The sequence below is a fragment of the Ambystoma mexicanum genome, chromosome 2q, assembly GCF_040938575.1.
Source record: "Ambystoma mexicanum isolate Mex_15411 chromosome 2q, UKY_AmexF1_1, whole genome shotgun sequence".
Classification (NCBI taxonomy): domain Eukaryota; kingdom Metazoa; phylum Chordata; class Amphibia; order Caudata; family Ambystomatidae; genus Ambystoma; species Ambystoma mexicanum.
Genome location: NC_090924.1, coordinates 1,325,049,711 through 1,326,203,143, shown reverse-complemented (window position 1 = coordinate 1,326,203,143; position 1,153,433 = coordinate 1,325,049,711). Strand labels below are relative to the sequence as shown.

The following is a 1,153,433-nucleotide window of genomic DNA, read 5'->3' as shown; positions in this document are numbered from 1 at the left end:
TTGCAGGACTGCTACGTTTTGGGACAGTACCTGAATTTCTTAACAGAGCTGCTGTAAGAAAACACAAACATGTGTTGGCCTTTTCTGCAGCGAGTTAAAGTACTGAGCAAGGACAGTGTCTGAGCTCTTCCCACCAACCTCCGACAATGTGAGAAGATGGCCTTGTTGTTTTATACTTCAATCCCTTCTACTTGGTCTTGCGCTTTTCAAAATGTCTGCTTCTGCCATGCCCGATTCCCGAGTCACACTGCCAAAAATCAGGCACATTTCAAAGCATCATTATAAATCTCCTGACTAATGTAGGATAGTCCAAATAGGCTTAGACCTTTTGACAAGCCATTTATGTCAGGCAAGCCTCACATGGAACTGCCAGTGCCCTAACCCTATGTGCCTTTCAGTGTCAACAGCCTGTTGGGAAAGGCAGCTCAGTGGGTCAATAACCCTGCTGCAGAGATTGTGTAACCTGTTAGTTCAAATCCTGTTGATAGGCGAGTTAATTAGTTTGCATCAGAGATATACATTTAAGATGCAGGTCACATTCAATTGTAACCGAGTAGACTTAACTTTCGACTTATCAAAAGGACAACTAAATGTTCAGTGATTCAGAACACACACATTTCATCCGGGATGCTCTACTTGCAATGGCTCAGAACACACAACTCATCAGGGCTGCTATACCTGTGAAGGCTCGGAACACACAAATCATCAGGGCTGCTATACCTGTAATGGCTCAGAACAGACATCTCATTTGGGCTGCTATACTTGTAATGGCACACAGTGTTGGTAAAGCATCTGCATTCAAGCAACTGTTTACTTCCCAGCATAATGGCCAAAGGAAGGTTTGCACGCATCTAAAAAGGAGCACTCAGGGGTAAAGCTGCACTAGATTTTTAAATGGTTATTATTATGTTAAAAGACAAACAATTGGGGGGCGGTTCCTGGCAATCAAGGGCACCCACGAGGGCGAACGCATCACTCTGGCTACCCTTTATGCACCCAACTCTGGCCAGATTAGGTTCCTAACCCAAATTATGGGGGTAATCGATGAATGGGCGGAAGGGGCCATGATTCTCGGGGGCGACTTCAATCTTATAATGGACCCCAAACTAGACTGGTGGACGGCCCGAGGGGTTGAACCCAAGGCGACATCTAAAGACAATATCTCATTCCAGACCCTCCTGAGGGAACACTATTGGGAAGACGTCTGGCGGGCGACACACCCAGAACCGGGAGGCTATACATTTTTCTCCCCTCCACACTATACATACACCAGAATTGACCTGCTCCTGACCTCTAAGGAGGGAGGCGGGGTGGCCACGGACCCGCGAGTCGAGGCAATAACCTGGTCCGATCACGAGCTTCTAGTGGCAAGCTGGTTTCTCCCCGTCTCCCCCCGATCAACCCACTGGAGGTGCAATGATGTGCTTCTCAGAGACCCAGTCTTTAGGGACTTCCTGAGAGGCGAAATGGCAGCATACTTCGAAACAAATGATAAAGGGGAAACAGACATGCCGACGGTGTGGGAGGCAGCAAAGGCTACCTTTCGCGGCCTCCTCATAGCAGAGGGAGCCAGACGTAAACGGGAAAGAGGGCTCATCGAAGCCAGGATACGGGCGGACCTTGGAATCTTGCGGGGTAGGCTCAATCAGGGGGGGACAGACAGGGAATCCATCTTAACGGAAATGAGCGAGAAACGACAGGCCCTACACACGGTTCTCATAGGAGAGGTGGTTAAGAAGCTGAGATACACACGACAGAGGTACTATGAGAGGGGAGACAGGGTGGGAACGCTGTTGGCTCATAGAGCCAGGGGATGTCGACTGGAGAGAAGGGTTGGCCCCATCAGAGGCCGGGAGGGCTCCATGCTTAACAACAAGGCAGAAGTTGTGGGCTCCTTCGCAGATTACTATAAGGAACTGTATACAAAACAGGGGGGAACATCACCAGAGGAGATGCGGGCATATTTGGAGGAATACCCCCTGCCCCGCTTGACGGAGGCGGAACTACAGGAAGACATAACTGTTGACGAGGTTGAGGCGGCCATCAAGAGGCTGAGGGTGGGCAAGGCCCCGGGGGGAGATGGCTACACAGCTGATTTTTACAAGCAGTTCTCACCCTTGCTGGTGGAGCCCCTAGCCAAGCTCTTTAACCAAATCCGAAACGAGGAGACGCTCCCACCCTCCTTCCTGCAGGCCCTCATCACGGTTATCCCGAAGCCAGGAAGGGACCTGAGGGAATGTGGCTCCTACAGACCCATCTCCCTCTTAAATCTTGACGCCAAGATATTTACTAGAATCCTGGCATCTCGCCTAGAAAAGTGCCTTCCCCGACTGGTTCACCCCGACCAGGCTGGTTTCATACTTAATAGACAAGCCTCGGACAGCATGCGTAAAACCCTCCATGTGCTGTACTCAAGGGAGATCCGGAACGAGGGAGCTCTGCTCCTATCCCTAGACGCAGAGAAGGCCTTCGATAGGGTGAGCTGGGAATTCATGGGAGAGGTCTTGTCTGCGGTGGGGATGGGCCGGAGGTGGTTGGGCTGGATGGCGGCACTGTACTCCTCCCCAACAGCCAGGGTGGTAGCCAATGGGACGAAGTCAGAGTCTTTCCCCCTGGGGCGAGGTACAAGACAAGGATGCCCACTATCCCCCCCTGATATACGCCCTAGTTATGGAACCCTGGGCAATTTCGGTACGCAACAACGAAACCATCACAGGGGTCCGGTTGGGCGACTCCCATTGCAAGATTAGTCTGTTCGCAGATGACGTCCTCCTGTATGTTACTAAGCCATCGCAGACGATCCCTCATGTACTACAGGCCCTGATGCGCTATGGTAACCTCTCTGGGTACAAGGTCAACTTAGGCAAGTCTGTGGCTTTCGTGGGAAGTCGGTTGCCGGAATCGGAGGTACAATATGTAGAAAGTCTCCCCTTCCAAGTGCAGAGAGAGGGGTTCCGATACCTGGGAATCCAAATCCCATCCACTCCGGGGGACCTCTTCGCGCGCAATTTTACCCCATTATGGACAGCTGTTAAGAGAGATATTGAGAGGTGGGGGGTGGCGGGGTTTTCATGGATGGCACGGCTCAACCTGATTAAGATGGTAATACTCCCTAAGTTCCTATTTCTCTTCCAGATGCTCCCCACCCAAGTGCCGAAGCCCTTTTTCGACTCAATGAAGCGGGTATTGCTTGGGTTCCTCTGGGCGGGAAAGAAACACAGAATCTCCTACGATGTCTTGACAAGACCGAAGGAGGATGGAGGGGTGGGGTTCCCCGATTTCGATGCATACTACAGGGCATCCCAGCTAAGGATTCTTGTTGACCATTTCAATCCTGGGACGGAGAAGCAGTGGGTGGCCCTGGACAATAGACTTCTCGCCCCGGTCACGATCGACGAGCAGCTATGGGTCCCAAGAACACACATTCCCAGGAGGGTACACGAACACCCAGTGTTGGGGGTTCTCTGGTCGATCTGGAAGGAGGGGAGCTATTTCAGGTGGCTCACGACCTGGCCCTCCCCGCTGAGTTGCATTTGGGCACCACCATTCCTGGCCAAAATAGCAGAACCAGCAGCATACCAGAGTTGGTACGAGGCGGGCCTAGTTAGGGCCTGCCATCTATGGGTGGGGGGATCCTTCATGCCCCTTCCTGACCTTGAGGAGGCTCTGGGTCTGGGTAAGCTGTCGCCATTCCGCTACCTTCAGCTTAAGGGAGTTCTCTCGGAACCCTCATGGGGGGACACTCTTAGGAGGGACCTTACAGATTTTGAGAAAATGATCATCTCCACCCGGGGCTCCAAAGGGGCGATAGCTCGGTTGTACAGACTCCTCCTGTTTTCAACACCAAGGGACCCCCCCCCCAGCACGAACGCAATGGGAAAGAGACCTTGGCGTGGCAATAGATGATAGGAGATGGACCAAGATGTGTATCCGAGCCCACCGCTCAACTACGTCCCTCCAATACAGACACCAGGCATTAAAGGTCCTACATAGGTGGCACTATCCCCCCCAGAGAATATCCAGAATGCTCCCAGGCTATGACCCACACTGCTGGAAATGTCGAAACACCACTGGAGACTACATACATATGTGGTGGTCATGCCCCAGGGTACAGATGTATTGGGGTGAGGTCCTATCCTGGATCAGGGGAGTTGATGGGATAGACAGACCTCTTTGCCCCTGGTTGCTCCTCTTTGGGATTGAGGTTGGGGACGACCAGGAGGACACTCAGGGTCACATGCTCCAGGTCATGCTTGTGGCGGCCAGGTGTTGCCTGGCCCAAAAATGGAAAAACCCGAACATGCCACAGGAAAAGGAATGGGTCACCAAGGTTCGAGCGATTTATGACATGGAGTTCCTCACGCACGTTCTTGATGAATCTAAAACCAACATCGAAGAACTCTGGCTTCCATTTTTTGAAAAATATGAGCGCAGTGCATAAGGGGTCCAGTCCTCACGGTGGGCCCGGTTTTGTCCTTTAGACACTGTGAAACTGTAAAGTCGGGGACTCCAAGGGCACCCATTAACTGGGACATGTTTTTTCCCCCCCACAAGGGGGTCCTAATAGGTTGAGCCCGAGGACAAGTGTGCAAAATGTGCTCATCACCTGTGCTCTAGGACTATGCATTGTGTTCCGAAGTGTTAAATCCAGATTCTACTTTGATTAATCGGCTAGGGGGTGGGGGGGGGTGATAAAAGGGTTATTGGTGGGAACGCTTTCTATAAATGTAAATCTGTTTTGTGGTGCAATGTTTGCAGTAATAACCTACAAAATGTCAATAAAAATATATTTTCAAAAAAAAAAGACAAACAAAAACAGGAAAGGAAGAGTAACTCAGAACCTAAGCAATACAGGTGAACAAAGGTGTGCGGTGGGGGAGGGGTGCGAAGGGACAGAGGATATACTAGGCAATTCAAAACAGGAATTCAAGCAAGTGGAAGAGAGAGCAATGAGCTACATGATAGGGCAACAGAAAAGTGGGAAGGGAACACACAATAGGAGTGAGAGAAAGAAGCAGAGCAGAATAGACGTTTAGAGACACTAAAATAAAACACAGATCAACAGCAAGTGGGGGGAGATGGAAATAGAAATGCAAGACTAGAGAAGGGCAGGCCAATAACATAAGAGACAGTGCAAGACAGAAAAGGAGTAGCAACCACAACCGAGAAAATGAAAAAACAGATGTAGCCACAGTAATGACATGAGAAAGGGAGAGAAGTTACATCAACTGATACAGCGAGATATAGGAGGGAAACAGCAACAATAGAATGCAGAGATGGGAGAACAGACCTCAAAACATGGCATTGCAACACTTAAGAGTGAGAGGCAGAGCGCCAGGAAGTGAGAGACAGGGTAAACAGAGCAGCAAAGGGAAGGGGATATGGAGCAAAAACATGGAGTGGCTGTCAAGCAGGTAGTGCCAGACAGCAACAGTAGGCCCGAGAGGCAGAGAAGTGATGCTGGTAGAGTGAGGGACTTGATTTATGAATCACCCAATGTAACTAGCTTGCATCTGTAGTAGCTCTTAACAGAGTTTGTGCTCAAATATCATGAAGATGAAGCTGGGTAGTATGCATCTACAAGGTTCTTGAGTGGGGAAAATGTTTTCCACGGGTGCAATAAATTATTTAGAGCCACTTTGAAATACAGCTGTTTTATCACTAATGTTTTCGAACAGAGTTTTAATTTTAGGCACAAATTGGATAGTTGTCAGACACTTTACTCTCTTGCAAAGGAGGAAACTCATATTTACTTTTTTTTTTAAACATGTTATAGTTTTTTTCAAAACTTTTCATTTATCTATACACTATTATTTACTCTCTTACAATTGGATTTACTCGCTAATTCTAAAAATTGGGAGTAAAATACTCTCACTCCAAAAACCTATCTGGTGGGCCTTACCCAGCATGAATACTTTGACAAATTGGGCATTGTGACCTTTGTTTCTCTAGCAGCAGTCGAAAGGGTCATGGCGGCCGCCTCAGAAATACGTAATATGGGTTATGAGATCCAGACAAAAATATTTGGTGGTTTGGAGAGTGTGTTGATGGAAAGCGAATGCCACATGGAAGAATCTGATAATAAGGGGCAAAAGCAGCCAAGGAACTATGCTGTTTATGGAGCACAAGTAAAGTGAATTGGGGGGGGCAGAGTGGTACGGTTGCTTGGCAACCGGTGTTAGTAGTAGGTCAATACTGAAAGGCTGTGACCAGCAGGAATTGTACACTATTAGTGTGGAACACTCGGTCCATAAATAATTTGGAACTAATAAGGATGGTATCGCAGCCCTGTCAGTGGTGGACTTTTTCCTTACAAGAAACGTGGCTTACTACAGACATTGTACTGGATGGGTATAGGGTTTTCACTCAGAACGCTCTTCCCGGTGGTAGAGGGTGCCCGAAAGGAGGGCTCTGCTACGGGGTATGATCCGAGCTGGAGGCCAATTGGTATGGTATGGATGGACAACCCTCTAATTGCAAGGCGGTCACCATAGCCAACTTTCCTGCAAGGAATATGAACACCTGGATTATAAATATCTATGACCCCCCTGATGGCAATAACCTGGGGTGCCTGAGGGAGTGTTTTAAGAGCTCTATTGTGACTTGGCGAGATCATCATCCGGGAGGGGAGATGTAACATGGAGCGTGCATTCAGTGCTATTCTCACAGGAATTGACTTGCATAGCTTGTGTGCACACTATTCGAGTAGAACCCTTGGATTCGGGGGAGGAGGGTGCTCAAGAGCCCGACCAAGATGGCTGCAGGCCCGTGAGCTCTGATACACCTAACCTAGATCCGGAACATCATCCAGTGGATTCCCCCATTGGAACCTCTAACCGAGCAAAGATAACGAAGTGGGAGAGGTCGCGGCATAGAGAGGCAGAAATCCTGATGAAAAATGTAGCTACTAATCCCCAGAACCGTGCCTGCCATTTGGCCTACACACTGCCTGAGAACAATGAGAGGGCGGAGAGGAGGAGCCTCCGGAACGCAACCGAGCTCCCCTCTTTGGATGTGAGGGCTGGTGGACGCTGAGTCTGGGACAAGTGCCAGTGGGGGTTGGGGGAGGAGCCACGGAACATACAACCCCTGGACGGTAGACACATCGGGCTGTGAGGTGTCCGACACTCCACCTGGTGAAGGTGATATGGCGGGAGCCCGTGTGGCGCTCGCACCGGCGCTTACCACACCGGGAAATCTCTCCGGAGACCCGAAACGGGCAACAGCTTTGCTAGACACCCTAGAGGAAAGGCAGGACTGCCTGCAAGCACCTGGCATTCCAAGCCACCAGCAGCAGACCTGCGAGCTGGGAACGCGGTGACCCTACCAAGTGTGGAGGAGATCTGCACCGGAGGGCTAGTGGGAAGAAGGAACTGCTAATGCCACATCAGCCCCGGGCGGCGGCCGCTGAGGTGCTGTATACAGACTGGGGGTGATTACGGTGATTAAAGTCTCCGGACCAGCGGGGTCGTCGGACAGGGCTGCAGCACACCAGCACGCCCTCCACTCGACATACGCACAGCAGTGCAGTGGGCTTACTCAGAACAACAGGAGGGCAACGTCGAGAACACACAAGACCCCTGGAGGCAATGGTGGTTCCCACCGGCCCACATTACTTATAGGACCCAAACTGGTGAGCGGGACACTCGGCACAGTCCCATCAACGACGTACCCTGACAAGCGTCAGGAGCGGGTGCCAAACGGGCAAGATAAGATCACCCTCTGAAAACGATAAGAATGGGTTGAGGCTCTCCCTCCACCATGAACTCCTGCCAAAACATATGGATTGGCACGCAGCAACAGAAGATCGTTGAGCCAGCAATGCAGTAGCAGTAAGACAGCTCTTCATGCATATACCCTTGACCATACAAAGCATTGCAGTGGGGCCGATTTAATGGCCACACCGACTCGCACAAGGCGCTATGTGACAGAGAAAAGCCTATCGACTGGGGCACACAGGGAAAACCAGGCCGAACGGCTGCACGAGGCTGGTGATGCAGCAAGACAACCCGCGTATACCCAAAGGGCACTTCGGACAATTCATTTCAAGTTCCACGAACGTGGGAGGACACAGCCCACTCTGAGTCTGACTCGGAAACGTCACAGAGCATTCGGCACCACCGTAGCGAAGGCATCAGGGTTATATCCAGCCTGCCAGAGCCTTAATCAAGAGCTATCCGGTGACGAGTCTCGGAGCGCAGACGGTCGTGGGGCAGAGGCTCCGCACCAGGACTGAAGCAGGAACGGAAAGTCAAGTGAGCCATCCCAGACATCCTCCCATGTGACACAAAGGGTTGTGGGCAAACAGGACTAGCAGCCCTCCTGAATATACTGGAGCCGCAATGAGGGGGCCTTGCCATAAGGCCCGCTGCATCACCGGGAGATAGGGAGTCACGCAGCCCACACCACAGACGCTGGGGACGCTAACGGTCAGGGCTGCTCAAGCATCCTGCAAGACCTGCTACTACCTGTAGAGTGAAAGATCCTGTAGCCCAGTGAATGCTACATACATCTTGACACTGCCGTATAATACAGCAAACAACCAATTAAGGGGCATCGTTGCGTGCATGCATTGACCTGGGGTCAAAAGGCCAGTGTCGGCTGAAAGTAATAGGAAAGTGGGCGAACCGCCATTGCGCTGCCAATGCTCTGAACTGCCCAGAACCACGGAAAAAGCAGCTGGGTCACTGACCCCCACCCATAGACATCACAACAGAGTCACTGAGGCCCGCCTCAGCTGAACCAGGGGCGTGCCCAGCCTAGTTCTGATCAACGACGCCGTAGCAGCGCAGACTCACATGATACACAACAAGGCAGCCGTCAACTGACCGAGGTCTGGTCAATCTACCGAAACCTCAACTATATCTACTGCTGGAGCAGCAAAGCACCACATGCTTGGACATTGCAAGTAGAACACTGCTGAATACCTCAGCTGAGTATTACTCCAGTTGGGGCAGGAGGACTTTTGCAAGACAAGGATCAAGAGCGGTGGCAGCCCTTCGTCCACCCAATACCCAGTACTCCGGTGCTGTCCAAATCAGGGAAAGGAGGCATGCACCAGGCAAAATTACACTTCGAATCACCCGCTCTGGCTAAAACCAGCAAAACAATGGAGACCGCACTGGAGGTGCATCCTCAGACCCCACCCCAGGACCCAGCAGGTGCATTCCAGGACATTAAAGAGATGGTTACACAGCTGCAGTCCAGCATTCAATCCTTGGACGGTAAACTGGACTTGCTCACCTGTAAGGTAGACCACATGCAGTTCCGCCTTGACAAACACAGAGAGCGGCTGGACAAGTCAGAAAGAAGGGTTTTGGAATTGGAGGACGTGTCCACCTCCACAACCAGGGAAATGTTGGGAGTGAGAAGAGCCCTGAAAGAGCTCATTGACAATCAGGAAGATTTGGAATCCAAATCAAGGAGAAATAACCTCAGAATTATTGGGCTTTTGGAGAAGATCGATCGGAAAGACATGGAGACCCTAGTAGAAGAATTACTGTGGGAAGGTCTGGGCCCTGAGGGGTTTTTGGAGCTGTGCATAGTGGAAATAGCGCACTTGGTACTTAGCCGAAGGAGGCCCATTCTGGGAGCACCACCAATCCCCGGTAATAGCATGTTTGCTGAACTATCGGGACCGGGATATAGCGCTACGCAAGGCTTGAGAGAAAGGGACAGTCCACTACAAGGACAGCACAATCAGAGTATTTCGTGATTTCTCAGATAAAGTGCAGGCAATGAGGAAGACGTTTTTGGAAGTCAAGAAACTGCTGCGGGACCGAGGGATGAAATATGCAATGCTGTTCCTATCTAAACTGCGAGTTGAACACCATGGCCGGGTGCTCTTCTTCAATACCCCGGAGGAAGCCACAACGTTTTATGGAGACACTACCAAGAAACCCCCGAATGAGAGGGAATAATGACTGATGATAGCCAGCAGGAACATATCCTTTGAAGGTGGCAAGGCACTGTTGTTAATAACGATATACCCTCGAGATATCAGGGGGGTTCATTATACTTGTTAATGTTACGATAACCTTGTATCTGCGGGGGTGTCGGGCACTGATGCCTGGAGTGTCTGCTTCCCTGGTTAGAGGCGCTAAACATCTTTTGTTCCCTGGACTGGCCTTGGGTCAGCTGCTACGACAGGGGAAATGGTGGTGAGTGAAACTGTCTGTGCCTGCCACCTGTGACCCCCCACCCTGCTCCTTCCACACGTGTTCCCTACTCTGGGACGCTCTCTCCTTGTGTATTTGGTTGGTGGGCTCTCCTTCCTGCTTAGTCTCAGCAGGGGCGCAATGGCCTGTAGGATCCAGTTACTTCACTGACCCTTGAAGTCGAGTGGCAACCCAGGAATGCTGTGGTCGCAACTCGTGTTGCTCTGCTTGTTATTGTCTGTGTAATCTGTTGTATTGTATGTTGTCTGTGTCCAGTTATCTGTGCTGTCCTTTGCTGCATGCCGCAGTGCGTGTTCATTTCACTGTTGTGACTTGTGTCACAGTTGTGGCACTAAGCCCTCCTCGGTGTGCGTTGGTTTGGTGCAACGCGTGTGTGCGCCTGAGCCAGTGGGTCAGGGTGGCATGCCTTGTGTCTAGGGGGCCAGCGCGAGCCCAGGTGCGGTTTGCGTGATCTAACCTGTTCTTTCTTTCTCATTTCCAGGTACCTGTGAGCTGATGTGATGAATGAATCCGGTCGATGGCGACGGAAGAGGTGAGTAATGCGCAGCGGTGACAGGGCGCGATGAATGAGCTCTGCGGTTAACCTTGTTTTGCTTCTCTTGCTTCTGCAGGTGCCGGCGACCGATGAAAGCTGGAGTCCTCGATGAAAGCTGGAGTCCTCGACAAAAAACCGCGTCGTTGCTGGAGGCACAGGTAAGTCAGAGCAGGTGAGTATGCGAAGCCCGATGGTCTCCGGCTTTTCTTTGCAGGTTTGTAGAAGATTGCTGGCAGGAGTTCCTCGGAGAGCGTTACACTGCTAACTGCAGAATAACGCGAAGCATGCCTTAGGGCTTGGGTGGGGCTTATATAGCCAACCAGGCACTGCCACTCCCATTGTGCAATTAATTCCAAAAGCTCTCTGCCACACACATGATTGCAGACTAATGCACAAGCTAATGGCTCAGAGCCACGCCCTTAACTGCAATTAGCACAGAAGTCAATTACTCAGTGGCAGACCGACTATACTTGTGTTTTCCTTGAGGTTAGCTCCATGAGCCTGGTGCCAGAGGCGCCAGGACTGGGTCCAGGTGGCCCTCCTATGAGGCTTGATCCAGTCAGGGCCCTTAATGTGCCCCAATGTTCCCACTGCTGCTGGGCTGGGGAAATCTGGTCTGCTCATTGTGACAGTTAAGGATTTCAATCAGGTGACACACACCTTGGTCTCAGCCTAGGGTGTAGCGCTCAATTGATATGCCTTTCTCGTTATTTTATGTGGATTCAATTTGAGATGGAACACTACTCATATCACACCCCCTCTTTCAAATACCCCGGTTCACAATGGACCAGGAACCAGGCCAGTTGGTGAAAATACAATATTTTATTTATTTTTAAAATTCAAATGAAATCATACACTTTTTAATGAGGGGCAGCAATCACGAATGGGGTGATAGATACAGTGAAAATGAAATCAATGCACTTGGTTAACCTTCTCCTCGAACATATACACAGTACACGTGAATAGGAGCACTTTTTGGGTTAGGATAGATAGCACCCAAGTTAAGGTTTCCCTCTGCAATGTTCCCTCAAACCACAATTTATAAAATTCTGAGAGGATAGAAAGGAGCAGCAGGTAATCAGGAACAAGAGGCAAAAAACCGAATCCAAATCCAACCTTCCCTCACAAAATAACACCCAAATTTTACAAATAATTAATTAATGTGTGATTAAATTATAATATACATGTTTTATCACAATAGCATATATGTTCTATCACTGGCAATCACAGGGCAATGGATCAGCAGAAGGCATACAATTCGAAAATGAGTGAAAAGTTTAGAGCATGCAGCAGCCAAATGACACATTGAAAAACTTGCAGTTTTCTCAACTCCCGCTTTAAATTACCCAACCGGTTTTAATCGAAATGGGTCAAATACTCTGATTCGGGGTGCGGTTTTCGGGATGGGGGTAGCTATATAAGACAGGTACAATACATAGGTGAAAATAGGTCTCCAGCTGGTGAATTGAGAGATTTCGAAGGTAGTGTGAAGTTTGTTTTTAGGAAAATTGAGCAGTGAAAGTGAAAAAAGGCAAATGTTACTTAAAACAAAATTATCTAGAGACTATATTGTTGAAGAGGAACACAGTAAGCTGCAAGGTTGCTTCGCGAAGTCAACCTTGTCCCCCCCAGTGCTCAACCCCAACAATAAAATATATGGAAATTGGTTTGATTACTCCAAATATAATTAAGGGCTTACAATTTAGACAAGACAAAATTGAAAATAGATGGCGCTAGCACTTAAACATTAAGGACAGGATATGAGGATAATTCTAACAGTTTCAACAAGTTACCAGGGTATGAATACGACTACTTAGAGATTGTGATAAAGGATAAAGGCAATACAAGGTAAGCTATGGGTTTCTGTGGGGTGGTGATTATACTCACAGTCCACTTTTTAGTTTGGGGATTTTTGGACAGTCAACAGGGTCTGGTCACCACACGGCAGAGCGCCTTACAGAAAACAGCTGGGCAGTTCTGGTCACCGGATGGCAAAGACAGTTGGATGGCAATTTTGGTCACTGGATACTAAAGGTCAGCTGGATGGCAGGATTGCAGTGGGCATGCCGTTAGTGGGCAGCAAGCCAGGCTAGTTCAGGATGCAAAAGGTACCACAGCTTTCCCCTTTTTAATGGGAGATTAGTGGGTTAATTCTGGATCAATAGCCTTGCTTGGAATAGGAATCAGCTATGCTTGGGTTTTGCAGCGGGCTCTGGAGTAGGGTCAGCAATGCTTTGGCCTTGTAGTGGGGTCTTGAATCTGGATGGAGCAGATCAGGAACGCAGCACAGGAACTTCAGGAAGAGTGTGTCTGGTGTCTTGTCAGGGACTCTTATTTATAATGCATAGTGACATCATCAAAGTATATGGCTGGGCAGGTTTAACTAGGCACACCTCTAACCGATTGGATTGGTCAGGGGTGCTAGTCCCCGCCTCCCTCTCAGCTGGTTGGATTTCAAGGGCAGCATGTCAGATTTATGATGTGAGTTTTACAATGTTCAAAAACCTCCCACAGTTACTTTAGCTAAAATCCAATTTTGCCACAAATGGTACATTTATACAGTTTTTTAGCAACTTACACAAACAGGTTACACATTTTTTTCAGACCATTCCACTCCAACTCTGAAATCTGTGAGACATTGTTTCCCCCTTCTAATACTTTTGAGTAATTTTGAGTATGAAAGATTTGGCCTACAATTCCATAACTTTATACACGTGTGTGGATTATCACAAGGGATGTAATTATGAAAATTCGCAATGGCATCATGGATACTTTCCGTATAATCCCCAATTCTTTGCCATTTCTGTCCCCAAGGTGTCAGTGAATTCTACAATGTCTCAAATCATAAACCACAAAATCACTTTTAAACTGCGAGATTGCACATTTTTACAAAGTCCTGCTGCGGGGATAAAAGTTTTTACATTTTTATTAATCAATAGTCTTTGGAGGCAAATGTTCAATCTGTTCCCCATGTGTGGGCCTAACTTCCAAGCTACCCCCGTTCAGGGGCAGGGTCATCATGGAGATTCCCTTGAAGCTTCCTGTAGAAATCACGAGGAAGTGTGACTTTCTTTTCACATGACCTTATCCTGGAAGTTCCATTGTCAGAGGGTTCAGCCTAGACCAGATTCTGTCCACCCTAATAATTATCACTGAGGTGTGAGTAGCTACTGAGAGGGCCTTTTGTTTCTGTCATCCTCTCAGCAGAAACCTGTTTTTTTAGCTGACATCCCCCCAGCAGCCACTGAAGTTTGAATTAATTGTATTTATTTTGGCTCTGAATTGTAAGAAAATCTGCTAAATATCACCATCTCAAACATATATTTTCACAGAACAATCCCCTTTCATATTGATAGGCAAGAAGAAGTTTTTGTTCCACATAGTATTTCCAACAAGCATTTTTTTTTCTTTAGTTTGCAAAGCCAATTTTTACACACGTGGTGCAAGCTGCTAGCGCTCTGCTTTTGATTCGGTTTTTGACTTTCCATTTGGATTCCCACACTGTTTTGCAGCCATAGTTATTTTCTTCTATGCATTAGTTTATTTGAACCACCTATGCAATGAAATTGACATAGCCCAGAGCTGGAGTTTTTTTTAAATTACTGATCATTGACACTTTGTTATGTTATGTTAACTTTTAAAGCGCGCTTTCATCAAAGGTATCTTAGCGCTAAGAGAAGAGGGTGTCATGATCTCTGCTTCCAAAAGGTCAGGGTTTTCCCAACTCCCTTGGAAGCAGATCCATAACCCAGGTTCCGAGTGCCAACCAGTCCCAATTGGGACCTTTTGGACCCAGTCCTGGCGCCAGTGGCACCAGGCTCATAAATATGCCCAGTCCCAGCGCTGGAAGCGCCGGGCTCATAATGCTTGGGTGGACTTACCTGCAGCAGACCATGCTGCTTACTTGCCTGCCAGTTGAGCCTCTGATCCTCTTCTGTTTGGAACTACTTTTCCTGTTGGGTGGGGCAGGAGCCACTCCCTAGATTCAGAACACTGGAACTCTTCTGGAAAGCAGGAACTCTTTTCTTACCTAGGCGTGGCTGTGGAAGGAGACACCTAAGCACTACAGGAGGCTATTTAAACCACACCCGATGGATGAATCTTGCTTTGCGTTATTCTGCATCCTCTGCAGCAGAACGCTCATTGTGTCTTCTGCATCTGATCCTGGGCCTAAGGAAAAAGGCTTACCATCCTGAATCCAGTCTTCAGCAACACCTATAAAGACAAGAAAGAACAGGTTAGCATTACGGTCTTCAGTGACAGCTCTTCACTTACCTGGTCCATCGGCAGTCACCAACGCCTCGCGCTGCATTCCGGCATCTGAAAGACAAAGGCTTACCTACTCTTCGTGCGCTCCGGAGGTCTTCACACTGCATTCCGGCATCTGAAAGACAAAAGCTTACCAACTCTTCGCACGCTCCGGAGGCCTTCGGCGCTGCATCCCGCATCTGAAAGACAAAACAAGGTGCGTTTAAAGACATTGGGGAACTTTAATACTCACGTGCCATTACTCCTTTCCACATCTAACCCAGTGGGTATTCCGAAACCCTGCAGCCGCTCCGAACTTGTACCTGCAAAATAAAAAGACAGTTAGAGCGCATCGTGAAGCAGGCAACAAGCGCTTACTTACGTGCTTCCAGGCGCTTCTATTCATCACACGGGCTCCATCTTCAACTCACTTCAGCCCGTCATCCGCCATCGCCGGAACCCTGCAAAACAAGAGACATCATTACTAAAGACTTTAAAGACATTAGAATTACTCGAAACTTACCGTTCGTGCAGTAAACGACGGACAGCAGTCCTCTGAAGTCAAGAGGCCTGCTCCCCTTATCCAGTGAAGAAACTGGTTACAGCACCCTGCCCCGAGGCAGATGGAGAGCACAGCGTTCACTTACCTAAGACATCTTACCCTTCGAGTCAGACATACAGCGCACAGAGGTCCAGCCCAAAGAGCCAGCCGTGTGTTACACATCACCTTTGAAGCTACGGTATACGCCCAGTCAAGACCGGCGCCTCTACGGGAATCAGGTGAGCGTTACAGAACGCAAAGCCTACCACAAAACTCCCGTCCAGGCGCTATGGAAACCTCGGATACCGACCAGCTAGCCCAGTTACTTGGGGAACTAAGGGCAGAAGTGCATGCAGCCCGTCAGGAAACGAACGCTCTAAGAAGGGAACTGATTATTTCCAAGGAGCGAACAGATGATCTCGCTAGACAATTGCTACAGTCACAAGCCGGACATACCCCGTTACCCGCATCTGGGGGAAATCTTCCTTCTACATCCTCTATGAATCCAGTGCAGATCAACCTACCTGGGAATGTACCTCTGGCTCCGCCTGAACGATTTTCTGGTGACCCAAAGAGGTTTGCAGTATTTATCAATCAGTGCCGGTTGCATTTCTTATGCCGGCCAGCAGCCTTTCCAACTGATCAAGCTAAAGTAGCTTTCGTGCTTTCGTACCTTAGTGGCAATGCGGCAGACTGGTCGATCCCTCTAGTAAATCAAGATGATCCGGTCCTCCATGATTTTCAAGCTTTTCAGCTCAGTATGGAAAAACTGTTCGCAAGACATTCACAGGGGCAGGCCTTGGACAATGAGCTTCTTTCATTGCGACAAGGTAATCAAGACCTTTTGGCTTATATTGCGTCTTTCAACAGACTGATAGTGGAAACTCAATGGCCTGAGGACAAAAGGATTACGCTGTTTTATAGAGGTCTACGTGGAGAGCTCAAAGATGTGTTAGCCCAAGTAGTGAATCCCCCACAAGATTGTTCGGACTATATAGACTTAGTCGTTCAAATAGATCACAGACTGCAGAACAGGAAGGCCGATCGTTCCAAGTTTGATGCTCGAGTATTTTCCAAACCGCCAACTCCTTCCAAAGGAGTAGACTCCGGGGAACCCATGCAAATAGGGGGTCTGAAAGGTCCTCTAACACAAAAGGAGCGGGAAAGGAGAAAACAGTTGCAATTATGCCTCTATTGCGGAAACTCAGGGCACTTTCTTCGAGACTGTCCGGTGAAACCTGCCAAGAAGGCAGTAGGAGCTGCAGTTACCAAAGTTACAAACTCTGAGCAGGGAAACGACCTCGCCCGACAAGAATAGAGGTCCTCTTGCCGAGCGTGAAAACCAGTTCCGTGACCTCGCATTTCGTGATACCTATGGTCCTCATTAGCCCTGATAATCCGGATCGATTACATGCAATTGAAGCTTACGTCGACAGCGGTGCCATCGGCAATTATGTGGATCATGAAATGGTTTTGAGGATGAATCTAACTCTTTGTCCCAAGGCTGTAAAGGACGTCATTACTACGGTGGATGGTACGGAGATAGCCTCCGGGCCAGTAACGCATACCACTCAAGAGGTGACGCTAGTAAGTCAAGATGGACACCATGAGAAGATCGTGTTCGATGTGATCAAGGCACCTCAGTTTCAGATTATTCTAGGAATACCTTGGTTAGAGAAACACAATCCTCTGATCGATTGGCGAGCAAGAACGGTCCAGTTTCCAGAATGTGTCTCTACTTGTCACCCTCCACCTGGTGTTGCACTGGCAGCAATTTCTTCAGAGACTCCCCAGTTACCTCCCGAATACCTAGAATACCAAGATGTTTTCCGGAAGGATCAGGCTAACTCTCTACCTCCTCATAGGTCTTATGACTGCCAGATAGACCTGATACCTGGATCTACTCCTCCTTGTAGTAGTATTTATGCCCTCACCGAGCCTGAGAACCTTCACCTTCGACAATACCTGGATCAATACCTGGCAAATGGGTTTATTCGTCCTTCCAAGTCCCCTGCTTCTTCAGCTTTGTTCTTCGTTCCAAAAAAGGAAGGAGACCTTAGAACTTGTATAGATTATCGCTCCCTGAACCAGATCACCGTTAAGAATAGATATCCGTTACCTTTGATCCCTGAACTCCTGGACCAAGTCAGAAAAGCATGCATATATACAAAGCTGGATCTTAGAGGAGCTTACCACTTGGTACGAGTAAAATAGGGCGATGAATGGAAGACGGCCTTCCGCACCAAGTATGGGCTATTTGAATATCAGGTCATGCCCTTCGGACTTTGCAATGCCCCGGCCGCCTTTCAATATTTTATGAACGATGTCCTCAGAGAGCTCATAGATGTGTGTGTTGTTGTTTACATTGACGACATCCTCGTTTATTCTTCATCGGAATCTGAACATCGGAAACACGTGAAAATGGTCCTCGAAAGATTGCGTCAACACAAACTTTTCGCTAAGTTGGAAAAATGTGTTTTCAACGTGACTGAAGTTGAATTCTTGGGATTCATATTATCACCTGGCGGAGTGCGTATGGATTCAAAGAAGGTCGATGCAGTTCTCAAATGGCCATCACCATCCTCCGTAAAAGGTGTGCAAAGCATGTTAGGCTTCGCTAACTTTTACCGCAGGTTTATCCCCGAATTCTCTCGAATAGTCCAGCCCATCACTGCCTTGTTAAAGAAAAACAAACGTTTTGAATGGTCTACCGAGGCGGAACAAGCTTTCCAGGATTTGAAGACTAAATTTATCTCTGCACCAATCTTAAAACACCCTCGCCCCGAACTCCCCTACATCGTGGAAACTGATGCTTCAAGCCTTGCCATGGGGGCGGTTCTATCACAAAAGGACCCGGTAACCAATCAGTTGCATCCCGTGGCATTTTGGTCCCGCAAATTCTCGCCTCCTGAAATCAATTACACGATTACTGACAAGGAACTTCTGGCTATCAAGTCTGCCTTTAAGGCTTGGCGGCATTATCTGCTGGGGGCCCGACACACCGTTACTGTGATTACGGATCACCGAAACCTGCAATATTTGAAAACCACAAAAGCCCAATCCTCTAGACAACTCCGTTGGGCATTATTCTTTGCCGAGTTTGACTTCATAATTACCTATCGACCTGGTACAAAGAACGGTAAAGCTGATGTCCTTTCTCGGATGGGAGTGGAAGAACACTTGATCAACCCTAAACCTGTACCAATCATTCCCGAACAAAGAATTCTGGGTGTAATCGCCACAGAATCCATAGAGGAAGTTAAGGATAAAGCCAGGCAACTTGTAACTCCAGCAGACATACAGAATTGGCATCTGCAGGGAAAGGACTTTGCAGTAAAGGACAACTTATTGTATTTCCAAGAACGATTATACCTACCCAGCACAGATTTACAGAAAAAAGTAATCTCTTGTTATCACGATTCTTTAATGGAAGGACATCCCGGTATGGCCAAGACCTCAGAAAAGATCAAGCGCTACTTCTGGTGGCCGTCTTGGAAAAAAGATATCAGAGACTTTATAATGTCCTGTGGAGTATGCGCCCAAAACAAGAGTCAAAAGGAAAGACCAGCAGGCCTCTTACGCCCTATTGACATCCCACCTCGCCCTTGGCATACGCTTTCTATGGACTTCATCACCGATCTACCTCCATGCTCCGGATACAATACGATTCTAGTAATCGTGGACTTATTCTCCAAGATGGCGCATTTCATTCCGCTCAAAGGCTTGCCAACAGCAGCAACTCTGGCCCGAGAATTTCTCGAAAACATCGTCCGACTGCACGGTTTTCCTTCGGTTCTAATTTCGGATCGAGGTAGTCAATTTATTTCTCATTTTTGGCGAAGTTGCTGTCGGTCGGCTCAAATTGATGTGAGACTATCGACCAGTCACCACCCTCAGACCGACGGACAAACCGAGAGGACCAATCAAACACTGGAACAGTATTTACGCTGCATGCTGCAACAAACTGAAAAAACTTGGAAAGACATCCTTTGGATAGCCGAATATGTCTACAATAACTCTGTCCATTCGGGAACTGGGAAAACCCCGTTTTTTCTTTTGTACAGCAGTCACCCTCGAACCTCGGAGTTGGATCCCTTCCAAGATCTTGAAACACCAGCAGTAGACTACCTGCATTCTACAATCACCCAAGCCTTTAAGGAAGCTGTTTCTCACCTTCAAAGGGCTAAAGAACAATACAAGAAAGGAGCAGATCAACATCGGAAGGAAGCCCCTCAATATCAAGTAGGGGATCAAGTCTGGTTATCCACCAAATATCTACCTCTAAAAGGGCCATGCACATTCAACCCAAGATACCTTGGTCCCTATTCCATCACTACCATAGTAAACCCAGTAGCGGTCAAGTTGGACTTGCCCCCGCACATGAAGATACATCCGGTCTTCCACGTCTCTCTATTAAAACCCGTGCAACCTCAAACCCAACTAACTAAATCTCCAAAACCTATCCTAGTTGATGCAGAACTCGAGTTTGAAGTCAAAAGCATTCTGGACTCCAAGATCTCCAAATCTAAACTATTTTACCTAATTGACTGGAAAGGCTACGGCCCCCAAGAGAGATCCTGGGAACCTGCTGAATATGTCCACGCTCCTCGCCTAATCAAAAGATTTCACCGAACATTTCCTGACAAGCCAAAACCCCCGGAGAAGCCCGGTTTGGGAGGGGACTTGAGGGGGGCTACTGTCATGATCTCTGCTTCCAAAAGGTCAGGGTTTTCCCAACTCCCTTGGAAGCAGATCCATAACCCAGGTTCCGAGTGCCAACCAGTCCCAATTGGGACCTTTTGGACCCAGTCCTGGCGCCAGTGGCACCAGGCTCATAAATATGCCCAGTCCCAGCGCTGGAAGCGCCGGGCTCATAATGCTTGGGTGGACTTACCTGCAGCAGACCATGCTGCTTACTTGCCTGCCAGTTGAGCCTCTGATCCTCTTCTGTTTGGAACTACTTTTCCTGTTGGGTGGGGCAGGAGCCACTCCCTAGATTCAGAACACTGGAACTCTTCTGGAAAGCAGGAACTCTTTTCTTACCTAGGCGTGGCTGTGGAAGGAGACACCTAAGCACTACAGGAGGCTATTTAAACCACACCCGATGGATGAATCTTGCTTTGCGTTATTCTGCATCCTCTGCAGCAGAACGCTCATCGTGTCTTCTGCATCTGATCCTGGGCCTAAGGAAAAAGGCTTACCATCCTGAATCCAGTCTTCAGCAACACCTATAAAGACAAGAAAGAACAGGTTAGCATTACGGTCTTCAGTGACAGCTCTTCACTTACCTGGTCCATCGGCTGTCACCAACGCCTCGCGCTGCATTCCGGCATCTGAAAGACAAAGGCTTACCTACTCTTCGTGCGCTCCGGAGGTCTTCACACTGCATTCCGGCATCTGAAAGACAAAAGCTTACCAACTCTTCGCACGCTCCGGAGGCCTTCGGCGCTGCATCCCGCATCTGAAAGACAAAACAAGGTGCGTTTAAAGACATTGCGGAACTTTAATACTCACGTGCCATTACTCCTTTCCACATCTAACCCAGTGGGTATTCCGGCACCCTGCAGCCGCTCCGAACTTGTACCTGCAAAATAAAAAGACAGTTAGAGCGCATCGTGAAGCAGGCAACAAGCGCTTACTTACGTGCTTCCAGGCGCTTCTATTCATCACACGGGCTCCATCTTCAACTCACTTCAGCCCGTCATCCGCCATGGCCGGAACCCTGCAAAACAAGAGACATCATTACTAAAGACTTTAAAGACATTAGAATTACTTGAAACTTACCGTTCGTGCAGTAAACGACGGACAGCAGTCCTCTGAAGTCAAGAGGCCTGCTCCCCTTATCCAGTGAAGAAACTGGTTACAGCACCCTGCCCCGAGGCAGATGGAGAGCACAGCGTTCACTTACCTAAGACATCTTACCCTTCGAGTCAGACATACAGCGCACAGAGGTCCAGCCCAAAGAGCCAGCCGTGTGTTACACATCACCTTTGAAGCTACGGTATACGCCCAGTCAAGATCGGCGCCTCTACGGGAATCAGGTGAGCGTTACAGAGGGAGAAACTAATAAGGCCAGGCAGAGCTAGAATAGCAAGGTCTTCACAGATTTTCTAAAGGCTAAGTGGTTGGAGATAGCCCTAATCTTGGAAGGCAGGTTGTTGCACTACTGATCCGCGGCCACAGAAAAAGCTTGACCTCCAATCCGTTTACGCCGGTAGGAAGGGACCACCAACAGGTTGGCAGATGAGGAACACAGTGAACGGATGGGGAGATAGCGAATAAACTTGGGCTGGAGATATTCTGCCCCCAATCCATGGATAGCTCGGTGCACAATACATAGAGATTTAAACTCAACTCTCTGACTCACAGGGAGCCAGTGTAGGGTATGAAGTACCGGAGTAATATGTGCCCCATAGGGGGAGCCAGTAGCAGTACGTGCAGCCAGGTTTTGCAGGCGCTGAAGTCTCTGGACTAAGCATTTAGGCTGTGCCAGATATAATGAGTTACAGCAGCCCAGTCGGCTGAGCACCATAGCAGCAACAACTGGGGGATGGAGAGAGCTAGGCAGAAGCGGTAAACCTTCTTCAGTATCTTAAGATGAAAATGACCCACTATGCACACAGCTGAAACTTGATCATTCATAGACAGTGAAGCAGAGAGAGTGATACCGAGATTCTTAACCTTTGTCACATGGACAGGTAGAGGACCAAGGAAAGAAGGCCAGAAGGAGGACACCCAGAGTGAAGGATTGGGGGGGGGGCACCCACCACCATCACCTCTGTCTTGTCCCCATTCAGCTTCAGCCAATGCTGGCCCATCCTCTCACCTACAGCCGTTAGGCACTGATGGAGGCGCGACGACACCTCAGTAGGATCTAGATTGAGTCTGATCAAAAACTGGGTGTCGTCGGCATAAGAATAGCACCTGACGTTGAGGGAGCGGATGAGACAAATAAGAGGCCAGATGTATATGTTGAAGAGAATGGGCGACAAGGCAGAGCCTTGGGGGCACCCCACGCAAGGTGAAAGACACGAGAAAGATAGGGAGGAGGAGAGTGACACAAGAACGCTTTCCGTGCCACGACCAGCCGGATTGTGCAGGATCAAGCAAAGTAGATGACTCGAGAAAAGTGGATAGAAGGGGGGAGATCAAGGATTCCAACAGTTTCATTGGGAATGGGAGGAGGGAAATGGGACAAAAGTTAGAAGGAAGAGCAGGGTCAAGCGTAGGCTTCTTCAGAAGGGGAATCGCGGTGGCGATTTTAAGTTCAGCCGGAATAGCCCCTGTTTGACAGGAAACATTAACCGATGAGGTAAATTCCATAGAGATGTCTCCAGCAATTTTTTTCATGACTGCTAATGGGACTATGTCCGAAGGAGAGCCAGATTTAATGCGCTGTGTTGCCTGCAGAACTGATTCCTCAGAGAACAATGGAAAGGTAGTCCACTTCTTTTCTTCTGACGAACTGCCCACAGTAATGTGAAAATCATTTGCAGTGGCAGGCACCTGAGACGATTGGATGGTGGATCGAATAGCCTCAATCTTAGATATAAAAAATTGGGCTAGGGTGTTAGGCAGAATGATATGCAGTACCCTTTGGGAACACCACATACAATTAAGACTACAAGTGACAGTACAAATTCACCTTTGGTACAAGCCTGTACTACACAGTTAAAGTGTTAGCGATGGCTGAGAAGCCAGACTTATCTCAAGAGTAAGTGAGCAGTATCAAATAGTTACACAAAGGACAGCAATTACTATGATTCCGGCAAACACTGACTCAAGGTTTTCAAGTAAAGGAATATACATTTATTTACTCTTCAGTTGGATAACATTTCACTATCATAAAGCAGTTTAGAAATCACACTCTTAATACACCACACCACTTCCCATAAATTCCAGACAAGTTAAGCTCACAAAATGAAGTGGAAGCAAAATGGCACTCCAGCAATTTAAAAGGGAGGGAAAGACAAAGTTAATAGAAATTGAACCACACCAACAGGTATGTACTCAGGGCAATTGAGCAAGAGGAACTACAGTGATAGAATCAGATAGAAAAGGCTTAGGGCCAAAGTCAATAGGTCAAAAGTCTTATGCTCAAGATCACACGGTTCAGGGTAGCTCGCGGTAAGGTTCGTGCCACGGGTTCTGGACGAGGTTGGTTGGCAGAAAAGTTAGCTGAAAGAGAAGGACAAACCCTCGGATTGGCGAAAGATTTCAAACACTTTCACCGCAGCTGAAGGAAACGAACAACCGGATTTGCACAGTACCTTAAAATGGAGAGGAAGCTGTAGCTGAGGCGGACGTTCCTGGTAGTTCCTGTAGGCTCACGGTTCCTGAAGCGACTGTCGGACTGACAAGAAGTAGGAAGACTGGAGGGTCCTGCACTACCCAGGGAAGAAACCAGCAGCAGAGCAAAGCAACGAATAAAAGGTGCGCTCCTTAAAACCCAAGCAGGGTCCGACCTTCCTGGCTATCCGGCCCACTGTAGCTCTGTACAGCGAATTCGACCAGAGGAGGGGTCCTGGCTTGAAGTTTGGGCGAACTGATTGGTCCCACCAGCTCAAGGGAAGAAGTTTCCTGGAGGATCTTCTCTGTCGTCGGATTCTGAAGATTCGGACCTACAGCAGGGCTTCACCGGACGGTTCAGTCATTGTAGGGGTACTCTTCTGTCAGCTCCTCGTTGGTTCTTTCGTTCCAGTGGCGACTCTGCCTTTCCAGTCCCAGAGAACTGCTTTTTATGCAGTTTTCCCCCATTCATACAGCCTGGTTGTCAATCACACAGCAGGGTGGCTGTCCTAAGACCCCTCCCTCACATCCTGCCTACCCAGACTTTCAGGCGCCTTAAGGAGGGCTTCTGTGCAGAAACCTGCGAAAAGACGATGAACAAAGGAATCAACCCCGGTTTGGCGTGCAGAGAAAAACTTGAGAAAGACTTTTACAAAAAGAAATGACGAATAATCCCAGCCGAAGCCGAAATAAAATATAGTTGGTTTGGCGCGCAGAGAAAAACTTTAGAAAGACTTTCACAAAAAGAAATGGCGAATAATCCCAGCCGAAGCCCAGCCGAAATAAAATATAGTTGGTCAAGCGGGTTTATGTTCGAGGCTAATATAATAGCCTAAAACAATACCATGGTTATATAAGATAACCATGGTAGAAAAAATAGGATAGTTACCACTGCCACCAGCCAAGTCTTGATGAAAAGGGACCGAAACAGCGCTCCTAGAGAAACAGACAAAAAGGGATAAGAATTAACCCTTTCCAATACTCAATGTAAGATGGGTTGTACTGGGTCTGTGATTTAAAGAGACTACATAAAGTTAATGGCAACTTTACATGTTTCTGGGAGACAGTAGTCAGTCCCAGAAAAATTGAGTCAGGGGGAAGTCTAAAAGACAACCCTGTGTCACTGCACTGAAGGTGCTGTGTAACACACACAAAAATGATGCTCATGGAGTAGGCGAGGCTCCAGAGCCAAAGATCTCACAAATGGTAAAAACACACACAGCAAAACACATGTAAGAGTTGGAAAAAGGCTCACACTCTTACCAGGTGAAAAAAATAAACCCTAGAAATCCAGCAAAGCTGCTGAGGGACTCATTAGGTAATCAGCCATGTATGAGAATTCTCACTGACATAGGGTGTTACATCGGTCCTGAGTCGAGGGAAGTGCAGGAGTGGTTTTCTCATAGGAAGATAACGATCTAACCACCGAAAAAAGGGCCTTACGCTGACAGAGGGGCGACTCCACAGTCTGTGTAAAATACAGTTTTTTCGCTTCCCGAATATCGGAAAAGTAAGCAGCAGAACAGGTTTTGTATATCGCTTTAGCATTGAGATCATAGCGAACGGCCCCATGTGTTCTGTCTGCTTAAGATTAAGCCGGGCGGCTTTAATTGCGGAGGTGAACCAGGGTTGTGAAGGAAGTCTGCAGAGTTGAATGAGCCGACTCGGGGCAAATATATCGGCCGCTGCATTCAAGGAGTGAGATAATGTAGAGAATGAAGGACGAGCATGTTCCTGATATTTAGTTTTAACTAGTTTAGAGAGCCCCTGTAGGTCAGCCGAGCGCCAACCACGTTGCCAAACTTGCAATGGCCGGGTTTTATATAGGGCAAGGTTCTTTTTTAAAGTACATGTGATCAAATAATGGTCAGACCACAGTATCTGTTCAACAGAAGAGACGGCTACCAGGCCGGTTTTAGCAAACACAAGGTCTAACGTATTACCCAATTTGTGTGTGGGTTCTACAACCAGTTGCTGAATGTTGAGATCATTAAGGCTAGCAAAAAAAAGATCAATTGCAGGGGATCTGGGCGGATTAGATTTAAGATTGAAATCGCCTGCACAATCAAGTTAGTATATTTTTGCAAAAGGTCAGCTACCAAATCAACAAACGGGTCAAGAAACCCAACATAGGAGCCAGGCGGGTGGTATACAAGCAAAAGGCGATAGGTAAGGTGAGCGATGTTCATACATTTAACCAACAGGGCTTCCATATTGAGCATGTGATTGAGGGCAAGTCTGGAAACAGTATAATCAGATTTAAAAATAACTGCCACCACCAGCATGAGATGAGGGACGGTCGAGGTTGATTATTTTATAATCATTAGGAATAGCCTGCAACAGTGCAGGGCCCGAGCTGTCTCGGAGCCATGTCTCTGTAATGCAGAAATACTCTGGAAGAGAGTTCAGCAGGAGGTCATGGACCTCAGCTGCGTGGGCAGGCAAAGAGCGGGAATTGAGCAACATCAATACAGCATCTTTACAGCTACGTGACAACACAGAGGGGGCTGTCTTTGATGTATGTTTGCTGGTTGAGTATCCCTTTTCCATCCCCTAGCAAAAATAGTGTTAGTTGGGGCGAAATAAAGGAGAGAGCTTCTACTATAAAGGAGCCTCTCATCCGGTACATTCAGGACACGGACGGGCACAGATGGGCTCGCCTTAAGCGTGCCCGCTGTGCACGTCCGCTGCACGGGCGTGTCCACCGGCACATAAATGCCGAGCCCAGCTGCTTGTAAGGCGGGGACCCGCCCACTCGAGAAGTAGAAAGAGGACTGTCCGCCTCAGTGGTATCCCAGCAATCAAGGGAACACAGTCACAGAATACTAGAGTTGTAACATCCACACAACACGTTTGACAACACAGTTAAATAAAATCAAGCAAATTCTAAAACAGCGAGTGGCTTTAAAATGGAAGTCCTATCAAGGACAACCTCACCTCTCGACTTCCTAACTTTGTAACGTAAAAAGTGAAGACTTTCCTGTGCGGCGGAAAATGGAGTTTCTTTGTTGATTTTTTTCGGATTTGGTTGGACAGGGCCTGTCATTTAGGGGAAATGCTTGGTTTAGATGAAGCACAATGGGGATATGAATGGGCATGACAGGGCCTAATTAATAACAGTAGTTTGAGGAAGAACAGATAACAATAGCGTCAGAGCAGCATCATTTTAAGGTAAAATACCCCCTTTTCAATGGGGACTTTGGGCTGGCAGCAAAGCAGCGCTGCTTTTTCACTCTATTTCTTTTGTATAGGTAGGAACACACTGGCCAGCTTCCTCAGTGTGCCCTCTTGTTCCTTCCTGCCCAATATGTGCTTGGCAAGATGGTGCAGCCCTCTTTTTGTCGCTGCATTTTGCTGGTGACTGCAGATGCGCAGCTTGGTGATGTGGGGGAAGTACTGATGAGTGGGTAAATATATCCCACATACCTATGGAGGTGTGTTAGGAGGTCGGGCCCATAGTGGCCCCTCGGGCGGAAGCTTAAGAGGGCACATGTTTAGAGACGGGGGACAGCTGATCAGTTGGGGTAATCAACGAATGGGGGTGGGGTGACAGCCCTGGTGCGAGGACGAGAAGGTTAGTTGGGAGGGGGCAGAAAGGAGAGGGGGACCGCATTTCACTGACAAGTTGGAGTTGTCGGTGGGGGAGGGGGTACACATGGTACGGCTGCCATAATAATCACGCCTTCTTGATGACTGGAAAAACTGAGTCATGGGCATATGCTATGTGTCGCCACTCAGATACATACTACATAAAGAACAACCGGTTACCTCTCTCTCTGTCCATGTTATGTTATCTGATTAGCCACAGCACAATGCTTCTACATTTCTCCACCATGAATCATAACTGAGACAATATCAAATTTCCACAACTTTTAAAGTTTATTTACGCTTTTTTAAAAACTGAATGGTGATTACCATTCAGTGGGGTCAAAGGAACAGTATAAACCCAGATTTTTTAGTGACCAAAGACACATACATGATTTCTGTTTCCTCAATACTAGAAGGGTCGTCAATTAGTTGTTATATTGATCTGACAACACTCCAGGAGAAATTTCCTTTCTTTTGGAACTTAAAAATAACATCAATTTCTGTTCTGTCACAAAAATACAAATTACAACAAGCCATATTTCTTAATGAGACTCCATTCCTGGTGTCACTTTAAGGTTGTTACGTTGGCCTTCTTCAGGACATATAGATATTTATGTTGTGTGCATGAATCTTCTATACCCCCAAGATATGACAATAATCGCACTAAAAAATATAAATGATAAAAAGCATATCGTCACATTTTTGTGATTCATGGTGTAGTTCATAGTACACAAATAGACAGCATACATAATCTGTCAATGGCAAAATCAGTTTTAAATCAATCATAGCACATAGACACGAGCGAAATACCATCTAATTCTGAAAAGTAATTAGGAATTGTGCAATTATATTTAATATCTGTACTTCATCTCTTAGTACATTTTAGTCAGAGCACATTTGTCACACTCTCCAAAAGGATAATCTTATTTTATACGCCTGGGTCAAACACAAAAGAGTTCTTTAATGCCCTTTAGAGCTGCTAAAGTTCAAAAGACCATCCAACTGAGATTTACGGTCGGATTATACTTATTGTAATGTTTCATCAGTTGGCCAAACCTGTACATTTTGTTAGGGAGACCAACCAAACCTGGCACACAGTGCCACATCCCACGGTTTACACCTATGTTAAGGCGGAGATATTCCATCATTTTAAGGGTATTCCTTATAGGGAACACGCCCGAAAGCTGCTTTCCACTATTAATTTATTCAAAGCTTCAACTGCATTACGCCATTTCATTCATTCAAACGTTTCTTACACTTACTATTTCGAAGTTATTTGTTCTCTGAAACAGTGGACCAATGCATCCCGTCCTGGTCTCTAGAAGCCTTCTTCTGCTCTTGCAAGTGACTAAGAAAAGACTCCAGATTTGTAAAGACACCCTAAATGGGGACTCTGATTTTCAAAAAGGGGACACAACAACAAGACAGATATTACTGTCCTAATTCTCTTAGTTGAAAGACACCTTTACCATCATCAAGCGCAACCAGGCAACCATTTATATTCTATTTTGGTTAATCATTTACATAATTTTTAAAGCATCTGTGTTATCTATTCGTGGTGTATTCTACGCTTTTTCTCGTGCGGCACCTGTCTGCTTAGTTGTGCCATGGTATTCTTATTTCAAGGAGCTTCGTTTTCAAAAGACATCTCTATGTATTTTTGCATCTTACAAACTAGCTTAGATGTACTTTTATCGCCAAATTGTTTGCAATACCTTGATATTTTACAGAGTTCGTCCCATCGTTGCCAGTCCCACAGCTATAGATGTATCAAAAATCCTGGATACACTGCAACAGATGCACTTACTTTTCCACACCTTCCCATTGGAACCACATAAACGTCTTGGGCGAAAAAGTTTTTTTTACTCTTACGCCAATAGTTTTCATTTGGTAGTAAGAAAAAGGCGTTATTGATGCTCTCTCCTTCTCTATGTCTAAAGGAACACACAGAAAGGAAAAAGTTATTCATCCATTACGTCGTCGTGGAATGGTCAAGAATTAGCACACTCCTCAGAGGAGCGGCAGAATATTACATAACAGCTTTCTACTTTTTAGACCGCTTGTCACCCAAAGGAATTAATAATAGCAGAGGAAGGGGACTGGGTCACTGTTAGGCAGTATCATGTGCAGTACCCTTTGGGAACACTAAAGGTAATTAGGACTACAATTTCACCTTTGGTACAAGCCCGTACTACACAGTAAAGTGGTAGCGATGGCTGAGCAGCCAGACTTATATCAAGAGTTTATGTGAGCAGTAGAACAAGTTACACAAAGGACCAACCAATACAGTGATTCAAGTAAACACTTACTCAAGGTTTCTTAGTAAAAGAATATATATTTATTTACTCAATCATTTATAAAACATTACACTAGCACAAGCAGCTCAATATCACACACTAATAGACCACAAAAATCCAACCGGTAAGTAATTGAACAAGTTTAGCTCAAAAATGAAGTGTGAGCAAAACGGCACTTCAGATACTTAAGAAGGGAGGGTAAAGACAAGGTTATAAGAATAGACAGCCCAAATACATTCATAGGCAGGGCAAAGGGTTTCAGTTAAATACAACCAGCAATTCTTCTCAATAGGCCTATGCCAAAGTCAATGGTTCAGAGTCTCTTGTATAGGATAGCACAGTTCTGGTATGTAACGGTTAAGTCTTTGCCACGGGTTTTTAAAGGATTTGGCTATGCGAAAAGTTTGACGAATGTTTAGGGTAGGAAAGCCTTCGTAGTTGAGGAAAGTTTCATGCACTTTCTCGATGGCCGAAAAGATTTCCAGACTGCGTTTACACAGTACCTTTTAAACGAAGAAAGCTGTAGCTGAGACAGTTGTTCCTGGCAGTTGGAGCAGATCTCGCTGTTCCTGAGCTTCAGTCGTGGGGACAAGAAGGAGGACGTTGGGAGGTTCCTGCACTGCCCAGGGAAGAGGCCAAAAGCTGTAGCAAGACGTCGGTTTAAGGTGTGAGTGCCTTAAAGTCCCCCTGGTTTCCTTCCCTCTGGCTATCCGGTTTTCAACAGCACTCTGAAGAAAATTCGACCAGAATAGGACGGTGTCCAGGTGGCTTGCGAGTTGGTTGTTCCAACCAAATTCAAGGGAAGAAGTTAAACTTGAAGGGCTTCACTGTCATCGGAGTTTCAGGCAATTCGGACCTGCAGTAGGGCTTCACCGGTCATCCAGGAGTTGCAACAGTCCTTTTCCTTCCTCTCCTCTTCGGTTCTTTCGTTCCAGTGGTCGACTCTGCTTTCCAAGTCCCAGAGACCTGCTTTCAAACAGTTTTCCCCCCATTCATTCAGCCTGGCTGTCACTCACACAGCAGGCTGGCTGTCCTTGCCGGACAGCCAGCCGGCCAATCACACCAGAGTGCATTTAGGTCTCATAGGAGACTAAGCACAGGGAGTTTCGGGCACCTCCCTCACATCCTGTCCACCCCAGACACTCAGGCGCCAGAGGAGGGCTTCGGCACAGAAGCCCGCCAAATGGCACGAACAAAGGGACCAAACCTGGTTTGGTGCACAGAGACAAACACAAGAAGGACTTTTCCTAAAAGAAATGGCAAAAAAAGATGACCGGAGTCTGTTTTTACAGATAGGTCTGGGGCGCCATATTGAAAAACATGGCTACCCCTGATTTTGAGCTACCGTTGTTAGCGGTCGCGAAAAATCAGGGTAGTTGATCTAAACCACTGCCACTAGCCACTTAAAATAGGAAAAGGTAAGATTTTTACTGTTACATGAGTGTTTTGACTCAGGGGAAGCTAAGCAACCCCTCCAGCACGCTATAGTAAGATAGGGTGTGCTGGGTCAGTAAATTTAAAGGCATGGTCTAGTAAAAACTTTTACTTAAAAAATAGATAGGCAACATAAAAAAAAATACTAGCATTCTCTTTTTTAAAACTTCCTATGTAAAATTTGGAGCTATTCAAGCTCAAAATTCGCAGAAGCAAGCACATGGGCGCATCCATTTTGTGAAATGGATGCCCTCCTGTGCTGGGCTTTTGCTTTTGCGGCACTAATGAAGGAAAAGCCAGCCAGCTCTAGTAAACAAAAGCTACTGCTGGGTGGCTTTCCCTTCATTAGTGCTGTACGCGGAGGACGGGGACCGGAGACCAGAGCAGGAAAGCTGCAGCTGAATCTCGGTAAGTGCTATTTATTTATTTTTTAAAATAAGCACTAGCTGCGGTTTTTTTTCTAAGTTTTCCGGGCTGGAGGAGCCCGGAAAACCTAGAAATAAAACCGCAGCTTTAAAAACGTATTTATTGTGTTGGAAAACGCTGCGGTTTTTCTTTCCGAGTTTCTCAGGCTCCTCTGGCTCGGAGGAGCCTGAGAAACTCGGAAAGAAAAACCGCAGCGTTTTCCAACACAACCGCGTTGTTTCTGCCTGAATCTGCTTTCCCATTTGGGGCTCTCGGGCGCCCGAGAGCCCCAAATGGGAAAGCATATTCAGGCAGAAACAACGCAGCATTGCGGAAAACAACCGCGTTGTTTCTGCCTGAATCTGCTTTCCCATTTGGGGCTCTCGGGCTCACGGGGAGCCCGAAAGCCCCAAATGGGAAAGCAGATTCAGGCAGAAACAACGCAGCATTTCCCATTTGGGGCCCCAAATGGGAAATCAGCTGTAGGCAGAAACACTACGCGGCATGTAAACACAACCGCGTTGTGTTCTGCCTGCTGTGGCTTTCACTTTGGGTCTCCTGTGCTCCCCGTGGGGAGCCCGAGAGCCCCAAATGGGAAAGCAGATTCAGGCCCTGGGAGCACCGAAGACCCAAAGTGATAGCCACAGTAGGCAGAAACACAACGCGGTTGTGTTGGAAAACGCTGCGGTTTTTCTTTCCGAGAACAACATTTGCCCCCGACCTTGCAAACCTATTCATGGACATGGTAGAAGAGTCCGATCAGTAATGGCCTGAGGAAAGTTATCAAAAAGAACTGGCATTTCATAAAAACCGCTGACTTTAATCCACAAATGCCGAGGTTTGCATTTAAAAGACAAAATAATTTAAGAGCTATGTTAGTACATACATAGCCTCGAAGAGATCAGGTTATGCCTAGGCAAGGAACTCTTTGGAATCTTGCCCCGCCCTTTGGCCATTTTAAATGTGGACATTGTTCAGTCTGTTCGCTGACGAAAAACATGAAGACCATTGAATTAAATGGAAAACATTGGAAACTACAGTATTTCACTAATTCTGGCACAGCGTGGGTTATATATGGGATAAAGTGCCCCTGCAATTTAATCTACCTAGGGAAAACCAAGCGCCCAATTAAGCAAAGAATATGTGAGCATCGCTCATGTTTAAAGAACAAGATCAAGAACAAACCATTAGTTGCCCATTATGGCACACAGAGCATAAATACACCGATATTTTTTGGTTTGTCATCGAGGTTATAAAATCGACTGAGAGAGGGGCAATAGAGATCTTGCTTTAGCAAAAAGTGAGCAGCGTTGGATATACAATCTCGACACAGTGAAACACGGCCTGAATTCAGCTATTGAGTGGAACAGTTTGTTGTGAGACTGTAGTAAAATCTAAAATATCCAACGACAAAAACATAAGGTTTTTTTCTTGACAAGGAGTCCAAAGTGAGCCATTGACACTAGGGGCTGATATGAAGGAGCAGGGATTTGTCTGTATCCCTTTGTTTTGGAACAAGAGGAGACACTGTATTGGGGCCCATAGATACACGGGTCTGTCTCACAGTAGAGAGTGTACAAAATTAATATTTAGGGTCACCATTGTATGATATATATGCTACAAAGGAAGTTAAGTGTCAGCTCCGGAAATTAAACACCGAAATTGCGAAAAAATGTGTGATGTGGTTTGTGAAACTGTCCTGGAGACAGTAGGTCACCTTAAATCTCAGCAGTCCTTTGGAACTTAGATTCAGGTTGTTCTGGAGAGGCTAACATTACTATATATTAAAATGAGTTAGCGTGCACAACGTAACGCAAGTTGATACATGTAAGCATTAAATAAATCATTAGGGAAGAAAGATACTAACTATGCCATTCGAAGAAGGCCACCCTGTGTTTTTGTTTGCGTAATGATTCAATTAGGCATCACGTACACGTGATTAAGGTCAGAAGAATCACGTGACAATGTAACTATAAACAGGCTCCACCAAAAGACCAAACGTCTGACGTCTTGTGTCGTGGTGCATTACGGAAGTTGTTTGTGGCCGAGCTTTCACTGAGCCGAGGTCTTGACGCTATAGAGAAAGATTCTGAAGTAAGTGACCAAGTCCCCTTCCTCTGCTATTATTAATTCCTTTGGGTGACAAGTGGTCTAAAAAGTAGAAAGCTGTTTTGTAATATTCTGCCGCTCCTCTGAGGAGTGTGCTAATTTTTGACCATTCCACGCCGGCGTAATAGATGAAGGAGAGAGCATCAATAACGCCTTTTCCTTACTACCAACTGAAAACCATTGGCGTAAGAGTAAAAGAAACTTTTTCGGCCAAGACAAGACCTTTATGTGGTTCCAATGGGAAGGTGTGGAAAATTAAGTGCATCTGTTGCAGTGTACTCAGGGTTTTTGATACATCTATAGCTGTGGGTCTGGCAACGATGGGACGAACTCTGTAAAATATCGAGGTATTGCAAACATGCAAAAAATACATAGAGATGTCTTTTGACAACAAAGCTCCTTGAAATAAGAATACTGTGGCACAACCAAGCAGACAGGTGCCGCACGAGATAAAGCATAGAATACACGACGAATAGATAACACAGATGCTTTAAAAATGATGTAAATGATTAACCAAAATAGAATATAAATGGTTGCCCGGTTGTGCTTCATGATGGTAAAGGTGACTTGCAACTAAGAGAATTAGGACAGTAATATCTGTCTTGTTGTTGTGTCACCTTTTTGAAAATCCGAGTCCCCATTTAGGGTGTCTTTACACATCTGGAGTGTGTTCTTAGTCACTTGCAAGAGAAGAAGAAGGCTTTTAGAAACCAGGATGGGATGCACCGATCCACTGTTTCAGAGAACAAATAACTTCGAGATAGTGCGTGTAAAAAACGTTTGAATGAATGAAATGACATAATGCAGTTGAAGCTTTGAATAAATGAATAGTGGAAAGCAGCTTTCGGGCGTGTCCCCTATAAGGAATACCCTTAAAATGATGGAATATCTCTGCCTTAACATAGGGGTGAACCGTGGGATGTGGCACTGTGTGCCAGGTTTGGTTGGTCTCCCTAACAAAATGTACCGGTTTGGCCAACTGATGAAACGTTACAATAAGTATAATCCGACCATAAATATCGGTTGGATGGTCTTTTGAACTTTAGCAGCTCTACAGGGCATTATAAAACCCTTTTGTGTTTGACCCAGGCGTTTAAAATAAGATTATCCTTTTGGAGACTGTGACAAATGTGCTCTGACCAAGATGTACGAAGAGATGAAGTACAGATATTAAATATAATTGCACAATTCCTAATTACTTTTCAGAATTAGATGGTATTTCACTCATGTCCATGTGCTATGATTGATTTAAAACTGTTTTTGCCATTGACAGATTATGTGTACTGTCTATTTGTGTACTATGAACCACACCATGAACCACAAACATGTGACAATATGCTTTTTATTATTTATATTTTTTAGTGCGATTATTGTCATACCTTGGCGGTATAGAAGATTCATGCAACACAACATAAATAACTATGTGTCCTAAAGAAAGCCAATATAACAACCTTAGAGTGACATCAGGGATGGTGTCTCATTACGAAATATGGCTGAAACATGTCGACAATTCTAGAAGACTAGAAAAATTACCAGTCTTGCTGTAATTTGTATTTTTGCAATGGAACAGAAATTGATTTGACTATTGTTCCAAGAAAAGGAAATTGCTCCTGGAGTGTTTTCAGATCAATATACCAACTAATTGACGACCCGCGTAGTATTGAGGAAACAGAAATCATGTATGTGTCTTTGGTCACTAAAAAATCTGGGTTTGTACTTTTCCTTTGACCCCACTGAATGGTAATCACCATTCTGGATTACTTGTTCCAATTCGTAAATTGTGATGGTTGTAGTTTTAAAGAGTGGCTTTGTATAATCACGCTATGTATTATAGAAAAAATGTATTAAACATTGTTTTTTTTTTTAAAAAGCGTAAATATACTGTAAAAGTTGTGGAAATTCGATATCGTCTCAGTTATGATTCAAGGTGGAGAAATGTAGAAGCATTGTGTTGTGGCTAATCAGATAACATAACATGAACAGAGAGAGAGGTAACCGTTTTTTCTTTATGTAGTATATATTTGTATTTTTACCTGTTCTAAAACCGGTCCCTCGATAAAATAAAAAAGTGGGAAATACCCAATCTATATGCAATGGGTAATTCATGGGGGAGGGAAAAGACGACACCTGCAGCGGCAGTTGCATGGGTGCCACCAATAGGCAAAGAACAGCTCTTTCTGTTAAACGAAAGACATGGCCACCCTTAACTTTTGCACCTGGAATATTAGGGGATTGAAATATGCCGGAAAATACTGTTGTACATGCAGCGAAATCGGGTAGGAATAGCATTCCTACAGGAAACTCACTTAACATCAGACATAGAATCCAAGTTTGAGAACACCTGGGGATGTCACAGGTACTTCTCATCATACTCTTCATATGTCAGGGGGGCCGGCACCTTAATACACAACAATGTGGGGTTCCATCAAACCAAAGTGGTGAAGGATGGGGAGGACAGAGGCCTCATTGTTCAAGGCACCATCCAGGGGGAACTATACACGTTGATTAACTATTACGGACCAAATCAAGATACAGTGGCTACGCTGGAGTGGGAGGATCGACAACTCAGGGAGCTACCGCCTGGGAAGATCGTTTGAGCTAGTGATTTTAATGCAGTGATGCAGCCGGCACTTGAGCGAACAGGGGGAAGCCAGGGATCTGGAAATAGAAGGACCACCTGGTTGCAGGGCATGACTCTTTCATGGGATATTGCAGACGTGTGGAGAGTTCGCAATCAGACAATGAGGCAGTATACATGCCACTCGAGTTCTCACAACTCAGCATCGAGGATAGATTTCTTTCTGGTCTCTCATTCACTAATGGAGCAGGTAGAAGAGGTGGGGATGCACGCCCGTACGCTATCTGATCATGCCCCTGTGATGTTAGAATTGAGACTGTCAGGGAGGGAGAAGGGAAGTCTCCCCTGGCGGTCTAAGAGTGAGGGTCTCACTGATACAGTCTTTTGAGAAAGCATAACATTAGCCATAGACCGCTTCTTCAAAGAGAATGTGGGATTGGTGCAGTCAGTGGGGACATTGTGGGAAAGTTTTAAATGTGTGTAAAGGGGTGAATGTATCTCCTAAGAAACAAGGATTCTTAGACAAATTAGACGAGAACTAGGACTTAAAGAAAACAACATACAAGCGTTGCAGGCAGCATCCCCGAATCCTACGAATCGGGAACAAGCCGAGATCCTGTCCCAGCTACAAGAATTTCCGGAATTAGCTCTCCGGGAAGTGAAATATATCAATAGTCAGACTAACGTGAGCCAATATGGGGAAGGGCATAAACCTGGTCGGACATTAGCCAGAGCAAACAAGATGGATGGGCTGCGAGGTAGGATTCAGGCTATTGGAGACGAGCAGGGGAAAGACCGATTCGAAGACACCGAAATAGAACAACAGTTCTTCAATTTTTATAGTCGTTATACTCATCCCAGATACATGCCTCTCAGACGGACATTGAAGGGTACCTGGAGCAGGTGGCCTTAAACTGGTGCTCTGAGGATCAGAGTGAACTACTGTGCCGTCCTCTGGCATTATCCAAAGTGTTGAACGCTTTGAAGGCTTTGCTGAATGGGAAGTTGCCGGGACCCGACGGGTTTACGCAGAATTCTATAAACATTATGCAGAAAGACTGGGTCCCCACCTACTAGGAATGTATCAACAGAGTTTAGAGAGTGGGTCCCTACCGGACTCATTGAGGGAAGCCCTGGTTGTGGTGCTTTAGAAACCGGATAAACCTAGTAACGAGTGTTCCTCCTATCGCCCAATCTCGCTAATTAACATAGATAACCACCTCATATGGTCTCCAGAGGATGTTTGGGATGATTGCGGAGGTACCACAAGAGGACTCGATAGTAGCGGGCTTACTGGAGGCTACTAAAACATTTGACTTGGTCGAATGGCAGTTTCTGTTCACAGTATTACGACGGATGGGTCTGGGTGAAAATTATATCGCTATGGTCAGCCTGCTGTACATGCAACCGGTGGCCAGGGTGAGGGTGAATGGTCAGATGACACCTCTAATGGCCCTAGAGAGGGGAACCCGACAGGGGAGCCGGCTCTCGCCACTGCTTTTTGCCTTAGCGGTTGAGTCATTTGCCGAATGGATACGAGAACTACACATGCACCGCGGGGTAAGGTTACACACCCCCAGGATAGTAATTTCACTATACACGGACGACATGGTGCTGTTCATCAAAGACCCTAAAGTCAATAGCTATTGCATATAATTCAACACTGCCAAGATGTCTGTAACCTCGCCGTGATACCTCAGGGTCTGGGCGTGTAACACATGTAATAAATAAACCTAGACCCAATAATGAGGGATGTTCAGAGCTTTGGGGAAATATCTGGGCTGAAAGTGAACGCCTCTAAGTCGGTACTTTTACCACTGACATAAACAGTCGAGCAATACCATGACGGCTGGGGATTCCAGTGGCACATGACTCAGACTCGTTATTTGAGAATTAGTCTTGCCAGGGATGAAACCGTGGTGTACCATAGCAACTACCGGAGAGTCCTAGATCAAGCTCGAGCAGCAATGATGCATTGGAAAAATCTCCCCCTTAATATGTACGGTTGGGTACTCCTTGTTAAAATGACACTACTCTCTAGATTCCTTTATGTATTTCTGAATGCTCCAATAGGAATACCTGGGGAATACATTTGTAATGTGAAGTGGGCAATGTCGCAATTTTTGTGGGCGGGGAACCCTGCTAGATTATTGTGGGATAAACTGGTGGTACCTATTCCTGAAGGGGGACTGGCACTACCCGACCTTGAAATATACTATAATGTAGCACAGGCGGGATATCTTAAGCACTGGTATGAGTTACAAGGAGGCATGTGGAAGTGAAATGAGCAATGGCAGCTCCAGACCTCCTAAAATCAGTCATTCTTACAGCACCAGGCAGAGCGCACTCAACACGAAACCTAGTAGAAGTGACCTGCATTGCATGGATGCGCCTTGAGCATAAAAAGAGGGGGGAGGTTCTATACTCGCCCAAACTTCCCGTGGCGCATGTACCAGGGATCCCAATTAATGCAGAATCAGGTTTTGTAGCTTTGATGAGAAGGCTGGGGATATCTAACTTCGGCAAACTTTTTTATGTATTTCTGTTTAAGGGTGAGTCTGCACCAGATATTCAACACACTCCCGGAACAACCCCAGATTTCCGCCATGCTAGACAAACTACTACAAGATGTGGTTGGAAGCAAAGTGACATCCGGATTATATACTATGTACATACACACTAGGAATAGGGACCGAGCTTCACCTAGGGCAAAATGGGAAAAATCATTGGGGACGGAAATTCCAGAAGATGTGTGGATTAACCATGTGGGTATGTTATGTGTGCTGTCCGGGGATCAGAAAGGGGGCCATCAACGCAAGATTTAAACTAATCCACTTCAAATATACACCAGTTTTACTACACCCCAGCTAAAGTAAAAGAATACTTCCCAGAGGCAACGGGGAGATGCAACAGGTGTAACACCGAACAGGCAGACTTTCTTCATGTATCTTGGAAATGCCCGATCATACGACAATACTGGGAGGAGGTATTTGGAATGGTTAGCGGCGTCACAGGCCAAACGATACGTCCAGACCCATTAATGGGACTACTGGGTTATACCAAAGAGGTCCCCTAACACACAAGAAAATTGATCAGTCTACTGCTCATACTATCCAAACGAAGGGTGGCAATACGGGAGGGGGGTGGAGCCCTAAACACTCACAATGGGAATCAGACATAATGTATTGCTTTGATATGTTAAACGGCTGGGGATCTTTGAACCAAAAGAGAGGCAGTGTCAGTACTATTTGGGATGCGTATACACACTTCTTGATCCAACAATCTGAGGACACTGGGGAAGTGCCGTCTACACTACAAGCTGAGTGTTAAACGGAGCGAGTAAGGTATAACAATGTAGCAGCGAGATCTGGGCTGTGGTAAGGGAATCGCGGTGACGCTACCATCCGAGTACAAGACTGGTGCGACTCATTGCATGGAACATACGCATGTCAAAAGGGAAGGGATGGCAATATATCCTGGAGATGGTGGGAGTGTACCGCGGATAGGGGGAGCAAGAGGGATTGGAAGCACACAGTGCTGCGTGTTTGTTCTCTGTGTTAATAAATGCCAATAAGTTTTTTTTTAAAAGAACCCTTGGAATCACGTAACGATTACAGTGTTAATTCAGGACTTGCAGGTGAAACACATGTGGGAGTGTGGCATAATATAGTCTTCCCTATTTTATTTTTTTAACACATTTTATTTTCAAAAGAAGGAAAACAAACAGGGACACCTAACAAAATTGGGTACATCTCGCAGACTGGATACAATTCTTAGAGCACAATAAGGATGAAACAAAGAACCAAACTGTAAATGAGTTAGACCCGAAATGACCCCCAAAGTCCCCACAATCCCATTTTCCCCATATTTTCTGGGCTTTAGAAGGGCAACCACGTGCATTATATACTCTTTTTTTCTAGAGCACAACACATATCCACTTCTGCAGTCCATCGCCCCAAACCGGGGTCTCTCCACCACCTCCCACATAGACGCAATCATTTGCTTAATTAGACCTAACTTAGTGGACAAAAACAACTGTTCATACTTAGTGTATGGGGATTCCCCCCATATTACCAGATAACCCAAGTGTTATTAAGTGCACATTTACCAAGTAATGTAGGTTATGACAAACCATAGAAGGTGTGGTTTGAAGGGGTATATTTAAAACACCATGAAAAATCCAAGTGGACACTTCAGGTACCCTGCAGATGATGCCACAAAACTTATTTTAAGCACAGGGATTGTAGAACCTGATATTGCCTGGTATACTGCAACAGTGGCTATCTTAAGTGCATCTATCTGTTCAGGCCATGAGAACACATTCCAATCTGGAACGCCTCTGCTCAAAGTGTCCAGAAAGTCTGTTACAACAGAAAGACGTACTGCTACTGCTGCTTCTTGATCGCTTCTAATAGTAGACAGGTCATTCTGGGCCAATCAAACTACATCTGTAATCACATCCCTTAGCACACAGAAGACCTGTAGCGCTTGATCATTAGAATCCGATGCATGTAATCCCTGCTGCACCGCCTTACTCTCACTCTGCAAGAATTGAATTATTGCTTGTGACCAAGTGTGAGTTTTACCTGTTATGGACGCATGCCCAACCTCGCAAGGCATTTTAGGCTCAGAGGTGATGCAAGTAGCTGACCTCTTGACACGCTCAATCTGTCTGCACCTAAGAATAGCAGTTGGCTGCATGATAGCTATCCAACTTTTATCTTTTATAAAAGTATCTAGGGATTGTATCACTGCATTAAGATGAGAATGGGAAAGCATTCTTTGACAAAGTTTACATATGGCTATGGCTTGAGTCAGTGAAGTGTTGTGGGAGTTCCAAACACGATATGAGCCCAAACTGGTCTCTGCTTTCGTTTTATTGCATTAATTTGTTTGAACAGCCCACAATACAGGTCGCCCTGGCGCATAGGTAATATGCTTGGTGCCATTGCATTCCTTTTCTTCTCTATATGATGCACTCAAGAATTCACCTTCTTCCCTCTTCTGACAAGGGTAGAAGCCCAGGTCAGCATTATTGCATGTTATCTGGAGCGGAGTGTAATTTAAGAAATACATTAACTGTGGGCATGTACATACCATGTCCACCATGTGAACACCCTTGATTTGTCATATTTTCTGACCCCATGTAGATCAAAGAGGGACAATTTTCGCACCATGTTTGAAAATATTTTCTGTCAAATATAACTGAATCAGCAACATACATATGCTGTGCACTACCTAGCTCTGGAGGGAATTTGCACTGATGTTCAAACTTGGTATAGCTTTAGTGAAATATATGGCAACTGTGATAGGAATTCAGGACTATCAGTTTGGAATGGCACTGCACAGTGTTGCCAGAAAGAGTATTTGGGCCATATGATGGGCTCACGCTTTGCAAACAAAAAGGCATTGTAATATCTCACATAACACACATGGGGCCCCATATCATGGAGGTCTTCAACATAAAACAAAAGGATGAAACAATGCATTCTGTGCAAATGTGTGAAGCCTAGTTCTCAGTTCTCTATATGTTTTGGACACAGGGTTACTGGATGCAAACGTTTGCTGCTCGAGTTTAAATAAAGGAAAGAGAAGCAGAATGCTTGCAGCCGTGTCTTTAATAGAATCAAGACTGGCCTGCAGCCAGTCATCCCTTGTTCGGGCCCTCGCGTTCATCTATCACAGCAGAATGCAGCGCTTGCCAAGGAGAAGGAACAGGCTGACAAGTTTGCGCATATGAAATACATTGGGTTAAAAAATATGGAAAACCCATTGCAATGGGGATGGAACCATGTCCGTGCCCGTTATCTCCAACAGTACCATGCATACATCATTCCAGAAGGGCGAAAGCATTGGGCAGTGCCATATCATATGGAAATACTTGGGGTCCACACTATGTAGGGGAGGCATGGTATCACAAGTATGACACTGACACAATGGGTACAATTTGTAAAACCTTTATTGAAATTGTTGGGGTTGGAGAAACTCCTTTTTTGCGCTATAACTAAGATGGGAGTAGTCTCGACCATCAAATAATAAATAATGCAGTCCTTGTGGAGTCTGTCAAATCAAAATGGCCTATGCTAACAAAACATAATGCCTGCCCTATATCTTGTACAAAAAAGGGTAAAAAGGAGAAATGTATGCAAAAGGAAAACCCAGTGTTCAAATGAATAAATGTGGTTGAACCAGCTCTCCTCCCCATGTTAGATCTCACAAGTAAGGCTGCCCCTTTAGGCAGGATGACACACTCTGGCTCAGCTTCCAACACAATAAACAGTACTGACACGTGGATCAAAGCTCGTTTGGCCTTCCACGTTTAAGTCTCTTTTCTCTACTTTCAAAATGTTTCAACAAAACAATTCAAAAAAGTTCCCCTCTTTCAGGCTCAGACCTTTCACCACACAGTTTTCGTAGTTCCCCCTCTACCTGCTTCAGACTTCTCATGCTAAAGTTCAACACAAACTTGCAAGGAGGCTCCCTTCTCCAGGCTTATTTCACTTCGGCTCTCCCTCTGTCGGGCTCGGACCACTTTCGGATGTAATTCAACACAAACTTGCAAGGGGTTCTCTTCCCCAGGCTTATCTCACTTCAAGTTTCACTATGTCGGGCTCGGACCACTTTCGGATGTCGAAGACTTTCAAATATGCGTGGCTTTCTTTTGTAGACCACGGCAGGACAACTTTGACTAAATGTTCACAGTTCAACTTTCACTTTCCTCTTTCTCTAGAAGTTAAACTTCGTTACTTCACTTTTGCTGTTCATACGCTTTATCGCTTTAAATAATTTACTTTTCACTGAGACTTTTGAGTGGGCTACTTCCTTTCGCCGGGCCACTCCGTTATTTAGTATCACTGTCTTCCCAGCCGCCTTTCACTTTGAAGATCATTCACAGGTCTGCTTTTCCTTGCGTTTCATTCACACGCACGCAGCCTCCACATGCGATATAATGTTGCTATCTCAAACTTTTAACACACACCGGTCTTTCGGGTCGCTTTGCCAACCCACGGATGTGTGCATTTCTTCTTGGATTTTACGATTCATAAATCAAGGTTAGTACCACAGGCTTGACATGGCCTCCCCAACTCTGCCGTTCACCCGCAAGGGTCAATGGCGTCCTTGGAACATAATGCAATCTTCACTTGTGGGATCTGGCCTTCTCCACATGTCTTTTGCAGCCTGTCGGAGGCAATGATCTCAAGGAAGGAACCCTGGGGTTTTCGGACCCGTGGCTCCTGTCTCTTGGTCCGTCGTTCTGCTCCAGTAGGTTTGCCTTCGTCTCATGCTCGTGTTCTGCCTTGCTTAGAGTGTGTCTTTGGGTTCTGCCTTTTATTCGTGTAAGAAGAGCTGATTGGTATAAGGTGTATACACTTAGAGTCAAGTGCCTGACTCGATTAGCGGGACATGTCAAGTACGATGTGTGTAAATTAATGTTGTTACTCTCAGTCACCCTCTTCCTCGGCCCATTGTCTGTGTAAAAAGGGTGGGGATTTGGGACATCGGAACATCCTAAAACATAAGACGGGTTGGATAAACAAAATAGGGGGAATACCGAGCCTCACCATCAGCGGCCTCAGCCCCACTCCCCAAGACCCCTCACCCAGGTGATCCTCCCACACTGGTCCACGCCTAGGGTCTGGATCCAAAGGCGATGGCCATGCCCTGGCCACCTGAGAGAGAGATCATTGGGGACTAGGGGATGAGACACCCTCTGGTTTCCCACATACCATTCCCCTATGCAATGTAGCTGCATCTGTTTCACAGGGAAACTGGGAAAGGAAATCGGTGTTCCCCTGTTCTTTACCTTTTTCGGTGCTCCACAGTGAAACAGTAGGGTTGCAGGTCTAAGAACCGTAGCATGTCTCGAGGTTTAGAGTCCTTTCGTTGACTTATCCATACTAAAGGTGAGTGGTAGGTGACAAGAACTTTCTCCCTAGAAGATAGTACCTTAGCTGGACGACTGCCCATTTGATGGCAAGGGCATCTAGTTCCAAAACAGAGTAGTTCTTTTGACGTGTGAATAGTTTCTGACTAGTGAATAGGATGGGATGTTCTAATCCATCGCATATTTGTGACAAAACTGCTCTCAACTCTGTGAGGGCGGCATCACTTTGTAACACAAATTATTTTAAAAAGTCTACTACTTTTAGGATTGGGTTCTGACACAAGGTTTGTTTTAGGTTGTTGTAACATGCATCGTCCTCATCAGTCCAATTAATCTTCTGGGGTTCAGCATTCCTGAGTTTGTCTGTTAACCTGGATGTTCTATCTGAGAAATTTGGGATAAACCTACAGTAATAACTAATCAATACTAGGAATGCCCTGAGGTCCCTCTTGGTCTTGGGTTTGGGGGCAACTAGGGCGGCTTTCACTTTTTCCTGATGGGGCTGGACACTGCCCTTCCCTACAAAGAAGCCTAGGTATTTCACGGCCGAATGAGCCAGCTTACATTTGGATGGATTGGCAGTTAAGCCAGCCTCTCTGAGGGTCCTCATAATAGTAGAAAGATGAAAAAGATGGTCTTCCCAGGTTTTACCATGAATTTGTATTTGTATTTTTTGTTTTATATAGCTGTTACGCTCACCTGGTATCCACGGGGACGCCACCTAGCCAGTTGGTCGTTGGTGCCCTTCCCAATGATTCCCTGGTGTGGTCTCGGTGTCGATGGGATTCCGCCTGGAAATGAAGACTATATTAGGACTGGGCGACCAATGTAAGTTTTCCCCCACCTCCCTTGTGTTTCCAGCCCCTTCAGGCTCTCTGCTCACCTGGTTGTCGGAATCGGTGGGGTCTCCGTCCTGCTCTCTGGGCAGGGGCACGTTGTCTTTTGTGGGCACGGGCGGTCCAGTTACTTCATTGACTGCTGCCCTTGTAGTGTCTTTCAGGTAGGTCTTATTGCGATTGATGGTGTCGTAATTCTTGCATGCCTTTTCTCTGTTTTAAATGTCTCTTTTTTTATCTCCCTAGGAGCGCGAAGTGTCCGCTTGGAGAACTGGATATGCTGGTTCTCAACGGGAGATGATGGCACGCTATAGCGCTATGATGCGGTAAGGAGGCGCTTTGCGTAGCGCAGCAATGTCTTGTCCTCACTGACCTATGCTTTTCTCTTTTCGAAGGTCGCAGTGAGTTCCCAGCGCAGATGGAGTTCCGGAGCTATGCCCGCCAAAAAGCAACCAACCAGGTGAGTCTTTAAGCGCTTTGTGGTTGTAATGTCTCCACTACCTCCTTTAATGATGTCTTCCTCCTTTTCTCAGGTCCTTCGATCCGGGCGGTGAACTCCACCAACAGAGCTGCTCAGGAGCTGCGAGCAGTAAAGGATGATGAATGCAGGTAAGATTCTGCTGCTAACGATGTTCTTGGTTTTTCTGCAGGTCCGGAATTCACCAGGCTCGTGAGAAAGCTGGACACGTGAGCGTCACGTTGCTAGAAGCAAAGTAACGCGAAGCGTGTTGTCTTGTTCGGGTGTGGTTTAAATAGCCACTGTAAAGTAGTCTAGTTAAAGTAGTCCCTAGGCCACCACACCCAAAACACTAGACCACATAGCTTGGTTATAGGAATCAAGCTATGTGGATGCCTCCATGTTGGCTGAAAGCCTAAATAAAGTAGTTCCTCAAGCATATGTCTTTCCTTACTGATGGCCCTGGCGCCAAAGGCGCCAGGACTGGCCCCAAGAGGGCATGAGAAGTGGATGCCAGGCCTTATTAGTGATCCAAGCCCTGATTCCACCTGGCCAATGGGCTTGCCAGTGGGGATCAGGGCTGAGGGTCGTGACATCACTCCCCCACAAGGCCCCTCCCAAGGTGTGTCTCCTGCCTGGTCCAGGTTTAGTTGGGAAGTTCTGATGAAATTTCTTGATCAGACGTGGTGCATGGATGTTCTCACTGGGTTCCCAGGATCTATCTTGAGGCCCAAACCCCTTCCAATCGACGAGATAGTACAACTTGGCTCTAGAGTACTTAGAGTCCAGGATGCCCTTGACTTCGAATTCTGGTTCTCCATCTATTAGTATAGGTTGAGGTGGTGTCTTGATTCGTGTACCGGGTTGCATTGGTTTTAAGAGGGACACATGGAATACCGGATGGATTTGTAGATTAGGTGGTAAGTCCAATTTGACGGCTGCTGGGTTGATAATTGCCTTGATGGTATAGGGTCCCAAATATCGAGGATGGAAGGTCCGGGTCCCTTTGATGGGTACGCATTTGGCGGCTAACCAAACCTGGTCTCCTACTTGATAGTCTGGGGCCTTTTTCCGATGCTGGTCAGCGAAGTGCTTTTGTTTTTCTTTAGCATGAATAAGATGTTCCTTCGCCTTTCTGAACGCCTGAGTGATGGTTGTATGAAGAGTCTTTACTGCATGCATTTCCAAACTGGCAGGAAGGTCAAGTTCTGATGTACGTGGATGTCTGCCATACAAGGTGTAAAAAGGTGTTTGGCCTGTGCTAGAATGTACAGAGTTGTTATATGCGTACTCGGCTATCCACATTAAGTCCTTCCAATCTCTCAATTCATGGTGCAGCATGCACCGTAAATACTGCTCGAGGGTCTGGTTGGTCCTCTCGGTTTGGCCGTGTGTCTAGGGGTGGTGACTGGTGGATAGCCGGACGTCAATCTGTGCCATTGCGCAACATTTTCTCCAACAATTGGATACAAATTGGCTACCTCAATCGGAGACCAGAACTGATGGAAAGCCATGCAGCTTGACAATGTTTTCCAGAAATACTTCTGCTAAGGTGGATGCGTCCGGGAGACCCTTGAGAGGAATAAAATGTGCCATCTTTGAGAACAAATCCACGATTACAAGAATGGTGTTAAAGCCTTGACTCGGTGGCAGATCAGTGATAAAGTCAAGGGAAAGAGTGTGCCATGGAGCGGGAGGGATGTCCAGTGGTTGTAGGAGGCCCAATGGTTTCTGTTTCTGTGATTTATTTGTGCACAGACGCCGCAGGACTGAACATACTGGACAATGTCCTTACGCCAGGTGGGCCAACAAAAGTTCTTTTTTACCTTGGCTAAAGATTTAGCGATTCCAGGGTGTCCTTCGATCAGAGAGTCATGATAACCGGAAATGATATGCTGTTGTAACTCCTTCTCGGGTACATATAGCCAGTCCCTAAAATAAGGTAACTGATCATTGATGCAATATTGTTCTCCTGGAGTTTTCCATGAGAGGAAAGCATCCAGGTTCATTGACTGTCGAATTTTGTTTTGTAATTCGGCTTGTGATAACGCTGTTGTGATACCCAAGAGTTTGTCTTCAGGTATGATGGGTACCGGGTCTGGAGTTGTATACACCGTTTCATCGGCCCATTCGAGATAAGGCGTCAGCTTTCCCATTCTTGATCCCTGGTCGAAAGGTGATCACGTAGTCATATTCAGCGAAGAAGAGGGCCCACCGTAACCGGCGTGAAGACTGGGCTTTGGCTGTTTTGAGATATTGCAGGTTCTGGTGGTCTGTGATCACTGTAATGGTGTGTCTAGCTCCCAGAAAATAGTGTCGCCACGCCTTGAAAGCGGACTTGATGGCTAGGAGTTCTTTGTCCGTGATAGCGTAATTAATTTCCGGGGGTGAACATTTTTTTGACCAGACGGCCACAGGATGCAGCTGGCCAGTTTCTGGGTCCCTTTGTGAAAGGACCGCTCCCATTGCCATACTGGAAGCATCAGTTTCTACGACATAAGGGAGGTCTGGATGCGGGTGTCGCAGGATTGGAACTGAGGTGAACGTTTGTTTCGGTTCCTGAAAGGATCTTTCTGCTTCCTCAGTCCAAGCAAACTTGTTATTGCTTTTTCGTAGCAGTACTGTGATCGGGTGCACAACCTGAGAGAAGTCTGGGATAAACCGGCGGTAAATGTTCGCAAAGCCTAGCATGCTCTGTATCCCCTTCAGAGATGTTGGTGATGGCCATTTTAGAATAGCGTCAACCTTATGTATGTCCATTCTGATGCCTTTCGGCGAAAGGATGAAACCAAGGAATTCTACTTCGATGACGTGAAAAAAACATTTCTCCAGCTTTGCAAACAAGCGATGTTGGCAGAGCTTGGTGAGGACCGAACGAACATGCCTGATAATGATCTTGTTTTGAGGCTGAGTAGACCAAGATGTCATCAATGTACACTAAGGCGCAAACGTCAAATCAGTTCTCTCAAGACATCATTCATGAAATATTGAAACGCTGCGGGAGCGTTACATAAGCCAAAAGGCATGACTTGATATTCAAACAAGCCATATTTGGTAAGGAAAGCGGTTTTCCACTCATCTCCGCTTCTGACCCAGACCAGGTGGTATGCTCCCCGAAGGTCTAATTTGGTATAGATCTGGGCATCTTTGACTTGGTCTAGCATTTCTGGGATAAAAGGCAAGGGGTAGAGGTTCTTCACGGTTATCTGGTTTATTGCGCGGTAATCAATACAGGTCCTCAAGTCCCCTTCCTTTTTCGGTAAGAAGAACAAAGGACTGGCTGTTGGGGACTTAGATGGGCGGATAAATCCATTTGCAAGATACTGGTCCAAATACGATTTCAGGTGAAGGTTTTCTGGTTCAATACGAGCGCAGATCCTGCCGCAAGGGATTTGTGCCCCAGGAATAAAGTCAATTTGACAATCATAAGGCCTATCCGGCGGCAATGTGTTAGCCTGGTCTTTTTGGAATACGTCCTGAAAGTCACAATATTCATCTGGCAAAGTATTAGTTACTCCCAGAGTAGAGGCTCTAGTATTGGAAGTCTTGGAGACACAGGAGTCGGGTTCCAGGTCAGGAGAGTAGCAAGTTAGGGCGCAGTTGCTGGAGAAGGTTAATTTCCGTGCCCGCCAGTCTATCAAAGGGTTGTGAGCAACCAACCATGGCATCCCTAGTATCAACCGGAACTGAGGTGCCTTTATAAGATCGAACGAAATACACTCCCGATGTCCATCCTGGCACAGTAAGGTTACTACTGCTGTGCACTGGGTTACTGGTCCGGAGGCGATTTCTGTCCCATCCACGATAGTCACATTGTCCCTGGTAGACTTAGAACACAAAGGGAGCCCCTTCTCTGCTGCCAACTCTTGATCTATATAGTTCCCAACTGCTCCGCTGTCGATGTACGCTTCTACGGTATGCATCTTTGACAATTGTTGGTGATTTATTAAGATCACGGGTATCGCAAAGTGTGAGGTCAATGGATCTTTCTCATCACTCGACAAACTGACCTCTACGGTTGCCGAGCTTGGTAGTTTTCCGATTCCTTAACTTCATACTTTTCTGTGGCCCCGACTGTCCTCCTTGGGGGTTTTATTGGGCAGTCTTTCAGAAAATGTCCTGGTTTTCCACAATACAAACAAAGTTGCTGTTGTCTTCTTTTATCCCGCTCTTGTTTTGTTAATGGAGGTCGTATCCCTCCGATCTGCATGGGTTCTACGGTGTTGTCTGGCCCCCGTGGCGCATTGTCTTTAGGCCGAACATAAACTACTCGAGAGTCTGCTTTGGACCGGTCTGCATTTCGGTCCTGCAACCGATGGTCTAGCTGCACGACCAGATTTATGAATTCGGTACAGTCTCTGGGGGGGATCAACTACCTGGGCCAAGACGTCCTTTAATTCACTTTGTAAGCCTCGATGGAATAACGTGGTTCTTTTGTTTTCTGGCCACCTGGCTTCAGCAACCAGTCTACTGAAAGTCACAATGTATGTTAACAAGTTTTGGTTCCCCTGCCGGAGGGATAAAAGTTTGTTATCCACTGCTTGTTCCTGGGTATGGCGAGCAAACAGTTTTTCCATTTCTCTCTGGAACCCCCCATAGTCCTGTAACAACGGATCATTATGGGTCACCAACGGCACCGACCAATCCGCTGCACTTCCACTCAAGTATGATAGGATGAAAGCTACCCGAGCTTGGTCATTTGGAAATGCCCCAGGGCGACAAAGGAAATTAAGGCGACACTGATTTATGAATGCTGCATACTTCCGTGGGTCGTCCAAAAACCTTTCTGGTGGTGCCAGGGGAACTGTTCCAGGCAGCGTGATCTGTACTGGTGTGGGGGTATAAGATGGCGAAATAGGATTTTGCATCGGTGGATTTCCTCCAGGCAGAGGAGTCTGCCCTGCCTGTGATTGCAAGAATTGTCTGCTGATTTCGTCGGTGCGCTCCTTGGTCATTATTAGGTCTCTCCGGAGTGCATTAGTCTCTTGTCGGGCTGAATGAACCTCAGCACGAAGGTCCCCCAACAATTGGGCCAATTGGTCGATTTCTGATGTTTCCATGGCGCCCAGGTGAATTATCTATGTGAGGCTTCGCGTTCTGGTGCGCTCACCTGGTATCCACGGGGACGCCACCCAGCCAGTTGGTCGTTGGTGCCCTTCCCAATGATTCCCTGGTGTGGTCTCGGTGTCGATGGGATTCCGCCTGGAAATGAAGACTATATTAGGACTGGGCGACCAAGGTAAGTTTTCCCCCACCTCCCTTGTGTTTCCAGCCCCTTCAGGTTCTCTGCTCACCTGGTTGTCGGACTCGGTGGGCTCTCCGTCCTGCTCTCTGGGCAGGGGCGCATTGTCTTTTGTGGGCGCGGGCGGTCCAGTTACTTCACTGACTGCTGCCCTTGTAGTGTCTTTCAAGTAGGTCTTATTGCGATTGATGGCGTCGTAATTCTTGCATGCCTTTTCTCTGTTCTATATGTCTCTTTTTTTATCTCCCTAGGAGCGCGGAGTATCCGCTTCGAGAACTGGATATGCTGGTTCTCACCGGGAGATGATAGCACGCTATAGCGCTATGATGCGGTAAGGAGGCGCTTTGCATAGCGCAGCAATGTCTTGTCCTCACTGACCTGTGCTTTTGTCTTTTCGTAGGTCGCGGTGAGTTCCCAGTGCAGATGGAGTTCCGGAGCTATGCCGGCCGAAAAGCAACCAACCAGGTGAGTCTTTAAGCGCTTTGTGGTTGTAATGTCTCCACTACCTCCTTTAATGATGTCTTCCTCCTTTTCTCAGGTCCTTCGATCTGGGCGGTGAACTCCACCAACAGAGCTGCTCAGGAGCTGCGAACAGTGAAGGATGATGAATGCAGGTAAGATTCTGCTGCTAACGATGTTCTTGGTTTTTCTGCAGGTCCGGAATTCACCAGGCTCGTGAGAAAGCTGGACACGGTGAGCGTCACGTTGCTAGAAGCAAAGTAACGTGAAGCGTGTTGTCTTGTTCGGGTGTGGTTTAAATAGTCACTGTAAAGTAGTCCAGGTAAAGTAGTCCCTAGCCACCACACCCAAAACACTAGACCGCATAGCTTGGTTCTAGGAATCAAGCTATGTGGATGCCTCCATGTTGGCTGAAAGCCTAAATAAAGTAGTTCCTCAAGCAGATGTCTTTCCTTACTGATGAGCCTGGCGCCGAAGTGGATGCCAGGCCTTATTAGTGATCCGAGTCCTGATGAGTCCTGATGACAATAATGACTTAATCCAAGGCTCTTTGCAATGCACAACAAAATATACATTGAACATGGAACAGTAGAAGCAATAACGGTAAACACGAGTCAAACCAGACTATAAAACCAGACCAAACCAGACCATAAATGACTATGGGCCGCATTAGGACTCCGGTGCTATTAGCACCATGGTCCATGCTGGAGTCCGCCATGGCGGAATGGGGAATTACCACCCCATTCCGAGGTTGGTGGGGCGGTAATTCCCCATGCCGCCATGGCCCTTCCCCATTCCCATTTTTGCCCCAGAGGGCTCAATGGGAATGGGGAAGGCGCTAATTACGGTACCGCAAATTGCGGTACCGTAATTAGCACCAAGGTCCCTTTGCGGGTCCCTACTTTAACGGCTGGTAAAACCAGCCGTTAAGGTCGGGTCCCGCAAAGGAACTTCGTAATTAGGCGCTAGGTGTTTAACGGCGCCGCAGCCTTTTACAGCGCCGTTAAACAATTAGCGCCTGGGTCATAATGAGGCCCAAGGTAGTAAATATAGAGCCCACAGAAATCGGATTAGGGCTGTAATATCTGGTCCATAAGTCATTGGAAAATGGCTGGGGCCCCATGCAGGCCAAAAGGGAGGACTTTGAACTGAAATAGTCCCAGGGGTGTCGAGAAATCTGTATTTTCCTTATCAGGTCCATATGCTAATATCCCTTGGTTAAATCTAGGGTTGATAGGAAGGTGGCATTTCCAGGTTTATCTATTGACTCATCGATGCGTAGCATAGGATAGGCATCGAAGGCAGAGATGGCGTTAACCTGCCTGAAGTCTATGCAAAACCTCCAAGAATGATCGGGTAAGTTACCAACACAATAGGGGAGGACCATGGGCTTGAAGAGGGCTCCATAATATTTACCTTCAGCATTTTATTCACTTCCTCAACCACTATTTTTTTTCCATGCTTCTAGTAGGTTTTTTAGTTCTGATTTAATGATAAGTACCATGTACTCCCCCTGGTTGCAGAATAAATCGGGAATGCCACAATAAGGTTGTTAAAGTCTTCTTGTTTCTGTCTAGATAGTTCTTGGGGAATAAGCTCAGAGTTGTCTATCTCTTCTGGTGCCAAACAAGACAATATATAAAAGGACTAACACCTTCTGTCCTTCTGAAAAAGATCTTAAATTCACCTTCTTATCAAAGATTGACTTCTGTTGAGCTTGAGCTTTCTCCATGTGAGTGTGGACTAGACTCCGGACGAGTTTCATGTGCTCTCGCAATCGGGTAGCCGTCTGGCAGAGGGAGATATGTGCCTCTTCTCTCTGTTCCCAGGTCTCTCACAGCATGTCTAGGACATCTCTTGTTCTCTATCGTAAAGTAATTCAAAAGGAGAGAATCCGGTGGACGCCTGAGGTGTCTTTCTTACTGCAAACAGGGCCCATGGGATCATCCGATCCCAGTCCTTCCCATCCTCATCTACCAATTTTCACAAAATTTTAAGGGTCTTATTAAATCTCTCTACCAATTTGTCCGTTTGGGGATGGTAAACTGAGGTTCTTACGGTGGTAATGTGTAGTAATGACATGACTTCACCCATAAATTCACTGATGAAATTGGATCCCAGCTCCGTTAGAATTTCCTTGGGGAAACCAACCCTAGAAAAGAATGGAAGTAGATGTTTTAAAATGTTCTGGGTTGTTTTTTTATGCATGGGGAAAGCCTCGGGTATCGGGTAGATATTTATCACCAGTCTAGAGGTTTCCAACGGTCCAATAATGTCCATCCCAATTCGGGAGAAAGGGACTTCTATTATCAGTAAGATGTTTAGAGGGGCAGGTAAGGGAATATGCGCGCTGATTTTCTGGCATATCGCACATGTCTGAATGAAGTTCTTTATGTCAGCATTGTTACCTGGCCAGTAATGTTTCCCACTGATGTGAGCTTGGGATTTAGATTGTTGTAATGTCCCCCTGTTAAATGAGAATGTGCAATCTCTAGCATGATCTTACGAGGGTTTTGGATATTACTATTTGAGTTTTACTTAGGCCCTCATTGGAGGTTTCCTTACTATACAATAATCCCTGTTTCAGGAAGAAAAAGGTGCGCCCCTTTTCTTGTCCTTTACCCCCAGGAATCACTTGTAGGAAAGTCTCTGCTGCAAGCTATGGATCATTTTGCTGGACGAAGGCTAGATCGGGAAGGATGGAAGGTTCTTCTTTCCCCTTTGGCTCAGGGATAGGCGTTTCATCAGGCTCTCCAACTCCTAAGATACCCCTCTTAGTTTCCTCTGGTTCACTGTCTTCCTTAAAACAGGGAAATAGAGCCTTCTCAAGAATTCCCTGTACAGTTTGGTCCCCACAGTGTATTTCAAAGGGAGTTTCGCCATGGATCTGTAGAAGTCCCTGCATGTTTGGATCTAGGACGCCTTTCAGGACATCGAGACAAAACTTCCAGGCCAGGCCAGATTATGGGGACAATCTTATATAACAACCCGCACAGGGTATTAGGATTAAGTCAGTGGGAATCATACCTCTTTTCCTAGGAGGGATAGTGGCTTCTCTGCTGCTACAAATATCAAAGCCTATGGATTCTTTTGAGGCGGTAGAAGGGTCTGAGGCTCTGTGACTAAGTTTCTGGAATTTTATGGTCCCCCAATTCGTCTCAATTGAGTCATATCCCACTTCCAACACCAAATGTAGGGGAGGCATGACACTGACACAATGGGTACAATTTGTAAACCCTTTATTGGTCTTGCCTCCCCAACTCTGCCGTTCAGCCGACAGGGTCACTGGCGTCCTTGGAACACAATGCAATCTTCACTTTTGGGATCTGGCCTTCTCCACGTGTCTTTCCCAGCCTGTCGGAGGCAATGACCTCCAGTAAGGAACTCTGGGGATTTCCGACCTGCGGCTCCTGTCCCTTAGTCTGTCGTTCTGCTCCAGTAGGTTTGTCTTTGTCCCGGAAGCCCTGCTCGTACTCGTGTTCCGCCTTGCTTAGAGTGTGTCTTTGGGTGCTGCCTTTTATTCATTTGAGGAGAGCTGATTGGTATAAGGTGTATACACTGAGAGTCAAGTGCCTGACTTTGCCTGAGCCGATTGGCGGGACATATCCAGTACGATGTGTGTAAGTGAATGTTGTTGCTCTCAGTCACCCTCTTCTTCGGCCCAGTGTTTGTGTAAAAAGGGGGGGGGGAGTTGAGACCTCGGAACATCCTAAAACATAGGATGGGTTGGGTAGAAAAAATAGGGGGGAAAGCCGTGTCTCACCATCAGCGGCCTCACCCCATTCCCCGAAGACCCCTCACGCAGGTGATCCTCCCGCACTGGTCCACCCCTAGGGTCTGGATCCAAAGGCGATAGTACTGCCCTGGCCACATGAGAGAGATCCCTGGGGACTAGCAGGTGAGACACCCTCTGGTTTCTCACAACTACCACATTTAGAACAACTGCCTGTACCCTCCTGTGAGAACAGTGTCAGCCTAGATGGAGTGTAATGGTAACGGTGTAATACCTTTAGTTGTATATGCGTGAATCGTGAGTTATATGACACAATGCGTGTTTGCGTGCACATGTCGGTCCAGAGGTCATCTGTAATATCTAGTTGCATGTCACTCGCCCATTTAGAGCGAGCATTGGTTTGTGGCAAGGCTGTGCGGCTCTTAACTAGGTCTTGGTCGCAGTCAATATGTACCCTAAGACTGTGTATCGCTTTCAGGCTCTACTGGGAAGCCTCCCCACTAGAGTAGAGGTATGTTACTAGCGGGTGTGAAATTCCCACGAAGTACATCGCCTCTAGTGTGTTGAATCTGTTCTGTGCCCAGGTGCATTGGGAAGTTGTGTCTGCCTGAGGCAAAGAAGGCATGCAGTTTCAGAGAGGGAGGTTTCTGTGGTTTGTGGCGGATATGCCCATCCCCTTCCATATTAAACGCCAGGCCAGTGCAGTTATGGTGGTGGGGTCGAACACGCAGCTGTCTGCAAACCGGGTGGGGAAGATCAGTGATCCTAAATCTCTATCCCCAGTGGACATGAGACTATTTGACTTCCTTCTCAGATTGGTTCATCAAGACAAAGCCAGGTTTGTACTGATGCGGCATTCAGTTCATAATATGAAGCGACTACTTAACACAATATTAGAATCTGATGGCTTTGGTGATGTCTTTGCCATTTTGAGGACATGGTGAGTAAATAATAACATCTTCATTTTGTGTTCTACAACTGGCTACACATTATCTTTTTGCAAGTTTAGCTAGGCTCTGTAAAGAGGTAATACAGTTATCAGCATACCTCTCAGCCTTTTTCGTCTCCTCGGTGGGTGGAAACAGAGGAATTAATTCTGGGCGGGTAAGAGCCTATTTAAGTGAACGGACATGTAAGGATCTTAACGAATATGAGGACTGAGTCCACGGTGACACCAGCCAAAAGCGTGTGCGTTGAGAGGCATGTATCAATTGTTTTTACCAGTGACTAGAGTCTGACTTGGACAAAACGGACTAGAGCCCCAAAAAGAGGTCCACATATTCGAATTGGTGATGTAACTTGCTTTGGCATGTGGCCCATTTAGCAGAAACGAAAGTATTTAAAAAGATGACAAATATCAAAGTGCTTGCCCCAAAAATATGAGAAACCATAGCGTACCTAGGAAAACGTTTTACAGTAAAATACGGGTCACATTATAATTTTATACATACATGCCAACCCTCACGATTTAGGCGGGAGATTCCCGATTTTGCAACAAAAAATTGCACTATTTTCTCCCACCTAAAATAACTATATCGCCAATGTAATCCTATGGAAAAATTATCTTCTCCCGATTTCCGTGGCGAAATCTCCCTCTCAGTGGCTTAAAAATGTTGGCATGTCTGTTTCATGTGCCATATTTTAACTGTCAGTTAGAGCACTCTGTTTTTTTTAGCACTTTCATTTTTCGGGAATAGATGTAAAAAGCACGTTCTTGTATCCAAATACACACTCCACGCTTCCTTAAATACAATATTTCTTCCCCAGTTCTCCGCCTCCAAACCTCATTACTGGCAGTTAAGCTACGGCTACCTGCTCGTGTTCCCGCCAAATGCACCGCGCAAGTTCGGGGAAACCGTTATTTGCTGTGCCGCATGCGCACGTTCAACCTTTTGGAATTTTCTGAAAGCTGCCGTAGTCTCCTCTAGTTCGAGAACTTTCGGTCCCAGTAGGCGATTGCTGTTCGCACGGGGGCTTCTTAGGCTCGTTTATCGACCTCTGTTGCCCTTCGGCACCTCCGCCGTCGCCGCCGCCTCACGTTGGACTGACGGATAAATGGAGAATGTTCCTATTGGTCCTTGATCTCCTCTCTGGGATGCACGCCGTGAAGACGCTTCGGGAGTCTGTGAATGCGTGTACGTTTGGCTCTGCTTGTAGGTGAACGTTGCAGTTGCTATTCATAAAACCGGGATGTGTGTTCTAATGAGATACTAGGCTACGTTTGAAATCTGATGTTTTTGAGGGTTGAATGGTACCGTTTCCAGGACAGAAGAATCCTCCGTGATTCACTGTTTGTTTTGTAAGTGAAAGCTGCAAATTCTTCTAGTATTGATACAATAACGCATACATGCCAACATTTTAGACGCTCCTGGGAGGGAGATTTCATCAGAGAAATCGGGAGACAACAATTTCCCCATAGGAATGCATGGGGAAAGAATTATTTTAGGCGGGAGAACGTGAAAAATAGAAATATTTTTCACTGAAAAATCGGGAGTCTCCCGCCTAAATCGGGAGGGTTGGCATGTATGGTAACGGGTGTGCTCAGTAGTATGAGAAATAGTCGGAGGGAGGGTGGACATGGAGACAGCTGTTGTCCGTTTCTCGAATGGGAACTAGACACTACGACACTAGTGACAGCCACAGGAAGTGGTGGAGGGACGCTAGCAGAGGCCCGTTCCTCTAACAGGAACTAGGGACGGTGGCTCTGTTGCAGGGGAGAGTAGACTCTCAGAGAAGGCGGACCCAGGCAGGGCGGAGCAGTGACTGGGTGGAGGGTGCTGGGTTCGAGGAGGAGGAGCGGTCTCTGGAGTCGGATGCAAGGAGTGAGAGTGCTCAGAGGAGGCGGTAAGAATGGGTAAGGGGAAAGGGAAGGTTGGAAAGAAAGGGGGGGTGGAGGAGGAGGAGGCAAAGAGGGGGAAGACATCATCTGTGAAATTTACACCTGTGGAGGGGGGAAGGGGGGAAATGAGGGACGGCATCGCAGCAGATCCCTCTCAGGGTCGGGGACTCCAGAAAAATGCGCTTTGGAGGGGCTGGAAGCCTCAGTGAGCAGTATGTCTGAGGAGAAGATGCAGTCTGATAGTGTGTGGAAGGTAGTGTTGAAACCTGAAAATTGTGACAAGACGTTTCTGGGGGTGAATCCGACGGAGATTGCTAGATGGTTGAAGGCAGCAGTGGGAGATGTTTCCCGGGTACAAGTGGTGGCTGGGGGTTGGTTGTTGGTGGAGGGGTCGGATGCTGATAGCAAAGCAAAGATTCTGGAGGTGCATTGTCTGGGTAGGCATGCGGTAAGAGTGTTTGATCAAAGTGGAGTGTCTTGTAAGGGGGTGCTCTATGGAGTGCCAGTGGTTATGAGTATGTCTGAGGTGGAGGAGCCACTGGCAGGAGTGGGGGTGGTGGAGGCGTGGAGGTTGGGGAGGAGGGATGGACATGGGGATGTGGTGTCTACAACTGTGGCAGTGAGATTTGAGAGAACGGAGTGTCCGGAGGTGGTGGAGATGGCTTATCAGAGGTATCGTGTGAAAGCATATGTGGCAATGCCATTAAGGTGTTATAAGTGTCAACGATTTGGACATGTGGCGAGAGCATGCAGGAATGAGAGACATTGTGGGAGGTGTGGTGGAGAGCATGATATAAAGGAATGTAAGGTGGGGACTCCGGAGAAATGTGTGAATTGTGGGGGGGAGCATTCTTCCGCGTTTAGGGGATGTGAGAGTTACAGGGTGGCGAGAGAAGTGGTACAGGTGAGGGCGGCGGAAGGTCTGTCTTACGCGCAGGCTGTTGCAAAGGTGAAACCAGTACGGGTAGTGAGTGAGGTGAGTGAGAAAAAGTTGGTGGTGGATGAGATTGTGGGAAGAAAGAAAGTGGTGGGTGAAGTGAAAGGTGTAGAAATGGTGGTTGTTCCGAAAACTGAGTTTTTGTGCTTCATAGTGAATGTGCTGGATCTGGTTCAGGGGAATACGTCTATCAGTTCATCAGATCTTACGAAAGGAGTGGTGGAACCTGGGAGGAGGTTTTTGAATGTTGTAGATGTATCAGAAGAAGATGTGTTTAAGAAGGATGCTAAAGTGCGGAAGCTGAGTGGGGTGCCGGCATGAGGATTTTGCAGTGGAACGCGAGGAGTTTGTTGAGGAATGGACAGGAGTTGAAAGCCGTGTTGTGTGAGGAATTGAATGTTGACGTGGTTTGTATTCAGGAGACGTGGTTGAGGGGTGATTTGAGATTTGTGATACCAGGTTTTGAGTTGTTTCGTAAGGATAGGTTTGAGGGGAGGGGGGGGTGTGGCTTTAGCAGTTCGAAAGGGGTTGATTGCAAGGGAGATTGTGGTGGATGGAGCAGGAGGATCGGAAGTATTGGTGCTGAATTATTATAATCCGTGTGAGGTGGTGGAAGTGGGTGTGTTGACTGGAGTGATAAGAGGACATGTGGGACCATGTGTTTTGTGTGGCGATTTTAACAGTGCCAACACGTTGTGGGGTAGTGATAGGACAGATACGAATGGAGAACTGTTGGAAGACATGGCGGATGAATTGAGTCTGGTATTGCTGAATGATGGGTCGGGTACGAGGTTGGATGTGAGGACTGGGAAGCTGTCGTGCTTGGATTTGACCTGGATGACTGCTGCAATTGCAGGTGAATGTGATTGGGAGGTGCGTGAGGATGGAGACATGGGGAGTGATCATTCTGCTATTTTGGTGACTGTGAGGGGTGAGGTAGGGATCAGGTCACGTATGACTGGGAGTCGGTTGAATTTTAGGAAGGCTGATTGGGAGGTGTACAAAGGAGTGTGTCAGGATTTGATTGTTCCAAGGGGAAGAGAGGGGGGGTTGGATGAATGGAATGAGCATCTGGTGCAGGGAATGAGAGCAGCGTCTGTGGCAGCAATTCCGGAGGTTGAGAAGGGGAAGGGTGGGAAGATCGAGGTTCCTTGGTGGTCGGTGGAATGTTCAAGAGCAGTGGCGGCATGAAAGAAGGCTAGAGCAAGAGCAGTGAGAACGGGAATGTTGGTGGATCTGGTGGCATATAAGAAGGCTAAGGCGGTGGCGCAGAGGGTGATTAGGGAAAGAAAGAGAGGATATTGGAGGGGCTATTGTGGGACCCTGGGAAGTGATTCTGGTGTGAGTGAGGTTTGGAAACAGTTCAAGCGGATGTCCGGATTAATGAGGTCGCAGGGTGGTATGTCTATGTTGTTGAAAGGAGAAGAGGTGATTAGTGAGGATGGGGATAAGACGAATTTGTTGGGGGAGTATTTTGCGGGGGTTCACAGTTCGAGGAACTTTCCAGAAGAGGTGAGGATACGAATGGGTGTGGTAGAGGAGGAGACGCGAGAGGTGGTGGCGAATGTTGGGCCTTGGGAGGAGCAATATGAGGTTTCATTTTCGGTGGTAGAGTTGAATGGAGCAATTCGGAAGGGGAAGTGGTCTAGCCCTGGGGTGGATGGAATTATGTATGTATTTTTGGAGAAGTTGCCTGAGGAATGTAAGTTAGAAGTATTAGCGTTGTTCAATGAGATCTGGAAGAATGGAGTTTTGCCGAAGTTGTGGAAAAGAGCGATTGTAGTGGCGATTTTGAAGGGTGGCAAGGTTCCTACAGAGTGTAAGTCATATAGACCGATTGCGTTGACTGTTGTGCTGTGTAAGGTTATGGAACGGATGGTGGTTGAGCGATTGGGGTTTTATTTAGAGTCGAATGGATGTTTAAGTGACTTTCAGAGTGGGTTCAGGGGGAATCGGTCGGTGGCTGATCCATTAGTGAGATTAGTGACTGGGGTGGAGGAGGCATTATGTGATGGAGAGTTGGTGGGAGCGTTCTTTTTGGATTTGGAGAAGGCGTATGATATGGTGTGGAAGGGAGGGTTGTTAGTGAGACTGTTGGAGATGGGTGTGAAGGGAAGAATGTTTCGGTGGATCAAGGCATTCTTGGCAGATAGGACATTTCAGGTGAGAGTGAGGGGGGTGCTGTCTGAAGTTTGGAAGATGGAGAATGGGACGCCGCAGGGGAGTGTGATTAGTGCAATGCTGTTTAATGCGATGGTGGATGGGTTGATTCGAGCTTTGGCGGGAATTGGGTGTCAAGTGGATTTCTTCGCGGATGATGGTGTGGTCTGGGTAAGAGGGCGGTGTTTGTTGTTGGTACAGAGACGGTTGCAAGCTGCGATAGTACGCATGGAGGAGTGGTGTGGGAAATGGGGTTTCTCGGTGTCTGTGGATAAGAGTGTGAGTATGGTGTTCTCAAGGAAAAGAGTGCAGCAGGAGTTGAATTTGGTTTTGAAAGGTGTGTGGGTGAAGAGCGTGGAAGAGTTTCGGTACTTGGGGGTGATTCTGGATAGAAAGTTGAATTGGAATGTGCAAGTGGATGGTGTGGTGGATAAGTGTAAACGCAGGCTGAATTTGTTGCGGGCGGTGACTGGGAAAGAATGGGGTGCGCAACAGAAGTGTTTACGAATGTTGTATAAGGGGTTGATTTTGAGTGTGATGGATTTTGGGTGTCAGGTTTCAGTGGGTTATACGTCGAGTCAGAAGTTGCGGTTAGATAGGGTACAGGCGAGGGCATTGAGAGTGTGTTCGGGTGTGATGAGGTCCTCTCCAGTGAATGCGGTTCAGGTGCTTGTGGGAGAGATGCCATTGGGGTTGAGGAGGGATGCGTTAAATATGAGATGGTGGGTGAAGTGCAGTGCGAAGAGTGTGGCTCATCCGGTGCGTGAATGTTTGAAGTATAATTGGAGGTTTGACTATTACAGGGATCGGTGGAGGAGGAAGGAGGGCACTTTTGGGTTTCACATGTGGGAGAAGGGAGTGCAGTGGGGTGTGGGTGATTTGATGATTGTGACAGATACGGATTTGGAGAGAAGGCCAAGGTGGATGATGAGATCTCCAAAGGTGTGTTTGGAGTTGGCGAATGTGGTATCGAAGAAGAGAGGTATGCGGGGTGAGATCAAAGCTTTGGGTCAGGAGTATGTGGCAGGAAAGGAAGGATACAAGGTGTTTACGGATGGTTCAAAGGATCCTGTGTCTGGGAGAGTGGGAATGGCGTATTATCTAGAAAGCATTGGGGAGTATAAAATAGGACGACTGACGAATGATGTGTCTATTTGTACGGCTGAGTTGGTGGCGATTGCATTGGTGATTGATAGGGTGTGTGAGTTGGGGTATGAGAAAGTGGTGGTGTTCTCAGATTCATTGAGTGGGTTACAGGCGATTGTGGCAGGGGATGGTGATAGGAAGGATGTGATTTTGGACATTAGGATGAAGATTGATCGGTGTGTGCGCGGGGGTATGGATTTGGAGTTGGCGTGGGTTCCCAGTCACAGTGGCATTTTGGGAAATGAGTTGGTGGATCTGGCGGCGGGTGAGGGTATGAGGAGGGGAGCGATTAATGTGAGGTTGCCTTTGAGTGTGAATGAGGTGAAGGCTGTGATGGTGAGACGGGTCCTGGATGAGTGGCAGGAGAGGTGGGTGAATGGGGTGAAGGGCAGGTGGATGTTCGGTGTTCGTGGGAAAGTGTCGGTGAAGGTGGATGCAGGGAGTTCAGAATGGAGTAGGGGGGAGGAGGTGATGCTGAATCGGTTGAGGATAGGTCATGTGGGGCTGAATGACTGTCTATTTCGAATAGGGAAGCGTGAATCAAGGGACTGTGCGGTGTGTGGGGTGCCTGAAACGGTGGGACATTTTTTGATTAGGTGTGAAAGACATGTTGCAGAGAGAGAATTGATGAGGGTTCGGTTGACTGCGTTGGGTGTGGCTGAGCTGAGTGGGAGGACTATACTGGGAGGTGATGGGGAGAGAGGCAGGAGGAGGAGTAGTGTGATGTTGGATTTTGCGAGGCAGACGGGGAGGTGGGAGGAGTTGTGAGCTTAAATGGAGCCAAATAATAATTAGTGGGTACGGTGCACATCATCCTATAGGATGGGGAAGCGCCTGCGTGGGTCCGCCCACGCCTCCGATAATTAAGAAGAAGAAGAAGAAGAAGTATGAGAAATCGGCCGGGCGCTAGGCCTCAAAAATATTCGGCGTGGCCTACATGGGGGTGGTGCAGGCAACTTAAGAGGCCACCTTCCCCACAACTATACATAAGGAGCGGTGGAAAGCTCAGTTAAAAAAAAAAATGTAGGCAGTGTTGAAGTGACCAATTTCCAGCACTACTTGGCATCTCGCTTCCTTTTCCCATGCATCCGTGTTCTGTCATTTGTCTCCTTCCCAGATATAATTATGTAAAGCCAACGGTTCTCGGTAGGGTGGTGAGACATTTTTGTTTGAATCAAAAATCGAACTTGAATCCCCGCCCACATTTTTTAGAACCCACCTACTTCTTGAATAGGTTTGTAAATAGTAATACAATAGCATGGGAAGGAATGAAATCTGCCTTGCAGTGTTTTTTAAATCTACCCATATACGTATTTTAGTTTGCACCTGTCATGCCTGCGCCATGGGCGCACACATTGGCAACCATCATGGACTATTTGTTATTCATTTATCTTCAGAATACTCTTGGAACAACCCCTATTCACACTTTGGTACTTAATTCCCATTTGCGTGACTTTGGTGCCTTCTTATATAACTCAACTAACTACATGTACCACAATGCACCTTGCTACAGCTATCAATTCCTGGCCATTCCCGTTCGTCAGCATTGGAACCACAATCCCCAGAAGCCCTAGGGATCAGTGCTGCTTCCACCATCTCAGGACCAGAGAGGGAGGAGGCAGATTGTATTCAGGTGTGCTGCTCCAGGTGCTGCCAATTAGCCTGCCTCAGTACAGGGCAGGGCGGTATTTAAGCAGCTGCCTGCAGGAGCGCAGTCTCTTGCATCAAGAGTCCTCCCAGCCCCTTTTTGCCTTTTGTCTCGAATTTGTATGCTGTTCCTGCTGCTGCATTTTCCTGCTTTTGTTCCAGTGCTCTTTCTGGGCTTCCTGCCTTGCACCCTGCTACACCCTGCTGCCTACAGCCCTAGCCTTTTGGGCTCCCTGCCTCATAGCCCTGCTCCGCTGGGCTTCCTGCCTTGCAGCCTGCTACACCCTGCTGCCTACAGCCCTAGCCTTTTGGGCTCCCTGCCTCACAGCCCTGCTCCTCTGGGCTTCTTGCCTTGCAGCCTGCTACACCCTGCTGCCTACAGCCCTAGGCTTTGGGCTCCCTGCCTCACAGCCCTGCTCCTCTGGGCTTCTTTCCTTGCAGCCTGTTACACTCCGCTGCCTACAGCCATAGCCTTCCGGGCTCCCTGCCTCGCTGCTCTGCTCCTCTGAGCTCGCTCCTTGCTGCTCTGCTCCGCTGAGCTCCCTACCTTGCAGCCTGCTACTCTCTTCTGCTTTCAGCCCTGACCCTCGGGTCTCTCTACCTCTACGCCCTGTTCCTTTGGGTTCGCTCCTTGCTGTCCTACTCCTCTGGGCTCTCTGTCTGCCACCTACTACAGCTCTCAGTCCTGCTCCTCTAGACTCTCTGCCTAGCAGCCTACTACAGTCCTCTGCAATCCACTACAGTTTTTCTGTACCTTGTACCATTTGGTACTGCACCCCTGCTTCCTTGTTTGCAGCCCCCCTCTTTCCGGGCTGCTGCTCCCTTGTTCTCTTCCTTGTTTGCAACCCCTTGTTCTTGATCCCTGTCCTTCTCTTCCTTGTATCCTCTGTCCTCCCCTTTTAGTTTACCCATTTCTATTGTACTGTTTCTTCCTTCATTCCCTTCTGCTAGATTTCTTAGACTTCCTTGTCCCTGGTTATTTCTGTTCTTGTCTCTCTTGTGTCTTATGTTGATCCTTTGTACAGAGCTTGACTGTTGGTTTCCGGCAGGTAACCTCTGCCCCTTCCCTTGTCGCGTTTTCTGTTTAACAGACACCCACAGCTGTTGTTCCCAGCCATGAGCAGACAGAGTGGGCCTCTGTAATAGTAATCCGTGCAGAAGGCTGGAGTTTCCAAAGGTCCGTGGAACACTCTTTTTCTATATCTGCATACACCCCAAGAGGGAATCAGTTTGTTTGTATCTTTGTATTTCCTGCCCCTTTCTGTTCACAACTACAATTGCCTACTTTTATTTCTTGAAAAGTTTCCTGCTGTGTGTGTACTTATCTGTCACCTTACATCAACACAGCCACCCAAACCCTACCTGGGGGCCCTGTGCCACTCTTGACAGAGTGCCATCCTTGACAGCACCACCTATAAGCCAGAGCCATTGCATTAGAGTACAGATGAGGGGCACCGGGGTCTGGCATATGAGGATGGACACAGAGCTTGCAGGTGTTTAATTTTTTACCCACCCATTGACTGGGCATGCTAATCTCTATAATAATGTATTTCTTATATAGCGCTACACACCCATAGGTCTCAGAGCAGTCAAATAACAGGAGACATTATTATCCCACAGAGTGTTACCGGATTTTCATGTCGGTTTGGAGGTAGCCTTGCCGGTTTTACCGGTAAGGCTACCTCCAACCTCGTAATGAGGCCCATTCTGTTAACATAGCCGGTGAGTTATCAAGGGGAACAAAAGTCTGGTTTTATGCTAAAGAGAAAGAGACTGTAAATTTGCTAGTTAAAGGTTACATGTGTGCCCATAAAACGCGAAGGAGAAGAACTATTGTTGAAAGAGATGGATCTCTGTGAAATGTTATGAATTGTGAAAGATATTACAGCGGAGATCAAAGGAAAGAAAGTAGAACATATGCAAAATGAAAGATATGAATTGTGAATATGCCAAGAAGGCAAAGATTGAAGTATATCAATTGTGAATAGCAAAAGCAAAATATTAGAACTTAATAAAAAAGCAAGTCAAAGAGAATAAGAACTACAAGTACCAAGAGTCGTTGGTGCTGCAAGAGAAGATTGTGAAATAGAGGATTGTTAAAAGAGAGGTTGAAGTGGTAATGCAGAGGTCTGTGAAAATTAGTTTTGAAAGTCTTCAACAGTTAGAAAACATACCTTGGAGAAAATGTGGGGAAGGGCACCCCCACGAAGGTAAGACGGGCTTGAGCCCGGCATAGGGAAGCCTGTGCAGAACTGTGAGAAATGGTGTGAGAAGTGAAACGAGCCCGGCAGAGGGAAACCTGTGCACAACTGTGAGAAGTTGAGAAACATATGAACTGAGTATTGATGGCAAGGCGAGTTAAGCCAAAAGAAAGCGATTGCACTGTCAGAAATTGAAAGCCTAAAATTGAACTGTTGAATTGTGCCAGTAAGCCAAAGTGTGCAGGACTGGGAGAACTGTGCCATCCATCTATCTTTTGTTTTTCTTAAGACTCTCTAGACCCCGTGGGGCTGAGCCTGGGGAAGGGATTCTGACAATTGTTTTTGAGACACTATTTTCCTTTTATATTTCCATAACACGTTTTGTTATTTTGAGAAGTCAGGGTTAGGTTTTCATGGTATAGGCCTTTTTATTTTGACCAGACTGACTTGGACATATTTATTATTGTTTAATGGTCAAGATTACTCCCATTTTAGAGTTGCAGCCATTTAAGAATTCTATCATCCCAAGCAAAACATTGAATAAATGTTTTGAAACTTGTATCCATTGGGTCTGTGTCTGCTGCTCGATACCATACCTTCCTTACATTTGTTAAAACTGCAATAAAATAAAAATGTAAACATAAGTTACTCTACGGGAACAACTGCATTCACAAAATTTCAAAGTCTTACTCACCAAACTGTTGCCGAAACTGCGGTGAGAAGGGAGACCTGTTCCACATATGGTGGACGTGCCCTAAAGCAGTTGCCTACTGGAAGGAAATACTAAGCTACATAAAAGACATCTCAGGGATGGATCTACCGAGATCTCCAAAGACAATCCTCTAAGGAGTCCCTATAGAAGGGAAATACGCGATGTCAGGAGCGACAGCTAAACTCATCACCTATCTACTATCAGCAGCTAGAATGACTCTTGCACAAAATTGGAAAAACAAAGAAGGTCCAATCTCAGCATGCTGGTGGGTTAAGATCTGGGGGGTGATGCTATGGAGAAGATATGCGCCATCAGCACCGGCAAATACCTAAGATTCATAAATATATGGAATCCATTCATTAACATGTACGGGACAGAGAAGCCCATTTCTTCAAACCCCGCCTGCTCCGAAACACACATGTAACCTGAACTCTCTCAAAAACAAAGATAAAGAGTCGCTGTGGTTAAGAAGGGGAAGGAAACCGTAAAAGCCTAGAATCTGAAATGTAAAATAATACTTATAGTAGGGGGGTAGAGGATTGTATAGAGGTGGGGGGTTAATAAAAAGAAATGGGGGGGACAGACCCAGGTGAAACAGCTTGGTAGCAGCGGAAAACCAAGTCTGCACGATTGTGCCCTCTCACCAGCACAGTAAAAGTGACGCAGCCTGTATGCAGAGCTCCGCCAAAGCCAGGACGGCAAAGGAGATTGAGCCCCCCCCAACCCCCACCAGGCGGACAAAATCAGCAGGATCGGCTGGTGCCCCCCCCAGGGCCTCCCCCGCTCGAACGAGCAACGCTCGGGAACCCCTGTAGGGCTGAGATTGGGCGCCGCGGCCTGCACGGGGAGAAGTGCTGGAGTGCTACACGGCTGTGACGACGCCAGTGGAGCCGCGACCCACCGGAGCCCGAGGGTCGAGCGGGGGAAGCCAGGCCCACCCCCCCCTCAGCCAGCTCATCGCACACGTCAGAGGGGGCCCGGCGAACAGTCATCAGCACTGGTGAGCCCGGAGCGGGTCCCCCTGTACGGGATGCAAGGCCCCCCGCAGCTCCCCCCCCCACCCGAGCCGGAGAAAGTTGTCCAGGGAGCGCGGACTAGCGGGCGGCACTGCCGCGGGCCCAGGAACCTCCTGGGCACTGGAGCGGAGGGAGCCAGGCAACACCGCCCCGCGGCTCTAGCGACAGACGCGGGTCGGCGAGGACATCATCGCTGGCCTGAGGACGGACGCCGGCCGTGATAGGCTTTGGGGCGGCCCCGAGAGACTGCTCTGCCCCTGCCCCAGAACTCCCCCCACAAGAAGATCACGTGGACCATAGGGGCCCCCACGGAGCGGACGGCCCTCCACCATGGAGCCTGACTGGGAGGGGGCACCTCCCCCCCCGAAAGGCCCAGGAGGACACAGGGCCAACATAAACAGTACGGACAGACAGAGGGGCAGTGGTATATTACCCCGAAAAGTAGGTGGTGGCCCCTGGGTTCACCCCCAGGGCGTGTGCCTGCCTCAAACAACCAGGAGTGAGCAGCAGGTGGGGACTCGCCTGAAACGACGTTATTATTGCCTGTCCCCATTGGCACAACGGAGCAGTACACCTAACAACGTACACCACGGGATCTGGCTAGGAGGGTTTGCCGCCCGATCCCCGAAAACGGCTTGGCACAAGGCAACAACAAAAGCAGATGGACTTGGGATAGTGGGATCATCCACGATAATAAGCATGGTTAACCCCCTACTGCATCGACACGTCAAGGGCAACACAAGAAATAAAACTCGCCGAGGCAAGGTACACAACGGCGGAGGGCAAGCCCCGTGTTCTGGATACGTGGGAGGACACAGCCCATTCCAGCAATAAACAATTATAGGAGCGAGGTACTGGGCACCCGGCGACGCAGGAGCAACATCCATGCAGAGCAACTCAGGTGCCGGGCGCCAGATCCAAAACGGGCACATCCAGAGCAAAAAGTAAAGGACCTCCCAACTAGCATAATGGCAATGGACAAGGATGAACTCTTAAATTGCTTGAAAGGCATGGAGGCCAGAATGATCAAAGCTTTCCAGAATCAAATGGAACAATTAAGGGAGGACCTGAAATCATCCCTGCAGGAGGTCAATAAAGAAATGACGGAGATGGGTGAAAGAGTGGACATAGTCGAAAGGGGCCTCTCGAATGTCATGGAAGAAACCAAAATAGCCTGCTACTGGACCAGTTGGCGACCGCAACAAACAACTTAGAACTCCAGGCGGAGGATTTGGAAAATCGTTCAAGGAGATCCAATATTAGGGTCAAGGGCCTGGCGGAATCGGTACAGGACAAGGATCTGAAAGATACCATGCAACTCTGCTCCAGCAGCCTGCTAGCAAATGTCCAACCGGAGACGATCGGCTTCGACAGGATACACCGCGTGGGCCCAATACGCAATGAACCAGGGTCGAGACCCAGAGATGTCTTGATAGCAATGACATCGTATGGTCTGAAAGAGGAGGTGCTACGATCGGTAAGAACAAACGGAGACCTTACGATTAATGGGTCCCGTATACAGTAGTACCAGGACCTGGCCCTGATTACTCTCCACAAAAGAAGGCTAATGCAACCTGTTACGAAGGCCCTTCAAACACAGCAAATCCGTTATAGATGGACGTACCTATTTGGCCTGTTGTTTACATGGGAAGGAAAACAGAGGAGAATTGGGAATTGCGCAGAGGGCCTGGCGTTGCTGCACCTGGAGGATGAGCAGCCAGAGGCATCTGCGCCCACGCCCAAACATGAACGGCCCATCTAGCAAACCATGGGAATGGTCAACGGAGCGAAAGCAAAGACGAGGGAGGAGAGGAAGACCCGGAAGCTCACATCCGGCTCATGACAGGGAACGGAGAGGCCCAAAAGATCCAGACTCGGCCCATCACACGGACAATGAGTAAAGTGTTAACCAAATGTGAGAAAACAGCACGGCTGAATGGAACTGCCTGCATGGAGGGAGGTCATAACTCTTGGAAACAGGGTCAGGTAATACAATTCCTGACTATTGTGAACTGGGGAAGGGTTGGAGGCCCTAAGCCCGTGGTGACCAGCGGGGGGCCTCTTGGGAGCCCAGGCCTCATGCACCCCCAGGATTGGGAGGGGGGAGGGTGGTGGGTAAGGGAGGGAACTGGAACGAAAGACAGGAAAGCAGGGAACCAAAAGTCCGGGAAGGAAAAGGAGCCAGTGTCATGATCTCTGCTTCCAAAAGATCAGGACTTGCCCGACTCCCTTGGAAGCAGACCCATAACCCCGGTTCCGAGTGCCAGCCAGTCCCAATTGGGACCTTTTGGACCCTGTCCTTGCGCCAGTGGCACCAGGCTCATAAAGATGCCCAGTCCCAGCGCTGGAAGCGCCGGGCTCATAATGCTTGGGTGGACTTACCTGCAGCAGACCATGCTGCTTACTTACCTGCCAGTTGAACCCCTGATCCTCTTCTGTTTGGGACTACTTTTCCTGTTGGGTGGGGCAGGAGCCACTCCCTAGGTTCAGAACACTGGAACTCTTCTGGAAAGCAGGAACTCTTTTCTTACCTAGGCGTGGCTGTGGAAGGAGACACCTAAGCACTACAGGAGGCTATTTAAACCACACCCGATGGATGAATATTGCTTTGTGTTATTCTGCATTCTCTGCAGCAGAACGCTCATCGTATCTTCTGCTTCTGATCCTGGGCCTAAGGAAACAAAGGCTTACCATCCTGGAATCCAGTCTTCAGCAGCACCTGTAAAGACAAAGAAAGAACAGGTTAGCACTACGGTCTTCAGTGGCAGCGCATCTCTTACCTGGTCCATCGGCTGTCACCAACGCCTCACGCTGCATTCCGGCATCTGAAAGACAAAGGCTTACCTACTCTTCGCACGCTCCGGAGGCCTTCGGCGCTGCATCCCGCATCTGAAAGACAAAAGAAGGTGCGTTTAAAGACATTGGGCAACTTTATTACTCACGTGCCATTACTCCTTCCCATGCAGAATCCAGTGGGTATTCCAGCACCCTTCAGCTTCTCTAAAGCTCCGAACTTGTACCTGCAAGATAAAAGGGACAGTTAGTGCGCATCGTGAAGCAGGCTACAAGCGCTGACTTACGTGCTTCCAGGCGCTTCTATTCCTCACGCGGGTTCGATCCTCAACTCTCATCAGCCCGCCATCCGCCATCGCCGGAACCCTGCAAAACAAGAGATATCATTACAAAAGACTTTTAAGACATTTGAAGTTCCCAGAACTTACCGTTCGTGCAGTTAACGACGGACAGCAGTCCTCTGAGGTCAAGAGGCCTGCACCCTTATCCAGTGAAGAAACTGGTTACGGCACCCTGCCCGAGGCAGATGGAGAGCTCGGCGTTCACTTACCTAAGGTGAGGGCGTTAACCTTTGGGGTTCTACAGGAGAAGAGAAAGGGAAGAGGAGAGAGGCACCCAATAACCCCAGTTCATTAATCCCATATTTTCTATCTGCAGACATCTTACTCTTCAAGTCAGACATACAGTGCACAGAGGTCCAGCCCAAAGAGCCAACCGTGTGTTACACATCACCTTTGAAGATACGGCATTCACCCAGTCAAGACCGGCGCCTCTGCGGGAATCAGGTGAGCGTTACAGCCAGTGTATGTACGAGTGTATGAAACGGAAGCAAGAACAGGCAGCGTAAGCTATAGCGAACAAGAACATAGGGACCCACAGGCAGACAATCTCCACCTAGGGAGTAATGGAAGAAGTGAACATTGTCTCGATTAATGTCCAGGGGTTAAACTCCCCCGCTAAAAGGCGTTCGATTTTAGATAGATTGGAAGCCATGCAATCAAAGATAGCGATCCTACAGGAGACGCATCTGCTCCAGAAAGATGAAAAAAGCATGCAGAGCAGAACATACCCTCTTCAGTTTTTCGCCTCAAGCCAAACAAAAACAAAAGGGGTGGCAATCCTATGTAGCAGAGACTTAGACTTTCGCAAACAACAAACACTGAAGGATCAGGAAGGTAGATACCTGGGGGTGAAGGGTACTGTTAATGGTCAATTGTATACAATACTAGCACTCTATGCCCCCAATGAAAAACAGGACCAGTACATCCCTAAATTACTCCAGAAGGTGGGAGGATGGTGCGAAGGCCGAGTGATAATAGGAGGGGATTTTAATTGTGTAATGGACCCACAATTGGACAAAACACTCCCCCCAACCACAGCAGATCAGCGAAACAGACAGGCCCTTGGAAAGCTTTTCAGAGATTTGGATGTGATAGAAACGTGGCGATTTTACCACCCGGACACCTGAGAATACACACACTACTCAGCAGTGCACAGGGGTTCCTCTAGAATAGACATGATCCTGGTGTCCTCTACATTGATCCCCTATGTCAAAAAAATAGAAATTGGAGTCCAATACCTCTCAGACCATGCCCCAGTCGTGACCTGCATAGAACTGCAAAGGACAATACATAGACCCCGACCACAATGGAGGCTAAATGAAACAATCCTAAGGGATATTGCACTTAGGGCACATATGGAAGAAGCCATAGGGAACTATTTCCTGGAAAATGACAATGGAGAGGTGGACTGGAGGGTGGTGTGGGATGCGGGGAAAGCAGTAATTAGGGGGGAATTCATAGCACAAGCAACGCAATACTATAGGGAGCGAGCCCTTATAACGCGCAAATTAGAAGAAGAGGTTAGAAACGCTGAAAAGCTCCATAAGACCTGTCAGACGCCCAGAGCCTGGCGAGACCTTAAAGAGGCTAGAGCCAAACTAGAAAACCATACCGCAGATAGAAAGGTGCAAATACTGCTAAACACGAAACAATCATATTACATACACGGGGGGAAAGCGAGCAAATTCTTGGCAGCTAAACTACGCAAACAGAAGGCGCGAAATTATATCACCAGTCTAAGAAATAGCAGAGGGGAACTGCAGACGGGAGAAGAGGATAAACTAGAAACGATGGTCCACTTTCATAAAAAACTGCTGATTAGCGAAAACCTGAATGCAGCAGAACAGGAGTCATATTTGTCAGCCGTAAAACTGCCACAGATATCGGAACAACAAAAAGGAAAATTGAGGGAACCCATCACAATACAGGAAGTGTGTGATGTGATAGCAGCACTACCCAGTGGAAAGGCACCAGGCCCCGACAGACTAGGGAATGGGTTTTACAAAATATTCCAGACACAATTGGCAACTCCCCTCACTCGCCTTTTCAATCTAATCAGGGATAGGGGAGCAGTTTCAAAGGATATGGGACACTCGACCACGATATTACCCCTAAAACCTGGGAGAGACCCAGTAGAATGCACCAGCTACCGCCCCATAGCTCTCCTCAACAAATGACTCAGCCTTATAGAAATACTATTACAAAAGACCAAAATCAGTTGCTATGTCATTTCTTTGTGGTTCTTGTTTTATTCTAAGTATGTAACCTGTTGACTTCTGTATCAAAATCAATATTTTAACAATAAAAATCATTAAAATAAAAAAACTGTATGCGAAAATACTGGCGAATCGATTGGCAGCAGTAATACCCGAGATAATACAAGCAGGCCAGGCAGGCTTCGTAAGGGGGAGACATACTCAGGATAATGTCCGGCGCGTAATTGACATAATAGACTGGGGGGGGCAGAGGGGCCCAAAAATTCTCGATCGCCGCATTAGATGCCACACGAGCATTCGACAGCATAGATTGGAGGTACCTAAAACTGATATTGGAGGGTTTTGGCTGTGGACCGATATTCACCAAAATGGTTCTGGCAAATTACCAGCACCCATCTACGCAACTAATGGTGAATGGCTACACCTCAGAAAGAATCAATATCCGGAGGGGTACTCGGCAGGGGTGGCCTCTATCCCCGCTCATATTTGCCATGGCAATGGAACCATTTGCCTGCAGAATAAGGGAAGACCCGGGAATTAGAGGGGTGCGCACCGGGGAGATTCAAAACAAGATAGCCCTCTACGCAGATGATATCATGCTCTATATGGCAGACTCAAGACACACATTACCCAGAATAATCAGAGAACTGCAGAAGTTTGAAAAGACATCAGGGTTCACAATAAATTATTCAAAATCCAAAGCGCTGAATATTACCGAAGGTAGTGGGGACGTAGCTTTCCTGAAGGAACATTATCCCCTGAAATGGGAAAAACAGTCCCTTGAATACCTAGGAATCCATATCACTAGAACCGTCAAGAATCTGCTCAAGGCAAACATTACACCCCTATGGAAGCGCCTGCAGGAAGACCTGCAGAGATGGGATGCCCAGGAATTGTCCTGGTTTGCTAGAATAGCGGCGATAAAGATGACCCTGCTACCCAAAGTACTGTATGTAGTAAGCTCAACCCCAGTGGTCATCCCCCAAAACAGATCCTCGAACTCCAAAAGGCGGTGTTTAAATACATCTGGGGAAATAAGAAGCCGAGGATCCAAAAAAGGATCCTGATGTGGCCCACACTACTTGGGGGGCTGGGAGTCCCGGATATGGGGAGATACGTGTTAGCAGCCCAATTAGCACCAGCATTGAAATGGGCGGGTAAAGACCCTCTTCCAGGCTGGGGGAAAATAGAACAGACTGCGACAGATATCCCTTTGGGTAAGCTACCATTCCTAAAAACAAAAGCAAGAGACACGGGAGGTATCCTATTAGCAGCCACTAAAACGACCCTACACAGCTGGGATAAGGCTATCCGTAACAGGGGGGTCAAATTAGGTCTGGGCCCACTATCCCCTATCACGCATAATCCAGATTTCTCACCTGGCCTTCACAAAAGATTCTGGGAAGGTTGGAACGAAGCAGACACATTGTCCCCACAAGATATATATCAGGACGACGCCCCACTCACCTTCGAAGGATGTAAACATAGATTCGGCCTCGTCAAAAACCACAGATTTAAATATATTCAATTATGCCACTGGATCTCACACCCAGAGGTTAAAAGAGCAGGGTTACGACCCCCAGTGGGCCTAGAACTAACAATCCGGGAGGGGACACATGAAAAAGGGATCACTAGACTATACAAGCTACTGGATAAGGCGCAAACAGACGACTCCCTCCAGTACATGAAAGATTGGGAGCGGGACATAGAAGAGGAGATTACGCAGGAAGAATGGAGTCAAATCTGGAGGAGGGCGCACAAATTATCCAAATCCACGGCAATCAAAGAATCGGCATACAAACTATGTTACCGCTGGTATTTATCCCCAAGTAGAATACACAGAATGATCCCCACGTACCCCCCAGAATGCTGGCGTCCGTGTGGAGAAAGAGGAGACATGTTCCATATGCGGTGGTCGTGCCCAAGGATAAAAATATACTGGAAAGAAATACTGAGCCTGATCAGGGACATAACGGGCGCAGACCTACCATGGTCCCCGAAAGTCATTCTGCTGGGGGCAGTGGCAGAAGGGAACTATGCAGCCTCAGGGAACAGAGCAGCCCTCATAACCCACCTTCTGTCTATAGCAAGGATGACAGTGGCCCAACGATGGAAGACAGAGGAGGGTCCTACAACTCCATGGTGGTGGGTGAAAGTGTGGGGAGTTATGGCAATGGAAAACATTTGCGCCACAAAATCAGGGTCATATCTGAAATTCTTAGCCATATGGGACCCACTCCAGGACTATGTGGGGGAGCGGGAGAATCAATACTTTAAACCCCGGGCTCTTAGAAACATCCATATCAGATAAAGGCAGCAGAAGATATGGCGAGGGGCTACCTCTTGAAACTGTTCTGGTTACAACCATGGTTTTGATTGGTTCAATTAATAAAAGGAAGGGGGGGCGAGTGGGGAGGAGAAGGGGGGAGGGGTAGGGAAAAGTATGAAGACAATACTAGACTCTACAAGAAAGTTCAAGGGAGTTGAATAAAAGGTTCATTTTGATAACAATGTTCTTAATATATGTTGTGACGAAAGCTCAACTATTGTCTTAAGTTAAAAAAATGAAAAATAAAGTTGGTTAAAAAAAGAAATGGGGGGGTAAGGGAGGAGGGATGAGGGAGGGAAGGAGAGAATTGGGGAATCTCAGGAGGTAATGCCAACTATAACGTTCTGTAAGACAAGAACATGAGTAAAATGTAGAGCATAAGAGTTCAATGTGCTCAAAAGCTATGCTGTAATAGCTTATATGCCTTCGAACCAAAAATAGACATGGAAGCTAGACCGAAATGGTAATGTCAGACTGAGAAACAGCCTTAGAATGGACTGTCACTAAGACACAACTCGGTCCTATATAACGTATGTATGTGAAATTGATTTTGTACATATAAAGTTGGTTAAAAGCACAATTTCTTTTCAAAACAATACCAAAAGAGCATGGCCTAAGGACAAATGATGGATTTACTCATTTACGAAAGCTATTTAACTTGTAATGGTGGGTGAAGCGCCTGGTGGTAATTAATTGAGTTGAACAGAGTTGTCAGTTACAATGCCTTCAGAGGTATTCCGAGTTTATTAACGCTTCAGTAAAACATTGACGGGGAGATGAAGCAGGGAAGGCAATGTATTGTAAAGTTTCACAACGGGAACCTTAAGTTAGAACCCATTGTTGCGGGCAAAATACTTCCCGAATATACCCCATATGTTGCATATTCGAACTCAAGTTAAGTCGGACTATGTAATAAGGTCATTAAACGTAGCGGGGGGAAGGTCGATTATTGTTTAATAACTGTTCAATGGCTTTAGGAGATGACCTACTGTTACGCTTATTCTTGTTGAATGAACTTAGGAGGAACTTTATCGAACTGTTTTATCATTACTGCTCTATGTGTTATAAATTGAAAATCTAATAAAATATTTGTTTTAAAAAAAAAACGCAATGGTGCGAATTTCTAGGTAATTGATCTAGACGTCATAATATATTGCCATACCAGACTACTTGACAAGATTTTAAAATCCTTTAAAAGGTGACGAAGTGAAGCATACATCTATCCTTAAGGGCTTCACAGTCCAGTAATAAGTGGTAAATTGTCTCAATGCAGCCCCGGTCTTTACACTATCCACAGGTACTGAGTTTGCGCTAGATTCTTTCCCTTGCTCCACGGATCTCCTTGGTGGGAAAAAGGTTAAGCCTTAAGTGCAGGAATTGGGTATTCCAAGCCGCACTCAGGAATTTGCTTAAAGGGGAAGTTCGTTCGGGCATGTATTTTTGAGCATACATTGATCCATTGCGAAAACAATTCTAATGCATTTTACCTTCGTTTTTCTCACATTTACATATGCGAAACTGACGGGTCAGGTACTGCCATCTTGTGCTAATCTTATCCGTTGATCCATCGCCCTAAATTCAAGTGCCCTCGTAACGGTAATTCAAATCACCTGCCCCTAAAGCTGACATCACTAGTCAAAACGATATGCTCCAACTATTCTCATGACGTTGTGGGCACCGTAGCCAGCCAATCGTACCCTATCTTCACACACATCATAACGTTGCATAACGCCGAACCAGGACCATAAATCCACACCTCCACACACCACGCCAAAGTTTCGTTTATTTTAACAAAAAGGAGAAAATAACGTATATTTTGAAGAAAACAGCAATAGTTGGGAATGTAACAAGTACTTTTATTTTTGATATAACGCTCAAAACAGAAGATTATCCACGAAAACATTGATGACTTTTGCCAATCAAAGTTATAGCTAGCAAAGATTGCAAGCTTCTCATTTTTCTATGTGTCAACGTTCTTCAAATATTGCTGATTGCATTTATTGATCGATTAATCCCTGAATTTGCATTCTTTAGTGAAAGCTAGTGTGGTTAAGTCTAAAGCACTTATGTTCCATCACCGATATTTGAGCCATGCACATGCTGTTGCGTTAGTGAGAAGAAAGGAGTCATTTCACTTTCAAACGTAACACTTTTCCATTGTCACATTTTCAGACCATAAAGGCTGGCACGGTGCTCCTTATTACTGCTATTGCTATCGCTAAAGGATAGATTGGTGCAGGCAATCGTTCCAGAAATCGAAATTACATATGCGTTGCTGACAAATATTATCCAATTCTGGTTGAAGAAGCCAACAGGAAGATTGTATCCATTACAAGCGCACATCGGTAGAACATTTATGGATTCTTTCACAGATACGGCTAGGTGCGGTGCTGAACATATACAGCACACATTGCTGTTTACTAGTGCCCACAAACAAGCATTTGTGCCCTGGGCATGTATGTATTGTTTGATATACATGCCCAGAGGGGAGGCCATCCTGCAGTAGTGTGGGTTGGGTGCATATCCGTCTGCCCATCCCATGCGGTTCTGATCGGGCTAGGTGCTGATTACATTACTGTAGAAAGAGTTTTTACATTACTGCAGAAACAGTTTTTACAAACACGTGCCAGTCTTTCTTCAATGTAAAGTCAAGCAACCAAATCACAATGAACAGTTGTATCGTGCCTGTACATATCAAAGCAATTTAATCATTTCTAAAAAAAATGAATTTTATTAAACCACATGAAAACAGGTTTTCCCACCTCAAACCCAATACAATGACTTCTGAAATTCCGTTGTATCACTTAAATCATTTCACCCATGGTACTCTACCACCTACTGCAACATTACTCAATGACCTACTTTTCAACGCCTGATAATTACTTATTTCTGTTAGCTGACTAGCTATTCGCTACCCACCGTCAGTGCGGATCAGAAACGCACAATTTTCTCAAATCATTGGGGACATAGAGAGATGGTTACAGTGCAAAATACGGCTGCATGGATATCTGTGTATGAAAAGCGGTGGGTTAATATATAGAGATGGCAAAGGCAGACCGGGGAGGGGGCAGAGGGATGATTGCCCACCAGGCTTGCTCGACTGTTGCACCCAGGGCCACATGTGCAAAGTGGGAAGAAAATAAAAAAAGAAAATCCCTAAAATTCAAGCCTGCCTACAATGAACTGAGTTTTGAAAGGCTTATAGTCCAGCAATCATATTGATTTCAGCAATGTTGCAGGTGTGCCTGGGTGGCCTTCACATGCACCACCGTGAGATGAAATTAGCATAGGCCACAGGCGCATGTTCATACTGCACATTGGCAAAGTATGCATTTAAATGACATTATGTCACTCAGGGTATCAATGTTGGCTAACACTGTAGCCTATAAACCTTTGGTCCATTGCAATCTGGAGCAATTATGAGTTCATTACAAAAAAAGAGTTTTGAAGCACCCTGAATAATAACCACTAATATTAAAAGTTTGTTAGTTTGCGGTATTTGTTAGGCAGAAACCTGTGTAGTTCCCTTAGGGACCACTGCAAAAGATTTAGGACTACAGGTGGTTGGCAGTAAACCCAATTGGTAGCAGTCTGTACCACCCAGACTTACCCGGTAGCTGTGGCTGAGCAGTCAGACTTCTCTCAAGATGAGTTAGGCAGTATGTAGAGTATACACAATAGGTACAGAGACACAGTAGTACAAGCAAACACTGACCAGAGCTTTGGTGTAAAAGTATATAATTATTTATTTAAAGACACACTTGTAAATTACACTAGCACAAAAAGAGGTAAGTAAAGTCAACACACAGTCACTATTACTAGATGTACATCCCTTATTGCTTATTAGACAAGTCTTAGTTAACACCACTTATTGCCAGACAGAGGTGAGCGCTTAACTAAAGATGGCACTCCAATAAGTTAAGAAAAAGGGAGGGAAAAGGCAGAAATTAGGAAAAGCACACAACACAATACTTTAGAAGCACCCAGCAAAGGCAGGAAAGTCAAGTCTACTTGTGAGCAAAAAAGTTCAGAGGCCAGGCTCCCTCTTAGAGAGAACAGAGCACCAATGCGCCCAAGATCACACAGCTTAAAAGTCTTGAAAAGTCTTGCAGGGAGTTCAGAAAAGAATAAAGTCAGCTCAGAAAAGTTCAGTTAGCCAGCCTAGTGCCAACCCAAGCCGTAAGTGGAGGTTTTAAGAGTCACCCCACACAGACCGTTGCAAGGGAGGCCAGGCGAACACAGTACCTTCAAAGTGGAGAGGATCCTCCAGCGGGGGCAGTTGTTCCTGGCAGCAGGTGCAAGTCACGGCGTCGTCCAAAGGAAGAGATGGTCCCGACGTGGAGGAAAGCTGAAGGTCATTGCACTGCTCCACCGGTGGTGTCGTCGTTGCAGGTCGGCTCAGCTTCTTCCTCTTCAGATTCTTTAGGTCCTGTGGTGACTTCTGAAGTTCCAGTCCCCAAAGCCCTGCTTTTATGCAGCAAACCCCCATTCATTCAGCCTAGCTGTCAATCAAACATGCTAAGTGGTGAGCCGGGCGGTTCACCACTTGGGCCAATCACACAAGAGTGCGACTTGAGTTGCCAAGGCAACTCAGTCCAGGGTGCCTAAACTCCCTCCCACATCCCCTGTGGTACCCAGACAGAGTGGCACCACTTTTTTTCTCTCTGTGGAGAAGCCCGCCAAAAAGTGGAACAAAGGGCCCGACTTGGGTTGGAGTCACAGAAGCGAACACAAACGCCATTTTGGAACCGAGTTTCGGCAAAAAATACCAACCAGTGATTTTATATTAATTTAATAAACCGGCGGTATGTTCGAGGCTATATTAAAAAGTGGTAGCCTCGAATAATGGGAAAAATCCCATAGGAAAATATTCGCGGTCGAATATAAAAACTAGTTTCCACTGCCACCAGCCAAAACTCGATCAGGGGGGACAGAGACGTGCCCCCTCGAACAACAGACCCCGGGGCAATCGAATTGCCCCGACCAGTACGTCCACAATATGATGGTTTGTACTGGTTTCTGTTCATAATTTGGGACCAGTAAAGCCAATGGTGACTTTACATGCCCTGGGAGACAGTAGTCAGTCCCAGGGTATGGAGTCTATGTTTGGGGGTCAGTATGACACCCCTGGGCTACTGCACTGAGGGTGCTGTGTAACCCACATACCAAAAACACATGAAGCCCTATGGGGTAAAGGACCCCATAGCCCATAAAACACATTCAAAGTCAAAGGAACACCTCAAATCATGTCTAAGAGTGGGAGAAAAAGAGTCTCACTCTTAGCAGGAGAGAACGAAATAAACCCCAAAAATCCAGCAAAGCTGCTGGGGGACTCACTAGGTTTGGGAAATTAGCCTTAACAGAGAATATGGTGATATTTTTGTGGGGATATTAACACATGGAACCCAATAATGTCCCTTTTAATCATTTCCTGTGAAAGGCTTTGAGAATGTGGGCATCTCTGATGCCATCCTTTTCACCCATTTGCATGGCCCTTTCTTAAAACTAAGCTTTTTTAAGGAAAGCTCCTCCGCTTCATTGACAACAAAAATACATATTATTGGTCACACTTACTACATCTCCATCACCATATCCCAGGATGACACCCCTCGCAGATACCTCAGCTTCCATGAATTGAAATATGCCACAAACATTGCAAGAAAGTGCAATATGTCAACACAATAAATTAAGTCCAATCGGCGTCTTTCACTGTGTTGTCGATGGGCAGACCCCATATCTACAATTACCATCAACTGCCCAACCACAAATCTTCTTGTGTCTTGTATAACATGAATGGCATATAAATATGATCTATATATTAAACAACAGTTGTGCCCAGTGGAACATAATGCAAAAACTAGGGAAAGAGACAAAAAAACTGAGACTAATCAACCATTAATTTATTTTATTTCCATTCTTATTTAGTATATAAAAAAGTGATACAAAATTGATTCACTAAAACATTATTACTGTTTCTCATTCATTAAGTCATATTCCATAGATACCATTCATTTCCAGCATTCTAAAACAATTAATCTATATAAATATGATCTACCATGCACATGTGAACCAGAGCAATGGAAGTGGGTGAGTGACAAGCAATTAGTCAATGGGCAAATGAAGGGCTCGTGTACCAGGGAAGGGAAGTCGGGAAAGAGTAATGGAATGGTGCAAAAGGGTAACGGGGAGTGTAAAACTGTATTGTAACTAGGTGGATGATGAAGGTGCTTCAAGGATGTGTTGCAATGGAAGAACACCATAGCGTGAGCTGTATGTAAAATAGGGTAAATGAAACAGAGGTATAAATCATGAAAGGTGGGTCATTAGATTGAGTGGCCATTGCACTGTATTGTAGAAGGCCATTGTAGAAGGAAAAAAGAGCGGGGGAAAAACAATTGTAAAGTAGGCAGGCTGTTGAAGCAAAACTGGTCCAAAATAAGCTAGTGAAAGTAGCTGTGGTAGAAACAGGCCCAGCGGAAGAGGGAGGGTATGCCCCTGACTTGGCAAATGCAAGAATAACAGCAGTGTGGCTGAAGGAGGACAAGGACAGTGGGGCGGCAACCCGCAATTCTCAGGGCCACAGTGGCAAGGAGGACAACAACGAGGGCGAGGGGGGTTTCAAGGGCCTCAGGGAGGGGGGTTTGGAGGTCCGGGACCAAGAGGGGTGGACCAGGGCAGTGCTGGACATGCAGGAGGCAGGGGCATTTTTCAAGAGAATGCTGAAGCAGGCAAGGTATGGGGTACAACTACAACCAGCAAAATTATAGCCCATCACCCCACGGGAATCCCCAGGAGCCACCTCCCCAAATGACATCAATACCCTATGAGACATACACACAGCTACCCCTGCAGGTTCCTGGCCCATGCCAGCCACAATACCTGCAGCAACAGATCCAGCATTGCCAACATTGAACTAAAATGCAGCAAGTAGAGAACAGGAATGCCTTCGGCAGCGCCCCTAATAGCACAGTGGCTCCATTTCAAGGCGCTACAGTAGTGGAGGGGAACCCTTTTTCATTCCCAGATACAGACACATACCCTGACTAGGACAGCCCACAGAGAGCACTTGCGTGTCCAGTTCTGTCAATGACCCTAAATCCAGAAGAGGAACCATTGGTGGGGGCAGAGATAGGGAACAAACAATTAATCTTTATGGTGGACCCAGGAGCAGAGAAGTCGTGCATCAGTGAAGGTGAATTCCCGCTATCAGGAAAAACTCTCGACACGCAGGAATTATCTGGGGCCATTTTGACGGTTTCATACAAAAAAGATTTAGGTGGGAGGGAAAGTTGTAAGGGCGCCCCTCTTATACTCCGAGAGTTCTCCTATCAACTTGCTTGGTAGGGACTGCTAAGTAAGCTGAACATGACAATCTCATTCACAGACAGCGGTATCGTCTACGCCACACCTGGCATGTGTTCAATGAGGGCAATGCTTGTGATACATGCCATGCACGTGATGTAGTGGTACAAGTAATTCCTGTCAACCCCGACATGTTCATTTACGCCATCACCGTTCTCGCACAAGCTGTCCCCCAGATTACTAGAATTTGCTGGAGAGAACCCACTGATTTCATTTTTCAGCCTGTGGTGTGCCCAGAGTTGGTTGGAGGTACTATACTCTCCTTGGACCTAGAGGGTCTGCTAGTGTCGGCCAAAGGAATTTTAGTTTTAGGCACTGACCTCATGGATGCCATTGGCATACTGGGTTATGCATCGATCCTACTGTGCCCCTTAAGGAATTGACCGATGCAGAACTTTTTGAGGACGGCAACAATGATGGGGAAATCATATTTGAAATGTGCATACCCTGGTACAGTACCGAAGAGTCCAAAGCCCCCTCAGGGCTGTTGTCATACCACCCCCAGGTTGCCCCGAGCAATGCCAGTGGTCAAGATTCAGTCTAAACCTTCCAGCCATCACCTCTTTGTTTTTGCTTTGTCACCCCGAGTGGGACGGGTATGCCCAGACGTGGGTCCCGTGCCTGCTGGGCCTAGAGACCCAAGCTACTCCTCACTGATGAGCCCCAACAAGGGCGAAACATGTTTGGGGATGCTTGTGGTCTCGTGCAGAGGGATGTTACCTAGCAGTTCGGGCTGGACTTCCCCTTTTGGGGTGGGGCCAAGCCTGATTTGCATATGGTCTTTCCCCTTCTGTAATGGCTTGGCAGGCGAAGAACGATGGTCTGGAGGGTTGCCCCGAGCAATGCCAGTGGTCAAGATTCAGTCTAAACCTTCCAGCCATCACCTCTTTGTTTTTGTCATACCACCCCCATTCAGCCAAGTAGATTTACAGGAGGTTCCCACACATATATGGACAACCAACCCACATGATGTAGGGATGTAGAAGGAAGTGACCCCAGTCAGAATCACCCTAAAAGACGGGGCAGTGTTACCACGGGTGAAGCAATACCCATTGTAGAGAGAGGCAAAAGAAAGGATCTGGGAAACAATACAGGCCCCACTACTTCAAGGGATCATAGTGCCCTCCACCTCACCATACAACATGGCCATATACCCCATTCAAAAGGCAACAGGGGGCAGTTGGAGGATGATCCAGGATCTTTGCACCCTCAATGACGTAGTACAGAAAGACTTTCCACTTGTCCCCAATCCGGCGTACATTTTGTGCACTATCCCCAAGCAAACGACTCATTTTACAGTAGTTTATTTGACGAACGCCTTCTTTTTGGTAGCCTGCACTCAGAATCACAGTACTTCACAGTATTTATCCTGGGCCTAAAGCGCTACGAACACACTTGTTTGCCCCAAGGGTACTGCGACAGCCCCAGCATATTCAATAGGATACTGCATGAAGACTTAGGTAACATCGAGAAACCTGGCACAATAATTCAGTATGTAGATGATTTACTGGTATGCAGTGATGTTGAACAAAACTGTTGCAGAGACTCGATTAGCCTGTGGCACTTGCTAGCGCCTAAGGGGTACAAGGTAGACAAGGCAAAGCTCCAGTACTGCCAACAGGAAGTACTCTACCTGGGGCATATTATCTCTGAAAACAGGAAAAGAATTAACCGTGTGAGCAGCAACAGTGCATGCCACCCACAAGCCACTTACAGTGAAAGACATGCAAACATTTTTTGGGGTTATGCAATTACTGCAGGGCATGGATCCTTGACTATGCAGCATACACTAGGCCACTCTACAGGGCCTCAAGGAAGCACAAAAAGAAAACAGCAAGATAGAATGGACCGCAGATATGATCAAGAGTGTCAATGATCTAAAGAAAGTGATCTCAACAGCCATCGCCAGTGCCATCCCAGATTACACACAGGAGATTTTTATATCTTTTCACACTCGAATGGCACACTCATGACACCGGTACTTCCACAAAAGAGCACAATGGGCCACAAGCCACTGGCCTATTACAGTGGCACACTAGACTCAGTGATGCAGGGGAAGTTTGTATGCGAACAAGCTCTCTCTGCTGCAGCCTTTGCCATCGAAAGGAGTTCCACAATTGTGATGGGGTGCTAAGTGACTCTGCATGTGGAACACTCTGTTTTTGCCATCCTAGATCGCTCAAAATCCACCCTCACTGCCCAGCCGGCATCCGCGTACGAAATTATTCTCTCAAGCCCACACATTTACATGGTGAGGTGTAAAACAGTGAACCCAGCCACGTTCCTCATAGAACCATGTACTCACAAGGACTTGCAGCAGCATGACTGTGCAACTTATGAGGGTGAGGAAGACGATATCCCCAAAGCCAGAGACAGCCCTCTAGGGGAAGGCGAAGTTCTTTTTGTTGACAGGTCAGCAACAATTGATCAGGACACAGGGCAGAGACATGTTGGGGCAGCAGTGGTGCGATTAGAGGGTGATGACTATGAAACAATGGTAATGAAAAGGTTGCCCATGCACTACTCAACCCAAGCAGTGGAACTCGTAGCCCTTATTGAGGCCCTTTGGGCTTCCAAGGGGTGTTATGCCACCATCTACTAGGACGCTGCATGTGTCACCACAACGGTGCACGCAGGTCTGTTGCGCTGGAGAAGGAGGGGCTTTAGGCAGGCAGACTGCTCGCCAGAGCAACATGCTTTCCTGCTCAACACACTAATTTCTGCCCTCACAGAACCATCTGTAGTGGCGGTCATCAAAAGCGCAGCACACACCAACAATACCGACAAAATCTCGTTTGGAAATGCAGCCTCCGATGCATATCTCCCAGTGCCCACACCTGCTGAATATGTTATCGCAGAAGTTACCACAAGACCAGAGACAGACCCATACACAGCCCTGCCTATTGTCCAGATAATTGAGCTCCAGCGTAGGGCACCACAGGAAGAGCAAGAAATGTGGCTCAAGCGTGGGAGCGTGCAGTCTCCAACTGACCTCTTATGGAGACAGCAATGCACGGTTGCAGGATCTGATATATGTCCCGGAGTCAGTGTCACGTCTACCAACAGACCAAAAACATTTGGGCTCCTCTTCGATCCTACCTCAGAAACAATGAAGAAGATAGCCCAGAAGACTCCCCATGAAAGCCTGTAGATTATGATGGTCAAATATGGATGTGTGTAAGCGAAAAATTGGTACCTTGCCTATATAACTGTAAAATTCATTTCTGAAGCCTGTACGACTATGTTATGCCAGTCAGAACAAAAGAAATCTCTGAAAACAGGAAAATAATTATCCCTGAGAGTAGCAACAGTGCATGCCACCCCCAAGCCACTTACATTGAAAGACATGCAAACATTTTTGGGGTTATAAAATTACTGCAGGGCATGGATCCTTGACTATGTAGCATACACGAGGCCACTCTTACAGGGCGTCAAGGAAGCACAAAAAGAGAACAGCAAGATAGAATGGACCGCAGATATGATCAAGAGTTTCAATGATCTAAAGGAAGTGATCCCACCAGCCCCCGCCCGTGCCATCCCAGATTACACACAGGAGTTGTTTATATCTTTTCATGACAGCGGTACTCGCACAAAAGAGCACAATGGGCCACAAGCCACTGGCCTATTACAGCGGCACACTAGATTCAGTGATGCAGGGGCAGTTTGTATGCGAACAAGCTCTCGCTGCTGCAGCCTTTGCCATCGAAAGGAGTTCCACAATTGTGATGGGGTGCTAAGTGACTCTGTATGTGGAACACTCTGTTTTTGCCATCCTAGATCGCTCAAAATCCACCCTCACCGCCCAGCGGGCATCTGCGTATGAAATTATTCTCTCAAGCCCACACATTTACATGGTGAGGTGCAAAACAGTGAACCCAGCCACGTTCCTCATAGAACCATGTACTCACAAGGACTTGCAGCAGCATGACTATGCAATTTATGAGGGCGAGGAAGACGATATCCCCAAAGCCAGAGACAGCCCTCTAGGGGAAGGTGAAGTTCTTTTTGTTGACAGGTCAGCAACAATTGATCAGGACACAGGGCAGAGACATGTTGGGGCAGCAGTGGTGCGATTAGAGGGTGATGACTATGAAACAATGGTAATGAAAAGGTTGCCCATGCACTACTCAACCCAAGCAGTGGAACTCGTAGCCCTTATTGAGGCTCTTTGGGCTTCCAAGGGGTGTTATGCCACCATCTACTCGGACTCTGCATGTGTCACCACAACGGTGCACGCAGGTCTGTTGCGCTGGAGAAGGAGGGGCTTTAGGCAGGCAGACTGCTCGCCAGAGCAACATGCTTTCCTGCTCAACACACTAATTTCTGCCCTCACAGAACCATCTGTAGTGGCGGTCATCAAAAGCGCAGCACACACCAACAATACCGACAAAATCTCGTTTGGAAATTCAGCCGCCGATGCATATCTCCCAGTGCCCACACCTGCTGAATATGTTATCGCAGCAGTTACCACAAGACCAGAGACAGACCCATACACAGCCCTGCCTATTGTCCAGATAATTGAGCTCCAGCGTAGGGCACCACAGGAAGAGCAAGAAATGTGGCTCAAGCGTGGGAGCGTGCAGTCTCCAACTGACCTCTTATGGAGACAGCAATGCACGGTTGCAGGATCTGATATATGTCCCGGAGTCAGTGTCAGGTCTACCAACAGACCAAAAACATTTGGGCTCCTCTTCGATCCTACCTCAGAAACAATGAAGAAGATAGCCCAGAAGACTCCCCATGAAAGCCTGTAGATTATGATGGTCAAATATGGATGTGTGTAAGCGAAAAATTGGTACCTTGCCTATATAACTGTAAAATTCATTTCTGAAGCCTGTACGACTATGTTATGCCAGTCAGAACAAAAGAAATCTCTGAAAACAGGAAAATAATTATCCCTGAGAGTAGCAACAGTGCATGCCACCCCCAAGCCACTTACATTGAAAGACATGCAAACATTTTTGGGGTTATAAAATTACTGCAGGGCATGGATCCTTGACTATGTAGCATACACGAGGCCACTCTTACAGGGCGTCAAGGAAGCACAAAAAGAGAACAGCAAGATAGAATGGACCGCAGATATGATCAAGAGTTTCAATGATCTAAAGGAAGTGATCTCACCAGCCCCCGCCCGTGCCATCCCAGATTACACACAGGAGTTGTTTATATCTTTTCATGACAGCGGTACTCGCACAAAAGAGCACAATGGGCCACAAGCCACTGGCCTATTACAGCGGCACACTAGATTCAGTGATGCAGGGGCAGTTTGTATGCGAACAAGCTCTCGCTGCTGCAGCCTTTGCCATCGAAAGGAGTTCCACAATTGTGATGGGGTGCTAAGTGACTCTGTATGTGGAACACTCTGTTTTTGCCATCCTAGATCGCTCAAAATCCACCCTCACCGCCCAGCGGGCATCTGCGTATGAAATTATTCTCTCAAGCCCACACATTTACATGGTGAGGTGTAAACCAGTGAACCCAGCCACGTTCCTCATAGAACCATGTACTCACAAGGACTTGCAGCAGCATGACTATGCAATTTATGAGGGCGAGGAAGACGATATCCCCAAAGCCAGAGACAGCCCCCTAGGGGAAGGTGAAGTTCTTTTTGTTGACAGGTCAGCAACAATTGATCAGGACACAGGGCAGAGACATGTTGGGGCAGCAGTGGTGCGATTAGAGGGTGATGACTATGAAACAATGGTAATGAAAAGGTTGCCCATGCACTACTCAACCCAAGCAGTGGAACTCGTAGCCCTTATTGAGGCTCTTTGGGCTTCCAAGGGGTGTTATGCCACCATCTACTCGGACTCTGCATGTGTCACCACAACGGTGCACGCAGGTCTGTTGCGCTGGAGAAGGAGGGGCTTTAGGCAGGCAGACTGCTCGCCAGAGCAACATGCTTTCCTGCTCAACACACTAATTTCTGCCCTCACAGAACCATCTGTAGTGGCGGTCATCAAAAGCGCAGCACACACCAACAATACCGACAAAATCTCGTTTGGAAATTCAGCCGCCGATGCATATCTCCCAGTGCCCACACCTGCTGAATATGTTATCGCAGCAGTTACCACAAGACCAGAGACAGACCCATACACAGCCCTGCCTATTGTCCAGATAATTGAGCTCCAGCATAGGGCACCACAGGAAGAGCAAGAAATGTGGCTCAAGCGTGGGAGCGTGCAGTCTCCAACTGACCTCTTATGGAGACAGCAATGCACTGGGAAATGAGTGATGCCTGTAGAACTGCTATGCACAGCATTTGAGCAATTGCACTACCCTTCTCACAGCTTCAAGCAACACATTGCAGCCGTGAGCTCACGATAGGTGGGGGGAGGGGAGGCAGGCCACACCAGTGTGTCTCCCCGCAGGACTCTGTCGAATCTGCAGCACGGTTTTTCTCAGCATCCATTGGTCTCTTGATCAATGACATCCAGGAAGATCTGGGAAACAATACAGGCCCCACTACTTCAAGGGATCATAGTACCCTCGACCTCACCATGCAACATGGGGATATACCCCATTAAAAAGGCAACATGGGGCAAATTTATCTCTGAAAACAGGGAGGGGCGCTGTCGGACGCCAAAACAAAAATGACCGCCTAGCCGTGTAGCTGCACCATGTCCAAGAGAATCCTTATGAACAACCTGCGATTCCAGAGAGTAGATTCTCAAATGCGGTGAAGGGTGAGAAAGCAGAAGCAACGGAGCACCGACGGACACTCTTGAAATGATCTAGAGACCAATGGATGCTGAGAAAAACCGTGCTGCAGATTCGACAGAGTCCTGCGGGGAGACACACTGGTGTGGCCTGCCTCCCTTCCCCCCACCTATCGTGAGCTCACGGCTCTTCAGGACGGCGGAAACATAACGTGAACCCCCTCAACAGCGCGTCAGTCGAGTACTGCACACTGCCAGGACCCAGAACCCCCGCAAGTAAGTCGGAGTGGTGGGCACCCCCTCACCAGAGGCTGCTGTGTGCGCTGAGAGCGAGCGGCTGGCCGACCGGGTCGAGGGTGAGTCTCTTCTGCTCCTCGGGGAAAATTAACAGTGTGTCAGTGGGGCAAAAATCCAATATAACTGGCACATACAAAGCTGCTGGTGCAAATATACAACTGTGACGATACGGGGCGGGAAGGGGGAAGCCCAAAAGGCCATAACATGGAGAGGGATACTTGAACCCCCCCCCTGCTGTCAACCTACATCCTGCAAAGTGGGTACTCCATGGAGAGGGAGCACGGCAAGCAAAGCGCACTGGAGGAGGGAAGGAGGGGATATGATACACCCTTCTGAAGGTGAAACAGCACAGCCATGAATCATGGCACCCAGAGCGCCGAAGAGTGCAATTTAAGTGATCCTTTAGTCCTAACCAGGCGACCCCAGTGTTACTATTGTGAGATAACTGTGGTGCCACCCCATACCGCATATAGGAAATATCTAACGGAGCATAAGGCTGGGGCTACTGTCCACGACAACAAACTGCCCACATCCAGTATGCCCAGGGGTAATAAAACAAACAAAAAGGGGCACATAGACGCATTCACAAACGTCGCCATGGAAGACATAAATGCCAGTGCGTCACGACCTGTCACACCTGAGCCAAAGAACACAACAGACTCACCACCAGATCCTTACATGGTGGCACTACAGGCAGGATTTTCCGCAGTCAGCACCAAACTAGATGATATAGGGATCACCATATCATCCATTAAAGCAGATTTCCAAAAGGTGAACGCTCGTGTGCAGGAAACTGAAAATAGGATAAGTACAGTTGAGGACACTCTCACAAGTCAGGGTAAGGACACGGAGACCATAAAGAAAAACTTGAAACTAGTCCAAATAAGTGTGAAGATTTGGAATCTAGGTCCCGCCGCAATAACATCAGGGTGGATGGGCTTGCCGAAAAACAAATCAACGTTCCAATGGAGGTGTATGCGGAAGAAGTAATCCGAGCAGTCCTCCCCAATGTACAGCTATCACAACAGTTTTTAATTGAGAGAGTACATCGAGCACTGACGGCCCCACCAAAACCGGGGGCTCCACCACGCACTGTCATCACTCGACTCCTTAATTACCGTGATAGGGACTTCTTCCTACGCCTGTCACGAGAGAAAGGTACCCTGACATACGACTCCACCAGGATACATATATACCCTGACTTTTCCAATGGAGTACAAGCTGCCTGCCGCAACTTTGACCAAGCCAAAAGGGCACTCAGGGCAAGGGCTATCCCCTACGCGATGTTGTTTCCTGCTAAACTATGCCTGCAATATGCTAGGCAGATACATTTCTTCGAATCTCCTGAAGAGGCTATGGGGTACATCGAACGTAATATCCCGCAACTGTTAAAGGACAAGAACCCACTCCCTGGAGCAAGCACATGAAGACATGCAGAGGGCATGGCAACACCTAAATAACCTGACACTCCTGGATACACAAGTTAACGGGCGCAGCGGCCCAGCGGGCGGTCTGGTTGGCACGCGAAACAGGACAGAATAACCATGCAGTGCTGCCTAATCGCTCAAAGGTTGAATGTTTTTTGGGGTTCTACACTGTCCAGTTGGGGGGATGGTGAGGGTGTTCCCCTCTCCCCATAAGCACTCTCTTGTGCACCTACTCCTCAAGAAGACGTCTGTCTTTCCTGCCTGCCTGGCAAACTATCGCCCAATATCCATCACACCTTACCTGGGCAAACTGTTGGAAAAAACTGGCCATCTTCCAGCTTACTCTCCACATTGAATCTGTTGGTTGTCTCCATGACCGTCAGTCTGGCTTTAGAGCTGCCAGAGGCATGGAAACTGTTCTACTGAACACCTGTGAAGATCCCCTCTCTAACCTTGATTACAGTATTCCTTCTGTCCTCATCCTCCTTGATATTTCCTCTGCTTTTGACACGGTCAACCACGCCATCCTGATTAATCGAGTCCATGAGAACCTGAGCATCACAGATCAGGCCCTTGAGTGGCTGACCTCCTCCCTCTTGGACTTCCCTTCCCAGGTACAACATGGTCCCTTTCTCTCTGCCATATCTCTCCATACCTGTGGCATTCCCCAGGGCTCCATCCTCTCACCCTGGTTTTTCAACCTCTTGGCCCCTTTGGCCCACCTGATCTCTACCTTCCCCTCTTATGCAGATGGCACTCAGCTTTCCATCAGGCTCCCCTCACACTCCACTCCTCTCTCTCTCATTCCTGACTGTCTATCCGCGATTCAGGTTTGGTGCGCATCCACTGATCTCTCCCTTAATGCCAGTAAGATGGAGATCCTTCTCATTGGGACCCCTGCCCCTGCTTTCCCTCTCGCACTGTCTCTGCCCACCTTGGGCCCTCTTCCTTCGTCTTCCTGTGAGGCAAAAAACTTGGTTGTCATCTTTGACTCCACTCTCTCTTTCTCTCCTCACATCTCAGACATCGCCAAGAAGTCCCACTACCAGCTGCTCCTCCTCAAAGGGACTCTTCCCTTTCTCCCAGAAGCTCACTGTCTCTAGAGCCCTGGTTCTCTCTAGGCTGGACTACTGCAACAGCCTCTTTCTCAACCTGCCTTCCTCTGCTCTCTGCCCTCTGCAACTAATCCAGAACAGGACTGCAAGACTTACCCTTGGCCTCAAGCCCAGGCATCATATCTCTCCAGCACTGAAATCTCTCCACTGGCTCCTGGTTGCTGCAAGGATCAAGTTCAAGACCCTTTGCATTGTCCACAAAGCTTTCTGGGCCCGGGCCCACACTACATCTATCGCTCTCTTCCAAAATACCTTCCTTCTCAAGCCCTTTGCTCAGGGAGAGGGGAGGGAAAACAGGGCAGCAATTCTCTGAGTAAGTGCAGCCAGGGCAGTGCAGCTCTGGGTAGTGCAAGGAGAACAAGGGACCTTAGGGTTACAGTTACAGCTTCTAAGTGCGTGGTAGGCCCGGAGGCAGTACAAGGGTGACTGATCAAGAAAGAGTCTAGACATAGTGAGACTCTGTGGGTAGCCCAGCAACCAGTCGGTACAGCAGACAGGTAGGTCAGGTACGCCAGGAGGGGAGGGAGAGAGAGGAAGCAGAGGAGAAGAGGAACGTTTTGAGCTGCTTCCCGATCTTCAGGTGGTCCGGCTCAAGTTTGAGAGGGGCAGGGAGGCCTTTCCAGAGGGAAGCACCTGCATAGGAGAGAGATCTACCCCACTCCCCATCACCCTCTGCCAGGGGAATTGTCTACCCCTTAGAGAGGGAACAGGAGACCACTAAATTCTCGCAGCAGTCCATAAGTGGGAGCTTTAAACCTTAAAGGAGAGAGTTAACTGCTTGTAAAATTGAAGCTGCACTAGAATAGTCTCATTAAAATGCGTAAAGAAATTGGATGCCTCCACACAAATAAGTTTGCCCCCCCACCTCCCATGAAGTTAGCGCCTCTCCCAACATTTGAAGGGTTATCCCCCCCGGAATGTAGGTTTTGTTGCACCCCTGAACACAAGCACACACCATTCACCATATATACACACATGCACACCCAACCATCCATACATTTAAGTGTGCACTCTTTCACCATACAGGCACACCTAGGCAGCCACCCGTACATTTAGGTGTGCACCCTTTCACCATACACTCACACAGGCAGCCACCTATACATTTAAGTGTGCACCCTTTCACCATGCAGGCACACCCAGGCAGTCACCCGTACATTTAAGTGTGCACCCTTTCACCATACACTCACACACGCACCCGTCATGTGGTTAAGGGGAGCCCTATTACTTCAAAAAGGAATTGGGCCTCATTACAAGTCAGTCTGTACGGAAACAACGGTGGCGGTTAATCCGCTGCCACCGCTGTTTCCGGACCGGCTGATTCCGAGTCCTGCAGGCGGGAGGTGTCACTCCCTCCAGGTCTGACCTGGCGGAAGTAACACCACACACTTGCAAGGGGACATGGAAACACCGGCTCTGTCATAGACGGAACCAGTGTTTCCATGATCCCCATCCCCATGGAGTCCTATGGGACTCCATGGGAATGGGGCTTAACAGAATTCCGCCTCCAGAATTACCGGGTCACCGGGGTTGTAATGCCCCAGGGATTCCGGCAATCACGGAGGCGGAATGGAATTACTGGTCCGGCGGCAGCCTGCCAGTTTTTCCGGCACGGCTACCACCGGACTCGTAATGAGGCCCAATGTTTCTTTTTGAAGTCACGTTGACTTCATAAAGAAATGATTTCCTTTAAGGACTGAACCATAATGGAAATAATTTCTTTATGAATGCATAGTGACTTCAAAAAGATACTTGGGGTTATTATGACCCTAGAGGTAGCCATGCCAGAAAATACTGGCACGGCTGCCGCCGGAGTCATGAATATTCTGGTTCCCGCGAATGGGCAATTACCTGTGCATTACAGCCCCAGCGGACCCAGTAATTGACCATTCACGGACGCCGGAAAATATTACTCCCCATTCCCATTTGGGTGGGAATGGGGAGGCTGGATGCACAAGCACCATTCATGAATTGTGCCGGTGCATCCGTCGAGTTCTGCACGCCGGGGACGTTCCACCCGCCAGGTCAGACCTGGTGGGCTGAAAGGCACCCGCTTGCAGAACTCGTAGGTCTGGAAATAACGGTACTGGCAAGCTTATCGGTACCGTTGTTTCCGGACCAGCAAACTCATAATGAGGCCCACTGTTTCTTTTTGAAGTCATAGGGCTTCCCCACCCCATGACATGGAGGGCTCCAGCCTAGGGTCTTGCATTGCATGGGGTCGGGGATCCCTTGGAATTCAAAAAGAAAGTTTCTTTTTGTAGTCACTTTGCCTTCATAAAGACATTATTTCTGTACAGAAATAATTTCTTTATGAATGCACAGTGAAACCAAAAAGAAAAAAAATATTAAAACAATATATATATATATTTTTCTTTTTTTTTCTCCAAGTGGGGCCCCCTCCTAGGACATGTGGTGGTGGGGCCCCCCACACCGCGGTGGCTGCGGGGGCCCCTGTTACGCCAGTGTCTCAATGTAATTCTGGACCCAGAAATGGACCTATCGACAGGAGGCAGCAGACAAGATACTAGAGCTGCACTTGGGCTAAAACAAGCTATGGTTACATTACCCCTGACTGATGTATGGAGAGAACTGCACTTCCTCAAAAGGGAATATACATTCTACTCTGGGGTGCATGGATCCAGCTCCCGCATAGACTACTGGCTATGCTCCCCCGGATTGATTGCAGAGACAGAACAATGCTTAATCCATCCGCGAACACTGTCGGATCACTCACCAGTCCTCCTGAAGCTGGTCCTCAAAGACATGGTGCGTACTACTCGTATATGGCGCATGCCTCCCGAATTACTGAGAGATAAGTCAGTGATTGAACCACTAAGAACTGAAATAGAGTACGTCTTTGAAAGCAATACAGGAACAGTGCCGACCCAGAAGTCAATTTGGGAAACATTCAAAGTATGGCTGAGAGGTCAATTGATGGGGACAGCATACGGGGTCCTGAGAGATATTAGAAGGGACTTATGTCAAACTGAACGAGAGACCTTAGAGACCTTGAGACCCAACAACCCATGGCCACAAAGAAGGCTCATTTACAAAAAACACAAAAAAATGTGGTGAAAAGAAAAAGAACTATACTACATAACGCAACCAATGAAAGCGAGGAAATAGGGAGAGGGCAACAAAGCGAGCAAGGCAATGGCGACTCTAATCAGGATAGAACAAGGATCGAGACATATTACTAGTATTATCGACCCCGAGGGGACAGTGCAAATGTCCCCAATGGCAATCAACGAGGTGTTCAAGCTGTTCTATGCTAAACTGTACACTAATACAGACACAGTGACCGCAGGAGAACTACAAACCTATATGGACTCATTTCCAGTGCCCAAACTGGGGGAAGCCGAAAGGTCCCTGTTGGAACTCCCACTGACAACCGAGGAAATCGAGCAAGCGATCTCAGATCTACATGCAGGTAAAACCCCGGATCAGATGGCGTCCTGCTTAACTTTTACAAAACATTCAAAGCCGAGACGGCCCTGAAACTGCTGGAGGTATGGGAAGAGGCGCTAGAGATGGGTGAGCTACCGAGCACCATGAGAGAGGCGATCATAACAGTCCTGCTCAAGCCCCACAAACCTCCCCAAGACCCTGCATCTTACCGCCCACTATCACTGATCAATTTGGATGCCAAAATCTACGCCAAAGCAATGGCAAACAGTTTGATCCCGCACATGAATGGATTAATCCATACAGACCAAACAGGATTTATCCCTGCCAGATCAACGGCATTGAATTTGAGGAGGTTCATTGCTATCACATCACAATTGGACCCAAACGCTAAAGTGGCTGCAATTACCCTAGACGCTGAAGAAGCGTTTGACTCTGTTTCATGGAACTATATGTTTGCAATGCTGGGGAAATTGGGGTTTGGCCCGGTGTTTCTTGGGTATATCCGCCTGCTATATACGAATCCGGTAGCAATGGTAAGAACCAACAACACTCTATCATCACCCTTCAAACTAGGAGGAGGCACCCGACAAGGTTGCCCTCTGTCTCCCCTCATATTCACACTCACGGTAGAGGGCATGGCTGCTAAGGTTAGACACGAGCACATGTGGAAGGGATTTCGCATTAGGGGGGCTCCCCAGCTCCTTTCCCTATATGCAGACGACACAATATTGTATGTAAGAAATCCGGAAACTCACTTACCCCCAATAATGCAAGAAATAAATACTTTTTCCATGTACTCTGGATATAAAATTAACCAGGCCAAGTCGGAAATAATTCCTCTGACGCCGTCCACAGTGCAGTCATGGGCTATGGCGGATTTCAGATGGTCCCCTGTAACTGCCTGATACCTGGGAGTAGTAATGGCCACCGATAAACAGACCCTATACGCAAATAATTATGAACCCTACCATCAACTCCTTGAGCACAAACTAGCTGTATGGGGAAATGTCCAATATCCATGTACGGGCGTGTGGCCTTGCTTAAAATGGTGGTGGTACCCAAGTTGCTATACATGTTTTGTGGCATTCCCATACGGCCCAGCAGAGACTTCTTTCAGAGACTACAAAAACTAGTGGTAAATTTCGTATGGAGTGGGAAACAGGTTAGATTTAGCTGGCCCAAGATGTGCGAAAGATACGAAACAGGCGGATTGGCAGCCCCTGACTTCGTACTATACTATCACGCAGCTCAAGCACACTTTGCGAAATATTGGGGCGACACCGGAGAAAAACATGCGCATGTACGAACAGAGAAATTTGCAGCAGTCCCAGCTAATATCCAAGCGATGCCATTTGTAAAGAGTAAAGTGAACATCAGAGAGGTAGACACTGTGAACTCAACAGTACAGGCCTGGGAAGCACTCTTGGCAAGGGTGGGTTGCACAAACCCATATTGGCCATTTACCCCCTTGTGGCACTATCCCGATTTGGAACCCACATTCGACACGGCCTTGCAGCGCAAATGGGACCCGGGGAAAGAAATGAAGATAGGTGATCTATATCCAGACGGTAAATTTGCATCACTCGCAATTGTGCACGATAAAGTGGGGCTGGGCCTTATCACTACACTGCAATACTATCGTATAAAAGCAGCCGGCAGGAAGAAGTGGCCATTGGTCTCTGAGGCCCCCCCCCGATACATGAATTCATTTCTGAGGTTATGACGCAAAAGGGCTTTACGGGAACAATATCAAGACTGTATGGTGCAGCTCAGAAACATACCCCAACTGGGAATACCATGAAACTAAAATTGGAACAAGATCTGGGTAGCACCATATAAGATGCCCAATGGGCCAGATACTGTCAACACACCAAATCCGTCGCGATAAACGCTAACTTTAGGCTAATTCAGTTCAAAATTCTAAACCATCTCCACATGACCCCGAAAAAGATCTCCAAGTTTGACCCTACCCATCAGGTGACAGGTCCCAAATGTAATGTGCATAATGCACATGTACTGGGAATGTCCCCCTGTTAAAGCCTTCTGCGGGGAAGTGGCTAGGAGTATAAGTGACATTACTGGGCTACATATGCTGGCAATCGCACGTAAATACCTCTTGGGTGACATAGGGAAGGCATCAGTTAGAATCCGGAGATAGGTAGCCATTGCAGGAGCAGTGGCCAAGAGAAATATACTACAGTCATGGAAATCCAAAAAAGCCCCCACACACAAAGCATGGTTGCAGGATCTGATATATGTCCCGGAGTCAGTGTCACGTCTACCAACAGACCAAAAACATTTGGGCTCCTCTTCGATCCTACCTCAGAAACAATGAAGAAGATAGCCCAGAAGACTCCCCATGAAAGCCTGTAGATTATGATGGTCAAATATGGATGTGTGTAAGCGAAAAATTGGTACCTTGCCTATATAACTGTAAAATTCATTTCTGAAGCCTGTACGACTATGTTATGCCAGTCAGAACAAAAGAAATCTCTGAAAACAGGAAAATAATTATCCCTGAGAGTAGCAACAGTGCATGCCACCCCCAAGCCACTTACATTGAAAGACATGCAAACATTTTTGGGGTTATAAAATTACTGCAGGGCATGGATCCTTGACTATGTAGCATACACGAGGCCACTCTTACAGGGCGTCAAGGAAGCACAAAAAGAGAACAGCAAGATAGAATGGACCGCAGATATGATCAAGAGTTTCAATGATCTAAAGGAAGTGATCTCACCGGCCCCCGCCCGTGCCATCCCAGATTACACACAGGAGTTGTTTATATCTTTTCATGACAGCGGTACTCGCACAAAAGAGCACAATGGGCCACAAGCCACTGGCCTATTACAGCGGCACACTAGATTCAGTGATGCAGGGGCAGTTTGTAAGCGAACAAGCTATCGCTGCTGCAGCCTTTGCCATCGAAAAGAGTTCCACATTTGTGATGGGGTGCTGAGTGACTCTGTATGTGGAACACTCTGTTTTTGCCATCCTAGATCACTCAAAATCCACCCTCACCGCCCAGCGGGCATGCCCGTATGAAATTATTCTCTCAAGCCCACACATTCACGTGGTGAGGTGTAAAACAGTGAACCCAGCCACGTTCCTCATAGAACCATGTACTCACAAGGACTTGCAGCAGCATGACTGTGCAACTTATGAGGGCAAGGAAGACGATATCCCAAAGCCAGAGACAGCCCTCTAGGGTAAGGCGAAGTACTTTTTGTTGACGGTTCAGCAATAATTGATCAGGACACAGGGCAGAGACATGTTGGGGCAGCAGTGGTGCGATTAGAGGGGGATGACTATGAAACACTGGTAATGAAAAGGTTGCCCATGCACTACTCAGCCCAAGCAGTGGAACTCGTAGCCCTCATTGAGGCCATTCGGGCTTCCAAGGGGTGTTATGCCACCATCTACTCGGACTCTGCATGCGTCACCATAACGGTGCATGCAGGTCTGTTGTGCTGGAGAAGAAGGGGTTTAGGCAGGCCGACGGCTCGCCAGAGCAGCATGCTGTCCTGCTCAACACACTAATTTCTGCCCTCGCAGAGCCATCTGTAGTGGCGGTCGTCAAAAGCACAGCACACACCACCAATACCGATTAAATCTTGTTTGGAAATGCAGCCGCCGATGCGGCGGCGAAGGCTGTGGCATATCTCCCAGTGCCCACGCCTGCTGAATAGGTTATCGCAGCAGTTACCACAAGACCAGAGACAGACCCATACACAGCCCACAGGAAGAGCAAGAAATGCGGCTCAAGCGTGGGCGCGTGCAGTCTCCAACTGATCTCTTATAGAAACAGCAATGCACTGGGAAAGTAGTGATGCCTGTAGAACTGCTACACACGGCATTTGAGCAATTGCACTGCCCTTCTCACAGCTCCAAGCAACACATTGCAGCAGACATCGCGGAAGATCTGGGAAACAATGCAGGCCCCATTACTTCAAGGGATCATAGTACCCTCCACCTCACCATGCAACATGCCCATGTACCCCATTAAAAAGGTAACAGGGGGCAGTTGGAGGATGATCCAGGATCTCTGCCTCCTCAATGACGTAGTACAGAAAGAGTTTCCACTTGTCCCCAATCCGGCGTCAATTTTGTGCACTATCCCCAAGCAAGCGACCCATTTTACAATAGTTTATTTGACGAACGCCTTGTTCTTGGTACCCCTGCACTCAGAATCACAGTACTTCACAGCATTTACCCTGGACGGAAAGTGCTACGAACACACTTGTTTGCCCCAAGGGTGCTGTGACAGCCACAGCATCTTCAATAGGATACTGCACGAAGACTTAGTTAACATCCAGGAACCATGCACAATAATTCAGTATGTAGATGATTTACTGTTATGCAGTGATGGTGAACAAAACTGTCGCAGAGACTCCATTGCCCTGTTCCACTTGCTAGCGCATAAGGGGTACAAGGTAGACAAGGCAAAGCTCCAGTACTGCCAACAGGAATTACTCTACCAGGGGCAACCTATCTCTAAAAACAGGAACATAATTATCCCTGAGAGCAGCAACAGTACATGCCACCCCCAAACCACTTACAGTGAAAGGCATGCAAACATTTTTTGGGGTTATGCAATTACTGCAGGGCATGGATCTTTGACTATGCAGCATACACGAGGCCACTCTTACAGGGCCTCAAGGAAGCACAAAAAGAGAACAGCAAGATAGAATGGACCGCAGATATGATCAAGAGTTTCAATGATCTAAAGGAAGTGATCTCAACAGCCTCCGCCCGTGCCATCCCAGATTACACACAGGAGTTTTTGATATCTTTTCACACTCGAGGGGCACACTCATGACAGCGGTACTCGCACAAAAGAGCACAATGGGCCACAAGCCACTGGCCTATTACAGCGGCACACTAGACTCAGTGATGCATGAGCAGTTTGTATGTGAACAAGCTCTCTCTGCTGCAGCCTTTGGCATCAAAAAGAGTTCCACAATTGTGATGGGATGCTAAGTGACTCTGCATGTGGAACACTCTGTTTTTGCCATCCTAGGTCGCTCAAAATCCACGCTCACCGCCCAGCGGGCATCCACGTACAAAATTATTCTCTCAAGCCCACACATTCACGTGGTGAGGTGTAAAACAGTGAACCCAGCCATGTTCCTCATAGAACCATGTACTCACAAGGACTTGCAGCAGCATGACTGTGCAACTTATGAGGGTGAGGAAGACGATATCCCCAAAGCCAGAGACAGCCCTCTAGGTGAAGGCGAAATACTTTTTGTTGATGGGTCAGCAACAATTGATCAGGACACACAGTCGAGACATGTTGGGGCAGCAGTGGCAGCAGTGGTGCGATTAGAGGGTGATGACTATGAAACTCGGGTAATGAAACGTTGCCCATGCACTACTCAGCCCAAGCAGTGGAACTCGTAGCACTTATTGAGGCCCTTCAGGCTTCCAAGGGGTGTTATGCCACCATCTACTCGGACTCTACATGCGTCACCACAATGGTGCACGCAGGTCTGTTGCGCTGGAGGAGGGGCTTTAGGCAGGCAGGCGGCTCACCAGAGCAACATGCTTTCCTGCTCAACACACTAATTTCCGCCCATCGCAGAACCATCTGTAGTGGCGGTCGTCAAAAGTGCAGCACACACCAACAGTACCGATGAAATCTCGTTTGGAAATGCAACTGCCCATGTGGCAGCCAAGGCTGCAGCATATCTCCCAGTGCCCACGCCTGCTGAATATGTTATCGCAACAGTTAGCACAAGACCAGAGAGAGACCCATACACAGCCCTGCCTATAGCCCAGATAATTGAGCTTCAGCTTAGGGCACCACAGGAACAGCAAGAAATGTGGTTCAAGCGTGGGGGCGTGCAGTCTACAACTTACTTCTTATGGCGACAGCAATGCACTGGGAAAGTAGTGATGCCTGTAGAACTGCTACGCACAGCATTTGAACAATTGCACTTCCCTTCTCACAGCTCCAAACAACACATTGCAGCAGACATCCAGGAAGACTGGTATATACCCAATCTCCAAGAACACTTCTCAACAATGGTCGTCCAATGCACCACCTGCCAAGTATTTAGTACAGTAATGACACTCAGAACATTCTGAGGCACCTTGCCCCGCTCCATTGGGCCATTTCGTAAGCTGCATATTGACTGTGCAGACATGGGGAGAGATGCAATACCTGAATTTGGTAGTATGTCCGTTCTCCAGGTGGGTTGAGGTCGGTCCATGCGCCCACCCAGATGCCAAGTGTGCAGCAAAATTCCTCGTCCGTGAGGTTTTCCCCTGATTGGGAGTATGTGACACGTTAAGATCTGACAGTGGCAAACCTTTTTTTCAATGAGATCTCTAAAGAGATCACAACACTGTTGGGTATCGAGCACTGCATGTGCTCGATTTACCAACCACAAGCAAATGGAACAGTGGAATGAATAAACAGCCTCCTCAAAAGCAGGCTCTCCAAATGATGCAACGGCCTTAAAAAAGAACTGGGTATACTGCCTTCCCCTGGCCCTGTTAAACTTACGCACTTAGCCTAGCAAGGATCACCACCTCTCCCTCCACCAAAGAGTGACTGGCAGACGCCTATCTCCCCTGTAAGGCGGGGATCAGATGCCCATAGAGCAGCAGCAATCCTGGGGGAGGAATTCAAGCAATATTTGACGCACCCAACATGTGCGATCAAGTGTGTGTCATGACAGATGGCGCCACTGCACCCAGATGATGCACAAAACGCAACAGCCCCGTTGGCGGACCCAGCACCCACCCAACCATTGTTGCCAGGGAAGCTGTCCGGTGTTTTGTGAAAAAATGGAGCAACCGTAGGTTCCATGGGCACTACGAGGTTGTGTTTTCCACCACACTCGCAGTAAAAGTGAAAGGGCTCTGATATTGGATACAACTCTCAGACATTCGCAGGGCCCCACCCGATTCCACACCAGCTACTAACAGCTAATGCAACAAGCCTACCTCATCTCATGTAGCTTAATGCTGATTATATAAGTGCATGTACAAGAGCTATACAAACATGCATTGCTGCTAAAGGAATAAGCTACTTAAATTAAAACTCTCTCTCTCTCTCTCTCTCTCCCCCCTCTCCAGTTGTACCTCCATTATCCCCATCCCCACCCAATCCCTTGTTTTACCCGTTCTTATTCCCACTATAGGTGTTGAAAATGATGAAGACCTCAATGTCAAATTGTTTGTTCATTGCCTAACGATAGATATGTATTTAGCCTTACTAGAATATATTCGTATCAGTGTGGCCTCCACTTAACAGCCATTTTGGATACTTTTTTCAAGTTTTTTTTAGGAATATATTGGGGAACATCTTTTATCTGGGCAGGCCATCTAAAAGAAGGGGGAGGAACACAGGGAACTGGAATTCAAATGAAAGTATGCCCTTTAAAGTAACTGAATTGTCCACAAGCCTGAACTTGAATGAAATAATGAATGAAAGCACACCCTTTAATTTAACTGAGCCTGAACACATGACCAGAGCTATGCATAATGGGACCCCCACAAATAGCAGCAATGCCAACATGACTGTGTGCACAAGTAAAATGTTTGAGGTATTACTCCAAATGTCAAAAACCTTTTGTGTAAAATAAACAATGATGTAAATACTACGAACAGTAGAAACAGGTTAACAAAAAGACACATCACACCATGACAGAAATAAAAAAGTATGTAAACCCAAATATGATGCATACCACGGCCTAGGCCCGCATGTGGTTGAAGATATTCATCATCTCGAGCACTCCAACAATTGTTACTCCGACACGAGTGCAGTGGGAAGGTAAACAACTAATATCGGTTGCTATGTGTGCTCCTTATTACAGGAGGCATCTGGGGCACTCAGGGTTTTAGTACCACAGGAAGTACCAATCATAGAGGCACAATGCCTAATTCATCTTGCGCTATGTAGAATCAGAGGCACTTTCCAGGCATGCAATGTCCACCTAGAGCTTGTTGATTCGGATGCCCAGAAATGCAAAACGAGTATGAACAGCACTAAATGTCTAAAACAGCCCTACTTGGTGATCGAAGGAGCGAAATATCTTAACAAGTGGCAAGAAATGACCCTCAAGTGTAAAGCTGAAGGACTTTTATGGTTTCCAGAAAAAACGGTGGCACTCGTGGAACAAACGTGCGCACAAACCTGGACTGAGGACGTCACAAAACTGACATGGATTGCAACGCTAGAGAAACCGGTGAAAGTACACCAAGAAAAGACTTATGAACTCTGCTTTTACAGTGAAGGAAATATTTCTGTTGGCTCAACCTAATGATGTAACAGGACTGTGCCAATTCCAGACCTCAATAAAGGAAACGCTGCGCTGATGGACTACTACTGTGTGTGTGGCCAACAGGCGTACTTGCACGTTCCACCCTCCTGGAGGGGCTATTGTTTGCTAGCTATGCTATACTCAGCCCGTGTTAATAGTCCCAAAAGAACACCTGGCAGAGGGGTCACTACCTGACAAAGCACCCAGTGTGCCCCCAACCATTGAAGCACAGCACACGCTGCCACCACCAGACTTTTGCATCCTCACCGAAAAAGAACCAACTACGAAGGAAAAGGAGATCATCAAACTATCAAAAGACTCAACAGAATTTCTCGCCACAATACCCGATGAATACAAGCTGTTTTCTTCAGCTGAGACATTTTTCGCATCCTTAATGCTACCTGGCGTGCAAGCACGAACCTATGCTAAATGTCTTCAAATAGTGCGTTGGGAGCTGGTCCAATTGGTTAATGACACAGATAAGACTAGAGTTGCACGCCCTCAGGCTGATGACGATGCAGAACCGTTACGTGCTCGATATGCTCACAGCGATAGAAGGCAGTGTTTGCAAAAAGATTGGGAGTTCATGTTGCACATTCGTACCTTCTGAAGATGCTGAAAATGGGACATTGTCACAAGTTATTGCTGCAGTGCATGATCTAGGGTGAAGATGAAAAAGGAAGCTGGCATCCAAGAAGACGATTAGTTCTCCTGCGTTCTGTTGGGCCCCATCCTGGAGCGGAACATTGGTGAAAATGATGGTGCCCATCATCATGCTTATTCTTGTGATCTTCTGCATGTGCCATTTGGGTCTCTGTTGTTGTGCCAAAGCTGTGCCTAATAGCGCAATGATGATGTGCTCTCTTGGCGCTCCAAAAGTACCTTGTGATACAAAACAAGTAGAAGTACAGACTAATCATCCCATTCCTCACATAGTCCCTATTCACTGCAGAGATGTAGACGACAAACTGTTATCACACAACCATTGTCCCTCCACCTGACCCCGAAAATGACAACGTAGTGTGGGTTGACCAGGCGGTGGATGAGGGCTGCATTTTAATGACATGTAGACCTGAGGAGTATGTGCGAGCAGGAGAGAGCCAACGATGTGTGAAGGGCCTAGATGCAGATGAAGGGAACACCCCCTATGAAGATGCAGTGAGACGAGAAAATGAACGCAAATATAGGGAAGAAGTTGTTACTGTAAAAGTAATGAAAGGGGTGAATGTTGGGATGGAAATGAGTTCCTCCCACCCCCCTAGGTGCTTTAAGGGGAGGTGAATCCCATATGAAGTTGTGTAGTGTGCAAGGGGGGAAAGGACTGTGCTATGAAACTTAGCACGGATATAGTATAGCAGGAACGATAGACGCATAGGCCCAGTGCGCACATAGAAAGGAACGCCATTTTGTAGTTATGGTAGATGAAGTCTTGCATGGCCGCACGGCATAACTTTAGCTACATGGAAGAACTCAACTAGGCCCACATCCTTCTGACGGGATGATCCTGCACAGCTAGTTCTCACGGCAGCTTCCCCTTGTCCCTCCATTGTTGCAATTACTCAGTATCACTGTCTGGAAAGCGCCCTGCAAGGCAGTGAGACACCAGGCTCCTTGCAGTGCCCATGCATCACAGCCGAGCTGCCAGCAGACCTCTAACCCCCACCCAGCCTACTCAGAGCCATGGGCCGCACCACTGCCCAACCCCTACACCCCTGCATTCTACGATAGTTAGTGACCCAAGCACAAATCATAAACCAACTAGTGTAAGGGTGCCCCTATATACGCTCACACCAGAATAAATACACCCCTCTAGTGAAATAAGGCAAAAAGCTGATCTTGTAACGATAGCAAGTTTAATCTTACAAAAATGAGGATGGTAGCAAAGGACCCTGCTGCCTGACAGTCTTCTCCTGTCCCTCTTCTGTTTCTTCCTGCCAAAGTGCCAGGCAGGGGTTCATATAGGCCTGGCTTGCTGTAGTGGCGTCACTGGATAATGGACCATGGCTTCATCCCAATCCGTCCTTCTTCCATAATAGGGATGCTGCAAAGCCTTCTTTTCTTCGTTGTCAGCGGTTTTGTCAGAGCATGCTGTTCTACATTTGGCTTAGCTTATTCAAAAACACCCTGGAGCTCTGCAACTTTTACAAACCTTGAGGCCTAGCCCAACGGAAAACCTAAACATTTTTATAAACAATTTTCATTCATTCTGTCCATATTTCACTCCTCCTGCAAATGTTATGCATTTCTAATCTCCTTCACACTTTATTTTTATAATTTGTCCCATCCTGTATTTTGTCGCACAGAACATGTAATCCTATTTTCACCCTGCATGAACCCTTGACGGACACTAGACAGCTGGTGAGTCAGTTTGTGTGCTGCCAGTGCTAGCCTTAGTGACGAACACAGTGTAAGCGCCTGTAGTCAATTTTTAGAATCTCACAGGCCAAATTCCTTCGGGAAGGAGCTCAACTCATCTATAGTACTAAAATGCTTATAATCTGACATTACAAATCTATCCAGTTTAAACAATAACTGCCTTCTTTCGTGCCTGCCCATGTTTGTGTATGCAATTATATTTGCATGAGAGAGCCTTCCCAGTGCCCCTCCTCCTCACTAATTCATTATAGTGCCAAAAAGTGGTCTTGCCTAACCCTAAAACACTTGGAGATTCGGGAGGACCCTGGTTCCTTCCCAACACTGGCCATAAAAGATCTAAGCATGTGTGACTGTGTTACGCTCACCTGGCTCCCACAGGGGCGTCGATCGGACCCGGACAGCTGCGACCTCCTCCAACATGAAGCGTAGAGCAGAAATGACAGACTGGACTGGACCGACCTAATCTCGTCTGCTTGACCCGTAGAAATATTCTCCTGCAAGTGGAGGAAGGGATTCAGCCACCCGTGGATTTTAGTAATGGCACCCCACTGTTCTCCCCACTAATCACCACCGATATTCACTTTCTGTAAACTCACCTTATGTTTGTAAATGATGAGTTCTCCATCCTGCGTGGAATGCAGGGGCGTGTAGATACCAGTTACTTCACTGGTTTAAGGGCGTTGGAAGAGTTCCAGATGAATATTGACTCCGAGGTTCCAGGCGAGAAACCGTAAGTATAAAGTTCAAAGAGTTCAATATGTCCGATGTTCACTCTTGTACATTCCTTTCTTGTGTTGCAGCTGGGTCCAAGGGAAGATTGTCTTGTGGCAGCTGATGGTGTTGAGGTAAGAGTCTGTATTACCCAACACTGTCCGGCAAAAGATGCGTGTGTTTAAATTGCTGGTTTCTCTCTCCTTACAGGTGCGGCGTAAAAAGTTGCAGTTTGTTACAGAATAATGCCTCCGGTTGTTAATCAGGTAAGTCTATGGTGGAGAGGTTATATTTGTTGGCTCTCTCGGCGCACCTTATGTTTCTTTTGTCCCCTAGATGGTGGAATTCGGCGGAGAAAATGATGGAGACTGCGCCGGATCAAAAAATGCTGTGAGGACTGGTGAGTATGGCGCGGCGCTGCAGCTGGCGATGCGACGCGTGTAGAATAATGTCCTTTTCAAGTTCAAAGACGTGATGGATCTGGAATTCAGGTAAGGATTGAAATAATATCTGTTTTCTAACCTTTCCTTCTTCTTTCTTTTATTGCTAGGAGCTCTGGATTCGAGATGGGCGTGGCTGAAGACTGGATGCTGACTGCAGGCATGGTGAGCGTTACGCTGCTGGATGCAGAATAACACGAAGCATGTGCTGCTGTTCGGGCCTGGTTTAAATAGCCTCCAAAGTAGTTCCAGGTAAGAAGACCCTAGAACCACACCCGAGTAAAAAATAGTCCCTGTAGCAAAATAGTCCCATCCAGGCCTCACGTTGGCTTGGATTCATTTGCAGCATGGACTGCATGAGGTAAGTAAAGTCTATGAGCCTGGCGCCTATGGCGCCAGGAATGATTTCTATTATGAGCCTGGCGCCTAAGGCGCCAGGTCTGAACCCAGCCAGCCCCCAGCCAGGGCTGCTGGGGTTTTATTAAATACCTGGATGCCTGCTCCCAGGGCTGATGGGCTTGATCCGGATGCCCGGGGGTAGGCATCATGACAGCCTGTTTCACCTCTCCACATAAATACATCTTTTGTAACACAAGGCTCAGGGAAGGATAAATTATAGATCAAAACGAGGTTGGAGGCCTTGGGTGCGATCTCAACAAAGCACAGAATGTGTGGGTCAGTGTGACTATTTCTTCCTCCCTTTCCCCTGGCACAAGTCCCTCAGCCTCCCAGGTGCATGCCATAGTGATATAGTAGTAGGCTTAGTGTATCATAGCAGTTTTTATATTGTAACTTATGAGAGACCTGACCATCACTCCGTGAAGAGATGAGCCCAGCTGGGAACTGACGGTGGAAATGTGAACCAATTGTAGCCTGGCATCCCCTATAGAGCAGCCCATGTATATGGTCTCGCCAATCAGTGGTGCTATATTTTACTGTATGCGATGACGCCAACAGGCTTTTAAAGCTTCTGCTTGTACTAAGATGAATCAGAACGTTCTTGAGCAGCAGAGTTCTTTGCTGATAACTTTGTATGCTGTACAGTTAAACCTGGTTATCCTTGTAAGCTATCTCTTGGCCTCTTTCCCTAGAGGGTTCTATTTGTTCTGGCATGAGTGTAAACAGGCACTTGTCTTCACCGCCACAATCATTTCACTGCGCATGAGCGGTGGCCCAGCTCCCGAGTTCCGTGCATGCACAGTGTATGCCAACCTCGGAGATCTGCACGGCAACACTATGCTGCCGGCCTAGTTTTCAGCGAGGAAGGTGTATTTAAAACCCTCTCCCTCTGCTGAGCACGCCTCTTAATGCGCTCGGCCAGTTCCCAGCTTGCAGTGTCCCGACTTCTCCTTTGTGAATTCCAGCCTTACTTTTTGTGCTTTCCCATTTGCCTGGACTACTCTCCCCTTTTCAGATGAAAAGTTCCTGCTTGGTCTCCTTCAATTCCCTCCTCTCCTGCCACCCTGCTTGCACTTGGGTCCTGTCCCTTCCTTGTCCTGGATCCTTCCCCGCTTCCCGTTAGTACTAGTTCCTTTCTACAAACTTATTGTTGCATGTCTGCTGCCGCTTCAGTTAGATTCCTGCTACCATCCCTCAGAGCCTCCACCTCCATAATCTGGCGTGAGCATTCTGCTTCCCCAGTCAGTATTTGCACTGTCCTTGTATCACGGTAATCAGGGAAAGCAACCACATTCTTGGGGCTGCTGTCCCAGCTTCCTGTCTCACATGCTCACTTCTGGAACCACCCCAAAAAATGCGACGGACCAAAGACATTAAACAGGGACGCAGTCAAAGTGCAACGCAGTTATTGAAAAGTACTATAGTTCGATAGGGGGTTGGGAGATACCAGGTGTAAGGGTGCAGAAGAAGGAGATTGACAGAAAGGTGTCATGATTGGGGTTAAAAGTAAAAGGAATGCAAAAATCAGACTAACGCTATTTGTGGGGGGTGGACTTCCCTACCTCGACTAAAGAGATAAGGTGACTGTCAGCAATCAAAAGTGTCCACCGCCCTGTGCCAAGAAAACCTTACTCCTATTCCTTACACTACAAACTATAAAATAAAGCATCTGTGTTCTTGTCCCAGGAGAATGACTCCTGGGTTTAGGGTGCACGGCTTGTCACGACCAGTTTTCACAGTTGTGTGTCTCAGACGTTAACAGGGGGAATGTCTCCTTTTCCCAGGTTTGGTAAAGCTCTCGGCACAACCTTTTATAATCCTTTTGGATGGACCACAAGAAGGTCTCCCTTCTCCTGGTGTTCGGTTTCACACATAGGACCTCATCACGAGTTTGGCGGTAACCCTTAAATCCAGCGGTAGCGCTGTTACCGCTGGATTTAAGGGTCCGCCAAATCAGGGTTTAGGCGGATTTCTCCCCAGCTGGGGGGAAATCCGCCGAAAATTCGTGCTCATATCGCCGGCGGGAAATCCGCCGGCGGTATGAGTGCGAAATTTCCCCATTGAGCCCAATGGGGAGTGGGGAATTCCTGAATGGGCTCAATGGGGAATGGGCAATACCCATTCCGCCGAACCCGTGATCTGGCGCTGTTAGTGCTGGGTGGTTCGGCGGTAGAGCTATTAACACCAGCGCTAATAGCGCCGGCGTTACCGCCCAACTCGTGATGAGGCCCAAAGTCTGGGGGAATGGCTCCCTTCCTCAGACCTCTGGACTTTCTTACTAGTCCGGTTTACCAAGATAATGGCTCGATTCTCCTGGTATCAGTTACAACCAGGGGGAAGGACTCCCTTCCCCTGGTTTGCTTTTTCTTCAACTTCACTCTTAATCTCTAAGATTTTGGAGGGGTCTACGACCCTTGCTACTCTCCTTCTTTGGTCTGCCTTTCTTGGTATACTTCCCTTCCAAGAACTGCAACGAGGAAGAGGACTCAGTTGCTCTCTTATTTTGTGTTCCAGACCCTGGCTTCTCTTTCTTTTCTCTGGCCGATTTGGCTCACTCTGCCACAAGGAAGAGAACTCATAGTTTAAGGAGGCTGTCTAATCCTCCTTTGATTGTCAGTGGGCTTCTCTCTACCCATGTTGTGAGGTACTCTACCTGTCAGATTCTCTTTCTCTTGGTGAAGGTATCTAGCCCGCCTTTGGTTATCAGTTGGCTCCTCTCCATCACTGTTGTGAGGGTTTCTCCCCTCCCTGGGTCTCTTTAATATGCTCGGGGTCTTCACCCTTTTCTGGAGATCAGCTGTATTTATTTTGGATGAAGAGGCGATTTGTATGCCTCTTGCCCCTGCCGTGCCACCCAAAGGTAGTGCTGGCCCAGACGCTGTTGGACAACTGCTTGCACCCTCTTATTGAGCCGCCCAGCATTCCTCCAGAACTCCCACACCACCACTCGGCACGTCACCAGGGCTTCCTGGGCCGGCCAGCATTCAATTCTTTGTCTGATACGTCTCGTTTCTTTTGAGGCTCTGTGACGGCGTTCCCAGTTGCCATCCATGTTCCTTCCTCCTTTTGGCAGCCACGAGCAAAGGTCTGCTCCTGCAAAACCCCCAACCATAAGATGCGGCGACCACCAGCGTCCTTGGGCGCTCTCCTTCTGCATCAGTAATGTAGATTTGTATCTCACCCGTTTGCTGATCAGCACATCTGCAATCCTGTGCGGTTGTCCCGTGGCCCTCTCCCTGTGTTTAGTCCATTGTCAATCTTTATACAATGTTGCTAGCTGTCCCTAGGCTCATTAGTCATTCGTTTCTTTCGCAGGACCCATCTTCATTACTCCATGGGGACCACTTGTCCCAGCGTTTAGATTACGTGGGTTCCAGTGGTTCTTCTTCGTCCAAGTACTCTCAAGGATCTCAAGAAATTCAGCCTTCACACAATACATAGGTTTACTGTCTATATAGAAAGAAGAGGAGAGAGGAACTGGAGTATGTGGGGTGAAATGGGGAGGGCAAATGCTTTCATAATGGATGTACCCTAGATGCTCGTCCTACTCCACAGAGGGAGGAGTCTGTTGGGAAATTGGAAAAGTTCGAACTTCTCGCACCTTACCACTGACTGGGTGGGGGGTTGGGACGATGGACACATCATCGCTATTTCTGTCACTTTCACAAATTGCTACAAATATTACAATATTTATGGTAAATGGGATAAGTGTTACATTTATGGTACTTTGTGTTAATTTGTGTAGAGGCAATATATTTGTAGATTTGCACGCACGCAGAAACGTAACGATGAAAGGTAAAGCAGGCAATCAATATGTGCACATGGAGTTTAGTTGTATGAATGGCGCTCATGATAGGAGATCATAATAGGTATAAAATGCACACAATGTTATACATGTAAGGGAAGTGTTTTTCAAATTTAGTAAAAGAGATGAAATATATGAGGTGTGATTGCTCTGTATATCATGGGTCTCCGCATTACGGATTAATCAGAAGGGTGTTTCGCCATCATGGCAAAGGTTTGCAAAGGCGGTGTCAACAGTTGGAGAACAGGATTTTCAAGTTGATCAATGGGGTAGCTGCGGTCAGTTTGCAGATGGCTGAAGTGCTGGAGGGAAAGGGTAGCTATGATCTCTGGTGAACTGAAGAGCTCATTGTTCTAAGAGATAAGCATCTTGTGAATTCATGGGGTTGTTTGAATCAGGTGGCTTCTCCTGGGGCACTTGCAAAGACCAGTAATAATACATTTTAGGAGAACGATTGTTTTGTGAGAGAGTGGGCAGAACTCATGTGAATAGAAAAAGGTCAGCCACATAGAAGTCATAAAAATTGGACACCGGACAGGTCTGGGAAATGCAATTAGCAAACATGAATAGCTCAAGAGGGAATCTACGTGTCTTTCTCTCGTCTTCATGTGCTTAGATATTTTTGGGGTCAATCTTCTAAGGGACAGAAAAGGAATTTTTGGGTAGTCAATTTTGTATTGATGGGTTGGGGTTTTGTTTAATTATATTGCAATTTGGGGGATTTTTGCTGAAACATGGACTCCACTAAATCACACATGCCAAGTGCTCGCTGGAAATACAATAAAAATGTTGAAGTATTATCGGGAATGGTTGAGGGAAACTAAGGGCAAGATGTCTAAATCGTGGCCTGGTGAGGTGTCATATGATAAGGATATATTGGAAAATCTGCGTACTTTCTTAGGGACCAAACATAAGGGGTCAAAATTGGACAATAAACTGAATACCTTGGAGCTATGGAGGTTATATGAGAAGGGCAGGAAGGGCCAGGTGGAGGTTATGGTTATGGAAGAAGGGACAAGGAAGAAAGACGTAGGATTTTTTTCTGCACCGCCCCCATATGGGTGCTATCCTTTGTCTCCCACAGAAGAGTATACAAATCCAAAGTTTAAACCTCCATATTCTCCAGTGACTACTTCGGTGGCTACGAGACGGTCAGGGGTAACACCTCTGTCTGCACCAATTTTCGAGAGACAGGAATATGAGGGAAGTAGAAGGGTAATGCCTTCTTTAGTAAAGGTTGTTGGCGGGCGCCGAAGGGAAGAGGAAAGAAGAAAAGTCTATCGTAAGGATAAATCAGCGTTAACTTTGGGACCAGAAGAGCCAGAGCTAGAAGATTGTACGGAGAAGGCATGAAGAAGAGTCAGCGAGGGGAGAATTGTCCCCCGGTTCCAGGATAGAGGATAGATTACGGAGAGTAGTGGAAAGGCAAGAACAGCATAATAGGGAAGAAGTGGCAAAGTTGTTAGAGAGCAAAGCAGCATGGGTACAACAAAAGCAGGAAGGCAAGAACAGGGAAACACAGGAAGCAGAGGAAGGAAGATGGAGACAGTCAGATACTCATACGGCACAGAGTAAGTGTGGACATGGAAAGGGAGAGCACCGCTATAGATGCAGAGTTAGAATGAAGGGATAGAGAGGCAGCCTACTACGGTAGCCCTGAGGGTGTGATTGTCCCCACAAAAGGATTAGGGGATGTGATAGAAGGGACCGAGGAGGAAGACTGGGAGACAGACAACCAGCAAGGAGGACATGAAGCAGAGGCTACACCTCTCGCTCTAGGAAGGACTCTGAAAAGTACGCCATGTGGTCTTCGGACGCGTCGTGGAGCCCACATGGCCATAGGGAGAAGGTGAGGACAGCTAGGGGAAGCCCTAGTAAAATCAAAAGTGACTCAATACCCACTACGCCATCCAGAAGGGTCAGGGGAGGGCGTATTATGTCCCATGTTCACACATGGCCCGAAATAACTTAATGAAGACGCTTCCTTCGCTCACTGCAGGGGTAGGGAAGTGGATTTATGCTCTAGAAAAACAAACCGCTGGTGTCATGTCAGCAATTGGGGACAAAAAAAACCTTTTCACAGCCTTAATGGGGGAATGTGCAGACGAGTTGTGGAATAAAGCAGGGTATTCTGGAATTCAATTAGTCACGAATACCCACGCTGGAGTGGCTTTCAATAATTATAGGGCACAAGTTTGGGGAGCACTGAGGATAATGTATCCTGATACGCCAGACTTAAACTCAATTTTGGCAAAAACAATGAAGTTAGACGAGGAGCCCACTGCCCACATTCAGTTGATTCAGGAGATGTGGAGAGCAGAGACGGGAGAAGGATGGGACAAAAATGTGGCTATTTTTTTTATCACATGTTGAAAAGGCGACTTCCCAAAGAAGTACAGCATGACCTAGACAAGGGCTTAGGGATGGAGGCGATGAGTTGGCAGGAGATACGGACGCACATTGTGCATTTTTGTAAAAAGGCGACAGGAAAAGGAAACAGAGTACAGAGCAGGCACAAAAGGCTGAGGCCAAGCTGGTCCAGAAAAAAATAGTGAAGACTTATTTAGAGGGGGCAATGATAACCAGCTCCGCAGAGGGAGATCAGGGACAGTTGGGACAACAAGGACAAAAAGACTCTGGAATGGGACAAGCATGGACAGACAGGTATGTACCTGGACCAAGAACGATAATAGGATTGCCATGGGTTAGGGGAGGATTTTCGCGAGGCATCAGGCCATTCAGCGGATTTGGAGGTATTGTGAAAGCAAAAGAGAAATATCGAGGCTGAGTACCACCAAAAGGAAATACACCAAACACAGGCTTATAAAGATTCACAGATCTGTATTCTAAAACTGTACAGTTTACAAAGAAACAAAGTATCAAATAGCTATCTGGCCCTCAGTACATCACAACGAATACCAGCCCTTTCACTGTGAGAAGTGAGAGGTACTGGACGTCTACATATTCACATCTTTTATACAATTTTCAATCGCAATGTCCAGCTCCTCTGCAAGTTAATTATTCTCGGTCTAGGGTTCGTGCCGAGTTTACCTCTAGTTAGTCCAACTATATGCATGTGGATTACTTCTAGTTTATACAACAACAAGTCACAATGACAACAGTGTATCTTAGAATTTGACATTAAGACTTAGTACAAGTTTTATACAATGTAGTTCAACAAGTGTTCACATTCAGTATTTAAACAATATTGTATTCAATGTATGTCCGCGGATCGGACTTGTTGGCGCAAGTAATCCTTTGATCTACAGGTCAAACATAGGACATGGTCTTATTACACGACCCAAACATTTAGCCTATGGGCAGTTCGGGCATTAACTTATGTAAAGGTCAGGACGGCTAAGGTTACGAGCAGAAGAACACTGTCCACCATTTTAGAATACAGAGTGACTTTGAGATGGAAATCAAAATGGCGGATAGACCTAAAATGGCGGCTAAGTCAATCTAAGGTCAGAACTTTGTAACGTGGATTTCTTCGCAGAGCGACTGGGCTTATGGCAATATATACAATAAAGTGGCACAATATATCCCGTTTAACAAACCCTCCTTTTGGCCTAAGCCAAGCGCCAAACTACTTCTAGTCGCTTTACGAGTAACTCCACGCCTCAATGTCCATACATCCTGAATCACTATCAGAAATATCAATTGCCATGAGGTCAGATAAGATTTCTTTCAGCATAAATTCATTGGAGAGCTTCTCTGGGGCGAATACTTTGTGCCCTAATGCACCTATTGCTTGTGCGCAACATCCTCCTAACATCGAACATATACCAGGAAGACATTGTATACAACAGCAAAGAAACAACAGAATACCTTAAAATAATCAGCAAGACTGAAAGTAGCTTCCATCCCCAAGATAGTAGGAGGTCCCAGAACCAAGCACTAAGATCCCAGTTTCCCTCAGGAACATGCACTTCTGAACTGAGAACATGCAGATTTTGGATCGCCCTAAAGATTGTTGGGGAGGAATCTAGCACAAAAAGACAGCAAGCGGACCCCACTAATTTATATACCCCACCACGTTCAGCGAGGATGACATCTAATGCCATCCGGTTCTGAAGTGCCACTAATCTTATTGCTTTCTGTTCTAACGTCATATTAATGAGTATATCAGTGGTCTGGTTTATGGTCCTCTCCAGTACTCTCGCTAGTCTCCTGATATCTTCTGAGTTCAGTGTTTGCCCCAAAATGTCGCAAAGGATTTAGCTACATCGCCCAGAACTTGTGCTGAAGTATCGCCATTCTCGTCCCGTCGTGGACGAGCCTTTGAAATTTCTACAGTGCTGGCAATGAATACCCCGGGTAACAGAATCCCTAAATAACAGGTTCCCTGCCAATCCCTGGGTAACCATGGAAATGCTACATTACCGCAAACAAAGTAGACAGGTTCGCCTACATACAAAGGTCTGTTCTCACTAGCCAAATTTGCAACGTTGGCGCAACCTTTCAAATCACCCATTGACTGAGTACCATTCCTCTCTATGCAGAAAGAAACTGAATCGGGGCTGTAGTTAACATTATAGGAAAGTGGCGTGGCATCCCTATTGCCTATAGGAGCCATCTTAAAAGAGATCAAAGATTGAAAAGGACGGGACAGTCTGTCAGAAGGCCTAATAGAAGCAACATTTGGCTTGCTCCTATTTGCAAAGAGTGAGCATCCCAGGGGCATTAGAACATGTTTTTCAAAATCGTTCAAGTTCGTCCCATCGAAGTTCCCTGAGATGCTATTGTTCCATCAGCCAAAGAATAGTGCTCTAAGAGAAGGATAGCAAGCAGTTGTCAAAGGTAAAGGATGAATATACCAACCCAGCCCCTTATCCTCGTGTTGCGGTAGATGCGAACAAACCCAACAATTGGACCTATTAAGAATGGTATGTGTAGCGTTCATGATGAGTAATAGAGTGTTGTTGTGATAACTCTGTCTGTGCTGAGAGTCTCTAGGAGATAAAGTATACAGATGTACAAAAGGAGTAGGAACAGTGGGTACATTTTCAGTGGGTAACAAATTTTCAAGCGGATGTACTTCTTCCAGATACCAAAATCCTAAGGCAACGACTATTGTAAAACCAATCAACATTATCACTAAACAACAATATGTTTTCGGGGCCCACGCATTTGAATGTCTGTTTCCGTAGCTGGTCACACAGTCTCTTATTTCTTCCGTACGAGCGAAAGCGGTTGCAGGCATTGGTCTTCAAACGATTTACACCAATGTTTTTTTGCTGGCGACCTCCAGGCCGAGCGTCTTCTTAGTCCTTTCACAAACCCTAGCCAACAGAATCCCCTTATACACAAATGATCGGGCCAAAAAGGCAAGCCCTTGATGACTTTTCTTCAAAGGCACAGCTGAACCGTGCAGTAGGTCTATTCCCTCGGACGCAGATCGTACCTTGTGATCCCTGGTACTGAGTGATCTGTGAACAACGTGTCATCACTTCCCGATGGAAGCGATGAATCAAAAGTGAGATCTGATGCAAGATCCAGAACAAATTTAAAAGACGAAACTGTTGGAGAGTGTGGAGGTGAAATGGCTGTTTCCCCAGGCCCCACGGGCTCAGGGAGAGTCTCTGATGCACTCTATTGCTGTTTACTGCTTTGTGATCGTTGGTTGCAGTACTGGTGAGGGGTTCTGTATCTTCTGTAGCGTGTGGCACAGGGTGTGGAAACCTCTTGATATGTGACGCGTGGATCCAATTCTTCTTTCCTGCTACCCGCACCGCCGTCTGTGTTACTAGGAGGACCTGATGCGGGCCCCGCCAACAAGGTGCGAGGCAAGAGGATCGCTCAAATGCCTTTGTAAGGACCCAGTCACCCGGCCGTATGCTGTGGCTGGGGCCCTCGTATTTTACAGGTAAAGCTTCTCGCACCTGGTGATAAATCAAATACCGATTTTTTGTTAACTGGCCAAAGTAGTCAGAAAGAAGTACATTATCGACCTTGCGCAAAGAATGGGGCTTTGGGATATTCCAAATGTTAGCTGGTCTACCCATGACCACCTCAAAGGGAGAGAGCCCAGTCTTAGTTTGAGGGGGTCATCCTCATGGACAATAATACGATTGGTAAGGCGTCCGGCCATTTTAATTTGGTGCCGGCACACGTCTTAGCAAGCTTGTTTTTTATGATGCCGTTGTGTCTTTCTACTAGTCCAGCACTCTGTGCGTGTCTGGCCGAATGGAACCGTTTATCGATCTGTAATCCCGCGCATATCTGCAGAATTACAGCAGCGATAAAGTGTGGACCATTGTCCGACCAGATGACTCTTGGCAAATCAAATCTTGGAAAATATTCCTTCAGCATGGTCTTTGCTGTGGTCATGGCTGTGGCATCTTTGACGGGAAAAGCTTCAACCCATTTGCTAAAGGCACAAATGACAACTAATACGTATTTGAAGTTATAACAACGCTCCATTTCATTAAAGTCAAAATGAATCACCTCAAAGGGGACATAAGGTGGATCAAAACTACCCCTAGGAGTTGATGTGCCCTTTCCCACATTGTGCTGTAAACAAATCATACACCCCTGAATGAAACGTTCAACTACCTTAGGGATTTTGTCATTTACCCACACATTTTGCAACATTTTGGTGACCTTACGAGCACAAATATGGGTAGGACCATGAGCCATAATAACCATCATCATAACATACGCATCAGGCAATAGCCATTTTCCTTCAACTTTGTCCACCCAACACCCATGATCATCCAGTTTTCCCAAGCCCTCAGCCCATTTCTGTCATGATCTCTGCTTCCAAAAGGTCAGGGTTTTCCCAACTCCCTTGGAAGCAGATCCATAACCCAGGTTCTGAGTGCCAACCAGTCCCAATTGGGACCTTTTGGACCCAGTCCTGGCGCCAGTGGCACCAGGCTCATAAATATGCCCAGTCCCAGCGCTGGAAGTGCCGGGCTCATAATGCTTGGGTGGACTTACCTGCAGCAGACCATGCTGCTTACTTGCCTGCCAGTTGAGCCTCTGATCCTCTTCTGTTTGGAACTACTTTTCCTGTTGGGTGGGGCAGGAGCCACTCCCTAGATTCAGAACACTGGAACTCTTCTGGAAAGCAGGAACTCTTTTCTTACCTAGGCGTGGCTGTGGAAGGAGACACCTAAGCACTACAGGAGGCTATTTAAACCACACCCGATGGATGAATCTTGCTTTGCGTTATTCTGCATCCTCTGCAGCAGAACGCTCATCGTGTCTTCTGCATCTGATCCTGGGCCTAAGGAAAAAGGCTTACCATCCTGAATCCAGTCTTCAGCAACACCTATAAAGACAAGAAAGAACAGGTTAGCATTACGGTCTTCAGTGACAGCTCTTCACTTACCTGGCCCATCGGCTGTCACCAACGCCTCGCGCTGCATTCCGGCATCTGAAAGACAAAGGCTTACCTACTCTTCGTGCGCTCCGGAGGTCTTCACACTGCATTCCGGCATCTGAAAGACAAAAGCTTACCAACTCTTTGCACGCTCCGGAGGCCTTCGGCGCTGCATCCCGCATCTGAAAGACAAAACAAGGTGCGTTTAAAGACATTGGGGAACTTTAATACTCACGTGCCATTACTCCTTTCCACATCTAACCCAGTGGGTATTCCGGCACCCTGCAGCCGCTCCGAACTTGTACCTGCAAAATAAAAAGACAGTTAGAGCGCATCGTGAAGCAGGCAACAAGCGCTTACTTACATGCTTCCAGGCGCTTCTATTCATCACACGGGCTCCATCTTCAACTCACTTCAGCCCGTCATCCGCCATCGCCGGAACCCTGCAAAACAAGAAACATCATTATTTAAGACTTTAAAGACATTAGAATTACTCGAAACTTACCGTTCGTGCAGTAAACGACGGACAGCAGTCCTCTGAAGTCAAGAGGCCTGCTCCCCTTATCCAGTGAAGAAACTGGTTACAGCACCCTGCCCCGAGGCAGATGGAGAGCACGGCGTTCACTTACCTAAGACATCTTACCCTTCGAGTCAGACATACAGTGCACAGAGGTCCAGCCCAAAGAGCCAGCCGTGTGTTACACATCACCTTTGAAGATACGGTATACGCCCAGTCAAGACCGGCGCCTCTACGGGAATCAGGTGAGCGTTACAGAACGCAAAGCCTACCACAAAACTCCCGTCCAGGCACTATGGAAACCTCGGATACCGACCAGCTAGCCCAGTTACTTGGGGAACTAAGGGCAGAAGTGCATGCAGCCCGTCAGGAAACGAACGCTCTAAGAAGGGAACTGATTATTTCCAAGGAGCGAACAGATGATCTCGCTAGACAATTGCTACAGTCACAAGCCGGACAGACCCCGTTACCCGCATCTGGGGGAAATCTTCCTTCTACATCCTCTATGAATCCAGTGCAGATCAACCTACCTGGGAATGTACCTCTGGCTCCGCCCGAACGATTTTCTGGTGACCCAAAGAGGTTTGCAGTATTTATCAATCAGTGCCGGTTGCATTTCTTATGCCGGCCAGCAGCCTTTCCAACTGATCAAGCTAAAGTAGCTTTCGTGCTTTCGTACCTTAGTGGCAATGCGGCAGACTGGTCGATCCCTCTAGTAAATCAAGATGATCCGGTCCTCCATGATTTTCAAGCTTTTCAGCTCAGTATGGAAAAACTGTTCGCAAGACATTCACAGGGGCAGGCCTTGGACAATGAGCTTCTTTCGTTGCGACAAGGTAATCAAGACCTTTTGGCTTATATTGCGTCTTTCAACAGACTGATAGTGGAAATTCAATGGCCTGAGGACAAAAGGATTACGCTGTTTTATAGAGGTCTACGTGGAGAGCTCAAAGATGTGTTAGCCCAAGTAGTGAATCCCCCACAAGATTGTTCGGACTATATAGACTTAGTCGTTCAAATAGATCACAGACTGCAGAACAGGAAGGCCGATCGTTCCAAGTTTGATGCTCGAGTATTTTCCAAACCGCCAACTCCTTCCAAAGGAGTAGACTCTGGGGAATCCATGCAAATAGGGGGTCTGAAAGGTCCTCTAACACAAAAGGAGCGGGAAAGGAGAAAACAGTTGCAATTATGCCTCTATTGCGGAAACTCAGGGCACTTTCTTCGAGACTGTCCGGTGAAACCTGCCAAGAAGGCAGTAGGAGCTGCAGTTACCAAAGTTACAAACTCTGAGCAGGGAAACGACCTCGCCCGACAAGAATAGAGGTCCTCTTGCCGAGCGTGAAAACCAGTTCCGTGACCTCGCATTTCGTGATACCTATGGTCCTCATTAGCCCTGATAATCCGGATCGATTACATGCAATTGAAGCTTACGTCGACAGCGGTGCCATCGGCAATTATGTGGATCATGAAATGGTTTTGAGGATGAATCTAACTCTTTGTCCCAAGGCTGTAAAGGACGTCATTACTACGGTGGATGGTACGGAGATAGCCTCCGGGCCAGTAACGCATACCACTCAAGAGGTGACGCTAGTAAGTCAAGATGGACACCATGAGAAGATCATGTTCGATGTGATCAAGGCCCCTCAGTTTCAGATTATTCTAGGAATACCTTGGTTAGAGAAACACAATCCTCTGATCGATTGGCGAGCAAGAACGGTCCAGTTTCCAGAATGTGTCTCTACTTTTCACCCTCCACCTGGTGTTGCACTGGCAGCAATTTCTTCAGAGACTCCCCAGTTACCTCCCGAATACCTAGAATACCAAGATGTTTTCCGGAAGGATCAGGCTAACTCTCTACCTCCTCATAGGTCTTATGACTGCCAGATAGACCTGATACCTGGATCTACTCCTCCTTGTAGTAGAATTTATGCCCTCACCGAGCCTGAGAACCTTCACCTTCGACAATACCTGGATCAATACCTGGCAAATGGGTTTATTCGTCCTTCCAAGTCCCCTGCTTCTTCAGCTTTGTTCTTCGTTCCAAAAAAGGAAGGAGACCTTAGAACTTGTATAGATTATCGCTCCCTGAACCAGATCACCGTTAAGAATAGATATCCGTTACCTTTGATCCCTGAACTCCTGGACCAAGTCTGAAAAGCATGCATATATACAAAGCTGGATTTTAGAGGAGCTTACCACTTGGTACGAGTAAAAGAGGGCGATGAATGGAAGACGGCCTTCCGCACCAAGTATGGGCTATTTGAATATCAGGTCATGCCCTTCGGACTTTGCAATGCCCCAGCCGCCTTTCAATATTTTATGAACGATGTCCTCAGAGAGCTCATAGATGTGTGTGTTGTTGTTTACATTGACGACATCCTCGTTTATTCTTCATCGGAATCTGAACAACGGAAACACGTGAAAATGGTCCTCGAAAGATTGCGTCAACACAAACTTTTCGCTAAGTTGGAAAAATGTGTTTTTAACGTGACTGAAGTTGAATTCTTGGGATTCATATTATCACCTGGCGGAGTGCGTATGGATTCAAAGAAGGTCGATGCAGTTCTCAAATGGCCATCACCATCCTCCGTAAAAGGTGTGCAAAGCATGTTAGGCTTCGCTAACTTTTACCGCAGATTTATCCCCGAATTCTCTCGAATAGTCCAGCCCATCACTGCCTTGTTAAAGAAAAACAAACGTTTTGAATGGTATACCGAGGCGGAACAAGCTTTCCAGGATTTGAAGACTAAATTTATCTCTGCACCAATCTTAAAACACCCTCGCCCCGAACTCCCCTACATCGTGGAAACTGATGCTTCAAGCCTTGCCATGGGGGCAGTTCTATCACAAAAGGACCCGGTAACCAATCAGTTGCATCCCGTGGCATTTTGGTCCCGCAAATTCTCGCCTCCTGAAATCAATTACACGATTACTGACAAGGAACTTCTGGCTATCAAGTCTGCCTTTAAGGCTTGGCGACATTATCTGCTGGGGGCCCGACACACCGTTACTGTGATTACGGATCACCGAAACCTGCAATATTTGAAAACCGCAAAAGCACAATCCTCTAGACAACTCCGTTGGGCATTATTCTTTGCTGAGTTTGACTTCATAATTACCTATCGACCTGGTACAAAGAACGGTAAAGCTGATGCCCTTTCTCGGATGGGAGTGGAAGAACACTTGATCAACCCTAAACCTATACCAATCATTCCCGAACAAAGAATTCTGGGTGTAATCGCCACAGAATCCATAGAGGAAGTTAAGGATAAAGCCAGGCAACTTGTAACTCCAGCAGACATACAGAATTGGCATCTGCAGGGAAAGGACTTTGCAGTAAAGGACAACTTATTGTATTTCCAAGAACGATTATACCTACCCAGCACAGATTTACAGAAAAAAGTAATCTCTTGTTATCACGATTCTTTAATGGAAGGACATCCCGGTATGGCCAAGACCTCAGAAAAGATCAAGCGCTACTTCGGGTGGCCGTCTTAGAAAAAAGATATCAGAGACTTTATAATGTCCTGTGGAGTATGCGCCCAAAACAAGAGTCAAAAGGAAAGACCAGCAGGCCTCTTACGCCCTATTGACATCCCACCTCGCCCTTGGCATACGCTTTCTATGGACTTCATCACCGATCTACCTCCATGCTCCGGATACAATACGATTCTAGTAATCGTGGACTTATTCTCCAAGATGGCGCATTTCATTCCGCTCAAAGGCTTGCCAACAGCAGCAACTCTGGCCCGAGAATTTCTCGAAAACATCGTCCGACTGCACGGTTTTCCTTCGGTTCTAATTTCGGATCGAGGTAGTCAATTTATTTCTCATTTTTGGCGAAGTTGCTGTCGGTCGGCTCAAATTGATGTGAGACTATCGACCAGTCACCACCCTCAGACCGACGGACAAACCGAGAGGACCAATCAAACTCTGGAACAGTATTTACGCTGCATGCTACAACAAACTGAAAAAACTTGGAAAGACATCCTTTGGATAGCCGAATATGCCTACAATAACTCTGTCCATTCGGGAACTGGGAAAACCCTGTTTTTTCTTTTGTACGGCAGTCACCCTCGAACCTCGGAGTTGGATCCCCTCCAAGATCTTTAAACACCAGCAGTAGACTACCTGCATTCTACAATCACCCAAGCCTTTAAGGAAGCTGTTTCTCACCTTCAAAGGGCTAAAGAACAATACAAGAAAGGAGCAGATCAACATCGGAAGGAAGCCCCTCAATATCAAGTAGGGGATCAAGTCTGGTTATCCACCAAGTATCTACCTCTAAAAGGGCCACGCACATTCAACCCAAGATACCTTGGTCCCTATTCCATCACTACCATAGTAAACCCAGTAGCGGTCAAGTTGGACTTGCCCCCGCACATGAAGATACGTCCGGTCTTCCACGTCTCTCTATTAAAACCTGTGCAACCTCAAACCCGTCTAACTAAATCTCCAAAACCGATCCTAGTTGATGGAGAACTCCAGTTTGAAGTCAAAAGCATTCTGGACTCCAAGATCTCCAAATCTAAACTATTTTACCTAATTGACTGGAAAGGCTACGGCCCCCAAGAGAGATCCTGGGAACCTGCTGAATATGTCCGCGCTCCTCGCCTAATCAAAAGATTTCACCGAACATTTCCTGACAAGCCAAAACCCCCGGAGAAGCCCGGTTTGGGAGGGGCCTTGAGGGGGGGTACTGTCATGATCTCTGCTTCCAAAAGGTCAGGGTTTTCCCAACTCCCTTGGAAGCAGATCCATAACCCAGGTTCCGAGTGCCAACCAGTCCCAATTGGGACCTTTTGGACCCAGTCCTGGCGCCAGTGGCACCAGGCTCATAAATATGCCCAGTCCCAGCGCTGGAAGCGCCGGGCTCATAATGCTTTGGTGGACTTACCTGCAGCAGACCATGCTGCTTACTTGCCTGCCAGTTGAGCCTCTGATCCTCTTCTGTTTGGAACTACTTTTCCTGTTGGGTGGGGCAGGAGCCACTCCCTAGATTCAGAACACTGGAACTCTTCTGGAAAGCAGGAACTCTTTTCTTACCTAGGCGTGGCTGTGGAAGGAGACACCTAAGCACTACAGGAGGCTATTTAAACCACACCCGATGGATGAATCTTGCTTTGCGTTATTCTGCATCCTCTGCAGCAGAACGCTCATCGTGTCTTCTGCATCTGATCCTGGGCCTAAGGAAAAAGGCTTACCATCCTGAATCCAGTCTTCAGCAACACCTATAAAGACAAGAAAGAACAGGTTAGCATTACGGTCTTCAGTGACAGCTCTTCACTTACCTGGCCCATCGGCTGTCACCAACGCCTCGCGCTGCATTCCGGCATCTGAAAGACAAAGGCTTACCTACTCTTCGTGCGCTCCGGAGGTCTTCACACTGCATTCCGGCATCTGAAAGACAAAAGCTTACCAACTCTTCGCACGCTCCGGAGGCCTTCGGCGCTGCATCCCGCATCTGAAAGACAAAACAAGGTGCGTTTAAAGACATTGGGGAACTTTAATACTCACGTGCCATTACTCCTTTCCACATCTAACCCAGGGGGTATTCCGGCACCCTGCAGCCGCTCCGAACTTGTACCTGCAAAATAAAAAGACAGTTAGAGCGCATCGTGAAGCAGGCAACAAGCGCTTACTTACGTGCTTCCAGGCGCTTCTATTCATCACACGGGCTCCATCTTCAACTCACTTCCGCCCGTCATCCGCCATCGCCGGAACCCTGCAAAACAAGAAACATCATTACTAAAGACATTAGAATTACTCGAAACTTACCGTTCGTGCAGTAAACGACGGACAGCAGTCCTCTGAAGTCAAGAGGCCTGCTCCCCTTATCCAGTGAAGAAACTGGTTACAGCACCCTGCCCCGAGGCAGATGGAGAGCACGGCGTTCACTTACCTAAGACATCTTACCCTTCGAGTCAGACATACAGTGCACAGAGGTCCAGCCCAAAGAGCCAGCCGTGTGTTACACATCACCTTTGAAGATACGGTATACGCCCAGTCAAGACCGGCGCCTCTATGGGAATCAGGTGAGCGTTACAATTTCTTAGATTCTTCTAATGTGGCATCGGCTTGAATGTTCTTTACGGAATCAATACCCTCATCCAAAGTACAGGCATTTGTGGATTCCCTTGAAGCATACATTTCTGAAGAGAGATCAGTGGCAGTCTGTTTGGCTATCTGATCAGCAAAAGCATTCCCTTTTCCTACATTGTCTATGACCTTCTGATGCGCTGCGCATTTCATAATAGCTAGCTGAGTAGGGAGTGCAAGCGCTGGGAGTAACCGTATTATCAAGGAACCATGCTGAATTTTAGTGCCATGTGAAGTCAAGAAACCTCTTTCTGCCCAAAGTCTACCAAAGTTATGAACCACCCCAAAAGCATACTGACTGTCAGTATATATGTTTACTGTAAGCCCTTCGGAAAGTTCACAAGCTCGGGTCAATGCTATAATCTCTGCAGCCTGCGCAGAGTTATGCGCAGAGTTATACGGGAACAATATCAAGACTGTATGGTGCAGCTCAGAAACATACCCCAACTGTGAATACCATGAAACTAAAATTGGAACGAGATCTGGGTAGCACCATATAAGATGCCCAATGTGCCAGATACTGTCAACACACCAAATCCGTCGCGATAAACGCTAACTTTAGGCTAATTCAGTTCAAAATTCTAAACCATCTCCACATGACCCCGAAAAAGATCTCCAAGTTTGACCCTACCCATCAGGTGACAGGTCCCAAATGTAATGTCCATAATGCCCATGTACTGGGAATGTCCCCCTGTTAAAGCCTTCTGCGGGGAAGTGGCTAGGAGTATAAGTGACATTACTGGGCTACATATGCTGGCAATCGCACGTAAATACCTCTTGGGTGACAAAGGGAAGGCATCAGTTAGAATCCGGAGATAGGTAGCCATTGCAGGAGCACTGGCCAAGAGAAATATACTACAGTCATTGAAATCCAAAAAAGCCCCCACACACAAAGCATGGTTGCAGGATCTAATATATGTCCAGGAGTCAGTGTCACGTCTACCAACAGACCAAAAACATTTGGGCTCCTCTTCGATCCTACCTCAGAAACAATTAAGAAGATAGCCCAGAAGACTCCCCATGAAAGCCTGTAGATTATGATGGTCAAATATGGATGTGTGTAAGCGAAAAATTGGTACCTTGCCTATATAACTGTAAAATTCATTTATGAAGCCTGTACGACTATGTTATGCCAGTCAGAACAAATGAAATCTCTGAAAACAGGAAAAGAATTATCCCTGAGAGTAGTAACAGTGCATGCCACCCCCAAACCACTTACAGTGAAAGACATGCAAACATTTTTGGGGTTATAAAATTACTGCAGGGCATGGATCCTTGACTATGTAGCGTACACGAGGCCACTCTTACAGGGCGTCAAGGAAGCACAAAAAGAGAACAGCAAGATAGAATGGACCGCAGATATGATCAAGAGTTTCAATGATCTAAAGGAAGTGATCTCACCAGCCCCAGCCCGTTCCATTCCAGATTACACACAGGAGTTGTTTATATCTTTTCATGACAGCGGTACTCGCACAAAAGAGCACAATGGGCCACAAGCCACTGGCCTATTACAGCGGCACACTAGACTCCGTGATGCAGGGGCAGTTTGTAAGCGAACAAGCTATCGCTGCTGCAGCCTTTGCCATCGAAAAGAGTTCCACATTTGTGATGGGGTGCTGAGTGAATCTGTATGTGGAACACTCTGTTTTTGCCATCCTAGATCGCTCAAAATCCACCCTCACCGCCCAGCGGGCATGCCTGTATGAAATTATTCTCTCAAGCCCACACATTCACATGGTGAGGTGTAAAAGAGTGAACCCAGCCACGTTCCTCATAGAATCATGTACTCACAAGGACTTGCAGCAGCATGACTGTGCACCTTATGAGGGCGAGGAAGACGATATCCCCAAAGCCAGAGACAGCCCTCTAGGAGAAGGCGAAGTTCTTTTTGTTGACAGGTCAGCAACAATTGATCAGGACACAGGGCAGAGACATGTTGGGGCAGCAGTGGTGCGATTAGAGGGTGATGACTATGAAACAATGGTAATGAAAAGGTTGCCCATGCACTACTCAACCCAAGCAGTGGAACTCGTAGCCCTTTTTGAAGCCCTTTGGGCTTCCAAGGGGTGTTATGCCACCATCTACTCGGACTCTGAATGTGTCACCACAACGGTGCACGCAGGTCTGTTGCGCTGGAGAAGGAGGGGCTTTAGGCAGGCAGACTGCTCGCCAGAGCAACATGCTTTCCTGCTCAACACACTAATTTCTGCCCTCACAGAACCATCTGTAGTGGCGGTCATCAAAAGCGCAGCACACACCAACAATACCGACAAAATCTCGTTTGGAAATTCAGCCGCCGATGCATATCTCCCAGTGCCCACACCTGCTGAATATGTTATCGCAGCAATTACCACAAGACCAGAGACAGACCCATACACAGCCCTGCCTATTGTCCAGATAATTGAGCTCCAGCGTAGGGCACCACAGGAAGAGCAAGAAATGTGGCTCAAGCGTGGGAGCGTGCAGTCTCCAACTGACCTCTTATGGAGACAGCAATGCACTGGGAAATGAGTGATGCCTGTAGAACTGCTATGCACAGCATTTGAGCAATTGCACTACCCTTCTCACAGCTTCAAGCAACACATTGCAGCCGTGAGCTCACGATAGGTGGGGGGAGGGGAGGCAGGCCACATCAGTGTGTCTCCCCGCAGGACTCTGTCTAATCTGCAGCACGGTTTTTCTCAGCATCCATTGGTCTCTAGATCAATGACATCCAGGAAGATCTGGGAAACAATGCAGGCCCCACTACTTCAAGGGATCATAGTACCCTCGACCTCACCATGCAACATGGGGATATACCCCATTAAAAAGGCAACATGGGGCAAATTTATCTCTGAAAACAGGGAGGGGCGCTGTCGGACGCCAAAACAAAAATGACCGCCTAGCTGTGTAGCTGCATCATGTCCAAGAGAATCCTTATGAACAACCTGCGATTCCAGAGAGTAGATTCTTAAATGCGGTGAAGGGTGAGAAAGCGGAAGCAACGGAGCACCGACGGACACTCTTGAAATGATCTAGAGACCAATGGATGCTGAGAAAAACCGTGCTGCAGATTCGACAGAGTCCTGCGGGGAGACACACTGGTGTGGCCTGCCTCCCCTCCCCCCACCTATCGTGAGCTCACGGCTCTTCAGCGTATGTAGGAAGCGGCCGTGCTCAGCCCAGCCCAGGGAAGAGAAGCAGAGGGAACCAGGACGGCGGAAACATAACGTGAACCCCCTCAACAGCGCGTCAGTCGAGTACTGCACACTGCCAGGACCCAGAACCCCAGCAAGTAAGTCGGAGTGGTGGGCACCCTCTCACCAGAGGCTGCTGTGTGCGCTGAGAGCGAGCGGCTGGCCGACCGGGTCGAGGGTGAGTCCTTTCTGCTCCTCGGGGAAAATTAACAGTGTGTCAGTGGGGCAAAAATCCAATATAACTGGCACATACAAAGCTGCTGGTGCAAATATACAACTGTGACGATACGGGGCGGGAAGGGGGAAGCCCAAAAGGCCATAACATGGAGAGGGATACTTGAACCCCCCCCCCTGCTGTCAACCTACATCCTGCAAAGTGGGTACTCCATGGAGAGGGGGCACGGCAAGCAAAGCGCACTGGAGGAGGGAAGGAGGGGATATAATACACCCTTCTGAAGGTGAAACAGCACAGCCACGAATCATGGCACCCAGAGCGCCGAAGAGTGAAATTTAAGTGATCCTTTAGTCCTAACCAGGCGACCCCAGTGTTACTATTGTGAGAAAACTGTGGTGCCACCCCATACCGCATATAGGAAATATCTAACGGAGCATAAGGCTGGGGCTACTGTCCACGACAACAAACTGCCCACATCCAGTATGCCCAGGGGTAATAAAACAAACAAAAAGGGGCACGTGGACGCATTCACAAACGTCGCCATGGAAGACATAAATGCCAGTGCGTCACGACCTGTCACACCTGAGCCAAAGAACACAACAGACTCACCACCAGATCCTTACATGGTGGCACTACAGGCAGGATTTTCCGCAGTCAACACCAAACTAGATGATATAGGGATCACCATATCATCCATTAAAGCAGATTTCCAAAAGGTGAACGCTCGTGTGCAGGAAACTGAAAATAGGATAAGTACAGTTGAGGACACTCTCACAAGTCAGGGTAAGGACACGGAGACCGTAAAGAAAAACTTGAAACTAGTCCAAATAAGTGTGAAGATTTGGAATCTAGGTCCCGCCGCAATAACATCAGGGTGGATGGGCTTGCCGAAAAACAAATCAACGTTCCAATGGAGGTGTATGCGGAAGAAGTAATCCGAGCAGTCCTCCCCAATGTACAGCTATCACAACAGTTTTTAATTGAGAGAGTACATCGAGCACTGACGGCCCCACCAAAACCGGGGGCTCCACCACGCACTGTCATCACTCGACTCCTTAATTACCGTGATAGGGACTTCATCCTACGCCTGTCACGAGAGAAAGGTACCCTGACATACGACTCCACCAGGATACATATATACCCTGACTTTTCCAATGGAGTACAAGCTGCCTGCCGCAACTTTGACCAAGCCAAAAGGGCACTCAGGGCAAGGGCTATCCCCTACACGATGTTGTTTCCTGCTAAACTATGCCTGCAATATGCTAGGCAGATACATTTCTTCGAATCTCCTGAAGAGGCTATGGGGTACATCGAACGTAATATCCCGCAACCGTTAAAGGACAAGAACCCACTCCCTGGAGCAAGCACATGAAGACATGCAGAGGGCATGGCAACACTTAAATAACCTGACACTCCTGGATACACAAGTTAACGGGCGCAGCGGCCCAGCGGGCGGTCTGGTTGGCACGCGAAACAGGACAGAATAACCATGCAGTGCTGCCTAATCGCTCAAAGGTTGAATGTTTTTTGGGGTTCTACACTGTCCAGTTGGGGGGATGGTGTAGGTGTTCCCCTCTCCCCATAAGCACTCTCTTGTGCACCTACTCCTCAAGAAGACGTCTGTCTTTCCTGCCTGCCTGGCAAACTATCGCCCAATATCCATCACACCTTACCTGGGCAAACTGTTGGAAAAAACTGGCCATCTTCCAGCTTACTCTCCACATTGAATCTGTTGGTTGTCTCCATGACCGTCAGTCTGGCTTTAGAGCTGCCAGAGGCATGGAAACTGTTCTACTGAACACCTGTGAAGATCCCCTCTCTAACCTTGATTACAGTATTCCTTCTGTCCTCATCCTCCTTGATATTTCCTCTGCTTTTGACACGGTCAACCACGCCATCCTGATTAATCGAGTCCATGAGAACCTGAGCATCACAGATCAGGCCCTTGAGTGGCTGACCTCCTCCCTCTTGGACTTCCCTTCCCAGGTACAACCTGGTCCCTTTCTCTCTGCCATATCTCTCCATACCTGTGGCATTCCCCAGGGCTCCATCCTCTCACCCTGGTTTTTCAACCTCTTGGCCCCTTTGGCCCACCTGATCTCTACCTTCCCCTCTTATGCAGATGGCACTCAGCTTTCCATCAGGCTCCCCTCAGACTCCACTCCTCTCTCTCTCATTCCTGACTGTCTATCCGCGATTCAGGTTTGGTGCGCATCCACTGATCTCTCCCTTAATGCCAGTAAGATGGAGATCCTTCTCATTGGGACCCCTGCCCCTGCTTTCCCTCTCGCAATGTCTCTGCCCACCTTGGGCCCTCTTCCTTCGTCTTCCTGTGAGGCAAAAAACTTGGTTGTCATCTTTGACTCCACTCTCTCTTTCTCTCCACACATCTCAGACATCGCCAAGAAGTCCCACTACCAGCTGCTCCTCCTCAAAGGGACTCTTCCCTTTCTCCCAGAAGCTCACTGTCTCTAGAGCCCTGGTTCTCTCTAGGCTGGACTACTGCAACAGCCTCTTTCTCAACCTGCCTTCCTCTGCTCTCTGCCCTCTGCAACTAATCCAGAACAGGACTGCAAGACTTACCCTTGGCCTCAAGCCCAGGCATCATATCTCTCCAGCACTGAAATGTCTCCACTGGCTCCTGGTTGCTGCAAGGATCAAGTTCAAGACCCTTTGCATTGTCCACAAAGCTTTCTGGGCCCGGGCCCACACTACATCTATCGCTCTCTTCCAAAATACCTTCCTTCTCAAGCCCTTTGCTCAGGGAGAGGGGAGGGAAAACAGGGCAGCAATTCTCTGAGTAAGTGCAGCCAGGGCAGTGCAGCTCTGGGTAGTGCAAGGAGAACAAGGGACCTTAGGGTTACAGTTACAGCTTCTAAGTGCGTGGTAGGCCCGGAGGCAGTACAATGGTGACTGATCAAGAAAGAGTCTAGACATAGTGAGACTCTGTGGGTAGCCCAGCAACCAGTCGGTACAGCAGACAGGTAGGTCAGGTACGCCAGGAGGGGAGGGAGAGAGAGAAAGCAGAGGAGAAGAGGAACGTTTTGAGCTGCTTCCCGATCTTCAGGTGGTCCGGCTCAAGTTTGAGAGGGGCAGGGAGGCCTTTCCAGAGGTAAGCACCTGCATAGGAGAGAGATCTACCCCACTCCCCATCACCCTCTGCCAGGGGAATTGTCTACCCCTTAGAGAGGGAACAGGAGACCACTAAATTCTCGCAGCAGTCCATAAGTGGGAGCTTTAAACCTTAAAGGAGAGAGTTAACTGCTTGTAAAATTGAAGCTGCACTAGAATAGTCTCATTAAAATGCGTAAAGAAATTGGATGCCTCCACACAAATAAGTTTGCCCCCCCACCTCCCATGAAGTTAGCGCCTCTCCCAACATTTGAAGGGTTATCCCCCCCGGAATGTAGGTTTTGTTGCACCCCTGAACACAAGCACACACCATTCACCATATATACACACATGCATGCCCAGCCATCCATACATTTAAGTGTGCACTCTTTCACCATACAGGCACACCTAGGCAGCCACCCGTACATTTAGGTGTGCACCCTTTCACCATACACTCACACAGGCAGCCACCTATACATTTTAGTGTGCACCCTTTCACCATGCAGGCACACCCAGGCACCAGGCAGTCACCCGTACATTTAAGTGTGCACCCTTTCACCATACACTCACACACGCACCTGTCATGGGGTTAAGGGGAGCCCTATTACTTCAAAAAGGAATTGGTCCTCATTACAAGTCAGTCTGTACGGAAACAACGGTGGCGGTTAATCCGCTGCCACCGCTGTTTCCGGACCGGCTGATTCCGAGTCCTGCAGGCGGGAGGTGTCACTCCCTCCAGGTCTGACCTGGCGGAAGTAACACCACACACTTGCAAGGGGACATGGAAACACCGGCTCTGTCATAGACGGAACCAGTGTTTCCATGATCCCCATCCCCATGGAGTCCTATGGGACTATGGGACTCCATGGGAATGGGGCTTAACAGAATTCCGCCGCCAAAATTAACGGGTCACCAGGGTTGTAATGCCCCAGTGATTCCGGCAATCACGGAGGCGGAATGGAATTACTGGTCCGGCGGCAGCCTGCCAGTTTTTCCGGCACGGCTACCACCGGACTCGTAATGAGGCCCAATGTTTCTTTTTGAAGTCACGTTGACTTCATAAAGAAATGATTTCCTTTAAGGACTGAACCATAATGGAAATAATTTCTTTATGAATGCATAGTGACTTCAAAAAGATACTTGGGGTTATTATGACCCTAGAGGTAGCCATGCCAGAAAATACTGGCACGGCTGCCGCCGGAGTCATGAATATTCTGGTTCCCGCGAATGGGCAATTACCTGTGCATTACAGCCCCAGCAGACCCAGTAATTGACCATTCACGGACGCCGGAAAATATTACTCCCCATTCCCATTTGAGTGGGAATGGGGAGGCTGGATGCACAAGCACCATTCATGAATTGTGCCGGTGCATCCGTCGAGTTCTGCACGCCGGGGACGTTCCACCCGCCAGGTCTCACCTGGTGGGCTGAAAGGCACCCGCTTGCAGAACTCGTAGGTCTGGAAATAACGGTACTGGCAAGCTTACCGGTACCGTTGTTTCCGGACCAGCAAACTCATAATGAGGCCCACTGTTTCTTTTTGAAGTCATAGGGCTTCCCCACCCCATGACATGAAGGGCTCCAGCCTAGGGTCTTGCATTGCATGGGGTCAGGGATCCCTTGGAATTCTAAAAGAAAGTTTCTTTTTGTAGTCACTTTGCCTTCATAAAGACATTATTTCTGTACAGAAATAATTTCTTTATGAATGCACAGTGAAACCAAAAAGAAAAAAAATATTAAAACAATATATATATATATATTTTTCTTTTTTTTTCTCCAAGTGGGGCCCCCTCCTAGGACATGTGGTGGTGGGGCCCCCCACACCGCGGGGGCTGCGGGGGCCCCTGTTACGCCAGTGTCTCAATGTAATTCTGGACCCAGAAATGGACCTATCGACAGGAGGCCGCAGACAAGATACTAGAGCTGCACTTGGGCTAAAACAAGCTATGGTTACATTACCCCTGACTGATGTATGGAGAGAACTGCACTTCCTCAAAAGGGAATATACATTCTACTCTGGGGTGCATGGATCCAGCTCCCGCATAGACTACTGGCTATGCTCCCCCGGATTGATTGCAGAGACAGAACAATGCTTAATCCATCCGCGAACACTGTTGGATCACTCACCAGTCCTCCTGAAGCTGGTCCTCAAAGACATGGTGCGTACTACTCGTATATGGCGCATGCCTCCCGAATTACTGAGAGATAAGTCAGTGATTGAACCACTAAGAACTGAAATAGAGTACGTCTTTGAAAGCAATACAGGAACAGTGCCGACCCAGAAGTCAATTTGGGAAACATTCAAAGTATGGCTGAGAGGTCAATTGATGGGGACAGCATACGGGGTCCTGAGAGATATTAGAAGGGACTTATGTCAAACTGAACGAGAGACCTTAGAGACCTTGAGACCCAACAACCCATGGCCACAAAGAAGGCTCATTTACAAAAAACACAAAAAAATGTGGTGAAATTCCACACCCTGGCAGAAAAAGAACTATACTACATAACGCAACCAATGAAAGCGAGGAAATAGGGAGAGGGCAACAAAGCGAGCAAGGCAATGGCGACTCTAATCAGGATAGAACAAGGATCGAGACATATTACTAGTATTATCGACCCCAAGGGGACAGTGCAAATGTCCCCAATGGCAATCAACGAGGTGTTCAAGCTGTTCTATGCTAAACTGTACACTAATACAGACACAGTGACCGCAGGAGAACTACAAACCTATATGGACTCATTTCCAGTGCCCAAACTGGGGGAAGCCGAAAGGTCCCTGTTGGAACTCCCACTGACAACCGAGGAAATCGAGCAAGCGATCTTAGATCTACATGCAGGTAAAACCCCGGATCAGATGGCGTCCTGCTTAACTTTTACAAAACATTCAAAGCCGAGACGGCCCTGAAACTGCTGGAGGTATGGGAAGAGGCGCTAGAGATGGGTGAGCTACCGAGCACCATGAGAGAGGCGATCATAACAGTCCTGCTCAAGCCCCACAAACCTCCCCAAGACCCTGCATCTTACCGCCCACTATCACTGATCAATTTGGATGCCAAAATCTACGCCAAAGCAATGGCAAACAGTTTGATCCCGCACATGAATGGATTAATCCATACAGACCAAACAGGATTTATCCCTGCCAGATCAACGGCATTGAATTTGAGGAGGTTCATTGCTATCACATCACAATTGGACCCAAACGCTAAAGTGGCTGCAATTACCCTAGACGCTGAAGAAGCGTTTGACTCTGTTTCCTGGAACTATATGTTTGCAATGCTGGGGAAATTGGGGTTTGGCCCGGTGTTTCTTGGGTATATCCGCCTGCTATATACGAATCCGGTAGCAATGGTAAGAACCAACAACACTCTATCATCACCCTTCAAACTAGGAAGAGGCACCCGACAAGGTTGCCCTCTGTCTCCCCTCATATTCACACTCACGGTAGAGGGCATGGCTGCTAAGGTTAGACACGAGCACATGTGGAAGGGTATTCGCATTAGGGGGGCTCCCCAGCTCCTTTCCCTATATGCAGACGACACAATGTTGTATGTAAGAAATCCGGAAACTCACTTACCCCCAATAATGCAAGAAAAAAATACTTTTTCCATGTACTCTGGATATAAAATTAACCAGGCCAAGTCGGAAATAATTCCTCTGACGCCATCCACAGTGCAGTCATGGGCTATGGCGGATTTCAGATGGTCCCCTGTAACTGCCCGATACCTGGGAGTAGTAATGGCCACCGATAAACAGACCCTATACGCAAATAATTATGAACCCTACCATCAACTCCTTGAGCACAAACTAGCTGTATGGGGAAATGTCCAATATCCATGTACGGGCGTGTGGCCTTGCTTAAAATGGTGGTGGTACCCAAGTTGCTATACATGTTTTGTGGCATTCCCATACGGCCCAGCAGAGACTTCTTTCAGAGACTACAAAAACTAGTGGTAAATTTCGTATGGGGTGGGAAACAGGTTAGATTTAGCTGGCCCAAGATGTGCGAAAGATACGAAACAGGCGGATTGGCAGCCCCTGACTTCGTACTATACTATCACGCAGCTCAAGCACACTTTGCGAAATATTGGGGCGACACCGGAGAAAAACATGCGCATGTACGAACAGAGAAATTTGCAGCAGTCCCAGCTAATATCCATTTGTAAAGAGTAAAGTGAACATCAGAGAGGTAGACACTGTGAACTCAACAGTACAGGCCTGGGAAGCACTCTTCGCAAGGGTGGGTTGCACAAACCCATATTGGCCATTTACCCCCTTGTGGCACTATCCCGATTTGCAACCCACATTCGACACGGCCTTGCAACGCAAATGGGACCCGGGGAAAGAAATGAAGATAGGTGATCTATATCCAGACGGTAAATTTGCATCACTCGCAATTGTGCACGATAAAGTGGGGCCGGGCCTTATCACTACACTGCAATACTATCGTATAAAAGCAGCCGGCAGGAAGAAGTGGCCATTGTTCTCTGAGGCCCCCCCCCCGATACATGAATTCATTTCTGAGGTTATGACGCAAAAGGGCTTTACGGGAACAATATCAAGACTGTATGGTGCAGCTCAGAAACATACCCCAACTGGGAATACCATGGAACTAAAATTGGAACGAGATCTGGGTAGCACCATATAAGATGCCCAATGGGCCAGATACTGTCAACACACCAAATCCGTCGCGATAAACGCTAACTTTAGGCTAATTCAGTTCAAAATTCTAAACCATCTCCACATGACCCCGAAAAAGATCTCCAAGTTTGACCCTACCCATCAGGTGACAGGTCCCAAATGTAATGTGCATAATGCACATGTACTGGGAATGTCCCCCTGTTAAAGCCTTCTGCGGGGAAGTGGCTAGGAGTATAAGTGACATTACTGGGCTACATATGCTGGCAATCGCACGTAAATACCTCTTGGGTGACATAGGGAAGGCATCAGTTAGAATCCGGAGATAGGTAGCCATTGCAGGAGCAGTGGCCAAGAGAAATATACTACAGTCATGGAAATCCAAAAAAGCCCCCACACACAAAGCATGGTTGCAGGATCTAATATATGTCCCGGAGTCAGTGTCACGTCTACCAACAGACCAAAAACATTTGGGCTCCTCTTCGATCCTACCTCAGAAACAATGAAGAAGATAGCCCAGAAGACTCCCCTTGAAAGCCTGTAGATTATGATGGTCAAATATGGATGTGTGTAAGCGAAAAATTGGTACCTTGCCTATATAACTGTAAAATTCATTTCTGAAGCCTGTACGACTATGTTATGCCAGTCAGAACAAAAGAAATCTCTGAAAACAGGAAAAGAATTATCCCTGAGAGTAGCAACAGTGCATGCCACCCCCAAGCCACTTACATTGAAAGACATGCAAACATTTTTGGGGTTATAAAATTACTGCAGGGCATGGATCCTTGACTATGTAGCATACACGAGGCCACTCTTACAGGGCGTCAAGGAAGCGCAAAAAGAGAACAGCAAGATAGAATGGACCGCAGATATGATCAAGAGTTTCAATGATCTAAAGGAAGTGATCTCACCAGCCCCCGCCCGTGCCATCCCAGATTACACACAGGAGTTGTTTATATCTTTTCATGACAGCGGTACACGCACAAAAGAGCACAATGGGCAACAAGCCACTGGCCTATTACAGCGGCACACTAGATTCAGTGATGCAGGGGCAGTTTGTAAGCGAACAAGCTATCACTGCTGCAGCCTTTGCCATCGAAAAGAGTTCCACATTTGTGATGGGGTGCTGAGTGACTCTGTATGTGGAACACTCTGTTTTTGCCATCCTAGATCACTCAAAATCCACCCTCACCGCCCAGCGGGCATGCCCGTATGAAATTATTCTCTCAAGCCCACACATTCACGTGGTGAGGTGTAAAACAGTGAACCCAGCCACGTGCCTCATAGAACCATGTACTCACAAGGACTTGCAGCAGCATGACTGTGCAACTTATGAGGGCAAGGAAGACGATATCCCAAAGCCAGAGACAGCCCTCTAGGGTAAGGCGAAGTACTTTTTGTTGACGGTTCAGCAATAATTGATCAGGACACAGGGCAGAGACATGTTGGGGCAGCAGTGGTGCGATTAGAGGGGGATGACTGTTACGCTCACCTGACTCCCACGGAGGCGCTGGCCAGGATCGTGCTGCTGTGACCTCTTCCACGGTGTTGCGCGGGGCTCAGAAGATGGACTGGACCGGACTCTGCTTGTCCGGCTTGCAAAAGTATCCTTCTGTAGGCGAGAATAAGGGATTAACTGTCTGCGGGGAATGCTACCAGCCTCCCCCTTTCCCCTCTCACCCTCCTCAAAACCCTTCTGTGCTTCCCGTGGCGTCTCACCTTAGGGTCTTGAAGGGCGAGCTCTCCTTCCTGCTTCTGATGCAGGGGCGCGTTGGTATCCAGTTACTTCACTGGATTCTTGGTTTTATGAGAACCAAACTTGCTTGGCTTCCAGGTAAGTTCCTTGAAAGGTTCCCCTTTTGTCCTTGCATCAATATGCTAATGTCAATGTCTTTTTCCCCATAGGGGCCGGGGTACGGAATGCCGGGGAAAAGGCACCGACCCGAGATGCGAGGTGCAATCCCTGTAGAAATCAGGTAAGTCTAGATGAGCGTTTTTGGGTAATGTGTTTTCATTCGCTCATTGATGCTAATGTCTTTTTCCCCATAGGGGCCGGGGTCCGGAAACGCCTGGATGCGGCGCGGACCCGAAATGAAGAGGGAATGACCCAACAGGTAAGTCTTAACATGGAGGTTTAGGTTTCCTCATTCCCTTCTCTCTCTCACCTTTGCTCTTGTCTTTTTCTCCCTAGGCGTGTAAGCATGGCTGCGAATCCGGGTGATCGCTGCTGAACATGGAGGCGCCCTGTGAAGGTGAGTGGAATGCGGCGCTGCGGCGGTCGATGCGATGTGCTTTTAAATTAAGTGTCTTCCTTTGCAGGATCGTCGGCGAGCTGACTCCGGAATACGGATCTTGCAGGTAAAGTCTTTTCCTTCTCCTATTCTCTTTTTCTCTTCCTTTGTAGGTGATCAGGATGCTGGCAGGCGTGGCAGAAGTCCGAATGCAGGAGCAAACACGGTGAGCGTCCAGCTGCTAGATGCAGAACAACGCGAAGCATGTGCTGCTCTTCGGGTGTGGTTTAAATAGCCTGTAAAGTAGTTCCAGGTATGTATCCTTCCACTCAGGTATGTATTCTTCCTCAGACCACACCCGAGTGATAAAGTAGTCCAAAAGCTAAAGTAGTCCCATTCAGTCCTCAAGAGGGCCTGGATGTAGCAGCACGGTCTGCTTCAGGTAAGTGCACATTAAAACACTTACACACATGTCTTGCTTTATGAGCCTGGCGCCTAAGGCGCCAGGACTGGGGTCCAGAATGAGCCTGGCGCCAAAGGCGCCAGGACTGCGTCCAAAAGGCCCCAACTTGGGCCCGCTGAGACGTCCTTGGGGAAATTGATGTCTGCCTCTGTGGTTGCTGGGCTGGGCCTGGCTCCTTGGAGGTAGGCATCATGACAGTACCCCCCCACAAGGCCCCTCCCAAGGTTGTTTCCTCCGGGGTTTTTGGCTTGTTCGGGAATCTACGGTGGAACCTTCGTATTAATCGAGGTGCGTGAATATGGTTACTAGGCTCCCACGATCTCTCATGAGGTCCATAACCCTTCCAGTCAACAAGATAGAAGAGTTTTGACTTTAACATTTTGGAGTCTAAAATGTCTTTCACTTCGAATTCTAATTCCCCATCAATTTGAATAGGATCTGGAGGCTTGGACAGTCAAGTTCCTGGTTGTACCGGTTTCAAAAGTGATGCGTGAAAAACGGGATGAATACGCATGTTGGAAGGCAAATCCAGTTTAAAGGACACTGGGTTGATTATGGCTTTGATGGGGTAAGGCCCAATGAATCTGGGATTGAAAGTTCGTGGGCCCTTGAGAGATAAATGTCTAGTTGCTAGCCAAACCTGGTCTCCTACTTGGTAAGGAGGTGTTTTACTTCGGTGCAAATCAGCGTTTTCTTTGTACTTTTTCTTGGCTTGCTGTAAATGAGTTGTAGCTTCTTTGAAGGCTCGGGTTATTGTGGAATGCAGATGATTTACTGTGGGCATTTCCAGGGTCAGAGGTGGATCTAGGTCAGAGGTTCGAGGATGGTGACCATACAAAGTATAAAAAGGAGTTTGACCGGTTCCGGAATGCATAGAATTGTTGTATGCATATTCTGCGATCCAAAGAATGTCTTTCCAATTGTACTCGGATTGGTGCAACATGCACCGAAGATATTGCTCGAGAGTCTGATTTGTCCTCTTGGTTTGTCCGTCGGTCTGGGGGTGGTGGCTGGTGGATAATCGCACATCTATTTGTGCTAATTGGCAACACTTCCTCCAAAAATGGGAAATGAATTGACTTCCACGATCTGAGACTAGTACGGAAGGGAAACCATGTATTCGAACTATATTCTCCAGGAATTCCTTGGCCAGGATGGAAGCTGAAGGCAATCCTTTCAGAGGGATAAAGTGGGCCATTTTGGAGAACAGATCCACGATTACTAGGATAGTGTTGTAACCACCACACGGAGGCAGGTCCGTAATGAAGTCCATAGACAAGGTGTGCCAAGGTGCCGGTGGAATCTCCAAGGGTTGAAGTAGGCCGGCTGGCCTGTTCCTTTGACCTTTATTTTGGGCGCAAACTCCGCAAGACATCACAAAAGACTTTATGTCTTTTCTCCAAGAAGGCCACCAGAATTGGCGTTTGATCTTTTCTTCCGTTTTAGCGATACCAGGGTGTCCTTCCATTAACGATTCATGATAATGAGCAATAACTAGTTCTTGCAATTCCTTACTTGGCAGAAATAACCGCTCTTGGAAGTACGGTAAGTTATCCTTAACGGTGAAGTGGGGACCCTTTTGAGTCCATTCCAGTAAGGCTGAAGGGTCAAAAAGTAGTTTGACTCGAGTTCCAACGTCCTCGATGGTTTGCAATGAAGTCAAACCTAAGATTCTTTGTTCAGGTATTATCGGCACAGGTTCTAAACACGAATTGGGTTCTTCCATGCCAATCCGGGATAAGGCGTCCGCTTTGCCATTCTTGCAGCCAGGGCGATAGGTAATTACAAAATCAAATTCTGCAAAGAATAAAGCCCATCGGAGTTGTCGTGAAGATTGGGCTTTGGCCGTCTTTAAATACTGCAAATTTCTGTGATCCGTAATTACAGTGATGGTGTGTCTTGCACCGAGGAGGTAATGACGCCAAGCCTTAAAAGCAGATTTAATGGCCAGTAACTCTTTGTCGGTAATTGCGTAATTAATTTCAGGAGCTGAGAATTTCCTGGACCAAAAGGCTACAGGGTGTAGCTGGTTAGTTTTCGAATCCCTTTGCGACAGGACAGCTCCCATGGCTAAACTGGATGCGTCAGTTTCAACAATATACGGGAGATCAGGACGCGGGTGCTTCAACACAGGTGCGGAAGTCAATTTGGTCTTTAGGTCTTGAAAGGCTTGTTCGGCCTCTGGAGTCCATTCAAAATGTTTATTCTTACGTAAAAGAGCAGTAATGGGTTGGACTATTCGTGAAAACTCCGGGATGAATCTTCGATAGAAGTTGGCAAAGCCAAGCATACTCTGAACCCCTTTCACTGAACCGGGAGATGGCCATTTGAGGATGGCGTCCACCTTTCGTGAATCCATTCGAATTCCTTTAGGAGTCAGAACAAATCCGAGGAATTCAACCTCAGTGGTATGAAACACACACTTTTCCAGCTTGGCAAATAGTTTGTGCTGGCGCAATTTCTCTAGAACTGCTCGAACATGTTTTCGATGATCTGACTCAGAAGATGAGTACACCAGGATGTCGTCGATGTATACGATGACACAAACATCGATAAGTTCTCGCAGAACATCGTTCATGAAGAATTGAAAAGCTGCAGGCGCGTTGCACAAACCGAAGGGCATAACCTGATATTCGAAGAGCCCGTATTTGGTGCGGAAAGCTGTCTTCCACTCGTCACCTTCTTTTATTCGCACTAGGTGATAAGCTCCCCGGAGATCTAACTTGGTGTAAATACGAGCATCTTTTACTTGATCAAGAAGTTCAGGGATCAGAGGCAGGGGATAACGATTCTTTATCGTTATCTGATTTAAAGCGCGGTAGTCAATACAAGTTCTAAGGTCTCCTTCTTTTTTAGGCACGAAGAACAAAGCGGAAGAGACCGGGGACTTTGATGGGCGATTAAAGCCATTGGCAAGGTACTGATCCAAATACTGACGCAAATGCTGGTTTTCAGGTTCAGTGAGAGCGTAAATCCTACTACACGGCGGTTGAGCATTGGGAACTAGATCGATCTGGCAATCGTAAGAACGATGAGGGGGTAGCGTGTTAGCCTGTTCTTTCTGAAAAACGTCCTGGTATTCAAGGTATTCTGCCGGTAGTTGAACAGTGGTGGGGGTTACTGTGGCTAAACCAATAGCTGGATTTCTAGGGTAACAAGTGGGACCACAATCTGGAAAAGTTATTCTCTTTGCTCGCCAGTCTATTCGAGGATTGTGTATTTCTAACCAAGGAATTCCGAGGATTACTTGAAATTGTGGAGCCTTGATTATATCAAACACTATTGCTTCCCGATGTCCATCCTGACTCACAAGTGTCACTTCTGTGGTGGAATGCGTTACCGGCCCAGAGGCTATTTCGGTACCATCAACCGTAGTAATGACATCCTGGTTTATTTTTGGATGCAGAGGAAGGTTCATCCTGGAGGCCAATTCGCGGTCCACATAGTTTCCGATAGCCCCGCTGTCGACGTATGCTTTGATGGCATGCAACCGTTGGGGCTTTTTTGGATCCACGAGCACCATTGGCAAGACAAAATGCGAGGTCAGAGAGTTCGTTTTCAAGCTCGGCAAGCGGACCTCTACGCTTGTCGAGCCAGGTCGTTTCCCGAAACAGGTTCCATTAAGTTGTTGTCAGAGGCACCAACCACCTTCCTAGGAGGTTTTACCGGACAATCACGAAGAAAGTGACCGGAAGCCCCGCAATAGAGGCATAGTTGCTTTTGTCGCCTTCTCTCACGTTCCGTCTGAGTTAACGGCCCCTTAACTCCCGCTATTTGCATAGGTTCCGAAGCTTTGGTATTCCTGGGGTTTACGAGGGTTCTGATCGGTACTCGAGTTTCAAACTTGGACCGATCTGCTTTCCTATTCTGAAGTCTGTGATCCAGTTGTACCACAAAGTCAATATATTCTGCGCAGCCTTGGGGTGGATTCACTACTTGGGCCAGAATGTCTTTTATCTCTCCGCGCAGACCCCGGTGAAATAAAGTGATCCTTTTATTTTCAGGCCATCCGGTTTCCACCACCAGTCTGTCAAAGGAGGCTATATAAGACAAAAGATCTTGACTACCTTGTCGTAGAGATAGCAGTTCGTTGTCAAGGGCCTGTCCCTGCGAGTGTCGAGCGAACAACCTTTCCATGCTGGCCTGAAAGCCCTGAAAATCCTGGAGAATTGGATCGTTCTGGTTCACCAAGGGAACAGACCAATCGGCAGCACAGCCACTTAGGTACGATAACACGAAGGCCACTTTGGTCCTATCATCAGGGAAGGCTCTTGGTCTGCATATAAAATGTAAGCGACATTGGTTCATAAAAATTGCATATTTCTTTGGGTCCCCCGCAAAACGTTCAGGCGGTGCTAAAGGCATGGATCCCGGCAGATTGATCTGAACAGGGTTACTCGAACCCAACGAAGTGGAAATTCCCCCGGGACTAGGTAAAGGAATTTGTCCAGCCTGACTCTGTAGCAATCGTTTGGCCAGGTCATCAGTTTGTTCCTTGGAGAGAATGAGTTCTCTTTTGAGGGCATTAGTCTCTTGGCGAGCTGAGTGTACCTCTGCCCTTAATTCCCCCAACAGCTGGGCCAGCTGGTCTGTCTCAGAAGTCTCCATAGCGCCCGGGTGGGAAATTGTGGGTAGGCTTCGCGTTCTGTTACGCTCACCTGACTCCCACGGAGGCGCTGGCCAGGATCGTGCTGCTGTGACCTCTTCTAAGGTGTTGCGCGGGGCTCAGAAGATGGACTGGACCGGACTCCCAACTCCTGCTTGTCCGGCTTGCAAAAGTATCCTTCTGTAGGCGAGAATAACTGATTAACTGTCTGCGGGGAATGCTACCAGCCTCCCCCTTTCCCCTCTCACCCTCCTCAAAACCCTTCTGTGCTTCCCGTGGCGTCTCACCTTAGGGTCTTGAAGGGCGAGCTCTCCTTCCTGCTTCTGATGCAGGGGCGCGTTGGTATCCAGTTTCTTCACTGGATTCTTGGTTTTATGAGAACCAAACTTGCTTGGCTTCCAGGTAAGTTCCTTGAAAGGTTCCCCTTTTGTCCTTGCATCAATATGCTAATGTCAATGTCTTTTTCCCCATAGGGGCCGGGGTACGGAATGCCGGGGAAAAGGCACCGACCCGAGATGCGAGGTGCAATCCCTGTAGAAATCAGGTAAGTCTAGATGAGCGTTTTTGGGTAATGTGTTTTCATTCGCTCATTGATGCTAATGTCTTTTTCCCCATAGGGGCCGGGGTCCGGAAACGCCTGGATGCGGCGCGGACCCGAAATGAAGAGGGAATGACCCAACAGGTAAGTCTTAACATGGAGGTTTAGGTTTCCTCATTCCCTTCTCTCTCTCACCTTTGCTCTTGTCTTTTTCTCCCTAGGCGTGGAAGCATGGCTGCGAATCCGGGTGATCGCTGCTGAACATGGAGGCGCCCTGTGAAGGTGAGTGGAATGCGGCGCTGCGGCGGTCGATGCGATGTGCTTTTAAATTAAGTGTCTTCCTTTGCAGGATCGTCGGCGAGCTGACTCCGGAATGCGGATCTTGCAGGTAAAGTCTTTTCCTTCTCCTATTCTCTCTTTCTCTTCCTTTGTAGGTGATCAGGATGCTGGCAGGCGTGGCAGAAGTCCGAATGCAGGAGCAAACACGGTGAGCGTCCAGCTGCTAGATGCAGAACAACGCGTGGTTTAAATAGCCTGTAAAGTAGTTCCAGGTATGTATCCTTCCACTCAGGTATGTATTCTTCCTCTGACCACACCCGAGTGATAAAGTAGTCCAAAAGATAAAGTAGTCCCATTCAGTCCTCAAGAGGGCCTGGATGTAGCAGCACGGTCTGCTTCAGGTAAGTGCACATTAAAACACTTACACACATGTCTTGCTTTATGAGCCTGGCGCCTAAGGCGCCAGGACTGGGGTCCAGAATGAGCCTGGCACCAAAGGCGCCAGGACTGCGTCCAAAAGGCCCCAACTTGGGCCCGCTGAGACGTCCTTGGGGAAAATGATGTCTGCCTCTGTGGTTGCTGGGCTGGGCCTGGCTCCTTGGAGGTAGGCATCATGACAGATGACTATGAAACACTGGTAATGAAAAGGTTGCCCATGCACTACTCAGCCCAAGCAGTGGAACTCGTAGCCCTCATTGAGGCCATTCGGGCTTCCACGGGGTGTTATGCCACCATCTACTCGGACTCTGCATGCGTCACCACAACGGTGCATGCAGGTCTGTTGTGCTGGAGAAGAAGGGGTTTAGGCAGGCCGACGGCTCGCCAGAGCAGCATGCTGTCCTGCTCAACACACTAATTTCTGCCCTCGCAGAGCCATCTGTAGTGGCGGTCGTCAAAAGCACAGCACACACCACCAATACCGATTAAATCTCGTTTGGAAATGCAGCCGCCGATGCGGCGGCAAAGGCTGCGGCATATCTCCCAGTGCCCACGCCTGCTGAATAGGTTATCGCAGCAGTTACCACAAGACCAGAGACAGACCCATACACAGCCCACAGGAAGAGCAAGAAATGCGGCTCAAGCGTGGGCGCGTGCAGTCTCCAACTGATCTCTTATGGAAACAGCAATGCACTGGGAAAGTAGTGATGCCTGTAGAACTGCTACACACGGCATTTGAGCAATTGCACTGCCCTTCTCACAGCTCCAAGCAATACATTGCAGCAAACATCGCGGAAGATCTGGGAAACAATGCAGGCCCCATTACTTCAAGGGATCATAGTACCCTCCACCTCACCATGCAACATGCCCATGTACCCCATTAAAAAGGTAACAGGGGGCAGTTGGAGGATGATCCAGGATCTCTGCCTCCTCAATGACGTAGTACAGAAAGAGTTTCCACTTGTCCCCAATCCGGCGTCCATTTTGTGCACTATCCCCAAGCAAGCGACCCATTTTACAGTAGTTTATTTGACGAACGCCTTGTTCTTGGTACCCCTGCACTCAGAATCACAGTACTTCACAGCATTTACCCTGGACGGAAAGTGCTACGAACACACTCGTTTGCCCCAAGGGTGCTGTGACAGCCACAGCATCTTCAATAGGATACTGCACGAAGACTTAGTTAACATCCAGGAACCATGCACAATAATTCAGTATGTAGATGATTTACTGTTATGCAGTGATGGTGAACAAAACTGTCGCAGAGACTCCATTGCCCTGTTCCACTTGCTAGCGCATAAGGGGTACAAGGTAGACAAGGCAAAGCTCCAGTACTGCCAACAGGAATTACTCTACCAGGGGCAACCTATCTCTAAAAACAGGAACATAATTATCCCTGAGAGCAGCAACAGTACATGCCACCCCCAAACCACTTACAGTGAAAGGCATGCAAACATTTTTTGGGGTTATGCAATTACTGCAGGGCATGGATCTTTGACTATGCAGCATACACGAGGCCACTCTTACAGGGCCTCAAGGAAGCACAAAAAGAGAACAGCAAAATAGAATGGACCGCAGATATGATCAAGAGTTTCAATGATCTAAAGGAAGTGATCTCAACAGCCTCCGCCCGTGCCATCCCAGATTACACACAGGAGTTTTTTATATCTTTTCACACTCGAGGGGCACACTCATGACAGCGGTACTCGCACAAAAGAGCACAATGGGCCACAAGCCACTGGCCTATTACAGCGGCACACTAGACTCAGTGATGCATGAGCAGTTTGTATGTGAACAAGCTCTCTCTGCTGCAGCCTTTGGCATCAAAAAGAGTTCCACAATTGTGATGGGATGCTAAGTGACTCTGTATGTGGAACACTCTGTTTTTGCCATCCTAGGTCGCTTAAAATCCACGCTCACCGCCCAGCGGGCATCCACGTACAAAATTATTCTCTCAAGCCCACACATTCACGTGGTGAGGTGTAAAACAGTGAACCCAGCCATGTTCCTCATAGAACCATGTACTCACAAGGACTTGCAGCAGCATGACTGTGCAACTTATGAGGGTGAGGAAGACGATATCCCCAAAGCCAGAGACAGCCCTCTAGGGGAAGGCGAAATACTTTTTGTTGATGGGTCAGCAACAATTGATCAGGACACACAGTCGAGACATGTTGGGGCAGCAGTGGCAGCAGTGGTGCGATTAGAGGGTGATGACTATGAAACTCGGGTAATGAAACGTTGCCCATGCACTACTCAGCCCAAGCAGTGGAACTCGTAGCACTTATTGAGGCCCTTCAGGCTTCCAAGGGGTGTTATGCCACCATCTACTCGGACTCTACATGCGTCACCACAATGGTGCATGCAGGTCTGTTGCGCTGGAGGAGGGGCTTTAGGCAGGCAGACGGCTCACCAGAGCAACATGCTTTCCTGCTCAACACACTAATTTCCGCCCATCGCAGAACCATCTGTAGTGGCGGTCGTCAAAAGTGCAGCACACACCAACAGTACCGATGAAATCTCGTTTGGAAATGCAACTGCCCATGTGGCAGCCAAGGCTGCAGCATATCTCCCAGTGCCCACGCCTGCTGAATATGTTATCGCAACAGTTAGCACAAGACCAGAGAGAGACCCATACACAGCCCTGCCTATAGCCCAGATAATTGAGCTTCAGCTTAGGGCACCACAGGAACAGCAAGAAATGTGGTTCAAGCGTGGGGGCGTGCAGTCTACAACTGACTTCTTATGGCGACAGCAATGCACTGGGAAAGTAGTGATGCCTGTAGAACTGCTACGCACAGCATTTGAACAATTGCACTTCCCTTCTCACAGCTCCAAACAACACATTGCAGCAGACATCCAGGAAGACTGGTATATACCCAATCTCCAAGAACACTTCTCAACAATGGTCATCCAATGCACCACCTGCCAAGTATTTAGTACAATAATGACACTCAGAACATTCTGAGGCACCTTGCCCCGCTCCATTGGGCCATTTCGTAAGCTGCATATTGACTGTGCAGACATGGGGAGAGATGCAATACCTGAATTTGGTAGTATGTCCGTTCTCCAGGTGGGTTGAGGTCGGTCCATGCGCCCACCCAGATGCCAAGTGTGCAGCAAAATTCCTCGTCCGTGAGGTTTTCCCCTGATTGGGAGTATGTGACACGTTAAGATCTGACAGTGGCAAACCTTTTTTCAATGAGATCTCTAAAGAGATCACAACACTGTTGGGTATCAAGCACTGCATGTGCTCGATTTACCAACCACAAGCAAATGGAACAGTGGAATGAATAAACAGCCTCCTCAAAAGCAGGCTCTCCAAATGATGCAACGGCCTTAAAAAAGAACTGGGTATACTGCCTTCCCCTGGCCCTGTTAAACTTACGCACTTAGCCTAGCAAGGATCACCACCTCTCCCTCCACCAAAGAGTGACTGGCAGACGCCTATCTCCCCTGTAAGGCGGGGATCAGATGCCCATAGAGCAGCAGCAATCCTGGGGGAGGAATTCAAGCAATATTTGACGCACCCAACATGTGCGATCAAGTGTGTGTCATGACAGATGGCACCACTGCACCCAGATGATGCACAAAACGCAACAGCCCCGTTGGCTGACCCAGCACCCACCCAACCATTGTTGCCAGGGAAGCTGTCCGGTGTTTTGTGAAAAAATGGAGCAACCGTAGGTTCCATGGGCACTACGAGGTTGTGTTTTCCACCACACTCACAGTAAAAGTGAAAGGGCTCTGATATTGGATACAACTCTCAGACATTCGCAGGGCCCCACCCGATTCCACACCAGCTACTAACAGCTAATGCAACAAGCCTACCTCATCTCATGTAGCTTAATGCTGATTATATAAGTGCATGTACAAGAGCTATACAAACATGCATTGCTGCTAAAGGAATAAGCTACTTAAATTAAAACTCTCTCTCTCTCTCTCTCTCTCCCCCCTCTCCAGTTGTACCTCCATTATCCCCATCCACACCCAATCCCTTGTTTTACCCGTTCTTATTCCCACTATAGGTGTTGAAAATGATGAAGACCTCAATGTCAAATTGTTTGTTCATTGCCTAACGATAGATATGTATTTAGCCTTACTAGAATATATTCGTATCAGTGTGGCCTCCACTTAACAGCCATTTTGGATACTTTTTTCAAGTTTTTTTTAGGAATATATTGGGGAACATCTTTTATCTGGGCAGGCCATCTAAAAGAAGGGGGAGGAACACAGGGAACTGGAATTCAAATGAAAGTATGCCCTTTAAAGTAACTGAATTGTCCACAAGCCTGAACTTGAATGAAATAATGAATGAAAGCACACCCTTTAATTTAACTGAGCCTGAACACATGACCAGAGCTATGCATAATGGGACCCCCACAAATAGCAGCAATGCCAACATGACTGTGTGCACAAGTAAAATGTTTGAGGTATTACTCCAAATGTCAAAAACCTTTTGTGTAAAATAAACAATGATGTAAATACTACGAACAGTAGAAACAGGTTAACAAAAAGACACATCACACCATGACAGAAATAAAAAAGTATGTAAACCCAAATATGATGCATACCACGGCCTAGGCCCGCATGTGGTTGAAGATATTCATCATCTCGAGCACTCCAACAATTGTTACTCCGACACGAGTGCAGTGGGAAGGTAAACAACTAATATCAGTTGCTATGTGTGCTCCTTAATACAGGAGGCATCTGGGGCACTCAGGGTTTTAGTACCACAGGAAGTACCAATCATAGAGGCACAATGCCTAATTCATCTTGCGCTATGTAGAATCAGAGGCACTTTCCAGGCATGCAATGTCCACCTAGAGCTTGTTGATTCGGATGCCCAGAAATGCAAAACGAGTATGAACAGCACTAAATGTCTAAAACAGCCCTACTTGGTGATCGAAGGAGCGAAATATCTTAACAAGTGGCAAGAAATGACCCTCAAGTGTAAAGCTGAAGGACTTTTATGGTTTCCAGAAAAAACGATGGCACTCGTGGAACAAACGTGCGCACAAACCTGGACTGAGGACGTCACAAATCTGACATGGATTGCAACGCTAGAGAAACCGGTGAAAGTACACCAAGAAAAGACTTATGAACTCTGCTTTTACAGTGAAGGAAATATTTCTGTTGGCTCAACCTAATGATGTAACAGGACTGTGCCAATTCCAGACCTCAATAAAGGAAACGCTGCGCTGATGGACTACTACTGTGTGTGTGGCCAACAGGCGTACTTGCACGTTCCACCCTCCTGGAGGGGCTATTGTTTGCTAGCTATGCTATACTCAGCCCTGTTAATAGTCCCAAAAGAACACCTGGCAGAGGGGTCACTACCTGACAAAGCACCCAGTGTGCCCCCAACCATTGAAGCGCAGCACACGCTGCCACCACCAGACTTTTGCATCCTCACCGAAAAAAAGAACCAACTACGAAGGAAAAGGAGATCATCAAACTATCAAAAGACTCAACAGAATTTCTCGCATAAATACCCGATGAATACAAGCTGTTTTCTTCAGCTGAGACATTTTTCGCATCCTTAATGCTACCTGGCGTGCAAGCACGAACCTATGCTAAATGTCTTCAAATAGTGCGTTGGGAGCTGGTCCAATTGGTTAATGACACAGATAAGACTAGAGTTGCACGCCCTCAGGCTGATGACGATGCAGAACCGTTACGTGCTCGATATGCTCACAGCGATAGAAGGCAGTGTTTGCAAAAAGATTGGGAGTTCATGTTGCACATTCGTACCTTCTGAAGATGCTGAAAATGGGACATTGTCACAAGTTATTGCTGCAGTGCATGATCTAGGGTGAAGATGAAAAAGGAAGCTGGCATCCAAGAAGACGATTAGTTCTCCTGCGTTCTGTTGGGCCCCACCCTGGAGCGGAACATTGGTGAAAATGATGGTGCCCATCATCATGCTTATTCTTGTGATCTTCTGCATGTGCCATTTGGGTCTCTGTTGTTGTGCCAAAGCAGTGCCTAATAGCGCAATGATGATGTGCTCTCTTGGCGCTCCAAAAGTACCTTGTGATACAAAACAAGTAGAAGTACAGACTAATCATCCCATTTCTCACATAGTCCCTATTCACTGCAGAGATGTAGACGACAAACTGTTATCACACAACCATTGTCCCTCCACCTGACCCCGAAAATGACAACATAGTGTGGGTTGACCAGGCGGTGGATGAGGGCTGCATTTTAATGACATGTAGACCTGAGGAGTATGTGCGAGCAGGAGAGAGCCAACGATGTGTGAAGGGCCTAGATGCAGATGAAGGGAACACCCCCTATGAAGATGCAGTGAGACGAGAAAATGAACGCAAATATAGGGAAGAAGTTGTTACTGTAAAAGTAATGAAAGGGGTGAATGTTGGGATGGAAATGAGTTCATCCCACCCCCCTAGGTGCTTTAAGGGGAGGTGAATCCCATATGAAGTTGTGTAGTGTGCAAGGGGGGAAAGGACTGTGCTATGAAACTTAGCACGGATATAGTATAGCAGGAACGATAGACGCATAGGCCCAGTGCGCACATAGAAAAGAAACGCCATTTTGTAGTTATGGTAGATGAAGTCTTGCATGGCCGCACGGCATAACTTTAGCTACATGGAAGAACTCAACTAGGCCCACATCCTTCTGACGGGATGATCCTGCACAGCTAGTTCTCACGGCAGCTTCCCCTTGTCCCTCCATTGTTGCAATTACTCAGTATCACTGTCTGGAAAGCGCCCTGCAAGGCAGTGAGACACCAGGCTCCTTGCAGTGCCCATGCATCACAGCCGAGCTGCCAGCAGACCTCTAACCCCCACCCAGCCTACTCAGAGCCATGGGCCGCACCACTGCCCAACCCCTACACCCCTGCATTCTACGATAGTTAGTGACCCAAGCACAAATCATAAACCAACTAGTGTAAGGGTGTCCCTATATACGCTCACACCAGAATAAATACACCCCTCTAGTGAAATAAAGCAAAAAGCTGATCTTGTAAGGATAGCAAGTTTAATTTTACAAAAATGAGGATGGTAGCAAAGGACTCTGCTGCCTGACAGTCTTCTCCTGTCCCTCTTCTGTTTCTTCCTGCCAAAGTGCCAGGCAGGGGTTCATATAGGCCTGGCTTGCTGTAGTGGCGTCACTGGATAATGGACCATGGCTTCATCCCAATCCGTCCTTCTTCCATAATAGGGATGCTGCAAAGCCTTCTTTTCTTCGTTGTCAGCGGTTTTGTCAGAGCATGCTGTTCTACATTTGGCTTAGCTTATTCAAAAACACCCTGGAGCTCTGCAACTTTTACAAACCTTGAGGCCTAGCCCAAAAATAAACAATTTTCATTCATTCTGTTCATATTTCACTCCTCCTGCAAATGTTATGCATTTCTAATCTCATTCACACTTTATTTTTATAATTTGTCCCATCCTGTATTTTGTCGCACAGAACATGTAATCCTATTTTCACCCTGCATGAACCCTTGACGGACACTAGACAGCTGGTGAGTCAGTTTGTGTGCTGCCAGTGCTAGCCTTAGTGACGAACACAGTGTAAGCGCCTGTAGTCAATTTTTAGAATCTCACAGGCCAAATTCCTTCGGGAAGGAACTCAACTCATCTATAGTACTAAGATGCCTATAATCTGACATTACAAATCTATCCAGTTTATACAATAACTGCCTTCTTTCGTGCCTGCCCATGTTTGTGTATGCAATTATATTTGCATGAGAGAGCCTTCCCAGTGCCCCTCCTCCTCACTAATTCATTATAGTGCCAAAAAGTGGTCTTGCCTAACCCTAAAACGCTTGGAGATTCGGGAGGACCCTGGTTCCTTCCCAACACTGGCCATAAAAGATCTAAGCATGTGTGACTGTGTTACGCTCACCTGGCTCCCACAGGGGCGTCGATCGGACCCGGACAGCTGCGACCTCCTCCAACATGAAGCGTAGTGCAGAAATGACAGACTGGACTGGACCGACCTAATCTCGTCTGCTTGACCCGTAGAAATATTCTCCTGCAAGTGGAGAAAGGGATTCAGCCACCCGTGGATTTTAGTAATGGCACCCCACTGTTCTCCCCACTAATCACCACCGATATTCACTTTCTGTAAACTCACCTTATGTTTGTAAATGATGAGTTCTCCATCCTGCGTGGAATGCAGGGGCGTGTAGATACCAGTTACTTCACTGGTTTAAGGGCGTTGGAAGAGTTCCAGATGAATATTGACTCCGAGGTTCCAGGCGAGAAACCGTAAGTATAAAGTTCAAAGAGTTCAATATGTCCGATGTTCACTCTTGTACATTCCTTTCTTGTGTTGCAGCTGGGTCCAAGGGAAGATTGTCTTGTGGCAGCTGATGGTGTTGAGGTAAGAGTCTGTATTACCCAACACTGTCCGGCAAAAGATGCGTGTGTTTAAATTGCTGGTTTCTCTCTCCTTACAGGTGCGGCGTAAAAAGTTGCGGTTTGTTACAGAATAATGCCTCCGGTTGTTAATCAGGTAAGTCTATGGTGGAGAGGTTATATTTGTTGGCTCTCTCGGCGCACCTTATGTTTCTTTTGTCCCCTAGATGGTGGAATTCGGCGGAGAAAATGATGGAGACTGCGCCGGATCAAAAAATGCTGTGAGGACTGGTGAGTATGGCGCGGCGCTGCAGCTGGCGATGCGACGCGTGTAGAATAATGTCCTTTTCAAGTTCAAAGACGTGATGGATCTGGAATTCAGGTAAGGATTGAAATAATATCTGTTTTCTAATCTTTCCTTCTTCTTTCTTCTATTGCTAGGAGCTCTGGATTCGAGATGGGCGTGGCTGAAGACTGGATGCTGACTGCAGGCACGGTGAGCGTTACGCTGCTGGATGCAGAATAACACGAAGCATGTGCTGCTGTTCGGGCGTGGTTTAAATAGCCTCCAAAGTAGTTCCAGGTAATAAGACCCTAGAACCACACCCGAGTAAAAAATAGTCCCTGTAGCAAAATAGTCCCATCCAGGCCTCACGTTGGCTTGGATTCATTTGCAGCATGGTCTGCATGAGGTAAGTAAAGTCTATGAGCCTGGTGCCTATGGCGCCAGGAATGATTTCTATTATGAGCCTGGCGCCTAAGGCGCCAGGTCTGAACCCAGCCAGCCCCCAGCCAGGGCTGCTGGGGTTTTATTAAATACCTGGATGCCTGCTCCCGGGGCTGATGGGCTTGATCCGAATGCCCGGGGGTAGGCATCATGACAGCCTGTTTCACCTCTCCACATAAATACATCTTTTGTAACACAAGGCTCAGGGAAGGATAAATTATAGATCAAAACGAGGTTGGAGGCCTTGGGTGCGATCTCAACAAAGCACAGAATGTTTGGGTCAGTGTGACTATTTCTTCCTCCCTTTCCCCTGGCACAAGTCCCTCAGCCTCCCAGGTGCATGCCATAGTGATATAGTAGTAGGCTTAGTGTATCATAGCAGTTTTTATATTGTAACTTATGAGAGACCTGACCATCACTCCGTGAAGAGATGAGCCCAGCTGGGAACTGACGGTGGAAATGTGAACCAATTGTAGCCTGGCATCCCCTATAGAGCAGCCCATGTATATGGTCTCGCCAATCAGTGGTGCTATATTTTACTATATGCGATGACGCCAACAGGCTTTTAAAGCTTCTGCTTGTACTAAGATGAATCAGAACGTTCTTGAGCAGCAGAGTTCTTTGCTGATAACTTTGTATGCTGTACAGTTAAACCTGGTTATCCTTGTAAGATATCTCTTGGCCTCTTTCCCTAGAGGGTTCTATTTGTTCTGGCATGAGTGTAAACAGGCACTTGTCTTCACCGCCACAATCATTTCACTGCGCATGAGCGGTGGCCCAGCTCCCGAGTTCCGTGCATGCACAGTGTATGCCAACCTCGGAGATCTGCACGGCAACACTATGCTGCCGGCCTAGTTTTCAGCGAGGAAGGTGTATTTAAAACCCTCTCCCTCTGCTGAGCATGCCTCTTAATGCGCTCGGCCAGTTCCCAGCTTGCAGTGTCCCGACTTCTCCTTTGTGAATTCCAGCCTTACTTTTTGTGCTTTCCCATTTGCCTGGACTACTCTCCCCTTTTCAGATGAAAAGTTCCTGCTTGGTCTCCTTCAATTCCCTCCTCTCCTGCCACCTGCTTGCACTTGGATCCTGCCCCTTCCTTGTCCTGGATCCTTCCCCGCTTCCCGTTAGTACTAGTTCCTTTCTACAAACTTATTGTTGCATGTTTGCTGCCGCTTCAGTTAGATTCCTGCTACCATCCCTCAGAGCCTCCACCTCCATAATCTGGCGTGAGCATTCTGCTTCCCCAGTCAGTATTTGCACTGTCCTTGTATCACGGTAATCAGGGAAAGCAACCACATTCTTGGGGCTGCTGTCCCAGCTTCCTGTGTCACATGCTCACTTCTGGAACCACCCCAAAAAATGCGACGGACCAAAGACATTAAACAGGGACGCAGTCAAAGTGAAACGCAGTTATTGAAAAGTACTATAGTTCGATAGGGGGTTGGGAGATACCAGGTGTAAGGGTGCAGAAGAAGGAGATTGACAGAAAGGTGTCATGATTGGGGTTAAAAGTAAAAGGAATGCAAAAATCAGACTAACGCTATTTGTGGGGGGTGGACTTCCCTACCTCGACTAAAGAGATAAGGTGACTGTCAGCATGTCTGTCAAATCAAAAGTGTCCACCGCCCTGTGCCAAGAAAACCTTACTCCTATTCCTTACACTACAAACTATAAAATAAAGCATCTGTGTTCTTGTCCCAGGAGAATGACTCCTGGGTTTAGGGTGCACGGCTTGTCAAGACCAGTTTTCACAGTTGTGTGTCTCAGACGTTAACAGGGGGAATGTCTCCTTTTCCCAGGTTTGGTAAAGCTCTCGGCACAACCTTTTATAATCCTTTTGGATGGACCACAAGAAGGTCTCCCTTCTCCTGGTGTTCGGTTTCACACATAGGGCCTCATCACGAGTTTGGCGGTAACCCTTAAATCCAGCGGTAGCGCTGTTACCGCTGGATTTAAGGGTCCGCCAAATGAGGATTTTGGCGGATTTCTCCCCAGCTGGGGGGAAATCCGCCGAAAATTCGTGCTCATATCGCCGGCGGGAAATCCGCCGGCGGCATGAGTGCGAAATGTCCCCATTGAGCCCAATGGGGAGTGGGGAATTCCTGAATGGGCTCAATGGGGAATGGGCAATACCCATTCCGCCGAACCCGTGATCTGGCGCTGTTAGTGCTGGGCGGTTCAGCGGTAGAGCTATTAACACCGGCGCTAATAGCGCCGGCGTTACCGCCCAACTCGTGATGAGGCCCAAAGTCTGGGGGAATGGCTCCCTTCCTCAGACCTCCGGACTTTCTTACTAGTCCGGTTTACCAAGATAATGGCTCCATTCTCCTGGTATCAGTTACAACCAGGGGGAAGGACTCCCTTCCCCTGGTTTGCTTTTTCTTCAACTTCACTCTTAATCTCTAAGATTTTGGAGGGGTCTACGACCCTTGCTACTCTCCTTCTTTGGTCTGCCTTTCTTGGTATACTTCCCTTCCAAGAACTGCAACGAGGAAGAGGACTCAGTTGCTCTCTTATTTTGTGTTCCAGACCCTGGCTTCTCTTTCTTTTCTCTGGCCGATTTGGCTCACTCTGCCACAAGGAAGAGAACTCATAGTTTAAGGAGGCTGTCTAATCATCCTTTGACTGTCAGTGGGCTTCTCTCTACCCATGTTGTGAGGTACTCTACCTGTCAGATTCTCTTTCTCTTGGTGAAGGTATCTAGCCCGCCTTTGGTTATCAGTTGGCTCCTCTCCATCACTGTTGTGAGGGTTTCTCCCCTCCCTGGGTCTCTTTAATATGCTCGGGGTCTTCACCCTTTTCTGGAGATCAGCTGTATTTATTTTGGATGAAGAGGCGATTTGTATGCCTCTTGCCCCTGCCGTGCCACCCAAAGGTAGTGCTGGCCCAGACGCTGTTGGACAACTGCTTGCACCCTCTTTTTGAGCCGCCCAGCATTCCTCCAGATCTCCCACACCACCCCTCGGCACGTCACCAGGGCTTCCTGGGCCGGCCAGCATTCAATTCTTTGTCTGATACGTCTCGTTTCTTTTGAGGCTCTGTGACGGCGTTCCCAGTTGCCATCCATGTTCCTTCCTCCTTTTGGCAGCCACGAGCAAAGGTCTGCTCCTGCAAAACCCCCAACCATAAGATGCGGCGACCACCAGCGTCCTTGGGCGCTCTCCTTCTGCATCAGTAATGTAGATTTGTATCTCACCCGTTTGCTGATCAGCACATCTGCAATCCTGTGCGGTTGTCCCGTGGCCCTCTCCCTGTGTTTAGTCCATTGTCAATCTTTATACAATGTTGCTAGCTGTCCCTAGGCTCATTAGTCATTCGTTTCTTTCGCAGGACCCATCTTCATTACTCCATGGGGACCACTTGTCCTAGCGTTTAGATTACGTGGGTTCCAGTGGTTCTTCTTCGTCCAAGTACTCTCAAGGATCTCAAGAAATTCAGCCTTCACACAATACATAGGTTTACTGTCTATATAGAAAGAAGAGGAAAGAGGAACTGGAGTATGTGGGGTGAAATGGGGAGGGCAAATGCTTTCATAATGGATGTACCCTAGATGCTCGTCCTACTCCCCAGAGGGAGGAGTCTGTTAGGAAATTGGAAAAGTTCGAACTTCTCGCACCTTACCACTGACTGGGTGGGGGGTTGGGACGATGGACACATCATCGCTATTTCTGTCACTTTCACAAATTGCTACAAATATTACAATATTTATGGTAAATGGGGTAAGTGTTACATTTATGGTACTTTGTGTTAATTTGTGTAGAGGCAATATATTTGTAGATTTGCACGCACGCAGAAACGTAACGATGAAAGGTAAGGCAGGCAATCAATATGTGCACATGGAGTTTAGTTGTATGAATGGCGCTCATGATAGGAGATCATAATAGGTATAAAATGCACACAATGTTATACATGTAAGGGAAGTGTTTTTCAAATTTAGTAAAAGAGATGAAATATATGAGGTGTGATTGCTCTGTATATCATGGGTCTCCGCATTACGGATTAATCAGAAGGGTGTTTCGCCATCATGGCAAAGGTTTGCAAAGGCGGTGTCAACAGTTGGAGAACAGGATTTTCAAGTTGATCAATGGGGTAGCTGCGGTCAGTTTGCAGATGGCTGAAGTGCTGCAGGGAAAGGGTAGCTATGATCTCTGGTGAACTGAAGAGCTCATTGTTGTAAGAGATAAGCATCTTGTGAATTCATGGGGTTGTTTGAATCAGGTGGCTTCTCCTGGGGCACTTGCAAATACCAGTAATAATACATTTTAGGAGAACGATTGTTTTGTGAGAGAGTGGGCAGAACTCATGTGAATAGAAAAAGGTCAGCCATATAGAAGTCATAAAAATTGGACACCGGACAGGTCTGGGAAATGCAATTAGCAAACATGAATAGCTCAAGAGGGAATCTACGTGTCTTTCTCTCATCTTCATGTGCTTAGATATTTTTGGGGTCAATCTTCTAAGGGACAGAAAAGGAATTTTTGGGTAGTCAATTTTGTATTGATGGGTTGGGGTTTTGTTTAATTATATTGCAATTTGGGGGATTTTTGCTGAAACATGGGCTCCACTAAATCACACATGCCAAGTGCTCGCTGGAAATACAATAAAAATGTTGAAGTATTATCGGGAATGGTTGAGGGAAACTAAGGGCAAGATGTCTAAATCGTGGCCTGGTGAGGTGTCATATGATAAGGATATATTGGAAAATCTGCGTACTTGCTTAGGGACCAAACATAAGGAGTCAAAATTGGACAATAGACTGAATACCTTGGAGCTATGGAGGTTATATGAGAAGGGCAGGAAGGGCCAGGTGGAGGTTATGGTTATGGAAGAAGGGACAAGGAAGAAAGACGTAGGATTTTTTTCTGCACCGCCCCCATATGGGTGCTATCCTTTGTCTCCCACAGAAGAGTATACAAATCCAAAGTTTAAACCTCCATATTCTCCAGTGACTACTTCGGTGGCTACGAGACGGTCAGGGGTAACACCTCTGTCTGCACCAATTTTCGAGAGACAGGAATATGAGGGAAGTAGAAGGGTAATGCCTTCTTTAGTAAAGGTTGTTGGCGGGCGCCGAAGGGAAGAGGAAAGAAGAAAAGTCTATCGTAAGGATAAATCAGCGTTAACTTTTGGACCAGAAGAGCCAGAGCTAGAAGATTGTACGGAGAAGGCATGAAGAAGAGTCAGCGAGGGGAGAATTGTCCCCCGGTTCCGGGATAGAGGATAGATTACGGAGAGTAGTGGAAAGGCAAGAACAGCATAATAGGGAAGAAGTGGCAAAGTTGTTAGAGAGCAAAGCAGCATGGGTACAACAAAAGCAGGAAGGCAAGAACAGGGAAACACAGGAAGCAGAGGAAGGAAGATGGAGACAGTCAGATACTCATACGGCACAGAGTAAGTGTGGACATGGAAAGGGAGAGCACCGCTATAGATGCAGAGTTAGAATGAAGGGATAGAGAGGCAGCCTACTACGGTAGCCCTGAGGGTGTGATTGTCCCCACAAAAGGATTAGGGGATGTGATAGAAGGGACCGAGGAGAAAGACTGGGAGACAGACAACCAGCAAGGAGGACATGAAGCAGAGGCTACACCTCTCGCTCTAGGAAGGACTCTGAAAAGTACGCCATGTGGTCTTCGGACGTGTCATGGAGCCCACATGGCCATAGGGAGAAGGTGAGGACAGCTAGGGGAAGCCCTAGTAAAATCAAAAGTGACTCAATACCCACTACGCCATCCAGAAGGGTCAGGGGAGGGCGTATTATGTCCCATGTTCACACATGGCCCGAAATAACTTAATGAAGACGCTTCCTTCGCTCACTGCAGGGGTAGGGAAGTGGATTTATGCTCTAGGAAAACAAACCGCTGGTGTCATGTCAGCAATTGGGGACAAAAAAAACCTTTTCACAGCCTTAATGGGGGAATGTGCAGACGAGTTGTGGAATAAAGCAGGGCATTCTGGAATTCAATTAGTCACGAATACCCACGCTGGAGTGGCTTTCAATAATTATAGGGCACAAGTTTGGGGAGCACTGAGGATAATGTATCCTGATACGCCAGACTTAAACTCAATTTTGGCAAAAACAATGAAGTTAGACGAGGAGCCCACTGCCCACATTCAGTTGATTCAGGAGATGTGGAGAGCAGAGACGGGAGAAGGATGGGACAAAAATGTGGCTATTTTTTTTATCACATGTTGAAAAGGCGACTTCCCAAAGAAGTACAGCATGACCTAGACAAGGGCTTAGGGATGGAGGCGATGAGTTGTCAGGAGATACGGACGCACATTGTGCATTTTTGTAAAAAGGCGACAGGAAAAGGAAACAGAGTACAGAGCAGGCAAAAAAGGCTGAGGCCAAGCTGGTCCAGAAAAAAATAGTGAAGACTTATTTAGAGGGGGCAATGATAACCAGCTCCGCAGAGGGAGATCAGGGACAGTTGGGACAACAAGGACAAAAAGACTCTGGAATGGGACAAGCATGGACAGACAGGTATGTACCTGGACCAAGAACGATAATAGGATTGCCATGGGTTAGGGGAGGATTTTCGCGAGGCATCAGGCCATTCAGCAGATTTGGAGGTATTGTGAAAGCAAAAGAGAAATATCGAGGCTGAGTACCACCAAAAGGAAATACACCAAACACAGGCTTATAAAGATTCACAGATCTGTATTCTAAAACTGTACAGTTTACAAAGAAACAAAGTATCAGATAGCTATCTGGCCCTCAGTACATCACAACGAATACCAGCCCTTTCGCTGTGAGAAGTGAGAGGTACTGGACGTCTACATATTCACATCTTTTATACAATTTTCAATCGCAATGTCCAGCTCCTCTGCAAGTTAATTATTCTCGGTCTAGGGTTCGTGCCGAGTTTACCTCTAGTTAGTCCAACTATATGCATGTGGATTACTTCTAGTTTATACAACAACAAGTCACAATGACAACAGTGTATCTTAGAATTTGACATTAAGACTTAGTACAAGTTTTATACAATGTAGTTCAACAAGTGTTCACATTCAGTATTTAAACAATATTGTATTCAATGTATGTCCGCGGATCGGACTTGTTGGTGCAAGTAATCCTTTGATCTACAGGTCAAACATAGGACATGGTCTTATTACACGACCCAAACATTTAGCCTACGGGCAGTTCGGGCATTAACTTATGTAAAGGTCAGGACGGCTAAGGTTACGAGCAGAAGAACACTGTCCACCATTTTAGAATACAGAGTGACTTTGAGATGGAAATCAAAATGGCGGATAGACCTAAAATGGCGGCTAAGTCAATCTAAGGTCAGAACTTTGTAACGTGGATTTCTTTGCAGAGCGACTGGGCTTATGGCAATATATACAATAAAGTGGCACAATATATCCCGTTTAACAAACCCTCCTTTTGGCCTAAGCCAAGCGCCAAACTACTTCTAGTCGCTTTACGAGTAACTCCACGCCTCAATGTCCATACATCCTGAATCACTATCAGAAATATCAATTGCCATGAGGTCAGATAAGATTTCTTTCAGCATAAATTCATTGGAGAGCTTCTCTGGGGCGAATACTTTGTGCCCTAATGCACCTATTGCTTGTGCGCAACATCCTCCTAACATCGAACATATACCAGGAAGACATTGTATACAACAGCAAAGAAACAACAGAATACCTTAAAATAATCAGCAAGACTGAAAGTAGCTTCCATCCCCAAGATAGTAGGAGGTCCCAGAACCAAGCACTAAGATCCCAGTTTCCCTCAGGAACATGCACTTCTGAACTGAGAACATGCAGATTTTGGATCGCCCTAAAGATTGTTGGGGAGGAATCTAGCACAAAAAGACAGCAAGCGGACCCCACTAATTTATATACCCCACCACGTTCAGCGAGGATGACATCTAATGCCATCCGGTTCTGAAGTGCCACTAATCTTATTGCTTTCTGTTCTAACGTCATATTAATGAGTATATCAGTGGTCCGGTTTATGGTCCTCTCCAGTACTCTCGCTAGTCTCCTGATATCTTCTGAGTTCAGTGTTTGCCCCAAAATGTCACAAAGGATTTAGCTACATCGCCCAGAACTTGTGCTGAAGTATCGCCATTCTCGTCCCGTCGTGGACGAGCCTTTGAAATTTCTACAGTGCTGGCAATGAATACCCCGGGTAACAGAATCCCTAAATAACAGGTTCCCTGCCAATCTCTGGGTAACCATGGAAATGCTACATTACCGCAAACAAAGTAGACAGGTTCGCCTACATACAAAGGTCTGTTCTCACTAGCCAAATTCGCAACGTTGGCACAACCTTTCAAATCACCCATTGACTGAGTACCATTCCTCTCTATGCAGAAAGAAACTGAATCGGGGCTGTAGTTAACAGTATAAGAAAGTGGCGTGGCATCCCTATTGCCTATAGGAGCCATCTTAAAAGAGATCAAAGATTGAAAAGGACGGGACAGTCTGTCAGAAGGCCTAATAGAAGCAACATTTGGCTTGCTCCTATTTGCAAAGAGTGAGCATCCCAGGGGCATTAGAACACGTTTTTCAAAATCGTTCAAGTTCGTCCCATCGAAGTTCCCTGAGATGCTATCGTTCCATCGGCCAAAGAATAGTGCTCTAAGAGAAGGATAGCAAGCAGTTGTCAAAGGTAAAGGATGAATATACCAACCCAGCCCCTTATCCTCGTGTTGCGGTAGATGCGAACAAACCCAACAATTGGACCTATTAAGAATGGTATGTGTAGCGTTCATGATGAGTAATAGAGTGTTGTTGTGATAACTCTGTCTGTGCTGAGAGTCTCTAGGAGATAAAGTATACAGATGTACAAAAGGAGTAGGAACAGTGGGTACATTTTCAGTGGGTAACAAATTTTCAAGCGGATGTACTTCTTCCAGATACCAAAATCCTAAGGCAACGACTATTGTAAAACCAATCAACATTATCACTAAACAACAATACGTTTTCGGGGCCCACGCATTTGAATGTCTGTTTCCGTAGCTGGTCACACAGTCTCTTATTTCTTCCGTACGAGCGGAAGCGGTTGCAGGCATTGGTCTTCAAACGATTTACACCAATGTTTTTTTGCTGGCGACCTCCAGGCCGAGCGTCTTCTTAGTCCTTTCACAAACCCTAGCCAACAGAATCCCCTTATACACAAATGATCGGGCCAAAAAGGCAAGCACTTGATGACTTTTCTTCAAAGGCACAGCTGAACCGTGCAGTAGGTCTATTCCCTCGGACGCAGATCGTACCTTGTGATCCCTGGTACTGAGTGATCTGTGAACAACGTGTCATCACTTCCCGATGGAAGCGATGAATCAAAAGTGAGATCTGATGCAAGATCCAGAACAAATTTAAAAGACGAAACTGTTGGAGAGTGTGGAGGTGAAATGGCTGTTTCCCCAGGCCCCACGGGCTCAGGGAGAGTCTCTGATGCACTCTTTTGCTGTTTACTGCTTTGTGATCGTTGGTTGCAGTACTGGTGAGGGGTTCTGTATCTTCTGTAGCGTGTGGCACAGGGTGTGGAAACCTCTTGATATGTGACGCGTGGATCCAATTCTTCTTTCCTGCTACCCGCACCGCCGTCTGTGTTACTAGGAGGACCTGATGCGGGCCCCGCCAACAAGGTGCGAGGCAAGAGGATCGCTCGAATGCCTTTGTAAGGACCCAGTCACCCGGCCGTATGCTGTGGCTGGGGCCATCGTATTTTACAGGTAAAGCTTCTCGCACCTGGTGATAAATCAAATACCGATTTTTTGTTAACTGGCCAAAGTAGTCAGAAAGAAGTACATTATCGACCTTGCGCAAAGAATGGGGCTTTGGGATATTCCAAATGTTAGCTGGTCTACCCATGACCACCTCAAAGGGAGAGAGCCCAGTCTTAGTTTGAGGGGGTCATCCTCATGGACAATAATACGATTGGTAAGGCGTCCGGCCATTTTAATTTGGTGCCGGCACACGTCTTAGCAAGCTTGTTTTTTATGATGCCGTTGTGTCTTTCTACTAGTCCAGCACTCTGTGCGTGTCTGGCCGAATGGAACCGTTTATCGATCTGTAATCCCGCGCATATCTGCAGAATTACAGCAGCGATAAAGTGTGGACCATTGTCTGACCAGATGACTCTTGGCAAATCAAATCTTGGAAAATATTCCTTCAGCATGGTCTTTTGCTGTGGTCATGGCTGTGGCATCTTTGACGGGAAAAGCTTCAACCCATTTGCTAAAGGCACAAATGACAACTAATACGTATTTGAAGTTATAACAACGCTCCATTTCATTAAAGTCAAAATGAATCACCTCAAAGGGGACATAAGGTGGATCAAAACTACCCCTAGGAGTTGATGTGCCCTTTCCCACATTGTGCTGTAAACAAATCATACACCCCTGAATGAAACGTTCAACTTCCTTAGGGATTTTGTCATTTACCCACACATTTTGCAACATTTTGGTGACCTTACGAGCACAAATATGGGTAGGACCATGAGCCATAATAACCATCATCTTAACATACGCATCAGGCAATAGCCATTTCCCTTCAACTTTGTCCACCCAACACCCATCATCATCCATTTTTCCCAAGCCCTCAGCCCATTTCTTAGATTCTTCTAATGTGGCATCGGCTTGAATGTTCTTTACGGAATCAATACCCTCATCCAAAGTACAGGCATTTGTGGCTTCCCTTGAAGTATACATTTCTGAAGAGAGATCAGTGGCAGTCTGTTTGGCTATCTGATCAGCAAAAGCATTCCCTTTTCCTACATTGTCTATGACCTTCTGATGCGCTGCGCATTTCATAATAGCTAGCTGAGTAGGGAGTGCAAACGCTGAGAGTAACCGTATTATCAAGGAACCATGTTGAATTTTAGTGCCATGTGAAGTCAAGAAACCTCTTTCTGCCCAAAGTCTACCGAAGTTATGAACCACCCCAAAAGCATACTGACTGTCAGTATATATGTTTACTGTAAGCCCTTCGGAAAGTTCACAAGCTCGGGTCAATGCTATAATCTCTGCAGCCTGCGCAGAGTTATGCGTGATTCTTTTGGTCTTCACGACCATGCTCAATGTGGTGATTGCATAAGCAGCTGTGGATGTACCATCAGGAAGTTTGAAACAGGAGCCGTCACAAAACAGCTCCCCTAGCGGATTGTTCAAAGGAGTGTCCTTTAGTTCAATTCTGTCTTTGGTCTCTTGTTCTGTGGTGTAAAGGCAATCATGTGACTCTTCATCACTGCAAGCAGTACCTTGTGGGAAAGGTAGACGTTCAGCCGGATTAAGAACACAACACCTCTTAATTTGGATGTGCGGTGCAAACAAGTTCAATTCATATCTTGTTAATCGTGCGGAGGTGAGGTGTTGCGTTGGTGTTCTGTTTAATAGAATATCTACAGAGTGAGGTACCATCAGGGTTAGAGCATGACCTAGGACCATTCCCTCGCTCTGTTTAACGGACGCAGCAGCAGCAGCAGCAACAGCTCTCAAACATCTTGGCAAAGCGCATGCAACAGGATCAAGGGCGGAAGAAAAGTAGCCGCATGGCCTATTCTTCCTTCCATGTTCCTGCGTTAATACAGCCAAAGCACATCCATCACATTCATGCACATACAACACAGAGGCCTTTTCATAGTTTGGTGTGCCCAAAACTGGTGCCGAGCACAATGCAGTCTTGAGCAGATCAAATGCTTGCTGGTGTTCCAAGTTCCACGGCAATGGCGAAGAAATGCCCTTCTTCATCAAAGCCAACATTGGTTTAATCACTAAGGAGAAATTTGGGATCCACTGCCTACAGTAAGAAGCCATTCCTATCAAGGCTCTAACTTCCTTCTGTGTATTTGGGACAGACATGCTAGAAATTATTTTTATCCGTTCAGGCATCAACCTTCTTCCCTCCTTTGACAGGAGATAGCCTAAATAGGCGACCTCATGTTGACAATATTGAAATTTGTTAAGCGAAGCTTTGTGTCCATGTTGTGCTAGATGAATAAGCAACAACACAGTGCCCTCCTTACAAGCGCTCTCTGAGTCAGCAGCTAAAAGCAGGTCGTCAACATATTGAAGCAGTGCACAAGTAGAGGGCAACTCAAGGGTATCAAGCTGCTCTTTCAAAGCCCTACTATAGATGCTAGGACTTTCCGTGTAATCTTGCGGTGCACGGGTAAAGGTAAACGAGCGTCCCCCTAAGGTGAACGCGAACAAGTATCTACTGTCCTTATGTATAGGGATACTAAAGAAGGCGTTCTTTAGATCCACAACACTAAAGTAAGTAGCTAAAGCCGGAATCATGGTCAATATTGTTGTCACATCAGGCACAATTGGGAATTGTGGAGCAAGGATCTTATTAAAGGCACGTAGATCAATAATGAAACGGAAGGGAATTGCATTATCGCCTTTTTTGCACACGGGCAAAATCGGACTGTTGCACAAACTACCTGCAATTTCCTCAATCACCCCTCAATGCACAAAATCGGAGACGATGCATTTCAAAGCTTGCTCACCATCGACCGAAATCTTATACTAGGGAATACGTGGCAACTTTACTCCATGTTTCAAAATAATTTTAACGGGCTCAACTTATAAAACACCGACATCATTGTCGTCAATTGGCCACAAACACTCCGAACATCTCTAAATTCCGGCGGCAATGGTCTGGTTAGGAAATGGGAGGCATAAAGTTGCTGTGGTGAAATCGTCAAATGCACTCCATCAGGAGAACAATGAATTACCACATTTAATTCTTTCAACAGATTCAACCCCAACAAATTCTTTCCACAATTCGTGGTCAAAAGGAATGGACAGTGGTCCGTAAATGGACCCAAAGAAATAGGTACCGGTGAAGAAACAGGACAGACGACTGGTGTGCCAGAAAACCCTACAGAAACATTGGTTTGCTCTGACAATGGAACGTTTGGAACCCGTGAATGGTCAATGGAACACTTCTGTGTCCCTGTATTTATCAAGAATAGATGTTTCCTATTTCCCACTAACATTTCAACATAGGGACCTTTCTGATTAACAGGAATAGGCGTTGGTTCCAAACCCTGCTTCTGGCAATCCTAGCGAAACAGAATGTTGTCGAAAGGAAGTTCTTCAGAGAGGTAAGCAGCAGAAGGATGGTCAAAAATGTTTCTATTATCCACACTTGGGGTCTGATTGTCCTGTGAAAAAGGTTGCTGTGAATCTTGTGAAAACTGACCTCTACCAGGGCTCCCTAACCCTGGGCGGCCTCTGGGGCATCTACCCATATTCCCAAATGTGTTATTTGACCTCTGCTGGAGGATCGGGCATTGTGCACGCCAATGATCCTCTTGTCTGCAATACTGGTTAATGTTTACAGGACCCAAGGATGCATTTCCCTGTGGAACGTACTGACCCCTAAATTGTGAATTACCCCCTCTAGGGCCTCTAACAATTTGCTGCAATAGTACTTTTGTCTTTAAGTCACATTTCTCTTTTCAACTCTTTCCTTTTTGTTATTGACACGATTCTCATAGTACTGAGCCATGTGCAGTACTTCTGACTGAGAATTTGCTTGCCAAGCGCTCTCGGAGGACATGATTTGTGACTGGATGTCAGGCAGCAATCCATGCACAAATGTGTCCACGAACAGTTGTTTCCCAGACTCTGTGCTTAAGTCTGGCCCACTGTAATCTGAAAATACTTGTTCGAACCGGTTAAAGAACTCGGTAGCACCCTCAGATTTCCCTTGGACACAGGCTGTAAACTTGTCCCAAATAATCCTTCTTTCAGGAATTATAGTCTTCAATTTTGCAACAATTCTATCAGGCAAAGTTAGTATTACCTGTGGTGGTCTCTCACAAGCTGGTCTTTCTTTATCGAGTCTAGTCATAGTATCCCATGAATCTCCTAACCCTGCTACATCATCTACAGTCCTAATTTGTTTCCACAAATCAACAGGCAGGAGTACGGGAAACAACAGATCAATATCACTTAAGAGGAATACTGAGGATTGTAAAACAGACTCAATTTCTTTGTAGAACCCTGTCGGATTCTTCCTAATATCGGGAATAGACTGTTTAATGGTGTTCACTTCCTGTCTCGAAAACGGGATGTGAGCGAACTGCGACACATAATGTGCAGGAATGTCATAGGCAGCTGCACCTGTTCCGACATCAGCTGAAACCTCGACTTTTGGGACAAATGTCAGAGGAACCTCTCTCATAGGCAACCGAGAAGTAGGCAATGCCGAACGCTTACTAAGCAACAGAGCTAAATCGAGCGCTAAAGCAGCTGAAGAAGCGTCAAAAGAAAAAGCCCTCGTATAAATACTCAATAACTCTGCGGGACAACAAATCTTTCGTTTTACATATTCATCCTGTAGGTACTCTACCATTACCTGTATCACTTTCCTCTGCATTTCTGGCGTATACTGACTATACGTGTCATATACTTCAACGGGAGGTATCGATGTATCTGAGATCCACCTAATCGTATCTTTCGTACAAATTCGTGTTTCCTCATTTATCGATTTTTGACAAGGAGAAAACCGTTTCTGTATGAGCATAACATCCAAACTATCACCATCTACATCTTCATTCTTTAGCCCTTCCAACTCCCTTCTATACTCAAGAATCCTCTCGACATGCCCTTGTACTTTCTCTGCAGTGTCTCAAGAAAACGCTAAAGTATTCAGATCCCTGAACCCTTGTGGGAGATCTATTTCACTTAGCCTGTTCCACATTACACATAAATGGATACACATAAATGGATTCCTAATCCTTCAATAAAAACGTTTTTCTCAGGAAAATTGTCTAAATTAGGAAGTGTGGCAAGAACATCAGCTTGGTCACCCTTCTCCATGCAACGCTTAGCCCACGCAGTTAACTCACGCTTTTTCTCTGAAGATACAGTATTACGAGTTACAACCCTCGATCCCGCTCTCTGATCTACTACAAGCGGTGTAGAACCATTTGGAAGAGGGAGAGTAGGCAAATTTTGAACATCTGGATACAGAGGTACTATCACTGGCGCGGCAGGCAAGCCCGCCGGACCCGTAACAGCAGGCAAAGGTGGGGGAACAGGTAGAGGAGCAGCGACAAAAGGAGGAACAATAGCTGGAGGAAGAGGAACATTAAGAGGAACAATAGGAGGAGCAGGAGGAGCAACGGGAGGAGGAATAACAACAGTAAGAGGAACATACAGAGGTGGCGCAGTGGCACCAGGCCTTCGTTCATTTTGAAGTTTATCGATAAGTTCATCGGATACATGAAAATCTTTAGAAGGATACATTTTCTGGACACCAAGTGAAAAAGCCCTATCCATATTCCTAACTGACTCAGACTGTTTACTCTGGTCATATAACAACGCTTTTTCGGTGTTTGTCATAGGACGGCGCGCATGCTTTTCTCTACTCTTAAGCTGCTGCATATCTTCTTTCTTCCAGTTTTGTAATACATCGAATGCTGCAGGTCTAGCCTTTTTCTTCAATAATATGGATTCTAAGTATTCAATACAAGGAATTTCAAAACTACCATTGATTGGCCACTGGAGTTCAGAAGCATGTCTAGTGTGTCTGTGCCAAATATCATTAAATACTATACTACCAATGCCGTGCTTACAGTACATAGTAAACGCCGGCGACCCCTCCGTTGGCGCCGGTCGGCCAAATTCCAAAGATTGTCTGTCACTGCGGAATAACGCCCTGAAGCAGGCAGACAATTTCCCCAGGCACAGCAGAATACTGGTGTTACCTGGTCAATAATTGCACTTGCAAGTGTAATACACCAAAACAAATTATCAGGATACTTAAGAATCGGGTCACGACTCACCTGATCAAATCCTAAGGAGGTCCGATCGGAATATACATTTTCTAACTAAGGTCCCTCGTGGTTGGTGATTTGGGCAAATCTGCCCGCCTCGATATATGGACCCTCGTCAAGATGCAGACTCGGACCGAGGGCTCACCGTCCAGGGATCGGGTCGTGCAGCGCTGCTGAGGTGTCGCTTCTCATCCAAGAAAAGGGCCCCCTTTTACATCGTCCGATCCCGGTCCGATAGCCGCATCAACATTCAACGAGCTGGCATCAATCTTGAGGGTCCCTATTCGGGTGCCATCTGTGAAAGCAAAAGAGAAATATCGAGGCTGAGTACCACCAAAAGGAAATACACCAAACACGGGCTTATAAAGATTCACAGATCTTTATTCTAAAACTGTACAGTTTACAAAGAAACAAAGTATCAGATAGCTATCTGGCCCTCGGTACATCACAACGAAAACCAGCCTTTTCGGTGTGAGAAGTGAGAGGTACTGGACGTCTACATATTCACATCTTTTATACAATTCTCAATCGCAATGTCCAGCTCCTCTGCAAGTTAATTATTCTTGGTCTAGGGTTCCTGCCGAGTTCACCTCTAGTTAGTCCAACTATATGCATGTGGATTACTTCTAGTTTATACAACAAGTCACAATGACAACAGTGTATCTTAGAATTTGACATTAAGCCTTAGTACAAGTTTTATACAATGTAGTTCAACAAGTGCTCACATTCAGTATTTAAACAATATTGTATTCAATGTATGTCCGTGGTTCAGACTTGTTGGCGCGAGTAATCCTTTGATCTACGGGTCAAACATAGGACATGGTCTTATTACACGACCCAAACATTTAGCCTACGGGCAGTTCAGGCATTAACTTATGTATATGTCAGGACGGCTAAGGTTACAAGCAGAAGAACACTGTCCACCATTTTAGAATACTGAGTGACTTTGAGATGGAAATCAAAATGGCGGATAGACCTAAAATGGCAGCTAAGTCAATCTAAGGTCAGAACTTTGTAACGCGGATTTCTTCGCAGAGCGACTGAGATTAGGCCAATATATACAATAAAGGAGGCACAATATGATATCCCGTTTAACAGTATGGGGCCCCGGTTCAATGGGCCTATGGGAGGGGGTATTGAGGAATGTACGGAGTACAGTGTTGGGTGTGTGGAAGAATGGCGCATGTGTCACTGGATTGTCAAAATCGACAAAAGTATTTTAACACAGGTCCCCTCCAGACGAATGCCCAGAACTCTGTGCCATTGCAGCAAGTACAGGTTGATCAGAACCGGGGAGCTGGAATGACACAGACTCACGTCCCGATCATGTCAACCCAGGCATCAGTACAGGCTTGGGAGAAGAATCCTCTTCCGAATGGGACAGTCACCCATTACACTGGAGCAAGTGTACTCAGAGGAAACCCCTTTTCGCATTCTGGTGCTCAAATTTATAAGGAATAGGCCGGCCCCAGGTATCTGTGACGTGTCCAATTCTATTGATTACTAAAGACCCAGAAGAGGAACCCCAGATAGGTGTAAAGATAGGTAAACAGACATTTTCTTTCTTTAATGACACATGGGCCATGAAGTCCTGTATTAAAGAAGGTGGATTTCCGCTATCAGGCAAAGCAATGGACACAGGTATTTTCTGGGGCTGCCCTACCGGTTCCATTTACTGAAGATTTGAGAATCAAGGTAGGTAATCAAACTTTTTCTGCTCCCTTGTTATACTGCAAAGATACCCCAGCAAACCTTCTCGGAAGGGACCTGCTGAGCAAGCTTAATATGTCGATCACGTTTTCAAAGAACGGCATGGTATGCTCAACTCCAGGATTGTACCCATTAAGAGAAACAACGCTTTTCACTGCGTTTTGCAGCGACAGCGCGATTAGGGGCATGCCAGTACATTCTGTATTATTCTTGTATGGGGTAATGATAGTATTAAGTTGGGTACCTGGAATAAGAGATCCAACATGGCGGATACCCGTAGAACTTTTGTTCTGGTCTGCCGATTCACAGGAGATAACGCCATGCACTATCGTTACCATTCTTCTAAAAGCCGTGGTTGTGAAGAAGGACAGGGTGGTTCTTTCAGGCACTGATGAAGAGGGAGGCGTATGGCGCACAGTGTTGTGTATTGATCGGACCTCATCGTAATGAGCAATTGTTTGAGGACGCAGAAGACACAGGTAAAATGGTTTTTGAGATTGTGGTGCTTTGTCAGGTAATGGTGGAGCAAAGGGAGGTACCACAGACTATATTAAAAACACTGCCATACTGAAGGCGATTTTTGAGAAAATGCTGAACCACCTATGGACCAGCAATACCCATGATGTGGGGTTATTGAAAAGTGTAGGGGCAGTGCAAATAAAATTAAAACAAGGAGCAATTTTACCAAGGGTTAGGCAATATCCCATGTCTAAGGAGGCAGATGAAGGGATTTTTGAGACCATTATGGCGTTGTTGAAGCAAGGCATTATACATCCTTCCGTGTCCCCATGTAACATGGCCAATTACCCTGTGAAGAAGGCAAAAGGGTCTAGTTGGAGGATGGTTCAGGATTTGCAGCCTCTGAACAACATTGTTGAAGTAGAATTTCTGTTGGTACTAAATCCTGCTACCATTCTCTGTAACATCCCTACTGGGTCGACCCACTTACAGTTATTGATTTGAAAAATGCCCTTTTCTCGGTTCCTTTGCACCCTGATTCCCAGTACCTCAGTGCATTTACGTATCATGGACAGAATTTGAACACACAAGATTATCCCAGGGGTACTGTGAATCTCCAAGTATTTTTAACAGAGTTATTTAGATGGATTTGGGGAACCTACAAATGTCCAGTACTGTAATTCAGTACGTGGACAATTTACTTGTTTGTAGTGCTTCAGAGGAACAGTGTAGAGGAGATTCAGTCAGACTCCTCACCCTGCTCGCGGAGAAGTGGTACAAAGTGGACAAATAAAAACTGCAATATTGCCAAACAGAAGTAGTGTATTTGGGACAGGTACTATCATCGCAGGGAGAAGGGTAATAAATGCCTGAGAGAGCTCCCACAGTTAAGAACATGCTTCAACCAACTACGGTAAAACAGATGCAACAGTTTTTGGGGCTCTGTACCTATTGTAGGTCTTGATTTTTTGACTACTCTAGTTAAACAAGGCCACTGCTGTAGCTCTCAAGTAAGCACAGAGAGAAGAGTCTGATCGAGTGGTCAGATGAAATGAGAACTTTTGAGAGTTTTCAGGAGCTCAAGACTGCGATCAGTAATGCTCCAGTTTTGGTGACTCTAGATTACCAAAAGCCATTTTTTCATTTATCACATACAGATGGGAAGGTAATGACATTGATCCTAACACAGAAAACATCATTAGGTCACAAGCCCGTGGCCTAGCATAGTGGGTTGTTAGACTCGGTTATACAGAGTCCGTTTCCTTGTGAGCAATCTCTTGCGGCAGCGGCCATTGCAATACAAAAGTCCTCAGCCATTACTATGGGCTGCCCAGTGACACTGTACGTGGAACATGCAGTTTTTGCAATTTTGGAGAAGTCGAAAACAACTTTGACTACTCAAAGAGTTTCTAGGCACAAGATTATTTTGTCAAATGCTTCCGTACGACCAGTGAGGTGTCACGTAGTAAACCTAGCAACTTTTGTGGCTGACCCAGTGCAGCCTGGTGATGATGTTCATGATTGTGTGACCTATGAGGGAGATGAGGGAAAAAGTACAAGTGCAAAAGAAGATGCTTTGGAGACAGGAGGAACACTTTTTGTTGATGGATCATCAATGATTGATCAGGGCACTGGTGAGAGACATACAGGAGAGGAGCAGCAGTTTAAGTCTTGTGGGTGGCACGTACTGGGTGGAGGTGGAGAAGCGATTGCCGTTACATTACTCTGCTCAAGCAGCCGAGTTGGTGGCACTTATTGAGGCGCTGGAAATGAGTAAGGGGAAGGCAGTCACTATCTACTCTGACTCTGCGTATGTTACCACAACAATACATTCTGGGTTATCTAGATGGCGGAGAAGAGAAGATCTGATGGGACACCTGTCCAGCATACTGTGCTGCTTTCATGATTAATTGGAGTGCTAACATTGCCTTTGGAGGTAGGGGTTGTTAAATGCACTGTGCATACCAGTAAAACTGATTTTGTAGCACTTGGTAACGATGCCGCGGACCAATCAGCAAACGTTGCAGCTTTTTTGCCCCTCCCAGATATCCCAAAAATAAATGATGTCCCAATAGGCAGAATTGCCTGTCCCGTATACTGCAGTCCCTTTGTTACAAATTGTTAAACTGCAAGGAAAAGCACCACTGGAGGAAAAGGAGTTATGGGTGAAGAGGGGGTGTATGCTCTCGCCCACAGATTTGTTGTGGAGGCAGGACCTTACGGGGTAGGTATTGATGCCCGTAGAGTTGCTTCTTGTGGCATTGGAGCAACTGCATTTCCCGGCACATAATCCTCGGCACCGACAAATAGGAACTTCAGGAGGATTGGTTTGTGCCCAACCTCTGAGCAGGTGAGTAGGTTTATTGGTAATTGCACAAGCTAAAGAATTCAATCCAGAATATACTAAGAGGGTGGTAAGAGGGGTTATAACCTAACCTTAAGGTCCTTTTAAGGAATTATATGTTGATTTCATTGATATGATACAAAGGTGCGGCACCTATCGTTATTTAATTGTGCTTGTGTATTCATTTTCCCGATGGCTTGAGGCTGGACCCTGCGTGCCCCCCTGATGCCAAATCAGCGGCCAGATTCTTGGTAAGGGAGGCATTTCCACAGTGGGGTATTTCCGATTATGCGACTCACTTCTTTAATGCTTTGTTCACTGAAATTACTTCACTTTTGGGGATACGGCACAGGTTGTGCTCAGTCTACCACCCTCAGGGCAATGGAATTGTGGAGTGTCTCAATGGTGTGTTGAAAACAAATTGTCAAACATGTGTCCCCGATTTGCATAAGTCATGGCTCTACTGCCTTTCCTTAGCACTATTTTGTTTATGGAATAAGCCCAGAAAAGATCACCACCTTAGTCCCCATGAGGTGTTGAAGGGTCATAGAATGTTTACACCTCTCTCTCACCCGCATTCATAGGTAGTGATGCACATAAATCAGCAGAAATTCAGGGACTATTTTAAGGCTTTAACCAAGAGTGTCAGAATTGTGTCCTCACAGGTTACTGCATCTCAGGTTACTGCATCTCATCAGCAAAACAAGATAGAAGGTGGCGGCGTGGGACCAAACAAACATCAGCATCGATTGTTACTCCCCGGGCAGAGGCTCTTTGTTCGCTCTTTTGTCTGTCGCAGGAATGACCGCCGATTCCACAGACCCCATAAGGTCATCTTCTCCACTCCTACGGCTGTGAGAGTGGAAGGCATTAAAACAAGGGTGCATCTCCACGATGTTCGGAGAGACACTGGTATGCCACCACTGATGCCTGACTAACCGGAGTCGACTAATAATTAAGTTAAGTAGAATATAAGGAATCACAGTTCGTTCCAGCTGACAGGAGGAGAGGAGAGTGTACGAAACCTAAGAATTGTTTTAATAAATTGTCTTTTTTTATAAATTGTCTTAACTTGTTTTAGTAGGAATCTTTTGCAGAAGGACAATGTGTTCAGCAATTTATAGTGTTCTTTTCTTTTTGGGTTATATGTGTTGGACAAAAAATGTGTACACAGAGAGGAAACATTGGGACATTTGAGTACAACGGACGCATTATCGGAAATGCAACAAGGTTTTGACATTGATTTTGCATCGGATGATTCTGATGGGACTTTAGAAATTGTAAATGATGCACACAGTTTTGCATCTGATAATATATGGGCCAGCACATGAAGAGAGTGGGAAGGGGGAGAGTAACTGAGTCATGTTACATTTGCTCCCTCATTCCCCATGCCTCTTGTGTTCCTAAATTATTTATTCCTGATGAGGTAGAAGTGGCAGATGCACGTTGGCTGGCGTACCTAGCCTTATGCGGGGTCCGAGGGCAGTTTCAGGGGCAATCTGTAGCAACCTCCGTCCTTCCGATCGATGAAGAAAGTTCAAATTCAACTGGGGAAGATCGTAAAGATGTTTGTTGTACGCAAAGAGTGCAGCTTAACCATGAGGCTCCGATACTCACAAACAACAAATGGGGGCAAGGGGTAATGAGTTGCAAGGCTGGAGGGCTGGTGGGACTCTCTAAAGAAAGGGTGGCACAAACTCATTTGGCATGTGGAAAAGGTTGGAGAAAATATGTGAATTTCTTGAAATGGCTCAAGGAGCCTGAGACACCTGTTAAGAAGCGGTTATGTATACTTTTTTCTGTTTTAAGGGCGATGGCACAGTGCTTGTTTCCATAAATCAAAGCTGCAGCACCACTCTGCGTATTCCTGATTTTGTTGGAGGTACGGCGGCGATTCTCGATTTATTCTGGTCATGTGGTCCTTTTCGTACAAAACAATTACCTCCAACCTGGAGAGGAGCATGCAGCATCACCACTTATCATGTGCCCACCCTTGTGGTTCTGAAGAGCCACCTGACAGTGTCTAAATCCACACTTGTGCCCCCTTTGTTCCCCTTGCCCCCTGCATCCCTTGTGTCATCGGACATGGATAATCTACGAACTTTGCAGGACTCTGGAGAAACAGACTTTTTAAGGAGATCAAAAAAATCTAACTATGTGTCAGCAGTATCTTCTGAGGCTCTAAGGAACATTACTTATCATTTTCGACTGTTTAGTCATACTGAAAACCTTTTCTCCTTGCTATTGGCCCCAAGCGTGCAATCCTCTGTCAATGTAAAATGGCTTCAGATAACCCGTTACGAGTTGCTATTATTTGTCAATTCCTCTGCTTTAGCGTTCAGTGCCATCAAAGGAGAACATAGGGCTTTGCGTCGTGTAGCCCTGCAGAATCCTTTTATCCTGGACCCCTAACAGCTATGGAGGGTGGGGTGGCCCATAAATTGGGCAAGACTTGCTGCACATTTTTTGCCTCCTAATGACTCGGATAACAGAGCTTTGGCTCAAACTTACTGAACTGCAGACTCCGATGGGGCCATGGAGAGGGAGGCGGGAATTACTGACAGTACTTTTTTGGACTCTGTTTGCTCTTGGAAGCTGTCGTGGATGAACATAATCTTAAATACTTTCACCTGTTTAGATTTTTTCTCTAGCACGTACTTATTCTTGTCAGTTATGTCTTCGATGCTGCTCAACTCGGATGCCTAGGAGTACTGCCATATTTCTTGTAACGCCGTATAAGGCTAGGTATAGGACCAATTCTCTTCACATGGGCACTCAAACCGATTTTGGAATGATTGAGAGGGGGGTTCCGTCCTTCCCCAGGTTGGAATGAATGTGAAGAACAATGGATAGATTGCAGAACTAATGATGAGTCAAATTGGGGTGGTCAAGCAGAGGATTATGGGAAAAATGGTTGTGAAGATTTGCTCTTTGAAAATAGTGAGATTCATGATTTGGAAATTGGTTTGTTAGTTAATGGATTGACTAAAGGGGGAATGTTGGGAAATTGGAAAAGTTAGAACTTTGCCCGACGTACCACTGATGGGGGGTGGACATGTCATCATCGTCATTTCTGTCATTTTCGCAACTTGCTACAAATATTACAATATTTATGGTAAATGGGATAAGTGTTACATTTATGGTACTTTGTGTTATTTTTTGTAGAGGCAATATATTTGTAGATTGCATGCGCGCAGAAACATAACAATGAAACATTGTTGCACGGAGGGCCCCTCCCCACTAAGGTAAAGCAGGCGATCAATATGTGCACATGGAGTTTAGCTGTATGAATGGCGCTCATGATAGGAGATAGATAATAGGTATAAAATGCAAACATAAATAAATATAAACATAATGGTATTGATGTATGGGAAGTGTTTTTCGAATTTTGTAAAAGATTAAATATAAGAGGTGGGAATGCTATGTATATCATGGGTCTCCGCATTGTGGATTAATCAGAATGGTGTTTTCGCCATCATGGCAAAGGGTTACCAAGGTTTCGTCAGCTGTTGGGAAAACAGGATTTTCAAGTTGATCAATGGGGTAGCTGCAGTCAGTTTGCAGATGGCTCAAGTGCTGGAGGGCAAGGGAAGATATGATCTCTGGTTAACTGGAGAGCTCATTGTTCTAAGATATAGGCATCTTGTGAATTCATGGGGTTCTTTGAAGCAGGTGGCTTCTCCTGGGGCACTTGTAGAGACCAGTAGTAATACATTTTAGGAGAACGATTGTGTTCTCAGAGAGTGGGCGGACCTCATGTGAATAGAAAAAGGTCAGCCACATAGAAGTCATAAAAATCGGACACCGGACAGGTCTGGGCAATGTGATTAGCAAACATGAATAGGTCAAAAGGGAATATACGCGTCTTTCTCTCGTCTTAATGTGCTTAGGTATTTTCGGGGTAGGTCTGTGTGCGTCATTGATGGGAATTCTGTTGTTGTGTAACTAAGAGGCAAGGCTGCCACCAAATATGGAGAGGCTTTTGGGAAGGGGTGTGTTGAAAATGTAAACCTTGTAATTATACGTTTTTAGGGAATTGTGATATAATGTCTGTGTCCAATGAACTGTGTGGGTGTTAGATTTCTCTGTACAGGACAACCAATCCTGTTTGGGGGTATGACTTTGTAAAACTATTAGGTGGAGTGTATTAACTGTTGCAAATTGTATATAATATGTGTTGTTCTTTGTGTGGTTCAGAGAAACCAGGGTTTGTTTGACTCTTAGATTGTCATCTAAGCCCCTGTTACGCTCACCTGACTCCCACGGAGGCGCTGGCCTAGTTCGCGCTGCTGTGACCTCTTCTAAGGTGATGCGCAGGGTTCGGAAGACGGACTGGACCGGGCTCCCAAATCTGGCTTGCCTGGCTCGCAGAAGTATCCTTCTGTAGGCGAAAATAGGGGATTAACTGTCTGCGGGGTAATGCAATCGGCCTCCCACTTTCCCCTCTCACCCTCCTCGAAACCCTTCTGTGATTTCTCGTAGCGTCTCACCTTAGGGTCTGGAAGGACGAGCTCTCCATCCTGCTTCTGATGCAGGGGCGCGTTGGTATCCAGTTACTTCACTGGATTTTCGGATTGGTGAGAACCAAACTTGCTTGGCTTCCAGGTAAGTTTTTTGATAAGAGGTTCCCCTTGTGTCCATGCATTAATGTACTAATGCTAGTGTCTTTTTCCCCATAGGGGCCGGGGTACGGAATGCCGGGGAACAGGCACCGACCCGAGATGAGAGGTGAAATCCTTGTAGAAATCAGGTAAGTCTTTAATGAGTGTTTTTTGGTAATGTCTTTTCATTCGCTCATTAACGCTGATGTCTCTTTTTCCCCTTACGGGCCGGTGTCCGGAAATGCCAGGATGCGGCGCGGACCCGAAATGAAGAGGGAATGAATCAACAGGTAAGTCTTAACATGGAGATTTAGCTTTCCTTATTCCTTTCTCTCTCTCACCTTTTGTTCTGGTCTTTTTCTCCCTAGGCGCTGGGGCGTGACTGCGAATCTGGATGATCGCTGCTGAACATGGAGGCGCCCTGTAAAGGTGAGTGGAATGCGGCGCTGCAGCGATCGACGCGATGAGCTTTTAAATTAAAGTCTTCCTTTTCAGGATTGTCGGCGAGATGTCTCCGGGATGCGGATTTAGCAGGTAAGGACTTTTCCTTCTTCTGTCCTCTTCTTCTCTTCCTTTGCAGGTGATCCAGGATGCTGGCAGGCGTGGCAGAAGTCAGGATGCAGGAGCAGACACGGTTACCGTCCAGCTGCTAGATGCAGAACAACGCGAAGCACGTGTGGCTGTTCCGGTGGGGTTTAAATAGCCTTGGAAGAAGTTCCAGGTATGTATCCTTCCTCCAATCAGGTATGTATCCTTCCCCGACCACGCCCAAATGGTAAATTAGTCCCACAGGTAAAGTAGTTCCTTTCAGGCCTCAAGGAGGCCGGGATCCTGCAGCATGGTCTGCATCAGGTAAGTGCACCCAAGCACTCCCATAATGAGCCTGGCGCCTATGGCGCCAGGACTGATGTCTTTTATGAGCCTGGCGCCATAGGCACCAGGACACTGCCCAAAGGGCCCCTATATGGGGTTGCTGGGTCCTTCCTTGGGGACTGGATGTCCGCTTTCGGGGACGCAGGGCTTGAACCGGCTCCCTGGGAGCGGGCATCATGACAGCACTCCCCCCCCAAGGCCCCTCCCAAGGTTGTTCCCTCCGGGGGTTTTGGTTTGTCTGGGAAGAGTCGGTGGAATTTCCTGACTTATCGAGGTGCATGCACATGGTCGCTGGGTTCCCACGACCTCTCCTGAGGTCCGTACCCCTTCCAATCAATTAGGTAGAACAGCTTTGACCTAAACATTTTTGAGTCTAAAATGTTCTTCACTTCGAATTCGGGCTCCCCATCTATTAGAATAGGTTCTGGAGGTTTGAGTAGTCGGGTTCCGGGTACCACTGGTTTCAGAAGTGACACATGAAAAACAGGGTGAATTCGCATACTAGCTGGTAAATCAAGTTTAACAGCCACTGGGTTCATTATTGCCGTAATAGAATAAGGTCCCAGATATTTTGGGTTAAAAGTTCGAGGCCCTTTGAGTGGTAAATGTCTGGTAGCTAACCACACTTGATCCCCAATCTGATACGGAGGTGCTTCACTCCGATGTAGATCAGCATTCTCCTTGTATTTTCTCTTGGCTTGTTGTAAATGCGTAACTGCCTCTTTGAAGGCTTGGGTAATTGTAGAATGCAGATGTTCTACTGCAGGCATTCCGAGGTTCTGAGGTGAGTCAAGGTTTGAGGTTCGAGGGTGATGCCCAAACAAAGTATAAAAAGGACTGTGGCCAGTTCCAGAGTGTACCGAATTATTATATGCGTATTCGGCTATCCAAAGAATGTCTTTCCAGTTGCTTTCAGATTGCTGTAACATACACCGTAAGTACTGTTCAAGGGTCTGATTTGTCCTCTCGGTCTGACCATCGGTCTGGGGGTGGTGACTGGTCGATAATCTTACGTCGATCTGCGCCATTTGACAACATTTGCGCCAGAAGTGGGAAATTAATTGTTTTCCCCGGTCAGAGATTAGTATAGATGGGAATCCATGTAGCCGAACAATATTTTCGAGGAATTCTTTGGCTAGGACAGAAGCTGAAGGTAAACCTTTCAAAGGAATAAAGTGGGCCATTTTGGAAAACAAATCCACAATTACCAGAATAGTATTGTACCCCGAACAAGGAGGCAGGTCCGTAATAAAATCCATTGATAGGGTGTGCCAGGGTGCTGGTGGTATGTCTAGAGGTTGAAGGAGACCGGCTGGTCTTTTCTTTTGACTTTTATTTTGGGCGCAAACACCACAGGACATCACAAAAGATTTAACATCTTTTCACCAAGAGGGCCACCAAAATTGTCGTGTCACCTTTTCCTCTGTCTTGGCAATACCGGGGTGTCCCTCTATTAATGTATCATGATAACCGGAAATAACTAGTTCGTGTAATTCCTTATGTGGCAGGAATAAGCGTCCTTGGAAATAAGGTAAACCATTATCTATGGTAAAGTCAGATCCCTTTTGTATCCATTCCTGTAAGGTTGTAGGGTCCAGGAGTTGTTTCACTCTGGCTTGAATGTCTTCAAGCGTCTGTAACGAAGTCATGTCTAGAATCCTCTGTTCGGGAATTATTGGTACTGGTTCTGAGTTTGTATCAGATTCTCCAATTCCAATTCGGGATAAGGCGTCTGCTTTGCCATTCTTGCAGCCAGGTCGATCACGAAATCAAATTCAGCGAAAAACAAAGCCCATCGGAGCTGCCGTGATGACTGAGCCTTGGCGGTTTTCAAATACTGTAAATTCCGGTGATCAGTGATCACTGTGATGGTATGTCGAGCGCCAAGCAGATAATGCCGCCAGGCTTTAAAAGCGGACTTAATGGCTAACTGTTCTTTGTCCGTGATTGCATAATTAACCTCGGGTGCCGAGAATTTTCTGGACCAAAATGCTACGGGATGCAGTTGGTTGGTTTCGGGATCTCTTTGGGACAGGACAGCTCCCATGGCTAGGCTGGATGCGTCAGTCTCAACGACATAAGGGAGATCTGGACGCGGGTGTTTCAATATAGGTGCGGAGGTAAACTTAGCTTTTAAATCCTGAAAGGCCTGCTCGGCTTCTTCAGACCATTCAAAACGTTTATTTTTCCTCAAGAGTGCAGTAATGGGTTGTACCACGCGTGCAAATTCCGGGATAAACCTGCGATAGAAATTGGCAAAGCCGAGCATGCTTTGAACCCCTTTTACAGAGCTAGGTGATGGCCATTTGAGGATGGCATCCACTTTTCTTGAGTCCATTCGGACTCCTTTGGGTGTCAGGATGAAACCTAGAAACTCGACTTCTGTGGTATGGAAAACACATTTCTCCAATTTAGCAAATAGTTTGTGTTGGCGCAGTTTTTCAAGTACTGCCCTGACGTGTTTTCTGTGATCAGATTCCGAAGAGGAGTACACCAGAATGTTATCGATATATACGACAACACAAACATCGATGAGTTCCCGAAGGACATCATTCATGAAGTATTGGAAGGCAGCCGGCGCGTTACACAATCCGAAAGGCATCACCTGGTACTCGAATAATCCGTATTTAGTACGGAAGGCAGTTTTCCATTCGTCGCCTTCTTTAACTCGTACCAGATGATAAGCCCCCCGGAGATCTAACTTGGTGCATATGCAAGCGTCCTTCACCTGGTCAAGGAGTTCAGGGATCAGAGGCAGAGGATAACGTTTTTTAACCGTTATCTGGTTCAATGCGCGGTAATCGATACAAGTTCTAAGGTCGCCTTCTTTTTTGGGCACGAAGAACAAAGCCGAGGATGCCGGGGACTTTGACGGGCGAATAAAAGCATTAGCTAGGTATTGATCCAAATATTGTCTCAAATGCAGATTCTCAGGTTCGGTAAGGGCATAAATCCTGCTACAAGGGGGTTGTGCACCGGGCACCAGATCGATTGGGCAATCGTACGATCTGTGAGGAGGTAACGTGTTGGCCTGTTCCTTTTGGAAGACGTCCTGAAAGTCTTGGTATTCCGGAGGTAGTTGCATGGAGGCAGAGGTTACAGATGCTAGATTAATCTTCAGGTTTTCTGGGTAGCAGGTTTGTGTACAATACGGGAAGGTTATTCTCTTAGCTCGCCAATCAATTTGAGGATTATGTGTCTCTAACCAAGGGATTCCAAGAATAACCTGAAACTGTGGAGCCTTGATTACATCAAACACAACACCCTCCCGATGGCCGTCGGGACCAATAAGAGTCACCTCAGTAGTGGAATGTGTTACCGGTCCAGAGGCAATTTCAGTTCCATCGACTGTGGTGATGACATCTTTGCTGGTTTTAGGACGGAGAGGGAGGTTAATCCTAGAGACCAATTCACGATCCACATAGTTTCCAATAGCCACACTATCGATGTATGCCTTTATTGCATGCAACCGCTTAGGCTGTTCTGGATCTACGAGAACCATTGGCACAATGAAATGCGAGGTCTGAGAGTTAGTTTTCAAGCTCGGCAAGCGGACCCCTACACTTGTCGGGCGGAGTTGTTTCCCGAAACAGAGTCTTCATGGTTTTTATCAGCGGCTCCTACCGCCTTTCGGGGCGGTTTTGCCGGGCAATCTCGTAGAAAGTGTCCAGAATTCCCACAATAAAGACGTAATTTTAACTGCCGCCTCCTTTCACGTTCCTTTTGAGTTAAGGGTCCTTTAACCCCTCCAATTTGCATAGGCTCAGAGACATCAACTCCCTTGGGATTAGCATGGGTCTTGACCAACACCCGGGTCTCAAACCTGGACCGATCTGCTTTTCTGTTTTGAAGTCTGTGATCCAATTGGACCACTAAGTCTATATACTCTGTGCATTCTTGGGGCGGATTTACAACTTGGACCAAGACATCTTTAAGTTCTCCGCGAAGGCCTCGATAAAACAACGTGACTCTGTTATCCTCTGGCCATCCCGTTTCCACAATTAGTCTATTAAAGGTTGCAATATAGGATAGGAGGTCCTGATTGCCCTGTCGCAGGGATAGAAGTTCGTCATCCAGAGCCTGCCCCTGAGAGTGTAGAGCAAATAACCTTTCCATGCTTGCTTGAAACCTTTGAAAATCACGGAGAATCGGGTCATCTTGAGTAACCAGTGGAACTGACCAATCGGCAGCGCAGCCTCTGAGATATGACAATACAAAGGCTACCTTGGTCTGATCATTAGGGAAGGCCCCTGGTCTGCATAGGAAGTGCAAACGACACTGATTCATGAATACGGCGAATCGTTTGGGGTCCCCAGCAAAGCGTTCGGGTGGGGCCAGCGGCATGTTTCCAGGTAGATTAATCTGCACAGGGTTACTGGAAACCACAGCAGCGGGGTTCCCTCCGGAACCTGGTAGAGGAGTTTGCCCAGCTTGACCTTGCAAAAGCTGTCTGGCCAGGTCATCAGTTCTTTCCTTTGATATTATTAATTCCCTCCTGAGGGCATTAGTCTCTTGACGAGCGGCATGTACTTCGGCCCGTAATTCCCCCAGTAATTGGGCCAACTGATCAGTCTCAGAACATTCCATAGCGCCTGGGTGGGAATTTGTAGGAAGGCTTTGCGTTCTGTTACGCTCACCTGACTCCCACAGAGGCGCTGGCCTGGTTTGCGCTGCTGTGACCTCTTCTAAGGTGACACGCAGGGTTCGGAAAACGGACTGGACCGGGCTCCCAAATCTGGCTTGCCTGGCTCGCAGAAATATTCTTCTGTAGGCGAAAATAGGGGATTAACTGTCTGCGGGGTAATGCAATCGGCCTCCCACTTTCCCCTCTCACCCTCCTCGAAACCCTTCTGTGATTTCTCGTAGCGTCTCACCTTAGGGTCTGGAAGGACGAGCTCTCCATCCTGCTTCTGATGCAGGGGCGCGTTGGTATCCAGTTACTTCACTGGATTTTCAGATTGGTGAGAACCAAACTTGCTTGGCTTCCAGGTAAGTTTTTTGATAAGAGGTTCCCCTTGTGTCCATGCATTAATGTACTAATGCTAGTGTCTTTTTCCCCATAGGGGCCGGGGTACGGAATGCCGGGGAACAGGCACCGACCCGAGATGAGAGGTGAAATCCTTGTAGAAATCAGGTAAGTCTTTAATGAGCGTTTTTTGGTAATGTCTTTTCATTCGCTCATTAACGCTGATGTCTCTTTTTCCCCTTAGGGGCCGGGGTCCGGAAATGCCAGGATGCGGCGCGGACCCGAAATGAAGAGGGAATGAATCAACAGGTAAGTCTTAACATGGAGATTTAGCTTTCCTTATTCCTTTCTCTCTCTCTCACCTTTTGTTCTGGTCTTTTTCTCCCTAGGCGCTGGGGCGTGACTGTGAATCCGGATGATCGCTGCTGAACATGGAGGTGCCCTGTTAAGGTGAGTGGAATGCGGCGCTGCAGCGATCGACGCGATGAGCTTTTAAATTAAAGTCTTCCTTTTCAGGATTGTCGGCGAGATGTCTCCGGGATGCGGATTTAGCAGGTAAGGACTTTTCCTTCTTCTGTCCTCTTCTTCTCTTCCTTTGCAGGTGTTCCAGGATGCTGGCAGGCGTGGCAGAAGTCAGGATGCAGGAGCAGACACGGTGAGCGTCCAGCTGCTAGATGCAGAACAACGCGAAGCACGTGTGGCTGTTCGGGTGGGGTTTAAATAGCCTTGGAAGAAGTTCCAGGTATGTACCCTTCCTCCAATCAGGTATGTATCCTTCCCCGACCACGCCCGGATGGTAAATTAGTCCCACAGGTAAAGTAGTTCCTTTCAGGCCTCAAGGAGGCCGGGATCCTGCAGCATGGTCTGCATCAGGTAAGTGCACCCAAGCACTCCCATAATGAGCCTGGCGCCTATGGCGCCAGGACTGATGTCTTTTATGAGCCTGGCGCCATAGGCGCCAGGACACTGTCCAAAGGGCCCCTATATGGGGTTGCTGGGTCCTTCCTTGGGGACTGGATGTCCGCTTTCGGGGACGCAGGGCTTGAACCGGCTCCCCGGGAGCGGGCATCATGACAGCCCCCTCTTGACCAATGTACAATAAACTTGCTTTATGGACAAAAAGCGCACTTACTAATTTTAGAGGTGGTCCTAATTTGGGTGAAGGGGCGGAGCTAAAGGTCCACGCATACCAGTCCCTCCCCATGAAATCCTCTCACATTATATCATCCCCAGGGGGACTATCGGGTAGCAGCCTCACAGGAAGGGGCTCCCCCTCAGGGTTTAAGTGACAACGCCTAGCGCTTCGTCCACAGAGCTCTCCTATGCCAGCACTGAGAGAGTGCAAAATGAAGTGTAATTTGTTCCAACGTATTGGAAGCCCGAGCCTTACACATCATTGTGCCAGCAGGCACGCACGCTGAGTGATGGCAGGCCACCACATGGGGCTTAGAACTAGCATTAAAAGTGCAGAGAAAGGAATCGTTTTGTTTGAGGGCCATCCATGAGTGGAGTAGAAGGGGGAGAACTTAAACTATTTTTGGTTCTCCACACTCAGGAGCCCTGATGCGTCCCTTTAGACCCACAGCACCATACCTCCAGAAAGACTTGCCCTCTGTCCAATGCATGCCCAGTCCTTCCCTTCAGACCCACATGCAACCAATCTTCCCTCTAGGCTCACATGCCCCACCATTCCATTCACACCTAGATGCCCCCATTGAACTCCAGATCTACATGCCCCATCCCACCATTCACACCTAGACAAAGGCACAGGTGCTCCAGCTCTCCCTCCAGAGCCCAAGTCTCTAGCCCTCCCTACACATGCAGATGATCCCATCCCTACATGCCCAATCCCTTGATTCACACCCAGATTCTGCCTCCTTTCCTCCAGACCTACATGCCACCATGCTTCCATTAACACAGATACCCTCCTCCCTTGATTCACACGCAAATGCCCCCGGCCCTCGCTCTAGAGGTGCTCCAGATTCACGTGCCCCATGTCTCCAGATATTCATGTCTCCATCCCAAGATACACATGGAGATGTCCCAATCCCTCTCTCCAGACCTGCTTGCCCCATCCCTCCATGCTCCTATCTACACCCAGATGCCCCATCCCACATTGACTTGCATGCCGCATACTTCCCCACCTTGTCCACCCATACCCAGATGCCCAATTCCTTCATTCAAACCCAGATGCCCAACCCTCTTTTCCCTTTAAACACATGCTGCACATTCACATGCCACCAATCATCCCACCAGGCCAAGTGCCAAATCCGTCCCTCCAAGCCCAGCCACCACCATCCCTCTGTTAGGCAGAATCCTATGCAGTACCCTTTCGGAACACCACACACAATTAAGACTACAAGTATAAGTCCAAATTCACCTTTGGTACAAGCCTGCACTACATAGTAAAGTGGTAGCAATGGCTGAGCAGCCAGACTTATCTCAAGAGTAAAGTGAGCAGTATCAGAAGTTACAGAAAGGACAGCAATTACTATGGTTCAAACACTGATTCAAGGTTTCTGAGTAAAAGAATATACATTTATTTACACCATCAGTTATAAAACAGTTCACTAATATAAAGCAGCAGGAAATCACAATCTCGATACACTACAATAACCCCCAATCAATTCTTGACAAGTTAAGCTCAAAATGAAGTGTGAGCAAAATGGCACACCAGCAATTTAAAAGGGAGGAAAAGACAAGGTTATCTCAAATCAACAACACCAACAAGTGATAGGCAGGGCAATCTAGAAAAGGCTTACTACAACTAGGATTCAAGTCAATAGGCCTGGGACAATGTTAATGGTTCAGAGTTTTTGCAGAGGATCACACAGTTCAGAGTAGTTCGCAGTTAAGTCTTTGCCAAGAGTTCAAAACGATGGTGGTCGGAAGAAAAGTTATTCAAAGGAGAAGAGAAGGGCAAGCCTTCGGAGAGGCAAAAGATTTTAAACACTTTCACTGCGGTCGGGCGGAATGAACTACCTGATTTGCACAGTACCTTAAATGAAGAAGAATGCTGTAGCTGAGGCGGTTGTTCCTGCCAGTTCCTGCAGGCTCACGGTTCCTGAAGCGACTGTTGTGGTGATAAGAAGGAAGAAAACTGGAGGGTTCTGCACTGCCCAGGGAAGAAGCCAGCAGCAGAGCAAAGCGTTGAATAAAAGGTGTGCTCCTTAAAACCCAAACAGGTACCGCTCCTCCTGGCTATCCGGGTCACTGCAGTGATGCACAGCAAATTCGACCAGGAGAGATAGGCTGGCGTTTGGTGTTTGGCGAGCTGGTTGGTCCCACCAAGCTCAAGGGAAGAAGATTCCTTGCAGATCTTCTCTGTCGTCGGAGTTTCGGGCGATTCGGACCTGCAGCAGGGCTTCACCGAGATGTTCAGTAGTTGCAGCAGTCATCTTCCTTCAGCTCCTCATTGGTTCTCTCATTCCAGTTGCGACTCTGCCTTCCAAGTCCCAGAGACCTTCTTTTAAGCAGTTTTCCCCCATTCACACAGCCTGGCTGTCAATCACCCAGCAGGGTGGCTGTCCTGAGGACAGCCACCTAGCCAATCAAACTAGAGTGCGACTTGGGTCTCCAAGGAGACCCTGTGCAGGGGGCCTCAAACCCCTCCCTCACATCCTGTCCCCCCAGACACTCAGGTGCCTAAGGAGGGCTTCTGTGCAGAAGCCTGCCAAAGGACGGCAAACAAAGGAACCAAACCTGGTTTGGCGTGCAGAGTAAAACACGACAAAGACCTTTACATAAAGAAATGTTGAATAAACCTGAACGGAACCATATAAAATTAAAAGGGATCCAGTGGATTAGAGTTTGAGGCTACCACCATAGCCTCTAATGTTTTTCAAGGCTTTTTTCATAGCTCGCGGTAGAATAAAAATGGTAGATACCACTGCCACCAGCCAAATCTTAGAGAAAGGGGAACGCAATAATGTTCCATGAGAAACAGACAAAAAGGGATAACTATTAACCCTTCCAGTACTCTATGCGAAGATAGTTTGTACTGGGTCTGTAAGTTTAAAAAGACTAGTAAAGTCAATGGCAACTTTACATGTTCTGGGAGACAGTAAACAGTCCCAGAAAATGGAGTTTGAAGTGGGAAGTCTAAAAAGACAACCCTGTGTCACTGCACTAAGGGTGCTGTGTGACACAAAGTAAAAAGATGATGCCTACGGAGTAGGTGAGACTCCATAGTCCATGAGCACAAAATGTACAACACACAGCAAAACACACATAAGAGTGGGAAAAAAAGGCTCACACTCTTACCAGGTGAAAAAATGAAAAAAAAAATCCTAGAAATCCAGGAAAGCTGCTGAGGGACTCAACAGGTAAGGGAAATTAGCCATTCTGGAGAATTTTCCCTAACACCCTCCCTCTGGACTTGCATGCCCCACCCCTCCATGCCCTCACTCACAAGCAGATACCCCAGACCTACATGCCTCCATTCACACTCGGATGCCCCATTTTTCCTTCCAAACACAAGCTCCAAATGCAAATGCCAAATCCCTCGGACCCACATGCCACCATACCTCCCTCCAAACCCACATAAAGACACCAACATCTGTCCCTCCATGACTACACCAAGATGCTCCATCCCTCTCTCCAGAGCTACACCCATATGCTTCACCTCTACCTCCAGACTCACACAAATGGTGCCATTTGCCCTGTCTCTAGACCCACACCCAGATTACCCCATCCCTTCGACACCCACATGCTCTCCCACCCCAACCATAGACCAACACCCTTCTGTCCAGACATACATACACAATCCCTCCATTCACACCCAGATACCCCCTTCCTTTCCACCAGAGTACTCCAGCCCTCACTCAGACCCACATGCTCCATCATTCCATGACATGCCCCCATTATATGTCCTGTCCCTCCATTCCAGACTAATGATGCCCCCCACCGATCTGAACTCCACCAAGATGTCCCATCCCTTCCTCCAGACCCATACCATGATGCCCCATCCTTCCTCCACACAGCAAGATGCCCCCACTCCCCTTGACCAATGAGCCCCCTCTCCCTCCCTCCAGACCCACACCAATGCCCAATGCCTCCATCCACACCCACACCAATGTGCCCTATGCCTCCCTCCACACCCACACCTATATGCCCCATCCCTCCCTCTCAGACCAACACCAAGATGTCCCATACCTTCTTCTCAGACCCACACCAAGTTGCGACCATGCCTCTAGACCCACACCAAGATGCCCCATCCCTCCATTCCAGAGCCCATCAAGATGCCACCAACCCACCCTCAAGACCCATACCATGATGCCCCACCCTCCCTCCACACAGGAAGATGCCCCCATCCTGCCCTCCAGACTCAAACCAAGATATCCATCTCCACACACCAAGATGCCCTATCCCACCCTTCAGAACCAGACAAATTTGCCCCATCCCTCCCTTCAGACCAATGTGCCCCATCCCTCTCAGACCCACACCAGGATGCCCCATCACCTCCCTCCAGACCCACACCAAGATGCCCCATCCCACTCTCCAGCTGCACACAGATGTGCCCATCCCACCCTCCCCAAGAAGCCCCATCCCACCCAACCAATACCTAGATGACCCATGCCACTCTCCAGAACAGATGCCCCATACCTGTTCCAGACCAACACCAATGTGTCCTCATCCACTGCAGACCCCCCCCCAAGATGCTGCCATCACTCCACACAGCAAGATGCCCCACCCTGCCCTCCAGACCCACAGCTAGATGATCCATCCATACCAAAACTGTGCAACGATACCTCCCTCCAAACCCACACCATTCCCCATACCTCCCTCCAGACCCACACTGTGCCCCCATCCCTACCCAGACCCACACCAATGTGCCCTCATCCCTCTCATCAAACCCAACAAAGTGCCCCATCCCCTCCCTCCAGAACCACACCCCTCCCTTCCCCCAGACCAATGTGCCCGTCCCTCCCACCAAACCCACACCAAGATGTCCCATCCAGACCAATAGATGCCCCATAACTGTTCCATTGCAGACCCCACCCAGATGCCACCATCATTCCCGCCACACAGCAAAATGCCCCCACACTGCACTCCAGACCCACACCTAGATGATCCATCCATACCCACACTGTGCCCTGATACCTCCCTCCAGACCACACCAATATTCCGCCATTCTCCCAAGTCCCACAGCAATGTGCCCCTGTCCCCTCCCTCCAGACCCACACCTACATGATCTATCCATCCCTCCAGACCCACACTGTGCCCCAATACCTCCCTCCAGACCCACAAGGTGCCCCCATATCTCCCCCAGGAACGCACCAATGTGCCCCCATACCTCACCTGACCAATGTGCCCCATTCCCTCCCTCCAGATCCACACCAATATGCGCCCACCCCTCCCCCCAGACCAGTGTGCCCATCCCTCCCACCAAACCCACACCAGGATGCCCCATCCCACCCTCCAGACCAACAGATGCCCCATACCTTTTGCATATCAACACCAATGTGCCCCCATCCATTGCAGACCCCAAGATGCCACCATCAGTCCCTCCACACAGCAAAATGCCCCATCCTGCCCTCCAGACCCACATCTAGATGATCCATCAGTCCCTCCAGACCCATACTGTGCCCCATACCTCCCTCCAGACCCACACCAATATTCCCCCATCCCTCCCCCAGACCAATGTACCGGCCCTACCAAACCAACACCAGTGTGCCCCTACCCCCTCCCTCCAGACCAACACCAAGTTGCCCCATCCCACACTCCAGATAGAGATGACCCCAACCCGTCCACACCAGGATGCCCCATCCCACCCTCCAGACCAACAGATGCCCCATACCTGTTCCAGACTGACACCAATGGGCCTCATCCATTGCAGACCCCACCAAGATGCCCCCATCCTGTCTTCCAGACCCACACTTAGATGATCCATCCGTACCTCCAAACCCACACTCTGCCTCATACCTCCCTCCAGACCCACACCAATATGCCCCATCCCTCCCCCCGAACCCACACCAATATGCCCAATCCCTCCCCCCAGACCCACACCAATGTGTCCCATCCCCCCCACACCCACGCCAAGGTGCCCCCATCCTTCCCCCAGACCAAATTGCACATCCCTCCCACCAAACCCACACCAGGATGCCCCGTCCCACCCTCCAGACCAATAGATGCCCCATACCCGTTCCAGACCGACACCAATGTTCCCCCATCCATTGCAGACCCCACCAATATGCCCCCACCCTTCCCCCCAGACCCACATCAATGTGCCCCATCCCTCCGCCCAGAGCATTGCGGCTGCCCCACCCATCAAACCCACACCAATGTACCCCCATCCCCTCCCTTCAGACCCACACCAAGATGCCCCCATCCTGCCCTCTAAACCCACACCTAGATGGCCCATCCTTCCAGACACACACGTGCCACTATGCCTCCCTCCAGACCCACACCAATATGCCCCATCCCTCTCCAGATCCAACCAAAATACCCCATCCCACTCTCCAGATGCACACAGATTTCCCCATCCCACCCACACCATGATGCCCCATCCCACCTTCCAGACGAACAGATGCCCCATACCTGTTCCAGACCGACACCAATGTGCCCCCATCCATTGCAGACCCCACCAATATGCCCCATCCCTACCCAAGGCCCGACCAATGTGCCCCCATCCCTCCACCCAGATCAATGAGCCTGTCCGTCCCATCAACTCCACATCAATGTGCCCCCATCCCCTCCCTCTAGACCCACACCAATATGCCCCTATTCTCCCCTCCAGACCCACACTGTGTCCCCATACCTCCCTCCAGACCCACACCAATATGCCCCACCCCTCCCCAGACCCACACCAATGTGCCCCACCCCTTCTCTCCAGACCCACACAAAGATACCCCCATCCCACTCTCCAGATCCACACAGATGTCCCCATCCCACCCACACCAGGATGTCTCATCCCACCCTCCAGACCACCAGATGTCTCATACCTGTTCCAGACCGATACCAATGTTGTTGGCACACTGCAATCTAATCTTGCTCACCTGCAAACGACACATAATGGGGCTGTCAGGGCAATATAGGGTCTTGCTAAGAGCGACCATGTATCTACCTACAGAAAAAAGGTATATTGGCCTCCTGTCAAACAAAGAATTAGGCATAACATACTTTCCCTGACCTACAAATGTCGGCATGCCGCCGCTCCTTTCCATCTTGAAAGAAGAATCTCTCATGCACAACCTACCAGAGCCTTGTGCTCTAATAACTCTCACTCACTATCAACCTCGCTTTTGCCTTAAAAGGTTCGGAGGCACTTGCATCGAGGTTTGGGCTCCCCAGGTATGCAATGCACTCCCTTATGCCTGCAAACTATCATCCTCGCTTCCGGCCTTTAAAAAGGCCCTTAAAACATTGTGTTTTAACTCTGCTGATTAGGACTCCATTCCTTCTTTCCAGCCTGATCTACCTGCCCCTCTTGTCTTGGTTTTGCGCTCTGAGGCCCATGGGCGTGTAGCGCACTGAAGAATTAAAAATAAATAATGTGCCCCTATCCATTGCAGACCCACAACAAGATGCCACCATCAGTCCTTCCACACAGCAAGATGCCCCCATCCTGCTCTCCAGACCTACACCTAGATGATCCATCCGTCCCCCAGACCGACACCTTTCCCCCCATACCTCCATCGAGACCCACACCGTCCCCCATATCTCCCTCCAGACCCACACCAATATGAGGCCAAGGATAAGTCTTGCAGTCTTGTTCTGGATGAGTTGAAGAGGTCGGAGAGTGGAGGTAGGCAGATTGAGAAAGAGACTGTTGCAGTAGTCCAGTCTAGAAAGGACCAGGGCTCTGGAGACGGTAAGCGTCTGGGGGAAAGTGAGAAAGGGTAGAATACCTCTGAAGAGGTGCAGCTGGTAGTGGGACATTTTTTAGAGATGTCTGAGATGTGAGAGAAGGAGAGAGTGGAGTCGAAGATGACCCCCACATTTTTTGCCTCATTAGTGGGTGAGGGTGCAGGGCCAAGAGTGAGAGTGGGAAAGCGGGAACAGGGGTCCAAATGAGGACAATATCTGTCTTGCTGGCATTGAGGCAGAGATAGTTTGCAGCACACCATGACTGAATTGTGACAGTCAGGAATGAGCGAGGAGGAGGAGGCTGAGGGTAGCCTGAAAGATAGCTGTGCGTCATACACATAACACTGAAAGTTCGATGTGAAGGCATAGATCCTGTAGGCAGAGTGGCCATTTAGACATTGAAAAAACAGGGAGATAGGTTATGGACAGCGTTAGGGAGGATTCTCATTCTGTAGCTAATTTTCCTTACCTAGTGAGTCCCTCAGCAGCTTTGCTGGATTTCTGGAATTTATTTTTTTCCACTTGGTAAGAGTGTGAGCCTTTCCCCCACTCTTACCTGTGTTTTGTCATGTGTATTTCATCTGATTTTGTGATTGTGGACTCTGGAGTACACCACTTCAGTAGCCCCACTCTTTTGTGTGTTACACAGCACCTTCAGTGCAGTGACACAGGGTTGTCTTTTAGACTTCCCACTGACTCCATTTCTGGGGCTTACTTCTGTCCCCCAGAAAAGGGTAACGTTGCCATTAACTTTACATAGTCATTTAACCACAGTTCCAGTACACCCCATCTTACCTGGAGTATTGGAAAGGGTTAATTCTTAGCCCTTTTGATCTGTACCTCTTGAGCCTTGTTTCGCTCCCTTAACATTAAGACTTGGCTGGTGGCAGTGGAACCTACCCTAATTTTCCTACTGCGATTATATTACATAATGTGGTAGTATTTTAGGCTATTTTTAGTAGCCTCGAACTTTAAAACCGCTAGCCCAAATACTTTTTATTTCGGCTTCGGTTGGGTTTAATCGCCATTTCTTTTTGTTAACATCCTTCTTGGGTCTTCCTTTGCGCGGCAAACCAGGTTTGCCTCCTTTGTTTTGCGACCTTAGGCGGGCTTCTGACCAGAAGCCCTCCTTTGGCGTCTGCGTGTCTAGGTGGGCTGAATGTGAGGGAGGGGTGTAGTCACCCCCTGCAAAGGGTCTCCTTGGAGACCCAAGTCGCACTCTGTGTTGATTGGCCGAGGTGGTTGTCTGGGCTGGACAACAACCCCCCTGCTGAGTGATTGACAGCCAGGCTGAGTGAATGGGGGATTTTGGCATAAAAGCTAGGACTCTTGGGCTATAAATCAGAGTCACCACTGGAACTGCAAGGAACCGAAGAGAAGTGAAGAAGAAGGCGGCTACTGCAACCCCGAGTCCCGGTGAAGCCCTGCTGCAGTTCTGAGCTATCTACCCCCTTCAACGACCAGAGACGATCCAGTCCGGAGTCTTCTTCCCTTGAGCCTGGTGGGATCAACCAGCTCGTCTTTTCTTCAGTCAGAGAATCCTCTCCTGGGTTGAAATCACTGCTGTGCTGTAGTGGTCGGGATAGCCATCCGAAGGGCCCTCTCTTGATTTAAATGAGCGCACCTTTTATTCATCGTTGTCTTTTTCGCTGCTGATGGCCTCATTCCTGGTTAGTGCTGATCACTCCAGATGTCCTCCTTCTTGTCCAGTGGTGTCGCTAGGGGGGGGGACTGGGGAGGCCGGGGCCCCACCTGTGAAACCCTGTGCCCCCCCTGCCTAAGAGGAGCAGTGACCATGTTCTCCCCTTACATTTGTCTGTGCCCCCCCTACTTTTGTCTTTGACCCCCTCTGTGCCCCTCCTAAATTTGATTCCTGGTGACGCCACTGTTCTTGTCCCCACAACTGAAGCCGCAGGAACCATGAGTCTGCAGGAACTACCAGGTACAACTGCTGTGGCACCAGCTTTTCTCCAACGGAATAAGGTACTGTGCACAATTGGTCATTCTCTCCGTCTGACCAACCGGAATCATGGTGAACCCTTTCCCTCCACAAAGATTTGTTCTTTCTTCCCTCCTTCTTATAACTTTTCCTTCCATTTGACAATCTTTACGAACTCTCGGCATCTCGAATCTCGAACTGTTCAACGTGTGATCCTCTGCAACTGAGCATCTGCTCCATTGACACTGGCGCAGGCCTATTGACTTTAATCTGTATCTCTGAATAAGTCCTCGAGTCTCCTTGCCTTGAAAAAGTATTACCTGTGATTTTTATCCACTTTTCCCTTATTTGAAATTCTAAAGTACAAAGTGTGTTTTAACTTCACAACTGTCTGTCAAATCCTAATGTACTTACCTTGAATTTACTGCCACAAGTGGAATTGGTTGTGTGTAGTGTATTTTACGTGTGGTTTCGAATTTATAGAAGTGAAGTGTTTTCTAACAGATGGTTTAAAAATAAATGTACTTATATTTTTACCTGAAACCTTGAGTCAGTGTTTGCTTGAGTCACAGAAATTGTGGTCCTTTGTGTAATCTCTGCTACTGCTCATTTACTCTTGAGATAAGTCTGGCTGCTCCGCTACTGCTACCACTTTAACAGTGTAGTATGGGCTTGTACCAAAGGTGAACTTGAATTACCACTTGTAGTCTTAATTTTGTGTAGTGGTCCCTAAGGGCCCTGCACAGGATTCTGCCTAACAGACACCACAAGTAGAGAGTGCGATAGAGGAGAGAAAAGACCCAAGTTCCACTTGGGAAGGATGTTCAGAGAGAAAGGAGACAAGCCACGCCAGGGCCTGATGTGATGCCCAGGTTGTCACGGAGACGGGAGATCAGGATGTTGTAGTTTACAGTATCGAAAGCAGAGGAGAGGTCAAGGAGGATGAGAACAGGGGGAGAGTTAGATTTGAGAGCATGTCTTCACGGGTGTTCAGAAGAGCAGTTTCCGTGCCTCTGGATGCTCTGAAGTCAGACTGATGGTCATGGAAACAACCAACAGATTCCGTGTGGAGGATAAGCTGAGAGATAGCCAGCTTCTCGAGATTTCCCAGGAAAGGAGTGATAGAGATCTGGCAGTAATTTGCTGGAATAGAAGGGTCGGCAGAAGGTTTTTTAAGCAGAGGGTGCACAAGAGAGTGCTTGAAATTGGTCATTTAGTATGCGCTTAATACCCAGAGGTTTCTAAGCACCCACACCAGGATGCCCCATCCCACCCTCCAGACCCACACCTAGATGACGCATCCTACCTCCAGACTCCCTGTGCCCCATCCCTCCCCCAGACCCATACCAATGTGCCCCATCCCTACCCCCATCGCTCCTCCCCAGACCAATGTGCCCCCATCCCTCCAGACCCACATCAATGTGCCCCCAACCCTCCGCCCCAGACCCACACTATCCTTTCCTCATACCTCTACATACAGGACTTTGGGAGCTTGTACCGCAGGAACCCTGGAACTGGCAGCAGGAGGCACTACAGATTCCGGAACTAGATCAGCGCAGGGATCAGTTTTTCCGTAAAACTCTCACCATCAATTTCTACCCACACCTATGTGCCCCATACCTCCCTCCAGACCCACACCACTGTGCGCCATGTCTTCAGACCCACACCAATGTGCGCCATGCCTCCAGACCCACACCAGTGTGCGCTATGCCTCCAGACCCACACCAGCCAGCACCTATCCAACCATTCAGACCCCAAGATGCCCCATCCCTCCCTCTAGAGTCTAGGCCAATATCATAATGCCCCATCCTCCCTCCACATGCAAACCCACACCAAGAAGCCCATGTGCCTCTCCCGAACCACACACTGATAGCCCCAGCCGAAAGAAAATATCCTACACACACTCATCAAACATTAAATTACCATACTAACCCCCTTTGATCAGTTAACACCAACATCCACTGTCCCTGCACTGTTCCTTTTCTTAGCCCTCCATACCCTTCCTGTTGAATAGATGAACATTAATTTTAAAGTAAATGTAATTTTCCGCTCCCCGTCTCAATCTGGTGTCTTGCAGGAACTTTTACAGTATCCTGAAGAAAATGCAATTTGTAATCTCAGCCAACCAAAAACACACATTCCTGCTGCTCTTGCAGCCTGAGCCTTCCCGGTTTTCGCTCAGAAAAGTGACGGTGAAGGACAACATGAAGACGGACACTCCATCTGAAAATGCAAACTGTAATCACAGCCAGCCAAGAACACACAGATTCCTGCGGCTCCTGCAGCCAGAGCCTTCCCAGTTCCCGATCAGAAAATTGACAATGAAGGACAAGACGAAGTCGGACGCTCCATCTGGTGTCTTGTAGAAACATTCCTGGTATGACTAATAAAATGCCCACCTTAACCGCAGCAAGCCAAAAGCAGGCAGATTCCGGTTACTCTTTCACTGTCAGCTGAAGCCTTCCCACTCACTAAAATGGCTCCCGAAAATAACGTCAGAAGTCAAGTTAAGAAGAGTAGGCAGGGCATTGCTATGATCCGTTTCTCGGATGGGAATTAGCACTAAGGTTGCTACTAGTTCCCATCCGAGAAACTGACCTTTGGTTGCTAGGGCCATTTCTCAGATGGGAAATAGCTGCTTCAGTGTGAGTAGGCTAGTTCCCAATAGAGAATTGGCCCTTATTGACCCTAGTGGCCATGTCCTGCATATTGATGGGTTTTAGATTATTCTCACAGAGAAGGCTAGTTCCCATTAGACGAGAGGGACCTTTCTGCCTGTCCAGGTCGGAGGGCCGTTTCTCTAATGGGAAATAGCTGCTTCAGTGTTAGTGGGCCGTTTCGCTAATGGGAAATAGCTGCTTCAGTGTGAGTAGGCTAGTTCCCATTAGACCAGAGGACCGTTCTGCCTCCCCCAGTAGGAGGGTCGTTTCTCTAATGCGAAATAGCTGCTTCAAAGTGAGTAGGCTTGTTCCCATTAGACGAGAGGACATTTCTGCCTCTCCAGGTCGGAGGGCCGTTTCTCCAATGGGAAATAGCTGCTTCAGTGTGGGTAGGCTAGTTCCCATTAGACGAGAGGACCTTTCTGCCTCTCCAGTTCGTAGGGCCGTTTAATGGGAAATAGTTGCTTCAGTGTGGGTAGGCTAGTTCCCATTAGACGACAGGACCTTTCTGCCTCTCCAGGGCCGTTTCTCTAATGGGAAATAGCTGCTTCAGTGTGGGTAGGCTAATTCCCATTAAACGAGAGGACCTTTCTGCCTCTCCAGGTCGAAGGACCGGTTCTCTAATGGGAAATAGCTGCTTTAGTGTGAGTACAATAGTTCCCATTAGACAAGAGGACCTTTCTGCCTCTCCAGGTCGGAGGGCCGTTTCTCTAATGAAAAATAGCTGCTTCAGTGTGAGTAGGCTAGTTCCCATTAGACAAGAGAACCTTTCTGCCTCTCCAAGTCAAAGGGCCGTTAATCCAATGGGAAATAGCTGCTTCAGTGAGCGTAGGCTAGTTCCCATTAGACGAGAGGACCTTTCTACCTCTCCAAGACAAGAGGACCTTTCTGCCTCTCCAGGTGGGAGGGACGTTTCTCTAATGGAAAATAGCTGCTTCAGTGCGAGTAGGCTAGTTCCCATTAGACGAGACTACCTTTCTGCCTCTCCAGGTGGGAGGGACGTTTCTCTAATGAGAAATAGCTGCTTCACTGTAAGTAGGCAAGTTCCCATTAGACGAGAGGACCTTTCTGCCTCTCCAGGTCGGAGGGACGTTTCTCTAATGGGAAATAGCTGCTTCAGTGTGAGTAGGCTAGTTCCCATTAGACGAGAGGACCTTTCTGCCTCTCCAGGTCGGAGGTCCGTTTCTCTAATGGGAAATAGCTGCTTCAGTGTGAGTAGGCTAGTTCCCATTAGAAGAGGGGACCTTTCTGCCTCTCCACGTCGGAGGGCCATTTCTCTAATGGGAATAGATGCTTCCATTTGAGGAGGCTAGTTCCCATTAGACGAGGGGACCTTTCTGCCTCGCCAGGTCGGAATGCCATTTCTCTAATGGGAAATAGATGCTTCTGTGTGAGTAGGCTATTTCCCATTCGATGTGGGGACCTCTAGCTCTCCTGTTGATCATCAACTTGTCACAAATGTACTCTTTCTGATAATGTTCAAAACAACACTTTATAACCAACCCTCACAGTGCTGTAACAAACTCCTCAATGGTCTCACAATATTTATGATGTCTAATGGTAAATCGATAACAAGCCAAAATGTTATTCCCCTTCACCTCGTAATGCTTGTCCATCTTGGCTATGCATATATCAAACTGAGTCGGTTGCCCATCTCGATGCATTCCGGTAGTTTTAAGAAATTGTTGTCCATCCCAACCTCGACAACGAAACAGTGCCTCTATCTTTTTACTCAAATAATTAGGACCATATACTGCCAACATATACTTCTGGAATCTTTCTTTCCATTTAATAACCTAGGAATAACCCAGTGCCTGGTATATTTGCCATAATCTTTGAATTAGTTTCTGTTGCTTCCCTATTTTCGTGACCTTGGTATTTGTCATCTTGTTCACAGGGACAAATGTTTGTAATCTCCCCTTTAAGGTCCAATGAAAAGAAACCTCTCAGAGTAAAAGCTAATTTGCTACGGCATGCTCCCTTCTTTATGTGTGCAAGGCTTTCTTTCGGTCGCTACACTGCATGTGGGACAGGCACAGCGCAGTGCCCATCAGCTTGTTACATAGCTAAGCAGTAGACATGTCAACTCCTTATCATCAGAGTCGCCACTGGAACTGCGAGGAACCGAAGAGAAGTGAAGAAGAAGGCAGCTGCTGCAACCCCGAGTCCCGGTGAAGCCCTGCTGCCGTTCTGAGCTATCTATCACCTTCAACGACCAGAGAAGATCCAGTCCGGAGTCTTCTTCCCTTGAGCCTGGTGGGATCAACCAGCTCGTCTTTTCTTCAGTCAGAGAATCCTCTCCTGGGTCGAAATCACTGCTGTGCTGTAGTGGTCGGGATAGCCATCCGAAGGGCCCTCTCCTGATTTAAAGGAGCGCACCTTTTATTCATCGTTGTCTTTTTCGCTGCTGCTGGCCTCATCCCTGGTTAGTGCCGATCGCTCCAGATGTCCTCCTTCTTGTCCAGTGGTGTCGCTAGGGGGGGGACTGGGGAGGCCGGGGCCCCACCTGTGAAACCATGTGCCCCCCCTGCCTAAGAGGAGCAGTGACCATGTTCTCCCCTTACATTTGTCTGTGCCCCCCTACTTTTGTCTTTGACCCCCTCTGTGCCCCTCCTAAATTTGATTCCTGGTGACGCCACTGTTCTTGTCCCCACAACTGAAGCCGCAGGAACCGTGAGTCTGCAGGAACTACCAGGAACAACTGCCGTGGCACCAGCTTTTCTCCAACGGAATAAGGTACTGTGCACAATTGGTAATTCTCTCCGTCTGACCAACCGAAATCATGGTGAACCCTTTCCCTCCACAAAGATTTGTTCTTTCTTCCCTCCTTCTTATAACTTTTCCTTCCATTTGACAATCTTTACGAACTCTCAGCATCTCGAATCTCGAACTGTTCAACGTGTGATCCTCTGCAATCCTCTGCAACTGAGCATCTACTCCATTGACACTGGTGCAGGCCTATTGACTTTAATCTGTATCTCTGAATAAGTCCTCAAGTCTCCTTGCCTTGAAAAAGTATTACCTGTGATTTTTATCCACTTTTCCCTTATTTGAAATTCTAAAGTACAAAGTGTGTTTTAACTTCAAACCGGTCTGTCAAATCCTAATGTACTTACCTTGAATTTACTGCCACAAGTGGAATTGGTTGTGGGCAGTGTATTTTACGTGTGGTTTCGAATTTATAGAAGTGAAGTGTTTTCTAACAGATGGTTTAAAAATAAATGTACTTATATTTTTTCCTGAAACCTTGAGTCAGTGTTTGCTTGAGTCACAGAAATTGTGGTCCTTTGTGTAATCTCTGTTACTGCTCATTTACTCTTGAGATAAGTCTGGCTGCTCCGCTACTGCTACCACTTTAACAGTGTAGTATGGGCTTGTACCAAAGGTGAACTTGTATTACCACTTGTAGTCTTAATTTTGTGTAGTGGTCCCTAAGGGCCCTGCACAGGATTCTGCCTAACAGACACCACAGGTAGAGAGTGAGATAGAGGAGAGAAAAGACCCAAGTTCCACTTGGGAAGGATGTTCAGAGAGAAAGGAGACAAGCCACGCTAGGGCCTGATGTGATGCCCAGGTTGTCACGGAGACGGGAGATCAGGATGTTGTGGTTTACCGTATCGAAAGCATAGGAGAGGTCAAGGAGGATGAGAACAGGGGGAGAGTTGGATTTGAGAGCATGTCTTCACGGGTGTTCAGAAGAGCAGTTTCCGTGCCTCTGGATGCTCTGAAGTCAGACTGATGGTCATGGAAACAACCAACAGATTCCGTGTGGAGGATAAGCTGAGAGATAGCCAGCTTCTCGAGATTTCCCAGGAAAGGAGTGATAGAGATCTGGCATTAATTTGCTGGAATAGAAGGGTCGGCAGAAGGTTTTTTCAGCAGAGGGTGCACAAGAGAGTGCTTGTAATTGGTTATTTAGTATGCGCTTAATACCCAGAGGTTTCTAAGCACCCACACCAGGATGCCCCATCCCACCCTCCAGACCAACAGATGCCCTATACCTTTTCCAGAAGGACACCAATGTGCCCCCATCCATTGCAGACCCCACCAGCAGTCCCTCCACACAGCAGGATGCCGCCATCCTGCCCTCCAGGCCCACACCTAGAAGACCCATCCTACCCCAAGACTCCCTGTGCCCCATCCCTCCCCGAGACCCACACCAATGTGCCCCATCCCTACCCCCATCGCTCCTCCCCAGACCAATGTGCCCCCATCCCTCCAGACCCACATCAATGTGCCCCCATCCCTCCGCCCCAGACCCACACTATCCTTTCCTCATACCTCTACATACAGGACTTTGGGAGCTTGTACCGCAGGAACCCTGGAACTGGCAGCAGGAGGCACTACAGATTCCAGAACTAGATCAGCGCAGGGATCAGTTTTTCCGTAAAACTCTCACCATAAATTTCTACCCACACCTATGTGCCCCATACCTCCCTCCAGACCCACACCACTGTGCGCCATGCCTTCAGACCGTCACCAATGGCCGCCATGCCTCCAGACCCACACCAGTGTGCGCTATGCCTCCAGACCCACACCAGCCAACACCTATCCAACCATTCAGACCCCAAGATGCCCCATTCCTCCCTCTAGAGTCTAGGTCAATATCATAATGCCCCATCCTCCCTCCACATGCAGACCCACACCAAGAAGCCCATGTGCCTCTCCCGAACCACACACCGATAGCCCCAGCCGAAAGAAAATATCCTACACACACTCATCAAACATTAAATTACCCTACTAATCCCCTTTGATCAGTTAACACCAACATCCACTGTCCCTGCACTGTTCCTTTTCCTAGCCCTCCAACCCTTCCTGTTGAATAGATGAACATGAATTTTAAAGTAAATGTAATTTTCCGCTCCCCGTCTCAATCTGGTGTCTTGCAGGAACTTTTACAGTATCCCGAAGAAAATGCAATTTGTAATCTCAGCCAACCAAAAACACACATTCCTGCTGCTCTTGCAGCCTGAGCCTTCCCGGTTTTCGCTAAGAAAAGTGACGGTGAAGGACAAGATGAAGTCGGACACTCCATCTGAAAATGCAAACTGTAATCTCAGCCAGCCAAGAACACACAGATTCCTGCTGCTCCTGCAGCCAGAGCCTTCCCAGTTCCCGATCAGAAAATTGACAATGAAGGACAAGACAAAGTCGGACGCTCCATCTGGTGTCTTGTAGAAACATTCCTAGTATGACTAATAAAATGCCCACCTTAAACGCAGCAAGCCAAAAGCAGGCAGATTCCGGTTGCTCTTTCACTGGCAGCTGAAGCTTTCCCACTCACTAAAATGGCTCCCGAAAATAACGTCAGAAGTCAAGTTAAGAAGAGTAGGCAGGGCATTGCTATGATCCGTTTCTCAGATGGGAATTAGCACTAAGGTTGATACAAGTTCCCATCCGAGAAACTGACCTTTGGTTGCTAGGGCCATTTCTCAGATGGGAAATAGCTGCTTCAGTGTGAGTAGGCTAGTTCCCAATAGAGAATTGGCCCTTATTGCCCCTAGTGGCCATGTCCTGCATAATGATGGGTTTTAGATTATTCTCACAGAGAAGGCTAGTTCCCATTAGATGAGAGGGACCTTTCTGCCTGTCCAGGTCAGAGGGCCGTTTCTCTAATGGGAAATAGCTGCTTCAGTGTTAGTGGGCCGTTTCTCTAATGGGAAATAGCTGCTTCAGTGTGAGTAGGCTAGTTCCCATTAGACCAGAGGACCGTTCTGCCTCCCCCAGTAGGAGGGTCGTTTCTCTAAAGGGAAATAGATGCTTCAATGTGAGTAGGCTAGTTCCCATTAGACGAGAGGACATTTCTGCCTCTCCAGGTCGGAGGGACGTTTCTCCAATGGGAAATAGCTGCTTCAGTGTGGGTAGGCTAGTTCCCATTAGGCGAGAGGACCTTTCTGCCTCTCCAGGTCGTAGGGCCATTTAATGGGAAATAGTTGCTTCAGTGTGGGTAGGCTAGTTCCCATTAGACGAGAGGTCCTTTCTGCCTCTCCAGGTGGGAGGGACGTTTCTCTAATGAGAAATAGCTGCTTCAGTGTGCGTAGGCTAGTTCCCATTAGACGAGAGGACCTTTCTACCTCTCCAAGACAAGAGGACCTTTCTGCCTCTCCAGGTGGGAGGGACGTTTCTCTAATGGAAAATAGCCGCTTCAGTGTGAGTAGGCTAGTTCCCATTAGACGAGACAACCTTTCTGCCTCTCCAGGTGGGAGGGACGTTTCTCTAATGAGAAATAGCTGCTTCACTGTAAGTAGGGAAGTTCCCATTAGACGAGAGGGCCTTTCTGCCACTCCAGGTCGGAGGGACGTTTCTATAATGGGAAATACCTGCTTCAGTGTGAGTAGGCTAGTTCCCATTAGACGAGAGGTCCTTTCTGCCTCTCCAGGTCGGAGGGACGTTTCTCTAATGGGAAATAGCTGCTTCAGTGTGAGTAGGCTAGTTCCCATTAGACGAGGGGACCTTTCTGCCTCGCCAGGTCGGAATGCCATTTCCCTAATGGGAAATAGATGCTTCTGTGTGAGTAGGCTATTTCCCATTCGACGTGGGGACCTCTAGCTCTCCTGTTGATCATCAACTTGTCACAAATGTACTCTTTCTGATAATGTTCAAAACAACACTTTATAACCAACCCTCACAGTGCTGTAACAAACTCCTCAATGGTCTCACAATACTTATGATGTCTAATGGCAAATCGATAACAAGCCAAAATGTTATTCCCCTTCACCTCCTAATGCTTGTCCATCTTGGCTATGCATATATCAAACTGAGTCGGTTGCCCATCTCGATACATTCCGGTAGTTTTAAGAAATTGTTGTCTATCCCAACCTCGACAACGAAACAGTGCCTCTTTCTTTTTACTCAAATAATTAGGACCATATACTGCTAACATATACTTCTGGAATCTTTCTTTCCATTTAATAACCTAGGAATAACCCAGTGCCTGGTATATTTGCCATAATCTTTGAATTAGTTTCTGTTGCTTCCCTATTTTCGTGACCTTGGTATTTGTCACCTTGTTCACAGGGACAAATGTTTGTAATCTCCCCTTTAAGGTCCAATGAAAAGAAACCTCTCAGAGTAAAAGCCAATTGTGCTACGGCATGCTCCCTTCTTTATGTGTGCAAGGCTTTCTTTCGGCCGCTACACTGCATGTGGGACAGGCACAGCGCAGTGCCCGTCAGCTTGTTACATAGCTAAGCAGTAGACATGTCAACTCCTTATGACTCAAATTGCCATAACAACTGCCAACACCGGACAATGCATCCTTGGATGACGTGATCTGTCGTGTGTATGCACGGCTATGCTGCTAGGGGGCTTCCTCTGTCCTCATAGGCTCACGCACAGCCCAGATACTCCCCAATACAGACCCAGAGATTCCCAATGAGCCACCATTCGACTGCGCAAATAACCATGTACCTGCTCGGCCAGGGCAACCACAATCAATGGCAAGTGCAGGCTCTTTGTCATTGCCGCAACTCATCACCAGTTAAGGAAGTGAACAAACCAGTTAAGGAAGTGAACAAGGACACAGCCAGTATGTGTGACTTCATTTATCATTTATTTTTAGTTCATCTTTATGCAGTAACAACTCTCTCTGTCCTCACTCTTACACCAAACAACTGTACTACTTGCCTTGCATTCTGGGCTTGAAGACGCACTGGCACTCCTGGGCTTGAAGACAAAGATAGGCCCTTCCAGGGGCCAGAAACTGATGAGGTGATGTACCGGCAGGGCCAGAAACCGAAGAGAGGCACCACTCACCTTGGTGAGGAGACTAAAACCACGGTCAAGTTGGTTTACCCAGGGTACGGCACTCCTCCTTGTCTTTCCTGGATCCCTGGAAAAGTAGTGACCTCTCTCTACTTTTGATGGGCTAGTTATCAGATTAAGATGTACAACCAGGCGCCAGCTAACATACTTCTTAACAGACACAGGCCTTCTTCCACAGTATTTACCTTATTTTCATGGTCCACCTTCTGCACTTCTTACTTCCTCCACCTCCCTTTTCTTCCTCAGCACCTCTTCCAAAATGTTCCTCCATCGGCGGCCCTCATCTTCCTATACCAATTTTGTATGTACCTTTCAAACTGTTCTCTAAGTAATTTCCTCCTTTCTCTTGTGTCTCACTTTCCATCTCTCTTTTTCCCCCTTGCTAGTTTTCCCCTCTTCACGCTGCTCTCCCCTTTCCCTTCTTTTGATGCATCTTCGCCTTCCTCTCCCATCCACCTCTCTTTGACTTACTCTCCTTCCACTTCCTTCTTCCTCTTTTACTCTGCTCTTTACTGCAACGCTTGTTTCCATACTCCCACACTAGGCCTTGTACCCAAGCCTCCCTGTATAGTCCTGCCCGTTTTGAAACTGAAAAAGGAGGGGTGTTAATGAAGGTGCCAAAGTCCTTGTGTGTACATGACAAAGTGATTGGCTCTTCTGAGTAACTCATCAAGTTCAGATCTAGTGATTTGTATCAGTTATAAATTGTCAGCTGCCAACTTGAAGTCAAGCAGCGCTGTCATGGTAGCTGCCTGACCCCACCATGGTGCCTCCTGCAGGCAGCTGCACAATAACCTTTAACCTCCTCCTCTGGCAACTTCATTGCATACCCTGAAGCTCAAGTAGGTCTTTTTCACAGTCCATCCTGCAGACTGTAGGCCTCTTTACGAGTCCGGCGGTAACCGAGGTAGTAAAACCGCCTGGTTACCGCCAGACTCGTATTACCATTCCGCCTCCGTGATTCCCGGAATTACCGGGGCATTACAACCCCGGTTTCTGGGAATCACGGAGGCGGAATGGTGTTAATCCCCATTCCCATCGAGTCCTATGGGACTCGATGGGAATGGGGATCATGGAAACACCGGCAGCATCTCGTAATGCTGCCGGTGTTTCCTCGTCCGCCTGCAGGCGGGCGGTGTTAAACCCGCCAGGTCAGACCTGGCGGGAACATCACCTCCCACCTGCAGGAGTTGTGATCACCCGGCATGGAAACAACGGTGGCGGCGGGTTTACCGCCACAGTTGTTTCCATACCGGGCGATTTGTAATGAGGCCCTGTGTATTCAAATGTACTTTTAGTTGGATAAAATATGATACCCACAGTCCTTTTGGCCTTCTAATGCAAAGTTGTCATTCTTCAAAACTCTACAAGGTCTTGAATTACAGACAGGTACCTGTCAAAGGATAAAGTGGATATGGTAGATGCTTTGGGAATACCTTATATACTGGCTATTATCTTTCTGAAGGTACAGTCCCCCCCCCTCCCCCAGGGTCTCAGCTCCTTTCCCATGTGTCCACCTAGAAACATGGTCACAGTTCTCTCCTTTTTTATGCTGTCACTCAGTTAATTGTTGTACTCAATATGTAATTCTTTTCATTGACGGTTTCATATTTTCAGTCATTTATATTCCATGAAAGTATTTATATTGTTAAAGTAGACCTTATTTTCATTTCTTATATTACTCGAGTTATCAGTTCATGGTTCTTACATATTTATCATATTCAAGATGTTTTATAACCATTTAATTGGACAAACTGTAAGATGTCTTAGCCATTGGCAGAATTATGGATCTGTGTTCAAATTGAACCTGAACTAGTTGCATTGTTTCCAAATGTTTTGTACCTCATTTTTTTAATGTCAGATTGTGAGGTAGGTCACCCCTCCACACCTCTTACACAATCCAATATGGCCTGAACCCAACCCACCATCTACCTTTGGTGGTATAAAAAATTAAAAAATTGAGGGGAGGGGAATTTCAACCAGTTTAGGGGGGGGGGGTTGACCACAATCCATAAACCTATAATTATACTGTTAACTGGTGTTATGGTCATTATTATTCTTAATACAAATATGCCCCTAACAGGGGCAAATGTGCTTTTACTGGGGTGTGAGGGTCACCAGACCACTATGGATGGCTTGAAAAGGGGGTGGGGCATGATCGGAGCGTGATAGTTATGATTTGTCTTTGCTGGGCTGACCATAGGTAATGAATGTTTTTTGTTTTGTTTACAGGGTTTTTTTTTAACGCAAGGAGCTGCAACGTTCTGCAAGTCATTATTTTTATTCTACAGGATTGGACAGTCGGGTGGGCTGGGACACAAATGCAGGGTCAGGCAGCCCAGCCAGAGCTCCAGGATGGTCAGGGGCGATACCCCTGGCCTTAGGTGGCTGTCTCCCATAGTGGCTGACCATCCTGCAGCCCAGCAGCGGTTCCAGGAAGCCCCGGTAGGGTCCCACTCCCTCCGGTGCTCCCTGGGATAGCCACTGCACTTGGAGATGGTCGCCCCATATTGGAGACAGCTGCCCAAGGCCAGGAAAATTACCCCCAACTATGCTGGAGCTCTGGCTGGCCTGTGTTACAGCTTCTCCCTCCAGGAAAGGTCAGGGACCCTGCCAGGGCTCCCTGGGAGTGCCACTGCGCTTGCGGATGGTGAACCCACATGGTACAGTCGTCCAAGGCCGGGGACATCACCCCGACCATCCTGGAGCTCTGGCTAGGCAGTATTACAGACTGTCCTTCTGGGAACGGATGGGGACCCTGCCGGGGCTCCTTGGGACAGTCGTTGGACTTGGGGACGGTCAACACTTTCTCTTTTTTGCCCAGGTAGGTGCACCTACGCGAGGTACTGTTTTCATCCGGACACCTGTGGGAATATGGAAAGGTGGGACATGTGTTTTTGCCGGTATGTTTCAGTAGTTTCCAGGTGGGAAATGTCTGAAAATTGTGTTTTTTTCCCCCTAAATTTCAATCTTTGCCAGGCTTTTGGGTATTAAATTCTTGGGCGATTCGCAAAAGGCAGACCTCTGTGGGTTCCCACGGAAGTCTGCTCTCTCGAAGCACTTGGGTTACCAGTGGTTTAGCCTTTTCCCTTTGCGCCCAGATAGGTGCACCATCACGTGAGGTAGCGTTTTCATTGGTATACCTGCGGGAAGGTAGCACATTTGTTTTCTCTTGGTTTTCATAATGGTTTCATACATTTGCTACTGCACTTTGTTACACAACCCTTTCATTTCCCAAATGTGACCCATATTTAGTTGCTGATTTAGACACTGTACCATTTTGTAACCTGCACAAGTCCCATAACATTCTAAAGGTCTGGCCGTGCTCTTTCAAAAATTGTATGCTTGCCATTCGTCACATTTGTTTTCCTTATTTACACATGCTAAGTACGTCTGTTTAGGCAGTCAGCATAAAAATCCTGTGCACCATGGCTCAGTTTTTGGCTTGTGGTAATGCTTGTTTTGTGAAACAATACAATAAATGTGTGATTTCCTAACTGTAAGAGTCAGGGGAACGTAGTGGGGTATTGCTTTTCTCAAAATCCACAGAAGCCATTACCTTAAAGGTCCAACCATGGGGGGCGCTGTTGAGCAGCCTGCAAGATGGCTGCCTAGCTTTTTGCTCCGTGACCCGAGGCCGCTTATCCGCCAAATATCAGCGGTTCTTCACATCATCCGTGGCTGTGGTGGGGTGCTTTGTGCTGCTCGTCGCCTCCCCGACACGTTGATCCTTTGAAGGGCCGAAATCGGAGCTTGGAGACAGCTCTGCACCTGTGCTGGCCGCCCGACTCCTGAGGCCTCCTGGGCCGCATAATCTGGCCGCGCCCCCGACACCTGGGCCCTGTGTGGGTCGGCTCCCCAGCCCTGATTGGCTGACCGGCTCCTTCATCTGCCGTGCCGGGCACTGCCTGCCTGGAGTGGCTGGATTCTCTCCTGGCCCGGCCCGCTTCTTGGGCGGCGCCCCCTCCCTGGCCCCGCTTCCCAGCGGTCGGGTGCCAGTGCCCATGGTCTCTCTGCTCCGAGGGGACTGCTGGAGCGGTCTCCCGCAACTTCGCCAGCGGATACTACTGACCGGAGCATCCGGGCTTCGGCTGCAGTGCCGTGTGCCTAATCCCTAATGCTTCTGGGGCCGCGTGGGTCTGCTGCGGCCCCATCCCTCCGCCCTGCCTGGACTGCTCGCTAACCCACAGGGGCTGCCAGCCCCTCCACCCGGCTGCGCAGGGGCCTCCCGCTGGAGCAGGGGCCCGGATCTCTCATCTCCTTGTCCCATCTCGCGGCAGCCCCCCCTACCTCCCTCCCCCCCGCTCCGTTCTCCCTCTGCTGGTTGCCTGCGGCCCGCCCGTGCAGCTCCCCTTTCCTTCAGTCCCTGGGGGAGCGGCCGGGGCGGTGCTCCATCGTCACGCTGTGAGACCTGCTGGAGCGGTCTCCTGCGGCCTGGACTTCTTGTCCCTCTTGGCCGATTCCGCTAACTCCCGTTCCTCCCCACTCTCCTCACCTGATTCAAAGTCCTCTGGTTGTAGTTGCCTGTGAGAGAGATAGTCCTTCTCCTTTTTGTGTTGTAAGTATCTGTCTCGAGAGGAAGCCACAGTGAGTGCTAAAGTATAGCAAACCTGGGGTCCCCTTCCCGAGACCAGACAATACGAAGGGAAAAAGCCTGTTCAGGCAGAAAAAACCCTCCGAGGAGTGCTGCGGTTTGAGAGGATCTGGAGCAAGCAGTTGTAGTGGAGTTCTTGAGGCAGGTAACTGATGGGAGCAGGCGAAGCCGGACATCCAAAGCAAAGAAGGATCCGGAGAGAAAGAGAGCCACCGGAAAGGGTACCAGCAGAGAAAACAACTCCGGAGCAACAGGAATCAGGGCGGCTGAATGACAGCGCAGCCGAAAGGTAAGGCAGAGAAGGCGGGCGTGGAGAACAGCGCACCGTAGAGCTCAGAAAAGAGGCGAGGCGAGGAAAGGAAGAGAGAGAGAGAGAGAGATAGTCCGGGGCAGGCGGACCGAAAGTACAGATAAGTGACCGAGGCGGTCAAGGCTGGAAAAACTAGCGTGTAAACCCAAAGGAGCGAGCTAGCGCAGTAAAGGGGGTTGCAACGCGGCGATCGCTGGGAGAGGAGGAAAGAAATACTTACCAGCGGCGCCATGTTGGAAAACCACTAGACCGTAGGGTGCGTAACAGAGAAATCACGTAGCGGAACCTCCGCTCGCCCTTCCAGCGCATAACCGCCAACGCGGATACAAACGCCAAACAGGACGGCGAATGACAGTATGCCCCCTCCTAGAGCGTAGGACCCCCGGCTTAAAGGGGAAGCGGGCATGAAACTGAGCCAACAACCGAGGGGCATGAATGTTGGAAGCCGGTTCCCACGAGTCCTCCGACCTAGGGTAACCCTTCCAGGACACCAAATACTCTAACCTACCACGATAGTGGCGGGAGTCACGTAAAGTAGAGACCTCATATTCCATAGAGGAATCCACCTGAGGAAAAGGCTGGTCGGGAACAGCTCTCTGGTGGACGTCCGGAATGAAAGGCTTGAGAAGAGAGGCATGGAAGACAGGATGAATGCGGCGGAGGTAAGGAGGTAGTTTAAGTCGAAAGGCAACAGGATTTATTTTGGAAAGAATGGGAAAAGGACCCAAAAAGCGAGGAGAGAGTTTAGAAGGGTGAACCCATCGCGGCAAGAACCTGGTGGACAGCCAGACCTTGTCCCCTTCCTTCCATTCAGGGCAAGGCCTACGATGTTTGTCCGCTTGGGTTTTGTTGTATTGACGACTCTTCTCCAAACACCTTCTGGCAGTGACGTGTGCATCAGAAATAGACTGCAGTACCTCTTCAGCCGTCGGGGAATTGGTGGGCGACGGAATGTAGGGAAGAAGAGATCTTGGGTGTACCCCATAGATGCAAAAGAAAGGAGAGAGTCCAATGGCTGTATGAAATGAGTTATTATAAGTAAACTCTGCCGTAGGAAGCAAAGAAACCCAATTGTCCTGAAGACGATTGCTGTAGCATCTAAGGTACTGTTCCAATGTGGCGTTAAGGCGCTCAGTTTGACCGTTGGTCTGAGGGTGGAAACCAGACGACAGAGCACGTTCCATACCAAGGCGAGAACAAAGAGCCTTCCAAAACTTCGAAACGAATTGGCTGCCACGATCCGAGATGATCTTGTCAGGGAGACCATGAAGACGGAAGATATCCTGGGCGAAAACCTCAGCCATCTCGGTAGCAGTAGGAAGTACAGGCAATGGGGAAAAATGAGCCAGTTTGGTCATGGTGTCAACTGTAACCATATTACATGAGCAGGAGTTGGAAACAGGAAGTTCTACAATGAAATCCGTAGAAAGCAGACCCCAAGGGCGAGAGGGTACCTCAGGTTGGGTGAGAAGACCCAAGGGTTTGCCAGTAATGGACTTAGTCATGGCACAAACCAGGCAACTGAGTATGTAGTCCTCTACATCCTTTTTGAGTTCCGGCCAAAAAAAAGAACGAGTGATAGATTCTGTGGTATTTAGCTTCCCACGATGACCTGCAGTGAGTGAATCAGGACACCAAATTATGATCTTCAGACGTAGAGGACCGGAAGGTATGTATAAACGATGGTTGAGGTATAGCAAACCCTCCTTGTTGGTGTAGGATGTCTCTCCTCTGAGTAGCGGAACAGTACCTTCCGAAGCAACACCAGCTCGAACCTCTTCCAAAAAGGTTTTAGCAACTGTTAAGATCCTATTCCTGTGGAACATCGGCTCTGGGGTATGTCTTTTCTCCTCACATTTGGGACCCTTCCGAGAGAGTGCATCCGCAAGAGTATTGTTGGTACCAGGCAAGTAGGTAATATGCAGATCATATTGGGCAAAGAAATATGCCCAGCGAGCCTGCCTGGAGTTGACACACTCCATATTCTGAAGGACCTTGAGATTCTTATGGTCCGTTCTGATGATAACGGTCTGCCTTGCTCCCATCAATAGATGTCGCCAGGTCTCACATGCTTGTTTTATAGCCAGCAATTCTTTTTCCAGTACGGAGTAGTTGAGTTGGCTGGGAGTCAACGTCTTGGAGAGGTAGCAAATGGGGTGCTCTCGTTCCTCGAACACTTGTAGAAGAACAGCTCCAATGGCCATGGCCGAGGCGTCAGTTTCGACGATGAACTGTCTATTCTGGTCAGGATGGCGCAAAATGGGAGCAGTACAAAAGAGATTCTTGAGATTGTGAAAACTCTGTTCTGCTTCGGAAGTCCAGCTAAAGGGATTGTTGGCCTTCTTGAGTAAAGAAGTAATAGGGAGAACTGCTTCAGAGAAGTTTGGGATGAATGAGCGATAGAAATTAGAGAGCCCGAGAAACCTTTGGACCTCTTTGATCGAAGTCGGGGAAGGCCAGTCCAGAATAGCTGATACTTTGCTGGGATCCATGGCGATACCTCTTTCAGAAAGATGATACCCTAGATAGGGCACTGAAGTAGCAGCAAAAACACACTTCTCTGGTTTGACAAGAAGTTGGTTGTCTTTAAGTCTTTCCAGAACTTTTTGGACATGGGTTTTGTGATCCTCTAGAGTGCCGGAATATATCAGGATGTCATCCAGGTATATGATCATGGAGACAGACAATAAGTCTGAAAACATCCGATCCATAAACCGTTGAAACACAGCAGGAGCATTCACCAAACCAAAGGGCATTACTCGGTACTCAAATAAGCCGAAAGGAGTACGAAAAGCGGTCTTCCATTCATCTCCTTTGGCGATGCGTAACAAATGGTAGGCATTTCTGAGGTCTAATTTGGTGAACCAACGTGCACCTTGAACAGCTTCAATGATCTCGTGTATTAATGGCATAGGATACCGATCCCGGATGGTAACCTTGTTGAGGCCTCGGTAATCGATACAAGGGCGCAAGTCAGTAGAGTCCCTCTTCTTGACAAAGAACAAAGAAGCTCCGGCAGGAGACTTGGAAGGTTGAATGAGCCCATTCTGAACATTGGCATCAAGATAATCTTTAAGAACCCTTCTTTCCGCTTGAGTTAAAGAGAACATCCTACAGAAGGGAACCAAAGCATTAGGTTCTAAGTCAATGGTACAATCTTCTGGCCTATGGGGAGGTAAGGTCGCTGGCTTTCTTTCGACGAACACCTCCGAGTAAGGGGAACAGTACCGAGGTAGAGCATGAACCCCAGCCAGTTGTTTGGTAGACCCTGTTACAATCAGAGGAATACCGTCGTCAGAAAAACAGTTGAGCTTGCAGTAGGAGGAACAAAATTGTAGTTGATTGTCCGCCCAATTGACATGAGGGTTATGTTTTCTGAGCCATGTGATGCCAAGAATACCCGGAAAATGGGCAGCTCGAATGATGTCGAACCGGATTGTCTCGGAATGTTGAAATATGGTAACCGATAGGTCCTCGGTGGTGTGAGTAATGGGTCCTGAAGAGAGAGGAGAACCGTCAACCCCTTCTACCTTTTGATCTTCTTTGCGAGGCAAGGTACGGAGACCCATTCTTTTGGTCCAGATAATGTCGACAAAGTTTCCGGCGGCTCCGCAGTCCAGGAGTGCGAGACACTCGACTGCTCTGCCGTTGACCTTTATAAAAACAGGTAAAACCATAAGCCTGGAATCCTCAGGAATGTATGGAGCCGAAATAGAGAGAGAGAGACATAGGGACTGGTGGATGAATCAGAAGCAAACAAAAATGCTGACAGTGGTGCACACCTGGTAACAATTGATATAGAAATTCAAATCATCATTATATGTACAGAAGAGCTGGTTTAAGAATTTAAAGGTGCGGGGGAGGAAAAAAGGCCTTGGCACAAAGCCTAAATCAGAAAAGAGAAAATAGAAGAGGACCCAAAAAGTGGGGCCCTCCCGTCCCCTGCACACTGTTTACTGATGCCACATAGGGCCTTCAAATATATGGATATAGATATATAACAGCAGTTTGTTAGTTGAGCATATAACAATTTATTTGGCAAAGAGGAAAACAAAATTTGCCAAAAGGCACATTCTGTTGTACAAAGTAATTCGTGACGTTTAACATATTAAAACAAATTGCGAAGAAGCAATAAATGATGGAGAGGTGATGCTGTCCAATTGTGGAGTGGCCGACGCGTTTCGAGGGTAACCTCTTCTTCATAAGGGCCCAATTGAACTGTTGACAACATTTCAAGGAGACAAAAAGTAAAATCTTTTATTTTATTTCCATAACAGTCAAGGACTGACTGACAAGCTGTACATAACTCGGGATGCTAGCGAGATGGTGAAGAGCAGAATACTGGAGATCTAGTATGGTGAAAAGAGTGAACTAACAGATCAAAGAGAAACACTCTATACTAATAGCTAAACACATAACAAAGGAGATGTATTGTGTGAGATCCACCTACATGGTGGGATCTAGAAAATGGCGTGATGAAGAGTCAGACAGATCGAGATAAGCCAAAAGCGGTAGTGGGTTCTAAATAGCAAGGACCACCCTTGAATAGTGAAAAAGCTGAGTCAATATGGGGAGCGTGTTTAAGAAAAAACCATACCCCTCCTGTGGACGGAGAAAGAATAACTCCAAAAGAGCGCTACTGAATAAAATAAATAATACTTAAAATAAACCGGAATTGGTTTTAAAGAATGCACTCACTCGAGTTGCGGGACGAGTAGCCAAGGCAACAGGGGCATCCGTGTGGTCAACAAGTATTCGAAACAATTATACGATGCAGGGCATCTGCAAAGAGACACGTACTGCTGGCACCTAAGTGGGGACATATACATTTCTGTTATACTGGAGAAAAATAAACCTGGGGTCTCCCAACCGGGCAAAGGGACCCAAGTAGCGGTAGCTTACCTGTACAGTGCGGGGAACACTGTTAGTGGAAACTGAAACCGGCAGGCAGTGGCTCCGCGCGGTCGTAACCTAGGGAACGAGCTGTGCTGGGGACACGCCGTCAGACGTAGAAAGGAAACTAAATAATAAACATAGAAAAGGGCATAGAAGCCGGTGAGTGAGGAATATGGAGGCCATCATGCAATGGCGCATAGTGCAAGCGTACTCATAGGGACTGACCAGAGATCAGGATAAATAAGAAAAGTAGAGTTAATATGTTCCATAATGAAACATAAGAATTCTGGTGTTCACCATCGCAACGCATTTTATAATTTTGGTTCTAATGGAACAGAAATTTGTGAATAGTACAATAATCGTTACAGTCATGATAGATAGCACAAATGGTACATGCAGTTTACTCTTAATAGTCCAAAACAAATCATGTAGAGTCATGAGGCTACTCATTATATAGTGAGACAAGTATAATTCAATGGCAAGGGGATAAAAGATTGCGATGTAGCCTATTACTCATACAAGGTTCGAACGAATGGAGAGATGGTTCAATTGGTCATTCGTGAACAGGTGCAAACATTTAAGTGAATATAGGCAAGTCAAACATAGGAAAATACAGTTCCCTTGAAGAAAACATCAAAGTCACAACACTTGTAATGACAAAGAAAAAAATTTTTTTTAAGGTCCGGGATACTGACACTTGTGTATAGTAGTTGGCGATGTAACATGTGAGTTTCACAATTCACTATAGAAAGCAACTCAAAGAGAATTCATCATTCAGACCCTTAGGTTGCAAAGTGTCAAGTGTGTGGATCCAGTACTTCTCTCGCTGTGACAACAGGGATTGGTAATTGCCACCTCTGTGTGGACGTTTGACAATTTCTATGACTTGAAATTTAATTTGTGCAATCGTATGTTGGAATTCGATGAAGTGCCTTGCCACTGGGGATCTGAGATTCTTACATCTGATGGTGGATTTGTGTTCTGACCATCTTTCTTTGACGGGTCTTGTGGTTTGTCCTATGTATAATTTACCACAGGGACATTTCAATGAGTAGATGACACCTGCGGAGAGGCAGGTGGAAAAGTCTCTGATTTTGAATTTCTTCCCAGTTTGTGGGTGAGATATCGTTTCACCTTTTATAACATTGTTACAGTTCGTACAGTTCAAGCAGGGAAAGGTACCCTTCTTTATGGTACTCAGTACAAGTTGTTTGTCTTTAGGAGGTCTTTCCGCTCTCACTAGTTTATCTTTGAGATTATGTCCACGTTTAAAGGCCATCATTGGTGCTTTGGGAAATAATTTCAGGAGAGAGGGATCATTGTGTAGTATGGTCCAATTTTTACGCAGAGTTTTGCTGATTTGGAAACTCTGTCGTGAGTACTTTGAAATGTAGAGTAGCGGTGTGGACTTATCCTTGACTTTAGGGATGCGTAGTTGTTCCTTCGTGAAGGTCTCTGATCTGTTGCGGGCTTCTCCTGTGATAGTATCTGGATACCCCCTAGATCCAAATCGTTCAACTAGAAATGAACATTCTGAGTCAAGGCCTGCTGGGTCTGAGATAATTCTCTTCAATCTTAACATTTGACTGAATGGTAGGCTTTTGAGCATGGGTTTAGGATGGAAACTGCTGAAATGTAAAAGATTATTCACGTCTGTTGGTTTATGGTACACCGTGGTGTCGATGTGACCCTCTTTGATCTGTAAGCTCACATCCAAAAAATGTAATGAAGGGTCCCCTACTTCCATTGTGAATTTGATTGTGTTGTTCACTGAATTCAGATGTTCCAAAAAAAGATCCAATTCATCTCGTGTACCACACCAGATACCGAAGATATCATCTATATAACGTTTCCAGGTCAAGATTTTAAATGACCAAAATGGGTGATCCAACACGTTTTCTTTTTCAAATTTATACATGTAGGTGTTAGCATAAACCGGAGCCATGGCCGACCCCATTGAAGTACCTGATGATTGTACATAGTATTGGCCCTGAAATCTAAAGTAACTGTTGTGAAGAATTATTTCCAGTAATTCCACAATAAATTCTTTGTTCCCTCTTATATGTTCATGATTCAACAGGAGCCAGAGTACAGCATCAACCCCTTCGATGTGGGGAATAGAGGTGTAAAGGCTGCATACATCCATACTAAAGAGAATGCAGCTAGTGTCCAGGGCTATGATTTCTTGTAGACAGTTGAGGAAGTCTGTAGTGTCCTTCAGGTAGGTTGGTATTTCCTGGATTAGAGGTTGAAGTAAACGATCCACATAGATGGCCAATGGGTCAAATATGCTATCAGTTCCCGCAACTATTGGTCTGAGTGGCGGATTAATGTTGTCTTTATGAACCTTTGGTAAGCCATAGAACACAGGCGTGATTGGATATTTGTTTATAAGGAACTGACTTGTTTTTGAATCAATCCAGTTGTTTTCCAAAGCATTGTCAATAGCTTTCTGGATGATGGCTTTGATTCTAAGTAGTGGATCATTATCAAGTTTTGTGTAAGTAACGGTGTCGTTAAGTAGTTCCAGACATCTCCGTGTGTAGTAGGATGAATCCATGATCACGATTGCCCCACCCTTATCCGCAGGTTTGATAGTTAAATCTTCATCTTTAGCCAGCTGTTCAACATGTTCAAGTTGGCTATTCTTAATATTAACTGGTTTAGTGCTATGGTAATTAATTCTTTTGAGGTCATTAATGACACTCTTCTCGAAGAGATCCAAGATCGAATTTTGAATCTGAGGGTCGAAAGTACTCTTGGGGCGCATCTGTAGGATGTCATCCTCTAGGGCCTGTGATTCTGTATCCAAATCGGATTCGAAAAACATCTTCAATCTTAATTTCCTCAACAATCTGTGAAGACAGATTTTTTCTTCAAATAGTGATGTGTTGCAAGTAGGAACAAAGGAAAGACCACGGTTTAAGATATCAAGTTGGCCACTCGTCAGGTTTTTGCTTGATAGGTTGATGACTAGATTTTCACTTATTTGTATCTTCCTTTTTGTGTTTTTCTTGCCTCGTCGTGTTTTTCTTTTTCTTTTTGTCTGTCTCTCAGGCCTAAAAAAACACCTGTGGTACTAGCAACTGTCCCAGATTGAGATGGTGTAAGGTGGGGAATTGTGGTCCCAGGTGTTGGTACTTGCTGTGGAATTTGTTCTTGTGACTGGTCTTTCGGTATTGGTTCTCCCACACTGCTACTACTACTATCACTCCCTGAGTTGGAGTTGTTAAGATTATTAGCTCGACTTCTGCTGGCGTTTCTGTGATGGTAAAACTCCTGCCAGGTATACACGATATCGTTCAAATAATCGAACGTATCGCGTTTAAACTTACGAAGTTTCCTTTGTTCTATGTCTGCTTTGTAATTGCTCAATTTGGAATTGATATCTTCCAAAAGTTGTGTCAGATCCTCTTTTGACTTGAATTCTGAAAGCTGTATTGTCAGTGCTTCTATGTCTTTGTCGATGGATGTCAATGACTTGGAAAGTTCCTCAATCGTAAGTAAGATCAAGTCAAGTGAACACTTGTTCAGAATTTGATCCCATTTAGCAACAAATGCTTTGCTCTCGCTGCAGAGTGTAGGTCTCAAATATACCCTCAATCCTCTAGGGATTCTCTGTGATTTGTAATATTCCACTAGGGTACTGGCATGTAATTTCTGCGATATCTCGCGTCTAATGAGTTTTTCTAATTGAAAGATTATTTTGTCTGGGCTGACTTTACTCTGTAAAGATTGGTCTGTATCCTTGATGAGAGCTAATATGCGTTTAGCTTCTTCCGCATCAAATGCAAGTGTAGTTGCGTGTTTATCTGTGATCTCGTTGATGCGAGAAAATGACATATTTATAATGAACAAGGTTTATATCAGGGTGCTACCCACTTGGTACGTGCCACACTGGAAGACCAGTACATATGGAGAAAACAAAAATGCTGACAGTGGTGCACACCTGGTAACAATTGATATAGAAATTCAAATCATCATTATATGTACAGAAGAGCTGGTTTAAGAATTTAAAGGTGCGGGGGAGGAAAAAAGGCCTTGGCACAAAGCCTAAATCAGAAAAGAGAAAATAGAAGAGGACCCAAAAAGTGGGGCCCTCCCGTCCCCTGCACACTGTTTACTGATGCCACATAGGGCCTTCAAATATATGGATATAGATATATAACAGCAGTTTGTTAGTTGAGCATATAACAATTTATTTGGCAAAGAGGAAAACAAAATTTGCCAAAAGGCACATTCTGTTGTACAAAGTAATTCGTGACGTTTAACATATTAAAACAAATTGCGAAGAAGCAATAAATGATGGAGAGGTGATGCTGTCCAATTGTGGAGTGGCCGACGCGTTTCGAGGGTAACCTCTTCTTCATAAGGGCCCAATTGAACTGTTGACAACATTTCAAGGAGACAAAAAGTAAAATCTTTTATTTTATTTCCATAACAGTCAAGGACTGACTGACAAGCTGTACATAACTCGGGATGCTAGCGAGATGGTGAAGAGCAGAATACTGGAGATCTAGTATGGTGAAAAGAGTGAACTAACAGATCAAAGAGAAACACTCTATACTAATAGCTAAACACATAACAAAGGAGATGTATTGTGTGAGATCCACCTACATGGTGGGATCTAGAAAATGGCGTGATGAAGAGTCAGACAGATCGAGATAAGCCAAAAGCGGTAGTGGGTTCTAAATAGCAAGGACCACCCTTGAATAGTGAAAAAGCTGAGTCAATATGGGGAGCGTGTTTAAGAAAAAACCATACCCCTCCTGTGGACGGAGAAAGAATAACTCCAAAAGAGCGCTACTGAATAAAATAAATAATACTTAAAATAAACCGGAATTGGTTTTAAAGAATGCACTCACTCGAGTTGCGGGACGAGTAGCCAAGGCAACAGGGGCATCCGTGTGGTCAACAAGTATTCGAAACAATTATACGATGCAGGGCATCTGCAAAGAGACACGTACTGCTGGCACCTAAGTGGGGACATATACATTTCTGTTATACTGGAGAAAAATAAACCTGGGGTCTCCCAACCGGGCAAAGGGACCCAAGTAGCGGTAGCTTACCTGTACAGTGCGGGGAACACTGTTAGTGGAAACTGAAACCGGCAGGCAGTGGCTCCGCGCGGTCGTAACCTAGGGAACGAGCTGTGCTGGGGACACGCCGTCAGACGTAGAAAGGAAACTAAATAATAAACATAGAAAAGGGCATAGAAGCCGGTGAGTGAGGAATATGGAGGCCATCATGCAATGGCGCATAGTGCAAGCGTACTCATAGGGACTGACCAGAGATCAGGATAAATAAGAAAAGTAGAGTTAATATGTTCCATAATGAAACATAAGAATTCTGGTGTTCACCATCGCAACGCATTTTATAATTTTGGTTCTAATGGAACAGAAATTTGTGAATAGTACAATAATCGTTACAGTCATGATAGATAGCACAAATGGTACATGCAGTTTACTCTTAATAGTCCAAAACAAATCATGTAGAGTCATGAGGCTACTCATTATATAGTGAGACAAGTATAATTCAATGGCAAGGGGATAAAAGATTGCGATGTAGCCTATTACTCATACAAGGTTCGAACGAATGGAGAGATGGTTCAATTGGTCATTCGTGAACAGGTGCAAACATTTAAGTGAATATAGGCAAGTCAAACATAGGAAAATACAGTTCCCTTGAAGAAAACATCAAAGTCACAACACTTGTAATGACAAAGAAAAAAATTTTTTTTAAGGTCCGGGATACTGACACTTGTGTATAGTAGTTGGCGATGTAACATGTGAGTTTCACAATTCACTATAGAAAGCAACTCAAAGAGAATTCATCATTCAGACCCTTAGGTTGCAAAGTGTCAAGTGTGTGGATCCAGTACTTCTCTCGCTGTGACAACAGGGATTGGTAATTGCCACCTCTGTGTGGACGTTTGACAATTTCTATGACTTGAAATTTAATTTGTGCAATCGTATGTTGGAATTCGATGAAGTGCCTTGCCACTGGGGATCTGAGATTCTTACATCTGATGGTGGATTTGTGTTCTGACCATCTTTCTTTGACGGGTCTTGTGGTTTGTCCTATGTATAATTTACCACAGGGACATTTCAATGAGTAGATGACACCTGCGGAGAGGCAGGTGGAAAAGTCTCTGATTTTGAATTTCTTCCCAGTTTGTGGGTGAGATATCGTTTCACCTTTTATAACATTGTTACAGTTCGTACAGTTCAAGCAGGGAAAGGTACCCTTCTTTATGGTACTCAGTACAAGTTGTTTGTCTTTAGGAGGTCTTTCCGCTCTCACTAGTTTATCTTTGAGATTATGTCCACGTTTAAAGGCCATCATTGGTGCTTTGGGAAATAATTTCAGGAGAGAGGGATCATTGTGTAGTATGGTCCAATTTTTACGCAGAGTTTTGCTGATTTGGAAACTCTGTCGTGAGTACTTTGAAATGTAGAGTAGCGGTGTGGACTTATCCTTGACTTTAGGGATGCGTAGTTGTTCCTTTTTTGGATGAATCAGAAGCCCCTCGGAACCAGGTCCCTACTGGCGCCGAGGGAAACCGTTTCCCTGACGTTTCTGAGGAAGTTCAGTACATTCCTTGAGGAGATGTTGATCCGATCCACAATAGGCACATAGACCTTTCTCCTTCCTTCTTCTTCTTTCAGCCGCGGAAAGAGGTCCTCTAGTAGCTCCAATCTGCATGGGTTCGTCTGAAGTATGGGAAGGAGAGGAGGAGACGGTGGAATCGGAAAAATGAACGGTTGTTCGTTGTTTTCGGCGTTCTGACCTTCGTTCCTGCAGTCTATATTCAATTTGTAAGGCTGCGGAAAGCAGATCCGGAAAAGATGGCGGCCTGGATGCTCTGGCGAGTTCGTCCTTAATTTCCTCCTTAAGGCCTCGCCGAAATATGGCATATTGTGCCTGTTCAGACCACCCAGCACCCGAAGCCAATCTCTTGAATTCTGATATGTACGATAGAACATCCGATGACCCTTGTCGGATATCCAACAGGTCCTCGCAGGCGGTGTAAGTGAGTTCGGGTCTCTCAAAGGTTTGCTTCAACAGGGTCTGAAAACCAGCAAAATCGTGTAAGATGGGATTAGCCCCGGTAACCAGCGGAGTGACCCATGCCAGGGCATTGCCGGTCATGTTCGAAATCATGAACCCGATCTTGGTCTGGTCAGTGGCAAACAGCCGGGGCCTGAAAGTAAAATATACTAAGCAGGCCTCTAAAAACTCTTTGACCTTTTTAGGAGTTCCATCGAACTTCCCTGCCGAAAGAGCCATGACAGGAAGTTCTGGGGATTGTGGTTCGCGGGCAGTAATCATTTGTTTCAAGACTACATTCTCTGCCTTGACAGTTTGTAACTCTTGGGACATTCCCTGAATGGCCTTCCATAATTCTTGTATCTGCTCTTCTGCCGACATCTCTTCTGATTGGCGTTGCAATCTGTCCCTCTTGGCCGATTCCGCTAACTCCCGTTCCTCCCCACCTCCTCACCTGATTCAAAGTCCTCTGGTTGCAGTTGCCTGTGAGAGAGATAGTCCTTCTCCTTTTTGTGTTGTAAGTATCCGTCTCGAGAGGAAGCCACAGTGAGTGCTAAAGTATAGCAAACCTGGGGTCCCCTTCCCGAGACCAGACAATACGAAGGGAAAAAGCCTGTTCAGGCAGAAAAAACCCTCCGAGGAGTGCAGCGGTTTGAGAGGATCTGGAGCAAGCAGTTGTAGTGGAGTTCTTGAGGCAGGTAACTGATGGGAGCAGGCGAAGCCGGACATCCAAAGCAAAGAAGGATCCGGAGAGAAAGAGAGCCACCGGAAAGGGTACCAGCAGAGAAAACAACTCCGGAGCAACAGGAATCAGGGCGGCTGAATGACAGCACAGCCGAAAGGTAAGGCAGAGAAGGCGGGCGTGGAGAACAGCGCACCGTAGAGCTGAGAAAAGAGGCGAGGCGAGGAAAGGAAGAGAGAGAGAGAGATAGTCCGGGGCAGGCGGACCGAAAGTACAGATAAGTGACCGAGGCGGTCAAGGCTGGAAAAACTAGCGTGTAAACCCAAAGGAGCGAGCTAGCGCAGTAAAGGGGGTTGCAACGCGGCGATCGCTGGGAGAGGAGGAAAGAAATACTTACCAGCGGCGCCATGTTGGAAAACCACTAGACCGTAGGGTGCGTAACAGAGAAATCACGTAGCGGAACCTCCGCTCGCCCTTCCAGCGCGTAACCGCCAACGCGGATACAAACGCCAAACAGGACGGCGAATGACACTTCTGGCCGGGCCTGCCTGGCGGCTCCTCCGCCGGGGTCTCCGACCTTGTGGTGGCGGCGGGGGCGGACCGGATTCCCTGGTGGGGGTGCTGGTCCCCTGCTGGCACCTCCTGCGTCAGCTGCCGCCAACACCATCTCTTCGAGCTTAAACACTTGCAGGTGAGGAGTTAGGGGTCTTAGATTGCCGTGCACCTGCCCCCTGCAGGCAGACATCCCTTGGGGCTGCCATCACTCATTCCCCGTGGGCAATCGCCCCCACGGTTGCCTAGCAGCCTTGTGACTACTTGCCCTCAATCCTGCTGAGGTGGCACGACCCCCCCCCGGTGGTCCGCGCGGTGCTGCTCTGCTCCTGACTAGCTGGATGCTACCCTCTTCCTATCCTCCTACTGCCTGTGACACCTTGATACCACCCTCAAACAACCACCGCCCGCCGGCACTCCACGCCCAGCAACCACCTGTTTTCACTCCATTCCACTGGGAGCACGGAGAGCCTGCGGCCCGACTCACCCTCGGTGTGCACCGCATGTCATTATCCCTGTCAGCTACCCTGCCGCCTGTAACAGCCTGCTACACGGTCCGCCCTTGTGGGGAACTATTGGCGCCCTGCGAAGCATCTGCCTGGTGTACACCTCTCGCAACCGCCGCCTGACACCATCTCTCCCTGGATATACTGCTGCTTGAGACAATCTGCCTGCCCCTCAAGGCGGCCCTAGCGCCTTGGAACATACCTGCCGGGAGCACTCTTCGTCCCTGGCCCTATGCAGTTACCGGCCCGGTGCTGATTGTGAGCCGGACACCCTCCATACGCACCAAACTGGATCAACATGGCGCTAGGCTGGTCGAGGCCGAGATCAGGATTGGGGCCACTGAGGATGAGGTACACGTGCTCCAGAACACGGTCTCCGACTTGGTGCAAGATATGAAGCAGGTCAAAGCGAAATGTGATGACTTAGAGTCCAGATCCCGCAGGAACAATATCTGCATTGTGGGGGTTCCGGAGACAGCCCTCAAAGGCAAGATGGAACTCAAAGTCGAGACCCTTCTGCCAGACCTCCTGGGTGATCCTCAACTCTCCCCGTTCTTCACCATCGAGCGCGCCCATCGTTGGCTGGCTCCGCGCCCCAGGCCGGGTGACTTCCCCAGACCATTTATTGCCAAGGTTCTCAGCTTCAGGGATAGGGACCACATTCTACGCTTGGCCCGCGAAAAAGGGGAACTGAAACTTGAGTCTTAGACTATCCGTATCTTTCCCGACTTCTCGGTCAATGTCCAAATGGAGCGCAGGCAATTCAATGGTGTGAAAAAAATGCTTAGAGAAAGGAGGGTGGAATACGCCATGTTGTTCTCTCCGAGGCTGAAACTCGCCCACCGTAACAAACTGTACTTTTTTACGGTCCCTGAAGAGGTGGTGAAATTTATTGAGTCCCATATTCCTGTCCCTGGTCCGGCGGTCGGCCCCGTAGATGAGGGATGAGTCGGCCTGCTCTGCACCCATTACCTGAATCATCTATGGTGTCATTGCCACGCTTGTCATTTGCACTTTCCTTACAATCTCATGTATCCTTTCTTTTTGTATCCATTGATTGTCGTAACTCGTTGTGAAGTCTCATGAAACGCAAAATGGGTCACAGCTGTATGATTTACTGTATATTGCATCTAGACTGGGATCCTCTATTTCAATACCCTCTGCTTACTGTACTCCACCATGCTGTCCCCTTTAAAAGCCTAACATAGTTACCACTGTACGGTACTTGGTTTACTCCACCGTTCAACCGCCTTAATCGGGCTCACGGCAGCAGCGACCCCCGCTGCAGTTGCAACGCCGAGTTTGGCTTCTTATGTTCACTGGTTGCGCCCCTGTTGGGTGCCGGCTTTGCCCCGTTGGGCTTGGCATAAGCACCTTGGAATTTTGGGTGGGCTTTTGGCCACTGCTGTGTTGGGGGAGGCAGTGAGGGAGGGGTAGTTTGGGGATGTTACAGCAAAAAGGGTAAGGCAGTAGTAGCTTTTGGTACGATGCAGCGGGCCACTGTATTGGTGGCCGGCATCTGTTCAACATACTATGTCACACATTACTTTGATCCCCCCCTAAAGTGCTTCTGAATGGCCATTAGGCTGATGTCTTGGAATATCAGAGGGCTCATCAGCTTCACGAAGGCGCGCAGGATCTCAGCTTATGTCCAGAGGCACGGGTTCAAAATACTTCTCTTGCAAGAAACCCACGCCCTCGGTCGCCTCTCGTCCTCTTTTGCCCCGGCATGGGGCTCCAATAAATACTACACGGTGTTCTCCTCTCAGTCCAGAGGTGTTCTCACCTTGATACACAAGTCCTTGGAATTCTCCCTTCGCACCAGCCATATAGATAGCCAAGGTAGATACGTGATCCTCCACTGTTTCCTTGCTAATACAGAATGCCTCCTGGTCAACACATATGCCCCATGCATCGATGCGCACCCGATTTTTTTGACTGCATCTTTGACATCCTCCTAGGCTACGTTGGGGTTCCCGTTATCTGGGGGGGGGGGGAGACATGAATCTCATCCTAGACTCCGAATTGGATAGATCCGGTGCTGCATTCAGAACAATGTCCAGAGCCGCTTGCCACCTACATGCACACATGCTCGCTGCCGGTCTGGTAGATGCCTGGAGAGTACTCCATCCAATGTCGAAAGAGTTTACATTCTACTCCTCTGTCCACAACAGCCATTCTAGGATTGATCTTTTCCTTCTCTCTGAGGGGCTCATGGGCAAAACACTTACCACACAGAATCTGCCGCGCACATTATCTGATCACTCCCCGATAACATTGGACATCGCCCTGCTCCCGGACCTCCCCCAGCATTCTCACTGGCGGTTTAAGTCAGATGCATTGCACAATGTTTTCAGGGCTGACATCCTCGCAGATATCTCCTCGTTCTTTGATAATAATAAACGCCACGACACAACGGATGGGGTGAGATGGGAGGCCTTTAAGGTTTTCATCAGGGGCATGTGTATCTCTAGGGAGGCTGGGGTCCTGAAAGACATTAGAAACTCTTTGCACCGTTCCGAGTCCTAACTTAAGGAGCTTGAGCGTGAGTATGCGTCCACCCCCTCTCCACCCAAGCTTGCACAGATAAGGACTGAACTGGACGTGTTCGAGTCCTTCGCTCTCAGCGAGATAAAATACCTTGCCCGACCCATTGCGGCCCGAAAGTATGGTGAAGGGGAAAGGCCGGGCCGCACCCTTGCCCGCCTCGCACGGGCCGAGGGGGGTAGAGCTCGGATTGATAGTATCATCGACAATGACGGAGTGCGACATTGGTCTGACCGGCCCATTCTTGAGACATTCGCAGATTTTTATGCAACCCTCTATGCCCAGCAACCAGAGCACAGTCCGCAGGACCTAGACAACCTCCTTGACTGCATCCCAATGTCCCTTATATATCTAGCCACCAAAGAACAACTAGATGCACCCTTCACCCTTGACGAGATCACTGCTGTCATTTCGGCCCTCCCTAGAGGTAAGGCCCCCGGTCCAGACAGCCTAACTGCCGAGTTCTACCAGGAACATGTTGCCCTCCTTGCTCCTCACCTCCATGAGGTTTGGGAGGAGTCGCTGCGTCTTTCTACTCTCCCCCGTTCCCTGCGCGAGGCTGTCATCACCGTGCTTCCCAAGCCAGGTAAGCCTCTTGATGAATGTGGCTCCTATAGACCGCTGTCCCTCATCAACACTGATACCAAAATCTTCGCCAAAATCATAGCAAATAGGTTCCTCCCCATCATGAAATATCTGATTCACCCAGACCAGAGTGGTTTTGTCCCTGCCCGTTCCACTGCTTTAAACATTCGGCAGCTGTTTAATGTCATCTCTAGAATTGACCCCCAAGCCAATGCTGTGGCCGTGACGCTGGATGCCCAAAAGGCACCATCACCAGGAACCCCCCCCCCCCGCATGTTAAGCTTGAAATCCTGGCGACCGGGGAGGTGCATGTCATGTCCTTGGTCCTTTTTCACTCATATCGCTCGGAGGCCCCTGCCGACCCGGTGGCCTCCACCTTGAGGGCGCGGCGGCAAATTCTGGTGCCTAGTTCTGGCTCTCCCCCGTATAACAAATGGCCTCCCCTCTGGTCGTTCCCTGGCCTCACCCCCACACACGATAAGCTTCTTATGCGACACTGGTCGGACCTGGGATACAGATCATTCTCTGACCTGTTCCCCGATGGGAAATTCATCACCCCAGATACGTGGAGGCCAGGGCACTCCAAGTCCTCACTGGAGATGCTGCAGTACTTCCGGCTTAGGGCGGCAGTCCAAGACATGTGGCCTTCGTATCCGGACAAACCCCCGGAGTCCCCCGAGATCTGCTAGATTGCCAATTCCGCTGGTGGCAAGGGCATTGTGTCCTCCAAAATGTTGATGGCTGGAGCTATAGAAACCCCCCCCACACTGCTCGGGACGCTTGGAGCCGGGACCTGGGATTAGATATCACAGATGATATGTGGACTAAAATGTGCATGCATACACAAGGTTTCTCTTAACTCCAGAGTTAGATGTGTTCAATACAAGCTACTCAATCGCCTGTACTACACTCCCTACGCGATTGGGAAATTCGCCCGAGATCAATCCCACCCGTGTCAAAGATGCAGATCTAATGATGCAGCCCACGCTCACATGTTCTGGTCTTGTAGGGCACTGGCCCCGTTCTGGGACGCGGTGCTTGAGACCCTCTCGAAGTAGTGGGGTTCCGTGTCGACCCTGACCCCCTGTCTCTTCTGTTTGGGCTCTGGGAGGGAGTTGAGGCGAAACGAGAAGCTACATTTCTGAATGTGGCGGCGATTGTGGCCAAGAAATGCATCCTGCAATGTTGGAAGCGCAGATCCCCCCCTTCCCTGGAAATGTGGCTGAAAGCCCTTACCTGGACACAATCTTGTGAAGAAGACTACATTAACATGTTGCCTAGTAATGCTCGACCCCAAAACATATGGACTGAGTTCTGTAGCTACTTAAACCGCAAGGTTGACCTGGAGCTTCTCCGGGGCAGGGGACTGATCAAGCTACACGATAAATGGCTCTATTGTAATCAACCGGCTGTTAGGATCATATGCGACCTTCTGTAGAATCTGTGCTGTATCATTCACGCTCCAAAAATGAAAGGTGTGTTGATGTCATAACCTGTAATGTGCCAGTTACTACTTCTTGCCAATAAAGAAAATTTAAATTAAAAAATTAAAAAATAAAAAAGGTCCAACCATGTCCAGCATATACCTTTTGTATCTGTAATTTTTACCCATACTATGAGAATTTTCCCTACATAGTTGTGGCCTGGCCTGCGCAAATCACCCTTTCCTAAACTTGTTTCCACTCCACCTGTGGAGTGGAAACAAGTTTAGGAAAGCCTGGAAAATGGCAAATTCAGCACAGCAAACCATTTGTTCCTAGCTCTTACAATGGAAAAACCACAGGCTTCTTTGGACATCATTTTATTGGCATTTTCTGAAAAAACACAAAAGTGCTCCCTTTTCTGTTCTTTTCTCTCACCCCCATACAGCAAACTAGGATTCCTTGGTGGCATTATGATACCACATGTGGGAAGGGGGTCAAATTTGTCTGAGATATATGTATAGGGCACACCGGGGGTGGGGGGGATGGGTAGAGATGGCGAAACCATTGGCAGGTAAGGGGTTAAAAACAAATAACACATTACCTTAAAGAAATAGACAATTGGGTGATGGGAAGTGTTTTAATTATGACAAGTGCTTACATTGTAAAGCAACAAATAGTACATATACATGTGTAGACTGGATACATACTATACATTACCAAAGTATATTTGGCAATTGCCTTTTTAAAATCAAAGATCAAATTTGTGGAGACAAAGAGTGAACCTGCTTTACCGGTGGTGGGGGGCATTAGAAGAAAGAGAAACCAAATAGTGAAACATTTGTGGAAAAACGGTTCTCATAACTGCACATGAAAAGCTGCAAGAATTTGATAACAGAAAAAGTAAACTTTATTATTGCAAATGTTCACAATCTTTTGTCACAATATTTGCTATAAGGGCTCAACAGATATCACAACTTCACACCTTCAGCAAGGGCACGCTGATACACAGTGCCGGAAGTTTGTGACGTAATTATCGATCTATAAATTCTTTGCTCTGCATAACGGTGCTGTAGTGTGAACAAGTACGGGTAAACTATAGACAACTAAATATCTCAGAAAGAACATTTCCAAGTAAAAAATGTCACTCAAAATATGAATTTATAGGACAGTGAACTAAAAACATGAAAAGTAACTCACACTGCCTACCATTTAAAATATGTTTAGAGTGGAAGGAACTAACACTTGACACTTTCTGAAGCGCACCTGGCACTTTTTGAATCCGTTATACTCTCTTTAGTCGGGCATTTAAAATATTTACAATTTGCCTCGGTGAAGTAATATGATTCTGCGTCGACTTCTTGACACATTTTGCACTCTGCACTTTTATATGGCTGTATAATGGATTTGTATGTACAAGGCAGTTTTGTCAGTATTTAACATCAGGCAGTCTCCAAGCGGAGTGGCCGTGCAGGAATGTACAGACAGAATTTGGCCTGTAGATATTCTGCTCCAGTTCCATAAAAGGCATGATGCACTAGACATTATGCCTCAACCTGAATGTGCTTGGCCCTGGGTAGCCAATGAAGATGTGCACAACTGGAGTTATGTGAGCACAACTAGGTGTGGAAGTGGCTACTCTGGCTGCAGAGTTCTGCAGGACCTGAAGAGGTAGACACATTGTGCCAGAAATAGGGCATTGTAGTGGTCCATGGAGGACATAACAAGAGGACACACGACAGGGGCACATAACTGAGAAAGGAGTAAACAAAGAACCCTACTAAGGGTTTGACGTACTGGACTTATCTGAGATTCCACAGACAGAAAAGCTAATATATTTACCCCTAAAGATGGCCAAAAAGAGGAGGTCCAAAAGGTAGTTGAGGAAGGAGGGCCCACCACCAACACCTCCATTTGTTCCCCATTCAACTTGAGCCAGCTATTACACATCCATGCACCCACAGCTTCGAGGCAGGCCCTAAATCTGGTAGCTGTCTCAACAAGAGAGGGACTTAAATGGACCAGAATCTGTGCCATCTTTTAAGAATGATGCCTTGAGTGCAGATAAGCTTGGACAGAGGTTGCGTATACATGTTAAACAAAAGATGGAAGAAACCGGAGGGACTCCACATGTCAAGGCAGTGGGCACAGAGTGAAAAGGGGGAGGGAAATTGACTGTTCGGTCAGAGAGAAACAAAGAAAACCAGGAAAGAACAGCACCAGAAAGGCCAGCCCGGACGAGCAAGACAGCATGGTCAAGGGTATCAAAGGCGGCAGATAAGTCAAGTAACAATAAAGCAGCAACGCCGCCTGAGTCGCGCAGCCAAACCACATTGTCAACGTTGGAGACCAGCACCCCCTCTGTACCCCGACGAAAACCGGATTGGGAAATGTGGAAGAAAGATTACTCAAGAAAGGGCAGACAAAAGCTTCATAAGAAAGTGAATAAGCAAAATGGGACGAAAATTAGCTAGGCCAAGAGGGTCTAAAGATGTCGGCCCAAAACTACTGATGCAGGAAGCTGGGGGGAAGGCAGCACCACCCCAGTCCCACCCACCGCGGCGAGACAGCCCAGCGCCCCAACTAGCTTCCCCACTTGGGAGGTGGCCGAGACCATCTGGGTTTTAAAACAAAAATCCAGGCGCTCAGCCCGGGAAGCCTGCCCGCCACCTGCAGCAGCAAAGAGGCAGGGCTTCCCACGGCGACAGAGACAGGCCGCTCTGCCGCCAGCCCGATCCCGCTCATCCTTCCCCATCCCCGTCAGCCGCTCCCCTTTTAGGGGCCGGACAGAGAGGCGGGCCAGCAACAGCAGGGGCAGGTGGGACCGCTAGAGTTTTCAAACCCCAGCCCGGGCAAGAGGGAAGGTCATCCACTGCGCCAGCGGGCCTGGCCATAGCTCGCCCGCAGACATGGGCAGCCGGAACCTGAACACTCTCCCGTCGAGTAAGCCCAGCTGCACCATGGCTCAGGGCTCGCCCGGCGTGCCGGGCCCCTGTCCACCCGGGGAGGCGTTCCTCGAGAACGATCGGGCTTCCCTCACCTCCCGGCTGCTCCCACTCGGGACTTGCCTGCCAGCCAGGATGCGCTCACAAACGCCCGCCCGCTGGCAGGTCAGGGTGGAGGAGCGCACCCCCCGCTCGGGCGGGCTCAGGGACCAGCTCAGTGAGGATGGGGGCCACTCGGGGCTCCCTCTCTCCAGTGGGGGGGGGATGTCACCAGCAGGTTAACCCAACCCCACCGGGCATCCCCATCCGTCTGCTGGTTCACAGACCCACCTCCGGCAGAAGGGAATACCACTCCCCGGCACCTGGTCCCTCACACCTGAGGGGCCTTGTGGGTGTGCACATCTGGGATGCAACGGAGGTCAGGTCCGCAGCTCTCTCCCCAGCTGTTCCGCCGTTAATGATCCTTCCGCAGGTCCACCTACGGAGACCTTGTTACGACTTTTACTTCCTCTACATAGTCAAGTTTGATCGTCTTCTCGGCACTCCGCCAGGGCCGTTGCCGACCCCGGCAGGGCCGATCCGAGGACCTCACTTAACCATCCAATCGGTAGTAGCGACAAAAGAGGTGTGTACAAAGGGCAGGGACTTAATCAACGCAAGCTTATGACTCGCACTTACTGGGAATTCCTAGTTCATGGGAAATAATTGCAATCCCCACCACTAACTGGGTTCAGCGGGTTACCCGCACCTGTCAGCAAAGGGTATACACACGCGGATCCATTCAGTGTAGCATGTGCAGCCCCAGACATCTAAGGGCATCACAGACCTGTTATTGATTGATCTCGTGTGGCTGAACGCCACTTGTCCCTCGAAGAAGTTGAACGCCGACTGATGGAGGTCGCGTAGCTAGTTAGCATGGAGGAGTCTTGTTCGTTATTGGAATTAACGTGACAAAAATCGCTCCACCAACTAAGAACGGTCATGCACCACCATCCACAGCATCGAGAAAGAGCTATCAATCTGTCAATTCTTTCCGTGTCCGGGTGAGGTTTCCTGTGTTGAGTCAAATCAAGCCAAATGCTCCACTCCTGGTGGTGCCCTTCTGTCAATTCCTTTAAGTTTCAGCTTGTAACCATACTCCCCCCGCGGAACCCAAAGACTTTGGTTTCCCAGAAGCTGCTCGGCAGGTCATGGGAATAACGCTGCCAGATCGCTAGTCTGCATTGTTTATGGTCAGAACTACGATGGTATCTGATAGTCTTCGAACCTCTGACTTTCGTTCTTGATTAATGAAAACATTCTTGGCTAATGCTTTCACTTTGGTTCGTCTTGCGCCGGTCCAAGAATTTCACCTCTAGTGATACAATACGAATGCCCCCGGCCGTCCCTCTTAATCATGGCCCCAGTTCTGAAAACCAACAAAATAGAACCGAGGTCCTATTCCATTATTCCTAGCTGAAGTATTCAGGTGATCGGCCTATTTTGAACACAATTTTTTTTTCAAAGTAAACGCTTTGGACCCCCAGAACACTCAGTCAAGAGCATCAAGGTGCCGTCAAGAGGAAGGGGCTTGTTAGGGAGAATTCTCATAAATTGCTGATTTCCCTTACCTAATGAGTCCCTCAGCAGCTTTGCTGGATTTCTAGGATTTAGTTTTTTCACCTGGTAAGAGTGTGAGCCTTTTTTCCCACTCTTACATGTGTTTTGCTATGTGTATTTCTACTTTGTGTGTTCTTGGGCACTGGAGCCTTACCTACTCCATGTGCACCACTTTTTGTGTGTGTTACACAGCACCTTCAGTGCAGTGACACAGGGTTGTCTTTGAGACTTCCCACTGATTCCATTTTTCTAGGGCTGACTACTGTCCCCTAAAAACAGGTAAAGTTGCCATTAACTATAGTCACTTTAAACCACAGACCCAGTACACCGCATCTTACATGGAGTATTGGAAAGGGTGAACTTTTATCCCTTTTTTGTCTGTACCTCTTGGAGCATTGTTTCGCTCCCTTAACATTAACAGTTGGCTGGTGGCAGTGGTATCTACCCTAACTTTTCTACCGCAAGTATCTTAATGTATTGCTTTAGGCTATTATATTACCCGCTTGACCAAATACATTTTATTTTGGTTCCGGCTGGGTTTATTCGCCATTTCTTTTTGTTAAAGTCTTTCTCGTGTTTCTCTCTGCGCGCCAAACCGGGGATGACTCCTTTGTTCGGAGTCTTTTCGCGGGCTTCTGCACAGAAGCCCTCTTTAAAGGCGCCTGATAGTCTAGGTAGGCAGGATGTGAGGGAGGGATCTTCGGACCCCTGCCATGGGTTCCCTTGGTAACCCAAGTCGCACTCTTGTCTGATTGGCTAAGGGGACTGGCCTTGCCAGGCCAGCCACCCTGCTGTGTGATTGACAGCCAGGCTATATGAATGGGGGAAAACTGCATAGCCTAAAAAGCAGGTCTCTGGGACTGAAAGAGCAGTCGCCACTGGACCGAAAGAACCAACGAGGAACTGGAAGAAGAGGACCCCTATCACGACTGAACAGCCCAGTGAAGCCCTGCTGCAGGTCCGAATCGCCAGAATCCAACGACAGAGAAGATCCTCCAGGAAACATCTTCCCTTGAGCTGGTGGGATAAACCAGTTCGCCCAAACTACAAGCCAGGACCCCTCCTTTGGTCGAATTTGCTGTACAGAGCTACAGTGGGGCGGATAGCCAGGAAGGTCGGACCCTGCTTGGGTTTTAAGGAGTGCACCTTTTATTCGTCGTTTTGCTCTGCTCCTGGTTTCTTCCCTGGGTGGCGCAGGACCCTCCAGTCTTCCTACTTCGTGCCAGTCAGACAGTCGCTTCAGGAACGGTGAGCCTGCAGGAACGTCCGCCTCAGCTCCCTCTCCGTTTTAAGGTACTGTTCAAATCCGGTTGTCCGTTTCGTTCAACTGCGGTGAAAGTGTTTGAAATCTTTCTCCAATCCGAGGGCTTGTCCTTCTCTTCTCTGAACTTTCCTACCAACCAACCTCGTCCGGAATTTGTGCCACAAACTTTACCGCCAACTACCCTGAACTGTGTGATCTTGAGCAAAAGACTTGACCCATTGACTTTGGCCCTAACCCTTTTCTAGCCGATCTCCTCACTGTAGTCTCTCTTGTTCAATTGGCCCGAGTACTTACCTGTTGGTTTTGCCCAATTTTTAATAACTTTGTCTTTCCCTCCCTTTTAAATTGCTGGAGTGCCATTTTGCTCCCACTTCATTTGTGAGCTTAACTTGTCTGGAATTTAAGGGAAGTGGTGTGGTGTATTTATGTTTGTGATTTTTAACTTGCTTAGAATAGCGAAATGTTATACAACTGTTGAGTAAATAAATATATATTCTTTTACTTAGAAACCTTGAGTCAGTGTTTGCCTGAATCATAGTAATTGCTGTCCTTTGTGTAACTATGTGGACTGCTTACTTACTCTTGAGATAAGTCTGGCTGCTCCGCTACTACTACCACTAGAACTGTGTAGTACAGGCTTGTACCAAAGGTGAAATTGTACTGTCACTTGTAGTCTTGTGTTTAGTGTTCCCATAGGGTACTGCATATAATTCTGCCTAACACAGCTGGATACCAAGATCCAACTATGAGCTTTTTAACTGCAGCAACTTTAATATACGCTATTGTAGCTGGAATTACCGCGGCTGCTGGCACCAGACTTGCCCTCTAATGGTTCCTCGTTTAACAAGTGTACTCATTCCAATTACAAGGCCTCGAAAGAGTCCTGTATTGTTATTTTTCATCGGTACCTCCCAGTCGGGAGTGGGTAATTTGCACGCCTGCTGCCTTCCTTGGATGTCGCAGCCGTTTGTCAGGCTCCCTCTCCGGAATCGAACACTGATTCCCCATTACCCGTGGTCACCATGGTAGGCACAGAAAGTACCATCGAAAGTTGATAGGGCAAAAATGCATCATCACGGGGGGCGTGCAATCGGTCCAAGATTATCTAGAGTCACCAAAGCGGCCGGGCAAGCCCAGATTGGTCTTGGTCCGATTGATAAATTCACGCATCCCGGGAGGTCAGCGCTCGTCGGCATGCATTAGCTCTAGAATTACCCCAGTTATCCAAGTAACAGATGGAGCGATCAAAGGAACCATAACTGATTTAATGAGCCAGTCGCAGTTTCACTGTACCGGCCATGTGTACTTACACATGCATGGCTTAGTCTTTGAGACAAGCATATGCTACTGGCAGGATCAACCAGGTACACACCTGCTGGAGGGTGGCAACGGGGGGGAGCCGCGCACCCGCCTCGGAGCCGACCTTCGCACCCTCTGGGGCTGTCTACGGGACCTGAGCATCAAAGAGCGTCTCCCGATGCACAGGGACAGGTCGGTCACGCAGGTGCCAGCGGCACGGCCTGCTCCGCCACGGGGTGGGTGGGAGAGGCCGGGACCAGGCACATCTTGAAGCGGTAGGGGGGTTTGCCTGCACGCTGCCACCGGTGTGGTGACAGAGGGGGTCAGCACCCCACGGAACGTGCATGCCAAACTGCTGGAGAAACCTGCTCGGTGGAGGGGCTGTGTCGTGGCTTGCGGGGGCCCACACTGGGGCTAGCGCTACCCAACCCCGTCCACTCTGATCTGACCATTGGGGAGCTGCTGGGCTGCTCGCCCTTCACTATGCTCGGAGGGGAGAGCCGCCCACACGAGGGGGCCCTCCCTGACGGGGATGGGGGGGAATACCCTGGACACAATCCCAAGGCAGGTGGAAGCGAATTGCTTGAAACAACAGCCAAGGCTGGCCAAGCAGTCCAACCCGAGACTGACCAAGTGCGCCAAATCGATCCCATGGAGTGCTGGGAAGAGCGCCACCAGCAGGTCTCTGCTGGGGCATCGCGTGAGGCACGGCCACCCGGCGGGCCCAGTGAGGTGCAGTAGTTTCGCCACGGAGGCCGGGTCGGGCAGCGAGAACCAAGAGGAGAGCAGACAGGTCCCTCTCATCCTGTCTATAGTAATCCAGAGGAAGGGGACTAAGCTTTCTTGTAATCTGTGTACCCAGAGTGACAGAGTGGAACTCTCGGCAAAGCCAACTGGAGAAATCTTTTAAATTGACGCCCATCGGGACTCCCAGAACAGCCTGGCCATCTGGTCCTTGCAGTCATTCCTATGTCCAACAGACCAGCCATCTCGTAGGGCAATGCATTCCAATGGGCCTGGGTGGGAAGGGCCTTTGGCCCCCCGCCTGACAAAGTACAGACAACCAGCAGGTGCCCAAGGGCATGGGCCAGCCCCAATGGTCATCCTCGAGCTCTGGCCAGGCCCCCTTAGAGCTCCCCCCCCTCCAGCCTTCAGCAGGGCCCCATTAGAGCTCCCACAATGCTGGTGGGGGCAGCAGCCCTGGCCACCCTCGAGCGGTCCGGGCCGCCTTAGAGCTTCTCCCACCACATTAGAGCTTTTCCCTCCGGGGAGGGACAGGGACCCCACGGCGGCCACCGGACTTGGGGACAGTCAACTCAGATGTGAGACAGACACCGAAGGCCAGCACCCCCCTCCCCTGCCACCCTGGAGCTTTTAGAGCTTTTCCCTGTGGGGAGCAATGGGGACCCCACCGGGGCTCCCCGCAGCCACCACTGGGCTCGAGGACTTTCGAAACCAGGCACGAGCCAGGTGCCCAAGACCGGGCGCAGCAGCCCGGCCATCTCCCTGGAGCTCTGGGTGGGCCCCCCTTAGAGCATTTCCCTCCAGGACTAACCCACAAACACTGTGGAACTCAGGGCCGGCCACTGTGAGCACATTTACCCCCACGTGGAGGAAAGGGACCCGCTCAGGGCGCCCCTTGACACACGCACCCCGTTTTGGACCTGACTGCACGCGGGTGACACTTACACGAGGACCAGGAGCAACCCACGAACGCCATGGAACGGTGGCGGGTAACTGCGCCACAGCTGCCCTGGAGGCTGCAGGGTGGCCCTTCCACGCCAACTATTAAGCGACATAAGACAAATGCACGAGCCAGCTGCGACTCAGGCCATCTGGTCCACCGACCACAAATCGGGTCACCTGGGCCAGATGGCACGGCGGCCGTGCCTACCCCGACCCCACCATCCAGGGGCACAGGCTTAAGGTACCACCCCACGCCCTGGGGTGGCTTGCAATCACTCTTCCCTTAAGGCACCAACTGAAGGGCCGGGCCCGAGCATTTGTTCCGCCAGGCTGACCGTGGAAGGTGAGACGAGCGCTCCCCGCCCAGCCTGCACACCACCGCGGGTGTGCACCTAGGTTGGGTGGGAGTTTCCCCATGCACCCCACGGCGCAACAGGAGGAAATATGGAGACCCTTGGCAGCGCCTTGTGACAAAAGCTTGACTCAGATGATGACTTTCAATAGATCGCAGCGAGGTAGCTGTTCTGCTACTTACGAAACCCTGACCCAAAAGCAGGTCATCTATGAATGATTTAGCACCAGGTTCCCCACGAACATGCAGTGCACTATGGGCGAGAGAGGTGGCCCCCTTCTGTCCACACTCGAGTCCCGAGGCGAGGAGCTCTACGCACCGGCCCAGATGCCGGCTATCCTAGGCCAACCAAGGCTCCACAGCGATGTGGTATTGTGGTATTGTTATGGTTTACGGGGGATTCTGACTTAGAGGCGTTCAGTCATAATCCAACAGATGGTAGCTTCGCCCCATTGGCTCCTCAGCCAAACACATACACCAAATGTCTGAACCTGCGGTTCCTCTTGTACCGAGCAGGATTACTATTTATCAACACATCATCAGTAGGGTAAAACTAACCGGTCTCACAACGGTCTAAACCCACCTCACGTTCCCCATTAGTGGGTGACCAATCCAAAGCTTGGTGAATTCCGCTTCGCAGTGATAGGAAGAGCCGACATCAAAGGATCAAAAAGCGACGTTGATATGAACGATTGGCCGCAACAAGCCAGTTATCCCTGTGGTAACTTTTCTGACAGCTTGAAACCCAAAAAGTCAGAAGGATCACGAGGCCCTGCTTTCACAGTCTGTATTCATACTGAAAATCGAGATCAAGCAAGCTTTTGCTCTTCTGTTCCACGGGAGGTTTCTGTCCTCCCTGAGCTCGCCTTAGGACCACTGCGTTATCGTTTCACAGGAGTACCACCCCAGTCAAACTCCTCACCTGCCACTGTCCCCACGGAGCGGGTCACGCCCGATGGGCGCCGGGCCTTAGGAGCCAGAAGCGAGAGCCTCCCCGGGCAGTGAAAAAATGAGTAGTGGTATTTCACCAGCGGGCCGAGGGGCTCCCACTTATCCTACACCCCTCATGTCTCTTCACAGTTGCAGACTAGAGGCAAGCACAATCAGGTCTTCTTTCCCTGCTGGTTCTGCCAAGCTTGTTCCCTTGTCTGTGGTTTCGCTAGATAGTAGGTAGGGACAGTGGGAATCTCGTTCATCCATTCATGAACATCACAAATTAGATGACAAGGCATTTGGCTACAAGAGAGTCCTAGTTACTCCGCCGTTTACCCGCGCTTCATTGAAGTTCTTCACTTTGACATTCAGAGCACTGGGCAGATCACATAGCGCCAACACCAACCGCGTGCCTTTGCAATGCTTTGTTTTAATTAAAGTCCCCTGTTCCGCACCAGTTATAAGTCAGCTGCTAGGCGTCAGCCGAAGCAGAATGTCGGCCCCGAACCCAGGGAGGGGAATAGAGAGGCGACCACCGCAGCTGGGACCGTCCACAGGAAGGGCCCGGTGTGCGTCCAGAGTCGTCAGCACCGCCCCCTCAGGGGGAGGGGCGAGACACCTTGTCCAGCCACAGCATGTGCCCAGCCCCGCACCCCATCCCTCCCAGCCCTTAGAGCCAATCCTTATCCCAAAGTTATGGATCTGACTTGCCGACTTCCCTTACCTACATTGTTCCAACATGCCAGAGACCGTTCACCTTGAAGAACTGCTTCGGATATGGGTACGGCCCAGCGCGAGATTTACACCATCTCCCCTGTATTTTCAAGTCCCAGCGAGAGCTCACTGGACGCCGCCGGAACCCCAATGCTTTCCAAGGCTCAAACCCCTCGGGGCGAAACCATTACAGGGTAAACTCTCAGCGGAGCTCCCGCCGGCTTCTCCGGGATCATTTGCGTTAAATGCTCTGGATAATGCAAGGGTGTCCGTCTCCGCCACTCCGAGGATCTCAACCTGACTCCCTTTCGATCGGCTGAGGGCAACGGAGGCCATCGCCCGTCCCTTCCGAACTGCGCTCGCCCGTCTCTTAGGACCGACTGACCCATGTTCAATTGCTATTCACATGGAACCCTTCTCCACTTCGGCCTTCAAAGTTCTTGTTTGATTATTTGCTACTACCACCAAGATCTGCACCTGCGGCAGCTCCACCCGGGCCCTCGCCTGGGCTTCCGTGTGCACCACAGCAGCCCTCCCACTCATCTCGGCATAGCCCCTGCGGCTCTCAGCACCGGCCGGGTATTGGCCCGATGCTCCAGCACCATCCATTTTCAGGGCTGGTTGATTTCGGCAGGTGAGTTGACACTACTTCCATGGCCACCGCCCTGCTGTCTATATCAACCAACACCTTTTCTGGGGTCTGATGAGCGTCGGCATCAGGCGCTTTAACCCGGCATTTGGTTCATCCCGCAGCCCCAGTTCTGCTTTCCAAAAGTTGCCCACTAGGCACTTGCATTCAATGCCCGGCACCACGCCAGCGAACCGGGCTTCTTACCCATTTAAAATTTGAGAATAGGTTATGATCCTTTTGGCCCCAAGACCTCTAATCATTTGCTTTACCAGATAAAACTGGGGTTTCTGTGCACCAGCTATCCTTAGGGAAACTCGGGAGGGAACCAGCTACTAGATGGTTCGATTAGTCTTTCGCCCCTATACCCAGGTTGGATGACCGATTTACACATCAGGACTAGGGGCCTCCACCAGGCCTAGTTCACCATCTTTCAGGCCCGTTCACAAACACTCATGCTCCATCTCCCTGACAGAGCGGGCCGATGGTGGACCCACCGCAACCGGATCCCACCGCAATTGGCGCGTGGCAGTCCTCCCCTTCTTTGCACCACAGGGTTTAATTCGACCCTCCGACTCCGACATCACCTCAGACCCCTGGCACACTTTGTGGGCCTTCCCGTCCGGCAGCACGACATGGTCGGGGCACACCCCGAGGGCAGTCCACCACAGTCGCATCGGGAGCCGTGTCTCCCATCGCCGGCCTGGCAACCCCCAAGAGGGGCCAGGACGGTTGCCGGAGAAGGGCATGGGAGCGGTCAATCTCCCTAGGCCCTGCGGACACAGCAAAACTGCTGTTGGGAGGCTGTAACACTCTCGGCCTTCACAGCCGGTCACGATGCACCGCCACAGAGAAAAAGCACCCTGCGGGGGCTGGGTGTGACCTGGCTGCAGTCCCGCAAAGGTATCCACTGTTCCAGGCGACCAACCTGCCTGCCGTGTTGAATCCTGCAGGCGGACCCCACCAGTTTACCTCTCAACTGGTTTCACGCCCTCTTGAACACTCTCTTCAAAGTTTTTTTCAACTTTCCCTTACAGTACTTGTTAGCCATCAGTCTCGCGCCGTATTTAGCTTTAGATGGGAGTTTACCACAAACTTTGGGCTGCATTCCCAAGCAACCTGACTCCAAGACCCAATCCTGGCGTGCCAGAGGCTGCTACCGGCCCAACACAGTCCGCAGGGTGAGACTTGATCAGAACGACTTGAGCCCCCTGAGCGATGCAGGGGAGTCCGTCTTCTGTATGCCACATTTCCCACGCCTGCAGCTGATCTGAGGCCATAGTCGGGGGAGAACAAAGCTCGGGGCAGTTAGCCCCAGCCCCATGCCTCTGGCGCAGCTGAGTGTGCGCTGTCCCGATCTGTGGCCGAAGCCCACATGGTCGCGAGGCCCACGCTCCATGGCCATCCTGCACCGGCAGCCGATGTCACCACACATAGCACGTCCAGGTGCCCTGGGGTAGGGTGAAGGTCCGCCAGGCTTTAAGGCCTGCTGCTGCCGCCACCACATGGAGGGCGCGCCGGCCACCTGGCCTTCCCGAAACTTGCATGAGGTGGGGAAACTGGGGAGGACGAGACACGCTGGCAATGAGCCTGCGCGTCAGGTCCAGGGATCCTGCGATGGTGCCGATTGGGGTCTGACCTTAGGGGGACGATGGGAACGGGGTCCCTGCAACAGCCCCAGCCACGCCCCTTGGAGGGAACCCCAGGGCGATTGATGTACAAGCGACCCTCAGGCAGGCGTAGCCCCAGGAGGAACCCGGGGCCGCATGGTGCGTTCAAAGTGTTGATCAATGTGTCCTGCAATTCACACCAATTCTCGCAGCTAGCTGTGTTCTTCAACGACGTGCGAGCCGAGTGATGCGCCGCCAAGTGTCACAGGCAAGCCGCCTGTGGTGAGACAACCTAGCGCCCAGTCTAGCTCGGCCGAGACCATTGTGGTTTAAAAACAAAACTAAATAAATCCAGACGCTCAGCCTGGGAAGCCTGCCTGCAGCAGCACAGCACTTCACTCATCCTTCCCCGTCCCCCTCCGCTCCCCTTTTTGGGGGGGGGGGAGGGGAGGATGAGGCTGGGGGACGGATAGCGTTGCAGGCCAGAGACAGCACAGGCAGGGGTCGGGTGGGACCGCTAGAGTCTTCAAACCCCGGCCCGGCCGCACAGGGTTGAGTCCCAGGCACCTGGGCAAGAGGGAAGGTCACCTGCTGCGCTAGCGGACCTGGCCATCGCTCGCCCACAGCGACTGGAACCTCGGCACCCGCCCGTCGAGTAAGCCTGCTGCGCCATGGCTCAGGGCTCGCGCATAGCGTGGCGAGCCCCTGTCTGCCTGGGGAGGCACCCCTCGAGAGCAGTCATGTTTCCCTCAGCTCCCGACTGCCCCCACTGGGGACTTCCCTGCTGACCCGGGTCCGCCCACCAATGCCCACCCACTGGTGTGTCAGAGAGAGGAGTGCACGGCGCTGGCCTGACCAGCAGCCGACTCAAGTGAGGAAAGGGGGGCTGGGGGAGGGGGCACGCAGGGCTCCCTTTCCGGTGTGTGGTTGGGGACATCCCCAGCAGGTTAACCCAATCCTGCCAGGCATCTCTGTCCATCTGCTGGGTCGCGGACCCTCGTCCGATGGAAGGGGAATCCCCGCTCCCCGGCACCCGGTTGCCCACACGCCCCGGACCGCTCTGCGAAAGGTGCCCCGAGCTGTGGGTGTGCGCGTCTCGGATGCAACCGTGGTCGGGCTCACAGGTCTCCCTCCGGCTGCTCCGCTGTTAATGATCCTTCATGCCCCCACTCACAAGCAGATACCCCAGCTCTACATGTCCCAATTCACACTCAAATGCTCAATTTCTCCTTCCAAAACAAGTTCCAGATTCAAATGTCACCATCCCTCCCTCCAAACACACAGACACTAACATCCGTCCCTCCATACCTACACCAGGATGCTCCACCCCTACCTCCAGACTCCCACTCAGATGGCGCCATCCGTCCTCTCGCTATACCCACACCCGATTACCCCATCCCTTCCACACACACACACACATGCTCCCACCTCTTCCATAAACCAACACCCTTCTCTCCAGACATACATACCCAATCCCTCCATTCACACCCAGATGCACCCTTTCCTACCAGAGTGCTCCAGCCCTCACTCAGACCCACATGCTCCATCATTCCTCGACACGCCCACATCACATGCCCCGTCCCTCCATTCCAGAAAAACGATGCCCCCACCGATCCAGACTCCACCAAGATGCCCAATACCTTCAAGACCCATACCATGATGCCCCATACTCCCTCCACACAGCAAGATGCCCCTATCCCTCTGCGACCAATGAGCCCCCCCATCTCTCCCTCCAGACCCACACCAATGTGTCCTATGCCTCCCTCTCAGACCCACACCAAGATGCCACCATGTATCTAGACCCACACCACAATGCCCCAACCCTCCATGCCAGACCCCACCAAGATGCCACCAATCCCCCCCCTCGAGACCCATACCATGATGCCCCATCCTTCCTCCACACAGGAAGAAGCCCCCATCCTGCCCTCCAGACTCAAACCAAGATATCCATCTCCACACACCAAGATGCCCTATGCCAGCCTTCAGACCCAAACAAAATTTGCTACATCCCTCCCTCCAGACCCACACCAAGATGCCCCATCCCACTCTCCCAACCAACACCTAGATGACCCATGCCAATCTACAGAACAAATGCCCCATATTCTGTTCCAAATCGACACTAATGTGCCCTCATCCATCGCATACCCCCCCAAGATGCCCCCCATCCTGCCTTCCAGACCCACACCTAGACGATCCATCCCTCCGGACCCACACCATGCCCCAATAGCTCCCCCCAGACCCAAACCAATAAGCCCCATCCCTCCCATCAAACCAACACCAATGGGCCCCCATGCCCACCCTCAAGATGCACACAGATGTCCCCATCCTGCCCACACCAGGATGCCCCATCCCACCCTCCAGACCAACAGATGCCCCATATCTGTTCAGACCAACACCAATGGGCCCCATCACACATCAAGATGCCCCCATCCTGCCCTCCAGACCCACACCTAGATGAACCATCCCTTCTCCCAGATCCACATTGTACCCCTATCATTTGCCCAGAAACAGACCTATGTCCTCCATCCCTCCCTGCAGACCCACACCAAAGTGATCTGTCCCTCCCCTGAACACCAACGTGCCATCATCCACTCCCTCGATGCCCCATCCCACCCTCCAGATGCACACAGATGTCTCCATCCCACCCACACCAGGATGCCCCAATCCAACCTCCAGACCAACAGATGCCCCATATCTGTTCCAGACCGATACCAATGTGCCCCCATCCATTGCATACCCCAAGATACCAACATCTCTCCATCCAGACCCCCACCAATATGCCCCCATCCCTCCCCAGACAAATGTGCCCATCCAACACAGACCAGGATGCCCCATCGCTCAAGACCCACACCATTGTGCCCCGACCATCCCAAACCAATGTGCCCCATCCCTCCCTCCAGATCCACACCAATGTGCCCCCACCTCTACCCGCAGACCCACACCAATATGTCCCTATCCAACCATCCAGATGCACACAGAAATCCCCATCCCACCCACACCAGGATGCCCTATCCCACCCTCCAGAACAGATGCCCCATACCTGTCCAAGACAGACACCCATGTGCCCCCATCCATTACAGACCCCAAGATGCCACCATCACTCCCTCCAGACTCACACCAATATGCCCCCATCCCTCCCCAGACAAATGTGCCCATTCAACCCAAATCAGGATACCCCATCACTCAAGACTCACACCAATGTACTTCCATCCACTCCCACCAGAGCCACACCAAGATGCCCCATCCCAACCTCCAGACCAACAGATGCCCCATACCTGTTCCAGACCGACACCAATGTGTCCCCATCCATTGCAGACTCCACCAGGATGCCACCATCCCTCCCGAGACCAATGTGCCTGTCCCTCCCATCAAACCCACACCAATGTGCCCCATCCATGTCCCAGCCCTGTCCCCAGACCCACACCACTATGTCCTTATCCCTCCCTCCAGACCCACACCAATGTGCCCCATCTCTCCGGACCCACACCAGCATGCCCCTAACTATTCAGACCCCACCAAGATGCGCCATCTCTCCCTCTAGACCAATACCATAATGCCCCAACCTCCCGCCACATAGCAAGATGCCCCTTTCAGACGAACGCCAAGATGCCTCTCCCGAACCACATGCAGATAGCCCCAGCCGCCCCCCTCTAAAACCACCCATAAACACACCCTCATTAAACATTAAATTACCCATTAGCCCACTTTATCAGTTAAACACCACATCCACTGACCCTTTTCGTAGCCCTCCATACCTTTCACGTTGAATACCTGAACATGATTTTTAAAATAAATGTAATGTTCCGTTCCACTGTCTCACCCTGGTGTCTTGCAAGAACGTTCACGGTATCCCAAAGAAAATGCTAATTGTATTCTCAGCTAGCCAAGAGCGCACATATTGCTGCTGCTCCTGCAGCCGGCCAGCCAAGAGCACACAGATTGCTGCTGCTCTTGCAGCCTGGCAGCTGTGATGTCGTCACATAACTCCCTGGTCACGTGGAGAGGAACACGGGGCCGCAGGAAGGGGAGGGACAGGATAGGACGTGTGTCAGGTAGTTCCTGGGTAACGGCATACGAATAAAGATGTGTTGATGAAGACTCTGCGTCTGTCCATTATTTGAATGTGAGAAGTGCGTGTAGAGATCTTTACACATCTCGACACTGGCGACGAGCGAATTCACGCAGTACAACCACTTTTCCGGCGCTTCAGGCGCAACGGCAGTGTACGGCGGGTGGGAGTGAGTATACTCCCCGCCAGCTGAAACTCTCCTCAGGAGTCCGAGCGGGGTTTCACGAGTACCCGCCAACGGCGACAAGAAGATTCGCGGGTGGAGCGCATCGGCTCCCTGCAGTTCTTCACGTCCGTTTTCGCGGGTGGAGCGCATCGGCTCCCTGCGACTGTTCGCGTCCCGAGAGGTGGATTTGCCCGTGAGTAGAGCGCATTTGGCTCCTCACACAGAAGCGCGTGAGTGGAGCGCGTTGGCTCCTCACAGCGTTCCCGCCAACGGCGACAAGGAGATTCGCGGGTGGAGCGCATCGGCTCCCTGCGACGGCTCGCATCCCGTGAAGGGGATTTCCCCGTGAGTGGAGCGCATTGGCTCCTCACGCAGAAGCGCGTGAGTGGAGCGTGTCGGCTCCTCACAGCGTTCCCGCCAAAAGGAAGTGGCACCAGTGGGTGGAGCGCATCGGCTCCCCACGCTTATAGAAGGTACGCTTGCTACAAGCGGAGCACACGCGAGTGGAGCACATCGGCTCCCCACAGAGATTTTCTCTCTTCAAAAAAAAAAAAAATTCTCTTTTCTCTCTCTCTCGCTCATCTCCTTGTGAAAGATTGAGGAACTTTTTTTTAAATAATTGAGGAGGCCACGTGGGTGGAGCGCATCGGCTCCCCACACACCTTTTACGTCACACACAGAACATTCACCATTTTCAAGTCAAGCATCAAGAGAAAACGTAGCTGTTATCTACTACTACACTCAGTAAGTGCACAGTTGTATAACATTTGTCATGCTTGATGACTCGTCTGAGGAATCACTAACAGTACAAGTAACTCCTGCTAGAGCAACACGCACAAGCATGACAGACGGCCTCATAACACAGCTACCCCCCAATTTTGACCTGAGTGACACCAGCACACTGGGGCTAAGGTGGAAGAAGTGGGTGAGGGATTTTGAAGTGTGTCTCAAGGCGGTAGGTCCTTTGGAGGATGAAAGGAAGCACAGCTTACTCACCCATGCCATAGGATCAAATGTGAGAGACATTCTAGATGAAATTCCTGAAGATGACAGACACCTACACCAAATTGAAGACAACCCTAACCAATTATTTCACGCCACACACAAACGTGGACTATGAGCGACACATCTTTCACACCACTAAACAACTAAAAGGTGAAACAATGGATGCGTTTGTGATGAGACTAAGAATAAAAATGAAACACTGCGATTTTAACAATTACTCAAATGAGGAAGCACTTCGCTCACAGATAATAGTAGGGTGTGAAAGCGGTGATTTCAGAAAACGACTTCTGCAAAAACCTCGAAACCTGGAAGAGATTCTACGCCTGGCTCGATCCGATGCGGCGCTGACAGCACAGGTAGAAGGTCTTGATGGCATCACCATCATTCATGGGAAGCATGAGAATCTACATAAACTTGAGAGCACTACCAAAGGAAACACAGATCCATTTTGCTATCGTTGCGGACATGAATATCCTCATGAAGGCACATGCCCCGCCATGGGTCATGTTTGCTCTGCCTGCGGGGGAGAAAATCATTACAAGGCTGTATGCTACATATACCGTAGCAAAATGCGAGGAAGTGGAAGAAATAGACGCTCCACACCAGAAAGAGAGCCGAGGCGTCTGAGTCCCAATCGTGACTCACACTACCAGAATGACGCGACACGCTGCAGACAACGAGAAGAACCGTCGGATCGAAGACAACCAAGGACCTCACAGGAATGGCGAGACAACAAATCTACATCCTCAGGACGAAGAAGACGTCCTCAGAGATATGTCAGGTGTTTGGTAGAACAATCACATTCTGACAGCATCTCTAGCACCTCCTCAGAGGACAAACCCAAGAAGGAATCAAATCTACGAAGAGGAGAACCACGGATAAAAGGCTACCTATATGCACTTGGAAACCCCACTGCAAAAGAGAACAGCCCCACTCTCATCATCAATGTCAACCAAGTGGCTGCCGAATTTCTGGTGGACACGGGAGCCACGGTTAATGTGGTGAGTGAGGAAGTTTCCAACAACATGCCAAATGCATCACGTTTGCAACCAGCTAGAGCACTCATCTTTCCGTATGGCTCCAAGACGCCGCTACCGTGTAAAGGCTTCTTCAAGGCATCATGTAGATACAAAGATCACGTAAAAGAAATACCTATGCATGTTCTTCAAGCTGCCACCGACAGTGGATGCATTCTTAGTTACAAATCTGCGGTCGACATGGGGCTAATTCATGTTCTGTATAGACTCATGATGCATAAGCATCTGGACCCCACTGCCAACATTGACAAAATTTTCCCTGCATTGTTCAAAGGACTAGGAAAATTGAAGGACAGACAAATTGAACTACATATAGACAACAGCATTCCCCCTGTAGCGCAGCATTACCGCGGTATTCCCATTAATATACAAAAGCAAGTGGAAACCGAACTAATGAAACTCTTAGAAGCAGACATATTGAACCTGCTGAAGGCCCCACTCCTTGGGTATCCCCCATAGTGCCAGTCCCAAAAAGGGACTCCGCTGACATTCGCATTTGTGTGGACATGCGAAGACCAAATGAAGCAATCTTGAGAGAACGTCATCAATCTCCTAGGATAACGGACATGGTACATATGCTCAATGGAGCCACAGTGTTTTCAAAACTGGACCTCAATAAAGGATACCATCAATTAGAACTCCACAAAAGGTCCAGATACATCACCACTTTTGCTACTCACCTGGGTCTCTATAGATATAAGCGGCTCAGTTTTGGAGTTTCTTCAGCAGCAGAAATTTTTCAATCAGAAATTCATAACATAATCAAACACGTGCCAAATTGCTTGAACTATAGCGACGACATCTTAGTATTTGGACAAAATCAAGAGCAACACGATGACACACTTATGCGTGTGTGCATGGCACTGGAGGAAGCACACCTCACCCTGAACAAGGACAAATGCGAATTTAGAAAGCCAACCCTACGATTTTTCGGCCACATTTTCTCTAAAAGTGGAATGACACCGGATCCTGAGAAGGTCAGTGCACTCACGAGCACGACACCACCAACCTCCGTCACCGATCTGCGATCATTTCTAGGCCTAGCAAGTTATTGCACAAGATACATAAAGGATTTTGCATCGGTCAGTGCACCCTTGAGAGCCCTCACCAAACTTAACGCCGACTTCCGATGGACAGATGAATGCCAACAAGCGTTCCAAGTCATCAAAGATCGCATTGCGGATGCCAAGAATATGGCATATTTTGACCCACGGAAGCACACAGAATTAATAGTGGATGCTAGTCCAGTTGGCCTAGGGGCCATTCTAACTCAACTTGATCGCAAAGATGGCCAGGCCATACATGTAGTATCCTATGCCAGTCGCAGCCTCTCAAAAACTGAACAAGCATACTCACAAGCCGAGAGGGAAGGTTTGGCTGTTGTGTGGGCATGCGAGCACTTTCATCTTTTTCTTTATGGGAAACCTTTCACAATAGTCACAGACCACCAGGCATTACTATTCATCTATGGCAATGCTCAAGCCAAAATGCCTCCCAGAATAGCTTGGTGGGCTCTAAGGCTACAAGACTACCAATTTAACATCATTCATCGACCGGGAAAAGAACAAAATCCAGCGGACTTCCTTTCGCGTCACCCCAGTCAAGATTACAACCCCGATCCATCCATTGCAGACCAATACATCATGTATGTGGTCCAGGAAAGTACCCAACAAGGTTTGGACATGGAACAAATAGCCAGAGAAACCAACTCGGACCATGCAATGCAGATCATCATGAGATGTCTTGAGACAGGTCACTGGAAACATGCAAAGCAACTCAAAGAAGACGTAGGAGAGGAAACTAGACAAGACATCACCTGTCTACTAACAGTAAAGGAAGAGCTCGCTGAAACAGAAGGACTATTACTGAAAGGGACAAAACTAGTGATTCCTCATTCGTTGAGGAAAAGGGTCCTTGAGCTTGCGCATGAAGGACACTGAGGAATAATGTCCACCAAGAGGATGTTGCGACAAAGAGTATGGTTCCCTCAAATGGACACACAAGTGGAAGAGCTGCTCAAAAACTGTCCCACGTGTGTGGTTCTTAACCCTCAAACTAGACCTGAACCGCTCAGAATGACTGAATTACCCAAAGGAACCTGGGAAGAAATTGCAGTAGATCACTATGGCCCTTTGGAAGGGGGTGAATATGTCCTTGTGGCAATCGACGAATATTCAAGATTCCCAGATGTACAAATTGTACCGTCAACAGCGGCATATCATACCATCCCTGCATTGGATAGAATGTTTGCTACATACGGAATTCCAAAAGTAGTGAAATCAGATAATGGACCCCCATTTACAGGACAAGATTTCAAAACCTTCGCAGAATATATGGGTTTCCATCACCGAAAAGTAACACCGTTATGGCCTCAAGCGAACGGTGCAGTTGAACCGTGCAGTTGAACGATTCATGGGAAATGTTAAACGCACCACGCAGATAGCTCGCCTGACGGGAGAACCGGTGGAGAAATTACTGTGTAAGTTAATGAGAGACTATCGCAATACCCCACACAGCACCACTGGCAAATCACCATCAGAAGTCATGTTTGGAAGAAATGTGCGAACCAGACTACCCCACATAGAACTAGAGGAAGAGAAGTACAAAGGTGACGCTGAAATGAGACAACAAGACGCGTCCCGGAAAACGAATATGAAAGACACAGCAGATAAGAAAAGAAGGGCCGAAGAGAATGATTTGGAACCGGGAGACATCGTCATTGCGAGACAGCCACAACATCGCAAGAACATGGGAGCGTTCAATGAAGAACCCCTCACCATCACGCAGAGGAAAGGCTCTCTCATCACGGCTGAAGGAACTACGCATGTAATTACAAGAAACAGCTCTCACTTCAAAAAAATGCCAGGGATCATACCCCTAGTCGAACATTACATGCCAAGAGACACTGTGGTGCGGGATGCACCCTATGAAGGAGACCAGGAAGATTCCGACACTGATGAGCCCCGTTGGCTACCTCAGGAATCGAGTGAAAGGAATAACTGGATGCCCTGATAACGAACTTGATGTTTAGTTTGGGGGGGGGTGGGGGAGTGTGATGTCATCACATAACTCCCTGGTCACGTGGAGAGGAACACAGGGCCGCAGGAAGGGGAGGGACAGGATAGGACGTGTGTCAGGTAGTTCCTGGGTAACGGTATACGAATAAAGATGTGTTGATGAAGACTCCGCGTCCGTCTATTATTTGAATGTGAGAAGTGTGTGTAGAGATCTTTACACATCTCTATAGCAGCCAGAGCCTTCCCGGTTCGATCAGAAAAAAGACGATGAGGGACAAGACGAAGTCGGACGCTCCAGAGTCTTGCAGAAACCAGAAACGTATCGATATCCCGAAGAAAATGCACAAGCCAAAGGCGCGAAGAGTCCAGTCGTTGCACTTGCATCAGCGACCAAAGTCTTCCCGTAATTCCTGCTGCTCTTGCAGCCTGGTAGCCAGAGCCTCCCCGAGTTCCAGCTCGAGCTAAAGACACGCAGATTCCGGTTGCACCGGCAACCAGAGACTTCCCGCTCACTGAAATTGCTATGGGACGGCTTCATCGATCCGGAAATATTACAATGATGACGTAGGATATCACGTGAAGAAGAGTAGGCGGGCCGTTTCTCGGATAGGAACTAGCGGCTACCTTAGCACTACCGTTCTCCTTCCTCTATGATTCTCTTCCTAAAACACGTAGACGTCCTACGTGTGTGAACGTCACGGCGACTTAACGGCATTTTAGATATACGTGTTAAACGTAGTGACGTCTTAAAGACATTTTAGAAAGTGTCGGCAAACTTTAAAATACACGCTAAGATGTAGGGTCTCATAAGAACTTTAAATGTGTGTTTCAATTGATAATGAAACCAACACAAGCCCTCCCTTTACCAAACACTCCCTTTCAGTTTTCAGGCAGCATTAGGTAAGTGAATGCGATGTAATTCTTAAAGTGAATGACATATGTATTTTTTTTAGCATCCATTAACTTGGATCGTTCTCACCCCTTTGTTGTTATATTGGTAAGAGGAGCCCTTTTGCAACCTTTGAAAATGCACTTTGAAGTGAGAGGCTGAAGCTGTAATTCGTTGTATTGTACTTATCACATGTTGAAATTAAAAATAGTAACTACGTCACTTTCGAAACATCTAGTTTTGAAATTACACAGAGTAGCCTGTTGTTGATATCGTAGCTGCTACGAAGCTCATTTACAGTACAGGCTCTGGAGTGCTCGCTGACGCAGTAACATAGCTGCTACACAAACCGTGGTCTGGTGTAAGTGACTCAAATATATATATATGCACCGGCTAATTATTGCGGACGTGTAGCTTTCTCCAGTTAAAGACTTCCAGTGCCTACTCTGAAAGTAGCGATTCCCCAGGGCTAGTGGCTGTATATCGGTACTTTCTCTGGGTCTAATGACCCTTCTGTGGATAATAACTGAAGGCACAGTGTCTGTTCTAAGTTTAATGGCTGCCGACACAGAAACAACACCGCGATGAATATCAGCAGACCCTACACGAATGGTACAGACACAGTACCTGCTCTGGAGGTAATGACTTCCGATACAGTACATACCTGCTCATCTGCTACATTTGACAATACCTGCCCTGGGGCAATAATTACAGGTACAGTACCGGATCTGGGATACCGACTCGAGACACAGTACTTGCCCTGGAACTAATGGCGTTTGCTGCAGTACCTGCTAATCCGTTACATATGACAGAATACCTAAATGGGGGCATGCACAGTACGTACTCTGAGGCTAACGATTCCAGTCACAGTAGCTACTCTGGAGCTAATGGTATTCAACACAATAGCTGCTCATGAGCTAATCTGGGGTTAATGACTACAACAATAGTAAAAACCCCATGCACCCTTTCCTTCTCGTGTGTCCTTTCCCATTCCCAATGTCCCTCTGACACCTCGAACCCCACTCTCTAAAATTAACGTACAGTGTAAAGAAGTGATCAGCAGGGATAAACCATCGTGCCACGATTTTCGAAACGTGTTTGCTCATTCACTTCACTTATGCTAAAAAGGTGGTGAACCCTGCACAAAGGACATTTAATTATGTGCATCATAGTTGTGCACACTGAGGTGCCCTTTTTCCCACCAAATAAAGAACTGCACAAGGCAGAGGGTGGAAAGGGGGTTCTGGGCATTCACAAGTAAATCCCGATTTTCAAAAGAGGTGCACTTTTCAAAGCACTGTGGGAAAAAGACATTTCCCTGTGCCTATTAGGAACCGGTGCAGTGGGATATATAATGTATGGGAAGGTTACTTCTGAACCTCTCATGCAATGAGTGAGTGAATGCTGTGTGTGAATAAGCGAGTGAATGTAGAGTCAAAGAAAGTGTGTGTGTTTGGGCTGGGCCAGGGAGCTGATTTTGGATGGTGAGGGATACACAGTAACAATGCACTTTTTTTAAATGTATTTTCTTGGCAATTTCAACAGTAAGTACACATTTAACCCCCCTCGATCCCAACTCATGTAACCAACAACGCACCCAGTCCTGCCCCTCCAAACCCCCCCTCACCCGCCCAATCCATACAATCTGTAGATGACGCCCGGTCTCAAGTTTCTGTGAGTGGCCAGCTCTCTAGCCAGAGGTTGTACGCGCCCTTGCACCATTTTTTTTAATGATACATTCTTTTTATTGGTTTACAACAGGCAAAGGACAGGCATACCCATCACTCCACCAGCCGAATGATGCTGAGTCGATCAGCGAGACGGTCCAACAAGGAGCGTTGAGTTAAATTAGAACCAAACAGACAACAAAACTAAACAAGCAGGTCGGGTCAGATTACAATACAGTTCAGTTCGTGTGGGTGCATAGTTAATGATAGGAAGAAGCAGGAAGCTCTCACAAGAGGGCAAGGGTCCCTGGCAGGCAGCTGTAACCAAGTAGTTACCCCAGGTTTCACCAGTCATACGGCACCAGTCCATTAACCCCACACCTTCAGAAATTTACCAGGCAGCCCCTGGCAGAGTATATATGTTTCTCCAGGGACGCACATCTATCCATCTCATGGGTCCATCTATTAGTGCGGGACCTTCTGGCGCCACCCACATGATGGCCACAAGTCTCTTGGTTAGGCCCATTGCAACCGCAAGGAATATTTTTTCTGCTCGCGTATGGTCCCCACCCCCCAGATCCCCAGTAGTGCGACCTTAGGTTCCAGCTGGACCGGAGTGTCCACCAGGACCACATTCATTTCATGAATACACTTAGCCTGAATTCGTGTATGACCTTGCATTCCCACAGCATATGGTAAAAGGTTCCACCAGTCTCCATTTGCCCCTTGCACTGTTTGAGAAATCCCACCCACCCCACAGTCCTTGCCTCCCCTAAAACTAGCTTCCTGAGAAGGCGCCCTTCCCAAGTGGAGCGAGTACTTGTACCAGCAAATTTTCCTCAGGCTGCATGCGGCCCATGAGTCCCGCTGCATGTGATGCAGGACAATGTCCCAGTCTGAGAGAAATCCTTGGTAATCCCCTTGAATCGAATAGGTCACCCACTCCAGTGCCACAAAGTTCTAGATTGTACTAACCAATTTATGTTCTGTGAGGGCAGCTTTTTGTATCCACTTGTGTGCCAGCACAAGCACTGCCGCCACTATCAGGATGACGTATATCTTTGTTTGAGCTTTCGGGGGTAGATTTTCCAGAACCTTGCCCATTTCCTATGTTGTCCGGCATCTGACTCCCAAAAATACTATTCATTGCTGCACGAATCATGTCCCAATAAGTCTGTATAACTGGGCATTTCCACCAGATATGCTTCCACAATCCCAGTTCCCCACATCCCCTCCAGCAGAGCGCTGATGCAGTTGGGTAGAATTTATGTAGTTTTTCTGGGGTGGGATGCCATTGGAACATTATCTTTACGCCCACATCTCTGGAATCTGGATGGACTGCGTGAGCTTGGGATATCTGCCCATAACAGAGTCCAATGTCCGCACCCCCCCACGACCCCTCCCGGCGGCTGCCCACAGCAGTTTCCCACTGCTCCATATAGCGCCATGCCTGGGTGCTTGCCCCTTCTGCTAACGCTCCTACCATATTCCTGCCCCTCTGTCCATCGTTACAAACCGTTCAAAGGGCGTGAGATCCCTGGTGGCCGCTGACCTGACCATTGGGTTCGTAAGCCAGTTCCTCAGTTGAGAGTAGCAATACCTCTCCCCCTCATCTATCCCGAAGTCCTGCTTGCACTGTGCAAAGGATTTAATGTTCTAACCCGAGAACATGCTGCGCAGTTTGCGGCACCCTGCAGCCTCCCATCCATTGATGGCAACCCTTTCCATACCCGGTGTGGACTGGGGATTCCTAAACAGCGACGTCAGCTGAAGGTGGTCAAGTTCACCCTCTGCACCAGCTCATCCCATGAGTCCCCCACTGGGGACCCTATGCTGCTACAGTACACGTTTGCAGGTCTACCCCCTTGTGTCATCATAACACCTCGTCCAGTGGCGGGCCCACCACTGCTTCGTCCATTCGACACCAGACTTTCCTGCAATCGCCCCTGAACTAATTCCTGATCACTGTGATTTGAGTCGCAAGGAAATGGAGACTGAAGTTTTAAGCTCACAGCCCTCCCTTGCTTCGGGAAGACATTAGCATCTGCGTAGCTACCCCGTGTTTCTTGTGGTTCCAAATAAATTACCCCACATGATTTGAAGGGTCCTGAAGAAACCTTGGGGAACCCCCACTGGCAGGGCCGTGAAATAGTACAGGATTTTTGGCAAAATCAAAATTTTTAGGGCATTTATCCTCATCCAGGATATTAATAAGGGCACCCACTCCGCCAGTAGCTGGTGCAGCTTTTCCGCCAAAGGCAGCTGTTTAGCACGGTAAAGAGCACCCAGAGAACCAGTAATCTGGACCCCCAAATATCGTGGGGAGGTTTCGGCCCATTTATAGGGTACTATACCCTGCAATTCCGGGACCTTTTCTGAGGGGGCAGACACGTTTTATAACTCTGACTTGTGGGCATTTATTTTTAGCCCTGCCACCCCCCCAAAGAGAACAAGATCCCTGAGAATGAGGGTTCTGGTTCTGTGATCAAGAGGAGCATGTCATCAGCAAACGCTGCGACTCTATGCTCCACACCCCCAAAGGGAATCCCCCTAATATCCGGGGAGGCCCTAAAGCTGGCCAAGAGCGACTCCAGGTGGATGGCGTATAAGAGCGGGGAGAGCGGACAAACCCTGCTTAGTGCCTTGTGAGAATGTGATCCTCTGGGAAAGTTGCCCATTGATTTCCACGCTCAAGGAGGGAGTTTGGTAATTGGCTCTTACTTTTGACAGGAATTTAGAACCAAATCCCATAACCTCCATGGTACGGAAGAGGAATGACCATTCAACCTGGTCGAATGCCTTCACGGCATCCAACGCCAGTATAAGTGCAGGGGTTCTAGATTCATTTACTTTTTCAATCGGATGACGGACTCACTGAATATTATCTGAGGTCTGCCTATGTCTAATAAATCCCGACTGGTTTGGCTCAATTAGTTTGGGGAGACGCTTATCGTGGCGCGACGTTAGAGCCTAGGCGTGGATCTTTGTGTCCAGATTGATAAGGGCAAACAGCCGGTATGAACCGCATAGAGTGACATCCTAACCCGGCTTTGGGAGCTGCACAACCGTGGCTTCTTCCATTGTCGGGGTGATACCCCTCTATCCTGCCCCTCCTCCCCACCAAAAGAGTTGAAGAGCTGGACTAAGCGCAGTATCATTGCCTCTCTAAAGGTTTTGTAGAAACACGCTGGCAAGCCGCCCGGTGCCTTTCCTGATGGCAAGCCAGCTATAGCCGCCCTTATTTCTTCGGGACTAATGTCTCCCTCAAGTTCTTCCCGTTCTTGAGGAGTGATCTTAGGGAGAGGGTACCAGGACAGGTATTCTCTTTGGGCTCTCTCCTCAGGGAAATCTGATGGGTACAGGGATGAATAATATTCTGTGAAGACTGAAATTATGTCAGGTAGAGCAGCGATTTCTTGTCTCCCGCCTTCATTTTAAGGATTATCCTCAACACTTATTTTTCCTAATCAACCTCGCTAACAGGCAATCGGCCTCATTAACTTTGACATAATATCTCTGTTGGAGGTAGAGAAATGAACGCTCCGCAGCTCTAGTCTGCAAAACATCTAATTTCCCTCTAATCAGCCGATATTCCCTTTGCAGCTTACTCCCCACGTTATTTGCCATTTGAGCCATTATTTTTCTAAGTTTAGCTTCCAATTCCTCCTGTAAGAGACCTAATTGTTTGTCCCTCTGGCACTTCATCGCATTGAGCTCCCCCTCAATGTAGCCTTACATGCGTCCCACACCACCTGGTCGCGTACGTTGCGTTAAGTGCAAAGTAATCTAAGATGTTATTCTTTATGTCCTCACATAGGACTCCAGCCTTAAGAATGTGGCTAGGGAACTTCCACCGCCATAGGCCTGGTTAGGTCTGCCCCATATTTAAGGTAATCGTTCTGGGCGCATGGTCTGACGGCCGATCACTCCTAGCTCTATCCCTGCGACCCTACCCAATAGAGACCTTGAAATCCAGAAGTAATCTATCCTTGAGAAGGATCTATGACCGTGGGAATAAAATGTGTAGGCCCCCCCCCCCCCAGTTCCTTCCAGCCATCTACCAACACCAATTGGGCCATGTGCTCATTCAAGCAGGAAGATTGCGGCACTTGGTTGTGGAACACCCTTGAGCTCCTGTCTTCTCCTGGGTCTCACGCCAGATTAAAGTCGCCTACCAATATTATCTGACCTTTGGCAAAAGTGGCCAATTTGGTCATTCTCGCCCGCAAGAACCACCCATCTTGCCCCGTATTGGGGGCGTAGATTGCTGCCACTGTATATGGCCCCTCTCCCATTGAAAAGAGGCCACCATGTCCCCCTCTGTAGATATGACCTGGAAGCCTGGGCTGTCCCGAATAGCGATTAACACCCCCACGCCCCTGTCCCGTCTTCCCTGGGGCATTGGATTGGAACAGATGGCAGTACCCCTTGATATGCAGCTTATGTCTGTCTCACCTCCGAACCTGTGTCTCTTGGAGGGCTACCATTCCCGACTTCCCCCCGCCCCAAGAACTGTTCCACCTTACTTCTCTTAACCAGGGAATTAAGCCCCCTGACGTTTAGGGAAGTCACCCAAAGCACTTCCCTCCTTCCCATTGTCGTTTTACCTTCCGGCTCGCACAAATGATGAGTGGCTGCCGTTGGGATCTCCCCTCCCCCGACCCATCATCTTTGGAATTGAGCCCTTGTAACAACCCAGAGTAAACCTGTGCGTGTCACCCTAGACCCATGTAGATAAACCAAGACATCCTGTACCCCTTTTCCCTCAGCGTAGCGCTCCTGTGTCGATGGGCGTGTGGGCACATTCCACTCCTGCCCCCTCGTTGGGGGGGTTTAACCGGGACCCTTAGGCCTGTTTATTTTAGCCCTTTGTTGAAAACTTCATCCACTCCCGTATTTACCTCCTGAGCGGTTCTCTCGCCGGTCTTTGTTCTTGCCTTGGTGACCCTTCTTCGTCAATCTTCAGTACACCTTTGCGCAGGTGGTGACCCGATGCTGTTTCCCTTCCAATTCGAACAGTAGTCCAAAGGGAAGGGTCCATTTATAGCATATGTCCGCTCTCATTAGGGCGCGCTCAACCGGACCCATCGTCCCACGCTTCACCAGGGTGGTCTGGGCTAGGTCCTGGAATAGGTGAACTTCTGAACTATTGTAGTTGATTGATCTGGCCCTCCTGGCAGCCGCCAGCACCTTCTTCTTCTGCCCGTACTCGTGTAAGGCTACCACTACATCTGTGGGTCTGACCCCTGGCTCTCCCCTCTTTGGCTCTACTTTTTGCATGCAGTCCAGCTCTATCCCCGACCAGTCTTCCACTGCCAGCAGGTCAGCGCAAACCTGCTGCACCATCGTGCATAGATCCTTGTCCGCCACCACCTCAACAAGGCCCTTTATTCTGAAGTTCGATTTTCTCGAGCGGTTTTCAAGGTCTTCGCTCAGGGTCTCGAGGTTCTGCGTGACCCTTGCTAATTGCTCTACCAGCTTGCCGATCTTCCTTGTGTCCTCTGCAACCTCTTGTATGGCGCTCTCCGGTGCATCGGTCCGCTCCTCTAATTTCGTTATGTCCCCCTTCACCTCTTGCAACGATCGGGACAGTTCCGCTCGCATCATCCTCAACTGTGATTGGATGGTGTTCGTTATCTTGTCCCCAAAATTCCTGAAAGCATTGGCAAAGGATCTCCTCGGTGACCACTTAATCTTTTGCGGTGCCTGCCAGCGACCCCCAAATCTTCTCCTGCCCGGGCCCCTGATCTCCCCCAGCCGGTACCTCGCTGTCTCTGCGCCAGAGTCTCTGCAGATTTCCCTCCTGTGGTTTCTTCACCGACTTGGAGACAGCTTGCATGTCCTTCCCCTTGTTTTTGGACATAGTGCGTAAGCGGGTCTGATGGGGGAAGCCCTGCCCCCTCCTCTTCTACCTGATAACGTGTCACACCCTTCAGACCTCTTCTTGCCACTTTTTCATGGTGTAGGAACCTCCTCCCTCTGCTGCTTTGTGGGTCCGCCCTTGACTGTGCAGGGGGGTTGAACTCTCCACTAACTGTGCACAGGTGAGCCACTGTTTGTACTCCTCCTCAGGTTTCAAATGACCCTCCTCCTGGCCTTGGTGCCAGGATCACTGTGCCCTGAGCCCGACCAAATGGCCTCTCCCTTACTCTTCCTTGCCCACCACGTATGTAGATGGACTCTTTAGCCCTCCGTTCAGCCTTCCGGATTGGCCTGGGGAGCCCAAGGCCCCACCGGTCACTGTCTCCTATGCGTGGTGCACCTCTTGCTTCCTTGTCTCCTTTGCTGTGCTTCTGAATGGGGTTCCGCTGGCTGAGGCACTATAGGCGGCTCCAAAATGTACCTAAAATGGGCCGCCCTGGCTATAACACCACAGGGTCTTCTCTGCAAAGTGCTGGCTTCAAAGCTTGGGCAGGGGTCCTCCCGCCACGCTCCTTCACCGTCACTCTGCTCAATGCTGGTGATCATTGCCTGCTCATCACTGCCTGCACTGGCCAGCCTCTCTGCCTGCTTGCAACCTTTCCTTGGCCAGGGCGCACGCTGACCCGTGATGGTGCTCCCCCATGGGGTGGAGGGGGAGTCTAGCCCCCCAGGGTCACCACCTTCCTGCCTCTTGACTTTTGCTGTGCGGCCCCTCCTGGATCTCTTGGCCGCACCGGGTGCTCTTCCCTGCTGCACAGCTCTCAGCAGTGAGCTACAGGTATGGCCCCTCTGGGTCCTCCTGATCTCTCAGATGAGATGCTGCTTCTCCGGCTCGGGGGCGGCTTGGTCCCGCCTCAGTCTTCCTGCTGGTGCTCGCCAGCAGGGGAGCCCCTGCTCCACGAATCCAGCCCCGGTTGGCCTCCAATTTCGCAGGCTGCTCCTTCCTGATGGGCTTCTCTGCTGTCTGCCGTTCGACAGCGACTGCTTTCCGCCACCCCACCTCGCTGCCGCACTGGGTCCTCTGGCACCCTGGTCTCTCCGAGTGGTTTTTCTTGCTCACGATCTGCAAGCGTGTCACGTGCGCAGTGCCTCTGCACCTCAGACACAGCAGAGACAAAGACTGCACACCCGCCTCTGCCAAAGTCCCCCAGCGATTGGACTGCTGCACTCCACCACCGCAGCCGACATCGATAAATCCCCACCTGGGGAAGACTCTTTAAATCTATCTTTATTGTCTTTGGCCCCGGGGGGTTAGGTCCCCGGGGGTGAGGGCTCCACGCTCACGCTGCTCTCCCTTCAGCGGCCATCTTGGAAGCCCAATCCCGATGCACTTTTTAATGGGTATCCATCATAGATGCCAGTACAAAATGCTTTTTTTTTTATTTTTAAAAATGTATTTTTAGAAAGTATGATATGTGGTTTTATGTGGCTGCACTGGCATTTTTTTACTGGGATTCTATGACAAAGCAAGCATGTTGAGTGTTATTATGCGTCTAGACTGGCATTTAGAACAGCCAATCAAGCTATTTCTTACTGTGGGGTGGCTTTTTTCACTCGGCAGCAAGGGTAAAGCAAACATTATAAGCATTATTACGCATCTATACTTGCCTGCATTGTGCAGCCAGTTTGGACATGCTTTCTTGTTGTGACAAGAAATTTGTAAAGACAAAGCTATGGTGGGCATGTTTTCTTATCGTATCATTACTGGCATTATGTTAAGTTGATTTGTACCGCGCACCGCTACCACCCAGGGGCAGTTTCCAGGCACTCGCGTGGCTCTCCAACAAAGGGGGGTGGAGGGGTTAGTGGGGGAAAAAGGCAAGATAATAGGTTCAGAACCAGGAGGAACTGGTGTTTGTGAGTGTTGTTTTGCATGTGGTCATTTGTGAGTGGTCTAGAGCTTTGTAACCGTATGGGTAAAATTCCATGTCTCCGATGTGTGGTAGTGTTTTGTGTTGGTGTTAGTGTTCTGTGGTTACGATGGGTTGGTCGTGTGCACTGGTTAGATAGTGTCCATTAGGGATTCAGAGTCACAGGCGGTCGTAGCTGTCAGGTAGTCTGGCATCTTGGTGTGTTGTTGCATTTTAGATTGCATTGGGCTATGTGGGTGGTTCACTCTGGATGCAGGCATACTAGTGGTTCTCTGTTCGTTGTGGGCTCCCTCTGGGGCGGTCCTTTGGATGCCGCTTGACGGTATTTAGCCAGGTTCTTGTTTGGGGTTCTTTGGCCCCTCTCGTCTCCTCTCTAGTCGTTTGTCTGCGGTCTTGTTGTTGCCGGTGTCCCTTCTAGGTTGTCATTGTCTGCTGAATAGCCATGTTTTTAGCAGTTTTCTGAAGGTGTCGTGGTCTTCTGTGGTTCTAATTACTTTGTGCATGTTGTTCCAGGTGTTAGCAATTAGACGTGAGAACGCTGTTCTGCTGAATTTCCTATTTTTGTAGTGTTTTGCCTCTATTTGTAGGTCGTTGCTGGATTTTAGTTCCCTTCCTGCGCGATACTGACTAATCTTGTCTTGGAGGACTTCTGCTCCTTGTCTGTGCAAGGCTTTGTGGGCGATGCAGAGTGCATTGAATTTGATGCGCTTTTTTACTGGTACATTGTAGGCTTTTCAGTGCTGGAGTGATGTGGTCTCCTCTGTTTGTCATGATTCCTGCCCCTCATGTCCCCAGCCCTCCAAGATGTCAGGCTGGAGCCAGGCCACGATCACCTACATGGCCCTCAAGGGCCTCTCCATCCCTCCAAAGACCCACTTGGAGTCAGACTTGGCACTTGTGGCACCAGACTCGCTCACTCCCATAGGATAACATTGAGGATTGGACTTGTAGTGCATTGATGGGGACAAGATGGATGCCCCCACATATTTCGGTTCCCAGAACTGCATGTGCAGTCTAGTCTTTTGGGTGTGGTTCAGCCCAGAGACACCAGGGATACCCAGAGACTATTTAAGCCACGCCCAGGCTGAGAAACATGGTTTGTGTTTTCTGCACCTGCAGCGTGACACTCACCGTGTTCGGATCGGTCTCCAGTAGGCCTGCATCTTTCTTCTGCGCTCAGCTCCTGCAAGAACAAGAACACCGTTAGGAACAGTCTTACCTTGCGGCACTTCTGCCCATCATTCATCGCTTCTTCTGTTCTGCGGGCATCTTCGGCGGTGTCATTCCCATCCCGGCACACCGCTTCCTAAGGAAAAGGGAAAAGAACAGAAAAAAGGCATTAGTAAGCATTCAGCAAATCTTCGCTTATTTTTAAAGACTGTACGAGCTTCAAATACTTACCTGAATCCCAGCCGCTCTGGGGGAACTCTGTCTCCAGAACTTCTCATCCTTCTGCAAGAGGGAAAAGACACTCGAGGTTAGCGCATGGAAACATCTAGAGGCGCCGCATACCACGCTTACTCACCGCATTTCTTCTTCATAACCGGCATCCATGCTGAAAACGTCGCAGCACCTAAAAGACACAGAAAAAGAACTCAGTTCAATACAAATACGAAAGGGTCGCATTGCGCATCGCGCTCTCACTCACCTTCAGCGCTACTCATCTCAGCAGCACGTCGCCACCCCCGGACACCGGCCATCATCTAAGGAAGGAAAGGAACGAAGTTAGAGAACTGTTCAAAAGACACATTGTACTTACCTGTCGGACTCTTGCCAGTGAAGTAACTAGGCAGCAACGAGCCCGCATCAATCAACCCGCCCCTGCGCTGAAAGCAGGACGGAGAGCACACTTTCCAAACCAAGGTGAGCTGTGGATCAAAGGGAAGGGTTGGACCCCGGGGAAGAAGGGGTTCAAGCACACAGAGACAATAGGGAGTTAAACTCTACCAATCCTGTGTTTCAGGCCCAGTCTCCAGTCGAGTAGACTCCAGGGAAGGGTTTGAGGTCGTAAGAGGTCAGAACAGGCTGAGTGACATCCCTGTGGATACCAGGTGAGCGTTACAGTTTAGTCTTAGTATGATCCTGCTACTGTATTCTGCACCCTTTGGGGTTTCTTGGTGAGTCTTTCTGGCATTCCTAGGTAGAGGCTGTTTGCGTAGTCCATTCTTGTGAGTATCAGGGATATGATTGTGGGGGAAGGAGAGGTAGTGAGCAATACTCTGAGTAGTTACAGGAGGACAAAGCATTTTTTGGCGATTGCGTTGACTTGCGGTACCAGGGATAGTCCGTTGTCCATGAGTATTCTTAGGCTGTTCACTACATTGGTAGACTCTGTTTGCATTCCCATGCCGATTAGCCAGTCCAGTTGTGGGTTCCCTCCATCGAATCCTGCGGGCGAGAGCCTTATTTTGTTTTTGCTGGGTTCAGTTTGAGGTTTTTCGTCAGTTGTATATGTCTGTGAGGCGGTTGTTGAGGTTGTTAATTTGTTCCTGTGTTCTTTTGGTTTTCACAATCAGTTGTGTCTGCGTAGTTGAAGGCGGTAAGTCTGTAGGATCGAAAGATTTTCATCAGTGGGCACATGTAGATGTTGAAAAGTAGAGGGGAGAGGCTGGAACCTCATGTGACTCATATATTTTTGGTGTTTAGGTGAACAGTGGTAGGTAGGTTCTTTTGGTTTGGTTTGTTAGGAATGAGGTAAGCCACTTAAGTGCGGATTACTGTATGCCACATTCCATCAATCTTTTTAGTAGTGTTAGGTGGCTGATTGTGTCAAAAGCTGCTGAAATGTCCAATAGAAGGAGGGTTGATTTGGTGTTGTCGTCAGCGTTTATTTTCATTTTGTCCCATATCGATAGAAGTGCCGATTCTGTTCCTCTCATCGGTCTGAAGCCAACTTGTGATTGGTCGAGTATTCCATTTGTTTCGACGTGTTTAAGATGGATTTTGTAGGTGTGGTTCTCCAGAATCTTTGCTGGGTAGGGCAGGTTGGATATCTGTCTGTAGTTGCTTGAGTCTTCTGCAATTTCTGACCTTTTTTTATCAGTGGTTTGATATATGCTGATTTGAAGGAGGACGGTACTATTTCTCTTTTGAGTGATAGATTTATTAGGTTCCGGAAGTTGGTCGCTGGGGTTCTGTGGTTGAGGTATCCTTTGAAGACGTCCGGGGGGCAGGGGTCCCTTGGAGATCCTGCAAGGTTGGTGTCCTTGATCAGTGTGGCAAAAGTTTCCTCTGTGATTGGTTCTAGGCAGATGAGTTTTGCTGTAACCTGTGTTTCATCTGGTGTCTATGGTCCAGTGATCGTGGTTGTATTTGACCCGGCTAGGGTGATGGTCTCCTGTATTGTGACTATTTTTGCTTTCAGATTGTTGGTGATGTTATCACAAAGTGTTTGTGTAGGGGTGAGGGAATTTTTGCCGGAAGAGGGTTTTTAAAATCTCTTTGATTTTGAAGAGTTCTTTCTGTGGATTGTTTGCTGATTCTATTCATGTGGCGTACTAGAGTTTTTTTTTTTGTTGCTTTGAGGACTATTGCTTTGAACAGTTTGAGTTGTCTTTGGTATTTTATTTTGTCCTGTCTGGTGGATCAAGGAGGAATACTATGTTGGATAGGTCGTTGAGTTCTATCTTGATGAAGATGGATTCATAGTCTTCCGCGTTAGTTGTGATGATTCAAGATGCTTAGACGTGTTCTTTTTGTATAATTGTGATTCCACCTCCTCTTCGGTTTTCTCTCTTGGCGTGTATTAATTTATAATGGCTAGGTATTGCTTAGGTGCCGATCGCTTTATATTTTTCTGATAGCAGGTTTCTGTAAGGTCGAGCACGTCTGTGCCTCCTTCGCTTAGGAGGTCATGGATTTCTGGTGAGTGTTTTGCCTTGGATCTAACGTTGAGGAGGCTCCAGTGTAGTCAGCTTGATTTCACTTTCAGGTTGTTGTTCGTATTGTTTGTTCTGACCGGTGTGTTGTTGGTGGGTTTCCATGCCAGGTGGGTTTTCCACGGTTGAGTCTGTTGGATGGGGTGGTTCTTTGTTGGTCAGTCTCTTTGTCGAGTAGACCGACAAGGTTTATGGTGGGGTTGGTTGGTTCCGGTTCATTCTGGGTGGTAAATGGGGTAGCTACCCCTCTGTTCCAGTCTTGGTGATTTATGGGGTTTAGAGTTTGATGGATGCCAACTTGTCCCTTGTTCTGGTTGGGGTATGCCCATGGTGGAGAGCGGGTCGGGATGGTTTATTAGTTGTCGTGTTCTGTTTGGTGTCCTGGTCAGGTCTGTATTTGTGATGCTTTTTGGCTGTCGGTTAGTTGTTGATGTGCCGTTTTTGTTTAGCACGTTGTCATATGTGGACAGGTAGAGAACAATATAGTCTGCCTTTGCTCTGTTATTTGTATGTCTCCTTGGGCCATCTAGGATATTTATTGTCACGTTTTTTGGGGTTGTGGGATCCTGCTGGTCAGTGCCTTCCCGAGTGTTTTGGGTTTTCTTATTATTTCTGTTGTCTGGTCTGGCTTCTTTGTCTTCCTTGTGGCGAGGCATGATGTGTGGGTTGTGTTCCTTTGAGTGGGCGTCCTCTTTCGATTTAGTGTTTTTCCTGGTATTTTGGGTTTAGTCTTTACTGTTTGTGGTTTGTTGTTGCTTGTATTTCGTAGGTTGTGGGTAGTTGAGACCTTGGTTGATGGGACTTTGTGGTTCTGTTTGTTTATTGCTTCTTTCTTTTTTGAATATTATGTTTTTTTTTTTTTTTAAATCCTGGAGGTCCTTTTTGGTTAAGGTATTTTTATTTTATTTTCTTAAGGGACCAGGTGAAGTCTAATGAGTTGGGTAGTTTTGGGTTCGCCATAGTTCCAATTTGCTACGGTTTATGAGAGAGCTTGAAAAGTCACCAAAGCCCGTCACATCGCGCGTTGTGGATTCAAGGTTGTCTTGAAAGGGGGACGGTACTAATAAACAAGATAACGTCTTTTGCATACATTGATACATTACACCTTCGTGTCTACTTGCGCCATTGTTTTGCACAGCCTCCTTAAATTGAGGGCAGTTGAGCAGCACGGTATAAAGCTGGCTTGATCTGAGTGTATAAGGTATCCCAACATTGACATCCTATTAGCCAATATCTTCGCGAATATCTTAATGTTGGTGTTAATTGGTGTTAGGCAAAGTTTATATGCAGTACCCTCTGGGAACACTACCAACAACTCTGACTACAGGTATAGGAAACCCAACCTTTGGTATAAGCTTGTACTACACAATTTTTGTAGCGTGTTGAGCAGCCAGGCATATCTCAAGAGGGGTCAATGTGAGCTGTAGGGGAGTTGCACAGAGATTCACAGTGACAAGTATTCAAATAAACACTAAAGGTTTCTTGAAACTCCCTAGACATCACCTTTTACATTGTGTCACACAGCGCCTTCAGTGCAGTGGCACAGGGAAGTCTTTCAGATTTCCCCAAGTGTTAAATACCTTCTCTGGGAAATAGCAAAAAAAGAAGACCAGGGCCATTTTGATAAAAATGGCACCCTTGGGTGATTTACTGTAGCTGCAAACTCAGCCCGCGGTAAATGCACACCATGGTACTTAAAACGAAAATCCATAATGGTTGTAAAAAGTAAACTACTGCCACCAGCCATTCCGTGAGGAAAGGGTAACATATTGTAAGATAGGGTGTGCTGGGTCTAGAAAGTTACAAAAGTATGTAAAGTCAATTTCACTTTACTGCTCTGGGAAACAGTAGTTTAACCCAGAGAAGGTATTTAACCCTTGGGGAAATCTGAAAGACTTCCCTGTGCACTGAAAGTGGAGCACGAACGCACACTCTGAACAAGGCAAAGTACATGGGGAAGCAGCAGTTCCAAGATGGCTGTTTAATACATGCCGGAAGACGGCAGGACCGAAGAGGATTGCAAGGAGGGAAGTGCCCTTGACCTTTTTACCAAAAGCCTGTATCTTTCATGAGCCTTTGAGAATAGAAAACGTGAGACCGGGAATCAAAGCTGAAGAATCCTGCATTGTGTGTCGGAGGTACCAGGAGCTCTGCTTCGTTGACAGTCAAGGCGGGGAGAATTACCACATGGGTACTGTCGTTTGCTTCTACAACTGAGCAGCACCAGTGAAGTCCGCACAGCCGGTCAGCTGGGGAGACTGATACCAAACCGGTCTGTGTGTAAATCAAGGTAGCAGACGACAATCTTGTATAAAGAATATTGATGAAAACAGTGATATGATATGGCATTTATAACACGCCTATACACAAGTGTTTTGTGCATGAAATGTATGTGGCGAGTGATGCAAATATAATCAAAACAGCAGATGGGTGATGGAACTTTGAAGCTAAAATACGATACCATAGACGATGTGGTCCGGCACCACGTGTGTGCTTATTTGAAGTCTTTGTTATGTTAACCGTTGTCACCTTTTTGTTGGATACCTAAGAGGAATTGTGAAATCAAAGTGGATCTGCAACGGGTCAAGCCAAACCCTGCGCACATTTGAAAGCCTTTGCTATATGAAGTAAATTAAAATAATGCAGACTAATTGTAGAAAAAGGGATCTGACTCTTTTTCTTTCCTCACAGGACCGCAGTGACGGCAATTTTGAGGCTGCTTTCGCGGTCCCGCGAACAGGCACGGAGGACTCATTGTCCTCTGTACACATGGAGTAAGAATCGCTCCATGCCCTTACCTTGATGTTTTCAATGCATAGTTACTATGACTTGGACAGGATTTTTAACTGCCCGTATATTATGCATTTATCCACAGGCGCATATATTTGTTTGCTTTAAAAGTCTCTCCACACTCCTTCTGGCCTCTGCTGAAGCATGATAACAGTTTCTTTTTCATTTCAGCCTTCAATGCTGAATGCTGTTTTTAAGTACATATTAGATTATGATAGCCATTATATCATTATGCCTTGTGTATTTGTTCACAGGGACACATTCATTGTGTTACACCTTCATGCACGGATGCTCACTGTGTTTTGAAAATCAGGTCAACATAACATTCTATACAACAGGTTTACAGCACGATAAGTTAGCGTTTCTATTCACTTCTGAGATGGAAGCCTCAGCTCAGCTACTTATGAGCTTTCGTTTACTTATGTCCCGGTGTCAGGAATCGTTGCGGCCGACAGAGGTCGGTGGACAAACCTGCAGGCGTTTCTATTAGAACCATAAATGCATCCCCTCCAGTCCGTTTTCACAGAAGAGGATTACCGGTTTCCTCACTGCAAATGCAGTCACCGTTCCTCTCACGGTACTTGCTGCAATGGCAGCAGTTTAATGGTCTCCCTGCGCGTCTCCTGGCAGGGAGGAGAAGGCGTGGCTGTCCTACACATGTGACAACTAAGAGACATGTACCAAAAGGATAAAGCCCACCCACACGCTACTGCTGACGCTTCTGATTGAAGTATTTGATTTCCGTGTTTGTAACATTGCTTTGCCAAGTAACTTTGACTTCTACCTGTTTTTCGGATTGCCTGTCTGCCCTCTTGTAATTAGCACTTGATTCCTTGCTTCTGGTTTATGATCCAGTATGCTTCTGAAAAATCTTTGTATTATGTTTCCAATACCTGATATTTCCTGCATGTTGACAAACCGGTCTACTTCTCGGACTGCAACTGCCTACGTTCTAATACCTGTCCTTGCCCGCACGTTGTCTGCTTCCCGGACTGCAACTGCCTAACGCTGATTTACTTATTGCACTGCTTCTGCTTCATCTGCTCTTATCCAGGAACACCACTCGGTGGAACTACACACCGTAGGCACAGGGACTAGAGACGCTTGCTGAGCGTGCTGTTCTTCAAGTAGGCGTCCTCGTGCCGTCGGGATAGGTGTCTGGAACTTCTTGGATACTGGACTACTTCCGCGCCCTTCTGGTGTCTTGGTAAGAAGTGTTCTATTTCCTGTTTCTTTCACTAGATGTGATTTCTCTTTCTGCCTGAGTAATTACCTATTCTCGCTACCTTAGATACCCATTGGGATTAGATTGGGGACCTCCTATCATCTTTTGCCCACCTCATATCCCAGCCTGAAATTCTACTACATCTGGAGGCGGGTTGTCTCTATATTGGAGGCGAGGTTCTCTAATTGACATCGAGTTGTACTGATAATTCTTTCTTTGTCCCTACAGCTGGTGAGTCGTGGGCGTGTGTCTCCTTTTCCACCTACTAGATCCCTATGTCTGTTTATTCCTTACAGCAGAGGGTTACAATAGGGGGAAGAATTCTTCGGCTACAGTTCAGGTGTTCTTGAATCGGCTCTCTTCCCCATGTCGATTCCTCCTTGGCGGTGAGTCCTAACTCCTGGCCACAGAACCCTCTAAAAAACATTTTCATCCATTTGTAGATACATACCACAAGATGTGAGGAACCTAGATCACAATGCACGTCCTGATGAAGGCTGTCCTATTGAAGCTAGCCAAAATGCAATAGGCCGAAACACCATTGTGTCGACTCCTTTGTTTGTCGTAGTACACCAAGGTGGCAGATGCACCTGACGTTTCACTCTTCATTGTGTCACTGTAATCTTGTCAAAATACAAGGCGTATAACTAACCAGTAGACGATTGCAAAATGCATCAATTGCGATAACTGTTTGTTTCTTGTTATGAATGTGTAAAGGCCATTATATATGTTTACGGTATGTCATGCTATATACTTTGTATAAATATACAAGAATGACTCTTTGTCTTTGAAAAAGATTTCTGAATTGTCAGTGTGTTCTTTACTGGGGTTCTGCTCAGGATCACCCTGACCAATTGTGTTTTTATATATATATCTTTGAGTACCTAGAATGGTCAGGGAAAAGCCAGGTCCCCCTCTTTCTTATAAACCTCTGATCGAAGAGACTTTTTAAAGCAAGGAGACTTGGGCACCAAAGGCCCCAAAGCTAATGATTGAACTGTATCCTCGTGCTAAAGAAGCAAGAGACTGTGCTACGCTCAAGTGAACCGCCTCGTCCCGGCTGAAAACGTGGGGAAGGGAGGCCAACGGCAACCTGGCATATCATTTTGAACACTTCTTTCTTTTCATAATATTGTTCCCCACATTATTTGTATTTAGAGGTAAGGATTGGAAATAGTTTTATTTTAGTATAGGCCCTTTATTTTGACAAAGACACCACTAGGACTGCATATTATTATTTGATGGTCGTAGCTTGCTCCCATCGGTAGCTTTAGGCTTAGATAGTCGTTTATCAAACCATTTTTGAAGTTCAATAAACACCCTTGAACTGTGCTCACTTGTGCCTGTCTTACTGTTGATGGCATGCTTTCCTTACACCTGACTGTTTGACAGAATAGCGTTAAATAGTTTGGTCGGGTGTCTAACTGTGGTTGGCACCTTTTTATAAAATAGGGTTGTGAACCAGTCTGCTCCTGGGGCTTTGCTCTTTTTTTGTTGTTGTTGAAATTTCATTATTGTTTCCCAACAACAACCACACATACGACAAATTACAAACAAAACCCAGCAGTGGTTCAGAGAATCAAACCCCCGCCCCCCATTCATCCGAATACATTATAATTCATTGTCATTCGGTACACCCCCATAAAAAGTACCAAATATCGTGAGTCACACACATTGTCCTTTTATTCCCTAGAACGCATCTGGCTTTCTCCCCACCACCCCTTTCCCCGCCAGTATTGCAACATAATCGGACATCTCCCACCACCTCGACATTTTTCATTGCCCTGCGGTCCTGCCTAATCAGATATTCTTTGTATGGACACCAAACATCTCTGTGTCTAGCACAGGGATGTACCACTCTACTCTATTCCATTTCCATTTCGTTATAATCCTTCCATTGTTCTACGGTAGGTGGTTTGGGGCTACCCCATACCTTCGCTCGCCACCTTTTTATTTTTTTTAATTTTTTTTAGCCAATAGTAGTAGTAATCCAGCCGGCCTCCTTTTGTTGGACTGGTAATTTGTCAGTGTGTCCCAATAAAGCCACCTCAGGATCTGGTTCCCCCTCTCCCCTATAATATCACTTCAAATATCAAACACTGTCTCCCAATATTACAACACCTTTGGGCAGTCCCAAGCCACATGTATGATATCTGCTGATACTCTTTCACATCTAACACATTAATCCGTTGTGCCTGGAAACAATGTGTGTAACAGCCGTGGCGTATAATATAATTTATGGAAAATGAATCAATTTAAATCTACTGTTAATGGCAATTTTCCTCGTTTGCAAGCCACAATATCCCCATACCTCGTTGGGCACCTCCCCTCCCAGCGAGGCCTCCCATTTCTCCCATGACGATGCTGTCCATTCCCCCCCCCAGCCTCCTGCAGTTTGCTGTAAAGATTGGATACCACTCTACTGATGTCCGCCCCTCCTATAATTTTTTTCCAAAATGGGAGCTACCATCGATTCTTGTGGAAAGGTGGGGAACAAACCCTTTAGGGATTCCCTTAATCTGTAATAAAAAACAAATCAAGAGATGTGATCATTCCACCATTCTGCAGTCCCTCTACCTTCAGAAATTGCCCATCCGGGAAGAGATCCCGAAAACAGGTAATACCAAGCCGCTTCATACATTGTACATATCCCATTTCACGTGTCAACGGCAGCCCCGGGATCCAAATGACCTGAAGTCATTGCCAGTATAGAGTCTCCACCTTCCCATTCTTCTCGATATGAGCCCAAGATCTACAAGTCAATTCCACCATATTCTCAACCCTCGATAATCTGGCAGGAGGCTTCTGTATACTGCACGCAGCAGAAGGAGCGCTGCAAGACAATGCAACATGAATCCTGCCTAGGCTGCTTCATAGTACATCTCCAAATCTGGCAATGCCAGACTGTGATGCCGGAAATGCATCTGAGGGACAGGGCCTCTGAATCCTTGTCCTTTTTCTGTTTTTACCGTGTGTTCTGTCATGTTTTCTGCCCAGGAGTCCATGAGGGACTCCTGGCAGTGCAGCTCTCTTTTGGTTTGGTGAACAGACCCATGGGATACCCTTATGGCACCCATGGGTAGGGGTACAACCCTGTGCCCCTAGTGTATGTTTTTGGGCACCTGTGGGTGGCCCACAGAGCAGGGTATGGGCTGGTGGCAGCTCCATGCTGAATTTGACAGGTGCTCTGGGTGTCCTCCATTTTGGGATACCCAGGCCCTGCCATTGGAATCAGTTGATTCCTGATAGGAAACAAGATGGCCCCTGTGGCCTCTTGCTTTCTATTGCCTGTTATCTTGTTTTTCCCAAAGTCCTGGGAAGCCCTGACTCTGTCCCTTCCCCCTGACTGGCTGTTGGGTGGAAGTTCCATATATGGTGTTGTTGTAAAGGCCCAGCTAGACTGACTGGAGCCTTCCCAGTGACTGTATGTTATGGGTACCTCCTGTGGGTGGGACCTGGGTGAATGGAGTGTGTGACCAATATACACTCCTTGTTGTGGTTGTCTGGTTTCTGGCATGAGAGACAAAGACTGAGACAGCCCTGCCCGAAACTGGCCTGAATGCAGTGTGTAGTGTTGAATGGCTGGGTACTTGTCCCAATCCACATTCCTTGTTGTGAGTGTCTGAAAGGGAGGAGTGTGGCCTGAATGCACTGTGTGCCTGATTGGCTGACCGACTGCATGAATGCCCTTCTGTGTGATTGGCTGCTGTGTGTGTGCCAGCAGTGTGGATGAGAGACAGAATAGTATATCTGGGGACCTCTCACCACTGGAAATGGTTCAGAAGCATTCAGAAGCTGAGTCTCCACTCAAGAGTAACTGGATTTGCTGATCCTCGACGTCCAGCTGGAAGAAGAAGACTTGCTGGGGCATTTGCTTCGACGGAACTGAAGGTTGTCGAAATCGTCGAGGACTGACCCGAGAGAGGACCTGGTAAGGCGCCCTCTTCCCGTGCTCCGAGGGACCATCGAGCACCGCTGAATCTTCGCCGAAGCGCCCTGGAAGTCAGACCCTCGAAAGGCTGCCGACCCGAGACGGGACCGCCGAGGAGATCGAAGTGAAGCACCCGGACCTCGACGCTGTCGAAGTCCATTGCCGTCGACCAGGGTTCGCAGGTCTGTGTAACCGCTGGAGGCCCGTCGAAGTTGTGTTGCCCAGCCGTGGGAACCACTTGACGCCGTGCCGCCGACGACCGGAGCCGTCCGCTCCTTGCCTAAGAACATTTGACTCGAAGGACTCCCTCGTCCGCACCGTCGACCGCTTTTGCCCTGCCGGAGAAAGTCGAGGACGACCAACGCGCCGAGGAGAAACCTGCCGGTGGGTTTCCCGCCACCCAACGACCTCAAAGACTCGGACGACCCGACGCCCTTGCTGGGCTCCCGTCTCTACAATCTTTGCGGTCCAGAACTATTGTCATCGAGGTGCCCCGCACACCTCCGCCTTGCAGGACGCCGACGCCCCGACGCCGACGAGCACCGCTCGGACGAAGCTGCCGCCTCTTCGACATCGTTCTACCTCGTTCGTCGACGGACGTTCGACGCCCCGTGCCTCCCGCTTGAAAGGGAAGGCATTCAAGAAGGGCCGTCGATTCCCCGTCGCCGAGCCCCGAGGTCTTCGACGTTTCTCTACGCCTCTCGACGATCCGTGACTCCTGCTTAAAAGGGGGTCATTCAAGAAGGATCTGTCGACGCCTCTTCGAAGAACTCGACTCCACCAGGTACATTGGGGGGGTAAAAACATTGTAGGAGAGAATAAGACTGTTGAACAATATATGGACTGGGCTTGTGTCATATCCCTTTATTTTACAGGTTGCCCAGGTGGGGGGATCTCCACACAGAACTGTGTCCAGTGGTAGGGGCCAGTATTCTGCCTATTGTTTCAACCCTCTGTTATCTCTCCTCTCTCTATTGCTGGTTTCCTTCTTATTGATCGGTGTGCCATTTTAACAGTATTGTGAATGCACTTTAATGAGGTCTAATATTAGTGGTACCACTTTAGAATTGTAGATATTTACCATTGCTGATTTTCCTGAGCACAAAGTGCGTTATTGTGATAAGTGTACATAACCCTTGAATATTAATTATATAAAGACTGTGTTTTCAGTAATACAGTGTGTGGACATTCCTTTGTGGGGGCTTGGGGATACACTGTACTTAAGAACCAGCCTGCATCACCTCCTGAGAAGCTAGGCCTTGATTGCTCGTCCATCGCTACCGTAATCGAGAATCTTGGCTGGGGTCTTCTGTGCCTCTCCTCTACCATATAGAGAGCGGAAGTACAGACCCCCCCACCGGTCTTGACAAGCTGGTGGCAGCGGTGGGATGCTTATGGTTTTAAGACTCAGTGTATAACCGTGCCACTTACAAAATATCCGCACTTTATTAGATTAAGGTTTGGGTGTGTACCAAATAACTGCATTACAGGCAATGGAGCCCATTGCAAATGGTAAATTGACTCGGATGAGCTTAGAGGCTCTCCAGAGTGCTTGTGAAGCCAGGGAGTTGGACTTTGTGGATAAGTCTAGGGCTGAGCTGATAGCTGCCCTGGTGGACTACCAGACTGATGGTGAAACCCTTGATGAAGGGGGGGATGCAACCAGTGAGGACTCTGCCCCTGGGGTTGTCGCTGAATCTGTTTCTGGGAATGCCACCATTCCTGCTGCCTCTGTTCCAAACCCCAGCAATTCCATGGAACTTGAGTTATTAAGGATGAAATTGGCCTTTGAATATCGCAAGTTGGAAATAGAAGCTGAGCTTAAGAAAGAGGAGCTGGCACAGCAAGTGGAACTCAAGAATAGGGATCTTGCGCTCAAAGACAAGGACACTGAATGTCAGAGAATCCAGCTAGAGAGAGCTAGAGTGGAGACTTCAGCTAGACCAATTGAGAGTGGCAGGTCCCCAGCCACCAAGTTTATGAAAGATTTGGTTGGTGTGTTTGTGGAGGGTTCAGATATCCTCCAATGGATTGAAGCGTTTGAAATGGCTTGTGCAATTCATGATGTAGATAAAAGAGATTGGGCTAAGTGTTTGTTAAGCAGAGTGCCTCAAACTGGATATGACTGTATTCTGAAGCTGAGTGTGGAAGAAAGGGGTCAGTATGAGTGTATGAAGTCTGCTTTGATTGCCAAGTTTGGCAAGACACCTGCCCAATACCTTAAAAGGTTCAGGGAATTTAAGAAAAGAGAGAATGTGTCTTGGGTTGACTGGGTGAGTACTGCGCACATGAACATGATGGGGTGGATTGATGGATACAAGGTGAAAACTTTTGTTGAGTTGTCCCACCTCTTGTTTTTTGAGCATTTTTCTGAAGCCTGTTCACCAGAGCTGCGTCAGTATGTGGCTGACCAGAACATTTTGGACCCCTTTAAGCTGGCTAGGTTGGCTGACAAGTGGGTCTCCCACCGGGTGTCCCCTAAGGACTCCAGTGGGAAGGACAAGGACAAAGAAAAGGGGGCCTCTCAGAAAGCTGAGGAGTCCCAAAAGCAGTCACAGTCGGGTAAACCAAAACCTTCCTCTCCTAAGACCCAAAAATCTAGTGGGGATAAGTCCTCTGTGGGTGGGAATAAGAGTAGTGGTCCACCTGCTGCAAAGCAGGCTCCCAGTGGTTCCAGTACCGTACCCCGCACTCCTGGCACTTGTTGGGATTGTGGGGCTCTGGATCACAAAAGGGGTGACCCCAAGTGTAAAGGTAAGGCACTTGGAGTACAGGCTGTCAGCCTGACCTACCCTTACCCCGTGTCTGAGGTGGAGGCCACTGTCCTCCCCTCCTCTACAGGAATCACATTTGGTGCTCCAGTAGAGATTTCCTTAGTGTCCCTTGGGGCCTGGGACCAGTACGCAGAAGTACTGGCGACTATCCCACAGAACACCCGTAGATTTTTGAGAAGTGTCCTCTTGAATGGCCAGCCTTCTACTGGTTTGAGAGACACTGGGGCAAGCATGACAGTGGTGGACAGGACCCTGCTCAAGCCAGAGGACTATGAAGGTGCTCCTCTGCAAACCACCAGGTTAGCTGGTGGGCCTCCCAAATTATCGCCTGTAGCCCTAGTCACACTCATGATTGGAGACAAGACAGCAAAGCTTCCTGTCCTGGTTCAGGACAATGTCCCTGCTAACATTCTGTTAGGAAATGATCTAGTAGAGTTGGGGTTGATCTCGGATGGTCTTCCCATGACTGCTGCTGCAGTCACTAGGTCACAGGTGACACCGGGTCTGGCTGTGAGTCAGGTATCCGAGCCAAAGGCGAGGCCTAAGGCAAGAAGAAGGAAGACCAAGAAGGCCACCTCTGTGGAGGGAACACCTTCTCTTCCTGCTGTTCCGACAGCACCCATTGGGATCCATGCTCCGGACGGGCTGGGTCCAGTGGAAAACCCAAACTCAACTCCTGTGGGAGAAGAGACAGAAGACTCTCCTGTGGGAGAGGTTCTCAACCCGGAGGATCATCCCGACCTTCAATGCTTGTTAGCTGAAGGGGGACCCTCCCGGGCAGACTTCTGTAAGGGACAGAGAGAGTGCCACTCTCTCGAGGGCCTGAGGAAACAGGCCCTGTCCCAGGCACAAGGTGAAGTGCCTAGGACATTCAAGATTTATTGGGAGGGTGAGCTCCTTGTTAGTGAGCCCACTAAGCCCGAACCTGGTGCCCGCAAGAGGTTGGTGGTACCCCAGGTTTACAGGCCCTTCCTACTGCAGTTGGCGCATGAGGTGCCCTTGGCTGGTCATCTTGGGACCAAGAAGACTAAGCAGAGGCTCTCTGCCCATTTCTACTGGCCACGGATGGGAGTAGAGGTGGAGTCCCACTGCAGGACCTGCCCAACTTGTCAGTTGTCTGGCAAGACTGGAGGCAGGGTCATTGCCCCACTGCAGCCATTACCAGTGGTTGGCACACCATTTGAGAGGGTGGGCATCGACATCGTCGGTCCCCTTGACCCTCCCACTTCAGGTGGACATCGGTTCATCCTGGTCTTGGTAGATCATGCCACCAGGTACCCTGAGGCAATACCCCTTCGGACTGTTACTGCCAAGGTGGTTGCCAGGGCTCTCCTGGGCATTTTCACCCGTGTTGGATTCCCCAAGGAGGTTGTCTCTGACCGAGGATCCAACTTCATGTCTAGTTACATGAAAACCATGTGGAAAGAGTGCGGGGTAACCTACAAGTTCTCCACCTCTTACCACCCCCAGACCAATGGTCTGGTTGAGAGATTTAACAAAACTCTCAAGGGCATGCTAGGTGCTTTGGAAGAGCCCCTAAGGAGGAAATGGGATCTCCTCCTGCCATGCCTGCTGTTTGCTTACAGAGAGGTACCTCAAGAGGGTGTTGGTTTCAGCCCCTTTGAGTTACTCTTTGGACATCCCGTGAGGGGGCCCCTCGCCTTGATCCGAGAAGGCTTGGAAGCCACCCCTCCAGGTCCCGCCAAGCAAGTGGGGGACTATGTGTTAGGCCTCAGGCGGAGGATGACACAAATGATGGGTCAGGCAACAGCAAATCTCAAGGCCAGCCAGGAATTGAATAAGTACTGGCATGACCTGAAAGCTTCGCAAGTGGATTGGACTCCGGGACAGGAAATCCTTGTGATGGAGCCTACCAAGCCTAGAGCTTTGGCAGACAAGTGGACTGGACCCTTCAGGATCATCTCCAAGATGGGCGAAGTCAATTATCTGGTGGACATGGGAGCCTCTGGGGTAGCCCCCCAGGTATTCCATGTCAACAGGCTCAAGCCTTTCCACAGGCGAGCAGAGGTCTCATGTCTCTTGCTAGCTTCAGGGCAAGAAGAGGATGAGAGTGAGCCCCTTCCTGATTTGCTGCATAGCAACCCTCAGGATGGCTCAGTGGAGGGAGTACAACTCTCTCCCGATTTGACAACAGAGCAGCAGAGGGCCTGCCGGGCTTTGCTCCAGCAGTATGCCCCTCTGTTTTCACTGACACCGGGCCTTACACCGTGGTGTAAGCACGAAATTGACACTGGTGACAGTGTGCCTGTCAAAAGCAGGAGCTATCGTATGTCAGATACCGTCAAAAACCACATCCAGGCTGAGGTCGCCAAGATGTTGGATCTGGGTGTTATTGAACCCTCCACCAGTCCCTGGTCCAGTCCAGTGGTCCTTGTCCCCAAGGCAAGTTCCCCGGCGGGTACCAAGGATTGGAGGTTCTGTGTGGACTACCGAGGAGTCAATGCCGTCACCAAAACTGACGCGCACCCATTGCCCAGGGCTGATGAGCTCGTGGACACTATAGGTGCTGCCAAATTTGTGAGCACCTTTGACCTTACCTCAGGCTATTGGCAAATAGCTCTGACGGACCATGCCAAGGAAAAGACGGCATTCTCCACACCTGAGGGACTCTACCAGTTTAGGGTCATGCCCTTTGGGTTGAAGAATGCCCCTGCCACCTTCCAGAGATTGGTCAACCATGCGCTCAGTGGGCTGGAAGCCTTTTGTGTGGCTTACTTAGACGACATTGCCGTCTACAGTTCCACCTGGGAAGAGCATTTGACACATCTGGATAAGGTGTTGCAGGCCTTGAAAAGGGCTAACCTCACTATCAAGGCCACCAAGTGCCAGATAGCTCAGGGGAAAGTTACCTATCTTGGTCATGAGGTAGGAGGGGGTCAAATCCAACCTCTCTCCAGTAAAGTACAGGACGTACAGAACTGGGAGACTCCCACTACTCAAACCCAGGTGAGAGCCTTTTTGGGCCTCACTGGGTACTATCGCAATTTCATGGCAGACTATGGAACCATAGCTGCACCCCTGACAGCTCTAACTTCACCCAAACAGCCTAGGAAGGTTAATTGGACTGAAGACTGTCAGAGGGCCTTTGATGGCTTGAAAGAAAGTCTGTGTAGGGCACCTGTGTTGAGTGCGCCTGACTACAGCCGACCCTTTATCGTCCAGACGGATGCCTGCGACACCGGAATTGGAGCTGTCTTGTCCCAGTTAGATGACAAAGGGAGAGAACATCCTATCATATTCATCAGTAGACAACTCAAGGGTAGAGAACTTAGGTGGGCTACTGTTGAAAAGGAATGTTTTAGTATAGTTTGGAGCCTTAGGCGTTTTAGGCCCTACCTTACGGGGTCCACCTTCAAGGTCCAAACAGATCATAAGCCCCTGAAGTGGCTTATGCAGATGAAGGGTGAGAATCCGAAATTGCTCAGGTGGTCGATTAGCCTACAAGGGCTAGACTTCACCATAGAGCACAGACCAGGGAAGAGTCACGATAATGCAGATGGCCTTTCCAGAAGGTATGTTGACCGTCTGGATGAGGGTGTCTATCCCGTGGGAGATTAGGCACCCTCCACCTCAGTCTGGGGGGGGCGACTGTGATGCCGGAAATGCATCTGAGGGACAGGGCCTCTGAATCCTTGTCCTTTTTCTGTTTTTACCGTGTGTTCTGTCATGTTTTCTGCCCAGGAGTCCATGAGGGACTCCTGGCAGTGCAGCTCTCTTTTGGTTTGGTGAACAGACCCATGGGATACCCTTATGGCACCCATGGGTAGGGGTACAACCCTGTGCCCCTAGTGTATGTTTTTGGGCACCTGTGGGTGGCCCACAGAGCAGGGTATGGGCTGGTGGCAGCTCCATGCTGAATTTGACAGGTGCTCTGGGTGTCCTCCATTTTGGGATACCCAGGCCCTGCCATTGGAATCAGTTGATTCCTGATAGGAAACAAGATGGCCCCTGTGGCCTCTTGCTTTCTATTGCCTGTTATCTTGTTTTTCCCAAAGTCCTGGGAAGCCCTGACTCTGTCCCTTCCCCCTGACTGGCTGTTGGGTGGAAGTTCCATATATGGTGTTGTTGTAAAGGCCCAGCTAGACTGACTGGAGCCTTCCCAGTGACTGTATGTTATGGGTACCTCCTGTGGGTGGGACCTGGGTGAATGGAGTGTGTGACCAATATACACTCCTTGTTGTGGTTGTCTGGTTTCTGGCATGAGAGACAAAGACTGAGACAGCCCTGCCCGAAACTGGCCTGAATGCAGTGTGTAGTGTTGAATGGCTGGGTACTTGTCCCAATCCACATTCCTTGTTGTGAGTGTCTGAAAGGGAGGAGTGTGGCCTGAATGCACTGTGTGCCTGATTGGCTGACCGACTGCATGAATGCCCTTCTGTGTGATTGGCTGCTGTGTGTGTGCCAGCAGTGTGGATGAGAGACAGAATAGTATATCTGGGGACCTCTCACCACTGGAAATGGTTCAGAAGCATTCAGAAGCTGAGTCTCCACTCAAGAGTAACTGGATTTGCTGATCCTCGACGTCCAGCTGGAAGAAGAAGACTTGCTGGGGCATTTGCTTCGACGGAACTGAAGGTTGTCGAAATCGTCGAGGACTGACCCGAGAGAGGACCTGGTAAGGCGCCCTCTTCCCGTGCTCCGAGGGACCATCGAGCACCGCTGAATCTTCGCCGAAGCGCCCTGGAAGTCAGACCCTCGAAAGGCTGCCGACCCGAGACGGGACCGCCGAGGAGATCGAAGTGAAGCACCCGGACCTCGACGCTGTCGAAGTCCATTGCCGTCGACCAGGGTTCGCAGGTCTGTGTAACCGCTGGAGGCCCGTCGAAGTTGTGTTGCCCAGCCGTGGGAACCACTTGACGCCGTGCCGCCGACGACCGGAGCCGTCCGCTCCTTGCCTAAGAACATTTGACTCGAAGGACTCCCTCGTCCGCACCGTCGACCGCTTTTGCCCTGCCGGAGAAAGTCGAGGACGACCAACGCGCCGAGGAGAAACCTGCCGGTGGGTTTCCCGCCACCCAACGACCTCAAAGACTCGGACGACCCGACGCCCTTGCTGGGCTCCCGTCTCTACAATCTTTGCGGTCCAGAACTATTGTCATCGAGGTGCCCCGCACACCTCCGCCTTGCAGGACGCCGACGCCCCGACGCCGACGAGCACCGCTCGGACGAAGCTGCCGCCTCTTCGACATCGTTCTACCTCGTTCGTCGACGGACGTTCGACGCCCCGTGCCTCCCGCTTGAAAGGGAAGGCATTCAAGAAGGGCCGTCGATTCCCCGTCGCCGAGCCCCGAGGTCTTCGACGTTTCTCTACGCCTCTCGACGATCCGTGACTCCTGCTTAAAAGGGGGTCATTCAAGAAGGATCTGTCGACGCCTCTTCGAAGAACTCGACTCCACCAGGTACATTGGGGGGGTAAAAACATTGTAGGAGAGAATAAGACTGTTGAACAATATATGGACTGGGCTTGTGTCATATCCCTTTATTTTACAGGTTGCCCAGGTGGGGGGATCTCCACACAGAACTGTGTCCAGTGGTAGGGGCCAGTATTCTGCCTATTGTTTCAACCCTCTGTTATCTCTCCTCTCTCTATTGCTGGTTTCCTTCTTATTGATCGGTGTGCCATTTTAACAGTATTGTGAATGCACTTTAATGAGGTCTAATATTAGTGGTACCACTTTAGAATTGTAGATATTTACCATTGCTGATTTTCCTGAGCACAAAGTGCGTTATTGTGATAAGTGTACATAACCCTTGAATATTAATTATATAAAGACTGTGTTTTCAGTAATACAGTGTGTGGACATTCCTTTGTGGGGGCTTGGGGATACACTGTACTTAAGAACCAGCCTGCATCACCTCCTGAGAAGCTAGGCCTTGATTGCTCGTCCATCGCTACCGTAATCGAGAATCTTGGCTGGGGTCTTCTGTGCCTCTCCTCTACCATATAGAGAGCGGAAGTACAGACCCCCCCACCGGTCTTGACACAGACCACCCGTATCCAATGGCGCTGTCGGCTTCTGCTAGGACATGCGCACTTGCTTATTTGCCCAAATAAATCGACGATTTCACCTCCTGGAAATATGCTTTGGGTAATGTTAGTGAAATGTTCAAGTACACATAATGAAATCTAGGGAGCAGGCTATATTAATCTTTTGACAGAGAAATCCCCCGAATCTCAACACCTCAGCCATGAATGGCCCCCAATTTAACTTGCGGTTTCTATGTATACGCATGTGCTCCTCCTGAATTATTTCAGCAAACGGTTCAATCGCTAAGGTGAACAGTAGTGGTGACAAAGGGCATCCCTCTCTTGTGCCCCTTCCCATGGGGGCAACCGATGTAAGTTGGTTGTTCACCCGAATGCACACAACTGTCCGAGAGTAGAGTAGTGAAACCAGAGGGACGAACTGTTCCCCCATTCCCATCCTGCGCAAAACCGTAAAAAGAAACTGTCATTTAACTGAGTCAAATGCATTTCCGGCAACCAAGAGTGCTGCCACTGCATCTTCCTCCTGTTGAACTGCCGATAACGACCCAAACATCCTCCTTAAACCATAGGACGTTGAACGCCCCGGAATAAATCCCGAATGGTCAGACCGTACACATTTCCGCATCAGGGGAGCCAACCTTGTCACCAGTAACGTAGCCAATATTGTATTTTTCAGATTAATAAGTGAGAGCGGTCAATAAGATGAACACAAATCTGCCTCCTTCCCATGCTTCAAAAGTATCATCACCACTGCCTCCCTTATCTTCGTGGGCAATTTGCCCTACTGGAGGACTTACTGATATACCCCCAGAAGATAAGGAGCTAGTTTCACACCAAAATGTTTATAAAATTCAGCTGTGAGGCCATCTGGCCCCAGGGCCTTCCCAACTGAAAGCGCCTTAATCCCCTCCAAAACTTCAGCCTCCATGACGGGGCGGCACAGCCACTCCTGTTCCCCATCAGTGCACCAATAAAGTTCGAGCTAGAAATCTGTTGATCTCTGGCTGTGAAACCTACGTTTGTGAGTACAGCCGTGTAGACTTCGGCTTCCCCTGCCCGTCTTTAACAGCCAAGATCTGTGCCCTTGGTATATCCGCCTTAGCTGCTCGTGCGAGGGACCTACCTTGTCGCGGTCCTTCCCCGTACTGCCGGATTGCCACTCCTCCCCCCCCAAACCCTCCCCTCCCCAACGCGGACAAAAATGTCTCTTTCCTCTGGGCTAACTCCTTAAATGTATCCATCTAATCTTTGTTCTTTCTGCATAACCGGGCCTTTCCAACTCCCAAACTAGCTTGTAAACTTTGAGGGCATGTGCGAGCTCTTTACGTATCTGTTTTAACACTCCGGATTCCCTTGACGGGCACTCCCCCCTGCACCACACATTTAAAGGCTTCCCATAACACAAAACTGGAAGTAGCAGATCCCACATTTTCTTCAAAAAACATATCTATGGGGCGTGGCCTGGAGCGCGGACCATGCAGTCGCCTCCTTGATGGCCTCCGTGGGAAGCCCGCTGCATATCAGCTTTCCAAGGCGCCCCGGCAGCGTTTTTGGACCCAACTCGGTGAGGGGCTATGGGAAGGTCCGGTGCCCCACCGATGCGCTGCTGGGCCTCGAATTCGCCGAAATAAAGATAATCGGGCCGTTGATAACTCGCGGCTCCTCCACCAAGCAATCCAAGATGGCGGACGGGACCCAGCGACGACAGCCGAGCCGCGGCCTCACCATCGGAGCTCCGCCTACACACTCCCTTGAGCGGCTCTGAACCCAGATACCTTCGGCCCCACATAATTGGAGGGACCCGGACCCAGCGGAGACCCCGAGCGGCGGGGAACGAAGTAGATGCCTTAGGCCTCCCGGCCCCCTCACCATCGGAGCCCCTCCTACACACCCTTGAGCTGCCTTGAGTCCTGAAACACTCGGCTCCACATAATTGGAGGGACCCGGACCACTCTCCAGCGACCCCGCTGAGACCCCGAGCGGCGGGGAACGGAGTAGGTGCCTCGGGCCCCGGCCCCTTCTGCCTACGCGCCACAACACGCAGCTGCGGTCCCCCTGATCGGCACCGGCGGGGCGACCACAACACCCCATCGCCTCCGGACTTTGCACCCCGGCGGGAGCCATTTACCGCCCCCTGCTCGCTTCCTGGGGCGCCCCGGCCCACGTTCATCATCTCCCCTGGTACCAGAAAAACCGGGACAATCCTGTGACTCCTCTCCCCTACGCACTCAAACCCACCGTATGCAACCAAGATATCGGGACATTCATCCCAGTCTGTGAGGCCATACGATGTCCAGGCAACCGAAATCCGCCAAATCCTCGGACATAGCAACAATGCTAATGGCGTCCGACAAAGCAAAGAAACCGGACACTCTTCCCCCCGCCTCACGAGAATCCCTGGACGACAAGGGACCGCTAGCAACTAAGGAGGACCTCCGTAACTTTATGGCGGACATCAAAACCGAATTTCGATCCTGTATGTCGGAGCTTACTGCCAAGTTGGAGAATACCGACAAGAGGGTCTCGGAGGTGGAACAGAGAGTGGGAGAGATTGAGGATCGAGCTCAGGACCACACCGCTTCCCTGATTGCGATCCAGCGCTCCATGGGACTTTTGCAGGACAAATGCGAAATCCTGGAATATAAGCAAGAAAATTTGGAGAACAGAACCCGACGCAACAACCTCCGCATCCGGGGGGTTCCTATGTCAGTCCCAGACCAGGGGCTTGCCGAATATGTGGGCCTCCTCTTTCGGTCTCTCCTCCCAGATACGGAGGACTCACTTTTGCTATTGGACCGCACCCATAGACTAATCCCACGCCGTAGTGTGGAGACAGACGGCCCTCCCGATGTGATCACTAGGGTGCATTTCTTTACAACAAAGGAAGCCATCTCAGCAATAAGCCGCTCCGAGGACGAAATCACATTCCAAGGGTCTCCTCTCCAGATTTATCATGATCTATCTCCGCTGACCCTCCAGAAAAGGTGAGCCCTGCGCCCGCTGACCACCTTCCTGCAAGCCCAAAAAATCCGCTACAAATGGCTCTTTCCTACAGCTTTACAATTCTCCTATAAGGGTACTACACGCCGGATCAACCATCTGGATGACGCTGGAAGTATTTTGCACCCGGACCCCGCTACCCACTCGCCTCCACAGGCCTCCGAAGCGGCAACGGACTCGGATCTCATAGCCTCCCCCAGGTCCAACCATAACACATGGTCGAAGGTCCCAAGATTTAGGAGGAGAAGATAACTGGAAACGACCCCACAAGGGACTATTGCGACCCCCATATCCCAGCGCCATTTCTTTGAAGACATGGATGATCTCCATCCCTGATGCGGCGGGCTCCCTCCCCACGGCCCGTGCCCGGCTCCAAGGTACGTTCCATCTATGAGTCCTTGGAGCATTTCACTCACATTTTCAGCCATGTTGGCTATCCCCCGTTCCACGGCCCTGTTGGCCAGGGGAGGGCCCAACCCCACAATGGGTCCCCCATCCCCAGTTAAATCTCGGACTTCCCGTTGGCGGCCCGAGCAAAAACCCCAGAAGCAGGATAACAGATGGGCTCATCTTCCACGGCATGATGGCTGATTCCTTAATGGCCTCCCCCCTCCCACAAGTCTCATCAGCAACCCCAAGTCCCGCTCCGGATCAGCAGACCTGGAACTTTGTTTCCCTAAACGTCAGGGGATTGAACTCGCCGGCTAAACGCAAATCAATCCTGCAAAAGCTCCGGAATGAGACCGCTGCAGTGGCCATGCTACAGGAGACTCATCTGCTACCGGCAGACTTCAGCCGCCTACACTCCCGTGACTTTCCAAAGCAACTCTTCGCATCCGGTGATTCCAAGCGAGGTGGCACGGCGATTTTGTTTCGGAGGGGGCTGAATCCCCAGATTCTGGACACCATAAGCTGCTCGGAAGGACGCTATATAGCGGTGAAATGCCTGCTGGCGGGACAGCTGTTCTCCCTGGTCTCCGTATACGCACCGAACGCGAGCCAGGCGTCCTTCTATGACTCGCTAACTACAATTCTTTCTCCCTTTCTGGAAGGCCAGATTGTGATCGGTGGGGACTTTAATGGGGTCCCGGACCCCGTGAAGGACAAATCGCATCCGCCCTCTCCCGGAGACTACACCACGGCCTTGGCTCTCCTACGGCTATTCAGGACCTTGGGGGTGGTGGATGCATGGAGGGTGCTCCACCCATCCGAAAAGGACTTTTCTTTTTATTCTTATGTTCACCGGACATTCTCCAGAATAGATCTCCTCCTAATATCCCCGCAAATCTTTGCCTTCGCTGAGGAGGTGACCATAGGCTCCAGAATCTTGTCCGACCACGCCCCGGTAACCCTGGAAATCCGAGTCCAGGGGCCTCCTGACCCCCACCGGCGCAGATGGACATTATATGACCCCATCCTTAATGAGATGCCACTCAGAGACGCAGTCGCAACCACGATCAACAACTTTTTCAAGGAAAACCCGAGCGGAGATACCTCCCTAGCCAACACCTGGGACGCAATGAAGGCAGTGGTGCGAGGAGATCTGATCGCCAAAGGGGCAGCCTATCACAGGCACAAACAACAAATCCGCCAGGGCCTTGAAGAAGAACTGGAGAGGGCTGAAAGGATCCACAAGGAGAAGGGCTGGACCCCTAAAACGCAGCGAGCCCTCCGCATAGCAAAAAAGAAAATCGAAGCCCACTATGCTGAACACACCGCCCATCAAATGACGAAAGCCAAACAATTCTATTATGCCAAAAATAATAAAGCGAACAAATTGCTGGTGGCCAAACTTGCCAAGATGAGAAGAAATAACACAATCGTGGGCTTACGGGATCAGCAGGGCAAGACTCAATATTCGGATCTCGACAAGCTTCAAATTGCATCGACCCACCTGACCCAGGTAATGACCGCCCCGCCCCGCAACGACAAGGAACAGAGGGAATACCTGCAAGGGGCAGCGCTCCCCCGACTGAAAAACGCAGCCCGGGATTCGTTGGAAGCCCCAATTACCGGCGAGGAAGTCGACGAGGCGATAAAATCCCTGAAGTCTCGGGCCCCTGGTCCGGACGGCTACACAGCAAAATTTTACAAAGTTTTCAAACCCCAACTCCTCCCACCCCTGGTACAGCTGTTTAATTCATTCAAAACCACAGGCTCTATAACTCCGTCAATGCAAGAATCAATCACAGTCTTGCTGCCCAAACCTGGCGGCGACCCGAAGGACCCGGCGTCCTACAGACCAATCGCGCTGCTCAATATAGACGCCAACATATACTCCAAAATTCTAGCAACCCGCTTGTCCCGGATCCTGCCAGAGATAATCAATGCCGACCAGAGTGGCTTCATCACACACCGTTCAACCACTGATAACATTCGTAGAGCTTTGAATCTGGTGGAACTAGCCTCCCGAGACTCCAGAGAACTGGTCCTTCTGGCCCTGGATGCAGTTAAGGCCTTCGACAAAGTAGACTGGAACTTTATGAAGCTTGCCCTCGAGGCCTTTGGCTTTGGCCCAGAGTTCCGTGCCATGATCTGGGCTAACTACACCGCACCCAAGACCTTGCTCAGAGTCAATGGCATCCTCTCTCCCCCTATTGACCTGACCTGTGGAACCAGACAGGGCTGCCCGCTATCCCCATTGCTCTTTGCGTTAATCATGGAACCATTCGCCCAACGGATCAGGCGAAACCCGCGGATCAAGGGCTTCCAGGCGGGTACGACACACCATAAACTGGCCTTGTATGCCGACGATGTCTTATTAACCATCACAGAACCTTGCGCCTCCCTCCCTCAGGCCTTAGCTGAGATAGAGAACTATGGAAAGGTCACCGGTTTCGCCATCAACTACCAGAAGTCAGCTGCCATGGGGGTAGCCCTTCCCCGAGAGGTCAAGGAGGCTCTGGCCCCAATGTGCCCGATACACTGGACAACTAAGAGCTTCAGCTATCTGGGGGTCCGGATCCCAGCTGACCCGGGAGACGTCTACCGGGCTAACTTTCCCCAACTGTTCACGGACCTCGAGGCTGACCTGAAACGGTGGGAGACACAGGAAATTTCACTGATGGGCCGTATCACGGCTTGTAAAATGAACTTGCTACCAAGGTTCCTATATACTTGCTCCTCGCTTCCGGTATCGATCCCGGCCCCGGCCCTTCAAAATCTACAAAAGAAAATGTCACGGTTCATCTGGAAGGGGAGGAAGCCCAGAATCTCCAAGACCACGATGCTGGGCAATGCCAGACTGGGTGGCCTCGGAGTTCCGGACCTACGAAAGTATCAGATAGCGGCCCAGCTCTCCTGCATCCGATCATGGCAGGTGCTTACCAACCGTCCGAAATGGGTGGACCTCGAACAAGCACAACTGCCGCTCCCTCTACGCTTTCTCCCGCATATCAATCCCTCCGATCGCCGCCAATGGCAGGACCTCCTGAGATCCACCAAACACACTATCACTACCTGGGATAAAGCGCTGAAACAGAAGAAAACCCCAGTGGGACTCAGCTCCTCCTCACCCGTGTTCCTGAACCCAGCCTTTTCACCTGGCTGGTCCACCCGGAACTTCAGATCCTGGATAGCGGGGGGCCTGGAGACCCTGGGGCAGCTTTTCGAAGGGGGACAGCCCTGCACCTTCGGGCGATGTAAAGAACTCTTCCAACTGCAGGAACAGGACAGATTTACATACATTCAGCTGCGCCACTGGTGCTCTCATCCACAGACCCGTCAAGCCGCCACCCGGCCCCCCACGGCCATTGAATTGACCCTAAATGATCTCCCACCCAGGGGAAGCATCTCCACCCTATACAAGCGCCTTCAAAATGACTTCCTTACCTCCAAAACCCGATACATGGCTCAATGGGAGGCGGACCTAGGCCACCCAGTCGAAGACCAGCTGTGGGTTGATATTTGGTCGCGGGCTCACTCCTCTTCGTCTTGCATCACGAACAGAGAAGGCGCCTACAAAATCCTCCTCCGATGGTATTATCCTCCACTGAGATTACACCACATGAACCCTACACTCAGCCCGAACTGTTGGAGGCAATGCGGCCAGGTAGGAACTTTCTTCCATATGTGGTGGTCTTGCCCGAGGGCCCAGACCTTTTGGGAACAATGCCTAGCGATGATTACGGACATCACTAAGGTACGACTTCCCCTTGAGCCGAACCCATCCTCCTGGGTGCCCCAGTCCCCGGGATCTATCCCAGGTCCGGTCCCAGGGCCAAACTACTGTCCCAATGCCTTCTGGCGGGCAGAAACGTAATAGCTCGCACTTGGAAAACGGTGGAGGGCCCACTAATGCCTTTCTGGTGGACGAAAATCTGGGACATCCTAATCGCGGAGAGGGTTACAACAGCCGGGGCAGGCCACCTGCATCGTTTCGAGAACATCTGGGGCCCAATTCTAGACTTTGATCGGAACTATCCAGCCTTAACGTACAAGCCCCAATTAGCCAGGAGAACCTTACGGGACGATGACTTCCAGCAGGGACAGGAAGAAGAACGATAGAGCCCGGGGGAGGGGAGGGAAGTGCAACCAGCTGTATCCTTTTTATGCCATTTGTCGTGTTTGATCAGACGTTGTATCGCTTTATCCTGCCTGTTTAAAATAAATATTTAAAAAAAAAAAAAAAAAAACATATCTATAACATTGGTGATTCCTGCCCAAAACACCTCGTCAGTCAGACTCTCATTGTAAGGAATTGCCCAAAAAGCCAGCAAAAAAAAGCCTGAATGGGAGATTTGGCCGAAATTCTTCCATTTGCAAATTCCGAACGGCTGAAAAGTTCGGCCAAATCCCCCATTCAGGGCTAAGGACTGCAATGGTGTCCCCCGCACCCTTCTTCACTATATTGTAAGGAGGGGTTGCGGGGGAGTCCCCCCACAGCCTTTTCCCCACCTCCTCCCCCAAAAAAGAACGGACCCTGCGATGCCGGTTCCCGATCACAGAAGTGAAAGGGAACCGGCGTTGCAGGGACACAGCTAGTTAGTGGCACACAGCGAAGTGTGCCGCCGCAAGGCAAAAAGGGCGGTGGGGGCCAAGTCGGAAACGTTCAGGGGAGAAAAGACTGAAGGTTATTTCGGAAAAATAATCTTAGGTCTTTTCTCTCTCAAACATTTCCGTCACAGGCTTCCAACCCGGATCCATTCTTAAATCTCCATGCCGGTCTGCTACCCAGTCGCCCCGGTATCTCTAAACCCATCACTACAGGTGAATGATCTGATAGGGTTTGTGCCAAATCCGTGACCTCGGTTACCCACCCCGCCATCCCCTCAGATCAAGAAATCATTAAACCGGGAAGGCGATGGGTGAACCGTGGAAAAAAAGGTATAACATCTTTCTACCCCATGTCTCGCACTCTTAATAGCTAGCAACTCCCATGCCTAACACATTTCTTGTTACTTGGTAGTCGACTTCAGAGGCAATCGTAGGGTGCTCCCTGTCCTATCCAAATTCGACTCCAACAGTGCATTGAAGTCCCCCGCCCATATGATCACCCCATTGCTACCACGCTGAGACTGCCGGACAGCCATTCCAACGTGTCCTGGTTAGGACCATAATAATTTAGTAAACTCACCTCCTGCCATGCAGGTTCCCCACTACCACTAGTGCCCTCCCCTCCTGATCCTTGATCACCTTCGTTAGGCGAAAGCCCATTGTGCCCCGTCTTAGAATGCAGACCCCCCCTGGAATACGAAGAGTATGCAGAAAAATATTGATAGCAACCACCCCCTATGGCCAAATTGTGTCTCCCCATGCGGGGTCAGGTGGGTTTCCTGTAGGAACACTAGATCTACCTCATGACGTTTCATATACAGTAATACCCTAGAGGATTTGGATAGGCAGTTCAAACATGGATTATTGCATGCCATATATTTAAGCGCTCAAGCCATAATTACACGTGACTTTTACACCCTTCTTCAAGCAGTGTATCACGCGTTTGCAACACTGATGTAGTCTCACTGTATACCACGTAAAATCTATCAATCGAGTGGGGGCAACCCCTGACTCCCCCATCCACTGTGCTCACAAACAGCCAACCCACTCCCCAACAACCCCCCCAGGTAACCACAACACGCCAGTTGTCCCCTCCCCTCACAAACCTCAACCATCAGTAGCTTCCTCATAAGGTTACTAGTGCCCAGCCAACTTGACTCTTTATGAACAAGTTTGCTACCCTTGCGCCCCATCCTACATAATTAGCGGCATTAGCCCGTAACTCCATTTGCCGACTTCACAGGAATTCCCCCCACTCCCCCCCGGTCGTTATTCCCCCTGCCCCTCAGGACTCTGGGCAATGATTCCAAAAAGATATTCGCTTCTTCATGGGATGTGAAAAAACAGTACACACCCCCATGCTTCGCTCTAAGCTTGCCGGGAAAAAGCATAACGTATTTCATGCCCATCTCCTGTAGCCTATTTTTTCACATCAATATACTTTTGCCTGTTTGCCTGCACTTTATTGGAAAAATCAGGAAAAAGTCTAATAGTGTCCCCTTCTCCCTGGCCTTTTGCAGTGCTATGTCTCTGTCCCGATAGTTCAACATGTGCGCTATGATGGGCCTAGGCGGAGCTCCCGCTATCTGCTTCCTTCCACTGGGTATCCGATGTGCCCTTTCCACTATAAAAGACTTCTGAGAAGTCCTCACTGCCAAACGCCTCACGCAGAATGGATTCAACCAGGGGTTCCATAGCTTGCTGATCCACTGTCTCGGGCACGCCCACTATTCTCAAGTTATTTAATTTGGACCTCGATTCTATGTCTTCCTGTTTGTCCGCCAGTTCTCTGAGTGCCCTCTTGAGTTGCACAATTTCTTGCATCTCGTCCTTCAACCTCATCCTGTCTCCTTCTGTGTTTGTCCAAGCGCCCCTGCATGTGGTCCACTTTACACGTGAGAGTCTCCATCTTCCCATCCAATGACTGTATACTGTCATGTAGTTGGTTAAGCATAGTTTTGATGTCATTGAATGCGCCACTGGGATCAAGGGACAGAGATTGAGAATTCCCTTCTCAGGATTCCTCCACCGCTTTCGGATTCTTCATTGATGCAGGGGTATCAAAATGCAACTTCGATTATTGTTTCCCCGCTTTATGTGACTTAGACATGATGATTCACCGGCCCCCCCATGGGAATGGGTGACCCACACCTCCAATATTTAAGGCTCCCTGTCTTATCACACTCCCTGGGCAGTCCCCCTGCTGCCAGCCCATCTTCCATTCAAAAGCACCAGCTGCCACGGCCCTCCGTGCCAACCGTCTGGCCACCCCAAAGTGTCAGTCTTTTCAATGGGCACCTACCATGCAGCAGTACTTCCCGCTGGTCACTGTTGCCACCTCTGTGGCACACGGCGCTGCACTCCCACCTCGGCGATCACCCTAGTGGTTTCCTGCCCCGCCTTACCCTTGCCACACTGACCTGCTCACAGTAGGGGCATCTGCAGTTCCTCCGGATATGCTGGTATACACCTGGTATTCCCCCGTGTCCTGGGTTGCACTGCCTGCTCTCAGTACTACACTGCTGGCACTGAAATCCAAATGTCTTAGACGCACGCGGGCTCCCTGCCTTTCACTGTGGAACCTGGTCATACATTGCACATCCACGGCACAGGGGTGGACCCCCCCAACTCATCCACAGCAATATTTCACCCAATATTACTCCTGTAAGGAGGAGCACACCAAATCTGGCCTCCCTGTGTTTTTGGATGGCCATCCAGTAAGTCCGGAACAATCCTCATTACTGTAGCAGCTTCCAGCGTATTATCCGGGTGTCAAGGGATCACCTCGCAATACTGCCATCTTCTTGTAAACCGAGTTCCTACACAATAGTATTGAGGATGGGGCCTCCTCACTGCGATCGTCGGGTACTTTACACTGTAGCAGCGCTCTGCCGGCACTCTGCAGCTTGCCTCAAAGTCACCATGTCCCTGGGTACTCTCAATCCCATGCTTCTTCCTCCCTGGGTTCAGCAGGGATAACCTGGTCCCCGGCGACCCCTTCAAGTCTCACATGACACGGAGAGGGATCTGGGGTCTACACAAGACGTTACGCCCCTCACCGGGCCCTATTACTCTCCTGCTCCGGTCAGACCGCCCCAGTCCTCTGGTGCTGCCTGCAGCGGCACCCGTCTCCCTGGTGCTTCTCCCCTGTTGCTTTGTACCCTGATGTCCATAGCACTCCGGCAGGCACTGGCGCTTCACTTCATGAGCAACCCTCCACACATCAGCCATGGATTGCAGAATCCGCCGCCCCAGTTTCCACAAGAGGGGGTTACCGGGCCACCGGCACCCCGCACAGCTGCAGTACGGCCTGCCCGACTTCACAGGCAGTCACACACACCACGCAGCGCGAGCTCCTCTGGTCCGACCCACTCCATGAGTTCACCTTCCCATCTCTTTAAGACGGGCTGGAGGTTTCAAACTTCGCTGGGGCATGTCCAGGATAGTGACTCACCCAGAGCACCTCTCACTTCCACAGTGCTGGGCGAAAGGATATCCGGATGCAGTCCGGATTTATTAAAGAGCTAGGGAGCTCACTGGTTTGCTGCCATCTTGGCCGGGCTCAACAGCGCCCCTCCTGTGGCTCTGCTCTTAATGGAGGACATAGCTGCCTCTAGTTCCTCCTCCTTAATTGAGTTGTCTAGGTCTTCCTGTTCTTAGACAGTAAGGTCAGGAGATATGCGTTTTGCACAGATGACCGTTACTTGTGTGGACTGTGACGAATCACGGGATTCAGTCACTTCTCCCAAGCGGGGATGGAAGCCTTCTCTTTTGAGGTTAGGGAGGTGAACCGGCTATGCAATAATCCCCCTGGGGTTGTCGGCATGCAGGACCTCACAGGTAGAAACTCCCCTCTGAAGGGCATGGCCTCCTGTTCTGCAGAGGAACTCCCTAGAGTCCTCTCTTTTGGAACAACAGTAACCTCCGAACTTCAGAGACATCCATCAAACCAAGCCATTGTTTGTTGTTGTGATATAAGACCCAAGATCCAAACTAAGCAACTATGTAGGAAAACTGCTATGAAGAAGAAGAATGCTGAGCCAGTAATATCGATTACTCAATGGTTGGGAAACTAACACTACTGTGAGGAAGTAGAATGAACAAATAAAGTGCTCAACTAAAATAGAAAACTGACTATGATCCTCTGCTGGGGAAGACCCATCAACCTATCATAAAAAGGGAAGATGGACTACTGTCTGTGAGAAGTGAAATCCGGGAGTTTCAAATCAGCCGAGGTGGGAGTGCTGAGTAATACCGGGCGATCCACCGTTGGGCGAAGCCACAAGGTCGCTTCGGCAATAAGCACAGAGGAAGCAGAGCGTGAACACCCCAGGAGAGAGAACTGGTTGAGGGTGGTGGCGTGGTTCATAGTGATAATTTCGACTACAAAAATGTCGAAAGTCAAAATTTTGAAAAAAAAATGTCGAAAAAAAAAATGTCGACTTTTTTTTCAATGCATTTTTTTTTCGAAATGAGGGGGTCCCCCCCAATCCCCCCTTTTTTAAATTTTTTTAAAAAATGTTTCTCTTTTTTTTAACTCCCGAACCCCTAAAATAAATATATAATTAAAAAAAACGAAAGTCGACATTTTTTTTTCGACATTTTATTTTCAACATTTTTTTGTCGACATTTTTTTTTCGAAATTATGACTGCCCACCTGGTGGCGTTACCCAGGAGATGTGGACTGTTCAGTCTGGCAACAACGCTGAGACCGCTGGACCGCTGGTGCCACGGATAAGAAACAGAAACAGTCGGAGCGAGAACTGGCGCTATCCTGACTACAGGGGAGGGCCCTATCCTGCAAGCAGGTCTGGTGACGCCAACCAGTGGAAAGCAAGGTAACTGAGATGAGGTAGACCTGGGATGGAACACTGGGATAAGAGGAGCCTCAGCCTACACGTCCCAGTGAGTGGCCCTGAACTAAGAAGAGTGCGAAACCCTCAGACTCTGCCCACTCGCCACAGTGAGTGGCAAGAAATTAAGACGAATGAGAAGCAGGATGAAACTTCCTTTACTCATCAGTAATTTAAGAACTGGACAAGAGCATGAATAACTATTGGGTCTGCAATAACTATTTCAAGGAGAAAGACGGAGGAGGAGGATCATGATGTCAAATGTCTTATTCATAAGGATTGAAAGAACTACAGAAACACAGAGCAGAAGAACCAGATGAGTGGGATTCAGTATCCCTAGTAATCTCAGCAAAGGAGTGTCTTTCAGAGACACTTAAATACCTTGTACAAGAATTTCGAAAACCCGCAACACTGAGGAAGAGAAGCCTACAAAGAGAATGAATAGCGGAAGTAAAGACTTTGAAAAGTCCCCTAGAGGAACTAAATAGGTTTTGGCTATCTCTTGGATTAATTGATCTCAAAATTGTCTACTAAGACTGAGGAAACCTATCCAGGAGAAGGGAGTCATTCTCCTGGTCTCTTGTTTTTGTTGTCTTAGTGCTAGGGACAGTGCAGTTTAGCTTTGGACGGAGGGCAGACTATTACTTTGGACTTCACAATTGACAACAAGCTCCTTAGTTTGGTAAGGCAGGGAAATCCATAGATTAGGAATAGTGAGGGCTTCTCCATTTATTATTTTAAGAAAACTGGTTGTTCTCCTTCAGACCTACCACAGGGCCTAGGTGTTCTAGAAAAAAACGAATCCAGGAAAATTGAGGAAGAAATAACCAAATGATTTTGGGGGATTTTCATTTATTTTTTATTTTTTCCTCCCCGAACTTTGGGTACGGTTTTATTAAAATATAGGTGTGGGGTAAGGGGATTAGTTGAGGTCGTGGGGTAGGAGGGGCGGGAACGGGGGGTGTGAGGGGTCTCCCGCATTTCTTTTTTCAAAGTGGAAAAATGCAAGTAGGAATTTAGGTTTTTTTGACCAAACAAATTTGGTCATTTTGTTTTTTTTTCATGGAAAACCATTCCCCAGACATCAAATTAATGAAATAGCATCTAGTTATGTCACCATAAACTGTGTCTCACTTGGCGTCATGTAGGCATAATATATCTTCTGGTATGCACAGCTTTAACTTTCTGGGCTAAGATTGTATTAGCTTTATTTCCTTTGGCATAGTGAACCTGGCTAGTTTGGATAATTGTCTGAGCCTTCCTAATGGGCCTTCATCGGATTGCGTGCAATTATCAAATTCCTAAGCGACTCGAGAGACCTTTCCTTTTTATGAGCCTACTAGCACTCCTGTAGTTTTTTCCAGTATAGTGAAGGCAGCCATGCAAGCCATATGCTCCCCTCTAAACACTGCCTTCATTGCACCCCATCTTAAGGATATTCATGTGCCCTCGGCTAGATTTTCTTGAAAATAGTTGTCTTTTGTTTCAGCCAAGTCATTTCTGAGGGCAACATCCCTCAAAATGGGGTCATCAAGTTTCCACAGGGGTTTTGTGGGGGGAGCTACTCTAACTATTCAAAGCTTTAGCTGAATTGGCGCATGGTCTGACAGGATCCTAATTCCAATGTGGGCTGCAGATATGCACGTTATCAGTGTGGCAGAGGCTAGAAGTGTGTCAGTTCTAGAGTAACCCCTATGTATGTGCAAGAAGTGTATAGCCCGGTTAGTCCCTTGTAAATATCTCCTTACATTTGAGGTCTACCTGTAACCAATCCGGTAAAAACGAAACACAAGTGTCTTGCACTGCCGTGCCCGATGAGGTTAAAATCTCCCTCAAAATTAGCTGACCCTCCACCAGATGTTTGCTTCATGGGTGGGTTTAGTCCTTGTACGTGTAGAGTTGTTACCTTAATGTTAGCAGGGGGAATTCTCAGCATGTGGATGCACATAGGTGGTCATCACGGACAAGCTATATTTAATAGGCCATCTGTCCAACTCGATTTCTCTCTAGCTTGGAGGACAACTGTTGCAATTGTTTTATGATCCATTCAGAACCAGTCCCATATCAACATAAACCAAAAAGTAAACCTATCTGTAACATGGCTTGAGGTACTATCTATCTATCTATCTATTGTGCCACATGCCCGTAGGCCTCAGGACGCTCACGAGACAGACAAAACATTTAACAGAATAAGGGAGCGCAGAAGAAAGGGTAAATGGCAGAGAAGATCCAAAATTTAAACCTAGCCCCTGTCAAACGGGAGCATCTTGACTTGCATACTCTAAAGCTCCAAGGGCAAGAGTACCATATGGTAGGTGCCCAGGCACAAAAGCCAGCACCACTGAACTTTTTTTTAGTCTCACAGGGATGGAAGAGAAACGCATCAGAATTTGAGCAGAAGGTACGCCTGGTGGGAGCTCTGTAAATTCAAGAGGAAAGATATAGCGGAGCTTGATCTGAGAGACACTTGAAGATGAGGACAGAGCCCTTGAGAGAATCCGCTGCGCAACAGGGAGCCAATGTGAAGTCTTGCGAGACTGAGTCCTTGGACATTCGGCTAAGCCCACACACCGCACAAACAGCTCCATATTGAGACACCTGTAGCCTCTGGATATTTGATTTGGCAGTACCTACTAAAAGATTATTACAGTAGTCTAGTTTAGAATTGATAATTGCTACAGCAATTAAGGCACGATTGTCCTCCGACAAACAAGGGTGAATTTGCCAAGTAGACTGATAAGAGAGGCACATGAGGATTTAACAGATGAAATGTGTTTGTAATAACCGTGCCATTTATTACAAAAGAGTTGTATATGTTTTCAAGGTTTCTCAATTTATGTTGAGTGCCAACAATGAGCAACTCTGTTTTGGAGTCGTTCAAGGCCAGGGAGTTTAAAGCCATCCGTGTTTGTATGGCCAGGAAAACTTCATTAACCCTAGTGAAGTCCGCAGTACAGACACCAGACAGTGTGAACACAATCTGCGTGTCATCTGCGTAGTTCGCAAAGTAGACTCCAAGAGAGGCAAGAAGATCACACAAGGGTCTTGGAATAAACATTAACAAGCAATGGTGACAAACAAGATCCCTGGGGGATACTGCAAGTCAGCAGATTACTGACGGATTGAACATCGCCGTTCACTACATGGGCTATCTGTTAGGCAGAAACCTGTGCAGTTCCCTTGGGGAACACTGCAAAAGATTTAAGACTACAGGTAGAGCAGTAAACCCCTTTGGTAGCAGTCTGCACCACCCAGATTTACCTGGTAGCTGTGGCTGAGCAGTCAGACTTCTCTCAAGAAGAGTTAGGCAGTATGCAGAGTATACACCATATGTACCCAGACACAATAGCACAAGCAAACACTGACCAGAGCTTGGTTTCAAAAGTATATAGTTATTTATTAAACACACATAAGTTGAAAACACTCTAGCAAAGTATAGTAAACACTTCAAACACAGTTATAACGAAAGTAGATTCAATCCTTTCTCCTATCTAGACAACTCTAGGTTAACACCACTTAATTAAAACAGAGGTGAGTGCTTAACGTTAGATGACACTCTAGTAGTTTCCAAGAAAGGGAGAGAAAAAGCAGGAATGGGTTAAACACACCACTCTAAGATCCAGAACACTTGCAATAGGTTCAAAGAAGCACAGGTGAGCAAAAGTCACTAGGCAGGGCCCACTCTTAGAGTAGCCGGAGCGAAAATGTGCCCAAGATCACACTGTTATTAGGGATTCAAAGTCTTGCAAGGAGTTAGAAAGAGTTTAGAGTGGTTTAGAAAGTTTAGCCAGGGTGTCCCAGGCACTCCCAGGGTCGAAAGCCGGGGGCTAAATCTACCCCGTACAGTCGGTAGCAAGGGAAGCCAGGCGGAACACGGTACCTTAAGCGGAAAGGATCCTCCAGCGGTGGCAGTTGTTCCAGGCAGTGGCAGCAAGGCTCGACGTCGGTCAGGGGAGAAGAAGTTCTCGCTGAAGAGCAGAAGAAGAAGGTCGTTGCACTGCCCGGGAAGAAACCAGCCGCGGAGTCCTCCGGTTAAAGGGTTGTACCGACTTTCGTGGTTTGAGGTAAAAGTGGTGGGGTTCCGGTTGCCGGGGTGCTTGGCACTGGCAAGGCGGCCACGAGATACGTCGAGAAGCGAAAAGAAGGCGAAAACTGGTTGTCCCCACCAGTAAAGGGAAGGAGCCACTCCGTTAAGAGTTCTCCTCGGTCGTCGGGAAAAGTGGTGAGACGGTTCAGCAGGGCTCCACCGGGTGGTGTCGTCGAAGCAGGTCGGCTCAGCTCTTCCCTCGTCGGATTCTTGGTCCTGTGGCGACTTCTGAAGTTCCAGTCCCCAAAGCCCTGCTTTTATGCAGCAAACCCCCATTCACCCAGCCTAGCTGTCACTCAAACATGCTAAGTGGTGAGCCGACCGGCTCACCACTGGGGCCAATCAGGACGGAGTGCGACTTGAGTTACCAAGGTAACTCAGTCCAGGGTGCCTAAATCCCCCTCCACCCCTCCTAAGTACCCCAGACAGAGTGGCACCACTTTGGAGGGCTTCTGTGGAGAAGCCCGCCAAAAGTGGAACAAAGGGCTCCACTTTGGGTCAGAGTTACAGAGGCGAACACCAACGCCATTTTAGCATCAAGTTTTGGCAAAAAGTCCCAACCGGAGTTATAAAAATAAATATATAAACCGGCGGTATGTTTAAGGCTACCGTAAATAAATAATTAAATGTGTTAGCCTAAAACAATGGGAAATCCCATAGGAAAATATTCGCGGTCGAATATAAAACGTAGTTTCCACTGCCACCAGCCAAAACTCGATCAGGGGGGACGGAGACGTGCCCCCTCGACTAACAGACCCTGGGGCAATCGAATTGCCCCAGCCAGTACGTCCACAATATGATGGTTTGTACTGGTTCTGTTCAGGATTCAAGACTAGCAAAGTCTTTTGTGACTTTACATGCCCTGGGAGACAGTAGTCAGTCCCAGGGTATGGAGTCTATGTTGGGGAGTCCCTAGGACACCCCTGGGTCACGGCACAGAGGGTGCTGTGTAACCCACATCACAAAAATACATGAGGCCCTATGGAGTAAAAGACCCCATAGCCCATTCAACACAAGGTTTGTCCAAGATAACACAGTTCAACATGTCCAAGAGTGAGGGTAAAAGAGTCTCACTCTTGGCAGGAGAAAAAAAAGAACCCCAGAAATCCAGCAAAGCTGCTGGGGGACTCACTAGGTAGGGAAATTCAGCCTAAACAGAGAATTCTCCCTAACACTCGCCCCCCCCAGACTAAGGGACAGGAGGATTTAATCCACTCCTGGATGAACCTCATACCTCTAGTCGATGATATACATCCTAGAGAGTCCATCAGCATTTTGATGGTGACACCCTGACCTGTGCTCAATGGTGAAATCAAACCCTTGCAGGCAGATTGACCATCTCAATAGTTTTGGATTTTCCCCTTTCATTTGCATTAACCATCTCAAGGGTTGGTGGTCAGTCTGAATAACAAAAGTAGAACCATACAAGTATGGCCTAAACTTCTTCAGTGCCCACACAATAGCAAAGCATTCTCTTTCGATAGTTGCCCACCTTGTCTCAGGATCCTTCAGTTTCCTACTGATGAAGCAAATGGGGTGCTCCCTACCCTTCTCATCCAGTTGGCTTAGAACTGCACCTATACCTACATTGGAAGCATCAGTTTGTACAATGAAAGGTTGGTGGTAGTCAGGAGCTCTCAATACTGGAGCTTGGCAAAGAGCTCTCTTCAGTTTTTCAAAGGCCTGATTGCACTCCTCATTCCATTTTACCTTTTTAGGGAATTTGGGAGAGGAGATTACATTCAGTGGAGAAGCTATGGTCCCATAGTTCTCAATGAAATTCCTGTAATATCCAGTGAGGCCTAGAAAAGCTCTCACTTGGGTTTGAGTAGTTGGTGTTGTCCAATTTTGCACAGCTTCAATCTTGCTGGACAAAGGCCTTATTTCTCCACCTCCTACCTCATGTCCAAGGTAGACCACTTTACTTTGACCAATCTGGCACTTACTGGCTTTGATTGTCAAATGGGCCTGTTCCAGAGCCTGCAACACATGTCCTAGGTGGTTCACATGTTCTTCCCAGGAGTGGCCGAAGACTGCAATGTCATCCAAGTATGCCATGCAGAAATCTTCCATCCCAGCCAGAACTTGGTTCACCATCCTTTGGAATGTGGCAGGTGCATTTTTTAATCCAAAAGGCATGACCTTAAACTGGTACAAGCCAACTGGGGTTGAAAATGCAGTTTTCTCCTTGGCATGGTCTGTCAGGGCTATTTGCCAATAGCCTGACGTCAGGTCAAATGTGCTGAGGTACTTGGCTGCACCAAGTTTATCCACCAACTCATCTGTCCTGGGCAAAGGGTGGGCATCAGTCTTGGTGACTGCATTTAGAGCTCTATAGTCCACACAGAATCTCAAGTCTTTGGATCCTGCCTTTGGTACTAACACAACTGGGCTAGACCATGGACTAGTAGAGGGCTCTATTACCCCGAGATCAAGCATCTTCTTGACCTCTCCTTTGATGTGGGCTCTGATATGTTCTGACATTCTGTATCCTCTGCTTTTGACTGGCAGACAGTCACCAGTGAGTATCTCATGCTGGCCCCAAGGGGTCAAGCCTGGTGACAGTGAGAACAGGGAGGCGAACTGATTTAACATAGATTTGCACTCCTCTTGTTGCTCAGGTGTCAGGTCTGAAGAGAGATTGACTCCTTCAACTTTTTCATCTAAAGGCACACCTCTGAGGAGATCAGGGAGAGATTCACTCTCTTCCTCCTCTGCAGCTGAAGCTAGAAGCAAGGCTCCTACATCAGGTCTGGAGATGTATGCTTTTAGTCGGTTGGTGTGGAAGACTCTAGGAGCTTCCCTGGGTCTGCCCAGATCCACCAGATAGTTGACCTCTCCAAGTTTTCCCACAACCTTGAAGGGTCCCATCCATTTGTCTTGCAAGGCCCTCTGCCTTGTTGGGAGCATAACTAGAACTAGCTGGTCTTGAGTAAACTCAACCATGTTAGCCTTCTGGTCGTGCCAATGTTTGACCAGGGCTTGACCAGCTTTCAAGTTGTCACTTGCTTCTGCCATCATGTGTGACATTCTCCTCCGGAGACCTATCACATAGTCAGTCACTCTGACTGGCTTGAGGGGAGGAGCACCTTCCAATCCCTCCTTAATCAGGGCCAATGGACCTCTGACGGGATGGCCATAGAGAAGCTCAAAGGGAGAATAACCTACTCCCTCCTGAGGGACTTCTCTATAAGCAAAGAGAAGGCATCGCAGTAGAAGGTCCCACTTTTTCTTAAGGGGTTCTTCTAAAGCACCTATCATGCTCTTCATGGTTCTGTTAAACCTTTCAACCAACCCGTTTGTCTGAGGGTGGTATGCGGTTGAGAACTTGTAGGTAACTCCACAGGTTTTCCACATGGCTTTCATGTAGTGGGACATAAAGTTTGACCCCCTGTCAGAGATTACCTCCTTAGGAAACCCAACCCTGGTAAAAATACCAAGGAGGGCCTTAGCCACAGCCGGAGCTGTAACAGTCCTCATAGGAATTGCCTCAGGGTACCTAGTAGCATGGTCTACTACAACAAGTATAAACCTGTTGCCTGAGGAGGTTGGAGGATCAAGGGGACCAACAATGTCAATCCCTACCCTCTCAAATGGGACTCCCACAACTGGGAGAGGCACTAAAGGTGCCACATTCTTGGAACCAACCTTACCAGAAGTCTGGCAGGTATGGCAGCTCTTACAATATCTATCTACTTCAGCCCCCATCTTTGGCCAATAAAAGTAGAGTGAGAGCCTTTCCTTGGTCTTCTTGAAACTCAAGTGACCAGCCAAAGGTATCTCATGGGCTAGTTGTAAGAACTGTTGTCTGTTCTCTTGTGGGACTACAAGGCGTTTGTAGTCTCCAGGTTCAGACTCAGTGGGTTCACTGTAGAAGAGGCCATCTTCCCAGTGCAACCTATACTTCCCAGGCTCTTGCCCATCAGCTTGAGAAGCTGCCTGGTGGCGGAGACCTTCCAGAGTTGGACATTCTCTTTGCCCCTTACGAAAAGCTGCCCTGCTGGGCCCACCTTCTGCCAGTAAAGACTGCAGCTCAGGATGGTCCTCAGGGTCCAAATCTCCAATAAGGTTGGGGCCTCCTTCTAGCTCTTCCTCAGAGTCTAGCTCAACCACACAGGGTTGTACCTCCCTCTCAGCCTCAGCTGGAGGTGGAGTTACAGGTGTAACTTTGGACAACCTAGGGGAAGTCCTTGTTGGAAGCACTGGAGTGCTTGCTGCTGGCTTTCTCCTAGGAGTCTTGGGTTGCCCCTTTGCTCCTGATCGGGTAGTTACTGCAGTAAGTTGCTCCAGTGGGAGAGGAGTGATTTCTGTCATCTCCTGAGATAACCCTCTCAGGGTTTTCTCTCTTGCAGGTTTTGTGAGTTCCTGGAACCTTTTGCTAGGAGGTCTGGGGGTATGAGATACAACTCCAAGAGCTTTGAGGTCATTACCCAACAGGACCCTACCTGGCACTTCACATTGTACACTGACAGGTATTTTTACAGCCATATCGTTACATTGGATGAGAACTGGTAACTGGGGACACATCTGCACAGGCCCACCAGCTAACTTGGTGAGGCATTTGGGTGCCTTAGCAACATCCTCTGCCTTGAAAAATGATTCATCCACCACAGTTATGCTGGCTCCAGTGTCCCTAATGGCAGGAGTCTCCTGACCATTCACCTGGACACTGTCCTTATAATACTCTTTAGTATTATCTGGGATAGAGTTATAGACATCTAAATTCTGTTGTTCCCACAACCCCAGAGAGACTAAAGAAACACTAGCTGAGACTCCAGTGGGTTCATCAGCTAGTAATAGAAAGTTTCCACTTGCCATATGTACTTCCTCTTCTGGAGCGAAGGCTAAGGAGGCAAGCTGGACCCCTGAAGGTTTACCCTTACATCTGGGATCTCCTTTCACATGGTCAGTAGCCTTACAAACAAAGCATGAGCCAAAGGCTCGCTGGAATGGAGGCTTGTTCTGACCTCCTTCTGGTCTGGGACCAGGAGGTACACTAGCCTGATTTGGTTTCCCCTGTGGCTTACCCTTATAGTTTTGTTTGGGGCCCTCTTTGGAATTTGTAGTATTAGAATTCTCTTTGGAGTCCTTTTTAGACTGTTTCTCCCCATCCTTCTTCTGAGTTACCCCAGAATCCCTGTGAGTGGCCCTGTTGGCAACCCACAAGTCAGCAGCCTTAGCTAGTTTCCGGGAATCCAATTCCCTGGAATCAGCCAAGTGTTGTCTGAGCTCAGGAGAGCAGGCATCATAAATAGTCTCCAACATAAACAAATTCTTCATACCTTCATAAGTGTTCACCTTGTAACCCTTAATCCATCCCTCTAAGTTTTTCAAACATTCATTCACCCAGGTAGCCCAAGGGGTACCATCATGCTTTTTGAGGCTCCTAAACCTCTTAAGATACTGGGAAGGGGTTTTCCCAAACCTAGCTATCAAAGCTAGTTTCACACATTCATAGTCCTTCCTATCCTCCTCCCCCATCTCCATTACCACATCAGTTGCAACAGGGGGAAGCCTAGAGAACAACCAGGTGAGCAAGTCATTTCCTGTGATGTTCTGGAGCCCATGATTATATTCAAACAGAGACAACCAATCCAACACATCCAACTTAGGCTCATACATACCAACCAATTCTTTAGGCATCCGGGGTCTTTTAGGACTGGAACTTCTAGAGGAGCCAGAGAGAGAAGCATTCTCAACAGATAATTTCTTCATTTCTAAGTCATACTTGAGCTCCATTTCCCTTAGCCTTAATTCTTTGTCAGTTTGAGCATTAAGTTTCTTATACTCCAATTCTAGCTTCATTTTCTCCAGTTCAAAGTACTGAGGACTAAATGTGGGACCTGGTAAAGGTCCAGTAGGTACAGCAGGTAGAGCAGGCAGAGGCCTAGGGGGGACAGTTACAACAGCCTCACCCTCCTCTTCTGACTCTTCCTCAGAATCATCAACATTTTGCTCCATGTTAACTTCAATACTGTCATCTACAGTTGCTGGAGTGGTAGGTTCCTCTGAACCATCACCCAGACTTTGGTTAGCCAACAATCTTTCAATCAGCTCCATTTTCTTGCCCTTAGTCAGGAGATCCTTATGTTTACAGAGCACTCTTAAACAATCAGCAGTTTTGGCTGCAAGGGACTCTTGACTATAGCTTTCTATAACTGACATGTTAGAGGATTACTTTTTACAGTGCTAAGCTTTGTGGTTAGTTGCACTAAGGTATCTAAAGCACAATAAAATGTATACTCAATACAAATCCCACCGCTGTACACCAGTGTTAGGCAGAAACCTGTGCAGTTCCCTTGGGGAACACTGCAAAAGATTTAAGACTACAGGTAGAGCAGTAAACCCCTTTGGTAGCAGTCTGCACCACCCAGATTTACCTGGTAGCTGTGGCTGAGCAGTCAGACTTCTCTCAAGAAGAGTTAGGCAGTATGCAGAGTATACACCATATGTACCCAGACACAATAGCACAAGCAAACACTGACCAGAGCTTGGTTTCAAAAGTATATAGTTATTTATTAAACACACATAAGTTGAAAACACTCTAGCAAAGTATAGTAAACACTTCAAACACAGTTATAACGAAAGTAGATTCAATCCTTTCTCCTATCTAGACAACTCTAGGTTAACACCACTTAATTAAAACAGAGGTGAGTGCTTAACGTTAGATGACACTCTAGTAGTTTCCAAGAAAGGGAGAGAAAAAGCAGGAATGGGTTAAACACACCACTCTAAGATCCAGAACACTTGCAATAGGTTCAAAGAAGCACAGGTGAGCAAAAGTCACTAGGCAGGGCCCACTCTTAGAGTAGCCGGAGCGAAAATGTGCCCAAGATCACACTGTTATTAGGGATTCAAAGTCTTGCAAGGAGTTAGAAAGAGTTTAGAGTGGTTTAGAAAGTTTAGCCAGGGTGTCCCAGGCACTCCCAGGGTCGAAAGCCGGGGGCTAAATCTACCCCGTACAGTCGGTAGCAAGGGAAGCCAGGCGGAACACGGTACCTTAAGCGAAAAGGATCCTCCAGCGGTGGCAGTTGTTCCAGGCAGTGGCAGCAAGGCTCGACGTCGGTCAGGGGAGAAGAAGTTCTCGCTGAAGAGCAGAAGAAGAAGGTCGTTGCACTGCCCGGGAAGAAACCAGCCGCGGAGTCCTCCGGTTAAAGGGTTGTACCGACTTTCGTGGTTTGAGGTAAAAGTGGTGGGGTTCCGGTTGCCGGGGTGCTTGGCACTGGCAAGGCGGCCACGAGATACCTCGAGAAGCGAAAAGAAGGCGAAAACTGGTTGTCCCCACCAGTAAAGGGAAGGAGCCACTCCGTTAAGAGTTCTCCTCGGTCGTCGGGAAAAGTGGTGAGACGGTTCAGCAGGGCTCCACCGGGTGGTGTCGTCGAAGCAGGTCGGCTCAGCTCTTCCCTCGTCGGATTCTTGGTCCTGTGGCGACTTCTGAAGTTCCAGTCCCCAAAGCCCTGCTTTTATGCAGCAAACCCCCATTCACCCAGCCTAGCTGTCACTCAAACATGCTAAGTGGTGAGCCGACCGGCTCACCACTGGGGCCAATCAGGACGGAGTGCGACTTGAGTTACCAAGGTAACTCAGTCCAGGGTGCCTAAATCCCCCTCCACCCCTCCTAAGTACCCCAGACAGAGTGGCACCACTTTGGAGGGCTTCTGTGGAGAAGCCCGCCAAAAGTGGAACAAAGGGCTCCACTTTGGGTCAGAGTTACAGAGGCGAACACCAACGCCATTTTAGCATCAAGTTTTGGCAAAAAGTCCCAACCGGAGTTATAAAAATAAATATATAAACCGGCGGTATGTTTAAGGCTACCGTAAATAAATAATTAAATGTGTTAGCCTAAAACAATGGGAAATCCCATAGGAAAATATTCGCGGTCGAATATAAAACATAGTTTCCACTGCCACCAGCCAAAACTCGATCAGGGGGGACGGAGACGTGCCCCCTCGACTAACAGACCCTGGGGCAATCGAATTGCCCCAGCCAGTACGTCCACAATATGATGGTTTGTACTGGTTCTGTTCAGGATTCAAGACTAGCAAAGTCTTTTGTGACTTTACATGCCCTGGGAGACAGTAGTCAGTCCCAGGGTATGGAGTCTATGTTGGGGAGTCCCTAGGACACCCCTGGGTCACGGCACAGAGGGTGCTGTGTAACCCACATCACAAAAATACATGAGGCCCTATGGAGTAAAAGACCCCATAGCCCATTCAACACAAGGTTTGTCCAAGATAACACAGTTCAACATGTCCAAGAGTGAGGGTAAAAGAGTCTCACTCTTGGCAGGAGAAAAAAAAGAACCCCAGAAATCCAGCAAAGCTGCTGGGGGACTCACTAGGTAGGGAAATTCAGCCTAAACAGAGAATTCTCCCTAACACTATCCTGGGACCGAAAAAAGACCTGAACCAGCTAGCGGCCTGTGGTACATTTTCTGCGATGCGGAGTCGCACATTCGAAAGTCTCTGTGAGATGTTCTGAGTTGAAGTAAATTAAAAGGTAGCTGAAAGATAGTATCGGCGATCCCGAGCGAAGGTTGAACTGTAAATGAAAAGCAAAGTTTGAAATCGAATATGCCGAGAGGGCAAAATATAGAAACCTTGAAGGATGCCAAGAGGGCAGAGTAAAGAGAATAAAAAAACTACAAGTACCAAGAAGCATTGGTGTTGGAAGTTTGAGAAAGGCTGTTGAAAGTAATTATTAAACAATTATTAAACAAAGGTCGTGGTCATGCAGTGGTCTATGTCAAGGCCCTTGCAGTCACGAAAGTCTTTGACAGTGAAAGACTGGCTCAAGCCTGGCAGTGGGAAGCCTGTGAGGAACTGTGGCAAAGTGAAAGATAAATGTGAAGGGACATGGGGAAAGGGGATCCCCCACAAAGAGAAAATTGGCTCGAGCCTGGTGGAGGGAATCTGTGTTGGACTGTGATATGCGTGTTTATGAGAAGGTGGACAAAGCCTAAAGAATTAATTGTACTGCTAAAAAGCTTGGAGCCCAAGCCTGAACTGTTGACTTGTACCAGTAAGCCAGAGTGTGCAAGACTGATAAAACAGTGCCATCCACCTATCCTTTTGAAGAAACTCTCGAGACCCCATGCTGCTGAACGTCAGGAAGGGAATTGTTACCTTAGCCATTCTGACATTTCTTTTAAGACACAATTTTTCCTTTTGTATTCCCTTAACACATTTGTCATTTCTCAGTCTCGGGAGGATAGCTTGGGGTCAACGCGCTCGCCTCGGAAGCAAGACGACACAGTGCAACACAGGTTCGATCCCTGGGTCCGCGCTTAGAAACCTCTGGGTATTAAGCGCGTTATAAATAACCAATTAAAATATATGAGAAGGAGGGAAGGGTTATTTTATTTTGCTATAGGCCTATTGTTTTTTACCTGACTGATGTGGACACTCTTGTATTTTTGTTTTTAATGGTCGAGACTACTCCCATTCTAGAGTTGGGGCCAGTTAGGAATTTAACAAACCCAACCAAAACACCAAAATAAATGTTTTTGAAACTTGTATCCATTTTGTCTGTGTCTACTGTTGATACCATGCTTTCCTTTCAGTACTCACATATTTATGGAGTCTCGTCCTAACATCTCACAAATTTCTTATAGCTCTTAATTTAGCATCCTGAAATAACTGACCACCTGCTGCAGCCCATTTTCTGAACAATCTTGTGATTTCCGAAAGCCCAGTCTGCTCAATTTAAAGGGATCACTGCAGAGCAATTTCATCTGAGAAGCCCATGTGGAGAGAGCCATGTTCCGTCTGTCTCCCCTTCTTCCATACCAACCAAAGTACCGGGTGAGACCGGAGCCTGCCCGGGATCCCGTGCAGTGGGGTCCACAGAAAACTTCACTTTCAGTGGCTGTTTTGCGTTTCAGCTCCTTGCGACCTCCGCAAATAGCATCAACGCGGTTCCTGGCTTTTGAGGTGGGATTTCCTTGCTTCTGGGGTCGCGTACTCTGCTGAGGGGGCTCAGGCCTGGTCAGTCCTGCTTCTTGGAAGTCCGGAGGATCTTCCAAAAGCTCTAGGCCAGCTTAGAAGCAAGGCACACAATCTGGTGTTCCTCTCCCTGGCTATTCGGTTTCCTGCAGCAACTCTGAGGAAATTCAACCAGCTCCGAGATGGATGTCCAGATGGCTTACTTTGGAGTTGATTGGTCCCACCAACTTAAAGGGAGAGGTCGTCCTTGCTGGGGCTTCTCTGTCGATGCAAACTTGGCAAGTAGGCACATCAGCAGGGCTTCACCGGGCAAACCAACGGTCCAGGAGTTGCAGCAGGTGTCCTCTTCAAGCTCTTCTTCGGTTCCTTCGTCCAGTGGTCGACTCTGCCTTCCAAGCCAAAAGACTTGCCTTTTATTCAGTTCTCTCCCATTCATTCCAGCCTAGCTGTCACTCACCCGGCATGGTGGCTGTCCTTGCCGGACAGTCAGCCAGCCAATCACCACAGAGTGCATTTGGGTCTCCTAGAAGACTAAGCACAGGGAGTTTCGGGCACCTCCCTCACTTCCTGCCTACCCCAGACACTCTGGAGCCAGAAGCGGGTTTCATTCAGAAACCCTGCCAAAGGCCAAATGAACAAAGAGACCAAACATGGCACGCAGTGAAAATCTCTAGAAGGACCTTTCCTCAAAGACATGGCAAAAAAAGACCGGGGGGCCATTTTATCAAAGATGGCTCTGCGCCATTTTGAAAAAGATGGCTCCCGCGGATGCTTTATGAGAGCCGCGAACGGTTGCAGTAAATGCAAACCACAGTAGCTAAAAACGTTAACCACTGCCACCAGCCATTCAGTGAGGAAAGGGTAACATAAAACATGTTACATAAGATGCTAGACATTGGGGATACTAAGTAACCCCTCCAGGACTCAAAAGATAGTGTGTGCTGGGTCTAGAAAGTTACAATGCTAAGTAAAGTCAATTTCACTTTACTGCTCTGGGAAACAGTAGTTGATCGCAGAGAAGGTATTTAAATCTTGGGAAATCTGGAAGACTTCCCTGTGCCACTGCACTGAAGGTGCTTTGTGAAACAATTGTAAAAGATGATGCCTATGGAGTTGGTTAGACTCCATGACCAAAAGAAACACAGTGTATAAAATCACATTAAAATACATGAGAGAGTGGAAAAAAGGGTCTCACTCTCTCCAGGTTAAAAAAATAAAGTCCTCAAAATCCAGCAAAGTTGCTGGGGGTCTCTAAGGTGGAGGGAATTAGCACATTTTTGAGAATTCTCCCTAACACCACTCTGTCCTCTCTTCTCATCTGGGACCTCTTGGCCCCCTGACCGAGCCTCCAATAGCACTGCCAGCCTCCTTCGCGGTCATACGACTGATGAAACGAGTCTCAGCTGATGCATTTGCCTCCAACTTCATCTCTTCATCTTCCCCCTCCTCTTGATTCTCCGACTGACTCTATCCTTGACAATCTTAATATTGCTATCACCAACACGTTTGACATTCCTGCCCCTGTCATGAGGATCCGCCTGAAACCTGCCTCCAAGCGTAACTAAGCTGGTACGACTCCGATCTAGCCGCTCTGAGACGCAAGTGCAGAGTTGCTGAACCAAAGTGGCAGACCTCTGGCTCATCCTCTACAAACTGGCCTGTCGCCTACTCCAAAGGCAATACCGTCTCTCTATCTGCTCCAAGAACAGGGCTCACACCAAGGCCCATATCTCTGGAGCCTCTAACAACACCGCTGAACTTTTCAAAATCTGCAAGGAAGTAGCCAATCCATCTGCAGTCTCCACCTTGCCTCCTCCTTCTCAGACCCTCTGTAGTACTGCATTGTCCACCAATTTCCCCCCTAAAACTCAGGACATTCTGACCTCTTCCTCTCCTCCCTCCATTTCGCCCCTGTCCACCTGCCTTCCTTGGCCTCTCTTCAGCCCCCACACACTCCCTCCTCCTCACCTATTGCAACGGATGAGATCTCCCAGAGTAGTCAGCTCTATGAAGGTCTCTTCCAAACAGGTGTCCCCCCACCCCCTCCTGTTCTTCCAGAACCATTAAGGACAACAACTCCTCACTCGCTCCGGCTCTTGCTGACTTCTACACCAACTCCTTACCATCTGGCTGTTTCCCTTCTTCTCTCAAGCACACCCTTCTGCACCCTCTGCTAAAAAAGCATTCTGCAACCCCCCCTGCTAAAAAAACATTCTGCAACCTCCCCACCCCCCTCGTGCCTGGCCAACTACCGCCCTATCTCTACTACACCCTTCCTTGGGAAACTCCTGGAAAAGTTGGTCTTCCCTCAACTGACCCAACACACTGAGCTCGTTGGTTGTTTACATGACCATCAGTCTAGATTCCCGAGCATCCAGAAGCACGGAAACTGCTCTCTTGAACACCCGTGAAGAACTGCTCGCAAATCTTGACTCTAACTCTCCTGCTGTTCTCATTCTCCTTGACCTCGCTTCCGCACACAGTGTATTTGTATTTATTTATTTGTAGCGCGCAGCCTTGCCCTGAGGCATCTGGGCGCGTAGTAACAAGAAGGTGGTTACAAACGATGCATAATATCTTGGCGCATAATTGCAAGAAGGTGGTTACAAGCAGGAACAATACGTTACAGACAGTGGCGTAGTCTAAGACAAGATAAAACAGACAGGCTTCACCAGAGTTTGGTTTTAGTTTTGAAGGAGAGGAACGTAGGTTCTGCTCTGAGTGTGGATGGGGTGGTGTTCCAGAGTTTAGCTACAAGAACTGGGAAACTTGAACCCCCTGCTGACTGTAGCTTAAATCTGGGTATGGTGAGAGTGTTGACATAGGCTGATCTCAGTGGTCTGTTAGAGACATGCTGCGAGAAGTGACTGTTCAGATATGCTGGCGCCAGGTTGTTCTGAGGCTTGTAAGTTAGGGCTAGTGTTTTAAGCGATATTCGCTGCACAACAGGGAGCCAGTGAAGGCTGCGTCTGACGTCAGATATGTGGGATCTTCTGGGAATGTTGAGGGCCGCCCTTATGGCATTGTTTTGTAGAACTTGAAGTTTGTCGGTGTTCTTTTGACTGGTCCCTAGGTAGAGAGTGTTGCAGTAGTCTATTTTTGACATGATTCTGTCCAGTGAACCATTTTATCCTCATAAAGCGGCTTCACGATACTCTTGGCATTTCAAACCGGGCACCGGGATTGGTTGACCTCCTTCCACACTGCCTCCCTTCCCATGTGCTCCTGGGCTCCTTCTCCTCCACCATTCTCTCCAAATGTGGTGTTCCCCAGGGCTCTATGCTCTCGCCTTGGCATTGCAACATCTACCTTGCACCTCTTGCTCACTTGATCCCTGCCTTCCCTCCTCATTTCCAGTGTTAACTCAGATGGCACACAACTCTTCTTCAAGCTCCCGTCTTCCTTCCCTATCATCCCTGACTGGCTGTCTGCTCTTCATTCTTGGTTCACCTCCAATGATCTCTGTCTTAATGCCAGTGAGACCGAGATCCTGCCTATCCGGACACCTGCTCCTCGTTTCCCTCTTGCACTCTGGCCGTCCTGTATGGGCTCACCAACCTCTCCATCAACTGAGGCCAGAAATCTTGGGGTCATCTTTGACTCCTCTCTCTCCTTTACTCCTCACATCTTGGACCTTGCCAAGAAGGCCCACTTTCAACTTCACCCCCTCAGAGGCTTTCTCTTTCCTCACCTTCCCCCCAGAAGCTCAATGTCTCTAGAGCTCTGGCCCTCTCCAGGCTAGATTACTGTAGCAGCCTCAACCTGCCTCTTTCTTCACTCCGTCCTCTTCTAGGGCTGCAAGACCTATCCTGGCTTTAAGCCCTGGGACTGTATTTCTCCAGCTCTAAAATCTTTCCACTGGCTCCCGGTTGTTGCAAGGATCAAATTCAAGACCCTTTGCATCATCCACAAGGCTGTCCGGGGCCTGGGACCACACTACCTGCAACTCTCTTACTAAATACTCTTCTTCCAGATCCCTTTGATCTTTTTGCTCCACCTCTTTGCTGATCGAACGCTTCTCTAAGCAGTGAGCTGGGGGCAGATCTTTCTTCAGCTGGCTCCCTCCGATGGAACCGTCTGCATCTCTCTCTATCCGTCTTGAACCGGACCACCTCAAGTTCTGCAAACAACTCAAGACATTTCTCTTTTCCTCCTCTCCTCCTCCTTCCCTCTTCCCCCTCCCGTGCTAACCATTCCCTCTGTCGCTGAGATTGGCAGCCTGGTTCCTCAAGAGTCCAATAGGGTCCTGGCTTTCTGCCCGATCACCCCCAGTACGATCCCCTGCACTGCCCTCTGGGCCCACATCCTCCTGTTGGGTGGTTTGCCTCCGCCCTGCACTTACCTGTTGGGCGGCAGACCACCTCCTTCGCCTGGGATGTCTTCGCCCATGCACTTAACTGTTACCTCCCCAATAGGCACTTCGGGCACTTCCTCCCCTAGAAGACCCTAATAGCACTTACCCTCACCCCCACTCTTCTTTTTCCTTTTTCTTTTCACTGCACTTGCATGCTCCAAATGTCACAAGGCCTAGTAGGACCGCTGTTTGTTTCTATTTATTCATTGTTGTTTCCATTGTTTATTTGTTCACTTGTTCCCTTCCCTTGTGCCCTGTGGCGCTTTGAAACGCTGTCTTTTTGTATAAATATCCAATAAATAAAAAAATAAAAAAATGAACAGCTGTCATCCTCCCAAACCACAAAAGGATTAGGGAGCTCCATCGTCTAAGATCAGAACGAATGGCGTTAATCAATGGTTCTTAATTTAAAGAATTAATACGAGTCAAGTAGTTAATACCCAAGTAGAGCACTTCTTCTTTTTCTACTGTCATTCCTAAGACCTCTACCTGCCCATCTGGAGTAAAGCGCAAACGTCTAATCACTTGGATTTGGCCGTATTGATCTTCACACCCGAGAGTACCCCAAATGCCTGTATCATAGAGATCATTTCCTGTATCAAGTTACTGACATCGCCCACATAGCCAAGAATATCGGCGAACAGGGACAATTTATTTTTTAGCTCTCTGTATTAAACACCTTTAACCCGAGGGTTAGCTACCGCCAATGATTCAATAGCCAGAGCGTATAACAAGGGGGATCTGTGTGGTATTTTAATTGAGAGCAAGTATAATAAAGTTGACGGTATCAAGTATGACAGTATTTTCTAAGGTGGAAAAACCGATGCAGAAGAAAGACTAGTGCAGTGCCTGATGTTTCTTCTTCTGAATTTGGAAGGGTTGAAGGTAAATTCTGTCTCATGGAGCTGCTTCATGTAATTAAAGACTGATGAGTAAGACTAGGGCTCGGTGTAATGAAGATTACTGTTAAGTAACCTGGAAAAAGCTTAAGACTAGTGTTTCACATTATATTTGAATGTTCGAGATCATGTATGGTAATCCCCTTTTATGCTGGACCTCCTCACTCGTCCAAATATGCATCAATGGGGCTCATGTCGAGCCAGAGTAACCTCTACCAAATTATTTTTACTTTCCTTCCTGGGTCCCCATAAGCCACTCCTCATTCCTCTTATCCCGGTTATAGAGGGCATGCTGACCTGGCTTTTACTGCTTATACTAAATATCTCAACCATTCTAGTTAACCATCACCCTCTAAGGAATGTGGATTACCCAAAGTAGTTTAGCACTACATCCCTGGATGCCTCCCTTGTCACAGTCTCTATGGGTTTTTATTAATATATGTATATACTTCCACCTTTACCTGATAATGCTTCAAGAAGGTGTAGGGGAGAGTTCCAGGTAGGGGCAGAGGTCTCCAAATGCTGATTTGGGGGGGAGAATACCAAGAGCCTATTCCTATGATGCAAACACTCTCCACCTAGAACATCTTTGAATGATTGAAAGCAGCACCACATCTGCTCCTGAATGTCATATATAAACGTCATCAATCATCTGCTTATGGAAGCCACTGAGGATTCAAGACCTTTCTGCCACCTTCCTGGCACTTGTCCAGATAAGACAAGAAAAACCTTTTAGCATCCAATATGTCCACATTCACTTCCTCTGGGGAAGGAGTTGGTTCACAATACCTAAAATCTCTCCATTGCACCGTAAGGGTTGCTTCTGGCAGGTGCTTCGGGAAACCACCAAACAAAAAAAATCCCAAATCACTGGAGGATGGGAAGTAGCTGTAACAAGATCGCTTTCAAGACACCATCTCTCAACAGACCCCTAAGAGTGAGGGTAAGAGGTTCAAGTGGACCATCTTCTTGAGACCTGAATGGCCTCAGCCTCCCTCTCTGATAACCTTAGGCCTTAAGGACCATCCTTCTCAACAGCCAGGATAAGTGATAATGCTGAGCAAGCCGACGGAAAGGCAGCAAAGGAAGCTCCAGAGGAGGACCGAGATCCAGAAACAACACATCCAGGTAACCCGAGACGTGGACCATTGCAGACAATAAGAGCGCATCAGAGAATACCTTCTATGTGAATTTTGACGAGACCGTAGGAATGAGGTGGATAGGCCCTCTGGCCAATGCATGAAAGAGCATCTAAATCCCATGCCCGAGAGTCTGGGGATTGCAAGCAATATCTCGCTACCTTCTTGTATTCCAGCCTTTCAGATGGGTTCAAATATGGAGTTCTGAATCTGTTGAAACGCTGTGAATGATAGTACTACAGAGATAAGTGAAACACCTGACTTTGACTTAACTATTTCTCCTTGATGTTATGTCATATGCATTTGTACAGCACATGTACGCCCGAAGGCATCATAGCGCTAAGAAAGCGGAGAGGCGGCAGCGTAAGAGAGCTCCGAACAATAGTGTCTTCAGAGAGCGGCGAAAGGCCAGATGATCGTCCATGGCTCGTAGGGCCAGAGGGATGTTATTCCAGGCCTTCGCAGCCAGCACTGAAAAAGGCCCGTCCACCTGTGCGCGATAGTCTGACGCGAGGAACAGATATCGGAAGGGCAGACTAGGAACGTAAGGGGCGAGCAGGAACATATTGTGGAAACCTTTCCTGGATATATTCTGCCCCTCGCTTATAAAAAGCTTGGTGAACCATACACATGGACTTTGAGAGAATCCTCTTCTCAATGGGAAGCCAATGAAGCTGTAAAGCTAGCAGAGACATATATGCTCGAAAGGGGAGAGTGCAGCACAGATTTGGCAGCAGCATTTTGGAGCAACGGGAGCCGATTGGTAAGATACCGTGGCTGCCCGAAGTACAGCGAGTTACAGTAATCAGTTGTGCTGAGCACTAGTGCAGCCACCATCAGGCGATTATTTGTCTGGGATAAAAGGGAGCACCTTTCGTAGCATGCGTACTTTAAAATGTCCGGATTTGCAGATGGCCGCCACGTGTTCCGCCATAGATAAGGAAGATTACCTTTTTACCCCCAGATTTTTCACTGGGGCAGAGGCCCGGGGCCCAAAGAAGTAGGCCATAACTCTGATGTCCAGAAGGAAAGAGGGCTAGTAGTTCCAACACCAAGCACCTCTGTCTTATTGCCGGTAAGTTTTAGCCAATTGACTGTCATCCAGGCACCCAGGTCCTCAAGGCAACTCCTCAGCCGAGCCGCAGTATCGGAGCGAGTAAAGTCGAAGGGGACCAGAATCTGCATGTCGTCGGCGTAGGAGTAATACCTAAATCTGTGCGATAGAATGGGAAGGAGGAGTGGTCTGATGTAGATGTTGAACTTAATTGGGGAAAGTGCGGATTCTTGGGGGACACCGCATGCGAGTAGCACAGATTTAAAAAGGAGGGAGTTATATTGACTGGGAACGGTCTGCCAAAAAGGCAGAAAGCTAGCCTAGGAATTGGCCCGCGATGCCAGCCTCAGACAGCCGGGAGAGCAGGGTGTGGTGGTCAACTGTATCAAAAGCAGCAGACAGATCTAACAGTAATGGTGCTCCCATCCCACCCTGATCAACCAGGCGGGCAAGCTCGTCCATGACAGACTTAAGAACAGATTCAGACCCCCAGCCGAAAACCCGACTGGAAGGGATCAAAGAATCAAGACAGTTCCAAAAAAGACAAGACAAGAGAAGGGGGGGGGGCAAACCAGAGCCTCTAAAACCTTCATCGAAAAGGGCAAAAGAGAAATTGGGTGAAAATTGGCCAATACCTCAGGATCCAGAGATGGCTTCTTCAACAAAGGGAGCAACAAAGCATGTTTCAAAGAGCTGAGAATAGAGCCTTCTTGAAATGACACATTGATTGCTGCGGAAATATGACATATTCCTAGGTGATTCATGTCACTAGTCAGTAAACCTTTCCATCTGATCCAATTCCCTTGACTTTAATCAGCCAGTCCTCCGTTGTTGGTCGGTACACCCTTTTCCTAGGCAAACATGCTCTAGCTGCAACTGACATATGATGGGCCATGGGAGCTCTCCTCAGTGTCCTCCACGTTTTTAAATCCAAGGAAGGACTGCCGTTCAATAAGCCTTGTTCTTCACAGCAAAGATGCCAGTACATGACCCTTGTCCCACAACATCTTTCACTGAAAACCCTACCAATCTAGATGGTGGTAATGGCAAACGATGTAGGTTATGCTCAGGGGGTATATACTGATCAGTGTGAGTAACCTTTCTAATTAGTTTTTTGGGGGGCAATGGGGACCATAAACTATTGGATATAATAATACCCAGTTTGACTCCCTATTTGGAACTGGCTGGGATAGATTATGGGTTGTTTCTATCTCGATTTTCTTTGTGGTTAAAGGTCCTACTACCAAAAAGGTTTCACAGTGCTCGACCGCAGTTGGAAAAGAAATGCGATTCCAGGTGAGTTTATAGGTGGATATATGCTTTTTGATCGAGAATTTGAGCAGGAAGGATTCTGACATTATGGCGGGAAGCCAATATTATATGGCGAGGATAAGGATATCCCGACCAAAATACAGCAGTATCGAGCAATTCAACATTTTATTTATTTTGTCTTTCGGAACAGTGGAAGTAAATATAAAGTTTAGACAAACCAAGGGTAAGCAAAACTGTATAAAAATACTAACCTTTAGAATACCGAGGGGGAGCTTGACCCAAACCACAAGCAGAGATTTGGCCTCAACGGGCAATAATAGGCTTTGCTCTGACGCAAGTCAGTTATAGTGTAAAGCTGATGCCTAATCTGGGCGCGATCATGGCAGATGATGGGATCAGAAGTCCCACGAGACATCCGGCAGGAATCAACTACTTACATTCAGCATGGCTGCCCGTATGCCCTGGAATTCCTACTGCCTCTGGGTGGACTCATTGGCTTTTGTTGGCCTTCTTGGGTTCTCCTGCGGTCAAACGGAGAAGCGCTTCCGTCTGCTTCCTTCTGGCGACTGCTTCCTCTTGGTTTCTTCGGCTCTCGCGGCTTCAACTTGACATGTCTTAGTTCTGGGCTCCGGTAAGTAAAGTGTTTCTCTCTGGCACCTGCAAATGCCCAGGAGTTCCTTGTTAGCTACTGGCGTTCCCACAGCGTGTCCTTCTCACACAGCAGCCTCATCCTCCTTCGCTGGTGAGCCACCTGTCTCCACCACGCCGGTAATTGCCTTTTGGTTTCTTCAACCTCACAGAGAGACACATCTCTCTCCCGCCAGCAGCAGAGGTAGATTCCCTGAATAAGTTGCATTTTAATAATTACGCACAGGTGTGTACAAGCAATGACTAGAGCACTCACTGGGCTTGTGGCCTCCACTGATCTTCACTGCTCTGTTCAGCTTCTTCGTCACAGTACTTTTACATGTATGGTAATGATAGTCAATGCTTGCCAACTTGCATGCAAAGTCCTCTTCTCCTTTTCCATACCTATTGTTAGGCAGAATCATATGCAGTACCCTTTGGGAACACCACACACAATTAAGACTACAAGTGACAGTACAAATTCACCTTTGGTACAAGCCTGTACTACACAGTAAAGTGGTAGCGATGGCTGAGCAGGCAGACTTATCTCAAGAGTAAAGAGCAGTATCAGAAGTTACACAAAGGACAGCAATTGCTAGGGTTCAAACAAACACTGACTCAAGGTTTCTGAGTAAAAGAATATCAATTTATTTACACAATCATTTGTAAAACAGTTCACTAAGTAAAGAAGCAGAAAATCACAATCTTAATACACTACACAACACCCAATGAATTCTGGACAAGTTAAGCTCAAAATGTAGTGTAAGCAAAATGGCACTCCAGAAATTTAAAAAGGGAGGGAAAGACAAGGTTATTCACAATCAAGCAGCACCAACAAGTAAGTAGGCAGGACAATCTAGAAAAGGCTTACTACAATGAGGATTCAAATCAATAGGCCTGGGCCAATGTTAATGGACCAGAGTCTTTGCAGAGTATCACTCAGTTCAGAGTAGTTAGCAGTTAAGTCTTTGCCAAGAGTTCAAAACAAAGTTGGTCGGATGAAAAGTTACTCAAAAGAGTAGAGAAGGACAAGCCCTCGGATTGGCGATTTAAAAAACTTTCACTGCGGTCAGACGAAACGAACAACCGGGTTTGAACAGTACCTTAGAAGAAGAATGCTGTAGCTGAGGCAGACGTTCCTGGCAGATCCTACAGGCTCACGGTTCCTGAAGCGACTGTCGGACTGACACGAAGAAGGAAGACTGGAGGGTCCTGCACTGCTCAGGGAAGAAACCAGCAGCAGAGCAAAGCAACGAATAAAAGGTGCGCTCCTTAAAACCCAAACAGGGTCCGGTCCTCCTGGCTATCCGGTTCACTGCAGCGAGGCACAGCAAATTCGACCAGGGGAGGGAGGGCTTGCTTGATGTTTGGCGAGCTGGTTGGTCCCACCGGCTCAAGGGAAGAAGATTCCTTGCAGATCTTCTCTGTCGTCGAAGTGTAGGAGATTCGGACCCGCAGCAGGGCTTCACCGGGAGGTTCAGTAGTTGCAGCAGTCCTCTTTCTTCAGCTTCTCTTCGGTTCTTTCAACCCAGTGGCGACTCTGCCTTCCATGTCCCAGAGACCTGCTTTTTATGCAGTTTTCCCCCATTCACACAGCCTGGCTGTCAATCACACAGCAGGGTGGCTGTCCTGGCAGGACAGTCACCTAGGCAATCAAACAAGAGTGCAACTTGGGTCTCAAGGAGACCCTGTGCAGGTGGCCTTAAACCCCGTCCTCGCATGCTGTCTACCTAGACTCTCGGGCACCTATGGAGGGCTTCTGTGCAGAAGCCAGCCAAAGGACGGCAAACAAAGGAACTATACCTGGTTTGGCACGCAGAGTAGAACACGAGAAAGACCTTTACAAAAAGAAATGGTGAATAAACCCAGACGGAATTAAATAAAAGTAAATGGGATCCAGCGGGTTAAAGTTCGAGGCTACTAATTTAGCCTAAAACAGTACCAAGGCTATTTTCATAGACAGCGGTAGGAAAAATATGGTAGATACCACTGCCACCAGCCAAATCTTAAAGAAAGGGGAACGGAATAAGGTTCCATGTGAAACAGACAAAAAGGGATAACTATTAACCCTTTCCAGTACTCTATAGAAGATAGTTTGTACTAGTCTGCAAATTTAAAAAGACTAATAAAGTCAATGGCAACTTTGCCTGTTCTGGGAGACAGTAGTCCATGCCAGAAAATGGAATTTAAAGTGGGAAGTCTGAAAAAAGACAACCCTGTGTCACTGCACTAAACGTGCTGTGTGACACACAGTGAAAAGATGATGCCTATGGAGTAGGTCAGGCTCCACAGTCCATGAACACAAAATGCAAAACACATGTAAGAGTGGGAAAAAAGGCTCACACTCTTACAGGTGACAAAAAAGAATCCTAGAAATCCAGCAGTAGGTAAGGGAAATTAGCAATTCTGAATAATTCTTCCGAACACTTATGCACAGAAAAGTTGGGATTACTGAGTAGCTTTGGTTGTATAATTTCAGTAGCTTTAAAGTCATACAAATTATATGTTAGACAGTCACAAGGATTCATGTTGATGTCACCCGGTCCTTTTAACGTGATATAGGGGAAGCTGATGTTGGATCGTATTGGTAGTAATCATTACTGCTCCCTGCTTCTCCTCTATCGTTTCCCTATGTCACATGGGGAATTATTGGAGGTGGAGTTGGCAAAGGGTTGAGGGAGAATATTACAGTAGGTCATCAGGGCCTGGGGAAAAGAAGGGACATCTCTAAAGGCAAAGTGTGGGGCATGTGTGTTCCGCAAACAATGCTGTCCTCTCCCCAAGGATCACCCACCCCATATGATCCTTCCTCACATAGCCACCCCCAGGATTTGGATCAGAAAGAGTCTGCCTCACCCTGGCCACATAAGGAAAGGTTACCTCAGAGAAAGGAGTGATGACATTGTTGGATTCATCACAATATCTTGGTCAAGTAGAAACCTGTAGGAACCTCGGGAGATTCTCATCTCACCGAAGTAGGTTCTAGGGACCTCAATAGGCAACACAGTAAGCAAAAATCGAAATCTTGGCTGAGTGTTCTCTCTGCATGTTTATTTTTATTTTCTCCCAGAGGAAGATAATTCAACCGAAATACAGAGGAGAGGTCAGCCGCTAACCATACTCTTATGCAGTGGCCCCAAAAGGAGTATTTTGTAAGCGAGTAAAAATGTTTTAATTGCAAAACACAAATGTTTTTGTAACACATATTTCTTTGCACCTGGTTATTCATGCACAATAAAACATACATTTTACATCTTCAGATCAGGCAGTAATTTCCTGTGGCACTACGTTTACCATTGGTCCAAACATATCCATGGAGCTATGTGGTTGAAAACAGAGGTACATCTCACGTAATTTCGCAAGCTAGGTATAGATATTTTTAGGGTTTAAACATATGTAATAAGATCTGATCTGCAAATAATTCCACTTGTACTCTGCTCACCCACCATAAATGCCCAGAATCTGAGGAGTGTGTCTGGTCTAAATTGCTAAGCACTCAAGCAATAAAGGATACCCATGGCATGTTCCCATGACCAGAGAAGGGGCGTGAGGAAAACCCATTCGCCCTTTCTGACCCCTGCGGCACAAAACACAATTGCAACACCCATGTGATCCATTTGGAACTAAAACCACATCTCTTCTAAGTCTCTAATAGAAATCTCTGTTTGACCTAGTCAAATGCCTTCTCGGCATCTAGTGAAAAGAGTAAAGTCCACATCACAATGAGCAGATACATGAATGATTTATGGTCTTATGTATGCTGTCGGCTCTTTGGCAACCCTGGACAAACCCCTCTTTATTGTGGCAGATCAGATCTGGCAGACATTTTTCTAGTCTAGTTGCTAACGATAATGTTGATATTTTTGTGTCCACATTAACCTGAGATATAGGCCTATAAGAGACTCAACATTCAGGGTTCTTCCCTGCGTTCAGGATTACAGCTATAGAAGTCTTGCGCAATTAGTGGAATGTTATAAAAAAGATCCTGTATTTTGGGGGACTAATACGTCACCAGGTTTCTTATAAAAGAAACTATAGGGTGGACTGGGTCAAATGGTGGGGTAGACAGACCAGTTTCCCAGCAGCTCAGGTGATTTAGGGCCACAAAACTGTAAAAATAAAGCATAGTGAATGCCCCATACAAAGAAGCAAGACGAGGCTGCAGCAAAGCTCACTAAGACTGGGGGCATTCTTCACTGGCAAAATCTGTTTGCTGTATCCAGGGGGGTGGTTAGGACATGGGGTATGATTTGGTAGTCATGTGGCGAGTGAGTGAACACAGGGAGGGTTTGGGGGGTGGTGTCTGATAAGCAGCAGAAAGTAGCGCTGTGGCTGGGGCCCTGTTCTTCGGCGGGGTCCAGCGCTGCAGAGAGACCCCTCTGGAATCACAGTTGTTGTGAGGAATGGGGGGCTGCTACCTTCTGCGCATATTTTGATGCACTTGGTCCAGATGCTTTAAGTGTAGCTGGAAAGTTCTTCAGCGTTGGGCGATGGTGAGGCCTCTCATTGAGGAATTCCCCTCTACCTCCTCCCCTAGAAAGTCTAAGCGTAGGCATGAATACCATAGTGGCTCTCTTGGGAGCTACAATGAAGACTTCAGTGTCGACGATGGAAGCCTCTTAGCCTGAAAGCTTGCAGGGTCCTCTGCTTCATCCACAGAAGAATCACTTCTGAGGCACGTTTTTGAAGAACCCCTTAAAGTTTTAAAAGGGAGGAATTCCATCGTGCACGTTCAGAATACAACCCTGAAAACCAACCTCCCGCTGGCTGTCACGTAAAATAAAAAGAACATAGAGCCTCTTGATGCTAGCGTTATGAATATTATGGACATGAATGACCGGCACCCCTCCTTTTTGACAGATGTGGGGGCCCTGAGTAGGGCGGCCAAGGAACTGGGTAATAATTGCAGCACTTGTAGAGAATCGGTCATGCAGAGATAACATTAGGATTCAGCACGTGAAGGAAGGGGCAGATACCTCGCAGAGTATGTCAGAAATCCTTTTGCAGAAATGCTCAAAAAAGACATGGCCACAGATATTAGAATTGACAGTGCTCACAGAGTGGGCCCAAAAAAACAAAGATACTTACACTAAGCCGGAGGACAGTCTTGTGAAGCTCCATGATCATAAAAGAAAAGGAAAGGATCATGACTGCAGCACAAACGGAGCAAAGAATAGAATACTCTGGCTCCAACCTTCCAGAGTTTTCATGATATCTCTTTAAAAACATTGATAAAGTGGGGGCAGTGGAAGCCGGTTACGTAGCTCCTAAATTTAAAAAGGATACATTATAGGTGGACTGGCTCTCTGGGAATAAGGCTCTGCTACAATGACCAACAATTCAGGATCATGCCCAATGAGGAGGGGACTGTGTAACCTCGGCCAAGGAGTGGAGGTGAGCAGTTGCGGTGGGGGGAGCCTAGGGGGAATGGGAAAGGTACCCCAGATCCCAGGGTAGAGGGCTGCTGGAACGATATCTTTTTTAAAAGGTATTTTTTTTTTTTTTTTAATTTATTTGGTTAGTTGAATTTAATCAACCTTTCATATATAAAACAATTCACTTTACAAAGTTTGAAATATTGTACATTAATAACAAGATATGACAAAAAACTGTATTAAAAAAAAGATACATCATTATGAAATTCATCCAATAGTATAGGGGCAGCTTAAACTAGCAGACAGCCGGTTCAAGCATCAAAGAATTCAGGAAATTAACAGTGGCTATTTGTATTGCTGAACAAGATGAATTTAAGATAGCTGCCCAACAGTCTTGAGTGTCTAAAAGACCTAAATATTTACACAATTTTGAGAAATGAATTTCTCGTTTGCCCCGAAGAGGCACACATTGAGTAATCAGATGAACAAGAGTTTCATGAGTATCAGGTGACAGACAGAAGCAACATTTATTCTCAGCTGGAGATAGGAGCTTGCGCCTGACTTGAATGTCCTTAGTAATCCAAAGGTTAAACCTCAAGCGAAGAATTCCCAGGCGATATTGTGGGGTGGGTGAAAGCATCAAATATGGGGCCACAGTGCAGATTTTTTTGTGCGGAAATCTCAACCCATCACCATCTTTGTATTGTAAACAGAGGTCTCTGGTCAGAATCCAATCAGTTTGATACATTTTAAGTTTTGCTCTGTCCGGATTCATGATTAGGATATCAATTGAGACCTCTGCAGTAGCCAAAATATTGTATACCCTCGACAACCATTTGTTTATGAACACATGTTTAACCGAAAACATGTATTTGGAAAACAGTTGTAAGATGGAGATGTGCGTGGTTGAGATAAGACATTTACGGAAGAGTGCACACATTCTCCAATTATATGAGGCTTGTAATGAGACTAAACCTAATTCAAATCGGATCCAAGCACAAGGTGTGCATTGTGGTAGATGTAACACCTGTTTCCAGAATTTGGCTTCCCATGAAATAAGAAGCGGTGACAAATCTTCATTAATAGTTTCAAAGCCATAAAGAAGAATAGGAGTGACTTTTAAATTCCAAAATTGTAATGCTGGCATCACTGAAAATTTGCCATACTTAGACATAATAATTGAAGCCTGGGAAATAGCATTTTTCAGTTTGGCAGACAAAGATAAGGTATGACCAGAAGCATGAGCCTTGCCCTCGAAGATCATTCCAAGATAGGTGTAATGTGAGACTACAGTCAAGGGGATCTGATTAATGTGGCACAAGTGGCTTAGTAGTTTATGTAATCTTGGGCAAAATGCTACAATTTGGGTTTTTGTCATGTTTACTCTCAATTCATTAGAAAAGATGTAATTATGAAATACATCGTGGAGCGTCTGTAGACAGAATGAGTTTTAGAAATGAGAACCAAATCATCGGCATATAGTAATGCTTTAACTGGATGGTTATTAAATTTAGGAGAATCTGAAATTATGTTCTCAAAGGCAAGTCTCATGTTTTGAATGAAGTAATTGAAAACAGCCGAGGCCAACTGGCAACCTTGCTTGAGGCTGCGGGCTGTAGGGATGTTAGGGGATAAGCGCCCATCTAGGGAAAGACGTATTTGTATGGAAGTGTCAGTGTGTAATGCGGAAATAATATCAAATAAAGTGGATGGGCACTGATCACGAGAGAGTTTAGTAAAAAGAAGTTGTCGGCTAACGGAGTCGAACGCTGCGTGTAGATCTACAAAAGCAAAAAAAATGTGTTGTTTAGTGGCGTGACATTGAGCCTTGAGTGCATTAAGGCAAATTGAATTAATGGTGGTGCCTAGACCTGAAACAAATCCTGATTGCTGGGGATCACGGAGATGAAAATTTGTAGTCCATGTGTTAAAGTCACGGAGAAAAAATTTACAAAAGAGTTTGCCTGGCGCATCAAGAAGTGCAATGGGGCGGTAGTTGGATGGTAAACTACGATCGCCCTTTTTAAAGATTGGGATGATTAAAGAGGTCTTCCATGAGAGAGGAATTAGCTGATGCTTCAGAATATTGAAAAATACAGTATATAAAATGTGGGCCCATTCATAGGGGTCCGCCTTGAATATCATGTTAGAGAGGCCATCGGGGCCAGCAGCTCGTGACAAATTGGCTTTCATGATTTGATCTTGAATTTCATGTATTGAAAAATCAACTTTCCATGGGATGTAAGTGTCGGGGGGGAAATTCTGCCGGGGTCGGCCGGGCCGTCCGCAGACCTCCAGGCAGGGAGGCCCCAACTCCTCCCGTGTATATCCCAGATGAGATCGAGTATGAGACACACACAAGGAGCAAGGTGACTCTGCTGTTTATCAGACAAAACGGCAGGGATGGGTCAAGGAGCGTACGCGTCCGTCCTGACACACACATAATCGTGGGGCTCGCAGGCCCTTTTTACTGTATTATGACGCGCTACTTGCGTCACTTCAGAAAGTTAACAAAAAACCTATCGCCACTCTTAATTGGGTGTTCGAGTGGTAGGGTTAGTATAGCACACATATAGAGAACGATGTTAGTGGACAAAGGGTAGTCAGGTGGTATATCTGGGTTGTCCCTACGATTAGATACATGAGAATTGTTACATGAAGACTCCTGAGGATTGGCTAATAGTACTGGCGTCAGTGATAAGAGCCCCATGTTCTGATTGGTGCGCCCGTGAGCTTCCCAGCCTGGGACCACCGCTGTTCCCAGCTCTCGGTGTACCTGCAAGGTGCAACAATGTTTCACTATGGGTACGTGCAGACTTATTCATAGCTGGAAGGCAGACCGCTCCCACTGTCGCAGATGTCCATTGAGCCTTTCAAGTGTATCTGCCGGTGTTTCGTAGCGAGGGATCCAGACGCCTCTGTTCTCCTGGGTTTGGCATCTCGTCAGGTTCGGCTTGGTCACGTGGGGAGGGACCGTGAAAGAGGCAGAATTCTGCACAATTAATATTGTTTTTCTGCTGCGCGCCTGGTTTAATTTGCCGGTGTGACTTTAACGCTGGTGCGCGGAGTACGAGGTTGCAACATCGTGCCTTTGATGATTTGTTCTTGGACGGTGGGTTTGCAACATTGCGACCTTGGCTGGTTGTTTTGCCGAGCTCATTTTGCAGGATCAGCAACCTGACTCTTGCTTTGTTAATGTCCACGGGAGCTCTTGTTTGAGGCCTACTTGGCCTGGTGCATAAGTGGTCCGTTTGGTGCACAGGTGCTTTAGGTTATAGGAGCATATAGTTTCATGACCAGTATCGTGTCTTCATTATACTTCTCATGGTGGTAACTGGTTTCAAGAGAAGCGTGAGCAAGCTAGTAGATGAGTTCATGATGCGTCTTGCGTTTCTGCATTCTGAAAGCCTATGTAAAAATAATAAAGATGCACGTCCGTGAATATGCCTGTCGCCTACGTCATAGCACTGAGTGTATTCTTCGTGTAGGTTGGTGTGGGAATGTCCAGTGTGTATATTTGTACAGATGTGCTTCCCGTTGTCTAGGTCGTCATGGCATCTCTAACGACGTGTAGATTTTAGTCTAGTTGATCCGTGCCGCAGTTGTCGGCATGGCCAGTGCGGGCTGCTGGGCAGGCAGATGGACACATCCGTATGTTCCTGTACCAGGGTATCTGGTCGTCTGGTAAATGGACAAACTCTTCTCGTGGCGGGTGTCTGGGTCGTGACCCTCTAGGCCAAGCGCGAGAGGTGAAGGACGGGAGCCTGGTCTTCCATTCTCCCACTTCAGTCCCCCCTCTGGTCGACTTGTCGACCACAAACATATCCTTCTCGTTATCTCCTCTTACTCGCCATATCTTAGTTATTCCTCCTAGATGTCCATAATGGTTTACATGATCTTCAAATGACCAATACATATATTCACAGGTTCCTCCAGGAGTACAGTATACCCATCTTCCTATGTAGCTCCTGGGGTTTCTTGGGTTCTCGATCTTCACTGATGGTGGGTCTAGATGGTTGGTTATTATTTGGGTGCGCAACTTCTCCCTCTCTTGTATTATCACACCTGTATGCTGGCCGTCATCTGCTGGCATCAAGGGGTGCATTCCCACCATTTCCAGCAACTCGTCAGTAGTGCGTGCCTTCCGGGCCTTCCAAAATCTAATTATGATCAGAGTAGCTCCAGCCAATATAGTACAGCCCACTATTATTTTCAGTCCATCTGACAGCCAGGAGGGCATCCATGACCATAATAGTGAAAACCAGCTCTTATCCTTGTTTACACCGTTACTTTCATCCATCATTTTGGAGTGCATCTGGGCCAATTGTGAAACTGCTTCTGTCAGTGTACCATTGTCAGCATCGTTGGCAGGTATGAACGTGCAGCATGATTGTCCTATCTTTGCACAAACTCCTCCTTCCATTGCTGTGAGAAGGTCCAACACATATCTGTTCTGGAGTGCTACCATCCTTACAGCTCGCAGCTCCTCTTTTATTGCGTTAAACCCATTCACTGTAGAATTGATGGTCATCATTAGTTCCCATCTAGTTATCTGGAGCCATTTTGCGTTTGCGTAAGCCTGCAGTCCTGGGTGTATTATTGAGGAGAAGAACATTGCTGCTCTGCTGAATAGTCTATGTTCTGGCGGTATTGATGTTAGTGCCGTTTCCGACCTTCCCCACAGGTAATTTCCTGTCAGTGGCTCTCCTTGTCTTTTTCTTCTATTTAGGACAGTATAATTGCTGTTGGTCCTGTTCCCTTGCTCCTCCTGACGTGGTGCAGATCTCTTTCTTCTCTTATCCCCTTCATCCATTTTAGGAAATTTCGCCACATTGACGTGCTTCTTAGGTACCACTAGTGATGGTACATTGACGTGTACCATTGTGCACACACCATTCCACAGGGGAGGCAGTGTATGGTATGCCTTTTCTCCACAGGCCCAATAATGGTCCATTATTACTGCTGTTCCCGCTCCCCCCTCAGGTAACTCCACCACACTTACACAATTGGTGTTATATCCTACGTCCACCTCTCCTTTATTCTGGTAGCATACCTTGGGCGCAGTCAACGGTAGTATTGTTATTGGGTCTTCATCTTCTTCTACCCACGTGAGCATTGGTACATACTTGATCCACGTCGTCCAACATCGGTGATTGTGTGTCTCGATGGTTGAGATAGTTTCTTTTGTTACCATGTTGCTGCCAATCACTCCTATCTCCCAGCTGTTGTCCAGATACACCTTTCCTGTTATCGTCACCAGCGGCCTCTCCCAGCATCCTTGTTTACCCGGAACTTCAGTGGCGTACCAATCACATGGTAGATACTGCAGCGTTACTTTCTTTGTTTCTCCTTTTGCAGGGCCACTTGTTATGTATTTGAATGCTTCAGCATGTAAACTGGTCTTGTGATAACTCAAAAAGGTCTTGAGGAAGTTGTTTTCATATGGGTATGAGTCTCGTGTTTTCCCTGTCATGTGCACTACTGTTCCTTGAAATCTTCCTTTCGTTTGGAACAGTGCCAAGTATATTATGCACTGTGCTGTCTTTTCATCTATTTCTGTGGCAACAAATGTTCGTGAAGCACTCATGGCGTATGGTATTAATGAGCAAACGTAGCAGCTATCCTCAGTTGTCTGCTTACCAATGCGGGTCATGTGTTGGTACCATATGTTGTTTGTGACGTGTGCTGAATCTTGTATATAATTATCAATACCTTCATTGTCTGAGTATGTGCTGCGTTTAACTCTATTTTGCTTGGGTGCAATGTTACTATTACCACCTGACGTAACACCTGTTGCAGCAGGGAACGGAGGTATATTAGGTTTGGGTGCAGCAATAAAATTAATAGCATAGCTGTACTGCCAGACAGAGGCAGCCAAGAACCCGGTGATCATCAAAATCCCTATTATTTTTATTACATATGCTAATCTCACCGGCATTTTGCTCTTACCTTGCTGCAGTCCTGGCAGCGTATTCTTGCGACGTTAAAGTTGCCCGCCTAAAAATCGCAAGAAAGGCGTTAATACGTTAGTACTTGTTAGTAACCTTAAGCTCCGTGAACTAAACAATCGCTAAGGGCAAAAATCAAATCTCCCCCTGGACATTTCGTGTTTTCAAAATTTCTCAATATGGGTAGGGAAAATCTTGGGCTATTTATTCAATGGAAGCAAGGAAATATACTTCAGGGAAACATGCTCTAAGGGGTCTGAAGTTCTTGATAGGGTGGGTAATTGAGTGGGGAATTCTTCACGATGTTTTAATCAGTAGCCCTCACAGTTACTAATGGAAGATAACATTAAGGACATTTCTTACACATTTCTAACAGCATACATACGCAACAACCTGCGTGTGCGGGGAAAAGAGAAAGAACAAAACAGTGTTACAGCTGTAGGTGCACAAAAGGTAACATGAAATTCAATTAAACTTTGGAAATGCGTATGTCGATCCCTATTCTAGTTGCTAGTGTGCGTTGGACCATAGTATGGCCATATTTCCCTAACTCAGGAGTGTTCGTGTTATTTTGTAGTTCATGAAAATCTCTTGCGTAGGCCCTGTTGATCGTTGCTCCCTCGTTGCCAGGGTGGCCACCGCTTTGTAGGGCTTGACGCCTCACACATCTAACAAAGTCTGTCAGGAGGGGAAAATGTCCCACTGTAGTCCATAGCCATTGGGTGTTGGTTGTCCGTTGTCTTCAGGCCTGCCCTGGGTCCTTTATATCTGGCGAGAAATGAAATGGAAGCGCTTGAGACCTGAGACTGTACATATTCTTCAATTTCTTGACCTAACCTCTCTGCACTACTCTCACACTATTCAGTGTCCTAGTGGGAGGAGCCAATGGTACACCTATGCACCATCCAGTCACCACCTGGTGGCGTTCAATGGTGGTCTAACTGTAAATGGTTACACAATTCGAAATGTACTTCAGAAAATGGGTAGGCACTTAATTTATGTCACGATACTCATTACACACTTGGATCATATATACGCAATTTAGGTACTAGTGTACAAATGGGCCTTTGGATCTTTATATTTATTGTGCTTTTGTTGTAAGCTATTTGTAGTGCGTGCCTTTGTCCCGTGGGGCATCAGGCACTGACAAGCTAAAATAGGGAAACATCAGGGTGGTAAACTTGTCATATAGGGTGGCTGCGTTTCTAAATTAACTGCACCATGTTACTTAGTTAAGATAGTCGCAGGGTTTTTAAATCTCTTTTTTATTTTCCTATGGCTCCTCTCTCAACGTCTCAGGGCGTGTCTCGCAGTGAACTGCAGGCACTTTAAGCTGGTACTAATGAAATTTGCCACCAATTATTCGCTACATGTCTCTCCCCCCTCTTTGTATTTATTTATTTATTTATTTATTTCCTCTTTTCTTTCAAACCCAACCCTCACAATTTATTCCCATTCTCTCCTTCCTTCTTGATCTTCTCTTCTTCCGTTGGTTCCCCCACAATAAACATTCCGTTTGGTCCTGGTCGGGACCCCTGGAACATCCTCCATAAGTTAAACACCTCCACATGGCTTGCCAACTTCTTCCCCTTGTATGTATTGTGCAGATGGTTTAGCAATTAATGTTGGGCATATGGATCGAAACTACCATTAGGCGGCCATGGTGTTAACATTTTGTTATCCGTCCCCTGGGTCCACTCTATGCTGTACTTAATTAATTTCTCCCTATGGGGTGGCAGTGTGGTGCATATGTGTTGTAGTGGGGTAGTGTGGGTGTTCCCCCACCCTCCCGACCCTGTCCCGTATGACATAGTGGTGCTCCACTTGTTACCCTTCCCTTCACTAGCAGTTTACAATATGCAACCTTATATTGTTTACCTGGCCCCGTAAGTGTGGGGACTTACGACAATCCTTTTACAATTATGCAATAAAATTAAAAAATCAAAAAAAAATCAAAACAAATATATATATATGTATGATTTTATATTGTATATTCCTTCCCTTACGGCCCCCTGCGGCCGAAGCGCACGCAGCCCCCTGCGGCTGCGTACCCCTTACGACGATCTTATACAGTCGTCCTGTTTCCCCACTCTCCTCCCCCTTTTACACTTGCCGTGGCCGGCGTTCTCCGTGCGCAGCCACGCCCCTCTCCCCTTCTCCTCTTCCGATCCACTCGTCTATCGTTTATCTCCGTATCCGCTCCCTTATCATGTTTCTCTTCCCCACCACTCTCAAACCCAAAGTTCCTTGTGCTCGCGATATCCTATTAAATCTCTACTGGTGACGTCACCGATCTCTTCGAGCTACTGGTACATTCTTATTATGTTTTTTTAAGTTCAAAATACACTTGCAATCTACCCCCGCTAACCCTACAGCTGTCTTCCTGTCTCTCCTGGAACAAGGTAATCAAATCAATAATATAATCGGACTGCGCACGCTGCGTCGCCTCGCGTGTGATACGCCCCTCAACAGGAGGGCTTAACCAGCCAATTATCTTCCGTATTGGGCAACTAGGCAACTAGCTACCACCTACAGGGAAACGTAATCTACCTATCGAGTTTCTTGCTCGAACAATAGGGAACCTCGTCTACTCATTGATCAATAAATGCCAAATCGTAGGAAACCACACACACCCACCCTTACACGTAGTCGCGACTTAGGCCAATCAGTTTCTACGAGCGGCCACACGTGATGTTCTCGTGCTCCGCCCCCCTCCTTCGCGTGACGTAGCCGACTGCTCTCGCACTCGTTTCGCTACCATTCATTCCATTAGCAACACTAAGTTGTCAGACCTTCGCCGCGCTTCTGTACAACACCTCCCTCCTCCCTTATTTACTTCCTCCCCCTCCCTCACAATTTCGCATTGCTCGTTGTGCGTGTCATGCTCACCAAGTTCTCTCGATGCAGGGCCGCTCGACTGCGTGCACCCCTCCAAGCGGCTCGCCACCTCCCCTCGTCTTGACCACGTCTGGACACTCGCCAACCGCGGGCGGGATACTTCTCAACCGGCTCCCGAGGGCCAATATCCGGATTGCGCTGTCCGGTCTTCTCGCAGCTCCGCGATGGTCCTGTAGTCCTCAGAAGGGGGCAACGGCAGAGGGGGCCGCGCCGCCGGGCCTCCTCGCAACGGGAGTGCCTGGAAAAATTAAAAATAAAAAGGTGGATCTTAAACAGATCTCAGCAGTGCCTCCAACTTGTCGGGGGGAAATTCTGCCGGGGTCGGCCGGGCCGTCCGCAGACCTCCAGGCAGGGAGGCCCCAACTCCTCCCGTGTATATCCCAGATGAGATAGAGTATGAGACACACACAAGGAGCAAGGTGACTCTGCTGTTTATTAGACAAAACGGCAGGGATGGGTCAAGGAGCGTACGCGTCCGTCCTGACACACACATAATCGTGGGGCTCGCAGGCCCTTTTTACTGTATTATGACGCGCTACTTGCGTCACTTCAGAAAGTTAACAAAAAACCTATCGCCACTCTTAATTGGGTGTTCGAGTGGTAGGGTTAGTATAGCACACATATAGAGAACGATGTTAGTGGACAAAGGGTAGTCAGGTGGTATATCTGGGTTGTCCCTATGATTAGATACATGAGAATTGTTACATGAAGACTCCTGAGGATTGGCTAATAGTACTGGCGTCAGTGATAAGAGCCCCATGTTCTGATTGGTGCGCCCGTGAGCTTCCCAGCCTGGGACCACCGCTGTTCCCAGCTCTCGGTGTACCTGCAAGGTGCAACAATGTTTCACTATGGGTACGTGCAGACTTATTCATAGCTGGAAGGCAGACCGCTCCCACTGTCGCAGATGTCCATTGAGCCTTTCAAGTGTATCTGCCGGTGTTTCGTAGCGAGGGATCCAGACGCCTCTGTTCTCCTGGGTTTGGCATCTCGTCAGGTTCGGCTTGGTCACGTGGGGAGGGACCGTGAAAGAGGCAGAATTCTGCACAATTAATATTGTTTTTCTACTGCGCGCCTGGTTTAATTTGCCGGTGTGACTTTAACGCTGGTGCGCGGAGTACGAGGTTGCAACATCGTGCCTTTGATGATTTGTTCTTGGACGGTGGGTTTGCAACATTGCGACCTTGGCTGGTTGTTTTGCCGAGCTCATTCTGCAGGATCAGCAACCTGACTCTTGCTTTGTTAATGTCCACGGGAGCTCTTGTTTGAGGCCTACTTGGCCTGGTGCATAAGTGGTCCGTTTGGTGCACAGGTGCTTTAGGTTATAGGAGCATATAGTTTCATGACCAGTATCGTGTCTTCATTATACTTCTCATGGTGGTAACTGGTTTCAAGAGAAGCGTGAGCAAGCTAGTAGATGAGTTCATGATGCGTCTTGCGTTTCTGCATTCTGAAAGCCTATGTAAAAATAATAAAGATGCACGTCCGTGAATATGCCTGTCGCCTACGTCATAACATTCTTCGTGTAGGTTGGTGTGGGAATGTCCAGTGTGTATATTTGTACAGATGTGCTTCCCGTTGTCTAGGTCGTCATGGCATCTCTAACGACGTGTAGATTTTAGTCTAGTTGATCCGTGCCGCAGGTGTCGGCATGGCCAGTGCGGGCTGCTGGGCAGGCAGATGGACACATCCGTATGTTCCTGTACCAGGGTATCTGGTCGTCTGGTAAATGGACAAACTCTTCTCGTGGCGGGTGTCTGGGTCGTGACCCTCTAGGCCAAGCGCGAGAGGTGAAGGACGGGAGCCTGGTCTTCCATTCTCCCACTTCATAAGAATTAGGGTAAAATTTATAATTAGAAAATTTTGCATCAGCGTATAGTGCTGAGAAATGAGTAAGCCAGGCCAAATCAGAGACTCCGTTGATCTGTAAAGCGCCCTGTGAATGGGATGTCTGAGCATGTAGTAATTGCGACATATAGCTGGAATTCTTGTTTTTCATTGCTCTTATCATGACTTGACTGTCATGTTGAAAAAGAAAAGCCGTTTTGCTTCTAAGCCAATTCTTATATCTGTTTTTAAGGGTGGAAAGGTCACGACCACGAGTAGAGGAATTCAGCCGTATGATTGTTTTTCCACTCTCTGCGATAATCGGCCTTTGTTGATTGAATGGTCAAATCGAAAGAGTGACGATGTCTAGCATTCAACTTTCTCACAGTGGTGAGAGTTTTGGCAAATGGGCTCAACAATTCAGAATAATGGATATGATTTGAGAATCGTGCATGGTATTCAATACTATGTTTAAAAGAAGATAAAGTAGACAGATTCCAGCGCACTCGAGATCTGGTAGAGTTGGTGAGGAGTTAGAGCAAAAAGTACTGGCTTTCCTCACATGGATGGGACCACTGAATGCTCATGGAAAATAGATTGTGGTCACTATAAGTTAGATCCATGATGGTGAGGCTGTCTGTTGGAACAGGGTAGCAGCGACATAAATGTAATCGATGATGCTCGAACTGGTTCCTCGATGCCACGTACAACGAGGGGGGACATCGCCTGGAACTGCCTCGTTAACCATATGAAAATTGCGTCTCATCAATAAAGAGGACCACATAGAAGTTGATTGATTTGAGCGAGCTTGGTTCCAGCAGTCAAGATTTATATCACCCAGAACAATTGTGTGTGAGATGTGGGGAGTTATCGAGATTGTGTCAAGAATAGAAGCCAAACCATCAAAACAGGTCTCATCAGTTTGTCCGAGAGGGTTATGGTAGATGTTAACCAATGCAATTGTGAAAGTTTGATGACTAATCTTCACCAATTGGATATGGGCTTGCACTGAAGCCCAGGGTGAGACTGAAAGACCATCTGAGAGTTAACTGCGACTAATAGGCCTGAGGTCGGTCTGCCCTTAGTGGGGAGAGCTGGAAGTAAAGTTAGATCAAAACCATCCTATACTGGTGGATTAAGAAGCCATGTTTCTTGAAGGGCTACAATATGATAAGACTGGGACAGACGAGACATAGAAATATGTAAGTGTGCATTGCCTCGGGTATTCCAACCGGCAAGTTTCAAAGATGATGAAATTGAAACATTTGGTGGTTAAGAACGGCAATAAGAGAGTTGTGTGGGAGGGTTAGTAAATTTGTGAGAAGTGCCTTGGTAGATGTTAACTTTAGGCTTGGTAGGTTGTGATCGATGCAAGGTCGATTCTGGATCTAAAGCTAGGAGAAAGCCTAGTTCGAAGAGTTGCATTTTGCATCGCCAGATTGTATTCCAGACTAGGCCCGACGGAATGCAGAGTCTAACCACAGAAAAGCAAGTATCTGAAACAAATTCAATCTGGTCTATATCATGGGTTGTGATATCGTGTAAGTCTTCAATGTCTCCGAAGATGTTTAAGACACTTGCACGATTGAGATCGTACTTGGGAAAATTTCCCTCTCGACACTTGAGAATAAAAGAGTGGGAGGGGATGCGAGTGGCCACTGAGACTTTGGGTGAAGGTTTGGCAAATGAGTTTACAGTGACCTTTTTTGCAGATGTCGATCTGAGGCACTAGCACAAAGCAATCTCTTCATCATGTATTGCTTGAGCTGAGACAAGGGGCGAAGGGCACTCAGGATCAGCATAATGTGTCTTGAGAGGGTCCAATCGCAAAGCTAAATAGGCATCAACACTAGCTTTTAGATCTGACAAAGCAGAACCAGAAGAAGTTTGTATTTGAGATGTAGATGGTACAGAAAATTGTGAGAATGTAACATGTTTAGAGGGTGGAGGAACAGTTTGTACAATTTGAGCATCAGTTTGGGAAACAATAGCTAGATTGTGCGGGCGAGAGGTCATAGAATTTATAGGGTCTGTTGGCATTTGTAAATGAGACAATCGCATGGCTAAATAAGCATCGATGCTAGCTTTATAATCAAAATGAGCGTCTGAAATGAGAGGATTGGTTGAAGGAGTCGAACGGATTGAAGGAGTTTGAGAAGCTGTGGATGGTAATTGAGAGTGAACTGGGTGAGAGGAGGATGAATGGGGAGACGCCTGATGATCAAGAGAGTGAACTAGTTGACTTAATGGGGAAAGAGACACTGGATGAGTAGCATCAGAGGATAATGGATGTGACTTTGGGGATGAAACTGGGTATGTCATACTGTTAGAGCAGGGCAGGATTTGGGGTTGAGGGCATGTCACCAAGGTTTTAGCAGCCGTGGAGGACTTCACAGATTGGCCTAAAGCTTTAAAAAAAGGCTGTGAGGGTGTGTTTAGAATGTTTTGTGCCTGTCAAATTTTTTGTTTTCTTAGTGACAGGGCAACATCTACGGTTTGGAGGTTTGATAATGGGTATGGATTTGTCAGCCGGAGCCGACACCACCTGAGGGGGCAAAGTTGGGGGAGAATGACTTGAGGGAAGTGGCTGAAGCGGAGGAAGTGAAAGAGCATCAGGAGTTGGTGCAGAGGGAGGTATGGGGGCTGACTCAACAGATGATGGGGGAACAGTCATAGGCTCAGAAGGGGACTGTTCAGGAGCAAGTATCTGGGGCGAAGTGGTGGGGGGCCCAGGGATATTGTTGGGACAATCGAGAATTGGAAGAACAGGGACAGCTGTTGGAAGCTGTGAGGCTGGAAGTGGAGGGATCACTATGGGTCGAATCACACCTGGGATGGTAGGTAGGTGAGTGGTCAATGGGACAATGAAACAATCTGAAGGGGGATCATTTGATTGTTGCACATTGTCGACTGAGGCCTCTGGACAGTTAGATGACAGGTTTTGTGGGTGGGCCACAGAGAAGTTAGTAGACGGTATGACAATAGGAGGAGAACCATGTGCATGCAGCCATTTAGCAAGTTCCTCAAACAGAGAGGACTGATTAGCAAGCTTATGGTCAATGGTGTCATACAATTTACTCATAGTAGAGATTGCAAGGTTGATAGAGGTAAGGGCAGCTTGAATGAACGCAAGTTGTTGAGGCAGTGCAATTAAGGGCATTGTCTGTGGCGCTCTGGTCGTGGGCAAAGCAAATTAATGGATAAATGACGAAGATCGAATACCTGAGGAGTGGATGGAGACTCCTGTGAGAGCTTCATCAGAATTCACAGAAATTGGGATGGCACTTGAAGATGCATGGATGGAAATATCAGAAGCATCAGGGTGCAAAGAAGGAAACTGAATAGGAAAAGGAAAGAACGGTTTACTTGACACCAAGGAATGAGGACGGACCGAGTTCATCATAGTGACATCGGACAGTTGATGTGTATTCGTGAAAGCCTGCGGGGTTTTGCAACCAGGAGACGGTTGGTTGATATTAGAAGATAACATGTTAGGACCAAGGCACTGTGGCCGTGAAGGGTGATTCAGATGTGGCAATTGACAACTTTCAATCGGCAAAAATTGAAAGGGAAACTTAGATGGTAAAATTGGGCCATGGGACGAGGCGCTATAAGTGGAGTTAGCGTAGTAGCAGTGAAAAATCTGGGGGTTGAGCTGCCACCTGTTCGCATGCAGCCAGGTTTAGGAGAGCACAAGCAGTGTAAAATACCATCAATCAAATGTTAATCAAGGCGTCAAGTGATAGTAATCTGAGTTCTTCAACGGCTAAAATTTAGCAACTAGCTGAATTGTTCAGGGGAGAAGAAAAAATAAATAAATTAATAAAATAAATAATAAGAATAATAAGAATATAAAGGCAAATCAGTCAAGCAATGTAAAACCATAAGCTAACAAATATAACATATATAACAATCATAAAATAAACATAAAATAAACATAAGATAAACATGTGGTTAAATAAAAAATTAAAGAGTAAGATAAAAATAATTACAGGTAATTGAAAATAAAATTAATTGCTACAGACCGCAGTAACGCGGGGAAGCGGGAAAGCGGTACTTATACCGGTACTTGCCCGTATGCGCCAGCGATTTGTAAATGAATGAGTGGCGATAGGCTGAAAAGAGAGCCAATCCGTGTGAAACTGAGGCGGGCTCAACAGAGTAAATGTCAATCAATACAGCCTCGCAATGATGTTGCAGCAAAATGCTGAAAAAACGCTGTTAAACGCTGGAAAGAAACAATAGCCAGCGTCAGTAAATGAGGCAAGTTGGTGTCATAGCACGTAGGCTAAATGTCACAAAATGTCACCTTTGAGTGGTTTCAACAGGATCACAGTCCACAAGTCCAAAGGGCTTCAGGAATCGTGAAAGCAGCGTTGCAAGCGGGAAAGCGGTACTTATACCGGTACTTGCCCGTCTTCTCCCTCATTGCCACAAGCAGCTGGGGGGAGACTCCTGTTAGACCTGCCATAAGGCATGTTAAACTATGTCGTTGAAATCTTTATGGGTTGCAGAAACATTGGTAATTTGCAAGGACTCTCATCGGTTTTAAGGACATTTGTTTTAAATTGCAATTTCTTGATTTTGCGTTCTTAATTAGATTCTGTCTTTGAAATGGTGGGGATAAACTGGGGAAACCTCTGCTCTTTTGGGATAGAAATGTACACACCAGCCCTATGCTCCCAAGGGAGGGACCTCGTTTGGCGCTGCTGAGAGAATTTGGTGGTGGTGTGTAAAGGTATAAAAGAGAAACAATCTCGCTGTACTCTGTATGTTGGTAAATACAAAATCTGGCCATTCCATTTGAAGGGGCAGCCATGGGTGTTATCGGGGGAGGGAACCCATTCAGCATTCCTTCGAGTGCAGAGCATAGGTGTACAAGGACATGATACGTTCAAGAATGATATGATTAATTTGCACTGTCCCCACAAGAATTGTGTCCTGAATTGGGTCGATCTTGATGAGCTCAACGATGAATATTGTTATGCTTTATTGTGCTTTGATATGAAATTATGGTTTATTTATATACCGCCTATACACAATGTGTTTCAAAGCGCTTCATGACAAGGGAGGCAACCAGGGAAAATACAAGACATTCTTACAGGCCATGAACAACAAGAATGAGAAAATAACTATCATACTCGGATTAGCAACATTTCTGATAGAGCAAGTGCTAAGATACAAATAGGAAGGAAATGGGAAACAGACAGGCGACTGCCGTACTATGCTTGACGACATTTCTGCTAAAGCTGGAGAATTACACAAGGTAGAGGAGAGGGGAAGGGGGAGAGGAACAAAACAAGCGACTATTGTACTAGGCCTGATGAAATTTCAGATGGTGCTGGAAGGGGGGTACATAAGTAAGGGGGGGGACGAACAAGATGCTGTCATACTAGGTCCAGGGACCATTCAGATAGGGTAAGTGCATAGAAGTAGGAGGGGGTGAGGAGAGAGAGAATAGGGAGGAAGGGAGAGGATAAGAGAACAGAGAATAAAAACAGTGAAAGAACAGAGAAGAAGAGGGGAGAGCGAAAAACAGTTGCAGAGGTCAGTGAGGCACACCATGAAGGCAAGGATGCAGGAAGACCATGGACACGGCATGATGCAAGGCCAACATGCGGGGGAGATCCAGGGAGGGTCTAGCATGAAAGTAGAGGGAGTGAAGCCCCAGAGTCAATGGGCCGCATTACGAGCCCGCCGACCCGGACTCAACGCCACCGGTAAAACCATACCAGCGTTGTTTGCGTGACCACGCAATCGCGACCCACGGACCCGGAAAAACCACCATCACAAACTGCTGCCGCTTAGTTAAGGGATCCGTGGATAGCAACGGCGGTGAAACCACCCACTTACCGGCAACACACCATGGGCATCACGAGTACCACAGACATGGAAACACCACCAGAAAAATGGCGGAAAAACCATGGGCACGGAGGCGGTAATGGCGCCACCGCGAACATGACGTTAAACAGTACCAGGTGTGGTGAATCAGGCCACAGGTGCCCCAAATGAGGCCAGCCAGACCCAGCAGGTCACTGGAAGGCTACAAAAGGGACACACCCACACCCAGGCCAACTCCAAACACAACAATGCAGGCAGCAGCAGCATTGGGACTGGGACTATTGAACCTACAGGCAGCAGTGCACATGGTGGCAGCAATGGTGCAGAGGAGGATGAGGCGGAGGCGGAGGAGGCGCAGGCGTCAGTTGGCAAACCCTGCACCCATGCCAAACCCAATTGTGCAGCCGGCACGACCCCGCAGCCAGCCTGCAGTACCCCGCATCATGGCCTCACCGTGGAACCTGACCCCAGGACAGATCCACACATTACACCGGCTGGACCGGCCAACAATCATGTACATCACCGCCATGATTGAGGATGACATCATCAGCCAGATAGCCACGCCGACTGCAATCCCCCCCCCCTCCTGAAGGTGGTGTCAGTACTGCATTTCCTAGGCACCGGAACTTATCAGCACACAGTTGGTGAGCTGCACGGGCTCTCACAACCCTGTTTTTCAAAAATATTGGGACAGGTACTGGACGCTCTGCTGCGCCAATTGTCAGAACACATCGCCCTACCCCGTACACTTGCAGAGGTCATTGCAACCAAGTTGGCATTCCATGCCATTGCAGCCATGCCAAATTGTATAGGTGCATTAGACTGCACCCACATAGAGCTGACAGTACCACGTGCAATGGAGATGGTGTACAGCAATAGGAAACAGTACCACTCACTGAATGTACAGATGGTATGTGATGCCGGACTGCTGATTACACATTGCTGTGCACGTTTTCCGGGTGTCATGATGCCTACCTCTAAGGAGCCAGGCCGGGCCCAGCAATCCCAGAGGCAGACATCATTTTCCCCAGGGAAGTCTCAGCGGGCCCAAGTCGGGGCCCTTTGGACTCAGTCCTGGCGCCTTAGGCGCCAGGCTCATAGCGGACCCCAGTCCTGGCGCCTTAGGCGCCAGGCTCATAGAAGAGGATATGTGTTTAAGTGCTTGGGTGCACACTTACCTGATGCAGACCTTGCTGCTTCATCCAGGCCCTCTTGAGGCCTGAATGGGACTACTTAACCTGTAGGACTACTTCACCACCCGGGTGTGGTCGGGGAAGGATACATACCTGATTGGTGGAAGGATACATACCAGGAACTTCTTCCAAGGCTATTTAAACCCCACCCGAACAGCCACACATGCTTCGCGTTGTTCTGCACCTAGCAGCTGGACGCTCACCGTGTCAGCTCCTGCATCCTGACTTCAGCCACGCCTGCCAGCACCCTGGAACACCTGCAAGGGGAGAAAGGAAGAGAATAGGAGAAGAAAAGCCCTTACCTGCTAAATCTGCATCCCGGAGTCATTTCTCCAACGGCCCTGAAAAGGAAGACATCATTTTAAAGGCATTTCGTTTCGATCGCTGCAGCGCTGCATTTTACTCACCTTTGCAAGGCGCTTCCATCTTCAGCAGCGATCTTCCGGATTCAGCTACGCCCCGGCGCCTAGAGGAAAAAAGACAAGAACAAAGGTGAGAGGGAGAAAAGGAATAAGGAAAGCTCAGTTTCCTTTTAAGTCTTACCTGTTGGATTATTCCCACTGCATTTCGGGTCCTGCCGCTTCCTGGCATCTCCGGACCCCGGCCCCTATGGGGAAAAAAGACAAAGACATTGAATGAGCGAATGCAAAGACATTACCTGAGCGCTCATCCAGAACTGTTTCACTTCGGGTCGGCGCCATATCTCCGGCACGCCGAACCCCGGCCCCTAAGGGGAAAAAGACATGAGCATTAGCGCTTGCTGCAATTAGACAACGAACATTATTATTAAGCTTGAACTTTTGAACAGAACTTTTACAGCGCCTTACCTGAACAGTCAAGCTTACCTGAACTCCCATCAATCCTCAATCCAGTGAAGTAACTGGGTTTCAACGCGCCCCTGCATCAGAAGCAGGATGGAGAGCTCATCCTTCCAAACCCTAAGGTGAGGCTTCACGGGGAATCGTGGAGGAGGTATCGTGGAGGGTTGGAAGGGAGTGGGAGGCTTGAGCATTGTTCCACAGTTGGTAATACTCCCTTTTCACGCACAGGAGGGTAACCAACGAGCCAGGGAAGCCAGAATAGAGGGGCCCTTCCTGTCCATCTTCAGAGTTCTGCGCCTTCGACGCCGTGCCTCAGTGGGAACTAGGTGAGCATTACAGAACGCGAAGCCTTACCACAATTTCCCACCTGGGCGCTATGGAGACTTCCGAGACAGATCAGCTGGCCCATCTTTTAGGGGAATTACAGGCAGAAGTGCACTCAGCCCGCCAGGAGACTAATGCTCTCAGAAGGGAACTAATCCTATCCAAGGAAAGAACTGATGATCTGGCCAAAAGGTTATTGCAGGACCAGGCAGAGCACACTCCTTTACCTGTTTCCGGAGATATTTCTACAACAATGGGTTCGAATAACCCGGTACAAATCAATCTACCTGGACACATGCCTTTGGCCCCGCCGGAACGTTTTGCGGGGGATCCCAAGAAATATGCCGTTTTTATGAACCAATGCCGTTTACACTTTTTATGCAGGCCCGGGGCCTTCCCCAACGACCAGACCAAAGTAGCCTTTGTACTATCTTACCTCAGTGGCTGTGCTGCTGATTGGTCTATTCCATTGGTAAATCAGGATGATCCCATTCTCCGGGATTTCCAGGGCTTCCAGGCCAGCATGGAAAGATTGTTCGCTCGACACTCGCAGGGACAGGCCCTTGACAACGAACTGCTATCCTTACGACAAGGTAATCAGGATCTTTTGTCCTATATCGCCACCTTTAATAGACTAGTTGTGGAAACCGGATGGCCTGAAAATAAAAGGATCACATTGTTTCATCGAGGCCTGCGCGGAGAGCTTAAAGATGTTATAGCTCAGATAGTAGATCCACCCCAGGCCTGCGCAGACTACATAGACTTAGTGGTTCAACTTGATCACAGACTCCAAAATAGAAAAGCAGATCGGCTCAAGTATGAAACCAGAGTACCTATCAAGACACACGTTAACTCCAAGAGTACTGACGTTTCCGAACCTATGCAAATTGGCAGTGTTAAAGGACCATTAACGCAGAAGGAACGAGAGAGAAGGCGACAAATGCAACTTTGTCTGTATTGCGGAACTTCCGGTCACTTTCTTCAAAGTTGTCCAGTTAAACCACCCAAGAAGGTGGTTGGAGCCACTGATAACGAGTTATTGACACCTGGTTCGGGAAACGACCTAGCCCGACAAGCGTAGGGGTCCGCTTGCCGAGCTTGAAAACAAACTCTTTGACCTCGCATTTTGTCATGCCAATGGTGCTTGTGAACCCAAAACAGCCTCAGCAGTTGCATGCTATAAAAGCATACATAGACAGTGGAGCTATTGGAAATTACATAGACCGTGAATTGGCTTCCAGGATTAAGCTTCCTCTCCGCCCGAAAGTAACCCAAGATGTAATTACTACAGTTGATGGAACCGAAATAGCCTCAGGGCCTGTAACGCATTCCACAGTTGAAATCACTCTGGTGGGTCAGGACGGACATCGGGAAGCAATCGTGTTTGATGTGATCAAGGCCCCACAATTTCAAGTACTTCTTGGAATCCCTTGGTTAGAAACACATAATCCGAGAATAGACTGGCGAGCAAAGAAGATAACTTTTCCTGATTGTGAACCAACCTGTTACCCAAGGAATCCAGCTATGGATCTAGCCTCTGTAACTTCCACCCCTGTACAGCTACCATCTGAATACCAAGAATTCCAAGACGTTTTTCAGAAAGAGCAGGCTAACACCTTACCTCCCCATCGATCTTACGATTGCCAAATCGACTTGGTACCCAATGCACAACTACCTTGTAGTAGGATTTATGCTCTTACTGAACCTGAGAACCTGCATTTGCGCCATTATTTGGATCAATACCTGGCCAATGGTTTCATTCGCCCATCAAAGTCACCAGTCTCTTCCGCTTTGTTCTTCGTACCTAAAAAGGAAGGAGACCTTAGGGCCTGTATTGACTACCGCGCCCTAAATCAGATAACGATTAAGAATCGTTACCCTTTGCCCCTGATACCTGAGCTTATCGACCAAGTAAAAGATGCTCGTGTGTACACCAAGCTAGATCTCCGAGGAGCTTACCACCTGGTACGTATAAAAGAGGGCGACGAGTGGAAGACTGCATTCCGCACCAAATTTGGGCTCTTCGAATATCAAGTAATGCCCTTCGGTTTGTGCAACGCACCTGCCGCCTTTCAGTACTTCATGAATGATGTTCTTCGGGAACTTATCGATGTTTGTGTCATCGTTTATATTGACGACATCCTGGTGTATTCCTCCTCAGAATCTGATCACAGAAACCATGTTAGGGCAGTTCTTGAGAAATTGCGCCAGCACAAATTATTTGCCAAGCTCGAAAAATGCGTTTTTCATACCACAGAAGTGGAGTTTCTCGGATTCATCCTGACACCTCAAGGAATCCGAATGGACTCGCGGAAAGTGGACGCCATTCTCAAATGGCCATCTCCTAGCTCTGTGAAGGGAGTGCAAAGCATGCTTGGCTTTGCCAATTTCTATCGAAGGTTCATCCCAGAATTTTCTCGAACTGTTCAACCCATCACAGCTCTCCTAAAGAAAAACAAACGCTTTGAATGGACTCTTGAGGCTGAACAAGCCTTTCAGGACCTGAAAACCAAATTCACCTCTGCACCTGTATTGAAGCACCCGCGCCCAGATCTCCCTTACATCGTGGAAACCGATGCATCCAGTTCGGCCATGGGAGCTGTCCTGTCGCAAAGAGACCCAGAAACTAACCAACTACACCCTGTAGCCTTTTGGTCCAGAAAATTCTCTCCACCTGAACTCAATTACGCAATTACCGACAAAGAACTACTGGCTATTAAATCAGCTTTCAAGGCTTGGCGTCACTATCTTCTCGGTGCAAGACACACCATCACCGTAATTACGGACCACAGAAATTTGCAGTATTTAAAGACGGCCAAAGCTCAATCTTCGCGACAACTCCGATGGGCTTTATTCTTTGCGGAATTTGATTTTGTAATTACCTATCGCCCTGGCTGCAAGAATGGTAAGGCAGATGCCTTATCCCGGATAGGCATGGAAGAACCCAATTCGAGTTTAGAACCTGTGCCAATCATACCGGAACAAAGAATTCTGGGCTTGACTTCATTGCAAACCATTGAGGACATCCAAGCTCAAGTAAAACAGCTTTTTGACTCTTCTGCCTTACTGGAATGGAGTCAAAAGGGTCCTCACTACACCGTTAAGGATGATTTACCCTACTTCCAAGAGCGGTTATTTCTGCCAAGTAAAGAATTGCAGGAACTTGTCATTACCCGTCATCATGAATCATTAATGGAAGGACACCCCGGTATCGCGAAAACAGAAGAAAAGATCAAACGCCACTTCTGGTGGCCTTCTTGGAGAAAAGACATAAAGTCATTTGTGTTGTCTTGCGGAATCTGTGCCCAAAATAAGAGTCAAAAGAAAAGGCCAGCCGGCCTACTTCAACCTTTGGACATTCCACCAGCACCTTGGCACACCTTGTCAATGGACTTTATAACTGACCTGCCTCCTTGTGGTGGTTACAACACGATTCTCGTAATAGTGGATCTATTCTCCAAAATGGCCCATTTTATCCCTTTAAAAGGATTGCCGTCAGCTTCCACCTTGGCCAAGAAATTTATGGAAAATATAGTGCGGTTACATGGTTTCCCTTCCATATTAGTCTCAGACCGTGGAAGTCAATTTATCTCCCACTTCTGGAAGAAATGTTGCCAACTAGCACAAATAGACGTGCGGTTATCCACCAGCCACCACCCCCAGACCGACGGACAAACCGAGAGAACCAATCAGACTCTCGAGCAATATCTGCGGTGCATGTTACACCAATCCGAGTTGAATTGGAAGGACATCCTTTGGATTGCAGAATATGCATACAACAATTCAGTGCATTCTGGAACCGGACAGACTCCTTTTTATACCCTGTATGGTCACCATCCTCGGACCTCTGACCTAGATCCACCTCTGACCCTGGAGATGCCTGCAGTAAATCACCTACATTCCACAATAACCCAAGCCTTCAAAGAAGCTACAACCCACTTACAGCAAGCCAAGAAAAAGTATAAAGAAAACGCTGATTTGCACCGAAGTAAAACTCCTCCTTACCAAGTAGGAGATCAGGTATGGCTAGCAACTAAACATCTACCCCTCAAGGGTCAGCGAACTTTTAATCCCAGATTCATTGGGCCTTACCCCATCAAAGCTATTATCAACCCAGTGGCCTTTAAACTCGATTTACCATCCAACATGCGGATTCATCCCGTTTTTCACGCATCTCTTCTAAAACCAGTACAACCTGGAACCAGACTGTCTGAGCCCCCAGGCCCTGTCCAAATTGATGGAGAATTAGAATTCGAAGTGAAAGACATTTTAGATTCCAAGATGGTTAAGTCGAAACTCTTCTATCTTGTTGATTGGAAAGGATATGGACCTCAGGAAAGATCTTGGGAACCCAGTAACTATGTTCACGCACCACGATTAATTCAAAGATTCCATCGAAGATTCCCGCACAAACCAAAACCCCCCGGAGGAAAAGACCTTGGGAGGGGCCTTGAGGGGGGGTACTGTCATGATGCCTACCTCTAAGGAGCCAGGCCGGGCCCAGCAATCCCAGAGGCAGACATCATTTTCCCCAGGGAAGTCTCAGCGGGCCCAAGTCGGGGCCCTTTGGACTCAGTCCTGGCGCCTTAGGCGCCAGGCTCATAGCGGACCCCAGTCCTGGCGCCTTAGGCGCCAGGCTCATAGAAGAGGATATGTGTTTAAGTGCTTGGGTGCACACTTACCTGATGCAGACCTTGCTGCTTCATCCAGGCCCTCTTGAGGCCTGAATGGGACTACTTAACCTGTAGGACTACTTCACCACCCGGGTGTGGTCGGGGAAGGATACATACCTGATTGTGGAAGGATACATACCAGGAACTTCTTCCAAGGCTATTTAGACCCCACCCGAACAGCCACACATGCTTCGCGTTGTTCTGCACCTAGCAGCTGGACGCTCACCGTGTCAGCTCCTGCATCCTGACTTCAGCCACGCCTGCCAGCACCCTGGAACACCTGCAAGGGGAGAAAGGAAGAGAATAGGAGAAGAAAAGCCCTTACCTGCTAAATCTGCATCCCGGAGTCATTTCTCCAACGGCCCTGAAAAGGAAGACATCATTTTAAAGGCATTTCGTTTCGATCGCTGCAGCGCTGCATTTTACTCACCTTTGCAAGGCGCTTCCATCTTCAGCAGCGATCTTCCGGATTCAGCTACGCCCCGGCGCCTAGAGGAAAAAAGACAAGAACAAAGGTGAGAGGGAGAAAAGGAATAAGGAAAGCTCAGTTTCCTTTTAAGTCTTACCTGTTGGATTATTCCCACTGCATTTCGGGTCCTGCCGCTTCCTGGCATCTCCGGACCCCGGCCCCTATGGGGAAAAAAGACAAAGACATTGAATGAGCAAATGCAAAGACATTACCTGAGCGCTCATCCAGAACTGTTTCACTTCGGGTCGGCGCCATATCTCCGGCACTCCGAACCCCGGCCCCTAAGGGGAAAAAGACATAAGCATTAGCGCTTGCTGCAATTAGACAACGAACATTATTATTAAGCTTGAACTTTTGAACAGAACTTTTACAGCGCCTTACCTGAACAGTCAAGCTTACCTGAACTCCCATCAATCCTCAATCCAGTGAAGTAACTGGGTTTCAACGCGCCCCTGCATCAGAAGCAGGATGGAGAGCTCATTCTTCCAAACCCCAAGGTGAGGCTTCACGGGGAATCGTGGAGGAGGTATCGTGGAGGGTTGGAAGGGATTTGGAGGCTTGGGCATTGTTCCACAGTTGGTAATACTCCCTTTTCACGCACAGGAGGGTAACCAACGAGCCAGGCAAGCCAGAATAGAGGGGCCCTTCCTGTCCATCTTCAGAGTTCTGCGCCTTCGACGCCGTGCCTCCGTGGGAACCAGGTGAGCATTACACCGGGCTCAACTCATGACTCAATGGTCCTGCGGAATTCAACATTGCCATGCTACATGGAACGGTACGCTGGACAACGCACATGGCTACTGGGTGAGTACAACTGCCAATGCATAGGCCCTGTGTAAGCGTGTTGCTACAACCGCACATTCATCACTCCCTGGCCCATGTAATGGACGGTCAGCATAACCCACACATCACATATCTACACATGACAGGTTGCCACAGTGCACAACCTGCCTAAGGAGACATACGACCAATGCTACCAACAGGCCATACAGGTTGATCCACTCAATGCAGCCACCCACAACTAGGACCACTTCCCCCCCCCCCCCAATGCACATGTTGCTCATGAGAAATCCTGCAAAAGCAAAATCATCACAGGCCATGGAATGAAACCCCCATGTGTGCTTGTCATAGCACAGTGCCTTACTTGGCAACCACTATCGCGTACAAGGTCCACTTCATATGCACAGCAAGTAATAGTGCCATGTCCAAATGCCACTATCGACAACAATTATCCCTGGATTGCAATCACCCGCCTTTCCGACCACGGCAAGGCCCTCATGGATGAATGTATGATGACACAATATTCCATTGCACCAGATTGTGAGACGAACCACAAACACTGACATGTCCCACACATTTACTTCCCATATAGGTGATGCTGGATATGCACTCACGCCATGGCTGATGACACCTGTACGGAGGCCAAGGAACAGGCATGAGGAGGCGTACAACAGGGCACACGTCCTCACACGTGGCATGATAGAGAGGACATTTGGCCTACTGAAGGCCAGGTTCCGCTGCTTGAGCAGATCTGGAGGATCACTGCTGTACAACCCAGCGAAGACGGGTAAAATTGTGCTTGTGTGTGCCATGCTGCACAATCTGTGCTTGCGCAGGAACATTCCGCTGCCCCCTGACGCAGAAGATGAAGATGAAGATGGGGATGGGGAAGGGGAAGGGGCTGGGGCTGGGGATGGTGTGGCACCACAACCTCCCAGGGGTGCACAAGATGGCCAACAGGCACGGGATGCACATATTTGCATTTACTTTTGAGAGACTGCACATTGATAGCGAAGCATGGATATGACGATGCCGATGATTAAATGATTTTTGTCTGCTAATGAAATGACAGATGTCTACTCATTATTGTAGTTTTCAAAGGTTTTGTAGGGAAGCTGTACACCCATGCCCACCCACCACCCAAACCACTCAAACTTTCCCACCCACAACCAGGCCCCTATCAACTAACCCCCTAATGGCCAACCCCACCACCCAAACGTTCCCACCCCTCCAAAACCCATGGTGTCCCCAAATGACATGTTGACTGGCATCCCCACATGCCACTATTTGCGGGGGTGCTTATGCGCAGGTGTGTCCTTGCCGGCGGATCCAGTCAACCGAGCTGGATGGGGTGGTGCTGGCTGAGGCGACTGTTGGTGTAATAATGGGCAAGCGTCCTTGAAACGCCTGCTGGGCTACCAACATTGACTCGGCAATGCTTGACTGCACGCTGCTCCCTTCCCTGACATAGCGTGCCAGGGTGAGAATTGTGGCCGCAAATCGTCCTATCGACTTGGTGAGCCGACGCACCGACGTGGCATTGCTCTCACGCTGCAGCCTGGCCTCCTCACGCTGCAGCCTGGCCTCCACACGCTGTTGCATGGCTTCCTCACGCTGCAGCCTGGCCTCCTCCAGCTGTCTTTCCACCAGCTGTGTCAGGGTGGCCTGTTGTTGCTCGATGTGTTGTAATCGTGTACATAGCTCACCCATGGATGGAGTTGGGGAGTGCATGGGGCTGTGCAGTTCTTGGGGGCTGAACTGTAGGCCATGGATGGGTGACAGCCCATCCATGTTGTCCCCCTCACTCTGTTGTACTGCTTCGGCCTGCATGGCCGGGGCACTCCCATCACTTGATGCAGCCTCCTCAGATGTGCAGATGGGTTGCGATTCATCATCCGCAGCCAGGGTGGGTGGCTGAATGTGGATGGTGTTGTCTGCCGGTGTTCCTGATGTTGCCGGTGTTCCTGATGTTGCCGGTGTGCCTGGTTCTGCCGGTGCCTGTGTGCCAGAGCAGCTTGCTTCATCCTCCTGGTCATGAGCGGTGCGTTGTGCGCCTGCAGGTGGCCGCTGCGGGCCATCTTGTCCGTCGTCGCTGTCACTTGTCACAACTGTGGGGATACAGAGGACATGCGGTTGGTTGTGTGGTGTTACGTAATGTGTCCATCACATGCATCAAACATCACAATCCATGTCCACTTGCAATTCAACACTTTTGGCTATTGATACACACAGGTGTGTGTCTCTGCTTCCAGTCATGCACGCACTGTGTGAAGTTTGAGGGGTCGTGCTTTGGGGATGTGTTACTCGTCGTTCGGCCAGTCAATGGGTCCATTGGGTCACTCCTGCCCTGTTTGGGGGGGGCATTGGGAGTGGGTCCATTGGGTCACTCCTGCCCTGTTTTGGGGGGGCATTGGGAGTGGGTCCATTGGGTCACTCCTGCCCTGTTTTTGGGGAGGGGGGAATTGGGAGTGGGTCCATTGGGTCACTCCTGCCCTGTTTGGGGGGGGGGGGCATTGGGAGTGGGTCCATTGGGTCACTCCTGCCCTGTTTGGGGTCCATTGGGTCACTCCCATTCACACGTATGGCTTTGTACTCTGTGCACTTACTAGCATCTGCAGGTGGGCTCACTCCTGCCTCTGCCTCTCCTATGCCGTGGATGCCTTCCAGGTGCATGACACTGCTGCAGCGCTCCTCCCACGATTGCAGCTTCAGAGGGGATGCAGGGCCTCCACCAGTTCCAGTGCTGTGTTGGCGGTGTGCTGTGATGAGGTTGCGCACCCGGAGCCTGAGGTCATCCCACCTCTTGTGGCACTCCTTCACTGAGCGTGTGGTCACGCCAACCGCTGTGCACTTGCGTGCTGCCTCCATCCACACCTCCTTGCGCCGTTGCTGAGTGGTGCACCGCTGATCTGCACTGAAGAGCATTTCAGCATGCTCTACAATGTGCTCCACCAGTACTGTGAGGTCAGCCTCACTGAAGCGCTGCTTTCTCTGCCTGCGTGCAGGTATCCTGGATGCCATGATGGTGTTGGATGGTTTGTCAGTCTCAGGGAGTGATCTGACCTGTGGTGTCTGAGGATGGCAGTGGATTGTGCTTTATATAATGGCCGCCTCTCTGTTTCCGGTCTTTTCCCCGCGGTCATGGTATTTCCGCTTCCGGTGTTTCCGTGTCGGCGGAGGCGGCCACGGACACGGTTCTAGCACCGTTTTCTGTTGCGCTAAGTCAGCGCGCGTGGGTGTTTACGTGACGGCGGTGACGCCGTTTCCGCCTCGGTGTGTTGCGCGCGACCCACATGCCGTAATCGGCCCTTCTTTCCACAACCTTGCGGTCGCGGAAGCGGAGTCATCGTCGACGCGGAATCACCGCATTCCTGCACGGTGGACTCGTAATGAGGCTCAATGTGTCCAAAGAGTCAATCCAAACTCATATTCATTTGAATACGAGTAGAATCAGAGTGCCCGAAGTCTTGGGGTAGGGCTGCTGAAAGGTAGGGTTAGAGGGAGATGTGTTTGATTTGATGTTTGTCTAAGTTTTTAAAACTCAAAAAGAAAGTTGGAAAAATAAAGAAACTGAAATACTGTCCAGTCCAAGATCCTTTGCCATTTGACATGGGAGCTTGCAAACTTTGAGTGTAGGTATGTTTATAAGTGTTGCAAGAGAATCCTTTATCTGTTGCATAGGGAATTATGCCGCCTGTTTTTAAGGGGCTTTGTAATATTCTACAAAGGCTTCTAAAATTTCACCCATTTTCCCGTGACTTCGAGTGGACACACATCTCATGTAGTTTTTTTTTTTTTTTTTTTTTTTTTTTTTTTTCTTTCTTCTTCCTCTATCTTTTGGCCAACATTGCATCTGCCTATTCCCCTTTATCGTAAAAACCTTTTGTTTGAGAAAATACTTTAGAGCTATTGTCACTTTGAAGCGCTTTCGAGTTTTCTTGCACTTTGTTAATCTCTACTCTCATGGAGTCTGATTCCCTTGATTTTTTCACCTTTGCCAAAAGTAGCCTGAAGGAGTCATTCAACTCCTTTTCTCAACGTACGCAACCTTTTATGTTTAGGCCTCACTTATGTGCTCCCTTAACAAGGCTTTTACTGCATCCCGTAAGCTAGGTAATAAAACGATCTAATTTACAACAAAATATAATTACATTTCCTCCAGTAAAAGGTCCCTGAACTGCACATCTCTCAGCAAAGGGTCATTACATTCCCACCGCTCATATTGCTGTGGTTGAGGCTGATCCGACCATAAAAAACCCATCTCATGGATCCGTCCATATATTTATTGCTTGCTTTTTAGGCGCTTATACAAGTAAATTCTGTTTCAAAGCGTCCACAGGGCAACAGGGAGGGGACATGGGGATGATAAACATTAAAATACCTAAAAAAGATGAAATACGGTGTGGGGGCGGCGGAGCAAACCTACTATTACTTGTGAGTGTTCAGAACGTGCAAGTGCAGAAGGGAGGAGGAATGGGGGTAGGTGCTGGGGTGCTTCTGTGTGAGCAACAGGTGAAGTGCAATGTCTGGTAAGTGCGAGCCTCCAGGATGGAGGGTGTGCCCGAGACAAGTGCTGAGGCAACTGTGAGATTAGCAGAGGACAGAAGGGGGGGGAGGAGGAGGTAAAGAGTAAAGTGTTAAGGATCTTCCGGAATTTGAGAAAGTCCTGCTCAAGACTAAGAGGGAGGGGGAGGTTGTTCCAAAGAAGGTAGCCAGCTGCGGAATCTGATCGATCTCGTTCCCTCTGTTTAGCTAAACGCTTTACACACAAAGAGTTGGTTCCAGAGGAGTGCATCGGTCTAGAGGGGGAAATATTTAGTGAGAGAGAGTTGCAGATGGTGTGGTCCCCGGCCCCAGGCAGCTTTGTGGATGATAGAGGGATTTGAATTTAATCGGCGAAACAACCAGGAGCCAGTGAAGACTTTGGGGCAGGAGAGATGCGGCCCTTGGGTTGAGGCCCAGGATAAGTCTTGCAGCCCTATTCTGGATTAGCTGGAGGGATCTCAGAGTGGAAGAAGGTAGATTCAAGAGGAGGCTATTGTAATAGTCAAGCCTAGAGAGAACCAGGGTTTGGGTAACATTGAGCTTCTGGGGGAAGTTGAGAAAAGGTAGAATTCCTTTGAAAAGGAAGAGCTGAAAGTGGGACTTCTTGGCAATGTCCGGAGTGTGAGGTAGGAAGGAGAGAGATGAGTCAAAGATAACTCGAAGATTAATTTTTTTATTTAATTTTTTATTTAAATGATTTAGTTTGTTAGAAACTTTTCATTAATTCCACAACAATCATTTCTATTCTAAAGTCACGACACAAAGACACTATAAAGGAAAAATGGCATGGGATGAATAAAAAATATCGGCATCAGCCCCTTCAGTGATCATGAGAAATTGTGATAAGTCTATCCTAAACATCACACTGTCAAGTATCTACCATTTTGGCAAGGTCATGATTTCTCTCCAAAATTGTATAACTCTAAAAATGAGACTTTTTTGTTCTCGAATAATCAGTGTCCCAGCGATCTTCTGGAGATAAGGAAGAAGCTTCTAATGGTAACATGGCGGCGTATTTCTTTCTTATAGGGGATAACACATCACAGACCATCAATAGATGTCATATTTCTTGTTGCGTGATGTCTTTACAAAATCGACAAGTACTAGCTTGGTCCGTCAGTTGTTTTGAATGTGCTAACACCTCTCTCGTTGGTAAGAGATTGATTCTCATGCGAAGGAACAGATCACGCGTCTGCCGACATGGGAAGAGCTGTAGATATACAGTTAATTGGTTCAAGACCCTACTTTCTCATATCACAATTAAGCGCCTGTTTGAACTGGCTTTTTTGATGTTGGGTCTCAATCCAGTCATTACGCTGTATTTTTATCTTCACAACCTGAGGCCGCTGGATTAACATTTTGGTTGAGCATTACAGATTTTCAATCCATTGTTCACATAATGTTTTCCATTTATTCAACACTGTTCTGGCTCGCTGGGGCTCCCGATCTCAGTATGTCGATCAGCGGTAATATATCTAAGTATGGTTTTCCTATAAAGATCCAGCGAAATAATCGAATGAATGGATTGTAATGCTAATTCAAATCTTAATTGTTGTACTGGATAAGATTTTGGAAGCAAGTGTTTTCCTCCAGAATATGGCTTCCAACAGGTTCCAATTTCGCCAGGTCAAGTTGAGGATTACTTTGCCTCCATATATTAAGGGTGGAACTACTTTTTGTCGGTAGAATGCAATAAGTGGACAGAGTGAAACCTTTCCATATTTTTTGTGCAACATCAAGCCTTGTCGGGCTAAGGATTCAGCTTTTGTTCGCAGATGTTTCTCCCATTCATGTTCACAAACACTAGGATTCAGCCACATTCCTAGGTATTTAATTGTTTCGGCGTGTTCCAATTTTTTTGAATTAAGAAATGTGGCAAGGGCCTTATTCTTTTGGCCTCTCTGGTCTACGAGGGTCATAGTTTGGGTCTTTCCAATGTTTATGATAAGATCATTGGCTCAAACGTATGTAGCTAGTGCGTTTACTCTTTGTTGAAGGCCCACTTGCGTTTTATCAAGTAGGATGAGATCGTCGACGTAGATCATCCAATGGACAGTTATCCCGTTCAAAATTGGTGGGAATGCTCTTACTCCTTCTTGACTGTCTGCGATGTCTGAGATGTATAGATTGAAAAGGTATCTCTTTTGTGGTTGCTCGCTTTGCTGTTAGCCTCACATGTATCGAAGTGATGGAGTACAGAGATTGGATTCCTGCAAGTAAGCCTGGTGGGCAGTTCCAAGATTGCAATTTCTTCCACAATTTCTCGTGATTTGCACCATGGATCGCAAGTTTTAGGTCTGCAAACACAGCGTATACTTTGGATTTCGATTTTATAGTCTTTAATTTCAGTAAGTTCAAAATCATCAGAATGCTGTTTGTACCCACTCCTTTGATGAATCCAGTCTGACGTGGATCGCTTTTGTTTGATTGGATTGCCCAAGCAACTAGTCGTCATAGGAGAAGGGTGGCAAAAACTTTTCCTAGCAGATCGAGTAGGGCTATCGGACGATAGTTCGCCGCAATCGTCCGCTCGCCCTTTTTAAAAATGGGTATAGGTACTGCGGTTTTCCATGAACTGGTGATCTGTTTAGATTCCATAATTAACTGGAACATCAAATGGCAAAGGTCAGGCCATGCTTCAGGATTTGATTTCAGATTGTGTTTCTTAGCCTATCGGGGCCTGGGGCTCGAGACGTGTTTAGATGTTTAATATGGTTCAGTATCTCCTCTCGTTCCCATTCGATGTCCCATTTGGATGTCATTGGGTTTCCTGTTGGTCTTGGCAGTCAGATTTATTTCTCCAAAAAGAGTAGTGAAATAATTCACCCAGGCTAATTCTGTTACGTCCGAAATTAGGAGATCAGCAGGTTGTGAGTGACTGTTCAGGACACTCCAGAGATCTCGAGTGTTAGCTGAGTTAAGGCGCTCAGTATACACTCTGCATCGTTTTGGCAGCGAAGGGAGCGTGAGCTAGACAGTCAGTTTCTATAACTTTACATTTTTATGCTCTCTTCAATCGCTCCTCAAGCGGTAGGTATCTTGGAGCTTTCTGTTGTGTGCGCAGTTGTTTTTTCCTGTCTACAAGTTCTGCATTATAGGCATGGTTGTGTTTTGCTAGCCTGTTTGATGGATTAGAGTCAATTTTTCTGTAGATTGGACAGAAGCCATTCATAATCAAGCTTCTCAATCCAGACTCTTAAAGTATTTGAAAATGTTTCTGTTAATAGTTGGACTTGCTCTGAGGAGATGCGTAACCATTATTCAGTTGTAATCTTGGTAAAGTATACCCCATTGTTCTTTCTTGTCATTCCTTCCAGGTTAGGGTGAGCATGTGATGATCACTATTTATGGTCTGGATAACCTTCATTGTGTCCAGAGTTCTAGCTGCTGTTTGAGAGATATAAATGTAGTCTAGATACGCCTGCGAGTGGCCCTTCTGCCAGGTTGTCATTGGGGCGATATTTTCCTTAATTTGCCCATTTAATAGGAGAATTTCTCTTGACTGTAGTTCTTTCAACCATGTTTGGGCTTTTAGCGGGAGTTTACGTCTTGGTATTGGTGTTCCTGTTTTTGTGAAAAGATGAAGGTTTAGATCCCCACAGACAATGAAATGTATGTATCTGTAACGTCCCTGTAGATGATCAATTAATGAGAGTAGAACATCCATAAATACGTGATCATTGCAGGGTTCCAATAAAGATTGCGAAAGCCTAAGATGTTTTGTTGCGAAAGATTAGTCTTAAGCTCTTCGATTATCATCACCTGTATAAACGGGTTGGGGTTTATTGACTCAATGACTGATAGGTTCGCTGCAAATTGATTAAAGTCAAAAGCCCAGACGAAGGGCGTCCAGTTGTTCTTGTGATCGCTGGATTCAAATACGATGTGTGTCCATCACAGAGAGTTTTTTTTGCAGAGCCAAGTTTCTTGTAGACATTTTTGTGGAATTTGGTTTCCTTCCTTGAAGAGATATGATATATGATATGATATGGCAACACGCCTATGCACAAGTTTTTCAAGGCGCGATGAGGCAAGGGAGGGAGAACAGAGGGAAGACAGACAATGATCCTACTAGGCCAGGTGTCGTTCAGATCGCGCAAGTGCATAGGATGGGGAAAGGAGAAGTGCAGGGGGGGGGTAGTGGGGAGTGGACAGTGCAGCACATGGTGGCAGTGCAAGGTTAAGTGCAGACATAAAGTGTCAAGTTCTGGTTGTGGGACTGTAGGGATACAGGAACAGTCCACAAGTGCGGGGGTTGCCAGGAAGGCAGTGCAGCAGTGCGACTGGCGGGGTAGGGGACCTGGGCCCGAGATCTGAGGGTGACCAGTGCAATATCGGTGTCAGCAGCCAGGAAATCAGCAAGGGAGAGGAGGAGAAAAAGCAGAAGCAAAGAGAAAGGTTTTGAGGTGCTTTCGGAACCGAAGATGATTCTCCTCAAGTTTCAGGGAGGCAGGGAGGCTGTTCCAGAGAGAGGCCCCAGCCGAGGAAAGAGATCTACCACCAACTCGATGCTTGGAGAAGCGACTGACCCTGAGGGAGTTTGATGTAGACGAGCGAAGAGCTTGAGAGGGAAGGTATTTAGGGAGAGAAAGTTGCAGGTATTGAGGCCCCAAACCCCAGAAGGCCTTGTGGACGATGCAAAGGGTTTTGAATTTGATCCTCGCCGCCACTGCGAGCCAGTGCAGAGATTTCAATCCTGGAGAGATACGATCCCTGGGCTTGAGGCCAAGGACAAGTCTCGCAGTCCTTTTCTGGATAAGTTGCAGAGGTTGGAGCGTAGAAACAGGCAGATTTAGAGAGAGGCTGTTGCAGTAGCCTAGCCTAGAGAGAACCACTGTCTGGAGACAGTGAGCTTCTGGGGGAAAGAGAGGAAAGGAAGAATACCTCTGTGGAGGTGCAGCTGGTAGTGTGACTTCTTGGAGACTTCAGAGGTGTGAGGAGAGAAGGAGAGTGTAGAGCCGAAGATGACCCCAAGGTTTTTAGCCTTGCTGGTGGGATCAGGAAGAGGGTCAAGAGAGGCTGGCCAGAGAGCTACAGGAAAGGAGGGAGCAGGTGTGCCGATGAGAATCTCAGTCTTACTGGCATTAAGGCAGAGGTTATTGGCGGCACACCACTCCTGGAAAGCAGACAGACAGTCGGAGATGAGGGAAATAAAGGCGGGGGCCGAGTGTAGCCTGAAGATGAGCTGGGTGTCATCCGCATAGCACTGAAAATTGGGGCAGAGAGCGGCAATGCGGTTGGCCAGGAGTGGCAGGCTTTGGTTGAGCAGCCAGGGAGAGTGGGTAGACCCCTGGGGGACACCATCCTCCACAGGTGGAGAAAAAGATAGCGCAAAGGAAGGACCCAAGTTGGACCTGGGAGGGTCGGTCGGAGAGGAAATAAGTCAGCCACGCCAGAGCTTGACCAGTGATACCCAGGTTATCACGGACACGGTTGAGCAGGATGGCATGGTTGACAGTGTCAAATGCAGAGGAGAGATCAAGCAGGATGAGGACGCAAGGGGTGTTAGAGTCAAGGTTGGAGAGCAGGCGTTCACGGATGTTCAGGAGAGCAGTTTCCGTGCTTCTGGCAGCTCTGAAGCCAGACTGATGGTCATGTAGATAACCGACAGATTCAGTGTGGAGATTAAGCTGGGAGATGGCCAATTTCTCCAGGAGTTTGCCCAGGAAGGGAGTGATGGAGATTGGGCGGTAGTTGGCTGGGCAGGAGGGGTCGGCAGTGGGTTTCTTAAGAAGGGGGTGCACAAGGGAGTGCTTCAGGGGGGTGGGAAGACTCCAGTGGCGAAGGAGTGATTGCAGAAATCAGCCAGGGCAGGAGCTAGGGAGTCAATGTGGTCCTTGATGGTTTTGGAGGAACAGGGGTGAACCTGTTTCGACGAGACTTTCATAGATCAGACTTGTCTTGAAACCTTGTCTGCAGAGAAAAGGGGAAAGGCAGAGAAGGAGGGAGGAGAGGTGGCTGCAGAGGGGCCAGAGGAAGAGCAGGGAGTGGGGAAGGGAGGGGATAGGAGGAGAGAGAGGACAGGATGTCCTTAGTTTTAGAGATGAAGTGAGAAGCCAGACCCGTACAGAGGGCCTGGGAGGGGGTAGGAGAGGTAGAGACTGCGGCAAGATTGGCCAGTTCCTTGCAGATAAGAGTTCGGCCGAGTTGTTTGATGCTGCAGAGACGCGCGCTTGGATGTGCGCACTCTCCTCGGTTAGGACAGAGAGCCGGTATTGCCTTTGCAGCAGGCGGCCGGCCAGTTTGTCAGAAGATGTACATGAAGCACACCATTTCCTTTCGGCCACCCTACACTTGCGTTTTAGGGTGACGACGTCGGAGTCGTGCCAGGAGTTGCACTTTGCTTTGGGCTTCAGGTGGTTTCTCATGACAGGGGCAAGGATATCAAGAGTATCAGATATAGCAGGGTGCAGCGTGGAGAGGGCTTTGTCAGGATGAGAGTCAGCCAAAGGAGGAGGGGGCGGTGAGAAGGTGGCGGTGAAACCTTGCGTATTCCATGAAGAGAGCTTCCACAGATGTGTATCAACTAGTCGTAATGGCTAGTGTATCTTCGCCGCTCGTAGATCTGGTTTAGTATGGCCTATTAACGTTGTCTTCCATCCGAGTGAACTCTGCCTCTCCATGGTTTTTACTTCTCTAGGGATACTTGGATCATTGGAGTCAAATTTTATTACTATTTTTTGGAGAGGTATTTCTTTGTCCATATAGTTATTTGGTTCTCTAGATTGTATTTCATTTGTCACATTTAGCTTCCGGTGATTGTAAGTATCACAGTCCATATTCGTTGTTTCGTCCTTGTGCTGATTGCAGTGAGGCTTTGACGTTGGGCAAGTTAGGTCAAATCCAACGTGCAGGAAAGCAGCCTTCTGATCAAGTATTAACATATGGATCCTGGTTGAAAACAAGTGTAGTACAATCCAGTCAGTTCTATTTTCTTGTACAAACTGGACAATTTTCATATCTTGAGATTTGATGTTTTTCAGGTTAGGTATTACATGTAGCAATCTTAGGACATTAGCTCAATTGAGGATTAAACTTTCCGCATGGTCCGTCATTCTTTCAATCGCAATGGTATTGCCTGGGGCTTTTCTTCGTGGGTCTTCGAAATGCAGTACTTTTCTTGCCTCATTGATTATTGGGTCTCTTAACTTAGTCTCAGGAAGCTGTTCTTGGACCTTCGATAGAGAGGTTAGTTTCAGGGTGAAAGTTTGAAAGAGCGATCCACGTGAGGCTGCCAATACAGCGTGTGGGTGTTGTGTGTTCTGTATTGTAAGACGGGTCAATAGCTGAGCATTCAAGCTCTTCATCGTATATTTCTTCAGACGAGAACTCTATGTCCATTATGAGTGCTGACGTTTCACCGATTTCTTCATCGGCTTCACATACTGACAGATTTAGGAGAATATCTCTTTCTCCGAGTTCTTCTTTCAGCAGGGCATGGTTCACACCTTCAATAGTTTCTAGAATAGCCGTAGGATTCTGTTCCAGAAAACCTTCACCAGGTTTTATTGGGCGGCTGTGCAAAGGTGCTGCAGGTATTTTTGGGTTTCTAAGATTGGGTTTCTAAGAAACGCTCTCGAGCTCTTAGATCTTGATTTGACAATTCCTGGTTGATTGTTGTTGGGAGTTTTTTTTGCCAGGGGAGAAGTTATGTTCTTCTGCAATGGAAGACTTTAGAATATAGAAAAGGCTTGTTTCAAGTAAGAGCTTTGGGGAGCTGGTGTTTGGTTGATTTGTCGTTTTGCTCCTATTTCTATCAGCTCCATGTTGGTCGTCATCTGATTAACCTCTGTGATTAACTGCGAAGATGAGGTAGGCTTGATTATCTCCTCTATTTGTTGTGCGTATATGGTTGATTTCGGTCCCATAACATCTCGAGGAATTGTTGAAGTAACAAAAAAGGAATTACATTGGAGACGTTGACGAAAATGCCTCAAATCTCAAAAAAGAAGCTGAGCCGAACTGATTGGATCGAAACTCAAGAGCAGAAAGACCGATATAAAATGACACTGAAATGCAACATCATTAACAGAAGAGAGAGAGCAAGTAACCACATCCGCAGATAAAGAACCACATTAGAGTGCTGGAAAGTCACTTTGGGCAATTTTAAAACAAGAGCTCAGTACGAAGCTAAAGAATCTACAAGATAGTCCCAATCAAGAAATGAACAAAAGGCTGCAAATAAAAGGTGGAAAGCAAAGACAAATGACGTCAGTCCGGAGAATAACCAACTGTGAGATGAGGTAAACTGAACAAGAGAACATTTTTTAAGACTTGAGCCACATTATTAAGGAGACTCGCAGAAGACGGCATAGCTTTAACAAGCAATAAGCATAAACCAATTCTTGGGCCAGAAAATGCTCTTGTCACCATTAGGAAAAAAAACCCAAGGTAAAGGGGGATCACCTGGGAATAATCTACTTAACACAAGTACACTGAACCCCAGTGCAAGTAATCCTCTGTAATGTCGCTTAAAGCGAGGCAAAAACTCTATAGTCAACACAAGAGAAAACCTGGTCGACGGACACTGAAGTAGTAGGCCCATTGCACAAACATCCAATGTTCCTCACTGCACTGAGGGCAGAAAAGTTGAAAACGGGCGAACACCAAACACACCACTGGAATTAGTTCTGATGCACTCATACGGTAAACCTACTATTGACAATCAGCTGTTCCCAAGACACCACACCCAGAAAATCGAGTGCCTGACAATTGAATCAGCAAGGCAGCCAGTAGAAACCCCACTTTGCCCCAGTATCAGATGATTCACACAAGGAGCAAAGGTTTGCAACAACTGGGCCAATGGAAGAACCTATCAAGCTCACCAAGACCAGATTGCATCAACAAAGCTAACACTTTTGTGTCTGCTTCCAAGAAGGGACCACAGCCCTTGCAGGCCTCGAAAAATCTTTCAAATCCTGCTAGTCCTGCAGGTCAAGTAACTTAGTGTATCTACTCGACCTAAGAGAAATTCACTAGACCCATGAAGTGGATGGATTTCCTTTAATTGAAGAACACGTTGGGCGGCGAAGAAACACGATCAGAAACTGTCAATGCGCCTTTCCGAGCAAATGACAAGCATGTGACATTGCCTTTTTTTAATATCGCAATGGTTCCCAAGCTGGCAGACTCAGGGGGGCTGCTTGGGGAACCACAGCAAGATTCAGTAATATAAAAGAGCAGGAAATCTTGGTAAAACTGATTTCTAAACACATCATAGTACCATGAATGGGGACCCCAAGCACTGGTCCTGGCCAGAGCCACCAAGCATCACAGCATTGAAGCTCGGAAGTTGTGTGGCCTCCTGTCCTGCCAGGCTCCTCCACCAAGTGCAATCATAATTTGTCATATAACGTTTCATGCTAGATTGCTCCTGCTTGTAAGCACTGTAATATCTGTTTTTACCCCATTTAATGCAACCCCATTTATGAAACTCGGGAGGAATGCTTTTGCCAGCTCGCTGCAGTATTCAAACCTTCAAAGTGCAGGAGAGTTCCGTATTGGAGGCAGATGCCTAACTTGTGAGTGATTTACACAGGGAATAAACAGCCTCCTACCTTATACCCTTTCTTAACCTTACATAAGTTATCTTATCTCCAAGGGTAGGACACCCTCTCGTGCAAAAATCGCATCCTACATATACCATCTTTATTCAAATACTTTCATCAATAGCCACAAGTCACTGACAAAAATACTCTTTAAGGTGCACTATAGTAGTTATTATCACCTATAAATAGAATCTTAGTTTGACGCATATCCCTCCTACAATGAACCGTCACCACCGTTTTGAACATCTGACACTGAATGCAGCCTTGGTTGTTTAAAAAAAGTTGATTTAAAAGAATTGTTTTTTGCTGCAACTAGCTCGCAGGCACTGGGTTCGTTTGCTGTCTAGTGGCCAGCACAGCAGCATTTTTACACTTGGAAGTGTGCAATCAACAGGCTTCGTCGGAAGTTATTATAATTACCTGGGATGCCCTATTGCACACCTTTTTGTATATCGTCTAAATCAACACTTCACCCCGAGAGATCAAAGTAGCAGAAGCCTTCAGATATTTTTGTGCAGCACAGCCCGAAATGCAATATTTCTGGCCCTTTCATCATGTTTTGGAGAAGCTTGCAAACTATTCTTCCGGGCAAAAGGAAGATCATTGCAAGAAGGAGCAGAATGGTATCAGACTGCTTCTTTCTGTTGGAAACTCCCGCAAGTTGCGGGAGACTTTGCAGCTTTGAAACTGCTGGTGTGACATTACTAAGGTGGCAGAATGGTAGGCTAACATTATGGTGACCACACGGTGTGGCACACGTTTCCCTGCTAACTTCTTGGTGTTGTATGTAACATGCACCATCTAGGCACCCTGCCTTTTCACATTGCACCCCCCCCCTCCCAAACACTCTTTGCTGTAAGAATTACTGTAACCTTAAGTACACAGTTGCAAGGTAAACTAGACTCGCGTACTACTATGAGGTTCCTGGAGTCAGCGCAGTAAGAGGGTTGGGGGTTGGGGCATAGGTAAGGGCAGGCATGGGCCCGGTGTCATACTTAATTGAATCAGAGTTTCAATAAATGCTTTTTGTGTTTTAATGAGCAATCCATGTGCCCCAAAGTCGGAAAAGAGCTGCTGAAAGTAATGAAATCAAGGACCATTTAAGAAGTTTGTTTTTTGCTGAACCCGGAATAGCCATTTGTATAAAAGTGTCCTATTATTGTCACCATGTTTTGCAGAAGGCGAGTGGCAGGATTTTTCCTCGTTATCAGCTGCATGAAGGCATGTCCCCCCCCCCCCCGCAGAACCTATTAATTGGAGGCACGTGTTCTGACAAGTGACATATCAAATATTTAATTGTCGGACTCCAGCAGAATGCCATTATGAAGCAGAAAATGGTACAACGTCCTTTCATCGCGGGATGTTTTACCACACATTTTTTAATGTAAAAACCCATAGAATCTTTTAGGGGAGGTTCGAAAATTATATATATATATATATATATATATATGTATATGGGGTGTGGGTGTTTGGGAATAGATAAAAAATTAAAGGGAATTGGGGGCTTGGAAGTGGACACCCCCCCTAAAATAATGTTTACAAAAACGTTAAATAATTTGCGGTAAAAACATCCTGCGATTAAATGACATGAAACCCAGTAAAATATCACAGGAATTAGATAATCATTTGATATTTATATAGTACTTTAATCTAAAGCTCTTTACATAGGACATATTTACTTGCATTACTATTCTTACCCAAACAAAATTGGTACTCCAATGAATGGGAAAAACTATATTTGTAGCAAAAGTATTTATTAGTTCCTTTATTTTATTGCAATCCCTAGTCTCACACTCTTGGAGCTTTAGTTACATATATGTCTAGAAGTCGGAACGAGGTGGGAATTTGATAACTGTGAGAACATTTAGGGGCCGATTCATGGAACAAACGTGCGCCGAAAATCGTTGCGCAAGCAGGCGCAAGCGCAAAGAAACAGGCGAACGCGCACGCGTGCGATTCATGGAAGTCCCTGCGCGTGTTCACCTCGGGATGTGCGCCAAACCCGTGCATGGCGCACAAGTCACTGCAACATCCCGAAAGGCGTGCGCGACGCGCACAGTGAAAGCGCATAACCTCGGCGCATACACCAGAAAGTGGGCGGGACACGGGGCGTAACGCGCGGAATGGGGAACAACGCGCGAAAATAAGGGCGTAACTCGGGATGTACTGCAGGGAAGCAGACGGAACGCCCACACGCACTCGAACCACACGTATTCATGGAATCGAATAGGGCAAAGCCACGCACAGCCAAAGACACGCACAAGCTGAAACACGTCCGCCACACGAAGGCAGGCGGTAGAGTCCCAGCGCATCACAAAAGTGGCAACATACAGCAATTGGGCCTGTGAGTGCGGGGCACGTGTATTGCGGGGGTGCGCGGGAAGCAACACACGCGATTGAGCGGGGTACGTGTATTTCGGGGGTGCGCGGGAAGTTACACACGCGATTGAGCGGGGTACGTGTATATCGGGGGTGCGCGGGTAGTTACACACGCGATTGAGCGGGGTACGTGTATTTCGGGGGTGCGCAGGAAGTTACACACGCTATTGAGCGGGGTACGTGTATTTCGGGGGTGCGCGGGAAGCAACACACGCGATCGAGCGGGGTACGTGTGTTTCGGGGGTGCGCGGGAAGTTACACACGCGATTGAGCGGGGTACGTGTATATCGGGGGTGCGCGGGTAGTTACACACACGATTGAGCGGGGTACGTGTATTTCGGGGGTGCGCGGGAAGTTACACACGCGATTGAGCGGGGTATGTGTATTTCTGGGGTGCGCGGGAAGTCACACACGCGATCTCATCAGGGTACGTGTATTTCGGGGTGCGGGGGAAGTATCCCACGCAACATCAGCAGGGTACGTGTATTCCAGGGGTGCGCGGGAAGTTCCACACGCAATTCCATCAGGGTACGTGTATTACAGGGGTGCGCGGGAAGTTCCACACGCGATATCATCAGGGTACATGTATTACAGGGGTGCGCGGGGAGCAGCACACGTGAATTGCACGTGTGGGTCCTCCCATGTGTTCCCTCTACACCCTCCACGGCCCCTGCAGGTGGCTCACACCACAGGGGCCTACCCAGCACATGTCATGCAGGCACCCCATCCACCATGGCCATGCCCACCAGCCAACCCACATGTCAACTTGCACTACTGCCCACCAACACATGTCCCCCTGCACCCCCAGCCACCAGGGGCACCCTCCACCATGCCCCCACCCATGTCTTCCACCACCCCCACCCCCCCAGTCACCAGGGGCAGCCTCCACCAGGCCCCCACCCATGTCTCCCCCACCCCCACCCCCCAGCAGTGCAGGGGCAGCCTCCACCAGGCCCCCACCCATGTCTCCCACCACCCCCACCCCCCAGCAGTGCAGGGGCAGCCTCCACCAGGCCCCCACTCATGTCTCCCTGCACCCCCACCCCCGAGGAGTGCAGGGGCAGCCTCCACCAGGCCCCCACCCCCCACCCCCCGGCAGTGCAGGGGCAGCCTCCACCAGGCCCCCACTCATGTCTCCCATCATCCCCACCCCCAGCAGTGCAGGGGCAGCCTCCACCAGGCCCACACTCATGTCTCCCTGCACCCCCACCCCCCCAGCAGTGCAGGGGCAGCCTCCACCAGGCCCCCACTCATGTCTCCCATCACCCCCACCCCCCACCCCCCAGCCACCAGGGGCAGCCTCCACCAGGCCCCCACTCATGTCTCCCTGCACCCCCACCCCCCAGCAGTGCAGGGGCAGCCTCCACCAGTCCCTCACTCATATCTCCCACCACCCCCAGCCCCCAGCCACCAGGGGCAGCCTCCACCAGGCCCCCACCCATGTCTCCCACCACCCCACCCCCCAGCACTGTGGGTCACCTGCCAGCAGGCCCCCACCCATGTCCAACCATGTTCCCCACCACCCCCACCCCCCAGCACTGTGGGGCACCTGCCAGCAGGCCCCACCCATGTCTCCCAACACCCCCACCACCCAGCCACCAGGGGCAGCCTCCACCAGGCCCCCACCCATGTCTCCCACCACCCCCACCCCCCAGCAGTGCAGGGGCAGCCTCCACCAGGCCCCCACCCATGTCTCACTGCACCCCCACCCCCGAGGAGTGCAGGGGCAGCCTCCACCAGGCCCCCACCCATGTCTCCCACCACCCCCACCCCCCAGCAGTGCAGGGGCAGCCTCCACCAGGCCCCCACTCATGTCTCCCATCACCCCCACCCCCCAGCAGTGCAGGGGCAGCCTCCACCAGGCCCCCACCCATGTCTCCCACTCCCCCCACCTCCCCCAGTCACCAGGGGCAGCCTCCACCAGGCCCCCACCCATGTCTCCCACCACCCCCACCCCCCAGCAGTGCAGGGGCACCCACCACCAGGCCCCCACCCATGTCTCCCACAACCCCCACCCCCAGCAGTGCAGGGGCAGCCTCCACCAGGCCCCCACCCATGTCTCCCACCACCCCCAGCCACCAGGGGCAGCCTCCACCAGGCCCCCACTCATGTCTCCCTGCACCCCCACCCCCCAGCAGTGCAGGGGCAGCCTCCACCAGGCCCCCACCCATGTCTCCCACCACCCCCACCCCCCAGCAGTGCAGGGGCAGCCTCCACCAGGCCCCCACTCATGTCCAACTCATGTCTCCCATCACCCACACCCCCAGCAGTGCAGGGGCAGCCTCCACCAGGCCCCCACTCATGTCTCCCTGCACCCCCACCCCCCAGCAGTGCAGGGGCAGCCTCCACCAGGCCCCCACTCATGTCCAACTCATGTCTCCCATCACCCCCACCCCCAGCAGTGCAGGGGCAGCCTCCACCAGGCCCCCACTCATGTCCAATTCATGTCTCCCATCACCCCCACCCCCCACAGTGCAGGGGCAGCCTCCACCAGGCCCCCACTCATGTCTCCCACCACCCCACCCCCCAGCACTGTGGGTCACCTGCCAGCAGGCCCCCCACCCATGTCCAACCATGTTCCCCACCCCCCCACCCCCCAGCACTGTGGGGCACCTGCCAGCAGGCCCCACCCATGTCTCCCACCACCAACCAGCCACCAGGGGCAGCCTCCACCAGGCCCCCACCCATGTCTCCCACCACCCCCACCTCCCCCACCCCCCAGCAGTGCAGGGGCAGCCTCCACCAGGCCCCCACCCATATCTCATACCACCCCCACCCCCCAGCAGTGCAGGGGCAGCCTCCACCAGGCCCCCACCCATGTCTCACACCACCCCCACCCCCCAGGGGCATCCTCCACCAGGCCCCCACTCATTTCCCCTATCACCCCCATCCCCCAGCAGTGCAGGGGCAGCCTCCACTAGGCCCCCACCCATGTCTCCCACCACCCCCACCCCCCAGCAGTGCAGGGGCAGCCTCCACCAGGCCCCCACTCATGTCTCCCATCACCCCCACCCCCCAGCAGTGCAGGGGCAGCCTCCACCAGGCCCCCACCCATGTCTCCCACCACCCCCACCCCCAGCAGTGCAGGGGCACCCACCACCAGGCCCCCACCCATGTCTCCCACCACCCCCACCCCCCAGCCACCAGGGGCAGCCTCCACCAGGCCCCCACTCATGTCTCCCTGCACCCCCACCCCCCAGCAGTACAGGGGCAGCCTCCACCAGGCCCCCACTCATGTCCAACTCATGTCTCCCATCACCCCCACCCCCAGCAGTGCAGGGGCAGCCTCCACCAGGCCCCCACTCATGTCCAACTCATGTCTCCCATCACCCCCACCCCCAGCAGTGCAGGGGCAGCCTCCACCAGGCCCCCACTCATTTCCCCTATCACCCCCACCCCCCAGCAGTGCAGGGGCAGCCTCCACCAGGCCCCCACTCATTTCTCCCTGCACCCCCACCCCCGAAGAGTGCAGGGGCAGCCTCCACCAGGCCCCCACCCATGTCTCCCACCACCCCCACCCCCCAGCAGTGCAGGGGCAGCCTCCACCAGGCCCCCACTCATGTCTCCCATCACCCCCACCCCCCAGCCACCAGGGGCAGCCTCCACCAGACCCCACTCATGTCTCCCTGCACCCCCACCCCCGAGCAGTGCAGGGGCAGCCTCCACCAGTCCCCCACTCGTATCTCCCACCACCCCCATCCCCCAGCCACCAGGGGGAGCCTCCACCAGGCCCCCACCCATGTCTCCCACCACCCCCACCCCCCAGCACTGTGGGTCACCTGTCAGCAGGCCCCCACCCATGTCGAACCATGTTCCCCACCACCCCCACCCCCCAGCACTGTGGGGCACCTGCCAGCAGGCCCCACCCATGTCTCCCACCATCCCCACCCCCCAGGGGCAGCCTCCACCAGGCCCCCACCCATGTCTCCCACCACCCCCACCCCCCAGCAGTGCAGGGGCAGCCTCCACCAGGCCCCCACTCATGTCTCCCATCACCCCCACCCCCCAGCCACCAGGAGCAGCCTCCACCAGGCCCCCACTCATGTCTCCCTGCACCCCCACCCCCGAGCAGTGCAGGGGCAGCCTCCACTAGGCCCCCACCCATGTCTCCCACCACCCCCCACCCCCCAGCACTGTGGGTCACCTGCCAGCAGGCCCCCACTCATGTGCAACTCATGTTCCCCAGCCAACATGTCATCACAATCTAGATCCCTGGTCCCTATGGTCAGCCTCCAAATGCAAAACACCCACCCGAGTATTGCATCCACCCACTCATAATTTGCAATTACATCACAGAACACCAATTGCAAGTACCGAAACAAACACATTTCCCTCACATACACCCAATGGGTGTCAGTGAATCTCAAAACACATATCATGAAATGCATGAAACCAATGAGATACCACACATTGAAGTTCACCAAAAATAATATGTATTAAAGGAAACATCAATAGAATTAAAAATGAAGAAACAGAAACATGAATGTACAAAAATGAAAAGAAGCATGTCCGTCAAAAAAAGCAAAACCAAAAATAAAAATCCAAAGTAATGTCCAAAGTCAATGTCCACAAAACAAAATCCAATGGGAAATAAAAAAGAAAGCCATTGCTCCATGGTTAGAAATAGAAAAAAAAATACAATCCAACTGTCAACTATGTACATGGGAACAATCCAGGGTCCATTATCCCAACAAAATAAAGGAAACCTATCTAATAAAATAAACTATATACAAAAATGTGGCCAATGTCCGAAAGGTCCAAATAAAATAAAAACAAAAATGAAACCTAACACTACCTAGAAACTATGTACAAGGGCAGCGGGCTAGTTTCACGGCTCACTTGTGGATGTTCCGGGCCAGGGCATCATCGAACTCCTCCTCAATGTCCCGGAGGCGGTCCTCCTCCATGGCCCCGAGGGTCCGCAGGGCCGCCGACGTCTCCACCTCCAAACCCCTGCGGATTGGCTCGAGGCACTCGGCCCGCCTCAGGGCCCTCCGCATGGAGTTCTCCGCCCTGACCATTGTGAGCCGTGCCTCTTCCGCCCGCTGCCGCTCCGCATCTATGGCGTGGCCCAACCGCTGCCACACGGAAGACACTCTCTGGCCTGGGTCCTCCTGCCCTCCGGCCGATGCCTGCCTCTCCGATGTCGAAGGCCCCGAGCCTTCATGGCTCCCACCACGTTGCTGCTGCTGCTGTGCCTCTGCCCGTGCACTGCCTCCTGCTGCCTGCACATCCTCCGCCGGCTGGGGTGCAGTCGTAGATGTGGCCACCCCTGCTGGACGTCCGACTCCCGACTGTGGCAGGGATGCCTCCTCCACAAGCCTGGCCGCACCGTCAGAAGCAGCTCCACAGGGCACCCAGGTGACTGATAGGTGGGAAGATGGCACAGAGGACGACTGGCGCGTAGGGGGTCCAGTTGAGGAGGGGGTCGGAGCAAGCCCCATCAGACGGAGGAATCCGGCCTGGGTGACCTGTCCCAGCAGGCTGACATGGTCAACGAGCCATTCGAGATGACGTGCAGCCTCTCCATGAAAAGACTGCAGGTCACCTCGCATGGCCCGTTGACTCAACCCCACACCAGCCAGGACAGGCTCAACCCGGACCTGGATAGCCACGTCCACAGGCAGAGAAAGGCCAGTTGACGTGAGCTCATCCCCTGCCTGAAAACGGGTCTGGACGTAGGCATCCCTGCTGGTGCAAGATGATGCAGGGAAAGGATCGGGGACAGGATTGCACACAGGCACCTCCGCGGCGGCCTGTGCTGCCTCCTGTCCCTGGTCCTGCACTGCACCACTAGCACCAGTGGGATCCCCACCTCCAGACCCCGTCTCTGGTGCTTGCACGGCCTCCTCCTCCACCAAACCCCCCACCAACCTGGATGACTCCGTGCCATCTTCCCCTGTTGGGCCCTGTGGGGTCCCAGCTGCCCCTTCTGCTGCCGAGGAGTCCAACTCAAACCTCTGCCTCTTGGACCTCCCCCCGGCAGCTGCGGCCTGGGACGCGGCACCGGACTCCTCACTCCCCGACGAGATGACAACCTGGGAGGGGAGCCGGGCCTTGCATCTCCGGCTGGCGGTCGGATCCCCGCCGCTGTGCTCCACAGCACCTTCTCCGCCCTCTTCTTCAGTTGACGCTGCAGACAGGGAGAAACAAAACACAGGCATCAGGGCACAGTACAATGGACACATACACACATGACAGTTGTACATGAGTGGCATTGGCAAACCTCAGACATGTCATCACAATCCCCAACACACGTCATTACAACTCGCACACATGAGCCATACCACAGCCATATCGCAACTGCCACCACCATCCATACACATACAACAGCATGAGCAGCCAAAGGTGAGCCAGACATCACATGCAACACAGGAAGTGCACCACACATGTACACACACCACCACACTTGCATGCATGTGTACACCTCTGCCAAGTGTCGCACTGTTCAGACGGGCATCCATGTCACATCTGCCAATCGGGCTTCCACATACCGCTGTCACATGTATCCATGTTGCATCACTGTTGCACCCTTGTCAAATACACACACATGCACATGTACACAGTGCTGATACATGCAGCCGAAAACAACATACATGCGTGACATCACGGACATGTCTACTTACATACACATTCATCCAAACATGTGTGCCCACACAACTGCATTTGGCATGCAAGCCTACACACACAAGCACCATCCATGTCTCACACATTACAGCCCTCGCATGTGTCAGCCCCACGGCCCTGTACACCCCCACCCATACTCGACCCCATACAAACAGATGTGCAACCTGCACACTACTGAATAATCACCACACGCACTGCTCACAATCAGGATGCATGTACACTCACCGCTCGACTCCAGACGGGTCTACTTCTCAAGGACCTGGACGTGGCGCGCTGGGGATATGCGTTCCAGGACCCTCATCTGTTCTTCCGACAAGTGGCCCCGGCGCCCCTTGGCATCCGCTGCCTTCAAGAGGCGCCGGGCCTTGTTCAGGGTCCTGGACCTGAAGTCCTCCCAGCGCTTCCTGACATGTTGTAAGTCGCGGACTGCCACCCCCTTCGCGTTGATGGCAGTCAGGATGTCAGTCCAGATCCGAGTCCGTCCTTCCTTGTCGGCGCGGGAACTTCCGAAGAGGGCATCATACTGCCCCAGGACTTGCTCCACCAGGATACCAACTTCGTGGCACTGAAGCTGGTGCCCCTCTGCCTCTCTGGCCGGGGGTTGTCAGTGGTCACAGATGGTGTTTGCCCCGACATGACAACCCCAGAGGCAGGAGTGGGTGGGCAACTGGGTCCTGGGGCTGGGCTGTGGAGCGATGGAATCCCAGTCGGGAGTCTTCGGTTCCAGCAGGGGTGGTCACAGCAACAGCACCCCTGGCTGATGTGCAGGCAGCAAATGGCAGGGCACGTGGGCAGCAGGGAGTCAGGCAGCAGCAGATGGCAGGTGGGAGCGTGCTCGGGGCTCTGGGGGGCAGTAGTTCGGCCTTCTGGGCAGGAGCGTGGTCTTCCGTGTGCTTACGCGTGGCCAGCTTGATACGGAGTGATTTGGCACGTGAAAAATCTGCACGTCAGCGTGTAATTCGAGGAAAGGCCCTTAGCGCGTAAGCGTGTCTGCACGCATACGCATTTTCATTGGACAGAAGGCCCCTCAAGCGCAAGCGTCCCTGTGACGTGACGCGTACAGACGTGCATGGGCATTTCAGCACACGTGAAAAACTGCACGTCCGCGTGTAATACGAGGAAAGGGCCCATGCGCGTAAGCGCGCGTGGAAAACTGCACGTCCGCGTGTAATACGAGGAAAGGCCCTTACCGCGTATGCACGGTAGCACGCATATGCGATTTCATTGGACCAAAGGCCCTAAGCGCGTGAGCGCGTCTGTGACGTGACGCGCGCAGGTGTTTCCCTCATTGCACGTGATGACAGAACACACGTGGATTTCCACCAATCGCGTGTGAAAGTTCCCGGCACCCCGGAACACACGTACCCAGGCCAGTTGCGTGTACGCTCACTCCCCTCCGATCACACGCGATGACACTCGGACCGTATCCGAATACGGGAAACCCGCGCACGGCAAAAGACATGCACAGGCGTCAACGCGTCTGCCACACGAAGGCAGGCGGAAGCGTCCCCGCGCACAGCATAAAAGTGCGCGCAAACAACAAACGCGTATATACAGCTACGATGAATGCCCCATTTGTCGCTGCACTGATCGTGGGACACCGCAGGAGGAGGAGAATAGCCAGAGCACGCATTTTCGCACCACGGACAAGCCTTTTTGGGATGCCTGACGACCAGGTCTATGGCAGGTATAGGTTTCCACCTCATATCATCCTAGACCTGGTCAGGGAGTGGGAAGATGACCTCACATTCCCCACCCTTTGCTCCCAAGCATTGAGCCCCTTGGAGAAGCTGCTCAATGTCCTGCATTTTTTGGCCACTGGGTTATTTCAGCGGACCACTGCCATAGTGGGGGGGGGTCTCACAGGCCACGCAGTCATGCTGCCTACACCAGGTACTGGCAATCATGACAGCGCGCCCCTCAGTCCGCAGGCACATATACATGCCCAGAACACCCGCAGAAAGGCAGGCCGTTGTCCTGGATTTTTTCAGGGTGGCACACTTCCCCAAAGTGCTTGGTGCCATAGATTGCACCCATGTGGCCCTACGTCCACCTAGGGCCATTGAGCACATCTACCGAAACCTCAAGCACTGGCATTCCATCAATGTACAGGTGGTATGTGATGCAAAGGGAATCATCACCTCTGTCTATGCAAACTACGTATATATACAGAATGTCCGCCCTGAGCCGGGCCCTGGAAGCTGGGCAGCATGGCGACACATGGCTCCTAGGTCAGTACAAATGCCCTTGCACATGCATGCAAGTCACACACAGACAAATATCCAAACCCTAATAATCTCAACTATTATCACCTCCCCAGGGGACAGTGCCTACCCTCTGAGCAACCACATGATGACGCCAATCCGGAACCCCATCACACCACCCCAGGTAAGATACAACGCCGCCCATATTGCAACCAGGGGCATAGTGGAGCGCACATTCGGAGTGCTCAAGTCACGTTTCCGCTCCCTTGACCGCTCTGGTGGGCAACTACTCTATGCACCACCAGTAGTGTGCAGGATCATTGTGGCAGCATGTGTCCTGCACAATGTTGCAACACGGCAGGGCGTCCCGGTGGACATGGTGGTGCCCCCACATCCCCAACCACAGGCACAGGCGCTGCCCATGGGAGGGGACAGGGCACGTGGCGAGGAAGCCCGGACCCAGCTTGTGGCCACATTTTTCACCTAATCTCCCACCCCTGCGGAGTGCACACAGGCCTGGCACATACCAGGTGACAATCGATGATGACAAAGAGACAGTCAACTGTCACAACCCTACCACCCTGAGATAGTTGCCATGGAAGTGCCACATCGTCTGCATCCCTAGCTACTTAAACACAAGCTATCCTGTGTGACCAAAAGGCACACATATGACATATGACATGATATGGGCCATACACAAGTATTCCAAGGCGCAATGAGGCAGGGAGGGGGGAACAAGGGAACACAGAGAACGGTACTACTAGGCCAGGTGTCATTGGGATCGTGCAAGTGCAGGGGTGGGGGGAATGGGAAAAGTGCAAGGGGAAGGGTGGGGGGGAGTCCAGTACAGGGGAAGTAGCCCAAAAAAATAATACATAGGTCGCCTGGTGGCAACTACAAAGGTAAGTGCAGACAAGTGCTGGGAAGGGAGGGCTGTAGGGATAGAGAGACAGTACTGCAGTGCAGGGGTTGCCAGGGAGGCAGTGCAAGTGGAGAGTGGCTGGGCCAGGGACCGAGGTCGGTGAGAGTGGCCCAGTTGCAGCTCCTGTGCAGTTCCAGTGGAGAATTCTGCAAGGGAGAGGCAGACAGTAAGCAGAAGCAAAGAGGAAGGTCTTGAGGTGCTTCCAGAACTGGGGATGATTCCCCTCAAGTTCAAGTCAGGCCGGAAGTCTGTTCCAGGGGGAGGGCCCTGCTGCGGAGAGAAATCTACCCCCAGCTAGTTGCTCTGAGAAGTGGATGACACTGACATGCAAGGTGTGCATCACACACACCTGCAAACCATGTCACTCAAACCCTCCCAAACATCAACATGACATGGCACGCAATACCCATACACCAATGCAGTAACAATAAGGTACACATTGCCATGTCCTAAATGCACAGTGGCATCGGACACTGCTGCCTGACCCGGAATCAGATGAAATGACAGACCAACAACCTCCCACCCAAAATAAGTCATTTCCAAATGCATTACAACAGTCGTAGACGTAACATCACAATGAATGCCTTGTCTACATGCACATTATGCATTGCAAACTCAACACTGCAGCTCATGTGTGCAGTGTCCTACTCCTGCATCACACTGCTCAGCGCACAGCACAGTGAACAGCCATTGTGTGTGATGCACACCCTGAGCATCACATCTAAGTGACAGACCACGTCAAATATCAAATTAGGCATGTACTGGATCCATGATCGGTCACAGAACATGTGCTGCCGGGACACAGTGGGCACCAGAAGGCAAACCGTGTACACGTGGATATGCAAGGGTGGGAGTACATGTAGTGCATCAGAGTGCAAGTGTGTGGTTCTGCAAGGACATGCACTCCACATATGCATGTGCACTCAAGTGACCATCAGTGTTCCCTACACATCACATGTGAACATCCACCATGTGTACACCCCAGCATGTCAAACCAAAACTATCCCCTCGCACCTGAAAGGAAAACACAACACATGAACAGGCATTGATCAGCAGAACACAACATGTACATAGGATACCACCATTACTATGTCAGAGTTCCCATCACACTGCAGGGCAAGGCAACTATCAACAACAACCCCCCCCCCCCATCCCTCACAAATGACCATGACCCACTGAACAACTGCACCTGGGTCATGGAGCCTCCAAACCTCAATTCCACCTGGCCACAGGATCACCTTTACCCTTCGTCACCATCTCCCACCTTGTGTGTAAAAAGATGCCTGAACCCTCAGAATCCACACTCATTTCCAAAATCACAAAATCGAAGGCATAAAAACGAACCCGAACACCCTCCAGTAGATTACTTGACGTAGCAGTACCTCACAAAGGCCAAGTACTACCACAATGATGCAACAACCAAGGTAGCACAGCAAAACAATGTCACGACAGGATGTGAGACATGTGTGGTACATGACATAGGATGATGCACCATGAATGGATGTGTACTGTCACAGGTCCCCTGTACAGGCGCGGGAGTGTCACGAAACAACCACCCCCACCATGTCCCGGGTGCCTGCAAGGTCAAACTCACACAGGCCCCTGAGACCCTGGTGGGGAATGAGGTTCAGGGATATGCAGTCGGGACAGGTGTTGACACACTGGATGACTGGAATGAGCGGCAGGAGAGGGGAGGAGGAATGACACATGAAACTAGGGAATGCACGAAAATGTGCAACCTGCATGAACACATACACAATCCAAACAAACTTGGACATCATTGTCATGGCCTTCTGTAGTCAAGGCTCAGGAGTGGTACGAACCAACCACACCCTCTAGGGTTTTGGCGCCTGCAAGTTCGGGGCTTACACAGGCTTCCGCAACCCCAGTGGGGAAAGAGGGTCAGGGAACGTTGCTTGGATAGGCACGGGAAGCAGGAACACCGGGTAGAGGGTACAGGTTTCAAAATTGCATAGGATCACGGGTGATTAGGGAGAAAAAAACATACCAAATTGAACCACACATACATCCATGCATCAGTACACTCCCCAGCAAGCCTATGCAGAGCAGTTCGTAAGAAAAACAACAAGACACTTAGCTCTGGTTTTGAGTGCTGGCCTCCTGCCTGCGCACTCTCAGGTCCGGTTACAGGAGCACTGCAATGCTGCAAAGAGAGACACAGTCAACAACCTGTACGTGCCAATTGCACAAAAACACAACACCAAACATGCCCCATAGCAACAGACTACTCTACAAACAGAGAATCTGTGGTTGATGCTTCGTACCCATATATAACATCACCCCTGTGACGGGTCATACACAGTCAATGCAGTAAGGCAGCCGCTGCTGGGTGCGTGGCAAATGGAACACCAATGTGTCACAATTCACACAACATGCAATGTTCCCTGGGTAAGCAGACAGACCCATATAGCAAGCCATGACTAGAGAGCAAGTTGCGTACCACCATGACCGAAACAAAGTTGGCAGTGCATTTATAATGAAGTACGTGGAAAAGACATGCACTGCACCCGAGTATGTCCCTTGCTGTATGTCCCTGTGAGCTGCCCCTTTCCATGTCTCGGAAGGCTACATGGTTGATACAAGTGGCTCAATGGACCTTGGTGTACCGGAGGGTATGTGCCACTGCCCCTGCATGTGTCCCAGACAACCCTACTATCAGCAGCCATCAGTCCACAAACACATCTGAGCTGCATTGTGTGCTTCAACACCAATATTCGTCTAAGCTCACCCTCAGTGCTGTGACTAAGCCTGCATGTGCAACTCGCCTGGTGCAAGCTTTGCTGTGTCGTGGCCCCCCTGTGATGCTCACCTTGCCTGGAGTTCCTTGGAACATGTCAGCAGTTCTAGGATGTGAGTCTGCAATCACTGTGCCTCTGCTTCTGCACACATGTGCATGTGGGCACCAACAAACGGGTCCAGAATTCCGTCGTCCAATGGGCCATGTCTGCTGGCAAAGGTGCTCTGGAGGCTCATCCCCTGCAGAAAGGGCAGGAAACACATGATTAATGCTTCAAAGTCATTTGTGTGTGTCTCATCAGGCATCTCATTACTTGACCATGTCAGAGAGTCACATCACAAATCACACCATCAGTCCGTCTTTCACCTCCAAAGTGTGGAACACTATCTACAGCATGAATTGCAACAAGCACATGTACAGGAACGATATGAAACGTACTACACAATGCATAGCAATCAATGTCCACATTAATCATGACACACCCCATCTAGCAAAAGCTGAACAGTGGACAATGACACCTAAATCATCCCCACTAGGGGTGTCAACACAAGTCACACAGCACCAGACATGCCACAGATATGACAGTCCAAAGCCCTTGTGTAAAATGCTGTAACACCGAACCATCCTTGCGAGCCCATGGATAAGGGAGGCCGGAGTGGCATATGTGAGTCAAGGAACCCAAGCAGCAAACACATACACAAGACAACCATGAAGGGCCCAGCTGGAACAGACAGTGGATGCCTTCAAAAGCCACAAAGCACCGCACCGTCACATGTAAGCACAATAGACTAGCAATTTTAAACTAAATCAACTATTAACTAATTACACTAACTATGGAAAACCTACATTACCTATTTAAACTAACTATCAAACAGAAACTTAACTAAAAGAAAAATCAAAAAAGGCCACATACGACCCGGGGGGGAGGGGAGGCACCCAGGAGGGGTGAGGTACAGGGTGCTGCTCAACATCCACATGCGATGATGCTGAGCCAAAAAAAAATCCTCCATGGGCTCAACGCCTGCACAGCACGACCTATGTGGGAGATAGATGGTCGTCCGAGTCTGGCTCATCCTGGAAAGGAGGACGTGGCACAGTAGCCTGGCCACGCCTAGCCGCAGCTTGCCCCTCGTCGGCAGCAAGTCTGCCGGACGGGTGAGCCTGGTTCTGTGTGGCGATGTGACGTAGGTCTGCATGCAGAACCTCCCGTGATACACGTGCTTCCTCTTGCAAGGTAGCACGTGTAACACGGAGTTCCTCCTGCAAGGCCTGGCTGGAAAACCGCTGCACCTCCCGGCAAGCCTGTAGCTCAGCCGAGATGGTACGCTCAAGCTGTGCAAACCTCTCCTCTGCCTGCTGCCTCTGGGACATCATAAGGACACCCAGAGTGGATCTGAGGGAAGCATACTCCTTCCTCAGGGCATCCATGTGCGCCTCTGCGTGAGCAGCAATTGCTTGACGCAGAGACGACAATTCAGCCTGGCGTGCCCTGTCTGAGGCCGCCATGCCCAGCCTGAGCGAGCGAGCGGGCCGTGGACCGTGCCGCCTGCTGCTGGAGAAGCACCTGCCTAGCAGTGGGGAGCACAGATCGGGCCACACGCTCCATGCTCTCAGCGATGTTCTCCATTGCTGCCCCCTGCCGTTCGGAATTGGCAGTCATGTCTTGCTCCCACTCAGTATACAGCGGTTGCGCGCGGCGACCGCGTTGCCGGTCTTGACCCCTGCGGGACCCAAGGACCGGGGGTCCTCGCTGTGTTGGCACCGCCTGCGGCTGCACGACTACATGCCCCCGTCGACGTGATGTCCCAGGCACATCAGTGACTGGTGTGGAGGATGACCCTGCGTCCCGATCCACCACGGGCGGAGGAACCAAGACTGTCTGATCCCTCAGTGCAGGTGTCGCAGACAGAGGAGTGTCCACATCAGAATCACTCACCCCTGACACATGGACTTGATGCTCATCCAACTCAACATGGACGTCAGAGTCGTCATCAAGGCTGGACTCATAGGCAGCCAGAGACAAGATGGACTGCAGCACTTGGGGGTTTTCGTGGCCTACCACCCCACGACCCCCACTATTGCCGGGTTGATGTGGCGTTACCAACCCTGTGTCTGGCATGACAACACCATCCTCTGCCTCCATTGCGTCATCACCTGAAAAATAGAGAGAAAAAGGTTAATACACATGTCAGAAGCACACGACACACACACACACACCGACAGCAAAGGCATCCGGCAGACATGTGACACACAACATATGACCTGGCATGCATGCTGGGTATACTTTGAATAGCTTATATGATCAGACCTGTTGAAAGGTGGCAGTTTCCATGGAAGTGGGTCTATGCAGTGCAGAAAATGTGTACGCCACTCACTACCTACATGTACAAGCACTACATGGTGTGTGCCAGGAAATGTGAAGGCAGTGCAATGTCAAATTCAGACATCACGTGCATTGTGCATTCAATGTGTACCATGTCTAGAAGCCAAGCACCCCTCCACCCCAGTACCAAAGCAGGGATGCCTAGCATGGTATCAAAAGGCTGACCATACACCTGTGTATTGACAGGCAGTGTTGACTGGCATCAACAGCTTAATGTGATTCAAATTACAACACTGCAAATGATGCTGGGACAGTGGGAAGGACACATGATGGAAACTCTGGAGGCCGCCCACATGTGAAGAAGACACAACAAGAGTTGGACAGAGTCATTGGCCATTGAACAGGCTGAGGCCTGTGAGCCACACAGATTGTCAGAGCCTAAACGTGTGCAACGCAGGACTGAGCCACAGTTGACATGGGAAGGCTGATGAGATGGCAGGCAATGTATGTAACCAAGGACTTATATTACAGTGATCATCCAGTCAAGGACACATAGGGGCATGCGTGCAATGCACATGGAGCATGAATGGGCACTCATGTCCCTGCGGGACATCTGACCCATGCACAGTACAAGTGAGATACCCTGCATCGAGTACTAAGGGTGTACCACACGGCATATGTCTGGCAGATTCTACGCTGGAAGTTGGCATCTACACAGGACACATGAACAAGAAAGTACACATTTTTCAAGATTGAAGCAGACCAGTGCAAAGGTGGAACTGGGGTGCAGAGTGGCGGAGGAGGGGCAAGGGAGCATGCCTACATGGAGTCCCGCATGCAGGCAGATGAGACATGCATGACGGTAGCATTGCATTACTTACACATCAGAACCATGTACACGTCACATGTAGCAGCAATCATGCACAACACATCCCACAAGTGAAACACACACGTCCTCAACAAACACGCATCAACACTCACTGGACTGGGCATCAAAGTCTAGCTTCTCTCCCACTCCTTCGACCAAATCAGGTGGTATGAACTCCGCAACGAGAGCCTCATGCGGAGTGAGTTCTTCCTCCTCTGGTGCAGGCCCACCGCCAGTCACCAGAGTCAAGTTGTAATTTGAGGCACGCTAGGCCTTAGTGCTGCGCTTGATGTCATTCCAACGCTTTTTGCACTCCTGCGCCGTGCGCACCTCATGGCCGGATGAACTGACATGTTCCGCAACATGCTTCCAGTGGGTGTCACGATGGGCAGCCGTGGTCTGACTATTGGCACCCACTAGCATGTCACGGCTGTGGCCCCGCACGTAGTCCACGCGGAAGTCCAGTTCCTGCTTACAGAAAGGCTTCTTCCTCGACGTGCAGGAGGTCGTGGCTGTGTGTGGGGTCCCAGCCTGTGCTGCAGGTGCAACCTTCCTCCTCTTGGACTGTGGCGCAGACCCTGGCTGGCTAATGCCGCCCTGACCAGTATGGCCAGTGGGTTCGGTGGATTGAGCCAAGGGAGTGGCAGGTGGAGGGATGACCAAAGGCCTGACTTGTGTCAGTGGCAGCTGGGTGCCCACTAATGGACCCTGCGCAGCAACATCAGCTGTGGCAGGGTCGTTGGCCGCAACGGTCCTGGTTGGCAGACTCACAACCGGGGTGCTGTTGGGTGCATCTGCCCCTGCACTTGCCAACACCCGGCTGTTCGGGGCAGCAGATGACATGACTGCCCCAGGGACACGTGTCTTGGTCTGAGCAGCCCGGCCTGCCCCTATGGTTTCCCCCCTGGCCTGTTGGAGATCTACCAAGGGCTCTTCAAGTGCCAACGCAGCCTGCGCTGGCAGACCCTGAGCCTGGGTGGCGGTGTCCACAGCTGCACCTGCAGCTACCACTACCCTTGGGCCCGTGGCAGTCGATGGAACGGACTGCCGGGTCATATGGGTGCCAGTGCCAGATGCAGGAGCTGCATCCCCTGGAACCACAGGGGGTGGTGGCATGGCTGCACCGACACATGGCACAACATTGTGCTCAAGTGGCGCACCCCTGCCTCTTCCCCCTCTGTGGCTGCCCTGGACACCCTGGAGTCCCCCTACTCCCTGGTCACCACGGCCACGTCCCCGACCACACCCGCCACGAGGAGTACGCCCAGCTGAGGCGCCCCTCACCTTTGGTGGCCGCCCAACCATGGCACAGATGTAGTGGTGCCAATGGGAGGTTTACACCACAATTGACCTGGGCAATTGGGGTGAAGGGGGTGGGAAGCAAGATGTTAACAGCCCCCCTGCACCTGCAAGGCTGTATGTGACCCCGGTGATGTTGTGACGGGTCACGCAACGCTCAGGCACCCCAAAACTGCAGTAAAACCGTGCACGCAACCCTGCAGCCTACGTGTGTGGATTCAACCTCCCGCAGTACGCGGTGGCACCCAGTAACACGAATAACGCGTATGCGTGGGACAAGCAGGCTACTATGACATCGAAAATGGGTGCGATACACAGGGGCACCCGCAGTGGGAAAAAGAGCGTGTGGACTCACCGTCTGACTAGCGCGATGCAGAAAAACACGCATAGCCAATACCCCCGCCAAAAGAAGAGATACGTCCTTGATAGCTGTGAAGTTGTGATGGCGCGCGAAACAACAGGAAGCAGCAACACACGTCGGTCTCCACGAAAGGCACGTACAGCGAACTGCTGGGCCTGCTCACCTTTAACCCGTGCTGAGGGAAACGCACGCGCGCGTCACATCACTTACGCGCATGGGCCCTTTCCTCGTATTACATGCGGACGTGCAGTTTTTCACGCGCGCTTACGCGCATGGGCCCTTTCCTCGTATTACAACCGGACGTGCAGTTTCCACGCGCGCTTACGCGCATGGCCCTTTCCCCGTATTACACGCGGACGTGCAGTTTTTCACGCGCGCTGAAATGCCCATGCACGTCTGTACGTGTCGCGTCACAGGGGCGCTTGCGCTTGAGGGGCCTTCTGTCCAATGAAAATGCGTATGCGTGCAGACGCGCTTACGCGCTAAGGGCCTTTCCTCGAATTACACGCTGACGTGCAGATTTTTCACGTTTCAAATCACTCCGTATCAAGCTGGCCACGCGTAAGCACACGGAAGACCACGCTCCTGCCCAGAAGGCCGAATTACTGCCCCCCAGAGCCCTGAGCACGCTCCCACCTGCCATCTGCTGCTGCCTGACTGCCTGCTGCCCACGTGCCCTGCCATTTGCTGCCTGCACATCAGCCAGGGGTGCTGTTGCTGTGACCACCCCTGCTGGAACCGAAGACTCCCGACTGGGATTCCATCGCTCCAAAGCCCAGCCCCAGGACCCATTTGCCCACCCACTCCTGCCTCTGGGGTTGTCATGTCGGGGCAAACACCATCTGGGACCACTGACAACCCCTGGCCAGAGAGGCAGAGGAGCACCAGCTTCAGTGTCACCGAAGTTGGTGTCCTGGTGGAGCAAGTCCTGGGGCAGTATGATGCCCTCTTCGGAAGTTCCCGCGCCGACAAGGAAGGACGGACTCGGATCTGGACTGACATCGTGACTGCCATCAACGCGGAGGGGGTGGCAGTCCGCGACTTACAACATGTCAAGAAGCGCTGGGAGGACTTCAGGTCCAGGACCCTGAACAAGGCCCGGCGCCTCTTGAAGGCAGCGGATGCCAAGGGGCTCCGGGGCCACTTGTCGGAAGAACAGATGAGGGTCCTGGGACGCATATCCCCAGCGCTCCACGTCCAGGTCCTAGAGAAGCAGACCCGTCTGGAGTCGAGCGGTGAGTGTACATGCATCCTGATTGTGAGCAGTGCGTGTGGTGATTATTCAGTAGTGTGCAGGTTGCACATATGTTTGTATGGGGTCGAGTATGGGTGGGGGTGTACAGGGCTGTGGGGCTGACACATGCGAGGGCTGTAATGTGTGAGACATGGATGGTGCGTGTGTGTGTAGGCTTGCATGCCAAATGCAGTTGTGTGGGCACACATGTTTGGATGAATGTGCATGTAAGTAGACATGTCCGTGATGTCACGAATGTATGTTGTTTTCGGCTGCATGTATCAGCACTGTGTGCATGTGTGTGTATTTGACAAGGGTGCAACAGTGATGCAACATGGATGCATGTGACAGCGGTATGTGGAAGCCTGATTGGCAGATGTGACAAGGATGCCCGTCTGAACAGTGCGACACTTGGCAGAGGTGTACACATGCATGCAAGTGTGGTGGTGTGTGTACATGTGTGGTGCACTTCCTGTGTTGCATGTGATGTCTGGCTCACCTTTGGCTGCTCATGCTGTTGTATGTGTATGGATGGTGGTGGCAGTTGCGATATGGCTGTGGTATGGCTCATGTGTGCGAGTTGTAATGACATGTGTGTTGGGGATTGTGATGACATGTCTGAGGTTTGCCAATGCCACTCATGTACAACTGTCATGTGTGTATGTGTCCATTGTACAGTGCCCTGATGCCTGTGTTTTGTTTCTCCCTGTCTGCAGCGTCAACTGATGAAGAGGGCGGAGAAGGTGCTGTGGAGCACAGCGGCGGGGATCCGACCGCCAGCCGGAGATGCAAGGCCCGGCTCCCCTCCCAGGTTGTCATCTCGTCGGGGAGTGAGGAGTCCGGTGCCGCGTCCCAGGCCGCAGCTGCCGGGGGGAGGTCCAAGAGGCAGAGGTTGGAGTTGGACTCCTCGGCAGCAGAAGGGGCAGCTGGGACCCCACAGGGCCCAACAGGGGAAGATGGCACGGAGTCATCCAGGTTGGTGGGGGGTGTGGTGGAGGAGGAGGCCGTGCAAGCACCAGAGACGGGGTCTGGAGGTGGGGATCCCACTGGTGCTAGTGGTGCAGTGCAGGACCAGGGACAGGAGGCAGCACAGGCCGCCGCGGAGGTGCCTGTGTGCAATCCTGTCCCCGATCCTGTCCCTGCATCATCTTGCACCAGCAGGGATGCCTACGTCCAGACCCGTTTTCAGGCAGGGGATGAGCTCACGTCAACTGGCCTTCCTCTGCCTGCGGACGTGGCTATCCAGGTCCGGGTTGAACCTGTCCTGGCTGGTGTGGCGTTGGTTCAACGGGCCATGCGAGGTGACCTGCAGTCTTTTCATGAAGAGACTGCAAGTCATCTCGAATGGCTCGTTGACCACGTCAGCCTGCTGGGACAGGTCACCCAGGCCGGATTCCTCCGTCTGATGGGGCTTGCTCCGACCCCCTCCTCAACTGGACCCCCTACGCGCCAGTCGTCCTCTGTGCCATCTTCCCACCCATCGGTCACCTGGGTGCCCTGTGGAGCTGCCTCTGACGGTGCGGCCAGGCTGGTGGAGGAGGCATCCCTGCCACAGTCGGGAGTCGGAGGTCCAGCAGGGGTGGCCACATCAACAACTGCACCCCAGCCAGCGGAGGATGTGCAGGCAGCAGGAGGCAGTGCACGGGCAGAGGCACAGCAGCAGTAGCAACGTGGTGGGAGCCATGAAGGCTCGGGGCCTTCGACATCGGAGGGGCAGGCATCGGCCGGAGGGCAGGAGGACCCAGGACAGAGAGTGTCTTCCGTGTGGCAGCGGTTGGGCCACGCCATAGATGCGGAGCGGCAGTGGGCGGAAGAGGCACGGCTCACAATGGTCAGGGCGGAGAACTCCATGCGGAGGTCCCTGAGGCGGGCCGAGTGCCTCGAGGCAATCCGCAGGGGTTTGGAGGTGGAGACGTCGGCGGCCCTGCGGACCCTCGGGGCCATGGAGGAGGACCGCCTCCGGGACATTGAGGAGGAGTTCGATGATGCCCTGGCCCGGAACATCCACAAGTGAGCCATGAAACTAGCCCGCTGCCCTTGTACATAGTTTCTAGTTAGTGTTAGGTTTCATTTTTGTTTTTATTTTATTTGGACCTTTCGGACATTGGCCACATTTTTGTATATAGTTTATTTTATTAGATGGGTTTCCTTTATTTTGTTGGGATAATGGACCCTGGATTGTTCCCATGTACATAGTTGACAGTTGGATTGTATTTTTTTTTCTATTTCTAACCATGGAGCAATGGCTTTCTTTTTTATTTCCCATTGGATTTTGTTTTGTGGACATTGACTTTGGACATTACTTTGGATTTTTATTTTTGGTTTTGCTTTTTTTGACGGACATGCTTCTTTTCATTTTTGTACATTCATGTTTCTGTTTCTTCATTTCTAATTCTATTGATGTTTCCTTTAATACATATTATTTTTGGTGAACTTCAATGTGTGGTATCTCATTGGTTTCATGCATTTCATGATATGTGTTTTGAGATTCACTGACACCCATTGGGTGTATGTGAGGGAATTGTTTCGGTACTTGCAATTGGTGTTCTGTGATGTAATTGCAAATTATGAGTGGGTGGATGCAATACTCGGGTGGGTGTTTTGCATTTGGAGCATGACCATAGGGACCAGGGATCTAGATTGTGATGACATGTTGGCTGGGGAACATGAGTTGCACATGAGTGGGGGCCTGCTGGCAGGTGACCCACAGTGCTGGGGGGTGGGGGAGGTGGGAGACATGGGTGGGGGCCTGGTGGAGGCTGCCCTTGCACTGCTCGGGGGTGGGGGTGCAGGGAGACATGAGTGGGGGCCTGGTGGAGGCTGCCCCTGGTGGCTGGGGGGTGGGGGAGATGGGAGACATGAGTGGGGGCCTGGTGGAGGCTGCCCCTGCACTGCTGGGGGGTGGGGGTGGTGGGAGACATGGGTGGGGGCCTGGTGGAGGCTGCCCCTGGTGGCTGGGGGGTGGGGGTGGTGGGAGACATGGGTGGGGCCTGCTGGCAGGTGACCCACAGTGCTGGGGGGTGGGGGTGGTGGGAGACATGGGTGGGGGCCTGGTGGAGGCTCCCCCTGGTGGCTGGGGGGTGGGGGTGGTGGGAGATATGAGTGGGGGACTGGTGGAGGCTGCCCCTGCACTGCTCGGGGGTGGGGGTGCAGGGAGACATGAGTGGGGGCCTGGTGGAGGCTGCCCCTGCACTGCTGGGGGGTGGGGGTGGTGGTAGACATGGGTGGGGGCCTGGTGGAGGCTGCCCCTGCACTGCTGGGGGGTGGGGGTGATAGGGGAAATGAGTGGGGGCCTGGTGGAGGCTGCCCCTGCACTGCTGGGGGTGGGGGTGATGGGAGACATGAGTTGGACATGAGTGGGGGCCTGGTGGAGGCTGCCCCTGCACTGCTGGGGGTGGGGGTGATGGGAGACATGAGTTGGACATGAGTGGGGGCCTGGTGGAGGCTGCCCCTGGTGGCTGGGGGGTGGGGGTGGTGGGAGACATGAGTGGGGGCCTGGTGGAGGCTGCCCCTGCACTGCTGGGGGGTGGGGGTGGTGGGAGACATGGGTGGGGGCCTGGTGGTGGGTGCCCCTGCACTGCTGGGGGGTGGGGGTGGTGGGAGACATGGGTGGGGGCCTGGTGGAGGCTGCCCCTGGTGACTGGAGGGGTGGGGGTGGTGGGAGACATGAGTGGGGGCCTGGTGGAGGCTGCCCCTGCACTGCTGGGGGGTGGGGGTGATGGGAGACATGAGTGGGGGCCTGGTGGAGGCTGCCCCTGCACTGCTGGGGTGTGGGGGTGGTGGTAGACATGGGTGGGGGCCTGGTGGAGGCTGCCCCTGCACTGCTGGGGTGTGGGGGTGATGGGAGACATGAGTGGGGGCTGCCCCTGCACTGCTGGGGGGTGGGGGTGGTGGGAGACATGGGTGGGGGCCTGGTGGAGGCTGCCCCTGCACTCCTCGGGGGTGGGGGTGCAGGGAGACATGAGTGGGGGCCTGGTGGAGGCTGCCCCTGCACTGCTGGGGAGTGGGGGTGATAGGGGAAATGAGTGGGGGCCTGGTGGAGGCTGCCCCTGCACTGCTGGGGGTGGGGGTGATGGGAGACATGAGTTGGACATGAGTGGGGGCCTGGTGGAGGCTGCCCCTGCACTGCTGGGGGGTGGGGGTGCAGGGAGACATGAGTGGGGGCCTGGTGGAGGCTGCCCCTGGTGGCTGGGGGTGGGGGTGGTGGGAGACATGAGTGGGGGCCTGGTGGAGGCTGCCCCTGCACTGCTGGAGGGTGGGGGTGGTGGGAGACATGGGTGGGTTCCTGGTGGTGGGTGCCCCTGCACTGCTGGGGGGTGGGGGTGGTGGGAGACATGGGTGGGGGCCTGGTGGTGGCTGCCCCTGGTGACTGGGGGGGGTGGGGGTGGTGGGGGTGGTGGGAGACATGGGTGGGGGCCTGGTGGAGGCTGCCCCTGCACTGCTGGGGGGTGGGGGTGATGGGAGACATGAGTGGGGGCCTGGTGGAGGCTGCCCCTGCACTGCTGGGGGGTGGGGGTGGTGGGAGACATGGGTGGGGGCCTGGTGGAGGCTGCCCCTGCACTCCTCGGGGATGGGGGTGCAGGGAGACATGAGTGGGGGCCTGGTGGAGGCTGCCCCTGCACTGCTGGGGGGGTGGGGGTGGTGTGAGACATGGGTGGGGGCCTGGTGGAGGCTGCCCCTGCACTGCTGGGGGGTGGGGGTGGTGTGTGACATGGGTGGGGGCCTGGTGGAGGCTGCCCCTGCACTGCTGGGGGGTGGGGGTGGTGGGAGAAATGGGTGGGGGCCTGGTGGAGGCTGCCCCTGGTGGCTGGGGGGTGGGGTGGTGGGAGACATGGGTGGGGCCTGCTGGCAGGTGCCCCACAGTGCTGGGGGGTGGGGGTGGTGGGGAACATGGTTGGACATGGGTGGGGGCCTGCTGGCAGTTGACCCACAGTGCTGGGGGGTGGGGTGGTGGGAGACATGAGTGGGGCCCTGGTGGAGGCTGCCCCTGAACTGCTGGGGGTGGGGGTGATGGGAGACGGCAGTGGGCGGAAGAGGCACGGCTCACAATGGTCAGGGCGGAGAACTCCATGCGGAGGGCCCTGAGGCGGGCCGAGTGCCTCGAGGCAATCCGCAGGGGTTTGGAGGTGGAGATGTCGGCGGCCCTGCGGACCCTCGGGCCATGGAGGAGGACGGCCTCCGGGACATTGAGGAGGAGTTCGATGATGCCCTGGCCCGGAACATCCACAAGTGAGCCGTGAAACTAGCCCGCTGCCCTTGTACATAGTTTCTAGGTAGTGTTAGGTTTCATTTTTGTTTTTATTTTATTTGGACCTTTCGGACATTGGCCACATTTTTGTATATAGTTTATTTTATTAGATAGGTTTCCTTTATTTTGTTGGGATAATGGACCCTGGATTGTTCCCATGTACATAGTTGACAGTTGGATTGTATTTTTTTTTCTATTTCTAACCATGGAGCAATGGCTTTCTTTTTTATTTCCCATTGGATTTTGTTTTGTGGACATTGACTTTGGACATTACTTTGGATTTTTATTTTTGGTTTTGCTTTTTTTGACGGACATGCTTCTTTTCATTTTTGTACATTCACGTTTCTGTTTCTTCATTTTTTATTCTATTGATGTTTCCTTTAATACATATTATTTTTGGTGAACTTCAATGTGTGGTATCTCATTGGTTTCATGCATTTCATGATATGTGTTTTGAGATTCACTGACACCCATTGGGTGTATGTGAGGGAAATGTGTTTGTTTCGGAACTTGCAATTGGTGTTCTGTGATGTAATTGCAAATTATGAGTGGGTGGATGCAATACTCGGGTGGGTGTTTTGCATTTGGAGGCTGACCATAGGGACCAGGGATCTAGATTGTGATGACATGTTGGCTGGGGAACATGAGTTGCACATGGGTAGGGGCCTGCTGGCAGGTGCCCCACAGTGCTGGGGGGTGGGGGTGGTGGGAGACATGGGTGGGGGCCTGTTGGAGGCTGCCCCTGCACTGCTGGGGGGTGGGGGTGGTGGGAGACATGGGTGGGGGCCTGGTGGAGGCTGCCCCTCGTGACTGGGGGGTGGGGGTGGTGGGAGACATGGGTGGGGGCCTGGTGGAGGCTGCCCCTGGTGGCTGGGGGGTGGGGGTGGTGGGAGATATGAGTGGGGGACTGGTGGAGGCTGCCCCTGCACTGCTCGGGGGTGGGGGTGCAGGGAGACATGAGTGGGGGCCTGGTGGAGGCTGCCCCTGGTGGCTGGGGGGTGGGGGTGATGGGAGACATGAGTGGGGGCCTGGTGGAGGCTGCCCCTGCACTGCTGGGGTATGGGGTGGTGGTAGACATGGGTGGGGGCCTGGTGGAGGCTGCCCCTGCACTGCTGGGGGGTGGGGGTGATGGGATACATGAGTGGGGGCCTGGTGGAGGCTGCTCCTGCACTGCTGGGGGGTGGGGGTGGTGGGAGACATGGATGGGGGCCTGGTGGAGGCTGCCCCTGCACTCCTCGGGTGTGGGGGTGCAGGGAGACATGAGTGGGGGCCTGGTGGAGGCTGCCCCTGCACTGCTGGGGTGTGGGGGTGCAGGGAGACATGAGTGGGGGCCTGGTGGAGGCTGCCCCTGGTGGCTGGGGGGTGGGGGTGATGGGAGACATGAGTGGGGGGCCTGGTGGAGGCTGCCCCTGCACTGCTGGGGTGTGGGGGTGGTGGCAGAAATGGGTGGGGGCCTGGTGGAGGCTGTCCCTGCACTGCTGGGGGGTGGGGGTGATGGGAGACATGAGTGGGGACCTGGTGGAGGCTGCCCCTGGTGGCTGGGTATTGGGGTCGTGGGAGACATGAGTGGGGGCCTGGTGGAGGCTGCCCCTGCACTGCTGGGGGTGGGGGTGATGGGAGACATGAGTTGGATATGAGTGGGAGCCTGGTGGAGGCTGCCCCTGCACTGCTGGGGGGTGGGGGTGCAGGGAGACATGAGTGGGGGCCTGGTGGAGGCTGCCCCTGGTGGCTGGGGGGTGGGGGCGATGGGAGACATGAGTGGGGGCCTGGTGGAGGCTGCCCCTGCACTGCTGGGGGGTGGGGGTGGTGGGAGACATGAGTGGGGGCCTGGTGGAGGCTGCCCCTGCACTGCTGGGGGGTGGGGGTGATGGGAGACATGAGTGGGGACCTGGTGGAGGCTGCCCCTGGTGGCTGGGTATTGGGGTGGTGGGAGACATGAGTGGGGGCCTGGTGGAGGCTGCCCCTGCACTGCTGGGGGGTGGGGGTGCAGGGAGACATGGGTGGGGGCCTGGTGGAGGCTGCCCCTGGTGGCTGGGGGTGGTGGGAGACATGGGTGGGGGCCTGGTGGTGGGTGCCCCTGCACTGCTGGGGGGTGGGGGTGGTGGGAGACATGGGTGGGGGCCTGCTGGAGGCAGCCCCTGGTGACTGGGGGGTCGGGGTGGTGGGAGACATGGGTGGGGGCCTGGTGGAGGCTGCCCCTGCACTGCTGGGGGGTGGGGGTGGTGGGAGACATGGGTGGGGGCCTGGTGGAGGCTGCCCCTGCACTGTTGGGGGGTGGGGGTGGTGGGAGACATGGGTGGGGGCCCGGTGGAGGCTGCCCCTGGTGGCTGGGGGGTGGGGGTGGTGGGAGACATGGGTGGGGCCTGCTGGCAGGTGCCCCACAGTGCTGGGGGTGGGGGTGGTGGGGAACATGGTTGGACATGGGTGGGGGCCTGCTGGCAGGTGACCCACAGTGCTGGGGGGTGGGGGTGGTGGGAGACATGGGTGGGGGCCTGGTGGAGGCTGCTGCTGGGGGGTGGGGGTGGTGGAAGATATGAGTGGGGGACTGGTGGAGGCGGCCCCTGCACTGCTGGGGGGTGGGGGGTTGTGTGAGACATGGGTGGGGGTCTGGTGGAGGCTGCCCCTGCACTGCTGGGGGGTGGGGGTGGTGGGAGACATGGGTGGGGGCCTGGGGGAGGCTGCCCCTGGTGACTGGGGGGGTGGGGGTGGTGGGAGACATGGGTGGGGGCCTGGTGGAGGCTGCCCCTGGTGGCTGGGGGGTGGGGGTGGTGGGGAACATGAGTTGGACATGGGTGGGGGCCTGCTGGCAGGTGCCCCACGGTGCTGGGGGGTGGGGGTGGTGGGGAACATGAGTTGGACATGGGTGGGGGCCTGCTGGCAGGTGCCCCACAGTGCTGGGGGTGGGGGTGCTGGGAGACATGGGTGGGGGCCTGGTGGAGGCTGCCCCTGGTGGCTGGGGGGTGGGGGTGGTGGGAGACATGGGTGGGGGCCTGGTGGTGGGTGCCCCTGCACTGCTGGGGGGTGGGGGTGGTGGGAGACATGGGTGGGGCCTGGTGGAGGGTGCCCCTGGTGACTGGGGGTGCAGAGGGACATCCGTTGGTGGGCAGTAGTGCAAGTTGACATGTGGGTCATGGCCATGGTGGATGGTGTGCCTGCAGGACATGTGCAGGGTAGGCCCCTGTGGTGTGAGCCACCTGCAGGGGCCGTGGAGGGTGTAGAGGGAACACCTGGGAGGACCCACACGTGCAATTCACGTGTGGTGCTCCCCGCGCACCCCTGTAATACACGTACCCTGATGGAATCGCGTGTGGAAATTCACGCGCACCCCTGAAATACACGTACCCTGCTGTAATTGTGTGTGTAACTTCCCCTGCACCCTGAAATACACGTACCCTGCTGATATCGCGTGTTGAACTTCAAGCGCACCCCTGAAATACACGTACCCTGCTGGAATCGCGTGTGTAACTTCCCCTGCACCCTGAAATACACGTACCCTGCTGATATCGCGTGTGGAACTTTACGCGCACCCCGAAATACACGTACCCTGATGGAATCGCGTGTGGAACTTCCCACGCACCCCTGAGATACGCGTACCCTGCTCGCACGGGCCCAGTCGCGTGTGGAAATTCCCGCGCACCCCTGTAATACACGTATCCTGATGGAATCGCGTGTGGGACTTCCCGCGCACCCCTGGAAAACACGTACCCTGCTGATTTCGCGTGTGGAACTTCCCCCGCACCCTGAAATACACGTACCCTGATGGAATCGCATGTGGAACTTCCCGCGCACCCCTGAGATACGCGTACCCTGCTCGCACGGGCCCAATCGCGTGTGGAAATTCCCGCGCACCCCTGATATACACGTACCCTGCGGAAATCGCGTGTGTAACTTCCCCTGCACCCTGAAATACACGTACCCTGCTGATATCGCGTGTGGAACTTCACGCGCACCCCTGAGATACGCGTAACCTGCTCGCACGGGCCCGGTCGCGTGTGGAAATTCCTGCGCACCCCTGTAATACACGTACCCTGATGGAATCGCGTGTGGGACTTCCCGTGCACCCCTGGAATACACGTACCCTGCTGATTTCGCGTGTGGAACTTCACGCGCACCCCGACATACACGTACCCTGATGGAATCGCGTGTGGAACTTCCCGCGCACCCCTGAGATACGCTACCCTGCTCGCACGGGCCCATTCGTGTGTGGTAATTCCCGGGCACCCCATAAATACACGTACCATGATGAAATCGCGTGTGGAACTTCCCGCGCACCCCTGAAATACGCGTACCCTGCTCGCACGGGGCCAATCGCGTGAGGTACTTCCTGCGCTCCCCAGTGATACACGTAGCCCGCTTGCTGTGCTGGTACAGGGTTAGCGCAGCCCTTTGCGCTGGATTGGGTATATTGATGGCTTTTCCCTGCGCGAGAGGCGTTCTTGGGGGCGTAACTGGCGCTGCTGCAGGGTCGCTGCGCCTCTGTGCGCCACGGCTGGTTTTGGTGGCTGGAATCCATGAATACGCTGTGCGCGGAAATGGATTTTAGCGCACGCGGCTGGCGCAGGGATTCGCACGCGCACACTGTGCGCCAGCCGCGTGCGCCACTTGTGCGCTGGATTCTATGAATTACCCCCTTAATGTTCGGTTTGGACTGAAGACGGCCTACTGTCAGTGTGGCAATGTTTGTGACAGTTTTCCTGTCTCTTCCACCGGCACTATGCAAACAAAAAGACATGGACCAAAACTACTTTCGTTTTATTGAGATTTCAATTTATTTATTTGCACTGCTGCCACCTAAAGGACAGCAGTGAAAAGTGTAATACAAATATTGCAGAATAAACATGAACAGAAATATGACACTCACCCAGACGGTCAAGTACTAACGAAATTATTCTCGAGCAGACTGAAAAGTACTTGACTATGGGAGGGGATTCTGCAAGCCCTGTTAGGCAGAATCACATGCAGTACCCTTTGGGAACACTACACACAATTAAGACTCAGTACAATTTCACCTTTGGTACAAGCCTGTACTACACAGTAATGTTGTAGCAGTGGCTGAGCAGCCAGACTTATCTCAAGAGTAAAGTGAGCAGTACAAGAGGTTACACAAAGGACTTGCAATCACGTTTTGAGATTTGGAGGTGGAGCGCTTTGCATCTTTTTGGACTTTCCTTTGAGCAGCTGCCGTATCCGTGGCATCGCATTTCCAACCGGAGGACGTCTTTTCGTGCAGCACTCGCCTGGCCTGGACCTCAGAAATTGACAAAGGTGACTGTACTCGAAGCACGTTGTGCACCCTCAGCCAGTGCTCACGTTGTGCATACTTGTCAACAAACGCTGTGATTGTGTGTCACCCCCTACTCTTCATGGTTTGTACTCATACGTTTTTCATCCTTTTTGTGTCTCCCTAAAGGACTTCCATCCACACTAGCCACGCCCCCCAAAAATCCCGCCCTGCAGCCCTACATTACATCACGTCACAGCGCACCCGCGCGCACACTCGGCAAGTACTAGAAGTACTGTTTGCTGTTTGCGGGTCGTCAGGATGCGGTCTTAGGTATTACTTACTTATTTACCTTTTACTTTATACCGTTTACCTTTTAGCTTAAATCTTTACACTTTCCCAACTAACTTATTTCTGTATTTGGTTTTTAATTGCATGATTCCTTATACTTTGACCACCAACATGCCACCTATCCTAGAGACTAGAACAAAACTGATTGAGTCAGGGCTTGAAAATGTCATGAGAAAAGCTCTTCTCCAACCCCGACTCACAAGTCTACTATTAAGTGTTGGGCGTGCCACCACTCAGCGTTCACATTCAGTCTCTGATGACATCAGACTATGTCCAAGTGAGGGGTTTTCATCTGAGGAGGCGGGTCAATCTGGCCTCTCGCCCCCTGCGATTCAATCTGTTTCTATGGAGCCCGAAGTTATAGATCAGCCGTCTGGCCCTTTAATCCCCGACCTCATGCACTCAGCAGCCTCCGATATTCCATCTTGCGAAGCCAGCCTGCATGGTGCCCCTACTGATAATACGCTGATAATAGCCTGTTCTGCTGGTGACCTACGGCCTGTTACAGCTCTTCTCCCGGGGGACACCAGGCCTCAACCTATCCTGTGTTCTGTTCTGGCCCAACACAAATTGAGACAAGCTCACACACATCTGACCATGATTGGAGAAATAGAGGAGGAGCATATTGAATTCATGAACCTCTCTAATCGGATTGGATTGAGGAGTGTTCCGAAGAAGTTTTATGTGTGCTCAAACACCAGTGACTTAACCCAGTTAGAACGAGGTCTTAATAGCCAATTTGGTACAAATGGCGAAACTCTTGTCACCTGTGCTGCCCCACAGTAATACATCAGTAGTAGAACCTATCGCCTCCCCTGTAACATGCTCTATTCCTCCCCCCGAATCAATTGAGGAAGCAGTCTCTTTCATAGCACCCACCCCGAGGCAACCACGTTTTGATCAGGGTACTCGAGTATCCGATTTCTTTCTGAACCCCATCCATAGAGGGAGATACTCCTTTCCAGAGGCACCAGCCCTGAACAATACGCTGGCAGCAATGAATACGGCCTTGCTAGCTGTGGCCAAACTATACAAGGGTTTGGATCTAAAAATCTCAAAACAGACTACCTGTCTTGAACAATTACACTCCCTGTACTTAAAAATGGCAACACGACCCAATCCATCTCTGGAGCCTCAAGAACTATTAAGTCCCAAGTCAACACAAGCAGTCTGTACACAAACGTATGACATCATTTCCATCTCTCATGCTGGTCTGCCACCTATTCAATCTAATTTGCCCACTGTGCTGGCGACAGATCAACCTCTTATTACATTTGGAGAGACCTAACATCCTTGACAGCATTACTAAGACATCTGAGGGCACTGAATCTGTCGCAATTGCAATATCAATTGGTAACACGGATGTTCCCGTGTCCGTGCCTGTCCGTGTGTCAGTGTCAAATGGTCACAGGGATGTTCCTGTGCCTGTCATTAGCCTCAAGGAAAATCAGCCCTCCTGCACATCCACCTCGAAAAAATTGTTTGAGGTTTTTTACAAGACCTCTGCTAAATCCACCACCTCACGGCCCACCAAAAAGAAGAAAAGTACAATCCGTTAAACTTAAAACGCCTGCCCCGAAAACAACAGTGGGAAAAAAACGGAAAAATCTTGTGGACTCATCAATCGATCAGATGAACATTTCTATAGCCAATTTCGGCACTCAGAATCCTGAGGTGACCCCAATGGTTGCGATGGCTGTCCCACACAAACCATTGGATGACCTAGTACAGCTGGCTGAGTGTAGTAATGAACAGCGAGGCTCCCAGTTTAAAAGCCCAGAAGCAACCCCTTTGGTCCCCCCAATTGTCACTGCAACAGTGTTGACTGAGTCTTCGACTCATCCAATTGTTGGTGCCCAGAGCGCCCCCATATTGATGGCGATTCAGACACAGAAATCCATTGATTCATATCTGAAGCTTCAACCATACAAGGCCTTACAAATAGTAAGACAGGAAGATTGTGATTCCTTGCATCCAATAACCGCGGGTGGGCAAGCCGGGATCCAATGTTTACAAAATGACATTAGACAAGTCCTACAGTCTCATGGTGACCTAACCCAGAGCTGAGTGGCTCCTGTCTCCCCAAGAGAGGACTCTCTTACGAAAAATTTTCAGGATCAAATTAGAGCCTCAGTCGAGGCATATTTGATACGCAATACCAGTCCTAATCTCCAGATGAAGCCTATGCATCCACCTCAGGTTCCCGTTCCTGTCCCTGATCTGACTCCAGTGTCTCGACAAGAGCTACAGGAATAAATCAAGGCCTCCATTGAAGCCTTTATTCACCAATCAAATGAGATTAACCCATCTAAACTGACAGAAAAAGAGTTTCCCTCGCTTAAGCCACTAATGCAGGGGCCTCAGGTAACCACTGCTGCTTACCAGGACAAGAGGGCTCGTTCCCTGGGTCGGCTACCAATGCCGTCAAGAGACCAACCTACACAGACCAAGGTAAAACAAGACCTATCTCACCATTGTTTCATAATCAAATGTCGAGATGCACCATTTAAATCCTATGATTTGAATCGGTCCAGCATCCTTAACATCTGTGCAGAAATCCCTGCTCTTTCAGCTATTTCATCATTGGACATCGACCGAATTGAGTTTATAAACCACACTGATCTGTCTGTAGCTCACATACATATCCGATCTTCATTGGTAGCTGAGATCTTGTGGCAGGCCAGAATGGTGTTGTTTGACCTAGGATTCACTCTATCACAAGAAACGAAGCCCGGTCCCGCAACACTACAGGGCCATATGCCACGTATATTCACATCAGCTTCCAATAGTTCCCCTTACCAAGAATTAACGGATCAGACCAAATCTGCATAACTATGCCTTGATACTAAGATCTTGAGTCTGATTTCTTGGAACACACAGGGACACACTCACCTCAATTCCATAACAAATGGGGACCTTTTTGACAGTGACATTGTTGCCCTTCAGGAAACATGGCTTGTCTTGCCACCAATTTGGGACTCACACACCATACTGTTCACCCCCGCAGAAAAAGGTGCTCATGGTAGACCCAAAGGTGGGCTTATACTAGCAGTGAAAAAGGACTGTGGTCTAGAAGCGACCATGTGCAGGTCCCCCTCTTTATCATTTCAGGTGGTAAAACTATCTAGCATCCATCAAACAATAGCAATTGTTAGCATCTACTGGTGCAGCAATACACTAACATCAGAAGACTTTTTCAAACAATTTGTGGAAATATTAGATGCACTGACCATTGAGACCGCTTTAAAACATATTTTAATCTTGGGTGATCTCAGTTTACATCTTATCTCAGAGGGGGATGTTGCCTTAACGGATGATGAAATGAAATGGTCCTCAATCATGGCTCAGCGTAATTTCCTGATGTTAAATGGAAATGTGAGGGGGGACTGCCCCGCCCAGTCCACCTGGCAAAGAGGTGCCCAGCATGCCATAATTGATTATATTTATGTCAATGCCAAAACTTTTCACTCGGTTCAAAAATTGGAAATTATCCAGACAGATTTAAGCGATCATCACAAACTTAAACTTTCATTTCAGATTGGTTATACTCGGGTGATGCAATGGTCGAATATGAATGTAACTGGTGCTGTTGTGAACAATGGGAGAAATAGATTGTCTTGGGATAAAGAGAAATTAAGAACTCTAGATTATAATCTTAAGAACATGTATCAGAGCAATCTTTTGGTTAAAGATTATACAACTGCCATAAAGCTGTTTACTCGAGTTATTAGTAGCAATGGGCTCATCATACAACGGCGCACACACGCCCATGATTTGGAAATAAAATATTGAAAATCTGATCTAAGACAAGAAATCGGATATTTACAAATCAGCTAAGCAAAGTTATAAGAAATGGCTCAGAATAAGAAGAGCAAAATTGTATGAAATGGAGGGGATGTCTATGCTCAAATAATTGGTATCAAAATCTACAGCTGATATCTGGGCACTGCTTAATCGTACAACTGACATACCGCAACATGTAGCCCAAATAAACTCGATTTCCTCTGAAATATGGCAGATGTATTTTCAGAAATTATATCTCTCTCCCTTCTCTGACATGCAATTAGATCTCCATTTATGCGCAGCATCAGGGAAATTCATGTTTGATATTGATGACATTAAACATTGCATCACGAAACTGAGCTCTTCTCGTGCAGTAGGTCCAGATGGGCTGCATAATGCAATGCTAAAGATGCATATCGATGAATGGGCAGGCATTCTTTATCGTATTTTCAATCATGTGTTGATATCTGTCTTTATTCCCGAGTCATGGAAAAAATCCATTATTCTCCCGATATTTAAGAAAGGCAATCACGAGAATCCTAGATCATATCGGCCAATAGCACTGTTGGACTCTCCGGGTAAATTATTCGCCAGACTACTTTTAAGAAAATGTAACACCTGGTTACAGGACAGTAACCTGCGAGATCCTTTGCAAACAGGATTTCTGCAAGGCATAGACACTGGTGTAAACATTGTTACTCTATCAATCCTTATACAGAGAGCCTATCAAAGAAAACAGCCCTGTATCTCGCCTTCATTGACTTTCAAATGGCGTTTGATGCGGTGCCAAGAGAACTTCTATATAAGAAACTGGCTGATGTTAATTGTCCATGGCATATTTTGAAATGGATAATCCAGTTATGCACCAATACCTCAATCCAGGTTAGACTTACCAATGGTGGTTTATGAACTCCTCCCATTAGAACCGCCAGAGGCCTGAAACAAGGCTGTTTACTAGCCTCAGCCCTATTTAATTTCTTTGTTTCCGACATCCATCGAAGTTTTAGTAAATTGATATCTGACGCTCCGAGAATTCTGGGAGTTCAGATTCAATGGCTTCTGTACGCTGACGACATGGTCTTATTGTCGCACACCCCTAAAGGCCTGCGTCAGTTACTAGGTGCTCTAGATACGTATACCAAAGCAAATGGCATAACAATCAACATTGCCAAGACAAACGTCGTCCAATTTGGCACTAGGAAACAAAGTTCAACACAGCTTCATTGGCCTCTTCAAAGTAGCAAGATTACTGTTACTAATGTTTATGTATACTTAGGTATGGTCATTTCCAACCTATGTGCCTTTGATCAGTACAACAAACAAGGGCTTCATAAACTTCAAATGTGTATCTCGCAAGCCAAGATCATCAAAGCGAGATACTCAAATTCTCTCTTCTACCGATCCTTACTGACTTTAAACAAAAAGTGGTGCCTGTTCTTTTGTATGCCGCTGAGACCCGATATGTTATACTTATTGGGCCATCAGGGAAGGTTGATTTTGGAGGCAAGTTTTACATCCACCAACCTCGCAACCACTACCGCCTGTAAGATATGAGTTGGGTTTAATTTCCCTATATGCAATCTATAAATGGAACTTATGCGCTTAATATCGCAAATGCCTTCTAAATCAAGCCACAACAGGGATCATTAACATCATATCCATATATCTATTAAGCTCCATGGATACTTTTCCGAAAGCTTGGCGTCAAAAAATCCAATCGATTTTAGAAAAAGCCCAGATAGATCGAACTCTACTATTAGAAAATCCAGACAAAGCAAGATCAAAAGTCTGGGAAGCTGACAGGATCTATACACGCCTTGCCTGTGTCAACTACAAACATTTTGAGGCCTTCCCATTTGCATTAAAGTGTTATAATACAGTGGCTGACTATATGGTGAGGTCCCCCAGCTCTAGCCACTGGAATGGCTTTATGAGATTTAGGTTAAATCTGTGGTTGACCAATGATGTATTGAATCGGCGGGGCAATGTTAACACCCATTTACCCTGCTGATTCTGTGAACAACAAGTAGAAACCCTTCAGCACTTGTGTACAGAATGTCATGAATTATTATCAATCCGCTGTGCTCACTTTAAGCCTTTATTTTTGGACCAACAGGTCCTGACCCCACAAAACCTATGGGACTTATTATGCCATACTAATAGAAAGGCCTAAGATATGCAGTGGTTAATTATTTGCATGAGCTAAAAGTCCCGATGTATACAGTGTCAAGATGTTGATTATTTTGTATACTGTAATCTGTGATGTCTACTGCTGAAATCTCGAAATGAGTGATGTTTTTTATTCTTTTATATGCAGAGATTTAATCTTTTTATTCACATACCATTTATTTTCTTCTTTTTGTAAATTGTTGTAAATTCTTGTATATGTGGTATGTTTCTTAAAGTTGAAAGGTCTCGATTTGATTCGCGACCAAAACAACTAATAATAAAAAAAAAAAAGACTTGCATTCACAGTGATTCAAACAAACACTCAAGGTTTCTTGGTAAAAGAATATACATTTATTTACACAGTCAGTTGGAAAACATTCCACTAGCCCCACAATCTAATACACAACCAATCAGTTTCTGAACAAGTTCAGGGGAGAAGTGGGAGCAAAATGGTACTTCAGTTACTTTAAAAAGGGGTAAAAAGACAAGGTTCTAAGAATCAACAGCACAAATACGTTCAGAGGTAGGGCAAATAGTTTCAGTTCACTACAACCAGCAATTCAATTCAATAGGCCTGGGCCAATGTCAATGTTTCACAGTCTTGGATAGGATAGCACAGTTCTGGTAGTAAACGTTTAAGTCTTTGCCACGGTTTTTTAGAAGTAGTTGGTCAGACGAAAAGTTAGATGCTGGTTTAGGGAAGGACAAGCCTTCAAAGTCTGGAAAGTTTCACAAACTTTCACCGCGGCCGAACAGAGTTCTAAACCGCACTTGCACAGCACCTTTAAAATGAAGAAGAGATGTAGCTGAGGCAGTTGTTCCTGGCAGTTCCTGCAGATCTCGCTGTTCCTGAGCTTCAGTCGTGGGGACAAGAAGGAAGACGTTGGGATGTTCCGGCACTGCCCAGGGAAGAGGCCACAAACTTGGCAAAACGTTGGTCTAAGGTGTGAGTGCCTCAAAGACCACAAACTGGTATCCTTCCCACTGGCTTTCCGGTTTTCAACAGCACTCTGAAGAAAATTTGACCAGTATGGGGACGGTGTCCAGGCGGCTTACGAGTTGGTTGTTCCCACCAAAGTCAAGGGAAGAAGTTCATCTTGAAGGGCTTCTCTGTCGATAAAGTTTCAGGCAATTGGGACCTGCAGCAGGGCTTCACCGGTGGACCAGGAGTTGCAGCAGTCATCTTCCTTCAGCTAGTCTTTGGTTCTTTTGTTCCAGTAGTCGTTGCTTTCCAAGTCCTAGAGGCCTGCTTTTAAACAGTTTTCCCCCATTCATTGCAGCCTGGCTGTCGCTCACACAGCAGGGTGGCTGTCCTTGCCAGACAGCCAGCCGGCCAATCACGACAGAGTGCATCCATGTTTCCTAGGAGACTAAGCACAGGGAGTTTCGGGCACCTCCCTCACATCCTGTCCACCCCAGACACTGAAGCGCCAGAGGAGGGCTTCAGCACTGAAGCCCACCAAAGGCCAACGAACAAAGGGACCAAACCTGGTTTGGCGCGCAGAGTTAAACACAAGAAGGACCTTTTCTAAAAGAAACAGCAAAAAAAGTCGACCAGAGTCTGTTTTTACAGATGGGTCTTGGGCGCCATATTGGAAAACATGGCTGATCCGATTTTTAGCTACTGGTGTTTGCGGTCGGGAAAAATCATGGTAGTTTGTTAAACCACTACCACCAGCCATTTCAAGTAGAAATGGGTAACATTTGACTGTTACATGAGTGTTTCGACTCAGGGGATTCTAGGCAAGCCCTTCAGCACTCTATGGGAAGATAGTGTGTGCTGGGTTTGTATATTTAAAGAGACTAGTAAAGTCAATTTAACTTTACATGCTCTGGGAGACAGTAGTCTGTCCCAGAGAAGGTATTTAAACCTTGGGGAGTCTGAAAGACACCCCTGTGCCACTGCACTGACGGTGCTGTGTGCCAATCAAGGTTTAAAATGAAGGAGAATGAACAATGCAGAAAACTAAACGCATCATTCTTCGTTAAGGGGGGGGGGGTCGTTTTTTAAATATATATTTTTTTAACACATTAGAAGTCTTTTCAAAGTCCATGATTCTTTGACTTGACGTGTGCTCTGGACCTTTATCCTTGAGTTATGGATTGCCTCATTAAGCCGATTCATTTTTTTAAAGCAACTTTTCCTTTTAGTATTTAAAGTACTGTTATCTTCAACGCTGTTTAGGGCAGTAGGTGAATGGATCATTTTGCTACTTTATGACTGAATCCATGTTTGGTTAGTGTTTTATTTTAAAGTTACGGACATGGTAAACATAGTTTCTCTTTTTAAGCATGTCTTTCTTTTTACAACAGTTGTCATGGAGCTGGATGATGACTTCTTTATTTTGGACCGTGAGAAAGCAGATCACACCTGGAGAAAAAAGGAGGCTCCCATTTCTTCATTTTCAGGCGATGAGTCTGTTGCGTCACACTTTGCACTTGTCACAGCATACGAAGACATCAAAAAACGACTTAAGGAATGTGAAAAGGAGAACTCCTTCCTTAAGAAAAGAGTTAGACTTCTAGAGGATCAGGTAACTGGCAGTCTTGGTGGGCTGCATAGATAATACTCTGATGAAGTTTGTATCTGATGTTATTTTATATGTGTTTTTCACCTGATTAAGCCTTTTACACTTTCCAACTGCCTGCATTTGCATGACTAAATTAGTCTGAGTGGATGTTATTTAAATGCAAATATTATTTGTTTGTAATTAACTTTTATTCCTTACATCATGCTACTGTACAAGGTAAAAATATAAAATTATCCGGATGAAGGTCATATGTGGCTTTAGAATCTGCACCCACCGATACATTTCCTCTCATGTGAAGCATTCTGATGGGTTACTCACTACTTGGTAAGGGGTCATGTAACTCCTGAACCAGCCAATCAAATTGTGACCTGCTTTTTAGCTCCATTCAAGGAATGCACTCCTTATTATGCTGCATATGTTATGTTACTTGGCATTTATATAGCGCCTTATGTATCATTGGTATGACCTGAAAGCGCTGGTAGGTTGAACGCCCTCGGGAACCAGAGTTCATGTCAGTAGAGAGAGAGAGAGGGAGAGAGAGAGAGAGAGTCGTATGGTGCTTGGGCGCACCGAATATGTGTGCAGCTGGTGTGGTTATTGCATGATAGCTGCTTCTTAGCGGTAGGTGTGGCGCTGAGGAAATCAGTTGGATGTGTTCAGTCTGGAGGGTGGACACCGAGACTGAGTTCTGGCTCTGTTAGGCCTGAGGAGACCCCTAAGCTAGCCGGAATGGGCGCAGCTAGCTGTGTTTTATTAACATGATGAGGTGTTCGTGGGGTCATTTGAGTATGAGAACAGCTAGGCCGAATGTGTCATAGCGTAGCTGTGTTCTGGTTGAATGGTGGTGTATAGGAGAGAGTAAGCGTAGTAGTGTGATATGGTGGGTATGAGCAAAGCGCCTGCGACCAAGCACGAGAGCAGGACAGGGGCCATACATGGCGGCACACGTATATAAAGCGACAGGATGGATAGGGTAGACCTGTTATACAGATAACATGGGATACAGGTACAAAGCATATATATAGCATAAATAGGAGATACAGAGATATACCCACTCCATCCAATCCACCAACTCTGTTCTTTCCATCCACTCCATTCACTCTCCTTTCCATCTGCACCATCCACCTTTTCCATCCGTTCCATCTTTTCATCCATTCCATCCGTTCCATATGCTCTAACCGCTCCATCCACTCCCTCCACTCCGTCCGTTCCCTCCGCTCTAACTGCTCCATCCGCTCTAACCACTCCATCCTTTCCATCCACTATCTTTTCCATACACTCATCCGTTCTGTATCCCACTGGGGTGCAAGGGCTTTCCAGCCTCCCCCCTGCCCCTCCCCCTCCGACTTTCTTGCTGGTTCTCTCTTGCTTCAGGGCCTGCGTGTCGCCTCGGGAGCGACGACGGCCACCTACTCCGAAAGCATTGGAACAGCCCCTGCATATATACTTATTCTGAATATAATATAATATATTATGAATATAATAGAATATACTGTATTCTGTTGTTCCATTGTACAGCGCCTTGGTGTAAAGCGCTCTATAAATAAATCAATCAATCACAAGCCCTGAGGTACAACGCAGTAGATGGGGTCTGGCTCCGCGAATGCTGAAGGTGCAAAGAGACTGGTTGTACGGTTTGAGAGAAAATATTGTATCCAATTGGAGGAGGAGAAGGCAGCGGCAGAGGTCAGGTGTTCTGTGAGTATCTGGTGATCGAGAAGATCGAACACGGCAGAGAGATCCAGTAGTAATAGGATGGCCAACTTGCCTTTGTCTTTATCCATCTGGATTTTTAAGTCCAGAAGGGCCTTTTCCGTGCCATGTCTAGGTCTGAACCTGGATTGGCGAAGACCTAGAAGGTTGTTATCCTCCAGGTGTTTTTGAATTTGGATGTAGGCCACTCTATCCAGAATGTTTAAGAGGAAGGGGACTGTGATGATGGGCCTATAATTGGTCGGTATGCTGGGGTCTAGGTTAATTTTTTTAGGAGGGACATAACCCAAGCCTCCTTGAGGTTGTTGGGGACGGAGGAATTAATCACAGCATCGATGAATGGGGCGAAGTCTTTAGCTCCTTCCTTGATGACTGGGGCAGGGCAGAGGTCTCCCTGGCATCTTGATGGTTTAAGGGCTAAGATAATATTTTCCACTTCTTTCGGTTTGACTGAGGTGAAGAAGAAGCGGGTCAGGGCAGGGGATATGGGGGTGGGGTAATGGTTCCCGATGGGGGAACAGTATTAGAGCTGATGGCCAGGCTAGTCTTTTTAGTCTCTATTTTGGTTTGTAGCATTGTTAATTTGTCAGATAAAGCTTTCTGACTTTTGGTACACCAGTCTGCATCCTTGATACAGGCTTCTGTTGCAACTTTTGAACTAACATTGCTTAGGATGGTACTAAATTATGCAAAATCAGCGTGTTCGTTTGAGCCTTGTTTAAACTGAAAGCATCAGTGTTTGTTTCCTTCTTTTGCCACTAGTCTTCCAATAACAGCATTGAGATTGAATATTATGAGATGAATGATGTGCCCCTCACTGGAGACCATTTCGTATGGGTAGGGAACTTTGATATCCATGATATGATAGGTTATTTATAACGCGCTTAATACCCAGAAGTTTCTAAGCGCGGACCCGGGGATTGAACGTGTGTTGCTCCGTGCTATCTTGCTTCCAAGGCGTGCATGTTGCCCCTGAGCTATCCTCCTCAGACATTTTCTTAGGAGAGTGCCTTATAGAACGTAAGAGACAAAAATACCATAACGTTTAAAAGATCATGGTGGGGGAGTGAAAACTGAGCCATCACAGTTATCAAGTGATTTAAAAAAAATAACCTAAATGAAAATGGAGAACCCGATCATTCTGCAATGCAAGATAAGCCATGTTGGGGGAAAACCAATCTGAAGAAGTGCGTTTTTAAAACTATTCTGATAGAAAGTAGTAGGTGAATACCAACTGACAAAGCATTTGTAAGGGGTGGCTGCAGATGAAGAAGCCTGGTTTGAATGTTTGCATTTTATCATAACCAGACTACTCGTCTTGCACTTTAACCTGGACTCCCCTGTAAAAGATGACTTCTCTGAAAGGTAGTAATGTGCAGCCAGGACAAACTCCTCAGTTTTGAAATGGATCCGAAAGTGAAGTTGAGCAACCACCATAGCAAATGCTTCAGAATGAAAAAATGTGTTTGCATGCCGTCAACTCTTCAGATGAAGGCCAAAACCACCATTTAAATGAAGTAGAATGCAAATGTTTTTATATGCTTCAGTCGTGAAAAATGAGGATGGTTGATGAAATGTAAGGAATAGTCTAGGATGTACAATTGAGAAGAGCAAGAAGTGGAGCAGGGTAGGAGAAATCAAATAAGTGAGATGAGGTTATTTAGTTTAATAAAATGTGCAGGCATTTGGGCCTATCTGGTATAGGTAGAGCTTATATTCCTTAGACAGCAGAACATGTACAGAGTCATCATTTAAGCTATAAATGAGTAATCTACATTCTTCAGCATGGTGTCTGGCATGGATTCACATGCTCATGAATATTCCCTGTCGTCGGGCTGGGAATCCTCGGTAAAGAAAAAATCAGTTTCGTTTCTGAACTGTATTTCTGCTAGTAAACAATCACTGGTCTCTGGGTCAGCCTGCCCCCATCCAATGACTGCCCTCTACCTAAGCTCCTCCTCTGGGAGCCATCTTCAGATTTTTACCAGACGTTCCAGTGTTGGGAGTCCTCGTGCTATAGCTCTCAAGCTTTTACTGTGTTTTGCGATTTTTCAAAGAGTTTAATCTCATTTTTTCGGTCAATCGAGCCTCAAGCTCCACCGTTTCTACTTCCGATCAACAGGGACCCGTTTTGAATTTTCTATGCCCCTCAAAGGTGAAGTTTTCGTCGAGTTTCGCTTCTTGGAGGATTCTGGAAGATCTTTGAGGCCTACCCCGCGTGGACCTGGCCCAGGACAAAGGAAACGCGACGCCCGGATCCAAGCTTTTCAGGAGCTGCCCTGGATGCGGATTGCAAAATTTCTTCAAGGAGGATGAGCATTCTTGATGCCTCTACTGCCTTCACGAAGACAAAACGCACGTGGAGAAGGACTGTGCGTTTTGCAAGAACATGTCCGAACGGACTTTGAAGGATCGGCGTATCCGACTCACCAACTGGCTGGAGGGGAAGAGCCCAGCAGCAGGTGAGAAGAAGTCTGAGCGGTCTTCTAAGACCTTTGAGGCCGCTCCGGTGACGGCCCAACAAAAGGCAAAGCACCGGGAGCGCTGATCGGTCAGGCTCCTCGGCTGCCAGGCAGGACGCATTATCACCGACGCCATCAACCACGAGCCAACGCTTTGGCTCGGGGAAGAGGAAATCGGAGAACCAGGGTAAGCTTCGGGAGAAGTCCCGATCGATCCTGATGGAGACAGCCGAGGGGGAGCGAGGCGGGGCCCCTCCCCCCAAGGTGAAGGCCTCAGGCGTGCCCAAAGTCGTGAAGGCCCTGATTCACCCGGCTAAGGCCTCGATCGAGGGAGTCGTGGCGGCCCTGGCGAAGCCTGCGGTGGCTACCCCAGTGGAGACAACCTATTGGCCTAGGGTTTCCCTGCCACCGCAGAGGGAATCCTCTTTTCAGCCCATCGATAAGACCCCCGTGAAACCCCAGGAGGAGAAAGGGGGGGCTTTGGTGGCCATTACGTACACAGATACCACCTCTGAAGAGGAACTGGCTGGCGTCACAAAGATCCTGAACAAGAGGTTCGAGGAGGTCCGGTCCTACGGGAGGGATCCCGACGAGGCAGACGAAAGCGACAGCAGTGCTGACGAGGAACCGCAGGCCGTGGAGGGGACGCAGAAGATCCTACTCCCCAACCGTCGCTCCCGTCGCAACCGGTGCCTATGCCACAAGACAACTCGGGAGCAATCTTGATGGCTATTCAGGCCTTGTGTATGGAGATAAGGACAAGGTTGCCCTTACCCCCAGCGGACGATCCAGCAGAGCCTGGACCGTCGGGAAGCCCACCAAGCAAGCGGAGGAGAAATCATCCCCCTCCCCTTTCCAGCCTTTACAGCCTTTACAGCCTTCACAGCCTTCAGAGCCTTCACCTCCTTCCCCTCTTCCGAGGGATGAGACGGGAACGGAGACCGCGACGATGGATGACGACTGTGGTGACAACGGAGTGGACCTTCCATCTCCACCCGCTCGGGCCTCCCCGCCTGATGAAATTGGCTCCTTCCACGCCATGATCGCCAGGGCATCTGAGCTCTTCCAGCTCTGCCCCGAAGAGCAGAAGAAGGAAGGTTTCCTCTACCAATGGCGGGAGGCCAAGAGGAAGACTGTCCTCTCAGTTCCATTACTGGACGACATCTGGGATGAGGGGCTGGTGCTCCTGAAGAACCCGTCCACGGCTCCTGCTATGAGGGACCGGTATGAGAAGAAGTACCGTGTCCCGGACTCCGCCCCCATATGCCTTAGGGCACAGCCATCCCCGGATTCGGTTGTCTCCGCGGCGGCCAAGAAGAAAGCAGCGGGGGCGACGGCTTCAACTTCAACTTCCCCGCCGGATGGCGAGGGGAAGAAACTGGACGCCATGGGACGTCGGGTCATCTCGTCGGCGGCGATGACTATTAAAGCGGCCAATGCCCTCGCGATTGTGGCACGTTACGACAGGGAGCTGTGGTTTAAGATCGCTCCCCTGCTGGACTTCCTCCCGGACGACAAGAAGGCTGAGGCCCTGGAAATCGTACAGGAAGGTGAGGTGGTTTCAGACCACGCCATTATGGTGGCCACGGACATCGCTAACACTGGCTTTCGCCAGATGGGCAACAGCATTTGCCTTAGTCGGCGCGTCTGGCTCAAGGCAACCGACTTCCGCCAGGACGTGCAGACCAGAGTTCTGGACATGCCCTTGTTAGGGAGAATTCTCTGTTTAGGCTGAATTTCCCTACCTAGTGAGTCCCCCAGCAGCTTTGCTGGATTTCTGGGGTTTAATTTTTTTCTCCTGCCAAGAGTGAGACTCTTTTACCCTCACTCTTGGACATGTTGAAGTGTGTTTTCTTGGTTAAACCTTGTGTTGAATGGGCTATGGGGTCTTTTACTCCATGGGGCCTCATGTATTTTTGTGATGTGGGTCACACAGCACCCTCTGTGCCGTGACCCAGGGGTGTCCTAGGGACTCCCCAACATAGACTCCATACCCTGGGACTGACTACTGTCTCCCAGGGCATGTAAAGTCACCAAAGACTTTACTAGTCTTGAATCCTGAACAGAACCAGTACAAACCATCATATTGTGGACGTACTGGCTGGGGCAATTCGATTGCCCCAGGGTCTGTTAGTCGAGGGGGCACGTCTCCGTCCCCCCTGATCGAGTTTTGGCTGGTGGCAGTGGAAACTACTTTTTATATTCGACCGCGAATATTTCCCTATGGGATTTCCCATTGTTTTAGGCTAACACATTTAATTATTTATTTACGGTAGCCTTAAACATACCGCCGGTTTATATATTTATTTTTATAACTCCGGTTGGGACTTTTTGCCAAAACTTGATCCTAAAATGGCGTTGGTGTTCGCCTCTGTAACTCTGACCCAAAGTGGAGCCCTTTGTTCCACTTTTGGCGGGCTTCTCCACAGAAGCCCTCCAAAGTGGTGCCACTCTGTCTGGGGTACTTAGGAGGGGTGGAGGGGGATTTAGGCACCCTGGACTGAGTTACCTTGGTAACTCAAGTCGCACTCCGTCCTGATTGGCCCAAGTGGTGAGCCGCCCGGCTCACCACTTAGCATGTTTGAGTGACAGCTAGGCTGGATGAATGGGGGCTTGCTGCATAAAAGCAGGGCTTTGGGGACTGGGACTTCGGAAGTCGCCACAGGACCAAGAATCCGACGAGGGAAGAGCTGAGCCGACCTGCTTCGACGACACCACCCGGTGGAGCCCTGCTGAACCGTCTCACCACTTTTTCCCGACGACCGAGGAGAACTCTTAACGGAGTGGCTCCTTCCCTTGACTGGTGGGGACAACCAGTTTTCGCCTTCTTTCCGTTCTTTGAGGTATCTCGTGGCCGCCTTGCCTGTGCCAAGCACCCCGGCAACCGGAATACCACACTTTACCCCCATACCGCGAAAGTCGGTACCAACCCTTTAACCGGAGGACTCCGCGGCTGGTTTCTTCCCGGGCAGTGCAACGACCCTCTTCTTCTGCGCTTCAGCGAGAACTTCTTCTCCCCTGGCCGACGTCGAGCCCTGCTGCCACTGCCTGGAACAACTGCCCCCGCTGGAGGATCCTTTCCGCTTAAGGTACTGTGTTCCGCCTGGCTTCCCTTGCTACCGACTGTACGGGGTAGATTTAGTCCCCGGCTTTCGAACCTGGGAGTGCCTGGGACACTTCGGCTAAACTTTCCGAGCCACTCTAAACTCTTTTTGACTCTTTGCAGGACTTTGAATCTCTAACTAACAGTGTGATCTTGGGCACATTTTCGCTCCGGCTACTCTAAGAGTGGGCCCTGCCTAGTGACTTTTGCTCACCTGTGACTTTAGTCTTCTTTAAAGCCTATTGCAAGTGTTCTGGACCTTAGAGTGGTGTGTCTAACCTATTTCTGTTTTTTTCTCTCCCTTTCTTGGAAACTACTAGAGTGTCATCTAACGTTAAGCACTCACCTCTGTTTTAATTAAGTGGTGTTAACCTAGAGTTGTCTAGATAGGAGAAAGGATTGAATCTACTTTCATTATAACTGTGTTTGAAGTGTTTTTACTATATTTTGCTAGAGTGTTTTTTACCTTATGTGTATTTTAAATAAATAACTATATACTTTTGAAACCAAGCTCTGGTCAGTGTTTGCTTGTGCTATTGTGTTTTGGTACATATTGTGTATACTTTGCATACTGCCTAACTCTTCTTGAGAGAAGTCTGACTGCTCAGCCACAGCTACCAGGTAAATCTGGGTGGTGCAGACTGCTACCAAAGGGGTTTACTGCTCTACCTGTAGTCTTAAATCTTTTGCAGTGTTCCCCAAGGGAACTGCACAGGTTTCTGCCTAACACTGGTGTACAGCGGTGGGATTTGTATTGAGTATACATTTTATTGTGCTTTAGATACCTTAGTGCAACTAACCACAAAGCTTAGCACTGAAAAAGTAAAAACTCTAACATGTCAGTTATAGAAAGCTATAGTCAAGAGTCCCTTCCAGCCAAAACTGCTGATTGTTTAAGAGTGCTCTGTAAACATAAGGATCTCCTGACTAAGGGCAAGAAAATGGAGCTGATTGAAAGATTGTTAGCTAACCAAAGTCTGGGTGAGGGTTCAGAGGAACCTACCACTCCAGCAACTGTAGATGACAGTATTGAAGTTAACATGGAGCAAAATGTTGATGTTTCTGAGGAAGAGTCAGAAGAGGAGGGTGAGGATGTTGTAACTGTCCCCCCTAGGCCTCTGCCTGCTCTACCTGCTGTACCTACTGGACCTTTACCAGGTCCCACATTTAGTCCTCAGTACTTTGAACTGGAGAAAATGAAGCTAGAATTGGAGTATAAGAAACTTAATGCTCAAACTGACAAAGAACTAAGGCTAAGGGAAATGGAGCTCAAGTATGACTTAGAAATGAAGAAATTATCTGTTGAGAATGTTTCTCTCTCTGGCTCCTCTAGAAGTTCCAGTCCTAAAAGACCCCGGATGCCTAAAGAATTGGTTGGTATGTATGAGCCTAAGTTGGATGTGTTGGATTGGTTGTCTCTGTTTGAATATAATCATGGGCTCCAGAACATCACAGGAAATGACTTACTCACCTGGTTGTTCTCTAGGCTTCCCCCTGTTGCAACTGATGTGGTAATGGAGATGGGGGAGGAGGATAGGAAGGACTATGAATGTGTGAAACTAGCTTTGATAGCTAGGTTTGGGAAGACCCCTTCCCAGTATCTTAAGAGGTTTAGGAGCCTCAAAAAGCATGATGGTACCCCTTGGGCTACCTGGGTGAATGAATGTTTGAAAAACTTAGAGGGATGGATTAAGGGTTACAAGGTGAACACTTATGAAGGTATGAAGAACTTGTTTATGTTGGAGACTATTTATGATGCCTGCTCTCCTGAGCTCAGACAACACTTGGCTGATTCCAGGGAATTGGATTCCCGGAAACTAGCTAAGGCTGCTGACTTGTGGGTTGCCAACAGGGCCACTCACAAAGATTCTGGGGTAACTCAGAAGAAGGATGGGGAGAAACAGTCTAAAAAGGACTCCAAAGAGAATTCTAATAATTCCTATCCCAAAGAGGGCCCCAAACCACAAAATAACCAGGGTAAGCCACATGGGAAACCTAGTCAGGCTACTGTACCTTCTGGCCACAAGCCAGAAGGAGGTCAGAACAAGCCACCCTTCCAGAGAGCATTTGGACAATGCTATGTCTGTCAGGGTACTGACCATATCAAAGGAGATCCCAAGTGCAAGGGTAAACCTGCAGGGATCAGCACAGTCTCCTTAGCCTTCACTCCTGAGGATGAAGTACAGATGGCTAGTGCCCACTTTGAACTCTTTGCTGAAGAACCCTTGGGTCTTCAAGCAACTGTAAACTTAGAGCCTATGGGTCTGGTTAGTCCCCAGAATAGGGTTGTGTATAACTCCCTACCTGTTAACTCTAAGGTGTATTATGTGGACAGTGTTCTTGTCAATGGCCAGGATACTCCTGCCAGGAGAGACACTGGGGCCAGCAGAACAGTAGTGGATGAAAGCTTCTTTCAACCTGAAGATGTGGCCAAAGCACCCAAAGGTCCCACTAAGATGTCTGGAGGCCCTGTCCAAATGGTTCCTATTCTACCAGCCCTCATTCAATGTAACAACATGACAGTAAGGATCCCTGTCAGTGTTCAGGCTGAGGTACCTGGGAAGGTCCTGTTAGGGAATGACCTAAGAACTCTAGGAGTAGTGTCACATACCCCCAGGCCTCCCAGTATGGAGAAGCAGAACTTAACCAAATTGGCTAGAAAGGCTACCTTGAAGGACCCTTCTAAGCCTGTGGGACCCTCTACTGAGAACCCCACTACAAGCCCTGGGTTTAGTAAGTTGACCTCTGACCCAGGCACCTTTCAGGATAGTATGCTAGGAACATGGGAGCCCCAACCAAGCTCCATCATTGTTCCCCTAGTCTCAGAGTCTCTGACTCCCCCTGCTTCTGAGGAAGAGGTGGATAGACCAACTAGGCCCCTATCTGGACCTGAGAGAACTGGTAATTCTCAGTGCTGGTGGAAAACCAGAAAGGAAAAGTCAAAGGCCAAAAACCTTCAGACTGTTGGACCTTCTACTGAAGACCCCAACTCAAATCCTAATATTAGGGGGGAAACTCCTAAAATAGGTAAGGGTAGATCTAAGAGGAAGGGGAAGCAGGTACATTGCCTAACCCCAACCCCTCCAACCAAGAGGCCTAAGACCCAACCTGCTCCCACAAGAGAGGTGGTGAGGAACCTTGGAGGCCCCTCTAGATCTAAGGGAATCCTTTATAAGGACCCCTTGAAAAAGCCTAACATAGGTTCAGAAGTTGTACCAACTTCTGAGGGACTGGTCAACCAGATCCCCTATAACAAAAAGACTGATGTTCCTCAAAGGGTCTGTAGGTCCGTTAGCTTGCAAAAGAAAACCTTTGAGTTCTCCATTGCACATAGGTCAAGGTGTCACCATCAAAATGCTGATGGACTCTCTAGGATGTATATCATCGACTAGAGGTATGAGGTTCATCCAGGAGTGGATTAAATCCTCCTGTCCCTTAGTCTGGGGGGGGCGAGTGTTAGGGAGAATTCTCTGTTTAGGCTGAATTTCCCTACCTAGTGAGTCCCCCAGCAGCTTTGCTGGATTTCTGGGGTTTAATTTTTTTCTCCTGCCAAGAGTGAGACTCTTTTACCCTCACTCTTGGACATGTTGAAGTGTGTTTTCTTGGTTAAACCTTGTGTTGAATGGGCTATGGGGTCTTTTACTCCATGGGGCCTCATGTATTTTTGTGATGTGGGTCACACAGCACCCTCTGTGCCGTGACCCAGGGGTGTCCTAGGGACTCCCCAACATAGACTCCATACCCTGGGACTGACTACTGTCTCCCAGGGCATGTAAAGTCACCAAAGACTTTACTAGTCTTGAATCCTGAACAGAACCAGTACAAACCATCATATTGTGGACGTACTGGCTGGGGCAATTCGATTGCCCCAGGGTCTGTTAGTCGAGGGGGCACGTCTCCGTCCCCCCTGATCGAGTTTTGGCTGGTGGCAGTGGAAACTACTTTTTATATTCGACCGCGAATATTTCCCTATGGGATTTCCCATTGTTTTAGGCTAACACATTTAATTATTTATTTACGGTAGCCTTAAACATACCGCCGGTTTATATATTTATTTTTATAACTCCGGTTGGGACTTTTTGCCAAAACTTGATCCTAAAATGGCGTTGGTGTTCGCCTCTGTAACTCTGACCCAAAGTGGAGCCCTTTGTTCCACTTTTGGCGGGCTTCTCCACAGAAGCCCTCCAAAGTGGTGCCACTCTGTCTGGGGTACTTAGGAGGGGTGGAGGGGGATTTAGGCACCCTGGACTGAGTTACCTTGGTAACTCAAGTCGCACTCCGTCCTGATTGGCCCAAGTGGTGAGCCGCCCGGCTCACCACTTAGCATGTTTGAGTGACAGCTAGGCTGGATGAATGGGGGCTTGCTGCATAAAAGCAGGGCTTTGGGGACTGGGACTTCGGAAGTCGCCACAGGACCAAGAATCCGACGAGGGAAGAGCTGAGCCGACCTGCTTCGACGACACCACCCGGTGGAGCCCTGCTGAACCGTCTCACCACTTTTTCCCGACGACCGAGGAGAACTCTTAACGGAGTGGCTCCTTCCCTTGACTGGTGGGGACAACCAGTTTTCGCCTTCTTTCCGTTCTTTGAGGTATCTCGTGGCCGCCTTGCCTGTGCCAAGCACCCCGGCAACCGGAATACCACACTTTACCCCCATACCGCGAAAGTCGGTACCAACCCTTTAACCGGAGGACTCCGCGGCTGGTTTCTTCCCGGGCAGTGCAACGACCCTCTTCTTCTGCGCTTCAGCGAGAACTTCTTCTCCCCTGGCCGACGTCGAGCCCTGCTGCCACTGCCTGGAACAACTGCCCCCGCTGGAGGATCCTTTCCGCTTAAGGTACTGTGTTCCGCCTGGCTTCCCTTGCTACCGACTGTACGGGGTAGATTTAGTCCCCGGCTTTCGAACCTGGGAGTGCCTGGGACACTTCGGCTAAACTTTCCGAGCCACTCTAAACTCTTTTTGACTCTTTGCAGGACTTTGAATCTCTAACTAACAGTGTGATCTTGGGCACATTTTCGCTCCGGCTACTCTAAGAGTGGGCCCTGCCTAGTGACTTTTGCTCACCTGTGACTTTAGTCTTCTTTAAAGCCTATTGCAAGTGTTCTGGACCTTAGAGTGGTGTGTCTAACCTATTTCTGTTTTTTTCTCTCCCTTTCTTGGAAACTACTAGAGTGTCATCTAACGTTAAGCACTCACCTCTGTTTTAATTAAGTGGTGTTAACCTAGAGTTGTCTAGATAGGAGAAAGGATTGAATCTACTTTCATTATAACTGTGTTTGAAGTGTTTTTACTATATTTTGCTAGAGTGTTTTTTACCTTATGTGTATTTTAAATAAATAACTATATACTTTTGAAACCAAGCTCTGGTCAGTGTTTGCTTGTGCTATTGTGTTTTGGTACATATTGTGTATACTTTGCATACTGCCTAACTCTTCTTGAGAGAAGTCTGACTGCTCAGCCACAGCTACCAGGTAAATCTGGGTGGTGCAGACTGCTACCAAAGGGGTTTACTGCTCTACCTGTAGTCTTAAATCTTTTGCAGTGTTCCCCAAGGGAACTGCACAGGTTTCTGCCTAACAGCCCTTCGACGGGAACAGCCTGTTCGGCAAGACAGTGGACGAGTCACTGCAGGCCATCAAGGCGGACACAGAGACGGCTCGGGCTTGGCTGTTCTTCAACGACGACGGCCGTCCTTTCAGAACTCTGGAGGCAAGCAAGGTGCCTACAAAGGATTCGGCGGCGGTTCCTCGTCGTACCGCCAAGCGGCCCGCTCCTCTTCGCAGGAAGCCTACAGAGGACGCAGCAAGACCGGAGGATCTCGTCGTCCTCGCCAAGCAGGCCAAGGCGGCAAGGCCGCGGCCAAGCAGGACTGAACCGGCCGTGGCATCGGGCTGGCACCCGAGCACCCCGGTGGGAGGCCGCCTGGCGAAATTCGTCACCGTGTGGGAGTCCATCTCCACCGACCGTTGGGTGCTAGATGCCCTGGCCCGCGGGCACACCCTAGAATTTCAGAGAAGGTGTCCTCGTATACCACCCATGGCCAGGAAGGAAAACCACGTCCCACAACTTCTTCTGGAGGTACGAGCGATGCTAAGAAAGGGGGCCATAGAACTCGTCCCAAAAAGGCTCCGGGGCTCCGGAGTGTACTCGCGGTACTTCCCCGTCCGGAAGAAGACCGGCGGTTGGCGACCCATCCTGGACCTTCGTCGTCTAAACAAGTACATCAAGTCTCAGAAATTCCTGCTGGACAGCTGGAGGGAGGCGATTTCCTATCGTCGCTGGACTTGGAGGATGCCTACTTCCACATCCCCATTCTAAAGGGACATCGCAAATTCCTACCATTCGTGGTCCAGGGGCGGCACTACCAGTTCAAAGCCCTTCTCTTCGGACTGAAGTCGGCACCCAGGGTATTCACCAAGTGCCTGGCACCAGTGGCGGCGCGGCTGCGCCTGGAGGGGATTCATGTCTATCCCTACCTGGATGACTGGCTCATCCGAGCAAAGTCGAAGGAACTCGCCGTCGATCACACGGCAAAGACCGTCCAACTGCTCACGGATCCGGGATTCTCTATCAACCTCGCGAAATCCCACTTGGAACCGTCGCAAGTCGCCCTGTTCCTGGGAGCCAGACTCGACACAGTGGCACGATTGGCCTCCCCGTTGGAGGAAAGGACGAAGGCCATCCTGGGCATGGTGCAATGGCTGTCGACCATGGAGGTGGCCAGGGTGAGGTCCCTACTCGGCATGATGTCGTCGTGCATCTATCTCGTGCGCTTATGCAGGCTGCGGATGCGACCACTGCAGGAATTCCTCGACGCCCGTTGGATGCAAGCGGCGGGCAGTTTCAAGGACAGGATCTCACTCAACGAGATTTTCTGTCAAGCAATCCGGTGGTGGGGCACCTGGCGGCGGCATGGACTTCCAGACCCCGGCACACCAGGAAACTGTGACAACGGACGCTTCCCTGGAGGGATGGGAAGCGCACACCGGAGATCTCCACGCAAGAGGCCTTCGGCTCCCGGAGGAGAGGTCCCTGCACATCAATGTCCTGGAGCTCTGAGCCTTGTTCCTGGCCCTCAGGTCGTTCCTTCCATCCCTCAAGGGCAAGGTGATCAGGATCTTCACCGACAACACCACCACAATGTTTTGCATCCGGAAGCAGGGGGGCAATAGATCCCTAGCCCTATCCAAGGAAGCGCAGGATCTGTAGCACTGGGCCGTCAGCCAAGGGATGTTTCTGGTGCCCTTCCATCTGGCAGGAATAAAGAACACAGTCGCCGACTCACTCAGCAGAGAGCTGCGCTCGTGCCACGAGTGGGAGCTGCGGCAGGATCAAGTGGATCTCCTATTCCGACGATGGGGCAAACCCTAGATCAAACTATTCGCGATGGCGACGAATGCCAAGTGCCGGAGGTTCTCCAGCAGGTTTCCCCAGCCGGGGAGCATGGCCAATGCCTTCTCATTCCCCTGGGACAGCCTATTCCTGTATGCATGCCCGCCGTTGCCATTGCTGCTGCGACTCATCAGTCAACTCAGACGGTCCCGGTGCAGGATGATCCTTGTCGCACCAGCGTGGCCGAGGCAGATTTGGTTCTCGGACCTTCTGGACATGTCAGCGTCCCCCCCCCAGTCAAACTGCCGACAGACGTGGATCTTCTCGCCAGAGAAGGAGGCACCATCCTCCACCACGACCCGGGGTCGCTGAACCTACAGGCCTGGCTCCTGCAGCACTAGAGTTCGGAGGGTACGATATCCCGGCGGACCGCAAGGAGGTGCTTGCAAAGGTCAGGGCGTCCTTGACTCTCAAGTGCTATGGACAGAAATGGAAGAGGTTCTCTGTCTGGTGCCGTGCACAGAAGATTAATCCTCTGCAGATTACGGCCCCCCAAGTGCTGCCGTACTTGCTATCGCTGGCCAATGCGTGGCTGGCTCATGCCTCCGTCAGGATCCATCTGGCGGCTATCTCCCGCTACACCAGAACTCCGGGGCGCTCGTCGCTATGGTCTCATCGCCTGGTGAAGGAGTTCAGTAAAGGACTGTTCCGATCGTTCCCGCCGGTGAAGGCTCTGGCCCCGGCGTGGGAGCTCAACGTGGTGCTGACCAGGTTCATGGGGCCTCCATTCGAGCCGCTGCATTCGGCACTGTTGAAGTTCCTGTCGTGGAAGACCGCGTTTCCTGTGGCCATCATCTCTGCACGACGAGTGGGAGAGATCCAGGCCCTCTCCTGTAAACCTCCATACCTGACTTTCCACAAGACGAGGGTGGTGCTGAGGGCGCACCCCTCCTTCATGCCCAAGGTGCCGTCGGACTTCCATCTCAACAAGCCCTTGGTGTTACCTGTGTTCTTCCCGTCGCCTTCGTTGCTGGCTGAGAGGACTTTGCACTCGCTGGATGTAGCTAGAGCACTGAAGTTCTACGTGGACCGCACAAAGAGCCTTCGGAAGACATCACAACTGTTTGTGAACTTTGGACCTGTGAACCAAGGGAAGGCCCACTCAAGGGCTTCCATTTCCAGATGGCTCTCCAGCTGCATCATGCACTGTCACCGGTTGGCAAACCGACCGTTGCTCGGCCGTCCGAGAGCCCATTCGACCAGAGCGATCACTGCTACCACGGTGTTCTTGTCTGGTGTACCCCTGCTGGACCTCTGCAGGTCTGCTACGTGGAGGTCGACACACACCTTCACAATATTCTACTGTGTCAACCGGGATTCCAGGGAGGAGTCCAGGGTTGGCCAGGCAGTGCTGTGCAACCTATTCGCCTGAAGGTGGGCTTGGTGAGGAGGTAAGAGTTGCTTAATGTTGAGCCTTGCCACCTCCCGTTGCTGTGCATGTGTGTACTGCTATGTATTCTTATATTCATGAGCATGTGAATCCATGCCAGACCCCATGCTGGAGAAGGAACAAGTTACTTACCTGTAACTGTTGTTCTCCAGCATGGGTCTGGCATGGATTCACATGCAAACCCTCCCTCTTACACCTCTCCGGCACTTCCCTTGGTCCTACTGCCACTTTACGTGCTACCAAATCTGAAGATGGCTGCCGGAGGAGGGGCTTCGGTAGAGGGCAGTCATTGGCTGCGGGCAGTATGACCCAGAGACCAGTGATAGTTTACTAGGAGAAAGACAGTTCAGAAACGAAACTGAAACTGATTTTTTTCTTTACCGAGGATTCCCAGCCTGACCACAGGGAATATTCCTGAGCATGTGAATCCATGCCAGACCCATGCTGGAGAACAACAGTTACAGGTAAGTAACTTGTTCCTACTGACGAATAAGTGATTCCTGATACTAAGACTGTCCCCCAATGGTTCCATGTGTATGCTTAACAACATGGCTGAAATTATCGAGCTATGTGAGACTTCTCATGGGGATGGAATGGGATCAGTCTTGAATGGGTCCATCCAGAAAAAAACTATAGTCCTGATCAAACTGTGAAGCTACATAATCTCTCAAGACACGTGCCTAGAAATAAAGAAACATGGCAGCAATAGAACAGAATAATCAGCTGGGTCCAATTGTTCAGAGATTGAAAGACGCATGTTTTATATAGGTAATCAAAGGGGGAAACTCATGTGGAACAATACCATAGTAGGGGCAATCAACTTGATGAAAAAGCAGAACGTAGATTATAACAGTAAGTGGCAGTTTCATGGATTTTTATAACGCTGAACAGTGCTCTGTTAGTAAAGAGGTTTCATCATAGGAGACCATCCAATAAGCCATCTCTTGAAAAGGAACATCAGAATTACAAAGGGTTCTTATGTTCTCTTTGCAAAGGTTTTGACTTTGTCACAACAATGACTCCAGTATCGTGTGTTTGCTCATTGGAAGGTTGGTGACCAAAGAAATGAAGCTGGGAAAAATATCAAGACTATGTAAAGTCATTGACATCAATATCTATCTGGGAGAATTGGGACAGAGTGGCCTTGTGCAAAGATACTTACTAGTTCTCCTGCAGCGGGTGGTCCAGAGAAGATTCTTGGTTCTGGGCATAGCCCAGGCAGCAGTGTGGCTGTACATTGGGAGCAAGATACTGAATTTCGAAAGAGCACTGGATATGTAGACTATTTAAGGCAATCAAGGAAAACCTGCGGAATGTACTTTTGCCTGTCTGGTGTTTGATGAATAAAAGGATGTTAATTTGGCCTTCATTCCAAAAATTATCTATTAGGATTGTAAGGAAGGCATTAGAATATTTACCAAGGAGAGCCTCAAATTTAATTTGCCCTACTGTGATCCTTTGTGATTTATATGTTCGCTTTGCTTGATAGGTGATACTTTGTATGATCACACCCTTACACCTTCTGCTTCAGGGGGGACTCTCTGATGTAAAACACAGCACTTGTCTATTTAATCATTTATTGAAACATTTTATTGTAATTGTGTTTTCACGACGCTTAGGAACTTGTCCTTATTTATTTTCTCTGGTTCCCGAGGGAAATGCTTAGTCTTCCTTTTCCTTTATGCTTGGGCAGAGGACTTTGCTCCTGATACTGTGGTCATGCAAGTCGCTCCGAAAGGTAAGTCCATATGCACCAGTCCGCTCCGCAGATCTGATCAAGCCTTTACCTTCCAATTTTGCACCCCTGCTTCACAAATGTCTTCAGGATGATAATTTAATTATGTTGCCCTTCAGTGTCATCAGCTGAGATTATTCCAACACAGGTTCTCTGCCTCCATATCACTGACTTCTCTATGGAAAAGAAAGTTCATGAAGAGATCAATTCTTTGATGGAGAATTCCCAAACAGGTATTAAAATGGTACAATGACTTTGCCAGGCAAAGTACCCACTAGCTAAATTATGTAGTTTGTTTGTAACTTTTCTCTATTGAGAAACCAATCTCTGGGTAACCTGCTGCTATCTGCCCCTGTTGATTTTACGAAGAATTAGCCAACCTCCACAACTTGCTCATCCTGTTCATGTTTCTACCTCCCATGCATCATCTGGTCTTTTATCCACTTCCTCTCACCCATTGTTAAGGACACATGTCCTCCACTCTGTATATCATTGTTAAAAAGTTTTGTAAGCATGTTTGTGTGAATGCCAAAAATTGTTTCCCCTGTAATTTCCATCAAATAAAATAACATTTAAAAAAACAAAACATCGGCTGCAGTAATGGCTTCCAGTTTGGCACCTGGTGAATTTTTTTAATTGGAGGGGTGTAAATATTTCCCTCAAATATGACAGAGCGAAGTGATGGAGCCCGAACCAACCCCAAAGAAGCATTATAAAATTTTATTATTGGGTTAAAATGGTGCATTATACAGCATTATACATCACACTTTTTGTGAAAAAATGGGTAAAAAGCCAGACCGTTTGCAATTGGTTTTGTAGGGTAACGCCAGTCCAAAATTCAATAGATGCAAGTCACCAACAGCGCGCAGGAGCATTTCGAAACACATTTTCATGATGCCTTCCTGTGATAGATCCATCTTGAAAGATGTCTATGACAATAACAGGCTATACAGCAGTGGGAAAGGTTAAGACTAATTGGGCAGTGCTTGGGAATCTGATTGACAGCTCTTTGTACCAATGAAATACAGATCTGAAGAGGTAGGGACCTTTTCTCTAATCTGATCTGTATGTTTTTGTTGTTGCCAGGAGACAGAAGGAGAGGAAGGCAAAAACGTCTGTTATGAGTGGGCGTATTAGATATGTACGAGTTAGTTCATAGTTGAAGAATACGTTGCGCCGTTGCGCTTGAGAAAGTGTAGACTATATAGAAATTTGTTTGATGTTTATTAGAAGAAAACACTGAAAAGAAATCGGCGAGAGAGTCCCTTCCACGGTGGATCAAAAAGGCTGTAACCACCCTCACTGTGTTGTCAGAGGCGCGCTCCGTCAGCTGAAAACCAGCGATGCGTACGGAGTCCAGTCAGGGCTTAGTTGACACCCACAAGGGGAAGGAGGAACTCCCTCAGCTGCTGAAAGGCGAGTCCGGAGGAGACGAATAAGGGTGGGGCCAACACCCACAAAGGGAGGAGTCCCGTAGCAGAGATGCGGTCTCTTTGAAGTTACAGCATTGAACATAAATACCATCAGTGAATCGTACAAGCTGAGCGTATAAACTGCAAAAGGTACGTGCTTTACCTTTCCTTAACGCACACTCAGTTCCGACAAAAAAGGAAGAGTGCGCAGATGAAAGAGTGACTTAAGAAACTAGGGGGGCTTAGATTTTCACGCAAGAACTGTTACGATCCTTACGTACAAAATAACGTTTGTTTTCATTAAAGAGACCTTCACTTTCAAAACTCTGGAGAGCGAAACATCTAGCAAGAGTGATTAAGAAAAGATATAGAGGAGAGAGTATAGAGCAGCTGAGATTCATGCAACAAAATGTTACTTTAAGCAAGAAAGAGATTAAAGAGTAAAGAGACTGTGAAATAAAGAAAGATAAAGAGGAGAACAAAGTAAATTGAGAAAAATAAGCTCACTGGAACACTTACCAGAACAAAAAAGTCTCCTGTTGCTTCCTGAAGAAACTTCAAGGTCACGTATCCTTTAACAAAGAAAAGAAAGCCATTTGTTGATAATCTACACCTGTGTCAGAGTCTTCTCCTATCCCCAAAACTAAAGTTTTGACATTTGGTGGCAGCGGTGGGATAAGAGTGGACACCATGGAAGCTTTAATTAAAACTCTAAGTGAAGGACAGCACCTATTACAATTGCAACGCCAACAAGCACAGGCGGATCGCTAGACTTTTCAGCAAGCTCTTCAGGTCCAGCAGGCACAGTTAATTGAAGCTACAAATGTGCGGAGACATTCACAAGTAACAGCATCTGTTCTTCAAAAATATGCAGCCGGAGAAGACCCTGCCCATTTTCTTGTGAACTTTGAGCGATTGGCCAGAAATGCACAGTGGCCCACAGATAGGTGGTGCCATTACATTGCTCCACACATGACAAGAGAGATGCAAAGTGCATACAAGGCAGCAAACCCGACGGGAGATAAAAATTACATGGATATGAAACGAGTAGTACTCGAATGCCTCGGACATGATGAGGAGGCTTATAGAATAAAGTTCACGGAGATCAGGTTGCAATCTGATGAAACCCCACGCCAACTCTTCTACCGGGTAAAAGAACTAGGTGACAAGTGGTTGCAAACCGTCACATCTACGACACAAGAAATGGCTGAAAAAATGATATTGTAACAGTTCATTGAAGCATTACCCTTGCCCATACAACGTTGGGTCCGTCAACATCTCTGACCTAGTTTGCTTGAAGCTGTCAATATTGCTTCAGCTTATCAGAAGGCGGGTCAAGGTCGATTAGTAACTTATACGGGGACTTCCAGACCAGCCATTGGTCCCTCCAGTACATCCAGCAGACCAACAAGTAACCAAAGGTGGCCAAACTCAATGATTAGAAGATCTGACTGGGAAAATAGTAGGCAACAACCGACTAGTGAAGCTCCTGCTAGTACTCGCCAGCTTGGTCTGGCTCCTATGGGGCTCCAGTGTTTTGAATGTGGAGAATGGCGACATTTCGCCAGATTGTGTCCTAAAAGAGCCAAGTCAGAACCAATGGATGTAGGATCAATTGAAGTTCCAAAGGAGGGAGAGAACCAAGAAAATATGCCTTCAACCAAATCCCCTTATGTGTACACCTGTGATGCTGAGGTAGATGGGGAATCCAACCAGGGCCATGATTGATTGGGGAGTCTGCAGACTGTAGTAAGTGCTGAACTGGTAGGTGGATTAGACTAAAAAAAAATCCTACTAGATTTGTACACAGGGATATAAAAAGTTACCCTATAAAGGAAATAAAGATAAAAGTGGCTGGTGAACAAATGGGAGTTAGGGCAGCTGTAATGCCTGTATTACCAGAACCTCTTTTAATCGGGTCCGATGGTTCCAATTTTCCCCAGATAATAAAGAACTTAGAGAATAAATGGTTAGAAAATGCCCCTTTTTACAATCAGGAAATTCCCAGTCCTATCGGTAAAGGGAGGAAGAGGCGAGCCGATAGAAGAAAGCTAAAGAAAGGGTGGGGAGAAAGAAATGTTCTACCAATTGTTGTAGACTGGAGAATAGATGGAGGTGATAGTTTTCGAATGGCTCAAGAGTTAGACCCACTTTTGAAACATGCTAGGACGGCTGCCCGAGAGAATCCATCGGTGAAGGAACCTTATTTCATTCAGGAGAAGGGTTTATTTTACCAGATCACAAAGGATGAAGGGGGCAAAATAGAGCAAACATCCTAAAATTGCTAGTCCCCAGTAAATATTATAATGCTGTCTTGGAGGTGGCTCATGTGCAAGTTGGAGAAGGACACTTGGGAACTGACAAAACAATTAAATATTTTTTGGGGAGATTCTTTTGGCCAGGAATATACGCTCAAGTTGCCAGGTTTTGTCAGGCATGTGAAGAATGTCAGAAGAAAAATATAGCAAACATCCCAAAAGCACCATTACAGCCAATGCCAATAGTTCTCGAACCCTTTAACCGTATTGGCATAAATATTGTGGGGCCGCTGGATCCCTCATCTCAGGGACACAAGTATATCCTTGTAATTGTTGATTACGCCACTCAGTACCCTGAGGCTTTTCCTCTGAAGTCCACCAATACACAACAAATTTGTTCTATTAATTCCACTTATAAGTAGGGTAGGAATACCTAAAGAGACTGCAACTGATCGAGGAACTAAATTTATGTCTACTGTTCTTAAACAAATTTGTGAGATTCTACAGATTGAACACTTGAAAACTGCAGTTTATCACCCTCAAACAGATGGCCTTGTTGAGAGATCTAATCAAGCCATTAAATAGATGTTACGGAAAACTACTGAACCAGGAGAGAGGAATTGGGACAGACTGTTACCTTGGATATTGCCAAGGCTGTAACCACCCTCACTGTGTTGTCAGAGGCGAGCTCCGTCAGCTGAAAACCAGTGACACGTACGGAGTCCAATTGGGGCTTAGTTGACGCCCACAAGGGGAAGGAGGAACTCCCTCAGCTGGTGAAAGGCGAGTCCGGAGGAGACAAATCAGGACGGGGTCGACACCCACAAAGGGAGGAGTCCCGTAGCAGAGACGCGGTCTCTTTGAAGTTACGGCATTGAACATAAATACCAACAGTGAATCATACAAGTTGAGCATATAAACTGCAAAAGGTACGTGCATTACCTTTCCTTAATGCACACTTTGTTACGACAAAAAAGGAAGAGTGCGCAGATGAAAGAGTGACTTAAACTAGGGTGGCATAGATTTTCACGTAAGAACTGTTACGATCCTTACGTATGAAATAACGTTCGTTTTCACTAAAGAGACATTCACTTTCAAAACTCTGGCGAGCGAAACATCTAACAAGAGTGATTAAGAAAAGATATAGAGGAGAGAGCATAGAGAAGCTGAGATTCATTCAACAAAATGTTACTTTAAGGAAGAAAGAGATTAAAGAGTAAGGAGACTGTGAAATAAAGAAAAGAGAAAGAAGTAAATTGAGAAAATTAAGCTCACTGGTACACTTACCAGAACAAAGAAGAGTCTCCTGTTGCTTCCTGAAGAAACCTCAAGGTTACGTATCCTTTAACAAAGAAAAGAAAGAGAAAAACAAAATTAATAAAGCCATATGTTGATAATCTACACCTGTGTCAGAGTCTTTTCTTATCCCCACAACTAAAGTTTTGACACTTCCCCACAATATATGCCAGTATAAAAACATTTTCAGTGGCCTCCCCCATACATTTGCATGCTGGCTCCACCAATATATGCCAGAATTCCTAAGAACATACGCATATTTGCTTTGTGCATAATGCTAGTAATCATACTACAAGAAAACATGTCTACACTGGCTCTTCCAATGTATGACAGCATCCCCACATAAGGAGATGCTCCTGTTGGCTTTACCTTTAAAGTTCTCATGCCACAATAAGAAACCATGTCTAAACTGGCTGCACAACGTACTCCAATATACCCACATAACCAAGATCATGCTTCACTTATCATAGATGCCCAGTAAAAAACGTTATGCCACAGTTAGAAAGGTCTAGACTGGCTGCCACAAAATGCCAGTCTAGCCACGCAAGAGCACATCATCCTTTCTTATATTAACAGCGGGATGATGATTATTTACTGGGCATATTTTGTAGAGGACCTGCCATGAATGTGTTGCTGCTGCGCCCCCCGTATTCCCCAAGCACAAACCCACCCCACGCGCATACATTTACTCAAAACGTACACACATAGTATTCACTCACTCATCCACATGTGCAGCCATACACCATACACTCACTCATCCACACGTTTTACATAAAAAGTAAAAATCTTACTTGCACTCGAGAGTGCTCCAGATGGAGCTCTGCTGTGAACCCTCTATTCCCCCCCCCCCCACACGATCCTGCTCACGCATGAGCAGGAAACTGCACTTTCTGGCTCCTTCTCATGTGTGAGCAAGAGCCAGAGCACTGATGACACGCCGGCCAGCTCTGTTTGTATGTGTGGGGAGGGGCAGGAGCATCCGCTTGCACATACAGACATACAGTACCCCAGGCTGCATTTCCAATAGGCCATGCAAGGCTGGGGAAGCAAAACTCCCCAGCCTTGCATGTCTGTTTGGACATGCGCAGCTAGGGTATGAACTGTCAAGGGGAATTCCCCTTGACAGTTCAAGCCCATCGGGGCAACTCTATGATGGACGAGGGTTTTGGTGGGTTGAAACCTCCTCAACCATGTGGACGAACCATCCTGCTTCAGTCAAGGATATGTGAACAGTTGGCTGCAGTAATGTAGTCCTGGAATATGGGAAAATTCAGCCTGCCAATGTCTGTTTTGCTTGAATGACATCACCTCTTATCCAGCCAGACCAAGTGAATTTAATCAGATTTTTATAGAGCACATGAATATAGGAGGCAGGGATTTTAACTGTGGGTGGGGTGGGGCGAGAGGGGTCTGACCCACAATAAAGCAGGCGAGGGATGATGTTCATTTTTATGGCTGTCATACGGCCAACCAGGATCCCTCCAAGTTGTCTTCATTTTTTCAAATCCTCATCCAGTATCTCAAGTATGGGGTGGAAATTAGCCCAAAAGAACAAGCAAAAGGCTGCCTTTAATTCAGTCCCTAAATAGTAAAGCTCCTTTTTGTTCTATCTAAGTGGAACATTTTGTTTGATTCTATCCAAAATTCCCAGGGATTCTAATATGTTAAGGCCTTCAGATTTCCCCAAATTAATTGAGAATCCAGAAGGAGCCTTGAAGGCCTTAAAAGCAGTTCTATTTATATTACAACATTTATTACAGCCTCACATTAATTGCCATTTATTGAATCCCAAAGCTGCTGACATTAAATGTACAATACAATCTTCACAGGTATCCAATCTGACCCACTACAACAGAGTAGAGGGCCTGCGGTTGTACAAACATCCTGTCTTCTGGAACAGTGCTTTATCTGTCTGAGGCTGTGTTAGTCTCTACTCGAAATGGCTTTTATAAATTAAATATTTTCCATGGAAACTGTACATTGTTATCTAGATTCTGTAAGTAATGTTATTTTGTAAGTAATCATTTTTCTTTGCACATCCAAAAGGATTGCTTTTGCCTACTGTTTTGGATCAGTGGTCACCTTATTTTATGTTTGATTCTTTGGTCTGCATGTTAAACGTTTTTTACATGACGGGTACTGACATGTGTCCAGATGTACAACATGCAGTAAGTGTTTGTATAATGGCACACTAAAATCAAACCTATAATGGTGTGGTTGCGGCATAGTTGTAGGAGCAAATTCAATTGAAATAACATCGGTAGGCTGAGGTTAAATTAGTGACGCGTGGAGACCAGACATCATGGGGGGAAATTAAATGGAGGGGTATTGCACATAAGTAGAGTCCAGTATAAGTAATAGGAAATTGTAATGTGAGTTAAGCATTTGTTAAAAGTGAGATCTGAGCAATATATTGCTAGTATTACATGTGACAGGCAGAGGTGCTAGCCATGTTTGTTGTCTGAAACATGGTTGGCATCTAATCACATTAGAGGAAAGGGTGTGCGAGTGCCAGAGAAGGGTCTAGACTCGCATTTCTGCATTGGGGTCGTTACATATGTGCACTATCTCTATATAAATATGGGTACATGGCTGTAGTTGGTTTGCTATTAGGAAGGTATTGAGATGTGGCCTGGGTTTTGGGGTTTCATCTGTCAAATGTTTCCAAATAGGATCCCATATTACTTCCTTATTCATATGATATCCTGTCTTTCCTGCTATCATTTGGTGACCTTGATTTAGAAAGACGAAGCAGGTTTACCATGAGTAAAGTACTTTTGTTCCAAGTCTCAGTCGGATGAATGAGGCTTAACTTCTAGACTTTGGCAGAAGTCCAAAAGACTTGATGAAGAAGAAAAAACCTGTCTTCGATAGCCAGGTTGGGCCAATTTGTGTTATTGGCCTCCCGAGGTGGACTCCCATTTGTGTTCATTATATGCTTTGGCTGGTAGTCGAACATTTGTTGTATATTAAGTTTGGATGTTTAAGGTATTTTCTGAAAAGACTTTCTACAGTTTGGATGCAATGTGGCCTGAACCTTGAAATATAGGGTGGGTGCAATCGAGCTCAGTGGATATTCGTGGTAAATTAGGGTTCAGGTTTGCAGTTTGTAACAAGGTGGATATCTGGATGTATTTTGCAGCATCTGATGTGGGAAGTGAGTCATTTCTGACCGCTGAGAAGAAGAGTTTAATGAAAGATCCCTCTGTCTATCCCCGATAATTAATAGACAATTGGACCTATTCAGAGGGGTAAGCCTTACTCTTGATTTTCTTGTTTCCACATAGTGATGCAAGGTTGGAGAGGCTGATATTACTGAGAGTGGAGTGATCAGCGACCAGAATGCTTTATTTTTGTTGTTGATGGCATAATAGGATTACACAGTGTTTTTTTTCTGAGATGCAGATAGTGGTAGTTATAGGGGATTCATTGAGATGCAGGTAGGTTATCAGACTTGGAAGGCTAGGTCGTGGGTCTTAAAGTCAAGATGCTGAAGCTTCCCACAGTTCTTGCATGCTTTGAAGATTGCAAGGCTAAGCCCTATTTTTTAAAGTATTTTTTTTATCCTTCCAGATGGATTTGTTAATTTATCAACTTGCTTGTGGACGGCTGGGGGAATAGTACAGGGATTAAACTCTGAGTGTAATAATTACATGGAACAATGAGTTTTGATGGCCTATATTCTTCTCCGCCATGACCATTATAATGGTGACCACTGAGTATCTGCTTCTGTATTGAATGTAGGATTGTCTTATTGTTAAAGGTGATCGTATCATGTACATTATTTGCAAAAGTGTATGCCTAAATATTTGATACTAGCAGAAGTACCCGTTGTCTGAATATTTGATACTAGCAGAAGTACCCGTTGTCTGAATATTTGATACTAGCAGAAGTACCAGTTGCCCAGACGTTTAACGGGTTTTGGTCACATAGTTTGAAGTCCTTACCATTCCGTTGCGCTCCATCTCCCATTGTAGGCGTCTCTTCACGTATTGAGTGGGTCTGGTCTGCCGCGTTGTGGGGTGCCTTCCTCTAACTCCATCAGTTGTCTGAATATTTGATAAGAGCAGAAGTACCTATTGTCCGAATGGGTTCTGAAGGCAGACGTGATAACACTGATCCTGTAGGTCGCTGTTCTGATTTGCTGTATTCCTATGACACATATATAGTTTGTGCAGTATTAGTCGCATAATATCAGGTTGCTCCAGGATTAATTTACACTTTGATTTGGAATTGGTGTTTATTTTAGCGCAGAAACTGTGATCGGATTCCCCAAAAGGACTAGTGACGCAATGAGAGGCTTACATGTTGCAAGGTGATGGAATAAATACTGTTTTTTGGAGGTAGGTTTTGTTTTATTGGAAACAGAACTGGGGCGAGTCTACATGAAGGAGGAGGCTGCTTATGCTTTTGTGAATATCGGCTATGTGCTTATCCATGTATGGTTAACATATTTGGTCAGGTTATATAAGTATTTTTAAGAAGATTAATGTATGATACAGCCAGGAGGAGGACATACTGAACAGTGAGAAGGGATCATTCGTTTGGCTATAGGCTTTTCTGGAGAGTACGTTCCTGACTGGACGTTAGGTAGGTTGGTTTAAGGGGGCGATGAGGGAATAGAAAGAAAATGGGGTCAGTTTGGGTGAAACAAGTATAGGGATTTATTTTGGAATTCTGATTGAGATGTTGTTATTTAGGAAGTGTGAAGTTATTAAAGATTTAGGGGGCACAGCTCTTCAAGTGGTCCTTCAAATAAAATTGGGTGGTTGCGCAAGCACTCGGTTACAACTCCGAGGTGGAGATTTGAATTTTGGTTGCAGTTTTTTTGCACTTTATATATTTGTCTTTTTCGCTTTTTTCTTTTGTTCAATTTGGAGAGGTCTTGGTTTCCAGATTTCTACGGATTTAAGCGAGTAATTTTTTGAAGAGGAGCGACTAGGACTCGTGACCGTTCCTTCGTCTGGGGTTAAGGATACCCTGAATGTTGTATCCTGGAATGTGAATCGAATTATTGGCCGATAAGAGAAAAAGGGTACTGTCCCATTTGCACCATTTGAAGGTGGATATTGCTCTCCTCCAGGCGACACACTTGTTAGATACAGAGGCACAAAATATGTGCAGACGTGTTCGTTTCATCGCATTAATTGAGTTCCATAGGCGTGATGATTTTAGTAAGAAAAAATGTACCTGGAGTAGTTTTGGCTTCTTGCAGTCACATGGAAGGGTTGCATAGTCTCAGTGACTTTGCGGATCCAAGACTTAGTCATGTTATTCTGTAATATGTATGCCCCGATTGGAAACAGTGGAGCCTTTTTTGGGGAAATGAGGCAACATTTTCAGAATACAGGGGAACATTATATCTTACTTGGAGGGGATTTTAATGTGGTTCTGGATCCTTTTCTGGATAGGAGCAGCCAGAAGTATAGAGATGGGAGAAAGGAAGACAGAGTGGCCCTACCGACCGATGACTTTAGATTGTTGCACACATGGTGATTGGAGCATCCAACTGATAGGGAATATACATTTCACTCAGGGGCACATGACGTCTATTTGAGAATAGATAATATCCTGTCTTCGGCATGGGTGTAATTTTAGGGCGGGACGGGGGTGTTTGTCCTCCCCCCCCAACTTTCATGGCACACTATTTTGTCCCCATTCATTTGACTGGGGCACCTTTTTCTTCAGATGTCATGTCCCCCCCAACATTTTCAGCAAAGTTACTCCACTGGTCTTCGGGGTTGATATCACAGAACTTCAGAAGATGTGAGATGGAAAATATTGTGGTCTCAGATCATGCACCGGTTGCAATGGTTTTATCACTGACTTGCACTTCCAGATAATCGCACACATGGAGATTAAACACATCAGTGCTATAGGAGGCGACTTTGAGGGAAGTGCTAGTGTGTGAGGCAGAGGAGTTCATTGCATTAAGTATGAAAGGGGAGGTGGAAGAAGGCACAGTATGGGAGACCTTCAAGTGTGTGATGCGTGGGGTCTTAATGATACTTTCTGGGGTTAAGCACATAGAGAAGGCAAATGAGCTGTCGGCCCAGAGTGCATCTGTAAAAGAACTAGAGAAAGAAGTGATGAGGCTACCTGAAGAAAGGATTAAGGAAAAACTATCAAATGAAATATGAATTGAACAAGCACTTAAGTGTAATTGCAGAGAAGACACTGTTTAGAACAAGGCGCAGTTACTATGAAGGAGGTGAGAGAGTGGTTGCTGGGATCAAGGCTATTTGTGCGATTCAGAAGAGTGGAGGTCGGACCTGTTGAGAGAAACAGTGAATTTGGAGATCTTTTGAGAGAGTGTACTAGGAGACCCCTTTGAATGACTGTTGGATGATGGGCGATTACTTGTGGAAACAGTCTATGGAATGTTTAACGGAAGAGGATAAGAGCATGTTAAAGGGGGTGCTGTCCCTGGATGAGATCAAGAGGGCGGTATATGCTCTTAATCTGGGAAAAGTGCCGGGATCTGATGGGCTGCCTGTAGAATTTTATAGGGCTGTACCACAGGGGGTTGTTGCTTTGATGAAATCCACCTACACATTCTGCAAAGATACGGGTATGCTCCCGCCTTCACTTTAGACATGCCACGATCTTGGTCCTATTAAAACCAGGGAAGCCTCCTTTAGATCCAGGAAGCAATAGACCAATCAGCTTGATAAATTCAGATAATAAAATACTTGCTAAGTTTCCGGCGAGACGATTGAAGGAATCTTACTGAAACTGGTGTACTCGAATTGGGCAGGTTTTGTAAACGGTAGAGTATCGGCGACCAACATGAGAAAGCTTCTGTTGACACTATCAGAATCAAACTAGCTAAACGAGGTGGCTGCTGCTCTCTCATTGGACGCAGAGAAAGCCTTTGATAGGGTTATGTTAAAATATTTGTAATGCGCATCTGGTACCCGTAGGCTAATGGCCGCAAACTCACAAACAAAAAACATACAGAAGGAAACAAATAGCGACTAGGCTACGATAGAGCATAGACCAGATATTTTATGCAAAGAGCAGCGCCTTCAACAGCTTCTTAAACTGTTCAGTTGAAGCCATTGTTCGAAGAGTGGACGACAAAGCATTCCATGCGGTGGCGGCCGCTACTTCAAACAAGCCCAGTCTGGCTTTATTAGAGTTGCTCGGGAGGCTCTGAGGGTGTTGGTGTTATCAGATCTTAGTGTCCTGGCGTTGTCTTTTAATACAATGGCTTCCTTCAGATACAAAGGCATTTGACCCATAATGAATTTGTGGGTAATAAGAAGGAGCCTAAACGGGGCTCTTGCTCCAATTGGAAGCCAATGAAGGCTCCCACAGGCCTCAGAGACATGGCCCCATTTTCCGAGGCCCTTCACCACTCTCACCGCCCCATTTTGGATCCCTTGAAGGCGTTGGATCTTTGCTTTCGGAATGCCCACCAATAGCCCGCAACCATAATCCAATTTTGAGCCAATAATGGCCGTGGCCAGAGTTTCTGCATTTTTCTCCGAGATCAACGGACGAAGGTGGCGGAAAAGTTTAATAAAATATGAGGATGACGAAACAAGATTGTTCACCTGAGCCTTCATATTCATATGTTTGTCCAAATACACGCCCAAAGTTTTAACCTTGTGCAGGATCTCAATAACACAATTATCCAGGGTGAAGCTCTTGAAATTAGCCCCCAATTTTTTCAATTTACAGGGGGCGCCCACCAACACAAGCTCAGTTTTGGCGCTGTTTAGAGCCAGCCCATTGGAGACCATCCAATCCTGGATTTTAAGATAGATTTTATTAATAAAGGCTTTATCTTCTAGGTGAGAGCCCGAAATGGGTAAGACACATTGCGTGTCATCTGCGTAATTCGCAAATGTGATTCCCCTCCTCTTCCAACATCTGGAAGAAGGAGATCATGAACATGTTATAAAAACAAGGTGACACGCAAGCGCCCTGCGGAACTCCATACAATAGGAGCATAGGATCAGCTTCTGCTGATTCACTAGCCACTCTAATCTGTCTTCCATAAAAAAAAATGATGAAATCCATTGGATAGGATTGGATAAGATGGGATTTTTTGTTCAAGGCGCTAGAGAAGATGAACTTCGATCTGGAATACATGGACTGGGTGAGGATGTTGTATACAGAGCCAGCAGCTGAATTCTTGGAACATTTTCGCCATTGCTCTGTGTACTATCATTGGAGTCACTGGCATCGGTGATCTGATCGGAGGATAGGATAGTTGGGATCAACTTCAATGGAGTAATGCAAAAGCTATGGCTCTATGCAGATGATATCCTTTTGGTATTAATGCAAGTGTCTATTCCAGCTTTGACGGATCATATTGAGAGGTTTGGTAGAGTTTCAAACTATTAGAGCAATTGGCTGAAATAGGAGGCTCCGTATTGCTCGCGATTCTACAACAGTACGAAATTGACTAGCCATGGTTTCAAATGGTGCCCCATAAAGATGAGTTACTTGGGGATATGGCTGACTGGAGATATGAGTCTCATGATGAAGAACCTTAATCTGAAATTGGCAATGGAAAAGTTATCAGCGGATCTGTTGACCGCTCGTTCCCAGCCTCGGACCCTCATGAACTCTGTCTTGAGTGCCTGGGGCCCGACCACCAATGGGACGCATGCACAGCTCACATCGCTCTCGGCCACAGGGCATTGAAAAATCGGTTGTTGTGTTGGAGGTTGATATTGCACAATTCTCCTCCAGCGCACCTTAAGGACTTCGTCTCCAGGACCTCTTGTCAAGTCAAGGTAGGCCCTCTGTTCAGCACGGCTCCTCAGCGCTGCAACTTCTTCCCGGGGGTTCCTACAGGCAAAGGTAAGAGGCACTGGCAAGGGTTCCTTGGATACAGGTTCTGGTAGGCCCGAGGCCTTTAAGGCTACGGGCTCCCAAGTCCTTCTTTTTACCCAAGGGTTAAAGGATTGTCTGGTGCTACCACCAAGAGTCGTTCCTCGCCACGACTACCATCGCAGGTGCCGAGGGCGCACAGCCTATCCGAGTTCACTACCGACTGATCGGCCGACACTTCTTGGGTCCTATTTCGGGACCCAAGAAGTGTCCTCCCATGTCTGAGTCTGCATGTAGCTCTAAAATGGCGGATATGCACGTGGTGGAGCCTGCTCGACCAGCAGCCATTTTGGATTGGAATGAGGGCACGCCCATGCTCTCGCCCATTGAATGGGCACTGAAGGAAGATCCCAGACCCCTTCCCTCTGGAAGCAGCAGCGAACTGTATGGTCCAGGCATCTGATCTCCTCAAGGGTACATCTGCCCATCGCAACCTTATGGCTACACACCACAAGAGCCTCATCGCTTTGACCAGGCGCGGCACGCATCGCTTCAGAGGGGACGAGCCCCTAGGTACCCGGCGTCTAGCGAGGAACGCTTCTTTGAGCACTTGCTCCTCCTTATGCTTTCCACTGAGATGACTGGGCTCCTGAAGGATATAGTGAAGGAGGTGATCCCGCAGGTGGTGCCTCCATGGGCTCCTCCGCCCGTTCCTCCAGTGCTACCGGGGCCAGTGCCGGTCTCTTCCCAGGTCCAGGCCATACCAGTTGTTCAGACCGGTCCACCTCCTCCTGTACCAACTGTCAGGTCACAGGCCCCAGAACACAAAAACCACACCATCTAGTGATGGGGCAATAGGTCACTTGACTCACTTATATCCCGATGGGACCTATAAACACAGGGCCCCTGGCTGGACTCTGTCCTGGAGCCGTTGGCGTCAGGCTCATATAGAGATGTAAGCAGGAACACTTTATTTCAGTGCAGGGGTGCTTTTATTTTACAAGAACTTTCCAGGAACTGAAAGCCTTTATTCCAGAGAACATACTCATGTGCTTACTCATCGGGTGTGGCAGGGTGTGGAAGGCAGGCTGAACTTGGTGGGCGTGGCTTCAGAAGCTCAGCTATATATGCTGCTCCATCCTTAAGGCTGGTGCTTCGTGTTACTTGCGTGCAACGTGATGCTCACCACCGCTTGGACCAGTTTACTTACCTTTGAAACCAGGTGTTCTCCTGCATACTCTCCTCCAGGAAACCGGTGCTTCATCGCTTCATCTGCAGACTCATCTCCTGACATCCAGTTATCTTGATCCCGACGCCGCAGCACCGCACTCCGCATCCACGAACTCTGACCCTGTGACGAAGACAAGGATAGAACATCTGTCCTAGGGTTGCGCCGCATTTGAACCCTGTGCGCCCCCTAGTTAACAGCTTACCAGCTACTGTACTGCTGCAGCTTCGTTCCTCATTCCCTCCGGCTGTCGCCTCGAGCTCCGCAGCTTCTGCCGGGCCGGCAACATCACCTGCAAGGGAAGAAAGCGAAAAAGCAAACATCAAAAGTAGAACGGATAGCAATACAAGACAACAAACTTTACAATACAACAAAAACACACGAGGAAAGACAAAGGCAAACGGGAACACTTACCTGAAGTATAGTGGTTTAGTGGCAGCAGGACTGGACTACCACGTGCAAGGGACCAGTGAAGGAACTCGGTCCAGATCATACAAGTGCCCCTGCCAGAAGCAGCAGGACGGAGTTCTCGCCAATACTAATCAACAGGCGAGCTTTCCAGAGACAGCGCATCCCACGGGTACCACGGTTTGGGAGAAGGGGTCTAGAAGGGAATCAGGCGCACAAGCTGGCATACTCACCCCCCCTATTCTCCACGCAGGAGCAGTTCCGAGCAGCATCACCTATTCCCACCAGTCACCACATTAGCGCAGAGGGCAAAATTGGACCCAAGTGACCTCACCCCAGGGAAGGCTGCAACCGTGTCCCAACGCTTCCGCAAAGCCCAGGTGAGCGGAAGACCATCTCCTCCGCTTCAACAGCCGTTGCACCTGTCTTCAGCTCTGGACCTAGGGGTGGGGGGGGATCCTGCCGGCTCCTTTGTCCAAGGGCCCGAACTCTCCTCGGTCGGAAAATATGGTGGGCAATGACGAGGATGACACCAGGACGATGAACCCTCGGCATCCTTTAAGGCCTTTCATGACTGCCTTCCGGGCCTGGCAGAGTTCTTCGGGGTCCCTTTTCCAGAGGAAGGCTCCCAGTAGTCTGGAGTGCTAGCAGAGGTATTGGGCAATTGCACCACAATCCGGTCTGGCATGCCTCTTCAGAAGGATGTCCTGCAGGTGGCGAGAAAGGTTTCTGGGAGAAACCTAGGGCCAACGCCCAGATGAACAAGAAGTTGGACAGCAGGTTCATGCTGAGGGACGGTGAGCCACTACTCCTGGCCTCCCATCCTCTGCCACATTCTTCTGTGGTGACTGCGGCTTCCTTATATTCTTAACCACCGTCTTCTTCCTCAGGAGCCACCTCCAGTTGACTTTCCAAGCGAGACAAGGTCCTTGAGTCCTTGGGCAAACCCTGTTATGTCATATCAGCATTGCATCTGCGGCAAGCCAATGCCGATGCCCTTTTAGCTGCAGCTTACCATAAGCTGTGGCAGGATCCCAGGGAGTTTCTGTCTGACCTCCCTCTGACGAGGCAAGCCTCCTTCAAGTCCGGTCTGGGGGATGCCTAGGCCGTTGCGCAGGACCTCATGGAGTCTTCTGTTCCTCACATCGACACAGCCAGCAGAGGGCTGTGCCTGGGTGTCGAGATGAGGGGGGCTTTGATGCATGCCAATATGTTTTCATCTGACGTGAAAGAGCGGATCTTGGATGTGCCCGTTGAGGGCGTGGACCTCTTTCATTCGTCAACCATTGACAAAGAAGAAAACTTCAGCTCAAACCGCAAAGTCCTTGGCCATGCTGACAAAGCCAGGGCAGAGGTTCTTCCCTCAGTCTCAGGGCGGCCCAGCGACAACAGGGGGAAGCAGCAGAGGACTTTGTGCAGGTTTTTCCACTCCTCCCCACCACCCATCTTTTTCCCCCGCCTCTGACGCCAAGAAACAGTGATGTCATGGTCGGGGAACACAGCTCCTCTGTAGGGGGCCGACTGGCTCTTTTCCAGGACAGCTGGAAGCTTTTTTTTTCAAGAACCCTTGGATGCCGTCCATAGTCTCCATAGGATTCAGTCTTCCTCTTCCTTTTCCTCTACCATCCTCTCCTCCTCTTCGTCAGATCGGGTCCCCGGCTCTTTTCCGAGAGGTTGTTTCACTCTTTGAGATGCAGGGCGTGGAACCGGTTCCTCATTCAGAAAGGGGCTCTGGTTTCTACTCCAGGATTATTGTGGTACCCAAGAACAACCAGGCTGGCCTGAGGGTAGCTCTGGACCTGTCATTTCTCAATCTGTCTTTTGTTTGTTTGTTTGTTTATTTATTTATATTGCGCACCAGACCCTTAGGTTACCGGGCGCAGCAACAAGTATATGCGAAGCTTACAATGTTACAATGTTATATAAATGAATTTACAATATTACGCCATATTACACAAATTACTAGAATGTACAGATAAAGAGTTGCCGTATTTACATGAATGTACAGTTAACAATATACATGATTAGCAGTAATAAACATAAAGGTTGATGTCGCGTCGGGGTGCATTAGGTAGGACTACGCTTGTGAGTGTTCGGGTGTTAAGTCATTGTTGGCGATAATGTGTTTGATAAGGTTCCTTCTGAAATGGGGGAAGGGTTGGTCAGCTCTAAGGTTAGGTGGCAGGGCGTTCCACAGGTTAGCAGCTTTCACAGGGAAGCAAACGCCACCAATTTTGGCAAGTCTGAATCTAGGTACTGCCAAACAATTGGAGTTGGCGAGTCTCATGGGTCTATTGGAAGTTTTTCTTTTTATTTTGTCCATCAAGTAGCTAGGAGCAGCATTATTTAAGGCCTTATGGGTTAATGAGATCATTTTTAGCTGGATTTTATTCTCAGTAGAAAGCCATTTATGTTGCCGTCTTTACCGCTCGAACGCTTCAAGATAATTACTCCTGCGCACATAGCAGAGTCTGTGTGTGTACAGGACTGGATATGTTCCCTAGACCTCAAGGATGCGTACCTGCATGACCCCATCTACCAGCTGCATTGGAAGTTTCTGTGGTTCATAATTATGTCGTACCACTTCCAGTATAAGGTGCTGCCTTTCGGCCTGAACTCGGCCCCTCGTGTCTGCACACAGTTCATGTACGCAGTGGCTGGTTTCCTAAGCTTGGAGGGCCATCACCTATACCCTTATCTGGACAACTGGCTGGTGAGGACAAGTTCACCTGAGGGGGTGGTACACTCCTGCCAGAGATTGGCAGATACTTGTCATCAGCTGGGGATCTCCCTCAACAAGAGGAAGTCACAGTTGTGCCTCTCCCAAGATCTGGTCTTCCTAGGGGTAGGTTGGAAAACGGCAGGCCAGCGGGTGTTCGCCACGCCCGAGTGGCTCCTTTCCCTTCACAAAGGCGATGGGGCACTTTCTGGCCAACTCAACCACCACTGCTTGGTGGTTCCAGCACCTTCTGGGGCTGATGGCTTACTGCATGCTCACTGCAGCACGTTCACCTCAAGGTGAGGCGCCTGCAGCTCCATCGGGCGGCCAACTGGGATCAGGAGACGGGGGTCTCAGTCGGACAGGACCCCAAAACCCCTGCTCCTCCTGCATGATCTTCGCTGGTGGTTGATGGAAGACAATGTTTCCGTGGGAGCCCCCTTGCCCTGACCGGAGCCTACCCTGATGGTGACAACAGACTCCTCTCTTTCGTGCTGGGCAGTTACTCTGGAGGGCTATGCGATTTGACGCATGGTCCAGGACGGAAGCCCTCCTGCATATCAATCTGCTCGAGTTCAGAGCAGTGGGCCTGGCCCTCAAGGCATTTCTGCCCCTCATCGGGACAGGTCTGTTCTGGTCAGGACCGACAATTCTACTACAGTGTTTTACCTGAACATGCAGGGTGGCACCCTCCCAACACCCTCTTCTGTATAGAGGCGCTCGCTCATCTAGGAATGGGCCTTGACTTAGGGCATTTGGATTTCAGCAGTCCAACTCCTGGTGGACAGCAGTGCAGAAGCAGACCAGCTGAGCCACTTGGAGGTTCAACACCTACAAGTGGGAGATGCACACAGACTTCTTGTTAACCCCTGTTTAAGCATTGGGGGGTTGCGGATCTGGACTTGTTAGCATCTCCTCGGAATTCCAAGTGCCCCCTGTTTGCTTCATGGGCAGGATTGGATCGGGAGTCTCTGGGAGATGTCTTCCAGATCTGTTGGCATGATACGATCGTTTTTTTATATAGCGCCTATTCACAATGTGTTTCAAAGAGCTTCAAGGCAAGGGAGGGAATAAGGGAAAATACAATGACATTCGTACAGGCCATGAACAGTAAGGATGTGAAATGAACTATCAGTGCAAGAGCTAAAACATGGATAAGGAAGGGAGGGGTAGAGTGGGAAGAAAATGTAAACAGACAGCCGACTACCGTACTACGCCTGACAACATTTCTGTTAGAGCCGGAGAAAAACAAAAGGTAAGGGAGGGGAGGAACAAAACAAGCCACTATCGTACTAGGCCTGACGACCTTTCAGATAGTGCTGGAGGGGGGAGGAAAAAAACAAGGGGACGGGGGAGACAGACGAGGTTGCTATCAATTCTGATAGAGTAAGTGCATAGAAGAAAGTAAGGGGAGGAGGGGAAGATGTAGGAAAAGGGAGAAAGGGAGAGGAGGAGGGAACAGAGAGAAAACGGTCGAAAAGAGGGGAGAAGCAAGAGGGAAGAGTGAATACAATTGCAGAAGTCAGTAGTAACACATAATGTTGCAATCCAGGATACAAGATGAAGATGGGAGCAGCGTGATTCGGGGCCACCATGAGTACAAGATGCAAAGGAAGTCCATCATGAGAGTTGAGACAGGGTGGCCGCAGGTGTTGTGCTCCTGCCCCCCATGCTCCAGTAGACCCTCTGCATGTTCCGTGCTTTGGTGTGCTGCAGCCTCATCCCGACTGTCCCCCCATTGGGCTTTCGAAAACTTGGTTTTCGGATATGCTGCAGTTGTTCACCCGTCCACCTTCCGAATCCCCAACAGGGGCTCCCTGATACAGCAGGGCGGGGCAGTGGAACATCCAGACCCGGCCAGGCTGGCGCTGGCGGTTTGGTCCCTGACCAGCTAAGGTTACAGCATGCTCAAATTTCGCATGACAACTGGGCCATTATTCAAAAGGCCAGGAGGCCCTCTACTCGGGACCAGTATATGAACCAATGGACTAGGTTCTGCAATTGGGTCTGGATCCTGTCACCTGTCCTCTGGACAAATTTCTGGCTTTTTCAGCGCACCTGGCTCGTTCTGGAGTTCAGTTGGATGCTTGCTGCACTTATTTAGCGGCCTTTGGGGCATACAAGAATTCCCCTGAGCATGTCTTTTCGGCAGCCAATCAGTGGTGAAGGCCCACCTCAAGGGGTTGTCTAGGCTTTCCCCAATGAATAAGCCGTTCTGGAACTCAGTGTGGTTCTTGTAGGTTTACAGGGCAATCCTTTCGAGTCGATGGCCTCTGTGGACATCCGGCTGGTAATGCTTAAGACAGTTTTGCTGGTTGTTCTCACCTCTTAGTGCAGGGTCAGCCAGCTGCAGGCGTTGTCGTCGTTCAAAGCCTTCACCACCTTTCACACAAGGTCATCTTGCACACTCGCGCCAACTTCTTGCCCAAGGTTATCTCTCAGTTTCATTTGAATCAAGAGATCTGCCTGCCAGTGTTCTTTCTGAACCCCCAGTCAGAGGCAGAGCGGGCCCTACATTCCTTGGACCTCAAAAGGGTCCTCAAGTTTTTCTTCTCTTGGACGAAACCCTTCAGGAAGTCTGTGGCTTTGTCAAATTTGGGGCACCTGCCCCGACTCTCAGGCTTCCAAGGCTTCTATAGCCTGTTGGATGGTCCAGGCCATTTCAGAGGCTTATACAGTCTTGGGCTAGCCGGTCCCGGAGGGCATTCATGCCCATGCGGTTAGGGCTAAGGCAACGGCAGTCGTGTTTCTGCAAGCACTATTCCCTGGACACCAGCTCCAGGCACGATGCTGAGTTTGGTCAGGTGGTTCTGCAGAACCGGTTTGCTTCTTCCTAGATATGAGGAAATCTGTCATTGCTCCACCGTATGGTCTTGTTTGGTGGAATCACCCACAAGGATGGAGGAAAGGAGAGGGGACGCATGAGTAATTACAGTTACTCACTGTAGTGACTAGAGTACTCCTAGTTCCCTTTCCTCCATATGTCCCACCCAGCTTCCCCCGCTTGTATGCCAGGGAATAATATGTAATGAGTGTAGCCAGGTATCTAAGCGTCCGATGTATTCAAAGGGGACTGGGATGAGGCATCTAAGGGCGGGGCCTCGGCTGAACGTTCCCACGCCCGAGGCCGCACGCTATATTCAATTTAAAGGGCAAAGCTCATGTTTTCACTGCCTAAGTTTCTGGTACCGTCCCCATGTTGGGGGATGCCCACAAGGATGGAGGATATGGGACTAGGGATTATGAGTACTACAGAACTGAGTGAAGCAGGTGGGGTGAGCGAATTACAACCTAAAATGGCCAAAAGGAAGGCAGAAAGTCTGATTTCCCCAGAAACCAGACAAAAGAAAATATTGCGCGTTTTCAAACCAATTAAGGAGGTGAACACCCTAATCACAGAAATTAAGAGGTTACTTTTCGATATTGATGGTACATATAAATGCCCCCCGATGTGTGGACAAGGGGGGGGGGAGATATGTCGGCACCCATCAGAAACAGTGGTTTCAACTGTGTAGTCAGAGCTGGTGACAGCAAGTTTTCTTTACCCCACCTCGATTTACAACCATAAAATAATAAAAGTATGGCCCGTTTCTGTAGATGCCGCCCCGCTGAGGATCCGTTGGCAATTTTTGTAGCGGTTCAGAAACCAGGACAAGAGGGAGGGGCTGAATTTATATTCTACTTTTGATAAGTACTGGGGATGGGAGAGGAATACAGCATCAAACATAATAAAAATATACCCACATAAGGAGGTTCCAAACATAAGCGAAGAAAGTGAGGATGCAGTTGAGGTGGAGGAGGAAATGACCAGCCTGCTCTGCACCCAGAACTGTGAGAGGGAAGAAGAGGTGGTGAGTGTAACTCTGTTGGCCAACCCTTCGGTCCAACTTTCAATAGATTTGATGCCTTTTAAACATGGGCCCAGACGACGGGGCAAGAAGAGGTGTTTACGCCTCAGTGTGAAAAGGGTGGCTAGCTCCAAAAAGAACTAATGATACTAGGGATTTTAGCTGCCAGACCGTCCTACCGCTCACTCCCTATAATCAGTTCCAAGTACCATGTAAGCTAAGCCAAAAGGTTGAAGAAATTCTTTCTGAAATGAAAGATCTAATAGCTAAAAAAACAGAAAGCTCGCTAAGGGAGCTAGTTAGTGAAATAAAGACGATTAAAGATAAGGTGCCCCTACTTGGCATTCAGATCATGAAACAATGTAGCGTAATGGCTAATGATGCACCACCCCAAAGTGATCTGCCAGGCCATCAAACGAAAGGTACTGATATAAGTAGGGAAAAGCTGACTACCCAACCTTGGGACCCACAGCAACAGAGATTGGGTGCTTGGGAAATTCTGTTATCAGACCTGCTTCATACCCTAGAATCTTGAACAGGCAGCCTTTAACTAGAACCAGCATGCTGTTATCAGGTCTGAACATAATCCCAGTGAGAAGCCCTGAGCACCATTACCTGGAACCTGGTGATAACAGTGACAGACTAACCAAAAAGAGTAGACAAGGCTGTCCCTCTGTAATTATGGCCAATGTTCCTCGCTTATCAACCAACATGTTATGAGGACCACGATGACCTAGTTAACAAATGAACACACTGGTTCAGATATTCCAAGCGATGCCTCTCAAATTATTAGAGAGGACATTGTCAGATGTATTAGGGCTCCAACCCCAAATACCACGACGGATCATATACAGGTGTTGTTGAGGATCTGGAATTTGGTTGATGGGATTATGGGCATTTAACTCAGGGCTTATTCCCTAGAGAATGTAAAAATAACACTCAGACCAACCGAGTGTTTCCAGACACAGTTTTTAACCCCTGCCCATTTAACATCAGCCCCCACCAGCACGGTTAGTGTTTGGGGAATAGTGGGGGTCCCAAAACATTCCGAAAGGGGCGAATGAATGGCTTAGAGCCATGTGATCTTGAAGGGGTAGATTGACCGAAACCCTGGTAACTGTAGTATAGTCAAGCAATTGGGTTTCAAGCTCTTGTCATGGAATATAGCCGGGCTGGCAAGGGTTTTTGATGACCGTGATTGGACCACCTTCATCAGAGGCCATCAAGTAGTCCTCCTGCAGGAAACATGGGCCATAGAAAATGTCCTGCTTCAAGGATATCAATAGTTCTACATCCCGGCTATTAAAGGGCCGAAAAGGCAGCCAAGTTGGTTGCCTCTTAATATGGATAGATGCTACTCTGAGAAGTGGCAGAAAGCCAGACAAACTCTCTTGCCCTTCAATACTTGTCCATATGATTAAATGAGGAAGAAGCCTTATTTCTGTATGTTCTCTATAATAGGCCCTCCGGAACACATGGGTTGGCAACGCTGGAAAGATTGCAAGAATTTGTACTCTCCCAGGGCAAACAAAAGGCCTCAAAGCAGTATACTGTTGTTGCTGATTATGTAAATCTACAGTTTGAGCTGATCAGGGAGCTGGACGGCTTATGGGACGATCAAGATCTGGCCTGGGATATACCTACTGTGATCGGTCAGCAATGAGAGGCGGACATAAAATTGCAATATTCTCAACAGTAGCCATATTTATTAAAATAAAATGGGTGTGGAAAAAGGCCCATCTTACCCAAACCAAAATAAAATGTCACTTCCTATGAAACTAAAACTAAAGAAAGCTGACCTTGTGTCCAAAATACATCTGACCCTCACACCAACATCCAAAAACAAAAAAAGGAACATTATGGTTAAGTTGCACTAGCAAGAACCTATGCAATTGCGTTGTTACAGGGACGTTATAGTTGCAGGTAAAAACCCTGAAATTTGCGCAAGTTATGGTAAGCTAAGCAACCATAACTCGCGCCACCTCATTCGTTACATCACTGATGATCATCCCTCTTTTTTGTTCACTGACCTAAGTAGGCCAGATGCTTTTCTTCACTAACCGTTGGTACCCTACTTTCCTTAAGGTACACTCATATGATGCCATACATATAGGGGAAGAAGAAAGCGTAAAACACAGCAAGCATTTCTTAGCATGAAGATAATCGGTTAGGTTATGAACAGTTTCTGGTAATGGTACTCCTTTTTTGCTTTCCCTGTATATGCTCATATTGGTATGCATTGTGGTGTCTTTAGGTTTTCTGTACAATAGTGCAATTATGTAGTTATTACGAGAATGGTAGCTACTCCTTACATGTTTCACAGTACCCAAAACTGTAAAACGAAAGCATTCATGATGTCACTATGTGACATGGGAACATGTTCAATATTACAATTCAATGGGGCATGGTGCAGAGAATGGCTTCGTTTCCACTTGAGTTGGTTCATGTACTGCAAAGAAGTATGTAACACAATGGTGTGTATAGCCATGCATTGCTCAATTGACTACTTCTCTCTTGGTAGTTCTTCCAAAGATCTCGGATCATTTTTTGCCACCATAACAATAACAATCCCTTGTGGAGGCTTCCCATGAAAACTAAATGCACTTGTGATATCATCAGTGTTGTCATGAATGAGATTTGTGATGGCATCTTTGATGTCATGGGTGTTAGTCCTTGCAGTGCACACTGGTGGCGCGAGTTATGGTTGCTTAGCTTACCATAACCTGCGAATTTCGTTTTTTTCCGGTTTTACCTGTAACCATAACGTCCCTTTAACAACGTTTGTCCATTGAATTGCATAGGTTTTTGCTAGAGCAACTTAACCATAAAGTTTTTGCCAGTGAATTTCCTTGGTTTTTAGCAGGATATCCTTTGTTTGTAAAGAAGAACTCTCCAACATGGTGCTGGCAGCATGGTAACGCAGGCAGCAGTTGTGGACTATGCGTCTGGTTGGGCACATTGGGTGGCATCCAACTTGCTCAGGAAGGCACCTGCTCTCTTACATAGTGGTGCCAATCACCAACCGCAAAAAATATAGGAAAACCACAGCATGGCAAAGAATGGCAAGGGAAAATGGAGTAGGTGTAGAAACTGTGTACGTACAAAGCAAACGGGAGAAAGTCATTGGGAGGACACCATAAGGGAATGCATCAACAACAGAATTAACATCTGCCTTCACCAATCGAACCGCACTGCTACTGTACATGGGATCGAAGAAGTAACGGGCAGAGTAACAACTGGCAAGAGCTTAGAGCAAAATGTCGGTACAATGTAGTAAGGAAGCAGAACAGTCTCTAATGATTGCACAGGTTTTGCAGTATGTATATTGTGTCTTTTTGTAACGCAGCAATGCCAAGCACCTTCAAACTGCAGGAAATAAATGTCCCTCATAACAGAATGACTTTCTACAGTAACCCAATTGATACGCACTGTAGTGTGAAGCGTACATTATGTACTATATATTCCTGCATGTACAGCAAACACATTCTGTTTTTCGTAAGAAAACATATTGGAAACTAAATCAAGGCAGTAGAAGCTGCAATCCTTGCACAACACCATTTGCGCATAAATGAAAGAAACTGTGCAAATGGCAAAAAGGAGAGGCTGGAAAGCAAAGTGGAAAAAATGGGGAACAATTGAGCCCCCTAGCAGGTTGCATACAAACAAATGTTTTCAACAAAATGAAATGGCTGTGGCACATATGCACGTATATTTCTTCCCCATGTCGCAGGCCACCATACCCTCAAAAATCACGTCATGGGAGACGTGACGGTGACACAGCAATCTCTTCCTTCCCTAACAACCAAGTTCTGCAAATCCACATTTCCCCACAGTAAGTATGGAATTGTGCTACCCCTTCCATTCCCTAGTGGGATGTAGGAATGTGCAAAAGTGAACATCAATAATAATAGTGTTGCTAAGTGTTTTGGTGGTATGCTTTTTTTCTTGAATGGCGTTCAGACTCAGTGGCACAGAGTCCTCCTTGCAATGCTTGCAACTAAGCAAAAGATAAGTGTCCTACGGGATACCCTCAATCACAATGTACGCATCCGTACAACGGCAGCAGGCTCTGCATGGCCGCATGTTGTCCATCACCTAGCATTGCGTGTGAGAACGGATGTTTGTGTGTACTGAAAGTACAGGCATGTGTATGAGCCGGGCGGCTCACCACTGGGCCAATCATACAAGAGTGAGACTTGAGTTGCCGAGGCCAGTCAGTCCAGGGTGCCTAAACACCCCTCCCACACATCCTGTAGACCCAGACAGAGTGGCACCACTTTTGGAGGCTTCTGTGTAGAAGCCCGCCAAAAAGTGGAACAAAGGGCTCGACTTGGGTTGGAGTTACAGAGGCGAACACAAACGCCATTTTAAAACCGAGTTCTGGCAAAAAGACCCAACCGGGGAATAAATATTAAATAAATAACCCGGCGGTATCTTTAACATTGCACCAAAAAGTGGTGCGTTTAAAATGAATGGGAAAATCCCGTAGTAAATTTTCTTAAGGAATATTTTGCGTGGTAACCACTGCCACCAGCCAGAATCTCGACAAGGGGGGACTGCACAGTGCCCCCTCGAAAAACAGACCCATGGCCAATTCCAATTACCCCTACCAGTACTTCCACAATATGATGGCTTGTACCGGTTCTGTTCCCAATTTAAGACTAGTAAAGTCAATGGTGACTTTACATGCCCTGGGAGACAGTAGTCAGTCCCAGGGTATGGAGTCTATGTTTGGGGATCACTGACACCCCTGTGTTACTGCACTGAGGGTGCTGTGTAACACACTTACCAAAAACCACATGAAACCCTATAGAGTAAAAGACCCCATAGCCCATAAAACACATTACAAAGTCAAAGGATATCTCAAATCATGTCTAAGAGTGGGAGAAAAAGAGTCTCACTCTTAGCAGGAGAGAAAAAAAATAAACCCCAAAAATCCAGCAAAGCTGCTGGGGGACTCACTAGGTTTGGGAAATTAGCCTTAACAGAGAATTCTCCCTAACACCATCACTGACCGCTGGGCCTCATCACACACTGCACATCATAGTGCAACCTAGGTTTAACTTCTCATATCATGTGTAATGGAGGCCCCATCTGCAAATGCGCCTGCCAACTTTCACCCAGGCCACATCTGTACATACAGCGCTCAATTAGTTGCCTGTGAATACCAGTATGTGAGTGGCTGTGTATATTGTACATATTGTGATGCTGATGACTTCCTTTTATGGCGCAATGTGGTAAAACACTTCCTCAAGCAAGAGTCTTATAAGGGCCTACTCGTACCAAACGCAGATAGTGACATGTGGCTCCCTATTGTGCAACAGAGGCAATGATGTAAACCATATGGTAATGTACGCATAGCAGCTCACTTCAGTTGTTCCACCAAGTGCACAATGTCCTCTGCAACCATTGTGTGCTACTCACCAACTCCAAATGCATCCACAGTAACAACTGCATTGCTGCATTACATTGTGGAGACTGTGATGAAGGCCTAGGCTGTTGGGTGCATGGCCTTTGGCCATGCTCCCAACAGTGCAGGCCTACGCCACACCCACCACAACATAACCGAGCCATGCAGGCGACCAGGTACGCGTGTGCCAGAAATCACAAAGGCAACATACGCACCAGCACTTCCACCCAACCGCCACACCATAAAGCAGGGACCCAAGGACACGTGTTCTACTTACCGTAATGCAGAAACATTCCACTGTGTTTGGCACCACTACCCACTTCCAATCAGAAAGCATTATAAGCATGCCAACCAAACAAGACAATCTTCACAACATTCAGCCTGCTCCCACCACTCTAGTACGTGCATAGAACCAATGGTGCATACTGCACAGAAACAATTACTAATCTGCGCAATGGACACTACGCAAGCACATACAAGAAACATTTGCACCGGGACCTTTTCCATATGTACACTATTCCGTTAATGCATGCAGTGGAGACACTGCACAACTGGTCACTGCACCATCTCCAACCATACACCGACAACTGTTGCTTGTTCTAACAATCACCACACACATGCAACCAACATTGTGTGCACTGCAGCCAAATCGCACACAATAAGCAACAATGTGGCAGCTACTTTCAACCAGTGGACATACCTTTTCAACTAGTGGTCCTTTTCTGTGCTAGGACTGCAGCCATGCATGCAAGGGGCTACGGACTTACCTCACACAGCAAACCATAGTACACGCTATGTTTACATCCTCATGTGTCGTGGAATGCACTCTTCTGCAAATATGCCTGCCACCACTCATGAAAGAAAGACATTGGCGCTGTAGCTCGCATGCCATACCTAAGGATGCCTACAATGACCAATGACCACACAAGATAGTTGCCTGTTGAGGTGTCCGCGCATTGGCGGAGCATGCACGGATAGCGCTGTCAGACCACCGTTTTCTTGTATAATGATATATATCACATGAAGATCTTCTCACTCCCGCACCCTTTCCATCCCTTCTTCCCACCACCAGATGCCGTACACTGTTTTTCAGATCCTTTCGCCGCTGCATTGTCCTCCGACACAACATGCTGCCGGCATGGAACACTTTTCACATATCCCGTCACCGCACACTGGAGTGCAATCAAAGTTTTGACCGCGCTGCGAACAGGGAAATAGGACGGCGGAGCGGAGCCAGATATGACCAATTTTAGTATGCACACTGCTACGTACAAAAGGCCCAGGCATGCACACAGTAGCGCAAACCCTTGCCACACACACTGCAACACTGTCCTCCGATACACCATGGCGGCGTATCCCCAAAACCTTTCACGCACAGCATGCTTCCCTCCAGCCAACCACTGGCTGTGTCCACTGTTTACGGACAGCACCACGTACCACAGCCCAATGAGACTTCGGTCCACGGAGCAAACACGAAAGTGGGTCCGCGGAGCAGACCCAGATATCACAATTTTTTTGGGATGTACATTTTTCCCAAATATTACTGGTCTGACTTCCACCAAACACACAAAAGCACACTTTCTGGCCCAAGCCGCAGCGCCTGCCGCAAATTTGGTGAAAAGCCGTCCTGCCGTTTGGTCTGTATGGGGAAAAAAAACAATTTTTGGGACCACCCTAATATTTAACACCCCCCCGCCCCCTGCACGAAACCTCGCCCAACTTGGTGAGAACATTCAGAGCCGGCCATGTACTTTTTTTTGCAAAGTTTGGTGAGGATTCCTCCAGGGGGAACGAAGTTATGAGCCGCCAAAAAAGTGCTCTTCCTAATGAGTTTAGCAACTTAAAAACTACACGGCTGCTACTGCGGGCCGTGTAATATATATACCATTTCTGCAGAACAATCCTTGTCTCCGGGGTCTAGCATCCCTTCCCCTGAACTGTTTCAGGAAAAGGCATTTGAAATACTCTGTTTAGGTGATGGAAATGTCTCTTTCTTGGGTATTCTCCTTAAGATGACAAGGCCAATGTTCTTTCTACAATACAGGTGAAATAGATTGGAAGACAGTGTTTTTAGTATTCAGGATCGCAAAGAAAACCGTTCAATTTTAACAAAGACTTCATATAATAAAGTTCCTTCAAAACTGGTTGGAATTTAGCAGGAAATAGTCTTTTGTAATTTTTCAATATAACCAAGCAAAATGTAACTCTCTACAGAAGACTTGATGTAAGAAATGCAGAACATTGTATTTCCTGGTGTACTCACCTGCCAGGAACTCTCTTCTGAAAGTTCCAATTTCAACAAAGACTTACTAGAACAAAAACTCTTTTTCAACGCAACATTGAATTTCCTGGTATACTCCCTTGCCAGGAATATTCTCCTTTTGGCTCACACAGATCCCCTGGCATACTCTCTTGCCAGGTATCTTTTATCCAAAAGAAGGTTCAACTGAAAACTCTGGCTATCCTGGTTTACTCTCCTGCATGGAATATCCCTTTTTGATTTGCACGGATCTCTTGCTGTTCTCTCCTTCCAGGTATCTCTTTCAAAAAGGTTTCACTACCTGATGTTCTTAACAGGTCTCTGCAACATTCACATTTCTCTTAAAGGTTCTCACTGTTGCACCTTCTCAGTGGCACAACCTTGTTGACTTCAGTTAGCACTTGCACCAAATTCCCCTGTACTGACATCCCCTGTATGAGTATTTGTTCAAGCTACGTCTGTCAAGCTCTTTTACAATGTCTCTTGGCAATGCTTTTTCCAGGTTTCCCTCAACTGACATCCCATGTCAGGAGAACTGTACGACTTCTGCCTCTTTCTTTCTTTCACAATGTGTTTAGCTTATGCTAATGTTGGCTTTAGGTTTCCGCCAACTGACAAATGTCATCAGGAGAATTGTAACATGTTTGCCCTCTTGTTCACTCTGTAAACCTATTTGGTCGTTATTCAAAACGTATATTTAATTGTCCATGTGCCTGTCGGAATGACTCGGTCCGACTCGTGGTTTACTGTAGTGGCAGAGCCTTGCCTCGGGTGTGACATCCGCAACTTGTCAAACCCCCTTTCATGTCCTTTGCCGGCTTTGTGGTTCCTCGTTGGTGCAGTTGCTGCCTTTGACAGCATTGTGGACAACCTGTCGGCTGTTGCCGATTTCTTTGCTGAACTACCCTGGAGCCCTCCAGTCTCCATTGGGTCTCCCGCCACTCCAGCACATCAAGTGGACCAGTGAGCACCCCCCCCCCCTTCAGCTGGGCTCACTCCTGCACATCTGTCTCGGTTTGCTTCCTGCTCCGCGTATTCTGCAGCCTAATGCAACTTCTCCTTCACGTTCTTCTACCTTCAAGGGATTTTTGGATTTAAATGTCCTGCGTGATGGATTGAATGCATAACAACTAGACTGCACGTTACTCTTGGTATTGCTGTTAATCCTCATTGACTCTTTACTCCTCTTCTTTGTCCCAGTATTAAAAGCTTTCTGGGCATTGAAGTCAAAAGTATTTTCATAGTGATTCAAGTTCTTTTGTTGAACACTTTTGTCTGTTTAACAATCATCATGCACATCCAATGTGAAATGAGTTTTACAGAAGTTATGCACATATGAATAATGAATAAAGTTCTGTTTAAGATGTTTTAACAGAAGTAGGTTTCAAGTTCTTACAATTTAGAGGGTTCTGAATAAGGACAGCAAGCTATTAGAACCTTTTGGATTAGTGTTTCTTCTTCACAGTCAAGGGAAGAATACTGCGTCCCCCCTGTTGGAGCCATCACCTCCCCCTGACGATGTGATCCGCCCTTGGAATGCCACCTACAGGGTCAGGATCAGGCAGCGGCTGCCTTTCCCTGGCCACATCGGTTTAGATTTTAGGCTGGGGATCAGTGATGACTCTGCAGTATTCATCACATAACCCTGACAGCTATTCACCCAAAAAGAGTCCATCGCTTGGCTATTGTTACTGCCCGCATGTTTCATAGCCTAAACTTAAGGGCATGTAATGGCCGCTTTACAAATGGCCCTCTGGTGAGTCACATATTTAATGGCTGTAATGGTGCGTCTAACATTGACTACATACCGATCACCGGTAAGGATTGGACTACAGTGGGACATTTCGAGGTACTGGAGAGGTCTGAAAATAAGCACAGTCCACTTCAGTATTAGTATTTATGGGAAGTGGGCAATTGGGGGTTGTGGTTCTGTACAGTTGCAGTCGCAAACAATTGCTATCTCTGGACATCCCCACAAGTCTATCAAGTGAGCCATAATTATTGAACTATCAGCAAAACACAACTGTACTGTGCGATCTTTGACAATCTGGGTGTTATATGCAGGGAGGCGAGCTCTGCCTTTGAAATTGTACGAGAGTTTCAATATTTTAATGAAAATTTGATCCCACATATCTCTTCCTCAATGGGTTAAGCAAAGAAGAGAACGCTCTTTATAAAGGTAGCTGGTATGATGGTGCCTGTAGAGAGGCATAACAGAAAATAGTGGCCTGCATTGATCTGGCTCCAAAGTAGACAAAGCCTCATCAGGGCTGATTATAAAAGGTTCATAGCAACTTATGAGACATTTTGCTTTAAATCAGTGGAGTACTGTTCTCTGCAGATCAGAAGTTTCTCCAAACAGAGAGTGGGGGGTAGATCTTTCTCCGACAGCAGCCTCCCTCTGGAACGGCCTTCCTGCCCCTCTCAGACTTGACCCGGAAGTTCTTAAGTTCCGGAAACCTCAAGACTTTCCTTTTCTTCTTCTCCTCATTCCCGCTCCCCCTCCCTTGCTAATGTCTCCCTGCCGCTGCGGCTGGCGACTGGCTCCTTACGTGCCTTCAGGGGCCAGGCCCTCATCCAGTCTACCCCAGCACCCCCTTACCCCGCACTTGCCACCGGGCACCCTTCCCTGACCAGTCTGACTCTGCACTATTTCACCCTTACCCCTGTTTGCCCTGGCACTCGCCCTCCTAGCCCCCCCCCCCCAGAACCTGCACAGTCCCTGGGCCGCAGCCTCCCTGCACTTCTCCCCTGCCCTTATCCCAGCCCTTCTGCCATTTCCTGCTCCCTTGCCCCCTGCACTTATTGTCACTGCTCTTGTATGGCCTACTAGGACCATTTATTGTTGTTTCTCCTCTGTGCCTCCCCCCTTTTTTTGTCTTGTGGCACATTGGAACACTTGTGTATAGGTGACATACAAATGTCCAATAAATAAAGCCCAACGTCCTATTCTGGAAAATAATTGCCGACACTGAGCTGAACGGGGAACAGACATTATTTTGTTGCATCACTGCAGACACCTAGCGGTCCCATTTTGTAAAATGTTACACCTGTTCTGAACAAGACATACTGTCTGGGAATTACAACAAGAGGATTTTAGCATTGGAAAACACAAACGTTGTTCTAACGGTGCAAGAGGTGGAAACAGCATTGATGTCGCCAAAAGGTGGAAAGGCAGCAGGACCAGACCTTGTTCCCATTGCTCTATAGAAGGAGGAGGAGGGAGTGTAGACACTTGTAGTGTTTAAGATTTTCAACACTATTATTGGCTTTGGGAGAGTATCTGCCTCCTGGTAAAAAGCTTGAATAGTTCTGATTTATAAAAAAGGCGGCAGGGACTCCACAGACAATTATCGCCCAATATCATTATTGGATAGTACAGGTAGGATTTGTGGGATATTTTGAATTATCTGCAAGAATGTGTTGACTCCAATAATATAATCGGTGACCTCCAAACTGGTTTTCGGAAGAACAGGCGAACAGTAGATCAGTGTTTCATGCTTTTCCTGTTGGTTCAGAAGCACATCGCCCTTCAGAAAATTAAGTTGTAAGCCATATTTCTGGACCTCAGGACAGCATTTGATGGGGTGTCTAGGATCTTATGGCACACACTAGCATGGAATGCCCCCCCACAGCAAGTCTCGATCATCATGTCACTATATTCCGAGAACCAGGCCACGATTCCCTTCATCGCCCCCATTAGATGTTAACATAGGCACGAGGCAGGGGTGCATATTACCCCCCTGCTTTACAGTGTGTATCTACAGGAGATTAATGCACTTCTGAGGGGATGCCTGGATTGCCCTAGGACGGGTGCTGAGAAATAGTTAATTAACTACGGATTAAACTGAAAAAAAGAGAAGACAAAAATGATGGTCTTCAGGCCTCATTACGCCAAACACTGCCCCCTCCAAATTAAAGTCAATGAGAGGACCCTGGAACAGGTGAAGCACTTAGATTATCTAGGTGGTGTCAGATTCCAAGAGAATGGGGGGTGGACTGCCTAGAATGCAAAAGCAAGTATCACTTTGGGAAAATATAGTGGGGCTACTAAGTCATTTTTTAATAAACATGGCAGCGGCGCTATTTCCCCAGTAGGTGATCTATTTAAAAAATAAGCTCTTCATACATCGATCTATGGCGCAGACATATGGGGGCTGCAAGAGCTTTGGGACATTAGACCTATTGGAACAAGTTCCTGAAACAGTTGTTACTACTCCCACAGAGTGCCACATTTGCACTAGTCCACTTGGAGCTGGGCATACTTCCTGTTGGTGAGATAGTCTCCCTGGAGCCAGTTGTGTACTTTGATTAGATTATGGTGCACAGATGGCCTGGTAAATATCGGAAGGCAATGAAACCTCTTAAGATCATGGGGGGTGTCAAGAGCCTAAGATGGGTTTCACATGTAAAGAACACCTTACTTGCTCTGGAGGGGAATGGAATCTGGGATAAGCCCCAGGGACTAGATGGCCAGGCACTCACAAAGGTGAAATAAATCGCTACCGCTAGATCGATGGAACATCTGGTGGAGAAAGTCACCAGATTAAAATTGGGACCAGTTTACCTCCGATATAAAACAGGGCCTGGGTATGAGAATTATCTAGACATCGCTGTGCCGCAATTCGAAAGGTCATTGACGCCTCAGGTTGTGGATACTGCCCGTAGCATCCTTCATAAGAACTTGGAGCGGCACAGGTAAAGGAGAATGCCCGCTATGTGGGAGATTATCTTTTTCCTGATATGCGCCATGACTCTTAAATTAAGACGCATCTACCTTAATCAGAGCCTGGATGCAAAGAATTAGGGTCCTAAAGCAGGTGGCCCTCCTCAAGAGTACAGAACAGGAAGGTGCACGATTATAAGTTGCTTCCAAATTTACATGGGCATTTTGCTAAGAATTTGGCAAATTTGCGAGGATGCAAGCTTGCTCGCTTCGCAATTTGCCCTCATTGGCATAATTGCACATCTGTGTTACCAATGATCCTTGTCTGTACTGATTAGCTGATGTCTAACATTATTGTTAACATGTTTTATTAAGTCATCATCGCACCATATTTTATTATTAACTTTCCTCTGGGTTCTTTTTATCTCTGTAACCCCACTGGAAATGGAAATTAAATTGTATTTTTATATTTGAAGGTTGTGTATTTCAAATAAAAGTTGTTTGACTGAGTGATAATAATGTCAATTATTTCTCTTGTAACTTTTTGCAGCTCCTTGGCAAGTGTTTGGAAGAAGAAAATAATTCAAAAGGGAGGGAGCAAGTTAATAAGGCCTACCATGCCTACCGAGAGATTTGCATTGAGCGGGATAACCTGAAAAATCAACTTGATCAAGTGGTATGTTTCTATTTGCACAAAAATTAGCACAAGTGGGAAATGGGAAGGAAGAAAATAATGAAGATGTCAGTGACCGCAGAAGAAAAGGAGGTTTTAGCTAGATAACCATATACCAAATAAAGGTTCTGAAAAGTATTTCTAGGAACTTCATTGTGTATAAAGTGTTTATCAAAGTATCATTCCAATACCCCCTAATAAATGAGAATGTGAATACTTGCCATCACTGTCTGCATTTTTGAGGCTTTTCTATTACTTCAAATATTAGACGGGTTGTTCATGGCATATCATTCGCTGACCGCCCTTTTGCAGTGCCATTTTTCTCTCCCTGTCCCGGTGCCTTTAATATCCTGCCTTTCTTCTCTCCTCCCTCTCCCAGTGCCCTTTTGCGTCACCTCTCCCTCTCGGTGCCATCTTTCTCTGTCACTCCCAGTGCCATTTTTCACCCCCTCTTTGTGTGCCAATTTTTTCTCTCCCTCTCCAAGTGCTATTTTTCTCTGCCTCTCACTCTCCCGGTGGTATTTTTCACTGCCTCTCCATCTCGTAGTGCCATTTTTATCTCCTTCTAGCAGTGCCATTTTTCTCTCCATCTAGCAGTGCCATTTTTTTTCTCTCCCTTTTGCTGTGCCATTTTTCTCTCCCTTTTGCTGTGCCATTTTTCTCTCCCTTTCGCCGTGCCATTTTTCTCTCTGCAGAGCTGTGCCTCGGTCTCAATGTGGGCGAATGTAGCATTGTCAAGTGCGTGTTTGTTAGAGCCATTCCAGTCATTGCTGACAAGAGTATGACCATGAGAAGAAACCCATAGCATTAAACAATATATATTTTTTGTTTAAAAGCTTTTAGTAAAATGAGCGTAACAGCAACAGGGGCATCCCCTTGAGGTGGGGACAGGCCTTGTATTTAGAGGCATACATTGTCATTGTGCGTGTACTACAGAAAGGTCTCTCTTACCTACAAGTTCGAGACCTGTCCAATATAAGATCTAGTATTTCATTCCAGTCCGCACCCACTGTCATGTGGTGGCCACAATAAGGCAGAAACTGTTGTAAGGAGTATAGCACAACCCGAACTCTTAGCATTTCAGCTCTGTACAGGTCATAGACAAAAACATTGGTAGCGATAATTTAAGTCATCAAATAAACATTAGTAATCATTATACTAATGGAATATACAGTTGGGAGTGTGGACCAGATTTTATACCGCACAGCGGGGTTGTTGGATGAGCATGGTCTTCAGTTCTTTCCTAAACTGAAAGAGATTTGATGCTGTCCGGATTGCCACCATGATAGAGTACCGTAGGACCAGAGCATAGCATGAGAAATTATGTTTCTCCTTATAACCCAGTCCGAGCGGGAGCCCTGCAAAGAGAATGATACCTCTGTTGATATGCAAGAACACAGAGGCCTGCATCACTGTGTGGAAGTTCTCGGGCGGGAGGAAGGACTTGATCTTCTGAAGTTGAGAGATCTGATACTGAATGGTTTGAGCCCTTTTTGCGATGTGCTGTTGGAATGTTGGAAGGCCAGATTGCTATCAACAATGAAGCCTAGGAAGAGTAGTTGCCAGTGTTTGGACCATGGGCCGACATTAGAGTTGTGTGGCATGCCAATTGGACTATCGCCATCACCTCTCAGAATTTCTCAGCACTTTGTCTTCCTGAAATGCAGTTTTGTTTCCAATATGAATCCTAGCACTATTCTTCGCTAAAGCTAGGCTGAAAGATACTTGACTCTTCCAGCATTTCGCTAACATTTGAGAGTCCATACCATGTAGGTGAGAATCTTGTAGTAATGCTACAGTATGGGTCTTGTGCCAATATTTTGGTTCAATTGTGATTGTTATTGTTCCAGGATGAGGTTGTCAATTAGGAGTCGTCTTCGCCAAAATAAATTAGTCTCCTGCCGCATTAAGTATTGAAAAGAAGGGGGAATAATCCTTTGCAAACCCCCTTTAAATATTTCTGCCACATAGATTACTTTTTGGTTGAATGTACTTTGTATAGTCTGGTGTGGTTTTCTGAGGTTCTGGAATGAGCCCCACATCGCTCACTTTCCTTCCGTAGTGTTGTTCATACTTCGGGAGGCATCAACGCAGTGTAGTTTCTATTGCTATGCAGAACTATAGAGACTGGGGAAAACCACCAAGAGAAATGAAGTCTGTGTTCCAATTGTTTCTTGACTTCTTTTTTCCAGTTTTGCAGGTACTATCACTTGATCAAATTCTCTGTTATGTCCTTCCTAGAGAAACCTCTTCTTGAGATGTTTCAGCTGCATTGTTTCTCCTTTTACAGAAGTGCCCTAGAAAAGCTCTTTGGGGTTTCCCTGGATTTGGAGGAGGTGTAAGAGATCAGTGCTCTGTCAACTTCAGCTTTGTTCCATCAGGACTGAAGTTAATTGTTTGGTAGCCTGGTCTTTGGCTCCTTCCAGCTCCCTAAGACTTTATATTATTCTGGTGGTCCTGCATTCCAGCTCACCAAGACAGTCTGGCAACAAACTATGTGCAGTCTGTCTATGCAGGGTTCGAAATTGCCAGGAGCTATGTGTCCGACCAACACAATAAAATTGTCATTCAACCCATAAAAACCCATCTAAAACATCAATCAGTTAATAATTGCACAGCTGAGCACCGATGACAAGGTAGTTATAATGCTACCCTAAAAATAAAACATTGAAATCAATCAAAATTCATGTACAAACCACAATACAATAAACATTTAGTGAAATGGACAACTATGACCCGAACACTTGCTTAATACATTATGAAACACTTGTGTACGAGCGCGATATAAATAAAAAATATCATATCATTAATGCATCTTTACCCATGATACACATATAAAATCTACTTACGTTAGGGCACACGGTGAACAAATGCTTTGAAGTTTCCAAGCTACCGTTCTTAAATACACAACAATATCTGTCTTCCAGCGGTATTTTCATTTCCGAACCCAAAATAGGTAACAGCGGGAGTTGGTTAATACAAAGACGCCGCATAAGCCAACGTACTTCTAGATTGGGACTCAAAATAATATACAGTTGAGGTCTTTTTTTAACTATGAACCATGTTAGATACATGGCTCAGACTCTTTAAAGTGGCAATATGTTCGTATTTTTTGTTCCAATCGCATAAATCAAATTTAGCTTTAAATTTTGCTTTTAAATTTTGGTAACCACCTCTGATTTTCCAGTTTGGGTACCAATGTATCACTTGGAAAATTGATATCACAAGATAGTCGAACGTATCACTGTTGTCCACTTCAACTGCAATTCGTACCCAGAATTTTTAAAATAGGGCACAGTGTTGTCATTTTGTCCTTCCAATATAATTCTACCCTCTTTCTTTCGACCTGTCCTCCCAAAGAAATCAAACCCAGCTCCAGGCAAACCACCTCCATAGGAACAGAAGGTCTCAGTCTCAATAAACTTTCTCCAGAAGATCCCCTTGCGACAATTCAACGATCTCAAATCCATCATCCTCAGTGCCTCAAGACAGTATAAAATAGCCAGGCAGAAGCACTGCTTATAAAGGATTTGTATGCCTTTGAGGGAATATCCTGCTGTCTGGTGGGCAAATCTGTGGAATCGATGGGTCAGCAGTGCCACTTTCACTTCTTGTTTGCAATAATAAAGGCATAGGTGATCTCTGCACTCATTTCTAATGCAAGGTAGGGTTAAAGGTCTACATACCCTTTTGGAACCTGTAGGAACCTTACTAAACCTAGGACTTTAAAAGACAAACACAGTAGAGACATTCTGCCCAACAGGTTGTTAGGCCTAACTACCTCCGCACACAAACATGACTCTGCTCATCCCAACGCCGACACACTTAAGCCAGACCTACCACTCATCAGGTGCACGCTTATTAACGCGAGATCGCTGACAGCCCATGCACTGGACATTGCCGACCTCATCCTCACCAATAACTTGGATATCCTAGCGATCTCTGGAACTTGGCTACATGCAGCAGCATGCCCGGCTCTCTTTGGCCATTCCAGATGATTACACAATCCACAGAACCGACAGAGAAAACGCCAGAGGAGGCGGAGTAGCACTTATCGTTAAAAAACAACTGAGTGTAAGAGAAATACCCAACCACCAACCTTTCACTTCAGGTGAACTCCTCACCGTGAAAATACCCCTTACTGTTAACATCTCTTAACAGACCTCCTGGTCCAGTATCATCCTTGGATGAAGAGGTCACCCAACTTCTCACTAACCATGTTAAACCAGGTTCACAGATCTTACTAGGAGATCTCAACCTAGGATTTAAGGACCAAAAAGATAACACTGTGTCAACTTTAGCCAATACGATAACAGAATTAGGTTTCCTGAATCGTATCACAAACCCAACGCGCAAAAAAAGTAGAACCCTTGATTGGATTGCGGACCTTAACTGCGACACTAAGGTTCTATATAATACGCCCTGTGCCTGGTCTGACATCTCGTGATCACCTTCACCATCCAGCCCCAGCCTATAATCACACCCCGGCCACAGCTTGGCCCCTCCAGCCCTCGCCATTACTAGCTCACAAAAAACCTAAATCCTGCATAGATGGTAGATTTGTACAACCAAACTCTCTCAGGCCATTGACAAAGTGGCCCCACTAAAAATGCGCAAAGCTAAACTATCTACTCACCTAAATACCTGGTATACCTCAAACCTAACAAATCTATGTAACACCAAGAGAGCAGCTGAAGGGACCCGGAGAAAAAAAAATCCTCTAACAACAAAGAGAAATGTATCACAGCATCAAAAAATACAAAAACGCTATCCACCAAAAAAGAAGCGATACCTAGAACGAGAGAATTTGCAATGCTAAATCAGGCACTAACACATTATTTACTATCCTTTAGAAAATTGGAAACACCAGTGACACCACAGGAGCAATGCACTAAAGACACTACCTCGTGCTGGAATATCCAAAAAGCACTGCTGAACCGAATCCCTCTCCTTCAAAATAAAATTGATACCAAAAAACTTAGCCTATCATCAGACGCCCAAAACTTTGAACATACAGAGGTCACTGTGAACCAGCCTACCCATTTCAATTTGCCCCAGTTTCAGTACCTGAAGTGATAAAAATAATGGAAAGCCTCAAACCGTCAAAATGCCAAGGGCACATATGCCCAGCCACACTTATCAAAGAGGTGGTAGTGGAGATTGCACCGTTTATCACAACCTTAGTAAATGCATCTTTTGAAACGTGTACAGTCCCAACCAAACTCAAGGATGCGTGGGTCCTCCCTCTGCTAAAGAAACCTTCACTGGACCCAAATACACCTACCAATTATCGGTCTATAACTACGGTACCATTCCATCTCATAATTTTGGACGGGCTGCGTACCTCCAAATTCAAAATTATCTTGCATCAAATAATCTACTTGGCCTTCGCCAGTCAGGCTTTAGACCAGGTCACGGCACAGAATCAGCTCTGATTGACCTTAAAATACAAATGGATGAGTTAATAGACAATATAGCTCTCCTTCTCTTGTTAGACCTATTTGCGGCCTTTGACCTCGTCAACCATAATGTCCTTTGCAAACACTTGACCTCAGCTGCCCACTTCTTTGACAGAGCCACATCCTGGATAAAATCCTTCCTCTCTAACGGGACAATGAGAGTATTTGCACCAACAGGAGCAGCCGACCCATCTTCAGTTCTATGTGGAGTCCCCCAAGGCTTGTGTGTCTCGCCCACTTTGTACAACTTCTTTACAAAGCCACTATTTGACTACCATGACAGTTTGGGTGTCACCTACACAAACTATGCAGATGACACCCAAATACTCACCCCCCGCTCAGGTTCCTATGATGTAAACTTCTGAACGAAATCTACCAAGTCATTCAGGCATGGATGGCCATTCATGGCCTGTGTCTAAATGACAATAAAATTGAGCTGCTATTGATTGGCTCACAGAACAGATTAAACAAACTACCTGAACAATTGAAATCTTTCATCATTGATGATAATACTATTAAAGTAGCAAAAGAAGTCAAAACGCTAGGGATCTACCTTGACTCGACACTCTCTAACTAAACAAATCAATGCTACAGCCTTGTCGGTGGCATACACAGCAAAACTCACGACTGCTTGCAGGCTATTTCTCTCCACAGATGGCTGCATCATTCTGGCTATAGCACTTATACTATCAAAACTGGACTAGTGCAATGCCCTACACATCAGTACCAGCCTTCGCAACCCGGAACAAACTACAAGTACTACAGAATAACGCTTTAAGAGCAGCACTCAACATCCCAAAAGCCAACCACATTACCTCCACCAGACAAAAGGTCCACTGGCTTCCAGTACAAAACAGAATCGCATACAAAACCTTATCTCTCACCCACAAGTGCCTAGCAAACAAAGCCCCTAAATACCTAACCTGTAAGTTCACTAAGAACCAATCAGTCAGACCTACCAGAGCTGCTCAGGCCAACCAACTCATGATACCCAGATACAAACTTGAAAAAAACGTCGATAAGAGTTTTCCGATCCTAGCATCCAAACTCTGGAACACCCTGCCTTCTGACCTCAGAAATGAGCCAGTTTCCGGGGCCTTCCGAAAAAAATGTGAAATATGGCTAGACTCTTAGCAACAATAATGACTCAAGTAACTGACTTTTGACTTATGGAGGGAATCGAAGGTACATTGCACTGAAACTGCTCTATGTTTTGTAATACTCACTGTATCTCCTTTCATTTTAATTGTACCACTGTATTTCTGCCTTCTCAATGTAACTGCACTTCGGTATCTTTGCCCTGCAGTGTAACTGTACTATGTGTATGTTTTTGTTAATGGTTATGGTAACTACTTGCACTTTAATCAAGTTTCACCCTGTTTACCTTTTTGCTGGATATTAGGAGGATCTTGGTTTTTTCGATGTTATACAAGGTTGTTTTCCTTTGCATATCCGTCCAAGGAGTTCAACTTTCATCTACAGCCACTAAGGGTATGGTAAAAAATAATGAGATTGTCTGCGTGTAACATGCTTGCAACTCTCGTTTGTCCAATCCTAGGGGGTCAATTTGAGGCTGTCCGCATCCTCTCAGGAAGGTCGGAAATGTACATGTTAAACAGCCGGGGAGCGAGCACACAACCCTACTTTACTCCCCTGCTGAGCTGCACTAATGAGGACAGCGCTCAGTTGTTGTCCAAACTAACTCTTGCTCCCGTTTCTTCCTGGAGCTTCTGGGTTGTATCCAAAAGCCACCCTGGGCACCACAAAGACTTTATTTTGTTCCAGAGCCTAGCTCTATTCACAAGGTTGAAAGCTGACCTGAAGTCAACAAATGTTATATACAAAACTGGGGTATCTTTTTGTGCAGCCTCTAAAATAAGACAATCTAGCAGGCGTATGTTGTGCGTGGTTGATGAACGAGGCCGGAAACCCGTCTGGAGGTCATGCACAATATTCTTGGTTGTGACCCAGGCCGGAATCTCCTTTAGAACAAAACCTGCAAATAGCTTGCCAGTCACGTCCAACACAGAAAGCAGCCTGTAATTTCCCGGCATAGTTCTGGCTGCTTTCTTATAGACTGGGACAAGAACAGACTGCCTTCATGTGGCCGGGATGGTATGCTCACAACAAACCCTTTCAAATAGGGCCTTCAGATAAGGTGCCTAGCCAGCCCTCAGGGTCTCTCCTGAGGACCACATTAGCTAATCCATTTGGGTCAGGAGCTCTTGATGGCTTTAAGTTTTTAATGGCTGCCATTATGACCTCGATGGAAGTACCCAATGACCAGAGATCCCAGTTCTGAGAATCACCTAGCTCCGAGGGCACTACTGTCGATTTAATCTTTGCACCCACGTCACTTAACCATGTACTCTCACCAATAGGATTGAGAATTTGTTCTTCCTTGGGTCCCTTGGCAGCGGTCAATACCAGCCATATTGATCTTGTATTCCCTCCCCCAAGGACTCTAATCATCCGTTGACACTGTATATTTTGCACTGAACTCTTTGAGTGCCCCAGCCACTGTCGATATCGGTTCTTGATCTTATTAATTTCAGAGTGGAGATTGGTGCCAGGTAGGACAGTCTTTCTCAAATACCTAATCTCGCTACGCATATTTCATTTAGAATTTCGAATAACAATATCAAATGGTTTCCCGGTAGCATTTCCCACCACCAGTGCCCGTGTAGGGCCAACAGAGGCCACATCGGCAGTAACAACGCCAAGCCAGTTCTCCATCTCGTCCGCTCTAGAGGATAAGTACATTTGCCAACAAGCCTTCTCAATATTAACAACTGACGTAGCCCTTTCTATACTGGCCCCAGTCCGCTGAATTCGATTGATTGAGTGGCTTGTTCTGAGGTCTATAGACCCCAAAGGTATCTTCACAGGGAGCTGTGATGTTAAGCTTAAGGGGGTGTGATCGCTGTGTGCATACCAAGCTATTTCCAAGGCATGAACACATTCTAAAATGGCTTTGCTGCCGAAATGGTAGTCCAGTGTTGCCCTACTTTGACCACTCCTCCAGGTCCACGCACCATGCGTGTCCCCTCTAGCTCGCCAATTAAATAGGACCCGGTCCCATTCCTTAAGGGAGTCAACCCATAAACGTCTGTGAGCATTTGCCCTCCGCTGTAGAGGCAGATGTTCTCAAAGGAGGGGCAGAGATCACTATCCAAATAATATGCATTTAGATCGCCTCCTAAATGGATCAAGTTGTGGTCAACACCTCCCCCCCAATCTACACATACTTCATCGATGTATGTAAAGATATCGTTTGTGGAGGGGGCGCTAGAGAGCTCAGTCAAAATGGCAGCAGGCCTGTAAACTCTCGAGCACCCAAGGCATTCCGGAAAGTATCCTGACGAATCTGGACCTGCCCTGGTCATATTTGGGCAACTTTGAAGATCCTGCTTGTGACCTCGACTGAGATGGTGATAAAGGTATAGTGGGGATGTGGAGGACAGCACCCTGAGCAGGGCCTGAATGGGACAAGTGGAGGAACAGACAGGGAAACCTTCTCCCAGCGTTGCGGGATGTGCAGCGCTGCTAATTGGATTACCGCGGCACCACTAGCTGTGGGAGAGGAGACTGCTGTGTTTGCCGAGATCATTGCCTGAGGTGTCACAGCCCCAAGAAGTCTCTCCGGTTGCTGCGAGTTGTGGGGCGGGGGGCTCCAGATTGCTCCCATGGTGTCAGACTCGGTGTGCCCGCCACCATAACACCCGAGAATGAGGAGGCACCCTGCGAGTGCCTAATGTGTGAATAGCTCCGGGGTGCAGAGCGGAGTGCTGTGCGGCGGCCTGGTAGACGTTGTGGGGGCACACCATGAGGACTGTTGCCTCCCAGTGGTGCAAGGCGAGACACCGTGGGAGGCTGTGTCCTGGGGGTGGGGCCCAGAGCACACTCTGCATGCTGCGGCGGCAGACAGGTCTGCCGTGATTATAGGTGCCGGAGGCACTGCATTAGGGGCGGAGCATGGTGGGCTAAGCTGATGCCTTAATAGAGGATGTGTCCTCCTATCCTGCAGACCCACAAGGCTCAGATGTTTAATCTGGGCCACTAGTGCTTGGTGGTGAGCAAGTGCAACAGAGAACACCCAGGTTTGGAACGAATGGTGAGCAGTGGAGAGCTGAGGACACCAATACATTGGGAGCATATGGGATGGTGACCATCAAACCTGCGGGGAGTGACACTGCATCTTCTGCGCCTGCTGTGCTGCATTGAGGGGTCGCGGGGGCCCTGCTCACACCTCTGTATAAGGGGATTTGCTGATTATGTGGTGTGGTATACATAAGCGCCCCATGATTGTGTGAGAAACCCCCTGCTGCAATCCATGTAATGGGGAGCTCACCGGAGTTGGTGGCGCAGCGCATGTGGCTGGGGCAACAATTGGATCTTGCACTGGATCCACAGGGGGCCAACATTCCACGTGGGTGGCGTGTCCAGTGGGGACATACATGGTCTTGCTCCGGATGACGGGGAATACCTGCTGTATGGCTGTTTGTGCTGGGTCGCCTCCCTTAACCACCTAATTCCGGGATTTCTGTGCAGGGGCTGCTTGTGACATCATCACGCCTGGATAGGCACACCATGTAGTGCTCTGCTTGATTGGTCTCCGGGACGTTGACTTAGGTTGACTGGGCAGACCTCGGCCCCTACTTCCTGTCAACACATCGTGGTGAAGCAACTTGTGACTTTGGTGTGTTTTTGTAATTTCTTGCAGACTCTGCTTTGAAGGGTTGCTATATGTGACCACACACAACAGTGCTATCCCAGCTGCCTTGGAGGGAGTGGGTGTGATTGGGGTGCACAAGCTGGAGTTGGCAGAGGTGGAGTGGAGGAGAATACTGCTGGTGCTGCTCTTCCTTGCATAGCTTGGGTAGCTTATACAGCGAGAAGCAATAGCATAGTGTGAAATAGGTGTCGGTAGAATGGTGTCATGTCGAAATAACAGAAAGCCGGTAAACGAGACTCTCCTGGGGGAACCTCTGTCTTCCTCCTTGGACCTTAGTAGAGCGCTTAGCGACATTAAGGTTATGCTTGGTCAGCTGTATGCAGGCATAGTCATTGGATGGGAAGATGGACACCCTAACATACAAAGTGGACCACATGCAGGTGCGCCTGGCCAAGCATGGGGAGAGGCTAGATGAGGTTGAGGGACACGGGTGTCAACGGTCGAAGATGCATCCTCGTCAGCTACGAGAGAACTGGTCCTGATTCGGAGAGCTCTTAAGGAATTGGCAGATAAGCAACAAGACCTTGAATCATGCTCTCGCCGGAATAACCTGAGAATAGTCTTCAGTACCTGAGGCGGCTGATCAACGCAATATGGAGTCCATGGTCGAAGGTCTTTTGCGAGACACCCTTGGGAGCGAGGTCTTCTCGGCTGTGCTTATTGTTTTCAGAGCTCATCGGATCCAAAGCAGGAGGAAGCCAATGCCTGGGGCGCCATCTAGGCTAATAATAGCCCAGATGTTGAACTATCTGGATAGAGATCTGTACCTGCAGAAGGCCAGAAAAAAAGGCTCATTGTCATATCAAGGTGCTTGAATTTGTTTTTTCCCCTGACTTCTCGGATAAGGTGAAAGCATCTAGAAAGGCTTATATTGATGTTAAAAAAAAAAAAAAAAAAAATACAAGAAAAAGACTCAGCGAGAGAGGCTTGAAATATGCCATGCTCGTCCCTCCCAAACTCAGGGTGGAGCATGAGGGGCGAGCACTATTTTTTCAATCTCCGGAGGAAGCTAACACGTTTCTCAAGTCGCTGCCAAGAGCTCCATGTCGACGAGGGAATAATGATCGGAGGTGGCGGCGGGGGCTGGGTGAGGAATTCTCCGTGAAGTAGAAGCATGGATTGATGGCTCATGAAGATGGTGGTATCACTTTTTGGCAGAAGTGGCAGGGGTGGAATTAACTGACTGCAGGGGTGCTGGGGAGACTGGGCGCTAGCATATCCTCATGCGGAAGCCTCTTCATGCTGGTGGGAGGTAGGAGTGGTGGTGGTAGCTAGCAAGTTGGGGTTGATTGTTTGGGAGGAGCGTATGGGTGGGGGTTGCTTAGGGGTTCTGAATGGCAGGTTTGGATTGTCGGCGGGGGATGGCGTCAAGGGGGATGGGATGTTTGTTGGAAAAGGCAGTTGTTTGGGGAGTCACCCCTGGATGGTCATGTGGCATTCTCTTCCCTGTGTCTATGGTGAAACGGAGAGTGGTGGGCAGTTGGCCCAGGGGAGATGGTGGTAGGCAGCGGGGTGAGGCTGCTCCTTTGAAGTGGGTGGGAATTCTTTAGGATCTACAAGACGGACCTGTTGGGCTATGTCCTAGAGGGTTGAAATGTATGATCTGGAATATTAGGGGGTTGAACTGCCCGTCTAAGATGCGTAAAGTGTTACTGTACACGCAGCGTTATCATGTTGATGTGGCATTTTTACAAGAGACGCATCTTACCTCGGCTGGGGAATCACGATTTGGGAAAAGATGGGGATGTCCTTGATATTTCTCTTCTTATTCTGTGTTTTGATACGCGGCTCAGTTGTTTTTTTTCGTCTTACAAAGATGGTCAAATATCAAGAGGGAAGGGCGCTCTTAGTCATGGGAGTCATACATGGACAGGCTGTCACATTGCTTATTTTTTCTACGGTCCAAATCGGGAGGAGGTGAGCACATTGGAATGGATTACTGATCAGCTGGTTCAGCATGATTCGGGGTGCTGGTGTGGGTTGGGGATTTCAACGCGGTGCTGGAACACGAGTTAGATAGGACGGGAAGGGCTCAGAGGTGACTGCTAAGTTGCTGGACCTGTGCTGGGAGTGGGAATTGAGTGACATTTGGAGGTCTAGACATGGGGATCAGAGAGGCTATACTTAATGCTCCAGGGTTCACGAATCGGTCTCTCAGTTAGATTATTCTTTTTATATCTGATAGGATGACTGGACAGGTAGAGGAGATTAGTATTTTGGCACAGAGTCTGTCAGATCACGCACCAGTAATGCTAGTTATAGAGATTTCCCGGGGTGGGGGTAAGGTGGGGGGTGATCGAAGGAGATTGCGCAGGTTATTGATAATTTATTTGTGGATAATCCCGGTTCGGTTACCTCATTCGCAGTGCTATGGGAAACATTCAAATGCGTGAAAAGGGGGGAAGGCAGCAGATGAATGCTCATTTTATCACCCTATTATCACCCTATTTTTTCTTGGATTTTTCCAATTCACTTGGATAATAAGATATTAGCAAAGCTGATAGCTATGAGATTGGCACCCCTTATGCTAAAGTGTGTCAGGGCAGATCAATCGAGCTTTATATCACGACGATCTACATCTTATTGGCTGCGTCACATGTTTGGTTTGATGTCGGTGTTGTGCCCATCTGATTCCCTTGTGGCTGCACTATTGGATGCTGAGAAGGCATTTGACTCAGTGGGATGGCCCTTCCTCATTTACGGTGCTGTGGAGGATGGAAGTGGGGGGAAGGGTTTATTTTAATGGTTTCACTGCTCTCTACCTTGCCCACTGCCAAAATTAGGGTGAATGGTCAGTTCACATCGGAATTTGTCACTTGAGTGGGGCACAAGGCAGGGGTGTCCTCTCCTGCCCTTGCTGTTTGCTCTGGCGATTGAACCATTGTCAGAATTATTCAGGGATGGTCATGTACACAGGGGGGTGCAGGTGTAAAATCACATGGTTGTGATGTTCCTTTATACGGATGATATGATGATTTTCGTCATGAACCCACAAGATAATCTGGCACGGGTTATGGTGGGTGTATTTGAGTTTGGTGAGTTTTTTGGATTGAATATAAAAACTACAAAGTCTGTGCTCTTTCTGCTCATGGACTCTGCTGAACAGTTTGCTGACGATTTTGTGTTTCGGTGGCATTTGGGGATTGAGGTGGCTAGAGCACCTGATATTTTATATCAATTCAATTATGAAAAGGTGTTGGAACAGGCTAGGACGGTCCTGGGGAGATGGGCAGGACCTCCCCTCAATCTCTGTGGGAGGATCTCATTGGTGAAAATGGTTTTACTTCCTTGATTCTTGTATGTATTTTTTTATATTTGTTTATTTATAATTCGGCGTACAGGTGAACATATACAGCGAGCGTTGGTAGAGTGGAGGGCTCTTGCGATCAAGCGTGGTTATAGGTCAGGGCCGGGTAGTTCTGGTCATAATCTAGCACTGGTGCCCAAATGTTTATAAATCGGTGGAGTAGACCCGCTTTTGCTGCCGTGACCTTTCGGCTATTAGAATGTCCCAAAGTTTTACCCACCAGAGGGTCATCAGGGGTCCTTCCACGGACTTCCAGGTGCGGGCTACTGTGATTTTGGCTGCCAACAAAAATTGAGCTACTAACGCTGCCCTCCTTCCTGTTCTCAGGTAAGAGTCTGGGAACGGGATCCCCAGGAGGACTTGCTCGGGGGCTAGCGGTATTGCCACTTGGGTGATGTCCTTTATTGTGGCAAGGCATTGGGTCGAGAACTCCCTTACGTTGAGGCATGTCCACCACATGTGGATCCTGGGTGGCCGCAGAGATGCCAACAGAGGGGGTCCAAGGCCTGCTGAAAGTGGTGAAGGTGTAAGGGTGGGGGAGGGGGGGTAGTACCAGCGCAAAAGCAATTTGTGGCCGCTTTCCCGTTTAGTGATGCAGCGGGATGCTGTGAGCATTCTTGTCCAGATGTCCACCCATGTGTGGCCCTCTATAGCATGACCTAGGTCCGTCGCCATTGAGACATATAGGAAGGCTTAGTGTGGAAGGGGTCTTCTTGCAGCAGTTTATAGAGGGCTAAGATCTTTCCTCGGGCTGGGAGGTCATTTACTGTAAGCTCTTGTGGGGCAGGGGCTCGAGTTGCTGCCGCTCGGGTCTGGTGGTGGGAGCACCAGTGCCTCAGTTGGGCATAGGTAAATCTACCTGTCTCCGCTAAATGGAAAATCATTTTACATTGTTAGAAGGTGAGAGGGGTGTCCCCCCTTGAAGAGCTACCCCAGTGATTGGAGGCCTCCTGCTACCCAGTTCCTGAAGTTCGTTGGGTGGGCGCCCGGCGAGAAGGCTGGGTTAAGGAAGATTGGGGAGAATGCATTCAGGTCTCCTGGGATACCCGACGTAGTGCGGCGGGGATAAACGGGAGGAAGCGTAGGGGGAGAGGAAAGGGGGATTGTTCGATCTCTACCCACTTTGGGTGCCCTATGGCGATTCCCCATGCTTGAAAGTGGGCAAGCTGCGCTGCTATTTGGTATTTGCGGAGGTCTGGCACCCCTAGTCCTCCCTGTCTTGTGCTGGCCATCATAGTTCTCCGAGGGATCCGCGCTTTCTTGCCCCTCCAGATAAAGTCAATCATTTTCCTTTGGAGCCGCAGTAGGGGGTGGGGGGGTGGGATTAAGATTGGGAGGCTGGAGCATGCGTAAAGGAACTGGGGGAAGAGATTCATTTTGCATGTTGTAATGCAGCACCAACAGAGAGATCTCCTGCGTCTGCCAACGGGTAAGGTCCTTTTCCAATTCCTCAAAGAGGGGGAGAAAGTTTGCCTGGTAAACTTTTGTTGGGTGGGCGGGGATCTGGACCCCCAAGTATGGGATAGATTGGGTGCTCCATTGGAACAGGCTTTGCTTCTCAAGGGCTTCCCTCTCACCAGGGCCCAGGCCCACTCCGAGAGCCATTGATTTTTGGAAATGAATGGTGAATCCTGCTAAACTCCCGAAACCGTGGATTTCGGTCCGGGCCGCACTCATGGAAGCCTTATGTTTGTGATAGTTAACAACACGACGTCTGCGTAGAGAGCAATTTTATGTTGAGCAGAGCCGATCTGCGGGCCGATGATCCGAGAGTTTTGGCGGATTCATTAGGCCAACGGTTCCATGACCAGGGAAATGAGCAGGGGGGGATCGTTCCACACGTGAGAGGGATTGGATCCGAAAGGCAGCCTTTAACTCTCAGCCGGGTCTTAGGGGCTTGGTAGTTCGCTAAGACCATTTTCTTGAAGGTCGGGCCAAAGCTGAAAGCCTCAAGGGTGAGGAGCAGATAAGACCAATCCACTTTGTCAAAAGCTTTGGTTGCATCAAGTTGTTGGGTGTCCTGGCTGGCGACCTCTATTAGGTCTAGTGCTCTGTGAATGTTGTCTTTTGTCGACCTGTGGTTTATGAACCCAGTTTGATCCGGGTCTATAATGCTCGGAAGAATAGATGCAAGGTGATTGGCCAGAATCTTGGAGTATATATTGGCGTCCAAGTTCAATAGGGAGATGGGTCCGTATGAGCTATTGTCTTGGGGATTCTTCCAGGCTTGAGAATGAGGACTGTGATGGACTCTTGCATAGTTGGAGTGACAGTTCCAGTGGCCGTGAATGACTTTAAGAGATGAGTTAGGGGGGGGCACTAGTTGGGGGCAGAAGAGTTTATAGAATTGGGTGGAGAACCCATCTGGGCTTGGGGCTCTAGGTTTCACGCTTTTTATGGCTACCTCCACTTCCTAATTTGTGATGGGCGCTTCAAGTTCTTCTCTCGCCGTGGGAGTCAGGAGTGGGAGGGCCGCCGCTTGGATGAAGGACTGATGCTCGTTTAGGTCCCTCGGGACTGCCCTCATTATCTCTGACTGGTGGGCTACCGCTAGGCGTAACTTCTCATGATACATATAATGGAACACCCCCTGTAAGTCGCAGAGACCTTTCTGTTTCTTTTCTTATCCTTGGCCAGCTTGTTTACCAGCAGCTTGTTAGCTTTGTTGTTTTGGACGTACTACCATTGTTTGGTTCTGGTTAGTAGGTTTGCTGTGGCATCGGCATAGTGCGCCTCAAGCCTCTTTTTTTTGCCATCTGTAGGACCCTGTAGGATTTCAGGGACCAGTCCTTTCGTTTGTGAGTGGCTCGGCTTCACAGACTTCTGATTCCAAAATAGCGCGGGTCACCTGCTTTTGTTTGTGGAAAGCTGCGCCTTGGGCAATCAATTCCCCTCTAAGCACCACTTTCATGGCACCCCAGGTATTGGCTGGGGAGGTGTCCTCGTCGCGGTTTTCAGCAAAGAAGTTTTTTATTGTTCTGGCGACCAAGTCCCTTACTGCAATGTCATCCAAGATAGAGCCATGTAAGTTCCACCTGCGGTGGGGAGGAGGGGCTGGGTTGTGGGATCACAAGGTGAGTGAGACTGGAGCGTGGTCCGAGAGGATCCGGGGTCCAATAGTAATGTCGTCTGTGAAGGCCAAGATCTGGGGGGAGGCCAGCAGCAAGTCGATTCTAGAGAAGGTGCGGTGCACATACTAATAGAAGGTGAAGTCTTTCTCTTCCGGAGATGGCACTCCCCAGATGTCAACAGCATTCAGCGTACGTAACAGATGGAGCAGGTCCTTTACCTACTTCAGGTCCCTGGACGTTGGAGGGTGGGATCTATCTTTGAGGGGGTCCGGGGCCCCGTTAAAGTTTCCTCCGATGACAACTTGCCCCTCAATGTATGGGAGGAGGGATTCTTCTAGGTCTTGATAGAACCCTTCCTGGTGCTCGTTCGGGGCATATGCTGAGTTGAGGGTATAGAGTTGGCCAAAGATGATGCATTTGATTGCGATAAAGCGACCCTCCCGGCATCGTAGCAAGTCTAGGACCTGGGGATTCAGGTCTTTTGTGAAGAGAATGTCAGTGCCTCCCTTCTTGGTGCCGTTGGATGCCCGAAATTGTAGGGGAAAACGTCTGCTTCGCAGGCAGGAGAAGTCCGCCGGGATTAGTTGAGTTTCTTGCTGGAAAGCGATTGAGGTCCCGTCATCTTGTAGCCTTTGCAGGATGGATTTCCTCTTCGGAGGGGAGTTTAGGCCCCTGATATTCAGAGTGGTGAACTTTAGTTTTAGATGCAGGGGCTGGCTCTCCGAGCTCTTTTGCCGTGGGAGGGAGGGTTGGGAGGGAGGTCAAATCAGCCATACCTGTGAGGGGTTAGCTGCTTTGGGTTCTCTTGTGGCTGAGGTTTTTTTAGTAGTCTCCAACGGGAGATACAAACTTCCAACATCGGCCTCCAATGGGAGGCCCAAACTGTGACCAGGGGGACCAATTTTGAACTGTCGGTGCCTCCCCTAGCCACCCAGGCTGTCATCAGCCAACATTGTCAAGGTTCAATCCAAGGGTAAAGTGGTGACATCCGCCCTGGAGGAGGGTATGGACCGCATGGGGCCCGCAGCAGGCGTTGGTAAGCATAGTTCCAATGCTATGTGTTCTTCAGGTATTTCACTGGTCTTCATAAAGCGGTGACAGCCACCTTGGAGTTGGGTACGGACTGCGTGGGGCCCGCAGCAGGATAGGGTAGGCAAGGTTCCAATGCCATGTGTTCCTTGCGCTTTACGTTACTCATCATTTGGGTTTGCGGGTTTTCTGCACTCTTGTCCAGGGAGCACGCCTTGGCTTGGTCAAAGCGTTGCTCGGGTCAGGAGTTCTCCGGTTGGGGGAGGAGTACCCCGTAGCCCCCGGGGAGCAAGGGCGCAAGATTGATGCTGCATCGTTGAGGTGACTGATGGTCCGCGGGGTGCCATTATGTGAGAATTGAAGAGCCTTCAGGAACAACCACCGATAGTGGATCTGCTGGTCTCGGAGGAAAGTGTGAGAGGGCGTAGAACTATGCGCTTCTGTAGGGTCAGGGGGGAGAGATCCTGGAATATTTGGAGAGGAGAGCCCTGAAATGATAGTTCATCACGTGAGCGACCAATTGCCGAGATGGCTTCTGTGGGGGTATAAAAGTGGACTCTCGTGATCACATCCGGGGGGGGGGAGTCCGAATCTGTGCCTAGTTGTGGGCGCAATCTATTTGTGCGGTCAAGCAGGAGCTGAGCTTCGTCCAGATTCGGCAGTAACGATTGAAAGAAATTGCCCACGTATTCGGGCAGTGCTTTGTCTGGGATGGAGGAGGGAACACCTCGGATGCGCAGGTTATTGCGGCGGGCACGGTTTTCTAAGTCTTCTTGCTTGAATTTGAGGATCTCAGTTCTGTCCATGAGGGTCTGGAATGTGCGTTGCACCTCCACCAATGTGTTGGAATGTTCTTGGGCTAGGTCTTCAGATTCCCCCATCCTATGTTCAATGTCACTGACCCTTTGCTCTATTTGTTTCATTTTTGTGGTGAGTTCTAGCATGCAGGATCTAAACTCCGCTTTGATATAGGACATGAAGGCTTGGAGGTCCTCTTTGGTTGCCAGGGTTCCTCTCTCATCCGGCGCCTTTTGAGGAGTGAGTTTTGGAGGATCTGCTCTCTTCCCCTTTTCCGTTGCCAGCAGCATGGTGGAAATGTCCGCCGATTTAGAGGGTTTCAAAGATCTGGTCATGGTCCCAGGGTGGAGGGGACCATCGCCGGGCCTCGCCCAAGATCACAAATGTAGGCTGTCGGGAGTACTACTGAACTCGTGGGAAGGCCCAAACCGCCAAGTAAGGGTCCACGCTGACCAAGAATAGTAATAGCGGAAGGGGAAAATAGGCCAGAGGGCCCCAGGAAGTAAGCGGACAGACGGGGTTTGTTGGACCCCTGCAGTGATGGGGTAGTGGTCAGCACGTAGGGCGGGAACCCCAAGCGTTTGTTAGCCAATGGAGCTCTGGTCACCAGTTGCTGTAGGGTCCTGCATGGAGGGTAGAAGGGCCAATCCGCCCCGCTCTGTTGCTGGCAGTTAGTGGGCAGGGGTGCCCCAGGAAGCTGCAAGGGAGAGTCCCTCTCTGAAGGGAGCCAGGATGGCTTAAAGTTTGAGTTTGAATGTATGGATAATTGCAGGAAAGGATGATGGAAATGTATAGCTGATATCTGGTGGCTTAGCCGATGTGGCCGTATTGATTTATCCTGGCACTTCAGGCTCCTAATCACTGCTCACAACACAGAACGTGGCCCATTTTCTGTGATCATAGGACGTGTGTCAGCAAGGTTCCTCCCTCCCAACTCACCTTCCAGTTAGCAGGAAGAGCCCTACGTTTCCACAGGTTACCAGAACTGTCCACCGCTCTCTGGGCTGAACGAGGGCTACTGTCCATGTATTATTCGTGCGGGGGGGCTGATCCCTCAGAGGTGGAGAGTTGCGCCTGGGCCCCCGGCAGGCCAAGGCTCCTGGTGGCTCCCAGCGCGGGAGGCTTGCTGGTTGTGTCAGGGCCCCGGCGGGGTCTGCCGCAGTGTAGGCGGGAAGGGGGGAGCGCTCCAACAGCCAGCTCCGGAGAGGCGGGAGGCTGCCGCCAGCCTCCACCGTGGGCCGTAACCCTGCCTCAGCCGGAGCAGCTGGACCCCGGCGATGATGACAGGGAGGCAGGTAATTCTGGGGGGGGGGGTCCTTACTAGATGGTTGCCAGAGTGGGGGGGGGGACTCCCCTAGGGAGACGCAGTCTGCATATGCCCAGTCCAGGCCAGATCTCCGGCAGGCTCGATCAGCGCCACGTCTGCGGCCAGGGCACAGCCCGTGGGATAGAAGACGCCAGGCTCCTCAGGAGCACCCAAGAAGGCTCCTGCCATCGAGGGCAGCCCCACATCTGGTGCGGCCCGCAACAAGGCCGCCGGGACGGGCCAGAGCAGTGCGCCTGCCATTTTGGAATTCCCCGATGGTCGCCGTTGTCGGGCTTCCCCGTCGCGTTTTCAGGATTTCGCCTGCGTTATGGGCTCAAAGTGCAGCGATTAGGGCTTCACACATTCCGCAACCCAACGCGATCGGTTACAATGACCGGGCACAGCAGGAACACAAGGAATTCCGTAGTTGCTGCGGCCCCCATGCGGAGGCCATCAGAGGAGCTGCCACATCGCTGGCACTCCAGACCACGCCCGCCTTGTTTGTATTTTTTAACGTACCGCTGGCAGTGCCTAAATCTTATTTTAGAGATGTGCAGTCGATGATATCGCAGTTTATATGGGCGGGTAAACAAGCTTGGCAGAAATTGGTTGCACCCTTGGAGAGAGACGGTCTGGCATTGCGTGATATGGAGGCATACTATGCAGTGGCCCAGGTGGGGTGTTTGGCATATTGGTATGGTGATGGGGTAGATAGGAGACATGTTGAGATAGAGAGGGCTCTGGCGGTGCCATCCCTGTTGCGTGCTATTATACTAACAGCTCCCAGTAGGTCACCTACACCCAAAACTATGGTGGAATTGACTTGCAAAGCATGGGTTAATATCGATGGGAAGAGGATCAGTGGGGTACTGTACTATCCCAAATAACCAGTTATTCACATCCCAGGTATATCAGTGACCGAAGAACTGGGATATGTACGCTAAGTGGAACGGCTGGGCATTTCGTGTTTCCGAGATCTGTTTCAGGAAGGAAAGTTTCTCCCTATAGAGGGATGGAAGGGTAAGGGAAACGTTACCCCTCTGGATGTGTTCTAATAGTTTCGACTGTGGGATACTCTGAAGGGGTTATTCCCGATGCAATGATAGGTTTGAGGGATACCAGTAGGGATCCTTTATTGTGATGCGATGGAAACTGGATATGGGATAGTTGTTCACCCTTGTGCTAAACCTAAAGACATATGAGATCCACATAAACAGTATTTAACTGTGCAAGCTGAATTGGGGGCGCAGAGTCTGTGGGAGGATGCACCCGAAGACTGGAATGGAACAAGGGCGGACAGTTCAGAGAGGGGATGACAGCCGGAGGTGTATGGAGAGAAGGTGCCCACAAAATATGTTGGGGATTGCAGTAGAGATGCTGTTAATTTCTTTTGGAATGTTGAATTATTATGTCTAATACAAACTGAAGGATGGACTAAGGTGTGAGGGGATTTGCTGAACCCCTGTTGCTCTCTGTATTGTGTTTAGTTTAAAAAAAAAAAAAAGATATATATCGTTTGTACCAGACCCCCCTGTGGGACAACATATTTTTGCTGCCACCCGCACCCCGCAATTTCATTTCAACAGCCATGACATTATTTTCATGGGTACTAGTGGATGACAATTCGACCCCATTGTTTGCCTGACCTCAGTCAACACGCCCCCATACTGCCTTCCCAGAGTACCTTTTTTATTGCCAAGTGGAAACGTTGGGAGAAGGAATATAAAGATCAGATTATAGAAGCCGAACGTAACTACTATGATGAACAAGTGAGTAGTGAGTAGGGCTGGTAACGAAACTAAGGAACTTTTTTAAATTGTTCAGATCCTGGGAAAAGCCCAAAGTGCTTAATTAAAACCTCAATCATAACCAAGAGGTCGGTGTAAGAGTCCAAAAGGCATTTGCAGACAAAGTCGCCCTTGCTCAAGCCAAGATCTGCAATGAGTGGGACAGATTAAGTACCACCTCTGTTGGTGATAGTACAGAAAATGGGCAACAAAAAATGATGGCTGATCAATGATTTAGGGAGCAAAATAGGATGGACCCCCTTCACAGTTTCACTTCTCTTTTGTGACGGATTCAGAGGTTGAGGATACTCTGAAGATCATGCATCCTACGCGTTGCCCAGGGGACTTACTACCCTCAAAGGTCATTGTTGAACATCGTGGTAGCCTCGTACCATTTTTATGCAGATTTGTGAATGCATCGTTTAATCATTGCTCGATACCTCAATCTGTTAAAGATGTGGTGGTGACGCCTCTTCTAAAGAAGCAGGGGTTGGACCCTAATGATGCGGAAAACCTGCGGCTCATATCTAATATTTTTTCTTTCTTAAATTGGTAGTTAAGATGGCCATGACACAGCTTTAATTACACCTGGAGGCTGTAGGTGTGTCACATAAAAAAACAATCTGGCTTTCGAAGTTTTTATGGCACAAAGTGCCTTGGCTGACCTCCAGACCCAGATGTTAATGATGTTGGAAAAGCGTGGATCAGGGCTGCTGATTTTGCTTGACTTATCAGCAGCCTTCGATCTACTGGACCACAAAGTACTACTGGAGAGACTGGCTACTATAGGGGGAATCTCAAGGGAAGCTCATAGGTGGATGAAAACGTTTCTGGAGGGACATAGGTCTAGGGTTCATTGTGGAGATGTTGCATCCGATACTGCTGGGGAGAATTCTCTCTTTAGGCTGAATGTCCTAACCTAGTGAGTCCCCCAGCAGCATTGCTGGATTTCTGGAGTTTGTTTTTTTCTCCTGCCAAGAGTGAGACTCTTTTTCTCCCACTCTTGGACATGATTTATGGTGTTCCTTTGACTGTTAATGTGTTTTCTGCGCTATGGGGTCCTTTACTCCATAGGGTCTCATGTGTTTTTACTGTGTGTGTTACACAGCATCCTCCGTGCAGTAACACCGGGGTGTCATAGTGACACCCCACCATAGACTCCATACCCTGGGACTGACTACTGTCTCCCAGGGCATGTAAAGTCACCATTGGCTTTACTAGTCCCAAACTATTAACAGAAACCAGTACAAACCATCTTATTGTGCACTTACTGGTCGGGACAATTCGATTGTCCCGGGGTCTGTTAGTCGAGGGGGCACGTCTCCATCCCCCCTGATCGAGTTTTGGCTGGTGGCAGTGGATACTACTTTTTATATTCGACCGCAAATATTTCCCTATGGGATTTTCCCATTGTTCGAGGCTACCAACTTTAATTATTTAATTCTCATAGCCTTCAACATACCGCCGGTTTATTTAATTAATATTAATTCGCCGTTTGGTATTTTTTGCCAGGACTCAATTCTAAAATGGCGTTTGTGTTCTCTTCTGTGACCCCAACCCAAGTCGAGCCCTTTGTTCCACTTTTGGCGGGCTTCTCCACAGAAGCCTCCAAAAGTGGTGCCACTCTGTCTGGGTACCACAGGGGGTGTGGGAGGGGGTTTAGGCACCCTGGACTGAGTTACCTTGGTAACTCAAGTCGCACTCTTGTGTGATTGGCCCAAGTGGTGAGCCGGCCGGCTCACTCACCACTTAGCATATTTGATTGACAGCTAGGCTGAGTGAATGGGGGTATGCTGCATAAAAGCAGGGCTTTGGGGACTGGAACTTCAGAAGTCGCCACAGGACCTGAGAATCTAACGAGGGAGAATCTGAGCAGACCTACCACGACGACACCACCGGTGGAGCCCTGCGGAACCGACTCAGCACTTCCCGACGACAGAGAAGATCTCCCGGCTGGAGAGGCTTCTTCCCCTGACTGGTGGGCACAACCAGTTTACCTTCTTTTCTTTGCACCCCAGACCGGTTTGTGGTCGAACTGCCCATGCCAAGCACCCCGGCAGCCGGATAGCCACTTACCACTGAACCGCGAATCAACGGACCGCTTCTTGTATCTGAAAAACTCCGCGGCTGGTTTCTTCCCTGGCAGTGCAACGGACTCCTGTCTTCCTCCCCGACGAGATCCTCTCTTCCCCCGGACGAAGCACTGACTTGCATCCGCTGCCAGGAACAACTGCCCCCGCTGGAGTCTCCCTTTCTAAAGATTGCTACAAGGTAATAATAACCCCTTAACCTTCTGGACTGGGCTGGCCGCCTTCAACCTCTAACTGGTCCCTTTCTTTGGTCCAACTCCTTTTTGAACTATTACAAGACTTTTGTGCACTGCAACCGTGTGACCTTGGACACATTTCGTTTTGATCCTCTTAAAGCGGATCCGGCCTACTGACTCTGAATTCACGGTGTTACTTTGCCTTCCTCTCTTGTTGGGTTCGTGAAAAAGTGTTGGGATCTGTTTCAATGTATTCTCTGCTTTTCTCTCCCTTTTTAAAACAAATTATTAGAGTGCCATCTACGTTAAGCGCTCACCGCTGTCTGAAAATAAGTGGGGCTTTACTTAAGACTTACTATTAGTGCCTGTGTGTTTTTCTAGATGTGGTTTTAAATAAATAATTATATCTCTTTTACACCAAGCCCTGGTCAGTGTTTACTTGTTCTATTATGTGCTCGTGTCCTATTGTGAATACTCTGTATACTGCCTAACTCTTCTTGAGGGAAGTCTGACTGCTCAGCCACAGCTACCAAGTGAATCTGTGTGGTACAGACTGCTACCAAGTGGGTTTACTGCCAAGCACCTGTAGTCCTAAATCTTTTGCAGTGGTCCCAGAGGGAACTGCACAGGTTTCTGCCTAGCAGATACTGAGCCTATTGTTTGTGGTGTCCCGCAGGGGGCCTGCCTGTCCCCCTCTCTCTTCAATAGCTACATTCAGCCTTTGTGTGTGGAATTGGAGAAATTGGGGGTATTTTTCACAAATTATGACGATGATTTTCTGATATCCATGGAGCTTAGTGGAAATTATGCGGATGACCAAGAGAGGTTGAACAGCATCTATATGGTCATAAAAAATTGGATCTCCATGAACCGCCTATGCTTAAATTTCGGGAAAACCGCGCTGATGATTTATGGAGCCAAACGCTCTTGGGAGAGTCTAGGGCAAGATTTCTCTGGCTTCCACAATGAGGGCAATCGCCTGGTAGCCAGAAAGCATGGATTGTGTCCTCCCGCGTATTCCTCATCTTTGATAGACTCCCAAAGCAGTATTTGTTTTGGTGTAGGGAGTAAGAATTTCAGTTTCTAATAGTGTTCATGAACCGAATGCAGGACTGCTTTTCCAAAGCTCCCGTCCTGACAGAGGGAAGACTCTAGGCAATAATGTTTTGTGAATGTGTGAATCGTAGACCACGTTGCTGCCTCACATATAATTTTTATCGGTACGCCCCTTTACAGGGCTGCAGGGGTAGCAATGCCCCTGGTGGAATGGGTTCTTAACCCTTCAGGAGGATCCTTGCCTGCAGTCTGTAACACTCTGAAATATCCAGAATGATCCACCTGGATAGGGTCTGTTTGGTAACAGCCCGACCCAGTTTGTGGCCCGCATAGCCAATGAAAAGCTGATCATCAATGCCAAGCTTTGATATCCTAGATATATAAAAGCTCAAAGCTCTGCTAGGGTCCAACCTGTGTAATCTCTCCTCCGCCTTGCCAGGATGAGGTTGGGGATAGAAAGAAGGTAATAGAATCTTCTGTCCTACGTGAAAGGCAGAAATGATCTTGGGTAAGAATGAACCCGCAGAACAACCCTATCCTTACGGAAGATAGTAATGGGTGGCTTAGATGAAAGTACCTGCAACTCACTCACTCTATGGGCTGAAGTTAAGGCTACAGAAATAATATTTTAAAGGTTAACGACCTTAAAAGCATGAGTATAAAGGTTCAAAGGATGCACACATAAGAAATGTTTCTACCATATTAAGGTTCCCAAATCGGAACCTGGAAAGAAGATGGGGGAACACATTGGTGAGCCCCTTTTAGAAATTGTCACCAGTGGAATTTTGAAATATGAACATTCCTCTGACAAGCGCTTAAAGACAGTGTTATGTTATGTGTTTGTTTATAACGTGCCGATAGCCCGCAGGCATCAGGGAACAGGAGTTTCCGGGGTAATTCAGTGCGCATAATATTATAGGCTGTAGAGGGCGGTCTGCGGAAAGATAATGAGATTATCATTGGATGAGGTGGGTTTTCAACGATTTCCTGAAACTCCGGTAGTTCTCTTCTAGTCGTAGAGTTAGTGGCAATTCGTTCCAGCATTTTGCTGCCTTCACTGGGAAAGAGTGCCACCAAATAGCCTTTAATAGTACCATTCTGGAGCCCCAGATTGGCTAAAGATAGTAGAAAGGATAAAACATCTGGTGTTTTACACGGAAAAGGATCTACATTTTTGTCTTTGCACCAGTTGCAGAATTTATTCCAACGGCAATGGTACAAATACTTTGTTGCTGGCCGAAGGCAAAAATCTCCATTACGTCATCCGGGAGGTTCCAATCCTTGTATCTCATCCTCTTGGAAACCAAGCGTGAAGGTTGAGTGTCTTGACCTCTGGATGGAGAACCCGACCCTCCTCTCTTTGTGGAAGACATATTGGAGGACAGAGTGACATGTCCTGAAGGTCCATGTACCATATCCTCCTGGCCAATCCAGGGCAATTAGGATCATGGATTTCCAGAACTTTCTCAACCTCCTGATCACACGAGGAATGACGGGGACTGGAGGAAATGCATACAGGAGTGGACATTTCCAGTCCACCACGAACGTGTCCCCTAGAGCTCCTCTTGGGGGAAATTCTCTGGACCAGTACGGTTCGCACGTCGGTTGATACAGGTCGTGAACGGTCAAGAACAGAACCACTTGAGGGGTTCCCCAAAGGGTGAAGATCTCTTGATGGACTTTCTGATCTAGTTCCCACTTGTGGGACACTGTGCTCTGCCTGCTTAGTGTGTCCGCCACTGTGTTCTCTTCTCCGGCTAGGTGAACTACCGATAGGGAGATTCCTTCTTGAAGTGCCCAATACCAGAGCTGCATTGCTCTCTGCACAGTGGTAGTGACCCTACACCTCCTCTCTTGTTGAGGTAGTACATGGCTACTGTGTTGTCTGTCATCATCAGGACATTCTTCCCCCTCAAAGAGGGCAGGAAGGCCTTCAGCGCTAGGCTGATTGCCCTCAGCTCCAAAAGATTGATATGTAGTTTGGACTCCGATGGAGACCAACGACCGGTGACTGTCTGATCGTTGGTGTGGGCTCCCCAGCCTGTGAGTGAGGCGTCCGTCACTACTGTTATTTCTGCCCATGGTTGCCAAAAAGGTTCTCCTTCAGAATGTTGTCCTCGCAGCCCCACCACAGAAGATCCTGTGCGACCCTGCTTGGAATCTGAAGTAGGTCCGACATCTTTCCAGAGAACTCGGACCATTGAGTTCTGAGAGCTCATTGAAGGGATTTCATTCTCAGGTGGGCCTCTGGCACCAGAAAAATGCAGGATGCCATGAGGCCGAGCAACCTCCATAAATTGAAGGCTGGGAGACGTTGGCCATTCTGAAATTGGGTGACCATCTGTAGAATGTCTTGAGCCCTTACCTCGGGTGGCGAGCTCTTTCCGAAGGATGTATCCAGTACAGCTCCGATGAACTGGAGCTTTTGAGAAGGTGTCATATGGGACTTATCGTAATTTAGGGAGAAGCCAAGTCTGTGAAGAGAGTGGCAGGTGACGTTGAGGTGATCCAGGACTTGTTCGGGAGAACGTGCTCTGATCAGCCAATCGTCCAGATAGGGGTAGACATGAATCACCCCCCCCCCTCTTCTGAGACTCGCTGACTCGCTGCCACCACCGCCATCAGTTTTGTGAATACCCTCGGTGCAGAGGTCAGTCTGAATGCAGAACTCTAAACTGATAATGAGAACCGGCAACTGCGAACCTCAGGTATTTTCTGTGCCTGAGATGAATAGGCACATAAAAATAAGCTTCTCCAGCATGGGGTCTGGCATGGATTCACATGCTCATGAATATTCCCCGTCGTCAGGCTGGGAATCCTCGTTAAAGAAAAAACCAGTATCAGTTTCGTTTCTGATCTGTCTTTCGTAGTAGTAACCAAACACTGGTCTCTGCGTCATACTGACCACAGCCAATGACTGCCCTCTACCTAAGCCCCGCCTCTGGCAGCCATCTTCAGATTTTTACCGCACGTTCATGTGTTGGGATCCTCGTGCTATTGCTCTCGAGCGTTAGTGCTATTTTTTCACGTTTTTTTCTCAAAAACTTCGTTTTTTTCGGTCAAAAGAGCCTCAAGCTCCACCGACTCTCCATCCGATCAACGGGGACCCGTGTCAGATTGTTCTACACCCCTCAAGGGTGAAGATTCGTCGAGCTATGCTTTTGGAGGACTCCAGAAGTTTCTCAGGCCCATCTCGGTCATGGCCCAGGAGAAGGGAAGCTCGACGCCCGGAAAGCTGTTCAGGGTCTGCCCTGGATGCCAGCTGCAGAATGTCTTTAAGGAAGACGAACACTCCTTTTGTCTTTACTGCCTACATGAAGACAAGACGCACGTGGAGAAGGACTGTGCGTTTTGCGGCAACATGTCGGAGCGGACCATGAAGGACCGCCATCAACGTCTCGCCAACTGGCTGGAAGGGAAGAGCCCGTCCGGCGAGAAGAAGAAGAAGAAATCCGAGCGGTCTTCTAAGACCTTTGAGGACGCCCCGGCGACGGGGGTCCAACATAAGGCCAAGCACCGCGAGTCCGCTGGCACCGGGAGCGCCGAACGGTCGGGCTCTACGGGCACCAGGCAGGGCGCACCCTCCCCGGCACCATCAACCACGAGCCAACGCTCTGGGTCGGGTAAGAGGAAGGCCAAGCACCCGGCAAAGCTCCTGGAGAGACCCCGGTCGAGCTCGAAGGCGGAGGGGGAGCGAGGCAGTTTCCCCCCCCTCAAGGAGAAGGCGGTGAGCGCACCAAGGGTGGTGAAAGCCTTAATCCATCCGGCCAAGGCCTCTATCGAGACAGTCGCGGCGGCCCTGGCTCAGCCTGTGGAGGCTACGCCGGTGGTGGCGACCTCGGGGCTCAGAGTCTCCCTGCCACCGCGGAGGGAGTCCTCTTTTATGCCCATCGACAGGACCCCCGTGGAGAAGGAAAAAGGGGGGGCAGGAGGTCGCCGTGGATTCGGCCTCAACCTCTGAGGAAGAACTGATAGAGGTCTTAAGCCACGGCGTTAGCGTGGAAGAAGACCAGCCCGTCGGGAGGGATCCCGACGCAGGAGACGATGACATCGTCGAGGGTACCGACGGGGCCTCTGACCGCCCGTCGGATTCCCCTCTGCCAGTGCCGCAAGACAACTCGGCGGCCATTTTGTTGGCTATACAGTCCTTATGCTCAGAGATAAGGACGAGACTGCCGTTACCAGTGGAGGAACCACTCCCGTCGGGGGACCCGGAACCAGGCCCTTCGGGCAGCCCCCCTCCTAAGAAAAGAAGGATTCACCCTCCACCTCCTTTTCAGCCGTCGCGCCCCGTTCAGCCCTCCTTCCCGTCCACGACTCGAGGGGATGATACGGGGACTGACACGGCCGCAACGGGTACGGACGACGAGGTGTACGACGAGGATCTGCCGTCGTCTCCTCCCACCCGGGCTTCCCCGCCCGACGAGATTGGATCTTTTCACTCCATGATCGCCAGGGCATCCGAGCTCTTCCAGCTCTGCCCTGAGGAGAAGAAGAAGGAAGGTTTCCTTTATCAGCGGCGCGAGGCCAAGAGGAAGACGGTCCTCGCGGTACCTCTACTGGACGATATTTGGGATGAGGGCCTCGCCTTCCTCAAGAACCCATCCACGACGCCGGCTAGAAGAGACCGGTACGAGAAGAAGTACCGGGTCCCGGACGCGGCCCCCTTGTGACTCCGGGCGCAGCCTACCCCGGACTCCGTCGTCTCCGCGGCGGCCAGGAAGAAAGCGGGGGGGGGGGGGGGGGTCGCGGCCTCCACGTCGACTTCCCCGCCGGACGGCGAGGGAAAGAAATTGGACACGATGGGGCGCAGGGTCATCTCGTCTGCAGCGACGACGATTAAGGCGGCTAACGCCTTGGCTATCGTAGCCCGGTACGACAGGGAGCTGTGGTACAAGCTGGCTCCCCTGCTGGACTTCCTACCGGATGACAAGAGGGCGGATGCCCTGGAGATCTTGCAGGAAGGTGAGGTGGCGTCGGACCACGCCATCACTATTGCGACGGACATCGCCGACACTGGATTTCGCCAGTTGGGCAACGGCGTGTGCCTTAGGCGGCGTGGATGGCTCAAGGCTACTGACTTCCGTCAAGACGTACAGACCAGAGTCCTGGACATGCCGTTCGATGGGAACAACCTGTTTTGGGAAAACAGTGGACGATTCCCTTCAAGCCATTAAAGCGGACACGGAGACAGCCCGGGCTCTCGGGGTTCTCCAGCAACGGCGGCCGCCCTTTCGGAGCGGCGGAGGCAAGGGCGCCTCCAAAGGTTCCGGCGGCGGATTTTCCACCTACCGTCAAGCGGCCCGTTCGTCGTCTCAAGAAGCTTACAGGGGACGAGGCAAGTCAGGCGGACCCCGCCGTCGTCGCCAAGGAGGTCAAGGCGGCAAAGCCTCGTCTAAGCAGGATTGAACCGGCCGTGGGGTCGGGCCCCCACCGAAGCACCCCGGTGGGAGGCCGGCTGGCGAGCTTCGTCAGCGTGTGGGAGTCCATCTCCACCGACCGTTGGGTGCTGGACGCCCTAGCCCAGGGCCACGCGCTCGAGTTTCAAAGAAGGTGCCCGCGCGTCCCCCCTGTGGCCAGGAAAGAGCTTCACGTCCCTCAGCTTCTCCGGGAGGTAAGGGCGATGCTAAGGAAGGGCGCCATCGAACTCGTCCCAAGGAGGCTTCGGGTTTCCGGAGTTTACTCAAGATACTTCCTCGTGAAGAAGAAGACGGGAGGATGGCGCCCCATCCTAGACCTACGACGGCTGAACAAGTTCATCAAGGCTCAGAAGTTCCGGATGGTCACCCTCCAGCACGTCCTGGGTCAGCTGGAGGAGGGCGACTTCCTGTCGTCGTTGGATTTGGAGGATGCCTACTTCCATATTCCCATCCTAAAGGGGCACCGAAAATTCCTCAGGTTCGTGGTCCAAGGGCGTCACTTCCAGTTCAGAGCCCTTCCCTTCGGTCTACGGTCGGCACCCAGGGTATTCACCAAGTGCCTTGCACCAGTGGCGGCGCAGCTGCGCCGAGAGGGGATCCACGTCTACCCCTACCTGGACGACTGGCTCATCCGAGCCAAGACGAGGGAGCTCGCCGTGGAGCACACGGCAAGGACCGTCCAACTTCTCACGGACCTGGGATTCTCCGTGAACTACGCCAAGTCCCACCTGGTACCCGCGCAAAACGCACTGTTTCTGGGAGCGAAGCTCGACACAGTGTCCCTTCTGGCCTCCCCGTCGGAGGAAAGGACCAGGTCCATCCTGGGCAAGGTACAGCGGATGTTGGTTTCCGACGCGGCCAAGGTGAGGTCCATCAAGTCCCTCCTCGGAATGATGTCTTCCTGCATCTACCTCATTCCCATGTGCAGGCTCCGGATGCGCCCGTTGCAGGAGTTCCTGGAGGCGCGCTGGATCCAAACGACGGGCGGCTTCGAGGAGAGGATCACACTCGACGAGAGTTTCCGCCGAGCGATCCGGTGGTGGGGCACCCGCGCGCATCTGACGGTGGGCATGGACTTCCAGACCCCCAGCCACCAGGAGACAGTGACCACGGATGCCTCCCTGGAAGGGTGGGGAGCGCACACCGAAAATCTGCACGCGAGAGGCCTTTGGCTCCCGACGGAGAAGTCCCTCCATATCAACGTCCTGGAGCTCCGTGCAGTGTTCTGGGCCCTCAGGTCCTTCCTTCCGTCCCTCAAGGGCAAGGTGGTGAGGATCTTCACCGACAACACCACCACCATGTTTTACATCAGGAAACAGGGCGGAACCAGGTCCCCAGCACTGTCCAAGGAGGCGCAGGACCTGTGGCATTGGGCCGTCGCCCAAAGGATGTTTCTGGTGCCGTTTCATCTGGCAGGGATAAAAAAACACCATCGCCGACTCACTCAGCAGGGAGCTGCGCTCGTCCCACGAGTGGGAACTACGGCAGGATCTAGTGGATCGCCTCTTCCGACGGTGGGGCACACCCCAGATCGACCTGTTCGCGACGGCGACGAACTCCAAGTGCCGGAGGTTCGCCAGCAGGTTTCCCCAGCCGAGGAGCATGGGCGATGCTTTCTCGTTCCCCTGGGCGGGCCTGTTCCTATACGCGTTCCCTCCATTGCCACTACTGATCCGGCTCATCAACCAGCTCAAGAGGTCACGGTGCAGGATGATCCTCGTCGCACCTGCGTGGCCGAGGCAGATATGGTTCCCGGACCTTCTGGACTTGTCAGCGTCCCCGTCAATCAAGCTGCCAGTGGACGCGGATCTGCTCTCCAGGGAAGGAGGCGCCATCCTCCACCACGACCCGAAGTCGCTGAACTTGCAGGCCTGGCTCCTGCAGCGCTAGAGTTTGGAGGATACGACATACCGGCCGACTGCAGAGAGGTTCTTGCAAAGGCCAGGGCGTCCTCGACTCTTAAATGCTACGGACACAAATGGAAGAGGTTCTCTGTCTGGTGCCACGCACAGAAGATTAACCCTCTAAGGATTACGGCTCCCCAAGTACTGCCGTACCTGTTGACGCTGGCCAAAGCTGGACTGGCACGCGCGTCCATCAAGATTCATCTTGCTGCGATCTCCCGGTACACTAGAACCACGGGGCGGACGTCCTTGTGGTCTCATCGTCTGGTGAAAGAGTTCATGAAGGGACTGTTCAGATCGTTCCCGCCGGTGAAGGCTCCGGCCCCGGCGTGGGAGCTCAACGTGGTGCTGACCAAGCTCATGGGACCTCCGTTCGAGCCTCTGCACTCGGCCCCGTTGAAGTTCCTGTCGTGGAAAACAGCGTTTCTTGTGGCCATCACCTCCGCACGACGGGTGGGAGAGATCCAGGCCCTTTCCTGCAAGGCCCCGTACTTGACTTTTCACGACACGAGGGTGGTGCTCAGGACGCACCCCTCCTTCATGCCCAAGGTGCCGTCGGACTTCCATCTCAACGAACCCTTGGTGTTGCCTGTGTTTTTCCCGTCGCCTTCGTCGCCGGCTGAGAGGACTTTGCACTCGCTGGATGTGGCTAGAGCGCTGAAGTTCTACGTGGATCGCACGAAGTGTTTTCGGAAGACGTCACAACTCTTTGTGAACTTTGGACCTGTCAATCAGGGGAAGGCTCTCTCGAAGGCTTCCATTTCCAGATGGCTCTCCGGCTGTATCATGTACTGTCACCGGTTGGCAAACCGACCGCTGCCTGGCCGTCCGAGAGCACATTCCACCAGAGCGATCGCAGCTACCACGGCGTTCCTATCTGGTGTGCCCCTGCTGGACATTTGCAGGGCTGCTACGTGGAGGTCGACGCACACCTTCACGAAATTCTACTGCGTCGATCGGGATTCCAGGGAGGAGTCCAGGGTCGGCCAAGCAGTGCTGCGCAACCTGTTCGCCTGAGGTGAGCCTGGTGAGGAGGTAAGATTGCTTAATGTTGAGTTTGATGTGATGCTTAATGTTGAGCCTTTGCCACCTCCCGTGGTTGTGCATGTGGGTACTGCTATGTATTCTTTATTCATGAGCATGTGAATCCATGCCAGACCCCATGCTGGAGAAGGAACAAGTTACTTACCTGTAACTGTTGTTCTCCAGCATGGGTCTGGCATGGATTCACATGCGAACCCTCCTGCCTACCCCTCTGCGGCTCTTCACTTGGTCATACTGCCACTTCACGTGCTTCCAAATCTGAAGATGGCTGCCAGAGGCGGGGCTTAGGTAGAGGGCAGTCATTGGCTGTGGTCATTATGACGCAGAGACCAGTGATTGGTTACTACTACGAAAGACAGATCAGAAACGAAACTGATACTGGTTTTTTCTTTACCGAGGATTCCCAGCCTGACGACGGGGAATATTCATGAGCATGTGAATCCATGCCAGACCCATGCTGGAGAACAACAGTTACAGGTAAGTAACTTGTTCCATACTGAAGGTCCATCCAATCCTGGAATTGGAGGGCCTGACGGATCTGGTAAAGTGTGACCATCTTGAACTTGCCCTTCATGTACAAGATGGGTTTCAGTCCTACGTCTTTTTGGGGTATTAGAAAATAAGGGGAAATCCATCCGATGTTCCTCACTGCTACAGTCACTGGTTCTATAGCCAATTTCTCTCGCAGGGTTAAAAAGTCCTGCACAAGGAGCGGATCTGGAATCCTCAAAGGGAGGCTCCCCGGTAGATTGCTCTGAGCTCTCTGTATGATAGAAAGGCAGTACCCATGGGCTATGGTTTCCAATGCCCAAGCATCTGAAGTAATGACTCGCCATTCTTCTAGATGCTGGGATAGTCTGCCCCCCACTGGTGAGTTGTGACTCAAGACCTCAGGGAGGTTTTGAGGCGGCTGATGCAGTGGCAGATGGTAAAGATGCCCCTGCTTAAGCTGGCTTCACACCTCTCCCTCGTCCACCAAGAGGGAACTTTCTTTGGCCTCTTTGACCAGCCATTTCCCCTCTCTTCCAACTGAGGAGTAGTAGCGAAAAGATCTACCCCTCGAAGGCTGTCCACTATGGCTAAAAGGCTGAGGCTGCCTAATAGCGGCACCTAAACATTTGACTGCCGCCTTTTTAGGTCTTCAACTTGCCAAAAAGTTGAGATCCGCAAAGGGCATGTTGAGGAGTCTGGATTGCACATGTGGTGCAAATCCCGACTTCCTCAAACACGCAAACCTGTGCATAACGGTGCTAGTAGCCATGGCTCTGCTGATGCTGTCAGTAGAATCCAGACCTGACTGAAGAGTCTCACACATGGCTATTTTGCCGTCTCTAATTATGGCTAAGAACCCGTGTCTTTCATCCCCCTCGGAAATGTGCTCTGCCGCCATAGAAATGCAGTCCCATAGAGTGAATGTAAATTTTGCAAGGGCACATGTGGAGTTGGCTGATTTAAGCACCATACTCCCTGCAGAAAATACCTTCCTTGCTCATCCATCTACTCTTTTGTCGTCCCTATCTGGAGGGATGGTAGGGTAAGCTGCTTGCTTAGAAGTTGCTGTAGCTGCCTGCCTCTCTGGAGTGTGGTGTTTTGACAAGTAGTCGGGGTTACTACTGGAAGGGCGGTACTTTTTGGTGAAGTAAAGAAGTGTGCTGTATTTCTCGAAGCGATAGCATTCGCAGAAAAACTGACCGGAAGCCTACGGGTGCTGCACATGCTAGATATACCTTCAATAACATCCTCCTCGAGATGGAGGTACACGAGGGACATTGAGTCGACCCCATCGATGCGCAGCGCCCTCTGCCGAAAACATTTTCCGAAGCAGCTAGCGCTGGATATCAAAAATCAAAGATGAGTGATACGTGGAAGGACACACTCCATTCGAAATAAAGCTATACTTGACTGATTACTATGGTTCCCTAATACACTAAATGTTTAATCAAGGTGCTATAAAATACAACATTTTAATCAAACTAAAATGACAAACTAATAACCATTCAATAACATATACAGAATATGCAGACCTTTGGTTGAATAGGGCACTGTGGGTATGGAAGCAGGTGCATGCACACAATTGTCTTTGCTGCAGTGTTCAAGTATATGATTTTAAAAGTTAAGGAGCGAGTTCTTAAATGTCACTGAGGCCTTTAAAACCAGGCTGTGGGAATAGAATCGCCATGGATACCTTTCAGTCTTGTTCTTTAGGTTCAATGTCGTCAATCTGGGAGTATGGGCCCTTTCTGTGGTGTCGAGTTTGGTGTCGAGTTGGTCGACTGGGTCATCCTACAAACGGTTGGATCAACAAGCTGCAATGGAGCTTTGGGCATACATGTGATGTTCGGGTCTGTGTATCTCCAAGCATTAAAAGAAAGTACGAATTTCTGTGAAACCCACAGGCAATTTCTTTTCGTCCTGGGTTGCTGTGAGGCTCTGTCCAGAATCTCTGAAAATAGGGAAGTCCTTCTGCCCGTCCCAGTCAGGAAGGTTGCCAGTGAGCACTTGCAGGGCTGCCACTTACTGCAAGCAAAGATTTGCTTACAAGTATTCCAGCCAAAGGTAGGCTTTTCAGTCAGCAAGTGATTGCTGTGCTGCGAGAACCGGCTCTGGATCTCTGAGGAAAATTGAATCCATTATCTGCCTTTCTCAGTCAGGAATGTTGCTCATTCGCTCCCTGCGTTTGATGTGGACTTTTGTTTCATAAATGTGTATTGTATGGTCACGGTTTTACTGCTCTCACATTAAAAAAGTAATTGAATTTCTGTAACTTCTAACGTTGTAAATGTTGATTATAAGCACATTCTCATGAATATAGTGGATGGGTTAAGTTTGTTTTCAAATAAGTGTGTAGGGTAGTGTTATTGGTATCTACTACACACTTGGATGGCTACATATGAGTGTAAGGTTTCTGAATCTTCATACAAGTCATGGCACTACCAAGTGGAACATCCTTGCAATTTTATGAGTCCCTGCAGTCCTTTTCTTGTGATGCAGTCTTACAAATGGTCACAAAACAAATCTTTGTAAAGCAGACTAACCCATTTTAGTGCACACAATAAGAGCTGATTAGCTTTGCCAGTGCTTGCTGCTAGTAGAGTCCAACTCTTTATCAAAGGCATGTTGATTGCCTGATAGAATAGGGCAGATTCGGTGTGTAAACGCACCAGTGCCACACATTTTGGTAATACAGTAACAATGATGATGATGATGGACTTATAGTGACTTTATCTGATAATTTACCGTTAACACAGTATTCAACATCATACGAGCACTGTGATGAAGTTTTGCCAAGAATGGTGCAAGTAGTCTTTAGAACTAAGACCCACATGACAGTGTAGTTTTAAAAAGTAAAACCATTTGACCCCTTTCAAGTTAAAAAATTGCCATTTTATTTTTTGCCAAACTCAAGTCTTTTCCACCCTAAATATAACCTCCAGCCATCAGTGCCTTTGAAATTGTTGTTTGATGCATGGAGACTTCACCCCACAGGTCGGTACTATACTTTTCGATCTCCTTGACACTGTACCTTCTCGCTAATCAATGTTATTTTTATTTTGACTTTTCAATCACAAGACGTACTAGAAGCCAAAATCAAGCAGGTGCTCTGTCGGATCACTCTTCTGTCGTGGTTAGACTTAAAACCCCAGGCTTCACCAAAGCACCTGCTAGTTGGAAATGGAATCTGCCATTTTTATGCTAATGAAGCAGAAATTGAAGAACTTAAAGATAATGTACCTGAATTCATGACATTGAACGATACTGTTGGCACATCCCAACAAGCATTTTGGGATGCACCAAAGACAACACTCTAGAGAGTGATGATAAAAAAGGGATCCAAGATCAAGAGATGAGAAAAAGTTTGGATGGCAGCATTAGAAACTTCATTTACAAACCTCAAGTAGTAATACAGGGAACCCCTGAACCAGCATACCTTGAAATTGATTAATGGAGCAAAATAATAATTAAATGAGAAACGCATGATGAAGGCCAGATTTCTCCACTAGAAGGCAGGATGCTCTTTCTATGAACGTGGCAACAAATTGGGGAAATTACTAGCATATCTCATCAATATAAAACAACTTTCAACATCCATCCCAGCAGTGAGAACAAGTGATGTGATATGATATGGCATTTATAACACGCCTATACACAAGTGGTTGTTTAGGCATACATCGTATGGATGTTTGTGAGGATTTGCAATCATTTTATCTCTCTATATACACATCAGACCAGACCAAGGTCAGTGTGGCTTACGATAATTACTCTTGTACCCAAGTTGTCTGAAGAGACTTCAAGCAAAATTGAGTGTTCTAGTTTGGTGGAGGAGGTATCAATCTCCTTACTATGCCATGGCAAAAACCTTGTACCAGTTCTTTTAGCCTAAGTTCTTAAAGTATGCCTAGGAACCAATTATACCCAATTTGACCAAGCCTTACAATACATATTTGGAACAATCTACCCTCCCGATGTCTAAGCATTGGCCATCTGTAGTCCTCATTTTGACTTTGGGGAAGGTTCCTCTGGAAAGGGAACATTATTACCCAATTTCTCGGTTGAACATATATTTAAATATTTTTACAAAAATGTTAGCTGACTGGGTTAAAAAACACATGCGAGAGTATTCATACAGACCAGGTTGGCTTTATTGCAGAACAATCCTCATATCACTTGCACCGCCTGACACACATAATTGATATTGCTACAACTATTTCAATTGATGCAGTGAAGGCCTTTGACAGTGGAATGGCCTTTTTTGACTTGGGCTATAAAAGAAGTCTGATTTCATGAAAAATGTTACAGCTTGGATGAAAGCCTCGTACCTGGCCACTACAGCAAATATCATGATGGTAATGTCCTTTCATCACTGTTCACTTTAACTCTGGAAACTAGGAAGGGCTGATCCCACATCTTTTTGCAATATTTTTAGGGCCCTTTCCTAGTCAAATTAGGATGGATCCCTCTACCAATGGTATTTCACTGTTTCATCTGGCGAGTAAACGCCTTCAGTACACTGATGAAGCGTCCTTGCGTTAGTGGATTCTGATACAGACCTTTCTCGAATATTGTTGCTTACCTCAGAGAACAGGTATTTTTCAGGGTACCAAATAAACTGGAATAAAATGGATGTTTTCACCGAGGTGCCCATCTGCCACCCTTGTATTTCCCCTCAATTACTGTAGTACATATCGCCTGCTATTTGACGTATCTTATCTATGGGTTAAATGATGAAGTACATTAGGACAGTTGATTAAATCCAATTCACATGGGGCCGGTAGGATTGTTTAAGGGCAATGCGCTCGTCTTGGAAACAACCTACGCAAGCAGCACAGGTTCAACTCTAGGTCCGCGCTTGGAGGCCAGAATGCGGCATGAAACTCGATATAAGATCTCAGTATAATTATTTGGTTACATACATTGTCGTAAGAAATCGAGGGGTTCTTTTCCTTTTTACTTTTAAGATCAGGATTTTTCCCTTGTCTGGTCCTTCATAATCCTTCAGTTGGATGTTTAAATCCATTCTCATCTTTCTCTGGCAGGGTCAGAAGGCAAAGATTAACCTACCTACACTACTCTGGGACAAGAACAAGGGAGGATTGATTATCCCTAACATTGGATTGAATATCCCTAACATTGACTATCCCCCATAGTGAAGGGAAGATGGTCTTGGAAGCAAGACCATGCAGAGCAACAGAGGTTCGAATCCCGGATCGCGCTTAGAAACTGTACTCACGGTATTAGGCGCGTTATAAAAAACAATTAAATAAATAAATTGAACTATGCTATTCAGCCTTAAAAATTGCTCAACTGGCCAGGTCGATTACTAAAATGGAGCAATACCATAGGGTGAGACATGGTATCCCTTTCAGGGACACACCTTCAGTACCTCAGGCCGTCATGGCATATTGTGGGAGTAATCCTCAATATTCTACAACGATTAGTCGTAGAACTTTTAAACCTCACATAGTTACACCAGTAACAAAGACTGACATGAGGAAGAGAGCAACCAGAAGCTTGCTCAGTTAGATCGAAGTGAATGGTCTAGCTGCTGGGGAAATCCGATTGGCTCCAAAGGCTCCCTTTGGCAAAGATGGAGAAGTGCTAAGAGATCCGACCGGCTAGTGACTGCTTGTAAAGCCAAGTTGTCAGGTGTACACGCGAGCGAAGAAGCGGCACAAAGAGAGAGGCACATCTAGATGTGCAGACCACCATCAGCCACACTGCCTGAAGTGGAGAGAGAGTGTGGACGTTGAGAAGGACCCGAGCAGGGTCAGAGAAGCCAAGGAAGCTGTCCTAAAGCCGGTGAGCTGATTTTGGAGGGTGAGGCCCCGGGGAGTCAGAGGGTGGGTGGGAGCTGGAGAAGGCATTCCTAGTCCCGAACTAGAACGGGAGGGACATTTCCTACTGCTTACATCAGAAACTGAGTTTCACAGTGCCTGTATTTGGAGAGATACAAATGCACCAGTGATAAGAGTAACTTGAAGGGAGGGGGAGCATATGCCCTCAGATCCTGAAAGTGAATGAACATATGAGAGAGCCTGGCAGGAGAGTGTACCAAAACCAAGTGTATTGCGAGTCTGAGACCCACACCCAAATTGTATCAAGGAACTATATGAGAGAACCTGACAGGAGAGTATACCAGGTGTTTTGTGGGTTAGAGCTTCCCCAGGAAGGTCCATAACCTTAGGATTGTGAATTGCATTGAATGTGGAAAAGTCCTGGGGAAGAGTAATTTCCCCAGCAGTGAATTGCAACACCAAAAGGAGGAGGTTATCTGCAAGGAACTTGATTATTTTGAACTTTTGTTTTGGTGAAGAGAAACCTGGGGAAGGGAGGCATTCCCTGGAACAGATCTTTATCCATTTTGAACTTGTTGGATTTTCCCCTTTTTGTTGAACTTGAACATTTGTGCACTTTTCAAGCCAGAGACAAAACCCTTAGCACTTAAAGAGTTACTTTTAGAATGAGAGGGCTAGGATAGGATTTCGACACAGGACATTTTTGCGTTGGACATTTTGACACGGGACAGGCCCTTAGTTTTTGGTTGAGGTAGGGAAATACATACTAGGTTAGGGGTAGTGAGGAATTTTCCAACCCTTTATTTAATTACAGTTTGTCCAACCATCATGATTCCTCTGTGTTTCATTCCTAGTGCCTCACACTCTCCAGAATGTTTGTCCACTGATTGATAGTAAGCCCTTTTATTGGTCCAATGGGGTCGTTCACTTTTTCAGCAAAATGTGATTCTCCCAAAACGGATTTTTGAAATACCTCCAACTTCGGCAATGTCTGCAACCATTTTTAAAGGCGAGGGTGGAATTAAGACAGACTGACACCTTGCACGTATGAAATACTACTTAATGGATTCACTACAACTATAAGGGCCAAATGCATAGCATATTCACTGTTTCTGGAGAGCTCTAAAGATCCACTGTACACCCTTAAGCCAATTTGGGAAAAACATTTAAATATGCAATTGAACAGATGAGCAACAGTTGAATGTCACAGATAAATGGTTGGTGGGGGCCTGAAACTCAAACCACTTGTTTGGTATCTTACAAGGTTATGCACAGAGCATATAGGTAGCCTACTCGTATGATGAAGGCAAGTAGATTTTGATCTGACGTGTGTTGCAGGGGTTTGCTCTGAAAGGGGCTCTTTTCTACACAAGATATGGGAGTGTTGTGCTGTTGGGGAGCTCTAGCAGAAGGTGTAAGCTCTTGCAGCTTATCTACTGGAGATCTCCACAGACCTCTGAAGCTACTGGGTACTGTGACAAATCTCTGGATGCCATCACTTTTCCCCAATGTGGACCGCTTTCCCATGAGGCCAGGGAGGTGAGGCTGCTACCCAATAGTCTCTCTGGGGTGGTACGGAGCGGGAGGATCTCATGGGAGGGACCCCACCTATGGGACTGGGGACCACTATCTAGGGGGAACGCGGTATATTAACCTGCACACTACACACTTGTACATTCTGTAGACCTCAATTTCTTACCCAAGACTTCCACAAGTTATTGTACATCCATCTCCACACCAATAACTAACACAAAGAAAAACAAAGGAAGCATGAAGATTACCAGTCTAAGAAGTACTAGAAAGAGGAGGGCCTTCGGATCCAAAGAGTAACCCAGGGAAGAGGGAGATACGCTGTAGTGTTCCGTGAGGGAGTATTAAAACCGAGAATAGATTTGGAGAAGGGAGACAGCAGTACAGAGCAAGTGACGGCTCAAGCCCGGCCAATTGAAACAAGATGCGGAGAAGATGCATGGAGTCCGCTTCCGAACCTGATATAGAGGAAGGGGTAGATCTCTACCTGGTGGCAAGGGGCTGGTCCAGGAAGTATCTGGACACTGCGGGATGGCCGTGCGACATAGCGAAGGTGGACCAAGGTGTCCCGTAAATACACCAACACTGTCCAGCCCGAGAACGGGAAGACGAACCGAGGGGCGAAAGCAGGGGAAGTCAAAAGTAACCGTGCAGCCAGACGAGAAGAAGCCAGTACCCAAGCGAGACCGGCTAAACTCCTCACGTCCAGAGTATGTAACAGGCATGACACAGAGGCCGGTAAGGGCTGAGAGAGAAGGAGAGTAGTAATTCGTACTGAGCGGATCAAACTAGGCATCTTTCTCATGACAGTACTTGGCAGGCTATTGAACCAAGTCTGTCCTACGAACTGCATAGAGAAATACGCGTTGGAGACCTACTATTTATTTATTACCGATTCTTGTATACGCGCCACATGCCCGCAGGCCTCAGGGTGGGCAATGAGATAAAGTGGAGTTCTCTTCCTCGTGCCATCACTTGGCAAGCCAAAGAACCAAGTGGCCCATAGTTGGGGAAACCTGGGTCGAGGACCTTACTGGTGCTGAGAAGCCTAGGCACAACAGAGTCCAGGGGGAAGGGAGTCTTTACCGTGGTGTTGTGTGTGCAACAGTGAGAGTCAACTACCCAAACCAAGAGGCAGGGTGTCCTTCCCCCTGGCAAGACCAGTATTTTGTTGTGAACATTTTAGTCCAGGGAAAGGGAGTCCTTCTCCCTGGAGTAAAGAAACCGAGAGCTTTAAGGACTGGAATCGGGGGAAGGGAGCCATTCCCCCTAGTAAAGAAAAGGTGAATCACAACCAGTAACTGTGATACCCATCCCAGGAGAAGGAATGTATTCTCCTGAACCAAAAACATTGGCCCATCCCTTAGATTTTGACACGGGACAGTGGACTATTGATTTAGAAGGACATTCTGACAGACCCATTAGAACTTTAGTTGAGACAGGGAAACGCCTCATAGATGTAGGGAAAGATAGGGGTTTGCTTTTCTTTCATACTAAATACATGTGTATAACAATCACCATGCCATGTGTGTGTCAGTCCCCTCCTGCTGCACCCTTACAGTTCGCGAATCTTCAATTGAACCTCACAAACCAATATGAAAAATGGAGGCTTCTGGCATTGGCAAACGCTAGAAGAGTATTTCCTGGATATTGGGAGAGGCAGTAAATGACTTTTATTGAAAGAATGGGCGGTCCGTATGTTATTAGCAGTAGTATTTGAATGGATTTTATTGAAAGGAACAACCGCAGAGGGAAAGGGCAGCTTTCTTGTAGCTAATTAAGTGGGGGCCCTGCTGTTTTTACAAACAAGGAAAATGTTAGATATTATCTGGCTTTGTTTTTAGTACGTTTTTATGTAATTTAAAGGCACTTTCACTGTTTTCCATTTATATTTTATTTGTATGCATGATGTTTATTGCTGGCTTTTATTCGATGTTTTGAATACAAATTTTAAAAAGTCTAATAAAAGTTTCTTTAAAAAATGGAGAACACATTATATGCCTTGTTCATTGTTGGAAGATGTTTTTTTTTTTTTTTTTAATCAAAAACTTTATTTGGTTTTGAAAACATGCATATAGCATTACAAGTATCCCATCATAACAAAGAAGGGGGATGGGGGGGGGGGAGGGGCTAAATAGCTCCAGGGAAAGGGAAAAGGAAAAGAAGGCAAAGAAAACAAAGAATGGGGCTTTAATTCTCGGGGTCATCAATTCTGCGGTGAGGAGGCTCGTGAGGCAGTTTGTGCGTTCCAGGTTCGCTAGCCCGGCGTCGCCCGCCGATATGTCTCGTTACACTCGTTACACTCGTTACATCTCGTCTGGGACTCAGTCATCCTCTTCCCATCTCTGCCATATCTTATCTGCTTTCTGCGGGCACCCCCTTGCAGCATACACCCTGCGTTCCATTATCACGCAAATGTCCACATCTGTGACCCACTGGTCATAACAGGGTATTCTCTCGGATCCCCATAGCTGCGCAATGTTCCTTCTGAGGACTGCTGTTGCGGTCGACCAGAGCAATTTCTCGTAGCGGGTCAGATCACTTTCGTCGGAGATCCCTAACAGGAGTTGTTTTGGTCCCCTTTGCACTGGTTTGCCCATGACTCTGGATAGCTTGTCACAGCATTTCCTCCAAAATTGCTGTATTTTGTCACATTCCCATATAATGTGGAAGAAGGTGCCCTCTTCCCGTTTGCAGCGTATGCAACGCGCGTCCGGGATTCTGCCCCAGCGGAAAAGTGCTACTCTGGGATAGTAGATGCGGTGTAGGATTTTAAGTTGCACCAGCCGGAGTCTCGATGAGATGGCCACTTCCCGGGGATACATCAGTGCTTCTGTCCAGTCCTCAGGTTGGAGCGAGCCCACGTCGCGCTCCCATCTGGCTTGCAGGCTGAGCAATTCAGGCGTAGCAAAGGATGTGATCACGTTGTACATGGTTGAGGTGACTTTGCGCTGTATACGGTCTTGGACAATGTTTCGTTCTATCGGGGTGCATTCCGGGATATCGCTGATGGTGTGACGGTGGACGTACAGTGCGTGTTTCAGTTGGGTATAGTGGTATTCCTCAGAAGGAGGGAGGGCGAATTCAGAACATAGCGTTTCAAATGTGACCAGTGTCTCCTCCCTTATTACGTCTCCAATTTTGGTGATACCTCTACTGGCCCATGCGTGCCATTTGGGGAGTTTTAACATTTCGGGGAGAAATTTGTTGTGCCACAGAGGTTGGGCTAGAGTCAGTTTCGCGTCCCATCCTATGTGGCGATGCGCTTCAGACCAGATGCTTGTGATGCTAGTGTCCATATCTAGAGCTGGTCTGCGGCCCCGGCCGCGATACAGAAGTTCCAAGGGGGCAGCTCCACTCTGGGAGTTGATCCTTTTGATGTGCGGCAAATTCCTGTCCCCATGGAGCGCGTCGTTCACCACCGCCATCTGGCTGGCCCAGTAATAAGTTTGCAGTCTGGGCAGCCCAATCCCCCCTTCCCAGATGGACCTTTGCAGGGTAGAGAGGGCAATCCGCGGATGACCCCCGCTCCACAACAGCTTTCTAAGGATGCGGTCTATCTTCAGGAATTCCTGGTGTGGGATGTGTAGTGGAGCGTTTTGCAAGATGTACAGAAACTTTGGGAGTGTAATCATCTTGAATAGGGCTGCTCTGCCCATCAGCGTTAGTGGCAGGGAAGACCAGTGGCGAGTGTCCTCCGCAAACCTTGTCACAACCGGGTGTAGGTTCAGCGATGTGTAGTCCATCAGGTTCTTCGTGATGATTACCCCCAGGTATTTAATCTGATCTGTCACGACCTGGTAAGGGCAATCCGCGGGGCTAGCAGCTGCCACGTTGCCGATGGGAAAAAGGGTGGATTTTGACCAGTTTACCCGCAAGCCACTGAAGTCTCCGTATTCCTTCAACATCTGTGTGACGCGGTGGCAGGAGTTGCACGGGTCTTTCAAATATATCAGCAGGTCATCCGCATAGAGAGATACTCTGTCTTCCCATGTCTCCGACCAGCGGAACCCTTCCCAGAGCTGCGTTTCACGTAGGAGGATAGCCAAGGGTTCTATGGCTATTGCGAAGATCATTGCTGACAGGGGGCAGCCCTGTCTTGTGCCTCTGCCCAGACTAAACGGATCAGATTGCCAACCGTTAACCTTAGTCCTGGCCACCGGCCCGCTGTACAGCAACTGCACCCAGCTCATGAAGTTTTCTCCAAACCCCATGCGTCTCATTATGTCCCAGATGGCCTCCCATCTCACTGAATCGAAGGCCTTCTCAAAGTCGATTGATAGTAAGGCCAGCGGCCCTTGAATGCTGTCAGTTTTTTCCAGTGCCGCATGCAGTCTGTGGAGGTTCATGCGCGTCGATCTCTGGGGCATGAACCCACACTGGTCCGGATGGATCAGCGCTGTTATCACCTGCTGTAAACGGTCCGCTAGCAGTTTAGCTAGAATTTTCGCTTCGCTGTTTATGAGTGAAATTGGCCGGTACGAATTGCAGTTGTCCGGGGGCTTGTCCGGTTTGGGCAATACTATTATCGTGGCTTCTCTCAGGTCTGGGGATAGAGTACCCCGTTCTTTTGCATGCTGGTACATTCTCAGGAGATGTGGGGCAATTACGTTGGTCCCCACCTTCCGCCACAGTTCGATCGGAAAGCCATTTGGGCCTGGGGATTTGCCAGATTGGAGGGCGGACATCGCACAGGCCACTTCCTCTTCCGTTATATCCCTGTCCAATAGTTCTTGTTGGGTCTCGTCCAAAGTGGGAAGGTTAATTTCATCTATTATTGACGTGTTCATGCAGGTTGTGGGCTCTTTGTAGAGATCAGCGTAGTAGTCAGCGAACCCTTGTGAAATGGCTTGATCCGATAGTAGTGGCCCTGCACTCCCCCCCTGTAACTGATGCACGTGCCTGCTCCCCTGCTCCTTACGCTCCAGCCACGCTAGCAATTTGCCAGCTTTATCGCCTGTTTCATAAACACGTGCCCTCATTGCTGTGTGTGCTTGTTTGGCGTTGTCAAGTGCTGTGTTCTGGAGCAGCTTCTGTGCTCGGAGTAGGGCTCGGTTCGTCTCAGGCGTGTCCTGGGCAATGTGGGCTTCCTCTGCCAATTTAACTTGTTGTTCTGCCTCGTGTACTTTAAGGAGGTGTTTCTTCTTATGTGCGGAAGTCCATGAAATGAGTTCCCCCCTTAGAACTACTTTGTATGCCTCCCACAGTAACCCTGGATCTGCTGCAGACTCCGTGTTTAGCTCAAAATACGTTTCGGTCGCCCCTTGGAGTTTTTCTACCAGGTCTGGGTTTCCCAAATAATAATTATTCAGGCGCCAACTTGGCGGGGGTGTCGGTCTAGAGGTCATGATTTTCAGCACCACTGGGGAGTGGTCAGAGATTCCCCTGGGTAATAGGTAAGCTTCTTGTGCTCTATGAAGGTCTGTTGAAGGAATGAAGAAATAATCCAGTCTGGAGAGCGAGGCATGCGCCCCAGAGTGGAAGGAATATTCCCTGGAGTCGGGGTGAAGCTCTCTCCACACGTCACACAAACCTAGGGCATTCGTGAACGTGGCGAGTTTGGTACGTGTCTCAGGGTTTCTATTGCGTAAGTGTGAGCGGTCTAGGGTTGGGTTCATGACTTCATTAAAGTCACCTCCAAGTATCGTGATGTCGGAGTTATCCTCCGTAATCATGGGGGAGATGTCGGTGAGTAGTGGTGTTAGCAAAGTTGGTGGTGCGTAGGCAGCGAGCAATGTGATGGAGTTTCCCCAGAGCGTGCCTGTCGCGTGTATGTACCTGCCTCCGGTGTCTTGAGACACCGTATTCAGATGGAAGGGGAGGTTTTTATGTATCAGGATCAGGACACCTCGTGAACCCATTGTGAAGCCCGCATGGAGTGCTAGTCTGTAGTTAGTGCGTTTGAAAAAGGAACATTCTGTGCCTGCGAGGTGTGTTTCTACCAGAAAAACTATATCTGGAGTGAGCCTTTTCAAGTATTGCCCTACCAGTCGGCGTTTGATTACATTGCCGAGTCCGTTGACGTTCCAGGTCATGAGGTTAAGTGACTTGGTCTTGCTGGTCCCAAAGCTATTGGAGGCCATGACTATTTGTAGACGAGAAGGTATATGCCACTGGTGGCGACGCCTGGCGCCGGGATTCTGTGTATTTGTTTAGTGCTGCCCCTATCTTGAACTTTCGTATATCCCCTGCTTGTCTGGCCCCATTCATAACTAAACATAACAAACCCATAACTACCCACCCTATACTCCTCCCAACTAGAAGCATCTGTCGCCCGAACATGAGAAACCAAGTTGTCAACTGGACAACTCACATGAAACAAACTACCTTAACGGTACAGGCGTCTACCTGTAACGCGGGTGTGGCTTGACTTTAAGTTTAAGAGAAACTCCAAGAAGGGACCTACCCAGGGGGGCTCTCCTTCTTGTGCCGTGTGTTGGTGTTTTGTATGGTGGGGTGTCTCCCGTGGCTCAGTCGTATGCTGCGTTTGAACGCTCTTTCTCTTCGCTGCCGGCTTTGAGCGTTTTCAGTGTGCGTCCTGCTCCGCTTGTTGCTCCGGAGCTTCCTGCTCCCCTCGTTCCGGAGCTCTCCTCGGGGAGATTTGCCGTGACCCGGGTCGGACCCTGCCCCTCTGTCTTCGTGGTCTCGTGGACCAATCCCCTTCAATGTGTGCCTCGGCCCATTTCCAGGCTTCCTGTGGGTCTGTAAAATGCACTGTCGTCCCCTTATGGTGAATCTTTAGTTGGGCCGGGAAGAGAAGGCCGTATTTCACCTTCAACTGCGCCAACTGTCTTTTGAGAGGCTCGAAGGATTGCCTTGCGCGTTGCACCTCTCGGGTGTAGTCTGGGAAAAAGGCTATTCGCGACCCATTATGTGTAATCGACCCTTGGGAGCGGGACAATTGCAGGAGCGCATCTCTGTCACGATAGTTCAGCAGCCTGGCAATTATTGTTCGGGGCGGAGCGCCCGGTATCGGTCTGCCCGAGGGCATTCTATGTGCCCTCTCTACCGAGAAAAACTTTGAGAAAGAGTAGGGTTCGAAAATGTCAGTGAGCCATTGTTCTAGAAACAGTTCCATGCACTGCCCTTCTTCCCCCTCGGGGAGGCCGAGGATGCGAACATTATTGCGACGAGACCTTCCCTCCCCCTCATCGACCTTGGCCTCTAGGGACTTCAGGCGGGCCAGTGCCTGGGACATCTGCCTGTTGATCCCAGTGACGTTATCTTCTACTGTTGAGATACGGTGCTCGGCCTCACTCGTTCTGGAAGTTAACTTTTGTAGGTCGTGCCGCAGGAAGGAGACATCTGCTGCTATACTATCCATCTTAATCTCCATGGAGGAGCGCGAGCTAGCAATAGCCGCCATAATGTCCCGCAGTGAGAGAGGTTCATCCTCTGATTGAGGGAGCGCTCGTGTTGTTGACGCCGCGGGAGCCGGGGCCGCGGCTATCGCAAACTGATCCATACTGCTTTGGGTAGATGCTTTTCTCTGCCTGTCCTTCCCCATCGTCGAAGACCACGGTGGCGGGAGTCCGCGTCTCCCACTGGGCCCAACGGCGAAAACCTGGCGGGGCAGGGCGCCGGCGGTGTGCTTCACCTCGGTGATTCTTACCCCAGTTATGCTCTGTTCCGTGGCTCCGCAGGGAAGGGCCAGTGCCCCGGGGCTCCGGCGGGGAGTACTCGGTGCAGTCCCTTCCCCTTGCGAGACCCCAGGCGCTCCCCGGGATAGATGGGGTGGTTGGGGTGGGAAAATCCCACTTACTTGCTTGCTGCTCCAGAGGGCGCTTTCCGATGCAGGCACACTCCTCACGCGGGGTCCCCTACGTACGGCGTCACCGGGCACCGCAGGCCATCCTGGACCAGGGCCGCCAATTGTCCGCAGTGATTAGCCCTCCAAGTTACGTAAGCACCGGTTGCTGGGGTGCCTGTGTGCAGGAGACCAGCCAGAAGGTGCCTGTTCTAGCTTCTCGTGTGATCTAGCCCCGTGGGTCTTCCTCGCCGGTGCGTGCGGACAGCCCGACCTCCGTCAGTCGAGCGTCCTTCCCGCTCACAAGGCGCCACCGGGTCCCTTCGCTCTCGGGGACAGCTCCGACAGCCTCACAACTCTCCTTTTCCCAGCGACCGGGTGTCGGGACACAGCATGGCACACCGCTCCGGGCTAGGCAGCCGAGGGTTCCTCCCCCTTCAGGAGTTCGGTCTAACACAGGGATCGGGCCGCGGTGGCCATTTTGAAGTCAGCTATTCGCGCCCTGCGCGCCGAATCTTCTCTGCTGTTCTCCTTCGCCCAGAGCAGGGTTCTCAGGGTGAGAATGCACACGGCGCTTCTTCTGGCATTCATGCAGCTAATCCTGAAGTTGCAAATCGTATCGCCCCACCAAACAGGATAATTTCCTCAGGATGTTGTCGGCGGCAAGAGGAGCTCACGGAGCTCACGTCCTCTGCGCTTGCATGTTGGCCACGCCCCCTGAAGATGTTTTTAAATGGATGTGAAGAGTAGGGAGTATTTTTAAAAAAAAAATGTTTTAACATGTTTATTTTAAACCGGAGCATAGATGAAAACAATACAAGCATATCAAAAACATACAATAACCCCCCTTGTCTGGGCGCTGGGACTGAGTGAACATCGTTCGAAGGCCCCAAGGTTCCTCCTCCCCTTCTTCCCCAATCCCCCTCCCCCCACCCACTCAGCTTTCCTCCTGGTCCGGTAGAGCCGGTAACTCCGCCGGCAGCTCACCGGCCAAGTGAAGGGCCCCTTGGGCCAGATGGGTTTTGTGGGTCAACGCGGGGAAATTCTGGTCATAGTCCAGGAAGGGAGCCCATATGTTCGCGAAGCGATGTAAAAGGCCTGCCTTGGCTGCTGAGACTTTTTCTGCAATCAATATGTCCCAAATTTTGATCCACCAAAAAATAGTTGAGGGGCCTTCGGTTGTCTTCCAGGTGCAAGCTACTGTTATTTTCCCGGCTAGTAGAAATAGTGTCAACTGTTTGGCTATTTTCCCTGATCTTGGGTAGACCCCCCGGTATTGGGGCACCCAGTAGAATAGGTTCTGGCTCTATTGGATTGCCACCTGGGTAATATCTTTTATAGTGGTGATGCATTGTGTCCAAAAAGCTTTTACTGTTGGGCATGACCACCACATATGGAAGTATGACCCTGGCAGTCCACATAGGCGCCAGCATTGGGGATCCAGAGCCCGGTCAAACTGATGCAGGCGCGGTACCATTGCAGAGCAGTTTATGGGCGCATTCCTGGTTAGTGATGCAGAAAGATGAGGAGTGAGTTCTTGTCCAAATGTCCACCCATGTATGGTCTTCCAGCGGGTGCCCTAAGTCTGTCTCCCACTGTGCCATGTAGGGGGCCCTTATGGTGAGTATATACTCCTGCAATAGTTTGTAGAGCTTGGAGATTAGACCGTGAAGCTGTAGTTCTTTAAGGGTGAGCTCAAGGGGACTAAGGGTGCGTGATGCTGCTAGACGGGTTTGGGGGTGAGAGCACCAGTGTCGCAGTTGCATGTAAGAGAACCTGTCCGTTTCCGTTAGCTGAAAAGCTGATTTGCATTGTTTGAAGGAGAGAGGCTGGTCCCCCTTGAAGAGTTGTCCCAGGGACAAGCCCCCCTGTGGCCCAGTTTTTGAAGTTCAGTGGGTGGGATCCGGGTGTCAAGATGCCTACCCCCGGAGCACCAGGACCGGCCCATCACCCCCGGGAGCAGGCATCATGTCCTCGGGTAAAAGTCCAGCGGCCCCTAATAGGGGCTCTTTGGACTTCGTCCTGGCGCCATTGGCGCCAGGCTCATAAAAGAGGGTGTTTGGTGCACTTACCTGACGCAGACCATGCTGCATGAAGCCTCAAGCCAAATGAGGCTTAGGAGGGAGAATACTTACCTGGAACTTCTTCCAAGGCTATTTAAACCAAGCCCGGACTGCCACACGTGCTTCGCGTTGCTCTGCATCTAGCAGCTGAACGCTCACCGTGCCTGCTCCTGCATCTTGCCTCCAGCGACGCCCGCCTCGATCTTGGGATACCTGAAAGGAAGGAAGGGAAGAGAAAAGGTGAAAACCAAGAACCTGTGTCCGGAACCATCACGCCAGCGATCCTGAAGATGGACATTCTTTAAAAGCATTGCGCTGCTTGTTGCAGCGCCGTGCATCACTCACCTGCCTCGTGGGCTCTTCACTATCCACCGCGACCTTCTGGGCATTCCGACCACATCTCTGCACCTGCGGGGGAGAAGAAGAGACAAAAGGTGAGCAGGAGGAACAAATGAGGAAAGCCTGATTTTCCGTCACAAGACTTACCTGGCCATATTTGACGGAACCACTCCTCATTTCGGGTCGGCGCCACTTCTTGGCCTGGTACCGCACCCCGGCCCCTAAGGGGAAAAAAGAAAGACATTACTAGAGGGATTCAAAGACATTTAAAGGGATCATTTTTATCACAAACTCACCTGAGTTTATCTCCGGCAATATCCCTCGAAGCATCACTTCCACTCTGCACCTGAAAATAAGGACAGATCGCAGGTTAAGAAAAGCAAACAAAGAGAAGACTCTACTCTGGAACTTTTTAAACTGCATACTTACGGCATTTCGCCTTCTGAAACCAGTGAAGTAACTGGTCAAATATGCGCCCCTGCACCAGAAGCAGGATGGAGAGCTCATCCATTCAAACATTAAGGTGAGCCTTGATTGGGGATTTCGGAGGTGGTCAGAGAAGAGCAAAGGGGAGGTGGGAAGCAATCGCAATACTCTGCAGACAGTTAATCCCCTTTCTCCACCTACAGAAAGATTTTTCTACGGGCCAGACAAGCCAGATTTGGAGGTCCAGTTCAGTCGGTGTTTCGAATCCGGCGCATCACGCTTGAAGAGGTCACAGCAATTCAGACCAGGTCAGCGCCTCCATGGGAGCCAGGTGAGCGTTACACCGGGAGAGAAGGCAGGATTATGGAAAATCAGGGAGAAGGGACCTAGCCCGCCCCGGGATATCCTTCTGTCTTTAAGCCCAGTCCCAGGTTTTGAGGCTGTGTTTAGTGGAGGCCAAAGTCTCGCCCCAGATGCAGCGAAGCGGAGGTGGCATGTGCGGGAGGAAGCGCAGGGAGAGCTGTAGACGAGTCTGCTCCACCTCCACCCATTTTGGGGACCCAGAGGTCACAACCCTTACCCGGATATGTGCCATTTGAGCCGCAACCTGGTATTTACGCAGGTCAGGGACCCCCAGGCCTCCCAGTCTGGCGTTGCCCATCATGGCTTTTTGTTGAATCCTCTTTCCTTCCCCTCCATATGAACTAGAACATCTTCCTCTGTATGCGTCTAAGGGGCGGCACTGGGGTCGTGGTGGCCAGACAGGAACAGGCATATAGAAACCCGGAAGGAGTTTCATTTTGCAGGCAGTGATACGCCCGATGAGTGAGATCCCTTGTGAGGTTCATCGATCAAGGACGCTTTCCAGTTCTTTAAAAAACGGGTGGTAGTTCGTTAGATATACATCCCTAGGGTGAGCTGGAATCTGGACCCCTAGATAAGGAATAGCTTTCTCACACCATTGGATCGGGCATAGAGTTTCTAGGCTCTCCCGCTCCCCAGGTTCTAGACCAATCCCTAGAGCAACCGACTTCCCAAAGTTGATAGCAAACCCTGCTACCTTACCAAATCTGCGAAGCTCTGCAAGGGCTGACGTTAGCGAAGAGCTAATATCTGTGCTGGATAGCAGCACATCATCGGCATAAAGTGCCATCTTATGTTGGGAGGCACCAATGAGAAGGCCTTTGATGTTTGGGTCTAGTTGGACCCGTTGGGCGAAGGGTTCCATTACCAAAGCAAACAGAAGGGGGTATATGGGACAACCCTGCCTGGTACCACAGGTTAAGGATATTGGGTCTGATAGGTTGCCATTAACTCTAAGGAGGGTCTTCGGGGACTGGTAGTTTGCTAGGACACATTTTTGGAAGTTTGGGCCAAATCGGAAGGCTTCAAGGGTGAGTCGTAAGAAGGCCCAGTCCACTTTGTCAAAGGCCTTCGTCGCAACCAAAGCCAGTAGTGCTAGTTTATGCGAATCTTGCATTGTGACATCTACTAGGTTCATGACTCTACAAATGTTATCCCCCGTTGACCTATGCATTATGAAGCCTGTTTGGTCCGAATCTATTAAGTTGGGTAGGGTGTGCGCTAGGCGGTTCGCTAAATATTTTCGAATAGATGTTGGCATCGATATTCAGCAAGGAAATGGGCCTATACAAGCTATTTTCCCTACGGTCTTTTCCTGGTTTGAGCAAGAGGATGGTTATAGATTCTTGCATTGATGGAGTAATGAATCCCGACACACCAAAGAAATTAAAGAGGACTGTTAGTGTTAGTGGGGCAATCAGTTGAGAGCGGAACACTTTATAGAACCTTGCTGTGAACCCGTCAGGGCCTGGGTCCCTAGATTTGAGGGACTTAATGGCTCTATCGATCTCCTCACCTGTGAACGAGGCATCAAGACTCTCTCTGTCCGATTCCTTGGGTTGAGGGAGAGCTGCGCTTTGTAGGTACACCTGTTGTTCTGTTTGGACCCTGGGCGAAGCCGACATTGTCTCAGAAAGATGCCGCCCGTCGCAGTTTATCTTGCTCCGCATATTGGATCTTGCCATGAGGGTCGCGAAGGCCCAATATAGTGTTTCTTTTCTTTGCCTTGGCTAGTTTCATTGAAACAAAAAGTATGGGGAGTGTCCCAAGTTCAGCAGTGGAGTGGGACTGCAATATACCAATAACAATGAAGTCCAAACTTCTGGTAAATTAATTTATAAAGATATTTTTTGGAAAACATTAATTTAAATGTGGAGTGTATCGTTAACGATATCACTTCAGAAGCAAATTTAATGGCTACATAAGACTTTGAAAGCAATGGTAAATTTTCAATTTGTAACTTTGAACAGGTCTGCCTGTTCAAAGTTACAAATTGAAAATTTACCACAATTAGAGTGGAAACATACCTTTTTTTCTCGAATCTATGTTCATCTTTTGCATCCTAGGGTGATGCAGATAGAGTTTCGATTTTCTCAAATGACTTATTTGGTTTTTTTGTGCTTAATGTCTTTTTTTGCTTAAATGCTTCATTGTATCATTGTTTAATTTCAGATTGTCTAATAAGTGTCACAATGTTTTCATTGATTATATATTTATTTTTATCTGATTTCTTGGTCTAAATTTTGACCTTTTTAACACAATACTGATTAAAATAAATGTTTCTTTTTTCCTCTTTTTTTTCCTCTCTTTGATACCGTCTTTATTGCTTTCAAAGTCTGACATAGCCATTAAATTTGCTTCTGAAGTTATATCGTTAACGATACACTCCACATTTAAATACATTTTTTCAAAAAAATATCTTTATAATTTACCTTACCAGCACTTTGGACTTCACTGTTATTGGCTAGTTTCTCCACCAAAGGTTTATTCGCCTTGTTATTCTTGGCATAGTAGCCCTGCCTTGATTTGGCCAATAGGTGAGCCGTTTCCTGTGCATAGTGGGCCTCCAACTTTCTCCAGGCCATTTGTAGAGCTTGTTGGGACCTTGGAGACCAGCCTTTGCATTTGTAGTTGGCCTCAGCTTTCTGTACCTCCTCTTCGAGACCCGTTTGAATGTGTTTCTTGCGTTTGTGGAAAGCCGCTCCATGTGCAGTTAGTTCTCCTCGTACCACAGCTTTCATAGCATCCCAAGTGTTAGCTAGGGAGGTATCTTCGGCCGGGTTTTACTTGAACATCTTTAATGGCATATCATTTAGAATGGGATCATACAAGTTCCACCGGCGTTGAGAAGGTGGGTCAAGGTCATGGGCTCGGAGGGTCAGTACCCTCGTTCCAATGGTTACATTGTCAGTGAAGGCCAGGATTTGTGGGGTAGTAAGAAAGTGGAAATTTCTGTGCACATGCGAATAAAAGAAGACTTTTTCACCGGAATGACGCACTCTCCACGTCTCCACCACCTCCAGGGTTCGAAATAGCTGAAGCAGGCTTATAGCAAGTCTCTGGGGGTTGAGGAGTGTGATCTGTCCACTGTGGGGTCAGGGACCCCATTGAAGTCTCCTCCGACGATGACTTGGCCTTCAACAAACTGGAGGAGGGCTTCGCCCAGTGTTTTGTAGAATGCCTCCTGCCCCTCATTTGCGGCGTAGGCCGAGATATAGCGGCCCTCTGGGCATAGTAGTGTATCTAGTATCTGCGGTCGCACCCCTTTAGCGAAGAGAATTGCAGATTCCCCTTTCTTGGTTCTGTTAGAGGCCAGATATTGAAGCTGGAAATTTCTGTTGTGGAGACATGTAAAATCCTCAGGCTTTAGGTGTGTTTCTTGCAGGAAAACCACTGAGCTTTCCCCATCTTGCAGCCGCTGCAATATTGATTTACGTTTGGAGGGGGAATTCAGGCATCTGATATTCTACAAGACAAACTTCAATTTCTGGTGCTGAGGGGTCTTGTCCTGCGCATCTGTGTTACTTGGGCGTGGGGTTTGGGTCGAAGGAGGTTCAGCCGCCATCTGGGAGCTTTGCTAGCTTGATATCATCGTGCAACCGGGGTTTTAACATAAGCCTTCAACTGGAGGCCATAACTACAGGTTCGAAGGAAGCCGATCTTCCTTCATTGGCATATTCCTTAGCCAACGGGGCTAAAACAATTTGTAGACTTTTGGTCTGTATTCTACTCCAAGGGTGTTCTGGTGTCATTCACCTCAGAGTTGGGCATGGGCCGTATGAAGCCTGCAGTTGGAATACAGTAGCTCTGTGTTCCGTCTCAATCAGAGTTCCGCCAAATCAATTGTTCAAGATTCGGAATCTGGGCAGGGGAGGGCAGCAGGACGAAGGACAACTCCAAACCCCAACCCACCAGGTCCTGAGTGCAAAGATTATCTGGCATTCCGGCCCTTCTGCACCCTCGTCCACGTCGAACGTTTTGGCTTCAGGGGGGACGTCCTCCATCTCTCCAGGTGAGTCAGGGTGTAAGATTGACGCAGCGTCTTCTAGATGACCTATCTTACGTAGTACTCCTTTATAGGAGAATTGCAGCACTGTAGAGAACAGCCAGCGGTACCTAACATGTTGGTCCCGGAGAAATAGCGTTAGAGGTCTCCGAGCCTCACGTATTTGAATTTTCACCATGGACAGGTCTTGATAAATTTGAAGGGGGAGCCCTGGAATGTCAGCTCATCCTAAGATTGTCCTATAGCCATGATAGCATTTTTAGTTGTGTAAAAGTGCACCCGGGTTATAACATCTGGGGGAGGGGGGATCCCGTTTGTACCCCGCGGCGAGGCCGCAGTCTATGGATGCATTCTAGTAAGAGTTGTGATTTGTCCACGTGTGGCAGCGGGGACTGGAACAGGTCGCCCACGTACTCTGCGAGATTCCGATCCAGGATCGAGGAAGGAACTCCCTGAATCCGTAGGTTGTTCCGACGGGCCCTGTTCTTGAGGTCCTCCTGTTTAAATTTTAGGATCTCTTTTTTTATTGGTGAGGGCCTGGATGGAACGTTGTACCTCCAGAAGAGTTGCCGAGGGTTCCTGGGTCAGATCTTCCACCTCTCCCAGTCTCTGCTCCACCTCAGTGACCCTTTGCTCTGTCTGTTTTAGTTTAGTTGTGAGCTCCGTTATGCAGGATCTAAACTCAGATTTGATGTCCGACATCAAGGCTTGAATGTCCCCTTTCGTTGCTAACTGTGACTTACCTTCAGAGGACAAATGAGGCGAGGCTTTTGGAGATTCCGTTTTATTCACCTTGTCTACAACAAGTAACATAGTGGTGATAGCGGCACTTTTGGCTGATTTTAGGTGTTTAGCCATTTCTGCAGGATCCTGATGGGATGCACTACGAGGCCTCTGGGGGTTAGTAGCTTGGGGCTATTTGTGGTACTTTATTCTCAGGTTAGGCCGGGAGGGGACGGTATTCCTTCCAAATTTCCGTGGAGCAAGCAGCTGGAGGCGTAGGCCATGGATTTGCAGGCCCGGGTCACTAATAGGTCGGTGAGGGCCCTGCTTGGCACGTTGTCGAGGGGCTTTCCAGTAGAGGGGCAGCCAGATCTCTCGGCATTATTCAGAGCTATGTCCGCTGCGAGCCTGGGGGTGCGAGAGAGGTGGCCAGAGAGTCCCGGATCTTCGTTCTGTGTGACTCGAAGCAGCGAGGGACTCCCTGTTTCAGGGCCCAAGGTAATAGCTTGTTTCTATAGCCTTGATTCCGAGGGCGCTGACATCAAGTTGGTGATGAAGGTGACTCAAGCGGAAAGCTGGCTGGCCTGAGTGCCGGAGCTAGGAGGCAGAACAAGGGGGTTGGAGCACCCTACTTGGTTATTGTAGGCTACCTGGGCTGAGAGGCTATGGTGCCACCCGCTGGGGATCCAGTTGTAGAATGGGGACTGCGTCTCCTGGGATCGTTGTATCCTGGGTGCCCCTCGGTGCCCGAGACCTCTCCTCTTTCATCACGAAGTTAATCAATGCCTCCTTCTCCACCGGCACTATCACCACTAATTTAAAACAATCCTGGGTACTCCCACTACTAAAAAAAACTTCACTTGACCCAACCATGCCCACAAACTATAGACCTATCACGATCGTACCATTTCTTCTAAAAATTCTGGATACGGTCGCATACGTACAGATACAGAAGTACTTGGAAGAACATCACCTACTAGCAGCCTGACAATCAGGCTAGCGTCCCCAACACGGGACCGAGACGGCTCTTATCGACCTTAAAACACAGATCGATGAGCTTAGAGACAATGGCCAAGCCGCCTTACTCCTCCTCCTAGACCTCTCTGCAGCATTCAACCTGGTCGACCACTCTGTCCTGTGTACCCACCTCAACACTTCAGCTCATTTCTCCGCTGAGGCTATCACCTGGATCAGATCATTCCTTAGCGGTAGAACCATGAGGGTCTTCACACCCACAGCAGCAGCAGACCCCATATCAATCACCTACGGCGTGCCAAAAGGCTCCTGTGTCTCGCCCACACTGTACAATATATTTACCAAGCCCCTTTTCGATGATCTGGATCTTCTCGGTATCACCTACACCAACCACGCAGATGATACCCAGATCCTCCTTGCGCTTTCTGGGGTCTATGAAGAGGATTTGGCCTTGGTGAATAGTGTGTACATCATCATCCAGGCATGGATGGCCACACATGGACTATGCATGAATGATGATAAAACTGAACTTATCATTTTAGGAACTACCTCTAGCTTAAAGAAACTAGGCCCAGTCTACTCCTCTTTCACAATTGATGGCAATAGCATCAAAGTTGAGTGTGAGGTCAAAACGTTGGGCTTCTATCTGGATTCAAACTTCTCTTTCAACAGACAGGTGAATTCCTTAGCCTCTTGCACGGCCTACACGTGTAAATTAATCCGTGCAGCCAAACCCTTTCTGTCTGACACCAGCTGTTTGACCCTCTATAGAGTCCTTATATTATCCCGTCTGGACTATTGCAACGCTCTCTATCTTGGGTCCTCCAAAACCACCACTAGCAAAATACAAACTCTTCAAAATAACGCCCTGAGATCGGCATTGGGCATCTCTAGAAGAGATCATATTACATTACATAACCAAAAGAACAACTGGCTCCCTATTAAAGATAAAATTCTCCTAAAAACCCTGTCACTCACTCACAAATCTCTCAATAACGCGGCTCCGACCTATTTCATTGACAGATTTCACAGACAGACCTCCTTGAGACCTACAAGAACAGTCTATGCAGATTGCCTTTCTGTCCCGAACTTTAAACGCTCCACCATAGGGGGCAATAGTTTCCCAGTGAAAGCAGCTAAACTGTGGAACTCCCTATCCCCCACGCTCAGAATGAACCTGCATTATCAAAACTTCCGATCTAAGGTTGTCCTATGGTTGAAAACGTAGGCTTGTCAACACATCCTGTTGTTAAGTGCCTCGCTTTCCTTCTCTCTGCACATTTTGTACCTACATGTGCCCATCTGTATATTTGTATATAAGCCTGTTATTATTTTTACTGTATTTGTCCATATTCCTGCTGCTGTAACTAAGCTTTGCATATATATGTAACTGCTGTGCCCTGTTACCTTAGGGTATGATCGCGCATTATAAATAATAAAACAAACAAACAAGGGGAGAAGATCTGGCCCTAATATGGGTGTCGGGTGTGATCCAGGTGCCCTGTACCAGTAGTTAGCAGTGAAAGAGCCACGTGAACATTCTGAGCTCAGGAGGGTTCAGCAGAGTTGCAGGAAGGTCAGCACAGGTTGCTCTGTGTATGCTGGAATCTGGGATCTTCTCGCCATGAGGAGCGGGAAGTAGGGCCCGGTCTCCACTGAGCTAGGGCTACCGCAGGGCCTCGTCGCGTGATGGGTCGCTCCTCTCTTATCTGCCTCCCTCCCGATACAAAGATGGCTAACCTCCGGGTTGGGTGGTCTTTGCCGACCTCGACTGGTTCGCAGTAGAGGGGAATTATCGGCAGTAGTCTCCCCTGTTCCACCCGCATCTTCTGGGCCTCTTAGGAGGCTGTGTGAGGTGTGGGGGGCATGCGCCTGAGCACCGCGGGAGATGGTCCTCTCCTTCCAGCTGTTCGGGCGGGCCGCCGTCCTCCGTAGATAAGCCCTGCCACAGGCCGCCTCACTGTCCCTTCGCTCTCAGCATGGTATGGAGGTTGAAGCGGCCCGTTGCAGCAGCAGCAGCAGCTGCGCGGCTCAGATGAGGGCTGCGGTATAGATTCTTCATCGCTTATCGGCACTTGGGGGGGAGGCACCCTCTCCAGGGCGTGTGCAGTCGGGCGGCGCTTCCGTGTCCCTCTTGCAGCCAGCGGGTGGAAAGGATGTAGCTGGCCGGTCGGGGGTAGGGCCCTCCCGCTCTCCGCAGCACTCTTCGCTGTGATAAAATAGGCTACAAGGTGCGACGGCTTCTTTCTCCTGGTCTGTTTCGGCCGCCTGCCATTTTGGGCGATAGGACAGGCGCACCAAGCAGTCGTTTCAGGCGGGGGCAGGAGAGCGCGTTAGCAGTCTAACTTTCGACTGGAGTACTGCTCAGACGTTCCGATCTCAGAAGCTGCATTTCTTTCGTTGGATTGAGCACAGGAACTGCAGATTAAAAGTACATAAAGCAGGCTTAACAAAGAGGTCATCAGAGGAGCAGCCACATCGATGGCGCTCCAGGCCATGCCCCTCCAGAAGTATTTATTTGTATATCTACTTAATCACTTTGGTGAAGTGTATTTTACCTTGATCCTCTATTGTAAACGTTGCCACTGCCAAGAGGTGGCGACCATAGAGATGAAAGAGGTGCAGACCACAGAGATGATTATCCATCCTTAAATCTCTTTATTTGTAAGGCTGCGCATGAATAATTAGGCAGCACGTTTGTTACAAGTGTGACCTGTGCTTGGTGATAGTTGTGCCCTTGATATGTGCAAGGAATTGCCCCGAGTTTCACTTTACCAGCATTTAGCTTATTGCAAAGTGCTTCCAATTCAACCAAATTGTATTATCCTGCGCAACTCGCTTTCAGTGATTAAGCTGCATTTGGCCAAGATTGTACATATTAGATCACACTTGGGAGTGAGCTGGGCAGTGGACCTTATGCCTTCCCTACCCAACGTAATGCCCAGCTTGTTTGTGGTACTGTTCAGTTTTTTGATGGCCCCTATGGCCAACGTATGGCCTGTTTCGAAGTGCTTCATCGATTTTGGGAGGTAGGGGTATAAATGATTTTCCATAGAATAGACCATTTGGGATGAAGGTTCAAAACAGCCCTGAAGGAATAATGACTCCCCTGTAGATTAAACAAAAGTCTCTGCAACAAGTATAATAAACTATGTTTGGTATTACAACATTTAACCCACAGTTACTTACAGTGTTAGGCAACGGGTGCCTTGAATGACTGTTTTCTTACATTGGTTGAAGCCTCTGTTACATATACCAAAAAATGTTGGATAGAAAGATTTGAATTAATCCTACCGGCTGAGAATTTCACTGGGCACCTTTCAGGTCCATTGTCTTTTGTGCTATTAAAGAAAGGGACCAACCATAAACACATCAGTCATAGCCCTTGCTTCAAAAGAAGCAACCCAACCCACAGGGCAACGCCACACCCACTCTGCACAGGAGGAAAAGCAACCATCAGTCGGCGCAGTGAGAAAGCAACACCAGACATGTTTCAGCATGGGTATACCTAGATGTGGTTATTCTGCGTGCTGTTCCATAGGAATCAAGCAACAACTAATGTATACTGCCCAACATTGAAAAGGGACATTTAAAAATCCTGGCTGAGCATGTGGAGTTGCTGAGGGGTGTGTAGCTTCAAGCAACATGTTGATCCTCTGGCACCCCTGTCTAATCCCCGAATCCCAACCCATTCTACGTTGGTGGTTACACAGCTACCCGGTCTGCTCTCTGGAATTGATGTGCTTGCAGGATACACCACATACTCTAGAAGTAGATTAAAGTCATTCACGTCCTGCTGCTGTCCGTATTCTCCCTCACAGGAGCCACTCCTTGCATTTAAGGCTATATACACTGTCCTTGCTTTAACCATGGAACAACGCTGTGATGGAGTGTACCAATCATCTAGACTTAATGCTTGATCGTTCTTGTGATTGACAGCAGAGCCCATGCAAGTTTGCTATGCATTCGGCCTGCAACAGACCAAACTCTTGAGCCAGACCTTAAAACACTTCTTTGACTCCAGGAAGTGTCTATTAGGAATTGAAAATGGGAAACCCTTGGCTGTGGGGACACTGGTACGGTAATCTATTTAAAAACGCTGGAGAAAATTGTTGGTTCACTTAACTTCCTCGTGAGGTATCACTGCTTCATTTGCCACATTTTGATTTGGGCAAGAGTTCATCAGCTTTTATTTGTGGCCAAAGAATAACCTAGAAGATGTAGTAATCCCATGGTTCTGTGCAGAATTAGGCCTTAACAAATGTTTGAAAGCAGAAGAGTGGGATAAGCGTGCAAGAGGAATCATTAAGGTCAGGCCCGTACTGGCCGTTCGGGGTGGGTAGGGCTGGTGTGTAGTGGTGATAAGACAAAGGGCCCACCAAAATGAAGGCATGGAACAGCAGCAGACCTTCACAGCTGTACAAGTAACAAAGTTAGCAGTTTTGCACACACATTTCCAGCCCCAGCTAGAGTTTGAACTGGACAAGTATCTTCAACGTATCAGTTTTTCAAACTGGCAAAGAGAGAGATCCAACTTGCCAACCATCAATTTGAGTCTTATGGGGGGCAGCGCATTTAGGTGTTGCGGCTGGTGTTGGAGGTTATGACAGACCTTGTAAGGGACCATACTGCAGGGTATGCAACTGTGTTTTTCGTTTTATGATTTTTGTTAATTATGCATGTTTATGCAATACGTGGCCTGCAGACCTAATTCTATGACGAGACCGGAGGCGAGCATTATGCTTAATCTCCTTTATTACTGCTAAACAACAGCCCTTTAAATCATTTCTTTCTTTTTTTTCCTTTTTTTTTCAGATGTCTGACACAAAACAAACCAACAAAAAACCTACAGTTCCCATGAGCCTAAACAGTCTAGTAGTCCATAGCCTCAGTCCTGGTAACCAATGAGGGCTTCCCTGCTGGTACAAATGCTTGCTGGTCTAGGTCCCTTCCTCTTTTTGCTGCTAACACAGCTAAGTACCCATTTGTGGTTTCTGGTGATGTGATAATTGATTATACATTGTGTTTATGGAGGCATGTTGCGCGTACTATACACCTAATAATATGGTTACCTTTTGTATATCTTAAAGAGCGCAGCGTATTTTGTCAGAGGCGCGCGCTCTTGCGTTTAGCAGTACGTTCGTCATTGTTAGAACTGTCAGTTCGTGTTGATTCTGATTTTTCCTCATAAGCATGACCGAGCCAAAAATTGGGCTCTGGTCATAGATTAGGTGAAAGTATTAAATTGAAGGATTTCCTCAGTGTGCCTGCTACACGGCCAGAGCGGTGAAGCACTGCCTATGACTGACCGTGCATGCGTGGTCAATTCAGATTCTCCCCAAGTTCCGAAATCGAACGAGAGGAGGTTTGCAGCGCTCCAGAGCGTACAAGCTCCCACAACAAGTGATTTATACAGCTTTTCAGAGGTGGATTACATAAAAAATAAAAAAAAATAACAGTATATTTGAAACGTTCGAGCAGAACAGAGGTTAATTTATTAACCAGTTCGAATTGACAGACTACCAGAGTCTACAACTGTCATTTCTCCCTACATATACCACAGTCATGGCCTGTGACAGAGGAGAGGAGGATTCGTGTGTGTTCAGTGACCAGGAGGAAGCGCTGTATGAGGAAGAGATAGACCTCTCCTATAGCTTCAAAAGAGTATTGGGAGACTCCCTTGTAAGAGCAGTAGCTCAGAGGTTGCAGCCAATCCAGGACAGGCTACAGGTCCTGGAGAATATATTGGGCACCATAGCTGGTTTGCAGGATGATCCAGGTGGGGGGGGGACTTCGGATACCCCTGAACTGGACCCTAAAATGCTAATACATTTGTAACCAAAGCAGGAAAAGACGCCAGGAGGGGTATGGATCGCGCCTGGAGGTCATGTCAGGACAAGATCCTGGACCTGACAGAAACAATCGCAAAGATCATGGACTTGGCAGAGAGGTCCAAAGACACAGGTGAACCGATAGATCCTTTTATACTAGCTGGCTGGGCTCAGAGGGCTGTTTGCATGCTAGGGAATGCGAACAGCGCAATTTCAGCTGAGAGGGGTAGATCGATGCTGTTAAAGATGGACAATAAGCTCAGGGACCTAGCCTCATATGAAGCTGGTGAATGATCACAAGGTCTGCTTTTTGGAGACATGTTTGTGAAGGAGATGAACAAGTTTGTGGGAATTTACAATGCACTGGAAAAGCAAAGGCTTTGATAAGAAAAGTATTCCCTGAAAGGGTTTTTGGAGGGGTCGGTCGATATAGATGCTGCTCGACCGGCTGGTATAATACGAACAGAAGGCCCCACAGTCCAAGAGCCCAGTACAGTGAGACGCGTCAGCAAGACACCTTCTTCCCTAACAGAAGTAGAGGATTAAGGGGCCGCTGAGGCAGAGCATACTTCAGGCATCAGAACAATACCACAGGTGAGTGAGCGCATAGCGAATTACCTCCCCAGTAGGCTTTTTATGCACAATTAGCACGAGCTATCAGCAGACGCGTGGGTTTTGCACTATCGTGCAGGGTTTCCATCTGGAGTTTTTAGACACTCCGGTGCAACAAAGCCCCCCGCTGCGCATTTACAGTTCACAGGCGCAGACTACGTTATTAAATGCAGAGATTCAAGCGCTAGCTCGCAAGCAAACCATAGAGAGAGCACAACCAACCACACACAGTAGGTTTTCTAAGCAACATGTTTCTGGTCCACTGCAAGGGCAAGGTTCGTCCGGTCATCAATCTTAAAGAACTGAACAGCTGGCTAGTTTATAGACACTTCAAGATGGAAGGAATCCATCTGTTGGCAGATCTTCTCAGAAGTAACGAGTGGCTAGCACGTCTAGATCTAAAGGACGCATGCCTGACGGTGCCCGTAGCACCTCAGTACCGACTCTTCTTAAGATTTATATGGAAGGAGGAGATATGGCAATATAAGACCCTGCCATTCGGTCTAGCCTCAGCGCCTTGGCCCTTCACCAAGCTTTTGAGGCCCATCGTGGCCGCGCTACGAGATCAGGGGATTCAGATGATCATCTATTTGGACGACATCCTGGTCATGGCAGAAGACAAGGAAAGGTTGCGGAAGCAAGTGCAGTGGGTGACATCCTTGATATCAGGGCTAGGATTTCTGGTCAGTACAGAGAAATCGGCACACTGACGGCATGCAAGAGGATTGAATTTCTGGGCTTTACAATAGATACGAGGAAGGCCACGATATAGCTCCCAGCGCCCAAGATGAGGTCCATAAAGAAGGATCTGAGGACAGCGCTGAAGAGGCCGGTTATATCGCTTCGGAATCTAGCCAGGATAACTGGACTTCTCGCAGCCTCTATCCAGGTGATTTTTCCTGGCCCATTGCATTATCAAGCTCTTCAGAGGCTCAAGATCAGGTACTTGCAGAAAGGATGTAGAGGCCATCATCAAGTACCTCTAGACGAGCGGACAAGTGGCTCCACAACATGGAAGCGTGGAACGGCCGAGCCATACTCGGACACATACCAGAGCTTATTATAGAGTCAGACGCCAGCAGATCGGGCCGGGGAGCCAGATGCGGTCAGACGGAGACTGGGGGAAAATGGTCTCAAGAGGACCTAGCGCTGAATATCAATTGTCTGGAGCTTTTAGCAGGCTCCTTCGCAGTCAACGCATTTACCAAGGACAAGGCACAGTGCTGCATCCTCTTACGAATGGACAATATATCGGCAGTGAGATATATCAACAAGCTGGGAGGCATGAAGTCCAAGATGATAGCAGTGCTGGCGAAGGACTTCTGGCACTTTCTCCTGCAAAAGGAGATAACGATCAAAGCAGAATATCATCCAGGAGTGAGGAATATATTAGCAGACTTGAACTCCCGGTACTTAGTAGACTCCAGCGGCTGGAGACTACACAGATCAGTTTTCGACAAATTACAACAGAGATGGGGTCCTTTACATATAGACCTATTTGCCTCACGGCTAAATAGTCACCTGCTGCGCTATCTGAGCTAGAGACTTGATCCGGGAGTTGCAGGGACAGATGCGTTCCTGCACATCCGGGAAGGATCACGTACATTATGCCTTCCCCCCCCTTCGCGATGCTGGCGAGGGTACTAGCAAAGGTCCGCAGAGACAATGCGGAGCTAGTTATTGTGACACCGGAATGGAAATCGCAAGCTTGGTTTCCAGTTCTGATTGAACTTTCCACGGATTTCCCCCAGAGGATTTCTCACAGAGCGGATCTCTTATCCGATCCAGCGGGAGCCACTCATCCTCTGATTCAGGACCAGACACAGACCCTCTTGGCTTGCAGAATTTCAGGCGCAGATGGTGCTTGCTGGGGCTTTTAGAAGAAGCTACAGAGCTTATCAAGGTCTTGTTGGCCCCCTCCACGGTTTGGAGCTATAATTCTGCTTGGCAAGCCTGGGAGCTATGGTGCAGGGGGAGGAGTATTTCTCCCATTTCAGCTCCTGTATTTCAAGTCATACATTTCCTAGCGCCCCTAACCTCTAGAGGCAAGGCTTTTTTGGATAGTGGGAGCATACAGGTCGGCTATCTCAGCTGGACATGAGCTAGTGGACGAAGTCCCGATGGGGATAACACCCAGCAGTGCCAAGGCTTCTTAAAGGGGTTAAGCTGAGCAGGCAGCTGCTACCTAGGTACTTGTCTCTTTGGGATGTTATCAAGATCCTGCAGTCATTCGAACAATGGCCACGGATCGACCTACTGTCAGGGAAACCACTTTCAGGAAAGTTAGCCCCATTACTCTGCTTATTATCATGCAGAAGAGTGTCAGATGTCCAGGCCATAGAAATAGACAGAAAGGTATTCTATCTAGAGGGGGTTGCGTTTAATATCGTGCAGCGTACTAAGACTAACTCTGAAGTTATTACATACACATATTTCCTGGATAAGAGCAAACTCTGCGTAGCACAGTGCATAACATGCTATGAGGCAGCAACAGCAGCGATAAGGCCGCAGAATGTGACTCAGATATTGATAGTGCAGAGAAAGCCATAAAGAGCGGTAGCTCCGGCCACTATAGCAAGGTGGGTGAAGGAAGTGATGGAGATCGCAGGAATAGCCATTTCTGTCTTTGGGGCTCACTCGAAAGCGGAGCTTTTGCAGCAGGAGTTCCACTGCGAGAGATCATGAAGGCAGCAGACTGATCCAGCGACTCCGTTTTCAGAACCTTCTATTTCAAGCCAGTCTCCAACATCGCATCAGTGGTGGTGCAAAGTTTTGAACAAGCATAATGCTCGCCTCCGGTCTTGTCGTAGAATGAAGATTACCCAAGCGCACAGCGCAGGAAGTCTTGATTCTATTAAAGACACGCAGGCAAGCATTATCCCTCCCACTGAGAATTGTGCTGTTTGATCAAATGTACAATTTTATTATGTATTTTAATAGGGATATTAGCAAATTCCCCTACCTAACAATTTCAATCTCTTTTCATGTAGGAGACGAGCAAAAGAATACTTGAGAGTGATCGCGTCTGAGCTCTGCTGGGAGAATATGGAGAAGAAAGTTATGAGAATGGGAATCGTAGCGAGGACAGCTTGAGTTGTTTAAGACAGTTTACTTGGACTGTTGAGTGTTAAAGCAGTTCCAGAAAAAGAAGAGGAAGGGACCTAGACCAGCAAGCATTTGTACCAGCAGGGAAGCCCTCATTGGTTACCAGGACTGAGGCTATGGACTACTAGGCTGCTTAGGCTCATGGGAACTATAGTTTGGTTACTCTGTTATTACAATTTTTTTTTTGTTGTTTTGTTTTTTGTGTCAGTCAGACATTTAGATTTAAAAGGCTGTTGTTTAGCAGTAATAAAGGTGATTAAGCATAATGCTTGCCTCCGTGTCTTTAATAGACTCAAGACTTCCTGCACTGTGTGCTTGGGCAATCTTCATTAAACATTGTCTGCCCGCTTACAGAAGAAAGAGACATTGGCTTTGATCCGAGTGTGACCTTTTCCATAAAGGAGGATTTTCTTTTAGAGAAAATGGTATGTATTAAATGCAAAATAAGCTATTTATTTTATAAAAAGGGACATTATACAATTATACGAACATTGTAAACTGACTCTTTTTAAAATTATGTTGCCAAGCTATTTTCTAATGATCACTTTCAGCATATATTGTAGTTGTAATAAGTCGTAGTACATTTTCAAATCCTAGAATAACCATATGTGCCATTTTCTGATAGGTTATCATTCCAAGATGGACAGCCTGGTACATTCCTGTTGTACTCTTTTGAAATGCCCCTATCAGAAAGGGAAAAGGAGCAAGTAGCAACAAGGAGTGTTTTTTAATGCTCTGCATAAAATCAATGGTTTGGGCTACTTAAGAATAACCACAGATATTTATATTTGACAAAAGGGTTGTAGGTTTGACTCGCTGCACACTGGGCTTGGTGAAAATTATTTTCACTCTTGCATCAATGTTTGTAACCATGAACTGTTTATTTTATCTTTTGGATAACTTCAAGATTTGGATTTGTGGAATGAATGGCTGAGATGTCTGTTACTACACTTGAGGAACTGAATGCCCAGTTAAGACAACATTTTAGAAGAGGAGTGGTATACCCAGTCCTAAGTGTACTTCTTTAGAGAATTATAAATATATATATAGGAATGATTGACTTGTAAACAGACCTTCCGGATATTGTGGCATGAAATGTAAAATTGTGCGGCACAAAAAACATTTTGTGGCACAAAATTGTACTAATAGGAGCGTTTTTGTGGCACATTTTTGTCATGGCCTGAGGGTGTACGATTGCCACATTGCAGGGAAAAGAGGCAGTGTGCGAGGCTACAACAGAGTCAGGTTGTCATTATTTGTACATTTTGGATGAATTTAATAGGAAGAGCCCTAGATGTGTCTGGCTTGACAGAACAATATTTGTTTTGCTCTACATTTGTGCATGCTGATTTAATATTACTAACTTTATTGATCATTATCAGTGGCAATGGTGAACATATTCCCCTTGTATGTTCTCTAATCACCAAAAGACCCACACGTCTCCCAACAACACCCCTCACACTCACCATTCCTCATCACAACTTACACTCACAAATCTCTCTTATATACTTGCATACTCTATCGCTTTGTCATGTCACAACACGCACTCCCCCAGTCTCCGCCGCACTCCCCCAGTCTCCGCCACACTCCCAACTCATGCATTACGTTCCCCAATTCCTCCAGCAGTCCAATCCTTCATTATTTCTTGCTACTTCTGCATCTTGCATCCATTCTCCCATTTTATCACACACTTCTCTCATCCTTTCTTCCAATTTGCAGCTATGCTCGGGCCTGTAACTATGGGCCCCGGGGGCATAGCCTGCCGTCTCGTGGCTTATTGCCTCACTAAAGCCAAATTATTTCAGGATGTAGGGCTCCACCAATACACTGGAGACAGATAGTCTAAAGATAGAGAAAGTTTAAGAACATAGTCGCTTTTTTAGAAGCTGTCATCGTACCGAAATATCTCAAAGAAAAAAAGACAAATCATCCAAGAACGTCACCGTAACATCCATGCACCTGCAGAACACTAATCTTGATTAATGCAAGTCCTTGTGACACGCCTCTCCTGAAGAAAAAGCAGTGCTGTTAATGTGGAAACAACTGCTCCATTTTAAGAAAAAAAAAAGAGAGAAAAAGTGTTGATGGCTGTTTGCCAATGGCACACGTGTGATCCACAAGACCTCTGGACAGACGAGTCAAGGGTAGAACATTATGGCCTTAATGAGAATCTTTATGAACAGAAGAACTTTATCCCATCTGTCGAGCACAGTGGTGATATGCTGGTTTTAATGTGGTAAGCTGGCTCAGTACCTAGCGATCCTAAACATACAAGCAGATCTACATAATAATGGCCACAGACTTAAACCCTTTTGGAATGTTCTAGCAGAACAGCGAGCTGTCATTACAAGGAAGCCCTCTATCACAAAGTTGATGCATTGTTCCTGGACGGAATGGGCCAAAACCCTTCAAACTAGATGTGAGACTGGTCAGCAGCACTTGCATGTAGCAAATCCTAGGGTTCACCTACCTTTGCACACATGGCTGTACAATGTTAACTGCTGTCAAGGATCCAAACGTGGCAGACTCCTTATGTGATAGTAGTGGGAATTTACACGGAAGGGGCTCCATAAATGTTAATGTTAATGCTGTTTGACTCCGAAGAGTTGTTCAGTCTTAGGGATGACTGCCACACCTCCCCCTGATCTTGCCAGACCAGTCCGTATGTTGGATGCTCTATCCGGGCAGGACGAGGAAGACTTGGGAGCAGGTGGGGCATAGCGAGATTTAGGATATGAAGATGGCATCTCGATTATGAACGGTGATGAGTTTGGTTATGTTGGCTGCATGTAAGACAGCCAAGTGTGTGTTAAATAAGTATCAGAATACACAAGCAGAGTGTAGGGGTAGGGAGGTGGTGATGAGGGGCACTTGGATGCGACTTGCGATGTTGACTTCAATGAAATAGGTTGCTTGAGGTGGGAGGGGGCTGAGCAGTGATGTGACGAAAGCAGTGCAACTTAACGGCTTATTGGACTTGCTTTTTAACACCAAAGTGGGTGAGAGAATGCTGGAGCTCTATTTAGCCAATAGGCTAGCTACATTCCAATTGGTCTCTGGATTGCCGAAAGCAGGGGTTCTGGCCCTTTCTCGACCCTAATGGGACCAAACCTTTTCTTAGTCTTCCCTTCAATTCAGGCACCCAGGCAAGAGGTGCACTAAGAGTTAAGAAAGGCTAAGGAGATGGTAGGGACACAGTGGTCACATGACCTAGCTAATTTTACCAGCGACCCAAATGCAAAATAAAAGGGCCTGGAATGCAGTCGAAGTAGGGAAAGAAAGGGGAGTGGTTTAAGAAAAAGATCACCAAAGATTTTGTGGAGAATAGTGACTATTTGACACTCATTCATGGACTACTTCCACAGTGGTCCTTATGTTGGCTATAGAGCCTGTCTGGTTTAGGAGCAATGTGTATGTATATATGTATTCATTGTGACCTGTGGCAAGCCGCCTGAGATAAGGTTGCCCCACCAATGACCCACTTTGGTGAGGAAGTCACTTTAAAAATTAAATGGTGTATTCAAAACTGTGCCAACATTCCATGCACCAGAACTAAATACACATACAGCTAATAGTTTCTTTCTAATCTGTACCCAACTACTTAAAAAGTTTAAATTCTTGCAATAAAACAGGTGTTGAAGGAGCGGACGTGGGGTGGGCTGTTCCCTGCAGGCAGGCTGTGTCAGAGGGAAACTTAAAAAATCAAACAAAACTAATTTTCATGGAATATCTAATTGAATGGAACTTTAAAAATCAAGTGAAATCAATCCTTACTGATTTGAATGGAACTTTAAAAACAGAAAAAACAATGCATATTGAATACTGCACTGAATTGAACTTTACAATTATGCGGGATGAATGCTTATTAAACACTACATTTATTGAACCATTGAAATTATGCCTTTTATGAGTTGTAAGGAATATATCTAGTAAATAAAATGAATAATCCCAAAGCCCAGGGAAAGACAAATTACAGAAAAGGGCACCAGTATGACAGTGTCGTAAGGTCGGTGTGAGTAAAACACCCTTAACTATACCTTTTGGTGAATGAATACAGAGTGATAAGGCCAAAGACTGGAAATGAAGTGAAGGCAGAGCCAGTATGCTCATAAGGAACAGCCAGAAGATTGTAAAAGTACACATCAAAGAATTAGGGATCTTCGCTGCGTGACCTGTGCTAGGTGGACTGTTTGGCCTGACAATTGCACTTAGACCAGTGAGCCCTACATGTTGTAAACTTAAAGACATTGTGATCATGAAGATAAAGACTTGGGGAAGGGAACCCTGAGACTTGAGGTGCTGCATTGTGTGGTCTTGAGAACGAAGCCTGAAGACCTTTTGTTTTCTATGGACTATGTTGCTTGGAACTTGGGGAAGGGAACCCAGAGAATTGGTTTGGAACTATATTACTTTGAGCTGAACAAAGGTAATCGTGAGACTTTTTTGTGTGGAACTTGCTTATAGTTTAGGAAGGGGAGCTGAGAGAAAGCTGTGAGCTAGAAGAAGCTCAGAACTTTGAGTTCTGACATCCCTACACATTGGTTAGCTTTAGTTGTGAGGGCAAGTATAGATTTGGACACAGACTTTTAAGTTGAACTCTTGGACTCAGACTTTCCTTAGTATCGTTCAGGTAGGGAAATCCGACCTTAGCATAGGGCAAGTTAGGCCTTCTACCATCCTGACATTTAATTTAATAAAGTATCTTATTTTGAACTTGAAGTCTGTTTTCTGTGTCTTGCTTCATGATGCCATCACAGTGCCCATTGTGCTGTTGTGTTGAGTTCAGTTCAAATATGAGATTAAGGGCAATTTTGGCTCATTGGATCCTCCTGACATTTTGGATTTATTGGATTTTGTCAGACATAATTTGATATCCCCAGCCCCTTCCTGATAACTAATCAATTAAGAGTTACATATTTGCCACAGGATCCCTTAATGCGTGCACTCCTACGTTATTATTGTTTTTAATAACAGCCGGAGGTCTGGAGTTTTACTTTTCTGCCAGGACGGCACTGAAAGAGGCGGGGGTCGGGCTCCGATCTCCCCTTAAGCTGTTGTGCGTTCCCTGTGACTGCTTAATTCTATTGATAGTCTTTCTTGAGTATTGCACACTAACTACTGAAGTATATCTAAGCATCCAGGAATGTAGGATTCTCTCGTCTGGCTTTCCAGCTAGGACTGTTATTGTGCTATAGGCTGTTGCTGCACCTCCTAGGCCTGGAGAGGGGGGATAGTCAGACTTTGGCAGTTGCTCAAGTCATCCGGCATTCCTCTCCTGGCTTGTGACTATGTTTAATCTAATTTCATTTAATCTATTGGCGGCGCGGGAAGTCAGGCGCTAGATTAGTCCCCATTCCCATAGAGTTCCATATGACTCTATGGGAGTGGGGAGATGGAAGCACCAGCACCGTTGCTAACGGTGCTAGTGCTTCTGTGACGATTCAGCTTAACAGGGCTGATGCACCCAGCAGGGTCAGACCTGCCAGACACATGGCCCGGCAGGCTGACTGGTAATGTAGTCGGCCTGGAAACAAGTGTGCCAGTAAGCTTACTGGCACCCTTGTTTCCGGACCGCCACACTTGTAATGAGGCCCATTGTCTTTTGAAACAGCAGATGAAATGTTAGTTAATAAGCTTGGTCGGTATTGACCAAACCTTGCAAATTCACAAATAAAAAAAAAAAAAAAACCCTTAAAAAACAAAAATCATAGAATCTTATTACAGCAGCTCTTTTGCTAAATCAAAATTTCATATCGGAAGGGGCCTATTGCCCAGCCTAGCCAAGGATATATTACAGTTCACAAATATATGCCTTTTTAGAGCAGTAATTGAAAATAATTTCCTTGCATTAAGATAGTGAACAGAAGAAAATTGTGTGCATAGGTATTTTTATTGTCCCATAGTCTATTGGAAATTGCAGCATTGATACCATCTTTAGCCCACTTGCTCTTAATAGTTTAGTATTAAGTTGCACTCATTGGTTACCAATCGTTTTAACAGGGCTGGCTTTATCTACTCTAAGGTATTGCTCCAAACCAGTTAAACTAATTTTATCCCTCAGTTAGGATATTTCTGCTATTGTGTGTTTGAAAATCGCTCATTGATGTGAGAGTTTTGGGGATGTAACTAAGCAAAGTTACTTTAGGGCAAAGTTATTTTAGGGCTAACTGTACTATTTTTCCAAAATTCTGTCTAAAAGTAACATCTTGGTTAGACCAGTTCCGACACCCATCATTTTAAAGGAGTGGTTAATCAAACTTGTTTCAGATGTTAGGTAATTTAGCATAGCATCACCTTTGGAATATTCACAATTTGCTTGACAAATTTGGCCTCCAAAATACTTCTATAGCTGCTCTAGGGTCATGACACTTAAGGCTCCTATAAAGCTATAGAATGGCCTGTCAGTGACGTCACCTAGGAGCACCAAGGGTCTCCTATATTATGGATTTGTCCTTGTATTCGATTGCCATGGTCAGATCCATAAAAAACAGACCTACGATACCCTGCTAAGATTTAGGGTCCACCGTGCCCATATTGCTCTGGAATCCATATTTTGCTTAGGTTACCCTGGTAAGCTTGTGCAGCTTGCAACCAACTCAGTTGTCCAGCCAACGCACTTGTTGCGTAAAGTACAGACCACAGTTTCCTTACGGCTAGGGATCAAGTGACACAGAAAAGAAACATTCTGGCATTTCTTATTATTCCTTGCATCACACATGCCTTCTGCAGACTTAGATTTCGTAGTGTGATGGTGAAAGGGGGAAGAGAGTTTATTAAAAAGTGGCTATCATTGGTCCCTAGCAAAGGCTTAAAAATGCATCAATCCCCTTCTAGGATTCAGCTATATAAGGAGTGATTTCCCATCACTCTGGTGATTACTTGTTAGAGCTCTTGATTGTCCAGGCCCTTGCAAAGGGCTAAGACACGAATGGATTCCAAAATGGAGTAAACTAAAATTCCTGTGGGGACAAAGAGGTACCTGCTGGAAGAACCAACATTTTAACTACAGCTGAGAAACTAATAGATTCCTATCTTAAAAGTCCTGTCAGTGACTTTCAAAACTTTCCCTGGCTTGGGAAGACCAGAAAAGAGCAGCAGTTCAATTGAACCTTTTCTGCAACACACTGCATTCAAAAGATTAGGGCCATTACCACTGGCTCGGCATTGCAACCTTTCAAGAAGAATTTGAGACTTCGAACTCCTGATTGAGCCGCCTTCTGATTCACACACCTGGCAGCCTTTTGAGCGCTGAGCTGCTCACCACACAATGCAAGGACCAAAGCACCAAAAGGCCTGCTTCATGCTGTTGAGACTATTTAAAGGGACTAAGGTAGTGAACGTGTGATATAGGAGCCAAGCATTCTTGGGTATCCTGACCACTTGGCCTTGGGCCCTAAAGACTGGTTAATTTCCTGTTCCTACCATAGCGAAAAACATTCTAAAATAGCCACGCTTTCTGCCTCCCCCTTTCCTTTTTCCCCTCCTGCAAAGTGTATATTTATCTTTCCTGTGCTTGCCTTACAAGGGTCGGTGTTTAGTGATGTTTAGATGTACGTGTTTATTTTTCCAGCACTTTGCATGGACGTTCCTTTTATTTTGCTAATTCCCGTACAATCGTTTGGAGGCTTAAACTCCTAACCCCATCTTTGTGGCGTATTAACTACCCTTGTTGCATGCAAACATTGCCTTTGAATGGAAGATCATTGAGCGGAGTTGCGGTGCATGTTTGGACATCACTGTAGAACCTTTTCTCTCCCCTCTGGCCAGTATCTAATTTCGCACCAGATTGCCTAAACTGTACCATATTCACTACAGTACAGTAGGCAACATCGTCTGTGTTGGGTAGAATGCTCAGAAATGTGCTAATAACCTTCTATTTTGGAGACCCCCCAGCTCATTTTGCTGGACTCTAGGACTTCTTATATCTAACCTGGTGAGAGTGAGACCTTTTTCGCACTCATGTATTTTTCTGTTATTTGGACTCTGTGTTTTTTTTAACTTTGTAGTCTCACGAACTCCATAGGCATCATCTTTACATTTTGACACACAGCACCTTCAGTGCAGTGGCACAGTGAAGTCTCTTAGATTTCCCAAAGGTTTAAATACCTTCTCTTGGTGAAACTACTGTTTCCAAGAGCAGTGAAGTGAAAATTACTTTACTTACATTTTGTAACTTACTAGACCCAGCACACACTATTTTACAATAGGGTGCTGGAGGTGTTAGTTAGTATCCCCTTTGTCTAGGTTCTCATGTAACATTTTTATGTTACCCTTTATACAATTAATGGCTGGTGGCAGTGGTTTACTTTTTCCTACCATTGTGTGTTCCTACTGCGGGCTGCAATTGCAGCTGCAGTAAAGCACCCATGGGTGTCCGTTTTGTCAAAATGGCCCGGTCTTCTTTTTTCACCATTTTTTTGTTGGAAAGGTCCTTCTTGAGATTTACTCTGCCCGCCAAATCAGGTTTGGTCCTTTGTTCGTTTTGTCTTTGGCGGGATTCACTGGTGAAGCCCACCTCTGGCTCCAGCTTGTCTGGCAGGGCAGGAAGCGAGGGAACTCCTTGTGCTTAGTCTCCTTGGTTACAGGAATCCACCCAAAGGTGATTGGCCGGACGGCTGTGCTCCGAGGACAGCCACCCTGCTGTGTGATTGACAGCTAGGCTGCAAATTAATGGGAGAAACTTGAATAAAAGGAGAGGCTTTTTGCTTGATAGGCAGAGTCGACCACTGGACAAAGGAATCCGAAGAAGAACTTGGAAGAGATGCCTGCTGCAACTTCTGGATCGTTGGTTTGCCCAGTGAAGCCCTGCTGCAGTGCTGAAGGTCCGAATTCACCTTGACTAGAGAAGTACTGCAAAGGACGTCTTCTCACCATGGGTTGGTGGGACCAATCGACTACAAGACGAGCTTATCTGGAAATCCTCTCGGAGCTGGCTGTACTTCCATTGCTGCTGCAGAAACCGATTGCCAAGGAGAGGAACACCAGAATCGAGTGAGTGTCTTTAAGTCTGACCCGAGCTCCAGGAGGATCCTCCAGACTCCCATGAAGCAGGACTGACCAAGCCTGAGTCACCTCAACAGAGTGCTGGACCCCAAATGGGAGGAAAGTCCATTAAGGTACCCGAGAACCGCAGTGGTGCTATTTGCGAGGGTCGCAAGAAGCTGAATCTGCGAAGTGCCGCTGATCTGAAGTTTGCCCATTGCTGCCGCCGACCTTCATTCATACTGCAGGAGTCCCCAGAAGTCCTCCCTCTTGTCCCCACGACTGAAGCCCAGGAACAATAGGATCTGCAGACCGACAAAGGAACAAAAGCCAGCTGGAACCAATTTCTTCTAACCAAAGGTACTGTAAAACTGAGGGGACTTGCCTCTTGTCGTGTAGGCTTGCTAGTTCTCAGTTGACACTTGTCTTGGTTGTGTTTGCAGAATTGCTTGTAGCTTTGCCACTCACAAGCCTCCCAGCTTGTGGCCCAACAGTGATTTCATTTTATACAAAAATCTCTAAAACATTGTGCAAGACTTTTTACCTACCTGCAAGCAGTGCTTCAGCTCACCTTGACTTTTGCTCAACTAACATTGGCTGTCCTGGCTCCCTGAAAGACCTCTTACCTCTGACTTTGTGCTTTGCCCTTCCCCCAGGAAAGGGTTAATTTACTTTGCATTGGAGGGTTCAAAAAGTACTTAGCTGCTTAAGAATATTTGTTAACCATTGTTTTATTCCCTCAACTTCTTCTTTTGACACTAACTTAAGTCTTGCTCTAAATGTAGCAGTAGTATATTAATGTCCACAGTGTTCTAGTTATTTGTCACTTCAGGGTGTAGGAAGAATCCGTGTGCCATCCCAAATGGGTATTTACTGATTTAAAGAAACTGAGAGTGTATTTTGAAGTATATTTCTGTGTTACCTATATATTGCTCCCTTCTAAAGGCTTATTCTACTGACTGTTAAATAAATTGTCTAATCAAGAAACCTTCAGTGTAAATGTTAATTTGGATACTTGTCACTGTGAATCTCTGTGTAACAACCTTACTGCTCACATTGACCCCTCTTGCGATGAGCCTGGCTGCTCAGCCACTCTACCAACTTGTGTAGGACATGCTTATACCAAAGGTTAGGTTAACTATTGCCAAGAGGTCAAGGCTGGTGCAGTCTCCTACAGGGTACTGCATACAATCTTGCCTAACACTCAGCATGTATGTATGAATGATGGATTGACCTCTTCTGGGTAACAATGGGATCTACCTGTTCTCAGGAAACATTGCACGAGTAAAATGTTCATTGTGATGGCATCCCTGTCCTTAAATACTGGGCGTCTACTTAGATGCTACTCTTTCCATGACAAAACACATTAACTCCCTATCCTCTGCTACTGCATATACATCCAAACTCATCCGACAATTCCTCACACCTCAGAACTGCCTCACCGCAGCTCGAGCCCTCATTATCAAAACTAGACTAGTGTAACATCCTTCTACTAGGAACTGCAACGACCAACCATGTCAAATTGCAATTGCTACAGAATAAAGCCCTACGTGCAGCTTTTGGATTAAAAAGGAATGAACATACCTCTCACATCAGAAGAGAAGTTCACTGGCTCCCTATCCAAGCTAGAATTCTATTTAAGATGCTGATCACAGCACACAAATGCATTACTAATGCTGCCCCCTCCTACCTGAACAACTGTGTAACACAAAAGAGATCAACTAGGTCTTTAAGGACCGGGTCCAGCACGCACCTTAATGTCCCGAGGTTCAAGAGTAAAAGGGCGGGGGGCTCCAGTTTTCCAGTAGCCGCACCAAAGCTTTGGAACACCCTTCCAATTTATATTAGAAATGAACTTTCACACCAGCGTTTTAAGAGGCTGATCAAAACCTGGCTATTTGATCAATTGTTTTACTGATATTGTTTTATTTTGATTACAAGTAGTGTACCTTATTCATTTAGGAATTGCATGGTTTTACTTTTACTTTGCATTTTGACCCGAGTGAAACTTGCGTTTTCTGCCACAGGTGAAAGTAAATGCAGATACGTTGAAAGCCTTTAACGAACAGCTGCAGACTAAAGAAGTGGAACTCCTACAGTTGAAAACCGAATTGGAAACTCAGCAAGGTGGGCTCCTTTTAATTCACGTAATGCACAGGGTTGTCTTACCAGTGTTTATCTGCTCGTCTATTTTCTTATGGCCTGTACGGTAGACTGCAATCCAAGCATTGCGCAGAAACGGTTTAAAGGAAAGCATTCAAGTTGGCAAAAAACGAAACCTCATACAATAAGATCCTTTCTAAGAAGGGACGAAACGCTGTCTTCGTGAGTAAAATGTAAAACTTTTTGTTTGGAATGTGGTGATTGTCCATTAAACAGTGCGGGCTGTCTGAGGCATCAACGCTTCCAGGACTGAGCTCTCCTGGTTTAGGGTTGCTTTGCTGCAGGATATCCTGAATAGATTACTGCGTCACAGAGCCATTTCAGCAAGGCATGTAAAAGTCTCTTCTTTTCCTGGGGTACTACTTTTCAGAAATGAGGTATTCACAGTGGTGATTGTGGAAGGGAATTTTTTTAATACATTTAAATATAATGCTGAAGGTGGAAAGTGCTTTTTTCACAAAGCGCAAGTAAGGTGTTGTCACCATGCACTTCTTTTAGCCTTTAATGCTTACTCTCGTAGTGTATTGTGCGTGTGCACTGCATGTTTGTCAAATGGTGCCATGTCGAATAGATGGCTCATTCAGCCGTGGTTTTTGCTTTGCCTTTTGGGTCTTGTGCTTTTTTATGATTGTCTCAGGAAGCAAACATAGAAGCAGATTCTCACCACCCGATGTGGGACCGCTTGAGAGCTCTTCACACATACTTCATATTTAGGGATAACATATTCTGCGTATTTACTTTGGCGTCTGAGAAACATTTAGCTTCAGGCACACCTTATACATTAAATGTCATATTTAACTCTGTAGAGTGGTGCTGCCTGTGTCCTATCTTGAGAACAACATGTGACATTTGTAACATTGATGCTGACTGGTCGACATTTTTTTGTGGTAGATTTAGGCTATCAATGGGTTTCCATTTCTGGCAACCTGGAAAGCAAGTTTACTTTGCATTTGAGGAGGCAATGATGGTAGGTAAGAATATGCTTATTTGAAGTCTGTTTTATTTGCCACCAGTAAACACTTCTTGGAGGTGTTGAGGAACAACCCTTTTTTTATTTTCTGTGCAATCTCCCACACTGGCCCGCCCCCGCTGTTCCTGTTTTGCTAGGTCCTCTTACCTACCTCTGTTCTTGCCCATTTGACGTGGGTACGGTTCTGTGGCAGTCAGGAGATGTCTGGGGGAGGTGAGGGTGGGGGGCCACCCTCATGGCCCCTCCTCCTTGTTCCAATGCATCCTCATACCAACGTGTCTGAGCCTGGTTTCCTGATCTCAAAAAAATACATATGCAATTACATTGGTGATAGAGTCCATTGCATGTGGTGCCATACAGGCTCTGCTTGTTGCAGCTCACTGGTTGTTAGGCAACTAAGTGCAGCTGCTGCCAGGCCACACATATATCGTTACTTGTGCCGCTCGACCACCTGTGCCTAGCTTCCAGAATCATGCTGCCCCAGGCAGTAGAGAAGACTGTCTACAACATGAAGGGGTACGTTTTTAAAGAAGAAAAGTGTTTGCATGAATGTGTGCTTGCGCTTTTCTATTTGTGCTGAAGAGTTTGAGTTTGTGCGTGTGCTTTACATTGGGAATGTTGGCATATATTATGCGCATAAGCATTATGAAAATGCTGCAAAAAGCTGGTGTGTACTGTTTTTGACTTTTCATCTACTAGATTATTTTATGTTACCCTACTGAACTGATTGTACATTTTATGGCTTTTATCCCGTTTTTCTCAGAAATTGTAATGCTAAATGCACCATTTCAATACATTAGTTAAAAAAAAAAGGAGGGAAGTAACCGAACCTCATCACATTTGTTAAGGTTCCCTTGCTACACTCTTTCCTTTGCGCAAATTAAAAAATATGAAAGACTCTTTACTTATAAACATTCGCCCGCTGACCTTGGATCATTTTGAAATGTCGGTGCCCCCTATGTGTGGATCGGACCTGACTGTGTCTGCTGTGTGCATCCTATGTCAGAGCTGCTGGCAGAATGAATCAATGAAACGCACCTACACTCATCACAAATTCAATTTGTGAACATGGGTGCTGCAAGTATGTCTGATTGCATGAACTTAGAAAATAATTTCACCATACAACGGGTAAAGCTATTTGCTTTGTCAATGACCCTTGTGAGGGGTCAGAAATGTGAGGCAGACAACTTTGTTAAGGTTTTTCAAAAGATGCCATTTTATTAACTCAAAAGGTTGGATAAACTCCTCTCAATCCCTACCCTGACGAGGATGTCCCTGTCTAAAATAAACTAAATAAACTAAAGGAAACACTCTGTCCTTAACACATATACATACAGTAACTCAACAAGGTAATGCATGGCAGTTCAAGGCAACATAGTGTAACAGTAAATTCACAATATGATAATAGTAATATTCTGTTACACATTTCCAAAAGAAATGAGAAAATCCTGTTTTGTAAGGCCAATGATCCAACTACAAAGTTCCAACAGAGTTCTTTGTGACACCAACTCGATTACAAAAAGTTCCAACACTTTAGAATTGTTCAACAAAAGGTTCTTTCTCTTCCACTTGTAATCGTAACACTGAAAGCAATCCTCTTTGCACAAACAAAGAATATATCGGTATTAACATAAATTGTCTACATCAGGATGCTTCTGCAACAACATAATAGTTCTGAGGATATAGAACACTTCTGCTGCCGTTTTATACAGTTCTTTCTTTAAGTTTGTCAGGATCATTTGTCAATACCAATTCATGTACTTCCATCTGGTTTACTCCCATGCCAGGCCTACTACTTCAAAGTTTGTTGTACGAGTATACCCTCCTGCCTGAACAGTATACATTGTTCTCACAATCTCTGCTCTTGTTTACTTCCTTGCCGTATCAGAAATGTACAAGCAACAAGTGCCTCTGTGGTTAAGATCAGCTTTCAACAACTTCACAATGCTTCTTACTTTACAACATCAGGTTTTAAGCAATTCTGCAGGGACTAGCGATAGTCGCATCAGTGCTCTTTAGTCACTTTTGTGTTTTCCAAAACCTCTTTTTCTGAATAACCTTTACCAGAAGGGCAGTCTACTTGCCATTTTTGTTTCCCCCACTTCTTCATTAACCAAACACTGAAAATGATATCGTTTTATTCTGCTTCTTCCCCGACTTTGACAATCTGGGGTTTATACCAGCTTTCATTATATACTTCTTCAACCCAGGGCGATAAGCATTACAAACTTTGGGACTTTCATTTGTCCTCTACTTACATTGACAATGTTTGCTGGTTTTAAATTGCCTTGCTTTTATTTTATGTTGGCTTGGGTAATGGTTGTTTGTATTAAGTTCTAGAAGTATTTCCCCATCTTGTTGCTGGGTGTTAAATAAACTTGCACGCTTAAAGTCAGTCATTTGGTTTTATATAATAATGGTTCTTGAAAATGTCAGTACCGTTTACAAAAGAATGGGTAATGTGGTAGAGAGCCAGAGCTTTCTCACCCAGGACATTTTAAGTGATGAGACTAATGAACTTGGACGGTCACATCTGAGGGGCACAATGTGCTTTACATACAATGAGGTAATTGGGCCATCATGAGTGTCCGGTGTAGTGGACCCCCTGGGGTGGATGCAATCCCAGCAGGCTACTACCTAGATTGTATTGCAATTTGGGGCCCAATCCTGACTAAACTCTTCAATGCCATACTGGATACAAATATAATTCCAGCTGATTGAAAAAGGGCGGTTAGGGGGTCTGGCCGAATTCCTTGGAAAATGGTTGCATAGACAAGACCCTTTCACTCTTCTCACATAATTGGCCGAATGTGAACAAATAGATGTAGAAATTTTGTCCATGTAACAGGAGGGCTGGCTGAGTAGAAGTCTTGGCACAACATGAGATGACTCCTGACAAGAGTAAGAGCCAGTAGAGAGAAAAAAGCCGGAAAGTAAGGAGGGTCATCGAAGTCCAGAAGTTGGGTCTGAGAAAATGGCGGCTGGTCGCAGCGGCTCACGTACCTGGTGGCGCATTGGCGTGGCGTGGTGGGGTGAAAGAGCTTAAAAGCTGTCCAGGGACCAGAACTAGCATCACGGTGGAAAGCCGGGCGGGGAAGCAACCTGCATTTCAGAGACGCCCTGTCTTCTAGACGTGGGCTGTGGACAGTAAAAGCAGCAAAGGAGGGCATCTGACATGGTGGTGCTGCACAGAAGCCTGCTAGAGAAGTGACGGGGATGGAGCGAGGGAATTGCAGCTAGCCATGTGAAAGGCCGGCTCGTCCGTACAGGCGGCCCCGGCCCGCGACAGGGATCTGACGTGTCCTATGTGAGGCAGTGCGTTGCAATTGGACCTCGCGGGAGGGACTGCGATCGCCCAGGTGCCTGGTGGGCAGTTAATCCACATATGACTTTGGCGACAACCTGCAGCATTGAGATCCACGCTGGCGGTGGTTCCCAGAATTACCCTAGAAGAGAGCATGAAAACGCTGGAAGTACGGCGGACGCAGGAGGGAGGAGCGGCCTGTGTGGGGTCTGCCTACGTGCCACGAGTGTGGGGGGAGATCGTGGGGATCCCACTGTAACAGAGACTACCTGGCCCACACGTCTGGGGGCTAATGAGGAGGGACTGATTACATTGGGAATTTACTTTATAACAGAACTGAATGTCCAGGTTTCAATGTTTATGGAGGAGAGGCAATGGGTTTGGCTGAATGAAATCGGAGGGAAACCTTGTAAATGCTGTGCTCTGCACGTTGGTGCGAGAGACTCGTGGTATCACAAGTATGACAGACACAAGGGCTGCAAGTTTTCAAAACCTTTATGTGAAAATTTTGGATGGGGTTGGAAAACTCCTATCTAGCCCTATATCTAAGATGGGACTAGTCTTGAACATCAACTCAAAGAAAGCGCTGTCCTATTCAGTCTTCAGTCAAATAAAAGTGGGCTTTACTAAAAAAAAACCTAGTGCCTGCCTTACTCTAAGATAATAAATGTGAAGAGGGAAATGTAAATGCACAAAAAGGAAAAAGCAGTGTTCAAATTATGTCGGTGTGGCTGAGCAAAGTCTCTTCCCCACGTTAACCTCACGGGATAAGGTGGCCCACTTAGGCTGCATGACACACTCTGGCTGTAGAAACTCAAGATGCAGTTCAGATCGTAGATTAGTACCCGGCGAGGGCGCAATCAGAATGAAAGAGCCATTCGGATTGGCCCTCGCCGAGTCGTTACCAGGCCTGGAATCCCTCCATCTGGATTCCACGGCCTTTGTCACCGGCGGGGGGCGTGGCACCCTCTCAGCCAATGAGGAGGCTCGAAGCAGGGCCATCCCCGCTCTGAGCCTCCCCAAGGCTGAGAGACTACCTTCGCCCCCCGCCGGGGACAGAGGTAAGGTTTTTTTTACCTTCCCTCCCACCTCCCTGACCTCCCCAACCCCACTTACCTTCTATGCCTTGGTCCCCGGCGGGGACCTAGGCAGACTCCAGCCGTGTGAAGACTCGGAGCGGGGCCATCCCTGCTCTGAGCCTCCACACGGCTGGAGACTTCCATCGTCCCCCGCTGGGGACCCAGGCACGTTTTTGTGGGTTTTCTTTTTTTTTTTCCCCCTCCCTTCTGCCCTCCCAACCCCACTTACCTTCTTTTTTTTTCAGGAGTGGGTGCGCTGGAAACGCTTCCGTTTCCAGCGCGTCAGCTCCCGCTCCCGATGGCCATTCCGTTTTCCCTTTCCCCGGTGGCCATTTACTTTGACGTCTTTTATTTTTTTATTTTTTTTTAAACAGAAAAAAATAAAGCTTTTAGTGCCCCGGTCACGCTGTTTTTGTGGGCCGGGGCGGGGGCATTACCGACTCTGGTAATGCCCTCGCGGCGGGGGCATTACCGACTCTGGTAATGCCCCGGGGCCTTAGGTAAGGCCCTCGCTTCGCTCAGGGCCTTACCTATGGGCCCCGGGGCATTACCTGAGTCGGTAATGCCCCCGCTGCTCGGGTCATATTGCTTAATTAGGGCACACTTGGCCTTCCACAACAAAGTTACTTGGTTTCAGTTCAATTCACCTTTCAACACGGGTCTCCCTCCGCCATGCTCGGACCTCTGAAATTACAGTTCAGCAAGGGGTCCTTTCCCCAAGCCTTTTCACATTCAAGCTCTCCCTCAGAAGGGCTCAGACCTTTCCCTAGTGTCGAAGACCTTCGATTGTGGAAGGAGTTTTCACAGACCTCTGCAGGACCACTTTGACTTTCAACTTTGTTACACTTTGCTCTACTTCCCCAATGACTCTTGGGTCTCGTAGTTTCATACAAAAAAGTTCTAAGAAATCCTTGTTCATATAGGTTTCCCTCTGCCAGGCTCGAACCTAGTAATCAAACATATTTCAAAACAACAGTTTTAAAGTTCAGCATTACTTTTTTTTCTCACACTGCAAGTCCAAGAATGCCATTCCTCTAGGGCACTTCTCTTTTCTGGCTGTTTAAAACTTGCTGTTTCCCAAACTTCCCAGAATGCAGTTCCTCTTCCATTAAACATATGCCTCCTTCTCCCGTTCCAGCCACACACACGCTTATCGGGTTCCTCTCTTCCTCTGGTCATGAGACTTACCCGGATAGTGCAGCGCTGGTGGGCAACTCCATGGCATTTCTGGATTGAGATCAGGGTCTTACCACCTGTCCCTCAAGTACCTAGACTTCCCTTCACATGCCCTCGGGAAACAGGTGTTGCAGTGGACACCGCTTACAGGCTGCAGTCTGCCTTGTTTGACCCTTGGGAGACACGGTTTCTCAGCTGCGCTGCAGCCCCACACAGGCACTGGGTCAGCGCCTCACCCCTCTGTTCTCCTCTGGACACTCTCCACAGCTTCCTCTGCTCCTTCCTGCTTCTGGGCTCTCGAGGTCCTCACTGCAGTTCCCTCTCACTCAAAATGCTGTTTCTGACTGCTGCCTTTATACTCCCAGCCAGACTTAAGTGAAGTCATGTGTCTGGTTGTGCTTGATTGCCCGACCCTGCCTTACTTTATTAGTAGGAAAAAATGTATACTGCCCATAGGAACTCATGGTACATTTGTTCCAGTGGGTAATCTTTCCTCCTCCATGTTATTTCTTCAAGCAAGTGAGAAATAGGGATTGTGGGAGATGTAGTGTCTTATAGGGATTATAGGTAAGTCTGGTATATTACTGTCAGGATAGTGTTCTGCAAAGGCTGAGGGAGAGTAGGGTGATGGATATCGGGAAAGAGGAAGAGAATACCATGTCTCACCCTTGGGCATCCTCTTTATACTCCCCAAGGATCCCAAACTCAGGTGATCCTCCTGCATTTGTCCACCTCCAGGGTCTGGATCCAAAGGCGATGGCTGTGATTTGGCCACCTAAGCCGAGGATCCAAGGGAAGAAAATGTGAGGATTTCCTCAGGTGTCTCACAGTGGGTAGATTATGTTCCTGGATGACCAATTGAGAATTGCTTGGTGGCCCTGTAGGGTGTCGAGGTGGTGATGTGTACGCAAGCGTGGATTTTCTTTTAATCATGTCAATAAAAATTTGGTGATGTTAATTGCTGTAGCAATGTGTTTTTTTGGGAGGCCCTTGTTTTTTTTAGAGCATCAAGCGCATCTGATTTTTGGGGTCTGGGTTAAAGTTTAGCTTTTTTCAGGGCTTCATGGTGGAGCAGGTACATTGTGCCTTGATCAGAAGACCCCCTCCAGCGGCTCCCCCTCGTTTCATTATTGCAAGGATCTTGAACTTCAAGGACAAGGAATTCATCTTCCGACATGCTCGGTGGCAAGATATATGGGGGTCTTCGGTCGCTGGCGGTTTTTCCACATTACACAAGAGAGGTCAAGCCCCATCGCAGGGCAGGAGGAAGTCAAACTTGCTCTACGATGTGCACAGATCTGTTACATGCTCCCTTTTCCTGTGAAGCATAGGATGCTGTACAAGGGCAAGTTATTTTTGTCCTTTTTTGATTCGCTGGATAACACCATGGCTTGGATGCAATAGCAGGAATTGGACAACCGAACGAAGGACTGCTCGTAGGTGGAGAGGTGTTGCAGAGGAAAACTCTGGAAGTGAGGGAGGAGGAACAGACTTTTTGACGAGGAGAGGGTTCCAGAGGCAGGACACATCAAGGGAAAGAGCACTGCAGATGGGTCTGGGGTGAGCAGCAGAGCCAAATGGTCATGGGCCCATGGAAGAGATGCCTAGATGCGAATGACATCAGTGTGGAAGGCGATGTGCTCTGGGACGATCGCTCACACTGACTCATTGTTTTAATATACAATGTCACTAGCTGAGCCAACATCTGTTGAGCAGAGTTAATTGGGGCTTCAACATGTATATATTTCTGGGACTCCTTATGGCCCTTTGGGAGTTCTAGGCTTGTAGTGAAGCCACATAACACGTCTCCTGCATGCCTCTTGGTTGGATGTTATCTGGGTTCTCTGGAATCTCTATGGTCTTAAGTGAAAAAAAAAATATTTCAGGCCGAGCCAGAAAAAGATAGATTTAGAAAGACTGAATAACATCGATAATTTGGTGTTTCTAAGTCGATCCTAAAACCCCTCCCACCCACCTCAAGCTCCAGCTCTACTCATCCAGAACTCCCCACCCATCCACCCAACCTTACCTTGCTTCGTCGACGCTGTCCTCCTATCGGTGCGCAGCCATTTTGGGAATGACAGCTGCTCCCTGAGATGCACACGACTGCACGCAGGGGCTGACAGGCGTGGCCGGGCGAGGGACGTCGTGGAAGTAAGGTAAGTGTTTAGGTGTGTGCATGTGTGTGTACATGCATGTGAGGGAGAGGTATTGATATTGATATTTTATTTCGAAGGGATTGTGTCCTCCGACGTATTCCTTATCTTTGATAGATCATCTCCCAGCTTGCTGGCCTTGGAAAACTTTTTTTCAGTAGAGGGCTCTGCGTGTCGACGTCCCTCGAGCCGATGTCCCTCGACAGCCTCCGTATTGGCGCCGACGTCATCACGCGTACAAATAGACTCGTGCAGCGTCCGTTGCTCAGTTCCGTTTTTCCGTACTTCGTGGGGCCTCGGAATATCGTTGCTCAGTTCTTCAGTCAAATATACTTCATTATTCCTTGTGAATACCGACTCGTACTCGATGGCTTCCTCATCCGAACCGATGACTCCACTGTCCGGCTTCAAAAAATGTCGAGACTGTGGAAATAAAATGTCGTTGACAGATCCTCACAGGATCTGTTTGTGGTGCCTGGGAGTCGAGCACCATTGTTCGGAGTGCGAGGACTGCATGTCCATGACAGCGAAAGCCTTGAAGGAGCGTAAGGGGAAGCTCGAGAGAGGTAAGGCAGTTCAAACTTCTTCGAAAGTTTCCTCGGCGGAGTCGAGACATTCGTCTCCTCGCCGTCAAAAAAGACATTCTCGTTCTAGCTCTCGAAGCAGTTCCCATCACTCTTTGAGATCTAAGCATTCAAAAAAGAGACGTCGAAGATCCCCTTCCCCGTCTTCTTCTTCCGTTTCCCCGAAAAGGGTCTCCTGCCCCACAAAACATATCTCTCAGGCTGAGTGGGAGGAATTCAGGAAAAAGATGCCTAGCGTCTTCGAGAAAGCGGCCTCGACCCCCTCGAAGACTGCTGAGGGTGATACCCTGGGTAAAAGACCCGAAAAATCAAAACGCCGCAAGTCGCAGCACCCGGCGAAAGAAGCCACTCGAGAGCGTCACAAACCCTCGAGTAAAGGCAAAGTCGCGTCTTCGACGCCGTCGTTGAAGATCCCTTCGACACATAGATCGGCGTCTTTGACTCCATTTTCGAAGGGTTCTTCGACGCACAGGTCAGTCGACTCGATGCCGTCTTCGACGCTGAGAAAGGACAAACGCACGGCCACCTCACAGCCAGTGGCCATACCCAGAGCCTCGATTACGAGAATTTCGTCGACATCCTTGAGTAGAATTCCGATACTCTCGAGTTCATCGAGGCCTCTTCCACCTTTCTCGATGCCTTTTTCGATGGCTTTGAAGCCTTTAACGTCCGCGTCGACGTTTTCTCAGCCAATCATGACGAATTTGGCCCCTTCTGCTCTGGAAATGGGATTTATACCATTTTCAAGACCTGATCACTCCAGAGTCTTATCATCTATTTATGAAGAAGGGGAGGATTTGGATCAGGAAAGACCTTTTGAGTTGCAGGAATCTGCAACTCCTGTACCAGAAGAATTTACCTCTGAGGAAGGTAGGTTGAAAGACCTCCAAGAATCCTTACAGGAAGCAAGTGGGTTGGACACTTCCCCAGAAGTGGAATTTGCCAGACCAGACCCAGGGGAACATGGTGAAACCCCTTATAGAACGTTGATGGCAAGGATAATAGAGTTTATGGGGTGGCCCACACCCTCGCCTGCTTTTCAGCAAGACGACCTCACAGACATCTTGGTCAAAGGTCCACAGGAGGATCCTGTGGTGCCATTTCATGCGGCATTACAAAGGAGAATATTGGTAAACTGGGAAACACCTGAGGTAAACCCAGCGGTTAACAAAAAATTATCAGCTAAATATAGGGTGTCTTCTGCTGACCCTGAATATTTATCCAAACTCCCAACTCCGGAGAGTCTGGTTGTTCAGGCACCTACTTCATCAGCGGCTGACTGCCTCCCGGAGGGAGAAGCAAGGGACGCGTTCCTAAACATCGTCAAGGATGGTAAAGACGCTATGTGCGAATCCCTTCAAACTGGCATCGATTCTGCTGACCGCATCAGCAGGGCCATGGCGGCAAGTACAACAACCCGGAGATTTGATTGGTTGCGAAAATCTGGTTTTGTTCCAGATGTGCAAAGCACACTCTTGAATATGTCCTTTGACGGCTCTTCTTTGTTTGGTAAGAAGGCGGATGACAGTTTAGAAAAGCTACAAACATCAAAGGCAGCAGCAAAATCCCTGGGAGCTGCAATCCGCCAAACGCCATATCGCCCCTCAGGAGCCTCTTGGAGAGGTAAGTCCTTTTGCTTTTATTCCACATTCGGAAAAGGCAGAGGACAGTCGGTTCAAAGAGGTCAAAAAAGATTCACCCGAGGTGGACGGGGTAAAAATACAAAAGCCGCAGCAGCAGGTACCTCTTTACCATCGGCACCTGCATCAGCCGCCTTTGAATCTCTGAGGACTCTCCTCACAAGACACCAGTAGGGGGCAGGCTAACTCAACATCTGACGGAATGGCAGGCTATTACGTCAGATGCTTGGGCATTGGAGACAGTTGCCCAAGGTTACTGCCTGCCTTTTCTACGCATTCCTCAGTCATCCACTGGGTAACAGCTCTTGGAAAGTTCCAGAACCGCTCCTCTTGCAGGAAATTGTAGACCTGCTGGAGAAAGGTGCCATAGAACCGGTACCTGTAGCGGAGAGGAACAATGTCATGATCTCTGCTTCCAAAAGGTCAGGGTTTTCCCAACTCCCTTGGAAGCAGATCCATAACCCAGGTTCCGAGTGCATACCAGTCCCAATTGGGACCTTTTAGACCCAGTCCTGGCGCCAGTGGCACCAGGCTCATAAATATGCCCAGTCCCAGCGCTGGAAGCGCCGGGCTCATAATGCTTGGGTGGACTTACCTGCAGCAGACCATGCTGCTTACTTGCCTGCCAGTTGAGCCTCTGATCCTCTTCTGTTTGGAACTACTTTTCCTGTTGGGTGGGGCAGGAGCCACTCCCTAGGTTCAGAACACTGGAACTCTTCTGGAAAGCAGGAACTCTTTTCTTACCTAGGCGTGGCTGTGGAAGGAGACACCTAAGCACTACAGGAGGCTATTTAAACCACACCCGATGGATGAATCTTGCTTTGCGTTATTCTGCATCCTCTGCAGCAGAACGCTCATCGTGTCTTCTGCATCTGATCCTGGGCCTAAGGAAAAAGGCTTACCATCCTGAATCCAGTCTTCAGCAACACCTATAAAGACAAGGAAGAACAGGTTAGCATTACGGTCTTCAGTGACAGCTCTTCACTAACCTGGTCCATCGGCTGTCACCAACGCCTCGCGCTGCATTCCGACATCTGCAAGACAAAGGCTTACCTACTCTTCGTGCGCTCCGGAGGTCTTCACACTGCATTCCGGCATCTGAAAGACAAAAGCTTACCAACTCTTCGCACGCTCCGGAGGCCTTCGGCGCTGCATCCCGCATCTGAAAGACAAAACAAGGTGCGTTTAAAGACATTGGGGAACTTTAATACTCACGTGCCATTACTCCTTTCCACATCTAACCCAGTGGGTATTCCGGCACCCTGCAGCCGCTCCGAACTTGTACCCGCAAAATAAAAAGACAGTCAGAGCGCATCGTGAAGCAGGCAACAAGCGCTTACTTACGTGCTTCCAGGCGCTTCTATTCATCACACGGGCTCCATCTTCAACTCACTTCAGCCAGTCATCCACCATCGCCGGAACCCTGCAAAACAAGAGACATCATTACTAAAGACTTTAAAGATATTAGAAGTACTCGAAACTTACCGTTCGTGCAGTAAACGACGGACAGCAGTCCTCTGAAGTCAAGAGGCCTGCTCCCCTTATCCAGTGAAGAAACTGGTTACAGCACCCTGCCTCGAGGCAGATGGAGAGCACGGCGTTCACTTACCTAAGGTGAGAGCGTTAACCTTCAGGGTTCTACAGGAGAAGAGAAAGGGAAGAAGAGAGAGACATTTAATAACCCAGTTCATTAATCCCATATTTTCTATCTGCAGACATCTTACCCTTCGAGTCAGACATACAGTGCACAGAGGTCCAGCCCAAAGAGCCAGCCGTGTGGTACACATCACCTTTGAAGATACGGTATACGCCCAGTCAAGACCGGCGCCTCTACGGGAATCAGGTGAGCGTTACAAACAAGGGCTGGTACTCCCCCCTACTTCCTAATACCGAAGAAGGACGGAGGACTGAGACCTATCTTGGATTTACGAGAATTGAACAAGTTCCTCAGGAAGGACAAGTTCAAGATGGTAACTCTTTCTCAGATCCTTCAGGCCCTCCAGCTCCAGGACTGGCTGGTATCTCTGGACCTTCAGGATGCTTATTTCCATGTGCCAATCCATCTCAAACACAGGAAATACCTGAGGTTCGCAATTGGCGACTCTCATTATCAATTTCGAATTCTGCCATTTGGGCTGACCTCCGCCCCGAGGGTCTTCAGGAGGGAAGGGATTCACGTCTACCCCTACCTGGACGATTGGCTGATCAGAGCTGTATCTCTGGGACTTCTTTCACAAACTGGGCTTCTCCCTCAATTTAAAGAAGTCACAGATGATACCATCACAGAGACTCCAGTTCATTGGAGCGGTCCTGGAAACTTCCCTGGGAAAAGCCTTGCCACCAGAGGTGAGGGCTCAAGATATTCTGCAGATGGTCACCAAGTTTCAAAATGCCCAACGTATCCCAGCCTTGGACTTTTTGAGGTTGCTAGGCCTCATGGCATCCTGCATCGTCTTTGTGCCAAAGGCTCGCCTGAGAATGAGATCTCTTCAGTGGGCACTGAGAACTCGGTGGTCGCAATTCTCAGGGAGAATGACAGACCTCCTTCAGGTTCCGGACAAGGTGGCTCGAGTCCTTCAGTGGTGGGCCTGCCAGGAAAACATCTTGAAGGGAGAACTGTTTTGGCAACCATGGCCGGAGATAGCAGTAGTCACAGATGCCTCACTCACGGGGTGGGGAGCCCATACCAACGACTTGACCATCAGCGGTCATTGGTCTCCATCGGAGTCCAGACTACATATCAACCTGTTAGAGCTGAGAGCAATCAGACTAGCGCTGAAGGCTTTTCTGCCATTTGTACAGGGGAACAATTTCCTGATAATGAGGGACAACACAGTGGCCATGCACTACCTCAACAAAAGAGGAGGCGTAGGATCACTGCCGCTGTGCAGAGAGGCGATGCAGCTCTGGTTTTGGGCAATCCAAGAAGGAATCTCTCTGTCGGCAGTTCACTTAGCCAGAGAGAAAAACTTGACGGCGGACGCTCTGAGCAGGCAGAGTACAGTCTCCCACGAGTGGGAACTAGCTCAGGAAGTCCTTCAACAGATCTTCACCCTTTGGGGAACCCCTCAAGTGGATCTGTTCGCCACCAGGATCAACAGGAAGTGCGATCAGTTTTGTTCACAGGAATTTCCCCCGAAAGGCGCTCTAGGGGAAGCATTCGTAGTGGACTGGGAGTTTCCACTTCTGTACGCGTTTCCTCCAGTCCCTGTGATTCCTCAAATGATCAGGAGGTTGAGAAGGTTCCGGAAAGCCATGATCCTAATTGCCCCGGACTGGGCCAGGAGAACGTGGTACCCGGACCTTCTGGACATGTCCATCTGCCCTCCAATTCGTCTTCCATTCAAGGAGAATCTTCTCTCGCAGAAGGGAGGTCAGGTTCTCCATCCAGACATCAGAACCCTCAATCTTCACACTTGGTATCTGAAAGGTTGAGATACAAGGATTGGGACCTCCCTGATGACGTCATGGAGGTGTTGCTTTCGGCCAGAAGTCTTTTACCGCTGCCGTTGGAATACATTTTTCATCTGGTGTAGAGAAGAAAATATCGACCCCTTTTCATGTGGTACACCAACAGTGTTATCCTTTCTACTCTACTTGGCAAATTCAGGCCTTCAAGTTGGCACTATCAAGGGCTATCTCGCAGCGCTATCGATCTTCAAGCGCACTGCAGAGGAGCCATCGTATTTCAAATTACCCTTAGTAGTACAATTTCTAAAGGGATTAACTAATGTCTATCCTCCAAGACCGTTCCAGGTACCTTTTATAGGACTTAAATTTAGTCTTAAATTTCCTGATGGGTACTCCTTTCTAACCACTCCACTCTTGTTCGCTAAGATTTCTTACCCTTAAAACTGTCTTATTAGTGGCTTTAACATCTGCTAGAAGGGTGAGCGAATTACAAGCTCTATCTTGTAAACCCCCTCAAACAATTTTTCATAAAGACAAAGTTGTCCTACAGGTGAAGCCTAATTTCCTCCCATAGGTGGTTTCTGAATTCCACATCTCTCAGAAAATTACCTTACCTTCACTCTATCCGCCTTCCCATCCGGGGAAAGAGGGTGAAAGGCTACGTAGGCTGGACCCAAGGCAGGCTTTAAGCTTTTACATCAGCAGACTTGCTAGGATTAGGCAAGCAGACCAACTGTTCGTAGGTTACTCAGGGCACAAATTGGGACTACCGATAACAAAACAAACCATTTCCAGATGGATTATTTTGGCCATTCTGGAATGTTACAAACTAGCAGGGAAAGAGCCTTCTCAAAATCTTAGGGCTCATTCAACCAGGGGTATTGCAGCCTCCTCGGCCCTCCAAAGAGGGGTTCCGGTTCGAGACATTTTACAACCTGTATTCCTCCTCTAGTCAAGAGACTAGGTTTGGCAAAGCCGTATTACATTCTGTTAATTCCTAAAAGGAAACATGGCGTTTTACTCCCACCTCCAATTACACACCACTGCTATGGGAGTCGTATCAAAGAAAAGGAATACGTCGGAGGACACAATCCCTTCGAAGAACAAGTTACTTCTTACCTGGTAACGTTCTTTCGATGGGATGTTCCTCCAACGTATTCCTTATCGCCCCTCCCATCCATCCCCGCAGTAATACTTCCCTTGTGGTTGCAGCTTACGCTCCTTCAAGGTCAATAACCAATTCATGTAAAACAACTGTTAACGTCAAAACGGAAGTGAGCAACGGATGCTGCGCGAGTCTATTTATACGCGTGATGACGTCGGCGCCGATACGGAGGCTGTCGAGGGACATCAGCTCGAGGGACATCGATGCGCAGCGCCCTCTACTGAAAAAAGTTTTCCGAGGCCAGCAAGCTGGGAGATGATCTATCAAAGATAAGGAATATGTTGGAGGAACATCCCATCCAAAGAATGTTACCAGGTAAGAAGTAACTTGTTCTTCTATCGCACTCATACACAAGTGTTTTAGAGAGCAACAAGGCAAGGGAAGGGGAACAGAGGAGAAAAAAAAACAACAATATTACTAGGCCAGTGACATTGAGAACGTGCAAGTGCATGGTAGAGGGGGAGAGGGAGAAGTGCATGGAAGGGGGAACAAAAGGAGGAAAAAAAACATAAATAATAATAAATAAATTAATAAATAAAAAGTCAACAAACAGAGGGAGTGCAGCCAGTAAGTGGCAGTGCTGGGTTTAAGGCAGCAGGCTGGGTAGGTCTGATAAGTGCAGGAAGAACAAAACAAAGGGGTGGGGGCTGTATGTGTACAGATACAGACCCCAGTGCAAGGGGTGGCCCGGAGGCAGTGCGTGCGGGTGGCAAGTGGAGCAGGTACCTGGGCCCAGAGCAAAGAGGGTGGCCAGGTGCATGGTGCCGAAGGAGAGTAAATCAGCAGGGGAAAGGGGGGGGGCAAAGGCAGAAGCAAAGAGGAAGGTCTTGAGGGGCTTCCGGAACCAGAGATGGTTCTCCTCAAGTTTTAGAGTGGCAGGGAGGCTGTTCCAGAGGGAGGCCCCAGCCGAAGACAGAGATCTACCCCCAGCTCATTTCTTTGAGAAACGACTGACCCTGAGGGAGTTAGAGGTAGAGGAGCAGAGTGCCCGAGATGGGAGGTATTTGTGGAGGGATAGCTGAAGGTATGTTGGACCCAGGTCCCAGAAAGCCTTGTGGACAATGCAGAGGGTTTTGAATTTAATCCTTGCATCCACTGGGAGCCAATGGAGAGATTTCAGAGCTGGAGAGATACGATCCCAGGGCTTGAGGCCAACGACAAGTCTTGCAGTCCTGTTCTGGATAAGTTGCAAAGGGCGGAGAGTAGAGGTAGGTAGATTAAGAAAGAGGCTGTTGCAATAGTCCAACTTAGAGAGAACCAGAGCTTGGAGAGACAGTGAGCTTCTGGGCGAATGAGAGGAAAGGAAGAGTACCTCTGAGGAGGTGCAGTAGGAAGTTTGTCTTTTTTGATACATCAGCAATGTGGGCGGAGAAGGAGAGTGTGGAATCAAAGGTGACACCAAGGTTCTTGGCCTTGCAGGTAGGGATAGGAGGAGGGCCAAGGGAGGCCGGCCAGAGAGTGAGAAGAAAGGAAGGTGATGGTGTGCCGATGAGGAGAATCTCAGTCTTGCTGGCATTCAGACAGAGATTGTTGGCAGCACACCAATCTTGAATGGCAGTTAGGCAATCAGTGATGAGAGAGGTGGAGGAAGTGGCGAGGTCAGCCTGAAAATGAGCTGAATGTCATCTGCGTAGCACTGTAAGTTTGAGCAGAAAATGGCAATACAGCCATTGCTAGAGTTGCTAGGTATTGTTTGAAAAGCCACAGCGAGGGGTTAGACCCCTGGGGAACACCACAGGTGGAGAGGAAGATAGATGATAGGAAGGACCCAAGTTGGACCTGGGTGGGTCGATCAGAGAGGAAAGAGGTCAGCCAGGCCAGAGCCTGATCGGTGATGCCCAGGTTATCACGGAGACGGTTGAGCAGGATGGTATGGTTGACCGTATCGAAGGCAGAGGAGAGATCAAGTAGGATGAGGACAGAGGGAATGCTAGAGGTTGGAAAGCAGATCTTCACGGAGAACGGTGTGTGGATGTATCCAGTGGGAATGTGAGGTAGGGGCCGCGGCGCGAGTGGTGTGTGTGAGAGACGGGAAAGTGTGGTGTGGGACAGGAGAGGGGAGGGTATGTGAAAAGAGGGTTCCGGAGTGAAATCCCCCGAATAACTTAAAAACCGAGAGCACCCCGAGGGACGGGGATCAATGTAATATTAAGGAATTTTGAAAGTGACACCAAAATGACCAAAATAAATCTGTCTTTTTGGTGTTCGACCTTCAAAATGCGTTAATATCACATAGAACCCTCCCTATACTGTACCAGGCGTGCTAGTGGGCATTCATAGACCCAGGGCCTCTCAGATGGCCTCATGCTGTAGATAACTATGTTGTTTTGGTAATGGTTGCACAGCTTTGGCTATGGTTTATTAGGTGTTTTAGTTGGTGGGAAGGTGAGGGAGAATCAGGTGGTTGCAGGCTGCATCTACCTGTTGATGTATAACATGGAGTAAGTGCAGTTTGAGTTACTCTTAATCGGGTCCGGAAGGGCTGCTAGTTTTGGATATTGTGAACCTAATTGGATGGGCACGAGTTTGATGATGCTGCATTACAATGGCGGGAAGACCTGGATGTATGTCATGGAATGTGCGTGGCTTTAATGCTTTTAATAAAAGATGTGAGGCCCGGGACTACTTTAGGAGGTCTGGGATTGACATGGCATTTATACAGGAGACACATCTAATCTCTGAGACATTCCGCTCTGATAACAACGTGGGATGAACAGGGACTTGTGTCCTCTTATTTTGCTTCTGATAGGGGGGTGTTGATTTGGATGACCAGCACTGTCCCATCCGTAAAGATAGTACATTGAGACACAGTAGGACAATATGTAACTGTACAGGGCTCCCTGGAAGGCGGGGATGTGTGCCTTGTTAATTTCTATGCTCCCATGTGGGTACCACAGATTTTTCCCATGCTTCTGAGTAAAGGTAGTTAATATGGGCAGGTTATCTCACCTGGACCTTGATAGGTCCGCACTGTTGTGTTCAAAGACAGTCTGAGGCCTTGGGGCTGCTAGATATATGGGAGTGAAACATCGGACTGAGCGACACTACTCTCTATTCGAGCCCTCATGGTTGTTCATGAGGATTAATCACTTCTTCTCAAACAGGGAACACTTGCCTCGTAGGGGCATCTCCAATGTGTGGAGGACGTAGTTGGATCATTGGCTTATGTTACTGTCACAGTGCATCTGAACAGAGGTGCTGATGTGGATATTGAGGGTGGGGCTACAGGATGGAGCCTACAGGAACTTGCTAGATGTGGAAATAGATAAATACTTCGAGACCAATGGGGCAATGGCTGGTAGTGGTGAAGTGGAACGGGTGGTGTTCAAAGTTGTGATAGGTTGAGTGTGCCTATCGGCTACATGTACGGTGCGATCTGCACTGAAGAGCTCACTTCAGAACACTGAAGGGTCAAAACATATGAATGAGTGCTGGGCAGGAGACAGTGTAGGGAAGGAGAGTGAGCTTCGTGCTTTGAGGGTGAAATACATGGAGGAAGCATAGGCTCTGGTGAACCATGAATTTGGCATATATGTGAGTAACCCACACAGAGAAGGTGATAAATCAGGCAGGCTTTTAGTGTGGCTTCTTCGAAGTGCCAGCAGACGCTGATCATGTCAGTACGTAACTGGTAGGGGATAAAGGTTTACACACAGCAGTAGATCAACAAGACATTTGCCAATTTCTTCGGGGTACTTATTTGCAGATGATAATCAGGGTGATGAGAATGAGGTGGAGGGGGACACTGTCTGATTTGATATGCCACATCTTAGCCTGGACCAGGCAGTGAAGTTGGATGAGCCCATCACGCTGCTGGAAGTGGAGGGTATTATAAGGAATCTTCCCCAGTGTAAGACCCTGGGACTAGATATTCTCCCTTCTGTATTTTTCTAGGCATATGGGGCAATGCTTGGTGTCAAGCTGTTGGATATTTTTCAGTATGCTTTCAAAACTGGCATTCACACAAAATCTATGTGGGAGGCATTGAGAGTCCCTGTCTTGAAACAGGGTAAGGACCCTCGAGACATGGAATCATATCGCCTCTTGTCGATGCTGAACACAGACGGGAAGATCCTCAGTGTTCTGATAACGGCGAGAATAGAAAGAGTGGTGACTAGTTTAGTTCACCCGGACCAGACGGGATTCATGCCTGGTAGGAACACGTTGAATAACTCATTTCATTTTAACATTTGTGTAACGCCCAGATCCATAGGTATCGCAGCGTTTGTACAGAGAAGTCACATAATAAAGCTTTACACAATTCTTAAAAGGTTTATAGATGTTAGGCTCACCTGGTATCCACAGGGACGCCACCCAGCTGGGTTACTTGCTTGTTTGCTTCTCAGCTTTACCCTGATGTGGTCTGCGGGGAAGGTTCTGCCTGAAAATACAGGAGGACTGTGTTCAAGACTGACCGGGGTAAGTATCCTCCCTCCACCCCGTATGCTTTCAGTCCCTCTGGCGCCCTCTCCTCACCTTTTGGTAGAATTAGGCGTGCTCTCCGTCCTGCCTTCTTTGCAGGGGCAGCTTGTCTTTCATGGGCGAGTGCGGTCCAGTTACTTCACTGACGCCGGCCCGTTTGATATTGTTCAGGTAGGTCTTATTGCTGTTCTTTAGTTTTGTTGCTATCCTGCATGCCTTTCTTTGTTTAAAATGTCTCTTTTTCTCCCTTAGGTATGCAGAGCTTCAGCGCGGCAAACTGGCTTGGTTGAGCCCCGCTGGTAAATGATGGCGCATTAAGAGCGCTATGATGCGGTAAGTAAGCGCTATGCGTAGCGCTGCGAAGTCTTGCCTTTGCTAACCTGTGTTTTCCTTCCTTGTAGGTCGTGGTGTTCTTCAGCGCGAGTGGAATGTCCGGAGTGGTGCCAGCCGAGAGGTGACCAGCCAGGTAAACCTTTTGAGCAGTTCGTAATTAGTAAATGTCTCTACAGCTTTATTTAATGTTGCCTCTATCTTCCTCTTTCAGGTCGTTCTTTCTGGGAGGCGTGCAGTAGCTGCACGTGTTTAAAGATGAAGACTGCAGGTAAGATGCTGCTAATGATGTTCCTTTTGTCTCCTTGCAGGTTCTGCTTCTCCGAGGGAATAGCTGGACACACGGTGAGCGTCACGTTGCAAGCTGCAAAGTAACACGAAGCATGCTCTGCAGTCAGGGTGTGGTTTATATAGCCCAGGTAAAGTAGTACCAGGGAAAGTAGTTCCAGGCCTGCCACACCCAAAACATTAGACCGCATAGCTTGGTTCTTAAGAACCAAGCTATGTGGATGCCTCCATGTTGGCTGACAATACAATAAAGTAGTTCCCAAGCACATTGTTGTTCATGGTGTATGAGCCTGGCGCCATAGGCGCCAGGGCTGGCCCCATGAGAGCTTTTGAAGAGGATGCCAGGCTCTAGAGGCCCGAGTCCTGACTCCACCTGGCCAATGGGTTTGCCAGAGGGGGTTTTGTGCGAGGGTCGTGACAATAGAATCAAGAAGTCAGGGCAAGTAGGGGAAAATTCATAGTTCCGGAGTTAGTCATACTTGTTGAATAACCATGTTTTAAACCACTTTTGAATACAGAGTAGGAGGGCTCGTTTCTTAGATGAGGAGGTGGGGAATTCCACAGGGCGGCGGCGGTGCAACTGGAACCCCCCACCCAGCTCTGGCAAGTTTGTAGCGAGGGACAGCTAGGGTAAGCTGGTTGGAGGAGCTGAGTAGGTAACAGTGTTTTTTCTTTGTGATGCAGTGGTTAAGATAGGTGGGGGCTATATTGTAGATGCAACAGTGTACTATCGTCAGTGTTTTGAATCCAATCCAAGCTTTTATTGGTAGCCAATGGACTTCTCAGTGGGTGTCGATATATGATCCGATTTACAGATGCCCAGTGCCTCCCATAGGGCTTTATTTTGAAGCATCTGTAGCTTTGCTAGATTAGAAGTGGAAGTGCCCTTTAAAAGGGCATTGCAATAGTCAAGTTTGCTCAGGATGATGGCTCTAGATAGTGTGCAGCAATTGTTTGGGCTAAACAATTCGCTGCTTAATGAGATGAGTTTGGCGGTGTGAGAGGTAGAGGATGCCAGAGCATTGACATGCCTTGTCCTAGTTCCGCGTCAAGGTAGACCCCTAAGGTTTTGCCATGTTTGAGGACGGAAATAGTAGAACCTTTTATGCTGAAGGCAACGTAGTAAGGGTCGATGGATTTCAAGTGAGCGGGTGAGCCTACAATGAGTAGCTCCGTCTTCTCATTGAGGCCGAGGTTGTGAGTCGCCATCCAAGACTGCATGATGCAGCAGACTTTGTTGATGGTATTAGAGTCATTGGCGTAGTTGCCGGAAAGGGGGAAGAGAATTTGCGTGTCATCTGCTAATTTAGTGCAAGTGATACGTAGAGTATTGAGAATATCGAAGATTGGTTTCGTGTAGGCATTATAGAGGGTCACGGACAGGCAGGAGCCTTGCGGGACACCCACAGGGATGAGGTCAGCGAGTGGTTATCAATGAAAACTCTGGTATTACGATCACTTGGGAAGGATTTGATCCAAAGGACTGCCTCGGGTGAGTAGAGGAAGGTCCCACAAAACGTATGACATGGTAGGTCATAGTCCACAAGATCAAATGCAGCTGAGAGGTCTAAGAAGAGTAAGATGGCAGCATTACCAGCGTCTCTAATACTGTCAATTTGCATTTTGAGATCAATAAGGGCTGTTTCAGTGCTGTGTTTTGGTAGGAAGCCAGATTGTCTGCTGCCGAGGAGTGAGTGTTGTTAAAGGAATTGCTGGCATTGCACATAGGCAATGCGGTCTAAGATTTTGAGCAGGAAGAGCACTGCAGTGATGGGTCTATAATTAGTGGCTATAGTCGGGGTCCAGGTTTTATTTTTAGTAATGGAGTGATCCAGGCTGCTTTATAGTAGTGGGTATTTCACAGGCGTTGAATGAGGAGTTGATGAATCCCGTTATGATGGGTGTGAGGCTAAGGGCGCACAGCTTAATGATGTTAGCAGAGCAAGTATCTCCTTTGCAGTTGGAGGGTTTGAAGGCCTGGATGGTCTTCAAAACAAACTCTTGGGATATCGGGTGAAAGGAGAAGTTAGGGGCTGGCTCCTGAGGGGAGGTGAGAGGGCTTGTGTTGAGTAGTGCTGTAAGTGAGTGGTTGTGCACTCAGGCATTCTAGTTCCTGCATGATAGCGAAGCATTCCATGGTATTTGAACTAGCCATGCTGATTCTATTGTCATAGGAGGCAGCTTTAATCGCGAAAATAGCATCCTTAAATGTTTTAGAGGTGGAGGCGAGGAGAGTGGCATTCTTGGGTGTGCAGTGTTTCTTATGGAGATGCTCTGGCTCTTTTCTGCCTACGGAGAAGAAATAATTCATCAGGAAACCAGATGTTAGTAGGTTTGAGTGGTTTCAGGGATTTGTATTTAAGGGGGACGTGTTGGTCTACCATGACTAAGAGGCTAGCATGGTAGTGGTTTTCAAGACCCACAGGGCTCTTGCAGTTAGGAGGTCATGTCTCAATACGAGTGATTAGGGTGGGTTCGAGTAGATCATGGGGTAAGCTTCCTAGTGTTTTTCGCTAGTATTTGGGTAGGTAGGGGTCTGGAGTTGCTCTCGGTGTTAGATTGGTGTCATTTAAATTCAATCAGACGGTGATCGGACCACAGGACTTGGCTGATGAGAGAGATGACGATTGTCGAGTTGGTAGTAGGTATCCAATCGAGGGTACGCCCTTTCACGTGAGAAGGAGCAGAGATAAGTTGTGAGAAGTTCATATCATGGAGGGCATGAGGCAACTACATCATGTTATTGAACACTCACGGGGGCAGCTTCTTCAAATCTGCGGTTGTGTCTTTGGATGACGAAAAGACATTTGACTCTGTATGCTAGGAGTGGATCTGGGCTGTCTTGCCAAGGTTTCACTTGGGCCCCTCTATATTGCGCTGGATTGGGATGCTTGATTATTCGGTCTCAGCCAGAGTAAAGACTGGGAAGGTGGTCTCGGAAAGCTAGAAAGTGGGGAAAGGGATGAGGCAGGGATTCCCACTCTCTCCCTTCTATTTGCATTGGCTTTGAAACCGCTGGCTTGCATGCTTAGATGGGACATGATGAAAGCAGTGATAATGATGGGCCGGGAGATGAATGTAGTCTCCATATATGGCAATGATATGCTCCTATATTTGCAAAAGCCCACAAGCAAATATCTCCTTGCTAATTTAATTTTTTTTAAACTTTAGGGTCCTAATAGGGAGTAGGATCGATAAGAGTAAATCTTGCATTTTCCTGTTAGGATGTATGGTGTCTTCCTCCGACCTTGGAGCTCTGCCGCTGGTATGAGAGCGGGATACGTTCATGTATTTGGGTATCCGAATACACAGAGATTTCTAAAACACCCATTGTGATAATACTCTGAGAGCCATTGCAGGGAAAGAGAAGTTGGCAGAGTTCTGGAACAGATTGCCTTTGTCGCTCATGGGTAGGGTTGCATTGATGAAGATGGTGGTGCTCCCCATGCTTCTGTATTACTTTACCAACATACCGTATGACATACCGAAAAATACCTTTTTCAAACTAGACACTGATTAGAGGTATACTTTTGGCGCGGGCCCGAGGAGAGTAGCTTTTGCAACCTTCTAGGAGCCTCATCATTTATGAGGTCTCCAGGTACTGAATTTGGATGCATGCTACTTCGTGGCTCAGTTTCAGTTTGTGACACAGTGGTTGTCTGAAAACTAGACCCCCTGAGTGAAGACTGCTAGCTGGTTAGGTGAGGCCATATAATGTTATGAAAATGTTATGGTTGACTGTGGAGGATCGGGGGGAAACAGATGGCCTCATTTGATATAGTTGATTAGACTTATATGGAGTCGATTGAATCGTTCGATAGGCTGTTCGGACCCTTACTCCCCACACATTCCGTGGTGTGTGGACATTGATCATCTGGGTAATGCGGGAAGAAACCATCTAACCAAGTGGGGAACATTAGTTCTTGCTGTTGGGCGTGGGACATGTTTGAGGATGAGAGGTTGAGACCCTTCCTCGACTTATGCATACATCTGGGACTGAACAATGCCAACTTTCTGTTTTATTCAGGTGTAACGGGCAGAGCCTCTAAGCTATGGATGAGGCTGCCGGAGGACCCGCTGTTCTGCCCTCTACGGGTAGGCATCTATGGCCTCGGAGATGGAGGCGGGCTGGTGGTGTCTAGTCAAAGGATCGAATCAAAAGGGTCGACAGGACAAAGGATCGACACCAAAGGGTCGACAGGACAAAGGATCGCATTTTTTTTAAAATTATATATTTTTTTTAGGTTTTCATTTTGGAAATAAAGTGGTTTTTAGCAAAAAAATGGGGTTGGGGGGACCCACCCCAAAAAAAAAAAATTCGATCCTTTGTCTTGTCGACCCTTTGGTGTCGATCCTTTGACCTGTCGACCCTTTCACTGTCAATCCTTTGGCAACCCTGGCCGGTATCCGTGACCGGCCACTAAATTGCTAGGTTCTTAAAGGTGAATCTTAAAAAGATTTTACATCTGTTAACTTCGGTGTAATTTGATGTAAATCGGTGTATCTGGATACATTATTTCAGTATACATTCATATATCCCAATAGACATTGGTTTTCTTAAATGACATAAGTGTTATTGCTAATGTGACCAATGCGTTTTGAGAAGTCTTCTCTTCACCAGGGGTCTTGATAAGATGTTTTAATCTACAAGTGATTAAAGACAAAATAATCTTCTGTCAGTGATGTTTAAAAATATTTCCATACACAATCTCCCAAAGTTTTTTTTAGGTATATCTCAATATAGCTTATAGGTAATAAACCATAGACACATAAGGTCAATGTTTCTCACAACAAGATTCACACATCAAATATAGCATTGTTATGGCATGCTGCATATATATATATGTATGAATATGTACCTTCAATATGTCCACGTCCCCAATGGAAGAATCCTACATTGTACAAAGTAATATGTATGTATGTTTGGCGTACCGTTCTGGCAACCAAAAAACTTACAATATAGTGAACTTATTTATTTTCTATAACTATAACTATTGGATAACAATAGAGTATGTACAAGTAAACTGAAAGGTTTAAGCTGCAATGATTGTCAAGTTCAAGACGACTCTGGGTATAGCTAGGGTCTATCTGAAAAGCAAAATGTTCGCCATAATAGTGTGCCGCTAAAAGTACAGGAAAGGCATTCTTGTTATTATACAAAAAAAGATATTTATTTGTATTATTAGATAAATACACGCACCTCTACAGAGGTATATCTGATATCCAGACATGGATGTTAGGTTAAAGCCCCTGGAGGAGGCCCCTCATATTTTTCCTATGAAGTGAAGCCAAATGTTAACAATTAAGTGTGCTTGAAGCATCCTAAATCGGACCCTCCTCTAGTTCCTAATAAACCCAGTTATCTAAAATGAAGTTTAAAATGTACCAGTTGTGTGAAGCTCAAGTTGCAATAAGCAGGAGTTCTAGACTCCCGTGTTGGTCCTTGTCCGTCTTTCCAAAATGCATGAAAAAAAATGGCTGCTTAAGGTAGCAGCGTGTCTTTAAGCATGTTGACATAATGCCGTAATGACGGCATTGACATCATATTTGAACAAACGAGGACCACCGAATGCAAACACTGTGATTCATGGTTGTAATAGTCATGCAGGGAAAACATAATGTTTCAACATGGTGGTTCTAATTGCTGAATAAGAGTTCCGACAAGATACTCAATTATGGGGACAACTAATAAGTCCCTCAATGTGGGCGAACTATTGCCTGTTATTATGTTTCAACGCTCTCATTAGACTATGTAGTAGTAGCAAGGAAAGGATAATGTAACCCATGGCGGTTCTGATTGCTAAATATATGTTCCGACAAGATACTCAATTATGGGGAGACCTGATGAGTGATCTTATGTTAAGTGAATACATAATAAGTATTTGTAGTGCAATGTAGTTTGCTAACAATCAAGGGTGTTCATACCGTAGTATCACAAAACATAAGACAATCCTTTTGACATTGCAAGATCATTTATGACTACCTCATGAAAGTATACAATCTAGAGGTCTGTGCCAGTTAAAAACCTTTCAGTAATACAGTAGGTGGTGTTCTAATCCCTTATAAGTGGGGTGTCCATTCGGTGTCTAGTAGTAACGCAAAACATACGACAATCTTTTTGACATACCAGGTCGTATAAGACTACCTTTTAAGAGTGTACAATCTAACCGCCTGTACCAGTTCTAATCTACTCAATTATGTGATGTCGAAGCATATGAGGTAGTATAGTTTCTGCAAGATCTTCACCACAAATTCAAAGCTACTGTACATTCTCATGTTCTAAAGTTATCGACCCAAATAAAACTTTGTTCATGCACAGAGGGGCCACAGCGTCTAGGTGATAAACCTATAGACGTCAATTTTAAGACGTCCAGCTGCAGCACGTTGCCCGATAGAGGAGAGACGGGAGCGAGAGAAGCAGCTGGGCCGGAGCGGATGCTGGGTTGTTATTTGGTTTGGTAAAGTTATGTGGAGTTATTATTGAGACAGGGAGAGGGAAGTGAGGGAGGCAAACAAGGGAACGTATTGGAGTTGGGGGAGACTGTTAGGTTATCAGACACGTGGAATTGAATGTAGGGTGGTAGATAAGGAATGTACAACAGTGAGATGTAAAAGCGAATGGGACCAACGGGGAGGGATGACTAGCGAAGAAACTGCATCATGCCATGATAAGCATAGGAGCACACCATGGCCCAGGCCAGTGAAGCACAAACTTGTGCATAGAGAGACACACGGCAGATTGGTGGGGCGGTGGGAATCAAAAGGACCGAATGTGAACCATAATACCAGTACCTGAAGGAGTGCATATAATCACCTGGAATGTAAGAGGACTTTTCAATTATGTAAATAGATCGCACATACGTACTTACCTGTCTAGTAAGGGCATCCAAGTAGCAATGCTGCAAGAAACAAACCTGACCGCAGAGCGGCAGATCATACTAGCTAACAAATGCGGGGGCAAGCTATATGTCTCACCTTTCTCGGGTATGCAAGGGGAGTCCTCGTCTGGATCGCACCAACTGCTCCCTTCCAGCTGCTGGGGTTTAAAAAAGATGATGAGGGAAGCATGGTAGTTGTACATGGATGGTAGGGAAATAGGGAGGTCGGCTTTGTAAATACATAGGCTCCAAACCATGAAGCCACAGTATTCTTTAGATCTTTATGTTCAAGGCTATCAATGTACAGAGAGGGCAACATGGGTGTGGGGAGGGGACTTTAACTGCACTCTGAATCCGGTACTGGATAGGTCAGACACTAAATATAAGAAGCCTGCGCCGCTGGCTAAAACACTTAGCGGCCTGTTACGAAACTTGCGACTGGTGGACATACAGGGAGAGAGGTACATGGGAGAGCGAGACTACTCTCACTTCTCTGCCCCCATGCAGTACATACGCAGATAGATTACATGTTTACAGGGGAAGAAACGTTAATTTTGAGCCCATAGAATACAAGGACAGGACTCTCTCTCAGACCACGCCCCATTGATTGCGACGTGGCAGAGCAAGGCCCCGGATACCCACCTGATACCTGATACCTGAGAGCGGAAGCCTTGCAGGAAGAGTTGTTCAATGACTACTTGAGGAACCAGATATAGGAGTACTTTACCATCAACACAGACAGCCTAGCACAATGGAGTACGGTATGGGACGCATTCAAAGTGGTCATGCGGGGAAAGGCCATAGAGAAAATGGGATGCCTCGGGACAGAAACGCTGAAGGCTGTAGAGAATATCGTAAATGAGATAGCAAGGGTGGAGGGCGCTGAAGGAGGAACACCTGCAGGAATCAGGGCCCTGATAGAACTGAGACAGAAATGCAAGGGGGAATTGGAAAAGCTGGGACGCCTCGACTTCGCAAAATATACCCAAAAATCTGCATGCTGAGGGAGACAAGCTTGGGCGACTCCTAGCATGGCTATTTAGATGTGAGGGACCAAGGGAAGGAATCGGTGCCATTACTGACGCACAAGGGAATTTATTCAGGACTTGGTTTGAGATCAATGAGGTGTTTTCCAAATACTACGAACCCCTATATGCAGGTGACATAATGGGGAGAGACAGAGATGTGAACGCGGCACTGTGCCAAATAGGCCTGGTGAGACTCGGGGAGGACCAGGGAGACGAGTTGGACACACTGCTGACGTTGGAGGAAATAAGCGAAGTGATAAGGGAGCTGCCTACTTCCAAAATCCTGGGACCAGATAGACTCCCAGGGGAGTTCTATAAAACATAGGTAGATATACTGGCGCCCAAATTGCAGAGTGTCTTTACAGACATATGAGCTAGGAGTATTGCCCAGCATTCTGAGGGAAGCTACCATCATACCGATCCTTAAACCAGGCAAAGCATCACAGTGCTGTGGATCATATAGGCCCCCCTCAATGGTAAACCAGGACTGCAAGAGCCTGATGGCGGTTCTGGCAAACCGACTAAAGAGGGTGATAGGAGACTTAGTACACACAGACCACACTGGATATGTCCCAGGGCAAAAGACCACGTGGAATCTGCAGAGGCTACACTATGTCCTAGACAGCACTAATCACCTGTCGGATGAGTGCGCAGTTGCATCATTGGATGCAGTCAAAGCTATGGGGGACTGGCTGCTAGCGGCTCCGGCACACTGGTATCGTGAACGCCTTCTTACGTTGGGTAAAATTGAACGACACATCGACCAGGGGTAGGGTGAGGATGGGCAGGCAGATTTATGAAGCATGGGAGGTGCAGAAGGGCACCAGGCAGGGCTGCCTATTGTCGCAAATGCTGTATATCCTAGCAATAGAACCGCTGTGTCTTAGGAAGGAATATGCGGAAGCAGGAATAGCTTTAGATGGGGTGGTGCAACAGATTTCCCTGTACGCGAATGACATGTTACTCTATGTAAGTAGGCCAGAGGACAGCTTGCCGCATTGGTCAGATGTCATCGCCAAGATATCAGGGAACAAGGTGTAACGAGAAAAGTCCTTTCTGTTTCCACTCTCGGGGCTTAGAGAACTCAGAGAGCAAAACTTGTCCCTAATGGGCCTCAAGGGCAGATGCAGACCTTCCGCTATTTGACATTGCAGTACGGCATGACCCAGTGGCCTCACATAGGGGCAATACGCAGAAAGCTGTGGCTGGCGTGGCCAACTCTATGAAGTTCTGGAGAAGGCTGCCCTTCAGAGTTGCAAGGAGAACAGCTCTTCTGAAGATGGCCGTACTCCCCCCGATCCTATACTGCTTTACTAAAGTGCAGTATAATATACCTGCAGTCTTCTTCCGAAAACTGAATGAGCGGATAAGGGAATTCCTGTGAGAAGGAAGCAGAAATAGAATGCTCTCAGCATTCTGCTGAGGGACTATGCTGGGGGTGGGATGAAGGTGCCCCACTTTGAATGCTACTACTTAGCAGAGCAGTTACAACATGTGATGCGATGGCTGGGAGAAGAAGCCTTCCTAGAATACTTGTTGCTGCTGCACACGTTGTTGAAGAAATATTTTTTGAAAGAAGTACTGTGGGTAAAAGAACTCGCCTTGGAGAGTTCTTTCCAGTTCCCTGCAGCTGGGTAAAGAAGATATATGGGGCAGAACCTGGAAACACCTGGGCAGCCCAGATCCCTGCTCAGTGCATGCCCCCCTGGCAGGAGTAATAAGCGAACAGCAGGGCGCACTGGTACAGTACAGGAGACATTGCGAAGGCCGGGGAATAGCCACGATCGGGGATCTTGTGAGAGATAATAAAGTAATAGCCTTCCAGACCCTGGTAGGTGAACACAGGATCCATGAAGGTCAGTTCCTGTTACACCTTGGCATGGTCAGGAGAATTGCGAGGAGATGAGTCCACAGGAGGAAGTGGGAACTAATGCGAAACTGGACACCACGTACGATGTAACGGAAGGGGGACGCATGGTGTACGGATTGTATAATTTGTTTTGGTCAGGGTGGGGGAAACGGATCTTAAGGTGCCCAGTAAGTGGGAGACAGACATTGGAAGAGCGTTCACAGACGTGGAGTTGTAAAGAACACTGCTTTACACCAAGGTAACTTCTAGGAATGCTAAATTCAAACTCGCCCAATTGTATGTTACTAATGGAGCGTATATGACTCCACACAGGCTGTGTCTCATAGCGGGAATGGGAGTCCAGGCTTGCCCGAGATGCACACAAGAGGGAGCGGACTTGATGCATATGTTCTTCGGATATTCTGGAAGGCAATGGCAGATAAGGTGGCACAGGGAGGCATCCAGATGCAGACATGGCACCCGGTGTATAGCTTGCTGGGATTGTTCCCTGGGGCAGCAGACAAAATGCCCACTTTACTAAAAGAAAAGATCTAATTTGTGTATTAGCGAAACGCAGAATTGCCATGGCGTGGAAATCGGCCGAGGACCCCAGATTGATAGCTTGATCGGCAGACTTAAGATGATGGGTACTGGCGGAGACAGCGGTGTAGCATTGAATGCTGCATAGGGGAATGCATGAAAGGGGAGAAGGGATCGAAGCATGGAATACTTTGACAGGGAGTGTGTTTACCACTGAGGTAGATAACCCTCACTGAATGTGTATACTTGATGGGCAAATTGAGACAGGTCCTGGGAGAAACAATTGAGAGAGACCACCATGTAATGAAGGCCGGCACCCACCGGAGATACTGGAATAGATATGTGCCTTTACCACTGTAATGACATGGCAAAACTTTTCTTGTATTTGTTTGTTCATTTGACAATAAAAAACAACAAATCTATTTCAGATATGACAGGACATTTTATTTACAAATTTCAGGAACATCTATGGGTTCTTCTGTGGCACCTACCTATGCTAACCTATTCATGTTTCATTTTGAAACAAACTACATCTTGGAAAATTAGCCTTCAAGACTAGTCCTTTGGAGAAGATACATAGATGATGTGTTCGTGTTTTGGAAAGGCTCAAGGTTAGAACTTGGTGAGTTTTTTTGAATATTTGAGGAACTGCCATGAACACATTTAATTTACCCTTGAGAGAAGGGACCCAAGTTTACATTTTTTAGATGTCCTGTTAACCTACGTAGGAGAACTGTTCACTACCATATACAGGAATCCTACGGATGTGAATAACACAATACAAGAGTTTTCATCCTAAACATCTGGAAGAGAGCCTCCCATATAGTCAGTTCTTCAGACTGAAAAGAATAGTATCTAATACAGATACCTTACAAAGTGAATATGACATTATGCCAGAGCGGTGGAAAGTTTGTTATCCCACGGACATTCTTAAGAAGGCTGTTGAAAGAACAGAAACACACAGAAGAGGAGATCTTCTGAGACCAAGTCTCAAAGAGGATAATATCAAGATGATTCACACTTTTCTGGGCGCAAAGCCATCATGTTAGTAGAGTAATCAAAATAAATTGGAACCTTATAAAACTGGATCCAACTTTAAATTGCCTATTTCCAGATACACTGATGATGGCGTGCAAAAGGGGAAGAAACTTGAGAGATTCACCCGTCCGAGCAGAGCGTCCCAAGCATTCCACACAAAGGGTACCTCGGAAACAAAGGGCAGGTAGATATCCCTGTCTAAACTGCCAACATTGTTGAAGCATTATTAACGGGGACTATATTAGACACCCCAACACAGGTAAAAAGATTAAACGGCATGACTTTGCCACATGCAACAGCTGAAATGTTATCTATGCATTATGATGCCCTTGTGGAAAGCACTATGTGGGACAGACAATGCGGAAAGTTAAAGACAGATGGTAGGAACACAAGTCCAATATAAGAATGTCAAATGTCAAATAACTTGTATACATACAATTTCATGACAACCATCACACAATAGCACAGTTGAGATGGGTAGTTCTTGAATTGGTGCAGCCAATCCCTAGAGGAGGGGGGACATGGCAAATAAACCTGCACAACGTGAACTGCATTGGATTTATCACCCAGAAGCTGTGGCCTCTCGTTTTATTTGGGTCCATACCTTTACAACATGAGAACGTACAGTAGCTTTTAATTTGCGGCGAATATCTTGCAGTAAGTATACTACTTGATATGCTTCGACATCACATAATTGAGTAGATTATAACTGCTACAGGCGGTTAGATTGTACACTCTTAAGAGGTAGTCTTATACGACCTGGTAATGTCAAAAGGATTGTCATATGTTTTGTGTGACTACTAGACACCGAATGGACACCCCTCATATAAGGGATTAGAACACCACCTACTGTATTACTGAGAAGTTTTTAAGTGGCACAGACCTAGATTGTACACTCTCAAGAGGTAGTCATAAATGATCTTGCAATGTCCAAAGGATTGTCTTATGCTTTGTGATACTATTTTACTACGGTATGTACACCCTTGATAATGGACGAGTCCATATTAGCAAACTACATTGCACTACAAATACCTAACATAAGGTCACTCATCAGGTCTCCCCATAATTGAGAATCTTGTCGGCTGCTTATTCAGCAATTAGAACCGCCATGGTGAAACATTGTTTTCCCGCATGAACCGTATTAGACTACTTCAACCATGATTCACAGTGTTTGCGTTCAGCGACACGTGTTTGTTTACATATGACATCATCATGCTTAAAGAAATGCTGCTACATTAAGCAGCCATTTTATCCACATTTTAGAAAGACGGCCGAGGACCAACACAGGAGCCTAGAATGCCTGCTTTTTGCAACTTGAGCTACCCACAACAGGTACATTTTCAACTTCATTTTAGATACCTGGGTTTATCAGGAATTAGAGGAGGGTCCGATTTAGGATCCTTAGAGCACACCTAATTCTTAACATTTGCGCTTTACTTCATAGGAGAAATATGAAGGGGCTCCTCTAGGGGTTTTACCCTAACATCCATGACTGGATATCAGATATACCTCTGTAGAGGTGAGTGTATTTATCTAATAAATACAAATATGTATTTTTCTATAATAATAATGCCTTTACTTTACCTTCAGTGGCACACTATAATTGCAAAAGTTTTGCTTTGCAGATAGACCCTAGGTCTACCCAGAGTCATCTTGAACTTGACAATTGTTGCAGCTACTACCTTTTAGTTTACAGCTTCACCTCCAAGAAGCAAGGTGAGTGCATATACATTGGAATGAATAGGGTACCCATTAGGGTACCTAAGCAGTCTCTTTTGAGTGACCTAACCTATACTTTTGGTACACATTATGTCCATAGGAGGAGGATATCCTGTACAGTGACGATTTCATCACATATCCTTTTAATGAAAAGGTGAGGCTTTTTGCCTATTTGTACCTACTCTACTGTTATCCAATAGTTATAGAAAATGAATACGTTCACTATAGGGTTGTAACGGTATTACGGTATACCGTTAAAGATACCGTGAACCACTTAATTGAACAATAATAACCGTCACATTGTTTATACCGTTCATACCGTTGCTTTTCAATCTGATTTGGAAAGGCTGCAGTAAGCAAGTTCTGCGCAGTCTTGGTCTTGCACTGTTGGATGTGCCGTCTGCCAAGTAGTTTCAGTTTGAGCAGTTTTTAATGCCATTCCATAAACCACACGTGCCTGACACAAAATCAACATGTTAGCAATAGGAAGAATAAATACAGTGCCAAGAAGGAAAGGGGTTTACTTTTTTTTATTTACATTTTTTTTTAAAGCGCTCACACAGCCCCAGGGCATCGAGGTGCTGTTAAAGAAATTGGTTTTGTTTATTTTGTTGCGTAATTGTTTTTGTCTTAGTTGCGTATTTATAACGTGCTTAAACACCCAGAGGTTTCTAAGCGCGGACCCAGGGATCGAACCTGTGTTGCTTTGTGTCGTCTTGCTTCCAAGGCACGCACGTTGCCGCTGAGCTATCCTCCCGGGACTTTGGGTTGGCGGCTTTGGGGTTTATATATTTATAATGGATAATGTTTTCTAAACATATGACAATGGCGGATTTCCCTGGTTCTATCATTGAATTTACATATAACAAGTCACACTGCGAAATTTAATCATCTCTGTGGGTATTGCCTGCTGCCATACCAAAGGGTAACATGTCCGTGATTACTGAACACCTTTTGGCCCAGAAGTAAACTAAAGGCTGTAACGTAAAGAGAGAGTGCGTGTGTGTGTGTATGCGCACAAGCGTATACTACCATCAGACTCCATTGATCTGTGGCATGCAGATTATCAATATGGCAACATGTTCATCTTCACCAGTAGCCAGTGGGGGAGCTAAAAGCCTAAATGACCACTTAAGAAAAGCTATTCAGTTTGCTTTGCCAGTCGCAGCAGGGCCCCACCTCCCCCTCCTCTCCACACGTGCGTTTGTGTTTGGTGCAAGCAAGGGGTGGCATTTCAGTGGAAAGTATGTTGAAAAGCCCAATTCTGGCCCTGGGTGCATGGTTTTGTTTGTGATGATAAATCTGACAATTTATGACCTTTTAGAAAATATTTGTTAAGATTAGTTAAAGGATAGTTCCGGGACTTTTTTTTTATTGTCCCTACGGTTCTGCCATGTGTTTTCAAGCATAACTCGGTAGATCGTAGAAAACTTTCCTATGGACCTTACCCGACTTTTCGTCCATTAACGCACTCGAAATCAGCCGCCATTTTCTGATAATCCTATCATTTCCCCCCATCGCCCTGGCTCACCTGCTTTTGCGGCACTAAATCAAATCCCCCGCCCCTGAGCCTGACATCAGCAGACGCGTACCGCCCATTTCCCAACGCCAAAGCACGTTTCGTGTCAACAATCGCTGCGCCTCAGCTAATGAAGTGTCGCCATGGAAATGGCAGGACGCCTCTTTCCTCTATAAGTATAAACACACCGTTTCACAACACACAGCAGCAGATTTTCGATTCCATTACTCTCTGTGTGTTACTTTGAGTATTCTGTGACTCGTTTCTGTGCTCTGGTCAGCTACCTTCGTTGATTGTAGCCCGTGTGAACAGATACCAGTACCACCGCTATAAATTATTTTACTTTCTTTACCACACAATGGCTACAATAATGCCGTATATGTACGAGCCCGAGTACACCGAGGAAGAACTACTGGAAAGGCAAGCACGCGAAAACGATGGGGATTCGGACGGCAGTTGGGAGGACCAGTCAACGGATGAAGAGCCTGGACCATGTCGCATGGACGGCGTCTCCACCTGGTGCACGTGCAATCGGTGCGAGCTAATGCCAACTGAGGAGGAGAACTGCTGCTGCCGTGAAAATTCCGGGTGCTTGGCCTACATTTCGGAAGGCGAGCCAAGTCCGCAATGCATCACCGAGCTGCCAGAGTTCAGGGAAGCCTGCCTCTCACGGACAGTGTTGAGGATGATGATGGTGCTTATGCACGAACTTTGCGGCACTGTTCGTCCGCGTAATCCGAGTAACGAGTAAGTATACTCTGGTTGTGATGTCAGTGATGCCACTACTATTTCATGGTCGTCTCATCATTCGAATGCATGTAAATTGGTTCCATGTTGTGCATTTTCTAGATAGAATTTTTTTCAAAGCAGAATGACATTTTTTACCTGAATCGACAGTGATAAGAAAGTTTTGTCATTTTAATACAGTTTGCATCTTTCATTTTCACAGGTGGTACAGGCTGGTGGCCTATCGTTGCTTCACTTGGTGGCTTCACGGGAGGCTCGGACACCGCGTTCGGAGAGTAATACCTGCCTGTGCGGTACTTGCCATTAGACAACATTTCCCCAGCGACAGTGGACAATACCGCGGATTTTCCATGGATGTGCTGCAACCGCAACTTTACAATGTGTAATGTTTATTATTTATGTTCAATTGAAATTAAGATCTAAAATAAAACCCAACATATATTTTAACAATGGTTGTTTTGATTTTTTAAATGAATCTAGTGTGTCTCCATTGAATAGTCTTCCTGTGCCTTGTCTTGTCACACCACATGTCTCCGGCCAGCATCCTCCCTCACGCTGGCCGCCCACCTTCAATCCACATAACCGTTGAACCCATATGCAGCAGACATACATATGTTATTTTGCGGGTTGGCATCAAGCCTCCCGGCCTTGCCTCCTCCCCCAAAAATACTTACCACACCACTTTGTTCAAGCGTTGGCAATAAAAGGAAGGCCGTTGGATTTTATTGACACAAAACATGGTTATAGGTAAATAATCAATATGGTTGATCATAATAAATCATCCTTTTGGGCACCGGGTACAGAGATGACCCCCTCTGGCCCGTGCCACCTTGCCACCACAGGCCAGCCTGCTGCTGACTAACTGCCTAGGCATCCAGGGTCTCCAGGGTGAACTGCACCCATATATTCTCCTGGGAGGCTGAGGTATTTATAAACTCACCCCCCTGCCTTCCATGTACTAGATCCTTCAGCCTGCCTCTTACATGCAGTTAGATGGCCTCTCCTTGGTGAGGCCCTGCGGCAAACGAGTCTTGTCTGCACGACCACCGCCCCAATCCACCCCCCGCCCTATCAAAGGCAGTTCGCACCGGGGTACTTGCGCTGGCAAGTGGAGCTGTCAGGGAGCGATAAAGGCCAAGAGGTGCCAAAGACCATGTACACTTCAAAGTGGTCTATAGAGCATGGGTTGTTGTTCCCATGTCTACCTCCAGACCCCGTGTCTCCTGCCAAGCATCCCCCCTCACGCTGGACGGCCCCCTGCAATCCACATAAGTGTGTCTCCATTCACGAGTCTTCCTGTGTCTTGTCTGCACGACCACCGCCCCAATCCACCCCCCGCCCTATCAAAGGCAGTTCGCACCGGGGTACTTGTGCTGGCAAGTGGAGCTGTCAGGGAGCGATAAAGGCCAAGAGGTGCCAAAGACCATGTACACTTCAAAGTGGTCTATAGAGCATGGGTTGTTGTTCCCATGTCTACCTCCAGACCCCGTGTCTCCTGCCAAGCATCCCCCCTCACGCTGGACGGCCCCCTGCAAACCGCATAATGCCACGACATATACACGTCATTCATTCACAAACACACCCCTGTTTCGAATTCTTTATAACCCACTTCATATTTCGAATGAGAACTTCTTTGCGCTTTGCTAGTCAACCCGTGAAGGTGCTGGTTATCTGCTCTTCGTCTCTGTGAACTTCCGTGACCACTTCGAGCAAACTCGTCAGTTTGCAACCTGTGAACTGCTCCCTATTCTACGACAAGAAACTACTCTGATCCCTGCATCTAACTGTTTGTTCGTCAAGGTAAGGCCATGTACCCTAATCATTTTGCGTCCAATTTTTTAATTTATATCGATTTGCTAGTAGTCCTCAAATTGCATCCATGTTTTCTTTTCGTTCAAGACAGTACATGCAAGGAACTAGTCACATGTTCTGAGTTTAGTCAAATTATTTTTCTATTTTTTTAAAGTTATTCAAATACTTATCTGCATGTGAATAACGTGTATAGTTACAAGAACCAAAACGAACCTTGCATTGGACCTTTTATGTGTCATTTAATTTTTTAACATGATCTTTACTTTTCAGAACTTTCCACAATGCCTGCCTGTTCCATTGGCGGTTGCCCTTCGAAGACCCATAATAAATCTGAAGGTACTATAATGCATGTTTTCCCTAAGACAATAGATCAGATAAGAGAATGGGTCCGATATTGCGGATATCCACCGTCTGAGCTTGAAAGTAGAGTCCTAGAAGTCTTTGCGGACAAGAGGGGTGATCGATACCGCATCTGCAGCAGGCACTTTAGCTCAGACATGTACTCCACATCATTGCTAATAAAGAAGAACACACCGCGAGCGAGGCGAAAATTGCTCTCAACCGCTATTCCCACTCTATTCGTCCACATCCCTCCACTGGTGAGTCAAGTTTACGTATTTATCTCTCGGCCTTGCGGTAGTGTGTAGCATTAGCTAACAATAATTTCCCCATTTATGTATCCACTCAATATGAAGGCGGAAGATTCTCCATCCGTGTCGTTATTGCAGTCATCAGCCACTTCAAGCGCCTATCGGGTAATCTTACTTGGCTATTCTGCCACTGACTTGTTTTAGGCATGTAAATCAATAGTTTTAATTTATCGTGTAATTATTTTACCTAATGGTACACCCTTGTACTCGTCCTCTAGTCTTTGTTTTCAGTTATAATTATTGTTATCCAAAATAATTCAAGTACTGTCTTTCAGGGAGATGCTGAGGAGTCCAACGTATTGACGACTACCGTTGATGTCACTCAGATGCTCGAGGTACGTTTCAGGACAGTTCCATCGATGGAGATCATCAGATCTTGCATTCTTGTAGCGTGATTGTTACACACAATGTTTCTTTCGTTTTTAGCCATTGATATGTCCTTCTGTCGTCGCCCTCCTATGTGTCTTCTTTTTTCAATGTTGTGTTCATTACTAATGAAAGTCCTATGTTTCAGGGAGTCGATGGAGCATTAGTCCAAGAAGAAGGGGGAGCGTGCAGTTACGGGTCGGCGCAACAGCTTGCAGAAGTGTGCACCGCAGTTACATCGTCCCTTGATGTTCTTATGCATTTCGAGGTATGGATACTGACAGTTCGATGAAGCGAAATCATATGACGTGATTACATCCGCTATACTTCCTTCTTTATTAACGCAAGTACTATGTTTCAGGGAGATGACGGAGCTTCTTCTACAAGAACATCACCCCTAGTAGTTGATGCAGATTTCTGGGTGGTGACACTTCCAACGATCGAGCAAATCGAATCATATTTAGATATCCATTATTTATTTTAGACAACTGATCATTTGTGCAGGTCTATTTAGATGAGCCGTTCACGCCTGCACAAACTTTCTGTTCTTTTTATCAAAATAGAAAACCATACTAATGCAATTACTGTGTTTCAGGGAGTCACTGAAGCATCATCTTCAATAATATCATCAATGGAAGTCTATGAGGAGCCCGAGGTATGGATCTTGACAGTTCCATCTAACTAGATCAACAATGCGTGAATAATTGTCGTTTGAATGTTCTACACAAAGCGCTCATTCGTGTTTTGCTATTGAGATGTACGTGGGTATTGGTCCCCAAGTACATTTTGTGTTTTCGATATTATTATACATACTAATGAAAGTTCTATGTTTCAGGGAGTCCATGGAGCGTCAGTGCGTGATGGATGTGCTTATCAGGAAAACATAGTCGTTGCAGCGCAAGAGGAAGTGGAGACATGCACACACGAGTCGGAGCAACAGCGTCCTGATGTTGAAGTTCGAGGCAAGAAAGTTTCAAAGAAAAGAAAGCAAAAGAAGGTTAGTGTCCTGGTCACTATATTATGTTGTTTTTCACTGTTAATAGTTCAATACTGTAACGTGTGTTTAAACTGAACATCCCTTTTCCAATCTGTCCTCTAGTTGCGAGTGGGTGTACGAACTAGATCTACACAGACAGTGAAGCGAACGAGAGATGTTGCTTGTCAAACCTTTTGGCAGGGACTTGAGACTGGAGATGCATCGTGCCAATGGGAAGAATATGAAGTGATTGACAACGGAGCTATACCACCACCAGCCATTGATAGTGAATGTCCTCCTGGTAGTTCGGATGCAGTCGGAGATCAATTCACAGAATCCACACCCGCAAAAACTAAGACCGCGAGAAAGTTGAAGAAATTGTTTTATTCACCCATCGCCGGAGAAGGAACAGATGTTGCAATGGAAGAGAATGAAGTGGACGACAATGAAACACCATCAATATCACTGAACATAGCGGAAGACGATATCAGAGATTCTACCTTTCATGTGAGTGACATGTCCTCAACGTTACAGGCCGAACCAGCTGGGATGCAGAGTGACAGTATAAGGAAAGAGGCCAAATTCATTGTATTCGATAGTTGTTTGATTGATCTTATTATTCGGATGAAATGTGGGCATTCGGTTGGTGGGGAAGTATGTGGGGAGCCATTGATTAATGTGACTCGTGCAATTCGAGGCACTAACCTTAAAATACATGCCACCTGTACAAAATATCATCCTTTCACATGGTCTGCACAACCTATGCTGGGACAACTGCCAGCAGGCAATCTACTTTGTGCAGCGGCTGCACTTTTTAGTGGTTCAAGTTTAAAAAAATCTTTCTTTCAGTTTGTGGGAATCCATTTCATTGCGAAAACTCAGTTCTACAAATACCAAACCGATTATCTATTTCCAGCCATTAGCGAAGCTTGGAGAATGGAAAAAATGTCTATTGATAGTACATTCGCGGGCAAACGGTTCAGGCTAGCCGGTGATGGACAGTGCGACAGCCCAGGATTTTCAGCCAAGTACTGCACCTACCACTTTCAGGACATGGAAAGTAAGAAAATTGTGAGTTCGGTGGTCGTGCAGGTGTCACAAAGTACATCCTCAGTGGCCATGGAGAAAGTTGGCTTTGTAGCATCATTGCAAGAACTACAATCGCGGGGAATGGTGATCGACCTGATAGCCACGGACAGACACGTTTCAATTGCCAAGACAATGAGAGAACAGTACAAAAATATAAATCACCAATTTGACGTTTGGCATCTTGCAAAATCAATCAATAAAAAATTGTCGGCTGCAGGTAAAAAAAAAGAATTGCAAGGTATTTCACAGTGGTCCAAGTCAATCAGCAACCATCTTTGGTGGAGCTCAAAAACATGTGGAGGGTCGTTGGAAATTCTACTGGAAAAATGGCGGTCAGTAATGCCACACTGTACGAACGTTCACCGATGGAACACGAACCAACATTTTCACAATTGTGAACATGGCCATTTGTCCACAGAGGAGGCACGGAAGAAGAAGTGGTTGATTCCTTCATCACCCACTCACAAAGCCATTGAAAAGATTGTATTTGATAAAACTATAACAAAAGCTTTGAGGGGACTCACGGAATTCTGCCACACAGGAGATTTGGAGGTGTTCCACAATATGTGCCTCAAGTACAGGCCAAAACGATTGCATTTTGGCATGGAGGGCATGATAAATCGGACTCTTTTAGCGGTCTTGGCACATAACCATAATGTTGGCCGTCAACAAAGTAGGACGACCGGAACTTTAGGGACGCTTCGCTACAATAAGGCCTTCACTAAAAGAAGTAAACAATGGGTGATCAAACCAGTGTTTGAGGATATGCAATATGAGTTTATTGAGAAACTTATTGTTGACGTCCTAGATAGGCACATAAATGGAGTTGTGAACGAACCTGTGCAGGGGACAACTGCATTGCCACCCAACATTGCCTCTGTTCCATGTCCACCTAAAGAAGAACTCATTGAGAAATACACATCACGGTTTAAATGATTGTAATTTGATTGTCTGTTCTCTCGAGTCTCCTCATGTCGCAGGCCCATTGAATATGTGTATCTATCCAACCTTGTTCATTTGCGCATTAAATTAAACCAAACAGTAATATAAATCATTTTTCAAAAAATATAGAATGTCTCCGTATTTATGGTTCTGTGGGGCTGCAAAGCACGCAGACAAAATGCAAAGATGGAGTGTAAATTTCAAGTCCTGTGAGAATGCCTTACACTGAATGTATCTAACTAGGAATGTGTGCTCGTTCAAAGTGAAGGTCAGCTGCTTTGATTTTTTCTCGGGTGCCAGAATGGCCCACGACTCAGTATAAGGTTCTATTGTATTTTGACCTTGACAGGCCGGGACCACGTAAGAAACGATAATGAATAGAATTTCAGAAACGAAAGCCATTTAATGTTCGTTCATTAGAAGAAATAACGTCGGCATAGAAGGAGTGGTATTTCGGGGCTGCCCTACGCACAGACACAATGGAAAATGCAAATATAATGTAAGTAACTCTTTAGATGAGTTTATACCGCAATTTAATTACTATACAGTAGCTTTAAAGACGGGTTAAGTTGTACTTGTTCGTTCTATGTGGCATATTGTTTTGTACCGCGCACTATCTTGGGGAGAACCGTCTACTTTTACGGAAGCACCTCAAAACCTTTGCTTCTGCTTTCTCTCTCCCTCTCCCCTGCTACAACTGGTCCACTGTCTGCGATCTCGGTCCTGGGCCCTTCCACTCTCCACCTGCACTCCCTGTCAACCCCTGCACTGAGGGACTGTCTCAGTATCCTACAGCCCCCCCTTGACGTTTAAAACCCAGTTGCACTGTCCTAGTTATGAAATAATTTCCCGACCGAATATATAAAATGAATAATTTTAATAAAGATCTGATGGTGAGACTAATTTCATTTTTTATGTTTTTAGGTACATCATTCACTACTGTCTGTGTCACGAGTACCAGACACCGGCGGACGGCTTCTACAGCCGCCAGTTGCTTCTCCGCGTGAACAACGTTACCACCCTGACCATTTTATGGGACGATCGCCAAGTACAAGTATGCCCTTACGCGGTACTAACGGCTAGATGCAACATACAGACCGTTGTGGTGGCCTAGTGCCTCGTTGTTGGAACAGCCATGCGATTATCAGTGCGACCGAAGAGCTTATTTTATCGTAAACCAACACCCTGTTTACTGCACACGAACATCGCTTGCCTCAAGACGAACTATTTTGGATCGAGAGCAAATAAAAATGAAAATCGCAGAATATTCTCTAAACATTTGATGTCAAATAAATGTACTTTACCAAATTTATAATCTTGCGGTTTGATTTAAAAGTACAGTTTCATATTGCGAATTGTGGCGCGCTGTGTTGTGTGAGCTGATCTGTGTTGATTTCCGGGTTCTGTGTGGAGTCGCGTAGAAGACGCCTGGGCGCGTTTGCCTACGCAGCACAGTCACGTCACGGATAGAGGCGGGGAATATGAATGTTTTGATAAAGTCTGTTTCAGGGGCGGGGGATTTGATTTAGTGCCGCAAAAGCAGGTGAGCCAGGGCGATGCGGCAAGTGATAGGATTATCAGAAAATGGCGGCTGATTTCGAGTGCGTTAATGGACGAAAAGTCGGGTAAGGTCCATAGGAAAGTTTTCTACGATCTACCGAGTTATGCTTAAAAACACATGGCCGAACCGTAGGGACAATAAAAAAAAAGTCCCGGAACTCTCCTTTAACTCCACCTGCTATACCGCGATAACCATGATATACCGTCATTTGGCAAGAAGGTTATTGTACCGTCATAAAACTAATACCGTGACACCCCTAGTTCACTATATTGCCATTTTTTACGTTGCCAGAACGGTACGCCAAACATACATACATACATTTACTTTTTACAATGTAGGATTCTTCCTTGAAATGGAGTCCATTAGGGACTTGGACATATTGAAGGTACATATTCATATGTATATCTTTCTGAGGCTTATAGAATCTGCTTAGATCACATGCTGTGCATAGGCCGACATCTAGTGGAAGCTGCAGAGTATTACAGTTGTTTTCGAAATTCGAAAAGGGACGTCGACCGGGCATGCCAGTAATACTATCCCTAGTGTGACATCCACTGTATCCAAGGTCCTTCACGTGTCGATGTCCCCCAGATTGTTTTTTTACACCATCGTAGACAGACACGCACTAGTTGAGTTCATCTTTTGGCATATCACCATTGATTATAATAATTAGAGCTATCTCTTCCTATCCATTATCCACCGGTTGAGATCATCTTCGACTACGGTGAAGGAAAACGAGCGTCGAAGAAGACCTGTTCGACTAATCCGTTCGGCCCAGGAGGTCCGCACCGGGTTTTGGCCCACACAGTAGGGAGAGAGGGGGAGGTCATTGAGAATGTATTTCCCCTTTTCATACATTACATGGTATCATAGATAACACCCTTTTCAAGTTCTGTCCAAGTTGCAGGAAAAAGTTCCCATGGGTCGACAAGCACCTGGTGTGCAACCTCTGCCTCCCACGCAAGCACATGGAGAAGTGTCGAGCCTGTAGGCTCTTCAAACTGAAGACGTTGAAAGACTGTAAGACGAAACGCTGGGCCCACCATGCTATGCAGGCTGAAGCCACCCTAGACGTGGAAGGGACCTTAGTGATGGTAGCGGCACCGTCATTTCGGACAGTGAAGGCGAAGGGGAGACGCTAGTTTCCAAAGCGCAAGCCCCGACCCCAACTGACAGGCCAGTGGTCCTGTTATGGGGATGACCACCGGTGGCACGGGCGCTCTCACAACCCCTACCTCCACTAAGCACACAATCAAGGGCCGAGACTCGACACGTGTGTTGACTAAGGGCACAGGCACAACGTCTAGCGAAAGGCCCACAAGTTCACTGTCCTCTGGGCATTTGCAATCCCGATCGCCATATGACAGGCCCCGACTGCACAGACGTTGTACATATCCCCACCCAAACGTCGCACATCGGTTGACGAGGCGTCGGGCCACTCCACAACCGAAATTCAATGTTCTTTGTCGAAATCGGGTAAGGCCTCAGTGCAGGCGGGACTAGCCCACTTAGTGGAAAAACAAGTCCTGAAAGGGCTTACAAAGGAGAAAGAGTCTAAGAAGCTCTCTTCCAAGATGCTTCATAAGGATAAGGATAGGTCACACTCCGCACCCAATATAAAATAAATCTGTATCTCACTTTATTCCAATCCTACAATCTGTCCAGAGAAGAATCCAGCCTTCTCTGGAAATACTAAATCGGACGCGTGCAGTTAACCCACGTATAGGGAAGCTCTTCAGTCCAGCTCCCACTGACCCCCTTCATATCAGGGGACAGCTTAAACCGGACTCACTCGCGGTCACAACCACAAGAAAGAGAGCGGGTACTCCACTAGCTTCCTCTGAGACACCACCTGACAAGGAAAGCAAGCACCTATACTCCAGGGGCAGGAATGTAGCCTCTTCTGCTGCTTTTCAAGCAAGAATAGCTAACGATACAATTCTTTTAGCTAGCTATAGTTGTCATAAATGGGACGAGGTGTCCGCACTACTATCATCAGCCCCAGAGCCCTTAAAGACTCAGTTGGCCCAGGTAGCAGCACAGGGCAGCGCTGTCTCGAGCTGCATCCTCAAGAACAATTTAGACGCTGCTGACAATGCAGGAAGAATAGTTGCGGAGGGAACCATTATAAAACGCCATGCTTGGCTTCACCAATCTGGCTTTAAGCAGGAGAGACAAGCAACACTGCTAAATATGGCTATCGAGCCCAACTTCCTCTTTGGTAAAGCAGTCGATGACGCTCTAAAGTCTACAAAAGACGAATACGATACTCTGAAGTCCCTGGGACAGCTTACAGAGAAACTATCAGGCCGAGGGAACAGTAATTTTTGTTGCTTCAGGGGACGAAATTCCCAAAGGGGTTCAGGGTATGTTAAAAAACAAGGGTCATCCTGGGGCAACAATCGGGGCTAATCCACACAGGGTTACCCAAGAAGACTGCGCTGATCTCGCGGCTGGGGGATGGTTCTCCACCTCTAGAGGTCGAACAACACCTCTAAAACAGTGACATTCCACTTCAGATGCCCTCCCATGCCTCTGCAGTAGGAGGGCGCATTTCCAACTTCACCCAAGCATGGGAGGGGATCACTTCAGACAAGTGGGTGATATCCACGGTGGCGGGTGGGTACTGTGTGGAACTAATCCAGCGACCCCGGAACCATCCCCCGCGGCAGAAAAAAAAATCTGAGGAAGAACAATGCATCCTTCTCGAGGAAATTGCAACGCTGCTCCAAAAGGACTCCATAGAAGTCATCCCGGCCAACCAGGTAAACAAGGGTATTTATTCAACTTACTTCCTTGTGCCAAAGAAAGATCTAACAATGCGCCCAGTATTAGACCTACACCCTGCAAACAAATATGTCAAGCCACAAAAATTCTGCATGACCACACTACAAGAAGTAATCCCTCTGCTAAAGCGGGGGGACTACATGGCCACTCTGGATATGAAAGATGCTTATTTTCATATTTCAATGTTCCCACCGCACAGAAAGTTCTTGCGATTCAAGATGGCAAAACAGCACTACCAATTCAAGGTGCTACCTTTCGGAATAGGCTCCAACGGTATTCACCAAGGTACTGGCGGTGGTGGCAGCGCACCTGCGCACCTGCGCAGGGAGTCCATCCCAGTGTACCCTTACCTGGACAACTGGCTGATTACAGGGGAAACCCCCCAAATTTGCGGGACATACATTCAAAGCACGATAAATCTTCTCTTTGAATTGGGCTTCTGAATAAACGAGAAAAAATCAAGCCTAGTGCCAAGCACTACCAAACAGTTCCTAGGAGCTGTAATAGACACAAGAGCGGCTTTAGTCTTCTTAGTGGAAAGAGTCCAAAATATGTTACTGCAAATACTACATTATCAGGCCGGTCGCTAGATAAGCGTACCCAAAGCTATGTGATTGCCAGTCATGATGGCATCTTGCATTTACCTGGTGCCACACGCATGCCTGCGCATGTGCCCCATGCAGGAGTGGTTGGCGAAAGAGTGGTCTCAGGCAAGCAGTCAGTGGGACGATCTAGTGGTTGTTTCGACAGCATGAGTACAAAACCTTTGCTGGTGGACAAGAGAGAATCTGTTAAAGGGCTAACCCTTCCACGATGCAGAGGTGCAAGCGATAGTGACGACAGACGCATCGCTTGCCGGGTGGGGTTGGCTCATTGCCTTCATCACACGGCCCAGGGTCTTCGGTCTCATGCCACGGCACAGAACCACATCGACCTGTTAGAACTACTGGCAGTATTCAAAGCCCTTCAGGCATTTGAAATGCAGTTGACAGGTCTGTTTGTTCAAGTCCTCACCGACAGCACAACAGCTATGTTCTACATTAACAAACAGGGGGGCACTAACTGTCCAAACTAGCACAACAGATTTGGAAATGGGCACTCAAACAGAAGATATTCCTATCCTCACAACACGTTCCAGGGGAACTCAATACGTTAGCAGACTCTCTAAGCAGACTCTCTATGGGGTTACCCCACGCTAGACTTGTTCGCTACAAGCGAAAACAAGCAATGCCAAGAATTCACGTCCAGGTTCCCACAACCAGGCTCCAAGGGGAACGCCTTTGGTTGAACTAGTCAGGGAGGTTTTCTTACGCTTTTCCTCTCACTTCTCTCATGAACAAGGTGGTGAACAAGATTCACAGAGAACAAGTGACGCTCATCCTAGTTGCTCCCATGTGGGCGAGACAGCCATGGTATCCACATCTGCGCAAACTGGCGATGTGCGATCCCATCAAACTCCTGTGCCAGACATACCTACTCACTTAACACGGGGGAACAACAGTGAACCCTCAACCCCAATCTATGAACTTGGGAGCGTGGCTCCTGAAGTCAGAGTTCGAACACCTTAAACTGCCACAGAGGTGTATGGACATCCTAAAGGAAGCAAGAGAACCTAACAATAGGCACTGTTATTTCGACAAGTGGAGGCAATTTGTAGTTTGGTGCCAGCCTAAACAGATAAACCCCAAAGAATGTACTCCATCTCACATTCTAATTTATATGCTCCACTTGCTAGATTCAGGGTTAGTCTTCAACTCTATAAAAGGTCCACCTGGCGGCTTTATCAGCTTACACCACCTCCCACAATAAAGTATCGTGGTGGAAAGTACCGGACATTAAGGAATTCATGGAGGGAGTAAAACGACTCCTCCCTCCCATTTCTAACCCACCGCCAGGATGGGATCTCAATGTAGTACTTGATGGGAGAACCCTTCGAGCCGATGCATAAGTCAAGTCTTAAACCCCTGACCTACAAGACTGCCTTCTTAGTGGCTATTACTTCTATAAGAAGAGTTAGTGAATTACGAGCATTGTCAGTGCAGGATCCTTTCTTTATCATACACAAGGACAAAGTGGTTTTACGCACTCATTCTAGATTTTCTCCTAAGTTCATCTCTAAATTTCACGTACACCAGTCCATCGAGCTACCGACCTTCTTCCCGAACCCCACCAGCTTGGCTGAGGTTAAACTCCACACACTAGATGTGAGGAGAGCGGTCCTTTACATTGTAAACAAGACCAGACAGCTGAGGAAAACAGATCAACTGTTTGTCTCCATAGCACCAGGCAGAGAAGGAGACCGCATTTCCAAGAATGCGATCTCCAGATGAATAGTCGGATGTTTACAACTGTGCTATACTTTATCAAACAAGACACTGCCTTTCACGCCAAGAGCCCACTGCACAAGGAGCACAGGAGCCACTCTGGCTTTCATTGCAAATGTCCCCTTAGACAGCATTTGCTAAGCAGCTACATGGAGCTCAGTACACACCTTCACTCAGCACTACTGCATTGACGCACATTCCAAGACAGATACACAGTTTGACACGCGATTCTAAAACATCTGTTTACTAATGAACCTTCTCACAACCCACCACCTTCTCCTAACACTGCTCGCTAATCTATGCACAGCATGTGATCTAAGCGGATTCCACAAGCCTCAGAAGGGATACATTACTGACTGTAATCGTATCTCTGATGCTTGTATCTGCTTAGATTCACAAGCAACCCACCCTTCCTCCCCTTGGAGAGAAGGTACATGGATGGCTACATGAGCTTGTTTGATAAATATCTGCTTAGATAAACCAGTACTCACGCACACTTCATGCTACCTCATGTCAGAAAGAAAACAATCTGAGGGACCGCGACGCGTGAAGGACCATGGGTACAGTGGACGTCACTCTAGGGACAGTATTACTGGCATGCCCTGTTGACGAATTTCGAAAACAACTCTAATACTCTGCGGCTTCCACTAGATGTCGGCCTATGCACAGCATGTGAATCTAAGCAGATACAAGCATCAGAAATACGAATTCAGTGAGTAATGTCATATATGCAGAATGCCATAACAATTCTGCTTTTTGATGTGTGGTTTGTAATTCTGATCAGAATCTTGTTGTGAAAAACATTGACCTTGTCTCTGATTTATTACCTATAAGCTATATTGAGATATATCTAAAATAACTTTGGGAGATTGTGTACGGAAATATTTTTCAACATTACTGATAGAAGATTATTTTGTCTTTAATCACTTGTAGATTAAACATTTTATCAGGACCCCTGATGAAAAGAAGAATTCTCGAAACACGTTGGGGCACATTATCAATAAAAGTTATGTTTTTTAAGAAAACCAATGTCTATTGGGAAATATGAATGTATATTAAAATAACGTATCAGGAAACACAGATTTACATTAAATTCCATTGAAGTCAACAAACAGATGTTAAATCGTTTTAAGATTCACCTTTAAGAACTTGTCTATTTATTGGCCTGTGATAGTGTGCAGGGAACGGGAGTTCCCTGATCTTGGGAACTTTTTCTATTTTCTATCTATAATTTGACCATGTGCCATGACCAATTTTTCATCCCCTGCACCTCAAATAGCAATCATGTTCACTATTACTTCACTTAAATCTGTCATTTGAAATTGAAACAGAAAGGTGTGCACTGTGTAACTAGATATCTTTTGACCGGTATCCACGATTTATCAGTTACTAATGCGGAATAGAGACAGGAAGGGAATGAAAATGAAAGAGGAGTGGCAATGTGAGCTGGGAATCATGTTTGTGTGAGAGCCAATGGCAAAAGGTATATGAATACTTGAAGTTGGTGTCTCGGAATTCTCATTTGCAGTGTTTTACAATACAATGCCCTGTAGAGGACATATTTGTGCGGATACGCATACTCAAAATGAACCCATTGAGATCTGCCCAGTGTCCTTGATGCAGGACTGAGGATGCCCCGTTTATACACATGATTTGTCAATGTCCATGGCTTGGTTATTTTTGGAAATAAAAATGGCTTAAATCTGTGGGCTGGGGGGTCTCATGGATAGCGGTTTCTCCTTTAATATGTCTTTTGGGACAGTTTCCCAGGCGTACGTTTATGAAGTCACTCAATAATATAGGGGACATGCCTCTACTGCTGATGAAACAGCGAATCGCCATTGCATGGTATAGCTCCAGGGGCACCAGGATAAAAGATTGTTCAAGAGAGATGGTCAAATGAGCGAATGTTGAATTTGCCAACCTTGGTCAGGATGGAAGGTTTGTATGCAGAGGTGGCGACAACAAATAGGAAAGAATGTGCATCGCTCTTGAGTGGCTTGCTTTACCCTTCATATGCGAGACCACAGTGAGGTTCTAATATCTGATTTTCATTGCATCATGGTATTGCTGGGATGAGGTGCTAGAAGAGTACCTGATGTAGGAGCTTATCTGTACAGCACAGGATGTTCACGCAGTCTGCATTTGGGAGAGGGGGGGGTAAAGCGTGGAGGGATGTGGGCGGGTTTATTGGCTCATTGGGAGTAGTTGATGTTTCTTCCTTGACGGATAGGACTGGTTTGTTGTAATTGACATGATGTTAAAACTAATAAAGAGATTATAAAAAAAGTTTAGCTTTTTCAGTTGTGGCTTTAGCCATGTGCCATTTGAAATTTGCACATGAAATTAGCGTTTGATAATTAGCTGTGTCCAAGATTATATATGTCAGGTTTTAGAGAATCCGGCAGGAGCTAGAGGTGTAAGTTTGAAGTAGATATGATCATCAATTATATATTTTCACAGGGCACCCTTTCAACAACTTGGCACAGGGGAGTTCACCTACTCGTACCCATGTTCCTATGACTCATGCGAAGAAACGCAAGGGAAACCAGCAGGATAGGATGAACCTCCAGAGGGGAAACTCTCTAGCAGAAAAAGTGATGTTCGCATAGAAGGGCCAACCAATTTAAGGGGGCAAAACCAAGGGCCTTACGATGATAGGACCACACCACTTCATACACACAATTCACACAGAGGGAATTTTAGTGACACATACCTCTCCCTTAGTTAAAGTTTACAAGTAGGCGGAAAAGGGAAGATCCATGAAAGTAACATTTCTATTCTTGCCATACCCATATCCAGCTTGGTTTACAAACTGAAGCTGAACATGCTATTGACAGGAAGTGACCTTTCCTATGCTGCCACGAAAATGCCCCATTTCTCCAACATGGGGTCTGGCATGGATTCACATGCTTAGGAATATTCCCCATTGTCAGTCTGGGAATCCTCGTTAAAAGGAAAAACAGTTTCACTTTCACTTACAAACTATATTTCTCCTATAAACCAATCACTGTCCTCCGTCATACTGCCCCCAGCCAATGACAGTCCTCTCCTTAAATCCCTCATTTTGGCAGCCTTCTTCAGATTTTTACTTCATGCTTCAGTGTTGGGAGTCCTTCAGTTTGCTCTGCGAGCTACTTCTCTCGTGTTTTTCGACAGAAAAAGGTTCTATGTATGTTCCAAAAGAGCCTGTGTGCTCTTTTCTCCATCTGCCATCAGCGGGGATCCATTGTCAGTGAATTTCAGCGCCCCTCAAGGGCGAAGATCAAAGTTTCCAGAAGGCCATTGGGCCTACTTCACGCCCTCCAACATGGCGGAGGAGAAAATGTGTTTGTGGAGGACAAACACCTGCAGTGCCTCTACTGTCTGCATCCAGACCGCAAAGAAGGAGATTGCAAGATATGCCTTGGCTTCTCCAAGAAGACGAAGGATAGGCACAGTAGACTGGCGGCGTGGCTGAACGCCAAGGCCTCTGCCCTGTGCCCTGAGCAGGGTCATGCCTCACCCAGGACCGGCCAGTCCGAGGAGTGGTCTTCTAAGTTCTTTGAGGGCGCCTCATCCGTGGGGGCCCAAGACAAGGCCAAGAACCGCAAGTCTGGTTCCATCGGGGTCACAGTGCATGCGGGTCCCATGATGGACAGGGCACGATCAACATCACCATCCGCCTCCATCGCCATCTGGCTATTGAGCTCCTCCTCGAAGAGAAAATCGTCCAACCCGGCTAGGCTGCGGGAGAAGCCAGGGACAGAGGAGAAGGTTGAACTGCCCATAAAGGCCCGATCGGCGCAGGAGAAGACTTCGTCGATGATAGTGCAGGTGGCGGCTGCTTTTACGAAGGCGAAGGGGGCTGACCCTGTGAAGGTAGCCCCCACTGTGCAGAAGGTGTCCCTACCCCTGAGGGCAAAATCGTTTTGACTTTGGCGAAGTCTGCTTGCACGCCAGAGAAGGGGATGACCCCTCAAAGTGTAAAAAGGGGAGGGAAGGGCAAGGAGGCCCCTGACCAGCCCCAGGCCATGGAAGTTTTGTCCACGGACGACAAGGACCCGGAGTCCTTGCACATGGTCCACGAGGATGTGGAAGAGGACGACGACGGCCTAGTGATCCGATCGTGCCAGTGCAGCCAAGAGATGCGTCTCTGGCCATCCTGTCGACTCCCCAAACCTTGGTGTCGGAGAGCCACATGAGGATGACGCAGGGCCCGGTTCTTATGGTCCCCCAGGCTTCTGATCAGTTGCCAGCAAAGAGGAGAAAGCGTCATCCGACGCACCCATTTCAACCTCAACGGCTGCGTCGGGCATCCTCTCCCCCAGTAGACCCGGGGATGGATACAGCGACGACTGACGACGACGAGGATATCGTCGCGGTGGGTCTCCGCAGCCTAGGGTGTCCCCACCGGACGAGTTGGGGTCATTCCTTTCCATGGTCGCTAGGGCCTCTGAGCTGTTCCAGCTTGTGCCCAAAGAAAGAAAGAGGGTTTCCTATACCAGTGGCGCGAGGCCAAGAGGAAGAAAATCATGGCAGTGCTCCTGCTGGACGATGTGTGGGGAGGAGGGCTTGGCCCTTTTAAGAATCCTTGCACGGCTCTGGCCAAGCGGGATAGGCTGGAGAAGTACTGGGTACCGTAATCTGCACCCAAGTGCCTGAGGTCGCAACAGTCGACGGATTCAGTAGTTTCGATGGCCGCAAGGAAACAGTCAGCTAACCCTTCCTCTTCATCCTCAGTCCCTCCGGGACAGCGAGGAGAAGAAGATGGACGCCATGGGAAGAAAGGTGATCTACCCTACGGCGTGTACCATCAAGGCAGCCAACACACTGGCGATTCTAGCCTTGGCCTCCAATCCTGGTCTTCCTATCGCCGACCCCTACTTCAATGCTTCTTCCAAACAGACCCTCACTGACATCCTCTTTATTGTTCCTTTGCCATATCTATGGACTCTTCTCATATGATCTCTGTGCTCTGTCCTATCTCCTCCTCTCCCATTAATGGTGGCACCAACTGGAAAGTTCTCATGGCTTCCTTCGACTACTGTAAAGTAATCATTAATGTCTACCTTAATGGCACTGTCATGGTCCAAGGCCCTCAGGCCAATCTCCTGCTCCTTGATGGGCGCTTCCCTCGCCTCATCAATTTCCTCTCATCTCCTGCTGTCCCCTCCTCTCCCCCCTTGGCTACCTTGCCCTCTCTCTCTCCTCCTCTGCATCTCCCTGGGCTCCTTTTTCTCCGGAGGGCATACCTCTGATCTGTACCCCTCCCCGAAAGGTCTTTAAGGCTGGCAACCTTCTTCATATTGCCACTCTCTACTCTCGCTCTGCTGGCAAACACACCTCTGACATCTGCCATCTCCTTGAAGAACTAGACCTCGATGTCCTTGGACTTACTGAGACATTGTTCACAGCAATCTCTGTCACAGGCTTTGACACTCTTCTCCCTGATAGCTACAAGATTCTCTCCGCACCCAGATGCTCCTGGTCCGGTGGGGGGGGCATCCTTGATCTTTCCTGAGTGGATTTCTTCCTCTGTCATTCCCACTCAGACCTACTCCTCTTTTGAATGCCTTGTCTGTAGGCTCTCTCTCTCTCCCCTACCCATTCTCTTACTGTGGCTACTATTTACCGGCCTATTGATCAAATCACCTCATTTTTCTATGAGTGGGCGGACCTCTCCTCCTCTCTTCTGGCCTCTACCACTCAACCCCTCCTCCTCACTGTCCTCAATATCCATTAAGACTCTCCTTGTTCCTTCTCTGTACTCTTCTATGACCTCTGCGACTACCTCAACCTGTCCATCCTCCCCTCTGCCCCGACCCACTCTGCAGGACTCACACTTCATGTTTTGATCTCCTCCGACCTCCCTCTCTCCATCCCTCTGACCACTCCTCTCTCCTGGAGCGATCATTCCCCCCTCTCCTCTCATCTCTCCTTCTCTTCCCCCCAAGCCTACCCCAACATTGCCACCTACCTTCTCGGACATCCGGCCCATGAAGCGTGTCAGTTGAGGCTTTCGCCACCACCTTTTCTCCCCACCCTTCATCCCCTCCACCTCTGGCTGACTCGCATCTGGTCACAGCCCTGTCTCTGCTCTATTGTTCTATTTCTGATGCTCTTGATGCTCTTGCCCCTGTCATGAGGATACATTTGAAGTCCAAAGCTAAGTGCAATTCATGGTATGACTCCGACCTAGCTACACATAAACGCACGTGTAGGGCGGCTGAGAGGAAATTGAGGGCTTCTTGTTCATCCTCTGACGAACTGGCCTGTCGCTTGCTCCAAAGGCAATACCGACTCTGTCCTCACCAAAAAGAGAGTCCACATGCAAGTCTGTGTCTCTGCAGCATCTAACAACTCGGCCGAACTCAAAAACCCAGGACATCCTGTCCACCCTCTCCTCTCCTCCACTCTCCCCTCTGTCTGTGCATGCTGACCCTCCTTCAGCCACACCCCCACCCTCTTTCTCGTCCTTTCCTCTCCTGATGAGGTCGCTAGACAAGTCCGATCTATGAAAGCTTCATCAAAACAGTTTCATCCATGTTCCTTTAAAACCATCAAGGACCACATTGATACCCTCGCTCTGGCCCTTGATGACTTTTTGTAACCTCTCCTTTGCCTCAGGATCCTTCCCCTCCCCTCTGAAGCACTCCCTTGTGCATCCTCTTCTCAAGAAACTCACAGCGGATCCTTCTGGTCCAGCTAACTATCGCCCAATTTCCATTACTCCCTTTCTGGGCAAACTCCTGGAAAAGCTGGCCATCTCTCAGCTTAACCTTCATTCCGATTCTGTTGGCTGTCTCTATGAACACCAGTCTGGCTTCAGAGTTGCCAGAAACACAGAAACTGCTCTCCTGAACATCCGTGAAGATCTGCTCTCCAACCTTGACTCAAGCAATTCCCTCTGTCTTCATCCTCCTCGATCTCTCTTCTGCCTTCAAAACGGTCAACCATAACATACTGCTCAACCGTCTCTGTGATACCCTGGCTGACCTCTTTCCGATCTAATCGACCCTCACAGGTCCAACTTGGGTCCTTCTTATCATCTATCTCCCTCTCTACCTGTGGTGTTTCCCAGGGGTCTAACCTCTCGCCCTGGCTTTTCAACCAATGCCTGGCAACTCTCGCCCACTGCATTGCCATTTTCTGCTCACATTTCCAGTGCTAGGCTGACAACACTCCTCATTTTCAGGCTGCCCTGGGCCTCCTTCTCTCATCTCTGATTGCCTAACTGCCATTCAAGATTGGTGTGCCATCAACGATCTTTGTTTGAATGCCAGCAAGACGGAGATCCTCCTCATCGGCACACCTTCACCATCCTTTCCCCTCACTCTCTGGCCAGGCTACCTTGGCTCTCCACCTACCCCCACCTGTGAGGCTAAGAACCTCAGGGTCATCTTTGATTCCACACTTTCCTTCTCCGCCCACATCTCTGATATCTCTAAAAAGTCAAAACTTCCTACTGGACCTCCTGAGAGGTACTCTGCCTTTCCTCTCCTTCCCCCAGAAGCTCACTGTCTCCCAAGCTCTGGTTCTCTTTAGGTTGGACTATTGTAACAGCCTCTTTCTAAATCTACCTGCCTCTACTCTCCGCCCTCTGCAACTAATCCAGAACAGGACTGCAAGACTTGTCCCTGGGATCGCATCTCTTAAACTCTGAAATCTCTTCTTTGGCTCCCAGTGGATGCACGGATTAAATTCAAAACCCCCTGCATTGTCCACAAAGCTTTCTGGGGCCTGGGTCCAAAATACCTTCAGCTATCGCTCGCAAATACCTTCCCTCTCGAGCTGTTTGCTCCTCTACCCCTAACTCCCTCAGGGTCAGTTGCGTTTTTTCAAAGAAATTACCTGAGGGTAGATCTGTCTTTGGCTGGGGCCTCCCTCTGGAACAGCCTCCCTGCCACTATGAAACTTGAGGAGAACCATCTCTGGTTCCGAAAGCACCTCACGACCTTCCTCTTTGCTTCTGCCTTTGCCCCACTCTCCCCTGCTGATCTCTTCTCTCTCAGCACCGTGCACCTGGCCACCCTCTGTCCTCCGGGCCCAGGTACCTGCTCACCCTGCCACCATCCCGCACTGCCTCCGGGCCACCCCTTGCACTGGGGTCTGTATCTATACCCATAGAGGCCCCCCTTTTTTTCTTCCTGTACTTATCAGACCTACCGTGTCTGCTACCTTAAACCAGCACTTCCCACTTGCTGACTGCACTACCACTGTTTGTTGCCTTTAATATTTATTTATTTATTATTTTGAATCTTGTTTCTCCTTTGCTCCGCACTTTCCACTTCTCCCCCCTTACACGCACTTTCCCTTCTCCCTCTCCCATGTACTTGCACGTTCTCAATGTCACTTGGCCTAGTAAGATTGTTGTTTTGTTCTTCCCTGTTCCCCTCCCCTCCCTTGCCTTGTCGTGCTCTGAACCACTTGTGTACGAGCGCGATAGAAATAAAATATCAATTTGATTCAATTCAAGCTGGGTCAGATTTTTGAGTTCCTCTCCGACGATAAGAGGATGGAGGTAATCGCTCTCTTCCGGGAGTGGAAGGTAGCATCTGAACACTCCATCACAGTGGCGCTGGACATTGCCGACATGGAGTTCCGGAAGATGGGGAGCAGTTTCTGCCGTTGTCGCCCAGGCTGGTTGAAAGCCCCGAATTTCCAGCCAGGAGGTCCAGCTGAGGGTGCTGGACATGCCTTTCGACAGAGATGACCTTTTTGGGGAAGGTCGTCGACTAGTCCCTACATGCCATAAAGGTGGATATGGAGACTGCCCGTTCCCTGGGCACACTCCAGTGGGACCGTTCTTCCTTTTGCTCCTCTCCAGAAGGAAGTCGAGCAGGTTGTCAAAAGGTTTTTCCTCATCGTACAGTCTGCCTTCCATGTCCACGACTCAGGAAGCCTACAGAGGCCGGTTCCAGGCCTACGGTGGAGAGGGACAGCACCGCCTTCGCCCGCAAGGCAGGATGGCGGTGCCAAAGCAAGCCTCAACCGGCCAGGACGTCGGGCCCCCACACGTGCACCCCGGTGGGAGGCCGGCTGACAGGGTTTGTTGGAGAGTGGGAAGAGTTCACCACCGACAGATGGGTGCTAGACGCTCTCGCTCAAGGACATACCCTGGAGTTTCAGCACAGATATCCGTGGATCTCACCAGTGGCCCATCAGGAGTAGCCCATCCCTCAGCTCTTAGAGGAGGTACGGGCCATGCTGCGAAATGGGCCAATAGAACTTGTCTCACAGCAACGCCAGGGCACGGAGTCTATTCCAGATACTTTTTGGTCAGAAAGAAAACGGTGGGCTGGAGGCCCGTTCTAGACCTACGACGTCTGAACAAGTACCACAAATTTCAAAAATTCAGGATAGTCATGTTGCAACACGTGCTTGGCCAACTGGAAAGAGGAGACTTCTTGACGTTGCTAGACCTGGAGGATGCCTACCTCCACGTCCCCATTCACAGGAAGCACCGAAGGTTTCAACGATTCGTAGTGCAGGGACATCACTACCAGTTCTAGGCCCTACCTTTCGGCTTGATGTCAGCCCAGAGTGTTTACTAAGCACTGGTAGCGGCCCATCTGTGTCTACAGGGAATACATGAACACCCGTACCTCGCCGACTGGCTCATCTTGGCCCATGCTGGAGAACAATAGTTAAAGTAAGTAACTTGTTCCTTATGCTACGTTAAGAGCTGAGCATGTTGAAACCTAATAGCATGTCGAAACCTAATTTTCTAAGCTCACAACCTCCATTCCTAATTAGTGCACAGATAATTCATTGATCATACTGTGTCATATTAGTCACCCTTTCTATGCTGGCAAAACCCGTTATGAACTTGTTCTAGCATGCAGAACTTGCACTGAGACAGTGGAGTGGTAGTTCCATGCTGCCTGTGTCTCGATCTTCTCCTCCATTGCTAGTTAGTCTAACATAATGAACAGGTAGTGAGGTCAACAACAATGCCCTACCGCCGGGCTGATGCCAGGAAAGAGTCAATCCATCTTAGTGGACCTGATGACTTCTGAGCCTAGAAACACTCTGGCCCAGGAATTGGAAAAACCTTTTGTGCAAGTGGATGTTCTTACCCCCTTTTCATGGCACACATTCTTCAGTACTCGATCCAGGTCTGGGGGCTCCTAATCAGAGATCTACAGGGTAGTATGCCCAAGATGGTGGAGCTCTGAGTTCAAAAGATGCGTCCCCTACTGCCTGTCTCTCTGGTGCACATATGGAATCTGGGGGGGTCACTTGCCTGATTCAATGCAGCTGGTGCAAGGCAAGTATTGGAGGTGGAGACAGGGGCTAACTCTTCTAAATGATGCACCCTTGTGAATGCTGGAGGGGATCACAGTGGCCAGTGCCTAGATGTGAGCGATGAGCTACGGAAACTGCAATGGCTCTCCTAATGCAGAATGCTGAAAGGGGTGAATGCACCCCACCCCTGCAATGGTCTAACATATCTTGGCCGTCTAAGCCAGGCAAGTCGCAGTTAATGTAGTGCAATTCATAGAACGGTACAAACCTTTCTTGTATGTACACAATGCCCACTTGGGTTCTCTTATGACATGTTGTCTACACCTGGATTCATGCAATCTCACTCCACTTTCTTGTTGGCAATTGGTTATTCTTCTGGATTCACTTGTTATTTAAGGATCATGTTTACTGGCAGATGATGGAGCAAAGATCACATCCCAGGATTTTAATTGATGAGCTGCTAAACATAAGCAGGGGCTTGTGGGCCTCAGCAGGAGAGGCAGATGTACTTCATTGCATGTTGCGGTCCCTTTTTAAGTAGATGACCCGTGACCCTTGGTTGCAGAGGCAACATCGGCAGCTTAGCAGAACAGCCCTAGTCAACAGGTAATGGGGTGGACACTCCCTTGCCCTTGCTCCTGTGAGGATTGAATATATGGAGATGAGATGATGCTCGTCATGCCCTCATTTCTGTGATGGTAGACTACATGAATAGGGTGGGAACTCCACTCGATATACATGCTGTGAGGTGGCGTTGCTGGCTTGTTAATGATGGTGTGATGAGCTTGAGAGGCAGTGGGTGTGCTGGCTGCCCCTTCAAAGAGCTTTGCTGCAATTTGCAGGTTCTTTTCCAACTCATCGCAGAACTGTAGAAGTGTAGTTGTTCAGAGTCAGGCAGGAGTCCCAGATGCAAGTTCCAGGTTGTTTTATTCTTCATGATGACTGCTGACCGGTTGCAGTGGTAGGAACACCCACTCAACCCATCGCATGCAGCTCACAGGCACCAACAGACTCTCCAGAAAGTTCAATTAGCCGGGGACTCTCTCTGCATTCCACTCTGCATCATGTAGCCATGCCACCTGCTCGCATCATCACTCATTCATAGGATGCAACACCTTCCTTCCATGTTCGCATGCGCACATGTTCCAGCAGAATACAATGATTATGTTCCATGGTATATCTCACACTTGGTTCCAATGTACAGTGCACTCATTGCATGCTCTAGATTATTGTTCATGTTTCCTTGTTTGGGCACTTCTTCAGTTCTTTACTGCTCCCTGAAGACCTTAATAGAGAATACTAGCAGCTGTCTATGGTTATTGTATTTAGCATATTTCTGGCCATTCTTGTATCCACAGTTGTTGAGAATCAACATTAATTGGTTCCATTGCATTTTGATTAATGTGGCCTATGATGGTACACCTCCCAGAAGGATTTCTTCTTTCAATGTGCTGTAAAATACTGGAACCGCCTGCTGCAGGATCCACTATTGGGGAATAGCTAAGGAGGTGAGTGACATCTAATGGGGAGAGGAGGGCTGAGCTATACTACAGAGGCTTGGATCTCTGCTTCCTCCTCTATTCCAATTCTCTGCCTCCCCAATCTCTGTGGGCTCTGTGTCCAGGTCCGTTGCAGAGCGGCTGGCCATGGTGCAGGAGAATTGCCCTCTGCTCATGGTAGTGGAGAGCAGTGGAAGGGTACATGCCTCTTGCCCACAGACCGAGATTAACCGTCAGTTGCCCCGGGCAGAAGAGGGGCAGGTGTCTTTTCCACCTTGACCTCCCTGCCCCCGCTTGGGGATCCTCCTGCGTGCAGAGAAATCCTGCACCTGTCGGAGAAGAGCCAATCTAACTAGCACCTACAAAAGCTCAATGTGCCAGGCTCTGAAGAGTGGAGGAGTAGTCTCAACTTTTCATTGGACGCCTCGCTTTTTATGTCTGCCCGCCGTGCTCTGGGTAAAGGCAGATTGATCACATCCCTCTGGTCTCCTAAGCCGATCCATGGGGAGAAAGAATTTGAAAAGAGTGTCTGGAGCAAAGATGGCGGAGTCTGGGCTTGCGGAGTCCATTCGCCACACCATACAAAGAAAGACCTGTATGAATGTATGGCTTCCCTAAAAGGGATCTCCAAAACAGTTAAAAGTGAGGTCTTGGGAGCTATACAGATTAGGAAATCCTTGGTAGATTGGGATCTGAAGAAAATTAATAGGAGAGAGAGAAGAGTCAATACATTCCTTGCAAGAGGACATCCTACACCTCCAGGGTGAGCTGGCCAGGACAAGGCATAGAAGGGATGCTGTTAACCACCATTGGGAGCATAAGAGAATTTCCCAAATATAGCTAATGAAGGCATTACATTGGACGGTGTCCACAGGGTTGTTCTCTTATGGAAGGGCCTGCAAGTACAAACTAGAGACATAATAATGAAGTTTTGCGCCTTCACGGTCAAGGAGACAATCCGACGTGCCTCAAAAACAGAGATAGATGTCTATGGCAACAAGAAGCTCCTCATTTACCTAGACCTGGAGGCACTAACCCTCCAAAAGAGATGAGCATCCAGCTCTATTACAGGGAAACTAGAATGGGAACAGATCCCTGGGGGTGGAGAAGCGAGGGAGGATCACCTGGTGGAGAGGCCTTGAGGTTTGGGAATGGGATGCCCTTAGGTGAGACATGGTTTCCCCCATCCCTAGTGACAGTCAATCTAACCCTCCCCAAACTTTTGTGGGCTGTTACAAGCCATTTCCCCTCATTATTCCACACACAACACCTAACAGCGCTGAGATGAAGAAGAGGCAACTGGGAGTAGTGAAGATTACCTCCCTGTACCACTTAGGTACTGAGACGATGAAGCTGCAGCCCAAACACGGGGTAATGTAACTATGGGCAGGCAGATTCAATTGATTAAGCACACCTGCAGCCTGTCAGAAGGCTGCAGGTACATAAAATGAGATGCAAGAGGCAGAAAGGAGTATCCCACGGAGGGCTGAGCAGAGAATCCCACAGCAGAGAATCCCAGAGAGAGCCCAGCAGAGAAGCCCGAGCAGAACTCGCAAGGGGAACTGTGCTGGAGAAGCAGGGGATACGCTCTTCGAGGGAGCAGCCGTGGTGGAACTGGACGCCTAACCAAGACGATGGCAGACCTGAAGTAGAGGACACTGTGTTGTCATAAACTGAGGCCCCAGATGAACTTATACCTTCTTCCTCAAGTACCAGCCAGGAAAGAACAAAGAAAATCACTGGCCAGAAATTGGGACAAAGGGTGAGACAGGATACAGCACTGTCAGGCACCCGGTAGCTGGAAGAAAACATGGAATTGTTGCAAAGATCTTTAGCTATATATTTATGTAACCCCCAACCCCTGTATACATAACATATATGATCCAGGAATGGGCAAGCCTTAAAGAGTTGAAATCCTGCTGGGTGTTGTCAACCAAATCCAATATAAGGCTTACTTACGGGATGAGGTCGCAAGCTAGGTGGATGACAATATCCAGTTTTTAGTCTCACCAGAGTTTCAGGTAAAGAGATGTTAACGCAAAGTTCCAAACTCCAGGGGAAATCAAAGAATTCCAAAAGCAAAATTCCAGTTATCCAATTTCCAGAAAAATAACCAGTTCGCCAAAATCAACAGGGAAAAAAACTGCAGCAATTAGAAAAATGGAAAAAAGAGAGATGAAAGGTCAACTACCCCTACCTTTAGTCCCTACGAAACACAAGGCTAAATCCAAGCTAATCTAATATAATTGAAGATTAATCATACCACAATCATTATATATTGAAATAAAAAAGTTAATTTATTATATGCATTTGATGCAAAATATAAAAAGGGCTCAGTAAGGAAGTCCTATATACATAAATATAGAAAGCTAAGACTGTGCTATCCACTTAAAATCTAACTGGTGTGTAAGCACCAGGACCTTCATAGTGAATAGGATCAGATACAAATAAATGGGGAAAAAACAGTGGTCAATACTGTAAACACTACAACATATTTTGATTTGATTTAAGGATCAATGCACGTTGATCCCCCTTGTATTCATCCGTCTGATTCAGGTTTTTGAGAGCAGGTATTGGTTAGTTCTTATCATATACCTCTTTTGTCAATGCTCTATATGATTCTACAATGTCCATATAGGGTGTAGCATTAAACTTAAAACCCTAAAGACCCTGTATCTTTACTGTTAAAATGAGAGGTAGGAAAACAGACAGTACAAGATTCCTATTTACAAGTCGACATGTTTCTACCTTTTTTACTCATCCGGTACACTCTCTTTGTGCCGTTGGTAATGATGCTGATGGCCGTCTTCAGGACAGAATATCAGGTATTTTCATATATGTAGTTCATACTTTCCCATTGGCTAATGTTATGGTCTACAAAATAGAGAAAGAAAAATAAAAATAAAATAAAACCAAGGCTCCTAACCGGAGCTAATTTAAAATATGTGGTACTTAACAACAATGTTACTGCATTGTCATGGACTAACCTGTGTGACACACAGATTACTTCGGGACGTATTAGGCTGATTTGTTAAGATGACATCATCTGGCTCCTTCACGGATGCGTGACCGACACAGTAAGTTCCTTTATCAAATCTGTGAATAGATATATCTATATCACTGGGCTGCTAAATGAAAATACATTGGATACTTAATCAGCATTACAAGGTTACTGATCTCATTTGGTAGAAAAAGTACCTTTTATATATGCTTTTTTGGTGGAGAATATGATGCTTTTTCCGCGGGGAGAAGCTGATTGCAGACCCCTTGTATATTCAATAAGATGTTTATTTCAAAGTAGCAGTAGAGGCTGAAAAAAAACGATAAACCACCAAAAATGTTATCATTTCTTTTTGTCTAAAGCACAGTTTAGTCTTTTTCTTTTTCAAAACCACAAATGAAGGCATGTTTAGCTAGCCTTACTGAAGCTGCAGTTTGAAAGAGCAGTCAATAAATGCTCACTATTTCCACAAAATGAGCCGTAAGTGAACACTCATTATTTCAGCAAAAACCATACCTCATTTTGCATGATCGTAATCCCATGTTTGTGCATACCTGACTCGTGTGCCACACGGCCCCACTCTAACCGTCTGTAAATGCTAGCTTTACTATAGCTACAGGTTAAATGAGCAGTGACTAAACACTCACTATTCCAACAAAATGAGCCATAAATGAACGTTCGCTATTTCAACAAATGGGCAGGTGGGAAATGTCAGTTAAACACTTACTTGTGAGTATACGTGCCACCTTTGGAAGCCTCCGCACAAGGTCTCCGGCTCTCAGGCACTGGACTCACTGTTAACTTAAACGGGAATGCAATTGCATCTCCGGACACGTGATCGTATGTCACGTGTTCTCGCTAATGAAGAAGAACTACTGTAATGAGGGGAACTGTAGTTCTATCTGGTTACGTAGATAAATGAATCCTAGTTTTTACTTGGCTGTCCACTTATGTAGGGCACAGACATGACAAAAACAGCGTTTGTCCCCTATATATACTGCTTGTGGGCAGGGTGACACTGGCTTAGTCGACACATATTCACAGATGTTACACAATCGTGTGCTTTTCTTGTTCAAATGGACTACAATACTGACGGAAATTGTAGTCCACAAGGGTGTTTTTTGCTTACATAAAACAATAAAAAAGTGAATCTAACCTGTGATATACTTTTAGGCATAATAACATCGGTTTAGTCGGCACGCTTCACAGATGTTACACAGGTGCGTGCTTATTTTAAAATTTTAATGGACTAAAATACTGATGGAAATTGTGGTCCACAAAAATGTATTTAACTCACATCAAATAGAGGTAAGCCTGACCTATTATGTGTATTAGTTAATTTTTCTTAAGCACATAATACTTCTCTGCTTAACAAGGAGTTTCACCAAATTTGTTTACACGTGTTACGTGGACATTTTGGCACAACTAACACCTGCAATAACGATGGAGCTTCAAGGATACCACAAGGATACCGCAAGAGGTTATTGTGAGAGGACTTGATTGGTAAGGCATACTACTTTTTCATACAAAAGATGCCTTATAAAAAGATGGTCCATTCCACAGCCACATTTAGGCCTCGTTTCACAGAATCAGTATCATAAATCCATCTTTGTTCGCATCTGGTTAGGGAGAGATCTCGGTTACCTCCACGTGGAGCCTGCTGCACCACCTGGAGGACACACCAAAGCATATCTGTACAGGTGTGTTGTTTCTTCACATAGTGAGCTACCATAGGTTTATTATCTGTTTTGTTTTTAATGCACGATTTGTGCTCACAGATACGTTGCCTTACTTGCCGTTTTGTTTTACCAATATAAACTAAATTGCAAGGGCAGATGATGGCATATACTGCCCACGTCGTAGCACAGTTAGTAAAATTCCTTAGTGTAACCACACTGGTACCTAGAATGATAGTTTTCATATCCCGAGTCTGAGGGCACACTGAACATTTGCCACATCTGTAGTGACCTATCACCGAGGGTAAACCCCATAGTGTATTTTGGGTTGTTTTAAGTGTGACTGGTGAGGGATAAGTATGTACTAGATAAAAGAAGTTTTTCTCCTGGCTATCTTGCTTCAATGGTTGAAATAATCGTTCTAACACTGTAGTTAATGCGATACAGGATTCGCTTTTATTAGTGATAGTGTTGAGTTGTTTCTTCATATTACATTAGATAAGCGTTAAGTACGCTTAAAGGCAATAGTGCGCCTTATTTGTCAGCCGACACGTGTTTCGACCCGTGGGTCTTTCTCAAGGCAATTGTCAAAGGTGTTGAGCCCCCTTGAGAAAGACCCACGGGTCGAAACACGTGTCGGCTGACAAATACGGCGCACTATTGCCTTTAAGTGTACTTAACGCTTATCTAATGTAATATGAAGAAACAACTCAACACTATCACTAATAAAAGCGAATCCTGTATCGCATTAACTACAGTGTTAGAACGATTATTTCAACCATTGAAGCAAGATAGCCAGGAGAAAAACGTATTTTATCTACTCAACAAATTGGGGTATTGGCTTAACCCCAACAGCTCCTGTGATCTTGCAACACCAAAATAACTCAATAGTCTCGGACAACAGAGGAGCCTAGCACAGGCTGTTTCCACACCTAGAGCCAACCCAGATTTCATAAGTATGTACTAGGTTGTCTTTTAAATTTTGCTGCCTCTTAAAAGCAAACCGTGGTTTTGGGGGATTGAAATCTTCTGTTTTTAACGTATCCCAGTGTTTCAAGATGGTTTTACGGAGGGGTGCACTGATTAGACTGTACGTGCTCACACACGGGTTCTTATCCAAGATGGTTTTGTGTGTGGTGGTAAGGCATGTCTCCCTAGTCATATGCTGCGATCTTTTGTAAGCTCTTTGTATTGTGGTTTTAGGATAACCTCTGTCCTTGAGTCTGGTTCTCTTTTAAGAGGCAGCAAAATTCGGCTGACCACTGGTTTTTCTTCCCATTTATTTGTATCTGATCCTATTCACTATGAAGGTCCTGGTGCTTGCACACCAATTAGATTGTAAGTGGATAGCACAGTCTTAGCTTTCTATATTTATGTATATAGGACTTCCTTACTGAGCCCTTTTTATATTTTGCATCAAATGCATATAATAAATGAACTTTTTTATTTCAATATATAATGATTGTGGTATGATTAATCTTCAATTACATTAGATTAGCTTGGATTTAGCCTTGTGTTATGTAGGGAGGGGTAGTTGACCTTTCATTTCTCTTTTTTCCGTAACATAGTCTCCCATCCGATTGGTCGACCCCCCACGTCAACAGAAAATAGGGAGTACCCATTTTCAAAATACTGCAATTAGAAAAATGCCAGAGCCAACAATCCAGAAGCCAGGGATTCAAAAACACATTGAAAAAAACAAGCGCCACCCGCACAACAGCTGAGAAGCAATGTGAACCACAGACCGGGCGTTTAAATAATGCTGGTATAATTTCCTGGTTCATCACATGACATATGTTGTCAGATGAGCGTGATGCTGCACTGTTGATGGATCAAGCATTGCCCAGCGTCTTTAATGCATTATGGCAACCTCCATATGCGTCACTGTAGGAGACAGGAGGAAGAACACCGTCACTGCCGCTTCCGCCACAGGCCCCTTCCGCCACAGGCCCCTTTGCAGTCCTAAGGAGGGTTGCTGCAGCCAGCGCGGAACAGGTGGCCCAGGAAAGAAGCGCATAACACCCAGCAATCCACAAGAGGGCCGCCGCAAGCGGCACGCCGGTAAGGACATGAGAGGTGGTACCCGTCCAGAAGTGGAGCAGAGGCAGCAGCACAAGCCGTCGGGAGCATGCTGCTGGTGAGTGTCGAGGGACACATAAGCACCAAGGAGCATGTAAGTGCCCGCCCATATATTGAATACTGAACTATATGAAAAGTAACATTACAAGAAACCAAGGTATACTGAATACTGAACTACATGAAATCTTAACATTGTAGGAAACGCTGGTGTACTGAGTACTGACCTATAGGACATTTTTACCCTGTAATAAAACCAATGCCTATTGAATATCGCATTACAGGGAAACGTCACATTGAAGCAAACAAGCACATTGAATAGCAAACTCCAAAATGCGTTAACCTTAAAAAAACGTGAGTGAGCCTTAAAACTTGAACCTTAATAAGCAACATAGGACCCCTTTGAACTCTGAACTGAGACTCATCTCATGGAAAACCTATGTTGCACAACGACTTAACATCTAACTTTACAATTGATTACTTTAAAAGCTCAAGAAAGCATGAACAATGAACTTTGATGAGTGAATGCAATGTGGCAATGCAACAGCTTGGCGAAGTGGGTGTGACAAACAGTGGCAGGGCCACAAGGCAATTAGGGAGAATACAAAGAAATATAAGTTTGCACCCTAAAGCCAGGAGGCCAGTACAGAGGAGTCAAATAAAGGTGACTTGGTGCAAAGGAGCAAGCGCCAAGGAACTTGTGTCTGGGGCTGAGAAATCCATGGACCCTGGTCACGTGACCTGTGATGTTTGGACAGTGCGGTCCGACAACTGCGCCTAGACCACAGGACCCTGAATGGTGAAAGCTTAAGACTGCAAGAAACAAGCTTAACAAAACCACTGCAACACTTTTAAACTATACTTGTCTTGGAATGGAGTCCTGAGACTCTTTTAGTTTTGGATTGTACTACTTAGAACTTGGGGAAGGGAACCCTAAGGATTGGTCATGAACTATATTGCCTTGAACTGGAGAAGGAAACCTTTTAGACTTTTTTTCTTTCATGGAATTTTCCTCTGCTTGGGGAAGGGCAGCTGAGTGAAAGCTGTGAGCTGGAGGAAGCTCAGAACTTTGAGTTTCTTTTGAGTTTGACATCTCTACACATTGGTTTACTATAGTTGTGAGGTCAAGGATAGGTTTTGGGCATGAACAGACTTAAGTTGAACTCTTTGCAACAGACTTTCCTTAGTTTCGTTCAGATGGGGAAATCCTACATTAGTATAGGGCAAGTTAGGCCTTCAACCATACTGACATTTTAGTTGAATAAGCATCTTTTGTTTAAACCTGAAGTATGTTGTCCTTGTCGTACTTCATGATGTCTTCATACTCCCTATTGTTAATTGGGGCTTGAAAATAAAGGTAAAGTAAAGGATGGGATGACTACTTCCGGGGGTTAGAATGGAGGGTCTTTGCTTAGGTTCGGATTTTACCTCATGATGGAGAGAAATGGTCATGGCTGTCTGAAAACAACTCTGTTAACCGCTTGATTTGCTATATGTGCTTTCAGGTTACGTGTTAGTTTGAAGCATGGGATGGCAATGTTAACCTTGTTTCCTGCTTGCGCCAACAAGAACATGGTGGAACTGAGGCACCCGGTTTGTCGGGGGTTTCATCTAAGAGACCAGAGAGCCAGGTGTTGTTAAGGTTATGCCTTCTAGGCAGCTCTATAGATAAGGGGTGTGTCAGCTACTTTTGATCCCTAAAAATAGGAAAATACTCCCAAAACATAGGGAGTGAAAAATACTGCAACAAAAAATAGGAAACCAACACCTAGGACCTTGTGACCTCTATTTTCACTCACACAGCTATAGTTATATGTTTGGACCAGTAGTGCACATAGTACCACACAATGAAGCTACTGTTATAATCGCCTGATCGGAAGAAGTAAACATGTATCTTTTAATGCGTATGAATAATTGGGTGCAAAGAAATAATGATTACAAACATATTTGTGTTTTCCAGTTAAAAACATATTTTTACTCACTTATAAAATACTCCCATTGGAAATTGAACTTCACATTTTTACTCCCTAAAAAACCATTTGACTCCTACCTTTAAAAAAAAATAGGGAGTAGACAGGAAAGAGGGGCGTATGGGAGCTGGGAAAAGGCAGTGTGTACGAAAATAGGGGAAATGTATGAGGAGCAAGAAGTTAGGTCGTTCGAGGCATGAAAACGTAGCTTAAGCCTGAAGGAGTCCGATAGATATAAGTATGAACAACTGAGGCATTGGCTTACCATCCCGCATATTAAGCTGGCAGCAACACGGACCCCCACCCCATTCGAAAAGTTTGCTATCTCCAACCCGGGAACCAAGAAATTGGTGTTGTCACTACATAAGTTCATTAACGTGCAAAGGGAATCGGTCAGGTGGAGCTACATGGTTAAGTGGGAGCGCACGTTGGGGGAGCCTATTAGTAAACAACAGTGGGAGTAACTCTGGGGAGGTATCCCAAGATTGACTCCCTCGGCCCAAATGGGGGAAATGTGGGTAAAGGTGATGATCCAGTGGCACCTGACTCCAGCGAGGTTGAACACAATGTTTCCAAATACGCCCAAATACTGTTGGAGGGACCGTTGCGATGAGGAAACATGGAGGCATATTTGGTGGGATTGCAAGGGAATTCGGGGCTTTTGGGCGTAGGTAAAAACACAAATGCTGGGGATGTTCCAAAACGTCCCGCAGATGGGGGAGAAGGTGTGGATGTGCGTGCGCAGGGACTCAGCTGCAAAGAAGTTCACTAGCGCACAGTGGAGAAGCTTTATGGGACTGCCACTAGCGGCTTGGACGGCGATAGCCCAGACATGGAAGCAACAGGATCCCCCTCTTTCATTTGGTTGGCTACAGAAGGTTTGGTCACTGATAACGGTGGAAAAATGATCTCACAACTTGCGAGGCATGGGGGGATCCTTTATTAAAGAATGGGGAAAGGTGCTAGAATACCTACAATCGGACTATATGGTGCAGTGGTGCCCACACAAAATCAGAATCTTGGACATCTTCGCATCATGAACTCAGTTTGTCAAGATCCTATTCCTCGGGAGGGTGGGGGGTAGGGAGAGGCTAGGGGGGTGCTAAGTTTGGGGGGGGAATTCTTGTTATGGTTGTATTTGAAATCAATAAAATTTACCATAAAAAAAAATAGGGAGTAAAATACTGCTTCTATGCGTACCTTTCTCTGTGACATGGAGTTGAAATCTATAACGTATAATGTATGGGGCTTAAACTCTACCAGAAAGATAACCATTTTATTCCAGAGATTGAAACGTCAACTAATAGACGTAGCCTTCTTCATGTTTTTCTCTTCATGTTGCCAGAAGAAGACGGTTGTGGGAATCTTAGTGAGTGGAAGGGTCCAATTCAAAGGGGATGGGGTACTTGGATATCTAAGTTGGATAGATACCTATTTATATGTTGCATGATTTTGGGCGGTGGGGGATGCGGCGATAGCATCAATTTATGAGCAGAGTGCATTTCTAAGGGCAATGCTGTAGGAGTTACCAGCATTCGCAAATTGGTTATATTATATAGCGGGAGATTTCAACCTACCTATGGATGCCATATGGGACACATCTAAAGCACCATACTGGGATGCCACGTGACAATCTGCAGACCATTTTAAGTAGTTGGATGACTCCAACTTGGTAGACACCTGCCGACTCACCCTACCACTAGGGATTATCCCTTTTTCTCTCATTCTTATTTTGTAGACTATTTTTGGGTTGATGGAGGCTTAGTCCTCAGATTAGGGGACGTCACAGCAGGAACCATAGACTTTTCACACCATGCCACGGTGCTAAGGACTTTCAGTCTCTGGCAACGTGACCTCAGACATAGTAAGGCACCTCAGCTGGATGGTTTCACTGCACCATTTCTTTAAAGCAATTTTTTCGAGCTGCCTGGTGACACAAGACTATAGTTTGTTTAACATAATGTTCTTGCAGGGGATAACATCAGGTATAATGATAGAAGCCACAATATCTGCTACCCAAAGAAGGGAAAGATTCTACCCTGTGCACTTCATACTGCCCTATCGTGGTATTCAATATGGATGTAAAAATATACACCAAACTACTGGTGAGCATAGTAGATAAGGTGCTACCTCTTTTGGTCAGGATGGAGCAGGCAGGTTTTGTGAGGGGGAGACAGGGATCCGATGTCAGGAAGATCATCAGATTCACAGACATAGCTCACAGAATGCACATCCTCTCCATGCTCCTGGGGTTAAACACAGGGAAGGCATTTGACTGTGTTGAATGGCCATTTCTGGAGGTGCTGAATAGATCCAATATGGCAGACATTTTGTCGAGGGAATTTTCGCCTTATACTCTGCACCAATGGCGATAGTAGCCGCAAATGGGTTCTTGTTCACGGGGTTCGGCCTGACCAGGGTAACCAAGCAGGAAATGCCCCTTTTCACCATTGTTTGCCCTGGTGGTTGAACTCTTTGCAGTGAGAATTGGATCAGAGGATGGAATCAAAGGTATTCCTTACCTTATTGAAGCCATAAAATGCCATGTTTGCTAATCACGTAATTTTAACATTGGAGGAGGCTGAAACCTTGATATCATTACTCTTACAGCTACTTGAGGTGTTTTGGGAAACCTCAGGCTGCAGTGTGAATCTTGATCATGGAGAAAATTGACAAAGAGAATATAGGACGCATAAAACCATTGCCCCCTTTTGCTGGTCCCGTTCTTCATTAAAATATCTGGGAGTGCACTTCACACCGGGGAGTGAGAATCTATATTAGGCAAATTATCCAGAAATGTTCTCCACCATCATGGCAGATCGAAGGTCCTTGAGTATGCGGGTGATATCTTGGTTTGGTAAGAACGCATCAATCAAAATGAATATCCTCCCATTGTTGCTATACAATTTTCAAGCCATTCAAATCGCCTTTCTTCGCAGAGACCTCGTAAAGCTGCAACAAGATATTCTGGCTTTCATCTGGCAAAATGGAAGGGCTCCAGTAGGCAGTTGACTCTATATAATACTAGAGACTGGGGTGACTGTCACTCTCGAACATTAAGAAATACTTCGGCACAGCTAAGAGTTATCCACAGCCAGGTTAACCAGCACACGACCAAAGGGTGGTGACCCCCTGGAAGAGGAACTGACAGGAAGGCCTCTGGGATACATGTCATGGGAACTGAGGGAGGATAGGCCTTAAGTATGTCTGAACTACGACCATGAGAACGTTGCACATATGGGTACCGTACAGTTTCCAGGTTGGGCCTTTAAACTTTTTCTTTTCCGGTCACGCCTCTTCACTTTAATGCAGTCTTTTAGCCAACCTATAATGGTGTAACCTTCTCGTAAACGGGGAACAGGGGGGTGAGTAGGTACGCACCGATGCAACCACACAATAGGAATATGGCCATCAGGCCCACACATGGAGTTTGAGAGAATAGTATTTTCCCACAGAGATTCCCCGTGTACAGTATCACACCTGTACGCATGTCTATGAACTAACTAGAATGAGAATGTTCCTTAAATGCATGCCTGGCATAGGGAAATGGGCAGGGAACTACTGAGGGAGAGCTGGCAATAGGTATGAGTAGACCTACCTCAATTGTACATTAGGCAGGAAGGGGCTTTACATTCCTTGCAAGAGACTACCTAACCCCTGATTTAATGAAATACATGGATCAATGTGGGGGCGCTGTTCTAATGCAGGGGGACGGGTACGTATATGCACATATGCCGATTCCCTAAACTCGCACGATACTTGACGAGGTGTACACAATTCATCTTTTATAAAGCACTTAACACCAGAGACCAGTCTCCTAGCGCGGGTACCCAGATTCAAACCAGTATTGCTCTGCATGGTCTTGCTTTCAAGATAAACGCGTTGCCCCTCAGCTGTCCTCCCGGCCGCATAGCCAAAGTGTCTTTCCAGTTGGACCCTATTGTATACTTCTGTTTTTTTACTGGTGGAAAAAATGCCCATGCTAAATTCAAATTCGCATTTCTAGAGAACTGTGCTCCATCTCAGCTAAAATCGCAGTGTGCTTGACGGTCCGCGAACTCGCCCACACTGGAGGACTGGTGGTCATGTATGTGGTCTCTGTTTATAAATGAGAAGGTGTCCCATTTCGCAAAGGACAATGTTCAATCTTTTTTCACGTGATTCTATTGATTTTTAGTCCACGCCAGATCTTACAAGGACCTTACATGCCCAGCTAGGCTGAGAGCATTACGCCTTCTCGAATGTTCCTAGGCCGCACTCTATGCCCAGGAAGATGAATAAACTTGGCCTGGTAGGGATAGCTCTCTGCTCTCTCCGCCTTCCCTTGAGGCATGTTTGTTCACTCTGGTCCATACTATTGGTACACCCAACACCCCTGTACTCCCCTCGTCCGCATTACTCCAGGGTCATTGGATGAATTATAGTAATGATCAAAAGTTCATAGTATTTTGGGAAACCACAGGTATAACTGCTATCCCAATAAGAATTGTGATGCTTCTTAGTTTATCGCTGGTTTTATTTACATGTTTATTTTGATCTATGCACTCTGATTATCTCAAATGATTGTTACAGCAGTGATGTAAGCAATGGAATACATCATGCTGTGTATTAATGATACAAACTTATTTAAAAAATATTTAAATACAATGTGCTGTAAATTGAGCTTTTGCACCTTGTTAATTTCCCAATATGCTCAGTGTATCTTGAACCAGGCAGCTTACACACTTCATTTGATCCATGTTAATGCCTCAGTAACATATTGTTTCAGCTCTTGGTGTTTCTCAACCTAATGTATCTCCATTTGTCTGCATAAAGGATTTCAAAGGATGTTATCAAATCATTTGCATTCGTATTTTTGTAATAGTCTTTCCAACACACTTCCTTCTTTCCAAACAACTGACTAACCAAGAAAGAGTGGCTCACACACCTGTGTGCCTTCTTCCAGGTTAGTTGCTTAGTTAGTAACATTGGGCAGATTTACAGGGTAATTTATAGAAATTCGCACAAAAGTGGTGCACGCGTGCTGGCGCACAGTGTTCCTGTGCGAATGTCTGCGCCAGCCGCGTGTGCTAAAATCGATTTCTGCGCACAGCTTATTCATGGATTTTAGCCTCCAAAAGCAGCCGTGGCACAGAGTGGCGCAGCGACCCTGCAGCAGCGCCAGTTACGCCCCAAGAACGCCCTCGCGCAAGGAAAAGCCATCAAAATCCCCAATCCAGCGCAAAGGGCTGCGCCAACCCTGGACCAGATTACCGGACTGCCAAACAGCAAACACTAAGCGGGGAACGTTTATTACGGGTTTCGCGGTAACTTCCACACGCGAAAGGGCCTGTGCGAGTGGGCTACGTGTATAACTGTTGTTCGCATGAATTTTTACACGCGATTGGCCTGGGTACGTGTATTCCAGGGGTGCGCGGGAAGTTTCACACGCGATTGGCCTGGGTATGTGTATTTCAGGGGTGCGCGGGAAGTTTCACACGCGATTGGGCCTGGGGGAGCGGGGTACGTCTATTTCAGGGGCTCGCGGGTAGTTTCACACGCGATTGGCCTGAGTACGTGTATTTCAGGGGTGCACGGGAAGTTTCACACGCGATTGGCCTGGGTACGTGTATTTCAGGGGTGCACGGGAAGTTTCACACGCGATTGGCCGGGGTACGTGTATTTCAGGGGTGCGCAGGAAGTTTCACACGCGATTGGCCTGGGTACGTGCATTTCAGGGGTGCGCGGGAAGTTTCACACGTGATTGGGCCTGGGGGAGCGGGGTACGTGTATTTCAGGGGTGCGCGGGAAGTTTCACACGTAAATTGGCAGTGTGGGTCCTCCCAGGTGTCCCCTCTACCCCCTCCACGGCCCCTGCAGGCAGCCCACACCACAGGGGACTACCCTGCACCCCTGGTCATGTCCCGCAGGCAGCCCATCCACCATGGGCATGCCCCTCAGCCAAGCCACATGTCACGTTGCAATATGATCACCAACTCATGTCTCCCAGCACCCCCAGCCCCCAGCACTCGGGGGCACCAGCCAGCAGGCCCCCACTCATGTCCCCCAGCACCTCCACCCCCCAGCAGTCAGGGGCACCTGCCAGCAGGCCCCCACTCATGTCCCCCAGCACCGCCACACCCCAGCAGTCAGGCGCATCTGCCAGCAGGCCCCCACTCATGTCCCCCCCAACATGTCAACATGACCCACAATCATGGCCCTCATGTCCACCAAAATCCCACGGCACGCCACCCCTGCCCAAATAACCAACCAAGCATAACATACACCACACATTGAAAATCCCATTACATGAAACAACCCAAATGGCATGTATGTACATCAGCACATGTCCGTCACACACACACAATGGGTGCCAGTGAATGTGAACACCCACATCGTGACATGCATGAAACCAATGAGAGAATACCACACATTTAAGTACGGGAACAAATGTATTGAACAAAAAATCTGGTGAAAGAAAATCAAATACCAAACAATGGACATAAGGAAAACAATGCAGAATGTCACATAATGATAAAAAAAGGAAATCAGAATCCAAAATATATGAAATCAAAAATGTCTCCAAAGTTTCCTTCCAACAAAGCAAATCCAAACCGAAATGAAAATGTAAAATCCATTGCTCCATGGAAAAATAAAAAAAGAAAAAGCCGACAAATGCACACCAACTATTTACAAGGATGAAATCCTGGGTCAATGAGCCCAACTGTCCAAAGGAAACCTACAAAAAAGCCTACAGAATAAACAACTATATACAAAAATGTGGGGCATAGTCCATGCGCCCCAAAGGGAAGAAAGGAAACTAAACACTAATGAACCATATACAATGGTGGCGGGCAAGTCCAACGGCTCACTGGTTGATGTCATGGGCCAGGGCATCATCGAACTCCTGTTCAATGGCTTGGAGGCGGGCATGTTCACTGGCCCTGAGGTCTCGCAGGGATAATGCGGTGTCCAGCTCCAACTCTCTGCGAATACCCTCGAGGCACTCAGCCCGCCTCAGCGCCCTGCGCATGGAGTTCTCCGCCCTGACCATTGTGAGCTGTTCCTCCTCCGCCCGCCGCCGCGCCGCACCTATTTGCTGGCCCAACTGCTGCCACACGGAAGACACTCCCATTCCAGGGTTCTCCTGCCCTCCGGCCAATGCCTGCCCCTCTGATGTAGATGGCCCCGAGCCATGATGCCTCCCACGTCGAGCCTGCCGCTGCCTCCGACGCAACTGCCTCTGCCAGCACGACGGCATCCAGGCTGATGGAATCCACCGACACCGTTGTGCACGTGCCCTGCCCGATGATGCCGGCACATCCTCCATCTGCTGAGGTCCAGTTGCTGGTGTGTCCACCCCTGCTGGACCTCCGACTCCCGACTGTGGCAGGGATGGGAGCCCCACCGAGCTGGCTGTGTTGGTCTGGGCAGTTCCACAGGGGGCCCTGGTGGCATCTGGGCCGGAAGACGGCATGGAGAACGACTGGCTCATAGCCTCCACAGAGGAGGAGAGGGTCGCCAGAGTGGCCGACACATGTACGAAACCCCCGACCATGGTCGCTCCCAACTGGGCCACGTTGGCACGCTGCTCTTCGTGATGACGTGCGTGCTCCCCCGTAAAGCACGCGCGTCATCACGAATGACACCCGTGCGCAACGCGACACCAATCAGGACCTTCTCCATACGGCCAGGGGTCCCCTGGTCCGCAGGTAGAGGAGTGTCAGATGACATGGACATCCCCCCCTACCTGCGGACGGGCCTGGGATGGGGCATCCCTGCTGGTGCATGGTGGTGCAGTCAGTGTCGGGGACAGTGACATGCACAGGCCCCTCCACGGCGACCTGTGCTGCCTCCTGCCCCTGCCCCTGGACTGCACCACTTGCACCAGTGGTACCACCACCACCAGGCCCCATGTGCAGCTCAGTAGCGGCCTCCTCCTCCTCTATGGAAACCACCAACCTGGATGGCTCCACACCGTCTTCTGCCGTTGCAAGCCCCTGTGGGGGCTCACCTTCCGCTGCAGCCGTGGGGGCATCCTGGCCACTTTGCTCCACAGCGCCGTCTCTGCCCTCTTCTTCACTTGCCGCTGTGTAGAGGGAGATATAGAACACAAGCATCAGGGTACTGTACAATGGTCCCCTAGACAGGAAGCAATGGCAGATGAGTGGCACTGTCAAACATCACTTCCATCATGTCCCTCCACAACACATGGGTCAGTGCAGGCAAAACACATTCAGTAACCGGCATGGCGCATGCTATGGACATTAGCATACATGTCCAAGGGACTCTTGAAACATACAGTGCTGGTTTGAAACTCACATGCATCATGGGTCATGCCTATCACATGCATACACTTCACCGTAGTTTCATCCATCTGGCCTCGTACACCCCAGACACAGTGGATACAAGGATAACTAGGCTGCATCAGTGAATCTGAACATTGTCACAGACATGTGTCATGCATCCATGGCATTCACAAGTCACAGACATGGACACCATACATGTACATGGCATCAGCACCCATCCCTCACCCATGTCCAGGAACAGAGACTGGCATGCTCTCATGTGTCCATTCCGCATAGAGCTCCCCATGTTGCATTTAAACACATGCACCAACCATGTGGTTCACACATTACTGGTCTCACATGCATGACCATGATGTCCCTGCACACACACATATACGTACATGGCCTATGTCACACATACAGGCAAGTATCAGACAACCAGCACACTGCAACATGCCCTGTCTCACACAGCAATGCTTGGCCACTTACCTCTCAACTCCAGACGGTTCTGCCTCTCAAGGATCTGGGCGTGGAGCGCTGGGCGTATGTGTTCCAGGACCCTCAGCTGGATGGTACTCATGTGGCCCCGGCCCCCCTCCACGAGGCGCCGGGCCTTTAAGAGGGTCCTGGACCACAAGTCCTCCCAGCGCTTCTTGACTTGCTTGATGTTGCGGGTTGCCACCCCCTCCGCGTTGATGGCAACCACAAAGTCGTCCCAGATCCTGTCCGTCCTTCCTTGTTGGTGCGTGATGATCCGAAGAGGGCATCATAATGCCCCAGGACAAGCTCCACCAGGACACCAACTTCCTTCTGACTGAAGCTAGTGGCCCTCTGCCCCTCTGGCTGGGGGTCACCAGTGGTCTCAGATGGTGTTTGCCCCGACATGGCGACCCCCGAGGCAGGCGTGGGTGGGCAACTGGGTCCTGGGGCTGGGCTGTGGAGCGATGGTATACCAGTCGGGAGTCTTCTGTTCCAGCAGGGGTGGACACAGCAACTGGACCCCTGCAGATGGCAGATGTGCAGGCACAAAATGGCAGGGCACGATGGCAGCAGGCAAGCAGGCAGCAGCAGATGGCTCGTGGGAGGCTGGTCGGGGCTCGGGGCGGCAGTAATTCGGCCTTTTGGGCAGGAGCGTGGTCTTCCGTGTGTTTTCGCGTGGCCAGCTTGATACGGAGTGATTTGGCACGTGAAATTCTTGCACGTCAGCGTGTAATTCGAGGCAAGTCCCTTAGCGCGTAGGCGCATCAGCACGCATACGCGATTTCATTGGACTAAAGGCCCTCTGCGCGTAAGCGCGTCTGTGACGTATCGCGCACGGGCCTGTACGTGCTTTTCTTGGGGTGGGGTGCAGTGCGTGTGTTTTCCAGGCGTTGGGGTTCACACGCTATTACTTCACAGCGGGTGGGTGTTGGTTACGCGTTCTTCTACACGCAAGGCAGACAGTGAGTGGTACCCCGCTCGCCCAGGCCCAATCGCGTGTGAAACTTCACACGCACCCCTGAAATACACGTACCCAGGCCAATAGCGTGTGAAACTTCACGCGCACCCCTGAAATGCACGTACCCAGGCCAATTGCGTGTGAAACTTCACACGCACCCCTGAAATGCACGTACCCAGGCCAATCGCGTGTGAAACTTCACGCGCACCCCTGAAATGCACGTACCCAGGCTAATCGCATGTGAAACTTCACGCAAACCCCTGAAATACACGTACCCAGGCCAATCACATGTGAAACTTCACGCACACCCCTGAAATACACGTACCCAGGCCAATCGCGTGTGAAATTTCATGCGCACCCCTGAAATGCACGTACCCAGGCCAATCGCGTGTGAAACTTCACGCGCACCCCTGTAATACACGTACCCCGCTGCCCCAGGGCACATAGCGTGTAGAACTTCCTGCGCACCCCCGAAATACACGCAAACGCTATTTTTCACACAGCGGGTGTCCGTGTTTGTCACGTACCCCTTTGCACGTCATTTGTCCTAGAGGTCCACAGTATGGGACATTCTACATAGCTGTATATACCTGCTTTTTGTGGGCGCATATTTTGGCGCACATTTTTTTCATGCGCAGGGACGCGACTGCCTGCCTTTGTGTGGCGGACGTGTTTGGGCCTGCGCGCGTCTTTGCCCGTGCTCTGTTTTGCCCTATTCGATTCCATGAATACGTGTTGTAGGAGAGCGTGTGGGCGTTCCGCGCACTTGCCTCCTGTACTTCCCCCGTGACGCCCACATTTTCACGAGTTGTTCCCCATTCCGCGTGTCACGCCCCGTGTTCCGCCTACTTTTGTTATGTGCGCCGCGCTATGTGAGCTTTCGCTGTGGCCTTAGCGCACGTCGTTAGATGACCTGTGTGCCGGCGTGCGCCGCGCACTTTTTCAGTGCACATCCCAGATTTTACTCGCGCACGGACTTCCATGAATAGATGTGCGCTGGTTTCCCTGCGATATTCGCACTTGCACTGCGATTTTCACTCTTTCACTGCGAATCGCACGTTTTTGCATGCTTGCGCCGATATTTTCAGCGCACATTAATTCCATGAATAGGCCTGTTAAACTCTTTGCCAGTCTTCATAAATTCATTACAAATCGTGTGTCTTTGTTATGTCATTTGAACTAAAATCTGCCTTGTTATTCCACTTAGAAAACTGATAATTCACAACTGCCATTTCATCAGCATTGTAACTAGGTTTCTATTTCTTCTGCTTATTGGCTAGGTTATTTTGGCTCTAAAGTTAATCTTAAAAAAATGTGGGAGCGGCTCTACTGAGAAGAAACAAATATCCTGTTCTATGACAGGTTTCCCACTCAAGAGGGTATCCAACCACATTTTAGCTCACTGTACCTTCAACAGAGAAGCAATACTAATTTGCATATCAATGTGGTACCACCCACCATTGCAGTTCCGCAACAAAATGCTAGGCAGTTCTCCTCTGAACAAAAGTGCCACCAGCAACCGCAGACACGTTTCTGCCTTGTTTGGCTTCATCAGTGAGGAGAAGCTGTGCCTCTCAAAGCACAACTGAGCAGAGTCTCAACTCTTACAATTAGACATATCTTGTTCAAACTTGCATAACATAAATTGTGACCTGGTCCACTTTCCCAAGAATCTTGCGAAACCTTGGATCAAGAAACATAACGAAAGACGCACTTAGACATATGCACTAATACATCATGGCTTGACCAACAGGACAACCAACCTTCGGGACGTACTGAACACGTTTACTGTATCATCTCCATTGTTCGTCTGTAAGGAACATCTTCCCTCACGTAGCATAGAAACTGCCCATGTTTTTGATTCCGAAGTCGGTGGCATAGAAGGAGGAAATGGGATGTGTCCTCTGCCATTTCATGTGGCAGGGAGTGCAATCCGGTAATTTCGTATTTGCCTTCCAGTGGGTAACATTATCCAGTAGTTGCAGCTGGTCCAGTCTAACTCTAGTGGTCTGCTTCTTATGTACATGATTTGCCACCTGGTCGAGATACAGATGCCTTTACTTGGCAATATTCCGATATGTCAATGCTTGAAATTTACTGTGGCCCGAAGCCATTTTTATGCCTGCCAATCGTCCTTGTGGCAAAATTGCAACCGGCAATATTTGCCAAGTATTTTGTTTTGCATGTACTACTAAATCTTACATTGTAAGATTTCTTTGTTTTAAAAGATGATGTGCTGTATAGCAGTCGATAATGTTCAGTTTGCATTTCTTTGTTTCTGCACATGTTGTTGTAGTTATGAAGAACTTGAACTCCACTCCGAATGATTGGGAGGTAGATAAACTGAACAGTGCGCTGAAAGTATGCAACCTGGAGCAAGAGATGGAACTGCTGAGGTCTGAATGTCTTCGTCTGAAATCCGAACTGCAAAATAACAAGCAAAAGGTAACTTCCTGCCCGAGCTTCAACTTCAGAATGGGAAGTTTCCCAACGCTTTATTGGAATGTCTAGAGAGCCAGTTGGGTTCAAAAGTAGGTAAATAGTGATATGTAACTAAACAACAATTTCTGCCAATCGATTGGTTGAATCCGATGTGTGGATCTCTGCTCTCTTTCTTGATTATGTGACAAAGGAAGTTTAATGGTGTGGAACCTGGGGTTGGTGAAGATGTAAGGGCCACCGCTTCTTAGGGACAAGTATGTTGGGTGTTCCACCAATCATCCGATCTTTATCAGTGGAATTACCAATGTCAGCCTTGTTAAACACTGTACCTGCATTGGCTCGTTCTAATATTTACTAAGCAGTTCTAAAGTTACATGTAAAAAGATGAAACGAGGCATAGTAGTGCTTATTCAAGTTCCTCTATTTTTTTTATTGTGGGACGGTTTATAAAAGACCTTCTATAAAACAGCATATAATTTTACAAAATATAAAACATCAAATGCACAATTCATGCATATACAGATCCTTTATTCAAGGTATAGGTTTCAAAGGCGAAGTAGTGCCCAGCATATATTGCACAGTACTCACGCTCGTTAAAGGTCAATTTCAAAGACTTTGCAATTCATATGTGATAATCATATTGGACAGCTCATTCAAAAACGTTAGTTTAGTGGTGAATGCTCAGCTTGATAACTGAAACTTAAGTGGCGGGCAGAGAGCAATCTCACACTGTATTTGTCCCTTTCTAATGGTCGTTTCTTTTCCAGTGACATATACAGGCCTACTTTGGTCTGCTCTACGTAGATGCTGGTGTTTCCCCTGAATTGATACAGAATTTTTGTTCCTGTTTTTCCACAGTGAAATCCTCCTTTTACCCTTTTTAATGTAGCTAAATAAGTGTCTGGGATGTTTTAGGAGACGGCCTGTCTCCACTTCTCCCATGTCCCAATGTTGAAAGATTCTGATCTCTGGGTTTCTATTTTGATATGTGTCAAACAGACCCCAAGCAGACTCTGTTTGAAGTTGGTTGACAATGTCTTTATTTGATAAACGAAAGGACACATGCATGTATAATTTTAAGGTGCTCCGAGTGATGCATACCATGTCGGGCCCTGGACGTCACACCCACATAGTACAATCAGGAAAAGAATGCGGTCGAGTTTCAGCATTGGGTGTCGTGACATTAAGATGCACTAGTTGCTCCTTGATGGCAAACGATACACTAAGAGCTTCTTGCATTACATTTTCATCTTGGCCAAATCTTCCCCAAAACATAACATTTCCTTGAAACCATACCCACTCACTGCCAAATATTTTCTATTTTGAGACAAAACATGGGGGTCAATGCAGAACCTTTCTTAATGCGTGCTAATGACGATCACTTCTGACATACATTTTAATTGGTAACTGTCTTCAGAGCTCTTTAAACATTGATTTTTCTCTTACATAATGTTTAAGCTCATTCTGGCATTTAACTTTAACTTCTTCCCACTGTATTACATGGTTGCTGTGTATTATGTTGGCAGACATCCCGACTTCCTATTCAAGTTTGGGACCTTTTGCTTTTCGGGCCACAGCAGACTGCCTAGTGGGCTTTATAGCCATGCAGCCTCTGCTAGGCTTCTGAATGTCATTTTAAATAAGCACTTTAATGAAAAGCAGACTTTTAAATTCTCTCTCGGAGCACTGATGGATAACAAGACTGCATCGTCGCTTGCATTCTTTCTGTGCATGTTCTACAGTAATCTCCTCTGGGCAAGGTTTACTTTGTATTTTTTCTTTAATGCAATGTAGACATAGGTATGTCCACCTAAAGGAGATGCTGAGCCAGTCCTGTGTTTATTTGTATTCTGGGGCTCGTAGATTTTCCATTCTCATTACAAACTCAGACCTAAGTCCCAGAATGCGACTGAAAAATCACAACTCCCAAATGATATGATGGGCAGTTTTGTTTGATTGCAGATTTTGAAAGACTGTTACGGGTCCGCATAAGAGATCCATGAGCAGCATGCAGACGGGGTTGAATCATGTCTGCTTCTGCACAATTACAGTCATTGGGGAGTAGCTGTACTGCCCCATGCTTTAGTGTACTATACTGTATAAAGTATGCTGTCAGGCCAAAACATAAACTGTACATTTAGGGGCCTTTTGGATGCCAAATGTTGTGTACAACAGCAGCATAGCTCGCAGGAGTTGTGAGCTATTTGGGTTAAGTGGTGTGTGCGTAACCCGATGATACCGGTTTGCATCGCTACAGGGTTGGCTTAGCCTCTTATCCTTGTTTGAGAAGTAGAGTTGGGTAATACTCATATCAGCTGTTATGAAGTCTGAGGAATCAGACCTGGAGCGTGAAGTTATCTAATGGATATTTTTGCAGAGTGCTGAAATAGCTCACGATTTGCATCAGTCCCGCAAGTGTCACTTTGTATACATAGGTCTGCAAGCATGATAAGTATGACCATGTTCTATGGCCACCCAGGTCTAGAGTCGACTCACAGGCGTTATCACTGTGATCATTTCCTGAACCCATTTAACCTTAAAGGTGGCATGCAGCACTGTATTTTCCTGCACTATCCAGCTATTGAATAGACTGATTTTCTGCCCCTATGCCAATCCGCATAAGCACCGTCCCTACTGCTAACGGACTGTCAATTCCCATGCCATTCACCATAAGCTTTTCAGCTACTGAAGGGATATGCTTGTAACCCTATGCCAATCTCTTTCACTGTGCAGTCCTAGAATTGAAATTCCCAGTCCTCCATCCCTAAAAGAAACTAACTTTGACAAATGGAAAGGGGGCGTGGCTAGGCAGCCATGGACTAGGCTGCACTTTCTGTGTAGTTCTGTTGATCCTGAGGTGATCCTATCGTGTGCAACGTGCTAAAGCTGGAGCCAACAGCTGGAATTAACTATGAGGCTGTCGGAATATGTGGAGCATGGTGGAGTGCCCAGCGAGTCCGAAATGAAGCGATAGCGAGCCGAAATACAAAGACCAATCCCGACCCAGCGGCATACTCCAAACAAAGGAAGACACCAGACTGGGTCACTGCAGAGGTCCTGTGAGGAGCCCTGTGACAGCAAGGGCTGAAAACTGAACTAACCGAGGGCCCTTCGCGAAAGATAGTACAGGCGGCTTCCTTTGGTGTGCTGATGAGCTCTGGGCCTGAGCGGACACAATACACCAGTTCGGGCCCGTCGGCAAACACTGTTGCAAGATCTGCAACACAAAGCCCCACCGAACTGAGCAGCAGCCTGGAGACCGCGAGCACTTGGAGCGCACTGCAGGTACCACAGGGCCAGGAGGCGCTGAGAACGCACCACGGAGGTTCCCCAGAGAGGAGCAGCAAAGGCAAGGTGAAGATCCGCTGCCTGCACACAGCAGGCAGCCGAGTGAGCGCAATCCGAGCCTGACCGCGGTCATCGTGACGGGCGGGAAGGGCACGGGCTGCAAACCCTGAGTGGCTGCAATTGAGGAGCCAAGCGCCCGCGGCCCGGCAAGCAGGAAGGGGCACTGCAACAAGTGCCCCCATGCCAGGTCCATCGGCACGCACCCTGGCACACTGAAAAGAAGCGCCGCCGGAGCTGTGCTTTTCCCCAGATGGTCGGGTGAAGAGGAGGCGACATGGCCAAGAGGCCAGCACGGCCATGCAAACGCCATGGGCAGCCATCATGCAGATGCAGCCCAACGGCGAGCGGCTAAAGAAGATGCACACCTCGAGTGTGGCCATAGACAGGGCTGCAAACAACACCTAGCAGGAGGCGAAGCCCGCAGCAACTAAAGAGGGAGCTGGGGACAAACGACATTGCTCAGTAACAAATGTGTAACAGTGCCCAGCTGGTGAGGAAGTAATTGGAAGGACTGGCCACAGAGGGGCAGTGTACCCCACTGGTGACTAAGAGCAACGCAAGCAACCAAGCTAGGGTCTGGGGAGGTGGACTTCATATACAGTGAATGGTCCCCAGAGAGATACAAGCAAGCGGTGGACTACACCACTGAGGTCCCCACACATTTGGTACATGTAGCCAAAGGCCAAACAGAAAGTCCCATCACGTGGGTGGCCAACGACAGAGTTGCCTACAGTGCGGGAGGCGGAGCCCACAATTAAAAAAGAGGGAGCTGGGAGCGAATAACATTACCAGAACCAACAGATGCGCAAAGAGAGCGCTCAGCTGGCAACAAAGTGAAAGGGAGAAACTGGAGTGGTGAACCCCACCGGAAAGTGAAAACAACACAAGCTACCAAACTAGGGACTGCAGAGGGAGACACTATACCCAGCGAAAGGGTCCTCTGAGAAACACGAGCAAGTGGTAGACCGCACCATTGTGGCCCCCACACACCTGGGACGTGTAACTGAAGGCCAAGATAAAAACCTTTACCACAAGGTCGCCAAGAGATCTGGAACAACACGCAGACCGAGCTGGAGACCGCCAAATCAATGGCGCTCAAGGGTGGTAAAACTAAGGCTAAGCTGCATACAATGGACATTTTTACTAAACCACCACAGTCCCCGACCATGCCCTTACAGGCCAAGAGTAGCGCACAAAAAACAACGGCCCCACCACGAGAAGATCGACTGATCCTGGAAGCCATAACAGAACTGAAATCCTCGTGGGGGACCGCAATGGCAGAGCTAAAAGAGCACTGGAATTCAAGATCGATGCAGTGAGAATAGATGTAAACCTCCTGCGACAGGACGTGAGAGCTTTGGCGGAACGCACAAGTGGGCTGGAGAGCGCTGTGAAACTTAACACCGAAGTCAGCACCACCAATGCCAAGGAAGTTCATATCCTGAAACATGTGCGACACCTGGAAAACCGAGCGGAGGAGGTGGAAGGAAGGGCGAGACGCAATAACATCTGCATAGTGGGGCTACCAGAAGGGGAAGAGGGCCCAGATCCCACGAACTATGTGGAGAATATGCTGATCCAGGAGATAGGCGCGGGCAAGCTCTCTCAGGGATTTGCGATCGAAGGGGCGCACAGAGCCCTAACAAGCAAACCCCAACCGGGAGCCACTCCCCACCCGATCATTGCAAAAATCTTGAACTACAGAGACAGGGAAAAGGTCCTGGAATACTTTCGGAAAGGTGGGACAATAACCCAAGCATCGGCGACAGTCACTGTATACCCGCATTACACCATGCAGGTGCAAAGACAACGCCTCATCTACACAGCGGTGAAACAACCTTTGCGAACAGCTGGTTTCAGATATATGCTCCTGTACACGGCGAAGCTCAAGGTCCTACACAAAGGCAAACCACACTTCTTTGAGGAGGCGGAGGATGCGACGAAATGGCTGGATGCACAGGGATGCCCAGAGGACACGGCTGGGTCAGGCCGAGAAGGACAGGATAAGTGAACCAGCACCATACCATTGATTACTAAGGCGAGGGGCGAATGTAGACAGCTGGTATGAGATACTGAGGGCAGCTCGAAGAGAGAGCTGATCCTGGTAGTGGGCACACTCATCATGGGGACAGGTTGGCCTAAAATATAGTAGTGTGTCATGTCTGACAGGGCTAACGGTGCACGCCAAACCATAGCCTTATACGGAAGACATTGTAAGATCAGACCTACCCCCAGTAATCAGAGAAATCGAATCGCCAGTAGGGCGATAACCCCTGCTGTGTCCTGAGTATCGGCAAGGGCCAGGAAAAGGGCTAGATGCAGGGTTACCTGAGATCCAGGGATGGAGCTGGGCATCAGTTAGAGCTGGGAGGAGTGGGAGAGGGGGGGAGGGCAGAGGGAGGAAGAGTTTGGTTTGGAGTGGGGGGGTGAAGAGGGAGTTGGCAGGAAGCAATGCAAAGAGTATGTATGCAGGGAGTTGGGGTAGCTAGAGGGATGTTTTTGTTTAGGGGAGGGAAGAGGGGGAGGGAGGGATTAATCAAGATGATACAGGAGCTCAACACGGAAGGTCCACAAACACAACTAAATCTGTACAGAAAAAGGTGGGGGAGAAGGGTGGGTGGAGTAGGATATAGCTGCAATGGGGGACCTTAGAATTGTGACCTGGAATGTACGCGGGTTAAACACCTATATTAAGCGCAATAAAGTTATGATGTATTTACGCCAGCAGAAGATAGATATAGCAATGTTACAGGAAACCCATCTAACGAACGAGAAACTAGAGCTGATAAAGAGGAAGTGGAAAGGGACCATAATAGGGGCCACATATTAGTATACGCTAGGGGGGTCCTTATATGGATTGCGCCACACGTCCCGTTCCAACTGCTGCAACAGGAGGTAAGAGAAGATGGGAGGAATGGTACTAGTAAAAGGGATAGTGGGCGATAAAATGGTCAACCTGATTAATATATGTGCCCCAAACAACGATACTGCGCCTTATCTCAAAAATCTGTATGCTATTGTTAGGCCATACCTGGAAGGAGCGGTCATAATAGGAGGGGACCTTAACTGTACACTAGACCCCAAGATGGATAGGTCGGATGACAAAATAACCAAGCTTAACCCGGCTGCAAAGGCCCTGACCACACTCATGCGAGAATTCCAGCTCACTGATATATGGAGGAGGCTCTACCCCAACTGTAGGGGGTATTCACATTACGCAGCCCCATATGATTTATACACCAGGTTAAACTAATCTCTTCTACCATGGAGCTAGACACTAATATGTAAAGAGGCGGAGTACAAAGCAGCAGTACTATCAGACCATACGCCACTGTTGGTGAAATGGCAGATCTCGCCGCCTAGGCCTAGGATTCTGAAGTGGAAGCTCTATGCTGAAGCACTGAGGGATGCCATGTTCAGGGAGGACCTAAGAAAAGCAATACAGGAATACTTCGAACTAAATGCTGGAAGTGTTGCATCAGTGGGCACACTCTGGGAAGAATTTAAGGTAGTAATAAGGGGGGCAGCGATGGCAAAGTCGACTGGGCTGCTGGGGAGCATAACGGCAGAGCTGCAAACCACAGAAAAGGAGATTGAGGCTAAAATGCAAGAGGTTCCAGACTCCCCAGGAAAGACTGAGGCGATAAAGCACCTTACCGAAAAAAGTAAATCCCACTGGGAGAGACTATGCAACCTCAACTATAGGAAATATATACAGAGACAGCATGCCGAAGGGGATAAACCAGGCAGTTTGTTAGCCTGTTTGTGTAAAAGTGAGACCCCGAGACAGGTGATCCGGGAGATGTGCCGCGAGGATGGTGCACTCGAGGACACACAAGAAGGAGTAAATGAGTGCTTTCAGAGTTACGATCGCAAATTGTATACAGATAAAACTGAAGTAGAAGAAATTGAAATAAACGAAGTGCTGGAGGACATCATCCTACCCAGGCTAGAGGTAGCCGATATAGAACGACTTGAGGCACCACTGGAATTAGAGGAACTGGAATATGTAATCCGTAACCTACCGACCAATAAGGCGCTGTGGGCCGATGGCCTCCCAAGTGAATTTTATAAAACATACATGGCAGACCTCCTTCCACCATTGTTAGCCATGTTAAATGAGACGTTTGAATGGGGTAGGCTCCCAGAGACTTTGAGAGAAGCGGTCATCGCGCCGCTCCTCAAACCGGGCAAAATAGACACTGATTGCGGATCCTACAGACCGTTGTCAATGTTAAATCAAGACAGCAAGATCCTTACCATGGTGATGGCAAATAGATTGAAACCATTGATAAGTGCCCTAATACACCATGACCAGACAGGATATGTCCCCCAGTGGAGCATTTCTGATAATCTCAGGAGATTGCACCATGTCATAGACCAGACCGCAGGAAGCTCCCAAGAATTGCTGATAATCTCACTAGATGCAGTCAAGGCTTTTGACTCTGTTAAATTGCCCTGGTTTTTAGCAGTCCTAAAAAAGGTTGGGATAGGACCGGTGTATCTGCAATGGGTGAAATTATTGTATAGGGCGCCGATTGCCAGAGTCCGGACGGGATCGGTGATATCAGAAAGGTGGACGCTAGGCAGGGGAACTAGACAGGGCTGCCCTTGGTCTCCGATATTGTTTATTCTAGCACTGGAGCCCCTGGCGGCATACCTCGGATACCAATATGGGGAGATGGGCATCACAACGAAAGGGGGACAGCACTTGATATCACTTTATGCTGATGACATGCTGTTGTATCTAAGTTACCCTGAAGAAAACTTACAATATATAATAGAGGTACTTGATCGATATGCACTGATATCGGGCATAACGGTAAATCCAAGGCAATCCCGATAAACCCATGAGGGAGATATATAGGACTGTCTCCCGATAGGTTGCCGGTATTACAAATTGCATGGGCGGTTGACACCTTCAGATACCTGGGGATAAATGTGTATCACAATGCTGGAGATGAACATAGGAATAATACTGAGCAAGCTGTAGAGGGGATTTAACGCAATATGACATTTTGGACAAAGCTGCACCTAACCATGATGGTGAGAATAGCATTGCTTAAGATGATAGTATTGCCCAGGCTGCTACACAACTTTGCAAATGTCCCATACTTGACACCTAAACACTTTTTTAATAAACTCCATAACATATGCAGAGGGTTCATCTGGCAGAATACTAGAAATCGGGTAGCCTTATGTAAATTACAAAACCCACATGATCGGGCGGGTATTAAACTACCCAATTTCGCTACTACCTAGCGGGCCAGTTAAAATATGTAGCTAGATGGCTCTCCGAAGACTCCACTTCGGAGTCCAGACTATTGAGGGCGGAGTGTACACCATAGTTCTTAAATGAATAGATGTGGGTAACTGAGCCCCCGAAAAGTGGGAGAGCGGCGCTACTGACCCTAGGTAGGAGGATTTGGCATAGGACCCTGTGTAATGTTGGGAAGCCGGACACCGTGCTCCCCGCAGGTCCCTTTAGTGACAGTAAAGGGGATAGATGGTCAATTGAGACGTGCTATAAGGGAACACTGGGAGCCGGTGGGGGTGACAACAGTAGGGGATGTGTGGCAAGGAGATGGTAGAATAGAGTTTGATAGCTTAAGCGAAGACACAGGCCCACATAGTGGGCAGTATATCACGTATGTGAGGTTGATGGCAATGCTAAAAAAAGACGTGGTCAGAAGTAGAACTGACCCAGCAGCCAGATAAGGCTATAGAAATGCTCCAAACGGTGTCAGATGGGGGGGGGGGGTCATGCGGTCTCCAGAATCTACGAAATACTGATGTCTAAAGTGGGAAAGGAGGTGGTTCAGACAAGGCTGGACTGGGAAGAAGAAAGCGAGGAAACAATAAGTGATGGGCTATGGGAAAGGGCTCAAGGGTACCACAAAAGTGTCGAGGAATGCCCGATTACAACAGATCCAATTGTATATTACTCATAGAGCATATATGACCCCCAAGAGAATTGCTAAATTCACAAATGCGGCTACACAGCGATGCCCGAAATGTGGGGTAGAAAATGCCAGGATGGTACACGTGTTCTGGGCTTGCCCGGAAATTGCGAGATATTGGAAGGAAATAGCGGATCGACTGGCTTCCAAAGGGATTGAACTAGTTTTGATTCCTTGTGGGTCTGCATGGTGGGAGGCTTCCGTAGACCGCGTAAACTCAAGCATGTGTGCAAACTTAAAGATCTGGCATATATTTTAGCAAAAAGGATAGCCATGGGATGGAAGGCTCAGGCGAGACCCAATGTAGATACCTGGTGGAGGAACCTTCTGCAGTGGGCCGAGGCTGAAACGGTGGTCTGGAGGGAGGCAGCATGTAGAGGAGGTGAAGAGGAAACTGAATCATTGATGGCGTGGCAACATCTGATTGCATCTCTGACGGACCTGGGACCCAAAGAATTGGACATGGATAGCTCCCTGGATTATGGAGAAGAAAAGACAGTTGTGGACTAGTGGAACGTGTAGGCCTTTTTATAGTGACTGTAAAGAGGGGAGGGAAGAAAAGGCAGGGTGTTGGGGTTTGAGTAGTGTATGCACCATGTTAGGTGCACTGTTTGTTTATTATGAAACTAATAAAATGTTTACCAAAAAAACTTTGCCAATCCTCTACATGCTTACCCTGCTTTAGAAGAAACGTCTCCATGTCCATCCCTTGAACCCTGACCAGCTTTTAAAAAGACTAGGTCACTTTATTCAGTGGTAGGCATAACATAGTTTAGAGAGACTCCATTTTGAATGATATGCCTGCAGTCTGAATGGAGAGGTGAATCTTGGCAACTAATGCTGTGTTTGCTCATACCATTGTATTCTGATGAATATACAAACACAAATATATCCATGTTTCACAAAAAGAAGTTGCTTTAAATTAATGCTGATAGAGGAATGCGCTTTAATTGTATTGAGGTTACACAGCTGTGTTGGAAGACTGGAGAAATTACCTTTTGTATTTGGGTTTATTTTGATCCGTATCGAGGACCATTGTTCTATTTCGAAAGGCTGGAACCCGCTCATTTTAGTCATATACTTTTCCGTTTTTTACATTGAAGTCAAACTGAGAATGTTATAAAATCTCCTGAATGAGGATTGCTATGGTGTTGTGTATTTCTTTATGATTCGATATTGGCTCACGCAGTTGTCAGGCAAATCTAATACTACCATTTAAACAATTCCATTCCACAATTCTGGCCAATAAACAGACAGTGAAGTAGTCAGTCAACATTTATTTATTTCTATTCATGCCACAATGGGCACTACTATAGGTTTCACAGTGCTCAACCCAAAATGAAGTGAGACATCTTGTAGCCAAAGTATCTCTCTGTTTAAAACATTAGTTTTATTTTATTACGAAACAAAGTATGATTGTCAATTTTTCATAGATCAGATGGAAGATGATTCCATAACTTGGCTGTCAGTACAGCCCTCGATCTGCCGAATGCTCGGATATGTTTTGAAGAATGTGTAAACATCAAGCAGCTGTAAGCAGAACGTTGTGGTCTAGAAATGCTAGCCACATGAATCGCTTCTTACTGTAAAAGGGAGAGGAACCATAAGGGACTTTCTGAGCCAAAGTAAGCAGTTTATTATTTTGTATAACTTTTTTATTGATTGAATGATAAAAGTTATACAAGAAAATATAATGGAAGAAGCGCAAAACAATACTCATAATAACATCTAACAAGGAAGTCTCAGTGCCACTACCCAGTCAAAATCCAGATTGGCGATCACCAAGTAGTTGATAGGATTCCAAATGGCCTTAAATTTCTAAGGGAGGTGGAGTGATCCAGTATTTCTTTTTTCCAAATTTGTATTTATTCGTTTTACCCTTGTAACGAACATTACAATGGTACAACAGTTGGAAGCTCCAACATCGTACAGTCAAAATCAAACACTGAGTCACATGGGGTAGCTACCGTGAAAGTCCTTGTTCCCTATGGGGTAGAGGGGTGAACAAAAATGCCTTCACTCTTGCATCCATAACCATAAACAAGCGGCACACCATGGCTTATCAGCAAAATAATAATAAAGTAGCCTCCACCCTTCTAGGAGGCTGTGCGTGACGAAGGGTTCAAAATTTCAAAAAAGTGGGCCATAGGAAAAATCACTGCTGATCAGTATCAATAATGTGCAACATAGACATACTTATTGTACCAGTGAGAAATGAAGCCACAATACAAACATATTGAGGGAAACCAAGCTCGTACAACCCCAGACCGTCAGCGGAAATGGTTTTCAACAGTTTGTCTGCTCCCTCTGTGTCCCAGAAGAGGTACTCCTTTCCATTCCAAGTCACTCTGAGTTTTGCCGGGTGGAACAAGCCCGCCTTGACCCCGCGTTCCAGAAAGGCTTTCTTTCAGAGCTCTTTTTTTCTACTCAGTGGTGGAGGAGAGATCCTGAAAGAAGAGAATCCTGTGAATTTGGTATTCCACAGTCTTCTTGGCCGCTGCAGCCTTCAGGATTCTGTCCCTATCACAGGAGTCTCTCAGGCGCACAAGCAGAGTAAGACCCACCTCTGACTATTTTGCTTTGGATCCAACTGATCTGAGTTTGTAACATTTGTCAACATATATATATAGGTCCTCTTCCACATCGAGGTCGAGCTGCTCTGGGAGCCATGCCGAAAGCGAAACCTCTCCTTCTGCACCCCTAGGGAAACCGATGATGCGCCGCTGTGAGGCACGCATTGCATTCTGCAAAGATTTCGAGTCCATTATCCATCACCCTACTGACTCTAACCAATGCTTCCCTTTCCAAGCCCATTTTCTGCATCTGAGGGAGTGTTTGTGTGGCTTGCCTATTGAGTTCACTGGTATTGTGCTCAAGTGTGGAAGTTATTGTTTCCAGCTGAGCCACCTTCTCTGTTAGCTTGTCGAGTTTACCTTCCAGCCGGAACATCGACTGCTCTATGCGCCCCAGTTCCGCCATGACAGAGTCCTGTGGTGGGGGCTTTTCAAGGTTGCGTTGTCAACCACGGGGGGGAAAAGTCTGCCTTCTTCACTGTGCCGTTCTTCCCCTTTCCCTGTGCCATTTCCCTCTGCTTTGTTCAACCAGCAGGTCCCCGGAACCACCTCCCAATATCGTCCACCCACCCGTGCTTTGGGTGAGGGGGGTGGGGGAGAATGCAGATCTTCCTCAGACAGCAGCGTTCTGCAGCACTGAAGCTCACCTATCACCAGACCCGACCAGTCATGATCCACACCAACCTCCTGGTGGATGACCCCGCCACCAAATGCCCTCATATCTGAAAAGTGTCCACTCGAGAACAGTCTGGTCGAGATTCCACCAGAACGTTCCCCGTTCCTGCATCCTGCTGTCCGGCACAGGAGCACTCTCTGCGAGCTTAGATTTCAGGGCAATCCCCGCGATGGACGCACTGCTATGGGCCTCAGCACCCGGATCTTCAGCCAAGGTGGCGGCTTCAGGGCAGGAGCTGTGGCAAGTGTGCCATACTGCGCCCCAACCCCCTCTCTCAAAGAGGCCAGGGGAAAGCGAGCCACCCCTGCCTGTCAGCACGACACGCAACCGAAGTGCACTCCCAGAGCCCCCGCTTGAACACACATCGGCGAAGCACATGACTGCTGAGATCTCTGGTCCAGTGCCTGTGATTGCTCCGATCTCTTGGCCACCGCTGCACTACAGTTGGGTCTGCACACGGGAAAACTTCCAGATCCCCACAACACAGAGCATCGCCCTACCCCCCTAACCCCCCACCCCTCTCCTGCCATGGCTGGCTTCATAGCACAGAGCTTCACCAAGTTGCTGCCATCTTGTTTGGTCTCGCTAGCACACCCCGATCCAGTATTTTTAAGCAGAAAAGGAGAGTTAATGTTAGCCAAGCCTGTTTTTACTTTTGTGTGGGCCCGAGCACACTCTAAATGAGGAAGTAACAATGCAACAAATAATTTCCAAGGCACTTGGAGGCGGAACAAGGGTCATCTGGACACGTGGGATTAAGTGACCGAAGGAGCTTCTTGATGTCTGATTCAGAGACTGAGTGAAAATTAAACACTGGTGTGGATTCAGTAGATGTCTCTTCAACAGTACAGACAATGGTGTCTTGTGAGTGAGAAGGCCCTTGCAAGGTGTTGGCAAAATAGGGTTTGATCTGATGTCTTAGCTTCAAGATGTTATCCTTAAAAAAAAAAAAAAATGGTTGCATACTATCGTGCCAAAATGGAGAACTAATCATCGCTGATGGACGGGATCCAGTGTTTTTTTCAAGTTGTTAAACATTTTGAAGAGCTCTTTCTGAGAGTTTGCTGCAGGATCTATAGAGCTTGTGAACACATGTTTTATAGTCGTACTTTATGGGCGCTTCCCTATTTTTCGTTAACAGGGGATTGGTTCCAAAGTGGTAAGGGTGCATATGAAAAATATCAGAACAAGGAACCAATTTCCCCTCTCTAGGTCTGATCCGTTTTGGTTAGTGTACCACATATCGATCTTGTCACAAGAGAATTAATGATAAGGTCTTGCACGCTAACTCCAAACATTTCATATTACAAAACATCTTTTATTTGTATTTTCACACAACAAACATAAAATCAATTAAGACTATTTGTATACAAATTTACACAGTCGTGTTATCAAGAAAAGTGGGGTTAGTAAGTGACTTTGATCTTTCGACAAACAGAATTGGCCTTCTAACAGGTCGTAGTATAGAAAAATAGAAAACAGACATCAATACATATACATGTTGGTATGTTATGATGTTTTGTAATATGAATGGTTTGGAGTTAGCGTGAAAGACCTTCTCATTAATTCTCTTGTGCTAAGACCGATAGGTGGTACACTAACCAAAACGGATCGGACCTAGAGAGGCACATGTTTTATAGCCTTAATAATAACTAATTTATAAGTCACCATTGCGGGCTTGAGTTTAAGAGAATTGGGATCCCTTCTCAATCTATGCTCTAAGTGCCAAAGAGTCTCTTTCAAAGCCATGAGTTCAGGAGAGAAACATTTTTTTTTTACATATTTAGCTTTAATCAATTTGGTCTTTAAAGGGGTCATGGAATCGGTGGCTAGGTTAAAAAAAGATAGTTTCAACAAACTGGGTTGCCAGCTTTACCCCAGAGACCATTACAATATGGTATGTATAAAAAATAAATGCTTGAAGCAAAACAAAAATGTACCTTCCTAGATGAATCTCAATATTTTGTATTTCTTTTTTGTAAACTTAATTGTAAGTGTTCTGACATAATGCAACAAACAGTAACACGGTCTGAATATAAAAGTCTGTTGAATCGGAGCATCCCCCATGTTTATGGAGCAACCAGTCATAACCCAAATAAATACCAAACACTTTGGCATACAGACTCTTGTTTCCAAACATTTTATCTCTTTATATTCTGCCCCCCTACAATGTCAAAAAGCGTTTTAATAACAACAGTCTAGAATAATGTTCCCGTCCTTCACCCAATCGTGAAACGGAAGCCAGACCCTTGGAAATTTCTGGTAACATCGTTATCATTCAGCCCTCCCGATCGGGTGTTATTGCTATATGAACACATTAAAGTTATCCCCAGCAGCACATCTCCCTTTCTAGTCCATGTTGGACCTTGTCTCTGGCACTGGTTGTACTTTCACTACCCTACTCTGAGTGCATACCTGTCGTCCTTCTGTGGGCACAGCATCCCCCAGGACCTGATCCACCTGCACAAGATCCCCATACAACACATTACCCTTTCTCCTCACCTCCACTTTCTTCACTGGCCTTGGCCTAGTGTTTCATCACACTACTTTTATCATTCCGCGCTTTCAACTTTACCTTCGCATCTCTCGCTCTCCATTTTACCCCTTCGGTGGGTGTCCACCTCAACATGCTTTGCTCTTTCTAATCACAGGGGTACAGTTTGTTAAATACCCTTTCGTTCCCCTCATGAGTTCAAATGGAATAGCTCATTTAGCCGAATTGGGAGGTTTGGGGCGGGGGGGCATGCACAACGACACCATTCTCTCCAGCATTGCTTCCTTCATAATACCTATACATGAGCTAAAACTGTTGGCTTATTTTTAAAACAAGTCTCTGATGCAAGAAACGGATATAAATCAAATGGATGAAGAAAACTTTAGTTAAGACTCTTATTATATAGAAGCTTATTTGCAGCTGCAATTAAGCCGTTATCTCTCAGCAGACTGTTTAGAAATAAGAAAGGCAGGCCAAGGTTTGATGCTACTGTTTAATAGAGCCAGTTTAAAGAGATGCCAGGAGGATGTGGTTTGGACAGAGAGTGGCAGGTAGGGAATGTGAATGGGCAATCAGTGGCTGGATAGATAACCAAACAATACCAATGCAATAGTTTCGACTTATAAATGTCCCTTAAGCCAAAACTAAAAATGTGGAGGCAGGAGGTCTGGTTTGAACTCTCCTGCTTACACGAAATTATATACTTCATGAACAGGAAGTGTTGGCTCTTCTAACTCTTATAAACTAGATAAAAATCACCAGATTCCTGGCATCACTCTGGATGTATGACTTTAGTGTAGTAGTTTTCACAGGGCCCCAAAGCTTCTGAGCAATTGTCTACAACGTTTGCCTCTCCAGATGTTATGGACTACACCTCCCATCAGACATAGCCAGTGGTGAGGCTCCATGGTAATTGTAGTTCCAAAAACCAGGAGAGCTGAAGTCGCAGAGGCCTGCTCCAGAAGGTCCAAAATCAGTGGGTCATCATGTAACTAAAGAAGTAAGACGCCACCATCCTCCCCTCAAAGGAGCTCAGTGGATCAAGGTCCCAAATTCAACTATTTTGCATCGTGTTTACATCCTTCAGGGGCAACATGTTAAGAGTACGTGTGTAAATTGAGCACCTACAAAACCTCCACCTGCAACCTCTGCGAGGAACATGAGGGCCCAATCATCAGGATATCTTTTTGTAACCATTTGTTTCCTTTATCTGGAATCCCTCTACAGTCTAGCTCTGCCTATACTGGGCCTACCCCACCCACTTCATGAAGGGACCGGGCCCGACCAAACATCTACAGACATCCTGCGTAGTCCTTGTGTTGAAACCTTTTGTTTTTTGTATTTCTTCTTGATGACTACTATTTCAGTGTTTGTTCTATGTGATGTGCTTTGATGCTGCTTGTTGATTTAGTGTGCTTGATGAATCAAATCAATCATACCCATCTGTTGAAAACTAGTACTACAACTAGTACTGCAAGTGTCCAACCAGCAAGTAACGTTCCTCTCACACCAATGCATTGGGTCCGCTGCCTCATCTAGAAAGGATGTGATATATCATTTCAGGCTAGCCTGTACTTTTGGGGTGAGGCCAAGCTGGATTTGCATGTGGTGGTTTTCCATTCTATAATGGCATGATAGGTTGAAACACAATGGGTTGCAGAGGGTGATGCCGGTTATGATTGATTTAAAACCATCCAGCTATCAATTTTCAGTTTTCTCTTCTCCTCTCGCTAAGCATACCGTTGGTGATGTCAAATAGCCACAAGGCGTCATGCTGAAGCATTGCAAAACATTCACATTTCTGCATTCACTCAATAACATTGTTTTGTCAAGTCAGGGAAGCTGGACACAAATGCTGTTTTGAGTGTGCAGTATACAAAGGTCACTGCAAAGTTTCTAAAATGCCTTCAATAAAGAGCAAGAATGTACACATTTGAAAATGTGTTCAATTTAAAGCAAGGCTTTTAGAAAGGGAAACAGTTTTTGTAATGATAGAATATTTGAGATTAAGGGGTATAGAGGAGTAAGGGGTATTATTTCATGTGTATATGTGGTGAAGCTGCTGTCACTGAAAATCCCAGATTGCGAACAAGTAACTCAAGAATGCAGATGTTCTACCTGAAGCCTTCCATTGTGCACCATCCAACCAGTCTGTTTCTCCAACTCATGCCTTATACAAATGCATCTTATTCTGAAACTGTTTTGGTACACTTATGAAACTTGATATCAAAGAAGTGTTCCCAAATATGATGAAGTCTTTTTTTTTTCTTCCAAAAAACATGTTTTATACTTCATATTAGTGATTTGGTCACTCCCCGGGAAATGCAATCATCCAACTCAACAATCTGGTCTCCTGCACTGACATTATTTCACCCAGCCTTTACATTGTACAGTGCAGAATTCATTGTGTATCTTTCGCAATAGGCTACTTGATGTGGGTTTGCAAACCTTTTTGAGAGTATGCGGCTGGCAATTGAAGATTTTTAAATTAAGTTTATCATGTATAGCCTTTGACGACAGTCTTGAACTCCAAAAAAGTAAACCATGAATTAATCTAGTTAAAATGGAGTAGGGCTCCTTGGATCAGGATGTACGTTGTGATGTTGGCGGTGGAACGGATTAAGCACTATCCTTTGAGCAGAATGGAACATTTTAAGCTAATTTCCAGTTAGTGAATTCAGATGCTTAATTAGCACATTTGGCGAGTGCGTCAGCCAATTAGGTTGCTCCAGACTGTTGCCTGTTACCCCTCCTTCTGCCTCCAGCCCCCATCTCGAGCTTATCAACCCTCTCCAACCCCCTCTCGTTACGTTAACAGGGCTCCTCCAGCCAGGCTGCACCACATGGCTTCCCCTTTCCTTCATGGAAATGGAAGAGGGGCTCCAAGCGGAGCCCTGCCTCCCATTTTCATGATAACCATGACTCTCCCCGGCTGTTGCTGCGAACTAAGCAGTGCGTCCGGGTTTATATTTTGTATTGCTATTAGCACCTCAAGGATTTGGCAATAATCATGCGTTTAGTGGGCTTCACCGGCCCGGATAATGGCATGCTCGGGCCTGTACGTTGGGCCCCTGGCCGTTACCAGCCCAGTGAAGCCCACTGAACACGTGATTATTGCTATAATATAATCTGAACAGAATGTTCTCTTAGGGGATGAATATTTGTTATGTAGAAAGAGCAGACAAACGTTCTGATACCGTGTTAGTCCAGTTTTACAATCCACCACAATCAAAGTTTGTCTACCTTTTTATTGGACTAACAGACATTCTGTTGATTATGTAGAGAAAGTTATATAAATATGAGACCAGTAGAGGGTGCCATGGTTTATCTGTTTGACTGAAAATCGCACCAAAAAAAACTGGTCTTTCAGTTGCCATATGAATATGTTTTATTTTGATGCTATACATTTAATGGATGTAGGCTTATCTTTTTCCCCAACATACAGATTTTCATTTTTCCTATTGCTATTACTTATTTTTCCAACGTACACACCATTTAAAAAATGTTACCAAGATTAACTAATTTTCACTGGTTCTTTGATGTATCTACCAAATTGCAAATTGTATGTTAAAAACATTTCTAAAGTGTGGCTATCGCCAACTAGGGCTACATGGCACTGAGGGCGAGAGAGTAGGCAAAACTAGAAAGCCATAGCAGGGGCTAGGCCGAAAACAAAGTCTTAAGGGCGTGCGAAATGGCAGGTGATCATAGATTTCACGGAGCGGGAGAGGGATGGAATTCCACAGTTGTGCGGCTGCAACTGAGACGGAACGCCTGCCTACCCTAGAAAAGTTGACACGAGGAACAGAAATACGCAAGACAGTGGCCGACCATAGGGGACACCAGGGAACATACTGGAGAAATTTAGCCTGAAGGAATTCGGCCCTGATTTGTTGAAGGGCTGATTAACAATGCAGAGGGCTTTAAACATGATCCGCTTAGCCACTGGAAGCTAATGAAGGATGTTTCAAATGTCAGAGGACGAGTGGCGGGAGGCGTCAACAGCCAGCCTAGTTGCCGTCAGGGAGGATACAACCAGCGAGCAAAGCCCCAGAGGAAGATAAGGTACAACTTTGTATAGTATCCGGAACTTGTAATGGAACGATTGACAGACAGCGCTCACCAGAGCCTGCGTGGGCAACAAGGGCAGAGTGCTTAACCCCGGGGTTCAACCAACTATTGTACCTCAGCCATTGAGGCGCAACCAGTTGTTACCCATACAAGAGTGGATGGGCGACGAGCAGGAGTGGTAACACTCAGTAGTATAAGGAAGGGCAAGGCACACCAGAATGTGTGTCATCTGTATATGAATAACAACGAAAGCCAAAAGAGTGGTGGCCAGTCATAATTTAGAATGCAATAATTTAGAAAGTCAAAATGTCAAAAAATTATTTTAGAAAAAATAATGTAGAAAACCAATGTCGATTTTTTTTCTATATTTTTCTAAGTTAGCATTATTTTAACATGTATTTTATGTAACTGTAAATATCATTTTTTCATAAATATATATGTTTAGATAACTTTAAAATACATTACAACTTGTAATATACTTAACGTCCATCAGATGGTGTAATTGCTCTTTAAATATGTATGTAACTAAATATAAAGTTTGTTATTGGTTCTTACGCATGTTACGTCCTGCTACGTATACGTGAGCGCCATTTTTAAAGCTCATTCAGCAAACGGTTCTCCCGCGGTCGCCTCTCCGTTACTCCGGGCATGGATTTTTGGGATTTTTCTTGGTTTCCTTTCGGATGAATCCTGTTTTTTCCACTGGATTAACCGGGTCGTTTGGATTTCTGATTTTCTTTCTACTGATGCATCGTGGATCTTGGATTTCCTTTTTTTTTTGTTTGGGTTTTTGCTTGGATTAACACTATTTTTCTTCCTGGATTATGTTTTTCTCTTGCATTTTTTCTTGGAACATTTACAAGGATTGCAGCTTCACACTTGGATTTATTGTTTTTTTTTGTCTTGGATTGCTCGTTTTTTGTTCCTCACTGGATTTGGAATTTTGTTTGGTTGCCGTTGCAGACGTGGTTTTATGGATTTCCTGGTTGGTTTTTCTGGATTTAATTTGCCTATCCCACATTGGATTCCAGATGACTACGAATCGTAAGTTTTATTAACATTTTAAGTTAGAAGCCACAATTTTCCTTATTGTCCACGTTAAAATCTTGTATTAGTTGTACCAGTTTACTTTCGTAATCCCTGTATTTTTTCCGTTTTGGTGCTTGGTTAGTCAATGAAAGTGTTTGTGACAACCGAAATTATTTGAGTATGAGGGATGAGTGGGTGATCAGTGGTGGGAGGGGGGGGCGGGGTGGCTCGGCGCGGCGAGGAGGGGGTTGGGGGGAACCCCCCTAGTAAACGATACTCGTCCTGTTTCTTTATTTTGGGTTATTGATAATGTTAATTGTCTTTTTTTTCGACATTTTTTTTTCGAAAAATGGACTCTTTTAATGATATCTATATGTTTTCAACATTTCTATTTTCCACATTGTTTTTCCGATATTTTTGTACTTCGACTTTTTATTTTTTTCGACATTATCACTATAAACCCAAAAGAGTATATCAATTCCACCCAGAGCTTAATATATAAATATTAAACAGAAGAGAGCAGAACCCTAAGGGACACCACACATGAGAGGCCTGGCAGATGAGAATGGGGAGAGAAACCGAGATTGCGAGCGGCCAGAGAGAAATGACAGAAACTAGTCCAGGACCGAGCAGGAGATACCTGCCGATGACAACCTCTCCATAACCATGCATAACCATAACCATAGCCATGTCAACGGTGTCAAACGCAGCAGAAAAGTCGAGCAGGATCAGGACACCAACACCACCCTGAACTATGATCTGAGCCAGGCCATCGACTGCAGACACCAAAACAGATTAATTTCCCTGGCAGCGTCTGAACCCAGACTGGAAGGAGTCAAAGTACCCAAAATTCTCGGAAAAAGAGCATATAGGAAGAGTGACCAGAGGTTCCAAGAGTTTCATCAGGAAAGAAAGGAGAGAGATAGCATAGAAATTAAGAGGAATAGAAGAATCAAGATTGTTTTTTTTAAAGAGGGGAATAATCCAAGCATGCTTGAGTTCATCCCGAACATGGATACTAGAAAAAGACGGGTTCACAGCAGTAGAAAACGAAGGTGCAGTGGAGGAGATAGTGGTTTTCAGAATGCTGAGCAGGTTGACAGGAGAGATGGGCTTCAAGTCCAAAGTGGCAAGAATGTCAGAGTCGCAGATGACTGGAAAGACGGAGCGCGAGTGGGACAGATGACACTGCACCAAAGGGGGAACAGTCCTCACACCTGGGATCATGGAGGCAGTAATCCTTTGTCTGTAATCCTTTGTCTGATGGTCAAAGAAAGCAGAAAGAGAGCTGCACAGACATTGAGAAGGAGATCCCTGGTTAGCAGAGGACATGGAGGAGAGAGATTGCCCAAGCTTAAAAATTTCCTTAGGGGGAATTAACCATGGATTCTACCCGAGAGGAAAAGTGAGAGCATTTCGCCTTCATAACCGCATCTTGATAGAGAGCCCTGACCTTGGGTAATGCGAGGCGAGCTAAAGGACAGTAGGAGATGCGTCACTTTCTGTCAGCTTACCTACGGGCAAGGTGAAAGCTTGACAGCTCAGTGCAAAATCAGGACTCAGACGGGTGGCTACGAGACCTAGCCGCTTCAAAAGGAGCCAGGAGATTGGCAGTAGACAGCAGTTCCTGAGAAATGGATGACATATCGATAGGGATACCAGAGGGTAGAGAATCAGAGAAACAAGAGGAGACCGCTGCAGTGGATATATTGCGCCACCGCCACACAGGGGCAGAGACTTGAGACAGGACAGCATTATTCATTTGGGTATAGATAGTAAGCCAAACTCCAGAAAAAGCATTTCAGATGAAACATAATGCGGGAGTCTTGGTTTGCATTTGAGAGAAGTCAGCTCAATGCTAGAGACCGCCTCCAGGGGCTCGAGGGTCCATATCTCAGCAGCATAGCAGATGATTGGGGCGATTTACGTAGAATATAGTTTGATTGGGGAACCCACAGGGTATCCTCCACCTTTAGAAGCAAATGAGCAAATAGCCCCAGAGGTTTGGGCACAGCACACTGAGTTTGTTCAAGTGGGAGAAGGGCACTAGTTTTGAATCGAACACAACACCAAGATAGATATATTGGTTAACCACTTCAATCGGGACTCCCATGAGTTTCCAAGCAATATGGGCCACCATTTTACGTGAGGGCTTAAACACCATGGTTTTGGTTTTAGTCGAGTTCACTTTGAGGGATTTGGCTCTTGAGAATGTGTGAAGGCTATCCAAAACAGTTTGTAATCCACCTGGGGTGAGATGGAGAACAACAATGTCATCAGCATAGGCAAACCATTGTGTGACTTGGTCTCCTAGTTTTGGTGGTGAACAACGTAGGTCTGTCATGGCCAGCCCCATGTCGGACAGGTACGGGTCTTCAGCAGGGCTGCATGCTGGCTGCCCTGCTTAAAGGAATAGTGCGCTCAAAAATGTTATTGTCCCGAGCGTTCGGGCATGTGATCTTAAGTAAAACTGTGATCGATCGTAAAAATATTTCCTATGCACCTTACCTTAGTTTTCCGCACATTTACACAGGCGAAATCAGCGAGCGGGGCACGGCCAGCTTGTGCTAATCTTATCCGTGGATCGATCGCACTCAGTTCAAGTGCCCCTGCCGCACTAAATCATATCACCCGCCCCTGAAGCTGACATCACTATTCCTAGCGATATTCTCCACCTATTTTCATGACTTTAGTGGGCAGCGTAGCCAAACGCGCCCAGTCATCACCTACGTCTTAACCTCAGTTGACGCAGAACCCCGAATATCAACACACACATCCTCTCACAGTACAGCGTGTCCCAAAACGGAATAGAAAACACTATTTTTAAAGGAAACATCAATACTCTGCAATTTACAATGTGCTTTTATTTCACAAAAAACACTCGTAGAACATCTGGTGATTTCAATTTACCAGCAATTATTGAAAGTCCTTTGGTTATAGTATCAAAACTTTATCATGAGGCACACAGTGTTCCATTTGGGAGAAGATGGCGCACCTTGAATCGCAAGGCTTCGGCATCAGCTACTTGCTAGACCACTGTAAACAATGACAGGTTGCTCCTTGTCGCTGGTACCGCCTAAGGGCATATCGGTCCTGGGTGATCGTCCCACATCGGCGTAATCAAAATCCATCCGTTTAGGCGTATCTGCCACTGCTGGCTGAAGAAACCGTCTGTCGGTATCTGGAAGCGATGGCATTTGCAGAACGGCAAAATGTAGCTGTGTAGAAAACATAATAAAAAGTATATCTTAGTAGCCGTTCTTTATTCATATTTATCAATTTACCTTGTAAAACCTAATAACGAACACAAACCACAAACAATGGAAACACATAGCTGCGGACACTCAAATTGTGAAAAAAACACAGAACAGGTTATCATGCCATGTTCTTTCTAGCGAAGGGCGCCTGCTACCTTTTTAAAAAATGTAACGGAACTGGCAACATCAAATTCAACAAGCAAACCAAGTCCCCTTTGAAAATGTTCTGCACCCGGCTCATCCAATAATACAGCGTTGATGGTACACACTGATAGCCATGGGACAAAGTGGTTTAGATATCACTAGCCTGCATACTGGTTGTATTAGCGGGCCGTCGATGAATAATCATCACAATATGCTCCAACTAACAACCCATAACAATATAAACAAGCAATACCAATCAGAAAATGAAACCTTTACTCGTTCGTCTATAACCTTGTCTTTAAACTGAATAGTTAAACTTACATAATATTTGGTATTTCCATTCTCTTGGCGTAACACAGAGTGTCCGCTCAGAACAATGGTTTCCATAGAATGAAAATAAATATTCCAATGTCTAGTTTTACAATAGTGAATCTTATCATTTTTGCGGGTATTCAACACCTTCGGCCCTTCAAGCCATATCGAATCCTCCATCCAAAGTCGAATAACAATTGAAGCTCCTTTCCAGCGTGTATGCCTGGTCGGTTTCGTTTTTGTGAAGTAAAGCCATAAATCTAAAACATACTGTACAAGACGCGTCAGTGTGAACTCCACACAAGCAACATCAAACAAAGTGACCGTCACTCCATGGGAGCAATGAGCCCGGCCGACCAATGTGGCATTCGAAACATGTTCGAAAAATTAACAAATTGTTTGCTGGCTTCCACCAGTTACACTGAAGGTCAGTAAAACAGATAATACAAGCCACTGAAAGTCTGTTGTAACCTAAGATTCGATTTGTGTCCGTCTGAAACAGACCGTATAGAATATCATGATATTATATTGCATTTATAATGCGCCAATGCACAAGTGCTTCAAGGTGCAATGACGCAATGCAGGGGGAACAGATGGAAGACAGAGACAACAATCTTACTAGTGTGGGAAGTAGACCATCCTTGCCCCCCTCCCCCTTGGTCGCCACTCTCGAAACATAGCATATGTAATAACCAAAGTGAGAGGCGTAGCCAACCCCCGCAAAATTCTGTTACACCACACCCCATCTCAAATAACACATAGACTATAGTTTCAAGCCCAGCATTAGGAAACCATTTTGAAATAGCCCGAATGACATCTTTCTACTAGACCTGAAAATCCATCTCTCTCTACAAATGCAGCTCTACCATCCACAGCGGCTCGCTCAGCCAGCCCACACCGTCTCCTCCGCATTGCCACGTCTGCGCTCTCCCTGTTATCGCGGAGAAATGTGCTCTGCGGATAACGTGAGACACTGATAAGTCATAAATCCAAGTGCCCATTCATTTCCACTGAACTTTCCGTGCTGTAACAACCTCCACCCCGCCAGGCCTGAGCCCACCTGCTCAGACCCTGCAGTTCCTTTCATGCTGATATCCATCTGACCCTCCCGTGCCCTGATCCGTCAAGGATCCACTTCACAGTCCTTATCCCATGTAGTAATTGACAGAAACTGGACATTTTACTGAAAGTCGACCCACTGAAAAGTAAAGCTGCGGAACATAGTAGATTTCCAGCTGGCACTTGCCCAGCATCGGTTGGGCGGACCATGAATATGTATGATGGAGGCTGACGCAGCTGGCTTGGATTTTCAGGTTAGTGCCTTGTAATACACAAGTCACATGCACCAATGGCTGCCCGCATATTTTCCCACTCAATCTATGGACACATTTCAGCATCAGTATAATGTCTACCAGACAGCTGTCGAATACAATCTATTTTTGCTCCTTGGTTAGCCAATCGTCCTGCATGAATGTGGTTTGTAACTCAACTGGTGTGTTCAAATCGCCCAACTAGCCAAACTGAAGTCGAGATCTTTGGCAAGTTCATCGGTCAATTACGTTGACGATTCAGTCTCTGTTAGTTCTGCTTGTGTTATTTGCACACGAATTGGAGAAACCGTCAAATTCAAATGTTTATTGGATGGACCTTTTTTTGCGGGTGTAGATTGCGTCGAGTGGTCTGCGAGGAATTCCAATGCATCTTCATTATATTCAGTTTCATCTTGTCGTCCTCAATTTGTAGCAATGGTCCAAGACCACTTTGCTGGATTTGCTGGTCACATTCAATTCGGTTTCAGGCCATTGGGCATAAGCATCACGAGTCTGCTTATTGACTGGACCACGCAGCACCTCAAATAGTAGTTGCTCCATGGTGAAATCTGTTTGGCAAGCGACATCTTTGGTTTCATTTGATGTCTGTGTCTTTATACTTCTCTTCCTTTTAGGCCTCTAGGAGATGTGTTGTAAAAACATGTTCAATGTATAGCATACATACAGAAGATAGCACGTTCAATACAAAAATATGTTATGAAGAAAACACTGTCCCAGAACACTTCTAGGAAACTGAATTGTTTGTTAGTTACCCTTGTTTTCTTGATTTTCTGCAAAATGGTGGTCTTCTCTGTAACGACCACACCAGCAAGCTAATCCATGCGCTTCCACTTCTAATTCCACACCTTGTGTACATTCCTTGAATAGAATATTAATTGGAGAAAAAAAAGTCAATTGTATTGGAAATTAAAATCTTTCATCTCACACAGCGCTTACACACATACCCTCGCAAACAGTGTACGTCATTTAGTCAAAATATACCTTTCAAATTTCACTTGATTGATGGCAAGTGTACTTGATCAGAGATCACCGTGCAAAACATACTGATTGTAATGTTGCCCTCAAACATTTTGCAATGCATTCTGCATTAGGGAGGAAATGTAACGTTAGAACTGAAATCAGAAAAGTTTGAAACACTGCACGTTGATATGAATCTCACTGTCTAATAGTATCCTCTGTAGGATTTACTTTCTTTCATTCAAGGTAACTGTAAGTATGCATACCTCATACTCTGGACCAGCTGCAAAGGACGATGTAATTGTAGTCGAGTACCAGCATCCCCCTGTAACACAGTAGTTGTTTTAGTACGGATGAAAACAGCAAAACAGAACAGAGACAATGGGATGCAGACAATAGTACATATAAAGAGAAACCCATAAATGACACAGAGTGTAAACAACCGACATGATACAAAAACGATTTCATATTATTCCAAGCATAATACATTCTCGTAATTGAAAAATGATATAAAATTACCTGATAGGCGCTTGAAGTTGTTGTTGACTCCTGAAAATAAATGGATGCAGAATCTTACTCCTTCAGTTTCAGTGCATTGTCATGAAGTGGTAAAAGGGAAAATTAGATTTGCATTAGATATGTGGGAACTGTCGAGAATGTGAACTTCTGCAAGTCTGTAGGGCTCACCATTGGTATATTGGACGTGTCTGTGGTTTCGTAACTTGTGAGGGTCTGTGCTTCCGTCAGTATGCTTTCCTAAAAAAAGTGACATGTCAAGCAACCGATTACGAAAACATTATGCTTCTTGTGAAGGGCACTATGGCATTGTTTTCCATGGTCCTAATTACTTCATTTGAGGCTCCATAAAACCAGGGACTGATGTATAGTAAAATGTGGTATAGTTAAAATGTAATACAATCTGGTAAATATGAAACCTTTAGTAAGACACATTTACACCGAGAGCATCAATCCGTTCATGAAGTTACCTTTTCAGTATCCCACAGCTAATTCATCATCCGGGACTCACCTGAGGCAGCGTGTGCATCAATAGAGTAGGAATTGCATTTGGAAGCAATTTTCAAAACATTCTGGGTCGACGCTTTTTTGTGAACTTCGATTGGTCGTACATATCCTGGGTAAAGTGCAGGCTGCAGATGGCCCTCAAGTCTCCCAAGACAGCCTGGGCTCTACTTTCAATCGCGTTCACTGCAAAACCACAGTATCAAACCCATCTTCTTATTAAATCAATATCCTTTGGGAATGTATGCAGGATTGTGCCCTGACTTTTGAGATGGCTCCTAGAACGGCAACCCAAAACTATACAAGCAGGCATTCTTGAAAAATCTATAAGATCTGTATAAAAAAAAGTATAAATAATTACATACAAATTGTACTGTTTCCGCATCTTTCTCTATCAAGTAATTCTGCCTGGGAATACTCCAGCTTGTACTGGTAGGGCTGTATTGTTGCCATTATACAACAAAATTGAAATCAATAGTAATGCTAGTGTAAGTATCTGTTTGCAGGGGCTCTTTGCAACAAAGATAGCTGACCACAGCAGAAACGAATCACAGGCTATGCAAAAAATTAACAGTGAAACGATTGAAAAAGCAACTCTGATGTTGTCTGATGGAGACACGTCATTCGCTGGCGCACAGAGAACGTTGACACAAGACGTGCATTCGCGTTGTAAAATGGGCCGTACGCATCTAGTGATGTCAGCTTCAGGGGCAGGTGATATGATTTGGTGCCGCAGAGGCACTTGAACTTAGTGCGATCGATCCACGGATAAGATTAGCAGAAGAGGCAAGGACCCCGCTTGTTGATTTCGCATGTGTAAATGTGCGGAAAACTAAGGTAAGGTGCATAAGAAATGTTTTTACGATCGATCACAGTTTGCTTAAAACCACATGCCCGAACGCTTGGGGCAATAACATTTCTGAGCGCCCTTTTCCTTTAAGACCCGTTTTTGTACTAATCCAGCCGGAGGTGCCACCATTGCTCTCCAACCAAACCTTGACCCGTGCCTTGTTGTGTAATAACATGATCCTCTTCAATAAAACAGTGGGCATCCCCCAGCTGAGCAGCTTCACCCATATGTCAAATGCTGCACTGTAATCGACATATGTCCCATAGATGGGACTTTGGCAGATCTGCCATGACTCGGATTATGGCAGTAAGCCCTTTTTTTGTCTCTGATTAATTTGTCATAGCTGTGCGTGTGAGATATTTTTGATGCCTATTAGTAATAGGAAAAATGCTCTTGTTTATAGACGAGACACATTTGTCATATTTTACCATAATAGAGAGGCTAAGATGTTGAGCCATGTCTCGAGAGTGATTAATGCACTGAAATGTTCAAATACCACATGAGCAATTGCGGAAGCAGAGTCAAGTTTGGTTCAGGTCCATTTTATTTGATTTGAGGCATTATTGAATGAGGCGATCCGTGTACTTAACTCAAATCTACAGGGTTTTCTGTCTAGGCTTAGAACAATGGGCATGTGGTCACTCTCTTGGCGAGGAATTGTGGCCAAGTCCATTATCAGACTGGCGTCGTTGACTGAAAAGACATAGTCAATGATGCTAGAATGGGTAGCCGTGGACCTCGTGAACTGTGGAGGATCGTCAGAAGGCGGGGCTTCATTCAACATAACAAACTCTCTGTAGTAAAGCAAGGTCACCCATTCAATTCCCCGAGCACATGAGCAGTCAAGCCTTCTTTCTTGCCGTGTAGATGCGTCTTTCCAGGGAGGCACACCGGTCCATTTCATTGGTCCATCAGTCGATACCAATCCTATCCGCAGAGCCCCAGGTGCTTGCCGTTAGCCTTTTCCTCAGCCCCAGTGCCACACTTTGAAATACCCTTTTGTATTTACGAGGTCTGTTTCTGCCCCTATTCCCAGTAGGATGAGCTTGGGGTCATGTGGAATTGGGACTCCCAGCACTCTGGAGAGGCGCGACAGGCACGCTGTCCAAAATTCCTGTAAAACCCCACATTCCCAGATCATGTGGTAGAAGCTGCCCTCTGCCCTCTTGCAGCAGAGGCAGGTTGCGTCGTCGTCTCCCCCCCATCTGGATGATTGTGTTCTGTCGTAGTACGATCTGTGCAGGATCCTGAGTTGTATCAGTCTGATTTTTGCGTCTATTCCAATCTCGCGTGGGGACATCAGGGCCTCCACCCATTCTTCTGTTTCCAATGCCCCCAAATCTTGCTCTCATTTCTCTCGGAGGTGTGTGAGTTCACCAGAGCCAAAAGAGTTGATCACCTGTTAGAGGTAACCTTGGAGGGGATTCGGTGCAGAAGGGTGTTTGTTTCTAGGGGGGAGCATGCGGGTATGTCAGTGAGGCACTGGAATTGGGTGTTGATGGTGTGTGTGAGTTGGCGATATCTGAAGTGGTCCATAGGCCTTAGTCCATATACTGCATTCAGCGTTTCAAAGTCTCTCAGCTGGCCCTCGTGGATCATGTCCGCAAGTGTAGATATCCCTTTCTACTCCCATGTTTCAAAGTGGCCCATTCGCAGGACTTCGGGAAGGTGTGCATTGTGTGCATTGTGCCATAGGGGCTGGATAAGGGTTGGTTTGGCGGGTGTGCAATGTCCTCCTGGGGGCTCCCTTAAGGTTGTCTTTGTTGTCCTATAATATTTGTAGAGGCGGAAGGCCGGTGTCTATTGTTTCAATCCGGATGTGCGGAAGCGTTGGGTTCCCATGTAGCCAGTCATTTGCCACCCCTGCTTGCGTGGCCCAATAGTAGATGCACATATCGGGCAATCCTATACCTCCTTCCCACACCGACCGACGGAGTGTTTTGAGGGCGATGCAGGCTTGTTTCCTGCTCCATAACAGCGTGCATAGGGACCTGTCGATGTCTGTGAATGTGGCAGCCGGGATTGGGAGTGGGGCGTTTTGGAGGACGTATAGAAATCTCAGGAGTGCCAGCATTTTGAATAGTGCAGCCTTGCCCAACAGTGAGAGAGGAAGAGTTTGCCAATGAGAAACGTTGTTTTCAAATCTATCCAGTATTGGGAGTAGGTTCAGTTTGAGGAAGTCGTCTGGTGTGACGGTTATCTGTATACCCAGGTAGGTGAAACCTAGTATCGATACTGAGTATATGCAGGGGTCCGGGATCGCTTCATCTCCTCCTTGAACTGGGAAGTATACCGATTTCTGTGTGTTTACCCGCAGGGCCATGAAGTGTTGGTACTCCTCCAGGGTCCTGGTTACCACCGGGTGGAGGTTACTGGTTTGCTCGGGTAAATCAAGAGATCGTCCACATATAGTGAGACATGCTCCTCACCCCTGTGGGCCAGGCGAACCCTGTCCATCGTGCGTCTGTGCGTAGTCTGATTGCTAGGGGCTCGATGGCAAGAAGGAATAATAGAGGTGAGAAGGGGCAGCCATGTCTGGTCCCGCGACCCAGCAGCAATGTTCTAGATGTTTTCCCGTTGACCTGCACAGATGCCACGGGGAGGGTGTATAGGAGTTTCGTCCATGACATGTAGTTTTGCCTGAATCCCATGCATTGCATTATATCCCATAGGGCCTCCCATCCCACCGAGTCGAAGGCCTTTTCGAAGTCAACCGCAAGGAGGCCGAGCGGTTCCGGAATCTCTTTCGCTCTGTCTAAGGCCACCCGGATCATGCGTAGATTCATTCTTGTGGATTTGTCAGGCATATAACCACATTGGTCCGGGTGGACCAGAGAATCGATCATCTGAGCATCCTGTTGGCCAGGACTCTTGCTAGTATTTTGGCTTCTCCATTAATTAATGATATCGGCCTGTACGAGGCAGTGTTCTGGGGGCTTCCCTGCTTTGGGGATGACTAAAATATTTGTTTTCCTGAGGTCCGGGGGAAGAAAGCCCTGCTCTCGGCTGCGGAGGAACATGTTATGCATGTGCTTCGTTGTTGTTGCACTTAGTTGCTTCCAAATTTCTACCGGAAAGCCGTTGGGGCCTGGGGTTTACCCCGTCTGTAGCTGCGATAGTGCTTCCCCGATTTCTTCTTCCGTAATCTCAGTGTCTAGTTCTATTTGTGATCTGGAGAGTTGGGGGATCTCGATCTGTTCAAAGAAGCGTGGAGCGCTAGGTGTGGGGTCCTCCACTGGTGGAGAGTATAATTGTTCGTAATAATCGGCTAAGGCCGCCGCGATCTCGGAGTCGCCTGTTAGGATTTCCCATTCTTGGGTTTGTATGGCCCGTACTTGGCCCCTGCTCTGTTCTCGTCATTCTAACCAGGCCAGGGTCTTGCCGGCCTTGTCACCCCTTTCATATATCTGGCTTCGGGTTTGCCATTGGGCCGTTCGGGCGTTGTCTAGGGCCCGGTCCTTTAGGATTATCTGGGCTGTCGTTAGGGCGTCCTGTGCCTCTTGGGTTCCTTCTTCCAACAGTTGCTCCTCCCACCAGGTTACTTGGGTTTCTGAATCTATGATTGCCTCGTTTTGCCGTTTCCTGTGTGCAGATACCAGAGAGATTGCTTCTCCTCGCAGGACTGCTTTGTATGCCTCCCATCGCACGGTCGGACAGGCGACCTCCTCTACATTTAGGTCAAAGTATTCTGACGTTTTATCCATAAGTCCTTTCATTATTCCCGGTATTCCCAGGTAGTAGGTGCTTAGACGCCAGGTGGGTTCCTGTTTATGTTGTTTCCCTTTGAGTTTAATCAGTCGGGGGGAGTGGTCCGAGATCCCTCTCGCCAGGAATTCTGCAGATGTTAATCTATGGGTCTTGTTCCTTGGGATGAAGATATAGCCCAGCCTGGAGAGGGTTCTATGCGCGCTAGAGTAGAACGAGAAGCCCTTCTCTGAGGTGTGGATTGTCCTCTACGTATCCGATGGTCGCATTGCGTCCGCAAAGGTGGACAGCTTGGTCGGGGTGTCTGCGGTCCTGTTACCTCTGTGCATTCTATCTTGTCCAATGTCCATGACCTCATTAAAATCTCCTCCGATTTCCCACGCGTCCGCCTGTTCCTTCAGCATGATGGGTTGGAGCTCGGTGAGGAGCTCCGCCGCAAGCGTGGGGGGTGCCTACACTGCGATGAGGCCCCAGGTTTCTCCACACATCTCTCCAAGCACTACCACAAACCTTCCCCGAGGGTCTGATATCACTTTATTGGTTTTGAGTGGGACCCGCTTGTGTAGGAGGATCATGACTCCTCTGGAGCCTCTAGAGAACCCTGCCATGTATGTGTGTGGGTAGTTGGATTTCCTGTAGAAGCTGTTGGTGGTACCTATGAGGTGGGTTTCGGTGATGAATGCCACGTCAGGGGAATGCCTGTTGAGGTATTGGAGCACCAATTTCCGTTTTATGCTTGTCCCCAGACCGTTCACGTTCCAGGTTAATAGGGAGATCTGCCTCGTTTTGGTTACGTCTGCGTGTGTTCTCCTGTGTAATGGTGCATAAGGATGTGGTACGACTTCCTTGCCTCTGTCACTTGCGGTGTGTTGTCCTGCTCGGGGCTCTTGTGCCCCTTCGTGGTCTTTCTCGCTGTCTTCCCATTATGGTGTGCTTCGCGTACAAACCTTAAAACGTTGAACAGTGAACTTGAGGTCGGCTCAGGTTGAGTATGAGTGGACATGCTTGGGTCCCTAAGAGTGGTGTGCCCTTTTCCTTTATTTCTGTGGCGAGGATATTTCCAGCGTAGCATGTCGCAGATAGGTGGTGTACTCGTTGTCCATGAGCTGTTTCCTTTAGTAACTGAAACTCCTAAACTCCCCCTACCCTGCACTTCCCCCCAACTTGAAGTACCTGTTGCCCAAACCAACCGAACCATAAACTAAATACTGTAGGTGGTCTGGAGGACCAGGTTTCTCAACTTGTGCAGTCCATAGCCAATCTGCACTCGGGTGAAGAGGGGTGGGGGGTGCGCTACTCCAGGCTCCTCTCCACCCGGGCCGCTGTCATGATTCCTGCCCCTCATATCCCCAGCCCTCCAAGATGTCGGGCTGGAGCCAGGCCACGATCACCCTCAAGGGCCTCTCCATCCCTCCAAAGACCCACTTGGAGTAAGACTTGGCGCTTGTGGCACCAGACTCACTCACTCCCATAGGATAACATTGGGTATTGGACTTGTAGTGCATTGATGGGGACAAGATGGATGCCCCCACATATTTTGGTTCCCAGAACTGCATGTGCAGTCTAGTCTTTTGGGTGTGGTTCAGCCCAGAGACACCTGGGATACCCAGAGACTATTTAAGCCACGGCCAGGCTGAGAAACATGCTTTGTGTTTTCTGCACCTGCAGCGTGACACTCGCCATGTTCGGATCGGTCTCCAGTAGGCCTGCATCTTTCTTCTGCGCTCAGCTCCTGCAAGAGCAAGAACACTGTTAGGAACAGCCTTACCTTGCTGCGCTTCTGCCCATCATTCATCGCTCCTTCTGTTCTGCGGACATCTTCAGCGGTGTCATTCCCATCCCGGCACGCCACTTCCTAAGGAAAAGGGAAAAGAACAGAAAAAAGGCATTAGTAAGCATTCAGCAAATCTTCGCTTATTTTTAAAGACTATACAAGCTTCAAACACTTACCTGAATCCCAGCCGCTCTGGGGGAACCGACATCCACGCTGAAAACATCACGGCACCTAAAAGACACAGAAAAAGAACTCAGTTCAATACAAATACGAAAGGGTTGCATCGCGCATCGCGCTCTCACTCACCTTCAGCAGCTCGTCGCCATCCCCGGACGCCGGCCATCATCTAAGGAAGGAAAGGAACGAAGTTAGAGAACTGTTCAAAAGACTCATTATACTTACCTGTCGGACTCTTGCCAGTGAAGTAACAAGGCAGCAACGAGCCCGCATCAATCAACGCGCCCCTGCGCTGAAAGCAGGATGGAGAGCACACTTTCCAAGAAAACAAGGTGAGCTGTGGATCAAAGAGACAGGTTGGACCCCGGGGAAGAAAGGGTTCAAGCACACCGAGACAATAGGGAGTTAAACTCTCCCAATCCTGTGTTCCAGGCCCAGTCTCCAGTCGAGTTAGACCCCAGGGAAGGGTTCGAGGTCTTAAGAGGTCGGAACAGGCTGAGTGACGTCCCCGTGGATACCAGGTGAGCGTTACAGCCTCCGGGTTTCAAAGTTATTCTTGGATTCCTGTGGGTTTTGTTTTATTTGGCTGGGTTTTTAGGTGTGTTCGCCTTCAGCCAATGTCACGTGCATCTCGTCCGCCCCCCTTGGTGGTTTCGACTGCTCAGGGGCGGGTAGCGGGTGTCTTTGTCGCTTCCTCAGGGTGTGTCTCATCTTGGGCTGTCGGGGTGTGGGTCCGAGAGAACCTGTGTTTCGAGCCAGTCCCAGGTTTCCCAGGGGTTGTGGAACACCTGGACCACCCCTTTGTGATCGACTTTGAAGGTTGCCAGGAAGAATAGCGCGTACTTAATATTCAGGGATGTTAGCTTTTTCTTGACTGAGTCAAACGATTGCCTTGACTTCTGGACTTCCTGTGTATAGTCGGGGAAGAAGCCGATCTGGTTGCCGTTGTAGGTAATAGGGTCTGTTGCCCTCGCCATCTGAAGAAGTGTGTCCCGGTCTCAGTTTGGCGATCACTGTGCGCGGGGAGGGCCCCGGGAACGGTCTGCCTGTCGGGACCCTGTGTGCTCTTTCAATAGAGAAGAATTTTGAGAGTTTTTGGGGACCATCAGATCTGTTAACCATTCCTCCAGGAAGAATTCCATGGAGGGTCCCTCTTCTTTCTCGGGCAGGCCGAGAATGCGGAGGTTGTTGCGGCGGGATCTTCCTTCGCTGTCCTCGTCTCGGTGTTCCAGAAGGGTGTTTTTATTTTCCACTTGTTCCAGTCGGTCTCCCACGTTTTTGGCCTTGTCCTCCGATTCAGATATTCTCTGTTCTGCTTCTCCTACCCTGAAGGTTAGGTTCCCCAGGTCCTGTCTCAGGAATGACACCTCAGAGGTCAGGCCATCAATTTTGGCCTCCACCGAGGTTCGGGAGTTGTTTATCGCTGCCATAATATCCGTGAGTGATGACGCCAGGTCCGTATCACCGTTTCCGCCCCCCTCCACCTCCTCGTTTGCCGGTCCGGGGAGCCTTGCTGTTGTGTGAGTTGTATATTTGTCCATCTTGTTCTGTGTTACCCCTCTGCCGGGTAGATCTTTCCCCATGGTTGGTGCCTTTGTTTTCCACCACTCCTGGTCTTCCCCTGGTGTTGTGGGTCTTTATTTCTCCAGTCTTCTCTGTCTCCCTCCCTCGCGTCTGGGGGGCTTCCTGTGTGCGGCCTGCGCCTTATTGTGGTTTTGGGTTTAGTATATTAGTATCTGCGTCGATGGTCCGTTAGAAGTGCTGTGGGGTTTTCTTGTCCTGGATCCGTGGTTGGGGGGGGGGGGGTGGTTCTGAGGCAGGTTCCTTTATTTGGCCTCAGATCTGCGTGGTATGTGCCGCAGTATCTGTGCCTATCTGTCCACGATGTTTCCCATGTGGTCCCTGGGATGGCCGCTGTCCCAGTGTGTTGTGGCAACCTTTATTATTGACCGCAGGTGTGCCAGGTCCCCAGGTTTGTTTCCCAACCAACCTTCCCCCGTCTATCAAATGGCGGGGCCGCCCTGTACCCAGTCACACTTTAGGGTTCTGGCAGTCCAGTCTTTGGATGTTCCAAATTGCGGGCTTATGGCACGCCTGCGGTGATGCTTGCTGGGTGGGGCACCCTGCCGCTCTGTGGGAGTCCCCCCGCCTGTTGGAGGTAGGCCTTAGATGTTAGTGGGGGGGGTTGTTTCTGTGGGCCCCCCCTTGGCCCGAGCGCCCAGCCGCTCGCACACAGCAGACACGGCGGGCGTCGGGGAGGGGGAGCCCTACTTGTGGCGGTTCTGTATTGTTGGTCGCTGGGGCGGGGGAGGAGGGAAGGAGACGGGGGCCGTTCAGCCTGCCAGGCCCCGAGTCCTGACTCTGTGCGGGTCGCTGGAGTAAGTGGGCACCCCTCAACCCGAGCGCCCCGCCGCTCACGGCGGGTGCCGGGGAGGGGGAGCCCCGCCCGCAGTGATGGTGTGTTGGTGGTCGCTGGGGCGGGGGGGGCGGGGTGGAGGCGGGGCCGCTCAGCCAACCTGGCCTCGGGTCCAGTCGTTGTGCGGGTTGGTGGAATGGACACCCCTCGACCCAAGCACCTCGCCGCTCGCACACAGTGTACACGGCGGCCGCCAGGGCGGGGGCCCCCCTTATGCTGGTCGTGTGCTGGTTTCTGGCAGTCTTCTGCTCGGAGCAGCGGTACCCCTGCTCCTCAGGTCCTCGGCTACTGGGGCCCGGCGGCCATTTACTTCACTCGAATTTCTCAGTCAGCCTCAGAGGCTTAAAATGCTCCGATTTTCTTCGGACTTTTGTGGTGGTGGGCACGGGTGCGTTCCCCTACCCGATTTTCTTATTTTGGGTTATGTACCCTTCAGGATTCTGCCAGGATGTTGCAGGATTCAGACGGCCCAGGCGGAGCGACCGAGGGTTAGACCTGCATCAGGCACCCCCTGGTGGTCCTCCCTGGCTCAGTCTTTTTAAGTGGCAGGATCCTATAAAGGTCTTTTGGAGGTCATTGTCAGCTTTTTCAGTGGTGTACAGGGTGGTGTAAAACTATGTGAATGCCTGCAGGATCTCCTCTGTTTGTGTGGTTACCTGTCCCCCCCCCCATCTTTTGAATGGAGCGAATCACGCCCGCTGTTTCCCTTTTTTTGACCTGCCTGGCCAATAGCCTGCCCGTTTTGTTAGCCTGGAGGTAGTATTTTTGCTTCAGATACAGCAGAGACTTTTCTACATGCTTTGTTAGCAAGACGCTGATTTGCCCTTTATGGTGCCTATACTCTTTTCTGATTGCTACCCCTTTGTCAGTTTCCATTCTCTCCATTACCCCTTTTAAATGCCTTTCCAAGTCCGTCGTGAAGGCCCTTTCCTGTTTGGCCTGTGCTCCCTGTTTAGCAATGAGCACTCCCCTCATGGTTGCCTTGAAGGCGACCCACACCACCGCTTCTTGCACCTCTGAGGTCTTGTTATCCACGTAAAAATCGCGTATAGCTTCACGTAGTTAGTCACGTATTGCCTTGTCTATGAGCAAGTGGCGGGGGAACTGCCATTTCCAAAGACCCGATTTCCCCCCTTCCTTTTTAATTTCTAGTTGCAAGGGGGCGTGGTCGGATAGGGTGATAGGCCTCACATCTTTGTTCCGCACTTGCCCTAGAAGAGACACTGAGACCCAGATGTAATCTATTCTTGAGAATGTTCTCTGTACGTGGGAGTAGTAAGTGTACCCCTTGGAGTCTCCTCTTAGTTAGTGCCACGTGTCTACAATACCTAGTCTATCCATCCTAGCATGTAGCCTATTAGATGGGCAGCTAGATGTGGGAATCCTATCCGCGCTCCTGTCTTTACTTGGGTGTCACGCCAGATTAAAATCCCATGTGCGTATCAACCGGCCCCTTGTGAATTTGGTCTAATTTGTCCATCACCCCCCTCAAATCTCCATCCTGCCCAGAGTTGGGGGCATACACTGTGGCTATTGTGAGGGTTTTCCTCCCCATTGTAATTGGACAAAGAGAAACCTGCCCTCCTTGTCGGCTTTTGTGTCAGTTATTTGGATGTTCGTAAGGTGTCTGAACGCAATGAGGACCCTCTAACCTTGTTCTTGTTGTTGGCTTGCAGGACCTGGGGGTACCCACTCAGCTTCAGTCTATGCTTGTCTTGGGAGCGGATGTGGGTCTCCTGAAGAGTCACAATTTTGGGTTATCATTCAGAAGAAGGTTCTCCAGTTTCCGTCTTTTGGCCGGGGTATTCAGCCCTCTAATGTTGAGTTGCAGAATCTGGATCCCTTTGTTACTATCTATACCTCGCTGTGCCCTGGTTGTTGTCAAGTTGATGTAATCCACCTCCCCCTCTAACCCTCACCCCCTTCCCCTTGTGTCCCCTCTGGTTAAACTCGGCGTAACTTCCCACGGACGTAGCATCGTCCCAGGTTGCCGGGTCTCATTCCATTCCCGGAGATAAAACATGCGGGGAGAGCCATCGCCTCACCCTCTCCGGCTTCCAAGAGTCGTCATTGTCCCTCCTGCCCCCCGGATGGCACTGGGCTGGTTCTCTACTTGAGTCTCTCGGAGAGAGGCCCAGTGCCTGGTGATCCCACCTGGACCTTTTTTGAAAAGGAGTGTCCATTTAGCCTGGAGACTTAGATGATTGCCGCCCTGGACCCCGCAGATGCCTGCACCTGGGCTTTGACTCCCCTGCTTTCCTCCACTCCCATGTCTTCTCTCGGTGACCTTGGTGGTCCATTCTCCTGCCTTGTCCTCTCGCCGGATCCCCATCTTCTTCGATGTTCAAGATCTTGGTGCCGTTCACCTTTATCGGGTAAGCCTTCCTTGCTGCTTGTAATATCTATTCCTTTTGGTCGTATCGCTGCAGGGCCATCACCACCTCTCTTGGCCTGGCACCAGGTTCTACTCGGGAGGAGGCCCACACAGTGGATTCTATCTATATGGATTTCTCCCCCAGTCTCTGTCCAGCAATTCTTTAAACACGTGCTGCATTGTTTTCCTGAGGTCGGCATCGCTCACGCTCTCGGGCAGCCCCTTCACCCTGATGTTCGACCTCCTCGAGCGGTTCTCCAAATCCTCTGCTTGGAGTTCTAGGTTGCTCAGCCAGTGCGTCTATCTTTCGGGTGTCCTCTGTGAGCTCTTGGATGGCGTTCTCATTTGTGTCGACCCTTTCGCCCAGTTCCGCGTTGTCATTTTTGATTTCTTGCATGGACTGGGCGGGTTCTGTGCATATTAAGCTTAATTGTGTCTGGAAGGTATTAGTCATCTGATCGTTGAATGCTTTGAAGCACTGCTGCAGCACCTTACTTGTGACTTCTTGTCCATGGGGTATGGTTGGGGGGGGTCCACTGGTACTTGCTTCTCTGTCCCTGCCATAACTTCCTTCTTAGGGATTTCCCCTTCTTTTCGCCAGAGCTTTTGGAGGGTCCCTTCCTGCTTTTTTGAGTGTTTGGGTCCTGGGGTACTGTCTTTCATCACTTTGAGTTTGTTGCCTGACATCTTCCGGTACGGAGGCTTCTTGGTTGGGCCTTTAGGCGGGGGCTTCTCCCCTTTTATCTAGATTGCTCCTGCCCACTTGGCGTTGGCAGATGTGCCGTATGTGGAGGGCGCTCATCTCACCCTTCTGGGGGGTGAGGGTATCTGACTTCCCTTAGTGTGCTGGGTTGACTGCTCCCAGGTGGCTGTTCAGTGGAGGCCTAGAGGCAGGCGCTGTCTCGGTTCCCACCAGCCTGGGGTCCCCTTGGCCTCTTTCTAGGGTGTGCTTTATGCTCCTTCTCTCTTGGGTTCACCTGCCTGCCGCTGCTGCCCTGGTGGTGCTTTGCATGGGCCCTGGCTGGGGGCTTCTCTTCATTGTGGGTTGGTGGAAGAGAGAGCCTGCATCGTGCTATGACCCAATGTCTTGCTGAGAAGGGTGGTGGTGGGGTCCGGGGGCCTCTCCCACCCCCCCGTGCCCCTCGTGGCCAGAGCCATGGGGATACCAACAGGGAGAGTGAGTGCTGGAGCTTTGGCTGCTGATGGTTGTCTCTATAGGCTGGGTGCAGTAGTTAACCAGTGATTGTGGGTATCCCTGTTAGCTGTGTACCCCGTGGTGTCGCTCCTTTACTGGGTCAGAGTGTGCTTGGAGGAGCTCGCTGAGTTGAGTCCCCCACCCTGGGGGAGATCGAAATGTAGGGGCTGAAGCACCCTCGAGGCCTCTGTGCGGCCGGGCAGAGTTTCTGGGTCACCTCCCCATGGCTGGCTAAGCTTGCGGCGTGTGCTGGGAGAGCTCTCAGCCTTCCGTGTGGCGTCCTGTTGTCTGGGACCCAACTCCTCATGGGACTGGGGTTTGCTGTGGGTGGGGGGGGGCAGGGTTTAAGTGTAGATTTGCAGGGTGTCTGCCGCCCCACCACTCCTTACTTGTGCTGCCGGTTGCCAGTACTCTCGCTCCTTCCACTCCTTTAATGGGTAGCCCTGCGAGCGCACACCTGCCGGTCCCGGCGGTGCTGTGGAACGGCCACCCCAAATAATCTCCTTCAGTCGCACCGCTGAGTGCCGTTGCAGCAGGTTGCCCTCACCCACCTTTTGAGGTTTGGCAGCTTGGCGGGTCCCCCTGGTGTTTTTCGAGTGGCTTGCGCCGGGGAGTGGGGGCTCCCATCTCCTCTGCCTCCCTTCCTGCTCTCCCTCAGTCGCTGATCTTTCGCGCCACTGGGGTCGCTGTTGTTGGTTCCCGGTCTCTGGCTCCGCTCCCTCCTGTTACGCCACCCTGTTTGCTGCTCCCTTTAGCTCTGGTTGTTCACGGGCTAATTCTGCTGCTGTGCCTGCTTTTGGGTCCTGGGCTGATGTAGCTTATTGCTCTTTTTAGAGCCGCCGGGGAGGAGCACGCTCCTCACCGTGAGACAGTCATGGCGGCCATCTTGGAAGTCATCAACACGCTACTTTTTGTTACAATGGATCTGAGGTTCAACTTTTATCGCAATCAAACTCCCACCACACTCGTAAGAAGGAGGAATCTCCAAGATGTGATGAGAAAATCTAATAATTTAACAAATGTGTTATTATCCTCTAATTTTGAAAGACCAACCACACATTATCACTATTTTAGTAGAAGCTTGCAGTGTCCTAGACCTACCCAGCTCGGAACAGGATTGAGCTACTTCACCATTTCAAAATCAATATAAATTAAAGATTGGGGTTGTGAGACACCATCTCAGAGAAAAGATAAGCCACCTTAGTCTTCTGTACCTGGGAGAATGGGTGGAAAAATGTGAGATGTTAACTTTTGCCTCTTCCAATTAACCAACACTACTGTGAATATGCCAATTTCTGATGTGCGGAAAATAAATATGATAAATGCTCCAATTTCTTTTTCAAAGTGGGGAATCCCTTAGGCAGGTAGTTTACTCGGACTCACGATTTAGAGTTGCTGGCATGGCAATATGTTTGTATTACACAATTTGCCTGATGTTCTGTGGACATTGATTTTTTTTCTTTCGAAAGGTCAAATGGGGGCGAGAGGGTTGATAGTTTGACACTGTTTTTCATTGCTTAAGATGTATGTTTGGCACCAACTATTGCAATGATAAGTTATGTCCCTCACATATTTTACATATTCTCCAGCATTGGATCTTTCATGGATTTGCATGCTTAGAATATTCCCCGTCGTCAGACTGGGACCCCTCGGTACACATGTATAGCCTTTTCCTATAGGAAAACTTCTGACAGTTTTGTGTCCTATCTACGTCCTTTTGGGGCCCGCATACGCATGCCCCGTAGGATGTCGCGGTATAAAAGCCTCGCCCCCTCGGCTACCTTCAGATTTCAACCGTCTCCAAAGTAGTGGGATCTCCTCGCGTCGTCTTACTATTTTGTACAAGGTTGTGTACTTGAAGTTGGAGTTAGGTGAATTTTTCCTTCATGTCGGGAAAGGCGCTGTTCCGTCCGTGCGCGACGTGCGGCTTGAAAAAAGTTTACGGGGGGGATGGACATATTGATTGTATATACTGTCTCCACCCTCATCATTCGTCTGATAAGTGTGACATATGCAAAGGGTTTTCTCAAAAGACCCTCAAAGACCGAAATCGACGGCTGGTGGCATGGTTGAATGATGGAGCGGGGGCATAACCCCCTTCGGAGGTAGGCTCCACACAATCGGCAAAAACATCACACCGCGCTGTATCGTCGGAACCACCGATGAAGAAATCTCGACCGGCGAAGAAAGAGTCATCTCGGAGTCATTCAGCTTCGATGAGAAAATCGTCATCTTCGTCAAAAAAGCATGACATGGAAAGGCCGAAATCCTCCTCGGGCGATCACCATAGATCGACCACGAGTCGAGAGTCGAGTAAAAGCAGGCGGGACCGCCTAAACCACCTGCTAAGCCACCCCCGTCGACGGCGGTCCAGTCATTAGCCTCCTCCCTACCACTGACGCATGTGGTATCTACCATCCCACCGACAACGACTGCGACGGTGGCCTCGTCGACGGAGGTTCTACAGGAAGCCTGGAGGCCTGAAGTTTTCGATCCGATCCCTCCGGATACTTTACTGCAGGAACAGGCAGCGTTGCTGTCCTCGGGAGAGGACGAGAGCGGGGGAATAGCTGGCCCGGCAGACCTCGGGCTACGAGTGGTTGACAAGTCGTCGACGAGGGGATCCGGAATTCCGGTGTCTGCCCCTCTTCTCAATCCTCAATCTGTTTTGTTGTTGGAGATTCTGTCCACGCTTCAGTCTTTAGTACAGTCATTGGACCAGAGACTACCTCAGGTAAACCTGCCACAGTCACCCGTCGACGAGCCGGGCCCGTCCCGTCCACCGACTCACTTACGCACGCCAGTCTCAGCACCACAGGCACCCCAAGAGGAAGGTGAGCTGCCAGATTCGGAGTCTGACAGAGGAGCCATGTCGGATATCTCCTCATCCCCCTCCAGGGATCCAGCCTGGGAGTCAGAGGTGGAGTTAGAAACCCCGAGGAGCCCAGCTCAGCCGTCCCCCCGGATGATATTGCATCATTCTATTCTATGATGGAGAAGGCGTGTAAGGAATTCGGTTTGTCCCAGGAAGAACAGAAAAAGGACTGTTTTCTTTTCGACCACATGGGTAAGAGAAGGAGGTCAGTGTTTTCAATACCCATACTAGATCATGTGTGGAAGGAGGGTTTGCAGACAATACGTCACCCCTTTTCGGAACTGGCGGTAAAAGGTCGCCTTGAGAAAAGATTTAAGGCGCCAGAGTCTACCCCCAAGTGCTTATCCTCCCAACCAACGCCTGAATCGGTGGTGTCGGCGGCAGCGGCGAGGAAAGCGAAGGCCCAGCACAAGTGCACGACTCCGCCTGAAAACGAGGCAAGACGTCAGGATGCCTTTGGCAAAAAAGTGCTATCTGTGGGAGCAACTACAGTAAAGGCTGCAAACCCTCTGGCTATTGTAGCCAAATACGACAGAGAAATGTGGCACAGGCTGGCTCCGTTGCTGGATCATCTTCCGGAAGAGCATAGGAAGGCGGCGATGTTACTTGTCCGAGAGGGTGAGGAAGCCTCCAATCATGCAATAAACATTGCGGTGGACCTCGTTGAATCAGGCTTCAAGCAAGTCAATGGGGTCGTGTTACGACGACAGTCATGGTTTAAGTGTACCTACTTCAGGCCGGAGGTACAATACAAAGTATTAGATATGCCCTTTGAGGGAGACCTTCTATTCGGAGAGAAAGTAGATGAGGCCCTAAAGGGAATGAAAGAGGACTCTGACACGGCACGTTTATTGGGTGCCCTCCAGAGTGGCCGAAGCTACAAGTCTTTTCGTCCCTTTAGAGGGGCTTCAGGTAATTCCAGATTCTCTGCGTCAGGAGACAGATCCTTCAGTAGGTCGGCGTACCCCTCCCAGGGATACAGGCATGCTTCTCAAACAGCAAACCGACGCCGGAACTTCCAGACCTCCAGGAAGAGACCATCCTATCCGTCGTCGTCGAGAGAGAAGCAAAATAAAGATCAGCAATGACGAGCAACACACCGTTCTGGGGGGAAGAGTATCAGCCTATGTCGACGAATGGGAACGAATAACGACAGATCAATGGGTATTGGACACAATAAGGAACGGACATTCTCTACAATTCAAGCGCAGCCCTCCGCACATTCCACCTGCGTTCGTTGCTCATTCCCATCTGAAGGTACTGCAACAGGAGGTAACACTCATGTTAGCAAAAGGTGTGATAGAATTAGTTCCAGCATCACAGAAAGGTCAAGAGGTTTACTCAAGATACTTCGTTGTGAAAAAGCCAAACGGAAAATGGTATCCCATTCTAGACTTACGCGATCTCAACAAGTCCTTAAAGAGCCTAAAATTCAAAATGCTCACGCTCCAGGAAGTGATCCGAGCCGTTCAAGAAGGGGATTTTCTGGCGTCCCTGGATTTGCAGGACGCGTACTTCCATATTCCAATGTGTCGGAAACACAGGAAGTTCCTGAGATTTGTGATAGGGCGGACTCACTACCAGTTCACGGTTCTTCCCTTTGGGCTCAAAACCTCCCCCAGAACGTTCACAAAATGCCTGGCCCCAGTAGCGGCCTGGCTAAGAATGCAAGGCCACCATTTATACCCATATCTCGACGACTGGCTGGTAAGGGGATCCTCCCCAGCGTCGACCAACACAAGTTTGCAAGCCACCATGCAGCTTCTACAACAGCTGGGATTTGCCATAAACTTCAAAAAATCCTCGCTGATGCCATCGAGAACGTTGGTGTTCCTGGGGGCACAGTTCGAAACCCAGTCTGGGCTAGTGAAGCCTTCCCTTGTCAGAATCTCAAAACCCAATCAACTGGCGGGTCGACTACGGCGAAACACCAAGCTTTCAGTGAGAAAATACGTTTCGTATTTCGTCCTAGGGGCCATGGCATCCTGCATCCATCTGGTGGCCAACTGTCGCCTATTCATGAGGCCAGTTCAGGAGTTCCTGGCGGACAGGTGGACACAGGCCCAAGGATCGTGGTCAGACAAGATAATCATCGACGACGACAAACTGCTTCAGACTCTTCAGTGGTGGCAGAGTTTCCACATCCTGAACAACGGTGTACCCCTACAGGAGCCGGAGTTCCAGCTAACCATAGTCACGGATGCGTCTCTAACCGGCTGGGGAGCTCACATGGGCACTCTTCAAACGCAAGGTCGTTGGTCTCAAACGGAGTCACTCCTACACATCAACGTGTTAGAGCTCAGAGCAGTACGATGGGCCTTAAGGCGTTCCTACCACACATCAAGGGATCGAGAGTACGAGTGCTGACGGACAATACGACGGCCATGTTTTATTTGAGAAAACAAGGGGGGGATGCGATCCAGGACCCTTTCCATGGAGGCCCAGAAAGTGTGGCGTTGGGCATTAAAGCACGAGATATCCATCGTGGCTCAACATCTCCCGGGAGTGAGGAACTCGCAAGCGGATTCCCTCAGCAGAAGGATGGCCCAGATACACGAATGGGAAATGGACACACTTCAGCTGACGAAAGTTTTCGAGGAATGGGGTCACCCCCCACTGGTCGTCTTCGCAACGAAGGAAAACAAGAAATGCGAGCAATTCGCAAGCAGATGGCCTCAGGAGGGTTCCATGGGGGAGGCGTACTCCTTCCCATGGACGGACAAGTTCTTTTACGCAGTGGATACGCAGGTACAGTTGCCGGGTAATTCTACTGGCACCGTACTGGCCGAGGCAACCGTGGGTTTCCGACCTGCTTCACTTGTCGCTGGAACAACCAATAGCGTTTCCGAGGGTCCCGAACCTACTGTCCCGGGACAAAGGTACGGTGTGGCATCACGACCCGGACAGTCTCAACCTCACAGCCTGGCTCCTGACGTTTCGGAGGATTGCCAGAAAATTCTGCAAGCGGCTCGGGCCCCTTCTACCAACAAATCTTACACCTATAAGTGGCGAAGGTTCTGTGAGTGGTGTCGAGGACAACAAGGTCTACACCCGTTAAAGGTGACTCTGGAGCAAGTTCTGCCTTATCTGCTTCACTTGGCAGAGGGGGGGTTTATCTTTCACATTGATAAAGGGGCACTTGGCGGCCATCTCTAGGTTCACGAGGAAGAGACAGTCGTCTCCTTTATTCAGCGACAGGTTAGTGAAACACTTCATGAGGGGTTTATTTCGAAATTTTCCCCCAGTAAAACGTTTTCCACCAACATGGAGTCTCAACGTAGTGCCGGCAGGCTTAATGAAACCACCCTTTGAGCCTATGGCCACTTCGGACATGAAATTCATATCGTGGAAATTGGCGTTCTTAATTGCTATCAGGTCAGCTAGGAGAATCTCGGAACTGCAAGCATTGGTCGTAGACCCTCCATACCTAAGATTCTTTAAAGACAAGGTGGTTCTGGCAACTAATCCTACTTTCGTTCCGAAAGTTCCTACAGTGTATCACAAACACTCATCCATTGTCCTCCCTACTTTCTTCGCGACCCCATCATCGGCAGCGGAAAAAGCTCTTAATACCTTGGACGTTAAGAGGGCCCTAAAATTTTACCTACATCGTACACAAGAACTCAGTTCTACTCGACAACTGTTCATCGCGTATGGTCCGTTGGCGAGAGGAAATGCAATTTCTAAGCAAGGACTGGCTCGGTGGGTCTCGTCGACGATTGCGTTTTGCCACTCCAAGGCCGCTGCAAGGGCATCCTAGAGCCCATTCTACAAGATCAACGTCCTCTTCAGCAGCATTATGGGCAGGAATTCCGCTAACGGACATATGCCAGGCTGCAGCATGGTCGGTGCCCCACACGTTTACCCGCCACTACTGCCTTGCGAGGCAGCATGCGGACGAGGTGCAGATGGGAAGAGCAGTCTTGCGCGATCTTTCAATAAGGTAAGCTCTACACTGTGGAGAGTTTTTTCTACCTGTTGGTGACCGTATGCTTTATGGAGGTACAGATATATGGGTAAACTTATTTCTTGTGTACCTATGCATTGTGTATTTTTGTGGGTGTATATTGCATTGCATTCTCACCGCTGTCTTCCAGTTTACTGCAATACAATCTATTCTAAGCATGTGAATCCATGAAAGATCCAATGCTGGAGAAGGGAATAGTTTCTTACCTGTAACTCCATTTGTCCAGCATTGGTATCTTTCATGGATTCACATGCGCCCGCCAGCCTCCCCGGGATGCAATGTATATGCTTGATAGGTTTGACCCTTCCTACTTTGGTGGGGCCGAAATCTGAAGGGAGCCGCGGGGGCGGGGCTTTTATACCGCGACGTCCTACGGGGCATGCGTATGCGGGCCCCAAAAGGACGTAGATAGGACACAAAAGTGTCAGAAGTTTTCCTATAGGAAAAGGCTATATATGTGTATCGAGTGGTCCCAGTCTGACGACGGGGAATATTCTAAGCATGTGAATCCATGAAAGATACCAATGCTGGAGAAATGGAGTTACAGGTAAGAAACTATTCCCTTACAAAGTTTAGCCTTGATTTAAGATATTTTATTCCCCAAATAGCCAAAGATTAAACTCTGCAGTTAAAAGAATGAGAATATGGCAGGACATAATGAGTGAGACGCAATAGCTTTGCTTTCCAGGAAGCCCACCTAGTAACAAGAGATCAGGACAGATTCTGACATGATTTACATCTACGGATCTTTCAAGCATCCTCCAAAAATAAAAATGCATAGTGTACTGGTAGCTTTCCGCAAAGATACTTTGATTGATGCACTAGTTGTTAAGAGATGCAGAACGACAGACTTTTTACACTAGCAACACTTTATGAGCCAAACATTTCCCAGGACACCTTTCTTGACACCTTTCAGGAGCTCTTGTATTTGATTACGGGGTTATTGTATCTATGGTGGATTCTATATGCGATTTAGGACATGTCCATGTCAGCTCACAGGGTACAACATTCTCATGCAGCCTACAAAAAAACTCTAGGCCAGATGGTGGAAATGGGCATATGATGCAAATGAAGAGAGAACCAGGGGCCTGATAAATTTTCTCCCACACACTTCCATACAAGTAGATTATATGTTCCTAAGCACCACACTATGATCTTATCTTACTAGTGCAGATATGGGAACAATAGGAATAGTAGATCATGCTCCCACATTTTGCTCCCTTTGTCACTGATGCCAACTACACTGTCAGAGTTCCCTGGATTTAATTAACACTTCCTTAAAGATCCTGTTATAGTTCAAATACTTAGCATCATATAGTTGATTTTTGTTTTTTGCATAACAGACAAAAGAACCTTGTTAGCCACAATTTGGCATTCTCAACGTCGTTCAGAGAGGAAACATTTTATCACTGGCTGTGGCTCGTAAAGGAAGACTGCTAATCAAAGAATCACAAAGGCAGAATTAAGATTGTAAGAAAAATCATAAGGGAAGAATTATAACCTTGGCATGCTGATATGAATGAAGGCTATGAGGGGCCAACTTTAGGTCGTCGCAAAAGAAAGCTGCACTACCGCTCCTCTGACTGCTCCAATTGTTCAATACAAAATCAAATGAATCTGACAACGTTGGCTGATCTATTTAGTGAGTGCTGTCAAATTGCACATAATGGAACCAAGGATGGGTGACCCCTACAACGTGGACCCGGGGAGAAAACGCAACCAAATAACCCAGAAGGGGATGGGTCACACGGAACTGAAAACCTGACTCAAGAAAGAATAAATATGACTTGAATCATAAGCACCAGGGAGGATACAGGCCAAGTCAAGGAAAATATAAAATTAGCATATTTTATTCATCACATATCAAAAAGCCATTAGAAGAATTAGCACATAATGTATCATAAAAATACACATGTAAATACACAATTCATTTTAATACACAATTTAAATTAGATGTGAAAAATAGGAGTGCATGCCTTGCGATAACCGATGCTGCAGTTAGGGATAAAGAGCAGTGCAGAAATTGTAGTGTACTGCTATTCAAAAAAACGGAAAAAGAGAAAGGAGGAAAAGAGAAAAAAGGAAGGAAACATCTAAAAGGTAAGTCTCTAACTAGATGCCTAAATCCTCCTAGCTCATAGATGCATGTACCCCACATTTTTGTAGAATCAATATACACATAAGACCATCAATGGGTTATCAATAAGTATACCCAACCAACGTTAGAAATACAAAAATTACTAAATGTTGAGTTAAATATATCCTATCCAATAATAGCATGGAATGATCAATATATTGACAGTTAATTCTGTAAATGAAATTCGCACTGTAGCAGATGTGAAATTGCTATGTGCAATGCTTCATACCATTTCCAACTTTGAAGCCAACCACCAGTACCTTGTAAAATCTTAAGCATTCATCTGAATTGCAAGCTATCACTGATAAATATTAGTAGTTTTCCACACTTGTTTTGAGGATGTAAAAGGATTGGATACTGTAGCAGCTCATACCGCTATTACCTTTAATAATGCACTGAAGCAGCATCATCATCATCATCATCATCATCTATCCTTCCAGGGTATTGCATTACTTAAAGGGGTTAGAAGGTTGTTACCGAAGAGGCCTGCTTTTTCACCAACTTTGGGAGGCAGGGGTTTACCTTCGGATTTTTTTATTTTCTGCAGTGAACATATGCACTAGCACATTCTTTCAGTACAGGAAAACAACTTTTAAAACATCTGGCAGGGGGAGGACTTTTTATGTTCACCTTTTGGATACAGGTAAAACTTCGAGGAATTTTAATGGGGTGTTGCAACTTTATAATGCGTATTTTCGCAAAGAGTATTTCAGAGGTATGTTGCGTGCAGTAAATATATGGGTCATATGGCAACTGGTAAAAACAAATTATTTTGGAAATACTGTGTTTTTACCTTTACCCCAATACTTGTTAAAACACAGAGTTAATCTTCTCATCAGGCCCACATAGAAACAGATTGTTCTCTTTTTTTACTGTGCTACGTATTTCATTTCTAATGTCCATACTGATGGCTGAATAGTTACCGCACAAGGATATTGTTTTTCAACACTAAAGCAATGAGCTTTTTTGTAAAACTTTAGGTGCTATTTTTTCCATGACTCTGCAGCCCTCGAAATTTTAGCAAACGTGAATCCATAATAAGATTTGTTTATTGTTTTGTTGCTTTAATTGCTTGGAATATGGACCGCTTAGTCAGGAAATTCTTCTTCCCTTTATCTTTCCCATTTTTCACTTTTTGAAAATGGGTTTATGATCAGACCATCTTCAGTGTTTTGCATTAATACATTTTCCCAGTAACATTAAGATACTGATTCTTTTCTGTATAGACGGACACCAAAGAACAGTAATAAATGAATCTGGTGCAGCACAGTTCACATCTTTGGATGCGAGACTAGGATCAACTATTAGGTGTAAAAATGACTGAACCCTCAGTTCTCCACACACGCAGCACACCATGTCTTACTTGCCATGAGTCGATTACTCGCCAATGGCTAGTGACAAGTGCACATTTTGAGACCTGCTAGGATAAGATGGGCATGAAACAAAGGGAATTTGTAGCCCAAAGACGATGTCACTATTTTGTTTAAAGACATTTAGAATGTATGTATATGTGTAGACACACATTGCAATGTGGGAAGATTGCCATCTGTCCTATCTGTTTGAAAATACTTGGACATATGTTCATTGTATTCAAACATTGACCAACTCTCACAGCTTCCCAAATGCTGAAATAAAATAATGTTGATTAAGGGACCATGTGATTTGTTTTGCATCCGATTGGACCACAGCATATTTCAATTGCAAGACATTCATTTACTTACTTATTTTTGCAGGACCAAACATCAAATGGTAGGCTGCCTGACAAAGAGGATGAGGCCACACACAGGTACGTTACTTTTTGCACCAACCATAAATGGTCAGTTTGCTTGGATAAACAAAAAGACATGGAATGTGTAAACGGGTCAGAGTGGTGTTACCTTCTGTATCTGTATGTCCTTTTGTTTTCTTTCTTCACTTTGCAACCACAGAGTTCTTAAAAATGTTTTAAAGTTATTTTTTTAATAATTCCAAAAAAATAGAATGTTTTGTCGAAGTATCCCACACTAATGAACATGCTAAATGTGCTTGATACCATATTTTCTTATGTAGATTCATGTTTTGGATATCACTTGTGTTCATATCCCAGAGTACATATCGTGTTTAGATCTCTTGAAGCTTTTTGAAGTGGCCATTCTGTTTAAATTCCTCGATTGAATATTATTCCCTGACCTGGGCCATCTTAGTTCTATATTCTCTGTCGTCAAAGCAAGATGGCTTTCCTTGTGCCCATTTCTATTTACATATTCGTTCATATATATATATATATATATATATATATATATCAAATGAACACCAGTTTAATGTGGTATAATATAGTTTACCATAGTTTACCACCAGTTTGTAAAGAAAAAAGCAGTCTACAAAGACTTTCCAACATCACATGCCCCTGCCAGCCAGTACAGTTGTGCTACCAAATTAATATAGGCTACCTTTCAATTCATAGCTCCCTTCCCCCACCCTCAATTTCCAGCATAGTGGTTCTTTCTTCACAAGGGCATTACAAATCACATCCATCATGAGGACCCTCTGCATTATTCATTAAATGTTCTCTATGTTCCTCCACCACGACCCTCAACGGGTACGGGTAGTATAGCTCAGTGGCAATGCGCTCATCTTGGATGAAAGACGACGCAGAGCAACACAGGTTTGAATCATGGGACCATGCTTAGAATCCTCTTCAGTATTAAGCTTGTTATAAATAACCAATTATAATAATAATAACGCCTCCGAATTGCCTACCCTCGGTCTAAACTTTCATATTCTTCAGTCAACTCCACTTCACTTTGGGTGATGATTAGAGCGAACATCTAGCTCATGAATCTTCTTGTCCTATGTCCTGTAAAAGGTTTCTAGCCTGTTCCGTGCTATGTCCTTTTCGTAGAAGGCTACTGTTAGGAAAGATTACCATTTCATGTGTAATTTTCCCTGAAGTTGTGTACCCCCCAACGTTTTGCTGATGTTTAACACCATAGTCTGACTTTACCAGAGGAGCCAAGCCTTCTGCTGCACTCCTCTGGGCTTTTCGCTCACTTTTTATGGGGAAACTGACATGCCCTTAAAACAGTCAGTACTGGGAGACTTTGTTTCCCCTCAGTCCTTTCCACTGTTGCAACTTTTCTGCAGCATGTAACAAGTGTACAATGCTACCCGTAACCTTGGGTCTATTAGTCCTTTCCAAAGGCCCTAGTTACTCTCGAAGGATTTTGTTGGAGAAGTGCAGATGTGTCTTAGACCGGGCTGGTGGCAACTTATCACTTCGTATATTTGTAACGCTTTCCTGCCAGGTAAACCACGGTTACAGCGTTTGGCACGAATAGGTGGTCTGGCTCCAAATTGGCCATGTCACGAGGTTCTTTGTCCTGTCCTTTAGCCATCTTGCCCCTTCAACTTTCCCAGGTCGAGCCGACCCGGGTCAGTCCTTATTTGGGCATGCATTCTCCAGCGAAACGCCAAGTTTTTGCAGGCTTCTGCATGCCTTTTGTGTGTGCCTCCAAGATGTGGGCTGGAACGTCTGGTTCCAATACACATCCTGGGTGCCAGAGAGTCTGGAGTGCTGTGAATACCTGGGACCACCGTGGTCTGTGATTGGTCCATGTATGGTATGCCTGTATTTCAGCAGATCTCCCATTGGGCGATTCTGGATAAGAGAAGGCCCCAAACATCCATACCATGTCGATCTCTGGAGTTCTCACTGAATGAAGGATAGGATCCAAGTATCCTGAAACTAAGAAGCTGAGTCGAGGAACTGCTGGTGACCCGCTGGAAGTTTTGGCATCCTGAGCCCGCTGTCGTCCCGTGGGACCCCTCTGCATCTGGTCGTCCTAGAAGGTCTGCGAAGATGCTTCAACCCATTGGAATAGTGAGACCAACTATTCTCGGCACCTTCATCAAAACCTGCAAGTAAACCTTCTTGGAAGTGTCCGTGGGCCAACCAGTGGGCTGACCAGCTTACGCAGACTCTGTTCCCTGATACCCCTGCCGTTTTGAGGAGGCCCTTGAAATTTGATATATCGCTAGCTCTGGGTTCACGGCACCCTCACACCGAATTTCGTACACTTGGCGTTCCCAGGTCTGAAGTGAGACGAGTGTGCCCGAACCGGAGCATACGCAGTTACCGTGTCGGCCAGCCGTGGTGACGACCTTTGCAGGTGCGCTGCATTTGTGCCCCTCTTGCCCCTGAAGCCTGCTGCAGTGGAACTGGCCAGATCCATCCACCAGGAGCAGAGAAATCACCACTGTCTTGTTTGGGAATCATCACTGTATCTTCGTCGCTGAAAAACGCAGAGCTGCCAAATTGCCACACTTGAACCTGCGTCGTGTGCTTGGTCTACCTCCCTCAATTCCGATGGCCATCCTTAGATTAGAATTGGGTTTAACCTCCCTAAAGGCATTGGTGCTAAAGAAGCGAGCCGCGTTATATCTCAGAATGGTTCGAGATACAAGTAACGACATATTACAAGCGGTACACCAGGAAATAATAAAGGAAGGAACAACCTCTTCAATTGTTGATCAGATGAACAATCTGTTCTCCGAAATAGGCTGGCAATCCAGAGATGGTAAATACTCAGATAAAGTAAATAGAGCATTGAGTAAACGTATCGACCTTTGGGATTGGCTGGAGAATTTTGAACATCTTAAGAGTTTGAGCAGCTACCAGTATGTGCAATATAGACTATTTGAATTTAGGAAACCCCAGAGATACTTGAATATCTGTCCATCTATCAAGCTTAGACGGTTTATATTACTGCTTCGCCTAGAACAACTACCTACCCTTAGTAATACGGGGAGAAAAGACTGTATGGCTGCCGAGGAACGTATCTGCCGATTATGTAAAGTGCATAAGCATTTGGAGACTGCAAAACATTTGCTGACTGAGTGCTCGGAGATGGTTGGCACTTTTACCCTCCTTCTCGGCAGCTATGTGCATGAAACTACATATATTGGGGAAGCTCTGTTTTGGCACTATTGCCTCAACTCCAACAGTCTACGTCTCTTAATAGCTCTGTATACTGTTTGGTTGCAAATTGAAATAAGATTGGGTATAACTCTGTAGAGGAATAGGTTTTATGAAATAATTCTCATACCGATGCTATGAAATTTTATATATATCTGAGTATAATGTGAATTATTTGTTCTTTTTAACATAGTATTTTGTATTGCAATTCATGTATATTTAAAAATTGTATTTGAAGTATGTTAGACTTTTTATCATGTTAGTTGTGTTAAATTTGTGTAAAGTTTATATTTTAAACTATAGCACAATAAATATTAAATTAAATTAAATAAATGTTTTTTTAATATATCTACACATGACTGGTAGTGATTTGTAAGTGCCCTTTACTCTGTGTGCTCATTGAGGTCTTTCAGTCACCCTCACCCCTCCTGAGACCTAGTCTTGACCGCCGCCAAGCTACCTTGATTGGTCTGGCTTGTCCAGAAGGTTACCCTGTTCCAGAAAACTAGGCTGGCCTCCTGAACCTCTGCACACCAGGTCAGAGTTCAGAAATCCATCTTAACAGCTACTTGAATGAGTGTCCAGTTATTCCTTCCAGGCATACCCCATCTTTGCTCTGCAGTGTCTTACTATAATATTCACACTTGTCCTTCTTAGCTAGGCCCACCAATTCACTAAGGCCAGGAGGACTGCTAGTGCGAACTAGCAAACTATTCCCTGCCATAGACATATTTATAACAAGGCCAACTAGGCCCAGGTCTTCGAGTGGGAAATTGCCAGAGGAGCAACATTTTATTGGAGTTTATTTTCAATTTATTGGGTGTCATTTTTTAAATATGAAGCCAATGTTGTTTCTCCGAGTCTGGCTGATCCACAACAATGCAAGTAACTTTGAGCTGTTAGCAGTCATTCCACTCTGACAGCTAAAGTCTTTGATGACCAAACATGTATATCTGCTTGATATTTACAAAAGCTTTATAGTTGGGTTGACGCTTGTTAAAAAAAAAAAAGCACGTACCAAACTCTGCATGCTTTAGGTATTTAAAGATTCAGTCATACAACTCTCAGACATATGACGGGTATAAAGCTCTTTAGTCATTCTTATCTACCCAAAATGCTCTTTAATGTGCAAAATAGCCAAAACCTCATTTGTTTTATTGGTGCCACTTCACATTATCTTTGGAGTTCTTTCTAAACAACACACACATACACTGTGTTAAGCAATCACTTTAATATTCAGATGCACAACATGCATTTTTTAAATTGTTGCAAAATTAGGGTTTTCTCTTCAGAAAAGTAAAGGTTAAAAATGATGCATCATTTTACAATATTGAATGCATGCCTATGCTTAAGTGAAGCAGAGAGTTCCCACAGGTGGCACTAAAATGATGTTCAGAAGCAAGCACTAATTTCCCTACTTCAGAGGTCTGTGGCTGCCCAAAAGATACAAGCATGAAATAGATCATAGAGAAGTTAAAATGGCAAAAGTAAATCTGAATGCCCAAGTGCATCACGAAACCTGTGAAAGGATACCCAAAGCTATAGAAGGGTGGGAACAAAAACTATATGCCAAAGGTACACACTGTTTCACAGCTGTAAAGGTGTCCTGTGAAGATATCCATTCAGCCATCTTTACAGAAGCTGCTCGGTGCTAAGCGGAAAAATGGCAATCCCTGCTGGGTTTATTAGGTCTTTGATGGCATTCTGCAGCACGCTCAGTACTACCAGGAGAACCAACTGTAAAATATGTCACACAATGCATAACTGTTATGATTAAGGGTGTACCGAACTTCGGCTTCGAGTAAGTATTCGGCCGAATTCCGGCTGAAAAAAAGCTATTCGGCTCTTGCCGAATTCTTTGACATTCTCCTTTGAATACAATGCAACTTGAACTCAGAAAGGCAAATATAGACTTCAGTTTGCAAAGCTGAATAGAATTGGATCAGACAAAGTGTTATTACACAGCTGAAAAATATCTTATATTCTAATCTGCTTTTTAGGGCATGTTTTGTTACAGATTCATAGACATAAAAGGTGCTCATCTTTTATACTTAGCCAGCAACAATACAGGAAAATATTTTCTTTTGGCGAATGCTTATAAGCAATGTGCACTTTTTTCAGTTGGAAAAGACAAACTGAAAGACATGTGCATAGATACTTTCAGTTCCTGTCATGTTACTTCCCATTGCATACATCGTAGTCCCCACTATTCTTTTTTGAAGGAATTCAGTTCTGAATTTAACATTATCTGATATTTTATCAGGAATGATAAGTTGCATATGTTTGAATATTGGCGAGAAGGGGTGGCAAGTGAAAAGTGAGCTGCATTTATTTGGGTGGGGTGAATAGTTGTGAGATGGAGTTCACGCATTTCAGATTTCCTCTGACTTGTGTCCTGCATGAGCCGGCATGAACCATTATATACATTTCTATGTGAGCTGCAAAAAAGTTTCGAAACTAGACCACATCGATTTTGCAACTGGATAGAGAATGCAATTCATCTGATTCACAAAGGCAGCCCTTTTGCATTTGTGAAGCCTCCGACTTTAACTGGCACTGAATATGCAAAAATCTTCTGTACATTTGGTCCCTTCATTTTGGTTAAATCTGCTTCATTTCTGGCTTTTATACTTTAAATAAAGATGCTACATTAATTACAATGAAGAGAAATAAAAGTATAGAATGCATTTAAAATGGTGCTTTATTTGTTTTCTTAATAAGTGTGTTTTTTGAAGTTTGGAACATGACTTATTAAATAAAGAAACTATTCGGCTTCATATTCGGCTTCGGCCGAATACTAAATATGCTATTCAGTACAGCCCTACTGATGATTATAAGTAATCTTTACATTCATTATATTTTAAATACAAGGTAGGACTTTTACTGTGAACAGTACTTCAAACGACAGCAGGACTTCTACACCTATACCCACAAATCTCAAAATGTTCCTATGCATTGTACAGTCCAACCTACTCTACAGTGTTACTCACCGGCCGACGAGTAAACAGGGCAAGCAACCAGGATGGTTATACTGGGTGGTTGCTTGAAGAGCTCGAGATGGAGCCTCCACCTGAGCCTCCTCTCTGTTGAGCGAAATAAGCTCTTTTTGATGATATGACCCTCTGCTGTGCTTAATCGCAGACAAAGAGACCGATCACCCAAAAGAGCGGGGAGAAAGAAAAAGACAAATGGTAAGTACTTGGTGACAGTAAAGACCACCACAAGAAAACCCTCACAAAAGCAGGAAGTACCTGGGTCGCCCACTCCCCTTGTAATTGAAAGGAACAAGAATGGGAATCCCCCTGTAGGTATAGAAATGATATTAGATTCTATTCCGATGGTTTCAGATAGGGTACATTAAATAAGTGTTAAGGAGGTCTTACCAGAACAGGATTTGAAATAACCTAATTAATCCAAACTATAATACAACGGAAGTACAAAACAATAAACAGGGAGGTTAGTAGGGATGCTATACCCGGGCGGCACGAGGAGCGCACTTGATACAAGTAGGTGCACTTTTCAGCAAAGCGTCCCTGTGTGCACTTTCAGCAATGAGTCCTTGTGTACTATCAGCAAAGTGTCCCTGCGTACACTTGAGGAATTAACAGTTCCAAAACAACTGAATGGAGTCGGAATCCGCAAAAACGCACTTTGAAATGAAGAAGGGTACAGTTCACAATATATGCCTAAGGTGGAGGTATTGCAGAAGGCTACATAATAAATGTCACAATGTTTTAGTAGCACAAATGTCCAAAAGATGGCAGCAGGAAGAACTCGCCCGCAGTTTTACGAGGTTGAAGCTGAGAGCTTGGAGTCAGCTGGGAAGGTGAGGAAAACCAGGTGCAGGCGGCGGTTCGGTAGTTCAGAACAGAACGAGAGCAAATCCCGTTCTGGAAGAACAAAGAAATGCAATCCAGTGGACAGGCAGAGAGGTCTGGTACACAGGCGGGCTATAGGCAGTACAGAATCAGGATGCAAGCAAATTGTAGGCAGGCGATGGGGTCCGGTACACTGGCAACACGAAAAACAATGTAAATACAAAATCCAAAGGCAAAACCGTAAAGCAGGCAAAAGTCCGGGTGAGCAGAGGAATTGAGGAATCTCAAGGCAGTCCGTAATGGGAAAACAGGAAATGGCACACGAGAAGGCAATAGTTAAGAAAGGCACAGAAGACGAAACTTTGTATGCCGGTTACAACGTTAATCAGAAGCAGCGTTCCTCCAGCTCCAGTGACTAATATCACCCAGGAGGCGGAGCGCCGTAAGCCCGACAGAGCTCACGTTCCGCATTGTCGGAACTACATGCAAAAGGTAGGTTTCCTGGGAGTTGTAGGCAAAGGCTGGGTCGTTGGTAATTTCGGTGTTGCTGACCCCAATTTCCATGGTAATCGCCACCGAGAGAAATAAGGGGCTGAGAAACGTCGAATACTGCGGCGAACCGTCACGATTTTGGTAGGTGCCTTGAAAGTGGTCCGTTTAGCCTGGCGTGATGAGGAGGCGAGAGGCGCATTCAGACCCCGATGTGTGACATACAGAGATGTTAAACATTTTAAATTACCTTAAATACAAGCTGGCAAGACCCATAGCCTAACCCACACCCAGAAAGGTAATATTGCGCTGGAACGCCCGATCCATTGCTCAATGTTACTCTTGGAGTGTTGGCTATTTTGAACAATTGCACAAACAGCAATGATGTAAATAGTATATACCACTCAATTTGTTATAAAATGTGCCTGCATTTTGCAGCTGGGCGGAAGGCTGTTGCTTCCCACACATGAATGTTCCGGTTCCCCCTTATCCATTACTCCACCGTGAGAATACATAGCCAAAGATTCCAACTGTTTTTACTCTACTGAGGTGTTTATGCCTAGGCAGAGTTTGCAAACTTCACTTTTGATTTGTCCCTATTTTAATGGCGTTCCAGCCCAAGGGGTTGGAGGTACAACGGCTGCAGCAGGTAACTTGCCTTATTTCCATTTTGCCCCCTGCTTACACCAGAGCTGTAACCATGAGAAGGGGGTTGTGTACTTTTTATGATATTTTTTTTATAAGATGTGTCTGGACCACTTGCATATATTTTATATGTAAACTTTACCATTTGACAAGACCAGATGGTAGAAATGTAGTTATGTTGCAATTATATTACAGGCCTGTCTAGGTGATTCTCATAGAGTGACAGCAGCCAATTTGTGAGAAAAACCAGATATTAGCATTGAAACCACAATTCCTTGTTCCAACCTTCTCTCACTTGTGTCCAATTGGCAGACAGCTTAAGTTCTTATCACTTCCTCTAAAAGGTTGTTTTTTCGGACCTGACTGAAAGTAGACAAGTAGCCATATCAATTACATCTAGTGCACTCAACTGTAGAACACACTGCCTTCTCCAAATATTGGGTAGCAGAGGTCTGAAAACAATCTTTCAACTAATATAACATAACAGGCTTGAATATAGAGAGGAAACAACCTTCTAATCCCTACAACCTTAACGTCATTATGATGCAGGACATAATGAGGGTCAAGGGGCATAGTTTGGACAACGCGGACAGTTTGTTGAGGGACGGAATCTGGTGAAGGTGGAGTAAAGTTGGGGAGGGGCGCATGCTCTTATTTGGACCTACGGCAGCAGAAAGCCTAAATGCACCACTTGCAAAGTTATATTCAATTACTCATTTTCAAATAGTACTTTGTGACTTCTTTAATTAGCTCACACAGTTCTTTTAGTACTTCATTACTCTTTTTGTTCTTCTCAACATGTGGCTTCCTTGGTTTGGTACCAATATCTTTTCTCTTGTCAGTGTCTTATTTGTTGGGTACTTTCTTCTTTAATTCCATTTCCAATATTTATTCTTCCCTTTTCCCAGGGTAGGGTTATCCAACCTTTCTGTGATTCGCTATTGAAGTTTCTTTCTCTTTTATTAGATTCACGGCTTCTGGCCTCTGTAGGATATATATATCGTTTAAGATATACGTTTCTTTATCCTAGCTCTCAGGACTTTGTCACATGTTCCTTCCCTTGAATGATGATTCTTTCTTTGACTGCAATGAGTATGATTACTTGCTTAATGATTATTCTGCAAATCTTTGTCTTTTTGCATTATACTCGCAATGTCTTTGAGACGAGTGGGAACACACCTTTACTCCTCTTGTCCTTTCTATTGTGTCCTTGTTATCTTGACAGCGACAAGTATGCATGCTCAAACCTTCTTTTTCTCCTCTTATTCTCCAGGCTATTTCTTGGTTGTCTTGAATTGGATGAATATTCGTATGATTGTCATTCACATCTCCCACTGGGATAGTCGCATTACATTGACTGGAACAAGTATAAATGTTCATATGATTTCCATTCACTTCTGTTCTTCTCACTCGTATATTCTCATTATGTTGACTGGGACGAGTATGAATGTTTTTATATAATGATTTTCCGTCTCCTCCCCATGTCTCCCGTTTACCCTGTTAACTGATTCTATTGTGGATAATGTCACCGGGTACCCGATTCGTTCGGCTTGGCTTCTCTTTCGCTCCCCTGAGCCCCTTTCCTCTTCGGTCCTCTCGTTCTCTGTATCTTTTTTTCCAGTTGACTTTTCGGTATCCCATGTTACGCAGTCAAAGCCGTGTAGCGGTCTTGGCGTGATTACTAGGACCTCAGGTTCACAAGTGGCTCTGAGGCCATGCCATCGTTTGCTGCTCCTCTCTCGCTCTCTCCCTCGAGATGACAGGATGCCACACATCCATCTCCTCGTCTCTGGCTCGACAGCTGGTTTGTAATTTGTGGGTTTCTTGGAGTTCCCAGTCTCCAGCCCTTGCAGAGGTGCGTTGCCGTGGGCCTTCCCTAGCGTATCTTTGTCTCTCTTATTCGTTATTCATCATCTTCGTCTCTTTTAAATACAATTCTCCCTTTAAAGGGATAGTCAGTTTCTGTTTCACAATAACACATTTGTTCCATCTTTGTACACGTCCTTGTGGGATAAGGTTAAAGAGGTAAAGGTAAGACTCTTTAGAGAGTTCCTCACAGGAGTGGGCATTGTGGAGCGGGCTCACCCCCTTAGCCACACAGTAGGGTCAGCGGGGCTCCCCCTTGTGAAGATGGGACAAATTCAAGATGAAAGTTGTAGCAGTCCCTCCCTGTTTTATTTTACAGTGTGACTGTTAATGTTCTCTCGATGGTATCAAACGCACATTCCCAGAGGTTTTGCAATTGTATGTGAAGGGAGCGTCCCTTCTGTCCAAATCACCCGGAAATCGAGCTCTTGTGCATCCTTCACTAGTTTTATCATTATGTAGATTCTGTTGATGAGCCTATATTTGATTTAGCATGATCTTTTTTTATATGTGCAATTATTTAGCTTACTGTTGATTTTCTTTAAGGTAATAAATATTTTGACTGATTCTGGGATTTTTAAAAACACATTTAGCTCAGTTAAGATCTTTTTTTCCCATTTTATTGTGGGTACTGTTTTGTGCTGGACTCACGGCACAAGTTAAGATTTTAAAGTAGAAGTCACAGAAATCCACTGCTATATATGTTTCACTAAGAGGGCACCCCGATATAATGCCCTCTGACATACAATCCCACCCCACCATTCTTGGCACAAGAAACTAATTTAGCAATCAATATTTTGTTGTATTAAACTAAAATCAATGCAAAGGTGGTCCCAAATCATTATGCAGGAGTACTAGCCACAATATTACACTATCACAGGCAGCTTGTCTACAAAAATTAAATGCCTCAATTTACATAATCCAATCTCTATATGTTTAATTCAGAATAGCATTTGACACAAAAAGGACCACGAGATGGGGAGGGTCTCATGCCTGAGTGTACCCTTATGTTTTACCACATTAGAGGACTCAGGTTAATTAACTCAGAATAGCAACAGGCATTCTAGTTGTAATTCTGCCACTTGTCGGTCACTGTATCAAAACTCTCTTGACTTAAACACATTTTTAAATTACACAGAAGTTATACAACAAATTATTGAAAGAACTTTACTTACCTTAGAGACACCAGCAAGTCCTGGAATCGGAGAGCTGTTGTATACATCACATTTTCCATGTAAATATTGTGCTGCCAGTTGCTAGTATGTGTGTTGTGAGACAGGCATGGTATCAATAGATGACACAGACAAGTGAAATACAGTTTAAAAATCTTTATTCGCAATGATCCGGATGGTTGAACGCCTAACTTGCCCCAATTCTAAGGTGGGAATGTTCCCTATCCAAAAGCAAAGCTAAGGGAAAGTCCAAGTTAGTTCAGAGAAATATACTGTCTTTGTCAAAACCTGGGGTTTGGCCAACTCAATAGTGTTCAAAGCAAAGATAATGTGACAATGGAGCTCTTCTGTAGCTCCCTTCCCCAAAGTTCAAGGCACTCCGGATCATAAAGTTATGAGGGTTTCTCGATATTCACTGGGCAAAAGGCTCACAGTTCCTTTTCTCCTTGCAAGTTTGTTAGGCTTCTCCGGGTTCCCTTTCCTTGAACCCAAAAGCCTTCTGGTTCACTTTTCCTTAATGGGTCCCTCAGACCCCTTCTGATTTCACAGTGGTTTCTTTAACACAAAAGTTCAACTCGGGACACAAAGGTTCAGTTCTGCAAAACAGATCCATTCAGCTTGTTTGCTTTCGGGGGTTCCCTGGTCGTGGCGCAGTTGTCAGGCTGCATGGTCCACCCATTACAGGTCTCAACAACCAGATGCCTTCAACTTTACGGATATCTTCTTTTCCTTGTAGTGGGGTCTCTGCGGCCAACCTGGATCACTCTCCCGCCTGCTGGCCACCCCAATGCTTCTCATAGACTCTCTTCCTTAATTAGTCTCTCTGCCATAGAGTTTGGGAACTTTGCTCCCACTTCGTTTTTCATCTGCAGCTCCCCTTCTTGAGGATTTCTATTTTGCTCACACCTCTGACATTCGAACAGCTCCCCTGCTTGCAGGAGCTTCTTTCCTTCATATAGTCTTTTGACAACGTGTAATTATATACGTGACCACTCTGCGACTATGTTTCACTGTATTGTTTTCTTCACTGCTTGTCAATTTCCCCCAACACGTCTCCCATCTTACATGTTTGGGCTGCTATGTTTTATCACATTTAGTTTGCAAGCACACACTGGGCTGCCGCTACGATCGGCTCACTGGTTGTGCTTTTTCCAGCTCTAGTGTCAGTATCTTTACCGTTGGAGGTCATAGTCTCACCACCTGCCCCTCTGAAACTCATGGGCTCCTGTCCTGGCCCAGGGGAACAAGCGTTCGCCACAGCAAATTTCAAGGGGAATTGGCACGCCTCCCGGCTCCCTTCTATGGACCCTTTCTTCTTGGCTGGAGATATGGGCCTCTATCCATGCTTTCTCTGTGGGCCTTCCTCACACAGCACCTTGGCGCCCAGGTTCCTCCCGACTCGTTCTCTTTGTTGAAAAGGTGTGTACTTTGTATACTTTCCTGGGTGCTTAACAGGCTGCAGGTGGGTCTGCTTGATTTCCGTTGCCTGACCATGCCTGTCCTTACTGGGACATGTCCATTGAGTATGCGGGTATGCTGGTGTATGCATCTTTTTTTGACCCAGTACCATAGTGGTTTTTTCATAGGTCTGCATTCTTCCCTCTACTCCGGTGATCCTTCCTCGCTTGTCCACTCCCAGGGTCGGCATCCCAAAGCGGTGGCCCTCCCCTGACCACCTGAAGTCTGGGGAGGTTAGCTCAGGGGCAACGTGCTCGCCTTGGAAGCAAGACGACAAAGAGCACCACAGGTTTGATCCCCGGGTCCACGCTTAGAAACCTCTGGGTATTAAGCGTGTTTATTTCTGATGCTTGGTAATCTGCTTAGAATCACATGCTGTGCATATAGTCCGACATCCAGTGGTCACTGCAGAGTATTGCATCTTGTCTTTCGAGAATCGAAAGAGGACGTCAACATGGGCGTGCCTGTAACGCTATCCCTAACGCGTAGTGTACCCAAAATCCCTCACACTTGAGGTCCATCAGATTAATAATAATAATAATAATTAGGCTTTTATATAGCGCTACAAACCCTCAGGTATCTGAGCGCTGCTTATTATTACCCACGGTGTGTGGTGCTCACACACCGTGGGTTTTTTCCACCCAGCATACTGGTTGCCTTATGCGGATTTCGTCCAGAGAAATTGCTTTTGTCCTATTTACCTATGTTTGAAATGCGTATGATAGAACATACCACAGAGGCACCCGCAAGGGTTACATACAGCCTCACAGGTGTATGTATGAATCACACGTGGTTTTACAACATGCACTTTTTTGACAGCACATAGCACTTTGTGACTCAATAGTCCATTGGTGTTTACATAGCACACAGCACTTTAATACATATGAATTATCTGTATTTTTAATAGTAATTCTTGCAACATGTATTGTGTAAGCACTTGACACTTTATCTAAGTGCATGTTATGACAGTTTGCCCACTTGGGCTGAGAAAACTTGGTTGGTGCAAATAGAAAATGTTGAACCATTATTCCATTATTCCTTTGTACTTGGAACATATATGACACTATTAATTTCGTGTTAATTGTCCACCTTTAACCCACTAGCGATAATTGGTATTTGGGACAAGGGCAAGAAGAATTACATTATTGTATCTTTTTCAATATGCTTTAAATGAGGGCACTGAAAGAGTGTTCACATAGTTCCAACATGGCTGTGTTTTTGTCTGTCAATAGCTACTTCACCTAAGTGCTAAAAACTGAAGCTGGACTTACACACTTTTGTCTATAACACAACAGTCCTCTCTCTCTGTCACATACCAGACGAAGCCCGAGAAGGGTGAAACGCGTCGTTCCTTTTTGCACTAAAACTGTTGCTGCCTCCTTTGTCCATGCATTTTTAATTAATAAAGGACACTCTGGCTGCACGGTACCCATTGACTGTGGATTTGTTTGTGACATCAAGTTTTTCATCAAGAGCATAGCCGAAGTGCCGTTGCACCCCTGATTGGTTTCCAGTCTTCCTTTTTTATATATATATATATATATATAACTATTTTCGACGGAGAGGAAGAGCGGAGGAGATCCTTCGGCGCTGCCGAACACGTGGCCTGGCCTCGACGGCCAACTTACAGTAGGGAGAGTGGGGGTTAGAACTTTGTCTCTTCTCTTTGAGAATGTCTTTCTTTCTCCCTTTTCTTTCCCTTGGGGTTGTTATCGCCAGCTATTATTGCCTCAGCTATGGAGAGGACACCATTTAAGTTTTGCCCACGCTGCAGGGGCAAATATACTTGGAAAGATAAGCACAAGCTCTGTAATCGTTGCTTACCCCTCGATCACATAGAGAACAGCTGCGCAGCCTGCAAGCTCTTAAAACCCAGGACTCTTAAAGAACGTAGGGTTAAGAGGTGGGCAGACTACGCGATGTCGAAGTCAGTTTCCTCACCCGCTGCCGCTGTTACTGAAAGTGACGAGGAGTGCGATAACTCGACGTCCGTTACGGAAGTCATGAACCCCCAGAAGGAGCGCTCACGCTCCTCGTCGTCCGTCCCCGGCCCCGACGGGCTCGGCTCACGCCCTGCTTATGGGGATGAACACCCCGGCGACAAGGACGCACACAAACCCCATAAGGCTAAACACACTACCCACGGCTCTTCTTCGTCGAGAACGAAGGATCCATCAGCGCCGAAGGGGACGCAGGGCACTCCGGCGTCTACCGCAGACCGTAAAGGTCACAAGCCCCACCCGCAAACGCAGCCGCGACCAGCGATTGGGCTTCCATCTAACACGGGCGCTACCCCAAAAACATCCGACGCAACGCTCCATAGAGCGACCGTCGAGGTACAACGCGCAACGCACACAACGTCGACACCAAAGCCCTCGACGGACAAAATCGTGGCCGAGAGCCTAGCGAGAATTGTCGCCGAAGACGAACGTACGCGGACGACGAAACAAACGTCGAATACCGCGTCGAAAAAACACAAAAGTAGCCAGGAACTGCCCCTTTCTCCAAAGGACGCTTCCGAACTACCTGAAGGCTTTTCAGAAGGAGACGGGAACCTCTCGTCGACGCTGTGGGAGCGTTCGAAACGATTCGAAGGCGAAAACACTAATTTTCCCCCTCTAGACTATTCAGGGGTACCCCATGAGACCCTTGAAAGACTCCATTCTTGCATGGAGAAAATGGAAAGGTTTCTAGGAAACCAAGACCCACCCACTCACAAAAGACAAAGAGAATGGCCACAGGATGACCCTAGAGTCAAGATTCCTAGGCTGGTTGACCTCACTGAGGAGGAGCAATACCTCCAAGAAGATGAGGAGTGTTTGGGTGGAGAAGAAGAGGTAGAACTTGAGGAAGAGGGCTTCGAAGAAGATCCTTACACCACTCCTACAGGGTTTGAAGAGGATACAGCTACCTCGCAGCCCTGGCATTCACCGTCAGTGCAGCCTTGGCAATCCCCATCAGTACATTCAGACCCTGATGCCTTTCTCCCTTCTCCTCTCAAGGATTCACACGGGAACTCCTCTCCCATAGATGACCAACCTTCCCTCAATGCACTATTGCGCAAGGCAGCAGCGCATTTTGAGATTGATACAGGGGAAACTCTTCCAGACATCGACTTTGTAGAAAAAGTCATCAAAGAAAAAGCCCCTGTTAGCCAATCTATTCCTCTCCTGGCTTCTATTAAAAGAAGAATTTCTCCTTCCCTTACTAACCCAGCTCTAGTAAGAGGGGTCAACCCTAGAATAGAAAAGCTCTTCAGCCCTTCATCCTCTGACCCTTTATACATCAGAGGACACTCTATTCCAGACTCCCTTGTGGTTACCAACACAAGAAAAAGAGCAGGGGTGCCACTATCCACTAGTGAAGCACCTCCAGACAAAGAAGGCAAAAAACTCTACGCACTGGGGAAGAGAATCACGACCTCCGCCGCCTTCTCCACTAGAATTGCTAATAACAACTCACTTTTAGCTAGCTACGCAGATGCACAGTGGAACAAGCTGCGCAGCGAAGCAGAGGAAGCACCTGAACCTCTGCGTTCTCGCCTGCTAGCTATAATATCAGAGGGCACACTGGTAAACCAGGGCATCGTTAAAAACTCCCTAGATGCCGCTGAGACGGCTGGCCGCTCCCTAGTTCAGGGAATACTTCTCAAGCGCCACGTTTGGCTACGCAATTCAGGTTTTAAGCCCGAAACCCAAGCCTCCCTCATAAATAAACCCATTGAACAGACGCATCTGTTTGGGAAAGCAGTAGATGAGGCCCTAGAACATGCTAAAAAAGAGTTTGATACCATCAAAACTCTTGATCAAATTTCTAGGCCCCCTAACAGGCGAGGCTATGGTAATAAACGCTCCTTTCGTGGCCAAAGACAGCAGCAGAACCAACAACAACAATATTACTCTGGCTCCAACTGGCCCACCAACCAGGGTAACACCCAGTTCAGTCAAAGAGGCCAACGCCGTGGCAAAGGAAGAGGTCGTGGCTCCAGCCCCAGAGGTTCCACGCCCAATACCAGCAAATGACCCGAAAATTCGGGTCCCCTCCCATGCATCACCGGTCGGGGGCCGGCTAACATCGTTCCTTTCAGCATGGGAGGGAATCACGTCAGACCGTTGGGTATTATCCACCATAGCCCACGGATACTGCATCGAGTTCAACGGTTCCCCGAAGTACAAACCCCCACGGAACCGGCGCATGACACCGCAACACCTCTCCATTCTTCTTCAAGAAGTGGAAGAACTACTGAAGAAAGAAGCTATAGAGCCCGTCCCCCTATCACAGGTAACAGAAGGTATTTATTCAGTGTACTTCCTTGTACCCAAAAAGGACTTAACCATGCGCCCTGTATTAGATCTGCGCCCAGCGAACATATTTGTCAAACCCCAAAAGTTTCGTATGGTGACCTTACAGGAGGTAATCCCACTGTTATCACAAGGGGATTACATGACAACACTGGACATGAAAGATGCATACTTTCATATTTTAATGTTGCCATCGCACAGAAAATACCTCAGGTTCAAAATAGAGGACAAACACTACCAGTTCAGAGTACTACCCTTCGGGATAGCATCTGCACCAAGGGTATTCACGAAAGTACTGGCAGTGGCAGCGGCCCACCTGCGCAGATTATCCATCCCGGTATACCCTTACCTCGACGACTGGCTCATAACAGGGGATTCTTACGAAACATGCTTCTCCAATACCCAAAAGACCGTAGACCTTTTGTCCCAACTGGGCTTCTCCATCAACGAAAAGAAGTCCAGCTTAGACCCCAGCCAAACCAAACAATTCCTAGGGGCTCTAATTCGAACAAGGGACGGCCTCGTATTCCCCTCCAACGAGAGGGTCCAAAACATGCTGTTTCAAATTCCCCATTATGTAGCAGGCCGAGAGGTGACGGTACGCAAAGCAATGCGCTTGCTAGGGATGATGGCGTCATGTATTTATTTGGTACCTCACGCGCGCCTGCGCATGCGCCCAATGCAAGAGTGGCTCTACAGCCAGTGGTGTCAGGCCAGCGGACAATGGGACGATCTAGTGGTGGTCTCGCAGGCCTTGGTTCTCTCGCTACGGTGGTGGACAAAAGAAAACCTGTTATTAGGGAAAACTTTTGCCACACCCGCAGTGGAAGCCACTCTAACCACAGACGCATCCCTTACAGGATGGGGGGCTCACCTATCCCATCAAACGGCACACGGAGTGTGGACTCCGAGTTTAGCATCCAAGCATATAAACCTGCTGGAACTACTAGCGGTGTTCAAAGCACTGAAAGTCTTTCAGGAACACTTACAAGGAAAGACAGTGATGGTCCTCACAGACAGCACCACAGCCATGTACTACCTCAACAAGCAAGGGGGCACTCACTCTCCAGGACTGTCCAAGCTGTCCCAGAATATATGGAAGTGGGCTCTCAAACACAACATGTTCCTACTAGCACAACATGTACCAGGGGAACTCAATCTGCTAGCAGACAAACTCAGCAGAGACTTCCCCCTGCCCGAAGAGTACGAATGGCAATTGCACGAAGACATCGTCTTAGACATCTTCACGCAATGGGGATTCCCGGAAATAGACCTGTTCGCAACCCTGGAGAACTCACAATGCCAAAGTTACGCCTCCAGGTACCCCCAGAACCAGTCCAAGGGGAACGGTCTGTTGATTCAATGGTCAGGGAAATTTGTTTACGCCTTTCCCCCGACTCCCCTTCTCAACAAAGTGGTGCACAAGATGCACCAGGAGCAGGTTACCATGATACTAGTGGCCCCAATGTGGGCACGGCAACCTTGGTTCGCTCACTTGATGGAGATGTCCCTATCTCCCCCAGTGAAACTTCCCTGCCCGTACAACATGCTGTCACAAGACAAGGGCAGGACACTGCATCCATGCCCTCAGACCATGAACTTAGCAGCCTGGCTCCTGAGATCATAGAATTTGGACATTTACAACTCCCACAGAGATGTATGGACATCCTCAGGGAAGCCAGAAAACCTAATACTCGACACTGCTATTCTAGCAAATGGAAAAGATTCGTTATCTGGTGTAGAGGTACTAGCATCAACCCAGTTGACTGCTCTCCTACTGACATTATTCTATACTTGACCCATTTACTGGATTCAGGTTTAGTATTCAATTCCATTAAAGTCCACCTAGCGGCACTTTCTGCATACACCACTTCCCAACTTAAAGTGTCGTGGTGGAAGATACCAGTTATCAAAGCCTTCATGGAGGGGGTAAAAAGGATACACCCTCCGATAGCTAACCCAGCTCCCGGATGGGACTTAAATGTGGTACTTTCCAGACTCATGGGCCCTCCCTTCGAACCCATGCACAAGGCAACTCTTAAAGATATCACCCTTAAGACTGCTTTCCTAATAGCTATCACCTCCATTAGGAGAGTAAGTGAACTACAGGCTCTTTCTGTACTAGACCCCTTTGTAACAGTTCACAAAAATAAAGTGGTTCTACGCACACACCCAAGGTTTGCACCTAAATTCATCTCGAAATTTCATGTAAACCAAACTATAGAACTACCAACGTTCTTTCAAAACCCTTCCAGCTCGGGAGAAAAAAGTCTGCATACACTAGATGTACGCAGAGCTGTCATGTTCTACATGGAAAGAACCAGACCACTGAGAAAGACTAATCAGTTCTTTGTCTCGGTGGCAGCAGGAAGAGAAGGAGATGCGGTCTCAAAATCCACTATATCTAGATGGATTGTTCAATGCATCACTCTCTGTTACACTCTTGCTAAGAGAGAACTACCCTTCAAGCCAAGAGCACATTCCACTCGAGGCACTGGGGCTTCCATAGCATTCATTGCAAATGTTCCCCTTGAGTCCATCTGCAAAGCGGCTACCTGGAGTTCTGTGCACACCTTTACAAAACACTACTGTCTAGATGCACACTCTAGATCTGACTCCCAGGTGGGACAGGCAGTATTAAGACATCTTTTCTCTACTGTTCCTTCTCATAACCCACCGCCAACTCCGGGTACTGCTCGCTAGTCTATGCACAGCATGTGATTCTAAGCAGATTAACAAACATCAGAAGACAATGCATTACTTACCGTAAAAGCATTTCTGATGGTTGTATCTGCTTAGATTCACATGCGCCCACCCTTCCTCCCCGCTCGGATGGAAGGAACATAGACTTCCTTTATATCTCTCTTTTCTGTACTCACTCACGTCTATAAGGCTCCCTCAGGGCAGAAAAATACAAACAGAGGGACCTCGACGCGTGAGGGATTGTGGGTACAACGCACGTCACTATAGGGATAGTGTTACAGACACGCCTTGTCGACGTCCCCTTTTCGACTACGAAAAACAAAATGCAATACTCCGCAGTGACCACTGGATGTCGGACCTATGCACAGCATGTGAATCTAAGCAGATACAACCATCAGAAATGCTTTTACGGTAAGTAATGCATTGTCATATGTGTGTTACTGATATTACCCTACCGTCCCTTCCATCGACGGCTGTTCCATTTCCCCGCTGAAGACGGTCGACGGATCTTCGACGGACGGAGCCACGTGGCCAGGTTTTCTGGCCGGCCTATCCAGTAGGGAGAGTGGGGTCGGGGTGGACCTTTCCCTTTCTGAGAATGCCTTTCCCTTTCCTCTCTCATTGTTCCCTGGGTCTATTCGTCACAGTTTATTTCCTCAGCTATGGAGAGGACTCCATTTAGGTTTTGTCCTGTTTGCTTAGTAGGCCCTGCCTGCCAACCGGCAGGGTCGGCAGCCCTCCCCGCAACCGCAGATGCGCCTTCCGATTGGGCGTTCTAAGTCAAAGGTCACTGACCCCAATATCCACCTTCCCATCAAGACGCATCGGAAGAAGGCGTCCATGTCCTAAAAGGCCCCGGTTCCCCCGAAAGTAGTCGCGCAACCAGAGGCCCATACTTCAGAACTTCCCGATGAGGAAGTAATTACTGAGAGCATCGCCAGAATCATTTCGGCAGATTCCCACAAACAAAGGTCCGAGGTTTCGTCGAAACCCAATGACAACACAAGGATTTGCCGAAGCCCAAGGATAGGCCAAAAAAGGTACCAGAACCTACGGAAAGGCCTACAGACAGTCGAGAAGACACACGTCAACCGTCTGAACCCCGAAAATACTTTTCAGAAGCTCCTGAAGGGATTTCTTCAGCTTTGAAGAAATAATCTCGATGTTTGCAAACAGAGGATCCACTAGATGAGCCCTTTCCACTCCTGGACCGCTCTGGTTCATCTGTTTGGACCAGAGAAAAATGTGAAGGATGTATGGACAGGCTAGAGAGATTTGTGGAACTCTCTAAGAAGTCTACACCCAAGAGGTCTAGGGAGGAAAAAAACCTCTCCCTGTGGCTAAGCTGCAGAGGGTCTTTTACCCTACTCAAGATGAGGAAGAGGAAGAATACATTTATGACCTCACTGAGGAGGAGGCTCAAAATGAAGATCCCTTTATAGACTCTGAGGCAGTCCATTTAGACCCCACTGAGGGTTGGGGAGTAGACCTGGACTCCATTGATCCTTGCCCTTGGCAGTCACCTACTCCAACTCCGGAACCTGATGCCTTGTGCCTGGATTCCCCTCCAACCACCCCCACTAGACAGGCCTCCCCGGTAGACGATCAAATGGCTTTCAATGCCATATTGAGGAAAGCAGCGGAACACTTAAATATTGCTACTCAAGAAGCCGTTCCAGAGGCTGATTTTGTGGAGGACATTTTGAAAGAAAAACCTACTGCCAGCCAGGTGATTCCTCTACTTAATTCAATGAAAAAGAGGTTGGCCCCTTCTTTGTTAACACCTTCACTTACTAGAGCAGTGAATCCGAGGGTGAAGAAGCTTTTTCGACCCTCCCCCTCTTACCCCCTCTACATCAGGGGTCATTCTACCCCAGATCAATTGGTTGTTACAACTACCAGGAAAAGAGCAGGGGTTCCCCTATCCACTGGAGAGGCACCCCCTGACAGGGAATGTAAGTAACTTTACGCTTTGGGGAAAAGGATCACTGCAGCGGCAGCATACTCCACTCACATTGCCAACAGTACAACGTTGTTAGCCAGCTATGTTGATGCACAATGGGCCAAGCTAGAGGAAGGCCTTCAAGAAGTCCTTGAACCACTGCAAGCCTGTCTACTCTCAACAATGACAGAGGGCAGGCAGGTTAACCAAAGTATGCTAAAAACTGCCGGAAGGTCTTTGGCGCAAGGTACCCTCCTGAAGAAAAACGCATGGCTAAGAAACTCCAGGTTCACGCCAGAGACACAAGCTTCACTTATAAATAAACCAGTGGAGGATACAAATTTATTCAGAAAGTGGATGAAGCCCTCGAAACTGCAAAACAGGAGCATGACACCCTTAAGACTCTGGATCAGATCACCCAGAGACCTTCACAAAGAAGGGGGAGCGGGAATAGACGTTCCTTTGGTGGGCAACGATTCCCTCAAAATCAATACAGCTCTGGGACTAATTGGTCCTTTCCTCAAGGAACCAGCAGCTACTGAACCCCCTTCCCCCAGAAGGGGGCAACGACGCAGTAAAGTAGGGGCCGAAACTCTGCTCCACGGCTTCAGGCCAGAAATAGTTCCGGGTCCCCTCACATGCATCCCCGGTCGGGGGCCGGCTAACATCGTTTTTTCGAGCATGGGAGGGAATAACTACAGACCAGTGGGTGCTAAAGACCGTCACCCACGGGTACTGTATAGAGTTCAGCTGGACCCCACAGTTCAGACCGCCACGAGCAAGACGTCAGACGCCAGAACATCTGTGAATCCTGCTACAAGAAGTCGAGACCCTGCAGGAAAAGGGCGCCATAGAGGTCGTACCTCTTTTACAGGTAAACAAGGGTATTTATTGAGTGTATTTCCTTGTACTCAAAAAGGATCTTGCCATGCGCCCTGTACTAGATCTGCGCCCAGCGAACAAATTTGTGAAGCCCCAAAAGTGTTGTATGGTCACTCTACAAGAGGTAATTCCCCTGCTCACACAGGGGGATTACATGGCAACATTGGACATGAAATATGCATACTTTCATTTGTCAATGGTGCCGGCGCACAGAAAATACCTCAGATTCATGATTCAAGAAGAGCACTATCAGTTCAAAGTACTTCGCTTCGGCATAGCTTCTGCACCAAGGGTATTTACAAAGGTACTGGCAGTGGCAGCAGCACACCTGCGCAGGCAATCCATCCCAGTGTGTCCTTACCTCGATGACTGGCTCATAACCAGGGATACCTACAAAACCTGCCTGTCAAATACCCAAAGAACTATAGATCTTTTATTCTGTCTAGGATTCTCTATCAACGAGAAAAAATCCAGCCTAGACCCCAGCCAGGTCAAACAGTTCCTAGGGGCTCTAATTCAAACAAAGGACGTCCTTGTCTTCCCCTCCAACGAGAGAGTCCAAAACATGCTTTCAAATCCCTCAATATGTAGCCAGTCGAGAGGTGACGGTACGCAAAGCTATGCGACTGTTGGGAATTATGACGTCATGCATTTATTTGGATCCTCACGCGTGGCTGTGCATGCGTCCAATGCAGGAGTGGCTCAACAGCCAGTGGTGTCAGGCCGGCGGACAATGGGACTATCTACCGGTTGTCTCGCCAGCCCTTCTCTTGCTATGGTTGTCATAGAGGGAGAACCTCTTGAAGGGGAAATCCTTCACCACCCCCGCAGTGGAGGCCAATCTAACTACAGACACATCTCACAGGGTGGGGAGCTCACCTGCTTCAACAGACATCGCACAAAGCTGGGTCGTCAGACATAGCATACAACCACATAAACCTGTTGGAACTATTAACAGTATTGAAAGCACTGAAAGCTTTCCAGACACAACTGCAGGGAAAGACAGTTCTTATCCTCACAGACAGCACCACGGCCATGTACTATCTGAACAAACAAGGGGGGCACTCACTCTTCAGGGCTGTCCAAACTGTCCCAGAACATTTGGAAGTGGGCTCTCAAACACTTGTTCCAGTTGTCACAACATGTTCCAGGGGAACTCGATCTTCTGGCAGACGTACTCAGCACAGATTTCCCCCTACCCGTGGAGTATGAATGGCGATTACACGAAGACATCGTCTCCAACGTTTTCGCAGAATGGAGCTTCCCAGAGATCGACTTGTTCGCAACTCTGGAGAATGCTCAATCCCAAGGCTACGCCTCCAGGTACCCCCAGAACCGTTCCAAGGGGAACGGACTCTGGATAACATAGTCATGGAAATTTGTTTACGCTTTCCCCCCCGGCTCCCCTACTCAACAAAATAGTGCACAAGATGCACCAGGAACCAGTCACAATGATATTGGTGGCTCCCATGTGGGCCCGCCAACCCTGGTTCGCTCATCTGATGGAGATGTCCCTATCTCCTCCAATGAAACTGCCTTGCCCGTACCACATGTTGTCACAAGACAAGGGGGAGACACTCCAGCCATGCCTGCAAACATTGAATTTAGCGGCCTGGCTCCTGAGGTCATAGAGTTCGGGCACCTGCAACTCCCTGATAGATGTATGGACATACTCAGGGAGGCAAGAAAACCTAACACACGATATTGCTATTCCAATAAGTGGAAACATTTTGTTATCTTGTGCAAAGAGCATCAACCCCATTGACTGCTCTCCTTCACATATCGTTTTGTACCCGACTCATTTACTTGACTCAGGCCTAGTCTTTAACTCGCTAAAAGTTCACTTAGCTGCTCTTTCGGCCTACACTACATCACAACAAAAGGTGTTGTGGTGGAAGATACCAGTTAAGGCTCTCTTGGAAGGAGTAAAACAAATTCACCCTCCCATTTCTAACCCAGCTCCCAGATGGGACCTAAACGTGGTGTTGACTAGACTTATGGGGTCTACTTTCAAGCACATGCATAAAAAAAGTCTCAAAGATCTCACCTACAAAACTGCCTTTTTAATAGCCATTAATTCCATTAGGCGAGTCAGTGAACTACAAGCGCTCTCAATTCTAGACCCCTTTGTAATGGTTCACAAAGATAAGGTGGTTCTGCGCACTCACCCTATGTTTGTGCCTAAATTCATTTCAAAGTTCCATGCAAATCAATCCATAGAACTACCAATATTCTTTCAAAACCCCCAAACATGGGAGAAAGAAGCTTGCTCACACTGGATGTACACAGAGCAGTCATGTTTTACATGGAAAGAACTCAACTGCTAAGAAAAAAAAATAAGTTTTTCGTTTCAGTGGCAGCAGGTAGAGAGGGAGACCATGTCTCCAAATCTACTATCTCTAAATGGATTGTCAAATGTATCACACTCTGTTACACTCTTGCTAAGAGAGAACTGCCCTTGAAGCCTAGAGCACATTCTACTTGAGGCACTGGGGCTTCCATAGCATTCATTGCAAATGTTCCCCTAGAGTCCATTTACAAAGCGGCAACCTGGAGTTCTGTACACACCTTTACAAAACACTATTGCCTAGACACTCATTCTAGGTCTTATTCTCAGGTGGGACAAGCAGTACTAAGACATCTTTTCTCTACTGTTACTTCTCGCATCCCACCTCCAACTCTCCGGGTACTGCTCGCTAGTCTATACACAGCATGTGATTCTAAGCAGATTAACAAGCATCAGAAGACATGCATTACTTACCGTAAAAGCATTTCTGATGATTGTATCTGCTTAGATTCACATGCGCCCACCCTTCCTCCCCTCTCCGATGGAAGGAACATAGACGTCTTACTACTTTCTCTCTTTTCTGTACTCACGTTAGTCCTAGGCTCCCTCACGGCAGAAAAAATACAATCGGAGGGACCTCGACACGTGAGGGATTTTGGGTATACTTCACGTCACGTTGGGGATAGTGCTACAGGCACGCCCATTTCGACGTCCCCTTTCGATTCTCGAAAGACAAGATGCAATACTCTGCGGTGACCACTGGATGTCGGACTATATGCACAGCATGTGAATCTAAGCAGATACAATAATCAGAAATGCTTTTACGGGAAGTAATCCATGTCATCCCCGCCATGTACATGTAAGAACACCCTCGGGTTTCTCATAGTGCAATTTCAAAGTATGTTTTTAATGAGTTGGATCAGAACACTGCAAGCTGTGGGTTATGAATGCATAGGTTCAGCCCACCAACCTAAGATTGAATAATGGTGTTTTGATTTTCTTATTCTTCGATCAGGTTTCCCCCCCCCCCCCCCCCATTTTTCCCCTTCTGTGTCTGTGCAATGTTAAGAGAGAGGAGGGGTTGTTTTTATATTGGGATTATTTTACATGGGGCTGGAATTAGGATGGCTACATTTACTTTCACTGCACATTCTTTCTAAGTATCTATGGCTTTCACAGATTGCGCATTATAGAGCTGTTTTTCATTAGATTATTGTGCGTGAGCATTCAAACCACAGCCCATTGTTGATATTCCCTGTTTTACAAAGCTCATAGAGAAAGCAATTTTGTATATTTTAGATGTAGTCTCCCTCCGCTTTAAGTACAATGCAAACAGGATGTAACTCATGTTGGCAAACTACCATATCCTATTCTTTCTATGAATAATGATTTGTCAACCCCTGCACTCTGTGTGCAGGAATTACATATTTTCTATATGTATTCAAATCTTACTTAAATATAATGGGAAGCGCTGTTGCATTTCACAGACGGAAAAAATGAAGCGGTTTCTATTTGTAATGAGCACCCTCCCCCCCACCCCCAGTGGAAATGACCTCCTGATTACACCCCAGGGACTTATTCCAGTATTTCTACGGGAATTATCTATTAGATGTTGGGAGAGTTGTCCTACTCCCTTTGAATAATTCTTGAACGCATGAAACGAGCAGAGGCCCTCAAATGGTTCTAGGGAAGTCCCAGCCAGCAGGCCCCCCTGGCCACTTACTCCCTTTTTCAGGAAAGCTGGTCTGCCTCTGGTTGTGTTGGTTCAAGTCCCCTCATCTTCAGAAAATATATTGATCATTCATCCAATAGGAACAGGTGTTGTTCTTCCCTGCAGCATTTAATTGCAGAGTCAGTGTCCTAGTGTCCTGTGTTGTCCCAATATATTTATTTTAAATGTGCCATGTTCCCCTCTTATGTCATACTATTTGATGGTCAAATCGTTCAGTTGGCCTGACTCTTAGCAAGACACCCCTATAGTATAACATGCCCCAATTTTCACTGGTTGAACATAATTTCTGTGCACGTTAAAAGAAAAAGGCGGGAGACCCACTGAATATTTTTTAATTCTAAATCCATTTTTCTTTAATATTTTTCCGAAGCAACATGCCTCATCGATAACGCATGGATGTTTGTAATCCCATTCCCCGACACACATCTGGATATGTAGCTTGGCTTGGTCAAATATTTATTTGTACATTTATGACTTTAATAATTCTAAGAATTCTTAAAGGAACAAAAGCAATTTTCATTTGAAAGAAAGAAGTATCTCAACTTTGAAATGCACTATTTGGCTTATTTGTAACTGGTATGGTTGTTGTTTTACAAGCAGAATTACTTTCAAACACAAGTTATGTGGATTCAAATGGTCCATTTATCTTGCATGAAGAGTTACAGCATTAGTTTGGATCCTGGAGATAATCAAACCAATGCAAGCAGGCCTCTCAGACAATTATTGATTTGAGTCCTTTAGGACAGGTCTCTTTGTCCTCCTGGCATTATGGTCATGCTTTATGCTTTGATTGATGTCAAAGTTGATCTGCTCATTGGCAAGAAGATGCCCTTGAAGCTCAACCCTAGGAAAGCAGACCTGATTGGATATCCGGCAGCACACTGTATATTTGAGGTTGGTATTTTAGCTGCTCCTTAACGCACCCCTTTACACAGGGCCCTTTTGTTCTGGGAATCTAATGGTGTTTTTTGATGTGATGAATGAGCCTTCCCTCCTTCTCCCCCCACGCCCTTCCCCCGCAGGGCATCAATGACAGATGACAGCTAGGACTAAATGTACACCAGAGGTTATAGAAAGTTCAAATCGGCTTGTTCTGTTAAACTTAATATTCACATTGAAGCTTCCTATAAATTTGTACGCTTGAAGGGCTTATTTACCTCTTTTGTAATGATAACGTACAAACCATTCCCATCAAACAGCATTTCAATCGATTCATTATTTTGTGCTCAAGGTTCCAAATAAGATTTATTTTGCAATTTCAACATGGCCAATAAAATGGAATGAGGCTTCATTTTGAACACACCAACATTTGTCTATAAAATAACGTAGACGCATAGGCTAGTTGTCTTCAATTGTAATATTTTCCTTGTTTGCAATTATTGCAGGCTTTCTTTAGCTTTCAGTGCATTATTCCAATATGAGCAGGAGCTGCTTGAAATGTTTGCAAACAAGTTTACTTTAGGAATGTTTTCTACACTTTTAGCTATGGGTTTTGTAATTAATTCAAAATGCTCTTGATATTCGGCAAACTCTGTACCATTTGTCAGTCGTCTCATGGAAGCAAGTGGCTGGTGAAATAAATGTTAATGAATAAAGCAATGCATTATGTTGTTGCCTCTCCACTTTAAAATGAGTCGGTCTCCATATTTATTCATCAGTTTGTTTTTGAGGAATACTTTTGGATTGCATTTATTTTGACAAATGGTGGTAGTCATAGTTTAGTTAAAATAAAAGTCATCAAACTCAGATGCATAAAAACATTTAATGAAATATTGATTTGCTGCAAAAGCACATATAAAATATAATACAAAATAGTTTCTCTGATCTTCATGGCAGTAATTAAAAACCGCTTGAGGGCTCAACAAACGCTAGCATCTTGGGCCAACAGAACATGTGGATATGTTGTTCTACAATTCCTTACATTTTAAATCAACAATGGAGACAGAAGAAAATGTATGCAGAATTGATTCAACCGATAAGCCATCATTTACAGAATATCAGATTAATCCATGAGTTTCTGTTTAATGGTTTCTGTTAGTTATCTGCCTTTCATTCATAAGTGTTACATTAAGATGTCAAAAGTTGATGTGGAAGATAGTCCTTCACTGTGATCTTTGAATGATTGGATTGTATAAATATATACTTTGACTTAATTTAATTGCTTCAATCATCTGTCATTTAGATTGAATGTACATAAAAACATTTCTTTGTTTAGTAAAACACCTTTTGAAATAAGAAATACACTGAATGGAATGTACTTCATCAAGAGATAAATACATCTTTTAATATTCTATTAAAAGTGTCCTTTTCATTATTACTGATCAATAAATATAAAACTACAGGTGCAAATGCAATTCTAAAAGTCACTTGTATTAGTACAATCGGATATAGCAACTGTTCAGTATTTGTGATTAGTACTTCTAGGAAAGCCTTTAAAACATATGCTCCAAAAGATAAGCCGCCCAAATACCCACCCACAATGTGCAATGCCCATAGATGTGGCCCCGTAGACTTTAAGGCTGGAAGAACAGCCCTTCACCCCATAAAGCGTGGAAGAGCAAAATACTATTGTTTGCCTTTTCTCTCAAGTATGTAAAAACTTAAGATGAGACCTTGATTCAAAAAAATGTTATTTCTATATAATTAAAACTTGAAACCCTGCCCAATACTAAGCATCAATATTATCCTTTGGTTGTTTTTGTAGTACCTCTGCTGGTAGTAAAGAACCTGAGATTTAGACCTTAATAGCCATATTACTCATTCCCATAAAGCTTACATATTCATCAAGAAGCTTATGTAAAGCCCGCGGATTTCTCCCCATTGATACAACTTCATAAACCTAGTCTGAGGAATATATAAGTCTATGATCATCCTTTGGAATGGCAGAAGTTGAGCACTGAAACATTCAACTACAAATCAAAAAGGGATAAGAGAAATCCCACAACTCTGATAAATGCCATGGTTGATTCTAAAATGATCTGTGTTCTTTATTGCGCCCATAGATGACAAAGGCCTCGGTTACCGTATATAGTTGAATCCAAATACTGAGTAGCTCCAAACGTATATAACAGAATCAATTAACCATATCCATAAACAATTACATTCTGCTGCATCAAACACCATAGACAAGTCCATGAAGGCACAATAGAGGTTGTCCCTTTTGACCTCATGGTACTTCCTTCTAAGTGAAAGATTTCAACATTGCTCTTCATTACCAACACCACAGTGAAAACCCAGTTGACAATCGGATTGACTACTCTTCTTGTCTACCCAGTTCTTATCCACCTAGTTCTTGTCCAGTTTTATTAATATAAATGTACCCAATGTTTTAAACAAATAACACTTAACGATATTGGTCTTTAGCACTACAGGTCTGAGCAACAGCCCTTATTAAAAGTGGGTACTATTGAGCAGACATGCCAAGTTTGGGCAAGTGTTCGTTTTACTAGAATGGGAAGTAATCCGTTCAAAAGATCGGGAGCCACTAACTCCATATTAATCTTCTATAATTCCCCATGAATCCCATTAGTAGTGAGTGACTCTAAATTATGGGAGTTTAATGAACTCCAATTTATGTCACAAAACATATGCCAGGTTATTGAAACCATGGAGAACTATTTGAGAACAATTAGCCTCTGGAATCTTGCTATAGGAGCCATAAACCGAGAGTGAAATGTTTAGACCAATTATTGCTAAAAATATTACCCCCAAAAGTCTCTGACCGTATTCTCCTGTGAGCCATTACCAACCATATGCCAAAATCGCCTTTTAGTCCTTGGCCGACCAACAAGACTGAATCTTGTCCCAGCACTTCAATTCATTTAGTCAGTTAGCTTTTTTTGATCGTCCGTTTGGTACCCAATTCGAGCTTTGGTAAGGGCCGATGAATTAAATAGTTTTGATGTTCTAGGCTATTAGGAGTTCCTTTTGAGCAAATCTACAATCCTTATTAAACCAAGTAAACCTAGATCTTAATTGCAATGTTTTAATTTCCCTTGTAAGTACCTTCTCAACCGAATGAAAGGCATCAGTCTTTTACCCCAGAAGCACAATTGTATACATGAGCAAACCCATCCATGCCCATGAGCTTGGTTAAACGGTCTGCATTAAGAGTAAACCATATAACCGTTCTCGTTTAGTTAACCATTCTATTTGGGGGAAATTACATTGAGGTCATTGGTGATACTGGCTTTGAATAAAGTCCTCTTGAGAGAGAGTGAGTAGAATGAGATCCCTTTACACTTGCTCAGTGATGGGAAAATATGCAACGTGCCACCAATCACCATTTCTGGTAATGAGAATCTGTTAGTGCCTCCGACATATGAATAAGTGCACCTTCATCCGGGCTATCTGCCAGTAATGCAGAATAAATTATTGTTGCCTATAAATGAAATAAGGCAGCTTCTTTTGCTGTTTCAAAAGGTTTGAATTGCTAGACACAGGGAAATCCCATGCCTCTAGTTGAGGGGTCTGCAGCACTGCAGATATGTTACACTACAACGCGCATGATCACTTACCATTGACTATGATAGGAGTTTTAGTACAAAACATCTGGAAAGCCAAAGGTTACAGACCTGTGCTCTAGTTCATTAATATCTAAATCATAACGTTCATCAACTGCACCATTGCAAGCATTAAGATAATCCTCAATGAATGCCAAATAGTCAAGATATAAAATATATGCTTACACATTCTTAATTAACATTTGTCAAGGCATGTTAAAGGGTCTGCAACTCCATTGTTATTGCTTATATATTAAAATGAACCCCACTAGTACCCAGCTGCAAGCTGTATTTTAGAACTATCTGATGAAAAAAGAGAACAATTTGAAATCGGCAGCCAAATATACATAAACAACTAGGCCCCCTTTGGCCTATGCTTTCTTGCTGGAGAGTGCAGAAATGAAAAAAGTGACATAACCCAAAATACGTTGGCATATTATTCCCATGTTTCTTGCAATAATATATTGAAACTGGAAACAAAAGTGTGCTAGTCTGGGTCACTAAGTTTTGATTTCATCCCAACAAATTCCAAAGAGAACACTAGCCAATTGGAGTGTTTTTCACCCGCACTCTTATGGGGAGTTGTAATGGTATATACAGAAAAACACCCTTATTTGTATGGATGACTACTGAGGGAGCAAAGCTCTTAATTCAATTGACAATACATCTTCTATTAGGGATTCATATGTTAGTTAACTTAATGCAATCCAAAGTGTTTTCATTCTGAACAGATATTTCCACCCTGATGATATTGATGTGTATAACTGATAACCCCCCCCTTAACATGACATAACTAATAAACTGATTTATTAATAAAGGAGTCGTTCCTTTCTCTTACACCTGGCTTAAGACGCAGTACACCACACAAGTATACTTGGGAGAGCGTGCATGCCTCCCTTAATCACTTCCCTTACATTCTTGTAGCTCATTGTGATGGAGTGCTTTAATTTCTCAAAGTGAGGTCTCTGGTCTTGTTTTTATTGTAATGGCAGATTGCTTACAGAGGCCTTATTGGAAATCGCAGCTAAAATAGTAATTAACTAGCCTTTCACAGCGTAACATACGCTGTTCTAGCATATCTTAAAGGTCAATATCTGTTAGTAATTCACAGGGTCACTTCTATCCCCCTTCTTAAATATCAGAATTGTCATCAATCGCTTCCAGGAATGGGGCGTAGGTCCCTGTGACTTATTTAATGGTCATTGAAAAGGCTAAATGTATAGGTAACTATCTTCTTTTGAATTTGAAAGGCATATTTGTATCAGATGGAATGAGAGGTAGGCGTAGTATAAGAACAGTATCCAAGTCCCTTCGATTACAGTGGCCCCTACGATGTGTCTTTGTAGACATGTAATTATCAACTTGTTCCATTGCAGAGTCCCCGTGATGGCATAATATTGCGTAGTAGCTGAATTTCAGCAGCTACTTTCAGTTTTTTAGCTCATGAGGAGGCATTCGTCCTACAGTGTTTCGCTCTTTAGAGACTGAAACGTTGAGCCGTAATTAACTGTTCATTGACACTATTTTTTTCAATCATATATTTTGTTGAAAATTTTGCATCGGAAAATTACAACAGAAAATGGTACATTGCTGTAGTATATTGCAAAAACAATATTACCTTTTGCAATTGTCCTTACAATTGCATCCACTATTTCCTGGCTACTTTTCTCTACATGTGCCGTTATGCTGTTTATATATCAGTTTTATAAAATAATCAATTACTTTTCACTTACCGTCAGTGTTATGATACATGGAATAGTAAGACAAGCATACCAACACAAACTATACAAACTACCTAAACCTAAGGCAGAAACGAAACTAAAGCAAAGCAGAGCGCATAGAACTATCCATTGAATAAACTTCGACTGTCAACAGTAATGGGTTTTCAGTTACTGAGTACGATTAGTGGGAGCAAGTCATCTTGTTTGTTCTTTGTATGTGTGCTTCCTGTTATGCAATGAATAGTAAGTAGAAGTAAAAGTAAAGCCGTTGCTCAGCTCTAATAAACCCTCAATGTAGCACTTCAAGACCATAGTCACACTCTTATAAGTAATAGATACTTGCCCCATGTGTGCCTGACCTCTTTCTCCCTGTCCTGCCTTTTGTATATCAGTCTTTCATATGCCCCATGTCTTCTTCCCAGGTTTTTGTTAGAAGTATCTGTTGGTTTAATCATAATCGTAGCTTGCCCTGTTTTCCCACTAATAGAGCCATGCTAAACCACTTTGAATCTTGGGCTGCGAGGCTCCCCTCCTTTTTTATGTTGTATAATATGCATAGCTTCGGAGTTAACGAGAGCTTCTGTCCCAGAGTAATCTGCATTAGTTAATGTATATCTTGACTTGAGTCCAGTCAAGTTCATGCATTTCAACCCAATATGCCTTAAAGTACAGGACCATAATATATGTAGGATATCTGCATCTTGTACTTTACATCTCCAACATGTGGCTTATTGCTTGAGACCTGCGGCTTGTAGCTTCTTAGGAGTCCAGAACTACTGCATATTTTTGAACTGCATCAACTTGAGCTGTGCTCCTCAGCCCTCTGTTGCATAGTTCTCCTTGATGCTATTGACTGAGTCTTCACTTAGTTGTGCATTCAGCACCTTTTGCCACCTCTCCACTTTCACTCCCCTAATGCTGTCCTCATATATAGAATCTCTCAATGTGCGATAGGTTTCTTAAGGCAGTTTCCCCCTTACAATTTCCTATAACTTTTATCACTGGAGTGCTGCTGGTAATTTTTTTTTTAACTCTTTAAGTGCTTTCATGACACAATGTAGGAGTTGTATACATTTTCATTGTTCACTGGGACTTAGTTTATATCTGGTAATGAGGGCATGGTAGCTGAGCAGCTTCTCTCCATCCCAAATATCCTTAATTTGTCGTATTCCCCTGGTTTCCAAACCCGCCCATCCTATAAACTTCCCTCCTATTTTAATGGCTTTAATATTCCAGATTGGGACCTATCACTGCCAGTGACCAACTGTGTTGATTAATAAGCCTGTTGCTAGTCTTTAATGGTGAACTTTAACATTGGATGTTTTTTGCTCTCAACATTCTCATATAGAGCCGTGTCAGTGTTTCGGCTATTTTATCGCCTCTGACTTATAGAATTCTATAGGTAGTCCATCTTCCCCATGCAACCCATTTGCGTTCATGTCTGCAATAACTTCCTATACTAACAATGGCCCCCCTTACATACGTATATCTTCACTACCCAAGGTCAGAAGGGTTATGAAGCTTTTCTCCTCCCTATGGTCGAGAGGTGTCACGTCCTGCTTTCATAATGAGTTGCATCTAGGCTAAATAGGGCATATTCTTGTTTTTTTGTGAATAGCGCGTTTATTTCATATTTTGCTTTTCTAACTGCTATCTTTGATGGAAAGGCACAGTAAATGGGTTATTTCCTTCTCAAGTGTTGAATGCCTTTCCCTATCTTGCTTCTTTTTCCTTGCACTTTTTTGCATCAATATTCGCATAAGATATGCTTTACCTGCTGCCGATAGGCTGCTCACCTTACTAACTGAACCTTCATTCATACAAAATTATTCCTCTATCGCATGCTTAATGGTTTGTTTGCCTTGCAGGTGTTTGATCGTACTGGTGTTCATTCTCCATTGTTTCAGGTGTGGCTTCCTCAGTGATGAATCTAATGATGTGATCACTGCCTCATGGTTTGAAACACCCACGGCAACATTTCACATTCTAGCACATTGTTTTGTTTTTACACATTTCATTGCTTTTAGAAAACAATAACCAGATTGGGTACATCTCATCAGGCAACACAAAGTATGCCCATCCGTAGAAAGACTTAGTCCACTAATATGATTCAATATGAAACAGAAATTTCTAAGATCATGAGACCCCCCCTTAACTCTCCTCCTCTACCATATTTTCTGAGTTTTGGCTTTACAACCCTGTGCATTGTACACTTTTCCTCCAAGGGATATGCACATGTTAACCTCAGAAACCCACAAACTAAATCGGGGGTGTTCCGCTGCCCCCCAACCCCCACTTTGCCGCAATAATCTGTTTTATCAGTAGTGGCTATGAACAACTTTTCATAACGATAATATGTGGATTCCCCTCATATCCGCCGAAACAGCAGTTTTGGGTCTTGCAGTATTTCAGTACACAGGACCATATTCAACCTGTCCAGACATCTCGTCCAAAAGCAACGCAACTGGGTACATGCCCACAAAAATATGAAGAAAATGTCCCTCAGTACCCCCACACCTTAAACAGTTGGCATGTTTGCACACCCCCATTTGAATAGCGAAATGCAGTGCTAGTATTTTAAGCTGTATTAGCCATAGCTTAGCTGAGATTCAAACTTTCCTTGGGAACATCCGCTCCTCCACCCATTCTTTTGGCATAAGTACACCCACGTCCGCCTCCCATTTTACTTTGAAGCTGGACTATTCCTGGGTTTCAAAAGCAAGTATAGCCAGATATAATGTGGATGTATCTTTAGAGGCGATAGGTTCCGGGAGGACGTTTGTCTCAAGAGGAGAGCATAGTGGAATTTCCCAAAAGTTCTAAATTTGCGTACTTGAATCGTGAGTGAACTGAATATAATGGTAATGTTCAGTGGCAGGCGGCCCAAAAGTGAGCTGAAGGTCTGCAAACGACATGGGATTGCCCTCTTTTATCACATCTGACAATTGTAGAATATTACAACGAACCAATACCTAAAGTCTACCAATCTTGTTAACTTCGGGCATGTGTGTATTATACCATAGGAGTTGCGCTAATGTCATCCTGCCGCCCTATCCAATATGTTGGTGTGCCTTGCTTCATACATGTTTTCATGTCGGGTAAAGCAACTCCCATATCCCTCGCCCTTCCCCTTGGCCTCTGTGCAGTGTTTTAATTGGAGAAATTCCCTTCATCATGCCTGATCAGCTTTGATGTATGGTAACTGAGGGTCCCCATGCAGCCAGTCATCCTCCGTCGCCATTTGGCTCGATCACTAATACTGGTGTATGCCTGGTAAGCCAATACCCTCTTCCCACAACCGTTCTCTAAGAGCTTATCAATTTTATCGAATTCCGAAGTAAGGATCGGAAAAGAGGGCCATTCTCAAGTATGTACAAATATCTGGGGAAGGCTAGCATTTCGAACAGGGCGGCTTTCCCCAGCAGATTAAACGGGTTGGATTTCCAGTGAATTACATACATGAGGAATCTTTTGGTAACAAGATGAAGGTTCCCAGGACAGGAAGAAACCCTGTATGGTCCAGTCCTACCTGTATGCCTAAGTATTTTAAACCGGCCCTGGTTGTTTGGTAGTGACAACCCTGGGGAATAGCCCCTGGCGTCCCCCTTATTGGGGGGAGGGGGGAGTGTACCTTTGCCAATTTATCCTGTGTCCACTGTGAAGGCATCATGAAGTAAGACACAGACATAAAGTTCAAAATAAAATAAAGTATTAAATGAAAAGTCAGGATGGTAGATGTGTAGGGATGTCCATAATGAAGGAAATGGTGTTCAATATAAAGTTCTGAGCTTCGTCAAGCTTTTAGCTTTCTCTTCAGCTTCCCTTCCCCAAGTTCAAAAAAGTTCACAAAAGTCTTAAGTTTACCTTTTCTCAGTTCAATGCAATACAGTTCCACACAATCCTCAGTGCTCCCTTCCCCAGGCCTCAAGCAACACAGTTCCAAAGAAAAGGGGTCTTGAGACTCCGTCCTCAAGACAGCACTTGTAGTCTATCAATTCTTAGGGTTTCCTTGCCCAAGAATTCAATGTAGCACCCTCTGGTTAGCCTCACCAGTCTGCTTACAGTGCTTCTCCTTGGTTTCTTTCACAATGCCTTTTTGTTTTCATCATTTAGGGCTCACTGGTCTAAGCCCAGTTGTCAGGACACCCGGTTTGCCATCACAGGTTGAGCAACCAGGCTCCCCCAAGCTCTCCAGCTCACACAAGTTGATCTGTACCTTCTCCTGTGAACAGATTCACCTTCAGTTGCCAAGTCTCAGCCTGTTTACTTAAGGGGCAGCTTCACACTTTCCTGGTTTCTCCCAGTTAGCCTCTTTGTTTTGGCCCCACATGTCACACCTCTCTTGCCACGCTTTGCCCTTGTCACACTGTCTCCAGTTCTAAAGTTCACTTTGTGGTGGTCTGGTTCATACCCCACCTTTTATTACACTTCTTCACACTTGTTCTATCTTCTGCTATCTTCTGCATGATGCTTTTCAAATGGGCACTTTCCTCTTGGCTTCTTTTCGGCACTAGCTTTGCCCATAAAACAGTTCTGTATTAAATATGCCGACTTTGGCTTAATTTCCATTTTTCATTAAGTTCGGTATTCAATATCTGTATATATTTCAGCATTGATTCGTTATTCAATATATGTATGTATTTCAGCATTGTTTAAAGTTTTTTCCCAATTCGGTATTCAATATGCATGCTTTAACTTTGTTTCAAGGTTTCATTCCGCTCAGCAATCAATAAGCCTTATTACAAAAGGTGGGTACAACAGTACAGTTTACATAGAAAAAAACAATGTTTTGATGTGATAGGACATCAGTCGGCATCCTAGAGATCATCATGTGTCCTTAGTAAATAGCCAACTTTTGGTACTTTTCCAAAAGCTAAGGAATGACTGGTCTGCTCTTAAGGTAGTAGGGAGGGAGTTCCATAACTGGGCGGCCATAACAGGAAAGCTGCTACCCCCTGCTTTTTTCAGTTTAAATGTGGGGACTTTTAGGTAGAAAGAGTTTGCGGTCCTCGTAGGGCGTGTTGAAGATTATTTGAACATTTTCTCCATTAAGTATTGGGGGCTGAGTTGGTTACACATTTGTGGGTGAGGTTGACCGTTTGGACTGAACACTGCCCTCAATTGAAAGCCAGTTGTTCTTCCGCCTGGCTGCCAAAAATATGATGTCTTCTGGGAATACTTAGCGCCGTTCTAAGTGCATTGTTTTGTAGTTGAAGTTTGTTGACAATTTATTTGCTAACTCTCTGTGGATAGGAAAGGTTTACGGGCATGTATGAGCTTACAGGTGTATGCTGTTGCAGAGGCCGCAGCGTCAACTTGCTTGCACATGTTTAGTGTTGAGTCTAGGTAGAAACCTAAGGTTTTTATCTCCTTTGCCCCTTTAATGTGAATATCATTGATGTTGAATGATCGGTAGTGGTTACTGAGTTTATTAAGGTTAGCCGATGCACCTAGGAGGAAGAGCTCGGTCTTATCATCATTCAGGCACAGACCTTTTGAGGTCATCCAAGCCTGAATGATAAGATAGATTTTGTTAACTAGGGCCGTATCGTGGTCTCCAGTAAGTCGTATGAGGATCTGGGTGTGTCATCTGCATAATTTGTGTAGGTGACACCCAGATGGTCTAGATCATCAAACAGTGGCTTGGTGAAGACATTGTACATCGTAGATAATATGCAGGATCCTCGCGGTACTCCACATGTTATTGGTGTAGGGTGTAGAAATGATTGAACCCAGGCTGTTGCTTCCTGGGAGAAATGGGCCGCTGTGGACAGATGCTTGCATAGCACTTTATGATCCACTAAATCAAATGTGGCTGATAGGTCTAGCAAGAGTAAGAGGGAAAGTTTCCCATTGTCTTTAAGTTCGTCAATTTGTTTCTTCAGGTCAATCGGAGCCGTTTCTGTGTGATGTTGTGGTCTGAATCCAGACTGCCGGAGCCCTAGGAGGTTGTTGATCCCCAGGTACGATTGTATCTGGAGGTAGGCTGCTTTGTCTATTATCTTTTATAGAAAAGGGACTGTTGTATTAGGTCTACAATTCGTCGGGATACTAGGGTCCAGTGAGTTTTTTTTTTTTTTTTAAGAGTGGTAAGACCCATGCATCCTTGAGGTTAGTGGGGACAGTGCAAGTTTGAAATGAGACATTGATTAGTGTGGTAATGAAGGGAGCCAGGTCTCTGGCAGATTCTTTGATTATGGAGGCCGGGCAAGTATCTCCCTGGCATCTCGAAGGTTAAAGCAAGGCTATGATATCTTCAACCTCTAGGGTAGTGACTTGGGCAAATTTAAAACGCTGGGGGGTTTAGAGGTGTAATCTTGGTTTCTCCGATAGGTGCCTACGTCATGAAGGTTCAACTTTTTTTCTGCAATTTTATTTTGGAGGAGGGAGATTTTGGTGGAAAGTGCATTTTGGATATTGGTGCACCATGTTTTATCCTTATTACATGTGTCCGTAGGCGGATAGGGGCTTCAATTTCTCTTAGGATGACAGAGTTCTCTAGTGCTAGAGCTGGCTTTATTAATCCTGTCATTGTATGTATTGCATTTGGTTTGTAGTATTTCAGCTTTGCATTTAGCTGTAATTTTCAGTAAGTTATCTTTATTATCCACTGTAGGGAGATTTTTCCACAGGGCTTCCACTTTCCTTTTTTCTGCCCCAAGGGCTTTTAGTTGAGGTGTAAACCAAGAATTCAGGTGGGCTCTGGGTTTGCCTTTGCACATTTTGATCAGTGCGATAATGTCTAAAGCTTGAGTGATGGTAGAATTGTATAAATCTAGCAGATGAGGCATTAGCTTGTCTACTGTAATGTTCTGTTTATTCCTGGTGAGGAGTGGAGTAGCTAGCAGGTTAGTCCCAATAGTCAGTATTCTAGCTTGGATAGTGAAGGTCAGTAAATAGTATGTCCATGTCTGTGGTTCAATGTATGTGATTATTGTCTCGCAATTGAGATTGTCACCCAGTCTAGGGTTCTGCCTTTTACGTGTGTGGGCTGATTGACTCTTTGCGTAAGGCCTAGTTCAGTGATGGTGTTAGTCAAAGCCAAGGCATGTTGATCATTAGGGTCGATGAGACCAAGGTTGAAGTCTCCTAGCACTAGTATTTGTGAGGTAGGTTTAGTATTCGCAGATAGTTTAGTTGTGATGTCTTCCTCGAAGGAGCCAATAGGACCACGAGGTCTATGTATCAGGTGTGAGGTTAAGGTATGTGAATTAGTGAGGGGAAGTTTCACTGTGAGCAATTCGCAAGACGTGACATTAGGTTGTGTGGATACTCTGAGTCCCAGACTAGACCTGGCAATGATGGCAATGCCACCACCTCTGGAGGCTTCTCTATCTACTCTCAAGATAGTGTAGTTATCCGGTATAGCAAATAAGAGGGAAGGACCAGCAGCTGCGTGGAGCCACGTCTCAGTTATTGCTAAAAAGTCGATTTTTTTTTCAGAGTGATCAGGTCGACAATGTCTATAGCATGTGCTACCATGGATCTCGCGTTGATCAGGGCACCTTTGATAAGCGGCGGTGCATTGCTAGAGGGGTTAGGAAGACTGTTTTTCTGGACTACTCTTTTTTCTTTTGGTATTGTTGATCTTAGATGTGGAGTTGTGGAAAGGGGTAAGGCTTTGTTTGAGAGGAAGGCTAATCTATAGAGAGTGGGTTTTATTAAATCTCGAACCAAGCCTGTCATTTCTTACCACTGTAGAGCATAGTCGGTTTGGTACCGGTCTAGTGGCAAAGCGCTGAATCCATTGGTCTAGAAGGTGCTCTGGAAGTGCTCTGGCTCTGAGTGACTCCCCCCCCCGACAGTCAATTCGGTGTCCTCTCTGGCTGCCTTCTTCTTGCTTCACCGATCGACGGACTGACCCCTGCGAGCCCTGCATGCGCCCCTGGTGCTCTGCAGCACCCACCGGTGTCTCTGCCTCCTCCATGGCACACCCCTTTCTTCCTGCTTGCTCGCAGATGCTGCTACACGCAGCCCAGCACGGAGGCTCCGACTCCTGTGGCACCTGCCCTGGGGCTCAACAGTTTTTCTGGGCTTCGGCTGGCATCCTGGCTTCCTCGCAGGCCCTGCCACGGCTGACTCTTCACAACACGGGTCCCCTGCTGGCAACCTCCACACAGGCCTCCCTGTTCCTCCTCATTTTATTTCACTGGCTTCTCTTTATACACCTGCAACCCTTCAACAGGTTGCAGGTGTGGATTCATCATCAGACTTGTCTGACCATAGTTAAGGGGACATACCGGACCCGCACAGTACTTCACAGGCATCTTCCTCGTTGCAGAACCAAAGTGGCAAAAATAAAGCTCGAGTGTTCATTACTCTTAATCACCTCTTCCTCGTCGCAGTACTGTCCGAGGTTAAATGTGGGGAAATGAGGTATCTGTTCTACAGTAGCCTACAAATGCTGGTGGAACACTAGCTTGTTCCTCAACAGGGAAAGAGGGATACCATGTTCCGCCCGAGGGCACCCCACTCCCAATCCCCAAGGACCCTCCTCCCAGGTGATCCTCCCTCGCTTCTCTACCCTCAGTGTCAGATTCCAAAAGCTATGGCCTTTCCCTGGCCACCTGAGAAGAGGATCCAGAGGGGTTAGGAGTGAGAATACCCTCTGTTTTCCCACACCGCTGAATGTCTCATACAGAGCTTTTGGGTTACTATCCGACAAGAGTGTGCCATAACCCCCATTTAATAGGTCGTCTGTTTATAAGGAGACTCTGTCCTCCCACCGAAACCCCGACCAGTTTGGTTAATAACTAGTTTTTGTATAGCACTACAAACCCGCAGGTATCTGAGCACTGCAATAACAGTTATTATTATTATCCCACTGCGCGGTATTCAATTTATCGACCTCGGAAGGATGAAAGGCTGAGTTGGTCTTGCCGGGATTCGAACCTGCATCAGCAGGCTACGCACAGATGTCAGAACGAACGCTCAAATCGCTCTGCTATCCGACGGCTGGATTCATTATTAATTTTATCGATAAGGGCTGTATGGACAGTGTGAACAGCAAAGGAGAGAGAGCACCCATGCCTGGTCCCGCGACTCAGTGAAAGGCTCTAGAGGTCACCCCATTGACCTTAACTTCTGCAATTGGTGATTTGTAGAACAGGTGGACCGAGCGAAGGAAATTCTCCCCAAAGCCCATACGTATCATGATTTCCCACATAGATTTCAACGTAACAGAATTAAAACTATGTCAAAGTCCACTGAGAGAAGGGCCAGTGGATCCCAAATCACAGAGGCTTGGTTTATCGCTAGATGTAACCTCAGGATATTCATGCAGGTTGATTTGTCCGGCATAAATCCATATTGATCCGGGTGAACCAGGGAGGATTTCACTTCGAGCAGGCAGTTAGCCAGCACCTTTGCCAGGATCTTAGCCTCCCCATTAATAAGAAAGATGGGTCTGTACGAAGAGCAGGGCTCAGGCGGCTTGCCCTTTTTAGAAAGGACCACTATACAGGCTCCCTGGATGTTTGAAGACAGGATTCGGTCTTCTTTGCTGAGAGAATAAATGATGCAGGGCAGTAACCTTGAGGTTGCTAATCTTCTTCCAGGTCTCTATTGGGAACCCATTCAGATGCGGAGTCTTCCCTGAGTGGCAGTGGCTATCTTTCTCACTTATCTCAGCATCCAGATCTCGTTTCTTTTGGCACAACAGACTGGGAAGAGTAATGCTGTGCAGGACGTTCAATACTGTGAGCGAACCTTGCTCCTGCGGCGCCCGGTAGAGCTCCACATAGTAATTGGCAAATGCCTCTGCTATGCCCACCTCTTCAGTAATCCTCCTGCCCTCACTATTTAGTATTTCTAAAACCATTGTAGCACATTGTTGATTATTGGGGTCAACAGTAAAAAGTAATTGATGGTGATCTTGTGCCATGTACGCACAATGTAAACTGGAATTCTTTACCTAATGGTTTTAGTAGCCTTCATCAATGTTGTGGCGCCCCTTACCCAACAGAAAGCCAAACATTCAGCACACATCAATTCTCATTTCTCCCCTGACCTCAGAGCACTCTGTGTTTAAAAAAGTTGCTGAAAATAATTAGAAAAAGATTCCGTCGGAGTCAAATAAAGCTTTCTTTGCCTCTGCAGCAAAGACCTGCAATCCTTCAAGCCAAAAGTTTCATTTATAATACAAGAATTGCCAACGCCAATTCATGCTCCCGAGAGCTTTTCTCAAAATCACGAGAGCTTGACTCACCAGCGCCCCGCCAGACAACTGCACTAAAGACAGTCAATTAAAGACACGTGGGTCCTCCCCTTGCCAAAAAAAACGACCTTAGACTCAGCCATCCCTTCTAACTACCGCCCTATTACCACGGTCCCATTCCTCCTCAAAATGTTGGATCGTGCAGTATACCTCCAGATCCAATCACACCCCGAATCTAACAACCTTCTTGGTCTGCAGCAGTCACGTTTTCGATCTAACCATGGTTCAGAAACTGCAGTGCTAGACTTAAAAAATCAGTTGGATGACATCAAAGACTCAGCCAATGTTTCCCTCCTCCTTCTGGACTTGTCGGCGGCCTTCGACCTCGTGGACCACCAAATCATGTGCCAAAAGCTCACCACAGCAGCCCACTTATCTGCCGAAGCGAACGTCTGGGTCTCTTCCTTTCTATCCAGTAGATCCATGAGGGTCTTCTTAGACACAGCTGCAGCCCCCTGTCTCCTGCAGTGTACCCTAAGGCTCCTGCGCATCACCTACCCTGTACAATAAAGCCTCTTTTTGATGACCTTGATTACCTAGGCATATTGTACACCAACTACGCCGACAATACTCAACTTCTCCTTCCCATTACTGGCACCTATTCTATTCACTATAAGTCACTGCTCTGTCTACTAAACCATCCAAACCTTTTGCCATGGCCCCCATCACCATTTCTGAGGTCTTCACAACATCATATGCTAAGTCCGATTTAAAAATGCAATATTTTAAAAAGACACTTGAGACCGCATGTCTTGTAAAATAGGTACACAGTGTAACTCCTCATTGATTGCTTTGGCCAATCTATAAAAGCATTCCAATGTCCTCTCTGCTACGCAAGAAGCACACACACGCATCCTCATGGTCAGGTGAGCCCAGGTTTTTATGGTGTAATCCGGCTTCCTGTCCACCCCATCCTTTATCGCCTCCTCAGGAACCACCGCAGAATTCCCTACCAGGCTTGGCAGTATGCAATGTATTTATAAGGTTTGTAGTAGGTATTTCTCCACTCTTTTTAGGGGATAGAGTTTTAACAGAAATCTAGGGACACTTTTCTATTCCATTTCAGCTCACTCCTTGAAGATTTCTTCTTTTATTTCTGGCAGTAGAAGCAGCCCTTTTGATGCTGCTTTCTTGAATGTTTGGTCGGAGGATGCATACCTTCCTCTTGTCCCTGTTCCGCTGGTATTGGGAGCCCAAAGTATTGTGAGAAACCTGAAGGTGTCTCCCTGACTTGTCACTGGGGATATGTCATCCAGGTGGCCAAGACATGGCCATCGCTATTGGATCCAGTTCCAGGGTGTGGACCATTGTGGGAGGATCACCTGGATGATAGGTCCTCGGGGAGTGGAAGTGGGACACCGACGGGTGAGATGCGGTACCCCCTTCCTTTTAACACCTTTTCCCCATCCTACCGCATAGGCTATTCAGAAATTCTATCCCTGCCCCCTTTTCCTACACACATTTTCTTACACCACGAAAGACAGCGGACTAACACCAAGGACGTTTACCTGACATGTCCCAACACAAGAGTCCGGCAATTGATAATAACCACACACACCAGACGGCCCTTTCCCTTCCCCACCGGAATAAAAGGTGGAGAACAAGTGCAAGGTAGACCACACAACGAGTCATCTATTCCAGGACGGCAGTTCAAGAGGAGGAGAAAGGCGGAGAAAACCGAAAGGACGACAAGAAGAGAAGTGCCCTTGTCCTTTTTGACCCAGACCCGCAAAGCCTCTGTGAAAGGAATCATAACCAGGAATAACAGCCAACGTATGGTGTAGCAGATGTCAACAGTGCACGGAGCCCTCCTACACTGATAACCAAGGCAGGGAGAGACACTCGCTACCATGGTATAGTCCTTGACTCCAGAGACAATAAACGCCAAGCGGTTCATCACAGCCGGTGAGTCGGAGGGAGAACCGATAGTAAACCGAACTGTATTGAGCAAAGGTTGCAAATGGCAACATAAGGTGAATTAAAGAACAAAGACTGTGTGTGTTACAGAACTGATAAAAATGCCATCTGCAGAGTGGTCCGGCGGCATATAGGCGCTCAATCGAAAGACTGGCTGGTCCCCCTTTTGTTGAAACTATTGATACCAGAAGGCCCTAGGCGAGCCCAACGTAAAAGGTCAAAGTGGTCATACAAGGGTTGAGTATCAGCTTTAGTGTGGTACAGAATATATAGTAGCGAGTCAACAGCGGTTACCATCGCACTACTCGGCACAGGCAGCAGAGTTGGTAGTAATGATTAGTGCACTGAATATGATGGAATGGCATGCAGCTAACCTATTTCCTGATTCAGCCTATGTAACATCGACAATACATTTGGGACTGGTATGGTGGGAAAGAAGGGGATTCAGGAGGAGTGGCAGATCCCCAGTGCAGAGCTGCTCCGGCAATGGATTGTGACATTGAAAGTGACAGTGGAGGTGGCCATAATAAAATGTCACCCACACAGGAAAACAAGACCGAATTTCAATAGGAAACTAAATGTCCAACGGAGCAGCAAAAGAAGCAGCTTCTTTACCAGTAGGAAGGAAAAGATGGCACCCAGGGGCAAAAGAAAGAGCCCAGTTTATGGCAGCAGAAAGGGGGATGGGTAAAGAGGTAGAAAGAAAGGTGAGTTTTAACACAATATCAATTGTCCAAATAATAGAGCTGCAAGGAAAGGCCCCAAAGGAAGAGACAGACTTATGGGTACAGCGTGGGTGCTGTAAGTGATTTCAATCCGGCACACACCCAAGTCAAGCCCAGCGTGTAGTGCGCAACTGAAACCCTTATTTATTTTTATCTATAGTTTCAATATTCTGAACGATATACCACTCGTATCACACCCTTCTCCTGGAACCCCCCCTCTTCCACATCCCCCCGGTCACACTGAGCCAGGAATCGGGCTAGTTTGCAAAGGTAAATATTCATTTATGTAATTAAAATTTAATCACAATATATTTTAATAGGTAACAAAAATCACCAATGGGGTGACAGAACACTGAATAGTATCTTTAATGCACTAGGAATCAAGTAATGAGCACAAAAACAAATGCAGCACAGAAAAGAATACTGTTTAGTTGGTTTAGCACTGATAGCACTATGGTTAGAGGTTCCCCTTGCAACCCCCCCTCAAACCCCCAATAGGCAATGAATAGATGTGCGGAGATAGCAGGTATTCAGGAATAGCACAAATCAAACAGAAAATCACTCCCACCTTCCCCCTTCAAACATAAGAGAAAAACAGAATTGACTTTTCAGCTGTCAGTATGGCTTTGAAATTGTCTTTGGAATTGACTGAGCAAAAACACCAAATGTGGTCAAAAATACTTACATTGTTATACATTCTTATGGGAGCCGCTTTGAACAGTTGCACACAATCACAAGCAATGTTTTAGTCAAAAGAAAACAGTGGAAAGCTCAAAGTCAAAGTCAGAAACATCTTCTCCCCAGGGGCATCAGCACTCCCTGTCCCCATCACCTGCGGCGTTCCTCAAGGCTCGTGCGTCTCGCCGACCCTATACAATATCTTCACAAAGCTATTGTTTGACCGCCTAGATAACCTAGGTGTCACATACACAAACTATGCTGACGATACCCAGGTTCTCATCACCCTATCAGGGTGCTACGACGAGGACTCCACCAGAATCAACAACCTTTATTTAGAGATCCAAGCCTGGATGGCAGAGCACGGCCTATGCCTCAACGACGAGAAAACTGAGCTCCTCATTGTCGGCTCCCAACATCGACTAAACAAACTAGACCCCCGTTACGCGTCCATCAACATAGACGGTAACCTAATCACAGTAGCCAAAGAAATTAAAACCCTTGGGGTTTATCTAGACTCTACTCTCTCGCTCAAAAGACAGGTGAACGCAACTGCCTCTTCAACAGCTTACACCAATAAGCTCATCAACGCCTGCAAACCTTTCCTATCACCTTCCAGCTGCATTACACTAGCCAGAGCGTTAGTGCTCTCAAAAATTGATTACTGCAATACCCTCTTTCTTGGCTCCTCAGAACACAACCTGAACAAACTACAGGTACTTCAAAATAATGCCATCAGAGCCGCCTTCAGTATCCCACGAAACGCCCACATCTCCAGCTTCAGACAAGATGCTCACTGGCTCCCAGTACGAGACAGAATCACCCTCAGATCCCTCGTCATCGTCCATAAATGCCGCTCTAATGACGCACCCAAATACCTGGCAGACAAGTTCCACAACCACACCTCAACTAGACCAACTAGAACACCATACGCACATTGCCTTTCCGTTCCCAAATTCTCCCTAAAAAAAGCAGGTGGCGCCAGCTTCCCGGTCCTAGCTGCCAAACTATGGAACGCTATGCCACCATACCTTAGAACAGAACCCTCATTTTGGACTTTTAGAGCCAAAACAAAAACATGGCTTTCCAACAAAAACGCTGCTTAATGCACTTCCTCTCTGCATGCCTCTGTTGACCACCTGTAACCCGGTCTGCTACACCGTTGTTGTTTTATCAGTCTGTATTGTATATTTTTGCCATGCTGTAACTGTTTCTAAGTCTCCGGCGCCCAGCTACCCCAGGGTTCGGTGCGCGGTACAAATAAATAAACTAAACTAAACTAAACTAAAGCTATTTCACACGTGTAAAATTTCTCTGAATTTCAATCCGCGGCAAACTTTTACTTGCGCGATATTTGCGATAACGGAAGAAGCAATGCAGTATTTGGGTTCTATGGATAGCTAAGGATGTTAGGTACAAGTAGGAGTTGAAATTTCGTTTCTATCATAAAACTGAGGGAGTTATAGAGGTTTTAGTAAAGGTCGTTTTTGTAAAATAGGCGGGAGAATGGAAAACAGAAATGCACTTTGAAAATGACAGATGGGTTTGCTTACACTAGATTCCGACTATGAAAAAGAGAATGCCTCAGATGGATCTTACAGTCACGTGATCAGCGTAGCCCGCCTGTTGTGGATACTCTACTTCTTCAGATGAGAAAAAAGTCAGCGCAAAGATAGTTCTAGCAATACTATGGTTCTGAATTAAAGATGGGATGGGTTGGAGAGAGGGATCATACAATGCAGATAAATTATGGTCACTTTTCTTCCTATTAATACTTACAGAATAAGTTATTAATTTGGACCGTCAGTTCTGGTCATGGATTGGATCTGGTCTAGGAAGAACAGCACACACCAGGCACGGTACTGGATCAGCTATGCCGGTCACCGGATTTGCAAAGGATCTGTCCTTCTTATTTGTGGATAATTCAATCAGCTAGATAGCGAGTTCCTCCGGCAAGCCTTGTGGTAGCAAGCCAGAGAGATTCAGGGTACTAGTTCAAAAGGCCTTCTCACCCCACAGCGTTTCACTGGGTGGTGAGAATAGATTTGAGGATTTGGGCCTTGCTGAAAATCAAAAGTTCTCTACTGCTGACAAGAGTCTTGGCATCTGGATCTGGAAGGATGTTAAAGGCTGGATGTAGAATGCTGGATCAGAGTGCTTTGCCGGAATCAGGAAAGTGAGTGGATCAGCGAGTCCCTATGTGTTGTCAGCTGTCTCTATATTCATCCTTTAAAATGACATCACAAAATGGGTGTATGGGCCGGCTTAGCTAAGCTTGCCCCTGTGAGCTGGGATTGGATCCAAACTTTATCTCCGCCTTGCATTTGAGTGATTGGATCAAGGCCGGATGATGTCACATTTTATGGTTTGCTTTACAGTTCTTAGTAACCTCCCTTTAGCCAATGGTCTCAAAATGGGATTTTATACTAAATACATATTTCTACATTGGTCACTTCTACACAAATCACACAGAAGGATTCCATATTTTATGTAGCATCTGTTCCTCAAAGTCCCGCAACCGTGGGATCTTGTTTCAGCTTTCTACAGAATTTTGTCCTTTTTGTTATGAACACAATTTCCAAACTTTATGCAAATTTCCCCAAATGTGCGCGTTCAACATGGAGATGTGTGTGTAAATTTTCACAATTATAAAAAAACATTTCACATAAAACCACATATATTGCCATTCCTGTCCAGAACATTTTACACGGTTCTGCCGCCTCTTAAAACGTGCAGCCAACAATTAGACTAACAATTATGTCCTTGGTATATATTTCACCACTTTGAATCACAAGTTGTGAGTCTCTGAAAATTGCTCTTTGTTCATGCTTAACAGCAAATGGTACGCCCGGATCCACTCCTTAGTCTCTCCTGAGAGTCCAGGAGCCATTTACGACCCTCTCACACCTCCGTTTCCTGGGCTGAAGGGACTGCTATTGTTAATTCTCTTTCTGTAGACAAAGGTCTGGGGTTAACCCATGCTTATCTCCCCGTGAGTTTCAGCTGAGAGAATTCCCTCCACCTGGGAGAAACCTGTTTGTCCACTTCCAAAGTGTTGCAGGTCAGCCAAGCTAATTTATTCTTAATTAAAGATCCAGGAAAAACCAAACTTGTTGCATCAAACATAAATACATTACTTTCTTAGCTTTAATTCTGTGGGATAAAAAGCAACTGCTATCTGTATTCTTTTTAGCCACAATCCTTTTACGTTAGCTGATCCAGCAGACTTTTTTAGTTTAGATCACTTCGAAGTTTCATCAGTAACTCATCAGCTGTCATTCAGGTAGCCAAAGGTAATGCACCCAGATTTTGACTGCGGCTGTCAGTTTACAGACAATCCAGTTTGTCTGATGAATGTTTTGCTCTTCACATTAGGACTTTGTATGTTCGCAATGCTTCATTAGATTACATGAATTGCATCGCCAAGCAAGATTTTGAATGTTGAGAAGGGTTGTGTTATAGGCATTTTGGAGTTTTTAGCAACAAAGCAAATGTCATTTATAGGCGCATTTTGGGGTTTCACTTGCAAAGTGCTGCTTCTCTCTCTGCACTGGCACATTTTCTGCAGGTTGTTGCGGTTTCTTTCACCATAACTAGCAGGGTGATGCCCAGCGATCGACATGTCGGCCGACCAACTTTGAGGAACAAACAAATGCTAGCAGGGAAGAGGGATTTCCAAAAGTACATGCTCTTAATCCTGGTGACAAGTTACTGATACGTAACGCTGTGCAGAAGTGGAAAGACCCTCGGTATTCTGTTGCATTTGAGGTAATTTACTCAACGCCCACTGTGAAGAAAATAAAGGGAAGGAGGGCATGGACACACGTCACAGACGGAAGAAGGGAGAAACACTGCTTGAAGAATATTACAGCTATCACTGGCATTCCTTTCAGCTATACGAATGTATCAAAGGCCCGCAGGTGAAAAAGATAGTGGGCAACGGAACAGTGGGGGAAATGGGAAGAAGCATAAGATGAATGTGAAAATGATAGGGCTAGGATTGTTTTGTCTTTGTTTTCTGCCTTTTCTCTTTTCTTTGGATCTTGCGATATAAAGGTTAATATAAAATAAATCTTTATATCGATATAAAATTCTCTCCTCACCGCTCGCTACGCTAAACAATCCTCAATTCTCATCCTTCTTGACCTCTCGGCAGCCGTAGATCACCCCTTCTTAGCACTCTGTCTTCCTTCGGCTTCAAAGGCTCTGTCCTCTCCTGGCTCTCATCTTACCTCTCCAACTGAACCTTTACTGTCTCCTGGGATGGCTGCACCTCCTCCAACTTCGCCCTAAACTTTGGCGTTCCCCAGGGCTCCGTACTTGTCATGATGCCTACCTCCAAGGTGCCAGACAAGACCCAGCTACCCCAGAGGCAGACATCATGTCTTCAAGGGAAGTCACAACAGCCTCAAGTAGGGGCTCTTTGGTCTCAGTCCTGGCGCCTTTGGCGCCAGGCTCATATCGGGCCATAGGCGCCAGGCTCATAAAAGGGGACTTTGTGTTAAAGGTGCTTAGTGTTAACTTACCTGATGCAGACCATTCTGCAACAACCAGGACTTCTGAGGCCTGAATGGGACTACTTTATCTTTGGAACTACTTAACCACACGGGTGTGGTCAGTGGAGGAATACATACCTGAGAGGAAGGATACATACCTGGAACTACTTTGAAGGCTATTTAAGCCACGCCCAAGCAGCAACTCACGCTTCGCGTTGTTCTGCATCTAGCAGCTGGACGCTCACCGTGTTTGCTCCTGCATTCTGTCTTCTGCCACTCCTGCCAGCATCCTGGAACACCTGCAAAGAGAGAAGAGAAGAGAAAAGGGTAAAGAAGACTCCTTACCTGCTAAATCCGCATTCCGGAGACATCTCGCCGACGGTCCTGAAAAGGAAGACATCCATTTAAAAGCACCTCGCATCGATCGCTGCAGCGCCGCATCTCACTCACCTGTACAAGGTACCACCACGTTCTACAGCGACATCTGGACTAGCAGCCACATCACCGCGCCTAGGGAGAAAAAGACAAGAATAAAGGTGAGAGGGGAAAGAAAACAAGGAAACCTTAATTTCCATTACAAAGCTTACCTGTTGGGTTATTCCAACTTCATTTCGGGTCGCTGCCGCATCCTGGCATTTCCGGACCCCGGCCCCTAAGGGGAAAAAGAGACATCAGCGTTAGTGGGCGCATGAAAAGTCATTACCCAAACGCCCATTAAAAACTTACCTGATTTCTTCTGGATTGAGCTTCGTTTCGGGTCGGTGCCGCATCCAGGCATTTCCGGACCCCGGCCCCTATGGGGAAAAAAGACATCCGCGTTAGTGAGCGCATTGATACAAGGACACTGAGAGAACTCTCATCAAGCTCACCAGAGTCTCATTCTTCGGTTCCACATCTCTTCTCGGAATAGTTTCCGCACCTGAAAAAGAGACAACGAACAATTATTATTGCGGAATCATACTCATTAACAGAATCCTTACGGTACTATACCGGGAAAACAAAACTTGAACCCTCTACAATCAAAATCCCAGTGAAGTAACTGGATACAAAGCGCCCCTGCATGAGAAGCAGGATGGAGAGCTCAACCTTTCAAACCCTAAGGTGAGACTTCACGTGGGGGTCGCAGGAGGGTTTCGTAGAGGGGTGAGAAGGGAGCGGGAGGCTTATGCTTTCTCCCGCAGATTGTTAATACTCCCTTTTCACATACAGAAAGATATTCCTGCGAGCCAGACAAGCCAGATTCGAAGGTCCGGTCCAGTCCATCTTCCGGGTCCTGCGCTTCACCATAGAAGAAGCAACAACACTCCAAACCAGACCTGCGCCTCCGTGGGAGTCAGGTGAGCGTAACAGAACACAAAGCCTACCTACAATTTCCCACCCGGGCGCTATGGAAACTTCCGAGACAGACCAGCTGGCTCAGCTTTTGGGGGAATTAAGGGCAGAAGTACACTCCGCCCGCCAGGAAACTAATGCTCTCAAAAGAGAATTAATCTTATCCAAGGAAAGAACTGATGACCTTGCCAAACGATTGTTGCAGGGTCAAGCAGGACAAACTCCTTTACCTAGTTCTGGGGGTAATGCCTCGTCAATGGTTTCGAATAACCCGGTACAAATCAATCTACCTGGAAACATGCCTTTGGCCCCGCCTGAACGTTTTGCGGGGGACCCCAAGAAATATGCCGTTTTTATGAACCAATGTCGCCTACACTTTCTATGCAGACCTGGGGCCTTCCCTAATGATCAAACCAAGGTAGCCTTTGTATTATCTTATCTCAGTGGCTGTGCTGCCGTTTGGTCTGTTCCGTTGGTAAGTCAGGATGACCCAATTCTCCAGGATTTTCAAAGCTTCCAGGCGAGCATGGAAAGATTATTCGCTCGACACTCTCAGGGACAGGCCCTTGACAACGAACTACTATCCTTACGACAAGGTAACCAAGATCTCTTATCTTATTTTGCCACCTTTAATAGGCTGGTTGTAGAAACGGGTTGGCCCGAAAATAAAAGGATCACACTATTTCATCGAGGCCTGCGCGGAGAACTTAAGGATGTTCTAGCTCAAATAGTAAATCCACCTCAAGCCTGCGCAGAATACATAGACTTAGTGGTCCAACTTGACCACAGACTGCAAACTAGATAAGCAGATCAGTCCAAGTTCGAAACTCGAGTGCTGATCAAAACTCACGCTAACCCTAAGAGTACCGACGTTTCAGAACCTATGCAGTTCGGCGGTGTTAAAGGACCATTGATGCAGAAGGAACAAGAGAGAAGACGGCAAAAGCAACTATGTCTCTATTGCGGGGCTTCTGGTCACTTTCTACGAGACTGCCCGGTAAAGCCACCTAAGAAGGTGGTTGGAGCCACGGACAACAATTTAATAGAACCTGATTCGGGAAACGGTCAAGCTCGACAAGCGTAGAGGTCCGCTTGCCGAGCTTGAAAACAGACTCTTTGACCTCGCATTTTGTCATGCCAATGGTGCTCGTGGACCCGAAACAGCCTCAGCAGTTGCATGCTATAAAAGCATACATCGACAGTGGAGCTACTGGAAACTACGTAGATCGTGAATTGGCCTCCAGGATTAATCTTCCTCTCCGTCCGAAAGTTAACAAGGATGTCATTACTACAGTAGATGGAACCGAAATAGCCTCATGGCCGGTAACACATTCCACCACAGAAATGACACTAGTGGGACAGGATGGACATCGGGAAGCAATTGTGTTCGATGTAATCAAGGCCCCACAATTTCAAGTAATCCTAGGAATCCCTTGGTTAGAAACACATAATCCTCGAATTGACTGGCGAGCAAAGAGAATAACCTTTCCTGATTGTGAACTGACTTGTTATCCAAGAAATCCAGATATGGGTCTGGCCACAGTAACTTCCACCACGATACAACTACCGGTTGAATACCAAGAGTTCCAAGACGTTTTTCAAAAAGAACAGGCAGACACGTTACCTCCCCACCGGTCGTACGATTGTCAAATCGACCTGGTACCCAATGCTCAACCGCCCTGTAGTAGGATTTATGCTCTTACTGAACCTGAGAACGTTCATTTGCGTCAGTATTTAGATCAGTATCTTGCCAACGGTTTTATTCGCCCGTCAAAGTCTCCTGTTTCCTCAGCTCTGTTCTTCGTGCCGAAAAAAGAAGGCGACCTTAGGACATGTATTGACTACCGCGCCCTAAATCAAATAATGATTAAGAATCGTTATCCTCTGCCTCTGATCCCTGAACTTCTTGACCAGGTAAAAGATGCTTGTATATACACCAAGTTAGATCTCTGAGGAGCTTATTACCTGGTACGTATAAAAGAAGGCGACGAATGGAAGACTGCATTCCGCACCAAATATGGGCTCTTTGAATATCAGGTGATGCCCTTCGGATTATGCAACGCACCTGCCGCCTTTCAATACTTTATGAATGATGTTCTTCGGGAACTTATCGATGTTTGTGTCATCGTATATATCGATGACATCCTGGTATACTCCTCCTCGGAATCCGAACACAGAAAACATGTCAGGGCAGTTCTTGAGAAATTGCGCCAGCACAGCCTGTTTGCGAAACTCGAAAAATGCGTTTTTCATACCACAGAGGTCGAGATTCTCTGATTCATCCTGACACCTAAAGGAGTCCGAATGGACTCGCGAAAGGTGGACGCCATCCTCAAATGGCCATCTCCTAACTCTGTTAAGGGGGTTCAGAGTATGCTTGGCTTTGCCAATTTCTATCGAAGATTCATCCCAGAATTTTCTCGAGTGGTTCAACCCATAACAGCCCTCTTACGGAAGAATAAACGTTTCGAATGGACTCCTGAAGCAGAACAGGCCTTTCAAGACCTAAAGACCAAATTCACCTCCGCCCCTGTATTGAAGCATCCGTGCCCAGATCTCCCTTACACTGTTGAAACCGACGCTTCCAGTTTGGCCATGGGTGCTGTCTTGTCTCAAAGGGATCCAGAAACTAACCAGATGCACCCTGTAGTCTTTTGGCCCAGGAAATTCACGGCTCCTGAAATCAATTACGCAATCACCGACAAAGAATTACTAGCTATTAAGTCCGCCTTCAAGGCTTGGCGTCATTACCTCCTCGGCGCAAGACACACCATTACGGTGATTACAGATCACAGGAATTTGCAATATCTAAAAACAGCCAAAGCCCAATCATCCCGCCAACTCAGATGGGCTTTATTCTTTGCAGAATTTGATTTCATAATCACCTACCGCCCTGGTTGCAAGAATGGCAAAGCGGACGCTTTATCCCGGATTGGAATGGATGAAACAAATTCAAACTTAGAACCAGTACCAATTATACCCGAACAAAGAATTTTAGGCTTGACCTCTTTACAAACTATAGAGGACGTTCAAACTCGAGTTAAACAACTTTTAAATTCCACAGCCTTGCAAAAATGGACTCAAAAGGGGTCACACTTTTCCGTTAACGATTTACCGTACTTCCAGGGGCGGTTATTTCTGCCCAACAAAGAACTGCAAGAATTGGTCATTGCTCACTATCATGATACATGAATGGAAGGACATCCTGGTATCGCAAAAACTGAGGAAAAGATCAAACGACAATTCTGGTGGCCATCCTGGAAAAAAGACATAAAATCTTTTGTGATGTCTTGCGGAGTTTGCGCCCAAAATAAAGGTCAAAAGAAGAGACCAGCCGGTCTCCTACAACCCTTGGATATTCCACCGGCCCCTTGGCACACCTTGTCAATGGACTTTATTACCGACCTGCCTCCTTGCTATGGATATAACACTATCTTGGTAATCGTGGATCTGTTCTCCAAGATGGCCCACTTTATCCCTTTAAAAGGGGTACCTTGAGCCTCGATCTTGGCCAAGGAATTTCTGGAAAACATAGTTTGTATGCATGGTTTTCCATCCATATTAATCTCAGACCGAGGAAACCAATTTATTTCCCATTTTTGGAGGAAATGTTGCCAACTGGCACAAATTGATGTACGGTTATCCACTAGTCACCACCCCCAGACCGATGGTCAAACCGAGAGGACTAACCAAACCCTTGAACAATATCTTCGGTGCATGTTGCATCAATCTGAAAACAGCTGGAAAGATATTCTATGGATCGCAGAGTATGCATATAACAATTCTGTACATTCTGGAACAGGACAAACCTCTTTTTACACCTTGTATGGTCATCATCCTAGAACCTCAGACCTAGACCCTCCCCAAAACCTGGAAATGCCTGCAGTTGATCATTTGCATTCTACTATAACCCGAGCCTTCAAGGAAGCTACAACTCATTTGCAACAAGCCAAGAAAAAATACAAAGAAAATGCTGATCTACATCGGAGTGAAGCACCTTCGTACCAGATTGGAGACCAGGTGTGGCTGGCAACCAAGCATTTGCCTCTCAAAGGACCGCGGACTTTTAATCCCAGATACATTGGACCCTATCCCATTAAAGCTTTAACCCGGTGGCCTTTAAACTCGATCTACCAGCCAACATGCGAATTCATCCCGTTTTTCATGCATCACTGTTAAAACCGGTGCAGCCTGGAACCAGACTAAGCAAACCACCTGAACCAATTCAAATCGATGGGGAATTAGAATTTGAAGTTAAGGACATATTGGATTCCAAAATGTTAAAATCAAAACTCTTCTATCTAGTTGATTGGAAGGGGTACGGACCTCAGGAAAGATCTTAGGAACCAAGTGACCATGTACACGCCCCGCGATTAGTGCAAAGATTCCACCGAAAATTCCCAAGCAAGCCGAAACCCCCGTAAAGGACGACCTTGGGAGGGGCCATGGGAGGGGGTACTGTCATGATGCCTACCTCCAAGGTGCCAGACAAGACCCAGCTACCCCAGAGGCAGACATCATGTCTTCAAGGGAAGTCACAACAGCCTCAAGTAGGGGCTCTTTGGACTCAGTCCTGGCGCCTTTGGCGCCAGGCTCATATCGGGCCACAGTCCTGGCGCCATAGGCGCCAGGCTCATAAAAGGGGACTTAGTGTTAAAGGTGCTTAGTGTGAATTTACCTGATGCAGACCATGTTGCAACATCCAGACCTTCTGAGGCCTGAATGGGACTACTTTATCTTTGGAACTACTTAACCACACGGGTGTGGTCAGGGGAGGAATACATACCTGAGAGGAAGGATACATACCTGGAACTACTTTGAAGGCTATTTAAGCCACGCCCAAGCAGCAACTCACGCTTCGCGTTGTTCTGCATCTAGCAGCTGGACCCTCACCGTGTTTGCTCCTGGATTCTGTCTTCTGCCACTCCTGCCAGCATCCTGGAACACCTGCAAAGAGAGAAGAGAAGAGAAAAGGGTAAAGAAGAGTCCTTACCTGCTAAATTCGCATTCCGGAGACATCTCGCCGACGGTCCTGAAAAGGAAGACATCCATTTAAAAGCACATCGCATCGATCGCTGCAGCGCCGCATCTCACTCACCTGTACAAGGTACCACCACGTTCTACAGCGACATCTGGACTCGCAGCCACATCACCGCGCCTAGGGAGAAAAAGACAAGAATAAAGTTGAGAGGGGAAAGAAAACAAGGAAACCTTAATTTCCATTACAAAGCTTACCTGTTGGGTTATTCCAACTTCATTTCGGGTCGCTGCCGCATCCTGGCATTTCCGGACCCCGGCCCCTAAGGGGAAAAAGAGACATCAGCGTTAGTGGGCGCATGAAAAGACGTTACCCAACGCCCATTAAAGACTTAACTGATTTCTTCTGGATTGATCTTTGTTTCGGGTCGGTGCCGCATCCAGGCATTTCCGGACCCCGGCCCCTATGGGGAAAAAAGACATCAGCGTTAGTGAGCGCATTGATACAAGGACACTGAGAGAACTCTCATCAAGGTCACCAGAGTCTCATTCTTCGGTTCCACAGCTCTTCTCGGAATAGTTTCTGCACCTGAAAAAGAGACAACGAACAATTATTATTGCGGAATCATACTCATTAACAGAATCCTTACGGTACTATAACAGGAAAACAAAACTTGAACCCTCTACAATCAAAATCCCAGTGAAGTAACTGGATACAATGCGCCCCTGCATGAGAAGCAGGATGGAGAGCTCGACCTTTCAAACCCTAAGGTGAGACTTCATGTGGGGGTCGCAGGAGGGTTTCGTAGAGGGGTGAGAAGGGAGCGGGAGGCTTATGCTTTCTCCCGCAGATTGTTAATACTCCCTTTTCACATACAGAAAGATATTCCTGCGAGCAAGACAAGCCAGATTCGAACACCCGGTCCAGTCCATCTTCCGGGTCCTGCGCTTCACCATAGAAGAAGCAACAACACTCCAAACCAGACCTGCGCCTCCGTGGGAGTCAGGTGAGCGTAACAGTACTCGGACCTTTCCTTTTCTCTCTCTATACCTCCCTTCTTGCCCCCGTCATCTCTTCTTTCAGCATATCCCACCACTTCTACTCGGTTGATACCCAACTCTTTCTTTCCTTCACCTCTGACCTCCACCACACTCTCTCTTCCTGCCTTACGGGAATAAAAAAGTGGATGTCATCCCATTTTCTTTCTCTCAATACTGACAAGACTGAAGTGCTTTTCTTCCCTCCTAGCACTCTCTCACCTTCCCCTCCTCCCTTCATCCACTCCGCCCCCTCCAATTTCCCCATCTCGACCCATGCCTGCAACCTTGGCCTCCATATTGACTCCTCCGTCTCCTTCTCCAACCACACCTCTCGTGCCTGTCGGCACCAGCTCTTCAACATCTGCAAGATCCGCTCCTCCCTCACTTTCCACGCTTCTAAACTCCTAATCTCCTCCCTTATCTTCTCCCGTCTCTTCTACTGCTCCTTTCTTCTCTTTGGACTCCCTGTCTCTCACCTGACTCCCCTAAAATCCATCTACCACTCCTCTATCCACACTCTGTCTTCTTGGCCCTCGAGACTCTATTTCTACCTCACTCTCTCAACTCGGCTGGCTCCCCTTCCTCTCACAATTGAAATTTCAATTCCTCTGCCTTGTCTACAAATCTCTCCATGACCTCGCCCCCCCATCTTTCCTCCCTCCTCTCGTTTTACTCTCCTTCCCGCTCTCTCTGCTCAGCTGATCTCTACCTTCTCACTGTACCCCCACCCCCTTGTGCCTCCTCACGCTTCCGCTCCTTCCAACTCTTGGTCCCCCTCCACTGGAACTCCCTACCTCTCTCTATCCGCTCCACCCCCACTTACCCATCTTTCCGCTCCTCGATGAAAGCCCTTCTTCTCCACTTCCCCGACTTTCCTTCCCTACCTTGTCCACCCCCTTGTCCCCTCCCTTCCCCCTCCTCTCGATGACCTCAAATTGTATTCTGTAACCACCATGGTGCTTAGCAGGTCACCCGGGCCCCCCTTTCCACTCTCTCCTTCCGCGTCCCCCCTCTGAGTAAATTGTTCTAAGTACTGTATTACTGGTTTGTTTCATGTTTGTATATTATGCCTCATTCATTATTGTACTTTGTTATTCTTTAAAGCGCTTTGGTGTAAAGCGCTATATAAACTCAATAAACATAATAGACATGAAGAAAATAACGTTACTTTATTTGACGGTACTGAAGAGACACGTGTCAAGAGAAGTATCCCTACATTTGAAATGTTACATGAGCCCATTGGTGGAGTTAGCGGACACCGCTTCTGAAAATATATGGTATAGCGAGATGAAAAGGGTGGGGCAAGGGAGCACCAATTGCAGTTGCTATCTGTGCTCCCTAATCCCACATATTGTAGGGACGCTGAAACAATTCCTGGCCCAGGAAGTAACACCAGAGGAGCGGGGATGCCTGATGCACTTATCTCTGTGTAGAACTAGAGGGCTGTTTCAGGGACACGGTGGAAGTGCAATGGATAGATGAGGGGTAAGAAGGGATGGCGGCAGTAATGATATTTGGTGGGCCTGTGGGTCCCGAGTATATGCCGAGTTGCCACCAGACTGGGGAGGTATTTGTGCACTTGTGACCCTCCATAGCCCTGCTTTTGTCATGCCCCGAGCAGACTTGCTGCCTTTCATTGAACTTTTGATCCTGAGAGAGAAGAATAAGGGAAAGAAATAGACGGAGGAAAAAGAAGCAGCCAAGGCAAATGACAAGGACAAAAAGAGAAAGCAACTGCTTTACAGATGAATCGCCACAAAGCTTGAATGCAATCCTGACTCTTCAGTAAGGCATATGTTGTCTTTGTATCTCTCCTTCTTTCTGAGTGTAAACTGCCACCAACGCTAAATGGATTCAGATCACGCGTTGTGAGGTGTTACAATTGGCTGACGTGACTGAAAAAGGATTGAACTCGGTGCAAGAATAGCTGTGCTCTCTGCGTCTGATGACCCTGCAAAATGTATTTATATTAGCCCTCATGACTGCAATGGAAGGTGCCGTTTGCCACAGGTTAGGAAGTAGCTATTGTACCGCAATTTCCGCTAATGATGCCACCAATGGAACACTCGCAGAACCGGTCAAGGAGATACATACCCTGCATGAAAAAATGGCAAAAAATATGCATGACACCACATCCAACAATTGGCTCGTATCGATATTTGCCTGCGTGCCAGGATGGCTGGCCGCTGTATTCAAAATAACTGTCACAGTGCTTGTCTTGATGCGTGTAGCGATCTTCGTCGCCAAGTGGATCATCGGCCAGTGACACAAAAGGAAAGGACAGTATATAATGTCAGTTGATAAAATGGACAAGGAAAGAATTGAACTGGAAGAACAGCATCCCAGGATGCTTGAGGGGGAGGATGGAGTGAATGTGCTCTTTGTAGCACCCCCACCAAATGTAGAAGATTATGTCTTTTGGGTAACATGCTCCTCAAATGGATGGAATTGTATGATCATTGGCGACACACTTGAAGGATATAAGGGGGAAGATGGAGACATGAGCATGGTAACTAGGTTATCGATGCCCAATGAACCATGTTGGGAAATGATGGGAAAGGATGTATCGATCGAAAGATCGAAGGGGGAATGTAATGAAGGTCCCTGATTCACTGCCAGTTAGGGTGGCGCATATACCAACTGAGGGAATAACTGGGGCGGGCATAGACACCTCATAGGGGGAGAAAACGAGAGAACTTCAGTAGCCGTAGTTCTCTCTCCCTCTTTCTCTCTTCCTCTCTCTGTATCCCTCTCTCCCTCCATTTAACCTGGAGGGGGATACCTTGTGTACAACAACGGCATGAGGGCACCTGTAGGTACCAGCATAAGGGAAGGGAAACCACAGGTAAATACACATTCGAGTGAATTGGGTCCTCCGACATATTCCATATCTATGACAGGTAATCACCACAGCTGTGCTGCTTCGGAAACTTTTTTCGGCGTCTGCATCCTGCGTCGATGACGTCGATGCGCCGTCGTCGAGGACCTCCTCCGACGTCATCCGATGTGATAAGTAGGACGCACGACGCCCATTGCCTCAGTTCTGTTTTTTCCGCGAACATGTTGCTTCGTGAATCTCGGTTATGCCTCGACTCTTTGGAGTTCTGTTATCGGTTCTTCGAACCTGTTCGTTTTTGTGAGAAAATCCTTCGTAAGACGATGTCTTCTACTTCGTCTTCGACCCTGCGTCCGGGCTTCAAGAAGTGCGGGGAGTGTGGGTCCAAGATGTCGGTGACGGACTCGCACAACGCCTGCCTCTGGTGCCTCGGGGAGGCCCACGACACGGATGACTGTATCGACTGCCAGTCGCTCACGTCCAAAGCCTTACGGGAACATAAGAAGAAGTTGTCGGTAGGTCGGGTGTCCAAGCCCCGGAAGTCGAAGTCTGTGGGGCTTTTGACGGATGATTCGAGAGGTGACTCTCCGCGTCGTCGTCGGAAGTCTCGTGGGTCTCCTTCTAGGAGTCGGTCTCGCCACTCCTCGGCCTCTTTGAGGCATTCTTGGAAGCGCCGACAGCGGTCGTCTTCCAGGTCCTCTTTTGAGGACTCTGCCCGGCACGTCGCTTACCCCACCAGCCGTGCGACGCCGGAGGAATGGGCTTCCTTCGGGAAGAAAATGCTGGCGATTCTCGAGTCGCAGGGTACTAAGCCGTCCGCGCCCCCGAGTGGGGTCGCCGTGAGAGGTCGAGAGACACCGCTCGCAAGAGTGGTCGGCACGAGTCACGGGAGAGGTCCCGTTCGGACAAGGGGACTCGTTCTCGACGTACCCGTTCCAGGTCCCGGTCCTTGACGCGTTCGAGACTGTGTGCACCTGTGATGTCTTCGAGGAAGACATCGACGCCTGAGGCGTCAAGGGCGTCGACAGGCTTTCTCGAGGCTCCGGCTCAGAGGAAGTCGTCGAAGCCGTCGACGCTCAGGTCGTCGAAGGACACGCTCGGAGCTCCGGCTTCGAGGACTGTGTCGACGCCGTCGATGCTGGCGGCGCTGCATCTGACTTCGACACCGATCCTCTCAGCGCCGATGCCTGTTCTCTCGACGCCGGCGCCGATTCACTCGACGCCTTTCGAGGCCGGGGTGTCGGAGGTACCCCGTGGCACGGGGGAACCCCCTAGAAAGGCTCTGGTTAAGAGCAAGCACTCTCATGTGCCTTCTTTTCACCCCCTGGAATATATTTCGGAGGTGGATGAGGATTCTGATGGCCTGGTTCCTAGTCAGGTTCCAGATCAGATGGTCTCAGGCCATAGCCAATTTGACGATTTGAGGCAGTCACTGGATGATGCCAGTGGACTGGACACCTCTCCGGAGGTGGAGTTTTGTAGGCCTGAGCCTGGCTCTCATGCCGATTCCTCGTACCGGCGCCTTATGGCTAGGGTCTCCGAGTACTTGGGATGGTCTGCTGCCTCAGGGGAGTTTGTGCAGGATGATCTCACGGACATCCTTGATGTTGGTCCCTCAACTGACCCGGTACTGCCGTTTGATATGGCTCTGCAGAGAAGGGTGGCGGCGGCTTGGACTGCTCCGGAGAGTCTCCCGGCGGTGGGCAGGTCCTTGTCGCGAAAATACCGTCCAGCCAGTAGCGACCCCTGCTACTTGACCAGGCACCCCACTACGGAGAGTTTGGTGGTGCAGGCGGCCACGGCCCCGGCAAAGCAGGCGTCGTACCCTACCATCCCTCCTGATGGGGACGACACACATTTTGATGGCTGGGCGAAGAAAGTGTTTTCTTCGGATGGTATGGTGCTTCAGGCGGCCAACTCCATATGTGCCTTGTCTCGTTTCACACACACTCTGTGGAACTGTGTTGCGTTAGCGGCTGAACATATTCCCGAAGGGGACGAACGGGATGGTTTCCTTGCTATGGTCCAGGATGGTAAGGATGCCATGTGTGAGTCCGTTCAGTCGGGTTTGGACATGGCTGAATGCGTCGGCAGGTCCATGGCGGCGAGCACTGTGATACGCAGGTTTGCGTGGTTGCGGAAGTCGGGGTTTGTTCCTGATGTGCAGTCCCGGCTCCTCAACATGCCCTTTGACGGTGGACACCTTTTTGGCAGCAAGGCTGACTAGAGCCTTGAGAGGTTGCAGACCTCCAAAGCTGCAGCAAAGTCGTTGGGCGCTGCAGTTCGCCAACCTCCGCCTTTTCGTCCTAGGGGACAGCAATGGAGGGGTGGTTCCTTTCACTATTACTCGTCCTTCAGTAAAGCAAGAGGAGCTAGCAGTCAAAGAGGCCAACGCAGGGGTACCAGAGGTGGACGACAGGGTACCCGTGGTGCCAAGGCCGCTCGGGCAGTTGCCTCTTTGCCCTCAGGTACCGCCGCAGCCTCTACCACTCAGTCATGAGGCCATGTCCCATGGTTCGCCGGTTGGGGGAAGGCTGGCGCAGCATCTTGTAGAGTGGCGTGCCATTACTTCAGATGTGTGGGTTCTGGAGATCATAATCCACGGCTACTGTCTTCCCTTTCGGCAGAGGCCTCACGACAATCCACCAGGGAACCTCTCTTTGAAGAGTCCGGATCCGCTCCTTGCGCAGGAAATTCAAGCCCTGCTGGAGAAAGGCGCCATAGAACTGGTTCCTGTAGCGGAGAGGAACAAGGGATGGTATTCCCCTTATTTTTTGATTTCGAAGAAAGACGGGGGATTGAGACCCATCATGGACTTGCGCGGTTTGAACAAACTCCTCAGGAAGGACACGTTCAAGATGGTTACTCTCTCTCAAGTCCTCCAGGCCCTTCAGCTTCAGGACTGGTTGGTGTCTCTCGACCTCAAGGGTGCTTACTTCCATGTGCCGATCCATCCCAAGCACAAGAAGTACCTGAGGTTCGCGGTTGGCGACTCGCACTTTCAGTTTCGGGTCCTGCCGTTCAGATTGACTTCCGCCCCGAGGGTTTTCACCAAGCTCATGGTGGTGGTGGCAGCGCATCTCAGGCAAGGGGGGATTCACGTCTACCCCTACCTGGACGATTGGTTGATCAGGGCGCGCTCTCCCGAGCAGGTCCTGGATCATCTGTCAGTCACCTGCCACTCCCTTCACAGGCTGGGCTTCTCCCTCAATTTAAAGAAGTCCCATTTGACGCCAACACAGCGGCTCCAGTACATCGGAGCAGTGCTCGACACTTCCCTGGGGCAGTGTTTTCCTCCCCAGGTGAGGGATCTTCACATTCAGCAGATGGTGCACAAGTTTCAGCATGCCCAGACGCTCCCAGCGTTCGAGTTCTTGAGGTTGCTCGGCCTCATGGCATCCTGCATTCTTCTGGTGCCAGAGGCTCGCCTGCGGATGAGATCTTTGCAGTGGGCACTCAAGATGCAAGTCCTCCGGCAGGATGTCAGACCCGGTTCAGGTGCCGCCCTCGGTCGCCCAGGACCTTCTGTGGTGGGCTGTCGAAGGCAACTTGATGAAGGGGGCTCCGTTTTGGCTTCCCTGGCCGGAGGTGACGATCGTGACGGATGTATCCCTCACGGGATGGGGAGCTCATGCCAACGTGCTAACAGTCAGCGGTCGTTGGTATCCGCCGGAGTCCAGACTCCATATCAATCTGTTGGAGCTGAGGGCCGTCAGGCTAGCCCTGAAGGCTTTTCTGCCGACTGTGCGAGGAAAGAATGTCCTGATCCTGATGGACAACACGGTGGCCATGCACTACCTCAACAAAAAGGGGGGTGGGGCAGGGTCACTTCCTCTGTGCAGGGAGGCGATGCAGCTCGAGTTCTGGGCCATCCAGCAGGAAGTTTCGATCTCAGCAGTTCATCTGGCCGGAGACGAAAACGTGACGGCGGACGCTCTGAGCAGGCAGAGCACGATCTCTCACGAGTGGGAGTTGGCTCAGGAGATTCTCCTGGAGATCTTCGCCCTTTGGGGGACCCCTCAAGTGGATCTCTTCGCCTCCAGTGTCAACCGGAAGTGCAAGAGGTTCTGCTTGCGGGAATTTCCTCCAAAAGGAGCCTTAGGAGATGCGTTCGTGGTGGAGTGGTCATTCCCACTGCTGTACGCGTTTCCTCCAGTCCCCGTCATCCTGCAAGTGCTGCGGAGATTACGGAAGTTCGGTTCCCGGATGATCCTCATTGCTCCGGCGTGGGCTCGGAGGACGTGGTACCCGGACCTTCTCGACTTGTCCATCTGTCCTCCACGTCGTCTTCCCTACCAAGACGATCTGCTCTCACGGGAGGGGGGTCAGGTTCTCCATCCAGAGGTCAGATCCCTCAACCTTCACGCTTGGCTTCTGAAAGGTTGAGGTATAAGGATTGGGACCTCCCTGAAGACATGATGGAGGTGTTGCTCTCGGCCCGACGGCCAGCAACAAAGTCTCTGTACCTTTGCCGTTGGCGTAAGTTCTGCGGCTGGTGCAGAGTTCAGAATGTGGATCCTTTTGCATGTGACATCCCCATGGTTCTGTCCTTTTTACTTTCTTTGGCCCACAGGGGCTTGCAAGTGGGTATCATTAAAGGTTACCTGGCGGCGCTGTCCATCTTTAAGCGCTCGTCTGAAGAGTGTTCATACTTTAAAATCCCTTTAATTACACAGTTTCACAGTTTCTGAAAAGGCTCACTAATGTGTTCCCTCCGTCACCTTTCCTGTTGCCCGGTTGGGATTTAAACCTTGTTCTTAAGTTTCTTATGGGTGCTCCGTTTGAGCCTTTACATTCTTGCCCTTTGAGGCTGTTGACTCTGAAAACTGTGTTTTTAGTTGCGGTTACTTCCGCTCGCAGAGTGAGTGAGTTACAGGCACTTTCAGTTAAGCCACCCTTCACTGTATTTCACAAGGACAGGGTTGTCCTTAGAGTTCGTCCTTCTTTTCTTCCGAAGGTGGTTTCGGAATTTCATTTGAGCCAGAAGGTTGTTCTTCCAGCGTTCTATCCTCCTCGACATCCTGGTAAGGAAGAGGAGAGGCTCCATAGGCTTGATCCTAGGAGAACTTTAAGCTTTTATGTTTCACGCATGTCCCGGGTCAGAGTGGACGATCAACTCTTTATTGGTTACTCTGGAAAGTGTTTGGGACAAGCTGTGACGAAACAGACTTTGTCTCGCTGGATTATTTTGACCATCTCGGAGTGTTACCGCTTGGCGGGTAAGAACCCACCGGCTGGCTTGCGGGCCCATTCTACCAGGGGTATGGCTGCATCTACTGCCCTGCAGCGGGGTGTTCCTATTTGCAACATCTGTGATGCAGCAACCTGGGCTTCAGTACATACATTTGTACGTCACTATTCCCTCGATTCGATCCGAGGACAGGATCTGGCCTTTGGCAAGGCGGTCCTTTGCTCTGCTATTAGATTGGCAATTCTAAATTTTGATTCTAAATTCTTTCCCTCCTCCTTGCTCTGGTACTGCTTTGGGAGTCTGTCATAGATATGGAATACGTCGGAGGACCCAATCCCCTCGAAGAACAAGTTACTTTCTTACCTGGTAACGTTCTTTCGATGGGATGGTCCGACGACGTATTCCATATCGCTCCCTCCCTACCTTCCCCGCTGCATAATTTCTTTTGTGATTGCAGCTTACGTTCCGCAAGGCTTTGTGTCTGACTGGCAGTAGACTAATGTCACACGTTCTGGGGGAAAAAACGACAACTGAGGCTACGGGCGTTGTGCGTCCTACTTATCACATCGGCGGACGTCGGAGGAGGTCCTCGACGACGGCGCATCAACGTCATCGACGCAGGACGCAGACGCCGAAACAAGTTTCCAAAGCAGCACAGCTGTGGCGATTACCTGTCATAGATATGGAATACGTCGTCGGACTATACCATCGAAAGAACGTTACCAGGTAAGAAAGTAACTTGTTCTTACGGAGGATTCCAGGTTGGTCTTCATCCTGCACCATATAAATGTCCCGTGAACTACAGCCAAAGGAAGGGGGAAGCTGAACCTTAGTTGCTTTTCTTGAGTAGACCAGCATCGCTGAGACAGCATAAGGGGACGTGATCAACGCTGGCGAACCAGTCTCATGGTTGCTAATGGGAGCTGGGGAAGTTGGTCCAATTCATACACACAACACCACGATTGTTTCACATTGCCCATTAGCTAGCCGGCATGGGAACGTGGAGGTGGACTGGAGTTGCATGCCTTGGAGAACCAATCAGACAGTAAGTTCCAACATCCCTGGGAAATGACTAGCCCTCACAGAGTGCATCACAAAGCTTATGAAGGTCGCTATCCTTCAGGTGCCGTGTGAATGTCTCCCTTCGCACTAGTTCAAGGTGTCTCGTGTCCCATATGCTGTGGGACTGACCAATGGCAGGCTAATAAAGAATGTATGTTTAGCTATAAGGGAATGACGTATCATAAACTGTAGTGTTCGTGAGAACTGCAAAAACACAAAGCCTGAATGCAACAGTTTCTAACATTGTATTATGGGTATAGAAATGGTGTTCGCTCTATGCCCGTTTTTCAGCCTTCATTAATCATTTGGGATCCACTGTTCTGGTTGACTTGTACTTGCCCAGCTGTAATAAACAGCATTACTTCTTGCCCTGTTTGTGCTCCTTTTTGGACTACCTGTGGTAGTTATTTATTACAAGATTGGGAGGTCCCCTGGTACTCTTTACATCCATTTTACAGTCATAATGACTATTCTAAGAGATTAAATGAGCATGATACCAAGTTTGCACTGCATTCTCAAAAGGAATGTACGTTGAATTTAAATTTGATAAATTTGTTTTTATGCAAAGTAGCAAGTATCCTATATTAATGGCCCCCACCTATTTGACACCTATATGCGCCCCTCAGTCCCGCCCACATTACTGACAATGCCTCCCACCTGATTCCCCCTTGTAGGGAGTTCCCTCAGGAAATGTCTATTTCCAGCACTGCGTAGTGGAAGGGCGGGGCGTGGGGGAATAGCATAAGACATTGAAGGGTTCCTGGACAGAGGTAGGAAGCCTAATATAGTAAGTAAGGGGGTGAGGAAGGAGGACTGAGAGCTAATGCGTGTGTTGTTGCTAAAGAGTACTTTGTGTCTTCACACGTATGCTATAGGTATTGCCCAAATTGACCTTTTACAATTGACCTTATTATAGTGGTCCTAATTAACCTTCTGCACAATTTACCTTTATATTATTTTAGTTATTTCATATATGTATTGGGCTGATTTTGGATTATAAATAATATAAGCTGATTGGGTCGGGGACTGCAGGGGGTTTTGGATTGGGTTGGGGTTGCAGGGGGTTCCCCTCCCCCCCCTGCATGTATGTCCTAATTGACCTTCTAAATGAGTTCAATTCTCCCGAGGTTAACTCTGAAAAGGTCAATTAGTATACAACCATGCTATACAGTCGGGATTCATGATTGGGTTCTAAATTGCTATATTACAGCTCTACACTTCCCTGGGATCAGATGAGAGACTGAGTCATGTGACTCATGTCTACATGTCACTCCCTCCGGCCCCACCCACAAATTCTTAATTTACTGCCTGAAAAACGCACACACCCTTGCCCATGCGCAGCCCCACCACGCCAGGCACCACGGCATAGAAACTACTCACGCGACATGGCTCTCAGTACCGGGTATGCTTGCCTCAGCATACATAACACAATGACGCTCTCTAATGCAAAAACAATGCTATTCTTTTGTAGGTATAATGACCAGTGAGGGGATGGAAGGGTCTAACACTTGGCAAACTGTAATACATATAGATCAGTTAACTTTGACTACTGTACAAATGTCACACTGTTTCTGGTTAGCATTCGTTTTGCACCTTTTGCCTGAACGGTATTCTGCAGGTAATGCCTATACTTTCCACGAGGTGGCACTGCAGGCTAGCAGTTTCCATGTTTTCCCTCCGTAGCACGTGTGCACCCTCGGTAGAACTATTTTCACTAATGCCAATGATACTTTTCTCTCGTAGCATGGAAGCGCTTTTGGTAAACATGAATGGTGGAATTTGGCAAGTTCTTTTCTAAGCAAGTGGGATGGAAATGAAGGAATAATTGTTAGTGTGTGGACGTTGTGCTGGCCACAGAGAGAAGAACTATCAAGAATGAATTTCTGTAGGAAATTGCCAAGGTCTTTTGGTAAAAGGCATTTCTACCCCAACATGGCCTAGTTTAGTAATGAAAGCAGTGTGGCATTCGTGTCCAACAAACCTGGCAGAAGGGTGCTACGTAACACACTTTACATGACAGCGTGTGCCTTAGCAGCTTGCAACTGGGCTGATTGGCAACCCAGCGCGAGTCCAACAATATGAAAGTCGCCAGGTTCAATGTTGTAAACTCTTGACTTCAGATTCTGTTCAGCCTGCTGGACCATCAGATGAGGCAGGTGGCAGCTGGAACCATGAGCAGAACAGTGTTCTGTTGTATTGAGGCAGCAACCAGGAGTACCCCAGGTGTCATCTTCGAGATTCGCGCGTGCCCCGTTATGCGTTTTATCCTGAACATGCTGCATCTTCGATTTTGGTCTCAAACTCTACAGACCTAAATATCATATGCAGCAACAATGTTTTTTTCGCCTTCTTGCGTTCACAGCTGCACACCACGATAACCTAGCCTTCGAAGCGACCAAAGGTAGGAAACGGTGACACACGTTAAACAATTGTGTTTCAAAGCGCCACAAGTCTAAATGAGAGGGGAAGAACCATTGGCAAAGCAGTAAATGGACATGTGGGATTCGGACATGCAAGTGCAGTGTAGATAACGGCAGGAGGTAGGGATGGGTGGGGGCAAGGAAGAGACGAGCGCTGGTGTGGGGCCCAAAGGCGTCAGCCTAAGTGCTAGTGTCGGCGGTACCCATGGGTGGGATGTAGAACTGCCAAGTCGGGGCAGTGCAGGGGGGTGCTGGTATCGACTGGGTAGAAGGGACTGGTATCCTGTGGGATTCCTGAGGACCAGGCCACAGGTCGCAGTGGGGTGATTAGCAGAGAAGGGAAAGATGGAAAAAAGTAGAGAAAAGCTGAATTTTGAGCAGTTTCCGGAACTTAAGGAGGATCGGCTCAAGTCTGATGGGGGCAGGGAGACTGTTCCAAAGGGAGGCACACGCCGAGGAGCGAGACCTGCCACCAACTCTCAGCTTGGAGAATGCTGATAAATGGTCCTTGCTGCCGTGCATTTGGTTTACACCAACGTAAGGACTCTTGAATATTTTTAACACACAACCATGCTTTCTCTTCAGCAGTTAATGTAACTTTGTAAAGTATGTTGATATGAGCTATTTAGCTGGTATGCACAATGGCACGTTAAAAACACCCCCACAAGTAATGAAAAGAGTTGAAAATAACATTGACTTAAAAAGATGATGAAAAGGATGTGCGTGAAATTACTGAGTTGAAAAATGCGACCACCAAAAGTCTGTTTTTCTTTTGTTTTCGTTTCCATTTTTTCACATATATATATGTGGGGGAGTCCCCCGACTGCCCCCCACCTTACACCTATACATTTTTATTAACTTTACCCCCCCCCCCACATATACATATGCGAATAAATGGGGGTCGGTCTTTTGGTGGTAGGACTTTTCTACTTGGGCAATTTCGTCCTAACCCCATGAAAATAAAGAGTCCTGCTTTAACAGGATATATATAATGTTTCCAAAAATAACGCCACTTCAATGGCGCGAAAGGAACCATTTCAAAGACCGTGAACTACACAATTTACAATGACATTTGAAAAATATCAAGGAAGATAAATCACAGTTGGTTTGCCGGGGTAAAGGCCTCTGTTTTATGGGTCCCCGAGACCAGCTAAAAGGGGCAGTTTAAAAGAAACGGGCATAGTGTAACTTAACAAAATTGAGAAAACCTTAGAAAGGTTCTGTTAATAACAAAAGGGGAAAATATTGTAGAGTATTAAGGGTTATCCCAAAGTTCTTATAGTAGCACTTTGATAGTGAATTGTTGAAGGTACAGATATAGTGATAAGAGCATGGAGGGCCCCCTATTTTAATATGTCAATTTAAAATTAATATTTTCCCTTTTATTGCTGATTACATGACTTAATGTACAATTTGGTTGTTTAACCCCTTCGTTTTTGCTAAGTTTTATTTTCAGGTTGTATTTTTAACATAGAACTGCAACTAAATATGATTTTAATAGCGCTATTCATGCTTCCCTGGGTGCAAGTATGTTTTACCGAAAGTATACCCATTGTCCTTGCAGTCTTCTTAAACTACCTCTTTCCATAATGCCGGCTGCCCACGATAAGATGAAGGATCTCTGTGACAGCCATGAATATGCACAGACGCATCTAGGGAAGGCTTAGACAGAATATGATATGATAGTTATAACGCTCCTGTACACACATTTTTCTAGGCGCGACAAGACAAGGGAGGGAGGACAAGGCAAATGATCTTACTAGGCCTTGTGTCAAACAGATCATGCAAGTGCGAGAACGAGAAGTGCAATGGGAAAGGGAGCGGGGAGTGCAAGGGAGAGGGGAGGGGAAAACAGGGCAGCAATGCTCTGAGTAAGTGCAGCCAGGGCAGCACGTCTCTGGGTAGTGCAAGGAGAACAAGGGACTGTAGGGTTGCTGTTACAGATCCTAAGTGCCTAGTAGGCCCAGAGGCAGTGCAATGGTGACTGATCAAGAAAGAACCTGTCGGTCGGTACAGCAGACGGATAGGTCGGGTAGTTCAGCAAGGGAGGGAAAGCAGAGAAGAGGAACGTTTTGAGCTGGCAAAACCTTATGATATTTTATTTATATCACGCTCATACACAAGTGTTTCAGAGCGCGACCAAGAAAAGGGAGGGCAACAGGGGAGAACAAAAATCCGATCTTACTAGGCGCTGTGACATTAATAATAATTTGGCACTTATATAGCGCTACGAACCCTCAAGTATCTGAGCGCTGCTTATTATTACCCACGGTGTGTGGTGCTCATTTATCGACCTCGTAAGGATGAAAGGCTGAGTTTGGCCCCGCCGGGATTCAAACCTGTGTTAGCAGGCTCTGCATGGATGTCAAAGCGAGCGCTCTACTCGCTGTGCCACTTGACCGGCTAAGAATGAATGCGCAAGTCCATGGGAAAGTGCGTGGAGGGGGAGAAGTGGAAATTGCGGACAGAGGAGAGAACGGAATACATAATAAGTGGGATAAATAAATAAATTAATGCAGACAAAAAGGTGGTCCATAGGCAGGGTGCGCAGGTAGCTGGGCCTGACGGACAGAGGGTGGCCAGGTGCACGGTGCCGACAGAGAGAATCAGATCAGCAGGGGAGAAGAGGTGATAAGGCAGAAGCGATAAAGAAGGTCTTGAGGTGCTTGCGGAACCGGAGATGGTTCTCCTCAAGTTTCAGGGTGGCTGGGAGACTCTTCCAGAGGGAGGCCCCAGCCAAAGACAGAGATCAGCCCCCAGCTCTTTCTTGGAAAAACGCTAGACCCTGAGGGAATTAGACAAAGAGGAGCGAAGGGCTCGAGAAGGCAAGTATTTGTGGACAATGCAAAGGGTCTTGAACTTGATCCTTGCAGCCAACAGGACCAAGTGAAGCGAATTCAGGGCTGCCGAGATATGGTCCCTGGGCTTGATGCCAAGGATAAGTCTTCCTGTCCTATTCTGGATTATACACAAAACAATATCATGGATCGAAATGCAGATTTCATGAGCTAAAGGCAACTCCTTGATATCGAGCATCACCTAAAAATAGGTACATTTGTATGTCATCAAGTGCTTGGGGAGTAAAATATGCCCCGGTTAGCTATTGGTGTCAAGCTAACAAGGCCCTGCTTGGCTATATGCAGGATTAGAAAAGCCCATTGTAAAAATGGAGCTGCTTTTAGTTCTAGCTCATGAAAGCTTTTTGATCCTTGATATTGTTTTGTGTAGTCGGTCTTGGCCTTCCATAGGTGCTTCTATGCATATTCCTTGATGTCACTGTGTGCCTTCACCTTATTGTGGGCAGTAAGTGTAATGGAAAGAGGTATTTTAATGGAAGACCAAAGGGATGATATGTATTCTTTTAGTACAACGTGGAAGAATGGATACCGTTATTATGGTGTATAAACACAAACTCCAGAGGCCTAAGCGTGACTCACAGAGAAATGTTATTATGTAGAGTGGTATGTTATGTGAACAAATGTAAATCTGAGACAAAGTTTAATTAATTGCCAACACCTCGAATAGCCAAGAGTAGATTTATTTATTTTGACATTTGGTGAGCGCGCCAAACCCAAGGGCAACTGGGTGCTGGTTACAGTAAAGCATGATACAGACAGACTGTACTTCTACTTGAACACATAGATATTTTACATACAAAGTGGAGCGTGATTACAGTGAGGCAGGATACAACTGGAAGTACTAATGTTTGCACTGATAATGGATTTACATACAAAGTAGAATGTGTTTGCATCAGTGGATTAAGGATGTTGCGTGAATAGCCATGTTCTGAGGCCATTGCGGAAGGACCAGGAGGCTGTTTCTGATCTTAGTGAAGGCGGGAGGGCATTCCAGTGTTCGCAACCACCATTAGGAAGTTGGGGCCCCCTGCCCTTTGCAGCTTGAATCTGGGGGTGGAGAGTGGGTTCGAGAGGGCAGTCTGGGTAGGTCTGTTGGATTGTGACTTAGTGAATTTTCTAGATAAGTATTTGGAGGCAGTATTTGACAAACATGTGTGAGTTAATGATAGATACATGAAGTCAGTGGGCATTCCGTCTAGCGGAAGAGATGTGTTCTATTTTTGGAATGTTCATTTCTGATCTTAGTGCATTATTTTGAATGATCTGAAGTTTTTTAATGTTGCAAGATGTCGAGTCTTCGAAGAGGGCATTGCAATAGTCTATGCTTGAAAGAATTAGGGCTCTGGCAATCGTGATGCAACTTTGAGAGGTCTTGAAGGGTCTGCTGGTGTTGATGAGTTAAGATGTGTATGCTGCCGCAGAGGTGATGGCGTTTACGTGTCTAGTTAGCGAGAGCGAGGAGTCCAAGTAGACCCCCAGAGCATTTACTTCTTTTGAGACTCGGATAGGGTTTCCGTCGATGACGAAGGATTTGTAGTCATCGTTCAGTTTATTTAGTCATGTTTGCCTTTCGACAAGGAGCATTGCAGTTTTCTCGTCATTTAAGTATAGTGTGTGTTAAACAATCCAGGTCTGGATGATTTGATATATTTTGTTCAGTGCGTTGGAGTCAGTGTTATAATTGCTTGAAATGGGAAGTAGGATCTGGGTATCATATGCATAGTTGGTGTAGGACATACCCGAATCATCGGAGGTCGAAGAGGGGCTTAATTAAAGATATTGTATAGCGTTGGGGAGACGCAGGAGCCTTGGTGAACTCCACAGGTGACTGGTGCTGGAGGGCCAGCTGTGCAAGTGGAAAAGACCCTCATTGTTCGATTGGATAGGAAGGACTCTATCCAGACTATGGCGTTGGTAGAAAAGTAGGCTGCTGAGGCGAGGTGTGGGCATATAATGTTATGGTCCACCATATTGGAACCCAGATTGGCACAAACCAAGGAGGTTGTTGGATTCAAGATATTTTTGGATTTGCAGGTATGTTTGCTCTGTTCAGTATTTTGAGTAGGTAGGGGACTGTCAAAATAGGGCGGTAGTTCATGGCGGTATTAGATTGGTAGGTATATCACCAGAGGAGAGGGAGTTGTTGAGTGATGCGATGAAGGGGGCGAGTTCTGCTGCAGAGTCTTTTGTGAATGACGCTGGGCAGATGTCCCCTTGGCATCTGGAAAGCTTCAGGCCTTTCATGATTTTTGTAACTTCTGAAATAGAGACCTGTGTAAACTCAGTTGATTGAGGAGGTGGTGGAATGGGATCAGGGGGTACCTCCATTAGTATTCGTTTGGTTTGGTTTTTTTGCCGCAATTTTCGTTTGGAGATTTTGTCCAGTAGTTTCTTTTGAATGTTGGAGCACAAGGTGAGGTCGTTAAGGCAGCTATCTGGAGGGGAAACTTGTGATTCGAGTTCTCGCAGGATGGCAAAGATCTCTCGTGAGCCTGAATTATTTCCTTTTCTATTAATTTGTTGTAAGTCTAGCTTTTTGCTTGGAGGATGGCCTGTTTGTTGGATTAGTCTAGTGAGGTAAAGTCAAATAGCACAGTGAGTAGAGCGCTCGCTTTGACATCCGTGCAGAGCCTGCTGATGCAGGTTCAAATCCTGGCAAAGCCTTTCATCCTTCCGAGGTCGATAAATGAGCACCACAAACCGTGGGAAATAAGCAGCGCTCAGATACCTGAGGGTTCGTAGTGCTATATAAATGCACAAACAAACAAAGTGATCTTTATTCTGAGCTTAAGGAGACTTTTTCCACATAGACTCGGGTGCTTGCTTATTGGAGCGTAATGCTTTTAGGTCAGGGGTGAACCAGGAGTTCATATGAGCTATTGATTTAGGTTTACATTAACTCATGGGGACTTACTGGTCGATAGCTAGTTGGAGAGGTTTACATGTCTTTTCACTGATTTTCTTTCATCAAATTATTTTCACCTAAATCTTTTTCACCTAATGTATATTAATAACACTATTCGCTGAAAACCTGTATACCAAATATTTTTTTTTTCTTTTTAATTGGGGGAGTCCCTGCCAAACCCCTGTTTTTCGCCCTTAAAACACCACAAGCATAATATATATTTTAGATTAAAAGAAATTCAGTGAAATAATTTTTCTATGAAAACATTTTTTAATGAACATTTTTCGTTGAAAAAGATCTTGATGAAAAATCTTTAGGTGAATAGTCTGTATACCATTTGGAGTGTTTGTTTGTATATTTCTACCATGGAGTTGGGATCATTAGTTGAGTGGTGGTAGTCTGTTAGAGGATGCAGCAGCGGGAGCTTGTTAGCTGGAGTGATATTACGAGCATTTCTTGAGATTGAAGCTAGTGCAGATTTAGGTGTGGCACAAGTGTGACTGTTCTTGGGGATGGTAAAAGAAATGAAATTATGGTAAGATCAGGGACATGGTGTGTTGGATTTGATATTGGTGTTGCAGTTGGCATCTGCCAACCAGTGTTAACGTATGACCTTTGTCATGAGTGGGGGATGTGATGCTTTGGGTAAAGTGCATTGTCATTACATCGCCCATGAGGATGATTCAGAGGATGGCTTAGTGAGAGGAGATTTTTAATGTCTTCCTTGAAGGATAGCAGGGGGCACAGAGGTCTATAGATGAGGTGGATAGTTATTGTGGCTATGTCAGAGAGGGACAGTTTGATTGAAAGAAGTTCCCCTGACTGGAATGCTTAGTTGGACATTTCTCTGCTGGTCAGGTGATTCTTGGCAATGATGGCCACCCCTCCTCCTTTGGTGAGTAATCTGTCCTTCCTAAAGATAGCGTAGTTCTCCAGGATGGCAAGGGAGAATGATGGTTCAGTGGCTGCATGCAGCCACATTTCCGTGATGGCTATTGGGTCGAGGTTATTAGAGGTGATGGGATCAGATATATCAGAGTGTGGGCCTAGAGGGATCTAGTATTGAATAGTGCTTCCTTGAGATATATTGTTCTATCATCTGTATTGGCATTGTGGACCTTACCACCGGCAAGAGTGGGCTTACTCGGTTTGAGAGTTTCAGGTAAACTGGCATCACTAGCCAGGGCAATTCAGGTATAGTTGCCATTTGTATCGCTGGTTCCAGAGGCAATGGGCTCCTGAATACATGAGGCATTTGCCGTTTCAAGTGTGGTGGGCTCTAAAGCACTTACGGCATCAATAATTACATGGGCAGCAGGCTCCAAGATACATGTGGGATCAATAAAAACATGGTCAGCAGGCTCCAAAATACATGTTGCATCAATAAATACAGGGGCTGCAGGCTCCAAAATACATGTGGCATCAATAATTATAGGGGCAGCAGGCTCCAAAATACATGTGGCATCAATAATTACAGGGGCAGGAGGCTTCGAGATACATGAAGTATTGGCAGTGCAGGGGCAGTAGGCTCCCAAGTACATATGACATCACTCATTACAGGGGAGGCACGTTTCAAAATGCAAGCTGCTTCAGTAAAGCTAGGTGCAGCAGGCTCCAATAAGCATGAGGCGTTGGCCATTAAAGCATTGGTACCTGCAGTGGAAGACAGGATTGAGGTGCATGTATCCTTAGCTGTTGCAGGTGCGGCCGACTCCAGGTTGCACGTGGCCTTAAGGGTTGCAGGGGCAGCCGGCTCAGGTGCAGCTGTGCCCATGGCTGTATATACATACAAATAACCATAGTTCTCTTCTAGAGAAAATAATCGCTGAAAATACTCGCAATTCACAAAAAAGATCCAAAATCTAAAAGCCGATTTTTAAACATGATGCATATTCAACTAAAATAGACTTGGGTTGAGGATGCTACCGGTGAAAACTTCACGTCTGGCTTGCTTCGTGGAAACCCTTTCAGAAGATCTGTGAAAACCTATTTCAAAATAGGAAGTAATTGGGGTGGTAAACTATTTGACTTTAAGCAATATGAAATGTATGGTCAATTTATACTTAAGGTCGCATTATCCTGCTGTTTTTAGATCTACTTTTAGATCACAATACAGTAAGCACTCTGCCATTTTCATGACCAAGTTGACGAAGGATATCTCAGGGGCAAAGCGATTTTCTTGGAAGCAAGACAACGCAGTGCAACACAGGTCCGAATCCCGATCCCACAATTAGAAATCACTCGCTGGTATTAAGCGTGTTATAAAAGAACACTTATGATATAATTATGTCTCCATTGGCTGATCATTTCAAATAGAGCTGGGTATCGCCCACACTTTGGTGCATGCAGACATTTTGTTTATCTATGATATTCCCCTAGAGGCTCCATGTAGAGGTTAAAAAACGTTGGTGATAAAATTGACCCTTGTGATACTACAAAAAGGGACAGAATCTGGGGAGGAGCGTTATTAAATAATTAAAATTAGTTGATGCCGATTTTTTTTTTTATAAAAGACCTATCCTGTTAAGTACTCTGCCCTTGATGGCTAGGCGGGCGGCCTCAATGCAATGCTTCACTCAAGACAAACCATCAGACTGGAGCAAGCACACAGCGAATAGGCTTATAACGCTATACTGAAAGCAAAACCTTTAGGTGCTCCTTCTCAGCTTGCAGCAGTAAAATCCTTAGGTTTTTATCTGGATACCTATCTCTCGTTTACTATACATATAAATGCTGTGGTAAAGTCTGCCAATTTTAAGAGCAGTGAAGCCTTTCATCCCCGAGTCTCATTTCCGTACGTTAGTCCAGTCATTGGTCATTTCCCGGATTGCCACTGGCAACTTGCTAACAGGACTCCCAAAAATGACCATGCTTCCACTAAAGTCCATTTTTAACGCAGCCAACCGGATAATCTGTGGGGCTCGAAAATGTGATCACATTTCCCCCATTTTATTTAAATTGCACTGGCTACCCATTGATTTTAGGATACATTTTAAACTGTTATGCATTGTGCACAAAGGACTTTATGCTCAATCCCCAGAGTATTTAGCTCAAAAGCTAAACATCCCTCGGGGCCTAAGAGTGCTACAAAGCGAGGAGTGTTTGCAATTGGAGAAAAGATCTTTCTAAGGTGCTGCTCTTAAACTCTGGAGCTCACTTCCAGAAGATATTCGACTGACTGAAAATGATCTTAAGTTCAGAAAGAAAGTAAAAGCATGGTGTTGGGTACATGCCTTTCGATCAGCAGGATTGTAGTTATACGTTTTCATTATTGCTCCTTTTTTGAATGTTTGGTAGATTATATAAATGTTTTTATTAAGATCGTTTTCACTAAATTGCAGGGTATAGGATGCTTTTAGGATAGGTGAATTGTATTTATTGAATTGCTCCTTTTGTCACTTTATGTACTATATTGCTCTGATGCTCTAGCCATTCATGTTGGCGCTATAGAACGTTTTAAACAAACATCTTTAGTTGTCCGGATTTATGTTCTATACAACTTCATCTTTATTTCTACCATAATTTATGCACTTCAACTGTTGCACAGCTTAATGTGTTCAGAACAAATTGAGTCAAATTACTTCACTTCCATGGCGATTTGTACTTATGTTGGTGGGTTTTTGGCAGCCCCCTACGCAAGTGTCCTGCCTGCACATTTACTTCCTAAAATAAGGCAATTATTACAAACACAAGAAAGCTGGAGTCTGGTCGACTGTGTATGCTCCTTGCTACTGCTGCTTTGTCATGATGGTGAGTGCAGAACTGGGGCTTTCGTCTCTCCTCTCTCTGACTCATATTTAGGTGACGTGCAGGGCACAACCAGTTTGCATTACAACCAGTGCAGGCAATGTGCCGGAACAAAACGGAGCGGCGCTCGGGCAAAAAACGTCTTGCCGGAGCCCTGCTCTGTGCTCCAGACCCACGGGGGCCCAGACACGCCTCTCGCAGATCCTGTGCCTCATGCAGCAGACCGCTTTCAGGAGACTCTGCGTTCGTGCCGAGTCTCCTGAGAGCAGTCTGCTGCATGAGGCACAGGCTGCTCCTGCTGCACAACCCATTCTGCGCGTTACGAGCGTTCAGAACACGAGTTCAGAACACACACAGAAACTGCCGAAGCCTCACATACAGTTATGCAGCTGTTCAATCTGGAATATATATGCAGCAATTTACAGACATCTCTTTTTAAGGGTGAATATTGTGACCAATCAAAACAGAAGTCAATTATTTGCTTAAAAGATTTTCTTAATGAATCACTATAAGACATGTTTAACATTTAAAATGGTGGACATTATGTTGTTACCAGAATGCTCTTTGCTGTTATGCAAATCGCCAGGATTGGGTTCTATATAGAGATACTGTGTTGTGTAATCTGGCTATGGCCACGCCCCCTCCTTCCCAAATCCCCGCCCCTTCAAAGAAGTGACGGTTCCACCAATACAGGTTTTCCATTTCCAGCACTGATTACAACAAAAATGCCTATTTTAAAAATGTACATTTTTTTTCTCCAAAATTAGCAAGTAAAATACTCCAGCATCATAAGCTTTTCTAGAGCCGAGGTCTTTGGCTTGTGCATAATAATGTACCTGTTTTGAAGGGCACTGTCTATTTTAGGCACTCTTAGTTCCAGGCTAAATGTGTACCTTTTATGGTGCACCTTTTCTCTTTCCTGCTTTATCTCCCACATAAATGTTTAACTCCGGTTTAGTTGTTTATGGTGGTGTTATCTGTGCCTTCACGATCTTGAAATGAACCACTATGTGCGTTTGGGCTTTAATTTTCTGTTTAGGGTTTCACATTCCTCTGCTAATTCCCGGCTTGATGAATTAGTTGGTATCTTCACGTTAGGTTTTCATATTTTGCTGCTTCGCTCTCCTTTTGTTATAGACTGCTTTCTTCTTTGACTCGTAACTCCCACTGTGGTATCCTTGTGAGGAGTAAGTTCATCCATTACTGAACTCCCCATCCCTCCCAACTCCCCATTCTTCCTCCTCCCCATTTCAAACACTTCTTCCATCTCTATTAACTTTTTCCCTTCTTTCGAATATAGGGTACTCTTACCAGCTGTAAACCTATTTGTTATGTATTTAATAGGTTGTACCTTTTCATTTTTGCTTTAGTCTTGTCAACCTAGATGCTTTCACATATTCACCTTCCCCACCCCTTAGCCACCTCTTTACCAGACATGTGAAGGATCTAGCAGTTAGCGCCCACATGGCATTTGCGTGCAGTGGGGCAAAGGGAAAACGTGAGTTCTGTGAACACCCCAGGTTCAGACCCATTGCTCATGGGCAATGTCCCAGGAACGCGATGCCCAACAGGTCAAACAATCTTTTAGTTACTTTGTACCTACATTGCTCCTTGTTAGCTCTTCATGAGGTGCATGGATAGCACCGATTGAGTTCAACCAATCGGGCTGTGTTCAAGTTCTCCTTTCACAGAGTATTACTTTTTCTGTAAGCCTAATAACTTTCTGCCATGAGAATTCTGAGAGAATCTTCATGTCACTCCTTACTTAATCAGCAACATCTCGTCCAACAATAAGAGAACATTAACATTTTATAAATAGATCTTAAAATATCAAACTCTAATGCTAAATATACAGTTTTATAAATTGCAATTATTTACATGAGATTATTGATTTCTAGCATGTTTCCTTACTTTCAAAGCTCTAGACATAAATGTGCATAATCTATTTAATTTAGCGTTGGATGATTTATTTGAAAGGAATCTTTCTGCCTCGCTCTTCCTGTATACGAATGTCTAAAATACGTATAATCTACCTCATCTTAAGCTCTTTGTACCATCTGCGTAGGAGTGAAAAGTGAGCTCTATCCTCTTACCTAGACCATAACTACAATAAATACTCCTCCCAGTTACCTTGATGCGACAGACCTCTTTTAATAGATATCTGGTTGAGGCAAATTCTAGTCAATTCTCTGGTTTCTATTTGTGATAAGGTTAAGATAGCCCAAATAGAATGACTTAGAAGTATTGCTTTACTGTTTGCTTACCCCGATTTTAAATAACACCTATCTTCACCCTTCCCTGCTAAAATCCCCTCTTTAAAATACTTAGCTATCCTTGGATTATTTGACAAATTTGGCCAACCAGCTGCCCTCAAACTCTTTTATAGTTTTTAGACAAGTTATCCATTGGTCATGAGACCATAGTTCTAGTTCTTTTAATTATGACCCTTCATTGTGTTTCTAGTTCTTCTGCCGCAGCATAATTACTCTCAAAAATGTAGTCAGTAATCTGTACAATACTTGCCTCATGGTGAACTGATATGTAGTAAAACAAAAGAGGTGATAGCTGGAAGGTTTAGAATTAATCTAAACCTCTGGCATTGCTCTGGGCAACCCTACAGACCATACTTCATTGCCTGCCAAGCCATTACAAAATGGGAAAGACCATATGCAAATCAGGCTTGGTCCCACCCCAAAACGGGCAGTCCATCCCGAACTGCTTGGACACATTCCTCTGCACAAGACCACAAGTATCCCCAGACATATTTCAGCCTTGTTGGGCCTCATCAGTAAGAAATACCTTGGGTCTCTAGACCCAGCAGCCACAGGACCCAAGTCTTGACATAGACGTCGCACACCGGGTGACTAAGCAAAACAAGAGATGATGGCTTGAAGGTTTAGGATTATTCTTAACCTCTGGCATTGCTCTGGGCAACCCTCCAGACCATCGCTCTTCGCCTGCCAAACCATTAGACAAAGGCTAAGACCATATGCAAATCAGGCTTAGACCCACACGAAAAGGGGCAGTCCAGCCCTAACTGTTGGTCACATTCCTCCTGCACGAGACCACTAGCATCCCCAAACAGGTTTCGGCCTACAGACCCAAGCTACTCCTCAGGTTCAAACATGTGTTGGGATGCTTTGTGTTCTCATGCAGAAGGGATGTGACCAAGCAGTTTTGGTTGGACTGCCCCTTTTGGGGTAGGACCAAGCCTGATTTACATATGGTCTTTCCCCTTTGAAATGGCTAGGCAGGTGAAGAACAATGGTGACTTTGATGCGCCAGAGGTGTTTACTGATGCTCCCATTTTTCCATGTCGTCCCCGGGCCTTGAATAGTGAGGGGGATATAGGCAGCTATCGAAACCAGAACTTACATGTCAACGTGATGCCCAGGTAGCCTAGCTCATTTTCCCTCCATTGAAATGGGTAAATCTGTTTAATGCCAACTTCTCCGAAAATTCTGAGCCATTGAATCCCATTGATTTAGCTACATTTATTGAAAAACCCAATTTAAAGGCAACACCTTCTTGTAACGGAGTGGGGAGTGATGATAAAGTATTAGATATTGTTTGTAGCACTTCATTCGCATATAAAGCTTCTTTTTTCTCAATATTGTTTATTCGGTTAAAGGATAGTTCCGGGACTTTTTTTTAATTGTCCCTACGGGTCGGCCATGTGTTTGTAAGCATAAATCGGTAGATCGTAGGAAACTTTCCTATGGACCTTACCCGACTTTTCGCCCATTATCGCACTCGAAATCAGCCTCCATTTTGTGATAATCCTATCATTCCGCCGCATCGACCTGGCTCACCTGCCTTTGCGGCACTAAATCAAATCCCCCGCCCCTGAGCCTGACATCAGCAGACGTGTACTGCCCATTTCAAGCACGTCTCGTGTCAACAATCGCTGCGCCTCAGCTATTGACGTGTTGCCATGGAAATGGCAGGACGCCTCTTTCCCCAATAAGTATAAACAGACCGTTTCACAACATACAGCAGCAGATTTTCGATTCCATTCCTCTCTCTGTGTTACTTTGAGTATTCTGTGACTCGTTTCAGTGCTCTGGTCAGCTACCTTCGCCGCTTGTAGCCCGTGTGAACACCTGTACCATCTCTGTAAATTATTTTACTATCTTTACCGCACAATGGCCACAATAATGCCGTATATGTACGAGCCCGAGTACACCGAGGAGGAACTACTGGAAAGGCAAGCACGCGAAAACGATGGGGATTCGGACGGCAGTTGGGAGGACCAGTCAATGGATGAAGAGCCTGGACCATGTCGCATGGACGGCGTCTCCACCTGGTGCACGTGCAATCGGTGCGAGCTAATGCCAACTGAGGAGGAGAACTGCTGCTGCCGTGAAAATTCCGGGTGCTTGGCCTACATTTCGGAAAGCGAGCAAAGTCTGCAGGAAGGCGAGCAAAGTCCGCAATGCATCACCGAGCTGCCAGAGTTCAGGGAAGCCTGCCTCTCACGGACAGTGTTGAGGATGATGATGGTGCTTATGCACGAACTTCGTGGCACTGTTCGTCCGCGTAATCCGAGTAACGAGTAAGTATACTCTGTTTGTGATGTCAGTGATGCCACCACTATTTCATGGTCGTCTCCCACATATAAAATTACATTTACATATCATTCGAACGCATGTAAATTGGTTCCATATAGTGCATTTTCTAGATATAATTTTTTTCTAAGAAAAATGACATGTGTTACCTGAATCGACATTGATAAGAAAGTTTGGTCAGTTTAATACAGTTTGCATCTTTTTTTTTCACAGGTGGTACAGGCTGGTGGCCTATCGTTACTTCACTTGGTGGCTTCACGGGAGGCTCGGACACCGCGTTCGGAGAGTAATACCTGCCTGTGCGGTACTTGCCATTAGACAACATTTCCCCAGTGACAGTGGACAATACCGCGGATTTTCCCTCGATGTGCTGCAACCTCAACTTTACAATGTGTAATGTTTATTATTTATGTTTAACTAAAATCTAAAATAAAGCCCAACATATATTTTAGCAATGGTTGTTTTGATTTTTTAAATGAATCTAGTGTGTCTCCGTTGAATAGCCTTCCAGTGCCTTGTCTTGTCACACCACATGTCTCCGGCCAGCATCCTCCCTCACGCTGGCCGCACACCTTCAATCCACATAACCGTTGAACCCATATATGCAGCAGTCATACATATATTATTTTGTGGGTTGGCATCAAGCGTTGGCAATAAAAAGCTGTTGGATTTTATTGATACAAAACATGGTTATAGGTAAATAATAAATATGGTTGATCATAATAAATCCTCTTTTTGGGCACCGGGTACAGAGATGACCCCCATATATTCTCCTGGGAGGGTGAGGTATTTATAAACTCACCCCCCTGCCTTCCATGTAGTAGATCCTGCAGCCATCCTCTTACATTCAGTTAGATGGCCTCTCCTTGGTGAGGCCCTGCGGCAAACGGGTCTTGTCTGCACGACCACCGCCCCGATCCACCCCCGCCCTATCAAAGGCAGTTCGCACCGGGGTACTTGCGCTGCTGGCAAGTGGAGCTGTCAGGGAGCGATAAAGGCCAAGAGGTGCCAAAGACCATGTACACTTCAAAGTGGTCTATAGAGCATGGGTTGTTGTTCCCATGTCTACCTCCAGACCCCGTGTCTCCTGCCAAGCATCCCCCCTCACGCTGGACGGCCCCCTGCAATCCACATAAGTGTGTCTCCATTCACGAGTCTTCCTGTGTCTTGTCTGCACGACCACCGCCCCGATCCACCCCCCGCCCTATCAAAGGCAGTTCGCACCGGGGTACTTGCGCTGCTGGCAAGTGGAGCTGTCAGGGAGCGATAAAGGCCAAGAGGTGCCAAAGACCATGTACACTTCAAAGTGGTCTATAGAGCATGGGTTGTTGTTCCCATGTCTACCTCCAGACCCCTTGTCTCCTGCCAAGCATCCCCCCTCACGCTGGACGGCCCCCTGCAATCCACATAAGTGTGTCTCCATTCACGAGTCTTCCTGTGTCTTGTCTGCACGACCACCGCCCCGATCCACCCCCCGCCCTATCAAAGGCAGTTCGCACCGGGGTACTTGCGCTGCTGGCAAGTGGAGCTGTCAGGGAGCGATAAAGGCCAAGAGGTGCCAAAGACCATGTACACTTCAAAGTGGTCTATAGAGCATGGGTTTGTTGTTCCCATGTCTACCTCCAGACCCTGTGTCTCCTGCCAAGCATCCCCCCTCACGCTGGACGGCCCCCTGCAGACCGCATAATGCCACGACATATACACGTCATTCATTCACAAACACACCCCTGTTTCGAATTCTTTATAACCCACTTCATATTTCTAATGAGAACTTCTTTGCGCTTTGCTAGTCAACCCGTGAAGGTGCTGGTTATCTGCTCTTCGTCTCTGTGAACTTCCGTGACCACTTTGAGCAAACTCGTCAGTTTGCAACCTGTGAACTGCTCCCTGTTCTACGACAAGAAACTACTCTGATCCCTGCATCTAACTGTTTGTTCGTCAAGGTAAGTCCATGTACCATAATCATTTTGCGTCCAATTTTTTAATTTATATCTATTTGCTAGTAGTCATCAAATTGCATCCATGTTTTCTTTTCGTTCACGACAGTACATGCAAGGAACTAGTCACATGTTCTGAGTTTAGTCAAATTACTTTTTCTATTTTTTGAAAGTTATTGAAATACTTATCCGCATGTGAATAACGTGTATAGTTCCAAGAACCAAAACGGACCTTGCATTGAACCTTTTATGTGTCATTTAATGTTTTAACACATTGGTATTCATAGAGAATTGTTGATCTTTACTTTTCAGAACTTTCCATAATGCCTGCCTGTTCCATTGGCGGTTGCCCTTCGAAGACCCATAACAAATCTGAAGATACTATAATGCATGTTTTCCCTAAGACAATAGATCAGATAAGAGAATGGGTCCGATATTGCGGATATCCAGCCTCTGAGCTAGAAAGTAGAGTCCTTGAAGTCTTTGCGGACAAGAGGGGTGATCGATACCGCATCTGCAGCAGGCACTTTAGCCCAGACATGTACTCCACATCATTGCTAATAAAGAAGAAAACACCGCGAGCGAGGCGAAAATTGCTCTCAACCGCTATTCCCACTCTATTCGTCCACATCCCTCCACTGGTGAGTCAAGTTTACGTATTTGTCTCTCGGCCTTGCGGTAGTGTGTAGCATTAGCTAACAATAATTTCCCCATTTATGTATCCACTCAATATGAAGGCGGAAGATTCTCCATCCGTGTCGTTATTGCAGTCATCAGCCACTTCAAGCGCCTATCGGGTAATCTTACTTAGCTATTCTGACACTGACTTGTTTTAGGCATGTAAATCAATAGTTTTAATTGATCGTGTAATCATTTTACCTAATGGTACACCACAGTACTCGTCCTCTAGTCTTTGTTTTCAGTTATAATTATTGTTATCCAAAATAATGCAAGTACTGTCTTTCAGGGAGATGCTGAGGAGTCCAACGCATTGACGACAACCGTAGATGTCACTCAGATGCTCGAGGTACGTTTCCGGACAGTTCCATCGATGGAGATCATCAGATCTTGCATTCTTGTAGCGTGATTGTTACACACAATGTTTCTTTCGTTTTTAGCCATTGGTATGTCCTTCTGTCGTCGCCCTCCTATGTGTCTTCTTTTTTCAATATTGTGTTCATTACTAATGAAAGTCCTATGTTTCAGGGAGTCGATGGAGCATTAGTCCAAGAAGAAGGGGGAGCATGCAGTTACGGGTCGGCGCAACAGCTTGCAGAAGTGTGCACCGCAGTTACAGCGTCCCTTGATGTTCTTATGCATTTCGAGGTATGGATACTGACAGATCAATCATGCGAGATCAAATGACGTGATTACATCCGCTATACTTCCTTCTTTATTAACGCAAGTACTATGTTTCAGGGAGCTGACGGAGCTTCTTCAACAAGAACATCACCCCTAGTAGTTGATGCAGATCTCTGGGTGGTGACACTTCCAACGATGGAGCAAATCGAATCATATTTAGATATCCATTATTTATTTTAGACAACTGATCATTTGTGCAGGTCTATTTAGATGAGCCGTTGACGCCTGCAGAAAGTTTATGTTCTTTTAAACAAAATAGAAAACCATACTAATGCAATTACTGTGTTTCAGGGAGTTGCTGAAGCGTCATCTTCAATAATATCATCAATGGAAGTCTATGCGGAGCCCGAGGTATGGATCTTGACAGTTCAATCTAACTAGATCAACAATGCGTGAACTATTGTCGTTTGAATGTTCTACACAATGCGTTCATTCGTGTTTTGCTATTGAGATGTACGTATGGGTATTGGTCCCCAAGTACATTTTGTGTTTTCAATATTATTATACATACTAATGAAAGTTCTATGTTTCAGGGAGTCGATGGAGCCTCAGTGAGTGATGGATGTGCTTATCATGAAAATATAGTCGTTGCAGCGCGAGAGGAAGTGGAGACATGCACACACGAGTCGGAGCAACAGCGTCCAGATGTTGAATTTCTAGGCAAGAAAGTTTCAAAGAAAAGAAAGCAAAAGAAGGTTAGTGTCCTGTTCACTATATTATGTTGTCTTTCACTGTCAATAGTTCAATACTGTAAGTTGTGTTTAAACTGAACATCCCTTTTCTAATCTGTCCTCTAGTTGCGAGTGGGTGTAAGAACTAGATCTACACAGACAGTGAAGCGAACGAGAGATGTTGCTTGTCAAACCTTTTGGCAGGGACTTGAGACTGGAGATGCATCGTGCCAATGGGAAGAATATGAAGTGATTGACAACGGAGCTATACCACCACCAGCCATTGATAGTGAATGTCCTCCTGGTAGTTTGGATGCAGTCGGAGATCAATTCACAGAATCCACACCCGCAAAAAATAAGAGCGCGCGAAAGTTGAAGACATTGTTTTTTTCTCCCATCTCCGGACAAGGAACAGATGTTGCAATGGAAGAGAATGAAGTGGACGACAATGAAACACCATCAATATCACTCAGCATAGCGGAAGACGATATCAGAGATTGTACCTTTCATGCGAGTGACATGTCCTCAACGTTACAGGCCGAACCAGCTGGGATGCAGAGTGACAGTATAAGGAAAGAGGCCAAATTCATTGTATTCGATAGCTGTTTGATGGATATTATTATGATGATGAAATGTGGGCATTGGGTTGGTGGGGAAGTATGTGGGGAGCCATTGATTAATGTGACTCGTGCAATTCGAGGCACTAACCTTAAAATACATGCCACCTGTACACAATATCATCCGTTCGCATGGTCTGCACAACCCATGCTGGGGCAACTGCCAGCAGGCAATCTACTTTGTGCAGCGGCCGCACTTTTTAGTGGTTCAAGTTTTAAAAAGTTACAGTATTTCTTTCAGTTTGTGGGAATCCATTTCATTGCGAAAAGTCAGTTCTACAAATACCAAACCGATTATCTATTTCCAGCCATCAGCGAAGCTTGGAGAATGGAAAAAATGTCAATGGAAAGTACATTCGCGGGCAAACGCTTCAGGCTAGCCGGTGATGGACAGTGCGACAGCCCAGGATTTTCAGCCAAGTACTGCACCTACCACTTTCAGGACATGGAAAGTAAGAAAATTGTGAGTTCGGTGGTCGTGCAGGTGTCACAAAGTACATCCTCAGTGGCCATGGAGAAAGTTGGCTTTGTAGCATCATTGCAAGAACTACAATCGCGGGGAATGGTGATCGACCTGATAGCCACGGACAGACACGTTTCAATTGCCAAGACAATGAGAGAAGAGTACAAAAATATAAATCACCAATTTGACGTATGGCATCTTGCAAAAACAATCAATAAAAAATTGTCGGCTGCAGGAAAAAAAAAAGATATGCAAGGTATTTCACAGTGGTCCAAGTCAATCAGCAACCATCTTTGGTGGAGCTCAAAAACATGTGAAGGGTCGTTGGAAATTCTACTGGAAAAATGGCGGTCAGTAATGTTGCACTGTAGCAACGTACATCGATGGTCGACAAATGAGCATTTCCACAAATGTGAACATGGCCATTTGTCCACAGAGGAGGCACGGAAGAAGAAGTGGTTGATTCCTTCATCACCCACTCACAAGGCCATTGAAAAGATTGTATTTGATAAAACTATAACAAGAGATTTGAGGGGACTCACGGAATTCTGCCACACAGGAGATTTGGAGGTGTTCCACAATATGTGCCTAAAGTACAGGCCCAAAAGATTGCATTTTGGCATGGAAGGCATGATAAATCGGACTCTTCTAGCGGTCTTGGCACATAACCATAATGTTGGCCGTCAACAAAGTAGGACGACCGGAACTTTAGGGACGCTTCGCTACAATAAGGCCTTCACTAAAAGAAGTAAACAATGGGTGATCAAACCAGTGTTTGAGGATATGCAATATGAGTTTATTGAGAGACTTATCGTAGATGTCCTCGATAGGCACATACATGGAGTGGTGAACGAACCTATGCAGGGGACAACTGCATTGCCACCCAACATTGCCTCTGTTCCATGTCCACCTAAAGCAGAGCTCATTGAGAAATACACATCACGGTTTAAATGATTGTAATTTGATTGTCTGTTCTCTCGAGTCTCCTCATGTTGCAGGCCCATTGCAATTAAACCAAACAGTAATATAAATCATTTTTACAAAAATTATAGAATGTTTCCGTATTACAAACACATGGCCGACCCATAGGGACAATAAAAAAAAAGGCACGCAGACAAGATGCCCTTACACTAACTGGAGCTAACTAGAAATGTGTGCTCGCTCAAAGTGAAGGTCAGCTGCTTTGATGTTTTGCTCGGGTGGCGGAACGGCCCACGACCCAGTATAAGGTTCTATTGTGATTTGACCTTGACATGCCGGGACCATCCTGAAAGACTAAGAAAAGATAATGAATAAAATTTCAGAAACGAAACGATGAGCCACGTTCATTAGAAGAAGTAACGTCGGCAAAGAAGGAGTGGTGTTTCGGGTCTGCCCTACACAGAGACACAATGGAAAATGCAAATATAATGTAAGTAACTTTTGATGAGTTTATACCGCAATTTCATTACTATACAGTGGCTTTAAAGACGGGTTCAGTTGTACTTGTTCGTTCTATGTGGCATATTGTTTTCTACTGCGCACTATCTTGAGGAGAAACATCTGCTTTTACTGAAGCACCTCAAAACCTTCCTCTTTGCTTCTGCTTTCTCTCTCCCTCTCCCCTGCTACAACTGGTCCACTGTCTGCGACCTCGGTCCTGGGCCCTTCCACTCTCCACCTGCACTGCCTCCCTGTCAACCCCTGCACTGGGGGACTGTCTCAGTATCCTACAGCCCCCCCTTCCCAGCACTTGTTCTGCACTTACCTTGCACTTGCCACCAGCTGGCCCTATTTATTTATTATTTTATGCTACTTACCTTGTACTCCACTCCCCCCCCTCCCTGCCTCGCCACGCCTTTAAACACTTGTGTACACCCAGTAGCGCTGTCCTCGCTATGATTTTAATAAGGATCTGATGGTGAGACTAATTTCATTTTTTATGTTTTTAGGTACATCATTCACTACTGTCTGTGTCACGAGTACCGGACACCGGCGGACGGCTTCTACAGCCGCCAGTTGCTTCTCCGCGTGAACAACGTTACCACCCAGACCATTTTATGGGACGATCGCCAAGTACAAGTATGCCCTTACGCGGTACTAACGGTTAGATGCAACATACCTACCGTTGTGGTGGCCTAGTGCCTCGTTGTTGGAACAGCCATGCGATTATCAGTGCGACCGAAGAGCTTATTTTTATCGTAAACCAACACCCTGTGTACTGCACACGAACATCGCTTCCCTCAAGACAAACTAATTTGGATCGAGAGCAAAGAAAAATGCAAATCGCTGAATATTCTCTAAACATTTGATGTCCAATAAACGTACTTTGCCAAATGTACAATCTTGCCGTTTGCTTTTAAACCACGGTTTCACATTCCGAATTGTGGCGCTGTATTGTGAGATGCTCTAAGACCCTGTGTACAGCAAAGGACCATCGCGTTCCTCAATACGAACTTTTTGGAACATGAGCAAATAAAAATGCAAATCGCTGAATATTCTCTAAACATTTGATGTCAAATAAATGTACTTTACCACATTTACAATCTTGCGGTTTGATTTCAAAGTACAGTTTCATATTCCGAATTGTGGTGCGCTGTATTGTGAGCTGATCTGTGTTGATTTCCGGGGTCTGTGTGGAGTCGCGTAGAAGACGCCTGGGCGCGTTTGCCTACGCAGCTCAGTCACGTCACGGATAGAGGCGGGGAATATGAATGTTTTGATAAAGTCTGTTTCAGGGGCGGGGGATTTGATTTAGTGCCGCAAAGGCAGGTGAGCCAGGTCGATGCGGCGGAATGATAGGATTATCACAAAATGGAGGCTGATTTCGAGTGCGATAATGGGCGAAAAGTCTGGTAAGGTCCATAGGAAAGTTTCCTACGATCTACCGATTTATGCTTACAAACACATGGCCGACCCGTAGGGACAATAAAAAAAAAGTCCCGGAACTATCCTTTAAATCTGGATTCAGAAACATTTTCCTAGCTAGTGGTTCCATTATGAAGGCAAACATTAGGGGGGATAAAGGGCACCCTAGCTGAGTCTCTATCGAAATAAGAATATTAGCTGAATAATGGCCACTGGCTCAGATTAGAGTCTGAAAAACAGCCATAGCCAGGTCGTTTAACCTAGGCCCAAATCCAAATGCTTGTGTTGTAACGCTCACCTGATTTCCACGGAGGCGCTGGGCTGGACTGAGCTGTCGCCGTGTCTTCTAGTGTGACTCGTAGATCTCGGCCTTCTCCTAGGGCTGGTCCCCTTCTCACGATGTACCGGACGTGTAGAGTGAGGTGTCTGCAGACGGAAGAACAAGGATTTAGGAACTGGATTGACTGAACTTCTCCTTCCTCGGTCCTCTTATTCGAACCAAGGGCGTGGCTTGCTCACCTTAGATATATTAAGGTCGGGCTCTCCATCCTGCGTCTTTGCAGGGGCGCAAGTACCAGTTACTTCACTGGTTCACTGACAATCCTCTTGATTGCAGAGGTTGATGTTGGAAGATACCGCCGTTTACCGCACGAGCGGTTTCTTGATAGTTATTGGAGCACCCTTAATTTAGTCCCTTGCTCAGTCTCAGGGTGTCAAGATTGAAATTGTAGAGGAATGATGCGGCGAGCAGGTGAGTAGGAAAGATGACCGGTTGCTGTCACCCTTTCTAATGTCTCTCTTTGTCCTGCAGGTTTAGGTGCAATGGATGCTGATGAATAAGTGCCCAGGATCGTGCAAGCGCGTATGTACGAAGAAGATGAAGCGCGGTGCACGTAAGTAAAATGACTGCTGTTTGTTTCAAAAGCACGCCTTAATGTCTCTTTTGTCCTTGCAGATCGTGGATGCAGAGAGCGTTGCTAGATGGATGCCGGCGAACGTGCGAGCGCGTAAGTAGAAAGTTTATGGTTGGTTTAGAATGCGCCTTAAAATGTCTCCCTTTGTTTTGCAGATGCCGGCATGCAGCGCTTCTTGAAGTTCAGAACGTGCGGAGCGCAGGTAAGCAATTCAAGAATGCAATGCTTAATCAAGTCCTTTTCTTTGCAGATGTCGATGGGGAGCCGAAGAAAGCGGCGGAAGGCTTTGGAAGATGCCGCCGTATTTGGTAAGTAAGAGCGCTGCTCTCGAATTGAATTCTGCTAACCTGTTGCTTTGTCTTGGCAGGTGCAGCTGAGGATCGGATCTCTAGCAGGTAAGGAATTTGTTTTCACAGGAACTGGAGCTGAAGAATCTCAGGAAGACTGGAGCTGACACGGTGAGCGTCCTGCTGCAGATGCAGAATAACGCGAAGCACGTTTCATCAATCGGGTGTGGTTTAAATAGCCTTCTGTAGTGCTTAGGCGTCTTCTTCCACAGCCTCGCCCAGGTAAGAAAAGAGTTCCTGTGTTCTGATTCCAGGGAGTGGCTCCTGCCCCACCCAGACAGGAAAAGTAGTTCCAGGCAGAGAAGGATCAGAAGACCATCGAGCTGGTAAGTAAGCAGCATGGTCTGCTGCAGGTAGGTCCACCCAAGCACTCTTAAGCATTATGAGCCCGGCGCTTCCAGCGCCGGGACCGGTCATCTTTATGAGCCTGGTGCCACTGGCGCCAGGACAAGGTCCAAAAGGTCCCGATAGGGACTGGCTGGTACCCAGGATCAATGTTATGGGCCTGCTTCCAAGGATGTGAGGCAAGTCCTGACCCCTTGGAAGCAGGGATCATGACAGCACCCCCCCCCTCAAGGCCCCTCCCAAGCTTGACTTCTCCGGGGGTCTTGGTTTGTTAGGAAATGTTCGATGAAATTTCTTGACTAAACGAGGTGCGTGGACATGTTCTGCAGGTTCCCAAGACCTTTCCTGGGGGCCATAACCTTTCCAGTCAATCAGGTAGTATAGCCTTGATTTGGAGATTTTGGAATCTAAGATGTTTTTGATTTCAAACTCGAGTTCTCCATCAACTAGGATAGGTTCTGGAGATTTAGTCAATCGGGTCTCTGGCTGCACAGGTTTTAGTAGCGAGACATGGAAGACTGGGTGCATTTTCATATGAGGGGGCAAGTCTAACTTGACTGCCACTGGGTTTATTATGGTAGTGATTGAGTAGGGTCCCAGGTATCTTGGGTTGAAGGTGCGCGGTCCTTTTAGGGGTAAATGTTTGGTGGATAACCAGACTTGATCTCCTACTTGATATTGAGGGGCCTCCTTCCGATGTTGGTCTGCTCCTTTCTTGTATTGTTCCTTAGCCCTTTGCAGATGAGAAGTGGCTTCCTTAAAGGCTTGGGTGATTGCAGAATGCAGGTGGTCTACTGCTGGTGTCCCTAGATCCTGAGGTGGATCCAGATTAGAGGTTCGAGGATGGCTACCATATAAAAGAAAAAACGGGATTTTTCCGGTTCCAGAGTGGACTGAATTATTGTAAGCGTACTAGGCTATCCGTCCTTCCAAGTTCTTTCTGTTTGTTGCAGCATGCAGCGTAAGGACTGTTCCAAAGTTTGATTGGTCCTCTCGGTCTGTCCGTCGGTTTGAGGGTGGTGACTGGTTGAAAGCCTTACATCAATTTGAGCCAACCGACAGCAACTCTGCCAAAAGTGGGAGACAAATTGACTTCCTCTATCCGAGATTAAAACTGAAGGAAAGCCGTGCAACCGAACGATGTTTTCGAGAAACTCCCGGGCCAGGATTGCTGCTGACGGTAGACCTTTCAGTGGGATGAAGTGCGCCATCTTGGAGAATAGGTCCACGATTACTAAGATCGTATTATATCCGGAACATGAAGGTAAGTTGGTGATGAAATCCATGGAGAGAGTATGCCAGGGACGAGGTGGGATGTCAAGTGGGCGTAAGAGGCCTGCTGGTCTCTCCTTTTGACTTTTATTTTGAGCGCACACTCCACAGGACATTACAAAGTCTCTGATATCCTTTCTCCAAGACGGCCACCAGAAGTGACGCTTGATCTTTTCCGAGGTCTTGGCCATACCGGGGTGTCCCTCCATTCGGGAGTCGCGATAACAAGAGATGACTTGATTCTGTAAACTAGCACAGGGTAGATATAACCGTTCTTGGAAGTACAATAGGTCGTTCTTCACCGTGAAGTCTTTTCCCTGAAGATGCCAATTCTGTATGTCTGCTGGAGTTACAAGTTGTTTAACTTTGGCTTCAACTTCTTCGATGGATTGTGTGCCGATTAGACCTAGGATTCTTTGTTCGGGAATGATAGGTACGGGTTCAGGATTGACCATGTGCTCTTCCACTCCCATCCGGGAAAGGGCATCAGCTTTACCGTTCTTGTTGCCTGGTCGGTAGGTAATGACGAAGTCAAACTCGGCAAAAAATAGTGCCCAGCGGAGTTGTCTGGAGGATTGAGCTTTAGTTGTCTTTAGGTATTGTAAGTTGCGGTGGTCTGTAATCACTGTGACTGTGTGTCTGGCACCCAGAAGATAGTGTCGCCAGGCCTTGAAGGCGGACTTAATAGCCAGAAGTTCCTTATCGGTAATGGTGTAGTTGATTTCAGGAGCCGAGAATTTGCAGGACCAAAATGCCACGGGGTGTAACTGGTTTGTTTCTGGATCTCTTTGCGATAGGACTGCACCCATCGCAAGACTGGAGGCGTCGGTTTCTACGATGTAAGGAAGCTCTGGGCGGGGATGTCTCAAAAACAGGAGCAGAGATAAACTTGGCTTTTAACTCTTGGAAGGCTTGCTCCGCCTCGGTAGACCACACAAAGCGTTTGTTTTTCCTTAGAAGGGCAGTAATGGGCTGGACTATTCGGGAGTATTCTGGAATGAATCTACGGTAGAAATTGGCGAAACCCAACATGCTTTGGACTCCTTTCACCGACGTTGGTGATGGCCACTTAATGATAGCGTCTACCTTTCTTGAATCCATGTGGACTCCATTTGGTGACAGAATGAATCCCAGAAATTCGACCTCGGTGACATGGAAAACGCACTTCTCAAACTTGGCAAAGAGTTTATGTTGGCGAAGCCTCTCAAGAACTGCCCTGACGTGTTTCCGGTGATCGGCCTCAGAGGACGAATATATAAGGATATCGTCGATGTAGACAACTGTACACACGTCAATTAGTTCTCTGAGGGCGTCATTCATGAAGTACTGGAAGGCGGCCGGGGCGTTACATAGTCCAAAGGGCATTACTTGATACTCAAATAATCCATACTTGGTGCGGAAGGCCGTCTTCCATTCGTCGCCCTCTTTTATTCGGACCAAGTGGTAAGCTCCTCTGAGATCCAACTTCGTATAAATGCGAGCATTCTTGACTTGGTCTAGAAGTTCAGGGATCAATGGCAAAGGATATCTGTTCTTGACTGTAATCTGATTCAGGGCGCGATAATCGATACATGTTCTGAGATCCCCTTCCTTTTTCGGAACGAAGAACAGAGCTGAAGAGGCTGGAGACTTAGAAGGACGAATAAATCCATTGGCCAGGTATTGGTCCAAATACTGCCTAAGGTGGAGATTTTCTGGTTCGGTGAGAGCATAGATCCTACTACATGGAGGAGTGGACCCAGGTACCAGGTCTATCTGACAGTCGTATGACCTGTGCGGGGGTAGGGAGTTGGCTTGTTCTTTCTGGAAGATATCTTGGAACTCTAGATATTCAGGAGGCAGTTGGGGACCCTCGGACGTAATTGCTGCCAGCTTAATGTCAGACTTCAGATAACAAGTGGAGGCACATTCCGGAAACTGAATCGTCTTTGCTCGCCAATCAATTTGAGGATTGTGTTTTTCTAACCAAGGGATCCCCAGGATAATTTGAAACTGAGGGGCCTTGATCACATCAAACACGATCTCCTCACGATGTCCATTTTGGCTTACTAACGTCACTCCCTCGGTGGTATGGGTAACTGGTCCGGAAGCTATTTCCGTACCATCCACTGTGGTAATAACGTCTTTAACCATTTTAGGACAGAGAGGTAGATTCATCCTGGATGCCATCTCGCGATCCACATAATTGCCGATTGCTCCACTGTCAATGTATGCCTTGATGGCATGCAAACAATCTGGCTTCTCGGGGCTTATTAAGACCATGGGCACGATGAAATGCGAGGTCAAAGAACTGGTTTTAACGCTCGGCAAGCGGACCTCTACACTTGTCGGGCGAGGTCGTTTCCCGATTCTGGCTTTTCGATGCTTTTGTCGGAAGCTCCCACGGTCTTCTTAGCAGGTTTCACCGGGCATTCACGAAGAAAATGTCCTGAATTCCCACAATAGAGGCACAATTGCAGCTGTCTTCTTCTTTCTCGTTCCTTTTGTGTTAATGGCCCTTTCACGACTCCTATTTGCATGGGTTCTACGGTATCGACTCCTTTGGCGGAACTCTGTGGTCTTGAAAAAACCCGAGCTTCGAATCTGGAGCGATCAGCCTTCCTATTCTGTAACCTGTGATCCAGTTGAACCACCAGGTCAATATATTCAGAACAATCTTGCGGAGGATTTACTACTTGGGCCAGGACATCTTTGAGTTCTCCACGCAAACCCCTATAAAACAGCGTAATCCTTTCATCCTCGGGCCACCTGGCTTCAACTACCAGTCTGTTAAATGATGCAATATATGCCAGAAGATCCTGATTACCTTGTCGTAAAGAGAGGAGTTCGTTATCTAAGGCCTGTCCCTGAGAGTGTCTGGCAAATAGTCTTTCCATACTGGACTGGAAGGCCTGAAAATTACGAAGAATCGGGTCATCCTGGGTTACCAGGGGAATTGACCAGTCTGCAGCACTGCCACTTAGATATGAAAGTACGAAGGCCACTTTGACCTGATCAGTGGGAAATGCAGCTGGTCTACACAGGAAGTGCAGACGACATTGATTGATGAACACTGCAAACCTTTTGGGATCGCCTGAGAAGCGTTCGGGTGGAGCCAAAGGCACATTTCCAGGTAGATTAATTTGTACAGGATTAGTGGAGGTCGCTGGGATATTACCCCCCCCTGGGGTCGGCAGCGGTGTTTGCCCCGCCTGCGTTTGTAACAACTGTCTAGCAAGATCATCTGTGTGCTCTTTGGACACAATTAGCTCCCTCCTTAGGGCGTTCGTTTCCTGGCGCGCTGCTAGTACTTCTGCTCTTAATTCCCCTAGCAACTGGGCTAGTTGGTCAGTATCTGAGATTTCCATTGCGCCTGGGTGGAGGATTTGTGGTGGGCTTTGCGTTCTGTAACGCTCACCTGATTTCCACGGAGGCGCTGGGCTGGACTGAGCTGTCGCCGTGTCTTCTAGTGTGACTCGTAGATCTCGGCCTTCTCCTAGGGCTGGTCCCCTTCTCACGATGTACCGGACGTGTAGAGTGAGGTGTCTGCAGACGGAAGAACAAGGATTTAGGAACTGGATTGACTGAACTTCTCCTTCCTCAGTCCTCTTATTCGAACCAAGGGCGTGGCTTGCTCACCTTAGATATATTAAGGTCGGGCTCTCCAACCTGCGTCTTTGCAGGGGCGCAAGTACCAGTTACTTCACTGGTTCACTGACAATCCTCTTGATTGCAGAGGTTGATGTTGGAAGATACCGCCGTTTACCGCACGAGCGGTTTCTTGATAGTTATTGGAGCACCCTTAATTTAGTCCCTTGCTCAGTCTCAGGGTGTCAAGATTGAAATTGTAGAGGAATGATGCGGCAAGCAGGTGAGTAGGAAAGATGACCGGTTGCTGTCACCCTTTCTAATGTCTTTGTCCTGCAGGTTTAGGTGCAATGGACGCTGATGAATAAGTGCCCAGGATCGTGCAAGCGCGTATGTACGAAGAAGATGAAGCGCGGTGCACGTAAGTAAAATGACTGCTGTTTGTTTCAAAAGCACGTAAGTAGAAAGTTTATGGTTGGTTTAGAATGCGCCTTAAAATGTCTCCCTTTGTTTTGCAGATGCCGGCATGCAGCGCTTCTTGAAGTTCAGAACGTGCGGAGCGCAGGTAAGCAATTCAAGAATGCAATGCTTAATCAAGTCCTTTTCTTTGCAGATGTCGATGGGGAGCCGAAGAAAGCGGCGGAAGGCTTTGGAAGATGCCGCCGTATTTGGTAAGTAAGAGCGCTGCTCTCGAATTGAATTCTGCTAACCTGTTGCTTTGTCTTGGCAGTTGCAGCTGAGGATCGGATCTCTAGCAGGTAAGGAATTCGTTTTCACAGGAACTGGAGCTGAAGAATCTCAGGAAGACTGGAGCTGACACGGTGAGCGTCCTGCTGCAGATGCAGAATAACGCGAAGCACGTTTCATCAATTGGGTGTGGTTTAAATAGCCTTCTGTAGTGCTTAGGCGTCTTCTTCCACAGCCTCGCCCAGGTAAGAAAAGAGTTCCTGTGTTCTGATTCCAGGGAGTGGCTCCTGCCCCACCCAGACAGGAAAAGTAGTTCCAGGCAGAGAAGGATCAGAAGACCATCGAGCTGGTAAGTAAGCAGCATGGTCTGCTGCAGGTAGGTCCACCCAAGCACTCTTAAGCATTATGAGCCCGGCGCTTCCAGCGCCGGGACCGGTCATCTTTATGAGCCTGGTGCCACTGGCGCCAGGACAAGGTCCAAAAGGTCCCGATAGGGACTGGCTGGTACCCAGGATCAAGGTTATGGGTCTGCTTCCAAGGATGTGAGGCAAGTCCTGACCCCTTGGAAGCAGGGATCATGACATGTGTAGCGTTAAGTGAATAAAGCCCCAGTCCACTCTATCAGCGGCTTTGTTGGCATCGAGAACCTACAATGTCCTGGACGTCTACTTCCTTTTCCTGACTTCTAGGATATTAATGATACATTCCATGTTGTCATGCATACTGCGAATATTTATGAAAACTAGTCTGATCTAATCCTACCGGGGATGGGGGAGAAGCCTAGATGCCAAAACCTTAGATTAGATATTGGCATCCATATTGATTAAAGCTATTGGTCGGTACGAGTTACATTAGGTGGTTCTTTTACCATGCTTGAGGAGAAATGTTGTTAATGACTCTCCCATTGAACCTGTGGTTGCACCAGTGAGGAAAGGAATTAAATAAATAAGTGAGTGGAGCTAATAATTGAGTTTTAAAGTCTTAAAAATCTGAGAAAACTTATTTCTAGTCTTCAGTAATTGTAATTTATAAACAAGTAATGTATTTGTTGTATTACTTTGTGTTATAATATTTCTATGTCCATAATAAAAAAAACTAGATGTGACCGTAGCTAATAATGCATCTAAATTGGCCCTAACTACTTTAAGCTCCCTGTAATCCTACTGTGAACCAATTTGTTCTCTTGTTTCCTGGCTTCGAGCCGCTCTTTAGCATATTTATTTGCTCAAAGGTAAGCAGATATTTCGATTTAAAAAACCCAATATGGATCGGATGACTTCCCTCATGGCATCCCAAAGAGTCCTCTGGGAGATGTCACCCTTGCTGTTATCGACAAAATAACTGTTACTGGAACTAGCGATTTCCATACGAACAGCAAGAGGATCATGCTCTTTCAGTTCTCGGTATGGTTGTGTTCTTGCAATTTGCGATGTAGCTGATGTTATTGTGGTGTGACAACAATGTAGGCCCAGTGCTGAAGTCTGAGGTATATAGGACTAAAGTAGTTGACAATAAAAGCTAAAAACATGCGAAAGCAATTATGTACATGGGAGAAATTAGTTTAATCTCTTTCCTCCATAAATCGCTAGACCTCAAAAGACTTGCCAATGCCGAGACGTTTTTGACATCCAAAGTGGAAGGTGAGAGTTTTTTTTCTAAGGTAGGGGTTTGGGACTAAGTTGGTCGCCACCCACAATATTTTAAACCCTTGTATAAAAGCGGCAAATGTTGGGAGGAGAGTTTCAAAGGAATTCCTGTTGGTTTGTATTAGTAAGATGTAGCAGCCTTACCAATAATGGAGAATGATTTTCATGAAGAAATTGCTTGGTTTACGACGTTCTGCTTCTAATTATGGGGCCCATTTGGAGCTGGGTCTTAACTCCTTAGAAGATGACCTGATTCTCAAACGTACTGTACATTGGCTTCATACATGGTGTAATCAGAAAGCCATGTAAAATCGATGTATTATAAAGGCCGTACTAGGCAAAACTGGAGCACTTTGTATCCCCTGGCTTCAGCATACAAAATCATCTGTTGGAAAAATGAATGCAGCACTTTTATTGCTTTAAGCACCTTAAACCAAAACATGGTGAATCAACTAAAGCTACAGTTCTCTCTTTATGTGCAGATATTACATGAGTCTGTTGAATTATTAAAACCTTTAATCAAAGATATGCAATTTTAACTTCTAGCTCTATTCAGAAGTATTTAAAATGGTCAAATTACTTACATAGGAGCAGTGTTCTTACCAGAACGAGATTTAATTGTCTTCCCCTCAGATCTGTGACCGCTGTATGGTCAGGCCGGACAGCTGAAAAACATTGGTTTTTGTGCCAGGCACCGGACGAAGATTTAATGCATTTTATGTTCTTTTATCCAGCCTATTCAAAAATTAGAACAACATTGAAGCCTATACTAATGGATGCTAGCTTTTCTCAATGTCGCTTGGTGTCACTGTACTTTTTATGGGAAAACCCACCTTGGATTGGTTTGTCTCTGTTGCTGTACCTTAGACAATCTATGAACATGAGGAAGCATTTACTTGCACATAAGTTTTTTTATATTCTCTTTTTTGCATGTATTGATGGACTTTGTAATGCTGTGCTGTTTTATGGATTTTATTTACGAAATAACCATATATTTGAATTAATAAAGGGAGATCATGGTCATAAGGTGGCCAAATAATTACCTTTTTAAAAAATATATATATTTGTATTCATTTTTTCCAGGCTTAACAACACAATATCAACATTACCAACTCCCCCCCCCCCCCCCTGCACCGCCCCTCCGGGAGAGCCGTCTTCCCTTTCTTTTCACCGTATAATATTCATGATGTAAAAAGGTCCAACATTCTTATTTTGTGTGGGCACCATTGAGCCATATAGTCTGATTGTAGATACGCTAGCACTGACCCCCAGTCCTTCTGGAAAGATCCTTGGCTACCCTGTTGTTTGTGTTATCCATTGCATTGTTACCGGTGCCCACACCTTCTGCAACCATTCAAATATGGTAGGCTGGGCCCGCCTCTTCCATTTCTGGGCTCTCGCAAGCCATGCTGCTATCAGTAGGCCCATGAAACTCTTCTGCCGTTCCGTAAGATCCTTTGTTTTTGGGTCCCACATCCCGCATAGCCATACTTCTTCTCCAATTTGACCCGTGTTCACAAGCATCCCCTGTATCTGTTTTTTAACTTCTTCCCAAAAGCCCTTTATTCCCTCATCTGTATTGCCTTTGTCAGCTTGGGAATGTTTTTCCTGAGCCCCCCATTGTTGTCTGGTAATTGTTCCCCCGAGTGTGGATTCCCGGTATTGTACAAAATTACGTACTCCCAAAAGTTTGACCCCCAAAAGTTTGACCCCCAATTTTCTGCATATATATGTGGGAGGGTAAAGTGAATAAAATATGTATCGGGGTAAGGTGGTGGGGCTGTGGGCGGTCTCCCCCCACATAAATATTTGTGGAAAATTGGAGGAAAAGAAACAGACTTTTGGGAGTCAAACTGTTAGGTTCGGTAAAATCACGTAGATCTGGCTTCCCACTTCTTCCTGTAACTCCAGTGGAGGTCCTCTTTCTGTACATTTATAAATGTATATAGTGATGACCAGTTTCTCCAAGCCTGTATTGGTCACTGTACACGTTTCGAAGGGGGTGAGATCTCTTGTAGCTCCTTGTTTAATGGTCAGGGACATCAGCCAGTGTCTGAGCTGCTCTTATTTGTATCTGTCTCTCAGGTCTAGCTGTGCCTTACATTCCTCAAATATTCTAATTTTCTGCTCGTGGAACATATCCCCGATTTTCGTGCAACCTGCAGATTCCCACTTTCTGTCTGCCCCCTTCTCCATTCCCGGTGAGAGCTCCGGATTCCCAGACATGGGTTCAAACGGAGCATGGTCTTTCGTTAGGACGCCCCTGCTCGACAACTCGTTCCATGTGTCTATTGATGCTTTCAAGACTTCGCTAATGCATACATTTGGATGTCTGTGCTGTTTCCCTTTCAATAGGGTCTCCACCAGTGGGGCACCCGCCACTGCCCTGTCCTGCGCTGCCCAGATTTTTCTTTGGTCTCCCATGATCCATTCCTTTAGTACCCACAGCTGCGCCGATTGGTAGTATTTATGGAAGTGTGGTAGGGCGAGCCCTCCCTCCTGGATAGGAGCTCTCAGAACCTTTCTTGCTATTCGCGGGGGCTTTTTTTCCAGATATACAACATGATCGCCTTTATCAATGCTCTAAAAAAGGATTTGGGGATCTTAATCGGGATGGCCTGTAAGTAGTACAGTAGTTTAGGAAGGGTGTTCATTTTAATCGAGGTAATTCTATCCCACCCCGATATCATTAGGTGGTTCCATCTAATCAGTCACGTTTGATTCTTTCGAGAAGTTGCAGATCATTTTCCCCAGACATGTGCTCCACCCTAGCAGTGAGGGTTATGCCCAAATATGTTATCCCTTTGTTTGCTATCCTTAATTGAAGTGTTTCCGCCTGTCGCCTTATCTCGGCTTGGTCCCCTGCTAATATTAATAATTCTGACTTATTGTCATGATCCCTGCTTCCAAGGGGTCAGGACTTGCCCCACGACCTTGGAAGCAGGCCCATGACTCTGATCCCAGGAACCAGCCAGTCCCTATAGGGACCCTCTGGACCTTGTCCTGGCGCCAGTGGCGCCAGGCTCATGATGGTGACTGGTCCCGGCACAGGAAGCGCCGGGCTCATATTAGATAAGAGTGCTTGGTGGACCTACCTGTAGCAGACCATGCTGCTTACTTACCAGCTAACTGGTCTCCTGATCCTTCTCTGCCGGGAACTACTTTTTCTATCTGGGTGGAGCAGGAGCCACTCCCTGGAAGCAGAACACAGGAACTCTTCTAGAAATCTGGAACTCTTTTCTTACCTGGGTGGGGGCGTGGAAGGAGACGCCTAAGCACTACAGAAGGCTATTTAAACCACACCCGATTGGTTTCACGTGCTTCGCGTTATTCTGCATCTGCAGCAGGACGCTCACCGTGTCAGCTCCAGGAAACCTCCAAACCTCCAGCTCCAGATCCTGTGACCACGAAATAACCTGCTGGAATCCAATCTTCAGTCTTCTTCAGTCTTCTGCAGCTCCTGCAAAACAAAGGCACAGGTTAGGCTAAAGTAAAGGCAGTGAATCTACTTACCTAATCCAACGGCAGCATCCAAGGCGCCTTTTTCTGCCTTTCTCTTCCGGCATCCGACATCTGCAAAGAGAGAGAACATCGGTCAGTAATATTCAACTACAAGTTCTGCTTACCTGTGTTACGCCCGTTCCAACTCAGCTCGCGCTGCATTCCGGCACCTGCAAGGCAAGATACATCGGTTAGTAACGCTTAGTTACAAGACTGCTTACCCGTCGCTTTCAATCTGTTTGCGCTGCACCTCAGCACCTGCAAAGACAAAAGAGACATTACGGAGCATCCTCCAACGCTAGTGCAGTCTTTCTACTTACGTGCCATTAGAAGGATAATCTTCATCGTCACAGCATCTGAAAAGGGAAAGACATAGACTTTACAGACTTAAGACTTTTGAAAGAGAAGAGAACAATGCAAAAGGAACTTTAATACTTACAAGGCACGCTCGTGCATTAACGGCGTCTTCGCTCTCAGCAAATCCTCTGCTATCAAGAGGCAGAGCTCGCATCCAGTGAAGCAACTGGATCCAGCGCCCCTGCACAAGACGCAGGATGGAGAGCCCGGCATTTACCTATATAAGGTAAGCGCAATATCAACCCAGTTCCACGGGGAAAGAAAGGGCGAGAGGGGCTAGGAACTTTCCGAACCTTCCAAACACTAATACCTTGGTTTACCCTTGCAGACATCTCACTCTTCAGCTTAAACTGTCGGTGGGAAGGGGGCCCAGTCCGGGAGCAAAACGAACCCTGCGTCTAACACTGAAGACAGTATCCTCGCCAGATCAAGACCTGCGCCTCCGGGGGAACCAGGTGAGCGTTACAGAACGCGAAGCCTTACCACAAAATTCCCGCCCAGGCGCAATGGAAACCTCAGACACAGACCAGTTGGCCCAATTACTCGGGGAGTTGAGGGCGGAAGTACACGCTGCACGTCAGGAAACAAATGCCCTAAGGAGGGAGTTAGTGGTCTCCAAAGAGCGAACAGACGGTTTGGCTAGACAATTGCTGCAAGCCCAAGCTGGACAAACTCCTCTATCAACCCCAAGTGGGGGCCACGCTCCTCCAGCTTCCTCGAATCCGATACAAATCAATCTACCAGGAAATATACCTTTGGCTCCGCCCGAACGCTTTTCAGGTGATTCAAAAAGGTTTGCTGTGTTCTTCAATCAATGTCGCTTGCACTTTTTGTGCAGACCCGCCGCTTTTCCAACGGACCAGGCTAAAGTGGCCTTCGTGCTCTCTTATCTCAGTGGCAGTGCCGCAGATTGGTCTGTTCCTTTAGTGTCTCAAGATGACCCCATTCTCCATAACTTCCAGGACTTTCAAGCCAGTATGGAGAAACTGTTCGCAAGGCACTATCAGGGACAGGCCTTGGACAATGAACTTCTTTCACTACGACAGGGCAATCAAGATCTTCTGACTTATATTGCATCATTTAACAGACTAGTGGTGGAAACCGGATGGCCGGAGGATAAGAGGATCACACTGTTTTACAGAGGACTGCGTGGGGAATTAAAAGACGTTCTGGCTCAAGTGGTAAATCCTCCACAAGACTGTTCCGAATATATCGATCTGGTAGTGCAATTGGATCATCGACTACAGAATCGGAAAGCCGATCGATCCAGATTTGAAACCCGACCTTTTTCAAGGCCACAAAGTTCTACGAAAGGAACTGATTCCGTGGAACCCATGCAAATAGGGGGTGTAAAAGGACCTTTAACCCAAAAGGAGAGGGAAAGAAGGAGACAACTGCAATTATGCCTCTATTGCGGAAACTCGGGGAACTTTCTTCGAGATTGTCCAGTGAAGCCCAAGAAGAAGATAGTAGGGGCGTCTGATAAGGGTACCGAGAATTCTGAGCCGGGAAACGACCTCGCCCGGCAAGTGTAGAGGTCCGCTTGCCGAGCGTTAAAACCAGTTCTTTGACCTCGCATTTCATCATGCCCATGGTCCTCGTGAGTCCTGAACAACCTAATCGTATGCATGCCATTAAAGCATACATTGATAGTGGCGCAATCGGGAATTACTTGGACTGTGAGCTGGCCGCCAGGATGAATCTATCTCTTTGTCCAAAGACGGTGAAAGACGTCATTACCACCGTGGATGGGACGGAAATAGCTTCCGGACCCGTAACTCACACCACCATGGAAGTAATGTTAGTAAGCCAAGATGGGCATCAAGAGAAGATCGTGTTTGATGTGATCAAGGCCCCTCAGTTTCAAGTCATCTTGGGAGTTCCTTGGTTGGAGAAACACAATCCTCAAATTGATTGGCGAGCAAAGACAATCCGGTTTCCAGAATGCGCTTCTACCTGCTACCCTCAGCTCTCCACCAAACTAGCTGCAACTGTTTCTGAGAGTCCGCAACTGCCTCCTGAATACCAGGAATTCCAAGATGTCTTTCGGAAAGACCAAGCTAATTCTTTGCCTCCCCACAGATCATACGACTGTCAGATAGACCTGATTCCCGGATCCACTCCTCCGTGCAGTCGGATTTATGCCCTTACTGAACCTGAAAATCTCCACCTAAGGCAATATTTGGACCAGTACCTGGCTAACGGATTCATCCGTCCTTCGAAGTCCCTGGCCTCCTCAGCTCTGTTCTTCGTGCCAAAAAAGGAGGGAGACTTAAGAACGTGTATAGACTACCGTGCCCTGAACCAGATTACAATTAAGAACAGGTATCCATTGCCATTGATCCCAGAACTACTTGACCAAGTCAAAAACGCCTGCATATATACTAAGTTAGACCTCAGAGGAGCCTACCATTTGGTGCGAATAAAGGAGGGCGATGAATGGAAGACGGCCTTTCGTACCAAGTATGGACTGTTCGAGTATCAAGTGATGCCCTTCGGGTTGTGTAACGCACCGGCCGCATTCCAGTTCTTTATGAATGACGTGCTCCGTGAACTCATTGATGTGTGTGTAGTTGTATACATTGACGACATTCTGGTTTATTCGTCCTCTGAGGCAGAACACCGAAAACATGTAACCGCAGTACTGGAGAGACTCCGCAAACACAAACTTTTTGCAAAAATAGAGAAGTGCGTCTTTCATGTTACTGAGGTCGAATTTCTGGGATTTATTTTGTCACCTAACGGAGTTCACATGGACTCGAGGAAAGTAGATGCAATAATCAAGTGGCCCTCACCATCATCTGTAAAAGGGGTTCAAAGTATGTTGGGCTTCGCCAACTTCTATCGCAGGTTTATTCCAGACTTTTCTCGGGTAGTCCAACCCATTACAGCTCTCCTCAGAAAAAACAAACGTTTTGAATGGTCTACCGAGGCAGAACAAGCCTTTCAGGAGCTAAAGACTAAATTTACCTCCGCCCCGATTTTAAAACATCCCCGCCCGGAACTACCTTACATCGTCGAGACCGATGCCTCCAGCCTTGCTATGGGAGCAGTGCTTTCACAAAGAGATCCAGAAACCAACCAGTTGCACCCCGTGGCGTTTTGGTCTTGCAAATTATCAGCCCCAGAAATCAATTACACCATTACCGATAAGGAACTGTTGGCTATTAAGTCCGCCTTTAAGGCCTGGCGGCATTATCTCTTAGGAGCCCGACACACAGTCACTGTCATTACTGACCATCGTAATCTACAGTATCTTAAATCAGCCAAAGCTCAATCCTCCAGACAACTTCGCTGGGCATTATTTTTTGCCGAATTTGATTTTATAATCACCTACCGACCAGGCAATAGGAATGGTAAAGCGGATGCCCTCTCTCGAATCGGAGTAGAGGAACACATGATTAACCCTGAGCTCGTACCTATTATTCCTGAACAAAGAATCCTGGGTTTAATCAGCATGCAATCCATTGAAGAAATTGAAACCCAGGTTAAACAACTTGTAACTCCAACGGACATACAAAAATGGCAGCTTCAGGGGGAAGACTTCACAGTAAAGAACGACTTATTATACTTCAATGAACGACTTTATCTACCCTGTACCAGCTTACAAAATCAAGTCATCTCTTGTTATCACGACTCCTTAATGGAAGGACACCCGAGTATGGCCAAGACCTCGGAAAAGGTCAAGCGTCACTTTTGGTGGCCATCTTGGAGAAAAGACATCAGAAACTTTGTCATGTCCTGTGGAGTGTGCGCCCAGAACAAGAGTCCTAAGGAAAAACCAGCAGGCCTCTTACAACCACTTGAAATCCCACCTCATCCCTGGCATACCCTTTCCATGGACTTTATCACCGACTTACCTCCCTGTTCCGGATACAATACAATCCTGGTAATCGTAGACTTATTTTCAAAAATGGCACATTTCATCCCACTAAAGGGGTTACCGTCAGCAGCAATCCTGGCTCGAGAATTTCTTGAAAACATCGTTCGGTTGCACGGCTTTCCTTCAGTTTTAATCTCAGACAGAGGAAGTCAATTCATCTCCCACTTCTGGCGGAGTTGCTGTCGGTTAGCTCAAATTGATGTGAGGCTTTCCACCAGTCACCACCCACAAACCGATGGTCAGACCGAAAGGACCAATCAGACTTTGGAACAGTACCTACGCTGCATGCTGCAACAGACAGGAGGAACTTGAAAGGACATCCTTTGGATAGCCGAGTACGCTTACAATAACTCAGTCCACTCTGGAACCGGAAAGACCCCGTTTTTTCTTTTGTATGGTAATCATCCTCGAACCTCTAACCTGGATCCACCTCAGGATCTTGGAACACCAGCAGTTGACCACCTACATTCAACCATCACCCAAGCCTTCAAGGAAGCTACTACCCACCTTCAAAGGGCCAAGGAACAATACAAGAAAGGAGCAGATCAACATCGAAAGGAAGCCCCTCAATACCAAATAGGAGATCAAGTCTGGTTATCCACCAAATATTTACCCCTAAAGGGACCACGCACCTTTAACCCAAGATACCTGGGACCCTACTCTATTACTGCCATAATAAATCCAGTAGCGGTCAAGTTGGATTTACCCCATCGCATGAAAATGCACCCAGTCTTCCATGTTTCACTACTAAAACCTGTTCAACCAGAAACCCGATTGACTAAATCCCCTGAACCTATCCTAGTTGACGGAGAACTTGAGTTTGAAATCAAAAATATCCTGGATTCCAAGATCTCCAAATCAAAACTACACTACCTGATTGACTGGAAAGGCTACGGCCCCCAAGAAAGATCTTGGGAACCTGCAGAACATGTACACGCACCCCGACTAATCAAGAAATTTCATCGGACATTTCCTAACAAACCAAGACCTCCGGAGAAGTCAACCTTGGGAGGGGCCTTGAGGGGGGGTGCTGTCATGATCCCTGCTTCCAAGGGGTCAGGACTTGCCCCACGACCTTGGAAGCAGGCCCATGACTCTGATCCCAGGAACCAGCCAGTCCCTATAGGGACCCTCTGGACCTTGTCCTGGCGCCAGTGGCGCCAGGCTCATGATGGTGACTGGTCCCGGCACAGGAAGCGCCGGGCTCATATTAGATAAGAGTGCTTGGTGGACCTACCTGTAGCAGACCATGCTGCTTACTTACCAGCTAACTGGTCTCCTGATCCTTCTCTGCCGGGAACTACTTTTTCTATCTGGGTGGAGCAGGAGCCACTCCCTGGAAGCAGAACACAGGAACTCTTCTAGAAATCTGGAACTCTTTTCTTACCTGGGTGGGGCCGTGGAAGGAGACGCCTAAGCACTACAGAAGGCTATTTAAACCACACCCGATTGGTTTCACGTGCTTCGCGTTATTCTGCATCTGCAGCAGGACGCTCACCGTGTCAGCTCCAGGAAACCTCCAGCTCCAGATCCTGTGACCACGAAATAACCTGCTGGAATCCAATCTTCAGTCTTCTTCAGTCTTCTGCAGCTCCTGCAAAACAAAGGCACAGGTTAGGCTAAAGTAAAGGCAGTGAATCTACTTACCTAATCCAACGGCAGCATCCAAGGCGCCTTTTTCTGCCTTTCTCTTCCGGCATCCGACATCTGCAAAGAGAGAGAACATCGGTCAGTAATATTCAACTACAAGTTCTGCTTACCTGTGTTACGCCCGTTCCAACTCAGCTCGCGCTGCATTCCGGCACCTGCAAGGCAAGATACATCGGTTAGTAACGCTTAGTTACAAGACTGCTTACCCGTCGCTTTCAATCTGTTTGCGCTGCACCTCAGCACCTGCAAAGACAAAAGAGACATTACGGAGCATCCTCCAGCGCTAGTGCAGTCTTTCTACTTACGTGCCATTAGAAGGATAATCTTCATCGTCACAGCATCTGAAAAGGGAAAGACATAGACTTTACAGACTTATGACTTTTGAAAGAGAAGAGAACAATGCAAAAGGAACTTTAATACTTACAAGGCACGCTCGTGCATTAACGGCGTCTTCGCTCTCAGCAAATCCTCTGCTATCAAGAGGCAGAGCTCGCATCCAGTGAAGCAACTGGATCCAGCGCCCCTGCACAAGACGCAGGATGGAGAGCCCGGCATTTACCTATATAAGGTAAGCGCAATATCAACCCAGTTCCACGGGGAAAGAAAGGGCGAGAGGGGCTAGGAACTTTCCGAACCTTCCAAACACTAATACCTTGGTTTACCCTTGCAGACATCTCACTCTTCAGCTTAAACTGTCGGTGGGAAGGGGGCCCAGTCCGGGAGCAAAACGAACCCTGCGTCTAACACTGAAGACAGTATCCTCGCCAGATCAAGACCTGCGCCTCCGGGGGAACCAGGTGAGCGTTACACTTATGTCTGTGTATTTTTAACCCTGATATTACACTGAATCTTTCTAGTTCTTGTATCTCTTCCGTGAGGGAGTGTACTGGGTCCGTCAGGACCACCGTCATGTCTTCTGCGTACGTAATAACTTTATACGACCGTCCCGCCATTTCCATCCCTTTCAGGGTGTTTGCTTCTCGAAGTCTGATAAATAGGGGTTCCAAGTATATGGTGTATATTAGCGGGGATGAGGGCCATCCCTGTTTTGTGCCCCTGGTGAACGTAATTCTACTTGTGACTTTTCCATTTTGCCTGTACCATTTTAATAAATTGTTCCCCCATTCCCATGTGTTTTAGTGTCCGGAATAGCATTGACCATTCTACTCTGTCAAATGCTTTTTCTGCGTCCAATGATAGTAATATAGCTGGGATTTGGGTGATGCCGACCTTTTCTACCAGATGAATGATTCATCTTGTGTTGTCATGGGTTTGCCTCGCCGGGATGAAGCCAGATTGGTCTTACCCAATCAGGTCAGGGAGCAGAGGTGATAATCTGCCTGCCCGAATTTTTGTATATTTTTCAGTCAAGCTTTATTAGGGCGATCAGTCGATAGGATCCCGGTTGCGACGGATCTTTCCCTTGTTTGTGGAATACCAACACCTTAGCTCTGTTCATGGATGCTGTGATGTTACCCACCTCTTTGAACGTGTTATAGAGCCTCATCAAAAATGGGGTCACCAGGACAGCATCTTTCCTATAGAAGATGGCTGTAAACCCGTCTGGGCCCGGGGCTTTATTTACTGGTAAATTTGCAATGGCTTTCTTCACCTCTTCCTCACTATCTAAGGACTGTCTATCTCCTTCCGTTATTCTCGCTATTGTCACTTTATTCAGGTATGTTTCCTGCCTTTCACTATCCGGGTTGTCAGACTTATAAAGGGACTGGTAGAATTCTCTGAAGACCTCCCCAATATCTCTGGTGTGTGTCTGTGTTTCCCCCGAGCTATTGCGGAGGTTTTTGATTGTTTGGGTATTTTGCTTGGCTCTCAATTGTCTGGCTAGTTACTTGTCTGTCTTGTTGGCTTTCGTATAGTACCAATGTTTCAGATATAGTAAGCTCTTCTTTGCTCGTTTCGAACAGATCGTTTTTAATTGGCCCTTTACGTGTCTCAGGTCCTTCATCTTATTAGTCGGGTTTTGAATTATTTCCCTTTGAATGTCGAATAGTTTCCCCTCCAATTCCCTTTCCCATTGGACCCTCTGCTTTTCCTTATTCACCTTCAGGGCTATCAAATGTCCCCTCATTACTGCCTTAAAGGCTTCGCAGCTGGTTTCTAGCGGCACCTCTCTCTTCAGTGTCATTGTGGGTGATGTATTCTGCTATCTTTTCCTGTATACTGTTCTCTGTCACAGGATCTTGGAGCAGCTCTTGCGGAAATCTCCACTTCGAGAGTCCTTTATTTCTCCCTGGTAATGTGATTTCCACCCATAGGGGGGGCATGATCAGATATCGAAATGGGCACAAATGTCTATTTACAGGACTCTCCCCATTAGCCTAACCGACACCCAAAAATAATCTATCCTAGACATTGTATGTGTAAACCCTTTCTGTTGGCCATTTCGTCCCCTCCATACATCCGAGAGCTATATTTTCCATCTTTTGGCGAAGGTTATTTGTCGGCGCCCCATGGCCCTGATGTCCCTTGCCACTCCTATCTAAGTCGGCTTGCCACGCTAGATTCAGGTCCCTTTGCAGCATTATATCCCCTTTTGCAAATTCTTCGTTTCCCCAGTATTTCCCTCAGATATCCATCCTGGCTCGTGTTTGTTGAATAAATTGATGCTAGTGTAAGTGGGTGTCCTTCTATTGTCGCATTCACGAATATATATATCCCCGTTTTATCCTGTGCCGTGTCTTGTACTTGTATCCCCAGGCTATTGTGGAACGCCATTAGGACTCCCGCTTTTTTTTCTATCGCTTTGCATTGAATTATGTGTCTAGCCCTTTATGTGGCGTTTCGCTTTATCTCGTTTCCTGACATGCGTTTCTTGCAGCATTATAACGTCATACTTTTCTCTACTGAGTAGACTCTCGACCTTTTTTCTTTTTTCTGGGGTATTTGTGCCCCTCATGTTAAATGTAAGTATCTTCAGCCCCCCATCTCTGATTTGTTGCATGGGTATTTCTCCTGATTATCCTGTCTCTTCTCAACTTTCTCTCTCTTGGCTCCCCACTCCCATCCCCTCAATCCACGGTCCCTATTTCCCCCAACTTGAATTCCCCCCAACATCCCAAAAACTTCTCTGAGGAGGGTCCAGGTTCCTAAGGTTGATTGGGTGTGGTGCCCATCGCTCCTGACCCTCTGTTGACTCGGAAATAACTGTGCAGGGAGTCCTAAACCCCCCCAAATCGCTCCTAATATCTCACCTGGAAACCGTTGGTGCACCCATCTGGGCCGCGACTGCTTACTGGTCATTGGTTAGTGGCTGCGAGCTGTCCTTTTGGGTTCCTGCAACCGTTCTCCCGTAGGGCATTTTCTGTCCTCATTCTTTGAGGGGGGGGGGGCTGTTGGGTGTTTCACTCTTTCATTTCTTATATCCATAGTGTTTCTTCTTTTGGTGTATTGTCTTCCATTCCCATGGTCTCTGTCGTATTGCTTCTCCGCCTCTCTCTCTCTTCCTCCCTGCCATTCATAACATATAACCCTTCCTCTTAGGTGGTCACTCTGTGTTTGTGTTGCTTGGCCTCCCAAGTTAAGAGCACTCCAAATGGGAACGTCCATTTGTATCTAATTTGTTTCACAGCCAATTCTTTAACCAACAGGGCCAGTTCCCTCCTTTTTTGCAGCGTCACTTGGGCCAGGTCTCGGAACAACTGTATTTCCACCCCATTCATTCTGATGTGTTATCCATTACTCTAGCTTTTCTTAGTATCTGTTCCTTCTGAGGGTAAGAGGATAGAGCGACCAACATGTCTCAGGGGCGTGCACCCGGTTCTCTTGACCTCCGTGGGGCCACTCGGTGGATTCTGTCTATCATGATTTCTTCTTCTTCCTTGTTTCCCAAGATGTCCTTGAAAACTTGTTGGACTGCGACCTTGAGGTCCTTGTCTTCCACTGATTCCACCATGTTCTTTATTCGTATGTTAGACCTGTGGGAGCGGTTCTCGAGGTCCTCACACTGCAGCTCTAAGTTGTGCGTAATCTGTACCACGTGTTCTTGTGTCTCATTCTGCAATGCTTCCTCTTCCACATTTTGCACTACCCTTTCTAGAGTGTTCGTTCGTTCTTCAAGTTTGGCTCCGTCAGTCCTTAACCCTGTACCGCTTGCTTCATGTTATCTCTGATTGTTGTAAATTGTTCCTGTAGTGTGGTCATTAATTTCTCCTGGAGATCCCTGAACCACTCTTGCATGTCATCCCTCATGGCCATCATTGTTTGTGAAGGAGAGGGTCCCTGTGCGTTAGAGGCTTCCTCTAAGGCTTTTCCGTTGCTGCTGGAGGAGGCCTCAGTGGTCCACATCTGAATCAGGCTAGAGTCCTGCCTGGATGTCACATTGTGTGGCAGGGCCATTGCCCCTTTTCCTCTCGATTTGGACATTGAGACTATGTAAATGACCCCTCTTGCCCGTTCTGATTTTCTTTGTCTCCTCCTGCTTCTTCGACCTGCTCTCCTTTTCCCTCCTCTTTGTGGCCCTTGATGATATGTAGGGTGCGTGTGGCATTTTCTTGTGGTCTGTGTGAGCTACCCCTCTTGACCTTGTCTGTATCTGTGTTTGGGGGATCAAGTTCTGTCGTTGCGAGGTTGCTGAGCTGCTGGTTGGGCCTTGCCCGAGTCACTCCTACTGGTTTGGTGTCATTGTAGGAGAGCGGCTGTTATGTTAACTCCTCATTGCTGTATCTGTAGGTTTCTCTGCTTTCAATTATGTACTGTGATTGGGTTCTTCTCCCCTGTCTCTTGCGCCGCCTCAATGAATGTTCAAGCGCAGCGCCTTCTTCTGGCCCTGTATTTAAGTGCTGGGTTGGGGGATGGGGGCTGGTATAGTTGTGCCTACCTCCCCTTTTGTCCGAGCCCAGTTTTGTGGTGAATTTGCTGTGGGCTACCCTGTCTGGGATCCTTTTTCCCCTCCCTCGTTTGCTGTTCGTGTCTCCTCGATTGTTGTTGGGAGGGTATGTGCCTGTCGGACCTTTAGGGTGCCTTCTTATACGGCCCTCGTCCCCCACAGAGCTCTCCTTGGGAGAGGATTTCTTTCCTATGAAAGCGTAGCTGCGTCGCCTTGGTTGGGGAGAAGACTTTGTTGTGCTATCCTCGGTTGTGTGGCTTCCCTGGGCCCTGCGGTTTGATCATAGGAGGGAGAGGGGGGGGGGCATGCACACCCCCGGACCCGGCAATCCCACAGGCCTTGGTGCATCTCCTATGTTACTCTGTCCCCATCCGCTCCTCCGTGCCCTGCCGCCCTGCTCCTACCGTTGTAGTTGCCGCCGCCCTCTCTGCCGTCTGACCAGTCCTCGATTTCGGGCACTCGTCAGTACGTGCTTGGGCCGCTCTCACTCCTGGGACTCTTACTCTGTGAGCCCCTGGGATGCAAAGACTGCTGCTTTGCACCTTTTGGTGCCTTGCACGCTGTATCCTCTTGCATTAGCTGGGGGTTACTTGATGCTTTTCCCCGTCACCCCCTGTCCGATTATCCTGCTCCTCCTTGTGTCCGCTCTCCTTTATCCGACCAAAGGGGGGTGCTCCGTTTAGTCCTCTGCCACTCCTCTGTACCGATTTGCGTGCACAGCTGGGTCTCAATCCCTCCTTATTCTGCCAAGAGCGGGGCCTGCTGATGCTGCCGTGCCTCTGATCTCCCCTCTCCGGAGGGCTCACCTTCTCTTATACGTGCCGTGGGAGGCGCGAATAAGGCCCCCTCTGTGTGGGTTGGGTTGTCCCCTACGCGCCCTGTGTATCCACAGAGTCTCAGACCGCTCCCTCCCGGTTATATCCTTTTCATCCGCTCAGAGGTATGGGTTGAGAGGGAAGCACGTCTTGCTGCTAATAGGCGCTTTCACCCCTCCGCAACGCCGGCCGCCATTTTGGAATCCATAGATTACCTTTTTAAGTGGATATATGTTTTTGCTGGGGTCTTTCAACATTCCCAATTTAGCAAATGAAGTATCTTTCGAAATCAATAAAGCTAACCCTCTTTTTTTTAACAGTTGCAAAAGCATACAATTGCCTAGGATAATTATTAAAACTTATCCTCCGATCGTCTTGAGAAACGAGGTGGGTCTCCTGTAGCAGAACAATATTGACATCAAGTAATTGCATTTCTTTCAGCAACAATCTCCTATTAACTAGGGAGTAAAAGCACTGAACATTTTCCAACTTTACGGGACACTCATTACACCAAAGTAGACGGTACCATCCGTAAGAATGAAACAACTGAATGATGTGACCTTGTGATTATTACGTATAATTCAGTTCCATCCATGCTTTACAAACACCTCTTATTCCCCAGTATCAGAGAGAGAGAGAGAGAGAGAGAGAGAGAGAGAGAGAATATGAGAGAATATGAGAGAATAAAAAAAAGTCGGCTGCCTTTTGTGGCCGAGTGGTGTAGTATCAGCTTGCCTCAACCATCTTATTCCCCAAGATAAACCCAGGACTACTAAAAACCATGAAATAGCATTAACCAGCGAATAATAGACAATCGCAGAGCTGAACATTTTCCTAAATTCACCCCAGTTACATAGTGCGCCAATCCAAACCATCTAAAAAATGTAGGACACTTGACTGGAATAATGTATGGATATGACACATTGAAGAATGGATACTGTAGCTGTCTCAGTTTAGCTCTTCTCCTTCCTTTGGATCTACTCAATCTGAACCAACCACCAGATTGTAAAAGATAATCTTTGGGCCAATTGCTGTTCTTGGTTGGAGAAGCAGGCAAGGGGTCCCTAAACACTGTATTCTTTCTAAAACAACGATCACTGAGCATGTAAAACCGCATTTCTACTTAATTACTTAACTACACAGACAAGATATGAAGTCACATGTAGCTTTTCTGTCTAGTAAAGTAGAAGAGGCGACATCCTCTAATGAAATTGGGCACGAGTCTTTGGATATACTTTTGGGCTTCAATCTTGCTGCCTTTATGATGTCCTCTTTCATAGTGCACTTTTGTGTGAACATCTGTAGTTAATTTATTTTGCTGTTGAGTTGTAAAATGCTTTTTTTGCTTTCTATCCGATTCTATTTCTGCATCTTCTGGCCTCTAGAAGGAATTTGAAAAGCTCTTTCATATTGCATTTCAGGTCTGAGTCTTGTAATTGTAGGGGAATGTCACAAAAGTGAATATTGTTCCTCTTGGATCTGTTTTTGGCATCGTCCTGTCTTAATTGAAGTGATAAACATTAGGATTCCAGGACACCCACTCCGACTACCGCGGGGGGACTGTTTGGGTACAGATATAGACCCCAGTGCAAGGGGTTGCCCGGAGGCAGTGCGGGTGGGTGGCAGGGTGAGCAGGTACCTGGGCCAGAGGACAGAGGGTGACCAGGTGCACGGTGCCAAGAGAGACCAGATAAGCAGGGGTGAGGGGGAGGGAAGGCAGAAGCCAAGAGAAAGGTCTTGAGGTGCTTCCAGAACCGGAGATGGTTCTCCTCAAGTTTTACAGTGGCAGGGAGGCTGTTCCAGAGGGAGGCCCCAGCCGAAGACCGAGATCTACCCCCAGCTCTTTTCTTTGAAAAACGACTGACCCTGAGGGAGTTGCAGGTAGAGGAGCGAAGAGCTTGAGAGTGGAGATATTTGCGGAGGGATAGCTGAAGGTATTTTGGACCCAGGCCCCAGAAAAGCCTTGTGGACAATGCAGAGGGGGTTTGAATTTAATACTTGCATCCACTGGGCGCTAGTGGAGAGATTTCAGAGCTGGAGAGATACAATCCCAGGGCTTGAGGCCATGGACAAGTCTTGCAGTCCTGTTCTGGATTAGTTGCGGAGGGCAGAGAGTACAGGCAAGTAGATTTAGAAAGAGGCTGTTGCAATAGTCCAACCTAGAGCGAACCAGAGCTTTGGAGACTATGAGCTTCTGGGGGAAGGCGAGGAAAGGCATTGTACCTCTGAGGAGGTGCAGTAGGTAGTTTAACTTTTTAGAGACATCAGAGATGTGGGCGGAGAAGGAAAGTGTAGAGTCAAAGATAACCCCAAGGTTCTTAGCGTCGCAGGTGGGGGTAGTAGGAGGGCCAAGGGAGGCTAGCCAGAGAGTGAGGGGAAAGGATTGTAAAGGTGTGCCAATGAGGAGGCTCTCCATCTTGCTGGCATTCAGACAGAGATCATTGGCGGCACACCAATCTTGAATGGCAGTTAGGCAATCAGAGATGAGAGAGGAGGTGGCCGAGGGCAGCCTGAAAATGATTTGAGTGTCATCAGCGTAGCACTGGAATTTAGAGCAGAAAATGGCAATGCAGTGGGCGAGACTTGCCGATTATTGGTTGAAAAGCCAGGGTGAGAGGTTAGACCCCTGGGGTACACCACAGGTAGAGAGGAAGATAGATACTAGGAAGGACCAAAGTGGGACCTGGGAGGGTCGATCAGAGAGGAAAGATGTCAGCCAGGCCAGAGCCTGATCAGTGATACCCAGGTTATCATGGAGACGGTTGAGCAGGATGGTATGGTTGACCGTGTCGAAGGCAGAAGAGAGATGGAGTACGATGAGGACAGAGGGAATGTTAGAGTCCAGGTTGGAGAGCAGATCCTTACGGTTGTTCAGGAGAGCAGTTTCCGTGCTTCTGGCAGCTCTGAAGCCAGACTGGTGGTCATGGAGACAGCCAACAGAATTGGAATGAAGGTTAAGCTGAGAGATGGCCAGCTTTTCCAGGAGTTTGCCTAGAAAGGGAGCAATGGAAATTGGGTGATAGTTAGCCGGACAAGAAGGATTAGCTGTAGGTTTCTTGAGAAGAGGATGCACAAGGAAGTGCTTCAAAGGGGAGGGGAAGGATCCTGAGGCAAAGGAATGGTTGCAAAAATCAGCAAGGGCCGGAGCAAGGGTGTCAATATGGTCCTTCATGGTTTTAGAGGAACAGGGATGAACCTGTTTTGACAGAACTTTCATAGATCGGACTTGTCTAGCGACCTCATCAGGGGAGAAAAGAGGAAAGGAAAAGGAGGGTGGGGGGTCGGTGGCTGAAGGAGGGTCAGCAAGCACAGACAGAGAGGGGAAGAGGAGGGGTAGTGGTGGAGAGGGTGGACAGGATGTCCTGGGTTTTTGAGATAAAGTGAGAGGCAAGGGCATTGCAAAGAGCCTGAGAGGCAACTGGATGGGTAGAGAGGTTGGCCAGCTCCTTGCAGATTTTAAAGAGTTCGGCCAAGTTGTTAGTTGCTGCAGAGACACAAGCTTGAATGTGGACTCTCTTCTTGGTGAGGACAAAGAGTCGGTATTGCCTTTGGGGCAGGTGACTGGCCAATTTGTCAGAGGATGAACAAGAAGCCCTGAATTTCCTCTCAGCAGCCCTACACTTAAGTTTAAGTGGAGCTCGGTCGGAGTCATATCAGGAATTGCACTTGACTTTGGACTTCAAACGGATCCTCATGACATCGGATCCTCATGACATGGGCAAGAGCATCAAAATTGAAGAAATTGAAGAATAGAGCAGAGACAGGGCTGTGTCAGGATGTGAGACAGCCAGAGGTGGAGGGGGGGAAGGTGGTGGCAAAATCCTGAACTGACACACGCTTCATGGGGCAGATCTCCGAAAAGGTAGGTGGCATTGTTTGGGTAGGCTTGGCTTGTGGGGAAGAGAGGGAGATATGAGAGGAGAGGAGGGAATGATCGCTCCAGGAGAGAGGAGTGGTCAGAGGGATGCAGAGGGGGAAGTCGGAGATCAAGACATCGAGTGTGCGCCCTGCAGAGTCAATCGGGCCAGAGGGGAGGATGGGCAGTGAGAGGGAGTCACAGAGGTCACGGAAGAGTACAGTGGAGGAACAAGGTGAGTCTAAATGGATATTGGGGTCACCAAGGAGGAGGAGTTGAGTGGTAGAGGCAAGGAGGGAGGAAGAGAGGTCTGCCCACTCAGAGAGAAATTAGGTGATTTGACCAGGATGCCGGTAGATGGTAGCCACAGTAAGAGAATGGGTAGGAGAGAGAGATAGCCTACAGACAAGGCATTGAAAAGAGGAGTAGGTCTGAGTTGGAATGATACAGGCAGGAATTCACTCTGTAAAGATGAGGGCTAGCCCCCACCCCCACCGGACCGGGAGGATCTGGGTGTGGTGAGGATCTTGTAGCCATCAGTGAGGAGAGTGTCCAAGCTTGTGACAGAGCTGGCCATGAATCATGTCTCTGTAAGCCCGAAGAGCATCAAGGTCTAGTTCTTCAAGGAGGTGGCAGATGTCAGAGTAGTGTTTGACAGCAGAGCGAGAGTTGAGAGTGGCAATATGAAGAAGGTTGCCAGCCTTAAAGACCTTCTGGGTCAACGTTCTTTCATCGTCAGGCCTTTCAAAGCCTGCAGTTTAAACGTGTTTGCCAGTTCATCAAATTTTTGGGGCGGGGGGTGGGAAAGGGCAAATAAGTGGTTGGGGGGTTGGGTATAGGTAAAAATAGGTGCAGGAGGAGGATCGGTGGGTTGACCCCCCCCCCCAAAATAATAATTTGATGAACTGTCAAACACGTTTAAATTGCAGGCTTTGAAATGCCTGACGATGAAATGACTGGTGTGGAAGATCTTGGAATAAAAAGTTGCCACAAAGCATAATTGTAGTTGTAGATGTTTATATCGTGGCAGGCGAGTAAACCAGGAAAGAGACCAATAGTAGTTAGTCCTGGCAGGCGAGTGGACCAGGAAAGAAGATATTGTTTTGTGGCAAAGTTATGAAAAGAGTGTGTTAACAGAACCCCAATTGAAGAATCTGTGTGGCATTGCTAGAAGTAGTTCCTGTGCTAACCCTGACAAAATATTTTCATTTTAAAGAGAATGTGTGGCATTAACAGAAGCAGTTGCTGTGTTATCCCAACAAAATCATTCCATTTGTAGAAGATAGATGATATGCTGATAATTGCTTAGGTTTTTGAAATTACGTTGTGAGATGGAGAAATGTTTTGCTTTACCAAGAAGGATAGTGGGAAAGGCACCCATTGCTGTGTTTTGTGGAACAAGTGTTTATGAAAGATACATTTACTTTAACAAGTGGAAGGTCGTATTTAAAGGGAAAAGTCTTTTTTGTTGAACTGAACAGAACCTTGTTTAATCAGAACTTCTCCAAAGGTATTCCTGCATTTATGCAAGGCATAGGGAATTCAACCCTGGTTACAAGTAGTACTTTCATAAGTTTTAACTCTTATCCTATTGTGTTGAATTGAAGCCTGTCAAATATTCTATGTGCTATTTTGTTGTATGCATTAGTGTGAGGGTCGTAGGCTTTTTGGACACCAGGTCATATTTCTGTAGTTTAGTTTGCTAGGTAGGGATGTCCTTGTTAGGATAGGGAATGTTAGGTGTTTATCTCACCCTTTTCATTTAATAAAAATGTCAAATCTTGAGCAAACTTTACCTTTGTGTCTGTCTTGCATTTCTGACTACTCGCAGTGCCCACCTAATTTTGTTACACCACTTGATTTCTTCAAATCCGTGCAATATAACTTGCCTGTCCCTCCCTCAGAGGTTTGGATGGATTTTGGTTTCAAGTTTATGGGATGGGCTGCGGACCGGAATTTTCTGACTTCCCTCCCGCCCGGGGTGTCACCTTGGTGCAGATTCAATTGGAACTGCAGAAGGGGGATTGGCTTTGTTTTTTATTTGCACATTGCAAGTTTCTTTGTTTTGCCGTAAAAAGTTAGTCATTCCAGTTCAAGGTCTTGCAGTACAATCTGACCTTTATTACTGAGGTTTTCATCAAGGTTGCATCTGTGGTGTCTTCTTTCTTGAGGCATCTGGAGATTCCCATTAACTCCTACCTAGATGACCCACTAGTCAGGGCGGCGAACAGGCAGAGGTGGGGGAGTCTTGCTCTCTTCAGACTGCTGTATTCTTTTCTTTTTGTTTTTACTTCTCAGTTTTTTCCATAACATAAAACATGAACAGAAAATGGCCTATCCAGACACATTCCTCATAAATGTTGAGAAGAGCAACCCCTTCATTGAAATCCCACTCCTCTGTAGCAATGTCCGAATATACAGTGCTCCCTCAGATACCTTATTCTTTTCTTTCGAGCTCCTCACCCTTGTACTTCCAGCATACCCAAAGTATATCAACAGTGACATTCTTTTGCCTTGATAATATTCACACCGGCCCCAGCCCTCTATTGAAAGTACAATATTCACAGCTGGAGGCGGTGCGTCACCTCCAATCCAACTTAGCCATCCCTGACATTTGTCTCATGGGGGTTTCAAATCTGGAAAGTAGCAAGCTCATTTAGTAATTGCCTTAGTCCATTTCCACCCCTTCCTCCTCATCTGGCTAAGTCTCCTCAGACATTCTGCTTCTGCCATCCCACATCTTTGCACATCATGGAGACACTGCCCAATTGTTGGACCAGAGGCATGCTTCCAGGACATTGCCACTCGGCGTTTAGCTAAAACCACCAAAAAGTGTGCTATCCTGCACTGAGTTTTGTGGGATATTTTCCCGGGAATCAAACCCAATAGACAGATTGTTGGGGAGCATTTATAAGTGCTATGCAGTAACAGGTGACCATCACCCCTTTCTGTTATCTACTAATCACTGGGCATTCCCAAATCATAAGCCAATTGCCAGCAGACCCCGACTTGCACCGTTGGCATTCATGCGGTACCAAAGGGTTAATTTCTGCAATTAATCTGGGGTCATGTACACCCCATGTAGATAATTAAATTGAATGAACTGGAACCATGCATTTTCGAGAAAACCTCTTCGCCTGCTCCCATATTTGGGTTAATTAATGTTTAGATAGTTCTTGTGCCCCATCCTCCAATAGCAATTAAGAACTCTCAGAACAAGCAAATACCTTTCTCTATTTCTGGATAATTTCATGAGCATGTTAATGTTCGATTTAAAACTTAGAGGTGTGGTAATGTACCGATTGGGACTCTACAGGTCTGTAGTTGAGGTGATGATTTAAATGTACCTACTTGAACTGGGTGGGATTGGTTGGAGAGAACGGAACTAATCCATTGGCAGACTGACACATTACGCCTATAGATTCAAGACTCAATGAGATTATGATGGCATGGTGTCAAATGCAGAAGAAGGTTCCAGTAGGACCAATGCCCCAGGACCTTCACCGTCAACTTCCTCTCGCAGGCAATTGTGGTGACTGTCCTTACACAGGTCTGAAGCATAGTTGGCTTGATCATGGATGTTCTGCTCTTGAAGAAACATAGTTGGTTAATCGCCACACTTTCCAGTAGTTTGGCCAGGAATGCTAGCTACTAGATCAGGTGGAAATTACTTGGGTCCTTCAGAAACGGAGTATTTTTTTTCACAAATGGAAAGAAAGCTGTTTCTTTCCACAGTTCTAGCATAGTACTAAATATCAGTTAGGCATTAAGCATGCGTGATATTTCCCTGCCATAACAGAGAAAATATCTTTGGGAAACTTTAGTAAAATAAGATCTGGCGACCCAAATCATTGCACAGAAATAAGGTGTTTTACAGTGTCCGCAGTCAGAATTTCAAATTAATAAATTTGTCATGTTTGATGCATTGTCAATTTGTCTGATAGTCCTTTTTTGCCTTCATGACTGGATTTGTATATTCGCAACTGTCTCATAAAATGTTTTGTCCTCCCAGTCGTAGAATTTTCTCCAATCTTTAAGGGTTCTTGATTTTTCAGTCTAGGTAATTGAATATTTTGGCAGTCTTTTCTTTGACTTTACCACTTTTCTTCATAACGTTGTCCAAATATCCTTCAGTGGTCACCTATGTCCTTTGGGTTATGCAAATCGGCACGTGAATCCTCTATAAAAAAATTCTCTCTGCCACAGATTCTTTATTAATAGACATCCAAAGCTGTAGAGTTGACGGAGTGTGGCATTTGCACTGGTCACCTCAATAAAGTTCTTTAAGCGAAAAAAAGCAACACCAAAACTTGATCCATCCAAGTTAATGGATTAGTCTGTTCTCTGGTGCTGATGGAAATATCTAGTCCAGCGTATGGCTGCTCTGGTGTGTATAGGCAATGATGAGAAGTAGCAGACCTGAATCTCCAACCAAGACCGATAAGTTTGTCGTATTTGTTTCCCCGTCTATACTTTCATCATAAGATTAGACCTCAAGAATTATTAGGTGAGAATTGGACAATATTTCCGCTGCTACTTTAGCCATTTGATTCACAAATATATATATTTTTTTTAAATTCTGGGCCTGTACATGTGTATATGCTATATTATTTCCAAATGCTAGTCTCACCAAGTTCTCTGTAGATGTAATGGAAAGAGGCAGTCGTTTAGCAACGTGCAGGGGTTGTGTAGACATGATAGCTACCCCAAAACGGTTTCTCCTTGGCTGCTTGCAGGCCAAGTTTATGTAATGCGAGGTACTGGCATGTAATCACTGAAATGTTTGCTTCAAATAGCCGGCGAGGTATAAACGCTCATGTTTTTTTGTCCATACTCAAATCATGTACACACAGACTGTTCAGGTGCTTGTTCTGCTTGTTCTGCCTCCTCATCTTCGTCACCCTCCGACTCATCGAATGCACTGCACCCGTCGGCATTTTCATATCCTAGACTGTCCGCCCCTTCACTTCCTTTCCCCCCTTTTTCTACATGTATGTTTTTATGGGTGTGTTATCTATACTGAACAAGAAATTCTCTTCTTTCCATCCATCTGGTGGCTGCTCTACCTATCGGTCAGCATTCACTTAATTTTGCACTGTTTGAAGTCTATCCAATTCCAATGCGACTTCTAAGTCTCTCTTATTGACATCGGCATGTGCTGGGGCGTTGGGAAGGGACACATATGAGGGCGGTGGGGCTGTCACTGCTGTGATTGCATACAGTGGGTTAGGATAGCCCACTGCAGGACGGCGGGTCAGTGGGTATATCCCTCTGTGTTCTGTCGCTGCCCCGCCCTCTTTTCCTGTGTAATCGCCCTTGCTACCGTCCTGTCCGTCCTCTCCTTTACAGTCTTCCATGTCTTCGAACATTTTCCAAAGATCTAGTATTTCCCTCTTTTTCTAATTGTTTACCCTTATATTTAGCTGCTAGAAATCTGGACATGTGCTCTAGCATACCCTTATTATGGGAGCCCTGCTCTGTCCACAAGCGGGGCATCCACCCTCCTCTTGTCTCCTTCACCCACTGGTTATGGTACTTCTTAAGTCTGTCTCGGTACAGTGGTAGGGCCTTACACATATACTTCTCCCGTAAAAAAATCTAAAAGGCTCCTCCCCTTCCCCCCTTTATTTCCCCACGCTCCCGCACTCCACACACTCGGAACATACCACTATTTATACAGTACCCCTCCTTGGGCCTTCACCCTACACAATAAAAACATAAATAAAACAAGCTAAAATAACAACTACTACTATTCTCGAACCCTCTAATTATACAGGACTCCTGTTTACTTCCTTCTTTCCTCTGTTACAGAATGCTTGTGGTACCACCTTCTCCCCTCTCTCGGGGAGGCTCACTCCCATTCTATTTTCCTTTCCTAAATATTCACCTTAAAAAATTAATACCAAAAAACAAAACAAACCACATACATACCACACCCACAATTTCAATGTCCGCTCATTCACCCCTCCACACTTTCCCATACACTTGTCTCCTACTTGTTATCACTTGCAAGTTTATACTCGCATGCACATGTTCACCCAAACTCCTCCATCATGCACTCCACATCAAAGAGCAGACAGGAATTTGGCAAGGATAGCTCATGCAAAGCCACTCAGGGATAAGTGTTTTACGGGGCTGGTCACTGTAGGTGGGTGCAGCCCCTCCGGAGAAGCTGCCTGGATACCTCTGCAGGCACACAGGGTGCTGGGATCATGTCGGGGTCACCAAATGGAGGCATGCCCCTAAACGGTCCGACCAGAACAAATACAACCTGTTAGGGAAAAAGGCCAAAGAAACTCTTACAAGGATATTATTTCTACAAAAGGTAAGTGTGCCGGCAATGAACTCTGCTGCTGTCATGATGCCTACCCCCGGGGAACGAGACCAGGTCCAGCAACCCCCGGAAGCAGGCATCAAGTTATTTTGAGCAAGCCCAGAAACCCCTGCTAGGGGCTGTTTGGGTGCGGTCCTGGCGCCTGTGGCGCCAGGCTCATATGGAGAGTCAGTCCTGGCGCCATAGGCGCCAAGCTCATAGATTAGAACCTGATGCAGACCATGCTGCAAGCTTACCTGATGCAGACCATGCTGCAGAGCGCCAAGCCAAATGAGGCTTGGAAGGGACTATTTTACCTAGGAACTATTTTTTACTCGGGTGGGGCTGGGGAGGAATACTTACCTGGGACTACTGTGGAGGCTATTTAAACCACGCCCGAAGAGCAGCACACGCTTCGCGTTATTCTGCATCCAGCAGCGTAACGCTCACCGTGTCTGCAAGCTTGCATCCAGTCTTCTGCCACGCCCGCCACGAGTCTACAGCTCCTAGAAAAAGGGAGGAACAGAAGGAAGAAGAGGTTAGAATAAGAGCAAAACCTTCAATCCTTACCCGAATTCCGGATCCACCGCGCCTTTGAGCTGGAAGAAAGAAGCATTTTACGCGCGCCGCCTCGCCTGCTGCAGCGCCGCGCTGAAGTCACCGGCCTTCGCAGCATCCTCACGATCCACTGCATCCTTCTGCACGTTCCCGCCGCACTCTGGCACCTAAGGGGAACACAAGAACAGCAAAGGTGAGCCAAGGGAATAAACAGAGGCAACAGTAACTACTCCCATAGACTTACCTGATTATCATCGGGGGTACTATTCCTCTTCACGGGTCGGCGCAGTCTCCATTGCATCCTCGCCGTACCCCGGCCCTTAAGGGGAACAAAAGGACAACAAGGGTAACTCTTCTCACCACAATAGACTTACCTAATTTTACCGCCGGAGGCATTATTCCCCAAACTTCATATTTTCTCTCCACACCTGAATAAAGGAGCAAGCCACAGGTTACATTCTGGCCTTATTTTATTGAACTGTGTAGGATAAGCCAAATCCTTACCTGAACTTCGTCAGCTACCACAAGGAACTCTTCGCTGGGGTCAAGCTGCAAACTGCAAGGAATCGGACAAGAGTGAAAGTCAGACATGTGAACTCTTACGAACTACATACTTTTCGGAGTCAATATTGTTCTGGAACTCACCAATTCCTTCGAGCCAGTGAAGCAACTGGTTATCAACGTGCCCCTGCTCTCAATGCAGGATGGAGAGCTCATCTTTTCAAACCATCAGGTGAGACTATAAGAGGGGACATCAAAGGTGATCTGTGGGGAGAACAGCGGGGGTGGGGGGATTTACGCTCAACCCCACGGGTGGTTAATTCCCTTTCTCCATTTACAGAAGAATATTCCTACGGGCCAAGCAGACGAAGCTAGGTGGGCCAGTCCAGTCCGTCATCTCGGCCTTACGCGTCACATTGGTGGACACAGCAGCTGTCCAGTTCAGATCGACGCCTCTGGGAGCCAGGTGAGCGTAACAGCTGCCAAGAACGTTCTGAGCAAAAAAGGTGCAAGCAGAGACTTAAATGGGGACACATTGTCACTCGCATACAGTAAAAACCTGCGCAACTGGTTGGTGCGGCCCTATGCATGGTCAGCCTACTCCATAGGGGATGCCAGGCCATTGGCCCCAGCCCCGTCTGTCGGTTTTCCATCACGTGGGGTCCGCTGGGCTCCTCATCTCAAGGTAACCAAGGACGATGTGACCATTGAACACATTTGAAGAATAGAGCCACTTCATCGCTACACGGGGCACCTGACAGGCTCAAAGACTAGTACAAAGGAGTTTCTAGGTCATGCTAACCCACACAAACACATTTTGCGCATCCCGATTGCGTCTCTTGGCTTACAAGACTTCCACCCTCGCCTTTGAGCTATACTATATCCCTCCCTGTACCTCGCATTACAAATCATGCTGGTTGGATAGAGATAGGACGACCATACTCTTAGATCTTTTATTGTTGATTGGTTCATGGTCGGTGGTCTGGGGTCAACTAGTATCTTGGAATTATGGGGTGTTAGGACTGGGGCATGGGCAAGGGCTATAACTCATAGCTGGCTGGGTGGGGTCGGAGTCCTGCTTTGGCCTGTTTGTGATAACATGTACACCAAGGCACCCAGCACTGTTGTGTGGAATTGCGGGGCACATTCCTCCATAGTGCAAAATATTAGCAAAACTTTGAGAAGAAAGGGGTATTTCTGTGAAAGTTAGCTGCAGCGTGGGACTCTCATCGACGCTTGAGCCAATTTGGTTTTTCCCCTTCAGGCTTGCAGCCTGTGCTTAACGCATTAAATACTGCTTGGCCATGCAGGCCCTATACTTCAACCATGACTACAAAATGGCGTCTACCTATATGTGCGCCCTATGTCTCAATCAGCTAGATCACGTATAATATTATGATCGTGTTTGAGACCTTTGGGACGCCCCCCTGGCATCCAATGGGATTCACCTCACCCTAAAGCCTAGGGGGGGTGCGATGGGGTTATTCCCTTTCCAACAGTAGCCCAATTGCTGGCTACCCACAACCTGTACTGTGCTCGCTGCTCTCCAGCTACATCTGTGTTTTAAACAATAAAATAAGGGTAGCAAATTATATTTCCATCCTTTCATTTTTTAACAACTTTGTTTGCTAAACTAGTTTTGGGCATTACTACATGAAATAGCTTTGATCAAGATTTTATTTTCAAGATGATTTTGGGTTGGGTTTTTGGCCCAAGGCCCAGCATGCCACAGTTCACCTGCTTTGTGCCCACCCATTGCCCAAACATAATATTGTATTTCCTATTTGCGTGTTTGCACGCCCGTGAAGATGATATAGAAGGATTGACCCGTCCAGCTCTGAATTTCTAACGAGGGTCGACCTCAGAGCTGAAGAGAATATAAATAGCCACCATGCGAGATGCTGATGTTATATTTATACATATCCCTTTTCCTTAAAGCTCAGGACAAACTGGCCCTAAAGAGTTAAAAGTGCAAAATGTGGTACCTTCTCTGAACCTGAAGGTCCCATTAGCATGTTACCCTGTATTTCCTTCTCATCTAGTGCCAGTGCATCGTAGTGTCACCTTATGCACATGGGTGGGATTCAGCTGCATTAGGAGGAAGATATTGAGTAAAGTAGAGAAATAATTATTCCCAATCTTCTTACTTATAACATGAAAATACACACACACAGACGCTCCCTGAATGGAAGAACACCCTATCCCTAACCCTATGAATCTCTCCCTATGGGTCGGATGGTGCACCGCCTATCTAAAAGGGATACCAAAAAAGGATAATCCCGATCCAACAAGTATATATATTTCTGAGGCTTGTGGAATCTGCTTAGATCACATGCTGTGCATAGGCCGACATCTAGGGGAAGCTGCGGAGTATTACAGTTTGTTTTTCGAAACTCGAAAATGGGCGGCGACACAGGCGTGCCAGTAATACTATCCCTAGTGTGACGTCCACTGTACCCAAGATCCCTCACGCGTCTAGGATCCTCAGATTGTTTTTTTCCACCATACTGGTCGGAAGCATCTTGCGGAGTTCCCTGGCCTTAGCCATACTTTTGCTAATTATTGAAGTAAAATTATTTATTGACATCCTTCCCCACCCCAACGTCGACCCTCGACACTCGATGACGGCTGGAGAAGACATCGACCGTCGGCTGCTGCACGACGGATCTGGGCCTCGGAAGGCCGCTGGCCTCGGCCCGGGCCTAGTAGGCCGCTGGCCTCGGCCCTGCAAGTAGGGAGAGTGGGGGGTGGTACATACTCTTCACTCTTAGTATATAGGTACACCTTATATATTTCCTACACTTACCAGCCCGCTGCCTCAAGGTGCGTATGGAGGGTACCCCTTTCCAATTCTGCCCCAAGTGCAACCGCAAATACCCTTGGGTCGACAGGCACGCCACGTGCAATCTCTGCTTGCCGAGGGACCACCCCGAAGCGAACTGCAGAGCGTGTAGTAGGTTTAAGCCTAAGACACTTAAGGACCGTTCGACAAAGCGTTGGGCCCACCACGCCAGGCAGGCAGCCATGGCAGCGGAGGGCGCCTTCAGCGATGGCAGCGACGCCGTACTTTCGGACGGCGAGGGCATTACGGCGTCGAAAGACTGCCGAGCGCAGGTCCCCGACCTCGGAAGGTTGTCCGGCAGGGCGGCTATGGGGAAGACCCCCGGCGACGCAAGCGCTACACACCCTACACACACTAAGCACACTAAGTCCAACCGAACCTCGACGACGTCGACTTCTCGGAAAGAGGCACAAATAGAACGGTCCGACTCGGTGTCCTCTGGGCGCTCTCGATCGAGATCGCCGCATGACGCAAGGCAATCATCCACTCTTGCCAAGAGTGCCTCGCTCCCTAGATTAACGGAAGTTCGATCGTCGGAAGACGAAGACGACTTCCACCCCCAGGCCGCGCTCCAGGAGACCGAGGCCGCAGTTAACACCAGCGAGGCCCCACGCACGGGGAGGGGGGGAAACAGCGGAAAGCACAGCCTTCCACTCCTGTAAGACCATCCTTCCACCCTAAGCAGACAGTCAAACATAAATCTACTGGGACATCAACATCCAGCAAGGCTACCCTTGATAAGTCCTCTAAGTTGCCTACTAAAGCCATACCCTGTTCCAAAGAATGGTCCAGTGAAGACATAGACAGGGTCATGTCAAGGATGTCTTCCTTAGCTGATTTTTATGACAAGAACCCAGAACATTTCCTTTCGTATGACCCTCAAGGGGCCACACCCTCAGGCTCCTCTGATCCTATCCCCCTAAGTAAAAAGGCCCGGTTTGAAAGATCTGAACCCTTCGAGGTGCAGCCTTACTCTACTCCATACTCTACTCCACACCCCAGATACCAAGGACAGCCTTTCCCGGAAGGGGACCAGGAGTTTACAATTATGGAGGAACAAACCGGGACTGAATACTATGCGGATGATGAGGACCTGGAGGAGGTAGAAGACGAGCAGGAAATTTACAGAGTAGATTCCCCGGTAGAAAGCGAAGCCCCAGTTACCGACTCGCCAGTTGATAACCAGCCCCTCCTTAATGAAGTTCTCGCTCGCGCGGCAGAACATTTTCACATCGACACCCACGGTGTACAGGAGGAAAGGGACTTCGCAGAAGAGTTGGTGGGAGAAAGGAGGCCGGTCGCTCAAACCATCCCTATCCTTAAATCCATCCAACGTAGAATAGATCCATCCCTGGTGAATCCAAACCTCACCAGAGCCGTCGACCCCAGAGTCGAAAAACTTTTTCGGGCAGCCCAGTCTGACCCTCTTTATATAAGAGGACAGCTTAAACCAGACTCCCTAGTGGTTACCAACACTCGGAAGAGGGCTGGGACACCCTTATCGTCATCAGAAGCTCCTCCCGACAAGGAGAGCAAAAGACTATACGGGTTTGGCAGGAAGGTAGCCTCAACGTCCGCCTACCAAGCAAGGATTGCAAACTCCACCACCCTATTGGCAAGTTACAACTGCCATCAATGGGAAGAGGTCGCGGCGCTCATAGCCTCTGCTCCTGAACCGTTAAAGGGCCAGTTGGCTCGGATCTCGGCAGAAGGGAGAGCCGTGTCTGGTTGCATATTAAAAGCAACTTTCGACGCCGCGGACAACGCAGGAAGATTGATAGCAGAAGGTACTGTTATCAAGAGACATGCGTGGTTACGGCAGTCGGGGTTCAAAACAGAAACACAGGCTTCATTAATAGACAAGCCGGTGGAACCCGATCTATTGTTTGGGAAAGCGGTCGAAGACGCACTTAAGAATGCCAAGGACGAGTACGAGACTCTCAAATCCCTTGGCCAGCTTACCAACAAACCCCCTAATCAGAGGGGGAACAGTAATTTTCGTCGCCCACGCGGCCAAAATTCACAAAGAGGCAACTATGCCCAAGGACAGGGTACACAATGGAACAACAACCAGCAGTCTACCCAGAGTTACAGCAAGGGTAACAAAAGAGGTCGTGGAAGAGGCAGAGGCAGCCCCAACAGGGGAGGTGGCACGCCTCCACCAAAGCAGTGACGCTCAGTTCAGGGTCCCTTCTCACGCAACCCCAGTAGGGGGACGCATTTCCAACTTCACCCAGGCTTGGGAAGGGATCACCTCAGACAGATGGGTGCTGTCAACAGTGTCCACAGGATATTGTATAAAATTACTGCAGCGTCCCCGGAACCACCCTCCACGACAAAGAGTACACTCCTTAGAACATCAGAAGATCCTTCTCGAGGAGATCGCCATTCTGCTAGAAAAGGACGCGATAGAACTCGTCCCAGGACACCAGGTAAACAAGGGTATCTTTTCAACTTACTTCCTTGTGCCAAAGAAAGATTTAACAATGCGCCCAGCATTGGACTTACGGCCTGCCAACAAGTATGTCAAGCCCCAAAAATTCCGTATGACCACGCTACAAGAGGTAATCCCCCTCCTAAAAAAGGGGGATTACATGGCAACCTTGGATATGAAAGATGCTTATTTTCATATCTCCATGCTCCCAGCCCACAGAAAATACTTGCGCTTCAAGGTGGACAGTCGCCACTACCAATTCAAGGTACTGCCCTTCGGGATAGCTTCAGCACCAAGGGTGTTCACCAAGGTACTGGCGGTGGCTGCTGCACACCTACGCAGGGAGGCAATCCCAGTGTACCCTTATCTGGACGACTGGCTCATAACGGGGGAAACCCCAGGAATTTGCAGGTCAAACATTCAGAGGACTATCGACCTCCTCCACGAATTAGGCTTCTCTATCAACGAGAAGAAGTCAAGTCTGGTGCCAAGCACCTCAAAACAGTTCCTAGGAGCAATCCTAGATTCTCAAAAAGGGTTGACCTTCCCTTCGGAAGAGAGAATTCGGAATATACTACTGCAAATTCCACATTATCAGTCAGGTCAACAAATAACAGTACGCAAAGCAATGCGGTTACTGGGCATGATGGCGTCTTGCATTTACCTGGTCCCCCACGCGCGTCTGCGCATGCGTCCCATGCAGGAATGGTTGGCGAAACAGTGGTCTCAGGCAAGTGGTCAGTGGGACGATCTAGTGGTCGTTTCGCCAACACTCGTACAGAGCTTACACTGGTGGACAAGAGAGAATCTCGCAAGGGGAAAACCCTTTTACGATCCCGAAGTACAGGCAGTGGTGACTACAGATGCAAGCCTGACTGGGTGGGGAGCTCACCATCTCCACCACACAGCTCAGGGTCTCTGGTCTCACTCAGTAGCCAAGAACCACATCAACCTGCTAGAGCTTCTGGCAGTATTCCGAGCGCTTCGGGCGTTCGAGCCCCATCTGCTAAACTTGTCGGTGCAGATCCGGACGGACAGCACGACAGCCATGTTCTATTTGAACAAACAAGGAGGGACTCGTTCGCCAAATCTGTCCAAGCTTGCCCAGAAAATCTGGATATGGGCACTCAGACGGAACATCTTCCTGTCATCACAACATGTTCCAGGGGAGCTCAATTCCCTAGCGGATGCCCTAAGCAGAGACTCCCTCCCAGAGGAACACGAATGGGTCCTTCACAGAGATATCGTAGAAGATCTCTTCTCTCAGTGGGGTTTCCCCACTATAGACCTATTCGCCACAAGCGAAAACAAACAATGCCCAGGATTTGCATCCAGGTTCCCCCAGCCAGACTCCCAAGGGAACGCCCTGTGGATGAACTGGTCAGGGATGTTTGCGTACGCTTTTCCACCAACTCCTCATCAGGAAGGTGGTGTACAAGATGAACAAGGAATCAATGACGCTCATCCTAGTTGCTCCCATGTGGGCGAGACAACCATGGTTTCCACACCTACGCAGGATGGCGGTGTGCGAGCCCATCAAACTCCCAGCCTGGTACAACCTACTGTCCCAGCAACAAGGTCAAACAGTGCACCAGGAACCCAACTCAATGAACCTGGCAGCATGGCTCCTGAGGTCATAGAGTTTGGCCATCTCAATTTACCACAAAGGTGTATGGACATCCTAAAAGAATCCAGGAAACCAAACACAAGGCACTGTTATTTTGACAAGTGGAAGAGATTTGTTATTTGGTGCCAGAATAAACAAATCAACCCAGTTGATTGCACTCCTTCCAACGTTGTGACATACATGCTCCACCTGCTAGATGCAGGATTGGTTTTTAACTCTCTGAAAGTACACCTGGCAGCCCTCTCGGCTTACACCACATCCCATAACAAGGTGTCGTGGTGGAAAGTACCAGTAGTTAAAGCCTTCATGGAAGGAGTAAAGAGAAGACTTCACCCTCCTATTTCGAACCCACCGCCAGGATGGGACCTTAATGTGGTGCTAGCTAAGCTCATGGGCCCCCCTTTCGAACCCATGCATAAAAGTAGTCTCAAACACCTGACTTATAAAACGGCCTTCCTAGTAGCCATTACCTCTATAAGAAGGGTCAGTGAAATTCAGGCTCTGTCAGTGCAGGATCCTTTCTTTACTATCCACAAGGACAAACTGGTTTTACGCACACACCCTAGGTTCTCACCTAAATTTATATCAAAGTTCCATGTAAACCAGTCCATCGAGCTTCCGGCTTTCTTCCAGAACCCGCAAAGCTCGGCTGAGGTGAAACTACACACCCTAGATGTGCGTAGGGCGGTCCTCTACTATGTAAATAAAACCAGACCGCTAAGGAAAACAGATCAACTGTTTGTCTCCGTAGCTACAGGCAGAGAGGGAGATCGCGTCTCTAAAGGCGCTATCTCGAAGTGGATTATCAACTGTATACAGCTGTGTTACTCTCTTTCTGAAAAAACTCTGCCTTTTACGCCAAGAGCCCACTCTACTAGAGGCATTGGGGCCACTCTGGCGTTCATTGCAAATGTTCCCCTCGACACCATTTGCAAAGCAGCTACTTGGAGCTCTATTCACACTTTTACTCAGCATTACTGCATTGACACTCATTCCAAGACAGATACACAAGTGGGACAAGCGGTTCTAAGACACCTGTTTGCTCATGACCCTTCTCACATCCCACCTCCTTCTTCTGGTACTGCTCGCTAATCTATGCACAGCATGTGATCTAAGCAGATTCCACAAGCCTCAGAAGGGATACATTACTCACCGTAATCGTATTTCTGATGCTTGTATCTGCTTAGATTCACATGCGACCCACCCTTCCTCCCCTCCGAGAGAAGGCGCATGATTGCTTGTAGTCTTACCTTTCTGTCTATCTGCTTGGATTATCTGTACTCGCGCTACTCCTCATGCTTCCTCATGTCAGAAAAAAAAATACAATCTGAGGATCCTAGACGCGTGAGGGATCTTGGGTACAGTGGACGTCACACTAGGGATAGTATTACTGGCACGCCTGTGTCGACGCCCATTTTCGAGTTTCGAAAAACAAACTGTAATACTCCGCAGCTTCCACTAGATGTCGGCCTATGCACAGCATGTGAATCTAAGCAGATACAAGCATCAGAAATACGATTACGGTGAGTAATGTATCCCATATATACATACACCTATAAAAATCAGACACAAGTCAAAGGGACCAAGTCTAAGACATGAACATTAGATTATGCCTTTAACATGAGTAACATGGAAACGTGCTACTATCTGGAATGTTATTCTCTCTACTTTAATCACCAGTTCTTGTAGTGTTCCGGTTAGCTCAAAGACCTGTACTGATGTATACAAACACTTAGCTCCTTGTTCCAGGAGCCTAAAAACTAGAGGCTGAAGGCTATCTAGCTGTAGAGATCAATTTCTGACGTCTGCAAATTTCTTTAGTTAGCACATCGTCAACTGCCTGAGTGAAGCTCATGCACGGTGTGGTCAACCGGTTTCGATAACCATGGTAGCTGGGGTCATCTTCTTCAGGATAAATAGTTCTAAACAGGGGGTTCACTCCCTTCCTGGACCATCAGTTTGATCCTTGCAGCGCCTACGTTTCCTAGAGGGAAACATAAGGTAGAGTCAATTTTGAGTCAATCGTCGAGGTAGCCATCATAGGTATTGACGTAATCATGAAAGGCGTTGATGTACTCGAAATTGGCCTCGGTGTCGTTGCAGGATTTGGGACTTTGTTCGATGTCGCTGATGGGGTCAACACCAGTCTCTATGTTCTCGAAGGAGACTCCAATGCCTCGGGTGCAGATGGCGTCGAAGGGGCACTAGGTGCCGGTAATTTCTCCTTAAACGAAAATTTAGACTTCAGAGGTAAGGTCCTTGCCTTATGCGTCGAAGAGGCTTTTTCTCTACTCGAGAGTTCATGACGCTCTTGAGGAGTATGTTTTGCCGAGGTCGACGACTCACAGCTTTTATGTTTATCAGGTTTTTTACCTGGGGTTTCGCCTCTAGGTATCTCCGAGGGGGGCAAGGCCACGTTCTCAAAGACCCTTAACATTTTCAAACGAAAATCTTCCCACTGAGCCGGGGAGCTGTACTTCGTGGGGCAAGCAACTTTTTCTGGGGAAATGAAGGATGAAGATGAGGGAGGGATCTATGGCGTCTATTCTTATTGTGTCTCGAAGCGGATGACTAATATAGCTCCATTATCACTTGAGATGGGCATCACACCCCTTCCACGCTCTGATTATTTCAGAGCTTTATCTTCCATATATGAAGAACGGGAAGATTCGGATGCAGAAAGGCCTTTTGGTCTTCAATCTACAATACCTCCTCTGACAGAGGACTTTGTACCAGAAGAGGTCAGACTAAAGGATCTACAAGAGTCCTTACATGAGGCCAGTGGTATTGATACCTCTCCAGAGGTAGACTTTAGTAAACCGGAGTCTGGTGGGTATCGGGTATTAATATCGCCACATATATGGTCGCCGTAAATAATATCGCCGGGAAAATGTCGTGGCGATATTATTTGGGTGACCATATATGTGGCGATAGGGGCAACATTGGGGGGTTGCGGGGGTGTCCCCCACGTGTTCCATGCAATAATGTTGCCACAAAAAAACGACCATTTTTCGGCGATATTTTTGTATGGCAATATTTTTGTGGCGACATTATTACATGGAACCGTCTGGTGATCATGCTGAAGGAAGTTATAGGTTACTTATGATCAGGGTAATGGAATATATGGGGTGGACGAGACCCACACTCTCTTTTGACCAAGATGACCTAACAGACATTTTAGATAAGGGACCTCAGAAAAAAGTAGCCACAAATTTGGAGACTCCAGAAGTAATTCCAGCAGTCCGTAAGAAACTCTCTGCGAAATATAGGACATCAACTTCAGATCCTCCTTATTTATCTAAGCACCCGACTCCAGAGAGTCTAGTAGTCAAGCTGCTACTTCATTAGGTAGACAATCAGCATACCTACAATTCCACAGGATCGTGACAACAAGAAATTTGAGGCCATGGCCAAGAAGGTTTTCTCGGCATGTAGCATGGCTCTTAAATCTGCTAACGCCACTTTCAGGCTGGCAAGGTTCAGCCACACCCTTTGGGAGAGGAGAGAGACGGTTTCTTGAGCATTATCAAGGATGGAAGAGATACGATGTGCGAGTTCCTTCAAACTGGTCTCGACTCTGTTGACAGCATCAGCAGAGCCATGGCGGCTAATACCACAATCCGCAGATTTGCGTGGTTGCGGAAAACTGGCTTTGCTCCTGATGTGCAATCCAAACTTCTGAATATGCTTTTGACGGCACCTATCTATTTGGTAAAAAAGCTGAGGACAGTTTGGAGAAGTTGCAAGCTTCCAAAGCGGCAGCCAAATCCCTTGGGGCTGCAATTCGACAAACTCCAAACCGCCTTACAGGTACGCCCTGGAGGGGTAGGTCCTTTCACTTTTACTCCGGTTTCAGAAAAGGCAGAGGACAGCCAGCTCAAAGGGGCCAGAGACGATTTACCCGTGGTGGATGGGTCAAAGGTACCAAGTCCCCATCCGCAGATGCTGCCTTGCCTTCAGCATCTGCGTCAGCCGTTCCAAAACCCATCTGAGGGCTCACCACACAAGACACCAGTAGGAGGCAGGTTAACACAACATCTGACAGAATGGCAGGCTATTACTTCAGATGCTTGTGCATTGGAAACAATTGGCCAAGGTTACTGCCTGCTTTTTCTACACTGTCATGATGCCTACCCCCGGAGCACCAGGCCAGGCCCAGCACCCCCGGGAGCAGGCATCATGCCCCCGGGTAAAAGCCCAGCGACCCCTTATAGGGGCTCTTTGGACTCTGTCCTGGCGCCTTTGGCGCCAGGCTCATGTTGGACATCAGTCCTGGCGCCATAGGCGCCAGGCTCATAAAGGAAGGTGTTTTGTGCACTTACCTGATGCAGACCATGCTGCAAGATTCAGGCCTCCCTGAGACCTGAAAGGGACTATTTTTTCATTGGGTCTATTTTGCCTCTCGGGCGTGGCCAGGGAAGGATACTTACCTGGAACTACTTTGGGTGCTATTTAAGCCACGCCCTGACAGTAGCTCACGCTTCGCGTTGTTCTGCATCCAAGCAGCTGAACGCTCACCGTGTCTGCTCCTGCATCTGGTCTCCAGCCACGCCCGCCTCGATCCTGGAAAAACCTGTAAGGAAAGAAGAGAAGAGAAAGGTGAAAACCAAGAATTTTATCAAACTTCCCACCTGCATCCGTAACCTTCACGCCAGCGTTCCTGAGAAAAGGCTTTCATTTAAAAGCACTGCATTGCTCGCTGCAGCGCCGCGCTTCACTCAGCTGTCCTCGTGAGTTCTTCTGGCTCCACCGCATCTGTCTGCACCGGTCGCCACATCTCTGCGCCTAGGGGAGAGAAGAAGAGACAAAAGGTGAGCAGAAGGAATTCATGAGGAAAGCCTAATTTTCTGCCGTAACACTGACAGGTCTTCTGTTGGTGGATCATTCCTCATTTCGGGTCGGCGCCGCTTCGTTGGCAGGTACCGCACCCCGGCCCCTATGGGGAAAGGACAAAAGACATTACTGGAGGAATATAAAGTCATTAAGAGGGATCGCCCCCATCGCTAACTCACCATAGTTTACCATCGGCAAGTCAATCCCTCAATGCATCGCCTTCATTCTGCACCTGAAATAAAGGACAAGATCACAGGTTAGGAAGGCAACAGAAAAGGAGGCTCAACACTTGAACTTTTGTAATCTTCATACTTACGGCGTTCTGCTCCGAAAAGTCAAGTGGATTTTGCCAGCGCCATTCTGAAAACCAGTGAAGTAACTGGACAAACACGCGCCCCTGCACCAGAAGCAGGATGGAGAGTTCATCCTTTCAAACCATAAGGTGAGCTTCAACCGGGGATTTCGGAGGAAGTTAGAGAAGAACGAAGGGGGGAAGGGGGGGAGCAAGCACACTATTCTGCAGACTGTTAATCCCCTTTCTCATCTGCAGAAGGATATTCCTACGGGCCAGACAAGCAAGATTTGAGGGTCCTGTTCAGTCGGTGTTCCGAGTTCTGCGCATCACGCTCGAAGAGGCCACAGCAACCCAGACTAGACCAGCGCCTCCGTGGGAGTCAGGTGAGCGTTACATACACACCCCTCAGAGTCATCCACCAGGTAACAACACTTTAATGTTTCCAGACCCGCTCCTTATGCAGGAGATTTCGGACGTGCTAGAGAAAGGTGCTATAGAACCGGTACCTGTAGCGGAGAAGAACAAGGGTTGGTACTCATCCTTATTTCCTAATTCCGAAGGACGGAGGAATGAGACCCATCTTGGACTTGCGAGAATTTAACAAATTCCTCAGGAAAGACAAGTTCAAGATGGTAACCCTTTCTCAGATCCTTCAGGCCCTCCAACTTCAGGATTGGTTGGTATCTCTGGACCTTCAGGATGCTTACTTTCATGTGCCAATCCATCTCAAGCACAGAAAGTACCTGAGGTTCGCCATTGGCAGCTCTCACTATCAATTTCGGGTTCTGCCATTTGGACTAACCTCCGCCCGAGGGTTTTCACCAAGCTAATGGCGGTTGTGGCAGCAAGTCTCAGGAGGGGAGGGATTCATATCTACCCCTACCTGGATGACTGGTTGATCAGAGCGGTGTCCCCGGAACAAGCTTGAGGCCATCTGGACCATGTTTGCCACTTCCTCCACAAGCTGGGCTTCTCCCGCAACTTCAAGATGTCCTACATGATACCATCACAGAAACTCCAATTTATTGGAGCAGTCCTGAACACAACCCTGGGAAAAGCAATGCCACCAGAGGTGAGGGCTCAAGATATTCTACAAATGGTGACAAGATTTTAAAATGCCCAGTATCTGTCAGCCTTCAACTTTTTGAGGTTGCTCGGCCTCATGGCATCCTGCATTTTTCTAGTGCCAGAGGCCCGCCTGAGAATGAGGTCTCTCCAGTGGGCTCTAAGGACCCAATGGTCACAATTCTCAGGAAAGACGTCGGATCTCCTACAAATCCCGAACAGAGTCGCACGGGACCTTTAGTGGTGGGCCTGTCGGGAGAAGATCTTCAAAGGAGAACCATTTTGGCAACCATGGCCCGAGATAACAGGAGTGACGGACGCCTCACTCACGGGGTGGGGAGTCCATGCCAACGATTTGGCCATCAGCGGTCGTTGGTCTCCATCGGAGTCCAAACTGCACATCAACCTATTGGAGCTGAGAGCAATCAGGCTAGCGCTAAAAGCTTTCCTGCCGTACAGGGAAAACAATTTCTGATAATGACGGACAACACAGTGGCCATGCACTACCTCAACAAAAGAGGAGGTGTAGGGTCCCTGCCACTGTGCAGAGAGGCAAGCAGCTGTGGTTGTGGGCATTCGAGAAGGAATCTCTCTATTGGCAGTCCACCTAGCCGGGGAGAAGAACACAACGGTGGACGCTCTGAGCAGGCAGACCACAGTCTGCCACGAGTGGGAGATAGCTCAGGAAGTCCTTCAAGAGATCTTCGCCCTTTGGGGAACCCCTCAGGTGGATCTGTTTGCAACAAGTTTCAACAAGAAATTCTCTGAGACCATGGTTGACGAAATTGCTTCCTTAGAGGTTATAAAGACGCCACAAAGCGACCACAATCTGTTAATATTAACCTGTAATCAAGAGAGCCAATATCAGAGAAAGCGGTGGAGGGGAAACGTGATGCTAGAACCAAATTGCAAGCGTCTTTGACTACACCAGAATGCTATCCGAGATTTAACGGAAGCAATATGCTCGACAAACTTGAGTGGTGAGAAGGATATGATAGATTAAACCCAATTCATGGAGCTTTATAAGATCAAGTCAGTCTGGCCAAAAAAAATGACATATAGAAAACATGAATTTGATCCAGAGGTGGCCAATAAAAAAAGAAAGAGCTCAGGAAAGGCTTGAGAAGTCTGGAGTGGAGTGTGAATTCTAATTGAGATGCTCTCAAGAGGAAACTAAAAATAACGTACAAGAATTGGATGACATCACATAAAATGATTCTAGAGCAACAAGATGCGGAAGTGATATTGAAAACACTCACTCAAAGGAATGCAAGAGGGTTTTGGTCACTTATTAATGAAATTGAAAATCCACAGGAAGCATGTATAACACATATGGTCTCTGAATGCCAATGGTCAACCCATTATAACACCCTGTTTGCAAAACAAAGGGATTCGAAATGTCTGGACATATCTATACTCCAGTCCTGGGATATCAAAATTGAAAAAGAGGATATAAGGAGAGTGATAAAAAATAGCAGCTCATCAAGAGCTGCAGGCCCTGACGGGCTGTCAAATCAAACGTTAAAAAATAATCCAGAGGAATGGACTGAGTTCTGCGCTGTGCTATTTAAAAACATAATCCAGGAACGACGAATACCAGCTTAATGATAAACGGCGATTATAGTGCCAATCTTCAAAAAATGATGATGTCGCACAAATCCAGCAAATTATCGCCCCATAGCGCTCCTGGATTCTACTAGCACAGCTGACCCACTGGATTAGAACGTATAACAAGTTTGACGTGAGACAATCTGGCTTTGTTAAGGGTGTTGGCTGTGGTTTGAATCTTCTCATTATTAATCTCCTGAAGATGGAGGTGGTTAAAAACCGACAAAAAGTGTATGTGGCATTTATCGATCTGGCCCACGCCTTTGATGGTGTAGATCGCGAACTACTATGGACAAATTGAAAACTTTGTGGATGTCCACATGGTCTAATCTCTGCAATAAAAGAACTATACTCGGACACAGAAATGTGAGTCCGATTAGACCAAGAAGGCCATCTGTCTGACCCTATAAAAACTGCCCGAGGTGTGAAACAGGGTTGTCTGCTGGGAGCTAAAACTGCCCGAGGTGTGAAACAGGGTTGTCCGCTTGGAGCTACACTGTTTCATTTCTATATTGCGCAGATTGGTGAAGCATTAGATGGGGTCAAAGCATTCCCTCCGAAATTAAATGGAAAACACATTGGATGGGCACTATATGCAGATGACATTGTGCTATTAGATCTGACCCCCATAGGCCTCCAGAGGAAGTTGAATGCCTTAAAGACTTATATTGATGAGATTGGTTTGAAAATTAATGGAGCAAAATCCAAGATTCTCATACTAAAAAATCTAAAAGGCTCACAGAATAAAAACGTAAAATATAGAGGGGGAAATAAAGGAAAAAAAGGGCATGAGGAAATAAAACAGGTCAAATGCAGTAGATATTGGGGAACATACATCAACGCAAGTATAAACGACGACCCGATGGCAAGGAAGATAGCGAGCCAATGTAAGCAACTGACAGCACAAGGGACAGTAATCCACAAAAAGTATGGCAAGTTCTCATACACACCGGTGTTAAACTTTTATAAGAGCAAAGTGATACCGGTGTTAGTATATGGAGCGGAAAGCATGTTTGGGTGTTCAAACGAACTCTAGGCAAGATGCAAAGGCATTTTCTGGAAAAGAATTTTACAACTGCCACAGGGTTTTCCAACGGCTTGCATACTATACAAAATGAGTCTTTCAACCCTAAATGCAAGAATCACGTGGAATAGTTTAGTGTTGTATAGCAAGACCACTGCTGAAGCTAACTACCGCAATTTGAGATCATGTGGGACACCCAAAACGATAAAAAGGAAGACCTACTACAAAGATGGAGAGCAACATGTAAAAATATCTTAAGCCAATTGAATACAGACGAAACAACACTAATGTCCAATGCAGTAAAAAAGAAATTACTCCAACAAGATTGGATTGAGAAAATTGAGAAGCGTGCTGAACATAAATGCATGCAAAATAGACCAATGGAAGCCAGAGGGCTGAACTGTCTTGCCAAATATCTTGACATTTTTCCCTGTAAGTGCTTGCGAAAGTTATAAATGAGATTCAGATTGAACCTATTTGCCACTGAAGAGATCCAGAAACTAAGACATGTACCTGGAAGTGAAGACTCCAAGTGCCGATTCTTTATAAAGTCAGAAGAGACTCATCTGGTATTGGACTGCACTGGTTTGAGAGATACAAGAACTCATTATTTGGGCGCAGAATTGGCGAAATGTACAACTAACAGTCGAGAAGACTGGTGGCTTAAAATGCATAATGGTGAGACTCAATGACTAACTATAGTGCTAGCATTCTATCTTGAAGAATTGAATAAGACGCTGTTGAGAGATGATGTAACTAATAACGAAATCTGCAACAATTATTGAGGAGGATGCAATGTGAATAGGAACCCTTGGGAAGTAAAAATTGATTTTAATGGGAACTGAATTTGTAAAGACAGAGATTAGCGAAATGACAGTATGCATAGAGACAAATCATTTCCTCATGTGTTTTTATTTCTTTGTTGTGGTTTTGTGCTTTTTCTGGTGCTTAGTGTAATATATAGAATGTATTTCTTTTTTTTTGTTTTCTCTTCTTATTTTTAAAAAGTTTGTAACAAACTAATAAAATAAAAACAAAAGAAAAAAATTCGAACACTACTGCTCCAGGGAATTTCCCCAGAGAGGAGCTCTAGGAGATGAGTTTGTGGTGGACTGGGAGTTTCCGCTTCTTCATGCATTTCCTTCAGTCCTCGTCCTTCCTCATGTAATAAGGAGGCTGAGAAGATTCCGGAAAACCATGATCCTAATTGCCCCGGACTGGGCCAGGAGGACATGGTACCTTTCTAAACATGTCCACCTGTCCTCTGATTCGTCTTCCACAAAGAGAGGATCTTCTCTCGCAAGAGGAGGGTCAGACTCTCCATCCAGATATCAGAACTCTCAACCTTCACGCATGGCTTCTGAAAAGTTGAGATACAAACCGGACGAGGTGTTGCTTTCGGCCAGAGGACCAGCAACCAAATCACTATACCGCTGCCATTGGAACAAATTCTGCAGCTGATGTAGAGACCCTTTTTCATGCAATTCACTGATGGTATTATCTTTCCTATTATACCTAGCAAATTCAGGTCTACAAGTCGGCACAATTAATGGTTATCTCGCTGCGCTATCAATTTTCAAACACATGGCTGAGGAATCCTCATATTTCAATATGCCTGTAGTCATTCAATTTCTGAAGGGATTGACTATTGTCTACCTACCAACTCCTTTTCAAGTTCCCCTTTGGGACTTCAATCTAGTTCTAAAATGTCTAATGGGCACTCCTTTTGAACCCCTCCATTCCTGCCCATTATGATTACTCACTCTCAAAACAGTTTTCCTAATGGCTATCACTTCAGCCAGGAGAGTGAGCGAACTACAAGCTTTATGTTGCAAACCTCCACGTACTATATTCCACAAGGATAAGGTAGTCATTCAAGTGAAGCCTAATTTCCTCCCAAAGGTTGTGTCAGAATCTCATATTACGCAAAAAATAACATTACCTTCATTCTATCCTCCCCCTCATCCTGGGAAAGAGGAGGAAAGACTGCACAGACTTGATCCAAAGCGTGCTTTGAACTTCTACATCAGCAGACTTAGCCAAGCAAACCAGTTGTTTGTGGGGTATGCAGGACATAAACTAGGCCTAGCCATCACTAAACAAACCATCTTAAGATGGATAATTTTAACTATCCTAGAATGCTATAAATGTGCAGGGAAAGATCCCCCTCAACACCTAAGGGCTCATTCAACCAGGTGTATAGCAGCTTCATCAGCTCTCCAGAGGGGAGTTCCAATAAAAGACATCTGTGCAGCTGCCACATGGTCGTCTGCACATACCTTTACCGAATTATATAGTCTAGACTCCTCCACTAGCCAAGAAACTAAATTTGGGAAAGCTGTATTGCACTCTGTGCACTCTTAAAACCTTACAAAATTTTACTCCCGCCACCTGTATACATTACTGCTGTGGGAGTCTATCAAAGATAAGGAATACTTGGGAGGACACAATCCATTCGAAGAACAAGTTACTTACCAACTGGAACGTTGTTTCGACTGGATGTTCCTCCCACGTATTCCTTATCGCCCCACCCATCCTTCCCTGCAGTAAAACTTCCCTTGTAGTTGCAGCCTACGCTCCCTCAAGGGTACTAACCATCTCATACTGGACAAACATTGCACTTCAAAATGGAACTGAGCAACGGACGCTGCGCTCAACTATTTATACCTATGATGACGTTGACACGGAGGCGAGAGACATCGACTCGAGTGACATTGACGCGCAGCGCCCTCTACTGAAAAATGATTCCGAGGCCAGCAAGCTGGAAATGAATATCAAAGATGAGGAATACCTGGAAGGAACATCCAGTTGAAAGAACGTTACAGTTGGTAAGTGACTTGTTCTTCTACAGCATGGGTCTTGCATGGCTTTACACGAGAACCCTTCCTCATCCCCCCCCCTCATTGGCTCTTCTATGGTGCATACTGCCACTTTACGTGCACTACCAAATCTGAAGATGGCCACCAGGAGGAGTAGTGTCATTGGCTGGGGCATTGTAATCTAAAGTGAAACTGATAGGCTTTAGAGCAGACTAGCAATCTTTTGTTTAAAGCTAATCTGCTTTAAATTTACTGAGGATTCACAGCCTGACAACGGGGAATATTCATGAGCATGTGAATCCATGCAAGACCTATTCTGGAGAACAAGAGTTACAGGTAAGTAACTTGTTCCTTACTCCCATCTTACCAGGAATTTAAATGTGCCAGCGGGTGCTCCCAGTACTCTGGTCTTTCTGGGCAGTCACTTTGTAGAGGCGGCCCAGGAAATGCTGTCATAAGACAATGTACAGGTGCTTTGGGGTATTGATTGCACCAGAGTTTATGGTTTGGGCTGTTGTGCGATTGAGTAATATTCTTAGTGAGCTGCAACCAGTCTGGCTAAAGCTTATTTCTAGCACTGCTGCCATTTTGGATTTTAGAATTGGCTTGAGGTATATAAGAGGTCTTGTTACCTCCTTCATAGAGTTCCATCTAATTGCCTGCTGTACCCTGGGCCGGTATAGTAGCCTATCGAGTGAATTCCAAGTCTGAAAATACTCTGTTAAGCCTGTGAAGCAGTCAGGTACAACTATACCTTATTTGTCACAGACGATTTGAAAGATTCACAGGTGTGGGAGAATGGGCTGGTTTTGTTTTTCTTTCCTCTTCCTTAACTTTTTTTGTTTGTATGTGCTGGTCCCTCCCACTCTGCACAGGCCAGCCACATAATGCAAAGTGTCTCCTTTTGCATCATTGCTAGGGAGTGAAAACATGTATTACCCTGTTCTCTGTTGTCTTTGAAGTGTTGCAAGTTTGTTTCTTTAATGAGAACACCCTGATTCATACACTAAGGGGGTCATTGCAAGGTTGGTGGTAAGGGGTTAACGGCGCTGGTAAAGGTGCCGGAGCCGTCAAACCCTTACCGCCCCATTACGAGTCTGCTCGCGGGACCCGCTAAGGGCTCCTGGTTTTACCTTAGCGGGGCCCGCTAGCAGACCAGGGAGCCAACAACGGGCCTGTTATTAACGGGCCCGTTGTTAGCGCCCTCCCCATTCCCATTGAGCGCCATGGGGGCTCGAATGGGAATGGGGATGTACCGGGTCCGGGTTCCTTGAATGAGGAATTACCGGGTCCTCCAAGGTTGGAATGGCCCGGTAATTCCTCATTCAAGGAACCCAGACCCAGGGTCGGACTGGGACAAGAAATAGGCCCGGTCACCCACAAAAAAGTGGCCCACCCCTCGCCTCAAAAACCGTGCCCACCCCTCGCCTCACGACCCTTGACCTCTGATGACATCACCAGAAGTGATGTCATTTGACCCAACCCAAAAGTGACATCCCGGGAATCGATGGAACATGACCTTTCATCCCTTGACAAAACAGGAAGTGGCATCAAATAGCATTGTACCCAAGTACACTAAATCACTGTGAATCCAAGCAGATGTCCAAGGCCAAATGATATGTTATTGTATAGCACTTAAGCTGAAGCTCTTTTTTACAGTGCAAATACGCATACAATATCACCCAACCTGTGTTGGTGCTCATTTATTGACATAAAAAAGGATGAAAGGCTTTTTGGAAAAAAAAAAGAAAAAAAAATAGAAAAAAATAAAATTCTATTTTTTTTCTTCCAAACTGGCCCATGCATGGCCAGAAAGCGGCCCCCACTCCCCAGGGACGATTTCGGCCCGGCCACGGGCCCAAAGGCCGAGGGGCCAATCCGACCCAGCCCGGACCCGGGGGTCATTACAAGGTTGAAGGTAACCATGCTGCAAATAGCGGCATGGTTACTTTCAACCTTGTAATGATCTCCATAGAGTTTGATTCTGCCTAGGGAGGTTTAATGGCTCTCAAGGGGGTCGACCTAATAGGAAGGGGCTGCTTTAACGGTCCTTGACTCCCCTTTTTCTCTTGTTGGCCATATATGTCTGTACGGGTGGTGTGGTTTTAAGTGCTCCTGTAACATGGGGAACCAGTTGTGATCTTGTGGGGATTCCCCCTTGTAACTCTTCTACACCCATTAGTTTGGGGCGGCCCAGCCACTTTAACTCTCCCACCCCAAGGTCATGTAGGGTAATTTGTCATATAGCTATCAAGCTCCAATGATAGTTTTCTTTCTCTGAATGCTACAGCATCAGCAAGATTTTACCCCTTATGGGGATGCATGCTCACTTTGTCCGAGCGCAAGCAGCTTTGGTGGATTTTCAAAAGCATGTTCCCTTGGAAGACCTTTGCTCGGTGACTTCACAGGCTCCCCATGCCTTGGGTATATTTTACCACATGGATTCCAGATGGAGAGTCAATGCTCATTTAGGCCAGGCTGTACTTTGGAACACCTTTTTTTAAACTAATCTCAAATGGATCCTCCCTAGATAGTCAATTTGTGTCCATTCTCCAATTCTGTAGTAGTCTTCTTTGCAATCTCCTTTAAGTATTGCTGAAAATAGAACAGGGTGTGGTATTAAATAAGTTACTTACTGTAACGATTAGTGTACAACTAGTCCCCAGTCCCCTTTTTCCATACATGCATCCTTCGATCCTTTGTGAGAAAAATGTAGCATGTTCACACTGATATACGGGCTGGCAGTTGGTCGGGGAATGTGTGAGAAAGGCTCTGCACCAGTGGAGTGTCTGCATACATTTCCCTGGCCCGACCTCCCTCGATATAGTGGAAATGGGAGTATAGACTAGGAGCACAGTGGATATTATATTATTTTCAGTTTACTGAAAATAACGATGACAGGATGTTTAGTGTAAAGTCCTCTTATGAGAATCAAAACTTGTTCTCCTTGCAAGAGATGTGCTGGGCATTTTTCCCTAGTGGGTTGTATTTCTTCTGGTGTGAGCAGCGTTGAGGGGGTTACTCTACATTTTTGGTAACCTCGGCGTGATCCCAAATTTGTACACGCACATGACAGGGGCTTCCAGGCCACATCTCTGGAGGGGCTGTGCCACCTACAGTGACCAGTCCCAAGTATGCAACCCGCAGTGGTGTACAGGAGCCTTTATTGCAGAATTCCTGCCTTCTCTTTGGAGCGGGGCATGGCTCCTAGAAAGGTGGAGGCCGTTATTGGGACCCTGTGACAGAGGAGCTCGGGTGAACAACCAGATGCAAGTACACCTCTTGAGGGCAACAACAACAACAAGTGTAGGGGAGGGATAAAGACAGGGAAACGGTGTGGGTGCAATGACGTAGTGTGTAAGAGAGGACGCAAGAGTGAAGAGCGAGCTGGTGGGTGACTGAGTGGAGGAGTGTGTAACGACCATGTGACGTTTTTTTAAAGGTTTTATTTTGTTATTAGTATAAGGATATTGTTGGTAGAATACAAGAAGAGAAATAACAGTTTGGGATCCATTCTGAGCTAGGAGAAAAGGTGGTGCCATATATTTCATGTGTGATGAGACGAGATAAAAGAGCTACATATTACTAGAGAGCTTGGATTCCTGTGCTCAATATATGTCCGGTTCGGGGATGAGATAAAGTAGTGGTTGTTACTTTAGGTTGTTATTTTAGTTTGTGTTTAGTATATTAGATTTTATTTGTGTAACCGGTCGGGGCCAAGGGAGGGCTTGTGGAAGCAGTGTGGAGCGGGAGCAGTGAGAGAGCGTTTGTGGGGGCGGGAGTGGAAACAGGGGGGACTGGGGATGGGATTGAAGAACTGTTAATGACATTTGTGACATTGCGTACGATTTACAGCGTAAAGTGGTCTACAACGTAATGATCATTAGCAATGGGGTAATGTCTCCATTGGTACATAGATATAGCGCTTTGCCGTTGTATAGGGACAAAATTAAGAAGTACCACAAACAGGGGTTGGAAGAGACACAGGGAGGGATGCCCTGCCCATGGCCAGAGTAAGGCACAAATGACAGGAGGATACTGAGGCTCTTAAAGCTAGTCCGAATTAGAAATTATAATCTGCATGTTGATGCTAACACATTACTTTTTTGGAGTTCTCGAAGGACTGTGCCTTTTTGCTTTCTTAGGAAACACTGGAACTATTGGTTCCCAAATGTATACTTGAACTTTTGTCGAATTTCGAGGGCGACTTTTATCTGTTTAGGCACACCAGCCACCTATTAAGGGGATTTAGTCTTACTAGAAACCCTTCTGACTTGAACTATACAGAAGAGCTGATATACAAGCCCTTCTGTAATATGGTGGTAATCCTGTCTGCCTTAAAAGGGACTTTCGGTACACCAGGAGTGTCAATGATTTGGCCAACCACTTTCCCACCTGGGAGTGCAAACATTGACCTACTGGACAGGCAGCTGAAAATCCAAGAATAGTGGTGACATCTTCGAATTGTTTCCAAAAGGCTCTGTCCCACTCAGGCCGAACCTGCTTCCAATATGTGCATTCTTCCTGCTGGATAGGAAGCCAACAATCACCTGTCGCATTGGACCTCCACGTTTTGCTAGCCTGTGTTGTAGGTTAGTATGGTGAGACCTCTGTAGAATGCTATTACAGAATTTATGGAAACTTCCCTTGTGGTGGTCTCTGAATCTGGTGACTCACCCCCATGTGGGTCAGCTGTACAGACCCATGACGTACGGCATGGGTGGGAACCATGGCCAAGCGTAGCATGATGCGAAAGACCCCAATTGTAAGAATGAGTGGGAGGAAATCCTACTATAAACACTGCAAGCACTGTTAAAACCACCAGTTTTGGCTTTGATAAAGGAGCCTCCTTTGCCTGCATAACAGTGCACTCCTATCCCAGGCACAAAGACCAGGAGGTGACCCGCATCACCAAAGGAGCCTTTACCACAGGGAATGCATGCAGTATCACTGTGCTCCCCAAATCCACCCACCGCCAAGTTACCCTCCTGATCTCTGTTCCCTCTTTCCCATTGGCTTTCAGCTTACAGCCAATATAACTATCCTCAATGGCTCTCTCGTTTTGACATGCTAATGCAATACCCGCAAGCCAAAATTATGTAACCTTACTAAGTGGCATAACCGTGCCACCTTATATCCAACCTTAATAATGGTGCTCAAGTGCCACCTGCATGACTTTTTCTGTCTCTGCACACTATACATACACGTTTTCTTTGCTAGGTGGTAATACGTTATGTTATAGGTACTTGTATAGCGCACCGTCACAAATGGAATTGGTCCCCAGGCACTCTGGCGGATCTGTAGACAGGAAGGATGGGTATGGTTAGTCGGGAGGAGGGGAGCAGGAGAGTGGGAGAAGTGATGTGCTGTTGGCAGTTTCAGCTCGGTATACACAGAGTGCTGGGCTTTGGTGCTAGTATCGGATCGGGAGAGACCTTGAGTGCTGTAGGTGATGCTTATGTGTTGATGCGGTGTGGTAAAGTGCGTGCGGATTGCTTGGAGAGAGATGGTTGTGTGGCTTTGTGTGGTTTAAGTATGCAGAAGATTGAGGGTTGGGTTAGTGGGGTCTGTGTCCTGATTCAGGTACTTTCTGATTCCGTTAGAGTTGTATTCCTGTGAGTTGGGTTGATGCTGATTCCTCATGGGCCGACTCGTATTGTTGGTGCTGCGCTGCACTGAATTATACCAATCAAAGCATCAATTAACTGCTGGTAATATTTTGACCGATTGCTCTCAAACTACAGAGGACAAATGTCCCAAAAATGGAGGAAAGGAAAATATAAAGCTCTGCTTGAAGCTCTACTTAAAACATTTATCAGAATGTACCCCTTTATTGATGCAAAATATTAAAGCAAACACATTGGATTTTCTAATATATATGATGGCACGATTTGGAGAAAGACTTGTAATCTGAGTACATTAGACACAATGATAAAGACAAGGAAGATTGGTACCAAAAGATCATTGCATTTTGTCTCCATATTAAAAATATAGAAATTAAAAATCCTCACTTTGAAAGTCCAGCCCTAAAATGAATGGGGCCTTGTGCCCAATGTTCAAAGTGTGCGTAAAAGCGCACAGAAATGCATAAAGCTCAAAGTTCGAATAGTTTTCAGCGGCTTGAAAAAGTTAAGTGCTCTGAAGAAGTGAAGAAGGATTAAAAAGTCAGGTAAGTATCTGTTGTTGATAACAAAACTGTTCCCAGCTATAGGATGCTGACAGCAAGTACTACTAATCAAGCCAAATAGTGTAAGTAAATATAAGTAAAAACAAAAAAAAAACGAACTAAGAACACTAATACTGATCACAGCAGTTGAGGATAAATTGGGATCTTGCATGATTCTCAACATGATGACAAATATACACCCTCGAAGAGTGCGTGGATGGTTGTGTAAGGCCCAGAGGCCGCCTTTCTTTTTATAAAGGGTATCGATCGCTTGTGCATCTGCACTTGGTTGGGAAGGAGGGAGAGCTGGATGGTGGAGACAATAAAGTTTCCAATTTCTTGACAGCTTGGATAATTTGGTGTATTTTGAATTCTTGCGGAATGTGTGAACTAGGCCATAGACAGGAGACCTGACATTTTACTCTTTCTAGCCCATCTACTCCTTTGAAGTCCAAATCTTTTACTGTTATTTATTGTATTGCATTATTTGTTTTATGATGTACAGATTCAAAGTATGAATGCAATATCATATACCGTCTTCATTGGCGCCCACTTGCAGTTTCTGTGGTCTAAACTAACTGTAGAACACCAACAATTGAAACAACTCTAATCCAGGCGGAGGTTGAAAGGAGAGCCAACCGATCTGTTTTTGTCTTCATTTCAGCGACATGCAGCAGGCGTTCTGGGAGCTGAAGAAGGAAATGTCTAATTTGCATCTGGTGACTGAAGTGCAAGCCGAGGTGCTAAGAAAACTGAGAGCATCGCTGGCTGCGACCAAGAAAGGCAAGTAGTCTGCCTGCGTGTTCGTCGCCCGGAATAGGCCCCGTGCAACGCGCGCATCCCGCCCGTGCCACGGAAGGAGCCCCTCGCCTGCGATCATATCGCATCAGCATCTCGCGGATGGCGAAGCCCGGGCCTCTGCCTGCATTAGGACGGCAGCGGCCGAGCCATTTTCCGTCTCCTTCTCATACTGGTCAGTTTCACACTTGAAGGAGTTGCTGATGTGTTTTTGTGCAGTAGTGTACTCTCCCTTCCCTTGTGGCTTTTTTCCCAGCCGAGTGTTGCTTCCGTGTACAAAGCTGAGGTGTGAATAGTTTATTTGTAGCTGACCTTTTACCATAAACTGCGCTCGGTTTGAGGCTAATACAAATGTCCTTTTCTGATACACCCATGCATATCTTCTGTACAATATATGAAGGCCCAGTTTCTACTACTCGCAACGCTATATTTACGTGAAGGAGACAATAACATCAACAGACTTACTTTGACTGTGCGCCCACCAAAGAATAAGCATAACGATATTTTCATTTGACTTTGGAGAAATGATATTTAGATTTGCTGTTAAAAATAATAGTGCCCTGCTGTGCAGTTTGCAGCATGTGTAAATCTGTAGGATGTGGTGGGATGTTCTTTAGTGAGTTTATTAGTGAGTTGATTTAAGAAAGTAAACCTTACAGTTATTCATATATCAAAATAAATTAAAACCAAGATCGAATAAGAATTCTATAAATCCAATCCTATAAAAGAAACACCTTGAATTGTTATTTCTGGTAATCAAATTGATGCAATATCAACATTTCATTACTGCAAATTGATAAGAAAGCTTTATTTCCAGATTTGCCATCCTTCATGGCAAGAGCCATTCTTCATCACGTACAAACTTTGCAATTGGACATTGTTATAAAGATTCTATAGTATGGGTCTGTTTACAAAAAGAGCATTTGCCAAGCAATCCTACTGTTTTAGAAAGGATATTATTAATTTCACCCTTCTTTGGGGACTTGTGTTCGTTTGGCAGGCAGGCGGTGAATCAGCTATTGCTTTAGTAGAGGACAAGAAAATAAGTTCACGGTGCGTGTGTGTGTGTGACTATAGTGAGCTGGAATAGTCTATCTCTCTCATAGCATAGTTGATGCTCATAACCAGTCTGCTATTAAGTGCTGGACCAATCAGGTGAGGGCGCGGGGATCTTAAATTTTAAGGTTGGGGCTTTGCAGCTGTCCAATGTTAAGACATTCCTGGTAGAGATATTTTTGGCAACAGTGACAGTTGAGGCTCTCACTGATAGCTTCACCTAATTAACCTCACCATAGCCATTTACTCGTTGATTAACCCTCTGAGATAGTCATTGAAGTCCAGACATCCTCCAGTGTGTGCTGTTCCACCATTGAGATTTCTGTTACGTGCCATTGCAGCTGGGTATTGCTCTGAAAGTTTCAAGTGATGACCGGACAGAGTGAGTATTCTTTGCTTCATAGCCATGCCCAGTCGTACTTGAAAGAAGACGACTGGTGTCGTGTCCACATACGGTTTTTAAGATGCATTATTAAATACTTTAATAAAGCCTTTTAATAAAACCATACACAGTTGGATATGTATGTTAGTTACATGACAGGAAATAAAGCGCCCCCCCCCAATCGTTAGCACTCCAGCATTACATGTATTGTTCTTCATTCTACTCATTATTTTTTTATTTAATTTATTGGTCACTTGTTAGGCACCTATATAATTAGCAAAATACTTTCAAAGCGTCCACAGGGCAAACGGGGTGGGGACAGGGGAAAGTAGACAATGAATTACAGCAAGGATAAATAATTGAATTAATAGTACAAACAAATAATGAGAGTAAAGGGAAGGGGAGACAAACCTACTATGCCTTGTGAGTGTTCAGAACGTGCAAGCGCAGAGGGAGCAGGAGGGACGGATAGGTGCTTTGATGCTCATGGAGAAGTGCTCAGGGTAAGTGCTAAGAGGAGAAGAACGTAACTGCAACCACTCGGGGTAGGGTGAGCCCAAGTAAGTGCAGCAGAAGACCGCGGCTGGGATGTGAGATGTGGGGGGGTCAAGGCCCTGAGGACACATAAGGGCCCTGCACTTCAGTCATGGTGCTGTAAGATTATCAGGGAAGAGATTCACTCCAATAACCCTTTGTTTTCTTGGTACCTAATCTACATTTCAAATGCAGTTGTTAAAACATTTCAGAAAGTTTGTCTTACACTACTTGAGTAAATTCCCTTGTGTGCGGATCAAAGTCAGGACCGCTGACATTTTTAAAAGTCTCAAATTGCCCTGCACAGATTCACCTTGCAGGATGGGGAGCCTCTTGTTGAGGCTTGGTTGTCTGTCCCCCCACGGGAAAAGGGTTCCTTAGCAACATATTGGGTTGATGCAAAGAAAGAGCACACACCTTTTTAAGGTTAAGATTATACTACCTTCCACTTGCTGAGTACATGGGAAATTATTTTGATGCCTAAAAATAACTGTTCTAAGATTCTATTCCAAAACGCTTAAATGCAAACAAAGCACATTTGTGGCAGTTTGTTGTGAAGGAATTTATAATTAATAAAAAGATTAATCTAGCCGTGATTTAATAAATCTACAAAACATCAAATAGGGCTACCACTGAGGCACTGCTTTTTGTTGCATTCAGGACTGGCCCATCATTCCCATTTTCGATTGGAGCGTCCCTCGTGTTAGAACGTATATCATGGACATCTGCCCTTTAAATGCTGAAGGTTCATGCAGTCAGGAGTATTTGTGCTGCTGCCACCCTATGGAAGTGAAGAACTGTGGCAGCCATCATGTTTTGGCTGACAGTTGGATCTTAAACTGTTTTGTTCCTTTTGTTGACTTGCCAGTGGGTAGATATCTGTTCCACATTTGTACCAAGGCATATTTGGTCTATTAAGCACATGTTTGTTGTACTGTTTCTTTCATAAAAGATCTTAAAAACAAATACTGATCAAGTATTTTCTTTTTTTATCCAAGAACCACGTGGAAGGTAAATCACAAAATATGTTGAAAATATGTATGCACGTTCTGCATACACGTGTCCATGAAATCCAATTTCTAACTAGTATTTTGTTTTTGTTGCAATGATGGGAAACCTATTAACCTTTTATAGCAGAGGCAAGAAACCATGGTTTTCATGATCTATAAGCAAGCAAGTTGTTAGCGCTATATGAAAAACCCGTTGGAATCAAATGGTATTGATGGATCTGGTCAGAGTTAAAATTGATCACTAATTGTAATATCTCAGCTGAAATACCTAATTGAGGTTCCTCACTCTTCTTAATCCTTGGATCCACATATCAATACAATGAAGTGTGTACTTAAACTATGCAGCTCATTCGAAATTTGGAGTAATATAGCTAAAACAAGCACATCGGTGTACCTTCTGTGTCCCAAAGTGTCTGCTCCCTCCCTAACTTGTAACCCATGCCACCAATTCCCTGTAACTCCTCTCCGTATCCTTCAAACTGTGCCCTTAATATTCTATCATTATAATTGTACCTATTGTGATGAATCCAATGTTGTCATTACTTCTTTCCCAGCGGTAGCCACTCCCCATTTGGCTAGGGGACGGTAGCTTCTACCTGATCCTGACTCTGGTGGTGGCTATATGAGGGAGGATCACATGCGGAAGGCAACCCTCAGGGGATTGACACATCATCGGATGAGACATGGTATCCCTGTTTTCTTTCTAGGGATACCCCTCCATAACCCATCCGTTAATGGCATATTTTCATGACTCCCTTCACACCCCACCTAAAAGCTACTGTGAATACCTGAACGTATTCTGTCTACCAGTCATCAAGAGCTGACATCTCTTTCCCTGGATGTAAAAATACTGTAACGAGGAAGCTGAGCGGAGTAATGAAGATCGACGGAGGCCAGAATCACAGTATGCGCTTTAGTGGTTGTGACCGAATACTTTATGCCGGGACATTTAAATCGCAGGGCCAGCTGACTGAAGGGTGACGCTGGCTGGGAGAATCTCGTCCTCTCGTTAGTGACCGAGAGACCGCTGCGCTGTCAAAAACGTCCATAGAGCCGACCGGTTCACGGAGGAGATTGCGGAGAGCAGATTGCAGAAGCTGGACCGCTGCAAAAAGGCCACAATAGTAGGGAAGATTTCTTAGCATATGCAGGCACAGAGAAGCAGCCTCAACGCCACTCGAACACTGAGCAACCCAGAGCAGGCAAGCGGGATCCACGAGGGATGCAGAAGCCTCAAAGCAGAGGCAGCGAACCCAGGAAGAAGGAACAGGATGCAGAAGAGCTGCTGCAGGATTGCAACAGGAGAACCAACACACGCCACAGAGAGCAGGTGAGTCCAGCCAAGGGAAACCTGGACACTGGGGTATGCCAGCAACCCTACAGAAGGCAAATCAAAGTAAATAAAGCATACAAGAGTGAATGGGAGACTCAATATTTCAGAAAGAAATATAACTGAATGAATACAAAATATGCCCGGTGAAACATGTGATAAAGTCCTGACAGGAGAATATACCAGGCAAATTCAAGGTGCAAGTGTGTTAAGTGAAGCACAGAAGAAAGTCCTGGCAGGGGAGTACACCAGGCAGTTACAAGTTGGACGAAGTGTAAAGCAAATTACATGAGGGAATCCAGATAAGGGTACATCAGGTATAGCCAAAGACTGTATTGAAAACATACGAAAAGGAGAAGAAACCTGGCATGAGAGTATAACAGGTATCCTAATAAAATTAAGACTGACGGCCAAGTTTTTTTGTATACACGTTGTTTTGCTGACCAAAAGAAACCCAAGGAAAACCTATGTCCTTCAAAGTTCAAAGTCCAGTAAAGAGTAATCCAGGGGAAAGGAATCCTCTGGAACTGGGAACATTATCCATCTAGAACATTTGTTGTTGGAGTTATGCCTTTTCCTTTTTGACATTTGTGCACTTTTTAAAGTAAAAGACTTTTCTCTTTTCACTTCGAGTTAATTTATAGGATGTGAGGGCCAGGGTAGTATTTCGGACACATGACGTTTTTGATTTGGACATCTTCATATTGGACAGACCCTTAATCTTTGTTTTAGGCAGGGAATCACCTCCTAGAATAGAGATAAGGAGGCATTTTCCAAAACCTTATTGTTTCAATAAGTTTATGGCCAAAACTGTAGGCTCGCTGTGTCTGTTTGATTCCTGGTTCATCACACTATATTGCTGTATGTACACTCCTTTTTTTTCATTGTTTACAGCTTGCTGTTGCTTCCTAGCTAAGTTTACATGTATAAACCCAGCACATGAAGCAAGCCAAGATGTCCGGCTTCTTATGCCCTCAGTTGGCGAGAAAGATAAGCAGACAAATACCATCATGGCTGCCTTCCAAAACACAATTGGACAATTCCTGTAATAAATAATACGAAAGGAGGAGGGTAGTATTGCCCCACCAAAGGACACCTGCACTCCAAAAATACTCCAGGACCACTGCCTCACCTCTTCAAGACTTTATTACATGGTCTGCCAAGTTCGCCAGTTCAGTTTCTGGCCATTTGGTGTCTCTGGTTACAGGAGGACAACTGGTTTCGGTTTTACGGGTTCAGAGGGGTGGCTGCAGCAGTTTTGAAGGCTCTCTGAAGTTGAAGGAAGCTGGAGAGCCAACATCAGTCATAAAAATATTAGCCTACCTTCGTTTGGGATTTTTGGGACATGTGCTGTCATAGGGAAACAATGGTTCCATTAAAGGGGTAGTACGACTGAGTTCCGCAATGGCAGCAGGCACACAGGAAAACATTCAGAGGTATAGACATTCTCTTTTAACACAACTCCCAACAAAATTGTAATCTAATAACATACACTCCCCAGACACATCTGTCTGGTTAACGGTATGTTCATGTCTCAATGTCCTCCCCTCATTGTCCATTTGTGCGAGTGTCAAGCTCTCAGATGCCACAACAACATGAGCGGCTGACGCTCTCCCACCAAGTGAAGTAACCAGGCACTAACACAGGCTCCTTGCCCTGGTCAAGAGCTTCATTAAGGTTGCACATCCACCTTAACATGCTCACCCTCATTGTTGAGGTATCCTTCAAGTTTCATTGACTTGTTCCAGCATTGAAGAAATTAAGGCACCAACCCTCTCTTTACAGGGAATTTGGCAATAAGGGGGAACTCTGCCTCCAATCCAAGGGCTCCCTTCATTTGAACATTTCCTGGCCACCAATAACTAGGGATTGCAACATTCACCTGTACCTGTCTGTTCCCAGCCTTTAGTTTGGGATATAATTGCACAGTACTTTTTAGATCTTGTAATTTATTTTTAAATCTGCATTGTCAAGTGTAATCATGAGCTTCCATCCAGAACTCAAACTGCTGTTGGCTACACAAAAACCTGCACGTAAGGCAATCGTTAGTAAATATATTGGGCTTAAATTGCTAGACCTAGAGTCAGCTTGCACACACAATGCAGACATGGGATATATCTGAAAGGAGAATTATACTCCAATTAAACAGCCGAATATGGCCACTCTGCTGGTACCCACTAATAGTACCAAGACAATGAACGCAGAGGGTCAGTCCAATGAGGATGATGGGGTTGATCAAATTGATCAGAACTTATTAGACCCCAAACCGAGGCATACTGCTACTGATGCCTTAAATAAGACAAATGATGAGACCACAATAAAGATAGACGGCCTTTCTGAGCCCCATACATGTCCTCCTCTCCTTGATCAAATTAGTAAAAACCCATCTGCTAGACTCTATATGTGCACTAGAATTAATTTCCCCTGATACTAATAGTCCTGTGCTTGGGAAACATGTTATTAAAGTATGTATTTTAAATATCCGCTCCCTAGGCAAACATGCCATCGATATCCATTATTATGTTCAGGATAACGGTATCAATGTCATATGCCTAAGCAAAACCTGGTTAAAAGACTCAAGTTGACCGAATATCTATTTGGCCACACCAGAAGGATATAACTTCTTTGGCCAGAACCATGAAATTGAGAACGGTGAAATAGTTGCCATTTTGGCAAGAAAAGAGCTTTGCTTCTTTCATCTGTAACCTGTGAATTGTGTGAACATTATTTTGCTCTACCGTCCACCTAATGAAATGCCCAGTTTTAACAAAGAAATAACAAGCCTTCTTGCCACTTTGAACAAGCCTAATTACTCTACCATTGTTTTGGGTGATTTGAATCTATAACTGGGAAGTACATCTGATAATGAGGCCATGCTCTTAAAGCAGCAGTTTAAAAATATTGAGGTCACTATGCATAACAAAGAGCCCAGCCACATTAAGGGAAATATTCTCGACTGGGTAGTATCTAGGAAAATGCATATTAGCCATTTGAGCACCAAGCCTTGCGTTTGGTCAGATCATAACTTTGTACATTTACAGTTTACATTACCAGTAAAATAGTGCAGAAAATGAATATACCCCAAAACATCATCAGCAGGAACCTGAACTAGGTCCACTCAGATGATTTAGGTGATTGCATGAAAAGACTTATGAGCACTACTACGGATCTTGACCCCCCGCATGTCCTGGTTGCCCTTTACCTGACCAAACTATTGGACCGAGTGGCCCCTATGAAGTCTAAGATTGTCAGAGATGGAGTGAACTGCCATATTTGGTTCACAGCCACTCTTTCTAATCTTAAACAAGATAAGACAGGCTGAAGGGAGCTGGGCAAAAAGCAGAACAGAGTAAAACAGGGCTGTTTGGAAATCATTGGAAAAGGCTTATAGATTGGAAATAAATGAAGCCAAGAAACTTTTTAATAAACAAATTGAGAACGCAGAGAGTAATACCAAGAAACATTTCGAAATGTTCAAAAATATGGAGAACCCTCACCTACAACCCTGGTCCATCGTCCCTACAAAACTTCTCTGATAAAAATCAAGCTAGCTCACACCAAGATTGTTAGTAATACTGTCTTAGATACGCTGCTTAATCCGGTTGAGTTCTCGAGAAGCAAACCACAACCGGTCTTTAAATGTAATCCCATCTCTTTCTCTGTGATGAAGAGTGTGCTTAAGAAAATTCATCCTAGGACCTGCCCTGGAGATATAATTTCATCCAAGCTCATCCTGCAGAACATCAAATGAATTGCCCCTTTTCTATCGCAATTCGCCAACGCTACCTCTCTTCACAAAATTGTTTCCGACAGATGTCGTAGCCCCTTTGTTAAAGAAATCTGGACAGAACCACAAAGTAACTATTAATTTGAGAACCATCACTAATGTCCCTTTTTTACTAAAAATTGTGGACAACATTTCTACTATACAATTCAAGGAGCACCTGATCAATCTGACATTCTGCATTCCAGGCAGTCAGAGTTCTGATCTAACTATGGCACTGAGAGTGCCTTGTTGGACCTTCAGACTCGGATGTTGGTCGTTATCGATAGGAGTAAGACTGGACTGCTGATGTTACTCGATCTATCAGCAGCTTTATCTTCTCGATCAAGAGAGGCTCTTGAAAACCTCATCCAGTATAGGAGGCTGCTCAAGGAGGCCGTTGACTAGATTTGCTCCTTTCCCACCAATAGAAAATCTACACTCTGCTGAAGTCATGCTACTTCTGACCCAGCACAAATCACTTGTGGAGTCCAACAGGCAGCGTGCCTTTCGCTAGCCCTCTTCAGCGTTTATATTCGACCTCTGTGACTTACTTGAGGAAATGGGAGCACAATTTACAAACTACGCTGACGACACCCAGCTGCTGATCAAACTGAGCAGTGATTACTCCAACTACACTAAAAAGGATCTCAAGCATCTATAAGGCTGTAAAATGTTGGATGTCGACAAATTGGATGTGGCTAAACAGTGCAAAAACAGAGCGCCCGATTTTCGGATCAACAAAGGTGAGGACTAAACTAGACCCTAAATTCTTGTATTTTGTTATCGAGGACAATTGTATTGAAGTGATATATAAGAGTTAAGACTCTTGGTGTCCTCTTTGAGTCCTCCCTTAGTTCTGACGCACTTGTCGATAGCACAATAAAAAAAGTCGCAGTATCTTTTGAGACTACCAAGGTTAGTCAAACCTTATGTATCTGCACAGAATTGCAAAACCTTGTTGAGGGCAACAATCATGCCCAGACTGGATTATTGTGATGCACTCCTGAGTGGTGCTAGGAAATATTGCATCTGCACACTTCAGATGTTGCAGAGCGAAGCAGTTGGTATTATCAAGAATGTACCTAGAATAGAGCACATTTGTGCTTTTGGGAAAGAGCTTCACTATCTGCCGGTGAATCCGGAATCCGTTGGAAGATAAACACTCATACCCATAAACGCCTAATGGGTCGTCCCCTTCTTAACTCAGAGTCTCACACAGCATACTCCTTGCAAGTCCACATGGTCTTGTAACACTTTGCACCTAATACGCCCCAGAGCAAAACGAGTCAAGGGGAGCGGAAGCGCTTTTCCTGTCCAAGCAGCTATTGCCCCGGCTGACTTGCGTAAAGAAAGGAATTTGTTCACATGTCGGACACTACTAAAGAACACCTTGTTAGATTAAATAGCCTTCCTATACCTTATCTTGTTGTGATATGTCCTTGTTGTTAATGTGCACCCTGATGCCTGCGGGCTTTGGCGCGTAATAAATCGGCATCCTACACCCTCCAGGTAGAAATCTACACACTCGCTGTATTGTAGCAAATGTTGCCCTTGAGTGCTAGATTAACCCTTTGTCTTTTTCCCTGGGCAACGGACATGGCCAGGTCTGGCATTCAAGTAGGTTCTTGCAGGACAAATGGAGCAGCCCATTGCGATTATTGTAATTCGAGTCAGAGACCTTTCGTCTCTGATTAACCCAGTTATCCGGAGACATTTAGATAATCCTTTGGTGATTTAAATAGCCCATCATGCTAGATTCTTCAGCTTCTTTGTGCTGTAATAATCAATGTCACTATTATTACCCACTTGTCATACTCAGTTTGTCGGCCTGGGGAGAAGAGAGTTGTGAAGCGCTGAGTCAACTGAACCAAGATATGTAAACATTGGTGCACAATATCTTGTTCCGAAGACAAGTATGTTGTGCTTTCTGGGATAGATGGCCATTTGCATTGTTTCTCCCAGTTGGACACCACACCTGATATGTTTTTTCCCTTTTTAGCATACAAGCCACCCGAGCCAATTGCAGATTCAAAACACCTGCTAGTTACCAGTAAAGTGATCTGTCTAGTTGATATTCTGAGTTTTAAACTTATTAGGGAGTTGCTTGACCTTTATTTGGTGAAATTGAGCAGTATTTCACAACGAAGATGTGGTGACGCACACTCCCATTTTTTTCTCCTACGCTCAACAATCAATCGACCAGTTTCCCAAAACCAGAATAGTGTTAAAGATTTAAAAAAAAACATACAGGACAGAGGATGCAATTTCCAAGTGTGCCCTTAATGGTGATAAAGGTTGCAAACAGTCTCCAATGTAATCTTTTGTGGTTTAAAATACATCATTGGCCATTGTTCTAAAAATAAAAAAGATGTTTTATTCTGGGAAATGACTTCCTAATCAGTATAGATATTAATTATAACTGCATTTTCATGTATTACGATGTACTCCTATTTCTAGTAAATAAGCTGCCTATCCTAGTTACTCACTGTAGTGACAGTGGTACTCTTAGTCCATAGTCCCTGTTACTCTCCATTTAAAGGATACCTCACAAAACTAGGATAGGACTGGAGCCTAGCAGCTGATCGTTTTTCTCAAACCTTCCATGTGTGCCACGCACGTGGGTAACACCCTGCTCGAGCTTCCCTGGCACCCCCTACTGTCGGTCCTAAATGTGTCGGAGTTAGAGACTTTTTAAGCAATGCATATGGGAGGACGTATGTCGGAATAGGGACTACAGACTAACAGTATCGTCATTACGGTGAGTAACTTTTTCAGGTATGCAGTGATTTGAACAAATGAAATTACAGAGAATGCTGCAATAACGAACATTTCTATAACAAAATAATATGGAATTTGTGTTTAAAATGTACATGAGGGTGCAGTAAGTGTTTAAAACGGGTGGGGAGGGGTTTGAGGTGGGTTTAAAAGCATAGGGAACTGGGGGTTTGGTGGGGGACCCTCCAAAATAAAACAAAATCTTTATTTTTCATTATAACATTTTCGTTATTACAGCATTCTCTGTAATTTAATTTGTTAAAATCACATGTAAAAATGTTTTCATACTCCTACGTTCCAGCCACTTCCTTCCAAACTTATGAGAGACTCCAAAGAATATCTACTCCAAAAGCGGTGGGTGGAGATTAGTGATCATTGCCAAAATATGTGTGCTGTACAGGCTGACCAAAGTCGGCATCTGCTATCGAGCAGGATGTTGTGTTTACAAAAGGTATGATGGGTCGCCCAGTCACAGCCGGGCAAATGTCGTCCAAAGTAACATGTCTCTGACAGGTGATAGATACTGGTTTAGCTCTTGGGAGGTACGCTTGTAGGATCTATGTTTCCCTGCAGGCTGTTTTCATCGAAGCCCAGTTTCACGTTCCCGGTTTCGGTGATGCTGAGAAATATGTGATTTCTGTGCCCCGTCCCTGTAGTAAAGTACAGCACATTGTCCACGGAGGCATGCAGGCTTAATTTCCCTCTCTTTTCCCCACCAATGGATATACATCCATTTACTTGAGGATTGTGCCCCAGTAGAATTCTTCCTCACAACCAAGATGACTTTTAGGTTACCTTCTATGAGACCCATATCACCAAAGTCCTTATGGACCAAGCCGCTAAGGGAGAGGAGGGGTGCAGGACCCTCCCGCCAGGTTACAAAAATGATCTGGGAGGGGCAGTGGCTAAGGCAGTTTGCTCCTCATTTTATGCAATACCAGATCCTATTGTGCCAGTTTGGAGCACCACTATCTGTGAAAACCTGCTGACCACTTCAGTTAGTTTTATTACTTGGGGAGAAACGGAATTGGAGGGTAAGGCACACAGTCTGTCCTGCCCACGATATGAGGAAGGAATCTCCCAGAGAATCCAGATTTCTCCTCTTCCAGGATGCAAAAAGAGTGCATTTTTTGTTCTCCTCTTTTGCAAACAGATCCAGGAGGAAACAGAGGAGCATCCCCCATGCTTCAAAGTCGGGCCCAGTACTTTCTTGGACAGAGCCAATTTGTGTGCGAAATAGGACTGTCTGCTCGAGGAGCAGACACAAACATTCTCTTCTTCTGTTAAATGCTGGATACAAACTAGGCAAAAATCGAATGATGAAGAAACCAATCCCAGATCTCCAGTGTCAAAAGATGATGCTTTTGAGACATTGTTCCCTTTTGTTTGTCCATATGGGGCAGCGTGAAATGCCCTCATCGCTTGCCAAATAGCATGCAACTCTAGAAGGATGATCTGTAGAAGTAACTCCTCCTTGGTCCAAAGGTTGTGTACTTCCCATGATTTCAAAATGGCTTTGCAGCTTGTTAAGGAGGAGTCAGAATATATGGTCCTCGTCAGGGACAGTGTGAGTGAACATATGGTCCTCATCAGGGGCTGCATCAGTGAACGTGACGTCTTTGCAGAGATTTATGGTTCCATCCACCAAAGATGTTGTTGACGCATCTTTAGAAAATTCAGGATTAATTCTGACTGAGGTTGTGAGTCAGGATATCAATGGTTAGCCAAATGTAGTTGCATGCACCACAGGTGCAGTGTTGCATGTTGAATCACTGAGATGCATGAGGCCATCAGACTTAGGAGTCTATACAAATGGAGTGCAGACATGAAAGAATTGCTCAGAAAATCCTTGCATATGGCATACATGTCTTGAATTCTCTCTGGGAGGAATGATGCTCCCCCTCTTATAGTCCCAAATCAGACTAATATATTGTATCCTTTGGTTTATGATTGATCCGTGTAGGCTTTTCCTTGTCTATAAATAGGCCCAGTGCATGAGCAAGTTGAATTGCAATATCAACTAACTCTTTAACCCATAAGGCTGTCGAGGCCCTGACTAGCCAGCCTTTCTAAATAGAGGTAGATGTGGATACCTTCAAACATTGGATATGACCTGAAGTCCATCGATGTGTTTAACGCTCTCTGGGCTGGATTGAGCCAAAGGGAAGGGCCTTGTATTGGTAATGGGCATCCATTGTCGAGAAACAGATACCTCCTGTGGGGAGTCTAGATAGGTTTGTGGATATATTTATCCTGAAGATCCAGGACACACAATCAATTGCCCTCCCATCAAGGCAGATGGGATCTAAACTCTGTGGGAAGCTACTCCTCGAAGTCCAAAAGGTCCAGAATTACCCTTCACCCAGCCTAGTCTTTCTTGGGTAGGATGAAGAATTGTGAGAAATAGCCCTGGTGGAGGTCATCTAGATGAACTTTCTGTCTTGCTGCTCTTCACCAGTTTCTCTAATCCCTCTAGAAGCTTGATTGGCCGAAGTATCTACACTCACCTCCCTGCCCCTTTTTCTTGGCTGGACAGAATTGCTTTGGCTTCACTTGTCTCTTTTGTGTGCTTTAGAGAGGAAGACTCTGAAGTCTGCAGAATTTGTGTGCTGGCTTTATTTTGCTGGAAGGAAGAGGTTTACTTTATGGAGGGTTTAAAAATGGCTGCTAAATTTCTTTGTGAGTGTATGGGTCCTTTCCTTGTTCAACTGCTAGTTTGGAGTGGTGGAAAAGGTTTGGCCCTTTTGAAGGGGAGACCCTTATTTCCTCTTGTACTTCCTGCAGTAGTCCTATACTCAGCCAGGCCATTCTGGGCATGGCATGCCCCTGGCACATGCCTCTTGCAGCCATGTCAGTCTGTCCTGCTGACTCAGAATGTCGTTTCTTATTGCATTAGCTATTGCTTAGGCTTAACACGTACTAGTCCCTGCTAACAGCAGTAAGGTTCTCAGCAAAATCTTCCATCTCGTTTCATAAAATTGCATTGCAAGTGGCTAAAATTGTGTCTGTGTTGGCCTGTCCCCCTGTGGAGAAAAACAAGAGGTGATGGCTGGAAGGTTTTGAATTAATCCTAACCTCTGGCATTGCTGTGGGCAACCCTCCAGACCATAGTTCTTCGCCTGCCAAGCCATTGCAAAAGGGGAAAGACCATATGCAAATCAGGCTTGGTCCCACCTCAAAGAGGGCAGTCCAGCCCAAACTGGTTGGTCACATCCCTTCTGCACGAGACCACAAGCATCCCCAAACATGTTTCGGCCTGGTTGGGCCTCATCAGTGAGGAATAGCTTGGGTGTCTAGGCCCAGCAGGCACAAGTCTGGGCATACCGTCCCACTCGGGGTGAAAACAGCAAAACAAGTGGAGGGCACTGTTCGAGTACACTCTCCTGCCAGTTAGGTCCAGGCTTTTCTCCTCCTTTCTTGAAGGGGTCATTATTGGTTGTCCAGATGACGAAGTGGTGTATGGTAGCTTGCCCTGCGCCAAGGGTACTGACATAACAGCTGACAGATTTGTGTCAAGAATGAGTTTTTCTGTAGGCAGCTGGCAGAATTTTTCATCTAACACCTTAGTAATGCAGTGAATTATGTGTTTTCCATAGTGTTATGCCACTATAACCACACCAGGTTGTCTAGGAGTTACCTGTGTTCTGCCTTTTGGTTTACGACATCTGCGAGGAAGCCTGTTTGAGCCGTGGGCGATATGGGAGCACCAGTTCTAAAATACGATGTCACACTTTCATGAACAGCTTGTCCTCTGTGTCCACAACAAATAGGTGAGTCATATGCTGCAGATTGGTCTACTCTGATTTAGACCCCAATGGGGCGATGAATAAGGAAGGAGGACTTGGAGTCCAAGTTAGTTGGGTTGGTTGAGAGCTACTTGCAGTGGTTGTAGGAGTGGTGGTCTCTTTGCTGGAGACCCATGTGGCATAGCCTCTGTGTCCTGGAAGAAGGAGCACATTTGAAACATTGTTAAACTGCAAAGGTACCTCATTTTGGCCCAGGCAACGTTCTTTGCTTCGCCCCCGCTGATGCAGTCTGTTCCAAGGGTAGCGAGTGTGTATAGCAGGAAGAATGGCCCGGTCGGTATCTGCCAAATGTCAGTCTGCCTCAGTTGTGAGTGCCAAAAGGGAGATTCCAGATTAGGTTCCTTCCCTGGAACTGTCCATTCCACACTGGGTATGAATAGGGGCTTGTGGCAAAGTTTCTAACAGCAGGCTTTGCATCGTTTGGAACAGGATCAGGCTGACCCTAAACTGCCTCTTGGCATCCACATTGCATCTCTGTGCTGTGGAGACTGTGTGCACAGTCCTCATTTGGTTTGCCCCTATTATGGGGTGCCATTTCTGGTGTTATCCGTATGTGTATATCCAGAGCAACCCTAAAAGTATTATATGGCAGTGCATGGGATGATTGTCAATTGGGAGATGTTTTCCAGATGGTTTCTAATTGTTTTTAACAATGTATTTTCTTTGTTCATTCATTTCTTGCATTGGACCTATTTTTTTTTTTTGTATTGTTTTGTGCGTTTAGCAAATGACATGCGTTATGCACACACACATTTAATAAACATTTTAACATGAAATCAATATATTTCTTAAAAATCTTACATAGGTAGCATTTACTAATTTCCAATAGATAACCTTTTGAATTTCATCTCAATTTTTCCAGTGACTTCAATTTTTCCAGAAACTGTTTCCATATTTAAAATGAGGCAGCAGTAATAACCTAAGGATTGCCCGTATAACTGACCAAAACGGGTCTGTAGAATAACTACTTCCAATGCTACAAAATCTACTGTATCCCTTCTTATACTGGAGAAGCAAAGCTTTGCAGCGAGTAAGGACATGGCGAGCTGTTTCTATATGGGCAGAGCAGAACCGACATTCACGTTTCTCTAGGTATCCCCTGCCACGTACCAATGTGTTCTTTCACTGATAGCATATTCATACGCAGATATAATATAAATCTGCATAATTTTACACTACTCCACATGGTAAGATAACTCACTAGGCAATTCAGTGGAAACCTCTGTTTTACATATTCAGCATACCTTTTTTCTCAGTCAACTGTTTAACTACATTTAACACCTTATCATTGTATACAGATTTCAATTTAAACTTCGGCATCAGTCATAGAAATACCCACAGCATTAAAATGTTGCTGTGCCGAAATACTAAGTTCGCTGTAAGCCAAATTTGGGCAAACTCCCCTTGGTCGAACAGCTATCTGTTCCCGATGTTCTACCAGAATATACCTCAAAGTGTACGCTGAATCCAATGTCTGCCACGTTCTTATTTATATGTATAATGTGCATCTAGCTATCTTCCCGAATGTTCTCAGTGATATTAGGCCCAACTCAAGATGCAGGGCCTTGACCAGCACTGTCTGAGGTACTCCTAAGATGGTACGCAATAAACACCCTTCTAACTGGCCCAAACACAATACATATCTTTCTGGTAGAGTTTTCAGGGCATACATTATTGCTGGTACCATGCTTTTGACTTAGGCCTCAAGTAAACACTCAATATTGGCCCCACATCTGTTCCTAACAAAATTGCTGATCACCTGCCACCCATGCATTGTTTTCAACAATGCTAACTCCTTATATAAACGATTACTCGGTTGTGAGAAAATAGGACTTCGTAGATAAACATAATAATCCTACGTCACGTCCCCTTTCCTCCATACTTGTGGGGACATTCCGTCCTTTGGGACGGGACCAGCGCACTTTTGTAAAAAAGCATAAAAACATGTTATGTCCTTCTTTTATTTTTACACGGGACACTGCATGCGGCCGTATCGCCGCCTTCCTGAGCTCTGCCCTTCAGTCCTTTTCTCTGCATGGTCGGGACTGGACACACTTGCATCACTGGGAGTTTTTTTTTCTACTCATGTTGTCCTTCCTTCTTGCTCTGGTTCCACGGTCGTCTAGTCCTCCGTCTATGCCGGAGCGTCTGTGATTCGTGTCCTGTTCTTCATGCGAACGTCGTTTCACAGGGGCGGATCCTCATCCTGTTTGAAGTGTCTAGACCCAGAACGTTGCTGGGACTCGTGTCTTTATTGCGACTCCCTGTTCGTCCGGGTACTCCAGCGTCATCTTCTTCGGTGGGAGGTGGTGTTCCAACGCGTTCCTCCACCGCATTTACAGCTCTTCATCGACGAGAAGAAGAAATGTCCGGTAAGTTCTTTACTTTTTAGGGCACTTTTTAGGGCACCCCGGCCTGGGCCTTTTTGCCGTAGCTCTTCTACCCGGGACATCCCTGAGGTGTCCCGCAGTGGGCCTGGCAAAACCAGAAATTATTCTGAGTTTACCCTTTTGGGGGCTAAAGTTCTTCTGGAGCTTTCCATACTGAGTCACGACTCGAGGCCCCTATTTAGGGAGATTTACGTCCTGGGTTAAAAACAGAGGTTCCTCTTCTTGGGGCTAAATCCAGTACCGGCAGAATCGAGGGGCCTTCTTTGAAGGTCTTGTCAGTGAGGTGTATTCCTCACCTTCCCCACGCTCGCCGTGCTGGTGCCGATTCTGTCGAGGGGGCAAGGAAGGCGGTCACGCACCACAGACCTTCGAGTACCGGCTCTGCCGAGGTTCCTCCACTGGAAGCTAATTCTAGTACAGTATAGAGGATGTCCAGTAAACATCCTAGATCTGACAGCACCGGCTAAGACGACAATCCTTGTTTCAAGGCTAAAATGCCACTTAAGCCCCCGTTTCCCCAAAATGCGTGCCTCTCTTACACCAACGTTCATGGTGGCTGGTGCTGGGTGCATTCCTTTTGGGGCTGAGCAGTTTTTTCCATGCCATGTGGACAACAAGAACCCGTTCCGCCCTTCTACAGATTGGTGTGCCCGGGCACTGCTGCCTCATACAGTATTGCTTCCTCCCTGTTCCGCACCACTCATTTATGTGGACCCAACCTGTGGTGGGCCATCCTGGCAACCATCCTCATTGCTCTCATGGGGGTATGCCCCTCACGAACGGCCTCTGCCTCCTCCAGCGCCTAGACCTACATTGGAGGATGTGTTTTTTGGGAGATTTTAGACGCTCGTGCACTCTGATCCCATGAGGGCATACTTTAAGGGACTACTTAAAGAGCTGTACCCTAGTCATCTGGTACCACCTTCGGCCCCGGTTGATCCTATGCAGGTCCCGGTGGTACCACTTCCTCCACCTCTAGTTGTCGGACCTCCTCCAGCGCTTCCTCCTTTGCCTCCACTATCCCTGAGAGAAAACATCGGGTGCTCCTCTAGACAACACGTCAAAACCTGAGGCACCACGTGCAGCGGATGAGCCTCCTGTTACTGCTTCACCGGACGAGGACCAGGCAGACCAGAACAGCGATGAACAGCCCTGCTCTTATCAGAGCATTCAATGACCGGGTGCTGAATATGATGAACTTTCTTGATATCCCTGTACCCAAGGCCCCCACTCCACAGGGGGGGTGCTTTCGGGAGCCTTTACTCTATCGCCGTAAGAGCATACCAGCCTGTTCCTCCAGAAGGACATTTTGGCTGAGGGCCGTAAGGTCTGAAACAAACCCCATACCGGGCTGCATCTCGACAAGAGGATTGATGCTCGATACAAGCTTCACGCCTCAGAAGATATAGCCTTGTCGGTTTATCCGCTGCCATCGCCCACAGTAGTGGCAGCTGCCAATCTCAAATCAAAGCTGGCATCTGCATCCTCCACTGCAGAGACCCAAATCCTCTCCAAGGAGGATAAACTTGTTGATGCCATTGGCAAGAAAGTCTTTTCCAATTCTGGGCTCCAACTTCGTCAAGCTAACACTGAGCTCATCCTGGCAGCAGCAAATCTGAGACTGTGGAAGGAGCGAATTGATTTTCAGGAGTGTATCCTGCGGACAGGCTAGATGACTTCAAGGCTGGTTTGTCAAATGCCAAGGTGTAGGCACAGGATCTACTCTGCAGCGCACCACGTAGATACGTCTGCTCGAGCCCTTTCTGGTCGCGGTCGACATCTCCTGCCAAGTGTGGCTCCATGCGACAAAGTTTTCAAAAGAAGTGCAGGACAAAGTTCTCGACCTTCCTTTTGATGGCAAGGAATTGTTCCATTCCTCCACAGATGAGGAACTCAGAACGACAAAGGCGAGTACTCAGACCGCCAAGTCTTTTTTGGTCCTGACGAAAGCTCCAGCTAAAGCCCCATAAACACAGAGGTCAGGGTCCCAAACTCGATTCATCTCTGGGTTCAGGCGGTTTCAGGATTGCCATGCGCGCCGGTCTAAAGCCCTGGTTGGCGGCCCCCACCGTAAGCAACAGCGCCAAGGGGGCTGGTTTTTCTCTCGGTCATCCGCCTCCTCTCCAGGGGCAGGTAGGGTTTTGTCCATCACTCGGGCGGGCTTCCGCTTGCCCCTCCCTTCAACTCTCCCTTCCAGCAGACTGGGTCGCCCTCGCTCAGAGCTAAGGTACAGAAACTTCTACACCTCAGAGCAGTGGAGCCTGTTCCCCTTGGGGAGCAAGGGGAGGGCTACTACTCCCGTCTGTTTACAGTGCCCAAACCCAAACAGGCTGGCCTGCACACTATCCTCGATCTTTCCCAGTTCAAGCTTTCTCTTCCCTAAGAGAAATTAAAGATGATCACGCCTTGCCAAATAAAGTCCTCTCTTCAGAAGAGCGACTGGCTCAGTGCAGTGGACCTTCAGGACACATACATGCACATTCTGATATGGAGCCTGCATCGGAAATATCTGTGGTTCTCCTTTTGTCCTCAGCTTGGCACTGCGTGTCTTTACGAAGATGATGCCGGTCATCGCAGCTTTCTTCAGACTGCAGGGCATTCATGTATATCCATATCTGGACGATTGGCTCCTGCGCAGTCCTTGCCCATAGACGCCTTGGCCAATCTTCAGTCTCTCCTTCGGCTCCTGTTCCATCTTGGGCTGTCAGTGAATTGGCGGAAATCGTCCATGATGGTCTCTTAAGACCTGATTTGGTTACCAGACATTTGATTGAAAAAAATTGGTCGACTGGACAAATGGTCGAACCAATTTGGTAGAAAACCAAAGGGTCGAATTTTTTTATTTTTACCCCTTTTTTTGGGGGGGGTCCCCCCAACCCCCTTTTTTTTCGAAAAAAACCTTTTTTTCCCTAAACTACAACCTTAAAAATATATATATAAATAAAAAAAAATTCGACCATTTGGTTTTCGACGAAATTACGTCGACCAAATGTCCTGTCGACAAATTTTTTTCGATGAAATGTCCGGACACCACCTGATTTTCCTCAGTTTGTCAGTACCTAGGTGTTCCTAATGGTTGACAGGATTACACGCCTATCGACCATGTGTCAACTCTTCCTCCTGTCCTCGTACCTGAAGGCCTGGTGGTTCCAAAGACTTCTGAGTCTCATGGCCTCTTGCGTGCTAGCTCTACCTGTTGCATTTCTGAAGATGAGACGCACTTAGCTAGCTCTTCGGAGCAGCTGGTCTCAGGCTTCAAACCCAGATTCCAAGATGATCCTAGTTCCTTCCTGCATGACATTGGATCTGCAATGGTGGTCTTCGACCAACAACCTTTCAGTGGGGGCCTCCTTTCAAAAGCCCTGCCCACAAGTGACAGTACCACAGACTCCTCCATTCTGGGGTGGGGAGCGACGCTGGGTCACCTCGAAGTATTCGACCTATGGACGCTTCAGGACAGGCAGTTCCACATCAATTATCTGGAGCTCCTGAATATTTCTCAGAGCCTTTCAGCCATCGAATACCAACAAGGTAGTCCGTATTCGCACAGACAATTCTGTCGCAATGTTTTGACTGATCCATTCAACACAAGGTTTGGCTCCAGGCTGTACACATTCCGGGTCACATAAATGTAACTGCACACTCACTCAGCCTCCAGTCGGCTGCCAGTAACGAGTGGGAGTTGAACAGCGATGATCTCTCCAACATTTTTTGCCAATGGGGCACTCCAGAAATTGACCTCTTTGCGACTTTTACAAACGGGAAACTTCCTCTTTATGCATCCAGTGACGGCCTTGGGGTGTCCTCCTTGGGAGACGCACTCGAGATCCCGTGGCGCAACATGAGGGCGTATGCTTTTCCTCCATTGCCTCTGATTTATCGGTCACTCTGCAGTTCGGGAGCACATTTCAATCTGTCCGAGGACAATATGCGTATTATCCAAGCAGCCAGAAAACCTTCCACAAGGGCTCAATATAGGAGCAAATGGCTCTGTTTTGGCCACTGGTGCTTAGCTAAACAGCTTGACCCCAGCTATGCTACGGTTGACAATGTTCTATCTTTCGTGTCTCACCTCGCAGCTACAGGCATTCACGTTCTGTCCTGCAGAACGTACTTATCGGCCATTGCGGCCCACCTGTCCACGGACAGCTGTTCTTTTTCATTGACTAAACCAGTCATTAAAAGACATTTTGCGGGTCGTCTTCACCTCTTCCCGCCAGTGCGCACCACTCATCCCAAATGGGATTTGAATGTGGTCCTCACTGCGTTATGCCATAAACCTTTTGAACCCATGGCTACTTACCGATCTTACTGTGACTTTGGTATCTAAACACGTACCTTGCCATTTCATAGTCTCTGCCACAATTAACTGCATGGCCCATATACTATGCGGAGTGCTGCAACCACTACGATAACCTGTTTGAGTCCTATAAAGCAATCATCTACCCAAACAATTTTCGCAAATATTTTACTGCTGCTGTTGAACATTGCCAGGAGTCTAAAATTCTTCGAATCTGCTGTTGAACCTTTCTTGTGAATTGGAATGAGGATGGAGGATCACTATTTTGAAGGTAAGATGCCACTCTTTACAATATCCCAGAATCCCTGACAAAAGAATTATGCCCATAGCAAATTCTCTTTCTTGATTACAATATTAGGGATTTTATCCGGTCCAGATGCCCTGGAATTTTTGAATGTTATATTTATTTGATATATTTCATCCTCATTAAAATCCATTTGTCCTGAGCCTCTTTCTCCTTGACCAAACGGAATTTTCTCTGTTCTTTTTTGATCTTCCCAATAAGTTTCTTGAATATGTTGTACCCAAGAACCGTCTGTTATATTAGTTGCTTCACCATGTTCTCCTTGCAATCGCAAGTTGAACAATAATCTGCGAGACAAACATTACAATGACCCAATTACTACTACTTCCCAGCCGGGGTGAGACCACCTTCTTGATGTCCCCCAATGTAATTATTTCCAAATATGGTATCGATTAATCAATTCCAACAGATTTTCAACGGTTTAGGAAAGGGCTTCTACTTGAGGTTGCATTTTCCGTGAATAGTATCGCATTTGATGGAATACAGGTATTCTGTTGTAAGTGTGCTGCTTCAGTCTGGATTTTAACGCCCATTTTCTTATACCAACTATCTATCAGCAGAGCTTGTCCATGTTGTTCTACATGAGGTTGTATCACCTTTGATGTGGTTCCGTTCACTGTTGAAAAATTATGAGCCAGGACGTTAGATACTTCCTTTACTACATCTGTTGGTGAAATTTTTCACTTTTTCAACCAGCTGTGTTTTTGGGGTCTAACTCTTATGGTTTCAACCATTTGTCCAAACTCTGCGTGGTCTGTACTCAATGTCACACCAATTTTCTTTCCTTGTTCATACTTGTTTGTGCGATTATATAGCAATCCTTTCCTTCAGTGCATGTCAGTCGAGGATCATTACATTTTGCTAGTGCCTGAGCATTTGGCCTAGTGTTTATGTTCACAATCTCTGTGCCTTTGTCCTTCTGACTGTCTTGTGATCGCTTCTTTTTCTTTAATTCATTATATCTGGGATTAGCTTTATTAATGAGCATATTTTTTATGGCATCTGTGTTCAGATCAGTTTGTCCCTCTGAACCAGTAATCTTATTAGGGGGACTGGTGGGCAATGACAGCGGTGTACCATAGTCTGCTAATAGTAACAGATCACATCCATGATGCTCTTAACTATTGGAGCTAAAGCTCACATCCCCTGACTGTTCACCAGGATAACATATACCACCCTTGCCAATATAAATGTCATGTCCAGTTGTTCCTACATTAAGGTGTTACACATAGCAAAGATGGCGTCAACTTTAGCTATTTACAACAACCATTTAGTGTTATTTAGATTGACATTTTCCACTTGGGCATTACTGCTTCCCTTAGAAGTGGATGTAAAGTCACTGCTATATGAGTCTTCCCAAGTAGAGAAGCGCAAACGTTCCAAGTCTGGTGTTCTTGAAAGGTTTGTCAGCGCTGTGCCACTGAGTGCTGTGGGGTCCTATTCTGACCATTTACTCTAATTTGATTGCAAATTCTTGCATAGATTCAGTATGAATGATTATTATCTATGCTGCACGATAACGTTGGAGATACCACAACAGGTTGTGATCCTGGATTTGACGTGTTACTTACTTTTTACTTATTGGGGGGAATGCCAGTGATTTTGACCGTTCTTGTGACCTCAGTGCCATTAGCAACCTTATTTTTCATTTTCAAGTTTGGGGTTGCCTCAGTACACAAGACTTCAGTAGCTCTTAGTTCACTCTTGTGAGTCACCTCAATTACCGGCACTAAGATACCCTATACACTGTTTACCGAACAGGGTTTCTGTGCCGCGAAAGATGTCCCTGAATTTACTGGTGCGTCTATTAGTGTTTTTCCAGACCTGAGGACACGTCCCGTTCTACTTCGCTTTGCAGGCATTTGCGGCAGAGGGGGTTTGCTCACATTCTTCTTCCTCCCCCGCACCAGAATCTTCGTGCTCGTCTTCAGCACAAGCACTGTTTCTCAGCCCGGCTCTCTTTCTCACTTGCTCAGACCAAGGAGTTTTAATCTATTGTGCGTTCTCCTTGCAGCAGTTTATTCCTTGTTGGTTATAAGGCTACCACCACAGCACACAGCCCGCCCGGACTGCCGCTCTTCTCCATTCTTTTCCACTCCGCAAAAGGGCTCTGGCTATGCCACGCTGTCAATACTGGTATCCTGTATCATATGCTGGGTGCAGAATGCACTCACTGCTAGGTACGGGTACACATTTTAAAAAGAAATCACTCAGTGTACCGTGCATAACAACCACTTAAGCACAGGGCAGTTAAACACTACACCCCTGGTGACTCAGCTTCACTGGCTTACCCCCCCTGGGCCATTGCTAGAGCTCGGCCTACTGAATACCAGTACATCCTAAGCGCACGCTGAAATGGGCAGATCTCAGCACATGGGCCCAGCAGCCATGCAGCCTCCTGAGACCATACGGGACACTGGTCTGAGTTCTCTGGACTCTGGATTAACACCTCATTCGATCTCTCAGTCTTGGCAGCGATCCACGAATTCGGAGGAAAGCACCTCTGTACGCATGCACAGGAACGTGTCAAGCCGCTCTTCTGATGCAACGAGTGCGAGGACAGAACTGAGGCCGCCTCTGACACAGATCATAGAATCTGTACCTTTTTGTTTCCATTCTTGAAACTTAATCTGCATTATAAATATTTTCATAATGAAATATGATTAATAGGATTTGTATTTTAGATCATTGCTTTTATTGTATGTACAACATTTAGTTTTGTTACAATGCCATTATATAAGAGACCTTTTACTTAAAATAAACTCAATATGATGTAATTCTGCATACAAATATTATCCAACAGGAACACCTTTGTGTTTTCTTGTTACATAGCCTGAGTTTCTTGTTGTACAGGCACCCTACCTGATCTAGTGCACGGGACACCTTATGTCCTCATGGCATTTCCCGTGCCTCCCTGAGGCGCCATTGGTGGGTAACCTGTTTGAGGCATTTCACACCCTCTGGCTCAGATCGAAGTCTGATGTAAAGAGTGGTGTGGCTAAACCCCTTGAGCTCCCAGAGCATGCTAAGGCTTCTGAGGCCAAGAAGCTGGGCTCCCCTCTTTTGCATGGAGCATGAGGTAATAGGCACCGGAATGTTCAGCACTTGGCAAAATGTGCCCTTCAGACTCGGGGAAGCTATCTGGTACATGGGTGCGGAGTACTAGCAGAGCTTCGGGCTCTAGCAATGTGCATCCTCTTGTTGACCCCTCTGACATGGTGATGATGTTTAAGACTTTGCCAGGCCGGTGTTGCATTAATGTGAGCGTGAACCACAAAAGAGACCAACTCAGGCGAGGTAAATTCCAACCTTTTTTACCAGGGTAAAAAGGTTGGGATTTACCTCGCCTGAGTTGGTCTCTTCTCCAGCATTCGATCTTTCATAGATTCAGATGCTTGAATATTCCCCGTCATCAGACTGGGAATCCTCAGTGGTAAAACAATTTTTTTTTTTTATATATACATACATTGCTATATAGAAATGCACGTACATAGTCTATTATGGCCTATGTCCCATTCCATTGTGTAGTCCCTCCACCTCACTTTGGTCCTTTATGACCCCAACCAATGAGGTGGCAGGGCTTAAGCTCTGCCCCAGTCAGCCATCTTCAGATTTTTCACCGCAGTCTAACTGACACAGGGAATCCTCAAGCTCACTGAGCTTTTTCGATTTTTCTTCTAATCTACAGTAATTTATATTTTTCAATATACTCTACCACATTCCCCTTGCTAGGGGCTATCTCCACTGATTTTTAGGCTTCAAAAAACTTTAATATGAACCAGAATTCGTCAAGTGAATCTTCTCAGATGGCTGAACTTCAGGCTACCAAGAAGCCGTCCCTGTTCACGGATTGCACGAGGTGCAGGAGGAAGGTGTTTTACATGAAGGACCCCCATGATCACTGCATATACTGCCTATATCCTCATGACATCCAGAAATGTCACATTTGCAAGATTTATTTGACTAAGACCCTTCAAGACAGACATAGAAGACTTCTTCTGCATTTGGTAGCAAGGGGACTTTCTTCTGATGAAGAATCTGCTAAAACAGCCCCTGTTCACTCCAGAAAATCATCTGAGAGGCAAACTTCTAAAAGAAGGGCCTCTTCAGTGGAAAGGAGTTTCTCTCCCACTCCCAGGAGCAAGAGGAAGCTGGGAATTATACCTTTGCTACCTCCCCTGGACTCTACAAGCCATAAGATTAAGCATTCTGCGGCAAAAACTACCTCCAAAGGTAAGGAGGAGTTTGCAAAAAACCCAGGGGTCGGGGGGGGGGGGCAGTGTTCCACAGAGAAGCCGTCTACGAGTGCAGTAAAGATAGAGGCCCGTGGTCCACCAAGCCATAGACAAAACCCTCATCGACGACCACCACGCGACAAACTACATCGTCCACGACTAAGTCGTCGTCGGCGAGTTTGTCATCCACACAGCAATCGTCGGAAGAAGGAAGCTCATCACTCGTCCACTAAACATTTGTCCATGAAGCACTCGTCGACGGATAAGGGCAAGCTACCGTCTATGAAATCTTTGTCCACGGAACCGTTGTCGATGAAGGAATCTTCAACCACGGCTACGTCTCCGCAAGCTTCTATACCGACAGAAGAAATAGGGCCCAAAACGCCCCTCGCTGACGCCACTGTTACGCCATCCAATGAAGACAGTCTTCCTGAGTCTGTGGAAGCACTGCCTCAGTTTGTAGAAGCTCTTAGGAGAAATGCCAGAGCTCCCTGACGTCATCCTAAGGAGGAGTTTTCAAACACAGAGTTTGTTGAAGAACAGCATTGTCTTACACCTAAGGAACACAGCCCTCCTTGGAAACCTACTACAGAGGTGCCCGCTGATCCTTATGACCCTGTACTCATGTTATCAATGGAAAGGATCATTGAGGAGTTCAACAGACGTCAAAATGAAAAGAGCAGGTCAGCTGTACCGAAGGAGCCAAACTTCCCACAGAGGGATTCCTCACCTCGGCAAAGCACGCCAAGACATTCGCCTCCCAGGAGTAGGCCACAGAAAAGAGTACTTTCACCTGAGCCACCGCGCAGGTCTAGGAGCAGGACACTCGGTGCTTCACCGACAAGGGTCCCTTCTCCAGCGTCGTCGCATAGACCACGATCTCCAGCTAGAGATCCAACGACGGTACCATCCTCTGTTTTGGTCTGACTGGCAGGAAGATCCTTTCAGGGAATTTTCAGACCCGGAAGAGGCGAGAGCACGCAAGAGCCTGATGCTAGCGAATGGGACAATTATATTGTTGAGAAGCCCAGAAAGAAAGATTCTCCAGGTGACTCTTCACCGCCGGATGATCTAATATCCTTTCACACTATTATCGGCAAAGCTGCAGACTTGTTCCAGTTGCAGGTCACATCGGAGGAAAAGAAGTCGGTGCTTTATGAGCACAGGGACAAACGTAGGAGAACTGTTACTACCATTCCTCTCCTCAACACCATTTGGGAGTCCGGATCCAAGATATTGGCCACACCCTTATCCACTCTGGCTCTAGTTTCCAGGCCTGAGAAAAAATACAAGGCTCCTGAGTCGGCACCTCTTTGTCTACGAGGCCATACCAAACCGGACTCGGTCATTACAGTGGCAGCTAGGAAAAAGTTGGCCAATCCGGCATCCCCTCTGTCAGCCCCACCGGACAAGGACGGTCGTAAGCGAGAGGTTATGGGCAGGAAAGTGTCCGTATCAGCATCGCTAATCGCTGGCCATGATGGCGAGATTTGACTGCTAACTTTGGCTCTGCATGTCCAAGCTGGTCAAACAGCTACCTGTAGAGTTCCAGGAAGAAACCAGGTTGGTTATTGCTGATGGAGAAGCAACTGTGGATCAAATGATTGACGCAGCAGTTGATGTGGCGCAGTCAGGTTTCAGGCAGATGGCCCACGGCACAGTGCTGAGACGACAGGCCTGGATGAAGGCTACCAATTTCAGGCCTGAGGTCCAAGTTCAGATATTGGACATGCCCTTCGATGGTCAAGAACTCTTCGGGAAAAAGATCGATGACCACCTCAAAGGAATCAAGACGGACACGGACACAGCCCGTGCCATCAGCTCTTTAAAAGATAGAGACAAGGATCACCAGTCTTTTCGTCCTTTTTGAGGTTCATCCTCGAAGTACAGAGGTTTTAACCGTTCCTCCTATGGTCAGAAGTTGCAAGGTAACTCATACCAGGACACCAAGTACCAGTCTTCCAACAAGTACGCCCAGAGAGGGAGGCTGGGCTCCGCTCAAGGGAAGTCGCAGAACAAACAAAACTGACAGTCCAGCTCCTCCCCCTCAACGTCTCCCCCCTGTGGAGGGAAGGGTGAGCCAGTTCTTTCAACGCTGGCAGTCAATAACATCAGACAAATGGGTGTTGCAGGTGGTCCGGAAGGGACATACCTTAGAATTTCTAGACCAGCCCACTTCCCTGCCCCCGACTCCGCGCAGGTGCATATGTTAAAACAAGTCCTGTCCGAAATCCAAAAACTGCTGCAGAAAGCAGCAATAGAGCCAGTACTTTACTCTCTAAGGGAAAAGGGTTTCTACTCCCGTTTCTTCCTCATCAAAAAGAAGAATGGTCAATGGAGACCCATCTTGGATCTGAGAGCGCTCAACAAATATATCAAACGCATCAAATTCAAGATGATAACTTTGCACGGAGTGCTCCCTTGGCTAAGCATGCATGATTTTTTAGCCACTCTAGACTTGGAGGGCGCATACTTCCATGTACCGATCCACCCAGCACACCGACAGTTCCTCAGGTTCACTGTAGGCGATCTTCATTTTCAATTTCGAGTACTCCTGTTCAGTCTGAAATCAGCACCGAGAGTATTTACAAAATGCCTGGCACCAGTAACTGCAAAACTCAGGAGGACAGGAACAGACTGGTTGATAAGAGCAAGTTCTGCCGCAAGTGCACGCTTGGCAGTTTCAAAAATGACAAATCTTCTAAAAGGGTTAGGTTTCTCCATAAACAACGCAAAGTCCTGCCCAGTTCCCAGCAAGACAGTCCTTTTCCTGGGAGCCAAACTCGATACTAACATTCACAGGGTGAGACCGTCGGCAGAAAGAGCAGCAGCGATTCTCCGCTTGACCTCGTGGTTCTTAGTGAGAGAGACAACATCGGTGCGCTCTTACAAATCCCTCCTGAGCCTGATGTCCTCATGTATATTCCTCATACCAAATTGCAGGCTTTGCATGAGGCCTGTCCAGGAGGCACTGGACCACCAATGGAAACAAGCTCTCGGCTCTTTGGAGGACATCGTCCAGATTCCAACGACACCTCACAAGGCTCTTGGATGGTGGAACGCTCCGCAGAACCTATTACGAGGGATGCCGTTTCAGGCACCAACGTCGACCCTTCTCTTGAGGACGGACGCATCTCTTTTGGGCTGGGGCGCTCATCTTGCAGACCTACAAACCAAGGGCTCTTGGTCAGCCCAGGAGTCCCAACTCCACATCAATGTGTTGGAACTCAGGGCCATACGGTGGGCGCTGAAAGCTTTCCTTCCTGTAGTAGCGGGGCAGGTATTTGCTGTCCAGACAGACAACACGACCTCCATGCACTACACAAACAAGCAAGGAGGCACGTGGTCAGATATCTTATCTCAAGAAGCTCAACTACTATGGGCCTGGGCCTTGCATCACAAAGTCTAAATCAAGGCGGAACATTTCCCAGGAGTAGACAATGTCCTAGCGAACAAACTGAGCAGGGACTACACGTCTTCTCACGAGTGGGAGCTGGACGAAAAGGAAGCTCAACGGATCTTCGCTTTATGGGGCCATCCACGTCTCGATCTTTTTGCCAACAGGGCCAACAAGAAATGCAGAATGTTCGCCTCCAGGTACCCAGAGCGTCAGTCAGTAGGTGACGCTTTCTCGGTGGATTGGACGGGAAAATTCCTATACCCCTCTTTCCCCTCATTTCCAGGATGCTATGCAGACTGAAAGAGCAGGAGTTTTCAATGATCCTAATTGCACCGGATTGGGCACGGCAGGTCTGGTACTCGACCCTACAGCACCTATCCCGATGGCCCCCGATTCGCCTCTAAACGCATCAGTATCTATTGACGCAACAGAACCGCAAGGTCCTCCACCACAACCCAGCGAGCCTGTCTCTCAAGGCTTGGCTCCTGAGCAGCATAAACTGATTAATCTTAATCTGCCTGCGGAATGCTGGGATATAATCATGGCCTCAAGGGCCCCTTCTACACGCATCACCTACACTAGGAAATAGACTTGTTTTTCCAAGTGGTGTGAGACGTATGCTATTGATCGTTGAGCAAGTACTTCCTTACTTGTTGCATTTAGCCAAAGCAGGACTTTCACCTTCTTCGACCAAGGTCCACCTATCAGCCATTACGGCATACACGACGACCCCAGAGACGCAGTCCTTACTCTCCCTTCCGGCTGTCAAGGTCTTCTTTAAATGACTTTTGCGTACTTATCCTCCTATGCCCACGCCGGTTCCAACTTGGAGCTTGAACACTGTGCTAACAGCCCTCATGGAGCCGCCTTACGAGCCCATCCACAGGTGCGACGTAAAATTCTTGTCATGGAAAACGGCTTTCTTAATAGCCATTACTTCGGCCAGGAGGATCAGTGAGTTACAAGCCTTCCCCTTGTTCCATAAGGACCGTTTCATTTTAAGACCACGCCCTAAGTTCCTTCCGAAGGTAGTATCGGAAATGACGCTCACAGAACGCATTGCCTTGCCAACTTTCTTCCAGAATCATTCTTCAGAACCAGAAAGAATATTGCATTCTCTGGACATAGCAAGAGTATTAAAGTTTTATTTGCAAAGAACTAAGTAGTTCCGTTCTTCAAATAGACTGTTCATCGCTTTCTCTGGCCACACAAAGGGCCAACATATTTCCAAACAAGGTCTGGCACGCTGGGTTTCTTCTTGCATCACCCACAGCCATCAAACAAAAGGCAAACCCCCTTTCCAAACCACCCTCCGCGCACTCCACCAGAGGGAGAGCGGCATCAACAGCGTTCCACGCGGGGGTGTCCTTGACGGACATATACAGAGCCGTCATATGGAGCACTCGGCACACGTTCGCTAAACACTACTGCCTGGCTGAAAATACCAACAAAGAAACTGCAGTTGGACAGGCAGTGCTCCGCCACCTCTTTGCATTAGGTAGGACCAGCCTCCCTTTCCGACCTTTCCCCCAGTATGTAAACCGGTGTGTTGCTGCATGGTAAACGTTTGATCAGAGATATGTTTTCTGTATTTATGCATATATGTATATGATGGTGGCATGTTTTTTTTAACTGCTTGGTAGTCTATTGAAGCATCTGAATCTGTGAAAGATCTAATGCTGGAGAAGTCTTAGTTGCTTACCTGTAACTGTATTTCGAAGGGATTGTGTCCTCCGACGTATTCCTCATCTTAGATATATCCTTCCAGCTCTGCTGGCCTCGGAAAAAATTTTCTCCAGAGGGCGCTGCGCGTCGACGTCCCTCGAGTCGATGACCCTCGACAGCCGCCGTATCGACGCTCGACGTCATCCTGCCTATAAAGGCCGCGCGCAGCGTCCGTTGCTCAGTTCCGTTTTTCCGCGCTACTCGGTGCCTCGGAATACCGTTGCTCAGTTCTTAGTAATATTTACTTCAAGTTATTCGAATCGTACTCGATGGCTTCCTCGTCGGAACCGACAACCCCTCGATCCGGCTTCAAAAAATGTCGAGATTGTGGGAAAAAGATGTCGTTGACCGATCCTCACAGAAATTGTCTGTGGTGCTTGGGAGCCGAACACCATTGTTCGGAGTGCGAGGACTGTATGTCCATGACAGCTAAGGCCCTGAAGGAGCGTAGGGGGAAGCTGGAGAAAGGTAAGACTTTTAAAGCTTCTTCTTCTTCGACGAAGTCGAGACATTCGTCTCCTCGTCACCATTCACGCTCCAGATCTCGGAGTGGGTCTCATCACTCCTCGAGATCGAAACACTCGAAGAGGAAACGTCGAAGATCCCCTTCTCCGTCTTCCTCTTCCTCTGTTTCGCCAAAAAGAATCCCTTGCCCCACGAAACTTAGTTCCCGGGCTGAATGGGAGGAATTCAGAAAAAACATGATGAGCGTCTTCGAGAAAGCGGCCTCGACCCCCTCGAAGACTGCCGAGAGCGATGCTCTGGTCGAAAGACCCAAAGGTCAAAAACGCCGCGAGTCGCAGTACCCAGCGAAAGAAACCTCTCGAGCGCGTCTCGAACCCTCGAGTAGGACTATGACCTCCAAACCTTCCTCGAAGGTTCCGTCGACGCCGTCGACGAAGGTGACGTCGAGGTCTTCGACGCCGTTGTCGAAGGAACCTTCGACACACAGGTCTGTCGACTCGACGCCGGCCTCGACACCGGCGTCGACGCCGAGAAAAGTCACGATGACCACACATCCAGTGACGATTCCCAGGCCCTCGACGTCGATGGCGTCGATATTGTCGAGTAAAATTCCAATTCTGTCGAGGTCCTCGAGGCCTCCACCTCTGTTTTCGACGCCACGCTCGAAGCCTTCGACGTCGGCGTCGACGACATCGACGTTTTCGAGGCCAATAATGACAAGTTCAGCACCCTCTGCCTTGGAAATGGGATTTACTCCCTTTATTAATTCAGAACAATTGAGAACTATATCCTCAATTTTAGAAGAGGGTGATTTGTCAGAACAAGATGAGTTACAGGGACCTGTAACCCCAGTTAGAGAGGAATTTTCCTCTGAAGAGCGCAGATTAAAGGATCTTCATGATTCTTTACATGAGGCAAGTGGTTTAGACACTTCCCCTGAGGTGGATTTTGCTAAACCAGACCCGGGGGAGCATGCTGAAACCCCCTACAGAGCCTTAATGGCCAGAATTACAGAGTTCATGGGGTGGTCTACACCTTCACAATCTTTCCAGCAAGATGACCTCACGGATATTCTTGACAAAGGCCCACAAGAGGATCCAGTGGTGCCCTTTCATAAAGCTCTTCAGAGAAAGATCATGACAAACTGGGAAACCCCAGATGTAATACCAGCAGTAAATAAAAAACTGTCTGCAAAGTACAGGGTATCTTCCACAGACCCAGAGTTCTTGTCTAAACATCCATCCCCAGAAAGTCTGGTGGTACAAGCAGCATCCTCTACCGACGTCAAGACGGCTTATCCTACTGTCCCACAGGACAGGGACGATAAAAAATATGATGCTATGGCTAAGAAAGTCTTTTCAGCATGTAGCATGGCGTTAAAGTCTGTTAATGCTACTTGCACCCTTGCTAGGTTCAGCCATACACTTTGGGAGTGTGCTTCTACAGCGGCTGACTGCATCCCGGAGGGAGAAGAAAGGGATGCGTTCCTGAATATTATACAGGACGGTAAAGACGCTATGTGCGAATCCCTCCAGACGGGCATTGATTCGGCTGACAGTATCAGCAGAGCAATGGCGGCAAGTACATCAACCAGGCGGTTCGCTTGGTTGAGAAAGTCGGGTTTTGCCCCAGATGTGCAAGCCAGGCTCTTGAACATGCCATTTGATGGCTCTTCTTTGTTCGGGAAAAAGGCGGATGACAGTTTAGAGAAACTGCAAACTTCAAAAGCAGCAGCAAAATCCCTAGGAGCTGCAATCCGTCAGACTCCCTTTCGTCCCACAGGAACCTCTGCGAGGGGCAAGTCCTTTCGCTTCTACTCCTCATTCGGAAGAGGTAGAGGACGACCGGCTCAAAGGGGTCAAAGAAGAACTACCCGAGGTGGACGGGGTAGATATTCTAAAGCCGCAGCAACAGCAGGTGCCTCTTTACCATCGGCATCTGCATCAGCCGCCCCAAAACCACTCTGAGGACTTCCCTCACAGGACACCTGTAGGAGGCAGGTTGACTCAACATCTGGCGGAATGGCAGGCTATCACGTCAGATGCTTGGGCATTGGAAACAGTTGCCCAAGGTTACTGCCTACCTTTCCTACGTATACCTCAGAGTCATCCACCGGGGATCAGCTCTCAGAAAGCTCCAGATCCGCTCCTCTTGCAGGAAATTATAGACCTGCTAGAGAAAGGTGCCATAGAACCGGTACCTGTAGCGGAGAGGAACAAGGGCTGGTACTCCCCTTACTTTCTCGTTCCAAAGAAAGACGGAGGACTGAGACCCATCTTGGACTTGCGAGAATTGAACAAATTCCTCAGGAAAGACAAATTCAAGATGGTCACTCTTTCTCAGATCCTCCAGGCCCTTCAGTTTCAGGATTGGTTGGTATCTCTGGACCTTCAGGACGCTTATTTCCATGTGCCTATCCATCTCAAACACAGGAAATACCTGAGGTTCGCAATTGGCAACTCTCACTATCAATTTCGAGTACTGCCTTTTGGGCTGACCTCCGCCCCGAGGGTCTTCACCAAGTTAATGTCGGTAGTGGCGGCAAGTCTAAGGAGGGAAGGGATTCACGTCTACCCCTACCTGGACGATTGGCTGATCAGAGCTGTTTCTCCGGAGCAAGCTCAGATCCAGCTAAATCACGTGTGCTACTCCCTTCACAAGCTGGGCTTCTCCCTCAATTTAAAGAAGTCTCAAATGATACCATCGCAGAGACTCCAGTTCATAGGAGCGATCCTGGATACTTCCCTGGGAAAAGCCTCGCCACCAGAGGTGAGGGCTCAAGATATTCTACAGATGGTTACCAAGTTCCAACATGCCCAACGTCTCCCAGCTTTCGACTTTTTGAGGTTGCTAGGCCTCATGGCATCCTGCATTTTCCTTGTGCCAGAGGCTCGCCTGAGAATGAGATCCCTCCAGTGGGCACTGAGGACTCAGTGGTCACAATTCTCAGGGAGAATGACAAATCTTCTTCAGGTTCCCGGCAGGGTGGCTCGAGACCTTCAGTGGTGGGCCTGTCAGGAGAACACTCTGAAAGGAGAACAGTTTTGGCAACCCTGGCCGGAGATAACAGTAGTCACGGATGCCTCACTCACGGGGTGGGGAGCCCACGCCAACGACTTGACCATCAGCGGTCGTTGGTCTCCATCGGAGTCCAGACTACATATCAACCTGTTAGAGCTGAGAGCCATCAAACTTGCGTTGAAGGCTTTCCTGCCAGTTGTACAAGGGAAGAACGTCCTGATAATGACGGACAACACGGTGGCCATGCATTACCTCAACAAAAGAGGAGGCGTAGGATCACTACCCCTGTGCAGAGAGGCGATGCAGCTCTGGTTTTGGGCAATCCAAGAAGGAATCTCTCTATCGGCAGTTCACCTAGCCGGAGAGAAGAACTTGACAGCGGACGCTCTGAGCAGGCAGAACACAGTCTCCCACGAGTGGGAGCTAGCTCAGGAAGTCCTTCAAGAGATCTTCACCCTTTGGGGAACCCCTCAGGTAGATCTGTTCGCCACCAGCCTAAACAGGAAATGCGACCTATTCTGCTCAAGGGAATTTCCTCCGAGAGGAGCTCTGGGAGACGCGTTCATAGTGGACTGGGAGTTTCCGCTTCTGTACGCGTTCCCACCGGTCCCTGTCATTCCTCAAATGATCAGGAGGTTGAGAAGATTCCGGCGAACCATGATCCTAATTGCCCCGGATTGGGCCAGGAGAACGTGGTACCCGGACCTTCTAGACTTGTCCATCTGCCCTCCAATTCGACTTCCTCTCAGAGAGAACCTACTCTCACAGAAGGGAGGTCAGGTTCTCCATCCAGACATCAAAACCCTCAACCTTCACGCTTGGCTTCTGAACGGATGAGGTACAAGGATTGGGACCTCCCTGATGATGTTATGGAGGTGTTGCTTTCGGCAAGGAGGCCAGCAACAAAGTCTTTATACCGCTGCCGTTGGAACAGATTTTGCAGCTGGTGTAGAGAACAGAATATCGACCCATTTTCATGTGGTACACCAATGGTTTTGTCCTTCCTACTATATTTAGCAAATTCAGGCCTTCAAGTTGGCACCATTAAGGGCTATCTCGCAGCGCTATCTATCTTTAAGCGTACTGCGGAGGAACCATCCTATTTCAAATTACCCTTGGTAATACAGTTTCTAAAGGGGTTAACCAATGTTTATCCCCCAAGACCATTCCAAGTTCCCCTATGGGATTTAAACTTGGTATTAACTTTCCTGATGGGTACACCTTTCGGACCTCTCCATTCTTGTTCGTTAAGATTCCTTACCCTTAGGACTGTTTTATTAGTAGCACTTACATCTGCTAGAAGGGTGAGCGAATTACAAGCTCTTTCTTGTAAACCCCCTCATACAATCTTTCACAAAGACAAAGTTGTCCTGCAAGTGAAGCCTAATTTCCTCCCAAAGGTAGTCTCTGAATTCCATATCTCTCAGAAGATTACCCTACCATCTTTCTATCCTCCTCCTCACCCGGGGAAAGAGGAAGAGAGGTTACACAGACTAGACCCTAGGAGGGTTTTAAGTTTTTACATTACTAGACTAGCCAGGATAAGACAGGCAGACCAGCTGTTTGTAGGCTACGCAGGTCACAAGCTGGGGTTACCAATAACTAAGCAGACCATTTCCAGATGGATCATTCTAGCCATTCTGGAATGTTATAAACTGGCAGGGAAAGAGCCCCCTCAAAACCTTAGGGCTCATTCGACCAGAGGTATTGCAGCTTCATCGGCCCTCAAAAGAGGCGTGCCGATTAAAGACATATGTGCGGCCGCTACATGGTCGTCTGTCCATACCTTTACACGTTTTTACAATCTGGATTCCTCCTCTAGTCAAGAGACTAGGTTTGGAAGGGCTGTACTGCATTCTATTCACCAATAGAAGACAGTGTGAAGTCAGTACTCCCTCCTCCGAATATAGAATACTGCTATGGGAGCCTATCTAAGATGAGGAATACGTCGGAGGACACAATCCCTTCGAAGAACAAGTTACTTCTTACCTTGTAACGTTCTTTCGACGGGATGTTCCTCCGACGTATTCCTCATCGACCCTCCCATCCATCCCCGCAGTTTTACTTCCCTTGTTGTTGCAGCTTACGCTCCTTCAGGGTGATTAGTCTAGTCCAAACAGTAATACTGTGGGCTACAAAACGGAACTGAGCAACGGACGCTGCGCGCGGCCTTTATAGGCAGGATGACGTCGAGCGTCGATACGGCGGCTGTCGAGGGTCATCGACTCGAGGGACGTCGACGCGCAGCGCCCTCTGGAGAAAAAATTTTCCGAGGCCAGCAGAGCTGGAAGGATATATCTAAGATGAGGAATACGTCGGAGGAACATCCCGTCGAAAGAACGTTACAAGGTAAGAAGTAACTTGTTCTTCTCCAGCATTGGTATCTTTCATAGATTCACATGCGCCCACCTGCCTCCCCTGAGAAGCTGCTCCTACGCTCAGCTTCCATCATACTGTAATTCCTGCGGTTCAAAATCTGAAGATGGCTAACTGGGGCGGAGCTTAAGCCCTGCCACCTCATTGGTTGGGGTCATAAAGGACCAAAGTGAGGTGGAGGGACTACACAATGGAATTGCTCATAGGCCATAATGGACTATGTACATGCATTTCTATGTAGCAATGTATGTATATAAAAAAAAAACGGTCATAATTATTTTTATCACAGAGGATTCCCAGTCTGACGACGGGGAATATTCAAGCATCTGAATCTATGAAAGATACCAATGCTGGAGAAATACAGTTACAGGCAAGTAGCTAAGATTCTTGTGGTTGACGCTTATATTAATGCAACTAATTCTGCTATCTGAGATGAAGTCACTCCCTCAAATTGTTATCTTTACTTTAAAGACTTTGCACATAAGCTGATTTTAATTCACACCTTTCATTTCCCACACAACTTCCATCCACCGTCAATTTTTTTTCCTGATTTTGCAATGGAGTTTTCTACAAATCTGTTAGCATTTTAGTGAGGACATTCGTGGTTAAGATACAATCATGTTTCTTTCCATCTTTGGGGGAAGGTAGTAAAGTTGCAGGACTATATACAGAACCCCGTTTAAGGGTTACATTTGCTGCATTCATACATTTATTAATACATATTTGATTAGGCATAATGTAGATAGATGTTGCGTTTTTATATTACGCAGTAGGGCTGTCAGTGTGTGGCACTGCTACAACAACATATGCACTATATTTTCTGAATTCTGTTCAGCCAGTCCAGCAGCTGCTGCTGACCGGAAGCAATATGGTAGCCTGCTGCTCCTGGATGTAGTGCTGTGTATAGTATGTGGTTGCATGGTGTTTATCCCTGTGTTTTTGTGCTCGCATTGCTTTCGCCTTTCACAAGACAATATAGGAAAATAGCTTTTTATAATCTAGGTGCCCAAGTGCAGGAGAACTCACTAGGGTTTTTAATCTCAGCAAAAGCATTCTGTGTTTATTCTTACCAGATTAAGGGCTCTTTCGGATTTATAGATGTAATATTTCTAGGACTGCATTTAGTGGAGTCGCATACTACTCTATCCATTGGCGGCAATATACAATGAGACCCAAAAATAATCTAATTGGACTAATTGTTGTTGTTTTGGACAATTGCAATATGACTCCAATGTGTGATGTTGTTTTCTACCTGCCGTTCTGTCGTGACCTATGTAATGTAACCTTTCTTTTCTTAGCTTTCATTCCTGCTTCGAAACAGTTCCTTTTTTGATAAAGTTATCTTTTGCTCACATGCCTCGTACATGGGAGACGCAACCAGTAGGTCCTTGTCATATTACATTAACGTATAGCGCCCTGGGTATTTACTGTCATTTAAATCCTTCTTTATGGCTTGGCTGAATAAGGCTGGGCTATCCATGTACCCCTGGGATACATTGGTGCACGTTATTTGGTGTCCTAAGTGTGAAATTTTAAAAAGTGAACGACTGTCCAGGTGTTTTGAGATTGAGAACGACAACACCACTGTTCATAAATCCTGAACATATCTAAACATCCTGAGTAGGTTTCTTTGTGGGTAACATGGGAGTGTTACATAGTCTGGTTTGGGTTACTAATTGTCCCTGTGTTAACAAATCACCTCAGAAATGTGTGCTTCAGGTTTTAATGGGGGTTATGAGCAGTTATGGTTTGCCCAGTAAAGGCTCGATGGAGTCTACTTGGATTTGTACTGGTTCACTATTGTGAGCAACCCACATCATTTGCATGTTGAGACCATAACTCTTGGGGCACATGAGCGAACAGCTTATCTAAATCACTTACCTCCCTGTCTTGCTCCTGACTCGCTTCTTGCAACATGGCAATTACCTCATTTTCCTGTATGCTAGGAATATCTAAATTCACCTCATCTGGTAATGCATTGTAATTTACTTAAGTCTTGTCCTTGTTACTTAGCTGTGGATAAAGAGTGTAGCAAAAAGGCGTGTCTTTTCAGAAATCAGGCCAGTGGGGCACAATTAGGGGTTCAGTGGGGCATTGATTAATGGGTTATTAAAATGGCAACTGGTCGGGCAATGGTACTGTTAAAAATCTATTGCCTTTAAGGCACGTCAATTTGCACCTGTGTCTTCATCATTAACTTTTCAATTTATTTAGAGACCTTCCTGATCTACAGGTACCAATGCATGTAAAATGTCACTTCTTCATGGAGGTCTGTCCTTTATACTGTTGTCCTGAATCCGTTTCCTTGTCATATTTGTAAAAGGACATGCAGTGGTATTTGCTGTCCACCCACCTCATGGCTTGGAGCCTAATGCCGATTTGGGCACTTGTACTTCCAGTGCCCATCCGGTTTACAATAACCACAAACCCATTTAATGTCCTTGTTGGCTAAGAGCACCACCTCCATGGCTTCAATCTCTTCCACAGGCATGCCCTGTGCTCCTTCCGGTACAGGCCCCCATCACCCTTATTCATAAATATTGCCTGCCCCCAGCCCTGTGGCCTGCCGTTTTTGCTGCAAAGCTTGCACCTGCAAAGCCGTTAATTTACCCTGTGGCTTTTGTTTGCCTTTGACCAGAAACACAATGGTTCACTATCGAAATGAGCTCCTTGAGGGTCTTCGATTGCCGTCCAATACACATTGTTTTCAACTGTTGCTGATGATTTTGCAAGAGCCCTTGCATAAATGCACCAATTATTGCTTCACGTGCTATTTCAGCTGGCTTGTTTATTCCTGAATGTTAAAAAATAACCTGGAGATGAATATTTCTTCTGCTTACAATAAAGAGATCTTGCACCAATCAGTATGACATCGGCATACTTGCAGCAATCGTTGGTATTCTAGCATTGCTAATTTAATCTCTAAATCCACGTCTGTGGACCAGCAAATCTTGCGAGGAAAATACGGGCACATTACAGCCAGCATAATGACTGAAGAATTTTCATTTGGCAAGGGTTAGTTATGGCTTTTCTGATTTTTATTAAATGGTGCAGGTAATTTAATCTCAAAGTGGGTTATCTGCTACCCAGGCCTCCCCATAAATTCCATGCCAAAAGCATAGTGGCATGTGCCCTTATGCACCAGTCTCCTGATCTGCAGCGCCTGCTCTCCAGTGGAAGGTTCAAAGGTCAAAGGTTTCCTTTTGAACGCCACGTCACTTAAGCAGGGAGCCTGAATTTCAAGTCTGTACCAAACCCACATAGCTATTTGCAATTACTATTTTGGTGGCAGTTTATTCTTAACTTCTATTTTTTAGAATAGGATTTTTATTGCAACTAAACTGTTTTATAGAAAGCATCATATTCTACCATTTTGCACTTCCCACATTGCATGTGTTTTTATATAATTGTATTGCATTTTAAAGTGCAGAATAAAACACGAGTATAGCCCTCTACGTGAAAGGCCTCTACAGCACTTACATAAGTAAAGGCATATCAATCAATACAACTCTTTCATGGGGCCTCTCTGATAGTCCTCTGTAACATGGAGGTATACATATATAAACCACGCACAACCAGGTGGCAGAGACCTCCCTAGGTCTCAGTATTAAAGGGGGCACTATTTGTCTTTAAAGAAAAAGGCATACAGCACGGTTGTTTGTTATTTTATGCTTACTGCAATATACAGCTTTGTCCTGGTACTGACCCATTTATGACTAATCAGGTTAATATCAACAGGTTTTTTAAATCCCTTGTCAAACTTGCACAGCAAATTGTGCAAAACACGATGAACTAAACTTCCTGCCAGGTGCCCATCTTCTGTAGAATTATCGATCCCTGACCCATCAACAAGAAGGTAGACTCCTGTATCTGCCTGCTCGGTATGAGCTTCTAAAACCAAACGTTCTGTGTGTGTCTAACCATGCTACCTGCAATAACCGTTAAGCAATGCCCCTTGCTCTCTTTTCTTTGCAACCTAATATGGTATCATTTACTCTTGTACACTTGTCGTTGTATACTAGCCTGAACAGAGTACTTTAACAAGGAATTAAACTTCTCAATTCTTAAAACTTGTGAAAGATAAATGTCCTTAAAATCTGTCACTTCCTTCCTTATCTGTCTCGGCTGTGTTTTTCTTAGGGAAATATTTTAATAGTTCTTAAGCTCTCTCAGCTTCCCCGAAAATATATTCTTTATCCTTCCAAATGACCATCGCCTTGCAAGGTCTAAGCATCCCTGATTTTACACCTGAGCAAGAACGGATTTTTTAAGACAATTACGTTTCTTCCTTTTCCACTCAGTTATAGGTGCCAAATCTGGAAAGCTGAATATATTGTCCGATTAGTATTTCCGGCCCCTGTTGCTGCTGTGGCTCTCAAGACTCTGTCTCGCGCATCTGATAATCTGACAATCAGCGTAGCTCCTTCTGTAAATGCTGAAGGCTTGTTGAGGGCTTGCATCTTAATTCTATAACTTTTCTCTACAATAGGATGATCTTCTACCTCTAGATCGAGCAATGTGGAAACAAAGTCATTTGGCCAACCCCTCCGTTCCTACAAGAAGGCCAATGATCCTAATTTGTGTGGCTCGTGTTGCATTTTCAAGATATTCTAGTCTGTTATCCCTTGCTTAGTTTACTTTAATGATTGGCTCCAGCTCTTTTTCCATAGGTTTTATCACTGGCACCATTTCAGTAGACTGCTGGTCCATTACATTAGTTCTTTGCTCAAGCATGGAGGTTCGTTTCCAGATGCGCAGGTTTTTTCACCAAGTTTGTCAAATGTATTGTCCTGTATGATTACTCTATACGTCCCACAGCCGCCAACACAGGATCCTGAGATGGGGAAGTCGTCCTAGACTCCTAGATATACCACCTGTTTCATGGTATTCTTTTGCCTATGCGTTGTAAAACTTAAAGGTCTGGAACCCAAGGTAGTAGTTGGCAATGGCTTTGGCCAAGGGTCTTGCAATATCTGAAGGGCTGCAAGATGTTGTGATGTTCGTAATGTTATTGATATAAAATTGTTTCAGGAGTACCCCTTTAGTTGTGACAAAAACTTGCACTACTCTATTTTTGTGCAGCCTAATACGGTTCTTTTTAACCTATGATTGCTAAGTGTGCACACATTTCAGCTCTAAACAGAAATAGCTGTTCCCAATCAGGCTTCAATATTGCACTTTGTTAGGCAGAATCCTGTGCAGTTCCCTTAGGGAACACTACAGAAGATTAAGTCTACCTGTATATGCAAGAAAATCCCCTTTGGTATCAAGTCTGTACCACAAAGATTTAGTTGGTAGCTGTGGCTAAGCAGTCAGACTTATCTCAAGAGGGAGATGAGCAGTATTCAGGGTTTACACATAGGACTACAATACTATGGAACAAGGAAACACTGACCAAAGCTTGGTATCAAAAATAATATATATATATATTTATTTTATACACTCTGATGTTTACACAGAAATCACTATTAAAGCAAGTTAAATCAGTCAAGAAAAGTATACACAACTCCCTATTTAAATTGTAGACAAGTTTGAGCAAGAGTGAAAACTGAGCTAAACGGCACAGTGGACACTAAGCAGAAAAGGCACTGTAACAATTTCTCAAAATGGAAGGAAAGGACAAGTTATACAGGTTTAGACTGTAGAACCCGCCAACAACACTTCCCAAGTAGATTGTGAACAAATTAGGCAAGGAAGTACTTCAGCATATGCAATACTGAGGTGAAAACCGAGCAGAATGGCACTACACAAGTTTAAAAAGAGGGAAGGAAAAGGCGGTTATAAGAGTTAGGTGCACCAACACATTTCAAGGTGAGAAGCAATCTCGAGAAGGCAGTTGTAACAGATTTAGCCAGAGTCAATAGGCCTGTGCCAGTGTCAATGGTACCCCCTGCCAGTGTCTCCATGTCCCCCTTGCCCTCCGCCAGTTTCTCCATGTCCCCCCTGCACCCCGCCGGTGTCTCCATGTCCCCCCTGACCGCCCTGACCCCCACCAGTGTCCATGTCCCCCCTACCCCCTGCCAGTGTCTCCATGTCCCGCCTGCCCCCCGCCAGTGTCTCCATGTCCCTCCTGCCCCCTGCCAGTATCTCCACGTCCCCCCTGCCCCCTGCCAGTGTCTCCATGTCCCCCCTGCCAGTTTCTCCATGTCCCCCCTGCACCCCGCCAGTGTCTCCATGTCCCCCCTGACCGCCCTGACCCCCACCAGTGTCTCCATGTCTCCCCTACCCCCCGCCAGTATCTCCATGTCACCCCTGCCAGTGTCTCCATGTCCCCCCTCCCCCCTGCCAGTGTCTCCATGTCCCCCCTGCCCGCGCCAGTGTCTCCATGTCCCCCTGCCTGTCTTCGCAGCCACGCTCCCTCTCCATTCCCCCCCTCCCTCTGTCCTTTTAGCCATTGGCACTTAGTCCTACTACTTGTCTCTCGATCTTTGTTAGGACCTTGTCTGTCCCCCCTGCCCTCCTTGCCTTCTCCCCACCTTTTCCCCTTCCTGATCTATGCCTGTCACCGGACCTTACAGGACAGTCATTTGTTTGTCCTTCCCCTTTTCCCCTCACCTACCTCTTGTTTTACTCATGCACTACATCAATTGTCGTCAGACATAGTAATGTTCCTGCTTGTTTTGTTCCCATTTTTCTTCCCCCCCCCTAATTGTTTCAGCACTTGCACTATCAGAAATGTCGCCAGGCCTATTATGATAGTTATTTCACATTCTGAATTGTATCAAGGACTTGAAAGAATGTAATTTGTTTTTCTCCCATGTTCCCTCCCTCCTTGAAGCGCTTTGAAACACATTGTGTATAGGCGCTATACAAATAAACAAACAATCAATCAATCAAGGCAATGTGTGTAAGATCAAAACGTTCTAGTAGCTGCTGTCAAGTCTGTGTTTAACGATTCGAAAAGGTGGTTGCAGAAGGTGAAAGACAATGTTAGATGATGGGGGCGGCCAACCCAGTAGGTAAGTAAAGGATTTAAAGCACCTTTAGTGATACCCAACGAAATGGGAGGCCTGGCGGAACAATGTACCTTTAATGTAGAAGAGGCTCCTGCGGTGGCGGTAGTTCCTGGCAGTTCCTGCAGTTCCTGGCAGTTCCTGCAGTTCGGGAGATCCAGCAGAGGAAGAGAGGCTCTCGTCGTGGAGGAAGGTTCGAGTTACTGCACTGCCCAGGGATGAAACCAGCCGCGGTGCTGCCAAACTAATAAAAGGTACGCTCCTTTAAATCGCGGTCCAGGTAGACGGGTGCCTGGCTATCTGGTCTCCTAGTGCTTGGCACTGGAGATTCGACCAAGGCAGGTCCGGGAAGGTGATTGGTGAACTGGTTGGCCCCACCAGCTCAAGGGAAGAAGACTCTTGCAGAGGAAGATCTTCTCAAGCCATTGGAGAAAAGTGGTGAGGATCGGCAGCAGGGCTTCACCGGTGGTTCAGTCGTTGCAGATGTCTTCAGCTTCTCTCCTCTTCGGTTTCTTAGTCCCAGTGGCGGCGACTTGTCCTCCAGTCCTCAGGACCATGCTTTTATGCAGCAAGACCCCCATTCATACAGCCTCGCTGTCACTCACACAGTGGGGTGGCTCTCCTGGCGCGAGAACCCCCCCAGCCTATCAGGGCAGAGTGCGACTTGGGTTGCGTAGGCAACCCTGTCCAGAGTGCCAATTCCCCCTCCCACACATCCTGTCTACCCCAGACTCAGTGGCGCCGAGAGGAGGGCTTCTGTGAAGAAGCCTTCCAAAAGGACGAACAAAGGATCCCCGACCTGGGTTAGGATTATGGAGAAAGACACAAGAAAGAAATATTATCAAAGTTCTGGCAATAAAAACCTACCGGAGTAAAGTTAGTGTTAAAATAAACCGGCGGTAGGTTAGAGGCTGTCAGTAAAAGTGGTAGCCTCGAACAATGGGAAAATCCCATAGGGAAATATTTGCGGTCGAATATTTATTGTAGTAACCACTACCACCAGCCAGAAACATTTGAGAGAGGGACTGTACGGTACCCCCTCGAAAATTAACGTTAGGGGAAAAACTATTAACCCTTCCCAGTGCTTCCATAGTTGGATGGGTTGTACTGGTTTTGTTCATAAGAATTGACTAGTAAAGTCAATGGGGACTTTACATGCCCTGGGAGACAGTAGTCAGTCCCAGGGTATGGAGTCTATGTTTGGGGGTCGCTACGACACCCCTGTGGTACGGCACGGAGGGTGCTGTGTACCACACATGTTAATAAGATGATTCCTATGAGGGTGAGAAAAACCCATAGACCAGAAGCACACAAGGTAGCCTAAAACATACACTAGAAAACTGTCTAAGAGTGGGGAAAAAAGGGTCTCACTCTTAGCAGAAGAAAAAAAAAACCTTAAAATCCAGCAAAGCTGCTGGGGGACTCTATAAGTAAGGGAAATTAGCCTTTGAAGAGAATTCTCCCTAACACACTTGGAATACAGTACGCGGCAGACAGCAAAGTTGGCCTCTGCACCTCAGCAGAGGGGACAGTCTTTGCTGTGCTAACCCATCAACCTGTGTCACCTGGGATGCAGGTAACAGATTATTATGAAGAATATCAAGGCGGACACTGTACTCTGCAGCTCTCAAGTTTCTCCGTTCCCTTCTTCCTGACACCTGCACGTCAGCGGACTCCTTCACCCCTATGGGTGCATTGCTCGGCTACCTCTCGGGAGTAAATCACGTTGCCACACGGATAAATCCAGGTTATATTCCCTCTCTGTGCACTTGCCCACCTCACAGAGCCTTTCACCCTCGTTCCTAGGGCTAAGAAAGCAGGATGACCACCAGAGAGCTGAGCCTCCAGGTGAATGTTTGCATCACTTAGCGAGATTGCTCCTGCCCACCGCCATATTGGCCATGCCCCGTTCCACAGATTAATCTTTAAACATAAGGCCATACCTGAATTTAAGGTATGGTGGATAGTAACTTATCTAGGTATAAGAAGCCACATCAAATTTGTTTCATACATGTGTCAACACTATGAACCCAATCTAGTGCTGGAAGGATTGTGTGTATCCTGGTCAGATAGCCTAGACCTGCCACTAGCATGGCAAGAGACTGAATGGATGTGCCTCGGCTTTGATCCGCCTAGCATGGCTGTGGCTAACTTGTCACTGCTCCAGCTATGACTGCAGTTTTGCTCTGTCTGATGCTCATGGTTGTCCCTCAACCAAAACTTTTACCAGCTTCCACATAGGTGACCTCACTTGGATCTAGACAGTCCTGTGAAGGTGCTTTTCCCTAATTTAGGAGTGAATCATTGCTAAGTCCTCCTTCTATATCTCACTTGATATGATATGTTATTTATAACGCGCTTAGTACCCACAGGTATATAAGCGCGGACCCAGGGATCGAACCTGTGGTGGTTTGTGTCGTCTTGCTTCCAAGGCGAGCACGTTGCCTTTGAGCTATCCTCCCAAGACTTGGTCCATTGTAGTTCACCAATGACTAATCAAATGACCAAATCTTCTCAAAGTGAACAGACTCTGCAGTAACCTTGTGGCTACCTGATATCTTCTCACCATGCTAAAGAGTCAGCTAATGTCCATTATCTCATATCTTGAATACTGGTCTCCATTGAGTAAGTGTCTGAGTTACACCCAGTTTCCCAGCACCAAGACCCCTGCTGCATTGTCAGTATTCTATTGTGCCAGCACCTAATAAAGTTCGGCCTCTTAGCATTGTGCTAGTTGCTCCTATAACTGTGTCCTTATATAAATGTACCAGCAACCCTAAAGGATGTGGTCTCGGAATACTGTTTTTATTACCAGCCATATATGTGGCTGATAAATATTCAAGCTCAAAGGGAAGAGTTACAAACCTAAAGAATAGAAGTAACCTAAAACAGTGGCATACTACAGCCAGTAAAGGAATAAGCACAAACCGATAACATGGAATTCTATCATCACAATCTCCTCTTTTGCACTTTGTATCAACACATTTTATATTACAATTACTTCATTGCACTGTTACAAGAGATTTTCATTGGAACTGAGTCAGTACAAACGGACATTTTTTGAATCCCTTAATACAATTACAAGACATTCATATTTATTAGGGCATCAATATGTGATTCAATCACATAATTTTCACTGTTTTCGCAATTAAAATAAAATATTCGATTCAGTTATTCTTGGCTATCTAATTTTGTAAACATTCACTGAATTCTTACTAGCATAACACCTGCAACACCACATTTTATATCTGCTTAAGCAACATGAAATACTGTTACTCACTCCCAAGAAGACATTTTGAATGGATTGTGTCCTCCCACGTATTCCATATCTTTGAAAATTGATATCCAGCTTTAGCTGCTTCGGGAAATAAAATCGGCAGAGGGTGCTGTGCGTCTATAGCGTCGACTCGATGTTACTCGAAGGCCGACGTCTCAAGGATGATGTCATCAATGGCATACATAGCACACGCAGCACCCGTTGGCTTCAGTTCCGTTTTTCCACGACAGCTTTAGCATTGAGAAATATAGCACGCTTCTTCACTTTTGTGACGACTTTGTTATTTAGAGAAATCGAAATGTCTTCTTCATAACACTGACAACCCCGAAGACTGGGTCAAAAAGTGTCGGGATTGTGGGTCAAAATTTCTTTGGCCGATCCTCATCTAATCTGTTTGTGGTGCCTCAGGCAGATCATAACACCTTGGACTGCTCCAAGTGCCAGTCTATGACTGGAAAGGCCTTGAAGGAACTTAAGGGGAAGTTGAAGGTAGGTAGAATCCCTAAATCTCCTACCCCGACCAAGAAACCTTCGACCGATGAGTCGAGAGGCAACTCTCCTCGGACGAAGAAGGCCAAGCGGTCGAGATCGAGGAGTGGCTCCCACCACTCTTCTTCATCCTTGAAGGAAGTCGAAGAGAAGGCAACGTAGGTCGCCTTCATTATCGGACGCTTTCCCCGAGAGGGTTTCTTGCCCAACCAAAAAGTCCACTCCGGCCGAGTGGGAAGCCTTCAGAGCAGAGATGCTCAAAATATTTGAAAACCAAAAGCCTCCAAGCCATGCTCCTACCACGTCTTCAAAAAAAGCCGGGAAGGAAAGGGCTCATCCTAGATCCTGCAGGCTCTCGAGCCCGGGATGAAGGCTCGAGCCGCATCGATATCCGTCGAGGCCTCGATCCGATGAAGTCTCATTGAAGCATCAGTGGAGCCGAAAGCATAGGTCGAGGTTGTGGACGCCATCGACACCTTCGGCGGCGCCTTCGACGCCAGCCAAACCCTCAACGTGGACATTGACGCTGAAGGAATAGACACCAGCTGCACCATCATTGCCAGCTGCGCCATCGACGCTGAGTGCCCCGGTAAAATCTACGGCACCAATGAAAAACATTTCAACGACTCTTCAAGTGTCGAACCCATTATTTGCAAAATCCCTCAATCCCAAAGACAAAAAGTGTAGGGATTGTGGGTCGAAAATGTCTTTGACTGATCCCCATCAAATCTTTTTGTGTTGCCTCAGGGTGGATCATAACACCTCAGACTGCTCCAAGTGCCAGTCTTTGACTGGAAGGAGCTTGGAGGAACGTAAGGGGAAGTTGTATCCCTAAATCTCCTACCCCAACAAAGAAACCTTCGACCGACTAGTCAAGAGGCGACTCTCCTCGGAGGAAGAAGGCCAAGCAGTCAAGATCGAGGAGTAGCTCCCACCACTCTTCTTCATCTTCGAAGAAGTCGAAGAGAAGGCACCGCAGGTTGCCTTTGTCGACTTAGTAGTTGGACGCTTCCCCAGAGAGGGTTTCTTGCCTAACCAAAGGACTTCCCCCTAAGTCCCGAAGGCCCTCGAGCCCGGGACGAAGGCCTGATCCGTATCGAGAGCCGTTGAGGCCTCGATCAGATGAAGGATCAGTCTTCCCAGAAGCATAAGTCAAGGTCGTCGACGGGGGGCGTGGCTACGAAGCCATGTAAGCGGACGTGCTTCTCGTCGGGCTCGTGGTGATCCTACAATGATCCTGGAATAAAGTGCAGTTGCACTGGACTGGCGGGCGCAGAAACATAAGCATCTGCTTATGAATATGCTGTGATCACTCAGTGCTCGTGTTGAGTGGGCGTGACACCAGGAAAAGCTGCTGGAGGCGCGCGGAGTCTGGTTGACACGGGGGATGAGAAACACAAGATGGCGACCCGCCGTGGCGGAGAAGAAGTCACCGCCGAAAGAATTGGCGGCGCAAGCCGGGAGATGGACTGGAGTGCTTGTAGAGGTGTGAGGGCGCACACAGGGGTGTCGCTGGAGTGCCCAGGAGCTGGGAGCTGCCCGTTGCCTAGAATTGTGAGAAAAGTCCCTGCGAGCAGAGAGACACAGAGAGGCTGCAGGCGCTAGGACCGCGCGGGAGCCAAGAAGACAAAGTGATCCCTGCGGCCCGTAGGCAGGAGCACCCCGCGGCAACCGGAGGGCGAGGAAGAGAGGCGGCCCCGAGAGTACTGCCAACGGCTGGAGCGGAGGCGCCGAGACTGAGGTGCCCGCTCGCGAGTTCCCCCCCGACCCGCATGGGCGTGGACAAAATAAGCCGTGGACTGGCGGCTGGAGAAAGGAGCGGCTGCAGCGCCGCATGTATAAAGCGAATGAGAAGAGAGATCCCGGCGTTCAGGAGCAGCAGCCTCTAGAAGACAGCCGTGTTGAAGGCTGAGTTGACCGTTTCAGAGGAGCAGCAACCTCCAGTTGACAGCTGTGTTGAAGGCTGAAGTTACTGTTGCCATAGAAAAGGAGTTCTCGCTCAAAGAGAGAGAAACGCAGTCGCGCACTGAATCAGCTGTGCGCAGAGCTTCATTGAGGTGTCCCGGTCTCCCGTGACTCTTCACAAAGAACGAACATTGCGAGAAATCCTCAGAGAGACGGCCCGGTCTCCTGTGACACTTCAAAGAGAACGAACAGTGCAAAAATCCTTAAAAAGAGTCGCCCCGGTCTCCCGTGACACTTCAAAGAGAACGAACAGTGTGAAAAGCCAAGAGTAATACGCCCCGGTCTCCTGTGACATTTGTAAGAAAATAAACATTATGAAAAGCCTCAGAGAGACGCCCGGTTTCTGGAGCGGGGACAAGACAACAGCGGAATGGCAATTGTGCACTGAACGCCCGCACAAGCAAGTTGGCACGCATTGAGGTGTGCTGCACTCAGGAAGTAGCTAATTGACACCATTTTGCCCTGTGCCGCAATACCTCTTGGCACACACATGGGCTATCCGCTGGTGTGGACCCTGGGGGCACCACAATGTGCCTATTGGATGTGCAGCCCAATCATATAGCCAAAGGGCTATGAGTCAGCTGTAGGGTGCGCCTTGCATAAGGCGGACCTCGGGCCTGAATGGAGGCGGCGGGGCCCATGTGGGTGGCCTGACGATCGACACTGGGGCACACAAGTGTGACAGTTACCCATCAGGGGCACAGACACGAGCTAAGGGACACCCTCGGGGAAGTATAAAGGAACAGTAGAGGGGGCTCTTGTGATCAAGCGGGAGCGCATAACCCTCTGCTGTGATTGGGAGCGGGACCCAGAATTTCTCTGAGGTGTCCCCCCTAAACACGTGAAACTGTAGCGGGTTACACCTGTTGGAACTGCGGTCCACAAGTGGCAGGGCTGCCTATGTCCTTTAGTGGTAGCGCCATGTCAAATAAGCCTCCGAGAACAAAGGCGAAGCAGCCTACGCTGGATGAATATGCCAGGACCCCGCCGGGCCCTGAGGGGTCCAGAAGTAAAGACAAGCCCCCCGTGTGTGGCATCGCGGTCACGAGTGCGAATCAGGAGGTCCTGGCTGCAATCGCAGATCTTAAGTTGGCCTGGGAGACGAAGCTGGAACTGGCTGTGACTGAATTGAAGACAGCACTGGACCGCAAGGTAGGAGAGGTGCAGGAAGAGGTGAACCTTCTGCGGCAGGACGTCCGGTCCCTGGCAGAACGCACGGATAACCTAGAGAAAGAGGTGGGCCCTAACACGGCGGATTGTGCATCGCACAAGTCTGAACTACACGCCCTGGTGCAGCGGGTGGACAATTTGGAGAACAGGGCGGAGGAAGCAGAAGGACGTGCCGGAAGAAATAACATTCGCATTGTGGATATACCGGAGGGTGCAGAAGGCACAACCCCACGGAGTTCATTGAATCCATGTTGCTGCAGGAAATACCTGGAGGGGTGCTGTCTCAAGGGTTCGCGGTTGAGAGGGCGCACAGGGCTCTGATGAGGAAGCCGGCGCCAGGTAACCCGCCTAGGCCAGTGATTGCCAAGATCCTTAACTATCGGGACCGGGAAAGGATACTGGAGCACTTCCGCAAGGGAGGGACAATCCAAAGAGGAGCGGCGAATATAACGGCCTACCCGGACTATACCCTGATGGTGCAGCGAAGTCGGATGAATTTTGGAGTGGTCAAGAGGAGATTGCGAGAAGCGGGCCATAAATACATGTTGCTTTACCCGGCGAAATTGAAAGTCAATTGAAAGAACAGAACTTTATTTTTTGATTCCCCGAATGATGCCATGGGATGGCTTGATATGGTAGGAAGCCCGCAGGAGTCGGACGTCCAGGCGAAAGGAGGAGATGGCGCAGATAAGTAATCAGCAACGGGCGCACCTGCACTGAGGGCAGCATGGAACTATGGGACTAGATTATAGTCAGTGATGTGGCCCGGCGGCCGGTAAAACCTGAGGCCATAGAAAATGAGTCTGAGCACTGTGATTGTTGCTTTATTAAGAGCCTGGCAGAGCTACTCTGCATTCCCCCATTTAGAGATTAGTTAGGTCACCAATAGTGTGGTGACACCCTGCTGGGGTCTTGACCTGGGGTTCCAGGGGAGGTCCAAATGCGGGGGAGCCTGAGATCCAGGGCATTTTTTGGGGCGAGGTGGGGCGATGTGGGGCGGGGGGAGGAAGGCGGTTGTGTGCAATGGTTTGGTATATTTGGGTTAAGGGAGGGGACAGGGAGTTTTGGGCGTTCACGTTTAAACATGTGCCTTTGGGAAGAACTAAAACCAGGAGTCTGTTTGGTGTGGGAGGGTGGGCTGACTAGAAGGGGGAAGGGGAAACTACCGATGAACCATGGGGGACCTTAAGATATTAACTTGGAATGTGAGAGGGCTCAACAGTTATTTGAAGCGAAATAAGGTCATGCTATATTTGAAGCGACATAAGATAGACGTTGCTCTGTTACAGGAGACGCACCTGACGCGAGAGAAAGTGGAGCTTGTGGGGAGGAAATGGAGAGGAACTGTGGTGGGTACATCGTACTCTGCCTATGCAAGGGGGGTTCTGGTCTGGGTGGCTCCGCATGTCCCATTTAAGCTGATGGAAGAAGAGGTGGATGAGGATGGGAGGTTGGTTATGTTGAGGGGGCTGATGGAGAACAAAGAAGTGTGCATTGTTAATACATATGCCCCTAACCAAAATACGGCGGCATACTTTAGGACGCTGTGTACCAAATTGAGTGCGTGTGTGGGCGGTGCGATGATCTGGGGGGGGATTTCAATTGTGTATTGAATCCTAGGGTAGATAGGTCGGATGATAGGACGGACAGGCCCAACCCGGCGGCTAAAGTATTGCAGGCGCTGCTGGCCGACTTTGGCCTGGTAGACGTGTGGAGAATGAGACACCTTGGTGAGAGGCAATACTCGCACTCTTCGGCTCCGCATCAACTGTACACGAGGCTTGATTATATCTTTGCCACTCCAGACGTAGTCACTGAGAGCACCCATATAGATTATAAAGCGAGAGTCCTATCGGATCACTCGCCTTTGGTCTATGGGGTGGCAGTATTGCCCCCCGAGGGCGCGAATACCGACGTGGCGCCTCCGAGCGGAGGCGCTTAAAGACCCAGTTTTCAGAGAGGATATGAGAGAGGAGATTGTTGCCTATTTTGAGGTGAATACTGGGAGAGTAAAGTCTGCAGGTACTTTATGGGAGGCTTTCAAGGTTGTGATGCGGGGGGTTGCCATTGTGAAGTCGAAGGGACTGATGGGTGGAGTTCTAGCTGACCTGCATAAAGCCGAAATCGAGCTGGAAAGAGAGTTGGGAGGGGGCGCGGCGATACAGAAGTAGTGCTCAGATTGCAGCAGCAGTGCGCGGAATATTGGGATAGGCTCTGTAACCTTAATTACAAAAAGTATGTAGAGAGGCAGCATGCAGGGGGAGATAAAACGGGCCGGCTCCTAGCGTGGTTGTATAAGAGCGAAACCCCTAGATCCCCGATTCGGACCGTGACCAATGCAGAAGGCGTCACAGTAGACACCCAAGAAGGTGTTAATAGGGCATTTGCTGAATATTATAAGGTGCTGTATGAGGATGAAGAGGGGGGCAGCAATGAGGAGATAAATGAGGTACTGGAAGATATTGGCCTGCCCCAAGTTAGCGACGAGGAGAGAGAAGAGCTGGATGCACCGATTACTTTGGAGGAACTTAAGGGGGTCGTAAGGCAGTTACCCACTAGCAAGGCTCCAGGTGCAGACGGGTTCCCCAGCGAATTCTATAAGGTGTACGGGGAGGAGGTGCTCCCCCCCCATGCTGGAAATGCTCAACGAGGCGTTGGAGGTGGGACGGTTGCCGGAATCACTTAGGGAGGCGATTATACTACCGCTCCCCAAGCCCAATAAATCGGGACATGATTGCGGCTCCTACAGGCCCTTGTCGATGTTGAACCAGGACAGTAAGATACTGATGGCTGTCCTGGCCAACAGAATGCAAAAAGTAATCGGCAAGTTAATTCACCCAGACCAGACGGGCTATGTCCCGAGCAGGAACATCACCCACAATCACAGACGGCTCCATCGAGTGGTCGAATGGGGGTGCAATAACGATGGCGAAATGGCGATTGTGGCACTGGACGCAGTTAAGGCGTTCGACTCGGTTAAGTGGGCATGGTTGCTGGCGGCCCTAGCTGGATATGGAGTGGGGCCAGGCTATATCATAATGAACCGCTGGCTAGAGTTTGAACGGTTTCGGTGGTGTCTGAAAGGTGGCAGCTGAGCAGAGGCACTAGACAGGGGTGTCCCTGGTCCCCGATGCTTTATATTTTAGCCCTTAGCTATCTATCTTAGGCAACAATATGACCCAATCGGTATAGAGGTGGGAGGGGAACGACACTTTATATCCTTGTATGCAGATGATATGTTACTATATCTGAAATACCCGGAGGAAAATCTTCAATATGTTTTGGAGGTAATGGAGAGGTATGCCAGGCTGTCCGGTATAGCGGTGAACCCCCAGAAAGTATATTCCCGCTGGGTAGCTATGTGGGAATTCAGGCAGAAGGGTTGCCGGTGTTGCAGGTCCCGTGGGCAGTGAGCTCTTTTCGCTACCTGGGAATAGATGTGTATCACACGGTAGAGGAGGAACATAGGCGCAACACGGAAATAGCTATTGGGAAAATCGGGAAATGCATGAGGTTCTGGGAGAGGTTGCCTCTGGCGATGATGGGCCGAGGTGCTATGCTTAAGATGGTGGTTTTACCTAGGCTGTTGCATTATTTTAACAATATCCCATACATGATACCTAAGAAGTTTTTTGTTAAGCTGCATAGTATGTGCAGGGACTTTTTGTGGCACGGTACCCGGAATAGAGTTGCATTATGGAAGCTGCAGAACTTCTACGAGAAAGGCGGTATTAAACTGCCTAATTTTGAGGTTTACTATGTTGCGGCGCAACTGCAATACGTGGCTAAGTGGCTCTCGGATGACGAGACCCCTGAGCACAGGTTGTTTGGGAGGAACTGTACTCCTTTTTATTTGCGGGAAATGATCTGGGTGGCTAGCTCGGAAATGAAGGAGCGCCCTAGAATGCTGTTGCTAGGGCGGAATATGTGGCGGCGAGCCTGCCGGATGATGGGGGACCCCTTCCCGTGTGTTCTGCAGATACCGTTGGTCGCCCTGGTGGAGGGGGACAGGCAGCTGAGAGTAATTATTAGGACCTACTGGAAATCAGTGGGACTGGTCACGCTGGGAGACATGTGGCGAGACGGGACTATTATGACCTTTGTAGGACTCGGGGGGGGGGGGGGGGGGGGCAGGACTACACGTAGGCCAATATGTCACTTATCATGTACTAGTGCAGAAGATTCGTAGTATGTGGCCTGAAATGTCGTTAGCTGAGGAACCGGATGCTACGGCGGGGGTAATATATGATATTTCGGAGGGCGGGCATTGAGGTCTCAAGGCTGTATGAGATGATGATGATGACCAAGGTGGGGAAGGACTTGGGGCACTTGAGATTAGAATGGGAAACAGAAATGGGAGCCCCGATTGAAGATGGGATGTGGGAACGGGCTTTGGGATATCATAAGAAGGTGTCGAGAAATGCCAGGTTTAAACAAATACAGCTATATGTTACGCACAGGGCATACATGACCCCTCTTAGAATATCGAAGTTCCGAAATGTCGGGTGCCAGGCGTGCCCTAAGTGTGACGATGAGAGCGCTGACATGATACATATGTTCTGGGCGTGCCCGGTAATCGGAAGCTACTGGGGCGAAGTGGCGCAGAGGTTAGCGGTAAAGGGGGTCATGCTCAAGATAGACTCAGCCTGGGCCTGCTTGTTGGGAGGGTATCCCAGAGTGAAGAAACTTAAACATGTAGAGAAATTGAAAGACTTAGCATATGTGCTTGCGAAACGAAGGATTGCCATGGGATGGAAGGGCTGTCACAGGCCACGAGTGGAAGTCTGGTGGAGGGACCTACAAAAATGGGCGGAGGCTGAAACGGTGGTGTGGCAAGAGGCTAGTAGCAATACTGGGGATGAGGAAATGGGCTCCCTCATGGCGTGGAAACTATTGATAGCTGAATTGTTTGGAGCAGTATCGGATCCAGCTGAATCTGAAGGCAGCGATGCCCAGCCGCACGGAGCAGATACTGAAAGTGAAGAACACACAGGCTCATAAGGGGGGGTGGGATTGGGAGTGTAGTGTTTTAGGTTGTAAAATGTGTTTAAATTGAAACGTCATAAGCTTTACTGAATGCTGGTTGTTGGTTGTTTGGTTTTAATAAAAACATTTAAAAAAAAAAAAGTCAAGGTCGTCGACGCTATCGACACCTTTGACACCGGAGGAGCCTTCAACGTCAGCCAAACCGTCGACATTGACACCGAAGGAATCAGCGCCAGCTGCGCCATCATTTCCAGGTGTGCCATTGACGCAAAGCTTCCCAGTAACATTTACGGCACCAATGAAGAAAGTTGCAACGACTCTGCCAGAGCCTAACCCATTATTTGCAAAATTCCTCATTCCTGAGAAAACAAATCTACCACTACCCAGGAAAGACTATTTTGAGTCTTTATTTCATTGATGCCAAATGTCCCTGAGAGTGTTATTGCAGAGGAGTCCAGGTTTAGGGACCTCTATGACAACCTCCAGACTGCAAGTGGGGTGGATACCTTACCTGAGTTGGAGTTTGGGACACCAGAGGCTGGGGAGCATGCAGATATGTCCTACAGACAACTCGTGTCTAAGGTAGTGGAGCAGACCTCCATTGCCATTCGAACAAGATGATCTAACCGACATCTTACATAAGGGTCCTCAGTCAGATCCCATATGACCATTTCATGTTGCTTTGCAGAAAATGGTGGCAACGAATTGGGAAACACCGGAATCCAATCCGGCTGTAAATAATAACTTGAACAAGAAGTACCACCCTTCCATCAGTGACCCCGACAACCTGTCGAAACACCCCACTCCAGAGAGTCTGGTGGTGCAGGCACCTACAGCACCATATAAGCAAGCATCCTACCATCCCTCTAGATAGGGACGACAAATGAGTAGATGGATGGACAAGGAAGGTATTTTCCGCAGGGAGTATGGCACTCAAATCTGCCAACTCCACATGTGCCCTTGCAAAATGTACTTCACTCTGTGGGACTGCATTTCCATGGCGGCAGAGTACATTCCTGAGGGGGATGAAAGAGACGGGTTCTTAGCCATAGTTAGAGACGGCAAAGAAGCCATGTGCGAGTCTTTTCAGTCACGTTTGGATTCTGCTGATAGCATCAGCAGAGCCATGGCTACCAGCACCGTTATGCACAGGTTTGCGTGGTTGTGTAAGTCGGGTTTTGCACCGGATGTGCAGTCCAGACTACTCGACATGCCCTTTGACGGGTCTCACCTTTTTGGCAACAAGGCTGACGGGAATCTTGAGAAGTTGCAGACTTCGAAGGCGGCAGGCACATTTTTAGATGTCTCTATTAGGCAACCTCAGCCTTTTCGACCTAGTGGACAACCTTGGAGGAGTAGATCTTTTCGCTACTGCTCCTCAATTGGAAGGGCAAGAGGAATGGCCAGTCAAAGGGGCCAAAGAATATTTCCTCGTGGTGGACGAGGAAGGGGTGAAAAGCCAGCTCAAGCAGGGGCTTATTTAACATCTGCCGCTACATCAGCCGCCTCAAAACCTCTCTGAGGTCTTGAGTCACAGTTCACCAGTGGGGGGCGGCAGACTGTCTCAGCATCTAGAAGAATGGCGAGATATTACTTTGGATGCTTGGGCCTTGGAAACCGTAGCCCACGGTTACTGCCTTCCTTTTATACAGAGTCCTCAGAACACTCCACCGCTCTTTGAGGGTTACAGATCCTCTCCTTGTGCAGGAGATTTTAACCCTGTTGGAGAAAGGCGCTATAAAACCAGTGCCTGTAGCGGAGAGGAACAAGGGTTGGTATTCCCCTTATTTCCTAATACCCAAGAAGGATGGAGGACTGAGACCCATCTTGGGCTTGAGATACTTGAACAAGTTCTTCGGGAAGGACAAGTTCAAGATAGGCACACTTTCTCAGATCCTTCAAGCCCTCCAACTCCAGGAAGGGTTTTCGCCAAACTGACGGCGGTGGTGGCACCACTGAGAGGCAATGCAGCTCTGGTACTGGGCAATACAAGAAGGAATCTCCCTATCAGCAGTTCACCTAGCTGGAGAGGAGAACACGGCGGCGACACTCTGAGCATGCAGAGCACAGTCTCCCACAAGTGGGGAACTAGCTCAGAAAGTCCTTCAAGAGAGCTTCACCCTTTGGGGAACCCCTCAAGTGGATCTGGCTGCGACCGGTGTCAACCAGAAGCTGCAAACTGTACTGCTCCAGGGAATTTCCTCCAAGATGAGCTCTAGGAGACGCATTCGTGGTGGACTGGGAATTTATGCCTTTCCTCCAGTCCCCGTGATTCCTCAAGTGATCAGGAGGTTGATAAATATTGGGAAACACATGATCCTAATTGCCAGATTGGGCCAGGAGGACGTGAGACCCGGACCTTCTCGACATATCCATCTGTCCTCCAATATGTCTTCCACAAAGAGGACCTTCTCTTGCAAGAGGAGGGTTGGGTTCTCCATCCAAAGGTCAAGACACTCAACCTTCACGCTTGGTTTCTGAAAGGTTGAGATACAACGATTGGGAACTCCCGGATGATGTAATGGAGATTTTGCTTTCGGCCAGAAGGCCAGCAACAAAGTCTTTGTGGCGTTGGAATACATTCTGCAACTGGTGCAGAGAAAAAATGCAGATTTTCTAATGTGTGAACCTTTTTTAACCTTTAAGACCATTCTATTGGTAGCTCTAACATCAGCCCGTAGAGTGAGTGAGTTGCAGGCACTTTTGTTCAAGCCACCCTTTATTATCTTCCACAAGGATACGGTTGTTCTAACGGTTAAACCTTCATCTTTTTCCCAAAATCATTTCTGATTTCCACATGGGACCCAAAAATGTTTGCCTTGTTTCTACAACCCCCCTTTTTCCCCTCATCCTAGCATAGGATACATAGGTTGGACCCTCATAGAGCTTTAAGCTTTTATATATCTAGGATGTCAAAACTCTATTGATGATCAGCTGTTCGTTGGCTATACGAACCCAATCTGGGTCATGCTGTCTCTAAGCAGACTTTGTCCAGATGGATCATTCTGGCTAACAGGTTGGCAGGGAAGGATCCCCCAGAATGATTAAGGGCCCATTCCACCAGGGGCATGGCTACCTCTACAGCCCTGCAAAGGGGTGTCCCAATAAAAAATATTTGTGAAGCGGCAACTTGGTCTACTATCCACATGTTCACAAAGTATTACTGCCTGGAATCTTCCCTTGGTCAGGATGGTAGCTTTGGTGAAGCAGTCCTGCACTCAGTTCATGAAAACAATTGAAATACAAATTCTACTCCCTCCACCAAATCAAATACTGCTTGTCTATCAAAGATGAGGAATACGTGGGAGGACAAAATCCATTCAAAGAACAAGTTACTTACCCCTGGTAACTTTCTTTTGACTGGATGTTCCTCCCACGTATTCCTCATTGCCCTCCCAGCCTACCCCACGGTAGAATTTCCCAGGCTATTAGAGCTTTCGTTTCGAGGGGATTGGGTCCTCCGACGTATTCCATATCTATGACATGTAATCACCACAGCTGTGCTGCTTTGGAAACTTTTTTCGGCGTCTGCGTCGATGACATCGAAGCGCCGTCGTCGAGGACCTCGTCCGACGTCATCCGATGTGATAAGTAGGACGCACGACGCCCGTAGCCTCAGTTCCGTTTTTTCCGCGAACGTGTTGCTTCGTGTATCTCGGTTAACGCCTCGAATCTTTGGAGTTCTGTTACTTCTCGGTTCTTTGAACCTGTTCGTTTTGTGCAAATCCTTCGTGTGAAGATGTCTTCTACTTCGTCTTCGACCCCGCGTCCGGGTTTCAAGAAGTGCAGGGAGTGTGGGTCCAAGATGTCGGTGACGGACTCGCACAACGCCTGCCTCTGGTGCCTCGGGGAGGCCCACGACACGGATGACTGTATCGACTGCCAGTCGCTCACGTCCAAAGCCTTACGCGAACGTAAGAAGTTGTCGGTAGGTCGGGTGTCCAAGCCCCGGAAGTCGGAGTCTGCGGGGCTTTCGACGGATGATTCGAGGGGTGACTCTCCGCGTCATCGTCGGAAGTCTCGTGGGTCTCCTTCTAGGAGTCGGTCTCGCCACTCCTCAACCTCTTCGAGGCATTCTCGGAAGCGCCGACACCGGTCGTCTTCCAGGTCCTCTTCGGAGGACTCTGCCCAGCACGTCGCTTACCCCACCAGCCGTGCGACGCCGGAGGAATGGGCTTCCTTCGGGAAGAAAATGCTGGCGATTCTTGAGTCGCAGGGTACTAAGCCGTCCGCGCCCCCGAGTGGGGTCGGTCGTGAGAGGTCGAGAGACACCGCTCGCAAGAGTGGTCGGCACGAGTCACGGGAGAGGTCCCGTTCGGACAAGGAGACTCGTTCTCGACGTACCCGTTCCAGGTCCCGGTCCTCGACGCGTTCGAGACCGTGTGCACCTGTGAGGTCTTCGAGGAAGACAGGCTTTCTCGAGGCTCAGGCTCCGAGGAAGTCATCGAAGCCGTCGACGCTCAGGTCGTCGAGGGACACGCTCGGGGCTCCGGCTTCGAGGGCTGTGTCGACGCCGCCGATGCTGGCGGCGCTGCATCTGACGTCGACGCCGATTTCCTCGACGCCGATCCTCTCGGCGCCGATGCCTGTTCTCTCGACGTCGGCGCCGATTCGCTCGACGCCATCGACGCCTTTCGTGTCGGAGGTACCCCGTGGCACGGGGGAACCCCCTAGGAAGGCTCTGGTTAAGAGCAAGCACTCTCGGGTGCCTTCTTTTCGCCACCTGGAATATATTTCAGAGGCGGATGAGGATTCTGATGGCCTGGTTCCTAGTCAGGTTCCAGATGAAATTGTCTCGGGCCATAGTCAGTTTGACGATTTGAGGCAGTCACTGCATGATGCCAGTGGACTGGACACCTCTCCGGAGGTGGAGTTTTGTAGGCCTGAGCCTGGCTCTCATGCCGATTCCTCGTACCGGCGCCTTATGGCTAGGGTTTCTGAGTACTTGAGATGGTCTGCTCCCCCAGGGGAGTTTGTGCAGGATGATCTGACGGACATCCTTGATGTTGGTCCCCCAACTGACCCGGTACTGCCGTTCCATATGGCTTTACAGAGAAGGGTGGCGGCGGCTTGGACTGCTCCGGAGAGTCTCCCGGCGGTGGGCAGATCCTTGTCGCGAAAATACCGTCCAGCCAGTAGCGAACCCTGCTACTTGACCAGGCACCCCACTCCGGAGAGTTTGGTGGTGCAGGCGGCCACGGCCCCGGCAAAGCAGGCGTCGTACCCTACCATCCCTCTTGATAGGGACGACAAACGTTTTGATGGCTGGGCGAAGAAAGTGTTTTCTTCTGGTGGTATGGCGCTTCAGGCGGCCAACTCCATTTGTGCCTTGTCTCGTTTCACACACACTCTGTGGAACTGTGTTGCGTTAGCAGCTGAACATATTCCCGAAGGGGACGAACGGGATGGTTTCCTTGCTATGGTCCAGGATGGTAAGGATGCCATGTGTGAGTCCGTTCAGTCGGGTTTGGACTTAGCTGAATGCGTCAGTAGGTCCATGGCGGCGAGCACCGTGATACGCAGGTTTGCGTGGTTGCGGAAGTCGGGGTTTGCTCCTGATGTGCAGTCCCGGCTCCTCAACATGCCCTTTGACGGTGAACACCTTTTTGGCAGCAAGGCTGACGAGAGCCTTGAGAGGTTGCAGACCTCAAAAGCTGCAGCGAAGTCGTTGGGCGCTGCAGTTCGCCAACCTCCGCCTTTTCGTCTTAGGGGACAGCAGTGGAGGGGTGGTTCCTTTCGCTATTACTCGTCCTTCAGTAAAGCGAGAGGAGCTGGCAGTCAAAGAGGCCAACGCAGGGGTACCAGAGGTGGACGACAGGGTACACGTGGTGCCAAGGCCGCTCGGGCAGTTGCCTCTTTGCCCTCAGGTAACGCCGCACCCGCTCCCACTCAGTCATGAGGCCATGTCCCATGGTTCGCCGGTTGGGGGAAGGTTGGCGCAGCATCTTGTAGAGTGGCAAGCCATTACTTCAGATGTGTGGGTTCTGGAGATCATAACCCACGGCTACTGTCTTCCTTTTCGGCACAGGCCTCGCGACAATCCACCGGGGAACCTCTCTTTGCAGAGTCTGGATCCGCTCCTTGCGCAGGAAGTTCAAGCCCTGCTGGAGAAAGGCGCCATAGAACTGGTGCCTGTAGCGGAGAGGAACAAGGGATGGTATTCCCCTTATTTTTTGATTTCGAAGAAAGACGGGGGATTGAAACCCATCATGGACTTGCGCGGTTTGAACAAACTCCTCAGGAAGGACAAGTTCAAGATGGTTACTCTCTCTCAAGTCCTCCAGGCCCTTCAGCTTCAGGACTGGTTGGTGTCACTCGACCTCAAGGATGCTTACTTCCATGTGCCGATCCATCCCAAGCACAAGAAGTACCTGAGGTTCGCGACTCGCACTTTCAGTTTCGGGTCCTGCCGTTCGGATTGGCCTCCGCCCCGAGGGTTTTCACCAAGCTCATGGCGGTGGTGGCAGCGCATCTCAGGCAAGGGGGGATTCACGTCTACCCCTACCTGGACGATTGGTTGATCAGGGGGAGCTCTCCCGAGCAAGTCCTGGATCATCTGTCCGTCACCTGCCACTCCCTTCACAGGCTGGGCTTCTCCCTCAATTTAAAGAAGTCCCATTTGACGCCAACACAGCGGCTCCAGTACATCGGAGCAGTGCTCGACACTTCCCTGGGGCAGTGTTTTCCTCCCCAGGTGAGGGCTCTTCACATTCAGCAGATGGTGCACAAGTTTCAGCATGCCCAGACGCTCCCAGCGTTCGAGTTCTTGAGGTTGCTCGGCCTCATGGCATCCTGCATTCTTCTGGTGCCAGAGGCTCGCCTGCGGATGAGATCTTTGCAGTGGGCACTCAAGACGCAATGGTCGCAGTCCTCCGGCAGGATGTCGGACCCGGTTCAGGTGCCGCCCTCGGTCGCCCGGGACCTTCTGTGGTGGGCCGTCGAAAGCAACTTGATGAAGGGTGCTCCATTTTGGCTTCCCTGGAGGTGACGATCGTGATGGATGCATCCCTCACGGGATGGGGAGCTCATGCCAACGGGCTGACAGTCAGCGGTCGTTGGTCTCCGTCGGAGTCCAGACTCCATATCAATCTGTTGGAGCTGAGGGCCGTTAGGCTTGTCCTGAAGGCTTTTCTGCCGACGGTGCGAGGAAGGAATGTCCTGATCATGACGGACAACACAGTGGCCATGCACTGCCTCAACAAAAAGGGGGGGCAGGGTCAATTCCTCTGTGCAGGGAGGCGATGCAGCTCGAGTTCTGGGCCATCCAGCAGGACGTTTCGATCTCGGCAGTTCATCTGCCCGGAGACGAAAACGTGACGGCGGACGCTCTGAGCAGGCAGAGCGCGATCTCTCACGAGTGGGAGTTGGCTCAGGAGATTCTCCTGGAGATCTTCGCCCTTTGGGGGACCCCTCAAGTGGATCTCTTCGCCTCCAGTGTCAACCGGAAGTGCAAGAGGTTCTGCTTGCGGGAATTTCCTCCAAAAGGAGCCTTAGGAGACGCGTTTGTGGTGGAGTGGTCATACCCGCTGCTGTACGCGTTTCCTCCAGTCCCCGTCATCCTGCAAGTGCTGCGGAGGTTACGGAAGTTCGGTTCCCGGATGATCCTCATTGCTCCGGCGTGGGCTCGGAGGACGTGGTACCCGGACCTTCTCGACTTGTCCCTCTGCCCTCCACGTCGTCTTCCCTACCGAGACGATCTGCTCTCACGGGAGGGGGGTCAGGTTCTCCATCCAGAGGTCAGATCCCTCAACCTTCACGCTTGGCTTCTGAAAGGTTGAGGCATAAGGATTGGGACCTCCCTGAAGACGTGATGGAGGTGTTGCTTTCGGCCCGAAGGCCAGCAACAAAGTCTCTGTACCGTTGCCGTTGGCGTAAGTTCTGCGACTGGTGCAGAGTTCAGAATGTGGATCCTTTTGCATGTGACATCCCCATGGTTCTGTCCTTTTTACTTTCTTTGGCCCACAGGGGCTTGCAAGTGGGTACCATTAAAGGTTACCTGGCGGCGCTGTCCATCTTTAAGCGCTCATCTGAAGAGTGTTCTTACTTTAAAATCCCTTTGATTTCACAGTTTCTGAAAGGGCTCACTAATGTGTTCCCTCCGTCACCTTTCCTGGTGCCCGGTTGGGATTTAAACCTTGTTCTTAAGTTTCTTATGGGTGCTCCGTTTGAGCCTTTAAATTCTTGCCCTTTGAGGCTGTTAACTCTGAAAACTGTGTTTTTAGTTGCGGTTACTTCCGCTCGCAGAGTGAGTGAGTTACAGGCACTTTCAGTTAAGCCACCCTTTACTGTATTTCACAAGGACAGGGTTGTCCTTAGAGTTCGTCCTTCCTTTCTTCCGAAGGTAGTGTCGGAATTTCATTTGGCCCAGAAGGTTGTTCTTCCGGCATTCTATCCTCCTCCGCATCCTGGTAAGGAAGAGGAGAGGCTCCATAGGCTTGATCCTAGGAGAGCTTTAAGCTTTTTTGTTTCACGCATGTCCCGGGTCAGAGTGGACGATCAACTCTTTATTGGTTACGCTGGAAAGCGATTGGGGCAAGCTGTGACGAAACAGACTTTGTCTCGCTGAATTATTTTAGCCATCTCGGAGTGTTACCGCTTGGCGGGTAAGGACCCACCGGCTGGCTTGCGGGCCCATTCTACCAGGGGTGTGGCTGCATCTACTGCCCTGCAGAGGGGTGTTCCTATTCGCAACATCTGTGATGCAGCCACCTGGGCTTCAGTACATACATTTGTACTTCACTATTCCCTCGATTCCATCCGAGGACAGGATCTGGCCTTTGGCAAGGCAGTCCTTTGCTCTGCTATTTGATTGGCTATTCTAAATTTTGATTCTAAATTCTTTCCCTCCTCCTTGCTCTGGTACTGCTTTGGGAGTCTGTCATAGATATGGAATACGTCGGAGGACCCAATCCCCTCGAAGAACAAGTTACTTTCTTACCTGGTAACGTTCTTTCGATGGGATGGTCCGACGACGTATTCCATATCGCTCCCGCCCTGCCTTCCCCGCTGCAGAATTTCTTTTGCGATTGCAGCTTACGTTCCGCAAGGCTTTGTGTCTGACTGGCAGTTGAATAATGTCACACGTTCTGGGGGAAAAAACTACAACTGAGGCTACGGGCGTCGTGCGTCCTACTTATCACATCGGATGACGTCGGAGGAGGTCCTCGACGACGGCGCATCGACGTCATCGACGCAGGACGCAGACGCCGAAAAAAGTTTCCGAAGCAGCACAGCTGTGGTGATTACATGTCATCGATATGGAATACGTCGTCGCACCATCCCATCGAAAGAACGTTACCAGGTAAGAAAGTAACTTGTTCTCCTTCAAGGCCGAGTACGGTCATTCCCGTAGTTATGCAGGTATTTCTGCTGTAAGGGAAAAAACTGAACTGAATCCAACGGGCGCTGAGCGTCCTATATTTGCCTTCACTTACATCATCCTTGCGATGGAGGCCTTCGAGGGACATCGAGTCGACGCCATCGACACACAGTGCCCTCTGCCGAATTCGTTTTTCCGAAGCTGGATCTGGATATCATATATCAAAGATGAGGAATGTGTAGGAGAAACATACAGTCGCCTGGGGTAAATAAATTGTTCTTCTGCCTTCATACTTTGTTGACCCATGTAAATCCTAAGGAATGCACATGGTAAACTTTTGGTGTGCATCTTGGAAAGCTATCTTTACAACCTCAAATATGGTTTCTCTGCGGTGTATTGGCCTACCTATCTTGAATATTTGTTGAACCTGTGACATGATCTCTAAGAGCTTCTAGAAACTACAGTGAAGAAGAGTTGACCAATTGAAGTTAATACCACAGTCCAGACTTATCAACCTCTTCTTCTCCACCGGCTAGCTTACTGATCAAAACACAACTGTTACAAAGAATTCACTCATTCCCTAAAACAAGAACCCATGACTCACCTCTTACCAACATATTCTGCATCCTACCATTATTATCTGATGTCACTCAAATGTTCTGTTAAATTGCAATTGAGACAACACAAGGGGCCAAAGCTGCCACTTTATTCAGAGACTGATCCAGATGTCAGGAGTTACCTCTGGGGCACTTAGCACAAAGCTGATGTAGTGTCCAGCAAACGTGATGTGGCACACATCACAGTGCGTAATCCAATCCCAGGTGCAACCTGCCCATGGGCCTTTAAGTATTTGACTGATGGAGGCTCAAGTTTCTTCTTTGGATCCAGGAGACTAAAGGAACATTGGAGTCACTGATGGCTCTAGCTTCAGGTACTTTCACAGCATTCTCCATGGCAATAGCTCCGATCTATGAGATTTGGTTGCATCCTAATTGATCAAATCCCATTTCATTGCACTTTTTTACTGAGGTGTTCTTTAAGGCAAAATGTGGGGGAGAACACCACACCTCCTCACCTGCCCCCTCGTACCCACCTTTCTATATACCAATCTCATGATTTACAGGTTTGCGGTAAAACAATTAAAAAATATGAGGTAAAACAGGATACGATCAGTTGGGATTAGTTCCCCATAGTTCAAGACGAATTGTGGACCTTTTTACAGATTTTTCTGGGGCAGACATGATGTTTATCGCCACAGATCCTTTGCATGTGTGAATTCAAGTCTAGAACTCTTCCGCAGCGGATATTCCCATTCCATTGCTTCTCCACCCATGGTGGCCTTCCTAGATTATGCACTTCAGGAGCTCTTTGCAGACAGTGCTGAAAGCGGAGATGATCTGAAGCTATCCAACCTGTGCATCGACATTTGATATTTGTGCCCCAGTGACGGCCAGCCACCTTCTCAAAGCACCCTAAACAGCCCTCAAGTGATTATAATAATTATAATAGTTCTTTTATTACACGCTTAATACCGGACAGGTTTCTAAATGCAAGACTGGGTTTGGAACCCTTGTTGCCATGAGTTATTTTGCTTCCAAGACAAACGTGTTGCCCCTGAGCTATCCCCCTGGCTCGATTGGCCCGTAAACATTCTAAACTGCAAGCACAAAATGTGCCCCTTTTCATACTTGTTCTTTCGTGTCCCTCTTACTCTTCATCGAGAATAACGCTTTCTGCTGTGCCAGAGATATAACTGCATCCTTGGAACAATTTGGATATTAACACGTGCCATCAAAGGCAGATAAAGGGAATGAGAAATTGGAAAGTGACATAACATGAGATGGAAAACTGCATAACAGAACAAGATACAGTTTTTGCATATATACCTGCTTTCGTGGTTTCATTTTTCGCTGTTAGATGTGTAACCAGGAAACAATAGAGCACCTCAAAATGATCGATATCTTTTAATTTGGCACTACTGCCACCAGGTCCACTGCCTCTGGGGATGGGTGGGGAGTGCTGAGACTAGTACGTCGCTGCACTTCATGATGCGTTCTGTCTGATTTTATTACCTGGGAATTTGTATGCCAAGTGGTAAATCACGAACACTTACGCCCATTCTCAGAAAAATACACATTATTGCCACAAGAAGAAGTTTGATCAATCACCTGTGATGGTCTAGGCCATTTGAGTTTATCGAAACAACAGTAAGATGGCCGCCATTATTTCACCCTTTTTCAGACCGACTGCAGTGCCTGGAGAGGCACTTCGCAAGACTCTGTCTGCTGATTGTCCTTGCTTGCTGACTAATACCGAGGCCCGGGCCGAGTCGTGGGGCGAAGCCGGTTCCCGTACTTAATGCTCCCATTGAAGGCATCCTGTCTTCTCCCTGTGTACTCAGACAAGGAAGGATGCCCCCACCAACATCGAGGGACATCAAAGTGTGCTGTTTCATCTACTCATGATGCAGTCCTTGCAGACTGGGAAACAGTACGATGGCCACCGTTGTTTCTCTCTTTTTTTTTTGGACCGACCACAGTACCTGGAGTGCCTGCAGAGGCACTCTGCAAGACTCTGCCTGCTGATTGGCCTTGCCTGCTGAATAATACTGAGGCCCGGCTGAGCCGTGAGGCGAAGCCGGGTCCCGCATTTAAGGCTTGCATTGAAGGCATCCTGTCTTCTGCCTGTCATCTCCATGTCCTTCCTCGCTAGCTCTTATGACTGATAGAGACATCTCCAGATAACCTGAGGTAAGTAGAATGGGCCGTATCTTCAACCTGTACCTAACCACACTGACTCTGCTACGCCTTCGACTCTTCCGTCTCCACCCCCAGTTGCCAGTTCCTCGCAACTCAGCTAAACTTTCTGTAATGCAATCCCCACAGACCCCATTGAGTTTGTTATAACTCAAACACCCACTCTCTGCATCACTAACTCTACTTGAGGTAGTCATTGTTACCCATACTTAAGCAGCCACCTGTCGCGTCTACTTACCGTCCCTTGCCTACTGCCTTCATGCGAAACCCCCGGATATTAAATGTGCTCTTACTTGTTTACTCTTGCCATCCCCTCTCCTTCAACGTTATTGTACCGCCACTGAGCTGCACACTCACTGATGTAAGCATCTCCACTTGTATGACCACCATAACTTTCTACTGGACCTCTCCTATTATGGTCACCTGTGTTACTGTGTGAAACCCCATCACCCCCCATGCCCCTCCATGGTCGCCGTGCTGCTGTGTGAGACCCCCACCACCATTGTCGCCTGTGTTGCTTTGTGAGCCTCCCCATGGTCGCCTGAGTTGCTGTGTGAGCCCCCATCCCCCTCCATGGTTGCCTGTGCTGCTGTGTGAGCCCCCCCCATGGTCGCCTGTGTTGCTGTGTGAGCCCCCCCCCGGTCACCTGTGTTGCTGTGTGAGCCCCCCACCCCCCTCATGGTCACCTGTGTTGCTGTGTGAGCCCCCCACGGTCGCCTGTGTTGCTGTGAGACCCCTCCCCCACCCATGGTCACCTGTGTTGCTGTGTGAGCCCCCCACACTCCCCATGGTCGCCTGTGTTGCTGTGTGAGCCCCGCCCCGCTTCTCCCCTTCCCCGTTCCCTCTGCTCCAAGCCACGCCCACCTGTGTCTCTGCACTTGTATGCTTTGGCTGCCCTGCAGCATGAGGTTGGGCAACATGTTTGTGCCAACTATACTGATTTTATGCATTTGTATGCTGCTGCCGCCCTGCAACATGGGGTTGGGCAACATGTTTGTGCCACCTATACTGACATGCATTTGTATGCTGTTGCCGCACAGCAACATGGGGCTGGGCAACTTGTTTGTGCCACCTAAATTGACTCTGCATTTGTATGCTGCTGCCGCCCTGCAACATGGGGTTGGGCAACATGTTTGTGCCACCTATACTGACATCATGCATTTGTATGCTGTTGCCGCACAGCAACCTGGGGCTAGGCAACTTGTTTGTGCCACCTAAATTGACTCTGCATTGTATGCTGCTGCCGCCCTGCAACATGGGGTGGGCAACATGTTTGGTGCCACCTAATTTGACTCTGCATTGTATGCTGCTGCCGCCCTGCAACAGGGTGTTAGGCAAACTGTATGTCTTTGCAAGCACTCATGTATCCCAGTAAGCCGCCCTGCAACATGGGGTTAGGCATCATGTATGTATGTATGTTTTTGCAAGCACTTATGTAACTAAGTAAGCCTTCTGTAACAGCACCGCGATGCCCGAGGGCTGTTGTGCGCTTTATAAATGCAAATAAATAAATAAATAAAAGGAAAGAAAAATGAATTGATTACAAGCCTGTTGAATCACCAAAGTTTGGGTAGTAGGCCTGCAACACCTACTAACCCAAGAAATGTGGAAAATGATAATGGTAATGGCAGTTCAGAATCTATTGGGCAAGAGGAGTCAGATGAGGTAGAGGAGTCTCAGGATAGGAGCCCCTCTTTGCCACAGCCTGCCATTTTGCCTCAAGCCATGTTAGTGGACCCCACAAGGTCCAACACTGAGTCCAGAGTATGTGTCTTTTGAAACCATGAGACTAGAAGTGGAATTTAAAAGGTTGAAAGCTCAAACTGAAGCCAAACTTGGGGAAATGGAAATGCAGCATGCTATTGATATAAAAGATTGTCTATGGAACCTGCTTCCCTCCCAGGGTCGTCTAGGTCTTCCAGTCCCAAGAGGTCTCGCCTGCCTAAAAAGCAGTGAGTATGTATGATGTGAAACCTGATATTTTGGGTTTGTTGAGTGCCTTTGAGTATAATCATGGGATGCAGAGTCTCGAAGAGAATGAGTTAATTCCATGGCCTTTGTCTAGGCTCCCCCCAGAGTGCAACTGTTGCTGTAATGGAGTTAGGTGAACTTGAAAGACATGAGTATGATAATTTGAAGCTGGCCTTCCCATTACCTTAAAGGCATGGTCTAGTAAAAAATGTTATTGTCCCTACGGGTCGGCCATGTTTTTTTTAAGCCTAAGTGGCTCGATTTTAGAAAACTTTCCTATGGACCTTACCCGAGTTTTCGTCCATTAAACGCACGCGAAAACAGGCACCAGGGAGCCGCCATTTTGTGATAATCTTATCACTTGCCGCATCGCCCTGGCTGACCTGCTTCAATTCCCCCGCCCCTGAGCCTGACATTATCCAAACATTCATATTCCCCGCCTCTCTCCGTGACGTTACTGTGCTGCGTAGGCAAACGCGCCCAGTCGTCTTCTACGCAACTCCACACAGAACCCGGAAACCAACACAGACCATCTCACAACACAGCGCGCCACAATTCGGAATATGAAACTGTACTTTAAAATCAAACAGCAACATGGTACATTTGGTAAAGTACATTTATTTGACATTAAATGTTTAGAGAATATTCAGCAATTGCCATATGAACTCCGAAAGCCATTAATTTTCTTTTATCTGTATCCGCCATGGTACACAGGGTGTTGCTTTTCGTTAAAAGAAGCACTTTGGAAGCACGGTGAACCGCAAGGAAGTTCCATCAACTAGGCACTAGTCCATCGTAAAGGTTGATATGTTGCTTCTAGCCACTAGTACAGCTTAAGGGCATGTGGGCCCTTGGCGATCGTCCCATAAAATTGTCAGTGTGCTCCAGTTGTTCACACGAAGCTGCAGGTGTCTACTGTAAAAGCCATCTGCTGGTGTCTCAAACCGATGGCAGTAGCAGAAGGGGAGCAAATACCTGTTATGAAAACAAAAAAATTATAATTAGTCTCGCCAGCCGATCTTCATTAATATTACTCATTTTATTTATTACAGCCGATCAGAAACTATTTGCTTGCAAGGATAGTTCAATGGAGTATGTTCGGCTCTAAAATCAATGCGAAAAGTAACGAAATAAATCGAGGCCAACACACAATGATAAACGACAGTTAGTCTACATGCGTGAGGAATGATATGATATGGCATTTGTAACGCGCCTATACTCAAGTGTTTCAAGGCGCGACGAGGCAGGTGGGGAACAAGGGCAGACAGACAACGATCCTACTAGGCCAGGTGTCTTTCTGATTGCGCATGGGGAAGGGGGGAGGGGGGGTAAAAGTGCTGTACATGGTTAGTTGAATACAAATTAAATAATAGGGCCAGCTGGTGGCAAGTGCAAGGTAAATGCTGGGAGAAGGGGCTGAAGGATACAGAGACAGTCCCGTAGTGCAGGGAAAAGTGGCTGGGCCAAGGACCGAGATCGGTGACACCAGTGGACCTGCATGCCCATGTGCCCACTACGAACACGTTTTCCTTGCTTTTCCTAGCTCTTCATTCATTCATTTATTCATGCATCCATTCATTAAATCTTCATTCCGGTATAAAAGCGTGTAAAGATTTACTTACATTATATTTGAAATTTCCATTGTGTGTCTTCGTAATGCAGTCTGTAAAACGGACCGTGGTCTTGACAACGATTTTTCGTATACTGAACTAAAATGAAACTCAGTCTAGTTTCTGAATTTTCTGCCTTATCGTCTCTTACGTTATTGCGCACCCCCCTTCAAATGTAGTTCTTTCGGCATGGTCCCTGTTTTAAGGTCAAAAAACAATAGACCCTTATACTTCCAGTGCGACTTGTGGGCCTCATCTGGGCGCGAGCTGAAAATCAAAGCCGCTGTCCTTTGCATTCTTTATTTGCAACATCACGTAGTATAGGCATCTGTGAGAACTTGAAGTTTAGAATCCCTCTATGTAGTGCGCCTCAATGTGCAAATGCGAACTGGCTTCTCTCCCAAATGCCACGGCCCGCTTGGCGCGTTCTAAGTGCCCCAATTTTGTCCCAGTTGTCTGCGAGCTTTGCAGCCCAAATTGAGACATTTCATTTTTGGCGGAAGGTCAGGGAAAGTATAAAGTACCACAGGAGTTGAGTTAAAAGTGAGATTTATTGTTTGTTTGTTTGTTTTATTATTTGCAATACGCAAGCCTCCCCTCCGTTAACAGTGCGCAACAGTGCGCAGCATTTACATTTACATGAGATGAGACATGAGAAAAATATATACATACACATATATGAGGTGAATATAGAGAATTCAAAGATGACACCCAGCTTGTTTGCCACCCATGATGGTGAAGGTAGGGGTTAGGGTTACAGGTACACTGTACAATAACATTTATTTACAAAAAGACAATCGTATTGCAATTATTTAAACCGGGATTTGTACTTCAAAACCAGCTGTGCTTCGGGTGGGCATGGCACAGTCGCAATGTTCGGTGGCAATGGATCACTGCTCTGCACAGAAACGTCAAAAATTCCATATCTGTGCTTCTCGAACACAGCAACAATAAGGCCTTTCACAAAGTCGAACTGCATTTCATCATAGACTGGTTTGATCACCCATTGCTTACTTCCTTTTGAAAACACCTTAGTGTAGCGAGGCATCCTTACTTTACCCCTAGTCCTAGATTGTTCACGTCCGACATTGCTGTTATGGGCCAAGACCGCTAGTAGAGTGCGATGTTTCATGCCCCAAAAGCTAAAATGCAAGCGCTTTGGCCTGTACTTAAGGCACATATTGTGGAACACCTCCAAATCTCCTGTGTGACAGAATTCTGTCAGTCCTCTCAAATCTCTTGATAGAGTTTTGTCGAAAACAATCTTCTCAATGGCTTTGTGTGTCGGTGAAGATGGAATCAACCACTTCTTCTTCCATGCCTCCTCTGGGGACAAAGGGCCATGTTCACATTGGTGGAAATGTTGATTTGCTGTCCAGCGGTGAACGTTGGTACAGTGGTGCATCAGTGACCGCCATTTTTCAAGTAGTATTTCCACTGACCCTTCACAAGTTTTTGAGCTCCACCAAAGATGGTTGGTGATAGAATGGGACCACTGCAAAATACTTTCAAAACCTTTTTTTTTTTTCCTGCAGCCGAGATTTTCTTACTGATTGATTTAGCAAGATGCCATACGTCAAATTGATGATTAATATGTGGGAACTGCTCTCTCATTGTCTTGGCAATTGAAACGTGTCTGTCCGTGGCTATGAGGTCGATGTGCATTCCCTTGATTGTAGATATTCCACTGATTTTATAAATCCTAGTTTCTCCATGGCCACTGACTATGTACATTGTGTTACCTGCACGACCACCGAACTCACAATTTTCTTACTATCCATGTCCTGAAAGTGGTAGGTGCAGTACTTGGCAGAAAATCCAGGGCTGTCGCACTGTCCATCGCCGGCTAGCCTGAATCGTTTGCCTTCGAATGTACTTGCTAGAGACAATTGTTCAATGTTCCAAGCATCACTAATGGCCGGAAACAGATAATCACGTTGGTATATGTAGTACAGCGCTTTAGAAGAAAGCCTCTAACTTTCTAAAACTGGAGCCACTAAAAAGTGATGCAGCTGCACACAGTAGATTGCCTGCTGGCAGTTTCCCCAGCATCGGTTGTGCACCTATGATTTAATCTACAGGCGGCATTTATTTTGACGTTACTGCCTTTTATTTGACGAGTCACATTAATCAATGGCTTCCCACATACTTTTCCCTCTAATGGAATGCACACATTTCAGCATACTTATAATTTCCATCAAACAACTGTCGAATACAATGTATTTGCTCTCTTTCATTAGACTGTCTTCCTGCGTCAACGTTGTTTCGGCCTGTGACGACGTGGAGATTTCAACACATTGGAAAGTAATCTCGCTGATATCAAGTTCTGATGCGTCTATGGATGCTGCGGCTGGTTCATTCTCTGTCATTTCGACATCTATTACTTCAACATTGATGGGAGAACACAACAATGTCGACAGGTTTTTGGGTGGCAAATTTTTGGCGGGTGTAGATTGTGTGAATTGATCTGCAACTACTTCAGAGCTATCTTCAATACATTCAGTAACATCTTCTTGTGGTGGTGCGGTCGCACTGTAGCTATGGTCCAATGCAACTTTGCTGTAGTCTCCAAACACAGTTAATTCATGATCTGGCCATTGGACATGAGCATCTCGAGCCTGAACACACCTCGCCTCAATTAATAGTTCCTCCATAGTGTACATGGTCTGGCAAGCAACATCTCTTTCGCTTCACTGTCTGACACCCATGGGTAACTGGAGGAGAGATTGGAAAAGGGATGTTCAGTTTAAACACAAGATAAAGTGTAGTCCAATTGACTGGAAAAAAACATAAAATAGTCCCCAGCACTATCCCGTCCGCCACGCTCTTCAAACACAAAGCCAAGCTCTGGCTATCCTCTACTTCTCACCCACTACCAGTCTAGCCACATGTTTCACTACCCTTGAACTACTGGTATTGTTTGCATGAACAGTTAACTCTGCCTGCACCTGCTTTTGTGCTCTTATGCCTAATGTGTACCTCGTGACCTAAGTTATGCTCCTGTGAATTTAATCTGTAACTGTATCAATGCCAGTATTGTACCCTGTGCCTCTAAGATATGCGCCTGGTTGCCCTCGGGCCTAGCGCGCTATACCAATAAAGAAAATACAAATACAAACATTTTTTTAAAGTTATGAACTGTTTGTAACTAACCTTTTTTTGTTTTTTTTTCTTTGCAACGTTTTTGACTCGACCTTCAACATCTGCACGCTGTAGCTCTGATTCGTTTCCGCATGTCCTCCCTTCCTCTTGCGCTGCAACGACTATATTTTCTGTATCCGCATAGACAGCACGGAATGAGGCTCCATCGTCTCCCTGAAACATAGTACTTTCATTACTATGTATCAAAATATTGTTAGCATAAAACACACGTGAGGACGAACACACGGGTACATCTCAATAGCCAAACACGATTTAAACATTGTGTGCAACAATCAAACGACAAGTATTCGACCAGTGATGATCTATTTCGATGGAGGTGTCAGTATCCATACCTCTGGCTCTGCATGGACTGCCATGAATGGTTGTATTGGAGAGGAGGCATCCGCATCTCCCTGAAACACAGTACTTGCATTAGTATGCTTTTCAATGTTGGAAACATAACACACACCTGGGGTTCGATGGCACAGGTACATATAAAGAGATAACCACAAATGATGCATTGTCTAAAACAATCAAGGAAAATATAAGTATGCAGATTTCATCGACTTATTTCTCCGATTCCTTTACATCTGCATCATCTAAATGGGATGTTGTGATTGTAGTGGAAGCTCCGTCGTCTCCCTGAAATACAGTACTTGCATTAGTATGGTTTTCAATATTGGAAACATAACACACACTTGGGGTCGAACGCACAGGTACATATAAAGAGATAACCACAAATGATGCATTGTCTAAAAGAATCAAGGAAAATCTACATATGATCACATTTCATCGACTTATTTCTCCGATTTATTTACATCTGCATCATCTAAATTCGATGTTGTGATTGTAGTGGAAGCTCCGTCGTCTCCCTGAAATACAGTACTTGCATTAGTATGGTTTTCAATATTGGAAACATAACACACACTTGGGGTCGAACGCACAGGTACATATAAAGAGATAACCACAAATGATGCATTGTCTAAAAGAATCAAGGAAAATCTACATATGATCACATTTCATCGACTTATTTCTCCGATTTATTTACATCTGCATCATCTAAATTCGATGTTGTGATTGTAGTGGAAGCTTCGTCGTCTCCCTGAAACACAGCACTTGCGTTAATAGGGAAGAAAGTATAGCAAATGGAATCACGTTATATGATCACGCATGATGGAGCTGTCAGTATCCATGCCTCATGCTGCTGAAGAATATCTATGGATGTTGCAAATGTAGTGCGCACTTCCGAAAGCTGTTGCGCCGATTCGTATACGCATGGTCCCGCTTCCACTTCCCCTGGAATTACTTGAATGTCAGGCTCTCCATCAAGTGCAGGGGTTGACGCTCCATCAACTGCCTGAAACATAGTACTTGCATTAGTGAGGATTACAATAGTGAAAACATAACACACCTGGGGTCGACAGCACAGGTACATATCAACGGCTAACCACGAATGAAACATTGTGTAGAACAATCAAACGACAAGAATTCCAGCTCTGATGATGACACTCGATGGAGCTGTCAGTATCCATACCTCCTGCTGGTGAAGAACATCTAGAAATGTTGTAGATGTGGCGGACGCTTCAGCATCTCCCTGAAAGCCAGTACTTGCATTAGTATGGATAACACTAATTATAACTGAAAAAAAACACCAGTGGACGATAACTAAGGTGTATATCAATTGGAAAGCACCAACCAAACATTCGGTAAAATAATTACACGATAGAATAAAACTATCACTTGACATGCATAAAACAAGTCTGTAGCGGATTAGCCTAGTAAGATTACCTGATAGGCGCTAGAAGTGGTTGATAACTGCGACCACGTCAAGGATGTAGAATGTTCTTGCTTCAGATTCAAGGGATAGTCAAGAAGTTGTAAAGGTAAATTAGTGATTGATAATGAAATGCCAATATTAAAAATAGCCATGTAAGGCGACAGAATACTTGAAAAATGCTCAATACAGCACAGTTCCCTGTTCCCATATATATACATTGCGTTTGTGGGTTATGAAATCGAAAAAGAATATATTGATAAATGTCATTATTCAAAAAACTATACACTCATATCAATATTGAAATTATTACAAGGGATAGAACACCTACAATATCAATTAATCCATTCGGCTACCTACACACTACCGCAAGGCCTAAAGCTAAATCCGGACACTTGACTCACCGGTGGCGGAATGTGGACGAATAGAGTGGGAATAGCGTTTTCGAGCAATTTCCGTGTCGTTTCGCCGTTTCTTCTTCTTTGTTACCCAAGATGTTGTGTACATGTCCAAGGAAAAGTTCCGGCTGCAGATGCTGTATCGATCACCCCTCTTGTCCTGTAAGACTTGTTGGACTCTACTTTCCAGCTCATCCAGTGGATATCCGCAATGTCTGACCCATTCTCTTATTCGATTAACAGTTTTCGGGAATACATGCATTGTAGTGCCTTCAGATTTCGCATAGGTCTTCGAAGGGCAACCGCTAATCGAACAGGCAGACATTGTTGATAAATCTGAAAAGTAAATACAATCTTCAAGAATAAAGATTTGATACAAAAGTAAATGAATCATACAATGATCAATGCAAGGTTTGTTTTGGTCGCAGGAACTATACCAGTTCATTATGTGCGGCTTAGTATTTGCATGAGTTGCAGAAATGTATAAATGATGTGACTAAAATCTGAACATGTGACTCGTCCCTTGGATGTTCTGTCTTGCACGAGAAGGAAACATGCTTACATTATAGACTGGACCCCCGAAGGATGCAATTCAATGACAATAGACACAGATGAAAATAAATAGATCTATTGATAGCATAGCAATGGAAACTCAAGTCAATAGCAATGAGACCAATGAACATAGCACTATTGTGTACTCTACTCGAAAATAGATAGAAATTAAAAAATCTGCGAAGTATGACTAGGATACATGGCCTTACCTTGACCAACAAACAGTTGGATTCAGCAAACAGAGCAGTATGTTGCAGGAGAATAGGTGGGTGTCCACAGGTAGCACACTGATGGGTTTGCTCTAAGCGGTCACAGAAGTTCACGGATAGCACGACGACGAGCAGATTAGCGTAGATCTTAGTGGTTGCCAGGTAGCACGTTCAGGAGTTGACTTGCAAAGCACAAAGATGTTCTCATGAGACATATCAAGTGGTTTATAAAGTATTAGAAACAGGGGTGTGTTTGTGAATGAATGACGTATGTATGTCGTGGTCTTAGGGGGGGGGGGCGGCCTGCTTGAAGGGGAGGCCTGGCTGGAGACACGGGGTCTGAGGAGGCCATGTGAGCCATGGCCCCTTGGCATGGGATACCTTTTGAAGTGTACATGCTGTTTGGCAACTTGGCCGTTTGCGCCCGTCACAGCCCCCCATTCCAGCGTGTGAAAACAAGGAAATAATATGAGGCAGGGTAATCAAAAAGGAAACACACCAAACACAGGTTACAAAGGAACATACAAAGCACTTTATTTTATACTGAATACAGTTACAAAAGAACAGAACAAAATTCAGATAGCTATCGACCCTCAGTACAACACAGCGAACTCTGGCGTGGTTCGGTGTGCTGAGTGAGTGCAAATATTCATTGAAACAGTCAGGCTTTTATACATTTCTCCAGCCTGTTGTCCAGCCTTTCTGCAGGTTAACCATTCCATAAATAAGTTACTGCTCTAGGGTCCCTTGCCAGGTCAAATCTAGTTCAACTTAGGTTTATACATTAACAAGAAGAAATGGTAATAATGTATGCTCTAGGCCTAACATTACAATGTTACAGTTTATACAATGTAGTTAAGCAGGTGTTCTCATTCAATTATAGATCAGTTTCGGTGATACAGGTAATCCATTGCACACAGGTCAGCAGAAGGACAAGGTCTCAGCTCATGACCCTAACAAGTGGCCTGCAGGCAAGTTATACATTAGCTGTACAGAGGTCATGACAATCGAGTTCTGTTCTGAATAACATAGGCTACCATTTTAGCTCACATGGTGACTTTATAGAGCAAGAAAACCTAAAATGGCGGCTTGACCCAAAATGACAGCTTACATGGTTTCTAAGGTCAGGACCTTGCAATGTGAGTTTATTCACATGTAGTTTATAAGCAGCTTGTTAGCAGCTTGGCGTAGGGCAATATACATATATTCATAGCAATAGGAGGCACGATATAATTTCTAGTTTGACAAACCCTCCTTTTGGCCTATGCCAAGTGCTAAACTACTTCTGATCTCCCTGCAAATAACTCCATGTGTCATCGTCCATACACCCTGAATAGCTGTCAGAAATATCTATCGCCATTAGATCTTTTACTAAGATCTCTTTCAGTACATACTCCTTAGAGGTTTTATCCGGGGCATACACTTTGTCCTATTGTACCTATCGTCTGAGCGCAACATCCTCCTAGCATTGAACATATACTTGGTAGACATTGGATACAACAACAAAGAAATAGCAGAATTTCCAAAATAATCAGCAAGACTGAAAGCACTTTCCAACCCCAAGACCGCAAGAAGTCCCAGAACCAAGCGCTAAGATCCCAGTTTCCCTCGGGAACATGCACTTCTGAACTAAGAATGTGCAGATTCTGTATCGCCTTAAAAATAGTTGGGGAGGAATCCGGTACAAAAGACAGCAAGCGGACCCCACTAGTTTACATACTCCACCACGTTCAGCCAGAATGACATCTAATGCCATCCGGTTCTGAAGCGCTACCAATCTGATCGCTTTCTGCTCTAAAGTCATATTATAGAGTATATCTGTGGTCCGGTTGATGGTTCTCTCCAGTACTCTCGCTAGTTTCCTGATATCCTCGGAATTCGCTATCTGCCCAAAGAATGGAAGGAATGATTTTGCTACATCTCCTAAAACTTGTGCTGGAGTGTCGCCATTCTCGTCCCGCCGTGGACGAGCCCTCGAAACCTCTACAGTACTTGCTATAAACACCCCAGGTAACAGGATTCCTAGATAACAAGTTCCCTGCCAATCCCTGGGCAACCATGGAAATGCTACATTACCGCAAACAAAATAGATAGGTTCGCCTACATACAAATGTCTGTCTTCCCCAGTCAAATTTGCAACGTTGGCACAACCTTTAAAATCTCCCATTGACCGGGTGCCATTCCTCTGGATGCAGAAAGAAACTGAATCGGGGCTATGGTTAACAGTATAAGAAGGAGGCACGGCATCCTTATTGCCTATCGGAGCCATTTTAAAGGAAATCAAAGATTGGAAAGGACGAGACAGTCTATCAGAAGGCCTAATAGAAGCAATATTGAGCGTACTCCTATTTGCGAAAAGCGAGCATCCCAGGGGAGTCAGAACACGTTTCTCAAAACTATTCAAATTAGTGCCATCAAAGTTCCCCGAGATGCTATCGTTCCATCGGCCAAAGAACAGTGCTCTAAGTGAAGCATAACAAGCAGTTGGCAAAGGTAAAGGGTTAATATACCAACTAATATACCAACCTAGCCATATATACCCATATATATATATATATATATGAATATACCCATGTTGCGGTAAATGCGAGCAGATCCAACAATTGGTTCTGTTAAAGATTGCATGGGTAGCATTCATAATTAGAAGTAGAGTGTTATTTTGATAATTCCGTCTATGCAAAAGATCTCTAGGTGACAAGGTATGTAGTTGCACAGAAGGAGTGGGAACAACAGTTATATTTTCAACAGGTAGGAAATCATTCAAAGGGTACATTCTCTCCAAATACCAAAACCCACAACCAACAGTTACTAAAAGTCCCGTGATTATCACCAGTAGACAACAAAACATTTTCGGGGCCCCCATACATATCTGCTCATTCTCTCTCCTAGTCACATTTTTGTCCAAAAGTTCAGTACGAACGGTAGCGGATGCGGGCATTGTCGTCTTCAATCGAGAAACACCAATTGTTTGTTTGCTGGCGACTCCGGTCGCGCCTCTTCTTAATGTCTTTTCCCACAACCCTTAGCCAGCAGAACCATTTATGCAATTGGGCCAAAAAAGGCAAGCCCTCATTCTTTCAATTGTACAGCAAGAGCCGTATTGCAAACCTATCTCCTTGGGCGGAGATTATACTTCACAGTTTCCGGTGCAAAAGAATCAGCAGACAGGATGTCGTCACTTCCCACAGGAGGTGGCGAGTGAACGGAAGTTGGATCAGAAGATGGATGATCCACAAACGATGCAGTGGGAGAGCAAGGAGGCAAGATGGCCGTTTTGTCGGGCCTTACAACTTCCGGAACGGCCTCCGATACTCTCTCTCCACTGTCTGCCGTTTCGGGTACGTTGGTTTCAATGTCGGAAAGGGGTTCTGCGTCTTCTGTATCGTATGGCACTGGGTGTGGGATCCGTTTGGTGTGGATCCAGTGGCGACGTCCTCCTACCCGCACCGCAGTCTGAGTGACCAGGAGCACCTGGTAGGGGCCCCTCCAACGTGGTGCGAGGCAAGACGCTCTATCGAAGGATTTAACGAGGATCCAATCCCCTGGTCGTAGACTGTGACCGGGGCCCTCGTTCCTCACCGGCAATGCCTCTCGCACCTGGTGATAAATTGAAAACAGGTTTTTAGTCAATTGGTTACAATAGTCGGAGAGAAGTACATCTTCTACATCGCGCAATGCGCAGCTTTTAGGCAAACCCCAAATATTAGCAGGTCTCCCCATTACCACCTCAAAGGGAGAGAGCCCAGTCTTAGTTTGAGGGGTTGTCCGCATTGAAAGTAACACGATCGGTAAGGCGTCCAGCCATTTTAGTTTGGTGCCGGCACTCTTTTTTGCAAGCTTGTTTTTTATGATACCATTGTGTCTTTCCACTAATCCGGCGCTCTGAGCATGTCTGGCCGAATGGAATCGTTTGTCAATTTGCAATGCCGTACATATCTGTAGAATTACAGCAGCGATAAAATGCGGACCATTATCCGACCAGATAACTCTCGGCAAACCGAACCGTGGGAAGAATTCCTTTAACATGGTCTTTGCAGTGGTCATGGCTGTAGCGTCTTTAACAGGGAAAGCCTCAACCCACTAAAGGCGCAAATGACCACAAGGACATATTTTAGATTGTTACATCGCTCCATTTCAATAAAGTCAAAGTGAATCACTTCAAACGGGACAGAAGGAGGCCCAAAGCTACCTCTTGGAGTTGCTGTCCCCTTTCCCACATTGTGTTGTAGGCAAATCATGCAATTTTGGACATAATGCTGGGCAATTTTTGAAATCTTATCATTTACCCAGACTTTCTCTAACATTCTCGTGATCTGTTGAGCGCACACATGTGTGGGACCGTGTGCCATGGTAACCATCATTACTATATAGGCATTAGGAAGCAACCATTTCCCTTCAACCATGTCCACCCAACACCCATCATCATCGAGTTTCCCCAAGCCCTCAGCCCACCTCTTGGATTCTTCTAATGTGGCATCGGCTTGGATATCCCGTACAGACCCAACACCCTCATCCATTGCATAGGCATCTACAGTCTCCCTTGAAACATACATCTCCGTGAAGAGATCAGAGGCAGTTTGTCTAGCTATTTGATCAGCGAAAGCATTCCCTTTCCCTACATCATGTATAATCTTGCGATGATTGCTAACTGACTAGGGAGCGCAAGCGCTGAAAGCAATTGTACTATCAGGGAGCCATGTTGGATCTTGGTGCCATGCGAAGTTAAAAACCCTCTCTCTGACCAAAGTCTCCCAAAGTTGTGAGCCACCCCAAAGGCATACTGGCTATCAGTATATATGTTTACTGTTAGCCCTTCGGAAAGCTCACAAGCTCGAGTCAATGCTATAATCTCTGCGGCCTGCGCAGAGTTATGCGTAATTCTCTTGGTCTCCACAACCGTACTCAATGTAGTGACTGCATAAGCAGATGTGGATGTACCATCCAGTAGTTTGAAGCAGGAGCCATCACAAAACAGCTCCCCTTGTGGGTTATCCAAAGGAGTGTCCCTCAAATCAACTCTGCCTTTTGTATCTTGTTCAGTAGTATACAGGCAGTCCTGTGACTCTTCGTCACTGCAAACAGTATTTTGCGGGAAAGGTAGGAGTTCAGCCGGATGAAGAACGCAGCACCTCCTAATTTGAATGTGGGTAGCAAACAAGATTAATTCATATCTTTTCAGTCGTGCGGAAGTGAGGTGTTGCGTTTGGGTTTTGTTCAATAAAATATCTACAGAGTGAGGCACCATCAGGGTTAAATCATGGCCTAGGACCATTCCCTCACTCTGTTTTACAGACGCAGCAGCAGCAGCAACAGCGCGCAAACATCTTGGCAAAGCGCATGCAACAGGATCAAGGGCGGAAGAGTAATAACCGCATGGCCTATTCTTCCCTCCATGTTCCTGCGTTAATACAGCCAAAGCACATCCATCACATTCATGCACAAACAACACAAAGGCCTTCTCATAGTTCGGTGTGCCCAAACCTGGCGCCGAACATAATGCAGTCTTGAGCAACTCGAATGCATGTTGATGCTCCGTATTCCATGGCAATGGCGAAGAAATACCCTTCTTCGTCAAGGCCAACATCGGTTTTATCACTAGTGAGAAGTTTGGGATCCATAACCTACAGTAAGAAGCCATACCTATCAAGGCTCTAACTTCCTTTTGTGTATTTGGGACAGACATGCCAGAAATGTGTTTTATTCTTTCAGGTGTCAATCTTCTTCCCTCCTTTGACAGGAGATAGCCTAAATAGGCGACCTCCTGGCAACAATATTGAAACTTTTTGAGAAAAGCTTTGTGACCATGCTTAGCTAGATGGATGAGCAACAACACAGTGCCCTCTTTACAAGAGCTCTCAGAGTCAGCGGTTAAAAGCAAATCATCAACATATTGAAGCAACGTACAAGTAGGGGGCAATCCAAGGGTATCAAGCTGCTCTTTCAAAGCCCTACTATAAATACTAGGACTCTCAGTATAACCTTGCGGTGCACGAGTAAATGTGAATGAGCGTCCCCCTAAGGTGAACGCGAACAAGTATCTACTATCGTCATGTATAGGAATACTGAAGAAAGCATTCTTTAGGTCCACAACACTGAAGTGAGTAGCCGTAGCTGGAATCATGGTTAATATTGTCGTCACATCAGGCACAATTGGAAATTGCGGAGCGACAACTTTATTAATGGCACGTAAATCAATTATAAAACGAAATGGAATTGCATTATCACCTTTTTTGTACACTGGTAAAATCGGACTATTGCACAAACTTCCTGCAATCTCCTCAATCACCCCACGATGCACAAAATCGGAAACAATGCTCTTCAAAGCTCGCTCGCCTTCAACTGAGATCTTATACTTTGGAATACGGGGCAGCTTAATTCCATGTTTCAAAACTATTTTAACAGGCTCAATCTGCAAAACACCGACATCATTGTCATCAACTGCCCACAAACACTCTGGTACATTACTGAATTCTTGCGGCAAAGGTCTAGTCAAGAATTGCGAAACAGAACATTGCTGTGGTAAAATCATCAAACGCACTCCATCAGAAGAACAATGAATTACCGCATTTAATTCCTTCAACAGATTCAACCCCAGCAAATTCTCTCCACAATTCGAAGTCAAGAGAAATGGACAGTGGTCCATAAAGGGACCCAAAGAAATAGGTACCGGTGAAGAAACCGGACAAACAACTGGTGTGCCAGAAAACCGTACAGAAACATTGGTTTGCCCTGACAGTGGAATGTTTGGAACCCGAGAATGATCAATGGAGCGCTTCTATGTTCCAGTGTCTACCAAAAATTGATGTTTCCTATTTCCCACTACCATTTCAACGTAGGGACCTTTCTGATTAACGGGAATAGGTGAGGGTTCCAAACCCTGTTTCGGGCAATCCTAACGAAACAAAATATCATCAAAAGGAAGCTCTTCAGATAGATATGCAGCAGAAGGATGATCAAATATGTTTCTAGTATCCACACTCTAAGTCTGATTATCCTGTGAAAAAGGTTGTTGGGGATCCTGCGAAAACTGGCCTCTACCAGGGCCCCCTACACCCGGGCGACCTCTGGATAGTCTACCCATATTTCCAAATGTGTTATTCGACCTCTGTCGAAGGATAAGGCATTGTGCACGCCAATGACCCTCCTGGCGACAATAGGCACACTGGTTAATATTCACAGGACCCAAGGGCACATTCCCTTGTGGAACATACTGACCTCTAATCTGCGAACTACCCCCTCTGGGGCCTATACCAATTTTCTGTAACAATACTTTAGTCTTCAAATCACCTTTTCTCTTCTTGACTCTATCTTTTTCATTATTGACAAGGTTCTCGTAGTACTGAGCCATGTGCAGTACTTCTGATTGGGATTTCGCCTGCTAAGCGCCCTCAGAAGACATAATTTGTGACTGGATGTCAGGCAGCAATCCACGTACAAATTTGTCCACAAATAATCTTTTCCCAGACTCTGTGCCTAAGTCTTGTCCACTGAAATCTGAGAATACCTGTTCGAACCGATTAAAGAACTCGGTAGCACCCTCAGATTTTCCTTGGACACAGGCGCTTGTCCCAAATAATTCTCTTTTCGGGGATTATAGTTTTCAGTTTTGCAATGATTCTGTCAGGCAAAGTTAGTATCACCTGAAGTGGTCTCTCACCAGCTGGCCTTTCCCCATCAAGCCTAACTATGTTAGCCCATGTATCTCCCAACCCTGGTACAACTTGTTTCCACAAATCTACAGGCAGGAGTACAGGGAATAGCAAATCAATGTCGCCTAGGGTAAACACTGAGGACTGCAAAACGGACTCTATCTCTTTATAGAACCCTGTCGGATTTTTCCTAATGTCAGGAATAGTTTGTCTAATAGTATTCACTTCCTGTCGTGAAAACGGGACGTGAACAAACTGCGATACATAGTGTGCAGGAATGTCCACAGCAGGTGTACCTGCTGCAGCATTAGCAGGAATCTCAACCTTTGGGACAAATGTCGGAGGAACCTCTCTCATAGGCAACTGAGATGTAGGCAACTCCGAACGCTTACTAAGCAACAGAGCTAAGTCGAGCGCTAAAGCAGTTGAAGAAGTGTCAAGTGAAAAAGCTCTCTTATAAATGCTCAATAACTCTGTGGGACAACTAACCTTTCTCTTTAAACATTCATCCTGCAGGTACTCTACCATTACCTGTATCACTTTCCTCTGCATTTCTAGTGTATATTGACTGTATGTGTCATATACCTCAACTGGAGTTATCGATATGTCTGAAATCCATCTAATCGCATCTTTTGTACAAATTCTCGCCTACTCAGATGTCGATTTACAACACGGAAGAAATAGTTTCTGTACATAGATACTTTCTTCTTCGTCATCCTCATTCCGTAACCTTTCCAACTCCTTTCTATACTCAAATATCCTCTCAACATGCTCATGTACCTTCTCCACAGTGTCTCTTGAAAACGCTAAAGTATTCAGGTCCTTCAACCCTTGTGGGAGGTCTGCATTATTTAATTTACCCCACATTACACATAAATGAATCCCTAAACCTTCAATGAAAACATTTTTCTCAGGAAAATTATCCATATTAGAAAGAGTGGCAAGAACATTAGCTCGATGATCTCTCTCCATACAATGCTTAGCCCATGCAAACAAATTCTGTTTCTTTTCTGTAGGAACAGTATTACGAGTAACAATCCTCGACCCCGCACCCTGATCAACTACAAGCGGTACAGAACTATTTGGGAGTGAGGGTGCAGGCAAATTCAATGGAGGTACTATTACTGGTGCAAGAGGAACATACGGAGGTGGTGCAGAGGCACCAGGCCTTCGTTCATTTAACAATTTGTCGATAAACTCATCAGAAACATGAAGATCTTTAGAAGGATAGATTGTCTGAATAACGAGTGAGAAAGCCCTGTCCATATTCCTAACCGACTCAGACTGTTTGTCCTGATCATATAACAGCGCCTTTTCAGCATTTGTTTAATGACGGCGCACATGTTTTTCCCTACTTTTAAGCTGCTGCAACGCTTCTCTTTTCCAATTTTGCAAAACATCAAATGCTGCAGGTCTGGCCTTCTTTTTTAACAAGACTGACTCTAAATATTCAATACGAGGGATCTCAAAACTACCATTGACTGGCCACTGAAGTTCAGAGGCATGTCTGGTTTGTCTGTGCCAAATTTTATTAAATACTACACTTCCAATGCCATGCATTCAGTACATAGTACATGCCGGTGACCCCTCCTGTGGTGCCGGATGGCTAAATTCCAAAGATTGTCTATCTCTGCGGAATAATGCCCTAAAGCAGCTAGACAATTTCCCAGGCATTTCTCAAATACTCTGTGTTACCTGGTCAATAATTGTGTCTGCAGATACAATGCACCAAATTCAAATTGTCAGGGTTGAATTAAGAGTCGGGTAACGACTCGCCTGACCAAACCTAAGGAGGACCGATCGGTTTACAAAGGACTTACCTAACGAATTTTACCTTGTATATGGTGATTTCGGCAAATCTGCCCGCCTCAAAAAATTGACCCTCGTCAAGATGCCGTCCCAGACCACACGGCTATCGTCCAGGGAACGGATCGTGCAGCGCTGTTGAGGTGTCGCGTCTCGTTCAGTCGGGCCCGTTATGTCACACCGTCCGATCCCGGTCCGATAGCGTGCGTCAACCTTCAATAATCCGGCATCAATCTTGAGGGTCCCTATTCCGGGCGCCAACTGTGAAAACAAGGAAATAATATGAGGTAGGGTAACCAAAAAGGAAACACACCAAACACAGGTTACAAAGCAACATACAAAGCACTTTATTTTATACTGAATCCAGTTACAAAAGAACAGAACAAAATTCAGATTGCTATCGACCCTCAGTACAACACAGCGAACTCCGGCGTGGTTCGGTGTTCTCAGTGAATGCAAATATTCATTGAAACAGTCAGGCTTTTATACATTTCTCCAGCCTGTTGTCCAGCCTTTCTGCAGGTTAACCATTCCATAAATAAGTTACTGCTCTAGGGTCCCTTGCCAGGTCAAATCTAGTTCATCTTAGGTTTATACATTAACAAGAAGAAATGGTAATAATGTATGCTCTAGGCCTAACATTACAATGCGGGACTTAGTTTATACAATGTAGTTAAGCAGGTGTTCTCATTCAATTATAGATCAGTTTCGGTGATACAGGTAATCCATTGCACACAGGTCAGCAGAAGGACAAGGTCTCAGCTCATGACCCTAACAAGTGGCCTGCAGGCAAGTTATACATTAGCTGTACAGAGGTCATGACAATCGAGTTCTGTTCTGAATAACATAGGCTACCATTTTAGCTCACATGGTGACTTTATAGAGCAAGAAAACCTAAAATGGCGACTTGACCCAAAATGACAGTTTACATGGTTTCTAAGGTCAGGACCTTGTAATGCGAGTTTATTCACATGTAGTTTATAAGCAGCTTGTTAGCAGCTTGGCGTAGGCCAATATACATATATTCATAGCAATAGGAGGCACGATATAATTTCTAGTTTGACAAGCGCTCATCCCCGGGTGCGAACCGCCTTTGATAGAGGGGGGTGGGATGGATGGGCCTGGGGCGTGCAGATAAGGCACAGGAAGACTGCTGAATGGAGACACACTTATGTGGATTGCAGGGGGGTGGCCTGCTTCAAGGGGAGGCCTGGCTGGAGACACAGGGTCTGAGGAGGGCATGTGAGCAATAGCCCCTTGGCATGGGATACCTTTTGAAGTGTACATGCTGTTTGGCACCTTGGCCGTTTGCACCCGTCACAGCCCCCCATGCCAGCGCTCATCCCCGGGTGCGAACCGCCTTTGATAGAGGGGGGTGGGATGGATGGGATAAGGCACAGGAAGACTGCTGAATGGAGACACACTTATGTGGATTGCAGGGGGGCGGCCTGCTTCAAGGGGAGGTCTGGCTGGAGACACGGGGTCTGAGGAGGCCATGTGACCGATGGCCCCTTGGCGTGGGATACCTTTTGAAGTGTACATGCAGTTTGGCACCTTGGCCTTTCGCGCCCCTGACAGCGCGCATCCCCGGGTGCGAACCGCCTTTGATAGAGGGGGGTGGGATGGATGGGCCTGGGGCGTGCAGATAAGGCACAGGAAGACTGCTGAATGGGGAGACACTTATGTGGATTGCAGGGGGGCGGCCTGCTTCAAGGGGAGGCCTGGCTGGAGACACAGGGTCTGAGGAGGCCATGTGACCGATGGCCCCTTGGCGTGGGATACCTTTTGAAGTGTACATGCAGTTTGGCACCTTGGCCTTTCGCGCCCCTGACAGCGCGCATCCCCGGGTGCGAACCGCCTTTGATAGAGGGGGTGGGATGGATGGGCCTGGGGCGTGCAGATAAGGCACAGGAAGACTGCTGAATGGAGACACACTTATGTGGATTGCAGGGGGGCGGCCTGCTTCAAGGGGAGGCCTGGCTGGAGACACGGGGTCTGAGGAGGCCATGTGACCGATGGCCCCTTGGCGTGGGATACCTTTTGAAGTGTACATGCAGTTTGGCACCTTGGCCTTTCGCGCCCCCGACAGCGCGCATCCCCGGGTGCGAACCGCCTTTGATAGAGGGGGGTGGGATGGATGGGCCTGGGGCGTGCAGGTAAGGCACAGGAAGACTGCTGAATGGAGACACACTTATGTGGATTGCAGGGGGGCGGCCTGCTTCAAGGGGAGGCCTGGCTGGAGACACGGGGTCTGAGGAGGCCATGTGACCGATGGCCCCTTGGCGTGGGATACCTTTTGAAGTGTACATGCAGTTTGGCACCTTGGCCTTTCGCGCCCCTGACAGCCCCCCATGCCAGCGCTCATCCACTGGCGCGAACCGCCTTTGATAGTATATCGTTGCTTATCAATAACAAATGCCACATACCGGAGATTCTTGTGAGCACAGACCCACACTTCAACCAGTGTATTATAGTGGTCAAGTCCCTAAGGCCTGTATAATCCAATGGTAATTGTTAGTATAGATATATGTGTGACTTTTATAGAGACATAACCTACTGAAAGACTTTGAACAAGTGTTATTTAGTGCATGCATTATCGAGAATATGTTATGTTAGCTTGGATAGATAGTGACCACCCTGCTTCACAGCGACCAGCCCTTCACCCATTCGAAGCACAGATGTCTGACGTCCATCCTTGAATGGAGACACACTTGATTAATTTAAAAAATTGAAACCGTTGTTAAAATATATGTGGTGTTTTATTTTGTATGACACAAAAATACAAGACTTTAAAGATTATACAGGTCAGGTTGCAGCACAGCGAGAGAAAATCCCCTGTACTGACCGCTGTCACTCGGGAACGTTTCTCTAATGGCACGAACGGCACAGGCGGGTATCACTCTTGGAACGCGGTGTCCAAGCCTCCCGTGGAGCCACCATGTAAAGGAACGATAGGCCACCAGCCTGTACCACCTGTGAAAAGGAATGAAACAAACTGTTTTTAAATGACCAAGATAAGTTTAATAAACGTTTGTTGTCAATGACAATTCTTGTAACTAATGGCATTCTGCACGGACAAATGCTATCTAGACAATGCACACTATTGAACGACTTACATGCGTTACAATGATATGTAGATGTAATTTTGGATATAGTAGAAGAACATGAAATAGGAGTGGCATGACAAGTAGAGTATACTTACTCGTTACTCGGATTACGAGGACGAACAGTTGCGTGAAGTTCGTGCATAAGCACCATCATTATTCTCAACACGGCCCGTGTGAGGCAGGCTGCCCTGAAGTCTGGCAGCTCGGTGATGCATTGCGGTCGTGGCTCGCCTTCCGAAATGTAGGCCAGGCATCCTGAGTTTTCTCGGCAGCAGCAGGTCTCCTCCTCGGTTGGCATTAGCTTGCACCGATTGCATGTGCACCAGGTGGAGACGCCGTCCATGCGACTAGGCCCAGGCTCTTCATCTGTTGATTCGTCCTGCCAACTGCCGTCCGAATCCCCATCGTTTTCGCGTGCTTCCCTTTCCAGTAGTTCCTCCTCGGTATACTCGGGCTCGTACATGTAGGGCATTATTGTAGCCATTGTGTGGTAAACAAAGTAAAATAATTTACCGAGATGGTACAGGTGTTCACACGGGCTACAAGCGGCGAAGGTAGCTGACCAGAGCACAGAAACGAGTCACAAAATACTCTAAGTAACACAGAGAGAGGAATGGAATCGAAAATCTGCTGCGGTCTGTTTATACTGTGCAACCCGAGCGAGCTCTCAGAAGGGACGCGACGCGTGATGCAGGACACATGAATTTGTAGGTAAGCCCTAGCAATCTATGCGGGACCACCCATCTGCACCTCCAATTAGGTACAGATCCGCATGAAAAGCAGGCGGCTATTATGTACAGCTGCTCGTTTTTGTAATGCAGAATTCACATTTTGTTTGTATTGGAAGGGCAATAGCTCTACTCCTCGGTAGGAGATGGGCTGTAAGTAACAGCTACGTAACTTTGACAAAGTAAGAAGTGGCACTATGGAGATTTTTCCATTAAACAAATGCACATGAATGGGCAGACATTAAAATTAAAATTAACGTATTTTGAGCACATATCGAGTAATTAACACTATGTTTATTATCTTTTACCACTAAAGCTGAGGCTGCGGTACGGGTCTGATGGAACTCCAGTAATTCGAATACGTTATTAGAGAGGTTATTCTTGAACACCAAACAATAGATAAGCTTCTTTGTAACCAATTTATAAAAAAGGACATGAACAATAGCAAATTAGCCAACTGTCTAAGGTTGCATTCAATATCACCCTTACAAAGTTTTGTTTTTTATTCCCCCCCCTCCTTCTCACCTCTCCTCTGATCAATTTTCAACATCAAAACTGACAACTATGATGTTATGTGTTAGAAATTTACATCACGTGGAATATATAATTTTCTCAAAACTGTATTTTCACTTATGTTGTGCCAACTTAATGTTTGAAATAATGTGAAAAACAAAATGCAACATATATGATGATTAATATGACAATACTTACTTATTTTTCATTTTTTATTTTTATTTACAAAATATTTACTTTTTACATTTGTGAACTATTCTGAAAACAGTAACTTGCACTGTATTGCCCAGATTTGAGAAAGGCACGTCAAAGGTGCCGAAACACGTGTTATCACTATGGGCTACCTAATATATCTTAACCAAAAAAGATAAATCTATGTGTGGCGCTGTAATAGATGGGTGCAGAAACCCTCTTGTTTCTTTAATTGAATACACGTCACTGTGAAACTCTATATTGCAACCCTACAGCTCACATTGACCCCTCTTGAGATAAGCCTGGCTGCTCAGTACCTCTACCAACTTGTGTAGTATGGGCCTATACTAAAGGTTGGGTTACATATTGCCAAGAGGACAAGGCTGGTGTAGTCTCCCACGGGGTTACTACAAACAATCTTGCCTAACGGGTACAGCATAACAAAGAGGAATAACCTGCGCCTTCGCATGTTTGCTACAGATGTAATAACCTTCTGTACCAAATCCACACCATAGTACGAGGCTCCAAGAAATGGACAACTGCCTCCTTGCCATGCCATCACACTTCTATTCCTCCACCACAGCCAGCTCCTAAATTAGGCTGTGGTTATGAGATTAATCCGTGTAACCAAACGTTGCAACTGAACTTCCCTTTCTATTTGTTCCAAGTCAATAAAGAACGTTCAAAAATAGAGAAACACAGTAAACTAAGTGATATTAATATTTTCTTTTATTTGTCCTGCATCTTTTGGAACAAAACTTTTCTGTATTATTACAATGGGTGAAGTGCTCCTACCCCAACACACATACACACACCGAGATCTTCCGCACCTTAATCGCAGTGTTTGTGTTGAGTGAAATCTGATAGGGTCTCGTCCACCTGGGGACCAGCAAAGTCTTCCTCTGATGTACTTGGAGGTAATATCTAGGATTCAAGGAGCAGCACACTTCTCTGGCACAGGACTGTGATACTGCTTTCCTTAGCCAAAGTCTCCTTGACGTCCACAATACTCCCGACACCCTCTGACCCCTGACACGACCTTACACCTAATAACTAGGTGTAAGGTCGTGACATGGACAGATCGGAAAGAACTGATGGGTGAAGTTATAGAACATATGAGTTTGAGGAGCTGGGTGCAAAGAGACTATATCCCAGTGCGGTTGCTTCAGACACGTCTCCTCAGAATGGAGGAAAGGGGTCTATGGATCAGTGTCAGGAATTAGTCAATTTTATTGAACCCCCTTCATTATAATGATAATTTCTTTCTTCTCCTCTAATACTAACATTAACTCCTAAGTCTATGCCCGTAACTACAGATATCACTTTTCAGGTCTTGTGAGGGTGCGCTTGCTCACTTTCAGCCTATTGTAGGAACATAAAGAGAGACAATCTGCTGTGACGCGCATAACAAGTGTGTCAAATGAAAAACCCGGCACTGTTGGCGGCAATTTTCTGAGCGCTTTGATAAATTTGCTTTGAAAGCATGTTTTCGTTCTTGACTGCTTGGTATTTTTTTCACTTTTGTGCTACATTACATTGCATCAAGCTTTTCCATCATGTCATGCTTATGTTCTATTAAGTTGTGCTATGGTATGATTTTGTACTCTGCAAAATCACCATAATAGTAGTTGGATTGAGGGCATTAGCTCCTTTTATAAATATCTGGCTGCTTCTGAGCAGAATTTCAGCCATTTTAGTGTGTGCTAATTCAAGCACGGGCCTATGACAGCAGCTCATCGTGTTACAATCTATAGAAATCACTCCCTTTCCAACCTTGAGCTGTTGCTACTGCACTCCAGTGCAGTGTGGTTACATGACTGACCGTGTGAGGGCATCCTCTTCCTGGGGGTGCATCAAGTGCGGCCTATCTAAGGGCGTTTAACCTTCCCTGTTTGTCTGTCTGCACCTGCAGACACCAGAAAGTGGGAATTTCATCTTCTGATAATCCCTGCATCCTAAACGTATGTTTCACTCCTTCTTGCATTCACTTTCTATTCCCACCCTCTAAAGTCCTCACCCTGTCCTCTCAAACCACCTCTACTCGCTTTATCTTCCTCTTTACGTTTTATCATCTTTTCTTTTCTACCATATTTCCTAACCAGAGGATATTCATGATCCCTGTCCATCACTCTTCTAGATCTTCCTCTCTCCTTTCTGCACGTAACCACAATCTCATTTATCCTAATATTTCTTCCTCCCTTCATTAGTCTCCTTTGGACTATAAAATGTTCAATCTGTTGGTAACAAGTCCCACTCAAATCTTGATCTCTATTTTTCGATTCAATTTGCATTTACTTTGTCTTACTGAGACATGGATCACTCTCTGTAATACTTCTACCCCTTTTTCTCTCTTCTCCTCTAATACTAAAATGTTTGATAAATCCCACCTATGTGGCCAAAGTAGTGGTCTCGGTATCCTCTATTTTTCCTCTTGGATTCTTTCCACACTGTGTACTCACTTACGCCAATTCTCTTCCTTCACATATCACTGTTCCTCCTTTTCCAAACCGGTCCCTCTTTCTTTTCTTATCCTATATAGAGCACCTGCTACTCTCCTTAACTTGTATGACCACTCAGATTCTCTCTTCTTGACGCTTTTTGTGATCTCTGCTCCCATTCTACATTGGGCGACTCTAGCCTGCATCTCACCACTACTTGCTCTACCTCTCCTCGTCTTCCTCTTCTTGACTCGTATTATCTTAGTCAGCGTCTCTCCCCACCTCCACACCCCTCTCACATACTTCAGGATTCTCTTGATCTAATCTTTCCATCACCTGATACTTCTGTCTTGGCTCAACCCCATTAGTCATCGGACCATTTTCTTCTTTCCCTTTCTCTTTCTCTTCCTCCTATCATATTCCCTCCTCGGCTACTTTCTTCCGGCATGACTTGCGCTCATGATTCCTCTTCTTTTTTCCTGTCTTCACTCCCTTCATCCCTGCCTTCTTTCCTCCTCTTTTATCACCCTTAAAACGTCCCGTTGTAAAGCTGAACATCGCTGGAAGATATCTCAGTCCCCTAATGATATTGCTGTCTTTCCTTGCTCAATCAGGTGCTAGGTCTGTGCCCTCACTGTCACCCTCTCTCTCATTATACTTGTTGCATTTAACAACTCCATAATAACATTCTCACCCCCCCAAGGCCCTGACCCTTCACTACATTCCCCTCTCTCTGCCACTGATTTTGCTGATTTCCATCTCTCAGATTTGAACTTTGTTCTTCATTTGTTCATATTCCCTCTTCATCCCAGCTTGCTCTGCTTCCTTCTTCCTCTTTCTCTTCTTTACTTTCCCCTACTGGTCCCGACGCTGCTTTTTATTTGGTGCTCATCTTACTCCCTCTACTATGCCCTCTTCCCAGATTCCCACCATCATCCCCAGCTCACACATCTCACTCCACTGAAACATCCTTCTCCATGTTTCTAGCCGACGACTCATCACGATTAGCACTAATCAATTCTCATCCTCATTGATATTTCCACAGCTTTTGACACTGTGGACACCACAACTCCTCTTTCCTCTCTTGCTTCTCTTGATCTCTCTGGCTCTATTCTTTACGGGTTTCATTCTTCTCACTGGCCGACCTTATTCTGTTTACTAGGCTTGTCAAACGTGTTCCTCCGGCTCCTTCAATACAGTGTCCCACAGGGTTCTTCTGTACTTTGCCCACCTCTTTTCTCTCGCTTTACTATCCGAAGATCTGTTTAATCTCTTCCATTTCTTTCTCCTCTTTCTCAGATACTCTTCACTCTTTTGTTTATGCATGTCTCTCCACTGTTTAAGCTTCTGTGCACTCCCATTGTCTCCACCTTAATTTTACCAAACCCTCTTTTCCCCCTGCTTCTTCTGTTCTTCCAGCTAACTTATCTTTTCCTCCCTCGTTTCTTTCCTTTTCTTCAACAGCTTGCAATCTTGATGCCATTTTCAATCACTCTTTTCATGCTACTAATCTTCTAATTACCTAAATCCCTACTTTATCTATTCCTAAACCATCTTGTGCCACACTTAATTTTCGCTCTTTTGATCTTCTAGTTGCCAAGAATTAGAACTCTCTTCCCTTATCTATTTGTTCTCCCCCATCCTTTCATTTATCCTACCTGTCTAAAATCCATCTTATCTCTCTTCTTTTCCAACAATTTATTTGCTGTTTTGGCTCTTATCTGATACTATGTTCATCTTTCTACTTTTTTTCTACCGTTGTTTATAGCTTCGATCATCGATTTGGAAGAAGCATATGCCCGATTCGCTGGTAGCGAACTTGCTTTATAGTAAAGAGCGTCTTTGTGAGCACCCCAATGTTTTTGTAAGACAGAAATGGAAATGCACACTGTAGCGAGCGTGTCACAGGCTGGTCGTCTCACAGGTTGCAGGGGAACCCATGTGTTGCAGTCCTTCCAGGGCACAGCGCTAATCAATCCTTTTCTTCTTTCTGCTGCTGCCCCACCTAAAAAGACTCATGCAGCAGATGACTACCATCTGCATGTGAAGCATGCAAGTTGAAATGTTTTTTAAATCTGTACGCTGCTCTTGTGAATGTGATGCAGTGTGACTGTGTATATGTGTGTGCATGCATGTGTGTATTTGTATGCAATACACTTGGAAGGGTTTGGCGGACCAAATAATTAAACCTATGTTCAGTGGAAATGCTGGCATATTCAGTGTACCATGTCCTCAAAATGGCCTTTTCCTTGAGCTTGAATGCTGTGCAAGGATTGACCATGCTTTTTGGCTCAATTCAGGCCCAGCACTAGGTGCAAAGGAGTATAGATTGGCTACTGAGGTAAAGACATTGTTCCACAGACACAGGTTCTGAATATTGTGACTGAAGAGAGTTCCAAATCAAGAGGCTGTTCCTTGGGAAACTAGTGTCGTTGAAATACCATTTACTATTTAGGCATTATGCCCTGCCAGGGGGGGAGGATTTCCACTTCAGGGCATTACCTGAGGTGGAAATGCCCCCCTCACCCCTGCGAGGGGCCTATTGCTATTAGTACCCTGGCCCGTAAAACCAGGGTACTAAGAGCATTTTTTTTCTGCTCTGAAAGGCTCTGGCAAGAATTTTTAAAAAATGGCCGCTGTAGAAGGGAAAACGAAGTCAGTTTTCCCTTTCCATGGCGGCTATGCTGGTATCGTCTTGTATTTCACTTCTCAGTAGGTATGCCCCTGCCATAGAGATTTTTGTCACTTGGTATGGCCCAGGCTTGTATCCTGATAAGATAGCTCAGTGCGTTCATGTGCCTACTAAATGTATATATCTCCCACACCTACTCACATACAAGGCATAGTTTGATTCTAGGAGTCTATTACGCTGAGATCCAAAGATTGCTACTCTCCCAGAGAACTTGTAAACTCCCGCCCCTAACTTGCAAAAAGTGCCTCATCTACTTGTGCATCAGTATTCATACATCCAACCCATTTTACCCATTATTCCATCAATCCAGCAACAATATGTCTATGCTCAAGCAATCACCAACACAATCCTATTGATGCACTGATCCATGGGTCTAATAATATTCACCCACTCATTCACAAATAAATCCTGTTGTCTTTGCGAAAGCTAGTTTTCTCTTGCTCTGTCATCCCCGCAGGATGCCTACCCTTTATTTCAGATTATCTTCTCGATTATGTGGTTTGCCTATCTGGGTAATTTAAAATTGGATTATGCCCTGTATGTGGACTTTCTGATCAATAACTAATTCCCTTGAAAAGGTTGGGTTGCTGTGGAGGGGTACTTGGGTGGAAGAGATCTAGTCTCCCTTCCCCGTATATACATTTTGATATACATTTGGTAAACACATTGAGTTGCGTTGCCAAAAAACCAGAGGATGCCATCTTCCTTCTGCTTAAACTAAGTGCTTTAGTTCACTATGAAGATCATATGGGTCGCTGGGAAGAGTCTGGTCCCCAACACTCCAGGTTCCCAACGTATTACAACACACTTATTGAAGTACAGCCGTTGGATTGCTGACAAACAAGGCAGAAGAGACTAATGTAGCAATAAACCCTGTGTCGGGGCGTACAAGGCCAGTAAAGGCCCACCAGCCGGAGTCCAGGCAGGCCTGAACGAAGCAAGGGTTTGTCCCACCACCTTTTAACTTAAGAAAACACACAAAACAAGATGCCCACCGTCGTAGTAATGGGGCAGGAACAGAGACCATGTTCTATTACTATTGTACTAACCCTTAGATCTCGGCTCCCTGCCAAGTCACGGGAAACAGCTTGTTAGTCAATCTGTGAAACATCTTCAAGAAACCCAGATAACGATACATCTTTAAAGAGTTCTATTTGAGGGGACTCTGATCTGGGACCTTATCTATTTTTTTTCAGCTTTTAATACTTGCGCTATCTTTATAACAGAAGAGAAGACTTAAGAGTTTGCAGCAGAGCCAGGGCAGGGTTCAGTTGAGACAATTTTGGAATGGATGTACGCTCTGTGGAATACTGACCTACACCGTCTTGGTCATACAAAGATTTGAAGTGGCTGAACCAACTGTACTCTGGTATATCACATTCACATGTTTTGATTTCCATTACAGAGGCTGTGGTAACTACAGGAGGAACTCTGTTGTTAAGGGCGACTGCCCTATGCAATAATTCCCAATTTATCTTGCATCCCTCTTTCTTAAAGTCTACCAGGTTTGTAGCTTTTGATCAACCTTCTGAGCGTATAATCCTCCCCGCATCAGGTGTTATAAGTGTGAACATTCATTCAGCCATAGCCATTTTACCACCCTTTTCACACCAGTTGTTGTTTTCAATTTGTCTCTCGAAGGACCGGCCTATACTTCGTAGCATATGGTCTGACTAATCGGACTACATTGTCATATGCTTGAATGGCAGAAGCATCAGTTCCCGTTTCCTGTTTAACACCTTTGAGAAGCAGTATGATATCGAAATATAACATGGTAATATTTTCTTCCTGATTCAGCTTAGGCCAGGATATAATTTCCGAATTGCTGTTGACGACCAATTCGGCATTAGTAACAACATGGATGTTTCATAATTACCACAGGAACATTTGTAATTAAGACGAGTGGCTCATGACTGCTTTCCAGATGTCTGACCAAATGTAGCCCTTCCATCAAACTCCATCCCTCCAAATCTACTAAAATATAATCGGTATTGCTAGATTATAGCCAGTGTTTTTTAGGCAAACTCCATCCCTCCAAATCTACTAAAATATAATCGGTATTGCTAGATTTAGATGACAACCTAAAGTTAGGATGTGCTGTAGCATCGCAAAGCATGCCATGTCAGGATCTAATATTGGTTATTTAGACTAACCGCTAGATGAATAGCATTGACAAATTTGCATGGGCTTGCTGGATTGTAGCCCTGGGATCACCCATGCCTCAACTTCCTCGTTGTGAACCTCGTTTGTTACAGCAAAGCTTTGCATTGTGCCCATTACAATGATATATTTCATTCTGTTTGGATCACAAAGATTATGTAATGATGCTAAGAAGGTCTTGATAGCTGTAATTAATGTATGCTGAGGTCTATAATAATTTACATTCTACTCAATGTGGTCTTCAATGTAGTTTTTAAGCCCGTCATTTCCAGTGAGTAAACATGAATTATGGATATTTTGGCAATTAGCTCAATCATGACCCACGTTGTTATCCTCCACTTAAATGCCTATGTGGGCCATTTACTGCAGATGTATGAAAGGTGACGGAACCAGGTTTAAAAACTGGTAAGAGACCAACTTTCCCAAAAATTTACAATTTCTGCATCTTAAATAAAAGATTGCTGGTCTGAGTCTGTGATCTTATTCGGAAGATCAGATATGTTCCAGTATAGTCATTTAAATGTGTTACTGAATGGCATTTCCTCTCCATTAAACAGAGTGCATGGGAGGATCCTGAAACTGTCTCCATGTCAGAGGCTCTTGTTGGAGGTAGTCTAAGGATATCAAATCTGTTTTAGGGGATGGTGCAACGCTATGGGCCAGAGGCTGGTTTGCGTAGGATATGAGGATAGAGGGATCCAACAAATTGGATTGAGGGATGACTAGTACTCCAGGCAGTGTGGGCCATCAGTGTTAAATCCTTGATTCTTGAGGTGGTCAGATACTACATTCAGTATTCCTTCACTCACAGCTTTTTGGTTGTTGCACTGAGACTATTTTAATAATGTTGCAACCTGAATTTCTGCATTCATGCATTACAAAACGGCACCCTTATATATTTATTTTTCAGCCAGTGTTTTTTAGGCAAGGAAATCCCCCTTCTCGTACACACCGCTCGCCAATTAAGGGACCTCAAACATGTACATAGCTTTACTCTTCTCATGTGTCTTATGAATGGCCTATTAAACATACAATTATTTTACTCTTAACAGTGCTTGGTGGGGGAGATCTTTCAATCAAAGGGAAAGAATGTGGTCACTGGAAGGAAATCTGTGTGTGCTGACAAGTCTCATAATGTTTGCGCTTGTGGTTATCAATAACTTCTAAAAGCTTTGATGCATGTGCATCTTAGTTAATCAGGGTTGTTGACCAGAAACACTTCTCAGAAACACTTCCTTGGGCATGGTTAAGAGGTTATGCTCCCTTGCACAGTCCTTCTTGGTCAGTGGACTGAATTGATTCCCAGGGGCCATCTTGCCAGAAGTAGTCATAGAAATGGCATTATGTCTCTGCATGAAACGTGAGAGCACATTTGATGATTTAATGCAAAGAGCAGAAATCTCCAGTTCTCCAGCATGGGGTCTGGCATGGATTCACATGCTCATGAATATTCCCCGTCGTCAGGCTGGGAATCCTCGGTAAAGAAAAATCAGTATCAGTTTTGTTTCTGATCTGTTTTTCGTAGTAGTAACCAATCACTGATCTCTGCGTCATACTGACCACAGCCAATGACTGCCATCTCCCTAAGCCCCGCCTCTGGCAGCCATCTTCAGATTTTTACCGCACGTTCAAGTGTTGGGAGTCCTCGTGCTTAGCTCTCGAGCTTTTGCTGCGTGTTTCGCGCTTTTTCAGGTGAATTTTCACTTTTTTTTGGTTAATCGAGCCTCAAGCTCCACCGTTTCTACTTCCGTTAACGGGTACCCGTTGCGGGATTTTCCTACGCCCCTCAAGGGTGAAGATTTCGTCGAATCAACCTCTTGGAGGATTCCAGAAGATTGCGGCCTACTTCGAGATGGCCCAGGACGCGAGTTCGTCACCCGGACCCAAGCTGTTTCGCAGCTGCCCTGGATGCGAGCTGCAGAATGTGTTTAAGGAGGACGAACATTCGCGATGCCTCTACTGTCTTCATGGGGACAAGACTCATGTAGAGAAGGACTGCCAGTTCTGCAAGAACTTGTCGGAGCGGACCATGAGGGACCGTCGATCCCGTCTCGCCAGCTGATTGGAGAAGGGCTCAACGGGTGAGAAGAAGAAGAAAGGGTCCGAGCGGGCTTCTAAGTCCTGTGCGGGCGCCCCGGCGACGGGGGCCCAACACCAGGCCAAGCGCCGTGAGTCCGCTGGCTCCGGGAGCACCGAAAGGTAAGGCTCTTCGGTCGCCAGGCAGGGCGCACCTTCCCCGGCACCGTCAACCACGAGCCAGCGCTCAGGTTCAGGGAAGAGGAAGTCCGAGACCCCGGGTAAGCTTTGGGAGAAGCCCCGACCGATCTCGGGAGAGGGGGAGCGAGGCGTCGACCCTCCCCCTAAGGAGAAGGCCCAGGACGCACCTAAGGTGGTGAAGGCCCCTACCCAGCAGGCAAAGGCCTCTATCGAGGCGATCGCGGCGACTCTGGCCAAGCCGGCAGAGACCCCGCCAGCGGAGACTGCCTCCGGGACTAGAGTTTCCCTGCCGCCAAGGAGGGAATCCTCTTTTCAGCCCATCGTCATGGCCCCTGTGATGGAAAAAAGGGGGGGGGGCACGGTAGCCTCCTCGAGCTCGTAGTCATCCTCGGAGGGGGAACTGACCGAGGTTGTGAGGAATCTCGAAGTCCAATTTGAGAAGGTTCGATCCCGCAAGGAAGATCCCCGGGAGATAACCGAGGGAGACGACGATGGCGAGGAAGAGCAGCCTTCCTTTCCGGCGCAGCCGGAACCTAGGCCTCAGGATAGCTCGGCGGCCATTTTGTTTGCGATCCAGTTCTTATGCTCTGAGATAAGGACGAGATTACCACGGCCCAGGCCGGAGGACCCGCAAACTGGCCTGTCGGGAAGTCCTCAGAACAAACGACGGAGGACCCAACCCTCTCCTCCACTCGCCCCCGTAAGGCCTGCAGTTCCCTCCTCATCCTCCCACAAGTCGGGAGATGACGGTGCGGTGGGCTCGACGACGGGTTCTGAGGGCGACGACGACGGAACAGGTCTCCCGTCGCACGGGCCTCTCCGCCCGACGATATTGGCTCATTCTACGCCATGATCGCCAGGGCGTCCGAATTGTTCCAGCTCTGCCCGGAGGAGCAGAAAAAGGAAGGTTTCCTCTATCAGCGCCGGGAGGCCAAGAGGAAGACTGTCATCGCGGTGCCTCTAATCGATGACATCTGGGAGGAGGGCCTGTCGGTACTCAAGAACCCCTCCACGGCACCAGCCAAACAGGACCGGTACGAGAAGAAGTACCGGGTCCCCGAGACCACTCCCCTGTGCCTCAGGGCCCAGCCAACGCCAGACTCGGTCGTCTCGGCAGCGGCGAAGAAGAAAGCGGCGGGGTCAGGAGCCTCAACGTCGAATTCCCCTCCGGACGGCGAGGGAAAGAAGTTGGACGCCATGGGGTGATGGGTCATTTCGTCGGCGGCGACGACGATCAAAGCGGCCAACGCCCTGGCGATCGTGGCCCGTTACGACAGGGAGCTCTGGTTTAAGCTGGCCCCCATATTGGACTTCCTACCGGACGACAAGAGGTCCAAGGCCCTGGAAATACTTCAAGAAGTCGAGGTGGCGTCGGACCACGCCATAACGGTGGCAACCGATATTGCCGATATCTGGTTCCGCCAGCTGGGCAACGGAGTTTGCCTACGACAACGGGGTTGGCTCCGGGCGACCGACTTCCGTCAGGACGTCCAGACCAGGGTGTTGGATATGCCGTTCAACGGCAGCAACTTGTTTGGGAAGGCGGTGGACGAATCCCTCCAAGCCATAAAGACGGACATGGAGACGGCCCGCGCCCTAGGAGCCCTTCAGCAACGACGGCCCTTTCAGAGCTCTGGAGGCAGACAGGGGGACTCCAAGGGACCCAGCGGTGGCTCGTCGTCCTACTGCCAGGCGGCACGCTCCTCGTCTCAGGAGGCCTACAGGGGTCGCGGCAGGCAGGGAGCGCCTCGCCGCCGTCGGCAAGGTGGCCAGGGCGGCAAGGCCACCACCTCCAAGCAGGACTGAACCGGCCGTGGCCTCGGGCCCCCACCGAAGCACCCCGGTGGGAGGCCAGCTGACGAAGTTCGTCGGCATGTGGAAGTCCATCTCCACCGACCGTTGGGTGTTGGATACCCTGGCAAGAGGACACACTATCGAATTCCTGAAGAAGTGCCCTCACGTTCCACCTGTGGCAAGGAAAGAAAATCACGTCCCGCAACTGCTGTTGGAAGTACGGGCGATGCTCCGGAAAGGCGCCATCGAGCTCGTCCCGAAGAGGCTCTGGGGTGTACTCAAGGTACTTCCTCGTCAGGAAGAAGACGGGCGGCTGGCGCCCCATCCTGGACCTTCGTCGTTTGAACAAATACATGAGGTCACAAAAGTTCAGGATGGTCACCCTCCAGCATGTGCTGGGACAGCTGGAGGAAGGCGACTTTCTATCGTCGTTGGACCTGGAGGATGCATACTTCCACGTTCCCATCCTCAAGTCACCGAAAGTTCCTCAGGTTCGTCGTCCAGGAACGCCACTACCAATTCAGAGCACTGCCGTTCGGATTGAAGTCGGTCCCCAGGGTCTTTACCAAGTGCCTAGTACCTGTGGCGGCGCGGCTGCGCCTGCAGGGGATTCACGTCTACCCCTACCTGGACGACTGGCTCATCCGCTCAAGGACGAGGGAACTTGCCGTCGAACACACTGCGAGGACCGTCCAGCTACTCACGGGCCTGGGATTTGCAATAAATTACCCAAAGTCCTGTTTCTGGGAGTGAAGCCGGCACCGTCGAAGTGCAGATGAAGACCATTCTGGGCAAAGTGCAGCGCCTGCTAGCCACGGACGTGGCCAGGGTGAGGTCCATCAAGTCCTTCCTGGGGATGATGTCCTCTTGCATCTACCTGGTGCGCCTTTGCAGACTACGGATGCGCCCTCTTCAAGAATTTCTCGACGCCCGTTGGATGCAGGCGACGGGCACCTTCGAAGACGGGGTCCCCCTCAACGAGGTGTTCCGGTGAGCGATTCAGTGGTGGGGCGTTCGAGCGCACCTCATGGCAGGCAAGGACTTTCAGATGCCGGCGTACCAGGAGACGGTGAGGACGGACGCTTTCCTGGAGGGTTGGGGCGCCCACACCGGAGATCTCCACGCAAGAGGCCTCTGGCTCCCGGAGGAGAAGCTCCTGCACATCAACATCCTGGAACTCCGAGCCGTGTTCTGGGCTCTCAAATCGTTCCTCCCGTCGCTCAAGGGCAAGGTGGTGCAGATCTTCACGGACAACACCACAACAATGTTTTACATACGGAAGCAGGGAGGCACCAGATCCCCAGCCCTATCCAAGGAGGCACAGGATCTGTGGCACTGGGCGGTCGCCCAGGGGATGTTCCTGGTTCCCTTCCACCTGGAAGGAGAAAGAAACACCATCGCCGACTCGCTCAGCAGGGAGCTGCACGTGTGTCAGGAGTGGGAGCTGCGCCAGGATCAGGAGGACCAACTCTTCCGACAATGGGGCAAACCCCAAATCGACCTGTTCGCAACAGCGACAAACTCGAAGTGCCAGAGGTTCGCCAGCAGGTTTCCCCAGTCGAGAAGCATGGGCGATGCGTTCTCGTTCCCCTGGGACGGCCTATACCTGTATGCGTTCCCTCCGTTGCCGTTGCTGCTCCGACTCATCAACCAGCTCAAGAGGTCCCGCTGCAGGATGATCCTCGTCGCACCGGCATGGCCGAGGCAGATCTGGTTCCCGGACCTTCTGGACTTGTCAACGTCCCCACCCATCAAGCTGTCGGCGGACACGGATCTTCTCTCCAGAGAAGGAGGCGCCATCTTCCACCACGACCCGGCGTCGCTGAACCTGCAGGCTTGGCTCCTGCAGCGCTAGAGTTTGGAGGGTACGATATACCGGCCGACTGCAGAGAGGTTCTTGCAAAGGCCAGGGCGTCCTCGACTCTCAAATGCTACGGTCACAAGTGGAAGAGGTTCTCTATCTGGTGCCGAGCACAGAAGATCAACCCCCTACGGATTACGGCCCCTCAAGTGCTACCGTACCTGCTATAGCTGGCAAAGGCTGGGCTAGCCCATGCCTCCATTAAGATTCATCTGGCGGCGATCTCCAGATATACCAGAACCACAGGACGGACGTCCCTGTGGTCCCATCGACTGGTAAAAGAGTTTATGAAAGGACTGTTCCGGTCGTTCCCGCCGGTGAAGGCCCCGTCCCCGGCGTGGGAACTTAACATGGTGCTGACCAGGCTCATGGGGCCTTCATTCGAGCCGATGCACTCCGCACCGATGAAGTTTGTGTCGTGGAAGACTGCATTCCTGGTGGCCATTACCTCCGCACGACGAGTGGGAGAGATCCAGGCCCTATCCTGCAAAGCACCGTACTTGACTTTCCATGCCTCGAGGGTGGTGCTTAGGACGCACCCCTCCTTTATGCCCAAGGTGCCGTCGGACTTCCATCTTAACGAGCCCCTGGTGTTACCTGTTTTCTTCCTGTCTCCTTCGTCGCCGGCCGAGAGGACTTTACACTCGCTGGATGTGGCTAGAGCGCTGAAGTCCTACGTGGACCGCACGAAGAGTTTTCTGAGGACATCACAGCTGTTTGTGAACTTTGGACCTGTGAATCAAGGGAAGGCTCTCTCGAAGTCTTCTATTTCCAGATGGCTCTCCGGCTGCATCATGCACTGCCACCGGTTGGCTAACCGACCGCTGCCAGGCCGTCTGAGAGCCCATTCAACCAGAGCGATCGCTGCTACTACGGTGTTCCTATCTGGTGTGCCCCTGCTGGACATCTGCAGGGCTGCTACGTGGAGGTCGACGCACACCTTCACGAGATTCTACTGCGTCGATCGGGATTCCAGGGTCGGCCAAGCAGTGCTGTGCAACCTGTTTGCTTAAGGTGAGCCTGGTGAGGAGGTAAGAGATGCTTAATGTTGAGCCTTTTGCCACCTCCCGTGGTTGTGCATGTGTGTACTGCTATGTATTCTTATATTCATGAGCATGTGAATCCATGCCAGACCCCATGCTGGAGAAGGAACAAGTTACTTACCTGTAACTGTTGTTCTCCAGCATGGGTCTGGCATGGATTCACATGCGAACCCTCCCGCCTACCCCTCTGCGGCTCTTCACTTGGTCATACTGCCACTTCACGTGCTACCAAATCTGAAGATGGCTGCCAGAGGCGGGGTTTAGGGAGATGGCAGTCATTGGCTGTGGTCAGTATGACGCAGAGATCAGTGATTGGTTACTACTACGAAAGACAGATCAGAAACGAAACTGATACTGATTTTTCTTTACCGAGGATTCCCAGCCTGACGACGGGGAATATTCATGAGCATGTGAATCCATGCTGGAGAACAGCAGTTACAGGTAAGTAACTTGTTCCTTTCAATGTGTCTATCCAATTGCATTGCAAGCATCCTTTGCACGCTTAACTCTGTTCGGTGAATGCATCGGACCTGAGCAGCTGTGACCTTGCTCATGGTTATTTGAGATGTTCAAGGGCTCAATGTCCTCCATTTTCTAACACAGAGCCAATTGATGCAGTGAGTACACTAACAGGTGTTTCTAAGGAGCCGTTTTCTAGGGGGTTTGGTACCATCATGAGTGGCAACCCCATATTATTTTTTTGGTCCTCTTTTAATAGTAAGAGTGTGGCATACTTATGACCACTTTACACCCTTTCCACACCTCATGGGGGGAGGGTCCATTCCATCGGACAGCAATATATTATCATTATCCGTGTGATGTGAATAAACCTCTGCTATAACAAAGTAATTCCGACCATAAAAGTGCAAAATGCAAATAAAATAATAAATACAAAATAAAATTGTGATGGAATATCTAATAATTCAAGGGAAATAGTCCTCTCTTCAAATAAAGTGCCCTCTACTTTTTAAGGAGTCTGCAAATGAACGGTGCCGAAAGGTTCACCAAACAAAGGCCTGAAAAAGAGAAATGGCCTTCAGTTTACAATTAAGCCAAGAGAGAAAGCAGACTCGGAGGATAGCACAGGGGCAACGTGCTGGTCTTGAAAGCAAGACCACGCAAAGCAACATAGATGCGAATCCTGGATAAGCGCTTAGAAACCGAGCTCAGCTATTAAGTGAGTTATTAAAAAAAAAAAAGAACTAAAAAATTGACTTTAACCTTGAGTGGCTCCTGGTCCCCCAGCTATGGACTGAAAAATCCTTAGTTTATTATACATATACGTAGACGTGACTTAACACATATGGTTGTAATGGGATTGAATCACACTGGCCATCAGCCGCCCAGGAGCCAATGCCCCATTACGACGCTGCCAGTCCGGAAAGAACGGTGGTGGTAAAACCGCCACCACCGTTCTTTCCGGACTGGCTTATTAAGAGTCCTGCAGGCGGGAGGTGTCACTCCCACCAGGTCTGACCTGGCGGGTTTAACACCACCCGCCTGCAGGCGGACATGGAAACACCGGCTCTGTCATAGACGGAACCAGTGTTTCCATGGTCCCCATCCCCATGGAGTCCTATGTGGCTCTATGGGAATGGGGACTTACACAATTCCGCCTCCGGAATTCCCGGCTCACTGGGGTCGTAATGCCACAGTAATTCCGGGAATCACGGAGGCGGAATGGTAATACGAGTCTGGCGGTAACCTGACGTTTTTTCCGGCTCGTTTACCACCGGACTCGTAATGAGGCCTGATTCTTAAGCTCTTGTTTACACCTCTGCTTGCTTGCAGATCTTAATAACAATAACTGTTAGGCTTCTAGCCACAATGGCTCTTAGTAACTCTGTTAGTTAAAAATAAAGTTTGAATTCAAAATGCACATACTTATTTCATAGGAGATTGCGCTAAGAAGCTGATAGCCATCCCCTTCTATAACCTAATTTGCAGGCTCTTCAAATGTAGTAAATCTAGCAGCCTTTTGCCTCATCTGTGGTTGCAAGAGGAATTGCTGTCCCCTCACCAAGCGTATGCTTTCACTGCTCCCACTGAAGTGCAAGACATGGTATGAGCAGCAAGTAGAGATCAGCTGTGGACATGTGGAGCAGAACCAAGGCAGATAGCTGGAGATGAAATATACCTTCAGCAAATCCTAGCACAGCTCCACTACTCTGCTGCATCCGTCTCAACTGCCCGACCTGCCACGCGTCATCATATAAGTAATGATATAACAGTGTTTGAAAATGTGTAGGTATGGTGCTTCACTATGGCCTGGTCCGGTTTACTGCAGTCAAGGGCCGCAGTTGCTCACCACTAACTTCATGATTGCATTTCAAGAATTGTTCCAGAAGATTACCCCCAAAGTGGAATCCTTATTTATTACATTTGTAAATGGCAGTTTTCACCACCGAGTTGGTCTCTTGGCACTGAGCAAGATGTAAGCATTGAAACTAGAGACAGTTCCTAAAGAAGTAGGTCTTTGCACAATGTTGGGTGAACCTGTAGGGCTTGAATAGTATAAGGGAGGGACTTCCGGAGTTGATGGTGATGACTGAGAAATCCCATCAGTAATGTGGTTTTGTTGAAGTGAGAAAAGAAGGAAGAAGTTAGAGGAGGAGCTGCTATTTCTAGGTGGAGAGTACTGCTAATGTTTGCCGAAAACGAAAGTGGGGCTCAGATTGCAGAAGACTTGAGTGTGCCATGTATATAGATTTCAATTTGATATGTTTGGTGTTAGGGAGCAAATGAAAGGAGGACCGGGTGGGAGACATGTTGTCTGGTTCTTTCAGCAAAGCAGAATGCAGGCATTTGCATTTTGAGCACGTTGCAGGTAAGAAAAGAAATCTGAGGTAAGCACTCTAGCCCTAGTCAAGTTGGAAGAATATGTGGGCATTGATGAAGGAATCCTTGTGACGGAAGAAGTGAAAAATCTTCTTGAGGGTGCAATGGAAGAAGCAGGACCTAACTATACATTTGTCTTGGTCTGCAACATATATATTCTGTGTACAGTAGTATGTGCAAGCTCTCGACGGAATGTGAAGCATGGAGGTAGAGGGCAAGAGTTTGATCATTTTATGGTAATGTGATCATTAATCTGCAGTGCTCTTCCCGGTAAAGGTTGCGCATGTCTTTGAGTAAATGTTTTACGCGTGGTAATTAATGGTGTTCTTTTCTTGCAGCTTTGCCGGTTGCACCGGTGCAGTGCGTGGAAGACCTAGAGACAGACTACATGAAGTTACGCTTGACATCTTCTGGTGCAGAATACAAAAAACAAACCTACTTCTTACCGCCTGAAGATGGAAATATCTTTTGGGCTACTGGCGATGTAAAATATCCTTACTCGAAGATTTCCCCAGCACGGACAGAGGAGAGACCTATCCCAGTTGGTGGGCCTGCCTACCCTGATCATGACTCCTATGGAAAAAGTTCGTTTGATGACAGCTCTTGGGTATTCTCTGGCTCCCCAAAGCCAAGTGACTCATCCTTCTGGGAAGCAAAAAGCAGCCCTTCACCTCCTAACACACCTACTTATTTCTTTGCTAAACGTAGCGACAGCTCTTTGCCCAAGAGTTAAATAATGTGATTTTATGAGGGGGTTTGATAGAGTGGTTACTCAGAGCTTGATTGCTCGATTGAATATGGAAAGAAAACATGACATTATCTGATCAAAGTCGCGAAACCGTTCTGGAAGATATTCTAATTATCCAGAAAAAATATATATTCAGAGTATTTTGCACTGTACAATAAATGTATGGTAATCCTTTACGATGGAGATCAGCCTAGTCCCAAAGAAGTGATGGATATATCTTAAGGGTGGTTGAAGCATACCTTCTACAGGTACCTGTTGCACTGTGTAAAAACAAACATACAATATATATATAATATGTATATAGAAAGATTGTAACCAATGAAGGTCGCCGTGTATAATATTCGTTAGCACACGATGTTTGTCTCAATTTCGCCTTTTGCTAGACTTTTAAAGGTTTGTATAGAAACAGTAGGGGTACACACATCCAAGTCTATCAGTATCCTGCAACCCCAAGTTCCGTGTGGGGGAAGGTTATAGTGATTGAACGCATCAGACTGATGCAAAGAATGATTTTGGCATGCTATTTTGGCAGATTAAATCCTGGCAAGTACTGTGCAATGACATCAATGGACATGTTTGTTTTCTTTAATAAGTCTGTCAGGCCTTGTGTTGTCGTTTACCGTTCTGCAGCTTCACGCCAATGACGCACCTATTAGTAGAAACCTATGAGAATGGAAAACACCCTCTGGAAAACAGGCTGCCACCACTCACTTGGGCCAGAACCACTTGCCCAATATATAGAGAGGCACCAATGTAACACCGCAGAGCAGTGCCTGCACTCCAAGCATCGCTTGATGCAAGGACATCTGTTTTGTGGACTGGCGTGCAGCATGAGGGAGACCACACAATGAGCGGTGTAGCGTGCTACCGTTTGGTCCCCACGCCTCACCCAGAAGTGCATTTTTATTTTGAAAAGACATTTCTTATAGTGTGAAGCGCTTGGATTTTTCATATAGTAATGCCTTTTTCCAGTAGCAATGTTTGAAAAGAGGGGGTCAGAAATCGTGTGGCTTTTTATTAAAACCACATACTGAGATGTTTTGGTTGTTAGCCTTTGACCGAGTAACAGGATTTGCTAGAGCATTTTGTCCTAGTTCTTTGTTTTTTATGCAATTCCCATTGTTGTAACAAAATAAATTCTGGCTTTGCAGCACCAAATCCATTGGGGGTCAAGGTTTAAACTAAACAGTGTGACTACATCACCCCAATAGGAAGAGTCCATTGGACTGGTCTTAACTAGATTTCCCCACCACAAAGGGCTACTTTGACGTTTCCCTGTGATTTTTCATAATTTATTTTCTCCCAGCATTATTATTTGTTCAAAACCTACAAATTCGTAAAGCCTCTCCTCTACCCGTTGCTACCCAAAGTACTAGTGTGCTTGTTGCAGAGCGAAACCATCTGCATCGTTTGATGTAGAACTTCCATTTTGTATTGATACCAATTTTCTTTAGAAGAGAACTGTACTAAGTTACTTGGTTACCATTGCCTCCAGTGTCCTCTGTGTCTAGCTTGTGTTCAACCTTGCTCCTAACCTCAAACTATGTTTGAGCCTCATCAGATGGAATAGGAAGTACGTTTCACTACACCTCTGCCTTTACGTGATGAACATCTGTACCGCAAAACATTCCACTTTTTGTGTTTTTTTTCTTACGCTGAGCAACATCCTTTATTTTCTTGTTCTTCCAGAGATGGGCACAGCTTACATCACTCTCTTCTTTCACCAATGATTCAAGTTTAGTGACCGCTTTTTTTCAGGCAGCATAAGTTTCTTGGTGCTAGTTTCTGGGGATATATTTGTGTGCCTCTGCCTCAATTGCTCATTTATTAAAAGATTCAACGTTCAGTGGCTTGCATTCTGCCGTTTCTGACCATTCTGTGTGAACATTGCAATTACGGCGGACAAGGGGTAAACGCAACGTTATTGAGAGTGTGCCTCCCTACTTTGGCAGCATAACTGCAGTTTATAGCCAATATACAATCGTCATTAATGGAGTCCCCCGCAGCATCTGTCCGGCTGTACTCAGGAGAAGTTACTGAAGGGTAAAGAAAGACCCAGATCATGGAGCGGAGGCTGCTGTTTTAAGCTGCAACCTCTGGTTTTGTGAGGCAGGACTTGATTATGTATGGAATAACATAGCATGGGAATTCAGGATTCGACCATTGGACATACCCTCACATTTTGGTCTGTATCTTGGCGCCCCAGCTTCACAAACGAAGAGACGCCCATCTTACTTGTATGAACTTAATTAGACGTTCTGTGTTTGTCTCTGGGACCCAAATAAAGGCAAGCCTTGAGTAGGACAAAGTTACCACTCGACAAAGCGTATTTTGACTGTAGTTCCCTTTAAGACTAAGCATTATAGTCTAAACTTGATCCTCAACTATGCTTCTGTAGGAAGAGGGGGTACCTCTGGGGGAGACATTTCCTTCTTCATGGACAGAATATTTTAGGCATGCATAAGGCGCATATCTCGCCATGTAGGAATAAACCTCATGCATAAGAAAGAAGTCTGCCAATTGCTGAAGATAGCCTCTTCTTTTCGAGCTTTGCCTTAAGAAAGATGAATGGAAATGGAGTTGAAGGCTGAAATCTGTTGTGACCAACGAACAACGTGGACTCCTGGTCCCTGGGAGAGCAATGGATCAAATCCCTCTGTGCATGAGATACATCCAGGTCCCTAACTTCCGGTGTAATGACTAATGTGCAGCTGCTGTTTCTTGCGTGCAGGGCTTTGTTTATCTGATTGTATAAAGTAATGTATGTCACTTTTTTCTCCCTTTCATTTCTGTTTCAATTTTTTTAGATGTCTTTGTCCAGGTCTTAAATTTGCGGGTGGTATTTTTTTGCATATTACTTTAAATAAGCACGATCATTTCTATGAGACGCTTTGTCAACACCCTGTCACAAGCATTGGAGATTAACTTTCCTTTATCAAGTGCTGTACCAGCCACTTGCAACTTCTCGCATAAGCTATAGTGGAACTAACCATCGCAGAGTGTCAGAAGGCATCTTAGTGGAATAATCTGCTAAATGATGGTGATGAAATGCGGATTAAACTGTTTACAAAAAACTGTGCCTGCAGTGGAATAATAATATTCAAAGAACATTTTCGGCATATTTTCTGAAATGTTGACTGTTCATCTTTTTTTGAGTTCATGCCAGTCTTGGTGGAGGTGCTAAAGGTAGTAGTGAGGTGAGAAGAAAGGAGTTGCACTCACATTCATCAGTGACTTGTTTGGAGAAGCAGCGTTGCCTTTCAGTGACTAGGATGAAAGGCCTGACATGGCTGCTCCGAAGTTTCTCATTTATGCAAGTTTGGGACAGGTCAAGTCCAAATAATGTTCCACGCGGTCAGAAATGTCAACGTACGTTCAGCCTGATATTTCAGACATTACTAGACATAGGATATGGAAATAAACAATATCCAATATTCTTGCTATAGGGTTCTTTAATTGTTGTACGCCCCAGCCCTTGCTGAAGATCATGCATGCGTTTTCACAAAGTGAAGTAGGAATCAAAAATCACCTCAGACTGTGATTGACAGCTAGTCCCTCTCGATCGAGTTTTGAGCCTAAGAAGTGATTTCAACCCAAGAAGAAGCCACCCAAAGAGAAGACATCCCGTCTGAGGTGGCTCTCTCCCTACTTCAGAAATCTCTATCTCTCCCCAACCTCGTTGATGTATTTAACTCCCCCCCCCCCCACTACATCCTCTCTGGTCTTCACCAGTTTGTTTTTTACTTCTCCCAGTCACCACATCTCTTCTTCTGCCACCACCAAAGTGATATTTTCCTGTGTCCCGCTCATTCTCTTTGTTCGCTCCAAACATTCACCCTGCCATTTCCCTGTTTGCCCTTTATTATCTCTACCCCACCCCCAGTCTTTCATCTATGTGGTTCAGGGTGTTGTGTATCCAGGACCAAATTCTATGTAAAGGGTCACCCAGGAAGTCTCTATAATGGTCATAATATGTGACACAGAGAAAAAGCAACCTATTACAACTCTCTCTTTTAAGCTTTGTTATTGTTTCTTTAAATATCACTCACCTGTTATTTTATTTGTAGAGAAAGGCTGTCCCTATAACAGAGCACATGGCGTACCGACTTTCTAGACCAATCCTATCTGTGTCGTCCAACTAACAACTCACTTATTTCAATAGAGCATGCGGAAAGCAGGATTTCCCACATCGCGGCTAGGCAACTCATTTCCTGCATCACGGCTAGGTAACTCCATTAACTGCAATCCAATATTTCCTCTGCTACCAACACAAGTTGAAAAATAGTGCTACTCAAGACAAACCGTTCTCATATTTATTCAGGACCACATCTTAAATGTGTTTAAACAATGTGCTTGAAACGTAGTAATACTAAGGCACCCACCAGCAAATCCCTCGCAGCTCCTGTAGCAATATTTCTGAGGCTTGTGGAATCTGCTTAGATCACATGCTGTGCATAGCCCGACATCTAGTGGAAGCTGCAGAGTATTACAGTTTGCTTTTCGAAACTCGAAAATGGGTGTCGACACAGGGCGTGCCAGTAATACTATCCCTAGTGTGACGTCCGCTGTACCCATGATCCCTCACGCGTCTAGGACCCTCAGATTGTTTTTTTCCGCCATACTTGTCGGAAGCATCCCACAGAGTTCCCTTGCTTTTAGCCAAAATTTTGCAAATAACATAATATTTCCCCGTTTCTTCCATCCCCACGTCGAGTCACCGAATTTCGAAGCTCGACGCCGGCCCGGAGATGAAAACAACCGTCGAGAGCTGCACGACGGACTTTGGGCCTCGGAAGGCCTCTGGCCTCGGCCTGGGCCGTGGAAGGCCTCTGGCCTCGGCCCTGCAAGTAGGGAGAGTGGGGGGTGGTACATACTCTATACTCACATATATATATATTTATATATTCCTACACACACTAGCCCGCTGCCACAGGGTGCGTATGGAAGGTACCCCTTTCCAATTTTGCCCGAGGTGCAACCGCAAGTACCCTTGGGTTGACACACGCCACCTGTAACCTCTGCTTGCCGAGGGACCACCCCGAGGCAAACCGTAGACCGTGTAGCCGGTTCAAGGGTAAGACTCTAAAGGACCGTTCGACCAAACGTTGGGCCCACCACGCCAGGCAACGAGAGGCCATGGAAGCGCAGGGTACCTACAGTGATGGCAGCGATGCCGTACTGTCGGACGGCGAGGGCAACGTGGCGTCGAAAGACAGCCAAGCGCAAGTCCACAACCTCGGAAGGTTGTCCGGCAGGGCAGCTAAGGGGAACACACCCAGCGACACGAGCGCTACCCACACCACTTCCACTAAACACTCGAAGTCCAACTGAGACTCGACGCGCGTGTTGAGTTCTCTGAAAGAGGCACACAGAGAACGGTCCACCGAATTGGTGTCCTTTGGGCGTTCTGGGTCAAGATCGCCGCATGACACCAGGCAACCATCCACTGTTGCCAAGAATGCCTCGCTCACTAAAGTAATGGAGGTACGATCGTCGGAAGACAAAGCCGACCACCATCCCCAGGCCGCACTCCAGGAGTTGGCGTCAGCACACCGTGCGATGGCTGCTCCTGTGTCCCGACGTCCTCACTCTAAGGAAAGGGACACTACCCCCGAATCTCAACGCCTGACCTCGAAAAGCTCTGAGAAAGTGAAAACACCAGGGAAGCACTCTTCCACTCACAGGGAGGGGGCAGGGGGACAGCAGAAGAAACATTCTCAGCCTTAATCTGCACCACAGATACATAAAGACAGTTCACAGTCTTTGTTAAACAAACCAAGACCCCTGCACCAGCCCATAGGTCCAGTCAGGCTATAGCAGGGAAACCCTCCCAAGAAAGGGTAATCCCCAGCTCTAAAGAATGGTCCAGTGAGGATATAGACAGAGTTATGTCTAGAATGTCATCCCTAGCAGACTTCTATGCCAAGAATCCAGATAACTTCCTCTCCTATACCTCTGACGGGGCTACTCCCTCAGTGTCTAGGGACCCGCAACCCCCTGGTAAGAAACCTCGAGTTGAGGCACCAACGCAAAGTCGGTCTTCTGACCCTTTCTATGTACAGCCATACTCTCAGTATAATGAGGATCCACTACAAGATGAGGATCCAGAATTGGCAACGTTGGACGACCAAACTGGGGTGGAATACTATGGGGATGACGAGGACCAAGAGGAGGACAAAAATGACCCAGAAGTCTGAGTAGACTCCTCAGTAGGCAAGGAACTACCGGTCATCGACTCTACAGTCGACAACCAACCTCTCCTAAATGAGGTTTTGTCTAGAGCGGCAGTACACTTCCGCATAGATACTCGGGGAGCACAGGAGGAGAGGGACTTTGCCAAGAAACTAGTGGGAGAAAAGAGACCCATTTCCCAAGCCATCCCTATTCTCAAGTCTATACAAAGGAGAATTGATCCTTCCCTTCTCAATCCGAACCTCACCAGGGCAGTAAACCTCAGGATCAAAAAGTTGTTCAGGGCAGCCCAGTCAGACCCACTGTACATAAGGGGGCAACTGAGACCTGACTCCCTGGTAGTGACTAATACCCAAAAGAGGGAGGGAATGCCCCTATCATCGTCTGAGGCTCCCCCCGACAAGGAGACCAAAAAGATCTACGGGTTGGGAAGGAAGGTATCCTCCACTTCCGCCAACCAGGCAAGGATTGCCAACTCCACCACTCTGCTGGCGAGTTACAACTGCCACCAGTGGGAACAAGTTGCTGCACTCATCGACTCCGCACCGGAACCTTTAAAAAGCCAGTTGGCACAGGTTGCGTCGGAGGGGAGAGCTGTGTCCGGTTGCATCATTAAGGCACCCTTTGATGCCGCGGATAACACCGGCAGGCTGATAGCAGAGAGCACTGTTATTAAGAGGCATGCTTGGTTAAGACAGTCAGGGTTTAAACCCGAGACACAAGCATCCTTAATAGACAAGCCGGTGGAGCCTGATCTACTGTTTGGCAAGGCGGTAGAGGACACATTAAAAAATGCCAAAGATGAGTACGAGACTCTGAAATCCCTGGGACAGTTAACCAACAAACCCCCTAATCAAAGAGGGAATGGCAATTTTCATCGGCCACGCGGCCAAAATTCTCAAAGAGGCTCCAACTATTCTCAGTGGCAGGGTACACCATGGGGTAACAACCAGCAGTCTACCCAGAGTTTCAACAGGGGAAACGAGAGGGGTAGTGGTAAGGGTAGAGGCAGCCCCAGCAGAGGCGGCACGCCTCCCGCAAAACAGTGATGCCGCGATCAGGGTCCCTTCCCACGCATCTCCAGTAGGGGGACGCATTACCAACTTCACCCAAGCTTGGAAAGGGATCACATCAGACAGATGGGTGCTGTCCGCAGGATACTGGATAGAACTGTTAGAGCGTCCCCGAAACCACCCTCCACGTCATAAAGTACATTCCTTATATCACCAGAAGATCCTCCTCGAGGAGATCATCAATCTTCTAGCAAAGGACGCGATAGAACTCGTCCCGGGACACCAGGTAAACAAGGGTATTTATTCAACTTACTTCCTTGTGTCAAAAAAAGATTTGACAATACGCCCAGTATTGGACTTATGCCCTGCAAACAAGTATGTCAAGCCCCAAACATTTTGCATGACTACTCTCCAAGAGGTAATCCCCCTCCTAGAAAAGAGGGATTACATGGCAACGTTGGACATGAAAGATGCCTATTTTCATATTTCCATGTTCCCAGCGCACAGAAGGTTCTTGCGCTTCAAGGTGGACAGTCAGCACTACTAGTTCAAGGTGCTGCCCTTTGGTATAACCTCGGCTCCAAGGGTATTCACCAAGGTACTGGCGGTGGCGGGGGCACACCTACGCAGGGAGGCAATCCCAGTGTACCCTTACCTGGACGACTGGCTCACCACGGGGGAGACCCCAGTAATTTGCAGATCAAACATTTAGAAAACTATCGACCTCCTCTTCGAATTGGGTTTCTCCATAAACAAGAAAAAATCAAGTCTGTTGCCAAGCACCTCCAAACAGTTCCTAGGAGCTGTCCTAAACACGCAAGAGGGGTGGCCTTTCCATCAGAGGAAAGAATTTGGAATCTACTGCTGCAAATTCCTCTATATCAGGCCGGTCGCCAGATAACGGTGCGCAAAGCGATGCGTTTGCTAGGCATGATGGCGTCATGTATTTACCTGGTCCCCCACGCGCGCCTGCGCATGCGTCCCATGCAAGAATGGTTGGCGAAACAGTGGTCTCAGGCAAGTGGTCAGTGGGACGATCTAGTGGTCGTTTCGCCAACACTTGTACAAAGTCTTCACTGGTGGACAAGAGAGAACGTGTCAAAGGGGAAACCCTTTTACAATCCCGAGGTACAGGCTGTAATAACAAAAGACGCATCCCTGTCGGGATGGGGAGCACACCTTCTTCACCACACAGCTCAGGGTCTCTCGTCTCGCACAGTGGCCAAGAATCATATCAATCTGCTAGAGCTTCTGGCAGTATTCAGAGCACTTCAAGCGTTCGAGCCCCACCTGTTGAACCTGTCAGTGCAGATCTTGACAGACAGCACAACAGCAATGTTTTACCCAAACAAGCAGGGAGGAACTCGTTTGCCAAATCTGTCAAAGCTTGCCCAGAAAATTTGGAAATGGGCACTCAGACGGAACATCTACCTGTCATCTCAACATGTTCCAGGGGATCTCAATTCACTAGCAGACGCTTGGAGCAGAGATCCCATCCCAGGAGAACACGAATGGTGTCTACACAGAGAAGTCGTAGAAGACATATTCTCACAGTGGGGTTTCCCCACTACAGACCTATTCGCCACAAGCGAAAACAGGCAATGCCCAGGATTCGCATCCAGGTTCCCTCAGCCAGACTCCAAGGGGAACGCCCTATGGATGAACTGGTCAGGGATGTTTGCGTACGCTTTTCCACCAACCCCTCTCATGAGGAAGGTGGTCAACAAGATGCACAGGGAATCGATGACGCTCATCCTAGTTGCTCCCATGTGGGCGAGGCAACTGTGGTTCCCACACTTACGCAGACTAGCGGTGTGCGTACCCATCAGCCATTACGTCTATAAGAAGGGTCAGTGAAATTCAGGCTCTGTCAGTGCAGGATCCTTTCTTTGCTGTTCATAAAGATAAACTGGTTTAACGAACACACCCTAGGTTCTCGCCTAAGTTTATTTCTAAATTCCATGTTAACCAGTCCATTGAGCTTCCGGCTTTCTTCCAAGATCCCCAAAGCTCGGCTGAGGTGAAACTACACACCCTAGATGTGCGTAGGGCGGTCCTATACTATGTAGACAAGACCAGGCCGCTAAAGAAAACAGACCAACTGTTTGTCTCCGCAGCTACAGGCAGAGAGGGAGATCGCGTCTCTAAAGGCGCCATCTCTAAGTGGATTATAAATTGTATCCAGCTGTGTTACTCCCTTTCTGAAAAGACTCTGCCTTTCACGCCAAGAGCTAACTCTACAAGAGGCATTGGAGCCACTCTGGCTTTCATTGCAAATGTACCCCTTGACACCATTTGCAAAACAGCAACTTGGAGCTCTATTCACACCTTTACTCAGCACTACTGCATTGACATTCATTCCCAAGACAGATACTCAAGTGGGACCAGCGGTTCTAAGACATTTATTTGCTCATGACCCTTCTCACATCCCACCTCCTTCTAACACTGCTCGCTAATCTATGCACAGCATGTGATCTAAGCAGATTCCACAAGCCTCAGAAGGGATACATTACCGTAATCGTATTTCTGATGCTTGTATCTGCTTAGATTCACATGCGACCCACCCTACCTCCCCTCTGACAGAAGGCGCATGGATGCTTGTAGTCTTATCTTTCTATCTATCTATCTGGATAATCTGTACCCACGCTACTCCTCATGCTACCTCATTTCAGAAAAAATACAATCTGAGGGTCCTAGATGCGTGAGGAATCATGGGTACAGCGGACGTTACACTAGGGATAGTATTACTGGAACGCCCTGTGTCGATGCCCATTTTTGAATTTCGAAAAACAAACTTTAATACTCTGCAGCTTCCACTAGATGTCGGCCTATGCACAGCATGTGAGTCTAAGCAGATACAAGCATCAGAAATACGATTACGGTGAACTTATGCCCCTCCTCCGGATATCAGGCTGTATAAATGATGTCTAGATACAGACCCTTAATTGATACCAGCCTGCACTTCTGGATCCTCAGTCCCAGTCAGTCACAATAGCATGCAGTTCACACTCCATCCGTGGAGACACAAAAAGAAAACTGTATCCCTACATATTATCCCCACCAAAAATATTTCCGTATATCTGGTCGTTTGTATTTTTTGGGGGGATAATTTGTGGGAGCGGGGGGTGTCCCCAGCACATTAAAAAATAATGCGGGGGTGTCCCCCGCAGGGTTCATGGCTCAATATTGGCGCACAAATATGGCGATATTTTTGTATCGCAATATTTTTGCAGGATATTAACACATGGAACCAAGAAAACAGGCCACATACCTGTTATTCTATACATCTTTCCTGCACTAAATATCTCTGAAAGTCTAGTAAGCCGAAAAACCACAAACCCATCCTTCCTTAATACATCTTTATCAAAAATCTATTTACTCTGTGTGCACTCTTCCTCCTTTTTCAGGGTGTATCCTGCAGACTAAGAACAAATGTCATTACTGTTAAGGGATAACTCACCCTGCTTTGTCTGTCAAGTTAAAAATAACAAGCCACTTCTTAATCCTCCCTTTTCGCTTAACATGAACATGTAGGTTGTGGCGTTTCCTCACTGATGCATCACTCCATTATAAACAAACGCACATGGAGACATTCGATTTTCAGGATGCCTTACATAGTTGCATTGAATATGAGTAGAGGTGAGCCATGTATGGAAGGGGTAGGACATGAAAAGGGGGCATCTCTGACTGATATACACGAATATAGTGTATATTTCAGCCTTGAACCATTAGCTACAGAAATACATATTAAGAGAGGTAAACCACAGGTGGGGCATGGAGAGTGTTCAGGGGAGGGCATAAGGGATTTTAGTGGAACACCTGTATATTAGTGGATACATATTGATATGTGAATATTTATTGGCATTAGGGTGGGGGATCAGGCTGTGAAGGGAGGATTAAAGGACTTTCTCTGGCTTGCAAGTGCAGCTGTAGTCTGGTGTTAATACTTATATTGATTGAATTGCTTTGTTGCCAGGGGTAGAGCATTCCAGTGGTGGGAAGCAAGCAGAGAGAAGGAACAGGAGTTGGTGGGATCGGCAGAGGTTGTTGTGGGTTTGAGAGCAGATGTGCACATATGTCTGAGGGAAAGGATATGATGATCAGGGTGTCGTTGGCAAGAGGTGGTAAGAGAAGCTGGAAGGATGAGATAAGTTTCCGCAGTGTGAAGGAAGGTGTTTAGTGAAAAGGACAGATCCTTGTGGGACACCCACAAAAATAGTGATGGGCAAGGAGTTGTAAGAGTTGGGAAAGACTGCTCAGAGAGATAGGGAGTGGGGAGGAATGGAGGATTCACAGCCTCCAACAACGCCAAAAGATTGAATAAAATAAGGACCGAAGATAGGCGAGTGTCCAGCAGTAGCAGGAAAGACATGCTGCAGAATCCAGATTAGAGAGGGTCACAATGAGCATTTGCTGCTAAGTTAATTGGTAATGCAATTGAAGGCAACACACTTTAGAATTTTGAGTGGTGAGGTAGATGAGAGGGATCTGTGTAGGGATGGATTGTTCGGGTGTGAACTAGGTTTCTGAAGATGGTGGGCTTTAAGCAATCTGGGAAGATCCCAGTTGGGAGAGATTAGTGGTATGAGCAGGTGATGGATGCAAGCTCTTTGATAGTTTGGGGTTCCAGGGAATCAATGTGAGTGTACACTGGTGAAGCTGCCATCGTGTGGTTTTTTTACATGCGTTTTATTTCAATTGGTAGTACACTTTACTTCTAAGCCTTGTAAGCTTTTTATGATATAGTTTTTAATATCTATTGTTATTTGCACGTTTAAAATTTGAACTACGTACTCTTCCTGGTAATAGACGAGTGTGAGTAGAATCAGAGTGCCTATTTCCCTCTGAACGCACTATACGCATCAAAGACTATACTACCAAGAAGCAGTGGTGCTGTTTGACGTGTATTTCCCCTAGAAACCTGTTGCGAATGCGCCGGCACAGACAGGGCTATCAAGTCAGTGCAATTCAATGCACGACCGGCAGACCGTGATCCATCCTAACGGTTACGGGTATTATGGAGGTACTGACCGCAATTGAAGCTGCAAGAGGTATATTTAATAATCATCGAACTGTTAGCTCACTTAGTGTTTCCCCCATGGTCACTGATAATCGTACTGACGACTATAGGTGTACCGCTCCACATGATACTCGTAGTGATCATCAATTGAAGGAACCACTGAGCCCTAAAATAGTAGTGAAGTCCTTGTATATGAACCACATAACTCTGGATACGACACCTATCGATCACGTTAAGTACAATGCTTCAGAACAAACTACTGTATATAATCTTACTGATACAGATGCTAACACCATTAATGATATAGCCTCTGAGCCCAGTAATGATATAAAGAAGGACGGTACACCACATATACCTAAATCGCCAGTCTCCTCGTTGCAAATTTGAAATTCCTCTTGCTTAATACCAGATCCTTGGTTAAACATGCAGTCGAAGTGGCCACTCAAATAGAGGAAAATAACATTGATGTATGTGCAATCTCTGAGACTTGGGCTCATGCTGCAGCCTCACCATCTCTTCTTCTGGCTATACCCTATGGTTATGGCATGTATATATGCGATAGGCTAGAGGGCAGGTGTGGAGGAGTTGCCCTGATCTACAAGCTGTCCCTAACCATATGGGATACCAAGGGTCACTTTATGGATGGAGTTGATTCACCTTTATGTGAACATCGGTTTGAATGCGGAATCCACCTTAAATGTGTTACTGATATACAAACCCCCAACCATAACTGAGGGCTTCTTGGCAAAACTTTCTAGTTTCCTTCTTTCCCATTTGAAAACTAATTCAAGATTTTTGACTATGGGAGATTTTAACCTTTGGCTAAATCATGCAGATGATAATGGTGCATCTGATATGTCATTGGCTTTACAAGAATTGAACAAATCATTCAGGAACCCACCCACAATCTAGGTCACATCTTAGATTGGGTATACTGTCATAAAGTAAAGACCAGGGATAGTTTGGTCTCTCCATGCCCTTGGTCTGATCACTTTTTTGTTGAGTTCACAGTGATTGCTGAATTCCCAAAGAAAATAAAACAAAGAGGATGGTACTGAAAATCTATCTCGCAATCTAAAAAACATTACCTCTCATGAAATTGAGCAATTGCTCTACCCATTATCGAATCTTTCTAATTTAACATCCCCTGAGGAACTGTCTGTGGCCATCTCCTCTAATCTTGCAACCATCGCACCACTAAAAATAAAGATATCAAAGGCAAAGTGTAAGCGAAATGCATGGTTCTCACCAGTACTACAGAGCATGAAAGCACTCGCTCTTAAGCACTTCTACATATGGAAAAGCCTTAGAACGTATAAGAGTGCTGCTTAAAAAGTACAAACTGCCAATTCTGGAAGCAAAGAAAACCTTCTTTAATACTAGGATTGGAAATGCCCAGTCGGACACTAAAGAGCTTTTTTGCATCCTAAAGGAGCAAGAACTAACTAACCATACTATTCCAGAAAGACTGATTAAAAATAATACCGCCTAGTATGACTTGATGCAACAAGCCTTTGCAGGATAAACTTAAGAAAATTATAAATATTATTACTGAAAAAAGTAATAATCTGAGTCAAGAAAATGAAACATCTAATTGGGTTTATGATAAACCCCCTTTTATCCTTGTTTTTAACTTCTCTGCAATTTCAGTGAAGGAACTGGATACAATAATAAAGCAGCTCAAATCCACTAAATGTAAAAATGAGATATATCCAACAATGATTATTAAATCATGCTCGCTCACATTGTTAGGGGCAATGTGTAAATCCATTATCTCTCTGACAACCGGTACGGCTCCTCAGGATCTGAAAAGGGCATTGGTGATGCCAATTTAAAAAAAACCTGGACTGTCACCCGATCTGCCAAGTAACTACCGGCCTATCACTAATACTGCCTTCTTATTGAAGATTCTAGATTGTGTGGCGTATGAACAAATTTCTGCCCATTTAAAAATGTACCCTGTCCTCAACGATCACCAATGAGGTTTTCGAGTGGGATTTGGCACTGAGACGGTACTCCTTGAGCTTAAAACTAAGCTACTCACTCGTATGGACAGGAATGAAGCTTCATTACTAATGCTGTTGGATTTGTGGGCTGTTTTTGACCTGTTGGACCATTCAATCATGTCCACCAGGTTAAGGGATGTTGCAAACTTTTCACCACTTGCTACTCAATGAGTGTCCTCTTTTCTCTGCAATCGTGAAAGTAGGGTCTACCTTAGAGAAGACGAATCAATACCAACTAAAGTTAGCTGTGGCGTCCGCCAGGGTGCATTCACCTCACCATGTTTTTATAATATCTTTACTGTCCCACTGTTTGCTAGGCTGGCTCGTGAGGGCGTAGTTTTTACGAACTACGCCGACGACACACAATGTGTCATCCCATTAACTGGGAATAATGAACTGGATGAAATAGAAATCAACAAAATATTTGACCTTATTGAGTCATGGATGATTCATAATAAACTAGCACTCAATAAGGACAAAACCGAGTTGATGGTAATTGGATCTACTCGTATGATACACAAACTGGGCACGGAATATGAACGCTTTCATAAAGGAGCAGAAATGATTGCTCCGCTGCAGAAAGATAAAGCTCTTGGAGTAATACTTGACCAGCATCTCACTATGATACCTCATATAAGCAGTTTGGTATCATCATGTGCTTACTATATTAAACTGCTGGCTCACCTAAGACCTCTGATCTCCCAAGAGAATGCAGAAACAATTGCCAGAGCTATCATCGGAGCAAAAATTGATTACTGCTCCAGCCTACTAATAGGCATTGATAAGACCAGTCGGAATAAACTCCAGGTTTGTCAGAACGGAGCCGTCAGAGGAATAGTGGGGCTCAAACGAAGAGACCATGTTACATCGGCCAGACGGTTCCTACACTGGCTCCCGATGGAAGGGAGAATTGGATTCTGAATTTTAACGATCGTCCAGAGGCATCTGCTTCAAACCAGACCAACCACTGCAGCAGCTGTCCTGCTGCTTCAGGTTCCTGGTGGGCAAGTGGCTGAGCAAGAAGACTGTAACAGAGGCCAAAGAATAGCGAAGACCAGAACAATAAATGCATCAGTAAGTAGTGCACGGTGCACATAGGCAACAATAAGCAGGACAAAGGTGGAATTTGCATTCGTATTTGGAACTTCCCAGCGTTCAATATGTTTGGGAAAGTGGTAGGCAGCCTCTCAAAGGTGCTTCCAAGATAAGAGAATGCAGGAGAAATGTGGACATGTGACTTAGAAAGAAGCAGCAAGTGGGAGCGTGGCTTGAAGCGCCGGCAATGCGGTCACTTCTCTGAGAGCCTGCGTGGGGAGCCCGTGGATTCTTGTGTTTTTTCCCAGGTACTAGCATTTAGCAAGTTGTGTGAAAGGCGTGCATTTGTTTCCTTGGTGCGATCTGAATGCCATTATCCATCTGGCTTCACTTGTGCGTGTCTTGTACTATTTTGACAGCGCATTTATTTAGGTGCAGAGAGAAAAGCACTATTTGATTTAGGTTTGAATCAGGCATCTGAGCTGTTACACTCTGTGTTGGGACTACATTACCCAGGTGCCCTAGGTTCACATATTTAGATACCTCTGGCGCTTCTTTTCCAAGCCGGTAATCGACGCACATCAACGCTCGGTGCATATCGTCGCCCGTAGCCCTGTGTGGCTTGCTGTTTGCTGCCATCCAAGCCCCGTTGGGCTTCAGTAAGCCTGCATTGTTTGTTTTATATTTGCCTCAGTCTTGTTGTTGGCGCTCCGTGTGCACTTGTGCTGCCCCCTCCCTCCTCCACACTTCCTGACCCGCCTCTGCCCTCTCCCTTCCCGCCTCCCTGCCCACCCACACCCCCCCTCCCCTCCCTCTCCTCCTGCCTTAAATCCCACCCCCCTGGGCAGCCCCCTGCCTGGCAGCCCCCTTTGGCTAAGGGCCACTTAGGCAAAGGGCGGCTCCCACAGCTGCGGCTCCCTGTGTGTCTGTAGGTGTCCGCAGGGGACGCCAGGTGCCAGGTTCACTCTGCCATCTCCACCTTCACCCGGCACCTACACCTTGTCACATCATTCGCATGGTGTCTACACCTCACTGTTGTGATAAACTAGGGTTTTTTCTCCCCTCGCAGGACCCTCAAACTTAGGTGGCCTCTGTACCTAATACGCATTACTGTTGTTTCTGAAATGTGGTAAACTAGGGTTTTTCTCCCCTCGTAGGACTCTCAAATTTAGGTGGCCTCTGTACCTAATACGCATTACTGTTGTTTCTGAAATGTGGTAAACTAGGGTTTTTCTCCCCTCGCAGAACTCTCAAACTTAGGTGGCCTCTCCACTGTGTACCTAATACGCATTTACTGTTGTTTTTCTGGAATGTGGTAAACTTGACCTTGCCGCTCAATTCCTGTCTGCGTGCTCTCATCTCGTCTGTCTTCCCACCCACTCCCTCCTACTCCATGGTGCTCTATATCTCGCCTATCTTCTCTAACTGCTTCTCTATTGACTATCCTGCTCTCCTCACTAAATCTGGTAGGAAAAAGTTTAAAAAGGACATCCTGGTCTCCAACCCAGGCCTCCCTATTGCTGACACCTACACTAGTGCCTCCTCTAAGGAAACTCTCACTGACATCCTCTTTTTCGTCCCTTCGCCTGACCTATGGACCCTTCATATGGTCTCTGTGCTCTCTCCTTTCTCCTCTTCTCCTATTAATGGTGACACCTGTTGGGATGTCCTCTTGGCCCCCTTCCACTCCTCTAAAGCCATCATTAATGTCTACGCTAATGGGACCATCTTGGTCCAAGGCCCTCAGGCCAACCTTCACCTCTTTGATAGACGCTTCATCAACTTCCTTTCCTCTCCTGCTGTCCCCCCTGCTCCTCTGTCCTCAGCTACCTTGCCTCTACCCTCCCTCCCTGCCCCCTGTCGTGCTCCTTCTACACCTCCTTCTTCTTCACCTCTGCAGGGTGTACCTCTGATCTGTACCCCTCCCCGGAAGTCCTTCAAGGATGGCAACCTTCTCCACATTGCCACTCTTAACTCTCGCTCTGCCATCAAACATTCCTCTGATATCTGTCGCCTTCTTGAGAAACTAGACTTTGACGTCCTCGGTCTCACGGAGACATGGTTCACGGCCAGCTCTGTCACCAGCTTTGACACCCTCCTACCTGACGGTTACAAGATCCTCGCCGTGCCCAGGCCCAACCGTGCAGGGGGGGGGTGTAGCCCTTATCTTCCCTGAGTGGATTCCTGCCACTGTCACTCCTACGCAGACCTACTCCTCTTTTGAATGTCTTGTCTGCCGACTCTCTCTCTCTCTCTCCTAGCCATTCCCTTACCGTGGCTACTATCTATCGGCCACCTGGTCAAATTTCCTCCTTCCTCTCTGAGTGGGCTGACCTCTCCTCCTCACTCCTGTCCTCTACCACTCAACTCCTCTTTCTTGGTGACTTCAACATCCACCTGGATGCCTCCTGTCCCCCCTCCTGACTCTTTCGTGACCTTTGCGACTCTCTCTCACACTCTATTCTCCCGTCTGGGCCTACTCGTTCTGCAGGGCACACTCTTGATGCTCTGATCTCTTCTGACCTTCCCCTCTCCGTCCCTCTCTCCACTCCTCTCTCCTGGAGTGATCACTTTCTCCTATCCTCCCACCTCACCCTCCCTACCCCACAGGCAAAGCCTCCCTCATCACTGCCACCCACCTTCTCGGTCATCCAACCCATGAAATGCGTGTCAGTTGAGGCTTTCGCTGCCACCTTCTCGCCCTCCTGTCCCCCTTTGGCTGACTCCCACCCTGACACAGCCCTCTCCATGCTCCACTCTGCTATATCTGATACTCTTGATATTCTTGCCCCCGTCATGAGAATCCGCCTGAAGCACAAAGCCAAATTCAACTCCTGGTATGACTCGGATCTCGTCACCCTAAAACGCAAGTGCAGGGTGGCAGAGAGGAAATGGCGTGCTTCATGTTCATCCTCTGACAAACTGGCCTGCCGCCTGCTCCAAAGGCAATACCGTCTCTCCGTTCTCACCAAGAAGAGAGCCCTTATCCAAGCTTGCATCTCTGCGGCATCTAACAACTCGGCCGAACTCTTTAAAATCTGCAAGGAGCTTGCCAACCCTGCAGCAGTCTCTACCTCTCCTGTCCCCTCCCAGGCCCTCTGCACTGCACTGGCCTCTCACTTCATCTCTAAAACTCAGGACATCCTGTCCTCACTCTCCTCCTATCACCTCCCTCCCTCTCTTCCCTGCTCTTCCTCTGGCCCTTTGCAGCCACCGCCCCTCCCTCCTTCTCTGCCTTTCCCCTTTTCTCTGCTGACGAGATTTCCAGACAAGTCCGATCTATGAAAGTCTCGTCTAAACAGGTTCACCCCTGTTCCTCCAAAACTATCAAGGACCACATCGACTCCCTGGCACCTGCCCTGGCTGACTTTTGCAACCACTCCTTCGCCTCTGGAGTCTTCCCATTCCCCCTTAAGCACTCCCTTGTGCACCCTCTTCTTAAGAAACCCTCTTCCGACCCCTCCTGCCCGGCTAACTATGGCCCAATCTCCATCACTCCCTTCCTGGGCAAGCTCCTGGAGAAACTGGCCATCTCCCAGCTTAACCTCCATGCTGAATCTGTTGGTAGTCTTCATGACCATCAATCTGGCTTCAGAGCTGCCACAAGCACGGAAACTGCATCCGTGAGGACCTGCTCTTGAACCTCGACTCCAACACTCCGTGTGTTCTCATTCTGCTCGATCTCTCTTCTGCCTTTGACACGGTCAACCATGCCATCATGCTCAACCGTCTCCGTGATAACCTGGGTATCACTGGTCAGGATCTGGCATGGCTGACCTCTTTCCTTTCCAATCGACCCTCTCAGGTCCAACTGGGGTCCTTCCTCTCTGACATCTTTTTTTCCACCTGTGGTGTCCCCCAGGGATCTAATCTCTCTCCCTGGCTGTTCAACCAGTATCTGGCACTCCTTGCCCACCGCATCGCCGCTCTCTGCCCCAACTTTCAGTGCTATGCGGACGATACCCAGCTCATTTTCAGGCTACCCTCGGCCTCCTCCTCTCCTTCCCTCATCTCTGACTGTCTGTCTGGTATCCAGGAATGGTGTGCCGCCAATGACCTCTGCCTTAATGCCAGTAAGACTGAGATTCTACTCATCGGCACACCCACTCCTTCCTTCCCTGCAGCTCTCTGGCCAGCCTCTCTTGGCCCTCTTCCTGCTCCTACCTGCAAGGCAAAAAACCTCGGGGTCATCTTCGACTCCACACTCTCCTTCTCTCCTCATATATCTGACGTCTCTAAGAAGTCACACTACCAACAGCACCTCCTCAGAGGTATTCTTCCCTTCCTCTCCTTCCCCCCAGAAGCTCACTGTCTCCCGAGCTCTGGTTCTCTCAAAGCTGGACTACTGTAACAGCCTCTATCTTAATCTGCCTGCATCCACTCTACGCCCTTTGCAACTCATCCAGAACAGGACTGCGAGACTTGTCCTTGGCTTCAAGCCCAGGGACCGTATCTCTCCAGGACTGAAATCTCTACACTGGCTCCCAGTGGCTGCGAGGATTTAGTTCAAAACCCTCTGCATTGTCCACAAGGCCTGCTGGGGCCTGGGGCCTGAATACCTTCAACTCTCTCTTCCTAAATATCTTCCTTCCCGAGCCCTTCGCTCATCCGTCTCCAACTCCCTCATGGTCAGCCGCTTCTCGAAGCAACGAGCTGGGGGTAGATCTCTCTCTGCGGCAGGGGCCTCCCTCTGGAACAGCCTTCCTGCCTCCCTGAAACTTGAGGAGAACCATCTCCGGTTCCGGAAGCACCTCAAAACCTTCCTCTTTGCTTCTGCTTTCTCTCTCCCTCTCCCGTGCTAATTTCTTCACTAAACTGCACTGAATCTGCAACTGGGCCACTCTCACTGACCTCGGTACTGGGCCCAGCCACTCTCCACTTGCACTGCCTCCCTGGCAACCCCTGCACTGCGGGACTGTCTCTGTATCCCTACAGCCCCCCCTCCCATCACTTGTCTGCACTTACCTTGCACTTGCCACCAGCTGGCCCTATTTAATTTATTTTATACTACTTACCTTGTACTGCACTTCCCCCCACTCCCCTTCCCCTTGCACTTATTCCCTTACCCTTACCCCTGCACTTGCGCGATCTAAATGACACCTGGACTAGTAGGATCGTTGTCTGTCTTCCCCTTGTTCCCCCCTCCCTGCCTCGTCGCACCTTGAAACACTTGTGTATAGGCGCGTTACAAATGCCATATCATATCATATTACTCTGCTGATATCAGGTAAACCTTGCTTCTTATCTTCCATACTCGGTCGCCCTGACCACCTGTAAACATGGGATACCCAGAGGGAGAACCTTTATCACTAACTCTACTCCTGCTAATCATATTGCTCTTGTTAACAGGCTAAAATTGCAGAAATTGTATTCACTAACTACACCACTGAATTTAGCACCTATTACGTGCCATAGTTCACTTACTGACGCTCCCCCGACTGCCACAATCATGACTGCTAAACGCCCCATGCCACCCACACAACACCTTAGATATAGTCTCCAGCATATCCAAAGGGCTACCTACTTCTACTATCTTGGGTAGACAACCAGAGAAGGGCGTAATTACCACAGATTGTTTGACTGGTAATAATTCTTCAACTATGCATCTGTCAGATACCAATTTAAAACTGGCGCTTCTGAACACAAGATCGCTGAACAACCATGCCAGTAACATCCACAATATGGTTGTTAATCATTATCGATGTTCCAACCACGGACAAAAACTACATCCTTGATTGGGTGGCTTCTAGGAATCTTGTAGCACAGGTCGACCAGGCGCTGCCTTGTGTCTGGTCAGACAACTATTCCATCGATTTCCATATCCAGCTACCAGACAGGCCCTCCAGAAGACCAACACAACCAAGTTAGTTACCAGTAGGCGCCTTAAAAAGATAGACTCCAAGAATCTAACGGCATGTCTTAACCTCATTATGTCAGATACCCTGGACACTCATTCAGTCAAACATCTTGCTCTTTTATATCACAAAAGGTTGACTATCTTTCTGGATAAAGATGCACGACTTAAAACCAGATTAGTCAGAAACGACCCCACCCACCAAAAATGGTTTGACCAAAACCCGACCACATTAAAAAAGCAAAAATGAAAATTAGAATCCATATGGTTAAAACATCAAACCAAGGACAATAAAAAAGCCTGGAAACAGGTGGATAAAATGTACAACGTTAAAGTGATTGATTGCGAAAAACAACGTATTCCACATCTTTGACATCGATTACCACAGCTGTGCTGCTTCTGAAAACTTTTTCGGCGTAGGCGTCCTGCGTCGATGACATCGATACGCTCCCTTGAGGATCTCCTCCGATGGTCGACGTCACCGGATGTTATATGTAGGACGCACAACGCCCGTAGCCTCAGTTCCGTTTTTTCTGTGAACGTGTTCGCTTTCAAATCTCGGCGCGCCTCGTTTCTCTCTTATTGAATCGGTTCTTCTATGGTTGTATTTAGAATATGTCTTCGTCTTCTGCTATCCCGAAGTCGGGCTTCAAGAAGTGTCGGGACTGCGATTCCAAGATGGTCTCTTATGGACCAGCACACCATCTGCCTCTGGTGCCTCGGCGAGAGCCACGCGACCGATGACTGTGATGAATGCCAGTCTTTGACGTCGAAGGCCTTGCGGGAGCGGAAGAAGTTGTCGGCAGGTAGGGTTTCCAAACCCTGTAAGTCAAAGTCCGCTGGATTATCGACCGACGATTCGAGGGGCGACTTTCCGCGTCGGCGTAAGTCCAAGGCGTCTCGTTCCAGGATTGGGTCCCGCCATTCCTCTGCCTCTTCGAGGCATTCACGGAAGTGCCATCACTGGTCGCCTTCCCCGTCCTCGTCAGAAGACACCGCCAGACGGCGGGTGGCTTGTCCCACAAAACACTTGTCGCCGGCCGAATGGGCGGAATTCCGCCGGCAGATGATAGCGATTTTCGAATCGAAGGGCACTGTTCCATCTGCGCCTTCGAGAGAAGCCGGCAAGGAATGCGCTAGGGCCACCGCTCGCACGCCGTCGGGCACGGGCGGTCGGTGCGATCATCGGGAACCATTGCGGTCCCGATCGGACAAAGATGATTGCCACCGTGCCCGCTCCAGGTCCTCGACGCCGTCGAGACCATTGGAGCATGTGAGGCCTTCGAAGAAGGCATCGACGCCTTCGGCGCCATGTACGTCGAGGAATTTGCACAAGGCTCTGGCTCCAAGGAAGTCGTCGACGCCATCGGCTCCGAGACCGTCGAAGGACACGCTTGGGGCTCCGGCCTCGACGCAGTTGTCAGTCGTCGGCGCCTCGCTCGACGTCGACCCCAGTCCCATCGGCACCCTCAACGCCTTTTAATGAGAACTTGCCAGAGGTGCCCCGGAGAGCTGTGGAAGCTCAGAGAAAGGCGCTCAGCAAGTCTGTGCGGCCTGTGTTTGGGTAGACTTGTTCCAACCTTTGGAGTACATTTCAAAGATAGAGGCAGGTGCTGAGGAAGAGGGGGTTGTGCCTCCTGAGGTTCCGGATGACCTGTTGTCTGGTCATAGCCAATTGGAAGACCTTTGTCAATCTTTACATGACGCCAGTGGTCTTGATACCTCCCTGGAGGTTGAGTTTGGCAGGCTGACTCATCGTACAGGTGCCTCATGCCGAGGGTGACGGCGTATCTGGGGTGGTCTGCTCCACCTGTGGATTTTCTGCAGGATGACCTGACAGATATCTTGGACCAAGGTCCACCCACTGACCCGGTGTTGCCATTTCATATGGACTTACAAAGAAGGGTGGCGGTGGCTTGGACTTCTCTGGACAGTCTCCCGGCAGTGAATAAGTCGTTGCTGAAAAAATACCGCCCAGCCAGTGGTGACCCCTGCTACTTGTCTACGCGCCCTACTCTGTAGAGTTTGGTGGTGCAGGTGGCTACAGCCCCAGCAAAGCAGACTGCGTACCCTACAATCCCTCTTGATAGGGACGACAAACGCTTTGATGGTTGGGCGAAGAAGGTATTTTCTTCTGGGGTATGGCTTTGAAGGCAGCCAACTCTGTTTGTGCCCTTGCAAGATTCACGCACACTCTGTGAAATTGTGTGTCGGTGGCGGCTGAACATATTCCCGAAGGTGAGCAACGGGATGGTTTTCTTGCCTTCGTTCAGGATGGCAAGGATGCCATGTGTGAAACCGTTCAGTGGGGTCTGGACGTGGCAGACTGTGTCAGCCGGTCCATGGCGGCGAGCACCGTGATGCGCAGGTTTGCGTGGTTGCGGAAGTCGGGGTTTGCTCCTGATGTACAGTCCCAGCTTCTCAACATGCCCTTTGATGGTGTCCTTGAGAGGTTCGAGCCGTCCAAGGCTGCAGCAAAGTCCTTGAGCGCTGCAGTGTGTTAACCTCCGCCTTTTTGGCCTCGGGGACAGCAATGGAGGGAAGGTTCCTTTCAATACTACTCTTCCTTTGGTAGATCGAGGGGAGCTGACAGTCAAAGGGGCCACCGTATGAGTACCAGAGGTGGAAAGCAAGGTACTCGAGGTGCCAAAGCCGCTCGGGCAGTTGCCTCCTTGCCCTCTGGCACTGCTGCAGCTGCTTCCACTCAGTCCTGATGCCATGTCCCATGGTTCACCGGTTGGGAGAAGGCTGGCGCAGATGTGTGGGTTCTGGAGTTCATAGCCCACGGCTACTGTCTTCCTTTCCGGCAGAGGCCTCAACTTCAGGATTGGTTGGTGTCTCTCGACCTCAAGGATGCTTACTTTCATGTGCCGATTCATCCCAAGCACAGGAAGTACCTGAGGTTCGTGGCTGGCGACTTGCATTTTCAATTTCGGGTCCTGCCGTTCCGATTGACCTCCGCCCCAAGGGTCTTCACCAAGCTGATGGTGGTGGTGGCAGCGCATCTCAGGAAAGCGGGGATTCACGTCTACCCCTACCTGGATGATTGGTTGATCAGGGCGCGCTCTCCCGAGCAAGTCCTGGATCATCTGTATGTCACCTGCCACTCCCTTCACAAGCTGGGCTTCTCCCTCAACTTAAAGAAGTCTCATGTGACACCTATCCAGCGGCTCCAGTACATCGGGGCAGTGCTAGACACATCTCTGGGGCGTTGTTCGCCTCCCCAGGTGAGGGCTCAGAGGCCAGACTGCGGATGAGGTCCCTGCAGTGAGCACTCAAGATGCAGTGATCGCAGTTCTCCGGCAGGATGTCGGACCCCGTTCCTATTCCGCTCTCGGTCGGCCAGGACCTTCCGTGGTGGGCCGTCGAAGGAAATCTGTTCAAAGGGGCTCTGTTTTGGAAACCGTGGCCGGAGGTGACGATCGTGACGGACGCATCCCTCACGGGTTGGGGAGCTCATGCCAACGAGCTGACAGCCAGCGGTCGTTGGTCTCCGTCGGAGTCCAGACTCCACATCAATCTGTTAGATCTGTGGGCTGTCAGGCTAGCCATGAAGGCTTTTCTGTCGTCTGTGTGGGGGTAGAATATCCTGATTATGACGGACAATACAGTGGCCATGCACTACCTCAGCAAAAAGGGGGGGCAGGGTCACTCCCACTGTGCAGGGAGGCGATGCAGCTCTGGTTCTGGGCCATCCAGCAGGAAATTTCGATCTCAGCAGTTCATCTGGCCAGAGACGAAAACGCAGCGGCGGATGCTCTGAGCTGACAGAGCACGGTCTCTCACGAGTGGGAGCTGGCTCAGGATGTTCTTTTGGAGATCCTCGCCCTTTGGGGGACCCCACAAGTGGATCGCTTCACCACCAGTGTCAACCGGAAGTGCAAGAGATTCTGCTTGTGGGAAATTCCTCCAAGAGGAGCCTTAGGGGAAGCGTTCGTAGTGGAGTGGTCCTTCCCACTGCTGTACGCGTTCCCTCCAGTCCCCGTCATTCCGCAGGTGTTGCGGAGGTTCGGTTTCCGGATGATCCTCATTGCTCCGGCATGGGCCAGGAGAGTGTGGTACCCGGACCTTCTAGACATGTCCATCTGCCCTCCATGTTGTCTTCCCTACCGAGATGATCTGCTCTCACGGGAGGGGGGGTTGAGTTCTCCATCCAGAGGTCCAGTCTCTCAGCCTTCATGCTTGGTATCTGAAAGGCTGAGATATAAGGATTGGGACCTCCCTGAAGACATGATGGAGTTGTTGCTTTCGGCCAGAAGGGCCGCAATGAAATCCCTGTACCGTTGCTGTTGGAGGAAGTTCTGCGACTGGTGTAGGGTACAGAATGTGGATCCTTTCCAATGTTCTATTCCTTTGGTTTTGCCCTTTTTGCTTTCTTTAGCCCACAAGGCTATAGCCGCTGTCCATATTTAAGCGCTCGTCTGAGGAATGTTCTTATTTTAAAATCCCTTTGATATCTCAGTTTCTAAAAGGGCTAACTCATGTGTTTCCACTGTCGCCTTTCCAGGTGCCGGGATGGGATTTGAATTTGGTTTTAAAGTTCCTAATGAGAGCTCCTTTTGAGCCCTTACATTCTTGTCCATTGCGACTGTTGTCCTTTAAAACTGTATTTTTAGTTGGGGTTACTTCTGCACGCAGAGTAAGTGAGTTGCAGGCACTTTCCGCCAAACCACCCTTCACTGTGTTCCATAAGGACAGGGTTGTCCTTAGGGTACAGCCTTCTTTTCTTCCGAAGGTTGTGTCGGAATTCCATCTGAGCCAGAAGGTAATTCTTCCGGCATTCTATCCTCCTCCACATCTTGGTAAGGAAGAGGAGAGGCTACATAGGTTGGACCCTAGGAGAGCTTTGAGTTTCTATCTCTTACAGATGTCCCGGGTCAGAGTGGAAAATCACTGGTTTAGGTCAGGCTGTTTTCAAGCAGACCTTGTCTAGATGGATCATTTTGACGATCTCTGAGTGTTGTTGTTTGGTGGGAAAGGACCCTCCTGTAGGCTTACAGGCTCATTCTACTAGGGGTATGGCTGCCTCCACTGCACTACAAAGCGGTGTTACAATTCGCAATATTTGCGAAACAGCCACATGGGCCTCCGTCCATACTTTTGTGAAACATTATTCCCTGGACTCTATCCATGGGCAAGATTTTGTCATGATGCCTACCTCTAAGGAGCCAGGCCGGGCCCAGCAACCCCAGAGGCAGACATCATTTTCCCCAGGGAAGTCTCAGCGGGCCCAAGTCGGGGCCCTTTGGACTCAGTCCTGGCGCCTTAGGCGCCAGGCTCATAGCGGACCCCAGTCCTGGCGCCTTAGGCGCCAGGCTCATAGAAGAGGATATGTGTTTAAGTGCTTGGGTGCACACTTACCTGATGCAGACCTTGCTGCTTCATCCAGGCCCTCTTGAGGCCTGAATGGGACTACTTAACCTGTAGGACTACTTCACCACCCGGGTGTGGTCAGGGAAGGATACATACCTGATTGGTGGAAGGATACATACCAGGAACTTCTTCCAAGGCTATTTAAACCCCACCCGAACAGCCACACATGCTTCGCGTTGTTCTGCACCTAGCAGCTGGACGCTCACCGTGTCAGCTCCTGCATCCTGACTTCAGCCACGCCTGCCAGCACCCTGGAACACCTGCAAGGGGAGAAAGGAAGAGAATAGGGGAAGAAAAGCCCTTACCTGCTAAATCTGCATCCCGGAGTCATTTCTCCAACGGCCCTGAAAAGGAAGACATCATTTCAAAGGCATTTCGTTTCGATCGCTGCAGCGCTGCATTTTACTCACCTTTGCAAGGCGCTTCCATCTTCAGCACCGATCTTCCGGATTCAGCTATGCCCCGGCGCCTAGAGGAAAAAAGACAAGAACAAAGGTGAGAGGGAGAAAAGGAATAAGGAAAGCTCAGTTTCCTTTTAAGTCTTACCTGTTGGATTATTCCCACTGCATTTCGGGTCCTGCCGCTTCCTGGCATCTCCGGACCCCGGCCCCTATGGGGAAAAAAGACAAAGACATTGAATGAGCGAATGCAAAGACATTACCTGAGCGCTCATCCAGAACTGTTTCACTTCGGGTCGGCGCCATATCTCCGGCACTCCGAACCCCGGCCCCTAAGGGGAAAAAGACATAAGCATTAGCGCTTGCTGCAATTAGACAACAAACATTATTATTAAGCTTGAACTTTTGAACAGAACTTTTACAGCGCCTTACCTGAACAGTCAAGCTTACCTGAACTCCCATCAATCCTCAATCCAGTGAAGTAACTGGGTTTCAACGCGCCCATGCATCAGAAGCAGGATGGAGAGCTCATCCTTCCAAACCCTAAGGTGAGGCTTCACAGGGAATCGTGGAGGAGGTATCGTGGAGGGTTGGAAGGGAGTGGGAGGCTTGAGCATTGTTCCACAGTTGGTAATACTCCCTTTTCACGCACAGGAGGGTATCCAACGAGCCAGGGAAGCCAGAATAGAGGGGCCCTTCCTGTCCATCTTCAGAGTTCTGCGCCTTCGACGCCGCGCCTCCGTGGGAACCAGGTGAGCGTTACAGATTTGGCCTTTGGTAAAGCAGTCCTCTATTCTGCAATTTGATTGGGCATTGTAAAAATTTCTAAATTCTTTTCCCACCTCCTTACGTTGGTACTGCTTTGGGAGTCTGTCAAAGATGTGGAATACATCGGAAGCCACAATCCCCTCGAAGAACAAGTTACTTTCTTACCTGGTAACGTTCTTTTGATGGGATGTTGCTCCGACGTATTCCACATCGCACCCTCCCTACCTGCCCCTCTACAGAATTTCTTATGCGATTGCAGCTTCCATTTCCGCAAGATTTTCTGTAGTAATACTGGCGGGTGATTGGTGCCACACGTTCTGGGGGGAAAAAACTACAACTGAGGCTACGGGCATTGTGCGTCCTACATATAACATCCGGTGACGTCGACCGCCGGAGGAGGTCCTCGAGGGAGCATATCGACGTCATCGACGCAGGACTCCTACGCCAAAAAAGCTTTCCGAAGCAGCACAGCTGTGGTAATCGATGTCAAAGATGTGGAATACGTCGGAGGAACATCCCATCGAAAGAACGTTACCAGGTAAGAAAGTAACTTATTCTTTACAATCATGAAATATCCAACGCAGCCAACAGTATTGAGAAACCCAATGCCTTCCAAATACCATTCCTACCTACCAATCCTGATACCATCACAGTACAGGCAGCCTTTGAGGATAAAATCATCAAAGCAGGAGAGAAGATAGAGGTAAGGAAACAGGCCAGAAACATCTCTTCTCAATGTCCCCCATATATAGATCTCGAGACGCCTAAACACACTTTGTTTTCCTTCTCTAAAATTAACATCCACAAAATGGAAGGCATCCTTTCTTCCATGAAGCCTACAGCCTGCTCATAAAATACTATTGTGGAATCTGTGTGATTTATTTGTGGCAAAATTTCCCACGAAGGAAATGTACGTATTTAAAAGCTCCATTTTTTTTCTTTTCGGGTCAGCTGCGGTGGTGTCCCCCGCAACTCCCACTCACTATACTCTAAAGTATGGTGGGTGAGGTGTTGTCGGGGACACCCCTGCAGCCTTTTTTCTTTTTCTTTTTACCGACCCCACCAAAATACATACCACCAAAGGTTTGAACTTTTAGTAGTTAGAACTTTTGGTGGTATGCTTTTTAGGTCTTTTGGTGGGGTTGGTAATTTCAACTCAGTAATTTTGTCCTATATCCATATTGCACCCAAAATCATCTTGGAACATGCAGTGCTCTTTGTCCCTTTTCTCACTAGATTTGTTAATGCCTCCTTCCGTGAAGGAAATGTGTCTGGATCCATAAAAACTGTCACTGTCAGCCCGCTACCAAAAAAGACCAACCTTGATCCAAAGGATCCCAATAACCTAATTGCAATTTCCTGCTCAAGGGCTTGGACCCGGCTGCCTATAAGCAGTTTCAAATCTTAATTTAAGCCAATAGTATTCTACACCCCAAACAATCTGGCTTTAGACCACACTACAGCACAGAGACTGCTCTAGTGGATCTTCAAGCTCACATGTGACACATGTTAGAAGATGGCAGAATTGGCGATCTGGCCTTGCTGGACTTATCCACAGCCTTCGATCTGGTGGACCATGGCACCCTGAATTAGACTACGCCATCTTGGGCAATGCTCTGACATCACAGTCGACTGGTTTCTCTCCTTATCAGACAACGATTCTCGAATTCAGTGGGGCCAGGCAAGCACACACACCAAATCTATCTGGTGTGGAGTACCGCAGGGAGCTAGCCTGCCACCTATTCTGTTTAATCTGTATATCCGGCCTCTTTGTACCATTCTAAACAACCTGGGGGTGTTTTTTTTTACCAACTACGCAGCTGATACCCAGCTGGTCCTAAAGGTTACCGGAGGCTGCCTGGCCAACTCCATAGCCCTGTCTACAATCTTTCACCATATCGATGACCGGATGTCATCCAACTGGCTCTACCTAAATTGGAACAAGACCGAATTACTGATTTTTGCCTCAAAGGCAGCACTGGCCAATTTAAGCCCAGCCTACTCCAGCTTTCAAGTTGGTTTATGTAGCATCCCTGTCCTTAGCAAGATGAAAACCTTGGGCATCTGCCTAGAGGCCTCTCTTAATTCTGATGCCCATGTCCCTCCATCTTCTAAAAAAACACATGCCTATTAATTTCCAGAGGCAATACAGCACACATTGCCCGAGCCACGGTTCTCACAAGACTGGACTACTGTATCTCGTTATTGATAGGAGCCTCATCCAAAAATCTCAGGAAATGTCAAGTACGGCAAAATAGCGAGGTGCGCATTGTTAATAAACTTACCAGGCGGGAGCACATTTCAACTCACAGAAGGGAGCTACATAGGCTACCCATCCATGACCAGATTAACTTCAAAGTGGGTACTATTATTCACAAATGCGTATATGGAGAAGCCCCATCTTACCTGAAGATGCTGGTCTCACTGTATTGCTCTAACAAAATACAGATTGCTTGCCCCAGGTTCAAACAGGAGATGGGCCTAGGCAGATCATTCCAGGTCAAAGCGGCGACATTCTCACTCCCCACAACTATGACCCAAGACAACAATCCCTGGACTTTCATAAAAATCCCTAAAAACCTTGTTATTTAAGTAAGCCCTGCTCGACTAATCAGTGATCCTGTTCTATTTATTCTGTTTGTCCTTTTGTGTCTGTGTCGCGCCCCAATACCTGCAGGCTTTTTGACATGTAAGAAATAAATAAATAAAACTATGATGGTGCTGACATGGCATAAAAGGCAGAGGCACCAAAAGCGGAATGGGCATGGAGCACCTGAAAGAAGCGGCAACAGAATCACTGGAATGAACATGGTAAAACCGGCCGAGCAAAAAGGGAAGCACCCAGCAGAGATGCTACGCAAGATGGCGCCGGTCCCGGATAACAGGCAGGGAAAGTGGACCTCGCCTGCACGCTTGCTTTTCTCGGGGTCAGCGCAACGCATTTGAGGGAATCGGAAATGGCACTGCAGCAGTAAGGACAGCATACTGTGAAGGTTGTGAAACGGGAGGCTGAGAGGAGCTGAGCCGGGCACTGAAGGGGATTAGAGTTGGAACGACTCGCAGAGGGCCATCTCCCACTCAGTGCATTAGAAGGGGGAAGTGCCTGGAGTGTAACAATCAGTCACTGCCACACCATCAGGAGAGGAGGAGGACACATCTAGAACGGAATTGCATCCAGCAACTGGCTTGGAGGGATAACACCCCCTCCACAAGCAAAAGCGGAACGCAGGTCCCCACCACCCTGGGCGTGCAGGGGAAGCTAAAGAGCCACTTGCCCAGGGAAGACGCAGGACCCGAGCACAGCGCTGCCTCGCCACTGAAGCAGGCTTACAAGTATGTGACTCAGGTAGCAAAGTGAAGCCAAGAGAAGATGCCAGCGCAGCAAAGGGCGAGGGGGAAAGGCCTGAGTCCCAATGAGCATCCTCCCCCACGGCCGTAAGAGGAAAAGGGGGACATACCTAATATAATGCCCGATCCAGCATCCAAAATAAAGAGGTAATGTCCCTGCCCCGTGACCAAGGCAGTAAACATGTCCCCTCCTCCTCTGAGGTGCAAATGAAGCGGTGCGGTGTCTGTATCCCCCCCTACCGCCCTCCTTCTTGCTGATCCACAGTCCCCAGTGCCTAGAAGCTGAATTCTGAGGCATGCTAATTGCCTCCGTCCGGCAAACGTAGGGGTACACAAACCTACTCACGAGGGGAGAAACATACAAACATCAGTTAAGATGGCTAAACATCAAGAGCCACAAAATAAACGTGGATATAGCCACCCTGCTACAGCCACATGACAAATGGAGAAAACCAGAAGGGGGACACTCCTTGACTCACTCTCCCGAAGGACCTCCGGCAAATGGGTTACAAAAGATGACATGACTTCTGGCAGACATCAAATTAGAATTTCGGAACTGCATGTCAGAGATTGCCTCTAGAGTGGACATAAGGTTAACCGGATGGAGGAGATGGAACACAGGTTGAGTGAGGCGCAAGATCAATCCCTGGATCAAACAACGCAACTTACAGAGCTGCATAGGAAGGTCCAGATTCTGGAAGAGAAAAATGAAGCCATCATTCTCAAGCAGTAAGACATTGAAAACAGGGCCCGGAAAAACAATGTAAGGATCAGAGGGGTCCCCACCTTGATTACGGATCAAGGTTTACAGGAATATGTGAGCAACATGCTCCAGTCCCTTCTCCTGGAATGTGATAAAGCAATGATGCTATTTGACCGAACCCACAGGAAACGCAGTCGCAGAGGTGCCTCCACAGAATACCCCCCAGATGTGATTACCCGCATCCACTTCTTCTCCAGTAAACAAGGACTCGTGGCTGCAAACCGCCTACAGGGCGAACTAACCTTTCAAGCAGCACCGATACATATCTACCAAGACCTGGCAGTGACGACAGGGCAGAGGTGCAGATCGCTGAGACCCCTAACAACTTTCCTCCAGGACTGGAAAATTAGATCTTGCAACCCTCCAATTCACTTACGAAGGCCGGACACGGACAATTGCCACGCTGGAAGAAGCGGAGAGCGTCCTATCTGGGGGGCCCTCGACCACGGATGAAGACCTTACAGCCCCATCGCCTTTCGGAGGAAAAGAAGGAGATCCCAAGCATAGACGCAACGCCTGGATGAAGGTAGTGAGGGGTCGGAAACTAGGAAGCTCTCCTCAACAGACATGACCTATGCTTGCAATCTTCTCCACAAACACCCATTCGCTTACAGCGGTGAAACACCAAACTCTGCTCTCTGCACGAAGACACTTAGGGATCCCGGGCTCCACACAGCGTACGCCAGCCTAGAACAGTTCAGACACTCGTTGGCCAACTGGCTTCTAGGTCCAGTTTTGTTTTTGTTTGGGTTTCTCAGTTTAGTTATAACGTTTGTTTAAAAACATAGAAAACCCTTAATGGTAAAACATAGAAAATCCGGTTGCGATTGCAAAAGAGGTGGATAATGGAACTAGATGGCATCTGAACATCACTTAGACTCCCCCCTCCTGAATGACTTGACGGATCTACAAGACGCCTCCCCCAAACCAGAAACTGCGATTTGGCTCCCTCAATATACAAGGCCTGAATTTACCTAATAAATGCAGATCTGCGTTGTGACGCTTAAGTGACTTGGAGAGCTCTGTAGTATTCCTTCGTGAAACTCACCTGATTGAGTCCCACATCTTCTCTGCAGAGCTTTCCCAAAACAATACCTGATGACTAGTGGCTCTAAAAAAGGGGGTACAGCAATCCTACTGGCAGGAGGTGTCCCATTCACAGAACTGGAAGTACTACACGGTCCTGAGGGACGATACTTGGCCGTCAAAGTTAAGCTGTTTGGCCTTTTGTATGCCATTTCTCAGTATATGCCCCCAATGAAAGACCAGTCCTTCTTAGCAGACAAGAAGTCTAACCTAATACCATTCCTTGAGGGACATGTGATGAGGATTGGTTATTTATAACACGCTTAATACCCAGAGGTTTCTAAGCCAGGACCTGGAGATCGAACTTGTGGTGCTGTGCGTCGCCTTGCTTCCAAGATGAGCGCGTTGTGGTGGTTATAGGGGGGACTTCAATGGGGTCCCAGGCCCCCACGCTGATAAATCCCACCATCCAGGTACGGGAGACTTTAAAATTGCACTGAGCCAGCTTCATCTTTTTAAATCCTGGGGGTGGTAGACTCATGGAGGGTCCTACACCCGGAAACAAAAGACTTTTCCTTTTTTTCCACATGTGCACCGCACCTTTTCTCACATTGACCTGCTACTAACTAGTCCTCAATTTATACTTTACACTGACGAGGTGAAACTAAGGTGATCTCTGACGACTTACCAGTGATCCTCACAGCCCGAATCCACGACCATGACCCCCTGCGAGGGCCAGATGGAATCTCTACGACCCAGTGCTGACTGACATGGCACTCAGGGATGATCTAGATAAAGCCATTCAGAATTACTTCAAGGAAACCCCTATTGGACTCCCATCGATAGCCACTAGATGGGAGGAAATGAAAGCGGTCATCAGGGTGGGAACTGATGACCCATGCAGTGGCCTATAAAAAACGCCAATCGAAGACCCTAGAACAGTTACAGAGCGAAGTGGCAGCGGGTGAAAAGAAACACAAGAAACAGTTGTCACCAAAATCTTTCCGAGCTTCACGTATCACCCGGAATATACTGGAGGCCCACTATGCAGAGGAAACCGCTCAAACCCTGATACAAACAAAACAAGGTTATAAGACCAAAGACAATAAAGCAAACAGACTCCTGTTGAGAAAACTGGCAAAAACCCTGGGAAGATACCTGATTATTAGCTTAAAAGACTCACAGGGTGCATCTCAATATGCAGAGGACGCTAAATTACAGTTTACAATGTCATATTTGATTGAGATCATATTTTCCAACCACTGCACGCTGGCCGAACAGGAATGTTATATTGCAAAAGCCTCCCTTGGTGTATTGGAGGTAGATAGGGAGGCCCTGGAATCTCCGATTACCATATAGGGGGTTGAGTTAGTAATTCAATCCTTAAAACCTAGAGACCCTGGCCCCAATGGATTCTCCCCCAAATTCTATAAACTCGTTAAGGCACTCCTCACGGGTCCCCTCACTGGAGACGGACACCATAACCCCCTCTATGCAGGAATCCACTACCATTCTATTATTAAAACCCAGTAAGGACCCTAGAGAATGTGCATCGTACAGGCCAATTTCCTTGCTCAATATTGATGTGAATATATACTCTAAAATCCTGGCAAATAGGCTAGCAAATGTTCTTCCCAAATTTGTTGATGCTGACCAGACAGATTTATATTGGGAAGGAGCACCGGGGACAATATATGAAGGGCCCTCAATTTAGTAGACGTAGCACAGTCAAAACACTGTAATCTGGCCTTACTAATATTGGTTGCAACTAAAGCCTTTGACAAGTTAGATTGGGCATTTATGCATTTCAGTTTGGCACCCTATTCCGCAAAATGCTTTTAGCAAATTATACTTCTCCATGAACTGCCCTGAGGGTGAACAAGAAATTATCGCCCCCATACCACTCTCATGCAGAACTGACAAGGGTGCCTGCTTTCCCCATTGATTTTTGCCCTAATCATGGAACCCCTGGCCCAACGAATCCGTAAGAACACCTCCATTGTAGGATGGCAGTAAAGGGCGACCACTATGAAATATCTCTCTATGTGGACGATGTAATGCTCTCTCTTACTAACTGCCAGTCCTCCTTACTGAAGGCCTTAATGGAGTGGAATGCTTTGGAAAAGGGGCAGGCTTCGCCGTTAACTATGCTAAGTCAGGAGCCCTGGGGGTTGGACTAACTGCAGAAGAGATTGATTCTCTTCAGAGTGCTTGCTCATTGGAATGGAGCACCAAGTCAATTAAATACTTAGGGTTCCACATAGTATCAAACCCAAAAGACCTGTATGCAGCTAATTTCCCCTGTCTGTTTTGGTGACCTGGAGACCGATCTTAAGCGACGGACAACTCAAGAGATTTCACTCATGGGGAGGATCAGAGCATGTAAAATGAATTGCATTCCCAGATTTCTGTACCTTTGCTTGGCACTTCCAGTGGAAATCTACTTGAAATCACTTATCCAGTTACAAAGATAGATCTCCCGATTTGCCTGGAAGGGCAGGAAATTGTGTGTAGCAAAGAAGGTGATGATGGGTGATGCCAAATGGGGAGGGATGGGAGTTCCTAATCTCCGTAACTGCTACTCCGCAGCACAATTAGCAAATATGCTTGTTTGGTGCACTCCCGCAAAGCCCCAAAATCAGTGACCATCGAACAATCTAGGCTCTCTCCCCCTCTCAGCCACATATTGCACAGTCAGTGCGTAGGGGCTGGACGGACTCTCCTCCCCAAAACCACATTGAGAATTTCACATTGGGCAATAAAAAGAAAAGGGATCCCCACGGGAATAAGCCGCCTCTCCCCAGTCTTTCAAAACCCAGATTTTACCCCAGGTCTAAGCTCGGTTAATTTTAGTACTTGGATCCAGGGAGGGTTGCACAGGGTCTCACAACTCTTTGAGAATGGCTCGGCATTCATGTTTGAGAAATGCAAAGAAAGGTTCACCTTGTTGGAATCAGACAGATTTTCTTACACACAAATCCGTCACTGGATTACCCATAAGCTCATCAAGCAAGGGCCACAGCGGAACTGAACTCCCTAGAACGCACGCTGCAGGAGGGGCCTCAAGGAGGAGACATCTGAAGGTTATATAAGCTACTGCAAGGGAGAGCTTACTCAGCACAGCAGTGCAAGAGGAGGAGAAAGACGGCGCAATTCGAAGGGATACCAAGGGGAGAAGTGATCTTGCCCTTATCAACAGAGACCCATGAAGCCTCAAGAGAAGGAATCGTAAGACTGCGAACAATAGCCAGCGTGTGAAACCTCAAGAGATGCAATCATGAGACCACAAACAATAGCCAGCGTGTGTTGGCCCAATGGTACCGGCCTTGACTCTACAGACAAGTTAGTAAAGCAGTTCATCACAGCAGGTGAGTCTAGAGGAGAGCTGATAAAGAAACTGAACATAGTCTACGATGATTATGTCCTAATCATCGTAGACTATGTAACCAGATATCCTGAGGCATACCTAATACGAAATAACACCACCCAGCCAATCCTTAAACATCGTCTACCGTATTTCTCCAGGGTTGGCTTTCCCAAAGAAATACCAACAGACCAAGGTGACCAAGGTTCACATTTCTTGAGTAAGCCTTTGGCCGAAGTGAAAGAGCTAATCCACATCACTTCCTTGTTAACGTCTGTGTACCATCCACAAACTGATGGCCTGGTAGAAAGATTCAATAAGACATTCAAACTAATTTTACAGAAATTAGAAGACAAGGACGGGTAGAACTGGGACCAGATGATCCCCTGGGCATTATTTGCCATAAGGAAAGACCCCCCCATGTACTCATATGGGGAAGGCTCAGAGTCAATACAAGGCTGCTTATGATTAAAAAAGTAGATTAAGATCATTCTCCATAGGATAGAAAATACTGGTCCTCTTACCCACCTCAGAAAACAAACTTGTCTCCAAGTGGCACAGACCTTATGAGATAGTATAACCGACTGGGACATGTACGTATAAAACTGTCTAACCAGACAAAAAACAGAAAGTCCACTTGTACCATATAAACCTCTTGAAAGAGTGGAAGGAGAACCTGGCAGCCACCCATGCCACAATATTAGCCTTTCTGGTTCCTAAGGACATAGCCAATGTTGACTTAATTCCTTATGAGTTGTCAGTCTAACAACAAGAAGATCTAAAAGATGTAGTAATCTCATTTCCTGATGTATTCTAAGAGAAACCAGGAAGAGTTAAAGGTACATACCACTATGTCAGAACACCCAAAGGTTAAGTGGTTCATATTAAGCCATATCGACTACCAGAAGTCCGTAAACAGATTTTGATCGAGGAAGTCAACAAAATGTTGAAAGGCAGTATCATTGAGCCCTCCTCAAATCTATGGTCCTCTCCTATCGTGTTAGTCACTAAACCTGACCGTTCCTGGAGATTCTGCATAGACTTCCGTCAAGTCAATACCATCTCAGACTTCGATGCCTATCCCATGCAACACATCGATGACCTAATTGATAAACTCGGAACAGCCACCTATTTATCCATCCTACATTTAACCAAAGGGTACTGGCAAGTTCCAGTATATGGGTCAGATAAGGAAAAACAACACATTCTCAACGCCTTTAGGACTATTCCAGTTTAAAGTCCTCCCCTTCGGCCTACACAGTGCACCAGCCACTTTCCAACTCCTCGTGGATAGGGTCCTACAGCCCTACTCCGATTTCTGAGGAGCCTATATTGAAGATATCATTTATAGTAAAACTTGGGAGGACCATCTCTTCCACCTTTATACCATTATGAATGTCCTCATAAATGCTTGCTTAACTGCTAATCTAGCAAAGTGCAGATTGGCCCAATCAGCCGTAAAATATCTTGGCTTCTTCGTAGGGAATGGCAACATACAACCCCAACATGAAATGGTAAAAGCCATCTTAGATACACCAACCCCTAAAACCAAAAGAGACCTTGGACCTTCCCTCGGATTAATAGGGTATTACCGTAGGTTTATACCCAACATTTCAGACAAAACAGCTCAGCTGACTGATAAACTTAAAAATGCTGAACTCCAGAAAGTTCATTGGAATGACGAAGACGAGATATGCTATAACATCCTGAAACAAACTCGACCCAATCCTGAAGGTAGTCGACTTCTCAAAGGAGTTTGTGCTACAGACGGATGTCTCCCTTACAGGGTTAGGAGCCATCCTGCCCCAAATTAGAACATTCCATATTATACACCAGTCACAAGTTAGTCACACATGAAAAAAAATACTCTGTGGTAAACATAGAGGCCATAGCCATCAAATGGGTTATTATCCCGCTCGGTAATACTACGTATTAGGATGAATGTTCACTCTTATAACTGGCCACTCACCCCTAGTTTGGTTGGGTCATGCAATGTTTTCTAGACAACCCTATTGTTTCACGGTGGAACACTGAAAAGGAAAAGACCAGGGAAATGTAGATTTTCTTTCCCGGTTCCCCTGTCAAACAAATGTGGCTAAATCTCATGGAGGAAGATTATGTGAAAATCCTGAAAGTGTCTCCCTGTCTTTTTCCCGGTGATCTGTCATCCAGGTGGCCAGGACACAGCCATCACTTTTGGATCCAGTTCCCTGGGGTGGACTAGTGCGGGAGGATCACCTGGATGGGACGTCCTTGGGGAGTGGGAGTGGGACACCGACGGGTGAGACACGGTATCCCCCTTCTTTAAACACCTTTTCCCATCCTACCACACAGGATATTCCAAAACACTGCCCCCCTTTTCCGACACAAACACTTACGCACAACACGAAAGACAACAGACTAACACCAGAGCTGTTTACCTGACATATCCCAATACAAGGGTCAGGCAAAGTCAGGCAACTGACCAGAATCACACACACCTGACTGCCCTTTCTCTTCCCCACAGGGATAAAAGGAGAAGCACGACAGCACCCTACGAGCAAGGCAGACCGTACAACACGAGAGCTAACTCAGCACGGCAGTTCAAGAGGAAGAGAAAGACTGTGAGAGTCAAGAGGATACCAAGGGGATAAGTGACCTTGCCCTTATCGTCACAGACCCGTGAAACCTCAAGAGATGCAATCATGAGACCACAAACAATAGCCAGCGTGTGTTGCAGCAGAAGTCAATGGTGCCCAGGCGCCTCCTTCGCCGACAGCCAAGCCGGGGAGAGACGGATTGCCCAATGTTACCTGCCTTGACTCTACAGACAAGAAAGTAAAGCAGTTCATCACAGCTGGTGAGTCGAGTGGAGAGCCAATTAAGAAACTGAACTGTGTTGAACAAAAGTAGAAAGCAGCTAATTGAACTTTGAATGAACAAAGAACTGTTGGTAAAAGAATTGCGGAAAGTCAGCATAGCAGAATCAACCACATGGGTGTTCACTCGAGAAACGCTGCGCGATTACACTGCTATTGAGCTACAGTTACCAGAAGACCTTGTGAGAAAGGTGAGAAGAGGGGTAAAAGTGGTCATATGAGGGTCTTGTAAAATTCTCTGCACAGTCAAAAGTCTCTGACCGACGGATGATTGTGAAGGGAAAGAAAAAGAATCCTGCATGGTGAAAAGACATTAAGACTCGTGAGTGTAAGAGTCTAAAGTTCTATGACCAGTGTGTTCACAAGAGTGAACCCAAGAGGAAAGCCATTGTGAACCCAAAGAAGGGAGGCTGGAAGTTGTAAAGGCAACACTCTAGCTGACAGATATCAATTTTGATGCCACGTTCCACCAGTGTATTATTGATGTTTAACACAACCATTTAAATAGTTATTTTAAAAAAGAAAGAAGCAGCAAGTGCAATGGACATTAATAATGGGCAAGCGGGAGTGCGTTCTTGTAGCTGGAGAGGAGTGTTTGGAGAGTGTGATGCTCTAAAGCTGTATTAAGGTGGAAGGTTGAAGGAGAACGTTGGAGGCAGAGGGTTACCATATAAGAAAACGTTGACATCTTAAATGAGAAGAAGAGTTGATAGTGGGAGCCAGAAAAGTCTGCTTGTAAGTAGCTGGCAGAAAGAACAACTTGCTAAATGGGCATGGGAAAGACTACCCCTAATTTATAGGGAGGTGCTAATGAGACAGCCATGGCAGATATCAGAAGCCAACAAAAAGGGGGGGGGGCAGGGTCACTTCCTCTGTGCAGAGGGGCGGTGCAGCTCTGGTTCTGGGCCATCCAGCAGGAAATTTCGATCTCGGCAGTTAATCTGGTTGGAGACAAAAACGAGGCGGTGGACGCTCTGAGCAGGTAGAGCACGGCCTCTCACGAGTGGGAGCTGGCTCAGGAGATTCTCCTGGAGATAGTCGCCCTTTGGGGGACTCCTCAAGTGGATCTCTTCGCCACCAACTGGAAGTGCGAAAGATTCTGCTTGCGGGAATTTCCTCCAAGAGGAGCCTTAGGGGACGCGTTCGTTGTGGAGTGGTCCTTCCAACTGCTGTACGTGTTTCCTCCAGTCCCCGTCATTTCGCAAGTGCTGAGGCGGTTACGGAGGTTCGGTTCCCGAATGATCCTCATTGCTCCAGCATGGCCCCGGAGAACGTGGTACCCGGACCTTCTCAACATGTCCATCTGCCCTCCAAGCCGTCTTCCCTATGGAGACGATCTGCTCTCACTGGAGGGGGGGTCAGGTTCTCCATCCAGAGGTCAAATCCCTCAACCTTCATGCTTGGCTTCTGAAAGGTTGAGGTATAAGGATTGGGACCTCCCTGAAGACGTGATGGAGGTGTTGCTTTCGGTCAGAAGGCCTGCAACAAAGTCCCTGTACCGTTGCCGTTGCCGTTGGAGAAAGTTCTGCGACTGGTGCAGGGTTGAGAATGTGGATCCTTTTTCATGTGCCATTTCTGTGGTTCTGTCTTTTTTGCTTTCGTTAGCCCACAAGGGCCTGCAAGTGGGTACCATTAAAGGTTATCTGGCGGCGCTGTCTATATTTAAGCGCTCGTCTGAGGAGTGTTCTTACTTTAAGATTCCTTTAATGTCACAGTTTCTGAAAGGGCTCACTAATGTGTTCCCACCGTTACCTTTCCAGGTGCCCGGTTGGGATTTTAACTTGGTTCTAAAATTCCTAATGGGTGCTCCATTTCAGCCTTTACATTGTTGTCCTTTGAAACTGTTGATCCTTAAAACTGTATTTTTAGTTGTGGTTACTTCCGCTCGCTAAGCCACCCTTCAGTGATTCATAAGGACAGGGTTGTCCTTAGGGTTCGTCCTTCTTTTCTTCCGAAAGTTGTCGGAATTTCATTTAAGCCAGAAGGTCATTATTCTATCCTTCACTACCTCCTGGTAAGGAAGAGGATAGGCTCCGTAGGTTGGATCCTAGGAGAGCTTTAAGTTTCTACATCTCACAAATGTCCCGGGTCAGAGTGGACGATCAACTCTTTGTAGGATACGCTGGAAGGTGTTTGGGACAAGCTGTTACTAAGCAGACTGTGTCTAGATGGATTATCTTGACAATTTCTGAATGTTACTGCTGGGCGGGTAAGGACTCTCCGGAAGGCTTACGGGCCCATTCTCCTAGAGGTGTGGCTGCCTCTACTGCTCTGTAGAGGGGTGTTCCCATTCGTAACATTTGTGAAAGCAGCCACATGGGCCTCTGTCCATACTTTTGTAAAACACTACTCCCTGGATTCTATCCATGGGCATGACTTGGCTTTTGGCAAGGCGGTATTCTATTCTGCAATTTTATTGGGCATTCTAAGTTTCTAAATTCTTTTCCCTCCTCCATACATTGGTACTGCTTTGGGAGTCTGTCATAGATGTGGAATACGTTGGAGGAACCAATCCCTTCGAAGAACTAGTTACTTTCTTACCTGGTAACGTTTTTTTCGATGGGATGTTCCGACTATGTATTCCACATCGTTCCCTCCCAGCCTGCCCTGCTACAGAAATTCTTATGCGATTGCAGCTTACGTTTCCGCAAGGCTTTCTGTGGTCATACTGGCAGACGATTGGTGCCACACTTTCTGGGGAAAAAACTACAACTGAGGCTATGGAGGTCGTGCGTCCTACTTATAACATCCGGTGACGTCGGCTCGACGGAGATCCTCGAGGGCGGCGTGTCGGCGTCATCGACGCAGGACGCAGACGCCGGGAGGGTTCCGAGGCGGCACGGCTGTGGCGATTGCCTGTCATGGATGTGGAATACGTCGTCGGAACATCCCATCGAAAGAAGGTTACCAAGTAAGAAAGTAACTTGTTCTACTGGGATACTTGTATTTGCGAATTTCATTTGTACAGCTCTACAGCTCCCATTTACCCCTCTTGAGGTAGGGCCTGGCTGCTCAGTCACACTACCAACTTGTGTAGTGCAGACCTAACCACAAGTTGGGATACCTAATACCAAACAGATAATGTGTAGTCTTGCACACTGTCAAGAATTGATGTAGTAACAAACAGCCTCCCAGAAATCAACATCAGGCCCCTCTTGCCTTTGCTTGTCAAGACTATGTGAGAATGATCCACAGCTCGCAGAGCTTAGTGTTTGGCCTCTGCCCGGCAGCCCCTCTGGCGAAGGGCGGCTCCTACAGAGGCGGCTCCAGGATGTGTCAGCAGGTGTCCGCAGGGGACGCCAAGGAAGCCAACAAACACCAACAAAAACCGTGAGTGTGGCATGGGTGGGGAGTAGAGCAATCACTCTACTCCAGAAAACCCCCGCCACTCTATCTTACCTACCAATAACATAGAGTGCCATAATACTAGCATGTCCACTCTTAGATGGAATTGTGAATGTTAGCATGTCCACTCTTAGATGGAATTGTGAATGTTAGCATGTTCTTAGATGGAATTGTGAATGTTAGCATGTTCTTAGATGGAATTGTGAATGTTAGCATGTTCTTAGATGGAATTGAGAATGTTAGCATGTTCTTAGATGGAATTGTGAATGTTAGCATGTTCTTAGATGGAATTGTGAATGTTAGCATGTCCACTCTTAGATGGAATTGTGAATGTTAGCATGTCCACTCTTAGATGGAATTGTGAATGTTAGCATGTCCACTCTTAGATGGAATTGTGAATATTAGCATGTCCACTCTTAGATGGAATTGTGAATATTAGCATGTCCACTCTTAGATGGAATTGTGAATGTTAGCATGTCCACTCTTAGATGGAATTGTGAATGTTAGCATTTAGAAGTACGCCGGATAGCCCTCTGAGAAAGATACACTAGAATTTGCATTTAGAAGCTGTCCCCAATTAGCCTCTCTGTGAAAGTTGAATTTAAAATTGTTCCCACCTGCATTTAGAAGTGTACTCAGTCGCATTTAGAGGCTGCGCCCGATAGCCTCTGTGAAAGTTGAATTTAGATCTGTTACCACCCACATTAGAACTGCTCCCACCTCCATTTAGAAGTGTACCCAATTGCAGTTGGAAGTTGCGCCGGATAGCCTCTCTGAGAAAGTTGAATTAGAATTGTTCCCTCTTGCATGTAGAAGTGTACCCAACGGCATTTAGAAGTGTACCCAATTGCATTCAGAAGCTGCACCCAATAGCCTCTCTGTGAAAGTTGAATTAAGAACTGTTCCCCCTCGCAACTAGAACTGTACCCCGCACCTCCTCAGAGAAAGTTGAATTAGAATTGTACCCTCTTGCAATTAGAAGTGTATCCAACAGCATTTTAGAAATACACCCAATTGCATTTAGAAGCTGCACCCAATAGCCTATCTGAAAGCTGATTGTAAAACCGTTCCCACCTGCATTTAGAAGTGTACCCAATAGCATTTTAGAAGCATACCCAGTTACACCTGAAAGTTGCACCCAATAGCCTCTCTGTGAAAGTTGAATTCAGAACTGTTCCCAGCAGCGTTTAGAAGTGTACGAGGGTGTGAACTAGACGATGATAATGACTGAACGAATGTGTGGAGCGGACGAATATGAGGAACGGACGAATATGTACAACTGACGATGCTTAATATGCTTTGGAATGAAGGAAACACTTGAAAACATACATCATTACCACACCCCACGCTTACTCTCCCTCTTACACCACCACTCATCTAGAACACAGAGATACTATGACACCATTCGGTATAACTGTTCTCATATCCACATCTCCCTCTTACTCCACATCACTCTAAGTAATCATTGCTGGATTCACACCCCCCAGCCAGGCGTTCTCCTCAGGCCTAACGCAGCCACACTCGTTCTGGGTAAAACCGACCAGAGCAAACACATACTCCTGACCTCTCAACCACCACACCTACAACTAAGAAGCAGCTACCACTCGATTTCCGCACCAGCTGCACACATACCTAGTGCGCACACGCACTTTTGGACTCCCTCTACTCTCTATACTGACCTGAACTTCGGTTCCCGAGGGCGTTCAACCTACCAGCGCCTTCAGACCATACCAATGGTATATAAGGCGCTATATAAATGCAAAATAACAATAACAATAACAACAATATCAGAAGCAGCTAGAGGAACGAGTATGTTAAACACCACAAAGGTCTGATAGGGCATACATGGCCCTTACAGAAAGATGTGAACTCTAGTGAACCGACGCAAAGACCAGAGAGAAGCCCAGGAGCCAGACAAACAGTCCACACGTACCCCCCTCAAGCTCTAAGACCACGTACCGAAAATGCACCAAGCACTGAACCACCAACCTGAAAAGAATCCAAAATGAGACCCCTGAACACCCAGAAGCGAGAGTATGCATCCAACCAGGACTGTAAGTTTCTTTCAAGGCCGAAACAGGAAGTTGCTAAAAGGCCTATAGTTAAATCCGTGGATGTTTTTAAAAAGACACTGATCTCCTCATGAGGGGTTGTTTCTTGTTGGTTTGGATGGCGATATGCTGTAGGTTATTGTATTGCATAGTCAGCCACTGACTGTCTCTTGTTGCATTTCCAAATTCGTTGTGTGGCCTTTGTTTTCCCTGGCACTTCGTTGCCATGACTCTGGTCACCATCACCCCTGACCGAAAACAGACAGGCTTGTGGACGGCCTTCTTCTGAACCCCACAGCCCAACATTTGACAGGAGACCATTTGAAATCTCTATTGGGGTAATTGAAAGGAGACTGACCGTAAGTGGTGTTTCTAGCAAAACAAAAGAGGTGATGGCTTAAAGGTTTAGAATAAACTTAACCTCTGGCATTGTTCCGGGCAACCTTCCAGACCATCGTACTCCGCCTGCCAAGCCATTACAAAAGGGGAAAGACCATATGCAAATCTGGCTTAGTCAGACCCCAAAAGGGCCAGTCCAGTCCGAACTACTTGGTCACCTCCCTTCTGCACAAGACAAGCATTCCCAGACATTAAGTGGTATCTCTCCTTTCCGTTGACGTGGTACTGCATTTTTTGCCATGTACCAAGAGCAGTGATATACTCTGGTAGGAACCGGTTAAGTTCTGCAATCAGGTGCAGGAGACCATCAGAGGTGCAGCAAAAGGGCTGCCTAATCACTCTGCTCCTGCCAGCCTGCTGCAAATTAATACAGGACATAGGTGGCTGGAAGTTGTATGGAGTGGTGAAAGGTGGCTGCTCCAAGCCCCTGGTTGTCAGCTGTGGCCTATCTAGATGAGGGAGCTGCTCTAGTGCAGTGAGGACGGTAGGTGGGGTGCCCCATCATGACCGGGGCCACGGTTGTCCCAGTCAGCCTAAGGTGTCCCCTGCATTTCCCTAAAGGGGATCAAGTTGAGCCCAGCGTACACCAGAACACAGAAGAGCTTCTGGTTGCTCCCAGAGCAAGCTGGTGTGAAGTTGCTACATGGTCACCCTGTCCCTGGACCTGAGGAATAAACAACTACAAGCGCTAGGCATCAAATACGGACTGCTTTTCTCCACCCAACTGAAGATATATCACAAAGGAACGACAGTCCACTTTACCAACCCCAAGGCAGTGTGGCATTGGGCAGAGCAACACATAGACAGAGATTGGTCAACAGCCCGAGGCGGCAGGAATAGAATCCCCAGAGCCCCAGTGGAGAAGCAACAACCGCCACCACAAGCACTGATGCAGGATTTACCAAGAGACATTGGAGGCTTACTGCAAATGCAAACTAGTCCACCAGCACGTAGCAGCAGCAAACAGGAGACAGAGTCTCACACCATGATCTACTACCCTCTGCTGCAATATGCCCTAAACAGGTAAACAATGCGCGGCCACGAGAGTTTAGTTTCCCCTCACCCACCCTCCCTCATGTTCCCTCCTGAAGGAGAAGGACACTAACCCCAAGAACGTCCACTGCAGAGGACTCTCATCACGTTAAGTTACCCCACAGCAGGTGTTAGATATACACCAGCACAAGTTAATGTTGTATCATGTAAGCCGTGCAGTTAACGGCTACTATTTGTTCTTCGGGCGACAGATGCTCCGGGTTGGGTGGAGTGCAGGGTGGGGGGTGCAACAGGGTTTTGTTAGTTTTGTCAATAAGGGGTCAGACAGACAGGGAGTTCCACACGAAGTGAGAGCAGAACACAGTAACATTGCAGAGCACAGTACTGGCGGTGGCAGCATCCCAGATAACCAACTCCCGTGCTTTCTTACATCCACACAAGTAGGCGCAGTAACTGGAAGACATGAGCCACTCTACATGACACACTCACGCACGTGACACACCAACTATAGATCACTATGGCTTCACAAAATAACACCACCAGAACCCTTAGATCTATAACATTGAATGTCAACTGACTGGGTAGCGGCATTAAAAGACAGCTGGTAACTCAATTTATAAACAGACATAAACCAGACGTAGCCTTCCTGACCGAAACATATCTCTCGGGCACGGTGTGCAAGTTTTTCAGGTGCACAAACTATCGAGCAGCAATACACGCTTGCTTTACCATGGGATCGCGTGGGGGGGGTACTCATACTGATTCACAGGGGAGTTGCTAGGTCTAGAAAAGACCCGGGGCTAAGCTGATGTCGGAACTGTTCGGACTGGGAGCTAGCTCGTCTTTTGGCTGTAGCTCCTGAGATTCTATCCGGGGCTACAACCAAAAGGTCAGGGGCTATAGCCTCCTTAACACCCCCTAGCAACGCCCCTGCTGAATCTCAAGACACTCCCCCTATCTACCGTCACCCAAGACACGAGTGGCAGATATGTTTGTATAACGGGGACATTATGGGAACAAACCATCAGAATGCTGTCAATCTATGCTCCCCCGGCCTTTTTAGCCCCACTACTTACAGACATCTCACCTCTGGTCACTAAAGACACAGCAGACATCACTCTCATAGGAGGCTACTTCAACGAAGTCATGAACGTAGAAATGGATCGCACACACCTGCACGGCAGGAATCCCAACACCCGCACCAAGCTAGCCACCTTTGCTGACGCCCTAGGACTGCGGGATGCTTGGCAAGACCTACACCCCAACGACAGAGAATATTCCTTCCATTCGGGAGCACATGCCTCGCTCTCAAGAATAGATTACTTTTTTATCCCACTGATGGATGTACATAAAGTACATAAGGCATCCCTGCTCCCTAGAGGGATCTCTGATATTCCCCTATGGTATTAGAACTTTGTTCTTCCAGGCCCATGCCCCCTCCCCGATGGCGGCTCAACAATTACTATCTAGGTTTCCCAGAACTGGAGGAACGCATCCAGACAGTCACGAAAACATACTTTGAAATAAACACAGGCACAGTTGGTAACCCGGGAAATCTATGGGAAGCGTATAAGACAGTATTGAAGGGCGAAATCATCTCCTGGACCACTGCTCATAAAAAGGAACACCAATCCACGATGCATGAAGCTGAAAGGGAGGTGCAGAGTGTAGAGGAGACCCACCTCACCCAAGACTAACCAGAAACGCAACAAGCTTTACTGCTCGCACAAAAACGATTCCAAAACATAGCCCTGGACAGTGCTAGACAAGCGCACAGGTCGATGCGTGCCAGAGTATATGAAACCGGAGATAAGGTGGCTAGAACAAAGAGACGAGAGGCACAGACAAGTCGGGCAGCTCTGCCAAAGGGACTCTGACCCCCTGATAATGGATCGGAAATAGCTGAGGGCTTTGCTGCTTATTATGCAGACCTATTCAGGGCACCCGACTCCCCCACTGATACCTCAATCCTGGAAGAGATATCCCTCCCCACCTTAAATATTAACGATCGAGACCTTCTCGAAAAAGAGATCACTGAAGAAGAGGTGATGACAGCCATGTCAGGTCTCCAATCAGGGAAGACACCATGGCCGAATGGCCTCCCGTGGAACTGTGGAGGAGAGCTAGCCCAGCATATACTGCGCATGTTCCAAAGCGCCCGTGACCAAGGCCTCCTACCACCTGACCTAAGGGAAGCCACCATAGTAGTAATACCCAAACCAGGTAAACCCCCTGATGAATGCAGCTCTTATAGGCCTATCTCGCACATAAACAGTGAAACTAAGATCCTGGCAAAAGTACTAGCTGACCGCTTACAACCGTCATTTCGTCCCTCATCCATCCAGATCATTGTGGCTTCATGCCGCAAAGGTCAACCCGTATGAATATATGCAGACTGCATTCAGCCATGGAAAGAGCTGATGACCTCCGAAGCCCTAAGGCACTATTGGCCATGGACTTTGAGAAGGCATTTGACTCAGTACGCTGGGATGCAATCTGGGAGATAATGCACAACATGGGCTTTGGCCCCCAATATATAAGATGGGTTAGACTCCTCTACAGGCTCCCAACAGCGGTGACGAGGGTAAACGGCTGGCACTCAGACTCCTTTGCATTAGGAAAAGGAACAAGACAAGGCTGCCCTTTATCGGCCATGATCTTTGCCATAGCAATTGAATCCCTCGCGACACTGATGCGAAACACCGAAGCGGTGGAGTGGCTTCCAATGGGCGGACAACTGGGAAGATAAAGTCTCACTGTATGCGGACAACCAGTTAATATACCTCAAAGTCCCGATTAAATCCTGCCCCATTGTAACACGCCTGCTGGAGAGGTACGGAGCATTTAGCGGCCTCCGGGTCAATTGGACCAAGTCCATACTATTTCCAATGGGAAAGCCCAGCGAAACAATACCAACAAACTGCTCATACCATGTAGAACTGAAACAATTCAGGTACCTTGGCATACAAATTACGAAAGATTTAAAAAACTACACATCCATAAACCTGTACCCGATCATGGCACAGTTCGCAGAGGACATTCAGCACTGGGCCTCCCTGCCACTTACCCTACTCGGCAGAGCAGCCTTTTTGAAGATGATGGCCCTCCCGCGCTTTTTATATATACTGCAGAACGCCCCACTACATATCCCAGAACGCGAATTCCCAAAAATTGACTGCATCCTCCAGAAGCTGCTATGGGGCGGGGGCCACCCACAAATTGCACTCACAACACTCCAAAGGTCAGTCTGGGAGGGAGGCATCGGCCTTCCTAGACTACAAACATACTATTGGGCCAGCCAAATGGCAATCGTAAACGACTGGCTACATGGAGACACATCACTACCACACATTAGAGCAATTGCCATGGGCGACCCCGCAAAATCCCCCATGGAATACCTATATCGTAAGCTGAACCATGCGGCCCCCCCATCCATGACATTGCACATGTCATGAATATGGGCGGAAACACACAAATACATGGGATGGGAAGACAAACTTACGCCTATACAGCCGTTATGGAACAACAGGAATCTACCAGAAATAAACAAACTTCCCAGATGGCCTAATTGGACGATACAGGGGATAACACAAATTAGGGCAACTTGATCCAATTCGAGGAGTTGGCATCCCGCTTTGCTCTTCCACCCATGGAAAGATACCACTACACCCAACTTAGTCATGCGCTGCAAATCCACCTCCCGGCGGTGAGTACTATGCCTGAATACACCCCTATGGAACGCAACTTAATCCCTGAAAAAATCAAACATAAAGTCACCTCAGTGATGTATAACGCCATCACCTCCTTTGCCACACCTGAACTAATAAGCCTGAAAGCAAAGTGGGAGAGAGATGTGGGAACGATTCAACCTGAAGAATGGACGGCTGCTCTGATGTACCCGCGTGAGATAGCCATCTCATCCAGACTTAGGGGGTCATTCCGAGTTTGGAGGCAGCCATGGTGCTCTTAGCATGAGGATTGGATAACCCTTATCGGGTGGGCGTTTATGCCCATCCCACTTCATCACACGTGATTGACATCACTACAAGTACGACGTCTTATTGGTTCTACTATCTATAGGACTTCCGATAACTTGGTCCATTGTGATTGGGCAGGTTACACCCCTAGACATAAATCTCCATTTTAATTAGCGGCATGCAGAATAGACACCCATGTGCCTGGTGTCCCAAGTTTCACCCTGCCTCCCTTCCATCAATCAGTATCTTAGAGCTATGTGTCAATTAGTTGGCTGGGTATGGCCTCGAAACTGTAGCTTCTTATCAGGAAAAGTTATGGCATCCTCGGGTCCTGCATGACATCAGGCAGTGGTACTTCTTCGCGCCTAGCTGTTCACGTGTTAGTTCACCATGAATCTGCTTCAGTTTCCAGCTTTTAGTGTATTTAATTCTGGGGCAGGCTGGTATGCTTTGAAGTTGGAGTCTTGTTAGCTGACGCTCTCCTCCCTTTCTCTGGTTGACCTCGATTTCCTAGGCACGTGCAGCGTTTTCACTCATTCCGTGCTGACCCTGTCTCCAGCTTTTCTCTTCATTTGTTACCCCAAATGTGTCTAAATCACTGCTAATTACATTTAATTTCAGTTCGTTAATTTTACCATCAGGCTTTCTTGGGACTGGAATGACTACATAGGGTCTGGGTGCTTTCGTAGGCCCCAGACGTTCATTATCTTGTGGGTGCACTGAGATTGGGACACTTCGTGGACCAATAAAGAAAGCAGTTCTGATATTCAATGATAGAAAGACAATGATAATTACTACGCATATACACATAATAGACTTGTAGGACATCTGGCAGCATTTCCTTCCAGGGAAGCGGGGGTGCCCCTGTGCTGGTGGTAAAACCAGGTCACCGTTCCGTGCCCCCATTTTTAATGAGTTCATAGTCTGTTATTTATTCCTTCTCTTGCTCTGATCTCGTAGTTCGAGAGTTCATTACTATTAAAGTGACGAATGCTTTCCAAATGTCCCCCCTCATGTGGGTGATGATGGTAGTGTCCTCGATCTGTCCTGTGGTGGAAGATTGAAGAACTGTGTCTCTGTCCTCGTTTTGTCCCACAGTGAAAGCCTTACTGGAATCTCTTGAGGTACTCTCGCTGGAAATTAGATAGCTCCACCTGGAGCATTATGCCGTGGAGGAGTATGCCCATGTGTGGGGCGATGGCCGGATCACTAAGGAAGGTGATGACGTCAACATCTGCAGGGCTCCCCACCATCTCTGGATAGTCTGTGACTAGTCTAAGTGGGACATTGTGTGCCAGCCTGGTGTCCTCAGGAGATAGGGACATTTGTCCTGTTTTGCTCTGTCATGGTCATGGCTATTCTTTTGGTTCGCACAATCTCTGCACCTTCCTGTTGCGTGGACTACCACGAGGTGATTTAGTTTAGTCCACAGCTGATTTAACTTAGCTAGATTTCTTGGGTCTCTGATGAAAGTGTGTGTGTCAGTTGTTCTCCCGACAAGTCCTGGGCATTTCTCGATTATTTGGAAGAACAAATTAAATGTGAGTTCATCAATGTCTACTGGCGGTGGAAGCATTTGTATCCTTTTTGCTGTGCTCGGGTAGGTCGGCGAAGGCTTCCGTGATGAGTCAGCAGACGCCTGATCACTTTTTTCTTGGCTGGATCTTGAATAAAGTCTGTGACACTGGCTTCTCTCCCTATGAGTGACGGATAAGATAACACCAAGAGTTGAAAATAGGTGAGTACATCCCACTTGAGACTTCTGCTGGAATGTACCATAAATTCTGTGAACAAAGTCTCAATACTGGTTGCTTCAGGATACTGTGTGACACTCTCATAAAATGTTTTGTTTGCAGTCTATCAGAGTCTTGATTCTTTGTACTACTTGGGCATGACGTGCTTTCAAAAGTTTGTTTTATCAATGTTGTTGTGGCTTTGGATGTGCTTCTCTTTACCCTGCAACTGGGATGCATAGAGTGTTCGATTTATGGCCTTTATTATCTTTCACTTGGTTTGAGAAAATGTCTTGTTTACAAGCCACAATTTAAATCAGTGTTCCTTTTGCCTTTATTATGCTGCTCATGCGTCCTTCTTCCTCGCCATGGATCTTGTCTGCACGTTCTGAGGTTCTTCCCCGTTGTCTGTGGTTGCTTCGCAGTTGGATGCAGTAGGAGGGCTCTCCCCTATAAAAGGTTTAATGTCATTTATGAAGATCCATGCCCTTCTGCCCTGGAGCTTGACGGCGGAAGGGGTGCAGTCCTCTACGATGAAAGGGCCATTGATTGTGGCTCATCCCACCTCTTCCTGGTAAAGTTCCTCACAAGCACGTTGTCACCAGGGAAGATGAGGGGCGCATGTAGACCTTGCGCGGAGTCTGCTTCAGCACTTCCTGATGTGTTTTGTGCTGCACTTTCCCCTTTTCGCCGTCGCTGCAGCTGGCCTGGAATGACAGAGGTGCTGGATGTCATACAGTTAAGGTACTGCTGCATCTCTGTTCCAGAACCTCTCTAGTCGGCTGGGCATCACATCTAGCTCTATCTCGGGGGATGAGAGGGGTCCTCATCCTTCTGCCTGTAACTATCTCGTGCGGCGTAAGATGACGGTGGGATGATTGGTTCCGAAGTGCATACAATGCCAGTGGTAGACAGTGCAACCATCCCTTTCTTAATGTGAGCTTCAACTTGGCTATCCTCTCCTTTAACAGGCCGTTGAGCCGCTCACACATCCCATTCCCTTCCGGGTGATACGCTGACGAGAACTTGTGCTTTATACCAAGTAATAGCTGATCTGTTTGAAAACTGCGTTAACAAAGTGAGCCCCGTTGTCTGATCTCATTACCTCCCACACCCCCCATCTAGGGAACACTTCCCTCACTAGAAATTTGGCAGCACAGGTAGGGTCTGGGTGTGTACAGGGAACTGATTCTATCCATCTAGAGAATGGACACACCACCACAATTAAATACCTGTACCCGTTACACACTTGAATCATGTTGACGTAGTCGATATGCAAGTGCTGGAATGGGCAGATTTGACCGGGGGATAACTCCTCTCATTACTTTTAATGTGCCGTGAATTTCTGGCAGATTATGCAGTTCACCATGAAGAACGCAACGTGCTCTGCTAAATTCGGTGTAAACCAGTCTTCTGCGAGCGTTGCAGCGATATTTTCTTTAGACACGTGTATAGGGTAGTGTAGTTGTTCCAATGCTACCTTCAGCAGGGAGACAGGCATTACTAGTTTGCCAGTGCTGTCTTGCCTCCACAACCCGTCAGAGGGGTTTAAGGAACACCCTCGACGCTTCCACAAATTTTTCTCCTCCTGAGGTGCCTCCCCTTGGAGTTCCATTAGCTTAGTCTGCCCCATGTTACTATAGACCTCAGGTGTGGCTCGCACTACCATCATCCTCTCATGGGTACGTGCCACCTCCACGTCCATGATTGTTTCACTTTTGGATGCCATACGCTTGGCTTCCGTGTCCGCTTCATGATTTCCACGTGACACAAAATCCGTCCCTTTGGTGTGGGCAGCGCATTTCACGACCGCTATGCCCACTGGGAGCTGTAGTGCTTATATCAACCTGTCCAGTAAGGCTGCATGTTGCACTGGCGTGCCGTCCGCTCAGAGGTAGCCCCTCCTTTTCCAGCGTGCTAAACCTGCGTGCACGGTAGATGTCACATAGGCAGAGTCACTGTACACTGTTACTTCCTGGTCTGCATGATTCTCAATGGTGAGTATCAGCGCCACTAGTTCTGCAGCTTGAGCTGAATAGTGAGATGGTATTCGCGCACTGACGAGTACCTGAAACTCCCCATTTGCCAGGTGTTTCACTACAGTCACGCCCGTGTATCTTTGACCGTCTTTTTGGTCAATTCTTGATGAACCGCCAATGAACACGATTTCACCACCCGCCAGAGCGTTTTCCTTTACCCTGGGGATTTCATCATAGAATTCCTCATAATTCGCACAGTCGTGTATAGGTTCTCCTTCTGTGACTGGCTCAGCTATGAACGTAGCAGGGTTTACAGTTTTACATCAAACTATTTTGATCGATGAGTTGGAGATAATCACCTCATAGGCAGATGCTCTTTGTGATGTCAGCGTGCCCTTTGGCTTCTCTAGTATGGCGAATAATGAGTGCTCGACGCACAATGTCATGGAGCACCCCATCACAATAGATGACGCATTTTCAATGGCGAACGCGGCAGCAGCTAGATTTTGTTTGCATGGGAAGTGGCCCTTCATGACCGGGTCCAGACTCCCGCTGTAATATGCTAGGGGCTTGTACCCCAGCGAGGTTCGCTGCGCGAGCACTGCCGTCATAAACTTACCATTGGTGTGTGAGAACAGGTAGAATTCCTCTGCATAATTAGGAATCCCGAGAACTGGGGCCTTACAAATCGCCCCCTTGAGTTCTGCAAACCCCTTTTCCATTGCCTCAGTCCATTAGATTTTTTTCCCCTGTCGCCTGGGCCTTCCTTAGGGCCTGAAGCAATGGCTTGGTATACGAGCTGTAGTCGAAGACCCATGCTCTGACATAGTTGCACAGGCCTAAAAAGCTTTGCATTTGTTTTATCGTGAGCGGTTTAGCCGTGTTCATGATAGCTTCAGCCCTTTCTGGGGTTACCTTTTTCCCTTCGTGTTCGATTAGCTGGCCTATGTACAGCACCTCTCGCTGACAGTATTGTAACTTTTCCTTATCAACTTTATATCCTTTCTTAGCCAGGATAGGCAATAGCTGGACAGAGACGCACCTGCATTGTTCCTCAGTGATGCTGCAGATCAGAATGTCATCCACATACTGCAAAACAAAACTGTCTACTGCAATATTGTTTAGGTCCATCTGCAGGACTCTGTTGAAAATGGATGGAGACTCACAGTACCCCTGTGGCAACCTCATGCTTTTCAAGGGCATTTGTCTGAAAGTAAATGATGTCAGATCTTGAGAGTCATGGTGCAACGGGATTGAGAAAAATGCATTTTTCAGGTCAATCACCGTGAAATATTTGGTATGTTGCACAGAATTGTGGATGGATTAGGGACTAGAGGGAATTCGGCTTCAACTATATCGTTTAATGCTCGTAAATCTTGGATTAAACGCCAAGACCCTCCCTTTGATTTCTTGACAGGGTAAATCACCATGTTGCAAGGTGATTCTGACGTCACTAGAATGCCCTGCTCCATCATGGCGGAAATTGTCTTCGCGATTCCTTCATCTGCCTCTCTGGACATTGGATATTGTCGTGCTCTTGGTAAAATTGCTCCTGGTTTCAGTTTAATTTTCACTTCACCTGCCCCCTTCAAAAGACCTACGTCATAGGGCCCTGTAGTCCATACCGCGGCAGGCGCTTGGGCCATGCCGTCATCAAAGTATTCTGGACGTATCAGCGCCAACATTATTCTCTGTGGCACCTCCCGTTTGATCATTTTGACCCAAAATGTGAGACTTACTTCCACCCTCGTCTCTTCCAGGTCAGGGTGTTCTTCGAACAGATAGTCTTCGGTGACATCAGTAACTCGATACCCTTCTTCGATGGCGATAATTGCACACCATTGTCTGCCTTCGTCATCATATCCTTCGACCAATACCACTTTCCCTCGCACTGCGGCAGATTGTATCATTAAGGGAAATACTTGTCCCTCCTCTTCGTGCATAGGTATTCTGGGTCTGAATAGAAACTCATCAGGTGTCCTCATAGTTCTATCTGCAAAGGCCTGGCAATCCTGCCATGAGCACCCGCACCCCATATGCGAAGACTTCTGGCTCTAACGGTATAGCTCTCATGGCTATGCGTCCTGAGTATGCTCTGATCATTTGGCGCACGTTTGAATAATGCATTCCTGGAGTGGAGCACACTATACCGTTATCGGTAAACGAGATTGTCATAATCAACTTAGTCATTAAGTCCCGACCCAGGATGTTTACTGGGGTCTGACGTGAGTATAATAAGGGTACATTCATTTCGCGCTCTCCCACAGAGACTGGGAGTGCATCCGTAAAGGGAACTCTACTGTGAGCTCCCGTGAAACTGAGTATCTATGGCCTCGCCGGACAAGGAAAACTTGCCTTCTCGTATGCACGAGTGTGTCGCACCCGTGTCAACTAAGAAGGAATATTCTTTACCCCCTATGACGACATTCACCCTAGGTTCCCTATTAGGGTCTGGTGTCACTGATAGGATAGAACACATCAGAGTCTCCTGTGAGCTGTCCTATTTCATATATAAGTTCAGCCCACTGTATACTTGTTGATTTCTCCCAGCCCCAGGGTTGACTCCCCCTCCGGAGCTAGTGCCCTGTGACATTTGCGGTGGTGCCTGCTGGGATTGTCCCTGCAGTGCATTCCCCATCTGCGGGGGTTGAACACCTTGCTGTGCACCTTGCTGCACGCCTGGCGCCTGCTGCTGTACTGTGTGATTTTGTGCAGTGCCCAGCTGCGGGACGGCAGGCTGATTCACCATGCCTGCCCCCATCCCTTGGCTATTTTGCCACATGCCTTGGCTTTTGCACACGTGCGCCACATGTACTGTTATTCCACACAGCCAACACAGTGGCGGTGGTCGGGCCATCTGTCCATCTGGTGTAGCTGGACTGCCCATCTGCGCGTTCTGAAAGCCATTTTGATTATTCTGAAAGCCTCCCTGGTTACCTCGAAACCCACCCCGATTACTCTGCCATCCTCTTCCTCCAAAACCCTTCCTCTCTGGTAAACTCCCGCGCTGCCTTGGTTATCCTGCACTGGGTTAGTCGCCTGCTGTGCGTGTGGTTCAGCTGGGCTTGTCAGCATGGCTCCCTGGAGAGCATACTTTGAGAGGTTCTTTTGCACCAGCTTTGCCTCCTCACCCTTACGGGTTGCTTCCTTTTTCCGATTCTTTTCTTGCAGCAATCTACAGTAATGTGCAATTGTCAACTGTATTTCAGCCCATGGTTTAGCCTCTATTCCTACTAATTTCTTGAGCTGTTTTTGCACTGGCTCAGGCAACCCTTGGCATAATATATGGTAGAATACAGGGATAGATTTTGTCCAAGACTCATGCGTTTCAAGCACCCACGCGTCTTGAAAATTCTGGATATAGATCAACGGATCCTCTGACTCTTTCATTTTCGGAGTCATTATAGCCCCCATATCAGACGTGTCTGGATATAGCGTTCGGAGCGCTTTCCATACTGCAGCTCTACAGTTATTAAATGGTGCTCCGTCATGGGAGGTGTTAGTTGGGTTACCCTAGAGTAGCCTGCCTGTTTCCATACATCATCTGCTCTCTCACCAAGTATGGCAATTAGGAGACCCTTAATGTCCCCTATAGCTAGGGTGACACCCCCCGTAATTTTCTCTAACTCATGTATCCACTTCCCGGCTCCCGATGTCATCATTGGAAGCTTATTTTTTAAGTTCTCTCGCTCCATGTGTGGCCATGGAATATATTGTGGTCTTGCTCCCCCCTTTTCTAGTAGCGGGAATTGGAATACGCAGTCTTCCTTTTCTTTCCCCATAGCTTTCCGGTCTATTGGGGTGGCATTCCCGCCTTGTCTCCCTGGCAATGCCCTTAATCTATCTGCATGGGCAGGTGCTGATGCCCCCCTCTGACCGTGGGGTGTTCCTTCTTGTTGGCCGGACTGCGCGGCAGACTTCGGTGTCCTCCTACTTGTGGACCGCTAGTGTCTGACCATCGTACCCCTCGGTCCCCTGGGAACCGTTTTTCACACCGTCTCCCTTCCTCTTGTGCCATATCCTCCATTTCCCCACCGGAGTCAGACTCTGAATACTCCCAGTTTACACAGCTCCTTGCATCTTCTTCGTTCTGCCAAATCTCCAGCCTCTCTAGGGACAGTCCCCTGCTCCCACTACTTCGAGTGACATCCTCATATAGCTGAGTGCTCTCCAAGCGCTCATCTTCCCTTCCCCCATCGGATATCTGTTCTAGCCCCATCTCATTGTATATTTTATCAATCGTTTCCCCGATGCTTCTGGTTTCGAAGTCATCTCCAATATTTGTCTCACTTATACCTTGCACCGAGTCGCTCGCAGGAAAGAATTCTTCTACGTCTTCCCATTCTACAACAGGATTGGGTTTTTTAACTTCCCGCTCCAGATATTCAAGATCCCTTGCCCTCTGTCTGCGCTTCCGTTCTGTTTCCTCATCTACTTCCTTGCGCTTCCTCGCTTCTTCTCTAGCTTTGTCTACCTCCCTCATCCTTTCGTTTCTACGTTCCTTTACCCTTCTAATTTCCTCCTCTTCTCGTCTCTTCGCTCTCTTCTCAGGTACCCTTTGCTCTTCTTCCATCCTTTGCTTAGTCTATCTGTACCGGTCGTAGGCTACCTCTTGTCTGCGATCGAGCTGTTTCTCTTGCTCTTTGCGATATAGTTGTTCTCGCCTTAGCCTATATTTCTTTCTTGTCCTTTCATCCCTTACTTCCATCTCTTTCTCTCTCTCTCTCTCCTTTGCGTCTCATCAGACCTCTCCCTTGGCCTCATATCATCACTTCCTTTTCCATACAACTTCAGTAATATCTGACCTCCCATCCATTTGTCTTTCGCGAATGCTATCTCATCAACTCTACCTTCATTTCCCTTACATTTATTTCCCTCTTTCTCCTTATCTGGGGGTGCACAACTCCGTGCCCAATCTTTTCCTTCATCTTCGCATCTCTCATTGTCCCTTGAGACCGCAGAGGCGATATTGTTTTCCTGTTCCTTTCCCTTATTATCGTCACTACTGTACGGAGGCGCCTCATATGCAGAGTTGCTATACCCCGTGGCTGCCTTAAGTTGTCTTAGAGGGTAAAGCCGCTCTTTTTTACTCCCTTCAATGAATGGCTCAGGTGGGGCTGGTGTTGCGGTAGGCGTCTCACCCCCCTCTGTACATACATTTAGTATCCAGTCTGTGGGTGGTTCTTCCACCATCGTTTCTTCAAACATCTTCCACAATTCTAGAACAGCAAGATGTTTCTCTAGCTTCTTGCCTGTATATGTGGCGTGTAGGAAGGTCGTCATATGCTGTAAAACAGCCTTAGAAAGGGACCCATTCTGTGGCCAAGTAATGAACATTTTGTGGGCGGTACCCTTAACCCACTCTGTGCTATACTTCTTGAGTTTTGGTGCATGCTTGGGTAGCTGCTTGCACAAATGTGCAAGTGCAGTAACTTTCACCATTTTGATTTCGTCACCAACAATGTTTATTCAGTATTTTATCCTTCCAATAGTATGAGCAAGCACCAAATACGCAAGCTCCGATCCAATGTTTTCCCGCCAAAATTTTACAATATCAATTTGCTCAGAAAACTATCAATTCATTGGCGATTCCCTCTTAGTTAAAGAATCGCGTAAAGCCAAATTACATTTCACACAATCAATAATACAATTATTTTACATTCAACGTACACCAAAACACATATGACAGACACCTGACAGACGAGATGGACACCAGCTGGTCATACACATAGCTGCCTTCTAATCAATACCCCGTCATGGAGTTTAAACAAACTCCTTTGATGCGTCTTTAAACGTCACCGTAGTCTATTTGTCCCTTATTATATGGGCTATGAGTTCACGTTTCTTCTGACCGCTGTATTAAAGCGCAGGAACAAGGCAAATCCTTACGTTTTTATCTCGGGTGCCCCCCTGGTAATCCTTCGTTTTTATCTCAGTTGTCCCCCTGGTACCCGTTGTTTTTCTCTCGGGTGTCCCCCCGGTATCCCTTGTTTTTCTTTCAGGTGTCCCCCTGGTAATCCTTCGTTTTTATCTCAGGTGTCCCCCGGTACCCCTTGTTTTTCTCTCGGGTGTCCCCCCGGTATCCCTTGTTTTTCTCTCGGGTGTCCCCCCGGTATCCACTCGTTATCTCTTATGCTCAAGTCATTACCCCCTATATACATATACAGTCTTCTCTACCTCTAACTATTTAAATTTATTCTCCGCCACCCACCGTTACCTTTCCCTTACTTGTTCTAATGCATACAAGACATTTGCCAAAGTAGCAAGTTTGTTGTTTCACTCACCGATCGCATCTTTTCCTCTCTGGAGCTTCGGGATCACCGCCCCTTCCTCTTCCAGCCTTTTAAGGGTTTTCGTCCGATTGGCTGCCCGTGGGAATGAGAAGGGTTATGCTTGGAAGGCAGGTTCCTTCAAACCGACTGCAGATTTTGAAGTTTTACTCTGTCATTCTCCATGGGAAGCTTCTCAGTCTACTCAACCGGAATGGCGAAACGTCTTGTGATATTGCCGAAGGCCCGGAGTTACTTCATGCCGTCGGTCTAAGGTGTCTTAGTATTATATAATCAGTAATGAATGGCCGAAACCATCCTCACACTACCAAGTGTACAGAGAAGCGTGGTTTCACTGACGGGCCCATAGATCAGTGCGCACCCTCTAGTACTTGTAAGACAAGATAGCTGCACCATGTGAGGACTGGGGGTGCAGGATTCACTTACTCCAACACGACTCAATAATGAGGACTCAGTGAGGAGTAGGTTGGCAAAGGAAAGTCTGTTTAATGACAAGTACATCAAACAGAGAAATAAATGGAAATCAGCAGCATTGCGATCACCTGTCTCGCTCCGACTTCCTCGAACTTCAGTTGAACAGCAATAGTTATAGGCAAAACTTGTCATCACTGACGTCTAATTCTAAAAATCATGAGGATTGGATAACTCTTATCGGGTGGGCGTCTACGCCCATCCCACTACATCACACGTGATTGACGTCACTACAAGTACGACGTCTTATTGGTTCTACTATCTATAGGACTCCCGATAACTTGGTCCATTGTGATTGGGCAAGTTACACCCCTAGACATAAATCCCCATTTTAATTAGCGGCATGCAGAATGGACACCCATGTGCCTGGTGTCTCAAGTTTCACCCTGCCTCCCTTCCATCAATCAGTATCTTAGGGCTATGTGTCAATTAGTTGGCTGGGTATGGCCTTGAAACTGTAGCTTCTTATCAGGAAAAGTTATGGCATCCTCGGGTCCTGGATGACATCAGGCGGTGGTACTTCTTCGCGCCTGGCTGGTCACGTGTTAGTTCACCATGAATCTGCTTCAGTTTCCAGCTTTTAGTGTATTTAATTCTGTTCTGGCCTCACCACCTGCATAGGCCCCCCTTATCTTGACCTTCATGGGGCAGGGTGGTATGCTCTGAAGTTGGAGTCTTGTTAGCTGACGATCTCCTCCCTTTCTCTGATTGACCTCGATTTCCTAGACATGAGCCGCTCTTTGTTGAGTTTCGATTCCTCTCCTTCTCTTGACTCTGGCTGGGTTCTGAAACTCAGCCTGTCAGGCCCCTGTCAACCTGTTTTGGGTACATTTCTGCTTTTACAAAATGGAGTATGGATCTTCTGATGTATACTGGGCAGAGTCCCAGTGCAGCTCTTTGTTGGTTCATTTGCTCCTCATACGTCACATACCTTGGCGAGTACGCTCCTGGTACCTCGAAATGAGGGGGTGGGGTGCAGCCATGTCTGGGACCTCCTCTACACCTGCCTTACAAGATCCGTGTTGCTAATGCTCATGGTCCTTATGCACGAACATCGATCTACAGTTCGGCCTCGTTATCCAAGTAGAGTAAGTTAACTCAATATATGTTGTGCGTTTGACAACCAAGACGGTTAACATTGCATGTTGTTCCCCTATATCATTGTAATATCTGTGGTTCACTGACAAAAACATTTTTCTGTAAATTGAATGAATTTCTTTTTCTAATCTCAAACCCTAATATTCATCTGTAGAATCAATGTCAGAACAATTAACTTTCTTTCACTTTGAAGTTAAAAACAATATTTCCCCCATCTCTCAAACTGTTTTTGATCGATGGGGCGTTCACATTTTCAATTGATCCCCACTTGATAGCCCAAGGTCTGTCTGTACTTTTCACAAAAAGGTACTTTTAAAGCATCACAATGCCTTACACTTAAAAAGGTATTTCAAACATAATGCATGCAATTATTGGGTTCATTCCAATAAACTATTACTGTATCTCTTACACAGGTGATACAGGCTTGTGGCCCATCAAGTGTTTACATGGTGGATTCATGGAAGACTGGGATTCCGCGTTCAACGAGTGATACCTGCCTGTGTGGTTTGCACCATTTGTGAGAAATTCCCTAGTGACTCCGGACAATACAGTGGATTTATGCAGACAGTACCTCGACCGCAGCAGTACAATTTGTAGTTTGTCATTGCCATCCAAGAGTCGATATGAAAGGTTGTTCCAAATTATTTGTCCGCAACACGTACAAACATCTAAGAGGATTGTTCAATATTGGTGTGCTTCAAGAAGGTTACTGGCCTACTTTATTTTATTTATTTTATTTTTGTTGTTTATATGGGTGCTTTTCTTACAGATAACGGTTGCAGATAATGTTACAAATGTTATATAGTTACAAAAATACAGTAGTTCTCAACAGCACTATGCAGTTTGTTAAGGAGGTTGAGCATTTGAGATTTAGTCGGTTTCAAAGCCATGTCCGAGGAATATTAGTTCCACAGACTTTGTGTGAATAGGTAAGTTTTAAATTGTGGAAAATCTGCAAGGAATCTTGAGCTCAGAGTTGGACAGCCAGGGAATTCCATTGCTTACTAGCGATTCTCAGAAAGCTGCTGTCACCCGCTTTCTTGTGCTTGTGTGGCGAGGAGGTGCAGATAGGCTGCTCTTGTAGGTCTAGTGGAATGAGGTTTTGAGATTGTGTCTGCCAGGTATGCAGTGGCCGCCCGGTGTAGGCACTTGTGAGTCAGGGTGATTGTTTTGAAATTGATCCGTTCTTGTACCGGAGCCAATGGATATTTTGTCTTGTTGAGGAGATATGTCCCAATCTAGGGATTTTAAGTGCCGCTCTGAGGGTGTTGTTTTGCAGAACCTAAAGTTTATGGATATTGTGGATCTTGGTGCCGGCATATAGGGCGTTGCAGTAGTCGAGTCGGGTCAGGACTAGGGCTCTGGCCAGCTTAATACAGCCAGCCAGTGACAAGAATGGTCTACATGGATTGATAAGTTTGCAAGTGTAGGTTGTAGCTGAGGTAGTCGCGTTTACTTGTTTAGTCAGTGTGGGTGACGAGTTCAGGTAGAAGCCAAGGGTTTTTACCTCGTTAGATACTTTGATGGTGTTATCTTCGATATGAAAGGATTTGAAGGCATCATTTAGTTTAGTTAGCCTGAATTGGGAACCTATGAATAGCAACTCAGTCTTATCGTCATTCAAGTTCAACCCATGATGCACAATCCATGCTTGGATGGTTAGGTAGATGGCATTGAGTGTGGCAGTGTCTGTGGCATGGTTTCCAGTGATAGGTATGAAGATTTGGGTGTCATCTGCGTAATTCGTGTAGGCGACACCCAAATCATCAAGACGGACGAAAAGGGGCTTTTTAAAGATGTATAATGTTAGAGATACACATGATCCTTGTGGTACTTCACATGAAACAATGGTAAATGGTGCTTGGGCCTTAGGGGAGAAGACTCTCATTGTTCTATTGGTTAAGAATGATTGTATCCATTGAGTGGCTCCGGGGTAGAAGTGTGCTGCTGAGGCCAAGTGTTTACACAAGATGTGGTCCACAATATCAAATGCAGCCGACAGGTCGAGGAGGAGAAGTAAGGCTATCTTCCCTTTATCTTTTAAGTCATCCATTTGGATGTTTAAATCCAGGAGTGCTGTTTCCGTCCCATGTCTTGGGCGGAAACCTGACTGTCGTAGGCCAAGGATATTGTTGGCTTCTAGATATTTCTGAATTTGGATTTAGGCTATACTATCTACAATTTTCAGAAGAAAGGGTACTGTTGTTATTGGGTGGTAATTGGTAGGTATGATAGGGTCGAGGGACGTTTATTTTAGTAGTGGTAATACCCATGTGTTTTAGGTCTGTAGGGACGCAGTTGTTTTAAAACGAGGCATTGATCAGATTTGTGATGAAAGGGGTGAGTTGAGGAGCGCAGTCCTTAATGACTGTTGCCGGGCAACGGTCACCCTGGCCTTTTGAGGGCTTTAGACCTAGGATGATTTGGAGGACTTCTGAGTTAGAGACCTGTGTAAATTCAAATTCTTTGTTAGTTCACATGGTGGCTGGAGGGTCCAGTATGTTTGCTTCAATTCTAGACTGTAGTAGTGTGATTCTGTCTTGGAAAGCATTCTGGGTGTTCAGGCACCAGTTTGTGTCCTTGTTGTAACTTTCCACTGGAGGAACCGGAGATTCTAGTTCTCCAAGGATTGCAAACAGTTCCTTCGTTTTTGAATTAGCCTTAGTGATTCTATCATTGTACAACACACTTTTTGTTAGGAGGATTTGTTGCTTGTATTCCCAAGCAGCTCTGTCAAATTCCCGTTTATTTAGTTCAGTAGGAGATTTTTTACAATGCGATTCTGCTTTTCTCTTAGTATTTCTTAGTGCTTTTAAGGTGGGAGTGAACCATCCATTTATGTGGGCAGGTTGTTTGGCTTTGCGTATGGCAAGGGGGGCTAATTTGTCTATGGCTGCCAATATTGTTTAATTGTATTGTTAGTTTATCTTTGTCGGATCAGAGTTGTCAGATTTCTGTAATGTTATAACGGTTGCATCAACGGAAGTAGGCTATTTCGCTGTGATGTTTCGTTTGTTCCTTGCCAGGGCAGCCGGAGCTCGTTGTAGGCGGTTAGTGCGGCTGATCGTAGCATTGATATTGAATGTTATAAGATGGTCGTCGGACCATGGACAAGGAGCGTTCGAAGTGATGGTCGAGTTGCAATTGATGTCCGCTAGCCAGTCAAGGATTGGACCTTTCACATGTGTGGGATTTTGGATCCGGTGCAAGAGTCTGAGCGCTGACATACTGTTGGTCAGGGATAGAGCATTTTTTGTCTAGTGGGTCATTGAAACGTAAATTGAAATCACCCATCATGATGGTTGGTGATTTTGGTTTGGCGTTGGATGATAGGATTTGAGTTACATCGTTCTCAAAGGTCAGTACAGGTCCTGGAGGTCTGTAGATGAGATGGATAGTCAGTGTGGCAGTGGCAGACAGTGCCATTTTTACAGACAGTCGTTCTCCTGATGTGATAGGAGTAGTAGGTGTTTCTCTCATGTTTAGGGAGTTTTTGGCAATGATGGCCACGCCTCTGCCTTTGGCTGAGGGTCTATCCATCCTGCAGATGGAGTAATTATCTGGCACAGCAATGGCCATCGCTGGACCTGATGCTGTATGGAGCCAAGATTCAGTGATGGCTAAGAAGTCAGGATTATGTGTTGTAATTATGTCAGCGATTTCTAGTGCATGGGCTGGCAGGGATCTAGCATTGATGAGGGCACATAGAATGTTGTCCGGTTTGCTAGTGTTCGTTTGGTGGTAACTTGGTTGGTGAGAGCATATGTGGGCAGTTCTGAGAGTCAAGAGTGAATTTCTTCTTGAGATGATAGGGACAGTGGTGATAGGGATGTCTCTCTTGAACTTGGTTCTGGTTGCTAGGTTACTGTTTCTTAGTGTCAGTGGATAAGGGCGAATAAAGCCTGGATTGGCTGGCAAGATTGCCGCTCTGCATTTGGCAATTTGGTTGATCATGATATTGCCAGTTAGGCCTGGCTTGTAGTAGTGGTTGGGAGCTGTGGGAGGGAGGTGGGTCAGAAGACTAGAGCGGGAGGCTGGGGAGTGTAGAAGCGTAGATATAACTTGGGTCGATCTATAGCTAGTCAGTGTTGCTGTATGACTTGCATGCATGTTTTACTAGGAAGGCAGACATATCGGCTAGTATATTTGGTATTGGAGACGGGTAAGCAATTGCAGGCACTTAGGGTGTGTTAAGTGAATGCGGTCACAATTAGGAATATACAATGCAGTTACGGCAGTGTGCTTTGCGAGGTGCTGGCTAAGAGCAACTGGGGGCAGATTATGGAAATATAAGGCAAGCTAGGGCAGTGTACTTTTCAGGATGATTAGCTATGAACAACTGCTGACACATTTTAAAGAATACTGGCTAAAACAACTGCAGGCACATTTTAAAACTACACAGCATTCAAGGCGTTGTGAGTTTCACAATGCTCGCTATGACCAGCTGCTGACACATTTTAAAAGTACTGGCTGAAGCAACTACGGGCACCTTTTACAACATACTGGCTAAAACAGTGAAACAGGGATGAAAGAACACCGCGGTTCTCAGATTTACACTGTGCCGTAAGCACATTACCTTGTTTTAGATGCATTAACAGCCAATGCATTCTCATGGAAAGAAGCCTGCAATCCCTTCCACAGTCTATGTAGGGAAACCCAATTTGGATCATCTAGCAATGTCCACATTTAAAAGCAATCAAATATTGATATCTTACTAAAATCATTTAAGAAGATATTTAAACATGTCTTCTACTATGCACCCTGTTCATACACCTGTTTTTATACCGAAGGGTCCAGACACCTGGAAATCTATACAAAAGGAAAAGGTGCAAAGAAAAAACTGCTATATTTAAAAGTAAACATGTGAACTGTATCCTGTGCGTAGCATCTGAAAAAGAGACATACAAAAATGTATTGTGATGTCACCAGCCCATCTACAACAAGAGGGAATGTCCACAGTAAATTAAAAGGCCACACATAAATCCTTCATGTTACCTGAGCGCATCCATCAACTTTTTATTTAATGCAAAACCATCAATCTGGGATGTAATGGCACAACATGTTGTGAAATAGTAAAATTCGAATTTTGTCATAAATTATTATTATTATTTCTTTTACTAGACTGAGAATAAGTATTATAAAATCAATATCTACACAAACTTGCAGTGTATTTCTTTGACATGAGATTGATTGCACAGAAAATGTTATAATGTTGCCCTGTTTAAAGTGACAATTGCAGGGTGGAAAGTTTGAAAACCTTGGGGGAGAAATGGCCATTTTACCTTCAAGGCCAACAGCTACAGGAATGGGGGATGTCTGGCCAAGAGAGTGGAAACTCAGGCTTTCAAGGTGGATTTTAAAACGTTATACTCCTGATTCAACAAAGGACCAAATGTTTGTTTTGTTCTCAAATAGGCCTTGCGAATAAAACAAATGCTACCCGTTGTGAAAAACCTTAAGGTATTATCCGAGGCAGACCTCGAGGATCCCTTACTCGGGGCCTGGGAGGGGTTGAGGCTCTTGGACACCAACCCTAGGAGCAGACGAACATGAGAGGATCACCTGGGTAGGGGAGCCTGGGGTTATGCTTGGAGGAACCCGGGGTTATGCTTGGAGGAATACCCCAGGAGAGACGCAGTATTCTACCAGGGACAAAGTCCCTAAAGTTTCTTTTGGTTATTCTACATCCACCTCTCTTCCAACCAAAGAAGCTCCCTTAATAAAATACAACCACCCCGTTACACTCAAAAACCACAACTCCCAGGATACGTCTGGTCATTCTTTTTCACATACCTCTGATTGTTCTCTCCCGAAACACCAGTATACTGCATTAACACACTACCATTCGCACAATTCGCCCTGTTCGGGTCACAATAGAAATTCTGGTCATCTTTGTTCATCCCACAACCCATACCAATATCACCCTTCCGAATTTACCCAAAACCCCAGCACAAGGACTATAATCCCGTATGACACCTTTTCTCCATCCTACACTGTAGGATACTCAAAAATCCTACCACCTTCTTTTTCCAACACAGACACTTGGTTGCATGGTGACAGACCTGTTATGAGTGAATGGACGGTTTACCTGACATGTCCCGACACAAGGGTCAGGCAGAGTCAGGCAACTGACCAGAATCACACACACACCTGATGGCCCCTTCTCCTCCCCACAGGGATAAAAGGTGGCACAGGACGAGCAAGGCAGACCGCACGTCGTGAGAGCTAACTCAGCCCGGCAGTTCAAGTGGAGGAGAAAGGCAGTGCATACTGAGGAGGTGACAAGAAGAGAAGCAAGCTTACCCTTTCCGACCAAGGCCCATGAAGCCTCCACAGAAGGAATCATAAGTCTGCAAACAATAGCCAGCGTGTGTTGCAGCAGATGTCTACGGTACAAGAGGCCCTCCTCTGCAGATAACCAAGCTGGGGAGAGACGCTGGTCTCTGTGGTACCAACCATGACTTGAAGGAAAAGAAAGCCAAGTGGTTCATCACAACCAGTGAGCCAAGGGGAGAGTCGATAAGAAACCAAACTGTGTTGAACATAAAGTAGCAAGCGGCTGATTTAACTGTAAAAGGTTTAAAGGAACTATTGAGAAAAGAGGGGGGGAAAACCAGCAACAGAGGAGTCCGACACCATGTGGGTGCTCACACAGGAAACGCTGGGTGATTACCCGATGGTAGAGACTACCAAACCAGAAGGTCTTGGGAAAAGGCGAGAAGAGGTCAAAGTGGTCATACAGGGGCCTTGTAAAATCCTCTGTACCATCAAAAGTCTTTGGCCGAAAGGGAGATGTATCCAACTTGGTGAAATGAGCACTTAAACAGTGTGTTGCAAAGGTTTACAAGCGTGAACCCGGCTGAGGGGTGCTAACGAGAAGCGGTGAAGTCTTAAATCCCATAGTGAATTGTTTAGTAAAATTTGGCAAGAGTGAAACTGGCAGAGGGATGCTAACAAGAAGCCGCGAAGTCTAAAGTCCCACAGTGAACTGTTTGGTAAAAGCTGGCATGAGTCAACAGAGGGAAGCCCACATAAAGGAGCGAAGCCCGAAGAACTGTTTAAAAAAAGACATTACGACTCATGAAAGTAAAAAGTATTGGAAGACCAGGGGACGTGAATTGTCCTCCTTGTTAAGTGGGTCCGAGCCCACTTGAGGGAGATCCAGGGGTGAAAAGTCCTCACCCAAAGTCCATTTGGAAAGGAACTCTGTTTGTTGTTGAATACGTCAGGCCCTCGAAGGCAAGATACTTTTTTATTGAAAAGAGACTCGACCATTGATGAACCCGATAGCTGGAACGAAACTGTCGGTTTGTGCTGGGAAAGCTTCAGCGTGTGCTATGCTCCAAGGTCCCACCACATCCCGTGCTGAAAATGTAGGGAAGGGAACCCCTGGCAATCACATCCTGACTACTTATTTGCGAACACTTCTTTTTTTATTGAAATTTGAAAACTCCATTCCGCACTCTTTCTGTAATTAGTTGTAAAGATTTGGCAATAGGTTTTTAGTATACGCCTTTTTACTTTGACTAGACGCCACAAGGACTGCCTTATTTTTCATTTGAGGTTCGAAGCTTGCTCCCATCTGAGATTTAAGTTTAGGTTACGCGTTCAACCCCCCTGCAGCTACTTTAATAAACATCCTTGAACTGTGATCACTGGTGTCTCTTTACTGTTGCCACCATGAGTTCCTTGCACCATTTACAATGTTCGAAAGGGCCTATGCAAAAATCTCCCTAAAAATACAAAGATTATGCTCTGAGATGTGGCCTGCCATGGTCTTCCCTTCAAGTAATCAGATATTTCCATCAGCCAGGTCCTTTCAGGAGGATGTGATTCACACTTATTGAGAGATGTTGTGTGGCCTCTGTAGCAGCCAGCTGGCATAATTACTGAAAAGGGGCAGAGATTTTCTTCTCTTCAAAGAACTTTTGTCATGACATCTACCCTTCTTAGAAGTCATAAATGGCCTGCTCTGAGTTCTGAAAGGGACTGATAACATATAAATGTTGTCAGGCAGGGAATTAAATGCCATTTGATGTGATTCATCCCATCACATGTGAAGAAAAGATGCATCTTTCCTTTGAAATCATAATCTTTTAAATATCTTTTGACAGGAAGGTCGTAGAAATGTACTTTTTTTAAAATTGTTCTGGGTGAAAAATTGTCATCTGAATGTAAATCTATATTTTTTATATTCTGTTAATTATGCACATTAGTGCATTATATAATCTAGCGTCTGTTATTTTGAGCTGGGAATAGGATTTTTGAGTGAAAGCATTTGACATTAAGAAGCACACATCTGTCCCACACACATCACATGTCATGCTGGAATCAGACTTTAAACACTGGATTCACCTTTACCTGAGCGAGGACAATTTGACAAACTATTGGTAACATGATCACATGTGAGGAACATGATGTTTCAGAAAATAACAATTGTTTAATGTAGAAATATCCAATATGACATCACATTAAATGGGAGTGAAAATGGGCTTAGAGGTTACTCCCATTTGACTGCCCTCTTCATTAATATGCCCAATGAGTACAAAGGGGATGGTTTAGTGTGAGGTCACTTTTGGAACATTATCCAATCACATACACTTACCAATTAGATCAGAGAAATGATACCTACCTATAATGGGAGGAGGTTCTAATCTATAAAAGTACAAACCCATAGATTCTGGGGACTCACTCACTGACTGGGATGGACTGACTGACAGACCGACTGGTGGGAAAAAGGAGAGAAAGGTGTCATGGCCACTGGGCAAGAGCCCATGTCTTTATCACCTACAGGGTCCAAATGTACCCAGTCATGGTGCCCCTGGCAACAGGCTCATAAAAAAGTGTGCTTTGCACACATTGTGCCTAAGGCATGTGCATCAGGGCCGGGCGTGGCCATATAAGATCATTAGGGAGCTTGTGCAAGAACCTCTGGGAGAGTGGCATGGTGGAGCCACAAGGTGGGTCCAAAGGGAGGGGCCGGGGCCAGCCTATTTAAGGCCAACCTGCCCACATACTGGCGATTTGCGTTAGTCTGCCTTCTGCAGCGTAACGCTTACCGTCGTCCTTACCTGTTTTCCTGCTCATCATCTCGTTGCGCATCTTCCAGACTCCAGCTACTCCATCGCTGAAGGCACATCTTACCTGATTCCAGCTACACCATCGCTGAAGGCGCATCTTACCTGACTCCAAATACACCATCGCTGAAGACGCATCTTACCTGACTCCAGCTACACCATCGCTGAAGGCGCTCCTTACCTGACTCCAGCTATACCACCGCTGTATGCACACCTTACCTGTCTCCTGCACTCCATAGTCTGCAGCGCATCACATCTTACCTGATTCCCATAGTCATCGGAGTCAGAGTGCTTACTCACCGGTTCCGGACATCCAGCTACGCAGGAGCTTATCTTCCATTCTTCATCTTCGCAGAACCCTCCATCCTACGGCCGCGGACTGGCCTCCGAACAGTCATCCTCCGCTCGACGTTGCCAGACTTCTCCTGCAAGAGAAAAGAACACAACAGGTTAGAAGTCACATAAATAACTAACGCTCGGCCGCGCCATACCAGAGCCTAGCGTTCTACCCTGACAGCCAACTTACCATCTAATTCTAAGGCTTCATCATCCTCTGGGGAATCACTGGACTCGCTCCAAACACTGCGACTCCGGGCAGCCATCTTCATACCTATAGAGGAGAAAAAAGACATTGCAAGAATTACGAACTATAATCATGGCAAAAGACATTATAATAAGAATACGAAAAATAATCATTGCTAAGAACACTCACCTTCTAAGTGGTCGGTCACAGCCGGTCTGGGTCGCCACTTCCATGGGCCAGTGAAGCAACTAGGTCCACCCAAAGCGCCCCTGCTACAAGAAGCAAGACGGAGAGCCCATCATTACAAAAAAACAGGTGAGCTTGCATGGGCAAAAGCTTGCTCACTTCATTCTGGCACAAAAGGTTAGAGGGGAATCACGACACCACCACGCCATTTGCATTGCCTCTCATCTTCTCTCAGGGGCAGTACCAGCATCTAGAGCAGTTGACTTCGCAGCAGCTGGGGGAGAGAGGCGATCCAAGGGAGCCAAGTCCAGGGAGGGCTCCAATCATGCCCCAACGTCCCCGCAGAGACCAGGTGAGTGTAACAAAAGAAGAATTGACAACCACAGAAAGGAGAATGGAATAAATAGCTTTCCTTTGGATCCATTTTGGATTACTGGCAATGCACTGTATGAGAGGCCCAGCTGGAGTTAAAACCCAAGGCCTTCTTCAGTGGAAAAATGAAGCAGATGGACCGAATACAGAAGGAGAGAAACTATGATGTTGAGGGAAACTGACCCCATCTTGCTGACTGATGGCCACCTGTTACTGGAGAGCAGTATGGAACCAGCTCTTAAGAGGGTGCCTACCTGTCTGTGAAATAGCCAAAAGACATTTTATGTAATGTCATTATTTATAACGCGCTTAATACCCAGAGGTTTCTAAGCACGGACCCGGGAATCGAACCTGTGTTGATCCTTGTCATCTTGCTCCCAAGGCGAGCACGTTGCCCGTGAGCTATCCTCCCGGCACACCTGGTAAGCATAATGTTAAGGGGAAATATAATGAAAGAAGGGAAGTATACTGTAAAGGGGAATAGATAAAATCATATCCCTTTTTATTTGTGAAGGTACTGAGGGGGGTATAGAAATTGATTGTATATCCTGTGGAAATTAGTAAATATGTGCTTCCGAAATGATAGATAATCTAAAATAGGTCCAATGAAGTGTATTCCGAGAGATCCCTAAATCATCCTCTCTGCAATGTTCAAGCCCAGAATGGGAGTTAAAATATGATCTCATTTTGTACATGCCTAGAAAAATAATGTAATTGAAGTCGTTCCCTGGTTACACCACCAAGCAGATTCCTGTTACTACTGCTGAACCACTGAAGGCAAATGTGAAAGGTTTATTAACGGCTTTAACGGGATTAGGTTGCCCATTGAAAATTGCCCATTGAAAATTACAAATGCACACTTTTACAGATTAATACAACAGAAATGCTGTTGAAGGGAATCTAGTAAAGATACAGGTAAAAGAAATGCATTTTTAGGCAAGCGACTTGCATGCTGGAATATCAAGTAGCCTGTTTTTAAAATGGGTTTACTAGAATGCTGTTTGAGATGCTCACATGTCTATTGGGCAGAGAGTACATGTGTATTCCAAATAAATAGAGAGATTTAGATAGACTGTGATGTTTTGATTTAATTTTGTTTTTATCAAATGAAAGCTTTATCTTGAACCCCTATGCACTCTTCAACCCATGGCGAATGTGCGCTCAGGGTAAACCAAATGTACATATGATGAGGTGTGTTTACAAAAGTCTATTTTCAAGTAAATGTAGCATCGACAATTGAATTGACCAGCGTGCTGATCATTCTTCAGTGTGGTAACCATTGACATTGGGATTTCATAGACGTATAGTGTGCTTATATTTAAATTGATTTAATGATTTGCATTGTTAACAAACAGAGCTTCTGTGAAAACCTCCGTGTTTCTTGTCCCATAAGGGAAGGGAGGCTGTAGGGAAACAGTGCTGTTAAACTTGTATGTCTCAGGTTAATAAAAATAACTTTTCTAAATACATTAAAATTGTGGGTGCATGATTATGAGTGGGTGGAAAATTCTCCCAAACTAGTTGTCGTCTGATTAAATCCTCCTACAAGACTTTTGGGAATGTTTTTCGGTATTCCTATAACATTTTATAAGCTCTTTGTATTCATATCTTGCTGCACCCAAGTAAATTTTCTTACCATAAGAATAGTTTTTTTTAGCTCTACTTACATGATCTTGTAGATACTTCACTTCTGAACCACTCCTTCCTTGTTTGTCTTCTTCGCTTAGGGACTTTAGAGGAGATTAAATGTCTACACATGCTGAAGAGCGTGCTAGTATAGCTACTCAGGATCACTTCATACCATGTAACTGGATCTAGAATGGCTCTTATTTCTATAATACCACTAGTGACAATGTTTATATGTGCCTTCTAAGTCTATTTTTCACTACATCAGAACATGGTCACTGGATTAGATTTTACAGTTGGTTGATCAATAATTCACCTTGCATATCGATTGATCTAGTATTATCATACAGCATACTTGGCTCTGATTGTTTTCAATCATTGTACAACCTGTAGGGAAACCTCTGCTAAATGTATATTTAGCTGGTTGATACTTCTTCAAAGGGGCCAGTCACAATTCTAAGGATTTCTGCTACCAGAAATTCAGCAAGTCATACCAGTCTTGTTAATTTTTCCTATTGCTGTTTGTTCTATGGGAATATAAAATAGATGCGCCATGTATTTATAATCCCTTCTTCTTTATTATCCAAGAGTAGATGACATTGAGAAAAAGTCGCTGTCAATTATTAAAATGGTTGTTGGCATTACGGTTGTCAATCTATGCATTTTTGCACAAATATTGTAAGAAACCATACAGAGCTTTATCTACTAACCTCCATTATGTTACTTTAATATTGTATAATAAAAAGGTCTCTTAATATTTGGCATCATTTGACTTTTCTATGAGCCACTGTCATGACCCTTGCCTCTGGCCCTCACTGGCAAGTCAGCTTTCCAGTTAGGGCCAGGTCAAAGGCCTTAAAACCTCATCCAAGACTCTCTTGGAGTTAGCCCAGGCCCATAACCATCATGAAGACCAACGTTAGAATGGGACTATTTACTTGGGACTATTTAACTTGGGGGTGTTCAGCCAACATGGAGGCACACACATAGCTCAGTTACAAGGAACTGAGCTATGCGGGCTAGTCTTTTGGGTGTGGCAGGCCTGGGACTACTTTACCTGGACTACTTTACCTGAGACTATTTAAACTGTACCCAAACAGCAGAACATGCTTTCCGTTATTCTGCTGTGGGCAGCGTAACGCTCACCGTGTCAAGTTCTTTGATGCCAGCTTACCTGAAACCAAGGGCCTACAGAGAGAGAAAGAACACTACGAAACTTACCTAGAACAGCATCCTGTCTTGAATCCATCACTGACTTCAGTTCCACTCACCTGAAGGTACGAACTACATCATCCGGCACCGCATGCATCCTGGAATACCATAACCTGGAAAGAGGAGAAAGAAAGACAGCATTAATAAGCGTTTACTCCCGAATGAGGAAAGCCACACAATTCTTACCTGCGTAGTCATCTCCTGGTCAGTATCACTGCTGGAACATTACGGCGCTCGGAGAGGAAAATTGCAACCTGCAAGGAGAGAAAAGACACAGTTTAGCAATATAAAAGGTGAAACAGCGCCGCGCTTCGCGCATTACTCACCGGACAGCATCACGCACACCGCGCTTTCGCCCACCGGCCCATGCTCATCTTCAAACTGCATGACAACACCAAAATACCTTTCCATACCTAAAAGGAAAGAAGCAAGACATTATTATTTGAACTAAGAGGAACATAAGAACTGCATATAAAGACTGTAAAGCAGCAAATGTACGGAGTCGCAGCAGGCCTGGATTCCCACATGGGGGCTTGCACCAGTGAAGTAACTTGGTCGCTGTTCGCCCCCCACATCTGCTCGCCCCTGCCACCAGGAGCAGGACAGAGAATCCACCTTTTACAATATTAAGGTGAGGAGAGGGCCCAAAGGGGAGGAAGGAGTTGAGGCCAAGGGAGGTGGGAAAACATAAAGACAATCTGGTATTGAATCCAGCTCTCCTATATTGCAGACCCATCTTTAACCAGAGGCCTTACCAAGGGGCCGGGAGAGGGTTCGAGAGTGCAAATCATCCAACCAAGGCTGGGTGGCGTCCCTGTGGATACCAGGTGAGGGTAACAGAACGCAAAGACTCAATAATATAATCCACCTGGGCGTCATGGAGACTTCAGAGACTGACCAGTTAGTTCAGTTGGGATAATTACGCGCTGAAGTACATTTAGCCAGGCAAGAAACCAACGCTCTTAGGAGGGATTTGATTGTTACTAAGGATCTTACCGACTAAATAAGTAGACAATTGCTCCAATCACAGGCAGGACCGACCCCATTGCCTGGTAACATTCCGCCAGCACCTGTACCAACTTCTTCCACCAATCCAGTGCAAATAACCCTTCCTGGGGCAGTTCCTTTAGCTCCACCTGAACGATTTACAGGGGACCCCAAGAAGTACGCAACGTTCATGTACCAGTGTTGTCTTAATTTCCTTTGCAGACCTGGGGCTTTTCCTAACGACCAAGCGTGGGTTGCTTTTGTCTTGTCATATCTGAGTGGCAGTGCTGCGGATTGGTCAGTACCATTGGTAAGTCAGGATAACCCGTTGTTACATGACTTTGGGGGTTTCCAGATGGAAATGGAATATGCTCGCCATACCCAAGGCCAAGCATTAGACAACAAACTTTTGTCACTCCGTCAAGGAAGTCAAGACTTGCTTACATATATAGCGACATTTAACAGAGTAGTCGTTGAAGCTGGGTGGCCTGAGGAAAAAGGACCACACTATGTCATCGGCGTCTATGAGGGGAACTAAAGGATGTCCTTGCTCAAGTGGTTAACCCACCTAAAGACTGTGGAGAATTCATCAACCTTGTGGTGCAATTAGATCACAGATTACAAGACCGAAAAGCGGACCGGATAAGGTTAGACACTCGAGTTGTGTATGTCTGGTCAAAGGATAATGTACCACGTACATTGGAAAACACAGTAGAACCCATGCAAATTGGAGGTGTACGGCCCCCTTTAACTAAAACTGAAAGAGAAGGCAACAGCAATTATGTTTATATTGCAGAACATTGGGCCACTTCCTAAAAGAATGTCCAGTGAAACCGCCAAGGAGAACTGTTGGAGCCACAGAGAAGGAAGATAATAACAAGGAGTCAGAAAACTACCAAGCCCGGCAAGCGCAGAGGTCCGCTCGTCGAGTGAGAAGGATGAGCCACAGACCTCACACTTTGCATTACCAGTAATTTTGATCAATCACCAACTACCGTCTCGGATGCATGCTGTCGAGGCATACATAGACAGTGGAGCAGTTGGGAATTATGTAGACCAAGATCTGGCAGCAGAGATGGGGCTTCCCTTATGCTCTAAGTCGACTACTGAAAAAGTTACTACTGTTGATGGGACAGAAATAGCTTCCGGACCAGTAACCCAATGCACAGCAGCACTAACCCTACTGTGCCAAGATGGACACCGAGAATCTATTGCATTCAATCTCATCAAAGCTCCTCAGTTTCGACTAATCTTAGGGATGCCATGGTTGGTAGCTCACAACCCTCTAATAGATTGGTGTGCCAAGAAGTTGGCCTTTTCCGTTGATTGTGCTCGCACCTGTTATTACCAAGAAAAGGGGAAAACAGACTTATGTACATCTGCTACTCCCAGCACGGCGGTGATTGTACTAGGTGTGACTAGTACTCTACCAAATGAATACCAAGATTTTCAAGACGTGTTACAGAAAGAACAAGCCAATACTCTACCACCGCACAAGCCCTAAGATTGTCAGAACGACCTCATACCTGGTGCGCAAATTCCTTGTGGTCGAATCTATGCACTTATTGAACCAGAAAACCTCCATTTTAAATCTTATCTTGATCAGTATCTGGGATGAATCGGCGGTAAAAGTTTGCAAAGCCCGACATACTCTGGATTCCTTTAAATGAAGTTGGTGACGGCCAGTTAAGAATGGCATCTACCTTGTGCCTATCCATTCTGATACCTTTTGGTGTGAGGATAAAACGGAGGAACTCCACTTCGGTGACATGAAAAGAGCATTTTTCAAGTTTAGAATACAGTTTATGTTGGCAGAGTTTAGTAAGGACAGAGCGAAGCTATTAACCTCAATACATGCGCAAGAGTCCGCTCCAGCCCCAGACTGACTGGCACAAGTCCACCTGCGTTCCTAGTTTAATCTACAAAGGCTCGAATCACCCACCAGTGTAAGTGCAGTGCCTGGAACTCTGAGGCCCGTGGACGACTGTAAGCACACGCCGCACTGCAACACCAAGCGCCAATAGCATACCAGGAAGATCCATAAGCCACCAGCAGTGAGAGGCCCACATAATCTACAATCATATTGGAGGTGCCCAATCCAATTCGCGCAACGGGCACACAACGCTGACACAAGTCACGGAACACTGGTGATCACACACAAGCGCACTTGCAACACAGCCGGCAACCCTCCGCCAGATCAGCCATGGGGAAAACAGATAAGTCCCAAAGAAAACTGAACTTTGAGGCTGGCTTCTCAGCAAAAACGCCCAACCCCAACAGCAGACCACCATCTCCCACACAAGAGGCCCCCGGAGTTGATGAAGAGTCGCTGAATTTTGATATCAGGGGGATTCTACTGGAGCTAAAAGCGGGAATCGGAGGGAAGAGTTGCAAAATGGACACGCAGGTCGATCAGCTCCAACATCGGCAAGACAAACATGAGGACAGGCTAGACGCAGCTGAGAAACGCATAACAGACCTCGACGATGGGGCAGCCTCCCTAACCTCCAGGGTATCTACACTGGAATCCCAGATGAAAGCAGTGTGTGCCAAAAATGAAGATTTGGAGGGTCGCTCACGGAGAAATAACATCAGACTGGTGGGGATCAGAGAACAGCAGCTTCAGGGCAAAATGGAAGATCACGTGGAAAAGATTTGCAAACATCTATTTGGCGATCCCAACTGTTTATCGTCGAAAGAGCACACAGAGTACCCAACGCCAGACCAGTTCCAGGCACAAATCCTCGCGCGATCATAGCAAAACTCCTACATTATAAGGACCGTGATGCAATCCTCAGAGCGGCGAGAGAAAAAGGCAACCTCCAATATGATGGAGATCAGATCCAATTTTTCCCTGACTTCTCCCAAGCAGTTCAGGTGCAAAGAAGAACATTCACAGCCGTCAAACGCCGTTTACAGGACAACCAAATTCAATATTCCATGCTCTTCCCCGCCAAATTCCGCATCCAACACGAAGGGAGGTCTCAGTTCTTCAACACACCAGAAGAAGCCAGTGATTACCTTGACCGGGCCGGGTGCGGACCCGGGCCCAACAACGCTAGACCACGACGAAGAGACCGACCGAGAAGGGACCCACCATAAAAATTACCATAAAAATTACGATACCTAACGCAACAATCACTGCGACCACCCAATTGCTGCAGTCACTAGTAAACCAATGACACAGCGTCATTTTCCTGTAACTCGCATCCCTCTTGGAAGGCTACTAGCGCCCCAAGCGCAGCCACGTTGATTCAGTTGTTTATTAGGGGAGGGTCACCGCGCGTCAGTTGGGGGTTGCCCACGCAAGGGAGGGAAAGTATTAATAGGGAACCCCCATCATCTGCCAATCAAGAACCACCACAACCTCATACCTCGCCCCAAGATCACAAATCCTTGCTGAGACAATGAACAAACTCGATCTCCAGATGAATTCCACTGAACACGTCTGGCACAGCACCCTCTACCCACCTGTCACCTAGTGGCGCCGCTTAAAGTTGCCACATGGAACATCCGAGGTGGCAATCAACCAACAAAAACCAGGAAAATCCTCCAATACCTCAGAAGACACAAAGTCAGCATAGCCATGCTACAAGAGACCCACCTTCATCCTTCCGCGGAGCCACAATGGGCCCGGTCATGGGGATGCCATAGGTATTTCTCATCATGATCATCCTACGCCAGGGGGTGGCCATCTTAATAGACAAGAGAGCCAATTTCAGTCTGATTGAATCCAAGAAAGACACGGAGGGGAGAGCAGTGTTGGTAAAGGGCCTCCTAGCTAGGAAAGAAATCGTTCTTGTAAACTCATATGTTCCTAATACCGACGGACCAAACAATTTTGATTGGATCATGACACAACTCGGGAAAGAGGACACTGCAACGATCATCTGGGGAATAGACCTCAATACACCACTAGACCCCAGAATAGAGTCCCATAACACGACAAACAGACCATCCAAAGCGAGTCTCCAAGTCAAAGAAATATGCCACACTTTCGACCTGATAGACACGTGGAGACACTCCAACCAAGACGCCATAGAATATACATTCCACTCAGCGGTTCATAACACCAGCTCCCGCATCGACTATATTCTGACATCAGCCTTCAGCTCATTCGACTGGGGACCCGGGCAGATCCATCGAGGCTCCTTCTCAGACCACTCAATGCTAACACTAGAACTCACGTCATCAAATACATCACCATCTAGGCACAACTGGAGGTTCAAGCCAGGCTCACTAGCAGATTCAGTGTTCGCAACTGAACTGCAGCAAGAAATTGCATCCTTCCTGGAGACTAACCAGTTCTCAGTCAGCTCCGCCGGCACCTTGTGGGAGACATTAAAGTGCTTTGTTCGTGGAGTATGTATGGCAAAGGAAAATGGAATCCTGAAATTGATTCGCCGAGAGCTGGCAGAGAGCAAAAAACGTCTAAAGGAACTTGAAATCAAAAACGACGCCACAAGTGAACCACAGACCCAAGCAGACTTGAAAGGAGAACTAATAAGATTCAAAGAGAAAGCGGAACGGGAACAGAAATTCCTCAGGCACAGGCACCAGATCCGGCAATATGGTGAGGGCCAGAAGCCAGGAGCGGTGCTGGCCCGGCTGCTGACAATCGACAAAAAACCCACTCGGGTGGAATACATCCGTGACGCCAATGGCAACCGAGTCTACACGGAAGGAGGCATTGTTGAGGTGTTTCGTAAATTATATCTGGACCTATACAGCTCCAAAGGCAGCACCGACCCCGAGTTGCTCCAAGACTTTCTAAACAACACCGAACTGTACTGGGTGGCCGAGGAGCTACGTGAACCCCTAAACGCTCCAATAACGTTGGAAGAAATCCATGAGGCAATCAAACAGCTCCCGAACACCAAGGCGCCCGGCCCAGACGGGCTCACCCGAGAATTTTATAAAGCACACGCGACTATCATAGCTCCTATACTACTTCAGGTCTATGAGGAAGCCACAGAGCGGGGAATTCTACCACCTACCCTTCGAGAGGCCACTGTGATACTACTACACAAAGAGGGAAAACCCCCTGAAGAATGTGCATCGTATAGACCGATCTCCCTGATTAACCTGGACAACAAGGTTCTGGCCAAAATCCTAGCAACTCGATTACTTCCTATAATGCCAGCACTTGTGCTGGGTGATCAAGCCGGGTTCATCCCGGGACGCAAGACAACATATGGCATCAGGAGGCTTTTCGGCGTCATTGAGGCACTGGATCCGACACAGCAGGCAATAGCTGTGCTTCTAGACGCCGAGAAGGCCTTCGACTCTGTCGAGTGGCCCTTCCTTTTTGCAACGCTCAAACAAATGGGGCTAGGGAATTTCTTCCTTAAGTTGGTCTCACTGCTCTATAACAACCCGACATCCTATATCAGTCTTGGCAATACTAGATCACCCAGCATCAGACTAGAACGTGGTACGAGACAGGGATGTCCCCTCTCAGCCCTTATCTTTGCCCTGGTGATGGAGCCCCTGGCTTCCAGACTGAGAGAGTACCAAATAAACCGAGGCCTTACACTAGGTCCCCACAAACTAGTGGTTTTCCTATATGCTGATGATGTCATGTTGTTTGTCAGCGACCCCCAAAAGAACCTTAACCCGATAATGAGCGAAGTGATCAGATTTAGCCAAGTCTCTGGCCTCAAAACTAACCATTCAAAATCAGTGGTGTTCCCACTAACTCTGAATACCATTGAATTCACAGATGATCATGGCTTCAAGTGTGAGAGCTCAAGGGTCCGTTATCTAGGCATTTATATGTCCCTTAGTCATAACGATATATTCAAGGACAACTATGTGGCAACACTTAACTCCTTACAAGAACGGGTCCAAAGGTGGAGGTCTCTCCCGTTGACGCTCTGGGGTAGGGCCTCACTCATCAAAATGGTTGTACTTCCCAAACTCCTTTATCTATTCACGAACATTCCGATACTTCTCCCAAGTGCATTTTTCCAAAAACTCAAAAGCCTCGTATTGGCACTTCTATGGGCAGGGAAACCAGCACGTGTAGCCCACAAAACATTAACCTTACCCACATCAAGTGGCGGCCTCGCACTTCCAGATATGGAGAAATATTACTGGGCAGCTCAAGCACAATTTCTAAGTCATTGGTACACTATACGCTTCATACGTCCGCATGTCCAGGTGGAACGTGCCCTCGCATCCCCTAACTTGCTGCGAGCCGTCATTATCAGCCACATCCCAGTACCACATAACACGCTGAACACGGTATTATCCACCTATGCAATCTGGAAAAAGATTGCGCAGAAGTATGATGTGAACATAAGGTTCTCCCCCCTGCTACCAGCCAAATTTATCCCGGGGATCCCCCTAACAGCGGAGAAAGTATTTCTCAATTGGCTCGTCAAACTAAACATCCAATCTCTCGGCGACCTCTTCCCCGAGGGTATGTTCCTGACTCCGCAAATGGCCAAAGAAAGGGGAGGTACCACTTCATTAGACACGTTTCTATACTTTAGACTACGATACACATTGCAAGGTATGTTCCCATCATTCTTTAAACAACCTGCAACGTGGGACCTACTCCATAACGTAATTCAGGCGAAAGGTGAAGGGAGGTTAGTGTCATTATTATACAAATCTCTACTAACGGACACAGCCATCGCTGACCCCCGAACAAAGGCAAGGTGGGAAACCGCTATTCAGGCAACAATTCCCGAGGCGGATTGGACATACATTCTCCGTCAGACCCAGAAGGTCGCATTAAATACACGCTATAAACAAATTCACTTCAATTTCTTACACCAGACCTACCACACTCCAGCAAAAAGCCATAGACACCACCCAGAACTGTCACCACAATGCTCGAGGTGCGGCGCCGCTGTCGCAGATTTCATGCATTTAGCGTGCGATTGCCCCGGGGTACATCGCTTCTGGGCTTCTGTTCTACAAACCACAGCAGAGGTGGTGGGTGAGGAGTTACCCCCTGCCCCACTCTTGCCACTTCTTGGTTTGACCAAAAACCTACAACCTGCAGTGAGGAAACTAGCAGCCCTTCTATTGGTACTGGCACGCAGGAGGGTCGCAATGGCATGGGGCCGTGGTCCTGCCCCCGCTGTTTCAGCATGGAATAAAGACATCCTATATTGTCAGGACATGGACACCAAATTCATACGGACATTACCGCTACATGCACGTCCCCCTGACATTTGGGGCCCCTACACATCATACTTGTTAAACACCGTCGTGTCATCAGACCCCCAAACTCAAGCTCCATGTTCAGTAGTGGAAGGTGAAACCCAACCAAGGAGGTTGCAAATAACTGACCAAGATAAGGGGAACCAGCAATGAACTAAGAACTGATTCGATGTGTGGTGGGGGGGAGGTATTACGAGCAAAACAGATGGCACGTTGTACTTGTTATGATTGCACCCGGTTGGTGCAAATGTATGTGTTCGAAGTTGTAAAACCCAAAAATAAAGTTTAAAAAAAAAAAAACTATGCTATCACAGACAAAGAACTCTTGGCTATAAAATCAGCTTTCAAGGCATGGCGACACTATCTCCTTGGTGCTAGACATACTGTCACGGTCATAACTGATCATCGAAACCTGCAATACCTAAAAATAGCGAAGGCTCAATCATCCCGTCAACTGCGGTGGGCTCTTTTCTTCGCAGAATATGACTATGTGATCACCTACCGGCCAGGAGTCCGAAACGGAAAGGCTGACGCCTTGTCCCGCATGGGTGTTGATGAAAAGGGATACATAACTCCAGATCCAGTAGCCATCATTCCAGAAGACAAACTCCTGGGTCTTAGGACAACATTGACACAGGGTAAACTACAAAACAAGATCCAACTCTTAATAGATCCCACTTTCTCACAAGAGTGGTGTACTCAAGGAGAACATTACACCATTAAAGACCAGTTACCATATTTTAGGAACCGTCTATAATTGCCAAGTAAAGATTTACAAGAGCAGGTTATTTCGGGTTATAACGACTCCCTGATTGAAGGTCATCCTGGAATTGCCAAAACTCTAGCTAAAGTAAAACGAAACTATTGGTGGCCCACATGGTGTAAAGACGTCATACAATGTATCCAATCTTGCGGTGTGTGTGCACAAAACAAGTCCCAAAAGCAGAAACCAGCTGGTCTTCTCCAACCATTGGAAATTCCTCCCGCACCATGGCACACACTGTCCCTTGATTTCATTACAGATCTACCTCCCAGTCAAGGATTCAACACCATCTTAGTAGTTGTAGACTTGTTCTCTAAAATGGCACACTTTATTCCTTTTAAGGGTCTTCCAAATGCATCCAGTTTAGCAAAAGTATTCCTGGAGGAAATCGTACGGCTACATGGCTTTCCATCGGCCTTGATCTCAGATCGAGGTAGTCAGTTCGTATCCAACTTCTGGAGGAAATGCTGTTCAATGGCCCAAATTGACATTCGACTATCGACAAGTCACCATCCGCAAACAGATGGCCAAACAGAAAGAACAAGCCAAACCCTTGAGCAATACTTACGTTGCATGTTACATCAAGTGGAAAGAAATTGGAAGGTTGTGTAATGGATAGCTGAATATGCCTATAATAATTCATTACACAGCAGCACTGGACAAACACCTTTCTACACTATATATGGTAGACATCCACGTACTTCAGAATTGAATCTCCCAACCCCTTTGGAAATGCCAGCGGTTAAAACCCTACATACAACCATTTGCCAGGCCTTCAAAGAAGCAGCAGAACATTTACTCCAAGCCAAGAACAGACAAAAGAAATTTGCTGACCAACATCGTAGTAAAGCACCCGACTATCAAATTGGAGGCAAGGTCTGGTTAGCATCAAAATATGTGCCCATAAAAGGGACTCGGACCTTTCGTCCCCGATATCTGGGAGCTTATTCTATTGAATCCATAATAAATCCAGTGGGAGTTAAATTAGCCCTACCACCCACTATGCAGATTCATCCTGTGTTTCACGTATCACTCCTGAAACCTGTACAACCCGGTACTCGGGTTACACCACCAAAACCAGTATTAGTTGATGGAGAACCAGAGTTTGAAGTAAAGGATATCCTAGACTCAAAATACACCAGATCCAAACTATACTACTTAGTTGATTGGAAGGGATACGGCCCTCAAGACAGATCATGGGAACCTAGTGAATACATCCATCCATGCACCTCGCTTAATTAAAAAGTTCCATCAGAATTACCCAGCCAAACCAGGACCATGCAGAAGTGCCACCGTGAGAGGGGCCTTGGGGGGGGGGGGTGCTGTCATGACCCTTGCCCCTGGCCCTCACTGGCAAGTCAGCCTTCCAGTTAGGGCCAGGTCAAAGGCCTTAAAACCTCATCCAAGACTCTCTTGGAGTCAGTCTTTGGCGCCAGGCTCATAACCATCATGAAGACCAACATTAGAATGGGACTATTTACTTGGGACTATTTAACTTGGGGGGGTTCAGCCAACATGGAGCCACACACATAGCTCAATTACAAGGAACTGAGCAATGCGGTATAGTCGTTTGGGTGTGGCAGGCCTGGGACTACTTTACTTGGACTACTTTGGGTGTGGCAGTCCTGGGACTATTTTACCTGGACTACTTTAGCTGAGACTATTTAAACTGCACCCAAACAGCAGAACATGCTTTGTGTTATTCTGCTGTGGGCAGCGTAACGCTCACTGTGTCCAGTTCTTTGATGCCAGCTTACCTGAAACCAAGGACCTGCAGAGAGAGAAAGAACACTACGAAACTTACCTGGAACAGTATCCTGTCTTCAATCCATCGTCGATTTGAGTTCCACTCACCTGAAGGTACGAACTCCATCATCCGGCACCGCATGCATCCTGGAATACCATAACCTAGAAAGAGGAGAAAGACAGCATTAGTAGCGTTTACTCATGTTTCCTCCCGAATGAAGAAAGCCACACAATTCTTACCTGGATAGTCACCTCCTGGTCAGTATCATTGCTGGAACATTACGGCACTCAGCGAGGAACATTGCAACCTGCAAGGAGAGAAAAGACACAGGTTGGCAATATAAAAGGTGAAACAGCGCCGCGCATCGCGCATTACTCACCGGACAGTATCGCGCATACCGCGCTTTCACCTACCGGCCCATGCTCATCTTCAAACTGCATGACAACACCAAAATACCTTTCCATACCTAAAAGGTAAGAAGCAAGACATTATTATTCGAACTAAGAGGAACATAAGAACTGCATATAAAGAGTGTAAAGCAGCAAACCTACGGAGTCACAGCAGTCTTGGATTCCCACAGGGGGGCTTTCACCAGTGAAGTAACTTGGTCGCTACTCGCCCCCCACATCTACGCGCCCCTGCCACGAGGAGCAGGACGGAGAATCCACCTTTTACAATATTAAGCTGAGGAGAGGGCCCAAGGGGGAGGAAGGAGTTGAAGCCAAGGGAGGTGGGAAAACAGAAAAACAATCTGGTATTGAATCCAGCTCTCCTATATTGCAGACCCATCTTTAACCAGAGGCCTTACCAAGGGACCGGGAGAGGGTTCGAGAGTGCAAATCATCCAACCAAGGCTGGGTGGCGTCCCTGTGGATACCAGGTGAGGGTAACAGAACGCAAAGACTCAATAATATAATCCACCTGGGCGTCATGGAGACTTCAGAGACTGACCAGTTAGTTCAGTTGGGATAATTACGCGCTGAAGTACATTTAGCCAGGCAAGAAACCAACGCTCTTAGGAGGGATTTGATTGTTACTAAGGATCTTACCGACTAAATAAGTAGACAATTGCTCCAATCACAGGCAGGACCGACCCCATTGCCTGGTAACATTCCGCCAGCACCTGTACCAACTTCTTCCACCAATCCAGTGCAAATAACCCTTCCTGGGGCAGTTCCTTTAGCTCCACCTGAACGATTTACAGGGGACCCCAAGAAGTACGCAACGTTCATGTACCAGTGTTGTCTTAATTTCCTTTGCAGACCTGGGGCTTTTCCTAACGACCAAGCGTGGGTTGCTTTTGTCTTGTCATATCTGAGTGGCAGTGCTGCGGATTGGTCAGTACCATTGGTAAGTCAGGATAACCCGTTGTTACATGACTTTGGGGGTTTCCAGATGGAAATGGAATATGCTCGCCATACCCAAGGCCAAGCATTAGACAACAAACTTTTGTCACTCCGTCAAGGAAGTCAAGACTTGCTTACATATATAGCGACATTTAACAGAGTAGTCGTTGAAGCTGGGTGGCCTGAGGAAAAAGGACCACACTATGTCATCGGCGTCTATGAGGGGAACTAAAGGATGTCCTTGCTCAAGTGGTTAACCCACCTAAAGACTGTGGAGAATTCATCAACCTTGTGGTGCAATTAGATCACAGATTACAAGACCGAAAAGCGGACCGGATAAGGTTAGACACTCGAGTTGTGTATGTCTGGTCAAAGGATAATGTACCACGTACATTGGAAAACACAGTAGAACCCATGCAAATTGGAGGTGTACGGCCCCCTTTAACTAAAACTGAAAGAGAAGGCAACAGCAATTATGTTTATATTGCAGAACATTGGGCCACTTCCTAAAAGAATGTCCAGTGAAACCGCCAAGGAGAACTGTTGGAGCCACAGAGAAGGAAGATAATAACAAGGAGTCAGAAAACTACCAAGCCCGGCAAGCGCAGAGGTCCGCTCGTCGAGTGAGAAGGATGAGCCACAGACCTCACACTTTGCATTACCAGTAATTTTGATCAATCACCAACTACCGTCTCGGATGCATGCTGTCGAGGCATACATAGACAGTGGAGCAGTTGGGAATTATGTAGACCAAGATCTGGCAGCAGAGATGGGGCTTCCCTTATGCTCTAAGTCGACTACTGAAAAAGTTACTACTGTTGATGGGACAGAAATAGCTTCCGGACCAGTAACCCAATGCACAGCAGCACTAACCCTACTGTGCCAAGATGGACACCGAGAATCTATTGCATTCAATCTCATCAAAGCTCCTCAGTTTCGACTAATCTTAGGGATGCCATGGTTGGTAGCTCACAACCCTCTAATAGATTGGTGTGCCAAGAAGTTGGCCTTTTCCGTTGATTGTGCTCGCACCTGTTATTACCAAGAAAAGGGGAAAACAGACTTATGTACATCTGCTACTCCCAGCACGGCGGTGATTGTACTAGGTGTGACTAGTACTCTACCAAATGAATACCAAGATTTTCAAGACGTGTTACAGAAAGAACAAGCCAATACTCTACCACCGCACAAGCCCTAAGATTGTCAGAACGACCTCATACCTGGTGCGCAAATTCCTTGTGGTCGAATCTATGCACTTATTGAACCAGAAAACCTCCATTTTAAATCTTATCTTGATCAGTATCTGGGATGAATCGGCGGTAAAAGTTTGCAAAGCCCGACATACTCTGGATTCCTTTAAATGAAGTTGGTGACGGCCAGTTAAGAATGGCATCTACCTTGTGCCTATCCATTCTGATACCTTTTGGTGTGAGGATAAAACCGAGGAACTCCACTTCGGTGACATGAAAAGAGCATTTTTCAAGTTTAGAATACAGTTTATGTTGGCAGAGTTTAGTAAGGACAGAGCGAAGCTATTAACCTCAATACATGCGCAAGAGTCCGCTCCAGCCCCAGACTGACTGGCACAAGTCCACCTGCGTTCCTAGTTTAATCTACAAAGGCTCGAATCACCCACCAGTGTAAGTGCAGTGCCTGGAACTCTGAGGCCCGTGGACGACTGTAAGCACACGCCGCACTGCAACACCAAGCGCCAATAGCATACCAGGAAGATCCATAAGCCACCAGCAGTGAGAGGCCCACATAATCTACAATCATATTGGAGGTGCCCAATCCAATTCGCGCAACGGGCACACAACGCTGACACAAGTCACGGAACACTGGTGATCACACACAAGCGCACTTGCAACACAGCCGGCAACCCTCCGCCAGATCAGCCATGGGGAAAACAGATAAGTCCCAAAGAAAACTGAACTTTGAGGCTGGCTTCTCAGCAAAAACGCCCAACCCCAACAGCAGACCACCATCTCCCACACAAGAGGCCCCCGGAGTTGATGAAGAGTCGCTGAATTTTGATATCAGGGGGATTCTACTGGAGCTAAAAGCGGGAATCGGAGGGAAGAGTTGCAAAATGGACACGCAGGTCGATCAGCTCCAACATCGGCAAGACAAACATGAGGACAGGCTAGACGCAGCTGAGAAACGCATAACAGACCTCGACGATGGGGCAGCCTCCCTAACCTCCAGGGTATCTACACTGGAATCCCAGATGAAAGCAGTGTGTGCCAAAAATGAAGATTTGGAGGGTCGCTCACGGAGAAATAACATCAGACTGGTGGGGATCAGAGAACAGCAGCTTCAGGGCAAAATGGAAGATCACGTGGAAAAGATTTGCAAACATCTATTTGGCGATCCCAACTGTTTATCGTCGAAAGAGCACACAGAGTACCCAACGCCAGACCAGTTCCAGGCACAAATCCTCGCGCGATCATAGCAAAACTCCTACATTATAAGGACCGTGATGCAATCCTCAGAGCGGCGAGAGAAAAAGGCAACCTCCAATATGATGGAGATCAGATCCAATTTTTCCCTGACTTCTCCCAAGCAGTTCAGGTGCAAAGAAGAACATTCACAGCCGTCAAACGCCGTTTACAGGACAACCAAATTCAATATTCCATGCTCTTCCCCGCCAAATTCCGCATCCAACACGAAGGGAGGTCTCAGTTCTTCAACACACCAGAAGAAGCCAGTGATTACCTTGACCGGGCCGGGTGCGGACCCGGGCCCAACAACGCTAGACCACGACGAAGAGACCGACCGAGAAGGGACCCACCATAAAAATTACCATAAAAATTACGATACCTAACGCAACAATCACTGCGACCACCCAATTGCTGCAGTCACTAGTAAACCAATGACACAGCGTCATTTTCCTGTAACTCACATCCCTCTTGGAAGGCTACTAGCGCCCCAAGCGCAGCCACGTTGGTTCAGTTGTTTATTAGGGGAGGGTCACCGCGCGTCAGTTGGGGGTTGCCCACGCAAGGGAGGGAAAGTATTAATAGGGAACCCCCATCATCTGCCAATCAAGAACCACCACAACCTCATACCTCGCCCCAAGATCACAAATCCTTGCTGAGACAATGAACAAACTCGATCTCCAGATGAATTCCACTGAACACGTCTGGCACAGCACCCTCTACCCACCTGTCACCTAGTGGCGCCGCTTAAAGTTGCCACATGGAACATCCGAGGTGGCAATCAACCAACAAAAACCAGGAAAATCCTCCAATACCTCAGAAGACACAAAGTCAGCATAGCCATGCTACAAGAGACCCACCTTCATCCTTCCGCGGAGCCACAATGGGCCCGGTCATGGGGATGCCATAGGTATTTCTCATCATGATCATCCTACGCCAGGGGGTGGCCATCTTAATAGACAAGAGAGCCAATTTCAGTCTGATTGAATCCAAGAAAGACACGGAGGGGAGAGCAGTGTTGGTAAAGGGCCTCCTAGCTAGGAAAGAAATCGTTCTTGTAAACTCATATGCTCCTAATACCGACGGACCAAACAATTTTGATTGGATCATGACACAACTCGGGAAAGAGGACACTGCAACGATCATCTGGGGAGCAGACCTCAATACACCACTAGACCCCAGAATAGAGTCCCATAACACGACAAACAGACCATCCAAAGCGAGTCTCCAAGTCAAAGAAATATGCCACACTTTCGACCTGATAGACACGTGGAGACACTCCAACCAAGACGCCATAGAATATACATTCCACTCAGCGGTTCATAACACCAGCTCCCGCATCGACTATATTCTGACATCAGCCTTCAGCTCATTCGACTGGGGACCCGGGCAGATCCATCGAGGCTCCTTCTCAGACCACTCAATGCTAACACTAGAACTCACGTCATCAAATACATCACCATCTAGGCACAACTGGAGGTTCAAGCCAGGCTCACTAGCAGATTCAGTGTTCGCAACTGAACTGCAGCAAGAAATTGCATCCTTCCTGGAGACTAACCAGTTCTCAGTCAGCTCCGCCGGCACCTTGTGGGAGACATTAAAGTGCTTTGTTCGTGGAGTATGTATGGCAAAGGAAAATGGAATCCTGAAATTGATTCGCCGAGAGCTGGCAGAGAGCAAAAAACGTCTAAAGGAACTTGAAATCAAAAACGACGCCACAAGTGAACCACAGACCCAAGCAGACTTGAAAGGAGAACTAATAAGATTCAAAGAGAAAGCGGAACGGGAACAGAAATTCCTCAGGCACAGGCACCAGATCCGGCAATATGGTGAGGGCCAGAAGCCAGGAGCGGTGCTGGCCCGGCTGCTGACAATCGACAAAAAACCCACTCGGGTGGAATACATCCGTGACGCCAATGGCAACCGAGTCTACACGGAAGGAGGCATTGTTGAGGTGTTTCGTAAATTATATCTGGACCTATACAGCTCCAAAGGCAGCACCGACCCCGAGTTGCTCCAAGACTTTCTAAACAACACCGAACTGTACTGGGTGGCCGAGGAGCTACGTGAACCCCTAAACGCTCCAATAACGTTGGAAGAAATCCATGAGGCAATCAAACAGCTCCCGAACACCAAGGCGCCCGGCCCAGACGGGCTCACCCGAGAATTTTATAAAGCACACGCGACTATCATAGCTCCTATACTACTTCAGGTCTATGAGGAAGCCACAGAGCGGGGAATTCTACCACCTACCCTTCGAGAGGCCACTGTGATACTACTACACAAAGAGGGAAAACCCCCTGAAGAATGTGCATCGTATAGACCGATCTCCCTGATTAACCTGGACAACAAGGTTCTGGCCAAAATCCTAGCAACTCGATTACTTCCTATAATGCCAGCACTTGTGCTGGGTGATCAAGCCGGGTTCATCCCGGGACGCAAGACAACATATGGCATCAGGAGGCTTTTCGGCGTCATTGAGGCACTGGATCCGACACAGCAGGCAATAGCTGTGCTTCTAGACGCCGAGAAGGCCTTCGACTCTGTCGAGTGGCCCTTCCTTTTTGCAACGCTCAAACAAATGGGGCTAGGGAATTTCTTCCTTAAGTTGGTCTCACTGCTCTATAACAACCCGACATCCTATATCAGTCTTGGCAATACTAGATCACCCAGCATCAGACTAGAACGTGGTACGAGACAGGGATGTCCCCTCTCAGCCCTTATCTTTGCCCTGGTGATGGAGCCCCTGGCTTCCAGACTGAGAGAGTACCAAATAAACCGAGGCCTTACACTAGGTCCCCACAAACTAGTGGTTTTCCTATATGCTGATGATGTCATGTTGTTTGTCAGCGACCCCCAAAAGAACCTTAACCCGATAATGCGCGAAGTGATCAGATTTAGCCAAGTCTCTGGCCTCAAAACTAACCATTCAAAATCAGTGGTGTTCCCACTAACTCTGAATACCATTGAATTCACAGATGATCATGGCTTCAAGTGTGAGAGCTCAAGGGTCCGTTATCTAGGCATTTATATGTCCCTTAGTCATAACGATATATTCAAGGACAACTATGTGGCAACACTTAACTCCTTACAAGAACGGGTCCAAAGGTGGAGGTCTCTCCCGTTGACGCTCTGGGGTAGGGCCTCACTCATCAAAATGGTTGTACTTCCCAAACTCCTTTATCTATTCACGAACATTCCGATACTTCTCCCAAGTGCATTTTTCCAAAAACTCAAAAGCCTCGTATTGGCACTTCTATGGGCAGGGAAACCAGCACGTGTAGCCCACAAAACATTAACCTTACCCACATCAAGTGGCGGCCTCGCACTTCCAGATATGGAGAAATATTACTGGGCAGCTCAAGCACAATTTCTAAGTCATTGGTACACTATACGCTTCATACGTCCGCATGTCCAGGTGGAACGTGCCCTCGCATCCCCTAACTTGCTGCGAGCCGTCATTATCAGCCACATCCCAGTACCACATAACACGCTGAACACGGTATTATCCACCTATGCAATCTGGAAAAAGATTGCGCAGAAGTATGATGTGAACATAAGGTTCTCCCCCCTGCTACCAGCCAAATTTATCCCGGGGATCCCCCTAACAGCGGAGAAAGTATTTCTCAATTGGCTCGTCAAACTAAACATCCAATCTCTCAGCGACCTCTTCCCCGAGGGTATGTTCCTGACTCCGCAAATGGCCAAAGAAAGGGGAGGTACCACTTCATTAGACACGTTTCTATACTTTAGACTACGATACACATTGCAAGGTATGTTCCCATCATTCTTTAAACAACCTGCAACGTGGGACCTACTCCATAACGTAATTCAGGCGAAAGGTGAAGGGAGGTTAGTGTCATTATTATACAAATCTCTACTAACGGACACAGCCATCGCTGACCCCCGAACAAAGGCAAGGTGGGAAACCGCTATTCAGGCAACAATTCCCGCGGCGGATTGGACATACATTCTCCGTCAGACCCAGAAGGTCGCATTAAATACACGCTATAAACAAATTCACTTCAATTTCTTACACCAGACCTACCACACTCCAGCAAAAAGCCATAGACACCACCCAGAACTGTCACCACAATGCTCGAGGTGCGGCGCCGCTGTCGCAGATTTCATGCATTTAGCGTGCGATTGCCCCGGGGTACATCGCTTCTGGGCTTCTGTTCTACAAACCACAGCAGAGGTGGTGGGTGAGGAGTTACCCCCTGCCCCACTCTTGCCACTTCTTGGTTTGACCAAAAACCTACAACCTGCAGTGAGGAAACTAGCAGCCCTTCTATTGGTACTGGCACGCAGGAGGGTCGCAATGGCATGGGGCCGTGGTCCTGCCCCCGCTGTTTCAGCATGGAATAAAGACATCCTATATTGTCAGGACATGGACACCGAATTCATACGGACATTACCGCTACATGCACGTCCCCCTGACATTTGGGGCCCCTACACATCATACTTGTTAAACACCGTCGTGTCATCAGACCCCCAAACTCAAGCTCCATGTTCAGTAGTGGAAGGTGAAACCCAACCAAGGAGGTTGCAAATAACTGACCAAGATAAGGGGAACCAGCAATGAACTAAGAACTGATTCGATGTGTGGTGGGGGGGAGGTATTACGAGCAAAACAGATGGCACGTTGTACTTGTTATGATTGCACCCGGTTGGTGCAAATGTATGTGTTCGAAGTTGTAAAACCCAAAAATAAAGTTTAAAAAAAAAAAAACTATGCTATCACAGACAAAGAACTCTTGGCTATAAAATCAGCTTTCAAGGCATGGCGACACTATCTCCTTGGTGCTAGACATACTGTCACGGTCATAACTGATCATCGAAACCTGCAATACCTAAAAATAGCGAAGGCTCAATCATCCCGTCAACTGCGGTGGGCTCTTTTCTTCGCAGAATATGACTATGTGATCACCTACCGGCCAGGAGTCCGAAACGGAAAGGCTGACGCCTTGTCCCGCATGGGTGTTGATGAAAAGGGATACATAACTCCAGATCCAGTAGCCATCATTCCAGAAGACAAACTCCTGGGTCTTAGGACAACATTGACACAGGGTAAACTACAAAACAAGATCCAACTCTTAATAGATCCCACTTTCTCACAAGAGTGGTGTACTCAAGGAGAACATTACACCATTAAAGACCAGTTACCATATTTTAGGAACCGTCTATAATTGCCAAGTAAAGATTTACAAGAGCAGGTTATTTCGGGTTATAACGACTCCCTGATTGAAGGTCATCCTGGAATTGCCAAAACTCTAGCTAAAGTAAAACGAAACTATTGGTGGCCCACATGGTGTAAAGACGTCATACAATGTATCCAATCTTGCGGTGTGTGTGCACAAAACAAGTCCCAAAAGCAGAAACCAGCTGGTCTTCTCCAACCATTGGAAATTCCTCCCGCACCATGGCACACACTGTCCCTTGATTTCATTACAGATCTACCTCCCAGTCAAGGATTCAACACCATCTTAGTAGTTGTAGACTTGTTCTCTAAAATGGCACACTTTATTCCTTTTAAGGGTCTTCCAAATGCATCCAGTTTAGCAAAAGTATTCCTGGAGGAAATCGTACGGCTACATGGCTTTCCATCGGCCTTGATCTCAGATCGAGGTAGTCAGTTCGTATCCAACTTCTGGAGGAAATGCTGTTCAATGGCCCAAATTGACATTCGACTATCGACAAGTCACCATCCGCAAACAGATGGCCAAACAGAAAGAACAAGCCAAACCCTTGAGCAATACTTACGTTGCATGTTACATCAAGTGGAAAGAAATTGGAAGGTTGTGTAATGGATAGCTGAATATGCCTATAATAATTCATTACACAGCAGCACTGGACAAACACCTTTCTACACTATATATGGTAGACATCCACGTACTTCAGAATTGAATCTCCCAACCCCTTTGGAAATGCCAGCGGTTAAAACCCTACATACAACCATTTGCCAGGCCTTCAAAGAAGCAGCAGAACATTTACTCCAAGCCAAGAACAGACAAAAGAAATTTGCTGACCAACATCGTAGTAAAGCACCCGACTATCAAATTGGAGGCAAGGTCTGGTTAGCATCAAAATATGTGCCCATAAAAGGGACTCGGAGCTTTCGTCCCCGATATCTGGGACCTTATTCTATTGAATCCATAATAAATCCAGTGGGAGTTAAATTAGCCCTACCACCCACTATGCAGATTCATCCTGTGTTTCACGTATCACTCCTGAAACCTGTACAACCCGGTACTCGGGTTACACCACCAAAACCAGTATTAGTTGACGGAGAACCAGAGTTTGAAGTAAAGGATATCCTAGACTCAAAATACACCAGATCCAAACTATACTACTTAGTTGATTGGAAGGGATACGGCCCTCAAGACAGATCATGGGAACCTAGTGAATACATCCATCCATGCACCTCGCTTAATTAAAAAGTTCCATCAGAATTACCCAGCCAAACCAGGACCATGCAGAAGTGCCACCGTGAGAGGGGCCTTGGGGGGGGGGTGCTGTCATGACCCTTGCCCCTGGCCCTCACTGGCAAGTCAGCCTTCCAGTTAGGGCCAGGTCAAAGGCCTTAAAACCTCATCCAAGACTCTCTTGGAGTCAGTCTTTGGCGCCAGGCTCATAACCATCATGAAGACCAACATTAGAATGGGACTATTTACTTGGGACTATTTAACTTGGGGGGGTTCAGCCAACATGGAGCCACACACATAGCTCAATTACAAGGAACTGAGCAATGCGGTATAGTCGTTTGGGTGTGGCAGGCCTGGGACTACTTTACTTGGACTACTTTGGGTGTGGCAGTCCTGGGACTATTTTACCTGGACTACTTTAGCTGAGACTATTTAAACTGCACCCAAACAGCAGAACATGCTTTGTGTTATTCTGCTGTGGGCAGCGTAACGCTCACTGTGTCCAGTTCTTTGATGCCAGCTTACCTGAAACCAAGGACCTGCAGAGAGAGAAAGAACACTACGAAACTTACCTGGAACAGTATCCTGTCTTCAATCCATCGTCGATTTGAGTTCCACTCACCTGAAGGTACGAACTCCATCATCCGGCACCGCATGCATCCTGGAATACCATAACCTAGAAAGAGGAGAAAGACAGCATTAGTAGCGTTTACTCATGTTTCCTCCCGAATGAAGAAAGCCACACAATTCTTACCTGGATAGTCACCTCCTGGTCAGTATCATTGCTGGAACATTACGGCACTCAGCGAGGAACATTGCAACCTGCAAGGAGAGAAAAGACACAGGTTGGCAATATAAAAGGTGAAACAGCGCCGCGCATCGCGCATTACTCACCGGACAGTATCGCGCATACCGCGCTTTCACCTACCGGCCCATGCTCATCTTCAAACTGCATGACAACACCAAAATACCTTTCCATACCTAAAAGGTAAGAAGCAAGACATTATTATTCGAACTAAGAGGAACATAAGAACTGCATATAAAGAGTGTAAAGCAGCAAACCTACGGAGTCACAGCAGTCTTGGATTCCCACAGGGGGGCTTTCACCAGTGAAGTAACTTGGTCGCTACTCGCCCCCCACATCTACGCGCCCCTGCCACGAGGAGCAGGACGGAGAATCCACCTTTTACAATATTAAGCTGAGGAGAGGGCCCAAGGGGGAGGAAGGAGTTGAAGCCAAGGGAGGTGGGAAAACAGAAAAACAATCTGGTATTGAATCCAGCTCTCCTATATTGCAGACCCATCTTTAACCAGGGGCCTTACCAAGGGACCGGGAGAGGGTTTGAAAGTGCAAATCTTCCAAACATGGCTGGGTGGCGTCCCCGTGGATACCAGGTGAGCATAACAGCCTCATTTACTTGACTAACTTTTCTGATGCATGTTGGAAGTACCCACATTGTAAAGCTACTGAACAGTCTACCCCTATTGCTTTTACCCATTGGACAAAAAGAAAAAAAGAAGGCAGTATTTTCCACCATATAAAGGTACGCCATGGCCCATTTTCCCTGAAAGTAACAGATCATGCTATTTTCTTTTATAACATTGCTTCCAATCTTTATCCTTTATTGTATTAGTAATTCCTGCAATATTATAGTTTATGTCCATTAGAACCTAATCTCCTATCCTATCAAGCTCAGGTTTCATTGTGGATTGACCAGATAGTAACGATGAAGCATGGGGATTCCAACAGGGGCAAAATGTCAGCCAATTTGTTGACAATCAAATCCTACCAAACAAAAAACTAACATCAGTGTGACTGTTATCTATTAAACCTTCTGACAATAAATCATTAAAGTGCACAGTTCTACTTGTAGTAATTTCATGTGCTTCACATCCCATGTGTTTAAGATTTGTCACCAAGGATTCACTTTCCTTGAAGGGTCTACATCTGTTGCTCTGTGAGTAACATCATATACATCAGGTCCTGAGTCTTTAGGATTTCGTCTTGTGGGCTTGTGAGAGGTCAGTAAATGCAAGGCGGATAACTGCTTGTAGTTTTCTCAAAGTAGGACATTTTATAAAAGTACAAGTTTGTAAATAAAGCCTTGCTTGCCTTTCTCTACCGAGGAATTCCCTACCTAGTCTAAAGGCTAAGGGAACAATCTCTAGCATGGGCAAACCGGCTTCACTCTAAACAACAAACATTCAAGGAAAGTGACAAATCAACATAAGCTAATAAACAATAACTGAACAATATCTGGATGATCTTCACCTGTCCTGGGTAAAATCTTTTCCCCAGGTTTTAGCTTTAAATGTTCAAAGAAAAAGAGAAGTCTCAAACCAGTTCTTATCATTTCCAAGTCAAAATAAAAGTTCATCAAACAAAAATCCACTGTTACAATTCTCTGGTTTGGTTGAAAAGATCCCATTCCAATTGCAGACAAGAAAATTGCACCAATGGTAATCTTGGTTATCTTCGCTTTAAAATTCCCTACCACAGTTCAAAAGGAATAATTATATGACTTCTCCAGCTACATCTTTACAGTGGGTTAGAACTTCTGTAGTACATTTAGTATATTTGGCAGGATGCTTCTCTTTGGGTTGCTGCTTTATGTTAACAACCACTCTTCTACTGTTATCACTATGAGAACAGCCAACTTCATCCATAGTATGCCACTACTTCAAACCAGTATCGGGTAATATTATCCCCATACATATAGTCACCGGGAAACGGCATAGGCGACATTATTCATGAGGATAATTTATGGGGTAAATGGGAGCAGGGGTTAAACAAATATGGGGCTTGCAGGGGTGTCCTCCTCAGGTTTCATGGCGTAATATCACTGCAAAAAAGGTGGCATTCTTATATGGCAACATTTTTGCGGGGATATTATCACATGGAACCTTCAAACCACTCCAATGTGATATCCGCTGACAACTTTATATACAATCACAGTTCAAGTATTTCTACCACTTCTTAATTATCAGGTAAAGTCTGACAAGACACTCCGACATCCTCGGACTTGCCCAAAAAAAAGGGCCAGCCTCTTTACCTCTTCCATCTGTCTGGCTGCCACAAAGTGAACCTGTGGCTGCCCACAATACCTACTTCCTTTTGGCTTCAGCAGTCCTTAAACATTGCAGGATAACTTCTGTAAATTCTCTACAAGCACCCAGCTCCTCTTTCCCAGCTTTCTCATAAGTCTTCTTCCCAAGTAATTACCCAGAAGCCGTATTGTCACTCTTGCAGCTTCAGATAACAATGCCATACTTATATCTGAGGCCACTGGATTGTTGACTACGTCACAGATTCTGTGGATGGGTTTTAACCAGGCTTGTTTCACTATGAAAGGGTTTCGCCTTTTGGCTTGAGTAATGCTTGTTCTCTTCCATGTAGTACTTTCTTGAACTAAAGAATGTATATTCTGAATAATACAAGGTTCAGTCTAGTCTTCAAAGTAAAAACATAGTTAGGCACACACAACCACTCTTTAAGCTAGATTTGTAAACTTAAAGTATTGGATTAAATTGTATTCCCTTGTAGTATCCATGAGGCAACTTCTAACTTCCCTCAGTTCACACGCAACCTTCCTTTGATGCAGTTTTCACTTCGAACTCTTGTAAGACCTTAATGTCAGGTTTTCGGAATGGATTCTGTAAGCGTTCCTTCTGTACAATTAAGGACACACGACCACTTCGATATTATAAAATAGTTCAACAATGGATGTAATAGCTTTTACTTCTCACGCGAACCCTGCAGCTTTCAGAATAAGCACAAAGGCTACATTTCCATTGTTAACATTCAGTTTAAGAATAACGAACAACTTCTACTTGCCTTTAACTAAATGTGAGCCTCTTTGGAGCTAGTTACAGTTACCGGCAAGGATTGTTGAGTGAATCTGAAAGCTGTGCTTTACTCACCATCTTCAGGTTGCTCTGCTTGCCTGACTACCTCGACTACTACTTCTGCTTCGGGCTCACTTGAGACCCTCACCCTCCTCCAGCATGGGTGTCTTACCTTAGTCGGGAATCTATTCCACTCCTGAGATGCTTGGTTTGCCTTCTGTTTCTGGCCTTGGGCTCTTGCACGCTCTTGGCTCTGCAATCACAGCAACTCAGCTCACATGGGGAAAACTTCACTATCAGCACGTCTTCCTCTGTGCAGTCTCTGCAATGCATGTTTTGGGAACACAGGACTCTCTTAGAACTTTTAGGTGAAATCTGCTGTCTCCATTTTCCGGCATCCCTTCTGCGTTCTCACTTCCTCGTGAATTGCCAGCCTTGGGCGTCTCCTCTGCTACTACTACTGCCAGCCTTCCTACTCCTGCTCCTTCCTCCTATGCTTTGCATCTGGGGCCTTTTATGCCTCCCAGGTTAGACAATTAGCTTCATGTGTGAACAATTAGTTTCAATTCACTGACTCCAGCCATGGCCATTAGGCTTAATTTCCTGACCACTACATCTACATGCCTCTTCAGCCCACTTCCTCGTCTCAGTCACTAAGATTCTGGGACATGTAGTTTGTTTTACCAAAGTTAGATTTTTCTACTTCTTTTTTCTTTTATTTTTAAACGTTTTTATTTAAACTTGGCACATAAGGCACGGTATTACCAATATAGATTGACATATATGTGGACCACAACTTACAGGCGGCAGAGAGAGGCACATTGGTACAAGGGTAAGCGACACACAACCATTGCAGATATAAAGACAACTTCCCAGTTCAGAGTGCTATCCATAGCAGGTGCAGCAATCAATTTTCAGATACCTATTGGACATGTCTAAATCTTCCAGTCTTGGACCGATAATGGCAAAATTCAGCCCATATGTCTTTGGGTCTGGATGTGTAGGATAACGTTCCAACGTACGCTTCCTCACAACTCTGCGCGCATGCAAGTTCAATCAGCCATACCTTGGCTGCGGGGGGATTCTTGTCCTTACAATTTTGCAGTATACATCTTTTAGCCATCATGCACCCCATATTTACAAACGCCCTAAGATGCTTGACAGGGAAGCTAACCCAGAGTCCAAACAGCACGCCAAGAGAGGAACACTGAAGCCGAAATCCTACCACCTCAGACATTGGGCCTCATTACACGGTAGGCGGAGAACCATGGCGCTATTAGCGCCATGGTTCATGCCGGTAAAATACCGGCACCGCCTTGGTGGAAAGGAGAATTACCGCCCCATTCCAAGGTTGGTGGGGCAGTAATTCCCCCTTCCACCTTTGCCCTTCCCCATTCCCATTTTTGCCCCATAGGGCATAATGGGAATGGGGAAGGCGCTAATTACGGTACCGCAAATTGCGGTACCGTAATTAGCTCCACTGGTCTCTTTGCGGCTGGTTTTTAACGCCTGCAAAAAGCAGGCGTTAAATTCCCCAACCCGCAAAGGGACCTCGTAGTAAGGCGGTAAGGATTTACCGGTACCAGTAAAATACAGGTACCGGTAAACCCTTACCGCCTACCGTGTAATATTCTTTCCAGAATGGCATCCCAGAATGCCACTAGTCAGGTGCAGCTCCAAAACATGTGTAAATGATCAGCATTATATGAGCAACATATCGGATACACAGAATTCTCACTACAGTACATTATATCAAGTTTCCCATGTGTATAATACAATCTATTTAGCAGCTTAAATTGTATGAGTTTAAATCTTGAGTTCAACGATACATTTTTAGTATGCAAACACATTTTTCCATTTAACGTCTGTCAGCTCAACCCCAAAATTATCTACCCATTTGAGTCTAGCCGTGGGAGTTGCAGATTGTGCCTTGCCCAATATCATTCTGCACAGTGTAGAGAGGAGCCCCCGGCAATCCCTGGAGTTAGTTATATACTGTAGTTCAGCATTTTCGGAAGGCTCTGCAGGGTAGTCCACCCACCATTTAGAGATTGCGGCACAGATACTGTAATATTGCATCAATTCCGTTGCTGTGTTCCTATGCCCCTGACCCCAAGTCTGCGGTGTAATAAACTTCCCATCTGGAAACATATCCGTCAATGCACGATAACCCAAACTCTCCCACTGTATTGCCAGTGCTATGTCCCAAATACGCCCAAATCCCGGGTACTTCCACAGCGGTAGCCATTTGTAATATGGCCGGTTGGTTCCAGTTATGGCGAAGATAGAGCGCCAGAAATATACCTTGGCCATCGCAGGGTCATATGGGCACTCATCTTTATATTTAAGATCCAAAATGAGTGTTCTAGTATCAGTTTTCCATGTGGCTAAGTCTTCCAGTTTAACATGGGGTGGGCGGGGGTCACCCCCATAACAGTAGGTAGCAAACTTGGCTTAGACGGGTAACCAGTATATTTCCAAGTGTGGCACTCTGATACCTCCCATATCATACGTAAGAGCCAAGTCCGACCATTTTTATGCACTGCACCCACATGCCAATGAAACTGCTCAAGAGAGCCATGCAGTCTGGTAAAAAGGGCTTGCCAGGCCACAAGGGAACATTCAGAAGTTTAGGTAAAAGTAGCATCTTTATTAAGCCCAGCGTTATAGTGAGCATTTTCCATCTAGCCAGTCTACTTTCTACATAGCGTTCTTGTGCGATGAAGTTATCTTGCATGAGAGAGGCCTTCTCCCTAGGCATTTAATACTATCTGGGACCCAGCGCGGAGGGGATATTCGCCTCTAGGTTCTTGTGAGCACTTCGTTAGAGGGAAGATTTCTGACTTTGTGTAATTTATCGTGAGCCAGAGTATTCGCCCAGCTATGTTATGTCGCGGATGATCGATTGAGATTCTCCTGCGGGTTCCTAATATAGAGTAGAACGTCATCTGCATATAGTGAAATTATTTCTGGAGAGTCCCTAAGGCGTATATAGCGTTGATTTTGTCGGTAGCAAACCAGTTCCGCCATTGGTTCAATGACTAGGGCAAACTAAATGGGGGACTAGGGATAACCCTGCCGGGTGCCCCTCCCTAGCATAAATTGGTCTGAACCACAAGAAATTATGAGAACCCTGGCCAATGAAGTCTAATGTATCGAAGCATTACTGAGCCCAGATCCATTTTATCCAACACCACAAGGAGGTACTCCCAAGAGACCATATAGCATGTCTTCTGGGCATCAATCGTTACAGCTACTGCCTCAGATTCTGGATTCACCCTGGGCATGACATTAAACAAATGTTGGATGTTAAGGGATGTGGATCGCCCGAGATGAACCCGGCTTCATCGCAGCGGTTCATATGCAGCATTAGTGGGAGCAGGCGATTCGCCAGCACTTTTGCGAAGATTTTTGTATCTACATTCATCAATGAGAGATGGCAGTAAGACCCGCAATCATTACCGGGTTTGGCGGGCTTAAGTAGTATAATTATAGTAGCTTCCCACAGAGATTCAGGCAGCAGAGAATTATTTAGTGATTCCTCCCAGACCCAGAGCAAATATGGGGCCAATAGTGCCCATATTCCTGATACAATTCCACTGTCAACCTATCCGGGCTGGGGGCTTTCCCTCTTGGGAGATCTCTTTACTGTTAACAGCTCTTCAACCATAAATGGAGTATTTATACTATCCCTAACCTGTGTATCTAGTTGAGACAATGGCACTCCATCAAGTAGAGAATGTTTGGCCTGCTCCCCATGAGGCCGTTCTGCCTCATATAATGATCCATAGAAATTCCAGGAAACCTCAAGGATATCTTGGTCTGCCCACTTGCGAGTCCCCTTCGCATCAAGGATGCAGTCGATCTGTGTCTGCCCTTGTTCTGACTTCGCTAGTCTAGCCAACTTCCTCCCTGGTCTTTCACCCTCACTGTTTTTCCTAGCTGCAATTGGCTGGCCATACTATCTGACCTTGCAGAGAGCATTTGTCCTAAATTGCTCCAGTTCTGCCTGCATTTGCGCCAGTATCTTGGGGTCTGGCGAGTGGGCATATTCCACCTCTAAGGCCTCGAGTCTGGTCTCACACTGTTGCAAGTCTCTCCTTATTTTAGCAACACCTGCTTCCCTGGAGATCGCGATACCTCTTATAAAGACCTTGAAAGCCGCCCAGCTAGTGTCCATTTTGTAGTGTTGGCGCTGTTACAGGATAAGAATGTCTCAATGTCTGCCCTAATGTCCGCTTTAAAGACATCGCCCAGTGCTTCTGATTTGAACCTCCATGATCTGCGGCTAAGGGGTTTGTCTATGACCAAGCATAGCACAATAGGGGGGTGGTAAGATAGTGTACGAGGAAGGATATCAGCACTCAAAACCTTTCCCAGGAGAGAGCTAGATATCCAAAAAAAGTCAATGCGTGAGGCCATGTCGTGTACCAAAAAATAGAATGTATATTCCCAGGAAAGCGGGTCTAGTAAGCGCCAGATGTCCCTTACAACCAGCGAGGCTATGTGACTCGACAAATGACATGATGCCCTAGACCGAGTTCTAGGAGCTGCGTTCGTTCTATCCAACCCTTGGTCCAGTATCAAGTTCATATCACCACCCTACAGGATAGGGACCACAATGTAAGTGGACAATATTGCGGCTATTGCATCAAAATAGTCTAGGGAATCAAATGTTCAGTCAATATGTATCTACATGCAAAAGCTCAATTCCATCAATAATACCAAAGACAATCATGTGCTGCCTCTCAGGGTCAATGTAAACCTTTTTCTCAGTAAATTTCAGCGATTTGTGGATGAGTCATCACTCCCTGTGACTGAGTCAAGTAAGAGGTGAAGTATCTATCCCCACCGCAGGAGGACGCAATTCCGTGACGGATACTCAACATAGCATGTATTTTCTGAAGAATGAGGATATTGGCTTTGTGTCTGTTAACATACGCCATGATTTTATTTGATTTGGTGAAATTCCTCAGCCCCTTGACATTCCAACTCCTAGCATTGATCTGCATTGCGTTACAACACTCCTATACTTGCATGTTCAGTTTCCCTCGTCTACACCCTCAGTGCCCTTTTAGACCTCACCCACTGACTTCCCGTGCCTGTCTGCCAAGACATTTTTTAACTTTCAACCAGTCCATCCCCAAATTCCCGTTCCCATGCTAACCTTAAACTGCATCCACCTAGCCCACCCTCACTGCCACCTCAACCTACCCTCACTGCCACCCCAACCTGCAGTGTACTGTGAACCTCCCTACCCATCTCCCATCCGAATTGAATACCCCATGCCCCACAAGTTAAGCATTAACACCAACAAATACCAAGCAAATCCCATGGGGCTTACTGTTGCTGCTGTTGCACCAATTTCAAATTTCGACTGAGCCATATATATCGATGAGGCGATAGTCCTTCAAGAAAAGGTACTATACTCTCATGAATCTTGTGGAGACGACAGTTGATATGTGGGAAAGAGTCAGTCAGCCCGGCAACTGATTGTCTGAAGCTTCATTGCTTGGACCAGTAGGCAGAATCTTGGCATCGATACATTTCACTGCCTCCTCCGGAACAGTGAAAAACTATAGCTTCCCCTGAAACTGAAAGCAATGGCGAGCTGGGAACAACATTGCATTCCTGGATGTTTTGTTCCCATAGCATCTTCTTGACCTCCAAGAATTTCCAACATTCTTGCAGGACTGCCACCAAGAAATCTGGAAATATCTGGATAATTTGGGAGCCCATTCATAGTTCCTTCTTGTCCCTAGTAAGCCTAAGCATTTGGTCTCTGTCTCGGTAGCTCAGGATCTTTGCGATAATAGGCTGGGGGAAGTCACCAGGTTTCGGTCTTGGGGACAGAGCGCAGTGAGCTCTCTCCACCGCAAAAAAGGGTGACAATTGTGGCTCGTGAAGGAGCTCCTTGAGCAAGCGCTCCACTTCCTGCTCCATGCCTCGAGACAGGGCATCCTTGGGGACAAACATTAATTCTTCTTGACTGGGATTCCAGGTCATCACATTTACTCTTGACCAGTTTCATGTCTTTCGTCAGGGTAGTCACCGCAGCCTAAAGCACATGCACGTTATTCTCAGTCGCCCCAATCCTTTCCTCAGCTAATTGATCCGCAAGACCTCCTTCGCCAGTTGTGTATGTATGGAAGTGACATTTTCAGTAATGTCGTCAAGTTTTTCATATATAGTTTTAACCCCTTAGTCATTGCCTCCATCATCTGTTTAAGCTCAGTGGCCGGAGTATTTACTGTGTGATTTTGTGCCTTTGGGGGCTGAGGTGGAGTCTCCATCTCCCCGCGGGGGATGCTTTGGTAAATGTCTCCATCGCACCAGTTTTTCCCAGGGCAGGCCCCTTTTGTCATGCCAGCCAGTGATGAATTTTACAGGATGGAAGGAAAGGCAAGTAACCGGAACTCAGCCCCAGAATACAACAAATTGCAGGTAGTACCCGGTGAGGCACCACAGGGACAGAACCCCACTCATTATGCATCCCACAACACAGGCCGCCCAGCTCCCTTGAGGCCAACCAGTATGTCTGCCGACCAGTAGTACTTAAAGGGGAACTGGCGCAGCTCACAGGCATTGGCTGAGGAAGTCTCCAAGACGACACAGTAGATGTGCCAGGGGACAGAGTTGTTCTATCAGGGAGGATGGTCCCCTGCGTCGACCAGTGCACTCAACGTCCAATATGGGTCAATTCACTAACGGGCAGTGGTACAGCAGCTTAGCGGGCAATTACAGGAAGGGGTCGTGCCTCTTAGCCGGGGTACCTTTCAGCCGTTTCCCTGCAGTAGCCCAGGTCCTGGAGCACACTCATCCCACGACCGCTAACCGATCATCAGACCCTGTGCACCTCTCCCTCTGGGAGCGGAGCAGCCCAAGCACCAGGTCCGTCACAGCCTCCTAACTTGCCTGGGCCACCAACAGCACCAGTGCTCCCGCTCTGCTCCCAAGGGTGTTCCGGATGGTGGTACCTCTTATCCGATGACAAGGTGAGGTGAGGAATTACCGGGCCGCACTGCACGCAGCTCCCACATCGAGCCATAGTCCCTGATCAGGGAGTGCGCCCACCTCTCCAGCGGAGGTTACCGCTCCAGTATTGTACACCGTCAGGCAGGTCGTCACCTGCAGCAGTGGGCTCTCAGCAGTTGTCTGCCTCCAAACTTCGCTCCGATTGTAGTGCAGATCAGGAGAGGCACCCTCAGAGAGCTTCACAACACACAGATCCCACGGTCCACAACTTCAACCAGTATATCCGTACCACTACATGGAGCTCAAGAGATAGGCAGCTTCTTAGCCGGCTGCACAACAGCACCCCCAGGTTTTTCTACTTCTTTATTACTTATAAGGGTAGATTTAATTCTCTTAATCTTTTTAACGGAGGGGGCTGTGGATTTTAAATTTTATAGAGGTAGATGATTTAGAGAAGACAACATTTCCATAATCCTTTGTAGTGCACCCTTGCAATTGAGGAGGGCATTTATTATGAAATACCAAAAAGTATCTTTCTTTTGGTATAGGGTACTTTGATGTTACAACCTTAGGGTTCACAACCTTAGATTTAATAAAAGGTTGACAGACATTATAGTGACAATAATCCATGTCCTCTTTTGGCACAGTGGTAAGAATCTCCCTTTCAGAGGAAAAATACCACATCTCATCCCACAGATTCTCCTCACTACCCTGAGCCCTGTCTCTACCCAGGTGATACTACCACAGTACACCACCCCCAGGATTGGGATCAGGAAGCATCTGCCAATATGCCTTTATTTCCCTTTACAAACTATAACTTAGGGAAAGTTGGGCATGAGATACCTGATATTTCTTAATAGTGACTAGAAGTGTATCTCTGTGCCAGGTACATTTGTACACTAACAGTCAGATCAGCTATAGACGTCCATTATTTATAGCAAACACCTTTAGACCAGAAGACCTAAGTCTGAATGTGTGCCTTGTATTTCTTAGCTGGACTGTCCAGTTTTCAGATTTCACATAAAACATAACTGTGGAAGAAGAATGTAGATATATCTATATGATTGACTAACAAGTGTAGATGGAAAATGTAGTTGTAAGTGAATTCAAATTAAAATGGGGAAAATGTACTGGGTCAAGAGAGACTATTAGGCCGATTCATGGAATTAATGTGCGCCGAAAATTCCGGCGCAGAGGTGCCAAAACGTGCGAATCGCAGTGCAAGTGCGAAAATCGCAGGGAAACCAGCGCACATCGATTCATGGAAGTCCGTGCGCGAGAAGAATATTGGATGTGCGCTGAAAAAGTGCGCGGCGCACGCCGGCGCACAGGTCATCCAACGGCGTGCGCCACGGCCACAGCGAAATCGCACATAGCGCGGCGCACATAACAAAAGTAGGCGGAACACGGGGCGTAACACTCGGAATGGGGAACAACGCTTGAAAATATGGGCGTCACGGGGGAAGTACAGGAGGCAAGTGCGCAGAACGCCCACACGCTCGCCTACAACTCGTATTCATGGAATCGAATAGGGCAAACCAGCGCACGGTCAGAGAAGCGCACAGGGCCAAACAAGTCGGCGACAAGAAAGCAGGAGGTAGCGTCCCTGAAAATGTGCGCTTACTAAAAGCACCTATATACAGCTATGATGAATGATCCATACTGTGGCCCTCTAGGACAAATGAGGTGCAAAGGGGTACCGACAAACACGGACACCCGCTGTGTGAAAAATAGCGTGTGCGTGTATTTCAGGGTGCGCGGGAAGTTCCACATGCGATTGGCCTGGGTACGTGTATTTCGGGTTGCGCGGGAAGTTCCACACCCGATTGTCCGTGGTTAGTGTATTTCGGGGTGCGCGTGAAGTTTCACACGCGATTTCAGCAGGGTACATGTATTCCAAGGTGCGCGGGAAGTTTCACACGCAAATTTGCAGGGTATGTGTATTTCGGTGTGCGCGTGAAGTTCCACACGTGACTTCAGCAGGGTACGTGTACTCCGGGTGCGCGAGAAATTCCACACGCGAATCCAGCAGCCTATGTGTATTTCAGGGGTGCCGGGGAGTCCTACACGTGAATTGTCTGTGTGGGTCCTCCCAGCTGTTCCCTCTACACCCTCCACGGCCCCTGCAGGCGGCCCACACCACAGGGGACTACCCTGCACCCCTGCACATGTCCCGCAGGCAGCCCATCCACCTTGGCCATGCCCCCCCAGCCAACCCACATGTCACCTTGCACTACTGCCCACCAACGCATGTCTCCCAGCACCCCCACGCCCCAGCATCCAGGGGCACCCTCCACCAGGCCCCCACTCATGTCTCCCAGCACCCCCACCCCCCAGCAGTCAGGGGCACCCTCCACCAGGCCCCCACTTATGTCTCCCAGCACCCCCACCCCCCAGCATCCAGGGGCACCCGCCACCAGGCCCCACTCATGTCCCCCTGCACCCCCACCCCCCAGCATCCAGGGGCACCCTCCACCAGGCCCCCACTCATGTCCCCCTGCACCCCCACCCCCAGCAGTCAGGGGCACCCTCCACCAGGCCCCCACTCATGTCTCCCTGCACCCTCACCCCCCAGCATCCAGGGGCACCCTCCACCAGGCCCCCACTCATGTCTCCCAGCACCCCCACCCCCCAGCATCCAGGGGCACCCTCCACCAGGCCCCCATTCATGTCTCCCAGCACCCCCACCCCCCAGCATCCAGGGGCACCCTCCACCAGGCCCCCACTCATGTCTCACAGCACCCCCACCCCCCAGCATCCAGGGGCACCCTCCACCAGGCCCCCACTCATATCTCCCAGCACCCCCACCCCCAGCATCCAGGGGCACCCTCCACCATGCCCCACTCATGTCCAACTCATGTCCCGCTGCACCCCCACCCCCCAACATCCAGGGGCACCCTCCACCAGGCCACCACTCATGTCTCCCAGCACCCCCACCCCCCAGCATTCAGGGGCACCCTCCACCAGGCCCCCACTCATGTCTCCCTGCACCCCCACCCCCCAGCAGTCAGGGGCACCCTCCACCAGGCCCCCACTCATGTCTCCCTGCACCCCCACCCCCCAGCATCCAGGGGCACCCTCCACCAGGCCCCGACTCATGTCTCCCAGCACCCCCACCCCCCAGCATCCAGGGGCACCCTCCACCAGGCCCCCACTCATGTCTCCCAGCACCCCCACCACCCAGCATCCAGGGGCACCCTCCACCAGGCCCCACTCATGTCCAACTCATGTCCCCCTGCACCCCCACCCCCCAACATCCAGGGGCACCCTCCGCCAGGCCCCCACTCATGTCTCCCAGCACCCCCACCCCCCAGCATCCAGGGGCACCCTCCACCAGGCCCCCACTCATGTCTCCCTGCACCCCCACCCCCCAGCATCCAGGGGCACCCTCCACCAGGCCCCACTCATGTCCAACTCATGTCCCCCTGTACCCCCACACCCCAGCAGTCAGGGGCACCCTCCACCAGCCCCCCACTCATGTCTCCCTGCACCACCACCCCCCAGCATCCAGGGGCACCCTCCACCAGGCCCCCACTCATGTCTACCTGCACCCCCACCCCCCAGCATCCAGGGGCAACCTCCACCAGGCCCCCACTCATGTCTCCCAGCACTCCCACCCCCCAGCATCCAGGGGCACCCTCCACCAGGCCCCCACTCATGTCTCCCTGTACCCCCACCCCCCAGCATCCAGGGGCACCCTCCACCAGGCCCCACTCATGTCCAACTCATGTCCCCCTGCACCCCCACCCCCCAGCAGTCAGGGGCACCCTCCACCAGGCCCCCACTCATGTCTCCCTGCTCCCCCACCCCCCAGCATCCAGGGGCATCCTCCACCAGGCCCCCACTCATGTCTCCCTGCACCACCACCCCCCAGCATCCAGGGGCACCCTCCACCAGGCCCCCACTCATGTCTCCCAGCACCCCCACCCCCCAGCATCCAGGGGCACCCTCCACCAGGCCCCACTCATGTCCAACTCATGTCCCCCTGCACCCCCACCCCCCAGCATCCAGGGGCACCCTCCACCAGGCCCCCACTCATGTCTCCCTGCACCACCACCCCCCAGCATCCAGGGGCACCCTCCACCAGGCCCCCACTCATGTCTCCCAGCACCCCCACCCCCCAGCATCCAGGGGCACCCTCCACCAGGCCCCACTCATGTCCAACTCATGTTCCCCTGCACCCCCACCCCCCAGCATCCAGGGGCACCCTCCACCAGGCCCCCACTCATGTCTCCCAGCACCCCCACCCCCCAGCATCCAGGGGCACCCTCCACCAGGCCCCCATTCATGTCTCCCAGCACCCCCACCCCCCAGCATCCAGGGGCACCCTCCACCAGGCCCCCACTCATGTCTCCCTGCACCCCCACCCCCAGCATCCAGGGGCACCCTCCACCAGGCCCCCACTCATGTCCCCCTGCACCCCCACCCCCAGCAGTCAGGGGCATCCTCCACCAGGCCCCCACTCATGTCTCCCTGCACCCCCACCCCCCAGGGGCACCCTCCACCAGGCCCCCACTCATGTCTCCCAGCACCCCCACCCCCCAGCATCCAGGGGCACCCTCCACCAGGCCCCCACTCATGTCTCCCAGCCCCCCACCCCCCAGCATCCAGGGGCACCCTCCACCAGGCCCCCACTCATGTCTCCCAGCACCCCCACCCCCCAGCATCCAGGAGCACCCTCCACCAGGCCCCCAATCATGTCTCCCAGCACCCCCACCCCCCAGCATCCAGGGGCACCCTCCACCAGGCCCCACTCATGTCCAACTCATATCCCCCTGCACCCCCACCCCCCAACATCCAGGGGCACCCTCCACCAGGCCCCCACTCATGTCTCCCAGCACCCCCACCCCCCAGCATCCAGGGGCACCCTCCACCAGGCCCCCACCCATGTCTCCCTGCACCCCCACCCCCCAGCAGTCAGGGGCACCCTCCACCAGGCCCCCACTCATGTCTCCCTGCACCCCCACCCCCCAGCATCCAGGGGCACCCTCCACCAGGCCCCCACTCATGTCTCCCAGCACCCCCACCCCCCAGCATCCAGGGGCACCCTCCACCAGGCCCCCACTCATGTCTCCCAGCACCCCCACCCCCCAGCATCCAGGGGCACCCTCCACCAGGCCCCACTCATGTCCCCCTGCACCCCCACCCCCCAACATCCAGGGGCACCCTCCACCAGGCCCCCACTCATGTCTCCCAACACCCCCACCCCCCAGCATCCAGGGGCACCCTCCACCAGGCCCCCACTCATGTCTCCCAGCACCCTCACCCCCCAGCATCCAGGGGCACCCTCCACCAGGCCCCCACTCATGTCTCCCAGCACCCCCAGCATCCAGGGGCACCCTCCACCAGGCCCCCACTCATGTCTCCCAGCACCCCCACCCCCCAGCATCCAGGGGCACCCTCCACCAGGCCCCCACTCATGTCTCCCAGCACCCCCACCCCCCAGCATCCAGGGGCACCCTCCACCACGCCCCCACTCATGTCTCCCAGCACCCCCACCCCCCAGCATCCAGGGGCACCCTCCACCAGGCCCCCACTCATGTCTCCCTGCACCCCCACCCCCCAGCATCCAGGGGCACCCTCCACCAGGCCCCACTCATGTCCAACTCATGTCCCCCTGCACCCCCACCCCCCCAGCAGTCAGGGGCATCCTCCACCAGGCCCCCACTCATGTCTCCCTGCACCCCCACCCCCCAGCATCCAGGGGCACCCTCCACCAGGCCCCCACTCATGTCTCCCAGCACCCCCACCCCCCAGCATCCAGGGGCACCCTCCACCAGGCCCCACTCATGTCCAACTCATGTCTCCCAGCACCCCACCCCCCAGCAGTCAGGGGCACCCTCCACCAGGCCCACACTCATGTCTCCCTGCACCCCCACCCCCCAGCAGTGCGATTTGCCTGGGGACATGTATTTCAGGGGTGCGCGGGTAGTCTTACACGCAATTTCATCAGGGTACGTGTATTATGGGTCCGCGTGAACTTCCACACGCGATATCAGCAGGGTACGTGTATTACAGGGTTCGCGTGAACTTCCACACGCAATATTAGCAGGGTACGTGTATTACGGGGTTCGCGTGAACTTCCACACGCGATATCAGCAGGGTACGTGTAATACAGGTTTGCGTGAACTTCCACACGCGACTGGGCCTGGGAGAGCGTGTTACGTGTATTCCTGGGATGGGCGGGAATATTCACTCGTGACTGGGCCTGGGAAAGCGTTTTACGTGTATTCCTGGGGTGGGCGGGAAGATTAACACGGTCGCCTACAACGCGCCAAAAAAAAAGGTCCAATCCGTAAACACGTACGCCAGCATGAAGCAGGCGAACGTCCCGCGCAGCATAAAACTGTGCGCAAACAACAAACAAGCTCAGACACCAGGATGAATATACCGTTCCTAGCAGCAGTGGCCGTGGGATACCGCAGGAGGAGGAGGAGGAGGATAGTCAGGGCCAGAATCTTCACACCCAGAACCAGCCTTTTTGGTATGCCTGATGACCAGGTGTATGGGAGGTACAGGTACCTGGTCAGTGAGTGGGAGGATGACCTCACATCACCCACCCTGTGCTCCCAAGCACTGAGCCCCCTGGAGAAGGTCCTCAATGTACTGCACTTCTTGGCTACCGGATCATTTCAGCGGACAAGTGCCATAGTGGGGGGGTGTCACAGGCCACGCATTCACGGTGCCTACACCAGGTGTTGGCCATCATCATTGCACGCCCATCAGTCCGCAGGCACATAAACCTGCCCAGAACACCTGCAGAAAGGCAGGCTGTCAGCCAGGATTTCTACAGGGTGGCACAATTCCCCAAAGTGCTAGGTGCCATTGATTGCACCCATGTGGCTCTACGTCCCCCCAGGGCATCTGAGCACATCTATAGAAACCGCAAGCACTGGCATTCCATCAACGTCCAGGTAGTATGTGATGCCAAGGGAATCATCACGTCAGTATATGCCAACTATCCAGGGTCCACCCACGACAGCTTAATTTACAGGATGTCAACCCTAAACCGGGACATGGAAGCTGGGCGGCGTGGCGATGCATGGCTGCTTGGTGAGTATAAATGCCACAGCACACGCATGCATGACAGATACAGAGTAATGTCACTACCCCACTAATGATCCCCATCACCACCTCCCCAGGGGACAGTGCCTACCCTCTGAGCACCCACATGATGACGCCAATTTGGAACCCCATCACGCCTCCCGAGGTAAGATACAACACAGCCCATATTGCAACCCGGGGCATAGTGGAGCGCACATTTGGAGTGCTCAAGTCACGCTTTCGCTCCCTTGACCGTTCTGGCGGGCAGCTGTTATACGCTCCCCCAGTAGTGTGCAGGATCATAGTGGCAGCATGGGTCCTGCACAATGTTGCAACACGCGGGGGCCTGGCTGTGGACATGGTGGTGCCCCCACATCCCCAACCACATGCACGCCCGCTGCGCATGGGAGGGGAAAGGGCACGGGGTGAGGCAGCCCGTACGCAGATGGTGGCTAATTACTTCACATAGAAATCACACCCCTGTGGAGTGCACACAGCCCTGGCACATACCATCTGACAATCAATGATGACTCAATCTGACAATTCTGATCAATTAAGGGACAGTCAACTGTCAGAACCATAGCAGCCTGGGATTGTTCACCTGGAATTGTCACAATGTGTGCATCCCTACCTACACAAACACCACCAATGCAATGTCATCAAAAGACACACTTCTATGCTGCAAAAATGAATACCCATTTGCAAAATACAACATGAGAACAGTGCCATGTCACCCAACCCCTCCCCGGCACCGCCACACAACACACCATGGCATGTCATGCTATGTGAGATCAAACAAATTAATCCCCACAACATGACACAAGTGTCACAAACTACAGTGTCCCTAGTGGAAACTGGCCACACATGAAATGCTCACAGTAATGCAGGACCAACAACACACATTACCAAATATTTAGCACTAATACTAATCACCTACACAACCTCCAACCTACCATAAACATGACAGTACGGATTTTTAAAATTGGTAGTCTCAATACCTGATAATGCCAGCACTTCGAACACTTCCAACTGTACAGTGTTAGCGCCACGCAAAAGTGTAGGTGCACTGCTTACAACATGGACTCCATTTCCAAAGTAGAACGCCTTGTGAAGATATGAGAAATGGACCTGCAAATTAGGAGGATGAGATGGATGCAGAGGCACATATCAATACACCATGCAGTGTACAATACAACAACAATATTCACTAGGAATGTATACACAGTATTGACTACAGACTGCCCACACATCAAATGGGAGTCCAACGTCACTGTGTAAGTCAATGTCACTTGGACACACTATTTGCAAGCCCATGGAAACGGGAAGCAGGAGGGGTGTGTGTCACACAAACCCAAGCATCTAACCCAAATTCAGGACAAGCCTGCATGTGCCCAGCCACAATACAGCGTATGCCCACGGGAGCCACACAAGGCAACACACTGTCAAAAAAATCAAAAATGGCCATGAATGGGCCAAGGGGGGTGGGGGAGGCCACACAGGAGGTCGGAGGACAGGGTGCACACCAAAACCCACCTGTGTGGATCTTGTGAAAAAAAAAACACCTCCATGGGCTCATGGCCTGCACGGCTACCCTATTGTGAGAGATTCGCTACTGTCGCTCTCCTCACCCTCTGCAGCTGCATCAGGAGGTGGTGGCACTATGGGAGGCAGCCCACGCAAAGCCCTAGTCTGGTCCTCCATGGCAGCAAGCATGCGGGTGTGGAAGGTCTGGTTCTGGAGGATAATGGTGCAGAGGTCCCCAAGCAACAACTCGCGGGATGCCCGGACCTCCTCCCTAGTTGCCTGCATCTCAGCTGAGAGCGTACGTGTGAGCCACTCCAGCTGCTGTTCTGTCCTCGTGTCAGTTGAAGCCTCAAGCTCAACAAGAGTCACCCTGAGCTGACGGAGTTCCACCCTCAGGGCTTCCCTGTGGCCCTGGGACTCAATAGAAATGGCTTCCCGCAGAGTCTCCAGTGCTGCCCGTCTGTCCCTGTTGGACGCCAACATGTCCTCCCTGTGTGACTGGCAAATGGAGTCTGTTGCCTGCTGTAGTTGTTCCATCAGCCTTTCTTGTGGGACAATGGAAGTGGCCACCCTATCCATGGCCTGAGCCATCATCTCAGATGATGCTGCCTGTTGGTTTGCCATACCGTATATGGATTGCTCCCATGCGGTATTGCCAGGTGGCGTACGGCCACCGCGTCGGCGGGCACCACACCTGTCTGGGGCAAGGCGAACTGCGCCTTGCTGTGCCGGCACTGCCTGAGGCTGCAGGACTGCATTCTCCCTCTGATCTGCTGGCCCAGGAACAGGATCAGATGTTGCGGAGTGTGACCCTGCATCCGTAACCACCAAAGGCGGACCTACCAACACTGACATCCCCATTGAGGGTTCTACCCCTGGTGCAAGTGGGTTGGACAGTACAGAATCCCTCCCAGAAACACTTACCTGCGACCGCACATAGGTCTCCTCATCCGAATCGACACCTGAATAGAGCTCGGGGGAGGTGCACCCAGAGACACCCCTTGAGATAATGGTCTGCAGCAAGTGTGGGTTCTCACCCACCACCACACCACGTCCCTCACTGGTGCCCGGTCGGGCCTGAGACCCCTCCTGGCTCTGCACCATCTCCACAACCCCAGCAGTATCAAGTGCGTCATCCCCTGCAAAGACATGAAAGAAAAGAAATGGGAACAGGCATTAGCACCATGGCACACAATTAGGGCTGAGAAGCAACAGAAACAGTACTTCATTGACACATGTCCCACATGACTATAACCCTCCCATGCATGCACCGTCACTGCGTATGAAGGGGAGGCAAATGGCACACATTGATGACACCAAGATGGAAGACCAACACATTTGCTGCATGCTGGCTAGCAGTGCCATCACACATTGGCCTGTGATTGGCATGTCCAATACACATACATGACACATGCATCACACAGATGGCATGTACCATAGCCATGTCACACATGTGACAATAGGACTGAGAAATGCCTACTGAAAGTGGTGGAATGCAAACAATCAGCCTGAATTAACACAGAACAATACGCAACTATGTTGTGGCAAGATGACACTTCAAGGGCAACTGGCGTGAGGTTGGGCTGAATGTCTACCTTTGCCAGTAGGGATACTGCAATACCCAAATCCTGGTGCGCAGAATGTATTGCATGAAGCACATGGGTGACCCAAACCACTCAGGCACACACACCCTCACCTGGCACTCAATCAGAAGCCCTCACACACACACCATGCACATGGATGACACACACATGCATGTGCACTCACCGGACAATGCCTCGTAATCTGGCAGGTCTCCCACACCTTGGATCTGTTCCTCCGTGACGTAGGTCCCAGCAACATACTCATGTGGAGTGAGTTCAATGTCCTCTGCTGGAGACCCACCTCCAGTCACTAGAGTTGCGGCATGACTTGAGGCCAGCTTTTTCTTTGCCCTGTGCTTCAGGTCATTCCAGCGCTTGTAGCAATCATTAGCTGTGCGCCTCACGAATCCAAGGGCACTTATGATGTCCGCGATGGTCTTCCAGTGTGCCTGACGTTGTGCAGGTGTGGTCTTGCATCCTGCAGTAATCACCATTTCGCTGTCATGTGCGGACACATACTCCACAAGTGCATCAAGTTCGGCTTGATTGAAGCTGGGCTTCCTTGGTGGGCCGGACTGTGTAGCCGTGTCTGGGGCATCAGCCTGTACTGGACGAGCACTCTTCCTCTTCCGCTTGGAAGGTCGTGGGGGTCCTGAGTGTCCTACGCCGCTCTGGACACTAGGGGCAGGAGCACCGGTGGACTGTGGACTAGGAGTGTGGGAATGAACACTCACCATGGGACTTGGTGCAGGCATTAGCTGAAGTGTGATGTAGTCAGGGGGAACGTCAGCAGGATGGACTGGGACCGACACTGTCCTGGATGGGAGACTCAGAGCTGAGGTGGATGGAGCCGCAGCTGCCCCTGCAGCCTCCCCACCCTGCCTACTTGGGACAGCAGATGACATAGCTGCCCCTGATCCACATGGCCTGGTGACACCAACATGCACCGCCACACGTGGCCTAGACCTGCTGACCAGGAAGTCAGCCATGGAGTCACTCTGTGCCAGGTCTGGTGCCACAATGGGCTGGTCCAACAAGGGCTGAGCAGAGATGGTGTCAGCCACGTTACCCTCAACCAGGGGGTGGGGGGCATGGGTGTCCCTGACTGGTCACCCACACATGGGGGGTTAGGGGCACCCTGCAAGTCCCGGCCACGTCCCCTACCGTATCCACCACGGCCACCTCTTGAGGATCGGCCACCTTTGCCACCCTTACCGCGTGCTCGCCTCCCAACCATGGCACTGATGTTGTTGTGCGTATGGGAGTTGCAGTAAGCTATTGTCCTGGGCAATTGGGGGTCAAAGGGGTAGGGTACTAGATGGAATTCGTACCCTAGTGCTCTAGCAAGGCTGTATGTGACCCCTGGGGGAAGATGACGGGTCACGCAACGCACAGGCACCCCAAAAAAGGGAGATAATGTGCATGCAACCCCTCCTAGACCACGTGCGTGGACAAATAAACCTGCACTACGCTGTGGCACCCAGAAACACAAAAATGAACGTATGCGTGTCACACGCAGCCTAGACTGACCTCTGAAGGGGTACGCGACACATGGGGCAAGCACAGATGTTAAATATGTGCGCGACTCACCGTCTGCCAGGAAAAATCACGTGAAAAATACGTGCGTGTGCACGTTGGCAACACTCCCGCCAAAAGAAGAATTGTACGCTGTCTGAGGAGACAGGACAACAGAAGAAGTGAACGCTGTTTGAGGAAACAGGCCCAGGAAAAAGAGAAAAAGCTGTCAGAGGTAACAGGGAGTACGAACTTGGAACGCCGTGAAGTAAATCGCGTGTGAACCGACAAGAAGTACAGATTCACCCACTCGCTCTCCACGAAAAGCACGTACAAGGAAATGGCGTTCTACACGTACCTTTTAAACATGCCCACACGTCCAGCGTCACTTCAGCGTGTACGCGCTAAGGCCCTATGCTCCAATTACACGAGCTGACACTCTGACGTGCAGTCATTGGACGTGTAACATGCACCCGTGTACAGGGAAACGCCCACGCACACACGTCACAGACGCGCATACGCGCTGAGGCCCTTTCCACCAATTGCAACTATGACACTCTGACTTGCTTATTTTTTCTACGCGCCATGGAAAACGCACGTGCGCGTAACATCATAGACACGCCTACACGCTGGGGGCGTTTGGGCCAATGAATTTGCGTACGTGTGCTGACGCGCTTATGCGCTAAGGCCCTTTCCTCGAATTACACGCAGATGTGCTGGATTTTCACGTGCCAAATCACTCCGTATCAAGCTGGCCAAGCGTAAACACACTGAAGACCACGCTCCTGCCAAGAAGGCCGAATTACTGCCCCCCTGAGCCCTGAACACGCTCCCACCTGCCATCTGCTGCTGCCTGATTGCCTACTGCCCACGTGCCCTGCCATTTGCTGCCTGCACATCAGCCAGGGGTGCTGTTGCTGTGACCACCCCTGCTGGAACCGAAGACTCCCGACTGGGATTCCATCGCTCCACAGACCAGCCCCAGGACCCTGTTGCCCACCCACTCCTGCCTCTGGGGTTGTCATGTCGGGCACTGCAACATCTGGCACCACTGGCAACCCCCAGCCAGAGAGGCAGAGGGGCACCAGCTTCACTGCCACCGAAGTTGGTTTCCTGGTGGAGCAAGTCCTGGGGCAGTATGATGCCCTCTTCGGAAGTTTGCCCGCCAACAAGGAAGGACGGACTCGGATCTGGACGGACATCGTGACTGCCATCAACGCGGAGGGGGTGGCAGTCCGACTATTCCATCATGTCAAGAAGCGCTGGGAAGACTTCAGGTCCAGGACCCTCAACAAGGCCCGGTGCCTCTTGAAGGCAGCGGATGCTAAGGGGCGCCGGGGCCACTTGTCGGAAGATCAGATGAGGGTCCTGGAATGCATATCCCCAGCGCTCCACATCCAGGTCCTTGAGAGGCAGACCTGTCTGGAGTCGAGCGGTAAGTGTACATGCATCATGATTGTAAACTGTGCGTGTGGTGGTGTGCCAGTAGTGTGCAGGTTGCACATGTGTTTTTATGGGGCCAAGTATGGGGGGGGGTGTACAGGGCCGTGAGGCCAACACATGCGAGGGCTCTCATGTGTGAGACATGGATGGTGCTTTTGTGTGTAGGCTTGCATGCCAAATGCAGATGTGTGGCCACACATGTTTGGATGATTGTGTATGTAAGTAGGCATGTTCGTGATGTCACACATGGATGTTGGTTTCAGCTGCATGTATCAGCACTGTGTACATGTGCATGTGTGTGTATTTGACAATGTGGAAACAGAAAAATAATATGAGGCCGGGAAGCCCAGAAAGAAACACACCAACACAGGTTACAAAGAACATACAAGTGCTTTATTTAAAAGCTACAACAGTTACCAAGTCAATTGACAAACGGATAGCTATTCGGCTCTCAGAGTAACATAAAGAACTTCAACGAGGGTTTGATGTGTTAGTGAGAGACCGCACATTGGAATACCTGGGCCTTTTATACAGTTTGTCCAGCCCTTGGCCAACCCTCTTGTGGGTTAACCATTCTGTGAATCAGGCCTATGGGTTCCTTGCCAGGTCAATCCTGTAATATATGCATTTCGATTAGTTTCACTGATATAGTTGTACATTTACATATAGGTCAGCGGTAGGGCAAGGTCTCAGTTCGCGACCCCAACAAGTGGCCTGCAGGCATATTAATTATTCATGTGTACGGAGGTCACAACGGCCAGAATCTTACTCAGAATGTCATTCGGCCTCCATTTTGATGTTCAGGGTGACTTCCATATTACAAGAGAACCTAAAATGGCGGCTTAATCCAAGATGGCAACTTACATTACTTTCTCTAAGGTCAAGACCTTGCCGTGGAGTTTGTTACAATCGTTATGAAAGGAGGCATAATATTGTTTCAATTCCGACAAACCCTCCTTTTGGCCTATGCCAAGTGCTAATATTATTTCTAATATCTTTGTAAATAACTCCATGCATTGTCGTCCATACATCCTGAATCATTATCTGTAATATCTATAGCCATTAGGTCGTTCATCAGAACCTCCTGTAACACAAACTCTTTAGATGCTGTATCTGGGGCATACATTTTGTGCCCTATTGTGCTCATTGCCTGAGCACAACATCCCCCTAGCATTGCACATATACTAGGTAGACATTGGAAACAGCAACAAAGGAATAGCAGGATTCCCAAAATAACCAGTATAACAGAAAGCGCCTTCCAACCCCAGGATCGTAGAGAATCCCAGAACCAAGCACTCATACTCCAATCTCGCACAGGAACATGCACTTCTGAACTAAGGATGTGCAAGTTCTGTATTGTTTTGAAAATTGTCGGTGAGGAATCTGGTATGAAAACAGAACAAGCGGACCCCACTAATTTACATACTCCACCACGTTCTGTCAGGATGACATCTAATGCCATCCGGTTTTGGAGTGCTATCAATCTTATTGCTTTCTGTTCTAGTGTCATATTGTAGAGTATATCCGTGGTCCGATTGATGGTTCTCTCCAGTACCCTTGCTAGCCCCCTAATATTTTCAGAATTTGCTATCTTTCCCCAAAATGGCACAACTGATTTTGCTTTATCCCCCAATACTTGCCCAGGGGTATCTCCGTTCTCATCCCGCCATGGGCGAGCCTTAAAAACTTCCAATGTACTAGCTATGAATACCCCAGGTAACAGGATTCCTAAATAACAGGTTCCTTGCCAATCCTTGGGCAACCAGGTAAATGCTGAACTACCGCAAACAAAATAGACAGGCCCCCCTACATATAGAGGCGTGTTCTCCCCAGTCAAATTTAAAATGTTCACACAACCTTCAAAATCTCCCATTGACCGAGTGCCATTTCTTTGTACACAAAAGGGGGCTGAATCTGGGCTATGGTTAATAGAGTAGGAAGGAGGCACAGCGTCCTTATTGCCTATCAGAGCCATTTTAAAGGAAATTAGAGTTTGAAAAGGAAGAGATAGTTTATCAGATGGCCTAATAGAAGCAACATTAGGTTTACTTCTATTTGCAAAAAGCGAGCATCCCAGGGGAGTCAATTCACGTTTCTCAAAATCATTTAAATTAGTTCCATCAAAGTTCCCTGAGATGCTGTCATTCCAACGGCCAAAGAATAGTGCTCTAGGAGAGGCATAGCAAGCAGTCCTTAAAGGTAAAGGGTGAATATACCATCCTAGCCCCTTGTTCCCATGTTGCGGCAAATGGGTGCAAATCCAGCAATTACTCTTATTAAAAATGGCATGCGTTGAATTCATTATTATCATTAAAGTGTTATTATGGTACTTTCGTCTGGGAGTCTCTAGGTGACAGAGTATGGAGGTGTACAGAGGGATTAAAAGCAGTAGGTACAATTTCAATTGCAGTAGAGGTTTTAGAGGGTAAATTTCTTCGAAGTACCAAAGTCCCACAGTACTAACTATACAAATTCCAATTATTATTGACACAACACAGCAATATGTTTTCGGGGCCCAGGCACATTGTTGGTTGTCCGAGTTGGTCACCCCCTTATTTACAAGTCCAATGCTAGCAGCAGCGGTGGAGGTGGCAGGCATCGTAGTTTCTCAATCGACAACCCCAATGTTCGTTGCTGGCGACACTACGGTCGCGCAACTTCTTAGTCCTTCCCCAACCCTAGCCAGCAGAATCCCCTTTTTCCTTTTTTTTTTCTTCCCAAGAACTTCCTTTTGCAAGAGAAAAACTCTCAATAACTTTTTCTTTCTAGATGCACAGGCAAAACCCGTGCCGTAGTTCTATTTTCTTCGTCGAAGGTCGTACCTGGTGGTACCCGGTACTGTTTGGTGCGGAAATAAGGTAACGTCACTTCCTGAGGGAAGCAACGTATCGGAGGCGACGGAAGTCGCAGAACTTGAAACAACGTTTTCCGGAAGTGACCTTTTCAAAGAGTGCAGAGACGGAATGGACTGTTCCCCAAGCTCCACGGGCTCAGAGAAATTCTCCGACACACTCACAGCGCTGCTTGCTACTCCAGGATCAGAGATTGTAGCATCAGCAAGGGGTTCTGCTTCTTCTGTAACGTGTGGCGTCGGGTGAGGAAGTTTCTTGACATGCGTCGCGTGGATCCAATGCTTCTTTCCAGCCACCCGCACTGCTGTCTGAGTGACCAACAGCACCTGATAGGGTCCCCGCCAGCGAGGCGCGAGACAGGAAGACCTTTCGTAGGCCTTCACCAGGACCCAACTTCCAGGCTGAATATTGTGTCCTGGGCCCGTAAACCGTACCGGTAAAGCTGATTGGACCTGATGATAAATGAGATACAGATTTTTAGTCAACTGGTTACAGTAGTCTACAAGCAATACATTTTCGACCTCCCTCAGAGGTTTGGGCTTCGGAAGGCCCCAAATGTTAGCAGGTCTCCCCATCACTACCTCAAATGGAGAGAGCCCAGTCTTAGTTTGAGGTGTGGTACGCATGGCTAACAATACAATAGGTAAGGCATCTGGCCATTTCAGTTTGGTGCCGGCACATGTTTTGGCAAGCTTATTCTTTAGGATACCGTTATGTCTCTCTACCAACCCAGCACTTTGAGGATGTCTAGCCGAGTGAAATCGATTTTCAATGTGTAACGCTGTGCATATCTGCAAAATTACTGCTGCAACGAAATGGGGACCGTTGTCCGACCAAATTACCCTAGGTAGCCCAAATCGTGGAATGAATTCCTTTACCATAGTCTTTGCAGTGGTCATGTCAGTAGCATCCTTAACGGGGAAAGCCTCAACCCATTTACTAAAGGCACAAATAATCACAAGAACATATTTTCGATTGTTACACCGTTCCATCTCAATAAAATCAAAGTGGATGATCTCGAAGGGAACAGAAGGGGGCCCAAAGCTACCCCTTGGAGTTACTGTCCCCTTCCCCACATTGTGCTGTAAGCAAATCATACAATTCTGAAAATGTCGCTGTGCAATCTTCAAAATTTTATCATTCACCCAGACTTGTTCCAACATTTTCGTGATCTGCTGAGCACACACATGCGTAGGACCGTGTGCCATCGTAACCATTGCCAGCACATATGAATCAGGGAGCAACCATTTCCCTTCAGATGTATCCACCCAACACCCATCGTCATCCAGTTTCCCCATCCCTTCGGCCCACCTTTTTGATTCTTCTATTGTGGCATCAGCTTGGATATCTCGCACAGACCCGATACCCTCATCCATTACATAGGCATCTTCTGTTTCCCTTAGAGCATACATGTCTGCGCTAAGGTCTGTGGCCGTTTGCCTGGCTATCTAGTCAGCAAAAGCGTTCCCTTTTCCCACATCATCTATGACCTTACGATGTGCTGCACATTTCATGATCGCTAACTGCCTAGGGAGTGAGAGTGCCGAGAGCAATTGCACTATCAGGGGGCCATGCTGAATCTTGGTCCCATGTGAGGTTAGGAACCCTCTTTCCGACCAGAGCCTCCCAAAGTTGTGAGCCACCCCAAAGGCGTACTGGCTATCAGTATATATGTTTACTGTATGCCCTTCGGAGAGTTCACAAGCTCGGGTCAACGCTATAATCTCTGCGGTCTGCGCAGAGTTATGCGGAATTCTCTTAGTTTCAACAACCGTACTCAATGTAGTAACTGCGTAGGCAGCTGGGAGTTTGAAGCAGGAGCCATCACAAAACAGCTCCCCTTCCGCATTGCCCAAAGGAGTATCTATAAGGTCTATCCTGCCCTTCGTTTCCTGTTCAGTAGTATACAGGCAGTCATGTAATTCTTCGTTACCGCAAACAGTATTTTGCGGGAAAGGTAGGAGTTCAGCCGGATTAAGAACACAACACCTCTTAATTTGAATGTGAAGGGCAAACAGAATTAATTCATACCTTGTCAGCCGTGCAGAGGTGAGGTGTTGCGTTTGGGTTTTATTCAATAGGACATCTACAGAGTGAGGTACCATCAAAATTAAATCATGGCCTAGGACCATTCCCTCACTCTGTTTTACAGACGCGGCAGCAGCAGCGACAGCTCGCAAACATCTCGGCAAAGCGCATGCGACAGGATCAAGGGCGGAAGAGTAGTAGCCGCACGGCCTATTCTTCCCTCCGTGTTCCTGTGTTAACACAGCCAAAGCACATCCATCACATTCATGCACAAACAACACAAAGGCCTTGTCATAATTTGGAGTACCCAGAACCGGTGCAGAGCATAACGCAGTTTTGAGAAGCTCAAATGATCGTTGATGTTCCGATTTCCATGGCAGCGGCGAAGAAATGCCCTTCTTTGTCAAAGCCAACATCGGTTTTATCACCAGTGAGAAGTTCGGGATCCACAATCTACAGTAAGAAGCCATACCTATTAAGGCTCTGACTTCCTTCTGTGTATTTGGGACAGACATGCCAGAAATGTGTTTTATTCTTTCAGGTGTCAATCTTCTCCCCTCCTTTGACAGGAGGTAGCCTAAATAGGTGACCTCCTGACAACAATATTGACATTTTTTGAGCAAAGCTTTATGACCGTTTTCAGCCAGATGAATAAGCAACAATACAGTGCCTTTTTTACAAGCACTTTCAGAATCTGCAGCTAAAAGTAAGTCATCGACATACTGAAGCAATGTACAAGTAGGTGGCAATTCAAGGGTATCAAGCCGTTCTTTCAAAGCCCTACTATAAATGCTTGGACTTTCAGTATACCCTTGAGGTGCACGAGTAAATGTGAACGAACGTCCGACCAAGGTGAACGTGAACAAATATCTACTCTCCTTGTGTATAGGAATACTAAAGAAAGCATTCTTTAGATCCACAACACTAAAGTGCGTAGCTGTAGCAGGGATCATTGTTAGTATCGTTGTTACATCAGGCACAATTGGAAATTGTGGGGCGACAACTTTGTTAATAGCACGTAGATCAATGAATTATGAAACGGTATGGGATTGCATTGTCGCCGTTCTTGTATAAAGGCAAAATCGGGATGTTACATTAACTACCTGCAATCTCTTCAATCACTCCTCGATGCAAAAAATCGGAGACAATGCACTTCAAAGCACGCTCGCCCTCAACTGATATTTTATATTGCGGAATGCGTGGTAGTTTAACTCCATGTTTCAAAACTATTTTAACAGGTTTGATCTGTAGCACCCCGACATCATTGTCGTCAACCGCCCACAAACATTCCGGAACAACGCTAAACTCGGGAGGCAATGGTCGAGTCAAAAACTGAGAATTGGGAAGTTGCTGTGGTGAAACCGTCAGTCGCACTCCGTCAGAGGAACAATGAATTACTGCATTCAGTTTCTTCAACAAATTTAAACCCAGCAAATTCTCTCCACAGTTCGAAGTCAGGAGGAAGAGACAATGGTTCGTGAAGGGACCCAAAGAAACAGACACCGGTGAAGAAACCGGGCAAGCAATTGGTATGCCAGAAAACCCTACAGAAACATTTGTTTGCCCTGACAGTGGAATATTTGGAACCCGGGAATGATCAATGGAGCACTTTTGTGCTCCAGTGTCTATAAAAAACGGATGTTTCCTATTCCCCACTAACAATTCAACGTAGGGACCTTTCTGATTAACGGGAATAGGTGAAGGTTCCAAACCCGGCTTCGGGCAGTCCTAACGAAATAAAATGTCGCCAGAAGGAAGCTCTTCAGAAAGGTAGGCAGCAGAAGGGTGATCAAATATGTTTCTCGTATCCACACTCGAAGTCTGATTTTCCTGTGAAAAAGGTTGCTGAGGATCTTGCGAGAACTGACCTCTATCAGGGCCCCCCACTCTGGGGCGACCTCTAGGTCGTTTACCCATACTCCCAAATGCGTTGTTTGACCTTTGTCGAAGGACGGGGCACTATGCACGCCAATGACCTTCCTGGCGGCAATAGGCACATTGATTAACATTCACAGGACCCGTTTCCTTTTGGAACATACCGACCTCTGGTCTGTGAATTACCTCCTCTGGAATTTCTAACAATTTGTTGTAACAATACTTTAGTCTTCAAATCTCCTTTCCCCTTCTCTATTTTCTCTTTTTCATTATGAACACGGTTCTCATAATACTGAGCCATGTGCAAAACTTCAGATTGGGATTTCGCCTGCCAAGCGCTCTCAGAGGACATAATCTGTGACTGGATGTCGGGCAACAATCCACGTACAAATTTGTCCACAAACAACCTTTTCCCAGACTCTGTGCACAAGTCCTGTCCACTGAAGTCAGAGAATACCTGTTCGAATCTATTAAAGAACTCGGTGGCACCCTCATTTTTCCTTGAACACACGCCGTAAGCTTGTCCCAAATAATTCTTTTCTCAGGAATTATGGTTTTCAATTTTGCGACAATTCTATTAGGCAAAGTAAGTATTACCTGAGGTGGTTTCTCACCAGCTGGTCTTTCCCCATCAAACCTAGTCATGTTAGCCCACGTATCTCCTAACCTTGGCACATCGTCTATTGTTCGAACCTGCTTCCATAAATCCACGGGCAGGAGTACAGGGAATAGCAAGTCAATATCACTTAAGGTTAACACAGAGGACTGCAAAATGGACTCTATCTCTTTGTAGAATCCTGTCGGGTTTTTCCTAATATCGGGAATTGATTGTCTAATAGTGTTCACTTCCTGTCGTGAGAACGGGACGTGAACAAATTGCGATACATAATGTGCAGGGATGTCCACAGCGGGTGCACCAGTCCCAGCGTTAGCGGGAATCTCAACCTTTGGGATAAATGTCAGAGGGACCTCTCTCATAGGCAACTGAGATATAGGTAACTCTGACCGCTTACTAAGCAACAGAGCCAGGTCGAGCGCTAAGGCAGCTGAAGAAAAAAAGGGCGAAAAAGCCATCTTACAAATACCCAATAACTCTATAGGACAACTAACCTTCTTCCGTACACATTCATCCTGCAGGTACTGTACCATTACCTGAATCACCTTCCTCTGCATTTCTACTGTATACTGACTATATGTGTCATATACTTCATCCGGCGGTATTGATGAATCCGAGATCCATAGAATCGCATCTTTGGTACAAATTCGTACTTCCTCAGATGCCGATCTACGACATAGAAGGAACCGTTTCTGTACATACATACTGTCGTCTTCACCATCCTCATCCCGTAATTTTTCTAAGTCCCTCCTATACTCAAACAACCTCTCAACATGACCATGTACTTTCTCCTCTGTTTCCCTCGAAAGCGCTAAAGTATTTAGATCCCTCACCCCTTGTGGGAGATCCATATTATATAATCTACCCCACATTACACATAAATGAGTCCCCAAACCTTCGATAAAAACATTTTTCTCGGGAAAATTGCCCATATTTGATAATGTGGAAAAAACGTCAGCTTGATCACCTCTCTCCATACAGTGCTCAGCCCATGCAAATAATTCCCGTTTCTTGTCTGTAGAAACAGTATTTCGAGTGACAATCTTTGACCCTGCACCCTGATCAACTTCAGTCAATACCGAACCACTCGGGAGCGGAGGTGTGGGCAAATTCAATGAGGGTGCAACTATCGGCGCAAGAGGAAGGGGTGGTAGAATAGGTGGAGGAACAACAACTAGAGGAATAGGAACAGTAGGTTGTACAGGGGGAACAGGAATAACAGCAGGAATAACAGCAGGAATGGGCAGAGCACCAGGGAGGGGATCATACGGAGGTGGCGCAGAGGCACCAGGCCTGCGTTTGTTTAACAATTTTTCAATAAATTCTTCAGAAGCATGGAAATCTTTAGAGGGATACATTTTCTGGATACCGAGTGAGAAAACCCTATCCATATTTTTGACTGATTCCGAATTTTTTTCCTTATCATATAACAACGCCTTTTTGGCATTTGTTTTATGATGGCGTGCATGTTTATCCCTACTTTTAAGCTGCTGCAACGCTTCTTTTTTCCAATTCTGCAAAACATCAAATGCTGCAGGTCTGGCCTTCTTTTTTAGCAAGACCGATTCTAGGTATTCAATACGGGGGATCTCAAAACTACCATTGATTGGCCACTGAAATTCGGAGGCATGTCTGGTTTGTCTGTGCCAAATATCATTAAATACTATACTTCCAATGCCATACTTACAGTACATAGTACATGCCGGCGACCCGTCCTGTGGTGCCGGGCGGCTAAATTCCAAAGATTGTCGATCGCTGCGGAACAGAGCCCTAAAGCAGCTAGACAATTTCCCAGGCATTTCACAAAGAATTGCTGTTACCTGGTCAATAATTGTGTCTGCAGATACAATACGCCAAATTCAAATTGTCAGGGTTAAATTAAGAGTCGGGTCACGACTGCACCTGACCAAACCTAAGGAGGACCGTACGGTTTACCAAAGAACTTACCTAACGAATTTTACCTTGTGTTTGGTGGTTTCGACAAATCTGCCCGCCTCAAAAATGGACCCTCGTCAAGATGCCATGTCAGACCACACGACTATCGTCCAAGGATCGGATCGTGCAGTGCTGCCGAGGTATCGCGTCTCGTTCGTTCGGGCCTGCATTATCACACCGTCCAATCCCGGTTCGATAGTCTGCGTCAACCTTCAATGATCCGGCATCAATCTTGAGGGTCCCTATTCGGGCGCCAACTGTGGAAACAGAAAAATAACATGAGGCCGGGAAGCCCAGAAAGAAACACACCAACACAGGTTACAAAGAACATACAAGTGCTTTATTTAAAAGCTACAACAGTTACCAAGTCAATTGACAAACGGATAGCTATTCGGCTCTCAGAGTAACATAAAGAACTTCAACGAGGGTTCGATGTGTTAGTAAGAGACCGCACATTGGAATACCTGGGCCTTTTATACAGTTTGTCCAGCCCTTGGCCAACCCTCTTGTGGGTTAACCATTCTGTGAATCAGGCCTATGGGTTCCTTGCCAGGTCAATCCTGTAACATATGCATTTCGATAAGTTTCACTGATATAGTTGTACATTTACATATAGGTCAGCGGTAGGACAAGGTCTCAGTTCATGACCCCGACAGGTGGCATGCAGGCATATTAATTATTCATGTGTACGGAGGACACAACGGCCAGAATCTTACTCAGAATGTCATTCGGCCTCCATTTTGATGTTCAGGGTGACTTCCATATTACAAGAGAACCTAAAATGGCGGCTTAATCCAAGATGGCAACTTACATTACTTTCTCTAAGGTCAAGACCTTGCCGTGGAGTTTGTTCGCATATGATGTTTAGACAACTTGGCGTAGGACAATACACATACAATCATTATGATAGGAGGCATAATATTGTTTCAATTCCGACAACAAGGGTGAAATAGTGATGCAACATGGATGCATGTGACAGCGGGATGTGGAAGCCTGATTGGCAGATGTGACCTGGATGCCAATCTGAACACTGCGATAGTTGGCAGAGGTGTACACATGCATGCAAGTGTGGTGGTGTGTGTGCATGTGTAGTGCACTCCCTGTGTTGCATGTGATGTCTGGCTCACCTTTGCCTGCTCATGCTGTTGTATGTGTATGGATGGTGCTGGCTGTTGCAATATGGCTGTGTATGGCTCATGTGTGCGAGTGTTACGCTCACCTGGTTCCCACGGGGGCGTCGACCGGAACTGGGCCGCTGTTGTTTCCACCAGCGTGACGTGTAGCGCCGAGATGACTGACTGGACTGGCCCGCTCAGCCTTGTTCGTCTGGCTCGCAGGAATATTCTTCTGCAAAGGATAAGGGGAATTAACCACTCGTGGAATTGAGTGTCAACCCACCTTCCCCACTCCCGTTGTCTTCCCACAGATCACTCTTGATGTCCCCTCCTTAGTCGCACCTGATGGTTTGGAAGGATGAGCTCTCCATCCTGCGTCGACCGCAGGGGCGCGTTGATGACCAGTTACTTCACTGGCGTAGAGGAATTGGTGAGTTCCAGTATTGACTCTAAAGTCCAATTGTTCATAAGAGTTCAAATGTCTGATCTTCACTCTGTCCGATTCCTTGCAGGTTGCCGATTAATCCACTCGAAGATTTCCAAATGGCAATTGGTAAGATTCAGGTAAGTCTATTGTGGTTTTCCCCTTAGGGGCAGGGGTACGGCGATGAAGCAGAGTTGACTGCGCTGACCCGAGATGAGGTGAGTACCCCCCGTGGTAAATCAGGTAAGTCCTTGGGGGTAGCTTGTATAGCCTTAGAGAGTCACCTTGCTCACCTTGCTGTCTTTGTCTCCTTAGGTGTCAGAGGGTGGCCGCGAGATGGAGAGAGCGTGATGGAATGCTGAAGTACCGCCAAGCAGGTGAGTTCAGCGCGGCGCCGTAGGAATGCGAAGCAATGCTTCAAAGACTTCTGTCTTTCAGCTCCGTGGCGAGATGGATCAGGATTCATGTAAGGATTAAAGTTAAAACGCCTGTTCTAATCTTTATCCTTCTTTTCTTCTTGTTTCAGGAGTCCCAGGACTGAAGCGGGCGTGGCTGAAGAGTGGAGCTGCTGAAAACACGGTGAGCGTTACGCTGCAGCAAGCAGAATAACGCGAAGCACGTGTGGCTGTCCGGGCGTGGTTTAAATAGCCTTGGAAGAAGTTCCAGGTAAGTATTCTTCCACAGCCCCCCCCATGTAACAAAATAGTCCCTTCAGTAAAATAGTCCCTCCTAAGCCTCATTTGGCTTGAGTCTTCATGCAGCATGGTCTGTCTCAGGTGAGTATGCAGCATGGTCTGCTTCAGGTAAGTTATCAATAATGAGCCTGGTGCCCATGGCGCCAGGACTGACTTTATCTTTATGAGCCGGGCGCCATAGGCGCCAGGACTGCACCCAAACAGCCCCTAACTGGGGCTTTTGGGCATGCTCCAAGTGGCATGATGCCAGTTTCCGGGGCTGCTGGGCCTGGTCTGGTCTTCCGGGGGCAGGCATCATGACAGCACTCCCCCTCAAGGCCCCTCCTAAAGTCGTTCTCCCCCTTGGCCGTGGTTTGTCTGGAAATTCCAGATGGAACCTCTTCACTAAACGAGGTGCATGCATGTGGTCACTAGGTTCCCAAGACCTTTACCTTTCCAGTCAATTAGGTAAAAGAGTCTTTTTGAGTCCAAAATATTCTTGACTTCGAACTCGGGCTCTCCGTCTATGAGGATAGGTTCAGGTGGAGTGGTTAGCCTAGTTCCTGGTTGCACTGGCTTCAAAAGAGACACGTGGAAGACGGGATGGATTCGCATATGAGCAGGTAGGTCCAACTTGACGGCCACTGGGTTAATAATTGCCTTGACAGAAAAAGGTCCCAAATACCTGGGGTTAAAGGTCTGAGTCCCCTTGAGTGGTAAGTGCTTTGTGGCTAACCATACTTGGTCCCCCATTTGGTATTGAGGAGCTTCACTTCTGTGCTGATCCACATCCTTTTTGTATTTTTCCTTCGCCTTTTGCAAATGGATGGTTGCTTCTTTAAAGGCTTGTGTAATAACAGCGTGGAGATGGTCCACTGCGGGCATCTCTAAATGCTGGGGTGAGTCCAAATCCGAGGTTTGAGGATGGTGCCCATAAATGGTAAAAAAAGGACTTTGTCCAGTTCCTGAGTGTACGGAATTATTGTACGCATACTCTGCGACCCACAGAATGTCTTTCCAATTCCCCTCAGACTGATGTAGCATACAACGGAGGTACTGTTCAAGAGTCTGGTTGGTCCTCTCCGTTTGGCCGTCGGTCTGAGGGTGGTGACTGGTCGAAAGCCTAACATCAATTTGTGCCAGTTGGCAGCATTTCCTCCAAAAATGTGAAATGAATTGACTGCCCCGATCTGAAATTAACACTGAAGGAAAGCCATGCAGGCGGACAACATTTTCAAGGAATTCCTTGGCCAGGATTGAAGCTGAAGGTATCCCTTTTAAAGGAATGAAGTGGGCCATTTTAGAAAAAAGATCTACAATAACTAGAATGGTATTGTAACCTTGGTACGGGAGTAAATCCGTGATAAAGTCTAATGACAAGGTATGCCAAGGGGTAGGTGGTATGTTCAATGGTTGCAATAATCCAGCAGGTTTTTTCTTTTGCCCTTTATTTTGTGTGCAAATGCCACAAGACATGACAAATGACTTGACATCCTTTCGCCAGGTGGGCCACCAAAATTGCTTCCTAATTTTAGCTTTGGTTTTTGCAATACCCGGATGCCCTTCTATTAAGGTGTCATGCTAATGGGAAATGACAAGTTCCTGTAGTTCTTTTTGCGGTAAAAATAGCCGGCCTTGGTAATAAGGTAAATCATCGATGACAGAGTACTCTGGACCTTTCTTTGCCCAGTCCTGTAGGGCAACGGAATCAAAGAGTTGGTGGATCTTGTTTTGAATGTCCTCCAGTGTCTGTATGGATGTCAGGCCAAGGATTCTCTGTTCTGGAATTATGGGTACGGGTTCTAAAGTTATTTCTGCTTCTCCCATTCCAATCTGGGACAAGGCGTCTGCTTTACCATTCTTACAACCTGGTCGATAGATATGATATGATATGATATGGCATTTGTAACGGTTAGGTTATTACAAAATCAAACTCGGCGAAGAACAATGCCCAACGGAGTTGGTGCGAAGATTGGGCTTTGGCTGTCTTTAGGTATTGTAAGTTGCGGTGATCGGTGATGACCGTGATGGTATGTCTGGCACCCAGTAGATAGTGCCACCAAGCCTTGAAGGCAGACTTGATGGCCAGCAGCTCCTTGTCGGTTATGGCATAGTTTAATTCGGGGGCTGAAAATTTTCTTGACCAAAACGCCACTGGATGAAGCTGGTTAGTTTCGGGATCCTTTTGGGAAAGGACTGCTCCCATGGCTGAACTGGATGCATCTGTTTCCACTATGTAGGGAAGCTCGGGGCGCGGGTGTCTTAATATGGGAGCAGATGTGAATTTAGCTTTTAACTCTTGGAAGGCGTTCTCGGCTTCCTCTGTCCACACAAAGCGTTTGTTTTTTCGCAATAGCGTTGTAATGGGATGTACAATGTGCGAGAAGTCTGGGATAAACCTGCGGTAGAAATTGGCAAAGCCAAGCATGCTTTGAACTCCTTTGATTGAACTTGGCGAAGACCAATTAAGAATGGCATCCACTTTTCGTGTATCCATCCGGATTCCTCTCGGGGTCAGAATAAATCCAAGGAATTCCACTTCCGTAGTGTGGAAGATGCACTTTTCCAGTTTAGCATATAATTTATGCTGGCGTAACTTCTCTAGGACTGCTCGGACGTGTTTTACATGCTCAGATTCTGATAAAGAGTATACTAAGATGTTGTCGATGTAAACAACCACACAAACATCGATAAGCTCTAGGAGGACATCGTTCATGAAGAACTGGAAGGCTGCTGGTGCATTGCATAGTCCGAAGGGCATCACCTGGTACTCAAATAGTCCGTACTTGTTGCGAAAAGCAGTCTTCCATTCGTCACCCTCTTTGACACGTACCAGATGATATGCCCCCCAAAGGTCTAGTTTCATGTATATACAAGCGTCCTTCACCTGGTCTAGTAGTTCTGGGATCAAAGGCAGTGGGTATCGATTCTTGATGGTTATCTGATTCAGTGCGCGGTAGTCTATACATGTTCTAAGGTCGCCTTCCTTTTTCGGTACGAAGAACAAAGCTGAAGATGCAGGGGACTTGGACGGGCGAATGAAGCCATTAGCAAGGTACTGGTCTAGGTACTGGCGCAAATGGAGATTTTCGGGTTCCGTAAGGGCATAGATTCTGCTGCAAGGTGGTTGTGCTCCAGGTACAAGATCTATTTGACAATCATACGATCTGTGAGGTGGTAAGGTGTTTGTCTGTTCCTTTTGGAAGACATCCTGAAAGTCTTGGTATTCAACAGGTAATTGTATGGCTAGTGGAATTACTGGGGCCAGGACTGAGTTTTGAGTTTTCCTTGGGTAGCAGGTGTGAGCACATTCTGGGAAGGTTAGTCTCTTCTCTCGCCAATCAATACAGGGATTATGTTTTTCCAACCAAGGTATCCCCAGTATCAGCTGAAACTGTGGGGCTTTGATTAAGTCAAACACCATAGCCTCTCGATGCCCATCTTGACTCAGCAATGTCATCTCTGCAGTGGAATGAGTTACGGGTCCAGAGGCAATTTCCGTTCCATCTACAGTGGTGACAACATCGGCCGTGGTCTTGCGGGTGAGAGATAGATTCATCCTGGTAGCCAATTCCCAGTCCAAGTAATTTCCTATGGCTCCACTGTCTACGTACGCCTTTACCGCGTGCATGCGTGATGGCTGCTCTGGATCTACAAGGACCATGGGTATGGTGAAATGCGAGGTCAGAGTGTCCGTCTTTAAGCTCGGCAAGCGGACCTCTACGCTTGCCGGGCGTGGTTGTTTCCCGAGTCAGATTTCACATGGTTTTTGTCTGCTGCTCCTATAACTTTCTTGGGTGGTTTTACAGGGCAGTTCCGAAGAAAATGACCAGTAGTTCCGCAATATAAACATAATTGCAGTTGCCGTCTTCTATCTCTTTCCTTCTGGGTTAAGGGTCCTTTAACCCCCCGATTTGCATAGGTTCTGAGACTTCTACTCCCTTGGAGCTTACGTGGGTTTTAACCAACACCCTGTTCTCAAACTTGGTTCGGTCAGCCTTCCTGGTTTGAAGTCTGTGATTGAGCTGAACCACTAGATCTATATATTCAGCACAGTCTTGAGGCAGGTTCACGATTTGGCCCAAAACATCTTTGAGTTCTCCCCGAAGTCCTCGATGGAATAATGTGATTCCCTTGGCTTCAGGCCATTCGGTTTCCACTACTAATCTATTGAAAGTTGCAATGTAAGATAAAAGATCCTGGTTACCTTGCCGTAGGGATAAAAGTTCGTTGTCCAAAGCCTGTCCTCGGGAGTGTCGGGCGAATAGTCTTACCATGCTTGTTCGAAAACCCCTGAAATCTCGAAGAATCGGGTCATCCTGGTTAACTAGTGGAATGGACCAATCCGCCGCACTGCCGCTGAGATATGACAGTACAAAGGCTACCTTGGCCTGATCATTTGGGAAAGCTCCAGGTCTACATAAAAAGTGCAAGCGGCATTGATTCGTGAATGTTGCAAACCCTTTTGGGTCTCCGGCAAAGCGTTCAGGCGGAGCCAAAGGAACGGCTCCAGGTAAATTTATCTGCACCGGGTTGCTCGATGGTACAGGATCTGGACTTGCCCCAAGTCCTGGTAGAGGTGTTTGTCCAGCCTGGCTCTGTAATAGTTGTCTGGCCAACTCATCAGTTCGTTCTTTTGACACTATCAGTTCCCTCCTGAGGGCATTGGTTTCTTGGCGGGCGGAATGCACTTCGGCCCTTAATTCCCCTAATAATTGGGCCACTGATCAGTTTCCGAGGTCTCCATGACGCCCAGGTGGGTATTTGTGGGTAGGCTTCGCGTTCTGTTACGCTCACCTGGTTCCAACAGGGGCGTCGACCGGAACTGGGCCGCTGTTGTTTCCACCAGCATGACGTGTAGCGCCTAGATGACTGACTGGACTGGCCCGCTCAGCCTTGTTCCTCTGGCTCGCAGGAATATTCTTCTGCAAAGGAGAAGGGGAATTAACCACCCGTGGAATTGAGTGTCAACCCACCTTCCCCACTCCCGTTGTCTTCCCACAGATCACTCTTGATGTCCCCTCCTTAGTCTCACCTGATGGTTTGGAAGGATGAGCTCTCCATCCTGCGTCGACCGCAGGGCTGCTTTGATGACCAGTTACTTCACTGGCGTAGAGGAATTGGTGGGTTCCAGTATTGACTCTAAAGTCCAATTGTTCATAAGAGTTCAAATGTCTGATCTTCACTCTGTCCGATTCCTTGCAGGTTGCCGATTAATCCACTCGAAGATTTCCAAATGGCAACTGGTAAGATTCAGGTAAGTCTATTGTGGTTTTCCCCTTAGGGGCCGGGGTACGGCGATGAAGCAGAGTTGACTGCGCCGACCCGAGATGAGGTGAGTACCCCCCGTGGTAAATCAGGTAAGTCCTTGGGGGTAGCTTGTATAGCCTTAGAGAGTCCCCTTGCTCACCTTGCTGTCTTTGTCTCCTTAGGTGTCAGAGGGTGGCCGCGAGATGGAGAGCGTGTTGGAATGCTGAAGTACCGCCAAGCAGGTGAGTTCAGCGCGGCGCCGTAGGAATGCGAAGCGATGCTTCAAAGACTTCTGTCTTTCAGCTCCGTGGCGAGATGGATCAGGATTCAGGTAAGGATTAAAGTTAAAACTCCTGTTCTAACCTTTATCCTTCTTTTCTTCTTGTTTCAGGAGTCCCAGGACTGAAGCGGGCGTGGCTGAAGACTGGAGCTGCTGAAAACACGGTGAGCGTTACGCTGCAGCAAGCAGAATAACGCGAAGCACGTGTGGCTGTCCGGGCGTGGTTTAAATAGCCTTGGAAGAAGTTCCAGGTAAGTATTCTTCCACAGCCCCACCCAAGTAACAAAATAGTCCCTCCTAAGCCTCATTTGGCTTGAGTCTTCATGCAGCATGGTCTGTCTCAGGTGAGTATGCAGCATGGTCTGCTTTAGGTAAGTTATCAATAATGAGCCTGGCGCCCATGGCGCCAGGACTGACTTTATCTTTATGAGCCTGGCGCCATAGGCGCCAGGACTGCACCCAAACAGCCCCTAACTGGGGCTTTTGGGCATGCTCCAAGTGGCATGATGCCAGTTTCCGGGGCTGCTGGGCCTGGTCTGGTCTTCCGGGGGCAGGCATCATGACAGCACTCCCCCTCAAGGCCCCTCCTAAAGTCGTTCTCCCCCTTGGCCGTGGTTTGTCTGGAAATTCCCGATGGAACCTCTTCACTAAACGAGGTGCATGCATGTGGTCACTAGGTTCCCAAGACCTTTACCTTTCCAGTCAATTAGGTAAAAGAGTCTTTTTGAGTCCAAAATATTCTTGACTTCGAACTCGGGCTCTCCGTCTATGAGGATAGGTTCAGGTGGAGTGGTTAGCCTAGTTCCTGGTTGCACTGGCTTCAAAAGAGACACGTGGAAGACGGGATGGATTCGCATATGAGCAGGTAGGTCCAACTTGACGGCCACTGGGTTAATAATTGCCTTGACAGAAAAAGGTCCCAAATACCTGGGGTTAAAGGTCTGAATCCCCTTGAGTGGTAAGTGCTTTGTGGCTAACCATACTTGGTCCCCCATTTGGTATTGAGGAGCTTCACTTCTGTGCTGATCCACATCCTTTTTGTATTTTTCCTTCGCCTTTTGCAAATGGATGGTTGCTTCTTTAAAGGCTTGTGTAATAACAGCGTGGAGATGGTCCACTGCGGGCATCTCTAAATGCTGGGGTGAGTCCAAATCCGAGGTTTGAGGATGGTGCCCATAAATGGTAAAAAAAGGACTTTGTCCAGTTCCTGAGTGTACGGAATTATTGTACGCATACTCTGCGACCCACAGAATGTCTTTCCAATTCCCCTCAGACTGATGTAGCATACAACGGAGGTACTGTTCAAGAGTCTGGTTGGTCCTCTCCGTTTGGCCGTCGGTCTGAGGGTGGTGACTGGTCGAAAGCCTAACATCAATTTGTGCCAGTTGGCAGCATTTCCTCCAAAAATGTGAAATGAATTGACTGCCCCGATCTGAAATTAACACTGAAGGAAAGCCATGCAGGTGGACAACATTTTCAAGGAATTCCTTGGCCAGGATTGAAGCTGAAGGTATCCCTTTTAAAGGAATGAAGTGGGCCATTTTAGAAAAAAGATCTACAATAACTAGAATGGTATTGTAACCTTGGTACGGGAGTAAATCCGTGATAAAGTCTAATGACAAGGTATGCCAAGGGGTAGGTGGTATGTTCAATGGTTGCAATAATCCAGCAGGTTTTTTCTTTTGCCCTTTATTTTGTGCGCAAATGCCACAAGACATGACAAATGACTTGACATCCTTTCGCCAGGTGGGCCACCAAAATTGCTTCCTAATTTTAGCTTCGGTTTTTGCAATACCCGGATGCCCTTCTATTAAGGTGTCATGCTAATGGGAAATGACAAGTTCCTGTAGTTCTTTTTGCGGTAAAAATAGCCGGCCTTGGTAATAAGGTAAATCATCGATGACAGAGTACTCTGGACCTTTCTTTGCCCAGTCCTGTAGGGCAACGGAATCAAAGAGTTGGTGGATCTTGTTTTGAATGTCCTCCAGTGTCTGTATGGATGTCAGGCCAAGGATTCTCTGTTCTGGAATTATGGGTACGGGTTCTAAAGTTATTTCTGCTTCCCCCATTCCAATCTGGGACAAGGCGTCTGCTTTACCATTCTTACAACCTGGTCGATAGATATGATATGATATGATATGGCATTTGTAACGGTTAGGTTATTACAAAATCAAACTCGGCGAAGAACAATGCCCAACGGAGTTGGTGCGAAGATTGGGCTTTGGCTGTCTTTAGGTATTGTAAGTTGCGGTGATCGGTGATGACCGTGATGGTATGTCTGGCACCCAGTAGATAGTGCCACCAAGCCTTGAAGGCAGACTTGATGGCCAGCAGCTCCTTGTCGGTTATGGCATAGTTTAATTCGGGGGCTGAAAATTTTCTTGACCAAAACGCCACTGGATGAAGCTGGTTAGTTTCGGGATCCTTTTGGGAAAGGACTGCTCCCATGGCTGAACTGGATGCATCTGTTTCCACTATGTAGGGAAGCTCGGGGCGCGGGTGTCTTAATATGGGAGCAGATGTGAATTTAGCTTTTAACTCTTGGAAGGCGTTCTCGGCTTCCTCTGTCCACACAAAGCGTTTGTTTTTTCGCAATAGCGTTGTAATGGGATGTACAATGTGCGAGAAGTCTGGGATAAACCTGCGGTAGAAATTGGCAAAGCCAAGCATGCTTTGAACTCCTTTGATTGAACTTGGCGAAGACCAATTAAGAATGGCATCCACTTTTCGTGTATCCATCCGGATTCCTCTCGGGGTCAGAATAAATCCAAGGAATTCCACTTCCGTAGTGTGGAAGATGCACTTTTCCAGTTTAGCATATAATTTATGCTGGCGTAACTTCTCTAGGACTGCTCGGACGTGTTTTACATGCTCAGATTCTGATAAAGAGTATACTAAGATGTTGTCGATGTAAACAACCACACAAACATCGATAAGCTCTAGGAGGACATCGTTCATGAAGAACTGGAAGGCTGCTGGTGCATTGCATAGTCCGAAGGGCATCACCTGGTACTCAAATAGTCCGTACTTGTTGCGAAAAGCAGTCTTCCATTCGTCACCCTCTTTGACACGTACCAGATGATATGCCCCCCAAAGGTCTAGTTTCATGTATATACAAGCGTCCTTCACCTGGTCTAGTAGTTCTGGGATCAAAGGCAGTGGGTATCGATTCTTGATGGTTATCTGATTCAGTGCGCGGTAGTCTATACATGTTCTAAGGTCGCCTTCCTTTTTCGGTACGAAGAACAAAGCTGAAGATGCAGGGGACTTGGACGGGCGAATGAAGCCATTAGCAAGGTACTGGTCTAGGTACTGGCGCAAATGGAGATTTTCGGGTTCCGTAAGGGCATAGATTCTGCTGCAAGGTGGTTGTGCTCCAGGTACAAGATCTATTTGACAATCATACAATCTGTGAGGTGGTAAGGTGTTTGTCTGTTCCTTTTGGAAGACATCCTGAAAGTCTTGGTATTCAACAGGTAATTGTATGGCTAGTGGAATTACTGGGGCCAGGACTGAGTTTTGAGTTTTCCTTGGGTAGCAGGTGTGAGCACATTCTGGGAAGGTTAGTCTCTTCTCTCGCCAATCAATACAGGGATTATGTTTTTCCAACCAAGGTATCCCCAGTATCAGCTGAAACTGTGGGGCTTTGATTAAGTCAAACACCATAGCCTCTCGATGCCCATCTTGACTCAGCAATGTCATCTCTGCAGTGGAATGAGTTACGGGTCCAGAGGCAATTTCCGTTCCATCTACAGTGGTGACAACATCGGCCGTGGTCTTGCGGGTGAGAGATAGATTCATCCTGGTAGCCAATTCCCAGTCCAAGTAATTTCCTATGGCTCCACTGTCTACGTACGCCTTTACCGCGTGCATGCTTGATGGCTGCTCTGGATCTACAAGGACCATGGGTATGGTGAAATGCGAGGTCAGAGTGTCCGTCTTTAAGCTCGGCAAGCGGACCTCTACGCTTGCCGGGCGTGGTTGTTTACCGAGTCAGATTTCACATGGTTTTTGTCTGCTGCTCCTATAACTTTCTTGGGTGGTTTTACAGGGCAGTTCCGAAGAAAATGACCAGTAGTTCCGCAATATAAACATAATTGCAGTTGCCGTCTTCTATCTCTTTCCTTCTGGGTTAAGGGTCCTTTAACCCCCCCGATTTGCATAGGTTCTGAGACTTCTACTCCCTTGGAGCTTACGTGGGTTTTAACCAACACCCTGTTCTCAAACTTGGTTCGGTTAGCCTTCCTGGTTTGAAGTCTGTGATTGAGCTGAACCACTAGATCTATATATTCAGCACAGTCTTGAGGCAGTTTCACGATTTGGCCCAAAACATCTTTGAGTTCTCCCCGAAGTCCTCGATGGAATAATGTGATTCGCTTGGCTTCAGGCCATTCGGTTTCCACTACTAATCTATTGAAAGTTGCAATGTAAGATAAAAGATCCTGGTTACCTTGCCGTAGGGATAAAAGTTCGTTGTCCAAAGCCTGTCCTCGGGAGTGTCGGGCGAATAGTCTTACCATGCTTGTTCGAAAACCCCTGAAATCTCGAAGAATCGGGTCATCCTGGTTAACTAGTGGAATGGACCAATCCGCCGCACTGCCGCTGAGATATGACAGTACAAAGGCTACCTTGGCCTGATCATTTGGGAAAGCTCCAGGTCTACATAAAAAGTGCAAGCGGCATTGATTCGTGAATGTTGCAAACCCTTTTGGGTCTCCGGCAAAGCGTTCAGGCGGAGCCAAAGGAACGGCTCCAGGTAAATTTATCTGCACCGGGTTGCTCGATGGTACAGGATCTGGACTTGCCCCAAGTCCTGGTAGAGGTGTTTGTCCAGCCTGGCTCTGTAATAGTTGTCTGGCCAACTCATCAGTTCGTTCTTTTGACACTATCAGTTCCCTCCTGAGGGCATTGGTTTCTTGGCGGGCGGAATGCACTTCGGCCCTTAATTCCCCTAATAATTGGGCCAACTGATCAGTTTCCGAGGTCTCCATGACGCCCAGGTGGGTATTTGTGGGTAGGCTTCGCGTTCTGTTACGCTCACCTGGTTCCAACAGGGGCGTCGACCGGAACTGGGCCGCTGTTGTTTCCACCAGCATGACGTGTAGCGCCGAGATGACTGACTGGACTGGCCCGCTCAGCCTTGTTCGTCTGGCTTGCAGGAATATTCTTCTGCAAAGGAGAAGGGGAATTAACCACCCGTGGAATTGAGTGTCAACCCACCTTCCCCACTCCCGTTGTCTTCCCACAGATCACTCTTGATGTCCCCTCCTTAGTCTCACCTGATGGTTTGGAAGGATGAGCTCTCCATCCTGCGTCGACCGCAGGGCTGCTTTGATGACCAGTTACTTCACTGGCGTAGAGGAATTGGTGGGTTCCAGTATTGACTCTAAAGTCCAATTGTTCATAAGAGTTCAAATGTCTGATCTTCACTCTGTCCGATTCCTTGCAGGTTGCCGATTAATCCACTCGAAGATTTCCAAATGGCAACTGGTAAGATTCAGGTAAGTCTATTGTGGTTTTCCCCTTAGGGGCCGGGGTACGGCGATGAAGCAGAGTTGACTGCGCCGACCCGAGATGAGGTGAGTACCCCCCGTGGTAAATCAGGTAAGTCCTTGGGGGTAGCTTGTATAGCCTTAGAGAGTCCCCTTGCTCACCTTGCTGTCTTTGTCTCCTTAGGTGTCAGAGGGTGGCCGCGAGATGGCGAGCGTGTTGGAATGCTGAAGTACCGCCAATCAGGTGAGTTCAGCGCGGCGCTGTAGGAATGCGAAGCGATGCTTCAAAGACTTCTGTCTTTCAGCTCCGTGGCGAGATGGATCAGGATTCAGGTAAGGATTAAAGTTAAAACTCCTGTTCTAACCTTTATCCTTCTTTTCTTCTTGTTTCAGGAGTCCCAGGACTGAAGCGGGCGTGGCTGAAGACTGGAGCTGCTGAAAACACGGTGAGCGTTACGCTGCAGCAAGCAGAATAACGCGAAGCACGTGTGGCTGTCCGGGCGTGGTTTAAATAGCCTTGGAAGAAGTTCCAGGTAAGTATTCTTCCACAGCCCCACCCAAGTAACAAAATAGTCCCTCCTAAGCCTCATTTGGCTTGAGTCTTCATGCAGCATGGTCTGTCTCAGGTGAGTATGCAGCATGGTCTGCTTTAGGTAAGTTATCAATAATGAGCCTGGCGCCCATGGCGCCAGGACTGACTTTATCTTTATGAGCCTGGCGCCAAAGGCGCCAGGACTGCACCCAAACAGCCCCTAACTGGGGCTTTTGGGCATGCTCCAAGTGGCATGATGCCAGTTTCTGGGGCTGCTGGGCCTGGTCTGGTCTTCCGGGGGCAGGCATCATGACAGCACTCCCCCTCAAGGCCCCTCCTAAAGTCGTTCTCCCCCTTGGCCGTGGTTTGTCTGGAAATTCCCGATGGAACCTCTTCACTAAACGAGGTGCATGCATGTGGTCACTAGGTTCCCAAGACCTTTACCTTTCCAGTCAATTAGGTAAAAGAGTCTTTTTGAGTCCAAAATATTCTTGACTTCGAACTCGGGCTCTCCGTCTATGAGGATAGGTTCAGGTGGAGTGGTTAGCCTAGTTCCTGGTTGCACTGGCTTCAAAAGAGACACGTGGAAGACGGGATGGATTTGCATATGAGCAGGTAGGTCCAACTTGACGGCCACTGGGTTAATAATTGCCTTGACAGAAAAAGGTCCCAAATACCTGGGGTTAAAGGTCTGAGTCCCCTTGAGTGGTAAGTGCTTTGTGGCTAACCATACTTGGTCCCCCATTTGGTATTGAGGAGCTTCACTTCTGTGCTGATCCACATCCTTTTTGTATTTTTCCTTCGCCTTTTGCAAATGGATGGTTGCTTCTTTAAAGGCTTGTGTAATAACAGCGTGGAGATGGTCCACTGCGGGCATCTCTAAATGCTGGGGTGAGTCCAAATCCGAGGTTTGAGGATGGTGCCCATAAATGGTAAAAAAAGGACTTTGTCCAGTTCCTGAGTGTACGGAATTATTGTACGCATACTCTGCGACCCACAGAATGTCTTTCCAATTCCCCTCAGACTGATGTAGCATACAACGGAGGTACTGTTCAAGAGTCTGGTTGGTCCTCTCCGTTTGGCCGTCGGTCTGAGGGTGGTGACTGGTCGAAAGCCTAACATCAATTTGTGCCAGTTGGCAGCATTTCCTCCAAAAATGTGAAATGAATTGACTGCCCCGATCTGAAATTAACACTGAAGGAAAGCCATGCAGGCGGACAACATTTTCAAGGAATTCCTTGGCCAGGATTGAAGCTGAAGGTATCCCTTTTAAAGGAATGAAGTGGGCCATTTTAGAAAAAAGATCTACAATAACTAGAATGGTATTGTAACCTTGGTACGGGAGTAAATCCGTGATAAAGTCTAATGACAAGGTATGCCAAGGGGTAGGTGGTATGTTCAATGGTTGCAATAATCCAGCAGGTTTTTTCTTTTGCCCTTTATTTTGTGCGCAAATGCCACAAGACATGACAAATGACTTGACATCCTTTCGCCAGGTGGGCCACCAAAATTGCTTCCTAATTTTAGCTTCGGTTTTTGCAATACCCGGATGCCCTTCTATTAAGGTGTCATGCTAATGGGAAATGACAAGTTCCTGTAGTTCTTTTTGCGGTAAAAATAGCCGGCCTTGGTAATAAGGTAAATCATCGATGACAGAGTACTCTGGACCTTTCTTTTCCCAGTCCTGTAGGGCAACGGAATCAAAGAGTTGGTGGATCTTGTTTTGAATGTCCTCCAGTGTCTGTATGGATGTCAGGCCAAGGATTCTCTGTTCTGGAATTATGGGTACGGGTTCTAAAGTTATTTCTGCTTCTCCCATTCCAATCTGGGACAAGGCGTCTGCTTTACCATTCTTACAACCTGGTCGATAGATATGATATGATATGATATGGCATTTGTAACGGTTAGGTTATTACAAAATCAAACTCGGCGAAGAACAATGCCCAACGGAGTTGGTGCGAAGATTGGGCTTTGGCTGTCTTTAGGTATTGTAAGTTGCGGTGATCGGTGATGACCGTGATGGTATGTCTGGCACCCAGTAGATAGTGCCACCAAGCCTTGAAGGCAGACTTGATGGCCAGCAGCTCCTTGTCGGTTATGGCATAGTTTAATTCGGGGGCTGAAAATTTTCTTGACCAAAACGCCACTGGATGAAGCTGGTTAGTTTCGGGATCCTTTTGGGAAAGGACTGCTCCCATGGCTGAACTGGATGCATCTGTTTCCACTATGTAGGGAAGCTCGGGGCGCGGGTGTCTTAATATGGGAGCAGATGTGAATTTAGCTTTTAACTCTTGGAAGGCGTTCTCGGCTTCCTCTGTCCACACAAAGCGTTTGTTTTTTCGCAATAGCGTTGTAATGGGATGTACAATGTGCGAGAAGTCTGGGATAAACCTGCGGTAGAAATTGGCAAAGCCAAGCATGCTTTGAACTCCTTTGATTGAACTTGGCGAAGACCAATTAAGAATGGCATCCACTTTTCGTGTATCCATCCGGATTCCTCTCGGGGTCAGAATAAATCCAAGGAATTCCACTTCCGTAGTGTGGAAGATGCACTTTTCCAGTTTAGCATATAATTTATGCTGGCGTAACTTCTCTAGGACTGCTCGGACGTGTTTTACATGCTCAGATTCTGATAAAGAGTATACTAAGATGTTGTCGATGTAAACAACCACACAAACATCGATAAGCTCTAGGAGGACATCGTTCATGAAGAACTGGAAGGCTGCTGGTGCATTGCATAGTCCGAAGGGCATCACCTGGTACTCAAATAGTCCGTACTTGTTGCGAAAAGCAGTCTTCCATTCGTCACCCTCTTTGACACGTACCAGATGATATGCCCCCCAAAGGTCTAGTTTCATGTATATACAAGCGTCCTTCACCTGGTCTAGTAGTTCTGGGATCAAAGGCAGTGGGTATCGATTCTTGATGGTTATCTGATTCAGTGCGCGGTAGTCTATACATGTTCTAAGGTCGCCTTCCTTTTTCGGTACGAAGAACAAAGCTGAAGATGCAGGGGACTTGGACGGGCGAATGAAGCCATTAGCAAGGTACTGGTCTAGGTACTGGCGCAAATGGAGATTTTCGGGTTCCGTAAGGGCATAGATTCTGCTGCAAGGTGGTTGTGCTCCAGGTACAAGATCTATTTGACAATCATACGATCTGTGAGGTGGTAAGGTGTTTGTCTGTTCCTTTTGGAAGACATCCTGAAAGTCTTGGTATTCAACAGGTAATTGTATGGCTAGTGGAATTACTGGGGCCAGGACTGAGTTTTGAGTTTTCCTTGGGTAGCAGGTGTGAGCACATTCTGGGAAGGTTAGTCTCTTCTCTCGCCAATCAATACAGGGATTATGTTTTTCCAACCAAGGTATCCCCAGTATCAGCTGAAACTGTGGGGCTTTGATTAAGTCAAACACCATAGCCTCTCGATGCCCATCTTGACTCAGCAATGTCATCTCTGCAGTGGAATGAGTTACGGGTCCAGAGGCAATTTCCGTTCCATCTACAGTGGTGACAACATCGGCCGTGGTCTTGCGGGTGAGAGATAGATTCATCCTGGTAGCCAATTCCCAGTCCAAGTAATTTCCTATGGCTCCACTGTCTACGTACGCCTTTACCGCGTGCATGCGTGATGGCTGCTCTGGATCTACAAGGACCATGGGTATGGTGAAATGCGAGGTCAGAGTGTCCGTCTTTAAGCTCGGCAAGCGGACCTCTACGCTTGCCGGGCGTGGTTGTTTCCCGAGTCAGATTTCACATGGTTTTTGTCTGCTGCTCCTATAACTTTCTTGGGTGGTTTTACAGGGCAGTTCCGAAGAAAATGACCAGTAGTTCCGCAATATAAACATAATTGCAGTTGCCGTCTTCTATCTCTTTCCTTCTGGGTTAAGGGTCCTTTAACCCCCCCGATTTGCATAGGTTCTGAGACTTCTACTCCCTTGGAGCTTACGTGGGTTTTAACCAACACCCTGTTCTCAAACTTGGTTCGGTCAGCCTTCCTGGTTTGAAGTCTGTGATTGAGCTGAACCACTAGATCTATATATTCAGCACAGTCTTGAGGCAGGTTCACGATTTGGCCCAAAACATCTTTGAGTTCTCCCCGAAGTCCTCGATGGAATAATGTGATTTGCTTGGCTTCAGGCCATTCGGTTTCCACTACTAATCTATTGAAAGTTGCAATGTAAGATAAAAGATCCTGGTTACCTTGCCGTAGGGATAAAAGTTCGTTGTCCAAAGCCTGTCCTCGGGAGTGTCGGGCGAATAGTCTTACCATGCTTGTTCGAAAACCCCTGAAATCTCGAAGAATCGGGTCATCCTGGTTAACTAGTGGAATGGACCAATCCGCCGCACTGCCGCTGAGATATGACAGTACAAAGGCTACCTTGGCCTGATCATTTGGGAAAGCTCCAGGTCTACATAAAAAGTGCAAGCGGCATTGATTCGTGAATGTTGCAAACCCTTTTGGGTCTCCGGCAAAGCGTTCAGGCGGAGCCAAAGGAACGGCTCCAGGTAAATTTATCTGCACCGGGTTGCTCGATGGTACAGGATCTGGACTTGCCCCAAGTCCTGGTAGAGGTGTTTGTCCAGCCTGGCTCTGTAATAGTTGTCTGGCCAACTCATCAGTTCGTTCTTTTGACACTATCAGTTCCCTCCTGAGGGCATTGGTTTCTTGGCGGGCGGAATGCACTTCGGCCCTTAATTCCCCTAATAATTGGGCCAACTGATCAGTTTCCGAGGTCTCCATGACGCCCAGGTGGGTATTTGTGGGTAGGCTTCGCGTTCTGTTACGCTCACCTGGTTCCAACAGGGGCGTCGACCGGAACTGGGCCGCTGTTGTTTCCACCAGCATGATGTGTAGCGCCGAGATGACTGACTGGACTGGCCCGCTCAGCCTTGTTCGTCTGGCTCGCAGGAATATTCTTCTGCAAAGGAGAAGGGGAATTAACCACCCGTGGAATTGAGTGTCAACCCACCTTCCCCACTCCCGTTGTCTTCCCACAGATCACTCTTGATGTCCCCTCCTTAGTCTCACCTGATGGTTTGGAAGGATGAGCTCTCCATCCTGCGTCGACCGCAGGGCTGCTTTGATGACCAGTTACTTCACTGGCGTAGAGGAATTGGTGGGTTCCAGTATTGACTCTAAAGTCCAATTGTTCATAAGAGTTCAAATGTCTGATCTTCACTCTGTCCGATTCCTTGCAGGTTGCCGATTAATCCACTCGAAGATTTCCAAATGGCAACTGGTAAGATTCAGGTAAGTCTATTGTGGTTTTCCCCTTAGGGGCCGGGGTACGGCGATGAAGCAGAGTTGACTGCGCCGACCCGAGATGAGGTGAGTACCCCCCGTGGTAAATCAGGTAAGTCCTTGGGGGTAGCTTGTATAGCCTTAGAGAGTCCCCTTGCTCACCTTGCTGTCTTTGTCTCCTTAGGTGTCAGAGGGTGGCCGCGAGATGGAGAGTGTGTTGGAATGCTGAAGTACCGCCAAGCAGGTGAGTTCAGCGCGGCGCCGTAGGAATGCGAAGCGATGCTTCAAAGACTTCTGTCTTTCAGCTCCGTGGCGAGATGGATCAGGATTCAGGTAAGGATTAAAGTTAAAACTCCTGTTCTAACCTTTATCCTTCTTTTCTTCTTGTTTCAGGAGTCCCAGGACTGAAGCGGGCGTGGCTGAAGACTGGAGCTGCTGAAAACACGGTGAGCGTTACGCTGCAGCAAGCAGAATAACGCGAAGCACGTGTGGCTGTCCGGGCGTGGTTTAAATAGCCTTGGAAGAAGTTCCAGGTAAGTATTCTTCCACAGCCCCACCCAAGTAACAAAATAGTCCCTCCTAAGCCTCATTTGGCTTGAGTCTTCATGCAGCATGGTCTGTCTCAGGTGAGTATGCAGCATGGTCTGCTTTAGGTAAGTTATCAATAATGAGCCTGGCGCCCATGGCGCCAGGACTGACTATCTTTATGAGCCTGGCGCCATAGGCGCCAGGACTGCACCCAAACAGCCCCTAACTGGGGCTTTTGGGCATGCTCCAAGTGGCATGATGCCAGTTTCCGGGGCTGCTGGGCCTGGTCTGGTCTTCCGGGGGCAGGCATCATGACAGCACTCCCCCTCAAGGCCCCTCCTAAAGTCGTTCTCCCCCTTGGCCGTGGTTTGTCTGGAAATTCCCGATGGAACCTCTTCACTAAACGAGGTGCATGCATGTGGTCACTAGGTTCCCAAGACCTTTACCTTTCCAGTCAATTAGGTAAAAGAGTCTTTTTGAGTCCAAAATATTCTTGACTTCGAACTCGGGCTCTCCGTCTATGAGGATAGGTTCAGGTGGAGTGGTTAGCCTAGTTCCTGGTTGCACTGGCTTCAAAAGAGACACGTGGAAGACGGGATGGATTCGCATATGAGCAGGTAGGTCCAACTTGACGGCCACTGGGTTAATAATTGCCTTGACAGAAAAAGGTCCCAAATACCTGGGGTTAAAGGTCTCAGTCCCCTTGAGTGGTAAGTGCTTTGTGGCTAACCATACTTGGTCCCCCAATTTGGTATTGATGAGCTTCACTTCTGTGCTGATCCACATCCTTTTTGTATTTTTCCTTCGCCTTTTGCAAATGGATGGTTGCTTCTTTAAAGGCTTGTGTAATAACAGCGTGGAGATGGTCCACTGCGGGCATCTCTAAATGCTGGGGTGAGTCCAAATCCGAGGTTTGAGGATGGTGCCCATGAATGGTAAAAAAAGGACTTTGTCCAGTTCCTGAGTGTACGGAATTATTGTACGCATACTCTGCGACCCACAGAATTTCTTTCCAATTCCCCTCAGACTGATGTAGCATACAACGGAGGTACTGTTCAAGAGTCTGGTTGGTCCTCTCCGTTTGGCCGTCGGTCTGAGGGTGGTGACTGGTCGAAAGCCTAACATCAATTTGTGCCAGTTGGCAGCATTTCCTCCAAAAATGTGAAATGAATTGACTGCCCCGATCTGAAATTAACACTGAAGGAAAGCCATGCAGGCGGACAACATTTTCAAGGAATTCCTTGGCCAGGATTGAAGCTGAAGGTATCCCTTTTAAAGGAATGAAGTGGGCCATTTTAGAAAAAAGATCTACAATAACTAGAATGGTATTGTAACCTTGGTACGGGAGTAAATCCGTGATAAAGTCTAATGACAAGGTATGCCAAGGGGTAGGTGGTATGTTCAATGGTTGCAATAATCCAGCAGGTTTTTTCTTTTGCCCTTTATTTTGTGCGCAAATGCCACAAGACATGACAAATGACTTGACATCCTTTCGCCAGGTGGGCCACCAAAATTGCTTCCTAATTTTAGCTTCGGTTTTTGCAATACCCGGATGCCCTTCTATTAAGGTGTCATGCTAATGGGAAATGACAAGTTCCTGTAGTTCTTTTTGTGGTAAAAATAGCCGGCCTTGGTAATAAGGTAAATCATCGATGACAGAGTACTCTGGACCTTTCTTTGCCCAGTCCTGTAGGGCAACGGAATCAAAGAGTTGGTGGATCTTGTTTTGAATGTCCTCCAGTGTCTGTATGGATGTCAGGCCAAGGATTCTCTGTTCTGGAATTATGGGTACGGGTTCTAAAGTTATTTCTGCTTCTCCCATTCCAATCTGGGACAAGGCGTCTGCTTTACCATTCTTACAACCTGGTCGATAGATATGATATGATATGATATGGCATTTGTAACGGTTAGGTTATTACAAAATCAAACTCGGCGAAGAACAATGCCCAACGGAGTTGGTGCGAAGATTGGGCTTTGGCTGTCTTTAGGTATTGTAAGTTGCGGTGATCGGTGATGACCGTGATGGTATGTCTGGCACCCAGTAGATAGTGCCACCAAGCCTTGAAGGCAGACTTGATGGCCAGCAGCTCCTTGTCGGTTATGGCATAGTTTAATTCGGGGGCTGAAAATTTTCTTGACCAAAACGCCACTGGATGAAGCTGGTTAGTTTCGGGATCCTTTTGGGAAAGGACTGCTCCCATGGCTGAACTGGATGCATCTGTTTCCACTATGTAGGGAAGCTCGGGGCCCGGGTGTCTTAATATGGGAGCAGATGTGAATTTAGCTTTTAACTCTTGGAAGGCGTTCTCGGCTTCCTCTGTCCACACAAAGCGTTTGTTTTTTCGCAATAGCGTTGTAATGGGATGTACAATGTGCGAGAAGTCTGGGATAAACCTGCGGTAGAAATTGGCAAAGCCAAGCATGCTTTGAACTCCTTTGATTGAACTTGGCGAAGACCAATTAAGAATGGCATCCACTTTTCGTGTATCCATCCGGATTCCTCTCGGGGTCAGAATAAATCCAAGGAATTCCACTTCCGTAGTGTGGAAGATGCACTTTTCCAGTTTAGCATATAATTTATGCTGGCGTAACTTCTCTAGGACTGCTCGGACGTGTTTTACATGCTCAGATTCTGATAAAGAGTATACTAAGATGTTGTCGATGTAAACAACCACACAAACATCGATAAGCTCTAGGAGGACATCGTTCATGAAGAACTGGAAGGCTGCTGGTGCATTGCATAGTCCGAAGGGCATCACCTGGTACTCAAATAGTCCGTACTTGTTGCGAAAAGCAGTCTTCCATTCGTCACCCTCTTTGACACGTACCAGATGATATGCCCCCCAAAGGTCTAGTTTCATGTATATACAAGCGTCCTTCACCTGGTCTAGTAGTTCTGGGATCAAAGGCAGTGGGTATCGATTCTTGATGGTTATCTGATTCAGTGCGCGGTAGTCTATACATGTTCTAAGGTCGCCTTCCTTTTTCGGTACGAAGAACAAAGCTGAAGATGCAGGGGACTTGGACGGGCGAATGAAGCCATTAGCAAGGTACTGGTCTAGGTACTGGCGCAAATGGAGATTTTCGGGTTCCGTAAGGGCATAGATTCTGCTGCAAGGTGGTTGTGCTCCAGGTACAAGATCTATTTGACAATCATACGATCTGTGAGGTGGTAAGGTGTTTGTCTGTTCCTTTTGGAAGACATCCTGAAAGTCTTGGTATTCAACAGGTAATTGTATGGCTAGTGGAATTACTGGGGCCAGGACTGAGTTTTGAGTTTTCCTTGGGTAGCAGGTGTGAGCACATTCTGGGAAGGTTAGTCTCTTCTCTCGCCAATCAATACAGGGATTATGTTTTTCCAACCAAGGTATCCCCAGTATCAGCTGAAACTGTGGGGCTTTGATTAAGTCAAACACCATAGCCTCTCGATGCCCATCTTGACTCAGCAATGTCATCTCTGCAGTGGAATGAGTTACGGGTCCAGAGGCAATTTCCGTTCCATCTACAGTGGTGACAACATCGGCCGTGGTCTTGCGGGTGAGAGATAGATTCATCCTGGTAGCCAATTCCCAGTCCAAGTAATTTCCTATGGCTCCACTGTCTACGTACGCCTTTACCGCGTGCATGCGTGATGGCTGCTCTGGATCTACAAGGACCATGGGTATGGTGAAATGCGAGGTCAGAGTGTCCGTCTTTAAGCTCGGCAAGCGGACCTCTACACTTGCCGGGCGTGGTTGTTTCCCGAGTCAGATTTCACATGGTTTTTGTCTGCTGCTCCTATAACTTTCTTGGGTGGTTTTACAGGGCAGTTCCGAAGAAAATGACCAGTAGTTCCGCAATATAAACATAATTGCAGTTGCCGTCTTCTATCTCTTTCCTTCTGGGTTAAGGGTCCTTTAACCCCCCCGATTTGCATAGGTTCTGAGACTTCTACTCCCTTGGAGCTTACGTGGGTTTTAACCAACACCCTGTTCTCAAACTTGGTTCGGTCAGCCTTCCTGGTTTGAAGTCTGTGATTGAGCTGAACCACTAGATCTATATATTCAGCACAGTCTTGAGGCAGGTTCACGATTTGGCCCAAAACATCTTTGAGTTCTCCCCGAAGTCCTCGATGGAATAATGTGATTCGCTTGGCTTCAGGCCATTCGGTTTCCACTACTAATCTATTGAAAGTTGCAATGTAAGATAAAAGATCCTGGTTACCTTGCCGTAGGGATAAAAGTTCGTTGTCCAAAGCCTGTCCTCGGGAGTGTCGGGCGAATAGTCTTACCATGCTTGTTCGAAAACCCCTGAAATCTCGAAGAATCGGGTCATCCTGGTTAACTAGTGGAATGGACCAATCCGCCGCACTGCCGCTGAGATATGACAGTACAAAGGCTACCTTGGCCTGATCATTTGGGAAAGCTCCAGGTCTACATAAAAAGTGCAAGCGGCATTGATTCGTGAATGTTGCAAACCCTTTTGGGTCTCCGGCAAAGCGTTCAGGCGGAGCCAAAGGAACGGCTCCAGGTAAATTTATCTGCACCGGGTTGCTCGATGGTACAGGATCTGGACTTGCCCCAAGTCCTGGTAGAGGTGTTTGTCCAGCCTGGCTCTGTAATAGTTGTCTGGCCAACTCATCAGTTCGTTCTTTTGACACTATCAGTTCCCTCCTGAGGGCATTGGTTTCTTGGCGGGCGGAATGCACTTCGGCCCTTAATTCCCCTAATAATTGGGCCAACTGATCAGTTTCCGAGGTCTCCATGACGCCCAGGTGGGTATTTGTGGGTAGGCTTCGCGTTCTGTTACGCTCACCTGGTTCCAACAGGGGCGTCGAGCGGAACTGGGCCGCTGTTGTTTCCACCAGCATGACGTGTAGCGCCGAGATGACTGACTGGACTGGCCCGCTCAGCCTTGTTCGTCTGGCTCGCAGGAATATTCTTCTGCAAAGGAGAAGGGGAATTAACCACCCGTGGAATTGAGTGTCAACCCACCTTCCCCACTCCCGTTGTCTTCCCACAGATCACTCTTGATGTCCCCTCCTTAGTCTCACCTGATGGTTTGGAAGGATGAGCTCTCCATCCTGCGTCGACCGCAGGGCTGCTTTGATGACCAGTTACTTCACTGGCGTAGAGGAATTGGTGGGTTCCAGTATTGACTCTAAAGTCCAATTGTTCATAAGAGTTCAAATGTCTGATCTTCACTCTGTCCGATTCCTTGCAGGTTGCCGATTAATCCACTCGAAGATTTCCAAATGGCAACTGGTAAGATTCAGGTAAGTCTATTGTGGTTTTCCCCTCAGGGGCCGGGGTACGGCGATGAAGCAGAGTTGACTGCGCCGACCCGAGATGAGGTGAGTACCCCCCGTGGTAAATCAGGTAAGTCCTTGGGGGTAGCTTGTATAGCCTTAGAGAGTCCCCTTGCTCACCTTGCTGTCTTTGTCTCCTTAGGTGTCAGAGGGTGGCCGCGAGATGGAGAGCGTGTTGGAATGCTGAAGTACCGCCAAGCAGGTGAGTTCAGCGCGGCGCTGTAGGAATGCGAAGCGATGCTTCAAAGACTTCTGTCTTTCAGCTCCGTGGCGAGATGGATCAGGATTCAGGTAAGGATTAAAGTTAAAACTCCTGTTCTAACCTTTATCCTTCTTTTCTTCTTGTTTCAGGAGTCCCAGGACTGAAGCGGGCGTGGCTGAAGACTGGAGCTGCTGAAAACACGGTGAGCGTTACGCTGCAGCAAGCAGAATAACGCGAAGCACGTGTGGCTGTCCGGGCGTGGTTTAAATAGCCTTGGAAGAAGTTCCAGGTAAGTATTCTTCCACAGCCCCACCCAAGTAACAAAATAGTCCCTCCTAAGCCTCATTTGGCTTGAGTCTTCATGCAGCATGGTCTGTCTCAGGTGAGTATGCAGCATGGTCTGCTTTAGGTAAGTTATCAATAATGAGCCTGGCGCCCATGGCGCCAGGACTGACTTTATCTTTATGAGCCTGGCGCCATAGGCGCCAGGACTGCACCCAAACAGCCCCTAACTGGGGCTTTTGGGCATGCTCCAAGTGGCATGATGCCAGTTTCCAGGGCTGGGCCTGGTCTGGTCTTCCGGGGGCAGGCATCATGACAGCGAGTTGAAATGACATGTGTGTTGGCGATTGTGATGCCATGTCTGAGGTTTCCAAATGCCACTCATGTACAACTGTCATGCGTGTATGTGTCCATTGTACAGTGCCCTGATGCCTGTGTTTTCTTTCTGCCTGTCTGCAGCGTCAACTGATGAAGAGGGCGGAGAAGGTGCTGTGGAGCACAGCGGCTGGGATTGCACCGCCAGCCGGAGACGCAAGGCCCGGCTCCCCTCCCAGGTTGTCATCTCGTCGGGGAGTGAGGAGTCCGTTGCCGCATCCCAGGCCGCAGCTGCCGGGGGAGGTCCAAGAGGCGGAGGTCGGAGTTGGACTCCTCGGCAGCAGAAGGGGCAGCTGGGACCCCACAGGGCCCAACGGGGGAAGATGGCACGGAGTCATCCAGGTTGGTGGGGTGTTTGGTGGAGGAGGAGGCCGTTCAAGCGACAGAGACGGGGTCTGGAGGTGGGGATTCCACTTGTGCTAGTGGTACAGTGCAGGACCAGGGACAGGAGGCAGCACAGGCCGCCGCGGAGGTGCCTGTGTGCAATCCTGTCCCTGATCCTGTCACTGCATCATCTTGCACCAGCAGGGATGCCTACGTCCAGGCCTTCCTCTGCCTGCGCACGTGGCTATCCAGGTACGGGTTGAGCCTGTCCTGACTGGTGTGGCGTTGCGTCAACGGGCCATGCAAGGGCCATGCAAGGTGACCTGCAGTCTTTTCATGAGGAGACTGCACGTCATCTCAAATGGCTCATTGACCACGTCGGCCTACTGGGACAGGTCACCGAGGACGGATTCCTCCGTTTGCTGGAGCTTGTTCCGACCCCCTCCTCAACTGAACATCCTATGCGCCAGTCGTCCTCCGTGCCATCTTTCCACCCTTTTGTCACCTGGGTGCCCTGTGGAGCTGCCTCTGACGGTGCAGCCAGGCTGGTGGAGGACACATCCCTGCCACAGTCGGGAGTCGGACGTCCAGCAGGGGTGGCCACATCAACGACTGCACCCCGGCCGGTGGAGGATGTGCAGGCAGCAGTAGCCAGGGCACGGGCACAGGCACAGCAGCAGCAGCAACGAGGTGGGAGCCATGATGGCTCGGGGCCTTCGACATCGGAGGGGCAGGCATCGGCCGGAGGGCAGGAGGACCCAGGACGGGAAGTGTCTTCCGTGTGGCAGCGGTTGGGCCACGCCATAGATGCGGAGCGGCAGCGGGCGGAAGAGGCACGGCTCACGATGGTCAGGGCGGAGAACTCCATGCGGAGGGCCCTGAGGCGGGCCGAGTGCCTCGAGGCAATCCGCAGGGAGTTGGAGGAGAACATGTCATCGGCCCTGCGGACCCTCGGGGCCATGGAGGAGGACCACCTCCGGGACATTGAGTAGGAGTTCGATGATGCCCTGGCCCGGAACATCCAGAAGTGAGCCGTCGGACTAGCCCGCTGCCCTTGTAAATAGTTCTTTAGTGTTAAGTTTCCTTTCGGTTTTGTTTTGTTTTGGGGCGCTTGGACAATGCCCCAACTTCTTGTATATAGTTCTTCATTAGGTAGTATTTTATTTTATAGGTTTCATTTAAAGGATTGGGCACATGGACCCTGGATGTTCACCTTGTACATAGTTTGACAATGGATTTGGAATTGCGTTTTTTTTTCACATGGATCAATAGTTTTTTCTTGTTTTGGAACCTTGGATTTATTTTCTCAGACTGACACTTTGGAGATTTGCTTTTGGATTGCCTTTCATTTGGATTTCATGCATCTTTTTCATTTATTGGACATGCTGGATTTCATTTATTATTTGCATTTTATTCTGTTCCATTTAATTGCCTTTTTTCTGTTTAATACATTATAATTTGGTACTTCAATGTGTGGTATTCTCTCTTTGGTTTCATGCATGTCACAATGTGTGTTCTATCATTCACATGCTGTCATTGTGTGGGTTTGACGGATATGTGTTGATGTGCAGACTAGCCATTTCGGATGCATCATGTGCTGGTGATTTCTTTGTCGGGTGGATGTCATACCTGGTGGTGTGTTCGGACTAGGGTGGCGTAGGCAGTGTATTGAGTGGGCATGGGGGCCATGATTATGGATCGTCATGAGGTGTTGGGGGGACATGTATGGGGGCCTGCTGGCAGGTGCCCTGCACTGCTGGAGGGTGGGGGTGCTGGGAAACATGAGTGGGGGCCTGGTGGAGGATGCCCCCACAGTGCTGGGGGGTGGGGGTGCTGGGAGACATGAGTGGGAGCCTGGAGGAGGGTACCCCACAGTGCTGGGGGCTGGAGGTGCAGGGGGACATGAGTGGGGGCCTGCTGGCAGGTGCCCTGCACTGCTGGGGGGTGGGGGTGCTGGGAGACATGATTAGGGGCCTGGTTGAGGGTGCCCCACAGTGCTGGGGGGTGAGGGTGCAGGGGGACATGAGTGGGGGCCTGCTGGCAGGTATCCCACAGTGCTGGGGGGTGGTGGTGCAGGGGGACATGAGTGGGGGCCTGCTGGCAGGTGCCCTGCACTGCTGGGGGGGGGGTGCTGGGAGACATGAGTGGGGGCCTGGTGGAGTGTGCCCCACAGTGCTGGGGGCTGGGGGTGCAGAGGGACATGAGTGGGGGCCTGGTGGAGGGTGCCCCTGGATGCTGGGGGGTGGTGGTGCAGGGGGACATGAGTGGGGGCCTGCTGGCAAGTGTCCCACAGTGCTGGGGTGTGGGGGTGCTGGGAGACATGCGTTGTTGATCAGTAGTGCAGGGTGACATGTGGCTTGGCTGGGGGGCATGCCCATGGTGGATGGTCTGCCTGCGGGACATGAGCAGGGGTGCAGGGTAGTCCCCTGTGGTGTGGGCTGCCTGCAGGGGCGTGGAGGGTATAGAGGGAACACCTGGGAGGACCCACACGGCCAATTCACGTGTAGTACTCCCCGGAACCCATGAAATACACGTACCCTGCTGAATTCGCGTGTGAAACTTCCCACGCACCCCTAAATGACGTGAAAAGGGGTACGTGACAAACACAGACACCTGCTGTGTGAATAATAGCGTGTGCGTGTATTTCGTGGGTGCGCGGGAAGTTTAACACGCGATCAGGCATGGGGGAGCGTGGTACGTGTATTTCAGGGGCTCGCGGGTTGTTTAACACGCGATCGGGCCTGGGGGAGCAGGGTACCACTCACCGTCTGCCTTGCGTGTAGAAGAACGCGTAGCCAACACCCACCCGCTGTGAAGTAATAGCATATGAACCCCAACGCCTGCAGAACACACGCACCGCACCCCACGAAAAGCACGTACTGAGCAATGGAAATCCACGTGGGATCTTCAAGCCCTGTCAGGGCAACGCCCGTCGTGATACTTCACAGACGCGCTTACGCGCTAAGGGCCTTTGGTCCGATGGAATCGCATATGCGTGCTGACGCACTTACACGCTAAGGGCCGTTCCTCGAATTACACGCTGACGTGCAGAATTTTCACGTGCCAAATCACTCCGTATCAAGCTGGTCACGCGTAAACACACGGAAGACCACACTCCTGCTCAAAAGGCCGAATTACTGCCCCCCAGATCCCCGAGCAGCCTCCCACGAGCCATCTGCTGCTGCCTGCCTGCCTGCTGCCACCGTGCCCTGCCATTTGGTGCCTGCACATCAGCCATCTGGGATACCATCGCTCCACAGCCCAGCCCCAGGCCCCAGTTGCCCACCCACGCCTGCCTCGGGGGTCGCCATGTCGGGGCAAACACCATCCGAGACCACTGGCGACCCCCAGCCAGAGGGGCAGAGGGCCACCAGCTTCAGTCAGAAGGATGTTGGTGTCCTGGTGGGGCTTGTCCTGGGGCATTATGATGCCCTCTTCGATTCATCACGCGCCGACAAGGAAGGACGGACTCGGATCTGGACGGACATCGTGACTGCCATCAACGCGGAGGGGGTGGCAGTCCGACTATTCCATCATGTCAAGAATCGCTGGGATGACTTCAGGTCCAGGACCCACAACAAGGCCCGGCGCTTCTTGAAGGCAGCGGATGCTAAGGGGCGTCGGGGCCACTTGTCAGAAGATCAGATGAGGGTCCTGGAACGCATATCCCCAGCGCTCCACGTCCAGGTCCCTGAGAGGCAGCCCCGTCTGGAGTCGAGCGGTAAGTGGCCAAGCATTGCTGTGTGAGACAGGGCATGTTGCAGTGTGCTGGTTGTCTGATACTTGCCTGTATGTGTGACATAGGCCATGTACGCGTGTGTGTGTGCAGGGACATCATGGTCATGCATTTGAGAAGAGTAATGTGTGAAGCACAGGGTTGGTGTATGTGTTTAAATGCAACATGGGGAGCCCTATGCTGAATGGACACATGAGAGCATGCCAGTCTCTGTTCCTGGACATGGGTGGGGGTGAGGGATGGGTGCTGACGCCATGTGCATGTATGGTGTCCATGTCTGTGTGTCTGACCTGCGTGTCTGTGATTTGTGAATGCCATGGATGCATGACACATGTCTGTGACAATGTTCAGAATCACTGATGCAACCTAGTTATCCTTGCATCCACTGTGTCTGGGGTGTATGAGTCCAGATGGATGAAAGTACGGTGAAGTGTGTGCATGTGATAGGCATGACCCATGATGCATGTGAGTTCAAAAACAACATTGTATGTTTCAAGAGTCCCTTGGACATGTTTGCTAATGTCCATAGCATGCGCCATGCCTGTTACTGCATGTGTTTTGCCTGCACTGACCCATGTGTTGTGGAGGGACATGATGGAAGGGATCTTTGACAGTGCCACTCATCTGCTATTGCTTCCTGTCTAGGGGACCATTGTACAGTACCCTGATGCTTGTGTTCTATGTCTCCCTCTACACAGCGCAAAGTGAAGAAGAGGGCGGAGACGGCGCTGTGGAGCAAAGCGGCGGGGATGCCCCCACGGCTGCAGCGGAAGGGGTGGGTGAGCCCCCACAGGGGCTTGCAACGGCGGAAGACGGGGTGGAGCCATCCAGGTTGGTGGTTTCCACAGAGGAGGAGGAGGCCGCTACTGAGCCGCACATGGTGCCTGGTGGGGGCATCCCTGCTGGTGCAAGTGGTGCAGTCCAGGGGCAGGGGCAGGAGGCAGCACAGGTCGCCGTGGAGGTTCCTGTGCATGTCACTGTCCCTGACACTGTGACTGCACCACCATGCACCAGCAGGGATGCCCCATCCCAGGCCCGTCTGCAGGTAGGGGGAATGTCCATGTCATCTGACTCCCCTCCACCTGCGGACGAGGGGACCCCTGGCCGTATAGAGAAGGTCCTGATTGGTGTCCCGTTGCGCACGGGTGTCATTCGTGATGAGGTGCGTGCTTCCCGGGGGGAGCACGCACGTCATCACGAAGGGGACCGTGCCAACGTGGCCCAGTTGGGAGCAGCCATGGTCGGGGGTTTCGTACATGTGTCGGGCACTCTCGCAATCCTCTCCTCCTCTGTGGAGGCTATGCACCAGTCGTTCTCCATGCCGTCTTCCGGCCCAGATGCCACCAGGGCCCCCTGTGGACCTGCCCCGACCAACGCAGCCAACTCGGTGGGGATCCCATCCCTGCCACAGTCGGGAGTCGGAGGTCCAGCAGGGGTGGACACACCAGCAACTGGACCCCAGCAGATGGAGGATGGGACGGCATCATCGGACAGGGAACGTGCACGACGGCGTCGGTGGATTCCATCAGCCTGGATGCCGTCGTGCTGGCACAGGCAGTTGCGTCGGAGGCAGCGGCAGGCTCAACGTGGGAGGCATCATGGCTCGGGGCCATCAACACCAGGGGTGCAGGCATCGGCCGGAGGGCAGGAGAACCCTGGAATGGGAGTGTCTTCCGTGTGGGAGCGGTTGGGCCAGCAGATAGGTACGGAGCGGCAGCGGGCAGAGGAGGAACGGCTCACAATGGTCAGGGCGGAGAACTCCATGCGGAGGGCGCTGAGGCGGGCTGTGTGCCTCGAGGGTATTCGCAGGGAGTTGGAGCTGGACACTGCATTATCCCTGCGAGACCTCGGGGCCAGGGAACATGCCCGCCTCCAAGCCATTGAACAGGAGTTCGATGATGCCCTGGCCCATGACAACAACCAGTGAGCCGTCGGACTAGCCCGCTGCCCTTGTAAATAGTTATGTAGTTAGTGTTAGGTTTCCTTTACTTTTTAATTTTTTTTGGACCTTTTGGACAATGGACCACATTTTCGTATATAGTTTTTTTATTAGGTAGTATTATTAGATAGTTTTCATTTCTTTTGTTGGGATCATGGACCCTGGATTGTTTATCTGTATATAGTTGAGTGTTGGATTTTATTTTTTTATTTGGAATTTACCCATGGAGCAATGGTTTTCCATTGGATTTACTTTTTTGAACTGTGACTTTGGACACCTTTCCTTTGGATTATGATTTGTGGTTTTACTTTATTTTACGGAAATGCTGCTTTTGGTTTTTAATTCCCATTGTCGTTTGTTTATTTTTGATTCCATTTATGCTGCTTTTAATACATTTTCTTCATCAAACTTCAATGTGTAGTATCATCTCATTGGTTTCATGCATATCATGATATGGGTTTTGACATTCACTGACACCCATTGTGTGTATGTGAGGGACATGTGTTCATTTACATACTTGCCATTGGGGTTGTATCATGTAATTGCCATTTCTAAGTGGGTGGATGCAATACTTGGGTGGGTGTTTGGCATGTGGAGGCAGCCCATAAGGGCCAGGGATCTAGATTGTGATGATGTGTTGGCTGGGGCACATGAGTTGGGGCCTGGTGGAGGGTGCCCTGCACTGCTGGGGGGTGGGGGTGCTGGGAGACATGTATGGGGGCCTGGAAGAGGGTGCCCCTGGATGCTGGGGTGTGGGGGTGCTGGGAGACATGTGTGGGGGCCTGGTGGAGTGTGCCCCTGGATGCTGGGGGGTGGGGATGCTGGGAGACATGTGGGGGCATGGTGGATGGTGCCCTGCATTGCTGGGGGTTGGGGGTGCTGGGAGACATGAGTGGGGGCCTGGTGGACGGTGCCCCTGACTGCTGGGGTGTGGGGGTGCAGGGGGACATGAGTTGGACATGAGTGCGGGCCTGGTGGAGGGTGCTCCTGGATGCTGGGGGGTGGGGGTGCAGGGGGACATGAGTTGGACATGAGTGGGGGCCTGGTGGAGGGTGCCCCTGAATGCTGGGGGGTGGGGGTGCTGGGAGACATGTGTGGGGGCATGGTGGAGGGTGCCCTGCACTGCTGGGGGGTAGGGGTGCAGGGGGACATGAGTGGGGGCCTGGTGGAGGGTGCCCCTGACTGCTGGGGGGTGGGGGTGCAGGGGGACATGAGTGGGGGCCTGGTGGAGGGTGCCCCTGGATGCTGGGGGTGGGGGTGCTGGGAGACATGAGTGGGGGCCTGGTGGAGGGTGCCCCTGAATGCTGGGGGGTGGGGGTGCAGGGGGACATGAGTTGGACATGAGTGGGGGCCTGCTGGCAGGTGCCCCACAGTGCTGGGGGGTGGGGGTGCTGGGAGACATGCATTGTTGATCAGTAGTGGAAGGTGACATGTGGCTTAGCTGGGGGGCATGCCCATGGTGGATGGGCTGCCTGCGGGACATGAGCAGGGGTGCAGGGTAGTCCCCTGTGGTGTGGGCTGCCTGCAGGGGCGTGGAGGGTGTAGAGGGAACACCTGGGAGGACCCACACGGCCAAATCACGTGTAGTACTCCCCGCGCACCCCTGAAATACACGTACCCTGCTGAATTTGTGTGTGAGACTTCCCGCGCACCCCTGGAACACACATACCCAGGACAATCGCATGTGGAACTTCCCGCGCACCCCTGAAAGACACGTACCCTGCTGAATTTGCGCGTGAAACTTCATGCGCACCCCTGAAATACACGTGCCCTGATGGAATCGCGTGTGAAACTTCCCACGCAACCCTGAAAGACACGTACCCTGCTGAATTCGCGTGTGAAACTTCACGCGCACCCCTGAAATACACGTACCCTGCTGAATTTGCATGTGATACTTCCCGCGCACCCCTGGAATACATGTACCCAGGACAATCGCATGTGGAACTTCCCGCGCACCCCAGAAATACACGTACCCTGCTGAATTTGCGTGTGAAACTTCCCGCGCACCCCAGTAATACACGTTCCCCGCTCGCACAGGGCCAATCGCGTGTGAAACTTCCCGCGCACCCCAGTAATAGACGTACCCAGCTGAAATCGCGTGTGAAACTTCCCGCACACCCCAGTAATACACGTACCCCGCTCGCACAGGGCCAATCGCGTGTGAGACACTTCCCGCGCACCCCAGTAATACACGTGCCCCGCTCGCACAGGGCCAATCGCGTGTGAAACTTCCCGCGCACCCCAGTAATACACCTACCCCGCTCGCACAGGGCCAATCGTGTGTGAAACTTCCCGCGCACCCCAATAATACACGTACCCAGCTGAAATCGCGTGTGAAACTTCCTGTGCACCCCAGTAATACACGTACCCCGCTCCCACAGGGCCAATCGCGTGTGAGACTTCCCGCGCACCCCAGTAATACACGTGCCCCGCTCGCACAGGGCCAATCGCGTGTGAAACTTCCCGCGCACCCCAGTAATACACATACTCCGCTCGCACAGGGCCAATCGTGTGTGAAACTTCCCGCGCACCCTAGTAATACACGTACCCCGCTCGCACAGGGCCAATCGCGTGTGAAACTTCCCGCGCACCCCAGTAATACACGTACCCCGCTCGCACAGGGCCAATCGCGTGTAAAACTTCCCGCGCACCACAGTAATACACGTACCCAGCTGAAATCGCGTGTGAAACTTCCCGCGCACCCCAGTAATACACGTACCCTGCTCGCACAGGGCCAATCACGTGTGAGACTTCCCGCACACCCCAGTAATACACGTGCCCCGCTCCCACAGGGCCAATCGCATGTGAAACTTCCTGCGCACCCCAATAATACACGTACCCCGCTCGCACAGGCCAATCGCGTGTGAAACTTCCTGCGCAGCCCAGTAATACACAGACCCCGCTTGGCGTTTGCTGTTTGGCAGTCCTGTAAACTGGTCCAGGGTTAGAGCAGACATTTGCAATGATTTGGGGATTTTGATGGATTTTCCTTGCGCGAGGGCGTTCTTGGGGGCGTAACTGGCGCTGCTGCAGGGTCGCTGCGCCACTCTGCGCCACGGCTGGTTTTGGAGGGTAAAATCCATGAATACGCGGTGCGATTAAATGGATTTTATCGCACGCGGCTGGCGCAGTGTATCGCACAGGGACACTGTGCGCCAGCCGCATGCGCCACTTTTGTGTGAAATTCTATGAATTACCATGTAAGCCTTTGTAGTCTGCACCCAGTGTAGTTTAGAGAAGATCCATTTTGAATTATAACCTTGCAGGTAGGATGGATAAAAGAAACGTGGCACATTAAAGCAATATTTACTTGCGTCCAAAAGTATATTCTTGTATTACCAACTGAAACAGCTTCAAACAAATGAAAAGAAAGTGTTAGTTCTATTTGAATTATGTGAACAAATCTATTTTGGTAACTCTTGAAGATGGTAGGAGTGATCTTGGGAGACCAGGCTTGATGGTCTCTTTTTAGTAATCCATTATGCTAGTTGGGGGAAGTGACATTCTCCTTAATGAAGTCATACACTCTTCTATCTTTTGCACTGAATTCATTATGTGGAAAACCTATATAAGGAGTTGATTAAAGGACGGGGTAGCAGTGTCAGATTGCTTGGGGCCTGTGAGCCGTAAATTACTGTGTTCTCCCTACTCCTTCAATGCTGCTATTAAAGATTTACTGTACTAACCCGATTCAATATTGGAGTCCACTGTCTGAGTTCCACTACTTCACTGAAACCAGGATGTCACCTCCAGGACAAGGCCACTCTCACTGTCCTTCACATGCATTTTCCAGATGGTATCATTCTGTTCCACTTACCAAAAAAGCAATTGGTGTTGGCCTACTGATAAGCAAGGACACCCACACCATATAATGTCCTCATCCACAGAAGGCCTGGTAAATGCATTCTTTTGTCTAAGAACTTGACCTGCTACTATCAATTATCCCAGCTGACAGTGGTCATTGTGGGCGACCTCTCCAACATCATTAGGGCCTGCCAGCTACAGCTTGATTCTAACTTCTCTGACCACTTCCTAGTCAAGCCACCATGTTCCATGGGAAGTCCTTCGTTCACATCGTCCTATATTCTTCTCTCAACTCTCCTGTTACCTCTTTCACCCCGCTTTTTCCTCAGACCACTCACTTGTTCACTTCATCATCTCAGTCACCTTGGAAGACCCTTTTCTGCATCTATAACCAAATGAAAGTTCGAACCAGATTTAATGGCCTCATACCTGGACCAAGTCAAGTCCTTCCTTCAAGCCTCCTCGCCCACTACATCGAACTTGGCTTCAGAGATCAACAACACACTTGCCTGCTCCTTTGATTATCACTAACCTGCTTGCTCTTTTACCTTCTCCTCCCGCTGCTCCCAACATTGGATCACCCAAGCAATTCATCATCTGAAGACAGAAGTGCACCACCAACTGCATTGCTGGTGCAAATATAAATCCCTGATTATATTTGTCACTTATAAAGACAATTAATGCGCTGCAGTTGTCCCTGCAAACTCTCATTGACCCTCCAGACTATGCTCCTAACCATCCCCCACTCTGCTAACCCTTCTTGTGCACTCAGTGGCACTTTTGCACCATTAACTACCAGAGAGCTTTCCCTAGTCTCTTCCTCCCACCTCTCTAACCCCTCCTTCCTCCAATAGCTTCTTTCCTGAAAGTTACAACACAGCCACTGTCATTCCTATCCTATATATACCATTTTAAGGATGTCTCTTCATTGGGGACTGGGCATTTGCATACTCGCATACATCCTGCCACTGAGATGTAGCTCCGCCTCCTCTTTCAAAAGGTTGTGATAACCAACAGAGTGGCCATTGTAGGGCTATTTTATCCTTGCATACAAATATGTATATATGGTCCTTAGGTACAAACCCTTTAATGTTATACGAGTGTTATGACAAAAGAAATGGGCACCAAGCCCAGTGTGCATTATATATCAGTCATTCAAGCATACAACCCTTTTATCCCAGCCATATTAGTCGGTTTAGGTCTACTTGGTCGAAAATATTTGACCTTTTCCCATTTGACTGAATTGTTTTGTCGCTTTTGGGTCAAAAATGGGAGGGGAAACCCCTACAACCCCCACCCCCTCTATTGCCTTACATCACTCATTATATATATTACATTTGACCAAATTTCGATGAAGAAAACAGTAAAAAAAATGTGGCCAAAAGTAAAAGGTGAAATGTTTTTCGAACAAATAGATTAATACCTATTTGTCAAACAAAAAGATCTGTTGTCATTTTAATGTTCCCATACAGGAACAGCACACACACGAACCCTCACTGGTGCTATCGTCTTTCTCATACAGGTATTTTCAAAAGAACACAATAGGAGTATACCAGACTGTACATCTTGGAATAATAACATATCCAAAAAATATTTATTTTAGGTTTAATAATGTGCGTTCCTTAGTAAGAAAAGTACAGTTCGAGTTATATTTTACCTACAATACACACTGGAAATGATCATTAGAAATGAACATCGTAAAATTGTATAAACCCAGTTTACAATGTTAGTACATTAAGTAATGATTTTTAGAAGCTTATTTTTCTGAAAATGCACACCAATTTGTCTATCAAGTCTGTCAGAACCCCAGCACTTCCCAAAGAACCCATCCATGTCCCCCCATCTTCCTTAATACCTACAATCTGCTCTCACTGTGATGGCGACATTCCTGCAAGACACACACCAGGACAGGTTATATCTGAAATTACCAGGCCAGAGAATCTCCTCTAGCCGCCTCCCCCCAAGTGATGCCTCTTTGCCTTCTGCTATGATTCTGATTTTAATCATAAAAAAACAGAGCACTGTCTAACCCTTCCTCTTTCAAGACATCTGTGATTCGCTGCTGTCAGAAATAGCTGGGGTGGGTCAAGCAAATGCACACCTGAGACAGAGTGAGAATGCTTTTTGGATTGACATATCACAAGCCAGGTATAGTTAATAATTAAGAAACTAACTTCTAACCTAAAGAACCCTCATTCTGTACAGCGGCCACTCTTCTTCCTGCATTACTCATTGCCTTCAACTGTATTGTTAACTATCTTGAGGGCCTGTGATATGCTCTAGTCAGGCTTCTGGAGCAAATCTTCTACCAAAACCGCTCTCAACCCTGTATTCCCTCATTCTGTACAGCTCACCACTCACCCCTCCTCCATCCTCATACTACTTGATCTCTGTGCAGCCATTGATTAGTGGCCCAGCCTGCCTCACTTTAATCACACTCTTCCCTTGGCTTCAAGGACACCAAGCTTGAGTGGGTGACCATGCTCTACTCTGACTGCTCCTATTGCATCTTCTGGTACTTGTGCGCTCTGAGGCCTACGGTGCCCTTTTAGCCCTATGGGCATGTAGTGCATTTCAAATAATAAACTAAACTACTTGCACCTTTTCTCCTACACCTCTTCCTTTGGAAGTCCCACAAGGATCTATCCTCAGCCTACTTCTCTTTTATCTCTACACCTTCTCCCTAGGTAAAATCATTTGGCCTTTGACTTGCAGTACCACCTTGTTGCTGATGATACTCAAATATTCTCCTTTCCTTCCCTCACTCCTATATGTCAAAACATCACCTGCTGCCTCAAAGCAATACATTGTTGAATGACGCTACAATGCTTAATGCTTTCTGTCAGGATTCTACTCATCTAGTACTCAGCGCTGATGCAGGTGGACATTCAGAAACTCTTTACAGCAGGGCTACCATTTTACCACCCCCAAAATACATTTCCTTTCGGTTAACTGCTTTCATGCTAAAGTTTTGGACCAAGATCATTTCATATTTCTGTAAAGGAGCAGCCAAGTACGTCTACAGGAAGGCCTGCCCCTATTTTGCCTATATGCTGGAAACCGGAAATTGCGACATGTGCAATGCCAGTAATGGTATCTATACCACGAAGAATCTTTGAGACAAGGTATCCGTTGAGAAAGCCCTATGTGCAGTATCCTCGAAAGACTGATGGTCTCCTAAGAGAACCGCATGAAGAAGTGGGAAGTGGGAAGATGTGAAAAGGAGAAGCTGGTGACGTCACAAAACGATAAGAGTGACGCATTGGGAAGGATGACCAGAGTAGGGAATGCATTGGAGACATAGAATCTGATGGCGAAGTAAAGAATCGAGAAGACTTTCATGTGCAGAATGAAGATTGCATGTGTGAAGAGCACTGCAGAAAACACAAGCCGTTTTACAATTGTGCAGACGCTGAAACGCAAGTAGACTAAATATTCATAAGGCTGGCTATGCGTAGGATATAGATTGCAGGCGGTGCCGCCAACATGTATGTTTATAGAGTTCTGGACATTCAACGACACATTTTAGTAAGCGAGTCTCCATGAAGGAAGACGGCTTGGAAGCTATGTGTGTCGCAGCAAAGAATAGGCTTGAATCCAAAGCAAGACCAAAGAGGCTGTCTGGCTTAATGTCAAAAACTGGAAGCAGCTAAGAACTGGTTATCAGCTGCGAAGAATAGTAAAACGTGAGAAGCCGAGGCATCCCTTGATAAGTTGTAAAGGGAGAACACCATGGATGCCAAGTTTCTTCATTAAAGACTATTTAATGCCATAATATGAGCAAAGTCAGGGTCTCTGATCACGTGAGCCGAGGATGAAAATAAATGAGAGCATGGTACACCAGATTGAAGATAGCAAGTGCTCACACTCCCTTATATTCCCAGAAGCTACTACAAGGCCAAGTTCAAAGGCAATGTGAATGGCAGACAGCGTTAGTGATGAGAAATCTCAGGCTGATTGGGTGAGGAGATGCGGTCAAGTTCACCCACCAGCACTTTGGGTATCAGCTTACGTGCTGCTGGAACATTGAATGTTCCAGAAGGGTAGAAGCGTGCCAACCAATTGTAGAAGGCTGTATAATGAAGAGCCTTATAGTTTAAGAGCCAATGAACTTTTGTGTTTCTAATTACTGTCGAGAATGACTTGCACTAAGACTTGCACTAAGGGGCACCTGACTGTAGAGACCCAATCACGATCCTATCCCATACAGAAAGTATACTTGGACGTTCCCCTTGAGCTAACCACAATCTCCCATAGGTTTTCTTAGTTTGCCACTTACTATGACGTCATGTATGACGAACCTTTAGAATAAATGTGTTGTCTTTCATGAAATTCTTCGAGATCATGCTGTGCGACGTTCGTTGATGTCCGTTGTACTCCCTGTTTTAGACAATTTATATTAAAAAAGAGTTATTTGCCAACTTCCTGAATCGGTCTTATTCTTTAGTTTGAGAAGTTATTCTCCTTCCCATCCATAGTACGACATGGTACCTTGAGTAAAAGGGCCTCTAGAGTTCATTTCATTCTGGGATTTGTGGTACAGCAGATGCATCCTGTTAGATGCATGTTTTCAAAGAGGCACAGGACTGGAGTAGGGACTTTAAAAAAAACATACTTCTATTGCCATTTTGCGTAGTATAGAAACAATAATGAAAATCCACCAATCCCCCATTGACAGCAGGCCCATCTAAGTCGCTTCCCCCTCCCCTTTCTCAGATGCATTCCTCCTTGCCCAGTCACATGATGTCCAATATGTGCAGATTCTGTGGGCACCATTGTTTCTTGTAGTCACATTGTATGTATGTCAAAATCATCCTCCAATCTTGCCGCACACTTTCCCCTCGTATACCATACATGACACACTCCATCGCTACCATTCCCCATAGCTTCTGCACCCAGTCTACCCCTGTTTGTGACTGTCTCTATTTCCAAACTATCAAGAGCCATGCAGCTATCAACATCATCATAAAAGCCTTCTTCTGGGCCTTGGTGGGAAGACGGATTTCGTGTTCAAACAATCCACAAATCCACGCTAGCCGGCTGATAGGTGTGTCGAACATAATGACTGTGCCAGTTTAGGGATGTTGCTCCATATATTGTCCCAGTGTTATATGGGGATGTCAGTGTCCAACATACTTTCCCATTTTTTAAATATGGCCACTGTTGGTTTGTCACCGAGTCTAGTAGTATCTTATGTAACATGGATACCAGTCTCTTGGACCCTGTACATTTTTTTATAAACTTTTCAAACATAGTCAGTTCCCTGTATGCAGCTCGTTTAACGGTAGCATCTGATAACCAGTGCCTCATTTGGTAATACCCTATTCTATCCATTTCGGTGAGTCCTATATGTTGTTTGCATGCATCAAGAGTATTTCCGTCCCTTGTACAACATCCCCAATTTTCCTACATCCCACCTTCTGCAATTGCAGAAAAGATCCCTGCACCATCCCTGCAGAGAATTATGGATTTCAAAATAGTGGTGTAAAGGTGGAGGGGTGCGAGGAGAGGGCACCCTGCTCCAACAACCGGTCCCAGATGTCATACACCAGCAATACTATCTGACTGATGCATGTGTTTTGGGGTCTCTCCTGTCTGCATATACACTTGATTTGCCCCAAGGGCCTCCCCACCACTGCCCTGTACATCTTTACCCACAGTTTAGATCTGTCCCCAGAAAACCATTCCCTCACCACCCTCAATTGAGCCACCTCAAAGTATTTAACAAAGTTAAGGACTCCTATGCCCCCATTTCTCTGTAGACCACCAGCGTTTGCAGCACAATCCGGGGGCGCTTGTTCTGCTATACAAAGGCTGATACCAACTTATTCTACCTTCATTTTTACCATCACAATACAGCCCAGCCATGATATTGACAGAGGGTTCCACCTCCCCAGGTCTGCCTTAATCTGTCGCAGTATCCCCAGGTAATTCCGATCATACATCTGTGGAATGGTTTTAGCAATGTCAACCCCCAGGTATCATATGTCCCCATCTGCCAGACTAAACTGTGAGTACGACGACAGGTCATGAAGCTGTTCCAGGGCGAGCGCCAGGTCTACGATCTCCGATTTGTGCATGTTAATTTTACGCCCCGCTACTTGTTGAACAAGTCAGAGTTCTGCTATGAGGGCTGGTATTGAGGTTCCCGGATTTGTTAGAGATACTAACATGTCATTTGTAAATCTGACACCCTTGTTTCCCCACCACCCTCCTTATGCCCGGATTGTTCCTCATTCTTGTAAGTAGAGGCTCCAAATAGAGGGTGTATAGTAGCAGGGATAGTGGACACCCTTGCCCCGTTCCGCAAAGAATAGGGATGCACCTGGAGAGGTGGGCATTGATTGACAACCATATTGTGGGGTTTCTATAGTTGTCTCTCACCATCTGCAGGAATTTGGCTCCAACTCCTATATGCCCTACGGTATAGAAAAGAAAAGACCACTCAACACGGTCAAATCCCTTTTCAAAATGGAAGGCAACTGTCTAATGAAAGGTTATTCGAGCAGATGGCATATCCGCCTGGTGCTGTCAAAGGTTAGTCACCTGGTGATAAACCCAGACTGGTCGGGACCAATCAGCCTTGGGAGCAACAGTGACAATTGTTTAGCTAAAATACCAGTAGTACCCACAGTTTTTGCTATCTTTATTGGGCTTCCGGAGCAGCACCACTTTGGCTTCTGACAGACTGTGCTACCATTCCCTTAGCTGCCATAGAGTTGAAAAGTTTGGTAAGCCTAGGGGCTAGCTTAGTTCTGAACCTTTTATAAAACAGTGCTGGGAAACCATCTCAGCCCAGCGCTTTATTCAGTGGGAGGGACTAAATTGCTGTCTCTCTCTCTTCCTCCCTTATTTCTGCTTCCAGTGTCTCACTTCCCATGGGTGTCAATTTCAGAAGGGGCGTCGAATCAAAGTATGCCATGACCATGTTAATTGCTGGAGGGATTATGTAAGGATTCATAAAAATCTGCGAATGTATCTATAATGGATCTGTCACTATCGATCCATGGTCTGAGCGGCCATAGATATCTTTGATTGTCTTGCTAGCAAAAGCTCTGCCTTACTGGCACTAACGTAATACCTCTGCCTAGCACGTAAGAGGGACGGTTCGGCTCTAACCATATGCTGTAGGTCACGCTGGCCTTGGCTATGGCTCAATGTTCTTCGTAGAGCCCTCGTCCGCTTGTCCGCTAAAGCCTTCATTACTTCCCCGAGTTGTGTTTTCAGCTTTTTTTTCCATTTTCCCCCCATTGTTTCTCCCTCTGCCCCCTGAGAGCAATCAGTTCTCCCTGCATTACCGCTTTAAATGCGCCCCAAATCCTTTAGATGCTCATTTCGTTGGTAGCAAAATAAAAATCTATAGACTCACCTATTGCTTCAATGATCATTCTATACTTCAGCAGCTCTATTGGGAACTTACATCTCCACAGGCCCCTCCACTCCCCGTAGGCCTTAAAATTTACAGATATAGGGGTGTGGTCTGAAAGCGAGAATGATCCCAACCCCACCTGCGCCACATCTCCAATTAGCCAGGTCTTACCCACACATAGTCTATCCTGGATAATGACTGGTGGGCATGTGAAAAGCATGTGTATCCCTTTTCCCCACTTCTTGGTCCACCACACACCACATAGAGTTATGTTATCATTGCTATTCAGCAGGGAGGTGGCGGGACTGTGTATATCCTGTTGTTGCCCAACCTACTGTCAAATTGAGGGACCCACGCCATGTTGAAATCCCCAGTAAGTATGATATCCCTCCACTGCAAACTGCTCTAACAAGGTGGCTACATTCCTCAAGAATCCATCTTGTCCTGTTTTAGGCACGTATACAGTTGCCAGTGTGATATATCGTTGTTCAATCTGTGCCCGAAGAAATAAGTACCTGCCTTCTGGGTTGGCCTGGGAATGTGTAATGTGTACATTGAGAAACAATATACATTATCCCACAAAACAGCTTCCTTCCTTTCTGTTATTGGTGCGTGCTCAAGTGTCTCCAGACAAAGTCATGTACACCCCTTTTTAACATAAATGAGGGCAAGTTACCATGGATTATCCAAAAATATACATATTTTAATACATATCAAAATAACATCAATAGGCAATACATTTGTTAAAAACAACAATACAGTCATAATTCATTCTTACACTGACAAATATGCATATATATGTGACTCATATTGCAAAAGAAGAGGCACATCTGGTTCAGCCCCTTCTGTGCCTTAGCAGAGTGCCACTTGATGTCTCTACTGGAACCCCAACCAATGATACACCCTTAATTTCAGGGGCCAAGAAAAGGTGCCTACACTTCAAAAAAATGTGTTTCTAGAACCAACAGTGATTTTTGGAAAATGCACATGAATTGATTCCAATTGCATTCCTTATTGGTGCTGTCTTCAGGGCACTTATTCATTTTTCATATGTTCATATTCATTGTATAACATCACAAGATTTGGCCATATTCCCAACATTCTAAAAAGACAAACAAAAAAGTGATCTTAATACCATGGTTATTATAACTTGTAACATGTCAAAACCCCTTGGGCACCCAACACGGCTTCACCTTTATACAATTCTAAACAGAAGGATTCACTTATTTCCAATACTTTCATTACCCCTGAGACAGTGTTTCTCTTAGGTCGCTCTATTCAATAGTATCTGAGTTGGAGGCACAAACTGAACCTCTCATATTTCTTAACATGCTATTTTACTAATGGTTACTATTTAGTCTCACCACTTATAACATTACCATTTTCAATCCTGTAATGGTCTGCTTATTTCTTTTGCTGGCATGCACTTGGTATGAGCAATTGGATTTGTACACCCGCTCCGTGAGAAAATACTGCAGAGGGAAGAGAAAAGCCATTTACTCTATGTGCGGGTTAAACCAAGCTGTTTACCCTATATGCAAGTTAGGCTAATTGCACCTGACTACAGAACCGTAATACGTCAAAGAACCAGTGCTTACCCACTGTGATAATTCATGCGGGGGCTCTTTTGTTGACGAGGCGTGCAAACAGCCTTGCCGCGTATTACAATCAGGTGTCTTTAGGGCGCATATCTTCAGGGAATCTAATCCCTTTTGCTGGCGTGCACTTGGTAGAAGCAGTTGGATTTGTGCACCCGCTCCATGAGCGAATACTGCAGAGGGAAGAGAAAAGTCATTTACTTTATGTGCGGGTTAAACCCAGCCGTTTCCACTACGTGTAAGTTGGACTTACTGCACCCGACAACGGGACCGTACTGAGTCGAAGAACCAATGCTTACCCGCTGTGATTACTCGTGCGGGGGCTCTTTTGTTAATGAGGCGTACAAACAGCTCTGCCGCGTGTTACAATCAGGCGTCTTTAAGGCGCACGTCTTCAGGGAAAATTATCCCCCGCAAAAGCCTGATGAAACATCCGAAAAGTGGAAATTAGACCTCGATACTACAGATTCACAAAGGCCAAGTCTGTTACATGCTCGCACCTCACCTGCAGGACGGCCGATCGCATCACCAGAAGCTTGCTTCCTGTGACAGCGTGTCACCTGACTTCAGGGATAGCGGGACATACTAAGCTCACGTGATGCATGAAATAGCGTGTTTCGCGATGACGTGAGACCCCCAGATGCATTGTGGGTACGTGTCTCTAACGACGTGCCTATGCCCGCCATCTTGGAACAGGGGACGACTTCATGTATTCTCAATCACGTGATTGATAGCTTGATGGGCTAGGTCTACTAAGCGGGCTCTAATGCTTGAAGGTGGAATTATCTTGGACCCTCTCCTCAGTTTCATTCCATCTTCAGACAAACTTAACTCTTGTTTGACCTCATATAGTCGATCAAAATTTCTGTCTAAAGCATCCCTGCTGTGCCAACCATTTATTGTCCACTCTTTCACCCTGGTAAGCGCGGTATCACATGCATCCACTTCAAGACATTCCTCTTTTCCCACTGCACACGCTGTATATCTGATATAGTCATGTCTTCTTCATTGACTATTCCTGATATGTCTTCAGTATGTTCTATTGGAAACCTAGACAAGCAACCAGCAACAACATTTTCTTTGCCTGGAATGTGGATGATTTTGAAATGATAACCTTGCAATCCCACCATCCATCTAGCGATCCTGGGAGAGCCTTTCGCCCAGTCACAACTACTCAGAAGTTGTTCTAGTGGTTTATGATCTGACTTTATCAAAAACTCTTGCCCCCAAAGAATGTGAAGTGTGAAATGGCCAAGTATACAGCCAATGCTTCCCTTTCTATTACTGAGTAATTACGCTCAGCTCCTCTTATGGGCCTAGAAGCGAAAGCAATCACATGTGATTCTTTCCCTGAGTCTACTTGGTACAGTGAGGCTCCTAATCCTATTAAACTAGCATCTACGGTGAGAACTGTTTTCCTAACACATACAAAACCACCCAGTGTTGGGGCTTCTGAAATGCCTTCTTTTATTGCAGAAAATGCTTCATGGCAATCAGCAGACCATTTAAAACTTACTCCCTTTTTCAACAAATTCCTTAAAGGTGCTGAGATAGTGGCGAACTTTTCTACAAATTTGTGGTAGAACTCAGCCATACCCATAAAGGATCTGAGTTGATCTTTATCGGTAGGTGATTGTACTCCACAAATGTTCTTCACTAATTTGGTTTTAGGTGATATCCCCTGACTAGACACTTTGTGTCCTAAGTACTCAACTTCTCTGAGGGCAATGCAACATTTTTCCCTTTGCACAGTAAGCCCCGACATTTTCAATCTTTGTAATACATTTCTCAGTACGAAGTCATATTCACTCTCGGAACTTGCGTAAATCAGTATATCGTCCTGAAATACAGTAACATTTTTGAGACCCTTGAGTACTTCCTCCATGAACCTCTGAAATACTGAGGCAGCCGATGCTAATCCAAAGGGCATCTGTAAGTACTTGAAGGTGCCTTCTGGTGTAACAAATGCAGTTACATGTTGACAACTGTCCGATAGAGGCACCTGATGGTAAGCTGAAGAAAGATCTATTACTGAAAACCAACTAGGTTCCCCCAGGGTGGTAAGGGTCTCTGAGATCATGGGTAGCGGATGCCTCTCAATGAAAATGTTCTTGTTGAGGTCCCTAAGATCGACGCAAAGTCTCAAGCTGCCATTATTTTTCGTGACGAGTACAACAGGGGAGAGCCATTCAGTTCCATTAATACGCTCAATCACTCCTTTTGGATTAGACTTTCAAGTTCTTCACAAAGCTGTTGGCATAGTTTAAGTGGGACAGATCTTACTTTGTGTACGACTGGTTGTGAATTCGGCTTCAGCTTCATGTTGTGTTCAAAATTGTTCAATTTTCCCAGATTGGGAGTGAAGACCTCGGGAAACTCCTTAGACCATCTGTCTTCGATGTCTGCAATTATTACAGGCTCCACAGCATTGGCTTGAATGCAGACACCCAGCTCTCTCTGTTGCTCCCACCCTAGGTGCGATGCTCCTTTCTTCGCAACCAATATTTTTGCAGAGCATGCTCTTCCTTTGTACGACACTGTGCCAAGGAATTTGCCAGTCAAGGCAATGTCCGAATCTCCATAGCCACAGCGTTGGACTCCAGCAGGAACAAGAACATCAGAGGTTTTGCCCAGAACATTTTTTAAATGTATCTTCCGATATTATGGCCCAAGGTGAACACAAATCTACTTTAATTTTGATATGACATCCATCAATCAACCCATCAATCAAGAAATGATCAATCAGCCCTTTGGCCTCGCCAGACACGGCATTAATTTAAAACACATGCCTTGCGTTCTTCTCCTGAACAGGCGGTTCTTCTAACAATCTATGCAAGGGCTGTGTGGCAACTTGGTATTCGGTGTCTCTTTGTTCCACAGAATTTACAGACGAGTCTTTGCACATATTCGCAAAGTGTCCTTTGCGCTTGCATCTGTAACATTTTGCCATTCTTGCCGGGCAAGTGGGAAAGTTCGCTGAGTGTCTGGGGTTGCCACACCTGGAACACTTCTGATTCCACCACTCCTTTCTGGTTGTTGTTCTCCTTTTCGGCATTACTGCACACACACCCTGTGCGACACTGTGTGATGACTGATTGTCAATCTTCATTACCTTCATGTATTGCAAAGTTTGCTCAATACTGCGTGTCAATTCTACTGCTTGCTCTAAAGAGACATCCTTGGCAAGTAACTTTTCCTGCACCCTGAGACTGTTGGTGCATCGCACTAACTGATCCCTAATAAAGGAATCGGTAAGATTTCCGAAATCACATGTGTGGCTCAGTGTTCTCAGGGATGCCACATACGATTCCACTGATTCTGTGCTGTCTTGCACCCTTTGAAAGAACTTGTGCCTCTCGAACGTCACGTTCTTCTTGGGTTCGAAATGATCTTCAATCTTTTTTAAGGCTATAATGTATTCATCAGCATCTCCAGTGCCTTCCTCCACACCATGCGTGAGCCCATCGAACACTATGCGCCCTTCAGGGCCTAAATTGTGTAGAAGGAGTGCCTTTTTCCTGGCAGAGCTGTATCTGTCACCCCAAATGGCTATAATATAGTTCTCGAACATCTTGACCCATCTGTCCCATCTCACAGGAGACCGGCCTGGTTCAGAGAGAAATGGAGCCGGAGGAGGAATTGCTGCAGCCATGTCATCAATGTTAACAACTCCTGAGATGTATGAGTTAGAAAATTCAGCACTCTTGAGATTGTGGTTGCTCCCTTAGCATGTGTCCTCTGTGGTTCTGAGTAATAGTGATCTTGGAATGTCAAGACAATAGGGCACTTTGTGGGCTGAGGCTGGATATGTTTAAGCAATGTGCATTTATGACATCACAATGAGTCTCTGGCAAGCTCAATGTTCCTTGTGTGGATTGCGGTGGAAGCGTTTATTTAAGCATTCCAAATGAAGTCATAAACAAAATCCACGTAGTCGCTGCTTTTGGCTGCAGTAACAGCGTTGCTAAGCAATGATGACAGCAATGTCTGAAAGTAAACAAAAGCCGCCTTGCGGCCGTTGTGTCCGCCTCCACGTAACGTGATGACGTGGGCGTGTCCCATAATATGCACGCAGAGGTAGCTGTATAATATTGGGCTTTGCGGAGTCTTTCGCTGATATGGAACCTCCTCCCCCAAAGCGGCTCACACCCTCTGACCTGAAAGCGGGCTGTCTCGTCTGCTGCCTGGTCCGCTGTGGGGATGAGGGTGTGCAGCCGCAGCACTGCAGATGGGCCGTGGTCGGCTTGCACGCCGCTCGACACTCCTGGGGCAGGGAGGAGCAGCGCCTTGAAGGAGCGGCTGTGGAGGGGCCCGCTGTGCGTTCCTGGAACCTGGGCGGGTCCCGTCATGAAGGCAGCAACGCCGATCAGCTGGCAAATGTGCGGCTCGTCGCCAATGTAAGGTGAAGCACGACGCTGAGAAATGATAAAACAAGTATTTATTTGAAGTATAACACAGCAGGCAGCAGACGCACCCTAAGCCTTGGATGCTAGGATGAACTGCCTTTATTTCAAACTAAACATTCTCTGTGTATACATTCTGAGGGAATCCTGCTGGGTAAGGATTCTCAGAATGCATACACGTAATCTGGAACATTGCTATGTGTGAACTAAACAACTTTAATAACTAGCAAACCTAACAGCTGCCATCTTAGAATCCTGGAGTACGGACTTTAATCATATTCAATTGCAGCAGGCTGCCAAGAGCTGGGTAGACATTGATTACACTCAGCTGCTGCAGGTTACCCAAAGGGTTCAATGAGCTTCATTGTGCACAGCTCCCTCGGGTTGAAATCTGCTCTACCCTGTGTGGCTCTCATAAACTCACTTTCCACAGTCGCAGTTGCCTATTAACTGCCTTCACTGAGAGTTCCTGTTTGGTACTTCTGTGTCTGTTATTTTGCCCTTTCCTTGAGATCATGTTTTTTTCTCATCCATTCTGTTTGCTGTTACAGTGTAATGCTTTTGAACCACTCTTTGGATCCTGCTTTTGCTTCTGATTCCAGCTTGTATCTGCTTTGAACAGTGTCTTGCCATTCTTTGCTGTTACCTTCTTCCTGTTCTGAATCTTCCATGAGATCCTGTTTTTCTCCTAAAATCCTGTGGCTGCTCTGATCAGGGTTCTGAATCTTGCTTGTTGTTACAGCCTATACATTCTTGGACCTTCCCATGGTCCTATTCTTGCCACTGAATCCTGCCTCTGTCTGGTGTGTGTAGCATCCAGTCCTGTGTCAACTACGACCTGCCAGTTCTCGGTCTGTAATTGCACTGACTTTTCTGTCTTTCTACAAACACCCTGTTTTAGTGTAAGCTTTACCCCTCACAAAATCCTCTTCTTTCTACAATGTTGTTTATTTTCTTTCTCCCTGCAGTCCAAGTTGCTTTACCGTCATTTTCTCCTGTCTGCTGACTCCACGCATTTGATGAGTGAGCAGCAAACGTGTGTATTAAGGTTTCCTGTCTGTGATGCTCTTGCCTTGCTCATAGACTTCAATCCACAGTTTAATGTGTCTGCTATTTAGTGTGCTGTGGCCTGATCATTCCACTTGTTTGCTATGTTGGCAGCAACTTCCTGTTTTGTCGGTGACTAGGACTTTGCGTTTCCTGATATTCTTAGACCACTAGGGTTTTAGGTTCCTGTGGCTGTTTTCTTGACTATGTTTCCGATATATGTTCTTAATGTTGGCCCACAACATTCTCTCTGCTGGCATTCATATGTGCCCTTTAAGTGAGTATTCGAAAAGCCCCCGTCTTCAGCCTGTCTCCAGTTTGTCCATGCTGCAATGTTTTCACTATCTATCCTGTACCTGGTTATTTCTATTCACTCTGTTTTTCCACCTTCATTGCAATTTGGTCCATTGTTGTGCCTTAGCTGCGTATCTGTGTACAGTATGACTATTGGGTTGGTCTCCGTTAAGATCAGATAAGGGAAAGACTTCTGTTGCCTCTGTCAAGTCCATTGTGGTTTTACCTGTCTCAGTGTATGGTCTCCTCTTTTACTGTTTTGCAGAGTACCACCATCGGTCTCTTCAGCATGTCCAATCCATGACACTGCTGTATGATTGTTTTTAAGAACAATCTGCTGGTATAACTTCTAAGGTCTTTCCATAATCTCCTTGGAGATCCCTTATCATATTCCAGTACACACCTTACTCTGATCGATAATTGTTATGCAGTATATTTGCTTGCTTTTTTTCTCTCTCAAGCAGCTCCTTCACCTGCAGTTTCTCTGACTACCTTTCTCAAAATGAATCAAGCTGCTGTGTACCATGTTTCTGCTATATGCCAAGTGTTTCCCCCTGAATCGTCCCAAACGCCTGTGTATTCTATGACATAGGGCTTGTTGCCCTGCGTTCTCCTGTGCTCTCTGACACTTAATTCATCTAAGACAGAAGTCCCAATTCTCCCTGCCGCCAATACTAGCACCACACTCCTATAAACCAACAATGCATCATGGCTACTGTAACTGCTGCCTTGATTAGCCTACTCAATTTAAGGCCAATTTGCCCTAACCTCACATATCATAGCATCAACACCCCCATTTCTCTATCCCAGTACTGTTCAAACCTCTGCTGCTTGAGCCTACTCCTCGGGCCCCACTACTCCTTCTCCCCTCTTAATAACATTTTCAGCTTTTTTACCTGCAGCCTACTCAACATACCCCCCCTCCCACCTTTGCACACCAGGACCATTCTCAATGGCTCTCCAAGCAAAGTAATTCTCTTCAAGTTCCTAACCCCTCATCTACAAATCTATCTACGGTCTTGTCACCCCTCTCACTTCACAAACTGCATCTCATTCTACTCTCCTCCTAGAAAACTGCATTTCTCTGTCCTCCACAACCTTTCAGTCTCCAACACTGCCTGCACCTCATCCTCAACTCCTCTCTCCAATTGCCTCACTCCACTGTGTAATTCATTCAATCCAGATCTTCATTGGAATTAACCAGATTGAAACTTCACCTGCTAGTCAGTGAAGGCAAACCCTTTACTGGCAACCAAAGCTCATCAACCACACCACAGCCACCAACTGAACAGCTGCCCACAGTCTGCCCCTCCGGTATATGACACACTGTTGTGGCTGGCTGAATGGTGTCTTGCCCTGCTGGCAGTCTATGAATTGTGACGAATCTTCAGATGTCGTCCCTTCTCCCCTGGGGGAGCCCCTTCTCATGAGGCCAGGACGGTGCAACCAAAGTCCAAGAGTCGCCATGGGGGTGGTGCACAGGGGGAGGGATCACATGGGGAGGGACCCACACTATGGAATTAGGGACGACTGTCAATAGGGAACGCAGTATCTTCCCTACCCACTAGTGGCTGTGCAGTGGTGGTTCAGAGACGGGAAGAAGGAACTACCCCTTCCTGCCGGTCCATAGAGCTGGAGTGCCAAGGGAACACCGTCCAACTGCTGGAAGGGGCTGCTGAGTTGGAGAAAAGCAGAAAGAGGAAAAGAAGTATCCGAACAACATTGGGAGAGCCAGAAGCCATCACACAAAACTGGTGAGCCCACAGCAGAGGGTTAGGACAACAGGACACTGGCTGGGAGGCCTGAGCGAATATTGCATAGTAAAGGTTGGGTCGGGACCCCCATCCATAAGGAAGGGATAAGTACCTTCATGGCAATACCCATCATATGTGGAATCCAGGGCTGCCGCAATTAAGCAAAGGAGAAGGCAAGCAGCTCGAGAAGGTCTGGGACCCAAGAGAAAGAGTACAATAACGTGAGAGACTGTCGAGTAAAATGAAGGGGCAGCCTGGCAGGTTAGTGAACCAGGTGCCCTTCGTTCAGTCAAAAGAAAGCCAAGGAGTGCTTGAGAGATTCTTGTAATTGCAAAAAGCCTCCAGTCTCATCTTGCTAGTCACAGTACCTTGTGATACTGAGAGACCAGGTAGACTGTGGACTGGGAAATCAGAAACAGTACATAAAACCGCAAGAAGCCATGGGAAAGGAGTGATTCCCCCTGGTGTCGGACACTGTGCTCAGCCATGAGAAGGGTCTGGTGTAATACTTGAGAAATGCCAGGAGAAGGGAGTCATTCCCCTTGATGTTGGAAACTGCGATCTGCCAACAGAAAGGAGACATTCTCTTGGTCTTGTGTTATTACTTGAGAAGTTTATGGAACATTGCTTTGCATTTAACAACTTTGTTTTGGAAGTTTCTGTTCGAACCCTTTTTGAAACCAAAGGGGGTTAGGACATGGAAAAGGGAGCTATTCTGCTTATGCCCATCTGAGTCCTTATAGAAAAGCCCTGGTGTGAGTTGGGTGTCCAAGGATTCAATGCTCATCTGTGTTGGAGGTACAACAAACAGGTCTAGTTCGGATTTGACACATTCCCCAGAGGCACAATGGATGGAGGCCATCTTTTAGAAAATATTGATGCTGGGGCTGTTTTTATTTCTCTTGTTTAGCCTGTTCTTCTGAGCGGCTCTTGTTGTTGATCTTTGTTTTGTGTGCGCTTTCGGAGGACCCCACCTGTGCAATGCTCTCCTTTTTCTTTTGGCTGGAGTTTTTCTCACATAAACCAAGCCAGAACACTCCTGCGTTGATTGGTTGAAACAATTTTTGATGGAGGTTGTGGCTCTAGACACCACATCCTTAGCGATATATTTTGCTGCGGTTTTCACGTGTGGCTTGTCTAAGTCGAACCCTTTTTTGCAGAAAGGGCATAGCCCTCTGAAAGAGACTTCTGAAAATACTCCCTCGACCCGATCCAAACATAACCGGTGCACCTTGGAATTAGGTCTGATCGCCATAACCAACTTTCCTGCGGTAATAATCCATATTGGTGATTGCCACACTCAGACTGAATGGAGTAGGTCAGCGGGTGCTACACTTAGACAGAACTGTGAATGCTTGCATGTTAAATGTCACATAACCCACTAACCAATATAAACTCAAACTTTATGCACATTTAAAAAAAAATCTCACACAACCATCTCTTGCACAACAAGCTGCACGCACTTCACCACACTGCAACAACACATGTCGCACCAACAGCACACACGGACTGACACGGATCCAATACTCGCACCAAAGCTCAGCACCCGGTGTCTACCGAGTTGAAGCTGCCAACAGTACACTACTCCGCTCACTATCCTACTCCCTCTTCACCTTACTAACCCATCCCACCTTCTCATTTACAGATCCTCCAGAGCGCCTGGGGACCAATTCCGTTGGTGACGGTGCCCTATATAAGTACCGTTAGCGTAACATAACATATGAACGCACAGCTCCACATAGTTCTTCATTCATAGCATGTTTTAATAGTCTCTCTCTCTCTCTTAGGGCAAACGTGTAGTTTCACTAGGACCGTCCTGTATTTAAATGAGACCAATTCCCCCCGATTGTCCCTTATCTGTATATTGACGGTGTCAAAATTACTCTTAGAAACCGGGATATAATCAGTCTTAATGTATTGTAGATTAACAATGTCATTATATTCCCCTTTCACCCGTGCTGTTCTCATTAGGGCGGCATAAGAGTCACCAACCCTTTGATATGGTACTATATCCCTGTAGATCATGAGGCTTTTCTATACGTGCACTTTGGCAACATTTGTCAACAATTGAATATGGTATGTGATGTTTTATTTACTTTCATTTACATTTGTGTTCACGTAATGTTGATGGTTTTATTGCACTATGTAAGACTCGCCCTGATGAAGGAGGAAACTCCGAAATGCATTGGCAATTAAGTCTAAGCTGCATAAACATGTTGACTGTTTCCTCACTAAGAGATTATTAGTGAAACACTAACTCTATGGATATAAACTTAGTTTTGAAGGAACAAAGCACATATTGATTTATTACAGAACTGCAATTGAGCGTCATTCGCTATATGTAAAATACTATTTGAATCAGCAACACGTAATTTTCTAAACTCCAACATCTGGGACTAACAGAGAGCGACAGTGTGGTTCGGTGCTCATACCTAGCCTTTCTTTGTATAGTTGTTTTTTGAGTCAGGGTGTCTCCAGACTCGTGACTGTCAGCTCCTGATAAGATTTATTTGAAACATTTCTATTTTGGTCGATATATCTAATATCATTTTTCTAACACTGAGTTTGAACTTTAAGATAATATGATTAACATTGTGGTGCCCACTCATTTTTTGTTTGGTTATAAAACCACCCATCAATATCACCACGTGTTCTGTCCAAAACTTTATTACTTTTTACCTGTGGAATGGTTCCCAACACCTTAAAGATTTTCCTAGTACATATGAACTATGTGGAAAGATCAGTCGATTTTAGAAATACTTTCCTCTGAGCCTTATCCAGAAACCGCTGTATTTCCGAATAGCGCTCAATGTTTGCGAGAGCCTTACTGATAGCATCTAGCAACACTTCTATACTGCCATAAAAACCAGGAGGAAAACCTGTGTGTAACAGTTCAATAGGGCCTTCACGCTTGATGGTAAACGTTGTCTCTGTTCTATCCAAACTGTCCCACATATGTGGGCATTGAATCTCCATCAGCCCGGCTTCCCACAATCCTTGTAAATCAACAGGCTTGGCCATTTTAGCACAATAAATTGAAATTTTGTTGTTCAGGAATGTATGTAAAGAAGCGTTACTTGGCAAGGTGATATAAAATACAGTGCTTTCCATCTTCTCAGGGAGCGACTCTGCTTTTTAGATCCTTTAGAGATTCAGCGCTGACTCAACTGCTACATTTCTCAGGCCATCCCACCCATTTTACCAGGTTTTGTTTCTTAGACCCCTTACCTTTACTCTGAATAATTTTCTCAACCCTCTAAAAACAGCTGGTAGATGTATATCCCCTCCTTCGCAGACACGTGTGGCGCTATAAAAATGTAATGGGTAAATGATGGGGGATACCCCTTTGTAAAGACACCTTTTAACTTGGAAACTCTGATGTGGTCCCCTACTCGAAAGGGTATTTTCTTGACCTACTCCGATAACCTTTGAGCATACAAGTTTCGCAAACTGTTAATGAATTTTCAGGCCTTACAGACTTTGGAGTCATTTTAATAGACCGATAATAGCTGTTATACACCCCTAAACCTCCAGAGTTTAGATTTTAAGGTTCTACAAAAGCACTCAACAATAGCCGCATTAACCTCATTGTGAGTTATAAAATGATGTATGTAGTGTTGCTATAGAAGATTTTGGAGGGGCCTATGTAAAAACTACTTGCTGGCATCAGTTTGTAATTTTGCAGGCACCCACCTCTTACTGAAGACATGCTTGAAAGCGGCTGTCACTCTTGAACCATTCTTATCCCTCAAGACCTCAGCAAATCGTGTTTTGATAAAATATCGATCACTGTCAGGATGTAACGCGCACCATTGTTCTGCTTTTAAAAAGGACTCATTTCCATTAAACCCGCCTGGCATTGCCTGTCAGGGTTAGATATCACAGTCATGGGGCGCTGTTGAGCGCCAAACAAGATGGCCGCCTGAGCATTACTCTCCACGGCAGGCAGATCCCACGATCCTTTTATTGGCACCTTCCTGCTTTGGCACTCAGCCCTGGAGGGCACAACTCTACTTCTGAGGTGACCTGGCACCATCCGTCTTGATTCCAGTCGAAATCGGAGCGGGGGACCCCGAGATCCGGACGTCTCTCCCCCCTCCCCCATCGGCGCTGCGGCTTTGTGCCAATATCTGGCCAGATATTGGCACTGACTGAGGGAGACTTGCCGGGCCTCTCTGCACCCCGGAGCCTGCCAATCGCTTCGGGGAGGACCTGTGGGACGCCCTGGGGTCCCGTCCCCCTCGCCTGCATCTGCTGGAGCCCATCCCGTGAGGACGGGCCCTTTGGAGTCGCGGCCCTGCGCTGGCCCCTTGGCCGCCCCCCGCTACCGTGGGGGCGCCGTGTCTGTGGCCGCTGCTGCTGCGCGTCTCGGTGCTCCATCGGAGGACACCCTCAGTGCTGCCGCGGCCTGGCCCGTCCTGAACTTGGCCGGGCTCGCCACGGGGGCCGTCTACCGGAGGCCCCCCCAAAAGGGAGACTCCGGAGGCTGTGTGGAGCTGCGGCGTGCCCTCGGACACCGGGTGCCGTACTCCCCGGCAGGCTCATGCAGTGGAAGCCCGGCGTGAACAAGGTACGTGGAGGGGGGGTGCTGCTCACTCCCCCCCGCTTGGCTCTGTGACTTGATGCGCATGATTGACACTGGGTGCTTTGCGGGCTTGGCACGCTCGATCCTCCCCCGGCCTGTGTTCACCCGAGTGCCCCTCTGCCTTGCGGATCTGCCATCATCCGTTAGCCTCACTGGGGGTGCCCTGGGCCTCACTGGCCTCCCAGATCTCCATTCCTGGGGGACTCCTGTCTCCTGAGCAGGTCGTGGTGGTCTCGGGGCCGCTGCTCCACACAGGGCCTGTCAACTACCTGGGGCCTGCCTTAACCTACATCGCTGTCCTTGGGGCTGCGACTTGCCTGCCTCTCTGGCAGAGCATTGCGCTGGGTGGAATCAATCGGGACCGCCGGTTTTCACAGAGGCCGTAGGGCATCATCATCCCCAGCCCTGGGGTCACCCACACTCGAGGTCCTCGGCCGGTGCCCTCCACGTCTCCCGGGGATAGGTGAGTCCCCACAGTTCGTACCGGCAACCGCAAAATCTCATATATACGGATCCACAGCCACTGGTCCCTCTGTAAGACTTCCTGCCTCACACCATACCTTGCATACTGTCTTACGGGGTGCATGGTCCGAGCTCCCCTCACCCTTCTTCTAGAGCTGCTGGGATCCCCCTCACCCCACTCGATCGCCAACATCGTCAAGATGACCAAGGGGGGCGCGAAGAAACAGAGCTCCATCAACATGTTTGCGAAGACACTGGTGAGATCGCCAGAGGTGTCCGCCGAACAGGCCCCTGTCGCGTCGTTGTCCGTCACAGCTCCGGAATCCCAAAATATGATGGATTTCATCCGCGAGGTCTTCACCGCACTCCACTCAAAATTAGATGACATGAACGGCACTATATCCTCTATTAAGGCCCACATCGAGAGGACGGATAGCCGAGTGTCGGAGGTCGAGACATGGGTGGGCTCCGCAGAGGATGCACTGGGTGCCTTGCGCTCTGAGGTCGTCGCTCTCTCCAGCCGAGTCCTCGATGTGGAAAAGAAGAACGAGGACTTGGATTCCCGATTAAGGCGTAACAACCTCCGCATTATCGGTGTCCCCGAGAATGAAGTTCATGAACCAATGGAGGACTTTGTTGAGCATACATTACTGTCGCTCCTGGATTCACCCAAGCTTTCCCCGCACTTCGCTATAGAGCGGGCACACCGAGACCTGACGGCCAAACCCAAACCTGGTGCTCCAACCCGGCCCATCATAGCCCGTGTGCTGAACTTCCGTGATCGTGATGCTCTCCTCAGGGCCGCGAGGCTCAAGGGTGAGCTACTACTGGGCGGCGCTAGGATTCATCTCTACCCAGACTTTTCAATGGCCGTCCAACGTGAACGCAACACTTTCCAAGCGGTGAAGCATAGGCTGCAAGACCACTCGATCAAATATGCCATGCTCTATCCCGCCAAACTTCGCATAGAACATGCCAACCAGGTGTTCTTCTTCACGATCCCGGAGGAGGCCTCCAGGTTTATGGACGAACATTTCCCGGGCTGATCCCCCTTCTCTGATCATGGTTCTACAGTTACCCTTCTGTCCCGTTGGGGAGACGCCAGGCCCGGCCTCCTTCCTGGATCGGGGCTACACTGATCTTCCATTCTGTAATCTGCTTGGTTTGTTTCATTTTATAAATATGTGCCACATCAATATGTGCAAAAACTCCGTCCAAGTTACATGCAAATTCCTACTGTGGGCACCTTTTGCTTTATTGGATCTGCCGTTGCCCGGAGTGACGTGGCCATTCCGGCCTACAGGCCACCAGGCGCTGATGCCTCTGGTTTGGTTGTGGTTGAGGGGTTTTGGAATTGTCATCCCTCTGATTGGGGGGGGGGTTTGGGTGGGGCCTGGTCATGTTTGGGGTTATGTTATGGAAAACTTGGCGTTGGCAGCGAAGGCGGACCATGTAGCAATACTCAGGAACTGGTGCCGCAGGGATTCTAAACTGGCCCGTGGGTTATTGACATTTTTTCTGTTACCAATGCCACTGCATCTATGAGTGAGAGTGACCTGACCTTCATGAGCTGGAACGTACGGGGGTTGGGCAATCACAATAAGAGGAGACAGCTCCAGTTGCAGGCTGATCGTAATGGGTCCAAGATTCTTTTTCTACAAGAGACGCATGCCCGCACGGAACAGTGTATGCGATTTGCCAAGACTTGGGGTCCCCATAGTTTTTTCACTGATTTCTCTACCCAAAGCCGCGGGGTCATGACCCTCATCCATAAGAGTCTCAAGTTCACTCTTATTTCTTCACAAACAGATCCTCAAGCAGATATGTACTGCTTCATGCCTCGCTCCAAAAAAAGGCAGTAATCCTGCTGAACGTTTACGGCCCTAAAATAGATGACCCGGATTTCTATGTACAGGTCACCTCCCTCCTCGAGGGCTTTCCCCTTGCCCCCTCCTCTGGGGGGGTGATTTCAACACAATTTTTGATGTAGCCCTCGATAGATCTGGGTCCAGGCCCCGTCAACTCTCCAGGGCAGCCTATGCTGCACTATCATCCCTACCCCATCTCGCCATGGTTGATGCATGGAGGTTCTTCTACCCGGACTCTCGTATCTACTCTTTCTACTCCTCAGTCCATGATTCCTATTCCCGTATTGATAGATGGGTGATCTCCAACGAATTGGTTAAGAATGTTATCCAGCTAATGATCCTCCCCAGAACCCTGTCTGACCACTCTCCTGTAATCGTCACCATAGGTTGGGGGCCGGATCCCGGCCGTACTCGATGTTGGAGGTTGAAACCCCTTTCCCTTCTGGACCCGGAGTTTTGCTCCGAGCTCGAGTTGTCTATTGAGGAGTTCTTCGGGACAAACACTGGCTCAGTACCATCACAGGCCACTCTCTGGGAGTCCTTCAAAGCCTATATTAGAGGGATAGCGCTGTCAAAGGAGAACAGTGTCCTTAAATCGATCCGGAGAGACCTCGCTGGGAGTGAATCTAAATTATCAATCCTGGAGGCTAAGTGCTCACTTCACTCCACCCCGGGTACCCTGGCGGATATCGGGGCGGAGCTGGACACGTCCCGATCCCTTGCGGAGCGCGAACATACATTTTTGGATAACCCTGGCATGGCGAGGAGATGCAGGGAGGGTGAGCACTCTGGTCGACTCCTGGCGAGACTGATCCGTCATGAGACGGGGTCCCCGCATATTCTTGGGCTCTATAGCTGTCACCTCACAGGACATCAATACGGAATTTTTCGCATTCTATGAAGCCCTTTATTCCAACTCAGATGAGGTGTTGGTGGTGGAGATCGATTCTTTTCTCGATTCCCTTCCTCTGTCGACTCTCTCTCCGGAGACCGCGGGTTCCCTTGACTCCCCACTTACGCTTGAGGAGCTCTCGGAGGCTATGGACTCCTTATCCTCGGGGAGAGCCCCTGGCTCGGAAGGCATCCCTGTCGAATTTTATAAGCGCTATAAATCACTATTGCTCCCTCACCTCTTGGCTCTCTGGGAGGAATCAGTGGAGGCCGGTGTATTTCCCCCTTCACTCCGCGAAGCCACAATTACAGTATTACTTAAATCTGGTAAATCCCCATCGCAATGTGGTTCATATCGCCCGCTCTCACTTATAAATTGCGATGTCAAAATATACGCCAAGGCACTGGCGCTTCGGTTGGCTCCCTTTTTCTACCATCTATCATCCACCCAGATCAGGGGGGCTTCATCCCAGGTTGCTCTACCTCTCTGAACCTAAGGCGTCTCTTTAATATAATTAACATAATAAACCCCAAGACACAGGCGGTTGCTGCCACGCTAGACATACAAAAAGCCTTTGATTCGGTTTCATGAAGGTATTTGTGGCGCGTCCTCGAGAGCTATAAATTTGGTCCCTCCTTTCTCTCCTGGTTTAGATTGCTTTACTCTGCTCCTGTGGCCAGGGTCCGTACCGACGACCGTTGCTCCCCTTTCTTTGAGATCGCCAGGGGGACAAGACAGGGATGTCCCTTCTCTCCCCTGATCTTTGCTATAGCAATAGAGCCTTTCGCCAATATGCTCCGCCAATTCCATGCACACAGAGGTCTCCATACTGCGGGCCAGGCGGACATAGTGTCCCTATATGCTGATGACGCACTGTTTATACGCTCCCCCTCTACCAACTTACCCCCCAACCTGGAGGACGTCATTAATTTTGGCCGAATTTCGGGCCTTAAGGTGAATTGCTCGAAATCCACACTCTTCCCACTTATGGAGTGCACTCTCCCCCATCCCGACACCCAGGGGTTCGAATGGGCTCAGTCTACAATTACCTACCTGGGGATTGAGGTAACGCGCCATCAAGCGCTGTCTTTCAAGGAGAACTACCAGAAGTATCTTTCACACCTGTCGTCTAAAGTTCTAGTCTGGGACAAACTCCTGATATCCCGTGCAGGCAGAATAGGTTTACTGAAAATGGTGGTGTTGCCCCAGCTACTGTACAGATTCACCAATATTCCCTTGTGGCCAGGGAGGGGCTTCTTCCGCGAACTGACCCGCTCAGTTAATTCCTTTCTTTGGCACTCGGGTGCGGGCCGCCTTAAACTTGACACCTTGTCTACTCCTATGATTTACGGGGGCTTTGGCGCCCCTGATTATCCCAAATCCAATATACATCCTACTGGTTTAACACAACGGACCCCCCCCACATGTCAGACTCGAGAAACTTGCGGTCTGCGACCGCGACATCCGCTCCCTGGTGTTACAACCCACCCACCTGGCGCTAGACTCTCAGAGCCCGATCGCCTGCACATCCCTGGCATTGGCGAAAACATGGAGGCTTACCGGTACTGCTTACCCCTTCCATGGCAACCTCCCTCTCTGGAACTTTCTTCCGGGGGTCCCACGAGTGCCTCCGGCCATGGTTCGACGCTGGGCTGAAGCGGGATATGAGTTGCTGCGTGATGTGTTTGAGCAGGGTATATTTGTTGAATGGCCTGACCTCCCTTTGTCCTTAAGGAGTGGCCAGTGTGTATGGCTACAATATTCGTCTCTTCGCAGGACCCTTAAACGTAATTACCAGATGTTCCCAGCAGTACCACCTGACGACCCTGCCATTGAGGAACTCACCTCCCCCTCACCCACTAGAGGTAAAATATCTAGACTATGCACTATGCTGCAATCCAGATCTATTCCAGAATTCACTAAGCTGAAGCGGGCGTGGGAGGCGGACCTTGGTGTTGAAATGTCTGATGAGCGCTGGGCACACTTGTGCAAATGCATACACCGGGTATCTTTCAATACCATCCCATCAATCCCTCCCCGGTGGTTTGCCTCTTCCATGATCTCCCGGGCCTCTCCCGGAATTCCAAAAAAACTAGCGGAACTCTGCATGCTTCTCGCGGTATGATCCATCCTTCTTTGCTGGCTTCGCCCCTCACCTCCCACTCATGCCCAATGGCTAAGAGCGGTCACATGGGCCTCGGACTCTGAGGAAGCCTGGTCTCACCTACAACCCACCCACTCCAGACCTAGGAATATTTGGCTCAGATTCCGATCTTATATGTCTGATCTGAATATGACACCGGATGCATCTCTCCCAGCTGCCTCCCCTCACCAACTCGGGCCCTCACCCCTATCATAGCTCTCTGTCCTCCCGGCCAGGTTATGAAAATGCCCATTGGTTATGTTTATATGTGAAGCAACCTCTGCATGCCTATATTGTGTACTTCTGCATTCATATTGTATTTGCCTGGCGCTGTTCGCCTGTGTTTTGCTGCCACGCTGAATAATAAAAAAACGTTTAAAAAAATAAAGATATCACAGTCATTATTCTTTTTAAAATGTTTTGTAGCATTTTAAGAATGGTATATGCCTCTTGACCAGATAGTCATTCCGTAACAGCTCCACGTGTGACTGGCTGTTTGTAATGTAGTTCTCTATAAATGTACCAACACCACCATAACTACCAATTCCACTTTTACCATAATAGCTTTTACGCATGCTTAAATAAGAGTTGTTATCCATTAAGGCAATCAGAAAATAGAGACATGGCTGGTGAAAGACATATTTTTTCTGCAGCATTATAAATGGTGTTAGACAGACCAGCCCGTTCCCCTGCATGCATACAAGACTCGAAGCATTTAAAAGTTCATACAGCTCACGGTCCTGTAAATCGAATCCTTTAATGCTAAAGTAGCGTTCATACAACTGCTCTCGGAGTTGTTGCAATGCCCTCTAGGGTGTAGGTATAGAGAGCCCACATTGTAATTATACAAATGCCAGTATTAATCCAATAAATGCAGCCCGGTGTTGATACATATGTCATCTATACACATTACACTTTTACAAGGCTTATTACGCTGGGGTGTAGGTACGCATAGATATTTCAAGGTATTTGGGGCGATTTCAGATATTCTATCGTTCAGCATAGCGTATAACTGTTTTTCCACACATACACATCCTGGCTTCAGTTTATGTTCCACACTCATTGCTTGACCTTCAGAAGTTCTATCCTAGAACAAATGTACATATATAAGGAGCAAGTTCAATGTATTTTAGTCTCTTTAAAACAGCTTCTGGTCTATCAGGCACTCCTTATGCGTCTTGCTAAAAATGTATAGGTTGCAAAAAATCTTTTTGCATTAAATCGGGCTACCCAATTTCTAAAAACCACGGGGCTGCCCAAGGTCAAATGTTTTCCTCTGGATTGCAACACTCTTGTATTTCCAGGAATGTTTTGAATTTACAACTTGTTAAACCATTCCCCAACTGGTCCCAACCCCTCAACCCCCCCTGACCCACCGAAGGCAACTTCTGCACTGTCCTTGGCCCATTCCTTTCATGGGCAGGTCACCAAAATTCATTGTAGATCCAAGAGTTTTAGGCGCTGGGGGCACCACACAACCCAAAAGTCATCTTTGAGGAAGGCTAAAGTTTCTCCCTAGTCTTTCGCGAAGTTGTGCACATTGTTGTTCATGGCATGCGTTGCCCATTCAAGGGCTATGATTTCCCATATCTTCTTCAGCCAGTCCTGCGATGTGGGTACCTCTGTGCCTTTCCACCTTTGCGCTATTATTGTCATAGCCGCAAGCGTTAGGATCTCTCTCGCTTTCTCTCAAGTTCTAGGTTCCCCCACTGCGGTGCCCCCTCTGATTCCTAGTAGTATTTGTTCCGGTGGTCGCCTATCCCCGGGCCCGTAAGCCTGGTCCTGCACCCTCTGCACCTACTGCCAAAATGGCTCTATTTTTGGGCACCTCGACCAAATATACTCTGCCGTGCCCTCCATCCTACAACCCCTCCAGCACTCCCCTAAGGTTCCCGGATATATCCTATGAAGACGGGCTGGTGTGTAATGCCAGCCAAATAAGATCTTATACCATGTTTCTTGCAACTGGGATGCTCTTGCCAATTTGGGGATCGTTCTCCACAACCTCTCCCATTCTTCCCCATCCATCTCCCTCCCCAAGATCCATCCCACCTCCACATATACGGCCACCGTTACCTAGCATTTCCATTGTCCAATATCCTATAGAGATTGGATATTAGCCCCTTTGACCCATCATTGGCTAGGAGAAGTTTTTCAAACTGCGTTGTTTCCCTGGTCAATGTCTCCCTGTTCCCAGGATTCAACACCCAAAACCTTATTTGCGCATACCTGAGCCTTTCCCCTTCCTTCACTGAGAATTCCCTTTTACAGTCCTCGAAGGAAAGTATCCCCCCACCCCTCGGAACATGTTTCCCAGCATCCTACACCCCCGTCTTGCCATTGCTTAAATGCCCCCTTTTCTAGTCCTGGTGTAAAGTCCCTGTTGTTAAATATGGGTGTGAAAGGGGACGGGAAGGTTGTTATCCCCTTGGTTCTCACCAGTTTATCCCAGTTGTCCGCTACTAATTTGGTTACAGTACTCTTGTATAGATGCTTTGGCCTGTGTTGCTTCAGTAGCCACAGAACTTCCACCAGCTTGTGGTGCGCTACAGCTCTATCCATACTCACCCATTGCTTATCTTGCATACTCTCCCCTTCCTGAAACCATTCTCTAATAACCCGCAGCTGGGAGGCCTCGTAGTACTGCTGGAAGTTTGGTAGTGCCAATCTTCCCTCCCGTTTGGGTGCCATCAGCAAGTACCTACTGACCCTTGCTTTCTTTCCCTCCCATAGGAACTCGTTAGTTAACTCCCTGAAACGGCTGGTTGGTATCTCCTGAGGGATTGCTTGGAATAGATAGAGTAATCGTGGGAGTGTGACCATTTTGACTGCGGCCAACCGGCCCAACCACGAAACTCGGAGATTCCTCCGCCTGTGAACATCCAGCTTAATATCCTTCAACAGTGGGGGATAGTTGGCTGCATACCAGCCCGCAAGGGTCGCTGTTATTCTCACTCCCAGATACCGGATTCCCCCTGGGCCCCAGACAAAAGGAGTGCTTGTCCTCAGAGTGTCCCGTTCCCCTGCCTTCAGGGTTAAGTTAAAAATTAATGATTTGCCGATGTGAACCTTCAGGTCTGAGACCTCCCCAAAGTCCTCCAGCAGGGTTCTACTCGCCCGGATAGACTCTATTGGTGTTGTCAGGGCAAGCAGCATATCGTCGGCGAACGCTGCCACCTTTTGCTGTTCCCCCCTGAACGGAATGCCCTGTATCCATTCCGCCTCCCTTACGGCTTGTAGGAAGGGCTCCAGATAAATTGCATATAGCATTGGGGAGAGCGGTCATCTTTGTTTCGTGCCTCTACTTAGTCTAAAGGATTTTGACATTGCCCCATTCACCGCCACACTCGTTGACGGTTCTTGGTAGTTAGCTCGGACCATCGCCAGGTATTCCCCTCTGAGGCCCATTTTCTGTATTACCCGAAAAAGGAAGGACCCATCCACGCGGTCGAATGCTTTTTCTGCGTTCAGGGCTAATAGGACTGCGGGAGTATCCATCTTTTGTGCCTTTTCTACCAGGTGTACCAGGTGAGCCACCCTCCTGATGTTGTCCGCCGTTTGCCTGCCTCGTATAAAGCCCACCTGATCTGGGAGTGGTTCTCTAGCCTATTTGCCAAGATCTTTGTGTTGATCTTAGCATTGATGTTTATTAATGCAATGGGCCGGTAAGATGTCCTCTCCTTTGGGTCTTTGTTAGGCTTAAGAATGAGGGTTAGCCTGGCTTCCTCCATGGATGGAGCTATTATATCCGTAGACCTAAATGTATTGAAAAGGAATGTCAGGTGTGGGACTAGTTTGGCTGTAAACGTTTTGTAGAAGGCGGCGGTGTAATCGTCTGGGCCCGGGGCCTTGTTTGACGGCAGATCACCAATCACTCTCCTTACTTCATCCTCCGTGATCTCCCAGTCAAGGGTCTCTTGCTCCCTCCCAATTTTTCCATCTTTACCCTTTCTAGTAACTCCGCCTGTAGATGGGGCTGGGGGTTTTGTGATTTAAATAGGGATTTGTAAAAATCTGGCAACTTTTCCTGAAGGTCCCCTGTCTGTGTGACCCGCTCCCCTGTTCCCGTTTTCCAGGACTGTAATCGCGTTCTTTGCAGTTGCCCCCCTCAGTAAGAATGCTAGGAGTGCATCCGCCTTATTTGCCTTGGCATAGTACTTTTGACGGATGGTGAGAAATGCCCCTTCAGCTTTTTTAGTTCGGAGGACTTCTAGTTGCCCTAGTGCCCGCCTGTACTTCCTCATGGAAGACCTGGTCGGGGCTGATCCTGCCTTTTGCTTTGACACCTCCACCTCCGCCTCAAGCTGCACCTCCATCGCCTTCAGCTGTTTTACCCTCTGTGCCGTTGCCACTATCAATTCTCCCCTAGGCGTGGCTTTGAATGCATCCCACCTCATATCTTCCCTTGTGGCCCCTCTTTTGTTGTCTGCGAAGAAACTCTTGATCTTCACATCCATTTCCTCTCTGATTACTGGCTCCCTAAGTAGGAACTTCGGGTATTTCCATCCCCAGACCCCTCTTTCCTTGCACTCTAGATCCATGTGGATGGATACCGTTTTATGGTCCGCTATTCCAATGGGGCCCGTCTGCACATCCCGAATTCGACCTACTAGACCCGCTGAGACCCAGACAGTCGATTCTCGACTGTGACCCATGAACTCCCGATAGGAAAGTGTAGCCCTCCTCGTCCCCCCTCAGCTCCCACCATGCATCCGGTAGTCCCGCCCTCCCAACCGTCTCCCTTAGTTCTGCTGACATCACTGCTTCCCCTCCCCTCTTGGGCCCCCCGTCCTGCCCAGCTCCCTGTCCCAGGCTATGTTAAGATCCCCCATCAGGATTATGTGACCCCATGCTTTCTCCTCTAGTACCCCCAGAACGTGCTGTAGGAACTGCTCCTGGCCAGTATTCGGTGTGTACCCTACCACTATAGTATAAGGGAGGTCCTGGGATGTCCCCTGACTATAATATACCTGCCCTCATTATCCCGTAGGGTCTCCATGACCCTGAAGTCAACCATGTTTTTGATGGCTAGGGCTACACACCCAGTTTTGTTCTTTCCGGAGGCATGTAAGATCTGGCCGAACCCCCTTAATCTCAGCCGCCCCTGGTCCTTGTGCAAGTGGTGCGTTTCCTGTAGCCCCAGGACGTCCAGCCCCTGTTTCCTCGTAAATTGCTCTAGTTTCTTCCTCTTAAGGGGGAAGTTAAGCCGCCTGACGTTATGTGTTAGCCACTTGAATATTTATGGATCCGACCTTGCTCTGCACATGCCAGCGACTCCCATTCTCTGTCTACTTCCTGAAGCGCCCCCGTTCCCCCCTACTCCACTCCCCCCTCTGTCTCCCATCCCTCCTTCCACACTCACCCTGGAAAAGCTCTCCCTTCCCACCCTCTCTCCTCTTCTTCCTCGGGCATCTCCACCCTTCCTGATTCCAGATGGTTGCTCTCCTCACTCCCCCTCTTGCTCAATTGTCCCCTTTAGAGGCCCACCACCCCTATATCGCTGTTTTGTTTAGGGCTCTTCTTGTACTCCTGTTCCTGTTTCCCCGTTCCTCTCTTTTGGTGGTTGTCTGCTCCCCTTCGGTCCACTTCTTCTTTTCTCCCCCACCGTTGTCCACTCCCATGGTCTTGACCTGGGCCTGTTGTTGCATGCCTGCACTCCGTTTCCTGCGGGGGTCTTCTCCAAATCTATTTGCAGGATGTCGGCTCCTTCCTGCGCCAATGTGATGCGTTTCTGGTTTCCTTCCCACTCGAATACCAGGCTAAACAGGAAAGTCCATTTGTATCGGATGCCTCACCCGTTGAGTACCTTCAGCACTGGACCCATCTGTCTTCTCTTTGTTAACGTACTGTTTGCCAGGTCTTGGTAAAGTGCAATCTGTTGCCCTTGTACATAATTGGTTCCCGCCTCCTTGCCGCCTGAAGGACGGCTTCCTTCTAGTCGTACCTGGTGCCGGGAGCGCCGACAGCACGTCTACACTGTGTGGGCGGCCATCTTGGAATCCCTTCCAGGAATGTTTTTGATGAAACACTCTCCACACTATCATGTACACGCATTCCCATTTCTTTGTAGACCAGTTTAAGCAGCTGCAAAACTTCATATGACTTCAACATAAAACATATTCACCGTATTGGTCAAGCATGATAATGCGGGAGTAGACATTCATGAGCATGCTGTTGTGGGTCATCGCATTTATGCCCATAACACCATTGGTAATAATTACGCTTCAAGCATGTTTTCACTACACAGGCCGCAAAAGCCTAAACAGTTAAGGACTCCAAAAGGGTCATAGTTTATTCTTCTTCTTCATCAGAACTTTCAAAGCGTTTTAAGCAGACACATTTCTTACACTTATTACTGCTTTGGGTTGCTGGACTTTTCAATCTTTTTTTTTTAATCTCTTAATTAGATTTTCAGTAATTCATAACAAAGTCACATAGATCCAATAAAATATTTCGATCATGTTTTAACAGCACACGTAGTAATAATGGACGGTATTGAATGAAGACTACTGACTCTCTGCGCTGTCAACTTTTTCTGCCGTTTTCTGCATTTCAAAAAAGAAAGAAGTTTAACTCTTGAATATGTGTTTTTAACAGGTTTTCACACAGACACACACAACTTGTTGTATAGCAGATTGCACCGGTCACGACCATCTGCTTCTATCTCGATAGCATTAGCAGCATCCATAAACAGCTTGTCTTCATCTGTACATGCTTTTAGCTCTTAGGATATGGCAGCTTCTGGAAAGAACTCATCTAGAACGCCCAGGTCCTCATACAACGTTGATTTAAGAATCTTCATAGACTCATCCATAGCCATGTAATCTGCATCGGTTATAACAGCATCTACACCATCACAGCATTCAGCAGCAGCTTTGAAAGGGCGGGAATCAGGCAGCGTCATATCACCTATCTTCATCATAACAAGGCCTGCACACAGATGATCCTCACACTACATAGCATCAGGGTGTTGAGATTCCTCATCAGATGCAGGGATTATTTCTGTCAGACTTTTCGGGCTGCAGTAGTTTTCAATTGTGTTGAAGTCATAGCCCTTAAGGTATTCTTAGAGTAATAGCTGTAACACTTCATAGTTCCGGGTATCATGGTGTTGTGCAAGCAGGCTTCCTAAGTCGTATACTTCTCTCTGAAGCGTCTTCTGTATATATGTGTGTATATATATATATACACACACATACATATATACACACACACATATGAACCCTCTACTCCGTCCCTAGGGGCGGCATAGCACCAACATCATCTGCACAGCGGCCTGGCGCACCATGACACACTTCAGGGTCAGAAGTGCACTGCCTACTTCACACCTCCCCCAAACATCACAGTTTAATGCCTGCATCATCTCCCAACACCCTGGCGCCTTGCAAACCCTGACACACTTCCGGGTCTTGGGGGCATACTGGCGAGGAGTCAAACACAACATCTACATCATTTCCACATTATATTGTCACCCCATGAACCGGTGCAATGGGTACACAAACAAGGCTTCACACAGATCACTACCGGGTGAAAATGGTGATAGCACTTTCCCACAACCTAGAGGGTGGGACATCTGAGTGTATCACATATTGTCACATCCGGGCTAGGCCTTCCAACAGTGCTGGACTTCCGGGTGACCCACATGAGGTCACTTCCGCGATATGAGTTAGCGTGGGGCAGAACGTCGGGGTGGCCGCCATAATGTCACATCTGGAATAGAACTTCTTCTAGGGTGGGACTTATGAGTGCATCACATATTGTCACATCCAGGCTAGGCCTTCTGGTAGGGCAGGACTTTACAGTAGCACCCATAATATCACTTCTGGGGAAGGACTTTCAAGTAGGGCCGGACTTCTGGGTGATCCGCATGATGTCACATCTGGGGAGGGACTTCTGATAAGACAGGACTTCCAGGTTAAAGGGGTGTGACTACATATCAAATGTATATGCTGCAGGATTTCTGGGTGACTGGCATGATGTCACATCCAGGGAGGGACTTCTGGTAGGGTGGGACTTCACGGTTAACACCCATAATATCACTTCTGGGGAAGGACTTCCGTGTGACATGCAAGATGTCACATCATGGGAGGGACCTCTGGTAGGGCGGGACTTCTAGGTTAAAGGGGAGTGGGCACCTGTCAAATTTATATGGTAATGAAAGGCATCAATTTACACTATTGGGGACATCTCTGTGACCCTTCTTTTCTTTTTCTCCACAGTGATACCCCCCAGCACCCTTGCTTCCCTCCCAACCCTCCTTTGTCCTGAATTTCTTCTCCCCCCTCACTACTGAAAACATAGATTGGCTTCTCCCCCATTTGCTCGTATTGGGGGCGTGCAATGTAGGGCCATGAAGTTGCAACCACCACAACATGACCCGATCCCAAATGGATAAATCTGTGTTGATACTTGTCCCCAGCATATTCCCTCCTTTGTCCCGGAATTCGTCTCCCCCTTATCACTGAGAACATAGACGGACACCTCTCCCATTATCTCCTATGGGGCGTGGTATGAAGGTCCATGGTGTTACAGCCGTGATAACATGACAAGGTCCCAAATAGATAGCTCTCGGTTGATACTTCAGGATATGAGGATTCCTTTTTTGTTGAAGGGATGGGGGATATTAGGTGACTAGATCATCCTATATTATTTCTACATTTCAGAAAACCGCCTACATGTCTCTACTTATTTTGGATAGTATTGGTATTAATTATACAATTGTAAACGCTAGCCAATTTAAATATAAATAAACAGATCTTTACATTATTTTTTTAAAGGGCAAGGTATTTCCAAACACCAATGTCTGTGTTTAAAGGATTTGATGAAAGAGAATTTGATTATGTTCGTAGGTGCATTCATGAACTAACTGAGAGCCCTGGGTAATCCATATCATATGGAACACCCTGCACAAAGGAATTTGTAGGGTTGTCAGCACAGCTTTCGAAGAGATTGACATGATTTGGTCAAAATTGGTAAGATATTTACGGAAATCAAGGTGGTGGTGAAAGAGAGCTATAGCAGGTGAGGTGGTGCAACTTGCGATACAGTTCACCCTTAGATTCTCAAATGAGTCGTTCAGTGCACTTAATATATCTGAATGCATCAACCCAATCCTACCGCCATTGCGCCCATCTTGATTCTTACTGATGTTGAAGATTGGCGGGAGGAAGTCAGAGAAAGCATAAGAAGCAGTATTATGATAGGTTATTTATAACGCGCTTAATACCCAGAGGTTTCTAAGCGTGGACCGGGGGATGGAACCTGTGTTGCTTTGTGTCGTCTTGTTTCCAAGCCGAGCATGTTGCCGCTGAGCTATCCTGCAGAGACAAACTAAGTTTCTGTGATTGACAGGAGGTAGGGGGGGGGGTGCTTCATGATCTTATTGTGGATGTCGTCACCTTTGTAGACTACCACCTGAAATGTAGCCACCCACAATTAAGACAAGGATTTGGGTGCATTCCTGAGGGGAAGGAATCATTGAGGAGGATATTGGTGTGGCAAGGTGCATTGGAGAGGACCTGGGTTGGTGCTCAATTAGTCTTTCTTGTAGGTGTATCCAGTCCTTTCAAGGATGATCGAGTCTCCCTGAGTGGGATAATTGGTAGGTGGATGGTCTTAGACTGATTTTTGGAAGAGTCTCAGACCTGGGCAGGTCAGCTGAAACATCTCACCTGCTGCTTTTATGAGGATGACAGCAGCTTTGTCAACATTCATGGCTATTACCTTGGATGATCCACTTGCCATTCACAAAGAGGTTTAGTGTAAGATGCAGACAACAGCCTGTGGAGGAGCATTAGGGTCCTCTAGACAGCCCTGTGGCATTCGGGGTAGGGATTTCCCTGTAGCCATCTGGGGATGCTGGTGTGGTGGCCCAGTTGGAGCCCTGGCCTTTGACCATGTTCCAGGTTTTGCCTCGGAGTAGAGGAGCATTCTCCCGCCCATTAGAAGGTGCTTGCACATGAAGTGCTCAGCGGCAGAGACAGGACAGAACAACGGCTTGGACTGCGATTTCTTGATTGCCGCTGTAGTCCTTCAAAGGCGCATCTATACCAACATGTATCTTCATGAGGCTTCCGCTGACACTGGCTGATTTCATTCCGATTTAGGACACATCTACTTCTCTAACCATCCGTCTATGTCAAGGTCGACAATAATCTTTACAATTTCCAGTTTTCCAAGTCATAAGAGGAAGCCCTGGAGGATATGGCCAATAAAGCAGTGATTTGGTAATGTTGCTATGACATCAGACTAGGACCATAGTGGGTACCAAGATTATGGCCATACCATGCAGCGTGCTCAGAGTCAAGCAAGGAGGAGGCTAAGTTCAGGCTGTGCAGGCCACCCGCATTTGTGGAAGACCTGTGCAGAGTGTGGTTAGAAGGAGCAAATGCAGGCACTGTGCTAGAAATGCACGGCGGCTTGCAGACAACTAGGGCAAAAGGAGAGACTGGGATGCAGTGCCACCTGATGTACTTGGCCTGAAATGGGAAAATATCTTGCAAAGGTGAGTGCAATAGCAAATGGAGCCTCTATTGCTTGGCAGTCATAAGCATGCTTGGTGAGCTTGTGGCACATACCCATGCCAGAGCATGAACTGCACTATTCTGTGTCGAATTTTATGCCTGACCCTAAAAATAAAAAGGGAAGGTTCATTCAGTTCTTTGCCTTGAAATGAGGAATCACCCATCGGCTGTGCTGACCCTGTGCTCTTTCATATCAGTGTTGCTACAGGTGACTGGGGCTCCCCTGGGTGAAGACAGACGTTTTCAGAGCTATGTTACCATTTACCTTTCTTAGGATAGTTCATTGACTCCATTAACTGCGACTTCAAATTTAACCAGATTTTATCCACAAAAGCATTATATATTTAAGGCACCTTCCAGACTATTCCCTGTGTTCTCACTTGGGTCCGATTTCCATATTAGTACCCGGGACGGGGGAGCCAACCAATTAGTTTGCTGAGATTGCAGGCTGAACCCCACAATCTCAGCCCGTGTACCAGAAGCAGCTTGATGGCTGCTTACCCCACCCCGCCATCTTCCCCCCTTTTCAGATCACTTCCCACCCTCGTGCCTCACTTACTGGATTCAGTGCCCGAACCGGCCGCCATGGAAATGGAAGAGAGGCTTGCTATGGAACCCCATCTTGCAGTTCCAGGGTGGCCACCTTGGGGAAGCATTTTGTTTGAATGAACAGGACACCGGAAGGCGTGCTGTGCATTCAAACAAAATACATTGCTGAAAGCACCCCGGGTTTACCAATTGATTGGTGCTAATGGCAATAATTGCCTGTTCTGCGGGCCTCACCGGGTGGTAAAAGCACCAGGGCTCAGCGATAAGGCCACAGCGAACTTGGGACCCCGACCGATAACACCGGATGGAGCCCCCAGAACAGGTGCTTATTGCTACTGGTCGGATGCATTACAAACTGGTATTAATGGGCTGTTACAGGAGTTGTGCGTTCAAGGGGAATCCAAGCACACAAAACAAGGGTAAAGTCGATTCACATCCAGTTAAAGTCGGCTAGCCCGGGCAGGAATGCCATTGGGGCATTTTGGCAAACGTTCGTGGGAGTGTCGGAAACAGTGGCTTCATGCAACTCAGGAATGAAAAGAGTAGGCTTCACACTACACAGTGCATCCACTCTTTACCTGCATGTAGGGTAAAGGAGTGGGAGGACGGGTGTGTGTGTGTGTGTCTGTAATGGGTGTTGGGGTGGCAGCCTCTAATAGTTAAAATAATAGTACCTGAAAGAATTGATATTTTATTGGTTTGTTTTCTCCATGTATGATAGATAAAATAGAATTTGAGATTCCGACGTAATGGTGGATGAGTGGAGAAATGATGTGTGAGAGTGGGTGACTCGAGAAGGAGGATGAGGATGAGGATGAGGCTGCTGCTGCTGCTGCTGCTAGGCATCCAAAGCTGGGAAAGAATCCTCATTCTCGAGGTTGGGCATTGGCACCAGACTCCCAATTATCAGTATCTTCACAACAGAGAATAGTGAACTTTCAGAGTTGTACCCAGGGAACTGTCTGTGCAGTGTAGTGTAGAAAGCAGGACCTGGCCTTTGGGATCCCAAATGCCCACGCAAGTGTGCCACCGGCACTAATTCTAGGGGTGCTGGAAGGGTGTGAGGAGCCATGACATGAGGTTTTCCTGACTTACCTGCATAATGTCGGTAGATAAAGCATGTCAGGTGGTAGACCGATGTATTGCAATGCGTGCACATGTACATGTAGGGACTTCTATTATTGCTCGCCACCTACATCCCTGTGCTCAACCATCCTACTTCCGCTAGTGATGGACGGTGTGGCAAAGCAGCATGCACTGGGAGTGTGGGGGCGGGGTGTGTGCAGGTGGGAAGAGACTCAAGAGTGGTCCATCCAAGTAGGGGCCCAAGTGAAGCGATTTTGGAATGGCATCATACTTTATCCACACGTTAAAAATGTGCTATTGCTTGGGCCTCCTAATGATCTCCCTTGCCTAGGAGGTACAGTCCAGGACCCTGGCAATGATGATCTCCCTTGCCTAGGAGGGTACCAGAGGAATGGAGGTACAGTCCAGGACCCTGGCAATGATGATCTCCCTTGCCTAGGAGGGTACCAGAGGAATGGAGGTACAGTCCAGGACCCTGGCAATGATGATCTCCCTTGCCTAGGAGGGTACCAGAGGAATGGAGGTACAGTCCAGGACCCTGGCAATGATGATCTCCCTTGCCTAGGAGGGTACCAGAGGAATGGAGGTACAGTCCAGGACCCTGGCAATGATGATCTCCCTTGCCTAGGAGGGTACCAGAGGAATGGAGGTACAGTCCAGGACCCTGGCAATGATGATCTCCCTTGCCTAGGAGGGTACCAGAGGAATGGCGGTACAGTCCAGGACCCTGGCAATGATGATCTCCCTTGCCTAGGAGGGTACCAGAGGAATGGAGGTACAGTCCAGGACCCTGGCAATGATGATCTCCCTTGCCTAGGAGGGTACCAGAGGAATGGAGGTACAGTCCAGGACCCTGGCAATGATGATCTCCCTTGCCTAGGAGGGTACCAGAGGAATGGCGGTACAGTCCAGGACCCTGGCAATGATGATCTCCCTTGCCTAGGAGGGTACCAGAGGAATGGAGGTACAGTCCAGGACCCTGGCAATGATGATCTCCCTTGCCTAGGAGGGTACCAGAGGAATGGAGGTACAGTCCAGGACCCTGGCAATGATGATCTCCCTTGCCTAGGAGGGTACCAGAGGAATGGAGGTACAGTCCAGGACCCTGGCAATGATGATCTCCCTTGCCTAGGAGGGTACCAGAGGAATGGCGGTACAGTCCAGGACCCTGGCAATGATGATCTCCCTTGCCTAGGAGGGTACCAGAGGAATGGAGGTACAGTCCAGGACCCTGGCAATGATGATCTCCCTTGCCTAGGAGGGTACCAGAGGAATGGAGGTACAGTCCAGGACCCTGGCAATGATGATCTCCCTTGCCTAGGAGGGTACCAGAGGAATGGCGGTACAGTCCAGGACCCTGGCAATGATGATCTCCCTTGCCTAGGAGGGTACCAGAGGAATGGCGGTACAGTCCAGGACCCTGGCAATGATGATCTCCCTTGCCTAGGAGGGTACCAGAGGAATGGAGGTACAGTCCAGGACCCTGGCAATGATGATCTCCCTTGCCTAGGAGGGTACCAGAGGAATGGCGGTACAGTCCAGGACCCTGGCAATGATGATCTCCCTTGCCTAGGAGGGTACCAGAGGAATGGAGGTACAGTCCAGGACCCTGGCAATGATGATCTCCCTTGCCTAGGAGGGTACCAGAGGAATGGCGGTACAGTCCAGGACCCTGGCAATGATGATCTCCCTTGCCTAGGAGGGTACCAGAGGAATGGAGGTACAGTCCAGGACCCTGGCAATGATGATCTCCCTTGCCTAGGAGGGTACCAGAGGAATGGAGGTACAGTCCAGGACCCTGGCAATGATGATCTCCCTTGCCTAGGAGGGTACCAGAGGAATGGCGGTACAGTCCAGGCCCTGGCAATGATGATCTCCCTTGCCTAGGAGGGTACCAGAGGAATGGCGGTACAGTCCAGGACCCTGGCAATGATGATCTCCCTTGCCTAGGAGGGTACCAGAGGAATGGAGGTACAGTCCAGGACCCTGGCAATGATGATCTCCCTTGCCTAGGAGGGTACCAGAGGAATGGCGGTACAGTCCAGGCCCTGGCAATGATGATCTCCCTTGCCTAGGAGGGTACCAGAGGAATGGAGGTACAGTCCAGGACCCTGGCAATGATGATCTCCCTTGCCTAGGAGGGTACCAGAGGAATGGAGGTACAGTCCAGGACCCTGGCAATGATGATCTCCCTTGCCTAGGAGGGTACCAGAGGAATGGCGGTACAGTCCAGGACCCTGGCAATGATGATCTCCCTTGCCTAGGAGGGTACCAGAGGAATGGAGGTACAGTCCAGGACCCTGGCAATGATGATCTCCCTTGCCTAGGAGGGTACCAGAGGAATGGCGGTACAGTCCAGGAACCTGGCAATGATGATCTCCCTTTCATAGGGGGGTCCAGAGGAATGGAGGTACAGTCCAGGACCCTGGCAATGATGATCTCCCTTGCCTAGGAGGGTACCAGAGGAATGGAGGTACAGTCCAGGACCCTGGAAATGATGATCTACCTTGCCTAGGAGGGTACCAAAGGAAAGGCGGTACAGTCCAGGATCCTCGTAATGTTGCGGAAATCGGCTATGTTGTAGAATAGGGCTTCAGCAGCTTTGATTTCAGTCTAGGTAATGGGGTGGGAGATGTGACTGATGGCACAGCCATTAATTAGAGGAGAGGTAGTATGGATGTACAGTTTCCTATACTGCTCCCCAATGTCCCCCTAGACAAGCTGTAGGATAATTGTGGTGTGCCAGTCCACCCTGTAGGAGGGCAATTGCTCATTGCCGAGCAAATAATGTGACGGTGTTGCCCTTTGAACACTGATCCAGCTCCACCAGGCTCCTCTCCTCTCGCATCAGCTGATTTGAGCCAGCCACTGCTATTATGAAGTCATGCACATGCAGGTTTAATGAACTATGCCAGCATTATGATACATGGTGCACTTCCAATTGATACTGCCCTTTCATACCCATTCAATGAGATGTACTGTGCTTTAATTGGCATTACCTGACAGTCATTAACGTTTGGGTTATAATACATTTTGGAAGAATTTTCTAAGATTTTCTGGCAGTATGTAAATACGTAATCTGTAGTATGTTCCAGACTTCTTATTTCGGGATACAGTATTTCAATAGCCACTTGGGTACATTATCTCATGCACTGCATATTTGTAATCAAGGGGCCAGTACAAATAGGCAGTATCTAAAATATGACCTGTTTTTACTGCTATTGCCACACAATCACCCCTTTGGCCTTTGCAGAAGGATGTAATGATCAAAAGAACCAGAGAGGAACACTTGCACAGGTTTGCACAGGTTCAAGCTACACCAAAATGACTGTCTCCGTGCCTTCCGGCAGCCGCATGACCGTCTAAACTGCACTCATTATTTTCTTAGTTGATCCTAATGTAATTAGCAAGATCCAGGGATCAGAGCATTACAACCAAGAACATTGGTAGATAAACTTGTTCCATAACATATAAATATAGTCCGAGCTCCGTGTCAGGTCTTCACCATCTTTATTCATTACATCAACTGCCGTTTTCCAGCCCCCACCATTCTATTTGTAACCCAAGTTCCTTGTTCTATATTCCAATGCCTCGAGACCATCAACACATCACAGTGTATTTACTCTTTATCATACCCACAACAGATACCATCAAGCGGCATCCAAAGACTCACACCAGAGGCTTCACCAAAATCAGATTGACTTACTAACCCATTCCCCCCTTCCTGCTCCTTCAACATAACCAACGCCACTACACTTTGACTAGGGGCTAGCAACACTACACATACACACCAATCAATCTAAGGTTCACACCCTACCATCTCTATGATATTCAGGAAGCAAACATAGAGGGAACTTCCTGGCACATAGTCCATAAATCCATCAAGACTACACAAATGCACACCAACAAAATAAATATTCATACACCATACAGCCATCTGCGACTCTGGACCCCTTATGGATACACCTAACCAGTGCGCACAGCCACAATCACCCTAACATCACACGACACATACGCCAACAGAAATACCAGCACACATTTGAGGCAATGAGTCCTACTGTAAGTGTTTTCAATCCGGCACACACCCAAGTCAATGCCTAGCGTCTAATGCACAACTGAAATCCTTATTTATTTTTGTCTAAAAGTTCTTTATTCTGAACGATGTACCACTCATATCACAAGCCCCTCTCCTGGAACCCCCACCCCACCCCCGGTCACACTGAACCAGGAATCAGGCTGCTTTGCAAAGTTAAAATATTTATTTATGTATTTATAATTTAATCACAATATGTTTTAATGGGTATACAATAATCACCAATGGGGTGATGTGACACTGAATAATCTCTTCAATACACAAGGAGTAATAGTGAGCAAAACAATTCAGCACAGAATACTACTTTTGTGTGTGTGTTCCGATCCGATAGCACTGTGGTTAAAGGTTTCCCCTGCACACCACGCAAGCCCCCAATAGGCAATGCAAAGAGATAGGAGGAGAGAACAGGTATTCAGGAATGGCAAAATTCAAACAAAATATCAATCCCACTTTCCACCAACAAACACAAGAGAAGAATGGAATTGACTGTCAAGCTGTCAGAATGGCTTTTAAAGTTATCTTTAAAATGGATTGGGTAAAACGCTAAATATGGTCAAAATTGCTGAAATTGCTATACATTCTTATGGGAGCCACTTTGGATAGCTGCACACACAAGCAATGATTTAATACCAAGAAATAATTTGAAATCTTAAAATTCAAGTTGGAAGCAATCAAAAGCTGTTTTACACGTGTCAGAATTTCCCAAAAATGAAATTTGCTGCAAACTTTTCACTGCGCGATAATTGGGATAGCGGGAGAACCATGTGGATTTGGGATACGGTTTTAGATGCGATTGAAAGCTGTGAATGTTAGCTATTTTGTTGGCAGCACAATAACTGAGGGAGTTAGGGACGTTTTAGTGTTTTTTCGAGATAGGCGCGAGAATGGAAAACAGGAATGCACTTTTAAAATGACAAAAGGATTTCTTACACTAAAGGATGACTTATGAACAAAACGAATACCCCACAGGAACACAGCCACTTGATCAGAATGGCTGCCTGCTAAGGACTCCCCTTCTTCAGATGAGAAAAGATCAGCACAGAGACAGTTTTAGCAATACTAGTACAGGAGGAAGATAGGAGGTTTGGATAGAGTTCAGACAATTCAAAAAATACTCCTAACAATACAGATTCTGAATACTAGATAGGATGGGTTTAAGATAGAGATTAACTAAGCAAGGTACATATGCTAGTGACACAGTTCTATCTATAGATACTCACTAGATATGTTTTTAAACAGAACCGTCAGGATTCTGGTCCGTCAAGATTCTGGTCAGGGAATGGGATCTGGTTCTAGGACAGATACCTTGGCACATCGGATTGGATCTGCAATCAGCAAGGGTCTCTGATCACAGCATAGGACAGGACTGGATCTGCAATGGCTCTGCTCACAGCACGGCACAGGACTGGATCTGCTCTTCTTGGTTCTGATGATAATTATTTTCAGCAGGCAAGCAGTACATCGAAGCCCGGCTGTATTTTGATGATAATTATTTCAGCAGGCAAACAGTACAGCGCAGCCCGGCTGTATATGATGCTTCCCCTTAGGTTTGTGGGGTTCTGGTTCTGGATTTTGAGGCCTAGCTGAAAATGGCTCAGCTATGCAATGGGTTTCTGCTTTGCCAAGTGTCTGGAGCAATGAAGATGCAGAGTTCAGCAGCAGGGTGCCCCGCTAGTATCAGGATAGTGGGTGAATCTGTCTGTCTTTTTGAGTGGAGAGCGGTCTCTATTTATGCTATGATAAAGGGGTGTGTGGGCTGGTTTATCCTAAGCTCGCCCCTTTGACAGGCGATTGGGTCATAGTCTCCGCTCTGCCTTGATAGGATGAGAGAAACAGTGCGTCGCCTTTATGGTGTGATTTTATGAGGCTGAGAATCCACCCCTATCCCCTTGAAAACAAAATCTACTTTTGGCAAAATCCATATTTACACATATGCAACCTCTATAACAATCACATATGCAGATCACATATTTTATATAGCAGCTATCCCTCAAAACCCCGTAGCTGTTGGATCTTGTCTCGGCTTTTCACAGAATTTTGCCCTTTTCATCAGGAACACAATGTCCAACTTATAAGCAATTTTCTACAAGTGTGCACGTTTAACATGGGCCTAAGTGTATAAAGTTTCATACTTCTAGAAACAATACATTTTGTGTAAATTCACATTTTCTGCCATTTCTTTCCAGAACATGGCACCCAATTTTACCGCCTCTTGAAACATGCAGCCAAAATTTAGATTCACAAATGTGTTACTTTTATATTTTTCACAATTTTAACTGGCAAATTATAAGTCTTTTAAAAATGTGTCCTTTGTTAATGTTCAGCCACAGATGGTTGTTCGGGTCCGCCTCTTTCTGTCTCCCTGTAGTTCAGAGGCCATTTACGACTGTCCTCACACCTTGCATTTCCTCAGCAGCAGCTGTTCATTGTTCCTCGTGCCTCTGTAGACCAGGTTCTTTCCAAACCCTATAATTATCGCTTTGGTGTGATTTCCTGCTGGAGGGAAAAGCCTCTGTGAGGAAACCTGTTATTCCAGTTTGGTTAGCTTTAGCCAGGCTTGATTTAATTGTTCATTCTGTTGCATTTTTCCGTAGCCTAAAACAAACTTGCGATTTCAAAATAGCAGCTAAATACTTATTCAAGATTTTAAACCATGGAATCTAAACAATTACAATATGGGTTACTATCAACAACAGGCCTCTTAGATGCCAAACATTTCATTTCAGTTTATACATGTTTAAAGTTTAATCAGGCAGTCTCCTGACAGCTGTCATCCCCGCAGTCCTCTGCTGCACAGAGATTATTTTACATCCACAGACAGGCTACTTTTGCTGTGGAAATCCCTTTATGCTTTCAGCTTTTCAGGACCTTGCAAGTTCACAATGATTTCGTAGACTAAGTGAATTGTAGCACCCAGCAATAATTTTGGATGTTTGAGGGTGTTTTGTACTGGCATTCTGCAGTTTCAGCAACAAAGAAAAAAGGGATTTAAAGCAAGATTTTGGGGTTTCATTTAGCAAAACACTGATTTTTCCTTCTGCACTCCATTTTCAATTGTTATGGAGCCCAGTGACATATTTCAGGAGTGAGATCTCTTTTCCACCACTGACAACATGCGTGGCAGATTGGGCAATCATCTTTTTGTGCTTTGCAAAGCGCGATTTCCAGAGGTTTTGGCACGCACAGGGGTTTTGCTGCCATTTCGATGTTTCTGGCACCAACATAACACAGTGATGCCGCATAGCAGAGCAGAAGCGGGTTAAAAAATCCCACAGAGCCCCCCCCCCTCACGACTTGAGTTTGACGGCCCGTCAAAGGGATGTCGGGATATTGAGATGTTCTTTTCTTTCTTTGGTCCAGGTGGAAAATTTCATCTGCTTCTCCCATCAATGCTGGATCGACATGCTCTCCTCGCCGGTTCTGGATGGGAGTATGGAGCGATACTCTGGGCTCCTTGGATCTTTCCTCCCGGTCCCCGAGTGGTCCTCCTTGGTAATTAGAAATTCTTGGTTCCAATGCTATGAGACAGAACAGAGCATGGTTATGGAATTTTCCCCACTACTACTCATGTAGTGGGGCAGATGCATACATTAAATACAATTTACAATATTCCCCACCTGTGATTACTAATGGTTTTAACAGGTGTATTCTTTTAGGTATCCGGAATGCCCCCCTATGGGTTTCTGGTTGGCTCCTCTATTTGCCGCAAAGTATGCCTGGGATGGCAACTCTTCAGCTGGTTTATGTGGACCCACTTGTCTTCCCCTTCTGCCAAACTGCCCTTGGGGATGCTGATTTTGTTGGCGACTGGTGAGATTCTGTCTACAATTTCAAAAGGACCCCGCCAAGTTGGGCGGAATTTACGCTGTTTGGCTTGGTTCCTTTGGAAATTGTACAAGTAGACCCGGTCTCCTATTTGGGATTCTTTTTCACTTGTCTTAAGGTCATAGTGTGTCTTCATACTGTCTGCAGATCTTTCTAGATTCCGCTGAGCATAGGCAAAAGCATGTTGAAGGTGTTTTCTCAGATTCTCAACATACTCATGAGTTGTGAAGGCATTGATCAAGGTCTGCTCTTGGGTTCTGTAGAGCAGATGCTGGGGTAGCACCATCCTTCGTCCAGTCATCAGCTCAAACTGAGACATTTTTGTTGCAGATGAAGGGGTAGATCTGATGGCCATCAGGACAAGAGGTAGTCGAATGTCCCAACGTAGCCGAGAATCTGCTGTAGCTCTCAACTCCACCACTAAAGGCTATCTGGTAGGCAATGTGTAGTTTCCTTTTGACCCCAAGTATCTCCCACATCTTTGTCATCACTTCGCTAGAGAAGTGGCTACCTCAGTCTGACTCAATCCTTTGGGCTAGTTCAAAATGTGAGAAGATGTGATTGGTCATCAGGGCAGCTGCTGTTTCTGCCTTGCAATTTGGGGCCGGGAGACATTCCACCCATTTAGTGAACAAGCATGTTACGGTCAACATGTACTTGTTCCCCCTAGAGGAGCGAATCACAGACCCGATAAAATCGACTTGTAAATCTGACCAAGGCAGTGTCATCCCCCTCTTTTGGAGGGGAGCACGGTATGTGAGTGATGTTGGCTGAAATTGTGCACACACAAGACACCCCTTCAAGTATTGGTCGAGGGCCTGCCCCATGTGTGGCCAGTATGCAACCTCTCGCAAGATTTCTAATGCCGTATGAAACCCCCGATGACCGGCTGTGGCCGCATCATGGGCGTGACTTAGCATCAGGCTTCGGAATGAGGTAGGGACCACCCACTGGTCATGGCCAGCTATGGATCTCCTCACCAACAAACAGTCTTGGATTCGGAACATTTTTGGACATTTCATCAACACTCTTGTCAATCTGGAAAAATGAATACCCTTCATTTGAATGACAGACGTAACTTGATGGCCGCAGGCCAACCGTCTTATGCACCGAATTATAGAAATATAAACTGCTATGCTTGACCAACAAGCGGCCATTTTAAACGTAGCAAGAATCGCCATCTTGCTTGTTAACCAACAGACAGCTCATTGCTTTCTGTCTAAAACTGCTTTGCAGCTTGCAATTCTTGTGAATTCTGATTACTCTGCTCAACTGTTAACATTGTTGTCTGAATTAGAAAGGACAAGGTCACGGGACTAAAGAGTTTGTTGAAACTCCTCATGAGTAGCCCAGAAAGGAATGCCCACGCTCCCTCTCTGTAGCCTTGGGAGAGAGCTGCAGGGCATTTAATCACTTCACAGCTGCCAGCCAGTCTCGTACGATGGTAGAATATGTTAGAATAAAACAGCTAAAGGCTTGAATTATGTTCTTCCTACGGCCCCCCTTCACAAAACCCTTCAGAACGTGTCGGCTCCCAGGACACGAATAGTACCTCATAGATAGCAAAGCTTGGAATGTGGCTCTTCCCCCGTGTGCAGCTTGCTTCCAAGAACAGAACCACCATGTTCTGTTCAAAAACTAAAAGATGCCTCCGCACTTTCTAATTACACATTGTTACTAGAATAGACATCGAAAGTGTCATAATCGTCATACTCGTCGGATATGTCCATCGTCATCCTGAGTTCAAAGGAACTTAATAAAGAGGGGTGTTAAACATGACATTGCTGATTGTATGATATGCATTTTGTATATATGTAACTGATGTACGCAATTCGCTCTCTTGCATCCCTCGATGTCTAGGAAACTCACGTCATGGGGCGTGAGATCAGAATTGGCCAATTGATACTATTTTTGCTTGCAATAAACCCTAGCATTGGGAATTTGAACCTTGTTTCTGGCGCATCTTTTCGTGTATGGTTATTGCCTTGTTTCCATAGCACATGGGACCCCTATGGGCCCCTTTCAAGATGGCGCCCGAATAGGGACCCTCCCCCACTTGCCCCATCGTATACGTTGTAACGGAGTAAAGGCGGAATAACAGCGAGGATGGGACGGTCGAGCCGGGATCAAGAAGTGTACGGGGCGCCCTGTAGAAGTGAGGAGAGATTCCTTCCGCAGATCTGCACACATCTGATCCCTGATCAACGTACCGGGCCAGAGGGCAAAGGAGGCGAGGGTCCCGAGACGAGGCAGAAGCCAGAGAAGCGCAGACACGACGTTGGGAGAAGTTGCGTTAGGACAGGTGACTTGTTTTATCAGGTGAGTCATTCCCCGATTCAAAGAAAAATCTGATTTTTGGTAGAGTGTTGATTTTGCAAATTCAAAAGTCCAGGTAAAAGTTAGCTAACCAAAGGGGAAGGTTAAAGAAACATGCCTGGAGTACTGTCCACTTTAGCAGGGATTTTCAGCTGCGGTAGACAGTCCTTGGAATATGGCCAAAGTGCACTGCCAGGGGGAACGCCGGCTTATGATATGTATGCAAAATATGGTGTGGGTGCGATAATATTTTGTGAAATTCGGCATAGGCAAACAAGAAAGCAACCCGACCATCAGTGGCCGATTAATGGTAGTTTTGAGATTGGGAGGATAGATAACCTAGAAAGGGTGCTAATTAGAAAGAAAGCGCGACCTGCAGCTTTGAGACTGTCCAAGATTGGATTAGGGAAGCAATGCTCCGACTTAGGAGTAGAGAGAAGCATGCGCGTAGGCACAAAACGAAGCTTGAGGTAGGGGAAGAAAAGGAAGAGGAGGAGTGGACGGCAAGTCTAAGACGGGAAGCGAGATGTGACTAAATGAACATAGAAAGAATATACCCGCAGCGGGAACTACACATAGCAGACAAACTAATGGAACATTTGTTAACTAACACGGGTCGAGGCCCAAAACTAGAATCGAAACCAAACACGCCAGCAGTGACTGCGCAGGCCCAATCAGTAGCTCTCATACCCCCTCCTGTAGCCCAAGCACTTCCCCTCACGTAAGCATTAACCCAAGCCCCACCCACAGCGCAAGCACTCCCAGAAGTGCAGACCACGGACACACAATTTCCCAGCATCCAGGAAGGCCCTTCATAGATGCCACCTGTGTCACTTGTCCCATCCGCACCTCCCGCTGCAGAGACAGATTCAGCACCATCCGCCCCTCCCGAAGTCGAGACCGGGGAGGCGAGAGGCGGGGCTGAAGGAACAGGATTTGGACGGGTAACTTGCAGCGCGATCAGCAAAGAAAGAAAGATTGAATTACGGCAAGAGGCAGAAATGTACATAGAAGGAAACGATGGGACGGCAGCATTGGCCTCATTGTATGGGTACCGAAGAAGCAACGAGAGACGGGTAGTGTTGGAATGCATGGGGACATTTTTGGTGGGAGAATGGAAAAAGTTACTTGACAAATTACCACCACAACGATTGTTAGATTTGAACCAATTAGCATGTTGTAGAATAAAAGATGAAGTAGTAAAGGAACATGTGAATGGACTTTTCGATCTTAAAAATGAGTTGGATAATGAATATGCCGAAATGTTTGCTGCACCTGGATACAGGGGTTGGGATATTAGAAGAGAGGGGAGAGAGACGGTAGAATCATACATAGAGCGGAGACATTCAATGTCATCTGTACAGAGGGGCGAGAAGTTGAAAGTATGTATACGAGAAGCGATAAAATGGGTATCGAATCCTAGTATCCCAACAATGGTCCTACATGACATATTTGACGAATATTCCATGCCAATGAAAAGAAAAGCACTGCAATCGATGGCTGAACATTTGATGGAGAAGGATATAAAAAATAATAAGGCTAGCCCACCTGAGATACTAGCGGTATACAGGAGAGCATTCGAGCAAAGTACAGGAGAAACAGGCTTATCACTGGACTTAGGAATACTATTGAACCTAAGAGAAGGGGGAGGGATCGTGAGTGGGGCATTTCCAATGAGAGAGGTTCTGCCCACGTTTGTACCAAAAGTAGAGATCCCTGCGACGGGTACAGTAGGAGCGCAGGTAACACTACCCCATTTCACCGCCCAGTATGTGCATGTCCCCTTTTCCAGGCAAAAGGTGAATACTATAAAACAGATGATTCCCGATATAAGAAAGAATCCAGCAGGTTTCTACAAGGAAGTAGAGTCAACCCTGAGATCAGCCGTGCTTACTATGAGAGATATAGATTTGATTTTCCCAGTCATTTTGCCAGCAGATATATGGAAACAGATGAGGACGGTAGATGACGCGGGGGCTTTTGGCGCCACATGGGCAGATTTACTATTGGAGGACAAAAATAGGAAAGTAGGGGAAAATCCGGGAACCCGCATGGCAGATCTACTAGAACGGATAATGCGGAGATTGAGGGAAATAATTCCAGAAAAAAGGATTCAGTGGGACAAATTAACTACATGTGTACAGGGCAAGGATGAGCCAGTAACGGATTATTTCAATAGATTTGAAGGAGTATTCACAGACTTCAGTGGGCAGGATGTGAGCACGGAGTTGGGGAAAAGGCTATTTGTTGATAAATATGTGAGGGGACTAATATCACCAATTCAAGATATGTTAATGACGTCAGAAAGTTCCTGGGCAGCAAAACCGGTGAGTGAGATATTACACATAGCCCAGTATTACGAGAACAGGGTAAATGTGGCGAAAGAAAGAGTAGTGAAGGATAGAGTAAATTTAAAAACGAGGGTGTTACTGCAGCAGGTCATTGGATACAATAGAGGTAGAGGAAATGCACAAGGCAGAGGAAATTTGAATAATATGCATCCGGTGTCATTGGGATTAAATCAATGTGCGTACTGTAAGGAGGAAGGACACTGGCGAGCGCAATGCCCGCACCTACAGAATAGAGGTCGGTTTGGTCAGAGAAGGCCTCATAGAGGACATCAGGGGTCAAACGGCTAAAGCAGAAATAGCATGCAGCAGCAGCGGGGATATACCAATGGAGGTACTCAAACCCAATCCTATGGTCAAAACCAAGCGCAACAGGACCAGGCATTGAACCAAAGTGTTTCGAACCAAAATCAGGGCGGGCAGGGCCAACAGAGAAATGATCAGAGTGGAGGACATCGAGGGGGAAATGGGAATATTTTTGATACACAGCCAAACACGTATTATAGCAGTAGCAGTGACTACACATCGGACGATGTGTTATTTTCGCGATAGGACAGCCCACGGCAGGGGTCGGAACCAGTGTCTATTCCCGTGAATCAGAGAGGACCCTACGTAGAAATGAGAGCCGGGAATAAGGAGCACCGTTTCCTTGTAGATACAGGGGCACAGAAGTGCTCGATAGACCACCACTTGGTTCCGGAGATACCACTGTCGGGGCAGAAGAATGTTTCTGTAGGGTTCGCAGGTACACCAGTAATTAACACCATGTCCGAAGGTGTCCCAATTACAATAGGACCATTTACGGAACAGTGTCCATTTCTTTTGACAGAAAATTGTGGTGAGAACTTGCTAGGATTAAATTTGTTGAGAAAATTGGGGGCAGTCATATATTGTACGGCAGACGGGGTGTTCCTCACGATGTGGCCTCACGATGCACCGGTGATGAATTTATGTCAAAAGAGTTGCCAGAAGAGCTAAGTAGAGTACCAACCTGTCTGTGGGCAATGCATGATAACGATGTAGGATGCTTGAAAATAGAGCCAGCAAAAATAACTTTGAAAGAAGGTGTCACATTACCACGAATTCCCCAGTATAAAATTTCTGTTGAAGGTGAGAAGGGATTGAAAAGCATTGTTACTGACCTGGTGAGATTGCGAGTGGTTGAGGAAATTGCAGGTAGCACGTGCAACAGCCCGATTCTTCCAGTTTACAAGAAAGGAGGCAATGAGGTACCCTATCGTTTCATAATTGATCTGCGCGCATTAAACAAAGTGGTAGACCCACAATTCCCTCTGGTCCCAGATGTCACAACAATACTGACAATGATACCGGCCACTGCAGAATACTTTAGTGTAGTTGATTTGAAGAACGCGTTCTTTAGCATTCCAGTGGATAAAAGCAGTAGATATCTGTTCGCGTTCACTCTAGGAGGTCGATCATTCACATTCACACGCATTCCACAAGGATATACAGAAAGCCCGAGTATTTACAGCAGAGCGCTAAAAGAGCAGCTAGACATGCTAGAATTACCCGAAGGTTGCGTACTCTTGCAGTATATAGATGACTTGTTATTAGCTGCTGACACGAAAGAGATCTGTAAAGAAAGTACTATATTACTATTGACACACTTAGCGACCGATGGTCATAAGGCAAGTTTGTAGAAATTCCAGTATAGTCAGAAGGAGGTGTCTTATTTGGGTTACCTACTTTCGAAAGAAGGGAGAAGATTAACACCAGAACGCATAAAAAGTATTTCTAGTATGCCTATTCCAAAAACTCAAAAAGGAGTGAGAGCTGTGATAGGCATGGCCTCTTATTGTCGGCAGTGGATCAGTAATTTTGCGTTGATTGTGAAGCCGATGATAAAGTTGACTAAAAAGGATGCAGAGATGCCTTTACAGTGGGATGAGGAATGTCAGAAAGCGTTTGCGCAATTGAAAGCTGCATTGTGTGCTGCGCCAGTTTTAGGCACTCCTAACTATAAAAAGATCTTTAGACTATTTGTGAGTGAGAGTGAAGGATGTGCATTGGCGGTTTTGACACAGGAACAAGGCGGAAGAAATAGGCCGTGCGGCTATTTTTCTTGCGCGTTGGACCCTGTAGCGCGTGCACTACCACGATGTTTGCGATCTGTCGCAGCGGCTGCTGCGTCAGTGAAACAAATGGAAGGAATGGTATTGGGGCACACTTTAATTCTGATGGTGCCACATGCTATAGATGTTCTATTAAATAGGACACAGACGCAACACCTCACCTCAGCTAGACTGATAAGATATGAGCTCACCTTGTTTGCACCCCACATCCAAATTATGAGGTGTAGCGCATTGAATCCTGCAGAATTAATGCCACTGCCCATAGCAGAAATTGGTGACAACGAATCACCACCCCATGATTGTTTAATGGTCACTGAAGAAGAAACAAAGGGAAGAATTGACTTGAGCGATATCCCACAGAAAGAGCCAGATGGGGAGTTATTTTGTGATGGCTCTTGTTTTAAATTACCTGATGGCACATCAACGGGCGCATATGCAATTACTACCCCAGAGAGTGTTGTAGAAAGCAGAAGAATCCCCTACAATTCGGCGCAAGCCGCAGAAATAATAGCACTGACCCGAGCCTGTGAACTCTCTGAGAATTTGAACGTGAATATTTATACTGAAAGCCAGTATGCCTTTGGCGTGGTTCATAACTTTGGCCGACTTTGGGCTGAGAGGGGTTTCTTGACATCACATGGGGCCAGGATTCAGCATGGCCCTTTGATTGTGCGATTGTTGTCTGCACTCACGTTTCCAAAGCGCCTAGCTATAGTGAAGTGTGAGGCGCATAAGAAAGTAACATGTAAAGTGGGAGAGTGAAACGCATTTGCAGACAGGATTGCGAAGCAAACAGCCACAGATTTTGGAAATAAAATGATGACTGTACAGACTGAGGAAGTACCTTGTATGATAGAGAATGGAGTTGCCACAGTCAAAGAAATGCAGGCTGAGGCCACGACCAAAGAGATTCAGGGGTGTGCTGAGGGCTCTGCTGAGTTAGATTTGGAAGGATGTTGGGTGGACAAGGAAACAAAGAACTGGATGTTGCCAAATTGTTACGTGACTGCAATGGTTAAAATGGCGCATAGCCCTACCCACATTTGCGCGAAGAAGATGGTACAGCATTTATCCACAGTATGGAAAAATGAGCACATAAAAAAGAATGCAGAAAGACTAGTGAAGAATTGTATTACGTGCCTGCAACACAATGTAGGGAAGGGAACCGTGACTCCAGCAGGTAGTTTCGGCCACCCTCTATGCCATTTGAGGTGGTCCTTTTTGATTTCATAGAAATGGAAAGGTGCCAGAACTACAAATATGTGTTAGTGGTGATTTGTGCATTCAGCAAGTGGGTGGAGGCATATCCTTTAAAAGACTGTACTGCCATTTCAACAGCAAAAGTAATGTTCAAGGAGTATTTCTCCCGGTTTTGGTTGCCCCGTGCCCTGTGGTCAGACAACGGCCCCCACTTTGTGAGCGCAGTAGTGCTACAGATCTGTGCAGGTCTGCAGATAGAGAAGAGATTCCACAGTTCCAGGCATCCCAGTTCTGCCGGGCTTGTGGAGAGACATAACGGAATCTTGAAGTCAAAGATAGCAAAAATCTGCGCTGAGAGCAAGTTGAGTTGGGTGGATGCATTACCCCTAGCGCTGTTGTGCATGTGCACGTCTGTGCAGGCTAAGACTGGGCTCTCCCCCTATGAGATTATAATGGGGAGACCAGCAAATGTATGGTGCGCACCGCAGCCCAAAAGATTATGTGAGGTCGAGCATCCTATGTTAAGCACGTACTGTGGACTTTTAATACAGAAGTTGCGTTTGATTCATCAGCAGGTGCAGGAGGCGTTACCAGTGCGATATACCGGACCGGGGCACTCGCTGGAGCCTGGAAGTTGGGTCTTAATAAAGAACTTTGAACGGAAGACAGCATTAGCACCCAGGTGGCACGGCCCCTACCAAGTACTTTTGGCGACGCAAACGGCCATCCGAGTAGACGGACGGAAGGTATGGATCCATGCAACACATGCAAAAAGATTCCCAGGACTGCTGACAACTTCCGACGACCAGAGAAAGGAAACGGTCTCGGAAACGAAAGAAACTGTTGCCAGTCCATTGCCACAGCATCAGCCTGAGCGAGAAGTGAAAGTTGAAACAAAGCGCAAGCGAGAAGTGAAACTCGAAACAGAGCCTGAGGAGGCTGCCAGTAAGGGGAGAGGGCGAAAAGTGCCCCAACGTTGCTCAGCAGAAACAACATCACTAACGAGTGACACAAACCCTGCATTGCAAACACGAGCAGAAACAACGCGTGTACCCCTTTGGCGCCCACCAGATTTTGCAAATGCACCAAAGCCAAAGAAAGAAACTACATCATTGCCACGGCGCTCATCGCTACCCATCATTGTGCCACAGGCTGACACTGAGCCTGATACTGGAAATGCAACGGTACTATTCACGGATCATACAATACCAGGAGTGAATCAGTATAATTTGCGGCCTCGACAGGCAAAGTGATCCACAGATCTTTGGTGCTTTTCTTTTGCCTTTGGTTCCACTCACGGATGGAGTAGGAGCCAGGGGCGTAGAGGAGAGAAGTGTGAGAATTGTGCAAGTCGGACAGTTCAAGACTCACGGCTCCTCGGTGCGCTTATAAAAGTACATGTGTCCTAAGCCAGAGCAGGACAAGCTGGATGCACATAGTACTCTATCAATAAAGAACTGTTCAGAAATCATCTGAGCAGTGGGAGAAAGAACAACTAATCTTGCTCGGAGTGGATAAGTGATCTAGGCTGTGAAAAGGCTGGCAGAATTGAACTGTGACATTTTTCGTTGAACTTTTCTGGCATCAAGAACGAGAGACATTTGCGACGAACTTTGCCAGCAAGAAGAAGGACGATGAAGAACAAGTCAAGACCGGTTTCAGCCTCCTCCTGCACCCCTGCTGAAAAGATGATAGAGTTAGAGACTGTAAATTTAGGGAAAAAGCATGGTAAAAGGAATAAGGTACTGATTTGGACATTGGTCCTGTGTTTCTTAAGTATGGTAGTACCAACAATAACAGCTATTACACTATGGTTCCTGGTGCACCCATTAGAAACACTTTTGCCAAAAGCAGCTACTGAAAGCCCGGTTCATGTAATCACTGGTACTTTGCCCCCAATGGAAGAGAGACATAGAGAAGGATACGGCAACAATACATTGTTGCTCATCATGAACATGACCCATGCGGTTTTAAAGAAAAAAGATTGCTGGGTTTGCGCCCATTTACCACAGCACGGTGGGAAAGGGATAGGCTGGTATGTACAACCGTTGCCATTGATTTATTCATGTGAAGTAACATTAAGTGCAATGTTCTTTGGGAAATGGAACAAGAGTAATACGGGTCAGCTAGATGAGACCAATATGAATGAATTTGAGGAAGTGATCATGAGACCTGTGGGTTGTTCCATATTCCAAAAAGCTTGCGTGTTTGCACTAGAACCCATGAGGAAGAATACACGAAAAATAACAAGACTAGATAGACTACATAGGCAAAATAGACCAACCCCGCCAGCAGAAAAACATCAGTAATGACATTTCGAATGAGGGATGAATGGAATAAAGATGCTATGCCCCCTGCCTATACAGTGGATCACAGCCCCAAAACTGCTCCCCTATGTCTACAGAAAAAGGGTTCCTATAAAGTAGGAACGTTTAGCAACTGCCTGAACACAGTGGTTTTAAAACACGAAATAGAACCCGTGTACGTAGGGGACCCTGTTTACTTTATATGTGGAGAAAAAGCATACGCATGGTTACCTAGGAACTGGGGAGGTATATGCTACCTAGGTCTACCTTTTCCAGGAGTGTTCCTCTTGGAGACAGCAGAAGTAGCCAGACGAACAAAAGGTAGAACTCTAAGGAGTAGCGAGGATGGAATGATAGCAATGGATATAGCCAAATCATTTATACCATTCTTGTCCCAAATAGAAAATTCTTACAATATAAGAAAACTTTCTGGAATATTAAAAAAAACAATAGATTCAACAACGGATATTTTATTCAATATGATGTTAGAAGAGAAAGGAATAAGATTAATGGCACTACAAAACAGAATGGCTCTTGACATAATATTAGTTGATCGTGGGGGGGTTTGCAAACTCGTAAAAACTGCATGCTGTGTGTATATAGATGATTACTCCCCTACGATATTTAAAGCGATCCGGAAATTACATGTCATAAGTTCCACACTGAAGATGGGGATTTGGGGATAGGATCCTGGTTTTGGGGATTATTGCGGTCTTGGGGATCGAAGTTAATTTCGATACTAATGATGGTACTTGGGATATTCATAACATGCTGCTGTTGCATACAATGCTTACCAATAGTTTGCACTGAAATAACTGATGGATGTACTAAGGGATGTATGCACATGGTGTTGAGAGGAAAACAAACGCATGGCCGAAATGACAGAGACACTGAGGAAACAAACAGTAAAACAATTCATGGCTATAGACATTAATGATGAAGATGGTTCAGACATAGATACCCCAGACTTATCCTCATTGGAGGAGGATACAATGAATGAATAAGACGTTTGGCATACGGCCAAAAGGAGGGTTTGTCAATCTGGAAAAATGAATACCCTTCATTTGAATGACAGACGTAACTTGATGGCCGTAGGCCAACTGTCTTATGCACCGAATTATAGAAATATAAACTGCTATGCTTGACCAACAAGCGGCCATTTTAAACGTAGCAAGAATCGCCATCTTGCTTGTTAACCATTGCTCATTGCTTTCTGTCTAAAACTGCTTTGCAGCTAGCAATTCTTGCGAATTCTGCTTACTCTGCTCAACTGTTAACATTGTTGTCTGAATATGAAAGGACAAGGTCGTGGGACTGAAGAGTTTGTTGAAACTCCTCATGAGTAGCCCAGAAAGGAATGCCCACGCTCCCTCTCTGTAGCTTTGGGAGAGAGCTGCAGGGCATTTAATCACTTCACAGCTGCCAGCCAGACTCGTACGATGGTAGAATATGTTAGAATAAAACAGCTAAAGGCTTGAATTATGTTCTTCCTACGGCCCCCCTTCGCAAAACCCTTTAGAACGTGTCGGCTCCCAGGACACAAATAGTACCTCATAGATAGCAAAGCTTGGAATGTGGCTCTTCCCCCGTGTGCAGCTTGCTTCCAAGAACAGAACCACCGTGTTCTGTTCAACAACTAAAAGATGCCTCCGCACTTACTAATTGCACATTGTTACTAGAATAGACATCGAAAGTGTCATAATCGTCATACGCCTTGGATATGTCCATCGTCATCCCGAGTTCAAAGGAACTTAATAAAGAGGGGTGTTAAACATGACATTGCTGATTGTATGATATGCATTTTGTATATATGTAACTGATGTACGTAATTCGCTCTCTTGCGTCCCTCGAGGTCTAGGAAACTCACGTCGCGGGGCGTGAGATCAGAATTGGCCAATTGATACTATTTTTGCTTGCAATAAACCCCAGCATTGGGAATTTGAACCTCGTGTCTGGTGCATCTTTTCGAGTATGGTTATTGCCTTGTTTCCATAGCACGAGGGACCCTTAGGGGCCCCTTTCACTCTGAGGTCCTTTTTCCCAAGGTAATCGATATCCGTCAGGGGAAAGTTCTCGGGGTCCTCAATGTGTTGATAAAACTTACCTAATTATTGGATCCCTTTTTTGAGCTGTAATCAAATCAGCATCTGGGGTCTCCTTACTCCATTGTGCAGTTGAGAGTTCATTGTGAGCATTTGTCTGGGACCTAGAGATAGCAGTGACCTGGATTTCCCCCAACAGGGACTCGATCTCAAGTAGATCCCCTTGGATGGCTCTGGTTTTGGCCAGCTGATCAGTTAGGCCATTTCCAGTTTTGTCTGGTCCCTCTACTTTAGAATGACCCTTAATCTTTTTCCCATTCGAGGTGACCAGATCATCAATATTTTGTATTAATTTCCCATGTTTCACTGGTTTGTTATTAGCACACAGCATGCCTCTGCTTTTCCAATTAACCAGGTGCTCCACTAACCTGTTCCGTACATAATCTGAATCAGTGATTATGATAAGTTCGTGGAGTTGGTGTTGGACAGCAGTGAGGATGGCTTGATACACAGCCATCAACTCTGCCACTTGACTACTTCGGGGACCGATTTTGTAACCAGCGGAGGGTTCTGGGGCATCATTCACCCATGCATTCCCTACGCCGGCCACAAGTTCCTTTTCCCCGTTGTCATCATGGTAGGAGCGCCCATCTACATAGACAGTGGGCATTCCCTCACACTGGTCTTCTTCATAGACTTTGTGTAGGGAATTAATGTATGCCTCCATGTTGTCCTTGATTTTAAGACTTTCGTCCTTGAGACAGTTTTCTCTGGCACAATCATGCAAGTCAGCCAGACCTTGCGCGAGGGGACTCTTCTTATTTTGGCCATATCTGACCTCCACAGGAAAGCTTTACATCGAAAGAATCCAGGAAGTAATTCGGGAATTACTCACATTTCCGGTCCGGATTCTGTCACTTTGAAGATATTGCAAAGGTTGGTGTGGAGTCTACATTATGATGTGTTCCCCCTGGATAAATGGGCGGTAATTTTTCAATGCCCACACCGTTGCCAGGAGGGCCTTCTCACAATCTTTGAATTTTTCCTCCACAGCGGATAAAGTCTTACTGGCATAGGAGATTACTTTATTGACCTTATCATGCTTTTGGTATAATACTGCAGTCAAGCATGTATTTGGGAACCCTGTCTCCAAGAAGAACTCCTTGTTTTTGACAGGGTAAGCTAGGCAAGGCTCTTGTGAGAGGCTTCTTTTGAGTTGTCTTACTGCCTCAGCTTGTTCTGGACCCCACTCCCACTTGACCCCCCCCTCAAAAGATGGATCAAGGGTCTTGTGATCTCTGCGCAGTCCTCAATGAACTTTCTGCTGTAATTAGTTAGTCCAATGAGGCTCCTTAGTTCCCGCAGAGTTGTGGGGTCTTTAATTTTCTGGAGTGCTTCTACTTTCTTTTCCTGGGGACAGAGACCCTGAGGAGTTTTCTCATGCCCCAAGAAATTGACACGGGTTCTGCACCACTGTGCCTTTTGAAAGGAGAGTTTTGCTCCGGCAACCCTCAACTGTGTCAGAAGATAACGGATCTCCGCTATGTGTTCCTCCACAGTTGCGCTTTTGACTAGAACATCGTCTACATAGGCCAGGTTACCCCTTTCACCCAAGTCGGGCATGGCCTTATGTAGGAAGATGTTAAATTAATTGCCGGAGTTGATGTACCTGAAGGGAGTCCAGGTCCAAGTGTACTGCTGCCGCCCGAAGGTAAAGGCCAGCTTGTACTGGTCTTCCCTACTGACAGGTACAGTCCAGTACCCATTGGTCAGGTCAATTGCAGTGAATACCAGTGACCCCTGGATCTGGGCCAGCCCTTGGTCAATGTAGGGAAGAGGCCATCAGGAAGTATGGACCCATTTGTTGAGCTCCCTTAGGTCAGCACAGAGTCTCCACTGGCCGTTAGGTTTCAAAATCCCCAGCACCGGATTATTGAAGTTTCTGCGGACTGGACGAATTATCGCACGGGACTCAAGGTTCTTAATTATTTCAGTAAGGGAATCCATTGATGCGAGAGGCAAGCGATATTGCTTCACAAACACTGGAGTCATGCCAGGATCCGTGGGAATTGTTTGGATGTCGGGGCAACCACAGTCATATGAGTCCACCGCAAAGAGATCTTGAAAATCTAAGAAAACTTGTTTCAATTTTTGCTTTTGCTCCAGAGTCTCACAGGCATCAGCTAGGTTGACTCTCTCTTCAACCATCTGCCTGAAGCCTGGAAAGACTTCCGGTTTGGCTATCTCAGCGGCCTCCTTCAGCTGGGTGGAGAAGTCCCTGGTCAACGTTTTGATTTGGACTGATGGCTTCAGGTGGGGAAGGCAGTCCTTGTGGACTTGAAAGATCACCTCATCCCTCCTGAAGTCACAGGTCACATCTTTCTTACCATAAGGGCAGGAAGAGTATACCAGGAAATTCCCCCATGCCAGGTGAAGATCCTGTCTGGTGTTGTGTCATCGTCACTATCACTGTCAAAACAGTCCTTGGGGATTGGTCCTAACAGTTCATTACCTAAATCTATGGAAAAATGTCGGTCATCAACCGCCATTCCAATAATGGTGCCTGCGCCCAGAGTGATACTCTTTAGGTCGCTGTTATCCACCTCTATTGGAATGGTGTTGTGTTCTATGTTGACTAGTGGTTTATTTTGAAATGTTTTTATTAGCATTTATGTTAACATTAACAACCGGAAAAGAAGAGAAGAAAGGAAAGAAAAACACAAATTAATGTAACATCAAAACAATAGGTGGTCTTCACATTAATGTGTCATCAAAACAATAAGTGGTCTTCACATTGTTAACATCGGGGTGTGAGGTCTGTGGGTGGCATGGGGAGCCATGCGGGCTCAGCGTGGGAGCAGTCCAGCAGCGAGAGAGACCAAGTTGTTCAGTTACTGTATATTTAGGCATAGCAGTTCAGTACTCAGTCATTGTTGCACCCAGGGGACTGATGTTTGGCACTCATGGGGGTTTATCATCAGATGGGTGAAACACATCCCATACCAACGCCTTCCATGCCTCGTATGCAGGGCCTTGTTCACCCCCCCACCTTTGCCACACTGTCACCCCATACAGTGGTCTCAGAGCCCAACCAGCGCTCATGTTCAGCGTGCCATTTGGCATATTGTGGCCCCCCAGGTTTCTTCCACGCCATAGCAATAGTTCTCTTGGCCAGCACACATGCCATATCCATTAATTTGATGAAGTGCCGGAATTTGCTTACCCTTGGATAGGAGCCTAAGAGGCATGTCTTCGGTGTCCACTCATAGCGTGTTAACCCCGCCCTCCTGCATGTCTGCTCAATTCTCTGCCAGAAACCACGCACCCGCAGACATTCCCAGAACATGTGCATTATGTCAGCGTTTTCTGATTTACACCAAGGGCACATTGAGTTAGCAGTAGTGCTGAACCTGGCGATTCTGCCCGGTGTCATGTATGTCCTATAGAGGACGTTCAGTTGGATCAGACAGAACCTAGAATTTCTCGACACTTATCGGGGATATACCAGGATTCTTTCCCACTCATTCTCCTTGATAGTGCTGCCTGCATCCACCTCCCACCTCTGCTTCAACCGCTCACTCTTAGGGTTCGGCCTGTCTGCGAGTTGACCATAGAGCCTAGACACCGGCCTCCACCCATCCCCTAGGTTGTGAAGTAGTGTTAGCAGCGGTGCCCAACCTCCGGCCTGGTTGCCCATGTGTTGCTCGCCACCTTTCTGATCTTCTGATACCAAAG

The 1,153,433-nt window shown here is 47.6% G+C and overlaps 2 protein-coding genes, 1 non-coding gene and 1 pseudogene across 7 annotated transcripts; 1 reads left to right on the top strand and 3 right to left on the bottom strand.

Moving 5' to 3' along the window:
• Positions 1 to 214,861: 214,861 nt before the first annotated feature.
• On the bottom strand, positions 214,862 to 222,345 carry LOC138570143 (uncharacterized). Its single transcript, XM_069648791.1, has 5 exons — positions 220,820 to 222,345; positions 220,616 to 220,726; positions 215,757 to 220,135; positions 215,553 to 215,663; positions 214,862 to 215,072 (listed from the first exon to the last, which is right to left on the bottom strand). The coding sequence occupies exon 3, from the start codon at positions 218,578 to 218,580 to the stop codon at positions 216,493 to 216,495; it is 2,088 nt and encodes a 695-aa protein (XP_069504892.1). The 5' UTR covers positions 218,581 to 220,135; positions 220,616 to 220,726; positions 220,820 to 222,345; the 3' UTR covers positions 214,862 to 215,072; positions 215,553 to 215,663; positions 215,757 to 216,492.
• A 16,011-nt stretch (positions 222,346 to 238,356) lies between these two features.
• On the bottom strand, positions 238,357 to 241,815 carry LOC138570403 (28S ribosomal RNA; annotated as a pseudogene).
• Positions 241,816 to 242,236: 421 nt separating this feature from the next.
• Positions 242,237 to 242,387, bottom strand: LOC138570628 (5.8S ribosomal RNA). Its single transcript, XR_011303666.1, has one exon. It is a non-coding gene; the product is annotated as a 5.8S ribosomal RNA (ribosomal RNA).
• A 9,786-nt stretch (positions 242,388 to 252,173) lies between these two features.
• On the top strand, positions 252,174 to 928,794 carry AZI2 (5-azacytidine induced 2). 5 transcript variants are annotated; one of them, XM_069648786.1, is made up of 10 exons: positions 252,214 to 252,317; positions 269,489 to 269,641; positions 269,888 to 270,045; positions 402,901 to 403,121; positions 455,757 to 455,882; positions 534,084 to 534,183; positions 615,023 to 615,171; positions 665,544 to 665,596; positions 817,584 to 817,702; positions 926,539 to 928,794. In XM_069648786.1, the coding sequence occupies exons 4-10, from the start codon at positions 402,906 to 402,908 to the stop codon at positions 926,931 to 926,933; spliced, it is 1,158 nt and encodes a 385-aa protein (XP_069504887.1). In that variant the 5' UTR covers positions 252,214 to 252,317; positions 269,489 to 269,641; positions 269,888 to 270,045; positions 402,901 to 402,905; the 3' UTR covers positions 926,934 to 928,794. The 5 variants fall into 5 exon arrangements, with proteins under 5 accessions (XP_069504886.1, XP_069504891.1, XP_069504887.1 ...); XM_069648787.1 differs by lacking the exon at positions 269,888 to 270,045; XM_069648785.1 differs by lacking the exons at positions 269,489 to 269,641; positions 269,888 to 270,045 and having other exon boundaries at positions 252,174 to 252,317.
• Positions 928,795 to 1,153,433: the final 224,639 nt, after the last annotated feature.

Excerpts from the sequence above, each read along its gene's own strand:
- LOC138570143 (XM_069648791.1), bottom strand. The coding sequence starts at position 218,580 with ATGTTTTTCGAATCCGATTTGGATACAGAATCACAGGCCCTAGAGGAT.
- AZI2 (XM_069648785.1), top strand. The coding sequence starts at position 402,906 with ATGGAGCTGGATGATGACTTCTTTATTTTGGACCGTGAGAAAGCAGAT. Across the intron at positions 615,172-665,543 it reads TGCAAAATAACAAGCAAAAG|GACCAAACATCAAATGGTAG; the intron begins GTAACTTCCTGC and ends TTATTTTTGCAG. Across the intron at positions 665,597-817,583 it reads GAGGATGAGGCCACACACAG|CGACATGCAGCAGGCGTTCT; the intron begins GTACGTTACTTT and ends TCTTCATTTCAG.